The sequence below is a fragment of the Equus quagga genome, chromosome 4 (assembly GCF_021613505.1).
Source record: "Equus quagga isolate Etosha38 chromosome 4, UCLA_HA_Equagga_1.0, whole genome shotgun sequence".
NCBI classification, from domain to species: Eukaryota; Metazoa; Chordata; class Mammalia; order Perissodactyla; family Equidae; genus Equus; species Equus quagga.
Window position 1 is genome coordinate 111709374 of NC_060270.1, and position 950760 is coordinate 112660133.

The following is a 950760-nucleotide window of genomic DNA, read 5'->3' on the forward strand; positions in this document are numbered from 1 at the left end:
TTTTTTTTTTTTTTTTTTTTACCCCTTCTCTGATTTGGAGAGTCAGAAAAAAGAAGGAAATCTCTTATTCACACTGCCTGGATTAAACTGCATGTCTAGTTCTGTTCTACCTAGGTTTCAATTTTATACTTCAAATCATTTACACAGTCTTCTCCATTTAGGTATTCCAAATAATTAGGCGTTTCCAAAACGGAAAATAAAGCCCTTTACTGCATTTTAATATCCGACATCCATTTCCCCTTTAGTAGTGGTACTCTGATTTCCCGCAGAGGAGGCACCCTCTCCCTCACTCTGGGAAGACTTGACTGTTCTCCCAGTACCGAGGCAGAGAAATGCCTTTCTGCTCGAGACAACCAGGGCATCACATTCCCTGGCTTTCCTGATTGGCTCCCAGGTGGGGCACATGACCTAAGTTGAGCCAATCAGAGTGAAACTCGTAACTTTGTGGAAAAGGCTTCCTTCTAAGCCGTGCCTGAAGTCGGAAGTGTTGTCGACAACTCCTTTAAGTTAGTTTGGGTCAGATTTTATATTTCCTCAAAGCAACGTAACCCTAAATGAAACACAATTTATTATCTTCTCCTCTAAACTCCTCCCAACTTCTGTATTTGTTGTTAAAGTGGCATGACTATTGTCTCAGTCTCAGGATAAGTTAACTGCCAGAACAAATGACTCCAGAATGTCAGTCACTGCTGTGTGAAGCATAGGTGATGTTCCTGCTTGGCAGGCAGCCTTTCATGTAGTCATTCAGGGACCCCGGCGCCTTTAATCTTGTGGCTCTGACGGCCTCTTCAGCCTCAGAGCCCTCTTCATTCATCAGAAGGATGGGGAAGGAGAGTGGGGAAGAACACGTGGGAGGTTTTTATGGACCAGGCTTGGATGCGGAACACGTTACTTCTGTTCACAATCGTTGCTCAGAACCCGATTACGTAGTACACCCAACTGCACGGGAGGGTGGGAGAGGTGTTCTAGCTGTGGCCCCAAGAAGAAGAGAAAGCTACACTCAAGCTCCAGGATTAAAAAGTGTAGTCGTTTGTTATTTATTCCTTTCCTTGAGTTACTTTATTCAGGCAGCCACTAAGTCCTGCTAGTTTTTATTTTGCGGTGTTTCTCTCATCTGTCCCTTCTCCTCCCCTCCTCTCTGCCCCTTCCGTAATCTAGCCAACTCCGCTGTCCTCTGCTTCATCCCATTCTGCATTCTCCTTTGCCAGGCTCCTCAAGGGCAGCCTCTGCCTTTTCCAGCTTTGTATTCTCAGTGCCTGCAGGCACTTTGTAAGCATCAAGAAATGTTTGCTTTGTGAAAACCTGACACACTAATCTTCCTTATGCACCAATTTCACCATGTCATTCCCTTGCTCAGAAATCTTCAGGAGATCTTGTAGCTTACCCTGCCAATCTTGTATTAATCTGCTTGCCTTCAAGTACTCAGGCCCTCGTTTCTATCCTATTCTGCAACCTTCTCTGCTCCCCAGGCTCAGCTCCACCCCAAATGGGTCCTGTCTTCTGGGAGCCTGAACATGTCACCATGCCTTTCCTGAACTGTTCTCCTCTTTGCCCTTTTCCTCTGTCTTTCCAAATACTGTCATCCTTCAAGGTGCACCCAAGCCCTGCCTCTTCCGTGAAACTTCCGTTTTCTGCTCCTGCCCTCCCTGCCCTCCCCCTTCTCTGAACTCTGGCTGCCTGTCTTGTTGATAACCGGGGTGACCCTATGTCCTGGCTTCTCTGAGAAAGCCCTGAATACACAGGATTTGTCCTGTTGTCAGAGACATTGGACTCAGATGCTCGACGTGAAAAACAGACAAAGATGGAGCTGCTCTGATTGGAGGGAGGTGGGCAGAGGTCAGTCCTATAGCACCACACCTCCTGCCCCAGCATCTTCTTGCAGCCCTTTGAAGAAAAGAGTTTAAAACTTTGATCAAGTCCAATTGATCAAGTCCAATCCCTTCATTTTACACATGAGGAAACTGAGGCACTCAGAAGGCAGACTTGCCTAAGATCATAGCTGGTTAGTGACAGAGAAATAATCAGAACCTACAGCTCCTGACTCCTGGCGCTGGTGCTCTTTCCTAGCAGCTGCCTCCTCTGTATTCTGTCTTGCTTTGGTCTTTGGTATAACTGTGTAGGAGATAATGAACTACAGGGCAACATCTGCCTTGTAGCCCTCCCCCTGGCTGAGATTTAAATAATAGTAAATGCTCAATTCATACTTATTAACTTGAATAAAATTTCATATCAGAGGGTTTGAAATCTAAGGAAATTAGCCAGGATCTGTGACTAAAACTATGAACCCTTTATATATACATATGGACAAAGATTAGAAGGGAACACAGAAAAATGAAAGTAATTTAATTTGATGGCTGGCAGGACTATGGGTGAGTTTCTTTTATTTGTGCCAAATGTGAGGGTGACAATCTAATAAAATTAACTGGGGTCCGTATATCTTCAATGCTACTTTCAATGCAACTGAGAATAGCCTTTTTTTTTTTTTTCTAATTTCAGTGTTCTATTTTCTTTGAAGTTCCCTCTAATCTTCTCTTTTCCATTCAAAACCACCCCAGGCATTTGAGAGTCTAATTCACATCAGAAATTTATTATTAATAATATCAGTGAAATGAAACCTGCAATTATTTGCACCATAATTGTAAACGTGGTGGAGCATTTGCAGAAGCACGGACCTTGCCTGGAGGGTTATAATGTGCATACTCCACGTTGATATGCAGCATGAATAAATCCCTTTAGATAAGATGACTGTTGGATCTCAAAGATAGAGAATTCTTCAATTATATATTGAATATATAATATAAATCAATTTTTCAAAAAGAGACCATCCTCAAAGGACAGAGAACAAAGGCAAGAAGGAGACTGCTTTGAAGAAAGGCTTGAAAGAGACATGGAGTGGGTGTGGCATGTGGCTGGGAGCAGGCCAAGCTAAAGCCACGGGGTATGAAGACACTGGCATCAGAGAGGGAGGATTCAGTGGCCTTTCTCTACTAGAATCAGGAATGAGAACCAGGAGCTGCACGTGCGTGAGAGAGATTGGTCTGATGTTTTTATGTCTCAACTCTTAAGAACTGGGAGGCAGTTCTGAAGAACCATCATTAGCAAAACTTGCCAGATCTCAATCTAGTGCAAAGAGAGGAAATAAAATGTTGCTCTCTAAATTTTTAAATACAAGGAAATTGAAACGTCATCTACAAGTACTTCTTATGGGCCTTGTTTGGAATCTTGTTGTGTAGACCCTGTTGCAAGGGGGCCAGGGCTGCTCCCATAAGGTTGAGCAGTTTGTGCATTGCACAAAGGCCCAGGATGAGGTGGCAAATCAAGCTTGGCTCTACTTATTAGGCTCTGCACTGGGACAAGACTGCCTCAGCCCAAAGGAAGCACATTTATTTCTAAGTTATCCAAAGCTGGCTTGCCAAGCCAAGTGCCCAGAGGGTGTGCCCTTTCTAACTTGCACAAAGGCACTGAGTAGGCTCATAGTGGCCTGAAAAAGGGAGGAGGGGAGGCTGAAAAGAGAGGGATAACAACAGAGGAAGAAAATGACGTGGAGAATTTAATTGAGTTGGGAAGAGAAACATTCAGAAAATGTTGTAAGATACCGTATAATCCACTGTGGCATTACTGCCTGGATTCCATTCTCATATTTCTTCTACTTTGCTCCCCACCCTCCATCCTCAGCGACTTCCTTCAAGCCCACGGCTTTACCTCCACTTGGATACACAGGACTCCCAAATTTCTATCTCCAGCTCTGTCCTCTCTCAACTCCAGGACCATCTGTCCAAAATTTTACTTTGGAAACATCTACCTGGCTGGCCTAATACATCTTAAACTCAACACGTACCAAGCTATATTCATTATCTCCCCCACCCCAAACTTGTTCTACATTCTTGATTTTCCAACCCCACATTCTCCTCTTTATTTCCCCTGCCAATGCCTTGGTTCAAGTCTAATAACAGCGTAACGCATCTGCCTGCCTCTGATCTTTCCTCAATTTAATACTTCCTCTGCATTTCTGCCACAGCAATTTCCCCAAATGAAATCTTTTTATAGCTTTCTCCTCCCTAAAACTCTACCGGTTCCTTTCTGAGGTATAAGGTCGCTATGATCTGGTCCCTGTATACTTCTCTCCAGCCTCGATTCCTCTTTCTACCCCGCACATTTTTTTATAATGACTTTGACCTGGAGCATGCTACACTTCACTTCTTTCCACCTTTCTCCTTGTTGATCCCTCTGCCTGGGGTGTCTTGCTCTCCTTGTCTACCAGTTAAACTTATTGTTCACAGCTTTGCTTCCCTGAGGAAGCCTTCCCTTATAGCATTACTCACTCTTTCTTTGGTGCTCCCTCGATGCTTTGTACTGTTTTGGAACGTATTTCTTTGCATGTCAATCTTCCCTCCTAGATGGGGCTCTTTGATGATTCATTTTATGTGTCATCTTGACTGGGCTAAGGGATGCCCACATAGCTGGTAAACATTATTTTTGGTTGTGTCAGAAGAGGTTAGCATTAGCATTTGAATTGGTAAACTGAGTAAAGAAGATAGCCCTCAGCAGTGCCAGTGGGCCTATTGAGGGCCTGATAGGACAAAAAGGCAAAGGAAGGAGGAATTCACTTTTTGCTTGAGCTGGAACATTGGTCTTCTCCTGCCCTCGGACTCTGGTACTCCTGGTTCTTGGGCCTTCGGACTGGGACTGGGACTTATCTCATCGGCTCCCCCGGGTCTGACTTGGACTAGGAGTGAATTACACCAGAGGCTCTCCTGGCTTTCCAGCTGGCAGATGGCAGACTGTGGGGCTTCTTGGCCTCCATAACTGCATAAGCCAATTCCCGTAATAAAGCTCCTCTTATATCTATCTATCTATCCCATGGGTTCTATTTCCCTGGAGAACCCTGACTAATATAGGTTCTGTGACATCAAGGGTGAACTCTTGGTCATCTATATGTAACCCATGCCTGTAAGTTTCTGGCCTCATCAGCCTGTGTCTACTCCAAAAAGTCATCTGGTGTATGTCCTATTTTATACCCAAGTAGAAATGGCACAAGTACCCTCCAGCCCACTTGCCAGAGATGGGCTTTCTTTCAAATGGATGTTCAGCTGTTTTGAGGGGCTTCCAGGAGACTGCTCCACTCGTACCCTCACTCTGGTTTTGGAGTGAAGAAGACCCATGCAGACACTCGCAGTCTACAACTGCTAACAGAAATAACTATCCTTAGAACTTGCAGGTCAAACAATCTCAGAGCATGCATTAAATCTGTGCTGGGCTTCTACATGGAGAGTCTCTCAGCATCTTCGAGCTGGTGATGGGATATTTGACTTAAGCTCAACCAAACCATTGGTTGGCTATGACCTGTATGCTCTGACCAAAAAGTTTAACTGAGCAAATCTGGTGTCCTTAGCTGGGAATTTGAAATCCAAAACACTCAAACAAGTTGTCAGTAGCAAGAGAAAAACGTGAAAGAAGGCTAGATGGTCTTTCCAGGACCTTAGCCAGCCAAATGGTGGATAAATCGCTGAAGTTAGAAGCCAGCAAAACTATGAGTGAGCAGGAGAGGCCAGCTGGCAGAGATGGAGAAAGAAGCAGACGCACGGAGGGTCGCAGCTCTGTTAATGGTGGGGCACCAGCAGAGGAAAGCTTGAGATCTGCTGCTGCCAGTGTCTCTAAAGACACTTCAAATCCAAAACACTCTGAAGCTTTCGTCCCCTTGAGGACTGGCTGCACCATGGCTCAATAGCAGATCCCATGACATCCCTGTCCCCTTCCTTCCCTCTTATTTATTCCTAGAGTAACTCCTCCTTCTGTTCCCCATTGAACCAGCTTGAGCAGATCTCTATTCCTTCCACCCCAACAACATGGCCCACAGGAGGGGCCTGATTAACACTCGCGAGGACTTAATAGAGACAGAGCGGTGTAAATTGCCGTGGTCAAGGCTTCCTGGAAGAACTGGAACTTTAAGGGTGGGGAAAGGGTAGAGAGGGGAACATTCCAGGCCTGAGACAGAGCACAGGGAAATAAATCCTAGGTCATGCCAAGGAAAAGGCTGCTTAGAGAGCAGCCATTTGGGATTGTGTGGGAACGCTGAAGGCATAAGAGTCCTCCCGTGAGTTTTCGGGCTGTCAAAACCCCCCCTCCAATTTCCCCAAGTCATCATCTGGATTAGTATGACCCCAAAACTTGGGAAAGACAAAGGATGACTACTAAAGAAATCACACTATGCCAGGGAAGATGGAAAGGTAAAATTGTGCTCTAATAATCCTGCAGACAGAATAAATGTTGTAGTGGATTATTATGTTGTCTAAAAACAATCTTTGTGAATGGTGAATGACACGTGAAATTTTCAGCTATTTACTTTGCAGTGCTTCCATTTCCATTCTATTTGGAGTGATGGTTTCTCTTTTCCAACGCCTCCCCCTTTCCTTCATCTTGGCAGTGGGAAATAACCTGACAAGGTGCATTCAGGAACTCTCTGAAAGTATGGCCACTCAGAGTTCTCCAGAATTTAGAAAATGTGTGTGTGCGTGTGTATGTGAGAGAGAGAGACTGAATGAGAACTAGAACAGGCAGCACTGGCCAGCTGCCACGGAGACAGGCATCCATGAAGAGGCATTTGTGCAGAAAGAGCCCAAGCGTGGGGGGAAATAGCTGAGAATAAAGCAACCCTTTAACATACTTGAGCTTTGTAGAACAAACAATGTAGCTTATGCTCCCTTCTAAATCTAAATTTTGCCAGCATTTTAAATTGATTTTTAATATTTCATTTACTTTTAAAAACTAGATAATACATCCATGGCACAACATTTGATATTTATATGAGAATTTATAGTGAAAATCAAATCACTTCCTCACTCCTATGCCCCAGTTCATCAGGTTCTTTCTTGGGAGACAACATTTCTGTTTTTTTAGTTGACTTCCAAAGATGGTCCATGCATCAGCCAGTATACATTGTATATATCTTTTTTCTTCTCTTTTTAAATGCAAATGGTAGCATACTCTGCACACCATTCTATACTTCAGTTTTCCATTACTTGGTGTATATCTTGGAGTTAATTTCAGGACATATAATTTCAGGACTTAAATACTGCCTTATTTTTTAATGGCTACATGGTATTCTGTTGTATGAATATGCCATCTTTGTTTAATAAGTTTTCTATGGTGGTGGTATGGGCTGAATTCTGTATTCCTAAAATTCTTAGGTTGAAGTTCTAACTCCCGATACCTCAGAATGTGACTATATTTAGAAATGGGTTCTTTAAAGAGGTAATGTAGGTTAAATGAGGTTTTTGGGGTGGGCCCTAATCTAATATGACTGGTCTCCTCATAAGGAGAGGAGATGAAGACACGGACACACACAGAGGGAAGACCACGTGAAGGCACGGGGAGCAGACTACCACCACAAACCGAGGAGAGAGGCCTCAGAAGAAATCAAACCTGTCAACACCTTGATCTCAGACTTGTAGCCTCCAGAATTATAAGAAACAATGTATTTAATTTCTGTTGTTGAAGCCCTCCATCTGCGGTGCTTTGTCATGGCAGCCCTAACTAAGACAGGTGGGTAGCTGGGTCGCCAACAATCTTTTACTATCACAGACACACTTTAATAACTACCATTGTTTATATATCTGTAGGGTAAATTCCAGAAGCAGAACGGTCAGGTCAGAGGAAACCTGGACTAAAATAAAAACTGTCTTATTTTTAGAACTATGTGAAGAGAATTCAGAGGGTAGATCAACCAATTTTTTCTTATATATGTTGAAGCCCTATTTAGTTAAAAAACCGGGGGCACGGGAAAAAAGGGGTTATTACAGATCAGAGAATGTTAAAATGGAAAGACTCGTAGAGACCATCTGGTTTTAATCCCCTCTTAAATACATGAGGAAACTGAGACCTTGTTTCACACGATCTGCTCATCACGACGCGAGCAGAACTGAGGTGGACTACAACACACACAACACAACACAACACAACACAACACAACACACACAAGCCTCCTGATGTCCCATTGGCATGGTTTTTCATTGAAAGTTAATAAATAACCTGAAGTTTATTTGGAGAAAATAAGGGATGATTTTACTATGGGAAAGTGGTTAAGGTACTACTGTGGAAACATCCTAAAATTTAGTAATGAAACCTCTCCTCCAAGAGGATATTTATGGATCTGAATTTCAGGAATCAAAATTTAAAATATGCAATATTGCTCATCAAACTCAAAGGCCAAATTTCTGGGAGAAAGTATAACAGCTCATCACTTTGACAATAAATGTAATAGCTGCTATTTGTCAACCACCTGCTCTTTGTCAAACACCACCAGGTCCTTAAACACACTTTTTCTTGATCTAGTTACCACTTAAACTCTCATCTTTAGTTGCTTCATCTGTAAACAGGAGACAGAAGGAGCACCTACCTCATACATAAGGTTGTTGTTGGGATGACGTGAGGTAATCCATGTCCAGTACTTAGGGATGTACCTGGCAACACTTGGTGCTTTATCAGTGTGAGCTGTTATTATTAGCATCTCATTTATTTCTCAGAAGAATACAGTGAGGTAGGTAGTTTTGTCCTCATTATAGAGATAAATAAACTGAGTCTCAGAAATTTAAGTAAATTGCTGCTGAATTGTCTATAATTTATTTTTGTAACTTCGTTATAAACAGTGTGATGCTTTTGTGTATGTAGGATCAATTTAATCAACCCTTGGCTCCTTAGTTAACGTCTAACGCACCCCATCAGAACCCGCTCTCTAAAGGCGCCCATGGGCAAGGGCTTCAAACATCATTATCTGTATCCTCATCAGAGCTTCTGTTGATTAGTGTAGGAGATATTAGAAATGGGTTTTCATTGGTGAAATGAGTGGCATCAAGAAGTGTGTAGAATAGAAAAACTGCAGTCATTTCTACCTTTGTAGGAACAAGATACAAGAGCTGACTTGGCACACCCAGTGGCCTGACACTTACTTCTGGGACCCCTACATTAATGGAAGGCTCTGATCCTGACTTTAGAAGAATAGTTGAGTTTGCCTTGTGTGAACTGTCAATGCAAAAATCTTGTAGGTGCACCTGGGGACATTATCCACCTTTATAGCAGCAGGCTGTGGGACTTCTTCTGTCCAGTTTGCCAATGTGTGTCTATCTTGATTAAAACATAACACTGTGGAACAGGTTCTTGTGGGAGGAGACATAAAACTCCCACCTACCTCAAAAAATGGCAGGCCACTGATACCCAGAGCAATTGCTGAATGGCCAGAGTGCCTCCCATCATTTTGCATCACATGCCTGAAGTCGCACAGTATGTGGCAGAATCAGAATTTGAACCTCAGCCTGCTTGACTCCAAAGTGTGTGTTCTCAGCCACCTCATCTTATTACCTGATAATAGAAATGACCGAAGACTTACTCAGTTCAGGGTATTTCTATATAAAATGGCAAAAAGAAAAAGTATTGTGAAGGATAATTTCCGTAAGACTCTCTAACTGGGCATCATGGATCTTAAGGGTCCCATGACGAGCTTCAGGGTTCCAAGAATCCCTGAAAACTGTATGCAACATTTTTTGAGTTTTGTGAATATGTGGAGTTATTTTTTCGTGATCGGAGTCCAGCTTTTCCACTCAGAAGGGTCTGTCTATAACTTCACCCCTAGAAATGTTTAGTTCCGTTTTGGAAAACCAGCTATAAACCTTGCATCGGCCCTCTGAAGACATTTTTTGAGACATCAGCATGTGAATTTTCTCAAACAATTCACAGTTAGAGGTAAATGGAAAGGGTCATTGTCATTGTTTTGCTTAACAAGGAATTGAAGTGCTGAGAAGTTAAGATCACTCAGCAAGAGGAATCCCGGTGCATGCTCCACCTCGGAAGCTGCTCTGGAAGGAGCCCATTGCTCGGGGTCTGTTTCCTCAGACTTGTTGCTCCCTGGTTACATGACTGATTTGCCAGCCAGGCCTCTAACTCTTCCTAAAAGTGCCTCCCATGTTTCTCCTTAAGTACTTTCTGCTCATGCCATTTGCTTTGCCTGGAAACTTCAATTCTTAGTCTGTGAGGCCCAGCCAGACCTTACCTCCTCTGAGAGGTGAGAAGTTTATCTCTGGTAATTAGGGAAGCTACTCTAGTAGAAAATGCTCTTCTCTTTCTTTGCGCCAGGACAGTATAGTAGTTAAATCTATGTAAGTCGGCAAAGCGTTAACCTTGTACTACTGTGGCTGGTTTCTCTCTCATCTTAAACCGTGACCTGCATTTTGTGTTTGTTGCCTATGTTTGCCAGGCCACAACCATCTGGGGCTTTCATGGAAATGAACAATCAGTATTATATTTCTCAGGCTCTGTCCTCACCTGCTGAGACAGGTCCCTCTGCCTCTCTGAAGGTAACCTTGAGGGCTTCTGCTAAGCCCCCGATGCTGGTGGAGCTCGGGGAACTTCCTGCCAGTGGTACCTGCCAGAGCCGGTTGCACCAGGGCCACACTGAGCTGAGACTGTTCTGCCTCTTGTGCTCACACTGCGCCAGCCTCTCAACGGGCTCACTCGAACTGGCCTCTCAGCTGGCTTGGGGCAACTCCTGATCTTCACCTCTGCATTGTTCTTTGTTTCTTGGGTCCAGAACAGTGGAGCTTTGCTCTCGATGGCTTATGGATTTTTAACGCAATGGCTCTTCCCATTTTGTTTGCTGTCCCCTCCCCCTAGAACGCAGCTGGGAGTCCATGGGGACTATACCTCTGATTACAGGATACCTTCACTGGTCCACGTTATATTTGCTCAGCTCTCTTTCTCTTAGAATGTGTTATTTCTAGGAGACCTCTCAGCAATAATATCCCCAGGCAGGCACTAGCTACAGGCTTTTCCCATTCCCCCACAGAACTCTTGCAATAATCTTATGACATTGACACTTCTCCTGTGTCCAATGAGAAAGCTAAAGCCCAGAGGGGTGAAATAACTTGCTAAGGTTGCTCAGAAAATGAGTGGTGGAAACAGGCTTCCTGATTCCCAGCCTACTGCTTCTTCCTCAGACCAGTGGTTTTCCAGCTTTCTCCATTTTTCTTAAACCCAATATATCCCTTTCTTCAAAAGAAATCATTCAAGAAGGCCAACGTGTAAAACAAATATGGCTGAGCTGCTCTAGATGAAAACAGGATGGATTTGGGGATTCCTATTGCTCAGCCACTCCTTCCCCAAGGGCATCTGGGCCCTGAGCTATGTCTGAGGAGGGACTCCCAAAACACTGCTTCCAGAGCACCCAGTCTCACCCAGACCACAGACAAGCTCCCCATTCCATCAAAAAGGGACATTTCCCAAGCAGAAGGGACGCAAGTTCATTTGTACACAGGCCAGCAAGACATGCAGTTTCATCTGGTGGGGATTTGTTCTTTCCCTCTCTCCGCCTGCCTCTTCTCTTGAGTCACATCTCCAGCACTCTGGGTGTTTAATCTCTCACTCATCCCTCCCTCCCCTCTAGCTCCCCTAGCTGAGCCACTTTCATCCTGGCAGCTGATCGCCACAAGCCTTTAAGGAGTGGTAAAATAAGACAGAGAAATAATCCGAGGCCCCAAGGCTGCTTTAGGTGATGTTTGCTCGGTCTCACCCACTCTCCCACTGAGCCTCAGGATTTCCACTCCAGCTCATGAATGCCACACCCAAGGCATTCCAGCTGAGCTCTCTGTAGCTAAGCCAGAGTTTGTAGAAAGCTGGAGAAAAAATGTGCTGAAGAAGCAAGACCTCCATGCTGTCATCCTGTTGGGACTCACCCAGAAGCCTCAGCCAGGCCTAGGATGCCCAGGTGCTGAGATGGTCTGCCCTGTGTGGTGAAAAATGCGAGAGGAGTGAGCAGCACCCAAAGCCCATAGCCTCTCTCTCCCTCTCCCCTCCTCGAGCTGGGAATGACTGCAGAGTGAGCAAGCATCAAGGGTATGGGATAGACTTGCCAAAGTGAGAGAGGGATCCATGAGCCACTTAGAATGACTCATAAGATTTCCACCTGATAAAGGAATGTCAGCTCTTCCTGGATATGCTTTAGGAGATGCTCAACCCTAGAAAACCCTCCCCAAATGCCACACACTGCAAAATCCACACTGTCCCTGTTTTCCAGGTAGGGAAAAACAATACTATAGAAGGGAAGCTGGATTCCAAAACAACATTTAGAGACACCTCCATGTTTCCGGTGCAGATTTTGGTTTAAAATGGCTCTTGGCCCTGGGGAGACTGTTCCAAGAGTCTAGCTACTTATCTGCTCTTCCTGAAACTGCACATTCCATGGCTGATAGCTATTCCTGTGGCCCCTTTCCAGATGGCAGCTCTGGGGCCTAGATGAGTAACTATAACTCACATTTCCATAGAGGTTTATAATTCCAGAAACACTTTCCCATGTATATCAGACAGAGTTCAGTGCAGGTAACAGAAACCACTTTGGTAGCTTAAGCAGAAAGGGATTTGAGGTAGAGAATTAGGTGCTTATAAGGAGCAGGCTTCAGGCTGGGCCTCCAGGAATGACTTCCAAAGCTGTATACCAGAACTGGCCTGCTCAGAGAGCTTCTACTTTTGCTACAATCAGGAAGCCACTACCAGAAATGTTGGCTCCAAGAATATACCACCTTCATTGTAATTTTGGGATCAGAACTTGGTTCTAGTGCCATGTGACTCCAATTTTGATCTGTGCTAGCAGAATGCATACCTCATGTCCACTCCTCTCCCTTTTTAACTTTCTAAATTCAAGCCCTTTGCAAGCACATATGATTGGCAGAACTCAATTACATCTGGAGACATAGCTGCAAGGGAGTCTGGAAAATATGTTTTAGCTTTCCAGTCTCTGCAGTATAGATAGGCACACTAGGAAACTGGGATAGACATCCATTCTGTATCTGCCATCCCATACTACAATATTTTTAATATTAATAATAATATTAATGATAATAATAATAATCATTAATTAATAATATAATTTTTTATATATACTATAATATAATCAATAATAATTAATAATAATAATAACTTAATATTCACAGGAAACCTGAAAAGTGACATGAGTGGTAACCTCATTTAGCACGTGAGGAAAGGGAGCATGACAATGGACTAGAGGAATCACAGGGAGATAGGGAAGTCAGGGACTGCTTCCCTGAGTAAGTCAAGTTTGTGTGGAGGTCTAAACAATGCTAGGGGTTAAACTAGATGAAGGACTGAGCAGGAGTAGTATTCCAGGCAGAAGGAATAGCATGCATAAAGGTTCTGAGACTGGAGGGAGTGTGATACAACTGCACAACTGAAAGAAGCAGGGGTGTGCCTGTGGGGCAGGGAGAGAAGGATGTGAAGTGAGGCTGGAGAGGCACCAGGGACAGACAGGCAAGTCCTGTAGGCCCCGTCAAGAATTTGGCCATTGCCCTAAGAGCAATGGGAAGCCATTCAAGGGTTTTCCAGAGGAGGAGATTGGAGGAGGTGTGCGTGGGATATGACCATATTTAATTTTGAAAAGGTCACTGGCTGTAGTGCGCATCCTGACACCATCCCTGTGTTCACTTACCAGAGTCCACAATTTGCCACCAAACTTTCACTCTCCTGTGTTACTAAAGGGGTTTTATTTTTGCATCATTCCCATTCTTTCATTTCAAGCAACAGGAGAAAAAAAACAAGAGCAAGAGGAGGTCTACAAATCTGGGAAGGTATTTATAGGAGTTTTACATTTGTATAAATAACAGGCTCTGGGGGAAACCATTAATTTCCTTTGTAGCTGCTTTCGGATGTTAGGGGGGGCATTCAGTGTGAGCTGTTTGAAATGCTTCTGCATATTGTCTTGTGGGAGCTCAAAAAGGTGTGGAAGTGAGTCAGCCAGCAAGCCCTCTGATGGTGCCTCTGGTCCTCTAGAAATTGGCTGGTGCTGGGCTGGCGCGGCCCCCTGTCAGTGATAGCAGGGTAGAGCGAGGGTCTCTTCTCACTGATCAGCATCTCAGGGGCTTGGCAGCATGTGATCAAGGCCCATTTCAAAGAGATCAAAGATCAGAAATTTAAAAAACTGTCAGATGTGACAGTACTCCAAAAAGACCACAGATGTTAAAAGAAGTGGCCCCTGAGAGTCCCAGGACTCCACTTCCCCTGGAAACCTTTCTTCCTGGAAGAACCCAACTCTGCTGGCACCTTCCTCCAGCAAGTATGAGCACAGTGTCCAGCAGGCAGTCTCACCTCACTGGAGACCTGGGCTCTGAGTCCTAGCTTCCTCCCCCAGCTGTACTTCTTGAAGGAAGGGATCACCACAGCTTTTGTTTGTATCCCTCACAACACCCATATTGGTTGATTCATGATCTGGCTCAAAATATTCACTAATCTCGAGATTCTTGACTTTCTTGGGTCATGGTGGCCGTGGGGTGAGGTGTCCTTGGACCGCAGGTTAAGAGCCTTTGCTTAGACTAAACCCTCAACAGGGCTTCTCAACAGTGAACTTCTTTCTGATTCTCCCAAACCTATACACTAGTACACTAGAGAGCTGTCCACATTGGCCCTGAGATCAGTGGCTGGGCGCAAAAGTGTGCTGTATGACGTTACCCCTGGGACAGTGAGGGGAAGCAGCTGCAGGCCTTGTGGACACAGCCCCCTGCTTCCTGCAGAGGTGTGCAGAGTCAGAGCTGGTCTGCAGATGTGTTTCAAGGCATTCTATCAACAACCGTTTAAATGCATGGGCCAAAGACATTGATGCTCATTGCTTGCACTGATTTTCTTTCATTGGCTTCCCAGAAAAATTGCTAAGGTAGGGAGTCCTATAGACGTGCTTTGGCTCACGTGCTGCCAAAAGCCACTGTTACCCACCTGGGGAAAGCATTGGATTGTGGCAAACTGGTGTCTGTTTGTATGAGCAACCAGGGTGTATTGGGTTTGGTGCTCTGAACCTTACTTCTTTGCTCAAATGGAGCACCCCTGGTCAACTCTGCTTCTCCATCTCCAGCTACCCAGTGGGAATAGAAACTCCAGAGACTCATTTCTATTTATATTTAGGAGAGTTTGAAAGAAATAGACACCGAGAAACCAAAGCATTACAATTTTTTTTCCATTAAAAAAAAGATAACAATGAAGTGATAAATGATTAATGAAGTAAAACATTATGGACAGATAATGTTGTCAAATTCATAGAGATGGAAAGTAGAATGGTGGTTACCAGGGCTGGGGGGAGCGGAAAAGGAAGAATTATTGTTTAATGGGTATAGAGTTTCAGTTTTGGGAGATGAGAAAGTTCTGGAAATAGATGGTCACACACCAATGTGAATGTACTTAATGCCACTAAACTGTACACTTCAAAGAGCTAAAATGGTAAATTTTGTTATATATATTTTGCCACAGTAAAAAACCCTTACGAACAGAGCATTGTCGCAATGAGGAGACACTAAACTTGTTGACTTTTAGCTCAGGTGCTGTGTGTGTATGTGTATTTATACTAAAAGTAACCAGTTTCCTGAAAATACATAACCTACTCCCGGCCAAGAGGCTCTTTTCCTGTGTGGTCAGGAAGTAGGTGATTCATGGAGCCTTTATGACAGATCCCTGAGTCACACACACACACACACACACACACACACACACACACACACACACACAATGAGTCACCTCCTCCCCAGCCCCAGGCATCTAAGACAGGCAGTGATTTGGATGCCAGAGAAATGCGCCTGGGGCATGGCAGGAGGCAGCCTGGTGCCTGCCGCCAGCCATGTTCCTGAGCAGCCTCTCCCATGGTTTAGCAATCAGCTGAAGCTGTGGCGGCAGCTCCAACCCCAGGCCCAGCATTCCCTCTCTCTCTGTCTCTCTTTAAGGCCAGCTTGAATGGTTGTGCAGTGGAGAGCAGCTGGTACCGAAGTGCCCGGTGCCCACTTGGCCACTGTGGCCATGCCTGTTTCAGGGGCCTCTTCATACTCCAATGTGAGTGACGCTGGAGGTAGGCGTAGGAAATGGCTGGTGTGTGGCACAGTGAGATTAGTTCCAGCGCTGGTCTTACATCTTCCTGATGGTCGTGAATCGGTTTGGGAGCTACTCAGTTATATCAACAAATGAAGGACTGACGCAGACGTTAGGAGACCTGCGTTGGGACATAGCTCTGTCACTGGCTGGTTTTGTGACCATAGTAAATCACGGAAGCTCTCTGGCCTCAGTCTCCTCCTGGGTCAGGATTGGCTAGTGCACAGCTGGTGTGCTGCCCATCCCTTCTCTGCCCAGACCGGGTCCACAGCAGACCAGGCCCACCGCTCCCAGCACTCTCCTCCTGAGCCCAGAGGTGAACTCCTGGTCCTTCTCAGACAGCACTCTCCTACCACTTTCAATGAATTGGAGTTAGCACTTCAAAGGATAATTATCTGCCATCCTAAAGGCTAAATTGTTGGTTCTCAGTTCTGACTACACATTAGAATCACTGAAGAGCGTTTACAAAATACAGATGTCTGAACCCTACCCATACGGATTCTGATTTAATTGATCTGGGATGAGACCCAGGCATTGATATATTTTAAAAGCTTTCCAGGTGATTCTAATGCGTGGCCAAGATTGAAGGCCGCTGAGTTGGATGGTCACTAAGGCCCCTTCCAGAACTAACATCCTCTATGAACAAGTGTTGGCAGTAAGTTTACTCTATGAACAAGTAAGATGGCAAATGTGATTGGGCCAGTTGGGCCACGTGCTGGTGGCAAGAACATTAGGTTGAGAATCAGGAGACCTTGTTCTTATTTCTAATTTTCACTCCTAATTCACTTGTGATCTTAGGTGAGTTATTTATTCTTTTTGAGCTTTAGATTCCACATGTATAAACTAGGAATTCCAATTTCAATATATTTTAGGAGGTTGAAATGGTAAAAGACATATGAGGAAAGTGCTATATAAATTATTCCATTTTTATAAAGCAAGTGCCCCCAAATACTTTTTTAAAATTTTGAAATAAAAATTTGAATCCAGCCCTTATGGGATTTTGTGAGGCTCCAGCGAGATAGTAAACGTAACAGCACCCAGCGTGATGCCTGATAGGTGTGCAATAAGTGTTTGTTTGAAAATGTTGATGGAGATTACTGCAACAATAAATCACAAACGGAGTCTTATCTGCCTTCCAAAGAAGAATAAACTCATTTCTGTGTTTGCTTTGTTAGAACGGATCCTTTATTTGATTTTTCTAAGTAAAAAATTATGGATGTTAATGCCTGAAATATCCTGATTATAAAATATGCAAATAATAGAGAAGTAAAAAGGGCAAAATATGAAAGTCCTCCTTGTCTCCTGTGCCCCACCACTGCCCTCTCCAGAAGTAATCACCAACAGGGATCAGAGTGTGTCTGTCCAGGCCTCTTTCGAGGCATTTACATCGCACAGGCACACACACACACATTAAAAATTTTTTTTCCTAATGGAAATGGGATCTATATAGTATTCTGCAATTTTCCTAATAATGTGTTTTGGTGATCCTTCTATGACTTCTGGCAAGTTATTTAATCTCTTCATGCCTTAGTTTCCTCATCTGCAAAAGGGGATAATAAGGATTGAATTAGTTGATATTTGTAAAGTGCTGAAAACAGTGCCTAGCACTTTTCTATGGTTAAGCTTACTGTAAAATCTTATGGGAATATTTTTCACGAAATAAATGTTTATTAGATAACAGCTTACAAATAAAAAATTCTTTATCTTCATTTGTGCTGAACTTAGGGCTGATCGTAAAAAAATAAAAATCCTCCTCCCAAAGTTCAACTTGGGTTAAGAGGCTGTTTTGAAAGCATGCAGATCCTTTACCTTCATATTTCACACAATGAATGATGGGCACCTGGGCCCCAGCTTGCAGGCTTCAGTGATTTGATCTTAATGCTATCCTGATCTCAGCATTTTCATTCCACTTCTGGGCCTCAGTTTCTCTACTGGGAAGCTAGGTACAATATTATCCACCAGGCGAGAGGTGCCGAGGAGAAATGACTCGAGAGTGGTTATAGCTTGTGGGCGGGTAGTTTATGACATCCCAAAGTGTTTGCCTGCAAGGCTGAAGAGCGATAGGTCGTGACCTTGTTTCTAACTTCTCTTCAGGTTTTGTTAGGGAAGGTACAAGAGAGGGAAAGATGTTGGCATTTTGCCTCTAGGAAGAATTTTGATTAAGGATAAACATATTCCAAGATGCCGTGAAGTAGAAGTCACATGAATGCTAAGTGATTTCTTGGCTTCAAAAGTCAATCTCTTTCATGTCAGTCCTAAAAAAATAAACACTTTTACCTTCTTCGGTACGGGGAATAGCCAGGTTGGCTTCAGCTATTACAGCAAAAGCTTTTAAAATAATTACTTCTAGAATACGATAATATTAATGATTAGCTTTGTGTTAAAATTGAAGAGATAAGTAGTTAAATACGAGGAATAATAAACCTTGGAAGTGTCACTGTGAATAAGTTTGCCCTTTAAAAGTATCATTTTTCAATGATTTTGCTCATAGTGAATCGCTCAGGAAAAATTAAATCCCTCACTAAATAATCTTTTTTCAACGATTTAGGCGACTTCTTAAAATGATCTTTGATTTTCATACATTAGAGTCAGACCTGTCAAAACAATAGATTTTTTTTTTAAAAGATTTTATTTTTTCCTTTTTCCTCCCCAAAGCCCTCCAGGACATAGTTGTATATTCTTCCTTGTGGGTCCTTCTAGTTGTGGTATGTGGGACGCTGCCCCAGCATGGCCCGATGAGCAGTGCCATGTCCGCGCCCAGGACTCGAACCGACGAAGCACTGGGCCGCCTGCAGCGGAGCGCGCGAACTTAACCACTCGACCACGGGGCCAGCCCCAAAACAATAGATTTTTTAAAAAAGCAATTACACTTTCATTTATGGAGTACTTTCTATGTGCTGGGCCCTATGCATGCACAATCTTACTAACTCTGCAAACAGCCCTGTGGCGTGATCATGATTATTATCACCCCATTTTAGAGATGAAGAAACTGAGGCTTAGAGACGTTAAGTAATTGGTCAAATGAACACAACATGTAAATTGCAGATCTGAGATTCAAAACCAGCTCTGCCTATGTGGGAACCAAAGGATCTAACTGGTTGTTCCCTGAGCCAGAGATGTCTGTTATAAGGAGACATTACTGCACAGGTCTGAAATTACTACAGGTAAAATCAACCCTCTGAAAGATCCAAGGTATGTGTAGTAAAAAGCGCGTGTGTGTGTGTGTGTGAAAAAGTAAAGGATAACTGCAGCGGGAGGAATAGCAATCTGGTAGACATAAAATGTACCTCTTTTGGAAAAAGCCCTCTCACAGTGACTTGTTTCTGCCTGGGCACAGATGGATTTGCAGAGGGTGGAGGCAGCCAGCTGCTTCCCTCGGAAGACTGGCAAGGCTGGCCGCCACTGGGAGGCCCCCTGGAAAGAGCCAACCCCTGTCTGTTGGGAAGGTCAGTGTTGTAATTACGTTAAGGGTAAGGGAAGCTATACTGAAGACTCTGTTCAGTGGCTCAGAACTTAAACTTCATACCACTGTTGCTTGCTCTTTTGTTGTGGCTGCAACTTGTATAATAAAAATCAGAATTTCTATTTCTTTTTTCTTGTTAAAGACAGTTATTAGGTAAAAATTCAAAGAAGTCCACATTTGCTTTATCTGTCTTTCTCCAGACACACGTGCGCGCGCACACACACACACACACACACACACACGAGAGTTAGTTGTAGATAGGCCAAAACTTCACTCCTTCAGCACATTATGTCCGAAAAGCAAAGTCATTCTCCCAGCATCTCTTAACAACGATCCCATCCAGGGATTTTCATGTTGATCACTGACAGAGTACTATTATCCAATACACAGTCCAAATTGAAAGTTCCCAATTGTTCCAGTATTGTGCTTTACAGAATTTGTAAAAGAATTTCTGATCCAGGATCCGATCGAGACTCACACACTGTGTTTATCATAGGTCTCTTCAGCTTCCTTTAATCTGGAACACTTCCTTAGCATTCTTTTTCTCATTCGTTCTATCATTGACATTTTTGAAATCTCCAAGTGAGTTCTTGTGCAGAAATCTCTCAATTTGGATTCAAAAGACTTTCTTTTTCTCTTTTTTAAAGATTGGCACCTGAGCTAACATCTGTTGCCAATCTTCTTCTTCTTTTTTCCTTGTTCTTCTCCTCCCCAAATCCCCCCAGTACATAGTTGTATATTGTAACTGTGGGTCCTTCTTGTGCTATGTGGGACGCTGCCTCAACGTGGCTTGATGAGCGGTGCCATGTCTGTGCCCAGGATCCGAACTGGTGAAACCCTGGGCCAAAGAAGTGGAGCACACGAACTTAACCGCTTGGCCATGGGGCAGGCCCCGACTATTTTCTAATGATTAAATTCGTAAGCGTCAGTTGATAGAGTCAAGTGACCTAGCTGGTATTTTTAATATTATATTTATGTATTATATTTACATGCAAATATAAACATAGATATATATTATAAAAGCATATAATTACATGACTAGAAAATTTAAGTGGCTTTAAAAAATATAAAATAACAGAAGACATTCCCCTGTCCCAGTACCTTTTCCTAAGGTGACACTATTGAGAACTTTCTGTTTCTGTCCTGGAAAACGTCTGTGCAGACACTGGTACACCCATCTCCATGTTTGTACATGTTGTTTCATTACATGAAAGGTGTTGTGCAATCAGAGGCTCAGATGCTGGAACCACCTTCGTGTTTCAGTGAAGGAAAATTCCCAGGGTGAAGTGACTGTCACAGTGTTACCTGGTTTGGAGAAAATCTCTGTGCGACCGCTTTCCATTGCCTTTGTGAGAAGCCTTTGTGGGCTTGTGTTGAGACAGCAGCATTTTGAAGATTAATAGAGACCGAGGTCAGTGTACACAGTAGTTCTCTGGCATTGGCCCATCTAATCAAATAGTTCCCTTATGGGGTTGATTGGGAAAAATCTGTGGTTGGTTAACTCGGGGATGCTTTTAACAAGGCTGAACAGAGGAAAGAAGGGAAAGAAGCCCTCTGTGAAAGATGATGGTTAGCAAGGCTTTTTTTTTTTTTTTTTTTTTTAACTCATTAGGCTCTTTTTAAAAGCATGTGGTAAAATTCACATAACATAAATGATGCGGGGTCGGTGAGCCGAGCAGTCGAAAGAAAGATTTCTTGGACTCTCAAGATCTGGCAGTAGTGCTCTTTTTATTTAGAGAATAGTGTGGAATAGCATGGGGACAGGACCCATGGGCAGTCAGAGCTCCTGCTGCCGCCGCATGGGGACAGGACCCATGGGCAGTCAGAGCTCCTGCTGCCGCTGCAAGGGGACAGGACCCATGGGCAGTCAGAGCTTCTGCTGCCACTGCATGGGGACAGGACCCATGGGCAGTCAGAGCTCCTGCTGCTGCCCTGAGTTGAGGGTTAGGGCTAATTTTATAAGGCATGGGTACGTGACTTATTTTTACTGGAAAAGGAAAAGATGATGTAAAAAGTCATTAAATGATTTCAGTGCAGATGGGGTCTGGTTATTGTGCGATCATATAACTTTTAGATACGAATCTGGCCATATAGATCGGCATGTAGGTGAGGATGCCCTGGGCTTCTCTCCCTGGGGCAGCCCTAATTCATACCATAAAAAAAGTCCACTGGGTCATATAGTTTGGCATGTAGGCCAGGTCACCTTGGGCTTCTGTAGCTGGGGCAGCCTTAATCCACATCAATAAAGTTTACCGTTAGTGACATTTAGTACATTCACAATATGCTACAACCATCACTACTATCTAATGCCAAAATATTTTCATCACCCCAAAAGGAAACCCTGTAGTCATTAGCAGTCACTCCTTATTTCCCTCTCTCGTGAGTCCATGGTAACCACTAATCTGCTTTCTGTCCCTATGGATTTGCCTATTTTGGATATTTCATATAGAAGGAATCATACGACAGATGACCTTTTGTGGCTTCTTTCACATAGCAGGATGGTTTCAAGCTTCATCCATGTATCAGTAATTCATGCCTTTTTATGACTTAATGATATTCCTTGTATGGATAACTACATTTTAAAAAAAACATTCACCTGTTGATGGCTTATTTCTAAAAATGCCAAAAATCTTGAACTGAAGAGACCCTCCTGCGTGGGACTTTTTTAAATTGTAAAAATCATGAAATATGCCAATGAATTTCTTAGGTCAAGAGTTCAGTATGCCAAATAAGTTGCTTAAAATCATCAGGTCCCTGCCAACTAACAGCTGATAGTCTCTGAGAGGTAAAAAGTAGAACGACTTCTTGACCAGAAAATAGAGCCTCTAAGGTTTATGACAACAATTGCCTGCCTTCTTACTCCGCGGAACCTTCTATTGCAGGCCCTCCTGGGTGATAGGCCACAGACTTCCAAGCTATTCAAATAATCGCCTGAATCCTGAGTCAGCTGGAGCAGAACAGGCATTCCCCGCAGGGCAGCTGAGGGATGGGGCAGCCACAAGCACCAAGCTGATGCCAGCTCCCTGGTTACCACTGAGAACTGCTTCCTTTGCTTCTTGTCTGCTTATCACTTCAAAAACCCCAGGAAAAGTCCTCCTCTTTGAACAAAAGAGTTCAGAATTTCTGCTGTCAATAAAATACTGCCTTCTGCTTACTCTAACTTGAATCTATACTGTGGCTTTGCGTGTGTGTATGTGTGTGCGTGCGCGCACACATGCGTGTCTAGAATCATCTAGACAGGGATTAGCAAGAAACCCCTTAAGAATTCATTTGATGGCTAATGATGGAAAATCCCAGGATTTAAAAAGAGCAGAAAAAAAAAAAAAATGCCCGACTTGCTTTCCAGACAGATGCAATACCTTCACCTTCTCTGTAATTAAAGTCTTGAGCTCTACAGTGGGGTGGGGAGAGAAGGAAATACAGGTCCTGAGAGCAGGAAGATAACGTCAAATTGCTGATCCCTCAGTGGCACCGAGCATTGTTTAACAGATGAAATGTGATGAGGAATAACCAGTTTCCCCTCTCCTCCTCCCAGCTTCTCTCAGTCTTTTCCATACTTAGCATTTTAAAGACTTCAATAAGAAAGGGCATCCTGCAGGGAGCAAACCAGCATCCGGAAGGAATGCTCCCGAGGCCTGCCTTCCACGTTTTCTTGGTGTAAATCCTGCTGCTCCACAGAGATTGTTTCTCCTTCCCCAGCCAAATGAGTTCTCCTCGCCCACCCCCGTTTCTCTCTCTCTTCCTTTGTCCTCCCTTCTTTTCTTTTCAAGTCTCTCTCAGAATCCTGATAGTCACATCCTCCCGGGCTATGGCATTGCACCAGAAGATTGGGTTTTCATGGACCAAGACTTCCCATGACTGAAACATCAAGCCCCACATCAGTTGTCCTTCAAAGGCCTCTATGTCAAGGCCACCTAGTGCAGAAGGAGGTGAGTATTTTACTGATCACTTAGCTTCAGTTTTGAAGATTCTAATATGTTAAAAATAAATAGAACAGACTCTCCAGAGCATAGAACAGAACACAGAGCATGTCTTTGAGACCCACTTGGGAATCTGGGTGGGGTTGGAAGAAACCAAATGTCTGGCCAATCCCAGGGGATATTAGTCACCCAAATTATGTTTCAGGATTTTAAAAATATTAGACAAGTTCATACATGGTAGTGACTGTCAGACTGGCCACTCCTTGTTTAAGCTTGTGGTTTTGGAATTCTGATTTAACTTCTCAGAGAATTTGTTTTTCAAAAGTAAAAAGGCCAGCGGAGAAGGATCCTGGGTTCTTCTTGGAATGTAATTTCCTTACAGAGGTGCAATAGTAGTTTAAAAAAAGGAAAGAGGGGAGCATTGAAAAGGTAGGCATGATTGAAATAGGTATAAACCCCAAATGTAGTCTCTGCCCTAAATCGTGCACCATCCACAGTTGGACCCATGAGGGCTACCCAGGTCCTTGTACATCAGGAGAGGCTGACAGCAGTTGCAAAGAAAGGCAAATACTGTGATGGAAAGGGTTTCAGGATGTACAAAAGCAACTGTATTAGTACAATCTAGGGATCCTGAAAGGTAGGACCTCTTCATGCAACAGCTAGAAGACCTCATTAGAGGGCTGTGGAGCAAGTCAGAGATACCTCAAGGGTGCAGGAAGAGTTGCCAGGCTCTTATTCACCAAATTCCAGAAGACTCAGACAAGGAAGTCCTGATGGCACTAGGTTTAGTCAATTAAAAAAAGCCTTTCTGCATAAGAGACTACTAAAATGTAAAGGGATTATTCCAAACTGTGTGGGTTGAAAAAGAAGACATTCAAGCCATGGATGATCGATTCCCATCCTGTAAGGATGAGAATATTAGGAAAAGTGGCTCTTATTTTTAAAAAAAAAAAGCTTACATCCTTCAAATTTAGCACTAAGAGCTGATTTTGGGTATTGACCCCCACGCTGTAGATAACTGCCGCCTTTCTCTAGAGTTGTACTGTCCCATATGGAAGCCACTGGCCGCATGTGGCTATCGAGCCCTTAAAACGTAGCTAGTTGTACACTTTAAATATATATATTTATCAATTATCCCCAATTACTTCTCAATAAAGTTAGAAAAAAAAGGAAATGCAGCTAGTTCGAATTGAGATGAGCTATAAGTATAAAATATCCATTGGATTTCAAAGACTTAACATGAAACAAAGAATGTAAAATGTCTCATCAATAATTTTTTCATAGGGATTTGTTAAAGTGATAATATTTTAGATACATTGGGCTAAATAGAATATAATAAGATCAATTTCACCTTTTACTTATTTTAATATGACTGCTAGAAAATGTAAAAATTACGCATATGGCTTACATTTGTGGCTCACATTCTCTTTTTATTGGAGAGCGTTGCTTTAGAATCCTTTGCTAATAATCACAGCCATGATCATACTTAAGAAAGTTAATGTTAACATTGGCCTGAACATGTACAGTGTTGCTCTGTGGCATGGCTGGAATGTCCAAACGTCGATGTACTGAAGGTCAAGGGTACACCACCGGAACAGAAACACAGAGCATCACGTTGATGAAAACAAGACTTTGAGGGCGGCCCAGTGGCGCAGCGGTTAAGTTCCGGTGCTCTGCTTCTGCAGCCCAGGGTTTGCCGGTTCAGATCCTGGCTGTGGACCTGCACACCGCTTTTTAAGCCATGCTGTGGCAGGCATCTCACATATAAAGTAGAGGAAGATGGGCACGGATGTTAGCTCAGGACCACTCTTCCTGAAAAAAAAAAAGTATATACAAAAAAAACAAAACAAGATATTTTTAACCTGTCTTTCTGGAGCTTCTTTAATTGAGACCCAGCTCCTCAACCTGAGGGCTTTTAATAATAGTAGATATCTAACAGCAGTGTTGGGTTCATTAATTTAAGGCACTTAGAAAAGGGCCCACAGTAAATGCGTTATAAACATTTGCTACTGTTTACCCTTTTCTTGTGTGAAAATGAAACTTTTAAAATAAATGGATTTCTTTGACACTAATAATGTCCCTTTGTTTGTGCCCCAAGTTTTTAGTGTGGGGAGTGGTGGCCCGTGCTTTGCCTATCTATCAGCTTTTAGGGGCCGCCATTGATAGGGTCTGCCCCAACTGGTACTTGAACTAGCGGTGGAATGTAGACCCTCTGTCTAGTGAGTAAGGTTTGGACATGGTCTGCAGTTCCCGACGCCACTCTCTGGGGTCTGGGATGGATTTTATTTCTGGGGCATCTACTTAAACACTAGATGTAGTTTCCCTGCCTTCTTTCCCTCATGGCTGACCTGGGCTCCTTGTCCGTTTTTGCTCTGGACATCTTGGTCGTGGTGTCCATCAAGCTTTGGATCTGCCTTAGGTAAAAGTGCCCTGCCACCACAACACACAGCCCCTGCTTCTTAAATGTAGTTGTATTTAATGATGATTACTTAAAAACGATAAAGAAATTTGATTTTGAGCCGGCTACTAGTAACTAGGTAATGTGGCTCTCAGCTGTTCAGCTGCTGTTAAGATTATCTAAATCAGTGGCTCTGAACAAGGGGAACATTTCAAAATGACCTGGGAGCATTTTCAAAGGACACAGTCTTGGGGCACATTCTCAGAATTTCTGATTTAGTGGGTCTGAGGTGGGGCTTTGGCATTCGTACTTTTAAAAACTTCCCAAATGATTCAAGGGAATACACTTGATTGAGAGTCACTAGTTAGACAGTAATAGGAACAGATAATTTTTTCCTATCATTCTCAGTGTTAACCAATTAATTTATTCAATGTCAACATTAAATGGCTAATGTTTTGGTCCAAACTTCACAGGGTACCCATTTGTAGACGTATATATAAAATGTGTGCGTGCATGTGTGTGTGTGTGTGTGTGTGTGTATATATATATACTTTTTACCTTGTACATTCCCAGCAATTAGCACAATGCGTGGCACAAAGCAAGCTCTATTCAAATGATTGCTGAATTGATGACTATGCATATTGAATACATATTTGGGGAGAAATACCTGTAAAATGTATTTCATGAAATGTTTTTTCAGATGTCTTTAAAATATCTTTAAAAACATATTGAAGGTTTCCATCAAATTTCATGTGGTTTAAGTAAGTGAGAAATATGCTTCAAAAGAGTCTGGCAGGTGGCCTTGTGGAGGAGGCCGACTTCAGAGTTGTCTCTGCACAGAAGACTTGGAAGGGGTAGTTTGTTTCCAAACACACAGAAGAGGTGCAGCTGCAGGAGTAGCTTTGTCGACACCAGCTCCACTCTGTGGCAGTTAATTGCTGCTTCCTGTCTAAAGAAGGCAGCACCGTGGACGCAGACTGTCTGCTGTGTGCACCCACCTGGGCAGTGGAGAATGTGGTGGAGATCCAAGAAGCCAGGCTGATGCGAGTGCGCCAGCAGGAGCCTGGTCTGTGGGTTGCTGTTAGCTCCGGGAATGATTCCACAGGGCGGCTGACCCCTGAGGCCACCCTGTGGAGGGCCGCACCTGTGACCGCAAATACAGCCGTTGGTCTCCCCGTGAGGCTCACCTCCCCTGACCTGGAGACCTCCAACCCCGGATATTCCTCGGTGGTTAGGTCTGATGTTTCTGCAGGCCGCTCTGTGCTGCTCCTACACTCCACCCAACCTCCCCTTTCTTAGATTTTTAAAGAAGAAATGACCCACGAACCTATCTAAAAACGGTTCAACTGAAGTGGAATTCTAAAAATGACTGAAAAATAACCTTTGTGAGGTATGAGCCTGTGTCTGAAGCAGTGCTTTCAAGGGCTCTGTGGGAAATCCACACCCATGTGGTTGGCTAGTTGCATCTTTTCACCCACCTTAGAAGGTGATTTTAATGTGTTTAATTTAGGAAGAATTTGTTTGGTGACATTCCACTTTCACACCCCTTTGTCAGAGAAGGAAGAAGGACAACGGTCCCCTTCACTCTGATAGAAGTCCTGTTGTCCTGTCTTCCCTGCTCAGGGCAGCTCCCTCCCCCAATCCTCCAGGAGCCTTCGCAGCTGCAGCGAAAGGAGGAACTCAAGTTCGTTCAAGTGGGAGGTGAGCAGAGACAGAAAGAGAGAGGAACTGGGGGTGCAGACTTTCCACAAGTGACTTCATATGTCCCTGAGCATCACCTTGCACCACCAGTCCACTGTGGCAGGTCAGTGCAAACGAGTCTGAGAAACCACAGGCTGCTCCAGTGGCTGCCGCTGCCTCTTGCTCAATTGAAAATTACTCTCTGCTGGGAGTGGAGGACCTCTGAGCATTGATGAAAACAGCTGGTCTCAGATTCGGAGTTAGAGAAGATGTAAGCAAGGAAGTCTTCACAGATATGAAAATATTGGGAACCTGAACTTATATATGGGACGTTGGAGCTTTCTTTCTCTTGGTGCTGAGTGTTGTCACTGTAGGAGGGACACTCTTCAGTCAACATGTGTTCACTGGGAATCTGTTATGTGTCAGGCCCTGTGCTAGCTGCTGGGGGTGCACTGGTGAGTGACACCCACCTTCACAGAGCCCAGAGCAGTCATCTCCGAACTTTCGTCATTGCACATCCCTGTAGGAAAAAAGTGAGCCTCTTTATGATGTTTTTATTTATTTACAAATTATGCAATGTATTACTATATTATATATATCATATAAAACGTATCATATACATTGTAAAATGGACATACAAAATAAATTAATTAGGATGAGATAAATGTATACATATAAATATGCAGAGAGAGATAGATAAATTCTAATATTTTCTTCCAACCTTCTAAATGCTTATCTTGTACTATTTTGGGGGGAGGGGTCAGGAACCCGCTATGAAGACCACAGAGTGTGATCTAGAGTCAGATTCCCCGGCTCCAGCACATCCTTTTTGTGTGACCTAGAATTTGCTATTTAATTTCTCTAAGCCCCAGTTTTTCCATTTGTAAGCTGGGTTCTGTAACGATGCTTTCCCCAGAGTGGCAGTGAAGATTACATAAGATAATCTATATTAAGTGTTTAGAAAGCTTCCTAGTATTTGAAAAGAGTTCAATAAATGTTAGTTATTTTTATAATTATTACAGTCCCTTTGAGGAGAAAAACTTTAATTAACCAACTAAGTACTTAATTTTAATTGTAATAAGTACCATGAAGGGCAAGTATAGGACGCTAGGAGGGTATGTACAAGGGGAACTTAACCTGGTCACTTTTGAGCTGTGTTCTGAATTTAGGAGAGAGCCGGGGACAGAGCGTTTCCAGCTGAGGCAACAGCTCGGGTGAAGGCCTGAGGCAGGAAAGAACTAACTCACTGCAGGAGGGGGAGGAACGCCCTGTGAGAAGAGGAGGGGGCTGCAGATTTTGTGTCTCTCAAGGATCTTAGATACAAACAACAGAACTCACTCATGATAGTTTAAGCAGAAAAGGACTTTATTGACATTTTAAGATATTTAGACATTCTCAAAATCTCAAAATCAAGAGGGCCAAAGGGTCAGGCTTTGTGGTCAGGAAGATGGAAGAAGGCTCAGACCAATCCCAGCATGGGGGTGAATCAGCAAAGGGCTCCTGCTGCTGCCTCCAGGTCTAGACTCCACAGCTCAGCGCACACTGCTGTTGCCCCTGACAGCTGGACACCACCACTACCACCCTTTCTAGGAAACGGATTCTGCACAGTCGGCTTCCACGTGGGGCTCACTTGAAGCCTCGAGTAAGATCATCTGACTGGCAGAGCGTGGATCCCATGGGTGAGGTTTAGCTTCAAGGGAAGCAGGCAAAGTGAGTTCTTTGGCTTCTACTGTGGGGAAGTGAGTGCCTGTGAGATGGGAAATTCCCCAGATGGAGGAATGATCTCAAGGGTTTTGAACTAACCTGCTCTCACATTGCCAGGTGTCTGCTTTGCTGTGGTCAGTAGGGCTGGAGAGGGGCAGGGAGATTCAAGATTTTCTGTGCAGAAATAAGAGAGAAAAAACAAGCCCGAAAAACCAAACCCCAAAACCAACCATTTGTGCAATGAAAAAAAATGCTACCTCCTGAAAAGTTTGTCCCTTTATTTGCAATAAGTTTAACAAACTCTTTCCAAGGTGTGGTGTTGAAGGCAGTGAGTGCATGAGTTTGGATGTAGATGCAACCGACGCCCAAGAAACATTCCTATTTGAAGGTATTTCATTCCAGTTTACAGCTTCTCGCAAACCAGCTGGAGGTCTTTTCTCTCAAAGTTACGAACTGGTTACATCTGACTCAGATGTCAAGCAGTTTTTCTGTGGGGTGGTGGGTCAAGGACTGGAAGAAACAGAAATATGAGATGAAAGCATTTCGTATGTCAGAGGAAGATGGATCGAGGAAGTAAAATGAAGGTTGAAGGAGACAAGCTGCTTTCTTAAGAAACGCTGCTTTTTTTGTGTTGTTAAGTAAACCTTAATATCGTGATTTTTGTTGATTCAGGAAGCTAGTTGAGTTGGCAGAGTTTTTTTTATATCAACAGAAACAAATTATGCTTTAGTTCAAGTAATAAATAATGCATTTTAAAACAGAGCAAAATATGAAAAAAATTTGGCTGGGGCAAAGAAGGTCAAAATGAAACGGGGGTAGGACGGTTTCTACGCAGCTCAACATTTTCTGTTTAGTCGTCTGACTTAGGACCAAAATTAGGATCCTCACTCAATGATGTTATTCAAAATAAAGTGGTCCAGGACTTTCAAAATGGAAAGTTGATAAACACTCTAGTATCGTAATACAAGCCATTTTAAAGAAGTGAATCTTAAATCACTATTTTAATGATTTAATAATAGCAATTCTTAACTGATTGTTTAACAAGTTAGAAACATTACAAACCAGTTAAATGTAAGGAAACCTTTTTTTAATCACATACATACACACACATCTTCTTTAAAAAAAGAATGCTTTTGCGGTCAAAAAAAAGTTTGACTATGGTTTTGGTATCATCATTGTACTAACATTTGTTTCAATGCTTTTCTCCTAAAACAGTGGTTCGCAATCGTTTGGGGGGCTCATAGATCCCTTTGGTATCTGATGAAATTTATGGCTTCTCTCCCTAAAAAAACGCAGTCTCATCTTACTCCTGCAACAAGTTGGTGAGTAATTTTAAGGAAGTTCAAGGACTCCAGGTTAAACTCCTGCTTTAAACCCTGGCTTTCTTCCCATAAATCATGGGGAAGGGAGACCCGAAGCTCAGGCTGGTGGTCAGTGACGATGTCTTCCATGATGGACAGTCCCAAATGTGGCAATGGCCATAGGCCTTCTTATATATTGCCCTGAAATACTGAGTTGGTGATGCTGGATTAATGGGCAAGAAGAGTTTTGCATCAGGAACTCATCGGTTAGTTTTTGTTAACTGCAACGGGCTAGGTAGCCTGGGAGTGAAAGTGGCCACAGCACTGCTGCCCTCTGGCTATTCAGGACGCCCCTCCACAAACTACACTAACCCTGCCAGGGCCCACACTGCGCCTGCCTCCCCAAATCCTGTGCGTTTGTGCTTTTGAATAATAGGTTCTTGCTAACTTCCGAATGAGGAAGAACAGCTTTCTTATTGAGTTTCTGCTTCCAGGTAGACGTGTATTTTGAAAGGAAGGGGACTTTAATGTCTTAACCCAAAGGGGTGTCTTCTCTGACAGGCCTGGTTGTGGGGGTTGGGGCTGGGAGCAGAGTTTGGGGACAGGTCCTTTGTTGAATTCCTAAAACTCCTGAGTGGAAGACAAAGACTTTTAATTGCAAAATTACACAGAAGGGAGAAAATGAAATACCTTTTTGGACAGTTAACAGGAAATATAAATTTCTATAAGGAGGAAGTGGCTGACAGCAGTTTTGTTCTGAAGAGGCTGCAGCACAGTGTAGTAGCAAGACTTCAGGATTTAGAGGAAAAAATCTGGTTCTGCTCCTGCCTCTGCATCTTACTAACTCAGCGCTGGTAGGGGAGCTTCGAGGCTCCTCAAAAAGTGATTCCCCCCAGGGGCACACAGGCCTCATTTTGTGGCTTCGAGTTTTGAATGTTGCTGGTGAAACCATGACAACGTTATTAACACCCAAGGCTTAATTTTGGGCAAATTACTCAAATTCCTGAGTCTAGTTTCCTAATCTGTAAACTAAGTGTGATTACACCTACCTCACAGTGTGGTTCTGCGGAATTTAAATGAAATAGTACATACTATTATGTATTTCATCAATTCTAACGCACATATTCCTGCCTTCCCCCATATTAAAAAGTTCTCTGAAGTTGTGATGGCGTCCAGGAGTGGGTCCAGGTTTTATGGGGCCTGAATCTTATATTATTTGGGGACCTTTCTAAAAAAGAGAATTTAAAATGATGAATGCAATAGTAGATAAAAATGTGAATAATTGTTTAGGTGAGAAAAAAATAACAACAAATTATAAATTTAAAAAAACTGACATAAATCACAAACACCATAAAATCTACAAAGAACACCGTAATATTTATTAATTGACTTTCTGACACACTTCTGTAATACCTTTGTCCTACCTTTTTTTCCGGCTAACAGTGATTTTGCGTCGTTTTTCTATAGAGAGAATAGACAGCTCAGTCTTCCTTTTCTCTGACTGATGGAAGTTTATTTTTCACTCTAGATAATTTAGATAAGTGTTTTCCAGATTCACCACTTATTTTAGCTAATGTCAGGTAAATCTTTAGGACTATTGTCAAATTTGGGAAAACTTCTATGAAGTTTCTTTCATATGTGAGCTGTAAGATTTGAAAGAATTTTCCACGGACTAATTTTTGGCTTCGTACACTTCAAACCTTGATTCTTTGCCATTACCCATGCCATATACTTTTGATGAGCACAGCGGGACATGATTATATTGGATATAACCTTGAGCTCTGTACCTGAGGCTCTCACTGCCAGGAGAGCTGATGTTGTGGAGAGTAGAAATGGTGGAAGCCATTGCTAACCCAGGATGACTAGCAACAACTTAACTGCAACAACATATCCTGCCTAACCCAGGCTAAATGTATCCCCAACTCAACTTCCCCTTTACGAAGATCCCAAATTGCCTACGGCTACTCCAGTGCCACCCAACACAAGGGGAAGCGTGACAGAGGGGAAGTCAGAGTGGAAAGAGACAGTGGGCTGATGGCAGTTAAAATATCTTTGCAAATTTTACAAAAATATATGGTCATGTGAGCACATTGCTGGGGCCCCTTTGGAACCTTGGGAGGATCCATGCAAGTATGGGACCTTGAGGCTTCTTAAGCTTCTCTAACTTCACAGTAAACATACCCTGGATGGCATCCTTCAGTTAATTGGTAGTCTTTTTGCTTTGCTGTGGCACATAAAATAATGGGTGTGTTATAGTTGGTGGCAACTTAGATTCCATATAATACGTGTAAAGCATCCCACACAGTGCCTGGCACACACCAGGGACTCATAAGTGTTACTGCCTTCCTCTCCTTAGTGAAACACCAAAAACCAGAGCTCCATCAGCGGCAGGGGCTCTGCTCTTCAAGTGCATTATTGAAGAATCAGCTTTGTATGAGTTGATATGCCATTAGTTTGCCTATAAAATTTTAAATTGCAGTTTTTGAATTCGTGGATCTTAGTTCAAAGTCAATAGAAAGTGATTGATGAGTAACCAGCAAGTGCCCAGGGACAGAAGATGTGCTGTTGCTTTGTCAGTGGTCAATGATAATGTATTCACTTCCAGCCAATCACTAAGAAGGCAAGCCCATCACTGAGAAACAGGGAGAAAATGGACCACAGTGTATTGAAGACACCTGACTTCTGCAGAGCAAAGGAGAATTTTCCCCAGAATCAGCCCTGACGCTGCCCCTCCACATTTCTGAAGGGCGTGAGCAGGACACTCCGAGCTCAAGCTCAGAGTCAGGGCACAGTGAGAGCCATTGTGTTTTATTTTCCTTTCCACTTCCTTCTTCATCTTGTCTCTTGCTCTTTCTTTTCCTCCTTTTCCCCACATTTTCTAGATTGCTTACTTGCTGTCACTTCAGGCATAAGAAGAGAGATCCCACTTTCCCTTGTGTGTTAGTGCTCCTGAGCATGCTGACTATGCACCCCTCAAAGCTATTTCTATATAAAGGACTGGGGCATGGAGTGCTGAAATACTAGGGGTCTGGGAAGCCCGTTTCTGAGTCAGCTAAAAAGCATTTGTATTTTTGTCGTCTGGCACTAATTTAAATTTGCCCTAATTCTGAGGCCGCCCACACGTTTCATGTGACTGTACATTAATAGTACTCTTAAATACAGTAACCTCGTTGGTGCCACATCACGGGTCAAGCTCTATTTCGGAGTAGGTATAATTAGGATGGTGTTCTTTCATGAACAACTATAGGAATCGTGACTAGTTAAGGTTCATTCTAGAATGAGCAAGGAATTTACCGGAATAAAGAGACATAGTAAAAAAAGCAAGCTTCTTTCAATTTCTAACGAGAAGCTTGGTGTGTCTGTAATCTGATTTTGTAACAATTGTTTTCGTTAAAGTAATTTGGATGCTACATTAGTTCTAATTATTACGATTTCCTGTTTAGGATCCAGATACCTTCTTGATATGTCCCCAGTAGTGTATTTCTGGAAATGACTTCAACCAATTACATTAGCTCTTATTCCCTTGGTTTCAGTGTGGTTCACCAAACAGGAACCAGGCTGCCCGTGTGTGCAACCCAGATAGTGCGAAACAGTGGGTAGAAAGAGTTGAAAATTACCCTAAGGTGCTGTGTGGTCTGAACGCAGCTCTAAGTGAAGGCGTGTGATACAGCTGAGGGTTCTGATGGGGGGGGATGTTTTTGACGTCTGACATGTCTTGACCACTGACCTTTTAGGCATGATGTCGATGGCCGGATTTCATCTAGTGCCAGGTCTTCTTCTGGTGTTTGACTAGCGAAGGTGACAGTGATGACAACAACGGTGAAATTTATCTTCCAAAAATTTCCCCTTAAACGAAATAGATGTAGCAACACTAGGATAAATTTGAGAAGAGTCCTTACAGTTTCCTTCATGTTACTACTATTATGAATAATGCTCTATCATTTACAAAGCCCTTTCCGTATTGTGTGGCAGGTGTCATTATTCCCATTTTGCAGATGTTTAAACTGAGGCACAGAGAGGTTCAGGCATGTATTTAATGTTGCTTACAGAGTAAGCAGTGGAGGTGGGACTTGAACCCCAGTTCCCTGACTCCAAATCATCCTGTTCCTGCTATGTCTCCCAGTGATGTCATACCTCATGCAGCAGTGGTGGCAGGTGTTCAGGGGTCTTCAGCCCCCTCTGGGTACCCTCTGCACTCTGTGAATCTTCCAGGAGAAGAACACACTCCAAGACTGTCCCTCAGAGGCACACACACTCTGCCTGTCCACACACTGGCTGTCAGAGGACTAAGGAAATTCCCCAGGAGAGGGATTTTCGTAACATCTGCATTGACCCACTCAAAGATCCAGAAACATTGTCCAGCTACACAGGGTAAGCTGAGATTTAAGGCATTTAGCATGAAGAAAACACTTTCTTCTCCAGAGTGAATTTCAGCTATTAGCCATATGCCTAAGTTTAAAAAAGGAGAGGAAAAGGGGACAAACCTACCTTGGGCCAAATTAAGTTTTGTGTGTGTGTGTGTGTTTTCCCCATTCTCCTCCTGTGAAATCAAATTTAGTGGCATATTTGGCAGTTGACCCTTGGAAAGCTAATGGCAATGACAGACACTGAAGACAGGAGATGCTCTTCTATGGTGCTTGTCCTCTGGATCCAGGAAAGAAACACACAGAAGAAAAGCACTGCGGGCATCTCACAAAAAGATTCAGCCTCCGAGAGCACAAAGCGACAGGAACAAGACACTCAGAAAGCAGAGACATTTTAGACCTCATTTGGTAATGCCAAGGCTTCAGCTCCTCCCCCGCCCCACTCAGTAGAGGGACACAAGCTGGGAGCGATTTCCCTGAGCAAGGGGTGGTTGTTAATGGCACAGACAATAGGCGGGCAGGCTTAATTTCCCCTCAGTCCTATAAGGAGCCTGTAACTTGAAACCAGTTTAATGAAATAACTCTGGAGCTTCAATGGCTGCTGACTCTGGGCTAGAAAGCCTGGAACCACCCAGGTCACTAAGAATGTGGTGGACAGGGGGCTGGGACCCATGTGCTGCGGTAACCATGGGCCAAAGCAGGTCTTCTTGAATTATCCCTCCAATGTGCTCTTCCGGGCCTGGGCCCCTGGAGGCCTTTGCGAAGGCCAGCAAGGGCTGCCAGGAGTCACAGCCCCAATCTGTTGACTGTGTTCTGCTCTGGAATCCCGTCGACCCTTGCTGTGACTGCTTGCTTGAACTGTTTGGTGTGTCTGCCTGTGCCGGGGCTGCACGAGTCCTTTGGGATTTGAAGCCCAAAAGTTTTGGATGAGGCGAGGCTAAGAGGTCTCCGGAAATGGCCAAGTCCAAAGTGTTCACGTATGGGCAAGAAGTTCTCACCCTGAATGAACGGAACCCATGCTGTTCCTCTCTCCTGCTCTTCTAGGGGGACACGAAGGGTGGGTGACATAACACGCTGTTGGGGGTGGGTAAGGTCCAGGTGTTTGGAGTCAGATCAACCTTGTTTCAATTCCTGCTGTCCTTCCGCTTATTCTGTGACCTCAGCAAATTACTTAACTTTTCTTGAACTATCATTGCTCCAACTAGAAAATGGGGGTAATAATAATTGACTTTGCAGAATTGCTGGGGAGATTAAATGAAATAAAGCATGCCGTATGCACATCTCATACGCAGCCAGAAGTAGGCACTTGATCATTTTGTCCATGGGGAAGGATAACGTGGCTGAAGTTTGCCAGAAAATATGATGATACATTAATCTTTGTTAGAGGAAATTAGGGAGCAGAGCGTCAATCTCAAATTTTTCATCACTTCTGTTCATCTGACATATTTAAAGTGTCTCACATGCCAGGCACAGAGGACCCAGAAATGGACAAGGCAGAGCTCTGCTCTTAGTAAAAGCACCTTTTGGCACAGTGGGTTTTAAAGCCTTTTAACTATGACCCATGATAGGAAATAACACAATGCAATACACGCTCACACACACAGTATTTATATAAAAGCTGGAACAAAAAGTTCTGGAAACAATATTTGCCCTTGCATGCAAAGCACTCTGTTATTTTCTATGCAATTTTATTTCATTAAAAAAATGCTGATGGTGACTCACTAAATTGATTTTACACTTGCGATCCATAGATCACAAGCTTCGGTTTGAAAAATATTGACTCTGACCTTCCCTGTGACCAGGGCTGGCGTGAGCCCTTGTGAAAACTGCATGACAGTGTGGGGGAGTGACCACTCAAAGGGGGCAGGAGTGGGCCTGGATCTTGATTATTCTAAGCCAGTCGTGAATTCCTCCCCTTTACCTTTGATTATGGTTTAGGGATGGATGTGTGACACAATTCTAGCCAATGAGCCAAGAAGGGACATCTTCAGTGGGGCTCCTGGGAATGTTTTTCTCTGCTTTAAAAAAGGGAAATGAGGAAGAGGCATTCCCTTCTCTGACCCTGGACACTGTTGTCTACTTGTGCGCCCTGGACCTGGGGCGGGACCATAATTAAATGTAGTAACATAATAGGCAGGGCCCAAACCTGGCCATCACAGAGTGAGGTGGAAAGGAAGAGCCTGGGTTCCTGATAACTTTTCAGAGCCAGCTTTAAAATTGCTCTACTTCTGGGCTAGTTATAAGAGATAATACATTTTTTTCTGATCATTTAAGCTTCTTTTAGTTGGGGTCTCTGTTATTTACATCCCAAATGATAGACTGGTTTACCTGTCTCTTGCACCTGGAGCATGTGCTATGAATTTTTAATTTTTAGGAAGGGGGATGGGAATCTATATTTATAACATGAATAATGTTCAAGATGTTGCTGAGTGCAAAAAAGCACATGTATACATACCACATGTAGGATTATTTCATTTATGTAAAAAAATCTGTATACATAGCTACGCATATATATTTATAGCAACATGTTTGGAAGGCTCCTAAAGTTTAAAAAGAATATTTGTTTTTTTATGATAAATTTTTATTTTCTTCTTTTTTCCTTTTTTGGTGTATTTTTTATAAGAAGTGTGATAATCCCAACAACATATTTTAAAAATCATTTTAGTCTAGAAGCTTTCTCAGATTCTTTCTGATACCAAATACATTTTCCAACATCAGGTCTGCAATTCTCTGATACCAACTGCTGTCCAAGAATTTATTTCGGACACTAACTGCTCAGAGTTAGCGCAGACCCCACGAGTTAAGGGCTCCGTCCCACAAGACTGCCCCCACTTCAGATGCCAATTGCAGGTCCCAGGTCTCCTGTCCTTCTGACCAACCAGCTATAAATCAAGAGTTCTCACGACCCGTCCTCAGGTTTGACATTGGCAGGAAGGCCTCGCAGGACTCAGAAAAGTGCTTTGCGATGACCAGTTCCGCATAAAGGTTACAACTCAGGAGCAGGCAAATGGAAGAGATGCACAAGGCAGGGTATGGGGGAGGTTCCCGAGCTGCCCTGCCCTCTCGGGGTGCACCACCCTCCCAGCACCTCAATGTGCTCACCAACCTGGGAGCTCCTGAGTTCTTAACTTTGAATCACCTGGGAACCAGTAGCATCAAATTAAGGCCACTTAATTACCCCCGTAAACATGACGTTTAATCAGGTTCACCATCCTGTAAATAGCCACCTTCTAATTGTTTCTTGTAAACCGTGGAATGACCGGGTTGATCCCAAAATTTGAGTTGACCAATGCATCAGTTAATTCAGCTGTGTGATTTTGGGCAAGTTACTTAACCTCTCTGCGTCCCAGTTCTTTCATCTGTTTATAAAATGAATTCTTGACTAGAGGTGATTTTCAGATCTAAGATTTTGGGACGCTATAGAGTAGTGTCTGAGTGAAATTCCTCAGAGAAAGGAGTTTGCCTCTAAGTGGTTGTCGACTTATATATATTCGACCAGGAAGTTTGATGTTGGGCGTTGGGGAGTGGTGGCAGTCATGCCCTGAGATTTGATAGGACAGGGCTAGTAACAGAGGATCTAGGTTTTGGTCCTGGCTCTACTATTTGGTGGCCATAAAAACCATGTAGGGTACGTTATTGCTTGCGTATAAAGCTTCCTTGGACACCATATTCTTTATGAGCATCTGTTTGCCCTTCCATAAAATGGAGAAAATAGTACCTTATCTGTTGACTTTTCAAGGTGGAGTGAGAATCAAACGAGGGAATATAGATAAAGGCGCTTGCCCAGCCGTTAATGTGCTATGCCAAAGGTTTCGCTGTTTTGGTGATGTAAACCAGAAGAGTGCATTTAACTTATAAAATTCTGTGCTTCCTTTCTAATAAACTCTCAGAAACTATTGAGATCCCAATTTTGTGCTGAAGAAATAGCCATGCTCCTTGGCTGTGCCCTCTGGCACTTCCTTTCATCTGGACCCTCCTAGTTTCTAAAAAACTGTTTGTGGCTGAATAGCAGGCACAGTCCACTGATCTCATTCCGTGACTTTTCTCACTTGCTGATAAATAACTTCTCTTGTTTCTATAGCAAGGAAACTGAGCAAAGGACTTGAGGGGTGCAGAGGTGAGTTTTGGGTTGAGTATAGACCTATCTAGAGTTGACTTTCTCTTAGAAAAACCCAAATTTTCACTCAGATACAGTATTGGTTCGGAAATCAGAACACCGAGTGATCCTCAGTAGGTAAGTGAATGAATTAGGCATAAATAAACAAACACATTGATTTGCTGTCCCCTCACAATGTGGTCTGGTTTTAAGATAAAAGAGGAATAGTAAATACTCCAAACTAAATGTGTGGAGTCAGGCTCTTCCTGCTTTCCCCCCTGCCCAATATGAGATTCTACGGATCTTACTCATTCTTGTTGGTGATCTAATCTGAAGTACCAACAGATTAAATGATTTCCCTCACTGGTGAGTGTCTCTCACAAAACTCCTCTTTAGGCATGGGGCCCACTGCCTAGGCTCTGCTCCTAATGGTCATCCCATATGTCTTTATAAATAGACCATTATCGAATGGCTTTTATTGGGCTTGGATTGGACAACAACCATGACTCTCCACTTCCCTTCCTTCCCTCTCATCTGATTTTAAATTATCTCTGACAGTCAGGATGTGATAAGTCTACCGTGTTCAGAGTTCAGAGTTCTGAACACAATTTTCCAACATAAGGCAGGCTAGAAATACATATTTTAGACAAAACATGGAAATCCTACCAATTGGTGGTGAATTCCCTCTGAGTTTCTCTCTTCCCTTTCAGGAAACATGACTCGAGCCTCCTGTCCTTATTAACACCAGCTTCTCCGGTCTGGCTCTAAATCATCACCCTGGCAACGCCACTTCCCACGGTCCACAAAGCTTTGGACAACCAGTCTCTATTTTGCCGTTGTCTCCTATTCATTGGCCAATAGGGTACAGAAGCCTGTGACCCTGCTCTTCTCAGCTTTGTTTTGTCCAAACTCTTTTGTGTAAAGAGGAAAACCAGGATTTTGAAGCATGCTCTGGGCTGGGTTGGCAGAGTGCACTGCAAAATAAATCACAGCTCCTGGATTTTAGAGCAGCGGGACAGGAGCGCTTTTAATGGACAGGAAAGTCTGGCCAAAACAGGACTGGGATGGGACAAGGTCATCCTTTTAGAATACTGATTTTTCGGGGAGAACGCCTCTTCTCTGTTTTTAGATGTTATGAGTTCCCTTCCCTTCCAGGCAGCTGCTGAGATGAAGGTGTTCCTGCAGCAAACATCCTACTCACATCCACGTGCTGACTGCACAGATTGGGCAAAGCCTGTGTCTTTCCAGTCTGCTTGCACACAAGGCTGATTTGTCATTAACTCCGCAAAAGTCAGGAGAGGAGTTTTAATTTAAAAAAATGAATTAAAATGTAAACTCAATGCAAATTTATAAGGAACAGTTTCATCTGCATTGAACAAGATTTTGCCAACTGGTTGCAAGGGGAAAAGGGCTAACATTTACTGAGAGCCCACTATGTGCCAAGCTCATTAAATTCTCACAAAAATCCTATGATGCAGGTACTCTTCTTGCCTCACCCTCACCCTTTTTGGGAGTTGTACCAAGTGGTGGTGGTGGTGATGGGTGTTGATGCTGGCAAGCAGCAGGAAAGGGTTTCAACGGCAATGCCTGAGCTGCATGCCACTTAATTGTCCTGAGGCTCATTCCTGGATAAGCGGTAAAACCAACAGGAATTTGATGTCCAAGGGTACCAGAATAACTTTCCATAAGCACTTGGAAAAACACTGTATAACCCCATCAAATTATGTTGAACTAAATTGCACGCCTAGATTGCTGGATAAGGTTGGTTCAATCACTCATATCTTGCAATTACACTATGATTTTTTAAGACCTGTATCTTACGCAGTTTGGGCTGCTATGACAGAATACCATAGACTGGGGGACTTAAACAGCTCAGTTGTTTGTCACAGTTCTGGAGACTGGGGAGTCCAAGCGCAAGGTGCCGGCAGATCTAGTATCTGGAGAAGACACTTTTCTTGGTTTGTAGACAAGCTTTTTCTTCTTGTGTCCTCACTTGGCTGAGAGAAAAATCTTTTCTCTTGTGTTTCTTCTTATAATAGTATAAGCCCATTCATGAGGGCTCCATTCTTATTACCTAATTACCTGTCAAGGCCCCATCTCCCAATACCATTACATTGGGAGTTAGGATTTCAAAATGTAAATTTTGGGTGGACACAAACATTCAGTCCATGACAGTCTAGTTTCAATATCTCTAAGGATATCAGATTCATCAAAGGGGCTTGAGTACATGAATATGGATGCACCCGTGTGACCTGACTTTTCATTTTGTATAGCTGGTAACAGCTTAGGAGCTGGGGCAAGGGAAGGAATTTTCCTCTGTAGACAAGTTTTATACCCAAGAGGCAGTAGGGTATGGTAGTTATAAGTACAGATTTTGAGTCCAGATTTTGGATTCAGACTGGGGTTTATCGTCCAAATTATACTTCTTTTTTGTGTGATGTTAGGCATGTTACTTACTTTTGATGCCTCAGTTTCCTCATCTATGAAATGGGGATGATAAATATGGAGCTTACCTCCCATAAAACTTATGAAGATTAAATGAGTTTATATATATAAAGCGTTCAAAGCAGTGCCTGGCATTTAATAAACACTTTACAAGTATTTTACAAGTATGTTATTGTTGTTATGGCGCCTGTATTGGTTTGCTAGTGCCGTCATAAAGCAACACAGACCCGGTGGCTTAAACCATAGAAATCTATTTTCTCACAGTTCTGGAGGCTCAAAGTTCGAGATCAAGGTTGAGTTTCCTCTGTGGGCCATGAGGAAAGGATCTGTTCCAGGCCTCTCTCCTTGGTTTGTGGATGACTGTCTTCCTTCTGTGCATGTGTCTGTGTCCATATTTCCTCTTATAAGGATACTAGACATATTGGACTTGGGCCCACTCTAATGACCTTAATTTAACTTAATTACCTCTTTAAAGACCCTATCTCCAAATAAGGTCACATTCTGAGGTACTAGGGGTTCAGACTTCAACACATGAATATTTAAGGGAAATGCTTCAGCCCATAACAGTGTCTAAACAAGGTTCTCAGAGAAAGTCACTTTCAGGGTAAGTTTTATTCTTACGAAGTTCCCTGTGTTTTCCTTATTTTGAGTAATCAAATTTTCTGCCTTTCTCGTGTTACCCACTACTTACAGACTTTTTAAAAAGCCACATAAGTATCTTGGTCAAGGTTCTATGGCTGCTGCATAGGATAGATTCAATAGTATCTTCCCCCAAGGGAAAATCCAGGGAATTGTAGGTCAAACAGTAACTCAATACCTAAATTTAGGGCAGGCTCATTATAATACACTTAAGCTTTTCTTGGTGGATTCAACTTTATCATTTTATTGTGGACAACTAATCTTAAACAATCTCTCTTTCAATGGATTATCATTAGTTAGAAAACGCCATGTCAATCAAGTCTTGAAATACTGCTGGATGGTGTGAAGAGGTACCTGTCTGTGTGGGTTGGGACTGGCCGGGCATGCTGAGTGCTGGTGGAATTCACTTGGGGTTTGACTATCTACAAGTCAGTCACTCTCATGCAGGCTGAGGGTGTTAGGTAAGATTCTTTGGGTGGCAAATACCAGAAACCAATTCCAGCTAGCTTAAGCAGAAAAAGGACTATGCTGGGAGGATACTGGGAAAACCCACTGAGTCTCAGAATTCTCTGAATTCTCAGGTGTCAGGGAGGCTGGGGACCAGGGCAGGAATTCTAGGCCTGTGCTGGGTCTGTTCTGTTTGCCCCTCCAGTCCAATTTCTACCCTTCTCATCCTGCTTTGTACTTCTATGGACTATATCGATGGGCTCTATGGTCTATATTGATGGGTTCAATGGACTGGATCAGTGGGCTCTTGTTCCCTTGACTTCTGGTTGGATTTGGCCAATGGTGTATCTTGTCATGAGATCAGAGGAAGAAAGGAGAGGGAGGTCAGGGTATTTCTCTCTCTAGCTCCTACCATGGGGAATTCCTTGGGCCAGCCAAGTCCCTTGGCCAGTAGTCACAGATCATCTCAAGGTGGTGTTTTCGACATGACTTTCTCATTCCAAGTTCTAGTAACTGCTCCTGCCTGTCATCTCTTTGGCCTTAGATGTGGTAACAGCTCTGTTTTTACCACCTCCAGGGAATAGTACTACCCCTTGAGGTTTCTCTACACCTTGACTGCTGCTGTGCCGGGTCACATTGGAGCTTGAGGCAAAAGGAAATAATGGTAATACTGATGATGTCTTTATTTAAAATGTTGATATTTTGTTCATCATAGCTTTTTATTAATTTTTATTTTTTAAACTATTGCATTAAAATATTATTTATCTTGCTTACTAAGATTTTTGGGGCCCCCTTAAATTTTGCACCTGAGGTCAGTGCCTCACTCACTTTACTGTAGTCCCAACCCCGTATTAAATTGTCCCTTTATAAAATCTTCCACTCTGAGCAAGTGATTTGTGTCCTGACAGGACCCTGACTGATGTAGATACCTTCTTTCAGAAGCATAGGTTGTAACGATTTATGTGACAAGTACAGTTTTAAAATTTAGTTGAAAACTTAAAAAAATTGAAGGACCTTCACATAAAAATCCAGATTTCTGGTTTCTCTCTCAAAAAAAATCAAACAATGTGGCAACAATTGGCTGGAGCTGAGTAGCAGCTGCCCCTTTAGACTGGGCGTGTCTCTCCTGTTGGACATAGTCCCCACAGTCCCCACCACTCCCTATTTTACCCCCCAACACAGGCTTAGTGTTAGTTACCATTTATAATCACAGTAGCACTATTGTTTTTATTATACTTGGCCTGCTTGCCCAGCTGACCCTGTAGGGTACTGATTTGGAGATACTTGCTCTAGCTCTGTGCTATTATACAACTCTACTTCTAACTCCCAACCTTTGCAACTTCCAGGTCAAGTATGACATTCCCGGGAGAATGGATCAGATAAGCTCAACTTGAGGCCAGTAGCCATCTTGGTACCAAGCAACTATGACCAGAGGACAGGATCTTGCGGTTGAGCGCCTACTGGAAGCCCATCCCTGAAGATGGAAAATAGAGATTTCTAGAGAAGAGGAATTGCTTCCAGAGAAAGAGGGACCTGCTACATGGCAGTGCTGGCTGTTAAACCAAAGTAATATTGTCCATGTTTTATATTTTGCTTGATCTTCAATTGTCAAGAGTAAACACCCAACAATGTTCCACTCAGTGAATTCTGTAGATTAATGCCTCCAAGTGCAAAAGTGGTAAAAATGAATGCAATTTGAAATTTATTCTTTATGTAAGTAGTGTCTGTGAGAAGGGAGTGGGGATGTGTTCACGAGCCACAGGCTTGTGCTCCAAAATTCCACGTAAGATAGATCTGTTGTGGTCTAGTTTGAGGCTGATGGTCTAACACAGCTTTTGCGCATCTGAAATACCAGGCTAAGAATGGCAAACACGTGGACCCATTATTCTATCTGTCGCCTGGCCCATGGCAGACATCACTAGTAGGCTAACAAGCAGTAAGCAGAACTCATTACTGATAAGCTTCAGAATCCTTCTCAACACTGCTCTCCAAGAAGCCAGCATTAACTAAGCAGGTAGCACATGAAAAAAACCCACTTGCCACTGCTGCCCAAGAGGCACGCTGGGTGACTTATCACGGACCCACCATGAGCTACTGGAGCCAGCATTTTATTGTCGTGCGTGAAAGTTTGGATGGAGACTGCTGTTCTGAGCAGATTAGAGGCAGGATGCGCTCAAGTCATCAAGGTAACTTCGCCATCTGTGTTCTTGTTACAAATCCAAGGAGTCCAGCCCAAGCCCTCTCCCCTGAGAAGTCTGGAACAGACAAAGGCCTACTTGTTTAGTTGAAGGCAGGTGAGTGGTTCTGTTGGGTCACAGTTGAGAAGGTGGTTGAGTGAGCTGTCATAGGCCTCTGGAGTCAGGCCCTCACGGGACTCTTCAAAGGGCCCATTTCTTCCTGGGTCCCGGGCAGGGGCCAGCCAAGGAAGAGCCATCAGAGAAGCCTGACTCCTTTCCTCCCAGTGTCTCAGGCCTCCATCCGCAGCAGGGCAGGCTTGAGGGGCCTGGCAGGCTCCCAGGCACAAACACTGCACAGTTGGTTTTTTTGTTTTTCGTTTTTGAGGAAGATTAGCCCTGAGCTAACTACTGCCAATCCTCCCCTTTTTGCTGAGGAAGACTGGCCCTGAGCTAACATCCATGCCCATCCTCCTCTACTTTATATGTGGGATGCCTACCACAGCATGGCTTTTGCCAAGCGGTGCCATGTCTGCACCCAGGATCCAAACCGGCGAACCCCGGGCCACCAAGAAGCGGAATGTGCTCACTTAACCACTGCACCACCGGGCCAGCCCCTGCACGGTGGGTTATGAAGCCAAACCTGATGGCCTTGCTCATCCCCTCGTGCCTCCTCCCTGCTCCCTGACAGTTAAGTAAGTAATCAAATGTAGATTGATTTTGTCTGAACGAAAGCCTCGGGATTAAACGTTTGGTCCCCCTCAGGACGTTTGTGTGTTCTGCTGTTTAGTGGTCACCTCTTGACTTCATCGATCCTCTCTTGTGTCAGCCACTTTCCACTCCTCAGTTTTGAGAAGGGCTCTGGAAGACGTGGGCGTGAGGAGAGCCGTGCTGCCTCTTTCAGGCTGGGTGCCCTCCCTGTTCAAATGCCCTTGCCTCTCTGGGTCTCAGCCATCTCATCTTTAAAATGTGGGGCTGGGGATTGCTGACTAAAGTCTCTTTTAGCTCTCATGAGCATCCATCTAGCTCTGAGCTCTCATTCTAAGCTCTGACCCTCTCAATCACTTAATAATAATGAATCATTATCCAGGCTGACTGTGTGCTTGGAATGGTGCTAAGAGTTTTATTTCATTCTGACAGAAACAGGTTGAGGGAGTAATTAGTGTCATCCCATGTGTCAGTAAATATTCAGTTCAGCTGCTTATACAGAAAGGTCCTGAACAATAACGGCTTACGTAAGATAGAAGTTTATTTTTCTCCCAGGTAAAAAAACCAAAACATCTGGAAGTAGGCCAGGCCACTATTGACATGGTGGCTCAATGGCGTCATCAAGATGTCAATCTGCTCCACCTCCTCAGCACACGGGTTCAAGGTCACCTCCAAGTCTGAGATGCCTCTGATAGCTCCGATCATCGCGTCTCTGTCTCAGGCAGCAGGAAGCAGGAAGAGAGGGTGAAAGGACCACCTTTTTTTTGTTCCTAGAAATCCCAGCAACACTTCTGCTTACATTTCATTGTTCAGAACTTAGTTACATGTTTCTACCTAGCTGAAGGGCAGCTGGGAAATAGTCTCACCATTTCCCAATCAGCCATGTAAACACTTGAGTTCTGCTATAAGGAAGAAGATGAGAGTGGATATTGGAGTAAATTGTAAGTTTCTTCACATCATGTTTGACCAGCGAGGAAGCAGGGCACAGAGTGGTTCAAATACTAAGATACGTGGTTGGTGACTGAGGCAGGATTTGGAACCCCCATCTGTATCCAGAGCCTGTGCTCTAATGTGCTGTGCTATTAGCTTCTCCCTGGAGTTCCCTTGCTGTTTCTTTCTCCTTTTTTTTTTGGTGAGGCAGATTGGTCCTGAGCTAACATCTGTTGACAATCTTACTCTATTTTGTATGTGGGATGCCACCAAAACATGGCTTGATGAGCAGTGCATAGGTCTGCACCCAGGATCCAGGCACGTGAACCCAAGGCCACCAAAACAGAGGGCACGAAATTGACCACTACACTGTCAGGCTGGCCCCCTCTTTCTCCTTTTTTTTTTTTAAAGATTGGCCCTGAGCTGACATCTGTTGCCAATCTTTTTTTTTCCCTTCTTCTCCCAAAAGCCCCCCAGTACATAGTTGTATATTCTAGTTGTGGGTCCTCCTAGTTCTGCTATGTGGGACGCTGCCTCAGCATGGCCTGATGAGAGATGCTAGGTCCGCGCCCAGGATCCGAACCAGCAAAACCCTGTGCCCTGGAAGCAGAGCGTGTGAACTTAACCACTCGGCCATGGGGCCAGCCCCTTCTTTCTCCTTATCAGAAGCTTCATGCAGTCTCCAGCTCTAAGCTTTAGTTCTCTTTTGACATCAGGAAAGCCTCTGAGGCTTCCTGTTCAATCACCTCCAAAATGCAGGAAAGCTGGGCAGGGCTGTGAGCCCAAGGCCAGGCTGCCCTTCAGCAGGGGACCTCCCGTCTCCCGTGGGAGGCTCAGCACAGCTGTGAAGTCTCCTCTGCTCTCCAGGCCCAGCCCTCACTCCAGTCATCCTTGGTGCCTCCCCATTTCTGAATCCCTTAGCTCCCTCCGTGGTGTCCCAAATGCCCCATAGTGCCCTCAATTCCTGTCTTTGCCAAATCCTGGAATAAATTGGTATCATTCTTCTTGGAATGTCCATATTTAAGAAGATGAAGGAGTACTTTTCTTCCCATAAAATTTTAGGTGGCAGGTCTCTTTTTTTCCTTTTTGGAAGTGTGAGGTCCTTCCCAAGCAGACCTTTACAACCATGCTGCAAAGGCACCGCCTCTGTCCATTCCTCCAGCTTGGCTCGTCACCAAAGCCACTGTCGGGAGTTGCCGTCTCCTCCTCACCTCTTCTTGTGCATTCGGTGTGGTCTAAGAGCTAGACACACAAGGCGTGTTAGGGACCAGCAGCATCAGTATCACCCAGGAAATGTTAGAAATGCAAGACCTCCAGCCCTACCCAACCTACTGAATCAGAATCGGATTTAGCAAGGCCCAGGGGATTCTCATGCACATCACAGGCTGCCAAGGCACTGGCCTAGGAAAACTGACATGTAGAGTTTCGAATGAGTGATTATGAATTGAAGAAATTCACCTAAGTAAGAGTTTTCTTATTAAATGCATTCCTTGTACTAGGAGAAACGGGACTGAGAAAAAGAGAGCAAGTAAAAATCAGGTACTGACATAAATAATTGCCATTTTTGGCACAGCCACGGACCTCATATCTATCCAGTGCATCATGCAAATGTCAACAGTTCATTGACTGATTGATATATTAGAAGGGAGAACCAGACAAGAGTAGATAAAAATTCTCATGCTTAGATTTCTTCTTAAGATTCTCTTGAAAAATTACCCAAACCGGCGCACTTAAGCCTCCAAATGGCTTTTGCAAACCAGATAAGCTTGGTGTTTCAGGTTCGTATAATTGGCCAGTTTTGCTAAGAGGCTGCCAAAGGCACCATTGTCTACACAACTATTTTAGTTTAAGGATACAATCTAGGTTTAAAAGCCAACACGTGACCCCCTTTAAGACTGTCAAAAGCTCAGAGGAGAGAGCTGTTGTACTCTCCATCTCTTTATTTTTATAGCTTATAGTAGTTCAGACACCTGGAGGAATAACAGAGCTATTTATTTCTATGAGCCCAGGCTTAAATTGTGGAGAGCCTCAAAGAATTTCACATTTAGCACTTTTGAAATGCTCCCTGCTCCTCTACCCTCCCCGCCCCCGGGTTCTTCATGAACAGAAAGGTTCATTAAGAGATTTTTACTTAAGTAGGCAGCGTGATGTAGTGTGGGCTGTAGGACCTGACCACCTGGGTTCAAACCTAACCTTTACCAGCTCTGTAAGGGAGAGAAAATAACCTACTACCTTTGCAAGGCTGCCATGGTTACTGAGTCAGTACAAGTAAAAACTGGGAACAGTAGCTGACATGGAGTAAGTGCTATGTAATCATTTGTTGTTACTATATTTTCCCACAATACCTAAACATCTACAGTACCTAAACCCTTTTTATCTTACAAATGATGGCATGGAGACCTAGAGAGGTTCAGGGTTTGTCTGCTTCGTGGCCGGTCTGGGGAGCCTTCCTTGCTCTCCCTGCTCTCCCGGGGGCAGCTCTGCGCTGGGTCAGCACCCACCCAGCAGCTGTGTGGGAATTCTTTGCCTCCCACTCCATTTCCCACAAATGCCCTCGGGGACCCTGGTGAGGGTCAATGGCAAGAAGAGACTCCGAGATTGATTCAGATCCTGAGTTTTCTTTGTGCATTGATATTTCCCCTCACCCCTACTCAAAGTCATTTTCACCTTTTCACCCCTGGCTGGGCATGTATGGTCTAGGATGTTGCTGGAAACCAAGTGGGGCTGTGACATCTGGGAGACTAGAACTGCTGCCTCAGCTGCAATTAACAGCAGAACAGTTTTCAGTGACTAAAATCAAAGCTACTCCTTCCCTAGGGTTTTGATAATTCCTCCTGCCAATTATAGCACTTTGCTAAGATTAACTAATTAATCCTCACCATATACCCAAGAGATGAAATTAAAGATAATTCTTTCACATACGTAAAGCACCTTTTATCTAAAGATTACTAACATCGATGCATTTGTCTCCCATGACAACATTGCAAGTTTCAGAGATGACAAGGAAAATCATTACCATTTCAAGAACTGGGAACAAAGAGAACTCCCCCACCAGGACAGAGGAGGAGATGGGGGTCGCTGAACAGGTACATGTTGGCAAGAATAGCACTGGAGTGCACTTGTGTTCCTGGGGTCTGAATGGGAGCTTCCAGGTGGGACAGTGACCCCCATCTGGTCATTTTCCTCACGTTGTTCACAATTCCCCAGGGAACATGTCTGAGATAAGGAACTAGAGATAGTTCCTTCGGGGTATTCATGCCTATGTTTGGCTTCCTAAGGAAACTCCCATTTCTACTCTCTCACTTGTCTCCAGAACACTGGTTCCTTGTCACCTCTACTTGCCAAAGTTCTATTTGTGATTGAGATGAAATGGGACTAATGGCTAAATGCTATGGGGAGGAGAGAACCTGAAAAAGACATTACAAATTGAGGATCTCAAAGAGGAGAAGAGGAAAGTGGAGTAGGAGACAGAGAAGTCAGTCTGCTAAAGCTCTGGAAACAGCATTTGGAGTAAAAGAAGAGAAAAGCGCCATCTGTACTCTATCACCCAATGATAGGTTTGCTATGATTTCTTTGTAATTCCTTTGGGAGTGGATTAATTTTACTTTACTTGGCAGCACAGATGGATGCTACTGAACTGCAACCGAGGGTGGGAATGGTATCATCCTGTGTTATGTCACAGGTGCTGCATGACAATGAGGAAGACACAAGGGGTCACTTCAGAGACACTTCTTCCATAAAGGCCAAGCAGCTGTATTTCTTCTAACCCTCAGATTATTGGTGCAGACAATACTTCTGGAAACAATGTGCTGGTTCTTCTTCCTGATGACAACTGTGACTCGAGCTCAGAGCCCTGGGCCTGCAGGATCTAGCGCCCCTGAGGTTGCTGCAGCTCCCTCAGGCCTCTGAGGAGTAGGGGTGTCAGAAGGAAAGGCTCTTGCTTACCTCTAAATTAAGAAAGAGAAAGTGAATAAGAACTTTACATTTACAGGGATTTAAAAGAAACTCTCATAGGTACATGACCTTATTTAAGCCCTATGAGAAGCACATAAGGCCAGATTGTGAATGGGCACACCTCTTATTTTCCCAGTCTAGCATCCTTTTGGGAAACACCTTTCTCCAATCATTGCATTCTGGTGGGGCTGCCAGTCACAGAACTGTCCCACCTTTCCAATCCCTTCTGTCCCTTACCCTCATGGTTGGACATATGGCTCTAGCTAGGCCACTGGGCGTTTTATACCAGATTTGAATCTTGTGGGGAAATTCCCTGGGGGAGAAAGATGTTGGAGCTGTGTGAAGTGAATGGCTGTGGACTCTTGTTTCCAAGATCCCCAGGCTGGGCTAAAGCCTAACTGTTTAGCTCCTCCTTCCATCCTGTGAGTTATTTTAATTTCCTTCCAATAAAGCTATCTTGAGTTTATGTTAGCTAGATTCTACCAAACAAGCCCAAATTATAAACGCCCCCTATTTTCAAATGGCTAGGAGTCAAACCCAGGTCTTCTCATCTCAAATCATGATTTTTCATCACACCAAGTTAATTGCAAAGTTGCACAGCAACTTTAAGGAAGGAGGGAGAACTGAGAAGTGGGGCAATGCCAGCAATGAAGCTTTTTTTTAATAAACCCAAGAGGCTGTGCATCTTTCCCAATAGCATCACACGGGGATCCATCCTTGGGAATACACTTCAAGTTTAATTGCAGCTGTGTAGCTGGTACATACCCTCATTCACCCTTAAGTGACATGGTCAGGCAAAGGCTCTCTTAAATTGTGTTCTTGTTATACTTTCGTAGGATGTGCCTTTGCTGGTAGGCTGATTATTAAGTGTATTTGCCTATGGGTCTCTCTCTGCATTTTCTAGACACTATTGATTTGGCAAACAATCAGAAGTAGCTGGTATAGTTCAGATGGAAAGGGGGTGAGGTTGGTGGGTATGGTTAGTAAAAATTTAGTAGCTGGTAAAATTTTGGCAGGTAGGAGGAAACTTTGCAGGGTAGTATGTATGCTAAAACATATGATCCAGCTTTTTACTACTTCATGCCAAATTAAACTCCAGAATCTGCACTTAGGGAAACATATAATCCTACGTTAAAGCCCAAGGCCCTCTCTCTCCCTCTCAAGCCTATTCTTGTACTTTCTGCAATGGCATTAAATTAAAGATGGATGATCTCTTTTGTGAACTGCATCTCTTCTAGTAAACTAAGAAGTACCGAACTCCTGAATTATTAACCTATTTCGAGTATTTCTAGCTTAGCACTGGAATCAGAAGTGATCCTGGGACTTCTGAGGTTTCTTATACATAGTAGTTGAATGATTGAGTGAATGGGTGAATGGAGTCCAGAGTGGGAGCAATCCGAGAAGCCTAGAGCGCTAGGTCTGAAAGGGGACCTGGTGATCACTCAGTACAACCTTGCATCAGTTATCTGTGACTGCATAATAGATCACTCCAAATCCGAGTGGATTAAGAGAATCATTGGCTTTTTCAAAGGCTTTGTGGGTCAGGAGTTCAGAGCAACCTGGTTGGGTGCTCCTGGCTTTGGGTCTCTTGTATGGTTGCAGTCAGATGTCACCTGGGCTATAGTCATCTGGAGGCTCGCCTGAGGCTGGAAGATCTGATTCCCAGGTGGCTCACTCACCTGGGTGGCAAGTTGGTGGCTGGGACTAGGAAGGCTCAGTTTCTCTCCACGTGGGCCTCTGCACATTGCTGCTTGGGTGTCCTCCAGCATGGCAGATGGCTTCCCCTAGAGCAAGCGATGCAAGAGAACAAGGCAGAGGCCACAATGCCTTTTATGACCTAGCTTCAGAAGTCACACACCATAACTTAGGGGAAGGAACTACACAAAGTTGTGAATACAAGGAGGCCAGGATCATTGGGACAATCTTGGATCCTGACTAACACCAACCTCTTTGCTTAAAACACAATTTTAAAATTTATCATAAAATATTTTCAGACATATAAAAATGATTAAAAAAATAAAACGGATACTTATGTACCTACTACTCAGTTCAAGAAATAAAATATTATCAATTCAGTTGACATCCCCTGTGCACTCATCCTGACTATATCTCCCTCCTCCCCTGTCCCACAGCCCTTAGGAAACTAGAATTCTGAATTTTGCATTTATCCTCCCATGCATTCTCTTACATTTCCACCACGAATTTATATATCCCTAAACAATATGTAGAGTTGTGTGGCATATTTTCAAACTTTATGTATTGCATCATCCTGTATCATTCTTTTGCAACCTGCTCTTTCTATTCAAAGTCATACTTGTGAGATCCACCTGTACTAATCTGCATAGCTATAATTCATGTATTTTAGTGACTGGAGAGCATTCTGTTGTGTTAACACATCACAATTTGTTTATCCATTCTCCAGTTGATGAACATTCAAGTTGCCTATAGTTTTTAAATTTTTGCTATTGCACACAATGTTGTTGTGAATGTTCTTGCGTACTCTCCTTGTGCCCAGGTGCAAGAATTTTTCCAGGGTGTAAATCTACAGGTGGAATGGATAAGTCATATGATATGTGCATTTCAGATTTACTCAACGGTGTCAAATTCTCTAAAACAGTTGCGTTAATTTCTACTACTACCAGCAGGGACTGAGTTCCCCTGCTCTTTATTCTAGTATTGTCAAATTAAAAATCTCATGGAAAGCTGATGGATGTGAAACGGTATCTATTTGTGGTTTTATTTGCCTCTCCCTGACTACTCATGAGGCCGATTATATTTTCACATGCATGTCGGCCTTTTGAGTGTCTTCTTCTGAGCACTGTTTACATCTTTTGCCAATTTTTCTATTAAGTTATTTCTCTTTTTCCTGCTGATTTAAAAGAATTGTTTATAAATTCTGGATACTAATTTTTGTCAATTATATATGTTGCTAACATTTTTTTCCTGTCGAATGCTGGTCTGTTTTTAGTTTTTTGTTGTCTTTGTTGAGTAGAATTTTTAGGTTAACGTAATTACCTGTGTCAGTCTTCTCCTTTCTGGTTTGTTTCATACAGCGGGGACTGCTGGTTGTCCACTAACATCTGCATCTCCTTTCTTTTCTAGTAAAAGGGTTGTGGCTGGTTGCGCTGTGGAGGACGTCTAGAAGTGATATGTCTAACGCTTACCTCACTTGCTTCAGAGGAAGTCTTTGTTTCTCGATGTACACTCTTTCCCCCCGCAGCAGGCCAGGATGGCAAGAACCCGAGAAGCTGGGAAGTCCGTCACTGCAGTCGGCAGAGCTGCCGTCAGGCTGGGCTCTGCTGCCCTGTGACTCTTAATCATAGCAGCTTAGCCTACTGAGGTCATCAAGATATTTTCTAGGTTTTCTTCCAAAAGTTTTGAAATCCTCTTTTTCACAGTTAGATCTTTAATCTGCTTGGCACTAACTCTTATTATGGTCACAAATTGTATAATTTTTTTTCATATGGATAACCAACAGTTCCAATTGCCAACACTTTTCTTTTTTTTTATTCCCCAGGTGAATGAAGTCCAGAAAGGTTAAGAGATTCCATCAAGGTCATACAGGTAATCAGTGAGTTCCAGGTTGCGTGAAGAGCTAGTGTTCATGGTGTGCCTCTCTGAAGCCCTATGAAAGACCAAGTTTCGTTGTTATCCTGGTTTTACCTGTGAGAAAACCAATGCCACACTGCCCAGGTGAGCATGTCGTCTCCATGCCCCGGCTTCTCCCACTGTGCCCTTTCTCTCTGTTACCATGCCATTAGAGGGAAAATTCAGCCTAATCAGATCCAACAAGTATTTATTAAGCGCTTCTGATATGCTAAAGGCATGCCAAAATGAGGAAGACACAGTGACACAGCCTCTGGTCTGAGGAGCTTACCATCTGGAAGGCAGTCACCTAAGTGTCGGAGGATGTGTCTGTGTGAATGCGTCCCACTCGGGGTATCAGGAAAATCCTCATAATATCTGAGATTCCATCGGGCAGCCTGGAGGAAGGGCTTTCTGGGGGAAAAGAACAGTTTAAACAAAAGCACACAAGCTGGAAAGCACAGGTGGGTTTAGGACACAACTGGAAGCAGAGTTTGATTGGAGCAAGTTCGGATGAGAGGTTGTGGGAGATGGCACTAGACCGGTCCAGGCTGGATCCCCACCCAGCTGTTTCTGTGAAAGAGCAATAATGGTGACCAGAGGTGTGGGGCCTGCGGGTCACAGGGACTGCAAGAGGAAAGCTTGTGGGGGTCAGCTAAAATCATTCTTGCTTTAACTGCCTTTTAAAATGTTAGTGCAAAGTCTATATCACTGTATTCTGGCAGGGTTTCTGAACTTTGTAGAACCTCATATGAAAGGCAATTAATGAGGTTGCAAAAAAAATGTTGTTATCTTAGGATTTCCCTTCCAGAGCCTCCTTCCCCTCTTGTGGAGCTGGCCTAGTGTGTCCCTGTTTACAGCCCTGAGAGTCATGGCTCTGGGTCTCTAGTTTGATATCAATTACTTTCAGCAGGATTTATTAGCCTTCTCTGAATTTCTGCACCAACTCCTGCTTATACACTTCTTAACATGACCAGTCTTCTCCAAAAAAATTTCAAGGATGGAGACCCTGCCTTATTCATTTTTGAGTCCCTAAAGCATGGTCCCCTGTCTGGCAAAGGGCAGGTGTTGCAGACACATTTGGGGAGGAGTAAGTGGATGTTGGGAGGGAATGAATGGATGGATTCCGCAGAGCTACACAGTGGCTGTTGCCGCACAGCCGTGCACAGGACAGCCCACACAAGGGGCCCAGGTCGATGCCTGGTGCAGACTTGACGGGCGGCCAGGGAGAGTTCCTGCAACTCTGCACGAATTAGGATACAATCTCAGCTGCTGTCACAGAGACCCAGCTCACACAGAATAGAGGTTTATTACTCTTGCATGTAAGAGTCCAAGTCCATATGTGCTCAGTTCTACAGAGTTGTCAGTGACCCAGACTCAATCTATGTTGCTGCTGCCCGGAGTGCTGCCTTAACCACAGATCCCCCGTTACATCCACATACAGGCAGAAGGAAGAGGGGGAGGAGGAAGGGAAGAGCATGCTCCTTCTGTTTAAGGGCACAACTTGAAAGTTGCACATATTCTTTCTATTCACACTCCATTAGCTAGAGCCTAGTTGTGTGGCCACACCCAGCTGCAAAGGAAAATAGGAAATGTGGAGTCTATTCCAATGGCCAGTACCAAGTTAATTATCATCTTATTCTACAGAAAGGGAGACTGGAGATTGGTGAATAACTTGCCATTCCTGCCACAGGATGCTTTCACATACTGTAGCACAGAAGTGAGACACAATGGCAGACACACGAACCTGGTGATTCACAAATAGAAAGGATTTATTGTGGACAAATGTGTCAGTGTTGATGCTGAAAGCCACAGCTTGGAATTACATGTGCACAGCACCAAAAGTAGCATTGTCTTCAAATGCAAAGAACAGTGGCACGTTCTCATGGGTTTGGTTTGGTCATTATGAATCTTCTATCTACGTCTAAGAGGAGAGGAAGTGGTCAATCAAATATGCCGCTGCATCACAACGGTAAGAGCAGCAGCAATGTGAAGGCAAGAAGCAGTGCACCAGACTTGTGTAACCGTGTGGTGGACATATCCCTTTATAAGTGATCACCCTCTCTGATCACATTTTCTACTTGAGGGGCACATCATGACCTGTATTGGTAGACACCAAATCTGTCCTCTCCTTCCTCCTGACTGAATAACTAGACTGTATTTCCCCAGTCCCCTACATGGAGGTGTGGCAGTGCGATGAAGTTCTTTTCAATGGACTCTGAGCATTGTGCATCATTCCCAGGCTTAGATATGAAGACTGAGGCCCCCTCCAACACTCTCTTCTCCCTTTGTACCATTTGCAACACTGGCATAGAGGCCATCTAGCTTTGACCAAATAGACAACAACGATGCCCTAGGAGGTGGCAGAGCAATAACCTGGAAGGAACATGGGTCTGTGATTGACCTCCTAGACCAGAACTGCCCCCCAGGCTGGTATGCTCATCTCTGACTGCCCATGAGAGGGAAACAAACTTCTTTGTTCTCTGTTCCACAGTATGGTCTTTTGGTTATAGCAGCCTAGCCTTTTAGCTTAACTAATACACACTACACATAGGATCTTTTTTTTTCTTTTCCCCCAAGCGTGGGACCCTGGATAGAAAGCTGTCCCTCAGGGCGGCATGCTCTAATTCCGTTAGCACAGGCATGGGGTTGTTCTTCACGATGTGCATCACAGACTTATTTCTCCTTCTGCTCAGCTTTTTCAATTGCATTCTTAAAAAAAATTCACAAAAGCAATAAAAAGTAAAATGCCTTGGAATAGGCATCTTAAAAGAAATGCACAGAATCTGTATGAGGGAAATGGTAACATTTTTTGAGGTACATAAGAGAGCTGCCTAAAGTTAGAGGCATATCACATTACAAGATTCAATTGTGAAGATGTACATTCTCTGCAAATTAATTTGTAAGTGTTAAGTCACTCTAATAAAAGTCACCATGGGATTGTTTACAGATTGTGATAACAATGACTTAACGCTATGAGAAGAAAAAAATGGAAGACAATAACCAAGAAAATATAGAAAAATAAGAATTTGGGGGGAGGTTTTCCCTACCAAATAGTAAAACGCTACAATATACAAATCAATTTGACATTGTTTCAAGAACAGACTTACAAATTAATGGATATAAGATAGAAAATCTGATAACTGTGTACACATGCACACACATATATGTGAATTTTATACATTATAAATGTATGCTTTATATTAGTAGGAAAAGGTTGCATGGCTCAATTAATGATAATAGGATGCTAATTGGTTGGCTAAATAGAAAAAATAGTTTTATAGTTATCTCATAAACAATGACTGATTTTTTTAAGGAAACCATTTTTAAAATATAGAAAATATAGGTAAATATTTATCTGATCTTTCACTGAGAAAACAAAGGATGAAATCATTAAAAAAGTTTATAGATTTGACTACCTAAGAATTTAAAAATTTAAAAAGAACATGAATAAACTTAAAAGATAATTAACAACTGAGAACAAAATAACAACAAATAAGTAAAGAACCTTTATATATAAAGAGCTCTTCAAATCAATAAGAAAAAACTCCTCCAAAAAAATGAACAAAGGACATGACCAGACAATTTGCAGTAGCCAATAAACATTATGAAAAACTCCACCTTCAGTAGTGATCAAGTAAATGATAATTAGAATAACAATGTAGTACTGGTCTTCATTTATCAAGTTGCCAAAGATTTTTAAAAGTTGTCACATTTAGTGGTGAAATAGAAATTCTTTTTTTTTGGTGAGATGATTGGCCCTGAGCTAACATCTGTTACCAATCTTCCTCTTTTTGCTTGAGGAAGATTGTAGCTGAGCTAACATCTGTGGTGATCTTCCTCTATTCTGTATGTGGGATGCCACCACAGCATGGCTTGATAAGCAGTGCATAGGTCCCTGCCTAGAATCCAAACGCGTGAACACTGGGCCACTGAAGGGGAGCGCAGGAAGTCAACCACTATGCTACTGGGCTGGTCCCCTGAAATAGAAATTCTTACACATACAGAGTTGTAATTTATCAGATCCTTTCTGGGCAAATTTGGCAATGTGTATCAAAAACCTTATGCATGTTTATATTCTTTGACCAGACAATTACACTTTTAGCATTAATAGCATGCTATTAATAACAGAAAAATAATCAAAATAGCCACAAAAGACATTGTTTGAATACATTACATTTGCTCCATATGGTGGAATTTTATGCTGTCATTACAAAATTATGTTTTTGAAAAAAATGTAATGAAGTAAAGAAATGCTCACGATATACCCATAAATGAAACAAAACAGGATATACAGCGGCCTACAGGCCTTCCACACTTGGACTCTCTCCCACTCCACCCTTCACCCACTCCACTCCAGCTACCCTGGACTCCTGAATGGTCTTCCAACATGCCCAGTATTTGTGGCCTCAGGACTTTGCACATGCTCTTCCCTCTGCCCGAGACACTGCCCCAAGATAACTGCACAGCTGCTTCCCACTTTCTTCGGGGTCTGGTCGAATTTCACCGTCGCAGCCAGATCATCCCTGGCAGCTCTATAGAAAAGCAGTAACCGCTCCTCAGCCCACCCACTGCCACCCCACACTTCCTGTCCCCTCCCCTCCTTTATTGTTCTCTACAGCACTACGGCAGCCTGGCACAAGGCGTATTTCACGTTTATTTATTTATTGTCTGTTTCCAGACAATATGAGGAGTGCCAGCTCCAGGAGGACAGGGAACTTGTCTGTTTTGCTCATTGCTGCATTCCCAGCACACAGTAGGCCATCCAAAAATATTTGTGAAATGAATGAATGAAATATCTAATTATATCAACTGTGTTATATGACTTTTGTAAAAAACCCTAGGTGATAGGTAGATACAGTTTAAAAGGATGGGGAAGTGGGACACAAAGTATTAACTGTGGTTATTCTTGGGTGGCTGGCTTATTGGGAATTTTGACTATTTCTTTATATTTTTCTGTGTTTTTGCAACTTTTTGCCATAAACTTGTTATAATAAGAGAGAAACCAATGTGCTGTTATTATTTTAAAATTCCATAATTTGCAAAAATGACCCAATACCTGAGCTGGCCGAAGGTTCCAAAGTGTAGAACGATTCCGCTTTTTTACAAGTTTACACTTTTTCCATTTTACAAATCAGATGACTCTTGCACAGGCTGTGTTTGAAAAGCCACTGTCTCCTGGCATTGGCTTCCTTTGCCTTCCGCATTCCAACAAGCGCCTCCAGGGTGTGGAATTTCTTTGGTGGCACTTCTCAGTTTACGAAAGCAACATAGGACCCTCCAGAGCCAGTGTGCTTGGCCCAGTGCCAGCTGGGGAATTGCCAAGCCTTCCTCCTCCTCCCTCACCTCCTCCTCCTCCCAGCCCAGCCTCTTCCCTGAGTTCCTTCCTGGGACTTGCATTGCCAGGTGCCTGGAAGCCTGAAGGAGTAGCCTTTCACAGGCCCTCAGACCTCCAAGGGGAAGGGAAGGTTACTTGAGGGTAATTAGTTGAGAACTGAGGAGTTTTACTTGGGACGATTGGTTTGTTAATCCCCTTACTCTTAAATTAATCCCCTTACCTCATTGCAAGGCTCAGCTCCAGAGTCCCGCCTGCACAGGAATGGGCAGCCAGCCCTTTGAGGAAGCTGTGTCCCAGCAGCCATATTGACTGACAGGGGCCTGAGCTGTAAGATTCTTTCCTTAGAAGGAGGGTGAGCCCTGGTCCCAAGCCTTAGGGCTTCCTTTATTTGTACTCCCAGGTGTCTTTCTAGTCTGGAGTATCTCGCTGCGCAAGGTGATTGAAAGGTCACCACCCACCAGCAGGCACTACTGTGAGGCACTTCTCACAGCATTTCACTTATTTAAGAATAATTATCCAAACATAACGAGTAGCCATTCCTTGAGAACCAGAAGCACACCCACAATGACCAGTGGGTGCACAGGCCTGGGCTTGAAGGAAGGAAGTCATCACAACGTGACAGGATAATGCTCCTCCCCAGGGCACCGATTGTGGGGAGCATTTTCAAGATGAGGTGAAAGACGTTTCGTTATTACTCGTGGTGAGGAGGGCTTGTGGGCTGTGGCTGAGCCTGCAGCAGTCAGGGACAGCGCTGGCTTTGTTGGAGCAGAGATGACGATGCACTGGGTGGAGGGGGGGAGCGCCCTGTCCCAGGACTCCAGGCAGGCCTGCAGCTCCTGTGGCCTGCCCAGGGGGGCGGCTCTTCTTGCTGACCTCTTAAATATGGGTTACGAGGGTGGTAGTTGCATCTTCTTAGAATGTGCAGCAATGTGCTTGGCAGTCCTTGGTGTTTCTGAACCACAGCTGCCCTGGAAAGAACCTCAAAATGCATTCACTGTCCTAGGTCAAGCTCTATTGCTGTTTAGAAAACCTCAAACCCTCAGACTGGGCCTGTCCTCTGCACTTTCTGAACATGTTGGGCTTGCCTCTACATATCACTCACCATATCTGAATTATCTGTCCATGTGTCTGTTTCCCCTCCCAGATACCACGTCTTATTTCATATTTGTAGGTCCAGTGTCTGGCACACAGGAGGGGCTCGATCAGTATTTTATGAACCTATGTTTGGAGTCTGTCTTTGAAAGTTTATTTTAAAACATTCCAAGCAATGGTGATTTCTTGGAAAAATTTTCCTTCAGGGCAAAACTCATGGGGATGCTTCTTGGGACTGCCTATTTCTGAGTCTTCAAATGCTGAAGGGGGAGTGTCTCTAGAGCATGAGGGACACTCGTTGCTTCAGATGGGGCTCATTACAATTATTTGATACAATGATTGTCACAATGGAAATCTCTTACATGTGTCTACCATGTCACAATTTAAAGCCCTTTCAATTTTCTTATCTATTATTATGTTCTGATCTCTAAGGCATGATGAAGGGGAGGGGCATATTTTAAAAGCTTATGAAAATCGAATACCCTTTGTCATATCTGAAAGCCTTATTTTTAGAATTAAGCACCGTTTTTCATTTGTTCAACACACACTTATTGCATATCTATTATGTGCCAGGCACTGTGGGCACTGAAGATACAGAGATGAAGATTCATAATTCCTGCTCAGATTAGAAGCATTGATGCAAAGGGATAAGGACTATAATAAAGGTGCCATTAAAGGCTGTGGAAGAAATGGGCAGGAGTGCTTGATTCTGCCTGGGGAGAAGTAGGGGCGGTGTCAGACCAAGATGAGGATGATGATGATGATGATGATGGTATCATCAGCAATATATGGTACTTACCATGTGCCAGGCACTGTTCTGGGTGCTTGGCACATGTTAAGTAACTTAATTCTCAAAACCACCCTATGAGGTAGGGGCTCTTATTATTTCCATTTTACAGATGAGAAAATTGAGGCATGTGGAGATTAGGTAAATTGCTCAAGATTCTACCAGTAAATGGTGGAGATTATCTACTATTTCTTGGATTTCTGGATCAAAACCAGCAACAATAATACCAGCAAAGAACAGGGTCTTCTGCTACTGCCAAAACCCACTTTCCTTGGTCCCCCTCCTAAGGTGCAGCCCACTTATTTCTTGAGCCAGTCCTTGAGCTGGGCAGTACATTAAGGGCCTTCCTGTCAAGATGGTAAGGCTGGTTTGTGGCCCTGGCCCCATGTACCCAAACAACCCTCCACGGATAAAGCGTAATGGTTAAGATACAGGATTTCAAACCAGACAACCTTGGGTTAGCTTTCTGGTCCTGTCAATTCTTAGCTCTTGACCTCTGAGCCTTGGATTCCCCACGTGTAAAATGGGAATAATTGCCATATCTATGCCTCTTTGGCTTCACACATAAGCTACTTCTTGCTCACTCCACCCCTCACACAAGATGAGGGCCCTGAACCACACAGATGCTGAAAGCGAGCCAACCTGGAAGCCTGTGGAATTCCCCCGGCGTGATTGGAGCCATTGTTCTGCTGCCTGGCAGGGAGGGGCAGCGGGCTTCGGTGCCTTCGGTAGACATCTGCCTCCGAGGTTTCCTCTGCCTCGCTGTTTGGAGACACAAGCTTTTCCTTCAGAGTCTGAGGTGAATGTCGTTGAAAGAAACAACAGTTGTGACAGGCCGAAGGGCTGGCAAGAGGACTGGAAGTGGGCTTAGCCCGGGGTTGCGTCCCTGGGGTGCCCCTCGGGGGAACCTTGGGGCCAACAGCACGCTCTCTGTTTACTCAGGACTTTCCTCACCCACCCGCTGAGGAAACAGCTTTGCAAGGAAAGGGAAAACATATGGGTTAGGCTAGGTAGTCAGTGGGCCTGATGGGGACCGAGTGGCTGCCTACAAATTGCCTCCTACTTCAGCGCCGAGGGGAGCAGAGTCCAGCGTGGGCGGAGGGCCCACTGTAGGACTCCACACCCTTCAGAGGGGCCGGCCCTGTGGCCGCCACCTCCTGGGCGCACTTGGTACCTTTTAGGGATGGCCATGAAATCTTCTAAGCCTTCCAGGCCCCTTAAGAAATTTCTGAGAGGAAGAAATTTGCATGTTTGTGATGGAACTATCTGTATCTTCACTCACTTGATTCCACCTCATGCTTGGTGGGAGGAGTTTTTTGAAGCATAATAATACATCAAAGTTATGCTGTGAAAGGTTATATTAGCAAGAGAGAGGTCTGTCTGTCTAATGAGGGCTCCACTTGGAAAAGAAGAATTCAGGCGGCTCTTTCAGAATGAAAGGCCTGCTCCTGAGGCATTGTGGCTCTGAGGCTTTGGTGATGCTGGTGATGGGGTGCGTGGACGGGTACAAGGCAGAGGGTCAAAGTAAGGACAGAGGGAACTGAGGAAGCAGGAACTTAGTCATGTTCAGAGTTTGACCTTGTAGGGTCTGCAAGGTGACTGACTGGAAGTAAACAGATGACTATCATCTTCTGGACTCTCAGCTACCTGTGATCAGCTACAAGAAACATAGATTCTTTCTGGAATTGGACTGTGTTTCAGGGGAGGGTAAAACAGCATGGTCCACCTTAATTCAGTGGCCTGATTATCTCCTATGTGCTGGTGCCATGCTTCCCGCTGAGGAGAGACGGGAGGACCTGTGGGGGCTGCAGGATTGGTGCTCTTGCTGAGAAGACCACTCCTGGAATATCGATCACAGACAGCAGTGATGGAAGGACAAGCCAGAGCCTCTTGTGGGTGGTGGTCAAGGGAGGCATCCTGGAGGAGGCAGGTCTTCTCCAGACCTTGAGAGATAGCAGGACAGAAACAGGGAATGGGACTCATGGCTGAGCCAGGGAGAAGGAGCTCACCAGGGACATAGCATTCCAGAGCTGGCTTTTCAACCTGGCTAAGTAAGGTCTTTGAGGGAAAACTTGCCCCTGCCTTGAGATCCTCCTTATCACCAGGGATTACTGGCCCTTGATCAGTCAGTTGCAGGACTGGACTCAGGACTCTAGGCTACACTGAAGGGTCTGGCAAATCTGGGTTTGAGGATTCAAGGAATTCTTTGGATGCTGGGCTATTTGGCCTCCTGGCAAAGAAGTTCCAATGATGCATATATACTGGGAAATAAGGGAACTGAGGGAAACACTGACAGAAGCTCAGGAAGGTTTTGCTGACTGGAGAAATAAGCGTGGCACCCACAGTGAGTACAGAGCCTCTGCCCAGACCCTTCACTGGAGAAAGTTGTAGGTGGCTGCAGAGCAGGTGGGCTGCACTGGGCTGGGCTCAAACATGTGGCTGGGCTCCGAGAGGGTCTGCTGGTGCCCAGATGGCTTCAGAATGCCTGGTGAACCTCTCCAGCTCTGACGTTCAGGTCTGCAAAATTCCTGACCCATCCTCCAGGGACTTCCACCAGATATGGCATCAGATGACCTGGATTGTTCTGTCCAGGACCAACCCTCAACCCTACTGCACCTTGCTTATCTGATCCTCCTCCCCATGGGCACATTCAGCCTCTTAGAAATGTGTTTGCTCCCCTCCTCTTTGCAACTATTTAAAAAATGTTCTCCTTTTTGTTTTCTTCTTCAAGAATTTTATAGAAAAGAAAGATCGCAGAGTGTTTGGTGCAGATAATGAGAAAAGCAGGATCGGGTGGGTGGTTACAATGTCAGGGGATTTGGAAGAATTTCTTCTTTTCCCTCATCATTGCACCCAGTAGAGAAATAGTTTCAGCCATTCTAGGAAATGTGAGCAATGCAGGGGGTTTTCCGCGCCTCAGCAGCGAAGTGCATCATATACAGTACCTTACATTCACGGGAAGATTTTATACATAATCAAGAATGTCATTTAGAAACCAGGGAGAGATGTCACGGATTGATCTTAGACTGCTGCATAGCATTTGCTATGATGCCTACAGTGTAGGGGGCATCTTTTTTTTTTAAATTTTTTATTGAGTTAATGATAGGTTACAATCTTGTGAAATTTCAGTTGTACATTAATGTTTGTCATTCGTGTTGTAGGTGCACCACTTCACCCTTTGTGCCCACCCCCCACCCCACCTTTCCCCTGGTATCCACTAAACTGTTCTCTTAGTCCACATTTTTAAATTGTAGGGGGCATCTTGATGTCAGAGCTGAGAATTCTCTGGTCTGCAGCATCCAAGGAGAAGGATCCAGAGAGGAAAGATTTTTCACAAGTTGAACAGTGGTCTCAGGATTCAGTGCTTCCTTCTGCTTTAACAAGACCATTATTGTCATATTCTCTTACACTGTAGACTTTAGAATTTACAAAATGTGCTTTTAGAATGGCATTTGATGTGAGCTCTGATAACACGATATTGCATTTCTAGGTTGTTTGTTCTCGAGATCTGAGTGTGTTTAACTCAAATTCTCTGTTAGGATCTGGGTTAAGGTTTTTCATACCTAGCATGTTCATTTTTTATTTCCAATTGGAAAAGTCTTAATAACAGAATCTTTTTTTTTTTTTTTTTTTTGTCAAAACGAAGCCTTCTCAGTGCAAAAATTTCAGCAAAATAGCTACGTTTTCCATTGCTTCATTGTATTGAGAACAGGCGTGTCTTGATCCCACCTCTACTTTTCAAAGGTACGGCAGCTACAGTAGTTCAGGTCTTTATCATCTCTCCCTTTTACTATTTTAATTATATAACTGCTCCCCTAACCTCCATTCTTATTTTCCCTCCTATCCAACAATTGCATGATTGTCAAACTGAACATTGAAAGCTCAGGTCTAAGAAAATTGACAAAGACGGACAAAGATGTGTCTAAGTGAGCAATCTCAGAGATGCTGTGGTGTGAATGGTGCAGCCCCTTTGAAGGGCAACGTGGTCATATCTACCAGAGTTACAAGCACAGGCACGCTTTGACCCAAAATTCCACTTCCAGGAATTTATCCTATTGATATTCTTATACGTGCAAAGATGTATGTGTGAGGATGTCAATTATGGCATTGTTTATAATGACAAGATATTGGAAGCAAGCTATTGAAATGGTAGGAGCTACTGAAATGAATCATGGTAATTGCCTTTTATTTTTTAAGGAAGATTAGCTCTGAGCTAACATCTGCCACCAATCCTCCTCTTTTTTGCTAAGGAAGATTGGCTCTGAGCTAACTCCAGCGCCTGTCTTCCTCCACTTTGTATGCCGGATGCCTGCCAAATCATGGCTTGACAAGCAGTGTGTATGTCCACACCTGGGATCTGAACTGGCAAACCCCGGGCCGCCAAAGCAGAATGTGAGAACTTAACGGCTGTACCACCGGCTGGCCCCTGAATCATGGTAATTGGATGATGGAATTTGTAAGGGCCATTTGCCAGTTGCTCCCTAGAATCCACTCCCTTTTGTCCCCTCTTAATCGTTGGTTGGGGTTGGCCCCCACTCCTTACTGAGGGCAGCCAATCAGCCCATCATATTTCCCTGGCCTCAGAACTGTTTCATGTAAGAAAAAATCTTGTCCAATCAGAATGAATCAGAATGATTACGAGGCGTAGAATAGCTGCAGCCAGGAGGGGCAGCCTGGAGCCTCCAGGAGGCCTGAGATGGACCCTGAGAGAGGAACTAGTCCAACGACATGTGCTGGGGGATGGAGCCTACTGGGGTCAAGCTGGGTGACGTGCCGAAGTGGGGCGAATGCCCTTTTGGTTTTGGTTCTTGTTTAGCTGGTCTGAGGTGAGTCGCCTTTCACTTGCAGCCATAAGGATCCTAGGTGCTAAAGGATGCCCGGTAGCTGTGAAAGGAAGTGAGGTGCATCTACATTTGCCCATGTGGAATTCCTTGAGATACTTTGTGAAATGAAAGCGTTATACAACGAATATAGAATATACTCCCTTCTATATAAATGAAAAGCTGTGAGAATGAGTGAGTGCCTGTGCATGTGTGGATGTGTGTGATGTGTATAACAGTCTCAGCTAGTCCACGCAATGCTTTTGAACAAATTAGGAAAAGACGCTCCCTCTGGTATGTGCAGCCCCATGCCACGGAGCAGCTTGGCAAGCAAGTGTGCAATGGATTTTAACCCCTCCTTGTCTCTGTGGCTGGGGGGCTTCATGCTGTACACAATCTACACAATATGCCATGGTCCTTTGTCTATATACTTGTATATGATATTTCCGGTAGGATACATGCAAAACCAGAAAGACAGGTTGCTTCTAGGAAGGGAAGACTCGGAGTTTGGTGGTAGTAGGGTGAAAGGAGGCTTGTCCTCTGTGCTGCCCTGGGGGGGGTATTTGAATTTTACTACCATCTACACAAATTACTTTTCAAAACTAGTTCATTTGAATAAACAAGTAGGAAAGCAAACAAAAACACAGGTTTGATCTCAGTTACTCCCTTGTTTCAAAAAACTTTCAACAATCCTCATGAAGAAATTCCAGCTACTTTAGCACATCATACAAAGGTTGCAGCTGGCCCCAGCCTGCCATCCTAGCCTTACCTCGGGCAGCTCGCTTGGCCTCTCCGCCTTTGCAGCTGCTGTCCTCTCTGCTCTTCCCTGTGTCCCACCTGGGGGACTGCCGTCATCCTCTGGGGCCCTTGTTCCTGGGTGTGCCCACAGTCCTTGGTGCCTTTCCCTTTCTTGCTACCTACCACATTTTATTGCAATTGTTTGTTTATTCCTACGCCACCTGCTTTCTGTGAGTGAGCTCTTTGACGGACCTGTGTCCCTGGACTTAGGACAGTTGGTGCTTGTGACACGATGGGAAGAGGCATCTCATAGCTGTTCGCTGAACAAATGGAGGTAGGTTCAGATTCCAGCTGTCCTCTTACTAAATGGTTCAATCCCTTTCAGATTTCTTTTCTCTAGTGCCTACAAATTCTTATCTGCTCTTTGTGTCTCTGCCCGGTAGCAATTAGCCAGGTTGTAGCAGAGCTCGAGTTTCCAGCCCTCACCAGATTGCATTTCCTCACTCTCAGCAGCTCAGGGCAGTCCTCTTTCACATCACCAAGGACGGGTCTAGATTTACGGCAGGTCCAACGACCTGCTCTTTGTCTGCCCCGACACACACAGTCTGTCATGAAGTGTTCACCCAGTTTATAAAATTGGAAAAGCTGGGGAGAAGAGAAGAGAGAGAAGAGCATTTGTAAAAATACAGTCAGTCACTTGGGTGTCTGTCCCACCCAGCAGTCTGCCCCCTCAGTAAGCCCCTCAACCTGGAGACTTGTATAGGAGCTACACCCCTGGAGACATCATTCCTGTTAAGTAATCACCAAGCCCAGGACAAATCTGCCATCTGCACATAACATCAGCGAGGCAGAATCTTTCCAGGAGAGAGAGGCAATGGTGCACCCCTCATTCATACCGAGAAGCTGGCTGGGCTTGCTCAGGGAGGAACTGACCCATTGCCCGGCCTGCCGCTGCTGGGGCATCGTGGGTGCTCAGGAAAGACCTGGCTGGCTGTTGACTGGCTAATGATGCATAAGAAAAATGATGAGCCGTCAAACCCATTTCTGGTTTTCACCTTCAAGAGCAGCGATTGGTTGAGGGTGCTAGGTGTTGGTCTGGAGAAAACGCGGTGTCCAAGGTTCAGGGCTGTTGCTAGCCTATATAGTGCCTTTGTATGAATCAGAAAAAAATGTCCCCTCTGGGCTGACACAGCCTCACACTAGGGCACAAGGCTTGCAAGGCGGAGCTTCCTCTGCTCCAAGAGTGTTCAGTACTCCGGGTTGGCGTGGCCCCATGCCAGGCACCTAGATGTCAGCTCCCACTTGCCTTCCCAGCTGGGAGCCATTATGCAGCACTTGAATTGTACAACTGTACTCACGGCCCAGCAGATGTAGCTTTGGGGGCATTTAGAAAGGAGAGATGAGAGAAAACCAAATTGATAACTGATGGTTCTACCGTTATTTTGGGTTGTTTTTCTCAAAGTGTGGAACTCCCTTTCAGAATCACCTGAGATCCTTGACAAGAATGTGTATTCCTGGGACCCACCTCAGGACAACTGAATTAGACTCCCTGAAGGGTGGAGCCCAGCAATTCCGACTTTTAACCAGCCCCCTCGATGATTCTAATGCCCACTAAAGCCTACGAACTGCTGGTTCAGCAACTCTTCCTTCAGAAGCCCTTGGGATCTGCATATTTGGGAATCTGGAACTACCTGACGGGACAGAGCAAAAATAGACCAAGCGTTCTCTGAGCTCTGCCGCGTCACCTCCTCGTGCGTCCTTGAGGTGTTCCTGAAGGCTGCTTCTCTGGGGTTTGGGGCTGATGTCATTGTTTTTCCTGGCACCACTGCTTTGCTGGTTCTAAAAAGCACTTTTAAAAGTATCAGCTTTTAGGATAAAAACTCTAGGAATCTTGAAACAAAATGTGGGTACAACTCAGATTAACTCCACACTTGTCCTTCCCCAACAGCCTCAAGCCCCTTCCTGCCTGGTCCTGAGGTAGAGAATGTTTCCGGCTCATCCATTTCAAGGAAGTCTCCTGGAGATGCTGTGTTTCCATCTTACATGAAGGTTAATTACACTATGCTAAATTCCAAGGGGCTGATCAGTTTGCTTTGTGGAACTGATATTTCTGTCATTTTGAATAATTTTTGAAACGTGAATGTGATTGGCCTGTATTTGGCCGCCCTTTTTATTTAGAGAGTTTCCCTGGAATAGAAGTTTAGCTTCATCCACATGTGCTCATTTACACCATATATTACAGACATCCATTGCTCTGGGCCACAGGGCAGCGCTCACACCCTCTGCCTCCCTCCCTTGGGGGATGAAGTCACTCATAGACATGGTTCACTGCTATAGACGGAATGATTGTGTCCTCTCAAAATTCATATGTTAAATCCTGACCCCCAATGCGATGGTACTTGAAAGTGAGGTCTCTGGGAGGTGATTAGTTCATAAGGGCAAAGCCCTCAGGGAAGGGATTAGTGCCCTTGTAAAGGAGACCCCAGAGAGCTCCCTTGCCCCTTCTGCCATGTGAAGACAGAATGAGAAGATAGCTGTCTATGAACCAGGAAGTAAGCTGTCACCAAACCCCGAGTCTCCTGGCATCTTAATCTTGGACTTTCCAGCCTCAGGAACTGTGGGAAAGAAATGCTTGTGTAAGCCCCCCAGTGTATGGTAATTGTTATAGCCGCCCGAATGGACTAAGACATTCACATTGTTGCCCTTGTGCCAAGCAGAGTGCAGGATACATTAGTGCAAGAGGGTGAGCCTGTGCCCTGTGTCAAGGAGTTTAATCTAAACCCCCATTCTCCAATGCAGTCGCCCCCAGCCACATGTGACTATTGAACACTTGAAATGTCTAAATGGAGATGTGCTGTAAGTGTAAAATATATATCAGATTTCAAAGACTTTGTAGGAAGAAAAAGCGTGTAAAATATCTCATTAACAATTGTTTTATATTGACTACATGTTGAAATCAGAATGTTTTGGATATATTAGGTTAAATAAAATACACTATTAAAATTAATTTCACCCGTTTGCTTTTACTTTTTTTAATGAGGCTGCTCGAAAATTAAAAATTGCATATAAAGCTCGCCTGATGTTATTATTGAACAGCCCTGCTCTAGAGCATGAGAAAGACAAGTAATTGATGATCATTGGGCAATGCGATTACTGTTGGGACAGGGGAAGGAGAGGGCAGCAGGGAGCAGTTTGAAAGAGCCCTGGCTCAGCCTTGGGAGCTAGGGAAAGTCTTCCAGGAGGAGGTGGTATCTAATTGAGACCCAAAAGCCGAGTAGGAGTGAGGTGCGGAGTGAGGGTGAGGGGTGTTGGAGGGGATGAGGTTGAGGTACGCTTGGCGAGCTGTAAGCAGCTCAGTTTAGCGATAGTTGAGTGTAGGGGGAAGTGGGGAGAAGTAGGCTGGAGACGGAGGGAGGGGTTGGGATGCGGGACTCAGCTTCTTTCTGCAAGGGAGTGCTGTGACCTCTTTTTCCCGGAAATGGAGCTGGAGGTGTTCGAGGTGAAGGAGTATTTGGTTTCCTATCCACCTGGGGTGAGCAGTAGAGTGGGAAGGAGATGCTCAGCAGTATTGGGGGTAGGAGAAAAGTGTTTAAAGTTTTTCCCCTTTCGCTGAGTGTGGAACTAATGAGTTAGAGCAATTCTTACCAATGAGATTATTTATATGAAAGTGCTTTGTAAATGTAACACCCTTGTATAACTTTTAGCTTATTATGCTTAATTGAACTTTGATCTTACTATAAGAATATTGAAATTATAGGTGGGAGGAGGGCAAAATAGTTAAAGGGGCACATGTACAGTGAGGGGTAAAACTAGACTATTGGTGGTGAATGCAACACAATCTAGACAGAAACTGAAATATAATAATGTACACCTGAAATTTACACAGTTATAAACCAATATGACCTCAATAAAATAATTAAAAAGCAAAAAAAAAAAAAAGAATATTGAAAGTATAAATTCTATCTTTGGGAAAGTTGGAATGTTTGCTTCAGATTTTAGCCTATTTTATTTTTAGAGGAAGTGATTTTCAATAATAGCAATCTGAATAAGGAGAATTATAATAATAATCCTTTGCAAAGCAAAAGAATCCAGAGAGCGTAACAGTTCTGACACTGAAGGTTCAGAATTTTCTAGGAATGGTGCGGCCCAGGTCATAAACCAAGGATACGGCACCTTTTTACCTTCTTGCAGGGTACAATGCCTCCAGAAGTTAAAGGCCAAAGATTTATACATAAAAGAACGATCAGCATCGCTCTGTTCTTGCACAGGGCTTCTTTACTCAGACAGCTATTGTCATCAGAATTCCAAGAGAGCAGCAAACTAAACGCTTAGCGTGGGATGTTCAGGAAGTTTCACTTCTGTGGTTTGGCTTCGCTCTTCACACACAGTAAAATTGTTAGCATCTGAGAGTACACTTATCTGGAAGCGGTTAGTTTGCACATTGCTTTCTTTGCCTCGGGGTTTCTCTAGGGATGGGGAAAGGCAGAATTTATCCCGAGCAAACAATTTCCCACAGATAAATGTCCTTTGACTCTTGGAAGACTCAGAATTGGATTACTTCCTCCTAAGAAAAGAGATTCTCCAAGGAAAGGGGATGATTTTGGATTTGTTGCTTCATTCTTCTCATTTATCAAGCACCTACTATGTGCCAGGGACTTTCCTAGTCACTGAGAATAGAAGAATAAAAAAGAATCCCTTGGATTGAACTCACAATCAGGTCAGAGAGACAGACAGACAGTATAGTTAATAAGGCAGCTGCAATGTGGTTTAACGTTACAGTAAAGTAACATTACTTTACTATAGGTACACAAAGCTAGGAAGCCTCAAGGGAGGAAGGAGTTCAAGTTCTGTCTGGATGAGAGTAGAAGGGGCAGGATAGCCTTCACCTAGGAGGTGAGATTGGAGCTGAGCCTTGAAGCATGAGCAGGGGACAGCACAGCAGATAAGAAGCTCATTCTGGGTGGTATGAGAGCACTGGCTTGCTGGGGGGTTGTGGGCTGGTGAGTAAGATACAGGAAGGAGAAAGTATTGCCATAGGACAGGGAGGTACAGGAAGAACCTGGTATGGCACCCAGAGGGGTGTGGACTTCTTCCAGGAGAGTTTTCAGTTGGAGACTGATAGGATCTAGTCTGTTTTAGAAACAGCAGCAGTGGTGAAGCCTAGATTGGAGGAGGAAGGAGTGTTCACCAGCCTAGAGTCCGGTGAGTTGGAAAATTACCAGCGTCTGCAATTCCTTTTCTTCTCTCTGGAAAACGTCCAGCCAGCCCCTTGGACCACCAGGCAAAGGCAGCATTGTCTTAGAGCAGAAGAAGCCTCCGCTCCTTACTCAGGGAGCCCACCGGGCATCGGTCATGGGGATTCAGACAAATCACCACTTCCTGCTCATGATGGATTCCTCCCTTGGCCACCTTAGAAAGAGCCTGAGTCACCAAGTGGGGATGGCTCAGTGAGTCTCAGTGTCCAGCCTACTCTGGCAGGGATTGACTGGCGGGTGATTGGAGGGCCTGGCTTTTGTCTGGTGCCTGTGTTTCTAGGGCAGACTGGGAGGCTGGACTCTCTACTGTGTGATGCTGGGCCTGCAGGACCACTGCAGAGTGGCAGGAACCTTGGTGAAAATGTGAAATTTCCGTTGGCCGCCTGCCACTGTTCCCGCTGCACACTGACACTCCACCCTGAGGCAGGATGCCCTGCCCTGCGGAGCCTTTGGAAGTGATAAATACATTTGTTTTTGAATTAGAACCTTTCCTGGCACAGGGGGAAATGCATCTGTGGCCCGCCTGGCCTCTCTGCTCCCCATGCCTCTGCACAGCCTGCTTTCTGGCACAATCTGGAGCCAGTGGGTAATGATTATACTGGCTTGCAGGAGCCCAAGCCTCCAAGGACAGGGGTGCTGAGATGAAGGGCCCTCAGAGAGCTTATCAACATCAAAGGTACCCTAATCACGCCACTCCAGGTAATCAAAGCCCAGCCTGGCCCTGCCCCTCAGTTCCCTTATTATGGCAATTTGCTGTGCTTATCTCAACCCTGTGGGTGGCAGGAGGTCAGATCACCCCCGATGCACTCCAAGGATGGAGGCTGGCACTTACCCAGGTGGGGAAGCAGCATTTATTTCACTCTTTACCTGCTTGGCAGACTTGAGCAATTGGGTGCATTTTTTAAATGCTCCAGAAGCTTCCGTGAACTCCAAACCCGAAGTGCAGCCCTGATACGAGAACTGCCCTTGGCAGGAGCAAGCTGGCCAGGAAAGAAGGGCCGGGTGAAGTAGGGGCGGGGCATCTCGGGCTGCTCCGCAGGGCAGCTGGCCCGCGCATCGTGAACGTCCTCGTGCAACACATCGGTAGACAGATACCTGCTGGGCACCTATTTGTGCCAGGCGCTGTGCTTACTGTGTGAGCAAGAAACTGTCGTTTTCATTCAAGCTGCACTGTCTGGCAACAACCAGGAATTCCTTTGGATAGCCAGTTCTCTTTGGTTGATACGTTTTGGCTAATTTCTTAGGAGGGAGAAATTAAGGTATTGAAAATCATTTTGCTCTTCGTTGTTCCAGGCTGGTAAGATATGTTATCCTTGGATAAAAAACAAAACCCAAAAGTCTACCCTTAGTTTTCTAAGTCATGGTTGTTCTGTTTAAGCATTACTTAAAAAGGACCTGAGGACTACGGATTTGCTGACTCAACAAACAGTCTAACATTGCAGTTAAGAACATTCGGTCTGAAGACACACCCACTAGGTCAGACCCTCCCAAAGCTGTGTGACCCTGGGCAAGTTACTCATCTTCTTAAGCTCAGTTTCTTCACCTGTAAAGGGGAGACATGAGTATTATCTACCTCCTAAGGCCGTAGTGAGGATTAAAAGGAAACCCAGGTAAAGGTACTGAATAAATATTCAGTAATATTGTTAAATGCCTACGCTGTGGCAGGAGTAGATAGTGAAATATGGCCCATGTCTACAGGAGTTCCAAGGTAAATGGGCGAAGATACTGACACATGCTCTAAGTGTGGAAATACAGGCATGTATAAAGTGCTATTGAACTTGGGAGTATTCACTGGATAATTAGGGAAGACTTCATGGAAGAGGTAACCTTTAGCTAAGCATCGAAGGATGATTAGGAGTCCACCAGGTAGACAAAGATGGGGAAGAACATTCTGGAAAGTGCCATCAGCTTGTACAAAGAGGGGAGAAAGAGCATGGTCTGATCAGAGAACCATAGGAGTTATTAAAAGATAAAATTTTTAAAAGAAGAAAATCATGACTCACATAGAATTATAAACTGAGCATCTGTCAAAGATTTTATTTAACTCATTAATTAATTGGGAAATCAGTGAGTTACAAATGGTTCAAAGGAGAATTTAAAGAACATTCACAAGTAAGTGATCAGAAATGCTGAGAAGAATTTACAAATAGATGCAAAACTGGTCAGTATCCACAGGGAAATAATCTTCTGTATCTCCAGGGACACAATTTGCTCTTCTATCGTCAGGAGTCATTGCATCACTTTCACCAGTGTACAATTTGTAGAAATAAAATATAGAAGAGTTTACAACTTACAGAAATAAAAGAGCTCAAAACCAAGGAAAGATGAAGGGAACCCAAGAGGATAGCACACTCAGTAATCTTTTTCTGGCCCATTTCAAAAATTTTCACAATTTTTTCTGACAGAGTGGGTTAAGTTTTACTGGAGAACCAGAGGGGAGGTTGGGAAGTAGATGAGAGGGAGATGGGGCCTGAAGTGTAGGCATGGACCAAAACACAAAGAGCCTAGGCCATCATGCAGGGCAGTCTGAATTTTACTCTGCAGCCCACAGTGTGAAGGATGGATTGTGGTTGACTGAGGACCCCGGGGAGAGAAGTGAGGAGGTCCCGAACCACGGAGGCCAGAATGGAGATGGAAGCACGTGATTAAACTGGGGACGAAACGAAGGGACATCTGTGGGGACTCAGGTTTCAGGAGGTCAGAGGGATGTGATGAAGTAACCTGAAGGGGCTTTGAGGGCAGAGCTCCTCTGTATGTACACCCAAGGGTGATGTTTTCTCGGGAGGCCTTCATTGCATCAGTTGGAAATGTGGACGTTTGCCTCTGAACTGACTTCTCAGTTAAAGAGAAGAAGATTCCAAACAGCTTTCTTGGGGAAGAACGCACACCTTGAGTTTTCTCTTTGCATTTTCTAAATACTCTGATTCCCAAGATCTACTTAGGAAAAGACTTATAAATCAACTCCTCTCTCTAACCCATTTGGATCCCTTGATTCTGTCATGGAAGTGGATGTTCACTTTGCTGGTTTCTCTCTTCTACTTCCTACCTGCTCCTCTGGCCCTGCCCCCATCCATTCTCCATCCTTTTCTGCCCTGTCCCAGGGGAAGGTTGACTTCCCCGAACAGTATCACCTGGCTCTCTTGTCCTCTGCCTTCTGGTTGGGTTTGCTGCCTGGAGAGTGAGATGAGAGAGAAGTTGGAGTATTTATTTCTCTGTTTGCCTCTTGCTTTGGTGCACTTCTGGCACTGCTCTGTCCCTCCATGACAACAGCCATTCCTGGGCTTCACCTCTCAAACTGGCTCTCGGACACCTTCTCCTCCCTATGCCTCTCCAGGCCTAGGAGTGTGTTATGGGTTGAATTGTGCCCTTTCATCCAGTTCCTATGTTGAAATCCCAGTATCTCAGAGTAAACTTACTTGGAATAGGGTCGTTGCAGGTATAATTAGTTAAGTTGAGATGAGGTCATACTGGAGTAGGGCAGCCCCCAAATCCAATATGGTTGGCATCCTTATAAAAAGGGGAAATTTCCACACAGACGTGCACACAGGGAGAATGCCATGTGAAGATTGGAGTTATGCTGCCACAAGCCAAGGAACTACCAGAATCTAGGAGAGGGACCTGGAACAGATTCTTCCCTAGAACCTTCAAAGGGAGCATGGCCCTGCTGACACCTTGATTAAGTCTTCCGGACTCCGGAACCGTGAGCCAATAAATTGCTGTTGGTTAAGCCACCCAGTCTGAGGTAAGTTGTTATGGCAGCAAAGGAATACAGGGTAGTAGCAGCTTGGAAGTAATATTGTACACAGCTACTCCTGTAAACGGCATCGTGCCAGAGGAAAAGGAAACACACGCACAACTTCCTTGGTGTTTTACATGGCGCCCAAACTCTTGAATGTTAATGCCTACCATCTGGGTGACTTGCTTGGCATTCCTCATGCCTCCATCTCCATATTGGGATAACATCCATGTAGGGGTCTTCACCTCAAACTCCAGGAAAAGCAATATTAGACCTAAAAAGACACATTTGTTTGTGTCAAGCCTTAGTGGAGCAGAGGGCTTGTTGTGTGCTGTGGAGTGCTGCATCCCGTCTGCCACTACAAGTGGGAAACAAATATCTCTTTATCCCAGCAGCCCTTTCCTCTCTTCTTCATGCGAGTCTTGGAACAAAGCTTAGCCTGTATCCTTTGGCTGGGTTTCCAGATTTCTCCTCTTACCAGCACAATGAAAAGATCTCTTCTTAGCCCAGTAGTCTTATTTATTTTCTCCAGTCAAGACAAGACACATCACCAGTTATTATCAGGGGTGATAAAGTAACACTTAAGCAAGGTCATACGGATGGCAGATGTCCATACAGTTAATTTCCTCAGACTTGAATTACTAGCATCTCTTCCTTTAAATGTGAGAGGCACTCATGTATTTAAAAGCCTGTTTGATTTATCCCTTCTAGAACGTTCTCTTCACAGAATGTTGTGCCAAACAGGTGGATCTGTGGCGATTTGAGAATCCTCACAGCAATGCAATAATAAAGTTTGCAATAGTAAATTTCTTCCATATTGTTACTTAATCTTTTCCAGTAGTTTTCAAAGTAGTTCTAGCATAAAAACTCTCTGGCCTATCAGAGTAGTGTTGATCCTGCCCCAATTTACCAACTACCTTTTCCCTGGCCAGGCTTTCCATGATAGATAAATAGTAAACAATATATATTTTTTATTTTAATATTTTTACATTTTTTTCATGATTCTGTTTTGTGATTCTGTTTCTGTTTTGGGGAGTGTGATAAATCTGCTTTTAAAAAAGCACAGGTGATGTGTAGATTTGACAAACCTTTTTGAAGGTGGAATAATGAAAAAGGGTAGAAAAGTCTGGAGTTTGAAAATGCAAATGATTCTTTACTCAGCAAATAGATCCGGTCCTTCCCAAACAAAGATTTCAGTGCAATTCTAGTAAAAGTGGCATAGAAAGAGAAGTCAGAGCCTTCTTCCCCTTGTCCAGCCCTAATGGATCTTGTGGCCTGAACATGTGGGTCAGTTGTCATGGTTGTGGCTGAGCTGCTCTGGCTAAACCCAGCATCTCGCAGGTACGCTTACACCTCTGCCCACCCTCTGCTGGGTGCACCATCAGGGGTCCCTCCGCAGATCCAGGAGGGAGGGAGACTGGGAAAGGACTTCCTCTTCTGTGAAGACAGAGCCTTCTCGGGAAGCTGAGGCTGGTCTCCTGGTGACTCCTGAATTAACCGAGCCTGACCCCCTAGAGAGCAGTCGGCCACACCAGGCTCTTGTAGGACTGTCACATATTCACATGGTATATTGGTCCCTAAGGCCACTGTCACAAATTACCACAAACTTGACAACAGATATTTATTCTCTCACAGTTCTAGAGGCCAGAAGTCTGAAATCCAGGTGCTGTCAGGGTTGGTTCCTTCCGGAGCTCTAAGGTAGAAACCACCCCTTGCCTCTTTCATAACTTCTGGTGTTTACTGGTAAGCCTTGGTCTTCCTTGGCCTGTAGATGCATTCCGGTTCCAATCTCTGCCTTTGCCTTCTCATGGCCTTCTCTTTTGTATGTCTGTCCAAATTTCCCTCTTCTTATAATGACAACAGTCATTGGATTAGGACCCACCCTAATCCAGTGTGACCTCACTTTAGTTTGATTACATCTGCAAAGATCCTATTTCCAGATAAGGTCGTATTCATAGGTATCGGGGTTAGGATATCAACTTAACGTTTTTGGGGGACACAGTCCTACCCAGTATACACAGTAACTAGAAGCCACAGCATCTTAGAATTGAAGAATGATGCTCAGGCATTCCAGACCTGGCCAAGAGTCAAACCCTGGCTCTCCGCTTTCCCGTGTTAGGTGTTGATTGCACTCAGTCTCTGCTTCCTTATCAGCAGGCTGAGAGGATAATAGCAGTGCCCACCCTAGGCGTCTGTATGAGGATTAAGTGGGATAAGCCGTGTGAAACACAGTGCCTGGCACAGAGCAAGCCCCAATAAATGTTATGTAACCTTACATAGCCTCCATATATGTCCAGTCAGCCTCCCATAAACTAGTAAGTGCCACACAGGATGCTTGACAATAAAATATAACACCTTCATGCTGGTCTGGAAAACACAAGTAAGCTTTGGGGATCAAGAATATGTGCTTATGTATGGTTATATTTTGATTTGAAAGAATGACCTTTTTGATGGTTAAACACTGTGGTTTCTTATATAAGCTGTCAGAATAATATCCTCTGTTTGAACAAGGCCTCTCAGTTTTCCAAGTGTTTTCGTTTGATTCACCCACAAATCCTGAGACTGGCAGAGTAGGCATTGATAATCCTGTTTTATAGATAAGGAAACTGAGACAGGGTTAAGAGATTTGCTTTAGATGAGCCAGGGCAACAGAGATGGCTGGCTGCCCACCCAATTTGTACTCTCTCCTTTTCCTTGGTAACAAGACCCCTGTTTTGTTCAGATAGTGATATGGCCAGTTACAAAAGAACATTCCCAGACTTGTTTGCTAAGAGGGCTGACCAGTGACGTGTAAGCAGCAGTGGAGGGCGGGGCAGCTTCCACGACAACCCTTTAAAGGAGGCCAATGCATCTGGCAGGGGCCCTTTTGCAACCAGCCCACCACTGCCACCCAGGGAGTGTGTGTGTGTGTGTGTGTGTGTTCTTTTTCTTCTAAACCATTTGAAGTCCCTAATCAGGAATCCACATCCCAGGGCGTGGTAGGTACATTTGGAGGGTCCTGCTCAGGAGTCTCCTCTCCAAATGTGACAGAAGACCACCACCTGCATCTTGATTAGAGGATCTGTCAATTAGCACAAAGATTTTCATGGATGACATGTGCATTGGCTAGAAATACTGCAAAGGCACCTGTACCCTCACATTAACATGGTATGAGAGCGAGTCCTCCAGCTTACCGGCCCCTTGGAGAGGCGCTGGGATGGGGGCTTTCTTGAGTTTTGTGTGCTAAGGCCGACCGGAGGATTAACGCAACTGGAAGTTGAACTGATTGTGCTGTTGGAGTGCTGTCACGTCTACCTTCCTCGAGTGAACTTTCTATGCAAGATGTTGGCAGATGCTATTTCTCTGAGCATACATGAGTAGATGGTATGACATTTTTGTGCCTACTTGTTTGTGAATGTATGCATGGCAGAATTCTGAATGAGAACTGCCGTCATCTTCACACACCTCCTCAGAGGGATGTAGCTGGGGAGGGGAGCTATAGCTCTCACACACCTCTAATGGGTGGTGATTGCCATTATCCATCGAAAAAGACCCCAATGAATGTAAACGGCCAAATTGACTTAGGTCAGTTGTCAACACCTGGACAGTCAAGTTTGAACTAATGGCTGTCCCACTGGTTGTGGTTTCTTGGAGATGAGGGAGACATGGGCCCAAGCAGTGGCAGTCAGATCCTTTCTCTTGTGACTTTGGAATTAAGATGGAAAAACACTGGTCTCACAAGGAGAACTGATCAGTGGTTGCCAGGGGAAAGGAGGTGGGGGAGGGCACAAAGGGTGAAGTGGTGTACCCACAGCATGACTAAGAATAATGTACAACTGAAATTTCACAAGGTTGTAAACAATCATAATCTTAATAAAAAAGAATACTGGTCTCAGGCTCTACTTATTGCTAAAATTGAGGGAATACAAACTCAGGCATGGTGGGGTGGCTGTGAGGATGGACAGGGAAGAAAGGAGGTCTCCAAGAGAAAGGGAGGGACACACACATGCACAGAGGCAGGGATAAGGGACCACCTGGCCCCACAGAGTGAGGACAGGAGAGAGCAAGACAGCAGGAAGCTTCCTTAGTTCCCACTGGCTTGCTAGTTCTGAGTTTCAGTTCCTTGGGAATGTCTGACTGATCTTCCTGCCCAGAGGTTCCAGGATATGCCCCTGGATCCTTATAATAAATTACTCCTTACTATTGTTTACATGAGTGCTTTCTGTTACCTTAACCAAAAGAACCCTGATGCTGCAATGTACAGTGTATTAAAACCTCCTTAAAAGGTTTGCATATCTGTAGACTCTGTTAATATCCATTCCTCCCAACGCCATTAACATACAGTTTGATAAAACACACACACACACACACACACACACACACACACACTGCACTCATATGCTGTTTTACTACCAGATTGCAACTCCTCACGTATAAAGCAACTTGTTTATTTCACAGACTCCACAATACATTAGAGTAGGTTTTAAGCAGGCTGAATAAACCAATGAATAGAAAAAGCACAGCTGAACTTTTCTTTAAGGTGAGTCTGTCTTTTTTTTTTATTGAAGTATAGTTGACATACGATATTGTATTGGTTTTGAATCCCCCTTCTTATAACTAAATTAAGTTCAAGGACAAGCTTGCAACACACCTCATTGCACAGCTCTTGGGCTGATTCCAGTCCTTTACCACTTGAAGCACAAGAAAAAGAGTCATGTGTTAGGAACGATTCCATTCATTTAGTCAGCTCTTCACTCCGCAGGCATTTCTTAGCCTCTCATGTGCTCTGCTCTGCGCCAGATGCAGTGAATCCAAAGGTGAGTGAGATTCAGTCCCAGCGTTAACCACACCCGTGGCGATCGCTGGAATCTAAAGGGCTCCCTTCATCTCTCAATGAGATTTTCTGGTTTCCCAATTTTCCCATGCCACTCTCATTCCACTGCTACAGATTCTGTACCTCCAGTTTCTCTTTCTTTCTAGAAGTTTTATTTTATTTTTTTGGTCTGTCTGCAATCAGGGAATGATAACTCTCTCTTACTTAGGATTCTTTCCCCAAACATGTCACCCATCAGGAAGTGGTATAATCTCCAACAGACCAGACACACTCTCACCTTGGGACCCTCACCCCGGCTGTTCCCTCTGCTGGGAAAGCTCTTGCTTTGTTGTCTCCCTGGCTCGTTCCCTCACGCCCGTCAAGCCTTCAACGTTGTCCTCTCCTGACCACTCTGCTCAGCACTCCTGATTCCTTCACCCTGCACGTTTTCCCCTACAGCACTTATCCGCTTCCAACGTGCAGTATAATTTACTTATTTTTTTTAATGCTACTTGCTAGAATGTAAGCTCCCCATAGGCAGGGGCCTTTGTTTTGCTCACACTGTATCCCAAGGGCCTAGAATAGTGCCTGGCAGACAGCAGGCCCGCAATGAACATTTGAAGAGTGAATGGTGATGTGGGGCAAGCCCATCTGGGGGAGACACAAAGTCAAACAACTGGAATCTACTTGAAGCCTGGTGTACGGATCTGAACTCACTCAGGTGATGCTAATAAAGGTGGCACTAAGATTAGAGAGCACAGAGTTTAGTTGGAGCTAATTTTGTCACAGTAAAGACTCTCCAGGTACACAAAACAGTCAGCATCCATGGGCAGAAAGCATGCATACTGATGACATGCTTTATGAGAGAGTAAATTGAGGGAAATATTGATGGAGAGCGGTTTTGATTGTGTATTATATTAGGGTATGTACTTCATCATCTAATATTTAAGGGCCCAGCTTTCTTTCCTCTTGATGTAATTAGCTATTAGTGTTTCTGTTAAGCATTATTGCTGTTAAAAGAACAGCATTTAAAAAGAAAAGGGAAAGCTGGGCTACGATGGAGAGGACGTGGAAGATTCGGTTGTGATGAGGACATGAGATACTTACTGAACACCTGTTCTGGGCAATGTGGCAGAGTGGAGGGTGTTGACACTGAGTTGGGAGGTCCAGGTTAAGTTTTGGGCTCTTCCTTAGAGTTCTTGGGTAAGTGATTTCATCTTGTTTGGTCTTGCCGAAATCATCTGTAAAAGAGGGGGATTGGACCAGATAAATTAAGGTCTCTTGCAGCTCCTTGGGGCTGTGATGTGGGATGTGCTGGGCAGTGTGCTGTATTCTGTGGCTGACAGAAGAATGCAGTGAATCCCAAGTCCTCATGGGGGGCAATATTCAGCAGGTAAATATACATCAAATCTTACTTAGCTTACAAAGAGGCAAAATACTATAGGAAACCATTTCACGTTCTTGAAAGATTGTTGACTTACAATTTGTCAGGAAGTATCAGGCCAGTTTAAGTTGGACACTGGGAAGTTCAACTTAGTAAAGAAAGACCATTGAAAATACAGGTAAACTAAGGACACAAAGAGAGACAGAATATCCGCTCCTGCAATGGACTGAATGTTTGTGTCCTCCCCAAACTCATACATCGAAATCCTAACCCCCAGTGTGATGGTGTGTGAGTGGAGCCTTCGAGAGCTAACTGGGTCATGAGAGTGGAGCCCTCATAAATAGGATTAGTGCTTATAAAAGAGGCCCATGAAAGCCCGCCCTCCCTCTCCTTTCCTCCACGTCTTCCTCCAGGACACAACAAGAAGTCTGCAACCTGGAGAGAGTCCTCATCAGAACCAGACCATGCCGGCACCCTGATCTCACACCTCCAGCCTCAGAACTGTGAGAAAGAAACGTCTATTCTTTATGGGCCACCTTTATTACAGCAGCCCAAAGGGACCAAGACCCCTCCTCTCAGTTATGGACCTTGGTTTTCTTTACTTCTATATTCCTAAATACAACCAAGTAGAACTCCTTTTTTTTTCTGTTTGTTCCCCAAATCACCACATTTAACTTTTCAAACTAAAGAATCACCCATCTAATGAAAAATCTGGATTTCACATGGAAGGTGAAACATAATAAAGGAAGAATTAGGTCACAGGGCACCAGGCAAGTGCCCTGCCCCCCACCCAGAGGGTCAAGGAGACCTTTTTGTAGAACTTATCTGAAAAATGGGGGTGCTGTATGCCTACCCACTTGGTTATTATTATGAATATTATCTTTAACACAATAAGCAATTTAATTTAATTCTGTGTTAATGATAATTTAACAATTTACAAAAAAATTTTTAATACACAGAAGCCCTCCCCATCCTCAATTTTTACATGAGGAAATGAGGCCCAGGGAGGCGAATCAGTTAACCCAAGGTAACACATCCGGGACACGGCAGATCCAAGGTCAGAGTCTTTTCTACCTTAATAAGCCCAGGAACCCCCCGGGCCCTGTGGACTACAGGCAAGCAGAGCAAATGTGAAATCTAAATAGCAGGAAAGGGCTTTTGGTTAAACATGGCAGACTGAAGACTTTCTCCTCCCAAATGCCAACTAAAAATTCCAGTAAAGGAATAAAAAAATGTTATAAATGCCTAAAAACAGATGCCCTGGAAGGCACAGATTTTGAAATGACTTCAGTTCTGGCAGATGGAAAGCACGTGGAGAGGGTGACTGTCTTAGCCTGCAGGGGGGCATCCAACGAGGAGTGAGCTGCGCCCCCTGCACCCCCCACAGAACCCTGGAAAGGCTGAGGTTCTGTGGCGCCAGGTGTGCAGGAGGCAGGGAGGAGTTGAGAAACGGAATACAGGGGATCGTTCCGAAGTCTGGGTTTAGACTCCCTGCCCACGCAACCAGACAGCACGTCCCCTCCCCTTCCTCTGGCGCCTGCTCGCATAAGGCTGGAAGTTTTTCTCTAGAGGTGTCGAACCAAAAAGACTCTGAACATGGCCACAGTATGCAGCGGAGGGCAGGAGGGAGCTTGGGGCTGATACCAGGGGGAAAGCGAAAGTCGGCACTGATAATCACTGAATGGTGGCGATTCTGCACCCAGCCCCTGCCTCTGCTGGCAGCCAGGCATCATCCTCCACAGCTGGAGTGCAGGGGTTCTGCCTGGGGGAACTGAGTGGCTGCAGAGAACAGACCTGAGGAGAATGCCATTTGGGGTCCCACCCTGAAAAGCCTGGCTCACCACTCGGTCTCCATCAATGAAATTCACCAGCTGACAAGCCCTGACCACCCGCCTCAAAGCAAACCTGCAAATCAGATTTTTGGATCTTCAATATGAATGGACATCCGGGATCACCTGATTCTGGAGGAAAGCCTCTGAGATGAAAGAAACCAAAATCATTCAAGCATGGGAAAAGATTTAGGAGGAAACACAAACAAAGCAGGAGAACAGAATAAAGCTTCGCAAATGCACAAAAAACATAAATTTAATATTCTTAGGGAGATAAGAGGTAGGGCTGCACCCATTCATCAGAAGCAGGATGTTTTAATTCAGGAACGATCCAAGAACAAGAAAGAAGAGTTCTTAGAAATTAAAAATAGAAGACCTAAAAAAAGAAGATCTGGCAGATGAAGTGGGAAAATCTTCCAGAACGATGAACAAAAAGATAGAGATGGCCAATAGGAAAGAAACGATAAAAACATCAAAGGATTGGTCCAAGAGGGCCAACATTCACCTGATAGGAATTCCAGAAAGAGAGAATACGGAAAATGAAAGTGGAAGAATTGGCAAAGAAATGATACCAGAAAATTTCCCTGTGAATTTGAAAAGATCCACACCGGGTTACACCACTTTGAAATTTCAGAAATTGTGAATAAAGAGAAGACCCTAAACATTTCCCTAGAGGGACAGAACAGGTACTGTTCAAAGGAACAGCCGTTGGAATGGCACAGGACCTCCCAATAGCAACTCTGGATGCCAGAAGACAAAGGAAATCATATTATAGCTCACTTCTGTCCTCAGGGTAACAATATCTAATAAGTAAACACTGACTGTTGATTTAACCAAAAAATAATTTATCTGTATTGGGAAAAGAGTGAGAGGCAAACCAAGGAGGGGGATGTGAGAGTCTTATAACAGGAAGCCAAGAAATGATGTCCCAAGTGGATCCATCAATAGCTGTATAAGCTTATTATTTCGAAATCTGGAGGAAACATATAAGAAACAGCTAAGGGGGAAAGGTCAAGGGAGGAGAGCAGGAGACAGTCTTTTTCATTTATGAGACTTGAGTTTTTGGACTTTCTAATCTAACTGCATGCACTACATGATAAAATCCATGGGAGGACCTTGAAAAAGATTCTATTTTCTTTTTTCCATTCCCTGATCTGGTTGCTTAGTCTTCTTGGAGGAGGCAGCCTGACCCTGGCTATCTCGTAAACCCTTCAATGTTAGGGCGATCTGGGTTCCCCTTGCTTGAGCGTACAGGGGCTTGTCTTGGGGAACAGTGTCATTATATAATGTGGGAGAAAAAGAAGTGTGCACTATGGCTTTGTGCCTGAGCTCCAACGGGCAGATAAAACACACGGACATTGTTCTTTGTTTTCTTGGGGATATTTATGTGCAGTTCTTTTCCCGCTTGGTGTTTATCTTTTGGCTGGGGTTGTGAGGAGGGGAATGGACTCAGGTGGTGAGTAATGGCTGAGTCCCATTGTTCCTCCTGGTGACCCCACCCTGAGCCTGAAACCCAGCAACAACTCCATGAGCACATATAGTGCCCGATGGTGTAAAGCCAACCTTGCCTTGGAAGTCCTACAATTTGCAAGAATTTTCTGTCTTGGCATTAACATGAATTTGGGTTTGCAAAAATCAAGGCAGGACAATTATGTCATGAAGAACCCGGAGGTTAAATGCAGTGGAAATAAATCCTTGAAAAAGTTGGGGTGAGAGGAGGAAGCTAGATCAGGCAACAGACTATTATAGTTCTCTCCACCTTTTAAAAAATTCTAAGCTCTGAGAGTCCCCAGATTTAGATTTTAATAGACGCCTTAGAAGTGCTGTAGCTCAGGGAAAAGGAAGAATTAGAATACATGCTGTAGATCCTTATCTCTTTGGAGTTTGTGCTCTCACACCTAGGGCTGTCTCCCTCCTACAAATCACAAATTCCAGGAGTGCTTTACAAAAGCGGCCGCTTCCTTGGACCTTTTCTTTGGTGGGAATGGCTGTACGGGCAGCAGTGAGCGCCACTTGGGGGAGGAGAGGAGAACGCTGCCAGCAGTTGCTGCCAAAGATCAGTGACCCTTAGGAGTCAGCAGTGAGTCTGCAGACCTGTCGGCAGCGGGAGGGACGCTGGGCCAGGACGCAGTGCTTCCTTCCCCACGGGGCTTCTTGCTTCTCCCTTCAGGGCTTGAGGCCCATTTTCACCTCACCAGGCGAAGGAGCCCACACAAGTTAATGCCCCAGACTGCACCACCCAGAAATGGTCGGTCTCCACTCTACCAGCTCCCTTTTCCAGTCTCTCAATCTCTCTCTCTCTTTTCCCTCCTTTTCTTATAGGATTTGATAAATTTTTCAGCTAAGTGTTGAATCCTTTGGGCAAAATAGATGTGTGAGCTCCTATGGGTTTGTAGGGACTCGGGGAGAGGAGGAATTTATATTTCCTAAATTTGTCTTATTTACAATCCTCCTGGTGATTTAAAAGAGAAAAACAGCAGGGCTGCCCTTGGATAAGATCTTCGCTGAGTTTAATCAAGTGCATGGCCAGGCCAGTCTAGCTCAGTCTCAAACCAGGGGTGTGGGAGCAAAACTTGCAGTGAAAGCCACATTTATCTGATTAAGAACACTCATTAACATTTGAAAAGCAAATCCTGCGCCTCTGCTCTGCTTCTACTTGTCTGATTTCAAGAAGCTTGTCCAGGCCCCGATTTTCTCTTCCAGAAGATTCCTCTCATGGCTCTGTTTCTGCACCTGCCAATAAGATCAATCACTCTCATCTCTTGACAACCGACTGTCTAGAAGAGTCCAGAAGATGCTGGTGTTTTTGCAGTGTTTACCACAAACAGAAGGCCAATGCTTTCAGCAGCTGCCCAGCCAGGAGGGGGTTTTGGAGTAAGTTTCTACATCCACCCTGAATTGCCAACCACCTTCCCTCACTGGGGCTTTCCAGCCTTCTAGGTAGGAGCCTCAGCTTCTGCTGTCAGGGAGCCCACTTTACTGGCCTCTCTCACATAGTAAGTTTGCTTCCTTAAGGAAAAAGGGAAAGTGATGTACCACTTTCTTACCTGAGGGGAAAAGAAACATTCAGGTTGCAGTTTGGGTAAAATGGTTTGGTATTTAAAAGAAATCTTACACAGTTTGATGTTGCATTTCTACGGTATTGCCCACAGAATGGAAAAATTTCATTGTTCTCTACTTTGTGCAAAGAAACCAAGAACAAGGGAAATTCAATTCCATTTGGTTCATATGACAGTGTTTCTTAAACGTAATTGCCATCAGGATAACCCGAGGAACTGAAATGAGGTGGATTCCCAGGTGCCCAGGCATCCTGACTCAATGAGACCACATTTTGAGAAACCCTGACTCTTAGACTTGTGGCTTGAAGCATCACAAAATTGGACAGGGCCTTAAAGCTCCTATGTTCCAATCCCTCACTTGACAGAGGGAAGACTGACTGAGAGACTGAAGAGATCCTCCCAGGCTCCTACAACTCACATGGTTCATATGTCAGAGGCAAAATCAGGCCCAGATCTTGGTCCTGGGCTCTCTGAGGGCCCTGCCCTGCCCAGTAGCCCCAACTGTCCTGTGACCTCATTTCCTGCTCTCTCCCCCTCAGAGCCTCCCCAACTCCTGCTTTCTCCTTTGTCTCTTTTCTCACTCTAACCAGAATCCTTAACTTGGGTCCTTCCTTCTCTCTGATTTTATCCTGCTCTTGGCCCTGGCCTCCTCACCACCCTTCTTCACATTCTACCACAAAGTCAGAGGACACTGCAGTGATGGAAATGACCTCTCTCCTCTACCTGATGAACTCCTACTCATCCTTTAAGAACTAACTCAACTTTGTTTTCTTCAAACCCTTCTGCAGCTCCAGTAAATTTAGACAATTTCCCTCATCTCTTAAAATTTTATATAAGAGTGGTGTTTGCATAGAGAGCCCCATAACATTGTGTTTAATTAAGTTTTGTTGGCTTGCCTACTTCCTCCACTAGAGGATGAACTCTTTCAAGGCAGGCACCCCACCTGATAGATCTCTCTATCTTTGCATCCCCTCTGCCTGGTTATTCTGGTTAACTGTTGTCATCAAAAATATACCAAAACTTAATGGGTTAAAACAACAAAAATTATTTAATTTGCTCACGAAGCTATGACGTGGGCAGGGTTCAACAGGGACAGCTTGTCTCTGCTCCATGCAGTGTCAGCTGAGGTGGCTCCACTAGGGTTGGAGTATCTTCTTCCAATACAGACCACTCACATGGCTGGCAAGTTGGTGCAAACTGTCAGTTCCTCTCCATGTAGGCTTCTTCACTGGGCAGCTTGGGCTTCCTCACACAGTGGTGTCTGGATTCCAAAAACAAGCATCCCAAGAGAACCTGGTGGAAGAAGCCATATTGCCTTTTATGACCTGGCCTTGGAAGTCAACTAACGTCACTTCTGCTGTGGTCACTAGTTGGGGAGGGAACATAGACCCCCACCTTTTCAAGGGAGGAGTGTCAGAAACAAACTGTGAGGAGAGCATGTGGGGTGAGAAGTATTGGAAAATGCCATTTGTCACACTAGCACAGGGCCTAGGACTCAATAGAGGATTGGTAGAAAAATGAAGAAATGTATGAGCAAATAAATGGCTAAGTAAAGCCAAAAGTCTCAAACCTGTGCAGCACCAGAAAGAGCAGTGATTCCTGAGGGGTTCTAACAGGTATTAGGTCTCTTGGACACGCTCTTTTGAGTAAATAGAATTTTCTCAATTGTTTTGGATGTGTGGAAGTTTTCATATAATTGTGAAAGAAAATGGATGCAGAGAATCTCAAGATCCAATCCTTTTTGCATTTTAAACTCTCATGCAGAGACACAGGGTGTCTAGAGTATAGGACTGGGAGGAAGACTTTTGTAAACTCTATCCCCTTTGCACAAATCATATACAAGTATATATATGTATCTTTTAAGTGTTTAAATTCTAAAATTAAATTTAAAATTAAATTTATTGTAATGGGCATCATCACCAACTTACTCTCAAATGATTCAGAAAAATTTAGTATGCATATAGAGATGGAGAGAGACAGAGATGGAGAGAGAGAGAGAATGATAAAGCAAATGGGCAAAATGTTGACAATAGGTGAATCTGGGTGAAGGGTATACGCGTGTTCTTAGTATTATTATACTTAGTGCTTGCAACTTTTCTGTAAACTTGACATTTCCAAATATAAAGTTTTAAAAAAATCCCGGTGGAATGAACAAGGACCGAAGCTGCCAGGCTACCAGCATAATGGGTTATCTTTTAGGAGGAAGAGTCTTGTCAGCCGTTTTCTTTGTTGCTTGCCCGGTGAAAATTTAGCTTTTCATTCACAGACCTTCTTTTAATAGTTTTCTAGGATAAATCCTTTCGTGAGTTTAATAGTAACGAAAATTAGAGAGAAAATCATAATGTAATAAGCAATTCTCTCAAAATTGATGGCATCAAGTTTAGCACATTTAGACATAACAAAGGGAGAGTTCCATAAGCTGCGTGTGTGTTGAACATTGTCTCCCTAATATCTAAATTGAAAATTCCGTAAGAGATAAAGAGGAAAGAGAAGGGAAGGGAACTCACGTTTATTTACTTAGCACTTGGTGAGATAGACACTGTACAAGGAGTTCTAAACGCATTGTCTCGTTTACTGGCCTCGAAACCCTATCAGGCAGATTTTAGTCTCTCTCTCCTATGATTGAGGAAACTGGGACTCATGCAGTGGTGTGTCCCTTCTAATGCCCTTGGCTTCAAGTAAGAAAACTTCAACTTGACTGGCTCAAACAGCAAGGACATTTCTTATCTCACATGCTAAGAGGCTGGAAGCAAGAAGAGAGGCCTGCTTATATGCCAGGCATTCTGCTGGCCCTGACGATATGAATGAGAAAACCCAGCTCTCACTCATGGGGGAATGCACGGTACCAGTAACCCTGGAAAGGCAGAGCTACGGTCTCCCATCAGCGTGTATTCTGTCTTTATTTTAATCAGCACGTGTGATTATTATTAAGTGAACATATGGCTTACAGATAGCTATTAAATAAGTCATTGCTTTTTAGGAGAAATATTTGTGCCTCAAACTAATGATGCCTTTTCTCATCAAGATTAATGTTATTTCTATGTATCTACTTATGACTTTATTGACTTACATTTTGTGTAATCTTACATCATTTTGCTTCTTGGCTTTATTTGCAAATAGGGCAATTTTCCAGGCTTAAGGATCACTTTCATGTTAGGTCAAAAACAGTTTGAGTCATTTTAACATTTTCATTATTAAAACTATAAAAACTAAGAATTACATCAATTTTCTTGTGGATAATTCTTTCCTTTGCGTGAAAACTATTATGAGTCTTATGAAAAATACATTTAGAACCAGCACTACAACACTTCATTGACATTCTTCAAAAGTTCACATATGACACCCCATCCAAATCCTTGATTTTTTTCTCATGCTCTTCTGCAAGCTTCTCTTTATTAGACTGTGGCTTCAGTTTCTCCCTACTCCAGTTTGTGTTGTGGAAAGCAAGCTGGTCTAGTAACAAGGAGACCTCAAGACCAGTTTCAGGTTAGCTACTAATTGTTCTGCACTCAGGCCTTGGCTTTTTAAAGTGAAGTGTTTGACCTGGGTCAGAGATGCAAAGTAGGCTTTCTCTCAAGACCTGACTCTGATTGGTAATGGCTGCCCGGATCACTGTGTAATTGATTAGAAATGACTGTCGTGGGCTGGAAGAATGGTGGCACCCCCAACATGTCCTTTCTCAGGGTAGATAATATGTGTGTGTTTTATTTGTTCTCTTTTTAAAAAACAACTTTATTGAGGTATAATTGCCATACAATAAACTACACATATTTAAAGTATAATTTTATAAGTTTTAGCATAGGTGTTGTATTAGTCAGCATTTTCCAGAGAAACAGTATCAATAATATATATATATTTTTTTAGGAATTGGCTTTTGGAGGCTGAGAAGTCCCACCATCTGCCATCGGCAAGCTGGAGACCCAGGAAAGTCAGTGGTGTCATTCAGTCTGAAGACCTGAGAACAAAGGGAACCAAAGGTGTAAATCCCGTCGGAGGGCGGGAGAAGATGAGATGCTCCAGCTCAGCAGTGAGGCAGAAAAAAGGGGCAAATTCCTCCTTCCTCCACCTTTTGTTCTATCCAAGACCCCATCGGACTGGACGATACCTACCCACAGCGGGGAGGGCAATCTACTTTACTCAGTCCACCAATTCAAACACTAATCTCACCTGGAAACACCCTCACAGACACACCCAGAAATAATGTGTAATCTGGGCACCTTGTGGGCCAGTCAACTTGATACAGAAAATTAGCCATCACAAGTATATTCCTGTGAAATCATCACCGTGAACATATCCATTTCCCTCAAAAATCTCCTCATGCCCCTTTCCAATGGCTCCCTTCTGCCCATCCTTACCTCCTCTGCCCCCCAGACAACCACTGATCTACTTTTGGTCACTATAGTTAGCTTTTCCTAGAATTTTTTATAAATGGAACCATGCATTGAATCTTTTCTGTCTGGCTTCTTTCATTCAGCATAATTATTTTGAGATTCATCCATGCTGTTGCATGTATCAGTGGTTCATTCCTTTTTTATTACTGAGTAGTGTTCCATTGTATGGATATACCACAATTTGTTTATTCATTCCCATGTGGATGGACGTTTGGGGGTAATTACAAATAAAGCTGCTATGAACATTCGAGTACGTGTCTTTTTATAGACATGCACTTTCATTTCTCATGGGTAAATACCTATGAGTAGAATGGCTGGATCATAAGGTAGATGCATGATTAACTTAAAGAAACTGTCAACCTGTTTTCCAAAAGGATTGGGCCATTTTACATTTCCACCAGTGGACAGTGGTCCGGTACACAGGAGGTCCAGTTTCCCTACATCCTCACCAATAGTTGCCCAACAAGTGGTATGTTCAGTATTTTTTATTTTAGACACTCTAATAGGTATATAATGCTATCTCATTGAGATTTTAATTTGCATTTCCCTAATACCAATTATATTGAGCATCTTTTCATGTACATAAAAAAATCTTTTTTATTGTGGTAAAAAACATGAGATCTACCCTCTTAACAAATGTTTAACTGTATAGCACAGTATTTTAACTATATGCACATTTTTCTACAGTTTTCAGGTGGTTTTCTTTCCACCTTTTTTGGCGAAGTGTTTGTTCAAATCTCTTGACCATTTTTTTTTTAAAATATTTTATTTTTTTCCTTTTTCTCCCCAAAGCCCCCCGGTACATAGTTGTATATTCTTCGTTGTGGGTCCTTCTAGTTGTGGCATGTGGGACGCTGCCTCAGCGTGGTTTGATGAGCAGTGCCATGTCCACGCCCGGGATTCGAACCAACGAAACACTGGGCCGCCTGCAGCAGAATGCACGAACTTAACCACTTGGCCACGGGGCCAGCCCCGACCATTTTTAAATGGGGTTATTTTGCTGTCATTAAGTTAAGACAGTTTTTCATATATTCTAGACACAAGTCTGTTATCAGATATGTAATTTACAAATATATCCCCCTGGTCTTCAGCTTGTCTTTTCAACTTCTTGCTTGTGTCTTTTGAAGAGAAGATAGTCTTAGTTTTAATAAAGTCTAATTTATTAAATTTTTTTTAATTATGCTTTTGGTGTTCTGGCTGAAACATCTTTACCTAACACAAAGATTGTTTCCTATGTTTTCTTCAGAAAGTTTCACATTTAAGTTTATATCCATTTTCAGTTAAACTTTTTATGTGGTGCAAGATATGAATCAATGTTCAATTTTTTCCCCACATGGATTTCTAATTGTACCAGCACCACTTGTTGAAAAGAGTATCCTTTCTCCATAGAATTGCCTTTCCACCTCTAAAACTCAATTAACCTTATATGTTTGGGTTTACTTTTGGACTCTGTATTCTGTTCTATTAATTGATTTGACACTGTCCTGATTAGTGTAGGTTTATCATAAGTTTTGAAAAGTCAGGTAGTGTAAATCCTCCAAAGTTGTTCTTTTTCAAAGTTGTTTTGACTATTCTAGGCCTTTTGAGTTTCCATATGAATTTTAGAATCAGCTTGTAATTTTTTACCAAGAAAGAAAACAGAAAAGAACACTTTGCTGATGCCTGATTGGGATTGCAGCATTGAATCTATAGATCAATTTAGAGAAAACTGGCATTTTGTTGATAATTCTGAGACTTCCGATCCATGAACATGGTATCTCTCCATTTATTTAGGCCTTCTATAATTACTGTTAGCAATGTTTTGTATTTCTTAATGCGTAATTCTTGTATAAGTATTTATTTTTTAATGCTGTTATAAATGGCACTGCTTTTAAATTTCCAATTGTTTCTCACCAGCGTATGGAAGTACAATTGATTTTTGTATATTGATTTTGTATCCTACAGTCTTGCTAAACTCACTCTTTAGTTCTAATAGCTCTGTTGTAGATTCCATAGGATTTTCCACATAGATGACCATGTCATCTGGGAATAAAGAAAGTTGCGTTTCTTCTTTTCCAATATAAATGACTTTAAATTCTTTGTCTTGCTTTATTGCACTGGCTAGAACCTCCAGTACAATGTTAAATTGAAATGGTGAGAGAAGGCATCCTTGCCTTTTTCTTGATCTTAGGGGAAAAGCATTCGGTCTTTACTATTAAGTGTAATGTTCACTGTAGGTTTGTTTCTTTGTTTTATAGAGATGCCCTTTCACTTTACTTCCTGGTTTATGAGAATACGTATCAGGAACAGATGTTGGATTTTGTCCATGTTTTTCCTCCATCTTTTGAGATGATCACATGGTTTTCCTTTCTTAGTCTATTAGTATGGTGAATTACATTGACTGATTTTTTAATGCTGAACCAGGCTTGCATTCCTAGGATAAACCCTGTTTGGTCATAACATATTATCTTTCTTATGTATTGTTGGATTCAATTTGCTAAAATTTTGTTAAGAATTCTTGCCTCTCTGTATGAAGAATATAGATCTGTAGTTTTCATTTCTTGTCATATCTTTGTCTGGGTTTTTGTATCAGACTAATGCTGGCCTCATAGAATATTGGAAAGTATTTCCTCTTTAATTTTCTGGGAGAGTTTACGTAGAATTGATATTATTTCTTCTCTAAATGTTTGGTAAAATTCCCAAGTGAAGGCATTTGAGTCTGGAGTTGTCTTTGTGGGAAAGTTTTTAACTACAAATTCAATTTCTTTAATAAGCCTATTCGGGTTATCGGTCTCTTCTTGAGTAAGCTTTGTTAGGTGAGACTAAGGCAGCGTTTAGTCTAGGGTTAGTTTTCCCTACTACTGAGTTAAGACCCTTCTGAGTAGTCTACCCTATACCCTGTGAATTATAAGGCTTTCATTCTAGCTGTGGGAACAGGCATTATTCCCAGCCCTTCATGAGCTCCCTCTGCTCCTTATCCTCTCTAATCCTTTCAGGTGGTCCTTTCCATGGTCTCAGGCAGTTTCCTCTCATGCAGACACTGAGCAATACTCAACTGAATACTTAAGGGGGACCCTCTGCAGATCTCTGAAGTCCTCTCTCCATGCAGCTCTCTCCTCTTCGTCCTGTGGACTCTAGCCACCTTGGCCTCCCAAGTTTCCTCTACTCAGGGACACAGCCAGACTCCATATGCATTCCCCCTCCTTGCACTGTGGCCTGGATATTCTCACAATGCAATAAGCTGGAGCAATCTTAGGGCTTGCCTCATCTGTTTCCCATCTTTCAGGGATCACTGCACTTCATTGCCTGATGTCCAATGTGTTGAAAACTATTGTTTCATATATTTTGTCTGGCTTTTTAGTTGTTTCAAGTAAAAAGTTAAATCCAGTTTTTGTTCCCCCATCTTGATCCACAGTGGAAGTGTGCAAGCTAGATAATCTTTTACAGGTTTATTTAACATTGTGATTCCAAATTGCCAACATCACCTTCTTGAGACGTTTTGGAACAGAGTTTGGTTGCTTAAATTCATATTATGTTTGACAGTTTCTTCATTCTAATATACTCCTTTTTGGTGGTGGGCGTGGGGGGGGCCAGGAGGAAGATTCACCCTCAGCTAACATCTGTGCCAATCTTTTCTTCACTTTGTTTGTGGGATGCCTCCACAGCATGGCTGATGAGTGGAGTAGGTCTGAACCTGGGATCCAAACTCGTGAACACAGGCCACTGAAGCAGAGCACACGGAACTTTAACCACCAGGCCATGGGGCCAGCCCCTAATATACTCTGTGTTATAGACAGGTTTTGGCATTCTGCTTGGGCAGAATAAGTAGACCTTTAAAGGAATACCAGGAAGTTCCCTATCCTACTGATGCCTAAAATTTCACCATTAGCCAGCCATTTCCTTGGGTAAAACAATCCTCTTCTAAGCTTCTCTTCCATAATCCAGATACTTATGGGGAAGATAACATGTTAAGTCCTAACATCCTAATGTTAATTAATTCATTATTTTTTTTTTCTTATGAATAACAGAAACAGGAGAAATCCCTAATGTTGGAAAACAGGGTATAACAGATGGGGAAAAGGATACAGAAATGGAGTTACCTATGTGTCAGCTTTATTTGCACACTGAATGCTAAGAAGATTAGAATGTCTTGAATACCCAAAGGGTTGACTTCATTTGGAAAGAGGGTAAGATCAGTTCTCTGACCCAAGGATCAAGTCATCTTAATTAATTTCTAGAATTTTTCTGTTACTTAAGAGCTCTACCTTGGACGAATCAAGTACTCCTTTAGCCAAAGAAGGGTAATATATGATATAGACTGGATAATTGCCTTCCTCCATGACAGAGGACACACAGAGACAGGTGGAACTGCTTTGTATTCTTTAGAGGCAAGATGCAGACACAAAATATGTGTTAAGATGCATTGTCAGCTTTTGGCTCATGGTTAGAACAAGGATGAAGACCTAAAATCAGTTGTCACCCCTGTCAGTGGATGAAGAGTCATCTTGGGCACAAGAATAAGATCTCATTCAGTTATCTCGGAATTTGGGCCAACATTTGTTTTGTGAAGGGTGTGGTGCCTCCTGCATTCCTGTAGCCTTTTTTCTAAAAAATGAATTCTCAGAATCCTCATGTTATCTTCTTTTCTAAACAGGTAAAATGGAGGTCAAGGGCTCCAGAGACCTTTGCTATACTAAAAGAAACACTGTAGATTTGTGCCTCCAAAATGGTCACAAAACTTTGAAATGGATCTCACAGGATGATGGGGAGGACTGAAAATTCTACATGGAGTGAGGGATGGAAGGTGGTCCATGAGCCACCGGCTTTGGGTCTCCTCCGTGGGCAATTATCTTGTCTACCACCGGGATTTGATGAAGGGAAGTCAGGGAGAAAGAAACAGACTCCTGCCTCCAAGAAATAACAATTTTAGTCATTAAGTTGACATTTTCAAAGTGCTTTGTACTTCTTTTCACAGAAGTCTCAGAAGAAAAGACTTGGAGGACTTAAGGCACAAAACTACCCCATGCTGCAAGATGGAATTGAGTCAGATCCACACCTGGTCTTACAACTTCCGTGAGCATCACATTCACCTGGGGGCTTGTTCAATGATCAGAGTTCCGGTGCCTGCGCCAAGAGATTCTAAGTCAGAAAGCTTGGAAAGGAGCCTTCAGCCTTCATTTTTAACAAGAACCCAGTGTTTCTGATCCGGACCTCTCTTTTTGAAACATTGACCTAGATCTTTTAAGCTAGTCAGTGATTTTCCGGGATGGTTCAAGTGTTTCCCAGGAAGCAAGCTTTTCAGGACATAGGAGAACTGCAGTCATGGAGGCACAAAGGAATAATTACAAAGAGCCAACTGGCAGGGAAATGCGGGAGGGTGATTCTGGAAAGAGAAGCCTGGCACTGTGACTGCTGGAGATTGCAGCATCCTTTTCTCCCTTGTACCCAAGCCTCATGCCTGGTCACCCTAGGCCCTCAGTGATAAAGTGTCAAGGTAGTGCAGACTTTGCAGAGAATCAGGGCAGGAATGCCTGTGTCGTAGCAGTAGGATTTGGAACTTGACCGTGCTTATCAACCAAAGGCAGGACCTGTGACTGAACACACCAGCAGCCAAGCTGGTACAGCTGTCCCACAAAGAGAGCTGGCAGCAGGGCCAGCCAGAGAGTCATGGGAGAGCCCTGCCTGCAGATAACGAGCCAGGGTGGGGCCTGAACTTGGCCACCTCTCTGCTGGACATTTGGGAAGCCTGTTGGCAAAACCTTGCATGCTAGGGCTGGGAGCCAGGCCAGGTTGGCCTGTCCTATTAGATTGGGAGACAAAGAATAGTCTGGCCAAGGATATGAGGTCTTGGACTAAGACCATTTTTTGTAACCACACCAAGCCTTGGTTTCATCTGGAAATTGAGGGCATCGTATTGGAAGGGGGTTCCCTGAGGTTCCTCCAAGCCTCCTTGTTTTGTGGTTGAATAAAGTCATCCCCATGACAGAGTCCTTATAAACTGGAAGCTGTTCCCCATGGGCACATCTATGAGGTAGCAGACATGATCCTCGGTCACTGTAGTATTTAATAGGTCCATAAACTACCTAAGATGTAGGTGTCGGGCAGGGAAGAGGGGAACTCTGGGAACACGCAGTAGAATATGTGGTCCTGTGCACATACATGTGTGTCTGAGAGTGTGTGTGAGACCGAGTAAATGTATGTGTGTTTCTAACCTAATTTTACGCATGGGGGAGCTGCCAAGAGGAAGAGGAAAGGATTATTTTGCCATGAGGAAAGCTTGGGTTATACAAAGAAATTTCTTCTAATGTAATTGGTAGATTCTGTTTCCAGGAATATGGGGCCCTGCCCAGCCTTTGTAACTACTGCTCCAGTGTTCCTGCCACACCCACCCCACTTCCACCCCACACCCCTGCTCAGCACACCCTCCTCGCCCAGACAAACACTCCGACAGCTCTGAAATAGTCCTCTTCCCTCTTTTCCCCTCAACAGTGTTTATTCCTATGGATCCTCAGACAAGTTCCTTTCTGCACAGCTCTTCCATTAAAACTTCTGAACCACACTGGAAACCCTCATTGGCCAGGAAGCTGTCACTCAAATGCCTTCTCTCGCTTCTCTTTCAGCATTATTTGTTTTATAAACCATCTGAGGCGCAATGGTAAACTCTTTCTAAAAAGAATCCAGTGGTCTTCTTGCCTCCTCTATTGACTGTTTTCTCAGATTGCCGTCTCTTTCGCTTGTTGCTGTCGGGAGGGGCCTTTAAAAAAATTACCTCCCAAAAAAGATGTAGGCACTAAGCTGGACCTAGGAGGCGCTGTGGGAAAGTTGAGAACATGAGGTGGCAGGGAGGGGAAGAGGCGATGCTTACACATCCTATAAGGACTGGAGAACCGAACAGAGCAGAGCAGAGCCAACGGCAGGACAAGGGAAATGGACGTTTCTCGCTGGTGTCTGCCAATCAAGTTTACATTGTTGTGGGCTTGTAAGTTTCATTCAAGGTGTTATGAATTCCAGCAATTTAAACATATTCATTTCACAATGTCCTCCAGAGCCAAAAATAGCTTTTGGATTACTGGCTACTTTGGATTATCCACGTCTTTCTTATACGAGGAAGGGCATGTTAGTGCTCAAGTCCTCGTCAAGGCTGTTTTGAATGCAACAGCAAGTTGAGCCAGCTCAAGGAGGAAGGGGAAATTTCTCATAGGAAACAAGGATGCTACAGGAAGATAAGAATGTCACTGGGGCCCCATAGGGGCCTGAAATCAGAAAAGGCAAAGCTGTTAGTGATCACGGCAGCCATCTTCTCAGTCTCTGGGAGGAGAGGCACGCTGGGTCTGAGGACTGCTTCTGTCTGTTCTTTTGTGCTCCTTCTCCAGATGTACAGCCACCCTGAATTGTCTGAGTTTACAGGTATTCTGAATCACAATTCCAAATTCCCAGGAAAGAGAATTTGGCTTAGCTTGGTCAGGTGTCCGCTCCTGGTCCAATCAGCTGTGGCTGAGGTAGGGGGTGGGGATGGTTTGTGAACACGGCTGCGGGTGCAGTATCTGAGGGAGGAGGCAGTTCTCAGAGGAAGCAGGTCATTGTGGGCTGGAAAGATGTCCCACATGTGTCTGCTATAGCTGTTCATATTTTATGTGTAACCTATGCATCCTTTCTCCTTTCTCTCTTACTATCTATATGAATCATTTGTCCCTTCCCCTTCACGTTGAAAGTTCCTGGAGACCAGAGACATGGCCTACTGAGTTCTACAAACCAGCATGCCTCATACAATGTCCTGCGTCTCGTGAGGGTTGCAATAGAGAATACAAATGGGATATTTAAGATCTTCTCAAACTAGTGCTTCACCAAGGTCAGACACATTTTGTTCTGTTCTAAGACTTGGAATCAATAGAATTTTAAGGGACTTGTGATTAATAGAATGAGACTTGTCCCTAATCCAAAAGTAAAATAATATTAAGAGGGTTATTTTATTAATTTAATGAAATTAAAGAGGGTTTCTTTGATATTAACCTAGGGAAAAGGGGCAGCTATTCGTAGAAAGGACTTTTCAAGATTCCTTCTGGTGGCCAGATGCCTAGACCCCACACAAGAACTTACACATGGAGAAACTGAGAGCCATGCTTTAGGGGCAGCTGTCGGCAGAGCTGAGACACAAATGAGTTCCTCTGCTCAGCTCCGTGCTCCAGCCTTTGGTCTGCCCCCAGTGAGCTGGTGGTGCAGACATGATTGTGCTGTGTGGTGTTCCTGGTAGACACAAAGCCCTCATAGGCAAGAAAATGACCTTTGGGGCTGCTGACCCTTGCCCATTATGTGACCTTTCCATTTCCATACAACCAGCAAGCAACTGGGGCTCCATTTTTAGAAAAGAGAACAAATTATTGCAACTTTTCTTACTGGGTTGTTTTGTGCTTAGTGTTAGCAATATTATATCACAAAAATCTACCAAAATTATTTGAACTTTAAATATTTGTTCCCTAAAACCACTTAAAAGAGCAAGATACTGAAGGAATGAGCTAACCTCCACATATCTGAGAATAAACCAGCAAAGTTGCTAATGGCTATTTTTTTGGTCATTGAGTGGTCATCTTGCAAGTGGCCTGTGCCTTAAAAAACTTGGTCTTTCCTTCTAGTTTTTGAACTGTAAACTTGGCGTGTTGACCTTGTTGAAGAGAATGAATACATCTCAGTTCCGTGGAAGGCAAATTTAGATTCATTTAGACTTAGGTCAAATCACATCCCTTAAAACATAACTATATATAGCAAAGGCTGACATCAAGTCCTTCACTGATAAGGCAGGTGTCTGTCCTGTCCCCCAACACCACTCCGGTGTCTGTGACCCCCTAGCACACTAACCTTGGGAGATGACACTTCTCACTCCTTCCATTACCCAGCTCACCTACATGACCCTAGTGGTGTTTGCTGAGCAGTCAACGTGAAGATACCTGTCCCTGCTTGTCCCCGTGGCATGCCGGAAAGCCACAAATAGGATTCAAAGCAACAAGAGGCAGCAGAGGAGCATCACTGGAATGTTGTCATCAGCTCTTGGTGTCTTAGGTTCTCTCCATCCTTGGCCCCTCTCATTCGGGCTTGAGTCCTTCACACTGATTCTCATGTTTGGCCCCGTTGATAAGAGCCAGAGGTGTTGCTGTCTTCATGCAGGCAATTTTAAATCGTGTTAAGAGTGATTCAAGCTGTTCTCGTTGACAGGAGATAATGAGAGATATGGTGTGACAAGTGTGTGGGGTGCTGACCTTGGGGATATCCAGAGTAGGAATGTCACACAGCCAGTGGGCTCAGGCAGCAGAATGGGAAGATGAAATGGAGAGGGCACAGTGATCCTCCCTGACCACATCTCCCTCTCTTACACCCTATTATCAGCATCTTGAGGTGGTGGGGAAGGGCCTGAAATGTCACAGAGTTGAATGACCACCATCCCCCTACCCCCATGCTGTGTCTTATTTACTTTATTCCTGTGATGGAATACTTCTAAGGGTGGGCACCTCATTACCTTCCAAGGCACACCATTCTGTCTCTGGAGATAATGACTACAAGGTTTCATTAAACTGGAAATAACCTGCATGTCCAAGAGTAGGGGAATGGTTGAATGTGGAATAGCATGCAGGAAATTACACAGCTGCTGAAAATTATATTTGCAAGAAATTTCAAAATGTTATAGAAAGACACTCAAAATATTAATAAAAACAGGAAATAAAACTATTTACCATACACATACATAAAAACTTACATGTGAGCATATACATTTATATAAACACATGTATATTTGCATTAAAAAGACTAAGACAATCTATTGGTAGTTGATTTACAAGCAATTTTGTTGTGGCAGATACTATTGAGGACTAATAAAAAGCCATTCCCTTCTCGTTTGCCAGCCTCCCACTAAGTAGGCTGGAAAAGCTGGACATTCCTCTTCCAGCCTCTCTTGTGGGTAGAATTGCCCATGTAACCAAGAATGTCCAATGAGATATACAAGGACATCTGAGAAATTATTTCCTTTTCTGACAAGATGATAGCACCATTAAGGTAAAGGTCCTCTTTGCTACATTGCCTGCCCCCTTGCCATCACCCTCCTCCCTTTCTTTGAATGCTAATTTGTGTTGTTAGAGCTTCAGCAGCCATTTTATGACCATGAGGCAACAAATAGGAGGATAAAACCAATACTCTGAGGATGGTGGAGAAGAAGACTGGAAAAAGCCTGTGGCCTTAACCACAGGCTACTTCTAGCCTTTATTTTAAGTACTTGAAAATTTTTGTTTGTTTGTTTAAGCCATTATTTTATTTTGTGTGTGTGTGTGTGTGAGGAAGACTGGCCCTGGGCCAACATCTATTGCCAATCTTCCTCCTTTTCCTTGAGGAAGATTGTCCTTGAGCTAAGCTCTGTGCCAACCTTCCTCTATTTTATGTGGGATGCCACTGCAGCGCGGCTTGATGAGTGGTGCTAGATCCACGTCAGGATCCGAACCTGAGAACCCCGGGCGCCAAAGCAGAGCACGTGAACTTGACCACTACACCACCGGGCCAGCCTCTGTTTAAGGCATTATTTATCAGGTTTTTCTGTTACTTCCAGTTAAACAAATCCTAATAGATACATTTGTTTTCTTCATTTTACATTATTCCACTTTCTCCCTGAAGCAGCCACCCACTGTCCTGATTTCACTCCTCAGAACCATCCATTTCCGGCCCAATCCCTCTTTCAAGGGGCAGAATTTTAAATACTGTAGAGAATTCTCACTTCTCCCCCAAAGGTTCTCTTCTTCAGCTATGTTCCTGACTTATGTGGTCTGGGGTTCCCTGATCACACTAGTCGCTCATTCTCTGCTCACAGTCCGGTTTGCATCCTTCTGAATGTACGGTGGGCTGACCTGAAGGTGACTTTCCAGGGGTCTAACCAAAAAGAATGAACCCAGTTGCCTCCTCCCTCCTTTGCATCCCATTTTTCTGCTAGAACAGCTTCAGATCCCATCTGATTTGAGGGTGCTCTCATCTGAGTGAAACTCCTGACCCGTTTCCATGTGCTTCTTACAGATAGTTTGTTTTATTTATTTTTTTAATTTCAAGTGCAGGACATTCCCCTCATCCTTATTAAGTTTCCTCTTATTAAATTCAGGCTGGCATTCTAGCTTGTTGAGACTTTTGTGGATTCTAATTATGTATTTGCTGTTCCTTTCAGCTTCCTGTCCTCTACAAATTTGATAAGCATGCCTCCTGTGTCTTCATTTCAACTCCTTGATAACAAGTGTAACCCAGATGTCAGTTGACGTCACCCTGTCCTTTGAGATCTAAATAAAATTAGCTCAAGCCCCCTATCACACATCCTGTGGGAAGTCAGACGCCCTCCCAAAGATCTTTGCAAATTCCCAGGGTTTTTGTGGTCACCGTGGTTCCATATTCCTCCTCCTGCTGGCCTGGGTCTCCCTCACATTCCACTTCTGGGGCTGCTCTCTCCTCTCAGGTTCACGCCGGCCAGGTCCTTTCCCTAATTTCTTTAAAGAAACAAGACACTAAGGGGTGTGGCGGATTTGGCTCAGGACTTGCAGAGATGGTGTTTGTGTGTGTGTGTGTACATGCGGGTTGGGGGAGATGTCATGGTTGCAGAATAGGTACTCAAACACACTTAATAGGCCTCCTCGTTCTGCCCTTGAAAGTCCCTCAGTGACACCGCCACTAGGACTTCCGTCTTGGCTTCCTTTCCTCATGTGCTCCTCAAAACCACCCAGAGAACCAAGGTCCCAGGATTTCCCAGGAACAGCCCCTCTTGTGGCCAGGGTTGGTAGAGGACAGGGGGAGACTGAAGGGCAGAGCCTGGGCAAATTTGTGAGGAGTCAAAGTGCGCTTAAGATGTCCCCACCCTTCTTTTTTAATTCAAATGTTAATAATATATTTTATTTAACCCCAAATAACCAAAGTATTATTTCACCATGTATTATGTGCTGAATTGTGTTCCCCTAAAATTCATGTTGAAACCCTAATCCTGGTACCTCAGAATGTGGCTGTATCAGGGGATAGGGTCTTTAAAGAGGTGACATTATGTTAAAATGAGGCTGTCAGAATGGGCCCTAATCCAATCTGGCTGGTGTTCTTATAAGGAGAGGAAATTTGGACAATAAGGGAGACAGCAGGGATGTGTGTGCACAGAGAAAAGACCATGTAAAGGACAGCAAGAGGGTGGCCACCTGCCAGCCAAGCAGAGAGGCCTCAGAGGAAATAAACTCTGCTGGCACCTTGGTCTTGGACTTTCGGCCTCCAGAACTGTGAGAAAATCAATTTCTGTTGTTTAAGGCCCCCAGTCTGTGGTATTTTATTATGGCAGCCCCAGCAAACTAATATACCATGTTTTCAACATAAAAAAATTATTAAGGAGTATAGTGGGTTGAAAGGTGGTTCCCCAAAAGTTAGGTCCACATCTTAGCTCTGGACCCTGTGAAGGTGACCTTGTGTGGAAAAAGGGTCTTTGCAGATGTAATTAAGTTACCGATCTTGAGATGGAATCATTTCAGGTTATCTGGGTGGGCCCTAAATCCATTGACAAGTGTCCTTATAAGAGACAGAAGAGGAGAAGACACAGACACAGAGGAGAAGCCATGTGATGACAGAGGCAGAGACGGGAGGGACGCAGCCACAAGGAGGACCTCGAGCTTTCCAGGGAAGCGTGGCTCTGCTGACACCTTGATTTCGGACTTCTGGCCTCCAGAACTGCAGGAGAATAAATTCCTGTTGTTTTAAACTACCAAATTTGTGGTCATTTGTTACAGCAGTACTAGGTAACTAATAGAAGGAGGTGCTTTATGTTCTTTTTTCATACTTTGAAATGTAGTACATACGTTATATTTCCAACACAACTCAATTCAGAGTAGCCAAAGTTCATGCCAATTTATTTGGAAAGTGATCCTAGGTAGTCAGAGTGAGGGAAGAGAGAAAAACAGGGAAGGGGGCCAAGATGCATTCTCAAGCTGGCCACCACTATACCTGCCCTTCCTTTTACATCTCCTGTTTATATTCCTGTGCCCACATCGCTCGGCACCTTCCACGTACAGGCTGATTCCCAGGGCTCCCACTTACGCTGCAGTTCCCTTCCAAGACAGGGGCTCTTTCATCCACCAGGAACTCCAAACTTCCTGTGCAGTCCTTCTCGGGGTGCTGGTGCCCCAAGCTGAGCAGAATGACCAGTATACTGTGAAGTTTCTCTAGTGATGTTGCATGCTGCCCCTTCCCGTTAACGAGGAATCCATGTCTGCACTTCCCCATAATTCTTTCCCTCTTGTATTAGTTTGCTAGAGCTTCCATAACAAAGTACCCAAAACTGGGGGGCTTAAACAACAGAAATTTATTGTCTCACAGCTCTGGAGGCTAGAAGTCTAAAATCGAGGTGTCAGCAGGGTTGGTTCCTCCCAAGGGCTGTGAAGAAAGGATCTGTTCCAGGCTTCTCTCCTTGGCTTGTAGATGGTCATCTTCTCCTTATGTCTCCTCCCATTGTCTTCCTTCTAGGAGAATTTGTCTCTGTGTCCACATTTCTCCTTCTTATAAGGACATCAGTCATATTAGATTAGGATCCACCTTGATGACTTCCCTTAAACTTGATCACCTCTGTAAAAGTCTATCTCCAGGGGCTGGCCCTGTGGCCGAGTGGTTAAGTCTGTGCGCTCCGCTGCAGGCGGCCCAGTGTTTCGTTGGTTTGAATCCTGGGCACGGACATGGCACTGCTCATCAAACCACGCTGAGGCAGCATCCCACATGCTACAACTAGAAGGACCCACAACGAAGAATATACAACTATGTACTGGGGGGCTTTGGGGAGAAAAAGGAAAAAATAAAATCTTTAAAAAAAAAAAAAAAGTCTATCTCCAAATAAGGTCATATTCAGACATACTGGGAGTTAGGACTCCAACATGTTTTTTTCTCGGGGGACACAATTCAATCCATAGCACACTCTTTTGGGTTTCCCCTCATTATCAGACTCAGTGTCTCTTGGCTTTACCAGGCATCTATGGGTCACTTTATTTCTCTAAATTTAAGTTTAATTTCCTCATTTCTAAAATGGGAAACTATTCTGGATATTTCATATAAATGGAACCATACAATAGGTGACCTTTTGTGTCTGGTTTCTTTCACTTAGTATAAGGTTTTCAAGATTCATCTATCTTGTACTGTATATCAGTATTTCATTCTTTTTATGGCTGAGTAATAAACCACCATGATTTTATTTTGCTGAGTGAGATGTGCAAACTGAGCACCAGAATTGACTTGTGTTGGAGTTTTAGAAGCTGTGTGGAGAAAAAGAGAGAGAAGGGAAAGTGAAATGGTGACCCAGAGAGAAAACTTTGGGGAAAAATTATAGATGTTTTAAAAAGACTTTTATGAAGGCTTCAGGGTGGTGTAAGATGAAAATCTTTTTTGTCTTTCTGTGACATCTTCTTTGAAACTGACATCACTAATGTTTTGTGACCTTAGATCTATTATTTTTTCTGATATGACAAATTGCTAAGTGCAACTGGAAGGTATGATCAGGGCAAAAATTGAGGCTATGGATGCCAGTCCCAGGTCATCTGGTTACCTGGTTCAACAGCATTGGGTTAGAACTGACTTTCCTATGGAAGGTGACTAAAGGTTTAGCTTCTCAGCAGAGTACGTATAGATGGTTATTCTGCCACAGCCTGCATCTAGCCTGCTTGAGACCTAAGCTCAGTTTTGGCATATCAAGATATAATTTGGCTGCTAAAAAAATAATAATAATTGACCATGAAATGAGTCTAAATTGAATCTTCATTTTAATCCTGTGTAACTGGGCCCCTTCTCCACACCCCCAGCCCCAATATAAAAGCCCAGGGTGGTGGTAGGGGGACATCTGATAAGGCCTTGTATGAGGAAGGATCTTCTCTGAAAGCCTTGGGTTGCTTCACCTCCTTCCTTGAGATGCATTAGAGAAGAAAGAACTGACTTTCCTATTTAGATCAGATCATGCGGAAATTCACTGTAGTACAAATGCATAGACCTTTGGCCAACACGAAGGTTTTCTTAATCTGATTAGGTGCCTGGCATTCAGAGTCATTTAATGCCTATTGTACAAAATGAATAAAAATGTGCTGAACTTCAGCTGCTTAATAGAACAAATAAAATTATAATTTACTAGGCAAATACATCACAAGAAACAAGGCTATTTCCCTTTGAGGAAACTAGAGACCTGTGATTCTGAGTGCTGAGCCTAGAGACCCATTGAAATCTGAAGAACCCATAACAACAGATAACAAACAGGTCAGAATCCACAAACGGAGCACACCCTTTCCCAAATTCCTCCTCTGCCCCGATGTTTACCACATCTGGAACACACCAGTCCTGAGAATGTTTTTATAGGATTGGCTTGAAAGGCAATAAGCTTGCAGCATTTGACTTTTACTATCCAAACTATTCCATCTAGAATATATAAAAAGGCAGGGGAGGCTGCAGTCAACCCCACCTTCCCAACCCTAATTTTTAGGCAGTTAATAGATCCCCAGAGGTTGCCTTAAGACAGTATGTTCAGAATCTCTCAATTTTGTTCATTCTGTTTGAAACTTTTCCCCTCCTGATCCACAACATCACCTTTCCACCAAAAAAAGCAACAATTTTTTTTTTTTTTTTGAGGAAGGTTAGCCCTGAGCTAACATCTGCCACCAATCCTCCTCTTTTTGCTGGGGAAGATTGGCCCTGAGCTAACATCTGTGCTCATCTTCCTCTACCTTATATGTGGGACGCCTACCACAGCATGGCTTGTCAAGCGGTGTCACGTCCGCACCTGGGATCCGAACCAGCAAATGCCGGGCCACCGAAGTGGAATGTGCTAACTTAACCACTGTGCCACTGGGCCAGCTCAAAAGCTACAATCAAAATATGGCTATGGCTATTCTTTAAAAAGTAAGAGGAAAGAGGTGGGAGCAAGAGTGGGGCAGAGAGGGGCACATGGGCTTGGAACTTAAGTGAAGACAGGTGTGGCCAATATGGATTTACAGAGAGGCAGAGTGGGAGCTGCCCCACACAGTCCAGTCTCTCCCTTTCAGGGCCATCCACCTCTGAGCAATGGAGAGGAGATATGAACGCCTGCCATGAAGCTCCTGAGAAATGTACCCATAGGGCCATCTTGGACTTGATATTGATTGAGTATTGATGTTGACTTTCCAGACTCATTCTTTGAGAATGAGCATAGATGAATGAGCCCAAGCATATAAATGGGTTTGAGCTTTGAGTACCTGGCTGCTGAACACCACCCTCACCATTCACAAAGATACCTGGGCAAAGGCACCACATGCTGCTTCAACAGTATGGATTTCACAACTTTGGACAGCCACAGAAACCTGTTGTATGAACACTTATTGACTAAATAGGCTGTAACGACACCCAGATGGTTAAACCTATTTGGGCTTTTGCTCTTTCTTTGGTAAATCCACACCCAAGAACAGTTTCTACTACTCTCCCCCTTGCATGCTCTGCTACAGCCACACTGGCATCCTTGCTATTCCTTGAACATACCAGGAAGGAGCCCACCCCAGGGCCCTTATACTTGACCTCTCCTCTATCCGGAAGCTCTCTCCCAGATAGTTAAATATTTGCTCCATCACCTCCTCAGGTCTGTGCTCTAATGTCACTCTCACAGAGAGTTCCATCCCTCCCATATCCCAAGCACCCCTCCATTGGATCTGCTCTATCTTTTACTTATTTGCTTATTGTTTCTCTCTTTCTCCCATAGAATGCAAGCTCCCTGAGGGCAGGAAGTTTGTCTTTGTTTGTTCACTGCTGTAGCCTCATTAGCCAGCCGTGGTGGTCTAGTGGTTAAGATTTGGTGCTCCCACCACTGTGGCCTGGGCTCTGTGTCTCAGTCAGAGATCCACACCACCCAGCTATCGGTTGCCATACTGTGGCAGCTGCATGTTGCTGTGATGCTGAAAGTTATGTCACCAGTATTTCAAATACCAGCAGGGCCACGCATGGTGGACATGTTTCAGAGGAGCTTCCAGACTAAGACAGGCTAGGAAAAAGGACTTGACTACCCAATTCCCCAAAAATGGACATGAAAACTCTATGAATAGCAGTGGAGCATATGTCCAATATGGCACAATGGAGAGGATGGTGCAGAAGACTGGGCAGAGTTCTGCTGTGCTGTACACTCACTCTACGATAGATCTTGCACTAGGTGCTAGAGATTCAAAAGTTATTTAAGACATAATTATTGATTTCAAGAACCTTCTAATGGGGAAAGAAAAACAACAACAAAAAAGCAATTCCATCCTGGGACTTTATCCTCGCCTGCATGGTTGAGGTACATTAGATTATTACTCCCCCAACCTCTGTGGGAGGAGTATTCTGCTCCTCCACTTGAATTTGGACTCCATCATGTGACTTGCTTTGGCCAAGGTTAGAATGCTAGTAGGTGTGGCTCAAGCAGAAGCCTGAAACGTGCTTGCCTTGTTAGGCTTGCCCTCTTGCACCTGTGCCATGACACTTAAGAGTTTCCCCTAGGTAGCTGCTGCTTCTCCAGCCTGGGCCCCAGAATGAACACCATGGAGCAGATCAGAGCTCACCCTAGCAAGACCCACAGGTGGAAGCACAGCCACATAGCGAACCCTCTGAGAGATCAAATGATTGCTGTTTGAAGCCTGAGCTTTGGGCTGGTTTGTTACATAGAAAGAGCTCATTAATAAAACAGTCAAAGCTGGGTCATGGTGCATTCATGTTCCAGCTCCCGTGAAGGGGATAAGGCATAGAGGAACAATGCTTTAAGGCCTGGAAGTGGCACAAATCACATCAGCTCACATTCTCACATGGTGACACACAGCTGTAAGCTGCAGGGGAGCTGGGAAAGTTAGTCTCTGGCTGGGCAGCCATATATCTAGCTACCGCTCTATCTGTATTAAAGAAAAGGGAGAATGGATTTGGAGGGACAGCTAGCAATAGCCACTACCTGCAGACAATGAAAGAAATGCCTTACTCTGGAGAAGGGAAAGGACAGTCAGCAGAGAGTCCTCAGAAAAACAAAATAGTGAACTGAGGTTTAAGGGCATGAGTAGGAGTTTGCCAGATGGAAAAGTCAGGGAAAGGTATTCCAGGCAGAAGAAACAAGAGGGAAAGATGTATGGGAAACCTTGGCTTGATCATGGGGCGGCAAAGAGATTGGTGTGATTGGAATGTCCTAGATGCTGCTGGAAAGAGGGCAGATGTAAGCACAGACATGCATGACTAAGACATTTAGGTTCCGAGAGAACACACAGTTTGGTTGATTTTACTTTCTATCCTGATACATCTTTATGATTCTTACATTGTTACAGAAAAAATTAGAACTGAAGCATAAGTTCTACAGCTTACAAGAGCTAACTGTGTGCACTTTCTCCACACTGATTTTCCCCCTAGGAAACGGGGCGGTGGACATGAGCTCTCACATGGGCGCCCCCATGACTTTGACATGATCCTCACCCGCTCTGGCTTCAGGGAACCACAACGTACCTTTTCCAAACCTCTGCATTCCCAGTTCAAACTTCTGTCTCCCCTTCTCCAGATGCTATCTGGGAAGCACGTGGATTTTTCTCCTCACCTCCGTAGTTCCTGACTTCATGCAGAAAGTAAACGAACTTGAAAGACTATTCCTAAACCAAGAAATGGGGCTTGTAATTTTCAACACCTTAATTCTGGAGCAACAGAAACGTGTTATAATGCAGCCTGTTACATGGGATTTGTTGTATGGGAATCATGTCCCCAACAGCTGGATGGATTAACACTTTACTCCACTATCCAGCTATCGGTCCCATCTCCTGGTGAGTCCACTGTAATGGGCTTCCTCTATTTGGGATTCTGTTTCTGCTGGCACCCTCTCCCAGTCCTGGCTACCAGAAGCTGGAGCCCACATTTTATGTGGCTTCCTGATCTTTATGCCTTTTAAGTGCTCTCCAGGAGAGACAGCTTTATAGAGAGATGAAATTCATGTGATGTCAGCAGAATCCAGTCCCACCTGCCCCAATGCTGAAGAATTCTATTGGGCAGGTGCTGCCATGTATCTGCTTCACTTACGGTCTGATAACTCACAGATGTCTTAACATCTGCAACCATCAGAATAAAGTCCGGCTGCTAGAATCTTCACCCAGGATTCCTGAACTCATCTTCTCAGGAATCTTACAAAACTCCCAACCCTCAGTACACTAAGACAGCCAAATTAAGTAAACCGGAAAAATTAAACTCCTTATAAGCACATTATTTTCTACATGAAAGCTCATTCTCCATTTGAATTTTTTGATAAGTTCCCCCTTGACATAACATGCCTGCAGCTACTCCAGGAAGAGAAGGTAGAGAAACATCCCTGTTTTCCGTGCATTCTATAAATGTTTGAAAGAAACCATTGGAGGTCGGCTTTTAGACAACACTATGCGTTGGCTCCCTCTGACAATTCTGGGCAGCACCTGAGGAAACAGAACAAAGCCGGCAGGCTTCTTGGGGGCTAGTGCTGCTGCAAGGCGGATGCTAGACCTTCTACATCCTAGAAAGGTCCCAGTTGTCCGCCAGCCCCGCGGGGTGACAGAAGAGGCTGCCCAGGGCGGTTCCCTGCCCCTCGCTGATTGGCTCGGCAGTACGTGAGAGCTGATTGGACTAGGACAGGCCCCGCCCCAAGGGCTGCTAATCTATAGGCTGACCGGGCAACAGCGTTTAGCCAATAGGGACAATGATGGAGGTGAACTGGACCAATCAGAGCCTTTTCCTCTCAGGATTTGACTATAAAACATAGCCAAAGAGTAAGGATCAGGTACACAGAACAAATCTGAAGAGAAATAGACACGACGTGAGTGGGTGAATGTCGCAACTGCTGCTGTCCTGGAGTAGAAACCAACGAACTTCCAAGACTGAACGGACAAAGAAATAAACCAGTGTCCAGAGCTGCACTGTGTTTGGGTCCAGGGTTCTAGCCACAAAACAAGAACAGCAAATGCTCGCACAGCAACTCTGTGCCAGGCACTGTTCTGAGCACTTTGCGTATGTTACTTCATTTAATCCTCACAATAATCCTGAGGTAGGTGCTTTTATCATTCTCTGCTTACAAGGAGGAAACTGACACCCAGATTAGGATTAGAAATTTGCCGGAAACCACACAGTTGGTAGGTAGCTGGAGGAGGATTTGAGGCTTGCCTTCTGACTCTGGAACTCAAGCTTTTCACCATTCGGTAGTGCTCTCAGTCAATCACCGGAGGCTTTAGTTTCACGAACAATTTTTTTCTTATGGCAAAGGTAATACATACCTGTTTAACAAACAGCATTCTTTGATTGCAAGCAAAGAACTGATTCTACTAACTTGAACCAAAAGAAGTTTGTCTGAAGGGAATGAGGTAGCGCAGAGAAAGGAGGGAAACACTGAAGACTCAGGCTCGCACCACACAGAAGCCAGAGTAGCTCAGAGCTCTTGGTGTCAGGACAAATAGACACTGCCACCTGGGCTGAAGGAGCTCCACACTCTTATTTTCTTGCAAATCTCAGGGAGAGAGACCCACTGGTGTAGCTTGGGTCTCACACCCACTCTTTGACCCACTCTTTGACCATCCAGAGATAACTTCTATTGGTCCATATTTTTCCAGTCTCCTAACTCCCATGTGAAGTGGAGTTTTTTTGTCTGTTTTGTTTTGTTTTTTAGATTGGCACCTGAGCTAACAATTGTTGCCAATCTTCCTTTTTTTTTCTTTCTACTTTTTCTCCCAAAGCCCCCCCAGTACATAGTTGTGTATTTTTAGTTGTGGATCCTTCTAGCTGTGGCATGTGGGACGCCCCCTCAGCATGGCCTGATGAGTGGTGCCATGTCCATGCCCAAGATTCGAACCGGTGAAACCCTCGGCCACGGAAGCGGAGTGCACAAACTCAACTACTCAGCCATGGGGCCGGCCCCCCATGTCAAGTTTTATTAAAATGGTCATCATTTGTGCCCACCCGCATCTCTTCCTCTCTCTCTCAGATCCGGGACCGCACAAATGCCTCTGATCTCTGAAGTCTCTCCTCCTCTCTGCCTCTAGTTCAGTGTTTCTCCCAAGATCTCTGATGAAGAGCCCATTGGTTTTTTGCTTTGTTTTTTAAAACATTCCAATCTGTCTTGATTGGTATTTTTGTAAAGTACAATAAAATTAATTACCAGGGAAACTAAAATTTTAAAAATGGGCTCAGAAAGTACATTCCCTAATTTTTTTATTATTAGATTCAATAGATATAAAATTACCTTGTCCAACTGTTATAAAAGTTTCTAAATGCTTACTCTCAATTTCTGTACTCACCCAGGGAAGAATGCTAACAAATAGACTTAGTGGATACTTTGAGTAGCATTGTTCTAGATAACTCTGACCTTTTCTTTCAAGTCTCAGCTGAGACATCACTTCCTCCAGGACGTCTTCCTGACAACCCTCCTCCAACCCGCATCTGATTGGCTGGTCTCATAGAATGCTGTGTGTCCCCCTGTCAGAGCACTCACTAATCAAGCTGTGTTTCAAATGAATCTGTCCCGCTGGATCGGGGGTGCTGCTGCTTACCTCTGAATGTGTAACCCCTTGCAAAAGTTCAGGGCTCCAAAGGCAATAGGGCCACCACGATCCCTTCTGCAAGCCAATTGGTCAAAGGAGGTAAGTCTGTATTTGTATAAGTGAAAAAAAGAAATGCTGTTATGTCATTAAATTTAAGATGCTGTGAATTGTAAGATGTATCCCTAGGTCAGTGATGTGAAAATAAGAATTGTAAGATGCATCCAGATTTCAGAAATGCTAAAATGTGGGAATGGGTGTCTTTGAACTGATGAAATGTGATTGTTAAAATCTCAGTCGTCTGTCTTTGGAGTGGTGAAGGTCTCAGCTGTCTCTATGGAGGGAATAAAGAAAGAATACACACAAGGAAGCCTATTTACATTTCTGATTATGAACATTCCTGCCAGAAAGATGTTCTTTGTGGCTTCTTGTAATCCTTTGCAGATATTGTCACTAATCTCTCCTCCATTCCTCCCAATTATGTATGTACTTGGTATTCTTTTTTCCTCATTCTCATCCTGTCCCTCCAGTAAGTAAAGCCCTAGGTGGTGAGTAAGTTACCCAGTGTTGCAGTGAGTGACTCAATGGGGAATGACATTTCTGTTCTCCTCACCCCCAGGTAACATTGCCTAGAGCTATGCTGGGAAGATCACTCTGTAATACAATTCAGGAAATTTAATTAACTGGACAGGTCTGGTCCTGACTCCAATTTCTTTATCTTCTTATGGACGACTGGTGAGTAGGGGCTTTGACAGAGGAATCTGTATTGCCTGGTCTGGGAAACAATTCCTTTGAAAAGCTCATAAATTGACCTATGACTATTATCAATGCTCCAGGACTAAACAGAAGACACAGCTACAGACTCTAATGATATATAAACATAACTCTACGTTAATTTGAATGTAAAAGTGCCCAGAAATCTCTTTGGAGCCAAATTTTTATGTACTTTTTGCTCATCTGTGACAATTGATCTTATAGCTTCTATTCCGTAATGGGCATCATTCTGTAGTAATTACGGTGTATTTCTGCATATTAAAATTTCTTTTTTTTTAAAGATTGGCACCTGAACTAAGATATGTTTCCAGTCTTTTTTTCCTCCTCCTCCTCTTCTTCTTCTCCTCCCCAAAGCCCCCCAGTACATAGTTGTATGTTCTAGTTGTGGGTCCTTCTGGTTGTGCTGTGTGGGTCACCGCCTCAGTGTGGCCTGATGAGTGGTGCCATGTCTGTGTCCAGGATCCTAACTGGCGAAACCCTGGGCCACCGAAGTGGAGTGCATATAGTTAACCACTTGGCCACAGGGCCGGCCCCTGCATGTTAAAATTTCTGTTAACTAGAATGAGTTAGGATTTGCCTAACTTGATCCAAAGTCAAGTTTGGCCAGGGCATAAGTGATCCGTGCATACGAGGGATATCGATATGTAGATAGTTCATATTAACGTTTAAGAAGACCACAGATGGCAATAATGCCAAGCCTTCCAGGCATGCTAGTGATGCCAGAAGCAATGGAGGAGGTATAGGAGCATGGAACATTTAGAAAATGGTAGGTCCAGAAAATGCGTCAGTTCCTTGATACCTGAAAAATGTGTTGCCATAAAAACAACACTAAAGAGACCATAGAGTCCCAGGCCTTCCTGCAAACACCTTTGTAGCTGACAGTGAAGTCACTCTCTTATCTGATGGCACTAACCTGATATCCAGCAGCTGGGACGAGGGATCAAGAAGAGGACGAAGGAGAAAGGCGTTTGCTGCAGACCTTCCTTTATTTGCGTCTTTCACTTCCTGGAGGTCCCCTCCTAGGCAGCAGAGCTGTCAAGCTGCTTTATCAGATCTTCCCCCAGGCTTGCTCAATTTCCCCATCAGCCCCAAGCATCCCAACTACTTCCCTCTTTTTTGCCCAGACAAATCTCTCATTCCCTCTTGGTGGCTGGAAAACAGTCTGATTGAATTGATTGTCACCAGTTTGTGTTTGACTGATCACCCCTATAGTGGTTATTCTCCTTGTCTGCTTTTAAAAAAATCTCTAAACTATGTCCAGTGAGTGGACTTCAGGTACTGAAATAGAGAAAAGTGAAAAATATTCAGTGTGTGTAGGAAGATGATGTTTCAACACATATCCATAAACACAACATATAAATAAAGATAAGATAGATGGATTTGCATTATATATCAATTTTGATTCTTAGGTGTCAAGCATGAGAAACAAATTCTGACTAACAGAAAAGGCATTTACTTAACGGCTGTGGAGTAGCTCACAGAATCAAAAGGAAAGTGGAAGAAGTAGACAGGACAGGCAGGAATTAAGACGATTGAGCTGAAGTGGAAGATGTGTTCTAAGCAGGAGAATTGATGGATAGTATCTTACTAGGCGGAATCGACTCCAAAAGTCTTTTTGTCACTTTGTTCAAAATTCAGATGCCTGAGAGAAAGTATCTGAATAGTCTCGCTTGGGTCAGAGACCCTCTCCTTGGCTGAGAGTGGGCAGGGTGCCTTGACTGATGGTCCTAACCAAGGAGAGACGGTAGTTCACTAGGGTAAAATCAGGGTACTGCTTCCAGAAGAGTGGATAGACATTGGTTAGCAGGACCACTATCTGCTAAGTGTTGTAGGTGCTGACCTCCTTGATGCCTGGGAGTGTGTCCTTGTGTTCAGTTCCCTATCTCTACTTTTCACAGCTGTACCCTTTCTTATTTTAGGACCCATGGCTTCCTAAAAGATCCAAATCAGTTCACACAATAGGTCCCACGATAATAGCAGCTCTAATAGAGTGCCTGGTCAGCCTGTCCTACCCTCAGTCCCCAGTTCTTAGTATGTACAGGTCATTGGAAAGTCTGACATGTTCCCCTGAGCTCAGAGGGATGGGCTGGGTTGGTTTTCAGGTGTAGCACTCTTCTTTTTGGTCCTCTAGCCAGTGTTCCAGTTAAAATGAGAAAATTGAGATTAAGTCCAGGGATGTTCTCATTGCCCCATAAAACTACAGAGTCCTTCATTTGTGACTGACAAGTATCTGGCCTCTTAGAATGTGGAGAAACCCTTGCTTTGCTTAAGGTAGCGTTCCTGGCAGGTAACTCTCAGAACTGCTTATTTAAACAAAGTCTAATTAATGCCCAACGGCAGGAACAGTGCCACAGATTAACATTTAACCAGTTGGAAGGGGTAACTGAGTGTATGGGGTTTAATAACAGATCAGCAGTGCAGGTGGACTGAGTCTCTGCCTCATCAGCACGCCTGGGGTCTCCCTGCTCCCTAGGCTACATTCTCCCCTGGCCTTCCCACCTCCCTTCCCCCGTGAAGGACCTGGGAGGAACGTGGAAGGCGAAGCCTCAAGCTGTGACTTGCTAACTAAAGGCGTAGCTGAATTTGAGTTTAATATTTACTCAGCCAGGAAATGCTCTAATTAAGACTAGCTCTTTAAATCTTAAAGCCCCACCCTGGAAGGACAGTAAAGAGTTCTCCCAAAGGGCTCTGCTGTGGGGTGTGAGTAATCCTTTTCTGCCCTACACCCAGATGTCTCAGAGGTGAAGTAGGCAGACCTTCCTTCCAAGCTTGAGGAAGAGCGTACCTGGGATTGTGGATTGAATCTTCATGGGATGTCCAATGGCTTCCAGAATAAGAACTGGCTGTGTAGATCTCCAATCCTAGACAGCAAAAAAGAAATAGCCAAATATCTGGAGCAAAGGGAGATTTTTGATCTAGGGAGGAGTTTACTATAGGAGTGAGAGTAGGAGTCAGATGTCCTGGGTCAAATCTTGGCTCCACCACCGTTTTCTGTGGGACCTTTGGGTGACTCAACTCTTAGTTTCCTCCTGGGTAAATTGCAGTAATAGTAGCTACCTCATGGGGTTCTGGAATGAATTAAAATAATCCAGTAAAGTGCTTAGGACATAGTAAGTGCTTATAGAATATCTGCTACCATTAATTTGATCATTCATGCAATTATTCAATCAAATAATATGCCGAGTGTCCAAAATATACCAAATAACAGGCTGGGTAATGGTAATCCAGAAAACCGTCCCTCTCCTGAAGGAGAGTCACAGCTTAGTAAAAAAAATAAATGTATAAATTATTCTTCTATGTTGTAATAATTGCAATAATATTAATGTGCAGAAAAGGAGCTCTTTCCATGGAGAATTTCAGGAAGGCTTCATAGTGACATTTAACTGGGTATTTAAGGAAATCAAGGACTTTTTCAGGAAGAGAAAAGAGGAAAAGTTATCCCGGAAAGAAGGAGTATCATGAACAGGAGTACAACAATGAGGGAAAAGCCCCATGTGTTTGGGAAATAACAGAAAATTTGCCTGGAATGCCAGGGTGCAAGATGGGCATGGTGGCACTAAGGCTAGAGAGCCAGGGTCAAGGATGTCATGGGCCACATCAAAGCATTTAGACTCTATTTTGCATGATCAGATTTCCATTTAGGAAGATAATTTATACAGTAATATAAAAATTGAGTGAAGAAAAAAGAGATTAGAACCAAGAAGAACAGAGAGAAGAGTATGGCCACGGTCGAGGCAAGAGATACAGAGGGCCCAACTCAGGGCCACAGCAAATGACAGGAAAGGTGAGGAGGCCAGACTTAAGAGACGTTTAGGTGGAACACTCTTGTCCAGTCTTCTCATAGTAACACTAGGAGCAAATCACTTCTTCCACTGCTCCTGGTCCTTATATCCAAAACTTGTGTTGAGAAAGGATTTGTGAAAGCATATCTGGGAAGTGTTGAGTTTTTCAGAAGAATAATTGGGTAACGACTTTTTTGGTAATAATTCATAAATATTTACCCCCAAATAACCAAGAATCCATTAGGCACATCTCCCAACTACCTCCCACACATGAATTTATCACTTAAATTTGATCCTCCCTTGTTTATTCTTCTTCATCTTCCTTCTTCCCTTCCATCCTTCCTTCCTTCCCGGTGATTTTAAATAGAGCGGTTTTTTTTGCCTGTTCCAATCTCTTTATTAGTTACGTCTCTTGGTTGCAAGTGACAGAAACCAACTAGCATAATTAAGAAAGAGGTGGGGGCAGGGGGCGAGAAGAGAAGTTGATTAGCTGATGTAACTGGGAACTGAGAAGTCCAGGGGTTGATCTAGTTTCAGCTAGAGCCAGGGAGTCAAACACAGATGTTATGGGCTAGTTATTGTTTCCAGAGGGATAGAATACTCTAATTTGGCAGACCTGGGTCATAAACCCAATTCTCTGGTCAGGAGGATTGGATCAGTTACCAAAAGAAGGATGTACATGAAGTTTTAGACCGAAAGAAAAATATGTGACCACAGTCCACCACATGAAAGAATTGGTCAATAAGAATTTTAGCAGCGCTTTCTTTTATGCTCTTTGATCCACAATCAAGGATATTTTCAAGCTGCAGAAATATATCTTTTTCATTAAAAATTCAGATACTGTAAAGAAAAAACAGTGTTCTCTGGGTAGTTAGCTGAAAGGATGGTACTAAGATCCTGTGCTGTGGGGTGGGGTCAGCCAAGGTGGAAGCACCTTTTCAATTGCCGCCTGACAGTAATGTCACCCAAACTCTTGGGGAGTCTTGAATTTATACTCTGGCTTTTGGAGTCACTCCCGATTCCTGACCATGGCCAAATTCTATTCTATCTACTAGGCATTCTGCTTTACTCTGGAATTCTTTTCAGATTAAAGGGAAGGACTCTAGTACCAGCACACTCCTTGGGCCATAGATAGGTTTATACTTTCTCCAGACCTCAGTTACATTCATGTGCACATGTTTGCACGTGTACACAGACACACACATGCACACACACACACACACGTTGTTGTGCTGGAGCCAACTCCTTAGAGCCAATTGATAAATTTTCAGGAACTTTGCGAGCCAACAGCTAACTACAACCATTATTAAAATTTATATAAACTTAATAATTAAATAAATTATTTTAAAAGCAAAAATAATGAATACTCAAAATTCATCATTTCCTAATTATTTATGCGTACTATATCTGTATGCTGGGAATACTATATAACCACGTGCTACCATGCGTCTCTTCCCAACTGTGTTCCGGCAAGTCACATTGGTGGCTTGAAATCAGCCATGGTGGGAGTATTCACATCATGGACATTTGCAAATGCTACAAACTGGGGCTTTTTATTTCAGAGGGTTGGTTGTTTAAACATTTACCGGCATACCACTGCACAGTCACACACACCCTCCCTCAATGCGGACTTCTTCCATACTCTTTTTAACACAGGCATTACCACCTTTGCTATATGTGTCAGCACAACGTATCAAGGAAAACCTTGTCATGCATCAAAATATTGTGGTATATGCATCATTCATGATTAAGATTTCTTACCAAGATATTTATCTGCCTGCTTATTGGGGCAAGTAGGTAAACATTACTAGACATCACAGTGCTTACATTTCTCTCTGAGTTCCCTTTAAGGGGTCCCGTATCATGAGGGGCCTCACCCAAATAAGATATCTGCGTCTCCTTTCTTAGTTGTGGCATTTTCCCCCTATTATAAGACAACATTTGAGAACACTGCTGGTACAGAACCAGAAGTCTTGCTAATTTCCCAAGTCCTTGAAGGAGTAATCACTCAGTAGCCAAGGATAAATTTATATTGGATGACTCTTTTGGCCTTTCTCGTGAATAGAAACATATATATGAATTCAGTGGCTTCACTGTCATATTATTTTCTTGCTTTGTGCAATTATACCAAGTGTAAGCTCAAAATAGAACCAAATCCTGAATAAATACTGTTTTAAGTTTGATGTAATTTCTTGCTTTTTGCAAGCTGCAATTGAACCTACCCATCGAACAGACTAACCATACAGCAGCCCAGCCAATGCTTTAGACTTTTAATCTACTTAATGGGATAAAGGTCAGGCATAATTAAATATCTTTGAGCTTGAATTTCTCAGTGCAATAAGCAGATGACTTTGAATTAAATCCATCCAGGGGATAAAAAAAAAACATTCATCAAGGTAGCGATCTTGAAGGAATAACTCTCCTAGTTAAATTTAAAATGGCTTGGTGCTTTGGCCAAATGCCTGAAAAATGCATATCAACTTTAGCACATTCTTAGTAATGGCATCATAAAGAGAATGAATAGAAAGATGAATTCCCTCATCTCAGTCTTCCTAGAGCCCCAGGATTTTCCTTTTGTTTTTTTGTTTCCATATTGTTCTATGAACTTTCTGAAAGAATGTCGGGGGCCCTGATGCAGCAAATGTCTTGGAACAGCAAAGGTCAAACATTCTAACTCTGACACACTGGAGGTTTTCCTACATCTTATAGCGATAAGGCAGCATTGAGGACAGGCAAAGACTCTGCTTTGAGAAAGTTATCTGTTCCTAGAAGAAAGTGCTCAGCTCCTGAAATGATAAGGGATGCCCATGGCCAATCAAGCAGAATTCCTGTGAGGTGCTCCCAAGCTTGACATCTTGCTGTCGCAGATCCTATCTAGAACCACTGTTCCGAGGTCTTGGTTTCAGCTCAATGTGGAATTCTCAGGGCTGATGACAGCTGACATCAGTCATTCCTCTTTGCTACTTGGCCTGAGAAGACTGTGGTCAGCACAGTTGCCCGTGCAAATATAGCTTGGCATCAAGGCTCAGTGCTGTTCTCTCCCACCTGTTGACCAGAAAATAATTCATCTATCTGCTGTCCAACAAGAGAAACCAGGTAGACAGGATTCCTTGCAGGTAATTCCCTAAGAGAGTCCATACTACATCTGCAGAGAGATCTGTGCAGCTGTGGGCAGTGACATGAAGGCCAGGTGAGTGAAGGGATGGGAGAGGAAGGGGGCTGGGTAACCAGGGTCCTGTGTCAAGATAACCACATCGTGTCATGTGACAGTAAAAAGACTGCTGCTCTGATGCCCTTGTGTCTAATATCCGAGGGGGGTCCCCTAACCTAAAATTTTAATCTTGAGGGCTATTTCTTTGCTTCTTAGAATTAGCTAGTAGAAGAGAGAATGGGGGCCAGGAGATCTTCCCCAACTCCGCCCCTCTCTCTTTGTACATAATATATGCACGTGTGTATATACATACATGTATGCAAATGCACATGCACACACAAGTCTACACTTGTGTGTATGTATGTGTAAGCCCTGACATCAGAGCTTGTTTCTGACCATGTTTTGCATTTTAACAGATCTTTTTCTGCATCTCTATTTAGGAACACTGTATTATACTTTCGAGTTGTGACTGTGTTTTGCGATCTTTCACCTCCATGTTTATTTTGAGCCACTGATTCCTGGCACTAAGTTTTTAATATTCTACATTTTAAATTCTATCAGTGTGCTCCATATAACAAAACTTGTTTGGGCCCAATGCCCACAAAGAGACTGTTTGCTTAACAATAGAATAGGTTCTGTTTCCTTGTTGACTCACTTCAAGCCCTAGAGAGTGGAATGCTTTGCCCTCGCAAGCTGTCTGATAACCATCAGAGTCGCCCTATTTGACTAGGGGGATGGGGAGCACAAGAAGAACATGGTATTTAAGCTGTGATGACCAAGTCAAGTCCTTCCCTCAGCTGAAACTATCTGAGACAATTCTCCCCGAGGAAATGCAGGGATAGAAATTTTCCATGAGATCCAGAGGAAGAGGAGGCAAGTTCATGACTGACAAGTGCTGCAGTTTGAAGGACTTGGGGCCAAGACTAGGGATCCCTGGGTAGGAGCCAAAGGATGCAACTGTTCCTTTCACCAGCTGAGGAGCCTAATGGACACTACTTTCTGCCGACTCCTAGATCAAGTACTTCCTATGGCCAGCCCCCTGTGCTGGAACCTTCTCTGAATCCCTGGAAGTCCTACGTCTGGAATGTCTGCTCAGTTTCCTAGGGGCTTGAGCATTTCTTTATCTGTGTTGAAGAGGTAACCCAACCCAACCCAGACATCTTTCATACTTTTCAGCATTCTTTCTCAAGTAATGGAGATGAAACTAGAAGATGTGTGTGCCTGACGGTGCCAGAGGGACCCGATGGTTATGCATGCCTTCTTCAGACTAGTGGACACTGCTACCCCTCCCCTAGGCCTGAGATACACGTGAAGTCCTCACAGGTGTTACCCCTAAAAGACAGTCCCAAGGTCTGAGCTGCTTGGGTGAATTCAGGCACAGTGATGAGCTGAAAATCCTGAGTTTAAGAGCTTATGAGATAAAGGCTGTTCATTCCCAGCTGCAACTTTCACAAATTCAGTGGCTGTTAAAAAATAGCAGATGAGACTCAAACAGCTGGGTTCTTTCATGCCACGTTCCCCAAACTCGTGAAACCCTCCCATGCAGTTCTCTGCACTGGCAGGACTTTGTGCCTGGAGGTGATGCCCCTGAGCTTGCATCCTCTGTGATTTCTATTTAAAGGCAAATCCCAGACAGAGCAATATTTGTCGTAAATTATTACAGCAATGTGACACATGGCTTTTCTGCCACTAAGGTCACTCCACCATAGGCCTCTTGCTTCCTCCTCAATTGCTGTTCATTCCAGGAGGCTTCCTCAATTTCAGCAATTCTTGTGGTGCAGAACCACCCACCCAGCCGTTTATCGCTGGTAATAGCCAGGAGAGTTGCGATCTTTCGCATCTCCACACAATGATCTAAGTCTTGGAAGGCTTCCGAAACGCCCCGGCCCCCTCTCTCTGGCCAGGGCCTCTCTTCCTTTCTAAGTGCAACAGATCCAGAGTTCAGATGCAGGGCTCTCCCGCTGTGTAGGAGCTTGTAGGTCACAGCGACACCCAACAGATTCATTAACATAGCAATAATGGGAGAGAAAAGAAGGCTGGGCGTCCTGGTGAATGCTGAGCCTTGTTCTAAATCCTCATATAGAATCTTGATAGACCCGCGAGCTGGGATTTGAGGCAGTGTTTTGCAAAAGAATTTCAGGGAGCCAAAAGCATGGGAATGGAGCCATCAGGATAGAAGGCCATGCATTGCAAAGCCCTACTGCAAACAAGCTTGGCCCTGGGGAGAGGTCTTAACTGAAATAAAACCGCGCCTTGGTCACTCTAACTCTATTCCAACAGGGGAAAGCATTTTTAAATTTGGAATGAAGCATTTTAAAAGTTTGAATGAAGGGAAGAATTCCTTTTCTCTCCATCGATGGTTCCCGTTCCTTACTCTCTTAAAACACAAGGTCCTTTCTTCAGTCCTGTCTTTCAGAACCAGAGGACCTTCCTGCTACTTGCAGACATTTCCATAGTTTTTGATGGACCCATCCTGGCATTGAGGGTGGAAGCACCTTGTGTCAATTAAAATACCAACTGCCAGGGGAGGCATTTCTTGAAGAAGCAGGCCCGAGTGTGCCTACATCCTTCTTAGTTCTTTCTTTGGATGTGTCCTGCCTGTGAGTGACCTTCCAGATAGGCACCCGTAGCTGGCCTGCCAGGACCCAGGACTCAGGGGTAATCCACAGTCAAGAATGTGGGGTCTGAACAACAGGCCATCTTGAACTCATAACTATATTTTGGGAACAAAAACTGCGCATAGAGATTTAAGGAATTCAGCATTCAGATAAAAGAACACTAATACTATGGGGGAGGGGGCCGTTTTTTGTCCTACCTACTTTTTTTGGCCACAAATTCCAGAAAACTTCTGGAATTGCTTATTCTAAGTCTCCATTGGAAAAAAAGAGTCTGAAACACTTCCCCAGTAGTATGAACCTTTGCCAGCCACTTTCTCATGAAAGAGTTCACTTTACAAGTACTGGATTTGAAACTTTAAAAAAAACCAACAGACCAATCGCCTTTCCCTACTTGGTGACTACATGAAATCAGACACACAAATAAGTTGTATTTGTGCTTTTGAAATTACCCTATTTCTTTCTCTTTACAGTTTATTCGGCAGTGAATTGCTGTAAAGAAATGTAATGGTAGATGTGCTTGCTCTGTGCTGATCCTCCCTCCTTGGCACCCCTGCTTCTTTGGATCACCCCCAGAGGACAGAGCACCAGCATGGCTGCCCCTGGGCCCTCCCTAGGAGGTCCCACATCACATTCTCCTTAATTCAGAAGGAAGAGTTGCCGTTTGTTAGTGGCTAAAAGTCGTGGTCGGCTGATGCTATTGATCTGGGTACCTCTTGTGTCACAGCAAAAGGAGCTGTAGTGGGATTGGGGAGAAGGGGACTGAGTAGGAGGACTTGGGTGTTTGAAAAGTGATCAAGTTGGGGTTATCTCTTGGAAGCACAGTGAGATGGCACAGGTTAGAGGTGCAGGGGGTGGGGAGGGGGCAGGCTCAGGGTCTGCTGCTGCTGAGGGAACATGTTTTCCTGCCACTGGGCCTCCTAAAGGGCTACCAGGCAAGGCTGACTTGTATATCTCCAGGGCCCCCATTCACCCTGAAACTGTGTAATGCTGGCTTCCTAGGCTTGCTGCCTGAGGGGAAGAGGTGACAAGGACTGGGCAGACCTATGACTCTGCCTCTACTCCACCTGCGTGTCCCAGTGAGCTTCCATTCAGAGTCACGCGGCAGACTGTGTACCAGAGTCTATCTCTGAGGGACAAGATGTGCCCCACATGGAGAGAATCTCTTCCTGGTTTTGCCACACACTAAACATCTGGCAAATTATTCTATTCCACCAGTAGAGGCCAACGACCAAGAGAAGGCTCATGAATGAGTTTTTAGAACTTGGCCTTTAAATTGTACTTCACGTCCTCTAGATTTTCCACTAGAACTTCTTTTTCTACTCTTGTTCTTTCTCTATTTGGCCCAAGCCCATTCACGTGACGTCCAAGGTGTAGCTGGGGCTCTGGGGTAGGGTGGTTCATCAGGCTGCCTCAAGTAATGGGGGATGTTGTAAGGACAGACACAGCAGTGCAAGAGATGGGGATCCCACAAGAGCCCAGACTAGAAGGCAAAGGGTCCTAATGGAAGAGGGAATAGAGTTCAGGAATTGGAAAGATCTCAAATTTCTCTAGGGCCTATTTTGTCCTTCCGTCAGGGGGACATTTTGAATCTCCACCATGACAGTGGCAGAGCTCTTCTTGTCTTCCCTGGGATTTTCCCAACATCTACCTGCCACCTGCATCATGTTCTATCCTGTGTATCTTTTTCTAGGTCAGGGATTTCTACTAGCCCACAGCTCAGGAATACTTATGCCTTCTGTTTCCTCCTAACTTTGGTTCCCTTGTGGACTCTCACTGCTCACTGCCATTCAATGCACTTGTACCTTATATTTGAGATTCTACAAGAGACAGAATCTGACTGGCCTGGGGTTTGTCACCAACAATCTTCTGGCCAGAGGCTTTGTTGTCAAACCACCCACCGGTCTATGGGTTGCCTGCCAGTCGTGTCCCATAGCAGGGGGCCCTTGGGCTTTTCCCCAGCGGAAAACTGAGGGCTTGTAGCACTTGATGGTTCCCTCCAGAAGATAAGACAAAATGTGAAAATGAAGAAAATGAAATTTTCTACCATTCCACAACAAGCTGGATGCACCCCTGACATTGAGGCATTTCGGGAGCCTGCTCTTAGCAAGGGTCCTATTACATGTATGGCATTTCTATCAGTAGCAGAGCCTGCAGGTTGCTGGCCGGAAAGTGACAGCCAGCATTATCTGCCTGCCATTTTGTAAAAAACAGAAAAAAAACCCAAACCTTTGCTTAAGGCTGTGAATGCTAAAATTTACCAAAGGAAGTGGTGGGAGCTGCATTACTTAAATCCTTTCAAAATTGTCTGAATGAAGCACTTCACTCAGACGTAAGGAGAATAGACCGGCTCTGACCCTGCGGGGCATCCATAAGATGACCTCAGAGGGTTTTCCTGTGTCTGGTTTCTATGAAGGAGAAAGACTGGAGCTGAACCAATGAAACAAAGAAGTAAGTTCATACCCCTTCCACCCCAAAGCCCTTTCATCTTTAGTTGGGTTCTGATTCCAGATTGTCTCCACCAAAGAAGTTTTAAAAGCATTCATACATAATGCCATCCTAAAATATGGTAAGATCATCCTTTCCACTGTAAAGCGAGAAATCATTTCCAAAAGCCTTTCGTGTTTCCATTTCTTCTTCTATAATTACTGCAAATGTCATCATGAGTGGACTCTGAATAATTCTCCCAATTCCCTCTGGTGCCTCAAAATGCCCTCCACCTTACAGCAGTCAAAGAGTAGAAGGTTCCCTCGCACGGCTTTTCCACGTCTGTTATGAAGTAAGTGCTATTTGTTCTTTGAGATCCAAATAATCACAGGGCAGCTTCTCAGTCAACAGCGAGAATCCAGAAAAGTAAAAGCAGAAGGAAATGGGCATCTTTTGCAGGAGGTGTAGCTTGCTTTCTTTTCTTCTTTCATTCATTCTGTTTAGAAAGCAGATAAGGAGGTATTATTTATTGAGAAAGAAGTGTGTGCATTAGCTACCATGGTAACTTATTTTACTATTGGCGATGTCCAGGCCAATTAAGGCCCTTTCATAAAGCTCATTTTCTTTCTAGGGGCTGAGAAAGCCACTCAAGTCAGAGACAGATAAGTATCTTACAAGCCCTGAGCATCAGGCTTCGAATGTCCCTCTATTGACTTTCCTGGAAATCTTACTGTGCACAATGGAGTTGCATTTACTCCAAGCCTCTGGGAGGAGTCTGGGCCCTGGACTGTACCCAGCTCCAGCTCTGGGCAGGGAGATCTCCTTTAGCAGGGGTCAGTCTTGCCACCATACCCTTCTGCACCTGCTGTCCAGCCACTCTGCAGTTAGATTCTGAGCCTCACTTGTTCGGTTCTATGGAGATCTTTCTTCCCTGGGCTCTTTACCCAGGCCCTTGGTCCTTGTAGTCATACCTCTTTGATGCTAAAACTGCTTTTCCGCCGATCACTATGTATTTATCCATTTACCCATCTGCCCATCTATCCATTTATTGCCTTCCTACTACATGCCACATGCTGTATTTGGTGCAGGGGCTATTGAGATGCATAGGACTTGGTTTCTGCCCTCAAGGAGCTTGCAGTTTAATAGATGAGGCAGGCAAATAAAAAGGCTGGTGATTTTACATATGGGCATATAAAATTCACGTCAAATCAAAGATTTACAGTGAAATATTTCCTTCCCACTCCTGTTGTGCAGATCCCCAGCTCCCCTCCCCACTACCTTCAACCAATGATTTGCAACCCTTCCAGGGATACATGCACAAGCATACCCAGCTATCTGGATGCGGTGGGCATACAGTGGATGCCTTCTGGCCATAGGGACTCTGACGGAAGCGGTAAGCATACAGTCACTCTAGCAGGGTTCCTGTGGAGCTCTGTCCCAGTCCTGGTACACTGGCAAACACACTTGCATTCTTTTCAACTCTCGTTTGTACAACTGTAGGTTAATCTTCCCAGGCTACCATGATATCTGCGATGTGTGCCAATCCCTAACTGCCTGCTGATCTTGACACATAACTGTTTCCTCAGCCACTTCTTTAGAGGTGACGTGAGGCACCTAAAACTTGCATTCCAAATCCTACATGAGTCACTTCCATTGCTTCTTGAGAGGCTCAGCTCCATCATTTCACACTTTATTATCCACCAACATGGGTGTTCACCTTGATGTAAAATGATGGGCAGGAAGAAAGGCCACATCACGTTATAAATGTGGTTGTATAACTTAGGGGAGTATAGCTGAGTGCTAGTGGCTCATAGCGTGGAGAAAATATGCACTAATCGAGGATCTCTAGTGGATAAATTTTGTATATGTTCAGCACTTACATTCGTCTAGTATGCACTGGGACAGCTATACTGGTTGTTAATAGCTGGTGTATTTCTGATTAGTTGGTGTCATGCCATATAGATTGGAACTATTTCAGCTATTAACAGTGTTAATATAAATAAGGACCTCATGGGACAGTTTTAAATGAAGAATGCCTATACTTTATGTATAATCGATCATATATTATATGCTTGGGATTTTAAAAGCATTTTCTGAGACCTTTAACCTTTCCCTGGAAATTTCTCAGAGCAGACCTCTTGGGTGAGCAATGAGGCCAAGCAGGTAGGGCCTTGGGTCTCCTTCCTTTTCCTGCCTCCACTTCCTCAGAGCACCTGCTCTTTTGCGTTGGGTTCTGAGTAGGATTTCTTTTGAAGAAAGTACTTTGTTAATTAAAAATAAGGTTGAAACCCTATGAGATATATAATTCCAGTATTCTGGTGGTATTTCATTGGGGGCCATGGAGGTGCATGGGGAAGAATGCCTAATCCAGTCTTGGGTGTGAAGCATGGATCAGGGAAGGTTTTCCATAAAGAGTGATTCCTGAGTGCGTGGGAGCGGGGGTGGGGGGTAGCGCAATTGTGTACCTTCCAGGCTGAGGCAGCAGCTTGCAGAAAGTCCCAGAAGCAAGGCAAAGAAAGTTTAGCTTCTTCAGAAAAGTTCCAAAGGGTTCAATATGGCTAGTGTTTGGTTTAAGACCAGACTGAAGACAAGAGGGGAGGTCAAACCTATGTTCCTGCCTGTTTCACTTTGTCAGTTTCACATCCTTCAACCAGCGCTCTAGACCTGGGCAGTGCCACCCAAACTCTTGAACTTCAAACCTAGTCAAGATACCATCTGTTTCTCCCCATCCTTTCAGCTCTGCTGAACTCTGACCCAACCACATTATCAGAACATACTTCCCACGTGAACCCAGCCTGAAACCTGGACGTTGAATGCAGTCAGCTCTGTTAACATGTAGGTTCACTTTTTAGCCATCTGCGTAGACCCATCAACTTTCCAATGTCCTGAGCCCTATCGAGCCTGATGTTTGATTTGTCCAAACTAAGTGCTGACTGACCTTCTGCTGGCTATGGCCTAGCTTTCTGGTTCTCATTTGGTTTCTTAGTCAATTCTTTGGACAAGAATCTTGCAATGGAATGATCGAGTGACCTCGCCAATGCTCAACACCCTAGAGCACGCTGGCGCACCTTTAGGAAGCCAGCCTTCGGTTACCTATAGTTTCGGTTTGGCTCACCCTCAACAATTATTGCGATCTCCCTCCAGCTCACTAAGATATCTTTTATACCAAATTGTAGTCTGGGCTATGCCATTTTAGTTTAAAATAAAGTTTTTTATTTGTGGAAAATGTTCCATCCTCTTCTTCACATTGGACTTCTTTTAGTCAAAGGGGATCTCCAAGTTGTGAGAAACGAAAATGTCAGAAATTTTCTCCCCTGGGGCCCTGTTGAGCATCATGATGACTACCAGCAAGGGAACTTTGGGCTTGTCAAAATCAAAGAGCTCAGTTCAAAGTCTTTAAGGAGCTGTCTTTTCTGGTGGAGAAACCATCAAGTCTTATACTGCTTATTATGGTCTTCAAATTGTTGATTGTGACAAAGCAAGTTTTGTGTACAGGAAACAACCACTTCCCTTCTCCCTTTGGAGGACTTAAAAAAATTTGATCTTAGATAAGAAGCCATAAATAATTACGTAAACAATTACTCAGCCTTTGACTTTTTTCTTTTAATCCTGTAATGGTACTTTAGCAATAACATTAAACACTTCTATTTCTCTTCAATTTTCACAGTGAATAAAAATAGGAAGAAAATTTAAATATTATAAGTATTTGGTTTTTAAGACTTCCGTTAGCTCTGAGAAGACACTGTTATTGATGCATTGCTGGCTCCTAATTTGCTAACCATGCGTGACTATGCAACTGGATGCAAGTTTTTTATTTTCCCCAAGCAGAGAACAAGACCATTTTTACAATGTGTCATTGAGCACATAAATTTCCCAGCTATATGAAGTGCTTCTATTAAAACGATGCTTTTAGATGTGAACCATAGCTCCAATATTTAGTTTTAACTATCTAAACTTTAACTTCTCCCAAGCCATAAAGAAGTTAAAAGCCAGGTCACTATCTAAACAAAGGTTGGGCTTTCTAATATACTGTTATCTTTTATGAGACAACAAGTGATGGCAACGCTCCATAAACGTTAAGTTGGCTTATCCTATGCAGTTTTCTACGGGAAGTTAGGAATGAAAATGTGATCCATCAATGTAAGCAATAAATATTTGCCATGTACTTAGTGACAGATAAGACATTTACTGTTTGAAAATGTTCTAGAAAAAAAAAGGAGGAGCCATTTTACCGTGGAGAATATGACTGTCATTAACGTGAGAAAAGAATTTCCTGAATTGGAAGTGACTCGAAACAGTTGATTTGATGTTAGTAATATGTACATTTTTAATATTTTATAACCACAGCAATACCTGCTTATCATTTGAATGTTGTAATGCCGGATAATACCATGTGACCAGTAAAGGTTATTTCATGAAAATTATCAAGGTGGAAGCTTCATTTAATGCTCTAAAGTAGTTGTGTAATTGTACCTTTTATTTTATTAAGCCTATTTGCCTCATAGTAGTAGGATTGATTGCATAAACACCCTTCTCTATGCCTCCTTATGGTGCTTTTGTCATTCATTCATTCACTCTACTTAAATCATTCATTATTCCTTCATTCCACGTAACACCTGTTGAGCTCCTACAGGGGCCAAGCCACTGGGCAAAGGTGCTGAGGAGGAATTGAAGGTGAGTGAGACCTGGTCTTTGCCTTCCAGGAGTAAAAACCAAGTGGAATGGAGTGTTTACCATGCTCTGACACAAGTGGGCACGTAGGAACAATGGAGGGAGGGGCTGGGTCTAGATAGACAGGGGCTGGTCTCCACAGTCCTTCTACAGCGCAGAATTTACCCACGAAAGGTGAGAAGGTGTCATGAAAACAGCCCTGCGTTGGGAATTAGAAGGCTGGGTTTGGGTCCTTGTTCAGCTACTTACTACATTTGTGACTGTTGGCAACTCATTTCAACTCCTTGTGTTTTCTCATCTACAAAAGAGAAATAATAATAGCTGCACACTCATTTCACAGCATGGTGGTTTTTAAGGCTCAAATGAGCTAGTACATATGCCAATCTTTAAAAGATTATGCATATAACTTTTTAAAAGATTTTCTCTATATATCTCACATTATGGGCACCAGCGTCCAATTTTAAATATTATGACTACTTCTCAATTTCATAATGAGAAAGAGAGATGAAGAATTTGCAGAGGACTCAGAAGACATGGATAAGAAGGGGGAAAAAAAAGAATAAAATGGGAAACTTGAGGCAACATGTGCAATAAACACAGGAAGGGCTCCAGGTGTTTCCTATCTTTATCAAGAACGAAACAAGAAGAAATCGATTTAAATCGCAGCATGAGGGACTTAGTTAGGAAAAAAGGTGATTTTATTTTCTCTAAAGAGCTATTAAAACATTAAAATGGCCAGTAAAGGAGAGCTCTGGTTCTCCTCCTCTGAGAGTCTTTAAAGGTGGGAAGAACCAAGTCATCTCACAGTGGGTCACTGTTCAGTGCAGAGTATATAAACAGAGTTCAAGCACAAGAAGTGCCCAGATGATGCTTGGAACATGCACCACTTTAAACGATTCCTTTGGGGGAGAACCAGAATCTGGAGAATTTCATCAGGACCCCACTCACCTTCTGGAAGAAGTAGATGGAAAAGATATGCCTTCTCTTCTGCAGACCTCTGTTACTCTTTGTTCCTTATTTTGTGTAACTTTAGACATTTTATGGCGTATCTACATAGCCTGAAGGCCATGAAAATCATTTGCTTCAGGACCAACCAAACATACAATTGCTTTTTCTTGAGCATTTGGGTTGCTTGTCATTCTTGGTGGGGTTCTGAGATTTCATCCCAGTTCCGTGTAGGGTGCCATACAGGCCTAGTGGACACCGGACTAACCCAAGCCTCTGACGTACAGCTCTGACCTCAGCAGAGTGTATTTCAAGGATCCCTAGTATGTCGCTGGCTGGAAACCAGGTATATTGGGCCCTAAAGACCATACTTGGTTATCTTCCAGGCTCTATAAAGTCAATAAAGTGCAACAGAATCTTTAAAGCAGCCAGGTACAGTCCTAGTCTAGGCAGAAAGCAAGGGATAGTTTGTATAACCAGCCCAAAAAACATACTTCAAAGAAGCCATTTGCCCTGCTGGAGTTGTTCTGGAATGTTCTTGAACCTACACCATGATCAAACCTGGCTTCCATTTCTCAAGAGATGAGCGCCTGCAAAGGAGCAAAGGCCTACGGTGGGTTCGCAACTCCCGCTGTAGGTTAGTCCCACATTACTCCTGCCTCTGCCCTTCTTTGGCTGGGGGAAGAGGAGATCAGGGCCAGAGGATGCACCAGTGGGTCTCCTACTGTCTAGGTGTGATATTTGGGCCAGACCTGTTCCTAAAATGGCACTGTTCTTTCTTCAACTTGTTTCCCATCGGATTACACTGCAGCTTGGATCACGTACCGCTTTTCTCTCCCCTTCATGGTTGGAGTCTGCCTCTGTATTTGTGTAGCCAACAGGGATAATGGCAGAAACAGGAGGGAGTTTCTGTTGTAACCATCTATTTTTAGTGGCTCATAACCTTCCCAATATTCCTTTGGCGTGAAGCTACATTTGCTTGGTCTCAGCCCAAAGGGAAGTTATTTTGGAAAGTTTGAGCAAAATCCTCTCCATTGCCACTTGGGCTGGGTAAGGCAGACAGAAAAAATGGGATTCTGGAAAATCAGGTCAGTAACTTTGGGGCTGGTGTGGAACTGGACACTGGAATCCAATGTGGTCCATCCTCCCCCAGGCCCCCGTTAGAGGCAGGGCTGCCAGACTGAACTCTTAGGGGCCCTTCAGGCTGCTTCTAGTCACAGGAAAGTGGCTGCACCATTGCCTCGGAGTCGAGGGTGATGGCAAGTTGATCAATGGGCTACACCGTGGTATGAAAGGAGAAAGAACTGGATCCAAACTCAGGAAACTCAGAGTCGCCTCTCACTAGTTGTGTGGCTCTGGATGGATCTTGTCCCCTCCCTGGAGTTCAGTTGCCTCTTCTACAAAATAAAGTAGCTAAGCCAGCTCTCAGTTCTAATTCTGCTCTGGAATAAGGGGATAGAAATAGATCTCTTTTCAGGATGAAAGTACTAGGATAATTGGGAGGAAAGCTTCTTTATCCTTTAGGGGCACTGCTGGTAGGAAACCATTGAGAGCAAAGCCAGGCTTTTCCTGTAGCTCATATGAGGGAGAATAAAAAATTGAGTACAAATACATAGAGGATTCCTTGCTGGTGGAAGGTGGAGATGCAGGAGAGAAATAAACAAAAGTGAAGTGATGGTTTTTATATGGTCAGCCCCTGTAGTTTCCCAGAACTGAAGCTATTTATCCATCAAAGCAGATGAAAACCAAGCTCAATTTTTTTTTCAAAAAATGTGAAAAGTTCATTCGTCTGTTTATTCTTCTATTTATTTCTTCAACTAATATTTATTGAACGCCCACGAATTTTCACCCTTTCCTCTTGGAGTGGGAAAGGAAGTGGACAGGGGATGGAAAAGGTAAGAGAAAAAACTAGTTGACTATCCAAACATAAAAGGTGGGCTTGGGGTCTGGGTAGTACCCTGAACATGAAAATGGTGTCCTCCAGGGAGGACCTAGAGCATCCCTGAGCAAACGGTGGCCACTTACATTATGCATTTGTGCTGCCCACGTGATTCCAGGTTTCAAAGGCAAATCTCCCTTGCTGATTAGCAGAGGTGCTGGGGCTCTGTACTCAGGGACAGTTGGCAGGATGCCATCACACCTACATCAACCTTCTCGCTTCCTTGTTCTGTCATCCATTCCCATGGGAAGCTCTGAGTTCCCACACGTCCTCAGCCAGGAAGGTCAGTGTGGACACATCTGTGTGTATCACAGGGTGCAGCTGATAAGCACCAGCTGCTGGACCCTACTTGGCCCAGAGCACCACATCCTCTTCCATATCCACTACTGCAACAAAACCGCAGACCCCATCCCACAAGTCTGATCAGAGCCAGCTTTTAAGAAGGGGAGAAAGAAAGAGTGCAGGAAGCTTGATTGGGTTTCTTGCCGACCAGGCAGGACCTGGCGTTGGTACTGCTGCTATCAGAAGCAGCAGAGGGGGAGTGATGACATCCTTTTTCTGAGGGTTTGATGTGAAACCAAGAGAAAGGAATACCTACACTCTCGCCAACCTTAGAAAATGATCTCAGAGCATAGAGCAGTCCTTCTCAAGCTTTCATATGCATGCAAATCACCTGGGGATCCTGTTAATGCAGGCTCTGAAACAGCCGGTCTGAGACGGGGACTGAGAATTTCCATTTCAAGCTCCTAGGTGATGCCTACACTGCTGGTCCATGGATCATACTTTGAACAGCAAGACTTTATTTTATTATCCCTAGCACCCCTCCTCAGGGGTAGGAACATGAATACAAACCAAGCTGGACCAAAGCTATATCTCGACACAGGTCAAGGGGTGGCACATGACCCCTGTGCGGCCAATCAGAGTTTTTGTCCTTTTATAAATTGGGGTAAGGGGTCAAAATGGAACTAAGAGAAGGAAACCCCATCTTCTCTAGTTGCCAAAGTGTAAGCCAGAACTGCTCCTAGCAATGACACCCGTCTCATAGAGGAATTGGTCTGAGAAGATGCAGCAGATATATAGGAGAAGTGAGCAGGGCAACAGAGAGGATCTTGACAGTGTTCAGTGTCCTGGTTCTGGTTGTCCCTAAGGGCAGTTCCACCTGGCCCTTCCTGTGGTTTTCCTCAGTGACTCTGCAAATTACCCTCTATTGCTTAAACCAGTGTTTCTTAACCCGGCTGTGCATTAGAATCTGATCCTGGAGGCCCTCACATGGGGACTCTGATGCAATCGGTCTGGGATAGGACTTGGGTATGAGTAAATTTTAAAATACCCTAGTTGAGGAGTCGGCCCGGTGGCTCAGCGGTTAAGTTTGCATGTTCCACTTTGGCGGCCTAGAGTTCGCCGGTTCGGATCCCAGGTGCAGACATGGCACTGCTTGGCAAGCCATGCTGTGCTAGGCGTCCCACATATAAAGTAGAGGAAGATGGGTATGAATGTTAGCTCAGAGCCAGTCTTCCTCAGCAAAAAGAGGAAGATTGGTGGCACATGTTAGCTCAGGGCTAATCTTTCTCAAAAAAAAAAGAAAAAAAATGCCCCAGTAGATTCTAACATGCTCCATGATTGTGACCCACTGAGTTAGATTTGTTCAAGTTAGGTATGCAGCAGCAGCAACTGAGAAAGTCCTAAAATAGGTTCTTGGGAACCACTGAACTAGAAGAGTCAGACTGAGCAAGAAGGCCGGGACAGACTCCTGAGAGGACAACATCTCCAGAAGGCCTGAAGAAAGGGAGGCTGAGGAGCATACTCCAGCCTTCAGTGACCTCTTTGCTCCCTAAACACTGTGCGCCGCAAGATACCATCTCTGAATTACGTGTAGTGTTCAATCTTGTTTTGGTCTTTAGTTCTTTCCAAGGGGATTAGCTCTGGTTCCAGATCGTATGCTCCTTCAGGGCAGGGATGGTATCTGATCCCTATTTCATTTCTCCCAAAGCACCAGACACTGCACATGCACTTGAGGGCATTGCTAAATAGGAGGTGGTTCATGCATATCCCAGCACGTGCCCTAACTGGTCGGCCTCATCTTTCAAACCTAAGTCTTCCTAACTTCCTCCTCGATTGTGAAGAATTCCTAAGGCTGTTCACTTATTCTCAGCATGTGTTTTGGAGGAGGGGAAGTGGAGGATCATCAAGTGCTTATTTTATAGTCCAGACCCACATCTTTGCCCAGAGTGGATGGAACGTGCCAGAAGTTGGGGATCAAGGGGTTTGTGAACTCTCCTGCCACTTCAGGTTCAACAACTTGTTCTCTTGAAATAGAAATAGCTGCTAGTTCTATGGGGGTTTTTTCCCTCTTCAAGGTCAGACCCTTTTCTCAGAAATGCAGTTGCCTGTGGAAAACTGACACTCCCTAATGAGTCCTCAACAGCTGTCAGCCCCACTGCAACAGTAACTGTTCTGCAGGCTTCTTGCTAGATTCCAGTGATGGTCTCTGCCAGAGCCTGGGAACACATGCGCACTGGAGCGGCCAGAGCTCGCAGAGCTCTTTGGGTGGTATCCTCTCCCTTTCCCTCAGGAGGACTTGCCCTGGGAGGCTTCCAGGAGGTCCTTCCACAATGGATGTGAGGAGACCAGAAGTGCGTGGAGAGCTTTCAGGCTGAGCCTTAGGGCTGTTCCTGAATGGAAGAATTTGAAGCACAGGCAGAGACTGAGCTGATAGCTAGGAAGGGTCACCAGCCTTGCCAAGAAAAAAAACATACATGAAAGCTTGTTACTATGTAGAAAATCTTTCACAAATGTAAACACTGCCGTTCTTTCTTCTTCAGTATCCTTGTATGGATGAGAGCCACAGCAGATGACCAGAGGCCTGGGTGAGGAGTCCAGAGCCCGGCTGTGGTATTCTAGACTTATTCTACCGCTAACTTCCTGTGTGACAATTCGGTTAATTTGTCTGGGCCTCAGATTTGTCACAGCTGGGTATCTACCTCTTCTAGCAACAACATTTTTACAATTTGGCAAATTATTCATTAGATAAGGTGTCAACGGTCAATGGCCTTCAAATAATGTGTGGGAAACTAATTACAATTATTGGCAAGAATGCTAGGGGGCTAATCCACAGGGGGGTCAATTCTTTTATTTCCTGGAGACGTGGCCAAAATAAAAGGCTAATTGGGAAGAAATTGTATCCCCCTAGTTGTAGCCTTGGTTTGTTAAATGGATCCTCTTTGGCTTAGTGAGATAGAAAATTTATTTTCCAACTCAGTTGAGAATTTCTACTGTGCTCCGTTTCTCTCTCCCTTCTCCTGCCCCCAGGCTCAACAACTTCGGGGGGGGGGGGGGGGGGGTTTCCCGAACACCCGGGAAAGGCATGGGGGCGGGGGTGTCCTTGTCCAGTCAGCTGCTGCTTACAGCACATGCTAGAAGTGCTTCAAACAAATAGTGCGGGATGCCTGTCCAGAGAGCTGCCCCTCCCAGGCCATTCCGTAGAGGTGGAATCCGGCCAGTTCTCCCCAGCTGGCTCCGAAATCTGATGCCTCAATGATTGATTTCACCATCTGACTTGCACGCTGGGGTAAAGGGACATCTCTCAAGAGTGTGATAATCCACGCTTCCTGATAAGGTTTCCAAATGCCATGCTTGCCAGTTTTTTTCTCACATGGTGGCAGATCTTTCTCTTGAGTCTGAAAACAGCCCACAATATTATGATGAAGTGGGTTTTGTACTTTCTTGTTCCTAGAACGGGAAGGATCCAGAATCCGTGGTTTGTATCCTTCACATGCCGACAGCACTTTGCACGTTCCTGTCTGTTGCCACATATCATGAAGTATTGTAATTATTTGTATACTTCTCCTTCACTCAAGAATGACCTCCTCAAGGCTGAGAGCCATGCCTTATTTATTCCTGAAGATTCAGCAACTAACAGAACATAGTTCTTAGCACATTGTAGGTGTTAACTAAATGGTATTTGAATGACATCTATCTATGAACTACATCATGGCATTTTGGTGATTTTTCCAGGAAAAGTGAGACCACTAAGAGTCAAAATATAAAAAGCCACATGGTTTTAAGGTTTCAGTAGGGGGAATACATTTGACAGCAAGTTCAGAGCGTGAGTTAACTTTTGGTGTCTGTATAATCAAATTATTGGTTAAATTGGTTTTCTTTCTTATAAATAAGAACCCAAAGTCTCCTAAGATAACATAAAGGAGTCCTATGAGGCCTGAAACACGTCAAAGTGAAAAGCCTGTATGCTCATTTACCCATTCGTGAGTGTTTGGCAAATGAATAAGTGAACGAAAACACGAGTCCTTTAATAAACAGAAAATATATAAATTCCCTTTAATTTTCTTTGAACTCCATTATTTAAAAAAAAAAAATCACTTGGGCCACCTCATGGCATAATGATTGGGTTCGTGCACTCTGCTTTGAGGCCCAGAGTTTGCAGGTTCAGATCCTGGGTTTGGACCTACGCACTGCTTGTCAGGCAATGCTGGGGTGCTGTCCCAAGTACAAAATAGAGGAAGACCGGCACAGATGTTAGCTCAGTGACAATCTTCCTCAAGTAAAAAGAGGAAGACTGGCAACAGATGTCAGCTCAGGGCTAGTCTTACTCACCAAAAAAAACCAAAAAAAGATGTTTAAAGATGCTAATAAAGATCTGTAAATAAAATGGTGGGAATACCTTTAAAAAAACCCCCCAAAACAAAAACTGTACCTTTAAATGTATACATAAACCTAGCATGGTGTGTGGCACGTAAATGTCAGCTATTTTGATTACTTTAATGTAGGTAACAGAGTGGCATGCTTCCTCATTCAATATAAGTCACAGGTAATGCCAAGAACTCTCCCACCCTTTTGTTAAATTAAAAGCAAATAAAAAATAACTTTTGAAAACTTCTCTAGCTAAATATACAGAATAATTTCTCGGATCTGAAGCCTTTTTTGTTTTGTAGTCTTTAATCTTTAGGCACACTTTGATACAGCAAGGCAAGACATATTATCTTCAATTTATAAATGAAAAAATCGATGGTGTAGGAGCAGAATTTGGCTCCAGCTCAGGTCCCAGTCTCTCTTCGGTGACCTGACTCTCAGCTGGTAGCCCATTCGTTCTCCTTTTTACTTCTGCCTCATTCCCTTTGCTTTGCATGGAGCTTGATGAGGACAATTCTATAACTGGGATGTTAGGCCCCAAAGGCTTCTAGGAAATGGGGCTGGACTAGAGGATTGAGAAGGAGAAGAACAAGGGGAAACGGTGTGCAATTCATTACTCACTGGTGTCTTCGAAACTCCTGAGGGGATTTGACTCGTTCCCTTAGGGAACTAGCGAGGGTCATTACAGAGGATCTGATGTTGTTTTTAATAACCCAGGTGAGTGAGGCCTTTTTATAGGGCAGAGAGTCCACTCTCCCTCTACGCAACCCTCTGCTCACTCAGTGGTGAGGACAGGCTTCCATCATCCATGCTACCCCATTCCAAGCCTAAATTGGGTATAGGGTGCTTCTCCCCTCTTCCCTCCCTCTATAGGGAGGTGCAGATTTTAGGTACAATTTCTGGCTTCACATTATCCAGGTGTCCCCCAATATGGGCACACGAGCCATGCCCATTTTAAGGATTGTTTTGCTATTTAGGACAAGATGACAGACAGGAGATGACAAACCTTACAAGGTGCACAGAGCCACCATCTCCTGAACGGGGCTGGAATTAGAGTGAGGTGAGTGAGGATGAGTCACACGAGCTGAGGGTCTGATCCTGTCTTTATTTAAAATTTCGATATTTTTTTGCATTAAATATTAATTACCTTGATTACTGACTTCTTTGGCAATCCCTTAATTTTTTTTTTTTTTTGCAGGGAAAGATTTGCCCTGAGCTAAGATCTGTTGCCAATCTTTCTCACTCTTTTTTTTTTCCTCCCCAAAGCTCCGGTACATGTTGTAGATCCTAGTTGTAAGTCCTTCTAGTTCTTCTATGTGAGCCACCACCACAGCATGGCAATTGACAGACAGATGGTGTCATTCCATGACCAGGAAACTAAGCTGGGCTGCAAAAGTGGCGAGAGGGCTGAATTTTAACCACTAGGCCATCAGGGCTAGTTCATGACCATTTTCACTGAGTCAACAGTATTTTAATCACCAGAACTATCAGTCAGGTAGCAGTTGACTGGTCTCAGAACATTCCAAGGCCTGGGCACCTCCATAACGTCACAGTGCACCATCTCTTCCGAGTTAACATACAGTGACCGTGCCCGGCACAGGGTGGGAACTCAACAAGTATAGGTTCCCTTTCTTCCACTTGAGTGTGGAAATGTCTCAGAGCTTGAGGGAATCTTCCCTACCATAATTAACATGTTTACAGTGAATGTGGGAGGTGAGCATGTCTGCGATCTATTCTCCACTGAAATGTTAGGGTTGTTTTTCCTTCTGATGGAAGGAAGCTGTTTGCTTCCTCCTCGGGGCTCTCACAGCACTTTGCTTCTCCTGGATTATAGCTCTTCCTCTGCTCCTGTTCACATGTCCGTCTCCCCAGACTGTGAGTTTCTCTATGCCGGGGTGCTGTCTTACTGTTTCTCCCGAGCACCAAGCACAGTGCCTGGCTCTGGACCTGTCCAACAAATGTTTATGGAGTGAAGGAATAGATTATGCAGTGTTTCTGACTCATGCAAAATATTTTGGGGAGACACCCTATTGCAGTGCTTTTTGTTGGCATGAACTTTTTGTACCAAAAAGTCTTTTTTGTGTGTGTGTGAGGAAGATTTGCCCTGAGCTAACATCCATTGCCAATCCTCCTGTTTTTTTTTTTTTCTGGAGGAAGATGAGCCATGAGCTAACATCTGTGCCAGTCTTCTTCTCCTTTGTATGTGGGATCCCTCCACAGCATGGCTGATGAGTAGAGTAGGTCCACACCCAGGATCCAAACCAGTGAATCCTGGGCTGCTGAAGCGGAGTGCACAGAAGTTTAACCACTCAGCCATGGGGCGGCCCCCAAAAAATTTTTTAATAAATCAAAACCAAGTGATTTCTGTGAATGCTATCTAGTTCTTGCTTCCAATATTTCCATTTGTGAGAGCTCCATGTATGTAGGGTCTAGCCACTTAGAGAAGTCCTTAGTAACTGGACAGAATGACCGTCACTTGAAAACATTATTTGAGTGACTGAAAATTTTCTTGAATTAATCAGGACCTTTTGGGTTGCAAGCAACAGACTCCAACTCAAATTAGGTCAATCGGAAATGGGAATTGACTCAAATAACAGAGAAGCCCAAGGATGGCTGTCAGCTCCTGGGGCTGGAATGATGTAACTAAGACCCCCATCTCTCACCACTGGGGAAGATGGTTTCCAGCAACTCGAGGCTGCATGCAACCTGCTTCTAGCTCCCAATGAGAAAGAGCTCCTTCACTTGAACTCCACCAGGGAAGTCCTGGCAGAGACTGCTGGTCGAGCCCAGATCACATGCTCACCTGTGAACCCATCACTGAGGCCGGAGGGAACGGGCCACTTCAGACAGGCCTGGGTCAGATTCCCACACCTTCAGTGGAAGAGGGGCCAGGAGGGTCAGGTCCACCTGAGCTGCATGGCCTGGGGCCCTCAGAGGAAAGGGAGGCTCTGTCACAGAAGAATGGGGGTAGGTCTGGGCAGGCAGAAACAACAGAGGCCCACTATACTTGTTATATCAGACATACTCTTTTTCCATTTAATTTTCATTTTTTTTCCTTTTTCTGCTGAGGATCACTGGCCGTGAGCTAACATCCGTGCCCATCTTCCTCTACTTTATATGTGGGACGCCTACCACAGCATGGTTTTTGCCAAGCGGTGCCATGTCCTCACCCGGGATCCGAACCAGCGAACCCTGGGCCACCGAAGCGGAACATGAGCACTTAACCACTGTGCACCAGGCCGGCCCCTAATTTTCATTTTTGCATTCAATCTTATTAACTTATCTTCACTTAAGTCACAAGTTAGATTATTATAGGAGCAGTTGTATGGTTTGATCTTTACTTTTTTTCCTTTGGGAAATCTTTTCAGGCCTTTCCTGAGGTAGCCTGTTGTCTGGTTTCCAGCTCTCTATCCCTGGTCTGCTTTTCTTTATTTATCAGTCTCTCCCTCTTTGTCCTTGGCTCAGGGGTTGGTCTTCATCATCCAGGGTGTATCTTGGGCTTCTGGTTATTAACAGCAGAGTCGTGCATTTGTGTGTGTGTGTGTGTTGTTTCCAGTCCTGACTATCTTCAAATGTCACCTCTGATGGCTTCTAGATGGTTTCAACAAGCAAGCTGCCTCATTTCACAGGGCTTGCTCCTGATAAGCCCCACTGGGTGCACGTGGCCCGGGTGCTCAATGCGGGTGTTAGCTGAAGGCGCGCTGATCCTCCTGGATATGCACTGTGCTCTCACTCCACCAAGCATTTGCTTGTGCTGTTATCGCTGTCTGAAATGCCCTTGCTGGTCAATTTCTGTTTGTCCTTCAAGTGTCTAATCAGGCATCATTTCCTCCAGGAAGCTCTCTGGTCGTTCAGACCCGGCTAGGGACAGGGTTCTTTCATAATCAGCCGGTATAGCCATTTATGGTGCCAATTGTTTACGGCTGGAGTCAGTTCTGACCGGTCAGTTACTCGTCTTGAGTAGCTATGGTTAGGGCCCCTTCTGCGAGTCCCATTGCATCCCACATGTCGCATTGCATTGCATTGCTGCATATTCATCTGTTTATCTTGCTCTCCTAGAAGATGGTAAGCTCCTTGAAAACAGGCACTATCTTTTAACTCTATTCCTAGTGTCAGGGACCTGTTAGTAGGCTTCTGAAAAATGTGTGGAGAATGACCCATCCCCTGCACTCAGAGTCTCTTAAGCTCTGCTGCAGGTCCCTAGTTCTCACATCTATTACAGCACCTTGGCTATTTGTTACATGTCTCATTTCCCCTATTACATCGTAAAGTTCCTGTGGTAACCAACTATGTCTTTATTCATTTCTGTTATCTGGCACCCAGTCCACTTCCTGGCATATATAGTAGCATAGAAAACATATTTTAAACTTATATCTCTTTAATGAAAAAGTTTCCAGCCAGCCCTGATGGCCTAGCAGTTAGGGTTTGGTGTGCTCCACTTCGGTGGCCCAGGTTTGGTTCCTGGGCATGGAACCACACCACTCATCTGTCAGTAGCCATGCTGTGGCAGTGGCTCACATAGAAGAATTAGAAGGACTTGCAACTAAAAATACACCTCTAAGTACTGGGGCTTTGGGGAGAAAAAATAAAAAGAGGAAGATTGGCAATAGATGTTAGCTCAGAGTGAATCTTTCCCAGCAAAACAAAAAAAGTTTCAAAGTGGCAGATTATCATATACCCTTTTCTTGGTATCTTGCTGAAGTGCTTGGCTAGTTCAATATGAACCAAACCAAACCATGTGTTTTTTGTCAACACTTGGTTTGGATGTTCCTTAAATGTACTCAGGTGCCAGACTATTAAATAGCATGACCAGATGTCTGTTACTCTTGATACAAGGATGAGAACAAACTCTGAGAGACAATGAGCACAATCTGGGCATTCTGTGCATCCCACAGTCTTATTTATATCCTGGGTGCATCTTTATTAGGTACCTTGCAGAGGGGATCCAAGACTTTGACTGAGCTGAGATTTTAAGACCCCAGACTGTAATGGAGGTGAATGGGACTGGAGTTTGTGTCAAAAACGTGTAGGGGCAGGGCTGGCATCAAGTTCATACTGGTAGGTGCACAGCAAGAACTGGATTCCAAGTAGAGAATCCAACAGGGAGAAGAAGATAGAAAGACCCTGAAAGAAGGTACTGGAAAGACTTCCAGAGGCATGGGAGGCAGCAAGGACCTTGTCACCACAATCCTGCATTTGAGTCTGGGTGGAGAGGGATCATTTGGGGCAATGGGTGAGCTCTGAAAGAGACAGGAAGAAGCTGGCCTCTTGGTTATATGCAGAGGCAAGCTTGAGGGCCACCACAAACACACTATGTATGTCAGAGGACATGGTGTAGACAGACACCCTAGATAAGTGTACCCCAAACCCGTCTCCACCAGGCCGCCTTTGGGGCCCGAGGCAACGGAAGTCACATATGGAAAGACAGGCTGCGAGACGGGGTTGTTGCTCTTTTCTAACTGTGCTGAGCAGCCCAGATTCGAACAGCAAAAGCTTCTCCTCATCTCACGGTGAGGCAGAGTCAGCTAAATAAATACAATTAATAACATGTCAGAAGCAGTCCAGATAAAGGAGTTCAGACTCAGCCCAGGTTACCCAGCCAGTGATTTACATGAGCTGCGTGGCAGTGGGCTCGCCATCTATGCTGGATAAAGGAGGGAAGACTGGGACGACAGAGAAAACGGGAAAGCTCACTTCTAGTTTTTTATGATACCAATCGAGTTTAGCAGGATTAAGTGGGAACAGACTTGATCCCCTTTCCTCTCGGAAGGAGGCTCTTTCTTTCCTAGCCAGCTTACGTCAGAGTAGATGATGAGGATTTGATAAAACAATGTCTTTATTTCCTATGTATATTTCTTTGTTCCAAAAAGAGCACTAATGTGTTTTCATGTTGGGTTCAAAGAAGAGATTGTCCTGGACAATCACAGCTCCTCTGGAAGGGCAACCGGGACACGAAAACCTTTCTGCTAAACCTTCTCCCTGTTAAGCTGAGAACTGAATCTCCCTGGCCAGCGTGAGCTCACTGGCTCAGGTGGTTTTTAATTAAAGCAATTTATAGTCAAAGAATGTGCGCACATGCAGACTCACGCAAAATCAATGCGGTCAAGAGAGCAAACAGAGAAAAAACTAATGTAACCGAGAAGCACTTAGGGAAGGACAAAAAGAAATTTTTTGTGTCTAATTTCTGTTTAAAACATTTGTATACATAACCTCATTTCAGCCAAAATTCTAAATATGTTGCACGCTATTTACGATTCTGCCCCTTCCTGACATCCCCCTGCAAAATAATGCTGTTTCATCCTAGATCAGGCACTGTTCCTTTTTTTCTTACATTTAAACAAGTACAGTTTGAGTGCCTAGTAGAACATGTGGAATAATTTGCTGCCACTTTCCTTCAACCAACTCAATGGGAATGAGGTATTAATGAGAGTGTCCCCTTAAACAAGCGGCACGGTTTTGTCATTTGCGTGAAGCTGGCTGGCATATAAATATAACCCCACATTCTTTTATGAAATACATAAATGCAATAAAATAGTTGCTTTGGTTCTGTTCTGGAGGCAGAGGGAGAAAAATGTCAAACTCTCATTGTTCAGTGTTCCTAACAGACCCCTTTTGTCTGACCGCCATGACTTTCCAGCGTGGTTCCAAACTGCAGAGATTAGCTTAAAAGGCTATCTGAACCCATTCTGTTATGGAGATGAAAGGAAGTCTTTAAAATTAATCTATGGCATCTCTGAAGAAAAAAGAAGGGCACTCATCCAACTTATTTCCTTGGGCTAAAGCAGTGAGTAAGCAGAACAAAAATGCCAAAATTCTGCTGCTCAAAAACCAGAGTTTGATGTGGCACAGGCACAGCAGATCAGTCACCAGATTTTTGCTTCTGACCTGTCACTGTTTGGAAATACGAAACAGTGTGCTATTATTCAACGTTATCACCAAATTAGCAGTTAATGTAAGCATCTGACTAAATAAACTGTAGCACAGAGGCTAAGAACCTATAACGTGGCTGTTTCATAACAAACCATTTTACCAGAGATACGTATTAAAAAAGAAAGCAAATAACCTTTATTTAAAAATTAGAACACTGTCTAAACCAAGGGGAGCAACCGAAAAATTCACCATGTTCGTCAAATTGGAATGAACAGACTGGGAAATATGCATGATGCATCATTCTAGAGAATCAATTTTATTAATAAAATTGCGTCGCCAAATTTATTTATATTATAACAAATACCATATGAAGGAATCAAATGCCAACACCAGCAAAATAAGAGATTTAAAGAAATTCTGACTTAATAAGATCAGTTAAAATGGCATCTGCCATTTGGAGCACTCAGGTGAAAAGACTTGGAAGTCCTCAATTATCAGACCTAATAAGCATTAAAGGGGATCAGTTACAAAATAATTAAGCAGATCGATACTGTTCCTATATGCAAGTAATAAATGAGAAATATAATAAAAATATAGATCCCATTCACAAGACATAGACACACACAAAACATAAAATACATAGGAATAGAAATATGCTAGACCCATATGTAGGGAAAAACCAATTTCCTTATTGAGACATGTAAAATAGGGTTTCAATACATGGAGAAATACGTTTTATATTTCTACCAGTAAAGACAATGTTATTAATGAGTCAATCCCTTCAGATTAAGTTCTGATTTTTAACACATTCCTAATGCAAACGCCAATGGGATTTTAGGGAGAACTTGACAAAAATGTTCTAATGTTCATCTGGAAAAAAAAAAAAAAAACCCATGTAAGAATATCTAGGAAAATCCTGAAAAAGTCCAATAATGATGTAGGACTTGCCTTGGTTTAAAAATGTTTCATAAAGTTATTTTGATTAAAACAGTATGATACTATCACAGAAATAGAAAGATGAGACAGGAATAAATAAGATATTTGGTCGCTCCACCAACTGGGCAGACAAGGTCAGAAGTGAACATACATACCTGGAGTTTTACTCCCCAAAGAGGCTTCTCACCTCCCGGGAAACAGATTTCTACTGGGCATTTCTTCAGTTCATCAACTATGCTGTGAACCCTGAGGGTAAAAATACTATCATATTTCTCATTCTCATTCCTGCACAGTGCCAGGAAATAGTAGGTATTCAATGTTTGATGAATGAATAAGTGAATATATGAATAAATGTGCATTGAAAAAGAAAACTTTGAATAATATCAGGAAGATCTATCAGCTTTAAAGTCTCTGCTTAAAAGTTATTGCCAAATTCCTTCATAATAACTAACATTAGAACGAGATTCTCTATTTAATAAACCAAACACCAGCTAATGCCTTGGTTCAGCGTTTTTCAAATTAAATTAATTTATAGACCTCTTTTCCTGGAAAAAATTCTTATGAGCCCAAGTGTGACAAATTATTTGTTTAAGTAGAATTACTTAAATATAGACACACAAAACGAGGTATATACTTCTTAAGTTTATGACCCTTAAACAAGCATAATACCAAAATACACTTAGCAATTAAACATCTGTAATTATAAAATAAGTAAAATTCGAATGAGCAAGAGATGATATTTTATGGAAACTAAATTGCTGATGTTGGGCTTAATAATAGGAAGATGTGTTTAGTCGTTGTACATTTCACTAGTTGACTTGACTCTTTTGATCTTGAATGTGATGGACCATTATCTGAAGCTTCACTGTTGTCACTGCTGTAATTTTTAGTTTTTACAGTTGGGTTCATATCCATCAGTCCATTGTATCCATTGCGCAATCGATTTAGTACACTGCCTTGTGTACAACGTGTGTACAGTGTGTATACAACACTGAAGAGTTAGCACCAGGTCTCTTGGAAACACAGATGCTGAACTCAAGACAGCATTTGGTTACAAGTGGGCATCCCGATAGTCCAGAACATTCTTATATTGCTTTTCTTAGATCATAATCCAAAGGAAAGCCCCAAATTAAAAAATTCTTTCAGAACTTGCAAATTTCTACCCTCATTTATTTCAAGTAGTGCCTGATTTCTTTTTTTTTAATTCCAGGATAACAGAAGAAATTGGGCAATCTTCTGTGATTGTTGTAAACGAGACTTTGTGACCATTGCTGGATGTTTTCAGCACCCATCTCGAGCATGGACCAACTGATCCTCCTTTGGCAATCAGCACTGCGAACCCTATTATGCAGATGAAGAAACTGAGGCAACGAACAGCACTCCAGGGGCACAGAGAAAGTTGTGATGAAATTTAGGTTAGAGGTCAAAGTTGTGCCCCACTGAGGGCAAAAGTGAGGGGGTATCACAGAAATTCCTTAGCCTTGGGCTTGCTCTGACAATCCTTTAGGCTTCCGCTTCTTTCTTCTTCTGGCTGAAGAGGACTCTTTGGGATCTCAGAGCACAATGCACAGAGCCTCATCAAGCACTTGTGCTAAACACACACTCGCTGTTCCTCATCCCTATGTGTCCTATTCAGCTGCAGGGGACTAACCGGAAGCTAATAGCTTGTCTGAGACCATGAGAGCCAGAAGTCTGCTTGCAAGGTGTTATCCACTTGTAATTATAGACCCGCAAGGGGTGAATGCTTACCATGGGGAGTGACTCTTCTTTCCCAAGTACAGGTGTCCCTTCTTCTTGAGCCCCTGCCAGGTGCTCAGCAGCTTGGGATCCTGTCAGATAAATAGCAACTGAGGTTATGTTGCCTCAACTGTGGCATGTGCAGGCACGGCCCTCAGGTATTTGGGCCTGGACTTGCCTTAGTCACGGTGAGACTGGAAAGAACGTGCCTGCAAATCAGACCAAGTTATAACCACCTCTCCAAATATCAGAGGAACATCACCCTAACCATAGTGACTACTGTAACCGAAAGAAAGCACCAGAGAACACAGAACACCAGGGAGATTGTGCCAAGTAAAGTCCCAACTAGTGTTAAGTAAGATACTATTTAGTATCAAATAGAGATTTCCTATGCTTGAAGTCTTCTGCCACTCAGCAGAACAGCATTGGAAAATAATTTCAGTTCCATAGTTCTTATTATAAACTCTAGTAAGAGCTGGAGTCCTATTTTTAAATTACCAGATTTGACTTATTTGCATGTCTGGCATAACCTACCAAAACTAGTCCCTGCAGCCCGGTTGCCCTCTTCTGTGCTGATATTATTTCATTTGTTTGTATTTAGGATCCCCAAAGAAGGGCTTAATACATTATTAAGAGGGAGTTTGACCTATGATCTTTAATAAGGAGCTTCTTAGATTAGTCAAGATTTGAAAGCCAAATATTTATAAACATGTTCCTACATGTATAAAAGGGAGGATGTAAACCAAACTGTTAACAATGAGTATCTCGGGGGAGTGGTACTGGACAGGGTGGAAAATGTCACTTTCTGTTTTATACACTTCTATTGTCTAAGCTTTGTTGTTTAACAAGGAGCATGTGACTCATGTTTTAACTTTTTAAAAACATTGTGTTTATTTAGAATAATTTCATTCACTCATGGGAAATTAAACTGGATTCACACTCATGCCAAGAGCAAGTATGATTCAAGGCATATTAGAATCAGTTGATTGGAATTGATTGGCTTTAGGAGGAACTGGTGGAGACAGACTGACACAAGCTAGCGTAGAGCCTCTTCCACCAGCCGGAGGGATGCTCTCAGTCTCTTCTCATGCAAACCCCCGGATTAGGAGAGAATGAAACCAGGAAGATTGCAAGCCCTCGTGTGGAACCTAGGAGGCAGGGACTGGTGACCACTTAAAGCAGATTGGCTCCAGCCTCAGCAGAATGTGATGCCAGAACATAGGCATGGAATCGCCTCAGCTCTGCCAAGAGTTCGCTCTACAACTTTAGGATTTCTGGGCAAATATAACTTCCATGGTTGTGTTCTACTGCAGAGCCCTATGAATTCTAGTGTGTTGGGTTGTTGTTGAGAAAAAGAACATGGCACTTCTATGATGGTCTGGTCTGCTGGGGAATATACTAGGTGAGATTAGGAAGATCATGATCTGATCCTGATCCTGCCCCTAATCCTTTATAGGCCTCAGTTTCCTCAACTCTACACACATTGAGAAGACTGAATTTTACAGCATCCCTAAGGTCTCTCTTAGCACAAAACATTTATGATGTCTAAAGTGGTCCATAAGCCAAGAATTCTGAGTAGTGAGTACTACACAGTTCCTCTCTCAATCTTTTTTTTTTTTTTTTTTTTTTGAGGAAGATTAGCCCTGAGCTAACTGCTGCCAATCCTCCTCTTTTTGCTGAGGAAGCCTGGCCCTGAGCTAACATCTGTGTCCGTCTTCCTCTACTTTATATGTGGGATCCCTACCACAGCATGGCTTGCCAAGCAGTACCATGTCCACACCCGGGATCCAAACCGGAGAATCCTGGGCCGCCGAGAAGTGGAAGGTCCGCACTTAACAGCTGCGCCACCAGGCCGGCCCCTCTCAATCTCTTTTAAAAAGCCCAACTTTAATTAAACACAGCAACTCAGTCAGATATGTCTATGTTGTATGTCATGTGTGGTATGATGCATCAGTTGGAGAAAAGTCAGCCTAACCTGCTTTACAGGAATGGAAATAGGAGAACTGAGAGGAGTGGTATGCTCAAGCTTTCTCATGAAATAAGTATGGATTTGGGATTAGGATTTAGCCTTCCATGCTCCAACATGGAGATAGAGCTGCCTTAAGTCTCTCTTCATCAGCATAGTACCTTAGAAATAAGGACCATGTCACCCATTTTCCTTCAAATTACGTCTTCACCCAGGAGCAGAGCTGTGCACAGCACGGGCAGCTCAGGGTGGCACCATAACTGATATTCTTCCGACCAAGGCATTCCTGCCCTGATGGAGGCCACTCCCAGGTGGGTTCCTGAAGTGAGCTGATGAATCAGTCTTGGCCTGACTGCTGCCCCCAAGGAGGTCTGCGGAGAGTGGGGAAGGGAGACTGCGCACGAAGTGCCTAAACTCTTGGCCACTCTATTCGTCAAGCTCAGCTTGGGTCACTTCTAAACCAGGATGCGATTTGATGATGACCGTCCTGTTGCATACTATATTGTACAAAATAAGAGAGTTCAGAGTGACCTGTCATCTGAAAGGTAAATGCAACTTGACCACTTCCTCCGACACATGCCCCTATTTGCTTGTTTCTTCTTCTTCCTCTCTTTTTCTCCTATACTCTTACTATTTCCTCCTCCTCATCCGACTCTCGGCTCCCATGGCACTCATGGATGGACATTGTGTACTTCAGCTCCAAAGACTCTCCTGAGCTCTATTTCTCAACCATCCAAGACTTCCAGGTGTTTTCTAACTTTCTTCTCGCACATCTCCAGGGCTAGGCAGTCCTTGGCCTTCTTCTGTAGCCTGCCAACAGACTTTTCCTCAGGTTTGACAGAAAAGCTTTGACCAAAGCCCATTCCTACTTCTATGAATACAAGACATAATGGTGATTAAAAACCTTCCATATTCTTGAAGACAAAAAAAAAAAGTAATTTCTTAGCTTTCTTCTCTCTAGAACAATTAGCCCCAATTCCTTGTAGCTTCACTTGTAAGTCGTTCTTTAATAATTTTAATTATTCTTGGAACCCTTGACAGGAGCTCTATATCTCTGTTTTTTTTTTTTAAATGGTGGCTAAAATGACACTGTGTGCTAATTAAGATTTGATTAAAATAGACTTTTTTTTTTTTTAAATCCTAGCTCTTTAAAAATGACAATTTATATAATACATTGTTTCAAACAAGTTAATATTGTATTGGTTTTTTAAAAAATGGCTTCACAGAGGAACATAATTCTTAATTTTGGATCTTTGTTTTTTCTTTTTGTGCATCAATATTACCCTAACCTAGTTTGGAGTAGAGGGATTTTGTCCAAAACTGAACTGCTTTTTACTCATCTGATTTTTGGGCTGGGTATTTCTGTTTCCAAGGAACAAAGACCCTCTTGAGTTATCCAAGGCCATGAGGCTTGTAAGTGTCAGTGTGGACCACAATGGAACATGAGAGCCAGCAGAAACCGCAGCAGCTCAAAGCATAGCCATCTCTGATTTCTCAGGTTCATTCATATATATATATCCGCTCTCTCCCTTTCTCTTTCAGTCTGTACTTCTGCCTCAATTCTCCTCTCCAAACTGACCACCTTGCTCTGCTTACTCAAAGCTTCTGCTCCCTCACAGCTTTGGCTTGCACATGCCCATGGCCACAGTGGCCTCTCCTTTCGTTTCCCTACATCTTAAGTTTTCAACGTAAGTTACTGTTGCCAACTATGTCACTCTATTTTCCAAAGCCAGTTCCCAAGAGTGAGGGTCTGATAGGCCCAGCTCATCTTCTCACTCCAGCCTGCGGGCTGACTGTGACCGAAGGGTGACCCAATACCCATCCCTGGGTCAGGTGTTCACCCATATCCAATCATCTGTGCTGGGCATGTGAGGGCATCATTCAAAGGACATGCAGCAGGGAGTGGCTGATTCAGCACTGTGATTAATAAGCATCTCTGGCACATCAAATGTGAGTTGGATAATTTTTATAGAACTATTTTCCCCATATTCTGAGAGTTAGTTTGAATTTCCATTGTCTTCCAGGATATTAACAATTTCACTAAAGTCATTATCATATAAAAATTGAGGGCATCCATTCTAATTCTTTTTATCTATGTAATAAATACTGATATTGAATGAGATGGACTCTAAGAATGAACCCTGTAGGACTTTCTTCAGAACATCACAGGCGGACACTGTCCCAATGAACACCACAACCTTTTGAGTTCAAGCTGTAAACCGTGACTATAATTCGTACCAAAATAAAGCCAACAGATAATACTTTTTCTTAACTTAAAGAGTTATGTGTTCTGAGAATTAGCTGGGTGAGGGGGTCACACACGCAGGCTCTGGAGCCAGCCTGCCTGGTATCAAGGACACTTCTCATCTGTGTAACTTGGGGGACATATGTGACTCTGCTGCTCCTCACTTTCCTCATGTATAAAATGGGGCCACTGCGAATATTTATGATGCAGGTTATTGTGAAGATTAAATGAATGAATCAATGTAAAATGTTTGCTTCGAATAGCACATACTACAAGGTAGGAATATCCCATAAACGTTAGTTATTATTGTCATAATTAGTTCCATAACCTTTGGTGAATACAAATTGTATAGCTTAAGCTAGTTTTAGGTGGGATTCTGTGAATTTTACAACCACATTGGTCTTAATCAAGAAAATGCAGGTGGATTTCCCGTCACTTTATACCAGTCTATGTGGCCATAATTTTATTATAGAAAGAAATTAGACTGCTTTGTTATGCCAAGCTCTTTACAATTCACATTGATAATATTCTGCCATCTTTATATCTACATTATTTCATGAATTTCCTATTATGAATATTTTCAACTGCCTGGGATCAAATTGAGAGCAATTGCACAATTTTTGTCTTCCAGAATATTAGATATTTAATTTGATTTATTCCAATTGAAGTTTCCTTAATTTAATATGAAGTATTTTACAAAGCTAATACTTTGAATCTTGTAGTGACATGGTTGTTTGCATTTTTCCCCTGTATTACTTCTGAGTATGGTGACTTGAAGCTGTGAGTCTATTGGTGTGGGAGTCTATACTGAAATAGACATGAGAGGCACTCTTGAATCCGAGTTCATGAACTGTGAAAAGCTTAACAACAAAAGAAATGTGGTGTTGCTGGTGGTCATCTTGAACTAAAGTACAAGAGTCCTGATCCAAGATTCTGTCATATTCAATGCATTCGTCTTGCTAAGTATCTGCATCAGGTTCATCGCCTCTAAACAAGCAGCCTCTCCTAACCTAGCGGTAAACATTTTGATTAGTGAGAAGTGTTTTCACATCTGCTTGTTTCAAGCATAAGTGCTTTTCTCCCTCTCACAGCAAAATTGAGACAAGGCAAATATCATCATCCCCATTCATTTCCACTTGCCGTTCCAGCTAGTATGTAAATACAATGCTTGGAGGACTAAAAAATGTCTTAAATTTATACAGGATCCTAACTGCATTGCCCAGTGCTAGGGCGTGATGGGAAATTGGCATTCCTCATGGAGCTGTGGTGAATATTCATTTTTCCATCTGGAAACTAAGCATATGCAATTTAGGACATTGAAAACTGGTGCAACTTCAGCACTGTAACTACATCAAGTTTATAATCTTGAGAGTGTAATTCACATTAAAAAATGAATGTGTTGCCGTAAAAGTGTACAAATGAGAAATAGAACTGAATTAGTTGCCAAAATTAATTAAGTCCATTTTCAGAGGTAACCTGGGGAACAACCATGTTAAAAAAAAATTCAAGGGTGAGGAGTCAGGACTACACTTTGATCACTATTATAGGGGCCATAGGAACTTGGAGACATGCTCTGCTCATTTCTCCACAGGATTCCAATTTCAACAAGAATTGCCAGGATCGCCTTAGAAATACAGAATATTGAGGAAATGGAAAGAAACTGAGTAACTCAAAGACACACCTTATGCCATAAATAAAAATCCTGTAGTTAGGGCTTGGATTGAAAACCTCCTGGGGATCGACAGCCCGTTCCTCTGTTAGCACCACTCTCTGGAAATTAATGGGCTTGGCTTTGTACCTCCAACTGTTCTGCACAAATGAACCAAACTGGGAATCAGTTGGAGTCACTGAAGCTGAACACAACTCCAGCTATTGTTTACATGGCTCCCATGAAACCCCTGTGCCAAACTGATTAGATTTACAGTTCATTCGATAAGCTTGTCTGCTCATGGCACAGAAGGCAGGGAACCTTTCCACAAAATGAAACTAGAGCTGGAGAGCAAAAACAAAATGAAACAAAAACAAAGCCTTCAATGAAGAGGGGGGCTGAGAGACTTTGGGGAGGAGGGGGTCGTTTAAGTTTTTAGAAAGCCTCTCTTATGCTGAGATTCAGATGCTCTGTGTTGGAATGACGCTTTGGTATCTGCCCTCCTGCTTACCGGAAACTCTGCAGTGCCATTTTAAAATTCGTTGTGATGATGGATATGTGTGATGCTAATGGGATCTGGGTCTATTATAGACTCTTAAAGATGAAGTGGGTCAGGGAGCACCATGGGGATCAGTGGAAGCTATCACCAAACAGACAATGCCACACAGAGCTGCTTTTTGTTCTCCCCCTCCCCATGCTAGAGGCTGGGAGACACTGCATAAAGCCTACCCTATTTGCACATGCTTTGGACCTATTATTGAGTGATTGGGAATTAGTCATGGAGCCATGAAATCATCACCCCTAAAACTCTTTCTAGTCACCTTTAAGCAAGTATAACTGATCTCATTTCTCCAAGACCATGACTCAATAACTTTGCCAACCATGGCCGAGCACTGTGGACTTTCTCCCGTGGAGAAAGATGGCAGAGGAGGGGCCAGCTGAATAGAAGCTGATGACTCCTCCACCCTCAGAGGAGGAGTCTCAGAGGACTCCCACATGGGAAATTTATTCCACATCTGTTTTGATTATGTATTGCTTTATCACAAACTACCCTAAAACTTAGTGGCTCAAAACAACCACCACTTTACTATTTCTCACAATTCTGTGAGTCTGGAATTCTGGTGGCTGGGTCATTTGTAGGGTCCAAGATAGCTTCACTCCTATACCTGGCACTTTGGCATGGATGGCTGGGAGGCTGGGCTCAGCTGGACCTCTCCCTCTCTGTGTAGTCTCATGATTGCTCCACCGTGGAAGCTGGACTCCTTACATGGTGGCTCAGGGTCCAAGAATGAGTGTTCCAAGAATCCTGGGAATGAGCTCTAAGGCTCCTTATGCGTTAGCCTGGAAAGTCTCAGAATGTCACATCTGCTAATTTTTATTGGTCAAGAAAGTCACTAAGGCCAGTTCAGATTCAAGGGCAAATAGATAACACCTCTCAATGAGAGGAATATCAAAAATATGTGGCTATCTTGAGTCTGCCTCAAACACTTTCTTGTGATCTTAGAGAAAGAAGCCAGTATTATAAGTTGTCATTTTCAAATCCCTTACCCAATAATGGAAAAAAAATAGAAGAAGAAAACTCTCAATAAACCCATATGTATACAGTGAATATGCACTGAGTGATTAATAATATTTAGTAACAACTGAGAGATCGATTAAATGAAATACGTGAATGAATGTAATTGCCCAGGTTTAAAATAGATAACCCCTGGCTGACAATTTTACTATCAACCTTGAATAAATCACAGAGAAAACTGATGTTTATATAAAACAATATAGTATTAATATTAGTCTGTAAGTATCAAACTCTGAGACTCACACATTGGGTGCCTTTTCCCATTGTTTACCTCATGTTCTATTATCTTATTGTTATAACCATACTCCTTCACACACTGCCCATGTCTCCAGAATTCTATGAAAACTATCGTTGTGGCTTTGAACCACATCATATCATTCTTGCAGATGCAAACAGAAGCCTATTTCCTTTAGTCTTTTAATTTGCATTGCCATAAAAAGTCACACCTGTAGTCTTGCTTCAAGTTCATAAGCCTCAGCCATGTCTGCTATGATACTCATGCGTGCTTTCTCCCAGAAATCTTTTCCTGAGAAGGCGTAGCTGGCATTGAGCGTCCTCCCATGCAGACATGTGCAGCTGGAATGGAGAGAGGGCAGGGTGCAGAGATGGACCCAGTTATATACTGTTGGGTGGATTGGGCGTGAAGTGGGGGAGGTGAGGGAAATTTATCACCTGAACCATTTCTACTTCACGTCACCATGTCTTCTCTTTGTTTGGTGATTAAAGGATGAAATACACAGAAGGTGGTAGTATTGTGAGCACTTTGGGACTGTAGACCAATGAGTGACACAAGTATATTTTCCAATTTAGAGAAGCTTGCCCTCCAAGGACCATGCTGCTTTCTTTGTTCAAAGGAATTCTGATTTGCAGCCATCATGCCCCATCTCCAATCCACCCTCCTCCTCTCCACTATCCCTCCAACCTCCCCAAAATCCTTTCATAAGAATTTCCACTCCAGGGGGCTAGCCCCGTGGCTGAGTGGTTAAGTTCACGCACTCCGCTTGGGTGGCCCAGGGTTTCAGTGGTTCGAATCCTGGGCACGGACATGGCACCGCTCATCAAGCCATGCTGAGGCAGCATCCCAAATGCCACAACTGGAAGGACCCACAACTAAAAATATACAACTATGTACCAGGGGGCTTTGGGGAGGAAAAGGAAAAATAAAATCTTTAAAAAAAAAAAAAAAGAATTTCCACTCCAGATCATGCAGTCCACTTTCACTTTTTCCTCACTGTCTTTGCATTGTTGGCAGGATTATTGCACCAGAGACCCTGCATCCAAAATGGTCACTTGATAACTGGCTGACTTGATGCAGGGTTTTCCATTTCCATGAGAATTACTGGTCTTTAGAGGAATCTGGGTAGAGAGGATGTGCTCTTTGACTAAAGTGCACCGTTGGGTGTGCTCCGTTTTAAGCATGTAATACAAGGGTGACACATTTCCTAAAAAACCCTCCAAGTTCAAAGAAGTCTACTGGCATAAAAGTGATGATTAGCGAAAACCCTTAGGTACCACATTCAGTCATTTTTTAGTCGCTTCCACGTTCCAGGCCTAGTTATTGGTGCCGAGGATACGAAGACAAATAAAGCATGGCCTATATTTTGAAGGAACTAACAGTTTAGCAGCAGGCAGTTTTGTAGGCTGCTAAATCACAGAGTCACTCAATATGAAGTAGCAGAGAGGTGTATCCAGAGTGTTGACAGAGTCTGAGAAGGGAGTGCCTGGGCAGATGGATAGGGTGTCTACTTAATGCTACTGTCCTCTTTGAATATTTATTCTAAGTGGCTGATGGCTGGAATATATATATCCTTTTAATGAACATTTGAGAATGTTTCAACTTTGGAATATACTTTAAAAAGACACATAATATTCAAACTATTTTTCCTGCATTTGAATTATTTTAAAAATACAGATTGCAACTGTTTATAACCAGTAGAGACATTACTAGATGACCATAGTCAGCACATAAAGAAACTCTCAGAGAAATAGATGTATTTTGGTTATTTACAGAGTGTAAATTAGGAAATTCTACTAGCCCTTCAAAATCAAAGAGCTGACTGTCTCCCATACTCTCTTACCTCCTTTTCGACCAATGTGGCATTTACCCAACCGTTTCTGTAACCAACAGCAACCAGGGGTTGGGGGAAGTAAAATTCTTCCGGAGCAATAGGGTGGAGATTCTATTTCCTAGTAGGGTCCAAGGCGGAAAACACCCACCCTGGTTCACTGGACTAGGTAGGGCAGGAATCCCCCTGGTTAGCCTTTCTATGCTTTCCATCCTTCTGTAAACAGGAAGAACAAGCATTTGTATTTACGTATGAACACCCTGACCTAACTGATAAAATGTTACTGGTGGTTTTCTCCCGCCAGAGAACACCTTTGATCAAGATCACCCTTCACAAACTGCTACAATTCCTTGTTTGGGAGACAAAAATTTGTCTCAGTGGACTATTTGTCTGCCAAGACTGAAGAAGGGTATGAAGGTGTGGTCTCGGTTATGAAATCAGAAGTTGGGATACCCCAAGTCTTAATTTGGTCAGAGATCCTGACATTCTTATGAAAAGTCCCTTCTTCGACGTCTCCAGAAATAAAATTAGGACAATGGCTTTTGCCATTGTGGAGAGGCCCTGACTTTTTAAAGATTTTTAAAATGAAATGTGGGATGAGGATCAGTGAGCCCATTTTTCTCCTTTTCCACCAGGGAATGTCTGGAAATACGTTGTATAATGCAGAACTGTTTGGCTGCTCACTTTTGATCATGTGATCTGGGACAGCAAAGCCATTGTTACTGGAACATTCTCAGCTATTAGGTGGTCCAAATTTCCTTTTCTTCTTTCTTTGTTATTTGTTCTAGACAGTGGTTGGTTCACAGCACAGAATTTATTACATTGCCTTCAAATGTCTTGTCAATATGCCAGTAGAAGCAACTTGTTAAATATATTGAGTACTTAATTATTCATGTGCAAATAGCTTGCTTTCCAGATTCAAAGATTTTGAAGAAATTTTGAAGTTCAGGGTCTGATTTCCCTATCAAGTAGCTTGTTCTCTTAATTACCCAGCAGATTTATTTTAAGTAGTACGAGCTGCTTTAACATTAGCAGCAAGACGTATTCAATAAGATAAAACTTCAAACAAAATAACAGTGATTTTTAAGTTGGTCATGATTTTGGATAATCCTTAGCATTAACTCTCCCCCTGGCCGAACAGACTGAAAAGAGGAAGATAAGGACATTGGAACATTCAGCTTTCATCTCTTTCTCCCCCCAGGCCTGCTAGCTGGCTAGTCCTGTGAACTGTTTTTCTCCTCCAAACTTAAGATGCCGAGTTTAGGACCCATTGTTGCTTCTCCAAATGCTGGTAAGAGATGGAAGTGGTCCATAGCCAGTGGGAAGCACAAACTTGCTTCCAGCCAAACCTTAGGCACTGAGAAACTGTGATATGACAGGGATTATTTGCCAAGCTATAACGGGAAGGAATGGTTTATCCTGACCATTTACAGGAAGTGCATGTGGGGTGCAGGTGACCTTTTCTCACATTCTCTCTGCTCATGTTTAACGCCCATTATCTGAAGCCTTATCTTGTTTTATTTTCTAGTATATTTTCTTCTCCTTCATTTTCATAGCTACTATTTTATTCAGCACATATTTAACAGCAGACAGTGTGCTACATACCTCACATATATAATCTCATTTAATCCTTATAACAACCTGGTGAGGTAAGAATTCTGGCCGTTTTACAGACTAGAAAACTGAGTCCTGGAGAAGCAGAGGAACTTGCTCCAGGCCCTCAGCTGGGAAGTGGGTGAGGCTAAGCTGCTTTCCTTGGTTGTCTGCCTTGGCCCGAATCGACAAACCCCAGAGATCACTGGTTTAAGTCCTAGCTCACAATCAACTTGCCTTTTTATTTTTCATTGAAGATATTTTTATAGAAAGTAAGAAATTAATTTAAAAAATGTCTCCTCTAAGTTTAGCCTTTCAAGACTGCATTGTTTGTGGCATGAGACACACACAGCTACATGTTTATTTCTGATGATGGTGGTGATGGCAAAACAAATTTTCCAAGTGGGGTTTTCACCTCAGTCTTAGGAGCTCAGTTTTAAATTTAACCTGATTCATTTAAGGTTTGAGTTTATTTCTGGCTGGCTGGCAAAATGTGGCTTCCTGGCTTAGAAAAATTCTGTTAAAACAAACTTGAAATAAAGAATCCCACCTAAAATGGCAATGTGAGATATTCTACAACATTTTAATGAGCTCATTATAAGTGAATTAGAATCATTCAAATGAAATATACTTTAAAATAGATCTGAGTGAACAACCTAAGTGTGCCTTGACAGATGAGTAGATACACACACACACACATATACATACACGCATTACACACACACAGTGGAATATTATTCAGCCATAAAAAAGAAGGAAATCCTGTTGTTGGCAACAACGTAGATGAACCTTGAGGGCATTGTGCTCATAAGTGAAATAAGTTGGACAGCGAAAGAAAAATACTGTATGATCTCACTTATATATGAAATCTAAAAAAAAACCCAAACTCATAGAAACAGAGAACAGATTGGTGGTTATCAGGGTGGGGGCGGGGGTGGAAGGGGGGGAATGAGTGAAGATGGTCAAAAGGTAGAAACTTCCAGTTAATAAGATAAATAAGTTCTGGGGATTTAATGCACAGCATGGTGATTATAGTTAACAATACTGTATTGTATATTTGAAAGTTGCTAAGAGAGTAAATCTTAAAAGTTCTCATCATAAGAAAAAAAATTTGTAACTATATGAGGTGATGGATATTAACTAAACTTATCATGGTGATCACTTTGCAATATATACATATATCAAATCATTATATTGTATACCTTAAACTTATACAATGTTATATGTCAATTATATCTCAATAAAACTGGAAACATAAATAAAATAGATCTGGGTGTTAAAATAAGGTATAGCTGGCACTTTGGACTCTCCTGATCCCAACAAAGCAGGGTTTGCCCCTATAAAATGTGTTGTGACTTAGAGCAAATAAAATGTCAAAACAAAAAGCATTAAGGTTCTGTGTAGAAGGAAAATCCCTGGACATTTATAGAGAGACAAAAAAGCAATACAGGAAAACCCTATTTCTTTTTCTAAAACTAAAAAATCTGCTGCTGAATTGCAGAATCCCTATTTGAAACAGTTTACTATATACATCTAGCTCACAAAACCATAGGCATATCGTGGGTCAATGCATAGGGCGTAACAGGCAAATTTTGAAAGCCTGTACACGGAGGGAAATTCAGGTGTTAGCACATTCTGAGTGCTTCAGATCACACTGGCTTTATTAATCCTTAAGGCGAGGCAGCTTTGTGGGGGACATGCTATCACTACCCCCACTCCATAGCTGGGGAAACTGAGGTGTAGAGAGATTGAGTGACTTAAGGCCACCTGACCAGCGTGGAGCAGAGGCAGGATTTGAAGCAAGGGACTTCGGCTACCTTCTCTGATATGTGGCCTTTCATTTTAAAAGGCTCCCAGGAACACGTAAAACTGCGAGTATAATGCAAACACAGAACAATATAGAGATGTTTTCAATAGCTACTTTCTGTGTTGCTTTAAAGCAGCACATACGATATTCTCTGCTGCTGGTGATGATGAAGTCAATATAACACAGAACCTGACAGCAAAATGATTCAAGTAGGTCCCAGAAAGTGGAAAATATAGGTATCAGGCATGACATGAGTTCCTCAGACTTCTCCACAGGTGACCAATAGTTTAAAATTATTTGTTCTATACCCTACCTTTGGTCAAATAATTGCACAGAATTACTCTTGAAGCATGGGGTGATATTCAGTAGAGTTAACATCTGGTACGACATGGCCACACCCAACCAGAAGACACCCTTGCAGTGCCAGGGTTTAAGGGCTTAAACCTTTAGTTGCTGGACTGTGGGGAGGTTGGTGGGTCTTAGGAAAGTGGCCAGGGAGGGGCAGTTGAACTTGGGGAGCTTGGGGCAGTGCTTTTATCAACCAGTTCAGAAGTATTTCAGCAACAATTACAACCACATCAGTGGCTCCTGCTGAGGACCAGCCTGCAGTGAGGTTCCCTGTGCGCTAAATAAAATAGCTTGGACCTGTCACTCTGGAAGAGTATGTGTTTAACATGAAGAAGAAAGGCTAACTTGCACGAAAAATCATATTGCAGATGTTTCTTAGCTTAATATAGGCTCCAGCATTTTCTCAACCTTATCAAGTTTATCACACATTTGTTGAAACGGCGTGATTTCCAAGACTATAATGAATGAACCCACTGCATCCCACTTTTGACTGTATTTGACTGTAGTTACTGATTAGCAGAGAAGTGGGACATACCCCCACTATGCTGAGGGACTCACTCTGGCAAGCTGTTACCACCTCTGGACCCTTGATGATGTTCAGGCAGCTTTTCTGTGTGGCACCGACTGCTTCCTTGGTACAAATAACCCTTGAGGTGAAAGGGCACACTACCCCCACCGCTGTGTGCACACACACAGCTCCAGCTCTTTCCTGGGACTGCACTGTGCTTCTATTTTCAATGCAGGATGTCAGATTCCAAGGCAGGCTCCCCAAGGCATTCCAGGAGCTTTCAGGCCAGCACTTCTTAACCTTTTTTGTGCCATGGGGCTCCTTTGACAGGCTGCTGAAGACCACGGACCCCTTTTCAGAACCAGTTTTTAAATGCATAAAATAAAATATATGGGATTGCAAAAGAAACCAATTATAGTGAAATATGATTAGTACAATGTTAAAAAAAACTGTGCTACAGTAATATATTGACTTTTTAATTGCTATTACATAACAAGATCTAAGGGTCTATTGAATAACTACCATAATTTAAGATATTTTCAACAACTGCGACGTGATGTAAAAAACCTATGGGTTCTACTGGAGATGAAGTCATACGTATCCTACTGCCACAACAACTGTGGTGTGTTGCCTACATTCATAAGGGAAGGAAACGCTAAATGTGAGAGGTTAGTGAAAATACAAATTTTTTGTCATGCAAACTCACAGTAACCCCGAATTCTCTCTCCCATGCAGGTTAAGAATCCCTGCAGGATAAAGTTGCCCCAGGGGTCAACACCTCACTGGAAGGCCCACCCCATGTCCTGGAGGCAGCAGCCTTTCAGGCCACCCACGCTGCCTCTTGGCTGGAAGTTCTCCTTCTAACCACTCCTGGAAATTTGGGGACAGCAAAGAAGGGCTCCTGAGCCCATGGATGCCACTTTAAACAACCCATCCTTTACTGTTAAGGGGCTTCTTCTCAGCCTCAGAACAGCTGGAAACCAAGTTTTAATTGCTGACACCGGTGTGACTTCTCCCACAAGCTCTCCTGGTCAACTGGGCGCAGAGCCCTGGGAGCCCCGGGACAGGGCTGAGCTTCAGTTTTCTTTTCGGCAAAAAGGAGATACCCGCCTCATAGGATTGTTAGGAGGATTAAATGAGATAATAGCTGGAAGCTGTAAATTCTACAGCACTGTCAAAGTCTGTGCTATTATCACTTTTGACAGTTAGCTCTTTGAGGGCCGAGAACAATCTATGGAGCTCCATTCCTCAAATATTTGGCACGCGTTCGGCGCTCCGTAAACACTTGTGGAATGAATGAATGAAGGCTGCCTCCGCACGTGGGTCTGGGCGGCGAGAACGCGCGGCTCGGGGCGCTCAAGGCCGGCGCATCACCAGCACCTCTCTTTACTAACAGGTAGTAAACCCCTTTCTGGCTCTGCGCCGAATGGCAACCACAGTTCAAGCGCTTCTTTCCAGGGTGCCCCCGGGACGGGGCTGCTCGGCCCGGAGCGCGCTGCCCGCCCTTCCACGCCGCCGCTTCCGGGCCAGGTGAGGGCGGCGGGCCGGCCGGGGAGGGCAGCGCGGGCCGCCCCGCAGCCGGGCGGCCAGGAAGGTGCCGGCGGCGGGCGCGCGAGGAGGGGCCAGAGGGTGGGGAGGCGAGGGGCGGGGCCGGCGTCCTCGTCACTTGATAAAACGCCTGCGAGTCTCCAGAGAACAACGGGCTCATTCAGCGCTCGGGAGTTGCCCGCGAGGGGGAGCGGCCGGGCGCAGAGCGCTACTCGTCCCGGGGGTGGGGCCGGGCGCCGGGCGAGTGGAGACGAAGGTGGCCGCGGCGGCAGCAGCGCGGCAGCCTCCAGCCGGCCCGGAGCGCAGGGCGGCGGCGCAGCTCCGCTCCCCTCCCGGTGCGCCCGCCCATGGCGGCCGCGGGGCCCTTGTGGCTGCTCTACCTGTCGGCGGGGCTCCTGGCTCGGCCCGGCACCGCCTTCAACTTGGACACCCGCGAGGAGAATGTGATCCGGAAAGTGGGGGACCCCGGGAGCCTCTTCGGCTTCTCGTTGGCCATGCACTGGCAGCTGCAGCCCGAGGACAAGCGGCTGTGAGTTCCCCGACTCCCCACCCCCGACCCCGGGGCGCCGGCCCGCGCGAGAGCAGGGGCGAGGGCGCGCCGCGTTCCCGCCGGTCGGCCGGCCCCAGGGAGGAGCGGGGTCCCCGGCCCCGCCTGGCGCGGCGCCTCCCCCATGCGGCCCGGGAGGGAGGAGAGCCCGAGGGCCGACCCTGGGGCCCGCAGCGCCGTGCCAGGCGGGGCTGCCCTTGGGCCCGGGAGAGTTTACTTTTTTTTGAAACAAAGTGCTTTCCGGCGGTCCTTCCCTCCGGGCACGTTTGCTGCGAACCCGGCAGGTGGCACGCTTTGCTGAGCTTCGCTTGTGTGTTTGGGGCGGGGGCGACGTGGGGCGCAGGGTCGCGGGATCGCTGCGGTGGGCTTGCTGAGAGCGTTGTTCAGGAAAACCCGGCCTTTCGCAAACTCACGGAACACCCTGGCCCCCAGCAGACTCGCGCGCCCCGCGCACGTTGGAAAGCCACTTTTCCTCGTGTCCTGCGGGGCTTTTCCCGCACAGCGGGCGCTCCTGTAGGAGATACTTTTACACTCCCCCCTCCCCTTTTTTTTTAAAAGATGGAAGTGACCAAACACCTGTTCGCAGAACTAGATCAGCTGAGAAAACAAGACCCTCTGAGTAGTGTGCCCGGGCCCCAAAGTGCCCGGCGGCATCGGAGACCCTCTGGGCCCCTGCACTGGGCAGGCCCAGCCAAGGGAATAAAGTAAAATGTCCGATTTGGGCTGGGGCTTTGCAAACAAGGTTTGAAAGTGACAGCCAGCCCCCCACCATAGCATAGCGGGGCTCCTCCCAGGAGAAAGTGGAGACCGCCTCTTCTAGCCTGTCCTTTTCTTTCTTAGACAGTGTTTGGTTCCCACATGATCAAACTATTTAGGCTGGAGAGGGTATTTGGGAGCTTAGTCGCCTTAATCGCTGTGGGGCTGCATTCTTGATCTGTGCTACCGAAAAATAAACTCACAAAAGGTGCCCCCTCCTGCCGGCCTTTAGTTGAACCGGTGTCCTTCCAGGACCAGCAGACCGGAGAAAGCAAAGTGCGGCCACAGTAAGGAGAGGACTTTGTGTTTATGAGAGGTGAATGGGATTTTAGAGCTGGAGGAAGCCTCTTGATTTCAGCAATTAAGAACTTTGGAATTGGTGACTGTTGTGGGCCCCTGAATCTTAGAATCAGGTTTTTTTTTTTTTTTTTTTTTTTTTATTACACCTGCTAGTGAAGCAAAGAAATTAGTCCAGGGTAGGGAGACCATTGGCGGGTGGTCTGCAGGCCTGGCCAGCTGCTTAGATTGTACTCTGCTTTCTCTTAGTAGAAATAATTGTTAAGCCGTAAATCTGAAATGAAAGGTGGTTTCTGTTAACTCAGTTAATGGATGACATTTAGTGTCTCTGAATACTTGAGTCTGTAGATGTGCACCCATGCATATGGAGAATTTGAACTAGTTAGTGCAGAAATGACTGTGGGCCAGCAGAGGGAATACATTCTTCTTGGCATTCCCTCTCCTGCTCCAGACGCCTCCTGAAGCCGGTGGCTTCCTTGAAGTGCTTGTCAAGCAGACGTTGTGAAAGAGAAGTACTGGGGCAAGAAAATATCCTTGGGATGGTGATTTGCAAAATGTGAATTTCCCCAGGAATCTTGTTGAAAGTAAGCAGCGTGCTTGCTAAAACTTGTTACTGCTGGTGGGCTTCTCTGCTGTTAGAGCTGCTACAAGGCCCCTGAGGCTAGCGTAAGCCTGTGATTGGGGTCTGGTGCCTTCTAGAAATGCTCTTCTTGGGAGCTGACGGAGAAGAGTGGCTGATCAGATTCGTGGTTGGAGAGAGGCCCACCTTAAGGGGACTGTATCTTTCCCTTGAGCTAGCTCAGAGTGTGCCAGTAACTGCACTCTAGGGGGCTGTGGTTATGTAAAGTATTCCGGTTTCAGGAGCAGCGCTGGTCCTCCCAGGAGAACCAGCACACACATCAGTTGTCACCTTTGTCTGTAAAGGATGTGTGTATAAATAACAACCGGTGAGACTGAGACCCCACAACTTCTGGTCCAGCTTCCTAGACTCTGCCCTCTATGGACAAGCTCCGTGGGAGTGTTGTAGGAACGAATGAGAGACGTGAGCTCAGATTCCTTCTCAGCTATTTAGCAGCTGTTAATTTACTTTGAGCCTTAGTTTCTTTATCTGTAAAATGGAGATATGACTGCTGAATAGGGTTGTTGTGAGGAAAAAGAGATAACATGCAAAGTGCTTAATTTCTGCCTGACCTGGGTACTTGCTGACTAAATGGTAATGTCAATATTGGTAAATTTCGAAGCAGAAATCGAATTCCGGCTGTGGGCCAGCTCCCGAGTAGGTGTTAAATGTTCTGTGATTCTCACTGCCAAAGAGCAAACAGTAAAGACAAAGGTTATTGTAGTTTGGTAATTGATATTTTAAACTCTTAGTCACATTTATGAAACCCATGTTCAAAGCAATTTAACTTTAATCGTTCTTAATTAGACTTACAACAGAAGTAAATTTACTGAACAAGGGACCTTATTGAGGAAGGAGAAGTAAAACATCAAAGATGTATGGAAATACCAGATGAATGCACTATTATAGAAACCACCATAGATTTTTGTGGGTTAGTTTTTCTATAATGCTATTTAGATATTTAATAACATCTTAAACTCTAGTTAAGATTTTATAACAGAATAATGTATCTGAGAGCCTTAAAACATGTTGGGTGTTCTACTTGGGTGTAAAACTTGGGGACTATATAATTGAACCAGAGACTGTAAAACTTCACTCAGGTTTTTAGTCTGTATATTAAAGAAATTTCAGACTCCAAAAGATTATTAGATAGTTGGCTGAGTTACTGAGGTCAGAGTTCTTTGGGATCTTTCATTTCTCTTAGGTAGTTACGGTTGAGTCACTCCCCGCCTAGGTAGAAAGTATGGGATGACGTGTGGGTATGTCCATCCTCTGAATCATCACTCCTAGCTCCTCTGGGCAGACGTGGATCTATGTGTGACTGCAGGGCAGAACCTAGAAGGAAGAGATCTATAAGTGATACTCCCTTATAGAACTTTGGATTTCTGGAGCAATTCTGGATTTCTGTCGATCCCCATTATGTTCTTTTTGGGAAGCTTCTGATCACCACTATCATCCAAAGGCTCTCTGGGCCCACTGTCACTTCTGTTCTGACTCTATGATGTTTGTTCTTGATTTTTCTCAGACTTGTGATGCTCCCGCTTTTAAAATCATCTTTAGTGAACTAGAGATCATCTAATCTGACTGGTTCCTTTTATAGATGAAGAAATTGAACCTGAAAGTTAGGAAATGTCTAGTCTCACAACTGCTTAAGCAGAATCTTAACAGAATCTGGGTTTGAACTTGCTATTTCTGACTCGTGCTCGTGCCACCTCTAAAAGGAAAAGTCAGAAATGTCCTTCAGACCTCAAGAAGTTGGCCAGCATCTGCGTTTTGGAAATGTACTATGTTATGTTGATTTTTTAAACTGCTTCCCATATGGGTCAGGGCTATCTATATAAATATCTGTGCCTGGATTCTCTTCCTGTTGCCTCTTATTCCAGCTGGCCTTGGATCAGCTTCTAAGTCCTTCTTTCTTTGCCTGTCACTCCCTCCCCTTCTGAAGAAGCCCAATGAGGGGTGACTGGAGCCAGCCGGGGATCCGAGCTGTGTCCAGGATGTGTACCTAAGCACTTGCTTCCTTGCATTCATTCAGAGTGCCATGTGGCCCAGGGCCATCATCCAGGACTGTGCTCTGTCACCTTGAGTCCTGAGAGTAGAGAACGAGCCAAAATGGGCAGGGAGACTTAGAGGTGATCTTAGGACTCTGCAAGAAAGCAGAAATAGACAAGTTTAATTTTAACACAGGCTGCTGTGAGACCATCTAAGTAATGACTTAGGGTTGGAAAAAAAGGTCAGAGTACATGTTCACATAATATGAATAATTTGTCAGGAAAGTCAGGTTAAATGCTCATATAATAAGATTCTCCACTACTATAAAGAAGCAGTTACTCTCTGTTCTTAGTTGTATAATACTCTATTTTAGCATAACAATAATATTAAGGTTTAAGTTAAGCTTTAGTAATCAAATAGTACTGGAACTATGGCACTTGGTTCCCCTAGGACCTTGGCTCAATGTATCACAGTGGACAGAGTTGGCCAGTGAATTAATTGGCACTTTCAAGAGGGACACTGGAGACAGATTAGAAAATACTATCATATGCTTAGATGACAGGGTCAGTTTTACTTGGAACACTGATTGGTTCCGAGTCAGTCCATCTTAAGAAAGAACATCATATCTCAAGAACCAGTTTAAATTTCTCTGTGAAAGCCTTTTGAGCCCAACCTAAAGTACAGCAGTTTCTTCTTCCTTGGAATGTCTGTAGCACTTAGTATCATGTGTCTGACAATTCTGTTGGTTTTGTGTTTAACTGTTGTCTACCGTTTTCAGAGGATGATCCAATCTCTCCCAACTGGATTCTAGGTTATGTGAGGGCAGGGGTCTCTTGTTCATTTCTTTGTCTGATACCACCTACCGTATGCCTTGCAGATACAATGGAGTCACATCATACACTCCATTTAACTTGTAAAATCAACTCTTGCAGCTTGGGGTAGAGAGATGGAGAAATCCCTTTATTTAACCCTTTGCCCTTGCCTGCTTAAAGTAGCCCTTGGTCTCTGCTGCCCCCAGGGAAAGGAAACTGTAGCTGTAATGCAATGAGATACTCAAGACGTTAATTCTTGGTTTTTGCATTTTCAAGGGCTCAGGTCCCAGTTAAGGGATTTTCATGAATGATTTTTTTTTTTTAAAGATTTTATTTTTTCCTTTTTCTCCCCAAAGCACCCCGTACATAATTGTATATTCTTCGTTGTGGGTCCTTCTAGTTGTGGCATGTGGGACGCTGCCTCAGCGTGGTCTGATGAGCAGTGCCATGTCCGCGCCCAGGATTCGAACCAATGAAACACTGGGCCGCCTGCAGTGGAGCGCGCGAACTTAACCGCTCGGCCACGGGGCCAGCCCCTCATGAATGATTTTTAATTACGCTTGACTTTTGCCTTCAAGGCAGACTTTAGAACTTAACCCCAGATGTACAGGCTGACCTGCACTGCAGTGGGTACTCGAGATTTGTTGGTTGTTATAAGACTCGAAAGAGAAGGATGGCCGTAGAATAAGATCCAGAAAGCAACTTGATAAGGGTGTAAGTGTGAAATGGGAGTAACTGTGGGAGGGCACTTATGAATTGATGCCTTCAGCTTTAGATATTCAAGGATAGCAAGGAAATCTTGGGTGTATGTCACTTTGGTGGAACGGAATGGAAGCTGTAGAATGGCGATGTGGGTGGACTGCATGTCAGAACCAGAGTTCTGACGGCCTCTTGGGAGGGTGGGCAAGACTGAGCCCTGCGGTAATGGGCATCGGTGGCAGGGCCAGACCCCACTGCTTATTTTACCCTTCCGTGTTTGAGTGCAACTTTCGAATCAAATGACTTTATATCTGCAAAGAACCTTAGGGGGTTCTTAAACCCGGCTGGTCATCAGACTAACTTGGGGAATCTCCTTATAAAAAGTATAGTTTGAGGCCCAGCCCAGATCTATTGCATCAGTTTCCGTAGATGTGATCCAAGAATCTGTTCTTAAAGTTTTCTAGGTTTGAGCTAGACTAGCTTTTCTCTTTTACCCAGAAGCCAGGGTAATGCAGTGGATAAGAGCAGACTCTAGAGCTAGAGCCTAGATCCTAGCTTCCACCTACCTGGGATCAAATCCTGCTCTGCTATTTACTAGCTGTGGCATTGTGCAGGATACCTACAATTCTGCACCCAATTCCAACGTGTGTGGGGGTTTTCCCCACACATCACTAAGTAATTCTTGGACACCAGCTGGGTGGCCTACAATTTAACTCAATTCTGACACTATCAACCTGGAGATAGCATCAGATCCCAAAGTTTAAGGGCTCAGTCCTAGAAGATTGCCTCTCCCCCCACTTCAGATGCCAATTGGAAGTCCAGCTTGTTACTTGTGCTTCTGACGAACTGGCTATAGATTGGTGGTTCCCATGACCTCCTCCTTGCATTTGATTAATTTGCTAGAGTGGCTCACAGAACTCGGAGAAACATTTTACTTATTAGATTACCAGTTTATTGTAAAAAGATATAACTCAGGAGCAGCCAGATGGAAGAGATACATAGGGCAAGGTATGGGGAAAGGCTTCAGAACTTCCATGCCTTCTCTGAGCATGCCACTCTCCCCAAATCTCTACGTGGTCACCAACCCAGAAGTTCTTCAAACTCCATCCTTTTGGGTTTTTATGGAGGCTTCATTATATAGGCATGATTGATGAAATCCTTGGCCATTGGCAATTGAACTCAACCTCCAGCCCCTCTTGCTTCCCTGGAGGTCAGGAGGGTGTGAAAGTTCCAACCCTCTAATCAAGTGGTTGGTTCTCCTGGCAACCAGCCCCCATCCTTAGGTGAGGTCCAGAAGGCACCTCATTAACAAAAGAAACCTTTTGTAAATCACAGTAGCTAACCTCTCTAGACCTCTCTTTCCTCAACTGTAAAGTGAGGATGATTATACCTTAGATGAGTCCTGGCCCAATGTAGGCACTTTGTTTATTAAATAAATGTGGAAACCAAGACTGTCAGAGGTGAAGTGGCCATGGCATGTTGGGCAAGTTAGTTCTAAATCCCCGTCAGCCATGCTTACTGGCCTGTGCAGTGCGAGTGCTTTCTCTTCTTGGGTTTGATTTTGATAATGTTTAAGTGTACATCCTCTCTTTCTTCTATTCCATTCTATGGTTACCATGTTTGGAAAGTATATCTCAGAAGAACCATGCCTTGTAGCCTTTTGGTAGCTGCCAAGCAGTAGGTAAATATCAGCGGGGTTTCAATATGCAGAAGAAATGAATGGGCAGACCAGTGCCCGGGTCATAAGGTTCTGGACGGGCAGTGACTTGGTGCGTAGGACGCCCAGGGAGGGTGGATTGTGCAGTTACAGGTTGGAGTTATTTATAAGGAATACCAACTGCCTGATTTCCAGATCTTCTCAGACCTCTATGACTTTGTGTCCTCCACCTCTGTCCCTGGAGGCTGGGTAATTTGCACTTCACCCAGGGCAGGGGTGATGTGGATTTATTTTTCTTAGTCCTTTGTTTGGCGTTAATGTATGGTAGGAAGGAGCTTGGGCAAAGCTGGATCTGATTGGCGATGATGAAGCTGCCTGAAGTTGAAAGATGCATGGACGAAGTGTGGAAGTCATGTCTTAGCAGATTTTTGTTTGTTAAACTAGCATTTAGAATTGCAAACACTGATCTCTTGGAACCTAGTTGAGAGGCTAATTGTTAATTAGGCCTGAACTGGGAGAGGTAGATAGACTCTTCACCAGTGTCGTCCCTGTTAGCCTGATAACAGGGTAGAATGATCACCATCTAATCTGCTGCTGTCTGGTCTGTTGAGATAAACAAGGCAAGACAATTCCAGGTCAGTTTACCTATTTCACAGTTGGTGTGTTTGCAGAACGGACACCTTTCACAGGCCACGGTGTATCGGCAGACCTTCCTCATATCACACACACATATGTGCATGCACACACACATACGCACGTGCTGCATTCCAGTTTTGGATACTACTATCACTTCATCTAATCCCAAATTGGCAAAAAGATTCAGAAAATATTTAAGTCTCTAAAACCAATTAAGTGGTAAAGAAGGCTATTCTGAATTAGGGGGAATGGGAAAGTGCCACTAAAGCAAGTGCAGAAGGCAGAAACAAATGACAGAGACATCTGCTCGCATGTTTATTTGCCAACCAGCTAGATATATTTAGCATGCCGTTCAATCCAAAGGTCACTTTTTTGGAAAAGCCATTTCACATATAGTATAAAAAAAACCTTTTAGAGAAGTATGCTTTCTAAGCCTGGGAGTATAGAAAATAAAAATAAACTTCGGAATAATTTGGAAGGAGCACATTGGTTAGTGATATGAAGAATAAATGAAGCACAGGGTAATGCCTGTTTCCGCCAGGGCTGTGCTTGCTTTGCTGGGTGATATCAATGTCACTGCAGTTTCTTCATTTTGAAAAGGATGTTCACTTATACTGAGGTTATTTTAATTGTGTGTGTGTGTGTGTCACACAAATGATAGCAAACATTTCAGACCTAGATGGTAGGGTGTCACTGAACTGTAAGGCTCCTGGACCAAATAACCTCTTGTGTTTGTAGACTCAGAGTCCTTCTCTTCAGGATTTACTGCCATTGATCAAGTAGGTACAGTCTACTGTGGTCCTGATGTAAAGTTAACTAGGGGATCCTCATCAAAGTGGATCACAGCCAAAGGTGTGGAATGGTTGTTCCCTGGTATGGATGGCCCGTTTGGCAGCACTGGTGTTTGAAGCTCTATTCTGCTTGCTCCTCGCTGAGGAGGATAAGAAATCTTCCTGGGTTCCTTTCCCACCGATAGGTCTTGTCAGATGATGGCCTGACTCCCCTCCTACTGTCTGTGTAGTTCTGTCTGTCCCTTGAGAACAAAAGTATTTCAAAGTAATGAAATGGAGATGTTTAGAATTCTACAAGGCTCTGGGGAGATTGCAGATTGGTAGGAAAAGATGTTTAAAATACCGAGGGTAAAAAGTAAGGTGTTGAAAACCTATTGATTGGGCTTAAAGAATCCAGCTTTGCTGTGACACAAATAAACCTAAGAGTTTTCAAACAAGGAAGAGCTGAAAGAGGCTCAGCTGTGATCTGATGGCTCTGCAGAGACGTGATTATAGGAAAATGGCATTTGCCACTGAGGCCTCATGGCTGCCAGTGAGACTAGGCCCAGGCGTCAACTTTAGGACAATACTCAGAAAAAGTTGAGAGCTGGCTTTAAGATCTGGATGGTGAAGAGTTCTCACATAGACCTACAAGTGGGAAAAGAGATGGGTCTAGCCTCTGTTGGGCCTTCTAGAGGCTCAAGGATAGAGGACCTAGGGCAGACTGAAGGAGAGGCCTGCTGCAGTAGAGGGTCTGAAGCTCAAGCGAGGACTTTGGGAGCCAGCTGGAGAAGTGTTTTAGTGCCCAGAAAATGGTAAAGCCGTTTCAGGTACTATATCAGATCAGCCAGTTTAGAAAGAAAAGTACTTTCTCAGCCTCGTGTTACATTTAGAAAGAGCCCAAGGCTGCTACAGAGGTTGATTGAGAAAGGGTGTGGGTGTATGGAGAGAGGGGACCCTCACTCAGAGGCTGATCCCAGGAGCTAAGTGCTGAGAGACAGTGATCCCCCAGCTTAGCAACACCACCAGCCAGAAGCCATCTGGCAAGACTTTTCACTATCATAGGATAAGAAATTGGTCCTCTGTAAGCTCATTTGTTTCTATATGTGTGTATATATATATGAATATGTATTTTATATTTCAATCTAAAAGAAATAGGGATTTTTATCCTTACTTAAACTTGGAGGGGAATATGCTCTGGACCTGCTGGAGAAACCATAACCAGCTTTTTTTGGGTTTTCCTATGGAAGTTGTTAGTTCGACAGATATTCAGTGAGCATTTACTATGTATTAGGCGCTGTTCTAATGCTGGAGATCCAGCAGCAAACAAATAGATAAAATCCCTGCTTAGGTTCTGATGGGGAAGACAAAATAAATAGGGGTGTTATGTTAGATGGTAATAAGTGATACAGAGGGAAATAAAGTGGAGAAAGGGACCAGGGAATGGGAGTGGGTGGGGAATGGTGGGCAGTGGGTCAGCCAGGGAAGACTTTGCTGAGGAGAAGCTGCAAGCCATGTCAAGACTGGGGGGAAAGAGTATCTCTGGCAGTGGGAACAGCAAGCGCTGAAGGCCCTGAGGCAGAAGCATGCCTAGCATGTTCAGAAACAGCAAGGAAGCCTCTAGTCTCCTTGGAGGCAAATGGTGTGGAGCCTTATAGGTCATTGAAAGTCTTTGGATTTTACTCTTGAATGAGATGGGAAGCCATTGGAGGGTTCTGAGAAGAATATGACGTGTTCTGACTTAGATTTAAATAGATTTCTCTAGCTGCTAGATTGTTGAGAATAGACTGTATGAGGGCAAGGATAGATGAAGTGATGCTAATTAGGAGAATGCTGTAAGAATAGATAAGAGATGATGGTGGTTTAGACCAAGGGTGATAGCAGTGAAGATAGTGAGAAGCGGTTTGATTCTGGATATATTTTGAAAGTAAAGTCAACAGGATTTCCTATGGACTCGATATTAGGTGAGAGAGAAGAAAAGAATGTCTCTGAGGTTTTTGGCCTGAGCAGCTGGAAGTGTGAAGTTGTCATGTGATGGTTTAGGGAGGACTATAAGAGAAACAGATTTTGAGGGAAGAGCAACAGTTTGATTTTAGACATTTTGGGTTTGAGATCTCTAGACATCCAGTGGAATTGTAGTATGCAGTTGAATGCGAGTCTAAAGTTCAGGTAGAAAGGTTTGGATTGGAGATACAAAATGTGGAGTCCTGGGCTTCTAGATTGCATGAAGAGTGATAGACTGAATGATGAATGGGATGTCTGAGGGAGTGAGGACAGAGACCAAGGGCAGAGCTGTGGGGCACGCCCATATAGAGGTTAGGGAGGTGAGGGGGCCACTCGGGAGGCTGAGAGGAAGGGCTAATAAAGTAGGAAAACTAGGAGATGTGCTGTCATGGGGCCAGAGGATGAAGGAGTTTGGGAGAGGGAGTGGTCGATCAGTTGTGTCAAATGACACTGAGAATTGATCACTGGAATAGCTTTATAGAGGCCGTGGGTGACCTTGTCCGAGCACTATGGAGAAAGGGGTGGGAGCAATGCCTGCTTGGAGCAGGTTGGCAAGAGAGCAGAAGAGGGACTGGAGACAAAGAAGAGGAACTCTGAGTCGTGCTGAAGGAGGGGAGCGAGAGCTGGAGGGGAAAATGGAGCCAAGAGGGAATTTGATTTTTTTTTTTAAATGGGAGGAAATTATAGTGAGCTGGTTTGTTGATGAGGATGATTCAGTAGAAAAGAAAAAGTGAATGTAGGGGAGGGGAGAATTGCTGGTGTGATGTCTTGGGGTAGTTGAGAGGCATGTACCCGTGGAGGAGTTCGCCTAGTTATGGGAGCATCAGCCCACAGACTACAGGGGCACAGGTGCAGGTAGGGGGGGAGTTGTCCTGGTGGGAGACTGGGAGGTTTTTTCTGATTTCTTCTAATTTCTCAGTGATTAACAATAGATCGTTAGCCCTAAGTTACACAATGCCTGCATAGCAGTTTGCCTTGTAGGTGTAAGAACTCCATTCTAGAAGCAAAGGAATGTGAGGTTTGAATTCCAGCTTCTTCACATTCTTTTGATTTGACCCAGGACAAGTTCCTCGTCCTCATCAGTAAAATGCAGGCACTAACTGTACCTGCCCCTTAGGGGTGTGAAGGGGAAATGTGGTGAGTAAAAAGCCCCTAGCATGGTGTCTGGAACATCCAATAAGCATCAGCCTTTACTGTTGTAGGCACCCTAAAGTAAAAGATGAGTATAATTCCCTCACACAGGAGAGTTTTTGTAGCTGTCTTATCTTTACAGTCTGGCGGACAGCAGAGAGCCTTTGAGGGTCAGGCCAAAGGTGAAGTTGCCCCATGGGTGGGGCTACAGCCAGAGTTGGGGGCAGTTCACAGGCAGGTGGGAGCTATAATATTGCCTTGAAGAAGCAAAGAAGGGGAAATATGGGACTTAGAATGGCAACACGTCAAAAGTGTTTAACAATCTCTACTTCCTTACGCTATATTTGAGCTACAGAGAACCACAGCTTTTTATTAAATTCTTACAAGGCTCATTTTAGATGTTGAGTGAGTATTTCCCATGTGGGAATATCTGCAGCTCCAGAATCTGGTACTGTCTTGATGATGTAGTGTCCCTGTGTCCCCCAGGGTAGATACCAGGACATCGACAGGTGGACGTGTGCTGCGCACGGTGGAAGTGAGCCAGAGGGTGGGGGTGCCAAGGCCTTGCTTCCTGCTCCTGCTGGCCTGGTCGATAGTCTTTGTAATCCTGGTCAACATATCCAGCGTTTTACCGCATATATTGAATGAAAATGACACATGGCTTGTTGAATTGTCGGAAATGTGGAAAACGAGGCTCGATAGCACTTTGGGTTCTAAAATACTGTCAAGTTTCAATCTCTTCTTTCAAGATAAGTGGTATAGGCTAAAAGAGGTATCTTGAGGTAAATCTGAAACCAAAAGGAAACAGAATATCTCTGAAATTATGCAAAAGTATGAATCTTCAGGACCTTAGCACCCGTTGCCCTGGAATGTGCCACAAATTAATTACAGAATATCTTGCAGAGGTGGCATGGTGAGTTATTTATTTTTAAAGTTAACTCATTATAGTGCAGAATGAAATGCGTGTACATTTTTAATATAAAATATGAGGCTTTAAAGACATTTAAAGCTTTTGGTGCTCATTTTGGGCTCTGTCATTGAGTGCTTTTGTGAAAATGGTTGAGAAGCACTGAACAGCCCAGCTTTTCTCTGTGGAAGGATGACTGAAATGCACAAAAGTCAAGTGACAGCTAGGTAGTGGCAGTGTGGGCCCTGAAATACAGCCACCTGATGCCAAATCCGCCTAATACTGTGCCATACACGTCTACCTTTGGTGAAGTAGCTCATTCTTGGAATTAAACCTGTAGCACATAATCTTGCCCTTTATTAATGGCATCTTGGGTTTTTAAATGTCTTCCCACACAAAGGCCTGGCATAGTGAGAGCAAGTATATAGCCACTTTTTCCCTTTCCTCCCTCCTAATTGGGGGCACTCCAAATGATCATAGTACCTTTTTCACTGAGTCTCAGAATTCTTCAGGTCAGCATGAGTTAGCCTCTGCTGATGAATGGGCGTTTGCACATAAGATAACACCTGTTTGCCCTCTTGGCCTGGCCAAATCCTCTGCATCTGGAAGACACTCTACAAATGTTTGCCTGATGGAAATGATCCCTGCTGGTTTGTGAGCTTCTTAAGAGCAAGGCTGACGGCTTGTCCATTTTTGGTTAAAATCTAATAGACAGAAGTGGGTACCCAGTAGTTTTTTGTTGTATTCTTTGAGTTGATTTAATTTCTCAAATACCTTGAAGACTTCTAGAGAATAGGAAATAGGATGACCATTTCTTTAGAATGATCCTTTACACCCTGTACTATTACTTCTTTTTAAAAATTGTGGTAAGTTATACATAACATAAAATTTACCATTGTAACCGTTTTTTTTTTTTTTTAAGATTTTATTTTTCCTTTTTCTCCCCAAAGCCCTCCGGTACATAGTTGTATATTTTTAGTTGTGGGTCCTTCTAGTTGTGGCATGTAGGACACCACCTGAGCGTGGCCTGGTGAACGGTGCCATGTCCACGCCCAGGATGCAAACCGGCAAGACCCTGGGCTGCCGAAGTGGAGTGCAGACTCAACCACTTGGCCACAGGGCCGGCCCCTGTCTTAACCATTTTTACGTGTGCAGTTCTGTAGTGTTGAATATATTCACTTGGTTGAGAACACCCTGTTAGTTCTTAAACTTGTTCTGGAGCGCCCAGAAATCAGGATGCCCATGTCCTGAGGCCATAAAATATTGATAAACTAAACTCGAAAGAACTAAGTATGGAATTGTGCTAAATCATATCATCTGGTATGATATTCTAATGTAGATTAGTGGCAACAGAAGTAAAAGTTTAACAAATTTATGGTAGAAGTGAACGTTTCTGTCTCGTAGCTTAGTATGTGTTTTACAATTTCGTGAAGGACTGCTCTGGGTTGAATTCAGCAGCTGTGCACCTGGCTCCACCTGTGGAACTCCAGGGTTCCTCATGCACATCCTTTCAGAAGTAATTTGTCTTAAGTTTTTGACTGAATTAAAGAGAAAATTGCAACGGATAAAGAGCCTGACCATATTTGTCTCTTGCTTATGTCTTGCTGCTCTTCCTACCTAACTCTTAGTAGCTTTAAAATGAAACAGCGATTTCAGTGGCACACTAGAGTTCAGGTTGAAGCTGAGGTTTGATATGACGATGGCGCATTTGTGGGTCGAAGTTCAGAAGGAAGTGTGTGTGTGTTCAGGGAACGGCGGATTAGACTCGCAGCTGTCCCGGTTAGTAGGGCCACCTTTAGCTTGTCTAGCAAATACTTTCCTTGTTCATACCACCCTCCACTACCGCCCCCCAGCTTCCTTTAGCACCATGTTGATTTATTACCTGGGAGCAGCTTTCTTTTCTTCTTCTATTCCTCATCTCTTTGATTTTCTAATGACATATTTCTCTATTGCCCCGATCCTGGGGAGTTTAGTTTAAGAGGCTCTCTTTATTTTTACTGATGTTTTCATTATGAAATTTCTAATAAGCTATTTGGGAGCTACCAGAATAGAAGTTTACTGAGGCTTCTGAATTGTGGGCCCTCGAAAGGCTAGGGCTTGGGTCTCATTTATCTCTGTTTGCCCAGAGCTTTTAATGTGGAGCCTGACGTATGTCAATCCTCAAAAGTAAAACAAAAATGTGCTTTTAAAGAGATCTAAACCTTCTGCTCCCGCCATAGATATTTTCATCTGCACAAACCTGGTGCACATATTCTGATAATCTTCCCCAATAGCGCTTTTGTGAATTTCTTTACCATTGAAATGATTTACCACCTGCAGAAGTTAGGAAAGAACTCGGAAAATGATCTAGAAAGGTAGACCATCTCCCACATTTCATAAATCAAGAGAGAGAAGTCTGGGATTTATTGTAGGTCATGTAGCCAAGGACTGACGGCTGTGCCCACATGCCTCCTGCTCCTCATGCCCTCGGAGGTCTTTCTGCTTAGTCTTCCATTTGAACCCCTGTCCTCCAGTGCCCACTCCCAAACAGAGGTCTTTCTAGCCAATATGTCTGTTTTTATAGAATGTCACCAGAAGCTTAAAGCAGATCCATTCAAGTCCCACCAAACTTACCTAAAAGTCTTTTCTCCTCATAGAGAGTTGCCTTCCTGAGTTCCTGAGATACGCAGTTTTCGATGGAGAAGCAGCCTGGATTTGCCTTTGACCACAGATCCAGAAGCACTTGTGTGTTCCCCCAGTGGATCCCCACCCCCTCTGTTGTTTTTGAACAAGGAGTCCTGGTTCCCTCCACCCTCTCATTCATGCTTAGATTAGATGAAAGGTAAGGTGCCTGACTCAGGCCGTGACTCACTCAGCTCCACCCCGTAGCAAGTGGCTGCTGCAGGGCCAGTTGGGCAGTGTCCACAGCATCCAAGACTAAGGCGTCCGAACCCTGCAGCTGCTGTTTATAAATGGCACTTACTGTGCTTTAGCTCTGAATATCGGGATGCCCCTGAACTGAATGGACTTGTTCCCTTCTAAAGGAGGATGGGAGGGGTGAAGATTTTGTGTTGATGTTTTTCTATAGCTGAGATGTTCCCCTGAATGCTTTCGGTGCCATGAACTTTTACAGTGCGAGTGCGAGTTCCTCTCTCTGATGTCATCACGTTTATTCTCACCTCACTCGACTGTGCCTGCAGCTGCCTCCACAAAGGTAGCGTGTGTGAGCTTGTCTGACCCAATTATGAGGTTTGCTTTCTTCATGACTTCTGGGCACTGATTTTAAACTCTGCAACCATCTCTGTCATTTTCCCTGCAAGACTTCCAATGACCCAGTGTCCACTGACTGACATTTTAAAAATTACATTTTTAATATGTTTTTGAATAGATAATACAGTCACATGGTACAAACATAAAAACTGCAAAAAGATGTGGGTGAACACCCCTGGTCTCTGGTCACCCTCCTCTTCCTGGGGCAACCATTGTTTTACCCGTTTGTTGTAAATCCTTTCATAGGTCCTTATACATTTGTAAGCAAAATATTCATTTATATTTTTTACACATATGGTAGCATGCCATATGTATTCTGCACTTTGCCTTTTTTCTCTTGGCATGTTTTAGAGCTTACTGGATGTAAATAGTGTCCTTAGTATTTTCATTGTCTGTATAGTGTTCAGTTGTAAGGGTGAACCATGATTTATTTGGCCAGTCTGGATATTTGGGTAATTTCTAATCCTCTGGTGCTACAAGGAGTGCTGCAGTGAAGAACTTTATACCTCTCTTGTTTCACCTTAAGCAGAGGGTCAGTTCCTCATGCAGTGGCTTGCCTGGCATTGTTCTAATGATTATGGCTGATCCTGGACCAGTGGCTGGTTGCTCTTCGTGACTTTATCGCAAACTGTCCTACCATCTGATATTATCACAGGCGACTCTAGCAGTGGGCTCGCTGGAATTTTTTCAGCAACCAGAATTGACAGTCTTATGCCTAAGCTGCCAACAGCTGATAGCTTCAGCATTTGTGTCCCACCTGTACCTATACTTGCTAAAAAAGTACTTGCTAGAAGTTAGAATGGCTTGTTAGAATGTGTATTAACTGAATGCTGATAAGAACATGTGTAGGGCTTCATCACTGTGTTAGATTTTACAAGGGTGACATTATTTCATTTGATCCTTGCAACACCCTATGACACAATTTAGATAGAGCATTTCATGGATAACCCATACAGATGACACCCAGCTAACGGGACTTGAACCTACCAGGTCTGCTTGTAACTTCTTCAGTGTTTGATTATGGTTTTAGCTTGCCAGTCCGTTATGGGGCAAATAAAAAGGCGTGCGCTATCTGGAGGTAGTAGCTTCTGCAAGCACTTACGATATTATCTGGATAATGACAGGCCCAAGTAGGACTGATGTTCAGCCAGTATACACCAGTGGAGAATACTAGTTGTTAAACTATCGAAATACTTCTGGTTGGTAAATAGTTTTGCCCCCGTCCCACTGAGTGTCCCTCAACGCTGCCCCGACTGGCCATTCTTCCTGTAGCACCAACCCCCCAGTACCTTCCCCCCATAATCCAGCAACTAAAGGTGAAATGTCCTAATACAGCAGGGGCCTCTGGGACGTAGCTCCAGTGCTGTGTCACCATCTGTGTTGATTAATTGGTTCCCAAGCCATCCTAGTTGCTAAATATTTTTAAATATCATCTCTAAATGTAGGAGTAGAGTAGCAAACAATGTGTTTGGCAATATAATTTGTGTAAATATTTATATACATACACTTTTTTTTTTGAGGAAGATTAGCCCTGAGCTAACTACTGCCAATCTTCCTCTTTTTGCTGAGGAAGACTGGCCCTGAGCTAACATCTATGCCCATCTTCCTCTATTTTATATGTGGGCTGCCTACCACAGCATGGCTTGACAAGCGGTGCCATGTCCACACCCGGGATCCGAACCAGCAAACCCTGGGCCACTGAGAAGCAGAACGTGTAAACTTAACTGCTGCACCACTGGGCTGGCCCCTACGTACACTTTTTTTTTTTTTTTTTTGAGGACGATTAGCCCTGAGCTAACATCTACTGCCGATCGTCCTCTTTTTTGCTGAGGAAGACTGACCCTGAGCTAACATTCCTGCCCATCTTCCTCTGCCTAATATGTGGGACGCCTACTACAGCATGGCGTGCCAAACAGTGCCATGTCCACACCCAGGATCCTAACCGGCGAACCCTGGGCTGCCGAGAAGTGGAACGTGTGAACTTAACTGCTGTGCCACCGGGCCGGCTCCCGACATACACTTTTTAAATTGTATTTCTTTTTTTGTTCACGGTATCCTATTTCTAAATCTTTTTTCTTCTTTAACCTGAAAGACCTCTTTTGGTTTGCTTTTTGCATTGTTGTTTTTTGTTTTCCTGTTACAGAAAAGTCTGGGTAGGTGGTGTGAGGTGTCAGGGACCCAGAACTCATTCTCCTCTTAGCTTCACAATATGTAGCCTCAACCTCATGATCTAAGATGGCAGCATCTCCATTCTAGGCAGGATGAACAAAGGAACAAAGAAGAACAGAGCCAAAGTTACATGTGCACCATCTTTTAAAGAAGATTCCTGGAAGCAGCAATGTGATACTTTGTCATGAGTCTCGTTGGGCAGGACTGAGCTGTATGGCATGTCCAGCTGGACAGGAGGCTGGGATGGGCAGCCTTTATTCAGGGTGGCCTTATGCCCAGCTGAAAATTCTTTTACTATAGAAAAAGGGGAGAGTCGATACTGGGCAACAGCCAGCAGTCTCTGGCACAGCTACTAAGCCTGTATTTTCAGTTATCTCATTTAAAAAATAAACTATGTGGTCATATTAATTTCCTTTCCAAAACATCGAAAAATTTGGATTTCCTAAGCTGTTGGAAAAGTAAAATGGATATGGCGACCTACCAGGTGTGTGCTTTTTAAATACACCTTTTCTCTTCTTGATTTTTATTAAAAATATTTTCCTGAAAAATGATGGAAATTGAAGTCACTTTTTCCTTTACAAATGAGCTATTTGATAATAGCTTTTAAGAAATGTCTTTTTTTTTCATTTAGCACTGATAACATTGATGCTTGGTACACTTGGCATATAAAAACCTACTTGATAACAATTAAGTACTCAAATTTAAAATTATTGAATGTGACAGGGATGGCCCCATTGCACAGCAGTTAAGTTCTCCTGCTCCTCTTCAGCTGCCTTGGGGTCACCAGTTCAGATCCGGATGTGGACATGGCACCGCTTATCAAGCCATGTTGTGGCAGGTGTCCCACATATAAAGTAGAGGAAGATGGGCACGGATGTTAGCTCAGGGCCAGTCTTCCTCAGCAAAAAGAGGAGGATTGGCAGTGGATGTTAGCTCAAGGCTAATCTTCCTCAAAAAAAATCAGTAAAAAATAAACTAAATTATTGAATGTGATGATGAATTACTTATACAATAAACTTCATTCATTTAACAGAAATGTACTAAGCATCTACCATGTGCCAAGCACTGTGTGAAGGTCAGTGACGGGAAGGTGGGCTCACAGTCCAGTTCATACAGGTTCTTAGTCTTAAAGGACAATTCACTAGAAGGACAAACGTGACTTGGCAACTGGAAAGTCAGGTACCTAATAATTCAGAAGCACAGGAAGTGGTCACATGTCACATTTGACAAGGTCTGGCAGCTGCTTTGTAAAACTGAAAGAACAGTGTTGCTTGCAGACTTTCATTTTTCCTTTTCTTACTGCAATAGATAACCATTTTTATTATAACTCTGTGTGACTTCTTACTGGTATGAGTTGCTTGGTCAGCTGAAAAGCCCTTTTCAGCTAGTAATTTTATTTTCAAAATGAGCTGGTTATATATTTATACCTATAGTTTATAAATTTTTATTGAATTGAAGTGGGATTCTTGGCCATTTTAAATGTAGGCCGGCATCTGTGGTCATTTTACCTTATTGGGTGCTAGTGGTAATCTTTCCTTGAGATTATTTACATCCTTATTGTTGGGAGATTAGAAGCAAGTGTTGAGCCAAGGTCACCCCAAAAATTGATGCCAGGGATAGAACCAGAATTCCTTCCCCACCCCCTTCTCTATTTTGCTGATCTGACCACTCTGGTTGGCATTCCATTTAAATAGTTGAAATTGATGCCATGATTTCACATCTTTCTTTCTTCTCCCCTCATAGCTGGTAGAGATTTCTGAGCTGGAGGAGGAGTTGAATGTTGTAGATAATAAAACACATTCTGCCTTGGGTGTTCCTTTATTGCCTGAGCGCCCTTGTTCTTGGTCAGAGACACACCTGTAGTAAAAGGTACTGAGTCAGGTAAGAATTTGAACCCTCAGGCTCAGATGTCACAGGAGTTTCATAGTCACTGGAAACAGGATTTAGTTCCAGCATGTTTCTCAGAGGAGACAGGCAAAAAGTCTCTTGTGAAATTTGGGAAGGCCAGGACAAAATTACTGGTTTTGTGATGCAGATAAAGGCAACAGGTATTCTTGGGCCCCTGTAGCATGGATCTCAGAGCACTTTATGGACCTTAATTATAGCCAACCACACGCTTGTAAAATACTGTTTTTTAAAAAGGAGGGTAGATCGAAGTGCTTTAGTGACGTTTTCATCCAATCAAGCAAAAAGGAGATTGTGGGGTTGTGATTTAAAGCAACATCAGAGAGTGCTGGGCACAGCTCCTGTTTCATTGCTTACCGGCAGTGTGACCGTGGACAAGTTACTTGTCCTCTCTGAACCTGCATCCACATTTCTGAAATGGGTGGTGGTAACAGTGTCTACTTCTTAATGAACTTATAGCAGAGGGCCTAATATGTTATAAGAGCATGGGAGATGGTAACTGCCAGTGTGTTGCTAACAATAATAGCTTGTTTGCCTTAGTTTACGGGTAAGGTATTTCTTATTATGTGATTTCTTGGAAAGTTATTAGAAATCTAGTCTTTTGAAAGTGAGATTGTAGTTCATAGAGACAAGGGAGCCTCAGCCTTTTAATCACCTTTCTGTATAAACATGAAAACCTAGACTAGGAAGTGAACAGATTTGTTCCACTGTGAATATTAGCTCATTCTTGCCCAACCGGATCAGCCAGTTAGTATAATTAAATAGGGTTTTGGTTTTTCTTGGCCAAAACACCCTTGATGTTCCTAAAATATGGGACCAGATTCCTGGCTTCAAGGAGTTTACAACCTTATCAAGTGGAGTAATCTTCATACAGGGAAGTTTATTTTGGAGAAGGTGAAACTTGAGTGCAGGCTCTTGAAGGCAAATCCATGCGTAAAGCCTCGAGCTGGAGGTTGGAAGTTGTTGGTGAGGAGAGCTTTCGTGGGGTCGGGGCAGGATAGCAGGAGACACGTGATCAGAGACACCAAGGCCATTGTGTGCTGGGGAAGTGAGGGAGTTGGGGCAACTTGTGGTGGATGGCGGGGGATGGCTCCAAGTTGTAGCAGGAAGAGCATTGCACGTGGGAGGGACATTGGGCTTGAAGCCCTACCTGTGTCAGGTGACGCCTGAGCCTCGGTTTCTTCCTCTCTCAATTGCTGAGACGTATTTGAATAAAAGTGTATATGAAGGGCTTTGTAATTATTGAGTGCCCTACAGATGTGAGTCGTTTGCTTGCAAATCAGGTTTGCCTCTCTTTGAAGAAAAATATTGAGATACATGAGTCCTGTTTACCCAGGGTTACAGTCCGCCCATGTATTGAACACCAAGCCTAGGCCAGGTGCTGCTCTAGGTGTTGTATTCTGGGAGCAAGAGCAGAGCCCCTGCACCTGCGGAGCCAGGAGCGTTCTAGAGGAGGAAAGGTGAGCGGTTGGCGCAAACAACCGAATATCATAATTTCAGGTACTGATAAGGGCCATGAAGATTATTGAACAGGGTGAATGTAGGGAGTGACTTAGGGCGAGCTCTAGCTGGGAGGGTCAGGGAACGGCCTTTCTGAAGAGGGGGCGTTTGAGTTGAACCCTGAGGGATGTGAAGTCTGCAACCCACAAGTGTCTTCGGCAAGAGTCTTCTGAGCTGAAGAAAGTAACTGCACACCCTGAGATGGAAACCAGGTTGGTGTGTTCAAAAGACAGAAACTAGGCCAGTGTGGCGGGAGTGCACACCTGATGGGGAGGAGGCTGGAGCGGCAAATAAGAGGGCAGTTCACATGGGGCCTTGTAGAGCACGGTGGGAATTTGAGTTTCATTCTAGTGGCCATTGGAGTCCATTGGAGGGCTGTAAGCAGAGGAGTGGTGTGATGTGACTTACGATGTAGAAAGAACAGTAGTTGCTCTGTGGAGGATGGGCTGGGGTGGGACAACAGTGGAAGCCAATAGACCAGTTAGAATGCTACTATGGTTGTCCAGGTTTGACCTGATGGTGGCGCAGACCATCCTTACAGCAAGGGAGCCACTGAGAAGTGGTAAGATTCAGAGTAAATTGTGGAAGCAGAGCCAAGAGAATGTGCACTGGATGCGGAATCCAGGGTGACCCCTAGGTTTCTGGCCTGAGCACCTGGATAGATAGTACAATCGTCCTCCCTTATCCTCGGTTTCTCTTTCTGTAGTTTTAGTTACTATGGTCACCTGTGGGCTGAAAATATTAAATGGAAAAAGCTAGAAATAAACAATTCATAAGTTTTAAATTACATGCTGTTCTGAGTGGTGTGATGAAATCTCGAGTCATCCCGCTCTGTCCTGCCCAGGAAGTGAATCATCCTTTTGTCCAGCATATCCACGAGGTATACCCTACCTACCTATTAGTCACTTAGTAGCCATCTCAGTTATCAGATAGACTGTTGAAGTATCACAGTGCTTGTGTTCAGGTAACCCTTATTTTACTTAATAATGGCCCCAAAGCACAAGAGTAGTGATGCTGGCAATTCAGATAAGCCAAAGAGAAGCCGTAAAGTGCTTCCTTTAAGTGAAAGGGTAAAAGCTGTTGACTTGAAAGAAAAAAAATCATATGCTGAGGTTGTTAAGATCTACGGTAAGAATGAATCTTCTATCCATGGATTTGTGAAGAAGGAAAAAGAAATTCGTGCTAATTTTACTGTCACACCTCAAATATGTATGTATAAGAAAATAAACAGTACACCTGGGGTTCTGTACTATCCAAGGTTTCAGGCATCCACTGGGGGTCTTGGAATGTACCCCCTGAGGATAAGGGGGGACTACTGAATACATTTATTGAGATAGGGAAGACTTGTGGGGAGCATGGCTCAGGGAAAAGCTGAGTTCTGTTTTGAACACATTAAATGTGAGATGCTAAGGGAAGATGTCTAGTAGGCAATTGGGGATCTGGGTGTGGAGCTTGGGCAAGAGGTCTGGGCTGAAAAGAGATGTGTGGAGAGTCATCTGTAAATGGAAGGTGTTTCCAGCTTCAACGTGAGAGTATAGCTGGAGACTAGGAAAGAGTCTCAGATCTGATGGAAGAGGAGCAGCCAGCCAGCCGGAAGGATGAATCTGGCAAGTATTGACTGCTTGCACAGACCTTGCCGACCTTTCTCCAACTGCCTGGTCAGTTCCTAATTGTACAGGATTAGAGGGTCAGAATGGAACTAGACATGGGAAGTCACAGAGACTCTTTGGTCCCTCTCCTTCTAAATAAGGGAAGTGAGCCCACAGTTTAAAGCTGCTCTTGGGGTGGCAAGATAGGAATGATCATAGTGGACACAGTTCCTAAACTTGAAGAATATGCAGGTAACAGGACACTTTCAGTTAAATAGGAGGTGAAAAGCTTAGAAAGGGCTCTCTCTGCATGGTACCCTCCTAGAGTTATCTTTTAAAGTTCTAACAATGAAGAGGAGCCCCTGCTACTTAATCTCATGGCTAAGATTGTGGAGGAATTTGACATTCTGGGGATTCCTCTCAAAGGATGTAATGAAATGTCATTTTAGAACTTGATTCAGAAAGAGGTAGAATGTAGTCAGTTTTCTTGTCCAGCTTCAGTGGGCCTTCTAGTTCCTCTTTACAGGTGGTTAATTGTTTTGACTCTTAAGGTCGTAAATGCAGGCTGCGTAATTGACCATGGGACCTGGCCAGGTCTCCTCTGCACCTTAATCCTTGTTTCTGTAAAATTAGGGGCTCAAATGAGAGCAAGCTGAGCTCCTCTGGGAAACCAGGGCCTGGTGGGGGTCAGTGGGCAGCAGGTCAGCCCAAAGTGATACCAGAGCTTGGTTACAGTATGTGTGGTGACCAGCACCTGAGGAGGCAGAAAGGGCTGGGCTTCATGAGCAGAAATGTAGGGAGGAGCTGGGGACAGGGCAGATATTCTGGGAAATGGACAGCATTTGCAGAACATTTGCAAAGAATGGAAGTGAAGGGAGAGCCTGGTGGAAAGGATGCATTCGGATAGTTGGCCTGGTCTGGAGTCTAGGTGGGGCATGGAGTGGGGCAAGTGATGGTGGTCATGAGGTTGCAGTGTTACAGGATCAGCTCCAGGTGGTGACCCCATATATAGGAATAGGGTGATTCTGTATTTGCTCATCTGTAAGTAACCACGTGGAGAATCCAGAATGGGTCAAGTAAAGACATGCAAAAACATTAGGGCTACTAGTTCTGCGTGTATAAAACCAGAAACAAAGTTCAGTCTTCATTTGACAAGTCGAAGTTTCTAAAGCTCTCTCTCAAAACCCATTTAATGGGCTCATTTTGGAGTTTGTTGTTTTAGCTGATGAGTTACAGGTAAGGGCATTTGTGTTGTTTAATGCTACCTTTTGAAACCTCCCAGCTCCTCCTTTGGTGTGGGCATTTGAAGCAAACTGCTGTCTGTGGAAGATGTTGCTAAACATTCTGTTGGGAAAGACCAGTTTCCTTTGCATTAATCAGTGGGAATCCAGGAAGTTGGAACCACTCACTCCTCTAATAGGTCCAGTTGAGGTGAGGAGGTGGCCTGGTCACAGTGTAGGGCAGAGCACCCATTTAGTGAGGAGCTCAAGAAATATTTGCTGAAGGAATGAACGGATGATTGCAAGGCTGTGCTCTCAAACTGGCAGCCGGCATTTCAGCATCATTTTGCTCAAAGATTTGTTGGCAAAACTTCGTTTTTGTTTAAAACAATGTGACATTATTAATTATAATCTAACTTTGATATATTTTTAAAAATCACAGGACAAACAGAATGCAAACATTTTTTTCAAAAACAAACTAGAGCCCTCAGAGGAGGGTCAGAGTTGCTGGTATTAGGCTGAGGAATAAGGGGCGGGGCATCAGGAGGCAGGACTCATTTTCCTCTGCCTTTAGAAGGCTACTTGTAGAAACGGTTGAAGGTTTCTCAGAGTTGTCAGAATTATTAGAAGTGAACTCTGCCTTTTAACTGTGTAAATTACTATAATGAAGGTGGTCCGTTAAAAATACCTGTTGAGTATCCTGTAAGTGCTAAGTACTGAGCTGGACGCTAGGGAAGGCCACAGTGAACAGACAGATGTCCATCTCCCTCACTGAAGGTCAGCTCCGTGGGGACGATACACAAGTCATCTCACATAGTTGCAGATGGTTAAGGTTGCTGATCAGCTGACTTGAAGATTAGGGAGCGTATTCTGGAGTATCCAGTTGGGCCCATTGTAATCACGGGGATCCTTATAATGTGGAAGAGGGAGCCAAAAGAGATTCAAAGATGCTTCGCTGCTGGCCTTGCAGATGGAGGCAGGGGCTGTGTGTGAGTCAAGGAGCGCAGGCAGCTTTAGAAGCTGGCAAGGGCAAGGAGACAGATTCTCCCCAGAACTTTCAGAAAGGAGCTGCTGGCACCTTGGTTTTTAGCCCAGGGAGACTCATTTTGGACTTCTGAACTATGGAAGGGTAAGATAATTTGTGTTTTAAGCCGCTAAGTTTTGGTAACTTGTCACAGCAGCCACAGCAAACTAATATACCTGCCCAACTCCAGGTCTCATTGCATAGATGGCTGTTGCCACCTAGTCACTTGGTAGTAACGACCTCTGATACTTTCTTCTTCAGTGAATCTTACTGTGCACTGCCATGTGCCAGGCCAGCTCTAGGAGCTTGGGACAAGTCCGTGGGTTAAAAACAGCAAGATTCGTGTCCTCGTGGAGTTTCATTCTTGCTGCTTCACAGCCCTGACCTATGCGGAGGGCCGGTGAGGGCAGAGACTTGGTGTCCAGACATGCAACCAGACAGTTGGGCGCTTCTAGATGGTGGTGAATACCAGGGACTGGCCCTGAGAAAGAAGTCAGTGCCCTGTCTTAACTACTGGTAGGAAAATGAGAGTTTAATCCAACGTATTTATACTTAGTTTTCCTTTCAGGTTGTTTTGAGATGATTATTCAGGACTGATAAAACAGGACACATTAAATACAATAATATCTGCTAATGCACAGCTCACTACCGCTGGATATAAATTTTTGTGAGTGCAGAGTTCTCAGGTGTATTTTTCGATCTCCAAATAACCAGTCACCAAAATAAGGAAAATAGTTTTTAAAGTTTCATAACTTGAATTGTGTATATATATATATATATATATACATACATACTTTGGTGGGAAAGCCTAGCGTGGGGTGTTAGTCTGATGACTGACTGATTTTCTGGTTCCACAGGAGAGAGAAGCAGCCCCTTTCTCCTGTGAAGAAATGTGACTCAGAGGCAGAGGTGCCGGGTTTAGAGAAAAGCACAAGAAAGCTTTAATGCTGCCTCCACTTCTCTTTGCCAGATGGAGAAGGGAGGGGAGAAAGGACAAGAGTCCTCAGCAATCTGGGCAGGCTACCTGGTTCACTGATGGTGGCGGCGGGTGGTAAGGAGTGTGGACATTCTCTGTTGACCACTGGTCCTTGGAAAGCAGGTACTTCTTCCTCCAGCCAGAGGAGGGACAGTGCTGCTGTCAGTGGACATGTAGAGAGTCAACCTAGTGGGGGCAGTGGTTTCATAAGGGCAATGGAGCTTTGGCGACCAGGCCAGTTGTCGTCAGGTAGCCGGGTCATGTGGAGATTGACCGTAGGGCCTCCTGGGCCTGAGCAGCTCACCAGTGCCTGTGAAACCACAGCCAAATCCAACCACATAGTTGTAATTTCAAACCCAGCATTATTAAATTCAACCTGTTGCATCAGTGACATTCCATCGCTAGCTTTGTATTTGAGGCTGGGGTGACCATATAATTTGTTTACCAAACCGGGACATTTTTGAGAGTGAAAGGGGGCCCAGGGCAACAGGTATGAACAGGACTGCCCTGGGGAAACCTGGATCTAAGCTCAGCCTAGCTAAGGTTAAGTGGAAGCCTTAACCACTTTGTGGATTGTCTGTTGACCAAAAATGACTCAATACAACGTGGCCTTTGTGTGAAAGGGCCTAGACCTTCCAGAAGGAGAGAAGGAGAGTCCCAAGGGCCTCTCCTAAGATGCATGTCCATAGCCCAGAGGACTCTCTAACTTTGGGATCTTGAAGAGCTATTTTCAGTATGTTCCTAAATATAAGGCAAGATCTGTTTTTCACCCCCAAGTTATTCCACCTTATATTTGAGCCCTTATAAAATCATTCTCCACTGAGAGCTGCCCTCTTGATTACTTTATTTTGAACAAGAAAGTTCTGTTTGTTGTAAACACATTAGCCTAAAAGGACCCCAATCAGTTATAATTGTACATGCTGATCGAGGTTAAATTTGATTTTAAAATATTTTAAATAAAATAAATTGATTTAAAGAAGGAGGCAAAGAAATTTAGCTCATGTTTAGTAATAATTCCTCAGGATTTGACACCGTAATTGCCAGTCTTGGGTATTGTTATAAACTTTAAAATGTCCTGGAAATGCTCTGACAAACTAGGTTAGACATTGCTTTCAGAAAGTGATGTCAAAGAAGCATATGGAGTTTGAATAAAATTGCTTCATGAAATATGAATAAAACTACTTTTAAATGAATGTTTAATATGTTATTTAAAATGTTTGTATAAATGATCAAATATTGTCAATTGACCATTTCATCTACATTCAGAAAGCTTGAATATACAAATTGGCAAAAAACCCTTTTTTAGATTTTTCCCCCATGCAAGGAGTCTTATATGTAGGTATACATGGTATATGGGGGTGGTAGCAATGATAAAGAGATGTTGTGGTAACAATTGGGAGAAAGACAGGCACCTTCAAGCTGTGAGGAAACTAGGCTGGGATGAAGTCTGATTCCTTCTGGAAATGATTGGCTTTTGACTTCTAAGGTGTACAGATTTCCCTCCAGGCTCCTCAAAACTCTGTAAGGGCTGAGAGATTACTAAAAGGCAGAAAGCAGATAGGATCTCTGGCCGATGATCTTAAGAAGGGAAGGAGCCATGATCTGGAGCACATCATGCGGGGCTGAGGAAGGGAAGTGGTCTGCCCTCTGACCACCCTGGGAGTCATCAGATAAGGCAGGGACTGGAAATGAGGCTGGATCTGGAAGTGAAGGTCTGTAGGCAGGGCCACAGACCCCAGATGATAGCACCATCCCCATCTCTATAGAGTATAGGCTGGGGGCATTTGATACTCCTGCCAAAAGTGAAACAAAAACCTATAGCATTGTTTGGGGGAGAGGGAGATGGAAATGTTGCCAGGTGTGTGTTTTATAAAGCTTAATTCAATTACACCTCAATTAAAAATAAAGAATGGATTCTTGTAGAGGTAGACAAGGCAGTTACGGCATTTTACTTGAAAAAAAAAAACAAAAATGAAAGCCAGGGAGAGCTGGGGCTTCTAGGAGGATGTGGGCACCCCAAGAATGAAACCTCCCTTCTCCAGCATTTGAAGATCGGTTTGCAGTCTGACGACAGCTCCCTATCCACTCAGCCTAAAGTGATCCTGCCATCAGCAGGCTCCACCCAGGACTCACTTTCAAAATTCCTGCTCAGGGTGAGATCGAGCCAAAAATGGACCTTTTTAGATAACAGCGAAAGAAGAGAACCAAGGATTATCAGGCATTTGATGAGAGCAGCATAAAAGGGAATGGTTGAAGTAAACCCACAGAAAAACTGGAAGAAACATAATCCAGGAACAAAAAGAGAACCAAGGGAAAAAAAGCTTCTAGGTAAAATGCTCAGAATTTTGAGAACCTGTTAATACGCAAAATAAGAATAGAGTGCTTTGTTACGTAAAAGGCACAATCAGAGGAAAGCTTTTTTTGGAGATTACTCATATAACTGCTGAAATTTAAATTTTTCAATAGAAACACTAGAAAATTAAGTTGAAAAATCTCGGAACCACAGAGACGGAGGAAAAGGAGAGAAAAGGAAGATGAATCCAGGAGGTCCGACACCTGACTAGTTAACAGAGGCTCCAGAAAGAGAACAGAAGGTGGAGCAAGTGAAGTGATCAATGCACCATGAGTTTCCTGGAAACTAATGTTCTACGTCTATAGATTGAAAGAGGCCACGCGGTGCACCATTATGAATAAAGGCTCACACACAGATACACTCTCCTGCTGTTCAGAGCGCCTGGGGTAAAGTGGAGAGCCTGAAAGTCACCTTCAAAGAAATGAAAATTGGACTGACATCAGCATTTTCTTTGGCAGTGCTGCATGCTAGAATAAATTAGAGCAGTAACGTCAAAGTTCTGAAGAAAATGTTTTTCAACCTAGAGTCCTACACCAAACTATCAATAAAGGGTGAGAGCAGAATAATGACATCTTTGTATATGGAGGGACTGAGTTTACCTGTCATGTGTACTGTTCCTGAGGATGATATTTAAGAAAATAAATAAACGGAAAACATGGGATCCCAGGTCAGAGCAGACCAACCCAGGAGGAGAGTGAAGGGAAGTCCTGGATGACCCTGTACATGCAGCCGCCTAGGAGAAAAACCCGTCTGTGTAGGAGCAGGAGGCCAGAGGGCCCTGAGGGGGAAGCCTGAGCGAAGAAGAGATCCTGATTTAGTAAAAGGTACGATGGGGAGCTCAGGAGCTTAGAAATGGTTGAGGCTAGAATAAAAGCAAACAACATGAGACAAGAAAAGGCAGTGAGAAAAGCCAAGAAAAGCAGAAGACATGGTCCAAATGTAAAGGACACCAGCAATTGATGGAATGTAAGAAAGGTCGATTTGACCCTGATGCTAGGAACAGTTTCCTTTGAGGCCAAGAGCTTCTGGTACTGGTCTCAGATAGAAAGAGGATAATTTCAATGCCGTTTGGTTCAGCACTGAATAATATTTACCTGGTTATGTAAAAGAACAGATGACTGAATTGTGGTTACAAGACGAAGTGTCAGTGGTGATAGCTCTGATAATAGTATAAAAGTGTAGCTAATGCATGGCAGGACTTGGAGAAACCAAGAGGGAAGTTTGGGAGGAAGCGTCAGAGTGCCGATAGCTTGGTCTTACCAATGGGGAATGGAGACATTTTGTTGAAAGTTGACGAAGGGGAAATAGAGGTTTAAATATATTATTTAAAGCTTAAAGAGTGGCAAATAGATGTGAAGTAATATAATTATCAAACCTAGGAAGGAAAGTAGCAAGTAGTTTAAGTTCTCCCCCTTTCATGTTGTGTGGTCAACAGTTATTGGTTATTGCCTAAAATTGATAAATCAAGAAATAAGTGGAATATCTAGAGTCATAGAGAAGTAAATCCAGAATTTTTTAAAAAAGGTTTTGCTGGGGAGTGGCGCTTGGGATGAATTTGGACTCTGTTGCTTTGCACCGTTAAGTTCTTTCTTTCTTTTTGATTTCTTGTCATTTGTATTTATTACTTTAACAAAAATTAAAAATCGAGTTTGGAGGTGGGTTCAATGTAGAGGTGACACAATTACCATGGTAATGCCATCTTCTAGTTCTTTAAGGTTTAATTTGTACAAACTAAGAAGGCTGTGTTTTAAATTAAGCAGTAATAGTGTCTTTGTTCTAATGAAGCGATATTTCACGTTTCCTGGGACCAAGTTGCATAGCTAGAGGCAGAATCTTTAATCCTTGAAGAAATGAATTATTGCCAAAAACAATGAAATGAAGCTGCTATTGTCCGTAGAATTTTAAAAGTCCCCCAGTGTTTAGAACTTTTGATTGACGTAGTTATGCAAAAATATATCAGCTTTACTTGGAGAAGAACTTGAACATAGAAACAGGATTGTGGCTTGCTAGAAGTTTGAGATAACCTCGTGGTTAATAGCATAATAGTTGGTCCTGAATCTTTGTACCAAGAATTCTCATCTTAGACACCAAAGACCTGAATTTATGTCATATCCTCAGTCAGTGTCACACTCGTGTAGCCTTTTACGTTGTATTTTACTATTTCAAGTTTTATTTCTTATTTTTAAAGATGACATGGTTTTGCAAGTTTTGAGTTTTGTCTTTTATTTTAAATGTGGGTTTCCAATAGGTTGGAATCCCCAGGCGCTTTTTATGTCAGTATAGCATCAACACAGTGGAGCTGATTGTCCACTGGCCCTCTAGAAAGCAATTTGGGAAGTAATTGTTCTGCTCTTTTTGGTGTCTATAACAATCTTAGTTCAAACCTGGATTCTCACTCTTCCATGATACAGTTTTTCTTTTGACCTGGTATAGTAATCGACTTCTTAGACCCTGTTCTGTTAATTTCCACCACTTCCCTTTGAAGGCCGTAACGTACATCCCTTGGTCGCTGTCACTCTCGATGTGAGTTGTTACTGTAGTTCTGAATTCCTCCGTACATACCGGGCGGGTCAGTAATCAGAGCAGCTGCCACCACTGCTGCTTAAAAGAAAATGAACTGAACAGCAACAGCTGCTACCTGGGTCCTGGGAGTTCTGTGGGCATCCTGGCGGTGCCCAGAGAGTGCCTGCCGCTCACACTGAACCCAGCATCAAAGGGCGTTGGGGTGGGGGAGAAAACTTGGGTTTGAGCAGAAACTGTGGATTTCGATGTGGACTGAGGGTTCCCTAGATGCGGACTGTGCCTTCTGGAGCTGCAGCCACTCTGTTAGCTCAGGAGCCGCTGTGTTCTGAATGGTTTAGACCAGTGCCCAGGTCCTAAAGGACTCAGATTAGCAAGTGGATGGGTTGCACCGGCGATGGTGTCATTGACTGGTCGCAGCTCTATTTTCGATTATTTGTCCCTGCCAGACATAGCCTCAGCTAATGGGCTGTGACCTACTGTGATTCAGGCTGGTTCTAAGCAGAATTAAGAGTTTGCTTATTTCCTGAACCAGAGGGGACAGCTTTACCGTGAGGATTAAAGTAACTCAACACCTGCCAATTGTTGGGTTACCGTGTTCTCCCGTCAAGGTGCTTCCTTACCTGTTCTATGACTCTGACTTTATCCAACTGAATTCCACCTGCCCCTACTCATTGTTCTCCTGATTTTCCTGTAAGTGTGGTCCTGGGGAATGGGGTGCAGCCAGAGCAGGGGTGCACCCCCCCCAATCTATGTCTGCTTTTCCTCCTCTCGCTGACCGGGACCTGAGGCCACAGAGGGGATCTGCCAAGTGCTGCAGTGCACCCCTGCCTCCTTCCATCCCAGGTGGGACAGATTCCACAGTGGGCTCACTGTGCCAGCTGTCCAGGGACCTGGGAGGAAGGACAGTGCAGGCAGAGCCCCGGGGAGGCAATGTGACAGCTAACATTATTCTCCAGAGGCACACGTTTATTTTGTCAAGTTCTTTTCTTAGATGTTATCTCCTCCCACCCCTAAAACCTTCCTGCTGCTTCCATCCTTCTGTGTGGTCTGCTTTCATCTGCAGTAGCCACCACAGTAAAATGGGAGAACTTCTACAAGAGCTTGGCATTTTTAGCACCTGTGAGATTCTGTTGCCACAGCCCCTGTAATCACCAGCACACTGGAGTTAAATGCCTGTTCTTTGTCATGCACGTGTTAAAGGCCTGGCCTTTAAGGGTCAGGGGAACAAGTGGAAGATGGAGGTCCCTAGGAGGGAGAAACCCTGCTGCGCAGCCAGGAGGAAAGGGGCTGTAGTAAGTGGCTCCCTCTGAAGGACTGTCCGTGTAAATGGAACAATCTCTGCAGCTTTGTAAAGGACAGGAAACTCTGGAAGCACCTGTACCCTGCAGGCACAAGGGTCAGCAGAAGCCTGGGGCTCCGCCAGTGTGCATCTCTGACCCTTCCCCTGAACGTGGAGCTCCGTGGACCCGGCTGCCCATCCCCAACCCCGTCTTGTTGCGTCACTGGCTCTCACTCCTCCATTTCATCTACGTCTTTCTCTCTCAGCCCTTGCATGTGCCATGCCCCTCACCTGGCCACCTCCAGCTCCACTGTCATCTCTCGGTGACGCCCTTCCTCACTGGCAGGTTTTGGCGCCCTCCGCTGGACCCCGCACAGCACTCGGTCCCGCCCTTGCATTGCCTCTACCTGCCTGGGGTTTAAAGACCTGCTAATGGATCTGGTTCCCTCAGGGCCAGAGTTTGGCGAGGAGGAGGGCAATCCTTACTCATCCTTGGAGGTTCTTGATGTTTGTGGAATGAATAAGTGAATGAATGAGCGAGTGCAGTAAACAGGAGAGAACAAGCCCGGTACCGTCGTAGGTAGCTTGCCAGCTGCCCCTTGGGTGTGGATGCGGAGGAGAGGAAGTGGTCAGAAGAGACACACAGTAATAACCTTGGAACTCCTGGGCTGCTCTGTATAGCCATCTGGTATAAGGTGGTTACCTTTACAGGAAATCTCGTCCCCGACCTTCGCCCCACCCAAATGCAATAATGCCTTCCCACATCCCTTCTGAATTTAGTCTTAGGTCTGTCAGTAAACCGAGCAGTTCTTGTTTCAGTGTTTTGTTTGTCTAGGTTTTCCCTTTCAGCGGGGTTGTAAATGCCTTCAAGTCCTGGGTTGTATTTCTTAGGAAGCAATTTAAAGGAAGGGAGAAAACATTGCTCCGAAGTAATTTTGTCCTGGCTACCAACCAGCCGTGAGATCCGAGGGGCAGGCAGAGTAATCACCCTCCTTCCAAAGGCCTCTGTTTCCTCATCTGTGAAGTTAGAGGGCTGGACGTTCTCTCTGGTGCTTCCGATACTCAGATCTGTGATTCTGTGCTTCTGACCCCAGTACCTTGCTTCTCCCTCTCTGTACCTGGGACAGGGTTCCATTCCCGCATCTGCCGGGTAATTGAACTTGTTCACTAACTGTCTAGGCTAGTTCACCTCTGAGCCATTTGTCCGAGCTCCTGGGATGAGGGACATTAGTGGAATAGGCGTGGTGCAGCCCTTGGCCTTGCCTCTGTCCATTGCCGAGAACTTCCAGTCACTGAGGACCCCACCTCCATCCTGCTCAGCCTCCGCTCCATTCTATACCTTGCTGCATGCTGTTTCATCCCTTCAAGTATGGGACAGATTCCCAGCTGGAGGCTGACTATGCTGCCGTCCAGAGGTCTGCGAGGCAGGGTGGTACTAGGACGGACGTTGCCACACGAGCTATCCCCATTCTGTGGGACCTTCTTCACTGCTCTCCCTGGGCAGAGTCTGGCTCCCCTCTGTTTTCTGAGCACATTTTCCTCTTGTTGCACCTGCTGCATTGCATTGGTTTAAAAAAAATACATTAAATTCTTTGTTGGGATCCCAGCAAAGACAGAGGTGGTAGGAACTGTTTTGATTGGGGGGTGGTTTGTTTTTTTCCTGAGATTTGTGGGTTTCTTGAAGGCCAGGGGTGGCTTGCGTCCTGTTTTGGGAGTTTGTTGTCTGTTCACATTTGTGTTCCCAGCTCTTGACCCCAGCTCCAGCCTCCTTGCTCTTTCAGCTGTTTCTCTCTGTGCAGTCAGGTGCGTATTCTTTCCTTTTGTTTCTTTCCTGGTTGTTCCGTCAGTCAGCCAGACCCCAAAGATTGTAAGACTGGCGGTGAGTGAAGAGCATTCGCAAAAGGAGCCTCGTGGGAAGGCGGTGGGTCTCTAAAGCGGCCTCCTGGCTCTGAAACAGTGAGATTTTAAGGACTGTGGGTTTGGGTTAGAGGCTCCTCTTCTAGGAGATAACAAGAACACTGAGGTGGGAAGGAAGAAGGAATATTAGGATGCTTCGTTCGTAAGTGGCGCTACCCAGACGACCCTCCCTGAATCCTTCATGTGAGACCGATTGGATGACAGTGGAGGGGCTTGTCAGGGATGACGAGAATACTAAGAAGTAAGAATTGACTGTGAAAGAGGCCAAGGCTGCAAAAGACAGTAATTGAGTCGAGCTGTATCTTGGGCAAAGGTTAGGTTCTAAATCAGTATTGTTAAAAGATAAACTGAGGCTTATTAAAGTTTAATGAGTTTATTTGAGCAAAGATCGATTCGAATCTGGCAGTGCCAAACCGAAAGTGGTTAGGAGCCAGGAGAAAGACTTATAACGAGCAAGTAAGGAAGCAAAGAAAGGAAATTATTGATTGGCTCTAGCTCAAAGCCTGCTTGGCTGCCTGTGATTGGTTGTCCTAAGCGTTTGATATTGTGACCTTGAGGCTTTCACAGGCTTAGATGTCTTGCTTACGTAGGCCACCACGGCATAGAGCCACGTCAATCTAATGGCTTCCTAGATTGATTGATTTAACCGTGTATAAAGTGAAAATCTAGGTATAGTCAAAATTACCTTTGAAAAATACCTCAGGAAGGCGCGGTGTTAGAGATTGACATTTTGTTCCTTGTCAAGTTTAATGTGACCCTTTTTCTCCTCCAATGTGGATGTGTTTGTCCTGTCCTTGGCTTCAGTTTAGGGGTCGTGTTCTATGAAAAGCATGTCTTTTAAAACACCGCAGTCATACTCGGCAGAGAGCTGCTGAGAGGAGGAGAGTTGGGCACGTTTTTCCCTGAGTTTCAGCAGCCTCTCTTGTGCTTTGACTTGCGTGGTTGTGATTGTATTTGTGTGTGTTGCATGAGCCAGTCACAGGGTCACAGAACTCTGCCTTTGCCCTCCCCCACCGCCTAAGCTGGCAGGGGATTAGTGGGCTCCTTGACAAAGAATAATCCTGATATCTCTTGGTTCTGACTAATTGAAATGTTAAATGTGTATTGAACTCAAATGTCTGAATTCTGTTTCGTCAACAGGTTGCTGGTGGGGGCCCCACGGGCAGTGGCCCTTCCACTGCAGAGAGCCAACAGAACAGGAGGCTTGTACAGCTGTGACATCACTTCCCGAGGGCCTTGCACACGGATTGAATTTGATAATGATGGTATGTTCTTCTGCACTCAGTGTTCGCTACTACCAACTCCCCTATACCCCTCTTGCCCTTTTCACGAGGAAGGAAAGGGAGGGGGTACAGGCATTTATTCTTGGAGAGAGGGCCTCTTTTAATTGCATCAGCCTTAACTGTTTCTTGTTTGCCCTGAAAGTGTTTACTTTCTAAATCACGTCGGGATGCACTGTGTGGCTGCCTCTACGGCTGCCTCGCCTCACCCTGCTTTCTGAATTGATACAGTGTGTTGATGTTGCCACCTAGTGGTGTGCTGCGCTTCTACAGGAGGCTGTTGAAAAACTGAACTCAGAGCAGCGAAGAAAATTGAACGTGCATATCTTGTACTCAGCAGCCCAAAGTTCTCCCTTGCTGTTAAAATATTTGAGAGAAAGACTGTTTTACTTATCCGACCTCTTGGAAATGAGAGCTGGCCAACATGGATAAATTTTGTCCTGCTGTCTCAGATAGAGGCTTGTCTTGTGACGACTCTCACAAGAGTTGGGCAGAGCAATTAGCGTGCTGGGAAGCTCAATCCAAACCTAAGTTGACATACTTGGTCTGACATTTGCACATCCATATTTATGTTCTTCTCTTGCTTTTTCATCTTTTAGAAGTAACCTTTTTTTTTTTTTTTTACTGATTAGAAAATAATGCATGTTAATCGTGGGAAACTTGTAAACGACATCAACCTATAAAGAAAAAAACCCACTGGTAATCTAGGCATAATCACTCTTTAACATTTTGGCATTTTTTGTTCTGTCTGCTTAAAGTTGTTTAGTTTTCGTATTTTTGTAATGATTCAAGATCAGAAATCCTACCTGCCTTGCTTCTCATTGAGGAAGGCAAAAATTTGGGTATAGGGTCATAGAGTAGGTTCAAATTGATACTGAAATGAGCACATGATGGTATTTGGGGTTTCTCTGTCTTTTTGGGGAGGGAGAAAGAGGTGAGATAAATACATCACTTTCCTTTTTATCAGTGATAGAAAGATGTAAAGTGAATCTGAGGCCTTGTCTTCCCATCTGCAGTAAAGAAAAGAACAGTTTGTGCTGTTATGCAACAAATTTGGGAGCATGTAGAGAAGTGCCCACTTTCTGTTAGTTTGGATGGTAGTTGGAGTTTGGAAACTAGATTTTTACATTGTTGCTTTAAGGGTCACATGTTGGAAGGCAACTGCTTGGTCTTAGCATTTTCAGAGAGGGTGAAGGGCCACCAGGTAGAGCTATGTATTTTATATAAAGAATTTTATGAAAGTTTCTTACCAATAACCACTTACTATTTTCTTAAGATGAGAAATAATTTTTCTGGAGTGAGTAACTGAATTTGCTAAGTAGCTAGACTTGGAGTCAAGGCAATTTAGAAACTGTCTTTCGTATTTTTGCTCATCTGTTGGTTCATTGCCTGTTTCGGTCCCTTTGAAGTCCTAACTGTGTGTGTCACCTGTGCTGCTTTCCACAGCTGACCCTTCATCGGAAAGCAAGGAAGATCAGTGGATGGGGGTCACCGTCCAGAGCCAGGGTCCAGGGGGCAAAGTTGTGGTAAGTGTGGAGAAGCATGTTCATTCCACAGTGTCTGCGTGCCTGTGATGTGCCAGCACCGAGCGAACAGCGGTGAACAGAACAGGCAGAGCCCCTCCCCACATAGAGAATACATTCTAGAAAACTGACTGCTTTGAGGTAGGAATTGGTGTTAAGAAGAAATCAAAGCTGTGTTTTTCCTCTGATTCCTGACATACTTTGAAACAGCTAGACAGCCTGCTTTTCTTTATAACTTTCAGATTCAAAGAACTTACTCGAAAACCTTTTGAATATCCTGAGAACTCTAGATGGTCTTAAAATAAAAAAGCAAAACAAAATTAGACGTGGTTTCTGTCGCAGAAACTATGTAGCTTTTATAGATGAAGTGTAAAAAAATATGGGAATGGTCATAGGAAGTAAGATCAGATAATTTTAATCTGTCTTTTGTTATTTACTCTGAGCTTCTTCAGATAGAAGTGGTAGCGAAGAAAAGAGGGTTTGTTAGATGGATTATGGTCCTTGGCCTTGAAAGTACCCCCAGCCCGGCTGGATTATGATGATCTCTTTGTGTCTCTTTCAAAATCTAGTTGCTGTAACAAATTTATGTGGAATTTGAGAAAAATGAGAATTTTACTGAACATTGAATTTTTATATATAAGGGTTGCATTATGGGAAATTGACTTGTATATTGTCAAGTATTTTCAGCCCATGTTACATGGAGTGTAGCCACGAATACCCTGTAAAACTATAGAGATTATTTCATCTCTCCTGGAAGTGTAATTCTCTCTGCCCCACCCCCCTTTTTTACTTTTTTTTGTGAGGAAGTGTTTCCAATCTTCCTCTTTTTACTTGAGGAAGATTGTCACTGAGCTAACATCCGTGGCAAGCTTCCTCTATTTTATGTGGGATGCCCCACAGCATGGCTTGATGTGTGGTGCTAGGTCCACGCCCGGGATCTGAACCTACGAACCCAGGGCCACTGAAGCAGAGTGCATGAACTTAACCACTATACCACTGGGCCGGCCCCTCTCTGCCCCTTTTAAAATAAACTTTATCTCAGAGTTTGGAGTACAAGTTACGACAGATTATAAGGAAATAGTTTTGGTAAAAGGAAAACGTCTTTGTTTGAGCTGTGTTTGCCTGATCCCTATGAAAATATGTCTGTGATTTCTCTATCCTGGAACATAATTACTTATTTTCACAAACATACTGATGTGAAGGTTTATACAGCTACTAAATGCCAATTAAATTAAGAAAATGAAATAAAGTATTTCCCATTGTTTATGTGACAGGTAAATTTACAAATAAATTGCCTGTGGATTACAGATTGGCATTCAGTATTTGGACTGGAGCATTATTGTCTGGGTGGGAATAAGACAGAAGTCTTAGTTTCTGTATGCTAGATAATGCTCTCCTTAGTGCCACTTTGGGGAAGATTTGCTGGTTTTGGATTCAGTCCCAGGATGAGGATATGTTCAATTTATAATTAAAAAAAATAGGATTAAGGTTTGTAGACATGAACAGGCTACTTTATTCCATCTGTTTGCAGACATGTGCTCATCGATATGAAAAAAGGCAACATGTTAACACAAAGCAGGAATCCCGAGACATCTTTGGAAGGTGTTATGTCCTGAGTCAGAATCTCAGGATTGAAGATGATATGGATGGAGGAGACTGGAGTTTTTGTGACGGCCGATTGAGAGGCCATGAAAAATTTGGTTCTTGCCAGCAAGGTGTGGCAGCGACTTTTACTAAAGACTTTCATTACATTGTATTTGGAGCCCCGGGCACTTATAACTGGAAAGGTATGACGTGTGTATTTACAGAAATAGAGATTGGAATGACTATATGATTTCTGTTATATACTCTATGATTTAGTACATTTTAAATTAAAACAAAATGTGTTATAAAGCACTTGTATATTATACAAGTAGGGTAGGATATTAAAACCTCCAAATTATATGATTTTTAAAAATAATGATGGAAATGTACATTTTAAGAGATTTTTTCCCCTCTACCAACAATTTACATTAATGTAAGTAGTTAATTTTTTCCCAAGGGAATGTAATAATTAACATTAGTAGTTTTTGCAGTTTCTATTTGTCTATTCCATGAAGCTGAAAGTTTTAATTTTAAGATAGTGATCTGAAAACTGAGAAGAATTGCGTGGCATCATATACAAATAACAGTGTGTTAATGCAGACGTTTCTGTCATTATATTTTATCTTAAAAGGCTAATAAAGCAGTAAAGTTAGAAGTGTAGTGACAAATTAGGGAATTTTGAGATGATAATTTCAGATAACTTGTGGAAAAATTGTTTGATGGCATTGTTTAATTATTATTGTGATGTAGATAAAGGAGACATTGGGAGGGTGGGAGGAGAATGGGCCACAGTCTTTGCCTGGAGGAACCTAGTCAGCTCCTGTGATAAAAGTTTAACTTCTCAAGAATGCGAGCAGGTGTAGAAAACACTATGTTATAAACGACGATTAACCTAACTCTAATCCATAATGAAAAGAAATGCATCTGATTTGGTAATAAGACTCTTTTTTTTTGAGATATTTATTAAAATAAATCTTATGGGGGGCCGGCCCCGTGGCCGAGTGGCTAAGTTCGCGCGCTCCGCTGCAGGCGGCCCAGTGTTTCGTTGGTTCGAATCCTGGGCGCGGACATGGCACTGCTCATCAAACCACGCTGAGGCGGCATCCCACATGCCACAACTAGAAGGACCCACAACGAAGAATATACAACTATGTACTGGGGGGCTTTGGGCAGAAAAAGGAAAAAAAATAAAATCTTTAAAAATAAAAAAAATAAATCTTATGGTAGTCACTAGTCAGGAAAAACTTAGGAAAATTTCCCCTTTCCTATTCAAAAATTTCCAAGTTTTAATTCCTCTTAGAAATAATCCTGAGAACACCTACCTTCCTGTGTGTGTCATCCATCGTAACCTTTTGGAGTCATTTCCTTTGGCTTCCTCACCCCCAACCAAATCTTTCACATAACAGTATTTGTCAGGTTATTTTGACCTATTTGAAATAACACGTTGAATGTGGAAGTAGTTTTATTTTAGCAAGAATAGATGCTATATATAGTAAAATAAAACAACAAAAACACTCACCAATATGTCTGTTTTAATTTATGGGAAACGTGTCTTATCTGCCTTATAAACTCTCGATTAAAATATTACCATTTTTATAAAGTCATATTGTGGGCCTACTATATAGAATCTTTTTAATTATTAATTGTAGAAATTTTAAAAGGATGAAATCTTGGTTAACATGATTTGAAGAGAAGATCAAAATATTGGTTTTATTTTTACACTACAATAAAGAAGGTAAATTGATTTAGGATTACAGAAAATGTAAAATATCAGGTTCATATAATTAAAAAAAATTTCTGTAGGTTTAGTTAACTAAGTAAACATTCCATTTTCCGTTTAGTTTCATGGCATTATAAAGATAATTCATGAAAGTGCATGGGGCTTTTTTTTTTAATTACTAGAACGATTTCTTTGATGTAAAAATTTACATGAACATGATTTTTTAACTTTAGTAACCTCAAAAGTCATCTCTTTCCTCTGCCTTTTCTTCCTCCAAACTTTTCTTCCTGTATTTAATGATAACATGAAGAATGTTTATTAGGAATTCCCATCTACTTTATTTTGTTTCATCTTCATTTTTTTGTTTGTTTGTTTTTACCATTTCATTCCTTTAGGGATTGTTCGCGTAGAGCAAAAGAATAACACTTTTTTTGACATGAACATCTTTGAAGATGGGCCTTATGAAGTTGGTGGAGAGACTGACCATGATGAAAGTCTAGTTCCTGTTCCTGCTAACAGTTACTTAGGTAGGAATGAGAGTAGATGGCATGCCTACCGTTCAGATGCCTCTATGGGATGCTGCCCTCACCGGACCCTGAACTTCTAGGCTTGAGCATCGGCCAGGTGGAGCCTGGGACCTGGGGCTGCATTTCCTGAAATTTGGTTTAAACCTTGGTGATCCCATGGTAACCTGACTAATGCTTGGCATCCTTCCCTTCTGACCTGGGCCTCCTCCGTGGGGAGGAAACCTACTATCTTCTAAAATCGTTTGTCGTCCCGCATGGAAATCTGTCTCCTGAGCTGACGTCGGCCTCTGTAACCTGAAACGGGCTGTTCATTGGCCATGATAAAATGCATAGATGTTAGCAGTAAGCTGAGCTGCCTCCCCTCCCTTCAGTGCCTCTTTCTAGAGATACTCTTAAGAGCTACATTTATGAAGTTACTCTTAAGTGGCAGGTCAAGACCTCCAGGTCCTTCCTCTGTGATTGCCATTCTCCAAGGGTTGGCCCTGCTTCTGGATTGGGACCCCCATGTCACAGGGCCCTGGGGGGGTGGCGCGGGGGCTTTCCAGCTGAAGCTGAGCAGTACTGCTAAAGCAGCTTCGAGGACACCCGGATGGTGTCTAAGTGCCAATTCCTTAACTCCGAAGGCTTGTTTGCATTACTAATGGGTGTCCTAAATTATTCATGTGCATTATGGTAATTACACAAAGGCTTTTAACAGCTTTAATTCTTGGTATGAGTTGACATAAAGAATAATTACTGTGCATTTCTTGGAAAAAATGTAAAAAATCTCCTAAACCTAAATAGTAACCTATTTTTTTTTAAAAGAAAAGTACCCATATGCTAGAGATTTTACTGGAACAATGGAAGGTAAAAAAGGAAAAAATAGATATAGATATAAGAATAATTCTAAACAATCTGTTAGTAAACATTCTTAAAAAGTAGTTCTAATGTATAAATATGTACAAACAGTGCTGTTAATTAAAAAGAAACTTCAGACACCTCCCTCCCCCAAATTTGGTGCGAAGGCTTCGAAGGAAGAGGAGAGTTATACCTATCACTTGTTTAGCACCTGCCATGTGCTGTACGTCAAATCCTCTACATAGGCCTTATTTACTGCTTTACGGGTCTTATTTGATATTCCCAACAATATTAGAAAATAAGAATTATTGTCCCTCCATTGCTGATGAAAAATACTGTGACCTAGGGAGATTAATTTCCTAGTCCAAGGTCGCGGAATATAATCCCCTAGCCAAAGAAGGAAATTCTCGTGAAAATGACTGGGGCAGAGTGGGAAGCGGCTGGGTGTGTGAACACTGTATTAGTGGCTTTGCAGGACAGGAAGAGATCACATGGTAGAGCGGTTTGCAGTCTCAGTTGTTATATATGGTTTTTAAAGGTGAAATCCTTTTCAAGGTAAATTATCAAGAAACCAATATTTTATTTGAATATATTTTAACAGACAACCTTTCTTCAAATGTATTATTTGGGGATTAGTTTATGATGAGAAGTATCTGATTTTAATGGCTCTGGTCAAGAAACCAACACTTTGGTCTTTAAAATAGGTGCCTATGGATTTTATAACCTTAGTTGCTAATGGAACATTTGAAAATATGAAACTTTTTTTATTGAACACATTTGCCACTTTTAGAATGGATTTCTTCAAAGGTGGATGCCTGGGGGAAAAAAATCAAGTTTGTGCTGTTACATTTTGGTTGTCCATGCTGTCTGTGCATCTGTCATTTCAAAAAATCAGTGGGTTTCAGGAATAAAATGATCTGCTTAGAAGCTGGCAAGGAGGGCGGCTGGCGGGATACACTGGTGGCCTCATCATCCAGCAAGAACGGCAGTAGCTGTCATGTCTCTTACCTAGCATAATTGCTTTCTCTTCAATCTCTTCCGTCCCGTGCTTGTGTACAGGCCTGCTGTTTCTGACCAGCGTTTCCTATACAGATCCCGATCAGTTTGTTTATAAAACACAGCCTCCCAGGGAGCAGTCCGACACATCCCCTGATGTGATGATGAATAGCTACCTAGGTTTGTGACCTCTGAGATGACAAATAAATTGTCTTGGTCATGGTCATTTAAAAATTTTTTTGATTCATACAGAGCATAAATCTTTTTATTTTCTATTTCATTTCAAGTGAAGCACACATAAAAAGCACCGTTGAGGCTCTGCGGCCAGATGGTTTTCAGAGCTGGATTCGATTAGATCACCCTATTTTAAACTTGTAGCTCATCGTATTTTTCAACTCACTTCACAATTTGAGAACTGCAACAGTAGTGGTGTAGCTTTTCCTAAAGAGAACCCAATAAAAAGGGTGAGTGTATACTCCTCCACGTCTGCCTCGCCTTTCTGTGGAAAGATTTGCTGATTTTGAATGGTTTTGATATGGGCATTTATATTTGCTCACCACCAAATCTCAGTCTTTCTAATCTGACATCCTCCCTGATGCTTTATCAGTAGGTGTTCTAACGTCTTTCTGCCCTCTGAACAAGTACGTAATTGATAATAGAAGACAACTTGCTCACCTCTATTGTTTATACTAGGTTCTCAAATACTCTATTTCATCAGTCATCGTTTCGTTTGCATGTTTATGTCTGAGAACTCGGTTGGTCCAAAATAGTGAAATGCTGTCTGGGATATATTAATGATGTTAGCAGTTGTTCCTTCCCAGTTACCAAGGAGATTGACGAATATAGGAGTTACTAATCATTATAGCAGAACCCTATCACATGTACTCAATTATGCTACATCAGGTTGTCTCGCTCTATGTGATGTAACTTTCCCATGATAATTCAGTTTCTAGCTTCATCTCCTTTTACTGCAATTTCAGTATTAAAGTGGGGTTTGAACTGATTCTTAAGATGCATGAATGCTTCATGATTCAAGTTACACAAATGATAAATAGCATAGGTGCTTTTCTTTGCACATCTTGATGTATAGAAAGCATAGAAATAGAATAGAAACCATAGAAAGCAGGGAAATAACCTATTACTTTATACTTGTGTCAAACCTCTTAGCTCTGTAACTCTTTCCTATCATAAATCTGATAGCTAGTGGCCAGGGGCTGGTCAGGAGAAGGGTGGGAAGCAAAAGGAAAAGATAGTGATGGAGTTATCAGTGGTAGATACCTCCTGAAAAACAGAGTTGATATGAACTATATTTTGTTTTTCTAGGCTTTTCTTTGGACTCAGGGAAAGGTATTGTTTCTAAAGATGAGATCACTTTTGTATCTGGTGCTCCAAGAGCCAATCACAGTGGAGCTGTGGTTTTGCTAAAAAGGGACATGAAGTCTGCCCATCTTCTTCCTGAGCACATATTTGACGGGGAAGGTCTGGCTTCTTCCTTTGGCTATGACGTGGCAGTGGTGGACCTTAATAAAGATGGGTAAGAGCATCTTAGGTTGTTTTATATTTGCAAAGAAATCTTTTCTTCTTTGGCTTCTGTGGGTCTTGAAAAGAGCCATCCCTTCAGTTTAGTTGATTCAAAAGAATATTTTTGCTGCCAGATTTTTATCATCCCATCAGATCTTCATCACTTACATTTTGGCAGCAGACATTCATTACCCTCCCCGGGGTGTAGGATTACGTTTTCAGTTTTACTTGTGTCTTGGATCATGGGTCCATGAGAATTAAAATTTGGAAGAAAAAAGATTAACTCAAAAAATGATACCTGCATGGTTCTGTTCTGTGGTTTCTTAAGGGGCTGTCAGCATCCCGAAGTCCTGTTGAAAGCAGGGATTGGGAACTGATCAATACATAGGTCTATGGCTGGTGGTGCCAATTTGGGTCTAGGATGGAAGGTGGAGGGGAGTGGAGTCTTTCCTGGGAGTCTCTCTGCACTGTAGATCTAACCTGGGGAACTGGCTTCAAGTTCTTACTCTCTATATTTTTCTTTGGGTGTTTATTATAGGCTACCTTCATTTTTTTACAAATGTTTTAATTGATGAGATATAAATTCCAGATTTGTGGTCCTTTCTGTCATATCTCTTTGTGTCCTTCGTACCTGGGCTGGTGGCATTCTCCGTAAGCTTGCTGGTATTTTAGCTGGTGATCCACAGTTCTTCCCCTCGTATCTAGGTGGCAAGATATAGTGATTGGAGCCCCACAGTATTTTGATAGAGATGGAGAAGTTGGAGGGGCAGTGTATGTCTACATTAACCAGCAAGGCAGATGGAATAATGTCAAGCCAATTCGTCTTAATGGAACCAAAGATTCTATGTTTGGCATCGCAGTGAAAAATATTGGAGATATTAATCAAGACGGCTACCCAGGTAGAAAATAAATTGTGAAATGGTTATGATTTATAAATGGTTTTTTGATTGTCCAAAGTAATGAGTGCTTATGGCATCTTATTTTAAAATACTATATTGAAATGTTTTTAAAGTATAGTGTTTGTTGAAATGTGATGTTGTCAACAGATATCGCAGTTGGAGCTCCCTATGATGATATGGGAAAGGTTTTTATCTATCATGGAGCTGCGAATGGAATAAATACCAAACCAACACAGGTAACCAATAACCTGGATTTCCACCGTAGGGGGCTCAGCTTTTTGCTTTATAAGAGAATATTTAGGTTTAAGTGAATTTTCACGCTAATCGTGTTTTATTTACAAATCTACAATAGTATGAGTTTTATGTTTTAAAAAAATGTATTTTAGAAGATAGCTTGGAAATAGATATAAATACAATGACTTGCTTGTTTTAATTGTAAAATTTCTTTGATAAGTTAGGAATCAAAATAAGCCAAAGGAAAAGACTATTCTACTCTGACAGCATAAATAGATGGAAATGTGATAGATTTCCTTTAGTAGCGTACTATATAGAAATGGAACTGGGCAAACGAAAGAGATGATTATAATTGCATGGGGAATTCAGACACCAAAAATTTAAAATTGCTTGTGAGAAAAATAGGACATTTGGAGGGCAGGTAGAGAGGTTTGGTTTGAAATACCCTGATTGACTTACTATAGTACACAAGCTTATCAAAAATTGGCTCTTTTATCCTTTCAGATATGATACAAATCAGATGACTTTTATTAAATAAAATGTATGAAGTGTTAGATCCTATGTATACTTATTTATAATTTCTTTATAATTTAACTTATTTATAAGTAAACTCTTAAACTTCAATTCAAAGGAAATTTGTGTGTCTTTTTCAAAGCATATATAAGCTTGTTTGGGTGGCACAGTGTCTATTCTGATGTCCTGTTCATTTCAGATTCTTGAGGGTAAATCGCCTTATTTTGGATATTCAATTGCTGGAAATATGGACCTTGATAGAAATTCCTACCCTGATGTCGCTGTTGGTTCCCTCTCAGATTCAGTAACTATTTTCAGGTGTGTTATCTCTCACTTTAGTTAAGCATGTTCAGTAATAATCAGGTTACACTGAAATTTTGACCTTTTGAATTGAAATTTGTCATGCCTGTACTTCAAAGTGTATGAATTTTGAAGATTTTTCTTTTGAGAGTAGCGTAACAATGTAATAACCTATTTTGCTAATTCTGAACCAATTGAGAAAAAAGTCAGAATTAGTAAAAATTTTTACTTCTTAAGTATATTGTAAAAGCTTTTATTTGGATCAAAGCCAAAACATACAGAAAATTTGACAGTACAAAGAATATAAAGAAGGAAAGAAAAATCCCCTATATTTCACCATCCGTTATTAAACTCCAATATTTTGGTTTATGTCCTTCTAGTCTTTTATTTTCTGTGAATGTGCATGCATGTTTAACAAAATTGAGATCATAAGGTACATATTGTTTTGTAACCTGCCTTTGTCAGTTGATAATGCCTAGTGGACTTTTTCCAGGTAAATGAGTTTATAATGCATAGTAGGCTTTTTCCCTGTTGTTGAGTACTTTTCTGAAATGAAGTTAGTGGCTGTCTATGCAGCATCACATGGCTGGATCATTGTTTATTCACAAATGCCATAGTGTTATTGGACGTTTATGTTGCTTTCCAGGTTTGTTTTTTTTCCATGATACACAAAGCTGCGGTAAACATCCTTCCTTTGGTCATGTCCTGGATATTTCCTTGTGATAAACTCCTAAAAGTGAGTTGCTGAGTTGAAGGGCATATGTGTTTTAAGACATAAGGTTCACCAACATGGCCTCCAGGAAGGCCGCAGTGGTTTGCCCATGAGCTGTGGTTGAGTCGGACTTTCCCAGTGAGTTCGTCACCACTGGAAATCACCATTAAAAATTGGTTTTTTATTTTTATTTTACTTTAAAGTAGCACATTCTTGTATAAAAGTTAATACAGAATTACAGAAAGTACAAGTTCCCCAATACTCCTGTCTTGCACAGAACAACTTTTAATAGTTCTGATATCTCTCTCGTAGGGTTTCATCAAGAGGCCGTACGTAACTGCTGTTCTCTAATCTGATTTTTAAGTCTTATCTCTTTCAGTTCTCTCTCCTTGTCAGTGCAGATATTTCAATCTTATTCTTTTCAACAACTTGATATTATTCTATTATATGCATTTGACTAATCCTCAATTGATGGAATTTTTAGTCTCTTACCTTTAGCTGTTATAAACAGTGTGCTATAGAATATTGTATATATCTCTGTGTGATGGGCCTGTTTTCTCCTTAAGAAAAACTCCTAGAAATGGAATTCCTGGGATAAAAGTTAGCACAGTTTTGTGTTAATACATATACCCATAGAAAAGTAACAATTTATGCTCATGGCAACAACCTATGAGAGGGCTTATTTTCTCATACTCTTGCCAACATTGAACAGGATGAATCTCTTTCATTTTTGCCTGTGTGATATGTGATCTCATTTTTTTATTGAATTTGCATTTCTTTGATGCTAATGAGAATGAACCATTTGTTTTTTTCTTTATACTATTTGGCTTTATAATCATTTTTATCACAAAGAATATCTGTAAAGAAATGTGCAGTGAAACCCTAAATGAAAAAAAAAAAAACTGTGTGCCATGTGTACACTTGGTGCCATCATTGCCCTATAGACTTCCAGAAGGGTGCCAAGTGTAGCTATAGCCTCAGTTATCTGAAATATGATCCTAAGCAAAACTCCTGGGGGTAAGAAACCCAGGCCACAACACCACGACACTTCTAAAGAGAATGCTACAAAAAAGAGAATATAGTATATGTATACAGAGTGTAGTATAGAATACTATAGAAAAATAGTTTTCTGGTTAAATAGCAAGATCTATGAAAGCCATTTCATGTGAAGACTAAGAACCACAGGAGAAGTTATATGGCAAAAGTAGGAGACATGAAAATAAGTGGAGAAGAATGTATCTGAGATAGTAGTGAGGCCAAAGGAAGAAGTCAAAAAAAAATTCATTTAACTAAATGAGCACATATGTGTGATTGGGGAAGGAAAGGGCTCAGGAAGACACGGATGCATCAGTTGTGGTTTGTGTTTGTGGTGATAAATATCAGTCTCAGGAACCTCTTGACTTTCTGAGCTGTCACACTGGGGAGTGACATGGAACTGTGTGTCCTCCTAGGTCGAAGTATTCAGCCTTGTTCTGTCTATCAAACACTGCCTTCGTATGCCTGTTTCTCTCTGTTCATAAAGATATTATTAACTTTAAAATAGTCAACGTTTTTAAAAGGTAGAAAAGTATGTCACATTCAGCTATTTCAGCAGAGTTTCTATCAAAAAGCGATTGAACTTCTGGTTCTAGTTTGGGGTATAGCCCTCAGGTGTCAGAAGACTTGACTTCCTGTACCAAAATTTGGTTTCCAAGTCTTCCCCAGTACATGACCTCTCTTTAGTCAGGCGAATATTCGTCTCTGTGGGTAACTGATATTTTAATACCCTTACTTTCCTGTCCTCATAAGTAGGTTATAAACCCTGTAAACTTGTTCCTTCTTCCCTCGTAGATAGTATGAAAGTAAATTTCACAATCCTTCCATAACAAGAGGAGAACCAACTCCCTTATTTTATAAGTGAAGGAATGGAGGCCCAGTGCTTGCTTGAGCTTTTAAGGCTGGATCCTGCGAGAACAGGATCCCAACTTTGGTCCTGAGCATTTTTCCCATTAAATCATACTAGTACTTCAGAGTAATTAGTAAATAAATGCCGATTGCCCATGAGGAAGCTGAGCCAATAAGATTTGCTTTATGAGTTAAAAGACACATTTTTCGTGGTCCATATATCCTACGCACTTAAAATTGTGTGTATGTTGTGTGTTTAAAACACAGAAATAAAAATAGGGTTTGGGCAGAAGTGTGTGTTAAAATGTTTCCTTTAGAAATTTATGCCATGCTAAAGCCTTAATACCATATGTAAAACACATTAGCATGTGTTGCAACTGGTTTTGAAATATTTGTGAATTTTTGCCTTTTAAATATGCTTTCAAAACTTTAAGAATGTATCTAGTTAGTATCTTAGAAACTAACAGCTGTCCAAAATAACAATAGAAAGATAAACAATGGAGATAAAGGGAAATGAAGAAGGGAATGTGGGAGCATTTGCCTTTTATTGGCTTCCACCTTCCCCATAAATATGCCTGTGCCCTCTGTAGCCTGCTGGTAGATTGATTCCAGAAGTTTGAGCCAGCCATTTGGGATTTGGAGTGCATTTTCCTATGGAAACACTGTTCTCCGGGATGGCTTGGTTTACCACAAACCCACTAAAGTCAGCCTAACTGAATCCGTGTGGTAACGACACCATGGAACCCATTCTGAGTGCTGGCTGGGGAGCCACAAGAAGAGAGGTGCAGTATCTCCCCATCCCACTCGCACCCCAACCACCATAGACTTGTGTTGCTGGTGCCTGTGGCAGAGGTCAGGCCGTAGGCTGGTGGTGACCCCTTTGGCTGTGGGGGCTAGAGGAGACTATATAAGGGAGAAAAAAGATGTTTTTATATGGTGAGAAGGGATAAGGTGTGGATTCTGGCTTCTTGAGTATTTGGGAGGTTGGAGTTAGAGCAGAGATGGGAAAGGTTAAAGGATTCAAGTTTTTGCCTGCGGAGAGATTATGGGGTAGAAAAGTTGTAGTCAGTTCTGGCAGCAAAACGACAAAGACTTAAGGTTGGGGGTGGGAGATTCCGAGGAGGATAAGGAAGAGCACCTGTTTGTAGGGTGGAGACCTGTATTGTCTGTATTACTAAAATTCATGGGTATGTAGAAACCCTGATATGGTGTAACCTTTTTGGAGGGTATTTTGGCAAGATTGCTCATAATTAAAAATGTACGTATTCTTCCACTCAGAAATTCTGTTGCTAGGAGTTTGTCCTACAGATAGATTCAAATGTGTGCCTGGATGCATGTACAAGGATGTTTGTCAGAGTTGAACGCCTAAAACAACATAAATGTCCACAGTGGGACTGGTTAAAGAAATGAGCTTACGCTTGTGCACTGCACACCACCAGCTGTGAAAACCACCGAACTAGATTTATGTGTATGCTATGAGAAGACCTCTGAAATATTACTGAGTGAGAAAAAGCAACATGCAGAACAATAAGCGTGAAAAGCTCCCATTTAAGAAAATTATATGGATATTTCTATATTTAATTTTAGGTAATGTTTTTAATAGAAACAGACTATGATGTGCGTCTGGAAGGACATACAAGGGTACTTAGAGGTTTAAGTGGGGACAGAGACATAAAATTTGCCTGAAAACCCTGGAACTTTTATATATTGTATATATTACTCTTTCAGTTTAAAAACTCTAATATTAAATCTATAAAACATTTTATAATTTTAAATAAATATTTAAAAATTCTTTATAAATGTTGTATTACTAAGTTTTAAATTTTATCTGTTAATAGTTATTTTCTTTAGCAATGGGGGAAAATATCCCATGGGGGAACATTTTTTTCCCCTGTGGTTTTTGAGATGTAGTAGGCAGCGGGGGATGCCCTCTAGAATATGAATTCATCTTACATTCGGGGCAGCAGAAGGCTGAGCTTCTCTTCACTCCTTTGTCTTCAGATCCCGGCCTGTGATTAACATTCAGAAAACCGTCACAGTAACACCTAACAGAATTGATCTCCGCCAGAAAACAGCCTGCGGGGCGCCCAGCGGGATATGGTAAGAGTTTCCTGTGTCCGAGTAATCCCCCTCACTTTCACACCTCTGCTTTATGATGACCCTGTGCCCCAAGGAGCCACAGGGAAGACTGAAGGAGAAATGGGCAAAGGGACGAGGAATCTGTCGAGTGAATATGTAACATTCTACTCATCAGTGGGCAGTCAGGGATTTGAGAGCTGGGAATATGTTGGGGTTTTTCCTACTGCAATAACGCATCTTTTAAGAAATATGTGTTTGATTTTCTACAGCCTCAAGGTTAAGGCCTGTTATGAATATACTGCCAAACCCACTGGTTACAATCCTTCAATATGTAAGTACCTAGTACATCTAAAAATTGTGTATTTTCTGTCTGCCAGGTTGAAAGTTCTGCAGAAATAACAGAAAAATAAAACTGCAGTGGCCAAAATGGGTCCATAAATTCTTGTTTAAAGAATTAAATGTGTCTGTTGTCTTCTCTTTAATCAGGACGGTGAAGCCCATGAGGGAAAAACTCTCCATTTGGTCCCCATCTGAATTTTCCAGGGCAGCTGGTTTAGGACAGAATGCCTTGGAAAAGTACTCATTTGCTACCACAACCGTTTCCTCCGTTTCTGTCTTTGAAAGGCAGTGTGGAAAATTGGTTTTGTGGTTGTGAGGTGGTGGGGGGTGGTTGTAGGAGAGCGACTGCGGATCCGCAGTACCACACGGAGTAATTGCCAGTTTAGACCCCCTGTACTCCCCAGTCCCCTCCCAAAGAGGCCTCCGTGGCCTGGAACACCCAAGCTGTGTCCCCGAGTGCAGGCCTCTGGGGGATTTGAAGGCTGGTCTTGAGAATTCAGAGACTGGGGCTCTGCTCCTGGTTCCAGCTCTGATGGTGACTGACCCTACAACATAGAGCAAGTCCCTTAGCATTAGAGTTTTTATTTTCCCGTCAGTTAAAAAAATGCCTCTGATAAAAATTACCATATAGTATTGTGGTAGAGATCAAATGAGATAATGTGGTGAAAGCAGTTTGTCACTTATGAGGTATTATTCTGCTTCCTTTCTTGATAATCCGAACAGGATTTTTGCTACAAATTCTGACAGGGCTTAGGATTCTCTCACAATAGCAGTTATCACCAAGGCCTTCTCTGGCATGTTTTTGTAGCAGCCACACCTCTTCGGGTGTAACCACCTGCTCAGCTCCAGAGTGAAGATGGGGCTATGGAATTTAAAGAAAATCTTTTCCCCAAAGAGGAGGCACAAAGAGTGAGAGTGGTTTCCATTCTGGGTCAGGCCATGGTCCCAGCGACTTGGTGTTACCGTGTAGCATGCCACCAACGGACGCTTTCTGGAAGGGCAAGGTGCTTCTGTCCTTTTCATGTTTTTTTAATTTTATTCCACCTTGAGGTAATGAGTTCTCTTAAGGTTTCTCCATGTTATCTAAAGAATTACTCTGTTTTCTTTATTAACAAGATGTCCCTTTTAATGTCCCAGAATTTGGCAAATAAATCTGCCTTCACCCACTTCACGCTGTCGTAAGCCCACTTAGCTTTCATCTTTCCTGAGTTAAGCTTTCCTCAGGTGGTTTCTTCATCTCCCTGATCTTTTAGGCCCCTTCTACTAGGCGGTCTCCTGCTTTATCTTCTCTCCACGGGACCTGCAGACCTTGCCTGCAGCGTGCTTGGTGTTGGTGTATTATGACTTTATGCACAGGGGGAGCCGTGGCCTTTCACTTTGCTTTCTGATGTGGCTGGCATTTATTGAGTATAGAAAACAATTCTTTTGTGTGGCTTTTAATGACAAGAAAACAGCTTCCATGATTTCTCACCATCTGTCATCCTTTCCAGTATCTTTTGTGTTATTTTTACCCAAATACAATACCTTACCCTTACCTGCTTGGACAACAGACCTTTTACCATTGTGTTCGGAAGTGGACTAGAGAGACAAGGAAAAACAGTGATTCTTTGACTAGGCAACAAGAGGAAAAGGGGAAACGTTTTCATTCTGTTAGTCTGTCCTTTGCTCACACCTCTCTCAGTTGAATATAGATGTGAAGTCTCGCTAGAGTACTCCTTATCCCCCCAATCGATCATTTATATAAAATAAATTAAAACTTTCTTCTAGCTTTAATGCAACGTATGATGCCATATGGATTAATTTTATGTTATGTAACTACTCCCTTACCCAAGTGTTTATTCATGGCTGTGTGGATAGAACTTTTTTCTCAGAAGACATTTAGAGAAAATGTATTTTTGTTACCTGTATTTCCACAGTATTGGGAAATGTGAAATCAGATAAAACAGAACTTCCACAAAGCTGCCTAAGTTAATACGTCTAAAATCTGTTCCCAGTGTCTGAGAATGTGAGATTATTGTTTGAGCAGGCTGTTTTAACTCAGCAGTCCTCAGATGTGGTGTTCCATACATACACATATTTATAATTGAGCCTTAATGAGTATTCTACTTGGCTTGCCCCTCAAAAGGTCAGCAAAGGTGACCCACAAGGATTTTAAGATGATGTGAACTGTCTGGGGGGTTAGGGAAGGTTAGAGTGGGTTTGGTAGACAAACGGTTTTAATGTACCCACACCCTCCCCTACTTTTGCCGTGAGGGGCACTCAGCATGTGAGCCTTCGTCTGGTTCATTGTGAAGTTAGCAGGTCACCAATAAATGGATGATGTCAAGGCTACAGAGGGCCTAAAATGGAGGCACATTCCATTTGGCAGCTGTGACATTTAAGAATTCTTCAGATGGACTCAGAAATTACTATTGAAACTGTCAGTGTTTCTAAATTTTGGTTTCACACATCTGAAGAGCTATCGTCTCAGCGTAAGAGTAACATCACATCGTGTGTGTGTGTGTGCAGATGTGCATTGTGTGTATGGTGATGCCAGTCACTCCCACTTCTGTTCATCTTGTCTACAAATCGTATGTATATCAGGTGTTGTGCTTTTGCTGGGGAATGCAGTGATGAACAGACCGATGTGGTCCCTGTCCACGGCTTTGCCCAGGAGAGATGGTCAGGCAATTACAGTGTAGTGGGTTAAGTGGAGTGATTGGAGACATAGAGTACTGTCCGATCCCCTGGGGCGGGGGGGGGGGGGGGGGGGGCCAGGAAAAGCTCCCTGGAGAAAGTGATGTCCCTGCTGAGATATGAAGGAGTAAGGCTACCCAGGCAGTGGAGCAAGCTGGAAAAGGAGGGGGTCCGGCCTGGAGGAAGTGGGAACTGGACATATCAAGCAGTCATCTTTTGTGTTTGTGACAGAGACTTAGAAGCTGGCACTGACTTTGTCCCTCACTCTGTGTCCCTGGGCCAGTCACCCAGCTCTATGGGCCTCCATTTCCTCATCTGTAAGAAGAGTGTATTAAAATAAATGCTCTCAGAAGGTCTCTTCCCAACTCTAATGTGAATACTAGAACATGAGTTGTTGATAATTTTCTACGTTTTCTGGGGCAGATTTTTTGCCTTGAGGTTACCTTCTCTGGCCCTGTACACACTTTGGTTTGCTTCCCCTTCTGATGGTTAGTGAGTGATTATTGAGTGTAGGTTATTTAAATATTGGCCCATAAAGAAACATAGCAGCTACATCCAGCAAACTGGCAAAGAATGCGTTCTGAAGTCAAGAAATGAGATTTTGATCATCCAAATCCTGGCTCGCCTCCAGGCTCCGTTAGTATGGTAATCAAGGGTGGGATGTGCCTTCCCGAGCTTTGGCGGTTGGAAGCTTGTTGTGGGAGCTGTATTACGGGCCCTCCAGCCACTCAAAGGAATATGTTTTACCTTTTAATTTTTCTTTAAGTGAAAAGTCTCATCCTAGTGTCAAAAGACACTTCCTCCTCCTTTGGACAACTGCCCTTTATCAGTGCTTATTAAACTTTAATGTGTATAAGAACCACCTGGGGGGCTGGCCCCGTGGCCAAGTGGTTAAGTTCACATGCTCCGCTGCAGGCGGCCCAGTGTTTCGTTGGTTCGAATCCTGGGCACAGACATGGCACTGCTCATCAAACCACGCTGAGGCAGCGTCCCACATGCCACAACTAGAAGGACCCACAACGAAGAATATACAACTATGTACTGGAGGCCTTTGGGGAGAAAAAGGAGGGAAAAAAAAAAAAGAACCACTTGGGATCCCGTTAAAATGCAGATTCTGGTTCAGTAGATGTGGCGAGGGTTTCCTAGTGGCTTTAGGAGATGCTGCTGCTGCTGGTGGTCTGCAGGCCTTTTTTGACTATCAAGGTGCTAGGCCATTTGAGCGTAGGACTCTTGAAGGGGAAGTCAGTTTAGGCCCTTAGGGACTGTTGAGTCCCCTCCTGTTATTTTTAGTGCTCTGTGAGTTCTTGAAATTCAGCCAGAAACTGATTCTTAGATGCTGCTCAGAGGTTTTGACTTATTCTCGAGCTCCCCCAGGTGGCCCAGTGAAAGTTTCACTTTAAAACCTTTGTTAACAGCAATGGGCAGGGAAGGACAGCTCGACTGGAAACATCCTAAGTCAGTCAAAATGTGCATTAGCAGGGAATATGAAGAGAAACAGTGGCTGTGGGAACAAGTTCTTCTACAGGGAATTGAAATATTTTGAAAAGGAGCTCTGCATACTTATAGCTGAATTGTGCATGAATGCACTTTAAGTTCATAGGATTTTGTTCGTTTTATCTAGCTATTGTCGGCACGCTCGAGGCTGAAAAAGAGAGAAGAAAATCTGGGCTGTCCTCAAGAGTTCAGTTTCGAAACCAAGGTTCTGAGCCCAAGTATACTCAAGAACTCACGCTGAGCAGGCAGAAGCAGAAGATGTGCATGGAGGAAACCCTCTGGCTCCAGGTGAGGCCTGCAGACAGTCGCATCAGTGTTTTAAAGGGCACAGAAGTTGGGTTTTATGGTGGCATACGTGGATTTCTGAAATTTGTAATAGCAACACATTATTCAGTTATTCAATTCAATACAAAATAAGGCATTGTTTAGGAGTCCCCAGTAGCGTTCATATCGTGCTTAACCATCTCTCTGCATACTTTTCAGGAAAATATCAGAGATAAACTGCGGCCCATTCCCATAACTGCTTCCGTAGAGATTCAAGAGCCAAACACTCGGAGGCGAGTGAATTCAATTCCAGAAGTTCTTCCAATTCTGAATTCAAACGAACCCAAAACAGTACATACAGACGTAAGTCTTTCTGACTTTTGTTTTACCAAAGTTTTCTCATATTATTATGCTAAATCAAATGTCTTTGAAGGCAATAGAACCTAGTGATTTCCTTTAAAGGCCATTTCTTTGTATTAAATAAACTTTTTAATATATGCCAAGTTTGTTTGAGAAGATTTGTTCCCCAAATTAGCAGTGAATATAGAAACATACGGAATATAGTTTGGAGCCAGAGAGTGTTTTTCTTAATGATTTTTGGCCACTGCAACTTATTAAGACTATAATGGGCAGAACCTTGTTCTCACATCAAATTTCTCCTATAGCTGTATGTGGAAAGAAAAATACATTGTATTTTACCACTGAGAACATTAAAATGGAGAAAACTTTTGTCAGTCTGAACATTAAAATCAAGGAATATCAAAGTTCAGTAAGGCAAAAAAATATTAGCAATGAAATAGTCATTTAATGCCTAATGTAGCCCAGGTAATCTTAGGAAGAAAAATTTATATTAGAATATGGCTTGCTGTATACCTCATGTGAGGTGGGGTCTATTTGCTAGGGTTTAGGATGGTTGAGATGCAAGATTAAGCCAGGGAGCTGTGACATCTGGATTTGTCCTTATGTGCTTGCTGTCAAAATCCAGTTGGTACTGTGGGCCAGCCCGGTGGCATAGCGGTTAAGTTCACACTGTCTGCTTCGGCAGCCTGGGGTTCACCAGTTTGGATCCTGGGTACAGACCTATGTACCACTTATCAAGTCATGCTGTGGCAGGCGTCCCACATATAAAGTAGAGGAAGATAGACATGGATGTTGCTCAGGGCCAATCTTCCTCAGCAAAAAAAGAGGAGGATTGGCAGTGGGTGTTAGCTCAGGGCTAATCTTCCTTAAAAAATAAAAAAACTCCAGTTGGTGCTAGAGCCTCCTGGTTCCGGTGACCCACTGATGAAGCTTTCCAGGAGTACTCACTGCAGTAGGCTTAGGAGCTGATGCCTAAATCTACACATTGCCAGTCTTTATTGTCACCAAGTATAGCTCTTTATACTTTTGGATACTTTTTTTAAGATACTTTTGATGTCATTGATTATCACATTAATATTTCTTGTCTATATTCTCAGCTCTGTAGTCATGTTAAACATAACAAGCAAGGAGATAGTTTTCCTAATTATTTATCAGTGTGATTATCGAGCACCCATTAGTACTGTGCTAGACACTCTGTGCTATTTGCTTTCCTGACCTGAAACTCTGTTTCCTCGTCTGTACAATGGGGCTCCTAATAGAATCTTTCTAATGGGTCTGTTGTGAAGATTAAATGAGTTAAAATATGTAATCGTGTGTTGGGTGGCATCATCATTATTGTAATTCTTACGGTAGCCCTATAAAATAGGGTGGTGGTATCCCCATATTACCTATGACGAAACTTAGACTCTGAAAGGTTAAGTGACTTGCTCAAAGCCACATAGCTAAGTGAGTGGCAAGGCAGGCTGGAATGTAGACCTGAGGCTGCGGGGCTCACGCTCTTTCCTACCCCACACTACCTCAATGCCAGGGGCAAAGCGTTCTTAAAACACAGTTTTGTTAAAGGACAGAGTGGGCATTAGATGCATGGCAAAGTATGTTTGAAGCTTGAATTCTGCTATGGTAACTCTCACACAGGGAAATGAGCTGTATGGATACAGCCAGTCACCTACTCAGAGTCCTCAATGGCATAAACTACAATGGTTTTGTTTTCCTACAGGTGCACTTCTTAAAAGAGGGATGTGGAAACGACAATGTCTGTAACAGCAACCTTAAGCTAGAATACAAATTTTGTACCCGAGAAGGAAATCAAGACAAATTTTCTTATTTACCAATGTAAGAATCACTATCTAGTACTAGCAAAAATGACTCTGGCTTTGCTGTGGCTTTTTGTTAAGAAAAGGCTACTGAAAATGTATTGAGGACTTGTCATTTTCCTTGTGTTTTTTATAGTCAAAAAGGTGTACCGGAACTCGTTCTAAAAGATCAGAAGGACATTGCTCTAGAAATAACAGTGACAAACAGCCCTTCCAACCCAAGGAACCCCACAAAGGATGGTGATGACGCTCATGAAGCTAAACTCATCGCGACGTTTCCAGACACTTTGACTTACTCTGCATATAGAGAGCTGAGGGCTTTCCCTGTGAGTATTTTTAGAGACCAGCTGAGAGGGAAAAACCAACACTGTGTGCAGGTGACTGTGTTGTGATCTACTGTGTTTTCTGTTATAGGAGAAACAGCTGAGTTGTGTTGCCAATCAAAACGGCTCACAAGCAGACTGTGAACTTGGAAATCCTTTTAAAAGAAATTCCAGTGTAAGTGATGCCTTCACATATTGGATTTTACTATTTTGAATACCTTTACAGTGTCGATATGCTTGGCCTGTGTTGATGACTATTTCTGTTTTTTAGGTTACTTTTTATTTGATTTTAAGTACAACTGAGGTCACCTTTGACACCAGAGATCTGGATATTAATCTGAAGTTGGAAACGTAAGAGTTACTTCAACCTTTCCATTCAGAATTATTTCATGAAAACACAGCCAGTCAATGAATTGGCCCTGATCTAACTCATAAAAGAAGTGTAATTGTAATGAGAAAAATGACTGTTAAAATAAAACCCTATTGTTTCCTTTTCATTTTCAGAACAAGCAATCAAGATAATTTGGCTCCAATTACAGCTACAGCAAAAGTGGTTATTGAACTGCTTTTATCGGTCTCCGGGTAAGTGTTTGTGTTTAGCATAACAAATCAGTGTTTGAAAGAACCATTTACAGTCCTCACTAAAACTGGTGTTTTTTAATTTAACAGAGTTGCTAAACCTTCCCAGGTTTATTTTGGAGGTACAGTTCTTGGTGAGCAAGCTATGAAATCTGAGGATGAAGTGGGAAGTTTGATAGAGTATGAGTTCAGGGTAAGTAGTAGCAGTTGGTCCTTTTATTATACTTACCGGAAGCTGACATGTATGATATGTGGTCTTGAATATGTAATTTTCGTAATATTAATAAGAATGATAAATGCTCAGTTTAAAGTGAGTTTGCCAGTTTGTAAACAACATACTGGCTTGGGGAACGGCAACTGCCATTCAACCCAGGACTTTGTTCAGAATCCAGTTCAGTTTGGTCTTTTTCTTATTAGAGAGTTTTAAATGTATAGGTGGTGCAGAGACAAAGGAATAGTTGATTTTTCCCCCCAGAGTCTATCTATGAAACAAGGAAAAATCCCAAAGTAATTTATATTTGGCTTTAGAATGTGTTGTGATTTATTTCTTCCTCCAGTATAAGGTCACCTCTCTTATTGCTTGTGGTTAATGTTCACTTACCTTTCACAAGTGCAATTTTGTGATGGCAAATGTGGATTTGGCATATGCCAGTAAGGACGATTAATGATTGCTCTGAACCATTTCAAAGTAGGCCATCATAGTGCCTCTAAGTCCAGTTGAATGAACATACACACGTGGTACAGAGTTGGCTTGTAACTCATACATGGGTTTGGGTCTGCATGGCTCAAATCACTTCCCTGAAAGAGTAGTGACCATCGTCGAAGTGAAAATCTGAAATAGCAATAGTGGGCCCACCCCGACTCCAGCAGGATGAAGAGGCTGAATTCTCCTCTGTGCATCTCTTGGCATTATAAACACAGTTGTGACAGATAGTGGTGACACATGTGCACGTGTGACTGAAAAAGAAGTCTGTGGATTCCCAAGCAGTCCTCCACTCAGACAAGGGAGCCCTTACCTCTTTTAGCTCTTGCTACAGGATGTTGCTCCATCTCCAGCTTGGACTTGTAGGTTCATGGCTGCCATCATGGTTTTACTCAGAGTCTCTTAGTTGTTATCCCAAGCCTTCCCTGGGAGTAGAGGGCAGAGGCAGCTTCATTTTCAGGGAAGTTGGGGTTACCCAGAAGCAGGTGGTTGGTGCACTGCCACAGCACAGGCTTTCTCATCTGCCAGGCAGGGTGGTTACAAAGTGCTTCACCAGCACACGTGTGAGTTTTCCCTGGGCATGTTGAGAGCATTGGCTGATCTACACTGCAGATTCTGTTGCACACAGCAGGTATTCTTGGATTAAATGAGCAATCATTTCTCTTTGACCTTTTTTCCCTTTCTTTCTATTTTTATTGACAAAAATCTTTAAGCACAGATCTCTATTTTGAATACCCTAGCTATAGTCCATTTTTGGAGCCTGTGCTTTTCTTGTAGGATTATGCCAGATATTTTGGCTTTTTCTCTTGGCAATAGGAGCTGCTACTTAATTTTACTTTGAGAGAGTTACACTGAGATAATGCGTATTATGTTCTAACAGGTAATTAACTTGGGGAAACCTCTTAAAAACCTCGGCACGGCAACCTTGAACATCCAGTGGCCAAAAGAAATTAGCAATGGCAAATGGTTGCTTTATTTGGTGAAAGTAGAATCCAAAGGATTGGATAAGATAGCTTGTGAGCCACAAAATGAAATAAACCTCCTGAGACTAAAGGTATGTTGGTGGATTTGTCTCATGTCTCCATAGATGTAAATAAGAGAAACTAACTTTTGAGGGGAAAGTCATTACTTTGAGGAAACTGACACTCTGGCATGCTGGCTTTTTCTTTGGTGTCACAATTTCTCTTTTATAGTTGAGTAACCAAGTCAGGCTGAGAATTTCTGCTGGTTAGCAACCGTTATGGTACGTAAGTCAGGGTCATTCAGTGCTTGTTGAAGCAAATGACATTTTCTGAAATTTTGTGACCTAGTGTGACATATAAGGAGGACTGGGACATGCTCCCCGGGGGTGGGCCAGGCAATGTGAACTCCCAGTAGAACCAAATTCATTACAAAAGATTAGAACCTTAGCAAGTGACCTTGAAAGCTTTTCATTCTTATTTTTTGAAATAGTAAATATTTGTTGAGTACTCATTGTGTCTTAGGCGCTGTGCTGATAAGCATTTTCTCATTTCATTCTCTTGATAGTCCTGTGAGGTATTTTTCTTATCCTCACCATTTCATACATGAGGAAATTGAAATTCAGAGACATTAGTTTTCTCAGAGTCCCTCACCAGTTAAGAGGCAGATTCTGCATTCTGGCTCAGCTCTGCTTGCTTCCAAAGCCTGCACTCTTAACCCCTCTCTGCTGCTCCACACTTACGTAACCCCTTTATCGTTTACGCTGCAGTTTGATGGTTTGCTTTGTTATTGCACGTCTGTTTCTTTTAAGTTCTAAGATGACTGGGTGTGATCAGTGTTCATAGTTGGTAGCTTATAGAATGATTCTCTATTCATCAACTTTGAAAAACAAGATGATCCTATATTCCTAATCTTTTTTTTTAAAGATTGGCACCTGAGCTAACCTCTGCTGCCAACCTTCTTTTATTTTTCTTTTCTTCTTCTCCCCAAAGCCCCCCAGTACATAGTTGTATATTCTAGTTGTAGGTCCTTGTGATTGTGGCATGTAGGACACCGCCTCAGCATGGCCTGATGAGCAGTGCCATGTCTGCCCCCCAGGATCCGAACCGGTGAAACCCTGGACCGCCGAAGCGGAGGGCGTGAACTTAACCACTTGGCCACGGGGCCGGCCCCTGTTCCTAATCTTTATTTTAAGGAAAATGCAATTTTAAAACTTATTATGTGGCTTAACTTTCAGTACTCTACTCTGAATAAGTCATATGCTAGTTCTTTTTTCTTCTTTCCTCCTTTTCAGTGTCACTCATTCATTCAAGATGTGCTGACTTTTTACCGTGTGTTAGGTACTTAGCTGGGTGCTAGGGATGTAGGAATGAGATTTGATCCCTGGTCTCAGGATGCTCACAGTTTGGTGGGGAGACAGAAGAACAGTGAAGGCCTCTGTCTCTCGCTGAGTTTTAAGGTCAGAGTGGGAATAAATTACCTTAATAAACTTGAAATGAAATTGGTAATAACACTTGCGATTTTACGCTTAAATTATTTCTGTGCCTTTGGTGACGGGAGAAGGACAAGTATTAATTGTCGATTATGTGAATCCTGCATTGTCTGGGAGGGTGTGCTCAAGAGATTTGTACAGTAGTGACAGAAAATTAAAGGGGAACTATTTTGGATATCATTCTCTTTAGGAGTCTCACAACTCAAGAAAGAAACGGGAAATTGCTGAAAAACAGATAGATGATAACAGAAAATTTTCTTTATTTGCTGAAAGAAAATACCAGACTCTCGTAAGTATTTTTTAAGAGCCGTGACTGTTGGACAGAGGACAGGAGGAAGGTCTTCCCCAGACCACTGCATCGTAACTACTATTCTTCCTTTTCTCTCCAGAACTGCACTGTGAACGTGAACTGTGTGACCATCAAGTGTCCCCTGCGAGGGCTCGACAGCAAGGCCTCTGTTGTTTTGCGCTCAAGGTTATGGAATAGCACATTTCTAGAGGTGAGGCTGTCCCCTGGAAGTCATTCGCCACCTCCTAGGACATTTCTCACTTCCCTAATGCATTTTCTAACTTTGTCTCCAGGAATATTCCAAAATGAACTACTTGGACATTCTCGTGCGGGCTTCCATTGATGTAACTGCTGCCACCGAGAATATCAAGCTGCCAAACGCGGGCACTCAGGTGAGAAGTCCCCCGGCTTCGGTCAGTCCAGAGCAAATCACTCTTTCCTCTAGCCCAGGTCCCTCGCCTGGGGGCATGCTACTTTGGCGATCATTTCCCCGACAGCACCATTACCCCCATGAAGGAGAAATCAGAAAATGTCTTAAGGTGCTGCCACCCTAAGCTATATTTTAAGAGAATCATTGGAAAAAGGAGTAAATCTAGGGGTCATCTAGTTCTCAGTGCACAGGATGGCTTTGAGAGCTGTTGGCTCCACGGAAGAATGAGCGCACCTCCTAACTATAGAAACCCCACGTCTTATACTGTCACTGATGCTGCAGCCATGGTTGGAGTGCCCCCAGTGATGGCAACCTCACCACATTATGGGGTAGCTGGTGCCATGTGTGGCCAGCTGCAGTTATTAGAAAAGATCTCTTCCTATGTGAATCCAGAATTGAATCTTGTAGAATCAGCCCCTATTGATGCCCCTTAGAACAAGTACAAAATAAGTCCTATCTTTTGGCTATGTAGCAGCCTTTGAAATAATTGAAGGAAACTGTCACACCTCCTTGGACCTGTCTTTCCTATTCTCTCCAGAGCTAAGCATCCAGCTCTTTAGTAAATGGTCATACTGGGCACTGCTGGACTGGTTCCAGGCTGCTCTCCTGCCTGGGCTGGCCCTTGTCAGGCAGTATGACTTCCGCTGGGCAGAGAGCTGGTATGTGGTCTGCCTCATTCAGTTTGCCCTAGGGCCATTACCTTCCAGCATCTCAGCTCCACACTCTGTCACTCCAGTCTAAAATGTGGTTTTTAAATGTTTGCTGAGAATTGTGTTTGCGTTTCTAGCAGCTACCATTTTTGTGTTTGTGTTCTGTTAAAACTTCTAGGTGTTTTCATCAGAATTTGTTGTCACACTGTATTTCTCATATCCTGTCCTTGAGCAGTTTTTAAAAATCTAAATGCATGGGGACTGGCCTGCTGGCGCAGCAGTTAAGTGTGCACGTTCCACATCAGCGGCATCGGTTTGCCGGTTCAGATCCCGGGTGCAGACATGGCATCACTTGTCAAATCATGCTGTGGCAGGCATTCCACAAATAAAGTCAAGGAAGATGGGCACGGATGTTAGCTCAGGGCCCATCTTCCTCAGCAAAAAGAGGAGGATTGGCAGCAGATGTTAGCTCAGGGCTAATCTTCCTTAAAAAAAAAAAAAAACTCTAAATGTTTGGCTTTAAATGTATCCTCACATTTTATGTGCTTTGGTTTTGGTTCGTTGTTTCAGTTTACAAAGTAATTTTGAGCCTTAGTTATTTGCTGTCTTAACTTTCTATCCCTGCAAGCTTTATCTTTTGCAAAGCTCAGAAGCATGTCTTCTGTGTCTTCACCCAGGTACTTAGAAAAAATACAGAGCAGGACTAGGAGCAGAAGCTTGTGGTATACCGCTAGTGAGGGGCTCCTTGTGCAGGTCTGGAACCCACAGGGGCCTGTATCAGGGTCTCGAGGTAAAACGACTGCGTGTTATGGCTGGGAATGTTTTGCAAAAGACACTGGAGAAAGAAAGATTGTGAATTACTGTTCTTAAGTTGATCTACTCATCTAATTATGGAAATGTTCTGGTTTCAGTCCTTTAGCCAGCTGAAAATTCAGCGAGTTTCCGGGATGACTCTGGTTTCTGAAATAAGTGATCCTTAGCTGTAACAATGTATCATCCAAACCAGAATACATTTGTCTGGGGCAAATGCTAAGCCAGGCAGGATGCTGGACAAGTGGTGTAAGCTCAGACTGTCCCAGGGTCAGCAGGACATAGGGTCACCCTGGCCTTACATGACCTTGGCATGTTACTGCAGCCCACCTTTCTATATCATATCAATAGGGCATCATCAGGGGCTGTCAACTAAACCACACCTTCCCAGAGAATCCATTCTCTGTTCCTCTGACTGAAGGCAGCAGTTATAGCATCCTGTAACTTTAAATCAGCAACCCTGAGAATCCCTGAGTTTTTAGAGCCGAAAAGAGAATGAACACTTTAGAGGGAAGGGACTAACATTTTAATAAGATGTTAATAAAATGTCTACAATTTACTGGACATTTTACCTATATGCTATCATTTAAACCTCAGAAGAATACATTGTACCCATTTTACAAAAAAAGAAGCAGGCACAAGAAGGGGACATAATTTGAGGTCCTGGATTGAAACCTATAATTGTCTGACTTCAGGGCTCGTGTTCTCTGTCTCTGTGACACTTGCTCCACATTGAGTCCTCAAGTCTCAAATTTAGATGAGAAAACTAAGTCCAAGGAAATTTGTCTCTCTGTCAGGGTCACAGGACCAGCATGTGGAGGTGAAACCAGACCTCAGGCTTATGACTTCTCATCAGTTGCTTTTGTTTTCTGGAAGGTGATGGAACTAGAAGCCGTGGCATCCAGTCTAGTGGCTGGGTCACAAATGAAAATGAGGTTCTCTTGGGCATTTCATGTTCTTAGGGCTTGGGGAACCCATGCCTGCTGATGGGAATTGGAGTCATTGCTGTGTTCCTACTTTGTTTAATAATTGGTAGATTTGGGAATGGGTTACTGGTCTCTTATATCTAGAACCTATTTTTTTTGAAAACTGAGACATCTCCTGAGCTGTAGTCTTTTGATACCTCTTCTATTAACTGTAATTTCTGAGATACAAGAGCTCAGATATATCTACACACCTCTTCAGTGTTTTAGGTGCAGTTTTTCTGGACTTAAAGATTTGAGCTTAATTCAAGTGTCAGGATGCCTTCTTTTTTTATTCCCTCACTTATGATGAGTTTCAGTTTCATCTTTGTCTTGGTTCATCTGTTCTTTCCAGTCTGAAGATTATTTTTCTTTGGAGATAGAAGCAAAGGAGGTTGAGTAATCTGACTTGTCTGTTGGTCTTGATATTGAAACTTCTTCCCACTGCTTTTACTCTAATCCTGTTTTGTTTCATTTTGTTTTTAAAAAGAAGAGAAAAATCTTTGTGTTTCCTTACAACCCAAGCAATTTCAAGAGTTTTGTGTTCACTTCTCAATAAAATACTTTTAAGACATTGTTATAAAAAAGTCAGAGAGAGCTGGTCACCTAATAGAACTAGATAAGATGGTTAGATTCTATCGTCAATTAAATTAAATCCATCCATTTAACAAGCACTTATTAAGGGCACACTGTATGCCTTCCTGCACAAATGAATAATGTACAGTGTTGATTATTAAGAACGTCATCATCTAGGAGACAGTGAACCAGGAGAGAATTGTCGGATTAAGCCAGGGAAGGGGGGATTGTTGATTGGCTGTATTTACATACCCCTACTTCATTCCTAAGGGATTGAGAAGAGAGTATTTAAGCTTCCTGGCTGCCAAAGACTAAAGAAAATGTGATAGGTAAAAGTAGGTACATCATTCTTCAGGGGAATGAGATTTTCTTTTTTGACTCTAAATTCAGAGCAGAACTTAAGATACGGACCTTGTATAAGATGGATTTCTGATGTAAGGAACACTCACTAAGAGACTGATGTCTTGAATAAAGAGTTTGGTAAAAGATACGAAAATCCCTTCATTGGGTGGTTTTCTATACTGACGTTCCGTAAGAGCAGAGATTATTATATTACAGAGTGACTTAGGGAAACGATTTTGCCAGTGGGCAAGCTAATGTGGTCTAAGCACTGCTCTCTGGTGATAGAATTCAATGCATCAGCAGAGCTTAAGCCCTTTTTCCCCTTAGGGGCACATGATGGATGAGGTTCACATGCATAGGTCATCCCAATGGAAGTGCCTAGAGTTCAACGAAACCAAAAAAAATTTGTTTTTGGAGTTGGAGTAATTTCTAATCACCTTCACCTGTCATTGTCCATCAGTAAGATGAGACAAGGCTTCCCAGAGCTCTGGGACTCTTAGCCCACAGTTGGTCTCCCCTTACCCAGTGTTAAGGCCAACCCCCCCTGATTCCAAATCCCTGCTGGAGAATGACTGTCGTACGAGAAAAACAAACTTCAGTTGACAATTTAAGGACACAAACAATAAAATCTTGCTGACTGGCCTCTCTTGCCTTCCTGGACTGCAGTGTGGTCGTGCACACAGACTGGGTTTGCAGAGCACATGTGCCCTTCAAATGTGTGGCCCAACCCCTAGTTGCAGTCCTCAGTCTTTGACGCCCAGTGAGTTGTTTTGCAATTTGTAAAAGGCTCTAAGATTTGGTTTGAATGGTGGCCAGACCTGGGGCTTAGAGCTCTCAGCTGGATTCCTTCCCACAACCTCCCCACCCCTACAATCAAAAATTACCTTGTTCAGCCCTTATGCTATTGGATTGCAGCCATTTTGGGGAGTGATTCCCCACCCCTGACTCCCACTGATAGCAGTCATTTAAAAGGCTCTGGTACACAGCGTGATTGTAGTAAGGCTGGTTCCCCTTGCCATGGACCAGTCCCCACTCTCCACTTCCACGTGTCAGAACTTATTCTTAAAAATGAGGATGGCCCTTCCAAGTTGTCACCTTGTCCCCAAGGACACACTGTTGTGCCTTCTCTTTGCTAGATACTAGGAAAGCAAAGTTATACGAGCTACAGCATAAGTTATTGAAATAATCTTTTTGTTTTCTTTTACAGGAGTCAGGTCTACCAATCATGTCAACTATATTATTTCTTCACTGGTCTCTATTCTGTCTTCCCTATTTCATGGCTACCCCTGTGTTAGAACCAATAATCTCAAGAAAGAGTTGCTTTAGCTTAAAGCTGGGATACCTATGGGGGGAAGGGAGGCTGTGACACCCCCCGCCCCCCCCCCCCCGGGGGGGTGGGGAGCTTGGCAAATGTGAATCCTTTCCTATTAAATGTTTAAAGAACAGCAGTTCTCTTGCTTTTAAGTACATTCTATAAGTCAAATGAGGTTGAGAAGTTGTTTTCTAGTATAAGTAGAAAGTGAAGTGCTTTAATGAAGAGATTGGAAAAAAAAGAATTGTAGTATAGAAGTATTGATGCACAGTGTAGACACAGAAGCATGTTTAGGCGGCATCCAGAGTTCGGTGCTAATATGGAATACTTGACGAAAAACACTTCTCAGAAGTTAAATGCTCCCTCTAAGTTTTGTTTACCCTTCACTTTGCTTTCTCTTAATTCAGAAACATCAGAAACTTCAAACTGGTAGATCTCTAATCAGTGTAGTTTACAAAATCTTATTCATAGCAATCACCAGGTCTTTTACGTGCTTTGAAAAATAGTCTCCTGGCATCACAAAAATCCACTTGAATTCTAAACCTACATAACCAAGTTGTTGTGAATTGCCCTAAGCAACTTTTTAGGTTTATGAATAAACACCATTTCTGTTTAATTGGTATTTGCCAACTATCAAATGTTTAGAGCTTAAGCTTCTCATCAGCTGCTGCTTAAAGCTCCAAGCTGCCCCTCACTGAATCCAGAGTCTAGCTTGTCCATACACATTGTTGTGGAAGACAGCACCAAGCCATTTCAGGAAGTTTTATTGTTTATGAGGGTCCTTAGTTTGATATCCTAAGAGAAAGTTAAAATGGTATCAGTACTGCAGCTCCATTCTTATTTTTATATTTCACAACATCTTTAAAGTCTGAGCGAGGAATATAGGCTAATTATGCATAAACTAGCCCTTTTATTTCCATTGCTGAAAACTAACTAAAAGAGAGAGTGATCTTTCTCAAAAAGATACCAGATTATACAGCTGAAACAAGATTGGCTGTGTTGTGATAATTGTTGAGACTTGGTGATGAATAAATGATGGTTCATTGTACAATAGTCTCTACTTTTGTTGATTACAAAAATTTTAAAAAGATAAGTTAGCAAAGAAATAACCACTTTGTCAAAACACAGTCCAGCATTGTCCAGGTTCTGGGAAAAGAGCTCCAAGAAATGCCTTTCAAAGCAAGATTCCATTATTAAAGGAAAGGATCTCACATCAAAAAAGCATCTCGTCCCCCCATAGGCTGCATTGTCCAAAATGTGTCCAGAAGCAGAATTAGAACTATAAACTCACTCCAATTTATGATGATGTTGCTTTTTATGCCCCGTAGGTTCGTGTGACTGTGTTTCCTTCAAAGACTGTAGCTCACTATTCAGGAGTAGCTTGGTGGATCATCCTAGTGGCTATTCTTGCTGGGATTTTGATGCTTGCTCTCTTAGTGTATATACTCTGGAAGGTAAGTAATATCTAGCATTTGAGTTTCGTGATACAAACTTTATTTCATGTTTTTAAAAAGGTGAATTAACACTGATAGTATGGACATGTCTTTTTCTTCATTGCTTCGTTTTTCCCAACATTTTATTATGAAATTTTCCCAACATAACAGCAAACTTGAGAATTTTACAAGGACTCCCTGTATATCTACCTCGTACTGTGTATTTAAAGCTATATTGTACATAATAATGTTTCTTAAATGTATAAATTTTGGTGTTTTTCACATATAGTTTAGCGTGTTGGGCAAATAACAATTTTTTAAAGTTGTACTACTTTTAGTATTTTTTTCTTCTAAGATCAAATTCTGAATCTAAGCCAAATTGTTGTGTATCCCATTAATCTGAATCTGTAACCCTGTTAATTTCAACTTCTAGAAAGAAATGTTCATGGCAGCCATTGGGACTTGTTACAGCAGCACGTAGAGTAGGAATAGAAAAGCAAGAAATTAATGAATAACTCCATCTCAAGGGGTCATCATGGCCTATATCAAACATGAGGAAGATTTGGGTTCGATTTGATGTTCTTCATTAGAATTTGGTCCTGCAAATAAAATGTAGTATCTTCCTCCTGCTTCCTACCAGTAAATAGTCTACATTACAAAAAAGTGTGTATGAGATAGATACAAACTTTGTTGCCAAAGATTACAACCTATAGATTTTGGATTATTCTCAATGAGTAATGGAGGTCCACAGTCCCTATCAACAGTTACAAATTGCAAAAAACTCTGAAAACTGAAAGTTTTTAATGACTTATTTGGCAGCAAAACTTGACATGATGTAAAGAGAGGCTATTTATAGTCTTTATCTTTTATTCATTCGTTTCACTGCAGAAATATGAATGTTTTGATTACAGTGGCATCATGTATATAGCGTATTACTTTTCTAAAATGCCCCAAATTCTGCATTTCCAAGCATGTCTCGTACAGAGGACTTTGGATAAAGAATTATGAACCTCAACCAACAATCTCTAGGATCAAACCATCCTTATCCTTTCCTTAGATCCAAGAGTATAATAGACAAGGGTTCAGAATATTCTCACTTTCAAATATTGGGCATCTCTTTTTTACTTTATTTTTTCAAGTAACTTCCTCTTGCCAATCTGAGATAATTTTCTGATGTCCTCCAAATGTGTGATTGAAGGTTGGTATCTGCTCATACCAAGATTCCTCCTTGCATGAGATGTTAGCCTGTCCTCCTTCTGATATTTACTTAAGGCAAGAGGTTTGTCTGGTAAAGCACAGCCAGCCAATATAGGAGATGCTCTGAGAATTATTTTGATATCAAAGACTGAATTTGAGGATTGATATTTGAGGATGACCTTCTTGTGCTCTCTGGAAGAGGTCACAAGTTCAATCTTTTTCAGAGCAGGTCTTATTGGGAGTCTTTAATGAGGGTGAGACATAGCAATGGGTTCAGAGTTAAGAAACCCAAACTGTATATAATCTTGGGCAAATCGTTTCACCTCCCTGGTACACTGCTTTGCCTTAGCTGTTTAATAAGTCATTCAGACTAGATGATCTCATTGGGTTTTTTTGTTTGTTTTTGTTTTTGAAGTTCTAAAGTATCCAGACTCACAAGTAAACTCTAAAGTAGTCAGATAACTTCTAAAACCCCACATGAAAATAATTTTTATTAATTTATAGATGCTCTTCTTTATGAAATGGACGTATTTGTTTTTATGTGTTAAAAAATTGTAGAAATTGAGGTCCAGAAAGGACTCTATTCCATGGCCTTTAATTGGGTTTTGCATATCCACATAGGTGCTAAGACTAAGCTAGGCAAGTGGGCCTAGGGCCAACATCCCCACTTCAACAAGAACAGTTCTGATTTCATCTGCTTTAAATATCGGTACTCTGCATAAGGTTTTCTTTGGAGGTAAAAGAGGAAAGTCTTCCAGGCTGGTCCAGTCACCTTCATTTTGCAAACAAAGATGCTCATGCCCATGGATATTGGGAATGTTGCCAAGTTGGAGGCAGGACCAGGACTCTTGGTTCCTGGTTCATTCATTTTCCCATCCTATTTACCTATACATGTTATTGAAAGTTGACTGGGTGTGTTCACTGTGTATTAAATTGAGAGTCACAAATAAATATCAAGGTAAATAGTCTAGATCAATGCTCCTCAACCAAACTTTTTGTAATGGAAGCGTTCTGAAGCTCTACTATACAATATGGTAGTCACTAGTCACATGTGGCTATTGAGCACTTGGAATGGCTAGTGCAACTGACGTATTGACTTTTAAATTTAATTTAAATTTGAATAGTCACATGTAGTTAGTAGCTACTGTTGTACAAAACAGATCTAGGTTTTTACCTTAATGAGTTGCCAGACTAGGAAGCAGAATTTTCCAACAGGGCAGAGATTTATTCCACCGAGTTATATTTCAAAGGGCAGTTCCATGGCCTTATGAGCTAGATAAAAGTAAATAGAAAAGTTTCTCCATCGTTGAATGAAGGAAATTATAGTAGAAAATGGAATTATACTTTTATCCTCATTTTGAGTGACCTAACCTGAGGAGCATACGTTCCTATCACTTAAGCGTTACATGGTAGTTCAGAATTTGAGAAAATAACAGCAGTCATTCTTTCATAATGGTGTATTCGAATTTATATTGTGATTTACCGCACAAATCCAAAGGCCTCAAGTAAATGGCATTTGTTCCATAAAATTTCCTGTGAAAGGAAGAAAAATACTCACAGTAGCTATTTTATTTGGATTTGCACTAAATCTTACTTAGAGAATTGATTCTTTAACCTTTGTCTCAATAAACTATAGAAGTCAATCTTTTGCCTATTTTAGAGTCCATATTCTCCTGTAAGAAGAAACCACCCAAAACTATAATAAGATGTGTATGATTTTCCCTTTTAGGATGATTTTTGTCCTCGGGATTTCTGTTACAAATAGAAAAATCAATTAGCTGACTAATGTCATCCATATAAATATTTGACCAGAGACCCATGGTAATAGAGCTGGGTTGATTGCTGTCACTACGTAACATAGCGCAGTGGCTGTTTGCTTCTGGTTGATCCATAGTGGTCTCTTTGTAAACAAGCTAAAAGTAGAAAACAGGTTAAAATCTGAGATTTTCTTTTGTTTAGCTCTTGTACACAAAACTGTAAAACTGACTAAATACCTTGCTTCCTTGTAGTGTGGTTTCTTCAAGAGAAATAAGAAAGATCATTATGATGCCACATATCACAAGGCTGAGATCCATGCTCAGCCATCTGATAAAGAGAGGCTTACTTCTGATGCATAGTATTGATCTACTTCTGTAATTGGTAATTGATCAATGTTTTTTAATTGCTAGCTGTGGGACCTGCTATGGTTGTGGTGGCTAACTTTAAGAGCAACAGCTTGCTGTGTGTGTGTCCCATTAACAGATGTTTCCAAATGTCCACACTGGCTTGCCTTGCTTGGATTTATTTTATTTTATTTATGTCACTTGAAAGCTTACAGTTTTTTTAAAAACGCACAGAGAATCTTTGGTTGCAGGTGAGTTATTTTGTGTTGTTGTCGTTCAACATCACCTACAGCAATGAAGAAATCTAAAATCTATGTACATATAAAAGGAGGCTTTAGACCTCCACAGTAGCCCAGTCTGCCGTGAGTTGTTAATCTAGTATGTAGTGTCCCACTCGGAATTTCAAAGATGCATAAGAAATCATTCCAGATTTCTTGTCCATTTTGGAATTTTCCACAGATAGAAGCTTGTGTTGATTGCCTAATTAACCTGTTGCATGTTGGAAACATTGTGTTTCTCTTGATGAGAAGGCTCTCTCACTGTCATCTTTTTGATCTCCTTGCTTTAAAGTGATGGGGGAAGGCTTGGAATGCTTTTATTGCTGCTCAGAAATTGTTTTATGCTAGCTAAGCATGCAACTTCCTTTTCCTGCATATCTACTACAGGTCAAAGACCATTACAACAAACTATGACTATTGGCATGATGGACACTACAGCCAATTTCAGAAGATGGTTCTTTATCAAAGTGACCTTCGATATACAAAATTCTAGTGTAAAAATGCTCTGGATAGTTTTTATTTCAATATGTTGTGATGGAGTTTGACCTTGTTTCATGTTCCTAGAAATTTCATTCACATGTGGGTCTCAGTTGATTTTAAGTTCATGTTTTGCTTTTTCATATTTATAAATCCATGGAAACAGGAATTGGCAGTGATTCCTTTTTCCATTTCTGTGGGCATGAGGGGATAGAATTACTCCTAGAATCCCTTTCCGTGGCATCGTCACGATGAATCCCAACATTTCCATTCCAGTTTTACATATCACCCTTGATTTCCTTCTTTGATTACATGGGGCAGGAGCCACATTTTGTAATAGATAGGTATTGGCTTTTTTGCACAGAATGATAAAGGAGTCCATGTAGAAATGGCCTTTGAACAAAAATCTTCTTGGTCCATTTTTCCTATTGATTTAGTGATAACTGTGCACATAATTTTTAGAACATAACATCATCCAACTTAAATGTTCTGTTCCTGTTGATGTCACATAATAAACACATTAATCAACCATTCTAGTATCTTCCTCATCCTCCCATCTGCCTTTTTAAATGGAAAACACATCTTTTTTAAAAAAACATATATTTTATTCATTTAAAAAATTCAATCTGATTTTAAAATTTCCAGATATGTTCTCAGTAAAATCTCCTTTGGATCCGATTGAATGTTTTTTGAAAAATGAATAAAATATATATTCATTAATCATTTAAATGTAAATGTTGTCTTTTGCAAAAAAAAAATAAAGAGAAAAATTAGGGGGTGCTCGGAAATTCAATCTAGTGATGCTTTTCCTCAAGTTCTTTGAGGTACGTGATTGACTTTATTGCAGGACACAGTGACTACACGATTTATTAATGAAACAGCTTAATGTGGAAGCACAACAGCAAATCCAGGTAGTGTAAATTACCTCCTAGTTAATGAGAGATGTGTCCTGGACCCTCGGAGGAGAGAAGATTCTTAAAGTGAACCATTTCAACACTGGCATATTCAAATAGTAATTTGTGAAATATTTGTGACCCAATTTCCATTTTGTTAGTGGGAGAGGGGCATGAGATAAGCTTTGGTTTATCGCCTTTAAAAAAAATTGTTCTTTAAATTAAAATGATGTTCTAATAATCTGAAAATTAGATCTTTTACATATAGTATTGTGATTATAAAAAAATGGAAGCACTGTTTCATAAACCCTTAAATTGTTAGTAGAGGTAGCTTACATTTGTTATAAAATGTAAAGACAAGATGGAAAACCGGATGTTTCTTCCAGTTTTACAGCTGTTCTTCTCTTCCATTTATATCCACTGGCTGTTACATTCTTTTCTATCTGTTAGTTCCTTGTTAAAAGAAAACCATGCCTTTTTTCCTTCGTCCAAAGGTAGGCAGAGCTGAACAGAAAGCTTAGGCGTTCCCATTTAGTGCTCTTGCTTTTCTTGAGATAATTTAATTTGTTTCTTTTTCTCTTCCCCCTTCTCCAGTGTGGATTCTTTAAACGCTCTAGGTACGATGATAGCGTTCCCCGATACCATGCTGTAAGGATCCGGAAAGAAGAGCGAGAGATCAAAGATGAAAAATATAATGATAACTTTGAAAAAAAACAGTGGATCACAAGGTGGAATGAAAATGAAAGCTACTCCTAGGGGGGCCAAACAAGCTTCACTGTACCCAAACTGCTTTTTTTCCCAACTCAGAAAGTCAAATGGATTTAAAAGTCTGTTCAATACCTGCATATTGATTTCAGACAGACTACACACAGTACGAACCTACAGTTTTAACTGTGGACGTTGTTACGTACCTGAGGCTCCTGTTTTGCACAGCCAAATTTAAGACGGTTGGAATGGATTTTTCTTTAACTGCCTTAATTTAACTTTCTGGGTTGCCTTTGTTTTTGGTGTGGCTAACTTAAACATGTGCTGGGGACGGGCCTGCCCAGTTGTGCTTTTGCGACATCCTCCCGATAGTGTAGCTGGAAGAAGGCACCCACAGTGACCGCGCTAACAGAGTGACCGTCCTAACCTCAACGCTGCCCCTGCAAACGTTCTTCCTGTAGGACTGGAGGACCTGCAAGTCAACTGTCCCGCATCCCAAGACTCCACCATCGGGGTAGTTGTGTTTCAATTTTAAGTGCTATCTTAAATTAAATGTGCAATAGAAGGTGATGTTGCCATCCTACCATCTTTTTCCATTTCCTAGATGTGTGAACACTTGCTCACACCAAATATATACAGATCTCATTCTCCCTTTTCACTAAAACATCCAGGCGCAACAGACTTGAATGCTAGTTATACTTATTTGTATATGGTATTTATTTTTTCTTTTTTTACAAACCATTTTGTTATTGACTAACAGGCCAAAGATTCTCCAGTTTACCCTTCAGGTTGGATTAAACAATCAGAATTAGAACATGGGAGGTCATTAGTGTGACCTAAATTGTTTACTGCAAAAGGAAAATAATAATTCCTTATCAATTGCTAGAGAGTTCTTATAATTTACAGATAGGTTTAAGTTATTGAAACATCTCCCTTCATGACAGCCCTTACCCACTTCCTCCAAACCCAAAAGCTTGGCTTAAGAAATAGGATTTAACCATAAGATGTTTAATTCTTATCAGACATTGGATATTTTGGAGTTTAGAGCCCTGTGTGATATTTCTGAATTTCATGCTATAACTTTCAAGAATCCTTGGAAATTATGGGTTGGTTGGTTCGTTGAACTTTAGTGCAGTTTAGTCACTGCTGCAAATACTGTATATTCAGGACTTGAAAGAAATGGTGAGTGCCTATGGTGGATCCGGACTGATCCAGTCAGTGTAAGACTACTGAATATCTGACCCCAAGAGTCAGGGAGAACATCCTGGCCTTTAAGTTTTTAAATGTTATTGGAATCATTTAATCAGTGAGATGATCTATTTTTTGCTTTGTTTCCTCCTCTATCTATATTTCCAAAATTACTTTGGGAATGCTCTAACAAGAACCTTAAGTTGTTTTTTAATTTTAAAAATGAAGGTGGGAGAGGAAGATATTATTCTATACTTTCAGTAGAGACTGAATAGCTATGAAAGCTGAATTTTTTTCCTAATTACTGTACTTCCAAATGTTAAGTTATATGGGGAGCAAAAGTAACCCAGTGCTAATTTGTTGGGATATAGTGTAAGCAGTGTCTCGGTCTTTTAGAAGAACAAAATACAGCTACATGTGCCATTGTCGCTTTTAATTTTTTTGCTTTTCAGAAATCTTATGCCCTTAAGATACTAAGGACATTATTCTAGTTGTACTTTGGAATTTTCATTCACAAAAATAGTTTTACAATGATATTTTGTTTACAAAAATTTCTCTAAAACAGGTCATAACAGTGTTTAAAATCTCAGTTTCTTGCTTAGGTAACTTAGAACCGAACGCACTGGCTTCATAGGTTGCTAAGAAGCTGATATTTTGAAAGTGTTTCTAGACCTTTGTTATAAAAACAAATGCCCTGAAGGTGGGGAGGGAGGGGCGGGTGGTTCAACAAGAAAGAAACGGGAAGGTAGTGGTGTTTAAATTTATAGTTGTTAAAAATGTCATCTCAAGTCAAGTCACTGGTCTGTTTGCATTTGAGACATTTTTATACTAACTAGCATTGTAAAATTGTTTCATGATTAGAAAATACCTGTGGATATTTGTATAAAAGTGTGAAATAAATTTTTTTATGAAAGTGTTCCTTGCTTAGTAACACAGCATTGTATATGTGAAACAAACTCTAAAATTATAAGTGAGAACCTGAATTGCCTTTCTTTTTATTTCATCAAGCCAAACTAAAGTTTTTGATGTTTTTATTTATTCTTACTGCTCCATATAATCTCAGATCAGCCAAAGATACCAGTACCCAAGAAGATGCAATGTCAATGTGATTGAGGCTTTTTTTTTTTTTCCTCCTTTTGGCTCTACTGCTCAGTTGATACTCAAAAGAAAATGATCTTAAAGATGGTTTATTCAAGATACCTACAAATTGGGAGATATCTGTTTGCAATGATTCATCTGCTTCAAAGGATTATGCTTGTGAAGGGCAGGGTATTATTTAGCAATGATACCATAGCATGAAGAATAAAAGTCCTTATGGCTAAATTGCTTTCCTCTTAGAACACGTTTTGGTTGTGAGAGCAGTCCAGCTGTGACGTGTGTCATTATATTGATCACCAAGGACTGATTTGGCAGAACTGACTGGTCAGAAAAGACTTCCTGCACCAAAGGATTTCCTTTAGATTTAAGCAATTCTATGAAACTTCTCTAGCTGGATTATCACAATTTAATAAATAAAGATAAGGCATGTATATAGTACCCAGACAATATAGCATGCCCTGGCCTGAATAAATTTCCAGTCTAAAATGTGTTATCTGTCCAGTGTATTAGGTAATAGTTTTCCACTGTACTTGGTATATTGTCTTAGCCTTTTTAGTGCTTTGAAGATCAAACAGGTGTTACCACCCAAAGAAATGTGTGATTGGCACTTTAATGATGGGCCGGTAGCTGTGAACCCTTCTTAGCCACAGTCTCATGGATATACCCAGATTTAAAAGCTGCAATAATGTGTAATCACCAGAAGCATTAAGAATGTCAGTAGCTGTTCTTGGCTAGGGCTGTGGCATAATGACCTGGGGTGGAGGTGCTTTATATGATTCCTGCGATTCCACCCCTTTCTCTCCCTCTCAAAACAATCATACAGGAATGCCTAGGAATGACAGGCATTACTATACGGATATCCTTGGGCCCATTTGCAAACATTGACACTTTATTGTTGGTTGCAGAATACTTGCCACAGCCTCCCAATGGATTGTGCACAGTCAAGGCTTATGTCATGCCCTTCTGGTTGAGAATATTCTAGAATGTGAGGTAGATGTAGGTAGGAAATGCTTTAAATTGTCCAGATCAGGGAGGTAAGGTTCAGGCTGAGCCTTCTACCCTAAATGAAAACATCTTAATGAAAAACTGATCTCTAGTACACTAACCCATAAAAGGACAATGTGAGAAGACAGACTGGGATTGATAATTGTTTTGTTTTAAAGTTGAGAAAGAGGGAAATGTTGTAGTTGACTGGGTTCCACATAAGGCCATCCTCAGGGCTGAGAAAACAGGAATGTGGAAGAGTTGTTTGATCAGCTTGGGTAGCATAAAGTAAATGATTAAAAAGGCAGTTCCCTGGGACCAGAGGATAGGGTCCAACCACTATCACGGTCCAACCCCTTGCAGGAGGAGAGGGCAAGGTTCAAAGAGATGAAGAAAATGAACTTCAGAATGATTTCATGAGAGTGGCTAGCACAGAGAAGCTCGTAGGCCTCTGTTCTTCCAGTAGTTCCTGATTATGATCAAATGGCAAGTGTTTTTTTCTCTCTTGTACCTTGAAAACCAGGTTTTGACTGTGAAAGGCATCTGATCCAGCTGTTAGAATGTGGGAGTGCTGTGTCCTAGTGGCTGAGGCCATGGCTCCCACAGACCCGTGTAGGAGGAAAGTTATAAAGGGATTCAAGGTTAAGTCCTCTCACTAAGGGTAAGTGAGCTGTAAAATGCAAAGCAGAGTAAGAAAACTGGTCTAGCACAGTGCAAGGGTGGACCAGGCGCCACAAAGGGCAAAACTAACCAGGTAATGGTTGATGATTACACTGAAAGTGAAGGAATTGGGTGCAGTTTGTGCAGCAGTCAGCAAAGCTTAAGTGCCTCAATCTTCTCTTGGCCCTTACCACCCTAAGGCCATCTCTCAGTCAGGCTGCTGGTGCCAGTATCATGGAAATGGGCAGAGACAGACCCATATTAGCAAAGGTCAGATAAAATTTCTCACACACTGTTCATCCTTCTAGAACATCCACAAAGAAAACCTCAAGAAATGACAGGGAGAGAGTGTGCTGCTTTCCTTATCTCAAAGCCTGACAGGTAAGTATTCAGTTCACCAGTAACAAGCAGATAGGTTTAAGTGTGTTCTGTTAAGATCCTGTTGCGAAATGGAGACAGTTAGACATGGTTTACTCATTTTTTTTCCAATTGGAAGTAGAGTTTCTAGGGATGTTACTAGTCTCTGGGGATACATATACAAATAAGACACTGGCTCTGACCTTCTATAGGAAGCTTATCATTTAAAACAACTGATCATACTGACAAACATAGTATTTAAGTAGCAGAATTAAAAATCTTGCATGATCAATGGTTGACATATAAAGTCAGCACCTAATCCTATGTGGGTGGAACTTGCCTCCAGAACCAACCCCATTCTCAGAAAATTTGGAGTAGTCGTTCTCAACCTGGGCTGCACATTTGAACTCTTAAGGAACATTAAAAAAAAAAAAAAATCCCAATGCCCAAACTGCATGCCAGACTGCCTCTCAGAATCTATGAAGATGGGACCCAGGCATCAGTACTGTTTAAGGCTCCCCAGGTGACTCTTAAAGTGCAGCCAAGGTTGAGAACTGCTTTAGAGGTTATTGGATGACCTGAATATTTATGGAAAAAGCTCTGTCTTCTGTGTGGAAATGCCTCATTTCCGCTTGTGGTGCTTCCACTGCACCAGTAATAAGAGCTGAGAGGCTAGAGACATATTTGCCATAGAGCAAGGCAAGTGAGCAGGCTGTGTAAGAGCAAGGCTCGAGTCAGACTGCCAGGGTGTGCATTAGCTTCACCTCTTAGAATATAACCCTAGTGAGTGACTGACTTGTCTGTGCCCCAGTTTCTTCATCTGTAAAATAGGATTGATAATAGTACCCATCTCACAGGTTCTTGTAAGGAGTGAATGAGATGAGCTGGAAGTGCTCATTAAATGTGAGCTATTTTTATAAGTACACTTGTTTGTTATGTAGGATCAGAAAACGTTAAAATAGGAAGGAAGCATGGAAATCTAGTTCTACTTCCTCATTTCACAGATGGGGAAACAGTTTATTTTGATTGCCTCTGACCTTTTTTCTCCTCACTCTTCAATGTCTCATACCCCATGATTTACAGTGGGTTTTATAGCTACAATCTACAAGTCTGAGTACCCTTAACTAAAGATTCTGTGAACCTAACTCTTAAATTTAAACTGCTTAACAACATCGGTCATTTTGTACAAGAAGATTGGCCCTATTTCTGTCTTAAACTTTAAAACAATGGCCATAATGCAGGTTTGGGTTGGGGTTGGAGCGTGTGCACAAAGTCTGTGTAGGCATCTTGAAAATGCTGTGTACTGATTCTTCTTGATTTTTCCCCCCCACCCCGCCCCGAATTGGAAAAGTGTAAAAGAGCAGACTCTTTATGAATCCTTTCTCAGCTCTTTACACGCACTATCAGTTCTTTGGTTTCCTTTAGTGGGAAAGTCCAGTGCAGTTTTGTGGCTTATCCCCTTTACTGCTGTGCAGAGGGGGAAATGCTCACACAGCCCATCTCGTGCTTGAGTTACATCGTGCTTATTAGGCCAGAGTTTGTCTTTGGAAGAGCAGTTTGAAAACTCCCATTTCTCCCTGCCACTTGTCACAATACGTTGACTGAAAGACCTGTTAAAGGCCAAAAAAAAAAAAAGGGAGGGTATCTGTTTGATTCCAACGTGTCCTCAAATTGCTGATGGAACTGACGTTCTAGGGTGCTGACCTCCCTGAGATAGCCACCCCTGGTTAGGAAGTCCTAATCAACAAAGTGGGTCAGAGCGGTCCTCCTCACACTTTAACATGCCTAAGAATGACCTGGAAGCTTGTGAAGATGCAGGTTCTGATTCAGGCAGTCTGAGAAAGAGCCTGAGAGTCAACATTTCTAACATTTCTAGCAGCCATGCTGCTGGTTCATGGATTACACTTTGGGTAGCAAGGATCTTTGGCAGCAGTCTTCAAGTTGCTTCTCTGCCACTTCCAACCTGAGTGACCTTGGGCAAATTTACTAACCCTTAATGGCTTAACCTCATTTGTAAAAATGGTATATGGAATAGCCAGAATGATAATCTAGACCTCTAGGAAACAGACACCATCCTACTCACCTCTATACAACTTCCAACCTCCTAACATCCTCAAGTGTGTGGATAAAGAGCAATTGAGGCACATTTTAGTCTTAGTTATATCTGAGTATATAGCTTTCACTGTCTTGACAGGATAGATGACAATAGTCTTAGGGTTACTCTTGTGAGCCATGCCTTCAAGACACCTGCCCTGCTAGAAGCAAAATCCCATTACAGTGAATACTGTTACAGCTGAAAGGGGAACAGCATGCCAGCTCTAGTAGCTGACCCACAGAAGCAGTGATTTGTTGGTCTAGTTATAGTGACTTCTCTAAATCGGTCACAAAACAAAAAGATTGAAATAAGGTTCAGGGTGACTAAGAGTTAAGCTTTTGCAATTTGACATTTCCTTTCTCAAGCAGCAACTATTCTTCAGTTCTCCTTTGCCTGTTCCCAACTACTCCTGCCAGAAAACAAACAAAAACAAATGAATAAAATGTCTAAGCCATTGTGGTAGATAACTGGTTGGGCTTGCTCAACCTCTGTTCTCCCCTTCCTCTAGCTGGAAGGCTGGAAAGCTAACAATACTTTTCCAGACTCCCTTGCCGCTAGGGTTTTACACGTCAGTTAGATTCTATGAATTACATACCTTCATTTGAGATCTGAAAGGTGGACTCACAGTGGGTGTTTCTCCTAGCAACCAAGGTTGTGGAGACCTAAGCTTCAGTGTTGAGTGTCTTCTAGATTTCTGAGTATCAGAGAAGGTTAACTGGTGGTGGCCTCTTGATTCCTTTTCTTGACCTTGGATTGTAGCTAGAAGTATTTGTCTTCACCTCAATTTCCAGTGACTGGCCCAGAGCTCCTGGGCAGGTCATTATTCTAGAAATTATTCTCAGAGGCCCAACCTAGAGCCCACTTAGTCTATTTTGTGTTCTTGTAATCTGAATTAAATCCTTGCATGCCAATAATCTGGAGTGGTTTCTATTTTATGAACTGAATCCTGATTGACATGGCCACTCACCCACAGAAAATGCTAAAAGATCTAGGAAACTGAAAGGGAAAATAGGTAGAGAGGATGTAGCTGCCTTCTTCCAGCTAATGCTGAATTCAGAATACTTTTACTGCTGTTAAGTTCAACTTGATTCTTCAAGATATGTCCAATAAGGTGAATCTTGTTTCCTCTTTTTTCTAGATCTCCTCTAAGAGAGGATGGAAATGAGTATGTACATTACCTGACTTAAAAAAGAAATAATCAGGAAATGAAGGGAATAAAAACAGAAAAACAATGTTAAGAATAATTATTCTTCAAGTTTGAGAGAATGTCACATTTCATGGATTGAATGTGTTCATTAAATCTCAGTAATGAATTCTAGCAAAAATGAAAAACTCTTGAGTTAGAAATTTGTAAGTATAAATACAATATAAGAAAACATATTTCCAATCTGCAGAACATGGAAATAGATAAAGAATGCATATTGTTTTTACCCGCCCACCATCCCTTCTTGGGGTGAAAGGATCTGCTGTCCTTTGGGGATCCTTCCTTCTCCTAACTCAGTCCATGAAGGGGTGTGTGTGTGTGTGTGTGTGTGTGTGTGTGTGTGTGTGAACCACCTCTCCACACCTATTCCTGGTTTCCAGGAGTAGAAACATGATTGCAGCCTGGCCAATCAGAGTCAATCTTGGTGTTTTTCTAGAACAATTAAGGAGGGAGGTGCTCATTGCTGAGATTCTGCCCATCTAGGACTACTGAAGCTTGCTGCTACTCTGTCTATGCCTGAAATTACAAAGAAGAGAGTCAGCCCTGTGAAGCTTGTGAAGTCGACACCAAGGAAAGGGGAGCTGAAATATGGGGAGGAAGAAAGAGGAGGAGGAGAGCAGGGCACACTCTGATGCTTTGGATCCACTGTACCTGTAGAATCTTTGAATAACGTGAGACAAAATAGTCTATTCATTTAAAGAAGTTTGAACTGGGTTTTCTGGTGAGTCTGCAAGAGTCCTGCCTAATACAAAGTAAAATCCTTCAACCCCATTGCATCTCTGAAAGGATTATCAAAGGAAGAAAACTATTTGGTTATTCTGAATTTCCTTTCTTACATGGTTTACTCAACGGGTTTCTCCCACCTTTTCCCTTTGCTTCAGCCGTACTCTGCCTCCTGCTTCACAAAAAAATGTAAATTATCATATAAGGATTTTTCTCAATTTCCTGCCTAGATTTGGGCTCTAGTCTAATTTACTTTCACACACATGTTCTCTCCACTAGGCTAAACAACCTCAGCATTCTCCTTTGTAAAAATAACTATTTCATTGGTTATTACCTGTACTATAGAAGGTGTTCAATAAGAGAAATGGCCATAATAATTGGAGAGAGTGAGCAGCTTAGCCAAGGTTACACAGTTAGCAAGTGGCAGAGCCTTGCTTCCAGCCCAGGTCTACCCACATCAATTCCACACATTTCTTAAACACACTGATAATGCATCCCAATCAGAAACATGTCCCTTCTCTCATCTAAGACAACTCTTCCAGTCTTCCAGGACCTTATTCAGGCACTTAACCTCTCTCTCTTCTTTACACTCAGCTTGCCCCAGCGGTTAGACATACTCAAGACTTTCCCATTGAAAAAAATACATAAAGAAACCCATTCAACTCCATAGTCCTTCCCAATGTCTGTGTTTATTTATAGCTATTGTCTTTGCTTCCTCATCACTGTTCTCATGAAACCACTTATTCCAAAGCCACTGACAACCTTTGGTTATTAAGTCCAAAGCATACCTCTCAGTTCTCATCTTACTTGACTGCTGGAGAATATCTAACGGTATTGTACGCCCTCTCATTTTTGAGAGCACTCTTCCCTTGGCTTCTACTATTGGTCATCCCTTAAATATTGTTACCTTGGAGGATTGTCTCTGGCTTCCTACCTTCCCCAGGTGATCACAACAATCCAATTACCATTTGCCTTAGAGACAGTGAGTTGTCTCCCAATATCCATTCTCTCCATTTACCATAATAATACAGATGCTAGCTGGACAGATTTACTACTCAGAATAAAACCCCTCTTCCAGCTGTTGTTGCACTGTTGTTGCCCTGAGGCATGGCCATGTGGCATTAGCTCCATGGAAATGTCTGGATACAGGCAAAGAGAAGTCAGATGTTATGGGCTGGAATACTGTGTTCTTTGTTATGCTGCGCAAAACGTTTAATAACACCATCATCTGGGATAACTTGGAAGGCAGACTATATCCCAGCCAAGGAGAAACAGTAGAAAAGATTCAGTAATTGACATATGTTGGCTGCTTCCTGCTGCTTTTAGCACAGTCCTATGAAAGCAATGAGCTCAGGCAAGGGCTAGCCACTTTGAGGCAAAGATGGAAGGGAATACAACTCTGATAAGGGAGCTGTTTTCTGCTTGCTGCCTAAAATTTTTTGATCAACCTCATGTGGTCCTTACAGAATCAAAAAAAAAAAGCCACGGAGTTTCTTTACTCCAGACAGAAACAGTTAAACCAAATTTCATCATAACTGAGACACTATCAGTTGTAAGACGCACAAGAGGTAACATTAACATTTTTTTTCTCTTAAGGCCTGTCGACGCAAATAATCAATCTATAAAGCAAAATTGAGGTGAGTTTATTATATAAGCCAGTCTGAGGACCATATAGCCTGGGAGAGAACCGTCACCAAGGGAGGAAGCACTCTGAAGAAGTGAGGTGTACAGCATGGTTATATACAGTCTTGGAACAGGGAACATAGATCAAATATGACAGGAACATCCCTTTTTACTACAGTCACAAGATGTTTTGCTAGCACAGCAGGTCAGTGGTTCACAGTCACAAGATGAGTACAGCAAGCCAGGTTGACCCTTAGTTTCTGGAAAGAAATGCTTATCTTGAAAGAAATGCTGATATGGGGGAGGCATACATGCCTATCTTTAAAGGCACTATTCTTTGCTTTGTAAATGTTTCCAGCAGATGTATAATACATGATTGACAGGCCACGTCAGGCCTTTCTGGAAAAATAAGGTCAGGCCAAATTAGTTTCGAACAAAATGGCTTCCTCATATACCTCAAAATTTTAACTTTTCCTATTGCTTTTCATTTATTCATCAGGCCTCTTAAGGTCTTAACCTCTGGTGGCTTTTGCTGACCTCCCCTGTGAAGTAACCTCCATACAACACACACACACATATACACAATCTATAACAGTACTGTTTTTTTAATCTTTGCAGGCTTTAGCACTCTCTGGGATAATCTTATGCATTTATTTACCATCTGTCTCTTCCCCTTAGAAGTCCCATGAGAGCGAGGACCTGGACATCTTGTTCACTGCTGTATCCCCAGAACCTAAAATAGTGTTTGCCCAGCACATAGCATGTCTAAAGAAACATTTATTTATTGAATGAATGAACCCCAGAAGCAGACAGCTACGAACCTAAGAAGAAATGAAATGGAAGAAATAAAGGAAAATTGGTGGTGAAACTAGAAATTTGCATCTCCCCACCCCAACAAAATTTTAAAAAGAGAGCAACTTGAACTTTGCTGATGACATGTATAATTCAGACATCAGCAGGAGACTTCTCGCCCCTGAGAGACCTAGGCTCCAATTGCCAATTCCAGTTTGTCCGAGTCCAGAGTTCCCCCTGTCCATGTCTGTAAATTCTTAAGGGTTTGCAACCTCAGAGTCCCCCTCATCACCCCCTAGCTAACAATACTTAGGCTCCTTGTGTGCCAATACCGTTCCCATTGGCTCCAATTCTCATGCAAAATTCATCTTCTTCACCAAGTGGCACAAAGGCACAAAAGATTCAGTCTCAACAATCTTTTTCTTTTTCTTTTTTTAGTAAACTTCTCTGAGGGTTACAGGGAGTGCTCTCATTGTGAAACAGCCTTTGTAATCATCTGCCACCTCCCTTCCCCTCGGCTCCACACAGGGAATTCCTCTCCTGGCTTCCTGCAGAGTTGTTCTGTGAGCTTTCCCTGCGGATCTCTCAATTCCTGTAGCATATCAAAGTACCTACTCCAGATAAATACGGTGTTTTCCCTAAAACAAATCCTGCTGAATAGGATGGCCTCCACATCATTGCACAAGTAATGACTCAAGGACAGCACTCCTTAAAGAGAGAAGGCAAATGCATGTAAGGTAAAATTATTTCAGGGGAATACAATGCATCATCTTGAGCACAACCTTCTAGGGTGTCTGATACTGATTCACTGTCTTTGAACTATTTATAACTCTGTAAATTGTAGATAACTGATAATGCAAATAATTCCTTTTTTTTTTTTAATTTGGCCCCCGGGCTAACAACTGTTGCCAATCTTTTTTTTTTTCCTGTTTTTTCTTCCCAACCCCCCCCCCCCCACCCCCGTACATAGTTGTATATCTTAGTTGCAGGTCCTTCTAGTTGTGGGATGTGGGACGCCACCTCAACCTGGCCTGACCAGTGGTGCCATGTCCGTGCCCAGGATCCGAACCCCGGGCCGCTGCAGCGGAGCGCACGAACGTAACCACTCGGCCACGGAGCCAGCCCCAATAATGCAAATAATTCTTGCCTATATCCATGCAAATAAATTCTGTCAGGTGGAGGGTTCCCGATTCCTAAGGGAAAAAAGCCAGTTTTGCGGCCCTTTGCAAATTCATTTCCGTATTCCTGTTTTTCGAGTTCTCCTTTGAACTGGTTGTAACATCTTTTCTGATTCCCTCATTTAATCAACATGTTAATCTTTTGGCATGTTCATTTTATTTTATTTTTTTTCAGCTTTACTGAAGTATAACTGACAAAACTGTAAGCTATTTAAAGTATGCAACGTGATGTTGACATGTTCATTTTACAGCTGCATGGAGTCATGATTCTACCTTTTCTGAAAATTCCCTTTCCAATGTATTAGTCAGGGTTCTGCGGCAGGCAATGGCGGCACACTCAAAAGGGAAATTGAAGGGACTATTTACAGAGGTGTGGGCAGAGCTCAGCAGCTGGAGGGTGAAGCACCTCACTTAACAATGAGAAACTGGTACCATGTCTAGGACTCTAGGACTCGTTGGCCATGGGGAGGGAGCTGTGGGCAGACTTAAGAGGGACACAAAGCACTGCCTGGCAGGAAGGGGCAGGGGAACAAATATCATGACTTTTCTCTCCTCTTCTCCTCTGAGCCCCATGAAGTCAGATGGTAATACAGACAGCGTGATACGGCCTAGGGTGTTTTCCATTGCTGTTCCCACTGTTTTCAGTCAAATCAGCCCAACATGAATCATAAATTCTCAGTGAATTTACAGGATCTGGTGCAAGGATACTATATAGAAAGATTTTATAGAGCCTTAGAATATGATTATGTTTTCTATCTACATAGTTAAATACTATAGCCTGTCAGTAAAGTTCATATAAAAGAGACCACCCTTTGATCACTTTCTCCACATCTCATGGTCTTATGTTCATGCCACTTTCTGTAAGATTATTTTTACAACAGTATTTTTACAACAGTCTTGGCAACCATTATGTTAACAGATACCTGAAAAAAAATCTCATGTTCTTTCCAGCTTCTGGACCCTAAGCCTTAGGACCGAGAAGCAAAAAGTTGATGCCATTTTATACATGTTTTCATATACTCTTTGTCTGCATATTGGGTGGAAGCTTGGTGAATATACTTTGGAGAAAAGAAAAAACACCTTATAAAACAGTTGGATTGGTTTCTGGGAGAATGAACTTGCCAAATGAATCTCAAGCTTTCTGCTGGGCCTTGTGCTTCCACACAAGTTAATGTTTAGCTGAGCACCTTGACATGCTCAGGTGGAAAGCAGCAGAGTTGCAAAGAGAACTTGAGGGAGCTGAATACTACTGTGCATGATAGTTGAGAAGAATTTGGACCTCAGGTAGTGGTCTAGAAGGAAGGAGAGAGGAAAGGAGGAAGGCAACATGAAGGGAGGCTGGAGCAGAGTTGTGGAAAATGGTTGAGGAAATAATTTTAAGGAGGTCTAATTTTTAATTGTTTTCTCCAAAACCTTCAGTAAAACTGGCTTCAGGCAAAACATGTGTGAGTGGTTCTGATAGAATCCTAATAAGGAAATAATAAAATACAGCAATAATGATAAGAAATAGAGGCCATTCATTGAGTGTCTAGTATGTCCTGGGCATTGTGCTAACAAGATAGCTAGACTATGTCACAGTCACCCGGTAAGACAGTTATTATTTCCCCTTTTTAGGTAAGGAGGCTGAGGCTCAGAGAGGTTAAGTAACTCACTCAAGGCCACCTGGCCCCTACATGGCAGAGCCAGGATCTGAAACCAGAAGCCAGGCTCTTTTCATCACACCACACGGCTTCCCCCAAACCCTCCCCACAGTGCCCTTATAAAGCTGTCCTCTAGACTCTAACAGCCATTGACGAGAACTCCCTGTTCCTCTAAGGCTGCCCATTTCACAGTCAAACGGCTGTAACCATCCAAAATTTTCCATGTGTGAGTCAATCTGCCTCCCTACAGTTTCCACCCACAGGTCTTCCATCTGGTGTCTGGGCCATTCAGAACAAACCTAATCCTTTCAGAGAGCAGGCTCTCTAATATTTGAAGAGATGGTGTAAATTTTCTACCATGTTGGACCCTACAGCATATGCTTTGTAAGAGCAGGTGTATCTGAAAGGGATTTTATCTGAATTGCATGTGGTTTTATTCCCAGCCACCTAGAACATTACCTGGTACCTACTGTAGGCATTCACAAATATTTATAGAATGGATGAAGGCAGGCCAGATTTGGCAGTTACAGAGTATGGTTGATGGCGCAGCAAGCACATAAACAGATACCATCCTCTGATTACTTTCTCTGCATATGTTATAGTCTTATGTCACGCTGTTTCCTCTAACATGTTTTTACCAAAATCATAACCACGACGTTAGCAGATACCTATAAAAGTTGTTAGAGGCACCACCTTCAGAGAATGTGTCCAATTGCTGCTTCCACCCCATCCCCTCAACTACCTACACTCGTTTCCAGGTAGTCAATGTTCTCCTTCAGGCCAAACTCGTGGGACTAATACACCCTAAAAAGAGACTCATCTCATTCTTTATACATATCATATTTTTATAGAACCCAAGACTTGACCACCATGGAGAAATGAATTATTTTATACCAGTAACAGCTGAAGATAGACATATATATATTTTTTAATTGATAAACTACACACCTAAGGAAAAGTAATTTTGTTGCATCTGAGACATCACCTAAGCCAAAGCACTGGGGGTGAAGCAGTGGACGAGGGGCAGCAGTGATTTTCATTGTAGACTGCAGCCCTCACAGCTCTATGGGATTAAATCAACACTAGATATGACTAGATAGTCATATATGCACTATTTAGAAACCTGGAAAGGAAGGAGCAAACTGGGACGCTAAGAAGACAGAGAAGGGCGGGCAGTCAGAGTGGAAGGACCCTTTAAATACACTGTGACCATGCCGAGAATGCCTGGACATAACGCTTCCAGTTGGGCTGCCAATCATCTTCTCTGGGACAGCAGTCGCTGTGATCTTATTTAGGACCACACTCTCCACTGTTCACCATTCCTATTTATGTCCCACTGTTTGAGAAGGCTCGGCTCTGAAGCTCCAGGGGGTCTCAGTCTCTTCACCTTTAAAATATGGGCTTGCATCACAGAGGAGTTTCTGGAACACGCTCACGGCGGGAGACCGCAGTGTGTGGAAGCGGAGCGCGGCCCCGGACTTGAGCCTTTTGGCTGAGGCTGCGCGGGCAGAGGAAGAAGGAAGGTGCCTTTGTTCCAAAAGGGCGTGGGAAGGGGGCGCACCACATGGCTAGCGCGACTCCGCAGCCTGCGGTCGCGGCGGCCACCCGCAGGTGGTCCGGCGGGGCGGCGGGGCCAGCCTGGGACGGGGGAGGCGCCCCGGCAGCCCGGCCTCCTCCAGTACCCGCGGCTTACCGCCACCACACCTGCTCACGCCCTCCCGGCCCTCTCGCGGGCGGGGGCCGAGGCGCGGGGGCGGGATTTTGGCTCGGGGGCGGGCCCCGCGCTCTCTCCGCCCCCCTCGCGCCCGCCCTCGTCCCCGCCCCCTCCCGCCTCCCTGGATCGAGCCCAGCCGCGCTGGGGGCGGCGGCCGCGGCGGTGACAGCCGCTCCCCCCGGCGGCCCGCCACGTCCCTCACGTACTGCCCGGCCGCGGCGCCGAGCGGCGACCAGGCGCCGGGGGCGCGGGCTCCTCCGGCGGGCTCGGCATGAGGCTGGCGCGGCTGCTGCGCGGAGCCGCCTCGGCTGGCCCGGGCTCCGCGCTGCGCGCCGCCCGCCCCGGCGCCAGCCGCAGCCTCACCTCGGACTCGGGCTCGGGCCCGGCGCCCGAAGGTGGCATTCCGGGCCAAGTGGACTTCTACGCGCGCTTCTCGCCCTCCCCGCTCTCCATGAAGCAGTTCCTAGACTTCGGTGAGTGCACCCGGGCCTCGGGCCTTTGTGCGCGGCCCTGGCGGGGAGCGGCGGCCGGCCCGCGCTGGCCCCCTCCCCTCTCCGTGGCGCCCCTCCTCCTTAACGTCCACCCCGGCGCCTTAGGTGCTTCGTTCTTCCCGCGCGGACACATCCTTAAGCTCAGGTGCGGGCGCAGGCAGGCCGGGTAAGTAACCCGGGGCGTGTGCCTTTTTACCGTGTATTGTTGAAAAACAAACCGGGAGGGCCGCGGGTGGAGTGACCTCCCGCCTTTCGGCGCACGTGTGCGATCCGTGCTCGCTGCCAGGCCCCTTCCGAAGAGCTCCACCGAGAGGCAAGTGTGTGGACTCCGCCGGGAGTCGTGTTCGGATTCTGCAGAGTGATGAGAAATGCTCAGTTTTGTATATGATGATTGCTTACAACTGGCGTGATGATAGGAGAAGCAGGTTATAACTTGCCCAAATGTTCCAGAGAATGTTTTCCTTGCTACTTGCTTAAGAGTTTCCACCAACAGCACATTCCTTTCAGCAACAGCAAATAAGTCTTGAGCACGGGTAACGTGCAGAAGTGCAAGATGCTGTGGGGTTGACCGCATTTCACCCCTGTAGAAACGAGCATCCACTTTCTTCTTCCTCTTATGGGTGCTTCCTGGTTTTCTCTAGAAAGGATGCAACCGATGGCCAAGGAATTGCAAAGTTAGGTATTTAACTTTGACTTCTCATATGGGAGTGCCAAAGGGAAAAGGGAAAACTCTAATAAACTCATTAAATTTGAGTAGAAAAAGTTATCTTCTGCATTGTAAGTGCTGTTAGGTCACTAGCAGATCACTGGTGGGCTTAAAAGATACCAGCATGGCTGGCCGGTTTATCTTAAAATTGCGGCTTACAGTGGCAAATTTGTTTGACTCAAAGCCCTCGGTTTTTATTTTTACTTTAAAATGACTTTAGTGTGATTAAGGGGTGGATTGGGCCTTGTTCACAAGTAGGCCATTAAACTTTCACAAGAAAATATATTCCTTTAATGCTGTAATTCCTGCTGTTGATAATCTAGTTTTTGCTCAGATTGTCTCTTGCTAAAACAGCAAAATTAAATTAGTGAGTTTAAAATGCATTGCAGTTTAACTGCTTGCCAGAGGACATTTTACTACTGTTCTGCTTAGCATCCTGATGCAGGAGTGGAGGAAGTAGGAGTGGAGGAAGAGAAGGTTGCTTTCCAGGCATCCATAGAATAGGACCTGGGGGGGGAGAAGCTTGAAGATGGTTGCTGAACAGGCATTGGTGTTGTTTGCTTTCTGTGGCCTAGGAGCCCTTCTCTACATTTCCGAATCTTTACTTTTGGTAGTTAGTATGGTTCCTATGCACACATCAAAATTTCTCTGTGTCTTAGACAGGTATTCACTTCTCATAAACCTCGAGTTAGGAAACAGATTTTCTGAATGATGGCAGGTTAAATAGAATAGGCTTTTGCAGGTCCTACTGTTAATTAGACTCTGCCCCTTGCTCAGACTTGCTTGGGGTGCCTTTGTTCTAAGATGTGAGATCACAGTACGGTTACAAGTAATGGAGATGGGGAGAGTGCCTTCATTGCTCTGCAAGGTGGTTGGAACGTCAGGAATTGGAAGGTCATTCAGGATGCCTCACAACCCTGGCTACTGGTTATCCCGTCCCTTGCCTCCTCGTCCTGTCATTATGGTGGAACTGCCACCCTTGCCAGAGAACTCCCCCTGTGTTCTCCGTGCCTCTCGGCTTCTGCTGCCTCATGGCTTCTGCTTACTTCTGTTCCCACCATGTTTGGTTTCAGGATCTGTGAATGCTTGTGAGAAGACCTCATTTATGTTTCTGCGGCAAGAGTTACCTGTTAGATTGGCAAATATAATGAAAGAAATAAGTCTTCTTCCAGATAATCTTCTCAGGACTCCCTCGGTTCAACTGGTGCAAAGCTGGTAAGATTCCCATCTTGTGTTTGCAATTTCAGTGGAGTTGTGAACTTTACTCAAGGTTAGAGCAAATACTTTTTTTTAAATCTTCAGTGGAATCTTAAGGTAGTAGCAGCATTCCTCCTTTTTGGGCATGTGTCTGGGCTTGTCCCCTGAATCCTGGTTTCTTCCACTCCTCGGTTTTGAAAAAACCGATCAGAACGGCACAGAAATACAGTATATTTGAGAATTTTGTTATTAAATCTGCAGGAATGTTATGTTATAATATAATAAAAATATCTACCATTTGTTAATGGCTAGGGATTTATATGCGTTACCTTTAATCCCTTCAATAACCCTGCCTGGTAGGCATTATCTCTGTTTTACAGATGAGGAAACTGAGGCACCTACAGGCGAAGACCTTTGCTTAAGGCCGTACCACTCATAGTGGAGCCGGGAGTCAAACCCAGATTTGTTTGTTTCTACCATACTGTAGTCAGAATGATGAAATGTATTAAAGGGTGTAGTTTGTTCCATTGAAATATATCTTTATACATCACAAAAATTAAAATTTTTATTCTACCGTGTTTAAACAATTAGAAGTTATTGGAATTGTATAGAAACTATGATCTCTTTTCCAAAAAGTGGCAGTGGAGGTATTAAGGGTGTGGATGCATGTGGCCACCTATATACAACCTTTTTTGTTAATGTTTTTAATTTAAAAGTGTTATTCTCTTAAGCACTGTCCATTTCAAGCAAAATAGTTAGCTAGAGTTCAGTCTTAAATGAAAATAATTTAGCTGCAAGACATTTCACAATTATGGTTCATGGAGAGCCTAACTTTCCTTTTGTAGGCATTGTAGTTTGTGGGAGAAGCTGATCTAACATCAGTTTTTAAAAATAAGCAAAAACAGTATGACTGCAGCACATATGATAATCAGATGCTGTCTGTTCCACGTACGGAACAGTCATAAACGTGGTGTAACTACGCTGGAGGATAAAGGAGAACGCATAATTTTCTGTGGAGGCTTATTCCTGGTTTTTTAAATTCTTCTTTAAAAATAGAATATGCTGCATTTTCAAATCTGATCTGTGCCAACACGTTGTATGTACTCAGATATCTCTTGAATAAAGAGCCTAGTTTTTCTTGCCAATGAAGAGAAAAGTAAGGGTTAAAGAAAAACGGTAGACACCAGAATCACTTGACAGAGAGGCCCACTGCTTGCCAGGAACAGCTTTCCAAACCAACATAGGGATTTGCAGAATCTTAGCACGCTTGCACTGGCCCTGGGTGCCTACTGAGTTAGGGCAGTTGGCAGTAGGTAAAGCGCGAACAGACGAGCCAGGGCAGACCTTACACCCTTGATGGTCGTTGAATGGCAGGGTGGTGTTTTTAGCTCCGGCCCGCCCTGCCATTGTGCCTGGTGGCGTGGCCTTGGGAAAGGCATGCCCTTGAGAAAGTCATTTGGCTTTCCTCCTGCTCCTTCCTTAACAGGTGTTTTGCTACGTTGCATTGTAAGGTAAATTAAAAACCGACATTTTCATGACTTTTGTTTTTGTTCAGTTCTGTTTAAAAGAACTATGTGGTAAATTGTAGGCTTTCAACAAATATTTGTTGATTAGACGTAAACCTCTAAAATTAAGGTTTTAAAGTACAGATGTTTAAATTAGGCTGTTAGACAAAGGTAGACTGGCCTCCCCATTTTACTGAGACTAAGGCAAGTTAGGTCATTTTTCCCAGAGCACACAGTTATTGATGACAGACTCAGTTCTGATGACAGTCGGTATTTATACTGCAATGTACAGGGGTAAATTTAAGAAATTGGAAAACTATTTTAGAGTATAGAACTTAAAAAAAAAAGCAGTAGGAAATCTTAAAATTCTTAAATCAAATTAGCCTATGTTTTTAGAAGAAAACATGTATTTTCTACTACTTTGTGTTGGGCGCTTTGCTCAACTATGAATGGATGTAAAACTACTAAAATCATAATTTCTGGCACTATTCTAAATTAGAAATTAAGAAATATTAAAAATGCCTTTTGAGTATTCTTACAGTATTGAACTTTAAAAGTGTAAAAGAACCAATTCGCCCTGTTGATTTGCATTTTAGGTATATCCAGAGTCTTCAGGAGCTTCTTGATTTTAAGGACAAAAGTGCTGAAGATGCTAAAACTATTGATGAGTAAGTACGCTGTTTTGACCCTATTCTGAACACAATTTTTATACTCTTTAAACATCATATAAAAATGTAGATGTATTGAGCTTAAACTGCTGTTGGGTCACTTTGGGGAAACTGATGAACTTTTTGCTTCCCACTACTCTAGAACACATAGTAGTATATTTATCTATAACAGCCCATACAGGTGAGGCAGGTGACATGAATCAGTGAATTGGGCTGGGTGTACAAAATGCCTCATGTCCCTCATTGCCCTACCATAGGAAAAGACACCTTCAAGTGTGATGATCAGTGGAAATCCAGATGTGGCCTCAGTGCCACTTGGATGGTAGGGAACTGGTGAGGCCTTTTAACCTGGAGAGTGCGTGCTTCTAAAGGACAGCCACCTTCAGCTCAACCTGACTGTGGCCATGCAAGAATGCTGCCCAGATCATCCGATGTTTTTGTGTGGTTAAAGAAAAGCCACAAGTCTGGATTTTTAATGTAAAATCTCCCAATTTTGAAAGATCGGCATCTAATTAAAAGTTTTTAAAGACACTGGAGGCCTATAAAAACACGTCTGTGGGTTCCAGTTTGTGACCTGTGATCTCTAAGACCATCTAAGTAATGTGATCAGTTTGATAACCAGTAGTCCCCTCAGGAAGTTACCTGCTTATTCCGATGAATGTTGCTCAGAACTGAAAGACGACCTCTTTTGTTTTCCTCAGAGTCTATTCCACATTGTTTTGACTATCTTTAAAGATGATGGCAGCATTTCATTTTTTAACACGATTTTGATCTGAAAATAGCATTAGACTTTACTCTCTGCATAGGTATGGAGCACACTTTACACGAATGATGTCCTTTAATCTTTCAAACAACTCAGTTGAGGTAATGCTGTGTGTGCACAAAGAGGTTAAGTAACTTAAAGTAGCCTTAAGGTCACGTAGCCGGCAAATGGTGGGACCAGGATTTGGACCCAAGCAGTCTTGCTTAAAAGTAAACATTATGCTATAGAACCTTCTGAAAATGGTAAGTCATTCAGAGCTGAGTCTAGAATATAAGGTGAGCAGCCAATCAGAATAGTACTGGTTTTGGTTTTCAAAAGAGAGAGAGGTGAAATAAACAAATGAAGGGGTGCCCAGAAATGATGAGTTGTTTGTTGTTTTTGAGGAGTTTTCTTGTTTGTATTTTGGATTAACAGTTTGGTTTTGAAGCTGATTACAAACTAGGAATTCCAAAATTGTCTTGAGTAGTGAGAGCATCATCAGAATAAGTTAATAGTACTCAAGATGATGACTTTGAATGGGAAAGCACTCATTGGCAAGTGTAAATTCTGATTCGTATGTTACAAGATGGATTTTATTACTTCATAATTAAGACTTCTTTCCTCTTTTATTTAGTTCTTTAACCATGCAATAATGTCTTCTAAATGAGAGAAATGAAAAGCCAGGATAATTTGAAAATTTTTTCTTTTAACACAATGGTCTACTTTTCCTCTTGCATTTTTTGAACTCATAAGATGAATGAAATTAGAATTCTTTTCTACTTTTCTGTTCTAAGTGGTTCTTTCTCTCTTTGAACCCTAGGGAAATAGTTCCAAAACAGACAGGCTTTCTTGGCTCATTCATCTTCATTCCTTACAGAGCATGTGTTCCTAGAAGGAAGAGCTCTGTCTTATGCTGAATGTCCCTGGAATACCGTCCTCATAGTGAGTGCTCAGATGCTCTTAGTTGATAATGGTTAAGGAAAACCCTTAACATTTTTAGGATTGTGTTTCATGGCAGCTTTACTTTTAGAAGTTCCAAGAAAATAATTAAATTTCAAAAGTTTTGTTTTGGAAGTCCTTATACTTTCATAGCTTCCATGTATTTTATAGTCTGAGATATATTTTAAATAAGTGTAGGAAAACATGCACTGAAGCGCCTTTAACTGAATTGAGAATTTCTTGCCTAGTATAGTTGGTTGAACTTAGACTTTAGTATTAAATTCACTTGTCAAAATATTTGGCTGTTTTGACAGACAGCTTTGTTTAGCTTTACAGACGCTGTGATACGGATCAGGAACCGACACAATGATGTTATTCCCACGATGGCCCAGGGTGTGATTGAATACAAAGAGAGCTTCGGGGTGGATCCTGTCACCAGCCAGAATGTTCAGTACTTTTTGGATCGATTCTACATGAGTCGCATTTCAATTCGAATGTTACTCAATCAGCACTGTAAGTGTCTGGAAGTCAAGAGAAGAAGCTAAATAAAATGTGTTGGTATATTTTAAATTTATTTAGAAAGCCTCCCTTTAGTAAACATTTTATTTTACTTTTTTGCATATTAAGAAAATAAAATAGACTGCCATACAAAGGTGTTTTTATTGAATGTAAAATACTGTGTTTATGTTTAAGGAAAATATTTGTTCTACTGTTGGGTGCCATTTAGAGAAACTGTATTCATGTCTGGAAAAGGGCATTTGGTAGTTTAGCTTATTTTGTTTGGTTTTTATTTTTTATTCTTGATAGCTTTATTATTTGGTGGGAAAGGCAAAGGAAGCCCATCTCATCGAAAACACATTGGAAGCATAAATCCGAACTGCAATGTAGTTGAAGTTATTAAAGGTAAATACTTACATTCCTCCTTTTAGAAAGGATGCAAAAATTAAAATTGTTTAGTGTTATTTTTTGCTATTAAAACAACTATTTATATCATGAGATAAAATGTTAGGAGCAAATGCATGGATTTGAAAATAACTTCATAATGTTAATTGTGTATTACGTGTGGAATGAATATTTTGTTGGTACAATGCTTTGTTAAGCAAAATATGGTGATACTATGAGAGTATCTGTTTCACTTCAAAAAAAAATTCAGTTCCCCCCTCCCCACTTTCTAGTTCCCTACACTAGGAGGCATAATTCATAATAGTTTGGTTTGCTTCTTTCCATACTTTTTTCTGTTTATACTGCCTGTACTCGGACACATGCATAATTGTCGGTCTTACATTGTTGTTTTTGGAAAATGGGGTACTCTATGTATATTTTTCTACAAGTTTACAGGCATCTTACCATGTTTAGTACAGATGGATATACCCCAGGTTTTGAACGGCTGTATGGACATATCAGAATAATCAGAATTAATAATCAGAATAATTCAGAATTAATCAGAATTAATCCATCCTCCTATTCAGGCACATTTAGGTTATTTTTTTTTTCTGTTACCAACACTACTACAGTGAACATCCTTAGCTGTGTGCTGACTTTTGGTAGTGTTTTAGAGGGTAGACTCCTAGGATTGAAAACATTTAAAGTGCATATAAAATTTTGATACCTCCAGAAAGGTGTCACGCAATGAATGAGGGTATCTACTTCCTAAACCCTTACCAATTCTAAATTTTTGCTGTATCTACTGTAGATATTTTCTTCTGCCTGCTGTTTTTCTTTTTACTTTGTGGTACCTTTTTTCATACAGATGTTTTTATTCTGTTGTAATCACATCTGTCATTTTTCCTTTATGGCTGTTAGGCTTTGTCATGTCATACTTAAAGAGACCTTCCGCAAACTAGGATTATTAAAGTATATTTTCTTCTCTAGAAAGTTTTAAAATTTTATTTATCGGTACTATTGCCATCTTAATGCATGACCCAAAAGTAAATTTATTTAATGCTTTTTTTGTTTTGATTCACACTAGATGGCTATGAAAATGCTAGGCGTCTGTGTGATTTGTATTATATTAACTCTCCTGAACTAGAACTTGAAGAACTGAATGGTAAGCCTGATGTCTTTTCCTCAGTGATTCGTGTTATGATTACCTGAGAGGGAATAAGTAGAAGAATTTAGATTTGTTTTAATATAAAAGGACTTTTCATCAACTTCTTCATTGGATATGAAAGCTGAGGGAAAGCAATGATGTTAAAAAATATGTGTGTTATATATATTTAATTTAGTTGGATTCTTTCTGAAAGACATTGTGGCTTTTTCTTTCCCATTTTCCTTATTTTCAGTTGATAATATTGATTCGTTGCTTGTTTTTGATTTTCTGGTTAGTCATAGAAGAAAATTATGCCAAGAAAATTACATTTGACTTTTATCTGCTCTTCAATAATGTAAAGTTTTCCCTTTAAGATTTCTACTTCCTGAGTTGTAAATCACTTTTTGTTGTTGAGAAAGTAGAAAGACTGGAGGTGTAAAAGAAGGAAGAAAGATGCTCGTCTGTTTGAGAATCTGTTTATCTCTGACCATCTTCTTTTCACCCTGAGTAGTGCCTTTTGGACAAAAAAGGTTTTAATGCTTTGGAAGGAGACTGATGAATCTCACTGTTTTTCCTAAAGGTAGGGTAGGTTGGTAGAGGGAAAAACATTTCCTAAGTTAAGATGACGCTTTAAAAAGAATAAAATTAAATAGGCTTTTACTTAGCTGTATTCTGGAACTTATAGTAAGAGAGCAGTGGAAGAAGTTACCCAATTGAAAATACAATTGCTTGTTTTTTTTCTAGAGCCATATTAACTCTTTTGGTCCGTAATGGTACCATTCAGTAAATAAGAGTCACAATGCACAAGTGATAGTTTGGAAACCTGAACTGTAGGTTGTTTCTAGATGTCCCATCCATGTTTCCAAGGGGCAGTTTATTCAGAGGAGAGTCCAACTTACTGGTTTTATTAGAATTCTAATGGTGAGTCTTACTCCTTTGTTCTACTAAAGGTTCTGTTTTACATACTATCTGCCCTCCATCCACAACTGGCTCCTATTAAATGTTTGAATGTAGGATTAGTATCCTTGATAAATTGATGCTGGCTTAAATTTATTATTCAGATCTATAGCCATAGAAATGCCTGAAACAAAACAGAAACCATTTCACCTGGGTGAAACATTTAAAAAATAGCCTTTTAAAAAAAGAATGTATTTAGGTGAGTTGGACTATGGTGTCTATAGACTTTCATAGTTCTCTTTGGAAAGCAAAATTCTGACCTTAAGGTTGAATTTCCTTTAAAAAGACTCACATCATAGAGAAGAATGGAAGATGAGTTGGTTAGATTGTTATGCAGGATTGCAGGAGTGACTACAGGACTCGTGTTCTCCCTGTCAAAAATCTATGTGAACGGGGTTCAAACACTAGTACTGTGAAGAACTGGTGTGGCAGTTCTCTCCCAAATAATACTATCCTCCCTAGTAAATGTTTTCTTTTCATCACTACACAGTTTATTCTTAAAAATGCTTTAAGCACATCTCTCTGTACTTTTATATTTTTCTCTTCTGCTCTGTAGCAAAATCACCAGGACAACCAATACAAGTGGTTTATGTACCATCCCATCTCTATCACATGGTGTTTGAACTTTTCAAGGTTTGTAAAATAGTATTACATAACCTTTATCCATCCTTTCCTGAGGTTAGGAATCTCTGAAAGTTTCCTGCTGGGTTTTCCTCAGTTTCATTAAAAGATGTCATTTCATGTTCAGTGTCACATCACGTTCTGGAGATCAGCCTTTTGTCAACACTGATGGGCACCTCAGTGTGATGATAAAGCTCAGACTTTGGAGTCAGAGAGACCTGGCTTTGAATTCCAGTTCTGCTACTTTATGTGTGTGTGACCTTGGCCAAGTCACTCAACCCTTCTGAGCCTTAGTTTCCTCTTCTGTAAGATGAGGATAATACCTCCTAGGTTATTACGAAGACTGGGAATAACATGCTTACTGTCCAATACAGTGGCAGCAGATTATTGGTGCTCCATAAAGTGTTTGTATTTTTACAATACAAAATATTTAGAAGAGGGCTCCTCTACTTTCCACCTTTAAAGGCCCAGAGTCCCACTGTTATATGCTTTTCTTTTTGGAGAAAGTTACTTATATTGACTTCCAGGGCTTCTGCTATTATATTTGCTCTTCACAACAAATTTCGAAAACTGGGTAAAATTATGCTAGTGATGTTGAGTACTTTTTTATTCCCCCGATAGCACACCAGCAACCCTGACTGGTAGACAGGAAAGTGAGTGATGAGGGGTGGTAGGGGTCTCTGTGACTGAAAATGACTACCCTAAATCAAGCCTGTAGTCTCTCTTACTTTAGTTACCATATCTTTGGCCAGCAGCAAACTACAAGAGAGAAGAGGTGGCCTTCAGCCTGATCTTGAAAAAGAAAAATACACTGAAACAGAGAAACTGACCGACTGTTTTAGAACAGCAAAGGTTCAAGAATGCGTTTTTGCTCTAGGACCGCGAGAACTATCTAATACCTTACAAAAATCTTTCTGTCAAAGTGGTTAAATAAATGAACAATTGGCACCTAAAGGATTAAAACTGAATTTTTCCTTGAAATTTCAGTCACATAAAGGTCTTGTTTCCTATGATGCATAATAAAAGAAATATTACCATATATAGAAGAGGTTTTACATAATGTCAATAATAATGCTTCCATCTGGAACCCAATCTTAAATGGCCCTGGTAGAGGTGATAGGATCTCCTCCTCAGGGATCCTCAATCCTGATTGGTGTGCCAGGGCCACACGCTCTTAATTCCAAATTCAGCCCCGTCTTTTGCCTTTTTAACTGTATCTAGTCTTATCAATTTCTACTCCAATGCTACATGCCATGTTGTCTTTTAGTGCTTATGATATGTTGACATTGTGTACCCTGTATCCTTTAGAAATTGATCAAAACAGTTTTACAATGTAAATATCCTTAGTTTCAAACTAGTGGTAAATTGGGTTAGTTTCTACATCATAATAAGACCATTGCTGTTAGTTATATTGAAAAAAATGTTTTTTTAAAGCAACTTAAGACAATTAAAATGGGTCTTAAAAATAGAGATGAAACTGTTTTCAAAAATAAGATTTGCCTGTTATCTACTAAATTATCAAAGTATTTGAATAGAATTTTTGCTCTAATGTAAATAGTTAAAAGCGTTGAGATGTCTGGTTTTGGAAAATATGCAGAATTTAGTTGGAATCTTTAAATCAAAAATCTCAGGTCCTCCAAAACTGACTTAATAATGTCTTTTAAAAAGTAATTCTTTAAATCTGGTTATAAGGATTATGATTCTTTGACATTTTTCCATTGAATTAAAATTTTTAAAATTTCAAGTAGTGCATGTGTACTTGAAAATTACAGTTAGTTTTTCTCTTTCTTTAAAGCTGTATTTTTGATGTAAGGCTAATGTATTTCAGAACGCAATGAGAGCAACGATGGAACACTATGCTGACAAAGGTGTTTACCCACCTATTCAAGTCCATGTCACACTGGGTAAGGAGGATTTGACTGTGAAGGTAAGTGTTTTGTTTTTTTTAATTGATGTAAAGCATGAGCGTAATTTCCAGAAGGCATAATTTTCTTAGGAGAAGGAAATCATGTCCCTAATAGCTAATAAGCACGTTGCTTCATTTGTATCGCAGATTATGGAATTATCCCTTGAGTCCGTTTCTATTCCAGTCCCTAATCCAGATGATTTAAGTTAAAGTAAATCGTGGAGACAATTTAGCAGTAATCATGAGTATCCACTTTGATAAGTAAAATTTAAAATATTTGAGTACTGAGGCTGGCCGCGTGGCTGAGTGATTGAGTTCCTGTGCTCTGCTTTGGTGGCCTGGGGTTCGCCAGTTCAGTTCCTGGGCACGGACCTACGCACTGCTCATCAAGCCGTGCTGTGGCAGCATTCCACATAGAAGAACTAGAATGACCTACAACTACGATATACAACCAGGTACTGGGGCTTTGGGCAGGAAAAATAAATAAATAAAATAAAATATTTGAGTATTTTAGAGTTATCTAGATAGTGTTTAATTTTTCATTTTTACGCAGTGCTTTTCAATCTACTTTTATTTTGATTGTTTCACTTGATTCTCATAACAGCTTTTTAGTTAGGAGCACAGCTAATTTTATTCTTAATTTTACAGATGAGGAAACTAAGACACAATGCTTAGCTCATGATTACCTAGTGAATAAATGACATGGGACATGAAATCAGGTCCTCCGACTTGTTCCCCAGGCCTTTTCCACTACATTGTTCAGGTGGCCCAGTTTCTTAGAGTATGATGACATTTCTCTTTTTTAAATTATCATTTTAAATTTTGTTTTAAAGTAATAAATGCACAGAGGATAAAAATCAAATGTGTCAGTTCTTGGCCGTTTGGGAGGCAGTACCCAGAGAGAATCTTTTGGTTATTTCTTCTGGGATTTATTGCTATATTTTTAAGTAGTATTCTGATATTACGATTTCTAAAATGTTAAAGTTTTAAACAGCAAATACTAGCTCTCTGTTGTGGTAGCTAAAGAGTCAGCTCTCTTGGAGCCTCCCCACCTCTTCTCCCCGACCCAGCCTCAGTTGTCATTTTCCCAATATTTAAGTTCAGACATGGAATTCTAGATTGAAAATAATCCTCTTGTAGATTTTGAAGCCGTGTACTGTTCCTTTTTTTATAAGTGTGTAATTCAGTGGTTTTTAGTATATTCATAAGGTTGTGCAACCGTACCACTGTCTAATTTCAGAACATTTTCATTGCTCCCAAGAAAAACCCTAATACCCGTTAGTAGTCACTTCCCATTCCCCCCCCCCCCACCCTCCCAGTTCTTGGAAACTACTAATCTCAAAAAACCAACTTTTTGCTTTATTTTTCTTCATTGTTTTTTCTTTTCTTTATTTCATTAATTTTCACTCTAATCTTTATTATTTCCTTCCTTTTGCTTTCTCTAGAGTTAGTTTGCTCTTTTGTTAGTTTCTTAAGTGGAAGTTTAGGTTATTGATTTGAGACATTTTACAACTACAAATTTCCCTCTAAGTATTACTTTCTCTATATCCCATAAGTTTTATTTATATATATGTGTGTATATATATATATATATATATATTTTTTTTAAGATTGGCCTTCAGCTAACAACTGTTGCCAATCTTTTTGTTTCTTCTTCTCCCCAAAGCCCCCCAGTACATAGTTGTATATTCTAGTTGTAGGTCCCTCTGGCTGTGCTATGTGGGACGCCACCTCAGCATGGCTTGATGAGAGGTGCCATGTCTGTGCCCAGGATCCAAACTGGCAAAACCCTGGGCCGCTGAAGCGGAGTGTGTAAAACTTAACCACTCCACCATGGGGCCAGCCCCCCATAAGTTTTTTCTGTTGTATTTTCATTTGACTTAACATGTGCTTTATCCTGGCGAATGTTCCATGTGTACTTGAGAAAAATGTGTATTCTGCTATTGTTGGATGGAGTGTTCTATAAATACCTCTTAGGCCTAGTTGATTTATAGTGTGTTCACATCTTCTATTTCCTTGTTGGTCTTCTGTCTAGCTGTCATATCCATTATTCAAAGTGAGATACTGAAGTCTCTAACTATGATGTTTGAATTGTCTGTTTATCCCTTCAACGCTGTCGGTTTTTGCTTTTGTGTATTTTGGAGCTCTGTTGTTAAGTGTAGATATGTTTATAATTTTATATCTTCTTGATATACAGTCAAGCCCCACATAAGGATGTTTCAGTCAACAACGGACTGCATTTATGTTGGTTGTCCCATAAAATTAGTAGCATATAGCTAGGTGTGTAGTAGGCTGTACCACCTAGGTTCATGTCAATACACTCTATGATGTTCACACGATGACAATGCATTTCTCATAACTGTATTGGCCTTTTATCATTGTAAATGCTCTTTTTTGTCTCTAATGACAATTTTTGTCTTAAAGTATATTTTGTCTGATGTTAGGATAACCATCCCAGCTCTTTTGGTTTTTGTTTTTATGATGTGTCTTTTTCCAAGCTTTTACTTTCAACCTGTTTGTATCTTTAGTCTAAAGTGTGTCTCTTGTAGATAGCATGTAGTTAGGTCATGTTTTTTTAATCCATCCTGCTAATGTCCACTTTTAATTAGAGTGTTCAAGCTGGTTACATTTAGCATAATTACTGTTAATGTAGGATTTAAGTTTGCCATTTGTTTTCTATATGTCTTATGTCTCTTTTTGATTCTTTATTTCTCCATGACTAATGCCTTTTTCGTTAAAATGATATTTTCTGGTGTACCATTTTAATTTCCTTCTTGTTCCTCTTATTATATTTCTTTGAGTTATTCTCTTAGTGATTGCCCTAGGATTACAATTAACATCTTTATTTATAACAATCTAGTTCAGATTAATACCAACTTAATTTCAATGGTATATACAGACTTCATTCCTACATAGGTCCATTCCCTTCCCCTTCCCATCTTCTGTGCTGTTATTGTCATAAAACATACATCTTCATACATTGTATGCCCATCTACACAGATTTATAATTATTGCTTTGTGCACTTGTGTTTTAAGTTAAAAAAAAAGTTACAAACAAAAACACACTTATACTATTCTTTATATTTATCTATGTAGTTACTTTTCATGGTGCTCTTTATTTTTTCATTTGGATTTGATTTACTATCTAGTGTTCTTTCATTTCAGGCTGAAAGATTCCCTTTATTATTTCTTTCTTTTTCTTTTTTTTTTTTAAATTTTTTGGCAGGGGAAGATTCACCTTAAGCTAACATCTGTTGCTAATCTTCCTCCTTTTCTTTGCCTTTGTTTTTCCCCAACAAAGCCCCAGTACATAGTTGCATATAGTTGTAGGTTCCTCTGGTTCCACGTGAGCCTCCACCACACCATGGCTACTTACAGACGAGTAGTGTGGTTCTGTGCCCCGGCACTGAACCTAGGCCGCCAAAGTCGAGCGCGCCGAACTTTAACCACTAGGCCATCAGGCTGGCTCAAGATTCTCTTTATTATTTCTTGATGGGGCAGATCTACCAATGATGAACTCTCTCAGTTTTTGCTTATTTGAGACTGTCTTAATTTCTCCCTCATTTTTGAGGGGTAATTTTACTGGATGCTGAATTCTTGACTGATAGTCTTTCTTTCAGCACTTTGAATATGTTCATCCTACTGCCTTCTGGCCTCCATGGTTTCTGCTAAGAAATGCAGCTGTTAATCTTACTAGGATCCTCTATGTATGTAATGAGTCGCTTCTTTTGCTGCTTTCAAGATTGATTCTTCCTGGCTTTTGACAGTTTGATTATGATCTGTCCAGGCTGAATCTCTTTTGAGTTTATTATACTTGGAGTTTGATGAGCTTCATCTTTTTCATCAAAATTGGGAAGTTTTCAGCCATCATTTCTTCAAGTATTCTTTCTACCCTTTTCTCTCTCTCCTCTCCTTCTGGGATTCCCAATATGTGCATGTTGGTACACTTGATGAAATCCCACAGATCTCTGAAGCTCTATTCATTTTTCCTCATTCCTTTTTTTTTTTTTTTGAGGAAGATTAGCCCTGAGCTAACATCTGCTGCCAATCCTCCTCTTTTTGCTGAGAAAGACTGGCCCTGAGCTAACATCCATGCCCATCTTCCTCTACTTTATATGCAGGATGCCTGCCACACCATGGCTTGATAAGCAGTGCCTAGGTCTGCACTCAGGGTCCAAACTGGCGAACCCTGGGCTGCTAAAGCAGAACGTGTGAACTTAACCTCTGTGCCACCAGGCTGGCCCCTTCACTTCCTTTTGTCTTTATGTTTCTCACACTGGATAATTTCAATTGACTTGTTTTCACTGTGGCTGATTCTTTCTTCCACATGTTTAAATATGCTGTTGAGCTATTCCAGTGAACTTTTTATTTCAGTTATTATACTTCTCAACTCCAGAATTTCTATTTGGTTTTCTTATTTAATTTCTACCTTTTTTTAATTGCTGTTCTCTGTGTGGTGAGATATCATCCTCATATCTGCCTTTAGTTCTGTAGAAGTGATTTCCTTTAGTTCTTTGAACATATTTAAAATAATAAAGTCTTTGTTTAGTAAGTCAGAGTTTTCCCACGTATAGTTTCTGTTGATTCCTTTCTTCCCCTGTGTTTGGGCCATACTTTCATGTTTCTTTGCATGCCTTATAACTTTTGTTGAAAATTAGACATTTAAAATAATCTAATGTGACAACTCGGAAGATCAGATACTTTCCCCCTCTCCAAGGTTGGTGGTTATTGTTTGTTTGTTTAGAGACTTTTTAAAAACTAATTCTGTAAAGTCTATATTCTTTGTTGTGTGTGACCACTGAAGTGTCTGCCAGTTAGCTTAGTGGTGGTCAACTAATGATTGGGCTGAGATTTACTTAAATACCGTCTCCCTGTCTTTATCAAAGGACTCTGTGTGTGGGTTGGGGCACACCTTCAAGACTCAGCCAGGCAGTTGACAACTCTTAGTTAATGTTTAGGTCCTACTTGTACAGAGCCTGAAGGTCAGTCAGAGGTGAAAGCATAGGACCCTTTCAAGTCTTTCCTGAATTTGAGTGTAGCCCTAGGCATGAACATAACTTTTTGATTCCCAGGATATCCCTGATCTTTTCTAAGCCCCTATGGAAGTCTCATTTCCTAGCTTTTCCTATTAAGCTTTTGGTTAGCCTATTGTTTGCCTTAACTGTTGTGGACTGCCTCAGGCAACCCTCAAATTAATCAATTCCCTCTAATTGTTTTTGACAAATGTTTCTGAGAATGGGGAGTCAGTGTGTACAAGACTTTTTGCATTAGGGAGCTCAGAATCAGGTCAAAAACAGACAGCCTTTCCAGTGGCTGCCAGGCTGTTGGCTTTCAGCCTGACTGCATGTTACTGATAGGGTTGAGGATGGGGCAGGGAATAAGCCAAGTGAAAACACTGCAGAGCTCACTGTTGTTTTTCTTGACTAAATGCTCCCCAAACTGCTGCAAGCCTTTGGTTAATTTCCAGAGTGCTGAACAAAGCTGATTCTGACAGTTTGGCTTTTTTCTCAGTGCTTCGGTGGAGGAGAGACTTTGGAGCTCCTTTTCCCCTATTTTTGCTGAAGTCATTCCTGCTGTTCCTTTTGAGAAGACTTATGCTTATTCCAATTCCCATTCCTTTGTATGCAACCAGTTTTAGGTGTCAGATGTTGTTGTTTTGACTGAAGCTTTTAAGATCTTCTCTTCAGCTCTATTCTGAAATTTCATAGTGACGTGACTTGGTGGTGGGTCTCTTCTTACTCCTTGGGCTGGGCCCTTTCGAATGTAGACTTTCCACTGCTGCTTTGATACTTTCTTTCATGCTGTTTCTCTTTCTGAGGGTCGTATTTGAAGGATGCTGGGCATCATGAAATGATCCTCTGTTTTTTCTTATCTTTTTTTCCTCCTGTTTTTTGGTCTCTTTAACTTTTTATTCTACTCTGAGATTTCCTCAGCTTTAAATTCCCAGCCCTTCTATTGAATTTTTATTTCCATTGTCTTCTTATAGATTTCCAATGACTCCTATTTTTTATTATTCCTTTTTTATGGTATTCTGTTCTAGTTTTATCTTCTTTTATCACTCTGAGGATATTAATGATAGTTGTTTTTAAAAAAATTAATGTCTCTGCTCTCTGTACTGCCTGTTTCCCCTGAATTTCTTTTTGTGTTTCTCTCTTTTGGCTGTTCATTTAAAAGAGTGAGGCACTAATAAGTATATGGCAATACCATCTGTTTGCTGAAAAAGTAATGTGACGCTTACTTAATGTGATGTCACTGTTTTTTAGCCCAGATGCTAACATGTGTCTATTTTTTGGTTAGTTATGTGTCAGCTACTTGCCTATTAAGGTTTACTTCATCCAACCTAGGTCCTATCTGACTTCATTTGTGCTGCAGCATGGTCTTTCTTGTCCCTGTTTTTGCTTCTGTGTCATGTGCTTTAGCATGCTCATCTGCAGCTGCTTTCCATTACTTGTGTTCATCCATCACTGCATGGATCAAGGTCCGCTGAGCTCTTAGGCACTCAGCAGAGACTCATTCGGTGCTGATGGCCAAGCCTTGCTTAGGGAATCTGTCTATTTGGTGTAAAGAAAGGTTCATAATGACCCAGCAGTTCCACTCCTAGGTGTATGCCCTAAAGGATTGAAAACAGATATTCAAGCAAAAACTTAAACATGGATGTTCATAGCAGCATTATTCACAAGAGTCAAAAACTGGAAACAGCCCACACATTCATCAACGGGTGACTGGATCAACAAAATGTGATGTATCCATACAATGGACTGTTATTTCGCCATAAAAGAAAGGAAGTATTGTTATATGCTACAACATTGAAAACGTTATATAGGGACAAGACATACATTAGTGGTTGCTTAGGAGTGTAATCAGTAAAGAGGCCAAGATTTCTTTTTAAGGTAACAAAAATATTCCAAAATTGTCTGTGGAGATGGTTGCACATATCTGTGAGTACATTAAAAACCATTGAGTTGCACACTTTAAATTGGTGAATTGTATGGTATGTGAATTATATTTCAATAAAGCTGTTAAAACAAAAGAAAGAAAATCTCATTAGGGTCTTGAACAGACTGTTCTCGAAGCCCCTGTGAAAGCCCTACCTGTGTTGGGCTCTGCCTCCACCTGTTGCTCCTCCTCCTGACTTCCAAGGTCACGTGAGTGCGTGTACTCTTGTAATCTCTTTAGATGTTAAATGCTTGCTTTAATTTTCTTCAATAGAGCTTTCATCCTCCTGTCTTACCCTAGACTTTCAGGATCAAGGCCTGGGTTTTTTTCCCCCATTCTTTTAGTTCAGATTATTAACATTTTTCACCTTTTATCCCTCTGCTGAACATCACGTGAAAGAATTGATTTTTTCTGTCTTACAGCTCTAGCTGCTCTTTCAGATTTTGTTTGGTCTGTATTCAGTAAATAACCTAAGTGTTAGAGTCACGTGTCTTTTAAATTAAAATGTAAACGTCTTGGTTCCTTCGCTGTTGGTGATTTTATAAGCTTGACATGGAAAAAGCTGTTGAGTAAGGGACTTCAGGAACTCTGGGTGAGTCCAGGGTTAGTAAATCTCCTGCTTCAGAGCTGTCATCAAGTCAGTAGTGGTTCATTTCCCTTGGACCTGAAAGTCACATGAATTAGCCCAGGGAGCCCAGTGTTATGGGGAACAGGAAGTTAGGGATGGCAACTCTTGGTGAGATGACATTGAGAAGTGGTGATTTCATGCACTGAAGAGCAAACTTGAAAAATAATTGGCAGGCTTCCTTTCCTCAGCCTTCCTGTTGACATTACTCCCCACCGCCCATCTCTTTCATAATCTCTTTCCTTTTCCTTGGCATTGGTTTATGTTCCATGATTCTACATTTTTTTTCCCAAATTATTTTAATGAAAGACTTTTTGTTTAATTTTCACATTCTTTCTCAATGTATTTTTCATCAGAGTACATTATTCTTGTCTTAAATATATACAGACCAAACATCTGTCTCTCCCATTATTCCCACCTTCTCTTTTCCCAAAGAACTCAGATTCTCTGGTGTAACAGCATCTGTTACAACTCTCTTGGAAGCTCTTTTGACCACTTTAAAAACCTACTGGTTCTAGTTTATTGTGTTGTTGGCTGTAAAGCAATGGAATATAGTTCTTAACTATATTCCTGTCACCTCTGTCCTTTCTGCTCAGCTCTCTGCTTTTCTCAGACGAGCCTGAGGCTAGAAAGCACTTGCTGTTTCAGACCTTCTGGATTGCTATAGTCTTTCTGGCCAAAAAGTTAAGGAAAAAATCAGGAAATATTTATTGAAGTTCTGCCTTTTTATCTTAATATCTATTGTAATATGTTGTCTACTTACTTAATGTTTATAGAACAGCTACACTTCTTACTCACGTTACCAGCAAGTGTGCAGCAGAGCATTAAATTAAAGGATGAATAATTAACAAATTGATGGATCTGAGAAAATAGCCAGAGCTTTTTATTCATCTTACTAAAATAAATCTCTTCACAGGGCTTTGAATTCATAGCTGAGAACAGTTTCAAGCATACTGCTACATATAAGTTCTTACCAAAGTCCTTGAGTACTTTTATACTGCAATGATCTCATTGTAGATATGTCAGAGGCAAGTCTTCAAATGGTATTTCCCAGCAGATTTTTATTTAAAAAATTAAAATAGCTATGTAATTTCCATTATGAAAGTAACATATATCCATACTGTAAAGATTTTTTTTCTCCTCCTCCTTCTCCCCAAAGTCCCCCAGTACATAGCTGTATATTCTAGTTGTGAGTGCCTCTGGTTGTGCTGTGTGGGACACTGCCTCAGCATGGCCTGATGAGTGCCATGTCTGCGCCATGTCGGCGCCCAGGATCCGAATCAGCGAAACCCTGGGCCGCCCAAGCGGAGTGCGCCAACTTAACCACTTGGCCACGGGACCGGCCCCTTTAAAGATTTTTTAAAGACTACATAAAAACTCAACTATAAGCCATCCAGCCTATTGACTTTTTAATACATACCATTCAGTACTATTTTTATCTATCCATATATCTATATACATATGTTAAAAGCAGATTTTTTTGTATATGAGAAAACTATTTTAATGTTGTAGATAGAATCAGTTTAGATTTTGTAACAAAGGAAAATGGCTGTGGCAGATTAGAATATAAACTGTACAGTAACTAGGAAAATAAGTCCATATTAACTGTGAAGGAAAAAAAATGAAGATAATCTGTAAAGAAATGATTAAATTCAATCTGTGTAATGATTTGAGTCAGGAAAAAGAATAAGAACAATATAAAGACCTATTTTTTTTTTATAAACTCACCAGAAAATTATCTGGGAGGCTAAGCTGTGAAATTACTTGTAGATGAGACTCTGCAACACAGTGAAGTGGTTCTGTTTTTTTCCTCCCTGAACATGAAAATTATGCTGTTTTTTTCATAATAAAAGAAATTGTGAAAAAAAATTCAGAAAGTAGAAACTCAAAAGAAGAAAATCACTCATAATTCAATAGACAATAAAATTATATATCATTACAGACTTTTTATAATGTAATTTTCACAAAATTAGAATATTATGAATGCCTCTTTGTAACTTTTTGCTGTTGCACAATATTTTGTGAACATCTCTCATGCCGGTACATACAATTCTACATAATATTTAATGGCTCAATAGTATTCTGTTTTAGAATGTACGCTAGTTTACTTAAACAGTCCCCTGTTTAGGTTGTAATCCAGTTTTAGCTGTTCTTTGTAATACTATGATGGATATTCTCATAAATACCTTGCAAACGTTTCTGATTATTTTCTTAGGATAAACATGATTGGGTCAAAGAGTTCATGCATTTTTAATCTGTTTGCCAAACTGCTCACCAGAAAGGAATAACAAATTTCTTGTTGCATCCAAGATAGCTTAGGCCCCATTTCTGTGCTATATTGCGCTGTTAGTGTGACTTAAGTAAATACACAGGCCACAGCACTGAATTTGCATTATGAGTGAGTTTCTTATGTATTAGAGTTCTGTGTATTAGAGGAGTTGTGTTGAGTCTGCCAGTGGGCCAAAGTTTCCATTCCCAACTTGGATTGCGTAGTATTCATTTTGAAAAGCGGTACTCTCCAGCCAACAGTTAACTGTGACACTGTGGGTATGCATTGGTACTTTGCTATTTATGGGACTTGGTCATAGGGCGTGATCCTTTCTCATCTTAGATGAGTGACCGAGGAGGTGGTGTTCCTTTGAGGAAGATTGACAGACTCTTCAACTACATGTACTCAACCGCACCCCGGCCTCGTGTGGAGACATCCCGAGCAGTGCCCCTGGTATGTGATCAAGAGATAATGAAGTATGTTTTTGTGAACTGCCAAAAATATATCAGTTACCAAATAAATCAGTTAAACCCTTGTGTAGGGTACACCACAAGGAAGAAGGGAAACTATTAGAAAAAAACACTTTCCTCTTTTCTTTTGATTGAAAAGAACACAGGACAGAGAGTGTCGTTTTAGTGTCTCGTTGCCAAGCTTGATAGTGATATGCCAGAGGTTTTCACCTGGTAAACCACATCTGACACGCTGTTTCTAATGTGAAGGTTAAATTACCGGTTTTACTAGTATTTGGTCAACACTGATTTAATCTTTAGTTTTGATTTTTTTTTTTTTCCTCCGGTACTTGTAATTAGAAAGAGCTCATGTTCTAGACCCAGAAATAAGACCAGAATTCTGATCAGTTTAATCCCCAACCTGGAAATGGCTCAAATTATAATTGTTTTGATGTTAATTTTTATTCATCTTAGTCACCTATTTTCAAGTTTAATAAGGTTAGCTTTTGAATTGACTCTATCCTTGTCCAGCTCTCAGCAAAGCTCTTTGCCAAATCTCTGACCAGTAATTCTGGAAGAACTATTCTTCCAGGCTTTAAACTTCTCTGGCAGGTACATTGGAGTTATGCCATAACATGATGAGATACAATATAGGGTAAATCTATTTTAGACTCTGTCTGGGAAGTTACTGGAAGGACTTTATTCTAATAGTTTTATGTGTTAACACAGCACAAATTCTGTAGCTACACCTGTAATATAGTTCATGGCTTACAAACTTTTAAAATGATTGCTCCAGTGATGTGCTTCTCAAATGGAGCTTTGTGGCTCCCAGGGTAGGCGTCTGTGTGCCAAGAGACGTACAAGGCCCAATAATAAACATGAGCGTCTTCTCAGATTCTGATTTTACTCTGAGAAGTAAGGGGAGAGAAGGGATAAACCGCTTTTGTAGTAGACAAATACTGTGGCATTTTTGTGGAGAGTGGCATAGCGTCTTCGTCCAGGCTGGACCTCGGTCTCTCTGGTTCCATTCCTGACTCCACCACATCCTAGCTGTGTAGCTTTGGGAAAATTATTATTATTATTTTTCACTATTTTATTTTTCCTTTTTCTCCCCAAAGCGCTCCAGTATATAGTTGTGTATTTTTAGTTGTGGGTCCTTCTAGTTGTGGCATGTGAGATGCTGCCTCAGCATGGCTTGATGAGTGGTGTCGTGTCCGTGGATCCGAACCAGAGAAACCTTGGGCCACCAAAGTGGAGTGTGAGAACTTAACCACTCCACCTCGGGGCCAGCCCCTGGGAAAATTATTGACATTTTAATACCACAGTTTCCCCAACTTTAGAAATCAGGTTATTGTGATGATTAAATGTGTTGCTAAGGATGCAAATTTTATGTGAATTTTTAAGAAAACAGGAGGCTTGACATGGCACAGGCTCCCCTATATACCTACACAGGCTTGCCAAGGGTAAGACAGTTGTTCAGCCTGCACAGAACCCCTTTCCTAATGTCATGACCACTTTGTAAGTGGACCCAGTAAGCAGGCACTGGGACAGCTGGAGAAAGGCTGCTTGATATCCACAGGAGTGATCCCTTGTCTACCCAATTACTGAGAGCTTCTTCCACGTGGATGCCTTCTGGTGGGCATTTGCATGGACGGAATATCTTCACACTGTGAGCCCATGCAGAGAGGACCATCTGCATCCCTCTCTTCCAGAGCTCCCTCTCATCAGTTATCTGTTTTGTTCTTTGCAAGTCCCTGACTCCAAGCCAGCGTGTTTGCCCTGCCCTTGAGTCCCTGTAGGGTACCACCTCAAGTTCTGCCCACTGGTAGGAGTTTCCTTCACTCCTGTCTTTCAGGCCCACCCCTGAGAGAGGTTACAGTGAAAGGACATCCACTTTTAGCTGGTGCTGGTGCACTGTAGATCCATCAGTGGGCCAAGCCCATCCTGGTTTTATTCTCTTAAACTATCTATAGGGGATGTCCCATGAGTCCATAGGTGTGGTTAAGGGAGAAGCAGTATTAGAGCAGGTCAGGCACCGTGGGATCCCGCGCCACCTGCTTGTGCAGTTTTCTTGGGGCTATTTCTGGAACCAAATAATGTATCAGTCAGGGTCCCAAAAGCAAGGAGAGAGCTCACTCAAATTATGGTAATTGAAGGAAAGCTTATTTACAAAAATAGAAGTAGGGATAGTGCAGGAATCCAAGGCTAGCAGCAGTAGAGCTGTCCCTACCCTGAATCAAAGGGAAAAGGAGGAGAACTTAGCAGAACCCAGAAGAAGGGAAAATGGCGGAGCAGCTGCTTACTCTCAAGGGGCCCAGCCTGCCCAAGGGAAGGAAGAGGGGGAATGAATACCCTGATCTGACCCCCTCTGAACTCCTCCTGGATTCTCCATTGGCCGGACTCGCTGAGGCAGAGGGCATGGAACCCAGTGACGCCATCCTTTCAGGTCAGCCTCCCAGGGCAGGGAGAATTGTGGAGAATGGAGGGTTGATTAGGAGGGGCAAACAGAAACTCTGGTTAGAAAAGTCAAGTAATAAATGATGGAAGTGAGTAAAGCCAGAGCCTGGATTTGTTAATGGCACTCTGAATCCTGAAACCGTGTAAGCTCTTAACTAAAGCGTTATGTGGAATGTCATCGAACACCTGACTTGGTGATAAAAACTGTATGCTTATCCAAATGTTTTGCTTTGCGTTAAAAATTCTAGGATTTATCCAGGTAAGAAGGCCATTCTAGATACTAGGAACGGGATGAACAAAGACTCCCGAGTGAAAAATAACATGATATGTTTGAGGAACTTAAGAGCAGGAGATTTAGTTCAGCTGGACTGGGAAGTGGGAGGCAGAGACCTGATCTTATTGGGTCTTGAAAGCTCTTTTTAGAAGCTTGGATTTTTTATCTCAAGGCAACAAATGGGTTGGGGATGCTGCGGGGTGGGGTCGTGGTGATATGCTTTGAAGATTTTTAAGTAGGGAAGTGGCCTGTCAGAATTAAGAAAGTAGACCTATTATGGATCTCTCCAGGTTCAGAACACGGGCTAGAAATTCATGGTATGAAGTAATGAGATATATCTCTTAAGCTGCAACAAGGCGTTTTCTACTCTTGCTCTTAAAAGAGAGCACATATTTTTTTTTTTATTGAGTTATTGATAGGTTACAATCTTGTGAAATTTCAATTGTACATTAATGTTTGTCAGTCATGTTGTAGGTGCACCACTTCACCCTTTGTGCCCACCCCCCACCCCACCTTTCCCCTGGTATCCACTAAACTGTTCTTGGTCCATAGTTTTAAATTCCTCATATGAGTGGAGTCATACACAGATTATCTTTCTCTTGCTGGCTTATTTCACTTAACATAATTCTCTCAAGGTCCATCCATGTTATTGCAAATAGAATGATTTGTTCTGTTTTGCAGCTGAGTAGTATTCCATTGTATATATATACCACATCTTCTTTATCCATTCGTCTGTTGATGGGCACTTAGGTTGCTTCCACATCTTGGCTATTGTAAGCAGTGCTGCAATAAACATTGGGGTGCACAGGACTTTTGGGATTGCTGACTTCAGGCTCTTTGGATAAATACCCAGTAGTGGGATGGCTGGATCGTATGGTAGTTCTATTTTTAATTTTTTGAGGAATCTCCATACTGTTATCCATAGTGGCTGCACCAGTTTGCATTCCCACCAGCAGTGTATGAGGGTTCCTTTTTCTCCGCAACCTCTCCAACATTTGTTGCTATTAGTTTTAGATATTTTTGTCATTCTAACGGGTGTAAGGTGATATCTTAGTGTAGTTTTGATTTGCATTTCCCTGATGATCAGCGATGATGAGCATCTTTTCGTGTGCCTATTGGCCATCAGTATATCTTCTTTGGAGAAATGTCTGTTCATGTCTCCAGCCCATTTTTTGATTGGGTTGTTTGATGTTTTGTGATTGAGTTGCGAGAGTTCTTTATATGTTAAGGATATTAAGCCTTTGTCAGATATATGACTTGCAAATATTTTTTCCCAGTTAGTGGGTTGTTTTTTTGTTTCAATCCTGTTTTAATTTGCCTTGAAGAAGCTCTTTAATCTGATGAAGTCCCATTTGTTTATTCTTTCTATTGTTTCCCTTCTCTGAGAAGGCATGGTGTCCGAAAAGATCCTTTTAATACTGATGTCAAAGAGTGTACTGCCTACGTTTTCTTCCAGAAGCCTTATGGTTTCAGGTCTCACCTTTAGGTCTTTAATCCATTTTGAGTTTATTTTGGTGAATGGTGAAAAAGAATGGTCAATTTTCATTCTTTTACATGTGGCTTTCCAGTTTTCCCAGCACCATTTGTTGAAAAGACTTTCTTTTCTCCATTGTATGCCCTCAGCTCCTTTGTCAAAGATAAGCTGTCCATAGATGGAGAGCACATATTTTATATGATATTCCCAAAAGCAGTATTGGGTTACTCTAGGACAGTGAAGAACAGCAACATGTTTTTTCCAGAGCCCCACAAGTCACTTTATAGAAATAAGAAGAATGAGGAGTCTTAAATGACCCAAGGGGAGTCATCTAATGTATTACCCAACTAGGCTTCAGCTTGATCATTAGTGATACTTGGGTATTAATGGATCTCTTCGAGGCAGGCTCTGATAGCCCTGGGATACTCAGGAGCATTTATTTTAATTAGAAAAGTATGTCAGTGTCTGGCTTTCTGAATAGAATTTCATTTTTCTCATCAAACAGGCTGGTTTTGGTTATGGATTGCCCATATCACGACTTTATGCACAATACTTCCAAGGAGACCTCAAGCTGTATTCCCTAGAGGGTTATGGGACGGATGCAGTGATCTACATTAAGGTAATAACTCCAGTCTTCTTGATTTACTGACACCTCATTTATGATAAGAAAAGATGCCAATATTTAGCTGTAATGACATTTTCTCTACCTCATGCTATTAAAATATAAGAATAAGGTTTTTTATATAGGATCTCGATCTATTTTGCCAAATAATCTCCTTGACTATGGGAAAAGAAACACTCTTATCTGTAATGATCAGGACCATGATAGTTAATAGAAAAAAATCAGGTTGAAGTGGAGCATCATCCAAAGTTATATATTTTACAAATTTAATTTTAACATAAAACACGTGAATGGACATTGATCTACCAATCTTTTGATGTACTGCCAAGGCCCTTTCTTTGTATTTGGGTCTGCAGGTTGAAGGTTCAGTTGTCTTTCTTGGAAAAGCTGTACTTACAATGCATTGTTTTGGTTTCTTTAAACAACCAACCAACCAAGTGCGTAATCCTTTTTGATTTTTCTGCAGTCCTTTACAGATGTTTTCTGACTCTGATTTGACAGCAATTTTTATGTAACTTGCTTTCATGAGTCTTTCTAAAGCATTCATCTTCATTTTCAGAAAACCCCCCTTTTCTTGTGGAGCAATACATGATTTTGTAGTTAGAATTACAGTTGTAAGTGTATAGACAGATTTGGGAACAAGCGTAGGTGACTCTTGGTATGCATGTAGCTCACCTGGTGGGAGCAGAAGCACTGAGCTGCTGGTCTGGGACAGTCCACGTGTTTCTGCAGAGATCAGTATATTTTGCAGGGATGGAAAGCACTGGGCACCATAATCCACCAGGCAGAGGACTGGTAGCACCTATTTAGTGACTCTAGTTTCTTGTTCTGTCCACTAGATGGCACCTACTTTATAGGAAATGCTGAAGATTTTATATTGGAAAAATTTGTCTGAAAAGGTTAAATTCTTTCAAGATAATAGTTACTTTTCTTTTTTTAATCCATCTCAATTATGAGGAACTTAAAAAGGGCGACATGAAGGCAATATTTTTGTCACCAAATTTAACATTTTTGATCCACATAATTGACCAAGGGATTCTGGTAGTTCTGACATATTTAAAGAGAATATATAAGTGAAAGATTTTTAGTTCCATTTTGGAAAAAACAGAAGATAGGAAGTCTTAAAGAATCATTAAAATCATCAACATCAAAGATCTTCCTTATCATTATTGGAATGAAATTTCCAGTTCAATATTTTCTACATCTTGGGAAATACCTTTAGGTTGAAATCCTACTGAAATATCGTAACTGAAGAAGATAATGAGGAACATAGTTGCTGTCAGGTTCCAGTGCTTTTCAGGAAGCTGAAAGAGAACAGTGAATGAAAGGTAATGGAATTGGGAACCTGAAATGATGCATGATGCAGAGATGACATATGCTGTCACTGAAATTGGTGGCTCTAGTGGCAGAAGGAGAAGACACAGCTCAAACCCAGGGCCAAGAATTGTTCAAGCAAAAGTCAAGATGCCTTGGACATAGTTGTATATTTACTGATAATAATATTGTTATGATGACTTTTTTTTAAAGTACAATGACTATACTGAAAAAATAGCATTTCTTCTAATGAATAATTAAAATAGACTTCATTAAATGATTGTGCAATTACATCTATTAAGGTACATATATCAGTTCTTATGCTTTTATACTTAACTGGCTTTTTCAATTAATGAACTTGTGGCTTGTGCTTTGTAAGAGGTGTCTGTTAGACCTGTGTAATCTTGCAGTCCAGCAGCTGGCAGGCTGGCTGGAGAAGTACTGCAAGCTAGAAAGTCTTGCTTGCATGCCAGGCAAGCATGTCAACATGCACACCAAGCCGTGCTGTAGACTTAGTAAGTAAACTGTTTCAAATATGTGCACTATTTTAAATTGTAGGTAGATGGTGTTCTGATTAATAAAATACAAATCCAATAAAGTATTGTTTAATTTGTAGTAATCTTTTTGCCATTGTATATTTCCCCAGATAATGAAATGTAAAAACATGCCAGACTTGGGTCCTTCTTTCTCTTTCAGGCGCTGTCCACAGAATCAGTAGAAAGACTCCCTGTGTATAACAAAGCTGCCTGGAAGCATTACAACGCCAACCACGAGGCTGACGACTGGTGCGTCCCCAGCAGAGAACCGAAGGACATGACAACGTTCCGTAGCGCCTAGATAGACTTGGGACACCTGCAAAATCCAGATGCAGCTTTTGTATTAAATTTGGAAGAGATTTGGTGTTCAGAACTACCTTATACCAAATACTTCACCTGTTGTTTTCACAATTAACTTTTTGGGTAGAATAAATGGATAATGAATTCCGTTTATGCCTGTTAAACCTCCTAAGGGATGAAACTGTACCTATTTTACACTTATATTTTCACAGTTAATTGAAGATATTTTTAAACAACCATAGTTTTGGTCAACTTTCCTCTTTATGGTAGACTTCGGAAGCGTTGAAGTTTTTGGGTTTCTATGGGAAGCTGTGTGTTTTTAAAAAATACTTCACGTTTATGTCTGCTAGAACATTTTCTTAGTAATACTGATTAGCTATTTAGCCATCTTTCGTTTTTTTGGAGGAGTTCTGCCATCCTTTATTTGGTAATGATAACTAATAAGATGATCTTCATTACCAGCGACTAACTGCAAGTAAAGCAGAAGGCAGTTGTCCTGTAAGTGTGGAACCTTTCAGCATCTACATGCATTGTCTTCACTCGGAAGTTAGTTTATCATTTTTTAATATTATTGCAAAGAATTGTAATGACTGGTTCCCCATGGAGCTAAGCCAAGATCCTGCGCAATCTTCTTTGAATGTACTTGTGATTAATGCAAGGGGGAATTTTTATACTAAACCCAGCACTGCTACAGTCCTAGAAAGGGATTTGAGGGCAAAGCAGTGAGTCCGAAGACCTGAGCTATTGATTGTTAGGGTTACTTGGGGGAGATTTTGAGAAACAGAGTTTTTCTGGGTCCTACTCCAGACGTACAGAATCAGACTCTTTATGGCTGGAGCCCAGGAATCTCACTTTTTAAAACGCTTCCGTGGTGAACCTGATGCCTCGCCGATGGAGGAAACGAGTCTTGTAAAGGGCATAATGATACCACATTCACTGAAATAACAGAGAGGTCTTTAGGTTTTGGTTTTCACCTATTGAAAGGTCAGACTTCTAGACTCCAGGAGATACAAACTGAATCTCAGGCCTGGTGCAGTTAGAAGCAGGAGGCAAACTGACACAGGAGGATAGTCAGGCAACCAAAGGCTCAGAATCACAAATGTGCAAGTGTTGACAAAGAACTTATATTTTATAAAAAATACCTAGACTTTATTATCAGGAAAAAATCAACTTGGGTTTGTCACAACAATCCTTTACATTTGTATGGTAATTTGTAGTTTACCAGTACTTTGGTATATCATGATAACTCTGTTGGGCTTTAAAATAGAGAGATCTAGAGCAGGTGGTATCATCATCATTTTGAGATTCAGAACGTGGCCCAGAGTGGCACAGAATTGGAGTCAGGGCCCAAGCTGTGTCTGCCGATCCCTGCGTCAGCCGCCAGGACTGGGAGACCGTGAAGTGAGGCGACCATGTTGTTAGCCATACCTCCTCTTCTTTTTAGGCGACAGGGAAATACATTCAAAATAAATTTTAAAGTAAGATTTTAAATGTTTAAAGGACAGCTTTACTACTTAAATGGGGAATTTTATTTATCTGGAAAATACTTTGAGTTGAAACACCTCATTCTCAAAAGGATTACGTCAGCTTAACAATTCTACGTACATTTGTAAGTTGGAAGGGATGTCAAAGGGCAGTTAGTCCAGGCTCCTCACCTGAGAGATGACGATCCCGGAACTCCGAGTGTGTGGTTCGCCCAGGGGTTTAGCTGATTTGACCAAATGGTGGAAAAAGAAATCTTTCACCTAACCTGTTGTTCCTTAATATGGGTGTTGTGAAAAACAATAGGATATGCTAGTGGATGACTTCTATTAGTTTCCTACAATTTTGTTGGTTTAAAACTTTTCTTATAATGATGAAATATTTTAGAATCCTTTGAATCAAAGTATTGACTTTCTTTCCTAAATGAGACTTTTGTACGATTGACATAAACTTGATGTTTTTACTTTGAAACACTTCCCCCCAAAAATTAAAGTTTTTCCTTCTTTATTTAAGAGCTAAGAAATGGTATTTTCAAAGGAAAAGGACAATATTTTCCTTTAGCTTCTTTTTAAGGTATAACAGCCTTTTCACTTTGTTATTTTGATAATGGACAGAAAATTACGTACAAAAATATTTGGAGGGTAGCTGTTTCGTAGTTGGCTTTAAATCATTGTGCTACCTGAAAAGTTTTTAGATTCTTCAGCTGTTTTGTCCACCAGCATTTAATGTGATGCCATGTAGATAAAAATACATACTGAAGGATAAGAAGTGGATGCTAAGTGATCTTTATAAATTTTTATAAAATTTAATGAATGTGCTAACATTTTTTAGGAAGAATCACAAAAATATTCTACCCTATGCTTAAAATACTGGTTGGCTTTAGATGTCTTCGTACTCAGCAGCAATCACTTTCTTGCACTGTGAAGTTTTACATGAAGATGTTGAAGTGGAAGTCTACCATATTATTTTATAAAGTGTTTTGTGTAAGGCAATAAACTGAAAACATGGATCAACTCTTATTTTGAAAATGAATTGGGTCAATTTAGGTTTTTAAAAATATAATTATGTTTTTTAAATAAAAGTCTCTTCTCTCATCAAGGGTCAGCCTTTCGTAAACATTCAGAAAGTCGTGCCTGGGTGGCTCCTGGTAATTCTCACTGTCTTCAGTAGAGGAAACGGTTGGAACTTTCCAATGTGCATATTCTAGTAGAGAAAGCAAGAGGTAAAGTGTGTATGGTTTGGGTTATCCTAGAGTTTCTTATCTGAATATCCACAGATGACTGACTTATTGCGTCAATGAAGATCTTCTGTTGTGTGATTTTTGAAAGGTTATGTTAATGTACTCTTCAAATAACTTTTCACAGTATAAGTAATGGTAGGAAAGTTCTTAATTTAACCAGCATGACCCTCTGTTCGTACCAGTTGAAAGTCAGAACTAAACTCCTCTAGTCAAAGATAGATTCCTATCCTAGTCTTGGTTGATGGGATATGAGCATAATTTCCCTTCATTGTTAAAGCTGACAAGTTCCATAACAGAACTCCATAGGTAAAGAAGTGGGGAAACAAACACTAACATTATGGTCCCTTTGTGGCCGTGTGGGTGGCTAATCACAGAGGAAGCCAAAACAGTCAACCTGTTTCAGTTTATGTCTTCAATTTCTGTGACATAAATGTGACGTTTTAACAGATGGGTAATCAGGATTGAGTTAGCTGGTTTGCAAATGTGGCTTTTCCTGGAGGAACTTTTCATCGTATACGATTAACTTCTGGCCCCAATAATTTATTTTCTTACAGTCAAGCCCAATGCACTTGAAAGAATACTATAATTAATGCAGTATGAAGGATTTTATGTCTGTCAAAAAAGAACTGGTTTGCTTAGTTCTCGCATTCGTAAACTATTGTACCTTTTGTTCTGTTTACATGTTTGGAAAGAACTAGACAGTCTACTGCCCACTTTTTTGCTAGTCTTCACATTTCTTTAGCAATCGCTAACCATAGGCTTTTAACAGCAAAAGATAAGATTGCCAGGTTTTTTTTTAAATTTACAACATGAAATTTAATATGTGCTTAAACAGTGCTTGTCACATAGTAGACACAATATAGATGTATATTGTTATTATGACTATTATTAACACTTTCCTCACTGGATCAAAATTAGTAAATAGTCCTACTGTAGTAAAAAAAAAAAAAAAGAGTTCTTCAGAACTGAGGTGGTGTTTGAGTGGAGTTTGGAATGTGTTTCTAGGTCCCTTCGTTCTGGTGCAGGACTGCTAGTTTTTGCTGCAAAAGCTCTTATTTATGTTGGGTAATAGTGATAGCTATCTTTTACCTTGTTATGTTAGAGATTTTTGAGCAAAAATACACAATTTTCATTTCAGTAAGATAAACCAGAGAAACTTCCATTTGAGTGTTGTACTCATTCAGGAGTTATTTCCTGAAAGTCCAGGAGGGCACTTCATGCAGTTGTCACCTAGAATATTGTCAGAAATTTTGTGGTTTTGAATTGAAATGTTGACATCTGTTTATAATAAAAATTCCTTTAGGAAACAGTTTATAAGGCCAGCACATTTTAAAGTTTAACTTAAATATAAAAAGCCACAGTGATCTGACCATGGGTTTAGACTTAGATGTCTTCCATTATGGGATTCAAAATGTAACAGTTATACTGTTAGAGTACTGTATGAAAATATCTAATTATTTGTCCAAAACCTTCATTCAAAAATGGAGCCTGATTACACGATAAGTAGAATGGGAGAGAGAACCAATGTCATTTATTTCACTGTATTACAGTATAAAAACTCACCTGGTTAAACATGAACTATTTCTTTTCATTCTTTACTCTATTTCCCATAATGCCCAGCATATAGTAAGTACTTATAACAGTATGCTCAGGGTGTGAATAATGAATAATGAATTTAACAACGTTATGTACTTTCTCAAAATGATAGCTCACACAAAAATGAAACAATACAATAGAGAAAACTGTGGATAGTAAACAACACAGGAAACCTAGCAAAAGGATAAAATACAGAAAAAATGAGAAGTTAGAGGATTAGCAAAACAGCTGTACTAAAGCTACGTTTATTTTAAAGTGTATTGAAAGTGTAAAGTATAAAGTGTAAATAAGCAACACTATTAGTGTAGGTAAAGCCACAGCTGTAGCAGAAACCGCTGGTGGCCATCCCTCGAGGGAGACTAGGCTGCTTCAAAAGGATACTTTCAGAAAAACCTCTAGCAAGGACTATTCGGAAAAAAAAGCCCAAATGAATGGTATTTAGATAAAAACAAAAAGACGTAACTACAAATAGATTTCTAAAATAAACATACTATTTATGACAAAAATTTTGAAAGTGTAAAAGAAAGAAATGGATAAGCTTATAGGAAAACAAATATTACAGAGATTTTGACAATTTAAATCAACCAATAACCACTGAGGAAATGGAATTAGTATCACAACTGCACCTCACCAAAAGACAAGGTTTTAAAAGTGAGTTTGGGACAATTGGGAGGAGCCAGAGCAAAATGGCGGGGTGAGCTGAGCCGGGACTCTCTCCCCTCCAAAAAACAACCAAAGAAATGGAAAAACTGAATTTCAAATAATAACCCTAATGCTGAGACCGTCAGAGACCTACAGAGCAAGAAGGCAGAGGACGGAGAGGCTGCGGCCGGCCTCGGAGGAGCTGGAATGGGGTAAGAGAACTTTGCTCCCTCCCCTAAAGACTGGGATCGCTGCCACGGGTGAGGGAAGGAGCCGGAGAGGGGCTGCGCGACTGGGGGATCATCCAGGACTCCAGCTGCCAGTGCAGTGGAAACCCGCTGATGGGGGAAAGCTTCCGTGTGCGGGGACCCCATCAAGCCAGGCCCCCGGGAGACCAGAGAACAAGAGCTGATTGAAATCCAGATTGGCTTGCGAGAGAAAGAGCACCTGCTCTCCCAACCCGCACTGGGGGCCGCCATCTTAGCTGAAGGCAGAGGGCTCAGAACGCGTGGCTCTCAACCCCCATTTAGTGGCGACAGGCTGTAACTGCAACCGAATACCACCATCATGCGCAAAAACCGCTCCTCTACCATTCAGCAATTTGTAAAAGCTTCAGAACAGAAGGAAAACAATAAAAACACAGAATTAAGTCCTGAGGACTTGGAAATAGGTAAACTAAGTGAAATTGAGTTTAGAGTAACTATCATCAAAAAAATTCAATGAGGTAGAGGGAAAGATAGAGAAACAAGTCAACGAGTTCTGGAGTTACTTCACAAAAGAGATTGAAACTATAAAGAAGAATCAAACAGAAATACTAGAAATGAAAAATACAATGGACCAGATAAAACAGAATGCGGATTCCCTGAATGCCGTGTAGACACCATAGAAGAGCAAATTAGCATAATTGAAGACAGACAGGCTGAATGGCTCCAGACAGAGGAAGAAAGAGAACTAAGAACTAAAAAGAATGAGGAAAATATCAGAGAAATAGCAGATTCAATGAGGAGAACGAATTTAAGGATCATAGGAGTTCCTGAGAACGTGGAAAAGGAAAATGGAGCAGAAAGTGTGCTTAATGAAATTATAGAAGAGAACTTCCCAAATCTAGGGATTGAGGGAGAAATGTGTGTGGAGGAAGCTTTCAGATCTCCTAGATTTGTCAATGTAAAAAGGCATATAGTAGTAAAAATGGCAAAAATGACAGATACAGAAAGAATACTCAGGGCAGCAAGGCAGAAGGAAATAACCTAAAAAGGAACTCCTATCAGACTTTCAGCGTATTTCTCTACAGAAACCTTACAAGCTAGGAGAGAATGGAGTGACATATTCAAAACTTTAAAAGATAAAAATCTTCAGCCAAGAATACTCTATCCGGCAAAAATATCCTTCAGACATGAGGGAGAAATTAAATCTTTTCCAGACAAACAAAAGTTAAGGGAATTTGTAACCAAAAGTCCTCCACTACAAGAAATCCTCAAGAAGGTTCTGAAAAAAAGGAAAAAGAGGGAGAAAGGGATCACAAACCACAGAGTAGGGAGACAGATAGATAGAACCAGAATAGGATAGCAAATATTCAACTATAGCATTAGGATAAAGGTAAGAAAACCACCAAAGCAAAGACAATCTTGTCACTCTAACTACAAACTCATAACACGAGTTGGAATAAGAGATGAAAATAATAATTTAGGAGGGGAAGAGCAAAGGGACTAAATCAGTCTAGGCCAAGTAAGTAAGAGACCACCAGAGAATAGACTATATTATACACGAGATTCTAAATACAAACTTCTGGGTAGCCACTAAACTAAAAAACAGAACAGAGCCACAAAACATAAATAAAGAAAAATCTAAGAAACCCAGCATAAGAAATTGCAGAAGTCACTGGGTAGGCTAAAATACACAGGATGAGAAACAAAGGTAATGCAGGAAAACCAGATAACAAGCGACAGATTGACAGCCTTAAGCCCACATGCATCAATAATCACCCTCAATATAAACGGATTGAACTCTCCAATAAAAAGACACAGAGTAGCAAAGTGGATTAAAGAACAAGATCCAACAATTTGTTGCCTCCAGGAAACACACCTCAGCCCCAAGGACAAGCACAGGTTCAGAGTGAAGGGGTGGAAGACAATACTTCAAGCTAATAGCAAGCAAAAGAAAGCAGGTGTTGCAGTACTTATAGCAGACAAAACGGATTTCAAAATAAGGAAGGTAAAGAGAGACACAGAGGGACAATATATAATGATCAAAGGGACACTTCATCAAGAAGAAATAACGCTTATAAATGTCTATGCACCCAACACAGGAGCACCAAAGTTCATAAAGCAACTATTAACAGACCTAAAGGAAGACGTTACAAACAACAAAATAATAGTAGGGGATCTCAACACCCCACTCACAGCAATGGACAGATCATCCAGACAGAAAATCAACAAGGAAATAGTGGAGCTAAATGGAAAACTAAAACAATTGGACTTAATAGACATATATAGAACACTTCATCCAAAATCAGCAGAATACACATTCTTCTCAAGTGTGCATGGGACATTCTCAAGGATAGACCATATGTTGGGAAATAAGGCAAGCCTCTACAAATTAAAAAAAATTGAAATAATAACAAGCATCTTCTCCAATCATAATGCTATAAGGCTATAAATTAATCACAAGGAAAAAGCTGAGAAAGGCACAAAGGTGTGGAGACTAAACAATACACTACTGAACAAGCAATGGATCATTGAAGAAATTAAAGAAGAAATCAAAAAATACCTGGAGACAAATGAAAATGATAACATGCCATACCAACTCATATGGGATACAGCAAAAGCTGTGTTAAGAGGAAAATTCATTGCAATACAGACACACCTTAACAAACAAGAAAAATCCCAAATAAATCAATCTTAAACTACACCTAACCGAATTAGAGAAAGAAGAACAAACAAAGCCCAAAGTCAGCAGAAGGAGAGAAATAATAAAAATCAGAGCAGAAATAAATGCTATTGAAATGAAAAAGGTGGTAGAAAGGATCAATGAAACAAAGAGCTGGTTCTTTGAGAAGATAAATAAAAGTGACAAACCCCTAGCCAGACTTACAAAGAAAAAAAGGGAGAAAGCTCAAATAAACAAAATCAGAAATGAAAGAGGAGAAATAACAACAGACTCCACAGAAGTACAATGGATTATAAGAGAATACTATGAAAAATTATATGCCAACAAAATGGATAACCTAGAGGAAATGGACAAATTCTTGGACTCCTACAATCTCCCAAAGCTCACTCAAGAAGAAGCAGACAATGTGAACAGACCAATCACAATGAAAGAGATTGAAACAGCAATCAAAAACATCCCAAATAATAAAACCCCAGGACCAGATGGCTTTCCTGGGGAATTCTACCAAACTTTCAGAGAGGATTTAATACCTATCCTTTTCAAGCTATTGCAAAAGATTAGGGAGGATGGAACACTCCCTAACACATTTTACAAGGCCAACATCATGCTGACACCAAAGCCTGACAGGGACACCACGAAAAAAGAGAACTACAGGCCAATATCGCTGAATGAACATAGATGCAAAAATTCTTTTTTTTTTTTTTCCTGCTTTATTTCCCCAACCCCCCCCGATACATAGTTGTATATCTTAGTTACAGGTCCCTCTAGTTGTGGAATGTGGGACGCCGCCTCAACGTGGCCTGACGAGCGGTGCCATGTCCGCGCCCAGGATCTGAACCCTGGGCTGCCGCAGCGGAGTGTGCGAACTTAACCACTCGGCCACGGAGCCAGCCCCGATGCAAAAATCCTAAACAAAATTTTGGCAACCAGAATTCAGCAATTCATCAAAAGGATCATACATCATGATCAAGTGGGATTCATACCAGGGACACAGGGATGGTTCAACAACCACAAATCAATCAACGTGATACACCACATCAACAAACAGGAATAAAAACCACATGATCATCTCAATAGATGCAGAGAAAGCATCTGACAAGATCCAACAGCCATTTATGATAAAAACTCTGAACAAAACGGGGATAGAAGGGAACTACCTCAACATAATAAAGGCCATATATGACAAACCCACAGCCAACATCATACTCAATGGGCAAAAACTGAGTGCCATCCCCCTGAAAACAGGAACGAGACAAGGATGCCCTCTATCACCACTCTTATTTAACATAGTACTGGAGGTCCTGGCCAGAGCAATCAGGCAAGAAAAAGGAATAAAAGGAATCCAAATAAGGAAGGAAGAAGTGAAACTCTCGCTGTTTGCAGAGGACATGATCTTAATATATAGAAAACCCCAAAGAATCCATTGGAAAACTCTTAGAAGTAATCAACAACTACAGCAAAGTTGCAGGGTATAAAATCAATTTGCATAAATCAGTAGCATTTCTATATTCTAATAACAAGCTAACAGAAAAAGAACTCAAGAACACAATACCATTCACAATCGCTACAAAAAAAATAAAGTACCTTGGGGTGAATTTAACTAAGGAAGTGAAAGACCTATACAATGAAAATTACAAGGCCTTTCTGAGAGAATTGGATGACGACATAAGGAGATGGAAAGACATTCCATGTACATGGATTGGAAGAATAAACATAGTTAAAATGTCCGTTCTACCTAAAGCAATCTACAGATTCAATGCCATCCCAATCAGAATCCCAAAGACATTCTTTATAGAATTAGAACAAAGAATCCTAAAATTTATATGGGGCAACAAAAGACCCCGAATTGCTAAAGCAATCCTGAGAAAAAAGAACAAAACAGGAGGCATCACAATCCCTGACTTCAAAACTTACTACAAAGCTACAGTAATCAAAACAGCATGGCACTGGTACAAAAACAGGTGCACAGATCAATGGAACAGAATTGAAAGCCCTGAAATAAAACCACACATCTATGGACAGCTTATCTTCGACAAAGGAGCTGAGGGCATACAATGGAGAAAAGAAAGTCTTTTCAACAAATGGTGCTGGGAAAACTGGAAAGGCACATGTAAAAGAATGAAAATTGACCATTCTTTCTCACCATTCACCAAAATAAACTCAAAATGGATCAAAGACCTAAAGGTGAGACCTGAAACCATAAGTCTTCTAGAAGAAAACGTAGGCAGTACATTCTTTGACATCAGTATTAAAAGGATCTTTTCAGACACCATGCCTTCTCAGAGAAGGGAACAACAGAAAGAATAAACAAATGGGACTTCATCAGACTAAAGAGCTTCTTCAAGGCAAATGAAAACAGGATTGAAACAAAAAAAAATCCACTAACTGGGAAAAAATATTTGCAAGTCATATATCTGACAAAGGCTTAAAATCCATAATATATAAATAACTCACACAACTCAACAACGAAAAAATCAAACAACCCGATCAAAAAATGGGCTGGAGACATGAACAGACATTTCTCCAAAGAAGATATACGGATGGCCAATAGGCACATGAAAAGATGTTTTTCATCACTTATCATCAGGGAAATGCAAAACTACGCTAAGATATCACCTTACACCCATTAGAATGACAAAAATATCTAAAACTAATAGTAACAAATGTTGGAGAGGTTGTGGAGAAAAAGGAACCCTCATACACTGCTGGTGGGAATGCAAACTGGTGCAGCCACTATGGAAAACAGTATGGAGATTCCTCAAGAAATTAAAAATAGAACTACCATACGACCCAGCTATTCCACTACTGGGTATCTATCCAAAGAGCTTGAAGTCAGCAATTCCAAAAGTCCCATGCACCCCAATGTTTATTGCAGTATTATTTACAATAGCCAAGACATGGAAGCAACCTAAGTGCCCATCAACAGATGAATGGATAAAGAAGATGTGGTATATATATACAATGGAATACTACTCAGCTGCAAAACAGAATAAAATCATCCCTTTTGCAACAACATGAATGGACCTTGAGGGAATTATGTTAAGTGAAATAAGCCAGTTAGAGAAGGACAATCTCTGTATGACTCCACTCATATGAGGAATTTAAAAATGTAGACAAAGAGAACAGATTATTGGCTACCAGAGGAAATGTGGGGTGGGGGGTGGGAACAGAGGGTGAAGTGGTGCACCTGTAACACGAATGACAAACATTAATGTACAACTGAAATTTCACAAGATTGTAACGTATCATTAACTCAATAAAAAAAAGTGAGTTTGACCAAAATATCAAAAAACTAATAATTTTTATCTTATAAAAACTTACAGAGAATAGAAATGAGAGAAACCCACCCAATCCATTTCATAAAGTTGACGAAATCTCAGAGCTAAACCTGAACAAGGGCAGTATGAAAAATTTATAGACTAATTTCGCTTATGAACATAGGTGAAAAAATCACCAACAAAATATTGGGAAATTGATATAATAGTATATAAAAAAGAATACATCATGAACCAAGTAGGGGATTTCCCAGGAATCCAAGGATGTTTTAACATCTGAAAAGTCTGTGTAATTTATCATAAAGAATAAAAACCAGATGATTACCTCAACAGAGACAGAAAATTCAATATTTATTATTTTGAAATAGAGTTTAGTTGTAATTACAAGTGCTTAACTCAGTATACAGGTCATTGTTGAATGTTAAAATAACCATGGATAGGGCAGCCAGACATAAGACAGATATACAGAAATTATCTGTTGGGTTGGGTCCATGTTAGCGCTGTCATGGAGAATGTGATGAGTCCACTGTCCAGAGCTTCACTATTTGCCAGGTAAAAGTTACTGGCCTGGGGATTCCTCCTTCTAACTCTGCTCCAATACTTTGAAAAATGGAGGAAGGGAACATCCAATGTCTTTGTGGGGAAAATTTACATCTTAACAATGTTGAGCCTTTCAGTCTGTGAACATGGTATATATCTCAGTCTGTTTAGATCGTCTTTGATTCCTTCCATTGGTGTTTTGTAGCTTTCAGTGTACAGATCTTGCACATATTTTGTTAGATTTAAATCTAAGTATATTATTTACCAGAGTATTATAAATACCCTTTTAAAATCTTTTAAAAAATAGTTTTGCTTTCCAATTGTTCATTGTTAGTACATATCACCCTTCAAATCTCCAGTGCCACCCCTCAGAACAAATCACAGTTTCTGGAGTTTTACTGAGGACCAAAGATAACTGAATAAGATAGTTTCACCTGTATTCACTTGGTCCTTGACGTGGTCTTCATTATTGAGTAAATGGCAGCATGTCCAATCCAGTGCCATGCTGCCATGAATTTGACCATGCTCTCTTTTCTAGTCCCCTCCATCTAGACTACTAGTTGACTTCACTTGAGAGGGTCATCAGTATAATTTCACTGTCCCACCCTAGGGCTGTTTGAATTTTCGTCTTGTGCTGCAATATAGTATGGCCAGACCACTTCTCTGGTTCTGTCTTTAACTCAGATTATTCTGGAGCTTTATACTGATTATGTCCTTATCCAAGCATCATCAGGGGCATTGATCTCTGATGCCCTTCTGTCACATCTCCAAAATGACAGACAGGAAGTGGCTTATTAAGCAAGCATAAGGTTCAAGATCTCAGCCCCACAGTTATATTTGTGGATATCGTGCTTAATGTTCTTGAGGCTCTCAGGAAAAAGTTTTGCCTCTATAGACTCCCCTCCTTGAGAAGGAGACATGAGACTTGGTTGGCCCATTTAGTTACTGGCACATCTGTTTTACTCTCCTCAGCATCTTACTCCAGCCCATCCATTTGGTTCTGTGTCAGTCTTCTATCTATAAATGAGGGCCCAGTTGACAAGAAGCACAAGAAAGAATCAGAAACCACTATGCGTCCTTTCATTCTGCTCTGAACAGTCAAGACATGAAAGGCCTCTGGGTAGGATACACATGCCTTCAGGAGCCTCTAAACTTAAAGATATGCATATGGACTTAAATAGACTGCCGGTCAAGGAAGCATACCACCCGTCTGTTTGTTGTCATACTGAGACGGCTGCATGTTGCTGTGATGCAGAAAGCTGTGCCACCGGTATTTCACATACCAGCAGGGTCACCTGTGGTGGACAGGTTTCAGTGGAGCTTCCAGACAAAGACATACTAGGAAGAAGGACCTGGCCACCCGCTTCCAAAAGAATTGGCCGTGAAAACCCTATGAATAGCATAGCACTGGAGGGTTGAGAGGATGGCACAAAAAGATTGGGCAGGGTTCTGCCCTGCTGTACACAGGGTCTCTGGGAGTTGGGATTGACTCCAGGGCACTGACAACAACAAAGGCTGCCCACTGGTCCACCCCGTCTGTCTTGAGTCAGGGCACTGTGCTCATTAAATCTATACCTAACAGTTGTCTTTAGATTTTAATATTCGTCTTTGCTCCATTAATGCCAATACTAATTGTTAGAAAAGAAACTATCTACTTTGCTTCTCTCTGGCCAACACAGGGATAGGATCTGTAGAAAGATATTTGCCACCCGTTTGAAAAGGTTTAGGTGACTATCAGCATATTGATATTCACTAACTAGACCCACCCCCCTCAAGAATGTGGTAGATGCCATAACTTGTGTCTAGATCACCTTTCTCCCCAAATCCTAGGAGCCAGATTATATGTGTACTTTGTGTGACATAAAACTCTATACTATTATAGATATAAAACCATTTAATTGTGTGGATAATTCCAAGGGTGGCATCTCTGGTGCCCCCCCCTTGGATAGTGTAGTCCTATGTCTAAATAGGTCACTGGTTAATTATGCTTCATGGGAATGTGATGCCTGGGAGAAGAATGCAGGCTAATTAAACAACAAATGACAGATTTGAGTGTATACTCCAAATACTGATTGGAATATCATGACCCCAAGCAGAAACTGGGTGCTGTAGCAAAACCAAGCTTTGTCTGCATCATCTGGGAAGTAAAATGTGCAAGATCTCCTCTGTCTTAGAACTTAAAGTCTCAGTCTGTATTCACAGCATCCACATGGCAAGGAGGCAGTAACGAGTACTTACCATCTTTGTGGCAGTCCACTACCTTTTGAACGGCCTTTCTATTATGAGTTTTGCTTCCTGCAAGTCTCCTTTGCTGCTAGAATACAGACAGTAACTTGGGCGTTGCCAACAGAAACACCTGCACTAAGCCACATGCAGAGCAAGTTCTGTGAGTTTCCCCTGTGCTGGCTTGAGTGGTGGCAGATATACCTGGCTTTCAGAGGGCATCGTGGTTTCAAGGTCAAGTTCTTGAAATGTAAATGGCATCAGTGCCGGTGTTGGTAGATGCTGCAGCAAAGTCGAGTTCCTCCACTTCAGTGCTCAGTGGCGGCAGAAAGAATGGTGGTGATTTCTTTTTTCTCTCCTCCCTCCCCCTTTTTTCACTTTTTTTCTTGTTCAGGTAAAATTCACAGAACGTAAAACTACCATCGTAAAGTGTAATTCGTTGGCATTCAGCACATTCACAATGTTGCACAGCCACCGCCTCTATCTAGTTCCAAAACCTTTTCATCACCCCAAAGGAAACCCAAAGGAAACCCCGCGCCTACCGAGCAGTGGTACTTTCTGTGTCATGTCAGCTTTGTGGTGTGATTCAGGATATTATTCTTGAGAACTCATCCTGGAGTTCTTTTCTACAGTGGTATAATTATGTGAGAGTAAAAATATGCAAGGGAAGCCTACAGAAACAGTTTGCCCCTAAATTAGCTCCTGGACATATTGTCTTCAAAGGAATGTTTTAAACCAGCCAAAGAGTAACATCAACATGCTTACATTTTGAGTCCATTTTAAATTAAAAATCCAGAATAGTAAGTGCATTGGTTTTTTTATGAGTTTGGAAATAGTATCAAACAATTGCAAAAATATAATTGGGTAAGTTATAGGTGTAGTTCTTTCTAAAGCCTCTGCTGTTCACATTTTTCTCTGAGACGGAGTTTGAACCAGTCAAGGATTCTGGTTTCAACGTGCCTCCAATTGTCTTGCCTCTCCCGGGCCCGCCTTGAACCAAAATAAGATGTACCGTTACCCTGAGGCAAGCCAATTCTCATTGCATTGGCATTGCCATCCCACGGCCAAGCTCTGAACAGAGTTCTTTCTAACTACTGGAATGCAGTGATACGGGAAGGGCAATCACGTGATGGCAAACGCAAAACTATGGCACTAGGAATGAGGCTGGCCAGACCCCAAGTAGAGGCTGATCCTGTCTGGCTGTAGCAGGGCCAGCTCTCAGGGAGCAGATTCGGCAGCAGCCAACCTCAAGGACCCCACAGGCAGCAGGGGAAGGAGGAGAAGCAGCAGGTGAGGGAACTCCCAGGAGGAGAAGGATAATTGGCACCTCGCACTTGGAATCTGCAGCTTCTGCTTCCAGAGAGTCCACCATATCCAGCGTGTACTTAGTCTCCAACACGTTTCTTGGGCAATTATCTAGAAAAAACACTTTTCAAAGGAGCTATGTTCATTCCGTGTTAGATTATAGTTGTCTAAGCACTATCAGATGGTATGCAGTTTTTGTAGTATAAAGCAAAATCTGAATAATAAACTAAGGATTATTAATAGTAGCCTAGTCCATGCTAGACTCAACTGAGGGTGAGACACCTAATACAAAAAGGTAAATTTAAAAGTTTCATCCTGCTGAATTGTACAAGCGTTCAAGATTCACTGTGCTTGAAGTCCATCTATGTGAAACCAAATCCAGAGATTTCCCAATGGCCATTTTGCCAACTCCAAGATTATTTCGTACTTTTTAAAATTTTCTCTTTGCTTATTCCATTTTCTTCTGTTTGATTAAAATCTTTTATATTCTCCTGTATTATATGTCATTCATTTGTGTGTGCGGCACCTAGACCCTTTGAGAAAAAAAGAAAGGCAATTTAATTTATGACTGTCTATTTATTGAACATATATATATATATATATATATTTTTTTTTTTTTTGAGGAAGACTGGCCCTAAGCTAACATCTGTGCCCATCTTCCTCTCCTTTATATGTGGGACGCCTACCACAGCATGGCTTGCCAAACGGTGCGATGTCCGCACCCAGGATCCGAACCAGCGAATCCCGGGCCGCCGAAGCAGAACATGCGCATTTAAGACCCACTTGGTTGACTGGGTTCCATTTTTAGTTATAAAATTTGGAGATTCACAGATAATTGGATATTTTCACAAACCACTTTAAATGGTATAATTTTGAACTTCTACAATGAAAAAACATGTAAGTCCCAAATTGTGGAAGGTTATTGTGACTAAAAATGTTCTTGCCTCAGCCCTATGTCTTCTAAAGAGATAAAGCTAAGGATGGGTGTTTCTGAGCTAGCACATGAAATGCACTTTCCATTTCCAGTCAGCAGATAGCAGCACTTGATTTCAATTCAAAGAGGAAGTTACAACGGTTTCTGTGTAATGTTATGACAAGTACGCTCAGAGCTTCCAGAAAATGATTCTTAAGTGAAAACTGAACACATTCAAATGGAAGATTCCCTGCTTTGTCTTAGAAGGAGGAGCATTGTGGTACTTTGGTCAATTTCCCTTTGATTTAACGAGTTAAAGACAGCTTTTACACTCCTCAGTGTAAACAGCTGGGCTTTTTCCTGTTAAGTATCATAGTAAACACAGTCTGTAGTTTTATTTACTACAAAGGAAATACGATTTTACGTTTTTCTCTATTCTCAGGAGCATTATGGCTGTGGGCACTAAGCTATCCTCTGCACTCTGTAAAATAAAGACCACACAGAAGAAATCCCTCCAAACAAGCCAAAGAAGTAAAAGGAGACATTCCTGGATACTAGCTTTATAAAATGAGTATGTGCGTTTTCTTAAATGCTCATCATCATTGGCAGGCACGATTATCCTGATGCTTGTGTTTACAACATTGTCCCAAAAGTAAACTGAATTATCCATTCAATAAACATACCAGGCCCTGTGCTAAATCTGTAGTTTCCTGACGGTGAGTACAAGTCACCATAGGCGTTCCCTTTCAATTTGTAACTTTCCACCTGAATTATCTCTTGTCCGTCTATATCTTTGCTGTGAATTCTGTAATATATTATTTCAGGTAAATGTCTATTCAACAGTGGCTCTTCTTGATTTGTCTTCTCTGAAATGGGTTCCTATGTCGCTGATTAGCATAAAAATTGAATGATTTTCTTTCAATACTCTGAACACAGAATCAATAAACTGAGTGACTTAGGCTGGAAGAATGAAAACAAACCCCTCAACACAGCACCCAGCACTGGTTAGACTCATCATTAACAAGTGCATAGTTAAATCCTGAGTATAAAAATACTTCACACTCTATGAACTTCTCACATTACTAGTAAGACCTTTGTATTATACATGACCCTCTCATTGAATGTTTTCCTCCTTCTCTTCAAAACAGCTAGGAGGAAAACCACAAAATACCAAAACTCAACCAGGATGAACCAGATAATCTGCATAGTCCTTTAACTATTAGAGAAACTGAATCTGTAATTTAAAAGTCTCCAAAAAAGGATCTCCAGGCCCAGACGGTTTCACTGGAGAAGTCTACCAAACATTTAAAGAAATTAACATCAGTTTTACACAATCTCTTCCAGAAAATAGAAGAGCAGGGAACACTTCACAACTCATTTTTAAAGCCAGTATTACTCTGAGCCCAAAACCAGACAAAGAAGGTACACAAAAAGAAAACTGCACACCTATATCTCTCGTGAGCTTAGATCCAAAAATCTTCAACAAAATATTAACAAATCAAATCCAGCAATGTATAAAAAGAAGTCTATACCATGACCGAGTGGGATTTATTCCATATATGTAAGACTGGTTCAACATTAAAAAAAAATCAATCAATATAATCTGCCAAAAACAGGCTAAAGAAGAAAAATCATATGATGGTATCAGTTAACACAGAAACAATGTTTGACAAAATCCAACCCCATTCAAAACAGCCAGGAGACCCTGCTTTTGGATCTGATGGTGTTAACTCCACTCGCAAGCAACTTTGCCATCCTTGACACTCCCCTAGGCAAAAATAATACTTTTTGTATCTCATTTTGTGAAGTAACAGGTAAGAACTTAAAAGAAATACATGGAGAGAAATCGTATAAATCAAACACGGATTTACTGTATCATAATTTTCCACGCCACAATTTAAAAATATTTTTTCTCATAGAGATAATAGTACCTTTCTAAATAAACAATGTAATTGAAAAGTTCATAATTACTCCTATGCTATACACTTTACTAGACCAAGCCAATAAGCAGCATTACATTTCTGTTCCCAAGATCCACCATTATACATTTAACATTTGAAGGAATATATTCATTATATAGACAGAATAGCAATTTTCAGATCCAGTGCTAATGTACTTCCTGGCTAAAGCTGAAACCCTTAAGAACAATGAACTAATTCATGACTTAATATTGCTTAGGTGTCAGCCTCTGGAACTAAATGGGATAATACATGTAAAATGCTTAGCACATTTCCTGCCATATAGTACATACTCAATAAATGATAGCCATTTGTATCAGTATCATGAACTAATGATGTCATGAAGTTTTCTACATTGATTATGGCCACGGGTAAATTTTTTTTAATGTAAAGAATTTTCAAGCTATGAATAAATCTCTCAAATGCAACGTCCTATATGATGGGAACACTTTTACTCTCTCCTAAGTCCAATTACAACTCTATCAATCCGAAGTTCAATTAAAAAATTTACCAGTAGTTTTTCCCTGTAGTGGACTTCAGCCATACATGTGCTGTGTATGCATGTCACTGAAAACAAATACTGCCAGCCATTGTTTTAATTAAAGCCCCAGCTACAGAGAAGGTGTGTCAGTTGGGTACTCTGGGAAGGGCAAAAAAGTTTATTGAGGGGTAATTAGATCAAAATTTAGAGATGAATTGGGAGGAACCAGTATTGGGTAGAAAGAGCCTCAGATCATGATGCAGGTCTCACAGTCTTCGCTAAGATAATGAGGAGCCCTGGAGCAGATTGCCCATGAGGACCCCCACTCAGGGCAGAAATGCCCAGTACCCTCACCAGACTCAGTCACTGGCTGGGGGCTACCCTAGAAGAGTGGCCTTGGCTTGAAAGGTGAAGCAGGTCCTGAAGGTACTAACAAATGGAGGTAGTCAGCTAATTGCATTCTTTACAGCTAACCGGTAAGTTCTTTTTTGAAGGGAGATCTGAGCAGCACACCTCCGTGACTGCCTCAGAAGAAAGGCAGGAGAAGACATATAGAAGTGGAATTCCTATCTGACCTTTCTTGCTGCAAATGGCTTCTTACCTATGCGGACTCCTTTGAGAAAGGTGGTTTTAAAATCATGCTTCTGTGGAACACCTTTTAGCTAAAACTATGTAATAACAACCTATTTCTAATTTGGAAACATTTAGAAAAATTTAATGAAAATTAAGGTAATGGGTAGAATTTTCTATTGTTTTCTTCTATTAATTTTTCATAAATTTGGTGCCTCATATGACATATCTGTTTACAAGTATTAATACACAACAGCGATAGGAATAACAGCTTATCCTTCTCCTTGAACCTAGTTTCATAGATGTGATTTTATACTATTTGCTTATAGTAGTCACTTTCTGTTAGGAAAAAATACTGTTAATTTGTTGAAATTAGTTCCCATATTTCATGTTTTTCTGAAAATTCTTAATATTCTGAACACATCAGCACTGTTTGTATTGTTTGGCTACCCAAACAAAATTTAGAACTCCTCTACTGCCATTAAAACTAAATAATAGAGGGGCTGGCCTGGTGGCATAGTGGTTAAGTTTGTGTGCTATACTTTGGTGGCCAGGGGTTCGCAGGCCCGGATCCTGGGCACAGACCTACACCACTTATCAAGCTATGCTGTGGTGGCAACCCACATATAAAGTAGAGGAAGATGGGCACAGATGTTAGCTCAGGGCCAATCTTCCTCACAAGCAAAAAAACAAAAACAACAACTAAAGAATAGAAGCAGGGCACTGCTTCCGTAAAGGTAACTAATATCTTATGCAAAATCATCTTTAAGATAATTTAAGACTGTAATCATCTCTAGATGAACACTTTTTAAAAAAATGAATTATGCAAAAGAATCAGTTCAGGTATCAATCAGTTACAGTAAACTGGCTATAGAAAGAAAGGTGTTAAACTACAACGAAGGCAAATAGGACCTGTAATTAAACATCTTTCTTAAACTAAGTCCATCTCCTAAGTCTCATTTTGCTATGTGAGGATTCATTCATTTATTAACAAATGTTTATGGAGTGCCTAAAATGTCAGAGGCGCTGTGGGGACACAGTTAGGAAAAGGTGCTTTACAGAAGAAAAACACACATGGCCAAACTGCATAAAAATAAGTGCTCAACCTCCCTAGTAAACTGGAAACGCAAATTAAGACCACATTGAGATACTATTTTAAATCCCTTAGATTAAAAATCGAACAAAGGCAAGGGTGAGAATGTGGAGCCATGTGAGCCCTCAGTGTACATTATGATGTATGTGCAGACTTACAAATTACTTTCAAAACCAATTCGTCAGTTTCTTGTAAAGTCACACACTGACATATCTTAGGATCTAGACCTCCACTCCCAGATACTCACCCCAGAGAGACATGCACGTGTACTGGAATGCTTAGAGCAACATTTCTCCAACAACAGAAATAACTGGAAATATCCTCAAAATCCAACAACAGAAAATAAATACATTTTGATATATTCAATTTTTTGCATGAAATAACCGGGCAGTGAAAATCAACAAACGACACACATGGGTGAACCTTAACAACATAATTGTGAGTGAAAAGCAATTCCCAGAAAACTCATACTGTCTCTAAAAGCTCAAAAATCAACAAAATAATACATTGCTTAGACATATGTGAAAAACTACGTTTTTTAAAAAGTGAGAGAATGATAAATGCAAAACTCAGACCACTTGTTCCGTGGATGGGATAGGGAGGGGCACAGAGGTGAATGTGGGTTATTGTTAAAGTTGCAGGTTTTGGGCTGGGTGGCAGCTTCATGGAGATTCATTATATTATGCTACATGATTTACATACAAGATATGTCTGTTCTTTTGTAATTTAGAAATACTTTTTAATTATGTGGATAATTTTTAAAGCAATAAAATAATGCTTCCTCTTGGATAGCATATTCCTGCCTTTAAATTGGTTAATGGCGGAAGTGACAGTGAAGCCCATGTTTTCTGTCTCCCAGGCTAGTGGTCTTGGAAAGTCCACTTTAAATAAACGGAAAAATGGGACACAACAGCATATGCTATACTTTCCCACTAGAGTAGGTTTTTTCTTTCTTTTTAATTTATAAAATGATAATTGGTTATTATAAAAAATTCAAACAATACTTGAGTATTAAATAAAAAGAAATTCTTCTTCTCTGTACTTCTCAACTTCCACAATTCCACTCTCCAGATAAGATTACTGTTAACACACTTTTGCATTATTCCTGACATTTTCTATGCATATATGAATATATGTATGTTTATATATACACACCAAATATTCTTTTAAAGAGAAAAACACAAAAGCTGTTGGCTTATAAGTAGTTTTCAAAAACTTACTCTTATTTAGCAATAACATTTTCCATGTTGTGATTTTACCCATAAATCATCCTCAATCCTTTTAGGGGTTGTATGCGTTTCCATTGTGATGGCTATCTCGTGCTTGAATTTAAACACTCACTTGATGATAGGTATTGAGGTTATTGTCAGTATAAGAAGATGTTAAATGAGACTCTTTCTATGTTAATTTTAGCTGAGACTTCCAAGTCTGTAAATTAAACCAAAGGTGCCAACTACCCCTTCATTCTAAAATGAGATGCTAGACCTGTTAGACAGGACTTGCAAAGGGGTCTCTATAAACTAGCTTGGGACTCTGAAGTCACCATCCATCTTAAGATATAAAATTATCGAGGCTTATAAAACGGAAAAAGAAAAGCTAAAATCTTAGAATGAGATGAGATTTTGAAAAATGCTAAAGACAAAACAAGGAGTCCTTTTTAGTTTACTCAAAAGATAATGGCCAAAATGTATGAACTTCTAGCTATAAAATAAATGAGTCCTGGGGATGGAATGTGCAGCATGGTGACTATAGTGGATAATACTGTATTGCATATTTGAAAGTTGCTAAGAGAGTAGATCTTAAAAAAAAGAAAGAAGGCCAAGGAAACATTGAGCCAATGTTTGGACAATGATGGTAACAAGCAATACGGTCAAGGTTAAAACACTCCATTCCTACTTCGTTTCACGTTCATAATCATTATCGGATAGGAAAGGGTAGAGATAAAATTGGACTGAGAGCAGTGAAGGCCAAGATGGGTGAAGGAAAAAAAGTCTAATAGTGCACCAAGAACCTATAAAATAATTTCTCTCCAAACCTGGAAAAGTTATATTTGAAGCAGAATTATGAATTCTCAAGTTGCAAGCTCAGGTGTGCAGATGCTTTAGGTTGGATTCCCTGGAAACAGAATGAAGGGCAGAACTGAGTTAGAAAATGTACTGGGGAGAGTTCTTGGTAGATAGCCTGGAAGGACATGAGGGAGGCAGGGTTAGGCAGCGCAGGAAGCTTTCCTGCAATGTAGTTGCAACTGAGGTTTCAGCAGTCTTTCTGAGAGTTCTGGAACTAGGGTGGCTCTTCACAGTTGTCTCAAATTGAGGCGAGAGGACTGGGCCATTTTATTCTTGCATCAGTCAGTTTTTGGATGGAGGCCACCCTCTTGGCAGGGGCATAAGCTCGGGTGAAGCAGTTGTTGACGAAAATAATACATAACCAATCTATAAATGAAAATTTGGGTGAATTTATTCTGAGCTGAAATCTGAGGACCATGGCCCAGGGCCTTTCTTCCCAAGGGAAGAAAGGGCACCAAAGAAGTGGGGTGCACAGAGTGGTTATATACTCCCAAACAGGCTGTTTCACATATGATTGAAATGTCCCTTTTACAATATTCGCGAGACTGCTCTGTTGGCACAGCAATTGATGGAAATAGCAGGTAGGTCTTTCTGTCTCAGTGAACACAGCAGGGTGGCAGTCTGTTGTCTCCAGCTGAGTGGTCACAGGTGAGCACCGCAATCAGTTCCTAGCCTAAGGAAAGATGCTTCATCTTTAAGGAAATGCCAACGTTGGGAGGGGGAGGGAAGTTGCACCTTTATCTCAAGGGCCTTTGTTCTTGCCATAGGAAATGTATATACAATGCATGCTCAACGGCCACAGTCAGGCCCTTTTGGAAAAAACAAAGTCAGGCCGAATTAGATTTATACCAAACGGCTTCCTCGTATACTCCAATATATCCTATTGCTTGCCATTTTTATTTGTCACAGTTAAGATCTGCAGCTGAGATTCCCAGCAGCTGGGGGTTGGATGAATTGACGCTAAGGAGGGAATCTGGGTGAAGAAACTCACTATCCACTACAAGTAATGTAGGTTTTTTCCTTTCTAGTACTCATTCATTTCTGTCTTAAGCCTCCATTTTAGCATGACTTTCACCATTTCTGGGCTACCCTCAGGCTCATGGGAAATCATCTGCCATTCCCCAAGTTGCGCTGGGGAGAGTAGGGAGGTCTGAGGTTGTCTTGGGTGGCCTACATACATCATTTAGACACTTCCACTCATCCTGCTCCTCTGTGCATGAGAGACCTCTCACATCTTGCCCCTTTCCCAGGGATGCCACGTTCTCTGATGTTCTTGGATTTCCACTCGTATTGAGTGTTTCTCCTCACTCTTTCTCCAGTCTGAACAAATTTATGCATCTCAATAGACCACAGGCCGTGATGAAGGGAAGCAGTGGGTGGGACAGGATCAAGAAAAGCAGATGCTGACTATAGATAACACAATTTTCTTCCCCATCTAATTTTTATGACCTGAGTTCCCCCTGGGCCTAGGGTTTTTTATGTCCAAAAGCACAAACTTCAGGAATTTAAAAAGCCTTTTCTTTGCTTTTCTGCTGTAACAAACCTTTCCCTGAAGCAATGAACACATTGACAAAATGAATAAAGGGCAAAGAGTAAAAGAAATTCAGAAAAGAAAATCTTAGGTAACATCTCAAAATATTATCCTGCCACAATTACATCCGAAGATCCTAAGAGGAGCTGTGGATGAGATCAATGAAACTTTGTTATAGTCTTTGATGGTTTAGGGAGAAGGGAAAAGGATCAAACAATCAAAGTCAGGGGAAAAGTCTCCATTTTTTTTTTTAAGATAGAAGAAAGAGGATGTTGCAAACCACAGACTGGTAACCTTAATGTTCCACATAGAGAAAATTCCAGACAAAACTCAGCTCATTTCCCCCTTTTTTTTTTTTTGATAGTTTGGTCAGACAAAGGCCTTAAGATATTTGGACTCCAGCAAATAATTTGACAGTCTCCTGAGATATCACTATGAATAAAATGCAAAATGGAGACCAGAAAACAGAAGGGGTGGTAGATTGTAATATGATAAACAACTGTCCCCACTGAGAACTGGAACATGGCCAAAGCAGGTGGGCAAGATAGAGGTGGCTGTGTAAACCATGACACACAAGCAAGTTGGACAGAACTGAGGACCTGGAGCCTGAAGGAGAGATGCCCCAGGGAACCCACGGTAGTCTGAAAATGCGAAGTTTAGCACCTGTCATGTGTAGGCTAATTCTGGGGGACTCAAAGAAAAAAAAACTTGGGAAATTTTCTGATAATTAGAATTTGTCTCAAAAACAAACAAAAACAAACAGCAAAACCCCCCTGGGGTGTTGTGAGGTGATGAGTTCACCAGCAACATGACTTCATGGAGGAGATCATTCGTTCTAATAAATGTACCTTGTCTACACTCCACTCTTAGAGAACTAGAGAGTGAGACTAGGTGACTTGTAGGAGTTCCTACAGTTCTGAGCAGCTGTGATTCTGCTCTTAAAAAATGCAAGTGCTAGGGGCTGGCCCCGTGGCCGAGTGGTTAAGTTCGCGCGCTCCGCTGCAGGCGGCCCAGTGTTTCGTTAGTTCGAATCCTGGGCGCGGAGCTGGCACTGCTCATCAGACCACGCTGAGGCAGCGTCCCACATGCCACAGCTAGAAGAACCCACAACGAAGAATACACAACTATGTACGGGGGGGCTTTGGGGAGAAAAAGGAAAAAATAAAATCTTTAAAAAAAAAAAATGCAAGTGCTAAACCAAAACCAAGTGAATTGCCACTTTTCTACAAAAATGTTTTATATGATTTACAGAAAAACTAGTGATTCAGAAAGAGTTTTATAAAAGGCTGTGGATACACTCAGAGTCGATTTTATGGCTCATGACTGGCAATATTAATGGAAGCACTAATAAAAGTTATGATATGTAGTAAGAAAACCCCTAAGCATGGACTCATAAATCATATTACAGGAGGATAAGGAAGGTCATTTTTCCTTTGTGATTTAATACAGAGTAGATTTTACACCGAACTTAGCTTCCCACAGGAGACCTGTAAACCTCAGCATAGGCTAAAGTCTGAGGTTAAACTATACCGTTTCAAAGATAAAATAGCAATGAACATATCGATACGAAAAAAGTGTGACATTCTAGATTTATAAAGCGGAAATGGCTTAGTCACCCTGCTTGACAGCATAAGAGCACAGGAGGTTGCTCACTGAGTATCCTAGCTTGAGATTCAATAGGCTGATTTCCTCCCGTTCAGCTCTACCAAGATTCCAGACCAAAGTTTGACGAGGAATTAAAACTTATACTAGCTTTGGTCACAGCTGTTGCTTTTGCAGCTCAATGACTTAGCCCTGCCCTCAGGCATCAGAGGCGCTCTGTTCCACTCAGGAACTACTCCTTCAACACCTGATGAAGCTGCCAATCGTAAGACCTCACCTCGCCTGCCACTGGGGTGTGACTCAGGCTGGCCAAAGTTCCCCAACCTCCTTGAGATGGTTAATTTTGTGTGCCAAGCTGACGGAGGTGAGTGATGCCCAGATGGCTGGTAAATATTATTTCTGGGTGTGTCTGTGAGGGTGTCTCTGGAAGAGAATAGCATTTAAATAGAAAAACTGAGTAAACAAGATCGCCCTCACCAGTGCGGGTGGGGGTCATCCCATCCATTGAGTGCCCAAATAGATCAAAGAGGCAGAGGAAGGGCAAATTCTCTCTCTCTGCTTGAGCTGGGACATCCATCTTCTCCCGCCCATGGACGTTAGTGATCTTAGGCTTTTGGACTCAGACAAGAGATTACATCATCAGTCTCCCAATTCTCAGACCTCTGGACTCCGACTGAATTACACTATCAGCTTTCCTGGTTCTCCAGCTTGCAGACTGCAGAATGTGGGACTTCCTGTCTTCCATAACTGCAAGAGCCAATTCCTATAATAAATCTTTTCATTTATATATTCTATTGGTTCTGCTTCTCTGGAGAACCCTGATGAAACATACCAGGACAATGACTTGCCCAGTGAATCCCCCCATCTGACCCAAACAGGCTCAGAATCCTTTTTCAAGGATTATTAGGAATGCTAAGAGGAGGCTTAGCGGAAGTTTATCTCCTGAGATCACAAGCACCAGAGACCATTTGAGTCTGGAGATGCTGGGGACCCATTCTTATCACAGCAAAGAATGAGCCTCCCTGGGAGTAAACCAGTGCAGAGGAAAGACGAGTCAAGAAATGGGGAGAGACAGAAGCCCGACTACATCCTTTGAGTCTCTGAATCCAGCTACGATTGAATTCATGTGAAGCCCTGGACTTTTCGAATTCATGAGACAATGAATTCTCGTCTAAACTAGTTTGAGTTCAGTTCTGCCACTTGCAACCCAAAGAGTCCTAATTAATTAGCCATAGCGTGGTTTCTTTTATGTTACTGGTTTATCCCTAGTACTTTTTCTGACAATTATCTTCAAAGAGCTAGTAAGTGAGTAAGAGGAGATTTTTTGATCGACAACTTAGAGAAGACTGAAGCTTTAGTCCCTCATTTCATTTACTTGTTTTTGAAGAATGACCCCTTCAGGCACATTAGTTAAGAAGAAATAGTGTTGAGCACCAAAGCTGCCCTGGGATTTGAACTGCTTTTTCAAGTTAAAATGAGTTGGTCATTGAGATATATTGTATTTTCCAAACACGGCTGCACCAATATATTATCCCATCTCACATGCTCTTTGCGAGATGTGACTAATACCCCTCCAACGAGAGGTAAGATCTCTTTTCTTGAATCCTGATGGGGCTGCAACAGCCCTGATCAGTGGGGAATTACACGAGTGATGCTATGTGGCTTCTGAGGCTGGGCCATAAAAAGGATACAGCTTTTGCCTGGCTCTCTCAGGACATTTGCCCCTGGAAGTCAGCTTCTATGCTGTGTGGAAACTCAAACCAGCCCACATGGAGAGGCTCATGAAAGAGGAACTGAGGGCCAGCATCAACTTCAAGATATGTGAGTGAACAGGTCTTCAGATGAGTCCACTCCCAAGGCTTGGAGTCTTCCAGCTGAGGGCCCCAGACACAGCCACTGTGCTTCCCACTGTGCCCTGTCTGAATTCCTGATGCCCCAAACCATGAGTGATGCTAAAATATTGTTGTTATTTTAAGCCATTAAGTTTTGGAGCAATTTGTTAAATAGTAATAGATAACTAATATGGTCATCTTAGTTGAGATGATATATATTTTGCTGAGAGAGAAAACATGGAGGTGTATATGCATGGTTAAAAACCTATTTTCTCAGAAAATTTAAGTGGTGGCAGAATCACTTGGGAGGTTTAACACTGGTGATTGCATGGCCTTTATAGTGAGACTAGACCTTCTCAGATAGAAGTGAAAACACACAACTGTGAGAACACAGAATCTCCAAATGACTGTTCAACCTTTGGATGCTCTTCAACCTAGAAAAATGGGGAAAATAAATGCTTCAGTATTGGATTTGCATCTCCCAATTTGGAGCTCAGCTTCTGGAAATTGAGTCAGTTTGGGTTGGCAATTAAAGCAGAGATGATGCAATGTGTTCTGCAGGACATTTCATTTTATTTATGGGCACATAGCCCATCCTCATTTCCCAGCCTCCCCTGAAGTTAGATGGAGGAATTGAGTTCTGGCCAATGAACCATGAATGGAACTAAAGTGGTCTGTCTGGTCTGAGGCAGTCGAGGGCAAACATGCTTTCTCTACAATCTGAAACCCCTTGTCTGGACCCCGATGCAGACAGGAATTGAAGATAATGGAGCCTCTGTCAGCCTGGATCCCTGAATGACTGTGGGGAGCAGAACGTGCCTCCTCCCAACTCAGCTTTGAACCGTGAGTGAGAGAGAAATAAACATTTATTGTGGTAAGCCACTGAGATTTTGAGTTGTAACAGCAGCTAGCATCGATAAACGTGACTAATACGGTAGCCCACCACATAATTGCTCACCACTATGGCTAAAATTCAAGTCAGAGCTGGAATCAACTGTCCTCTCCAACCTCACCCCAACAGCTCATCAGCCGGCTATCTTGTGGATTGACTTTTTTCCATAAATCCTCTTTCTCTATCCTTACTGCTTTATCGTAGTTCAGCTTTTGTTTGGATTCCTGACAGAGTTCCTTGTTCTCCATGCTCACCCTGCAGGCAGAAAGATGTTTCTGAAATGTTCATCTAATCATATCATGCTTCTGTTTGTAACTTTCTCCCTCCAGCTTCATCTCCTGCTGGTCCCTGTGCCTGGAACACATTCCTCTTATGCTCTTGTTTCCATAGGACTGAGTCTGGCTTACCTTTCAGGGCTCTGCTTAAATTTCTCTTTGGTCAGCAAGCCTGACTTGAATCTCTAGTCTAGTCAAGTCAGATGCCTCTAGTACGAGCTCCCACAGTACTCTTTACCTACCTTAGAGGAGCACATATGACACCTCATTTAAACTGCTTAATTGTCTGCTTTCCCTGCCTGGATTATAAGTGCTGTAAAGGCTCATGGGTATTGCATTCCCAGGGCCTAGAACAATGCCTGGTGCATAATAGGAAATGTATATGTCTATGTCATACATATGTATATATAAATATGTCATGAACAAACCTTCAGATGACTTGGTCACTCATATATGTGTGTATATGACATATTTATAAATAAGCATATATACACATATATATAAATATGTCATATACACATATATATGAGAGATCAAGCCTTGGGAGTGGAGTCATCTGAAGGTTTGTTCATTCATATGTTAGGAAGTTGATCCTGGCTGTCAAGTGGGGCCCCTAGTTCCTCTTTACATCAGCCTCTCCACATGGGCTGGTTTGAGTGTCCACATAACAGAGAAGCTGGGTTCAAGGGCGTAAATATGTCATAGACACATATTTATGTGCTTAATGACATGAATGTATCAATGACAAATAAAACAAAACAAAGAAACGAAAAACAAGTATGAGGGGCCGGCCTGGTGGTGTAATGGTTAAGTTCACGCACTCCGCTTTGGTGGTCCAGGGTTCACGGGTTCAGATCCTGGGCATGGACCTAGCACCACTCATCAAGCCACGCTGTTGGAGTATCCCACATAAAATAGAGGAAGATTGGCACAGATGTTAGCTCAGCAACAATCTTCCTCAAGCAAAAAGAGGAAGATTGGCAATAGATGTTAGCTCAGGGCCAATCTTCCTCACACACACACACAAAAATACAAAACCCCCAAAGATCCTCTTCCCACGCAAGCTAAACTAAAGTTAGCAAAGCTGCAGCAGGTGAAAACATTTCCTAGAAACATTTCAAAGCTCAGTCATATACTGGATTCTCCCCAACATTTTTTCCATTTCCTTGGGAGATGTAAAACAATTTTGTCGGTTAAGCAACTAATTTATTTATTTGTTTGTTTGTTTTTTTGCTGAGGAAGATTTGTGCTGAGATAACATCCATGTCAATCTTTCTCTATTTTTTTTAGAATGTGGGCCACCAGCACAGCATGCCTATTAACAGAGCGGTGTAAGTTCACGCCTGGGAACCAAACCTGGGCCACCGAAATGGAGCACACTGAACTTAACCACTAAGCCACTGGGGCTGGCCCATGATTTGTTTTTTTAATTCTGAATTTGATTAGTTGCTGAGGCTTTATTCTCTGAAATGTAAGTACTTAAAAGTTTTCAATAGCCTAAGTCAGATATGTGCTAAATTTCAGTTTGGTTTTTTTTTTTTGGAGGTGGGGCGTTAATTGGTAATAATGAGAATCCATGAAAATAAATTTGCATGCCTAAAATTTCTGTGAGCATATCACTATTTCCAGCATTGCAGAGTTGTGCTTATTTTGCAGAAGAGAAAAGCTTTGTAAGGAATAAAAGAAGTAAGTGCTCTTCTGGCTGTAGTTTGGAAATCCATATAGACATGAATTCCATTAATTTAAAGATACACTTTTCAAATTGAAATGTCACATGTTACTTTCAGGGAGGTCATTCATTTATTTAAGAAATCCATTAAAAAAACAAGAAGGTAAAGTAATTTACAAAGAGATCGGGATAACGCCTTAGGGAAGGCGCAGTAAAATACAACAGTGTCCAGTCACTTTCTTTTGCAGCTCTGAATACTTTCCAGTTTATGAAAGATTGACAAGATCAGCTTCTATATAAAGAAAACCCCCCACAAATCCATTCCTGCAAAATTCTAAAAGAGAGAGGAAGAGAGACAAGAGAATCTGAGAAAGCTTCCGAGTTGCCATAGGAATCAAATCTCAGACCCAGCCATGTACTTATGCAAATCATTTCAGGTGCAGAGGATTACCTGATACACTGGGCTGAGAACCTTGTCTGAAAGAATAGTATCTCAGCCTGCACCCAGAGCAGCCACCGTGAACACCTGTGAATTGTCACCGGCTCTGTTCTTCTAGGCCCTTTTGCTCGTCAGTTCTTACAGTTTCCATGCAATATTCAAATATTTTTTGCAGTACAAGTTTCACAAAGCATTAGGTGCTTTAGGGAGAACCGGAGTGGAACATGGAATAGTCTGTTGTGCAAAAGCAATAGCAGCTGATGGAGTTCACAGAAGCCGGGAGAGCCCAATACAAAGAAGTATAATCATGCTTGTGTTTCAAGCAAGCAGTGACACAAAAGAGGCAACAGAACAGAAAATATGCTTCTGTTTAGCTCATAAAATATGCACAGTATCAATGAAACCATAGATAGTGATTAGACGATCCAGGAACTTCAGGTACCAGGCCATATTCTGCTCGCCTGCCTTTGCACATCAGGTGCAAAGGGTTAAGATAATCATACTCTTTCATTAATTATCATCACTCTTTTTCGCAGCAGCCCTCTTTCTTTTTCTCCCTTCATCCCTGCTCCCCGCTTCCCTTCCACCATCCTCACAGCGACCAGGAGTAAGCATCTTGGATATGTAAGCATCTTGAAAAGTGTAGTACTCTTTCTGTGTGAGTTGATGTTAAAAACGTACATTACTAGGATTATGCTACACATAGCAATCTGTTTCTCGCCTTTTTCAGCAAATATTAGGTTTTGTGGGGTTATTTTAATTGAGGTCAAAATAGTTGATAACATTGTGAAATTTCAGTACACACGTACACATGATTATTTGTCAGTCACCATATAAATGTACCCCTTTACCCCATATGCCCATCCCTCAAGCCCCTACCCTCTGGTAACCACTAAACTGTTCTCTTTGTCCATGTGTCAGTTTGTCTCCCACACATGAGTGAAATCACACCTTGTTTGTCTTTCTCTGTCTGGCTTATTTAGCTTAGCATAATACCCTCAAAGTCCATCCATGTTGTTGCGAGCGGAACAATTTTGTCTTTTTTATGGCTGAGTAGTATTCCATTATATATATAGATACACTACATCTTCTTTATCCGTTCATCAGTTGATGGGCACTTGGGTTGCTTCCACCTCTTGGCTATTGTGAATAATGCTGCAATGAACATAGGGGTGCATAAGTCTCTTTGAAATGTTGATTTCAAGTTCTTTGTATAAATACCCAGTAGTGGGATGGCTGGGTCATATAGTATTTCTATTTTTAATTTTCTGAGACATCTCCATACTGTTTTCCATAGTGGCTGCACCAGTTTTCATTCCCACCAACAGTGTATGAGGGTTCCCTTTTCTCCACAGCCTCTCCAACATTTGTTATTTTTTGTCTTAGTGATTATAGCCATTCTAACAGATGTAAGGTGATATCTTAGTGTAGTTTTGATTTGCATTTCCTTGATGACTACTGTTGCTGAACATATTTTCACGTGCCTGTTGGCCATCTGTATATCTTCTTTGGAAATATGTCTGTTCACATCCTCTGCCCATTTTTGTGATTGGGTTGTTTGTTGTTGAGTTGTGTTAGTTCTTCATATATTTTGGAGATTAACCCCTTGTCAGATATATGATTGCAAATATTTTCTCCCATTTGGTGGGTTGTCTTTTCATTTTGTTCCTGGTTTCCTTTGCCTTGCAGAAGCTCTTTAGCCTGGTGAAGTCCCACTTGTTTATTTTTTCTTTGTTTTCCCTTGTCCGAGAAGACAGGGTATTCAAAAAGATCCTTTTAAGACTGATGTCAAAGAGTGTACTACCTATATTTTCTTCTAGAGGTTTTATGGTTTCAGGTCTTACCTTCAAGTCTCTGATCCACTTTGAGTCTATTTTTGTGTATGACAAAAGATAATGGTCTACCTTCATTCTTTTGCATGTGGCTGTCCAGTTTTCCCAACACTATTTATGGAAGAGACTTTCCTTTCTCCATTGTATATTCTTAACACCTTTTTTGAAGATTAGCTGTCCATAGATGTGTGGTTTTATTTCTGGGCTTTCAATTCTGTTCCATTGGTTTGTGTGCCTGTTTTTGTACCAGTACCATGCTGTTTTGATTACCATAGGTTTGTAGTACATTTTGAAGTCAGGGATTGTGATGCCTCCAGCTTTGTTCTTCTTTCTCAGAATTGCTTTAGCTATTTGAGATCTTTTCTTGTCCCATAAGAATTTTAGGATCCTTTGTTCCATTTCCATGAAGAATGTCATTGGGATTCTGATTGGGATTGCATTGACTCTGTAGATGCTTTAGGTAGTATGGACATATTAACTGTGTTTATTCTGGGGCTGGCCCAGTGGTGCAGTGGTTAGGTTTGCACGTTCTGCTTTGGCGGCCTGGGGTTCGCTGGTTTGGATCTTGGGTGCGGACATGGCACCGTTTGGCAAGCCATGCTGTCGTAGGCATCCCACATATAAAGTAGAGGAGGATGGGCATGGATGTTAGCTCAGGGCCAGTCTTCCTCAAAAAGAAAAAAAGATAACTATGTTTATTCTTCCAATCCATGTGCATGAAATATCTTTCCATTTCTTTATGTCACCATCAATTTCTTTCAGTAATATCTTATAGTTTTCATTGTATAGATCTTTCACCTCCTTGGTTAAATTTATTCCTAGATATTTTATTCTTTTTGTTGCTATTATAAATGGGATTAAATTCGTGAGTTCTCTTTCTGTTAATTTGTTATTAGACTACAGAGATGCCACTGATTTTTGTAAGTTGATTTTGTACCCTGCAACTTTGCTGTAGTTGCTGATTATTTCTAATAGTTTTCCAGTGGATTCTTTAGGGTTTTCTATATATAAAATCATGTCGTCTGCAAACAGTGAGAGTTTCACTTCTTCATTACCTATTTGCATTCTTTTTATTTCTTTTTCTTGCCTAATTGCTGTGGCCAAAACCTCCAGTACTACGTTGAATAAGAGTGGGAGAGTGGGCATCCTAGTCTTCTTCCTGTTCTCAGAGGGATGGCTTTCAGTTTTTTCCCCATTGAGTATGATATTGGCTGTGGGTTTGTCATATATGGCCTTTATTATGTTGAGGTACTTTCCTTCTATCCCATTTTATTGAGAGTTTTTATCATAAATGGATGTTGGATCTTGTCAAATGTTTTTTATCTGCATCTATTGAGATGATTATGTGGTTTTTATTTCTCATTTTGTTACTGTGGTATATCACATTGATTGATTTGTGGATGTTGAACCATCCCTGCGTCCCTGGTATAAATCCTGCTTGATCATAGTATATGATCCTTTTAATGTATTGCTGTTTTCAGTTTGCCAATATTTTGTTGAGGATTTTTGCATCTACGTTCATCAGTGATGTTGGCCTGTAATTTTCCTTCTTTGTGTTGTCCTTGTCTGGCTTTGGGAACAGGGTAATAGCGGCCTCATAAAATGTGTTAGGAAGACCAAACACTAAGTTTTTAAGCTCTGACCATGTTGGTGTATGTAGTTCTGGTTCATTATTTCTTATTGTAGCAGAGTATTCCATAGTATGCCTCTACTGCATTTTAATTCTACATTTCCACCACGATGAATTTACATTGCCTCTAAATCTCTACCATCATAGACAATGTCATGATGGACATTTTTGAGCATGCACCTTCTTGAGGACCTGTGTGTGAATTGTTCTAGGAAAAGTGAGATGGATTGATTGGTTATTTGATATACATATCCTTAATTTCACCATATTGTTTTCCAAAATGTCTACCCCCCAACCTTCAGAAGTAAATGAGGGTTGCTTTACCTCACATCCTCACCAACACTTGTTATTCTAAGACTTTCTAACTTTTAGCAATACAAAGTTATGATTTTAATTTGGATTTTTATAATTACTTGTGATTTTGGATCTCTTTATATAAGTACTGGCTGTTCTATCAACTTATTACATTTTTCTACTGGACAGTCTTATATTTTTCTCATTGATTTGCTAGAATTCTTTGAATACTCTAGTTCTGTACTGCCCAATAAAGTAGCCACTTGTGATAAGAGGCTATTTGAATTTAAACTCATTCAAACTTAAAAATTAAAAACTCAATTCTCAGTTACTCTAGCCCCATTTCAAGTGTTCAATAGCCCATTGTGGGTAGTCGCTACCACATTGGAGAGCACAGGTACAGAACGTTTCCACCATCACAGAAAGTTCTATTGGACAGCACTGTTAAATGTTAATTCCTTGTCAATTTTTAACATGCATGTATCTTCTCCCAAATGGTCAACCAACTATAAATCTTATATATTGTGTCCTTCATTGAAAATCTTCAACATTCATGTAGTCTCATCTGTCTATTTTTTATACTCTCATGGGATCTTAAGAAGTCCTTCCCCACTCCTACATTTTCTGCCATTCACTTTACAGCTTTACCTTTCATATGTGGATCTTCTATCCATTTGGAAGTCATCTTATATGGGGTGACATAAAGTTCCAGATTAATTTTTCTCTGTACAATGGGCCAGTTTTTCAAATACCATCTATTGAACAATCCATCCTTTCCTGCTGACTTGTAGGGCCACCTCTACCAAATACAAGCTCCCATATATACATGGATCTGTTTTGAGCATTCTATTCTATTCTAGTCCATCTGATCACATCTCATACTATCCTATCTTATCCTGTTCTATCCCATGGTCAATTTGTTTGACTTGCACCCAAAGTACATCGACAGTTTGTTTGTTTGGTTGTGTATTACTAGAAGAATAAGTCTTCTCTTAAAGCAAATTCTCCTAATTACATATCCAATATACATTCTCCCTTTCTTTTTTACAAACACAATTCCAGTTTTGTTTGGGATAGAATATTCCTAGCTAAAAATATTTGTTTTCTCAGCCTTCCTTGCACCAAGAGTTGGTTATGTCATACAGCTATGAATAATGAGATGGAGGCAAAATTCCGAAAGGATAGTTTCTTTTCCCAAATAAAAAGGGTCACCATGATAAAGCCATTCATCTCTTCTCCCCTTTTTCTTGCTTAGAATGTATGTGTGTGGCCTGGAGTCACAATACTCTGAGATGACAAGCATGGGGACAAAGGTCTACATATTAAGAATGGCAGAACAGAAAAACTGAAAGAGCCTGGGTCGCTGATAGCATTGTTTGGCTACCAATATCAATCCTAGACTGCCTCTGGGCTTGACACCTGAGTCAAATCATCCTCTGTCTGTGAAAGCCTTTATAGTGGAGTTTTCTGATATTTGCATCTGAATATAGTTTTTACTGATACAGCCTTCCTTTCCCTTTCTTTTCCAAAATTGCCTTACTTAGACTTTCACTTTTTCACACAAACTTTAGAATAAGTTTTTCAACTTCCTTAAATCCTACTTATAGATTAATACAGAGAGAAGTGGAATCTTTGCAATACTGTCATCCCAATCACGAAAATGGCATCTCTCTCTATTTATTTAGGTCTTCTTTCATGAAAGAGTTTGCAAGTTTTTCTAGTAAAAGTCCTGTGCAGTCTTTGTTGGGTTAATTTGTGATGGAAGATCCAGAACACCAGCTTATTGCATTTTGCCCATTCTAAGACACACTTGGTTTCGTTTTGCTTTACATTTGAACGTCTTTGCAATCTGGATTCATCTGTAGATCGATGACATGTAACACCATAATTGACAATGTCCCCCTCCCCCTTGCTTCCCTATGGGTACAGAAAGTAATAATACATTGGACCATAGATGGTTTCTTGTTCATAGAAAAATACTACATATTTTTATTTAATATTTTTTGTTTTCTTGCCCTTTGGTTTCTTTTGTGCACTCTCTTGGAACTTCAAATTGATCAAAATCAAATGGCCACTGTTTAGAAATACTCATTAACTTACCAAATTATTACATGTACTACTTACTCTAATTATTAATTGATAATACTCAGGGCATTTCTACATTTTTCGTAGATAGAGTCAATCTATTTTTTTGTTTTGCTTGCAGTTTTTTTAATGAAAATGTTTTGAAAAGTGCAATAGATAATATAACAAACTCTCATAAGCTAGCTTCTCAAATGAATAAATGCTGACAGTTTACATTTCCTTCAATTCTATTTCTTTTCTTTTTAATAATAAAATTTCTATTTTATTTATTAATTTAACTTATTTCATTTATAACAAAATTATCATTATAGACAAAATTAAAATACCCTGGTTTTTCCTTTCCATGCTCTTTTCTCACATCCCCTGAAGCAACCACTCTCTTGAATTTGGAGTGTAGCCAATCCACATTTTGTCCACTTTTATTACATACAACCGATTCATAAGTAACATATGTTATTGTATTGTGGATTTTTAAATTTTACCTTTACGACATCCATGGTAAATGATATTTCTATAATTTGCATTCAACATTGTTTTTTAGTTCCTGTTGTATTAGTACATATGGATTTTATCTATTTATTTTAACTTCTGGATATAATTTCATTTTATACATTCCTTTATTGAGAGATATTTGGGTTGTTTTCATTAATTCATTATTACAATCAGTGCTGCAATGAGCTTTGAACGTATTTCCTTGCTCATGTTCAGGTATCAAATATTCCTTGACCACATCTATTTCGTCAATAAAGGCAATCTGTTCTTTAAAAGAAAAGAATAGATAAGTTCTCTTATTATTTTCAAAAAGAAAATATAATTAATAAAAGCTATAAGGATGTCTTTTCCTCTCTTGGTATGAAATAACTGTGACGTGTTAGCACATTATAACGAAAAGATGGTCACTGTAATTACATTCCATGAAAAGCTCTTATCAGAACATCAACTTTCTTTATTCCATTGGAAATTACTTTTTAGAAAACTTTCTATGTGCTTTTTTCCCCAAAAAAGCAAGCACCATCTAGTCGTTTCCCATATGCTTCCTTTGGCAAATATAGACCTGCATAACTCCTTCATCAGAAATACTGAAATTCTCATGACACGTGCTTAAGTCTGCAGTATCACTGCATTGTCCAATATGTAAGTCTAGTATGTATCTGAGCTTTTATACTACACCTGTTTCTATAGCAACTGGGTAGATTTATAAAACTGTGCATATGTTTCATAGTAATATTTAATTGTGCAAACAATTATTACATTTCTATCATCTATAGAATGTGTACCGCAGTGTCCCCCCCAAGCGTATTCTTCCTTTTTTTAATTTAAAAATAAAAAGGCAGGTAGGAAAAGAGTCAAACTGCGTTGGAAAGTAAACGGCGAAAAGTAAGTCTCCTTCCCGCACCAGACCTGGAGCTCCCCAGAATCTCTGGCTCTGTTTATAATATATAAGCTGTTTGTGTAACAGTCTATGATATTCAACAACGGGATTTAAACAATTGTTACGAGAAAGAATATTGTAGGACAGGTTGTTGAATCTGAAAAAAGATCTGACTCTAATGATTTCTATGCAAGGCAACCTTAGCAATAACTTTTAGAAAATCGTTAGTGTTCCCAAATATTTCTTGGCCAAACCTTTGACCAGTTCCGCAGTAGCTTCTTGTCATCAGCAGTTCAGCGCCTCCTGGGGAGAGTGCTATCTCACGAAGGATTCCTCACCACTGTGCTGGAACACACGGGGCTCTTGCCCTGAACCTCCACACAATCATTTATTCTGCCAGCTTCCCTTCACTGGAGGTTCTTTCAATGTCTACCAAACAGCCTCGGGCGACCCCACACTCCGTACACAGTAACCCCCTTAAAATGTATTCTTTTCTCAAAAATGAGTAAATGCTCGGAGTACTTGGTCTAGGGAATTCTTTGTTATTCTTAGGGAACTTTGAAATTGTATCAATCAATATTTTTTGGTTTTCCTTCATTTTAATCCACTTCTCTAACTTCACACATTTAAATTTAATTCATTTAATGTAATTTAATTGATTTTAGTGAAGTAAATACAAGTTGGTACTTTCCATTCTGATCTGCTCCCTTTTCTACTTCCATGTTAATGGTCTGCGTTTATTCTCTAAAAATAGGGTGGAGAGAAGGCTGATAAAAATCAACGTTAGGGTAAAGAAAAGAATTCCTTAGTATTTATTGATTTTCACAATTGTTAATTGGATAGAAACAGCCATGCAAGGAATTGGTGGTCAACCAACATTCCCAAGCATGGTACCAGGAAAAAAACCCCATGGATTTCTGCCATGGTCAGACGTGGCATTTTTATTAAAAAATCAATTTATGAAGAAAATGGCATTTCGTAACCATGCATGGATTGCCTTGGGGGATGCCACCCATTACTGCGAACCAAAAAATAAAAATAAACAAGTGGGGGCCGGCCGGTGGCTGAGTGGTTGAGTTTGTGCACTCCGTTTAGGCAGCCCAGGGTTTCCCCAGTTTGGATCCTGGTTGCGGACATGGCACCGCTCATCAGGCCATGCTTAGGTGGTACCCCACATTTCACAACTGGAAGGACCCACAACTAAGAATATGCAACTATGTACCGGGGGCCTTTGGGGAGAAAAAGAAAAAGAAAATCTTTAAAATAAATAAACAAATGAATAATAAAACAAATTAAAACCAAACTTTAATTGCCATTTTGTGTTTTTGCTCACATACATTTCTGAAGACAGAAAATCCTCCCTCCTATGAAGTCACTGGGAGGGAAAAAAACTCTTTTTGAAAATTATTAACTGGATCCAGCAGAAATGTTAACCTGCCAATAATATTATTTCTTTGGTAGAATTAATCATATAGGCTAAATCTGTATAATGATTTTTACCCACAAAAGAACTCATATTATAATATGTAGCATGAAACTAGAAAACATTCATGCTTAAATCTTATTAATAAAACTTTGAGTGACCATTTGATTTTTAGCCGTAACGTGTCTATAAAACCATATTTCTCTTTTCCGTTACCTATTGCCCACTTCAGTCATTCATTTGTAGATTGCAAAGTCATTATCTGCGGGCAGAAGAAATAATTTCAAGTTCCTGAATTCAATTCATGTGCCTTCATTTCTCTCTTCTTCCTCCCTCTGCCCTCTCCGCTCCATTCCAGGGATGGCCTGGCATGAAACCCAAAGAAGGACCATCTGAGTCTCTCTCAGTAATAGTGAGAAAGGATGGGTCATGTTGGCCCATGTTGGAAAGAATGGGTCAGTTGGCATCAGGAGAAGAAGTGAGAAGAAATATAGACAAGGGGTCATGAAAGGCCATGAATAAGTCGAAATTAGGTCTACGTGAAAAACATACAAATAGAGGACAAGGTAGTCGGTGGCAGGAGCAGGTGCCGTGCAAGCAGACACACGGGGGCCACATGGTAAAAGGAATCACAACTTCCGCTAGCGAGGGGGCCAGGGCCGCTTCATGGACATATGATCATGAATACTACCCAGTGCTTGATTAAATGCTCTGCTGCGGCTGTCTTGAAATTTCTGTTAATTTTGTCTTTGAGATAGCTGCAATATGAGCATCTGCCACTCCTTACAGCTCCATTTCTACGTAGTGTGACGATACCCCAGAAGCACAGAAGTCTGACGGTCCTCTGCTGCATGGGAGCGCAGAGAGACTGGAAGCGAGTTCCAGGTAAGGGTGTTACGTCTAACACTGAGTAAGCAGGGGACACGCAGCCTCAAGAGGCCACACTTGGCATCAGAACCAGAGCTTGTTTTGAAAGCACAAAGAATGCAGTGTTTTAAGAAACACAAATGACCAGGGAATCCTAGCATATCCCTTCTCGTTCATGTTACTTCCTGGGATTGGCCAACCACCTATAATGAAAACGATGACATTGCAAGACAGGCACAGCCCAGGCAACCCATAGTCCTTTCTCTTTCAGTGCGTCCTCACTCATCAGTAGGCTGAAGGTGGAGTGGGGTAGAACGGTAGAATGTGCACATATGAAGACGTGAGAGTCAGACGGTTGAGTTAGTTCTGTGCAGCACTTCCACTGCTCTGCTAAGAAGGGGCTGTATGAGCCTATGGGAAATACAAAACAGGAATTGTGTAGTTTTGATGATTCCACGTATGAGCTAAACGTTCTTATATATGCATTTAAAGCTGGCATCGTACCATATAAAGATTAACAGTGAAAATCATGCTGATAGTCTAAAATTTCAACTTTACTTAGAATGACATTAAATAGCAAATAAAAAATATCATGACGAGTTGAGAGAGAAAGACAGTGGAAGAAAGGAAAAAGCTTTATATTTTAGAACCTATAATGGAACATTTAAAAAAAATTTTTTTATTTTGCCTTTTCTTCCCAAATGCCCCCTGGACATAGTTGTATATCTTAGTCGCAGGTCCTTCTAGTTGTGCCATGTGGGACACCGCCTCAGCGTGGCCTGATGAGCGGTGCTATGTCTGAGCCCAGGATCCAAACTGGCGAAACCCTGGGCCACCGAAGCGGAGCGCGCGAACTTAACCACTCGGCCACAGGGCCAGCCCCAACGTAATGGAACTTCCATCTGCTTTTTGAGAAAAAGGCCCCACATTTTCAGTTTACACCAGATCCTGAAAATTATGTAGCCTGTTGTGGAGGGGGCTGTGCAGTTACTCGGATCCACCTGTAGCCTGAATCACCTGCATGTCACAAGGCCTGTTTGATATCCTGTTCTTCCTGTGAGGCTTGAGTACTTGATTTTTCTAGGTCCCCACGTGTCCTAGCTGTGTGTCAGATCCCTGTTTCCTTATCTGGGCAAGAAGATTTACAACAGACTTCCCCAGTCTGAGACAATCAGAATTCTCTATTGTTTGCAATTAAAAGCATCTAAGACAAAACCCACAAAATATGCTGTAATTTTTATTTAGTAAATCACACATAATCATTTTCATTCACAAAATAAATGACGCTAACTTAAACATGCTGTATTGGTAAAAAAATAGATTTTTATTTAAAATAAAAACGATTTAGCTTGAAAACTGTATGAAACACCATTGATAAATAAATGAAAAACAATAGAATATATTGGTGTATATGAGGAAGCCATTCGGTTTAAAACTAATTCAACCTGACCTTGTTTTTCTGGAAAGGGCTGATGTGGCCTGTTGAGCATGCATGGTACATCTGCTTGAAGCATTTACAATGTCCCAAAGACAAGAATGATGCCCTTAAAGATAGGGATGTAGCTTCCCCCACCATATCAGCATTTCCTTGAGGATAAGCATCTCTTCCTAGAAACTAAGGATTAGCTCACCTTGTGACCACTGACCTGCTGTGCTAGCAAAGTAATCTCATGACTGTTGGAAAAGGATAGTCCTTCATATGTGACAAATGCTCTTTGTTAAGACAGTATATAACCACCCTGTACACCCCAGTTCTTGGGTAAGCTGCCTTCCTGGGGAAGGAATCCCCCTGGGCTATAGTCCTCAGACCTGGCTCATAATAAACTCAACCCAAATTTTGATTTATAGATTGATTGTGGATTATTTGGGTTGACACTGTGCAAGTGAAGTATTTCTGGGTTGAAATTCTCTAAAAATCAGCAAAATGAATCAAGAATCTGGTCCTTTCATCAGACTTTTGCCCTGAAGGACTCCAACCCTTATGTGTGTTTTCAGGAAGACATGTCAGGTGTTACATGATCACTGTGGCTTTGGTTTACGTAGACAGGGCATGATCGTCAACGCAGGTGAGTCAGCAATGACCTTTGCCTCGGGGCAGATCATTGAGTAGAAGGAAAAACAAATGTGCTGGACATGATCCAGGAAGCTATAAGTGAATTGTGAAAGTCAGTGGGCAAACCAGAAATCTTGAGAAATATTGCAAATGTCCAATGTGAGAGATGGCATGAGATACTGCCAGAAAATTCGTTTTATCTTTAAAATTTATCCTTTAGGATTTTAATTTTTCCCTTGAAGAGCAGCATAAAGGTACTGGAGAATTTAAACATTTCAGTAAAGTTAAAGTTATGGGCTGTATCTAAGTAGTGCACAGTGTATAGAAATTGAGTAACTGGAAAGGATGTCTTAGATTTACTCATCAATGTATATTTAGGATCGATGTGAGTATAGACACTACGTCTCACTGTGAGCCTTGACTTCCTGTCCTGCAGAGATGGGCCAACCAAAACTGCCTGAGAAGCTCAGGCTGCCCATTGGTGGATGAGCAAAGAAGGCAAATGGCTACAAAAGAGCCACAAACATAGGCCAGGGGGAGAAAAAGAAAGAAAAAAAAAAAAATATATATATATATATATATATATGGCTTGATTGATAGATAGTATGGTTCCAGAGCTTAACACTCCTTCACTCCTTTAGAAACTTAACAGGTGGCAGCTCTCTGCTCCCCTTGGTTTGTTAGGTTTGTTTAGGCTTTTCCCCTGGGTCTGTGCTTGTAGCACGTGGCTTTCTGCGCACAGCTGGTCACACAGGTGCTAGCCTTTTACATGGAGGGGTAACCTGTCTTTGTTAGAGGTAATAGTGTGCTGAAAATAGAAACAGGAAGGGTTTAGATAGCATCACAAGTAACAAATCCAGAAGAAAGTTAGAGGTGTTGGATTATTTAGGCTAATTATGGAAGTCAGTATTTTTGGATATTACATTCCCATAAAATATCTCCCAGAGGCATTGTTGTCCGGGAAGAATACAGAGCTGAATGGAGTGTCCATGGTTTTGTTCATAGCAAAAAAGGATAAGAAGCAAGATGTTATTATCATTAAGATCTTTAGAATTTACCATTAGTTTGAAAAACAGCATGTGTTTGGTAATTTTTTCTTTTTTGCTATGTAAATTGCCTACATTGTTGATTTTAAGCTCCTGTATGGTTACTTGATGTGAAGATGAGCTATCAATTACGTAATTATGTAGGTGGGAGGGGGAGCGGTTATAGATGGAAGCCATGCTGTGGGTACATGAGTATCTGTGAAAACTCCAGAGCGCTGGCTCTCAGGGTGGGGTTCCCAGAGCAGCAGCAGCAGCACGCCCTTAGAAACTTGGTAGAAATGCAGACTCTCAGGCCCCACCCCAGACCTACTGATCAGAAACTCTCACGGTGGGGCCCAGCACTCCTCTGCAGTTTGACAAGCTCTCCAGGCGAGTATGATACACAAAAAAGTTTGAGAACTTCCATACCACAGAATGGCGTAAGCTGGGCCTGGTGTGCATCACTGAGCCTCCCGACCCAGTAGCCAGTCCCAGCCTTGGGTGCGTCCTGCTCGGGGCTCCCAGTCAATAATTTACATATTCAAGAGGGGAGCACTGGAAGGAGGCAGCACTAAGAGAGCATTGAGGAGCCTGCCGTTCATTGAAAATGAAATTCTTTTTTCGAATGTCATATGTTTATTACAAGCAATTAGCAAATTGGATTAAACTGCATTAACTTTCACCTTGATCTTGTGGACAGCAGGGGCTGAAAAGGTGACTTTTAGCCATTGCCATAAAGCTCATGATGATGGCAATTATGTAAATATTAGATTGCTACCTCACCTCGCTTCATCCCTTTATCAACTACTGGAGTCACTCAAAATTAATGCCCAAAGGGTCAAAGTTGTGTCCCGGAAGAGCATACTCAAGGGCTCCTACCACCAGTATCAACTCTTGATCTGTGCAAGAGAGGCCTTGACCATGAGCCCTGTGCTGTGGAGGGCTGTGCTCAGGTCCTCCTCCAGCCTCAGGTCCCCTCTTCTAGACCCTGGGCCCTGGAATTTCCTGCCCAAAGTCCTTCTCCTTTGTTCTGCCTTCCTGAGTGGGGGCCACAGCTCCAGTGTGTGTACCCCTAGAGCAAAGAGGTGGCTAAGGGGCACCGCTTTGCTGGGGTGGGGCATCTAGCTTGGATGTATGGACTGGGGTGTCCATAGTAATGTGTGCAAGGACAGAGGAGTGGGAAGAAAGTAGGCAGCCCCCGGGTTAGGGACCAGCTCTCCCTGCTCCACCACGAGAAACTCAGAGAGTTCAATAATTCTAAATTGAAACCCGACCTCCCAAGGCACTGTGAAGAACAGCATACACTTTGTTTAACAGTTTACTGGCTTGATTTGTAATTCTAAATATTTGGATAAGTGGTATGTGGGCCTCCAGTAGCATTCTTGCCCCAGGCGCCTCAAATGTCAGGGGTGGGCTAGCCGCCTACAGTAACTCTTGTCCCACCTCATTATATGAAACTTGAACCTTCAGTTCCATTATCAAATTCTATGAGTGCCATATTGAGTAGCATGGGCGGTTCATAGCCAGGTGAACTTGGAGAGCAGCCCTGTCGTAATGAGGAGGCAACCCAACTCCTCTGGCCACAGTGAACACCTGATTTGGGTAAGACAAAGGCAGCTAACCATGGATAGGCAGGAAGAGAGACTTTTAAAATGTACCAGAAAAGCACTTCAGGAAATGTAACATGGAGTCGGGTGGCTGGGGTATAAAATCAGCCTGCCCCTTGGCATGGAGCGTGTAGGGACTAAACAGAGTAACATAATGGTGAAGAGTTCAGGCTCAAAAAACACACCTGTGGCTTTAATCTTGGATCTGATAGTTGTTGGCTGTGTGATCTTGGGAAAAAAAATTTTTAACCTCCTCTGTGCCTGCCCATGTAAAATGGGAATAACCATAGTGCCCATCTTCAAGGGTGGCTGTGAGGATGAAATGAAATGAAATATATAGAAACTAGGGTGCCTGGAGTATTGTAAGCACTCAAAAAATGGTAGCTGCTCTCATTACGATTACTAGTTGTTAGGGAAATACTTGCCTATAGGGATAATAGGCAAAGTTTCAAGTGAAAAGCAAACTCTTAAGGGAATGGATCCAGCGCTGAGCCACAGATAACCTGAACCCAAGAAGGAAAAAGCTTTGGGTCTCACAGCTGAGGGAACAATGGCTTCGTGTTCTAAAGTGAAGGAATTCAAAACCTAGAATGCTTTTGGTTCATCAGGAAATATTCAAATGGGAATTTTCATACCTCTTCATCTCACTCCACATTTGTTAATGGAATAGAAGGTCAGTGAATTTAATCTAATACTAGTTTTAGTCTCACAGAGCCCTGGCTTTGCATCCTAGCTTTACCATTTACTGTCTGACCCTGAACAAGTTACTTAACTTCCTTATGCTCTTGGTTTTCTTATCTGCAAAATGGAGATAATAATACCATAGCAACAATTCTAACATCACGACATAGTCTTCCTGTGATGATTACACGCAGTGTTGTGTGGAGTCAGCTCATACCGTCTTGATGGAGATAACTGTGAAATTTTCAGGATTTTTACAAGCCAGTTGTTAAACCATCGGGTAGGTTGAAATTAGCCATGGTGGGAGTATTTCTGCCACGGAGATCAGCAAACACTACAAATCAGGCCTTTTCCCCTCTGGAGAGGCATTCAACAGCACAGCAATGATTATATGCAATAAACATTTAAAAGGCTTAGCACTGTACACAGTACAAAATAAGATCTAAAATTAAGTTAAATATTTTTAATCGTTTACTGAGTGCTTAATATGTCTCTACATCTATTTTAGGCACTGTATAAAGAACTGCTGGAAGAGGATAGGTTGGCACATATGCTAAAAGAGAGAACAATTTAGAATGTGATAGAGGAAACGGCAAGGAAAGCATTTGTCATTGCAGCCACGAAGGCTGGAGCAGCAGTTACTGTAGTTACTGTGAACTTCCTCTCCATCAGACTCTTTTATTCATCTTTATTTCCTCCAGATTTTGCACAATACCTGGCAGAATGGATGTTTACTGGCTAAGTGATTGAATAAATCAGTTTGATTATGCACTGATAAAATAATGTGTATGATTGTTTATATATCACATAAAAAGTGATTTTTAAAGGATTTAAATGACTGGTTGATTAAATCAGGCTATTCTGGGTAAACTTGGCCAAAATACCCATTATTATCCTTTCCTTTCTCTCTAAGCATGTACCTTTAATAACGAAGCAAGTAACACCTAATTTTAAAATACTAAATAAAATAGCATAGTTGCGCAGTGTGTACTGCCTTGGCTGGGATTATTATAATTTACTTTGGGGCTTGCCATGGATAGATAATAATGTACACAATTGATAAATAAAGACCCAACAGGAAAGAAGCCTTCTTATATAGGTCTGCCAGAGACTGATTCTCATTGTACAACAAGAGTTTAAATTAAATGACAACTTAATTCCCATATACATTACATTTTTGTTATTTTGGCATTGTTTCTTCTGTGAGAAGGACACTGGAAATCAAAAGAAAAAGGAAGTGATGCTCTGTGTTGGAACATCGATATCACTCTTTGCAAACAAGAACCCACTTTTTCCCCTCTAACTTGACAGCTTTATAGAGGCACTGAGTCGTATTTGGAACAATTTGGATGATACCCAAGAAAAAGACAGCTTTGGATTATGGGAATCTTTAGGTAAACACATTCCAGGGGAAAAGAATGAGTCAGCTTGGAGTAGTTGCTTCTAGTAGGGTTTAGACTGGAGCGTTGAATTGTGTTTGCCTGCCTGTGATTTTTACCAACTACAATACAAGGCAGAGCTCAGAGACATTGCGGATTGTGTTCCAGACCACCAAAAATAAAGTGAATCACATGAATTTTTTGGTTTACAAGTGCATATAAATTTATGTTCGCACTATATTATAGTCTATTAAGTGTGCAGTAGCATTATGTCTAAAAAAATCAATGTACATACCTTAATTAAAAAATACCTTATTGCTAAAAAATGCTATCCAGGGGCTGGCCCTGTGGTCGAGTGGTTAAGTTCGAGTGCTCTGCTGCAGGCGGCCCAGTGTTTCGTTGGTTCGAATCCTGGGCGCAGACATGGCACTGCTCATCAAACCACGCTGAGGCAGCGTCCCACATGCCACAACTAGAAGGACCCACAACGAAGAATATACAACTATGTACCGGAGGGCTTTCGGTAAAAAGGAAAAAAGGAAAAGGAAAAAAATAAAATCTTTAAAAAAAAGTGCTATCCACCATCTGAGCCTTCAGTGAGTCGTAATCTTCTCGCTGCTGGGAGGTCTTGCCTCAATGTGGATGGCTGCTGACTGATCAGGGTGGTGGTGGCTGAAGGTTGGAGTGGCTGTGGCAATTTCTTAAAATAAGACAACAATGAAATTTGCTGCATCGATTGACTCTTTCTTTCACTAATGATTTCCCTGTAGCATGTGTGTTGTTTGATGGCATTTTCCCCACAGTAGAACTTCTTTCAAAGTTGGAGCCAATCCTCTCAAACAGTGAGGCTGCTTTACCAACTAAGTTTATGAAATATTCTAAATTCTTTGTTGTCATTTCAACAATCTTCATAACATTTTCACCAGGAGTCAATTCTCTCTCAAGAAACCACTTTCTTTGCTCATCCGTAAGAAGCAACTCCTCATCCATTCAAGTTTTATCATGAGATGGCAGCAATCCAGTCACATCTTCAGGCTCCACTTCTGATTCTAGTTCTCCTGCTATTTCCACCACATCTGCAGTTACCTCCTCCACTGAAGTCTTGGACCCCTCAAGTCATCCATGAGGGTTGGAATCAACTTCTCCCAAATTCCTGTTAATACTGATATTTTGACCTCTTCCCATGAATCGCAGATGTTCTTAATGGCATCTAGAATGATGAATCTTTTCCAGAAGGTTTCCAATTTACTTTGGCCAGATCTATCAGAAGAATCGCTATCTATGGCAGCTATCACCTTATAAAATGTACTTCTTTCTTTTTTTTTTTTTTGAGATTGGCACCTGAGCTAACAACTGCTGCCAATCTTTTTTTTTTCCTTTCTTCTTCTCCCCAAAGCCCCCCGAGTACACAGTTGTGTATATTCTAGTTGTGAGTGCCTCTGGTTGTGCTATGTGGGACGCTGCCTGAGCATGGCCTGATGAGCAGTGCTAAGTCCGCACCCAGGATCCGAACTGGGGAAACCCTGGGCTGCCAAAGTGGAGCGCGAGAACTTAACCACTTGGCCACAGGGCCAGTGCCTGAAATGTATTTCTTAAATAATAAGACTTGAAAGTCAAAATGACTCCTTGATTCATGGGCTGCAGAATGAACGTTGTGTTAGCGGCATAAAAACAACATTAATCTTGGTGTACGTCTCCATCAGAGCTCTTGGGTGACCTGGTGCATTAATGAACAGTAATATTTGAAAGGAATTTTTATTTTCTGAGCAGTAGGTCTCAGCAATGGGCTTAAAATATTCAGTAAGCCATGTTTTAAAGAGATGTGCTGTCATCCAGGCTTTGTTGTTCCATTTATAGAGCAAAGGCAGAGTAGATTTAGCATAATTCCCAAGGACTCTAGGATTTTCGGAATGCTAAATGAGTACCAGTTCAACTTCACTTAAGTCTGAGAGGGGCCCCAAAACTTGCATTTCTAACACGTTCCCAGGTGATGCTGATGCTGCTGGTCTGCAGACCACACTTGGGGTAGCGCAGTTAGAGGCCAATAAGGAAGACACTCCCGTAATCTATGGAACAGAAAAGTGATTTCCAAACATAGTTAACTTTAGAATCATCATCTAATGAATTTTTTACAAAATCTAGGTAGATGTCAAACATCAGACCTGCTAAATCAGAATCTCAAGAGGTGGGCCCGGGGACTACGATGAATCTGGGAGACTAAGAAGTTGAGGGGCTCCCATCACTTATTCTTAGGAAGCCAGTTTTTTGGTCAGGACGGATGAAACTTAAAGGCTACCACATTCTGGAGCACATGCTGAAAAGCGATGAACCTTAAAATTCAAGCAAGAAACTGCTCAAAAAATAATAGAGGCATGTCAACAGGACACAGGAGCCAATCAATGGCCAAAGCAATTCTAACTTGAGAAATAAGATAAATGTGATAGTATTTCATTATAACCCTCAGAAAAACGTTAAATATCCATGAGCCCATATGGACATAAATAAATTATTGAATAAATAAATAAATAAATAGAAGGAAAAGACGACACTTCCTTAAAGAAGAACCCAATTAATAAATGTAAAAGGAATAAGAGAAATAGAAAATCATGTTTTCTATGTTGTAGTGTTAAGCAAACACTACAGTAACAATTGTTGCAGGCAAGATTCACTGATGGATGCTAAAATTGTGGGTGAAAATTTGATGAGAAACAAGATATTTGTATAGTCTCAAAGTATTTCTCCACAAGCTATTCATCAGTTTCTAAGAAAATACAGTAACGTTACAGTGGAGAAACCCAGCAGACGCCTCCCTAACCAAGTATTAAGGTGAACATCACCAGTAATAAGACATCATCATGTACCCCCTGATATGATGCACTGAGAAGGACACATCATTTCTGTAGTATTTATGCCCAAAATACTCTACTTTGATCTAATCATAAGAAAATATCAGGAAAACCCAAAATGAGATCAACTATATTATAACTGACCATAACCTTCAAAAGTGTCAAAGTCATGAAAGACAAAAAAGATTGAGAAACTATCACAGATTAGAGAAGACTAAGAAGAAATGAAAACCAGATGCAATGTAGGATGCTGGACTGGATCCTGGACCAGAAAAAGGACATTAGTGGAAACCTGGTAACATCTGAATAGGGTCTATATTTTAGTTAATAGTATTGTAACAGTGTGAATTTCCTGGTTTTGATGATTGTACTATGGTTATATAAGATGTTAACATTAGGGAAAAGTTGGTGAAAGGTATATATGGTAACTCTCTGTACTATTTTTGCAACTTTTCTTTCAGTGTAAAATTATATATTTTAAAATAAAACGTAAAATTTTCAATGGACTCTTCCTTGTGAAAACTCCAGTCGCCTAAGCAACTCTACCGGCTGCCTTACCAATCTGTGGATATGCTATAGGAACAGTTTCCCTTGGGGGGTTATCTAATAATGAGCAGAGAAGGCAATACAAACGTGAGTCCAGTGTCCTCCCAGGGACTGTGGTTTTGTCAGCTGTACTCAGTCAGCCCCTCCCCCCAAGTTGCTACCTCATGGATGGATTAAAACAATTGTGGGAGCCAACAAGGGCTCCTGTCAAAATTCCCTGAACTTTGGACCTCATGCTGAACTTCTGTAGCTCCTGACCCACTCTTTGGGGCACCCCTGCCACCCAGCCTGCAGCCCCATCTGCCATGGTAGCAGGAGCCAGCAGATTTCCATGGCCTGGGAAAATCCTTCTGGATACGGCCCATGGGGTCTCTGTTTAAGGCAATAATCTGTCCCCTATAGCATCTTTAATGTTCTGTTTCTTTAGAGGGTATTTTATCGAATGCAAAGCTCCTTAGGCAGCAGTGTTCACATTTTCCCGATGTTGATACTTTGTCACACATCCCATCATTAGAAGTCAAGCTGCTTCTCTTCCAGTGGTTGCCTTTGGGTTGCTGTTTGCTATTCCCACTTACAGGAAAAGCTCATTTCGCTCCTCTGTTATATGTCTCATTTGCACAGACAGACCTATATTTTGTTTTAGTTAACTTTCCCTTCACATAAAAAGGTGCTAAACTGTGTTTTCCAAACTATAGGATCATTTTCTGGTCATTCTGGGGAGTGCATGATGAGGGAATTAGTGGAGATAGATTAAATGGGGTTTGATTTCTGGCTCCAACATTTACTAATAGTCTGATCTTACACAAGGTTCTCCATTCTTCTGAGTCTGAATGTTCTCAACTCCAAAAACAGGCAAATAACACAAGCATCCTTTCTGAATTATTATGAGGATGACACGAAATAATGTGTAGAATTAGAAGTCTCTCATTTATTAGATACAATAAAAATTACCTAAGATTCTTTTTTGCCCAGACATAATGAAGAAGGAAACAGCTACGGAAAAGGAATCTTGCACAGGGTGGAAACTGTCTCTGGACCCACCTATACTTTATTTGTACAATGATCCACCCTCAGGGGCCTTACTTTGAGCCAAAAAGGAAACAAAATAAACCAAGAGCCGTGTTTCAATAAGACTAAATTTAATTATGCCTTGTATATCCCAACTGACAAACTTCCTCTTGTTAATTTGTCTTACTAAGACTGTCTTTAAATTTCTGTTGGAGAACCTTTAACCTGTAACTTGAGAGAATTACTGAAAGTCATTAAACGCATTTTTGGCAGGAAATAGTGGATCTCATGAGATTTATGTCTGATTCTTCCCTTAAGTTGTAAATTATATTACCAGTTTTTTTGGGGGGCGTGAGTTTTTTGTTTGTACAGTTTTGTTTGTTTGTTTGCACTTTTTATATATTGAAAAGCTATGAGTTTTAAAAAAAAAACACATTGAATCTGTTTTCCTTCCAGCATCTACTGGTTTTCAGAGTGCAGAAGTGACTCTGGCTTGTTTTTGACTTAAATCTAGTATGAAGTTGGTTTCTTTACGATTTACAAACACTTTAAACATAGTAGCTATGCAATAAATGAATAAACGTTAGTCGTCTTTCCCTGTACGTTTATAGTCTGTGCTTAAACATCACCTTATTTTTATCTGAAACTTTATTGTCAACATTAAATTCACTTAATATTTTTTCGATCCTTCTTTCTTTGAGGCTTGACATTGTGTTCAGGTACAATTAGACCACTTTATTTTAGGATAGAGGTTTTCAAAATTTCTAAGTATTTTTTAAACTAGAACAATTTATTAAACCTCCATATGATAGTGGTAGAATCACACATTAAGAAAATACCTAACGAGCCCTCCCCCTAGCTTTGCCCAGACTATCTAAATGCCTACATAATCCATCCTGTGGGAGCAAGTTATGAATCCCTTTTGTTAAGGAGGAACTCTTTTTCTGGGAAGGGAACATTTTCAGACCATAATCAATTATAAATACTTTAGCTAGAATTAGCCAGCTAGGTTATTGGTGAATTGACTAATCTAGGTTGCCATCTAGCAGGAATATGAGAGAATGAGATACAGGGATGACAACATTTTGATGCTTTCATGAAAGTTCTTGCTTATTGTGGAGTCTGGTAACCATCCTGGGCTAGTGGAGAAAATAGTGGAATCTGTGGGGCGAGGGCAGAGGTTCTGTGGGCTTGAGAGATGCCAGAATTGCTTAGTAGTGCTTTAATGGATTAATAAGAATGATGTGTGATTAGCATGTCAATGTACCAATCTAACTGAAATTGTTTTCTCTTATATTGCTTGACTGTAACCTCCTTAATGGCGTTGTTCTTTTAAGTAGGCAACACCTCCCTTGAAACCTTACTTACGCTATTCATCTGTGACTGCCCCAGGATGCCCCTGCTCTGTCTCCAGCAGACGCCCCTGCCTGGTGTGGCCAGCCCTGGTTGAAGCAGTCACTTAGTGGCAGATCCAAGGAGACCCTGGACTTTCTCTTGCTCCCTGCCCAGCCTTTCGTTGCCCAGGCACTCTCTTCAGTCCCGCTTTGTTGTACACCCTGCAAGTGCAGGGTCTCTGCCCTGCTGCCCTAAACAAGCCGAAGCCAGGGTTTCTGCCCCTCACTCACCTGCCTGGAATGGGAGACAGGACAGAAATAACTATTCTTTGTTTTCATGGGCTCTGGACAATAATGATGTAAATAGGCTTGTTATGGTATATAAAGACAAAAATGAGATTCAAACTCACCATGGGGAGAGAGTATGGAGATAATGACTCTGTGACCCTTCAAGATGAGGAAACTACAAGGTCAGGAACTGAGGTTGACATCTCATCACGATTGTTCCACCATTTTGATCAGCAGCTGGGGTTGGGCCCTATGATTTTCAGTTTGATGCAGCTACGCTGTTGTGGGCTCCATTCTCTTCCAATCGACCTCCAGGCAGTGTTGTGCTGGGGCTGCCCCGTCATTACACTTTCAGGAATTTTGCAATCTGGTTGTTAAACACAGCCATTATCACACTTAAATTATGTACAATTATTACATAAATTATATACAAATTATTGTAAACAAATTTTGTTGTAATATATGACATACAAATACATTAAATTATCTACAATTAAATAAATTATATTGAAAACAAAGGTAATAAATACTCAAAATTCATCACTTCCTAATTATCTTACTAAATTTTACTACTACTCTCGAGGTTATCAAGTACCTGAATGGAGGAAACATCACATAACGGTGTGGGCTGTGCTTCCCCGCCCAACTCCACGCTCAGTGACACCACATTTGCAGCCTGAAATGGCCATGGTAGGAGAATCTACACCATGGAAATCGGCAAATGTTACAGATCAGGGCTTGACTTATTTTTTTGATTGCCTAGACTTAAAAAAGTGTTGGAGAAAATGTTAATAAAGCAGATTCAACTTAAAAGCACATCCTGTCTATAGCCGTTACAATGTGAATAACACAAAAGAATCAAGGAAACATTCTTCCTGGTTTGAAAAATTCTTATTTGATTCAGCAGTCATTCACATCACTGAGGAATGAGTGAAGTTCCAACATATGTTTTCATTGTCTTTCTTTTGTCATATTAAAGTCAATGAAAACATCAACCAACGTTCATGGTGGAACTCCCCCGGGAGCTACAGCGTTAAACATTTGTGGCCGGGGGACGGCATTTCACTCTAAAGGCTCAATGCTGATTAGCCAATGCCGCCCTCCGTGGAGAGAAGGGGGCTTTTGCTCATTGTAGAAAGTCTTAAAAATGTTTAGATGAATAAAAATCCCCTGTAATTTCCACACGAAGAAATAACACTGACTCATATGTATACACATATTTTTTTTGCAAATATTGAGTGTAGTTATGAGTGAATACTATTTTGACAGTCTTTGTGTGTGTGTGTGTGAAAAATAGTATTTGGAGAGCATTGTGTCATATCGTTAAGTATTTTCTAAAATCTCAATTGTAATGAGTTCATAGAAAGCCATTGTGTGGATTATCACAGTTTATTTCACCAGTCTTCCATGGCGAAGCATTTGGTCTGTTCTCAATTTGCTGTGATGAAAAATACAGCCCTTAAAAAAACAAACAAACAAAGAAAACTAATAAAATAAATACACGGTACAAGGTACTTCTCTGTAGCTGAATGATGTGCCCTTTGTTTTTCATGGGAGAAATTTCTAGAAGAAAGGCATGCACACTAGTAAGCTTTTAAAACATCTCCCCTGGTAAAGTGGAAGCTCCATTGGGTAGGACTGTGTCTACGAGTTTATCCTTATAGCCTCAACCCTTGGCCCAGTGCCTGACATGGGTACACATTCAAGGCATATTTGCTGAATTTAAGAAGGAAAGAGGAGGAGGTGGTGTATTCATTTGCTAGGGCTGCCATAACCAAGTACCACAGACTGGGTGGCTTAAGCAACAGAAATGATTGTCTTACCACTCTGCAGGCTGGAAGTCTGAGATCAAAGCGTTGGCAGGGTTGGTTTCTTCTGGGGCCTCTCTCCCTGACTTGTAGATGGCCGTCTTCCTTCCGTACCTGTGTCCAACTTTCCTCCTCTTATAAGGACACCAGTCACATTGGGTTTGGGTTGACCCTAATGACTTCATTTCAGCTTAATTACCTCTTTAACGACCCTATCTCCAAATACAGTCATATTCTGAAGGACTGGGGGTTAGGACTTCAATACATGAAGTTTTGGGGGGTCACATTCAGCTCATAACAGTTGGGTAGATTCCCATGCAGGCTGGGGACAGCGAGCAAAGTCCTTTACATTCATGTAAGTTTTCCTCATTTGTAAAATAGAGATTATAATCCCTGCCCCGTTTCTCTCAAAGAGTTTCTGTAAATCACCGTGAAATAACTGATGTGAAAGTGCTTTATAAAATGCTATAAAGCTTCACAATTTTATACTTTGATAAATTCTGTTTATTCCTAACATGAGTCTTTTGTCTTTAACAGCAAAGGCAAAACAACACCCGTGTAGTATAGAATTTTTCCTGATAACAGAAAACTACTTACTACGGTTCTTAAAGAAAAGGACAGACTATATGCCATTAACACTCATTTTATGCATATTTTTGCTTGATTTAATATTTATTGAAGTAAATCTAATATCTTCAATCATGCTAGTTATACACACTTAAACGGTAACTGTAAGAGTGTTTTGCCATTTAAGTAACGGAGAAGAAGCTGTCTGTATTGAGATTATAAACCAAGAGTTCTGCTACTACCGAAGTAGTGATTTAAAATAAAATTTCTTCCTTCTGCTGGAAAGCCAAACGACGTTAGCCTGACTGATTGCCAATCAGTGAAACAATCTGCACGAAGGTTGGTTGACGTCTGGCTGCAGCCTGCAGAGCACCTACCCAGTGAGGCCAGATTTCCTGTGAGGTGAGAGGAAGATGAGAGACTAAAGTAATTATTAGAGCAACATTTTAGACACATTAATCCCCAAGTTTCTATCTGCAGCTCAGCAGCAAAGGTGGGCCAATTGAGCTCAAAATTAAATTGTGAAGGGTGTATTCAGTTTACTTAGTTGCAGAAAAATAATAATCACAGAACTGAATCATAAGGTTTATGACTCACAGATAATTACTGTTCTGTTGTTCTAGGAAGTAAAGATATAAGCGGCACATCTGGGAACGAATAAGGATATGACCTTGAAGATTTCTTTGGGTCTCTTAAACTTGATTTTATTGCCAAAAAGTGGAGAGATCATCAGGTCAGGGTGTTGGGATTTTCCTAATGGCTCTAGTAGCCGCTGGCTTGCAGGTATTATTGACGCCTAGGAGACTACAAATGTCTAGCTTTGTCAGGTTGCCATGATTCATCTTTGGGAAGGAGTTCAACAGGACACTGCAAGTCCAGAAAGCAGAAGAGGCGAAAACTCTTCCTGGAACATCCCTCAGACTCCCCAGAGTCAGTCCTTGTGAATAGGCTCCTGATTGCTGACCAGAAGTGAGATGATTTTTACCAAAAGTTTATTATTTACACCTTCTCAAGAGCAGTTGCATAGACTTTTGCTCTGGTCAAAGCAGGATCTTTTATTTTATTGGAAGTCTCTGTAGCATTCATTAAACCTGATTTATTGAGGGCTCACAAGGCAGAGAGCCCAATCCCAAAAGCTGTATTAGTATTTGATGGGATGTAGATTTTAGTATATGTATTTTGTAGAGAGCACAACAGAACATAGAATTCCCTTAGAAATTAGCTTATATCTACGAAGAATGGGAAACTGAGATAATTGCAATAATGTACATGATAACCATATTTTCTAGTCTCTGTATTTGAATCTTTGACATCTGGGGCCTCATTGACCCTGGAGGGACTGCCCCTCCCAGGGTTAGCTGACCCCTAGAGATACAAACAATTCACCCTTTATTTGCAAACCAATCAATCCAGAGGCCCCAGCCCCAGCCATTATCAGGCTCTGACGCTCCAGGTCACCACCTCCCTGCCCTAGCCGCTCTAGGGCCAGGTACCAGACCACTAGGGACAGCCCCTATGCTCCAGAGCCCACTGAAATTACTCAGACTAGCCAATCCTAGACCTGCTCACCCTGTCTCTCCCAGCTCTTCCCACAGAAGCCACAGTAAAGGCTCTTGTCCATGTTTTCCCCTCACTCCCTCTGCCCCCTACCAACCCTGATGCTTCCCCATGTGGCCCTGCATGGCATGCTGTGCCTCCTGTTTCTAGGGGTCTATGGGCATAAAAAACCTCATCCTTCCTGACAGTCATTTCTGCATCTATGTGTCTTACCATATCCTGGGCACCATTTTATAACAATGTATTACTCAAAAATGGAGAAATCAAACATAAAACATTTAGCTAGTTCAAGATCAGGTAGTCCACTTGAAAAATTATTACTCCCCACCTCAAAGTTTATTGAGTCAATCCTTCAATCAAAAATAATGTTTGAGCACTCCTTATGTATCAGGAATTCTACTAGGGAATATAAATCCACCTTGTGATAATAGAAACAAAACAGACAAAACATTCTATATCCCAAGCATCTTTCTATTTTATTTTCAATTTAGATTTGACATTTTTCCCTGAGTTTTCCTATTCGGTGCCCTCTCTATTTACCTACTGTCACCTTCTTTCTGCTCCTCTGCCTCCTGTCTTCTCAAATTAGCACTGCCCTGCTTCCCACCCCCCCTCCTCCAGCAGGTGTGCCTCACACCGTGGTGCACCTACTCCCAGACCTGGCATGCTCGGGCCACACTCACACCTCCCTCAATGGTAGCATCACATCTCACCTGATGCCCGGCTAAGCAAGCTTTGTAGTTCATGTTGTGAACTATGAATAAATAAGTGAATAAGAAACTTGGCTAGTGACTTGTTTTTTATGGACATTAAGCCTTGATTATTTATAGCTGATTGGTGGGTTATCATCAGTGGGAAGTACAGAATGAAGAAAAGTTCACAGACTACTGAAAAAGGTACCGATGGAATGTTTATCACCTTTTCTACACTCCTCCAATGATGTAAATCTTGAGTCTCTTAACATATAACTGTTAGACACACTAAGAATGGCGTGTGCAGCAGGTTACTGGGGCCCTAGAGGAGTTGACCTATGAAAATGATCATCTCTGCAATGCAAAGAAGGAAATGTCTCGATAAACCAAGGTATTGGTCAAGAGATATAACTGTGAACAGAGACTTGACAAATAGTGCCTTAATCAAGAAAGGAACTTGAATTTCCTACATAATCAGAAATCTGGGGATAGGCAATCCAGGGCTGACGCAGCTCCTCAAATACTCAGGCTGCTTCTATTTTTTCTGTCTCATTATCCTTAGCTTTTATCCTTATGGTCACGAGATAGCCGCTGCCTCTCCAGACATAATGTCTGAGGGTCAGGAAGAAAAAAGATGAAAGGGAAAAAGGCAGAAGGCGTTTCCAGCTGAGTCTGACCATTTTTACCGAGACTCAAACTTTCCTGCAAACCCCGCCCAGTAGATTTTCTGCTGACATCTCTTTGACTCAGCTGTTTCACTTGGCCACAGGAACCTGGAAACTGAAGAAGAAAACAACAGCAACAACAAAACTGTATTTACTTCCTCCACTGCAAATCGAGTTTTTGTTAGCAAGGAAGAATGACGGAAAGATGGAAACCTGCAGGCAATCTCAGTGTCTGCTAGACTTTTTAATAAAACTGAAGTTAATGGACCTCCTGGTAGGTGCAGACAATGGCAGCAGCTAAGCACCCTCCTCCTCACATATCCTCCCCAAATAACACAAACAGCAGAAGGAAAAAGTAAATTTGTACGCAGATCACATTTTCAGCACAACCTGAAAACAGAGAATGTCCAAACTTCAAAATAATTATGAATAAAAACAGAATAATCAAACGGCAGAACACAAATTCTCACACTCCCACCACAAGCTCGCCCTGCCACCCGGCTCTTGGGCAAACAAAAGTGGATCCAGAACCGCAGGGAAGGCAAAACAGGGGAGCTGGTGAAGGATCCTAAGTTTGAATTTCATCTCCCATGAGAAAGACTAAGCCCACCCTCATTCTGAAAATATTGAGAAAGCGTCCAGGCCTGAGCACGGACTTCAGGAAGGACCTTGAAGTCCAGTGACGTAAAGGGATGGGAGAGATATAAAGGGGCAATCTTTGAGACTCAGAGCTCCGGGGAAGAAAAAAATACCCTTGGGCAATTGGATGGGAAGAGGAAAAGAAGAAAAGGGGAGAAGAAGGAAAAAGGGAAATCTTAGGTTCCTGCAACATAAAGAAGAAATATAAAAGCTTACCTTCCCCATGAAAACACACCCCAGAAACCTGCCAAAGTACCTGGACTTCACTGTAGCTGTATGAGATGATGCCATTAAACCAAGAATTTTGAAAACGACCCTGATATCATAAAAATGAACACATGGAAAGTGAAGTCCATACACAGATATCATGAGAACAAGGAAATGGAATTTCAAGTGCATCAACTGAGGAAAATTCTCCTCTGATGAAACAACCACAAAGAAAAAGAAAACTGTAAAGAAAGAAACGGTATAGAAGAAAACTAAGTTCACAAATCAAGCAGAATTATTTTCATACAAGCATTTGAAGATGTGAAAAACTATCTTAAATCAGAAAGACAAAAACTAGGGGCTGGCCCCATGGCGGAGTGATTAAGTTCATGCACTCTGCTTTGGCAGCCTGGGGTTTCACCGGTTCGGATCCCGGGCACAGACACGGCACTGCTCATCAAGCCGTGCTGAGGCAGCATCCTACAGAGTAGAAACACAAGGACCTACAACTAGAAGATACAACTATGTACTGGGGGGTTTGGGGAGGAGAAGGAGGGAAAAAAAGTAAGATGGCAACAGATGTTAGCTCAGGTGCCAATTTAAAAAAAAGAAAAAGAAATACAAAAACTAAAAATAAAATGGACAAAACAGGAAGAAATGAAAAGGATTGATTATACCCAGGAAAGAAATAGAAGAAAAAGGGAAAATTATTTCAGAAATAAAGACTAAAGTTTCAAGTTGCCCAAAGGAGAATAGACTCAAACAAAAATTTAATAAGGGGCATTGAAGGAAGGTGGGAACATAATGGGGGGAACGAAAATGGTATAAATATAAGACCCAAAATCATAAAACTCCTAGAAGAAAACATAGGCAGTAAGCTCCTTGACATAGGTCTTGGGGGGGATTTTTGGTTTTGACACCAAAAGCAAAGCTGTCTTGGTGGTCTAGTGGTTAAGATTTAGGCTCTCACCACCATGGCCCGGATTCGTTTCCTGGTCAGGGAACCACACCACCCATCTGTTGGTTGTCATACTGTGGCGGCTGCGTGTTGCTGTGATGCTGAAAGCTATGCCACCAGTACTTTAAATACCAGCAGGTCACCCATGGTGGAGAGGTTTCAGTGGAGTTTACAGACTAGACAGACTATGAAGAAGGACCTGGCCACCCACTTCCAAAAAAATTTGCCATGTAAACTCTATGAATAGCAGTGGAGTATTGTCTGATGTGGTCCCGGAAGTGAGAAGATGGTGCAAAAAAACCAGGCAGGGTTCCGCTCTGCTGTACACAGAGTCACTGGCAGTCAGAATCAACTTGACAGCACTAGCAACAAAAACCAAAAGCAAAAGCAACAAAAGCAAAAATAAACAAGTCGGATTACATCAAACTAAAGTGCTTCTGCACAGCGAAGGGAACCATCAACATGACAAGGCAATCTACTGAATGGGAGAAAATATTTGCAAAAATCATAGATCTGATAGGAGGTTAATATCCAAAAAATACAAAGAACTCATACAAGTCAATAGCAAAAAACACACAATTTGATTAAAAAATGGGCAGAGGATCTGAATAGACATTTTTGTAAAGAAGCCATACAGATAGCCAACAGGTACATGAACAGATACTCAACATCACTAATTATCAGGGAAATGCAAATCAAAGCCACAATGAGATATCACCTCACACCTGTTAGAATGGCTATTATCAAAAAGACAAGAGGGGCTGGCCCGTGGCCAAGTGGTTAAATTCGTGCGTTCTGCTGCGGTGGCCCAGGGTTTCGTGGGTTTGGATCCTGGGTGTGGACATGGCACCGCTTGTCAGGCCACGTTGAGGCGGTGTGCCACATGCCACAACCAGAAGGACCTGCAACTAAGATATACAACTATGTGCCGGGGGGGATTTGGGGAGATAAAGCAGAAAAAGAAAAAAAAAAAAGATTGGCAACAGTTGTTAGCTCAGGTGCCAATCTTTAAAAAAAAAAAGACAAGATATAACAAGTGTTGGTGAGGATGTGGAGAAAAGGGAACCCTTGTGCACTGTTGGTGGGAATGTAAACTGGCGCAGCCACTATGGAAAACAGTATGGAGTGCCCTTAAAAAAATTAAAAATGGAATTACCGTATGATCCAGAAATTCCACTCCTGGGTATTTATCCAAAGAAAATGAAAATACTAACTCAAAAAGATATATGCACTCCCATGTTCATTGCAGCATTATTTACAATAGCCAAGATATGGAAATAACCTAAGTGTCCATTGATGGATGAATGGCTAAAAAAAATTGTGGTACGTATATACAAGGGAATATTATTCAACCATTGAAAGAATGAAATCTTGACATTTGCAACAACGTGGATGGAACTTGAGGGCATTATGCTAGGTGAAATAAGTCAGACAGAGAAAGATAAATACCGTATGATCTCGCTTATATGTGGAATCCAAGAAAAATAAATAAGTAAAACCAAAAACGAACTCTTAGATACAGAAAACAGATTGGTGGTTGCCAGAGGTGGGATGTGGGGGTGGGTGAAATGGGTGCAGGAAGTCAACAGGTATAGACTTCTAATGATAAGATAAATAAGTCATGGGGATGTAATGTACAGCATGGTGACTATAGTTAATACTATATTGTATATTTGAAAGTTGCTAAGAGAGTAGATCTTAAAAGTTCTCATCACAAGAAAAAATTCTGTAACTACATATGGTGACATGTGTTAACTAGACTTATGGTGATCATTTCACAGTATATACAAATATTGAATCATTATGTTGTACATCTGAAACTAATGTTTTATGTCAGTTATACCTCACTAAAAAAAAAGAAATAAAATGGCCTAAATCAAAAGGTAAAAAGGGCCAGAAGGAGAGTAGCAGACACGGAATCAATGCAAAAAGGGAATAATTTTCATGTTAACAGAGTCCATGAAGAAAAAAACAATGAAGCAGAGGTAATATTCAGAACTATAATCCAAGATAACTATATAGAGTGCAAAAAGATTTATGTCTACACATTCAGAGAGTTCACTGGGTACCAGGAAAAACCGATCCAGAATGGGTCCAACTCTAAGACATATTCTAGTCAAACTATTAGATTTCAAAGATAAATATAAACCCTCAAGGGCTTCAGACAAAATATCAAATAATTTACAGAGACAAAAGAATCAGACCGGGATCAGATATTTCAAAACCAACATGAAAAGCAAGGCAATGACGGAGCAACATTTGTAAACATTTAATGAAAGGAAATGTGAAGCAAATATTTAAATCCAGCCACTGTCCTTCAAATGTCAAGAACATAAAAAAAAAAAAATCAGTTTACAGAACTTAGGAATTATGTACCCATTAGCCCTTTTTTAAGGAACTTACTAGAAAATAAGTTTCATGAGGTTGAATGATGACTAGGAAAACTTCAGCAAAAGGACTGATGATGACTATTTTAAAATATATAAATGCGCATCTAAGCCTCAAAACTGGAGTGAGGATAGAGAAGAAATAGGCAAATGTTGTACGTTGTTATGAAAGAGAAAAATTGTTTCAAAATAAAACAGTTGTAAAATAAAATAAATGACTGCTTTAGAAACGTCACTAGTGAAACTGACATCTTTACGGAAGGCAGACAAGAGTGATATTTCAGAATTTAATGCTGTATGGCTCTGGAAATGAAAAACCAGAAAAGGAGAAGCATAAGCAATATGACCAGAAGAACCGTTCTAAAGATGAATCTAACACCAATGACACAGAGTGGAAGAGAGGCCATAGGATTGGCCCTGAATGCAAACTCCTAGTGACACTGGCCACCTGAGGAGTAAGTCAGGTTTATCTGCACATGTCAGTCACGGGGGCCTCATCAGAGCTGGCCCCGGGGCAATGCAGGCCGTCCTAGGCACCGTGTGGATCTCAGTTTCTCTACCACGTGTTCCAACCTGCCTACCTACTCATCCTCTCCCCTTGATACCATAAGATATTTTTCTAGGAGAATCCACCTTAAGATATAGATCAAGAACACAGCCTGAAGAAATAGCCAAAAACTAAAACGGCATTTGAGAGGTTGGGATGACATTTTTACTTTGTATTTATTTTCTAGGTATATATATGAACCCTAGGGTATGTGTGTAGTTTTTGTTTGTTTGTTTGTTTGTTTGTTCTAAGTGTGCCGAAGACCACTCACACTGGTCTCCTTTCCTGGGTGAGTCACAGATTGCAAGCAGCCACTGTAACTACTCCAACAAAGGTTTCCAGCACCATCAGCAAAGCTTGCAGGTTTTATTTTTAGAAAAAAAAAAATCCTTGTTCTTAAATATAGAGGGTGGCAATTTTGCAGTTTCACATTGATATGGACTATTTGCTAATATTTTGTACTGTGTTATCAGCCATTTATAACTTGTGGGCAACCTATCCTTTCTTTTTCTGTTTTTAGATGCAAATGCAATTCTTAAGTGTCCCTATGTTTTCTCCCTTGTTTATGTTCCAAAACTATTTGCACAAACTAAATTGTTCTAATTTTCATGATTTGAACTTACTGGGCAAAGATTCCTTTGGCTTCTAGTGTCACCAAAGTACAAAAAGCAAAAAGTATCCCTAAGGCAGCAGGATTCCTCACATTCACCTCCAGAAATCACCCATTTCTGCCCTTTGAGCTTTTCACTGTTGTTTTTCTAGATCAACTACTTTTTTTTCAATTATTATTTTTTTGGTGAGGAAGATTGGCCCTGAACTAACATCCGTTGCCAATCTTCTTCTTTTTGCTTGAGGAAGGTTGTTGGTGTGCTAACATCTGTACTAATCTTCTATTTTTTTTTGTATGAAGGATGCTGTCACAGCATGGTTTCATGAGTGGTATGTAGGACCACACCTGGGATCCAAACCAGTAAACCCCGGGCTGCTGAAGCAGAGCTCACAAACTTAACCACTCCATCACTGGGCTGGCCCTAGATCAACTACTTTAAAGCTTAAAGATAGACTTCGATTTTTAAAAATTGTTTAATTTGTAAATTTTACATAGATTTCAAATACAAATTGCAATGGCTTAAATTTTTCACATTGATAGGTAAAAACAGTAGTCAATAAAATAGAATGTAGGATTTCTAGTATTGCTCAAAGGGAATATTTCAAGAATATGGACCACCTGCAAAAATATTGGCAATTATGATTTAGAATTCCCAAACTCCCTCTCCCGGGTTCATTTTACTGGTTCAATGTGGATGGACGACCCTCCCGGTGACACTAATTTTCAGACGTTCTGTGTGATGTCTGCTCTCAGCAGTGACTGAAGGACCTTAAATTGTTCGGCTGGTAAGATGCTCATGGGACAGGCCGGCGTAGAAATCAGTTTTGGTTTTCTCTCACTTTGCATCACATCACATACATCACCCTTGACAAGTTCTTTAATGCCTGAAGGACTCCTGTGGGAGGAAAGGAATGCTCTCCATTTGTACTCTGTCTAAAGTCCAATTTATAAACCTTTAGACAATTAACATACCTCCAAATATTCACACATCATTTAAATAACTTACACATTCAAACTTCATAAACTTAACAAAGTAAATTTCTGGATGTAAATATTGATGCTAGACTGAACATTTTTTCCTTCTGGAAAGGAACTACAAGTCTAATATATGAGATTTTCTTAAATGTTTTAAACACATTAAAAAATAGAGAAATAGAAACGATATTACAATAACTACGATACTGACCAGTACACTTCTCTACAAAAGTATTTGTAGTGGATTTAGAGTTATTTCTTAATTGTCTTTATTTGTATTCTTATTCTTTCTGACGTTTACCCTCAAACCTTTTAAGGTTGTAGAAGGGCTTGATAGTCCCTGATTCAGGGCTTGAGATGAAAGACCTGAGTGTGTGTGGCAGGGTGACCTACCTTAGTCCATCCTCCAGCTGGATAAGCTTTTTAAATAGTTAACCTTTATCCATTGCCTCAGGAGCTACAAATTGCTGAAACTGTTGACTTTGATCCTTCATGTTTTAATTTTTGTGACCTAATCTTTCCCCCTTAATGACTTATCTTCATAGTACAGATAATAAAAATACTTTCCCACGGTGTTCCCACTGGGTGTCTTTTTTTTTTTAAGTACAGCTTAATATGTCTTCTTTGCAACTATTGTTCTGACTATCTCTTTATCACACAACGTGGGAGAAGTCCATTTTGCAACTACTCATTTTGAGTTATCCTGGTCTTCTTTAGTTTAATCTGAAGCCTTTGGACAACTTGTTTCTCACCAACCATTGAGACACTCAGGATTTTTTCATCTTTATACATCAATGTTACAAATGGTTATAATATACTTAATTGATATTTGATCATTGATATAAGTAAATAGTAGATAAACAATTGCAATGATCAAATTTCTGCTTTTTAGGAATTTTCAAGCTAAAATAGACTGGAATATTTCTGTAAGACAATGCCTTTATTTTTCTCAAGTTCAACATTTTTAGGCCCCAGTTGCTTCCTCAGAGGATAATACTTGTTCCACCTATTTTGGGGGCTTGTTATAAAAATAACTTGAATTAGGGGTCGGCCCCGTGGCTGAGTGATTAAGTTTGTGTGCTCTGCTTCAGTGGCCCAGGATTTCGTCGGTTCGAATCCTGGGCGCAGACATGACACCGCACTTCAGGCCATGCTGAGGCAGCATCGCACATGCCACAACTAGAAGGACCCACAACTAAAAATACACAACTATGTACCGGGGGGCTTTGGGAGAAAAAGGAAAAGTAAAATCTTAAAAAAAACAACAACAACAACTTGAATTAATGGTTGTGAAAGCCTTTCATAGACTACTGTCTACATTATTATATTTGATATAAAGGCTATTCTTGATATAGTGCATACTGATAATGTAATTAAACCAGTAATCTGGACACAAATGCTTGGTAAGGGGTAATTGTCTCTCTGTATCTGTGTGTCTATGGCAAAACATGATTACAGGAGAGAAAGAGAAGAGTCAATGTTTCCGTCTTAGAAGAAAACTCTATTGTCACCCTCAGGATGTCTGCAGAAAGTTACAAGGAAATTGAAGACAAGTAACACAGTAAAAACTTAAATACATTTAAGAGGAGGATAAAAAAGATAAATGTAAACTTGGAGAAAGATGCGTTCTCAATAAATGTTTGTTCCTTGAATGAACAAATTAATCGGATAGGGTAGCAAAAAGTCAGCAGCTTTTTTTCTTTTACTATTTCTATGGACAATCTTGGGAAGAAGATACCCATGATGAGTTGGTTGAGGTGGGGGTATTGATAAGGAGAGCTTACCTGACTCTGAAAGAGACAAAAATTATTCTTGGAATGCTAGCAGGTCTACAGAGAGGAAAACATATGTGGATCCTTCCCAGAATTATGGATTTTATATTTTTTATTTCTGAATCAGCTGAGACTTTCATTTCAAACATTCCCTGCCTTTTCAAGCTGCTTAAAGTTTAAAATTAACATTATTACATCAGAACAAAATCTCTTGCTAAGTCATAGCTCACCTTTATGTATTCAGTGATTGGTTTCTCATCCACAAATCATCGGATTGTTTCTCTAGATGACATACCTTCTTTCCTCCACTCCTTGCTAAGCAAAATTTCTTTTTGCTTTAAATGTTTGTTCTCTTTGCAGTTTTACACCATGACCCAAAACGGCTGCCTTGATCTCCCTATATTTCGCTTTTGTTCTGAAGCGATAAATTGTGTCACTTTTGGAAAGCACAGCAAGTAGCATATATACTTCCTCAGGTAGGAACAAAAAATTCACGGATTTTATTAGTTAGAGCGCAAATATGTCCTGCTTCTTTCCTCATATACTTCCTTTACTTGCTGAAGCATCCTTCAGTAGCTTTCTAGGGTATTTGCAAGCTGCATTTTTTGATTCCTTGAAAGTATTTATTCTACCTTTATACTTTGTTTTGCTGGGTTTTGAGTTCTAAGGAAAAAATGTTCTTTTAGAATCGAAGAGAGATCCCAGGACAAGAGCTGTGCAAGAGGTCCAGAGAGCAAACGGGTCTGGATTGGAGCAGAAAGACAGAGGGGTCCAGGAACAATGTTGCCAAAGGAAAAATTGCCTGAAGCATTTAAGCAGGTGGAAAAATTGTTGTTTATGCATTTCGCAGCTCTGTTAAATCACCTGGGGAAAAATAAAGGTGTACAAAAAATTAAATTTTAAAAAGAGGCAATTATTAACTCCAGAGAAAACAAAAACTTATACAAGAAAGAAAACAACATCACAATGAAGTACTTGGCTTAGCAGTGAATAATACTGGATAATCAAAATAGGATAAATATCGATTATGGATTTAACCCAAAATTACATGGCTAAATTGGGAGGATGAATTAAAGGGAAAGGGAGGGTGTAAGAGGGTTTAACTTCCATAATGGAAGTCTATAGATTTATTTAGGCAAGAAACCATGGTGATTCACTGTAAGTATGGCAGTCATGTAATTTATCACGCAGAGACACTTTGGGGAGTGAAGGAGACCATTGGGAATAACTATGCCAAGACGACATGCATAAACTGGAGCTGATGAGCAAACTGGGTGTGTGGCCACCGTAATCATAGACATATTCTTTTCAATGTGGAGCTAAATGCCAGATGAGACAACTAATCAAGTTGAAAGTGATTGTCTCTAGGGAGCGAGCTTGGTGGCAGAGAGTAGGACAGGAGACTGCCAACTTTTAATATAAGTCTTTTAGTACTATTTAATTTAAAACAATGATTATGCATTATAGGGATAAACATTAAATTTAGAGCAGATTAGATTAGTCTTGCCTAAGGCTTTCTGATATGAACCAAAATGTTCCTTGCTGTCAGCAAGAGGCCATATCTGAGTTCTCCTGTAATACTTCTCACCTACTATTCACTTGATGCCTTCCCCCTCTAAGAAAGGCGCGACTGGATGGTTAGTACTAGGTTCTGCCTGTCCCTGCAACAGGGCCTTGGCACAAAGTAGGTGCTTATTAAATATTTGTTAGTGAATAAAAGCAGGATTTAGTAATACTTTCAAAGGTAGAAGAACCTTCTAGAAACCAGTTTTATCAGATGATATTTCCAAGTTCTTCAGGTATAAGGGCTAGCCAGCCTCATCTTGAGTTCTGGGATTCAGCGGAAGGGGACCCTGCAGGCAACTTGGAGGAGAGACACTTGTTTACAAAATTTAGCTCTACAGCACAGAATGTAAACTTTCGATACTCTGGCCAAGATCCCTTTAAGACAATGGCACCTAAAATGATAATAATTAAACTTCTAGAAATCATAGCTTGTAATGTGTGCCTTGGTGGACAAAGGATTTTTTTTTTATCTGCAGAATTGGCACCCATTAATTTATAGCTTCCCCTAATTTTCATATCCAAAGAATCTTTTCTTTCCTGTCATTTGAGCAACAAGATGAAACCTGGAGACAGTAAGAACTGAAAGCCTTTTCATAGCCTTGTGTCTTCACTATGTCTACCAGGAGGGCTTGGATCGTGATGACCACCAGAGGGTGAACAGCCAGGTCACAGTATTTGCAGTACAAATAGGACCAATAGGTCATAAAATTCAGCTCATTGTTTCTCAACATATTTGTCCTCTAAATTGAAATTATTATGGAAAAAATGGGGAGGGAAAAAAATTGAGACTAGAGGCAAGACAGAAACCAGAAAAAAAAAAAAAAGAGGGCAGTAACTCAGGTGTATCTGTTGGAAACCAGGCTGAACTCAGCAGACTTAACCTGATGTGATTAATTTGTTTTAAAGGAGGATTCTCTGCCCCAAACAAACACAGCAAATACTAATATGCACTGTTTAATCTGAAACCATATTTTCTCAGGGCTCGAGAAAGCATTGACATCAGGTTCGTTCTTCTTAGTAGAGTTATTTGGAGAAGCTTTCCTTGAGTGTCAACCTCCACCCCTAACACACCACATTCCAGCCAGATGCTTCTCCCTTAGTCCCTCCGTCAGCGCCTTTATCATTCATATGTAATTGTCTCTTTACCTGTCAGTCTCTTTCGCTAAATTGCGCGTTCTGGGAAGAAGCCATTCTATTTTGCTCGTCAGTGAATGCCCCACACTCATGCTTGGCACAGAGTGGATGCTCAATCAATACTTGCTGAATAAATGAATTATGCTATTCTTTTTTACTTTATATCTACAGAAGCCACTGTCTCTAGAAACAGCGGGCTCACTGAAGATTTGACTCCGACAATAAATTAGTGAACTTGGCAGCCATCAAAGCTCTCCAGCCGGAGGAAATAGACAGTGGGGATTGTGACAGTTTGCAGGCATTTCTCCCAGCTTAGGAGAGTTCATGACAGGTCTCAGGAGCAACTACAGAGGGCACAGGGCCAGTTAGACAAAGGGAAAACCTAGGATTAACTTCAGGCATAGATACTTCTCTCTCCTTTCAGTGACTGTTAGCTCATTGCCTAAGCTGTGAAGCAATTCAGGGGAAACATAAAGCATGGCAAGAAACTGAACTATATCCTTTCCCTGGCAACAGGCTTAGCGTGTCTGGCTTATTTCTGAGCTGGTCTGTGCTGCCTGGATATTGTGATCTCTATTGTTTCAGACTGTAATAATTCTGAGAGTTTTTTATTCTCTTTGGTAAGAGTTTGGTAGCAATCATTTAGATGACCACCATATTTAATTTATTGGGGGAGGAGGTGGTGGCCACAGGGGAAAGGAGTCAAAGGAAGGTTAAGTGATGCTCAGAAGCGGGGACAATGTCCTTATTGATTCCTAATGCTGTCCTAATCCCAATGAAGATGACTCTTTGGTCACTACCAGATATGTGTGTTATGGGGTTTTATTATTTAATTTTGATTTATTGTTGTTGTAACGGGGATAGATTTCTATCGGTGTTCCCTTTCCTGATCCCCTTTGTGAGATTTGGCACACATCTGGGAGGTAGTAGTTCCTAGGCATGAGATGGCATTTGAGTTATCAGCCCCTGCAAGTACTGGGCCCCACTTTCAGCTTCTGTCATTCATTCAACAAACATTTATTGAGTGCCTATTATGGGGCCAGGCACTATTATTTTTTTTTTTGAAGAAGAAGATTAGCCCTGAGCTAACTACTGCCAGAAACAAGGGAAACAAAAGAAAAAATTATCTAGAGGGACTTCATCAGACTAAAGAGCTTCTGCAAGGCAAAGGAAACCAGGAACAAAACGAAAAGACAACCCACCAACTGAGAGAACACATTTGAAAATCATATCCGACAATGGGGTAATCTCCAAAATATCTAAAGAACTTACACAACTCAACAACAACAACAAAAAACAAACAACCTGATCAAAAAATGGGCAGAGGATATGAACAGACATTTTTCCAAAGAAGATATACACATGGAAAATAGGCACATAAAAAGATGTTCAGCATCATTAATCACCAGGGAAATGTAAATCAAAACTACAGTGAGATACTACCTTACACCCATTAGAATGGCTATAATCACCAAGACAAAAAATAGCAAATGTTGGAGAGGATGTGGAGAGAAGGGAACCCTCATACACTGCTGGTGGGAATGCAAACTGATGCAGCCACTATGGAAAACAATATGGAGATTTCTCAAAAAATTAAAAATAGAAATACCATACGATCCAGCCATTCCACTACTGGGTATTTACCCAAAGAACACGATAGCAACAATTCAAAGAGACTTATGCACCACTATGTTCATTGCAGCATTATTCACAATAGCCAAGAGGTGGAAGCAACCCAAGTGCCCATCAACAGATGAATGGATAAAGAAGATGTGGTGTATATATATACAATGGAATACTATTCAGGCATAAAAAAGCCAAAATCATCCCATTTGCAATAACATGGCTGTTACTCAAGGATATTATGTAATCGAGATAAGCCAGACAGAGAAAGACAAACATCATATGATTTCACTCATATGTGGAAGATAAACAAACACATGGACAAAGAGAACAGATTAGTGGTTAGCAGAGGAGGAGGAGGTTTGGGGGTGGGCAGGAGGGGTGAAGGGGCACATTTATATGGTGACTGACAAATAATCACATACAAGTGAAATTTCACAATGTTACAAACTATTATGACCTCAATATAAAACAAAACAACAACAAATAAGCGAAAGCCATTCTCCCCTCCTTGCTGTCACTTGCCATTCTCAGTCCTGCTTGGGAGTCTGCCCTGCTCTGCCCAGAAAGTCTCATCATGTGAGAAATAAACCTTTCATAACCTCTTGGTGCATGTGCAGCATCACCAGTCTGGATATCCCAACCAATTTTGAGTGGAGGTGGCAGGGGGGTGGGGTCCATCCTGCCTCTGCGGGTGACCACAGCAGAGAGATATGAGGCCAGGAGACAGCACATAGCAGAGGCATCTAACTAGCTGCTCTTTCTCTTTCCTTGACTCTCTTTACCCTCAATAATGGAAATGAATTCTCCAGTCTCCAGAGTAAAAACTGTTCCGGAGCCATAGCACTGAGTTAAGAAAATTATATTCTGCACTACCTTTAAGTAAGTATCCTTCACTAACCTAAAGCAATATTCCCAAAGTGGTAAGACCTGAAGAAACCCACTCCCCCAAGAATTTAGCATCCTGATTTTGTTTTTTGACAGAAGCCATTAGGATCCTGTTTGTTCAAGGAACTAAAAAAAGAATGGAAAGACAGGAAATGAAAGACAAACTCTATCACACTATGGGGGAAAGGAGGGAAGAGAGTGGGACAGAGGAGTTAACTGGTGTGTATTGAGGGCCTACTAGTTTCCAGGCCCTATGTTTGATTCATTTAAATTCATACAACAGCCCATGGGCTAGAAATTATAATTCCTGCTTCACAGATGGGGAAAATGAAATGCAGGCAGGTTAAATAAATTATCTGTGGTGGACAGACTCTAAAGTGCCCCCTGCCCCCTCTATCCTGCTTCCTGGTATTCATGCTTTTGTGTAATCTCCTCCCCTTGAGTGTGGACAGGATCTGGGACTTGCTTTTAACCAACAGAATACGGCAGAAGTGACAAATGCCACTCCTGTAATTATGTGATGCTATATAAGACTCCATCTTGATAGCTAACTTCATTTAGAGACTCTCCTTGCTGGCCGGCTGAAGTAAGCAGCCATTTGGGGAAAGCCAGGTGGCAAGGAACCGCAGGCAGTGTCCAGGAACTGCAGGTGGCTTGTAGGAACTCTGGGCAGCCTCTAGTTGCTGAGGACAGCCGACAGTCAGAAGGAAGCCAGGTCCCTTAGTCCTATAGCTGCAAGGACATGAATTCTGCCAATAACCTGAGTAAGCTTAGAAGAATGTTCCTCCCCAGTCGAGCCTCCAGATGAGAGCAAAGCTTGGCTGACGCCTTGACTGTATACTCATGAGACCCTCAGCAGAGGACTCAGCTAAGCTGTACTTGGACATGGACTCCTGACCCAAGAAACAACAAGATAAAAAATTGTACTGTTTTGGTTGCTAACTTTGTGGTAATCTGTTATGCATCATTAGATAATTAATACAATATTCAACTCCCAAATAGATTTTTAGCATCTTCTAATGTAAACTTTTAGTGATGTAGAATTCCACATAACAACCTACAAAGTGTTGATAAAAGGTGTTGCTATAGGGTATCTTTGTGGTCCATTTTGATTTAGTTGCTCTAACAATCTGCTTGAGGTTGATTGTTGAGGAAAGGACACAATGCTCATAATATGCTTTAGTATGATCAATAGGATCATTAACATATGAGGATTTAATAATATCCTCATTGACTTATTTTCTTCCCATTCATACACTCCATCTATCTGCAACATTTCTCCAATTTCCATGTAAAGAGTAAATTTAATTTTATTGTTTTATTTTTTTGTACTGCTAAAATTCTTCTGACCAGTATCTTTCAAAGGAATCCTATGCAGTTTCTCAATATCCTCCACAAGACCACTTATTCATGACATTTAAATATCCTTGTATGTATAAAATCATTCTAGAGTATCAGACACCTTCAAATATAAACAATGTATAAAGGAGAGGAACAGTGGTGACATTTGTACCAATCAACCAAAAATTCACAAGTTATATAATATATTCTAATTTATTCCTATACCTCTACTCCAATTAGTATTTTTTCTGTTTTACTAAAAGCATTTAGTTATTAATATAAATCCACTTATCCTATGCTCGTATAATTGGTAAATTTGTTATAGAAGATGTTTAAGAGCATATTTCTCAATTTATCCTGGTAATGACATTACCCTGAATAGAGAGGGCTTTGTGTTAATGCTACTCATTTCCTGCCTAAAGGAAATCTAGTTCTATTTGCCAACTCCAGCTGGGAAAACCCACTGGGCCAAAATCATTAAGCCAACAAATAAGTCTGTGACCAGTTCCCCAAGATCTGTGATTGGCCCTATCTGTATCATCCTAGAGAAACACCACAGGAAGAAGTAAGCATTAAATACTGCATTTAGTTTTAAATTTGCTGGCAAACCATCCAGGTAGATTCCTGCCGTTATTTTCTCCTGCAAATATCCAGCCTTAACAAGCCTCTGACATTTCAAAAAGAATATTTCTTCTGTGGATTTTGATTATACCAAGTACCGCACACATCATGTTAATCATGATAGATTGAGCAACAGCTCTCCTCATCTCTAGATGCTGAGCACTGATGTTCCAGCTTCCAAACTCAACTCCAAACGCCTCTGATAGTTAAAATAGAGTCTTCCAAGGTAGAGACGTTCATTAAGCCCAACAATTAAAGTAGATTCTCCCTAAGATTAGGGATCCACTTAAAAACAATTAGTATGACCTTAATCTTTCAATAAATATGTGTAACCCTTGTCTTGAGAACATATGATGGAAGAAACTTCCCCATTTCTAAGATACTGGCTCCACTCAATAGGAGTTGAACTGCCTGTATGTCATTCATATTGCTTGTTGCCATAATTATTATTTTAGCAAAAACTGCACTGTGGAAGCTCACCACGTGCTATGTGCTAATGAGAATTTACAGTACTGTCCAAAGGGACTTCCATGGCAATTATCAGAGCACCACATGGGAAAGTGGGAAGCCCTATAAAATGATCAGAATTCCAGCATTGGTCATTTGGACATACAGTCCAGGTTTGAGATGAATGACCGTCTCTTTGCCTCAGGGGACTCCCAGGCTACTGTGTAATGGTTATGGCAAGAAAAAAGTCATCAGAGTCTCCCTTAGAGTGATAGAAGATATGTTTCCTAAAACCAGCCAATTTAATTTTGTGTACTGCGTATGTGGATCTACATGCATGGATGTTCCCTCACTTTGTTCCACCAAACATTTAGAACTCCTAATTTTCACACTCACCAGACTTCAGATCATTTTCCTGCTCCTTCCTTTTCTCTCTCCCCAAAATCTCCCTCATCTCATACAAAAATATACAACACAGGTTTGGGCTCGTTTGCTAGTGTGACTCACTTCGCCAAGGAATGATGAATCCCTGGTGAACTTATTAAAGCAAGCGTCGTCATCAGCGAGGCCTGCTCTTGCACCCACACTACTATAGAGCTTCCTACACCCCGGGAAGAGAGGCTGGCTCTCTTCTCCCTCATTCCTTAACTCCATTCTCCTGACAATTGCTGTTTTTATATTCTTCTGATCTAATGGCTTGAACTTTAGCGTGGTGCATCAGAATCACCTGGAGGGCTTGTTAAACTACAGATTACTTATCTCCACCCCCAGAACTTTGGATTCATTGGGGTAGAGCGGACCTGAGGATTTGCGTTGGTAACAAGTTCCCGGGTGATGCTGATGCTGCCAGGCCAGGGACCACACTTAGAGAACCTCTGTTTTAGGTGATGGTCCTCGGCCCTGACTGCACATTAGAACCACCTGTTGACATATTGGACAACACACGTGACCAAGCTCCTTCCACGACCGAGTAAATTAGAATCCCACAGGCATGGGTCCCAGGTCCTGGGGTTTTCTTAGAACCTCCCAGGTGATTCTAATGTGTGACTCTAACGCCGCAATAAGAAGAGCTGGTGCTAAACAGAGATGCAAACTGGAGTGAGATTTGAAGAGAATGCCTTGGCTCAAAACATCCTCTAGAGATTGTCTTCTATGTGAGGAATGAACACTTTAATATTTTAGGAATATTTATAATATTTCAAAAGCCATTTCACATAAGTATGTCTCATGTCCCCAGAATTTGTTGGTATTCAAATATTAAAAAACTATAGTAGTCAGAACAACAGAAACCTTTCATTTCTGGTTGCTGCAGTTGGATGGCTAGTCATTTAATTGTGAATTTTTTTTTCGAGGAAGATTAGCCCTGAGCTAACATCTGCCGCCAATCCTCCTCTTTTTGCTGAGGAAGACCAGCCCTGAGCTAACATCGGTGCCCATCTTACTCTACTTTATATGTGGGACGCCTACCACAGCATGGCTTGCCAAGCGGTGCCATGTCCGCACCCAGGATGTGAACCAGTGAACCCCGGGCCACCAAAGCGGAATGTGCGAACTCAACCGCTGCGCCACCAGGCCGGCCCCTAATTGTGAAATTTTTTATGGCAAGATACATGTACCATTTTCTATGAGGGAATAAAACTTAGCAGGATATGAGCATAGCAAGAACTTAACAAACGCATGGAAAACGTACGCATACTCAAGAGAGTAATTATCAGGAGAATAAACTGAGTAAAACTAGAGCTTCTCGATGAATGTGAACTGTAAATAAATTTGGGCTTGGAAACACATGCTCAGGTCCTGCAAATAGCCAACTGAATTAGTCATGTTTTTTCTAAGACACTTGATTTTGAATACAGACCTTGCCTGAATTTTTTTTAACACTCTGATTGTAAAAGTTAAAAGTAGTGCGCTGGATTCTCAGTCTACGAGACCACTCAGATTCTGTGGGAAGGACTCGGGTGACTGTGACATGTTTGTGGGCAGGACTTCGTTCTTTTCAGGTTTGTTTTCTAGGGGCTGAGCACAGCACTTGGCACGTAAGATACGCTCCACAAATATTTACCAAATTTAACTGGAGATTGTCACCCTATTTCAGATGAAATAAATGCATTTTGCTTTTCCTTTTAAATTTAATTTTTATTTGTAACAAAGTAATAGATGCACATATTTTAAAAGTCATGGCTCAAAACAAACAAACAAAAAAAATAGTCACTTGTTCCATCCCCCTTCTCTCCCAATTTCTGCTCTCCAGACGCAAGCATTTTCTGCTTTGTCAGCTATTTCTTCCGATATTTCTATCCATATTTGTGGTGTCAAAGTTCCTACAAAAAACTATCTTGATAGAAAATTCAGAATCTATTTTGATTTTTTAAAATAGCTGAGTTTAACATAAACTTGTCAGACAGGTGGCAACCGTCCAAATGAATTCAATCAAATGAGTTCCCTGAGGGTGGAGTACTTAGGTTGTCTCAGGTTAGTGGTGGAGGAGTTAGCCATAGGGTGGTCTGGGCAGGGATTGGTGGAGATCGGTAAACCCACGAATATCGGGGTAATTGGTTTGGTATCTGAGGGAAGGCTAGTTGAAACAGTGGGTGGTATATCCTTCCAGAGCACATGAGTCCCAACAAGCTGCTGTTAAAAGAACTCTTGGAGATATTAACACAGAAAGTGCAAAGGATGACATATTGGAAGCTGATGCAAAATTTAGAAATTAACCAAGCCATAGAAAAGACGCTTGTTTCCTCTTGTAAATTCTACGAGAAGAAAGCAAGCACTATACTCTTGCTAAGTTTTGGTTTTTTACAAAGAAATAAAACACTTTAACTCTCAAACTTTCTAATGTTTTAAATTAAAATGTACTAAATAGATACTAATTTTACTATTATGTCATTTCCCCATACATTTATAACTGACAGAGAGTTTTGTTTTGACAAAAAATTTTAAAGGTCATGGAACAATCACAATTTTCCCATCAATTATTAAGATTGCTTTGCACAATTTCAGGTTGCATGGCCATTCTTATGGTCCCACACTACCGTGCAAAGCAAGGACTGCCTGTAAACAACAGTGAGAAATGCTCGTTTCCTTTTATTTCCCTATACCTGCCTGCCCTCTGCTGGAGGTGCCAAAGATTAGTGAAATTGTCCAAAGACTAGCTACACAAAGGCACTTTTCAACCTTTTATTCTGCCCTGCCCTTCACTGCCACCCTTCAGAGATGCAAATCATTCCCTTCAGAAGCAAGGATGCTCTAATTCTCAGTCGGATTAGTCATTATATCCACATTGTGGAGAAGACTCTGATGCCATTAAGTAATCACCATCACTTAACTAAATTCCCTTAATTTAATTCTGTGCTCAGAGTGTAACCTTCTGGTGCAAGCCTATTGTTGGTAGAGATATTGGAAGTTATTTAGTCCAACTGCTGGCTAATGCCAGCATAACTTAAATTTTTCCTTTTACTGCATAAATAAAATGTTTTCCTAGGCTGTCAATGTGAGTTCAGGCATCATCATCTTTAAGCCTAGACTGCATTTTTGACATGCCAAATTTCGCTTGACATTTTCTTCTCTTGTTCAGTTTCTGCAATTGTCCTTACTGCCTGGACAATTACTCTCAGAAATGTTTAGTGCTTAAAGACGTCCCTTGTGACTGACATAAAGAACTACATGTACAGTCTTTCAGTTTCTCTCCAGAACTTCCAGATCTGCTTCCAGACTATCTGAATTCCAACTGCCTTAATCTCTTCTTTTACCCCTAGTCCTACACCCCACCTTCACAGTTTACATTTCCACCTAAAGCAATACCGCTTCTATGCCCAGTGATTTTCGCCCAGGCTAAATCCACAAGAAATGCTGGATAAAATTTTTGTTAAATGTGTGAATAAGATAGTATATTTCATTTCTTTAATGAAGAAACCAAGGTTAGTATCACTCAGTAATGAGAACAGGAATTGAGGTGCAGGCAAATTGTGTATGTATGAACTTAGAAGACTGCTAGGAACTCTCTTGGTTCAAGAGGAGGAGCAGATTATAGGAAATTTAGGAACAGGTACTTTTAAAATTCTTTCATCTGCCTATCATATTTTCGTGGTTAAAAGAATATATAGATGCATTTATTTACTTAAAGTATAGTCATATTGAGACAGTAAAGGAAATAGGTTTAAAAGATAAAGTTAGAAGTTATTGTCTAAAAGTTCTGTGATTCTGAATTATCTTTTTTGTTAGAACTCTTGGACAGTGGCTGGTCATTTATTTTCAGATTCCTTTGTAATAACTTCCAACAAATATACAGAGAACAGGGTAAATGAATGTTTTTATTTCCAACCTGTCAGTAGTTCACTTGTAACTTAACAGACAACGTGGCTTACCATTACACAGGTTTTTTTTTCTTGCAAGACCACAGACATCTCTGACCACAAGGAAAGTTATTATCACGTTCATTTTATATTTGGAGAAATGAAGACAAATGGAAAAATGAAAGAAATGCTTAATTTTACAATAGATTTGGGGACAGAACACTGGGGCCATTGATTTATTTTACTTCATTAGAGTAGTGATTTTCTTTTTTCTTTTTCTGCTTGTATACTTTCTAAAATAGTTTTGAAAAACTATTGTGCCATCTCATACATTTTTATGTTAACATCTGAAATTTTTCCTCATAAATTTAAATAGTAGCAAAGAAAGCAATCATATTGTAAATATTGACACTTTTACCAAAAACTTATTACATCACTCTTTTTACTATATACGATATAGCCTAATTACCAGAGCAATTTTTTATGCACGTCTTTACTTTTAAAAACATATGAACATGCCATTTGCAACAACATGAATGGACTTTGAGGGCATTATGCTAAGTGAATAAGTCAGAGAAAGACACATACCGTATGATCTCACTTATACGTGGAATCTAAAAAAATCCCAACTCATAGATACAGAGAACAGATTAGTGGTTGCCAGAGGTGGGGGGTTGGGGGTGGGCCAAATTGGTGAAGGGTGTCAAAAGGTACAAACTTCCAGTTATAAAATAAGTAAGTCCTGGGGATGTAATGTACAGCATGGCGACAACAGTTAACAATACTGTAGTGTATATTTGACAGTTGTTAGGAGAGCAGATCTTAAAAGTTCTCATCACAAGAAAAAAGATTGTAACTATGTATAGTGGCAAATGTTAACTAGACTTATTGTGGTGATTGTTTTGCAATATATAGAAATAAATCATTATCTTGTACACCTGAAACTAACATAACATTATATGTCAAGTGTATCTCAATAAAAAATATGAACAGTATCTCTTTTTTTTTTCCTACTTCTGCCCAAAGCCCCCCAGTACATAGTTATATATTCTAGTTGTAGGTCCTTCTGGCTCTGCTATGTGGGATGCCACCTCACCTTGGCCTGATGAGTGGTGCCATGTCTGCACCATGATCTGAACTGGTGAAACCCTGGGCCCCAGAAGTGGAGCACGAATTTAACCACTTGGCCACGGGGCTGGCCCCCAACAGTCTCTTGTTTAACATTAGGAAAATTCACATTGTTTCTGTTTCCCCTTGAACTTGTATTCCTATTTTACTTTACCCACAGAATTTTGTTCTTTATATTCGAAAGTTAAAAAAAATTAATCATCGTATCCTTTTCTGCAACATAAAATATGTATATGTTGAAATTTAAACTATATGCTTCCTGTATCAATAAAACTGTTAAAATTTTCTTCTGGCTTAAGTTATCATCACTGTTATTAGTACACAATTGAAGACAACATAAATTCATTATTAAATTTTATATTTATTAAACATGATAAGTAAAATGTTGCTGGAACTCTCTCTCTTGAAACGGATGGAGCCTTTTTCCTTTTTTAATTAGTCCATATATCAACAGATATATACTACTTATTGCTAGAATGTAACTGGATTCTGTGGGAATTGACAGCAAAAACAAATTATTGGCTATTTTCACATGTAGGGCTTAGAAAAATTGTATTAACAGCTGTTTATAGTAGAAACCACAGTCGATTCTTGGTCAGCTAATACATCTCTAATAATTACATCACAGGATACAATAAACTGGTAGAAAGCGGTTGACCAATAAGAACAAGCACCCAAGGAAATGCAACCAAGTAAAAAATGACTACAGAATTTCTGTAACTAATTATCTTTATGAAATAGTTTATTATAGATTTTCTTTTATGAGTCTGAATGAATACACAAGAAAACATAAAATACTAACTCATTGCCTATATATGTTTTGGATACTTGAAAATGTAATGTTGATCAGTGAAAATAATTGTGGGAACTTTTCTCTCTTCTTCTTTGAAATCAAGCAGCTGAGACAGACCAGCGCTTTGATCAAGGCAGCTTCCCTGTAGGCATTTCCACCAGGGGCCAGTCCCACTGCAGAGTTCCAGACGAGTGAGAGGTTTGCCTTTACTGTATGAAGTAGGGTAAAAGTGACTGGGAATGAGGAGCTGAGAAAGAGACTGGGCACAATGCCTTGGTCAAGCACACGTTCTCAGACAGATCAGCTTCGAGCACGAGTAATAGGGAATTTGAGGACCTGGAAATTGATCCCCTTAAACCTATCTAACATATTCAACTCCGACAACTGTCACACTAACACCAGTTTGAAAACCATGATAGAGATCTCTGAAACCCATAATGTATTTTAAGTTTCAACATTTTATAAAGCCCAGGGACATGAAGCCTGGCTGGGAAGTTCACCAGACTGTTCTGTGAGAGAGATTCACAGGAGCTCGAGTCATGTGACAACTGCCTTCCTCACTAAACTGCCTCCTTGCTGACTGTGCACTGAACCAGCAGGGTAGGACAACACCAACGAAACATGATGGAGGACCACTCAGTGCTTCTAACACCTCTCCGCCTTTCATCACAAGTGAAAGTTTATTTCCATAAAGAAAAAAAAGAAAGTTGTTATAGGGGCTGGCCTGGTGGCGCAGCAGTTAAGTTCGCGCACTCCGCTCTGGCAACCTGGGGTTTGCCAGTTGGGATCCCGGGCGCAGACCTAGCATTGTTCATCAAGCCATGCTGTGGCAGGCATCCCATATAAAACAGAGCAAGATGGGCACGGATGTAAGCTCAGGGCTAATCTTCCTCAAAAAAAAAAAAGAAAGAAAGTTGTTATATATGAACTGGCTCCCTAACAAGTAGCATAATAAAAACCAGAATGTAATGGAAAAATTCAGACAAGGTCATAATCATTTAAAAAATATACGTATTTTAAGAACAATTGAAGAGCTGGAGTTCAATTGTTAAATGAGCATTCTTTTTAGCATTCTAGAGATGAAATAAATAAGACTATAATGCTATTCTTCTAAGGTATTTAATGTGTATATTACAATTTAAAAGTATCACAATTGTGATTAATAATTTTTAAGGCACTAGAGAGCATTTTATTGTGTTACAAAGATTTTTAGCCTCTCTTTTAAAATTGCCACACATTTATAAGGCATTTATAACATTTTTTGAAAAGATTCAATCCAGTGGCAAAATGACCAAAATTGACAGCCTGCTCTTGAGATTTAGGAAAATGCAGAAAGATGAATGTGTAGATGACACACTCATTAATAAGAAGGAGGAACTATGTTACAAATAGGGCTTTGATTCTTAAAAGTGTTTATGTGGCCTCTACATTCACCCTCATTTTTCTCAGTCTACACCATTTCTATGTGCTTGACTCCAATATACACTTATTACTAAAGTATCTGATTAGGTTGGCCTAATCTCATTTAATAAAAAATTTATTTTCTTATTGCTAGAATTAACCCATATGTATGTGTCGAAATGTTTTTAGATTTACTTATACCTGTGATAATGTTGAATGCGTCTTTATTCACATTCACATTGAATAAATCTAAAATCCAGAGGTAAAAATAGGCATTGGATAAACAGCGATACTGAGTCCAGATAACTAGAATGATATTTCCATGTTGCTAAGAAACAGTTTCTGTTTAGTTGGGACAAAACGTTATCAATGTTTTCTGTTCCTCTCAATTCTATGAAATAATCCTTTACAATTCAATAAAATTACAACCTGGATGTGGGTTGGAGTACTTGTTTTTATTGAGGAATGCAGAGATCCCTGCCTGTGGTAGCCAGCCTCCAAGATGGCATCCAATAAGCCCCACCTCCCAATATTCACAGCCTGTGGCGTTGCCTCCCATATTGTACCAGGGTTGGTCAATAGAATATGGCAGAAATGATAGGATTTCACTTGTGAGAATACAGTATGAAAGACATTGCGCGCTCTCTCTCTCTCTAGTCACTCACTCTAGGGGAAGCCCTGTTGTAAGAGGCCCAAGTATTGCTGAACTAAGCCTGTGCTCCTGGGGGTGACTTTGGAAGCAAATCCTCAAGTTCAAGTTGGGCCTTGAGACGACTGAAGCCTGACCTGACTACAACTTCATGGGCAACTCTGAGCCAGAAACACCCAGCTAAACAGCTCCCAGATTCCTGATCTGCAGAAACTAGGAGAGAATAAATGTATGTTGTTTTAAGCTGCTAAATTTTGGGGTAATTTGTTGTGCGGTAATAGATAACTAACTATTCATGCTACCTATTGAACTTAATTCTTTAGTCTACATCTACCATTTTCAACTAGAACAGTACTTTGCCATTGAAGAAATATGCCCTAAATTGGTACTTCTTGATGGGAGTGGTTCCACCCTCTTTTCACCCAGAGGGCAACCTAGAACTTTGTGAGAGAGATTTCTCGTTGTCACAATGATTAATGGCCTCTAGTGGGTGGGAGCTAAGGGTGTTAGACATCTGCAATGTGCAAGATACTTCATTTTAAGACAGCAAAGGAAATATTATAAAATATTTTTTATAAAAAGGGAGTATTGTTCTAATAGAGTTCAGAACTACTAGTTTAAAAAGAGGACTACTTGTCATAGGGAAGGGGAAATGAAATTTGCAGATCTTTTTTTGAAATGGTCCATAATGGAAAGCTAAAAGAAGTCAGGAATTTGTCACATGGTAAGTAATTTGCTCAAAATCTTGAATATAAGAATGTAAAATTTATAATCATAAAAATGACATTTGAAATGGTATGTATTTTTTAAGAGAAGGTAGTCTTTAGTTTTAGATAATAAGATAGTTTGTGACAGGTAGAATTACATACTAATGGAAGGAAATATGGGGCTAGTGAAATACGGAGATGTCAGTTATGGTCTTACTGCCAGTAGCATCCTAAACTGGGCAAATCCAAATTTGTGACAGGAGGGCAAGGCTAAAAATTACCATACCTTGATGAAACCTTATTTGGGTACAATTTTCATTTTCCTCGGGACATAAAAGAATCTATGTTATTGCATTGATCAAAGATTAATTTGATGTAGCTCACAAAATAATTGGAATCTATAAGATAGATTTTAGAAAATCTTAAGTCTTTATAGCATTCAGAATAATTTTTTCTTTGATGTTAAATATATTTTTAAATCAAATATGATGCAGTATATTTAGGCTGCGGAAATTAACAAACAGAAACCTCATTAAAATGGAGTCAGGAGGCCCAAACGGGAGCTCTCCTGCCCTACGTGGATAGCAGAGCACAACAGGAAAAAGAAAGACCCTCTTCTTGACCTGCAAGAAGCTCAGCCAATGAGAGGCTGTCACAACTCAGCCAATGAGAAGCCACTATACTTCAAACTCTCAGTCTCCTCCAATGGACTCTTTGTTTACAATAGCCCTTCCTACTTCCTCTTCCCCTCTGTAAAAGAGTTTCTCTGCCCTTTGCTGCTGGGCACTTCCACATAGCTTGCGGTGATTGCAGACTCTGAGTTGGAATCCTTTGCTGATCCTGAATAAACGCATCCTTTGCTGGAGGAATAACTGGCTGTTTATCTGTTTAGGTCAACAAGGCTTATAGGATTTTCAGCAAACTCTTAGAACATGTCATATGAATTAGTATTGTCGGGACTGATCGCACTTGGGTGGATAAGGCAAGTTTCCATAGGGAGGGGCCCTAGGGAAGGGCAAGGGATATTCTGGACCAAAATACAATTGACCATAAATACCATCTTTTTGTAAGGCAGTATACTAGAAGACTGAAAAAGTAAGGCAGAGTACCTGTCCTAATCTATTGTATCTTTATATGTAGTCATTTATTATTTTGTAAGTCAAGTATTTATATACAATAAAGATGACCTTTTTTTAGTGTACAGCTCCATAGATTTGGACAAAAGCATAAAGTTGTATGACTACCGCTATATTCGAGATATTGAACAAGTCCATCACCCCAAAAATTCCTTTTGTAGTTAAGACATTCATCTACCCCCAGCTCTTAGCAATCTCTGATCCGTTTTCTGTCTTTATAGTTTGGCCTTTTCCAGAATGTCCTATAAATGGAATCATACAGTATGTAGCTCTTCTAGCGTTTCTCCTTTTACTTAGCATAATGCATTTGAGAATAATCCAAGTTGCTGGATCTATCAGCAGTTTGTTCTTTTAATGCTGAGGAATATTCTATTGTATGGATATACCATACTTGGTTATCCGTTCACCAGTTGAAAGACAGTTGGGCTGTTTCCAGCTTTTGGTGATTATGAATAAAGTCACTATAATACTCACATACGGGTTTTTGAGTGAAATAAGTTTATATTTCTCTTGGGTAAACACTTAGGAGAGGATGGCAAGATCATATTGCAAGTGTATATTTAACTTTATCAAAAACTGCCAACTATACTATAAAGTGACTGTGTCATTTTGTATTCTCATCAGCAAGGTATAAGAGCTCCAGTTGCTCAAGATTCTGGTCAGTATGTGGAATAGTTAGTCTTTCTAAGTTTAGACATCCCGATAAGTGTGTAGTAGTATCTCAGTGGGTTTTAATTTGGTGTCATATGTAAGAAATCTTTGTTTATCTCTGTTGTCATCTTGCTTTATTTCCAGAATTTCCATTAGGTGTTTTCTTATAGTTTCCATCTCTCCTCTGAAATTCCATATCAGTTCATGCATATTGTCTACTTTTTCCACTAGAACCTTTTGCATATTAATAAAACATTTTAAGTTACCTGTCTGATAATTCCAGTGTCTGAGTCATCTCTTGGTCTGGTTCTGTTGATTGCTTTATGTCATGACAATGGGTTGCTTTTCCTTGTCTTCTTATTTGTCTCAGCATTTTTGATTGAACACCACACATTTTGTGTAGGACACTAGGGACTGAGATGTATGGCATTTATGCCTAGAAATGGGCATGGTTCTTTTTATGCTAGATTCTGTGTATGGAGTTGAGTTAATCTAGTTAGCAGGGGGGCTGGCTTTGTTTTTGCTGTGGTTTGTTTCAGTGGACCACTGGCTTCAAAGTCCTGCAGCAATAACTTGTACTTAGGTTGGGGGTGGGTACCAGGGTTTTTTTCTCAATCTTCCTGCTTTACCCTCAACTTTCAGCCTTCCCTGTATACTGTACCACAGAAGGGGCTCTCTCCAGACTCTTGCCCATCCTCAAGGAGTAGACTGCTATTGCTTGTTACTCAGTGTTACTGGATGTTATCATGTTCCATCCTTGGTCTTGTATTCCTGAGCTCAAGGGTGGGGTTCATAAGTGATCCTACGTCTCCTTCCCATGGCAGCCAAACTGTTGTGTATCTTTGATGAGTGTTGTATGGGACTTTCGTGCATCTGCCCAGTGATAGGAAACTTCTGATGATATTGGCATAGGATTCTGAGCCCAGGACGGTGCCCTGCCTCTCCAACAATGATAGGGGTTCTTTCCTCTCCCCTTTCCCCCACCTGCAGTGAGTCTTCGCCTTGCCCTGGGAGTGCAGAGTTTCTTCCCCTCCCCCAGTAGCTTGAGGCATTTATTCCCTAGGGAAGCATCTAATTGGGGTTTTGTGACTTTCCCACAGCAACTGTCCTGCCTTCCTTCAGGCCTGCACCTCTGAGGAAGACTCCTTCTGGTCCCTCACCCTGACCACAATCATTCTTATGAGCACCCAATGGAGGTCTGTGGAGAAAAGCTTGTGAGCCAAGTGTGAATTCCCTGTGTATCTGTGGCTCCCAGAGGTTCTATACTGTCACATTAGCTCAAAGTAAGACTTTTGAAATTTGTTAGAAGTTTTAGCTGAATTCTTCTTACTTATTCACATGGCAACTGGCGTCTCTTCTTCCTGTGCTCTGCTAAAGGTGAGCCAGAGCTCACGTTCTATGTTCTTAGAGAGGCCTTTGATTTCAGGCTACCAGTTGCCCTATGGCCTCAGCTATCTGATGGGTTCAAAAAAAATTATGATTTTGTATTTTATCTGTAGTTTTTCTTATTTCTAGGTTGGGAGTTATGTTCTTATCTGCTTTCCACACCCGAGGTAGAAATGGAACTCTTCCTGTATCTTTAAAGATATCCTAGAGACACTAAAATTCCACACATTTTTCAGTAATGCATTACACAGTTAATAATTTTTATTATCATCAATTTCACCTTTACATTTGACTGGGTCACAGACCAGCTGGGAATATGAAAAGGCTAAGACAAATATTACGCCTGGTATCCTGCTAGGTGCACTCTAGTGCTGTCATCATTCCTCTGTCCCACAAGAAGCCATGGAGTTTCAAGAAAAAGTCCCTCTTTCTGTACAGAGAGGGCTGGCTGACCACTAAACATTTATGGTGCCTTCTAGAGTGGAGTTTCACTGGAAGAGTTTGTGCTGCCATGACCTACACTTCCCAGCCCAACTTGTAGTTAGGTACAGCCGTGTAACTGTCTTCTAGCCGATAGAAAATGGCAGAATTGTTGTGAGCCACGTTTAGGCTTGACCCACACGGTGCTCCTCCATGCTCTTTTCCCTACACCAGCTGGATGCAAATGTCCACAGTGATCTGGGAAATCAAGTGTTTAAGATGGCAGAGCCTCCATCAGCCTGAATCCTTAATAGCTGCATGGAATGGAGCTCACCCATTCACATCCCGCCCCTCCGCCACCCCAATCCAAGTTGGCTTGTTTCATTTCATGAACCAACTTGGATCATTTCATGAACAAGAAATGAACTGCTATTGTGTTTGATCTATTATATAGACTGAGGTCAATTTGCGACAGCAAATAGCCAACCCTAACTAATACACTCTCCTTTCCTTCCCTTGACAAATCACCTGGTCAACATAACCTGATTATGAGATTTTTACCAAGTTTGTCAATTATCTGTAGGTCAATCATAAGAAAAGCTGTTCTAGACCCTTGCCATTCATGTGCAGGTGAACTTGAGAAGCTAAAAACGAGATGAGATTTGGAAAAATATTCTTTTTTCAACTAAGTGCTGTAAAAATTCCATCTGATGTATTAACTCTGAATTATTATTAGTGGCTGCCTGTAGTGCTGCGTTGGGAAACTTTCTGAGGCAGCATCGAGGTTAATAGAAATGAACACTGTGATTAATTAGCAATATCTGTAGTGGGCAAGTGAGCAAGAGTGATGGCATTGGTTCAAAAAACTTCGTTATCCCTGGGGTTAAGCCAGTGCCCTTGGATGCGTTCAGTAAGCCTTTGCTAGAAATACAACCCAGATCTGTAAGTCCAGTCAGAGGACTTACCATTAAGGCAACATCTTTGCCGTGGCTCTTATTTATATAAATTGGTATGATTTACTGGCAGCCATAACAGGCCAAGTTATAAATGAAACTTAGTCTTCCCTCTGCCTAGATTCCATTGCTTAGTTCAGAAATCAGGTATTTTTAGGACTCAAATGTTCTAGTAAAACAATCTGAAGGCACATATACTGCCCCCTGAGCAGTGGCTGAGCAGATGATTCTATCCTCCAAGATTGCAACCTGGTATCTTTAAATCTATGACCAACTGACTCCCTGTTTGGCTTACAGACCAGCTGGACAAACACAAGGAAACAGAATATGAAACATTCCTTTGATACAGACAAGCTGTATGTAGGTGGTTAAAAAGGAGACAGACCTCTCCTTTTGGCTGTGGGAATTAGTTTACTTAGATAATCAAGTGCTGCGCAACGATGTTTCAGTCAACAATAAACTGTATATATGGTGGTGGTCCATAAGATTAGTACCATATAGCCTAGGCGTGTAGTAGGCTATACCATCTAGGTTTGTGTAAGTACACTCTATGATGTTCGAACAATGACGAAATCGCCTGATGATGCATTTCTCAGAACGCATCTCTGTCGCTAAGCAACGAATTACTGTAGTGGCTCTCAAGTGCTTGGATTCCTTAAGCTACATGTTCTTAGTTACTATTCTCTAGATGAGAAAACGATGAAGTTCAGATACACATCCCTGATGCAGCTAATACTGCACCCGAACAAAATCTCAGCTTAATCTTTTCAACAAACACATTAAAGATTTTCTGTTTTCACAGGACGTGGGAAATAAGATCCACACAAAATAAGATCAATGAGTTAGCCAAGAAATTCAAGTCATTTCTAATCATGAGGAATAAGTCAGACACATCTAAATTGAAGGATATTCTGCAAAATAACTGGCTTACAGTCTTAAAAAAAGTCAGTGTCATGAAAGAATTTTTTAAAAAACCGAAACACTGTTGAGGAGTTATTTTAGTCCAAAAGAGACTAAAGAGGCATAAGAACTAAATGCGATGTGTGGTCTTCGATTGAATCTTCCATAAAACACAAGTAAACAAGCGAAACACAAAAACGATTTTTTGGTCTACTGGAGAAATTTGAATATAAGCTTTATATTAAATAATCATAGGATTATATCAATGTTAAATTTCTTGAGTGTGATAATTATAGAAGGTAGAAGAATGTCGTTGTTCTTAGAAGATATGTGCTACAGTGTTTAAGGCCATGGTGTCAAAATGTCTGCCACTTCTCTCAAAGGGTTCAGAAAAAAAATGTATGTGTGTCTTGTACATAGAGAAAACAAATGTGGCAACAGTCGGTGAATCCAGGGGGAGGACACACAGGCATTTGTTGTTCTTGTCTTACAAATTTTCTTTAGGTCTACAAATTTTCAAATTAAAAAGTTGAGGAAAATAAATGAATTGAGAAAAAATTAAGATAATCTATGTTTTATTTTTATTTTATCAAATTCAATGTCTAAGGTAGGGACGGCAATTGGTAATTTTAGATGTTTTAAATTGCAAAAATATACAGGAAATGTGGGAAGTGTGGGCGGGAATTACCCTATCATTTCTAACATAGATATTACACTTTTCCTTTCTAATCTTTTCCTATGTGCATACATAAATAACATTACATTGTAATAATTTTCATCTCATTTTCCACTTAATGTTATGCCCTTAGCATTTCCTATAATATTATATTTTAAGCTCTCATAATGACTACTTTTAATCATTTCTTGGTATTCTTTAGAGGTAGTGTGTATTTTCTTTAACAATTCCACAATTAAGATTTCTAATAAATAACATTTCAGTGAGCATCTTTGTCTGTAGCTTTTTCCATATTGTGGATTCTAATCTTGATATAGATTTCCACAGGTGAGGTTGCTGGATCAAATGACCATTTATGGAGAACCAGAAACACTCTGTCATGACTCTTTTAAACTGCTAGTGAGGTCGTCAGAGCTTAATAAAAGTGAGCCATTTCAAAGTTGAGCCTGAATATTTTTAGATTGCTAACACCCTTTCCTTGCCCCATCTCCCACAACTAATTGTGGGACCTTGGGTCTCTCTTTGCCACCATCTATTCCTTTAGAGGAGTTTTTTCAAACTAAGATCCTGGGCACCAAGAGGTCAGTGAGAGTGGTAGGGGGGTCTTCAAGTCTTTTATTATTTCACCAGCCCAACAAAAAATCATATATTTACTCACAATGAGGCTCAGATGAGTGAGCTCAGAAGTGCAGTCACTGGCCCCAATTGAGCCTTGCTATGACTACAACCCCAGCCAGCAACGCATCTGCAACCGGAGACCTTGAGCCAGAACCCAGCTAAGCTGCTCCCAGCTTTCTGCCCCTCAGAGACTGAGTGAGATAACAAATGTTTGCTGTTTCTAGCTGTCAAGTTTTACAGTAATTTGTTATGTAGAAATAGATACTAATACAGATTTTGGAAATGATATGTGGCTTTAACAAAAGCATGAAATGAGGATGAAAGACTTGAACAAGTATGTCATAAAAGAAGATATCTAAGTGATCAATGAGCATATGAAAAGGAGCTCATCATTAGTTGTTAGGAAAAAGCATATTAAAACCACAGTGAAATACGACCACACACATCAGAGAGGCTAAAATTAAAAAGGTTAATTCCAAGTGTTGACGAGGATGTGGAGTAGCAGACTCTCATGATTGCTGGTGGGAGTATAAAATGGTGCAACCAGGGGCCGGCCTGGTGGTGGAGCAGTTAAGTGCGCACGTTCCTCTTTGGCGGCCTGGGGTTCTCCAGTTCTGGGTGCGGACATGGCACCACTTGTCAAGCCATGCTGTGGCAGGCGTCCCATATATAAAGTAGAGGAAGATGGGCATGGATGTTAGCTCAGGGCCAGCCTTCCTCAGAAAAAAGAGGAGGATTGGCAGATGTTAGCTCAAGGCTAATCTTCCTCAGGAAAAAAAAAAAATGATGCAACCACTTTGTAAAACTAATAAAGTTAACATAATCCTACCCCTATTGACCCAGAAAATACACCCCTAGGTTTATACGAGGAGAAATAATTGCACATGTCCAAAATAGGAAGAGCACATAAATGTTCTCAGTAGCCTCATTTGTTACAGATCCAAACTGCAAATAACCCAAATATTTATCAGCAGGAGAATGAATAACAAATAGTGATATAGCCAGGCAATGGAATTCCACTTGGCAATAAAAATAGGTGAAGTATATATAGCAACTTGAATGAATCTCAAAAACATTATTCCAGGCAAAGGGTAGTATAATAGTATATGGTTCCAGTTATATGATATTCAAACGCAGGTAAAACAAGTCTATAGTGATAAAAGTGAGCGTAGTCGTTACCTCAGGGTGGGTAAGTTGTCTTGACTGGAAGGTAGGAGGTAAGTCTCTGAGATGAAAGAAATATCCCATATTTTGATCTGGATGGTGGTCACGTTAAGCTATACATGTGTTTCTGACTCCGTTCTGGAGGCTATAACAAAATACCAGAGAGTGGGTAGCTTATAGACAACAGCAATTTATTTCTCACAGATCTGGAGGCTGGAAGTCTGAGATCAGAGTGAGCATGGTGAGCACCCTCTTCCTGACAGCAAGCTTCTTGTCATATTCTCACTGGGCAGAAGTATGCAAGGGCGCTCTTTTGGACCTCTTTTATCAAGGCCTGAATCGTGAAAGATCTACCCTAGTGACCCAATCACCTCCTAATACCATCATCTTGGGGGGTAGCTTCTAACACATGAATTTTGGGAGACAGATTCAGACCATAGCAACATTTTTTAAAAAATTCACAAAACCATGGTTCATTTTACTGCTATATGTCAATTACATCTCAATAATGTATTGTTAAAAAAATCCCAAAGTCCTTTCTATGGCTGTAAGGCCCTAGGGATCGTGTCTTTGGCTCCTCTGGGACTTCACCTCTCAACACTCTTCCCCTCATTCACTCCTCAAAAACTCAGGCTTCTTTCCTATTTCTCTAACACATTAAACATGCTACCACCTCAGGGCCTTTGCATCGACTCCTGCCTCTGTCTGTAATCTCTGTCCTCAAATATCATCCTTCACTTTATTTGGGTCTCTGGTTGTCACAGTCACTGTTCTCTGGACAACAGGGCCTCAGGCAAGGACTGTTGGCGCTTTGTTTGGGAGACGATCCATCACAGCGGGTCATTCAGTGTGCTAGTTTCCTAGGGCTGCTGTAACAAGGTACCACACGCTGGGCCACTCAAAACAATAGAAACGTATTGTCTCACAGTTCCGGAGCCTAAAAGTCCAAAATCAAGGTGTTGGCAGTGCTGTGCTCCCTCTGAAGCCTGTAGGGGAGATCCTTCCTTGCCTCTTCGAGCTTCTGGGGTTTGCTGGCAATTTTTCATGTTCCTTGGTTTGTGGAGGCATCTCTCCAGTCTCTGCCTCTGTCGTCACATGGTCGTCTTCTCCTTGTGTCCTTTCTTCTTATAAAGACACTAGTTGTATCAGTTCAGCACCCACCCTATGACCTCGTCTTAACTTGATTACATCTGCAAAGCCCCTATTTCCAAATAAGGTCATATTCACAGGTACCAGGGTTAAGACTTCAACAAATCCTTTTGGGGAACACAATCCAACCCATAGCAGTAAGCACACAGGCTTGGTCACACAGGTTGAGTCCAGACGGGTGGTATGGAGAAACCATGCACCAGAACAGTCCATCAGAGGGAGAAAGGGGGAGGAAGTTTATTTGCCCAGGATCCTGTAATCTCTCGTCCCCCACTGGTCAATGTTCATTCGGGGGAATTATATCCTCTGCATTTCTGGATTGCATCCTTCTGCCCCACTGGCAGCTGCTCAGGAAACAAGGCCCTGCCGTTTGGCATTTCAGTGGAGTTTGGGGAGAGATGTGGGGAGAGGGGTCCCATATTCTGGACCTGTGGCTGATGAGCCTCAGGCAAGGAACCCTCAGGGGCCTGCATGGGGTCCGTTAGCTGCTGTGGCAGGCAAGGAGGAGCGAGTGGCGGAGGATGAGACAGGTGTGTAGAGGGGTCCCATGCTCTGTTCAAATGGTACCTTATCAGGGGGGCCTTCTTTGACTACTTTACATAAAACAGAATACCTCTCTCCCTCTCCGTAGTCCCTTATTCTGTTTACTTGTTCTCCATAGCATTTATCTCCCCCTGACATACGATGTATTTGCTCATCTCTCCTTTTACCCACTGCAACTACATTCCAAGCAAGTAGAAAATTTTCTGGTTTTTTTTTTTTTAAAGATTTTATTTTTTCCTTTTTTCTCTCCAAAGCCCCCCAGTACATAGCTGTATATTCTTAGTTGTGGGTCCTTCTAGTTGTGGCATGTGGGACGCTGCCTCAGCGTGGTTTGATGAGCAGTGCCATGTCCGCGCCCAGGATTCGAACCAACGAAACACTGGGACGCCTGCAGCGGAGCGTGCGAACTTAGCCACTTGGCCACGGGGCCAGCCCCAGAAAATTTTCTGTTTGTTCTCTGCTCCTTCCTCAGTGCCTAGCACAGTCCCCGGCACACTGTAGGAGCTCTATAAATATTTATTGAATTGAATGACTAGATGAATTAATAATGGGTGTAAAGAATGAAAAAGGCCTATCTCTACAGCCAGTGTGTGTGTGTGGGCGGTAGCTGAGTGGGTGGCAGTGGGGCTATCTCAGGCACACACAGGCCTGTCATAACCAGGTCAGGGCCTAGGCCCACCTGAAGGGAAGGCTCCACTTCCAGGGTTTAAATTGTGCAGCTCCCGGAGAAGGCGAGGAGCGGCCAGAATCAGGGTTGTGATGCCCTCTGGGTCATCAGGCAGAGGAGAGAGCTGACACAGCAGCGCTCTCCCTCACGTGAACTTAGAGGGCTGAGAGGTGTGGTCCTCTTTACCCGGCACAATCACAGCGGGTAGAGAATCCTGTTTTCGCTTCTTGACCTCTTTCTAAGCCTCCTCAGTTATTTTTTTGCCTCTGGAATGGAACTAGTGCTTCTAATCTAGAAACGCTAGTAAACGTATCTTCTTTAGCAGTGCGGCACTGCCACATTTTTTATGTGAAAATTGGTGCCACCTCATCAAAAGAGCTCAACTCCTTATTACTTTATTGCTCAATCGAGATTTTCTATCCGTCTCATTCGAAGCAACAATTGTCTGTTTTATTTCTTCCACGTTCTGCGTGATCTTGGTTTAATATAATCAATAAGATTTTTAGTCACATTCTCTCGGTTTCTGTTATTTTTTCTATGGAATCCACTATATAAAGTAATCTATTTTTGAAATATGTAGGAGCCCATATTGGATTACAGATGCAAAGGAAATTGTGAAAAATGCTAGATAACTGTAATTCACTCGAAATTGTTTTTATGGTAATTTTCTCTATTAATGGGGAAAATGTGAATAATAACACAGGTAGAGATTTTCTGAGTTGAGTGATATATTGTGCTTCTCTCACACAATATCAAAAAGCAATGGCAGCTTGTTATTTCACCAAAATAGATATACTCCACTAGAAAACAGGCCTAAGATTAATACGGTGACATGGCGCCATTTCCCCACACCCAATTATTTACCCGAGTTCAGTACTGCCCCTTTTCCAACTCAACTTGAAGAAGTGCCGTACAAGACACTTTCACACAGGGCAGCTTTCGTCTCAGTAACCTGGTTAATCCGCCTGCCTAGTTTGGATCAGAGTGATTTGCATATCAATGATTTTCACCATTCTTAGTTCTGAAGCCGGGTACCTGAGGGTTACTGCAGATAGTCAATAAGGACATGGTTGCCTTTTGACCTTGTTCCCAGCACAGACGTAGATGAGTCTTGTCAATTTGCTGTTTTCTTGTTTAGCTTGAGGGGTGACTCATGCGGAGGAACTGTGAGTTTGTTTTGCAGAAGACAGACAATGCCTTTGGGGAGCTTGCCCAGCCCCCAGCAGCCATCTGCAGATTGCCCAGGGGCTTATCAAGAGTGATCCTTTTGTTTCTCCAAAGCTCCTCCTGCCAAGCCCCTTAGCTCTATAAAATCCCCCTGCTTTTTGCTCTGTTTAAGGTGGATTTGAGAGAATCGATGCTCCCGCCTTCTTGTCTTGGCAACTTGAATGGGGCCTTTCTCCATCTCCAAGCACCGATGTCTCAGTGTTTGGCTTGTTGCGCATGGGGCACATGAACCTGAGATTAAGAGGTTCAGTATCAGTTCCAGAGGAATTGTCCCTTCTGGAAAGGTGGCCAGGTGGAGCATTTAAGCTCTTTCACAGCCAAAAATCCCGAGGGAGGGAGTTCATATGTTAATGAACTAATGCAAGTAACCACCAGCGTTCTTTATAGAGGTCAGTATGCTTCTCTAAAATACAATTTTACTTCTGGAGCAAAACATTTTTCTTTTCTTTTAGGATTTGCTTCCATAATGAAATCATAAATTTTAACTCTGAATAATTTTTGAGAGGTTCATTTTAGCTAAGCCTCTCGACTGTATACTGTAATGCACCTTTCTGTAAAACAAGGCACTGTAACTGTACATGGCCTCTTTACAGGGAGTGTAAAAACCGATGACAAACTTTTACACTAATTGTTTATGAATCTAGGACTTGGAAGGCAGTTACTAGATAATCCAAAAATCTGTTTTTTTCTTGCTTTCATGATATTTTGTTGTTCACTTTAATTTCAGTGCCCCAAAATTGGATTTATGTAAAGAGCAATTAAAACTACATAGCGAATTCCTCTGCAATTGGCTTTTACATGCTGAAATGATACAAATACCAAAAACAAACAAGTCTGCGTCTAAAACTCACAAAGAAATGTAATAATACCTAACTTAGGAATGTAAATATTGAGGTTCTAAATATGGGTCACTTGTGACTTTGCCTTATTGATAAAATTTTAAAAAAACAATATTTATGTTACTATAAACAAAATTTGAGCAACTCTCCTATTGATGCTTATAGTGGTTTTAAGATTTTAACCCAAACATACTCCCTCCAAATTGACAATCTTCAAAGTACTAAATCAAAACCGCAAAGTTTATTATAACCCACAAATTGGGGCTTTACTGATCAAATATTTTTAATTATGCATTTCTTCTTTAGAAAGCTCAAGGGACCACATGCGCTGTACTTTCCTAATGAGTGTAGGATTCCTTACAACTCCCAGGGGAATAGCCCTGCTTGGAGAAAAGGCAATTGTCTTGGTTGAGTAGGAATTAATGTCGAAGGTATGGAAAAGGAAGTTGACTTGATTCTGTTTTCACTAGCCTGTCACAGATGCTAAATTCAAGTTTCATCTGAGGCACCAAAATAGAATAGATCCGATTCCAAGAGAGGTGCCAAGATGCAGACTTTCAATCAAAATACCAAAGACCAGTTTCATGAGTATAAAACTCCTTACCCAAAGGAGGAAACACAAGTGTCTAAGAAGTGGGAACCAAGGTAAGATTTAGTGAGGAGCACTTTCTTGGGGAGAGCTGCACTGTGATTCTCCCTACCAAGGGCAGGGAGGGAGGGCTTCAATGGGCCACTCAGCCAACAGTCATCCATAGATGGGGCGCAGGGAACTGATGTCCAACTCCAGCCCTGGAATCTAAAGAACAGGTGAGAGGAACTGGAGAGCTCTGGCAGTGAGGAGAAGTGGTGTTGTTAGGACTGTTCTGCACTCTCAGTTTGTTGGAGCAAAGTAGGCTCAAGTGTTCCTATGGACCGGATGCGGGACACACAGGAGAGAACCATCTTTCAGTCCCTTTAAGTCTTGCTCAAGAAGACAGCTGGGGTGTGGGTGGAGGATAAACTGGGACTCCTAACAGAAGGAGGCAGTTTGGAGGGGCCCCACGAAAGCCAGGGCTGAATGGGGAGCAGGTAACCAAAAGCGTGGCACCTGCCCATGTTGAAGGGCCAGCAGGGAGGCTGCCCAAGAACACAGGAAAGAGCTGTCTCGACACCTTCGCCAGGCCTGGAAAGTGTGACACCATCTTACAACTGTCCCAGCCAAGTAATAACTTTCCTGCCCTCATTTTCTTTCCTCCTTTCTCACCTCCTCTGATCCTGGAAGGGTAAAAACCAGCAGGTATTAAGTAGGGGCAGAGATGAGCAAGGAAAAGAAAAGCTGACTGCATCCTCTTTCCTAAAGACTGGAGACCTGCCTGTGACCAGCTCTAGGTGGGGGAGGAGGAGAGAACACTTATCTTTGAATAAAGATTGAAGTACTTAGTAATATATTGGTTTGGACACTCTAATAGAAAGATGCTAGTGCTTTCTATTGCCTATAAGTGACCCCAAAAAAGCCATATCCAGTGGCAGGGGTAGAGTTACCCACACTGAGCAAGTTTAAAGAGACAGGGAGAGAAAATATTAAAATTGCTTTTATAACTTTACCCTGGAAGTATGCTTCCTCAATGAATTGGTCCTATCACAGCAGGAGTAGTAGATGTGTTTCTATAACCCATCTTCCATGAGGTACCTAAAACATGGTGAATCAGAATCTCCCCACACACGGATAGGAGTGAATGCCCAGTCTATGCTGGAATTCCCAGAGATGGGAAAAGAGCAGGGCCCTCTCCTACGTCTATCACCGTGCTGTTGATCTGCATATTGCAATAACTACCCAGTTCTCATATGAAGAATGACAGAGCTAGCCATAGAGTGAATGGAGAAAAGATTGTGAGAACAAGTCTAAAATAGCCCCTGGAAAGCTTTCATATTTCTCAGGCAGGCAGACTCATCCCTTGTATCCCACACAGTCGGAACTTGCCATTTACAGATGCTGATGCCCTTCAGTATAAAGTGATCTCAATTGACTGTCACCGGATCCCTGTGAAATGCAGAGGGCAGATACTATTTATCTGCCTCATACAGAGAATAGTAATAACAACAATAACAAGAGTTACAGAGCACACACTATGTGGCTGGCACTTAGGCTGAATGTCCTACAAGTATCGTATTCATATATAATGCCATGAATTTCTCCACTTTACAGATGATGAAACAGGGTCTTAGGCTAAGTAATTCATTTAAGGTCAAACAATAGAAGATGCAGCTGCAATGTGAACTCAGTTGTCTGTCTCCAAATTCCTAACTTCCAGGCTCTGCCCAGATGAACAAAGTAGAATTCAGACAGTAAGTAACTCACTCAGGGTTCTACAATTAGTAATAATTGACATAGACTGGGTCTTTGTAACTTCTTGTCCTCATCTCATGAGAGATCTTTAGTGGAAATCTTTCACTCTCTCACAGAGAGAGAATTCACTAAACTATAGGAAGAAGATTAAGTAGAAATATTTTTGCCAAGGAAAAAAATAGGCCTCCAAAGATAGTTTACTATAGTTAGTAACACTGTATTAAATATTCGAAAGTTACTAAGAGAGTAGATCTTAAAAGTTCTTATCACAAGAAAAGAATTTTGTAACTGTATGGTGATGAGTGTTAACTAGACTCATTGTGGTGATCATTTTGCAACAGTATATACAAATATCGTATGTTGTACATCTGAAACCAACATAATGTTATATATCAATTATATCTCAGTAAGAAAAAGACAGTTTAATTATATCCATACATTAGAATATTTTGTAGCTAGTAAGAATTTTTAATGAGGATTTTAAAAAACATGCAAAGCATTTTTCCATTGCAAGTAGAAAAAGTAGCTCACAAAATGTTGATGTTTTCAAGTCTGTATGCATATAAGTATCCATATACATATATATACAATTGAATGTAAGTAGCTAGTTATATGCATGTGCTTATGGGGGTATGTGTGATTGCATCTTTTTATTTATTTATTTATTTATTTTGTGAGGAAGATTGGCCCTGAGCTAACATCTGTTGCCAATCTTCCTCTTTTTGCTTGAGGAAGATTGTCGCTGAGCTAACATCTGTGCCAATCTTCCTCCATTTTATGTGGGATGCCACCACAGCATGGCTTGACAAGTGCTGCTAGGTCCACACCCAGGATCCAAACCTGTAAACCCTGGGCCACCAAAGCGGAGCACACGAACCTAAACACTATGCCACTGGGCTGGCCCCCTTGAGTGTATCTTTTTAAAATAGAAAAGTTCAGAATGAAATGCACTAAAGTATTAGCAATGTTATTGCTAGGTGGTGGAATTATGGGTAATTTAAATTTTTTTCCTATACTTATATTTCCCCCAAAAGATCAGCACATGTTCTTTTTGTTCCCTATCAAACAGATTTATTTATTTTTATTCTTTACTTTTCGAGAATTATGTAAATTTTGACAGAGATATAATTTGCAGACCACAAAATTCACTCGTTGTAAATATACCATTAGATGATTGTTATTCAATTTACAGAGTTGTGCTTCCATTATTACAATCCAATTTTGGAACATTTCCATCACTTGAAAAAGATTCCTTGAGCCCATTTCTAGTTGCTGTCCATTCCCACTCCCCAGATGTAGGCAATCCCTAATCTTTCTGTCTCTATAGATTTGCCTTTCCTGGACATTCATATAAAGGAAATCACCCAATATGTGGTCTTTTTTGGTCTGGCTTGATTTATGTTCTTTCAAAGAAAGAAAAAGAATAACTATTCATGATTCTTTGCCTTTCCCATCAAAACCAAACAAAATCCCTATTTTCTTCCTCTTCATAATAAAATTCCTCTCTTCTTCCTCTCCATATCAGGATAACCATCAACAGCTCCCCCTTTGCTTCTGTAGTTCTTGACCAACAACCAAATCCCTTTCAGACCACAGGAATAATTTGTAGAGTAGAAAGTTATTCCTGACATTTCAAGGATCTCTTCTATCCTTCCTCCTCACAAGTTTCCCTATTTTTACATAAAAAAACCAAATTTACAGCTGTTTTGTTCTTATCATTCGGGCTGCCATTTTTGACAAGCGTTCTCCTCTCCTTTTATTGACAACCAGTGACACCATCTCTGAGGTGCAAGAGCTTTGGAATCAGATAAACCTGAATCCGGTTCAGGGCCCCTGCCCCCCTCCAGTAGCTGTGCTCTCCTGAGCAAGGTGTCCACCCCTCCTGAGGCCCAGTGTCCTAGTGAGGATCTGGAGTTACTGGAACCTAACTTCAGGGCTGGATGAGGAATTGTGTGTGCTCTGGGTAAGCTAATGATTGTTGGCGTTCCTTCGAAAGGACATTCTTTAAAAAATTTTCAACTTCTATTTAGAGGAAAAGCAGAGCTCCACGTAGCAAAACAAAAGCCTTGCAGTCCGTTAAACAGACAGTCCTTCAAATGCACGTTAGACTCCTTGGGGTCTCACTCGCACCCCAAGCAGCTCATTCGCGTCTTCCTTCCAACCCAATCCACACTCTCCCTGAACGTACTGATAAATGTAATTTTCTCTATTTCATTACAGCTTCAAAGATATTTGTCCCTCCTTGTGGAGCAGTGCCCTGGACATGTGTCTTTCCGGCTCTGCTTCACAGAATGTTCTGAAGAGTAAATGAGATAACACATGTAGAGAACTCTGCACAATGTCTGACACTCAGGGGATGTTGAATAAATGGTGACTATTAATAGTATCACAGCCAAAAACTATGGCAACTCTGAGCCTCTGTGTAATGATAAGTCACGTGCAGTCCTTTTTTCTTCTAACTCCTTACTTGTAAGCATTCTCTGAGTAAAGGCATTTCGAGAAAGCATTTGGTGACCCCGAAACATTCTCAAGAGCTCTCTGATGCCTTTATAAATAAATCTTTTTTTTTCTTTTTCTTCTCCCCAAAGCCCACCAGTACATAGTTGTGTATTCTAGTTGTGAGTGCCTCTGGTTGTGCTATGTGGGACGCCGCCTCAGCATGGCCTGATGAGCGGTGCCGCATCTGCAGTCAGGACCGAACTGGTGAAACCCTGGGCTGCCCAAGCGGAGTGAGTGAACTTAACCAGTCGGCCACCGGGCCGCCCCAATAAATAAATCTTAATAAATATAGGAGATTCATTTCGCCCTCATACCTCTACCATAAAAAAATAACAACATAAACACCTTTGGTAATCTTTGTACAGTGTAACACTTTAAGTGTTATTTACCTGAAACATGACAGGAATTAACAGGATGGAGGTCAACTGGGGGACAAGTACTGAGTAGGGAGGTGTTGCTGAGGGAACGGTGGCAGGTCTGAAACCAGATCCTGGCATTTGAGCAGAGGGGACAAGGCAAGTTCTTTGGAGGACTTTTATTAGGATAAAAGCATGCCAGAGTGCACCTGCTGTTTCATTCTCTCCAGTCTCCTTGAACCTCCTCTGTGCAGGGGAGTGAGGGGAGGGCAGGAGAGAAAAAAAAGTAAGGAAAGCAATGTTGTGTTTCTTTCCCTATTGTCTACCCCTTAAATGCACACCATAAATATCAAAACAGTGCTTGGTAGTAGTCCAAAAGATTTAACTTGTCCTCAAATTCCTAAACAACCATCAGAGCATAATTTGATTTTCGGCAGTGTAACTGAACAACTTCTGGGCTTAACATTTATCGTGAACACTTAAAAGGGACAGGCCGTAGTGACAACCCATTCAAGACTCCAGCCGTGGAGAAAGTGGTGTGTGGGATCAACCAACCAAGTTAACCCAAGAGTCTTGGGATCTTGCCCAGCACTCCCCAAACCTTAGTTCTGTTTGTGGCCTCACTGCTTCCCCTTCTTAATTGTGTTTCTTTTCATCATGCAAATAATGGAAACCCAAGCAGGTCCAAGGTTCAAGGCCAGAGACTTCAGTTTGTCATTCCCTCAGTTACCTCTGGTCACCATTCTGGCCCACTGGCCTCCCCTCCCTGCCTTCAACCATGCCTGCACTACCTCTCCATTCCATCCGAGCCCTTTTCACCCTCCAGGAGAACTGTCCCCTGGATTCCACACCGAAAGACCACTGTGGGCCTTCCCAGCCCAAGCCATGACAGCCTCCTCTCCATCCCTTCGTAAAGGTAAACAGGAAAGGTGAGTAAGAAACTGCCAGCAAGTTTTGACAGCTGCTGAGGAAGACTAATGGGTTTCTAAGGAAACGGAGAGGCAGCAGCCATTTTAGTGGCATTTGCTGTATGAAAAATATGTAGACACTGACATCCCCCTACCCCCTACCCGTGCGCCTTCCCTCCCTCGACGCTCCAGAGGCCTCGAGGTGAGGGGTGGGGCCCAGGTCTCTCCGAGCCGCAGCAGCCACCTGTCGCAGGTGGCCGGCCACCTGGGGTCGCCACCTCGCCCCCTCCCCGCAGCGGGCGGGACGCGGGGCTCCCCACCCCCAGGCGCCGCAGTGCGGCGGCGGGCGGGCGGCTCCGGCCCTCCCGGTCCCCGCGTCCCGCCCCTCGGGTCCCCCCCTCGCCGGCCCCCCGCCCGGCAGGCCCGCTGGGAGGGCGGGCCCGTCGCAGGCGCGAGGCGGGCCCGGAGGAGCGGGTCGGGGCGGCCGGCGAGGCGGAGGCAGAGGCAGCGGCAGCGCGAGCGCGGGAGGTCGCCGCCGCCGGGGACACCGCGCGCCGCTGCCCAACATGGTCGCTGCGCACGCTGCCCATTCTTCCTCGTCGGCCGAGTGGATCGCCTGCCTGGATAAAAGGTAGCTCGGAAGGGCCCCCCGCCGGCCGGGCGCTGCGGCGCTGCCCCTGCCCCTGCCCCGAGACCGGCGCTGTGGGAGGACGGTCCCCGAGCGGGCGGGGGGCTGAGGGTCCTGGGCCGGGCTGCAGGGGGACACAGACCCCAGCCTCTCCCGGGGCGCCACCCGCACTAGATTTTTACACGTGGTGGAGAGATGCAGCGCAGTGGTGGTGGTGGGGTTGGGGGGGCACCAGCCTCTGCGATCCCCCGCCCCTCCTTCACATTTCTTGCTCCCCGCCCACCCGCGACTCCGGGCGCCGCTCTTGGGTGGGGGGTTATTTTCTCTTGACATCACGGGACAGAAGAATATATTCATACCTTCTTTCCGCTGTTCAGACCATTAGGGGTAAATGTGATTTAAGTTTTAAGGAAGGGTGGGGGCAAAGGCAGGTGCAGAGTAACATTCTTTTTTTTTTTGTTCCTGAAAGCAGAGTGTGAGGGACCCTAGTGGAGCTGTCAAGTGCCTTGCTGAAATTCTCAGCTTCTGCCCCCGCAGTCGCTTGCTCAAGGTCTGTGTTAGAAAGGTCACGCGGGAGACTGCTTTCGTCTTAATACTTGCTTCTCGGAAAAAGACCCTTACTCGAAAAACATTAGAACCGTAAAGCATTGTAACTCCCGAGGACAGCTCTGTATAAAGAGGGTGCTGCGTGGAACAGCGGACTGCAATTGTTTCCAGGCTCTGATAGCATTATTTTCTGTTTGTCCAGATTGTGGGTTTAGCAGCAAATATCACACAGTATATTAGCAATTATAGTTTATTACCTTGATTAAAAGATGATGCATCTGAACTTTTAAGAACTAAGACATTTTGCAGAGTGAACTGCCTGTGAATTTCTGAGTTTGATGCAGTAGGCAGTGATTCATGTCTTGCAGTGATCTGCGTGACATCTCTATTTGCATTTGTGCGAAATGTTTTGCGCTCTGCCATATTGAAATTTTTTACAATTAGCAGATTCATAACCAGATCAAACTTGAAAATCTTAAGTGTGACATATTCTGTATACTTTACTATTGTAGGCCTTTGTTGAAAGAAATTAAGTAGCAATTTGAGAAAAGCTAAATGTGGCTCATTTGAATAACTTAATATATCTGAGAAATAATCTTTACTTTCAGTTACCACGCAGTAGCAAGATTTTTTGGCAGGCAGTGCCCTATTTACGTCTGAAATGATGTGTACTAATATTAGAAGAGTTGCACACGATAAATAGTAAGAGGATTGAAGTGATGGTTAAATCATACAGAATTATGTAAAGGGACTAAGAACATGTTTAAGTGAAGAGCCTGCTAATGTGATAAGTAATCTAAATGTAATAGTTTAGGAAAGATGAATTATAAAAGAAGAGAAAATCAAGCTCTTGTACTTAACCATAAACACTAGTGCTTCCGCGTCAGTGAATTTTTTAGATAATAGATTACATATTTCTATTTGCAGAAATGCATGGTATGCCATTTTTTGTCATTTTTAGTCAGAAAACAGGGCAAAATCATAGAGCAATGCTAACACATGGGGTATGTTTGACTCTGTCTTTTCATAATGTGTATTTGCCCAAATGATTTTGTCCGGAATGGATTTTCTATTCATAATGGGGAAAAATCTACAAGGGGAAAGGAAACAACCCTCCACAAAAGCTCTAGCATTCAGGGAGTGCGGGAGAGTGGGCAGGTCAATAAGTTAGGGGTTTTAGGCCCAGAGCTATCACCAGCTCTGATCTTAGACATGTCACCTTTATTTCCTCGAGTTTCTGAAAAATGAGGATGGAATTGTCTGTCTTCCCAAGGATTAGTGGACCAAACAAGAAAAACATTGTGAAAGTTCTTTGAAAACTGTGAGGTGCCATGTAAATTTTTTACTTTATGATGTTGAGAACCTTGCATCTTCTGCTGGTATTCCTTTGAAGAAGAGTTGAGGAGTGGCAGTCTAATTGTAAGCGGGCCTTGGGGTACGTGTTGTGAAGTTGCATTTTTACTTAGATTGTCTGTTAGTTTTTTAGGGGAGGAGGAAGATGAAGGGTGCTGACGGAAGTTGGCTGGGGAAGCCCCCTCAAGTCACTCCTTAGTGGGACACTGCTCTCCATATTTCTGAGAAGGGCAATCTTGACACCCTCTTCCAGGCACTGTGTTGGTCATTGGGGATGCAAGAAAACACAAGATGAGAGCTGCTTATTGACTTGGGGGTGGGATCGTAGAACTACATAAACAACCACCCACAATGCAACGATAAGTGCTTTAATGGAGATGTAGGAAGTGCTGTGGGGATGCAGAGCAGAGAGTCATCTGCTCTGCCAGGGGTGCTTCCCACACGTTCCTGCCTGGGCCTTGGAAGTTGAGGGGGATTGTATCAAGTAGAGAATTTGGGGAGGGCATGCCAGGCAGAGGGAGCAATGTGAACAAAGACACACAGCTGAGGCATAAAAATATGCTAATTTCTTCCCAACCACAGATTTCTCTTATGATCACCTAGAGTATAGGAATGTATGTTCTATTTTTCTAAAACTTGTGATTATGGACATTTTCAAGCATACACATGCAAAAAAGAGGGAATAGTGCACTGAACCCCTGTGTACTATTCAGAAATCTGATGCTGGGACCTTTTCCACAGCTGGGAAATGTAGTTTAGGTATATGCATCATGCAAATGGCAGCTGTTGTGGATAGCTAGAGAAAGAGCAACTGAGGGGTCGGAAATAAAAAGGGGAGTTAAAGTAGAAAGTCTGCACCAGTAAAGAAATATGTAAACACGCAAAACAAAACAAGTATCATAAAGCCTTAGAAATGTTGTTAGGTCTGCCTAGAAGGTTGTCATAGACAAGCAATGCTGTATAAACTTGTGTGTGGGGAGGGGGTTGAAAAATATGTAGATATGTGGATTAGGTTAAAGAAAGAAAATCCAAAACTTTTTATGTTTCAGGAACCCAAGTTCTTGGGCTATGGTGGGACCAAGGAGATGAGAGTGTATGAATACTAATCTTAAAATCAGAATGACATTGAATATTTGTATGGATGAAAAGACACTGAAAGAAGTGTCAGTGGACATATTGTTAAACTAAAACAAATGTATCACTATCTCCTTGATCTTACAATTTTTTCTGAGCAGAGATGGTAACTAGAAACATATTATGTACATAGTACCCACTATTTGGGATTTGAGATATGTGAAATGTCTTTTTTTTTTTTTTATGTGCTGGCCACTGTTTAATTTTAGTGAAAATTTTTTTCCTGTAAGACTTTCAGTTTGCCACCTGTAAATTTAAGAACCATTTATAGGTCGTAATTCTCACGGTTGGTAAGGGAGTGTGATGAAGAGACTACACATCTGCACAAATGTAGAGTGAATCATTGCTGATATTTGTCACTGTGGAGCAGGAGTTGGCAAACTGTGGCCCGTGGGCCAGATCTGGCAGCTGCCTGTGTCTCTCCTGCGCTAAGAATGGTTTTTACATTTCTGAATGGTTGGAAATAAATCAAAAGAAGATTAATATTTCGTGACCCATGAAATTCAAATTTCAATGTCTGTAAGCAAAGCTTTGTTGGACCACAGCCACACGCATTTGGTTACATATTATCTAAGGCTGCTTTCATGCTACAGTGGCAGGGTTGAGTAGCTGCAACAGAGACTGTGTGGCCCACACAGTTTGAAGTATTTACTATGTGGATCTTTTTTTTTTTTTTTCTGGGGAACATTGGCCCTGAGCTAACATCTGTGCGAGTATTCCTCTACTTTATATGTGGGTTGCCGCCACAGCATGGCTGACGAGTGGTGTAGGTCTGCGCCTGGGATCCGAACCTGTGAACCTGAGCTGCCGAATTGAAGTGCGTGAACTTAACCACTACACCAGCAGGCCGGCCCCACTATGTGGATCTTTGAAGAAAAGTTTGCCATCCCCTATTAGAGATGAAAGAATCCAGCAAAGTCACTGACAGAGAAACCACTGGAGATGACAGAAATTGTCTTCGTCTGGGAAGGAGTTCACGATGTTTGGCTTCTTGTTCTTCAGTTAGTTAGTATAGCTTGGAGGGAGGTCCTCAGTTGATTGGCTTCTTTAAGGACCCCTGGTGATCATAGGCCAAAGCAGATAATGAAGGTAACATGGTTTGGATGTGTAAAAAAGGTTATCATCTTTCAAAACACCTGAAGAATTTTTTAAATTATTGTTTCATTTAAAAAATGCTTCTTACAGTGTCTTTGCATCTGACTGGATTCCCGTTTAATGAGAGTGAAAGAAATCAAGGAATAAATTTGTCGAAAACCAAAATGCTTTGTAGCAGACATGGTGAGAAAGGATGACTCAGATATCAAAGAAGCGTCAGACTCAGTACCACCCTTGAAGAATACAGAAGATCAAAGAAGCATGCAGAGCAGAAGGCTGTCACTGGAGAAGGCTGGTGTCTACCCAGGCAGGTCCCAAGGGATGGATGACATTACCCAGGGTTTGGGGCTGGTCTTGCAGTCTCGGAATCCTGATTTGTCAGTGCATCAAGAATTAATACATTTTTCAAGCACCAGATACATAGGCACCAAACTCTCAGAGACTGTAAAAACCAGAAAGTTCATAAAAATAGCATCAGAGAAGTGGACACTCACATCTTTTGGCTAATATATTCCTCCTCTAGGCAAGCAGTATGGGAAATGCAGTTGTTATCAGAAGCCCATGCTGAGCATTTGCTATGAGAAGCAAAGCTGCCTTGAGATCAGGGCAGTTACAACTTCTAGCCAGCTCATTCTCCTCCTAGAATAACAGAGCCCGGGCATTGAATTATAATCAGAAGATAGCTCTAGAAACCTTCAGGACAGCTTGGTTGTCACCTCTTCCAGTTACATGATCATTACATCCCATAGCACTGTTTGTCCAACGCTGTAACCACACAAGTCAGGCTCCATCACAATTGCCTGTCTACTTCTATTTTTGCATCATTTGATGTCAGCCCCTCTATTTTATTCATCATTTTATCTCCAGCCTCAGTGCAGCACCCCGACTGCAGAAGGTGCTTATGGGATCAGGGTGAGATGGCCAGATGCATCCTCCTCCTCTGGGATGGAGCGGCCTCTGCAGCCTTGCAGGGAGCTGCTTCCACTGGCCCCCCTTTCCTTGGAAAGGGCTTGGATGGGCACCATCAACATTTGTCTCTGCTGCTCCTTTTGTGTTTCTTTGGCTGATGTGAATGCTTTTTTTAAAAAATGACAGTACCTAGCTCTATTCTAATCTATTATCAAAAAACACGTTTGTTATGGAAAATTTTAAAATATGCAAAAAGAAGAGAGAACAGTATAATAATTCTCTTGCACACCCCCACCCCCAACAATCATCCACTCACAGCCAATCTTGATTTATTTATACCCCTTGTTATATTCATCCCCCGCTGCATCCAGGATTATTTTGATGCAAGTCCCAGATGTAGAATTATTTCATCTGTAATTATTTCAGTATATGTCTCTAAAAGGTAAGGACCCGGGCCGGCCTGGTGGCGCAGTGGTTAAGTTAGCATGTCCTGCTTCAGCAGCCTAGGGTTCGCTGGTTTGGATCCCGGGTGCAGACATAGCACTGCTTGGCAAACCATGCTGTGGCAGGCGTCCCACATATAAAATAGAGGAAGATGGGCATGGATGTTAGCTCAGGGCCAGTCTTCCTCAAAATAAAATTAAAAAAAACAACAACGAAAAAGAAAGGGCTCTTTATAAGGAAAACAGTACCATTCTCACACATTTAAAGTTTTTTTTTCTGTTTCTTTTTTTTAATTGAGGTGACTGGTTTATAACATTATATAAATTTCATGTGTACATCATCATATTTTGACGTCTGTATAGATTACATTGTGTTCACCACCAACACCTTTAAAAAATTGACATTAGTTTGCTAGTAGAACCAAATGTCCAGTGTTCAGATTTCCCCATTTATCTCATAACTTTTTTTTTTTCAGTTTGTATTAGGATGTAAATTAGTTGTATTTAGTTGATACATCTCTGAGTCTTTTTTAATCTCTGGGTTCTCCCTCTCTCTCTTTTTCTTCCTTGTAGTAAATTTGTTGAAGAAACAGGTGTTCTTTAACAGTCTGAATTTTAGTTATACCTCCATGGTGTCTTTTAATATGTCCCTTTGTCCCTTGTATTTCCTGTAAATTGGTGTTTGGATCTAGAGCTCAATTAGATTTAAATCAAAAAATGATTTTTTGGCAACAGTACTTCACAGAAGTGTTGTATACTTGCATCCTGAGGCACATAATGTCAAGTGATCCTCTTTTTGTGACATTAGTGTTATGTTGCTTTTAAAGTTTACTGCTTGGCAGTTATCTTATTTGCAACTTTTTGGGGGACATCTCATTGTAGCCCTCAATACTTGGGAACACATGACCTATATGTGTGGAGCAGTGAGAGGACAACACAACCTAATGTGTAATCAGGCTTAAATTTGGTGGTGCTGATTCTCCCTGCCCTAGGATTTTAGGAAAGGAAAGATTCAGCCAGAACTGGTCCCCTTAGACTGGAGGCATGTGGGGGATGGTGTGCCCACAGAGCAATGGGCCTGAGAGAAGGGTGCCTGGTCCCTCACACCCATGGCCTTGCAGCCTGGTCTCCTGCAAACAGCCTGAGAGCCCGAGTCTTCAGTGAAAGAGTGGTGCTCAGCAGAGCAAATGCTGCCTCCTTGTCTAGTTTGGATTCTCCCAAATGGATTTCTGGCTCCTCCAATGTGGGTGATACTGGCAGATCCCTTTTAGTTTGAATTTCCTATGAGTTTATAAGATTTCATAGCCCTTCCACAGTAGCTGCTTATCCTCCTGTTCCACCTCCCAATCCCAAAGCAGCTAGTTTTTCTTTACTAAGATTTAAACCCATCTGTATGCATCTTGAAGAGTGCCAGGGAAGAGTGAATCTTCCTCCAGTACTTTCAAATCACAGATGAGGGCAAGGGAGAGGAGAACCGACTTAGGAGTACTGAGAGGCTGAGGAAAGAGAAAGAAGATGGAAATAACTGGATGGGAAGGATGACAGAGAAAGACCTAGCCAAACAGATGAAAGCAAATGTCTGACTGGCTGGACTGGAGGCACCTGGCTACCGTGTTTACTCAGCTGCATCCGTGTGCATCCGCTTGCTTCCCCTGCATGAAAAGAAAAACAAAGTGCTGTTATGACCCTCTTTTCTCTTCATTCATGTTCTTTCTTGGAGCACCCATCCATTTCCTGTGTTTGCCTATACAAATTACTTAAATTCTCTATCCTTGGTCTATCTTCTAAAGCAGATGCATTTTTCTCTCTCCATTGGATATTCTCACATCAAATATTCCATTAATATTTTGGGCCAGGTATTGTTTTCCTTAACCTCCTCTGCTATAGAGGTTGGAAAAAAAAATGCTTATCTTCCCAGCCTCCCTAGAGGCTAGGTGTCCATGTGACACAGGTCTGTCCAATGAGACACAGCAGAAGTCTACTAGAGACTTCTGCGAAAGTTCTTGCTTTACTGATGAAAGACACAGATGTATTTGATACTACCCTCTTCTCTTCCTGGAATTATGACCTGAGGCCTGGGCCTATGGCAACCATATTATAATCCCAGAAGGAAAGGCCGGAAGAAACACACTCCAGGTCTGACTTTGTTCAGCTACTGAATTTAGATCAGTAGTTGCTCACCTTCAGATTTTTTGTTTTGTGAAGGAAAAAACCCACCCTATTTCTAGAAACCACTCTTTGTCAGGGTTTCTATCATTTACTGTCAAAATTATCCCTAAACTAATAAGTTGATACTCAACTTGTCTAAAGCTGACTTCATCCTTCTTAACTCTCCTCTCCATTAGTTTCTCCTCCTTACTTTCCTTTTTTATTAATGACAGTACTACTCTCATTCTCAAAACTTTAATGTTACCCACATCTTCCCTTTCCTATGTTCCTTTTTTACATTTAACCTGTGACCAGTTCTTCTCTTGACCTTCATATTCTACTGCTTTATTTCAGTGCCTTATCATCTGGATCTCAGTCATCTCATTGTTTTCTTCTTCCAATCTGGAAAGCATGATATATTCAAATCAGCTTTGTTTCAGGGTCAGCCAGACCTGGATTCAAGTTCTGTCATCTCCACCCCTTAGTCATGTGATCTTGGTGAAGTTATTAACCTATGGTAATGGCTGTATTGAGGTTTGTGGGCTAATACGAGTGTAGCTGCATGGTCTTCTCTAAGTAGAGAGCATGGTGTAGGGGTTAAGAGTTTGGGAGCTAAGCTGTATTGGTTAAAATTCAAGTTTTGATTTTATTAATGGTGTAGCTCTGGAAAGGTTATTCAGTTTAAGTAGTTGTTTTGTAGATCCTTGGAATTTTCTATGTAGACAGTCTTGTTTGTGAATTTTGGCAGTTTTACTTATTCTTTGTGATCTTTATGTCTTTTAATATTTGTTTTTCTTGTTTTATTGCATTGGCTAGGATTTCCAGGACAAAGTTGAACAGAAGGGGGTGAGAATGGACTTGCTTGAATCAAGAAACAATTCTTTTTTCTCTATTTTTTTCTTTTCTTTCTTTTTAAAAGAGCTTGTGTAATATTGATGTTATTTCTGTTTTAGATATCATCTGGCCAGGAGTTTTCTGTGTAGGAAGCTTTTTGATGACAAATTCAATCTCTTTAGTAGATAGAGGACTACTCGGGTTTTCTGTTTCTTCTTATGTCAGTTTTGATAAGTTGTTTCAAGGAATTTGTCCATTTCATCCAAGTTATCAAATTTATTGGCATAGAGTTGTTCATAGTATTCTCTTATTATTTTTTTAATGTCCTTAGGATATGCCGTGATCTTCCCTCCTTCACATACCTTAGAATTTTGTGTCTGCTCTCTTTTTTTCTTGGTTAGTCTTGCTAGGAGCTTCTCAACTTTGTCAATCTTTTAAAAGAACCAGATTTTAGTTGATTTTCTCTATTTGAGTAATTCACTGATTTCTGCTTTTTAAAATTTTCTTTATTCTACTTACCTTGGGTTTAACTTACTCTTCTTTTTCTGCTTCTTAATGTAGAAACTTAGATAGTTAATTTTAAACTTTCCTTCTTTTATAATAAAATTATGATTTCTCATGATCAACACAAAGAAGGAAGCACAAATATTTCATTATTCAGTGTTTACAAATGAAAACTATTTCTGCCAGAGAAGAACAATTAATCAAGCTGATACTGGGACCTGTTGACCTCTCAACCTCATGGAGAAGATACTGTGCAATGTGATGAACAATATCCTTCACAATATCTCAACAGTGAATTCAGCAATGGGTTTCATAGGGTTTTCAATATATCTTGATAGTGTAATGCCAAAGGAGAGTATTTCTCCTAGGTGGCCTACAAGTTTCTGATGGTCTAATTTAATCCCAGGATGGATTTTAGGATATTTTAGAAATGGATTTAGAAATTACTTCTCTTTCAGGAAATCCTTCATAAATACTGTTTTTCACATCAAGCTATTGATAATTATTAAAAGTGAGTAGCAGTGACTTTGAAGTAGTATTTCCCAATAGATACCTGGAGTGTTGCTATTCTGTGTTGTTGGTTAGATGAAGAGTAGTATGACTTTGGACTCAAACCAGACTCCTTCTTCTAGTTACTGATTGGCTACTTATTGAACATGTTACAGAAAACGTTGAATTCTTGAATCTTACACATTTTCTTTATCAACTCCTTAAACAAGCTTGAGATATAAGGAAGTTCTATCACCAATGTCCCTTGCTCTTCCTTTTGTCACACCTCTGCCTCTCTCTTTCTCCCTGCCTCATGGTCTTTTCCTCCTTCCATAACCCTAATGTGCTGTAGGAAAAGGATTTGATCTTAGTCATTGACTCTCCTACTGTTCATTCACGTGGAGATTTTACTCTGCTTTCCATGTATCTGATATTCTTGCTGGGGATAGCTTAGTGAGAAAAACTGACAAGGCCCCTGACCTCATGAATTTAAATACCAGTTGAGAAGACATTAATTAATTCAGTCAGTCATTCAAAAACTATTTATTGAGTACCTACTATATGGTGGATACTGTTGCACGTGGTGAGGAATACAGTGGTGAACAAAACAGGACAAGTTAGGTGGTAATAAATGCTATGAGTCCACAGGTAAGAGGAGATAGAGTGATGGAGTAAGGAGCAGACAAATCCTATACTACAATGTCAGATAGTGATAAGACCCACGAAGGAAGACAAAGCAGAGAAAGGGGAAGAAAGTGAGGGGTGCTGATATTTTAGAGAGGGTGGGCAGGTCTTTCTACAGAAGTAACATTTGATCAAAGACCGTGAATGAGCTGAGAGGCCACCTGGTATGAATTTAAATCAGTGTAATCCATGCTTTACTAAATAAGTAGATGAGGTATTTTAGAAAACATGGGTTGGGCAACACTACAGGAGATTCACAGGAGAGAAACACAGTAGGGAAGAATTGGGTTTTTCCCTACACAGAAGGAGGAAAACTGAGTTTTTCCTTTATAGTATCTATAGTATATTATTGATTTGGTTGATGTAATAGACAAAAGTAATTTCAGAAAATGTTGAAAGGGATAAATTTTGAAATTTTGGTTTATCCTTTAAATATTATTATTTAAAGATGTTTAAAATACTGTTCACTTTTGGGGCTGGCCCCATGGCTGAGTGGTTAAGTTTGCGCGCTCTGCTGCAGGCAGCCCAGTGTTTCGTTGGTTCGGATCCTGGGCGTGGACATGGCACTGCTCTTCAAGCGACGCTGGGGCAGCGTCCCACATTCCACATCTAGAAGGACCCACAACGAAGAATATACAACTATGTACTGGGGGGGCTTTGGGGAGAAAAAGGAAAAAAATAAAATCTTAAAATACTGTTCACTTTAGTTCTTCTTTATAATAATTTTTGAGGAAAAAGAAAGTTACCCCTAGAGAACTGATGAGTGTTATACAGATCAGGAAAAGTACTATCATTTAAATGAGGTTCTAAAGATACTGTGTGGATGCTGATGGCTGACTGGTAGTGGTATCAGCATCTCCATCCTACTGATGGACTTCGGGTTTCATGTATAGGCAGCTTACTTTTATCAGTGATGATTTGTCTCGTACCTCTGCAGGGTCAGAGGCCTAAGATAGACCTCTCAGGCAGCTGGACCAGAGCAAGAAAATGGTCCTGAATACCTAGAAACTCCAACAATTTCTCATTTTGAGGATTTGTTCACTACCTTAAACAACTTTTCTATCACTCTACCATTTGCCTTTTGGTAATGTTTTTGTATTGAATTCTTACCATATTTTTCTCATCAACTAATTAGATGATACAGCAATATGTATATAAATTTTTTCATGTCAAAAATTGCAGACAGCTGAGAACAGTTAAGTATCTGTGATGATATTAAAGTACCATGCGTGCAGCAGACTCCGTGTGGATATTCCCTGGTGGTATTTGAAGATCTGATTTGTAGAGTTAGAGCTATCTAGTCGGTAGCCAAGTTTTACATTTTATTTACTGAAAATAATGTAAATACTTAGACCAGGAGTTCCTGTTTCATTATCCAGATCATTGGAGCATAAATAGGGGAGCCCTCTACCAATAGAAAAAGGTGCGATTACAGAAGATGCAACAGGACCATATAATAAGGCACCTTCATCTGTAAGGCAGATCTCCAAAGCATGGCCAGACTTAGAATGGGAATAGAATACAGTTTTATTGTGCTCTTTCCTCTCCCGTGCCGTGCTGTAACTGTACCTTATCAGCTGGTGAGTGCGCCTTATCTTTTCCTCAATTGGATTTTACGTTATCTCTATTGCTTCGCTTCCTGCCTTTTTAGCACTTTATTGGGTATTTATCTTAACCACTTTAGAGGTTCGTTTTAGAATTCAGCATTCAACAGATTATGGCTATCAAAGTAAAGCTCATTTTTAAAAGACCCTTTGTGTTTATATGATTAATATTTTTTTGTCTCTATCATTAGAAGTCCTAACCGTAAATATCCACAGGAGAAATGAGCAATGACGCTCCTCCTCGGAGGAACTCACAGAAATCGGAAGTGGACATTACTTAAGCCTGTGTTGTTTTGGGTTACCTGAAAGAGAATCATAAAGTAGTTAAATTGTAAAATTGAAATGATTAAAACATTTGTATCTTTTGTTCATCACTTTTAGGGAATGAGTGTGGATATTAGGGAGAAGGGAGTGTGAACAGTAAGAAAACAACAGGATGGAGTGATTTTAAAGATCCTGGGAAATTATCTAAAAAGGAGCTTCTCTTTTTTCCATTTTAGTTGGGTTAACCTTGATTTTTAAAAATTTACTCACTAACTATTGATTTTCACCTGCTTTAAAGAATTTTGCAGTCTAATTCTGCCACATAGTCTTATGCCACTAGAATAGCATTTGAATTTGCCTTTTGAATTTATTCTTTTGAATTGGGAAGGAACAGAGATATAAAATTGATTTTATGTGTTGAATTCTGCTTATTTCTATAATTATATAGCAGAAACTTCATCGATGGGAGTTTTATCTTGTAGGATTTGTATTGAAGGAATTAAAAGAGATTTTAAAAAATGAAAAATGAGTAATGAAGGAAATTTTAGGAGAAAAGAAAACATTAAAAAAAAGAGCCCACTGATGTTTAGATGCTAAAACAGGTCTCTGAGACAGCAGCACGACTCCTTCGTGTGCCAGCTGACTCAGTTGCTACCACCACATGCCTTTCTCTCCCGTGGGTTTGTGAGAGCTGTTGCTGGCTTACAGCTCAGAGCGACAATATGCACATGCTCCCTGCTTCTTTCTGAGAGTGTTACATTGACAATTTCTGAGAGTATTGACGTGTCCTTCTCCTTCCCGGAAGGAAATGACAGAAGCTTATGAAAAGTAATGGACTATGATTTAAAGTACATTTTAATTGCACTTTAATCAAAGAATTTCTGGCTGAGGATTATTAATTTATTTCTGCATTTATGGTCGTAAAATGTTAGTGTGTTTTCCTATAGAATTTTTTGTATGCGTATTTTTTTAAGCTGTTTGAGCTCATACTCTAAGATTTTATACCTCTTGAAATTAATATTATAGGATCATGTTCTTGGGTTATTAAAAATTCTTTGTAAATATAATTTTTATTGGCTGAAATGATATGGCTTAAGTTTTCCCTTGTTGGACAATTAAGACATTTAAAAGCGATTGTTGCTGTTATATGTTATCATGCTATAACCTTTTATATTAAGTTTTTCCTGTGTTTTAGATTGCTTTCTTAGAGTAGAGATATCCATAGAACTAAAATTAGTTAATGTATGTGAAGAGATTTAAGATTTTGGATACATATCTTCAAATTCCTTTCCATAGAGACGGTAACATAGCTGCTATTATCTGTATTTTGCGAATAAGGAAACTGAGGTTTGGAAAAGTTAAATTACTTCCACAGGGTCATAGAGCTAGGAAGTGCCAGGGACCGACATAGGATGAAACCCCATTCCCTTTCCACTATAACAGTGCTTCAAATATGTTCCTTGCAACATTACTAGATAGTGCAAAGAAAAAAAAGGCTCATGATAAAAAATTTGGGAAACGTCAAGTTAAAATTAAATAAGATCTTTTCAAAAGTCCTCAGAGCCCTGGGCATCACCATAAAGATGATATGTGGCTATAGATGGAGAACTGTGTGCTCCGGTCCCCCTTCCTGCAGCCCTCCGCTCTCTCACCGCACTCGGCCTCTCCTCCCTGCACCCCCTGTGGATATCTCAGGTGCCCTGGGGTTGCCAGGATGGCAGTCCACTCTAAGTTTTACCCTTAACTCTGTCTTCCCACTCTGAGCAAGCTTCCAGGGGCTATGGAAGGAGTCATCGTCAACCCACTTGGTGGACCCAGGTGTCCCTAGTTGATTGTTTCTAGTCTCCTTCTCTGTCCAGTCTTTTTGGGTTGACAGTTCTCCCCTGAGCCCCAAGAGATCTGCCCTCCAAGAGGCCAGATCTCTTCAATGGAACCAGTAGGACAGACACCTTGGCCCACACCTGGAGGTGGACACACAATGGTAGGGCACTGCCCTGCATTTCTGTTTTCTATCTTGCATCTGTTTCTTTGGAACCTTCCCATCACAAACTTCCTAACCATTGATGAAGTAATTTGAGCTAATGTGTTCAAGAGTTTAATGTGCTATCCCTTGCAGAAATGTTTGTCTTTTAAGAAAAGATTCCTAGAGATGTCAGAGCTTTAACCGAAAGGAAATCAGGGTGAAACTCACTCAAGGATATCTGTCTGGTGGCTCTTTTGAGTCTCATCTTCCAGATGTGTGCCTTCTATCCAAGCCCTAACCCTGGCACACCTACCCAGGACATACCATTTCCCAACCATTTTGGCCATGTAAGGATTTTCTGTACATGTTTTCTAAATTACAATAACCTCAAATTACCCAGAGTTCTGAAAATCTGCTGAAATTGTAAAGTTGATCAGACTACTCTGTTTTAGAACACAAGATTAATTTCTGGATATACCACGATAAAAAAATGGCTGAAAGCCAAGCAGTCTAATTATTTACAGTTATCCAGCATCATAGAGAAATTTCATACACTTTATCCCAATTAATCCTCCAAACTTGATGTAATTTAATAATTCTGCTCGAAATGGTATTGAATGGTATTTGTGAGTGGTATTTAATGTGGCTGCTTTTCTAAAGCATACTGAATATCATTTTTCTTAGACTTGATGATTGAGGCTCAGTGTATTGAACATAAATTAGTATCCTGTGTTATAATATGGGGATTTTGAAGTATGTGGATTATCTGTTTCAACACGAAATGCCCCAGTGGTTTTTTTAGATTTTTTTATGTTCCGCCTGTTTTTGTTTTGTTTGCCTGACTCTTGCCTACTGCCCAGAAGCTGTCTCTCCTTGCTTGCTGCCCTCTGGGTGTCTGTCCTGTCTCCTTTCCCTGCACAAACATGATATCCTGCTTCTAATCCTTTGGCTTTAGAAGCCAGGTTGGCCGGGTGTATTGGAGCTGTATGTGTAATGCAAGTGCACACATTTTGCCCCTGAGGATTTTCTTCTGAGTAAAGAGTATGAATTTCAGAGTTTTCGTATTTTAAGGCCCAGATTTTGGTTATACAAATTCTTTTAAACTTACATGCTACGTGATCTCTCACTTCTATGATTTTTTCCTTAATAACTGAGGTTTCCGGATAAATATCTTCTGAATAGTTGAGGCATTACTGTAATAAGATTAATTCCTTTATTTAGCAAGTATTTACTGAATGCTTAGGAAACACCTTCTAGGTGCTTAGGATTCTTCAGTGAGCAAAACAGAAGATCTTCACTCTCAGAGAGCTCACATTCTAACAGAGGAAATAGATTTAAAAAACCCAAACAGTAAACATAATAAATAAGTTCCACGTTCTGTTTGAAGGTAATATGTTACAGAAAAAAGCTACAACAACAACAACAAACAAGCAGAGTCCCGTAAGACATCAGGGGTGCTAGTGAGGTCGGCGAAGATTGTGATCTTAAATAGGTCGGTCAGAATATGATTCATTGGAAAGGTATGATTTAAGCAAACAGGCAGGGGAGTTAGCCAAGCGTATGTTTAGGGTAAGAATATCCAGCAATGGGAACAGTCAGTGCAAAGGCCCTGGTGTTGGTGCATGTATGGATTGCTCAAAGAACAGTAAGGAGCCTATTGTGGCTAGAGTGAAGTGAGGAAGGGAAAGGGTAGGGAAGTCAGACAGAGAATAAGGGTAGATCATGTGGGGAACTGACATCTATTATAAAGGCCTTTACTCTGAGTGAAATAAGGAGCCACTGAAGGGTTTTGAGCAGAGGAATGACATAGTTTGACTTGCATTTTTACAAGATCACTATGATAGCAATGTTGAAAAGATGCTCTGGGGGAGAAGGCAATGGTGGAAGAAGGGAGACCTCTTAGGAATACTGCTTAGGAATTACTGCAATAGCAGTAATCCAGATGAAAGATGATGGTGGTTTGGTTAGAGCGACAGTAGTGGAGATGATGAGAAGAAGTAGGGTACATTTTGGAGGTAGAACCAATAAGACTTGCTTATGAATTGAATGTCAGGATGTTTAAGAAAGAAGACTCAGGGATAATTCTAAAGTTTTGGGCCTGGATAATTGGAAGGATCATGGGGTCATCTATTATGATGGGTAAGGCTATCGAATAGGGCAAGTTTGAAGGGAAAGAGGAGTTCAGTTTTGGACATGTTGAGTTTGAGATACCTATTAGATTGGAGATGTTCAGTAGGAAATTGGATATGTGACTCTCGAAGAGAGGTCTGAGCTGGAGATATAAATTTGGGAATCATTAATAAATAGATGATATTTAAAGCCAGGAGATTGGAGAACATCAAGGAAGTGAGTGTTGAAGAGAAGAGGGCCAAAGATTGAGCCCTGCCATTCTCCAGCAAGAGTTCAGGGGGAGAGGGAGTAACCAGCAAAAGAAGCTGTGTAGGAGTGGCCAGTGAGGTAGGAGGAAAACAAGGGAATGTGGAATGTATCTTGAAAGGCAAGTGAAGATGGTTCCAAATATTCAGATAGATCGTATCATGTTGACAAAACATTGAGGGGAAAAAAAAAGCCCACAATCTGGGTTTGATTTGAAGTTTTATATCTTACAGATGACGTGGCTAATAGGTCTACTTTTGCAGCCTGGTTAGCAGTTGGGTGGGTTGCAGACTCTATGCTAGTTCTTGGAATTTTGTTGTGAAGAAGACGACAGGACTGAAAACAAAAATAAAATGTCTCACACACGAGGTGCAGGCCAAATGCATAGCCTGTGGCTTAAACTAAAATACAATCATCCACCTAAAATATGGGTAAGTGGGAAAATCCAGCTAAGGAATGATGAAAAAGCAAGGTGTAGAGATGCAGAGGACAAGAGGTAGGATAACATGAATGCAATTATGAAAACATAGGGTGTTATTTCTCCGTAACAGATGGAGAAAAGAACAGGGAGTCAACATCACCATGATAAATACTGAACAGCAAGGAAGCAAACTATCACAGCTGAGGCATGCGGGCTGCTGTGAAACTCAGAAGTGATATTATCAATAAAGCCAGAGTTGGCAAGTGATTAACAAATAAACAACATATGGCTCATTGGTTGCCATGTCCCTGGAAACATCTCCTCTTGGGAGATAGTGTGCCTCTGTAAATGAGTTTCTGGTTGGTGCACAGTTGCTTTTGATGCATATGACAGTTGTGAAATTGTCACAATCCAGTTTCTCTATGCAGAAATGCTGCTAAAAAGACAGCTATAGAGTTCTGGTTCTGGACAAATGGACTCAATTCTCCCTATTTCTCCCATTAAGTACAACTATAAACCCTGGACATTATAAGTAAAACAAACAGAAAAAGACTCTGAAAGGTGGAGAGAAGATGGCAGACAGGCTTGGACCACTCCATCTGAAGAATGATATAGTGGTGAGTTCCTTTAGTTTTCTTTTTGCCTTATCTATCCCAGACTGGGTGCTGGAGTAGAAAGCAGCTTAGAAACAAAAAAAATACCTCAGGAAAAGCCTGCTGTCTCTAGGACAAGGAAAAAGGGGAAGCCTAACAAGATAGCAAACTTTTAGATAATAACTGCTTTACTTTTTTTTCTTTTTTGCTGAGGAAGATTTGCCCTGAGCTAACATCCATGACAGTCTTCCTCTATTTTGTATGTGGGTTGCTGCCACAGCATGGCCACTGACGAAGTCTAAGTCTGCGCCCGGGAACTGAACCCAGGCCACTGAAGCAGAGCATGCCAAACTTAACCACTAGGCCACAGGGCCGGCTCCATAACTCTTCTACTTTTAAGCACAGAATGGTAGGCTCACTCTGCTTGCCATCAGCAAAGATCAAGTGTGGAGCCAAAACTTTCACCCTCACCTGGCTATAATGAAGCAGCCCTTCCCACCTAGATTTTAAAGCAGTTATCATAAAAATGCTTCAGTGAGCAATTATGAACATAGTTGAAAAAACAGAATGTCTAAGCAAAGAAATCGAAAGCCTTAGCAAAGAATTATAGAAGAAACAAAGAGGAATCAAATACGAATTTTAGAACTGAAAAATACAACTGAAATTAAAAACTCAATGGCTGGCTCAACAACAGGGTGAATAAGAAGGAGAAAAGAATCAGTGAACTTGAAGAAAAAATAGAAATTACCCAGTTTGAACAACAGAGAGAAAATAGACTGAAAAAAGGAACAGAGGCTCGGGTCTGTGAGACTATAACAAAAGATCTAACATTCGTGTTCATTGGTGTCCTGGAAGGAGAGGAGAGATTGGTGCTGAAAAAGTACTAGGAGAAGTACTGGATGAAAATTTACCAGATTTGGCAACAGAAATAAACCTATAGATTCAAAAAGTTGATTGAACCCCAAACAGGATAAACCCAAAGAAATGCATGCCAAGGTAATCAAACTTCTGAAAGCTAAAGTCAAAGAAAAGAATACTTAAAAAGCTGCATGAGAGAAATGCTACCTTACCTATAGGGGGAAAAAATTAGAATGACAGTGGATTTCTCATCAGAAACCATGGAGCCAGAATGAAGTGGAACAACATTTTTCAAGTGCTGAAAGAAAAGAAGTATCAACCCAGAATTCTATACCCAATGCAAATAGCCTTCAAGAATGAAGAAGAAATCAAGATATTCTCAGAGGAAGGAAAACTAAGAGGATTTGTCACCAGCAGATATATTCTAACAGAATGGCTAAAGGAAGCTGAGAAAAGAAGAAATCTTGGAATATCAAAAAAGAAGAAGGAACAATGAACAAAGGAGATTGAATTAAATCTGCATAGCCTGTAATACGGAAATGCACAGGGAGATCACTAGATCCTAGGATAACTTTCAATGCAAGTGCCCTCCTGTTTCCACTTGTTTACAAAACACACTGCTTTCTCCTATGCACCAGAACCTCGTCTTTTAAAGAAGCCACCCAAAAATCCTCTTGCATCATCCACTTGGGGTCCAAGAATGATGTTAAATGATGAGTGTGTACAGTCTCTTCTGTTTCCTGTCTTATATCTAGCAATTGTCCCTCTTCAGCAATCCAGCCACTCCACACATAAGCTTAGCTAGTGAGGTGTAGACTGCCCTCACCTTGGCCCCCGCTGTTTATTCTGCCACACTGAGGGTCACACCTTCGTCACTGTGAACTATACTCTATATGGTGTCCCAAGAGTGGTTAAGAAAAAGTTCTTTGGTCAGGGGGTATCTTTTCCACTCAGCCCTCAACTCCCTCTGCCATTTCAGCTGATAATTATTAGTTATTATTAATTATCTGGGATTTTTGGAATCCCAGAGGCTGAATTTGTCTGCATAAATAGGCCTTCTGTCTCGGGCGGAGGCTCCACTTGTGCCCTATCAGAGATAGAGGACAGAAGAAGAGGAGACCAACAATGGACACTTGCAGCTGGTGAGCGGCAACTCCCTCTCCCCCTGGCTTCAGGCTTCCCATATCCCTACCTTGCATTTGGACTATATCACTGTCTAACACAAGGGCATAGATAGGAGTCCCATGATGTAAATTGGGGAGTGGATATCTTTGCATGCGCACAGACCCACTATCTTAGTTGATGTGCGATAGAGAAGGGGCTGGTGGACCAATGACAAAACATTGCCTCTGGACCTGGGAGGCCTCTGCTCTGAGTGACTGGATTACACAATGAACAGTGTGCCTGTGGAACCACAGAGGCCAGTGTGCTGTTGTCAGAGTTGAGTGGTGAAAATCAGCATTGCCTTCTAGTGTTAAAGAAGGAAAGGCTTTAACTTATTTTTTTGTTTTTTTTGTTTGTTTGTTTTTGAGGCCGATTAGCCCTGAGCTGACATTTGCTGCCAATCCTCCTCCTTTTGCTGAGGAAAACTGGCCCTGAGCTAACATCCTTGCCCATCTTCCTCTACTTTATATGTGGGATGCCTGCCACAGCATGGCTTGCCAAGCAGTGCCATGTCCTCACCCGGAATCCGAACTGGTGAACCCTGGGCTGCCGAAGCAGAATGTGCGAACTTAACCACTGCGCTGCCAGGCTGGCCCCTAACTTATATTTTTGAAACGAAGATCTCCCAAGGGAGAGTCTGGTATGATTGTACAGATGGCAAGGTAAGCCTTGTTCTGACTGGGTGAGCCAATCGGTTGAAGAGATCCTGGAAGAAGATGAAGTCTTCAAATCCAGAACCTCACTTCCCCCATGCCTTCCTCAATAAGTGTACGCCGCCTTGTACACCATTATTTCACCACATAAACCACTTTCCTTGTCTTGACTCACATGGAAACAAGGAAGTAATTTTTGAAGGGATCCTTTATAAAACTTTTGTGTAGTTCATATTAATCCATTAACCTTACATTGAGCAATGCACTGTGTGTGACTCTGCTGCGGGGGCTCGTTCCTGAGAAGGGAACAGAGAACATGCCATTATGCAAGTTAGCTGGAATACAGACACTGAACAAGTAGTCAGAGGAGTGTTTGATATATTTTCATACATGCTGTGAAGGACCAGGTTAGGAATGGGAACATACATAGGGGGGTCCTGAGTGGGGGATCAGATCCGATTTTCCCAGAGTGGGTGGCGTGAAAGTGGTAAACAGAAGCAGGAGTCGATGGGAGAACAGCAGAGGGTCATAGGTATTCAATACATTTGATTATCATCTCATTCAGATGATGAATTCCCTGCTCTTGAGAAGCTCCCATTTATCCAGAATACATAAATTGCAAACCGATTATTTTGACTTAGTGATATATGGATTAGGAAAAAGTGACCTGAAAATTTCTATGGCTAGATAATACAGGCAGACCTTTTGAAGGAATTTGTTATAAATAATTAATGTTGACTTTTCCACTTTTATGTAATGAAAATATTGTCTTGTTTGTCCCTTTTTAAAACCTTTGTATGTTAATATTATGTTACAATATTTTGAATATCTACATATTGATATTTCCTTTTATGTTATTTTTTGATTACACTAAGAAAGAAACTGTACACAAATTAATAGAAAAACTACTCAACTTGTAAAAGGTAATGCTAAATACCATTTCATGCTTTAAGTCTTTCTTGTTCACCATTAAACACACTTTATCCCCTTACACACTTCCTACACAAAGGAGATGCCAAGTAAAATTTTATTGATGGTTGAATAAACATAGAACCTGCAGAAGTACCACCCCAAAATCCTGCAATCCTGCAATCCTGCATAGGTCAGTGAATTCCCTGCCTTTATTGTGTTTGGCTTTTCAATGGAAATCCAGTCAAACGACAATGGGTGAGATGGGTGTGGCAGGGTGTAGGTGGAAGATATGGTCTCATCTGTCCAATCAAAGGGTAGCAGTGAGTCCACATCCTGTCAGATGCAGCTGGGAGTCTTTGGTTCCAATGCCTGAGGAAAGGCCCTGAATTTAAGAGCATCCGGGGCTGAACTCCAGAAAGCACTGACCTGCCCCTTTTGTGGAGAGTTCTTTGGGGAGCTGTACTCTGCGATGTATAGAAACAGCATCTGTCTAAGCTGGCTCTCTCCTTGCTGACGGAGACTGACCAAAGTCTTTTTTATCCAGAGGGCTTTCAGTTTTGTGGAAGAAGCAAATCTGTGGAAACCTGTTATTGGGCAGTTTGATTGGCTTCATCAAAGAGTTGGAGCCGGCGCTGAACATGGGGCTGTGAATTTGTCCTGGAGTGGTGAATTTCGGTGTGACTGTGCATTAGTTTCCTACAGCTGCCGTCACAAATTGCCACAAACTGGGTGGCTTGAAACAACGGAAGTTTATTGTGTCACAATTTTGAAGGTTAGTAGTCCAAAATCAAGGTGTTGGCAGGGCCCTGCTTCCTCTGAAGTCTCCAGGGGAAGATTGTTCCTTGCTTCTCTCTAGCTTCTGAGGGTGGCTGGCAATCCTTGGCATAGCTTGGCTTGCACTGCAGCACTCTAGTCTCTGCCTCGGTGGTGTCACGGTCTTCTTTCCTGTGTGTCTCTTTCTGTGTGTCCTTTCCTCTTCTTATAAGGACACCAATAATATTGGATTTAGAGCTCGCCCTAGTCCAGTGTTACTTCATCTTAACTAATTATGTCTGAAAAGACACTATTTCCAAATAAGGTTACAATTTGAGTTCCAGGTGGACGTGAATTTTTAAGAGATACTGTTCAACCCAGTGTAGACAGTGATAGAAAAACTCAGAAAAGAATTGAGCTGTTCCATTTCCCTGAACTGTTTTGAAGACCTATTTAGTATTCAGCAAACCCAACTTCTGCTTCATTTGTCTCAGGAGATAGAGACCCGGGATGGTCTTTTTGTCCCCAGTGACTGCCATCTCTCAGATACAGAGGACCCAGATCAACATGGCCCTGGGAAGCTGGTAGCTGAGGGAAATGGTTATGCTTGTGCTGAGTATGTAGTGTGGATGCTGGGGTTCTATGTGTATATGAGTCTGGGTCCAGCCACAGCCAATGACTTCCTGGTATTTTCTTTTTTTAAAAAAAATTAATTAATTTATTTGTTTATGGTCAGATGTACATCATAATATATTTCGAATTCTGTGTAGATTTCTAATCACCTGAGGAGTGTTAGATGTCGGTGTGTCCAGCAGAGTCGACCAGAGAGCCTAGAGACATTCAACTCTACTGTTTGTGTAGTGGGTTCCCTTCTCTTCCGTTCTGGCTGCCACTATTAGGAGGTAGAAGTGGGAGAGAGAGCTGCGTGGGCTGTGGGCGCTTGCAGGGAATCTGCATATTGTTAAGGAATTTCCCCCGTATCTTCAGACCTTGGATTGGGAGACTCACGGGAGGACCTGATGTGGCTGTCAGTTCTGAACCCTGGGTACAGCCAGGCTTGTAGACGGTGGGGATTTTCCTGGATTGTGATCTGAGAACCATTTTGTGTTTCAATGCCATATGTGCATTAGAGTTCTCCTCCCTTAGTAGTGGGCTTATCATTTCGAATTAAACAAGATATTTTGTGATTTGTTATACCCTATAATATTTTTCAGTTTAATTGAGGAACTGAATTCTCACTTTTATTTTATTTATGTACTTATCAAAAACAGCTTTATTGAGGTAGAAGGTCATACAGTAAAGTACACATATCTAAATTATGCAATTTGGTAAGTTTTGGCTTATGTGTTCGCTTGTGAAACCATCACTACAATCAAGAGAGCGACCATACCCATCACTCCTAAATTCTCTGGTGCCTTTTATATTCCCTGCCTTCAACCCCTCCCCACCCCCTCTCATCTCCAAGCAGCAACTGATCTCCTTGTATCACTACAGATTAATTTGCATTTTTAGAGTTTCGTATAAGTGGAATCATTCAATAGGTAGTTTTTGTGGATGACTCTTTTCACTCAACATAATTGTTTTGAGATTTATCAGTGTTGTGTATCTCCACAGCTCATATCTTTTCATTTCTGAGTTGTAGTCCATTGCGTGGATATACGGAATTGGTTTATCCAAACATCTGTTGATGGACATTTGGATTGTTTCCAGTTTTTGGCTGATACTGGAAATATGAAATTACTATGAACATTCATGTAAAAAATATAACAGGAGCCGGCCCCGTGGCCGACTGGTTAAGTTTGTGCACTCTGCTTCGGCAGCCCGGGGTTTCGCTGGTTCGGATCCTGGGCGTGGACGTGGCACCGATCGTAGGGCCATGCTGGGGTGGCATCCCACCTGCCACAACTAGAAGGACCCACAACTAAAAATACACAGCTATGTACTGGGGGGCTTTGGGAGAAAAAGGAAAAATAAAATCTTTAAAAAAAGTTAAAAAAATATAATAGACAACTATACCATAAAGAAGTGCAAAACTAAAGTATATACATCTAAGAACCCATTCTGTTCCCACTTTTCCAGAGAAACCGCTCTGGCAGAGGTTACCTGTGAGCTAGTTATTGCTAAATCCAGGTCACCTGTTTAGTCCTTATGTTACATTATCTCTGTAGCGTTCGACCTGTTGATCGTTCAGTCCTGCAGAACCCTCCGCCCTCAGCTTTCAGCACTTTGTGTCTTCGAACTCTTCTCTGGCCAGTACTGACTCATTCTCTGTCTTCATGCTAGTGCCTATATGTGTGTGTGCCTTGTCTTTTTTTAGTAATTTCTTTCTTTAGTGTTTCAAACTTCTTATCGCTGATTATTGCATTCTCTTTCTCCATTTTCCGCTTTGTGTTTGAAATTCATTGATAGCTGACTTTGAGATAAAATTTAAAAAATTCTTGCACCTTCCATGTATATGGACCCTTATTTCTAAAGTGCTGAAATTAAAAAAAGAAAGTTGAGGGGGCTGGCCTGGTGGTGTATTGGTTAAGTTCACACACTCTGCTTTAGCTGCCTGGGGTTCGCCAGTTTGGATCCTGGGCACAGACCTGTGCATCACTTATCAAGCCATGCTGTGGCAGGCATCCCACATATAAAATAGAGGAAGATGGGCATAAATGTTAGCTCAGGGCTAATCTTCCTCAGAAAAAAAAAGAAAGAAAGAAAGTTGGCAACAACAATTTGTTGTCTTTGTTTTCTGAGAAAGCAGAAAGGAAAAAGTATTACATAGGATTGCATTTTCTGCTTCTTTTTCTTATTAGGCAACTTTCTCTCCCTGCACAATCTCATCTTCCTCATGGGTTCCACTGACATGCGTCTGCCAATGATTCCCAAGTCTGACTCTCCAGCCCAGCCCTGCCGACCTTCAGGCTTCTTCACAGTTCTGTTCTTATTCTCTTGTTAAGATGTGTGCTGTTGAAAATTCATAACCAGATTTTGTTTGTTCTTGTGTTTGTTTTTAACCCTCAGTTACTGTCCGTGTGACTCTATGTTTATACCATTATACATATTTGGGGGAATCATTTATATTCCTGCTTTTATCCAACTGCTTGATAAAGAATCATGTTAACCTCTGTCTTTCAGCCAGTTCAGCCATGCCTTTCGAACACAGTACAATTTATTATTTGATGGAATTGTTTGATGGGAGTATCTTTTCAGCTCGTCTGCCCCTTTTTTGGCCAAAAAAAGATTTGGACATAGCTATTGAGCAGTGTTTTTACCACATTTTCTTCTATCCTATGAGTTTCACTTTCCAAGATAATTCTGAAACCATCCTCGAGGAAAGCTACCAGTAGTTTCCCCATTTTCTTGTTGGTTTTCTTTTTGATTGTCTTGCTTCTAGCCAAGTCTGATGTCCTTAGCTGCAAAAAATTCTGGCAACTTTCCTTCAAAATGTGCATAATTGGCTTTTGAATGTCGTAAAAGTCATAGTTTTGTACAGTTATAGCTCATCATTTTCCTACCCAAGATATAAAAAGATTTGGACTTATTTGTATCTCCACAAAGATAAAAACCTCTATCTGAAATAAACACAAACACATCCAGTCCTTTTTAGATCTATTTCTGTGTGTACCACACTGCCTGTGGTCTGGGTCTGCCAGCATCCTCCCTGTCGAGTTCATTGTGGAAAGCTTCAAAGGTGACACTAGGTGCCACGGTTTTCAGTGATTCCTGTTGTTTGGATGCCTGAGTTTATTGACAAAATGTATGCACTGTGTGTGCAGAGACAGGTCCAGATCTCTACCAGGTGAAATCTTGGGAGCTATCAAAGTCAGGGAGCTCAAGGTCATTGAAAGAACAAATGTGCCGACAGACAGTCATTCATACAAGAAATGCATTGCCATTGTAAAATGTAGTGGGGAAAAAATACATCTATCATTAAAAAGGCTCTTCATTTTGGTTGATGTTATGTTAGAGATACTCACTAAAACGGAAAATGGAACTATTTATAAAAAAACATTTTTTAGCAACTCCAATAGGAAGTGGCACTAGTTTGTGGGAGCCAGTATATTTTTTGCAGCCAAAAGGAAAAAAAAGAAAAGGTTCTATAGATTCATCCAGAATTCACACTTCCTGGCGTGAACACTCAGGCGGAAGAGTGCCAGCCGTGGGCGCTGGTGACGTTAGCCCTTCTCGCCAGAGACATTGCTTACTGTTTCTGCATGCAGGGCTGATTCTGGGGATCCCCGTGTAACGCCAAAGTACCAACGGGCAGTACTTTTACTGTGCATAAAAATATTTATGGCCTCCTGGTTTGCATGAAAAAACTTGTAGTGGGCCAAGATGGAAAACCAGAAATCTACTGCACATCCATATGATAAATTCTTTAAAAAATTAAACAATACAGAACTTTTCTTCTCAAAACTCTTCTGGTAAAACTGATTCCCTGAGTAGAAGCTTCCTGTTTATCCTGCAGCTCTCCTTGCATTTTCTCACAGCACTGAATACCATCGGGGTGATGAGCATGCGCCCTGAGCAGCATGAACAGAACAATGAGGTACACAGGCTCTGCATCACCGTTTCCATCTCCTACGTGGAAACGTAGAGCCGATTTTGTATGACGGAGCAGGCAGAACCGGAGCTGGGCTAAGCCGTGAGCCATCAAGGAGATGGCCTTGGGGCACCAATCTATAAGAGCTTCTAAAGCATCAACAGAAATAGACGGGGAAAATTGGCTTTACCTAGGTTTCCCAGATAAAATAGACTGAAAATTATTCAACATTTATCTGAAATTCAGATTTGAGTGGGTATCCTGTATTTGTATTCGCAAAATCTGGCAACTCTTGGCTTACCAGCTTGTTCACACAAAGAACACTTTTTAGGGATGGGAGATCCACTTTAATAAAGTGCTGAGAGAGTGGATTAATAAGGTGCTCATGACTCACCACCGCTGGTTTAACTTCCTTCTAAAGAGGGGGGCACTAATTAGAGGCAGGCTTAGTGTTTGTTGGTTTTGGTGGTGGTGTGTGTATGCACAGCCACTTTTGTTTGTTTGTTTGTTGAGCAAGATATGCAAATCTGGGCCGTGGCTGAGGGCTGCCCCTGCCTGGTCCTCCTCCTTTGTCTTCCCTACACTGTACTCAGCCTCTCTGCTAAGTACACTGCGAACCAATAGTCAGAGAATGTTTGCAGTGGCTCCCAGGGATCAGCCTGCCTGGGCAGTCACACATCTCTGGATGGCCCTGGGTAAAAGTATGGTGGCTAAGACTGCAGTCAGTGGGCCAGCTTCCAGCTCTGGGCTCCCCCACTGGCTGTGAGATTGAGGGAAAGTTGTTCAACATCTCCAAGCTCCATCTGCAGGGTAATAATACCTACCTTATAAGGGTATTGTGAGGATTAAATGAGTTAATATACATAAAGCAAGTACATTGATTGGCCGCTAATAAGAACAGAATAAATGCCAGCTGCTATTTTTACTGTAACTTCCCCAAACAGCGCTTATCAGGTTGTTATAGTTGTTTTCCTCAGGGTCTTTCTCATTTGAATGTACGCAGCTTGAGGAGAGGGAGTGCCTCCTGTTCACGTGTATCTATATAGCATATAACTTGGTGACATTCACTAGGCGCTATATTGGATGGATGTTAAGTTGAAGAATGTTGACATCTCTTGTTCTGTGGATTTAGGAAATAAACTTCCCTGGTTGGTTCCTGAGCAGTCACACTTACACAGCCGGTTCTCCAGGTCAGAACTTCCTAACTGAAGTGCACTGTTGTGAAGCTTGAGACACTGATTCCCTCAGCCTTCAGAGTGGCTTCAGCTTCAGCGGTGGCTTGGGGACATGCGTCAGTTTATCCCAGTAATTTTCTACGAATGCCAAGAATTTAAAAAAGGTTCGGAAGCACTGTTCTAGGCTGTAAAACGTTCATTTGTTACAAAATAACACATATTGTTAGGTACAGCTTTTGAAAAATAAAACACGTTTTAGATTTTAGCGAGCCAGCTTGCTAGATAAAGATTGGAAAGACGTAGAGTGAATCGAGGTTATTTGAGGAGGTTATAATTGTGGGTGATTTTTTCCCCTAATATTTTTCCCAAATGCATTTCTATAATTAAGGGAGGAAAAACTGTCCTAAGTGTTATTTTAAAGACATTTTAAGTGTTATTTTTAAACTGTTAATTTACATGCACCTACAAGTAAGTAAATTCCTAACAATATGGAGAGTGGATACAGTTGTTATATTGAGAACAATAGAGTAGACTTCAGTGGAGGTTAAATAAAAGTCCACATTTAATCTATGAAGAAAAATGTCTGTTTCTCAAGGAAAAATAAAAAGCTGTCCATCCAGTAGAAAGTAATAACTGTTGAAACTGGGCACTGATTCAAAGAGAATTTTCGAATTCAAAGAATAAAAATAAACATACTTAGAGTAAAAATGAATTATGAAATGAATTTAATGAATCAGTGATTTATTAAGTATATAGTATGTTTATTGAATGAATATGTGAATAACCAAGCACCTACTGTGTGCCAGACACTGTGGTAGGTAACCAAATTGTCAGATGTGTTCCCGGCACTAAAGTCGCCATAGTCTAGGGGAAGAGTCAAGTTTATTTTCTTATCAAACATTTTGTGTTCTTTATCTATTTGTACTAGTTTTGTTGTAAACCCAGGATTACTAATTATTTGTAAGCACCTGCTTTCTGAGTCTGCTCAGCACCCAGGTTTCCAGGAAATGTCAGTATCCACTCTTTGATCTCTTTCTTGGACTAAACTCGTTAGGTTGAATTCCATCTAAATGGCTGGATTGTTCTCCTCATTTAGTAATCTTGGCCCACCAAGCAATTTAGTGCCACTTTTTGCAAATTTACTTTGGTTTTAAAGATCATTCCTGTTGGCTTAGCATTTTCTTTCTCATAAGAGTTCACAGGTGCCTGAAAAATCCAGATCTTTTCCTGTATAAGATGATTTATTACTATTAGAAGAAATCAATAATGTAAACAAATGATCATGCCATGTGAGTAACCAACCATAATTATGAACGCGTATAGACAGTTTACTATTATAATCAAATAAAGGCACAAGAAAACTGATCAGGTACTTTCATGATTTACATATTTGTTCCTGGACAGCATTGTAATTAGGGAAAAATGGTTCCTTTGATGTTCAAATAAATGACTATAATTAAATGCAGTCAAGCTACATTTTTAGTTTCCTTCATTGCATGTACCCTTTCATCATCTTCACACACCCACTGACACTTGCAGATGAGAAGAGAGAAAGGTCGAGAATCTTACTCATCGAAAGCTGGAGGGCCCCTGTCCTTCGTCTCTCCTGCCCCAGCATTGAGAATCCTGTATCCTCTTCCTGCACCTCCCCTACTGTCCCAACCCCGACTCTCCAACACCAGCACCTTCTCCATCAGAGCTGCGTCTTGCTCTGCCCCGCTATCCTGGAGCTGGAGAACAAGAGAGCAGAAGCTCTAAAGCCAGAAGAATGGGGATTACCTGATGACGTGGAGAGAGAGACAAACTGGCTGCATGATCACCACACAGCGAGTGAGGGGAGCGGACTGTGAATTGTCCGCACTGATTCCGTATCCCTGATGTCCGGGAGAGCTCTCACAGAGACGTGGAAGGAGACAGCTTCAGCCTGGCACGTGGATAATTTATTGTCCAAACCAGGATACTTTTGTGAATGGTGGCACTATTAATAATTTCACTGGGACTGTAGGATAAGCCATGACTGTCCCAGGAAAAGCTGGGCTTAGTGTCACACTACTTCTAAGAGGGCACTGGAGAGAGAAGAAGAAAGTATGATTATTGCCACCCCTGAATGAGCATGTGGATACTTTTTTAAGTGTCATGGAAATGAAGGCTGCATGATATTTTGAAAGGTATGACATATGGAGCCCTAAAGCTCTGTCCTAATTAGTCTCTATACTTTTTGTCCCTTTCTCCTCTAATTCATTTCCTGCTAGAAGACTAATTTTCCAAAATGATGGCTCTGATTTTTTCAGTCCCCTTAAAATCTCTGCTGGCCCCCATGATTAGCGGAATAATGTCTGTTCTGTCACTGGCTGGCGTTCCAGCCCTGCCCTCATAGAATCCCAGTCTTATTTCTCAGTTTTCCTCTTTGAGTAACCCTTGGAACTACTGGCTACTCATGGCCTGTAGTTTCCTACCTCCCTGCCTTTGCTCATGCTTTACTGTCTTGTTGCCTGGAAACTTTCCCCTCTCTGTTTATGCTTATACAGTTTCTGCCCACTCTCCATGACCCAATTCAAATTTCATCTAAAATGCTGTGAAAAGCTGAGAATTGGAGGGAAAAAGTTCTCTGTGAAGCCTTCTTTACTCATTCTTACCTCATCCAGCTCTGACCCCCCCCCCCCCCCCCACCGGAGTTGTAATATGGACCTCTGTGTACCTTTATATGGACCCATATGACTGCTTCCATCCTTGTACTATTGTCATGTAGACAGAGATCTTAGATCCCCTTATAGATTGCAAGTTGTTTTAGGTCAGAATCAAAGTCTTATTCTTCCTGTAACTCAAAGAACTTTTCATTGTGCTTTGAACCTGGTAGACAGGTAACAGATTTGTTGAATGAGAGAAGTAGGAGACTGAAATTCCAAATTCTGATGCCCTTTATCTCTGGTGAAGAAAAGCTGTGGGATGAAGGTATTTCCTGTTTTGCTTGCTCAGAGCCTTGGGACTGCGATGGTGTGAGCATCTGATTCCTGCTGGCCCTGAGGAGTGGCTCCCTATTCCTCACAGCAGGACTAGAAGAGGTGGCCAGCTTCTAGCATTTAGGAAGTCTGTTATAATCTCTCAAACTGGAGCTGTGTCTTTGATGTGGATGCAGAGTCACAGTACCTATTTACTAAAGGGACCGTATATGACTGTACCAAGGTCCCTTTCTGATGTTGGCTTTGGCCAGCCACTGGCCCACTGGGGACTCTATCTCGAGGCATCGTATTGCCTGGGTAGTCATCATTGCTGGATGCAATGATTCAAACCTTGCCTGACACTATATGCAAGACCAGCTTTCTTTTTATTAAATCAGCTTTCTATACACCAGCCTACCTGGCTTGGACTATTGATTCTGATCACTTTGAAAACCAAAATGACTAACAGTAAGAAGGAGGGCTGTCAGATCGAATCTTCATCCCTGACTAGTCATAATCCCTGCCATATGTCCTTGGCACAGATCGTGTTGCCGCCCGGGGCATTTCATTCTCTGCAGTGAGGCGCGCTGGAAATTTGTGTCGGTGAGGACTGCTCTTGCCACGTTGCACTCTGAAGGGGTACCAGAAGCTGTTTCCAAAAAGAATGAAATTCAAGGCATCTGTTTTCTCTGGCATTTATAGTGTAGGAACATGGAAATGAGGTGTCTTAGTCTTGGTGGGTATGACAAAAGGTTTTAGCCAAACAAAATTTATCAAAAATCATATTCAATGTTTTCTGTACTAGCCAACTCTAGATTTATTTAATAGTCTACTCACTGTTGAAGGCTGGGCACTGTGACAGAGAAGAAAATGGGAGAATATCTGTAAGAAATGCATCCTACCATGCCCTGGGTGATCTTTAGTTTACCAGTCATCTTTAGCTGATAGGACCCTGTGCGATATAATCTTTTGTTTGTAGGCCATAGCCAGCTATACAGTACGGAGAACATCATTCCAACCAAGTTCCTGGGTGTGTTTTGACTTAGCAGTACATCTGGTCGACCTTGTCCCATTTTGGTTAAGATACTCAGATTCTGAACTGCCGAGTAATTATATGGTAACACTTTGACGTAGCATCTTGACTTATTTTTATTTATTATTTGTTTATTGGCTGAATATATAACTTCTCTTAGAACAGAAACTTTCCTAAAGATGGACAGACTCTCAGAGAGAATTTAGCCCCATGGCTCCCTTTTGGATAGGAGGAAGCCAAGGCCCAGGGGAGTTAAGCAACTTGCTCAAGGTAGTACAGCTTGTTAGTGGCAGTGCTGAACATAAGTCACATAGTGTCACTTCCACTACATTCTGTTGGTCACAGGGCCAGCCTAGATTCATGAGGAAGGGAAATAAGTCCCACTTCTTTTTTTTTTAATTTAATTATTTTATTGAGGTCGTATTGGTTCATAACATGGTGTAATTTCAAGGGTACATTATTATATAACAGTTTCTGTATAGACTGCATCCTGCTCACCCCCAATAGTCTAGTTTTTATGTCACCATATGTATGGGCCCCTTTACCCCTTTCACCCTCCCCCCCAACCCCCATCACCTCTGGTAACTACTAATCTGTTCTCCTTATCTGTGTATTTGTTTACCTTCCACATGTGAGAGAAATCATACAGTGTTTGTCTTTGTCTGGCTTATTTTGGTTAATATAATACCCTCAAGGTCCATCCATGTTGTAAGTGGGATGGTTTTGTCTTTTTTATGGCTGAGTAGTACTCCATTGTGTATATATACCACATTTTCTTTATACATTCATCAGTTAATGGGCACTTGGGTTGCTTCCACATCTTGGCTATTGTGAATAATGCTACAGTTAACATAGGGATGCATAAATCCCTTTGAATTGTTAATTTCTTGTGCTCTGGATAGATAACCAGTAGTAAGATAGCTGGATTGTACGTTTTTGGGTTTTTTTGGTGAGGAAAATTGGCCCTGAGCTAATATCTGTTGCCAATCTTCCTCTTTTTGCTTGAGGAAGATTGTTGCTGAGCTAACATCTGTGCCAATCTTCCTCTATTTTGTATGTGGGATGCCGCCGCAGCATGGCTTAACGAGTGGTGTGTAGGTCCATGCCCGGGATCTGAACCTGTGAACCCCAGGCCACCAAAGTGGAGCACATGAACTTAACCACTACACCACTGGACTGGCCACTGGTATTTCTATTTTTAATTTTTTGAGAAATCTCTGTACTGTTTTCCACAGTGGCTGCACCAGTTTTCATCCCCACCAGCAGTGTATGAGGGTTCCATTTTCTCTACATCCTCTCCAACATTTGTTATTTCTTGTCTTGCTAATTATAGCCATTCTGACCAGCATGAGGTGATACCTCATTGTAGTTTTGATTTGCATCTCCCTAATAATTAGTGATGTTGAACATCCTTTCATGTGCTTTTTGGCCATCTGTATATCTTCTTTGGAAAAATGTCTGTTCATATTGTCTGCCCATTTCTTGATCAGGTTGTTTGTTTTTCTGTTGAGTTGTATGAGTTCTTTATATATTTTGCACATTAATCCCTTGTTGGATATGTAATTTGCAAATATTTCCTCCCAGTTGGGGTTGTCTTTGCATTTTGTTCTTGGTTTCCTTTGCCTTGCAGAAGCTTTTTAGTCTGATGCAATCTCATTTGTTTATTTTTTCTTTTGTTTCCCTTGCCTGAGTAGACATGGTATTTGAAAAGATACTGCTTAGAGTTACTTTTTGTGTACAGTGTAAGATAATGGTGTACTTTCATTCTTTTGCATGTGGCTGTCCAGTTTTCCCAACACCATTTACTGAAGAGACTTTCCTTTCTCCGTTGTATGTTCTTTGCTCCTTTGTCAAAGATTAGCTGTCCATTGATGTGTAGTTTTATTTCTGGGCTTTTAGTTCTGTTCCATTGATCTGTGTGTCTGTTTTTGTACCAGTACCATGCTGTTTTGATTATTATAGCTTTGTAGTATATTTTGAAGTCAGGGATTGTGATGCCTCCAGCTTTGTTCTTTTTTCTCAGGATTGCTTTGGCTATTCAGGGTCTTTTGTTGTTCCATATAAATTTTAGGATTCTTTGTTCTATTTCTGTAAAGAGTGTCATTGGGATTCTGAATGGGATTGCATTGAATCTGTAGATTGCTTCAGGTAATATGGGCATCTTAACTATATTTATTCTTCCAATCCATGAGCATGGAATATCTTTCCATTTCTTTAAGTCATTTGCAATTTCTTTCAATAATATCTTATAGTTTTCAGTGTATAGATCCTTGGTTAAATTTATTCCTAGATATTTTATTCTTTTTGTTGTGATTGTAAATGGGATTGTATTCCTGATTCTCTTTCTGCTAGTTCGTTATTTGTGTATAGAGATGCAACTGATTTTTGTAAGTTGATTTTGTATCCTGCAACTTTGCTGTAGTTGTTGATTATTTCTAATAGTTTTCTGGTGGATTCTTTATTATTTTCTGTATGTAGAATCATGTCATCTGCAAACAGTAAAAGTCTTAAGAAGTCCCACTTCTTTTTTTATTTTTGAGGAAGGTTAGCCCTGAGCTAACATCTACTGCCAATCCTCCTCTTTTTACTGAGGAAGACTGGCCCTGAGCTAACATCTGTGCCCATCTTCCTCCACTTTATATGTGGGATGCCTACCACAGCATGACATGACAAGTGGTGCCATGTCCGCACCCGGGATCCGAACCAGCAAACCCTGGGCTGCCAAAGTGGAACGTGTGCACTTAACTGCTGTGTCACTGGGCAGGCCCCAAGAAGTCCCACTTCTTGATGGAGATAATGACAAAGCCTTTTTGACCATCTTTAATCCACCATACTCAAAGCAGAAATTTTGCTTTATAACATTTTAGATTCTTTGGAGTCTTTTACTGCCTTTTTAGTCAAAACATTTCAGCCATTATTTCTTAAAATATGTTTTCTTCTTCATTTTCTCTCTCTTCTCCTGAGACTTTAATTATATGTAGACTAAACTCTTTTGATATTGTCTCATAGGTCACTGAGCCTCTGTTCATTTTTTTTTTTTATCTTTTTTTCTCTCTGTGCTTTAGTTTGGATAATTTCAACTGCCTGCCTTAAGGTTCAGGGATCTTTTTTTCTGTAGTGCCCAATCTAGTCTTAAACGCATCCAGTGAATTTTTTTCTCTTCTTATTTTGTATTTTTCCGTTTTAGAATTTTCATTTACTTGTTTTTTTATGGTATCTATTTCTCTACTGATATTCTCCATCTTTTCACAAATTACGCTAATCTTTTCTTTTAAATCTTTAAACATATTTATAATAGCTGTTATAAAGTCCTTGTTTGGTATTTTCAACATCTGTTATCTTTGGGTCTGTTTCTATTTGCTTTTTTGGGGGGTTATGAGTTATATTTTACTGTGTTTTTCTGCATATGCAGTAATTTCTGGTTACGTGCTAGACATTGTAAAGCTATGATATTGAGAATCTTAATATTGTTTCTTTCTTTAAAGAATGTCAGCTTCTGTTTCATAGACAGTTAACTTACTGGCGAATCAGCCTGCTTCTATTGAGGCTTATTTTTAAGCCTTGTTAGGGTAGGTCTAGGTCTTAGGCTAGAGTGGTCATTTTGGAGTCTCAGTTAATGTCCAGGGTAATCAGTGAGCTCTGTCTGCTCTGGCTGTCAGAGCTGCTATATCTCTCAGCACTGTGCGACCTCTAGAATTTCCATTCAGTAACACCCCCCCAGGAACTGTTGTCTGCCAGCCCTCTTCATAAGTATTGGTCTGCACATTTGTAGCCAATGGCTCAAGAAGACCCCTGCCAAATTTTGGAGCTCTTTCTATGAACCGCTCCTTCTTTCTGGTTCACTTCACTGCAAATCACAGCAACCTTACCATCCCTGAATTTGAATCACTGTCACACCAGCCCATTGAGACTGCCATGCTTTGCTTGTGTTCTCCCTCCCTGCCTGTGTTCCACAAAATATCTCCAGGTAAAACATCGAAGGTATTGTGTGGATTACCTCTTGTGTTTCCCTTCTTTCTGGGGTCATAGTCCTGTGTTACCTGTTATCCAATGTCTGAAAGCAGTTGCTTCATGTATTTTGTTCAATTTTTAAATTGTTTACTGTTGGAGGGTTAATCTGGCACCAGTTATCCATCATAGCCAGAAGTGGAAGTTCTCCATCTTTTATATTGAAAGAATAGGTTTTTTTTAATTAATAGAAGATTCCTTTTATTTAAGAAAATATAAATTGCCATTCTGCATAATGCTTACGTGACCAACCTGGAGCATCAAACATAGAGATGATTTTGCTAGGGAACTAAAGATGCCTGTAGAGTTTCCACTGACACTTGGCTAATATGTGTGGTTCAATAACAGGTTGATGAGCTGGTGAGATAAATTCTAGTTGAAAACCTTTGGTTCTAGGTCAAAATGATGCCTACGTTGACATGCTAAATTCTTTGTCCTATCCTTGCTTGGATTCTTTGCTGGAAGCCCTGGAATTCTTCTGTGATTCAGTCCTCCTGCCTGAGTTCTGGTTCTTTATGAGGACTGAACACTCAGGCTTCCATAACCTCATCCCTAATCTAGAGACCTGTCTTGACCCAATGTGTCTACATACCAGTTTTTCTCTTCCTATCTGTTAATTACCAATTAAGATAAAATTCAGGCCCATCCCCCCATTTAAATATATTTATATCCATTACGAGTATTATGGAGCAGGAGAGATTAGTTACCATAGGAACAGTCTGAGTATCTCCACACAGGATTAATGAACCCTGTTGTGGTTGCTGGTGCTATATTATGTATTCTAGTTTAGAACCATTTTTAATTTGGGCCTAGTTGAATAGATTTCTTTGAGTGCATCACTTTAAAAAATGGTACCTGTTCCTCCTTGTTTCTACATATAGCTTTAGAACTGCATTGGTTCCATTTCTCATATGGTTTTTACTTTCAGAAAAGGCTTAATACATAAGTAGTTTAATGTCACATTTTTTAACATTTAGATTTACTAAATTAGTTATGAAAACTAGCATGGGCTAACAAGCTCTCTTGAAGGAAAATATAAATGGATCCTACAAGAAATCTTGGTGTCTAAATAAGCTGTTATTGAAAGACAAAGTGGTTTTTTTTTGTGTATTCTTTCACTGAGAACACTGGTAGTCTGAGGATTCATTATTACTCTGATTTTGTAAGACTGGTAGAAAACAGCAAAAATTTTGCTGTTTCTTAACCAAAAAGTAATGTTCGAATTTTCTTCGAAATGTTAGTAACTTTTAATGATAATACATTCATGTGTACAAATGCAAAAGGCGCAAAAGTATATTTATTCTTTCAACAACGTTCATTGGGCACCTACTCTATGCCAGACACTGTTCCAGGTAGCGGAGATGTAGCAGTAATCCAAACAGAAGAAATCCCTGCCTTTATGGAGCTTACATTCTACTGGAAGCCATCATCAAAATAAATAAGTCAATTATTTATGTTAGGAAGTGTTAAGTGCTGTGGAAAAAGAGGATGCTGGGTAAAGATGGGTTAGGTGCTGCTGAGAGGACTGTGGTTTTAAGTAGAAGAGTCTGGGTAGGCTTCCTTGAGAAGAGAGTTTGTGCTCAAACTTGCAGTAGGTGAGGGGTGAGTCTTGCAGATATCTGGGGAAAAAGCATCCCAGGCAGAAGGAATAGCTGTCATGTGGTCTCGGAGGTGGAGCAGAGGCCTTCAAGGTGCAGCAAAGACACTTGTGTGTCTAGAGAAGAGGGAGTAAGAGGAAAATAGTAGAAGATCAGGTTCCAAAGGAAATAGGTGACTGGAGAGGGGCGTGGGGGCCAGATTATGTGGGGACTTTGTTTTTTTTCTCTGAGAGCAACGGGGAGCCACTGGAGAGTTTAGAGCAGAGACACAACATAATCCAACTTAAATTTGAAAAGGATCGCTCTGGATCGTCTAGGAGAGGTGACTCTAAGAGGGCGAGGGTGGAAGCAGGTACTGCTGAGAGGAGACCAGTGCCATGGCCTGGGGAAGAAAGGATGGTGGCACAGATTCAGGGCAGAAAGAGTACAAAGGATGAGAAGCGTTTGGATTCTGGAAATATTTTTATATAATTTTTGTGTGTATATTCATTCTGGGTAAACAGCAAAAATTAAGTCTCTTTCCCTCTTTTGTACCTCAGTCACTTAGTTCATTCCCTGAAGGTCACCACTGACACTGGTTTCCAGTTTCTTGTCCAAACTTCCATGCATTTATAAAAATATATGTATATATTTCTTCTCTCTGCCACATGTCAGTGACAGCACATTATTCACTGTGTTTTAAGCCTTATTTTTTATTGAGTGATACCTTGGATTATTTCATATCCATAGAGCTTCCTCATTCTTTCTAATGTTTGCATACTATTCCATTGTGTAGATTTATCATTATTTATATTCATATTTAAATGTTTTATTTCATAACCTTGTACATACATAATTTTACATGTGTGCAAGAATATCTGCAGAAGTCTTGTAATTGGAATTATTGTATTAAAATATTCTAATTTTTGGTAGATAGTATCAAATTTCCCTCCATGGGTTTGTACTAATATTCACTCCTATTTACTATGTATTTCTACACTTTAAAAACATTTAACTAGGGGCCAGCCTGGTGACATAGTGGTTAAGTTTGCATGCTCTGCTTCGGTGGCCCGGGGTTCATGGGTTTGGATGCCTAGTGCAGACCTACACACTTCTTGTCAAGCCATGCTGTGGTGGCATCCCACATACAAAATAGAGGAAGATTGGCAGAGATGTTAGTTCAAGGACAACCTTCTTCACCCAAACAAACAAACAGACAAACAAATAAAAAATGTAACTACTTCAATATTCGTAGCATCTGTTGAAATTGACACTATTCATTTACAGGGTGAATTCTTCTAATGACCAAAGACTCTTAGGAAAGGAACGAGGAGACTCATCACCCAATTATGTTGGGTGTTGAAACCCGCCAATGTTTTAGTATATTTCAGTGTTGTTTATTGCAACATGTTTTCATAGTATTTTGCCATTTTTAGCTCTCTAAAAAATCCATCAAGCAGGTCAGCATTCTTACAATGATGTCATAGAATAGGGCCTGGCTCCTTGTAAGTGCCCAGTAAGTATTTGTTGAAGGAGTGAATGAATGAATGAAAATGCATACTTGATTCCTAAGGAGGCTTTTACTGGAGACACTTTCCAGATCACACAGTGACTTAATGTTAGTGACAGGAATAAGTGTCAATATTCTTGACTTCTGATAAATATTCCATTTTTAAAAATTGTGTTAAGAGCACTTAGAGATCTCCCTCAACACATTTTTGAGTGCACAATACAGTGTTATTAACTATAGGCACAATGTTGTACGGCGCATCTCTAGAACTTACTCATCTTATATATCTGAAACTTTATATCCCTTGCACAGAAATTCCCCATTTCCCACTCTCTCCAGCCCCTGGCAACCACTATTCTACTCTCTGTTTCTATGAGTTTGACTATTTTAAGATTTTTTTTATTTTTTTGTTTTTCTCCCCAAAGCCCCCCAGTACCTAGCTGTATATTCTTCGTTGTGGGTCCTTCTAGTTGTGGCATGTGGGACGCTGCCTCAGTGTGGTTTGATAAGCAGTGCCATGTCCCTGCCCAGGATTCGAACCAACGAAACACTGGGCCGCCTGCAGTGGAGCGCGCAAACTTAACCACTTGGCCACGGGGCCAGCCTCGAGTTTGACGTTTTTAGACGTCTTGTATGAGTAGAATCGTGCAGTATTCGTTCTTCAGTGACTGGTTTATTTCTCTTAGCATAATGTCCTCAAGGTTCATCCATGTTGTCACATATGGCAGGATTTCTTTATTTTTGAATAAGACTGAACAATATCCCACTGTATGTATATACCGCATTTTCTTTATCCATTCATCTGTTGATGGACATTTAGGTTGTTTCCATTTCTTGGCTGTTGTGAATAATCTGACAAGCACTCTTTACTTTGCAATGCTACACTTACATACTACTCTCAGTTCAAGTCTCTGACTGAGCGTCGTTACTCACTTTTCTGTGGTTTCTTTAAGTTGTAACCAGCTGGGGCACCAACAGCATGTGCTGAGGTAGAGGTAAGAGGGGGTGAGGAGAAAGGGACAGAAGGGTGCTTGGAAGAGACAGCAAGATGCAAGAGGTTTTCCATGAGTAGCTGGGTTTAAAATAAAATAAACAAATAAGTAAAAGGCCCCAAGCCTTATTCCACAAATAGACTATTTTTTTTAGAGCAGTTTTAGGTTCACAGCAAAGTTGAGTGGAAAGTACAGAGAGTTCCCATACACTCCTTGTCCCACGCATGCACAGCCTCCCCCACTGTCAACATCTCCCACCAGAGTGGTATATTTGTTACAACTGATGAACCTACTCTAACACATCATTATCCCCCCCAAGTACGTAGTTAACATTAGGGTTCACTCTTGGTGTTGTACATTCCATGGGTTTGGACAAAAACATAATTATGTGTATCTACCATTATAGTATCATACTCACTTTTCTTTTAAAGCCAGAAATTTTCAACCAGCTGATCCAAGGAGGGGAAGCATTTTCAAAATGCCCTGCTAAAAATGTGCTTCTCTCTGCTGATACTCGTGGGCGTGTATCCTGTGCCTCAGGTGGGTTGGCACGGATGAAAGATTGAGACTCACCGTTCTAGGTAAAGTAATATCCTCTCCTCCTCTTCCCCCATCCTCGGTACACTTCCTCTCTTTCGCTTCCTTCCTCCTTCAGGGGTCTCCTTCTTGTTATCCAGGAACAGAGAGGGCTAAGAAAGGAAGATTATCAGAGGATCTGACTCAAGAGATTCCCATTCTTTCATCCTCACAACCTCAGGCCCTTAGGGCTCTCCAAATATTTAGTTGTATAGCAGGGGCAATTTCTGAATGGTCATCTCAAATTTGAGTCTATCCCTAAGTACTATGGAATGATTTTTGAGAGCCGTTGCTTACTCTGGTGAATATTGTATAGAGGGGAAAAAAAGCCATCAGTTCAACCTTATCCGGAAGCATTTTAAAGAAACATCAGCTATCTGAGTCATTCCAGAAGCCATTCTAAAATTTTAAGGAACCAAAAGAAATTATTTTTAACTTAATGCTGGTAGAACAAGTGTATTACCTAGGGAAAGTTATGATAGAGTCCTATTTTATGTGCTTTTTGGGGTCCAGTGAGCATCCCAGATTGGCTGGGGTCAGGGGGAGAGTTGGGGAGAGACTTATGCCCAGCCTGATGATGCTGTGCTGGGTTTAGATGCTCATGGACAATCAGAGAAGATTTTTGGAAAGGGTCTGTTAAAATTGGGCAAGGCTGTACTTTGATTTTGTATTTTCATTTTAATTTTAATGAGACAAATTGTAACACACTGGGCCTAGTCAAAAAGGTTTTCTCTCTGTGTTCACTAACAAATGCAGAGTTATGAATTATTTAGATATTAGCAGGCTATTCCTGCCCTGCTTGAAGGTGGGCTTTTTCAACTCTCCCGATAGCCTGGGTCCCGGAGCTGACAGCTCTCTCACCATGGGACAGATGACGGAGTGGTTGTCTGCAAAAGAGAGGTGGTGTTCTTATCCCTCCTATTGCTCTGCTCAGCGAGAAAATGGTGGTCCACAGTGACCTCCAGTCATAGCTCTCTTCTCTCATTTGGGACCCTAACGGGCAGTTTTCTCTGCACTCTGTTATAGAGACATAAAAGCAGGCAGGCATGATTTCTAAACAGGGAGGCAGTCGGCCAGGAATTTGCAGACTGGCTGTATTCTGCTCCCTGATGGCAGATGTGCAGGCCATATTTTAGAAGGGTCACAGAGGTCTTGGTGTGCTTTGTTACAGTCAGACTCAGCTGTGAGGATAAGATGCTGCAGTTGCACCTGGGGTCTTAGGATCCATCAAGGACATTTTTCTGAGTCACCCTGAACACAAGCAGAATCAAGAGCCAAGAGAGAATTTTTGGCAATTGAATGAACTGAAGGATGTGTACGTATGTGTGTGTGTGTGTTCGCGCGCATGTGTTGTTAAAAAAAATTCAATGACCCTTGTTAAAGATGGTAGGGCAGATTTTGTTAAGGACCATTGATATAGATATAGGGACTACTGAAACAGGATTTTACAGTGGGGGAAAGATTGGGCTCAACTCCGAACACAGTATGGACAAGTGGAAATTTATAGCCAAGGAGCAGGAGGCTGGGGGGGCGGTCAGTGGATGGAAAATTACTAAGAAGAAATGTTACCACACAAAAATGGGGTTCCCCGAACCCCCCAAATCAGACTATCTGATGCGCATAAATGAGCCAATTAATTATGGCATCAGCTTTTGGGAGAGAAATCAGCTGTATTCTCTGAGATCAATCTGCAGGGAGATAGGGGGCGTGTGCCCTCAGATCTGTCTCCTCGATTCAGGATTTGGGGTGAAATGTAAGAGGTTAGGGAGAAGAGGCTGGCGTGCGGAAATGCTGGCTGGACAAGTTTTGATTGGTGGGCTTCAGGCATTTATGGTGAGGTTCTAAACGTGTGTGATGAGATTCTAAACCTTTATGATGAGATTCTAAACTTTCATGGTGAGGTGGGCAAGGAATTTTAACTCTGGATCTTCTGGAATGACGGACCCCTTGCTTCTGACGAGAGTCCAACTTTTTAAGTTCCAGTTGTGTCCCTGTCCCTTGGTTCTGTGTGGAGAAGAATCTTTGGCTCTGAGGTCCTTTCAGGTCCAGGTTTCTTCTTCTGTACGTGCTCTGGCTACGTGACTTTGCAAATTTTCTGAAAGACAATTCTTAATCCCTTTGTTGATAAGATGGGGTCAGTTGAACTGGTCCTGGAGGGCTTGTGGTTACAGAAACACAGGGCTAAGTGGGGTTCTGGCTAAACTGACCTAACGGGATTCTTGCTGAAGACAGGCGAGGGCGACCAGACATCACCTGAGGGATGGGGGAGGATGAGGAACCTGATCGGGAGGGTGGTTAGATTTCGAGGAAGGGGGCTTCTGGATAAACTGACTTAGCAGCGTTCTTGCTAAAACTTCATTTTACAAGAAAGTACCCAGATGGGCCTATGAGAAGGTTCAGGAACGTGACTAAAGTTTGATCAACAAAGAATCTTAGTGTGTGTGTATGTTTCTGTGTGTGTGTGTATGCATCTCTGTATATGTGTGTGTGTGTATGCATGTATGTGTACTTGTGTCTTTGTGCATATCTGTGTGCACACAGACAGGCGTGCACTTGTGTGTGTGTGTGTGGGGTGGGAAGTTGGTGGGTAGGAAGCTCGTAGGAGAGGAGTCAGCCGAGCAGGTCTCTAGGGAGAGGGCCGTAGTGATACATCACATTTTTAGGACTAAATGACCAAACGATGGTAGTACTGTAGTCATAAAAAGAGAAATGAGAAAGAACTGATTTAGGAAGAATTTGCAATAATGCCTTCTTGAAGTCTTTGTAGAACTTTCATCCGTAAGTGATGCTGTTCCTCTTCTGAACTCCTATTCCCTTCTTTCCTGCTTTTTTGGTGTCTGTGTGTATGAGGAAGATTGGCCCTGAGCTAACATCAGTTGCCAATCTTCCTCCTTTTGTTTGAGGAAGATTGTCGCTGAGTTAACATCTGCGCCAATCTTCCTCTATTTTGTATATGGGACGCCACCACAGTGTGGCTTGATGAGCCATGCTGGTCCACGCCTGGGATCCAAACCTGTGAACCCCAAGCTGCTGAAGCGAAGTACGTGAACCTAACCACCACACCACCGAGCTGGCCCCCCTTCCTTCCTGTTTTAATTGTGCTTCTCACCACATTTCACCTTGATATTTGCTGTATGTGTATGAATCTCCCTGACGCAATTTTACCAAAGAAGCCGTGTTCTTTGCATCACCAGGTGCTTTATTTTCCTCTCATGTAGATACTCAGTAAATATTTGCAGGTTAAATGAATATATTTTCAACACCTTTCTGAATTTTTTTGACATCGTCGGGAAAACTTGTAATTAATAAAGAGTAAACATTTCAGTATTCTAAGTGATTAATAATCTTATAATTAAAATGATGACGTGATAAGTGGTAAACATCTTGAGTTTCAAAGACTTTGGATAGATCCATGTCATCAGTGGCATTATAAATACACATGATTTTAGCATACTAATACTCACCTAACCTCTGTGTCGAATGTTTTGTCTTGTAAAATAGCGTTCATAATACCTGCCTCATCTAACAGGGCTGTGATGATCAAAATTTTCAAACCCCTTTGAAAAGTTAATAGTGTTACAAAAGGGTCGAGATTTGTCAAGTGTATAGTGTTTGAGATCTTAGTGTCGTTGTAATAGAGCGAGAAAAACATATATGCACATCTATCTGTAAAATCTTCCAAAGGCACACAAGAATTCTAGTGTATGTTTTTAAGCTCTTTATTCATTGTTTTCATTAGATACTTCTTTGAAAAGTTCTTTGTGGCTGATAATGATGATGATGGAGATGACGGTATCAGTAATAATAATGGCTTTTGTAGCCTTTTATAATTTATAGAGCTCACATGTATTATTATCTTGGATGTACCAGTTCATTTGGGGAGGGAACTAGCTCTTTATAACGCTGTTACTGTTAAAACAAACCGCAAAGTCATTTTAATGCAAATGTATTTCATTAACATTATACCCAATGTTCTGAAATACATTTACTGATCTTCAAAAGACATCTGGAAATTAAAAAAAAATACAGGTTGAATAGTTGAGGAAAGTAAGCATTACATACATTCCTGCAAGATGATAGTACTGGTCTAGTTGGTTATTGTTGTCCAGTTCCTGGCTGAGCCTCCTGTTTATGATTATGGGAAGGCAACTGGGCAGAAGGCAGTCCTGCCTCCCCCTCCGCCTTTCCCCTCCCTTCTTCACCTCCTTCCTGCACCTGCACAGGTCTCTCTGTTGGGTTTTGGAGTCCACTGCCTGGGGAGGTCCCCCGAGCTTCTGTAGGAGTTAGCACTGAGGGATTCGCTCAGCAGACACAGGAGGGGGTGGCCCTCCTCATGACAAAGGATTTTCAAATATTGGTTATCATAAAGTCAGACAACAGAAGTCATCTAAGGGGAGATGTTTTTGCTGATTTTATGATTATTGTACATTTTTTCCCACAAATGCTTATGTGTTATTCTTTTGTGTTCTAACTAACCCAGAAACTGGTTAATTAGTCCCTAGATAATCCCAAATTGACGAATGAAGATTTAAGAGCATATTAGATTTTTACATTTCATGATACACGTGGGCAGCACCCAGAATCCAGAGCCTTTGCTCTCCCTCATACACCTGATTTTGGTAGTTCACATGTTTTCATTCTTTGTGCAGTAACATGAGGTCCAGCCCAGAACACTGTGGGTCCCCACATTATAGTGCTTGCTATATAGTGTTCTAATCTTCGTGATGTGGCTCCCTTCCCCACTGGTTTGTGAGCTCCTTGGGGGTAGGGTCGGCGTCTTGCTCATCTTTGTTCTTTCAGGGGAAGGTATCGAATGTACAGTAGGAGAGCAATGTTACCGAATGGATAGGTAAAATGAATGTGCATTCGAGAGGATGTGTTTGGTGTAAAGTCATTTAACATTCCATAGATTTGGATAATTCATATTGCAAAGTTAAGTCTTGTTTATTCGAATGCCATTAATTTGAAAGGTACATATGATAAAAAGTTATGCGTTAAAACCACTGCTTTCAAGATTATAAACACATTCTAATAAAATGATCTTTTTTGATACTGCTGACAGGCATTATTTACCATTACAATTTATCTAGTACTTAAAAGAATTTTATTTTATCAGAAATATTTTTGGTTTGTGCCTTTTGCTAACTTAGATAGGTTAATCTCTGTCTCACCTTGCTGTCTGATTTAGAAAGTTTTCAATGATGGACTGTGAAATTCATCCTGGAAGAGCTGAAGAACCATGAGAAGAAGAAAAAACAAAGCAGGAACACAGTGAATCAGTGGTTTATAAAAAATAAGACCCAAATAGCATGTACCCAATGAATGGATAGATGAATGATGGTATCTCCAAAGAGACAAAACTTGCATGCATGAAATATGAAATAATGAAACAATGTGATAAGATGCCAAAAAGAAATGTCATCAATTGGATTTCAGAGAAGAGAGAGAACGTTGTAAGGAAAAGCTCCATGAAGGAAGTGAACCCTAAGCTGCTCATAAGGAAATGAGTCAGTGTGAGAAAATAACTTTGTGTCTGTATTAGTTTCCTATTGTTGTGTAACAAATTACGACAAACTTAGTGGCCCAGAACAGCGTACATTTATCATCTCACCATCTCCAAGGGGTGGGAGCCTCAGCATGTCTATCTGGATCCTCTACTCAGGGTCCTTTTTTTTTTTTTTTTAAATAATTTCTTTCTTTCTTTCTTTCTTTTTTTTTTGAGGAAGATTAGCCCTGAGCTAACTACTGCCAATCCTCCTCTTTTTGCTGAGGAAGACTGGCCCTGAGCTAACATTCATGCCCATCTTCCTCTGCTTTATATGTGGAATGCCTACCACAGCATGGCTTTTGCCAAGCAGTGCCATGTCCGCACCCGGGATCCAAACCAGCAAACCCTGGGCAGCCAAGAAGCAGAACGTGCGAACTTAATTGCTGTGCCACCAGGCCAGCCCCGTCTGCTCAGGGTCTTGAGGGCTGACTCGTCTGTGTTCCCTTCTGGAGCTGGGGGACTGCTTCTCAGCTCACATGGTTGCTGATACGATTCAGTTCCCCGCAGTTGTAGAACTGAGTTTCCTGTTTTCTTGCTGGTTACCAGCTAGGGGTCTCACATATTCCTTGCCACATTGGCCCTCTTGCAACATGGCTGCTTCCTTCTTCAAGGCCAGCAAAAGAATCTCCTACTTCCACTGTCCTTTAAAGGACTCATTTGATTAGGTCAGGCCCACTTGGGGAAAAAAATCTTACTTTTGATTAAGTTAAAGTCAGCTGATTAGGGACCTAAATTATATCTGCAAAATCTCTTTACTGTTGCCATATATCATAACATAATCATGGGAGTGATATCTCCACACTTTGCCATGTTCTATTGACTAAAAGCAAATTATAGCTGCTGCCCACACTCAAGGGGATTATACAAGTTGTGGATCATTGGGGGTCACCCTAGGATCCTGCCCACCACAGTGTCTTCTTTTGTAAATGGTTATTTCTGTTGTTATTTGAACATGTTTTAAAAGTGAAGTTTTTAAAAAAGTGATTTAAAAAATGGGTCCCGGTGTCAGATGTTATGCTAAGGAAAATACCTTCTCTGAACTTGGAGCTTTTACTTCCTTTTACTTAGGGGACCAGCTGTACGCAGTTATTAAGGGAGTGGAAAGGAGCTAGAGTGCGTTATAATTAGAGAAAGCTGCATCATCATTTTGAACTACTGCAAGAGGCTCCTAACTGTTCTCTTGGCTGCTGGTCTTTCCTCTCACATCTGCCTCTACTTTCAGTCAAGGTCATCTTTCCAAAATGCTCATCCAGTCATACCACTATCCTGCTTAAAATATGTCTGCCGACTGTTGGAACCCAAGCTCTCCAGCCTCGTAGGAAAGGACTGCTGTGCCGTTCAGCTACATGCTTCATGTGCCCTTCATTCACACTCCACTGAGGCAGCGGCGGTAGGGGTTAAGAGGAGGCGGTGGATTTGAGAGATGCTGAGTAGGTAGAATGACCCAGATGTGGTGAGGGAAGTGCAGGTGCAGGTGCTGGAGAGAAGCTGGGTTCAGTTTGAGGTCACCGTGAAACATCACGCCCAAGGACTTCTTGCATGTTTGGCCCTCCGCTGGGTACTGTGGGGTCTATAAAGGAAGTGCCAGGCACGACGTCTACCAGAGGCGAGGGTCTAGGTGGCATTAGGAAATTATGGATTCACAGGAGAAGAGGGGCAACAGAAGGATTGTCAGCGGTGGTAGATTTCCGAGATTGGATGGTAAAGATGTCGGTTAATCGCTGAATGGAATTTTCCTTACTCCACCAAGTACCCAATAAAAGCAGACAGGTAAAATATTACTTTCCCTTGTTTCTGTGGCTTAAATGCTTAAACAACGGGCGACATTAGTAGGACCTAATTTGGGGGTGCCCAAAGAAAACGTCAGGAAGAGAGGTTTCAAACTTGTCCTGGTTATCTCAAATTAACTTTGTCTTTCCGAGTATCTTTTGTCCCTTGAGCTCACACAGTCTGGTTACAAATCTTGAAGTTCTTTTCTGCCTGTTTTGGACCGTGTGGAAGTACATACAATGTTTAAGAAATGTGAGCAAACACATTTTTCTTCTGGAGTTTCTTCTGGGGAGTGTGGGCCAAAAATGTTTTTCAGCTGCCCTGGTCTGCCTTCCTAATATGGGATATGTTCTGGGGAGAATAAACAAAATGGGATGCTGCTTTCCTTCTTGAAGGAAGTTGGATTCTAATCTCCACTTATTTCTTTTCTGATATAAGTAGAATCCACCATAACAATCAATTTCCAGCTCATCTGGTCCTTGTGATTCCTCCCATCGTCTTTCAAATGCTGCCATTGCGTTGGGCCTGCAGGCTAGTGCTGATGCTGCTGTGGCCACCTGTGGGGTTCATGTGGCTGCTTGCTGTGGCTGGGTGTGACTCCCTGCTGGTGCCAACACTGCTTCCCATGAAGTGTGCCCCACTGGCTTGGCTCCTCACCGAGGGGCACCTCTGCCAGTTGCTGTCACCTCACTGCCTGTGAATTGCTTTCCCACTGGGCACAAAAAGACTCTTGTTGAAAGTTGTCTGTACCCCTTTATTAACTATTGGAGTTCTAGCCTTTGTTTCAAAGCCCCCTAACTTTGAGAACAACTCTGGCAGGGAGTTTTTAAAGCCTTTCCACAGGGCTGACAGGTAAAAGGATGCGCTGGTTCTGACGTGCTGCACCCTCCCTGGTACAGCCTGCGTACCTGTCAGCTCTTCCAGGCACTTGGTCATCTCAGAAAGTGGGCTAATGCCTAATGCCGCAGGAGATTCCTTCCTCCTCCCTGGGAAGCAGGATCTAAGCCCTTTAGCAGAGTTAGTCAGGAGGCTAGCTGAGGTTGTGGGCATATTTTTGACCCTGGTTTTCTTGGGCCTGAAAGTGTGATGGGAGCAGGTAAAGAGCCTCTCAACTCAGGAAAGCTGTGTCCCAGGTCTTTCTTTTAGTGATGGGTCATCTGCTCCTGTCTTCCAAAAATGTTCATCTCTGATGATGGGATCCGTCTTCCTCTGACAATGTCCCAAGTTCCTTGGGACTCTGGCACCTCTAGTCCTGACCTCTGTGTTGGTTAAGGTGATGCTGTGGTAACACCCCTCCCCCCAGGTCTCAGTAGCTTCACACAATGGAAGTTTATTTGTCACTTAGACAAAGTCTCCATCTTGTGGCTATAGCATCTGAAATACGTGCCTTCTGTGTTAGTTTCCTAGGGCTGCTGAAACAAGATACTGCAAACTAGTATAGTTTATACTGAACCTAGAAATTTATTCTTTCATAGTTCTGGAGGCTAAAAGTCCCAAATCAGGGTGTCAGCAGGGCCATGTTCTCCTGATGGCTCTAGGAGAGGCTCTCTCCCTGCCTGTTTCTAGCTTCTGCTGGTTGCGGGCACTCCTCGGCTTGTAGATGCATCACTTCGATCTCCGCATTCACCTTCACACGGCCATCATCCCTGTGTCTCTGTGTCCAAATTTCCTTCTTCTTGTAAGGACTCCAGTCCTTGGATTATGGCCCACTCATATTCAGTATGATGTCATCTTAACTTGATTATATCTGCAAAGACCCTATTTCCACATAAGGTCACACTCACAGGTACCTGGTGTTAGGACCTTGACGTATTTTTGGGGAGAGACACAGTTCAATCCATAACACACTGCAGAGTTGTGGCTGAGGAAGAGAGAGATGGAAGATACCCCTTGGATCTTAACAGTCATACCTCAGAAGTAGTACGTGCTAGTTTTGTCACAGTCTACTGGTCAGAACGTGACTAACATAACTGCAATGGAAACTAGTAAATTCAGGGAACAGATGGGTATTTGATGGGAATTATCTGTCTTGGTCACATCCTTGCCCTGTTCATTTCCTCCGATCCCAGAATGCTCCGGGCATACGCGAGGTTGGATAGCTTCTGTATAATGTGAAATATCTATCAAGGAATAGGATGTGATCTTGCAAAGCATATTGAAGGAACAGACTTGGAAAACTGCTCAAAGAAAAGAAAGAAAATAGTTTATATAATCTGTAAAAGTACCACATTTTGTTTGGTTCTTTGCTTCCTCTTAATCCAGAGAAGGCAAAATGGCGGGCAACAATTTGCATCTAGTCCATAGATGTTTTTGTGTGTGCCCTACACAATGTTTAAGAAATGTGAACAAACATCTAGATATCTTTCCTTGAACAACTGGAAGATGGCTGCCTATGTTTCCACAGAAAACCAGTAATGAGGAAAACAGCCAAGTAAGGCCTGCTTCTTCTAGATAGTCCCATCTCTGCAGTTTGCTCTGATCCCCACCATTCCTTATAGTACTGCCAACACTGAGGCTGAGTATCTGTTCTCGGTTGTCTTTGCACTTTCACCATTGTTTTCATACAGTAGAGATTTTTTCCATTATACTTGGCTCTTTTTACTCACTTATTTTCTGATTGTCATCTGCAGGCATTTGTGTTTGTGACCTCAATTTTAAGTAAAATCTGCATTTTCCTGTATCTTTTCATATCCTGGTGCTTCTAAGGGATTAAACACAACCCAAAAGGTCACCTTGAACTCATGACTTTGATGTTGATTCCTGCTGTAGCCATCTGTAAAGGAAAAACTCACTCCTCCTGTGTTTCCTTTACTCACACTACTACCACACTGTCAATACCTCTGACACCAGATGTGTGGGTTTTCCACACATTAAGCAATTCTCTGACACCAGCTGGGTGCTACAATTCAGCTGAATTCTGATACCATCTGTCTAGAGATGACATCATATCCCACAGGTTAGAGGATCAGTCCCAGAAACTGCCCTCTCCTCTTTAGATGCCAGTTGCAAGTCCAGGTTGTTATCATGCTTCTGACCAACCAGCTATAAATCGAAGGTTTCCACAAACCCCTCCTTGGGTTTGATGAATTTGCTAGAGCAGCTCATAGAACTCAGGAAAACATTTACTTACTAGATTACCAGTTTGTTATAAAAAGATATGGGAACAGCCAGATGGAAGAGATGCATAGGATAAGGTATGGAAAGAGGCGACGAGCTTCCATGCCTTCTCTGAGTGCAGCTCTCTGTGTGTTCACCAACTGGAAACTCTCCAAATGCTGGAATTGAGACATTTTCATGGAGGCTTCATTACTTAGGCCTGACTGATGAAATCATTGGCCATTGGTGATTGCACTCAATCTCTGGTCCCACTCTCCTCCCTGGAGGTCATGGGCTTGGGATGAAAGTTTCAACCCTCTAATCACATGGTTGGTCTTCCTGGCAACCAGCCCCCATCCTTAGGTTACCTAGGGGCTTTCCAAAAGTCGCCTCCTGAACGTAAACTCTGTTGTGGTTGAGAGGGGCTTGTTATGAATAACAAGACACCCATTTCACCTTTATGGCTCTGAAGCATTTTAGGAACTGAAGGCAAAAAACCAAATATTACAACAAAAAGATGCCCCCACGGCTCTCAGATAGGAAACTACAAGAGTTCTAGAAGAGAAGTGCCAGGGACAGTGGACAAAGGCCAAATATACATTTCTTGTTATAAATCACAATAACACCTCATCTGCAATACTCGTGATTTGAGGTAAATAGTTGACAAAGGCCTGAACATACTTATAATGGCGATAGGTGGATAAATATTTGCAGTGAAATACTTGCAATGGGTATAGTTGTATAAATTTGGGTATAATTAGAATAATGCATGTTGATTCAGGTTAATCCTTACTGATACAATTTTTTGTGCTTTTTATCCCCTTTATAGACCACTGGAACGATCCAGTGAAGATGTAGATATAATCTTCACACGGCTGAAAGAAGTTAAAGCTTTTGAGAAATTTCACCCAAATCTCCTTCATCAGATTTGTTTGTGTGGTTATTATGAGAATCTGGAAAAAGGAATAACATGTAAGAAATGCAACTCCGGTGGTATATTTTCGTGTATGGTCTGTGCTCATTTGTAGATATGGGGATAGATAACATATGGGGTATTTATGTGCCAAATATTTGAGCTTCAACCAAAGGTATTAGGTTGACATTTCCCTCTACTTTATTTAGTTCCATGTAGCATTACCTTAACTTTGTTCACAGCATTTAAATGGTTCTTCCAGGGCAGCCTACTTTCTAGATGGAGCTAGAAGGATGTACTGATTCATGTATTCAGCTATATCCTTAGAAATTCAAATAATTATTTTCTCTAACCCAAGAAATATATGAGCCAGTAGGATATTAAATAAAGATAAAAGGACTCTTGGGGGCCAGCCCTGTGGCTGAGTTCACGCGCTCTGCTTTGGCAGCCCAGGGTTTTGATGGTTTGGATCCTGGGCACGGGCTTAGCACTGCTCATCAAGCCATGCTGAGGTGGCATCCCACATGCCACAACTAGAAGTACCCACAACTAAAAATATACAACTATGTACCGGGGGGCTTTGGGGAAAATAAGGAAAAATAAAATTTAAAAAAGAAAAGGACTCTTACCTAATGCTAATAATAATGTTTTGAATTAACCTGAGTGATATCATCTATTCCAAGTATGAATAGAGGACAGGGAGAGTAAAACGATAGAGTGACAGCTGCATTGAAAAACAAGTATTTTTTCATTAAAAAATAGTGCTTTTCCATCTTTTGGGATGCTTTATGCTGCATTTAACAGAAAACTCTCATCCAACTGGCTTCAATAATCAATTACTCATACATGGAGGGAAAAATCAATTACTCATATGCAAGAAGTCCTGGGGTAGGATGGCTTTAGAGTTAGTTAATTAAGTGGCTCAATGACTTTATTAAGGTCACAGGTCCCTCCCATCTTGCTTTGTTTTTGTTTTGCTAGGCATCCGCAGGTGTTGGCTTACGTTCCCAGACTTGACCCAAAGGATTCTCAGATATCTACAGCAATTAGAGAAGCACGATTTCTTCTTATGTCTCCTTTCAGAAGTCTCTCAGGAGACTTCCTCTATTATTGCATTGGCCAGAATTGTATCATATGGCCACGTCCAGCCCAAACACTGGCAAAGATAATGTGATCACCACGATTGATTTAGACCAATCATGATTACTCCAGTGGAGCTGGGCAAGAAGTGCGTGTGCTCTGAGCACTTGGCCCGTTGGAGGAGGGTGGGGGACTTGTATAAAATCTGGGTTCACTTAGATAAGAGGAAGGGAGGGCATGATTCTGGGTGGGAAACCAACAGGGTCTGTCACAACATCATTGTAGAAAATTTAGAAGACAAATGAAATAAAAGTCACCTACAATCCCCAAACCCAAAGATTACTGTTAACACTTTGTGTATATCCTTCAAGATGTTTTCCCATGTCTGCACATGCAAATGTAGTCCCACTTCTCTTTAAAAAACAATCCATATGTATTGTTTCCAAACCAATATTTTTTTTCTTACTGATATTAGGGACTTTATTCATTTGGGAATGAGACTCTATTTTCTGTTTCTTAAAGCCATTTTCAAAATGAATCTTCCATGATATGTAATGTGAATTTGATTGGCAAATGATAACGTCTTTTGGAGCCAAAAAGTTCTCGAAAGGCGAAGCCTTAACTCTAAAATAAGTCACTTACAAAGGCTAGGAAGAGCAGAGCCACTGGAGAGGGCAGCTGTAAACTCATCAGTTCCTCGTCTCAAGCTTATCATTGCACTTGGTCGGATGCCGTTGTTGTGCTTCGCCTGTCCACAGCATGTCTTAGTCAGGGAGTTTAGAGCAGCTTGTCATCATTAATTACGGCTCCCAGAAGCACTAGCCTTGCCAGAACTCAAGTGTCCCACTGAGTTGTCATGTGATTTTTCATTGAGTCACTTGACCTCTGACTCTAACTGTGAAAAGAATTTTAAAATGTCAGATCATTCCATCTAGTTATTTAGCTAGGATATTTAAAAGGATAGTTGGGTTTCTGTGAGATTTTTGAACCAGTGTTTCAGAATGACTTTCCAAAGTACTAGTCTTAATATAATATGGGAACTAAGGTTCTATCTAAATATCTAAATATTTTCTCTCTGAGATTGCAAAAGTAAAGCAAAATCAGGTTTGGAAATTTCTGATGAGAGTCATTTCTAAAGAGTAGTTAATCCTAATGCCTAAAAGCAGTGAATTTATTAAAAAACAAGAAAATGGACAATGATAATACAGTAGTCAAAACTTTTAAAGTAGGTTTTATTTTTCTTAATCATTCATTGGTTAGCTTAAAAGGAGACATTCTATCCTAGAAAATACATTGCTTTTAATATAAATGCATTTAGGAAATTGGAGTGAAAGTCTGGTATTTTGTTGAGTCAAATAAGCTTGTTAATATGTACCCATCTAAAGTGATAATTTTCCAGGAATCATTATATAATGAAATGTATTTAAGATAAATTGCATGGAACATCAATCGATTCTTAAATTCAAAGGATCTTATAGCATTTAGGGTTATCATTCCTTATTACTGCTCTGTAAATATAAAAGAGTTCTGTTTAATAGAGTTCCACTTCATAGAGTGTTGGATAAATGGGATATAGCTTTGTTGATAGGTAAGGGAAAGAGAACTATGTCCTGTTCTTGTGGGAATAGATAGAGGACGGATGGTAAGCTCAGCCAGGTCTAGGTTATGCTTATAATAGCCAGTGAGAAACTATCAGGTCATACGATAAAACCAACCTATTTGGTTTTTAAATTTGGTATATTTACATTACTATTTCTTTTTCAGTATTTCGCCAGGGTGATATTGGAACAAACTGGTATGCTGTCCTGGCAGGGTCTTTGGATGTTAAAGTATCTGAAACCAGCAGTCACCAGGTAAGATAACTTATTTTTTTTTTTAAGTAGGACTTATTATTGTTATTTTTAAAGACACATTATGCCTATGTCTTTTATGCCATCGAAATTACATTTTCAAACCCATTTCCTCTTTCCCATAGCAAGGAGTTCACCAAGTGTTTGTTGAATCCCTTTACTAAGTTACTTAAGAAACATAGATATTGAGTGTCTTCCATGACTTGAGTATGGAGCCCGGTGTTGGAACACGAAGTGCAAGAAGACATTGCCTGCCTTCTAGGAGGTTGCCGTCTATTGGGAAATGCAAACAATTCAATTGCGTTGTGATAAATTGCTCTTGTGTAAGGTGAAATGTGAGCAGAGGATCAGGAGAAGCAAGTCTTCCTAGGTTTCTCCTCAGATCCTTCCTCCGTCTGGTGTCCTGACTTTTCTTCATCCTAGAAGTGCTCCCCTTGTCAGCCTTGTAGGAGCTCCAGTGATGCAGGGGAAATGTGGTTGATGCAGTCCCCCGGGAAGTCTCTCTCTATTTCTCTCCTCACCTTTTCAAATGTGGAAGGGCCAGTAGTGTATATTTCTTTCTAAAGTGCAACACTGGCTTCTTTTGTCTCCATTAGTCACCTCTGAGGAGCTTGGCATCCTAGCAGATAAAACTCATACTCTTTTTTCCCCCTCAATATTTGTGACTATTTAAAATTGGACCTAGAGCCTCCTTTCACATCTGCAGTGACCCTTGCTCCATCATTAGTCCATGTGGCCTAAATGTACAGAACCTTCCTATTTGGAGCGAAGAACCTCGAATCTCAAAAGGACAGCCCCCTAAAGGCCACCTCCAAGCCTCAGTATGAAGATGGCCCAGGTTTTCTATCCAAATATTCAGGATTCAGATAAAAATGGAAGGAAGGGAATTGGCTAATTGTAAAATGGGACAGAATTGTCAAGAAGAATCAAAGAATCAGTTAAAGGGATAAATAACCTACAGTCAAGTACTGTGTTTAATACCGTGCTTCTGAGCCTCTTTCATACATAGCACCCTTCAAATGTAGGAAACGCTTGTGACACACTGAAGTTGAGATTTAAATTTTGCAGGAGCTTTCGTGCATATTGGAGTTGTGGGCAGTCCCCATCTGAAAAAATGGAGAAGTTCCCCAAAAGATTGTTGCTAAGGTGGACAGTTGGAGTTGGAAATATAATTGCCTGTGTTGTACCCATTGTTATGGATGGTTAGAGTCTCAGGCCAGTGGCCAAGTTCTACGTAAGCTATAGGATGCTTTTTCTATGCATCAGTGCATCGAAAGTTCCATTTGAACCTGCCTGGAACCTGTGCCTCCCAACCTGGATGGGACTGTCTCTCTTCCCCTCTCTCACAGGGCCAGTTTTCTCTTGGATTTCAGAGAGGGCCAAGGTGAGAGGTGGGTTTTGAATCTTGTAAGCTGCCTCAGTTTCCCAGTGGGACTGAGAAGAGCTAGCATTTCTTGCATGTTTGCTGTGTGCTGGGCAATGTTCTAAGCACCCAAAAGGTATTAATTTACTCCTAGAATCCTCACGACAACCCTGGGGGTAGGTCATATTATTGTTCTCATTTTACAGATTAGGAAACTAATCCCCAAGTGGTTAAATAACTTGCCCCAAGTAACATATCTAGAAATTCAGGGAACCAAGATAAAACCCGAGCGGTCAAGCACCTGAACATATGCTCTTAGCCACTGCTCTGTGTTGTTGATTCCAAAGAAACATGATGCAGCCTGCAGCTTCCCCCTGTCTCGGCCATTTCTCATTCTTTCAGGTGACCCTGTGTCCCTTATCTCTGAACACCTTCCACCTGCAGGCTGCTGTCCTGGTGGGTACCTGCTGGGCCTCTCTGCTCAGAGCTGCTCTCGATGCTTACCTTGACCAGGTCTCACCTGCGTGGATTTGCGGAGGGGAAAGGACCTGGAAGAGAACGATTCTCTTTGCTCCTCTGAGTGGTCCTGAGTGAATAATGATCGAGAGAGGGGAGAAGTTGAAACGAGAAAGGTGAGGAAAGAGACGAAAGGCAAGGAAGATGAGAATTAAGGAGAAAGGTGAGAAGGAGAGGAAAACCCAGGGAGGAGTGGGGAAGAGATAAGAATGAAAAAGGCAGAGCAGCTGTACCTGTGGGATGATAAGTCACGTTAGCAGTGAGGTGCTGACACATCAGATGGTAAAAGCTGGCATGAGACTGGATGGTATTAAAATAGCCTTTGGCCGGAGGCTCCTGGAATATTGCCCTGGACCAATTACCCCTCCCCATGAGGTCCTAGCAAAGAATAGCTGATAAAACTTTGTTGTTAGCTGCAAGTTTTCCTTTTTTAATTTTAATAAACATTTAATTCTAGATGTTAGCTGTGGTTTTGACCTCAAACTCAATGCACAGCACTTTCCTTAACCTGAGCTTGGTCTTCTCTTAATTTCTTGGGAATTAGTAGCTTTACACCAAAGCTGGCTTACTGCCTCCTCTGAGTACTTTACGCTACAGTGTCCAAGCAGGGTTCTCTGGATTGATTTGTATGGTTGCTAAGATATAAGGAAGAGGAAGCGCATTGACCTCTACATCCTCCATCCCTCCAGAGAGTAACCTGAGATAGACAGAGGGCCAGCCTTCCAGGCAGCTCTGATAGACAGAACATGGTTCCAGCCACATGGGAGGAAGAAGCTAAGGAGAGTGAACAAGACGGCTTAACCTCATCCCATGGCAAGGTGCTTAAAAGGGAGAAACAAAAAAAGCTGTATTTACCTGCATTGGCCCTGTAATGGGCTCTGTGTCTCTGCTGGCTTGTGATGTGGCCAAATCAGGGTGATGAGTTTGCCAATCAGAGTAGCACCCTAGATAGGTCAGGGTTTTCCAGAGAAACAGAACCAATAGGCGAGAGGGCGAGAAAGTGAGAGCGAGAATGAGAGAGAGAAAGAGATAGATAGATAGTTTAAGGAACTGGCTTATGTGGTTGTGGGAAGGCTGGCAAGTTTGAAAGCTGCAGGGCAAACTTCCAGACTAGAGGTTCAGGTAAAACTTGATGCTGCAGTCTTGAGTCCAAAAGCTTGACACTCAGGCAGAATTTCTATGTTGCAGTCTAGAAGCAGAATTCCTTCTTTGGGAAACTTCAAGGAAAGCGTATTTGCTCGTAGGGTCTTCAACTGAGGCCCACTCACATTATGGAAGATAATCTGCTTTACTTAAAGTCTATTAATTCTAAATGTTAATCACAGGCTCACATGTGAGGTGATGGACTATTATTAGTTTTTGGGTGGTGAATATGATGTAATCTACACAGAATTCGAAATATATTACGATGTACATCTGAAAGCTATATAATGTTATAATCCACTGTTACTGCAATAAAATTAAAAAAAAGTTAATCATATCTAAAACATACTTTTACATCAAAATATAGACTAATGTTTGGCTAAACAACTGGTTATTATAGTCTAGCGAAGCTGACACATAAAATTAACCGTCATATACCCCAGTGGGGAGCAAAATGTGGTTCTGTAATGGGCTATGGGAGGAGAGGCTAGGAAAGACCCGGAATTCCTACTCCGAGAGACCAGCAGCAACATCACCAGCTGCCTTCATTGTGTCACACTGTGCTAGGGGTTCTGTGTACATTAACCGACTTCATCTTTAGGCATTCATGTCTTATTTTACAATTAGGCTTGAAAATAAGGCTCAGTGACATTAGGTATAACCTTCCAAGGGCCACACAAATGTACGTGGCCAAATTAAGATTTGAGTTCAGGTCTGACATACTCCAAATTTCATGTTCTTCCTGCTGCTCACACAGGAAAGAAAGTAGGCAGGGGGTAGTAAGAGAAAAAGAAGAAAAGTTAAAAGACACTAAGAGAGAATTAAAGAAAAAGAAAAGAGGTGACAGCACAGAGTCAAGTCTTTAAATGGGTGGGGCAGTTTCTTGCTAGCCTCTCCTTCATTTTCATTCTTCAAGTCTCTCCCTGCCCTGCATGCTTGCTTTCTCATCTGAGAGTCAGACATCAGAGGAGATGGTGGTCGTAAATTCTGAAACTTACCTCTGAGTTTCAGCCCCTCAGTCACTGTTAGCTGAGCCTGAATGGGGAGATGAGAGCAGGCATAGCTAATGGTCATGGAGCGCCCACTACAGGCAGCTATGTGCAAAGCATATTACAGGCATAATTTCACTACACTACCCTCCACCATTTAGTCCCATTAGCAGTCTCATTTTACAGGTGAGATGCTAAATAACTTGCCCAAGCTCACACAATGACTAAGTATCAGAGTTCTTTGTGATTCTAGGGCTCAAGTTCTTGACCACTGTGGTTGTACAGATGCTGTCCAGAGGCCGTGAGGGGGAAGGAATAGAGTGAGGGCTGAGTGGTTTAGGAATAATGAATGCAAGGAGAAGCAGCTTTTCCCTTGCAGCCCCATAACCACCCTCGTGCATTTCCGATGCCAGCTCAGAGCTCCACACCTCCTCACCTCCCTGCCCACCTTGCAGCACCTGAGGTGTGCTGTTGGGGAACAGCCCACTTCTCACACTCTGCTGGGCTGCCCCCGGGCTGCAGCGGGCCGTCCTTCCACCACCCTTTAGATCTGGAGATCCACAGTTAAATGAGTGTGGCCCATCCCTTCAAAGGGCTTCTGGGTTAGAGGGTGGGAGAGATAAGTAGGGGTGATAAGGAAGGGAAGCTGAGGTGCGGTATGTACAAAGTGGAGGTGAAATGGTTAGAACAGGGTTGATGGGATGTATGGAGGGTTGAGAGAGGGAGGAGTCTGGCTTGGATGAAGAGGTGGATGGTGATGCCACTCATTGAAATAAGGAACACAAGAAAGGAAATTCTTCACAGATTCTGGCATAGTATTTTTATACTATACTCTTACTATGTATTATTGATTTGATAGAATTTTTTTCTGAAAAAAATCAACCCTATTTTTTTTACTTGGTCATAAGGAAATATGACTATATATAACTGTCAAGAATCTATAGGGCATACATATTTTATTTTGCTCATAATTCATATTACCTTCCTGCCTGTTTCAGTGTAGTAGTACTTTTTCTCCCTTCTCATCATTCCCTTGTACTATTTTGCAGACCCAACTGTATTGTACCTACCCAAGTCACGGGTGAATGAGTGGTCTGCTCAGGATGACATAGTGGTGACTCATAGAGCTGGAAGTGACTGTGATTTTGTTACTCAATCCAGTGTTCTGCCCCCACATCCTTAGTGGTAGCCAGCATGCATGGCCGTTTATCTGGGGTGTCTGGGAGGTGTCTACGGTATAAGGGGCACTTGCTCCCAGGCACCTCCAGTATCCATGGGTGGTGCTGGCGGAGTGTGGATCCTTCTTTGTCCCCTTGAATCACTGTTGCCTGAGATTCTAACAAAAAAAGCCGTCAATTCCACATTTGGGAGAAATATTAAAATACAGATGCTACAGTCAGTGGCAATATAAACCTCAGGCCCTTTCCTGGGAGGGGTGAATGGAGGAAAAAAACCCATTGGGCTGCAGAGAGTGAGATGCCTTGCCTCCCCGTTTTGCTTGGGATCATCCCACCCGGTCAGTTTAGAAACGTGTCTGCTTGCTGGGGAGGCACAACCGTGCAGGCCGACTCTGCCTCACCCTGTGGGTCTGCTCCTGGCTCAGGACACATACAGTTGTACAGAATCCTGCTGAGCTTTGCTTGGACCCCGCTTCTCTCCCTTGCACACGGTTAGGCCCTTTCCAAGCAGAGCCCCAGAGCCAACACTCTCTTCTGCTTCCCCATCTTCCCTTCGGCTGAGTCCCCCCATCCAGGCTACAAGTGTGAAGGGAGAGGAGAGACAAAAGCCTCTGCTTGAGGAGAGGGATAATGGGTCCCACTCTTGGGGTGGTTTGTTAATTCATTAAAACTTCTACATCTCTATAAGAGATGCTATTTAAAGTGTTAGCGTTTACCTAATGAAGAGCACACTGGTTAAATATCAGACCTCTTTTGAAACCCTTTCTGCCACTTAATTGCCGTGTGACCTTAGGCAAGTTACATTTCCTGTAGGTTGAGGACACTAGTTGCTACCCTAACTACGTTAATGTATACAAAGCACTGAGTACAAAGCCTGGTGTAGGGCAGGGATTTGTGCTTTTTATTGCTATTTTCAGAAAGAAAAGTAGGTTGCCTAGAGTGGAATACTGTCGGTTGCAATGCCTGCAATGATGTCGTTTTATCGCAAGAGGGCAGTGCTAGAACAGAAAAAGGAAGAAAGGCACTTGGCATTGCAAATAGCAAGAAGTTTAACAATATCGTTCAGCCATTTCATGGGATAGGAGAGTCGGGCTGCACTTGACCTTAGTCGTCACTGTATCCATCCTCTTATCTGTCTCTGTGAAATTTTTTGGCCAGTTTTGGAAAATGAGCTTTTGCTAGCTTGTCCCCAAAAGTAAAATAATGTGCTTTTATTTACCCTCTTTGTCTCTCCCACAAAGATGTGTTTAAGTGTTGCATTTTTGTTTATAAAATGTGAAGTGCCGACGTGTTTCTCGGTAAGGTGGATCTCGCTCTCTTTCTTTTTCTGTCTTTGTCTGATTCTTCCACTTACTCTCATTTCATCCCATTATTTCCAGAAAACATCATTATGATCAGGAATCATTTTCTGAACACATTTATTGAGCCCATAAAACGTGAAAGGGGCCACGTCCACGGCAGTTGTTTGTAATCTCTCACTGCTTGTCTACGCTCGGGTCATGCTATTTGTTAGGAGCTGATCAGGAGTTTATTTAGCATCCTGCGTGATGCATCCACAGACTGTATTTAGTTTTGTTGCCATGTAATTCTTTGTTTGGGTGGATGCAAGACTGAGCCAGAGTGCAGGACAGACTGGCTCTCTGCTGTAATGGGGCTGGCCTTCCTGATTCAGTTATCAGAATGCTAATGCTTGTCCATTCTCATCGAAAATTCCAGCAGCCAGTTTGCCTGATCTTGTTAAGCCGTGTCTAACACTGATTCCAGAGAAGTGCTCTGAAAGTAACAGATCTGTCTTTGCTGTTTGTTAGAAAAAAACATATTCGGCTTAGAACATTTTTCCTTCCTGCTTGGCATAAATCCTTTTGACACTACATACAGTCTGATGTCTTGACAAATTCAGAGATGAAGTTCCATAAAATTTTTATTTTTTAAAAGGACTTGGAGCACTCAATAAATTCCAGGACTAAATTTAGCTTCATGAAACAAATGCAGCGCTGCCAAACTTAGTGACAGATATTGCCTATGAGCCTGAAATAAAAATGGTAAAGATATTTGCTTTGTAAGAATTTTTATTTCAGGGGCTACACACTTAAAGGACCAATTTGTTCCTTGAAGTTAACCCAACATGAATCCAAAACAATAATTATGCCATGAGACATTTAACTCTTCTTGAGCCATTAATATGGAAGCAAATTAAATATGTATAATAAAAAGATCTGATACCGCTTGAAGTTACTGGACAATTAAAAAAAATCTTCATATACTTAACAGAGAATTCTTATGTCTGTTTTATTGATTTTTAGTTAATTTCTATTTCATCAGAATGCCTGTAACTTGTGTAAGTTGGATTTCAGCAGATGCTTATAGACATTATTTGCAAGGCCCATGTTTATTAGCTTGGATATCAATGACATAACCATTGGCTTTCTTAACACCATTCCCATTTTCAGACCGTAGCAGTGTTTATGATGAAACAAACAAATAAAATGCCTCATACGAGAATGCCTGCTTTAAGAAAAGCCAGTATACCCTAATTCAGACATACAAAGCAGGTAAATTAAGGGGTGATTAGTTGCAGTAGAAAAGGATTCTTTGATTTACAGCAGGATTGTCAGAAGTGTCCCTTTGAATACAAGCTCCCCCAGAGAGCTGAAGTGTTTTGCAGATTATTCAAACCACTTGACATCCAGACTTGGGGACAGAGAAAAACTTGGAATTTAAGTGTTGAAAAGCCATTGTTAATTGAAGATTAACACAAGACCAATATAGAGATTATTATTTAAATAGTGGAAAATCATAATTTGCTTTTTAGAAATGTAGATAACCTATACATGTATGTAAATATGGCTGAGTCGGAAATAATCTTTTCCATTATTTATGGAGCGCCTACTATGTGCCAGGAACCATATAGGACTCTGTGTATATATTATTTTATTTGTATTGAATCCTGCTAATAATTTTATGAGGAAGATTGTGCCTCTTTCACAAATGAGGATTCTGAGACACCTGGGAGCATTCTACCCAAAGCCACAGGGCTGGTAATTGGCAGAGAAGAGTTTTGAATCTAGTCTACAAGGCCCATGCTTTTCTCACTAAGCAGCCTCTGGAGGATGTTCCCGCTAAGCATCGAGTGTGCTGACTCTGGGCACCTCTATGTGAGGGACCTTTTACTGATGCTCCCTGCTTCTACTGGGGTGCCGTTGTTGAAATCTTTGTTCACTTACCTAATACCAACTTTTAGGAATTGAGATAAGCAGACTCCACCTATCCCACTGAAACACATATTGTGCCAAAATATTGATCATGACTTCAGTTGATGCCTAGCTGGGCAGAGGAGGAGAACCTGGAAACTGGAGGCTGCCCAGGGTGGAGGTGGCAACCGTCTAGAGGGCATGTTCAGGCGGTGCTGGGCAGGACAGAGAGAGGAAGCTGAACATTGGAGCAACACAGCCCCTGGGTTAGTATGGTGAAGGACTGAGGTGGGTCTAACAAGTGATAACGTGAGGGGGCATGGCTTGGTGATGGGCAGAGTCAGGAAGCAGGCCAGTGATGGAGATAGGCAGCCAAGCAAGGTGACAAAGAAGGCAGACATCAGAAGGGAGCCAGAGAAGAATGGGGGCCCAGCAAGGGCTGTCAGAACAAGACAGTAGGCCATTTTGAGAAGAATTAGGGTACCAGGAAGGTTCTCAAGGCAGAGATGCAGAAAGACAGAAACTCATTTTCTCCAAGAAAGGTAGGTCTGATGCAAGGCATGAAGTGATAAGCTGCTCTCTGTCCCCATTACTGAAGTCCCTTTGGGAATGCTGGTTCAGCCCGGTACGTCCTCAGAGGTCTCACGGTAACTGATGACTCATAGCCGTGTTTGACTAACCCACTCTGTTGTTTTGGGTTTCCCCAGAAGCTGACTGAAGACAAAGATTTGGCTACAAGTGGTTCTTTTGGAGATGACCTTAGGAAGCATTGTAAGGGAGTGGGGAAGTGAGACCAGGAATGAAGGAAAGTCAATAAAAGTGTGTTGATAAGAGGATTTCCACCGTGGGCAACTGGGCTCCCTCCTTCAAGGGACCCTCTAGGAAACTGTGTAGGGTTAGGAGGCTGGGGTGTTGAACCTCCTACTCTCACGCCTCTCTGGTGGAGGTTGCATCTTACAGGCATTAACTGCCCAGTGCTCTGCCCTCAGGTGAAGCCATGCAGGTGCCTGTGCGCGGAAGCCATAGGTATGAATGGGAACTGTCCAGAAAGCTATAAATGACCTCAGGATGGGGATGGGGGAAATCTGGCAGGACTCCAGCAGCATCTGCATAAACCCACCTTCATATATTGAAGACATTCAAGTTTTTAAACCTTCATTTCATATTTGAAAGTCCTCAAGATAAATTGCCATCTTGTCGCAGAACAGGACATTCCTTCACTGTTGTTAATGTTTCCTATTTCTTGAGTAGGTCCTGATTGCTTTCTTCAGTCTCTATGTCCCTGTAAATATTTTCGTTCAGGTAGCCTTTCTGAACATTAAGCTACAAATGAGCAGAAAATAAAATAGTCTGAATAATCCCTATTAAATAAGTATTGAGACATGAGCAGATCTCTAGAGTATGTGTAAACCTAAAAGATAGAGTAATGTTACATTCAGAAACAGACACTTTTCAGCCACAGGCAAAGACATACACGAAGTACATCTACAGGTGTTCAGGCTTGGACTTCTGACCTGTAGGCATCTGGTTAGATGTTAGCGTGGACCAAAATAAGATGCTCCCACCACATTGACTCGCATTCATCCTGCTAATATTTATCCCGTCTTTCAACATACATACTGAGCAACATATACTAGTTCTGCTAAATGAAAGAACATTTGAATGTAAATTTCTTTATTTGATAATTATTTTATAAGCATATTGTAAGACCCTGCCTAGAATTCAAATAAGACCCAGCACCGATGGATGTAAAGACAGTGATTAGTGTTTAGATCTTCTTAGGACCTTCCATTTCCCTGTGCCCAGTTATCCCAGTGCCCAATCCGTACCTCCCACATCCAGTCAGATTTCTAAGTCAACTTGTCCTAAAAATACCCTGAGTCAGCCAAAAGTAAAGTTTGAACTTGCAAATAATACTCCTTTCAGGTGAGGTTTTATGGTCCTGATTTTAAGATCATATCTTGTATTTGTGACCCCATGCCCTTAAATTTGAATGCGTCAAGTGTGAAGGAGGAAATGTAGGTAGGGCTGATCCTACACTGGTTCTGGTAGGAGAGTGTGGGTTCCTGGAAATGAGCCTGGGTGCTGACCAGGTGACCGAAGCCAGATGCCTCTCCTTCCAGAGGTCCTGATACAGTGAGCTGCACTGACGAGTGCAGTTGGCAATACCAACGTGACTCACTTTTGTTCTATGAGATAATGCATGGGTAATGTTGAACTCTGCAGGGGCAATCCAAGAATCATTTCAATCTTTTCTCCTTATTAAAGAGCTGTTTACCAGCAAGGAGCTCATGTGCCTTTCACAGTCTGTGTCTTTCTTTGTATACCTATTTGTGACAAACTATATGGGATAGGAAGTGAGACAGGAGAAGACTATTTAATCCATAAAAATCTACAACTAGTTCATGAATAACAGATCTTTATAGTTCTGTTGCGTTATACGTTGCGGATAACCTTGCATATTTAAGCTACGTGGATAGTGGCAGAAGTAATATATGGCCCATCCGGTTCAAGTTTTAAAATAGAATTTTATACTGGAAAGTACAAGTTAGGTAAAAGAATCCTATCTTAAGAATTCAGATGGTAAAAAAAAAATAAAGTAGGCTAGTAGGATTCTCAAAGGAACCTGATATTCTAGAGAATTTGTGAAAGTTTGTGATTTATCGTAATCTGTCTTGTGTTTTTACTAGAATTTGAAAATTACTCAGATGTACTTAACTCACTGAGTATTGATGTTCCAGTTCTGGGGATATTTTTCTGACTGAATTTGTTTGCAACTGCCTTTCTGGAAAATTTATTAGCAGGCTGTTCTATCTCCCCCTGATCTTTCATTCTTTTTTGAGATATTATTGATTTTATTTTCCTGAACCTAATTTTATATGCATGCGGAAGCAATTTGCTTTGGTTCAAGAAACTGGTTTCTTATGGGCATTTGTCTTAGAAATGTGATTACAGAATCACTAACTTGATCTTAATAACATTTGTCGATTATCGTGTGTTACATGCGTGAAAGGAAAACTGTGCTAACTCGGAGCATTGCGCTTGTGCATCTCCCTTACTTGATAATGCCCTGAAATTAATGTCCAGGTGGTTTTGAGTGGCTATTTGCATTATCTGAAACTAGTTAGGATTAAATACAAATATTATCACCAATGTTGCATACAGAGAGGAAATTACTTATTTAGAACACCTTAAAAAAATTTTTAAATCGTTGATTCACATTTTATTAAACTAGCCACAATGCCCTTCATCTGAAGCTGTTTTTACTCTGTTGTGGCTGCAGGAGGCAGCATCATACAAAGAGCTTGGAATCTATAGTCAGACGGCCGTGGTTAGAATCTGACTGCATTACTTATTATCTGTGTGAACTAGAACCATGTGAATCAACCACTCTGACCCTCAGTTTCCTCATATCTTCAAGACAGACTTACACAACAGCATCTCTATTCCAGTTTCCTGTTTAAATATTGTAACTGTGTCCTCTTACTAGAAACACTCAGTTTGGGGCCAGCCCCGGTGGCCTAGTGGTTAAGTTTGGTGTGCTCCGCTTCAGTGGCCCGGGTTTGGTTCTCAGGTGTGGACCTACACTGCTCTGTTAATGGTCATGCTGTGCTGGTGGCCCGCATAATAAAAAATAGAGGAAGATTGGATGCTAGCTCAGGGTATATCTTCCTCAGGAAAAAAAAAATAGCCAACTCAGTTTGTTTTCAAATGATTTCCCCCCTTTTTTCCTAAAGCAGAGAGTAGTCGTATAAAAGATAACCCTGTCCACAAAAAGACTTGCACAAGATTATTGCTCACAGCTCTATTCATAATATCTCCAAACTAGAAACAACCCAAATGTCCACCAATTGGAGAATGGATAGCAAATTGTGGCATGCCGTGGAGAATTACTCATCAGTGAAAGGAGAAAACTACTGATCCTTGCAACAACACTGATGAATCTTACAGAGATTACATTGAGCAAAAGATGCCAGACACCAAAGAGGGTATATTGTCTGACTCCTTTCACATGAACTTCTAAAACGAGCAAAATTCCTTTATAGTGATAGAAATCACATCCATTACCTCTGAAAAGAGGGTTCGACTGAAAAGGAGCCTGAGGGAACTTTCGGGAGTGATAGAAATGCTCTGTCTTAATTTGGGTGGTGATTGCACAGTGTATATATTTGTCAAAATTTGTTGAACTGTGCAATTGAATTGAGTGTTCTATTGTGTACAGATTATACTTCGAGTCAAAGAAAAGACAACTCGCCTACAGGTTAAGTGTCTCATTTTCTAATGACCAGTTTGGGATTCTCAGGATGCAGTGACCATCTGTACTCTGGGAATTGGGACAGCCTTTGGAGAGTCCATTCTGGACAACACACCCCGCCATGCGACCATCGTTACCAGGGAGAGCAGCGAACTGCTCCGCATCGAGCAGAAGGACTTCAAGGCACTATGGGAGGTGAGCCCCAAGGCTTCTTTGTCAATTAATGTAGTTGCAGAAAAGAAAGGGAGCTGCCACATGGGTAATGGCATTACAGTCAAGCCTTAATGTGTTCTGTTCTGAGCCCGTGGATGGAATTTAATTTTCAAAACTTGTTTTTGAAATGAGTGACTGAAAAAGCCATTTTGACACAAGACATCCTTTTTTTTTTTTTAATTTAGTGCTTGCTCAATTTTCTGTAGTTTGACATACCTTATAATTATTTCTTGAATGACCATAGAGTGTTTTATGTATTTCCTCCCTCCTGTTCCACAGATGTATTCTTAACCAGGGAACAAAATACTTTGACATTTTCTTTTGCATTTTAAAAATCATCATTGACATGTTCCCTGGTAAAGTGGAATGAATGGGGTTAACATCTGCTTCATTTAAATGCTTTTAAAAATGATGTGCCCTATAATAAGGTAGGGGAAATGAGGGCCATAAAGATGTCTGGTGACTTGCCAGCTTCAGAAGGCATAGGTGGCACAGCAGTGGGTGCATGCAGCTGGCCCTGGGCGCTTGGGCACTGCTGCTGCTTACCAGTGCCCCTGGGGATATTGCACTCGTGCACAAGAAGTATGGGGCATAAATGAGCTTATATTGCAGTAATGGCCAATGGGGCACTTCGACAGCCCCAGCCAAGGCTTGCATCTTTTATGCTTATTCCTTTCTCTTCTTCAAGCTTCTGTTTTAACCTGTGGTTGTTCCTTATTTTTGTCCGTGGTCCAGCATGTCCAAGTGTTACCCCATCGAGCTGGCAGGCTTCGCCACTTGTCCCAGTGTGGCTAAGATTTTAAACTTGATCTGAAAAGAATTTTGTGTAATCAAATCGTTTCCCCCAGAGCCAAACAAATGACAGCTGCACGAAGGGAGCAAACCTGCGGGTGGATGAGTGGTGCTTTGCCTTAAAAGTCCCGCAAAGCTTTGGAAGGCCTTGGTGGTGAGACCTGTTACTTTTATTCCTGGCAGTAGTGAATGAATGGCGGGGCGACTTGTTTGAAATGCTCCTCTTAGAAAATGTTAAAGAGCTCCAACCGCTCTGTAAAGTTCAGAGACAAAAGCTAGTTTTAGGAAGGCAAAACTGAAGTAGGTTTGCATGAGGTGTGTGTGGAGAGTTTTTCTGTCAATTAAAAGGAACCAGGCTTGAGGCAAATAAGCCATTTGTTGGATCTTTTGTCTTAAAAGGTAAACTGAAAAGACTTTTCCAAAAAGAAAATTCGAGAAACTGGTTTAAGAACGAAAATGATTCCTACCTGGGATGTGTGTCATTATAACTGCGTTTGTCTGTGATGACTTATTCAAGTTGCTGATTGTGGATGGTTTGTGGAAATATTTAAAAATTTATTTTAATTAGGAGCCCTCAGGGCTGTGAAGGAAGTTCCTGAGAACTTGCTACCTGTGAACATTTTTAAAAAATTTATTAGTAAAAAAATGTTCAAACATGCAGAAAATCCAAAAGGATAAGACAGTGCACACCCAGACACCCCCCACTCTGTTCAGCGACTGTTAACATCTAGCCACATGGGCCTCATCTTTGTTTTTTGCTGAACCACTTTAGTGTAAATGACAGACATCATGATCTTTAATCTTAAATATTCAGCATATGTCTCCAGAAAATTAGAATATCTTGCCATATACTCATAATACCATTATTTCACCTGTAAAATGAAATATCCTAATATCTAATACCCTGTCCACAGTTCCAATTTCCCCACAGTTCAAATATCTATAAATAAATAAATATTTATTCCATAAATATCTTTTATATCTGTTTTGTTTCAAACCAGTCTCGAATAAAGAACCATGTGTCACATCTGATGGTTATATCTAAGTCAGTCTCCCCACCCCACCCCTCTCCATGGCGCTGACTTGTTAAAAAGGTCAGGTCAGTTTCTCCCAAATTCAAGGTTTGTCTGACTGTTTTCTCATAGTATCTTTTGTGCACTTCACCCCAGAGGTTCCTGTACATGGAAGTTAGAGCTAAAAGGTTGGTTAGATCAAGTCCAGCATTTTTGGTAAGAAAACATGAAAAGTGATACTACTGAGTGCATCTGGAGGCTCCTAACGTCTGGATGCCTCACTCTTAGCGATGTGTTAGTTTCATCACTTTGATCCCTTGGTTAGATTGTATTGGAATACATTTATGGCTGTTTTCCATAGATATTTCCCCTAGAGGAAAATTTTTAAATGGAGGTATTGATCTTGATTGAGCGTGGTCCTTGGTATCCCAAATCTTGCCACATAATTTTGCTGCTCAGCAGGTCCAACTGCTCGTCTGTAACCTCAGAGCATGATTTCTGACCTCCCTTGCCAGTGACATACATGAGCTGAGAAGGATGGATAGAGTTTTTAGTCTGAGCTCTTATTTTTACAGGTGGGGGACTGGACCCTCACAGGGAGTAAGAGGTTAGTCAGATACTTCATTTATTTGCCTGCTCAGGCAACTAACTACAGAGTGCAAATTAGCTGCTCAATCAATGTATTAACTGACTAAAAGGAAAATGCAAGAAATGCCGTCATCTAGCAATCTCTGTTAATCAGAAGTTTATTAATGGGCGCATTTGTACGTATACAGTACATGATCATCCTGAGAAATCGTAACATTCTAAATTACCTTCTGAATAAAAATGATTGACTTATGTTTACTCTGCTGTTCGTTTATTACCTCCCGCGTATCAGGTATGGTTATAGCAGTGAGCAAGACTGACAGAGCTCCTGCTCTCTGGGCCACGACTTCTGTTCTACTTGGAGGAGACAGAAAATAAACTAAGTCAATAATATTATTATTAATATTATTGTTATGTTATTTCGGAGTATAACATATCATTATCATCAAATAAATTTTATTTCTATTCTTCGAATATGGGTGATCATTGACGGCATATGTAGCACTAATGTGCTAGCAAAATATTTGATAACCAGGACACCTATTCCTTGATTATGTCAGATAATAGAGTTTATAATTCAGTCATTCATTACACTGGTAAATAAGATCCATTAGCAAGCTCTACTGTCAGCTGAAATCTAAGTTAGATCTGTCAGCCAAATATCAAAGGGGAAGGAATATGTACAGAAAGATTACATAGTTTCAGGATTCTAGTAAAAGCTTCGTTGAGATGGTAGAAAGAAGGCAGCAGAAAGGAAAGCTCAGTAATGCCTCTCCCGTCGGCATGGTAAGGAGCTCGGTGTTGGGCCATGGGTTCTGAATGGTAAAAATTAGATAACCTGAATCATGGGCCTAAATTTGCATGTTCATTTCATTTGACTACTTACTTTTGAGGCATGTCACAATGAGCCCATTGGGTGACAAGTACCCTCATATTTAGCTTTGTCTTGTTTAACGCCCTTGATGTCACTTAAAGGGGCTGAAAGATAAAAGCTGAGGAACAGGATTCTGAGTTACTTCTTCTAACTCTGAGAATTATGGTCTCTAATCATTAACAGGTAGCACAGTCTAAATGTAGCTCTTTGGGGCCAGCCTGGTGGTGCAGTAGTTAAGTTCTCACATTCTGGCAGCCCCGGGTTCACCAGTTTGGATCCTGGGTGTGGACATGGCACCGCTTGTCAAGCCATGCTGTGGCAGGCGTCCCATATATAAAGTAGAGGAAGATGGGCATGGATGTTAGCTCAGGGCCAGTCTTCCTCAGCAAAAAAGAGGAGGATTGGCAGCGGATGTTAGCTCATGGCTAGTCTTCCTCCAAAAAACAACAACAAAAAAATCAAAGTAGCTCTTTAATAGGCTGAGCTAATAGTTTATTTTAATCTTACACTTGGGACTTTAATGGCAACACAAAGCTAGAGAATTTTGCTTTCTTTCCTGACCAAAGGCAGGTTTCCTCGGCGCTCCACTTATACATGCTCAGAAAACTACGTGTGAGATTTTGAAGTCCTACTCAATTTCATCCCAAATACCTCTTGCTTTATGTTTTCTGTTATGTTGTAAGTCAAATTGGTGGCACCCAGAGTAGTTAAAAAAAATTATCGTCATAAATGTGACCAGAAGCATTATTCAATAGTCTCTAGAAATACATCAAATGAAATAAATATTCCCCAAGGTATATTCCTAGCAGCTTGGTGCTTCTCTTTGTACACTGTATCTTTCCTAACGATAACGACTTTCTTTCTTCCTCTCTTTGTATGTTTCAGTCGCCAATTTATGGCCAGATCGGAGGGCGCTGGGTTGCTCCATCTTAAAGTCAGGTCATATTTTCTTAGCTTAAGTGATTACAGTGAGATTATTTAGAATTGATCAATAATGGCTTCCCTCTTTTCACACCTCTTTGATATTAGAACTTAATAAAATATATTAACCAGGGTATAAAACATCTCATTTTTCAGTAGCATCTCAGGAGGGAGGGCGGGTGGAGAGAGAGAGAGAGAGAAAGGAGATTGTTATGTTTCTGAATTTCATTCAGAAGAAAATTGATTTAAAAGTCTTGGAATACCATTTTTAGTTCTTGAGACACTTGTAATTTAAACTCTTTGACACTAGTGGTGTTGTGTACTCTCAGTAAGGAAGTTAAATGGCAAAGTAGTTAAGTGTAAGCATGGGAATTTTAAGCCACTTATTGATAGTTGATCCAAGATTATGGGTATTTATGATTGCTGGTGGCTCTTGGAATGAAGAAAATACTGATTTACTGTCCAATTCCATGAATTTCTTCTCAGCACGTATAGTATAAGAAGGTTTCCAATAGTTAGAACAACAACCATGAGGGGTTTTTGGATTTTCTTCCTGACTTTCTGTCTAATGTGTGTCTGTATCAAGATGCTTTCGGCTTTGCAGCATTTTTTGACATCTTCCCATGGAATATTCCAAATACATGAAATTGAATGAGGAGATGGATCCAGTGTGTTCAGAGAAGCAGATTGGAGAGGCACTCTCGATCAAATTCGTAAAAGATGCTACTGAGAGGTCCTTGAATTAGTGGCCTACCACATGTTTACCTGTGTTTCAATTTTGGCCAAAAACTTTCCTTCATTGTGAGCCATGTTGGAGCACGTTCAAAATAATAAGACATATTTATGAATAAATTATTTGAAATTTAAGACAGCAGTAAAACTACAGAGTCTTTCAAAATAAAAGCAATATTTTAAATTTGTAGTCTGACCTGCACCACAATAAAAATGGTTTCTTAGCTGCAGTTGTTACCCGGAACTTCTTGGCACATACTGTGATTTTATTCTAATCGGGGCATACCACATCACAGAGAACCATTGCTCTGACAGAATGATTGATGCAGTAGAGTTTATCCCCAAATGTGTATGTGCCTCTGTAAATATTGTTAACTGGCTGAAAATCTACTTCTTGCTTTATAGGATATAAAACTGAATGGTAAAAATAAGTGCATGTTTCTGTCTTAGGAAAAGAATGCAATTTTTAAATAGGAATATTTCTAAGGGTGACGAATATTGTTGAAGAAATATTTTTAGAGCTATCTCTATTTCCTAATTTTTAGAGTGTTTTATTTCTCAGCTCTACCAGATATGTTGGCACTTGTGGGACTGAAAGCTTTTTGGTTATTTCTATTTACTGCTTCTTTTGGACTATGCAGAGGGAAAAGCTCTTTTCCATTAATAATCTTTCAAGCCGCTATAAGAATAGGAATTATTGAGATAATAGCAGCCTCGTCTTTACTGGTGCGCTTTACAAACCATATTAGACTAATATACCTCTTAGAGGCATCTGCTCCTGCTTGAATAGACTTGATGTTCCTATCTGTCTTATGCTGTCATAAAAATTAAAGCTGAATACTTAAAACATAATATCTCAGAACATAAAAATCTCGGAAGTCCCTTGGCAGGGTTTTATTACTTTATTTAGCATGCAAACAATGTCAGGTTGTTTCACTTTTGCGTTAATGGGAGGCTTTCCAGGCGGGCCGGTATTTCAGGTGAATGTTTAGTGGCCCTGGATATCGAGGTAAGACTGCATGACCCACCCTCAGACAGGCGGCCCCTTGCCTGCCTGCTATTGCCCCGTGACCTGCACCCTCCTCTGAGGGTTCACTGCAGCCTAAAAGCCCGGGGACCTGCTTTCTCCCAAGTCAGAAGCCTGTACTCACTTTTGGCAACTGTGGAGCTCGTACTGTAGGGTTACTTCCCAGGCCAGAAATTTGCATCAAAGGGCTAAGAAAAATACATCCAAAAATAAACATGAAAGCCAAGACTTCATGCCAGGAACTCCAGCCACACACATCCTGTTGGCTGGTTCTCGCGCCTCTCTCCTCACAGTTCTGATTCTTTTAAACCAAGCGGAAGCCTGCTCTGATGACTTGGACCTTATGTCTGTGCCAGAGTCTCACTCCTCTGTCCTCAAGCTTTTCCATGGAGTTGTGAAATGATTCAAATCCAGAAAGGAAGGGAGTGAAGTATGAGGACATAGCTAAAGTTAAAAGATAGATAGGAAGTCCTTTCCTATTGCCTTTGGCTGCCTGGGCTTTTCTGGAGAAACACCAGCACCCGTTTTCTCTCGATGGACTGAGATCTTCTTAAGTGGCAGATGCGGACTGGGAATTAACTGGCGATGAGGCTGCATTTTGCTGTCCACATAAAGGACAGATATTCATTGGATGTCTGAAAACTTTGAGAAAGAGAAAAACAAGGACGCATGCCCTACCAGGTCAGAACAGATCTTGTTTTATTCTTTTGTGCAGAAATATTACCTGTCATAGTTTTCATTTTGGTTTGAGGAATTATACTCTAAAACATCTCTGGCTTTGCTAATTATGTTCCACCAGACCTAAATATGTACCATGGCACTGTCGTAATTTGATTTCAGCTTTATTTGTGGTGTGTGTGTGTGTAGGGTAGGAGAGGTGGCTCATCTTTTTGTGATTGTGAAGGATATGTTTGTTTAGCCTGATGATCTTAAATATGTTTCTGGAAGATAAACAAAAATAGTTGTTCATAATGAGGCAGAGTTACATTTATCACATTAATATTAAATATATGTATTTGTCTGGTGATGTACTTGAATGGCATATCTTAAAAATGAAGCTTGGGCAAGGAAACAGGTTGAGAGTGATGGTATTTCACCAGCTGGACGCCCGGTGGCGTCCAGGCATGTCTTGCCTGCAGCTCTCAGACTATATGAAGTCCTTAGTGTTTATGGGAATTCTGTTCCATTATTGATGACTTGAAGTCTGACCAGCTCCTCCAGCTATGAGCTCACTATTTCTCAGAAGATGATCAGGGGGTCTGAACAGATCAAGGCTTGGCTCACAGTTGCCAGAAATGCCCAGATGCTGTGGAAAGGCCTGCTGGCAGGGTGCTGTAAGCCGTAGGCGTTCCTTCTTAGCTGGTGCTCCTTTGGGTGCTCATTCCAGGAGTGTGCAGTGGATGCTCTGGTGTTTTAGGAGTTGCTGTTAGCAGAGCTTTTGAAATTCCTGCCATGGCCGTGCATTTGCCAGCATGCCGTTGACACCTCTCCGCTTCCCTCCCCCCTGCACTTTTATCCTACGGTGGCCTCTTCACTGTGTGCCTGCTAAAGAGCTGCTCAATTTGCTGTTAATTGATGCTGCTTCGAAAATTTCATCTCTAAGAAGCTTCTGTCTTATTCAACAAACATGCTTGGTTCCCACCACGTGGAGGTGCAAAAGGCACCATGTCTGTCTTTCTGGTTTACAGTCTAGTGAAGACAGACAAGCATAAACACACATCACCCTGATCTAACACAACCTGAAAAGTGCTATGGGAAAGACACCGTGTGCTGAGGGATATATGGGGCAGGGCAGAGAGATTCACTTCCACCCAGGGTATCATTTCGTCCAAAGACAAAGAGGTCTGGTTCTGAATTTCTATGTGGGTAAGAAGGCTGTTTTTCAGTATCCCGAAAGAATTGGGGTCACTTAACCAAATTACAGTGTTTGAAGCAGCCTTGTCCCAAGGGACTGACCACACAGAAGAGGAAGAGCTTCTTCGTGCCTATTGCACTGCATTCTGCCTTCTCCCCCTGTACTGGGCCCTGGGGTGGGCTTGGTTAGGGGTCTGCCTGCCCTCTGAGGATGTCATGTGGTGTATTTCCCAATGCCTGGCTTTGTGTTTTGTTTGTTGGTCAGTCATCATCTGGAGAAATCCGCTCTGAGGTTTAATGGGTCCCCTGGGCAAAGGCAGTTCTGGTCGGGAAAACTTGAACAACTTGAGACTTTGAGAAGGAACTCGTGGTATGGATGGGGGATATTGTTAAGCTCTTTATGTGTAGGAAGCCCTGTGGTCATGAGACTTGCCTGTTCTTTTCGGGCCAAATCCTCTCCTGCGTAATCTCCAGGCTGCTGTGGAGTGGTTAGGGCACAGTCACTGGGCCAGGGTGTCTGACACCGAGGAAGGAGCAGCAGGAAATCCTGTCAACAGTCGGCCACACCAAATTCCGTAGTCTTGCCCATGATTGCTCTCACTGACCCCAGTGTTTTGAGCTGGCTGGCCCAGACCGATAAATGCAAGACAGACTTTCTAAAGGCTATTGATGTGGTCAAGTGGTCTGGCCTGAAATTCTGATCTATTCCTGGTTGAACCCAGCTTTGCTGGATGACTTTCTGGAAAGCTCTCTAGCTTCTTGGGCCACCTATTTGTAAAATAAAGATAGCTTTACTTAAATCATGCCTTGCTGACAGCAGTGGTCCAAGTTAATGTGGATCGATTACTTAGGTGCCTTATGAGTTGAAAAATTTAGTGCCCCTCCTTTGCTTTTGGTTTGCAAATTCAAGGAGGCAGAGCCACAAATTATGTGAATGGAAAAGATAAAGTATAGGCAACAGTTAATATTGTGTCAAAATGTATTATCAGAAAAGCAAGGAGAACTTCTTGGTTTCTTTATAGTTGTAGTTCTTAAAACTAGTTCCACATTAGAATTACCTGGGGAGCTATTTAAAAAATACTGTGTTGGCCCCGTCTAGACCAATGAACCCAGAATCTCTAGAAGATGGGGCCTAGGCATCAGTAGCTTCCTAAAGCTCCGCAGGTGGATCTACTGGGCAACCAGGGCTGAGAACTCCTGTCTTCCAGCGCTGGGCTTTGTGGTCCACTGTGCCCTTTTGTTCTTGATACTTTTGCATTTGTACCTGGCCAGCATCTTTGCCCCGTGCTAAGGCTCTATGGTTGAATAATATGTTTGTTCTTTACTAGTCTGTGTTAAATTTCCTAGTGTAATTATTCCTTCTCTCATATAGACATTCTACTTCCAAATTGAGGTTTCTGCCACATTTAAGTGATAATGGCAATCAGCACTTTAGAGATAGGGTGAGTGGGGTTTATCCAAGGCTTTATGATTAGAAGTTGCCTATGTAGTCTGGTTATTCAAAGTCTGAGAATAAGGTGCAAAATCACCCCCAAATTCCACCATCCTACAGGCAGTCATTCTCTTAGTTGTCAAAACAATGGTGTCATCACACATCATGTAGCTCCTGGAAAGTTCCACTGTACCTTTTTGAGAGAATGAGAGTGACAAAGGCAAATAATATCTTAGTATTATTATGAAAAGTGTTTTGAACTCATGGACCCCCGAGAATGTTGAGATCCCCCACCTGTCCCTGGACTATACTTTGAGAACAACTTCTATAAGATAAATCTCAGAAAAAGAAATACTAAATTGAAAGATATGAAAATTTTTATGGCTCAAGAAATATGATTGCTTTTGTTTTCAATAGCTTTTATTCTGCCACCAAGAGTATTTGAGCATGCCTGTCACATTCAGTCTTGGCCAGCATGACCATTATATATATTTTTTCCATTATATTAGGTGTTGTTATTGTCACTGTATTTCTTTGATTACTTCTGAAATGGTTGAGATTTTCTCATCTATTTCTTTACTGATTGTATTTTCTCTTTCGGGACATGTTACTTATACATACATTGGCATTTATTTATGAATTTATATGAATGCTTTATTTGATCAAGACATGGTAATTCCGGATGATTGTTATAATTCCTGCAAATATTTTATCTTGGTCTGTTTACTGTTCATTTTTCATAATATTGAATGTATGTAAATTCTAAATCCATTAAATCCACCATAAATCTGGCTATTTTGTGATTTAAAATTTTTTAAAGTTTGCTTTATAAAAATGTTATCTTTCTTTCATTTGCAACTTATTTGAAAAATAAGATGATATAATGTATTTTGGTCAATGGTGCTATCTGCATGAAATGAATGAGTCTTAATAACTCTTTTTATTGCTTCTTTTACTTCAGAAAATGTTTAAATGCTCTTATCAACTCATGTATTGCCTCCAATTGTTTCCTGTAGCTTCTATGTGGACCTTATTTTAGCATTTGTAGTAAAATTTTCTTAAGATTTCTTTTCTGTATATTTGTACCATGATCTAGGTCCCTTCTACTACTCTCCCTTCTTGAGTTTTGTCAAGATCCCAGTGATTTGATGGTGGGACCCTCTACTCTTTGTTCCCACTTGCCCCAGCACCCCAACATTGTTCTAAATGTTGAGTCTGAATGAAACATGAGCAGAATTGGGATATCTTCTGAAGTTAGTGAACTGAGTCCTCTTTTTTGTGCATCCATAACTGTTTTCTCTTTTTCATTGTACAAAATTGCATCTACCTTTTTAATAGCTCTGGGGAAAGCATAGAAGCTCTTAGCAATAAGTGTTAATGAAAACAGTTTTTCATGTTTAGGCCTTTGCTGTTTGTTGTGGGTTTTAGTTTGTTTGTTTGGAGGACATTTTTGCCCATGCTTCTCTTTGTTTAAAGTTCATTGAATTGTCTAGTACAAATATTCTGAAAAAGGAAAAAAAACTCTATAATAACTTTCATTATATATAATCCCTGTTAAAAGCATAACAGAACTTGAAAAAGGGAAAACGTAGTAAAATGATCAGATATTGCATTCAATAAGAGAGACACCTGCTCCGGAACATACACAGTTTTGTGAATGACACTGTAAAAAGTATTTGCTTATCAAAAAAGTTAGACAATTTTTAAAAAGCTTTAAAAATGGTAGTGTTCTAGTTCTCTGAAAACTGTACTGCTGATCACACTGCCTCCGTCGACATTTCTTTCCTTAATTACCAAAAGGTTTCGTCATGTATGGCAGATAGCGTATTTAACAAGGTAATAATTTAAGACAAGAAAATTAAGAAATTAAAATCCTTATGTGAATTCCTGATAGTAAAATTTGCAAACATGTGCATAATCTAAACAGCTGAGTCCTGGTGTTATTAATAAATTTTTAGAGAAGTTTTAGCACATTGGCAATTCATCTTCCTGAAATTCTTTCTTGCTTTTTGCTTGTTGCTTTATATTTTTTTCTTCCTCATCCTAGCCCCTTCTCCAGACTTTGCTTAGGTCTGAAATGTCAGACTAATCTTTTTTCCCTCCTAGCTTTTTATTCAAACTTTTAATCATTGAGAAAAATTGAAAAAAGATTTCTTTCTTTCTCTCTTTAATATATGTTTATTTTTAAATTTATATTTATGTGTGTGTATATATATATATTTATATATTTGTTTGTTTTACTGAACCATCTGAAAGCCTATTGTGGATATCACAACACTTTATCCTTCAATATTTCAGGTTAACTTTTCCCCCCTGCTCCTCCTTGTCCTAGCCAATCTCCCTTTATAAGCAATTGTATATTTATCTTTTCCTTTCCAATTCTGATCTGTCATCGCTGTTACCTCCCTTCTCTCTCCTCAAGTCTAGCCAGTGTAAGGGAGGCAGTATAGTGTTTAAAGACCATGGACTGGCATCAGCCAGATCACAATGACAGTCCTGGCCCTGCTTCTGACCAGCTCTCCATCCTCAGGCAAGTTACATCATGTCCCTAACCTCTTTCCTCATTTGTAAAATGGGGGTAACAATAATCCTATCACAAATGTCCAGGAGGAAGAATGATACAATGCAGTCAATCCGTCAGCCCTAAGGAAGCACCCAGTAAATGCTATGGGAGGTGGTGATGGATGGATACATGGATGGAGCAGGAGTTCAGACGCACACGCGCCTGCTCAGACACCTGGTGCTGCTCTCACTGTCCAGGGATAACGTGCAAACCATTACCTTGGCATTCGAAGTTTTCTAAATTTGGCCCTACGTCTTTTCCCAGTCATATTGCCTCTATTAATTTATACAAATATTTTTATCAGCCTAAATCATATCCGATGGCATGAGTTGAACATCCACTAATGCCAGGTGCTATCCTAGGCACTGGGGACACAGACATGACAGTGTGTGGCCCTCAAGGAACTCACAGTCTAATGAAGATAAATATATGAGAATAAATTTTAAAGTATGATACGAGCTACAGCAGAGGTGCACACAGGGGCTGGAAGTGGGAGAAGGAGAGAGCACCTGCCAGGGAGAGTCAAAACAGTTTCCAGAGAGGGTCCCTTTTCTGTGTATTGTCATCATTAGGCTGACAAGACTGTGACAGAAAGATGCCACCAGACACTGGCAAAGGATACAAGAGCTACTGATGGAACATATCTGTGTTCTGTTGGACGGAGGCGGGGGGCGGGGGGTTGGTCCTAGCAGCCTTCCTAGGGCAAGGGCAAGCGTCTCTCATCCTCAGGTTCTTCATGGAGAGAAGAGTTCATCAGAGTCTCTGGACTTTCTTGAGAACAGAACAGGGTTTTTATCTCCTTTTTTCCCCTCCCTGAAACCCTCACTCAGCTCTTCCAGAGACTAGCTTGGTGCTTGCGTGCTCCCTGGTCCAAAAACACCTAACAAGCCCAGAAGTGGTAATCGAGAGAACTGAAGGTCAAAACCCCAGTGAAACATCCCCTAGCAGACCCAAGCCTGGGGCTTGCTGACTACTGCTCCTGCCTGTGCCTTCCCGGTGTCTTTGCTGTATGATCCCTTTGCCTCCACTCCTCTCTTCTCTGCCTGTCCCAAGGTCCAGGCAAATGCTGTCTCCTCCAATGTCTCCCAGACTGTCTCCTCCAGATCAGGTAAATAATATCAGGAAGGGATGCTGATGGCCCGTTCACATCGATGCCACCTCTTGGCATTTTATTTTTTAAATCAGATTTGTCTGTGAATGAAAGGCTGAGTTTCCTCCTGAGGAGATAAGCATCCAGATGATTGAAAAGAAAATGACTTTAAGAAAGACAGGTTGAGGTCAGATCAGGGGATGGGGACCAGGAAGGCCGACATCTGGGATTGCTAAGATTCGGGATATGAAGGCCCAGAGCACTGCTGTTCCTCCAAACAGACCAAGAACCTGGAAGCTAAGAGGTTTTGGGGCTGAGGGAGCCTGGAACCAGAGGCCAAATGTTGCTTCAGAAATGACCCAGAGGGAACGAAGGATGTATAGACATGCTGGGGGCATCCGTTTGGTTTCTCCCAGATTTGGAGGCCTGCAGGTCTTTATCACGTGGGGCTTTCAGTGGGGGCTCTGCCGGTCCTGCTGCAGTAAGTGTTCCTAGTGGCCATCAGACCTGGGCCCTTGGGTCACTCTCATTCATCTCTGTGTTCCCCTAGGACTTGGGGGAGTCTCCTCCGATCTCCTGCAGAAGGAAGGTAAGCCCCTTGGAGCATCCCATATGAGGGATCTGTGGCATGATCTGTCTAAAGGCCAGACCTGATGAAAATCATCATGGTCATTTGGATTTTACGTTTACATGGTGGGTCTCTGTATGTGAATAATTACTAACGATAAAAGATGAGTTTTCTTGACCACCAACTGAGTGCCAGAAGTCATTCTCGTCTTTTTACATATACTATGAATTCTTTAGTAGTAAGTTATTACCAGCTTAGTCTCAAGAATATAGTTTAAGTAGCCAGAATTCAGTTATAGGAAATTCTGGAATAAAAAGAACTTTTTTTTGCTTAGGAAAAATTTAGGATTAGACCCAAATGTTAGCATTTTGCCCTGTAATAGTAGAATAGCTTATTTAGTCCATTGGCAGACAGCTCTGTGTGTAGAGTGTCAGAGAAGAAGAATGGTCCACAACGGGTGCTTCTAACCCAGGATTTGTGAGCCCTGGGGAGTTCATGGATCAGCTACTGACAAACCCAAAAACCTCCATTTTTTAAATATGTGTGTGCCTTTTTCTGAAAAGCGGGTCTGTAGCTTTCATCCTAATCTGAAAGAGGTCTGTTATCCCCTCAAAAGATTAAGGACCATTTTCCATAGAATCAAAAGCATACAAACCAGATTATACATTTCTCCCTCTATGAGGGAGAGCACTGAACATTTGCTCTCAATTTAACCTATCTTTACAGAAGTTATGATGGTGAGAATGGAGACAGAAAAATAATTTTCATCGTGGCTTTAAGGCTTTCATGGTGATATCCAGAAACTCTTTTTGTAGAGAAAAAGAAATCATTAGAAAAAATGCTAAGTTCTAGGCTCAAAACAGAAATGGTTTGCATTGAGATTCTACCAAAGCCTGTTTTAAAATAAGTATTTCTGAGGGCTGGCCCCGTGGGACATAGTGGTTAAGTTCACTTTGCTCTGCTTCAGGAGCTGGGTTTATGGGTTCGGATCTCGGGTGCAGACCGACACGACTTGTCAGCCATGCTGTGGCAGTGACCCACATAGAAAGTGGAGGAAATTGGCACAGATGTTAGTTCAGGGCTAATCTTCCTCAGAAAATAAATAAATTAATTAAGTATTTCTAATTTATGGGTGTATTGCCTCCCTAAATAGAGCACATTTGAGTATTTTGTATCTAGTTCCAAAATGATTGAACTTTAACAATAAGTTTTCGTGGAAGTGTGGTTTTGTTTTCCCAGCTCCATACCTCCCTGGAAAAAGCATCCACATTTAATAATGCCCATAAACTAACTAGACAACTTCAGATGATGGTACTTTTAAAAATTAGCTACAGGGGCCATCCCCGTGGCCGGGTGGTTAAGTTTGCATGCTATGCTTCAGTGGCCCAGGGTTTCGCCAGTTTGGATTCTGAATGCGGACATGGCACCACTCATCAGACCATGCTGAGGTGGCATCCCACACAGCACAACCAGAAGGACCACAACTACAATATACAACTATGTGCCAGGGGACTTTGTGGGGAAGAAGAAGGGGGAAAAAAAAGATTGGCAATAGATGTTGGCTCAGGTGCCGATCTTTAAAGAAAAAAAATTAGCTATTGCATGGCCTATCACGCAAAGCAAGAATTGTCTTTGTTTTTTTATTTTAAAGAAATTTAATTTATTGAGACTAAGTAATGCGTTCATTTGGTAAAAAATTTTAAAAGTACAACATGGTATGTATAATGAAAAGTATATTTTTCTCTCACTCTTGCCCCCAACCATCAGCCGCCTTCTCCAGAAGCAACTGCTGTTATTGGCTTCTTCTGTAGAATATTTTCTGCAGAATATTCTCTTTGATTGGTTATTGGGCAAGGCTTCCAAAGCTGATATTTGACTCCTCTTCTCAACCTCTTGAGAAAGAAAGAAAAAAAAAAGTTTAAAAATTTCTAAAAGTATCAAGACAGTTGGAATCACAATCTAAACACAAATTGACGCTAATACACCTACCAGGGTTTTCGTTTACTTTTCTCCTTTTGCTTTGCTGTCTCACTGAATTTCAGTAACTTGAATCTCCTGTCAGGATCATCTGATGTTTAAATTGTGGAACATTATTGCAAAATGTGCCTATGATTCAAATAGAAAATTCTAACCAGACATGTAGTAATCTGTGTAGTATAATTTTAATTTTTATTATTAAGAACTAATCAATTTGTTGAACATTCAAAGTAATATACATGGTTAGTAATATTAAAAGTATAAGAGGTAAATATAAAAATAACACCTCTTGCAATGTTAACAGAGATGTTTAGTCATTGCAGCTATGGAATACACGTTGATACCCTGCTAGTAAATAAAACATGGGAAAGTCTTTTGGCATTAATCTTCTAAGACATTATCCCTGTAAATAACCTCTACATAGCTTCTACGTTTCCTGAGTTGAGGTATATGTACCAGTTAAGGCGAGCAGCCCTTGTGGTGCAGATGACCTTGCATCCATGGCCCTGGAGAGAATAAATATTTATGTTGACAGTGCAGCTGTCATGAATTGAGTTCATAAAATTGGGTTTGGGTCTTTTAATCTGACATATTGTTCTTGCTTAATTTCATTGTGCTGACTATGGTTCCAGTGCTATAAATCAAGGAGAATGCTTGCCCACAGAAGAAAAAGAGAGCAGGAATAATAATGTGAAATGTTGCCTTTGTTTAGTTAAATTGTTTCTTCATTTGGGTACCTGTCTTCTTTCAGCTGCTAGTTCCCTGGATCTTATCATTATTATTTTTTTAACAGATCTGTGATGATTCGAGGGAAGGGGTAGCATAAAGTTCATAAAACAACTAAAAAAATGAGAGGGATGTGGTGAAGAAACCTAGTTTTTAAATATAGTAGAACGTACATATATGCAAATCCAAACAGGACAGACTAGGTTGACTACATAATTTGTGGGGCCCAGTGCAAAATAAAAATGTAAAGTCCCTTGTTTTCCCCAGGGAAAAGAATATCATTAACAGTACTAAAATATAAAGCTTTTTCCTTCTTTTGCCTTCTCTATCTCAACTCATGATATTTCTTATTTGCTGTTTATTGTTGTTCTAAGTAAAAAAAAAATTTTAATTATTAGCGTAAATTTACTATTTATTTTTCTATGGTGCAATGCCAGTTTTAAATGCAAAAAGAAGAACATTTAACTTGTATGTGGAATCACCAAAATTACATAATTCGTATTTCCGAGCTCATGCATTCGTATGTGTTTCATTCTTACCAGAACAGTAGAAACCATGCAGAAAACTAATTCCACTGTCTTCATTTCAGTTCTTAATGCACACACCTTTTACCCACACTCTGTATCTTCAGCTTACAGGTTAGTAAGGAAGGACAGTCTCTATCTTCAGCTTACAGATGAGTAAGGAGAGGAAAAGGATCATGGGTTGTCCTGGCTGTCCTTTCTCTTTATGTCATTATTTTCAGTGTGGGTGATTGGCTAATATAGGGAAGTAACATGGATAAGAAAGGATATGAACTCTAGCTCCTTTGTCAGTACCATTGCACTCTCCCTGTGTTCAGAGCAAGTTCTGGTTAGAACAGAAAATGGGGACCCTGAGGCTGTCAGCACCAGGATTTACTCATGGGAAGGTGTAACACGCTTACTTTGTACTTGCTTTGAGTCATGCTGAGCTCCCATGCACCCTGAGTCCTCCAGGATCCTGTCCTTTGGAAGTGTTGTGAATGCTCTGTGTGAATGGGTGTCAAGGAACAGTAAACGTGCATATTGCACTATCTCCTTTGCTCACATGCATGCTCCACTGTCCCATTGGGCTCCACTTACAAAACAAGAGTTAAAAGATAAAATTATTAAGAATTTCAGGATGGTGACAGAAAAGCATTAAACTGAGTACACGGGACCCTCCTGAGCGTGGGACCCTATGCAACTGCACAGGTCTCCTGCCCATGAAGCCAGTCTTGAAAATAGAAATGCATGAAATGAAAAGTAAGTTTCTTCCTTTTCCTTCCCCACTCACATTGCCAGCTCCTCTCCCCAAAGGGAATTATTATTATTATTATTTTTTAAAAGATTTTATTTTTTCCTTTTTCTCCCCAAAGCCCCCCGGTGCATAGTTGTATATTCTTCGTTGTGGGTCCTTCTAGTTGTGGCATGTGGGATGCTGCCTCAGCGTGGTTTGATGAGCAGTGCCATGTCCGCGCCCAGGATTCGAACCAACGAAACACTGGGCCGCCTGCAGCAGAGCGCGTGAACTTAACCACTCGGCCACGGGACCAGCCCCCCCCAAAGGGAATTATTTTAATAGTTTCTTCAATAAGGTTTCAGATACTTAAAGATGGATATAGCTATAACTGCTAGGTATGTACATATATAGAGTGGTAGGGTAAATATGACCACAGATTCTTTCCAGGTTTCCCAGTCAAGAGGTGGAATCTGCTTTCTTCTTCTTGAATCTATACTGGCCCTGAGACCAGCTTTGACCAATAGGATGCTATGGGAGTGACTTTGTTTGACTTTGAGCGTTGGCCTACAGAGGCCCTGCAGTTTCATTCTTGTGCTCTGAGAGTGCTTCCTCCATCATGTGAAGATGCCTGAGATGCAGAACCTTGAGGTCCATTCCAGTCATTTCAACTGTACCAGCTGAGGCCTCAGAGAGGTGAGTCCATCTAGTCTCAATCAACCCCCTAGTTGACTACAGCCACCTGAGTAAGCCCAGGTGATACCAACAGAAGAACTGCCCAGGAAGCCAACAGAATTGTGAGAAGTAATGAATAGTCATTGTTTTAAGCCACTGAGTTTTGGGCTGATTTGTAATGAGCAATACTATGTAATAGCATATATGTTAAAAACATTTGAACTTACATACTTCCGTAAATGGGATTGCATCATTCATATCGTCTGTATCTTGCTTTTTTCCATTTAGTGTATCTTCGAGAAGCTTCTGTCTCAGTCCATTCAGATTAACCACATTATGCTACAGTTTTCCATTGGCTGGATTACTGTAATTTAACCTATTACAATTATGTTGGTTTTTGTTCTTATAAGCAGTGCTGCAATGGACATTCTTGTACATATGTCTTGATTTACTTTTGTGGAGTAAGTTCTTGCCTATGGAATTATATGGACATTATGTGAGATTTCAAATTGGATGGATATTTTCTAATTACACTCCAGAATGTCAGTACCAGTTTATACTCCCCTCAACAGTGTGTGAGTGTATTTGTTTTATCACTTCTTCAACACTGGGTAATTTCAAACTTTGAAAAATTTGCCAAGAAAAAGAAAAGGGCATCTTATTATTATTTCCTTACTCAGGAATGAGATTAAGCATTTTTGAAAGTATTTTTTGTCTGTGAGTTGCTGGCTCATATCCTTTGTCTAGTAGTCTATTGGGTTGTAGCTACAGTTCATAAGATTATGAGAGCTCTTTGTAAATTAAAGAAGTGTCCCCTTTTGTGCCATATGTATTAAAATAGCTTTTCTAAGTTTTTGTTTGAGATACATTTTGTCCTGGAGAAACATTTCCTGGCTTGCTTTACGATTTTCTTCCTCAGGCCATTTCATTCATTAATTTTTTCCCTCTAATCTCTTTCCCTTGAACTATGCCCCAGTTACACATCCCTAAAGACATATTACTATAAAGCAAAAGTTTTTAAAAGGAATTTTTTTGTCTACCACTTCTGGAAATTATTTTAATTTATCCCTTTAATGTTGTTTTTCTCCTTTTGCTACTAGGCAGATGCTACTTCAAGAGGCTAATCCCAAATTAGTTGGTGGCTGGATCTGTTGGCTGCAAAATACAGTTCCCAGCAATAATTCATCCTTATCTATCTGGGGGGAAACTAAAGGGCAGAATGTGTCTTGAAATTATATCACATGCTGTTTTTCTTGGCCAGATCAATGGTTAGCCGTTCAGTACATGGTCCTTCATTCTCTTTACAGATGAGACACTGTTAGTGGGGCTATCTTGTAGGGTTGAAGCTGAAGAATCCTGGATAAAGAGATGAAGTCGTTCCACTTTTGTGCCTGGATCTGATCACTCCCAGGTGCTCAATGCATTGCCCTTCAATGGTTCTAGAAAAACACGATATAACCATGGGTAGAAAATAGCAGAGGCAACTTCAAAAACCTCAGGGGGAAGAAGATTGAAAGGAGTGTCTAAGACTGGCTGTATATTAGGAAGGTAGAGGAAGAGAACTACTCTTAATTAAAAACTGGATGTGGAGACTAATGCTAAAATAGTGGTGAAAGGTGAAAGGTGCTGGTAAATAGCAAAGCAGAGTTAGTGAGATCCTCTTCCGGAAAAGCTTGGAAACCTCTTTAAATTCACAACACTCCCCTTGTCAATAAATAAGATGTTTATTTGTAAAAACAAACAGCTTTTAACCTCCATGAGAAATGAAAAGCTCTTCAAAAGATTGGTTTTCAATAAAGGGAAATATTCTTCCTTTAAACATTAAAATTTTTTGGAAGAAGTTTTTATAAATTAGTGTGTTTCCCTTCTCCCATGTCTTCTTAGGTAGAATAGTAAATGTTGTTTTCCTCCAACATAATGACTGTGTCATCCTGTGAGTTGATGATTTTATTCTATGCTTCAGTGGCTGATGCCCTCAGAGGTTTCTGAGCTGTGTAGTTTTTGCCCCTACACAGAAGGGCACCAATGTGTTACAACATACTGTAGTTTTTCTCTTTTCCCCTTTGCTCCAAATTGCTAGCTTTGACTTTTCACTGAAGTCAAGATTTTTGTCTCTAGAAACCCTCCTTTTTTGCCTTCCCCTCATGCTTTTTCTCTGTTAAAGGTTAGGAAACCAGATCATCGCCCTTTTGAGCCTGGTGTCTAAAGCAAGGATAAATAGACCCTGAAGAAGTGAGTTGTGCACCCTCATAGAAGGTCATCTGCCAGCTGTGATGTGTGAAATAAGTGTCACATTCGTTTTGGTGGCTTAGATGACTTATTCGCAGCTCTAAATTGTCTTCAGATTGGGTAGGAGATCTGTACGAGAGATGTCTGCGTTAGTGATGTATTGCTGAAATGATTTAAATCTATATAAAATATAATTCTAAATTGTTTGTCAAGCTACAAACATATCCTGTAATATGCAAGTTCATTAATAAATAGAAGGACATTTTCTAGGGTGGAAACCACGTGGCTTGGGTGTCAGACACACTTGGGTCAGAATGAGATTTTACTGCTTCCTGGCTGTGTGATATTGGGCCAGAGGTTTGCAGCCTAGTTTTCTCACCTAGAAAATGAGATAAAACATAACTTGCATTGTTAAGAGTGTCTGAGTATTTAACACGTAGGTAAACATTGAGTGAAAGAATTTCATTAATTGATAACAGTTTTAAATGTATATATAACTTGACTGAGAATACATTCTCAATGTTTATGATAATTAATCCTTACCTTATTGGTACATAAATAAATATACAATTATGAATTGCTAAAAAAAAAAAAAAAACCCTCACAACCCTGTTACAATAAGATCTCTTGATTATTATGCATTTCCAATTCAGAAGTCAAATTCTCAGTAGCCGTGGAAGATTGGGGTCATGAAAGAGCTAAAGCTGCCAGTTTCTCAACCTTTTTAAGTTTCCATTTTCAGATTGGAATGTGGGTCTAGGACTGGAAAAAGGATGAGATGAACATCACTCTTCCAAACTCTGCCTGACCTTGAATGCAGGTGATATTTCTGGCCATTCCAGATCTTCTGAATAGAAGTGAGAGGTGGGGTAACCCCAACCCGTTGTAATGGAAATATACTCTCCATGCAATAAAAGATGTCACATCTTGGTGTAGACTTAGACTTATTTGAAAAATGCAAATTGGTAAATAGCAAACAATCTTGGCAACAAAATTTTTCACCATAGCTTCTTTGGGTTCCAAAGCCTTCTCATGTATGGACATGTATGCCTGCACAAATATGTGTAAAACACTCCCACTTCTGCTTACCTACATTTAGTTCTATGCCAACGACTGTCACTTCCAAGAGATGCCAGAATAAGCTGAAGGTGGCTTAGGTCCCTGTGCTTTGAGGTTAGATGTTTGGTGCTTTGAAACCACCAGAAGTCAACTAGGTATGAGGTCAGTGGAACAGGCTCTTGGTTGTAGCTCTTTGTTGCATGATGTCTCAGATGTGAGCCACTTGTGTAAACTCACAGCCCTGATCTTCCTTTCTGGTGGTGTGATTAAACATACTCTATTTGGGTGTTGCCTGGTAGAGGAGAATAATAACACTGCTTAGGTAAGAAGGGTATTGTCCTGAGGCGTGGCGTCCTTTTGACTTCCTCCCCCAAATGGAGCGCTTCCTGCTTTCCAGCTGAATGATGAGTCATGTGGAGAGACTTGAGGATGTGACACAGGAGATCAGTCAGGCTATAATTATTTGAATGGCATGGATGACAAATCTGCTTTTTGCACATATTCCATCCAGGTAAAGCCAGGAAATAGAAGAAGGGCTGGAAATAGCTCATGGCTACATGGGAGCATCTTTGATAGTAGTCATTTAGTGCTTTCAACATCCAAAAGTGTCACATCAAGGTAGTAATGCTTACCAGCATTCTCACTGCAAATATGAACATTCTGATGCTTATTTCTATTTCTTGTGATTTCTGGCAACTGAGAAGCATTTTTAGAGTTAATTCAGAGTGAGAGATTCATGAAGTGTTGGGTATATGCCTGAGATAGGCTTATGTATGTGCTCTAATGGCACAAAGAAATATGTGGCCAGGAGAACCATCATATGAAAAAACTCCCTGTGGTATGTAGTGAAGATGGCTCATATTGTGTATTAAATTGTGTTCTTCTAGAACTTGAGCATTAGCATTTATTATCTGTCAAGAACCATGTTAAGTACTTATATATATTTGTTTAATCCTAACTGTGGCTGTATGAGGTAATAATAATAAGCATAAAATTAGCTATATGCCTAATGCTTTCTGTGGGCTTGTTATTATGCTAAGTAGGCACCATATGTACGTTGTTTCATTTAATCCTACTAATAACCCTGCCCAGTAGGGATTATTATTTTATTTTATAAGTAAGAAAACTGAGACTTGGAGAGATTAAGGAACTTGCCCAAGGTTGGATGGCTAGCAAAGTGAAGGAGTTAGGAGTTAAACTAGTCTTGTCTGACTTCAAACCTCATAGTTTGTACCACCCTGTTTCTCTTTCTTCCTGTCCTATGATTAAGCAATATCAGCAACAAACTAGCCAGCCAACCAAAGAAACAGATAAAACCACCACCAACAAAAAAAACAGTTTCAACCTCCTTTAATGGACTATATGTGAGAAAAATACTTACATTTGCTCGGAGAGCCATAGTCTAAATATGGTGTAGTGTTCCATTCTCGCTTATGAAGAAACTGGAATCTATAACATTGAGTTAATTGAGGTGACTACTGTGTTGGTCATGCTTCTTATGAAACCCTGAGGTGAAAAATAAAGAGATAACTAAGAAAAGAACACCTCATCCACAAGAAGGTTACTGTTTTTATTTTAGCCTGCATGCTATTAAATACCATTTTCCTTTCATATACCATTACCATTTCATATACATATCTGATTTCCCAAGAGATGAGATGTGTTTTATTTCTCTGTATGATGTGAAAGAACATCCTCCTCGAAAATGTCTTCCTCATTTTAACCTCAGCACACTTCATAGGGAGATCAAAGTCACGATAATGGCCCATCATACCTAGACGATCAAATAGTCCAACCTCTAAATGCACTGGGAAATCAGGGGGAAAGATAAATCTACTGTGTCCCACCTCTGTTTGCCCTGCAATGTGTTTTCATTCTAGAGTGACTGACTTAGAGAAAATGAAGTAAGACAGTATTATATGAGTCAGCTCTTAGATATTTGATTTATGATTAAAAGGAAAGAATCTAGAGGCAGCTTTGTCTAAGGGAATCTCGTGTGTGGTATAAAGTGAATATCTTAAAGAAACTTAAGATCTTTCTAGCATGCTGGTGATGAGTTCCATGTTTAGCTCTTTTTCCTACATAGATGTGTTTTATTAAATGTAGGATGTCTCTTGGTCTGGAGGTGATTCCAGAAGACTTTGTATATACATTTTTGATACAATTTGAAGATATTGTGCATCCCAAACACTTTCTTTGTCCTAGGCATTTTGTTCACACTTGTGCAAATTTAGCTAAAGTCCAGAATGGTATGGCACATACACAATACACCAAACATACAGTCATGGGGGAGGTCAGGAGGAAGAACTGCATGAAATATGTATTGGAGAAAACCAAATCCCATTTACTTGTACCATAAATTGTTCTTTACTGTGCTTATTTTTTCTTAAGAAGAACAGATTAATTTAGCCACGATTTCCAATTAGGGACAATAAATAAGATTGCCTCCTAACCCTTCCCCTGACCCCCATACACCAAGCAGAGAACAGCCCGCTCCTTGTATAGGTCTCCATGACCCCGCCCCCCAAAATTATCAACAGCAAACTAAAGATCTCCATGTATACTTTTACTTTTAATGAAAGAAATATATTTTGGATATTAATTATGGTAAATTAGAAGAAATTATTCAACTGCCGTATAAAGCCAAGTCATTGATTTTACCACCATTTTAGGCTTTAGGGAGAAACTTTATTTATTCATTCATAGACTATTTATTGAATATTTAGTATGAGTACGTCATCCTTCAAATGACATCCAGAAAATATAACATGCGGGCGTTGGGCCCAAGAAGGTGACTGTCTAATTCAAGAAGTAGGTCATAAATATATGAAAGGTTAAGTATTAATGTAAAAGTTTTAAAATACTAACATTAAGGGGAAAATGAATGGGCCAAGGAATGATGAAATGATCAATGTGATATTTTCTGTTAAGTGATGAAAAGCTGTTTTCTTTTTAGTGCTTTGTCTTGTGTTTCATCTGTAATTCAAAGCTTTCATAAAATCTTACTTCCTCCCTGGAAACCTTTGAGCATGAGGAGAATTATGGTTAGATTATCCTGGGGTCTGAATTACTCATTATATGTCTTCCTTTCCCTTAAGCATCTGTGTTTGCTTGCTTTTTGTTTGTTTATGACTCTCTATTCCAAGCTGGTTCAGAGGTTCCAAGTAGGAGTGTGGCTACTTGCACATCTTTAAAGAAAGATTTTCCTCTGGGGAGGGAAGCTGTTCTCTTAACTGAGCGTGCAATTCTCAAGGTAAATGAGCAAGTGGACATCCACCTAATATGACAGATCAGCCAAATCAACCTGGTTTTCAATCAAGTATTATGTTTCTACTTGATCTCCTGCACAACCCACTTAGTGATGAATCAGCCACTTGTTCTTTGATCCTCTCTGCTATTCTCTTAGTTTTTGATGCTTTTAGTTTCTACTTTACCTCCTAGAATTATGTGCAGTGTTGAGGTGTACTACTCAGTAATGGCTAAGTCTTAAAAGACTAAGTGGAAAGTCCATAACCAGTGACTGTCACATTGTGGACGCTCAATAAATATTTATTAAAGAAATAATGATAAACACTTAGATATTGGTTTTAACCAAAATTAATATTATAATTATTTGATAGGAAAGAAAATCGAATGGAAAAATACTAAGTAACGTAGCCCTCTCCTTCCTCTTCAGGGCCTTTCTTAGGGAAACTGTCTCAAAATATCTTGGTAGCTCTTGTGCATCCCCTTGTTTTGACAGTTGAGAGGTCCAGAAGCAGATCCAGAGAGCTTATAAGGATTTTCCCAAGGCCCCATACTAGGCAATGGCAGAGCCAGACCAGCCTCAGTATTTCCCCATTGCTGTCCCAAGGCTGCCCTTTTAGCAGAATCTCTGAATGGGAGTTAAAAGCAAATGTAATAAGGTAAAACCCTGGATTAACCATGTTTCCAAAACTATTTTGAGAATCCAATGAAAGTTATTTCCTCTCCTCAGAAAAATGCTTCTATACACAAAGCTTTGTGTATAATTTTAGGTGTGACTTCATGAAGCTCATCCAATGGCAATCATCTAGGGTTCATGATCCCCATTTTAAGAAGTCTTGATACAGATGGTATTTGACAGGAAACATTCTGCCTATTTCTAAACCCTCCTGTATTCTAATTACACTTGAGTAATTATAAGACCATAGAATGTGGATAGTTACTGCCACTTCCCAAAGTGCCCATTTAGAATTTAATTATTAACAAGGGAGCAATTCCCAAAGCAGACATCCAAATCCACACGTTGGCTGAAAGCAGACACACACACAGACACACACACACACACACACGCTCCTGAACGTAAACTGTTAATTAAAAAAGCATCTACTTTACTCAATATAAAGGCAATTTAAAGACTTTAAAAGTTTGAATTTCCTTCAATTACCTAATTCTCCATTTAAAAATTATTTTTGTTGTTCCTCTTTTCCTATTATATATTTTTTTAATTCAACACCTGTCATAGTGTATATCATTTCTTAAGTACCTATTGTGTGCGTTTTACTCTGGAGTCTAGAAAATTAGTTATCCAGCAAGAATATATAGACCATCTATTATATGTAAGATATTCTGAGAGATGACAGGAGGGGATTCCCAAGAAAATATAGACGTGGTCCTCTCTTTCAAGGAGATTATGATCCTTTATTGTAGGTCTCCATTGAGTGCTATTCAAGCTTCAAGCAAGAGAAAGATGGGTGAGCTTATCATCATGAAGGAGGTGAGATCTGTCCTGGGCTTTTGAAAGGCAGGTAGAGTTTGAGAAGGCCAAGAAGAAGGGGAGGGTATTTTAGTCTGTTCCAGTTACCTGTTGCTACATAACAAACCATTCCAACATAGTCGTTTAAAACAACCACACTTTTATTTTGCTCATGAATCTGCAATTTAGATGAAGTATAGTGGGGGTGGGGGTGAGGAGGTGGGAGAGAACAGCTTGTCTCTGCTCCACATGGGGTCATTTGGGACAGCTCAGAGGAGAGCTAGGGGCTGGAATCAGCTGAAGCCTCACTACTAGCATGTCTGTCAGTTGATGCTGACTGTCAGCTGGGATGAGCTGGTGCTAGTGACCAGAACACCTATACATGACCTTTCCATGTGGCTGCTTGGTTTCTCCAGCATGGAGCCTGGGTGACAAAAGCTAGTGTTCCAAGAGATCCGGAGAAGTTCCTTCAATTTTATGACCTACCCTGCGAGTCCTCCATTACTGCTTTGATCACAATCACAAGTGCACCCACTCCAAGGTGGGGAGGAACATAGGCCCAACCTTTAACATTAGGCACATTGTAGGAAGAACATGTGGGATGGCAGATATTGTTGTGGCCATTTTGGAAAACACAGTTTTCCACCCAAGCCGTGGAATTATAGGAGCGAGGTGGCAGAGATGGTAAACGTAAAGGCATTTGGAGAGTCGGTTTGTGCGGAGCAGCGAATTTGTGGATAGGAGCCTGGGAAAATGGGTAGGACTCTAAGCCAAGGAATCTGGACTTGGTCCTGCTGACACTGGTGAATCTGTAGAGTTTTTGATGTGATCACGGTGATTATTAACGTGATGATCTGACTGTAGAGTGCAGGATGGTTTGAGGGAGGTTGGAGGTGGTACATTAACTGGGAATTTAGTACAATAGTTTAGATGTGCCATGATAAGTTCTTGCATAGGGTGAATATGAACTGGGAAAAGGTGACAGGTACAAGAAACATTGTCAAGGAATATAGGATATTGAAAATAATTGGATAAGAGGGGTAAGGGAAAAGAATAAGACAGAGATAATATCACTCTTTTGAGTTAACTAAAAATACTGACTCTGTTCTTAAGGACATGAGGCTATTTATATTCTGTATCCCACTTAGTGTGAATATTCATTATGTTTCATTGCAGACATTTTGTGTGTTTGACTTTGAGATTATGGACCTGAATCCCCATTTTATAGATGAGAATACCAATGCTCAGAAAATTAAGAAGTTTTCCGAAGTCTCCTACGCTAGGCTCTCTTATCTGTGAAGGCCTTCTCTGTGACCACCAACTCAATCTCAAAAGCTGTACGTGGGAGATGTTTGCAGAAGTAGATCTTGCTCTGACACCAAGTGGTTGGCCAGCTTATCTCTGACAGCTGCTAGTATTTTGGCCATTAAATTGTAAATCCTTTCAAGGCGTGGTCAGTGTAGTATTTGTGTTATTTGCTTTACATATAGAAGAAGCTTAATCTTTAAGGTTGCATACAGTTGAGATACATGTAAGGCAAAAACTCTTTCTTGCATATACTCCAAGTTAGGCTGTATTTTATGGTTGGTCAGTATGCACTGCCAGGAAAGTCTGTGAGCTCTGTTTGTGCCCAGTGCACTGGGAGACTCAGAGCAGACACAGTCTCCCAAGGGCAGAAAGGCTGTGGCCTCACCCTGTCCTCTCTTGGAAACCTCATCTCAATGTCCTAAGCCAGGCCTATGAGACGGCAGCCCAGGTTAGGTCTCTGATGCCTGTTGATGGTTTCAGGTGCCACATGGGAAAATGGGCCCTGGAGATCGAGGCACTCAGGAAATAAGGACACACCTCCATCTCAGGATTGTCTGCTGGGAAGGCAGGCAGGCTCTGCTTTTCATGGAAAGAGAATTAGTTCTGGACTTCTAACCTCCTCTCATTTGCCTCCTTCCTCTCCTACACCCCACGGTGAATCAGCTGTATGCTCTCGAGCATGAGATTCAATTACTTTTATTGTTAGGCTTGGCTGTGATTGTCTTTAATGGTCAGAAAATTATCCAGTGTCTAAAAAATACAATTAGAAAATTCAGCCACAGTGTGTCCCTGTGATTTTTGGCTGGCAGTAAAGAAGCATTTCCTCTGAGGAGTTCTTTTAGACGTTTGGCGTTTAGGACTTGCTCTCCAAATTTTATTTCACAAATGGAAAGCTGAAGAGTTTTTTTTCAGTCCATTCAATATCAGGCATATTTTAAGCAACCCCAAAATGAAAGTATCAGTTTAACGTGGTCTTTGAGGTAGAGAATATTTTATAGCTGATAATCTTTACTTTCTATGTACAACACCAATCAAATATATGAATACTAAGCATGTTCAGACCCTGGCTCTAGCTCTAAATCAATTGGCATCCTTGGGAAACTTACTAAATCCTTTAGCAACTTGTCTTCCTATTGGGAAAAAGGAAAGTTTTTTTTTTTTTTTTTTAGCATTTTCCACTGCATGTTTCTTTATACCAGACAAGAGAACAAGTCATGTACAGACTCTTGAACTACTTTTCTTCACAGTTTAGAGAAACAGTGGACATCTGAATTAACAAGAAAGGGGAAAACATGATAGCTAGCTTGCTGATAATGATGACATTTTACTCTGAAATTATGGATCAAAATTGTAATATATACTTCCCTATTGCACTTTAAAACAATGCTATGCTATTTTCCCTTGTGTCATCCCCTCAAGAAGCTTCTGTGTCATTGGAGAAATTAGACCAGTGTACATAGAAGGACCCCAGAATCCAGTTTAAGGCAGTATATGAGCAAGTACTATGTTTGAATGATTAGATATCACGGTTCACACAGTTCCACAATTGAATGCATCTCCAGTATACATATATATTAGTGTCCCTTCAGCTGAGGCCCTATGAAGACCATGAAAGGAAAGACTATTTTAACTAACCTTACGGATTGTCTGATAGGAATGCTGATGCAAATGATATTGGTGAAAAGAAGTAATCCAGGAATCCTCGTTGAGAGTAGCGACCTAGGGCATTTGCAGTAGGGGTCATGTGGAAGCGATTCCAGGCCAGCCTGGAGCTGCCTTGCATTTTCTGGAAATGGGGAGTCCTGGAGCTCTGTGGACCTGTGGTATTTCTGACTGAGCAGCTTGTGTTTCATAATACGCCCTGGCTAAATACGTGACAGGAGAAGTCATGGCCTCCTACACTTTCAGGGAGCCAGGAAGCTACAGTAACAACACTTAATGAGATGGCCTGACAGCTCAGGGATTGTCCCTGCACGTGTTGTTTTGAATGATGCCAGCCAGTTTCAAGTGGGCAGCATTAAAATACAAACCAAGCCCAGATTTTTTTTTTTTTAAATTAATGTCTGTTGTTTGCCAACCAGGGGGAAGGTGATAGAGTGCCACAAACAAATTGCTCAGAAGTATGTTGTCACCTAGACTAAGACATCCTAACATGAGATGACTGGGGACAGCAGCTGGCCCCTGTGACTACTAGTGAATGGATTTGGCAGATGAAAGGAAAAGGTGAAAATATTCCTCAAATGTGGCCTTTTTAAAAAAGTAGACAGAAAAAATTGTGGTAAAATACACATAACATGCAATTTACAATTTTAACCATTTTAAGTGTACAATTCAGTGGCATTAATTACATTCATAATGTTTTGCGACTGTTACCACTATCTAGTTCCAGAAACTTTTCATCATCCAATAAGGAAACCACATACCCATTAAGCAATCACTCCTGTTCCCCGCTCGCTCCAGCCCTGGCAGCCACTAATCTGCTTTCTGTCTACAAGCAGACTTTTACAAGGGGAACGGAAGGCACTGAACGTGGGAATTAGGAGATGGGGGGGTCTTTTCAAATATGGGCTCCTGTCTTTGTTTTTTTCAACAACATCGTAGCCCCCATCATAGCAGCATGAGGGCAAACCTATAACAAATGACACTCTTTGCAAAACTTTTAAACAACTTTATTGAGGTATATATTATATACCATAAAATTCACCCATTTCAAATACATAATTCAATGAATATCTTTACAAGGTGGTACAGCTATCACCATAGTCCAGTTTTAGAACAGTTTCATCCTCCCAAGAAGATCCTTCATGCCTGTTTACAGTTAATCCCGTTCCACCCCCAGCCTCGGGCAACCGCTGATCTTCTTTCTTTCTCTATAAAATTGCCTTTTCTGGATATTTCGTATCAATGGAATCATATGATATGTGGTCTCTGTGTCTAGCTCCTTTTGCTAAGCATGTTTGTGAAATTTATCCGTCGTCTACTATGTGTCAGTAGTTCTTTTTTTTCATTGCCGAGTTGTATTCCATTGACTGGATATACCACATTTTATCTATCCATTCACCTGCAAATATTTTATGGGCCCCACACACTTCCTTTGTGCAACTCTGCTACTCTGTGCAGACATTTAACAAGAAGTTTCTTGTCTGTAAATTCTAGAAGGTTGGATTGTTAGGTGACCTCTAAGATGCTCACTAGCCAAGATTCTGTCCAAAAAAAGTCCCAGGGGCAGATCTGAATTCTTAGATCATTCATGTATTCAGCGAATATTTGTTGTGCCCTCACGGCACACCAAGCTCTGTGCTAGACACAGGGGATGTGGTCCAGCACTCTTGGAATTTCTGCTCTAATGTGGGAGACAAAACTCAGCTCCCCTTCTGGTGGGTCAAAGGAGTAGATGCGTTCTAATGGGACTGATGTTTTGTCACAGGCAACTTTCTCTGTCCCCTCTCCTGACCTTCTCACTCCTCAGATGCTCTGTGCTCCCCCCAGGTGCTCCCATTCCATCCAAAGTTTCCAGCATATTTTTTGGTAATGACTCATTTGTTTGTCTCTTCGGTCTCTGGAATGTGAGCAACTCGTGGACAGAATGGTGTCTCTTTATATGCCCTGAGCATAGTACAGGGCCTGGCATGTTGAAAGTGCCCAATGGTTATTTCATGAGCAAATGAATCAGTCCCATTCTGGCAAGGGTCAGGAGCGAATAGAAGAATTAGGGACACACTGGCCTCTTCAGGTCTCTTGAGTTCTAGACATACTTGTTCTTCCCTCTCCAGTTACAAATCAGCAGGTGTGTGGTTGCCTCTCCAGGGTGAATGCACAAATACAAGAGAGAAAATACAGAAGTCTGAAGTTCTCTCTGCTCCTTGGAACACAGGCTTGACACAAACTTCTTAGCACTGTCATTAGTATTTTAATAGTATCCCTAGGGTCATTCTGAGGGCAAACCATTTAGGGAAACAATATGAAAATGGTCTTGCTTGGCAGGGTGATTGAGCCCAGAAGCCAGAGGGAGTGACTTAGAATGGCTTCTCCAGCCTGTCTCCAGGCTCCTCCTTGCTTGGGCCTGCCACCACCCGGCTCAAGCTTCCTCCTTGGCTGCTTCCAGGGGTCATCCTGCCTGACCAGAAACCAGGAGTGGACAGGACACATCGTGTGTATTCCTGTGGGACACTGGGCTGAAAGTGGAAGAAGGAAGACCCAGGAGGCTCAACCAGGAGAGGTGCTTCATGTGGAGAAGAAAAAAGGTGGTTCTGGGAGGGCTTTCCTGCTTGCCAGTGCTGGTGGCTGGGGTTTAATCAGAGTCCCATTAAAATTATTGGGAGGAAACATTGGAAAGGGAAAAGACATGGATATGTCTAGTCTCAGAGATTACTTGAAGCTTTCAGGATTGACTGTGATTATTTTTAAGATTGTGTTATTCTGTAGGACCAAATACATACGTGTGATCTACTTTAATAGACCATGTTTTAGTTTTGCCCATCTCGGGACAATTCTGGAGACTTTTCTCCCTCCACGGGCCCCTTTATTTCTGTGGTCATTGATTGGGGCCCATTGCTTTGGTGCATCATATACATTTAGTTCGTGGGTGGTGGCCATCATACTACTGTGGAAGGTCTCCTATGGGTCACCATGTCCCCTTCACTCCCTACAGAAGGACTCCTAATCCCTGGGCGGGCTACAGCCTACTGTGTTCCCTTTCTTAATGGTAGAGGAAGATTGATGCTAGTTGGAAAGAAATTACCTTGGGTTTGGGTTGATTCTGTTTTTGCTTGACATCTTTACCGTTTAAAATGTGCTCATGCTTGTGGCACCCCAAATGCATTCTGTCAATTCTAAATTCATACACGGAGGTACTTCTCTCTGAGCTACGTTCAGTGAAAATGCGTTGATACCTGGTCCTAATCTAGAGAATCAAAAGTCACAGTGTACATTCTTTTTTTCTTTCCTGACACTTTGCCTTTTAATTCACACTGGATCCTTTCTGTTGAGTTAGTAGTTTCATCTTTGGTATAGAAATCAATTTTAATTAAAGCGTACTTGCCATTTAAAGTAGTAGTTTGTTTGATTTAGCATTCTTAATTACCTTGAGTAAATTGCCTATAGGGACTCACCTAATTCATTTGTTTGTTCAAATTATTACTGTCATTTGCATATTTTGAACCACCCACTTTAATGAAACACTGGGGTGGAGTCAGGGCAGATGATACTTTCTGAGGCAAGTGCTAGGAGATGGTCTTTCCAGCCTGGGCTGTTTGTTCAGCTGGAAGGTTTTTATCATCCTACTGAGTTTTCACAAAGATCAAAGTTTTAAACAGCTTCAGTGTTGGAAAATCATTAGTAATGCAGTATCTGGGGGCAGGGGTGGCAATTTAATAAATGTGAGTAGCATTCATGTCCAGCCAGGGTCTGCCACTTATGCAGCCTGCTTTAGCTTCTTATAATGAATGCCTCTCCTTAACCCCAAAATACATTCCTGCAGACTTGAGGGTATTTGTAATGGGATCATATATCTAATACATTTAAGGATAATTTGTTGGAAGGCTTGTCTGTTATTAGTGGGAAAAGGTTCCATTTTTGTTGGTGGATAATGTTGAAGAAAAATCTTGAAGAAATGCAACAGTTTTATTATTCTGAGTGTATTATAACTACTAATCACTGTTAAGAAATAACCACCTATTAGAGAAGGTTTTAGAGAACTTATATTGGTAAGTAGGTGAGAATGACTTCTTATCTACATATCAATTATTTTAGGTTTTATCTGTGAGTTTTAGCTCATAATCTTTGGGAGTGCTATTTTGACCGTTCTTTGGGAACTTTTCTTTTTTTACCGGAGAGGAATGAGGAATGTCTTTATGGTTCTAGACATGTTCAACTTGATCGAGTCAGTCTCTGATTTATTGATTTTAAGTAATTCCAGAGCCTAATCATTGGCTTATCTCCTAAACTTTAGAAACTGATTTTATAGTTCCCATTATAAAAACAACAGCAGCAATATGATAATGCATAACAGAACACATTGCATTAATTTAAATATCTCCAGGTTTGCTATTGCCTTTAACCAAAATGTGGAAAATATTCTAGCAAGAGCCCTTCATTAGTGTTACTTATACTATCCTAAAAGCATCTCTGAATGATGTGGCTAGAAGGCATGTCTCAAACAGGAAACATTCTCTCTTTTATGCTAATGGATTATTTGTAGAGAACGTGTATATGCATCTTACGGAACACTAGTAATGAAAGTAAATGAACAACAGAGTCAATTTTTGATGTTTGCACTCCAATTTGGGGTCTGTGATAAAGGCAGGAAAATTGTTGCCTTCTGCAGCTGGTTGAGCCTGCATCCTAATTACCATCTTTGTTCATGAAGGCACTGCCCCTGGTCCAGCGTCAATAAGGCCTCTTTAGACCTTCTCTCTGTCGTGGTGGGAAGGACCCTCTCCTGCGCTCAAGAGATCTGCTGTGGTCACTTAGTAACTCTGTGACCTTGGGCAAGTGACTTCTCTGGACTTCATTTCCTTACTTGGTGTCTGTAGATTAATTAGACATTTTCTAAGGTCATTCTAATTAAAATTCTGTCCTTCCAGTGGTAATGGATTGTCTCTGATCCATATTCCTCTCCGTGATCTCCATGCATCCAAGAATGGGAGTTGGGAGAGCAATTCCCGGAGTCAAGGTGCAGTCAGAAGGCATGAATTAGAGCGAAGCAGATAGGCTCGTGCGGGCACCAAGCCCTCTGCCTTGTCGCTGCTCTAGGTTCTGATGAGCCTGTGAAGACAGACTGAACCTTTGGCCTGACCTGGGTTTTTAATTCTCCCCACTCCCCACCTGGAGGAGAGGGAGGTGGGGATGCTGGGAAGGATCTGAGAGGTAAAGACATCTGGAACATGCTCTTGATGTCTAAAATAAAACTCTACCTTTGTTTAAAGAACACAAAGGAAGAATTCTTTTGATCTTATTTAACTTAGAAAAGAAAAAGACTAAACATTGTGACTTTTATTTATTTATTTTTTAGGAAGATTGGCCCTGAGCTAACGTCCGTTGCCAATCTTCCTCTTTTTTTTTTCTCCCCAAGGCCCCAGAACATAGTTATATATTTTAGTTGCAAGTCATTCTAGTTCTTCTATGTGGGATGCCACCACAGCATGGCCTGATGAGCAGCGCTAGGTCCACACCCAGGATCTGAACTGGCAAACTCCAGGCCACTGAAGCAGAGCGCATGAACTCAGTCACCTGGCCATGGGGCTGGCCCCACATTGTAACTTTAAAATGTTGATATAAATTTTGCATTGGTAAGGGATCTTTTTCTTTTATTTTTTAAATTACAAAGTAAAAATGTTAGTAAATATTATTGAAAATTCAAACTATAAGCAAAAGATATTAAGTGAAAAAAATGAAAGTCCTCTCTACTCCCACTACCCGTGACTATCCACTATTAATACTTTGATTTGTATATTTACAGGCATTTTTCTATGCACATATCAATGCAATTATCATATATTCCTATCTTTTTTTGCCTTAAAAGTTGAATTATACTGTAAATACAGTTATGACAACTGCTATTTTTTTTTACTTAAATGTCTTTCATGAATATTCTGCTATGAGAGTACTTATAGATCTCAGCAAGGTATGCGTTCATTAAAAACAACTGGATTTGTTTGTGTAACTGTACAGATTGCCTGCAGACAAGTTTTTCACTGGACAGAAATGGCCGAGTGCTAGGTATCCCTGCCGTGTTCAGTCATTAGCTAACTGCACAGAGCATAGTTTTGACTCACTCACAGTGGATCCCAAAGGCACTGCTATTGGATGCTGTCAGCTAACTGAACTCCTCACAGATGATTGGCAAGTTTCTTCTAGAAGGGAGAGCCAAGTGAGGTACCTTCCTTGCTGCTACAAATTCCATTTTAATTTTTCTATTGGCTTTTTAATTGTATCTCTTTGCATTAATTTTTAGTGGTCACTCTCAGGATTACCATATATGTTTTTAACTTTTCACATTCTATCTAGAGTTAATATTGTACTGCTTCATGTCGAGCATTGGAACATTGCAACAGTGTAGATCCATTTACTCCTCCCCATCCTTTGCACTGTTGTTGTCATGTGTATTACATCCATTTATGTTATAAACCCCACAACACAGTGTTAGAATTTTTATTTAAATAATTGTGTGTCTTTTAAAGAATTTCAAATCGCTATGTGTCTGTATGTGTGTGTGTCTGTTTTTTGTGTTTACTCACGTTTGCCATTTTTAGTGATCTTCATTCCTTCCTGTAGATCCAAATAACCATCTACTGTCATTTACCTTTATCCTGGAGAACTTTCTTCAACATCTCAAGTAGTGCAGATCTGCTGGCAATTAAGTCTCTTAGGTTTTGTTTTTCTTAAAATATTTTCCTTTAGCCTTCATTGTCTAAGAATATTTTTGCTGGATATAGAATTCTAGTTTGACAGTTGTTGTTTTTCCTTTTGGCACTTTAAAGATGTCATTCTCTTATCTTCTAGCCTCCATTACTTTTGATGCAGAGTTAGTATAAGTATAGTTTTCTTCTGTAGGTAATATGCCATTTTTCCCTGGTTGTTCTTAAGGTTTTGTCTTTATCGTTGAATTTTAGTGGTTTGAATGTGAAGTGCCTTGGCATGGGTTTTTATTTTTTGTTTTTTTATTTATCCCATTTGGAGTTTGTGGTGATTTTTGAATTTGTGAATTTATGTCTTTTTTAAACAAATTTTAGAAATTATGAGTTAGTATTTCTTCGAATATTTTTTTCTGCCCATTCTCTCTCCTCCTAGCCTTCTCAGATTTCAGTTACACATATGTTAGACTTTATGCTGTTATATCCCACTGGACCCTGAGGCTCTATTCATTTTTAAAGTTTTTTCTCTCTTCTTCAGATTGGATAATTTATATTGTTCTATCTTCAAGTTCACTAACACTTTTCTATTATTTTTTTCCCCAATCGTTGTTAGGTCCATCCAGTGAACTTTTTTTTCAGATACTGTATTTTTTAGTTTTAGAATTTCCATTTGGTTCTTTTTTATAATTTCCCCTTCTCTGCTGAGATTTCTTTTATATCCTTTAGCAGAGTTGTAATAGTTGCTTTAAAATCCTTGTCTTTTAATTCCAGTACCTGCGTCGTCACAGAATTGGTCTCTAAGGCTTACCTTTTCTTTTGAGGATGGATTACGTTTTCCTATTTCTTTGCTTATCTAGCAATTTTGGAACGTACCTTAGACATTGTGAGCGATACGTTGTAGAGATTCTGCATTCTGTCCTGGACCTTTAAAGAGTATTGATTTTCTCTTTCAGCAGGCAGTTAACTCGGTGCAACTCAAATTCCAGTTTTGTCTTCCCTGTGATGGACAGCAGCAGGAAGCTGTTTGGTTCTTTTTACCTTAGCTGGGCTGCTCTGAGTCTACTTCACACATGTACAGTATCGGGATCAGCCAGAGATTTGCTCAGATTCTGTGGACTGAATTTGGGGCTTCCCCTTGGTGGCTATCTTCTCTCTGGGATTTCCTCCCTCATTTTCCAACTGCTGTCATCTCCCTGAACTCTGTCCTCTGATCTTCAACCAGTAATATGGTAGGTTTTTATCTGAGGTCAGGCCACCCTATGGAACTAACAGACTGAGCCTGTCCTTAGATGAAAAACTGTAAAATATGGGTAACTTATCCAGAGCCATTCTTCCAAGTGTCAATCCCCCTTTAGCTTCTGTCTGCTCTTGGTTACTCTCCAGTGCCTTCAGATAGTTGTTGTTGTTGTTTAATGGTTTATCCAGAGTTTATAATTGTTATCTATGAGAAGGTTGGTGTGATATGAGTTACTTTCATGACCAGAGGCAGAACTCTATTAGCTCACTTTACAGATGGATTTAAAATACACACACGTACTACAGAAGTTTGAATCCTTTACCCAAGGTCCTACAGCTGGTAAGTGGCAGGGCTGTGGTCTGAACACAGGCAAGTTGGTTCCAGAGTCTTAGAATTTCTTCCAAGGGGAGACTTTAATGGTGTGAATTTTCAGGACAATGACAGGAAGTATAGGAAATACTCTGGGACTTATGAGCCTTATGGTGGTAATTTATTATGCACTGGACCAGTCTCAAGATCTCATTACCTAGTGGATACTTCATATGTCTTTGGGAGTTTACGTTATTTTATGTACAAGTTGCATGAAAAGATCATGTTGGTCTTGGTTAACTGCAAAATAGATCTTTAGTTATGAAAAATCCCCTATTTTCAGGGTCCTGTGATCTTGGTCTCCTTGGGCCATCTTACTTAGTAACTGGTGAGGTTTATCATGTTGTTCTTTTAGTGATTAAAATAAAGAAAACTTTTGAAGGAAAGTAATATCAACAGTAATGTAAAGTATGTATCAGAAATATTTATTGAAGAAACTCACAATCGCAATTATGGGATAGTTGACTTTAAAAAATGTAAGTCTAAGATTAATTTCGCTGATGTAAACCTTAGCCCCTGGAAGCATAACAGTAGGGGCAAGCCTGAGCAATACTTGGGTAGAGTTTTTGCTCTTTCTTGATTGTTTTTCTTTTTCTTCTCTGGCCTTAGTCAGTTCCAATTAACATTTATCAAATGATTAATTTCATCTTATTCCTCTTACCCCTTGATTTTATCTTCACTTTAAATTTTTGTGTCTGGCTGGCTCATATTGGTTTTGTCACAGTTCATAAGCTGATTTGTAAAGTAATGAAGTCTCATTCATGTATGTTACTTTCAAACTACAGGAAAAGGCCTGTGTATTTGCTTTTGGAATTCTCTCAGCATCCTACACCAGTGCTCAGATGCCATACTTAAGCTGACTGGCCAGTAAAGAGCGAGGGTTCAATACTTGATTGATTGACGGTTGTGAATTCCAGCCAGTCAGTTCTGGGAAGGTGGGTTCATCTTCTGAGTGAAATAAAACTGAGTCCTTGAAGGCCACGATAAAGACTGTGGCTTTCGTCCTAAGAATAACGGGAAGCTATGCAGCGTTTTAAGCAGCTGAGTGGCAAGCCCAGATTTAAATTTTTAAAATAATTGGTCTGGATGTTTGTGGAGCAGTTCAGTATAACCATGTCCTAGAGTGTGGAAATTCATATAAATATTGACAGTTTAACTCAGGGCTGCGATCTAGAAGAACCGATAGCCTGAGTGGTCTTCAAGCAGCTCTCCTGAGTATCGTTTCTCCCAACTGCAGTATTGAAAAAAGTTGAGAAGCAGAAAGTTTGAGATTGATTTTTTTTTTTAAAGTTTTTTGGTCAAGGTCCTGGAATGTGAGTATTTTGCATTTCTGATAGGAGACATTTTATTTTTATAATGAAAAGTTGAGGCAATGAAAATATGAAGGAATGAGAGAATTGAATAGTATAAAGCTACTAAAAATGGCATCTATATTTTATGCCTATGTGGAAACGGGGATGTCATAATTTGTTAATTTTAAGAAACAAAAATGCAATATACATGTTTAAAATTATAAAAATAATCATGTTTTCTCTTAACAAAAATGGAGATGAAACTTGTTATACTTTATTATCCACCAAATTCTCATGCTTAACAGCTGTTAAAAAGTTTTGTTGCTTAAGGTGAGAAAACAAGCCTAATATTATTTCAGTAATTGATGGAAATCTGAGTGAAAAGCACTGAGATGCTGCGAAAATAGCAACATTTTCAAGAGACTAAAAACTTTCATAGGAAAATGTTCTGATATATTTCCTCTTCGTAAACATTTATGGAGATCGAGAAAATTTTTAATGTGTCTTAAAGGAATTGACAACTCATGAATTGAATACAGCCTTTCACTCTGGCTTCAGCCGCTGTTTGTTGATAGAAGTTTACAGCAAGGTTATTAATGACCTGTTTGATTGATTTCCCAAAATTTTTATAGGATTTTATGCTTCTTGTATGCAACTTGTTAAATCACAGCACTCATATTCTTCATTAAAATAAACATTTAAGCATGCGTATGTAAAACAAACATTGATGGAAAAGGGAGAGATTTCTCAGAAAAAAAAGAGTCGCTGAAAGGTGCATTGTGCCCTGGGCAGTAAGAGGAGTATCAAGTTACTCTGTTTTAGTAAATAGTGTCAATTCTGCATTCTGGGCTGAAAAACTGGCAAATGACAGCTCTCTCTAGGATTTCCTGAGGCCATCTGTACCATTTTAGAGAATAAATCATAAATAGACCTTTGAACTAAGACAGTCTCGCTGGACCTATCCTTTTGCAACTGACTTCCAGTCTCAATGGGATATTGAAGGGGAGGCTCGATAGAATAAACAGTGGAATCCTTGTCCGGGAATGACTGCCTGGCAATTGTTTCGTGGAAAACAGGGAGGGGTGGGGGACAACAACCCTGCTGTGTTCACTGGCTCTTTAATTTAGATTACCAATGATAAAGCCGGGGCTACGGCTAACGAAAGGTAGGATGCATACGCAGAAACATTAGTGCTAATATGCTGCAGAAAGACAAGATAAATCAGCCCAGCTCTCATACATCACTGAGGGAGAAGCTGATTGCAACTTGACCATGTGCCTGAGTAGTCCCATCAGTGAGAAGAGCAGAACATGGATTAAAAAAAACTAGAGTGTACCCTTAGGGCTACTGCCGTGCTGGACCTGGGAGAAGTGTCTGGTGTAAGTTTCAGCTTGTTTTCTCCACGTATTTACCAGTGTGTTCCCATGCAGGGAGCTTGTTTCTCTTTCTGTGTTTTCATGGAAGCCTCAAGCATGTTTATTTACAGCTGTAGACTTCATTTTGTGTAAATGTAATATCAACCTAATAAAGTTCTTAACAGAGAACAGTTTAGCCCAGTGTTTATCCGGGAGAGAAATGTGACAAAGTGATGGTTATCATTACTGTCTATAGGAAGGCTGTGGGTGAGTTTTGTCTTTTTGTTTCTTGTTTTGTGGGGAGGTGAGGGTTAGAGGGGTAGATTTCATACGAAAAACTCAGTTCTTTTGCCATTCATTTAAAAAAACGTATTGGTAACACAGCATTTTGCTCCTCCTGTGGTCTTTTGTTTTGAAAAATTGTGTTTGAATATGTGAGCCAGACTGCTCAAAATGCCTTATATCTTATAACTGGGATGTTTGTATTGTTTGATATCAGTTATTAGACAAAATAATCATAAAGGGTGTTTTCTATGGACCTTTTTATATTCCAAAATTAAGTACAGATGGTAATTTCCAGCAGTTTTAAAAATTTGTCAATTATTTAATTTAGCATCACTTAAGCATCTGCACAGGGAGAAAGCTGAGATGGTACAGAAACTGAATAAGCATTGATTGCTCGTCTGAATTGCATCTTTAAAGTTTTTGCCTCAAATCTCTGATTTCACAGTTTATTTTTACCAAATTAGATTATCATATTTCATTATCGAGACTGCGAATGGGTGGAGCTCTCTCGGATATTCTGCATTTCCCGTTAGAACAGTGCGTAAGGCGCCCGCTGATTGTTACTCTGAGGGAAATTCTCATGCCTGCTCACCGAGAAGACTGCTTAAATAATGCATGGGCCAGAGCGAGGCAAGATGGAATTTATGGCCCAGACGCTGAGTTCAGGCTTTGTTTAGAGGAGGGACTACATAAGTGTGAGCATGCAGCACCCTCCCAGGGGAAGGGCGTAACAGAATGAAATTAGTGACCACATGGTGCTGTCCACATGTTATTTCAAAACAAGCCTGAAAACAGTCCATGAGCCTATAGAGTGGTTTGAGGGAGGGAAGAAGGGGAAACTTGAAGAGTCAATTGCGAACAGAATCCCCTGACCGAAGATTCCATGGGACAGACACAGGAAGTGACTGTTATACAGGGAGCAGGGTGGCCCTAGAGAGAGTGGATGTTTGACAGATGAAAAGCACCCTGGGAGTCTTGTGAGGAAAGAAGAAACCTTGACCAAACTGCAGCATGCTGTGTACTATGTCTTCCATCTTGTCCTAATTAGAGGAATATGTCTGCTGAATCCTAATCTCTTTAATTGTTGATAGAGCAGGCATGTGATTTGCTATAAATACATATGAGCATTCATTTCTGAAATAATGGCTGTTGCCAAATATATTAGACCGATAGGAGTGCTGGACTAGGGAAGGCTGTGCTGAATAGTGGAGTTTGGGAGGTAATGGACCAGTGGAGAATCATTGCACAGCTGGCCCAGCAGCTGCACCCAGTGCTCCGTCAAGTTTGGCCTCTAATTTCCTTGAACTTGTCCTTGTTTGCCAAAATGATGAACATGCAAGAACTTGTTTCAAATGAGCCCACTGCAAGCGAAAAAGACCCTTTCCAAGGAGTCTTCGTCGAGGTGTGTAATCAACGGCAGCAGTGGCCAATTGAGGTATTGATTAAGCAGTGGGAAGTTTGAATAATCATATACATAAAAACCAAAGGCAAAGTTGTAGAATGAGGTAAGCTGGCAGAAGACCAGAGTATATTAAAAGGCTGTGTTGGGTCATCGCTGTCCTAAGTAAAGGATATATGGAAAAATCCCGTAATAATATCCAGCAACAGCTATCTTGTAGTTAGGAAAAAATAAATAGGACTGTGGGTTGGACGGCAGCCCAGTAATCTCAGTGTCTTTTTTTCCTAACAGTGTATTGTTCTGATATTCTTTGGGACTGGGTCAGGAGGAAGTGTCAGAGAGTGCATTTTATATTAAGAAGCATCCTATGACTAAACAATGCAATTTGTGGCAAGCCAAAATGAGAGGATAGCAAGGACTCTCCTTCCATTCCCTGGTCCTGGCTTGAGCAAGTATTTATTTAGCATGTGCTGTGTATCCAGCATGTTCTAGATACATACTCTAAACAACCAAATTATAAATTCTTTGAGAACAGATATTTGGATTCATACTTCTCTTGTATAAATCCCATGTCTTGAAAACCAGTGGCCTTGAAATGGTAATAATTGCAAGTCTGTCTAGTTCCTTGACTTTGAAGAGATTAAATATCAAACTTTTGTTTTGCAAATGCTTTATTTTCCTGTTACGACAGAGATGACGCTTCCCTTTTCAGATTTGAGGACTAGTGACTTGAACACTTACAAGTTAGATAATTTTGGACAAGATAACCTCTGGGAGAGTCAGTTTCCTCATTTGTGAAATGCAGAAAGTGACACTCATGCAGGATTGTGAGAATGAAGAGATGTGCCTACATGCATAGGAAGTGCTTTCCTGCCCTCACAGGATATAAGCAGGGTCATTTACCATAGGGATTGAGTGTGTGGTGGGGGTGGGAGTGGGGAGAGAATGAGCAGGGGTGGCAAGAAGGCTGGCTATGAGGGTGTAACAGAACCTTCGATGAGCATGTGACTGAGACAGGATGGTGCCAGTGGGAACACGGAGAAAAGGATGGATCTGTATATGTTTTAAAGGGAAAATTGACAGAATGTGGCAACTGATTATATTAAAGCAGGATGAAGAAGAAGACGGAAGTTGTAAGGAAGAAATAGTCATGGTGCTGAGGGAAGAGATTATGGGTTTGTGATAATGGCAAGATATGGTGTATGTGTGTGTAAGTGTGTGTGTTCTCCAAAGCCCCAAAAGCTAAAACAATACAGTCCTTCAGGGACTATATTAGAAACATAAGAAACTTGAGAAAGGAGGAAATTGGAGTGCCTAGTTAACTTACGTAACAGAAAAGGAAAAAAATCAATAATAAACCAATAATATAGGACTATTGCTGACAATAGAGTGAGAATTCAAAGAAATTGCTTAAAATGGCAAATCTATGTTTGGAGTTTTTCCCAGACAAGACCCACAATCATCAGATAATAAGGCTCTTCTGCAATCTTGGAACTTATTTAAGTTTTCCTGAGTTAAAAAAAAAATACCACCGAGAGGATACAAATAGCGTCAGGGTTGGGAAGAAAAAGAGCATGGGGAATGGAAATTCTCAAAATAGCTTGGTTTTAAAGAAGAGATGGGAGCCAAAAGATGGCTGGTTGACCTTTCAGAACGTAACCATTCATTATGACTTGTCAGAAAGTTTGGCAATTGTTATTCCTTAAATAACATATTGTGATTTTTCAGGAAATACAAGCAGGACTCAAAACTATGCCAAATCCCCAACTGGCAAATAGGTTGTGGTCCAAAAGCTCATTTGCAAATCCTTTATCAGAACAATGTTGCAAACATCTTTAGGCTACTTTTCAGAAGTCTGCCTGACTCATCCTATCATCCTATAGTAGAAATCATGTACATTTGCGATAAAAAATTAATATCAAAAAGCTTTTAGGTTAATAATTAAAACATAAGCAATACCATAAGAAAGGAAAATGTTTTGAATGCCAGTGCTTGGGGAAATACAGGTTAATTGCAAGATGGTATGGGCTGTGGCTATTTTAGAATTTGTATTCACTTTCACTGACTTTAAGAGACTTTGACTTCTTTAATTTTAAAATGTGAGGATTTCCTTGTCCTCATTTCAGGCGTATCATGAATTCTACCTTTAATAATATTTGCCATGACCAAGGATTGCTTTCACAAATTGGAAAAGTAAAGAGAATGAGGATGAAAGAAAAAAGGGGGTGAAAGAGATACCTGATGTAGCTGGGGCAAAAGGTAAAAGAGAGAAGAGAAAGAGCAGGTTTAAAAATGAGTGAGAAATTGCATGAGGGAAGTTAAGGGAGTTCTGAACATTGGAAAGAGGGATATATAAGAATGTGTATGTTTCTCTTGAAGAGTAAGAAATAAGGGAGAATTTTGGACTTAATAACTCCCTGGATCAACCTCTAGGGGGTGCTTAACACTCAGAGAAGCTGTTTCTTGAGTAGGTGATGCTGCTCATGTGACTGGCAGACCTGAGGAATCTCCAAGGAACCATTGATCCCCTTGAGTTTCCCCCTCTTAGCCCCCTCTTGCCTTCGCTTCTTTCCCAATTCAATGTGGATACCATGGCCTATCATTTCAACCACCTCTTACCAATATTTTCAGTCCTCCCATTCATCCACTCAGTAAAGATGTATTGAGTGATTCCTACTATTGAGTGATTCCTACTATTGTCAGGCATTGTAGTATTAGATACTTAGAAATGAACCTTCTAAGTACTGGATACTTAGAATGCCCTTGACACTTACCAGGCCAGCCAGTTGTGTACTTTCTCTTGCTTCCAACCATACTGCTGAGCACAGCTAGAGAAAATCAGACCACTGTCCAGGTTGATGCTGTGATAAATTTATGACCACCAGTCTCAGTTGGGCCTGTCAGTATATAAGTCAGCAATCCCTGTATGTTTCCTTAATACACTCCTGCCGTTCTCTCCAACACCTATTTGAAGACTTTTCTCCATTTGCAAATCTATTACCTGCATAACCTGAATAAAACCAATTACGTTGAGGACAGTTCAATATGGTGAAAGTCAAATCTGGCTCCAGAAAGCCTTGGAAGACAATGGAGGCCCTCACTGAAAATTTCTTGAGGAGTCAACCAAGACCAAGCGGGGAACTAATCTGAGAACACATAGCCAGATTTCCTAAAAATTGGTTTTACGTCTTTCTCCCCATAGTCCAGTTCTTCGTTGCAGCTAGCAATTTATTCTCTTCCTTCGTCCTCCTCCCCTGCCCCCACACTAATTCACTTCATCTTCTTACTCCTATCTTCTCTCATTCCTTCGCAGGTAGAGCAGACTAGTCTATCTTGGTGTCTGCCATTTTCCTCCCGCCTCTTACCTCAGTCAGCACAAGTCATAGATACTTCAGCAAACAAATTCTCCTTTTTCTGAGTGAGAGGAGGAAGGCATTGCAAATATTGGTGATTTAATATATATATATATATTTTTTTAATTGTCCATCTGTATTCACCCATTCTACCTTTCCTCAGGTTAAAATAGAAGAAGTTTTCCTCTTCTGATTCCTCCACTTGTATTCTGTACCTCATTCGCCACCATTTCCTTGGGATGCTTACTAGATGTACAATTTCCTCTATATCTTGTATTTTTCCCCTTTTCATCTCTAGCGGATCCTTCTCGTCAGAGTGTACGCTGGGCTCCAGCTACTCTGAACTTAAAAAAAATAAGACAAAACAAAACCTTCGTCTTCCCCACATACTCTTTTGTCTACTCTCCTAACTTTTCCTCCCCTTTTATAGCCAAACTTCTTAAAGAGATTGTTTGCATGTGTTGTGTCCATTTCCTCCCTTCCCAAAGCTCCTCAATCCACTATGACTTAAATTCCGTCCCAGCCACTTCGAGGAAACCCGTCTAGCGAAAGCCGTCCACGTCTTACTTGTTCTGAATGTGAAAGAGTCACAGTCCTCAGTCTCTCTGCAACACCTGACGTCGTAGATCACCCTCTCTTTGAAATATAGCTTTCCTCTAGCTTCTTTGTGCTCTTCTATTTCTTGGTCTCTGTGGGCTCATCTTTCTCTACATGCTATTAAAATGTAGGTGATATTCAGGGACACTGCTCTTTTTTGACTTTAGGAGGAATAGGGAGAGGGTCCCATCCGTGCCTGAGCCTTCCGTTAGTATTTACATGCTATTGACTTCCATTGTTAGGTCACCCCAGCCCTCACCTCAGGAGGCAAGACACAGATTTCTGCTTGGAGATCTCCTCCAAACTCAACTAGGATTTGACCTCAGAATGGGGCAGTCATGTGGGGGCCTCTTCTCTGATTCAGAAGAGCTGAATTGCTCTTCTCTCCCAAAACATCTCCCTTAAACACACCCACCACCACCAATTCTGTTGTATTGATCTCCTTTGGGGCTGAAACACTAACTCTAAAATCTTCTTATATTCTTTCCTACTCTCTTTATAGTATAAACTTCATGGAATTTATCCTTCTAATTAAACCAAAGCTTTGGAATTCAAAAGCCTTTTCTGTCCCCAAACTGGTTATTGAAATAAAAAGTGATTTGATTTTCTGTGCCTTAGATTAAAAAAAAAACTATTTAGATACTCAGTTGGCTTCTTAGTTTCCTTCAGGTTTTTTGTGTCCTTGGGGTAATTCAGTGATCCTGAGTCAATGCAGGGGGCAGAGGGGCAGAATGTCACAGGGGCAATGAGATACATACTGTTTAATGTTTTAACCTACACTGGAAAGTAAAATGTAAATGAGTTGGTTTTACTTGTGGTCCAAGGGATCATCCAAGAAAAAAGCCTCTTGAACCTAAACATGAAGGTCTAAGAAAATACCCCTTTGCTTATCTCAGCAGATTCCTCGTCATCTGAAATGTGCCAATATCATTTTTCAAATGGAAATGATTGGGAGATCCTAATTTTTCAGCACTTCATGAGTAAAATAGATTTATGACTGAGGATATGGCTATATATTAGGTCTTTATAATAAATTGTGGTGAAAGAGAAAACTAAATCTGTTGGCCTTGTCCAGTTTCATCCTGATGAAATAGACACAAATATTCCAGGTCAATCTATGAAGGTAAAGGGGGTAACATTTAAGAAATTGTTTTGAACCTCTGAACTTTTAACTACATTTTGGAAAGGTTTCATGTGACATGAAAGGAGTCTAGTGATTTGGGTCAGAAAAATAAATTTGTACATTGCTTATTTAACATCTTTAAAGCCGTTTTTGTTGAAGAATATAGGACATATTTGAACTTCCATGAGAAAAAGAAAATAGAATATGTTTCCTAAATTCAAATTGTATCATACCTAAGTTAATCCACATTTTAACTGTTCATCAATGACAGAGAAACTGGAGACGGTGTGACATGCTTCAGTTGTTGGGTTCTTAGCATTCAGGCAAGCAATTGCATTTTGAACAGATTGGAATCAAATGAACAGATTATTGGACCACCTAACAAAACAGGCATCCCAGTAATCAATCTCTGAAATAATAAAAGCATGAATTAAATGTTTTTTGATCAATATTATTCACACAACTCATATCCTTAATGATAATGCTTAACTGAAAGAAAGACCTTTCTTCAAGGTTCATTTGCAATCCACAGAAAACTCTAAATTTGTTTTGACATCCCAGTGCTTCTGGAAAATACGAATCCTGTATTTCATTTTGTGGAATTAGAGCAGACTGCATAATAACATGCTCTTACATAGCACAGGCCACCTCTGCCTTTTCATTCTAAGTTTTAATAGGAGAAGACGTAGTGGGACTGGCAGAGGGGAAGGAGCCTTTGGAGTGAGGGGAGAAGAGCTGTGTGTATAATTCTTTTCCATTAATTGTGCTTGAGCCTTTTTTAAAAGTGTGCCTCTTACACAGAGATTCAAACAATGTAGGCGACTATTTGTCTGAAGCTGATCCTCCCTATTAATTCAGAGAACAGAGTTATAGTTACAGCTTCATTAACTAAATGGGGTTCTAGAGTTTTTCCTCTTCTAAAAGGATAATGTAGGATGTGCTTTCAATGCTTAAAAAAAACAACTAAATTCTAAAATTCAGTGGTGGAACAAATAAAAATTTCTATTAAGTCACATTTGGAGCACTGCAGAAGGAAAGGTCTGTTGACATGGTCTTCCTGAAATAACTGGTGTCAAGGCAGATCCATCAGCAGCCTGAGCTATCTGTGCAGTGGAGTGGCATCTTGAACTACAAAGACAGACAACTCGTCTCCACCACGTATTGTTGCCAGCAAATTTAGCAAGCTTGCAAAATGAGTCCTGTGGTGTTCAGCTCATTCTAGGCCTCTGGTAAGGATGGCAGTTCTTCCAGAGACCTGAACAATGCCATAATCATTTACCTATGTTATTTTGCCTTTAGAACTGACTGATCCTCCACAGGGGTTTCTGATGGTTGTTCAGAAATTGGAGAGTAGATGGCTGGAGAACCATTTTGCCAGATCCATACAGCAGTCGAGAGTTGGTCCTAAGTTTGAATAAAACAGAGGCTACATTATCCTGCCCCTGATCAACCACAATTGATAGCATAAAACTAAGATCTTTCATTTTTTTGGTCATTTTTGAGGCATAACAAACACAGCATTCCCCAGCTAATAGTATTAGCCAACTAATTTCTTTCAAGTGTGAGAAGGGGTTATAGAATCTTTGTTCTTTGAGATGTTGCTCAGTTGGAGGGACTGGCTTTAGTTACCCTGTATCTCTTTAAGTTACTCATTTGCATGTTTCCATTCATTGATTGACTCCTACTGTGTGTCAAGCATTATTCTAGGCACAATCTTTAGAGCAGTGAGCAAGACATATGATGATGGTAAAGTTTAAACCCAAGAAAGCCTCTTCAAAGGCACTTTTTTGACCCAAGAGCTCAATATCATCACTTCATAATGTCCATTGCTTTTGTGGAAAAGGAAATTTTTCTTTGTCTCAGTCATGTACCGTAGAGGGAACAGGAGCTTTTGGGTCCTTTGTTTGTAAAATTTCCGAGATGCTTCTTCCACTGGAGGTTACACAAGGACATTTAGGACATGACACAAGCTAGGTTTCAACCTTGTCACTCATTCTTAAACATGAACAATACTTGAAAGAGTTGAAAGTAGGGTAGCCTCCTGAAGAGGAACAACTCTTCAGATAAGTTTTTCTAAATGCCGAGTTATCTACTTTTGGTCCAACTGAATCTTATGATTCCTGAGTTTTTGCATACTTTAGAAAGGCTTGATTTCCTGCTAAAGTGTTTGCCAAAAGATGAAAAGTCCCACAGGAAAAAACACCCAATCAAGGGCCTGGCATCTTGTAGGTGCTTAATAAGTATTTATAGTCCAGAATCGGAGGCCAACCAGAACCTTATCAGAAGCCAAAGGTTGAGTTAAAAACAAAACTGGCTTTCTTCCCCCTAAGTGAATCCCTAGAATGATTCATTTCCGTTTCTGTAAAGTATGAGTACTAATCCTTAATTCATGGGGCTTTAGGGGGTCTAAATAAGATAACACTGGACAGTTCTTCATAAACAGTTAAGTTCTGTTCAAATAGAAAATTTATTGTGGGAAAAAAAACCAAGCCTGAGACCTCGATAAATTCTTATGTGTTGTGATCTTGTTGAATGGCGGCGACTTTTTTTTTTTTTTAAATACGTACTGTTTTGAACCTCTCAAATGAAAATTTTGAAAATCTTTTTGTTAAAAGTTCTTTCCCTGTGGGTAATTTTATACCTGTAGAAAGCAAAGGAAGCCCTCATCTTGAATAAAGTTAGTGCTAGATTTTGTGTATTGAAAAATCACAGAAGATTGGTTTCTGATATTTAGATATCTTCACCCATGCTGCTGTTTGGAACATGGGGCCCAGGAGTGTATTCAAAACAACTTGACTCACTCATCAGGTTGTCAGCCCAGTCTCTAAGCCATTTGGCCCCTTACTGCATTTTGGTGATTTTTATTAAGTTGAACTATACAAATTTGCTGATATTCAACCACTTTTGACCTACAAAAATGGCAATTTCATATGTTCAATCTAATATAATTATATTTTTGTTATTGAATGAGCGTTCATTTATCTGCTCAGTCTGACATAGACATCTGGAGGGCCGGGATTGTGTCTGATGTGTAAATTGAAGCCCGGAAGTCAGAGCTCAGACATTATAAAATATGAAATGTACACGTAAAATGTCTGTTCATGTGAGCTGCAGACACTATTACTGACACCCTTCGTGGAGACAATGCAATGGAAGTCATAGGTGCTTAAGAGTTTGAGGACACCCTAAGGGTGTACTCCTCACTCCCAGGGAGTGTTCAGCTCAAACTAGGTGCAACCCCAGGAATTCTGGTACCCTGAGTGTGCTGCATCCCCCCCCAGTCCCCTCCTTACCCCTTAGTGGTGCTTCCTTCCCTCATTACCTCACTTCCCTCTGCTAATGTCACCATTGTGCATTTACTGCTGCTTTTGCTTGCAGCTTACCCAATTGGAAGGGTTTAGGATATCCTACTGCACTGCTTTTCAAGACTTTTTTTATTGTATCCCATAGTGAGGTAACCCATAGTAGGAATACATTTTACATCACGACCCTGTGTACTCTACTGTATTACATATATAGATATATCCGTATCTATATATTCTACTTACCTTGCCAGGCCACTTCCCACTTTTGAGAAGCTGTCCATCATGTCGTTTTTGAAATGAGGATCCAATTAAACTTGTGGAGACTTTCATGCTTCGTGGGAGAGGGAAGAAAAATGCCAGCTCAATCATTAAGCTTTTTATCCCTCTTAAGCAGCTGTTGTTTGTATCGGTTTATGTTAGGATTTGTTTTCCTATTCCTGTTTCTGAGAGGCCACAACCTTGCAGACCATCCCCAAGATGGGGCTATGGCTTCAGGAACAAAGTTCTGAAACCCATATAATTAATTCTAGGCTGTAATGGCTCATTTCAGTTGCCGTGGAATCGTTTAGAATGACCATGAATGTCACCAGCAATCTGCCACTTTACACATGGATGTAGCCGGGTGAGGTTATTTATCTTTATACCTCTTTCTTATCCTAAAATGACTGTATCATTTTATCCTATCTATAAATTGAGATTAAAGTTTATCAAAAATCCTATGTAAAGCCATCTAACTAAATGTGGACTAGAGATTATGCTAATAGAATCAGCAGTTTGGGAATATTTAGGTTTTGATCAAAACTTTTGAAATATTTTGACTTTAACTCAATTATAAAATTTGTTATAAAACTTGTATTTTATTTCTATTAGAATTAAGAAAAATAAACACCACTCGCCTGCTTTAAGATTCAGATAACCTACTTATATGTGGCTTTTCTAGTGGCCCGCTACTTTTAACTCACAGAGAGTCACATATATTTTCTAGGGGCAAAAAGAGACAGTTACTTCTCTCTGTAAGGCCCCATCATTATCAGACTAGACTCTCTCGGGGCTGACACCCTCCTAATCAGGCAGGAACGAGAGGCACGAATAAGACTTTCTCATTCGGGTGACTTCAGAATGGATTCAGAATGCTGCTCAAAAGGGAAACTTCTGAATTCCCTTGCCTTCCATTTTCCCTGATTTTTGAGGTGTAGAGGCTCTCGACAGAGTGTTTTGATGGGTACGGGTGTGCTGTCTGCTGGTGAGAGAGCTGAGTCAAGTGAAATGTGGCAATCATAGGAAATTTCTTTTCAAGAACTCAGAGAAATGCCTCCCAGAGTCCAGGGTTAGCTGGAGTGTAGCGGAGGGCAAGACACAGAATTGAGATGATTTACCTCAGCTTCTGACCCGTTTTATATCCTTGAGTAAATCACTTAACCCCTCTGTGCCTGGGCTTTCAAGTGTAAATGGAAATAAGGCCCCCATTTCATAGACTTCACTTAAAGGGAGAGGATCCATGTTGACAGAAAGAGGAGACTAATTGCTTTTGGCACTTGAGGCGGTTCTAAAGAGGAGTTGCAACAATATTTTGAGATGACAGCATTATCGAAATAAGCAAGTGCTCGTCCAAGGCAAATGTATTTTAAAGCTAGTGTAAGTCCTTTGGATCTACAAAACACTCATTCAAAACTTTCCGTTTTACTCTTATGTGGTTGTTTAATCCTCCCAATAGTGCTGGGTGACAGTTGGTTCTTGTCCTATTTACGATTTTATGAATAAAGAAACTGAGGCTTAGAGAAGTTGATCACCTTGTTTCGAGTCACACAGCAGGGAAGTAGCAGAGCCCAGGTTCAGGTCTTCTGATGCTGGGTCTACCATTCTTCTCCTGGCACATCGCCTGCCTTCCATGTGATAGTAAAAGATAATAGAGGGCCCGGCCCTGTGGCCTAGTGGTTAAGATCAGCGTGCTCTTCTTCAGTGTCCTGGGTTCTGTTCCTGGGTGCAAACCTACACCACTCATCAAGCCATGCTGTGGTGGCATCTCACATACAAAATAGAGGAAGACTGGCTAAGATGTTGGCTCAGGGCTAGTCTTCCTTAGCAAAAAAAACCCACAAAAAGATAATAGAACTTCTCTATATAAAATAAATCCAATTTCTGAGAAAACTGGATAATTGAAATACCTATATTTAGTTTCTAAATTGCATCTCAGTTTCTAAATTTTCTTTATTCTCTACTGGAGTCAACTATTTATCTTTAATGTGTAGATTTTCATCTTGCTTCAACCTTATTGTTGCTATCATATACATTTGTTAGTTGTTAATGGTTTCACTGATACTTTTAGCACCTGTTCACAAAACTTTGCAGTCTTCTCTGTGCAAAACTATTATTCTTTTTTTAAAATATATGACTGACTGACTTCTGCTGAGTGATCTTAGCAGCATTGTTATGCCTGTGTTTGTAATTTACAACTTTTAGGTTAAGGAATTTTTCAAGCCATCTGGATAGCCCGCTAGTTGCCAGGCCCCCGTTGTATATACTTATGTTGTGCTATTTAATCCTTCTGGGGGTTCTGTTGTGAGCATACTGTCCTGCACAAGCACATAAAAGCTGTTGTTTCAGCAAACATGTCCTCCCTTTGCCATGAGTTGAATGTTGTGTTTTTGAAATCTTGTCTGAGAGGATGAAAAGCTGAGCAAATACTGGCTTTTCCTTCCAGCTTCACAAGCAGCAGTGGGGTTGCAAACCCTGTCTCATTCAGGCTGTCTTTGTCTATAAACAGTTCAGACTGACTGGGACCCATTTATTGAATGCCCATTTCTTGGGTACATTAGTCAAATGCAATTGATTGTTATAATACACCATCAGCTCAGGCGAGGTAATCAGGCTCTTTAATTGAAGACGCTGCTTTAGAGGACAGAGTGTAAATCATTGAATACAAAGTCCAATAATTTTTTCACAGTGAATACAACGTGTCTATGATTGCATCCTCAATACAGCCAGACAAAGGGAAGATGGCTGGTACTTAAGACTTGGCATTGGCGGATTGCCAAGAACCCTTTCCAAGATTCATCCTGTTTTCATCTTGTCTTGAAATGTTCTCATGTTTTCTTCTGAAACTTTGGTTCAGAGGGATGCTACTATGTATGTGCATACAAGATTACAATTAAAATATAAGAGAATTTATTAGCGAATACTTTGGAAGCCAAGACATCTCAGCTGTCATCCATTCATTCCCACCTTGGCATAGTCTTGAGACTGTATTTTATAGCAACTATCAGGGCAGCTCCAAGTCTTTCCTCCTTGGCCCTTCAGCTGTTACCCTCTTGTTCCTAATCTAACAATAGCATGTAATCATTTAGCGTAAACTAAAGATATGTACAAATGCAATGATTTAGAGAAAGATTTCCTTGTTGTTGCCAGAGAATTTAAAGAAAAGAGTTTAAAGGCCAGTCCAAGACCTGGACGACAAGCTGCTCCCTGCTCCAGCCAAGCCTTGCTCTCCCAGGCTTCTGTTTTCCCCTTGGTGGGCTGTGGCATTAACCAGACCCATCCCATCACATACCCTGGCCTGGCCCCTCAGATGAAAGACCTTTCCTTTCTTCTGCACTTGCTGCCCGCACCCGGGGAAACACCCAGCCAGGTGCTTGTTTGAAGCCCTTTCTTCATTCCTGCTTTTAAGTCCCTGGAGAGCATTAGATAAGAGGGACCTTCCACCTTGGGAGAGTAGTGAATCTCCTAACTGTTGAAAAGGTGGTGCTGTATGATTCCAAACATAAAAATCTGCAATATGAATAGATCCTCATTAGTTTTTGTTCTCTTGCTCTAAGATGATTCCTAAGAATAGGGGCAAATAGACTCTATGAAACTTTGTCTGTGACCCCTCCATGACTCAACCAGCATCACTAATTTGCTGTGGGAGTCAGGCTTTCAATCTGTTAGAATAAATTATTGAAGTTGCTGCTCTTTGCATTAGAATCTGCACTTCCAGTGAATTAATTCTATACCCACCTTGTGTGAAAAACAAAGCCTGAGGTTAGAGAGGCAGTAACACAGAGCTAGAGATGGGGGAGTCATGCTGTGGCTGTTTTTCCTCCCTCATTTTTGTCTAGGTCCTTCTGGCCCAACCTCCTTGTCTATCTACAGGGTTTCCTCCCCCAATTTTCTCTTTGCCCCACTCACCCACAAAGTCATGATGAATGGTTGCTGATGGACCCATTCACATTCTCACCTTTTCCCTCACCTTAAGACATTCTGATGTCCATGTGAGGTTGTATCTGGAAGGATTCTGTGCTCGCCGACTGCTGGAGACTTATTTCTAGTCTGTTAATTTCCAGGAAGGGCTAAAACCACAGCTGGGGCACATGGTGACTTTCCAGATTGCAGTGTGATTATTCCTGTGGTTGACATCCAAGTCTGTAGCACCTGGATGAGAAGTTTTCCACATTACATCCCCCTCTCAAATAAAGAAATCTAGTATCTTGTCAGTCAACAAGGAAAGACCACTAGCTAGAAAAATGGGTAAATGAAACATATAGGCAACTCACATAAGACAAAATATAAATGGCGAGTAAATATGTAAATATCACTAGTAGTCATTAAAAAACAATTAGATAATGCTCTCTTCACTTGTCAGATTGGCAGAAATGGAAATAATTGATAAATATCCAGTGTTGAGGAGGCCGTGGCTCTGTTGGCTGGGGTACAAATATGAGTCACATTTTGCAGCTGAGTTAGCAGTATCTATACAAATTTAAAATGTATACACCGTTTGGGACAAACATTTCCAGGTCTGTATATTTATCCTCTGGAAATACTTGCATATGTTCACAAAGATATATGTATAAGAGTCTTCTTTTCATCATTGTTTGTAATAGCAGATCAAATCATTGGGAAAACCTTAAATATCTGTCAGTAGGGGACTGGTAGAATAAATTATAATTCATCCATAACTTGAAATACTACAGAGCTGTTTCAAAGCTAAGGGAGATCTGTATAGAGTGATACGGAAAGATCTCCAAGCTACATTGTTAATTCAGAAACAGGAAGCTGCAGGACAATGCATATTGATCTGATTCCATTTGTTTTTTAAAATGAACCTAAAGCCATAGATCTGTCTAGGTACTTAGATACATAAGTAAGTGCACAAAGTTCTGAATAACACATACCAAACTAATAACAGTGAAGAGGAGAGAGGAATTGGGGCGAGGATGTGAAGTAGGACTATTAACTTTTTGCTCTGGATACTGCTAATCATTTAACTTTTTTATCATGAGAATGTATTATTTGTGTAATTCATTAAACATATAAAAATAGGAAAATTGCAACGAAGTTTTCTGGGAAAAGCACATTGAATGGCTTCCCAAAGAGACTGTTCAGGAAACCAAAGGTGGGCGTAATGGAAGTTTTTCCTTTTTTATTTTGGTAGCGGTTGGTCTATTTATATAGCGAAGCAGAAGAGAGGTTTTTTTCCATATGCTTTTCGGGAAACATACCTGCATGGCCTGCAGATGAGGTGGGCATGGTACACAGCGAGTCAGGGCAGCCACGTACCGGCAGATTGAAGAGAGTGGGGAAATCTCATGCCCACCTGCTGGTTGGAACCAGAGATTCCATCATTAAAGTTGGGTAAACATAAAGTGTTACTCATGTCCTACTGTCCCTCCCTGCTGCCCCCACAGCTTGGGTGGACTTAGAGCTCAGGGAAGCTTAGGGAGGCTCAGGAGTCAGGGCTATTATTAGTTTCGCTAGAGCTTGAAGTCTATACAAAGCTCTTCTCTAGGCTGCTAAACACCAGACATAACATTACATCTTCCTTGACACCAGGTTACCTTCCATAAGTGCACCTTGTACAGCAATTAGTTGTGTGTATGTCAGCTTCCCCCTGGAGTTGTGTTTTCTTATCTCTGTGTCCCCAGCACCCAATACAGTGCCTGATACACTGTAGCTGCCCAGGAAATGACTGTTGAATGCATGACAAGAAGTCTGAATTCCAAATGACTGATTTATAAATGAACTTTTGAAAACTGGGGTTTGCCCGTGGTTGGATATGAGAGAAAGGCCCAGAAGCACAACAGTTAAAAACTGGTGCAGTGAAATCTTAGCCATATGGCCAACTGGTTCATTATCTTGGCTTTGGAGTAAATGGCCTATGTTCAAATCCTGGCACCTTCACTTACTAGCTAGTGACTTGGGCAAGTTTCTTAACCTCCCCAGGCTTCAGTTTCCTTGTCTGTAAAATTGAGATGCTGAAATTATCTACCTCGTGGGCTGGTGGTTAGGATCCAGTGAGATGATTAATGCAAAACTTTTAACAAAAAGGTCTGGCACACACACAAGTTCATTCATTGTTCATTCTTAGCCATTGTTATTATCCAGACCCTTCAAGATATAAGTCATTGTAGTTGGTCAAGTTTTCCGAATACTGCTGTAAACACCCAAGTGTGTCTTATTTAACTAATTTTGAAATAGAGGTTTTAAAAATGGATTCTCTTTCCTGAAACAATATGATGAGCATCATAATTTTAAACCCAGGAACGTTATCATAAGCAGTCATTATTGTCCTGTGCATAATACAGAGATGCTGCCCGAGCTCATAGAGGTGTGTGCAGTTGTCATGCTTTCCAGATGCTCCGCTTTTGGAGTTCTTCTGGCTGACCTTCCTACATGGTTAGCTGCCAATTCTTACTACTCTCAATGGCCTACTTTTAGTACCTTCTCTCACCTCTATAATTTTCTTTTCTAATATGCTGTGTTCATGGGAAGCAGACAACCAAGCATGTTTTAATTGTGTATAAATAAGAGTAGCTTGATGCAGCTCTTCATGAATAAAGTGAGTGATTTTTGCAGTTTCCATATTGGTTATCTGCTATTTGACATCAATAGTCCATATATTTCAGACAGATGAAGTCTTAGCATACACGAATATGTTTTATTGTATTTTCTATTCTACAGTTTTAACTGGAATTTAACATAATGCCCTTGAACTGGGCTAAAGCTTTTAGCATTTCCTCTAAACAGAAGGAAGTGATCTGTGCTACTGGGTTCAAGTCCAGGATCAGCAACTTAATTTCACATTTTCTAAGAGGGAATATAAGACTGGCTCTCAATTGTCAGTAGGGCTTAAATGAGATAGGCCTATGTTAGTCTAAGTGGAAGTGCTTTGTTGTTATAAAGTGCTGAAATTTTATTATTAGCATTAGTATTACTGCAACACATTTGCAGTTTTTTATTGTACCTCCGTGGATCCGGATTTTTGAGAGAGAATACTGTTTATGCCTTATCAGAGGAATTCATCGGTGGCCTTTAAATGAAGTACCTTAATTTAAACATTTTATAAGGCCATGTGAAGCTGCTGTCTGGTGGATGATGGAGGAAGGTGGGGGATGGGTAATGAAAAATGCCACCCTTTGGTCTTCAGTGAGCCGGGAAGAGGGGGGACATCCCTTTCCCGAGTAGATTTTGCCCATCAGCTCTTTTGTACATACAGATGGAAAGCGTTAAAATACATATGTGATGTGTTCATGGACTTTCACAGGGGGCTGTTGATAATTAAGTAGATGTAGTATTTTTCTTCTAAATTTATATTAAATTCCTCAAATTAAATTTATTAAATTTATTTCTCGACTAACTTTCTGCCCTGGGGTGCACAGTATGAAATGCTTAGAGATTATTTAGCTAATGTTCTTTTTCTCAATTTTGAATTTGTTCTAGCTGACACTTTTTCTCTCTCTCTCCTATTCATTTCCTAATCTCTTTAAACCTCCGCGGGTATCCACCTGAAATGAATTCCTCTTTGCAGTCCTGTGTCCTCTGGGGCTGGTTAACTCCATGGATGCCTTGACTATGGACCCAGTTTTGCTTTTATTGTACAGTTAATAGGCCCCACAAAAAGCCTGTTTAACTCTGCTGTTTAATGGAGTGCAGGAGCGTTAGGGAGATGTCTAGGACTAAAGTTTGTGTCTCTGAAAGACAGGGAAGCTTAATTTCAACCACAAAGAAGTTCAAAATGCACTATGAGAAGCCGCCAGAGGAGAAAGAAGGAGGGGGCCATGTGCTGTGAGGGAAGCATGTGGAATCTAGAATCTCAAGGTCTGTTTTTACATCTTGGTCCTGCGATTTATGACTGTGTGAGTCCCTTAGCGTTGTGCAAGTCACTTCATCTCCGAGACTCAGTTTCTTCCTTGGTGAAAGTAGGGATATCTGTATTGTAAGGGTGAGTAAAGTTGAAATGGGATAACACATGAAAGTGCTCTACAAATTGTAAGGTGCTAGCAAATGTTTGTGTTATCATCGTCATCATCGTAACTTGTTAAGAAGACATATGTGAGATGCGAGAATTCTGAAGTGCTGGCTATTTGGAGCATCACGCTGTTTTCCTGCTTTTAGTTGCTTCAAGTCAAATTGTTGCATCTACTCATGTTACATCATTAAATTTTAAACTTGTTAACTTCTGATCCTCCACTGATTTGGAAGGATGGAGTGGGGCACAGAAGCAATGACGAAGCATATGGTGAGATGACAGGATAGGCCAATTTTAAAGCAGTATGTTTAATATGTATAAAAAAGAAGCTAACTTGAGCCATCCCTGGTGGCCTAGTGGTTAAAGTTTGGTGCTTTCACGGCTTCAGCAGCCGGGGTTCAGTTCCCAGGGGTGGAACCACACCACCCATCTGTCAGTAGCCATGCTGTGGCCACAGCTCACGTAGGAGAACTAGAAGGACTTACAACTAGAATATAGAACTATGCACTGGGGCTTTGGGGGAAAAAAAAAAAGGAGGAAGATTGGCAACAGGTGTGGCTCAGGGCAAATCTTTCTCAGCAGAAAAAACAAAAAGGAAGCTAACCCAACCTTGAGGATACACCTTTTCTGCCAAGAGGCTAAAAACATTCATGTCAGAGATGGATGAAGACTCTTAAAGGAAAGACCAGCTCATTGGTCAAACATAAAATAGAAGGGAATTAGGGCCTGGCATTAGGAAGAAGTCATCTGGGTAAATATCTGGTGAAGTTTTTACCCAGAAGATGTTTCTGTTCTCTTAAAAGAGATTTTCAGAAAAGGTGGGTTTGGTTGGATGCCTACTCCAGTTAGCAGTGTCTGAGAGAGAACATAAGCTACAGAATCAACTCAAGCATGCTTTCTCAGGACTGCAGAAAACCCAACCCAAATCCAGCCTCAGACAGTGTGAAAATGAGATGCAAAATATGGTGTGGGAGAACGCAAGAGTATCAAGTCCTTCCTTAACTTGTATTTAGGTTAAGAAAAGAACAAACCGTGGATGAGAGTCATTTCTGAGTAGAGAAGGGCAATGATATATATAGTCAGTGAAATAATTGGACTCACGGAGTTGGGACAGCAGCTGTGGTACCAGACCAATTTTTGTCTTCATCGATTAGGCTTCTTCTCGTGACTTAACTGTCGCCACAGCAATTTTGCTACAACCGTGACCTGTGATCACAGTGTTTAAATTCTACTATACCCATGTAACTCCACCCCAGGACCAGGGAACCAGCAGTGAGCTGTTAAAATGTATGAAGCTGCTCCTTGCTGGGAGGCCACTCCGGCAGCAGCGTCTCCGAGTTGGAAGCCATGAAAATGGTTTGAAATATTTTACCTTCAGAAACAAGACCTTAATCTCATGTTGACCTTGGACTGTAATTTGGGTAACCAGCACTTTTCTTCCCCATTTGCAGCAGCGAGGTAGATTGGTTAGAAAACCTGTGTTTGCAGTCGTAGGTAGTGTTCGCGCGTTGCAATCTACTTGCCTGTCTTGGATTAACGTTTGCGATGTCAGTGCTGAGTCTGCCCAGAAGATACACTTTTTCTTGAAGGAACTCATCTGAGGTCGCCTCTGGCTTTCTCATGCCACTGTGTCAGGCAGCATTTTCTTATTCATGCTTTATCTAGCCACAGATCCAGAAACATTCCCCCTTAACATAGACATTCTCTGCTTGCATTTGAGCCATGCCTGCTCCATTCCTACCATACTCCAGAAGAGTTTTCAGAAAATAAGGTAGAGCTGGTGTGCAGCTGGTACACACCTGTAAGCCTTGAAAGAGTTTTTAAGGTCAAGGTCCATCCTGAATGATCAGTGCCTTTGCTGTTTTGGTTGTTAAATATTTTGAATGTGGCTCCTGCGACATGGCATTAATTTTGTCAGATAAAGTATATACGAAATATACTTCAGCTTGGCAAACTTCAGTCTTTGACAAAAAGAGAGAAATCTATTTAGGAGATTTTGACAGAATTTGAAAATAGTTTTGTATTTTTCTTGATTTATCTATGTTCTGCTGAAACCGAAAAGTCACTTTTAGCAAACACTGTCAACACCCAATTCCATATACCCTTGGCTCATTACTGAGTTCATCTGCAGCTACAGTGGCCTGTCCCCCTGCACCGGACATCTTCCCACCTCAAGCACCTGTGTCTCTCTACTTCTGTCTGAGGATTTCCTTCAGTGATGGGGGACCTTCACAGCCAAAGAGCCAGCTCAAAAGTGTCAGGGATTTGATCCTCCCAGGGGCAACATTCAACAGATGAGAAGGCGGGGGTTAGTGGACAAATACCCCAACTTCCTCATCCCTTCATGGGAGAGTGTTGAGGTGTGTTCGACTGACTTTCTCAATGGCTCCCCAGCAGGATGGAGTCTCAATTCCCCACAATGGTAATGCACTCATTAATATACCCATTATTGACTTTTCTCTCTTTCCTGCCTCACTTTGCCCACTCTCTTCCATGTGCTTCCTGACATTGCCTCCCACATACCCTGCCTGAAGCCAAGATGTTTCTCCAAGTCTGTTTTCAGTGGAAGCCTAACTAAGACAGAATTTTCCCCTGACCTACTGATTTAGGTTCCCAGCTTGTCTCTCTACATGGCTTCTTGCCACCAACACCTCTAGATCCGTTAGAAATGCAAATCAATCAGGTCCTACTCAAGCTGCAAACCTTTAATGGTTTCCTCTTGCCTTAGAATAGAATCCAAGATCCCTGACTCAGCCTAGCCCCCTTGAGTGGCCTGACTGCTTCTGTCCTTCAGCTGCATCTGAGTCCCACTCGGCGCTTCTCTCTGTTCCTCATCGCCCCTCACTTCTGCTTCCTGCACTGCCTTCTTGGATGTTGCTGGCATAGTCCAGTCCTTCTAACATTTGTTCTTAGAGAACCCTGTGCTTTTCCTTCATAGAGCTTTGCGTACTTGCAGTGATGTCACCTATTTTCAGTGATGTATTTAATGTCTCTCTTTCTCTAGATGAGGGATCTGCAAACCATTACAGTTTTATTGGAATACTGCCACACCCGTTTATTTACATATTATCTATATCTGCTTTTGTGCTACAACTATAGAGTTGAATATTTGCAACAGAAATCATAAAGCTTGCAAGGTCTAAAATATTTACTATCTAGACCTTTACAAGAAAGTTTGCTGACCCCTCCTCTAGACTATGAACTCTTTGAGAGCAGTCTCTCACTCGCTTTTGTGACCTGGCACCCAGCACAGTCCCTGCCAAAAAATAGCCGTAATATAAATATTTTTTTATTCTCTGACTTGAAACAAAGTTTTTGTGAATGTTGCCCTTCTTCCTTCCTTATTGTTTGCCCCTTGTCTTGTGAATTTTGTGTGTGTGTGTGTGGCAGTGCTGTACATAGCAAGTAAAATATTTCCAGACCTCTATGAGCACGTAGTGCCACCTTTTTATAGCTCTTTATCTGACAGAGTCAGATTCCTACCTCTGTTGTAGTGTTTACTAGTTTTATAGGCAATGCTTTTACTAAAGATTAAAGATTTTACTATTCTGTTTTTTTTTGACCAGGTATTTCAGACCAAGTGGGACATGATGTACTGTGTTAAGTGTATTCCAGATGCTTACTTGGTTGAAAAGAATCCAACTTCTGTATTTTCTTGGGAAGGCATGCCCTGGTAGATTTGATTTGAGGATATCAGAGTATAGTGAAGTAAAGAAAATTAATACCTTCTATTTTAATGATTCAGTGTGTGAAAATGTCCATACACCATCCTGCTGTTACCATTTTTAGCATGCAAATTTTATTATCTCACTCTTAGAAAGAAATTCATATTTCCCTAAGCATCTCTGTAATGCCCATAGGAAACTCTGCAATCTGGTTTCCAACTTGCCTTTATAATCTTATCTCCTGTTATGCTCTAGAATAGGAGTTGTAAAACTGTGGTCTGTGAGCCAAAGCCAGACTGCTGCCTGTTTTTGTAAATAAAGTTTTATTGAAACACAGCCACAATCATTTACTCACATATTGTTTATGGCAGCTTTTGTGTTTTAATGGCAGAGGTGAGTAATTGCATCTGAGACTTTATGGCCTGCAAGGCCTAAGATATTTACTCTCTGTCCCTTTATAGAAAAACATTTGCTGATCCCTGGTCTAGGAAACACCTTACATTAACCATGACCATCTGCTTTCACCGTTTCCTCTGCTTGCCAAACTTTTTCATGCCTCTGAGCCTTTGCACATACTGTCCCCTCTGCCTGGAAGACCATGCCCCCCTTTCCTGCTTAGAAAGCTCACACCAGCCATCAAGGCCCTGCTTGGTTTTCATCTCTTTTTTGCCTTTTCTGAGCTACCACAGCACATTCTCAAAATGTGTATTAAAGTCCTTATCATTGCTATTTGTATCATAATTCCTGGTTTTCTGTTTATCTCCTACCAGAGTATGAGCTGTAGAGGATAGAGTTCTATGTCTTTATTCAGTGCATCACCCAAGTGCCTGGCACCAAGTAGATGTTCAGGAAGTGACTGATTAATATCTGAGTGTTGCATGTTATTAACCCTTGCACAAGAAAGGTTAAGCAGACACATACTGGAGTTGGAGGAATTATAGAATTTTTAACTGTGAGGTGTTTAGGAATTAGTTTTGTCCTACTTTTTGCCCGTCCTGCCCATATAGATGAGAAAACAAGCTGAGGCTCAATGAGGGGACTTGCCCAAGCCGACTGAGCTCTCCTGAATCTCAATCCATTACCCCTTCAATTGTGCAGGACCACCTCACAGACACCCGTCAGTCGGGGCTCACTAGACACAGGTTATTAATTGGAGAGTGAACTGCTTAGTAAAGTTGTTAATACTTATTTCCATGATGAAGGAAGCCGGGTATTTACCGGTGGACTCACCTCTAGTAGTTGGAAGCAGGGTTGGAGAAGTTTGGTATTAGGTCTTTCTTTCATTTGCAGACAAATAAGTTGATTCTCAGTCTCCATCAATTTTTTTCCTTTGGAAAATGAAGATAATTCTCAGTCCCTGATGTCTCTACCTTATCTGTAAATTCTGAATGTTTTTAAAGCTACTTTGAATCTGTAATGGCCTTTGCAGTAGCAGCTTTATGACCTGGCTTGTTACAATCAACTTAATATTTTAACTTAATATTTCTCCTTTTCTGTGAAAGATCAAATTTGAAATGGAAAGCAGCATTCTTCAAGAGTTTCCCATATTTATCTGAGTGATGGTGATTTCATGTTGCTAGAGCCAGTTAACTGCTGGATGTTTCATATTCTCCAGCTGCCTAATGGGGAGAATTTGATCTGGCGAAGAGCCCAGTTGTCCATCTTCCTGGGGCTGGTAACTGCTTATGGGGTAATACGGATGAGCTTTAATCGACTTCCTAGACACCTCTTCTCTGAGGGGAAGAAGAGGAGAGGAGAGGAAAGAGCAAGTGCTGACGAGCAATTCCTGAAATTGATAGGTAGTTTGTACCTAATGTTAAATAACAGGAAAATCATGTTTATCATGTCAAAGATCTATCTGAATGAGAACTCACAAACTAGAACCTCTCTTTTAATATTTATAGAGTTTCATTTTAAGGGTTGTGGCACTCATATTTTTTTCCTTACTGTCTAACTGGCAGAGATCATATGACACTGGCCATTTTCAAGTTAATGGGCTTTTAACATCTTTCAGGCATGTTTTAAAATGAAAGAAATCCATTTTTGCTGGATTTCCATTGTTCAAGCTTTGGCAATAATGCTTACGTATGGTAATAATGTCAATAAAGAGGTCTTGTTTGCTTACAAACAGATTTCAATTGTTGAGAGACCAAATTATGTCCTGTTGCTAGAAACACGGGCAGTATTTGGTCTCTGTTCATCAAGCTACTTTGTAATTAGGATCGCATCCAAATAACAAGAGCCTCTTCTCCCATGGAGGTCATTTCAACTTGCAATTTCCACTGACAGAACAAGGTTTCACAAGAAGACATGTCTATACTCAAGGATGAGCTTTAATCCAATATATATGTATACAGATATGCATGCTAACCAGTACATCTCAGATTGTGTCTGGCTTGCTACTTTTTAAAGTCGGTCAGCAAGGAAAATTAAAAAAATATGGATAGGCATTTTGTAAGATTCAGATCAAAGCCAATATTTAAGCTTCTAGATAATAAGTGGCTTCTCTTAGCAGATTTTGAGAAGGAAAACATCCGACAGCATGCAAAACTCTTTACGTTTGGTCTGTACATCTGGGATTATATCCACCAGTTTGGGGGAAACACCTCATGGTGCCCTGGGTGTTTTTCTGTAGCCCTAGGAGAAAAAAGGATATATGCCTCACTATTTACAACTGTCAAGCTAAAAAGCCACTAGGGCCAACTCTTGCAGCACTGAAAGCAAGACTTCAACGAGTGTCATAATGATAAACAGTGAACAGAGAACGTGGAAGGAAGGCAGGTCCGACTTGAACCGAGAGTGATTTAGAGGGTTTTTATTTAGGCAGCTGAGGTTCTGACGCCAGATCCTTGACTTCGTCCGAGGACAGCTGATGGTGACTTTTGTAGTGGCTCTATTTAAGGGGAGGAAGTTTGATGACTGATAAGAGGCAAGGCACAGAGACAGGAATTGGATGACTGGCGAGAGCCATTTCCACGGCTGTCCTTGGGGACCACTGGGAGACATTTTGTTAACTCTTCTGCCCTTTTTTAGGAAAATAGATTTCGAATTAGGCAGTACTACAGGAGATGCTTAAAGCATTTTTTTCACTATAAAGTTAGAGTTTATCTAAGTGAATCTTATTTTGAAGAATGATGATTGGTTATTTTTTGAGGCATTATTTCCCTACTTCTGCAAGTAAGGAAGCCAGTGAAGGGGATTTAGGGTCTCATGCATTTAGAACTTCATCCATTAAGACTTTCTGCTCTCAGTGCTAATCAACCAGGGTACCGATTCCCTCTTCCGTCGTTCCTACCCCACGTGTCTGTTCACCGGACACATGTTACAAGGCATGTGGAAGTCTGAAATGCCTAGATCTTTAAACCAAGAGAGACAGCTTAACAAGAATCGGTGAGAAGCAGGGAGGGAGTGCTCTGAGAATAATCCTGCAAATAGTTCCTGCTGTGTCTTAGCCTGCAGAGGAGAGGGCAGGTCTCACCATCCCTGTTCTTTCACTCAAGACTGGGTGCATCATCTGCAGGCACCCAGCGCGAAATGGAAACTTGGGGACTTTTGTTTAAAAATCGTTAAGACTTTCAAGATGGCAACGGCAGAGCATTAAACCAAGTGCTGGGCCCTTGTGAACGTGAGTGCCTGTCTGCCTGCACAGGTCGTTCATCCATGAAGCCAGCCTTGATTTTATTTCCTTCCTTACCTAAGATCTTACCTGATCTTAATAAGTTTTGCCCTGTGACATCTGTCAGATAGTAAATTTTAGGTGGGTGTGCCTGGTGTTTTCTGATTTCTCTCAATATCTTGACATACATTTTGTCTCCTTTTCCTCGTATTCCTTCTCTTCCTCCTTTTTTTCTATTTATTTTTTAAAAAAATAGACTTTATCTTTTAGAGCAGTTCTGGCTTCACAGCAAAATTGAGCAGCAGGTACAGAGATTTCCCGCATCCCTCCTGCCCCCACACGTGCACAGCCTCCCCATTATCAACAGCCTCCACAGAGTGGGACCTTTGTCACAATTGATGAGCTTTCATCGACACATCATTATCACCCAGAGTCCAAAGTATACATCAGGCTTCACTCTTGGTGTTGTACTTTCCAGGAATTTGGACCAATGTATAATGGCATGTGTCCACCATTATGGTATCATACAGAGTACTTTCACTGCCCTGAATATCCTCTGTGCTGCTTTTCTCAAAAGATATTTAATTTAGAAGCCAGCTTTGATTTCTGCTTTTGTGTCCCTTTTCCTCATCTCACTGCCATGACATCTGTTTATCTCAAAATTCTGGACCAGTATTAAACTAAAAGGCTTATGTTGGAAAAGTGAGACTGATTTCAAGAAACAAAGGGCCAAATTCATTGACAGTTGTTCTGCGGGTGGGAGCAGAAGCAGATGGGATGCATCAAATGAGCGTGCACGTGCGTGGAGGAGGGATGGGGCACGCGCCTGACGTCATCCTTACCAAAGAAAGAGACAGCGTGGTACGGAGGTTCAGGTAAAAACTCACAAAGGCACTGCAGTTGGTCTGTCCTTTTTCCAGCTGGCATAGAAAATTCTAGCAACAATGAATGCAAGGAGCTTTATCAAATACACTTGGAGAAAGCTAAGTAGTAGAAGTTTGCTGTCATTTGCAGTGGGTTCCCCCAACATATAAAGTAGATGGGAATTCTTTCTAATCAGAGGCCAAGAGAGGGGAGAGGAAGCTGTTGTTAAACGATTGAACTAACTCAGGTCAGCAAGTCCCCCCTCCTTTCCTCTTTGCTGCTCCTTTCACTCATTTTTATAAAGTGAGCATCAAGACCAAGTTACGTGGTGAAAAGAAGTCACAGTGAGTGGGAGAGGATATATGGCCATTCTCAGCCCTCTTTTTGCCCTGTGAATGGCAGGGGATTAAGGAAAGGAAGAGGGTGGGAGTCACGGCTGGTTGAGGAGAGATGTATAAATCTTAAATATTACTGAGCTGGCAAAGTCCCCTGTTTTTCTGGGAACTCTATCCCCAAGGTCCACCCAGGACATCCTCATGGCCCCATTAAGCACTTTCTTTTCATCAATTAATGGATTGTATTTTGGAATAAGGTTTTTATTTAGCTGCATAATGCGGAAAAATATGATGAAAGACTATCTACCTTTGCTGCCCTTTCCTTAGCAATAGCTCAGTGCGTGCTGCGGCCCACCTTCCGCTTCAGCTGCAGCTGTGATGGACAATTCCTGTGCACTTCACCGCCCCACCTCAGCTCCTCCCAGACTCTCAGCTTTTCTGCCTCACGGCTTCTTCCTGAACCACAAGGGCTTGCACGACCTAAACTCAGGATAGTCGAGAAGTTTGGGAGGAGTTAGTGCCTCTGGAGGTGCCCCTCAAATAACAGGGTGTGGAATTCTGCAGATAAATGCTCCAGCCACCTGTGCTTTGGGGGCAGAATTCTGAGATGCATTCTACAAAGGTCCCCAGTGGGATAACTAGCTCAGTAACACAGCCTTTATTGTCTTTTCCTTCTTCCTTGTCTCAATTTTCCTTCTCTTCACTCCTGCTTCCCAGAATCACCTCCAAATGAGCTGCATTCAAGTCCTAGTTTCAAGCTCTGCTCTCAGAGGAATACAAATTAAGAGATGCCTATAAAATGAATAGGATGCAGTGTTGGCCAGGCTGGCATGCATATATGCCAGCCTTCCATATGGCTTGGTTCAGCTGTGGTATTCCTTGGGCTTTGAACTGATAGCTAAAAGAGAAAATTGGAAAATTAAAAATATTCTCATGTTGAAAATTTTCCCTTATATGGATGACATCTCATTATGTAATCATCTGTGCAGACAATGTTACTGAGGTCCTGCTCTCGTCAGGCACCATGCTGCAGTCTGATGCTAGAAAGAGAAATAAAGTTCCTGCCTAATGGGAGTGTAAGGTCTAGCAGAGAGAGACAGCGCTGGAAATTTGGGCAGAGTGTAATGAGGGCATAAGGGCAATGGTCCGTTGTACATCTGTGGTTAGGAGTTGTGAGGATAAGTGGATAAGAGCCAGCAAGGCAGACCCAGCAAGGACATGACAAGACAGGAGGAAGCCTGAGCGAGGGCACACTAGCAAGGGGACACCCACGAGCAGATGAGTCCTGGAGGAAAGCTGCAAGCAGTCGGGACACAGTTTGAGGTTCACTTAGTATCAAGAGATAAAGCCTCTTCCTGATGTCCCATGTAAAGACGACGGAAGTTGGTGAGGGACTCAGAAGCTTCCTGAAATGTCATAACACAATAGCAGCTGCACTCCTGTAGCAGCCTGCACTTTACAAAGCAGATCACAGATTGCTGCTCCGAACCACAGGAGCTCAGCACAGGGCTTTGACTCAGGATTCGAGGCTCGCTTTCTTTTTAATTTTATTTCTCATTTTTCTAATTGAGTTTCTTGATTTAGTTAGGGTCTTGGGGGCATAGGGTGTCAGCCAATGTCACAGTCAATGATACATTTGTTCGGGGCGAATCTTAGCTTTCTTTGTTTCCTTCGGAAGAAAGGGCTCTAGGAATGCCTTTGAAGAAATGTGAAGCTAAAGCATCTGTAGTGAAACTTGATTCCTTTCAGGCCTCATTGCCAGATTCCCTGTCACTACCAGCATGCTTTTCACTTCTACATCCACCTGCACTCTCGGCCCCGCTCGCTGGAATATTGATGTTTACAGTGCTGTGGTCTGATTCTCTAGTCCAAGCCAGCAGAAAATTCTGCCCACACCCTTCATAGGGATGCTGCGTGAAAGTCCCTGTTTTACTTTGTAATTCCATGCAAAGACTTCTTCTTTGTTCTTGAATTTAAAGATATCAAGAATTGGAGAAAATGTCTCTGTATGTCCAAAGGACACGTCGTGGGCAAGACCTGTCATAATTGTTAGTTCCACATACTTTCTGGAGTGATTCATAGCCTTGCCCCCATAAACCACTGTGCCACCTTCTTTCTTTGCTTCTTCCACTGTTGCAAGGAACATGCTCACTGCCTGGTTGGTGTGGAGTGGTCTGTAGAGAACATTAGAGTCTGATGAGCTCCCTGTACAGATCTGTGCATAGACCTTTTTAAGTTCATCCATAACTTCATCATGGATGCTTTCATGAAAAAATAGTTGCTTCACAATGTGCACCTCTGGCCAGAAAGTCTAGCGCTTTGTACTTTGCAATATTGTTTTCCTCTAATGCCTTCCACATTTTTTTTTAGATGTAATTGACATATAAAATTATATTGGTTTCAAGTATACAACATAATGATTTTTGATATATGTATATATTGCAAAATGATCACCACAGTTAACATCCATCACCACACATAATTAAAATATTTTTTCTTGTGATGAAAACTTTAAAGATCTACTGTCTTAGCAACTTTCAAATATACTATATTGTATTAATAACTATAGGGGCCAGCCCTGTGGCCGAGTGGTTAAGTTCGTGCACTCTGCTTTGGCGGCCCAGGGTTTCACCAGTTTAGATCCTGGGCGACATGGCACCGCTCATCAAGCCATGCTGAGGTGGCACCCCACATGCCACAACTAGAAGGACCCACAACTAAAAACATGGAACTGTACATATTTGTACATATGGGCTTTGGGGAGACAAAGGAAAAATAAAATCTTTTAAAAACCCCAAAAAACAGTATTAATAACTATAGTCATCATGCTCTACGTGACATCCCCATGACTTATTTATTTTATAACTAGAAGTTTTTACCTTTGACCCATCTTCACCCATTTCTCCCACCTCCCACCCGCTCACTTCTGGCAGCCACTAATCTTTTCGATATATCTGTGAGTCCAGTTATTTTTAGATTCCACATATAAGTGACATCACATCTGTTTGATTTATTTCATTTAGCATAATGCCTTCAAGGTCCATTCATGTTGTCACAGATGACAGGATTTCCTTCTTTTTTATGGCTGAATAATATTCCATTGATGGACATTTCTTTAACCATTTATCCACCCATGGACACTTACATTGTTCCTGTGTCTTGGCTCTTGTAAATAGTGCTACAATGAACGTGGGGTGCAGATATCTTTTTGAGTTAGTGTTTTCATTTCCTCCAGATAAATACCCAGAAGTGGAATTGCTAGATCATATGGTAGTTATATTTTTAATTTTTTGAGGAACCTCCATACCGTTTTCCATAATGGCTGCACCAATTTACATTCCCATCAACAGTGCGCAAGAATTCACTTTTCTCCACATCCTCACCAACACTTATTTCTTGTCTTTTTGATATTAATCATTTTAACAGGTGTGAGGTGATATCTCATTGTGGTTTTGATTTGCCTTTCCCTGATGATCAGTCATGTTGAGCACCTTTTCATGTACCTGTTGGCTGTCTGTATGTCTTTAGAAAAAATGTGTATTCACCTGCTCTGCTTATTTTTTATCATATTATTTGGGGTTTTTTACTATTGAGTTGTATGACTTCTTTATATATCTTGGATATTAACCTCTTATCAGATATATGATTTGCAACTATTTTCTCCCATTCGGTAGGTTGCCTTTTCATTTTGTTGCTGGTTTCCTTTGCTGGGCAGCCTTTCAGTGTGATGTAGTTCCACTTGTTGATTTTTGGTTTTGTTGCCTTTGCTTTTGGTGTCAAATCCAAAAAATCATTGCCAAGACCAATGTCAAGGAGCTTATCGCCTATGTTTTCTTCTAGGAGATTTATGGTTTCAGGTCTTACATTCAAATCTTTAATCTATTTTGAGTTAACTTTTGAGTATAGTTTAAGATAGTGGTCCAGTTTCATTCTTTTACAAGTGACTGTCCAGTTTTCCCAACACCATTTATTGAAAAGACTGTCCTTCGCCCATTGTGTGTTCTTGGCTCCTTTGTCATAAATTAATTGAATGTATATGCGTAAGTTTATTCCTGGGCTCTCCATTCTGTTCCATTTGTCTATGTATCTGATTTTATGCCAATACCATACTGTTTTGATTATGATAGCCTTGTAATACAGTTTGAAATCAGGAAGCATGATGCCTCCAGCTTTGTTATTTCTCAGGATTGCTTTGGCTATTACGGTCTTTTATGGTTCCATACAAATTTTAGGATTGTTTGTTCTATATCTATGAAAAATGGCATTGGAATTTTGATGGGATTGCCTTGAATCTGTAGATGTCTTTGGGTAGTATTTTAACGATATTAATTCTTCCAATTCAGGAGCATGGAATATCTTTCCATTTATTCATGTCTTCTTCAATTTCTTTCATCAACATCCTATAGTTTTCAGTGTACAGGTCTTTCACCTCTTTGATTAAATCTATTCCTAGGTATTTTATTCTTTTTGATGCAATTGTAAATGGGATCGTTTTCTTAATTTCTCTTTCTGATAGTTCCTTATTAGGGTGCAGAAACAACAGATTTCTGTATATTGATTTTGTATCGAGCAAATTTACTGAATTTGTTTATTAGTTCGCGTTGTTTTTTGGTGGAGTTTTTCGGGTTTTCTAGATATAATATCATGTCATCTGCAAATAGTTGACAGTTTTACTTCTTCCTTTCTGATTTAGCTGTCTTTTATTTCTTTTTCTTGGCTAATTGCTTCGGCTAGGACTTCCAGTGTTATGTTAAATAAAAGTAGTGAGAATGGGCACCCTTGTTATGTTCCTGATCTTCGAGGAAAAGCTTTCAGCTTTTCACATTGACTATGTTACCTGTGGACTTGTTATATATGGCCTTTATTAAGTTGAGGTACCTTCCCTATATACCACTTTGTTGAGAGTTTTTATCATAAATGATGTTGAATTTTGTCAAACGCCTTTTCTGCATCTATTGAGATGATCCTGATTTTTATCCTTCATTTCCTTAACGTGATGTGTCACATTGATTGATTTGCAGATGTTGAATCTAAATTTTAAACTCCTTTTTACTACAAGGCTTACAGTAGAAAAATCACTCTAAGCTTTATAAGAATTCTAATTCTAGTTCTTACACCTTTCTTTCTTCCTCTTTTTATTCTAGGGGAAAAGATTTAGTGGGAGAAAGTAGAAGAATTATTTTGTAAAAAATGATTTATTTTGGAAGTGTGCGTGAGTCTGTCCGAAGAAATAGGAAAAAAATGATACATTCAGTTCAATCTAAAAAGGAATTTAGTCTGCCATGAGTTTTTAGAATGACTACAAGAATGAGGACTTATGAAAGGAGAAAACTCGTCTGTGACTTTGTGAGAAGTGGTTGCTAAAATCTGTCTTTGCTCTGAGGGGGCATTTCAGAGAAGCCCAAAATAATGGTGTTGATGTCTTGCCACCTGTTTTTTCAGTTCAGTTTGTACCAACCTTTTAAAAAACACTCCTGCTTACACAGGCATCTGCTCACGCTATTTTGGCCTTTGAAGTGGGCAATAAACATTGCATAGTCATTATCGCAGGATTGGACTTGAACTGTCTTGAACTTCCTGCATATTCATTGGCTGCATGATGCTTTGTACATTGAGCATCTTCAAAGAACACCAAACAGAAGAACTGTTTTTTGAATGTTCTTTAGAGAGCAATTTGAGAGCAATTTGTTCTTTACTTTCTGGGTCTGTTTTACATGTTCAGTTGGCAGCATCCCTCCAACTGTGTCACTTTAATGTCTCCTGTTCCTCTTTGGGTTTTTTTGGTGTTTGGTGAAGAAAATTGTCCCTGAGCTAACATCGTTGCCAATCTTCCTCTTTTTGCTCAAGGAAGATTGTCCCTGAGCCAACATCTGTGCCAGTCTTCCTCTGTTTTGTATGTGGGATGCTGCCACAGCAGGGCTTGACGAGTGGTGTGGAGGTCCACGCCCGAAATCTGAACCCATGGACCTCGGGCCACCAAAGCAAAGTATATGAACTTAATCACTGCACCACTGGGCTGGCCCCTGTTCTTATTTGTTTTTGTTTTTTTTTTAAAGATTTTATTTTTCCTTTTTCTCCCCAAAGCCCCCTGGTACATAGTTGTATATTCTTCGTTGTGGGTCCTTCTAGTTGTGGTATGTGGGGCACTGCCTCAGCATGGTTTGATGAGCAGCACCATGTCCATGCCCAGGATTCGAACCAACGAAACACTGGGCCGCCTGCAGTGGAGCGCGTGAACTTAACCACTGGGCCACGGGGCCAGCCCCTGTTCTTCTTTGTTTTTAACCTTTTGAGACAACAGCTAGATTCTGCTTTTAGTACTCACTCTTGATTCCTGTGCTGTCATGAGCCATTCTGGTGTTTTTTTTTTAAAGGTGTGTCACATCCTACTTTTCCATAGTATTTAATTAAAAGTTTGGCTTTTTGGAACTTGTCATTGGCAATTGCTAGAAAATGGAGCCAGTGGATATTTCCAAGAAATTTGAGACCCTTCTTTACCCTTGCAGCCCTACCCATCCAAAAATCGAGTTTTTTGTACCAACTCTCTGCTTTAGTGAAAGTTCACAATGCACACTTTACCTGAGATAAACTGCATGTGTTGATGTTTAACTTACATGAACACGCCAAAAAAGTCACATTTCCTGAGTTATCGTTCATAATTTTCTGTCATTTTAGTTATTACTAAAATGGCTTAATTTTATATACAGAAAATCTATTTCTAACTTGGGTCTTTGAAACTGCCTATTCTGAATTTTATGCTGACATAACTTATGCCCAACATATATACGCTTGGGTCATCAAGGGCATTCAGAGATGAATATCTCATTTTTATATATGAGAAGAAGGGAGTTGGGGAGGGGTGGCATAAAAATAACATTTTCTCGAAAAAGAACAACCAATAAGAATTTGCCCCAAAGCCGTTCAGAATGATTGGCTTGTCCAGATTATGAATTTATAGGATGAGCTATATATTTATGACAATTTAAAAATCAATCCACTTTTGATCAGATTTCTCACACTCTCCATTGCCATGGTATTCTCTTCTATCACAGCTTTATTTAGGAAAATTATAATGAAAATAGAACCTTTTCTGGGAAATAACCCAGTAGTGAGAAAGAGACACCATTAAGACATTGAGAAATCAAAGTTTTAAACATTTTTTTAAAAATGCTCCATTTTTATGCCAGATTACATGAACTGCTGAACTGCACACAGAACTTCACATACAATAAGAAAACAGAACCTATTAAAACTCTCAAAATTTATTAAGCTTCTCTTTGAGGTCTTTGATTTGAAATGTCCTTATTGAGATAGGACAGAATGAAATTACTCCGTGAATGAAGCACTTTAGGATTTGTGAGAAAATTCATCTTAATCAGTTTTTAATCTTTTTTTTTTTGAGATAACATAATTTTCAGTATAAATCGTTATGGCACCCTGAATTATAATCTACAAATTAGAATATAATTGTGCAATTTGTGTTTAATTCTCTTGCTCACATTTTATATTAGGCTTATTTCTTTGCAGACTTACAGTATTGTGAGTTTTTCATAAACAGCTATTTAAAGCCATTCACATAATCAAAATAATGTTTATAGATATTCAGAAAATGATTAATCTTAGGATTGTGGCAAAGCAGAAAACCTTCCTGTGTGAGTTTGTCACCTCCCCCAACAAAAAAATTCAAGTTTTGGTTAAGTTCCCTGAATGCGTGTAGTGAAAATTAGTTTCTTTTGGAAAGATCATACAATTGAAGGACTAATTTAAATTAGGAGGGCACACTGGGCTTGGCAGAGGGCATTGTGAGAAAGCAAAGCATAATTTTCCTCCAAACAAAGGCAAGCTTGTTGGAGAGCATGCTTTATTGCCTGGAAATTCTATATATATGCAAAGTTGCTCATCAATTCACTGTTGGGTTTTATGTGCTTGGTTTCTCCTTTTGTTTGGAAAAATCAAATGCTGAAAAAAGTGGGCGTCGCTCTGCATGCTGTAGGCACAGAGGAACCTACACATGGCCGTTCTCTTGGTGTGCGGTGTTCCTGCGCGCGGAGCTGCCTGTGGGAGGGATAGTCAGACTTGGGCTTCATGCAGGTAAAATCAGGGGATACGCTTCAGCGGAGCCCACCCGGAATTCCCGGAAAGTGACTGTCCTGCATCTCTTTCCGATCCCTCCCTCTGACAGCCAGGTGGGTAGATTGGGTAAGTCAGGTTCACAACCTGAAGTCCATGCAGTATTTTCTCTTTTTCTAGACAGCTTTATTGAGACATAACTCACATATCCTACTATTTGCCCACTTAACGTGTACAATCCAATAGCCTTTAGTATGTTGTGCAACCATTGCCACAATCGATTTGAGAACATTTTTATCACCCCAAAAAGACAAACCATACCCTGACTACTGGTGTTCTTTTGAGACCCAGAATTAGATAAATTAATTCAATGAAACAAGGGTGAACATTCTCTAGGATGCTTTTAAATGGGAGTTCTCACCTTTGGAATTGTCTTCATTCCATGTCTTAGTTTCGTGGCATAGGAACTACCTTCAATACTCATAAAAAGCGTGTGTGCGGTACTTGACAGTGTGCAAAGCACTTTCTGGCAAACTGCAGCTGAGAGGCTCAACTGGCAGCGTGACAAGGTTGGGGTGAGGGTCTCAGGTGACAGGCCTGGAGGAGAGGGACTGTGCTATTTGGCAACATCCAGGGGGGGTTGCCCTGCAGGCTGGGACCTGGGCATTTGAGCAACCTGAGCACAACTGTGTAGGGTCTGGGCTGAGGACAGCGGGAAAGTCAGTGGCCAGATATGGATCCAAGCTGAGAAGAGGGATGTGGGTACCAGTTGGATTTCCATATATGAGGTGGCAGGTTTGGAAGTCAAACATCAAGATGGAAGATTCTCAGAGCAGGAGACAGAGATATGAAAGGGAGGTGGAGATTGTAGTATACATCCGGATGGAGATGAGGTCCATGCCTGAGGAAGGAGGAACTGGAGTGGGCATGGGAAATCCAGGAAGAAATCTAGCATGGCTGCTGAATCCTGCACTCTGGGCATGAATCCTGCCTGCACACACAGCATACACCTCACACTCTGCATTGCCCAGACCACCTCCTCTTTGCATTATCTGAGCAGCTCTGGTCTTTGGGTTTTTTCTCTCCAACCTCTTGCCCACTCCCATTCCTTTCCTCAGGCCCACTCACTCCGTGGACCCATTTGGAGGCTTCTGTGATCAACATTCTCTCTTAGACTCAAATCCTTCCCTTTGGCCAGCAACTTACACCCCTAGGTGAGATGAAGAGGCACTTGGACAGGCATCTCAGCTCCCTGGGAGGCAGACAGGCTGGACCAGCCCACTTCCACTTGGAGGAGAGAGCAGAGGATGAACCAGAATGTCATCATTAGCAGGGGTTGGAGTGGGTGGAGAAGGTTCAGACAAGATTCCCCTGGAGCTAGGTTCCAGATTCAGAGCCCTCACCTGGCTGCCCTCTTCCTGGGCTGTCACCATGTCTCTGTCCTTAAAGGTGTCATTTTCACCTTCTGACACTTTCACTGGAGGAAGAAAAATCCTTTTGTCCAGGTTAGCTGTGTACCATGTGGGAAAGTGGCTGGCAATATTTCCTCTCCCAGTGTGGCCTCTAAGGAATTTTTACTAAGACACTCCTCTATTCCCTAAAGTTTTCTCCTCTCCAGATTGTTGTAACTCTCTGATGCAACGTGCTATAATTTTCCTCCAAAATTTAAACATACATCACTGTATTGAATAGGTATTACTTAAAAGCTATGTATATATTTATTTGGGAAAAATGTCATATTATTTTGAAAACATCAGGAACTTTACTTAAACCTGCAATAAAATCAAGAGTACCTGTATATTACAAATATTAGAAAACACACATTCATGTTTTATATTGGGTTTTCATAAGCTTGGCACACCTGCACCATTTTGTGTAGATTTTTGTGTTGACTGGTAGAAAGGTTGCCCCTCTCCTTTTAGCCCTGTAGAGATAATTTGTAGGAAAGCCCGATGTAGCTATTTTCTAACTGGGGAATTGACATTTGAAGTTGAGTTTCTAGATTGCAGCAGAAATCTGTTTTTGTGTGTGGTCGAAGGTTAATCTGTGCAGGACAGTTAGTCTCTTCAGCTCTGTTAACATTGGAGTGGGGACATCTGGTATCCTTGGGCCACAGAGCAGCCTGGTATGGAGAATACAAGGAAGCCAAAATGCACTTCTCAGAAAACCTGGCCACAAAAGCTGTAAGGCTGACCCCTGAGTGGCCAGCACTCAAAATGACAGTGCTAAAAGAGCCTAGAAAATTCCGACTTGGTGCAGGATGGCATTGAGACCAAACGGATCCTCTGGTCTGGTGTGTGGGGGCTGCCAAAAAAGTTTGCCAGCAGGAAAGGAACCAAAAATTGGCCTAGGTGATTCCATCACGGTTTGGCGTCATCTGTAAAGAGTGGGCAGTATTTCAGACTAGAACTGGAGGGATAGGGGACAAGAAGTATCCTCTAGGGAAGAGGGGCAGACAAGGGCAAGGCAGGCTGTGGACTGCTTTGAAGGCCAGCAGGGGAATGGACACGCTCGTCAAGGAGTAAAGGCCAAAGCCCAGGTATGGGGGCCAAGCTCATGAGGTGGGATTAGGGGAAGGCTGTGGCTTTGTCACTCTGAGGTGCTGCCTTTCCACTTCCTGCACCCTTCCTCCCCACATGCCAAATACCTGGACACAACAGTGCCCAGGGCAGCCCTGGACCTTCCCTGCTGGTGGGGACAGAGCTCCCACTCCAATCTTTGTAAGTTGAGACACTGTACTGCTTTACCCCTAAATACTAAATATTTCAGGCATGTTTCCTTAGAACAAGGACGTTTTCTTATGTAACCACAACACGGTTATCAAAATCAGTAAATCTGGTTCCTTTTAACAATAATGATATTCGAACACCATCCATAATGTTTTATAATTTCTGTTCTATTATTTTTAAACTATCAGAGATTGAAACTTAATTAAAGGTCTTTTTTCTTCTGACAGCGTTGGGGGAGAGAGCACACACAATATTTTTTCTTCAAATACGTTACATGAGAAGCCTTTGCCAAGTTTACAAAAATACAGTTGGCAGTCAACGGAGTTACAACATAATGACACCAATTAGATAAAACCATTAGAGATCAAAGAGATTTTCTGAGTGATATTCTTGCATATTTGTTTGCCTTGGAATTAAATTTCTACAGTGCTATCTTGTTTTCGAGACTAAAACTGAAATCACTACTTGATAAGACCTGTGTATAGGATCTTTATCTTTTTGCCTTAAATTCAGGGAAGATATTTTAATGATGCAAACGCAATGTGTTTTCCATATTTCCCCCAACTGGGTTAATTGTGGATATAGCCAAAAAGTGAGGTGTCTAACAAGAAAGCAACAGTGAAATGTGTTCTGAGAGCAAAAGCTACCCAAGATATATTATTGGGGGGTGGGGAGGAAAGAAGGCTAAAACATCATGTAGCATATGATCCCATTTGTTTAATGCAAACTGAGATAAATATATTGGTGTGTGCATAGAACATTCTGGAAGTTATGGAAGAAATGAGTGTCAGCAGTTGTTCACTTGGCATTGGGGCTGGGTAGGTCAGGATGTAGAGGGGAGTGAGTGGAGAGAATTGTGTTTTTCATTTTATGCTCCTTGTAGTCTAAATTTTTTGTTGTGTGCTTTTATTTATTTTATAGAAATAAAAATGTTTATACTAGGGAGGGTGGGTGGGAGGGAAGGAGAGAGAGATAGAACAGCAGTTAGAAAAAAACCGAAAGGCAAACTTATTAAAAATGACGTGGCTTAGAAAGCAACAGCAATAGGTGAAACTGTGGGAAAAATAAGTTGGGTATGTAAAATGAATCATTTTCTACCTTCGGCTGTTTATATATGGCTGCTAGTTTTTTCAGCAAGATTCATACATGGGTCTCTTAAAACTGAATTTTCACTAATGAGGGTATTTTGGCACTAATTCTGGTAAAGCAGACTGGCTGCTCTATCCGTCTGTACTTCCTTTTAAATTACAAAATTGATTAGTATTCATAGATTCTGATGAGTTAAATTTAGGTTTTGTTTTCATCAGCATCAACTGATCTTCATGCTCCAACTGTCCCTTCTCTGAAAGCAAGAAGCTTATTCATAAAGAGCAAACAAACATCACGGCGATATTTGACCATGTGTATCATATGATTTCAAACGGCCTCTTTCATCCTGTCTCCAAATCATTAGATTTCTTTTTGTAGATCTTCATGTATTAGACTTCTTTCTTTTTCAAGCGTTAGTTTTTTAAATGGAAATGTTCCCCTGGGCAGAATCAGTGTGAAAAGAAATCATGATGTCGAGGGAAGGGAACTAATATTTATGGCGTGCCCGGGTTGTGAGGAGATTTTGCATGGGTATCTCATTCAGTCCTTCCATCAACCATGAGGGGCCCATGATTATATTTCTGGTTTTTTATTAAGGAACCTGATCCTCAGAGTGGTTAAGAAATTCTGTCAGTAATTAATTAATTCATTCATTCACTCAACACATATTCATTGAAAGTCAGCTATGTCCCAGGCACTGTGCTTGATGCTATGAATGCAGTGGGAGAATATAGACGTGGTCCCTACTCTCGATTAGCCTGTAGTGGAACAGAGGAGAAAGGCGTTGAACCAGCACACACTCACATACAGTACATAACTACACATTACCTGGGCACATTGATGGCAAAGGCATCATGCTGAGAGAGAGAATAACGAGACTCATGTAAACTGGTGCCTCAGGGCTCACGGAAGGCTACTCTGAGGAGGCCATGTGTAAGCACAGGTGAGTAGAAATTGGCAAGGCCAAGTGTTGGGAAGTGCCTTCCAGGCAGCAGGAAGCATGGAGGGGAAAGCTCAATGTGGTTGAAGATCTAAAAGGGGCCAGTGTGGTTGGAGACAAGTGACTAGAAGAGTATGGGAGCTGAGGCTGGAGGGGCAGGTGGGGGCCGGGTCATATCAAGGCTCACAAGTCTTGTTAGCACAGCGGAGGTTTGCAGAACTGGGATGGGAGCTCACATTTGCCTGAATCTTAAAGCTTGTATCCTCCCAACTCTTTCAGCCTTGCCCTCTCTCATGACCCACCCCCTCAGACACATGGCACTATGATTTTCTCTTCCATGCTATTTTCCAGAATGACTAAAGCACCACTTTCATTATTGACACTGCCTGGTGTTCATGCCGGGAGTAGTGAAGCCTAATCTGTTATTTGATGATATAGAGAAGAAACAGAAAGTATGGGGCCTGGGTGAGGCCCCTAAGAACACACTCTGCAGGGAAAATAGAGTTGAGATTGTCTAGAGTAGAGAGATGATAGAAACCAGGAGCCACTCAAAGGATTCAAGGGGTACCAGAATTCAAGGTACAGCATTCCACAGTAAACAGAAGCTTCCAAACCACAGAGAGCTGTATTCCTGTGATTCCCCAGATATGTGCAGTAGGTATACACTGGATTGGACTGAGAAGGATGTTTCAGGGTTGTTGATGGCAAGTTGAAGCAGAAATAATAGAAATGACGATAATGAAGGGAGATGAAGAAAGTAGACACAAACATCATGTGTGGGCAGAAAAGTGGCAGGAGTTTGAAATGAATTGAAGTATAAAATCTCTAAAAGTCAAGAATGGCTGAAGCCAAGAAGTAGCCTACTGCAGGCTGTTGAATTCCATTAATGTACAAAACAGATGAAAGTCACTGCCCTCGTGTAGTGTCCGTTCTAGTGACTGTTGTGTGTAAATATGGCAAAAGCCCACTGGGGGTTACAGGGTAGGACTGGAGTTAAGGAGATAGGACAGGTGAATTATGTATGGAAGATTCTGGAAAAACTTGGTCAGAAAATAACCAGAGAAATGTGTAGTACCAATGCCCCAGTGATTTTAGGTTTTGAGAGACAAAGCCAGAAACTAAAGAAATGTCTCTCAAGTGGGAAGTTCAGATATCTGTCTGGGCCAGGAAAGTCTTCCTACTTCTTTGTCTTGGTCATTTGAGCTGCTTTAACAATATACCACAGACTGGGTGGCTTATAAACAGCAAAAATTTATTTCTCACAGTTCTGGAGGCTGAAAGTCTGAGGTCAGGGTACCAGGACAGTTGGGTGAGGGCCCTCTTCTGTATCCTCACATGGAGGAAGGGGCCAGGGAGCTCTGTGGGGTCTCTTGCAAGAGCACTGACTCGTTCATGAGGGCTCCACTCTTGTGCTTAGGCACCTCCCAAAGGCCCCACCTCCTAATACCATCACCTTCGGTGTTAGGATTTCAGCATATGGATTTTGGGGGGCCACATCCAGACCATAGCATCCCCTGAATCACCATCCCCCTCCTGCTCGGCCTACGACCCTTTGTGCAGAACCTTGTGGAGCAAGAAAGCAAAAACAAAATATTGGTAGTTTGCTCTGATGAGGTGACATCCCGGGCTATTACTTTTTGTGAAATGATCCTTTATTTTAGGTTTTTAAATGATCAATGCGTCCTAATTCTGTACTATCGATATTCAAGCACTTTTTTGGAATTTGCCTGTTTCCATGATATGTGTTACTGATATTCCTGTTAGTTTTATAAGAGCTGGGCTTGATCGTTTTAATTCAGAATAACTATACTTAATATCCATCACCCTTTGAAGACTGTTAGGGTTAAATAAAATGTCAATCAACTGTTTTTACTATAAACAAGGAGGGAGCAGCTATCTTTTTCAACGTTCATAATAAAATTTATACGTTAGATGGGCTATAGTATGTTCAGACTTAGCAAAAAGAGAGGTATGAGGATTTACTATGCAATAACAGCTCCAGAGCAAATTATTTTATGACTTTCAATTAAGTAGCTTTGACCTACTCTGTGTGTGTGTCTTGCTCTCAATTTGAGTTTCCCTAAGATAAGCTCCTGGCTAATTTAATTACTCGAATATGCAGAGTGTGCACTAGCTTAAATTATAACCATTGCAGTGAGCGCCTAAAATCTCCAAACCCTTTAGTTGTGTTGAAAGTACAGATGTGTTGAGTGTGTTTCAATAAGAAATCTGAGGCTTTAGTGTCGTAACCGTATGTGGTTGGAGATGTTTCACCTCTAGGAATGAAGCGTGTTTCCCACCTCCTATTCCACGCCCCTCTCTCTTCCTATTCCCCCAAGTTTAGACTCTTACCAGGGGTCGCATCCAGGCCTGCCCTCCCCTTAAGGACCTAATGCCTTTCTTGTTTTCCCATCAGAACCATTCTCCAGGCAGCCGTCAGAACGGACTTTTAAAAACACCTATCTTTCTTTGTCTGACTTGTTTTGCTGAGTATAAAACCCTCAATGTCCATCCCTTTTGTCGTAAATGGCAAGATTCCATCTTTTTTATGTCTGAGTAAACAAACAAACAAACACACACATAGATACAGAGAACAGATTGATGGTTACCAGGGGGGTGGGGATGGGGGAGGACACGGGGGGGGCACAGGCGTACAGTGACCCATGGCAGATAGACTTTTGGTGCTGAACACGATGTAGTCAGGGCAGAAGGTGAAATATAATGATGTACACCTGAAATTTATACAATGTTATAAATCAGTGTTACTTCAGTTAAAAAAAAGCACTTATCTGTTCTTGTCACTTCTCCACTTAAACTGCTTCCCGTTACACTAGGTAAATGTTCAAAGTCCTTATTGTGACCTCCAAGGTCTTACCTGTGCCCCCTACACTTCTTGGACCTCTCTTCCCCTCTACCAACCCTCTTGTCCTGACTCTTCTGCTGGATTGGCCTTCTTTCTCTCTTTTTATTATTATTATTAATTTTATTTTTTTATTGCAGTAACATTGGTTTATAAAATTACATAAAGTTTGAGTGTACATCATTATATTTTGATTTCTGTAGAGATTACATCATGTTCACCCCCCAAGAACTAATTGCAATCCGTCACCACACACATGTGCCTAATCACCCCTTTCGCCTTTCTCCCTTCCCTCTTCCCCTCTGGTAACCACCATTCCAAACTCTGTCTCTGTGTGTTTGTTCGTTGTTGTTTTTATCTTCTATTTATGAGTGAGATCGTACAGTATTTGACTTTCTCCCTCTGACTTATTTCACTTAGCATAATACCCTCAAGGTCCATCCATGTTGTCACAAATGGCCAGATTTCATCGTTTTTTATGACTGAGTAGTATTCCATTGTGCATATATACCATACCTTCTTTATCCATTCGTCCCTTGATGGGCACCTAGATTACTTCTAAGTTTTGGCTGTTCTGAACAATGCTGCAATGACCATACAGGTGCTTATATCTTTACACATTCATGTTTTCTTGTTCTTTGGATAAATACCCAGCCATGGAACAGCTGGATTGTATGGTAGTTGTATTCTTAGTTTTTTGAGAATCTCCATACTGTTTTCAATAGTGGCTGCACCAGTTTGCATTCCCACCAACAGTGTATGAGTGTTCCCTTCTCTCCACATCCTCTCCAACACTTGTTTCCTGTCTTGTTAATTACAGCCATTCTGATTGGAGTGAGGTGATACCTCATTGTAGTTTTGGTTTGCATTTCTCTGATAGCTAATGATGCTGAACATCTTTTCATGTACCTGTTGGCCATCTGTATATCTTCTTTGGAGAAATGTCTGTTCAGATCTTTTGCCCACTTTTTAATGGCTTGTTAGTTTTTTTGTTGTTGAGATGTATGAGTTCTTTATATGTTTTGGATATTAACTCCTTATCAGATGTATGGTTTGTAAATACCCTTTCCCAATTGTTAGCTCGTCTCTTCATTTTGTTAATAGTTTCCTTTGCTGTACAGAAGCTTTTTAGTTTGATGTAGTCCCATTTGTTTATTTTTTCCATTGTTTCCCTTGCCAGTCAGACATGGTACTTGAAAATATGCTGGTTATACAGATGTCAGAGACCATACTGCCTGTATGTTCTTCTAGGCATTTCATGGTTTCAGGACTTACATGCAAGTCTTTAATCCATTTTGAGTTACTATTTGTGCATGGTGTAAGGTAATTGTCTACTTTCATTCTTTTGCACGTGACTGTCCAGTTTTCCCAACACCATTTATTGAAGAGACTCTCCTTTCCCCGTTGTATGTTCTTGGCTCTCTTGTCGAAAATTAGCTGTCCGTAGATGTGTGGGTTTATTTCTGGGCTCTCGATTCCGTTCTGTTGATCTGTGTGTCTGTTATTGTGCCAGTACCGTGCTATTTGATTACTATAGCTTTGTAGTATATTTTGAAATCAGGGAGTGTGATACCTCCAGCTTTGTTCTTTTTTCTCAGGATTGCTTTGGCTATTTGGGGTGTTTTGTGTTCCATATAAATTTTAGGATTCTTTGTTCTATTTCTGTGAAAAGAATCGTTGGAACTTTGATAGGGATTGCATTGAATCTATAGATTGCTTTATGAAGTATGGACATTTTAACTATGTTAATTCTTCCAACCAAAGAGCACAGAATATCTTTCCATTTCTTTGTGTCTTCTTTAATTTCTTTCAACAATGTTTCATAGTTTTCAGTGTACAGGTCTCTTTCCCCTCTTCGCTTAAGTTTATTCCTAGGCGTTTTATTTTTTTTGTTGGAATTGTGAATGGGATTGTATTCTTAATTTCTCTTTCTGCTACTTCATTGTTAGTGTATAGAAATGCAATGATTTTTGTATGTTGATTTTGTAACCTGAAACTATCTTTTTACTCTGTTGTTGTATTTGATTTGCTAGTATTTTGTTGAGAATTTTTGCATCAATATTCATCAGTGATATTGCCTTGTCATTTTCTTTTTTTGTATTGTCCTTGTCTGGTTTTGGCATCAGGGTAAGTTTGGCTTCATAGATTGAGGTAAGAAGCTTCCCCTCCTCTTCAATTTTTTGGAAGAGTTTGAGAAGGATTGGTGTTAAGTCTTCTTTAAATGTTTGGTAGAATTCACCAGAGAAGCCGTCTGGTCCTGGACTTTTATTTTTTGGGAGGTTTTTGATTACTGTTTTGATCTCCTCACTGGTGATTGGTCTATTCAAATTCTCTATTTCTTCTTGATTCAGTTTTGGAAGGTTGTATGATTCTAAGAATTTACTCATTTCTTCTAGATCATCCAATTTATTGGCATATAGCTTTTCATAGTATTCTCTTATAATCTTTTGTATTTCTGAGGTGTCCCTTGTAACTTCTCCTCATTTCATTTCTGATTGTATTTATTTGATCTTTCTCTCTTTTTTTCCTGGTGAGTCTTGCTGAAGGTTTGTCAATTTTGTTTATCTTTTCAAAAAACCAGCTCTTAGTTTTATTGATTTTTTCGTCTTTGTTTCATTTATTTCTGCTCTGATTTTTTATTATTTTCTTCCTTCTACTGATTTTGAGCTTTGCTTATTTTTCTTTTTCCAATTCCTTATGTCCACTGTTAGATTTTTTATTTTGGATTTTTCTTGTTTGTTGAGATAGGCCTGTATTGCTGCACATTTCCCTCTTAGAATTGCTTTTGCTGTATCCCATATATTTTGGCATGTTGTATTTTCATTTTCCTTTGTCTTCAGGTATTTTTTTATTTCTCCTTTGATTTCTTCATTGACCCAATCGTTGTTCAGTAGCATTTTGTTTAATCTCCACATCTTTGTGGTTTTTCCAATTTTCCTCCTGTAGTTGATTTCTAGTTTCATACAGTTGTGGTCAGAAAAGATGCTTGGAATTATTTCAATCTTCTTAAATTTATTGAGGCCTGATTTGTGGCCTAATATGTGATCTATCTTGGGGAATGTTCCGTGTGCATTTGAAAAGAATGTGTATTCTGCAGTTTTTGGATGGAATGTTCTGTATATATCTACTAAGTTCATCTGGTCTAATGTGTCATTTAAGGCCAATGTTATCTTATTGATCTTCTGTTTAGATGATGTATTCATTGGTGTAAGTGGAGTGTTAAAGTCCCCTAATATTGTTGTGTTATTGTTTATTTCTCCTTTTATGTCTTTTGATAATTGCTTTATATATTTAGGTGCTCCTATGTTGGGTGCATAGATATTTGCAAGCGTTATGGCCTCTTGTTGGATTGTTCCCTTTATCATTATGTAGTGCCCTTCTTTGTCTCTTGTTACAGTTTTTGTTGTAAAGTCTATTTTGTCTGGTAATTATTGCTACCCCAGCTTTCTTTTCATTGCCATTTGCATGGGTTATCTTTTTCCATCCCTTTACTTTCAGTTTCTGAGAGTCTTTAGGTCTGAAATGTCTCTCTTGTATGCAGCATACACATGGGTCTTGTTTTTTTATCCAATCAACCACCCTATGCCTTTTGATTGGAGCACTTAGTCCCTTGACATTTAAAGTAGCTATTGATAAGAATGTACTTACTAACATTTTGTTACTTTTTTTCTGGGTGTTTTAGTTATTCTTCTCTATTCCTTTCTCCTTCTCTTGCTCTCTTCCCTTATGGTTTGATGGTTTTCTTTAGTATTATGTTTGGGTTCCTGTCTCTTAATTTTTTATCTATTTATTATAGGTTTCTGGTTTGTGATTAGTGTGAGGTTCATATATAATAACCTACATGTATAGCAATCTATATTAAGTTGATGGTTTCTTTAGTTTGACCTCTTGCTAAAAGATCTACTCTTTTACTCCCCTCCTCCCACATTTTATGTTTTTGATATCATATCCAACCTCTTTTTCTGTGCATGTGTATCCATTACCCTCTTATCATGGAAATAGGTAATTTTAGTACTTTTGTCAGTAGACCTTCATATTAGCTTCATAGGTGATTGAATCTGCTACCTTTGCTGTATATTTGCCTTTACCAGTTATTTTACTGGTTTGGTTTATATATATATATATAATTTTCTTATTCCTATTTGTGGTCTTCTCTTTTTCACTTAGGTCCCTTTAGCATTTCTTGTAAGACTGGATTCTTGGTGATAAACTCCTTTAGTTTTTGCTTGTCTGGGAAACTCTTTATCTCTCCTTTCATTCTGAATGATAACCTTGCTTGGTAGAGTATTCTTGGCTGTAGGTTTTTTCCTTCCAGCACTTTATAATGTGCTACTCCCTTCCAGCTTGTAAGGTTTCTGCTGAGAAGTCAGTTGTTAGCCTTATGGGGTTTCCTTTATATGTAACTTGTTGCCTTTCTCTTGTAGCTTTTAGGATTCTTTCTTTATCTTTAATTCTTGACATTTTAATTATTATGTGTCTTGGTGTGGTTCTCTTTTGGTTTATCTTTTTTAGTGCTCTCTGTGCTTCCTGTACCTGGATGTCTGTTTCCTTCCTTAGGTTAGGAAAATTTTCAGCTATTATGCCTTCAAATAGATTCTCTGCCCCTTTGTCTCTCTCTTCTCCTTCTTGTACACCTATAATACGAATGTTAGTGTGCTTGATGTTGTCCCGGAGGTCCCTTAGACTGTTCTTGTTCTTTTTAATTCTTTTTTATCTGTTCAGCTTGGATGATTTCTTCTAGTCTTTCATCCAGCTTGCTGATCCATTCTTCTGTATCATCTGCTCTGCTATTGAGTCCCTCTAGTGAATTTTTCATTTCCTGTATTGTATTCTTTATTTGTGATTGGTTCTTTTTTATGTTTTCCAGTTCTTTGTTGAAGTTCTCACTGAGTTCATCCATTCCTCTCCCAAGATCAGTGAGCATACTTATGACTCTTAGTTTGTACTCTTTGTCAGGTAGGTTGTTTATCTCTGTTTCACTTAGTTCTTTTTCTGGGTTTTTGTCCTGTTCCCTTACTTGAAATGTATTCCTTTGCTTCCTCATTTTACCTCTTCCTCCATGCATATATTTATGTATTAGGTGGGTCACCTATGTCTCCTGATCTTCGAGAGGTGGCCTTATGTAAGAGATGGCTTATGAGGTCCAGCAGTGTGCCTCCCTCTCGTGATCAGTTCCAAATGTTCCAGGAATGTCCTCTGTGTGGGCTACATGTGTCCTTCTGTTGTGGCAGGATTGCTCTTGCTGCAGGTGCCCCGGGAGGCTATGCTCTCCCTCTGGCCAGCTGGTTGTAATGCTCAGCTGTGTGTGGCTGCTATGGACCCTTCAGTCACATTATTGGGTGTCGGGTGCCCCAACACAGTTGGCTACAAGGTCTAATAACACATTCCTATTGCAGTTTTTCTTTTAAGTGAGTAGGCTCCCATTGTGGCTGGTTATTAGTCTCAGGGGCCTATAATTCTGTAGGCCTCTGGCCTGCAAGCCTGTTGTCAGCTCTTTCAGGATTGCAGCTGAGTGGGGCCAGCCCCAGGCATGGGAGCACCAAATTGTTCCAGCCTTTGAAAAGTGGGGCTGATCCCCTATGTGGCTGTTTGAGAAGCACAAGTCTGCTGCAGCTAACAAGCCCTACTGCCCACAGGGCCACACACCCCATCAACACAGTCCTGCCTCTTATGTGTGCCCTGACCCACTGAAGTGTACCCAGTTGCCCCACTATAGAGGCCCCACATACTTCACCAATGCAGGCCCACTCCTCATACATGCCCTTCCCCACAGAGGTGGACCCACTCACCTGGCTGCAGAGTTTCCAGGCACCCTACCTGTGGAGGGCCACAAGTTGCCCAAGGGCTTGCTGTTGGTTAGGGCCAGTCCTTAAGGCAGGCTGCCAGCCCTGGTTGAGCTGCATGAAATCAGTGCTCTGGTGGGTGGACAGACCCCTTGGCTAACAGGCCAGAGGAAGAACTCCAATGGCATCGGCCAGCGTCTGTGTCAGCATACCTGTAGTAGGTCACAATAATGGCTGCCACCAATGTCTCAGTCCCTGGAGATGTCTTGCCTCTCACCGAGATGCGTACAGAGGCTATCAAGTGAGTCTCTTTTCACTAAAGGACTGTGCACCTTTCTTTCTGGTGATTTTAGATTGCTTCCCAAAACAGGTGAATTTTTGTGTGGGCCATTTAAGAGCAGGCTTTTTTTTCCCTTTATGTCTGATAGCTTTTCAGGGGGTGTTCCCTGTTGTAGTTAATAGCCAGCAAAGCCAGATATTGTGACCCTTGTTTCAGTTGTGTTGAATCCAGAGGCTGCTTGTTATGGTAAGAATAACTTGGCATAAGAGGTCAGCTCCGTCCTGCTGGTGAGGTGCTAGGGGAAAAGACAGACATATGGCAGTAAAAGGATAAACAGGAAAATTCTGCTTGAAGGTTTCCATTTATAACTGCTTTACTTTTCCCCTTCATTTCCACTCCTCACATGTTTAAGAATTCTCTAGCTCTCCGAGATTTTAGAGCAACATGTCATGTCCATTTTCACATCATATGTTACACATCATAAAGAAGTTATGAGAGAACTCTTGCCAGGAAGCAGAAGAAAGAGGCATACACATTGTCTCCCTATTCTAAGCTCTTCTACCATGTAATCAGGATGCTTTCAGAGAAAGTACACTTTATGAACTCAGCTTTAATAGTTTGGGAGAACCTAATAAAGTTGTAATGTAAAGATGTAAGACATACCACCACACCCCCAAAACAGTCCTTTTCGATTCTTCCCCAATCCTGGACGCTGCCCACCATGGGCTTTCATTGCATATCCCTGTTCTGAGCACACGCTGCCCCCCGCCCCAAAGTGTTTGCAGCAATGCCTGTCAGTCATCCTTGTGGCTTCCTGTTTTTATGCCTTCCCGGGGCTGATGTGCCAGCCTAAGGATACTGCTTATGTTTTCTCTGCAGCCTGATGATCTCCTAGGTGGAAGAGGGGCCCAGGGGACAGTTGCTGGGTAGGGGTGTGCCCAAAGCTCAGCACTCCACCTGGCTGCTTCCGGCTGGGCAGGAATGTGATGACAGTTGTGTGCTGCACTGGCCTCCCCGGGGGGGCTCCTGCTGGCAGCCTGGACAGGCCTTGGCAGCAGGCAGCAGCTTGGAGAACACTCAGAAAAGGCCTCGTTGTGTGTCAGGAAGACCTTGACCTCCAGGGTGGGGAGTACTGCCCTGCTGGGACCCCATTTCCTCTTGTCAGAGAGGGTCTATCTGGGGTTCAAGCTACCAGCCTGCCTTTATTCTCTGTGCATCCTGCTTTGCAACTGAGACTGACCTTTCAGAATGTGACATATCCCTATTATGCCTCCTCCCCCAGCATTCGCCATCCCACTTATGTATTGTGACTCCTGGGCTATAGCTGGGTCGTACGGAGCCTTTCTGCACTCTCCTTAGAGAGAGGTGCCCTGTGCTCTGGGCAGGAGCAGCCCCAACTAGGGGCTTAAAGCTGTGGAGCAGAGCTGGGCTTACCCTCACACCCCTCCACCTGGCGGTTGCTCTGCCAGCCTTCCAGCCAGCCTTCCTCAGTGGCCTTGGTGGGGGCAATGAATTGGCTGAGAGATGGACCAGGTTTAAGCTTTCTGAGACTGTCATCTTTTCTCTTCTTAGAAAACATTAGGATAGCCAGTAGCACACCTCCGTCTTGATTTAGGGATGGGTATCTTCCCTCCCTTCATACTCTGTTCCCTTCCCCCTCATACTGCCTTCCCTCTTCCGTCTATTCTGAGCCACAGGCACCGACTCTGCTTTACAAACTGGCCAGTTGTAATTGACAGATTAATGTTTTTAAAGATTCTGTTAATAAACAACAGTTCTGATGGCTGAAAGTCTTCACTTATTTTTGTTAAATTATCTCTGGGCTTACTCTCTTGTGCTCTTCCTTTTTCCATCACTTTCTCCTTGGACTATCTTATTAGGTGTATATAAAAATAAGCAGTATATTATAGAATTATTTAATATTATCTATTATTTAAATTCCTATTTTTCCCCAGCCCCCTTTAACAGACAGGTGAGCAGATGTATGGTGGGGTCTTTGTATTGTGTGAATATCAACAGCCTCAGTAATGAGAAGTGGTGATGTAGAGAATGTTCTTTCTTAAAACTGAAGACTTTCTGCTGGGGAAATATCATCAGATATACTGTGATTGTCTTGCTTATCCTTGGTTGGTTATTATTATTATTAATATTATTATCAGCAACCATTTACTAAGTGCCTAATATGTGCCGGGCACTTTTATAGATTTTATTTCTCATCCTCGCAATGGTCCTGAAAGATGGATGTTGTTATCCCAGGTTCCTTAACCAGGAAACTGTAAGTTACTCAAGCTCACACGAGTAGCTTGTGGCAGAATCAGAGTTAAGACCCCGTTCTGTTTGATTTCAATGTCTGCATACTTTCCATAACATCAGAGGTTCTTGGTTTTTTCCCACTGAAGTTCCCTGAATGCAGAGGAAATCAATACATAATGCCCGGGGTCTAGACCCTTTGTAGCTAGAAGTAGCCAGCAGCAAGCTCAAAATTTCTTTGAAGTCTCACGCTTTAATCTTTAAAATTTATGCAAATTTGGCTTTCTACTCCATAATATAAAAGTATAAAAATAATCCTTTAAACTGCATGACAGAGAAGAAAATTTAAGCTCCAGGAAGAGCTCCTGTTAACCCCTCTCACATCCCCTCCTGCCCTGCTGGATGCCACACTGGGGGTCTGCACGCGGGCGTCTCAATGTTGAGAAGGTCAGCATTGCACTGTGGTGCATCTCAGTTAAATTCTTAGTACCAGTTCTGTTGATACACCTTCCAGGTACAGAGTAACCTGTCTCTTGGCCAGTCCAGAATCATAGAAGTCTTCCTAGCAGAGAGGAGAATCCCTGATGCTTCCTAGACAAATCCCAAATTGGTCTCTGTTGCTTCTTCATGGGAATCTTTGAGTGGCATCTGTCTGGCTGGAAGTTTGGAGATTATTTAATCTTGTGGTTTGTAAACTTTTACTTTTTAGAAGCAAAAGTCATCTTTCAAATGAAATTGCTCTTGGAACCCTAGTTTATAAAACAGATAAAACTGAAGACACTACTTGCCTTAGGGGCTGAAGGCTCTGCTCGCATGATGCCCTTGCCTGAGGGTCCTCCAGGGCACCCAAGGTTCTGCAGAACGAGGTTTACGAACATTGGATTTAATTCAGAGCGCCCATTTGATGGACGTGGAGACTGAAGCCAGAGAGCTCGGAGGACTTGTATGAGGGGACCCAGCTGATTAGTGACAAAGCCAGGAGGGGATCCTAGGAACGAAGCCTGCCAAATTCTTCTAAGCCCCTTGGAGGCCCTGGTGGTTTTCTTATCCTATGAACAGCGGATTTCCTAAGTGCCCTCAGAGCCCCCGGAGGGCTAGGGAGCGGGGATGCTGAGGATCGCTCCAGCCAGGTCCTTCATGGTGTGGAGCAGTGTCTGCAGCAGTGACAGACCTGGCTGTTTCCCGACTGCCTGTGGAGATTTAAAAATGATTGAGTGAGGCCATTGAAGCTTTGGAGGTGTCAGAGTGTGTTGGGATCCAGGGAAAGGCTTTGCAGGGGGAGGTCAAGCAGGACCCCAAAGAGAACATCGTCAAGGGACTCAGCCAGGTCACTGTGCACCCCAGCCGCTGGGGTATGGGAGGTGTGTGGGGGTGACATGGAGGGACCACCATAAAATGTGCTGGGTCCCCTCTGAAAAACTGCCGACCTCGGGTTTAAGCTGGCCTTGTGCTGACTTTCACGCAGAGCCTTATGAAGCATGGCCTTCATTAGTTCCCTTTGGCTTTATTCTGTTTCTCAGAAAGCTTGAAGTGGCTTTTAAACTTCCATGAAGGTATGAGCTGCCCCACAATCTAGGTTTCCTTACAGTCACCTCTCGTTTTTCGGTTCATCACTTTAGTGCCGGTAAGCCCTATTGCAGGGAGCCTGGTGTCTAAACTCTCCGATTTCCCTCACCTCTGCAGGACTTTATAGTCAAAGGGAATCACTCCCACCTCCACATGGTAAACTAAGAGAGAAGGGTGTCTGCTCATTCCACTGCTGTCATTATCCCTTGCTGCCAGGCGCCACATACACCCTGATGATTGATACTGAAGGCCACTGCAGGCCATCCTTGCCAGTCCAGCCCCTGGGCAGACAGACACAGTGAGTGATCCCATGGGGCCTCAGTGTTGACTCACCCAAGGAAGAAGAGTGAAAACTAAGTCTCTCTCCCACTTAAGCCTCACAAGCCAGGTCTCTCTCCCAGAGGCAGTCTTTGTTCCTTGTGTATACGTCCAGAGATAGTCTGTACATTTACAAATCTTTTTGAACATTTGCATACACACGTTTGTTCTTTGATCCCCACCAAATGATGGCATACTCTACACACAGTGCTGTAGTTGGTTATTTAAAATTTAACAGTATATGTGGAGATCATTCCATACCGGCACACGTAGTGCTGCTTCTTTCTTTTTCATGGCTGTATAATATTCCAACATAACCTGTTTATCAGGAAAGCACTCATCTTCATCTGCTTATCTGAAAGTAACCCAAATGTCACCTACTTGTAGACATTTGGATTACTTGCTGTTTGTTATTATTGTTGTTTCGTTTGCTATTACAAACATATACACGTTTGCATATGTATTCAGGTAATTCAGGAGGCTCTACTTCTTCCCTGTAAGGGAGGTTCCTTGCTCAATTAAAGGAAATACACATTTTAAAATGTAATAGATACTTCCAAATTGCCTTCCACTGAGGTTGTATCGTTTTATACTTCCATAAACAGTGTATGAGAGAACCTGTTTTCCCCACTCTCACCAATAGTCTGTTAGCAGACTTTTTTGTGTGTGTGAGGAAGATTGGCCCTGAGCTAACATCTGTTGCCAATCTTCCTCTTTTTGCTTGAGGAAGATTGTTGCTAAGCTAACATCTGTGCCAATCTTCCTCTATTTTTTGTGGAATGTCACTACAGCATAGCTTGATGAGCAGTGCTAGGTCCATGCCCAGGATCCAAACCTGTGAACCTGAACCGTGGGCCGCCAAAGTGGAGCATGTGAACTTAACCACTATGCCACCGGGCCAGCCCCCAACAAACTTTTGAAACTTTGCCAAATCTGACAAGTGAAAAATGGTATTGCACTATAGTTTTAAGGTGCTTTTCTGTCATGAGTGAGGTCAGCATCTTTTCCTGTGATATATTCTTTTATAGACTGCTTTTTAACTGGTGCTTGGAAGACGAAATGCTGCCCAAAGATCAAGCAGTATGTAAATAATGTTGGAATCTCAATTTTCTGTTACAGGTTTTATTCCAGTTAGCTGTTTTTATCCTCATTAATATAGCGTGCTCTGCAGGGTGCTACATAAGAAATCAATTTTCCTGCTTTAGTGACTGTTTATTAAAAAATGTTTGAAAAGCTTGACTTTTTATTTATAGGTATAAATACTTGAACCATGTTTTTGTAGTCTCCGCTATAGCAAAAGTTGTTATACTCAAACCAATATTGTCTTATTAAATAAAGTACTTTTCAAATTCAATTCAGCAGGGACATTTGTGCAACAGAAATTTGAACGTCGACTGGATATTATGGAGATGTTGTTACATTTCTTAGTTGTGATGGTGGTAGAGTGGTTTTGTGTGAAAAAAAAAAAGAAAGAGTCCTTGCCTTTTAGAGATTCCTATCTAAGGTATACAGGTGACAGCATCTTATTGGCAGAAAGCAGCAATGACTGGAAACGACGTCTGACAGAAGGGAGAGAAGAAAGTGCCAAAGCGGGGCAGCATTTCAACATCAAGAAGACCAAAATCATGACTACGGAAGAACTCCACAACTTTGCCATAGACGGTGAAGACTCTGAAATTGCTAAAGGTTTACCTTGGTTCAGTCATCAATTTAAGTGGAGTCTTCAGTCAAGAAATCAAGAGAAGACTGAGACTGGGAACGGCAGCAATGGAAGTTTTAGGAAAGATCGTCAAGTATAAGGAAGCATCATGAGACACCAAGGCCAAGATTACCCACACTCTCGTATGCGCAATTACTATGAACGGGAACGAAAGCTGGAGAGTGAAGAAGGCTGACAGGAAAAAAGTTGATTCATTTGGAATATGGTACTGGAGGAAAGCTCTGCAGATACCCTGGCCTGCCAGAACGATGAACACGTGGGTCCTAGAGCAGATTAAACCTGAACTATCGCTGGAGCCAAAAATGATAAAACCAGGGCTCTCCTGCTTTGGGCACATCGTGAGAAGACAGGATTCTTTGGAAAAGACAATAACGCTGGGAAAAGTAGACAGCAACAGGAAAAGAGGAAGATGAAATGTGAGATGGATTGACTGCATAAAGGAAGCCATGGGCATGAGTCTACAGGAGCTGAGGAGGGCTGCTGAGGTCGGGGCATTGTGGCCGTCACTCATTCAGAGGGTCGCCAGGAGTCAGAGCTGACTTGATGGCACGTAACAGCAACAACTGAAATATTTATGGGTTAAATGATATGATATCTGGAATTTGCTTCAAAATAATTCTGGAAGGGGCAAGTGGATGGGAGTGTAGATGAAATAATGTTGGTCATGAGTTAATAATTATTGAGGCTGGACGTTAGGTATGTGGTATTCTATTTTTATATACGTTTGAAATTTTCCATAAACATTCTAAAATTCAACAGATGAGTAGTAAGTTTATACTGTGTGCAAGCCGTGGTGCCCTATGTTGCAGGAGATAGACACTTCACAAGTGCAAGAGGCCTTGTCTGCTTGTTCTCTGCAGTGAGCTCAGAGCCTAGGACATTGTCTGCACATAGTAGGTGTTCAGTCCATACCCATCCTGAAATCCAGCCCACGCTCTGCTCCCCAAAGGGCTGCTCTATTTTTTGTTCCCAAAAGCAGGGGCCCCGATGATGTGCTCCGTGAGTGAGCAACAGACCAAGTGCTGTGAAGTTAAGGAAGGCGAAGTCTCATTTATGTAGGGCTCAGGAAGGTGCTTCGAAGAGTCCATGGCCATTGACGTTGAGGTGCCTGAGACAAAGAACATCCGCTGTGTCCAAGCACCATTTCTAAGCAAAGCAAAATGGCTCCTTTTGTTTAACATGGATTGTTGCTTTTAGGAGCCCGGTAGGGAATTGCTAACAGGAAGAGGAATAACTCAGAAGGCTGTGGGGGTCACAAAACCTTTTTAGAACCTAACCCAGTCCCCGTCTGCTCTCTCTGAGCCTGCTTTGTTCAGAGTCCAGCATGATATGATGCCCAGAAATGTGCTTAATCCATGCTCTCTCGTGAGGAAGAGAGTAGATGGTGTCATTAGAAAGAAGAGAATCAGAATTGGGAAGTTGTCAAAGGAAATGTCAGGAATTCAGGGAGGAAGATGGGTCCCGTGGGTATGTGTGAGTGATTAGTTAACTCAGAGGCAGAGAAAATCATGATTTTTAATGTTTGCAGGCAGGTGTTAGTATAGATGCCTCAGACTGAGAAGAAAAAAGGATTTAAAAAAAAAAAAAAAGCTAGTCACATCTTGACTAAAAGAAGGCTCTTTGGAGAAATCGTTAATGTTGCATTACAAACACCATTCAGATCTACCAAATGGGCCAGATGGTTGCTCGAACACTGCGTGCTGCCAGCTGCCCATTGCTACAGATGAAGTCTTTCTGCTGACAGTTGTGTAACCCACAAGCACATTGTAGAGTGTTGATTCTTTTGATGCTGTTTAACATTTATGTGTCACCCTAATTATAAACCATAAATATACATGACATCAGGCAATAAATAAAATTGCCCAGCTTTCATTCTGGGAGTGGAGGAGGTTGTATTTAGCACCTGAGAAGAGAAGATGTCTAATATTCATTCCCATTCTTTGTAAATGTCACCCCTCTTGTTGGATCCTCCAGATTGCTGTATGCTCTCTAAGCCCTTATCCCATCCAAACAGCACAGACTATAGGGGCTAATGTACATCGCTGAGCCTCAGATCTTAAAGCATGCCTGGACCAAAAGTCAGGGGGATACAATTCAGGGGAATCCAAATAGTTCCGAATGAAGCCAAACTCTTTTACTTGACAACATATTAAAAGTTCTTTGCAGGTCACGGAATGGGCAGGTGTACAGTGTAAAAGGAAGTAGGTAAATGGAATCAGCTTCTTTCAAAACACATTTTTCTAGAGATGCATTTCTTTTTCCTCTGAAAGAAAGCTGATTCCGTGCCATTCACCTATTAAGAAGGCGGCACATTTACTTGTATCTGCATCTATGAAAACTGAGTCTTTTCCCTCTGTGAAAGCCTGAGCACGTGTCTGCGGGAGTGAGAAGTGGAGCAAGAAGGGGTGGGGGCGTAACAGCCCGTGCAATTTGGTTAATCAGTCACAAACGCATAAATGAACTGGCTGGGACAGAACCCCCCTCCCGGGGCAGGGGCACATTCAGTCTTACCCAGGAAGACCTATTTTGAACATAGCATCTTTATTTTAGACCACAGATCCCAGACAGCACGTTTCATGGCTCTATAAATACGAGACTCCAATGCTTCCTGACACCCAGTGTTTCTGCTTTTTAACGTGTAAATAAATGAATGCTCAAAGTGAGTAAATATCTGTGCACTGAGTTTACAATCTTGTCTTTCAGAAATATCGACAGTACATGGCAGGACTTCTGGCTCCTCCTTATGGTGTTATGGAAACGAGCTCTAACAATGACAGTAAGTGAAAAATGGGAACATTTTGTATCTAAAAATTTGTTGTGTGGTGTGCGTTTTCATGTGACAAAAAAATATGTCCTATGCCAGCTTGACAGCGTAAATCTCCAGGCTCTTTTGTGGTTAGACAGACTTGCCAGCCAACACTCGAGTTATTTAAAAATATGTATATATCAATACAGTCTTATTTTGTGGTCTTAGCTGATAGAGGGAGCTGTCCTCTGCTGCCACTTGAAACTTCAGCCTACTTGGAATACTTTCTTAAAATATCTTCATTTTATAGTGAAATCTTGTGTCGTTTCCTGTACTCTTTGAAAAATGGGGTTCGTGAACCATGTCTTGGTCACCTCTAGACACCTGAGGGCCCACTGCTTGCTTATTTTGGCGCTATTAGTCAAGGAGAGAAGCAGCGTGAGGCATTATTTCTTCTTTGTAAATCATGGCCCCTTCGAATTCCAGGCCTTTTATAAGAGACCAGTCTCTGGCTGTTCATAAAAGAAGGGAAGTTTTTGTCTGTGATTCTCTTTTCTAGTGGGTGGGTGCCTGCTAGACTCAAAGGAGTTCTGGGTCCTGAGTCTGCTTATCTGTCTGTGGGTGTCGGGAGCAGCTGTTTAGCCCTCACTATCGTCCCTAGGAGGCGCACCTTGTAGCTCTGAGTCCCGTTTTTGGCTCTTGTATGTGTATGTATGACAAGGTTCCAAGGACTGTGTTTTTGAAGCTGGAGCACTTCGACAACTAGACATAGTGATGGATCGAGCAGTACTTCCACTCCAGGCATCTGCAGTCAATGGGTCACCCTGCAAATCCTCTTCCTAGCTCCTTGAATTCCACTCTCCCAGATTTGTCACTCTCTACAGGTGACCCTCTGCCATGCTTGTCCAAGATCTTAGATCTTAGGTGAGCTTCCTCACCTTCCTTCCCTCCTGTTCACAATTTCTTTGCAGCCTCTGCTCACACTCTCTCTCTCTCTCTCTCTCTTTCTCTCTCCCTCCCTCCCTCTCCCTCTCTCTCTCTCTCTCTGTTTCTCTTCTGTCCTGGAGGGAGGGAAGGAAGGCAGGTCTTTCTTTCCTATCCTTTCCTTCCCTGTTCTTGATCTCTCTCCTCTGGCTGATCTGGGGATGACTGGCTCATGAAGAGTACCTGAGCTGAAATTCTAGCTGTGCTGACTCCTAGCTGTGACTTTGGCAAGGCACTTCGTCTCTCTGTGACTCGGTTTCCTCACAGGATTGTTGCGCTGCTTGAATGAAGCAAAACATGTCATGTGTTTAGAAGGGTGCCAGGCATATAATAAGCACTCAAATGATGTCAGCTATTATTTCCTCACCACCAGTCACCCTTTGACCCCTCAGCATCTGCTTCTGCCCCATACCTCTTGACTTAAAGCATCTATACTCTCCAGTGATCAACCAATAACCAGACTCAATCATTCCGCATTCTCTCTGACTTTGAATAAGACTGTCCATGTTCAGACTCCATTCTCCCTTGGTTCCTGGGCTCTGCTGCATTACCCTGGTTTTCTCCTATCTCTCTGGCCACTTGTGTTCTTGTCTCTTTCACAGGTACTTCTTCCTCTCACCCAAAAGTTCGGATATTACCCAAGAGTCCAGCCTTGGCTGTTTTCCTCTCTACTTTCCCCTCAACCATTTCATCCTTTCTTGCCGTTGATACACCTACTTTCTGAACCAATAGTTCTGTTTGATTCCTCCAAAGGGCAGCCTAGCTTTCCAAATGTCTGCTGGTTCTCTTTCCACCTGGATGTCCCGCTGGCGTCTGAAGTTCAAAATGTCAGTGACGGAACACATCCTGATTGTCCCCAAACCGGCCCCTCCTGCTGAAAGTGTCTTTCTGTTGATAACTCCACTGTTCTTCTCCCTACCGGGCCCTAAACCTCAACCATTTTGGAGTCCTCCTTTCTCTCACCTCCACCTGCCCAGGTGAATCACTTGTCCATCCCTTCCTCCTTCCTTCATGGTGTTCGTATTCTTTCCTGTCTGTTTCCTCTGCAGCCACCTGGCTGAGGGCCTCAACATTCTTGACCTGAGGGCAAAAATAGCTCAACTGGCTCTGAACCTTCAGTACCCCACCCTTGGTCTACCCTACACCTGACTTACACGGAACCTTTTTTAATCTACTTTTTACTTGTGAAAAATTTCAAACATACAGAATGATACGGTTAATACCCACTATTTTCATCACTTCAATTTAATTAATATTAAAATTTTACTACTTAAATGACTTTATTATTAATAACAATATGTATTTTAATATTAATATTTTGCCATATTTCCTCCTTCTAATCATGTATGCATATTTCACCCCAAATACTTAAGTAGATATTTTGAAAATACAGACTTTCCCATGCAAAACAACACCACCATTATCACACCTAATAACTGGTAGGATTTTCCTTAATAACATCCACTACTCAGTCCATATTCAGATTTCCCCAACTGAATGTCTTTGTAGCTGATTGCTTAAACTGAACTTCAATCAAGGACCATGCTGTTGCATCTGGTTTTTATGTCTTAAATGTTTTTTAATTTTGAACAGTACCTTCCCTCTTTTTTCCTGATCATATCACTCTGTTGCTCAAAACACTTTTTAATGATTGTCCATTGCCTGCCATGGAAGGTGAAATTCCAAGATTGCTAATGCCTTAACCCAACTTTCAAGTTCCTGGATGGCCCCAAATCACCTTTTCAGTATTATTTCTCTGCAGATACCCTAATTTCCAGCCATTTCGATATAGTGATTTGTGCAACTATGTATTTTTCTTATTAAACCTTCTAGAAAAGTAAGCTCCTGTTACATCTCTGTATCTCCTCATTTAATCAACTCCAGTCCATTCAAATGGTTGTTGAATAAATGGATGACTCGATGGATGAATAGATAGATGGATGGATGGACGGATAGATGGATGGATGGATGGATGGATGGATGGATGGATAGATAGATGGATGGATGAATGGATAGATAAATGGATGGATAGATGGGAGGATGGATGAATGGATGGATGGATAGATAAATGGATGGATAGATAAATGGATGAACGGATGGATTCAAGACGAGTTTCAGAGTGCTGACATTATCCACCCTTACTCTTTCTGACAGACCTGGGAAGTGATGGAAAACATGCCCATTAATACTCTCTGTTTGAGGTGACAACCCTCTCTATCCCCCTACTTCCTGCCGGAGCTTTCATATCCTGGTGCTTGCCATCCCAGTTTGGAGGTCGAAGTTTAATTAGGGAATGTTTCCAAATAGTCTCTTCCATTCTTACTCCTCCTGTGTACTATATTGCTGCCTATTAGGATGGGCACTCAGTGCTTTTAATGCCAATATTGTAAATCTGTGTAGCCCTCATTAAACACAGGATGTTCTGTTTATTCAGAATTTGGACGCATATATTTTTACATTGCAAACCACCTCACACTGCCCCAGTGATTCAAAGCTAGGTGCAAGCTACACGTAAAAACCACTTGTGCTTCTGTCTCCTCAATATAAGATCACTTGTGCCCCCTATACTGGGGGCGTTAAACTCTGCTGGGGCTGTGGACCTCCCAGTATGGCTTACCATGTCAGTCAGAGTAGCAGCCCCAAAGGAGATGCAAGGGACTGGGGCCTGCCTGTAGTAGATGCTCATGAAATGTTTGTAAATGAATGAACAAATGAGTGAATGGATGAATGAGTAACTTTTTCACTAAGAAAACGGGGATACCCCTGGAAATAGCCACTGCCACGCTCAGACCCGACTTGGAGGCAGCAGGAGTTTGCTTTGCCCCAAATGGAAGTTGTGTTCTGGTGGGTTTTCTGTACAACTTGCACGTGGAGAAGTGCAAGGTGATTTGAAAAGGTAAAAATACAGTATGTGCAACTTAAGAGTTGATGTGTGTGTCCAAATTCTGAGGGTTCTGGTCTCCAAGACAGAGGAGTTGTTTGCTCACGTGATGTAAATGAACTAGGGATGAATTTGTACCTCTGGGAAAGTAAAGAATATGGTAGAAAAGCAAAACAAGTGTGACATTTTGTTGCCTGGCACACAGCCCTGCTCCTGATTTGTTGCTTTATTTGGGTTACAGATTTTGATAGATGCTGCTATTTTTCTAAGTAGCATTATGTAAGTTTTCATGGGAACACAAATTGAAAACACCAAAATTTTACTTGGTTTGATTCAGCGAAGGATTTCAGTTCCATTTTGCAGGTTGATCTTACAATTCATGATCTCTCTCTCTTTTTCCTCTTCTAGGGATTCCTGACAAGGAGAATGTGAGTAGCTCCTCTTTCTGCCTCGCTCCTAAAAACTGTCATAAGGTAAAAAATAATCATGGTAACCTATCAGCAAAGAAATTTCTTTATCCACGTTCAGTAGAGCAATAAATATTTTTCTAATCTTATTCTGGCATCTTCGGTGAGTCACTTTGAAATATAAAGGGGAGAAGGTTGATTGCTGTGACATCGTTGTCACATGTCCTTGATATTAACTGGGCTGAAGAAAGATTATTCCAGGGGCAAACAGTACATTGCTAAGGTTTTCTTTTTCCCATGATGTATACATGGCAGTAGAATAAATCATTTGTTTAACAGCATATAGAAAATTAGTTGTTTTTCCTTAGTAGGAATACAAAATATGAAATTCAAGGTCAGTTGATGAATTTGCTGAATTGTATCCAAGTGCATTAAAGTCAATATTTCTCTTTGGAAGCCAAAAATAGTTAATTGACATGATTGTTTAGGGAAAACAGGTAAGGGAATAGAAGGTTTAGGACAAACCTTTCACTAAGAACCAGTGCCCAACGGCATTCTAAGGAGAGTACTGATGTAGTGGCATCATCTTTGCATGCAACTAATAATAGTGATATTAATTATATTAACTGGAATCCAAATTTAGACGTAACATGGAAGGGTTAATGGTGGAAGTATGTAGTGATTCATGTGAAGCGGTGCCTGGTGGCTCTCAGATGTATCACCCTGTCATTATGTTCCTTGATTGCTGTACCCAAGTGACAATGCCACAGAATTGTCACCCTCTCCTTTCCCTGCTTTTGGTCCTGTGTCTGTGGGCACAGGTATCATCTTAATTAAATTCAGATGACTTCTATATCCCTTCTCAGAGATCTGACTCTATCTTTCTTTAGATCTTCTTGTTTTTACAATGTTAGTTTTAAAAGGCTAGTTGGGAATTCTGGCCCACTGCCGTACTGCTGCAAATTTGGATCCAAGACCTAGCCATGTCACTTCAAATGTCACACCCACATTTTACTGGGCTTAGTTCAGCAAAGGATTTCAGTTCCTAGCTGTGGGGCCTCGCACAAGCTACCTGACTTCTCTAAACATCCTTGCCTCATCTTTAAAATGTGAATGTTACTTGTGACTACCTTAAAAGGCCATTGTGAATATTGAATGAGATAATCTAGGGAAAGTATAGTACAGTAGAGCTCAGTAAATGTTAGGACTATTATTCTAATTATTATTTTCTCAAGCCTTGTATCATTTTCTAGCTTTTTTTCTCCCTCTGAAAAATGTCCTACCCTTTATAAAGTAAGCGCCCTGTTGCCTTTTGTCACTCTCCTTAAAATACCTTTCCTCAATGAACCTTTTCATTGACCTTTTGCTATTAAAAAAAAATCTTTCTGTGTTAAGTAAAGCTGTAGATAATCAGGTTCATGGAGAGTCAAAAAAGTAACAGCTTTTAGTATCTAAAGTGACAAACTGATCTTGTCACCATTTTGGACACGGATGTCCCAAAGCACACTACAACAAATAGTACACAGATCATTAGCCAAACACAGATGATAAAAGGGCCTGATGCTTCCTCATCAAGGGACTGTGAGCGATGTGGAGAGCACACACAGAATGGCCAAGCCCTAGGAGGTCTAAAATATTCTAAGCTTCAAAGGAAGCTCTGTCTTTCTTAGGCCCCCAGTGACCTTTAGGTTGGACCTCCCTGCAGTGGGACGACAGACACAACGTTCTAAGCTGAGAGCCTACCAGCTGTCACCATGTGGCTCACTTCATGACAAAATAGCAATTTGAAGTTTGCAGAAAGTCAGCTACAGTGAGCTGTTATCAGCCTGTTGCAGTGAAAGATTTAGGGTGTTGGCCAGGCTGTCTCCCCAATATTAGTCATAGTGTATGCTTGTTTGTGTTTATTTGAGCCATTCTTTGTCAAATTCTCTAGCAAACAGAAAAGCACCCCTTTTCTCTCTCAGTAAATGGAGTGGATGTCATGTCACCACGTGCTGTTAGGAAAGCGCTCCCAGGCCATCAGTCAGAGTAAAGCAAATGAGATGAAAGACATTCATGAGTAGAGGTGAAGCTCTAGGAAGATAAAAAGAAGCCTAAGACCCTTAAAGTGGTGTTAATTGAAATTTTTCCTTTACAAGAGACAAGTTGTTTATGATGCTTTCCTTTGTCCTTTACCTTCTTTAACTACATACTGGGCAATATTACATTCCCTGTATGTTTTAAATGGCAATAGTATGCCTGTGGACTGAAACAAAAGCACTTCGACTATTGTTTCAGTGTCCAAACAGATTCTTGGTGGAAAGAATATTTTCTCTTTCCACTCCTACTCGTGATATTGGAATCGCCATGTTTAACTTTTAATCAAATATGCAGACGTCAGTAAGTGGTGTTTTTAGCTGCCTCACCACTTACATTTTATTTCCAGACCCAGCTTTACCTTTCCTTTCATAAATTGCACTTTCATAGAAACAAGTGGGCTGGCAGTTAACCTGCTGGATTATTTGTTCTACTACTAAGTGTAATTGATAGGGACATCCTTTAACTTTTGGTGACACAGGATACTGGAACCCATAAAATAATTGATTAAAATATTAGAAAAATGACATGGAGCCAATAAAGCAAGTCGACTGTTTTGGTAGGGTTGTGATTGTTGGGGGCTGTTGGTTTATAAAGAAATTCTTCTCTGATCTATTTAATTTGTATTTTTTCCATCTTCTGTATATGCCGTATCTGACTGACCATGTTTAACGCAGAAGCTAAAAAATCACATTTACAAGAAAGCTTTAGAGTTGAATCTTACAGTTACCCTTTGAAGAAATGAGATGGTCTATAATTTTTTGCTACTTATGTAGATTTTGTTACTTACTGTGCTCCATCCCTTTGAGAGGCAACTGCTATAGGGTTTTATAGTTTTAGAAGTTTCTACTTTTCTTCCTCAGTGTTAAAAGAGCCAGAAAATAGACTCAGGAAGATATTACAAAATAATCCCATTTTCTGATTTACAAACATATGTTTCTAAAAGGATCATTTGGGGTCCCCATTTTTTAGGCAGTTACAGTATTGAGAATATGTTATATTGATAGTGTGATTAGCATGCTTCTTGATGAATATGGAAGACTACTTTCCCATTATAAAATGCCATCAATTCAGAGCTCAAAGATTTCCCAAACACTAGAAGAACTGATCCTGGCGATTAATAACAAGCGAACTTGTGGGTCTTATAAAACTATTTGGTAGAGCTCATTTTAAGAAGATTACATAAAATAGGAGTTTCTCAAACTTTTAAAAATCATGAGTCGCTTATATAAAGAATAATCTTTAGAAATTATTATAAAGGCAAAAGGCTTGAAATGGCAAGTGGTGAAGAAATAATTTACACAGTTCATGAAATTCTCTTTAAGGAGAAGGCAACAGAATAATAGTAAGCAAGTAACTATTAGGATCAAAAGGTTAGGAATTTTAGGACGTTTTAGGGAATATAATAACTTATCTCTACTGTTGCTCTTTTTCAAAGTTAGAGAAAACAACTTAGAATATTTTCCACCAGTTAAATGATGACGTCTTATTTTACCGTTATGGATTGACTATGATTCTAGGTCAGAGGAAGAAAAAGGAAATTGTGTGTCCTGACACAAACTTAAAATGTAAGAAACTCAACCCCATGAAACCGTGTCAAACCTTTCAACTCTAGCTTTTAGAGCACCTACTGAATTCAAACCAGCAGTTTTCTGTGGCGCGGTTTTTAAAATCTTGCTTTAAAACATGACTGATATGCATCCAGAACTTATCAAGACATCTTGGCCAGAGTTCACAGGTTTCCGCGGCAGCCAGTTCCTCTGTTCTAGGGAGAGAAATGGTGTAACTAGCGCGGCCACCACTCTCAAACAACGTATGGAACTGGTGAGGGTGCCAAGCTCTGTGCAGGAGAGCAAACCAACAAAACGCTAAAGACAGAAAATCTGGGGCCTGCTCATTTTGATTTTGAAGGACAAATTGTTTATCGCCCAAGGGAAGATTAGATTTTGCAGTGTTGCTTGCCCCATCGGTGCACTGTGTGGTGTGTAAACACTCGTTTCTTTTGCTGGCCTATTAGAACGTGGAGCTCAGTGAGCCAAGGCTTACTCTGCCCCACCTCCTGGAAAACACCAGGAACTTTGTGTCGTAGCTGCCAAGGACGACTTCAGCTCTCAGGACTCTCAAGAAATGTTTGTTTTTGTGTTTGTGAGTTACGCATTTTATGGGGTCGAAGACCCTTGTTGAATTTCTTTCTGCTTTTTATTCCATCTGTTCCTCTACTCTGTTATAAAAGCTGACTGTGCCGTCTCTCTCTCTAACTTCTGCAGTGGTATATTGATTGAATTTTTAAGATGATGTGTAGTTGTCCTTCATCTAAACAGTAAATAATAAATGCAGGTAAGAGTCTAAAAAGTTGATCCATCTGTTGGCAATAAGGCCACGTGTTTGTTGCCTCTGAATGTTCTCAGCAGTGTTCACAGGACCTGCTTGCCATGAGTTTGCTTGGTGAAAGGGCACATATTGGGGTGTATTTGGGTGGCGGTTCATTAATATATGTTAGAATTATTTTTATAATAACTATGAATTACATTTGCTGATGGTTTCAGTGTTCTGATTTTGGTTTCTCTATATTTTAAAATTTTCTTTTACGGAGTTGAACTTTTTAATGTTGCTGCCATGCTGATGGTTTTCTAGGCTTGCCACTGAGTTGTACCATCTAACCCTGCTTTGAATTTGTTCTCTCAATCTCTCCTGTAATCAGAATTTGACTTGGGCAAGATATAACAGAGAACCTGGGTAGTGTTTAATGGCTAAAAATAATAATAATGAAAGAAACCAGATTCCACGATCTCTCCAGCCAACAGCTTCTCCTTGGTCTCACTTTAAAAAAATGGCACAGCCTTGAGGTGAGGGTGCTCCTTATCGGCTCTGCTGCTGAGAATTAGTTCCTCAATCAGCAGGGGCAAGGAACATAAAGTCATGTTGATAATAAGGTACCGTACTATACTCTACTGCTGGTTCCAAAGCTGTATTGCTGTCTTCAGAAATATTTTTTCCTCTGCTGCAGGCAGTTCTGTTCATCACCAGCAACTCTGGGCTGCTAGCACGTTATCTCAACTGACTATGAGGCTAAAATATACAGTGTCATCTATGGGTCATGTCCAGTCACGTGCCACATAATGACATTTCAGTCAAACACAGATTGCATAGATACTGGTGGAGCCATAGGATGAGTATCATATAGCCTGGGTGTGTAGGAGGCTGTACCATCTAGGTTTGTGTAAGTACACTCTATGATGTTCACACAACGATGGAATCGCCTAGCGACGTATTTTCTAGAATGTATCCCCGTTGTTAAGCAATGCATGACTGTATTGGAATTTTTATTGTTCTTGTTTTGAGAAATTGAAACCAAATTATTTGCAAAATATGTCTTATGTTTAGGAGAGAAAATTGTGGTGTTCTCAGTTTGGGTAAATTAATCTAGTGATTACATGTCATTTAGAATTTGGGTTCTTTTCTAATAAGAATTCTGTGTCAGACAGGCTTTCCTGAGTCCATAGGTAGTAAAACATTCTGTAGTCATTCTCTTTGTCTATAGGTACAATTACATTGACGATGGATAGGTAGATAGATGCCCATATACACACACATACACATACATACATATATAGAGACAAACATATGCCTGGATAGATAAATATATATTTAACTGTTTTCATTCTTTAAAATTTCCAGAAAAGGAAATTATAAAACCACCTTTAGTAATATGTGTTCAGAATTCTTATTGCCAGTTTTTATAAATGTTTAAATTCTCTTCACTCAACTTAGTTTTTTTTTTCTATTTTCCTTCAGTCAAAGAATGATTCAGAAATACCCATAGAGTATGCCATCTATTTGCTTGAACACCTTTAATTTAATGCATATGTATTGATTGATCTCAGGCCTCATGTGGGGCTACGAAAATAAAAAAAGCATGGTTGCTTCAGGGAGATGTGGTCCCAGGATGGAGGCAGACATGTGAACACGTATGTACCATGAAGTATCCTGGGCACAAGTGATCAGGAGAGCGTAGTGTGAGGACGTGGGCTTAGGAGCTCGTCAAACTTGAGTTAAGGGCCAGCTCTGCCACTTACTAACCATGTGAAGATGGACAGTTGGTTAGCCTGCTTAGTCCTCTGTTTCTTTATCTGCAGAGTGGGAATGATGGTCGTGTCTTACCCCAGGGGGCTTCCAGGAGGATTAATGAGATGGCGCCTGCCAGGTAGTTCCCCGTGCTGGCACCCAGTACGCACTGTCAGGAGACTGTGGGGGCACGGTGCAGTTCTCCTCGGGGAGAAGTGGGGTCTCAGAGCAGGCCTCAGAGGAGGAAGTGCCTGTGTGCACTCTTGATGGAAAGGACTGTCACCCAGGTGGAAGGGAGAGGATATTCCAGGCCGGGAGCACTGCATGAACCAAGCAACAGAGCACCAGAGCCTTCTCTTTTGAGGCTAATTTCACCAGATCTAAAATAAAAAACTTTTATTTTCAGCATTCCACTATCTGGGATTCCTTTCAGAGTTATCAAAATCTAGCTTCCAAGCTTCAGGCATTTCAGGGTCCCAACAAAACACCATTTTTTATTTTCCCTAAAGCCTGATCTATTTTGAATGTTGATGAGGAATTAGCTTGAGTTTCTCCCTATTTGTGCCTCCCAATATTGTGCTTTCTTTTTACAAATGACAGATCTAGATTGCTGACGCCTTTGAACCAATTGTTCTCTCTGATCTCCAGCTCCTTCTCTGCTGTCATTGCCCAGCCAGTGCTCCCTCATCTCTGTTCTTCTCCTTTGTTTTTTTTTCCCTCTTCTCTTAAATGAATCACTCTGCAAAACTTTCTATCGAATTTTGACCTTTTTCCTTTTCCGTTTGTCAAGGTCATTTTAAATTTTCTTCCAGTCCTGAGTGCCAGCCACCCTCACCCAATTAAGTTTCAGTGTCAAATTTAGTAGGAATGCTTTTGATTCCATATTCAAGATATTAATAAACATGTTAAATCTAGTAGCATTCAGCAGAGGCCCTAACCTTGTGGGATTTCATTTGTTTGTGCTAATATTTGCATATATGATAAATTGACGCCATCTGGACATGAAAAGGAAACTTAGGAAAACATACCATGAAAGTACTGGGTAAAACAGTGCTAAGTCATTAAATTCACTTCTGTCATGCTTCCACTTACTTGTAATTTGAAAGAAAAGGAAGACGATAGTTTTCTTTTCTTTCTCAGAAGACATTAGTATGACTGAATTCAATATTCATTCATTGTTATAGTCAATGTCCCCAGAAGTGCGTCAGTTTCTCCCTGACACTTAATAGCCAGTGACACTGAACAAGTCGCTTAGCTCCACAAGCTTCAGTTTCCTCCTCCATAAAATGGTGATCCCTGACCTACTACAACTAAAGGATTGTTGGGAGATCAAATAAGATAAAGCATGTGGAAAATTCCAAAACTTGATACTGCTTTCAAATTTAAATATTCTATTAAGCTTCCCTGGAGCTTAATTCTAAATAAGATCACACTCTTGTCTGTAGCCTCCTCAGCCCCAGGACATTTTTCTGGCCTAGGGGGATCCCTGGGGTTGGCCCCTGGGTTCTGGTTTCTGTGGAGATTGGGTCTGTGGGAAGCGTTATAGAGGTCCTCTTGCATCCTGTTAGGACTCAGTCCAGTTCTCAGTTCTGGGAAGACCTCAGGATGCCAAAAGGAAAGTCATTCATCTTCATGTCCATGTAATTTGGCTCAGCCAGGAGAATGAAAAATTCCCCAGTCACACCAAGTGCTCACTCGGTGCTGTAATTTGATAGCTTGATCCCAAACAAAGTGAGGAAACCACACCCAAAGTTAACTGCAAAGATGGACCAGGAAGTAAGAGTAGGACCATGAAGATAAGCTGGACAAGGCGCCTGGCTTGTTTGGGACCCAGAAGAGAATCATGGATGTTATCACAGCCGTCCACCCTGGATCTTCTACTTTTAGGGTATGTGAGATTTTTTAGCATTATGTTTACCCAATTCTCCTCTTAAAAGTGTCAAAGCATTGCAGTGTACAGCTGCCTAGTAAAGGAATTTGTAATATAAATGCAAAAATGGTTCTGTCATTCAACAAGATATACTTTTAAGTGACTGAAATAGATAATGATCTCTCCCGCCCTGTCCCCCACTTCTCCACATTTTTATTTTGTGTGTGTTTTCCTCTTTTTTCTCTTTGCTATCTGGTGCATTCAGAAAAACACTTGGGCTCCCTCTGGTGGCCATTCCGGTGTTTCTGCGTGTCTGATGTTAAAGCTGAAATTTTAGTTACATGGCACAAAACGTTTGGATGAAAGTGAAATATTAATAGTAAATGTTATTTTATTTGTAATATGCCTGTACTTGGGGACATCCAAATTAGCCAAACTAGCCAACTCATGCATTCACATGTCTTCCAATCTAATAATTCATTGATATTTGCCTTTCCTAAGTGACGGGGTATCTGATCTGCAAGTCCATAAAAAGATATTTAGTTCGAGTCCTCTAGGTCAAACAGACTTCCTCAGACGTGAGTCTATTAATTAGTAGGTTTTTATAGAATGCTTCCTGTGTATTAAACCAGAGGTAGGCATTGTGGGAACAATTTGTTACCATTTTAAAAATATCTGAACAAGCTTTTCTGTAACAGTTGCAATGTTATCTCTTTTTCTCCTTTAGATCATATTCCCATTCTATATCCTCCATTGAATTTTATCCTATCGTAGTGACTTTTTTTCCAGGCCTGATTACTTTTTAATTGTGTCAATGTATTAGTCAACATATAGATTCAGCTACAGTAACAAAGACCCAAATATAACAGTGTTTTCAAGAAAATAGGAGATGATTTTCCTTCATGTTAACTGTCCAAATGTGAGCTCTCGGGTTAATATGGAACTTCCATATTGTAATTTATTTTTATGATTGAAATTCTCTTATTAATCACTTTCTTGTATTTGCATATATCAAAAATAAGTATATAAATTTAAATTTTAGTGTTTAAAAATTTCTTGTGAGTATAAGTATCTATTAAAATTCTTCTTCTAGATTGAGTTATGACAGTGAGTTGTACAGTTGTCAAAACAAAAATAAATATAGATTTTCACAAATGATTATTAAATATTAAAGTAAATTTTTATTGGAAGTTCATCATTGAGTGAGTTCGGTGCTTTTTAAAAATGAGTTCGTTATCTAGATGCAACAAGAGTTTAAAATCAATTCTTTTCCTTTTTTTGGTTATGGTATATGTAAGTGCTGGGAAAGCTCATTCATATAGCTGAGCAGGTGGGAATGGAAATAATTTTAAATGGCAATGTCGCTAAATTCTTTGACTCCTATGCCGATAGGGTAGCATCTCACGGAGAGATACAGAAGACGGTATAGTTGCAGTCGAGGTGGTGGGAAGTGTTGCATTCTGGATGGATTTTGAACATAGAGGTCATAGGATTTCCTGTGGATAACTATAGGATGAGAAAGAGTCTTTAGGGTTTTTACCTGACCATGTGGAAGGACGCAGTTACCAACAAATAAGGACGGAAGGCTGAGGATAAAGTGAGTTTGGAGACCTAGTTTGAAGGTCACTGTGCTAGTGAGTATCCAGGAATGAAGTGTGATTGGATTTTTGTACCTCTCCAGTCCATTGTTAATGATAATAAACAGTAGAGAGTAGTAATAGATTGGATGTTGGGTATTTATACTGAGTAGTGTGCACCTGAGGCATGAATAAAATTAGAATGTGTCTGAAAGAAATAAAAATGAGACAAGAATTAGCAAGAGTTTGATTAGATTTGTCTTCCCTCCTCCGTTTATTTTGTAGATTTTAAGAGAATTTATGTTTGTGAGTAAACTCTGTATATAACTGCAAGTATCACCTTTTGAATTAATAAAAACTTGATTTATAGAATATTTCAAGCACAAATAGTAAATGAATCAAACTAACAAAGTGCTGCTTAATAGACATCCTCAGGGACCTAATTTAATGAATAGGTAGAGGCATATTATTTGTAACTTAGCCCACAAATTATTTTTGTATGAATCAGTGATTTTAAATGGCTATGGCCTGCATGAAACAATTTGTTTTCTTAATTAGTTTAATCATTCTCTTTATAGTTTCCTATACTACTAAATGGATTAACAAACCCCTTATTCTTAAATAAATTAATTTTCACATCCTAGCTACAAATTTCCAATTAATAAAGTTTGAAGAAGTAAAGGAAGAAAAATGATCATATTTTGTTTAATTCTTTTTAAATCAACTAACATTAAGTGCCTACTATGTGTCATGCAGGCAGTTGGCTCTGGAGATACAAAGTTCAATCAAACTAATTCTTGACTTCAAAGAGCAAACAGCCTAATAGCCTAAACAGCCTAGGAGAGAGCTGGGTAAACAGATAATTGTATCAGAGTGTGAAACTGAGAGAGAGAGGAGTTAAATGCCAAAATACCTCACACATTACAAGAGCAACGGCATTTGAACCCAAAGGATTTCTGAGAAAGGAATGTTTCATTATTCACACCCCCCTAAACATTCTCCCTCTTCACAAGAATGCAGGGTCACTAAGTTACTGTGTAACTCAGGACTATGTAAGTTACAGGCAGCAGAAACCCACATCAAACCACCATAGAAGAAAACAGGAGAGGAAGTTGAGAACTCACATCCCCAGTCCACAGGAAGAGCCAGTGTGGAGCTGGCCTTCAGCTAATAGAAGCCAAGGGCTCTACTTCTCCCCAAGCCTGGAAACATGGCCGCCAACAGTCCCTGGTTCTTCCCCAGCAGCTACAGCTAGAAAACCTGTGGGAAGGACACTGACTGATCTAGCGTGCGTCATGAGGCCCTTCCACCCCAACTCTGGCCAGTGTGGGAGATACCACTGTGGGCTCAGCTCTGAAGATGGGGAGAAAGTCTGTGCCCAGGAGAAGAGGGAACAGGAAATACCAGCTGTTTACAACTCCTCTGCCGTGAGGTGCTTTCAGCTGACTGCTAAAAAAATCAGTCCCTGTACTCTTGTGTACTCAGATAACATCATAACGCAATCAATACCTCATTTGGGGTTAGCCTTCATCCCTTGTTTATGAAGAAATAGGACAGAAGCACTTATGAGAATAATGTTGACATCACATTTTGCAATAGCTTTGATTGCTGTAAGCATTGTGCTTTAGAAATTCCATGCGTTCCATTCAGTCAGAATCATAATTTCTTTTTCACTGTCTTCTTAACATGTATGATGTGGAAATTAACAGGATTTTATCTTGTTAAGTCTTTTGAGCTACTTCGATGTGGGTTCTGAACCAGTAGATGACATAAACAATCCTATTTGTCCTAGAATATTACAGGAATTCTTTTTTAAAAGTCTATTTGATTCTAAGTCTTTAAACTCTATGAGCCAAATTTACATTCCGATGAGTCATTGAAGTTTATATTGTATGCCCAAAAGGAAATGTTTATGCCAAGAGTCTAAAACGAAGTCTAGCAAGACAGTGGATTTTTTAAATATTGGTTATCTTTTACTGATCATAAATGTAATGGTGCTTATGTTGAATATTTGGAAACATAAAAGTATTTTTAAAAATCTCCCATGAATGCCACCACCCAGGGCTCTATGTATTTCTATATTTAACATATAAAAACAAATATACATATAGAAACAAAATTTAGTTCACACTATATATATAGTTTCATAGCCTACTTTTTTCAGTTGTTTTTTTTAAAGGGCTTTTTAAAATTATTTAATGTTATCTCAACCATATTGGAGAATGAATTTCCTCTGCGATAATTCTTTTTCAAACAGCCGTCTCTATCTTGTCAGAGTTCGGTTGGCACCATCCCCTCCCCAGCTCTGTAATTATTTTTGGTTGCGTTGCTGTTCTTCCTTCATTTCTGATGTTCTGTTTCCTCCTGCTATCACTTCCCTCCTGTCTGAAGAACTTCCTTTAGATGTTCTTGTAGAACAGGACTCCTGGCTATAAATGCTCCTAAATTTTCCTTCGTCTGAGATGTCCTTATTTTACCTTCATTCCTAAAGGATGTTTTCACTGGATAGAGAATTACGGGTTGACAGTTTTTAGCTTTCAGCATTTTTTCATGGACCAATATTGATACTTCGTCATTGACTACAGTCCATTGTTTACCCAGATTTCCTTTGTGTTCATGCAGTCTCCTTTTCCTGTTCTGGGATCCTACCTGGCACACCGCTTTACATTTAGCCGGCATGTCTCCTTGGGCTCCTTTTGGCTGTTCTGGTTTCGCAGACTTTCCTTGTTGTTGATGACTTTGACAGATTTGAGGGATACTGGTCAGGTATTTTGGAGAATGTCCCTCAATTGGGATTTTTCTGATTTTTTTTCAAGGTTAGACTCTGATTATGGGTTTTTGGGGGAACGATCACAGAGGTAAAGTACCGTTTTCATCACCTCATGTTAAGAATACATACTATCAGTATGACTTATCCTTGTTGATGTTGACCCTCACTACCTGGTTAAGGTAGTACTGGCCAAGTTTCTCCGCTGTGAAGTCACTCTCCTGCATCCCCCTTTCCTTACTGGACTCTTTGGGAGGAAGTCACTACGCACTGCCCACGCTTCCGTAGGGAGTTATGCCCCACCTCTTGATAACAAACATCTATCTACAGAAATTATTTGGGATTCTTCTGCATGGGAGATTTGCCTCTTCTCCTACATTTGTTTATTTATTTATTCAGTCAATTCTTTTTATCAGTATGGACTCATGGGTATTCATTTTATACCTTGGGTTATAATCCAGTGCTACTGTATTTATTTTCTTGCTCAAATTCTTCCAGCTTTGGACATTCGGCGCTCTTTCAGTTGACACCTGTGTTTCTTTGACATACTCCCATCATTATATTTTGTTTTGTGTTTCTGGACACTTCCTTACTTTCTGACCCAACTAGATGCTTGTATATTCCCTGCCCCCGTCTTAGCAACCACCATTTTGCCAAGGATCCTTGGCTCCTTTTATTGAAGAATGATACTAGAAACCAAGATCTAGACGGTAGGTGTGTTTGTTGGTACTGGGACGTCATTGCTTCTAAGCCCTTTTAGCTGAGAGAGCAAGAAAATATATGTGGGTGTACTACTCCATGCATATATACATATCTATAAATATAGATACAGTATCTGTATCTATATTTAGCAAAGTCTGAGTTCATACTGATTTTTCTGACTTATCTATTACCACATGGATTGTTCTAGCTTTTTCTCCTTGCTTGTCTGTAACTTACCCCTCCAACAGTGAGAAATTTGACTCACACCATCTGCCATCTATTTATTTAAGTGTCTAATTCCAGTATATATGTATAGTGGTTTAAGACCGATTGCCTGTACCTCCATGTGAAACAAACTTTATCAGGATAACGTAGAATAGAGTGTTCTGTACAAGTGTTTTTGCCTTTGGTCTTACATACTCCACTCATTTCCAAAATCATTTGTCAGCATCTTCCCCACCTCCCTTGCCCCACTCCCTTCAGTGAGGTTATTTCATAAATTTGTATTATATCAAATTCTTTTGTCACAGTCTGCATTCCATCCTGAGATCTCTAACCTCCTGAATGATTTTTTTTAATCTGCATATTTTGTTTCACTCCTTGTGCTGTAAAGTGTCTATGGATTTTGACAGAGGCAGTGTCACATATCTGCCTTTGCAGTTTCACTGCCCTAAAAAATTTTCTGTGCTTCACCTGTCGATCCCTCCTCCATATCCAAAGCCTTGGCAACCACTAATTTGTTTATTCTCTCTATAAGTTCACCTTTTTCAGAATGTCATGTACATGGCATGATACAGTATGTAGCCTTTTCAGACTGGCCTCTTTCGCTTAGCAATATATGTTTAAGGTTCAGTGTTCTTGCATGGCTTGATAGTTTATTCCTTTTATCGCTGAATAATATTCCTTCGTATAGATGAACCCAGTTTGTTTATTCATTCTCCTATTGAAGGACATCTTGGTTGCTTACATTTCTTGGCAATTATAAATAAAACTGTTATAAACATTCATGGATAGATTTTCCTGTGGACATAAGTTTTCAAATCAGTGGGGCAAATACTTGGGAATACAGTTGCTGGATTGTATGGTAAGACTATGTTTAGCTTTGTAAGAAACTGCCAAGCTTTCCTCCAAAGTAGCCATACATGCATTTTGCATCCCTGCCTGCAAGGAATGTTACTTTGTTTTGCATCTTCACCAGCAGTTGGTATTGTCCGTTTTTTGGATTTTAGCTATTCTAATGTAGTGGTACCTCATTCTTGTTTTGATTTTCATTACCCAACTGACAAATGATGTTGAACATCTTTCCATATGCTATGTGCCATCTGTATATCTTCTTTGTGGAAGCATCTGTTAAGATCTTTTGCCCACTTTTTAATTGGGTTGTTTTCTTATTGTTTTAAGGCGTCTTTGTATATTTTGGATACAAATCCTTTATCAGATGTGTGTTTTGTAAATATTTTCTGCTGGTCTGTGGCTTGTATTTCATCTTCTTAACACTGTCCTTCCCAGAATAGAAGTTTTTAATTTCAGTGAAGATCAATATTAATCTTTTCTTTCATGGATCATGCTTTTTGTATTGTACCTAAGAACTCATCACCAAACTAAAGATCATTTAGATTTTCTCCTATGTTTTCTTCTAGAAGTTTTATAATTTTGCTTTTACATTTAGGTCTGTGATCCATTTTGAGGGGTTTTATTGTTGTTTCTGTGAGAGGTATATGATCTATGCTTAGGTTTGTTTTTAGCATATGAGCATCCAAGTTTTTGGCACGTGTGCATCTAAGTTTTCCAGCTCCATTTGTTGAAAAGACATTATATTTGTTCCATTGAATTGCCTTTGCTCCTTTGTAAAAGATCAGTTGACTGTATTTATATGGGTCTATTTCTGGGCTCCCTGTTCTGTTCCATTCATCCTTGTGTTTATTCTTTCACCGATAATCCACTGTCTTAATTACTATGGTTTCAAAGTAAGTCTTAAAATTGAGTAGTGTGTCTCCTCCAACTTTGTTCTTCTGTATTGTATTGACTATTCTAAGTCCCTCATCTGCCTCCTGGAAGGAGCCCCATTTGTGTAAAAAGAATGAAACTTTCAGTTCTCAAAAATTTTTTTAGGTTTGAGGGGTAGGACAGTAACATAGGAAGAGTTCAGTCTTTATTTGGAAAAGAGATTTACCTGAAAATACAGCCCACCATTTCTTTCATTTTCAGCTGCACAAAGCAGGGATGTGTGGCATTGCCAATGCCAGGGACGGGTAGAGACAAGCAAACAAGTAAGCAGTGAGTCCTCTCTTAATGTCGTGGGCGGGTGCCCAGAGCCGGCCTCCATCACCACCACATCAAGTCGTGACTACCTTCCCACACTTAGGCTGTTTCTGTTTCGTGGCTGTAAAACCCAACCCTTCCACAATCTGGAGCCTCCTGAAACGGAAGCAGATGGGAAGGAGATACTCGGTGATTTCTCTGAAAACAGCCTGTTAATCACCAAGTCTTGTGATTAACCCCAGTCTGCCTGAAACCTTAATCAAAGGACTGTGGTAGCTTAGTTATCTGCAGCCAAACATTTCTCCTTTCTCAAAGAGATGTGAAAAATCTGTCCTCAGGGTGAGCTATAATCCCCATCTTACTTCAAAAAATTTATGTCCACAGTTTAAGTTTCTAGTCAATAAAAGAGCACAATAACATTTGATTCCTTCTCATTGTACTTCCAGATGTTTCAGGTATCTCTAAAGCCTTTCAAATTACTTTGAATAAAAAAACTGCGACCCTGAGGCAGAAATGCCAAGTTTCTAAAGTATGCTTAAGCCTCCTTTGGCTTATTATTTCTCCGGTAATAGTAAGGCTTTAAAATATGGGTTTTTCTTCTTATGTACACTCAAGAAAATTAGAAAAATACAGAAAGGGGAAGGAAGAAAAATATGAGTGTAATCAAATTTTTAAAATTTTATATATCACACTACTTATTTCTTTGGCCCTTTTAGGTACACAGTTGGCATATCGAATTGAAACCATCATCTGCACTAGTGCAACTTGATGATTGAAAAAAAAAAAAGAAGACTGTATTTAGGGAACCTGGTTTATGAGCCAGATGTGAAATGAAGTTGGTGTCTTGATGTAGTATGCTACTTTTCTGCTTTGTGTTCCTATTTTATATAATATGCCTTTCAGGACTTTGATCACTTTTGCTTTGATGAGCTTTGTAAAGGCTCAAAAGGTTTCTTGAAAACATTGATAGGTTTTGCTATTCCAGGAATTTGCATAACATTGATCTAATATAGTGCTGCTCTTAGGTTCCTGAGTTCTTAAAGGTTAGCAAAATCGTTTCTATGTTCTTCTCCTGTATTGGTACTAAGATTGTGTTTATTATAGCTTTAGCCTACTGGATTGTTTGAGACAAAAAAAAAATCTTTTAAAATTTCCAGTCAATACAGACAAATACACCCACATGCAGAAGACAGTACAAAAATCAATTTGGTGCGTGATTTTCAATTCAAAGTGTAGGACAAAGCACTTTTTTTTCCCCGGTAATTATTTTACCTTTCCCAACTGGGAGTTACTATGCTATTAAATTAAGGGCCTAGGGCATTTTGCAAAGCATGCATTTAAAAGCTAGGATAATCTATTTGTATTTTCCTGTTGGAAATTTTTGTCTTAATTGATTAATTTGTTCCACGTTAATATTTATTAGTTGTAATGCAAAAGCCAATGGGTATATTCAAGAGGCCAAAGATAGATCATTTTTTTCTAAGAGTTTATCCAGAAAAAAATGTCCCGTCCAAAGTTGTCTTCAACGCAAGCCTCATAATTTGTCAGTATGTGTAGGAACCTGAGTCTGTGACCTGGATATTCTGCTTCTGGGAATAGACCCAGAGAAGATAACCCTAAATATGGACAGGTAAGGGGAATTTTTTTGCCTAAATTCAAAACATATTTATACTAGCAAATTATTAAAAGCAACTTAAAGGTGCAATGACAGGAGAACCATTACATTATGCTATATACAGTTAATGAAATTTTTACATGATCGTTATAAAGAATTCGTAGTAATATGTGAAATTGTTTATGATTTAGTGTTATGTAAAAAGAGGGGATACAAAGTTATCTAGAGTATAATCACACTTCAGGTAAAAATTAAAAGAAACCCACACTTAGACAAAAGGGATTAATATTAATATTCCAAAATACTAATCATAGCCATCTTTGAGTGGTGGTTTGTATGATTAAAAATTTTTATACTTTTCAGTAAGCATGCATTATTTTGTAATGAGAAAGGTAAAAACCAATAACTAAATATATGTCCTTACTACAACTAATAATCTGTCCTATGTCTTCCTGGTTTTGCTGAATCTGTGGTGTCTTCATATGTAGCATCTTCTAAGCCAGCCCTGGTGGTCTAGTGGTTAAGATTCAGCACTCTTACCTCTATGGCCCAGGTTGCTTTCCTGGTCAGGGAACCACACCACCCGTCTGTTGGATGTCACACTATGGTGGCTCTGTGTTGCTGTGATGCTGAAAGCTGTGCCGTTGGTATTTGAAATATCAGCGGGGTCACCCATGGTGGACAGGTTTCAGCAGAGCTTCCAGACTAAGACAGACTAGGAAGAAGCATGTGGCCACCCACTTCCAAAAAAAATTGGCCATGAAAACCACAGGAACAGCAGCAGAGCATTGTCAGATACAGCGCCAGAAGATGAGAGGATGGCCCAAAAGACCAGGCAGAGTTCAGTTCTGCTGTACACAGAGTTATTTGGAGTCAGAATTAGCTCGACAGCATTAACAACAACAAAGCACCTTCCTGTGCTTTCTCCCACCTTTTTCAACTCCAACTCTATGCCAACAGCCAGACTAAGGGACTCAGGATACTTTAAACTCCCTTCTGTGATTTTGGCTCCAGCCTACAATGCCGTTCTGCTTCCTCTCTACCCATTAAATCCTGTTCTTCCGAAAGACCTGGTTCAAATCCTACCTCCTCTGGGAAGGCTTCCTTGAGCCACCTTGGACAACTGTTGCCCTCCCCATCTTCTTCTGTCTCTAAAATACTTGTGGTCTGTATCCAGGGTTCGGCTGGATGTGATTTTCATCCGTTTGTGCCAGTCCACAACAGCACGGGCATCCCCTGACCCTATGAAGTCTACCTGCTCGTTCATCAGGGCTGACAGGGCAGGTGACGTGGGTAATGACTGCCTAGGAAGGTGGATGCATTTTCTGACTGTTCATTACCTTAACTTAAAAAATCAGTTGTATGTTTTTCACAACATGTAACATTAAACGTGTGTCACTTATTTTGAATTTAACACATGGCCTAAAATTACTGTGAGAATTTCTGAGACTTTTGATGGATTCAATTTAGACCTTCAGAAACCTATATTTGGCTATTGATAACCACTTGTCACTCTCTCAAGAGTCAAATCATTGGGCTGCTTAAGTGTTATAGCTGAGAAGAATGTGATCATATTGTATTTACAATGGAATATATGAATAAATAAAACATACTGATATTTTAGTAATACTTACTCTGATCTGTAGAAAAAGGTATGCTTTGCCAGGTATAGCTAGTGTTTAAGTCAAATAGCTGTAAAACATTTAATTATATTCTAACTTAAACACTCTTTTTGTTTTAATTTTTCATTTGTTTATATATCTTTGAGGGAGTTTTTGGTGATTTAAGCAGATACTTGATATTTGCAATCAATATTGTAAAGTTTTCCAGAATCACTAAATGAATGAATATGTCTAAAAATGCTAGGTAGTCAGTTAGGCTCACTCTCACCGTGTTCTGCTCCTGAAGGCCACCCTGTGGAGGTTGATGGTGGTGACATTTGTGCTGGGTGCTTTTCATGTATACACACATATGTGCAATCTCTTTTTTCATTTGAGTCACCTTCAAAGGAAAATTGAGGGTTACTAATTGCTGCCCATTGGGCTGTATGTCAGGATCACATATGACTTGGTGCAACTCAAATGTTAAGTTTCAAAATCTCAAGGTCTCCTTTACTTTTTTCTATGTGTAATGGAGGGTTAGTAAATATTTTCTTAATTTTTTTCTAAAACGTGAAGATTAAGTTAATTGCCTGTTCTAAAACAGGTTTTTTCTTTTAACTTTTTGTTGAAACTTAGCATCTACGTTTAAGAAAGTGCACAGGTCATTTAGGCCAGTACATTTTCGCAGACACACCTATGTAAACAGCACTCAAATCAAGAAATGGAATATGACCACCATCGCTTCTCGGCCTTTTGGCTAAGATCAAGTGCAGAACGTGACCACCACCCCAGAAGGAAACTCACGCTCTAGCCATCCTCCAACTAAGGGTATCTGTTTTTATACTTTAGATAGATGAAGTACCTGGTATATACCTTCTGTATCCAACTTCTCTCATTGAATACTATGTTTGTGAGATTTATCCACATCATTGTGTGCAGTTGTAAACTGTTTTTTCTCACTCTGTCATGGGAATATACCACATTCTATTGTCCATTCTGTTGTTGGTGGGCTATTGTGAGTAGCTATTGTCTGAACATTCTAGTATATGTCTTTTGGTGAATGTATGTACACATTTTATTGGGCTTCTACGTAGCAGTGGATTTCTGCAGTGTTAGGAATACATGTGTTTGTATTTGGGATCTGTGCATGGACTTCTGGAATTCTGTTAAGCCCTGAAATGATAAGCAGAATTTTGGGTGTATGAATATGCATCTTGGAGGTTCCGTCACTCATATGAATTTCTGAAAAGTGTCCAAAAAACACTCAGAAATACGTATCAAAACAAGGACAACTCAAAACTGATATGATAAACAAGGAAAAAAATAAGAGGAAGTCAAGACGATGGACGGGGTGGTTGCACATGACTAGGACAATTTGTTTCAAGAACTTCCTTGATCTAAAGGAAATACAAAGGCATCAACTTTAAATTAATGTTTCTCTCTTCCAATCTTAAAACACCTATTGCAGATCTGAGTGAATCTGGAGAGAAAAGTTATTCCGAGGAAGGAAGAAGCAACAGTAAAATAGTCTACAAATTATTTGCCGACATCCAATTAACTTAGCCTCCATATCTAACCATAAGAGCCAAACTGAAATTTCAGAAATGAAAAGTGGAACAGTTCTTTCCATTCTTTTTCTACTGCTGCCAGATAAAAGCTCCTCAAAGATTCCTGCACATATTAATCAAATAAATATTTCATGAATAATCTCTGTGAACGAAGCACCTACAGGGATTCCAAGATAACAAGAACACAATATTTGATTTTTCAGGAGCTCGTGTTGTACGTGGAGAAATAGATACGTAAGTAACTGTGGCATGAGCACTGAAATATTCGCTGTAATGGAGATTCAGGAAATGCAGAAGGGCCCAAAGGTCAACTCAAGACACAGTTGATGTCTGTGGGAAATGTATTTCATAGATTCCTTAAAATCAAAAAATTCAGGAATACCCTTATCTGATCACTAATCTCCCCAAATGATTCTTTAAATGGTTTCATCTGATTGAATCTTCAGAGCACCTAGGATGAGAAAAATCACATGTAGTGGGCTGATGTTGTTTTTAAAAAATAGTTTCTATAGCTTCTCAGATTGTATCAGAGGGTGTGTCTCTAATTGGGCCTGTCTCATTATAAAACATTTTGTAACCCAAACCTAGCATTGTAACCCAGGCTGAGCATCATTTGCCACAATAACCCCCTTTGAATTCTAATCAATCATTTTAGCACAGTTCAGAGGATATTCTCAAATATCCATGGAATAACTTGATATTTACATGTTTTTATTCCAACCACAATTACATAACAGGATAATATATTATATTATATGTTGTTATATATAGTATGTTATTATAAGTGTGTTGTTATGTTATATAATTTTAAGGGTTAGTCTATACCCAAATGGCTTTGTAAGAGTTATTATTTGAAAATACTTCCAAATTTTTAATAGATAAGAATGTTGCACGGCCGGCTCCATGGCCGAGTGGTTAAGTTCACATGCTCCGCTGTGGTGGCCCAGGGTTCGGATCCTGGGCGCGGACATGGCACTGCTCATCAGGCCACGTTGAGGTGGCGTCCCACATCCCACAACTGGATGGACCTGCAACTAAGATATACAACTATGTACGGGGGGCGGGGTGGGGGGGTGTTGGAGAGATAAAGCAGGAAAAAAAAAAAAGATTGGCAACAGTTGTTAGCTCAGTGCCAATCTTTAAAAAAAAAAACAAAGAATGTTGCTTGTCTTTCAGGATATGTAAGAGAGCTGTGATCTTGATTATATATTATGTAAATATGCATATTTATATTTATAAATCTGTTCTCTACACCTAGATTTTAACAACCCAGGTTAGTAGCCATTTCTTATGGTTTTGTTTTTTTTTTTTTTGATGGGGAGGGAATGATGCAAACTTCAGGGTTTTTCAAAGTCCAGTTTTTAGAAGTCCAGTCCCACAATTAAAGCTCAAGCATGACCCAAACTCTGCTAGTCTTTGCAGAATCCAATTTTTTTGGTGAGGGTAGCAGGGAAGAGGCTGGGTTTTGGAGTGAGCAGTGGCGGAGTTTCTGGGATGCATCCTGAGTCTCAGTGATGGCCCATGGCAGAGGCCACAAGGCTTGGCTAAGGGAACCTGCAATGTGGTTGGGGCCTTGTTCCGGACTGTGTCATCCCTCAGCCTGTCTCAGTGGCTCTTCCATATTGTCTGAGTTTTTTATTATCCATTAATAAATTCCTGTTCTTCCTCAACCAGCTAGAATAAGCATACAGACTGAGGTACGCAGCGAATTCTCAAAATACTTAAGCTATTGATATTTAGATTCACATTGTAAACACTCCTTCATTTTCAAATACTAATTTCATAAATATTGAATGTGATTATTTTTCACCTTATTCCCTGAGGAGGGTAATTTAAGGATTATATTGTGTTACACCTATGCTTAGGAACCTTATTAAATGTTTATATAATGAATTTGGTTGAGGTGAGTTATTTGTAATTTAGAAATTTTGAAGTATGTTATTGTGAATATTAAGTATATTATTCAAATACTTCTAGAGGCCAAATACATTTTCTTTAATAAATTCTAAGGATTTAATTTTCCTGTGAGGTACTTGAGTATTCACAAAAAATAAAAATAAAAGTGGTTTGGAAATGACTCCTTTAAAAACTAGAAAACATATTGGTTTATTTGGTTAATATAAATGTTGTTAAGGGATGACCTTATGATTGTATCAACTAGACCCAATCTTTAGGAAACACTTACATTTTAGTGAGGGATTATGAAGTTATGGATCCAAAGAGTGTTCCTGGTAGGCATCCAGTTCCTCGATGCTCAAAGTGTGGCTCACAGACCAGTGGCATCAACCTCAATTGTCAGAAATGGAGAATCTCAGGTCACACCCCAGACCAATGGAATCAAAATCTGTGTTTTAATGAGAACTCCATGTGATTCATACAGATATTAAAATTTGAAAACCACTCATTTCATCAAATACAAAACCCAGTCCATTAAAAAAAAAAGGCAGGGGAAGAGAGGCATTACTCGGTAGTCCTCTCTATCAAGAAGTTTCTACTCAATTGCAAGTCATTGAAGCCATTTTTCATGCCACAGTGGTAAAGGAAACAGCCAGTCCTTTTCTTCTCAACACTCCTTCATACACCTGAACACTTCAGTTACTAACTTGTCACAAACCCCTCTCTGAACACGTAAGTTAGCCCTCACCACCTCTCGGGGAGAGTTTTCTCTTCACTCACCCACAAATGAAGTCTGCTAGAACGAATGACTCAATGAAGAAATTCTGCTGTTCATTCAATAAATATTTGCTGAGTAGCTGCTGTGTGCCAAAAACTGAGGGATAAAACAGTGAGCGAAACTAGATCTTGCCTTCAGGGAGCTAACATTTCAGCGGAGAAGACAGAAAAGAAACAAATATATAAAATGTCAAGTGTGATAAATGCTATAGCAAAAGGGATAGAAAATGCCAGATTTGGGGCAGGGATACTGTATGCTATCGGATGGGCAGAGCAGGCCTCTCTGAGAAGGTGTATTTGAGCAGAGACCTGAAGGAGGTGAGGGTGTGAGCCATGGATACTGGGAAGGGTGGATCCAGACAGAAGGAAGACTGGGGAGTGGACTGAGCAGGGAGATGAAGAGTGGAGATGAGGTCAGAGAGGTGAGAGGAGCCAGATGGATAGACTGGACCTTGTCTAGAGTTTGATTTTGTGGGAGGAGAAGCCATTGGAGGTTTTTAGGCAGAGTAACATGATCTGACCTATGTTTTTATGAGATCATTCTGGCTCTGCGGTTGAGAATGGTGGGGATAGAAGCATGCAGACCTTCTAGGACACTATCACGATCCTAGACAAGATAAGATCATGGCTTGGACAAGGCTTGTGTGGCTGTTGAGTGCTTGAAATATAGCTAATGAGACTGAGGAACAGAATTTTTTTATTTTAATTAATTTAAATGTAAATGACTACATGGCTACTACATGACTACATAGCCAGTACGTGGCTAGTGGCTACCATATTGGACAGCACAGTTCTAGAAATCATAGATAATGTCATCATATCTTTTCTTTCCTCTGCAATATTAGTGCAGTGTTGGGCAGATAGACAGTGCTTAATAAGTAGATTAATGACAAGATTATTTCTCTGACCCCTTCTAGTCCTAAAATATCTATGATTCTATGCACCCAAGATTGTTCTGAGTCTTTTTTGACGTGACCCTTGTAGTTTCTGATAACTTCCTTGCTGTCTTGTATGTCGAGATATTCCAGGCTCATCTTATACATTTCTTGCATCTAGAATCAGCCATTTCTCCCAAGAAGACTTGACTTCAAAACTCAAGATGTTTATTCTTTGGTCATTGTTTTAAAGCCTTACAGAGATTTCTTTATAGTGAGAATCTTGAGTTTTCAAGGACACAGGGATGATAGAAGTAGAATATCCCATAATTTCTCATTTGCTTTATCCTTCTTTATGCATGTAGACTGAGGTTAACAATGCTAAATGTCTGTCAATAAATGATTATTTAATAAATTATGGCCTATCTCTGCAACGGCATACTGTGCAGCTACCCAAAAGTACATGTAGGGACAAAGAAAGGATGAGGTAGCTCTTTATGTTCTGATGTGAAAAGATCTCTAAGATATGTTAAGTGAAAGAAGTAAGATCAGACCAATATATATACCATTTGTGTGGGAGAGGAGTAGGGGACAGAGTATATATTTATGTTAGCCTGTATACGCCAATTAATTTAGCATCTTCAGCACAAGAGATTTTCTAAAATGTGTCATGTGAACGATTCTCTTGCCTTTGGATTGTACCCAGCAGGAACCCAACCCCCTGGCTTCAGGGAAAGTAGAGGTTCAACCATAGCGTTTCTATATTCTTTCTATTTTAAAGTATTAAATAAATGTTAACTTCCAGTATCCACCATGCCCAGATTTAAATTTGAGATTATAAAAGGAAATGGCAGGGTGTTCTAGATCTTAGATTAATAAACACCAATCCATAAAAGTTTTAATAATTGAACTATGTCTCTAAACCTTACACTCACTTTGTTTCCCAGAAGTGTGCAGCACTCTGTTCCCAAAATTGAAATAAGCAGATAGGCAGGGCTGAATTCTGACTTTGTTGACAAAATTTCTTGTAATGGAAAAGAGGGTGAATGATGAGGCCAAGCTTAGATTTGTAAAAAGAGGAGGGAAAGAGGGTTTAATAATTCATCACAGAGTTTGTATTTCCATGAAAATCACAGTTGTGAGGATAAACATGCCACGATGGACAGTGACCTCCATGGAATATTATGATTGATTATTTTGCATCTCTTAGCTCCTATTATTGAAATGAAAATTTAATATGTTGGTATTATCATTGTAAGAAAATCTGGGCCTGATCTGGCCAATTCATAAGGGAAAAAATGAACCACTTTGTGTAAGAACTCCAGGAGAACCATTTCAACTGTAAAAAATGGGTCCCTCTCCAAAAAATGAGCATTTCATTTGTTGCCTCCCAATATCTGGCTTGGGAATGTGCAGTAGATGTGTAGACACACTCCTAGAAAACAAACACTCCAAAGATCCAATATATTAAAAGAAAGATTAGTATGTAATTGAGGCTCTCTCCTGCTACTGGAAGAAATCAGAAACAATCTTTCTTGTAGATTAGGGATTGACAGAATCATTCTAAAAACATGCCATCCTGCAGCATTGCATTAAGACACGTGGCAGAGAAACCATCTGGTCGCTGGAGAGTAGCTCCCAGACCAGTCCAGAGAAGCATCAGGGCAGCCCTTTTCTGTAGGTACTTCTTTGTTCCAGTCTCATGGACTCACCAAGCAGCCTTCAGTACACTTCAGTCTCTTCTGAATTTATAAGTCTGATCAAATAGTCAGACTTCAGCCTGAGACTAAAGTACAGACTTCAGTTCCCACAATTTAAAAGCCACATTAAAAAAAATAGGAACATGTATTTATTTGGTTGGACTGAGTCGTCTCAGCTCAGTGAAATATACACATGAAATAATCCGTCTCACCAGTAACCACTCTTAACTGTGTTGAGTTGAATGCTTTCTTACCCACTGGTACTTAGCAACCATAAAAACACCTCAGTCTTAATCCATAAATTTTTTGTCACTTTGGGCCCTAAAAATATTATTTCAGTTATTAAGTATTAGTCACGTCCATTTTCTGATTAAGACTTTATGTTTTAGAGCAGTTTAAACTTCACAGCAAAATTGAGGGGAAAGCTCAGAGATTTCCTGTATGCCCCCTGCCCTCCACACGTGTGTATCCTCCCCTGTTATCAACATCCCTCACCAGAGTGGTACATTTGTTACAATGGATGAACCTACATTGACGCACCATCATCACCCAGAGTCCATAGCTTACATGATGGTTCATTCTTGGTGTTGTACATTCTATGAGTTTGGACAAATGTATAATACATGTATCCGTCATTATGGCATCATACAGAGTATTTTCACTGCCCTAAAAATCCTCTATGCTTGCCTGTTCATCCCTCCCCTACAACCCCTAACAATCACTGATCTTTTTACTGTCTCCATGGTTTTGCCTTTTCCAGAATGTCATATAGTTGGAATCATACAGAATATAGCCTTTTCGGATGGCTTCTTTCACTTCTATGCATTTAAGGTTTCTCCATGTCTTTTCATAGCTTGATATCTCATTTCCTTTTAGTGCCGAATAATATTCCTTTATCTGGATGTACCACAGTTTATTTATCCATTCATCTATTAAAGGACGTCTTGGTTGCTTCCAGTTTTGGCAATTATGAGTAAAGCTGCTATAAACATCCACGTGCAGGTTTTTGTGTGGACATAAGCTTTCAACTCTTTTGGGTAAATACCAAGGAGCACAATTACTAGAACATATGATAAGAGTATGTTTAGCTTTCTAAGAAACCACCAAACTGTCTTCCACAGTGGCTGCACCATTTTTCATTCCCATCAGCAATGAATGAGAATTCCTGTTGCTCCACATTCTCATCAACATTTGGTATTGTCACTGTTTTGGTTTTGGCCATGCTAATGGTGTGTAGTGGTATCTCGTTGTTTTAATTTGCATTTCCCTGATGATATATGATGTGGAGCATCTTTTCATGTGCTTATTTGCCATCTGTATATCTTCTTTGGTGAAGTGCCTGTTAAGGTCTTTGACCCATTTTTTAATCAGGTTGTTTCTTGTTGTTCAGTTTTAAAAATTCTTTGTATGTTTTGTATAACAGTCCTTTATTAGATATGTCTTTTGCAAATATTTTCTCCCAGTCTGTGCCTTGTTTTATCATTGTCTTGACATTGTCTTTCATAGAGCAGAAGTTTTTAATTTTAATGAAATCCAGCTTATCAATTATTTTCTTGGTTGATCTTGCCATTGGTGTTGTATCTAAGAAGTCATCAGCATACTCAAGGTCACCTAGGGTTTCTCCTATGTTATCTTCTAGGAAGTTTATAGTTTTGCATTCTACATTTAAGTCTGTGATCCATTTTGAGTTAATTTTTGTGAAGTGTAAGGTCTATGTCCAGATTCATGTTTTTGCACATGGATGTCCAGTTGTCCCAGCACCATTTGTTGAAGAAATTTTCTTTGCTCTCCATTGTATTGCCTTTACTCCTTTGTCAAAGATCGGTTGACTATATTTATATGGGTCTATTTCTGGGTTCTCTATTCTGTTCCATTGATCTATTTGTCTCTTCTTCTGCCAATACCACGCTGTCTTGATTACTGTAGCTTTATAGTAAGTCTGGAAGTGGAGTAACGTCAGTCCTCCAACTTTGTTCTTCTCTTTCAATGTTGTATTGGATATGCTGGGTCTTTTGCAGCATATCAGTTCATTAATATCTGCAAAATAACTTCCTGGATTCATTTTTTAAACTTTTAGCTTTTGTTGGAGTTGAATTTCTTAAGAGACTTGTCTGCTGGGTAGAGGTGAGTGGTCTGCCTTCTCCCACTCTCAGCCCCCTCTGCTCTTCCTTCTCTGTTGCTGGTCTATGGAGGAAGGGAAGGGAAGAAGGACATTTCTTTCTTATTGTCTATCTCTCTCCTTACATTACTTAATATATTCTTGCATTCTGTCTACTTTTTTGTTAGTATTATTAATGGAATACTATTCCATAGTTAACATATAAATCATAGTTCATTTAAATGTCCCATCTGACAATTCTAAAATCTGTGTCATATCTGTGTCTGGCTCTGATGCTTACTTTGTCTCTTCAGACTCTATTTTTCCTTGCCTTTAGCATGCCTTGTAATTTTTGGTTGAAAGCCAGACATGATATATTAGGAAATAGGAAATGAGACAAACAGGCCTTTAGTGTGAGGTTTTATGCTAATCTGGCCAGGAGTTGGGCAGTGTTTAATGTTTGTTGTAGCTATAGACGCCAGAGGCTTCAGATTCCTCTAGTGCCCTTGTTTTTACCCCCTCTGTTGTATTTGGGCTTCCCTAAAACGCCTCCTTAGATAGTCTCTGCATCTTGCAGCTCTTGCAGGTGTAAACCACTATTTTTATACTGGTATGGTGGGGAGCAGGTGGGGTAAGGGAAGTGTCCCATAATCTAATGATTAGATCTTAAGCATTAAGTGGGTCCATGGCCCTGCACTGTGACCTTCACAACTGCTTCTTAGCTTCTTTTTATTCCCTTAGTGACACAGGAACCCTAGAGGGGCTAGAGTTGGAGAAATGCCCTTCTCCCCAGTGGTGTAGACTCTAGCAAAGTCTTTCCTCTAGAGTAGGCCTTTGTTATGGAGAATGCTCTGGGTGTATTTCACAATGCTTTCTCTTCCCCTCCCCTTGCCAGAACCACAAGGAGATCTTTTTTGGCTCTTCACCAAGAGAACCTGATGAGGTTCCTGGAGGTAAAACCCACAAAAATGAGGGGGACCACCTAAGACTGCCCCCACCCAGGAGTTTCTCACTCCAAGCCACTCCACATCCAGCCTCCAGCAAGCCGTCAAAATACCATTGTTGAAAGTTAAACTGGGGCATAAACTGGGGCATATTACAAATTTTAAGAGTTTATTTGGGCAAAAATTTATTTGACTGTGGCAGCACCAAACTGGAACTGGTTAGGAGCGCTCCTCTGACAGGAGCTAAGGGAGATATTGCATAGAGCAGAAGTGGAAGCAACGTAAGGAAATAATTGGCTATAGCTTCAAGCCTAGTTGGCTGTTTGTGATTGGGTGTCCTTAGGTTTCAATTTCGTAACTTTGAGGCACTTGCAAGCTTAGATTTTGGTTTGCTTATGCAGGCCACCATGGCATTCGAGTCACCACAGTCTAATGTCTTCCTTGTTTAATTAATCTAACACCACTTACATGTTCCTACCAGTTTGTGGCTTCTCTTCCAGGTAGGCAAACGTCAGCTGTGACTTTCTGGATTCTCTTCTCTCTCTAGATTTCAGGTGACAGTTCCCTTTGCGACCTCAGTTCTCTGATGGGCCCAGGGAAAGTCATTGTTTTCACCTTGTTCAACTTTTTCTTGTTTTAAGGACGAGTGACGATGTTCAATTTCTTTACATGTGGCAGCTGAAACTGGAAATCTGTAGGCTAATTTCAAACCAGCAAAGACTTTAAAAATAAAAAAGCCTACAGATGGAAGCCAAAGTGGTCTATAGATGATTTTTCCATTATTTAGCAAATGGAAAAACTTACATAGTTTTTTCAGAGTGGTGAAATCTGTCTGTGAGTCTGACTTAGTCTTTAATTTCATCTGGTCAACCAAAGAGTGATGACGTTGACGATAATTATTACAAGAATGAGACATACATTTCTAAGACCTTAGTTTAGTTATTCCAAAATGGCAAAACAAGGGAATGTAACTCCTAAAAGTTTGTCATTTTCACTAAAAAATTGAATATTATTCTTCTTACTTCCTAGAGGTTTCCTCACCTGAAATGAGAAAGGGGGGATTTGAAAGCCAGAATGGGGGCCAGCCTGGTGGCACAGTGGTTAAGTTCGCACGTTCCGCTTCTCGGCGGCCCGGGGTCACCAGTTCGGATCCCGGCTGCACACATGGCACTGCTTGGCAAAAGCCATGCTGCGGTAGGCGTCCCACGTATAAAGTAGAAGAAGATGGGCCTGGATGTTAGCTCAGGGCCAGTCTTCCTCAGCAAAAAGAGGAGGATCGGCAGTAGTTAGCTCAGGGCTAATCTTCCTCCAAAAAAATAAATAAATAAAATAAGCCAGAATGTTGTTGCTTTTATTTGTTGACTTGCATTGTCTCACTAGTTATTTAACCCATAGAAATTTTGCTTTCCCAATGATCAAGAGCTTATTTAGGCCAGGTGCTTTATCAGAGTCTTCTCCTTCAGCCTAGCATGTTGCTCTGCAGACAGTACTCCTTCATTAAATACTTGAATTAAATTGGATGTGGACTTATATGACTCTTTATTGCACTGGGTTGCCAGAGTTCTGCCATGAGCTTTGTGTCCCAATCTAGCTTGTTATTCTTATCTCTTGGCTTAAAATGTTCCGCCTTGCCAAGGGCTTCTGTGAGCAAATACTTGAGTAAAAAGAATTACCCCATTTCAAAAGGGCCTGAATATGGTTTTTCACAAGGCCTATTACAGTGCCTTATACCTCATTATCATCTACTGGGGAGTCATTGTGCATCTTGTAATGGAGGCTAAATTCATATTTTTTATCACCTGATTAGTATTTCTGAATTGGCTCTGGTGCCAAAAGGAATATTTTCCCTTCCTGTTTCTCCTTTTCATTAGTAATATAAACATAATAAAAAGCAGTAGAATGCATCCCCTCTCCAGAAACAAACAAAAACCAATTACAGTCGATCCTGGGGGAAGTGTTCAGTGGAGAAAGCCAAGGAAAGCAGAGAGAATGCTGAATACTGCTGTTATCTGTTCTCTCTGCCTAGCTTTTTAGGATCATATTTTCACAGCCCAATTTGGATTCTTTCATGCCCAGGTGGGGAGGAAGAATTTTTGTCCTCAACACGTGATTGATGTGTTGAGATGCATGACGTTTAATCGGGGAGAGGGATCCGTTCCTTTTAGGGCTAATTTGTGCTATGTGTTTTCTGGCTATGGGTCAAAACATAGGGCAGCCCTAGGAAGCAAACTGAGGAAGCATTACTGAAGGTTTACTCCATGCTGGCCCGGCATCTGTCTGCCCTTCCCGTGGTCCAATGGGAAGAGAGCCTGGGAATAGCAGGAGAGTGAGAGGGCTGGGGAGGGACCAGGGGCAGCCCTGTCCCCACTCTGTGGCCACTGCGACCACCCTGCTGTGCTGGGCCTGGGCCTGTATGTCCTCAGAGCAGCTCTTTGCCCTTCCTGTGCTGTGCTGTGCATCACAGAGAGGCCGACCTCTGTGAGTGTGTTTCCCGGGCTTGTCTGGACTTGGTTTTGCCCTTAGGGCTGGTTTTCTTGCTTTGGTGATCTCACTAATATCACCATGCTGCTTGTTTCCTTCTTCTGTTTAACCTAATCATTTATAAAATGAAATTCTTTCCCTTATTTTTCTGGCTTCTGGCTGGAGAGAGATTAGACGTCGGAGGGTCTTGTCTCCTTCTTGGCAGCAGGAAGGCTCACAGCATCTCCAGCAGTGGCTGTATCTCCAGGACCTGGTGCCCCTCCAGGGTTCCAGCTTCCACCAGGACACCTGGCTCAGGCTCTGGCGATGCCTCCTTCTCCCTCCATCCCTCTACCAAGGGCTTCCTGCTTTGCTAACATCTGAGTTACCTCCCAATTGCTTGTTTGGCTTCTCAGTTTTTCCACCACCTGTACAGACAGTTCCCGACATTAAATCCCCTCTGTGGGAAGTACTCTGAATGGTTTCCATTTTCCTGCTCAGACTTTTGACTGCTCCCTATGTCTCTGGTATGTTTGTCTTAGCCCTAGTAGGGCAGTTCCTCAATGCAAAATCTTTTATTGTTGCAAACTTGCTTTTTAAAAAGTTAATTCAGAACAAGCATGATACATGGTGCTAATGTGCCATCTCAGTAGGTCATTGTGGACACTTATTGCTGGAAACTCATAAGACCAAGTCTGATACCTGATAACCTAGAAGGGCTTGGGTACACTTGTCTCAATGAACTTTAACATGACAGAACAAAAACTCTTCCAAAGGATGAGCAAAGATGTCTCTAGAAGAACAGAACAGGTGGGATGGGGTCATGGTACCTATTGTGTAAGCACTGGGTGAGATAGACCTGGATTCAGCTCCCAGCTCTTCAGCTTATTAGGTGTGTGAGCTCAGCCCCTATGTGTCTCTGGCCTTAGTTTTCTCAATAAAAATGAGAGTAATAATAAAATAAGGATGTAACACATGTAAAGATGCATGTGTGGACAACACATGTAAAAGGCCTGACACAGGAAATGCTTGGTCCTGCCTTCAGGGCTGCCTTTCTTGTTTCAATTCTCACTAATATCACCATCCTGCTTCTTTCCCTCTCCTGTTTAACCCAATCATTTGTAAAATGAAGTGCTTTTCCTCGTTTCCCTAAAGCACAGCTGAGGTGAGATTCTCAAAAGGAACTTTACTTGAAAGCCAAGAGAAACCAAAAGGAAATAAATAAGCAGATACAAAAGCAATAAAGTCATGCTCGTAATGGAGGGGTCCCTGGAGAGGCACTGGCCAGTGACTTTGTTTCCCAGGGACCTGGCCTACCTGTCACAAACACCCTCTGTCTCACCACATACGGCTGCTAGGCACCAGCATAGTTCTCAGAGCATAGGAGCTTGCCTAACCGAATGTAGTGTTCCTTTCAAAGACGAATTTCTCTTCCCCCAAAATGAAACTTTCCCTGCCTTCACCCTGGCTGTGTTCCTTGGAGGTTTGTTTCCATAAAGAGACTGTCCGCTTCTCAAAGCATCGTTCATTGTGTTGCTAAATCCTAAAGCTAAAATCTTTGAGCCAGGGAAGGTCATGAGAACGCTGCCTTCCAGCAAATTAAATAGTCTCTTGGTCCTGAAACTGGTACTAGGATTATCTAGCTAAAAGATGACCTTGTGTACATTTTACAAATCAAAGGAACAATTTTGGTTGAAGCCTGTTGCTTCCTAATACTTTCTTCTCAGGGTTCCAAGGAACCAAAAAAGGAGCTATCCAACCAAATTAACTAACCTAGGAACTACTTGTTAGCATTTTGTTAAAATATTCTGTAGAATATTCTACAGAAATGGCTATTTCTGTAGAAACAAAAGGATGCAATCTTCAAATGATGTTTCATTGCACCTATCAAAGAATAAATATTCATCGGTACTCCTCACGCATGGGCATCTTCTTGACCTCTAGCTCAGCCAGGCTCTCAATGACTATGGCAAAGGAAAGTAGATTTTTTCATAGGAAAGAAAAGGTTACCTCAGATGCTAACGCCACATCCATCTACTCTAGAACACATGTACCTGCACCTCTTTCTTCCAAGACAGGAAGAAGACATGAGTTTCTACTATTATTTTCAGCAATTCAGAGGCCTCTCCAATTTGCGTACATAACCAGGCGCAGTCCTAGACATATAAACCAACCTGTGTAATGGGAAGAGGCAGGATGCATGACTACTGGGAGCTTATGACTCGGAAATAATCAGCGTGTTTTAACTGCACACGTTTCCAGGGCCCTGGTGCATGCTGGTCTGGTGCTTTTGAACATTTTTCCGGATGACTTGGCATCACAGAATTTTCTCTGTCTTCTTTGAGGTGGTGGTACAAGCACAGGGGCTCCATGAGCTCATGGTCCCTCTCCCATCGGAAGGTCTGCCATAAGGGAGTGCGGGCTCTTTCAGGGCAAAGTCAGTCTCTCTTTAAAGCTACTGTTGAATTGGACCAGATTGGCATTTCTTGGTCTCTGCTGGCTGTAAAAAGTAGGCTGCTAAAATGCTATAATATTGCTGGACACCTGTGCACTAGTGATTCCAGGAGGAAAAAAGAACACGTGCTAGATACTAGCGAGGTGATGAAAATGGTTCGTGACTTCAGTGAGATTTCAGTCATTCTAAATAAATCTGTGTCTCGTCCATGCTTCTCTCAAAGTTTAGTATTCTTTTCTCTTTTCCCTTAATTCTATTATAATATTAAAAGCATCAACCCATCTGAAATTTATTGTTGATAAAAAGGAAGGTATATGTTTATACTTGTATATTTGTATTTAGGTACACAAAGTATTTTTAATTATATTGATGTTTATTTCCCCCATTGGTTATGTTTTTTAAAATTAGGACTAGAGAGAAAAGATATCAATTTTATTTTCAATGTAATAGTTTCTATTTGCAAAAATTAGGGGGTTTAGTATAAAGTACAATAATCTCTGTATTAGTTTTTTGTGACTGCTGTAATAAATTACCACAAGCTTATTGGCTTAAAACAGCACAAAGTAATAAGTTTACAGGGCTGTATTTTAGAAGTTTCACTGGGTGAAAACAAAGGTATTGGCAGCCAGTTCCTTCTGGAGGTTTTAGGGGAAAATCCATATATTGTGTTGCCTTTTCTATCTTTTAGAGGCTGCCCTCATTCCTTGGCTCTCGGCCTCCTCCATCCTCAGCAAAATCGGGCTGAGTCTTACTCACTGCTCTCTCTGTTTCCTCTCCTACTCCCTCTTCCATTTTTAAGGGCCCATATGATTATATTGGAGCTGCCTGCAAACACCAGAATCTCCCTGTTTTGATCCTTAACTTAATCACATCTACAGGGTTCTTTTTGCTGTGTCATCTAATATAGTCACAGGTTCTGGAGATAAGGACTTGGACCTCTCTGGGGTGGCCATTATTCTGCCTACTGCAAGCTCATAAGTGAACCTACCATCTTTTCTTACTTTCTGGAAGTGGCATGCACAGCATTGTATTGATGCTTCTACCACCACCTTTAATTGAATATAACTTTCTTCTCCATTCAGAGATGCCATTACCGGATATCACAGAGAAATAGAGGGAAGGGGTTTCAGCACGGCTGGGGGAGTTAACTGTGTAGCAAGTCCTTTCCCTGGGATTCCAGTTCAACACCTTCATCTGAATGTAGAATGTAGATAATGATAGGAGCTTCATCTAGATCCTAGAGTTGTTCTTACAGTCACAGAATCCCGAAAACTGTTCACCACTTTGCAAAAGGAAGAGATGGTACACTAGCTGCCCCAGTGCGTTCTAGGAACTTGAGTGCATAAACCACCAAGAAGCGCCATTTAAAAATTAAAACTTTCTTTCTAAAAATACACATCTCAGGGGCCAGCCTGGTGGTGCAGCAGTTAGGTTCACAAATTCCTCTTCAGTGGCCTGGGGTTTGCCGGTTTGGGTCCCGGATGTGGACCTACACACAGCTTGTCAAGCCATGCTGTGGCAGGCGTCCCACATATAAAATAGAGGAAGGTGGGCACGGATGTTAGGCCAGGGCAAATCTTCCTCAGCAAAAAAAGAGGAGGATTGGAGGCAGATGTTAGCTCAGGGCTAATCTTCCTCAAAAAAAAAAAAATACACAATTGCAGAAAAAGAATCTTAACTACATGAGACAGGTTGAAATTACTCATTTCCATTCTAAGTCAATGCTTTATCCCCATCCCCTGAGATGGGTCATTTTAATCTCTACTCATGTTTATCTTGTTTTGCTCGTTCCTCTGCACTGATGTTTGTTATGCTTTGAGTAGACATGGAGTCCCTTCTCATTAAGCCTACAAACATCCAATCATTCCTATCTGTTTGGTTTTTTTCATTTTTAACAATTTATTTAAATTTTGGCAAATTGAGCGGTCTAATTTTGCCCTTTGAATGCGTATGCATTCAAGTTCTTTAGGCAGATTTTATCTCTCATTTTTTAAATTCTATTTTGAGTTTTATAAAACTGGATGTTTCGTATTATCCCCCAACCCATAATTTTCTTTAGCAAACTTTTTGTTTAATTTTCCTTTGCTTTAACATTTTATTTTTCAGACACCTCTCATTGAACCTCACGTTCCTCTTCGTCCTGCTAACACCATTACCAAGGTAATGGGCTGTAGGTGGGTTGATGAGCCATCAGAGATAGCTTCTTAAGTAACCACTGGAGGTGGTCCATGTGTCAGAGCCGCACACCAGGAAACCTCGGGTACATTTTCTAGAGACACTAAATGTTCAGGGTGTCTCGGTTCTCAGCATAAAACAGTGACGTATCACACAAGTGAACAACGTACATGTATGAGTGAGTTGTATTTTTCAAGCCAGAGTCAAATTGGAAAGTGATTTAAAGATTCGTCTGGTTTGTTTTCCTTCTATAAACTCTCCTTCCTTCTCTTCCCCTCCTTCCACCTGATTAAAATGCAGGTCCCTTCAGAGAAGATCCTCAGGGCTGGAAAAATTTTACGAAACGCCATTCTCTCTCGAGCACCTCACATGATTAGAGATAGGAAATACCACCTAAAGACGTACAGGTATGTGCGATGATTCTAAAGGCTGCGGCCCCTCACATTCGCGTTTAGTGAAACTGGAACAAACTTGCCTTTCCCTGTTTTCCATCTTTGGGCAGCATGTTTTATAATCCTCCAGGTTCTGGAAGATCTAAGCTTGCCTTGGATCCCTGCTTAACTTCAATTATCCTTAATATTCGCAGAAGTTACTCCTAAACTAATTTGCTTGAACATGGTTTAATTGTGATGAACAAAGAGAAGAAAATTTTTATATTTCTATTTACTAGTGTTTTTTAGGAAAACTTCTGGATTTAATTGAGATTTACCTAACATTTACTGAGCATTTATTTATGCTTGAACACTTGTACCAGGCCACTTTCCATACATTATCTCATTTCATCCTTACCACAACCCGCAAGGTAGGTGAATGGCCATTTTTCAGATGATAAAACCAAGATTCAGGGGGATTAATAGTTTTCCTTCTCCAAGCCACATATCTACTGAGTGGCAGAGCCAGGATTCAAACCAAGGTTGGTTGACTCCCAAATTCAATGATCTTTTCATTCATTCTATCATTTATTCATTCCACAAATTTATTAAGCACCTACTGGCACCAGGCACTATTGTGTTGCAAGCCCTAAGCATACAGGAGTGAAAAAAAACATGCAATATCCTTTATGGAGTTTGCTTTCTAATGTAGGATTTCATTCTAGTATGCCTATAGTAACTCTGTCTTACATCCCTAATCATGTAGACTAAGGACTCATTATAGCTGTCACAGGGGTTAAAAAATTATAGACTGGGGCTACTGGTGATTTCGTTGAACCTTCTGTGATGACTGAACCATGGTGGGTCAACTACGGATTCATGTCTAATCTTTAACTTTTGATGTTATGAATTCAACAAGGGTTTAGGAACTAGAATGGCCTACATATGGATGGCACATAAGCCTTCCCTCTCTCCCCACACCCATGGTTCAGACTCACGGCCCTCTTTCAGCAATCAGTCAGGCTCTCTTTCCCATTTAGCCTAGACATGACCTCAGAACCCATCAGACTTGGCATGAGTCAAAACCCATTTGATTCACATGAACCAGATTCATAAGACACATTGAAAAGCTGGAATATGAATTTTAAAATTACCATGCAGGATCTATATCTTTATGTGACTATCAACTATGATAGAACCCATAAAATTATACCAAGTTCACCCTATAGCAAACCTTCAAGTGTGTCTGCTTCAAGATCCAGTCTCTTCCCCAAGGACAGAAATGGAAAGACATTGCAGTTCTTCCCCTTTGGATCACTTTTTCTGCATTCCACGCAAACTAACACTTTTGCTTGCATTTGTCGTGAATATGTTTACAAGACCAAAATCGACAGTTTATTTGTTGCATTTAGATTGGCCTCTTCTTGATAGAATTTTGGAAATGAGAGGGGCTTTGAGAAACACTTTGGTCTTATCAGTAGCACATTTCTCTTGAACACAGTCCATCTCGTAAGATTGTTCATCTAGCCCTTTGAATGTTGATATTTACTAACTACTATTTTGCGTGATTACATCTGGAAGTCTTCTTCAGCCCTGGAAGTTCATTCTTTCTAGAGTCTATGGTCCCTACACACTGCTATAATTTAAAGGGAAGTACAGATTTTTTTTCAAAATCATGTGTCATATGTTCCCAGAGAGAGTTCAATCTCTTTAGCTCATTAAGTGGCTCTTAAAATCTCATATGGCTAAAGGACCTTTTTTTTTAAAAAAAATTTTATTATTTTTTCCTCCATTTAAAATGTGATTATACTTTTTCAAGTGTTGACTTGCGTTAGGGAAATTCCATTAAAATATGTCATCTTTGGTGACAAATAATGGAAACTAAAAGTCAGCCACCATAATCTCTTTCTTGCTCCATAGTACTAAGATTTTAAACCCCTGAAATATAGGTGTTATGTCTATTCCACACCCTATGACACAAATTAACGATCTGTTGGTAATAACCTGTGGACTCAACTGGAAGCCAGAGGCATGATTTCTTTTTCCTACAGCACAGTTTGATTTCCTTGTCCCAGATCTTGTTCCCAGTTCCATCCTTTCCCTCCCTCCTACTCCTTACCCCATTATATCATTGCTGCAGCGTTTGGGTGTTAAAGTCTCCGTAGATGCGGTATCACCCCCAGAGATCGCTATCCCAGAGATCTGCTGTCAGTTCTAGAGTGGGTAGAGATCATTAAGGGAGAGGAAACCTGGTGATTCCATCAGGTACAAGGGGCACAGCCGTGTGTCTTTGCTCTGTATTCTGACTGCAGGACTCTCACACCCTGTATGAGGGCCCAGAAGCTCTGAGAGCATCTCAATTCCGTGTACTCTTTTCAGAAAAGGTAATCATTGAATTGAAGACCACATGAAATTGATTTTCTCTACTTTTACAAGACTTTTTCCATTAATAAGTTCACAAATTAGAAGAGGAATATTTTGAAAGGCCATATAGTTCTTTCAGAAAGAATGCTAACTAGGTGCCTCGCTGCCTATTGAAGCTCTAATGTGTGGATGTAGATTGTAATCAGAGCAGTGCTGGAAATCTAATGGCCTTCTCAGTACATCCTCCTCGTGAAATAGTCTAGGATCTGGCCCGAATCAAGGCATCACAGGAGCTCTGATAGATTTCAGAGTTCCTCGAATATTAGAACTGGAAATGGCCTTAGAGGCCATCTTTTCCTCCTCCTTTCTTTTACAGATGAGAAAACTGAGAACCAGAGAGTTAAACGATATAGCCAAACTAACATAGCTAATAAGTAGCAGAGCTGGTGCTATATCTCATCACTCCTCCCAGATTAAGCCTCTTCCTAAAGTGGTACAGCACCAGGACGCTCTTCCAGGTTAAACTAGAGAGGAGCTCCCCGGGTTTGACCTAGCCTCAGCCCATGCCCCAGAGATGGTGACATCCTTAGCATGGGAGAGGAGGCCACCAGTGACTCAGACCCAACTGCGATGACTCCCTGCCTTGTTCCATTGTCCCTTGCGATTCATCCCTCAGACTCAACATTCCATTTCCTCCCTCATGCCACCAACACCTGCATTTCTCTCTCACCCCACTGAAGATTGCAGTATTTCCTAATGTGTATGTCTATAATTACATGTTTCCTAACTAGTGCATGTAGTTTGCCCATCTTGACCAACTTACCACAGAGGGACATCTTAGGGATGAATGTGTGACACTACACAGAAAGCATTTGGAGCTCTTCAGATGACAGGCTCTGTAGAAGTGCTGATGCTCATTACACAGAACTTTTTTCAAAGAGATGTGCGTCGCTAATTGCTTGTTTCTCCCAACACCCCTCTGAGGAAGATCAGTAGTATTACTTGAAAATATAAAGTGCCATATAATTTTGCACTTACACAGCGCCTTACAGACACTAACTCACAAGGCTCAGGTGAAGGAAGTCAGAGTTTTGCTTAGCCTTTATTTTACACTGAGATTTTCTGGGACTGGCTCAAGATGAGAGAGTTTCTGGCCGTGGGATTAGCTTGCCAGGTAATGCTCCTGTCTAGCGGCCCTTCAGTCTCTACTGGTGCTGCAACTTGCAATGCTCTTTCATTTAGCAGGCTTGCTGAGAAGATTCTCTCATAAGCTGGGCGGTTTTATTGGTCTGGACAAGAGTTTGAGAACCTGAGGCCACACCGTGTGGTGTTTGTCTGCAGTAAGACCTCTTATGGTAGAAGAGCATTAAGCTCTCTGGGAGGGTCTCCTTTCCGAAGAGTCATCGTCATCTGCAAGGTGGTCATTTCCCATCCTTTCTGTCACACCACCCCTTAGACAATGCTGTGTGGGAACCGAGCTGGTGGACTGGATGCTGCAGCAGACTCCGTGTGCCCACTCCCGGACTCAAGCTGTTGGGATGTGGCAAGTGCTGGTGGAAGATGGTGTTCTCAACCATGGTAAGATGAGCCACAGTCCCTGGAAAACCCTCAAGAAATGCTAATTGTGTTTCCCTGGCTAAGTTATTGCTGAACTCCCAAATGGGCAAGAAAGAATTATGCTCCCTTTCAGGACCCGCTGAGTTAGCATCTTCATTTAGCAATACAAATGCAGTAAGTGGATGCTATTGATTGCTATGTTCCACCATTGTACCTTCCTAACTTGGGAGAATGTATGAAGGGAAAATGAAATTGCAGCCTGAGTGCATCAGTTCCAATTATGTTTATTAGTTTGCATTCACAGTTCATTGATAGTGTGATTATATTCTGAGCATTCCATAGTAGTCTTGATGCAGGGGCAGAATGAAGAACAATGAAATGTGTGGCTGGGCTGATGACATGAAAGAAAGTAATGAATTCAGAAGCTGCCTTTTAACTGTGGCATTATCTAGGAGAGCCAACATGTATACTCACAGGATGACCATATTTAAAATCAGGAATGTGCTCTGCCATGTGGCCCCTGGCTATCTGCAGGGGCTATAATTGAGCAAAGTACATATGCAGGTCTGGAGTGTGACTGTGGTTGAACTGCTCATGCCATTTGTTGGAAGACTACTTTTCCAAACTGATGAACTATGAAAATCACTCATTTAATTTACCAACACCTAGGAATCTAACGATGGTCTTGCCAGTGTTTCTCAGATGTTAAGGTGCATACAAATCACTTGGGACTCTTGTTAAAATTCAGATTCTGATTCAGCAGGTCTGGGATAGGTCCAGAGAGTGTGCATTTCCAACAAGCTCCCAGATGATGCTGATGCTGCTGTTCCGGGGATCACATTTTGAGCAGCAAGGGTCTACCACTTCTCTTTATCTTTTGACAGTATTGATGCTGCATCCTGAAAGGGGACTTCAAAGCTTTAGGACATAAAGATGAAGGATTCTGAGCCCAGTTCACTGACTTTGTCCTACCAGGATCTAAATCTTTTTGTTTAAAGGGAACAAGAGAAAAACCTTTTTAAAATCAGAGCTGGAAGGAAATTACCATAAGATCTTTCTAAGGGTATATGACCTAGAAGCTTGGTCTAGTCAGCTTTGTGCAAACAATTTTATTCTTTTTTTTTTTTAAAGTACAGACAGACATGTTTATAAACAGTCCATATAGAAAGAAAAACATGAATTTTGATCCTGAAAAAGTAGGTTTTTTTTTTTTTTTAAGTCTGTACTTTCAAAGACCTTTATAGAGCACGATCTGGCAGTTGGTTATTTTCCTGTTTGGGACATATGTCCTACATGCTAGAAAAGGTCACCAAGGCAATTTTTGCTGGTCAAAGTGCTCATCTCAGAAAAGTTGGCAGGTTCTCCTGAGAGAGTCCTAGGGCGGCCGACGCGCTGGGCGGGTCAGAGAGAGCTGTGAGGTGCTTGACTGTAGCCAAGAGGTCATGTCTTCCAGCTGCACAGCCCTGGGAGAGGCGGAGTGAGGAGGGTGAGGAGTATCACCACTTTGCTGCCACTTGGTTGTCTTGCCCGACACCATTCATTTGTTTCTGGTAAACAGGGCTGTGAGGCAGAAGTGCAACAGCTGACACTTGCCTCCATGTTTCCCGCAGTGGACCAGGAGCATCATTTCCAAGACAAATATTTATTTTATCGATTTCTGGATGACGAGCACGAGGATGCCCCTCTGCCTACTGAGGAGGAGAAGAAGGAGTGTGATGAGGAGCTCCAGGACACCATGCTGCTGCTGTCACAGATGGGCCCCGACGCCCACATGAGGATGATCCTCCGCAAACCGTGAGTAAGAGCACGTCACCCAGGCCACCGAGTGCTCAGGCATGCACGCCTGCGCAAGAGGGAAGCGAGGCTGATTTCAAAAGTCCTGGCCTCACTCGGGGTCAAAGGAGGGACTCTGAAGGGATGACACAGCAGGGTTTGTCCCTTTTCATTTTATTTTATTTTTGAGCCAGATAACTCCATTTCCCTTTTGCGTGAGTTGCAACTATAGAGATTTTTAGTGGTTAGCTCAGAATGCCAAAACCGAGTCCACATATGAACCAACCTTTGGTCAATGACAAACAGAAGCTGCTCTGTTTCTATGCCAGTCTGCAGCAACCCCTTTCTTCCTAGTGCAATAGCACAGAGGTCGTCAGCACCATAGACCTCATGCCCATGCTCGTATTCATTCATTCATTCATTCTTTCCTTCAGCATTTCCTCTCACCCCATTCTGAGGCTTCTGCTGTTTAGCTTAAAGGCACGTTCTTAAGGGGACCCCACTGCTCCATGAAAGCTTCAAGGCCTCCATTCCGCCGGTAAGGCCCTCTCTCCCTTCCCTCTCAGCTGACGCTTGCCCTCCCTTCCGTGGCAGCCATCAGCTGAAGTTGAGGGCTCTGAAGTGTTTAATCGGATCCATTCAGAGAGAATGCATTGAGCCCCTCTTCCCTTCGGGCGCACGACTCCTTGCCATGGCGCATGTGAAGAAGCCTACGCCACAGTCTCAATCTCAGGGAAACCTTTTCAATAGGGATGACTTGCTTCTGAAACCTCCTCACACAGGCTAATGTTTTTCTACTGAAAATGAAATCGCCCTCCACCCTGTAACCGATGCCAGCCAGCTGTGCATGTTGACTCTGAGTCACTGGGTTGGCCGACCTCCGTTTATTAGCAGGTCTCGATGAGGGTTAAATTTTACATGTCTTCTCTGTCCACTGGGCACTCTCCAAGAGTGAGATGTCCCTCTGGCCAGCTTCCCCAAGGTCTGCCCCTCAAACCAGATCACAGTAGCCTCTCTGAGTGCACTTTATTTTCGTTCCCCAGGATTCTTCCCCTTTCACTGCCCTTACTCAGTTCTACAAAAGGCTTTTCAACATATATCATTTTTTGTCACACCATGTCCCCTTTGTTAAAATTTTCTCTTGGGTCTAAATGATCCACACTGGTGTTTCAAAGGCCTTCCCTCATCCCAGTTGGCACCATCATCCTTAACTCTAGAACCATGGTTTTCAGCTCTTTTAGCTTCAAAACCCTTTCTTCAAACAAAAATTGTACTGGAAAATCCAAAATATCAAACAGAAAAGCCAGAGCTTCGCTGACCTAATCATGAGTAGGGTCCAAGAAAGCTGCCCAGCCAATTTATGCCCTGTCTGCCCTGAAGGATTGGAGGGGAGGGTGGCTGCGGGGACACGAGAGAATCCTCAGGGCTTCAGGAACTCAGATGAACACCACCATTCTAAACCATACTTTCTTTCCTGTTGACTGCTTCCCCTCCCTCTTCCCCACACCCTTTGTCCCATTGTCCATCATCATACTTCCTCGTCGTTTCCTGGATCCATCTCCTTCTTGTTCTTGCTGCCACATTCATTCGAGCTAATACCATGCAGTGGTTCTGAGTCAGGAGTGGAGCATTTGGAAGTATGTGAGGATGTTTGGGCTGTCACAAATGCATTAGGGGCCATACTGCCGGCATTCATTGGGCATTGGCTAGGACTAAAGGATGCTAAACACACCCCAATACCTAGAACCCTACAAAATAAGGAGCTGTCTTGAAAATAATGCCCCTGTTGAGACACATTGCTTTAGATATTGAGTTCTTTAAAGACAAACACATATCTCATTTTACTTCCTTCCTTCATTCATTTAACTAATATTTATTGAACACCTGTTTTGTTCTAGATACTTTGTTAGTTGCTAAAACTGCAGAATTAGACAAGAGGGTTGCACCTCCTTCCAGGAGCTTTCTGTCTAAGACAAGAGACAGACCTTAAACAACTAGTTATGCAAGCACTTGTTTAATAACAGATGCATTACATGCTATAAAGGAAAATGCAGTGTATGTTGATAGAATATAACATGGAGGGGGGATTTAACCTGGTGTGGAAGTTAGAAAAGGCCACATCCTTAGCTCTGTGCATTACACCAAATAGATCACCAATAAACCTTTGCTGAGTGAATGAATGAACAAATGAATTTATAGCCCTCAGCCCTTAGTTGCTTCAAGGGAGGCAGAAATGCCTTTTGATTCACAAATATTTGTGAGCATTTCCAAAGAGATTTTAAAAAAGGTAATAAAAGGGTTCCTACCTTTGAGGAGTGTATAATATAATAGGAGAGCTACTCCCAAATTAGATTCAGATGCAACAAACATTTATTGAGTGCCTGCTGTGTGCTAGGCACCATGCTAGGGGCATTCATACTTATTGTTTGATTCACCCTCACAAGAGTCTGAGAGCTGGTTTCATGAGTCACCCTTAGAAATGGGATGCTGTGTGTGTACGTCTTTTTTCTTCCATACGGCATTGAATTGCATGATCCTTGGTGGCCCAAAGATTTTTCAGAGAAAATTACATTCCAAAGACTGGACTTTTCTAGCCTATCACTGGCTGTTAAAGTACATGTTTCACCAGTATTCCAAGGCACATCATTTTGGGTGCCCTTGGGATTTTCCCATTTTCCCAGACTTTATGAAACTGCAAACTTTGGAATTGGACTGGCGGTTCATCTTTTGACTTAGTACTCTTAGATTTTCTTTCTGTTTGGAGTGCAGTCCCCAAGAGATGAGAAAGTGAAAAAATAAGGAATCTAATTTTATGAGACAGACTTCCAAACTCTACACACACACACCATTTTTTTTTTATATGATAGTAACCTTTGAAGCTTCTACTTTATTTTGTTTAAGTAGAAGGAAGATAAGCTTAGTTGATCAAGAATTGCCAGTATCACTGCTGTCCCTGAAGAGACCAGCTGAGCACTTTGCTGCTGGAAACCTGAGGGCATGTTCAAAGGTACTGGAACTGTTGACTTTTTACTGCCCAAACTGCCAAGTCATTAAGAAATGTGGAGCCATGAGATGCATTGGCTCCATATCGACCAGAGCAGGACCCCCCAATTTTTTCACTCAGCACAGCTGCATTTTATAGTAGTCACCACTGCCAGAGAGGTTGCAGAACTCCGATAATTACTGGGAAAGAAATAACACAATATTCTTTGATGAGAAGATTACTTTGAGAATTTGATTGTATAATGAAGATGTTGCTTTGAAAGGTACTTGCCATTGTTCTGAATCTGAGACTCGCTAGCAAAAAAAAAAAGTGTCACTTGTTTTGACAGGCTACTTAGAAAAATTCTCTGTTTATTACATTAACTGCGGCATTTCAACTGTCAAACTATGAAAGAATGTTCTGTAGTTTAAAAAACAGAATAGAGCTTCAGGGGAAATTTTTTGGCACACTCTTGTTGCTATTGGTGTTTTAAAAAAAACATACATTCTGAATTCGAAATTAGCTTTTTATGTGGTGGCAGGCAGAGTGACTCACAATGCCCATCCCGGTTTCGCAGGTGCAGACCTGGATGGCACTTGGGGGCAGGTGCTATAGAACAGTGACAGTTTGACGGCCCTGTTGTCGCTGCTCCCAGACAGGGCAATCAAACCTAAAATGAGCTCTCGGAGCTTATTGTTTTGATTTTGCTTTGTTTATAAGTCTAAAAACAAGAGGTTACTGTACAGAAAATAGATACAGTGGAGACCCTTACCAGCAGAAACATGCATTCTGGCTCCCTCTGAGCACGTCCTTTGGTTAGGGGCCATGGGCAAAGGGATGTGGAGTGACCAGGTAAGCAGAATGTTATAAACTTGAGGCCAGCTGGATAAAGAGAGGCTCCAGGGAGACAGCGAAGCCTCTTGCCATACAATCTTCCCAACCTCTTCTTCCAAGGAAAGCGAAACATAATGTTACACTGTTTAGACTGGTCTATCAGAGATCAGCTTCAAGGTGGGAGGGAAATGACCTAGATGCTGTTTCCCAAATCTAATTCTAGGTAGGTCTGCAATTCTCAAAGTCCCTAAAAGGCTAGAAGCTTAAGTAGTTGAGGAAAAGATAAAGTCAGTTGGGCCTAAGCAAAATCAAAAATAATATATATATATATATATATATATACATAAGAGAATTGTTGGCAGGTTCTGGAGTCTTCCAAATGAGTTGGAAACTCAGAAACTTGAGTTCATTTATTTCATGTCATAAATTAATATTTTCTAACATATGCTATGGGGCGTAAAGTCGAAAGGAAACGATTTAAGTTAATGAAGTGACAGGAGGAAATGCCCCAGGGCAGGGGTGGGGTTGTTGTTGACCAGTCCTGTAGGCTGCTTTGACAGCCCCCACCTGCTGTTCCACACAGTTCCTCTAGAGGGCGCTGGAGGGGCTGTGTTTTCTCTTAATTAGCAGAGCCTGTTTTAGTAGGGTCTTCTGTCCAAGTTGTTTTTGAGGCTGTGAAATTTGAAATCCTGATAGTTATAGGGAAATTTGCTTCCTCAAGGGGACCGAGTTAGCAATCCTGAAATCGGAGGTTCCCAGTGTTTTGATTTCTTTTGGGATATGTCAAGAGATGTTCAAAGTTAGGAAGTCTATCCTCTTAATGCAAATCAGATGAAAAGAGAAGCATAACTGAGAGAGCCTCATCTTTAGGAAATAAGAAATTCACTGTGAATCTTTCCTTTCACCATATGACAAACTTTGCCTTTGCTTTTTCCTGGAAAGATTGCTGGGCCCTAAATGAAAGTTTGTAGAATTTAGCAGAAGGAATAATTGCATTAAGTGGGCCATTTCTTGGGTTTGGATTTTTCTCTCCCCTGTAACAGCAGTTTACCACTTATCCCTTGTGTTTACATGCTCAAGAAACCAACCATTGGGTTGCTGCCGTTATGACTCAGATTCGGGAGAGGGGAAGATGGATGTAGCTGCCCATTTACAGCTTAGGGTTCATTATACCATTACCTCGAGATTTTAATGACTCTTTATTGTTAAAGTCAATCTGTTCATTGTAGAAAATTTGGAAACTACTGAAAAGAGTTAAAGAAGAATAAATAACACCTGCCATCACATCTTCCAGAGATCATTATTTCTAACATTTTGGTGCCTAGCCCTCTGGTTATTTTTCAATTCCTAACTTTTACACTTAAAAATATATCATGGCATTCTCCCTTAACCTTAAATATTCTTTAAGGACAGGAGTTTTAATAGGTGCATAGTAGTCTCTCCTCTAAATTTTCCTTAATACATTCAGTTTGTCGTTGATGGATGTTTAGGTTGATTCTCAAGCCCTTTCTTCTTAACAGCAGCTAAAAATAATATTGAGTGCTCTTTTTCCCAAATTGAAGATCTCCTAGCCTGGCAGGGGTGCAGGGGTGGAGGTAGGGCCAGAGAGATGTCAGGAAAGTTCCAGCAGGGAACTGTAAGCTGTTTGACACTGAAGGCATGCCCAGGGCAGGAGTGCTAGTAAATGTGGCTGGAGAGTTGGGCCCAAGTCAGGCTGAAGGGGCTCTGCTCTGCCCTCTAGGTACCTTGAATGTTATGTTATAGCCATTTGGGGCACCACTGAAGAGTTTTAAAGGGAGGCGTGGTATGATCAGCTTTGCAGTGGGTAGGTTTCTCTGCTATCTGTGGAGAATGGGTTGGAAGGGCCGAGACTAAAGACAGAACACCAGATATTGAGTTTTATGAGATTAATTATATCTTGAGAATTTAATGACAGCATTTCAGATTATATGCATTTGACCCAAGAGTCTGCTAAATAAAGTGAAAGTAATACTGAGCATGGGAGCCCTGGATTCTAGTCTTACCAGTTCACCCATAAGTCACCCAACATCTCCAGATTACAGATTCCTTACGCTATGAGTTTAATAGTACCTGCTTACCCTCCCCCGACTTCACGAAGGATTGTAAATGGAAAACAAGTGCAATTGTGTTTACTCACAACCAACATTTATTGAGCACACGTGTGCCAGGTGCTATGCTCAGCAGTTACCGAATTCAATTCTTTCGGCAGAACTATGAGGTAGTTATCAATATTATCCCCACTTTATGGATTAGGAAACAGCCTTAGGTTAAGTCACTTGCTTGTGTTTATCCTGAAAGTGAGGGACCCAGGATTTGGTCCAGGTCTGTGTGACTCTGGAGCCTCCATTCTCTACTGTGGTCTACCACCTTTCCCGGACTCAAGGGGACTCAACGTGGCCTCCTCAGCTTATTCTTTTTTTTTTTTTTTTAATTAAGATTATGATAGATTACAACCTTGTGAGATTTCAGTTGTACATTATTGTTAGTCATGTTGTGGGTACACCACTTCACCCTTTGTGCCCTCCCCCCACCCCCCCCTTTTCCCTGGTAACCACCGATCAGTTCTCCTTGTCTATATGTTAACTTCCACCTATGAGTGGAGTCATATAGAGTTCATCTTTCTCTGTCTGGCTTATTTCGTTTAACATAATACCCTCAAGGTCCATCCATGTTGATGCGAATGGAACAATTTTGTCCTTTTTTATGGCTTAATAGTGTTCCATTGTGTATATATACCATATCTTCTTTATCCAATCATTAGTTTCTGGGCATTTAGGTTGGTTCCACGTCTTGGCTATTGTAAATAATGCTGCGATGAACATAGGGGTGCATGGGACTCTTGGGATTGCTGATTTCAGGTTCTTAGGATAGATACCCAGTAGTGGGATGGCTGGGTCATAAGGTATTTCTATTTTTAACTTTTTGGGAAATCTCCATACTGTTTTCCATAGTGGCTGCACTAGCTTGCATTCCCACCAGCAGTGTATGAGGGTTCCTTTTTCTCCACAACCTCTCCAACATTTGTCACTCTTGGTTTTGGATATTTTTGCCAATCTAACGGGTGTAAGGTGATATCTTAGTGTAGTTTTGATTTGCATTTCCCTGATGATCAGTGATGATGAACATCTTTTCATGTGTCTATTGGCCGTACTTACATCTTCTTTGGAGAAATGTCTGTTCATGTCCTCTGCCCATTTTTTGATCAGGTTGTTTGTTTTTTTTGTTGTTAAGCTGTGTGAGTTCTTTGTATATTATGGAGATTAATCCTTTGTCGGATAAGTAGCTTGTAAATATTTTTTCCCAATTAGTGGGCTGTTTTTTTGTTTCAATCCTGTTTTCCCTTGGCTTGAAGAAACTCTTTAGTCTGATGAAGTCCCATTTGTTTATTCTTTCTATTGTTTCCCTCAGCTGAGGAGTTACATATCCAAAAAGATTCTTTTGAAACTGATGTCAAAGAGTGTACTGCCTATATTCTCTTCTAGAATACTTATTGTTTCAGGCCTAATCTTTAGGTCTTTGATCCATTTTGAATTTATTTTGGTGAGTGGTGAAAAAGAATGGTCAATTTTCAATCTTTTGCATGTGGCTGTCCAGTTTTCCCAGCACCATTTGTTAAAGAGACTTTCTTTTCTCAAGGTAGGCCCTCCGCTCCTTTGTCGAAGATTAGCTGTCCATAGATGTGTGGTTTTATCTCTGGGCTTTCAATTCTGTTCCATTGATCTGTGCACCTGTTTTTGTACCAGTACCATGCTGTTTTGATCACTGTAGCTTTGTAGTATGTTTTGAAATTGGAGATTGTGATGCCTCTGGCTTTGTTTTTCTTACTCAGGATTGCTTTAGCAATTCTGGGTCTTTTCTTGCCCCATATGAATTTTAGGATTCTTTGTTCAATTTCTGTAAAGAATGTCCTTGGGATTCTGATTGGGATAGCATTGAATCTGTAGATTGCTTTAGGTAGTATGGACATTTTAACTATGTTTATTCTTCCAATCCATGTGCATGGAATGTCTTTCCATCTCTTTATGTCGTCGTCAATTTCTTTCAAGAAAGTCTTGTAGTTTTCATTGTATAAATCTTTCACTTCCTTGGTTAAATTTATCCCAAGGTATTTTATTCTTTTTGTTGCAGTTGTGAATGGGATTGATTTCTTGAGTTCTTTTTCTGTTAGTTTATTGTTAGCATATAGAAATGCTACTGATTTATGTATGTTGATTTTATACCCTGCAACTTTGCTGTGGCTGTTGATTGTTTCTAATAGTTTTCCTAGGGATTCTTTGGGGTTTTCTCTGTATAAGATCATGTCGTCTGCAAACAGTGAGAGTTTTACTTCTTCATTGCCTATTTGGATTCCTTTTATTTCTTTTTCCTGCCGAATTGCTCTGGCCCGCACCTCCAGTACTATGTTGAATAGGAGTGGTGAAAGTGGGCACCCTTGTCTTGTTCCTGTCCTCAGAGCGATGGCTTTCAGTTTTTGTCCATTGAGTATGATGTTGGCTGTGGGTTTGTCATATACGGCCTTTATTATGTTGAGGTACTTTCCTTCTATACCCATTTTATTGAGGGTTTTTATCATAAATGGATGTTGGATCTTGTCGAATGCTTTCTCTGCATCTATTGGGATGATCACGTGGTTTTTGTTTCTCATTTTGTTAATGTAGTGTATCACGTTGATTGACTTGCGGATGCTGAACCATCCTTGTGTCCGTGGTATAAATCCCACTTGATCGTGGTGTATAATCTTTTTGATGTATTGCTGTATTCGGTTTGCCAGAATTTTGTTGAGGATTTTTGCATCTATGTTCATCAGTGATATCGGCCTGTAGTTCTCCTTCTTTGTGTTGTCCTTGTCAGGTTTGGGGATCAGAGTGATGTTGGCTTCATAGAATGTGGTAGGGAGTACTCCATCTTCCTCAATTTTCTGGAATAGTTTGAGAAGAATAGGTATTAAGTCTTCTTTGAATGTTTGGTGGAATTCTCCAGAGAAGCCGTCTGGTCCTGGACTCTTATTTTTGGGGAGGTTTTTGATTACCGTTTCTATTTCCTTACCTGTGATTGGCCTGTTCAGATTCTCCATTTCTTCCTGATTCAGTTTGGGGAGGTTGTAAGAGTCTAGGAATTTGTCCATTTCTTCTAGGTTGTTCAGTTTGTTGGCATATAGTTTTTCATAGTATTCTCTTATGATCTCTTGTATTTCTTTGGTATCTGTTGTGATTTCTCCTCTCTCATTCCTAATTTTGTTTATTTGCGATTTCTCTCTTCTTTTCTTGGTGAGTCTGGCTAAGGGTTTGTCGATTTTGTTAATTTTTTCGAAGAACCAACTCTTTGTTTCATTGGTCCTTTCTACTGTCTTTTTTGTTTCAATATCGTTTATTTCTGCTCTGATTTTTATTATTTCCCTCCTTCTACTGACTCTGGGCTTTGTTTGTTCTTCTTTTTCTAATTCTGTTAGGGGTCATTTGAGGTTGCTTACGTGAGCTTTTTCTTGTTTAGTGAGGTGAGCCTGTATTGCAATGAATTTCCCTCTTAGGACTGCGTTTGCTGCATCCCAAATGATTTGGTATGTCGTGTTCTCATTTTCATTTGTCTCCAGATAATATTTGATTTCTTCTTTAATTTCTTCAATAATCCATTGTTTGTTCAGTAGCATGTTGTTTAGTCTCCACATTTTTTCACCTTTCTCTGCTTTATTCTTGTAGTTGATTTCTAGTTTCATGGCATTATGATCAGAAAAGATGCTTGATATTATTTCAACTCTCTTGTATTTATTGATGTTTGCTTTGGTTCCCAAAATATGGTCAATCCTTGAGAATGTCCCATGTGCACTTGAGAAGAATGTGTAACCTGCTGTTTTTGGATGAAGTGTTCTATATATATCTATTAAGTCCATCTGTTCTAATTTTTCACTTAATTCTATAATTTCCTTGTTGATTTTCTGTCTGGATGTTCTATCCATTGGTGTTAATGGTGTGTTGAGGTCCCCTACTATTATTGTATTGTTGTTGATGCCTTCTTTTAGTTCTGTTAAGAGTTGCTTTACAAATTTTGGTGCTCCTGTGTTGGGTGTGTATATATTTACAAGTGTTGTGTCTTCTTGGCGGAGAGTCCCTTTTATCATTATATACTGTCCCTCTTTGTCTTCTTTATCTGTTTTGCTTTGAAGTCTGCTTTGTCTGATATTAGTATAGTGACACCTGCTTTCTTTTGTTCATTATTAGCTTGGAGTATTGTCTTCCATCCCTTCACTCTGAGTCTGTGTTTGTCTTTGGGGCTGAGGTGTGTTTCCTGGAGGCAGCATATTGTTGGGTCTTGTTCTTTGATCCATCCTGCCACTTTGTATCTTTTGATTGGAGAGTTCAATCCGTTTACATTTAGAGTGATTATTGAAATGTGGGGGCCTACCGCTGCCATTTTATGTCTTGTTTTCCAGTTCTCTTCAATATCCTTTGTTTCTCGTCCCATGGTTTAATCTGTTCTGATGGAAAGCTGCTACTCTCTGTTGTTGTCTTTCTACTTATCTCCTTTGCTCTTGGTTTTGTAGCCCCTTTCCTTTTTTTGATTTTTCAGGAATGAGGGTTTTCCTGAGCATTTCTTGAAGAGGAGGGTTTTTGGCAAGGAACTCCCTTAATTTTTGTTTATCTGGGAAAGTTTTTATTTCTCCATCGTATTTGAAGGATATTTTCACTGGGTAGAGAATTCTCGGCTGCAGGTTTTTGTCCTTCAGATTTTTGAATATATCATTCCACTCTCTTCTAGCCTGTAAAGTTTCTGCTGAGAAATCTGCTGATAGCCTAATAGGGGTTCCTTTGTAGGTTAATTTCTTCTGCCTGGCTGCCCTTAGTATTTTCTCCGTGTCGTTGACTTTTGCTAGCTTCACTACTATATGCCGTGGGGTTGGTCTTCTTGCATTGATAAAGTTTAGAGATCTATTGGCTTCTGTCACATGAAGTTCCATCTCTCTCACCAGGTTTGGGAAGTTCTCAGCCATTATTTCTTTGAATAGGCTTTCTGCCCCCTTCTCCCTCTCTTCTCCCTCTGGTATACTTATAATCCTTAGGTTGCAGCTCCTAATTGCGTCAGATAATTCTCGGAGAGTTTCTTCATTTCTTTTTAGTCTTAGCTCTCTCTCCTCCTCTGCCTGCAGCATTTCTATATTCCTATCTTCCAAATTGCTAATTCTTTCCTCCATATTATTGGCCCTACTGTTCAGTGCGTCTAGATTTTTCTTAATCTCCTCTATTGTGTTCTTCGTTTCCAGTATTTCTGTTTGGTTCTTCTTTATAGTATCAAACTCTTTTGTGACATAGCTCCTGAACTCGTTGAGTTGTCTATCTGAATTCTCTTTTAACTCATTGAGTTTTTTAATGATGGCTGTTTTGAAGTCATCATCATTCAGGTTATATATTTCATTGTCTTTGGGATTGTTTTCTGTGTATTTGTCATTTTTCTTCTGTTCTGGAGATTTCAAATATTTTTTCATATTGCTTGATGGTGTAGATTTGTGCCTCTGTGTAAAGATAGAGTTTAGTTACTGCTTCCACTTGTTTCTACTGGTGTGGTGGGGGAACAGCCGTTTATACTGCACCAACCAGGAACCCTATCACCTGTTACTAACTGGGCCTGGGCCCCCCCTCGTAGTCACAGTGGTCCTCTGGGTTCCCTCTTCAGCTGTGGGGGCCATCACAAGGGGGCTTCAGGCTGCTGGTGCCTACTGTTGCAGATCACCTAGACATGCTCCCTCCTTAGGGTCTGCAGCTGTGTTATGGGCTTTCCCAGCGGCCAGGGGCAGGATCACTTATATTTGCAGCTCTGTCACTGTCGGCACCCACAAAATCCCACTTGTCCACTATGGGTCACAGCAGAGCTATGGGCATCTTCTGCAGTCTGTGGTTAGCTCACCTAGTAGCTATGCTACTTTTGTCCCAGGGTCTTCCAGCCTTGTGGTTGCCGGGCGGGTGCTCTCTACTAGTGCTGTGCAGAGGCTTTCACTGAGGCTGCTGTGAGACTGTAGAGTTTCCCCCTGGGCCATGGAGCCAGGTTGCTGGAACTCCACCCAGCCCCAGTCCTCTCCCCCAGGATCTCAGGGAGCCCCTTGCCCTGTCTAGGGGATAGCCAGAGACCTTGAGTTCAGTGGCAGTTGGCCGGCTGCTGCCCTGCCTGGGATTCTCCTCTTCGGGACCCTCCCAGTGTTGTGGATGCTGGGTGGCGCCTCTCCACTAATGGCAGGTAGAGACTTTGCCTGCTGCCCGGACGGAACTCTGGAGTTTCCCCCCCGGGCCGTGGAGCCAGCCGCTGGAGCTCCACCCAGCCCTAGTCCTCTCCCAGGAGATCTCTGGCAGTCCCGAGCCCACCAGGCGACAGCCACAGTCTGTGAGACCGGTGGCAGCAGCTGGCGGGCTGCTGCCCTGTTGGGGATTCTCTCTGGGAGCCTCCCAGAGTTATGGATGCTAGGCGGGGCCTCTCCGCTAATGGTGGGTAGAGGTTTTCCCCGCCGCCTCCGGTGTGTAACTCTGGAGCTTCTCTCTGGGCTTAGGTGTAATTGCAGGGGGCTTAGGTAGGGCTCTGGTCACCTGTTTCCACCGTCGCTCCTCTAGTGTGCGATCCCTCCTGCCCTTGGTGTGTGGCGATGTTCTGGGGGCATCCGCTGGAAGAAAGCCGCTTGCAGGTACTAGGCTGTTCGCGGGTTGGGGTTGGAGAGTTTTCACCTATCTCCACCTCCTCCCAGAGGGAAGTCCGTCTGCCTTCTGATGTATAGCAGCGTGGGTCTCTCAGGCGTCCTGAGATGCTATATGGATATCCTTTGTTAAGTGATGAATGTCCAATTAGTTGTAGATTCGAAGGGGGAGAGACAAAGAAGACTACTCACGCCGCCATCTTGGATCCAACCCTCAGCTTATTCTTTGAGCATTCTTGAGGAAAGATATCATGGAAATCTGATTTTAAAGTACTTATTACAGACTAACCTCGTCTCATTCAATTATTACCATATAGACCTGAAAGGAGTACAAGTGTACATACTATCTACTGTAAACAAAAATTCTCGTCAACTCGTTAGCCGGAATTACAAACAAAACTTAGTAATTATATAATATATGACTCACGCTATATAGTTTGTATAGTGACCTCATATACCTCACCGATTTGAACCTCAGAATAACTCTGTGAACAGAGTAGGACTTATGTTATCATCCACAATATACAGATGAAGAAATTGAGCTGTGGAGATGTCGAATGCCTTCCTTAACATCGCAGAAGTTTATGTGGCTGAACTAGGAACTGCGCCCAAGTCTGCTCACTCTAAATCCAGTTTCATTTATTTTTTTTTTTTGTGGATAACATTCTTTCCTCTCTACTAGGCTGCCTCAACTTCATCCTCTCCAGTGGATTTACTGAATGAGCAGTGAAATCCAAAGAAATACGGATAAGCCATCAGTCCCTGATTAATTTAGAATTAATTTTTGCAGGGAAAAAGTAATGATGCATCCAGGTAGCACCTTTTCAAAAAATGTTTGCATTTTCTATCGGACATCTATGCCTCATATACTGTCTGATTCCATCCAAATTTGTTTTTCTCAACTTGCTGCTTAGGTGTTTTAAAGGAAAACATTCATAGTCGTACCTTTTAAAAAGTTTGATGTTAAATTTCTCGAGTGTCCTTGTAGTCAACACTTTTGCTAGAAGAATATCAGGCATATTCAGTTTCTAAATATGAAAAACCTCAAATCACATTGTCCGAAAAACACTAAGCTCTCAGAGATCCTGTATTATGGAATCCTTACCCCATGTCCTAAGGGGGATGACTTCATTTCTCACGTATATTCATAAAGCTTTGCCCTGTACTGCTGTTGTAGACTGTGTTCTCTTCTAACGTCACAAAGAAGGTTAGAATCCCCATGTACACAGGCTTTGCTATCACAACCAGAAAAATGCCTAATTGCATCTGTCAACTTAAAATGTCCTTTTCTGGGTCAAAGAGAAGGTGAAGGGGTGGTGGTGTGGCAGGGAGGTGAGCAGCCAGAGCTGGGCAGGACACTTTAAATGTCCAGTCACCAGGCTCCTGGAATGCCTCTAACACTTAAGATCTAACTCTTAAGAAGCAAGGGTCCTGGGAGTTGAAGAAAAGAAAGAAGCACGTTTTGCTGGTTTGTTAGACAAGCAGATGGGAAACCACCCCAAACTTTCCTTTCAGGGAAGTGGAAGAAGTGAGACTCAAGAAGGTCTTCAGCGTGTTGGCAAATGGTCCCAGTTTGAGAAGTGACTTGCAAGCAGGAGAGCCAGGTGGACTGTGATGGAGTGCTGCCACAAGACTAAAGCGTTCCCACCCCCCAGAAAAAAATAACAAAGCATTTCCTTTATTGTGAAGCTCGACCGTGGCTCACATAGATATTTATAGTGTTGACTTCTCTGAGTATTTTCCCCACACGCCAGGGAATAGGTCCATTAGGCAACAGGTCTAGAAGAATTGGGTTATTTGCTTTGTCACCTGAGTATTTTACCACTGGCCATGCCAATGTGCCACTTGGTACCTAGATGAATCCCTCATTTTATCCACGTTCCAATAACTGAGGAGCTCCGTCTCTGACCTTGATAAATTCCTTGATAAAACTGTATTTACCAGCAGCTTCCAATATCACCTGAGCCCTCCCATCCTTTAATGTATAAACTGCTTCTCCATCCATCCCCGTTTATTATCTTGTCTGTAACTAGACATTGCTTCCAGAATGCATCCCCTGCAGAAACTAGGCCTTTCCACAGCAGGATCCGACAAATCCGCATCAATGTGGCACCACGCAGATTTGTAAAGAAGCAGGGACGCCTAATATCTCTCCCTGTGACATCTGGAGAAGGACAAGTAAAGACCAGGTACATTCACCAGCTGCCGCTCAGAGCAGCCAGAGAGTCAATTCACTTCCCCAGCCTCGTGGGTTCCTCTGTGAAGATGCATGGGAGTTCCCTCCTCCTGCTCGGGCCTGTGTTTGTTCCCTCGACTCTTGAAAGCCAAATTGCCTTCAGTTCTTGGGACCCTTTCATTACTGTTTGAACAGGCTGGGGACTGATTGCAGGATCTCGTCTCCATTTTTACCTTGTCACCCCCGTAAAGACCAAAGCATGAAAGATGCTTAATGCCACTGTTTGCCGTGAGAAACCCACTTTTAAAATGCGACTTTGTTCAGTGATTGTGGTGGGGAAGGCTCAGTTTCAGATGCGGTCAGGTAGTCTTTGAGGAGGTGGGGTGGATCCAGAGGAGAACCTTTGTCTGATGCGAGAGGAGAGATGTGAGTCTCTTCGGAGACACTAGATGGCACAGCAGCTCTGAGCTGGCGGCCTCGGGAGAGGCTGGGCTGGTTCTGTCATTGCTGCCACCGGCGCGAAGATGCACCTGGGGTGGGAGAGGGGCTCACATTTTGATTCACTTCAGTGGGCACGGGTTGGCCTCACTGCCTTTTGCTCCCTCTGGCCTCCTCCCTGGCACCTCTCTCAACTTTCAATCCTAATGACATGTCGAGGCCCCAGGGGACAGTGAGTTTGCTCTCTGTGAACCTCTCATGAATGCTTTTGTTGCCCTGCTAACTGCGAATCTACTCATTTTTTAAAGTAAGTCTCTTCACTCTTTGCAGTCCTGACTTCTCTCACCTCGTTAAAACATTTGCTGTAAACAGGACCCAAAAGTTCCTTGCTGCCTGGGTGGGTTGCCAAATGACAGTGGCCTGCCCTGTGATTACACTGACCACTGTAAACCACGGGGTTGGGTTTTTTTTCTTTTTTTCCTTTCATTTTGAGCGTTATTTAGGACTCAGAGGCTGCACTGTTTCTCGGCTTTGTTCCATTCTGTTTCAAATGGCTGCCGTGGGTTTCTCCACGGCATCCAGCGAGCCCCGGTGGAAGTCTTTATTTCTCCATATTGGTTATTGATGAATGGAGGACCAAGGGGTAGAGTAAGCCTCTGTGTGGGTCTTTGTGCAGGTGTGGTGGTCCACACCCCAGACAGAGCTGCCCTTGAAGGCAGGGGGGCCGTGTTTCCTGGGAGGCTTTGCTTTATGAAAGGTACCCCACTTCCACCTGCTAGTCGTCCGACTAAGGAGGATTTCCCAGGAATGCAGCCCTCCCGAGTAGTTCCCTCCTGGGATTGCTGCCACTCCCTTTCCTCCTCCGTGTCTGCCAGGAGGGCCCAGGACCTTCACACACTTGGTTCTGCTTCCTTCCCAGCCTTTCCCTGGGCATTTGTCTTAAAGAGCAGATCTCAAGTTTTAGCCTGGCCGTAAACCCTGCCACTGCCGACTGCTCAGCGTGGGTCATGGGAGAGGGGCCCGCTACCTGAGTGGAACAGTCTTTTGATGAACCCCTCTGACCCTCTCCTGCCCTTGTCTTATCAACAATGCTATCTTCCTCCTGTGGTGGTTTTCTTCGGTGAGTGTGAAGCTGTGGCTGCTTCTAGTCGTTTCTCAAACATTCTCTTCCTATCTGCTCCCTATCATCCAAGAATTCCTAAAACTCTCTGGTCTGCTGAGAGTACTATTTGATGGTTTGTCATGGTGGTGCTGCTTGTTTTCAGTGCTGTTTTGGACTTTAAAGTATCTTTCCTATCAGACCTTTAGCATGATAGACAAAAATCTGGCCCAAAAAGGACCCAGCCCAATAGGTTTGGCTTGGTGTTTGATGGCTACCTCTGTCCAGGCCCCCCATTGATCTTGACTTAGTTAGAATGGGTAACTTGAGTGAGTCTAAGATGGTAATTTCTTAAAATGGATGAATAAGTCTACAACCCTACAGGAAGTATATCTTTTCTCTCATTTCATGGGATTTAGAGTAAGAGGTGAGGTCCCACATTTTCATCCCATCTCCTCCCTCCATTAGTAATGTGCCATAACACGAATGTGTGCTGTATCTGAAGTGAGTTGTGTCAGGGGCACCTTGTCTTACTTGATCTTCAGTGGGAAGGATGACAGGGCATAAGCGCTGTTTCCCTCAAGCCACAAAACGAAAACTGATCCATGAGACTGCTGCCATCTCCTTTGGGCAGACCCTGAATTCAGCGTGAACTGTGAGAACTCGTGCATTCGTTCATCCGATGAGCCGTCCTGGTAATAATGCTGTCCTGTATTTTGCCATATTTCTAATGTATCAGTGCTTCATGTGTATTAACTTGTTTGATCATTATAAAAATCCTATTTATTACTCCCATTTTTACAGATGTAGAAACAAGGCATTAGGCCAACTGAGCACCTAGGACGTTCCTGATTTAGATCTTAAATCCAGTTTCTGCTTCCGATCCAGTGCCCTTTGCACTACCAGATGCTGCTTCTCTTGAGAAGAGCACTCTAGAGTTATGGATATTTAAGCAAGTAACATTCTTGACAGTAGGTTGTCATCACCGCAGCAGTAGGACCACATGCCATGGAATAAAGGTTGGGGAACCGATTTTACCTAGGAGAGAAGACAGCTGAGCTGGGCTTGGGGCAGGGGAAAAAATCCCAGGCAAAGAGAGGAGCGTGTGAAAAGTCTTGGAGGCATAACAAAGCATAACGTGTCTGAGGGGTGGAGAGATGTCTGGTGGGGCTGGAGGAGGGAACAGAGCCATGAGCAAAGATGTGAAGAAAAGGGAGATAGACGAGTCTGGAAAGTCAAATGGAGATCTGCTTCAAAAGAGCCTTGTGTGATTTTGAGGGAGCACTTCTGGACAGAGTGAGCTTGTGGTGCTTGTGGGTTGTCGGGCAAGAGATGGCCAGGAAGCTCTTAATGCTCTGGAAAGAGGTCTGTTTGGAGATAAGGATTTAGGACTCAGCCTTCTGTAGATGAAAGTTGAGGATTTCCCCAGGGAGAGAAGGTGGAACAAAATGAGAACAGAGGTGAGGGCAGAGCCTTGGGGTACAGCACAATTCAAGAGATGAACAAAAGAACAACTGACCAGAAAAGACACTGAGAAGAGATGTTTAGGAGAGCAGGAGGAGAGCCTGGAGTGGGCAGCATGGGAGAAGGGAGCTTCAGGCAGTGCTCAATGGTGTGGGGCAGCGGGAAGTTGATTAGGTTTCAAGAATAGCTTGAATGCTGCCATCTTTACCTCTCTTCTCCCACACTGTGGTGCAGGTCCTAAGACGAACTGTCATGGCGCAAAGGGAAGCCTTGAACCACTAGGTCAAATTTTTAATATGCTGCATTGAGGATCTGACAGAGTTCTTCATTGTACGTTTTAACTCTTGGACGAAATATATTTATTTATTTATTTATTTTGCTGAGGAAGATTTGCCCTGAGTTAACATCTGTTGCCAATCTTCCTCCCTTTTTTGGCTTGAGGAACATTTGCCCTGAGTTAGCATATGTGCCAGTCTTCCTCTATTTTGTATGTGGGTCACCACCACAGCATGGTCGCTGATGAGTGGTGTAGGTCCACACCTGGGAACCAAACCCAGGCTACTCCAAACTTAACCACTGGGCCATGGGGCTGGCCACTATAATCGTTTTTAGTATAATAGGATTTGCAGATTCTAAACTCAATGCTTTTTTTTAATCTGTAAGAATTGATCAGTATGGATTTCACGTTGATGTTATGTAAACGCTCCTCCTAAACTCATGGAGATCTGCTCCCAAAATTCCAACTTTGAATCTGTCAAGATTTTAGAGCTAAATTCTAACCATTTCTTTTCCCAACTGAGTTTTTCTCCTTCCTCCATAACAGCCTACCCCACAAAGGTGAGCATGAGACTTGGAAACTGTTTTCTCTTTTAGCCAAGCTTCTAGGAGGGGCCATGCGATTTGCAGCTGATGTCAAGTAGCCAGAACAGCAGGGCTGCTCCTCGTGCTGGAGAGCCGTAATCCTATTACGCCTACCTTGAGACTTTCACATTAGCTGCCTCTATGGTTGTAGATGGACTGAGGTGACTCAATTGGCTTTTAAATCCGGAAGGGTCCTAGTTTCAAATTTCCCATGTCTAAGTCAAGTAGTAGATTAGGCCCCTTGCTAAGAGGGCCTGTCTCCTTCAGAGTCCCTGTGGCCATATCTCTTTCTTTGCTGTCTTTATGAGTCCCATACTTTCTAAGTTCCACCAGTAAGCACTAGATTGGAGCACAGTTGTGTCCTTCAGTGATGATCCTTGGCGGGAGGTGAACCTGGCTGGCATCGCCCTGGGTCATGGATTTAGTACCTGTCTTTGCACAGTCAGGATTAGGAAATACGTCCTCCGTTGATCCTGTAAGAGAAGGATGTCATATTCTTTTGTTCGTGTTAAAGCTGTCCTTGAGAAGGTAATGTGCAAGGTATGCAAAGAGTTTTCTTCCTCTCATTAGCCCCCAGTTGATCTGTCATCTTCCTCGTATTGTAATATGGATACAAAAATTGTTTAATCCAATTAACTATTTACAATATTTACAATTCAGTTTGATGGCTAAAAGTACTTATCTAATAATTGACTAAGTTTCAGAGGTAATTTGCTGGATCAAATGTCATACTTTATTTGTAAGTTTGCGTTTCTTTCTTTCTTTTTTTTTTTTTGAGGAAGATTAGCCCTAAGCTAACATCTGCCGCCAGTCCTCCTCTTTTTTTCTGAAGACGACTGGCCCTGAGCTAACATCCATGCCCATCTTCCTCTACTTTATATGTGGGACGCCTGCCACAGCATGACTTGACAAGCAGTGCATAGGTCCACACCCGGGATCCGAACTGGCGAACCCCTGGCTGCCAAAGCAGAACATGTGAACTTAACCCCTGCACCACTGGGCCAGGCCCTAAGTTTGCATTTCTTATGCAAGAGTTTGAGTTCTGAATATCACTTTACTGGATTTTTTTTTCACTTAAATAAATATGCAAATATCTTCACGTTCGCTGCTTCCTTTAGCTCTCACATCTCTTTCAGGAAGGTATCGTACCCAGTTTACAGATGAGACTGGGGCTCTGATGTCACATAGCTAGTGAATGCTTACGCTGAAGTTAAACTTAATTTTCAGACTCTAAACCACCACTCCCCGAATTATTTGACCAAGACACACTTTTTAGAATGGAATGTAATTCAGAATGGAATACCATCAGAGCTCATTAAGGTTTAAATGTTTAATATACGGTAACATTGAATAATAATGTAAATTGTTGAAATTTTAGGATAAAATGCATAAAATAGACTGACGGGTTATTTAAGGTAATGATCATGACTGCAGCCATTGGCTGGGGGTGTATGCTTCCTATTTGTCAGTGAGGAGATTGACTTCCTAGTGCTCTTAGAATTAATGACCCATTTGTTTGTTTTTAAGTTTCAAAAACATAGTCGGGATCTTTATATTGCAGAGAGCAATAGGAAGTCCAAATTCCTGACCAGTCATATCTATTATCATTGACATATGGGTACACACTGTTAGTGATTCCAGAAAAATTATCGACATGAAAGGTGATGAGGAATCCATCCAGTCTTCCCATGCCAAAATGCCCATAACACCCCCATACCCCATCCTGAAAGGCAGATTACTGGATCCTAGTTTTATGATAAATTATAGGAAAAAACTTTACACTGATTAACATTGCATGGAACAGGGTCGTTCATGGAACAAAATTTGGGAAATGTGAATGTATACCTCCCTACTTTCTCTCTCTTACTAATCCCAGGCACTTACTTGCCTTTGGCTCATCTCATGCCCTCACCTCCTCTTGGGTGGGTAGGAAATGTTGAGTCTGTCTACATCCATTATTTGAATTCTCTGGTAGAAGGATATTACATGACCTGAAACACTAGTGAGAGCAGCACTATTGTTCTGTTAAGCTAAGATATCACACAGGATCGCAAGGAATTTGGATCAATCATGCAATTGATGAAACCAATTGTTCCGAGTGGTGTTAGAAGACAAGTTTTGTCATTATTGATTAAGGTGGTAATGAAAAGCAATTTTTTTAGAGTAACCATCCACAGAGTGAGGGATAAGTTAGGCAGCTACAGTGTAAGCAGAGAGTTCTTCCCTCAGATTGGAACGGAGCGGGGCTGTATGCACATCTGATTTCTTCCATGTCCTTCTATCAAGGAGTACATTTATGTCAAAAACCCCTTTAGCGATTATAATGGCGTAATCTTTCCCTCTGCCAGTATCTTTTTATAAAGATTTCTCCTAAGAAATCCCTGAACTAACTTACCCCTGAACCCATTTCTATTTTCAAGCCGTAGTGATGACGTTTTTCTCATTATTTCCTTGTTACTTTTCTCTTTATAGACCTGGCCAGAGGACTGTGGATGACCTAGAAATTATCTACGAAGAGCTCCTTCACATTAAAGCCTTATCCCACCTTTCCACCACTGTAAGTTGTCTCTGATGAGCATGCTCAGGGGGACTGTGAGTTAAATGCACTGGTGGGACTGGAAGAGAGTATTATGGTATGTTGCGTGGAGCAGGAGCTCCTGAATTCTACCTCTTAAGTCTCCCCACTCTTTCTCATGAGATGCTAAGGAAGTTACACCCAAGAACGATCACCGAGAGCTGATTATTAGTCGCTGCCCATGTGCCCTAAACTCCAAAGCAGTGTGATGTGAGTAGGATTGGAACATGGGCTTCATCCTTCCAAATCCGAGCCTTGGAACCTGCACACAGAGACAGGAGAGTCAGGCCTTTAAGAGGGACTTGAGACCGTTCCGTGAAATATAGAGCCGGAGGGAGGAAGGAGAGAAATCAAGATGACCTCTCCTGGCCCGAGGGGCTGGCTCTGCCCAGGTTTGCTGCCCTCTTCAGAAAGGAAGCAGGAGGTTCAAGAGAGCGTTAGTTCAGATATGTTAGGGCAGAAAAGCAGTACCTGCCAGTGCAAAATAGCCCAATGGCCCCATCTGACTCTGAACTTATACCTGATGAGGGTGTTTAGGGAAGCAGTGGACGGAGATTTGGCCTCTGAATAGGGGCAGATACGCCTCCTAACGTAGGAGGTTCTCTATGGAGAACATGATTTCTAGGCAACACGAGTCTCCTGGATGCTAACAATTCAATAAGGAAAATAAGAAGAAAAAGAAGAAGTTTTAACATTCATGGATTATATCCAGTAGCCCCCCCTTATCTGCAGGGGGTACGTTCCAAGAGCCCAGTGGAGGCCTGAAACGACAGATAGTACTGAACCCTATATATGCTATGTTTTTCCTACACAGACATACCTATGATAAAGCTTAATTTATGAATTAGGCACAGTAAGAGATTAACAACCATAGCTCCTAATAATAAAATAGGACAATTATAACAATATACTGTAATAAAAGTTACCGTAGATCTTAGCAACCTCAGCATTTGATTTTTTTTTTTTTCATTATTAAGTCAAGAACTTTCAGCTTTTCACTTAAAGGAAGCACTTTACAGCTCCTCTTGGCCATATCTGAATTGCCAGCATCACTACTCTTGCACTTTGGGGCCATTGTTAAGTCAAATAAGGGTTACTTGAACACAAGCACTGCAATACCCTGACAGTGGATCTGATAACCGAGATGGCCGCTAAGTCCGTAATGGGCGGGTAGCGTATACAGTGAGGATACACTGGACAAAGGGATGATTCACATCCCAGACCAGACAGAGCGGGACAGCACGAGATTTCATTATGCCACTCAGAATGGCATGCAATTTAAAATGTTTGAATTGTTTATTTCTGGAATTTTCCATTTGATATTTTTAATAGTCAACCATGGTTGACTGCAGATAACTAAAACCACAGATAAGGGGGGACTACTGTACTGAATTCCCTCAGCATTATCTACATGCCTAATTTGTCTTTCATTCCCAGCTCACTTGGTGATGTTATGCTGTCATGTAGTGGCAGTGCCGATGGTCCCTGCCCTGGGGATTCAGGTCTCTGCCGAGAGCAGTGAGGCATTCACCACAACCCTGAGCAGAAGATCCCCAAACCTTTTGCCCTTCGACCCAGACAGAATTGTCTTCACATTCCTCCCCCCGTACTACTTGGGGTCTGGAAGCTGCCTCACCTACATGGAGTATGCAGGAGTCTGGTCCAGCCCAGCCTCCCCTCCTGCCTACTACTGCCCGTGTCATCCTCACTCTCTCCGTGGTGGGACAGCTCTAGTCCCTTGGACCCTCACCAGGGGAGCTCCTGCATATGTAGGGGCAAGCAGCTGAGGCTCCATGAGCTGATGCTGTAGAGGGAAGTGAAGGAGGACCCCTTTTCCCACCCGTGCTCCTAGTCCTCGGCATGCACGTGTTCTGATTTTCTCAATCTTGGTGGGATTGGGAGGATGGTGGGCAGTCTCCACTTCTACCTCCAACCCCAGGGACCCAGGCACTGAGGAAATTCTCAGGTTACTTGATTCTTAGGGACGTGGAGCCATAATTTGGAACCATAATTTGGAATTTAAAAACAAATTAGCTATCTAGGAATATAAATCTGCTCACATGTTTAAGCTTAATTATTCAGCTTCAAGACATTGGATTTTCCAACATCTGCAATGATGCATTATGTGTGATGCAAGGAAGAGCCTCTAATAGTAACAGCATCATATGATGTTATAGATGCTCTCACCTTCTCGCCCAAGATAAAAGGCAGAGAAATTGCTGGATCATACGTGTGAAGCCATGTTTTAGACGGTATGTAGGGAGATTGTCTTGTATGAGTTAGCTTATGAAATAGATTTTGTAAGAGCTTTAAGAATCTAGGGGCAGATTTCTGGAAAGTGGTTCTGGATGAGAGTAGCAGCGAGCGAGGTGGGAGATGGCTGTGTGGGAAGAGGGTGCAGTTCGCACTGTCTGGAAAGGGAACGAGCCCCTTCCCCCGTCAAGTCCGGCCTTTCATGTTCTTTCTCTTTTTCTTCTAGGTGAAACGGGAGTTGGCAGGTGTTCTCATTTTTGAGTCGCACGCCAAAGGAGGAACTGTGTGTAAGTGACAGCTGTCGTGGAACACGGCACCTGGCCAGCCCCCTCGCGAGCATGTGCCGCGGGAACCTGACTGCAAACGCTCCCCTTTCTTGGGCCTGGGTCTGACCGGGCAGGCTGTCCTCTGGCACTTTTGTGGTTCTCGGCTGTGATTATTCCCTGCGCGTGTCTGCTATTGCGCAGCACGGTGGTTTTCTGGTCCCAGCCTGGGAGCGGTTGCCAGCCCGAGTTGCCACTTGCCCCCGACCCTACTGGCTCCAGGCAGTCTGTAAAGAGGGTGGGATGAAGTCTCTGCTCTTCAGGCAGGACCCTAGGCAAGACCTTTCACGGTGACCTCACTTCCATTTGTGGCTTTAGAGGAACTAATCTATCTCGAGCTTGCTAGTTAAAATGTTAAACTCTCCTGCTTTCTTTTCCTTCTGTCTATCCGCTATCAGCTCCAAGCCTGAGAGAATTTCTTTGCCCCAAATACTTATGCAGTGTTAATATATAGTATCTCTCCAGAATCCAGGTTGTAGTTTAATTCTGTGATCATATTTGGAAGCGAGAAATTAAAATTTGATATTAATAAGCATGAACAAAATTATTTAGGCTGGCATTTCCCACATGTCCTACAAAATTTTTTTTGAAAAACGTTGTTAGTGGTCTACTCCGGTTAGGAAATGCCACCTTCCCTAATCTCTCTTGAAGAATCATAAGATGCATCAGCACGCTAAGGTCCTCAGAAGTTCTGCAAGAAAGAAAAATGTTCATGTCATTTAAACTGACGCTGCCTAGACCTAGGGAGACATGGAACGCTTTTTTAATGGACACCTGTTAAGTTTTCCAGAAACAATCTCTGGAAAATCTCACTCTTTGTGTTAGTCAAATAAGCAGAGAACATGAATTGTAAAAGCAAAAAGAATTAAAAATTATATTTCAAAATGTTTTACTTTCAGTCCTCGAGTGTTTCCAACACTGACATGTGTCTTAGTAACAATGTCCTTTCTTTAAATTTTAAAGGTTTACTTTAATTCTTTTATTTTTACAATCACTGATGACTTACAACTTCTCTTTCATTCTTTTCACTCAAACTTACTGATTGTTTTTATTTTATTATGAAATATTTAAATATTTCAAACAAAAAATAGAGATTATTACTAACAGCTTTTTAATCTTTATCAAACCCTGACATTATGCCAGATTTTTTTCATATTTTCTAAAGAATGAAATTATACACATACAGTTGAAGGCCCCTTATTTCCTCCTTTATCTCATTCTTCTCCCTCCCTCCCCAAGGTAACTCCTACCCTACAGGACATAGTTATCATTCCAACCCATTTTTTAAAACATATGTGGATATGTATTCATAAACAATATGTAGGGCTGATTTGCATGTTTTCAAACTTCACATTACTGGTCAGATTACTTTTAAAAACTATTTTCTGTAGCATAATAAGCTTTGATGAATTGTGAGGGAAAGTGTATTTATTGCTTTAAGAAATGGATTGCTGGTGAATTGATCTCTAGTAAATACCTATCTTAGGGCATAGCAAGTAGTGCAGTATTTCTGTTCCTTTCATGTTCTATAGAAAAGGAAATCATATTCCATCTGAATAAGTTAGTATTTGCCAGTAATGTTTTTTCCCTTCTGGAATAAATGTGTAATTCTGGGGACTTACAAATGATGGTTTGATGAGCTGTAATTTATATTGATGTGCTTCCATTCTTGTCATAAGGCTTTTCATCTTTTTGTATCTAGTGTTCAACCAGGGGGAAGAAGGTACCTCCTGGTACATTATTCTAAAAGGATCGGTGAATGTAGTCATTTATGGCAAGGTATATATATGTATATATCTTTTTCTTTTTGAAGCTTTATTGTGCTCCATTTACTAGCATCACTTTAAGTATTAACAATGTAGTGCTACGATTAAACTGCAACAACGTTGTTACTCGATGTAGGAAAGACATTATAGCATCTCTAATCATAAGCCATCCTACTCAGAGTTGTATTGAACTTTCTGGGGCTCATCCCCTTATAGATATAATGTATACATTTAAGTTAGGCCCTAGCCCATATTGCTCAATGAAAGAAAAATGAAACATTATAATTGAATTATGTGACCCTCCTTTGGTACCCCTGCGTGCAGCTCATTTATATATGCAGTGTTTTAGGGGAAAGGGTCTGTGGTGTGAGGCGGAGGGGTGTTTGCCCCGTTTCAGGGATCATCTTCTGAATGTTCTGCTCTCTCCAGGGTGTGGTCTGCACCCTGCATGAGGGAGATGACTTTGGCAAGCTAGCACTAGTGAACGACGCCCCGAGAGCTGCTTCCATCGTCTTGCGAGAAGATAATTGCCATTTCTTAAGAGTGGACAAGGAGGATTTCAACCGAATCCTGAGGGTGAGTCTAAGGCAAAGTGTGGCTGAGGGACATCCCGTTTATCCTTTTGTCAGATAAGTGAAGACTTGATCGTAGTGTTAATTGAGCAATACTGTGATTAATGAATGCTCAAGGAACAAAAAGCCTGGGTTACAAACCTGGGACATTCAATGTGCTGGTGTGCGTTCTGGGGTCCAAAGGTGACAGTTCAGTAAAGCTGCACAGGTGGCACGCTGTGCTGGACCAGATAACTCTACACACATCTGAACCGGTCCATGAGAACTGAAGAAAAATAGGGATTGCCTTGGCAAAGTGTCAAAGTCTGAGACGTTTCTCTTTGGCAATCCTGTCTTCCCTTTTTGTGTCCTTCCTCCCCTCACCCTCCATGTCTTTCTCCATCCTAGACCTCCTTTCCTAGCCTCTACCTCCTGTCTCTTCTGGACCTTTCTCAAAGATCCGAATCTCAAATCTGAGCCTTTCTCATATCACCACACACTCTCTTGATTTATTGAGTAATTATGTTTTAGTGCGAAATAACATCAATCATGGGTTACTCCAACCAAACATTTTCATTGCAAGTGCTTAATGTCAAGTCGATTCACGCTAAAAGAATTTCAGATATCGGCAAGTAGGTGAAGAATAATGGAGGTGGTAGAAGGAGCCATGAAATTGCACTTAAAGTTGGCTCTGCAGATGGGCCTAAGGTAAACTTGTTAAGGTTTGTGAGAGTGGATGATGTTTAGAAGAGATGGTCCCTGGTCTTTTGCCACCAAGCAGGTCCTGGTTCTTTGGGAGCAACAACCCAGCTCTGGCTGGTAGAAGCCTAATTGTGGACTGCTGGGGATAATGACAGTGTCCCATCGCCCCAGTCCTCTCAGGTGGCCTGCAGTCCATCTCACCCCAGCTTGAGATCACTCATTGAGACTGTTCCCTCTAGGATCACTTTGTTCCTTTCCCTTGCCTCCTGGCTCACAGAGCAGACTCCCTTCTCGGCCTCTCCCAGCCTTAGCATCTTTCTCTGTCCTACCCTAGAGTCCTAAATGCAGCTTCTGTGCTTTCTGCTACGTTTGACATTATTCAACGATGATTTACAGTGTCATTCTCCATTCCTTATGCGTGGACACCTATCCCTACACAGCCACATTTGCTTTTGGTGGCAAAATTTCTGACAGCAAAATTTCCCTTAGGAATGTATTCTCTTACTGCAGAGAAAGTTAAATTAAAAATTATACCACTGACTAAAACAGAAAAAATACCACGTGGAATTTGACTTGATTCTTATCTAATCTCTCTTAAAATGAGAACCAAATGATGAGAAAAAGCACATTAAATTTTTTAAATTAATTGTTAAAATGACATTGAAATTTAGAGGTAAACTACTAACTCTTTGAAGTTTACGCACATGGAGTTTACACTCAGCCAAAAGATTCTTTGAAAGAATAGATTAAGTAAGACCACTATCACTGATGTAACTTATAAAATTATTCAAAATCACCAAATAATGTTTTTAACACATTTCAAACTGATTTTTTAAAAAATAACAGTGTCTTTTGATTAGAGAGAAAAGGTGCTACTCCTGTGAAAACTAAACACCCTCAGAAGAAAATCAGAATGAAATAACTTTGCCACAGCTGAGTGCTGTTTGCCACATCTTTTGATAAGAATCGGTGCATTTGCTCTGCCATCTTCCTGCTCTACCACCCTCTCTGAAAGGTTTCTCAGAGCACAGCCACATCCTCTCTACTTTGCTGTTTTCCTGAATCCAGGCGGGGTGGGGGTGGGGGAAGCAAAGTTTTAAAATCACATGCCTCAAACCTCATCTGGTCCTCTCTGTGACCGTTGGAGCCCTTGACTTTGAAAATGACTTAATTTGTAGACGCAACAATTAGCATCACAAGCACCAAATGAGTTTCTGAAGCATTTGAAATTTTTTTCATTGTCTGAGAAAACAGCAGCATCTGTATGTGGTGTAATTTGTATTTGCAGGACGTTGAGGCGAATACAGTCAGACTTAAAGAACATGACCAAGATGTCTTGGTGCTGGAGAAGGTCCCAGCAGGGAACAGGGCTTCTAATCAAGGAAACTCACAGCCTCAGCAAAAGTAGGTTTGCGTCCAACACTGCGATTGCCAGACTATGATTAACCTTTTCACATGGTATCATCATTTCTACAATAGCATGGTCTCATTTTTTGTGGAAGATGGCAATGCGTGTAGCTTTTTTTCTCTCTATTGACTAATCACACATCTTGTGGAGTATAATGTATCCATTTCTGGCACTGCATTGAGCTTGGTGCTGCCTAGAGTAATTCAAGGGAGAATATTCCTCTACTCTAAAAACGCTCTTGGTATACAGTGTCCAACTGTAATAGCTTTGGAAGAGAAAGAACAATGGAAATGGGAATGCTGGGCAGCTCACAGGATACTTAGGCCCCTAGGTGATGAGAACCTTTGGTATTTGAATTTCATATGGAGGATTTCTCAAGAAGTGTTTTCATCTTGTTATCAGAGTGAGCATCTTTAAGGGAGACCCAGACTTCCAATATAAGAGAGTCTGTTGATTGCAGGCCAGAAGCATCCACTTGGCCTCATCCATACTTATTCCTGCTAATGTCAAAAGGGCATTTGGTTCACGTTTCTCAGGTCCCCTGTTTAACTTGAGTCTTTTTCAGTATTTCTGTGTTCAGTTCCATCTTTTGCTGCAACTTTCTGCATGAGAATTTTTCATCAAATATACCAAGATTTGAATGATAGGAGAATTAGGAAACGTAGCTCTAAGAAATTGTAGAAAATTACAGAATCTAGTTTTTAAAATAAAGATTAATTTACAATCTTGGAATAATAAAAACAGCAATTCTGTAGCTAAAGACACGTTACTGAATAATATGTTGAAAAAGAATGCACCCCGAGTAATTTTCCTTTGTTTGACACATAAATGGGGTGTTTCCTTTAATCAGGACACTCACCATAATGGATGCATTTTTATTGTTTAGACTAAAAGCCTCAGACGTTTTCATCTGGATAAATCAACATATTTTCAAAGAAGGCAGGAAGAAATATAATATTGTTGAATAGTCATAGGATATTTTATCTAATCTTTATCACAACCCCTTTTAACAGATGGAGAAATACAGGCTCAGAGAAGCAAGTTGCTTGTCCAAGATGATAAAGCTTATAATGGTAGAGCTGGGACTCAGGTCTGGCTTGACCAACTTCAATGCTTTTGCTCCTTCAGCCTTGCAAGTTATTATAGCAAAATACGATATCCTCAACACTATCTCGTCAACATTGTAAACCAGTATATTTCAAAAGGGCTGAAATAAAATAGACTATGTAAAAAACTATCCTTTGACTTACAAATGTATAAAATTACCATCCAGAATCCTTTATTATTTATTTTTCACTACCATTCATTCTTGAAAATGTTCTTGCTCAAGTGTTTTCAACAGTTGTCCCTTCAGCCCACAGAGGAAGATGAGAATGAAAACATTTTTTATGGAATGTTGGGACTACCCCCAAAGATTTTCTTTAGTGCTCTTAAATATAACTAGACCATTTTACAGGGGTAATCTGCATTCTTTAAAAATGGCTCGGATGGCTCAGGACAATTTTGCTACCTGGAAAAGTAAGCCTTGAAAACTCTCCTTAACCTTGAAACATTTCACCAAAAGGTCGCTGGAGGTCCCTTTCCTTCGCATCTTTATATCGTGGGGAAGTGATCAAAAGTGTTTGCTTGTTACAACATCTTGCATTCAGAGTGCCCTCCAAATATTGATTGTTTTAATGAAATCAAACTAAAGGGAACAGGAAAGGGGAGGCCATGTGCATTAAATTTGTTTTAGACTTGGATCTGATTTCCCTTGTATTTCCTTATTCGTGTCCTGTACACCGATCCAAATTTCATCTATAATTCAAAACCTTGTGTGTGTTCACACCACACCATTTAAGACATATCAATGAGTACAAAATAATGCACCCACAAAATCAGTTCCTTGAAGAGTAAAAAGCCACTCTCTCAAGGGGTCATTGTCCACGTTGAGCTTTTCCATACCAGACCAGAGTTGGAAAGGGGGGCTGGGTAAGTGAATTTGGGCCTGATCTTCTGGAAAACTTCAATAACATGACAACAACCATGTCTATGGACGGACTTAAAATTTAGGAACCATTAGGGCCTCTGTCTCCTCAGAAATTGTGCTTTTTGAGCTTTTCAAAGAGGGTCACCATGTTGGTGCTAATAATATTATTGTTTGGATTCATTTTTCTCCTGAGAAATCCAGAATAGTTTATGTATACATTTTAAACTTTCGAAACTGCCTGACTCTCCCCAAGCCACTCAACTCTGAATGTGATAGTAAAATGTCAATAACAAGACAGTATTTCTCATGATGGATACACTAGATGGAGCCCTCATACATTTACCATTGTGGATATCTTCTGCTCTGTGCTTAGGTGGTTTTCTTAAGAGAGAATTTGAAAGCTCTCCCTATTTTAGTTACTGAGTTGCTTTTTCCTTAGACTAACAACCACCCAGTTGCTGAGCTCCATCTTGTTTGCAGAAAAGGTCTCTTTCAGGTCCCCCTCCCCCACCTCTCTTTTGGTTCTAGGCGCAGATAGAAGTGTCCTCATTGCCACACTTGGGGGGAGGAAAAGATCTTCTGGCACAGTCTTAAAACCTCACAGCTTGGATAGTGTAACCAATTGGGGCTCTCTTGAACTTCAACTAGAGTAGCTCCTTGGTGCAGTAAACTGAAAAGAGCCACCCTGTCTGGTCTTCAAGTCCCTCAGTTAAACAGGGGTCAAGAAGTAGGCTCCGGGCACTGGGCAGCCTGAAACAAAGCAATGAAGTGATGTTTCCGCCAAACCCATAGCTGCCAGATCCCAGCCGGCTATGTCTGGCCAGAGGCTCCCTGGCCCTCCCTCTCCAGAGATCCCTGCCCTAAGAGAATGTCACCACCTGAACAGCCATCTGTGGAGCTGAGAAGAGGGAGAGGATGAGGTGAGGCTGCCATGGCAGCTGTACCACTAGAGGGAGCCTTTGACAGCAAAAGAAAGATGCCCTGGCGTCCGAGACTGACCAGGTGGGCAGAGCTTAGAGAGGCCACTTTTCTCTAGTGACATGATAGGATATCTGGCTTGCCACTCAGGTCTTTATTCTTTTTGACCAGACGTAATACCCTAGCTAAGAGATATCCAAACAAAGAACACCGGAATGTGAAGCCAATCTTTTATCAGAGTTAAGCTTTTGACAAAGTAACAAATTTCAGACTGATGTACCAGTCACATACCCAGCTGTGGAGCTTGCCCCTTATTAGCAACATGTCCAATGCCATGTGAAATAACGAGTAACTGGTTTTCTATGTTACGTATTTACACTCTTATTTAAATAAAACTTGTTTTCAGAAACAAGCAAGCCCTTTTCAGAGGGGATATTAAATTGCACAGCTGACTTCCTGTTTGTAAGGAGCTCCAGGGACCTGGACAGAGCCTCTGCCCCGAGCATCTTGCTGCACAGGCAGAGCAGCCCTATGAGACACACACTTGTGCTCTGAAGCCAGACCTGGCTCACAGCAGAGATCTCACATTTACTAACTCTGGGACCACAGGCCTAACGCCTCCCCTCGCTGCCCGGTTTCTCCATCTGCAGAATGAAGATAATATTTGACTAGCAGGAGTAAAGATGACGATGTCATTCAATGCCCACCTGGTTGTCTGGGGCCTCGTAAGCATTTGACAGATGTTGAATGCCCCCTCCAACTGCAGTTCCTTGTTAGTGTGGCCAGATGCTGCTCCTTTTCCAGCTCATCTGGTGAACGCTGTCCAAAAATCCTGTATTTCAGGAATTATTGAATGAACCCAGCAATTTTCTCCATTTTAGTGTTGAATGTCATTTATAGATATGCCCTCTCCTTTCCTCAAATAGTCATTGCCTATTAGAGGAAAAACCCTTGTTTTCTACCTTATTTACTTTGAGAAAGAGGTCATACTTTTGAGATTAAAGTAGATAATTTTTTTCTAATTCCCCTGCTCCTCCTCTAGGCTCCAAAGACAGGTTTCCTCAAAGATTTAAACTCTTCAGCTTCCTTTTGGCCCTGAGTGCACACACACACGCACACACAAATGCACACACAGAAAAGCTTCAGCTGCCGGTTACCTTCCAGGTAGACTGCGTGTGCTGCTTCATTCAGTACCAGGGCTGATCGACTCGCTCTCCGTTTTTCACGTCGCAGGGTCATGTGTTGAGTGGGCTCCTCTTCACTCCCTTGGACAGGAGGTGAAGACTATGAGACTAAATATGTTAGAGACATTCTCGGGATCTCAGCACACTTCCTGCGAGGTCTCAAACAGGCAGGGAGAGGGTGTCGGTGAGGAGGCGAAGAAATGTGGGTTCTCCGGGAGCTGAATTCTACTGCTGCTTTCTGAATAGAAGAGGATTTTATTTCCATTGTTTCTTCCCTGTCATTTTGCTTCAAGTGAAATGCCAAGCGGAAAAGCAAAGTCTGAGTTTTGGGGTAGGAACACCAGATCATCTTAATGTCTTCTATACAATGTGTGTATGGTGTTCATTCCATTTTGTTACCATAGTGAATATGACTTTGAAATAACCCACGTTCAATTTAAAGAATAAATCCTCTCCTGTTGATTGAAGAGCCCCATGGATGGATCTTCTTAAATAATGGCTAACACACCCCCCGCAAAATAATTTATATTGGACATTGAAATAAATTACATGGATTTTCTACTGATGTTTTATTTCCTATTCAGATGCTACTGGGGTTTGTTTGTTTGTTCATTGGTATTTTGGGTTTTGTTTTCTTTTCTCTTGTTTTATTCTCAGCTGCCTTTCCAAAGCACATACCAGCGTACAGTTGGGAAAGACAGCACTCCAGAAATAGGCAGGGGAATCCAGTGTGGGAGTGAAATTTTGCTACAAGTGACCCATATATGGATAACCTGGTTTACTGTCGCTTCCCCTCGCCAGCTCCCCCTGCCTGTCCTGAACTGCCCTGAGATACATGTTCCTTTCATTCCCCTTGGAACAAATTTCTCAGTTCCCAGCCTGCGAGCCACTCTAAGAAGTTCACTTTAGTTCCGCGTAGGGAAAAAAGAATTAACGTTTTAATAACCACTTCACTTTGTGGCTTTTCCGTTGTCTTCCTGTGTGACCTCGGCAAGGTACGTGGTCTCTCTCACCTTAAGGTGCATATGGGCCAGAAGTTGTCAGCATGGTTCCCTGGGATCTCAAAAATAAACAATGTAGGTATGTGAAAAGTTATTTATTAATGATTTGCCCACTTTTAAAACCTAATGATGTTTTTATTTCTTATCCAGGTATACTGTGATGTCAGGAACACCTGAAAAAATTTTAGAGCATTTTCTAGAAACAATGCGCCTTGAGCCAGCTTTAAATGAAGCAACAGGTAAACACTTAGAACAGTTTCATGTATCCATTAAATACATGCAAAGCATTATAAAAAAAGAAAAAAATCCTGGGGCCAGCCCGGTGACGCAGCAGTTAAGTGTGTGTGTTCCACCTTGGTGACCCGGGGTTCACCAGTCTGGATCCCAGGTGCAGACATGGCACCACTTGGCAAGCCATGCTGTGGCAGGTGTCCTACATATAAAGTAGAGGAAGATGGGCATGGATGTTAGCTAAGGGCCAGTCTTCCTCAGCAAAAAGAGGAGGATTGACAGCCGATGTTAGCTCAGGGCTAATCTTCCTCAAAAAGAAAAAAATATATCCTGAGTTCATTCTCAGTGTGTCTAGCCAAAGCAGTTGTAGAAGGGGATTATATGCATTAACATTAGAGGAGCATCCTTGTGTGGCCCAGTCAGGGAGTAATCCTTCTGACCGTCCTCTGCCCACTCTAGCCCTGGCTGACCTTTATAGATGGCTTAGTCTCATTCACACGTATTAGGAGTAGCCTTCCATAGGCCTCTGTTAGGTTGCAATTTAAATCCTGCCTATTCCCATAAAGGATTTGAAGCTGCCTACATGAAAAGCCCGACCTTGCTCCAACTGGGAGTAAAATGGTTCTCTTTGTGGCTGTACCTTCTCGGGCTGCCCCAGAGTATAACTAAACACCACTGTGCAGCTTCCTAGGGCTGCCGTAACATAGTACCACAACAGAATTTATTGTCTCACGGCTCTAGAGACTGGAAGTCCAAGATCAAGGTGTTGGCAAGGTCGGTTCCTTCTGAGGGATATGAGGGAGAGTATGTTCCATGCTTTTCATCCAGCTTCTGGTTTGCTGGCAGGCTTTGGCGTTCCTTAGCTTGTAGGCGCATCATCCAGATCTCTGCCTTCTCATTCACATGGCGTTTTCCCTGTGCCTCCTTCACAAAGTCTTCCCTCTGTGCCTCTGTCTCTGTGTCCAAAGTTCCCTTTTTTATAAGGAAACACTAATGACGTCATCTTAACACCTGCAAAGGCCCTATTTCCAAATAAGGTCACATTCTCAGGTCCCGGGCGTTTAGGACTTCAACAGACCTTTTTTGGAGGACAAAACTCAACCCATCACGCCACCTCACAGTAAGCCAGTCTTGTTAACTAAGACCCAGAGATTTGAGGGTGCGTGAGATGAATCTCACCAGTGAGCTAAGTGTTCTGAGTTTTTATATCATTCTCCACCTTGGTTACCATCTTGTACGTGACTTTGGAATGGTCCACATTCAACTATTTTTTCAAATCCTATGCTACTGGCCTGTCTCTCAGACTAATGGGTTAATATTTCAAGCACACTGAGCTCATAGAAGAGCATTTCTCACTGAAAGAAGTTCAAAGATTTATCTCAAGAACTGAGTGGTAGTTCAGAGTCCATTTCCATCCTCTTTGCAAAGTTATCGTTATTATTATATATCTCCTATAAGTATTTTACCACTGATTTACTTCCTATTTTATCTCCCCATTCCAGTTTCTCATTCTTTAAATAGATTATCTGAGGGGTTTTTTTATGTAGTGAATTAACTGGGGAGCAGTAGATATAAATGGTAGGATCTCTGGCTCCAGGGCAGTTAGCTTCACTTCAATATTTGTTGAGTCTCTTGTTGGGCAGCCACTAAGCTGGATGCTCTGGACCACGCAATGTGAACAAGAAATCAGCCTCCCGCCCTCAGGAAGTTTGTAACCTACTAGAGGACAGAAAGGAATGTGCAAATAGCTTGAACATCAGGCAGAATGTGGTCCGTGCTTCAGCAGCACTGACTGGCTGAGGGGACCAGGCAAAATGTCATGGAGAATATAGCCTTTAAAGTGGCCCTGAAGGAAGGCTGGTGACTAGTAACTGGAGATGGGGACAAAGCCTTCCACACTGAGGGACAGCATTAGTTCTGACCTAGAAGTGGACAAGGGAGAACAAGTGTTTTGCTTTTCTAGACTATCAGATACATAAGTGGGAGAAGGAAGGTAAGGTCTGAGAATTTGGGTACAGATCCTGGATGGTCTTAAATGCAAAACCAAGCTTTGGGGAATAGTTGAAGATGTCCAAGCAAGGAGAGTGTGGTAAGTTTTTCTTGAGAAAGGAAACCCTTGAGGGACCAGTTAGCATCTTGCTTGCTTCCAGGAGGCATACATAACCTCAAATAAACCAAATTTCCAGGACCCAAGGTCAGAAAAAATATATCAGATTTTTCCCATCTGATTAACTGTTTGCCCAGAATGTGTGATTGTGTAATGCGAGAAACAGCATCTTCCTTAAGGTGAATATTGACTCAAAAGGGAGATTCTGGTACATTAGAGACTATGGCATCTAAGGAAAGATCTGTAAGATTTGATGAAGAACAAATGTATCTTTCTTTTAAAGTCACCTCTAAGAGAAGTAGGGACTAGATTGTTGCTTCTTAAAAAATTAAAGCCTAGAAATCAGTGTGTTCTGTGGCTGGCACGTGGGATGTGGTTCCTGACCCTTCCATGTTTGATGTTTGAAGTAGCTTAATATCATAACTTAATATCAAACTTCATTCCCAACAGTTTTTCTGATTTTATTTTCTCACAAATAGTGTTCATGACTTGGAGATAGAGAATAAGTCAGTATCCTGCTCATAATAAAAAATAAGAACGTGCCACACAGTCATTCTGTTTACTAAAAGTAATCCTGGTTCAGGCCCATGAAACTCATGGATGCAGTGGGCTGGGGGACCCTTGGCATGTGTGTTTTACAATACAGTGAGAAATGTCAGAGTTGACAGTGAAACTGGTTTACATCATAGAAATGAACACCCCAGGGTTTGCCAGTACCTTCTCTTAATTTACCAAAACATCTCTTTTCTGCCTAAGAACTATTAGTTTCCTAGATTTTTTACTTCTATGACCAGCATTTGTCATCGAGTGACTTGAGAAATCATTTTCTAGTTGGAAATGATTTTTTAAAGTCTGTTCTCAAGGGTTACTGCATATGCATAGAGAACAAGAAAGCCACTTTGAAATTTGGGTGCTGGGTGGTTACCATGCTGAGTGACCAGCTCCCCAGCCTTGGAGTCCCCTACTCAGATCTCCACCTTAGCAACATTTAAACTACTCCTTAGCACAGGCTTTATCAGCAAGTGTTACCTCCCCTATCCTCAGAGAATGTATAAAACATATAAAGGTGACTCTAGATGTTAAATTCAGACAAGCCAAAATCCTTTTGTACTTAACAAAAAAAGTTGCATGCAGCTTCTGTATGGCACCTTCTCTGGCTCAGTATAATGGGCCTGAAATGACTGCTGACACTGAGTGACAACTGAATGACAGCTTGGGCTCACACTCACCACTTAGGTTTACATGAGTATAAGTATAATGGTAGTATCTGACATGGTAGAGGTCTTAGCTAACGCCACAGTGGTAATCATATTGCAATATATAAGTGTATCAAATCAGCACATTGTACACCTTAACCTTATACAATGTTATATGACAATTATATCTCAATTTTTTAAAAAATGAGTATAATGGTTAAACCTTTTGTCCCTGATTCCAACTTTGCCAAGATAAGTTATTTAAAACATAGACATTGGAAATCTAATTTACATAGTTAAAATTTTCCTATTTCTTAGCATTTCCCATTTGAAAAGTTAGATGTTTCTCAGATCTCAGCCAGTGTAGTTCATTTTTCAGTTGAAAATCCCCGTAGCATCTTGGATTGCAAGTGTCAGTGGGCGTACTCCCAGGGCTTTTAGATCTGTCTTCACGTGCTTTCCCAGCAAGGCTGCCTGGACAGTGCTGTCTTTGCGTTGAAGAACCAGCGTGAATTCAGAATGAAGCAAATGCAGCTTGTCTTGGGACTTGCCTTATTTCTCTTGCCATCTCCTTGCTTACCTGCTTGAAAAATAGCTTCAAATATAGGACATTCGCCATTGAATCTGCTGTAGAGCTTTCGTTTTGCTTCAGTTGCTGCTCACAGACTTTATCTTGTCATTTTCTCCTGCTTTTGTCTCCCTCATTCTCTGCACTTACCACCTCCACTTCCTATAATTCTGTCGCCTTCTCATCCTTCATTGCTCCCTCTTGAAATAGCAGGTGAAAAAGAGATATCGACAAAAGACATGGTGTAAGATAGACAAACAAATGACCATGTCTTAACTCTGCATGCATGATACTGCCCATGGTGGTTCTTTAATTATATGGGGCTTTTAAAAATATTTATTTATTTATTTTGAGGAAGATTAGCCCTGAGCTAACTTCTGCCACCAATCCTCCTCTTTTTGCTGAGGAAAACTGGCCCTGAGCTAACATCTATGCCCATCTTCCTCTACTTTATATGTGGTACACCTGCCACAGACAGCATGGCTTGCCAAGCAGTGTGTAGGTCTGCACCTGGGATCCAAACCAGTGAACCCCGGGCTGCTGAAGCGGAATGTGCGAACTTAACCTCTGTGCCGCCGGGCCAGCCCTAATTATATGTATTTTTTAAAAATTCATTGTGGCTAAGGTGACCAGTGCCATTTGTACAGGCTGTCTCTTTTTAAAATATTATACTTTTTGTCCACTGTCCTAAGAAACTGAATTTTGATCTCAGGCTCTGTCAACATTATTATTTTTATATGCAGTGCTTCTTTGTACAGCAAAACCCCAAGCCAACGTCTCAGAACCATTGACCAAGAGCCAATGAACAGATATTCTTCCTTTCCTAAAGATTTCTACAAGAACCTAATTTCCTTTTCTGCTTTGCGTTTTTTTCTTCCTGCAGATTCTGTTTTAAACGACTTTGTTATGATGCACTGTGTTTTTATGCCAAATATCCAGCTTTGTCCAGCCCTGGTGGCCCAATATCCTTTTGTTGTGAAAAGTCTCTGTTCACTTGAAGACACTCCTTAGGCATATGGCCATTATCGCATCTCATTCTCCGAAGGTAAGTCATGGCCCAGGCAGAGTTGAGCTTTCCACCCCTGTCAAATTCTGAAACATGAGCGGTTTTCCCCAGCATACACTCTCCAGCTCTCTCCAGCATGGTTTTTCCATGCCATGTTTAAGGATTTCTTCCTCGTTACCTCTGTAGAGAAATGGGAGCCAAGTTACCTCTGGAAGGTGATGCTGGTGACAAGTATACATAGCTGGGAGGTAGGCTAGAGAAGGTTATGGGGAAGAGTATTATGAGGGAGTATTATTAGGGAGAGTTCCCTAACTTTGGAGACAGCCTCGGTACCTCTGTCAGGATAGCTGGCAGAACGGACTGTGCTCTGCTTGTGTTCTTCCTCTAAGCTATGGTATTAATCAGATCACTAACCTGTGAGACAGATACAAGTTATCATTGTGGGGTAGCTTTTCTTTCACATTTGTCCTAGTCCGTCCTTTCCTCTAGATACTGAAATTAATGGCTTTGTTGCTGTTTTTATTATTATCCCATTGACTTAAATCAAAGATACAAAACCTGAAATTCTATTGCTACTTCCTCTAGACAGCTTGAAAACTGACTTTGTTTTGGGCAGCTTTTCAAGAGTCTGTTGAATTGACCAATTGGTGTGCAGTGTCTGGCACAGAGGGAACATTCGGAAAATGTGTATTGAATAAAAGAAGTGAATATTATTGATAAGTTACACCCCCAACTTTGGGGGGCATGTGAAAGTATCTTTTCCAGTTCTGCTTTATTTTTAAAGAAGCAAAAATTTAGACCCCAAAACATTTTGGCCTTTTTGAGCAGTTAAATGTGTTGAAGGAGAATGGCTTTCTTCTGAGCAGTCCAGTCAATGATGGCATGTTTTTCTTTTTCGGAATTATAATTTCCCTACCTGATTCTCATTTTCTTGTTCACCTATAATTCTCTTTGAAGTCAGCAGAATGTGTGAGGATAGATTTGGGTTGAATATGTTGTTCAGAGGGAGCTGCAAGAACAAGATTTGGGTATTTATTTGCCTGGAAACTATCTTTCCAAGTAATGACAGCTTAATGAGACTTACATATATTATATATTCTTTCTGGCTCATATTCAATTTTTCTCAAGTAAAATTAACACATTCAGGATCTCTGTGCTCTTTTAGCTTCATACATGGTAATCATTATTAGACCTTTGAGATTTGTTGGAAGGAAAAATAAAAACCACCATTGAGTTTAGACTTTTTTTTTCCAGCAGTTAGCATGTGGATAAGCCTAAGGCGAACAAAACTAAACAAAGAGTGAGAGTATAGTCCAAGTCATATCATCTTTACAACTCAAAGCCCCAAACGCTAAGCTTATTTTTTTTTTCACAAATTCTGATTTCGTCATTTGTTCGCTTGTTCTCCTACAGAATTAGTTGGAATCATTATATCTGTCTTTTAAAATAGAAGTTTCTAGAGGGAAGTCCATGCCATGCCCAGCTGGGGAGATGTGGGGGTAATGATATTGAGAGGAGGAGAAGACAGGAAAGTGAACAATGGAATCAAGGGAGGCCTGTGATGTGCAATCCTAATTCTTTTCTCAGTAGATGGAGGGAATCCAGATGGCTGGGTGTCGTCTACACCACCTAGTGCCCTCAGACGCTGCCTTCATACCTGGCCCTATGAGCGCTTAGATTCTCTTCATTGTTCTATTTTGAATCAACCCTCTATGTGTCAGGGACCATGCTAAGAACATTGACCCGGGTTATACCACTTTATTCTTACCGGAGTCCATTGGGTTAGTTTTAGCTTTTCTTTACAAATGAGAATTCTGAGGCTCAAAAACAATGGAGTGACATGCCCAAGGCAAGTGGCAGGGCCAGGATTCCTCCAGGTCTTAGGATTCCAAGCCTGGGCTGTGTCACTTTTTTCTTCACAACTTATGTCTTTAAAAGCTTATCCTTTAATTAGAGTTTAAGAACATTTCCTGACAATGTATTACATGAAGCATGTTTATCTGTGCTTCAGTTAGCTAAAACCAAAGTAAGCCCATTTTGTTGAAACCAAATAAATAAAGTGTCCGACAGAACTTTTCGCAATGATGGAAATGTTCTATCTCTGTGCTAGCCCAGTAGCCACTAGCCTTGAATTTGGCTACTGTGACTGAGGAACTGAACTTTTAATTTTATTTAGTTTTCATTCATTTAAATTTAAATTGCCACATGTGGCTAATGGCTACCATATTGGATAGCATAAGTCTAGTCCTTACATTCTGGGAATAAGAGCCTCATATAAGAATTGCTGTTCTGTAACGCTTAGAGAAAGCACCCCAGGGAGGCTGGGAGCTCATCCTGGTGCAGGCAAGAAACCAGAAAGGGCTCTGCCACTGAAGGTCATCTATGTGCAGATGCTTCTATGTAGTGCTGAGGACTCAATTTTTAGTCCCGTTCCCTTCAGGGACATGTTATATAGGCTCCTTATCTAAGCTACATTTTTTTGGTCATAAGTAACAGAAACCAACTGTGACTGACTTAAGGAATAAAGGAATTTATCAGAAGAGTATGATGAATTTAGAGAACTGAAGGAATTCTGAAAGAACCCAGGCCTTGGAAAGGGACCTCAGGGCAGCAACTAAAGACCCTGCTGTCAGGGTAAATCTACTCCAGGCGTCCTGGCCCTCCCCTCATTCCCACATCCCTGGGAAAGAGGGTCTAGTTGGCCTAGCTTGGGTCACTGCTGACATCTTGGTTGAAGGCACAGCACTTTTTTGAGCAGTTTCACAGAGATTGCCTGTAAAGAAAAACAGAGAAAGTGGAGAAATAGATGATGAGCAGGCAAAAACAAAAAATACGTATAAACTGCCTAACATCACATCCACAAGCGACAGGGAGACAGAATGTAAAATGGAACCGGGCGGTGGCGGGGGGGATCCATTTAACCCACATGTCGTTAACATGGGATGTGGGGATGGTAAAATACTGCCATTCCACTGAAGCGTTCACATTAAGTGAGATACTTTGGCTGAGTGTTTTCAAAGTACTTAATTTCTGTGACTTTTCATAGCAGCTCTGTGAAGAAGTCACTATTTTCACTGCTCTTTTTCCAAATCAATAAACTAGGATAATGAAAAATTATGATTTGCTCAGAGAAAGGCAATTACAAGTACAGAAAAGAAATGAGCCCTGAGTCACCGACACCTATTTCTGTCCTTAATCCACGTTGTATGTCTCCTCCAGTTTTGCTCTTAGCACAGAGGAAGATGGTAGAACTCTGTTTTACATTAATATTTTAAGCCTTTTATGTGCAAATGAGAGAGACTATCTATTCATTAGATATGCTTGGGACATGATGTGACCTGATGAATACAAGTGCTTTATAATGAGTTTTTAGAATATATTTGTTCAATTTCTGTACTTTTCATCTCCAGTTCTTTAATTTTTTTTTTTAAATCTGCACTTAAAATTCAGTTCCATTTTCCATTAATCTTTAAAAAGAAAATAAAAACCACCTATAACCCTACCAGGTATTACTATAGCTAACATTTTGGTGTGTATCCTTCCAGTCTTTCTTCAATACATATAGATATATACTTTTAAGGATAAGAATGGGATCATACAATAAATAATTTTGTATGCTTTGTCACTAAACAATATTTTGTGAATCTCTTACTCTGTCATTAAATACTTGTCCACACCACTTTTCTAAATATAGATAGCTTCGTCTTTTTTTTTAAAGATTTTATTTTTCCTTTTTCTCCCCAAAGCCCCCCAGTACATAGTTGTGTATTTTTAGTTGAGGGTCCTTCCAGTTGTGGCATGTGGGACACCGCCTCAACATGGCCTGATGAGCGGTGCCATGTCTGCGCCCAGGATTTGTACTGTCGAAACCCTGGTCTGATGAAGCGGAGCGCAGGAACTTAACCACTTGGCCACGGGGTTGGCCCCAGCTTTGTCATCTTTAAAAATAAAACCTTCTCCTTATAAAAAACTTCAGTTCACAGAAAAAGAGAAGAGAGCAAAATTCACCTGGTAGCTCATCGATGTTTTATTAAAAACCTTCTAGAAATTTTATAAATGAGATCATGTTATATGTGTTTTTTGGTAATATATTCTTTTTCTTTTAATAGAATGTTGTGGATATCTTTTCAAACCCAATATGTATAAATAAAACTACGTCATTATTTTTTTCAGATAATCCCACAAATATTTATTGAACACTTACAATGTGTCATCCGGTGCTGGGCAACAAGGTGACAAAGATGCGTGAGAAAAACACATTATCATTTTTAATGACTGAGAATATTATATGGTAGATATGTCATAATTTATTCTCTTAGCCTCTTCCTGTTGGATATTTAGATTATTTCCACATTTTTCCCTATAACAAATACAATGCAATAAATCGACATCCTCCCAACTAAATCTGTGCCCACATAGAGGATAATTTCCTTACTTTAAATTCTGAAAGTAGGCAAAAAATATGTAATATTTTAATGCTTTGATGTTTATTACCAAATTGCTCTCCTATTGTCTTAACTTTGTTTCTTATGATTAAACTCTGCTGTATTTTTGTTTGTACAAATAAGGCAGGCCTTCAATTCAGTAAGTAATCACAACTAAGTTAGTGTTATTCTGAATTTTAATAACTGTATCCTTGATTCAGAGCATTTCCATATCATTTACTTTATCTTCCCAACACCCAGCCCCCACAACGCCAAAAAAGGACTGGTATGATATTTATTTCATTTTCTCTGTGGGAGAAATCAAGGCACGCGGAAGCCATGTAACTACCTAAGTTTCCGCATATACTGGCACTTGTTCGGAGGAACTCCATGTAACACTACTGTAATTCTAGTTGCAGTGGACGTCGTAGTTGACTCAGTTGGTCAGTCTAGCTATTCATAGTAATTGGCTGCCCTTGACCATGATTGGTTCTCAAATTGCTGGCCCACGGTGGACTGGGCCAGTGAGATTCAAAGAGAAGTTTCCTGGGGCTTCTGGGTAAAAAGCTTTCTCAAAATTTAAGAGCGAGACCAGGAAGCCTGTAGCCTCAATTGCCAGTGACAACTATCCTACAGTTGTGAGGAGAATGAGCCCTATGACAAAGCTGAGTGGAGAGTCAGAGAAAAATGGAGTCTATGGTGACATCATTAGCACTTGGGCCAATCCTGAAGCCTGCCTTGCTAACAGATTCTCTGTTATATCAACAAATCCAGGTCTGTGTTCTTTAGGATAGATTGTTTCTGCAGCTGAAAGAATCTTAAGTGATAAATTGCTTACATTTAAATTCATAAACATTTAAATACAGCGATAATTTTGGTCAAATATTTTCTCTTAGTATCCTAATTTCTTTTGGCTTAATATTCAATACAAATTCTACGCTTTTAGCATGGAAATAATTTATGTAGTTTCTTGAATTAATGCAGAATTGCCGCTAAGTTTTAGCTAAAACTGCCTTTATGTGTATTATGTCCCTTACAGAAACAAAGTAAATGCAAGAGTTTCCCTTATGAAATGGCAGGGTCTCTATCACTTACTCTGTGAAGTTGACCTGGGGATGTTCTCTTCATAAGTTGACTTAGGTTCTCTAAGAATAACATTTATCAAAATTTGCTTTTCTTCTTGGTGAAAGATTTATAAAAGACCATCAGCCTCTTCTCTAGAGAAGCCAAGTTTTTAGCAACATGCTTTAGATTTCTAAGGAAAATTGTCAGCTTAAATTTTGTTGAAGCCAAATTTTATCATTGTAGTCCCCCATTTGGTTATGAAAAGTATTTGATCCATGTGTCACTATGAGAGCAATTTACTCCTGCAGATATGCAATTTGAGAGTTTATTTCCAATAAGGAAGACTTGGTTTGATAATGATAGGAACGTGATGTTCTCTTTGGAAGGAAATGCCGATATTATCAGATATTCCTCAAAGTATTTTATGTACATTTTCTCAGCCTCATAGCAACACTATGAGATGTGTACTCTTTTTACAATAAGGAAATGAGACTGAGCAGCTAAGTAATTTGCCCCAGGTGACATAGCTAGTAAGTGTTTGAACAAGATTTAAACCCAGGCAGTGTCTTGCATTAGGCCATGTCCTTACTGCTCTGCCACGAGGACAAGCCCCTGGCTTGAGACTGAAAAGAATACCCAGGAACTATAGGCTTCTAAAAATGCACAGAATTCTGAAAATCAGTGAGGAAAAAAGTATTCTGAGTAAGAAAATGGGAGGCATCTAAAGAAAATAACAGCACAGCAAGCACTCCTGTGAGCTCAGAGTTAACAAGTGCACACAAACACAGCAAGAGCTGCCCTGGTGGGAATAGCCTCACAGAGTTAAACCCAGAAATGCCAAGTCTTATGAAAAATTCCAAAATCAACCATTTAAAAGATTTTAAATGATTTCCAGAGGTGGAGCCATAATAATGATGATAGCTAACTTTTACTGAGCACTTTATATGACTCAGAGACTTTTCTACATGGTTTCCCAACATTGTTTTATCTCATCCTTAACAGCAATCCTGTGAAGTTGACTGATGAAGAAACTGAGGTTCTAAATGGTCAACTAACTGACCAAGGGTCTCACAGTTTATAAATGGGGAAGCCAGCATATGAACCCAGGTGGTCCAACTTCAGAACCTGCATTCCTAAGGATGTGCTGCATCGAGGAAGGAATAAGCCCAGTGCTCAGGATGTTGGGATGCTCCACAAAGGCAAGCAGAGTAGTAAAGAGGCCCCATAATATAGTGGGAAAAACAGGAGCTCTGAAGTCAGAAGACCTGTGTTTAAGACCTGCGTCTTACAAGCTATATTAGTTGGCAGTTGTCCTTAACCTGTCTGAACCCTGTCTGTATAATGGGGTAATTATACCTGCCCTACCCACCTCGCCAGGTTGTTGTGAAGATCAAATGGGGCTGTGTGTGTGAAAGTACATTATAAACCTTAAAGCCCCTTATAAATATTGCCCCATATAAATACGTTATTGTACCATCATGAGAGGAATATGGCATAATATAAAGAGCGTACAGAAGCTTTGTCTAGTCCGTGGGCAGATGACCCCCAAAGTTTGTTTTCAGCTGCAAGCAGAGATCTTGTATGCAAAGCAGGGTTTTGAAAAACAACAACATTGAAGAGTATCAGTTTGAATGTTGATAAGTGTTTTATAAATAGCTGCATAATTAGCATGTACTTACTGCAAAAAGTATACATAATATTTTATTCCCTGTTGTAGGCTGTAATGAAGCTGCTGCCTCTACATCCTAGGAGGTTTTCACTTACTTTCCCCGTGATAATTTTAATACGTGGAACCATTATTAGCTGAATTAAGAATAAGTAAATGAGCAGTAAAAAAAATACAGAAAAATTACAGGTGCCTGTGGTGAGTAAGATAATAACTAGGTAAAAATATATGAAATAATTACAGTGTTTGAACGGCAGAGCCGGCGTGAGGAAAATGACTCAATGGAATATGAAGCCTGCTGTTGGCAGGGTAGGAATAACTGTAGCCTGCACTGTGGCCGTCACCTCTTTGGAGTCTCAGCCCTAATAGCTCACTGAGTACAGATCCAGTCTGTCCTCAGCTGCATCTATATGATGCCAAAGGAGCTGATGCAATTCAATGGAGATTAGTCACTCTGAGAGTCTGTGGTCCTAAAGATTAAATACCCAATAACTGAAAGATTCTATTTGAAAGATGTCCCAGATGTTTTGGTATTTGTGTAGACTTAGTCACGCTGATAACATTGAATATGAACTTATTTAGAATGTATCTATGATCTGTATTTGACATCCCGACAAAATGGAATTTTCGGTAATTTAGATAAAGGGTTTTAAAAAGCTGTGATATTTTTTATTTTATTTTATTTTTTTTAGAAAATTTTATTATATATAGCACTCCAAACAGTGTGGTCAGCAAATATTTGAGGCTTTTTCTGTTTCCATGTCCTTGAACAGAAAATGTGGAGATCCACAATGAGTTTAAGACATGGTTCCTGCTGTTCAGGATTCTAATTTAATGCTCCTGGATAGTGCAATAAGAGAAATTTTATTACCATAACAAGAGAAACTTCCAGTTAGGATTTGAACAGTCAGTAGATTTAAGAATGTTTGGTTAGTAATGGTGAGCCACTGCTTTCTAAATTGACAGGTGTTGGAAAGAGAACTGGTTGAAACTATAACAGAGAGGATCTAATTCAGACGTTAGAAATTCTATGCCTTCCTGACTATCAGATTGTCAAGGCTGCAACAGTTAACTCTTGATTTTCTGTATGTGCTTTGTCTTTGAGAATTTAGGGGGATCAATTTCTAAATCTCAGATGGATTTTTCTGTTATCCAACCTAACTCTGCTATGCAATATATGTTAGCATAAAGGAATATTAGTGTCAGATAAAACACAGCAGCATACAGGTAAACAGAGTATTGGGGGAAATGAGAACTGAGTTCTAGTTTCAAGAATTCCATTGATAAATTTGGAAACATCATTTATCTCATTCTACCTCAGTTTCCTTACCTCTAAAATGGTGGAGTTGAGATACAATCAAAGGACTTCTGCAATTCACAGATTCTATGATTCTGTGAGTCATCTGAAATCAACTCAATGTGTCAGTGATGAGTTTGGCCACTTCGACTATGATGGCCTTCTTACGTGTGTTTAAAGTAACAACTCAGTGAATAACTCTCAATTCTCTTACAGACTTTTAACTAGCACTTTATGAAATACCAGAACCATGTTATCTTTCTGTGTCTCTTTTCCCCGTGAATTCAAACAGCCATATTGCTTCTTACCTGAACCCAACAGTCCTGATGTCAGGAGTTGTGGCCTTATTCAATACAAGTATTTCCTGATCATTTGACAAAATTATTGAATTACTATATGTTTGATGTCCTCTACTGATGTACTGTTAACATAGACATTGGCCAAGTATATACCTCAGAGAGTGTTCTTCAGATGTTAAAAGTATCTGATGTGTGTGGTACGCATTGATAATCCTTTCCAAATTGTTATTCGTCCTGGAGAAGAGTTACATTTTTATTCCACATAGGAATTTCACCATCAAATGGTTAATACATTATTTCCGTTTTAACCAGAGAAGGTAATGGTTTCTGCAACCTTCCTAAGGTGTTTGAATTTATGAACATACCATAATTGAAATGCTGGTTTTCGTAGGTTGCATTTTTGACATCCTATTGAGACAAGGAACACAGTGGGATGCTCTTTATTCTTTGGCTACTGTCTGAAGGGAGTATAGTTTTTCCCTCTCCGTAACTTTTTTGTAGGAGTTAAATAAAATCCAAAAAAATCACATGAGTCTTCTAAAACCCTGGGGAGGTTGTTAGGGCAATAAGTTGAAGCCCTGGCACCTCACCTGTAACCATTTCAGGTACAATCAATTACATATAACATTCTTCTCTGTGTCCCTTAAGAATCTGATTCAACACACTGGTCAGGAACGCAAAAGCAAACAAACCTTCAAGGGGAAAGGCAAGACTTTGTAAAACAAATCTGTGCTTCCTTTTGTTTTTCCAGAGGCAAAAATACTTCACTTTCGTGAGAACAGGGAGAAAGCTTCTTCCTAGTCCCTCTGGATTCCATCAGTGCTAGCTCCCAGGAAGCTGTGGAGTTACTCTTGTAGAGCTGAGGGTGCTCAGCCCTCGTTTAGGTATTCAACACACTGAGTCAGCTCTAGGAAACTTGGAACTTTAGCCAAAAAAAAAAAAAAAGAAAAAGAAAAAACCAGGACTCTGTTTCTCATTAGGATTTTCCTTTCCAGATGCAATTATTCTTAATAATTTCATGAACTCAAGCACTAATATCCAGTCACTATAGCCACAGTTTGAGAGTGTGGGGGTGGCAAGAATCCCTGTTTGGATTTGTAAGCCCCGCCATTTACTCACTGTACAACTTTGGGCAGATCGCTTCTCTCTGACCCTCAGTTTCCTCATCTGTAAATATTTCCTTTCCAGGTTTGTGGAGTATTACGTGATCATGTGAGGACATTAAGCATATTTATCAATGGTAAAACTCTCCACACATTTGAAGTGTCATCATGTTAAGCCTTCCAATCGTGTGTTCTATCTTTTATTGTACACAAAACACAGATTTCCCCAGCAGGAAAGAGAACAGGAAAAATCTTTGTCTTAACCCACAGAGATAATGTCGATTGAGTTATCCTATCCTGGGGCTTCATAGATTAGCCACAGGTGTGCTGCTGATGTCGCTGTACCCAACACACAAGCATTTGCATTGCTTCCTTGAGTCCAAGTCAAAATAATCTGGAAAGTTAGAATTATATCCATTTGATATCATCTTGATAATTCAAGCCATTTCAGCCTCATACCAGTGGGAAAGAATCTCTCCCTCCCTCCCTCTCTCTGTCTCTCTTTCTCTCTCTGTCTCTCTCCCCCTCCCTTGGGTGAACCAGTACAAATTTTTCAATTGGTCAAGAATTACTCTTTTGGTACCCACCATGTGCCTGACTGTGCTGCTAGGTACCATAAAAAGTAGTGATAAAATGTAGAGAGCCCAGCCATGCAATTCTTTGGAAGGAAAACCTGAGTTATACATACATACAAGCAAGAGACCAAAGGGTTAATCAAAAAAAGAAATAATTTTCACATAAAGTGATCTTTCTTCCCTTTTTTTATTGTAAGCTCAGAGAGAATTGTAGCAATACAGGTTGAGCAATTTTCCTTTTTATGAATCCCGTGCTCAATTTATGAAAGCCGTTTTGCAACCCATTTACATGCAGTAAACCTTTGCTTTAAGGTTCTGTCATTTACCTTGATCATGATTATTTATAGTCCCTTTAGAAAAGGCCCTTTACTGGTTTAGCTCTCAAACACAGCACTGCCACCAGGCAGTTTTCTACAGTGCTTTTAAGTCATGGTCGTAAGATAAGGCGCAGCCGGTCTTGTAGCCATCTATAAGAAGCAAACCTGTTGAAATTAGGAGTCTTGGATTCCAAAAACCAACTCTACACTCTCACTGTGTAATCCTGGCCCTTTGTGCTCCTTTACTGTCAGTTTAGCCAGCCCTGGGGATCTAGTGGTTAAGATCCGGCGCTCTCACTGCTGCAGCCTGGTTTCATTTCCCCACCGGGGAACCGCACCACCCCTCTGTTGGTTGTCATCCTGTGGTGGCTGCATGTTGCTGTGGTGCTGAAAGCTATGCCATGGGTGTTTCAAATGCCAGCAGGGTCACCCATGGTGGACAGGTTTCAATGGACCTTCCAGACTAAGACAGACTAGGAAGGAGGACCTGGGTACCCACTTCTGAAGAAACTGGCCATGAAAGCTCTGTGAAGAGCAGCGGAGCATTGTCTGATACAACACCAGAAGGCGAGAGGATGGCACAAAATGACCAGGCAGGGTTCCGCCCTGCTGTGCACAGGGTCGCTAGGAGTCAGAAGCAACTGGACGGCACTAAGAACAACAAACTATCAACTTGCTCTCTTGTAGAAAGGGAATGATCTTTTCATCATGAGACTATAAAGGACAGCTTAACTGAAGTACTCTATGTGCAAGTTACAGTGTAGGTTATACAGAGGAAATTATTCCATGAACTAATTGACTATCATATGAACTCTTATAAACCACTGACAAAGGACTGGTATGTCTAATCTACAGTCTTTCCTGATCCCATACTGTATTCTCCCTACTGTAATCCACAAGACAATGTAAACAGAGAGCAGAGACCTTTACCTGACACATGTAGTAGGCACTCAATTAAGTATTTGTGGTATTAATGGATAAATAAAATTTCTAGATGAAAGCCACTGTGCTAGGCATGGTACTGAATAGAAGACAAATAATACATCATCCCAAGCCTCAAGGAGCTTATAGTTTAGTTAAGATGGCTAGCCGTAAATAAACAAAAAGCCAATGAATTAAGTTGTGGTTTTAGACAAGAGAAGAAGGAATGATAGAAAAAGTGTGTTTGAGTCCCTCACCAGAAGATCGATACAGCAGGAACCTTTCCTCATCCTAACTCTGGGTGAGCTTATCTTCTTCTGTGCCCCCATTCCCTCCCATACGCTCTTTGTATCAGTCAGTTACACAGGACTAGATGCCCACTCAGAAGGGTTTACCTGAAATGTATATAATAAAGGGGACTGTAGAGATGTGTGCAGAATTATGGGACCCAAAAAGAGGTGGCAAGGTACGCAGAGGCAAGCAACAGCAAGAAGCATTACCACCTCTAGAGGTGGAGGGTATGCAGGGAATGTAATCAGAGAGAGAACTTAATCAGGCAGAGTCTGATGAGAGCTGGAGCTGGGCACAAGAATCCTGGTGAACACACAAGTCCAAGTGGAGCCTGCAAGTCTAACTCCTTAGGCAACTCCCAGGTCAAACACAGCAGGTGTTCACAAGGGTTTGTATGCATTTGGTCCAGAACCTTTGTGGGTGGGGCTTTTCTTGAGGGCTAAGGGAAATTCTATCAGTCCGAAGGCTAGCTTTCTAAAGCTGAGATCCATCATTCTCTGCCTTGCAACTAACACAGTGAAATGAGTGTGAAATGGCTAAATGTCTTCCTTGACTCCTTGGCACTTACCATGCACAGCCCTCACAAGGTACAGAACAGGAGAAAATGGATTATGCCCTCAACAATAAGAGACGAGTCATCCGGCTGGTTTTACAGTGGGCCGCCATGTATGGAGACGTCCTACAAGAGGATGACGTAGCTATGGCTTTCCTGGAGGTAAGCAGGAGTCATCCCATCCAAGAATAAATACATCTTTGTTCCACAATACAGGGACTGCCCAGGCAGCTTCCCTGGAGAGACTGTAATTGCAAATTCTAGACTTCGTTAACATATCCATTCATCAAGAAAGTACTTTAAGAAAAGTGAAGAAGTAAAAACATCATCCATTACCCTGCCACTTGAATTCAATAACTGCTAGCATTTTAATGTATTTTCATTTGATCTCTTTGTCCTTGTCTGGTTTCTGTAGTTGTAATCACAGAGTACTCATCACTGTGGAGGCTGCTTTTCCACTTAACTTTATATGAGGATTTTTCTGTGTCATTACAGTCTTTCTAATAAAAATTTCTAATGACCTTTGAGTAGCTATGCCTCAGATATGTTTATTTTTTCCTACATTGTTGAATATTTACACCATTACCACTTTCACCTTCTCAGAATAATATCGTAGTACGTATTTTTGTGCAAGTAGGACTGTCCTTGGTTACATTCCTGCAAGTGGGATTGCTAAATCAAATCGTAGATTTTGAGCAAAGTGAAGCAGATAATTTTATTGAAGAATTATACTAGGACATTGAGGTAGTTCTGAAGAGAAGTAATTTATTTCATCAACACTACTTTAAGCTGAGCTTTCCTGTTCCTTCCCCTGGCTCCAGCCCCACATTGCAGCCTTGACCCTGGCATTTAATCCTTGATGACTCAGTCCAGCCTCCAAAACTTACATGAGGACCTTGCTTCTGTGCAGGCAAAAGGCAATGTGGCTTCTATTTCAAACTTTATCAGTCTGTCTGTTCAAGAATGAATTATCCAAAAGAAACATACCCTCTCTCTTCTTTTGAACGTGTCATTTGGCAGGCAGAGAGAGGTGAGGCAGGGAGAAAGGACGGACTGTGAGAGTCCATCAAGGCTGTGGAATGAAGTATTTGGAAAATATAAAGGCATAATAGTAGCTTGGGGCCATACATTGACTCATGGCCTCTACCCATTGAGTAAAGAACCATTTTGCAGATGAACCAAAGTGGCAATTCAGCTGGCACTGCCACAGCTCTCATGTTCTTCTGTGGAGGCCACTGCTCCTGAACAGAGCAGGGCACAGCTGCTGCTGCTCTGTGGTCAGGACAGTTCCCAGGACGTCAGTAAAGAGACCTGAGCTGGTGGCACAAACTCCGCTCAGCATAAATTCAGTACAGTGCTGAAGACCATGGCTGCATTTTTACCACCACCAAGTAACCACAACTAATAGTAAATATTAAATAACAAATACTAAAATAATATTCAAAATAAATACTAGAGTTTTCCTGAAAAAATTTTGAAGTGGAAAAGTGCTCTTAGGGTAAACTATAAAATGACCCATTCCAAAACATTGCATTACATTGCCTTTCATATAAATATCATATACACAATTCATTTGCAATTTTTTTAATTTAAAATTTTTTTATTGTGGTAAAAGATATTAAACATGAAATTTGCCATTCTAACCAGTCTAACTTTACAATTCAGTGGCATTAATTACATTCACAATATTTTGCAACTGTCACCACTATCTATTTCCAAAACTTTGTCTCACTTGCAATTTTGAATTTAGACAAATTGTAACATTTTCTTCTTCTTTTTTATCTCCAGTCCATGAAACCATGATCTGGAGACACTAATGGAGCAGATGACACAGGGGTGTGTCTTTATTGCTCTTTACAGAATTATGTACCTTTTGCGGTTCTTGTTAAAAGCCTGTGACCTTTGCCAATTACAGGAGTTTTATGTGTCTGTGTCAGATGATGCCCGGATGATTGCTGCCCTCAAGGAGCAACTGCCCGAGCTGGAGAAGATCGTCAAGCAAATGTAAGGAGGGGCTTGGCTCTGGGGTGTGCTTTCATCAAGTGAGCGCTTGCCTCTCAATCACAACATCTTCCGAAAAGTCCTTCCCCCAAAACGGTGAAAGCCACACAGTGTTCTGATTTGGGCGGGGTGGGCCTCGGGGGTAGATGGTGCAGTAAGGCCAGATGAACAAAAGGACTGAGATTCTGCTCAGCTGCCTTCTGTGCTGGGCTGCCGAGAGAAAGCCTGGAAAGGCAAAGATCCTCCTCTGGGGCATCTAACTCAAGAAACTTGGGTCCCTTTGGTTCCGAGGAGTGAATCCAGTAATAAAATGGTCAGTGGCATTTAAAGACAGCTTGAGGGGAATTACTTAGATGGAAAATTCGCTTTCTGCTGCCATAGCTGTTGATAGTGAATATTTGCGTCCTCTCAGTAAAAATGTAGATTTTCGCATGCTGTTCCTTGAGCCATAGATTAACTACTAGAGAGAGTGTGCGCTACGAGATACTTTGAAAACGGGAAACCCTGGCTTTTAACATCGTTCTGCAAGAAATCAGCCTGTGACAAGAGCTGATCTCTTTGCTCTCTCCTCTGTGCTTTGGTCTTTTAGTATTGACATAAGGAGGCTCATGTTCCCTCCTGAAGGGCTGCTGTGATTTCATTTTCTAACATAAGATTAAAGTTATATACAAATGAAGCAATTTAAAATAGTAGTACCAATGGTATTAAATAATGTGCTTTCTCTATTTCTCGTAGTTCAGAAGATGCAAAAGCTCCACAAAAGAAGGTAAGTGGCCACCGATTCGGATTGTCTAGTTGTGCCCTGTAGAATGTCAGTTCTCCAGAAATATGGTGTTGCACTATATGAAAGTGGTGTTTTTATAAATACAAAATATGTTATCTTCATTTCTTGACTCTGGCTGCTTCTCAGATCTGTTTCCTCTGAGTTGCAAATGTGCTTCAGTCGTTCTCCTCATATGGCATTTGCTGTCGTATTATTTTTACAGCACAAAGTTCTTTTGCAACAGTTCAACACAGGCGATGAGAGAGCCCAGAAGCGCCAGCCTATCCGTGGCTCTGATGAAGGTGAGAATTCTCTTGCAGCTCACGGCTGTGTAGGTTATGTAAAGTCAGAATGAAATATCCCCTCTGGGAATCATCACCTTGGACCCACAGAATAGCTTTTCCTGGGGTGCCCCCTTTGCCCTCCAAATGGTTTGCTTAGAAGTGCCCTTTTGTGTTCCAGTTATTTATGTTCTTGAACTCCATGCCTGGAGCTGAGGTGCTTGTCCACACTTCCCTGATTCTGCCTCTCCCTCACTACCACCTTTCCTTGGAGGAAAGAAAGATGACCTCAGGGACCAGTTGTTAAGGTTGCCCACCTCTTGGAAGAGCTGGCGGAAGGTGGCTGGCACTTTGCAGATACCTGGCAGAGGTGGGGTGCCAGGGTCATCTGCAGAGCAGGCTCCTGCCCAGGGAGAGTGCTCTGGCCCTGAGCACAGCCCCGTTAGCAGCCATCAGGGAGGTGCAGATGCAGCCTATTCTTGTTTGGTTGGATAAATTTCTCCAAAAAACCAAAGTAAAATTAATAACAATGACAAAATTTTCATTTTAAGCCACAAGTGAATCTTGCAATTTAGGAATGCCTCTAAACCCAAGAATTACAGTAGCTGGAATTGCTTCCAGGATTTGTGTGTTCAGAGGTCAGCCTGTGGGTGCCATATATGGATGTGCTGGGCTAAATACAACCCAAGCCATGTGGCCCAGCCCCAAAGTCTACAAACCAGTGAACAAGTGAGCAGGAATGTCAGCATATGTTCTCGGCCCCAGACAGAAGCTCCCCTGTTTGCAGAGGTGTTAATGTTGGCTCCCCCCACCACACTGGGCACCAGCAATCTAGTTATCAGCCTACAGCACAGCACTTCCTGTATTGTGAAAAAGAAAAGCTCACAGACCAGGGCTGACACAGAAAATTGGCCTAAACATATTTCTCATTTTTCCCATCTTTGTTGGGTTTTTGCAAATATCTGTTGTTGTTTTTAATTGGGGATGGCAGCCTTATCTTAGACCAATGCTAAGGTGAGGAGTTTGGGGAGGGGGCAGGCATAAGCATAAACACTTGCGTACAAATAAATACAATACTAAGAATGGCAAGATGATGCAAGTATTGAAGGATGTCTAAACATTTTGCATAGCTTATGGTTTTCTTAAGAATTCCAGGGACCAATTTACCACATTGTTACTGCCTTCCCAATAGTTCTGTTTAAGGTCTATTGCATGGACCACACCTACACAACCATTCGGGTGCCGGTAGCCGCCTCAGTGAAGGAAGTCATCAGCGCAGTTGCCGACAAACTGGGCTCCGGAGAAGGCCTGATCATAGTCAAGATGAGTTCCGGAGGAGGTAACAGCCCATCCAATAGAATATCCCATCCAAACAGAAACCCCGCCAGGGGGTAGCATGGCCCTTCCAAGCTGATACAAGGGGACAAATCGGTGCTGTGGGTGCTCCCACAGATAACAGAAATAATGCGGTTAGAGGTGGGCTGGATAAGTATCTAACACCCCCTATCTCGTAGGTACCCACTCTAAAGCAGGGAGAGGTGAAGAGATCTATCTGAGCCAGCTGGACTGAGGACTCTGGTGTGGATGTCAGCCTGGAGTTCTTTCCATATAAACTCTAAACAAAAAAGGTTAAAGCCATGGAGCTCTGAGAAATGTAGACCCTAAGAGGGCATCTAGGTTAACAAGCTAAAGTCTGAAGTTGCAGGCAGTCAGAGGCTACTTCTTTTTAGATGGTGATGGTTTCCCTCCTTACCCAGTAGAGAGGGCAGAACCCAGCTCACTGAACGAAAGGAGGAGTATTTTCCCCAATGGGATTGCCTGATTACTCTGTGCTTTCCTGAAATGTCGTTTATTCACATTTACTGGCCACTTAGTGTGGCCATGACAGGAAAGGATGAGTTAGACACAGCCCCCACGTTTGCCGGTGAGAAGGTAGACAGTAAATAAACAGCTACAGTCCGTGCTGGCAAGAGTCCAGAAATGGTCAGCAAGTGTTGCTGTGAGAGCCTGGAGAAAGGAGCAGTAAGGTTCATTTATCCAGTAATGGTTTGATAGCCATTGGGGGATCCTACAGGATCAGGTGAGCCATTTCTGCCATGTTTAAAGGCAAATGATTCCACCGATGTAGGATTTTAAAGTGCATCTTGGATTCCAGAGATCCCCCCTTCCATTTCTGTGCCAGCTGCACAAGACCCACGATGTCTGCCCTCACGGACCCTTCTGACACAGTCTTCCCCTCACTCTCCCGGGTCCCTCCCTCACTTCCTTCAGGTCTTCACTCAAATGTCAGTGTCTCACCGAGGGCCCCCGTCCTTTCCTTGATTCCCTTTCTAAAATCACAGCCTCTCCCCTTTACACATACTTCCTGGCCTGCTTCCCCGCTCGATTTTCTTCTCCTCATCACTGCTCACTCTCTAATATATTTATCTTGTTCACTGTCTGCATCCCTCACTATGATGTAAGCTCTTTTTGGACCGGAATTTTTTTCTGTATTGTTCCCTTCTGTATTCTCAATGCCTAGCTAGAGCAGCGTCCAGCATGTAGTAAATGCTAAGTAAATATTTATTGAATGAATTCAGTTTGGAATAAAGAGGCTTAATCTGGGTAATGCGGTTGTCCTCTGAATTAGGGAATATGTGAAAAAATGATAATAAATTTGCATCTAAATGCATGTGGGATCTCAGAAGCTAAGTTTTCTAAAAGTGGTCTTTCCATCTCCAAAGTGCTGGGCATTATTACCATCTGGAAACATAACTTGTTACATAAATAGCAAGTGTGGTTTTTGTATATCATTACGGTTGGAGCACAGTACTGGGTGAATTGACTCTCCGGTATTTCCATTCCTGTTTATGGTCATTTCTGATGGCATCCTGAGTGTCGTGTGCTACGTGAATGCTGCGTCCTTTTTATCCAGCGGGTCCCTTCAGTACTGTATTTTATGCAGTCGCTCTGCATGTTCCGGTAATTCACTGAGCTGGCAATTTGTTGGTGTGATTAGAGCAGTGCTGCAAATCTCAGATGCATTTAATAGGCAATCTCATGCTTTTTATGTTCACAGAAAAGGTGGTGCTCAAACCTAATGATGTTTCAGTATTTACGACGCTCACCATTAATGGACGCCTGTTTGCTTGCCCGCGAGAGCAATTCGACTCACTGGTAGGTGTGGATGGCCTCCTTGGCGCAGCGTCTGCAATCAGAAAAACTTGTCTGCAGCTTAATTTTGCAGTCACGTTGGACCTAGTTGCTAAAAAATCTTGAATGCTACGTGGCTTTTTCTTTTTCTGCGGTCTATTAGGTAAGCCTCGGGTGTTCATTTGAGATGCTCTGATCTTTAGATTTCCTTTGGTGGAAATTAGCCAAGGAGCACCACTATTGGGACATCATTCAGCTTTCAGAACTCTTTGTAGTCATTCCTCTCCTTGAAATGTCTCCAGTTTAAATATTAATATTAAAAATCTGAATACTTAGGCCAGGATGGAAATAATTTTTTTAAGACAAGATATGATTTATCATACTCCGGGGATGTAGATATGCATTATGGCAAAGCTACTCTCTGGTCTAAGAAAAGTGCTCTTCCCAGAAAGTTCTCTCTGTCTTATGTAGGAAACACCAGAGGCCAGCAGTCCTCCCTAAGTCTCTGAAACACTTGTTCCCAGCCACACAGAGCTCTCTGTGGATAAAGAATTAATTGGCTCGTGCTAGTAATTGAATCGCCTACTCTCTTTTATGCAAGTGGTAGGGTTCACTTCTATTTATCCTATAAAAATTAGGCATACATTCACAACAACATGGATGGACTTTGAGGGAATTATGTTAAGCGAAATAAGCCAGATAGAGAAAGACAATCTCTGTATGACTCCACTCATATGAGGAATTTAAACATGTGGACAAGGAGAACAGATTAGTGGCTACCAGGGGAAAGGGGGGGTGGGGGTAGGCACAAAGTGAAGGGGTGCACCTACAACACGACTGACAAACAATAATGTACAAATGAAATTTCACAGGATTGTAAACTATCATAAACTCAATAAAAATTAACTTAAAAAAAAAAAGGCAGCTCCTCCCACCTGTACCTACTGGGCTTCCTATTCCACTTGCCAGAGCCCTGACCCGGTTCAGGCCCTCAACTCACCACTGTCCTCAGGATACTGGGCTAAGGGCTTGAGCAAGACAGAGCTGTGGAGGCAGGAAGGGGGCACTGTGGGCTCGGCCCTGTGGTTCCAAGGTGTAAAGAGGGCATTGCAACTTCGCACCAGCTCAGCCCACCTGCATACAGAGCCCATCAGGTCCAGGCCATGGGGGAACCCATGCCAGGTGAAATGTCTGCCTTGGGGCTCAGTGGGCTGACCATTCTGCCTGAACCATTCACTGGCTCCACCCATAATCTCCTGGAGCAGAGAGTAGGGCTGCTGCCTTGCCAAAAAAAAAAAAAAAATTAGGCAGAGAGGTGAGTAGCTATTAAAGAATCTTTAAAAGCCTGTTGGGCCAGCTCAGAGGATAAAGAACTAGTTTTTTCCATCTTTGGACACACAGGGCTTCTTTATTAAGAAACATGCAGGGGCCCGCCCGGTGACCAAGTGGTTAAGTTTGCGCGCTCCGCTTTGGCGGCCCAGGGTTTCGCTGGTTCGGATCCTGGGCGTGGACATGGCACCGCTCGTCAGGCCTCGTTGAGGCGGTGTCCCACATGCCACAACTAGAAGGACCCACAACTAAAATATAAAACTATGTACCAGGGGCTTTAGGGAGAAAAAGAAAAAATAAAATCTTTAAAAAAGGGAGAGAGAGATGCAACACAGGAGCTAGAGGTAAGGTATATCGTGGGAGAGAGTTTACCTGCATGGCTAATGCGTGAATATGTTCACCTTTAGTGAAATCAGAGTCTATAGATAAACCAAGATTCCCCTCCTTGGACTTTTTAGAGCTCGTTTTAGCCTCATGGTAATTCTGATTTTCTGATTTGAGGAGAACCCTCTTTTTGCATTTTTGTGCACTCTAGCACAGTTAAGTGGATTTTTGCAATATCTTGAATTTACCTGGAGAAGAACTTGGCAAATGTGGCATTTGTTCTCTTACCAATGCCTCCTCCCTCGTGGCCATGAGCACCCTGGCCTTGCCTCACCCACTGGTGCTATAAGATCTGAGTCTACTCATAGTCCTTTTCATATATTTTTTTAGTCAACTACATTCATTGCTTTTTAAAAAATATTTCTCAAGATTGAAGGATTGGAGGGAAAATGTCGTAAATGAGTTCTGCTGCCCTCTCCTGGAAATGAGAGCCATCAAAAGCTGGTTTAGCCATAGCCCCGTTGAAGGTGCTACGTGATGTTTCTGCCAGGCGGTGCTCACGCCTCTCTTGCCAGCTAGTTCTTGGCCCCAGTGTGCAACACCGTGGTGCATGGATGGAAAGTGTGGACCGACTCCAGCTCCCTGGGGGGCAGATACTAACTTTGTCAGCCTCTGTTTATGTGCACATCATCCTGCAGCCTGCAAGTTCTTGGTCCTGGCTAGGCTTCCATTTTAAGGCCTGAGTGATTGAAAGGAATTCACTTTGCAGCCAGTACCTGGACTTGAACTTGTTTAACTTCTTCCCTGTGGGTGCTCTGCTGTTCAGTAGGCTGCGAATTATGTCATCATCCTAAGGAGCGGTCAAACCTTACCTGTGTCACAAAACGGTGGACACAGAGCTCCTTTCCTATCTCTCTCAAGATTTCTCTGAGGGCAGTCCTTCTAGGAAAAATCACGCACAGGATGACTGCAGTACAAAATGTTGGCCAAACCCTTTATTCATCAACACATACTTCTGAAGCATCTGCTTTATGCTGTGTGCTGTGCTAGCTTCTGTGTGACACTAGACCAATGTCCTGGAGCCTCTGTCCTTACCACAGTCATGGTCAAGATAGGGAGATGAGATGAACGCAACCAGCCTGGAACAGAACAAATTGTGGTGCTAAGTTGTGTTGTCTAGAGTTAGTAGAGTGCAGTGATGTATTCCAGTTGCTTGAGGGTTTGGATTCTGAAGCTTTACTCTCCAGACATTTTGTTGAAGCATAAATATTAGTACAGAGCCAATTACAATAAAATCTCATTGTACTGCAATTTGGTTCTACTTTTATCCAGTCACGGATTCCTTAGACTTTTATTTAGTGCCTACTCCATCATTCCAGGCATTGTGGATGGTTCTGGCTCTGGGTTGGGCTTGAAGATGAATCCATCATGGTGCCTCAAGGAGCTCACAGTGTATTGAGGGACACAGAGTGTAACAAGAATCTAATATGACAAGTGCCATTGTGGAGCCAGACACAGAGGGAGTGCAAGCATGAGCTAGGGTGGCAGCTCACTTTAGCCATCTCTTTGTCACTGATAATCAGCACATCCTTTCTTATGGCTCAGCTTCCTCATCTGGAAAATGGGAAGGTAACAACACTATTCTCCCAGTCACCGCCATCCAGCCTCAACAAAGAAATTAGTTCTCAACAAGAGCAGAGAAGGAGAGTCTGTGGGAGTTCTGTGCCTCCATGTAGGCAGTTTTCAGATGTCTGTTTAAGGCAGACCCTACATAAGCTCTGTGGCGCCTCACCTGCAGGAAATTCCACAGGGATTTCTATGAGAAAATGGCCCAAGGAGATGTTTCCTAGGGGCCCAGGATCAGCATGTAAATTCCCCACGTGAGATACAGGGACACTCTTTGCTGCTCAGATGCCTCTTCAGTGTGGTTCATGGAGGGAAAGGGTCAGCCTGCCCTTTGCCAAGGAGGGAGGAGGCTTGGTGAGCCCCCCCACCTCGAATAAAACAGGACTTTCTGTTATTCTCTCAAAAGGGATGCAGGAATGATAGACCAGCATCCACAACTGAAAGAATTTTATGTATTTCTTGATATTGGCATCTTCCCTGTGGTAGTTGGGTAAATTTATCCCCTGTATGAAAAGCCATTAAGGCTTCAAGGAAAACAGGTAGGGAGCTAGGTTGACTGGGGAGAGAGCCAACCTAATGAACAGAGTCGGAGAGGCAGTTCCACAGAGGAGCAGAGGGGCTGTGTTCACAGTAGCAGTTGCAAGAGGGAAGGGAGAATGTGGAGAGCCAGTCACAGCCTGAGAGGGCATCCTCAGACCTCGCATTTAAAAGCTTCCCCCAATTTTCTACCTAAGACCTACCCTGCTTGAGACCATTCTCCTTATTTGCTTCCATTAGCTACTTTGCCCATCAGCTTCAGGTCTGTTCCCTAAGTTTCAAAACTTTGGAGCAATTGTTTTCCCTCCTTGCTCTCTGTCCCCTGCAGGGAGTGAATCAGGAACAACAGTCTTTAGCTCTTACATCCAGGTGTTGTGCTGATCACACGTTCCTATGCCTTTGCATTGCTGGAGCGCATCTAGGAAGGAACTAATTTGAGGGGGAGGGAAGGATAGGGACCCTCTCTGTGCCAGGCACTGTGCTTACCTGCTGCACTTAAATTATTTCCATCTAGTCCTCTTAACAAGCCTCGTTACTAGGTACTGTGACCCCAACTTCCCAGAGCTAGAAACATTCGAGCCATTAGGGAATCAGTCCTGTGTAGTTAGAGTGAGGTTTACATTTAGAGTCTGTTGCTCCCTAAAGCTGGCACTAACCTGGTCTATTGCAAAACCCAATCTCCTCATCTGGTACTCAAAGGTTTTCTAAAAGCTGTTCGAGCAGTCCGTCTGGTCCCTGAGCTCTCTGTTCCTGCCAAACGAGTCTCATGACAGCTTCCCCACCGTCAACGCCTCCCTTGCCATCCTCCAACCTGCAACAGACCATCCTGGAAACTCAGGGAACACCTCGCTGTTCTAACTCACCTGAGTTCGTCTGCTTCTCTTTCAAAGTCCAGCTTCTTTCTCCGAGAACCTCTTCAGGCCACACATTCATTCCAAATGCCCACTAACTCTCAGAAAGCCCGTTCATCTTCCCTCACCTGTTTATCTGTGTATCTGGGAGCCAGGTGTGTGTTGGTCTGTCCCTTTACACGTGCAAATGAATGCTAGCAGCTGACTGTTTATTGATATGCAGTGCGGTACTTACTGGTCAGGGGAGACTCCTCTCTTAGTCTGCATGCTTTTAAACGCAGGAACCACCCACATGCTGAGTGTGTAATTTCTTTAGTGTCCAGAGTGCAGTGGCCATTTGTAGAATGTAATGGTTATGGGCAATGATGATAATAATGATGATGATGGAATTTGCACATTATTACTACCTCCAGCCTAAATATTGAATATCCAGATATGGTTAGCATGATATTAGGGAGATTCTCTTTCAATTCATGTGACTTCTGTAACTTTGCACTTATATTTTAGATCAGTAGGTATTAATATATATAAGTTTCCAATGTACGCAAATCATTCATCTCACTAAGGAAAAGCGCTGTAAATCATTTCTCAAAATAAAAATGCGACTAGTAAGGTGGATGGAATGTTTTGACCCGGGGTCTTCTGGAGAGTAGCAGAGTTTGGTTTTCTGATACCTGGCCCCAGACACCATAAGCATGTGAATATCATGCCTAATCCAGCTTCTCCCAGTGGGTGGAGGAATCTCAGTACACAGAGCTCACTGTCACCTGGTAACCCCTGGCAGTGTGGGATAAGAGATGGCGATGCAGCAACCTTCCACAGTCACCAGCCCCTGCAATAGGTAGCAGCGCTGGGGCTGAGTGTCCAAAACCGCCATGCCAGTACCTGCTTTGGGACAGCTTCACTGGGAAATAGGAGGGAAAAATCTCTAAGAACTTCTGACATCTTTACCAGGGAAAAGGAATCATTTCCAGGGAACTCTCAGCTCCAGCCGAAGAAAATCTGCACAGATCACTCCTCCCTGAATCTTCTTTGCCAGGGTCCACGTTTCTCAGTGAGTGGAATTGATTCTAGGGACGATGATGACTATAAAAATGGCATGGAAGCAAGTGAGCATTAAGAGCAAAGGCATTTTTATCCTCTGGGCAAAATCAAAGTTTTGAGATCTTCCTGAAAGCGTTTCCAGAATCCTTTCCCCTCTGAAACTCCTTAAGGCATTCAGCACTAAGTCCTTGACTATTTTGAGGTTTTGATATATTTTTGCATTATTATTCATAGACTCCCCTGCCAGAACAGGAAGGCCCAACTGTTGGAACAGTGGGAACTTTTGAACTGATGAGCTCCAAAGATTTAGCATACCAGATGACAATTTATGATTGGGAACTCTTCAACTGTGTGCATGAGGTAAGGCGCTCGATTGGGAGCGTTAGTAGGTACCAGAGCAATTCGAGATGAAGTCTGCTGGCATTGCTTAACTGCAAATGTTTATACGCACTGCCGTATGGAAACCACATGACGATTTTTAAAATATTTTTATTAATAAAGCCTGCTATAAAGCCTTTGAGTGTGAAAGAAAAATTTTTATGATTTACAGTAAGCTCTGTCTTCCTGAGTCTGTTAAGCCAATAGCACCGGGGTTTATATGTTTAACAAGCCTCATTGAAGCCTTTCAGATCTCAAGTACAAGTTCTATTCCAGTCAGAGATCGTAGTCACATTTGCTGACCAATGTCAATTTGTCTTGACGAATAGAGAAGCCCCACTGATGTTTTGATTTAAAAACAAAGGAGAGGGGCCAGCCTGGTGGCGCAGCAGTTAAGTGTGCACATTCCACTTCTTGGCGGCCCGGGCTTCACCAGTTCGGATCCCGGGTGCGGACATGGCACCACTTGGCACACCATGCTGTGGTGGGTGTCCCACAGGTCGGGTGGAGGAGGATGGGCACAGATGTTGGCTCAGGGCCGATCTTCCTCAGCAAAGAGAGGAGGACTGGCAGCAGTCAGCTCAGGGCTAATCTTCCTCAAAAAAAAAAAAAAAAAACAAAGGAGTGACATCATTTTCCTTTTTTTCCCTAGCTGGAGCTAATCTATCACACATTTGGAAGGCATAATTTTAAAAAGACCACAGCAAACTTGGATTTGTTCCTGAGAAGATTTAATGAAATTCAGTTTTGGGTTGTCACCGAGATTTGCCTTTGTCCCCAGCCCAGCAAGCGTGTTCAGCTCTTAAAAAAATTTATTAAGATCGCAGCCCAGTAAGTATCGTTAGCTTGGAAAGAGAAAAATGTTTGAGGTGCGTTTTTGTTTTGTTCTCTTAGACTGCACCTTAAAAAGAAAAGCAAGATATAAGATCCCTTTATGCACAAGGACCAACCACAGGGGCTTGAGAAGAAGTGAATTCTTGTAAAAGACGAATTTCTCTGGCTTTTGTAATATTTGACATCAATATATAAATTAACATCTTACGGCACTGATGCTGGAGTCAAAGTCGTGGCCTCTTTTTGCTCTGAACTGTTCAGACTTTGTGCCTCCCTCAGTTTAGAGTCCTTCAGCAAACAAAGTTCTGTTGTAGAAAGTTTTGTTTAAAAGGCTCAAATTGATACACAACATGACACGTTCTTGCCAGTAGAGGGCAGTGGGAACATGCATGTGCAGCCGCGCTTCGAACTCAGCCAGAATAAAATCGGTGAAATGCATAAAGGCGAGCGAACCTGCTACATGAAAATCATCTCCATAAACATCAGAAGAAGCAAGCGTCTTATAAATATTCTATTGAACAGTACTTCATGGGAAACAATTTATTTGCTGCAGGGGCCACTTAGATTTCTCCCTGACATGAATTTAATCTTCTCCTGCTATTTAGATATGCCTGACAACCTCCTGTTTACTTCCATGTTTTTGGTATCACCACAATGCTAAAAATAAAATGCTAAATGTAGCTTGTGGCTGGGAGATTTCTTTCCTTTGTAAATGCAGGGAGCTTCAGCCCCGGAACGTGGTGGACACAAGTGACCCCAGCTAGGCAATTTTCTTGAACCAAATAGTTTAGGTCCCATGCAGAGTCTGATTTCCAGAGCTAAACAAAGAAGTAAATGCTTCTGGACATTTCATACACATCAGCTTGCCAAATGCCTCGAATTATTTTGCCAAAAGTTTGAGAGTTCAACAGGGTATCCCAACCCCTTGGATTCAAATGCTGGTATCTCTCAATTGGAGAAAGCTGCCTTTTTGAAGAAAGATTTGGTAAAAAGTTGCTATGAATTTCTCAATCAGCATAGAGCCCTAGCAGCCTGGAGAGCCTGGTTGCAAGGGACTGATGCCTTCACATATCTGAAAGGGGGTGATTACGGAAACTGCGACAATATGTGCTTTACCGCTATAAGGAGCAGCTTCTCTCTTCACATTAGTCTGGCCATGCTAAGTGCAGCCAAGAGAAGAGAAAGGGGATCTGCACACAGATGTGGAGATGAGGAAGCCTTTTGGGGCCTAATCCTGTTATTTTACAGAGAGAAGATAGAGAGTGTTTCAAAACCTCAGGAACTTTTTTAAATGTTTTTGCCTTTCTTGTCTCTCTTCTTTCTGATTATGGGAATGAGTAGGTGGATTTGGCCTTCGGTATAAATTGGTTTGTATTATTCGACCATTATTAAGCTGTGCCATCCTGGAGTGGAGCTCTTTACAGATCCCAGCTGGAGGAGACGGTAGACTTTCATAAACCAAGATCGACCAGAATGAGACCTAAAGCTCGTGGCAGGAGCATGTTTTGTGGGATATTTTTAGAGAACTTCAACATATTCTGTTTAAGGTCTTTGATCTGCCCAGAGCTTTGTGGAGTTGGGGGTCCATGTGTTATCCTCCCCTTTTACAGATGCGGAGACTGAGGCACAGAGAAATTTCATGACTTACCTAGGGTGATAAAGTTAGTTGTCAGCAGTGACCAGAAAGGCAGGTCTGCAGTCCTGCATGTCCTTTCAAGATCACGTAGATGGGACAAAGGTGCACATGTGTCCATAGTTAGACTCTCGGCCTTCAGCCCCCGGGGTCTCTGAAGTGGCTTTCAGCCCCTGACCTGAGAGCCGCTGCCCCAGCACAGCAAAGGACTTGCTTTCTCTCCAGTGGGATGAGACATGCTGCAGCTTCTCTGAAATCTCTTTTCCCATTTCCATACAGACGATTGAAGAATCACTCAATGCTGCCTCTGCTAGGAGAATATGGGCAGGAAATGCCACAATTTAACTAGCCTTTTACAAAAATATTAATCCAAACAGGATTTAATTATGATGTCGTCAACTTAGATGACCATATTGATTTGGGGTGAAGGATTTGCATTTATTACAACATGAATTCTTCTTTCCCTTTTCAAGGAGCTGGTATGAAGAAGTTGGGGATTCCTTTCTGCTCTCTCTTTGTTTAAATTAAACCAAGTACCTGGGCTAAATAGTGCCATTCTAATAAGAATCTTTGGTTCTATTCCTAAATGTATATTCGTAAAAGCTAATAGTGACATAAGTACAGATTCAAAATGATCAGCTTCACCAACACCAGTAAAACAGAGAAAATAAGGGTTTTTTTTAGTTAGTTGTTCGTCTTTTCTCAGTTTGAAAACTCTGAGCGCACAGGGATCGTGACTTGTAAATTGATAATATTTCAACAAATTAGAAGCCATGGTGGCTGCAGCAGTATGATTTCTTCAGTTTCCTCTCAAGCTGCCCGAGGAGGGGTCCGGTTCCAGCCAAAAGTCTGGAAGTCTTCAAGGACGTTTTGCTTTTTCTCTTCCTCTCCCATGAGATGTCTCCCTCCAGGTTCGACAAGGCTTTTAGCAAGCTTTGGGATGATAATAGCAATCCCTAGGGTAGGTGTCTTTAAATTCCTTCTCAAAACCTGAACTTAGATGGCCAAAACCATCACCTGTCTGAAATTACAGTGAGAAATCAAACAGCAGAACGTGGTCACCCAAGTGGAACTTACACAGTGCATTAAATCTATGCTTGCCTGTTCTCGTAAAGGAGACCTGACGAATATTAACGACTATCAGAAAATAGAACTCTAATTTTTTTATCTCACTCAAAAGTGGTATTTTACCCACACATGTGCCTCTTGTGTTTCAGCTGTAAGGAGTACAAAAATCTGAATTCCTTTTTTGCCATCGTCATGGGACTAAGTAATGTTGCCGTGAGCCGTTTGGCACTAACGTGGGAGGTAAGCTTCAGCTGAGATCCAGCTGTGACTTTTGCCTTAAGAATAAAAACACAGGCTCACCAGTGAGCTTTTTGTACAGAAATATCACTCACGCTCGTATAATAATAGAAAAGGTGGGACACTTTGAGGAAAGTGACCTGTCTCCTTTTTCTAGTTGCCTTAGAGGGTGATTTTAGAAAGGTGTTGTTCTTTTGTGTATGGGGGAATGAGGAACTCTCAGCTTCTTGGTCTATACAATGTAAATACTAATAAGTTTAGTTCCTATGTATAACATGAATCAACAACATTGTTTGGGTGACTTCAAAGGTTTTGCTCATAGATTCTATTGTTCTCTGGAATGTCTGCGTACTACTTTTGCAATGAGCCTTATTTATAATTAAGAAAGGACAGAGGATCCATTTTTATCTAAGTAGTCATTTTGCTCCTGGGAGAATTAGCCAGAAGGCCAACTGTTTGGCCCAGCTGAGTACTAAGTATCTCTTAACTGCCTGGCAGTCCTCTCTGTGTATGGAGGAACGACAGTTGGCTAATAGTCAGTTTGGGGCAAAATTTATGCAGGTGTGTTGTGAATTTCTAGAGCAAATATGATTCCTGTTTGGTTGATGGTTGGTTATCCGTGCTAGAGAACATCTTCCTTGTTCATTAGCTAAGTACTCAAAATGTGCCTGATCCTTACATGTGGTATATAGTCAAAGAAATACTAAACTCTGATAGAACATACACACAAAAATAGACTCTTACTAAAAATAAAAAGTATGTGTAAGTGGAACAAAAAGAGGGCAAGGAGTAGATAACAGAGATTTAATTTGCACTGGTGCTGAAAGGCAGCTGTTTGCATCTCTGAATGTTCTCCTTGAAACATTTCCTTCTCCACCCCTCTGCTGAAACCGTTTCCTTTCTCTGTCCCTCCTAAATGTTTCCATTGTTTATGGGGCAGGTCCTCACAAGTCCTTCAGTCTTGGATTTCTCTTAAAATTCCAGGCACATGGAGCACACAGCAGCTCATCCTCTGAATATAGGAATGAGGGAATTGGTGAGGCTTGCGTGCGAGGCAGCTGTATCATCTTCCAGCTAGTAAAAGGACGGAGTTAGTGCTGCCAATGAATCTAAGCAGTGAAACCATAGTGCAGGCCCCCCTGTCTTGTAGCCTAAGGCTCTTGGAATCTCTGGAGACCTAGGGTTTCCTCTCAGGTAGTCTGCTTTCTCAGCCTGCTTCCCACTTCTGATCCCCTCGTGGAGTCCAAATGAGTTGGTTGGGGAAATCAAAGTAAAGCTTCACAGGGGTCCAGGAAGGCCAGGAGTGGGTACCGCATAACAGCAGGCAGATATTAAGGCCATAGCATGTGGGAAACACTATCAGAGTCCCCTTTCCTGGTCTAAAGAGAAAAACAGGAGGCTGCTTGGGAAGGGGGGGAGGGTACAGTTAGCAAAGGGAGAGAGCTAATTGACCAGTCCTTCAGTTTCACAGGGAATAGGAAGGAGTACCCCAGTGTGTGAGCTTCTGTTTTCATCCTTGCATGTTGCTGAAAAGAGAAAATTAACCTTTCATCATTTGCCAGCCTTTATTTTTTAAGATGAAATGTAATTATATCATTCTGTAGGAAGAGCTTTTATTCATAAGCATCTTTGATTTTGGTTTATCTACCTGTACTTGCCAAGAACCTCCCAAGGGCTTCTCATACAACTCCAGTGAGTACCATGATGGCGGCATGAGCAGCGTGAGAAACAGTGCCTGACCTCCCAGAGCTATGGAACACATGTGAAACTGCCCATGATCAAAGCAGAAAGTAGTTAAGCCACATGGCAAAGGGAATAATTCAAAATAGAGGGGAAAGGCCAGTCTGAGATAAAGCAAATGGGAGGAATAACCTAGAGTGGAGTTTCTTGGCCTTGGCAGTATTGACATTTTGGGCAGGATAATTCTTTGTTGTGGAGGGCTGTCCCCCGTGATGTAGGATACTTAGCAGCATCCCTGTCCTCTACCTACTATATGCCAGTAGCACCTGTCACCTCACCCCACCCCAGCTGTGAGGACAGCAGATGCCTACAGACATTATCAAATGTCCCCTGGGAGGGCAGTGCAAAATTGTCGCTAGTTGAGAACCACTGCTCTGGAAGCACAGGGTACGGATGGAGGATAGTATTAAGGCCAACAAAAGTTTTTATTACCATTTGATCTCCTGCGTTTGCCAAAAGCTAGCTAAGTAAAGAGAACTAGAGTGACAGAGATCTAACCAAAAATGTAATTCAGTCCTAATTTTAAAGGCAGTCTGTGTTCATGGGAAGTTATCGCCTGACATGGTGGTTTGGATCCTCGTGTGGGGTGAGAGCTTTGCATCCCTTGATGCCCATCCCAGCTTTCATCCCTTTGGACGTTCCCTCTGAGCAAGGATATCAGGTTGCCCTGAAACCTGACTTGAAGAGAGGTGCTAGGAAAATGAGCCTGGAGGATACGGAGGAGACTAGTTCCTAGAAACAAAATAAGATTTTTACAATGTTTAAATGGGAATATGACAAACTGATTCGGATATGAGAGACAAGGAGGAGAGAGGACCTTTTCAGCCATTGCAGAGGCCTGACCGGTGAAGTGGTTGCTGACAGTAGACTTCACTGTGCGAAGCAGAGCTGAGCTGGGGATCTCCGAGGCCCGGGACTTGGTCACCACTTCCACAGTCTCAGGATGAGAAGCACATCATGCTGCTCCATCTTGGTGTGGCCCTGTCAGAAGAGAAATGTTGAGCTTTACTAAAAGCTCAGGATCTGAGCAAAGTGAGAACCAACAGATTGAAAGATGATTCAGTGTTAACCTACTGGTGTGGATATATAGGAATAGTCAATGGTGTTGAAGCGTGTGCCAAAATATAAACGTGAGAAGTTACTAAATTGATAGAACTATCAATTTTTGTATTATAGCAGGGCAGGGAAATCATGAGGGAGAAATGTTTATGTAGAAAAGTGTGGAGCATATAAGAGGCAGGTGATGTGAATTACAGAGGCCCTGACCATCATCAGCTGTGTGACTTTGGGCATGTCAATTTAAACTGTGAGGCTTAATTTCTTCCATCTATAAAACCTAGGTTTAATCTATTCAAATAAACATTCACTGAGCACTTACTATGTACCTGACACTCTTTTAGGCACTGAGGATATAGCAATAAACAAAACTGATAAAAATCCCTGTGCTCATATAGCTTACATTGTAAGGGAGAAGGAGGTCGAAATAGATAGTTTCCAAAACTTGTGATCCTAACATCCTCTGGTCTAAATTCCTAATTCTGAAAATCAGAGAGTTTAAAAAGGGGGTTGGGGGGGTGGCGTATTTCCAAACCACTTGTCATCTGTGAATGCAATCTTCTTTATGAATAATCCATTTCAGAGAACAGTATAAAAGCAGTAAGACCAAAGCATCCATAGTTACTTTTGGTTCAACTAGGTTCTGCCTCTTAAAAGGCAAGTTCTCTATATTCCAGAAGATTATCCTCAAATGACAAGATGGATTACAGTCTGGCCTGTCTTAGAGATGTTTGATTAAGAGCCAAAAGCAATACATTTCCCCTAGAAATGGTCACACATGATACAAATCCAGATATTGACTCTGACATATGAGGGTGGCATTTTCATTTCATTAACAGAAACTGCCAAGCAAGTTCAAGAAGTTCTATGCGGAGTTTGAAAGCTTAATGGTAAGTGACAGTGGCTCCTTTATTCTGTTCACTGTCTGCATTAATCCAATTTCTGATTAGCTGAATTGAAGTTCTCATTTCAGAAATTTTATCTGTCCTTGTATGACTTTAAGAAGTTTATGATCCCGTTTTAGTGCTGCTAAAACAAGCATGTCTGCCTAATGAATGGCACCCTCAGGAACTAACTTAAAGAGGACTTATGTCCCACATAAGGTCAATTTGTGTAACTAAGAAAAGCAATATAATAGGATCCTTTCTGTCTAGCACAGGTTGGCTATGGGTTAGAAGCTGCATTTTCCTTGGCTTGCCAAAATTATTTTTCCCCATTGGCTGGGAGGTGTTAACAGACAGAAAAGGGGTGAGTGGAACTTGGCAGGAGGGATGGGATGGGTTCAGAGAGGGCAAGTCGGGTCTGGCTGTGCAAGGCAGAGAGGAGGGTGATCTGAGCTCCCAGGAAGGAAACTGAGCTTCGGGAGAAGGGGAATCTTGTGGTTGGAGTTTGCTTTACCCATCTCCTACGTGCTCCCACAGGAAATCTCTACCCTTGATCCCTGTAGGCAGATATCCCTTTCAAACGAGAAAGCAAACAAAAGCAAATTATTTTCATGTCATACGGGAGGTTGTTTTGAAACAAAAATCTATTTGTTTAATCGCGTCTACCTTTCTTTTGTGGCTACACTTGATTCAAAACTGCCTGATTGTGGCATGCCCAGGCTGGGTGCGTTGGGAGGTAGAGGGGGTGGAGTATGTGTCACTAGTCGTTAACCAGCATCTCTCTGTTTCTCTAAAGGATCCTTCGAGAAACCACAGGGCCTACCGGCTGACCATAGCTAAGCTGGACCCCCCTCTCATCCCCTTCATGCCTTTGCTCATTAAAGGTAATTCTAGGGAGATGCACAGGCCAGGTGTGTGGGGAAGAAAATGAACAAGAGCCTCATCAGGTTGAGCTCTCTGGGAAGAATGAGCTCACCCTTCCACCTTCTTCATCTCCTCTCAGCCCCGGCTTTTCTGAAAGGGGTGGGGAGGGTATTGGAGGAGCAGGGATTCAGGATTTGGAAGACTTGATGGTGAAACAGACAGTTAGTTGGGAAATTTTACTAATCTCAGGTAAAGTGCTTTAGAAAGTTAAACACCTAACATAAAAGGAACTATTATCAGCTTTTTTCAACTGCAGTGTTATGCAAATCCTCCAGCATAATCTGATGGTGCTATTGTGGTTTCTTAGTATGACATATTTCTGTTAGTGATTGGAATGTGACTTTTATTTCTTTGCAGATATGACATTTACTCATGAGGGGAACAAGACGTTCATTGACAATCTAGTAAACTTTGAAAAAATGGTACGTACGGTGTTATAACCTTAACCACAATGTTTTTTTTTAAATGAAATTTGCATTTGTACTAATAAAGGAAATAATTTCCATATATGCTGCCATGCTAAAAAGGTAGTTACGCATAAAGGAGTTTTGAAATATTCGGTTCAAATTGGCTACCTATTTTAGTCTGTCAGTTCTCTTTTGTGAAATCGAATAGTATTTGTGCTGCGGCTCACAGCAGCAGCTAGCTTTTATGCTGTGTGGTTCGTCCTTGGCTGCCTGTTGCTAAAATGCACGAATGTTCCAGAGTGACTTCCATGTTGTTGTTTTGTTGTAAGGTTTATGGAGCTAGACTGCCCCGGGATGCCTTTGAAATGTTTATCTGCTGAGCCTGACTTTAGTGCATGTACGTAAAAGGTAGCTCTATAGCAGATTTCTGTTATGTAGTATTAATGGAAAGATGTGTTACTTATCCCAATAAAGTTCACCCAAGTTCAGAGAGGGAACTTGGAAATCTTCATAACCAAAAACTAAATTTTTTTAAATAACAGATGCAGAACTGGTACATATTCAGTATTTTCCAGCCACCCACCTCCCCAAAAAAAGCTGTGTTATCTGGCATTAGGTACTTTGCAGTTTATTTTCTTATGTTCTGTGAAGCAATAAGGCAGGTCTTGCCAAAACCTTTCTTTAGCTACATAGTTCATGTTAATGGAATGCTCCATTGTCTTCTAAATCCTCTGGCTGCATCCTGGATGGATGTCACAGTGTTATCTCTGTGTGGGTGAGCATCTGCCCTGGGTAGTGGTTTGCAGGGGTGAATGGGAGGCTGCAGGAAAAGCTCAGGAGACATCAGGTTCCATTCTCAGCTTCATCACTTTGTAGCTGTCCCTTAACTTCTCTGTGGGTCAGTGTCCCCAACAGAAAATTGGCATCACACCTGCTCCATCCATCTCTGGAGTTTGTTGGAGGGTCCAGAGTATATAAGTATTCCTGTAAGCCATAGAGTGCTATACAATTCTTATCAGAAAACTGTTCTTCTAATTGCTTCTTGAAATCCAGCTAGTAGGTATGAGTCCAGGAGAATGTCAGACATCCTGCAGTAATCTTAGAAGGATCACACCATTCGGCTTTGGGAATGAGCTTATTGCAGAGCCCAGCCTGGTAAAGAAGTGCAGCAGTTGCTGGGCACTCGGTTCCTGTGTCTTAAGCTTCTTAGGAAAAGCCCATGAGTCCTCACTCTTCAAAGACACTCTATACAAGAGGGCAAATATTTTCTCAGCAGTCTTCCTCTCCACCCCCTGCCTACACCAAGGGCAGGTTTGAACATCTCTATTACTGTGTCATTTTAATAATTCTTTGATCAAAGTGAAAAGCATTCTTTGCTCACTTATTAGTCTGGAGAATTAAACATATTTCCCTGATTTCTCAAAAGAAAGGCTTGTTTTCCAGAAAGGAAAGATTTAGCAAGTAGGTAAAGAACCTTCCGGATCACTTATGCAGAAATGCAGAGAGGTGGCAAAGCCAACCATCTGACTGTAAAATATATGTGCACAGAGGCATAGAAGTCAGAGTTTCCTGAAGAGTTGAAAGAGCTTAAAAACTTTTGATCTTTAAAGTTAGCTAAACAGAACGAACAAGAACAGCAGAAATATCTGTCGAGGAGGGCCAAAGTTGTCTCATCTGGGCCTTTAGATCTTGGTGTCACATCCGTAACCTACAAAGGAAAAGTCAAGATCATATTCGGCGGGTGTTAAGAGAGCTCCCCTTCCCCTTTTTGCACTGCATGCCCATAGCAGTGGATTCTCATCTGCCCAGCAGTGAGGAGAGAGGTCCTTCACACCCTACTCTCAGAAAAAGTCCACTTTTCTTAAAAACAACTGAACAGCTAAGTTGGCAATTCAGCTGCAATGACGGACACCTAAATTACTGATGGCTTAAGCAAGATAAGTTTCTTTCTTTCTAACTTAAAGGTCCAAGCATGTCTGGTAGTTTTGCTTCAGGAAGGGATCAAGGTTTTAGGCTTCTTCTCTCTTGCGATTTCACCGTCTGTATGGTCCAAGATGGCAGACCACCATGACCTCATTCCAGCTAGACCTAAAGGGAAAAGGTGAAGACGTGCTTCTTTCCTGCAAGGATACGACCTGGAGTTACTCTCACCACTTGGCACACATTTTATTAGCCAGAAACTTAGTCACATGAAAGGACAGTTAGAATATGTAGCCCTCATTTTGAGCATCTACGTGCCTCACTATAAATTAGGGGGTTCTATTACTATGAAAGAGGAGAGAAAGGATAGTGAAAGAGTGCTGTTAGTTCTTTGCTCTGGCAACTATAAATTTTCTTTAATTTGATAAATCACACCATGGGAAAGTTTAATTTTACAGTTGCCCTTCCATGAGTTAGATGTTCCTGGAAGATGAAATGGAATTTCAAAAAGATTTGATTATGTTTTTTTAAACCTGACTTTGACTAACCCAGCACTGGTTGCCAACTTTCCAACCTTTTCTCTTCATAAACTAGCTCCCCTCTGCCCCCACACCACCACCCCACTAGTGGCTGCCGTCTGTCCCATGTGTCGTGGGGACGGATGCGTCTCCCTTTCCAGGTTGAAGTCCATGCCGCTTTTGAGTCATTCATCAGCAAGGCCAAGGTGCTGAGCAGAGCTGGCAGCCTTTGTGGGGCTGGTAAGCTGTATCCCGAAAGGGAGCCCCTGCCAGGGGCAGAAGTCACTAGGGTAGCCAGGAACACAGAAGCCTTTTCTTGGTGGCAGCACATTGCACAGTCACAGCAAACTACCATGCCAACCCGAAGTGTTTTTATTTTGAACCTTGAGGTACGAAATGAGGATTAGAGAATTTGTTGCATATTGGTTTTCAGGATTTGTGAGTATGAACAAAAGAGAATTCACACTCTGATCCATATGCAAAAAAAAGAAAAGCAGACATTCTTTCATTTGGGGGAAACATAAAGGAGTATTCAAAAAAATGTTTGAATAAAGCCCTTTGTAGCTTTCTATGGCATACATGAATATTTATAACATTTAGGAGGTAGACTAGCAATGGATTAGAGGATAATATGCTGGCCGGCTGCCACTATCCCAGGCTGCATAAAGCATGCTGATAGCCATGGTTGCTACTGTATTAGGAGGTTGGTTCTATTTCACACGTACCCATATTTAGGTGTATTTATTTATGAATATTATTTTAAGATAGTCGTTTTATTTGTAATGAGAAGTATAGGGCAAACTTCTATGCTTCTAGAAACATTAACAGAAACTAATTCATTAAGGAAATGTTTTGAATTCTTTTATTTTTGTATCACTAATCATGCTATTTCATAATTATCAACAATATGTTTTCTATCACCAATAATATCATTATAAGATTCATAGAGAGAGCACTGGACCTTTATCAGGCTATGGAAAAAAGAATCTCCAAGTAAAAATCTAAATGTTCGAATCCACCCAATTCCCAGACCCTTCCAATACAACAGAAATGTACAAGAGGACTTGGAAAGTTTACTTCTTTATATAGAATTCACAAACCAGTCTAAATGCAGATCTTCCAAAGGTTATGGTTCAAAGCCAGACAATATGTTTAGAGTGTCCAGGCAAAGAATTTTACTAGGAAATAGAAAGAAACCCAAAAAGTAGTTCTTAGCCTTTAGGAGATTATATGCAGTTGAGAGGATAAAACATAAACACATGAAATATTAAAAAGCAACAAAAGATATAAAAACTAGTTCACAATAGTAATAAAAGAGATGTCAAGAAAAATGCAAAGAGAGGTAACTTCATGCAGCTGTATCAGAGGAAAGTAAAACCTATTAAATACAATGACATAATATAATCAAATCCAGACTTGTTACCCTGAGCACCCGTCCGGCCTCATCTCACGCTTCATCTTCTCTGTACTCAGTCCAAGTTGGTGTGAACAACCTTCTTTCTTTTCCTTCCTTCCTCAGGGTTTTGCACTAGCTGTTACCTTTGCCTGAAATTTTCCCCCGGTCTTCACCTGTCTGGCTCCTTCTCATTATTCGGGTCTCAGTTTGTGTGTCCCCTCCTCTGAGCGGTCTTCCCCGACCGCCCTTCAAACACTCCTCTCCCCTCCCCACCCAGCCCTCTCACACAGAGAACCTTGCCTTGACAGCTCGGTCCACGATCTGAGGTGATCTTCTTTACCTGCCCCTTCATGGTCTGTCTTCCTCACTAGAGTGGACGTGTCCTACACCAGGTTTCCTATCTGCTCTGTTCACTGATGTTTCTCCAGCACCCAAAAATGTGTCTGGCACATTATCAACATGCAAGATATATTTGTTATAAGTTCACACGCTCTGCTTCAGCGGCCCAGGGTTCACAGGTTTAGATCCCCGATGTGGACCTAGCGCCACTCAGCAAGCCATGCTGTGGCAGCATCCCACATGAAATAGAGGAAGATTGGCGCAGATGTTAGCTCAGAGCCAGTCTTCCTCACACACACAAAAAAGAATAGCCCAATCATATTCTAGTTTTGGACTCAGTGAGATTAGACAATGCATAAAGCATTTTTAAAGGATTTTATGTAACAAAGATTTAATCCAGGAGTATTTTCTATTTCATTAGAAAATTTGATTAAGCAGAATGTCCCAAGCATTTTGCGTTACTGATACTTTAGGCAAGATGACTCCCTTAGCCTTCTCTTCCTAATTGGACATTATTCTATGCCCCTGTTCACTGTGGTGCTGCCTCTGTCCTTCAGTGTCCTTCCCTGAGGGCAGAGATGCACAGCACTCTGCATGTGTCTGGACAGGCACCTGAACTGCCATGTCCCATGGCTACCATATGTACAATATACCATGAGCATCGTATGTGTTACCTGCGTGTATCTGTGTGTCACACACCTTTTAGGTATTAAAACTCCATAGCTAGGGAACAGGGCTCAGGGTTCTTCATCAATGATGCATGTGGTGAAGGCTGGCTCAGCAACTGGGCCTTTTTATCTCTTATCTCTGGTCCTTACTGTGCACTTAACTCCACTTGGTTCCTATCACAGGCACAAACTTTATAGGTGAGAGACTGTGTATTTTTGTGGGGAAAAAAACTTTTATCTTAAATATGTGAGCGTCTGAGTGAAATAATCAGATAGTGTAAATGTGGTTTTACACATGCTAGGCAAGGAATAATTGACCAAGATCCCATATTTGATAGACATACAGACAAGGGCAGAACCAAATCAGTAGGAGCAGAAATAAGAAAAGAAGAAGAAATCTGGCAAGTATTAAGAACAAGAATGGCAAAGATCGCAAGGCGCAAGAGAAGGAAAGACAAAAACTGTTCAGAGCAGGCATTCAGCAGAGGTCTGAGGTCTGGGAGCAGCTCCTCAAGGGGCTCGGAGCAGAGAGGCAGCCAAGCCTGAGAAGAGGGAGGCTCTGCAAGTGTGTGATTGCGAGAGTGTTGACAGTGCACCGTGGCATTGCCTCGAGGGCCTGCCGGTCTGAACTTGAAACACAGGCGTAAGCGTCGGCTCCTCTTCAGCATCATTGGGAGAGCTAAGGGAGAGCCAGGACCCAGCGAACAAGAGCCAGTAGAGAGCTGGCCAGAAAAGCTGGAGACGGCTGTAAAGGCCTCGTGGGTTATCCACAGTCTGAATAGGAGAGAAGGTGGCACTTGGCCAGCCCACTCCTGAGGGGAGGGCGCTACAGAAAGCTAAACGGGGAGGCCAAGGCCCCAAGGGCCCAGTCTGAGAAGAGGCCCCTCTGACACGTCATTGGATTCAAGGGAATTACTTGCATCAGAGCTTGGGACTGTAGCCTCACGACCTCTTGCCTGTGCCAGGCTGGGTGTGGACAGCTGTTGCCCCTTCCTCTGGACGGCAGCTTTGTACGGGTCACTCTGCAACTCAGGCCCTAGGAAGGACACCTACTCTGAGTCACTCTGTTTTCAGCTAAAGAAAGAAATAACTACATGAGGATAGTTACAGAGTCCTTCACGTGCATTTCACCTCATTTTTCCTTTCTAAGCCTCCCTCCGTGACTTCAAGTCCTGAGGGAAATTCTTCAGCTTTCAGTTGGGTCCATCGCTCAGCCCCATAGGTGAGGAACTGAATGAATATATTTATTTTTGCAAATAAGCTCTGAAGACTTATAGAATTTGTAAATTACTAACTTCTAAATTAGTAATTTAGAATTCGTCCCAAGAAAAATGGCGGCTGTGTGAAATTTAAAATGTGGAATCCCAAGGGGAAGCCTGGCCTTCTCCCTGTGGACTGTTTTCTTGGCTGGAGTCCTTGAGGGCCGTCTGATGAGCGGACTCCAAGGTGGAGAGTCTGAGCAGGGGGTGGGGTGGATCAGAATCAGGTCAGGTATGGAAAGGGGGTCCACGCTGTCCACCTACACTGACTCAGGGTGCCTTCCAAGGGAGGCTGTTCTCCTCGCTTTGCCCCTGGATTACAAATCGCTGCTTTAATAAGCCAGTTGCTCATGGAATGTGTCATAAACCTCAGATTTGCTGGGATGGAAAAAAAGACGAGAAGCTCTCCCTTGGAGTAATCAGGTATTTTCCCACTGACCTGGCGTTATAGGAAAGTTACCTGGCCTGCTCCAGGCAGGCCAATCTGCTCCGGCAGGACCGCGGAGCCTAGGGTGTAATTTTTGGCTTGATCCCTGTGGTGGCAGTTGGATAATAAAGGCTGTGTGTCTTTCACCTTAGTTTCTGGCAGCCTTAACTGAGAGCACCAACAAATAAGCAGCCGTCTGCTATGACATATAACACACGAGGTTTCAGTCTGCAGAAGGCTAGGAAGACTCTCACTAGATGGGTTTTAGTGGATATAAATGCAAAATCCTCCACTTTGGTCCAAGAAATCAGCTGCATATCTACAGAGAAAGACCTGCATCCAAAGGGCAGCTCAGTGAAATAGGCTGAGAGGCTTCATTCACTATTAGTTCAACAGATGTCAGCAAAGTGACTTTTTTAAAAATGTGACTTACACATGTATCATCATCTAGATCAAGGAAGGAAAGTGATAATTCTTCTGCACTCTGTGATTGGCCTCATCTAGGGCACCACACGCGAGGCTGTTCAGAAGAGACTCAAAACCATCTTATGAAAAATTGTTGAAGAAAATGGGAATATTTAGGCTGAACCAGAAAAGACTTGGGATTGGGAAAATATCTCTGGTAGTCTTCTTCAAGTATTTGAAGGATCGTCCTGTTAAAAAGAAACTAAACATGTTTTTGTGGCTCCAGAGCTCAGAAGGAGGATCACTGGGTGACAAGCAGAGGGAAAAAGACTTTGACCCAAAATGATCAAAAAATTTCTAATAGTCAGAAATGTCTAAAAATGAAAGGGGCTGTCCTTGGAGTTAATGAGGTCCTTGTGGCTGGATGCATCCAAACAGTGGGAAGCCACTGTTTATAAGCAGGTTATCAAAGGGGTCAGGCACCCGGGAGACCGCTGAAGAGGGGACTTCTGAAGTCTCTTTCAGTGGCTCAGGAAAGTGCCTTGTGGTTGGGGGTTGTTGTCAGTAGCATATTAAATATTGCGTATGTCACTGAGTCCAAAAGAGGGTGGAGTTAAAATATCAAGTTAACCCTTCTTTGACCTTGTGCACGCATTCTGTAACTATGCATTGACCAGCAATCCTAGTGGGTTTCGCACACTGTTACTGAGGGTTCACATATTACAGCATTATTGTGCAGACCTCACAAAGGAAGAGAAGGGACCTCGTTGCAAAGCCAGATTTGGATTTCAAAGTTAAACTGAAGTTATCTTCAAGGACAATTAAAAAGGATATGTCAAAATTAAAACCATTGTTAAAATTAATCAAAGACGTAGAAAGGTAGATTGAACCCCAGAGCTGGAAATTACTGATTTAAACAATTGTTCTCACATTTTAAACTACATAATGAGCTAAAAATTATGAAGCCTCGGAGTATAGCTGTAAAGAGTAGTCTGAAACCAAAGTCAGAATGAAATGTTTTAGCTTTCAAAACTAAAAAGCAGAACAATTACTCCCGACAAAATGGTATAGGAAGAGGTTTCTGACCCCTGCTAATTGTTTTATTATTCTTCAGAGGGGCATACTGGCAGCATTTCCCAGGGTTGTCAGTAATTACACGCCATTCAATATCTGAAGAATTACAATAATTCTGCATGGAATATACTAGTGCCCTTCGGATGCAACGCCTTTAGAGATGTGAAAAAACAACTTAAAGTAAATTAGCGGGAAAATTACCATAGTGACTGTTTATTTCAGGGCTCCGTATATCAGAGGCTAATTATACATTGTATGTTACATTTTCTTGGAGGTATTTGTAATATATTTCTCATGCTGATCAACAGACGTGCTGGTTTTTAGGATCCTTTATGAAAGTCAAGTTCGAACTTTTCCGATTGCCTCTTTGTGTATGAGAAATTACCCAGTACAGACACATGTCTCTTAATGCTTGCCAGTGTCCTCGAAGCAGTAGTATTCAGCGAGGTGTTATGAATGTTCACGTGGATATATTTGTGAAGCTTTGACTATTCTATAAATTCTTTTCCTGCCAAATAAGTTGATTTTTTTTTTAACACTATATAAGCTTTCTCAAAGTCATTTGCTATACTTTGGCAGGCCAAGGGTCCATGAGAGAAGAAAGCAAGGACTGGAATTACATAGCCCTCAAAGATTAAAAAATCTCTTTTCCCAGCTGGAGCCTTATCAGTTTTCTGCCAGTGTTAGAATTAATCCACCATCTCTGCAGGACCCCCTTTAAAGTCTGAACAGCAAAGGTGTCCTGACTCAGTACACAGAGACTGGGGTTCCAGCTACTGCTAACATAACATGAGCAAGAAATGCACACCCTGGCTAAGAAATGGTACTTGGGTCTCACTGATGTTTTTCCTTGTATTTCTGTCCTTCATTTTCGTTCTCCTTTCTTCTTTTGTTTTTAACTGAGTTGAGTGCAGTTATAAAAGATTCCCTTATATGTCTTTATGGCAACCAAACATTTTACAAAGAAATTAAGAAGATCACTTAACGACAAAATTAACGAAGGTTAAATAAAGTGTGATCTATCCATGGGATTGAATGCCTACTCATTTGAAAAATATTTTAAATGCAAACAGCATGGAAAATAGTCACAATGCCCTGTGAAAAAATTCAAAACAAAAATCTGTAAAGTATGACTTCAGTTTTTTGAAAAATAGGCCTTTATATATTTATTTTAAGGTGTTAGAAGAAAATATACCAAAATATTAATGAAGTTACTCTGTGAAGTGATATTCTAAGTGGTTTTTACTTTGCTCTTAACATTTTCTGAATTTCCTGATTCTCTCCCCTGTGCATGTGGTAGTGTTAGAAAGGAAGAAAAAGGAAGGAAGGAGGGAGGGGGAAGGAAATCAAATCATTAAGATTAACATTAAAGCACACACTTTTGCTAGAAGATTAGAAATCTCAGTAATGCATAGTGTCTAGCAAAATGCGCAGGTAGAACATTTTGACTATGACTGCTGAGTACAATCTAATACCTCATTATGGAGTCCTGTTCACTGTGAGGAACTTGACAAGCTAACCCTTCTCCAAGCCCAGGATAATTACAAATTCTCTTATAAATTTTGCAGCGACCTCAAGGAGGGCTGGTGAAAACTAGTCCTGAGGAATAAAAAGCAGTCAGGAATGACACGCTGCTTTTTATGTCCAGGGGAGCAAGCAAACAACCAGACTAGAGTTATGCCGTTAGTATTCCTCGCCTGGAGAATGCCTTGTATGTGCGAGTGTGGGTGCCTCTTTCAAGTAGTTAAACCAGTTATACATCAACCAGTTGCCTCCAGATAGTCAGCATCGCAGAACAGGCTGTTTTTCGTGGTCCCAGGTATTGCTGAAATAAATAATGGTTTGTTTTCCTTTTGGATTATACACTACGCTTACTTGCATTTCTGTCTTTCTTTTTTCTTTATTCTTTTTAGCGCATGATTGCAAATACTGCCAGAACAGTGAGATACTGCAGGAGCCAACCCTTCAGTAAGTTCAAAGCTGCTGCCTGCTGCAATATGGATCTTGGTGATTAAGTCCTTCTTAATGAGGCTACTGAGACATTCTAGAAGTCTGGACAGTATCTGATTGTGTCAGAGACACTTTGGACCACGAATTCCATGTGATAGGGGCCTTGAGTTTAAGGAAACTAGAAAATAACCATAAAAATAATATTTTATGAATGAACTTACAGAGGATTCATTTGCTCTTTCCAGTGTGGCTAGAGACAAACAAGGTGTGATTGCCAACAAGTCCTGCCTCAGACCAACTCTCTTTATGACTCACTGCTTGATGTTGAGAAACTCACATCAACTCTTGATGACTCAATCCTGTCGTTTATAAACTGGGGAAGATAATATTTATTGTCTCTTGGGGTGTTGCAAGGAGGCATTAATGTGTATAGCACATTTGTGAAAGGTCCCATAGCAGGAATTCATATTCTTTTTTAGTATTCCCAGGTGAATTTAAGGTGCTCTTCTTAAATCTGAACATATAGCACAATAACTGGCATAATAGAATGCTTTAATATAAAACTGTCACTAATAATAAATAACAGTTTTAAACTGTTGGGAGTTAAGTTGCATCACAGCACCAGATCATCGTGCCGGACCAGTGCTACTGTGTCCTCTGGGCTGGGGCTTTGGTGAGGGTGGAGTTTTGGCTCCCTCAAGCTGGGCTGGGAGTAAGAAGGTGGCCCCTGTAAATTTTCTTGCCAACTTCATTGTATGAGTCACTTGAAGTCATTTGGCTCAGTAAGTCAACATGATAATTTGACATGGCCATGCCCGTGAAGCCAGCAGTGCCATCCCTTCCAATAAACGTAGTGCTAAGAGACTAAAAGTTTCTCGTTTGATTAATCAGAGCTATTTTTACTCTTCCTAGCACAGGACTGGCCCAAAGCGAGGGTTTGCTAACAAGGGATGCCAGAACTGCTAAATGTTCATTCTTTAATGTATAAGGGGAAAAAATCTAGGAAAAATAATCTTGACTTGGGGAGCAAGTAGACCTTTAAAAAACTGATTCAAATGATTGTGCCTCCACTTCTTCCAAAATGAGAATAGTCTTGCACATCATCAACCATTCCTATGTGGATTCTGCCAGGATGACAGTGTCTCATATCGCTTCATCTAGTAATTTTAATTTACTATACGTATAAAGACATGGTCATAAAGCAGTTATACAAGTGAATATGAGAATATATAAGTGATGCCAGTCTGCAACAGGGGTTTTTAATCTAGAATCCATGGCCCTTCAGGGGAATCCAGGAAATTCCTGAAATTAAACACAAAATTTTGTGTGCCTGAGAGGATTCATAGCCTTGAGAAGGTTCTCAGTGAGGTCCAAGTACCACAGAAGAACCGTAATAGAGTATGTTTTGTTCCATAAGCCCCTTTGGAAGTAAAGTGTATAGTCTTCTCCATCTTCTCCTAGAGAAGTGGGGGGAGAAATTATATGTACATATAAAAGTCTCCACTGCATTTGTTGACGTTATCAGTAACTGCTGGTAAACAACAGCTGCTCAGCTCTGAAGTCAACAATCTATAGATAAAGCTATAGGAATAGATTCATAAACATTGTGGGAATATGTACAATGTAATTACAGTATATTGTACATGTAGAGTACACTGCCAGTGAGAAGCGAGGAAATTAAACACTGTGGTATTATTTATATGTGATAATTATACTGATGAGTTTCTTCTTAGAGCGAGAAGGGGCCTTTGTATCTTCTCTCTGCTTTTCTGTGTTCAGACCTGCAGCACTCCCCTTCGCCCGCTAAGCAGATGGCATTCTGATTGTCTTTGGGAGTGGTGTGTGGATCAAAGAAGAGCAAATGGACTGCAGAAGGCAGTGCACTATGGCCGAGAGAACACTGGTCCAGAGTCCAGTCTCGGGCTCAGCCACTCCCAGATCCCACTGGACGAGAGCCCCACACCCATGATCCACAGGGCAGAGGCAGCCCACACACCATGGCAGAGGTGTTGGGTCTAAACAGAGCATTTTTTTTTCCCTTTTATTTTGAAATAATGTCACCATTAAAAAATTGGGAGACTTCTGGGGAAGAAATTCAGATTTCTCATTTCTCTGGAAAAACAAAATCTGGCTTCTCAGGGTGGAGATTCCCACGTGGCAGCAGCATGTAGGAGATAGTCACTTCTAAAGGGACCTGTGTTTCCAGTTCACCACTGTCAAATTTGGCCTTTCTTAGTCATGTATATTCCCTGCATAGGGCTCTGGGCATTTGATTCTTCTTTCAGCCTGTTTTTAGGGAAATCGGTTAACTTCAGATAGCTCCGTGGCTCATATATTTGGGGGAGTGGATGAGAATAGTGGTAACTGAGATTTCAGAACAAGCAGCATCAGAGAATCGAAGGTCTAGCAGAAGTCATGACTTCAGTCCATAAGTTGGTTTTTTCCTAAGACCACAAGACCTGTGCAGTAATGCTGCAAGTAACAAGCGGAGTCGGACTTCACGGGTCTCACTGACTTGCTTCAGTTCAGCCCAGGTAGTAAGTGCTTTTGTTAGGAGCTAATGAAAACTATGTCTTTTGCCATTAGTCCTCATCTGGATCAAAGGGGACAGAGATCAGGGTGTGAGACACAGGTAGGATGATAAGGGAAAACAATTTTAGTGTATAACCGGGGGCGATAATCAGGCAATCCTTTCACTTTTATTGGGCGCCATTTTTCTTACAACATGCCATACAAAGGAAAATGATCAAAATAGGTGATTCCAGGGAAGAAAAGGTAGGAGGGAGGAGACGAAACATCCAAGTGGAAACATTTCAATGAATATAGTGTGTTGAAAGGTCTTGATGGAACCCAGGAATCCATGATAAATGTAATAAGTAGTTGGAGAAAATAAAACTGTATCTTATATGTGTGTATTATGCAATGCCAATTCTACTCTTTTCTCTTTCAACAGATCCTGATGCAGCTCAAGCTAATAAGAACCATCAGGATGTCCGGAGTTATGTACGGCAATTAAATGTGATTGACAACCAGAGAACTTTATCACAGATGTCACACAGATTAGAGCCTCGTCGACCATAGACATTTAAAGTGCCCAGAACAATGGTTTGCCTCCAGTCCACAATCTTTCAAAATGCCATTTATGCTACAACTGACTGTATTGTCACTAGAGAATTCTACAAAACAAGCAAAAACACATCCTGAGACATCTTGGAGCTACATTCAGCTTACCAGCGTCATGACAAGAGAAGAAATTATTTGACTTGCATAAAGCTTGCACACTCTAGCTTAGGAATCCCCAGTTTGTAGTCACCCTGTTTTATTTCCAATTGTGCCATCTTCTTTGCTGAAACATGAAATAAGACCCACATGAAGAGTTTGGTAGAAACATTGTCAAGAGAAATATTAAGCCCCTGTCATTGTTTCTAAGAATGTTTACAGGGTGAGATGTGCTACAAATGGGATTTATTTGCATACATCAGTGGTGGTATAGTTTCATCATTTTTAACTCAGCATCTTGATTTGGAGCATGGGGTTTTGGGAAGGTGTTGAGGAATCCATGTAAATCCAAATTATAGGCTGTGTTCTTCCATCTTCATAGTCTTAACGTGGGGAGGTTGAATCTGACCACATTACTATAAAACGTTATGGCTATTTATGTAATTTAGAGAGGACTGGTCTGTAATTTCTGAATGATATATAGAATAATATTTATGTTTACAACGTAACTTTTTTAAACTTACAAATCAGGATTACATACATAAGAATTCCACTAAGAAACTCCAAGGTTCTTAAAATTGCCAGCGTTAAGATAAAAAACTAACATTTCAAAAGAGCACAATATGCACAAAACATTTTTCAAAATTAAAATATTTTCCTGGGCATTAAAGACCTTTACTATTGGCCAATTATTGTTACTGATTTAAAAAACACACACACACACATTTTTTCTGGACTTAAATGTTACTACAAATATCTTAATTTTCAGCAATTGTTTTGCACTTTCAAAAAGATTGTAAATAGTTCATTCAATCAATGGTATAGAGTTATTTATTTGCTACATAATACATATTGTGCCAAATACTTTTTATTTATTTTATTTAGTATGTAATTTTGGAGTACATTTTTTTCCTGTTTTCACAGTTAGGCTACATTTAATGTGTAGGAATTGTATGTATGTATATCTTCTGTAAATAATAGCTAGTATCTTCATTAAATATAATTGTTCACAAGAAAAGGTTGTGTTCTCAATTCCTATAATATGGGAGGGCTAACCACTTGGTATGGTGGGGTCCTCCATTTTTTTAATTGAAAAAAATTCACATACTATAAAAGCCACCCTTTTAAAGTGTGCAACTCAGTGCTTTTTAGTATATTCACAAGGTTGTACAATCATCATCACTATCTAATCCCAGAACATTCTCTTTATCCCTAAAAGAAACCCCATACCTGTTAGCAGGCACTTCTCATTCTCCTCTCCACCTCGTCCCTGGAAACCACTAATCTGCTTTCTATCTCTGCAGATTTAGCTATTCTGGATATTTCGGATAAATGGAACCATGTAATATGTGGCCTTTTGTGTCTGGTTTCTTTCACTTCCCATAATGTTTTCAAGGTTCATTCATGTTATAGCGTGTATCAGTAGTTCATTCCTTTTTATGGTTGACTAATATTCCATTATATGGATATACCACATGTTGTTTGTCCGTTCCTCAGTTGATGGACATTTGGGTTGTCTCCACTTTTTGGCTGTTAGGAATATTGCTGCCATGACAGGGCACTGGATTTTAGAGCTGCCTGGTATGGGGCCTCATACCATTTCTCAGTGATTTAAGCACTTAGTAAATATTTGATAAAGAGATTTCCAAAATTCTTTAAATTCCAGACATGTCTCTCTTCTTTAATGTCAGCCTTTTCCAGAGTGTGTTCTAGGCTATACTAGACTCCAAGTTTACAAGCTGTTCCTCCAAAAACAGGTACACAACTGCAAAGCAAAAGACAAACCCAAGATGGTATCTTCAAAATAAATTTGGGAACCACTGTATAATACACCCCGTTCTTAGAAATGATTCTCAGTATTCATTAACATTAAAGGCTCTGACAAGGCCTGCTGTAATCCCTTTTAACATCCCACAGTCAAAGCCCACTTTGAGAAACACTAAAGCAGGGACAGGCCTTTCTATGTTCATTTACGTAGTAGTTCCAGGTTCTCAGGAGCAGGGGTGTTGTTTCATGCAGCATTATCTCTCCTCCACAGAGTAGAGCATAATGCCTGGAATGTACTAGAGAATTGTTTTTTAATCACTGAGTAAATTTTCTTGAAGTCATTATTGTTCAGCATTTCCCTATCTCATAGACCTCAATATCAGCTGCAAAGTTTCCACCATTATATAGGTTTCCTTTTGTAGGTAACTGTAAAAGCTGACAAATGAAGCTGATAGCCCATCCCTCGAGCATCCTCGCTCGTTTACTCTTCTTTACTCCGACCTTACTTCCAAGCTGGTATCCTGTGTCTTCCAGCTCTTTTCCCCCAGTTCCATGGTGATTAACACCTGATGACCTTATTTTAATTTAGTTTCAACATTATTCAAAATTAATACATATTCTCCCATATATATTCCCCTTGGTCTTCCGAATGAAAATCACAATTGCTCTACTTAATAAAGATAAGAGATTTTTAATTATGCCTCGCTTCTTCAAAAATACGTTAAACTCCATTATTCAAGGTAGTGATGGCAAAATAAAAGAATTTACACTCTAGAAAGGGAGGGTAGTAGCCAAGCAACCCTTCCTGAAGTGGGAGATGCAGTTAATATTTTAAAACTTGCAAACAAGCCAAAAGAAAATGAGATGCCTACGGGGTCACAAGAAGGATAATGAGGTTTGCTTGGAAGACGTGAAAAAGAAGAAAGAATGTTTTTACTGAAAGCGCCTGTAGAAAATTATACATTTAAGTATTTAACATACCTGCTTAGCAAGGTCACTGGCACGGTGTACAGGAGCTGCGCTTTTCCAGCAATTTTTGAATAGCATGCAGGTTAAATAGATTTCTCCTGAATTCAATAGCATTTCCTCTTAAATACGAATGCAGATCAATGGCTACCAGTGTGAGAAAATTAAAAGACATGTCATTTTGGTTTCAAATTGTGCTTATAATTTTTAAAAAATCAGCATAGAATATGCAGTGTGGTAAAAATGAACCCCTACCTTGAATAGCTTTCCTTTTCTTGTCAATGGAAAATGTATTACATTTCTTGCTTCGGAATAATCTTAATTTCTCTATTTGTCCTACATGAAGAAGAGTGTGGTGTTAGATGGGCAGGTCACAGCATCCCTGACTTACAGACTGGAAAAGGACCTTTAACTTAATTAGATAGCGTTCATTGTCTTTCTATTCATTCATTCATCAGCAAATAATGGTTGAGGGGCTTACTGAGTGCCAGGGCCTCTGTGAGCTCAGGAGTCAATGATGAGAAAAATGGAGGGTCCCTGTGCTCCTGGAGCTTATCACCTAGTGGCAGACGCAGAAGATTAATCAAATAATCAAACAAATAAATATAAAAACACTTCCAAGGAAGAATATAGTGTTGCAAGAACATGTAATAGGGGGATTTAACCTGATCTGAGGTGGGGAAATGTTTCCTGTGGAAGTGATGGTTGACCTGAACTGTGAAGGATGAAGATGCTAACTAAGCAGAGAAAGGAGAGGAATATGTTCTAAGCAGGAAACAACCTCAGCAGCATGACAGACCGAAAGCTCACTGTGGCAGAGCCGAGAGAGCGCCGGTGAGCATGCTCCAAGATGTCGGAGAGTGCTGAGATGCCAGTGAGCATGCTCCAAGATGTGGAGCCTTAGGACACCTCTGAGCAGGCTCCAAGATGTGCTGGAACCCTAAGAGGGGCTCAGGGCATTCAAGACCTCGCAGGCCTTATCAAGGAGCATCGTCTTTTTTGGCCAGAGCAATTAGCAAGAAAAAGAAATAAAAGGAATCCAAAGAGGAAAGGAAGAAGTGAAACTCTCACTGTTTGCAGATGACATGATCTTATATATAGACAACCCCAAAGAATCCATTGGAAAACTTTTAGAAATAATCAACAGCTACAGCAAAGTTGCATTGTATAGGATCAATTTACATAAATAAGTAGCATTTCTATACTCTAATAATGAAGTAACAGAAAAAGAACTCAAGAACAAAATACCATTCACAATTGCAACAAAAAGAATAAAATACCTCGGGGGGGGGGGGTGAATTTAACTAAGGAAGTGAAAGACCTATACGATGAAAACAACAAGGCTTTTCTGAAAGAAATGGATGATGGCATAAAGAGATGGAAAGACATTCCGTGTACATGGATTGGAAGAATAAACATAGTTAAAATGTCCATTCTACCTAAAGCAATCTACAGAGTCAACACAATCCCAATCAGAATCCCAATGACGTTCTTTACAGAAATAGAACAAAGAATCCTAAAATTCATATTGGGAAACAAAAGACCCCGAATTGCTGAAGCAATCCTGAGAAAAAGCAACAAAGCTGGAGGCATCACAATCCCTGACTTCAAAACATACTACAAAGCTACAGTAATCAAAACAGCATGGTACTGGTACAAAAACAGGTACATAGATCAATGGAACAGAACTGAAAGCCCAGAAATAAAACCACACATCTATGGACAGCTTATCTTTGACAAAGGAGCTGAGGGCATACAACGGAGAAAAGAAAGTCTTTTCAACAAATGGTGCTGGGAAAACTGGAAAGCCACATGTAAAAGAATGAAAATTGACCATTCTTTTTCGCCATTCACCAAAATAAACTCAAAATGGATCAAAGACCTAAAGGTGAGACCTGAAACTGTAAGTTTCTAGACGAAAATGTAGGCAGTACACTCTTTGACGTCAGTATTAAAAGGATCTTTTTGGACACCATGTCTTCTCAGACCAGGGAAACAATAGAATGAAATAACAAATGGGATTTCATCAGACTAAAGAGCTCTTCAAGGCAAAGGAAAGCAGGATTGAAACAAAAAACAACCCACTAACTGGGAAAAAATATTTGCAAGTCATACATCTGACAAAGGCTTAATACCCATAATATATAAAGAACTCACACAACTCAACAACAAAAAAATCGAACAACCCGATCAAAAAATGGGCAGGAGACATGAACAGACATTTCTCCAAAGAGACAAATGGATGGCCAATAGGCACATGAAAAGATGTTCATCATCACTGATCATCAGGGAAATGCAAATCAAAACCACACTAAGATATCACCTTACACCCATTAGAATGGCAAAAATAATCAAAACAAAAAAGTAACAAATGTTGGAGAGGTTTTTCCTTTATGGAGAAAAAGGAACCCTCATACACTGTTGGTGGGAATGCAAACTGGTGCAGCCACTATGGAAAACAGTATGGAGATTCCTCAAAAAATTAAAAATAGAACTACTATATGATCCATCTATCCCACTACTGGGTATCTATCCAAAGAACTTGAAATCAGCAATTCCAAAAGTCCATGCACCCCAAAGTTCATTGCAGCATTATTTACAATAGCCAAGATGTGGAAGCAACCTAAGTGCCCATCAACTGATGATTGGATAAAGAAGCTGTGGTATATATACACAATGGAATACTACTCAGCTGTAAAAAAGAACAAAATTGTCCCATTTGCAACAACATAGATGGACCTTGAGGGAATTATGTTAAGTGAAATAAGCCAGATAGAGAAGGACAATATCTGTATGACTCCACTCATATGAGGAATTTAAAAATGCAGATAAAGAGAACAGATTAGTGGCTACCGGGGTAAAGGTGGGGTGGGGGGTGGGCACAAAGGATGAAGGGGTGCACCTACAACACGACTGACAAACAATAACGTACAACTGAAATTTCACAAGATTGTAACCTATCATTAACTCAATAAAAATTAAATAAATAAAATCTTTAAAAATGCAGGGGAAAAAAAAAAAAGGAGCATCGTCTTTTACCCAAGAGCAGTGGGAAGCCACTGAAGCACTTGAAGCAGAGGATTGCATTTCTAATGGTAGCATCCCTACCATAATGGTGTCATCTCTAATTTTTTAATTACTTTATTGTGCAGGCTTAAAGGTAGTGCAGAAGGAATTGTGGATAATGGCAAGTATTAAAAAGCACTGTGTATCCAGATACCCATACTGATTCAAACACCATTCCTCCTCCTGACTTAGTCCACATTGGGCCACTTTTTAATTTTTTGTTGTAGTAAAAAATACATAGCGCAAAATTTACCATTTTTACCCTGAGTGTACAATTCAGTAGCATGCAGAACATTTACACTGTTGTGCAATCACCACCACTATCCATCTCCAAATTTTCTCATCAACGCAAACTGAAACTACCCATTACACAATAACTCCCCACTTCCCCCTGCTGAGAGCCCCTGGTAACCACAATTGCACTTTCTGTCTCGAGTTTAGAGGTTATCGCATATAAGTGGAATCATATAATATTTGTACTTTTGTGTATGGCTTGTTTCATTTAGCATAATGTTTTCAAGGTTTATCCATGTTGTAGCATGTATCAGAATTTCTTTTTAAGGCTGAAAAATATTGCATTTCATATATATATACCAGATTTTATTTATCCATTCATCCACCAAAAGACATCTGGTTGTTTCCACCTTTTGGCGTTGTGAATGATGCTGCTATGAAGATGGGTGTACAAATATCTGTCCTGATCCCAACTTTCAATTCTTTGGATATGTATCTAGAAGTGGAATTGCTGAATTGTTTGGTAATTCTATATTTAATTTTTTGAGGAACTGCCAAACTGTCTTCCACAGTCGCTGTACCATTTTACAGGCTACATTTGAAACAGCCCATGCCTACCCATGTCAGCTCCCTGGAGACTGAGGCCGCCAGTGTATGGCTTCTGGGAAAAGCAGTGGCTAGGGGACCCAGGGCTCAGTATGTGAGTGTCCAAGTATGGAGCAGGAAGCTGCCAATAAAGCCATGACAGCCTACAAGGCAGTCACAGCCCCAGAGCCTTAGTCTGTCCCCGGGCTCCGTTGGTTAATGTAGCAGACTACCGTTGCCTGTTGCCTGACACTAAAGGATGAGAAGACTGGAGGAAATCCTACTAAACCCAAGAGAATAAGGGCGTGGGAAAGGGGAAAATTGTCTGCCTTGCTTGGACTCCTTTGCATATGCTTGTCCTGCAGCTAGAGAAGGTCAAGGATGAGGCTACAGGAAACCAGGGTCTTTGTTCCTGGGGCAATTCAAATTCGGAAAGATTGGAGCCAAAGCTCTACCATAAAGGGAAGTGAGCACAAAGCACTGTGAGCTCATGGGCGCTGGCATAGGAGTAATTCCAGACTCGGGGAAGAGAGAGGGGCTGGGGCCAGGGCGTGTGAGAGCTAGCCGATTCTGCAACAGCCTCCTCACCTCAGCACACATCCTAGGAGGGTAGTTGAGAACAGTGGAATTCTACAATAGGAAGACCAACGTGAAAGAATAATTGGAGCAAAATTTGGCACAAAATTCTTCAGGACAGGTTTTTGCAGCACCTGAGGGTAGGACTGGAAGAGCTTCATGAAGTCTCCAACCACTTAGCCAGAGGCAGGTGGCAAGAGTCTCTAGCTTGATAACAGAGACCTGGCAGGAACAGAGGAGAATTTATGGCTGCAGGCGGGAGTCCTGACATTTTAGGGCAGAGCGACAAGACTGTAGTGGTTCCGTCTCCACAGCAGGAAGAAGGGCTCAAGGTGAAGAGACACAGCAGGTCTGGGAGGAGGCAGGTTCTGCACCAGCCAAGACGTGCAGCTTTAGAAGGATGAAGAAAGAGGGGGTTCAGTGGGAAGACAAACCATGTCAGCAAGTGCATTAGTTGTTGTGTGCGTTAGACAAGATTATCCAGGGAAACAGCCCCACTGGAATGTGCATAAATATTGAAGGAGATTTCTTATGAGGAACTGGCTCACACAATTAAGAAGGCTAGAGTCCAAAATCCGCGGTGAGGGCCAGCAGGTTGGAGTCACAGGAGAGCTGATGGTGCAGGTAAAGTCCAGATCAGTCTGCTGAGGAATTCCCTCCTGTTTGAGGAGGCCAGTCTTTTCGTTCCATTCAGGTCTTCAATCGATTGGATGAGGCCCACCCAGTTATGGAGGGCAATCTGCTTACTCAAAGTTCACTAATTTAGATGTTAATCTTGCCCAAGAACACCCTCTAAATAACACAGAAAATTAACCATCGTGCTATATAAAAAACCACCCCAAAATCAGTGCCTTCAAAAACAACAGTGACTCTCTGGGTCAACTGGGCAGTTCTGCCAATGTAGACCAGGCTTGGTGGATCAGGGCTGGGCTCAGTCATGCATTTGCAGTCAGTTGGTATTGGATGGCCTCAGATAGAGTGGTTCCTCTCTCCTCCACCTAATCTCTCATCCTCCAGCAATCTAGCCTGTGCTTATTCACTTGTTGGCTGGGCAGGGTTCCCAAGGAGCAAGCAGATAAGCAAGAGCTCTTGAGGCCCAGGCTCAGAACAGGCGCACCATCACTTCTTTGGCACAGATGTTGGCTCAGTGACAATCTTCCTCAAGCAAAAAGAGGAAGATTGGCAACAGATGTTAGCTCAGGGCCAATCTTCCTCACTACGCCCCACTCCAAGCCTCCCCCTAAAAGTTATTTGCAGTGGAATAGAAAACATTTCTGATTACTGAATGAAAGAGAGGAGAGGAGAAGAGAAAATAAGAATAGAAGACTCGTGCTTCTTACCAACAGACAAAATGTTCATATATGAAAGATTAGGTTAGAAACTGAATCAAAGTGTCACCCAAGTACACAGATCACACTAGAAGTTAGATTTAACCTAACCTGGTTGCTCATTCACATGTTCAGTCCACACAGCCTAGAAACAATTGTGTGCTGTTATGAATTTCTCCTAAGAAAGTAGTTCTTCATTGATAGTTCTTATCTTCGCTCACCTGATACTCACAGGCCATTATAAAATCCGTTTATATTTCTAGTTTCAGAATCTAAATAGAAGGTATGAGCCAATGTATACATTAAATTAGGGATTATTGCTTGTGGCCCTCCATGAGAGCCAGGTGATGCTGGGCCATTTTAATTAAGAATTTGTTTTCAATAACAACACAAGCAAATGAGTAACATTAAGTCAACATTGAAACAGTTGCAGGTGGGAGGGGTTCTGGGAATGACTGAGATATGCAGTTGTATTATAGTATTGAATGTGCAGAGTTCGCTTGTGCATTAGAAAATAAACATCTTTGGAGCCACTGAATAAAGTCTATAACTTTATAGGGCATGGAAATCTTTTGAGCACCAAGTGAAGATGACTGCTAGAGGGAAAAAAAGAGGAAATTCTGTGCTTCTATTTAAAATCCAAAGAAACGCAAGGTCACTAGGAATACAGAGTTTTAAACACAAAGTTTTCTGAATGTTGACTTGGAAGAGAATTTTCTGGGCTATATTGATTCAATAACCAATGCTTTTTGTCTGTCAGTTCACCTGCCATTTATTGAACACCTACAATGTATCAGATACGTACACGCAGTATTTTATTCTAAATACCTAAGAGATGAATGGTCTAGCTATTTACTGTTGAGGAAACACCGAGAGAAATTAAATGTCTTGCCCAAGGTCACGTGCTTAGATTATGGCAGAGGAGGGGATTCAAACCAAGTATATTTGTTTCCAAAGCATACGTTGCTAGCTATGAAGCTATACTGTCTGCCTCTTTTTTTGTCCCCAGGAAGAAAAAAATTAAAAATAACAGAAAAGAGTTCAGGAACCAAAGATGAGATTAATTTTGCCAAAACATTGTAAGTGAGGTTTAGGCAAGAGATTTGCGGGTCTTTTTCTCTAAAGTTTTATCTTTAGAATTGAAGTGAGTGTGTGAGTACGTCCTTTCATGAATATCCCATATATCAAATATATGCTACAGGAAGCCTTTCTGCATTCACCGTGAAGAGTCCTCTCATATTCAGGAAGGGGCTTCTGTTGTGTTTGAAATGCTTTCTCTCTTAGACTGAGTCATCGGTTAGTCCCTACATGTTTTCAAATTGTTCTCTATGCCTTATTTCATTAAAAATTGACTCCATTGAAATCAAAGCATTATTGAACTTGTAGATTTACTGAACATTTTGTAGAAAAGATGGAGAAGGGGGTTTCATCACAGAACCCCACGGTATTTCATTTTTAAAAATTTTCATTGGACCCATCTTGTCTTCCACATCTTTCTTCTTTGCTGCCAGTCAGATGCTCTCCTCTTTCTTCTCTCATTTCTCCCCACTCCCTCTAGTTTGCAGATCAACCCTGGGGATTCTAAGTCATGTTTTCTTTTTTATGCAGATCAACTTAATTTTCTCATAGCTTCTAGATCCAAAGTTGAAAATCTCCGCTCTGATTGAGAATGAAGATACGGTTTGAACTGAGCCAGGTAACCTCCTCTTACCAGGGTCATTCTCTTTTAAGTGACAAAAAAATAACAAAAATCATGAGAGAAAACAGGGGAAATAGTCTTATTTAAAACCAAACTGGCTACAGCTCCTTCTGCCTCCTAAGGATGTGTGTCATAATTCATATTGAAGAGAGTAAATCTCTCTCCTCTTACTTTTCATTTCAGAGACTAGCAGGGAAAGAAAGAAGGAAAAATGGAAACTTGAAATTCCGCTGTGCCTAACCACACTTTCAGCATGGGGATGCCTTACTAGAAATAGGAGCCTACGCAAGTCGTTACCTTTCCACGTGGAGCTAAATTCCCAGAATACACATTGACGTCACTCTTTCTTTCTCTTAAGATCTCCTAAGTCACAACAAGCTTAGCAGGTAGTCTTTTCTGTGCTATTTTTGACACATCCTCAGAGGCTGCAGTGATGTTGTTGATGCCCTTCTCAATATCAGAGAACTTCTACCAATTCCTAATTCTTCCTGATCTTTACCTTCTTGATAACTGGCCTCTCAAGCTGTAGCAAAACTTTCATTTAAATATCTAGTGGGCTACCCTTCTGGGTACTTTTTTTGTCACCTCCAGCACTATCTCTCACATTTTTTTCATTAGTCATCATGGGTTATAATTTCACAAAATTATTTTAAAAAAACTCTAAGGCATGTAGCACTAATTCTACTGTATTGGTTGAGTCAGCCTTGAAAACATGTATATAAGCTGACCACATCTTAAAGCAAGGCTGCCAGTCAACTTGTCCCTCCGCGTACTCATGGTTCCCATTGAGTCCTCCTATTTAGGGAAGTGTCCTAGAGGAGAAAAATCTACTTTACAACAGCAGAGAAAAACCCATGCCAGCTACCTAAAATAGTCAACATATTCTTTATTCTTAAATATAAACAATAACTAATGATCACCAGAGATGGCTGAGAAAACTACTACCATACAAGAGAAAGATAGAAATAAAGAGAAAAACTGACTCCAGATGAAACAGAAGTAATTCAGGTAACTGAATAATAATAATCACAACAGTAATAATAATAAGAAATATTTAGCATGTGAAACATGACCAAAAATAACAATAATAGTAGGTAGTATTAGTGAACACTAACTCTGTGCCAGGTCCTATTTTGAATACTACACATAATTGACTTCTTTAATCCAAACAAAAATTCTATTTTTACAAATGATGAAACTGAGGCTCAGAGAGCCTGAGTAAAATACCAAGGTCACACAGTTCATAAGCATCAGACGTCAGTCAGGTCTATCTAACTCCAAAGCCCATGTTCTTAGTCGCTATGCTATATTGCATCGAGATCATTAATCCTTGAGTTTTAGACACTTCAAACTCCTCACTAACATTCCAAGGGATCCATCAAGTTATCAAGTTCTCATGTAATAAGATGACTTGAGGTCCATGCTGACTTGCTTAAGAGTCTGGGAAAAGGTGAGAGCTTGAATTTGGTTCCCATCTACATACACATTGGGAAATAAAAGTACTAAAGTCAGGCCTGGAACTTCAAGAATACCTACAAACTTCATTCCACAACAGGATGTCAACACTAAAACATGTAGCATCCAGATCCTTCAGGACCAGAAATAATCTGAATCATCTAGAGATATGTCTAAGAGATATGTCTGATGCAACTTCCTCCAGAGGCTGGGATGTTGGTCATAGTTATCAAATTGTGTAATCTGAAACTTCCTAGAGAGATTTATGTGATTAATTTGCATGGCAAAAGATAAACTGGTTGTCTAGGCAGGGCAAGGGTGCTAAGCGAGGTTGAATTTTGATTACTCAACTGAAATAATTCAGTAGGATTTTACAAATCTGATTTACAGTTATTTTGAAATATCTACCACAAAAATTTGGTAAGGTATGCTTTACATTAATGAAGCAAAAAGCTAAGACAGTTATTCAATTATTTCAACTTTTAAGTTTTTTCCTGGTATCCAGTGGTAAGAAGAATTTTGATGAAGATGTTAAATAATTGAGCAAAAATGTGTTTGTATGCATATGCCTGTTGGGAGAGGGGTTTACAGCTCCAGGAACAGATTAGATAACTATTTCTGCTCTCCGCTTCATTCTGATAAACATTTCTTCCATTGAGATACTTCTGTATTAGGCACCTTGGGCTGCCGTAACAAAATACCGTAGACTGAGTGGTTTACACAACAGAAATGTATTTCCTCACAGTTCGAGAGGTTGGAAGTCTGAGGTGAGGGTGCCAGTGTGATCAGGTTGTGATGAAGGCCCTCCTCCTGACTTGCAGACTGCCACCTTCTTGCTGTTTCCTCACATGGCCTTTCCTATGTATGCGTGACTGGAGAGAGAGACAGAGAGAGAGAGAGCTCACCCTCTTCCTATAAGGCCACCAATACTCTAGGAGTAGGACCCCACCCTTATGACTGCCTTTAATTTTAATTATCTCTTAAAGGTCATTTCTCCAAATATAGTTACATTGGGGGTTATGGCTTCAGTGAATTTTAGGGGAGACACAATTCAGTCCACAGCAGATTCCTACCACATACTTACATGTACATCACTCTGATAGTACATTCCCTCCATTGAAATACTTCCTATCGTGTACCTATGAGTGTTTGATTTTTTCACTTCCCATCAGGGGAAAAGAAGTCCAACTATATTATTATTGAATATTAAGACTGTTTCTAAAGAAAAAGTTGACAGTGAGAAACATATGGAAATTTATCACTAAACGTGATTGGTAATGAGAAGAATGGAATGTGTCAGGACCACCAACTAGCAAGAGGAGGGATGGTAAAGTGTCTTTCTCAACAATCAACTCGTATAGAATCTCTAAACATTTACATAAGACTAATTGCCCTGGATGGAAAATTAAACTAATAAATAACCCAGTTAATGTTTTCAGCCAAAGTTCAACTCTCTATGACTTCAAAAAGTAAGAAAAAAGACTAAAAAAGACTTTCCTATAGGAAAACAAATTTTACCTCAGTATTTCATGTCTTGTTCTTTTTAACTCATAGATCTATTGTGGAATTATTTATGAACCTAGAATACAAAATTGTATGTTATTTAGCTAGGAAAATTCTGAAATGCAGATATTTTTCTTTTCAAATCTTAGATTAAATACTCAATTGCACTGAAAGCCAATTATGAAAGGATAGCATATCTTTTGCCATAAAAATGGACATGTACTGGGGGCCGGCCCTATGGCCGAGTGGTTAAGTTCGCGTGCTCCGCTGTAGGAGGCCCAGTGTTTCGTCGGTTCAAATCCTGGGCGCGGATATGGCACCATTCATCGAGCCACGCTGAGGCAGCGTCCCACATGCCACAACTAGAAGGACCCACAACGAAGAATATACAACTATGTACCGGGGGGCTTTGGGGAGAAAAAAGGAAAAAAATAAAACCTTTTAAAAAAAATGGACATTTACTGAAAATTCAACATGGAAAATATTCTGGAAATACAGTTATATTCTTCAATGAAAACAATATCTTGATGTGTCTTGACTGTGTTTCAATAAAAACATTACCTTTTATTTGCTTTTATACCACTTATAGAACACTTTCACAATAAATTATCTCATTTGGACTAGACACGATGCTCTGAGATAGATAGGCAAGTTATGAGAGGATGACACAGTTGGGGGAACTGAGATTTGGAGGCTAAATAAATTTCTCAATGTAGAAAAGAAAAGATTACCATGGAATTATACTCAGTTAACACTATAGGGAAAAAAGAGAGAGAGAGAGAGAGATTGAGAGTAAGGAGAAAGAAAATATTTTCTGGAAGTATTATGTGGAAACGTCAAGACTAACCTCATGCATAATGATTTAAAATTGCAATATGTGAACATAAGTACTGAAATAAGTGGCATGTAGGAAGGTTTATCTCATTGAAAATGAAAACTGGCACTATAGAAGGTCTAATAAATAGGACGACGTGTGACATACAGTGAAGCAAAGGACTAATGAATGTCATTCTCTGATTTGAAGGTGGCGTGTCTAAGACTATTATAAAAAACAAAGTCATCCCGGATTCTCTAGGAGTCAGGGGGTCAGGGAGCAGATTGACTAGAAAAGAAAACACACACACACACACACACACACACATAGTCCTAATATATATGATATATATATTTATAATATATATATTTAATGTATATAAATGTAAAATACATATTACATTTACTTGTTTAAGAAAATATCTAGAACCTGTTTCTTTTTAGAACATTGATACCATGCATAGGAAAATCAAATATTATGATTATAAAAGAATTTTTTAATGTAGAATATTTCTTATGTCAGTGGAAGAATATCCACTGAAAAAGACTTAATTTTCTTTCATAAATAGCTATGGGTTAGAGTACAACAGTAGTTCTAACTCTGCTTTTGCTGTGCATTGAAAGCCAAGATGATGACTGTATTGAAAAAGAGGGAAGAGGAAATCAATAGATTATTGCTTCAATGGAGCTCACAACAGTGCTGATTAGAGAACACAAATGGATTGCATAATTGTAAAATAACTATAAACTGGGTATGGATTTAAGCCTATGTTAAGACCATTCTTAACTGCATTGTATCTTTAGAAAACATGCATTGAAATTACAGTAGCAAATTAAATCTATTCGACTGCAAAATTTAATACATAAGAAATAGCATTTATTAATGATATGGAAGAGGGAGTAAATAGCACGTTAGTGAAATTTGGGAATGATACTAAATTGGAAGGTGTTACAGACAACAATGAGGACAGGGGTTTAATACAAATGGCCCTTAAAAATTTGAGGAAAAGCCAAGGGTGGGGGGAAAAAACCCAAGTAGAACTGATAAAAATATCCATTGGAAAAATTTCAACTTGAGAAAGAGTAATACAAAAGAAGTGTGGATGGAAAAGTGGCTTTGAAATTTGATCAGGATTTTCTGATTATAATAAATTGGTTAATCCACTCTTGAGAGGTCCTGGGCTGTGGCTTGGAAGTAGTCATTTCTTTACAATTCTGTCTCCTCTCTAGGCAGACCAGAAGAACTATAACACTTAGTTAGACTTTTTGGAGGCGTGTCAAATGAAGAAAAGAGAGGCCAGGCATATGAGTTCAAAACAAAAACACAAATGCATATTGAAGACGAGGGAATGACTAGAGAAGATACGTGATTATGTATTGGTATCATCTAATGGTGTTTACAACGAAGAGGAGCCATGAAAAATCTATAGATATGTGAAAATTTTACTTAAAAGATGGCTGATGTCACTTGATTGTTTACAAGCAATTATTAAATGGAACTAATAGTTACCTTATGAAATATAATTCTTGCTTTTCCAGATAACAACAAATAGAAGAGTTCTCCTTCCTAAGTGCATATGCCTGAATCTAAGAAATTGGTAGTAATCTGAATGTCATATAGGATGGTATCATTGGCCTGCTTAGAATATCTGGAAGGTTGGGTCTGAGAATTTGGCTTATCCAGAAAAACAGCAAGATCTGTCTCCTGGAAGCTCTGGAGACTCTAAGAGGCTAAGTAATGTATCTATAATGTTTTACCAGTTCACCTGAGTCTAAGACAGAGTTGTCTGGGAATGAAAGCTCATCTCTATTTATTGGATCTGTTGAAGCAGAAACCTCAATTTCAGAAACTTGGCTCTTTTCGTAACGTTTTATGTTTCCCTTAGATTTCAGTAATGTTCTCTTTGAACAGAATCTGCCACTGCCACACCTGCAATGGAGGAAGAGTATTCTTGGTGGCCAGGTGTAATCAATGAAATCAAACTGCTGTAGGAAAATTGCAAGGAGGAGTAGGAGGTGCTGGGATGGGGGCAGCATGAGGTCCATGCAGATGGGAGGTAGTATTGGGAAGGAAAATTTGGGTTAGATAATGGAGGGTTTTGAATGTGCCCTAAGGATCTTGGACTTTATGTAGTAGGCAGTGAGGAGTCAATAAAGGTTTTTGAGTTTTGATATGACTCTTTCAGATGTAACATGTTAGATATTCCTTCCAAATACGCCTCACTCCCTAATAAGATAGGCATGCCACCTACACCTTCATTTCAGTGGTAGAAATGTTGAACAGGGCAGGTTAGAGGGGAAAGCCCAGCAACGTACCATTAGAACTCCTTCTCTAAGGGAACCTGCACCCAAAGTGCACATTAGCATTTTTGGGGCATACCTTCTAAGCTGTTTTCAATCTAAACAGCAATTTTACTGTACTGTATTGTCATCACTTAAAATCTCTTTCTGATTTATAAAGTCATCATGAGAAACTTTGTCATGTTTCACCAGCAAAAGTCCTCACTGTCCTCCCCGATCCAAGTAGAGAAAACTAGGTTTGTCTGGTAGGTCTTCATTTCAATGAATCCATCCTAGCTCCTAGTGTTCACATTCAAAGCAATTACCAGCTCTTCATTTAATAACGTCATTTAGTAATAACTCTAAGATCTTGCCAGAAAATCGTATCAACTTTATCACATCTTTTGGAAAGGAACATATGAGTTTCTTGCAGTGAAGCAGGGCCAAGGGCAAACAGGAGCGATGGGAAGGCCCAAGTCTGAAAAGATATGACAAAGTCAGTTATGATTCAGTCAGATTTTAGATCTAGGATTTTAAAGAAAAATAGCATGGCAAACAATAGCAAAGAGTGAGGAGTGCACAGGACTCAAGACTCAGGTAAGTAGGCCGTTGTCACCCACATGGCCATCAGGCAGTATGGTCCCAACTAAGTGACAGCTGCTTAGGGATAGGGCTGGCACCACATCCCAGATTTTCTGATGTCTGGCAAAGCGCTCTTGTTCCTGCTTGATGCAGCTGCCCTGTGACCCTGCATCTTGAGGCAGAAGAGCATAAGGCAACTGACTCCCTCCAGCTTAAAGAGCACCTCAGACGCTCTAAGACAGCAGTTCTTAAATGCAGTCTGGGAACCCTTTCAGGGGGTCTGCAAGGTCAGAACTCTCATAAAAATACTAAGATGTTATTTTCACTGTACTTTCTTATGAGGGTACAGTGGAATCTCCCAAAGGGTATGTATAGTGTGACATTGGAATAGATAAAATGCAGAAGCAGATATGAGAATCCAGCTATCTTCTGTTAGGCCAGACATTAAGGAGATTTGCAAAAATATAAAAAATGACATTCTTCGCACTAATTATTTTTATTTTTTTTTATTTATTTATTTTTTTTTTAAAGATTTTATTTTTTCCTTTTTCTCCCCAAAGCCCCCAGGTACATAGTTGTATATTCTTCGTTGTGGGCTCTTCTAGTTGTGGCATGTGGGACGCTGCCTCAGCGTGGTTTGATGAGCAGCGCCATGTCCGCGCCCAGGATTCGAACCAACGAAACACTGGGCCGCCTGCAGCGGAGCGCGCGAACTTAACCACTCGGCCATGGGGCCAGCCCCTAATTATTTTTATTTTTGACAATAGTTTTTTATTTTTTTTTTTTTTTAAAGATTTGATTATTTTTTCCTTTTTCTCCCCAAAGCCCCCCGGTACATAGTTGTGTATTCTTCGTTGTGGGTTCTTCTAGTTGTGGCATGTGGGACGCTACCTCAGCGTGGTCCGATGAGTAGTGCCATGTCCGCGCCCAGGATTCGAACTAAGGAAACACTGGGCCACCTGCAGCGGAGCGCGCGAACTTAACCACTCGGCCACGGGGCCAGCCCCGACAATAGTTTTTTTTTGTTAAGATACTTATGCTAACACAAGTGTTTATTATTTTTAAATGAAATACAAGATTGCAGTTTTAATTTCTAATATGATAAATACTGGTAGATAGAACTCACGTAAACGAAAGCTATTTGGTGTCCTCAAAGGCTTTTTCAGAGCGTAAAGGAGTCCTGAGACCAAAATGTTGGATAACTGGTTAATCTAAAAAAACAAGCCCTAAACTCTACCTCTTACTCCCTGAGGGCAGACAAGTGGCCTAAGCTTTCCAAGACTTTTTCCTGTCCTACAGCAGAGGATGACGACTACCTGGTCAGAGTGACTGTGATGACTGGGTGGAGTCCGCCTAGAACTCAGCTCAGTGCATGGCAAACGTGTATTCAGTAAATATTAGCCGTCGCTATTATTATGATTATCATCATCATCATTATCATGATTATTGCCATTGCTACTACCATTACTACCACCACGAGGACTATTACTCCCTCCTGGCGCTGTCTTTACTCAGATAGCTAAGGAATTTATTCCTTGAACCTGGTGAATGCTCTTGGGCCTTTCTACTTGCTGTTCCCTTTGCCTGGAATATCTTTCCGACCTTTTTGTCCACCAAATTCTCTTCATTCTTCTCTGTGGACTTAGATGTTCTTCTTCTTGGAAGCCTGCATTGGTCTCCCAAAGCTGTGTGAGGTGCCCTGCTATAAGTATCCATTTTTGCCCCCTCAGCACCCTGTGGTATAATTGCTTGCGTCGTTATTGGCTCTTCCATTGCACTCTGAACACTCTGTAAAAGTAGGGACCATGTCTTGGTCTCTGTTATAATCACAAAGCTCAGCATAGTGCCTGCCGTTCAGTAAATGCTTGTTGAATAAATTTGGCAAAAGTCCCCAGTTTCTCTTTTTGCCCTACTGCTCCTTTCACGCCCTGAAATACTCTCATGAGTTCCTCAGTTCTCAAGTTAGATGTGAAAACTAAGCTCAAACAATGACCTGGGCTTCATATGTGATTTTCAGGTAATGGCTACTTATCTTAAAAGATGTTTGATTGCGTGCCTTAATTTCCCAGGGATGCAGACTTGTGCAGGAGGCAAAACACAAACCTTTGTGTAAAGCTGGTCATTCTTAGGTATGATCCAGACACAGACTACCCACGATCTTAGATGGAGAACTGAGATGGCTAGAGAAAATGCTCCTGGGTACCAGCTTGCATCATAGCTCTTATCACCATATGGGAAGGGAAGGATACTCAGAATGCTTTCTTCCTTTTAAGTTGCCTTTCCTTCTGTCCTTAATAGAGTTTATGGCTGCATTTCTCTGATCCACTGAAGCTAGTGGTACTTCTAGAATTTCAATATAAGAGGAGCTTAGGGACAACAATCCTAAGTGGGGGCTAGGAGACTTTTTTTTTAAGCTATATTTGCATAACAAATACTCTTTTAACTTACATTGCTTGTTTATTTTGGAGGGTGTTCTTGGATCTAAGAGGGTGCTAAGGACTCCAAAGCCACCCCACTGCTAAGAGTACATCTATTTTTAGTATGGAGACATTTGAAGTAAAGGAATAGGAAAGCTTGATAAGAGAGGTTTGCCTAGGTCTCTTCTGCTATTGCTATTTATATTTGTAAACCTATACTCTGACTGGTGAGAATTACCAATGTCTTCAAAAAGATTCGAAAGTTTGAAAAAGCAGTCAGCCGTGGAAATAAGCACTGGAGTATATTTATTAGGTCTGGGGCCTAAAGAGGTCAGTACAGTCAGAAGGAAACAGGCAGCTTGACCAAGGAAAAATCAGACATGAAGCAGTTTATCACACAATTATTATGCATTTATTTCAGCTATCGACAGATACAGTAGAATATAAGATACGACCTCAAGGAGCACGCAACCTAATTGGGAAGACAAGAGAATGCCTGCCAGGTTATCACTGAAGTGTATTTGTGAGACAACTCTTTAGTATTCACTGTTCCTGCTGGCTATTCTCTTACCTAATTATGTGGGGAAAACAGAATGAAGGAAAAATGGATGGAAAGGAAGGTGAATGTAGCTAAAAAATATTAAGGCTCTTAGGCACGTGCTTTGAATTTAAAGCATTCATAGTGTTAAAGCTGGAACTTGTAGCTAAATATCTAATTGGGCCCTCTTATTTTGCAGAGGAGGAAACTGAGGCCTTTCTAGCAAAGTACCCCAGCTGATAAGAGGCAGGACTAAGACTAGAAGCCAGGCGCTCTGACTTCCTGTCCAGTGTCCTTTCCATCACAATCTAGTGCCTTTGAAGGTGAGGTGAAATGACTGGAGTTGCCTTACGCCTGGGTCTATATGCTAAAGTGCCTTAGCTATCCCTTTAATGGTTAGATGGTTTTTAGATTATTTGATTACCTCTACGAGGAATTTCTTTTTAGCATGACAGTTTTCATCAATCCGAATTTCTCAGTTCCCAGACTAGAAAGCTGTTTTTTTTTTAAACCTATCTTCATCCATCCCTCCACTTTCATCTCTTTATATGAATGATTTATGGATTTTATATTTCCCTCCTGACCTCTTTTCTGAATCTCTGTTTCCTATTTCAACGGCTGCATCTCTACCTGTTTTACCTCCCATGACCTCAAACTCAACAGGAAGCCAGCTTCTTCTCAACATATCCTATTTCTGTCAATGACACCATCGTTCTTTCAGTCACCCAGATCTGAAATCTTGGCATCATCTCTGACTCTTCCTCTTCCACGTGTAGCGGGTCATCAGTTTCTGTGGCCTCTTCCTGAACATGTCTTTGAATTCCATTTCTTCTTTTTTAATTCCATTTTGTACTCTCTAACTCAAGTCGTCACAATCCCATAACCAGGTAGTGAACAATATCTACCACTCATACTGCTTCCCAGTTTTCCCCTAGCAACTCATCCTGCTACCGCTGTGGACTGCTCTCTCCAAATCACCATGAAAACAAAACCACAAACACCTATTTTAGCCCCTTGATTCTAACTTTCCACAGCTCCCCAGTGTCCCTAGATGATGAAATTCAATCTCAAAGCCCTGGACAATGCTGCCCATCCCTTTGTAACCCCGTCTAGCTTTCCCTCCACAGAACCATCCTCCCCAGTCAATTACCTTTCTTCCCAGTGCCTAGTCCCACCTTTGGTCCCACCTAGAATGGATTCTAGTCTCCTCATCTGAATTCGGCTTTGTTAATGTCACCAACCAGGGCAGCAGACCACGACGCCTCCTCAAAATTCCGGAGGGATCTACTGATGGTTCCACTGAGGTAGCCTTCAGCCCTATCTCCGCAGAAATATCTTTACACTCCGTCCCCTTCCCAACTAGATAATTCACTCCCATAGGGCTCGAAGCAGCCTCCCATCATTTTGTACCCACAGCGCCTAATTCAGAGTGTTTGTTGATAAGGATGAGTTGATGCAATAGGTGGTGGTAACCTGTTAAGAAGCTGTGAAGGTACAAAGGCGCAGAGCCGTACCGCCCTCTCCCCTGCCCCCGCGAGAGGGCAGGTGCCGTTTGAGGACAGGCGCGCCCCGCACAGCGCCCCCGGGCGGCGGCCTGGGTGGGTTCCGGGGCGCGGGGGCGCACGGGGCCCCTCGGCGGCGCCGGCCCTCTGGCCGGCTCGTGTGCGCCGCGGCGGGGCCGGCGGGCGTGCGGGCGCGGGCAGGCAGGCCCCGCCGTTCCGCGCTCGGAGGTAGGTGGTGCTGTTGCCGCGACTGTCTTCCTCATTGGCGCGGGGCGCAGAGGCGGAATGTTCAACTCCTGACTCGGCGGAAGCGTGGGAGCGCGCGGGCCGCCGTCCTCCTGACCCCCGCTCGCCGTCCCTGCCCTCGCCGCGCGCGGGGCCCCGGCGCCCCCGGCTGCTGCTCGCGCCCGGCCCGGAGCCAGGTAAGGGGCCAGGCCCAACGCCGCGGGGGGACGGGGGGACGGAGGGCCACGCGCTCGCGAGGCGCCCGGCGTCTCGGGACCGAGGCCCCGCGGGGGCCGGAGCCCGGGAGCCCCGCCGGCCTGCGGAGGGGGCCCCGCTGGGCGCCCTCCCCGACCCGGGCCCTCCGAGCGGCGGAGGCCGGAGCGAGCGTCCGGGCTCCCGCGGAGCTCCGCGCCGGCCCTTGGCCGCGGCCCGGCCCGGCCCGGCCCGGCGCGGCTCAGCTTTTTGGGGCCGGTCCCGCGCAGCAGTTGGCGCCCGGAAGAGCGGGGCGCAGCCCGGACCGGCTCCGGCTTTCTGGGCCCCGGGCGGGCGGCGCGGGTGTGAGCGCCTCCCGGGCTGGGCCGCGCCGCTTCCCCTCCCCGGACGTGGGGCCCCCGCCGGCCGAGCCCGCGGCCCCGAGCACCGCTGGGGAGGCGAGCGCGAGTCTTCCAAATCAGGGCAGGGTGCCGGGCGCTTCCCAGCAGCGGGCTGCGCGTGCGAGTGGAAACCACGAACTTCTGCTTTCTGCCGCCCCGCGGCCGCGCCCTGCCTGGCTGGGGCGAGCGTCCCCCTGCTCCTTCCCCGGGAGCCTAGGGGTCCCCTTGGCCCTCCGGGTGGCGCTGCCCGGTGCGTGGGCTCTGAGCCCTGGGCCAGGCCCCGAGGTGAGCGCTGGGGCCGCCGGCGCGCCTCGCTTTGCTCCTGACAGCTTGCGGAAAAACTTCGGTACAGAACTGGCGAGACGATATGGAATTGGCAAAAAAAAAAAAAAAAAAAAAAGGGGAGGGGGCAGTCATTGTCAGATTGTTGAAAATGCCTGTTTCTGATGCGCCTCGAGATCTTTCATAAGCACCGTTGATGGGGGAACTTAATTACTACTTTTGTTAGTTTCTTTGATAGTGAAAGCAGTACGGTGTAGTGCTCTTTCCACTGATATTACAATAAGCGGTTCTCTCCTTCGTAATGGTGCGTTCGAATCGGCTTGCAGAATTATTTCGAGGATATTTGAGCCAAGATAGTTGTTAAAGGATAGTCTAAAGCCGTTTTAGGAGACGCTTCTTGCTTTCCTGACCTCAGTGGAAGTGAACAGCCAGGATCCAGTGGATCCAAACCTACAAACACGTAGAAAGACAAAAAGAGTTGATGTCTTCTTGGTAGGAGGCCCATCTCCACAGCGAAATTTCTTGTCGGTTTTTGATTTTCAAAGCAGTATGTGATGGCTGCATTTTAATTATGCTTTTGGTCATTTGAAGAGCCTTTGTTTTAAATTCCTGCTACAATAGTGAGAGATTTGAGAGATTGTAGATGAGTATGGATTTAGTTTGTTTGCAAAGAGAGAATTAAGAAAGAGAAAAATGGTCTTTTAGAGCAATGTGTACTGTTTATTTTAATCTTTCACAGCTTAATTCCTACTATAACTTTTTTGAGATTATTTTTGGAAGTTTTTTTTTTAAGTGGAAAATTTTATTGTTTAAATAAAAAATTCAGTGGTAATAATTCCAGAGTAAATGACCAAAATGCAATGGCAAGGACATTTTTTCTTGTCTAGGAAAGCAAGTAGATGATTGATGGCTTTTTCTTATTCTTTTAGGGAACACATAAGGACACATTAAAAAGAGAGAGAGAGAAATATCCAAATATTAAGCACAAGGACTTGGATCTAAAAATGGATGGTCAAAGATCTTGGGAACTAAGGGACCTTCTTGCCAAATAAGGAAACTTGGCAAGTTGCACTGTGTATTTTAAGCTAGCACAAGAGTGAGTGTTATTGGCAATATATTGGCTGAGAGCCTATCTGGAACGAGCAGCAAAACTGACTTTGACAGGGGTGCAAAATTATAAACAGGAGTTATGAGGGGCGTGGAGTGAATAATCTAGTCATCAAAGAAAACGTGGAGAAATTACAGTGATGTTTTGTGAGAGGAGATCAACATAGAGTGAAGCTGATGGTGTGGAGTGAAAGAGAAAAATAGACAGTTGATTTAGAAATTGATAGATTCAGAGAAAAGAGAGGAGAGAATCAATGATCTTTTTTTTAAAACCAGAAAAAGAGGTGTTTGTGGTGAAATAGTGCTTCTTGGAATAACATAGCCTTATATTTGTATCCAGAGATGTTGGAACTAAAAATCCATTTGGATCATTTGTTTTCCATTTTATTCTACCCAGGACGGATTGACAAGGGGGGGTGTCTCGTCTGTCTAAATGTAATGGGAACAGCTAAGGCACCGTTTGGTCTTACTGCCAGAAGGATTTAGGTTGCTTCTTTTGTGGCTATTAACCTTGCCCCACTACGCACAAATAAGCAGAGTTCCAGCTGTGACCAGAAAACTGTACCTGTTAAGGAAAGAGAGCTCTAAATGCTAGAGCTTAGATTGGCTTCCCTGATACATGGGTGCTTTTGTGTCAGACGCTCCTGCGGACAGCTGAAGCATCGATTATGCCCTAAGAACAGTTAAATAATCCCAACAGAGAAGAGGATTCTGTGGGAACAAAGCAGCCATACATTTGACACAATAACCCCTGTGTCACAACTGAGGAAATTAAAGCCTCCAATGGAACTGTAGGTGGATGGTAAGCCATCTAGTAATTACTATAATAAGAAAAGAATCTGTTTAAAGGAAAAAAAGGCAAATTAGAAGAAGGAGGCAGGATGATATAGTGGGAAAAAGACATACGATGTGGTGGAAAAAATGATATGACTGTGAGGTCAGACCTGGGGTTGAATCCCAGTTGTGTCACTTGTAAGTTAGGTAGTTGCCTTGGGCAACGTTCACACCTTTGATCCTGTTTCCTCACATGTAAATTGGGGACAGTAATACCTGCTTCATGAGCATATGAGACAGCACTTGGAAGTGCGGGAACCAGTGCCTGAAACTTTGGCCATCGCAACTGAATGATAGAGAAGGGCGTTTTTTTCATATTCTCATGTTAGACTCGGGGAAAGCTACTTGTCTCACCGGTACGTGGCCAGTGCTTGCCCTGGTCCTCTGCCCTGTTCCCAAGTCATCCTTAGGGGAGAATCTGAAGAGGAATGCATTTAAATATCTATATGAGGAACGTGAAGAATTTGGAAGTTGTGTGATAGGGGAAGGTTGTGACCCAGAAGACCAAAACTGAAATTACTGGGAACCATTCTTACCCCTGATTTTGAGCCCAGGTTATCTTCAGGGACCAAGATCCTTCTTTCTGGAGTCGTCTCTGGACTTCTTTATAGGAAAACTAAAAAGTGAAGACAAGAATCTCCGTCTGAAGGTCCTGGAGTGAATCTTCGCTTATTAAACTTTTCTACCAAAGTACCCCGTTGTGGGGAAGAGTGTATTCCTTCAGGGATCTGTACACATAGCCATAAATATCCCCAATGCGAGCACTTTCTGTAAAATCCTGTATTTTTTTTTTTTTTGAAGATTGGCACCTGGGCTCACAACTGTTGCCAATCTTTTTTTTTTTTTCCTTCTTCTCCCCAAAGCCCCCCAGCACATAGCTATATATTCTAGTTGTGAGTGCCTCCGGTTCTGCTATGTGGGATGCCGCCTCAGCGTGGCTTGATGAGTGGTGCCGTGTGCACAGCCAGGATCCGAACTGGCGAAACCGTGGGCCGCCCAGAGCGGAGCATGGGAACTTAACCACTCGGTCATGGGGCCAGCCCCCTAAAACCTTATTTTTAATCTTAAAAATTCATGTGAATGTTGCACTCTTCTCTGTTTGACTTTATTGAGCAAATCAATACAAACACACAGTAACAATGTTTATTCCCCCGAATCTTCAAGTCAAGTCGATGCTGTAGGAAGTGTGTTTATTCACACACCTTCTGCATAGTGCGGGGTACTCTGTCTACGGGAGTACCCACGTTTGTGGAGCACGGCCCTGGTTCTGATAGATGGTGTTTGCACCATTCAGCTTCGCAGCCCAGCCCACTGTATGGGGTACTGCGATTCCATTTTGCTGAGAAAAGGGTAGGGGTAGATAATCTTCCAAAGAGTTTTCATTTTCTGGAGTTATACTGTGGCTTTCAGGGTGAGCAGAGCTCTTTGCTTTGGAAGTAGAAGAGCAGGGAGGGGGGAGAGGATAGTTGTAGGATAGAAATCTGGAATATGACTCTCACCTTCCCAGCCAGTTTAGGGGGAGAAATTTAGGAGGGTGGCCCAGTCATCTCCGTTATTCCTATCACTGACATTGATCACTGTGCTCCTCCGTAATGTCAGGAGCTCTTAGTGTCAGGTTCAAGACTGGATCCTCAAGAAGAGAAGAGAGACCATCCATTCTTTATAGTGGATTATTTAGTCATGCAGTACTCATAGCGTTAGAGGTGCTCTTCAAAAGCATTCATTCTGCTCTCCCAGCTATTGCGGGAGCCTCCTACTCCACGTGTCCGCCTCCCATTGAACACTCTTGGTGATGGGGAACTCACTGCTAAATAGGGTGGCGTAATAAGCAGGAATTCTTTCTGTGACTTTTGTCTGCAGATGGCTTTGCCTCTGGACCAGTGATGCGTAATAGAGGGTCTTCCTTTGGTCTTCTCTAGTTTGAACATCTCCCTTTCCTTTCATCTTACATTGAGGTGACCAGGTTTTAACCCTCTTATTTCCCCTTCTCAGGAACATTCATTCTGAGTAATTAGTCCAAAAGTGTAGCTGTTTCTTAGCAGCCAGGATGATCAGATACTTTCTGTTTGACAGCAGTTCAAGGGTGGAAACAAGAGCTGAGAGCGGCAGGATCTAGGGCTGGGTGGGCCTGCTGCTTTCTCCCCAACCCGCACCCTCGCCCCACCCCCACACACCTGTGAATCCCTCTTCTGGCCAACCCATAGAAGTGTGCCCTCTCAGTGCTCCTTTATTCAAATTCTGGCCCGCTTGCTGTCCTCCTGCCTCCAGTCGTGCAACACAGAAAGCCCCTGCAGTGACCCCTGTCGTGGATTGTACCTACTTCTCTTTTCCTACTTTCAGCAGAGACACATTTCCACACAGCAGTTCTGCAGCATAAGTGCCTGTCTCCCCCCGATGTTCCTGTTCCTCCTGTGTTTTAGCCTCTGGTAACATTTCTGGCAAGGAAGTTTGTTGTGGAATTCTATTTTCATTAATAGAAATATTAAAGTGCAAAGAAGAATGTTTCATTTAACTAGCTCGTTTTTATTTTAACCTTTGCTTTGACTAGAGAGTTATGTTACTTACATGGTAAAGCATAGAGAAAAAAGAAAAAGGAAACAATAGCTGTTCTATTTTTTAGAATCTTATTCCTGGCTTCTCTCAGCTATCCATGACTGAAGATCTTGTTCACTGAGCCCAACCTGTCCTATACAAGCTATGCTGCGTGCTAGGGGCAGCCTTGGAGGAAGGAAAGAATATCTATGGTAGACACAGGACTAGTTAGTTCTATTTGCCTACCTACTCTACTCTAGCTAGTCTTACAGATCTTATCTTTTTTGAGTGATTTAAAAACAAAAACATAGTAGAACAGCAGTGCTGTTCAGGAATAGAATCTTTGACCTTGGTGTGGGAACAAATACACCCAACCAGAGCTTTCCCCATTTTGTGAAGATAAGACTCATAGGAAAAAAAATAATTGCAGACCCATAATCTAAGTGGTATTGTTTTAATACACATGATGATAAGGCACATTTTTGTTAGTTTATTCACTGATCTATGCTAAGGAGGCTGAAATGATACTAGCGTAAATACATATTAGGGCAGCAGGGTTGGCAAAAGAATTTTTGAGGGCTGTTTTCTAAAAGTTGTTTTTTGTCATATTCAGGTCATGATAAACAAATTAGTTTTTCTTCCCATATTGCATCAAAAATAAACTTGTAACTCTTGTGAAGAAGAGAAAAAGGAAAGTGTAAATCAAGGATAGACAAAAAGGGAAGATCTGAATTCAGAAATTATAGGCCCATGTAAACCTAAAAGATAGAAAAATCAGAAAAAGTCCAAAGACCTGTTTCTAGTAAAGTTAATTCTTGTATAAAAAATTATGATTTGCAGTTATTTAATGAAGCTGGTTGCAGTATTTCCTGAGGCCGTTTGATATGTAGTAGATATAATCTAGAAGAAGACAGTGGCTGCCATGGAGAGTAGGTACACTCCAGGACCCTACCAAAGGGAGGACCATAATTGGATAAATAGGTCCCAGAAACTCTAGTATCTAAAACGTGAAGGCAAAAAAAGTATTTTAATAACTTAAATATTCTCCTTATGAAAAAACATGTTTACAAGGAAATGATAATTATTACCAATAGGATAGATCTTTCAAAAATGGCCAAAACCAAAATCAGCAGAGTGAGAAAAAATTAAAACATATGCAAAGAAACACAGATAAAAAGGATTTAGAGGTCAGTAGTACATTTATCTATTAATAATTGCTCTGCAAAACTAATGAAGATGTAAAACAATTCTGAAAACGAGGAGAGGAAAGCTATCGAGGAAAGCATACCCAACCCTGAAGGCTGAGGAAGTAGATGGCTAAATGTAATACCAAGATTGTTAAATAATTAGACAACCATCATTTCCATTCATTGAGTTTTGGATACTAGGCACTGGGCACTGTGCAGGGGACGTTCACAGCATCTCCCACTTCCCAACAACTACGCAGAATGGGTGCTATTGCCAGTGAGAAAACAGATCAGAGGCACGGTGCCTTGGCCAAGGTCTAACAGCTAGTAAGTTAGATGCGCTACTGCCTCTGTAACTGGAGTCCTTCCTCTGGCCCATGCTGCTGCTGAGTTGAAGTATCTGTTATTTGGAAGTAAAGACTTGTCAAAGAAGCTAAACTATACTGTGCAAACTTGATAGCTTTTGGGCTGTCAACTTGTAGACTTTTGGTAACAGAATGGAAGAGATTTTAAATTTTTTATTTATTGGGTCTGGAAATGGCATAGTCTGAGAAAATGTGTTTGGTTCAAGGTTACCGAGCAGTAGAGGCAGAGTTCAAACTTCTATCCATCTAATTCTAAACTTTTTTTTTATGTTAGAACGTTAACAGGGTCTTTTTTGTTTTGTTGTTGTTTTTAATTCAGGACAAAAGTCCATTTTTTTGGACTAGAAGGCTGAAAACTTTAAGAAGTAAAGTAATACTCCCTTTATAGTTTTCTACCTCCATATGGTTTCATTTTTGATAATTAGCTGATGGTGCTAAATATATATATTTAAGGAAATTAAACTTTAAAAGGAATTGTTAACTATTAACTAAATTAAAAAAAATTAGCTTACTACTCAAGTACTCAAATGATTGGATTCAACCACCAACTTAGTGATTTTCAACATTTTCAGAGTTGTGGCTCCTTGTTCTGCTTTGATTTTTGTGATAGCACTGCTCTAGCCTGCCCTTCAGTGCTGTGTGGCAGATAGTTACCATTAATATTTAAGACAGCTTTGAAGAGTTTATGAAACAAAAGTTAGAATGTTACAAAATTAAGACTGGGAATTGTTGCATGGAGAAAAATTGCCTTTCTTGTGTAAAAGTAATTATTTTAACATGGTGGGATGAAAACATCGTTTGATTGGGTTTGCTATGTAAATATATTTATATAGAGGACTCATGTTAAGTTCTGGTGTATTCACTGGAGAACACATCTGAAAAATTAGAACATAATTTGATCAGGTACCAGTCTCCTCCGGAATGCTCTAGTATGATTAATCAGCAACTGATATTTTCCATTCTTCTGATCGTAAGTTGATCCTCTTAGAATAATGAATTTTAAATTAAAGGAGAGAAAGCTGAAGGAGAAAAGGAAATCTGTGTGGTCTGACACTCGTGTAGATGGCAGGGGGAATCTCAATCTGGTTTGTCAGCTAAGTCCATGATGCTTTGCCAAGCTTGCTGGAGTTAGAACCTGTACTTGTACACCCTAGAATTGTTAGTCTGTGTGGTAATCAGACGGGACTTAATTTTTTATGGTCTCAATAAAACATTCAAGTAATTACATAGTTCCATTCATACATAGCCAGTTTCCAAATGGCAGGATGTATCACAAAGTGAGTAACAGTGATTCTGGGAAGAATGTGACTAGTTGCCTCATCTCAAGGGACGAAGATCCTGGAGAACTCTGCTTCTCAGAGGTCAGCCTTCCTCTGGCGCCCTTAGGGCAGTTTCAGATGGGACTGATCTTGCCTCAGTTCTCCGTATTCCCTGGACTTGCTCTGCGTCGGAGGGTTTAGATTTATTCATATATATATATATGTGTGTGTGTGTATATATATATATATATACATATTTTTTTTCCTTTTCCCCAAAGCGCCAGTACATAGTTGTATATCCTGGTTGTAAGTCATTCTAGTTCTTCTATGTGGGAAGCCACCACAGCATGGCTTGATGAGCAGTGTGTGGGTCCACACCCAGGATCCGAACTGGTGAACCCTGAGCCAATGAAGTGGAGTGCACAAACTCAACCACTCGGCCCTGAGGCCAGCCCCCAGATTTATTCATACTATCTCATCCTGGTTCCCATTTCTACGTTTTTTTGGGAAAAGATTTCCCTCCTTTTCCTCCTATTCCTCTTTCTCTTCTTCTTCCTTTTCCTCCCCTTCCTTGTCTTCTTTTTCCTCTTCCTTTGGACTCAGAGACGCCCACTCCTGGAAGTCCCAGACTTGCTCTCCTCAGTCTCCGAAGAAGCCTAGGCAACAGTTTCCAAATCAGGATTTGCTTCAGAATCCTCTGGGGGCACTTGTAAAAACTACAAGTCTCGGATTTTACTTAATCTGCTTGGACTCTTTCCGCTGCAAAATGTATAATGGAAGAATAGCCAGATACTATTTATTCATTTATTTCTTCATTTATCCAACAAATATTTTTGAATGGAAAAGGTGCAATGTGCCTGGCTATGTACTAGGTGCTGAAGATCCGGATGTAAATAGAAATGAGTTTTGCCTTTTTGGAGTTTATAGTCTGATAGGAAGTAAGTGGGAAAGATGAGTGGGTAAAGAAAGGTGTTGTGGCACAGAAGAAAGAGAATTTAACTCTGCTCTTGAGGCTCAAAGGAGGTGGTCGGGGACAGGAGTGTGCTGAGCAGAGAGAGGCATTTGAAGCAGAGACAGTACCCCGTGCAAAGGTATGGAGATGTGAGAGAGGTCAGCAGGTACTGGGAGCTGTGAGTAGTTCCTTGCCTATGTGGGGGAGTCAGAAGACGAGAAGCTGTAAGTGGTAAAGGAATTTCCCAGAATTAAAGGAAATGAGTTATGACTGAGAGAGTTCACTGAGTGTCCTAGCAATGAATGAAAAAGACCCATCCCTAAGCATAGTCTATTAATTTCAGGATTCCAGAGATGAATACAGGATCCTAAAAGCTTTCAGAGAGGAAAAAATAATGTGAAAAGGATTAGTAACCAGAGTAGCATCAGACTGCTTTACAGCCACATTAGAAACTAGGAGACTATTGGAGTAATTGTTTTGAAATTGTAAGGAAAGTTATTTCCTACCTAGAATTGCATAGCCAGGCAGGCTACCAATCAAGACATTTTAAGACACACAGATTTTCAGAAGAATTACATTCTAGGCACTCTGTTGAGGTGGCTAATGGGAGATGTGCACTGTCAGAACAAGGGAATGAATCAAGAAGGAGAGCCAGGAGATCCAAGGACAGGGGTTCCCTCAGAGCAAAAGGTGAAGGAGAGTCTTAGGATGATGGTGAAGGGAAGTCCCAGTCCGAGTCAGGCCTGGAGGGCAGCCGCTGCAGCTGCACTGAGTCAGATGAAGGGGCAGGAGGAGTGTCTCCAAGGAAAAAAAATAGACACCCCCCCCCCATTATCTGATGTTTTTTACTTTGTTGAGAAGAGTTTTGCAGTTCTTGGAAGAGTTTGATGAGGTGAATAAGTGTTAGGTGTATAAAAAGCTAAGCAAACAAGAAAACAACAGCAGAGCAACTACTAACTGTAGGAGAAACAAAAAGTTATCCAAGAAAGGAAAAAGCCATTGAACATAGCACCCCTGGGAATAAAATTTACTTTGTCAGACTACTGTAAGCCCTGAATATTGACTTAACCAAATGGTACGATATAGTTGGAAGTTGGGAGGATTGAGCAAGTGTGACATGTTTGTGGGCAAGGAGGTAAAGGGTGGTATATGAGAATTAAATCTTTATCTTCCACAGGGAGAAGTTAACAGATAATATCTAAAATGGAGCAATCAAGAAATAGCAATATAAACACATTTTTTAGAAATATGGAAATAAATACCGGAAGAAATGCTAGAGGAGTTGAAATTAGTTCCCTCTGGAAAGAGAATTGGGTGTGAGGAGGGGGGTGGGGGCAGGGAAGTTCTATCTTTTATTATAAGCTTTCTAGTCCTATTTTATTTTTTGTGCCTTGATAAAAATAAAAAGGATTAATAAAAATATAGACCTAGCACCTGTATCCCTGAGGGAATCTTGCAAGTGGTGTTTTGCATTTTGTTGAGCAAACTTTTTAGCTTGCATATTCTATGTACCAACCTTTGGCACTTTTGTAAGTTTTAGCCAACCTGTCTTCTTTTCCATGATTAACTGAATATAAATTGAAGCAAAAGTTAGTAAGGTAGATTGTGTGTAGCCTGTGCCTGGATACTAGAGTTTCCCCCCTGTATTTTTATGTAGACTCTAAACTTTAGAGGATAAACAAACAATCGTCTCTCTTGCCTTCTCCCCAAGTAGAGCAGAGTTTGACTTCGCGTAAGAAATCAGCATTCTTCAGTGACCTCCTGTTCCTGAAATGGGATTCCTTGTAGCTGCACATTAAGATCTCTGAGCTGACTGTGTACGTCACTCAGCAAAGCTTCAAGTTGTTGATGAGGAAATTTTGTCAATTTAGATAGATACAAACTGCTCCTCCACCTTTTTATTTTGAAAATAATCCAGCCCCACAGAAAAATGGAAAGAGTAGTGAAACACCCATGTAACTTTCACCTACATTGGCCAGTTCCTAACATTTTGCCACATTTGCTTCCTCTCTCTCTATACCTACTCCTGTTTTTGGGAGGGGGGTGGGGAATTGAACCATTTTAAATTAAGTTGTGGATAATCATACCTTAATACATCTCCCAATATATCTCCCAAGAACAAGGACATCCTCCTACAAAACCAAAATACCATTATTTGCCATGGATAAAATAATATTATCTAATATATAGTTAATATTCAGATTTCCCTGAAATCCCAGCAATACCTTCTATAGATTTGTTTTTGATCCAGAATCCAGTCAATGATCGTGCATTACATTTAGTCATCCTATTTCTTTAAAGCCTCCTTATGCTAGAATTTTCCCTGGTTTTTTTTTTTTTTTCAGTTTTTTGTGACATTGACAATTATGAGGAGCCTGGGCCAGTTGTTTTGTAGAATGTCCTATGCATATGGATTTGCCTTTTTGTTCCCTCCTTATAAGAGTCTGGCTTACAATTTTGGCAAGAAAACGTATACAAACCTTTTTATCCACCTGCTTTTTATGCAGGTTCAAAATTTTAGTCCTTTGTCTTCTTGTTTGTTTTTGTTTTGTTTTTCCTGCTATTCCATGGTTTGCCATGGGGTTTGAAGAATGACCACTTACCTGGAGAATATTAAAACTCCTTAGACTGCAAAAAATATCACTATAATAATCTCTGGGAGGGGTAATCTGTTCCTCTGGAAACAAGCATAATATTTTTTCTAACATTCTTGGCAGAGTTCTTTGGATGACTTAATATATTGTAATCAAGGGCAAATTTTCTACTCTTTAATTAAGTTCTGCCACAGTATGCAGTCCAGGGAGCCACTTCTGGAAAACGGTCGGCCTGTTTCTATCATCCTCGGGCTGAACGTTTGCTTTTGGAATCTAAACACTGAACGCGTGTTCAGTTTGCAGCATTTTGGCTCTCCTCGTGCCAGGATGCTCAGTTGCTTAGGTTATGTATATTTTGTGTGAAGTGAGCACAACATGGAGAGATGGCGTGCCTCAGATGCCAGAAGAGCTATGCAAGCTTGCTGTTGAAAGCACGCTTCCCGTTTGTCAGGGCTTTGTGATGGCAGACCTGGTGACACAGTAGCCTTTAGGCAGAGCTCCGCTGGATGTGCAGGAAGTGCTGCTACAGGTTTGTCCGGGGGGAAACACAAGCCATTTCTCTGTGGACAGCTGCCTTTCAAAGTCTGGACAAGTTGCTGCTCAATTTTGCACGGGCTGCCAGAGTAAGTGTTTTCATTTTGATTTGTTTATAGTCCTGCTTTTCTTGCTCCTAAGTCATCAAGGTTCTTTCTGGAAGTTTCACAGGACTTGTTACACATTCTCTAAAGTCAGATTCAGAGGATTCATTCTAATATGTTTATAATCAAACTTTCCTTTTTCTTTCTCTCTGCAGATTTTGTGGGAGTATAATACTTTGTCATTATGAGATGTCGTCTCTCGGTACCTCCTTTGTGCAAATTAAATTTGATGACTTGCAGTTTTTTGAAAACTGCGGTGGAGGAAGTTTTGGGAGTGTGTATCGAGCCAAATGGATATCACAGGACAAGGAGGTGGCTGTAAAGAAGCTACTCAAAATAGAGAAAGAGGTAAGGTCTTTTCCTGCTGTAAGAAATCACGATAGCACTTCTGTGAGCTTTTCAACCTAGAGTCGGAGGTCACGGGCTGCCAGAAACCTAGCAAGGCCTCTGGGGCCGTTTCCCAATTTCCATTCTGGGAACCCCATAAATAGAAATCATTGTCACGTGTGGTTTAGGGTTGAGTTTTACTAGGGGTCATCTGAACTGAGAGGATTTCTTTCCATGGTGTGAACGACCTAATGTTCTCTGAGCTCTCCTGGAAGGGAGGTGAGCTTTCAGACCTTCGCAGGCTCCAGACTTTTCTCTCCCCCAGGTCAGCCAAGAGGGGTCAGTAAAGAGTAAAGTGTGACATTTTCACCCCCTTTGCATTTTCTGCCTGTGAATTTGTGGTCATCAAGAGTTGTCTTGTAAAAAATAGAAAAACATTACTTTTCTACCAAAATATAAGCAATACCACCTTCTTGGATTTCACCTCTACTTGAAGCCAGAAGTGCAGGACTTTGTTGAATGAAGGATTCATAGACGCTGGACAGAGAGCTGCCCTGCTTGGTTTTCAGAGTCTGGGATTGGTGCTGGTCCTTGCTGAGCTCAAAACGCACACACTGGCCCTTCATCTCCCTTAGGAATGTGACACAGCGTGTCCCCACATTCACTTTGGCCCCTGGAGAGTGAAGCTGATTGTGGGGCTGATCTGCAGGGCTCAGTGGCGTTGGCCACTTTTAATAGCTGCCCGCTGGAGCTTGTTTTGGTCATTTGTATTTATGGCCTGTTTTGCCTAATTACTGTTCTTTTCAATATGTCTTTAAAGTGAACTTTTCCATAAATATCTTTTAATCTCCCTGAATGATTTGATTTTTTTCATTAACTGCTGCCAGTGAACCGTAGCAATTGGTTGGAGAAGGAAACCCGAGTGGCAGCACGTTGTGGCGTTGCCTCCCAGCAGTGCTTGTGATTGTGTGATCACCAGCTGTGTTTGCAGTTGTTGAAGCCAGGTTGAAGGACTAAGATAGCTCTGCCGAGCCGGCCCAGTGGTTAAGTTCCCACACTCCACTTCAGCAGCCCAGGGTTCATGGGTTCAGATCCCGGGTGCAGACTCACGTACCACTTGTCAAGCCATGCTGTGGCAGGCATCCCACATATAAAGTAGAGGAAGATGGGCACGGATGTTAGCTCAGGGCTAATCTTCCTTGGAACGGAAAAAACAAGATAGCTTTTTTTTTACTGCCTTGGGGTATCTGTAACTTGTGGAAAGCATTAAGAAGTGATAACTTTTAAAGCCAATTGTGTGCAAAACAGAAGGTACTATGTAGAGAAAGTTTCCTCCTCCTCATTTCTTTGTCAACAAAATTTTTAATAGTAGCCAAATAATAAAACCATTTCTTACTCTGGACTGAACCCAGCTCCTTTCATGTAGCGAACTCCTAAGTCCTTTATAGGCAAGAATTATTGGACCCATTTTATAGATTGGGAAATAGAGCTTTGAGAAATGTATTAAGCTACCCGAGAGGGGCAAGTGAAATCCACATCAGACCCTCTGTTCTTTAGTTTTTAACTCTGAAACTTCTAATTGACCAGGTAAGAATAGGAAATAAACCAGTTCCATCAAATTTATATTCAAAATATGCTAATATTTCTGAGCTAAATTAGGTCATGCAACTTCAGTACAACCAATATATTCTTATATTATTGTTGGATGTAAGACTTTATGAGACATAAAACAGATTTTGATAGGAAAACAATAATTGCAACCCATTCACCCCACCCCCCACCCATACATAATGCATCTTTTACTGTCTAAGAGAGCAGGAAAGTGACACAGGACAGCGCAGGAGTGAAAGCAGGAATTGGAAACTGCCAAGTCCTCCTCTTGTAGATGTGTACCTGAGGGGTTATCATTCAGAAATTAAGTTGATTACAGTAAAATGCAGGAGCATAACTCATACACATGTAAGTCGGAAAAACAGAAGCTCAGTTTCTGCTTTGGGGCTTGATTTAGTCCGTGATTGTCAGTGATAAAGAGACGTGGTAAATTACTGCGAAGCAGCCCCGTACTTACTGAATCAACAGGAGTTTAAGATGTAAATAATTTTGGCTAGGAGTTGGCAGTTGTTCGAAAGGAAATCTGTGTTTCTTCTGTACGTTTTTGTTAGACTTTATGAACTACGTATTGGCTTGCTGGCTAGGTGTTTTCTAAGTGATAAGATAAAGGTAATAAGCTCTGGATTTTTTCCACTTTATAGATTCAGTCCTATGTCACTTGGTCATTTTTGTCAATGAGTGTTAGAAGCAATGGAACATTTAATAATATGTTTGTAGCTCACTCATGTAGCTCTTTAAGAATGACCTGATATCTGATTAAATATGTGCTTTTTGAACTTGGTGAAAGGTGGAGAAAATATACACCAAACTCTTTAACTTTGCTTATGTGAGAAGATAGAGGAAGCCTTTATTTTCACTTTATTTGTAGACCTCTAGCTTAGTGAGTATGTATTACTTTCCTCTGCTTTCGTGAGTATGTATTACTTTTTTGATTTAGGAAAATAGAAAAATGGCATTTAAAATCTCATTAGTTCTTTAAAACTTTATATTTTAAAAACTTCCACGGCTAGGGAAAATCTATAAGCATAATACCATGGCCTCTAGCATATCCTTCCACTAGAATCACCACTTATTAACATTTTGCAAGTTTGCTTTCTCTATTTATATTATTGATTTATATGTGTTCACACATATTGTATTATTTTTTGCCAGCCATGAAAGTAAATTACTGATGCTGTGTACTTTATCCGTAAATACTTTAGCATCTTCCAAGAGTGCAACCGTAATGCAGCTATCAAATTCAGAAAATTTATCGTTGATACAATACTATTACCTGTTATACAGTCTATATTTGAATTTTGCCAGTTGTCTCAGTGATGGCTTTTTATGGCAATTTTTTCCTAGCCCAGGATCCAGTCGAGAATGACATATTGCATTTAGTTGATATATCTGTTTAGTTTGCTTTAATCTGTAATAGTTTCTCTGCCTTTGTCTTTTTTTTTTAATGAGTTCAATTTCTTTTTAGATTCTAGTGTGCCTTTGTCTTTTAAATTTTGACGTGAGTGCAGGACAGTTTTGTAGAATGTCACTCATTTTGGGTTATCTGATTTTCCCTCCCTCTTGCCTTGTTTGAAGTTCTGTAGTTTGGCGGGAATGCTGCATAGGCCATGTGTTCTTGGCGTATCTTAATGGGAGACCTATGATGCCAGTTTGTCCCATTATTGGTGATACTAATTTTGAACCCTTGATTAAGAGGGGCTCACCCAGTTTCTCCTCAGTAAAAACACCTATTTTCACTTTGTAATTAATAATTAAGTTCTGGGTAGATACTTGGAGGCGATGTAAGTATCTTCCCTCAACAAACATTGCCCAATGTTTTTAGCATCAATTGATGATTCTTGTTTGAATCAAACATCATTATGACAGTTACTGTATATGAAGCAAAAAGTTCTAGTATAAGTGAGAGTTTTTCTTCCTCCACTTATTTATTCATCCATTCATTTATTCATAAATTATTTAATTATATCTAATATACAATATATTCATAGTATGAATTTATACCAATGAACACTTAGACCACTAATTTGACATACGATTAAAACTGCCTTGTGACTCCAGTAATACTGTAAGCTGTTGCCGCTTCACTTTTCCTGTGCATATGCCATGCCTTCTCCTCTGGAAAGCGGGGCTAATCATAGTGCCTGCGTCACAGGGTTGTTGTGAGAGGACTCGATGAGATAATGCGTGTAAAATATCTGGAAGGGTGCTTGACACATAGGGGGTCTTGGAGAACTGGAACTCTCAGTTGTATCTTCACAACCGTAGTCCAAACTCAGGATAGCAGATAGGTGTCATCTTTTGTGAAAATTTTACTTTGTTGGTTCCTGGAAGCTTTGCTGAGAAGGGCTCAGAGGCCACGTTTACAGGCTGCAGGAAAGAGCCCTGGCAAGCTCAGCGTGACTGTGGAATGGCAAACACATATGCGGTCTATTTGACATCCCTGTTGTCAGCTCTCTGAGGGCAGAGACTTCCATTGCCTTTGTCGCTGATGCTGCCACCATCCTTGTCATCATCACTGTACCAAGTACAGCTTCTACTGTGAGCTGATCACTTGTTTAAGAGCTTTACATGATTGCCCTCTTCTTCACAGTCGCTTTACAAGATTATAATCTTTTTTTGACAGATCAGAAATTAAGGCTCAGAGAGGTTAAGCAACCTGGTTAGTATAAACAGCACCATTCATGTGGATCTTCCTTGCCTGCCTCACAGCACCCAGCACTGGGCCTGGCTCACAGTAGGCATTAAAGTAGTTCTTCCTTCTTACTTGGTATCGTGTCACAATAGACTTCCCTCTCATTCACATCCAGGAAACACAACCCGTCTTGACGTACCTACATTTTCTTCATTTACGTTCTCTGAGCTGTGACAAGGAGAGAACACATCTGTCTTTCCTGTGTGGCTAGTTGTGACTCACATCCAGCTACATAGGAATGGAACCTTTAGTTGTTACCTTTGCTTTAAGGTGCCTGTGTTTGATTTTTGTAAATGCCCTTGCTTTTGTACCTTTTGGACTGGCATGCCATTTTTACTTGCATGTGGAGGTTATTTTTGATTTGCCATGTGAGAAACATTATGGCAACTGTTCTTTCAGTTTTTCATTAAGTATTATTGATCTTGGTGATATTAAGCAATAAACATTTCAGTTAGTTAATATTTGTTTTCCAGCCATGCTCTAAATATTGTGCTGAAATCAAACCAGTGAATGTATTCCAATAAAAATGTTATATCCTGATTAACTGGTGTTATACAAAGCTAGGCTCTTGCTACCAGAAGAAAATTAGTAAAAAGCATGAACTGAATTTCTGAGAAGCGCAAAGCCTAATAGAGAAGAACTGAAAAACTGGAGGAGAGGAAGAGCCATCCATGAGTATTTCAGATAGTTTCAAAATACATATGATAGGCTCTCAGTCTTCAGAATGGAATTATCTCATTTGGTATTAAAAAGAGGCCTAGAATTTTCTTCTCAGCTTTCTAGTGAAGACAGGAAGTCACTGACATGAAATTACCCGAGATAGAGACCTTCTTATCAGTTTTTTTTCCCCATACTGCCATTGATAGCATGTGAGATGCAAGTTGTTCAGTTTTGGAGGAGTTTGATTCTTAGAAAGGTCTTTAAAATGTAACTTCCAGCCATTGATTCTTAGTCTCTGTCTCTGGGGCCACACAGAACGAATCTTAACTTCTTCCATATGTCAGCTTCTTGGGCACAGGTCTGTATCTTACTGATCTTTGTGTTTTCTGAGCTCTGCTTAGTACCTGTCCCACTATAGGCAATCAGTAAATGCATAGGGCGTAAATCAACAAAATACTAGACATAGTGATCACATCTCAGGTTTCTCTTCTTTTGTAAGATTTATAGAAAGGTTTTGCTATTCCTGAATCTACACAAAATAACGCAACTTGCCATTCGTAGTCTACTTCTTAGCCTTTTCTTCTCCGTGTTTGGCTGATTTTTTGAGTTCTTAATAAATTAGTTTGTCTTTGAATGGAAGGTTCTGTTCTATAGCAGCTAGAAAGGATTTTACTGGTGATGGTTCTTATCTGTTTGTTTTTTTAACGTTTTCAAAGAGGAATCCAAGATGCTTTTTCTTGGCTCTGTTCATATCAGATGTTCACTGATTCATGACCTGAGAAAAATGAAGGTGTCCTAAATGAAATGAGACTGCTGGAATCTTAGTGACTTGAAGCTATGATTCCTGTCCCTGATACTGTTCTTCAGGAAAATAGTGTGCAGTAGAATTAGCGACAGGAGAGCAGCCACACTGCTAAGGATGAAAATGGTAAGTGTTGGTGCAGGCTCTGTCACCGGAGGGGATTATATGGCTGCTCTGCTTTTGAAGAGAGATATTAAGCAGTTAATGAACAAAATCAGTTTAACTCACTAAATTTTAAAAACATGCCAGACAGTGCTTCCTTTAGTGGGAAAATGAATTGCTTCTGTTATCGGAACTACAGTCATAGAGTCTACCTTAAGAAATATGTATTCAGGGGCTGGCCCCGTGACCAAGTGGTTAAGTTGGCGCACTCCACTTGGGCAGCCCAAGGTTTTGCCGGTTCGGGTCCTGGGTGCGGACGTGGCACCGCTCATCAGGCCATGCTGAGGCGGCGTCCCACATGGCACAGCCAGAGGGACCTACAACTAGAATATATAACTATGTACTGGGGGGCTTTGGGGAGAAGGTAAAAAAAAAGATTAGCAATAAATGTTAGCTTAGGGCCAATCCTTAAAAAAACAAAAAAGAAATATGTCTTCATTTTTATTTAATCATTGGATGGGTATTTTAAAATATAATACATAGTTTAGTTAGCATCTAAACTAACTTCCCTTAAACCAATTAGCTGCTGACCAAATCTTTAAAGTTGTGAGGGAGAACGTTTTCCTTTAGAATCTCAGGATAGTTTGTTAACCACAAAATAAGGCCCATAAGTGTAACCTACATTATTCTCTGGGAAAAACTTTATACTCAAAGAACCTGGGAAGTTGTGGCTAAGGCCAGGGTACCTCTCAGAACAGTGGGGATATGTGGAGAATTGTGATTCTGGATAGATTACTTCAAGAGCTGATCACACCAAGAACAGATTTTAGTAAGAGATCAAGAAATTAATGTTAACTGGATTTGGGGGTGTGGAGTGTTAAAAATTTATACTCTGCCTTATTTTGAAAATGATTTAAGGTTGTTAGCAGGTGAATAAGTATATTTTTGAGGTTCCAGGGAAGGCCCTTTGTACCCCAGAATCTCTCTCATCTGAATGTAGGGTAAAGAAATAAAAGGAAATTAACATTTCTTGAGTTCCTGTTATTTGCAGCCACTGTTCTAAGCAGTTTACAGATATTCTCTATTTAATCCTCTTGCTAATGTCTCAAATTTTAGCATTGTAATTTCATTCTTTAGGATAGTTTCTCCTGATAAAACTGCAAATACCACTGAGAAAGGTAACTGCACATGTGAGTAACACCTCAGAGAGAAGGACAGATGTGATTTTTTTTCCTACACACACATTTCTAGGTGGAGAGATGGGTAATTGATGCGGTAGGAGACTATGACCTGGACAGATTACTCAGAATCCTCCTCCTCTGTGTTCTCTCATCTAACAAATATTGAGTACTTGAGTACTTATTACATGCTGGCACTATTCTCGATACAGGAGCCAATCGGTAAATAAAACAGGCAAAAACTCATGTCTTTTCAGAGCTCACTTTCAAATGTGGGAAATAAAAAAAATTAATTAAATAATACATTAAAACCTCGTAAAGACTCTTACCCCTCTTAAATTTGGGCTGAACTTAGTGACTCACTTCTAAAGATTATAGAAAAGGAAAAATCAGTAACTTTCCAGTAGATGAACCTGGCAGTCGCTGCCTTAACCAGGTGATCAGGGCTAACATCACGAGTGATGTCATGTTGATAGCCTGTATCTCCAATATGAGGTGCTGAGAAACGCGCTTCGTCTCTGTGGTCCTCTTCCCCAAAACCCATAACCCCAGTCTAGTCATGAGGAAAACATCGGATAAACCCAAATTGTTGGACATTCTACAAAACCCCTGGCTAGCACTCCTCAAGGCTATTAAGGTCTTGAGAAACAAAAAAGGACTGAGCACTGTCACAGTCCAGAGGACACTGAGGAGGCATGCTGACCAAACACAGTGTGGTATACTCAGTCGAATTTCAGAACAGAAAACAGGGACATTGGTGGAAAAAATGTGAAATCCAGATAGAGTCTGGAGTTTAGTTACTAGTAATGTACCAATGATGCTTTCTTAATTTTGACAAATTTACCTTGGTGATGCAACATATTGAAATTAGGGAAAACAGGGTGAGAGGAACTGTCTGTGTTATCTTTTCAACTTTTCTGTAAATCAAAAATTATTCCAAAATAAAAATGTTATATAAAAAACATAAGGAAAAACATAGAGCAGAGTAAGGGAGATCAGGAGCGCCAGCGTGGGGCTCGAGTTGCAAATTTAAATGGGTTGGTCAGGGTGGGCCTCACTGAGAAGGTGACATTTGGGTAAAAACTTGAAGGCAGTAAGAGAGGGAGCCATGTGTTTATCTGAGGGTAAAACATTCCAGGCAGAGGGGACCGGCAGCTGCCAGGCGGGAGCGTGCCTGGTGTGCTGGAGGAATAGCAGGGAGGCCATTGTGGTGGGAAGGGGAGTAGTGAGAGGAGGAGAAATGGGAAATGGAGCCAGAGAGGTACCAGGGCCAAGTGGTACAGGGCTGTAGACAATTGTAAGACCTTCTGATTTAAATTGAGAGGAAATGGTGAACAACTGAATGCTTTGGAGTAGAGAAGTGAAATTATTTGACTTAGGTTTTAATATGACTGCTCTGGATCCTCTGTTGAGAAAAGACTCTTTTCTGCAGGGGCAGAAAGACCAGTTAGGACTGTAATCCTGGTGAGCAGTGTTTGTAGCCAGGGCTGGGAAGGTTGCAATGGAGGTAGTGAGAAGTGGTTGAATTCGGGGTGTACTTTAAAGGGATATCTAACCAGATTTGCTCCCTCATTGGACTTGCTGTGCTCAAAGCTTTTGCACCGAGGAGATGGAAAGATGTATTTGCCATCATGTGAGATGGGGAATATCATGGGTGGAGCAGGTTTGTGAGAGCAGATCAAGAGTTTATTTTTGGTACGAGCAATTAACAGTTGGAATTAGCCATCTAAGAAAATATTATGTGCAGTGCAACAAAAATATAAGATAGTTAGAAACAACCCAAATGTCCGTTAAAAGATGAATGGATAGTGGCCAGCACGGTGGCGTAGTGGTTAAGTTCATGTGCTCTGCTTTGGCGGCCCAGAGTTTGTGGATTTGGATCCTAGGCGTGGACCTACACACTGCTCATCAAGCCATGCTGACAAGGCATCCCACATATAAAATAGAGGAAGATGGGCACAGACATTAGCTCAGTGACAGTCTTCCTCAAGCAAAAAAAGGAAGATTGGTGACAGATATTAGCTCAGGGCCAATCTTCCTCACTAAAAAAAAAAAAAAAGATGATTGGATAAAATATCATATACACATACAGTGGAATAGTATTCATTCTTTAAAAAGGAATGAAATTCTGATACACGTCCCAACATGGATCAGTCTTGAAAACAGTATGCTAAGTGAAAGAAACCAAACACAAGAGGACAAATATTGTATGATTTTACTTATATGAGGTACATAGAATAGGCAAATTCAGATACAGAAGTCAGAATAGTGGTTCCTAGGGGTTGAGGGGAAGGGGAGTTATTGTTCAGTTGGTGCAGAGTTTCTCTTTGGGATGGTGAACAAATTGTGAAAATGGATAGTGGAGATGGTTGCACAACAATGTGAATGTACTTAATGCTTTGTGCACTTAAAATGGTTAAAAGGGTAAGTTTTTTATTACGTACCACGACTAAAATAGAAAGTTCTATTTCTTAAAAAATATGAAATACTAAGGGATAAATTTAACAAAAGAACTGTGAGATCTTTACACTGAAAACTGTAACACGTTCCTGAGAGAAACGAAAAAAGCCATTAATAAATGGAGCGATATACTATGCTCCTAGGTCAGAATATATGCTATTAAGATGTCAGTTCTGAAATTGATTTGTAGATTCAATACAGCCTCAATGATAACACCAGCCAATTTTTGGTAGAAATTGTTAAGCAGATTGTAAAACATATATGGAAATGCAAAGGACCTGGGATAGCCAAAACAATTTTGAAAAAGAACAACGTTAGAGGACTTATTACTACCTTATTCATTACTTACTATAAAGCTACAGTTGTCAAGATTGTGTGGTCTTCATGTCCAGATAGACCAGTGGAACAGAGCAGAGTCGAGAAATAGACCCACATGTATTTGGTTCATAGATTTTTGACAGAGGTACCCAGGCAGTTCAGTGAGGAAAGGATAATCTTTTCAACAAATGGTGCTGGAACAATTAGTGTCTACGTGCAAAAAACTGAGGACCCCTGCACTAGGGGAATGTGGTATGGCTGCTGAGCAGCGATCGTGGTGTGCGTTTTCTCCAGCCACACTCGGTTCAACACACGCTAGAGCAGACAGACAGATGGATTTATCCCGAGTCGTGGTTTTCCTGCGTGCAGTGAAGTAAAAGCAGAACAAAGGAGTTAAGGTGGGATGCAAGGGGAGGATTCTGTGATGTGCCGTGGAACGTGAGCCAGGTGAGGAGGGAAGGGAAGACCTCAGGGAAGGGAGTGGCACTAAAAAAGCATAGGGACTGGTGGTTGTGGGTCAAGGCCTTGTTGGAGTTCAGGTACTGGTAGGAGGGAGCTGGAAATATGGGAAGTGGTGGGGGATGGATGGGGTTTAGGATTATGGAGGGGCACAGGGTCTGGCGTGTGACCAAAGGAATGCACAACTGAGGTGTGGGGAAGGATTAAATTGTTGCAGGGGAGTTCAGGGACTCGAGAGGTCGAGTGTCAGAGGCTCATTTATGTGCATGTAAACACTCCCGCACTATGAGACAGGAATAGTATTTGCAGAAAATGACAGTGAGCTAGGAGCTAAAATCATCAAGAAATAAAGGGGAGCTATCTGGAATTGGTGTCTATTGGTAACTATGAAGGATAATGGGGGATGCAATCTAATGACATAGGATTTCGCTTTTAGGGAGGCGGGAGGGACAGCTGTCTGGAAATGGCACTGAGGAGCAAGGAGGACACCTTACTCACCTCCAGGCCCAGTGGAGCAAGTGCTGAGACAGAGTAGCTGCCAGGGAGAGGCCTGCGTCTGTCATAGAAGAGGAGGGAAAGTTTAGGGGAGTTTAGACTTGCAGTGGAAGGGCAGTTTAGGAGGCTGAGAAAAAGCTTAAAAGGAAATGCCATTTGACCCATCACCCTCACTTTTAAGAATTTGTTCTAAGGAAATAATTGGAAAAGTTCTCATGCATATGCATTAAGAGTTGTGTATGGCCGTGAAAAATTGGAAACAGTGAGCATATGGTACTTTTATAGTCAGAAAAAAACAACAAAGCTAACCAAATGCATGGAATCTTACTTAGAGGATGGAGACGGAAAAACATCTTTATAATGTGTTTGTTTTGTACACATTGGCAATTCACCCCCATGTAGTTTTGGATCATGCAAAGTACCTTGGAAGTATACTCATGCGCTTTTGATATTTTCTGCTTCAACTCTCCTAGAATATTGTTGATGGCCCAGAATTTTAATCTCCTTATTTATCTTATTCTTTTCCTCAATTTCTTTGCTGTCACGAAGCTCTACATACATGTGGTATAAAGAAAACATGAATTCTCCTTAAGAGTGTCTCCAAGTCTTAGTTGAAAGCTGAAGAAACACTGCAGACATTTTCAGTTAAATGTAATTTGTGTTTATCTGGGCACTAGGCACCTTCTTGTAGTGTTCTTTAGGAATACAGATAGAATATTTGGTTAGTAACCAATAAGGCTTTAGAATTTTGCCTTTATTTCTAGCTTGCTGCAGAACTGGTAATTGTAAGGCGAGAAATCTGTATTTGCTCTGTAGGTGAAAACAGATCAAGCACACATAACCCAGTACTTGGGTGGTATTTGAAATACGTCTTTTCCTTTACTATGGTGAATTTTTTTTTCTTTTTGTTTCAGCGAACACATAAAGGTTCTGGAATGTTTACCCACAGCCATTTGTCAGGATGAGTTAGGAAGAAAATTTCCTTTTTAAGAACTGTATATAAACAGAGAAAAACACTTCACACCTGTTTATCTTAGTAGGGCCCACTGTGGGAGAGGGAGTAGGTTTTCCATTAACTCTTCCATTCGGAGAGGAGTTTAGAAAAGACACAGGGTATCCCGTGGTCTTGTCATCTTTGGATAAGAAGACTGAGAGCCAGATGGAGGGGCCCACCATTTGTGTCTACAAACAAAGACCTTTCCTGAATTTGTCATTTCTTTCTTTGAGCCCATCTGTACAGTTCTTTTAGTTCACCTTGCTGAATTGTCTATGTTCATAAGATAGTTGTTCAATATATTTTCAAAAACACACTTTAGGGTTTAGAATTTTTTTTCTTAATGAAAACTACCTTTCAGTTTTGATCCCCATTTGAGTCAATAAAAGTCTCTCGTCCTAGTATATCAGGAAATCTAGTTGAGGGGTGGGGAGTGACATATTTGTCTCCCTCAAAGGAATGTTCGATGATCCTCTTCCTTTGAAAATATTATTAATTCAATTCAGTAATAAGGAAGACATAAAATTAATATCTTTTTAACTTTAAAAAGAAACAAAGTCCTTTTTTGTATAACTTCTAAATCAAAACGAGTAGTGTCCTCTTTGACTGAATCAGTTCATAAGCCACATAAGAAAAGTAGACTTCTTTCATTTGCTCCCGCTCCTCATCACTGACTTCCTTTCCACTCAACTCCTTAAACCACTTTGGCTGCAGCCTCATTTCTTCATCTTACAAACACTCCCACATTCCCTGATTTCAGTAGCCGCCTCAGTCAGCGTCTCCATCCTGTCTTTGGCCATCATCCTGAGTGAATTTGCTATCCACTTTAAGGCCCTCTGAGCTGACTGCAGACTTCGATTACTGCGACTTCTATGACTTTCATCTCCACTTCCTTTCACTCACTTACAGGTAAAACCTTCAACATCTCATAGCTTAGAACTGCTCTACCTTCAAAATAGCCAGCCTGAGCGTCCCTTCTCTGCCCATAATTTATCCTACCCACTCTTCCAACAGCTCTGCTTTTCTTCACCCTTATCGTGGCATCTAGCTTTTGTTCTCCAAACTCAGCTCTCCCTTTGGATTCACTTGCCTCCAAGCCTGCAGATTTCCCGCCATGCACTTATTTCAGTGCTCATCTCTTAACCCTGTTAAATCCCTTTCTGTCTCCTTGAGCTTCTACTCCTTGAAGACAAAGACAGTGGCTTCGTGTGTCTGTGCACCACCTCACTCAGTGTTCCTTGTTTCCTTAATGGGCAAATGGATGTTAACATATCTATTCGCAGGTTTAGTTTTAGTAACTTTTGGCTGTCTCAAAAATTAAACCTACCGTCAAAGGACAAATGTTTGTAACACTGAGGAACCCAACTAATGGAATTGCAGGGTCTGTAGTTTTAAATCAGAGCTGCAGTCTTCCAGTGTCTACATACTATAATCGAAAGGAGTAAAGTCTGCCAGCCTCGCCCAATGGGAAGAGGCGAGCGCTGCGGGGAAGTGGAGAGGGCAGCCTCCGCTGTGTGTAGCTGTGTGCTGGTCCGCTAGGATTGTCATTGTTTAAAACATGATGCAGACTGGTGGCTCATGGGTGTATCTGTCCTGCAGATACGTTTTGTTTGCTCCACACAGTATTTTAATAAAAAAAAATTGTTGTCAACATTTAAAACCTAGATGGTTTTACATAAAAGTCCAGATTTCTAGCTAGCTTGAAAAAGAAGCAAACTGAATCCTTGTGGTTGAGTGATGACACTGGTGACTTCAGTGATGAAGGCGAGGCTTATTTGGAAGTAGCAGTTCTAAAAGATTTAGTAAAGATCAGTACTATAATTTTATAATTGTCTCATATAACGATGCAGTTTTTCTTAGTATTTAACAATGCAGTCAATAAAATAAATAAAAGAATTTATCTTTAAAAAAACTTTATCTGTTAAGTATATCTGAAAGACTAAGGAATGTCAAGCTGAAACTCTTAAGATGCCAAAGGTGTTCCTTTTATAAAGTAGGGATATGTTCTTGTAAACTTCTTCCTTAATTTTTTCCCTAATAAAACATGCTGAAATGTATTCTTGGAATGGGCTTTTAGCATAAAAATTTGAAGAACTAATACAAAAACACAAAACGTATAAAACATGAGCTGAAATGTATGTTTAAGCAAGAAGCAGCTTTCTAAGCTACAAATATCATGTCCATATTTCCTGCATTATTTCTGATTCTATAGCAGTACATTCCTCACCTCCATTCATTTTCCCAAACTATAGACACAGATGATTATTTTTATGTGGCAAAGTGTTAATGCAATGATTCTTTTGTTCCAGTCCTACAGTGGCAAAAAAGGAATGAGACAAAACCCAAGAACAGTGATAATGAAAAGATCACTGTCTCTTTCCCACATTAAGCTCTTTTCTTCTGTCCTCACTTTTCTCTGTGAGGAAGGCTACTCTAAAAAGAAAATCTTCCTTTGAATATTCTGGAATGATCAGACTGTGCATATTCCTCTTGTTTTTACTTCTTTTGCTTCTATAATAACGAAAGAAAGAAGACACATAACATTTTATACATAGTAGAATATTATATCAGCAGACATTTCCATTCCATTTAAAGGCTTCTCCCATCCCCATCTCTTTTGGAGGTTTTTCCAAAAATATAAGGAGTGTTAAGTGCATTGGTATATTTAATTTTTGTTTTATTGAAGAGAGAGTTTTTGAAAAATGATGATGATTGTAACAAAAACCAGAATTTTACGTGAATTGGCTCTTTGATGATTTACCCATAAATGAAAATAGTACCAAGTGTCTTAGACACCTCATCATTTTGCTATTTATTTTCTTAATAAAATTTCACTTTTCAGGTTGTAACCTAAATATCCTTAATTGCACAAGAAGAATTGGCTAATAATACCCAAGGTTACGCAATACTTAGTAGAACAGATATTAGGATAGTCTAGAGGAGTGTTCACCTAGAAAATGCATCTGAGTGAGGCAAACTGACATAAACCATTTTATTACAGAAACTTTTGTTACTCTCTTCTGGCACCTGACACCAGAAACACTGTCCTCTTTCCCCCTGAGGTATATTAGAAAAATACCTAAGTTACATAAAGGCCTTCTCTGTTCAGTTAGAGTGATATACCTGCTGTTTGTCAAGGGTAAGGAGGGTGTGAAGGGGGTAGCGGATGCTTGGGAGTGTGGTAAATGGAGAGATATGACAAGAACACAGTATCTAAATCTCTGGTCTGGCAGGAGACTTGCCCCAAGGGAGTTTCTGTTCTTCATACACTTATGGTAAGAAAACTGGACCTGAAAGCATATTATGTGAAGCCAGCTATTTTTGCTTCCATTGTTTTACAAATGGAGAAATCTAGCCATTTAGTAGACCTTAAGATTAATTATGTTTCATCTCTTTTCTCTTTATAATTCCATTTTCCTCCAATAAAGTCAGATTATTTCTTAGTTTATTGTATTGTTTACATTTAAGGAGATAAGAATCTTTCTTTAAATAAATGTGCCCAAAAGTTAGTCAGTCACGTTAACGAGTCTAGTTTGGGGAGTAAGAACTAACCACAGAGTTTTATGGACCCATTAATTTTTTGAAATTATTTCTGGATTCTTGTCTCTGTGTTATAGGTTTGTGGTGGGGAAGAAATTTGGAAAAGCAGCAGGTAAAAAATGTAACATATAAATATTTCATGTACTGGTTTCTTGGATTGATTGTCTAATTTTGATCTCTGTGGACGTGAACACTCAGAAGCCACAAGCGTATGCATATACATACAAACACACCCACACATTTTCCCCCTTAGGTTTTCACGAGACTCTGTTGTGGATAAAGTGATTTTACACTGTACAGCATGGAATGGAGAGTGTATTTGACAAAGAACCTGACTGGACTCCTTGAAGGTGAGAGAGTCCTTAATGGCAAGGCTTGACTCAGGAGTTGGTAGTAATTCTATCAGTTCACCATCATTTTTTGCATCTATAGCATCATGGTATATTGGACTTGATTTCAAACTATCTTCTTTCATTCAAGAAATTACACCTTTTCCCTGTTATTTACTTAAAATATTATCAAAATAATGGTTCTAGAAGTAGCCGTAATTAAGCTTTGAAAGTGTACAGTTTGTACAGTTAGTGTATCCCATCCATGGGTAATACCACGCTATGGGAGAGGCTTCATTGTGAAACAGTGGGTTATATCAGTCAGGGTCCAATCAGGGGACAGAAACCACATCAATAATGTGAACAGTGAAGCCTCAAGATTACCAACTAGCAAAAGGTCAGCTATTATTAACTAGTAAAAGCCTCCCAAGAATATAGGAACAACAAATGTAGGGGCAGCTACCACTCTAGAGCTTAGGGAGAACACCAAAGGAAGGAACAGACTTGGAAGAGGGCCCCCGCTGGCTGAAATTTAGACCCCCATTGGGGAGCGTGTGGCTGCAGCCTACTGGATGGTGAGGGGTTTGCTGTGGTGTCACAGACTGGAACAGGTTCCCAAGAAGCTGTCTGCTGGGTTTCCTGAGAAGTTCCTGTGGGTGCCATGGGCTGGTGCTGCCCTACAGGGAGCCACCTTCTGGGATGCTGGCAGGCTGAAGCTGGTCCACAAGAATCTTCCCACTGAGGTGCCAATAAAACGCTTGAGGGTGAGTAACATCGGGTCTCATACGTGCTTCTGGCAACCACAGATTCTGGAAGAAAAATCACCAAGGCAACAGGAAGAGAAGTCTCCTCCTCTGCTATGCTTTTTTATTTATTTATTTATTTATTTTATATATATATTTTTTTAAAGATTTTATTTTTTTCCTTTTTCTCCCCAAAGCCCCCCGGTACATAGTTGTATATTCTTAGTTGTGGGTCCTGCTAGTTGTGGCATGTGGGACGCTGCCTCAGCGTGGTTTGATGAGCTGTGCCATGTCTGCGCCCAGGATTTGAACTAATGAGACACTGGGCTGCCTGCAGCGGAGCGCAGGAACTTAACCACTCAGCCACGGGGCCAGCCCCTCCTCTGCTGTGCTTTGAATGTCCCTCCAGTGTCCTTTGTTGACTTAGCCTGACATTGTGCCAGCTGGCAAAGGAAGGTGTTTATAGAGTCTAGCTCCAGTATCACAGGCAGGGCAAAAAACAGTAGACACGGTGCTGAGAGGCAATAAAATTGTTAACTAGTACAGTTCACCCCTTTGGCTACTCAGCTTCTATATACACCCTCTAAACACTTTGAACTTCCATATAATAAAGAAACAACTCTATATTTTTACTAATCAAGATCAGCTGTCCTTCGTATAAGTGAAGAAGTTTTCATCTTTTCCCCAAAATAGAGAGACACACAGTCCCAACAGTCATTGGATCCATTGCTGGCTTTCTTAATTTCTCCTCAAATTCCGTCCTAGTCCCACTGAATATTCTGTTACCTGAAGACTAAATCATAAAGTTAACCTCAACTTGTGTATAAGATATGGGGAAATAGACATCTTTCCAAAGAAGACATACAAATAGCCAACAGGTGTATGAAAAGATGCTCAACATCACTAATCGTCAGGGAAATGCAAATCACAACCACAATGAGATATCATCTCATACCTGTTAGGATGGCTGTTATCATAAAGACTGGTTAACAAGTCTTGGCAAAGTTGTGGAGAAAAGGGAACTCTTATACACTATTGTTGGAGATGTAGATTGGTGTGGCCACTATGCAAAACAGTATGGGGGCCCCTCAAAAAATTAAAAATAGAATTACTATATGACCCAGCAATCCCACCTCTGGGAGTATATCCAAAGGAAATAAAATCACTATCTCAAAGAGATATCTGCACTCCCATGCTCATTGCAGCATTATTCACAGTAGCTAAGGAAACAACCTGGGTGTCGATTGGCAGATGAATGGGTAAAGAAAATGTGATGTGTAAGGTACAAACTTTTGGTTATCAGATGAATAAGTCCTGGAGACCTAATGTACAGCATGGTGACCATAGTTGATGATAATGTGAAATTTGGCTGAGAGAGTAGGTCTCGAGTGTGCTCATCACACACACAAAAGGGTAAGTAACTATGTGAGGTGATGTGATAAATGTTAATTAGCATGATTTTGGTAATCATTTCACAATATGTACGTATATCAAAACATGTTGTGTACCTTAAATATATACAATTCTGATTTGTCAATCATACCTAAATAAAGCTAGGAAAAAAATAAGAGGAGAGATACGAAATAAATAGTTGATGTACACAAATGAGTGTATATATATTATATAGATATAAATATATAGATATCAAGCAAAGGGAAAAATGCACAAAGCTACTACAGTTCTCATTTACAGTCCTCATTTCTATAATTAGTCATGACTTCTGGCTTCCTTCTTCCACTAATTATTCCATATTTCCTTTTTCCCTCAGCCAAAACCTCAGCTGGTCCGCACTCTTTACCTGGTAGGGTGACCTGAACTTTCATTCCTGAGGGTCTGAGTCCTCAGTAGTCTTCCTGTGATTAGTTGTCGTAGTGTTTCATTAACGTTTATTACTGGGCATGGAACTACTAGGAGTCGTCCCACAGAATCCCCTGGGTTTCACACAGACTTCCTCGCCGTCCTATTCTGCAACAACCCAGTTTTCCTTCGGTAATTGGGATCAACTGCTCCAGTCAGTAGAGGAACCTTTTTTTCTGCTTGTTGGTTCAGTAGCATAAAAAAACTAAAATAGCCAAGCGGCAGTCTCATATTCCAATTCAATTGAATCATTATTGTCTCCTCTGGTGGAAAAATTTCATCCTTGAGGACTAAGACCTCTAAACCAGCAGAGCTCAAACTTGCTGGGATGGGGAACCATAATTCTATGAGTAGATTATTAGATGTAATAGTGATGGGAGCCACTCCCACGTCTGTCTTTTGATTCCCAGACCTGTGTATTCTGTTATAGGGGAGACAGTGGTCTCTGATTCAAAGCATATACTTCATCCTCTAAGTCAGAAATGCTTTTAGGATGTTGTCTCTCAACTGATGACATACTAAGACTTCTGTAAGCCATTCTACGTATCCATTAGGGTAGCTGCTTCTGAGTGAAGGGATATGTGGTGAGACCAGTTAATTCCATGGGGCTGAGCCTGTTGTGTACTTCCTTTGCTGTGAAATCTTCCTTCATCAGAAGCAATGCAGTATGGAATACTATAATGGTGAATAAAGCATGCCATAAGACAACTGATGAAGATGCTGTCAGAAACATTACAGGCATTACTGCTACTCAGCGGGAGCAGCAGACAGTTCAGCCGTGATAAGGGGAAGTCCATATTGCCAAGCTCACATAGTTTCTGTCTCTGCCACCATAGCCACTTTGTTTGTGGCTCATTGAGCTAGCATTGAGGTGGCTGGGAAAGAGGCTGAATGACATCTACAGCACATATAATTTTGTTCATCTGATTATTGAGCACCTCCTCTGCAGCGGATGCCCTTTGGTGAACATTAACCTGGGACACAATCTGTGTCCTCTCTGAGAGGTCCGTATACATACCTCTTTCCCCAAATTCTTTGTCGTCAGTCTTCTAATCCTGTTCCTTTCAAGTCCATGAGCATCAGACAAACTGAAAGCAATTACCCATGAATTCGTGTAAATTCATACTTCTGGCCATCTCTCATTCCAGACAACGTCGATTACTAAATGTACTTACTGCCCAAGTCCTGCCCACTGGGAGGATTTTCCTTAAAAGTTGTTCTTTGGGGATCACCTCCGACTGGAACGGCAGGCATCTGCTTTTAGTTGGTACCAACGTATCACACAGAACCGTTTATGAATTGAGCTCATGTTTTTTCTCTCTCAGTCGTCTTGTTGTAGGGAACTTAGCATCGATTCAGAGCTGGTGTCTAGTAATCCCTGAAACTACTGGGACTGTGTCCTTTTCCCCAGTGCACTGTCTGTTTAGTAAGTGGCAGCAGGTCCCTTTGGTGAATGCTTGGAGGAGGATTTTCTATCCCTGTGGCAGTACTGCAGTTTTCCTCGAGGAAACGTGGCCTGCCGTTCAATCTGAGGATTCTGGGTCTGTAAACTGGCGTAGGCCTAGAAACTGGGTGTGATGCTGGGACTCTCCCTGGTGGTGACTTAATGGCCACCAGACCTAGAATTTTTTCTGTTTTGTAGATTGTGTAATATTCTAGTGGGCTACTTGCTGATTTCATTCCTAGGGACACCAAGATAAATTACCTACCACCAGAGATTCCTGTGGGCCAAAGCACTGCCTTTTATGGTAAATGCGCCAATCTCATCTTTGGCATTAGGTGCTGCTATTCGGCCTCTGTTGCTCTTGTATCCCTTCATCCTCAAGGATATCAGAAAGCCTGTCTCACTGGTGGCATCTCCTGTGGTCAAACCCGGTCTGCAAATGAGAATAACCACAGTTTTTCAGAGATGCAGTGTTCCGCTCACGAGTGTATTTTTCAATGTCCTAGTGAAGCGAGTGTCTCTGGTCCTTCTCAGGAGATGTAGTTGGGGTGGGTGGGTATGCAGTTTGCACTTGATAAATTCACTCCAACATTCCTTTCTCTATAAGCCTTTGGATTCCTTGCTCCATGTCATGCCAGGGAAGTTCTGGCGTCTCACCCTCATTAGATGTAGGCTACCTTTGGGTTCAAGTTTCAGTCAACCAACAAGTAAGCTATTAGAGATACTTCCGGCTTCATGGACTAACACATTAAATCTGGAATCTCTAGTAAATGCACCCATACCTGTGAAATCAGCCTGATCTGTATATTCCCACCCTCCTCTATCTAACACCTTTGATATCCACACCCACGCACGTTCTCTGGGTTTTTCCAATACAAACAAAAATTTTGCAGTTTTTTGGCCTATAAGCTGTTTCTTTCTGGGTGATACTGTGCACCCGACCCCCTGGAGCATGTTGAAATTTGGGGACAGTGCGTGCTTATGGTAGACCTTGAGGAGGATGAGCATCCCCTTGCAAGGTATCTACTCCGGGTGAGGCTGTCCAGCAAGTTTTCCAGCAAAAGAAGACGTCTCCTGAGATGCAGGAGGGCAGGCTACTTCCACAGACAAGGGAGCCTCAGAGTGACTTTGAGGTTTGAAATCGTCAGTTTCATCTTGAATCCAACCAGATGTACCCCTTTCCAGGCTTCAGGTCCCATTCTTTCCTAATCAGTACCCTAACTTTCACAGGAGGAACTTTGCAAAAGTTGTGAATTCAACTGATGATGTAATTCAGCAACACACACAATAAATTTGGTTTTTGATTTTGGAAATATTAGCCCTGTGGCTACAGGAAATAAAAGGTCCTTTTAGAGCTGCTATGAAAGCTCTCTAGTTCTTAGATTGTGACTTGGGCTAGGGGTTAAAGGACTTGAACTTGTCGTTTTCTTTCTGTAAGCACCTCATGGCACTCATAAGAATCCGGCCAACCCCTTATATTCATCATTACTGCCAGAATGGTCAAGGACAGCGGCCACGTTGACTTCCAGGCCTTATTTCAGATGTCACGTCACCACAATTAATCACAGATGATAACGTGATTAATTTTGATGCCACTTAATCACTTAATGCCGTGGATCACTAACATCCCATTTCCCATTAAAGGGAACTTAGCACTGCACCCAGCCCAAGCTCATGACCAAACTAGCGCTAAAATCCTATTTTTGAGGGTCTGTAACCTGGGACCACACCTGGTACTAATTCTGTATCAGTCAGGAAAATTAATGTAGAGACTTATGAGCTAATAAAAGGTGGTTAACTACTAAATGGGATAAAAGAGACTTAGGAGTTCAGGAATAACAAATACAGAGAGCAGCTACCAACCCTGGAGCTGAGGGGAGAGTATTCAGGGAAGGAACAGTCTTGGAAGAGGGTCTGTCCCCCAGGCTAAGACTCAGACCCACTGGAGAGGCTGTAGCTGTGAACAGTGATAGACGAGTATTGCGGTTCCAGGGGCTGGAGCTGGTTCACGAGAAGCTCCCTGCTGGGGTGCTGGTAAAGTTCTAGCGCCGTAGGTTGGAGTTCTTCCATAGGCAGCCACTCTCTGGGTTACCTGTGGGCCGGAGCTGGTGGACATAAAGCCACCTACTTGGGTGCCAGTGGGCCAGAGCTGGCAGGCAGGAAGCTGCCCATGATGGTGTGGCAAGCCAGAGCTGGTTCACAAGAATCCAGCTGCTGGGGCACCAGAGACACTTGCTGCCGGATGAGCACGCCTGGATCTCCTCCTGCACACAGCTAGCAGCCGTGTTGTAAGAGGAAGAAAAAGCACCAAGGAGCAAGAAAGAGAAGCCCCTTCCTCTGCTGTGCTTGGCAGTGACCCCCCAGTGCCTCTGTTAACAAAGCCTAAAATTCACCCACTGACTAAGGAGAAACGTTCACAGGGTCCAGCTTAAGTATTACAAAGGAGGAAACAGTGTGGGTTGGGAACCGAGAGGCAATTCATTCATAACTGGCACATATTTATAAAGTATTAGGTCATTCTGAGAAGAAACGGATAGACCATTTTTCCTTCCTCCGTTGAAAATCAACTCCTTAGTCATTAGTTTATATATTTTGTGGAAGATGTGTATGGTTAATTTGCCTTTAAATATATCCTTTGTAGAATCTCACGTATATTACCTCCTAAGAGAAAGCACTTTCTCAGTGCAATAAATTCTTGCTAATGTATTTCATTCTTAAGATCACTAATATTTCCATGAGTCCTGGAACTACAACTAAAACTGTGTATTGTTTTATGGCTTTTTAGCTTGGTGAGAGCTCTCCTCCCAGCAAAACAAGGACCGTCGATTACCTTTATAGCAACCTCACTTACATATGTTTTTCTGCTTAGAAGCCTCTACCTCATAGTTTGAAAATCGAAAATGAAGTTAAATTTCAGATATGTTCTTTGAAAATAGAACCTTACATTGTTGAATATACTGGGTGTTTTGTCTAACACTAAAAATGTCAGTACCCTGGGAAACGGGAGAGAAGATGCATTTCATTCCTGGAGAAGTTTTCTCAGAAGGCTTTCTTTTCTTTATTTCCTTTTAATTTTCTAAATTGAGGGATGTATACTTTCCAATTCTGTTTTGCAGTAATCTGTACATTATAAATGAGCAGAAGATTATACCACTAGAATGATTAAAAACAAATGCTTTGAAGCAATGTAATTAAATTTCTTTATGGAACTTTAATATGTTTAATCCAAAGAATGAGACATTGTCTCTCTGTCTATATATATTAAAAGCACTTTGTGTGATGTTCTTGCCTGTGGCACTTTCATAGGATTTATATAAATTAGACGGGGTATAGAATTTGGGCTTTCACACTATATAGTTGGGCAGGGAAAAGAATGACTGGCATAGAGCAAGAGGGAGATAATGCTCTGGTATTCCAGTGAGGGGATGGAGAGGAGGGTGGTGTCCAAAGTAACAAAACATGCTTCTTTACAGAAAGACCATTCATTTCCTATTTTTATTGTCAGTCCAGAAGGAAGGAGAGTGAGAACTGCCCGAATTACAGAAGCTCTCAGACATTCTGGCAGTAAGGTTTGCTTAGAAAGCAGGATAAATGTTCACATAGGCAGCATCCACACGTTTAACTCTGATGTTGGCCACTGCAACAAGTAGGAGGTTTCAGTTTTCTGGATTTTAGAAAATGAAATGGAGCCTGCAAGTATTGTTCACTTATGTGACAGCCGTGTGGTTTTGAAATGGTCATTTTATTTTCTCGCCAAACCACAATCCTGTCTGGGTTGGTTTTGTGGTTTTCTTCAAACATACAACAGGAAGTAGGGACTAGCATTATGACCACTCAGTAAACATCAGGATTTTGATCACAAAATGAATAAAACAAGGAGTGAGAAAGCAAACTTCCATCGGAGAGGACCACCCAGTGGTCATTTCTTTCCAATTACCTCAGTGAGTTTAAGAAAGAATGAAAAGATGGATGGATGGACATACACTAAGTATAAAATCTCCTGAGCTTAGGCTCCCATTCCCCCATTCCATGTCCTTCCTCAATGAAACGTTCTATTAATATTTGATTTAAATAACTATTTACTGCTCTTTCACCCCTTCTCTTAAGACTTGCTCTGCTATTCATAATGGAGGGAAGAGAAGAAAAATACTTCTATAAATAATTTGTTTAGAAACATAAATTTTTCTTTTCTGAGGATTCTGTTAAAAAGGTGATTTTTAGAATCAGCAGCATCTTTCAAATTTAGGATCCCAGCTCAAAACAAGAATGTTTACATTTTGAAGAGTTGTTGATGGAGAAGAAAGATGAGGGGAACGGTATAAGATATGAGAAAAAGTTAAAATATACTACATTTTCAGTAAACAAACCAGACTTTCTTTCTTGGGGAAGCTTCTAAAACAATTGCCTGATTCCTAAATGAGATGAACATGGGGATGGGGAGGAAGCTGCTAACCTCAGAAATGTGTGTGTTGGTTTGGAATATAATATTAGTAAAATTTATCCTAAATTAGGGCAAAAGGAGTAAGAGACATATCAACTAATAATTATCCCTGCAATCCTTTATTGCAGTCTTCTGGCATGCCAGTGCTCTGGGTGCATAAGTAGCACCCCAGGGAGTTAGGTATTAGCACCAATACACAGGTGAGAAACGGAGACGCGTGAACTTACATGCTCAGAGACACATAGTTAGTAAGTGCTGTATCTAAAATTTGAATCCACACCTTCCTGGCTCCCATCTACACATTCTTTCACCTGTTCCTCTGTTAACTGAAGCTTACCTAGTTGAAGACTTCCCACACTTACAGATTTCTTTTTAACTCTGACAAGATAAATATAGTGAATTAATTTTGAGGCAAAACATTTATGAAACTTATTGAAATAACGAGAAAGAAAGGTAGTTTTTCTCCAATCCTAGGTTTGTCTCACACTCCTCCTTGATGCCTTCTCCAGCATTTCTCTTGGTGGTTTTCTAGTTGCAACTCCCAAGAAGCAGCATTGGTTTGGGTTTATGCATCTGCGACAGATCCTGTGATGGATCGGCAGATGGAAAACATTATGGTTGGGTTGACTTTAATGAAAAGTTTCCATTCTGTTCTTTGCATTATTTCTCTGTAGCTATTTGGAGACTTTGCTTAAGATCATGATTTTCGGATGTTATTGACCTGATTCTCTCCTGAAAGTGCAAAATAAGAGATCCCTTCCTGCTCGAATAGAACTTCATTGAAATTCCATTAAATGAGAACCTATTTTATCTGTGATAATTTTCAAAAGAAAAAATTTCAACTGTTAATAATAAAATATGCTTCAAGGAACTAAAACATTCTTCGGCTCCATTTTAGAAATCTTAAATGTTGAAAGCAAAATCACGTGTAACAGTCTATCAATAGTGAGTGCCATTCCTGGAGTGTGTACTGTGGTAAGCTCAAATGTGCGTGATTTCATTTCCTTCTCACCACAGCTGTGGTTTAAATGAGCCATTATTGTATGCATCACTAAGAAAGAAAAAATCCTGCCAGTGAAAATTATAAGATGCCACCAGTTGTAGTACAGCCCCAAATTCAGTCATACCTGATGAAATGTGCACCTTAGAATCCATGAAAAACACCACCATTATCAGTTTTACATGTGAGAAAACTGAGACAAAAAATTAAACAACTTGCGTAGGATCATCTAGCTTTTAGGTAGCAGAGCTGGGATGAGAGCCCGCGTCTCTGACCATGGGTTTTATGTTCCTAACTATTATGTTTGTGCTTCCACAGACGCTTTCATTAAGGGATTTGGCAGTGTTTAGAAGTGAGACTTCACTGGATCATCTGTCTATATTTGAACTATTAAAACTAAGTTGAAATTACCTTTTCAAAATTTACGCATAATCAGAAATCATAATTGAAACCCATTCAACTAAAGCAGAGTCAAGAACTTAGAGCCAAACACTAGTAGAAAAAGGACACGAAGAGACATTTCACAAAAAAATAGACCATTTACTGTTGATAAAGATAAAAATTAATGCAAATATTCACTCTTGGTGAGGGCTGGGGGAATGGATATTCTTTTAAATTGTTGATAGTAAGTTGAACTACTTCTAACGTGCATCTTTGAATTGTGTATCAAAATGTGCATACTTTTTGAGCCAAGCATTTCACAATGAAGAATATATCCTAAGGTTATGGGCAAATAAGTGCATCTGATAAATGTAAAGAGATGTTTTTATAGTCACGAATATTTAGAAACAACCTAAATGTTTAACAATAGAGGACTGGGTAAATAAATTCTGGTATCCCATTCAATGAAAATTAAGCTGTTATGGAAAACCATGATCTAAATCTATATTTATTGATGAGGAAAAATGTTCATAATGTGTCATTTTTAAAAAAAATAAAGCAGCTTATAGACAATATATACTTACTGAAGAACTGTTTTGAGATGATAGCCACTTAATGTCTGTCACTATCAGAAACAAAAAGGGCTATGAGACTACCTCAGTATTTTTATGCTGTCAAGGAGAAAGTGGCATTCACATTTTTACTCTGGAATGAGGCCCTTCACCTCTCTGGTTCCCTCCTCTGTACAATGAGAAGATTAAAAATAGAATGATTAGAATCTTTCCAGTTCTAAAATTTAAATGCAAGTTCACTAAAGAGCAGAATTAAATATGACACGAGAATGTGTTGGATCCCATCCAAAGCATGCTAGCCAACTGAGGCGCCAACTCAGGGCGCAACGGGGCTGGGGCATGGCTGACGCCTTGCTAGGAAGGTGCTCCCGTGCGACGTGCGATGGGCTTTGCGTTTCTGTTCCCGGGGAAGGACAGATCGTCTGTAGATAAAATGAGATCAGCAGTGAGAGAGAGGGAAAGGCTGGCTGATGCTTGATATTGCTACGGGAGTATCATCACGTCAGTGTAAAACACAAACTTCAACTGCACCAGGGTTCAGAGTTTGACGAGATTTTAGAACCCACCAAAATTCTGCTGAAACATGTGGCAATGACTAAAACAAGTAAAGTGCTTTCTAAAACAGATCTTGACTTGTCTATCAGCACCTTTGAAAACAATGTGCACGCAGTTTCTCAGGGATTATAATTACTTCACATAGTAACGGCGTTTGTGCGGAGTTTTGTCTGCGTGGATAAAACCCTTAGCTATGTCTTCTACTTGGTGAAAATAGCAGTACCAGCGGCAGCCCAAAGATCTTAATCATCCTTGTGCATACACTCATTTTGTTTTTCTGCTCTGGCTTTTACCCACTAGAGGGGATAATGCATTGTCTCCAGGGAATTCAGAGACGATCCTGTGTGCCTTATAGAATATAAAGGAGATTAAGTAATACGCACACATATAAAGTTACATGTATAGTACTTGACATTAGGTGCTCCATTAAACAATGAAATGCTACAGTGTACCAGTTCTTCAGGACATGTTGCCATGGATACCCAGTGTGATGGAGATGCGGAAAGAGTTGCTTAGGAATTCGACGATTTCATGTTGAGGTGGAGTGGAAAATAAACTGTCCAGAGATAGGATCCATTAAACCAGTTGTATATACAAATAGTTGTTTTCAAAATTGTCAATTAAAAGGAAAACATTTCAAAGTGAATGTCAATTAATGACAGTTATTTTATATTGTTTGTTGTTTTGTAGGTCGAAAGACTGAGCAGAATTCTTCATTTCAGCTAGGAAATTATGTGGCATATAGGTATTCTTAAGAGAAAATATTTTAATCAGAGATTAATAAAATTCAAAAACTCAAGTGTAGACATACAGAAAGATGGCAGTAGGATAGCAGGAGGCAAGTTCTCCGGGGCTCTGCTCAGATGCGCTCAGTATTGTGAGCCCTCAGGCAGCCTTTGGATTGATTACAAAACAAAGATTTGGGAAAGGAGCAAGTTTTAAGAACTGATAAGATGCAGTAGAAGTAGTAGTAAGGATGGCAGCTAATTAGTCTGGTGTGATTTCATGTCCTCCCCTGTGTCTAAGAGTAGTTTGCAACCAGGACTAACTCTGAGTCTTTGATTTCCTGAAGACATTCCTGATCTCACCCCCAACGCTTTCCAGTGGAATTCTTATGTCTAATCGAATGGATTCCAAAACAAGGTCTCTGGAATGAAGGGACAGGGCTCCTAAGGAAATAGGTCTTCATCTCGCTGTATTCTCAATCGTATAAATGTTGTTGAAAATAGAGAAATGTTTTGGAATTGGTGCTCCCTTATCTCCAGCTCTGCTTCCCTTGATTCAAGTCATTATTATCTCTCTTTCCAGCGTCTGGCTATTTTCCCTTTCTGATCCATCTGCCATATGGACACCAAATTAAACAAACGAACAAACAAAAGGAACAGATCAGATCATGTCATTTCTGCACCAGAAACTTTTGATGGTTCTCCATTACCAGTAGAGTAAATTCTAACTCCTTGATATGACATTAGGCCCTTTAAAGAAATTCACCCCCAACAAAGGCTTTCAGTCTCTTCTGCTACCTTTCCCTCGTGTGCAGGCTGTATATCAGCTTCCTGAGAGGACTGAACGCTCTCCAAATGGGCAGTGCCGCCATCCTGCCTGCAGCTGAAATGCATTTCTAGAGGCTCCCAGCCTGTCAGAAGCCTGTTGTCCTTAAAATACCCCTCCTTAAAAGCTCTCCCGCCCTCCTCTGCTCCCCGAGGTGGAGTTAAGTTTTCCCTGCGGGTTTGCCTAGAACTCTGTGCAGCTCTTGAGTTAGATTGCTTTTGTAGGACTTTCCCTGCCCTCGGCAGGATGTGTAATGTGGTTAGAAGTACAGGCCCGGAAGTGGTCGTCCTGAGTTTGATTCTAACTCAGCTGTTCCACTTATTAGCTTTGTGACCCAGGGCAAGTTACTTAACCACCGGGTCTCACTTTCTTCGTTTGCAAGCTGGAGCTGACATTGGTAGCTCTCTCATAGGTTTCTTAAAGGAATTAAAAGAGTTAACGTGCAAGAAGCATTTAGCGCAGTGCTTAGCACATAGTAAGCATTAAACAAATGTTAGAAATGTACACTGTATGTATCTTTCTCTCTCTCCCACTTCCCGGCTCCCAGTGGTACTTTATGTATAGTAAGTATTCAAAAATATTTATTAATTACAAACTGGCTTATTTTTATGTAGTCCTTAAGTGTTTCTCTACTAAGCAGATGATGGAGACATAAAATTTAGGTATCAGTATTTTTAAATGCTTTACCTAAATATTTGTGTATTGAGGAGCGGCGGTATGGTGAAGAATACATGTTTCACCTGTAACTCCTAAATTTTAGAAGCCAGTGTAGTAGCAAAGCAGTATAAACTTTTCAGAGTGCTTTACTCATAGAGCTGATGTCATTGTTTTTATCCAGGGTAATAAAAGCGGACGTGATCTGAAAACAGATTGGGTAACACGTAAGAGATGACGCACAGTTTGGAAACTCCAAATTGCCATTACCTTCCTGGAAGAAGCTCTCTCACGATAACTGAGAGAGAGGGCATAGTGAAGGGGGTAGGGGGGTGCCAGGGTTGGATGCAGAGAGTGGGCGTCGTTCAGGGACGACAGCATCCATAGTACTTTAGAATTTTAAATACGCTCATAATATGAGGAGACAGTTGAGAGCATACCTTCGTAAAACTGTAGAAACTTAAAGTTGAAAAACACCCCACAAGTCCAGTTTTTCTAGTTTTGGCTGCATGTCAGAATGACCTGGTGGGCTTGTTAAAATATGCATAGTTTGGCCCTACTCCAAGGATTCTGAGTCAGTAGTTCCAGAATAGAGCCTAGGCACCTGTGTACGTGTGTATTTTTTTTTAAGCTTTTATCCCTGATGTAGCAGGTCAATGGACTGGCATTTAGGAACCACTGATCTACCACAAACAGGCATTCTCAATGTGGGATTATTTCCTACATCATCTAGTTATCTGGACACTTTAAATAGCTCTGGTAATAGGAACCTTATATTAAGACACCCTTTCATCTTTTGCATTGCTCTCTTTTAAAGGCCTCAGTTGGTTTTAGTTGGAATTTGCTACCCTTTAACTCTGCCCGTTGGTTCTAGGGCTGTCTGCTGGAGCCGTGTAAACTGGGTCTGACGTCTCCTCCATCTGGCAGCCGGCAGATATTTGGAGGCACCTATGATGCCCTTTTTACACTTTCTTTTTTTTTTTTTTTTTTTAAAGATTTTATTTTTTCCTTTTTCTCCCCAAAGCCCCCCGGTACATAGTTGTGTATTCTTCGTTGTGGGTTCCTCTAGTTGTGGCGTGTGGGACACTGCCTCAGCGTGGTCTGACGAGCAGTGCCATGTCTGCGCCCAGGATTCGAACCGACGAAACACTGGGCCGCCTGCAGCGGAGCGCCCGAACTTAACCACTCGGCCACGGGGCCAGCCCCATACACTTTCTTTTATTTAGGCTGTAGAGCCTTCTCCATCCTTATCATGCTGTGGTTTCAACTTAATTCAAAAGCCATTTATTAGGTACCTGCTATATGCTAGAACTGTGCTGGAAGTTGGAAGACCCATAGGGATCTTACAGTTGAACTGAGAGAGAGAAACTTGTAAATAAATATCTCCGATGCAGAGGCAGTGGTGTGAGGCATGGGTTCTGGGTCAGGCCTGTGTTGGACTCCCCAGCTCAGCCACCTGGTTAGCTTAGCCTTTAGGCAAGCTCTTTATGCCCCGGTTTCCTCATTTCTAAAGTGAGGACACGAATAGGACCTGCCTCAGAGTACCTTTGAGGGAATTAAATGTTTTTAGTACAATGCTTGGCATATAGGAAGTGCTCAATACATTTTGGTTGAATAATATGCTAAAGGTTATAATAGTGATTGGAGCAAAGAGGGGGGATTACTATTTGGAAAGCAAAGTTTGTATGACACTGAAATTAAAATATTAAAATAAAGTTTCCATGTACAAATTAGAAGACTTTGCACACACTTTTACAAGTACATAAAGAGCACTTAATCCTTGTGGAATTAAATGATTTTACTCAGATCTGTTCAACACTTACACTAATAATTTAGGTAGCATCTTACTCAGTTAATAAGATAGTAAGAAAAGTAGTTGACATGTTAAAAGGCACAACAGGAACCAGAACCTGAAAATATTTCAACAGATTTAGAGCAATGAGCTAACAGATGGAAATGAAAAATCTTATACATAGATTCTGGAAAGCTAAGTCCAGGTAGAAGATCAGGAAGACATGGCTTAACAAGGACATTTGGCTTATTATGAGTTAAAATGTGATACTTTTGCCAGAAAAGCTAATGTGATTTTCAAACTGTGATAAGAGAAAGTTAGGATCCTGAATGATGGCAACCCTGCCCTGTTCTTTGTTTAAGGTTCTAGATCTGCTCCTGCTTTGCTCTTATTAACAGGGATGTTGGGCAAGTCAGCTAACCTCCCTGGAACTTAGCTTCTTCACCTATAAAATGGGGATAATTCCTGCCTAGTTATATTTCTGTTCAATTGTAAAGATCACCTATAATCAATACAAGTGGTGTTATTGTCACTTTAGAGAATTTTGTCACATTTTTATTCATATGCTTCATAACCCTTTTTCCCTGATGTGACTGACAACATCACTAGTTTTTATTACCCATCCAGAATTTTAACTGAAATTTAAACTAACTAAAATCTTAGCGATTGTAGCATATATACATTATTGTTTGTCTTGCTTTACATTCAGTAGGAATATGGGCATCAAAGTAGTTGGGAAATGGCAAATTATTTTTTACCTCTTTTAGTTTGTGTATTCACTGGCAAACCCGTGTGCTAAACTGACCAAAGTATTTTAGAATAAGTAGTGCTGAACACCTTAACAGCATCAGTGCTAAGATCAGCTGTGGCAGATGCGGCATGCACCACCTCATTAAATAAGCCTGTGTTCCACTCTTAGGGGAAAAGGATACTCAGGAATATAGCAAAAGAGTGGAGCGGTCGTTTCTTTTACACTATTTGCTGCTGGTGGCTTGCGCTCTTTTGGGAGGGAGGAAGAAGGCTCCCTTTTCCAATTCTCTCTGTCTGTCTCTCCTTCTCTTATTCACCTGTTATAACAACAAAAATGCATGGTATGGAGATCAAGATCCTGCAGATTACAGTTCTTTCTAATCGTGTTTTAAACCCAAACATGAAAATTAGAATCCTTTTACACACAATGTGACAGTTTTCCGTTAGCCTTAAATTGGCATTTTGGATTGTGTTCTCCATAGCTGCTGAAGAGCCCTGGTGGAGAAGGAAAGAGACAGAGGGTGAGAAAGAAAGGAAGATTCTAAATGACAGTCTTTTGAATAGCGTAAGTTCAATCCCTAAAACAAAAAGCAAGATCTTTTTTTCCCCTAAATAATGTGCTCGCCAGCTTCACCTCTCATTCTGAGACACATGAAAGAGAAAGTAAAAGAGGTGACCCAAATCACAGAGTGCCTTTGATAGGAGAAATTCAGCTGTTTTGAACACTTACAATCAAAGGAAGTGGTTTCCCTAATTACATGAACTATGTGAAATCTCTCAGAATAGCTCTTCCACCCCAGGATTCCTTGCACTTTAGAAGTTTGCATAAAAGCTCACATGGAGAATCAGATGCAAAGTGTTTGATTCAGATTTTATTAGGCAGAAGAGGGCCACATCCATCCTGCAGTTTGCCAGCTGCCTGGGTTAGGACCACTCTACCTGGTTTTGATGTGGATTATCTTTCAGACCTGCCACTTTAAGATCTTTGTTCTATCCTTTTCTTGCAAGAGGCACCACTTTTCAGGAGCAGTAGCTATGAAAATATTCAGAAGACTGATGTTCCAAATTTCTCTCTCACCCTACAAAGGATCCATGTGTGTGTGTAAACTTTGCATAGGAAAACATATTTCCTATGTTTGTTGCTGGGGAGCGTTAAAAGTGTTAGATTTTATTAAGCTCTTCATTATATTTTTTATATTTTAAATGTAATAATGATTTACCATAAAATTTGTATTTAAAATTCCCCATTTACTATCAGAATCTAGACTAGGAATCTGCCAAAACACTTGGCCTAAAGAATAATAGTGATTATGTCTTTATTAAATCTTTTGTATTTTGATAGTCATCTTGTTATTGAGGCTTGCAGTGTGGATTGTGCAGGTGTGTAAGGAAGAGAATTATAAATATCCTCAGTTCTCTGTTTGGGGAGGCAGGCATCAGTACGAAGGCACAAGGCAGACGCATCCATTTTAATTAAAATGTCAGCTCGAGAAGATTTTTTTTCTGAACAAGTAATTTTATGTGTAAGGGAGATTATCTAGTAATCATATATAACAGTAAAAAAGAAGTCTGTATGGTTTTCTTTTGTCTCTTTCTTTCATTTCTTTCAGTGAATAAGTATGTTGCTATTACCTTATTTTATAGTCTGTTGAAAATTTGTGGGTCCTAAGGAAGAAATAGGAGTCCATGAACAGAAATAGAAGAAATTTTATTTTGTCCAGTGTTTAACGTATAGGCTTTAATTGTAAGCCACATGAAATTTCCTAATGCTAGGACTGTTGGCTCTTGGGCAGCAAGATTTTAGTAAAAGAAAATAAAAATGTTCTTCAACCAGCCAACCCACAAAATTTAAACAATTGCCTAGCAGTTTCTCTCTGCTTCAACAATCCTTATTTATTCCAGATAAATACCTTATTTGAAAAGATAGCTAGCTGAATAAATATTTGTAATTTTAGAGAGAATATTTAAAATGTGGAAGTATTCATGGCCATGAACTGTGAGACTTCTTTTGTGTGTTGTGAACTCCTAATTATGTGTGGGTCAGGACTGGGCTATTTTGTGCATAGTCACATCAATATAAGAAGAGAAAGGAGATTTGAAATATGATGAAAGATTGATACTGTGGTAGGTGTTTTGCTTAATGGGTAGGTTTGCACATAATTGTGAAAAGGTCTATTATCTTAGAAATCTAATACAATGCTCCAACTGAAATATTAATAGCTATTTTAGTCCGACAATCCCAAACCCTCATTTTAAAAATCAGCGATTTGAAGTTGAGAACGGTTACGCTGGGTGGCTGTGATTTCAGTTGTAGGACCCAGGTCTTTGGTCTGCCAGTTCGGAGCTCTTGTCGGGAGCACACTATCAAGTTCCTACTGCGTCTGTTATTTTTAAAATGACATTCAGCTGCCTACCTTATGCTTTTACAAGAGAGAAGGTTGCATATGCTTGAATGATAGGCATTTGATAACACTCTAACATTAGCAGGAAAAGGTCCTGGTTTTCTTCTTCATAGTATTTCTAGCAGCTAGGGAAAGAGTGCCACATAAATTACAATTCAGCTTCTTGTTCTGGATCAAGATTATATCTAAATCATCCCAGATGCTGAGAAATATATATCTTTTCTTAAAATTCTACATCCTTTCTGGAAAAACGGGTTCTATAATCCTTACCATTCAGAAGTCTGCTTAATGACTGGTTTAAATAACTTCTCTTAAAGTTTTAACCCAGTATCCCTTGCATTATCCTCAACTGATAATAAATAATACTGTTCAGCTAGTGCTTTTACCATTGACAAAACACTGTTACTTATGCTGTTTCCTTTACAAATGATGAAACAGGTTCAGTATGATTCCCAAAATTATACTAGAGAAACCAGAGCTTAATCTTAGGTTTTCTGGCTCTGGATCCAGTGCTCTTTACCCTTGACAGAATCTCAGCTTTGGAAAAGACCTTAATTGACCATATTTCTGATGCCTGAATCTCCTCTGCAGCATTCCTGCCAAAAATGGGCATTTAGCTTCTGTTTGAATTCTGATTACTAATGATGGAGAACTCACTAACCTCCTGGGACAAATATGTTTCACCTCTGGAAAACTATGACTATCAGAAAATTCTTCTCTGAGTTATTCTGAGTCTATACCACATGCTAACACTACATCTTTGGCCAAGCATAAAAGGAATAATGTAATACTGTAATGTGATTTTAAAAAACAACATTAAAATTATACTCCTCAGGAAACTCTTACCAAATGACATTTATTAAGTGCCTAATTGTCCCCTACTCTTATTTATAAGTAATGTAACTCCATTTATAGTAGCTTTTTAGTTTTCTGTGAACTTTTAAAAAGTTTTTTCTTGCTTTTTGGAATCTTTTCCTAGTATAAAAAGTGACCAGTTCTTACTTAAGTAAAGAAACCCAATTTGGATATATATACTAATAAAAGAAAAGTAGATTCCTAAATATTATACTTTGTACACTTCTTTTTTAAGTTTCTGCTTTTGTCTGCTTGTTCACTGTGACCCTGCAATGCTTACAACCAGATATTTTCATGTTGTATTTATTTTCCAGATTTTGTTTTTTATATTAAAAAGAGATATATGTTCATTGTAAAAAAAATCAAAAATTACAGCAGTGTGTAAATTAAAAAAGCAAAAATTTTCTCCTCCCTGCAATCCTATACTCTAAAACTTGCCAGTTTGTGAATAACTTTCCAGATTGATTTTTTCTCTGCATTTATATCTATACTAATACTTTTTCCCCTGTGAAAAATGGATCATATGAAAATGGGTAAGCTCAGGGAAATTTGTGGTGGAAGTATCTGTATCTTGCCCGTGGTGATTATCACTTGAATACACATATGATAAAACTGTGTAGAACTAGGCACACACAACGGCATGTAAAGCTGGTGAAATCTAAATAAAGTCTGTGGGTTATATCAATGTCAATTTCCTGGTTATGATATTGTATTATAGTTATTAAGATGTTACCATTAGGGTGAACTGGCTGAAGAATATATGGGATCTGTCTGTATTATTTCTTTTTTTTTTTGAGGACCATTATCCCTGAGCTAACATCTGCCGCCAATCTTCCTCTTTTTGCTGAGGGAGACTAGCCCTGAGCTAACATCCATGCCCATCTTCCTCTACTTTATATGGGGGACACCTGCCACAGCATAATTTGACAAGCAGTGCCATGTCCACACCCAGGAACCGAACCAGCAAACCCGGGGCTGCTTCAGCCCAGAGTTGCAGGCTGAAGAACATGCAAGCTTAACTGCTGCAACACTGGGCCAGCCCCTGTATTATTTCTTATAGTTGCATGTAAATCTATAATTATCTCAAAATAAGTTAAAAAATTGGATCCTGCTGTTTTTTATATATATACTGTCTTGTGACTTGAGTTTTTAGCTTAGTATATTAAAGTACCATGTGATTACAGGTAGAACTACCTCATTCCTTTTAATACTTTTATATTTTGTGTTTAAGTAGTATTTATTTGTTCACTTTACTCTTACTTTATTATACTAAATTATATTCTTGGCCAGGTACAATAAAAAAATTCCTGGACAAGTGAAAAACATGAAAATAAATAACTCTGAGATGACCCAGAAATAAACTCTGAGATGACCCAGATATTGTAATTAGCAGGCAAAGACTTTAAAGCAACTTTTATAAACATGTTCAAGAACTTAAAGGAAAACATGGCCATAATGAGAGAACAGAATGGGAAATTCAGCAGAGAGGTGGAAACTAAAAATTCTAGACCTGTGAAAGTGCCATCTCTGAAATGTGAACTTTGCTAGATGGGGCTGAACAGCAGATTGGGGAAGGCAAAAGGAAGAGTCAGTATATGTGAAGACAGACTAATAGAATTTATCAAATCTGAGGAACACAAGGAAAAAAGGCTGTAAAAAATTGAACACTTAGTAATATGAGACAATATCAATCTGTCTAATACATATAATGGGAGTTTCACAAGGAAAGGAAAGGATAGAGAGAAAAAAATGTGAAGAAATGTTGATTTAAAATTCCCCAACTTTGGTGAAAAGTGTATAATTATAGCTCCCCAAAGCTCAGCAAACCCCAAGCAGAGTAAATTGAGCAAAAATCAAAAACAAAAACACTGCCCCCAGTCACATCATAGCTAAACTGATGAACATCAAAGGTGAAGAGAAAAATATCAAGGACAGCCATAGAAAAATGATGCCTTCCATAAAGGGGAACAGCAGTAAAAATTTCTGATAACTTTTCATCAGAAACAATGGAGGCCAAAGGCATCTTTAAAGTGCTAAAGGGACAAAAAAGAACTGTGAACTTAGAATGCTGTATCCAGTTAAAATATTCTTTAAAAGTGAACGTGAAATAGAGACATTCTTAGATAAACAAAAATTGAGACAAGTAATTGCCAGCAGATCTATACTACAAGAAGTGATAAAATAATGGTTAACATGATGGTAAATATAAAAGTCCATCGTTTTATTCTGTTACTTTATTCAAAAGACAGGTGTTTAAAGTAGAAGTTGTATTGTTATATTATGGATTTTATAATGTATGTACATTAAAATAGATAACACAGTGGCACACAGGACGGTGACATGAGCATACTTCTTAGATTTTATGTGTAGCACAAAATTAAATCTAAGTAGACTGTGATAAAGGTACATATTGGAGTCCTAGAGCAACACTTAAAAAAAAAACGGTATAGCTAAAAAGCCAATGGAGAAATGAAAATGAAATACTGAAAAAACAGAAAATAAAAAACATTAATCAAAATAAAGACAAGGAAGGAGAAAAAGAGGACCAAAAAAACAAATGGAACAAATGTAAAAAAATAACAAGATAGTAAACTTAAACCGAACAACATGCATAATAATATTAAGCAGAAAAGAATTAAGCACCCCAATTAAATGACAGAGATTGTCACACTGGACAAAAAAAAAGACCCAACTATATGCTGTCTACTAGAGATGTATTTTAAATATAAGACACAGATCTATTGAAAGTAAAAAGATGAAAAAAGATATTTTATGCAACTGGAAAGCTTAATAAGGGTGATGTCGTTATATTAATATCAGATGAAGTATAGACTTCAGGAACAAAGAGTATTATCAGAGAAGAAGATATTGATTTAATAAGGATTAAAAGGTCGATTTCTTAAAAGAGATAACAATCATAAATGAGTATATAACTAATACTCGAGCTTCAAAATACATGAAACAAAACTAACAGAAGTAAAGACAGAAGTAGACAAATCCATCATTATATTTGTAAATTTTAAACATCCCCCTCTGAGTAACTGAGAACACTATACTTAACTATAAAATATATATTCTCTTCAGGAGCAAATGGAACATTTTCCAAGATAAACCATATGCTTGACCATAACATAAGTTTCAGTAGTTTTCAGTCCTATAAAGGACTTCTACCAAAAACCCAGAGCTAACATCATAACTCAACAGTGAATAGTAAATGTTTTTCTCTCCAAGATCAGGAATAAGGCAAGCATGTCTGCTTTTACCATTTCTGTTCAGTGTCGTACTGGAGGTCCTAGTCAGAGCAGTAGGACAAGAAAAAGAAACAAGAGGCATTAAGATTGGAAAGGAAGAAGTAAAACTGCTTTTATTTGCAGATGAAATGATTATTTACATAGAAAATCTTAAGAAAGCTTCAAAACAATTAGTAGAATTGATTAATTTAGCCATGTTTGAGGAAACAAGTTGATTATATTTCTATATACTAGCAGCAAACAATTCAAACAAAATTTAGAAAACAATTTTATTTACAAAGCATGAAACACAAAAATACTAAAATAAATTTAACAAAAGCTATGAAAAAACCTCTATGCTGAAAGCTACAAAACATTGCTGAGAAAAATTAAAGAAGATCTAAATAACGGAGAGATCTGTCATGTCCGTAGATTATAAGACACTGTAAGATGTCACTTTCCCCTAGAAATTGATTTGTGGAAGAATATAGTTGGAGGATTCACACTGCTTGATTTCAAAACTTATTACAAAGGGGCTGCAATTGAGACAGTATGGTATCGGCATCAACACAGAAATATAGATTCATGCAACAGCATTTCAGATGTAGACCACACATATTACAATCAATTGAATTTTAACAAACGTGCTCATGGAATTAAGTGCAGAAAGGAAAATATTTTTAATAAATAGTTCTGGAACAGTAGAATATACATATAAAACAATTAAGCTTGAATCCTACTTTACACCATGCACAAAGATTACTTCAAGATCAATTATAAACCTAAATGTAAAAGTTAGAACTATAAAGCTTCTATAAAAAAATGAAATATTTTACAACCTTATGGTAGCCAGATATTTCCTAGACAGACCACAAAAAGTGCTAATAATTAAAGTAAAAATTGATAACTAAAGCTTCATCAAATTTAAAATTTCTGCTTGTAAAAGGAAATAATTTAAAAAATAAAGACCCAGGCCACAGACTGGGAAAAACTGTTTATAATAAATACATCTGTTGAAGAACTTGTATCCAGAATATTTAAAGAACTCCTACAAATCAATATTAGAAAGATAAATAACAAAATTTAAAAATAGAAGATTTGAACAGTCATCTCACAAAAGAATATATATATGGATAATCAGTAAGTATGTGTGAAGGGCTCAACAGCATTAGTTGTTAGGGAAATGCAAATTAAAACCACAGAGAGATCCATTTCACACCCACTAGAATGGCTAAAATTTTAAAAACCAGCACCACCAATTGTTGGTGAGAGTGTGAATCAGCAATTCTCGTACATGGTTTAGGGGAGTGGAAATGGTATGAACCACTTTGGGATGTTTTTTGGCTCTTTCTTCAAAAACTAAACACCTACCCTGGGATCTAGCAATTCAACATATAAGTATTTACCCAAATGGAATAAAAACGTATGTTCAAAAAGACTAGTATAAGAATATTTATAGCAGCTTTATCCATAATAGCCAAAAATTGAGAACAACCTAAATGTTCATTAACAGGGAAGTGGACAAACGAACAACATTATATTGATAAAATTCAATTCTGATTAGCAATAAAAAGAATGAACTACTTATCAATGCAACAACATAGATGAATCTCAAGAACTCAATGTTGAGTAAAAAATCATACATACAGAATGATTCCATTTGTGTGAAGTTCAAGAAAAGGCAAAACTAATCTATGCTGATAGAAAAAGAGCAGGGCCTCTGAAGGGTGGTAATGACAAGAAAGGCACATGGATGGAAATACTCTGTGTCTTGATTGGGATGATACACAAGTGTGCACATTTATCAAAACTCTTTACATTATTCACTTGAGATCTGTTTATTTTATGACGTATAAATTTTACCTCAGTTAAAAAACAAAGTTCAGTTTTTTAAAAAAGGCAGAGGAACAAACCAGCCAAATCTATTGCCTTTTAAAGAGCTTCTCCCAAAGCACCAATCAGTAATTTCATATATATATATATATGAATATATACGTATATATTCATGTATGTAAAATTGAATGTGGGGGCCAGCCCCGTGGCTGAGTGGTTAAGTTCACACGCTCTGCTTCGGCAGCCCAGGGTTTTGCCGGTTTGGATCCTGGGCACAGACTTAGCACCGCTCATCAGGCCGTGTTGAGGTGGCATCCCACATGTCACAACTAGAAGGACCCACAGCTAAAATATACAACTATATACTGGGGGGCTTTGGGGAGAAGAAGGAAAAGTAAAAAATAAAAACAATTAAAAATAAAATAAAATAAAATTGAATGTGAAATCAAATATAATTTTCATACATATAATTTGTCCATTTAAAGTGTACAATTAAATGGTTTTTAGTACATTCACAGTTGTGCAACTATCACCACAATCACTTTTAGAATATTTTCATTACCTCAAAAAGAAATCAGTACCCATTTGCAATCATTTTCCATTTTCCCTCAACTCCTGCTCACTCCAGCCCTAAACAACCACTAATTTACTGTCTTTCTCTACAGATTTTGCCTTTTCATATAAATAGAATCATACAATATGATGTTTTGTGACTGGCTTCTTTCATTTAGCATGTTTTCAAAGTTCATCCATGTTATAGCGTGTATATGCTTGAATGGGTTCCTGGACCCGGTTGCAGTGTGGGGAGTGGGTTCCCTACACATACAACAAGCAATTCTTGGACACCAGCAGGGTATCCTACTATGCAACTCACTTCAACTCAATTCTAACAGTATCCACCTGGAGATAGCATCAGATTCCACAGGTTAAGAGTTCAGTCTACAAGACTGTCCCTCATCCCCCAGATGCCAGTTGCAAGCCAAAGCTGTTACCTGTGCTGCTGATCCACCAGCTACACACTGGAGATTCCAACGACCTCCTCCAACTCAGAATGCCAATTGCAAGTCCAGACTAACTGTATTTCTGATGGACTGGCTATAAATCAGAGGTTCCCATGACCCTCTCTTTGGGTTCAGTTAATTTGCTAGAGCAGCTCACAGAACTTAGAGAAATACTTTTCCTTACTAGATCACTGGTTTATTATAAAAGGGTATAACTAGGAACAGCCAGATTAGAAGCGATGCATAGGGCAAGGGATGTGAGAAGGGACGTGCAGCTTCCATGCCCTTTCTTGGTACACCATTCTAGTACTCCGTGTGTTCACCAACCCAGAAGCTCTCTGAACCCTATCCTTTTGGGTTTTTATGAAGGCTTCATTACATAGACATGACATTAAATCATTGGCCTTTGGCAGTTGATTCAACCTCCAGTCCCCTCTCCCTTCCCAGCAGGTCAGGGGGTGGGGACAGAAAGTTCTAGCCTTCCAATCACATGGTTGGTTCTCCTGGCAACCAGCCCCCATCCTTAGATGCTTTTCTTTTCTTTTTGAGGAAGATTAGCCCTGAGCTAACATCTGCCACCAATCCTCCTATTTTTGCTGAGGAAGACTGGCCCTGAGCTAACATCCATGCCCATCTTCCTCTACTTTATGTGTGGTATGCCTACCACAGCATGGCTTGACAAGCGGTGCCATGTTTGCACCCAGGATCTGAACTGGCAAACCACAGGCCATTGAAGTGGAATGTGCAAACTTAACTGCTGCACCATCAGGGTGGCCCGCCTTAGATGCTTTTCAAAAGTTACCTCATTAACATAGGAAAATACACCTTTATCCCTCTATCACTTAGGAAATTCCAAGGATTTTAGGAGCTTTGTGCTAGCAATAGGACAAAGACCAAATATATATTTCTTATTATAAATCACAATTTCACACACTTTATTCCTTTTTGTTGCCAAATAATATTCCATTATATGGATATACCGCATTTTATTTACCCATTCATCAGTTGATAGATATTTGGATTGTTTCTACTTTTTGGCTATTATAAATAATGCTGTTATGAACATTTATGTACAGACATACAGGGTATATACCTAAGAGTAGAATTGCTGAGTCACATTATTGTTTGAGTAACTATCAGATTATTTTCCAAAGTGGCTGTACCACTTAACATTCCCACCAGAAGCATTCTCATTTCTCCACATCCTCACCAATACTTGTTATTCTCTGTTTGTTTATCCTGGTGGGTGTGAAATGGCATCTCATTGTGCTTTTGACTTGCATTTTCCTAATGATTGATGATGTTGAGCCTTTTTTCATGTGCTTATTGGCTGTTTATATATCTTCTTTGTGGAACTGTTATTCAGATTCTTTGCCTATTTTTAACTGAGTTAGTCTTTTTATTATTGAGTTATAAGAGTTTTTATATATTCTAGATACAATACCTTTATCAGATATATGATTTACAAGTATGTTCTCCCGTTCTGTTAGTTGTCTTTTCTGTTTTCTTTATGGTGTTTCTTGAAGCACAAATGTTTTTAATTTTGAAAAGGTCTAATTTACCTATTTTTTCTTTTTTTGCTTGTACTTTTGGTGTCATATCTAAGGAGGCTTTGCTTAACCCAACGTCCTGAAGATTTGTTCCTCTCTTTTCTTCTAACAGTTTTATAATTTGTTTGTCTATGATTACTTATATCTGTGATCCATTTTGAGTTAGTTTTTGTGTATGGTATGAGGAAGGGGTCCAACTTCCCCTTTTTTTTAATGTGAATAATAACTTCTTATACTTACTAGGCAGAGTTGTGTCATGTGGCCACATTTAGCTACAACAAAATATAATGCAACCAGCAGCAACTGCCACAGCATACACTGTTTTCACTTTTGACTCAAAATAGTATACCACTAAACTTCATGAAGAATTAGCCTAACATCTCTGAAATATGAATTTGATCAAGAAGCATTCTATAACTGGCTTCAAAAAGAGTAAAAAAAAAAAAGTTTTTTGTATTTTATTTGTTAATACGGTTTTCCTGAAAATAATGCTGAAAGCTGACAAGGATTGCTACTTATTACAATTAAAGAATTTATTTCACTCTTTCTTATGCCTCCACTCAGCTGTTTGCCCACTATCACACATACACATACATGTTGCAGTTCTTGTCTGCTAAGATTACATTATATTTAATGGATTTGTCCCTTAAGTGCATGTGTTGTGGACCTCTCTACTAAAAAACAACTCTCGGTATTCTCCCTGGCGCTCAGGTCATGAAAACTTCTGAACACTTCTTAGTAAATTGTTATGTGTGAGAGGCAGGATGTTTAGTGGCTTTTAATACAGGTTCAGCTCCAGAACGTTTCCTTCATTTTGTTCTTCTAAAGCAACTTGGAATTTATTCATTGTTTCCTGATATTGTTCAGATGAGTTGCATGAGTAACGTGGATCCTGGTTGAGCTTTCTCTCAGGCTGGTCAGCAAGCTCAGTGCACTGAGGGATGAAGAAGAGCATCACTTCCCTGCCCCCCCCCCCCCCCCCAAAGGTCATCTTTTCTAACCTCCTAAGGTGTTGGAAGCTGTGTGCAGATGGTTTAACAGGAAATCTGTAGGTATTGGTTACTTTGCAGATTTCTATGCAATGTTCCCTCTTGAATTCCATGGCTTCTTTGGCTTTGTAGCTCTGGGACACAAGATTGATATTTGATGATGAAGTGAAACCTCAGTGGCTTCTGAGGTTCCATTAATGCCTCTGCATCCACTGTGTCTCTTCTTATCTTTCCTGCTCTCCTAGATTGGGCTGCTTTTGCTAACTCAGTTGGTTAGAGCAAGGTATTTTTGAAGACTTGGTCAAGGGCTAACTACGTAAAGCTGACTTCTTGTAGAGAAAATAAAAGCTGTGGTCCTAGAGGAATTCTGAATCCCAAGTAATTGTTGAAGATGTGGAATTGATCACAATGTAGGGTAGGTATAAATACTTATAATAATAATGCTAATATGCAATATTTGGAGCTTAATACGTTCCAGGCAGTTTTCTTGGTGCTTTATGTGCATGAACTCATTTAATGCATAACAATAGTAAGTTGTATTCTAATGCTCATTTTCATTTTACGAAGTGTTTTCACATTTACTTGATCGTTAAAGAAACCCTGTGTGTGAGGCCAGAGGAGACTAGGGAGCCATCACAACTAAATGTCATGTGACCCTGGAGGTGATCCTAGAACACAAAGAGGACGTTAATGGAGAAACAGGTGAAATCCAAACAGTCTGGAGCTTAGTTAATAGTACTGTACGATGGTAACACAAGATGGTACCTGGGCCACAGCTATACAGGGACTCTACTGTCGTTTTCTCTAAATCTAAACGTATAAAACACAGCTTTGCTCTGAATCTAAAAATTATTCCAAAATAAAGAGGTTATTTTGAAAAAGTTTATTTAAAAATTTTTTTTATCCCCCATTGCACAGATTTCTACTATTTGAAAGGCTAACTCGCTGTATAGCATACAGGGAAGTTGGTGAAAAACCAGGACCTGAACCACTAGTCCTTGTGCTCCCGGTTCAGTGTCTGTATTCAGCACCGCCTCAGAAAGAATGCCGTGTCCTCCGTGTCATCCTCCCAGCGGCCTTTGCAGAGCTGGAAGACAATATCCTCATTTTACAGATAATGGATCCTTGTGACCCATGTTCACTACTGGAAAAATAACTCAGAAATAGTTTTCCCATTGACTTCAAGTTAGTAGTCCTTCCATATGTGAATGGAGAACACAGTACATATTTTTGGGCTCATTTGATTACACCAATACAACAGAAACCTCATTATGATGAATGATAGCCAGAGCCAAAGACAGTTGCATTGAAAAAGAATGATGGTATAAGGTGGTCTTCCTTGACCTCTGACACAGAAATCTGAGAAGGGGCAGAAAATGGAAACATAAGAATTGCCCCCGTCAAATTCAGATTCATTCTGCAAATACAGTAATTGTGAAGCTAATGATGGTAAGCCAGATTCCTTACCCTGTAAGTGAAAAAGAGAAGTAACGTTCAGTTTCTTTCAGCTTGGCACTTTATTTTAAAAATAGTAGGGGACTTCAAGAGATTTATTTAGAAGTCTGAAGAACCAGGCTTAACAGCTTGCGGTCATTTTGGTATATTTTGTTTTTTGAATTTAGACATCTTCCGCCAGATGTGGAATTACCTGAGCATGCAGGGTGACATATGCCTTCACTCTTTTCTGATGCTGTATTCACTAGACATTCTCTAGTCTGTGGTCAGTGTCCTGCTCAGACCCCTGTTTTGACTTCTCTCCTTTATGAGTTTCATTGTGTTGTTGCTGTCAGTCTTTGGGTCTGTTTTTCCAGCAATTCATATTTCTAGCTGATGTTCTGTATATCTGAGTTCAGTTCTGTAGATCTTTTTCAAAAATTTTTCTTTGCTCACTCTAGGTACAATTTCTGGCAGCTAACCTTTTGTGAGGAAAACCATGTGCCTAGCATGTACTTTCCATGTGAATTTGGTCCTCACAGCTGTTTTAAATAGATACTGGTTTTCTTATTTTACAAATGAAGAGCCAGCTCAGTGACATTAAGACACTTGCAGGGCCACACAGCTCATAGATGCTAGAGCTGAAATTCAGCCCCAGGGTTTTCTGACTCTAAAGCAGCTAGGCTGTGGTTGAGCTTGCGACAGAACCACTAGTGTAGGCCAGTGGGTCTAAATCCTGGCTGCACATTAGACTCACTTGGGGAGCTTTGAAGAAACACCCATGCCTGGGCTCCACCCCATACCAGTTAAATCAGATTTAAGTCAGAATGTTAGAGTTGAAGAGACTTAGATCATTCATTGTGTCCTTTTTACCTCCACATTTTAATTTTATTAGTAGGTAAGCTGAGGCCCTAAATCACACAGCCATGAAGTGTCAAAACCAAGACTAGAACATAGGTCTCTCGATACTAATTCTAGAGTTCTTTCCATACTGAGATCAAATAAATATGTTAGAGTATGTACGAAGTCCTAAGCATATGTCTAGTCACAGGTGAGTTGGTTTATCCATATGTCATATATAGAAATGTGTATGCGTGTCAAAATCTGTGTGATTTTGAAAAGTGATATTCATTTGTGAGAGAGGCAGTATTCTGTCAAGGTCAAAATCATAGGCTTTACAGCCTCACTGCCTGGTTTGAATCTTGGCTTCACTGCTGCTTAGCTAGCTAACCATGGGCAAGTTACTTAACCTCTCTGTTCTTTAGTTTCTTAGAGATAAACCGGGGATAACAGTAATACTTACTTCATGGATTAAATGAGCTAATGTGTGTAAAGTGAGGAGACAGTGGTGATACATAGGAAGCACCCCCTAAGTATTAGCTGTAGGAATGTGTGAGTGAGGTGTAATTGGCTTACAACTTCTGAAACTCAAGTTATTGCATTCATTGATTGCAAAAGAATTATAATAATGATACTGTTTATGTGATCTGGTTCATCTGTATCAAATCCCTTTCTCCCAGACTTAAAGAAATTTGTACGCCTTTCTGTAGGCCCTTGACAAGGTCTATACTTTCATGCTTCATAGCCCTCACACGGTCTTCTGTCCATCTCTTGGAAAACATACTGATGTTCTCGTTTATTTTGTTCTTTATTTCTGGGCTCACTCTTGGACCTCACTGTTTAGTGAGACCCTTTATCTCTGGGCTCACTATTACATCTCAGCTGTATTCAGCAATGACTTTCTGTGTGTTTTGTTAATAAATGTCTTGGGCTGCCAGAAGTGTTGCTGTGATGCAGGTTGGTATATGATGTTGGTCAGGTTTGTATTTGTTTATGTTCAGAATGGTTCTTATCTCTTGAGAGTCATATGCAGTTGATAAGCAGTATTACACAAAAAAACTTGAGTTATTTTCTCTGGAATTTTTAGCGATGGTAATAGTCTGTTGCATGGGAAGAGTTCCACCTAGAGAACTCAAAATGTAAACTGAGGCCTGTGTCTGATCTCTTCAGGGTTCTAAGCATTATTGCATGAAATGAAAGGAATCTGTTACACAAAAAGGACTTCAATCAACAGGCATGGAAGAATGGATCCAGTTACAGTTAACTACCATTTATCAAATGCCTTTAAAGGAGCTCTTTTTCTTTCTTTCTGCTTAGAGATAGTAAGGTGTTAAATAGAGTCACAATCAGATTAAGGATACCAGTTGACTCTTTAAGCAAAGACAAAAATCAGAATTTGGGGTGAGGTGGTGTTTGGAAATGAGATAAAAATCTGGGCTGAAATGGATATAGCATAGCAAGCAAGATCAATTCAGGAACACAGCAGGTTACATAGGTCAACTCTAGTCATCTGAGTCTTGAAAAGTAGTTTCCTACTGTGGGAGATCTGAGGCTCCCAAGGATATCGTGAAGCCACCTCCTAGGGAAAGCTGGCAGTCACCCAACAGTCCCTGGTGGGGTAGCTTCTGCTTTATGTGTTCAGAAATTTAATCTCGAGTGCAGAGTTGAGTTGACTCAGGATGCTGTCGCGCTAACATATTTGACTGAGACTGAAGAATAAAATCAACTTGCTAATTTTTAAGTTTTCTATTTGCAGGTGAGTTATATGGGAAACAAACTTACAAAGTTATATGACTGTGGATTCAGAATAAAAGGAGTTAGTAATGAGATCTGAATATATGCTGATCCTACATTCTGCTGATAATCCAATTTATCCACCCTTCAACAGGAGGACCTACCTCACTGGGGAAGTTATACCACAACCTCCTCCTCCAATCTCTTCCTCCTGCCAGTGCTTATTATCTCTTTAACTTTTTCCTAGGCCATTATGGCTGACCATGTCTAACTACCATTAAATACACACATATGCATGCACTTGCACACACACACAAATTTATTAAATACGTTAATATTTGCAATCAAGTTATCTCCCCTCATCCTGGCCTGGAAAGAGCTTTCACTTTAGGGTGACTTGACCTATCTCTGCTCTCATCTATTTAGGTCAGTCATTTCCAAATTCCCAGCAGTGCAGCACTGTTTCCCTGGTGTTAACCTGTCATTGGGAGTGTTCAACCAGAAGAGGGATAACTATTCCTTAGAATATTACTAATGAGATTACTGCATTAGGAGGACAACTGGAGCAGATGACCCTAAAGTTCCAACTGGTGGTAAAATAATAATGCTTCTACCTCTGTAGGCCTTGTTGATCCTGGAAGTTCTCTTTGAAACCTAATGTTTTCTCACTTTTTAGGAGTCTCTGCTACTGAAATTCAATATGAAAATCAGCTTGGCATATGTTGTCAGTTGCTGTGTGTTAGCAGTTCCATTGCCTACCTCTGTTTCCTTGTGTATATTCCACATTCCAACCAAACAAAAGTGCTACTGTTTCTCAGATATGCCGCCCCATGCTGCCTCTCCACGAAAGCTCTCCCGGCTAATAATCAAAATCTAATCCATTCTTCATTGGCCAGTTGAAGCTTTCCGTTATCCTCCAACTTCACCTAATCTCCACAGCACTTTGGATCCTCCACAGCACTTTGCACTTCTGATGGCCGTTGTGTTGCATCTTGTTATTATGCACTTTTATTTTCCTGCTGACATTGTATAAGTCCTTGATGGTAAGGGTTTATTTATTTTTATATGGCTTACAATGCCTGTCTCATCCTTGTTTTCATTCATATCAGGATATAGCACAAGTATAGGTGCTAAGGACAGTATCAGAATGTTAAGGGGAGGCATGGTTATATTTAATGTAAAAACTCAGAACCTATATAGGATATTAAAGGAAAGATGAGAATTTGGAGTTAGGGAAACTTTAACAGTAGAATAAAAATCCGGCCAAATATGATGGGATTAAGGACTAAATAGAAAGCAAGGAAATAGAATTCAGTGTAAAGTAGCATTTCATGTTTTGAGGTTTTGATGTTCATGAAAGTAGTTTGAGAAGGAAATGAGGGTCAAGAAAAGTTGTTTGTTTCTTGGAGAGGTGAAACTCACGCATTTTTCAGGCCTAGAGGATAGAACTGGAAAGAGATTAAAGATTCCAGAAAGGATATAATTGATGGAGCATAATATCCTGAGGAAAGAAGGGGAAGTAAGAAGAGCACAGGCGTCAGGGTGAGGTCTGGGGGAAGGAAGAGTACCGTTTCCTCTGAGACAGAGAGAAAGGCAGTCAGTGTCAGGTAGGAATGCCGAGGGCGGGCATGCCTGTTTCTCCAACATGAGAGGGCTCATCATCTGAGAACAAAAAAGGCACCAGTAGCTAAAGGGCGTGAGAAGAGTTGAGGTTTATTGCAGCTGACTCATGAGAATTGTTTATTTCTTGATGTCATCATTGTCTGTCCTCCCCCACCAGATTGTAAACTGCATGAAGGCAAAGATTTTGCTCTCTTGTTCATCACTATCCTCAGCACCAAAAAATAGTGCCTGGCACATTGTTAGACACTCAGTAAATATTTATTGGGTGAATGGAGAGTGGAAAGGGGAGCTAATTGCAGATACTTAAAATAATTGCTACTGTCTTTTAGCTTTTAATAAATTTACAGACCGTATATAGACTATGTTAATTGTCTCAGGACAGCTGTGTCATAAAAACTTGTGTAGAGGTGGTGACAAGCATAGAACGGTAATTATTGGATTTTTCCATACTTAGCAGTTGGTAGAATGGGGACTAGGGCTTTAGAGTTTTGGCAATATTTGACCAAGGAGTGTAAAGTGGTATGTAGTACCCTAAAGATCCTTTCATTAAATGGAATCTTGATCACGGATAGCTTGGTAGATATGGCATTAAGTATTAGTTGCCTACCCTATATATATTCTCCTTGTCTTCCTTAGGATTTATGTATTGTTAGATGTGCCACTGTAACCAGCTTAAAAATACATTGCCCAGCCCTCCCTGAAAATAGGACTCACTAGTGAAATATAACCAGAACCCATTGGATGAGATTGCTGAGAAAGCTTTAAAGGAGGCTGACCTAAGAGAACAGGCACCCTTATGCATTTTCCTCCTTCCTGCTCCCTGGGATGTGAATATAATGGCTTGGAAACTCAGGGGTTATATGTGACCATCAGGTAACCATCAGGATGCAAGCCAGTGCTAAGGATGCTGGTACAGAATATAATTGTGGAGCTGCCATATTAGGCTTCCTGCAGCCTTCATATTTTGAGACAATATAAACTATTTTGTTTAAACTACTGTTATTTGGGGTCTCTGTTTCTTTCAGTAAAACCCGGTTGATTAGAAAGGAAAAGCTGGAAGGAGTTAAGAGACTAGAGACCTCAATGTGGTCAACTGAAGAGTAGGTTCATTGGGAATAAGGATAAGAGGTTGAGGTCAGAGAGGGGTTCCTAAGTTTGAGATGGGTGAGTAATGAAAGAGTCTAAGGGATGGTCATAGGTTGCTAAAGTAGAATGCTGGTGACACTCCCGGAGGAGAGAAAGTTGAGGAAATTGTGTACCCAGATAGGTGAGCAAGAGGTAACCCTTCAGTTAGACCATTGTTTGAGTTTTGACTTCATGGGCCACCAAGGATCTATCTATGGATCTATCTTAAGGACTCCAATTTGAGATACACTAGTACATTTTAACGTATGGCCTTGTTATCAAAATGATTTAAGGCAGCTAATAAAGATACAAACAAATTGTGAGATTAAAAAAATTAAAAATAGGAAAATAGGGCAAAGGGAAAATTTGGTAGAAAAACAAAATGAAAGCAAGAATGAAGTTAGTATGATAAAAACACACCCAGGAGATTCTCTATACTTTCCAGACATAGGCAACAAATTTGGGTCAAAGCTTGCTAGCAATCAGCTTGAAAAATGTGACATGATAGGTTGTTACCATAATCAGGAGCAACGGGATAAAAACAAACCAGTTGTTCAGGAAAATCACAAATAGTCCTTTTACTAAGACTATTTTACTTAAATTATAACTTTATATGACTGAATTAAAGAACATACGAAATCTTTCGTATGAGAGGAGTATAAAGACAATTCTGAGGAAAACCACAATGACCAAGTTTACATCTTACCCCAGTATCGGGGTGAAAGATGGATATGTCAGTCAGGTAGCTCTACCTAATCCCAGTTATTTGAATATGTTTTCAGAATGACTGATGTCTTTGCATAGACGTAGGTAAAATAACCAAAAGACTGAAAAGTAAGATGTGAAAAAAATTGATAAGAATTAGAATTTTTAGGCTTAGGAAAAACTATAATGTAATGTAAAAATTAGCCTTTAGATATTATCTTCCAGTATCTCCACCAAACACAAATAAAGACTTAGATCTCAGCATGAAGGCTAGTGAAAAGAAAGATTATCATGGTTGGTGGTGATGGTTGTAGGTATTGGAGGGTTCGTGTAAGTGGAGGCTGTGTTTTCATCAAAACTTTAGGGAAGAACTGTCTTTGTCTTTAAGAGTGGAATTGCTTTAAGGTGGAGCTGTAGATGGGGGCTAGGAAGGAAAAGATTGGAAGACTTCAGATCCCTTCCATTCTTACGACAGTCATTCCGGATTATTTTTACTGTATATTTGTGAGGGTTTGGTACTTTTTCTAATCAGTAGTCTGGCAGATGTCACACACTTGCCTTTGCCGTTAGTTATTGTTTGTATATGCTGACAGAACCCAGAAATAGTAAAATCGTTAATTTAGCTGAAGAATCCAGGTATTCAAGATACTGTCTAATTGGAGTCTACAGGACTCCAGACTTTTCTGACTATTTTAAAATTAAATTTGCCTGAATTCTTCTAAATGATTTTGCAGATTTCCATAATAAATGTGGCAAACATTTCTCTTATGGGATGTAAATAATCAAACTCTGTTGCACTGTAGAGTAATATTATAAAGCACTTAGCTAATCAGATTGTGAGAGTCGCTCAAAATTCCTAACCATGTAATTTTTGCATAGAGAGAGGGTGCTTCATGCTGTGCAATTAACTGGTTTTATTAGCCATAAATTTGGTTGTTGCTAGCTAGCCTGATGGCCTAGTGCCTGTGGGGAATTAGATCTTGGTTCTTGACGTGATCCCGCACAATGGAGTGTCGGGAAGGCCTGGAGATCTGAAAGTGGGGGCAGCAGCTGAGGCCCTGCCTGAGGGAGGGAACTGAGGAGGAATTGTTTCTCACTGTTTTGTAACCAACTGCAGAGAGCTTTTGAATTTTCTAGGCCTTTGTAATTTTTGGAGGTTCTGTAAACTAATGTTCTATTCTGTATTCAAATTAGGTTTGTAAAGTAAAGTGGGATGGTCAGTGATTAGAAGCAGGGCTTTGACATCAGACTACCTGTGTTAACAACCTGGCTGTGCTGTTTTCGGATCTCTCGGTGCCCAGGTTTCTTCCCCTGTGACAGGGCGGTAATAGGAGGCCCTCATCTCCTGTGTGCTGTGAGGCTGTAAAGTTCAGTCTGCAGCAACTGCTTGGCTGAGCTCACAGCAGGCACTCAATAAGTTAGCTGTTATTATAGAGGAGTCTGCAAATTGGAATCTCTTTGAGCAAGGGCAGCTTTTAATAAAAAAATGTGTAGATGAAAGGACTGATATTTTTATTGGACTTTTTTTTTTAAAGGGGGGGAATATATAAAAAAGGCAGATGGAGGAGGCCTAGATTCAGATTGTATTACTGACGTTTACTAGGCTCCTGGAGAGGGAGCGTGGACAAATCGTATCCAAGACCCAGTTCTCTTAACTCTTAAATACGGGAAAATAGCTAACTTATTTGTGAGGGTCACATAGGCTAAGTGCTTTGGAAATGTGAAAATGCTATATCTAGGTAAAAATGTGGATAAATATGGAAAGTCGAATATGGTAAATGTATGAAGCTAATTAAAACAAGCAAAATATAAAAGTAGAATGCACTGCTGGAAGAGATCTGAATTTGCCCATAAGCTTGACTTGGCTGGATGATGAATTGATTATAAAGGAAGGGAAAAGTTGTCAGAGGAAGGAACTAGCGTTGGTTGAGCACCAGGCCTTTGCTGGGCTCTGGGGTCGGATCACTGTCCCCGTTTTACAGATGAGGAGACTGTGGCCCAGAGAGGTTAAATAACTTCCTCAAAGTCACCGAGCTTGTGAGTAACAGAGCAAGATTCATGCTCAATCCTGTTTGACTCCAGAGGATGTCCTAGAACACCTTGGTTAATTACCTCAGGTCAAATACAGAAATAGATAGAAGTTTAAAGCATGAAGGAATCTGGAAGATAATCTTGTCCAGCCATGTCATTTTCTAGGAAGAAAACAAGGTCCAGAGTGACCAGGTGGCTTTAGGGCCATCCATTTTGGAACTAGAATTTAAATTCCCACTCACCTAGTCCAGTGTTTGATTAAATTATATTGCTTTTCAGTTTTTAGGAAGCCTAATCCTTCATTAGTTCATATTTCAAGGCCTATTCAAGGGCTTTCTTTGGGGAGGTTTCTGTATAATTTTAGCACCAAATGATCTCTTTGACCAAGTTACATGCATCGTTTGCTGGAAAGCTGGGTGCTTGTGCTTGCTTTTGTCACCCAGACTGAATACAGGTTGTTTACAACATGATTTGACTTTTTCATGTCATCCAGTGACATTCTGTTGTGAGCACGAAGAATGTAAAATCTCTTAGTTTTTAAAGAGGTATCTCTTAAATCCCTGTTCTTAAAGCTTCACTATTTGCTGCATTCAGTTTCAGCCACCCTGCCCTCCTGCCGGGTTAGTCTGCCCTCACTTGGGTGTGTGCTTAACAGGGAGCAGCCTGATCCTTGGAGGGGAGCTCAGCCTGCTGTCCAAGTGGCTGCATGTGGTGAGTCTGCTGCAGCCCACCAGGAAAACCATTGAGCAACAGAGATTTCCCGGCACTCACATGTTTGTAATAAACACCACCGCTCTCCATCTTGGTTGTTCATGAACAGTGAGCAGAATGGTGGTTTATTTTTCATTCTTAGTATTTCTAGCTTTTTTCCTTCCAAAGAAAATTCTTCATGACTTCAAATATCATTAGGAATATAGGCTATATTCTATTATGGAAGCTGAATTCAGTTCACTTATCTTTCTTTGGTTCCCTGAATTCCTAAAGGGCAGCATTTGAAAGAGAACCTACAGAACTGTGAGGTTTGCTGCTTGCCATGTGACTTTGTTATTGACTGGGCCTCATTAAGCCTAAAGTGGCTCAAAGAGTGTGACCTGTGTATAGCACTCCAGCAATGAAATACCGGATTGAAAATCATCCAAGCCTACTTTTTAAGTTGTTCTTGTAGTGCTGCAATTTTAGGAGGAATGGGGCTGGTTTTCCATCTTGCCACACATGTAAGAATCGAGTCTTTATTTTAGGAAAATGCCCCTAGCCATGATACTCTTGGGGTAAAAATGCAGTGAATTAAACGGGATTTTCTTGGTTTTGACCCCAGTTTTTGTGATCTGATGCATATAAATCTTTTGATTACTGAGATTGAGCGTTCTGCCTCAGTTATCTTTATAATCAGAGCCTGAAACAGAAGGAAAGGGAAGTTCTACCTGTGTCTTGCCTGAAAGAGCTAGATGATTTGACCTTACAGTTTTGTAAATACTGTTTTGGGAGTCTTTAAATCAAGAATTTCCCCTTGTCTCTTACCTGTCTGCTGCTAAGTACAATAGTTCTGGGCTCTGTGTGATAAAGATAAGAGGCCTGCTGTACTGAGAGACCAGTGGCTGTGTGTTTTTTAACCCATCCTGTTCATTAGAGACCTGGTTCAATTGCTGTGGACTTTTATGACGCGGCCCAAGCCTAAGAAGAGGAGTGTTGTGGTCCTTTCAGGCTGCTGAAACAGGATACCAAAGATGGGGTAGGGTATAAACAACGAACATTGGTTTCTCACAGGTCTGGAGGCTGGGAAGTCTGAGAGGTCAGGGCATTAGCAGATTCAGTTTCTGCTGAGAACCTGCTTCCTGGTTCATAGATGGCCATCTTCTGGCTGTATCCTCAGAGAAAGGGGCAAGAGAGGTCTCTGGGGTCTCTTCTGTAAGGGCACGAATCCCATTCATGAGGGCTCCACCCTTTTAACTTAGTCATCTCCCGAAGGCCTCACCTCCAAATACTGTCACACTGGGGATTAGATTTCAACTTGGGGGGATTTGGGGAGATTTTGGGGAATACAAACATTCAGTCTACAGCAGGGAGCCTGCTTAAAGGAAAACCTCATCCTGAGAATCAGGACCCATCTGTCACCGCACAATAGAGAAGCGTCTGCCGCAGCATTCCGGTAGAACAGTGGGTGTGGAAGGTGCTGCCTTGACAAAAGGCTGGCTTACCTGCAGAGGTGATTTTGGAAATATATGGTAAATGTATTGGGTAGAAAATTGGAAATGGAAGGTTTAAGACTAAGCAAGCCTCTGCATTCTGAATCTGAAGAAGTACAATGCCACGGCAAGGGCATGCTTGGAGAACAGCCAAGCAGGAAAGGGCTCTCAAGACATTGCTCATTTGACTGCCTTGGATTGCAGAGCCTGTGGGAGGCAAAGTGTAGTCATCCAAGGCTTCACTCTGCAGTTTAAATCAACAACGAGCTGCTGAACATAAATTTCAGATGTGGCTTCTACTGTGGTTATATAATTGATTGACTGTCATTCTTAGGAAATAATCTCCTTAGTAACCCTTACGCTTGTGAAAGAACAGAGTGAATACTGAAGCAAGTCCACACCCTCTGGCCATTTTTCTCTTCTCACTGTGCTATTCAGCGTAAACATTTACTAATGTGGACTCTGTATAGCAGTTAAACACACTGGCTATCACTATCATCAAGTACTGTTTGTTGGCTCATCCCTCAAGTATTATAGAGCGTTTCCTGTATGTAAAGTGTCTGACCTCTGTCCTCGTGTGGTGTTCTACTGGATGGTTTACAAGATGAGCACAGTCGGGAAGGCTTCCCTGAAGGGCAGCAGGCCACAGGCGCGCACCTAGGAGAGGAGGATCGTCTCCTAAAATGCTGAGCCAGATCCTGGTAGGCTGCGATCGCTCTAGAGTGCGCTCAGTGTCCAGTCCCCACGTGTTTGGTCTCAGGGCCTCTCAGAACCTACGACCTTCTTCAGGAGTGACCCTGGTGAACGCTAGTTAGTTCCGGAGCCATGTCAGGAGAAACAGCTCAGAGGTTAACTAAACTAGTTTTTATGTGCCTAGGGTAATCGTGGGAAGGTGAAGAAAGTTTTACTTCTTCCTGATGCAATCCTAGGGAAAATCAGAATTTCTCTGCAAATAAATATTTTTTATTTTATATGTTCTATATATTACATGCATGTATTGCTTTTTCTGATTAAAAATATATAGGCATGCACAACCAGAAGGGCCTACAAGTAGGATATACAACTGTTTATTAGGGGGCTTTGGGGAGAAGAAGAAGAAGAGAAAAAAGAAAAAAAGAAAAAAGAAGAAGATTGGCAACAGAAGATTGGCTCAGGTGCCAATCTTTTAAAAAAAGAAGACACCAGAGTAACTGACATTTGCTTTTAAAATATATATATATATATAGCTGATGGTAAGGAATTTGGCAAATAGGTAAAAACTTAAAATTATTTATGATTCTTTCTACTATCTAGAGATAATCATAATTAATATTTTGGTTTATTTCTTCTCAGTCTCTCTTCTATATATATAATTTTTATTTTTTTAAAATGTGGGATCGTACATCTTCTTGAACTTCGGGGGAATATCCTAACCCTGGATCATATTGGAACCTGGAGACAGAGCTGTCTTTGGATAAAGCCTTTGACCTTGAATGCTCAGTGTAGTAAGGAGACTGCTTCCTCTGAATGATTGAATGAGCCGTTTTTCTTTCTTTTACCACATGTACCAGAGGGAAAGGATGAGCAGTTGACGCTCTGGACAGTAGGAGTGTACCATAGATTTTTTAATACCTACTGTCCTTGTTGTCAGTACCACATCACAGGTGGAAGGATGGACCCTGTGCATAATCCTGCTGCTATGTGGAGGGAATAGCTGTTGACAACCAGGGAGGAAGACCTGTTCCTAATGTAAAGTGTAAATAGGGCCTGCCAGCCTAATGATGTGGGTCTTCATAACTATTGCTTTCATTAGAATGCTGTCTGTAGACCATAGACAATAGATTAATAGAATGCTGTCAGTATCTTTACTTTCACAAAAGGAAGTGAACTAATTTTTATTTATAATTTATTTATTACATAAATACATATAGGCTACATCAATGGAATGTAAAATAAGCTTTAAAAACACAGAATCCTTAAGGGTTCTATGGCAGCACTCCAAAAATAAAGAAACAAATTTAAATTTGGGATTGGCTTGAAAAAACTGCCAGTTATAAAATAAATAAGTCATGGGGATATAATGTGCAGCATAGTGATTACAGTTAATAATACTGTAGTGTATAGTTGAAAGTTGCTAAGAGAGTAGATCTTAAAAGTTCTCATCACAAGAAAAGACAGTTTGTAACTATGTAGGTGACAGATGTTAACTAGGCTTATTGTGGTGATCATTTTGCAATATATACAAATATTGAATCATTATGTCATACACCTGAAACTAATATAATATGTCAGTTATATCTCAATTTCTGTCAAAACAGAAAAAAAAGTTTTGAATTGCAGGAAAGGGATTGCTCTGAAATGAAGATATAAATTATTTTAAAATGTTATTTTAAAGCTGTTGAAAGTACTTTAAAAGAAGGAGATTAAAACTTAAGTTCCCTTAACTTAAATTTAGTTAAATTATGACATTTAACTTCTTCTCCCTGATTGAATCAGCTCTTTGGAACCTGTGTGGTGGTCGACTTCTGGAAACATGGCAAACTGAGCTAATGGCTCATCTCCTCATACAAATGCATAGAAATGCCAGACAAAATAAAACTAACAAAATACCCACCTCCTCCCCAGCCCTATTAACAAACTAAAACCTCTGTCATTTTTCCTATAAAGAAAGAAGAAAAGAAATGGGAAGGGAGGAAAAGAGAGAGGGAGGGAGGAAGGAACCGGTCCCCGCTAGAAGCAGTAGGAGCTGTCACGTATCTTACTGCAAACTCTGATAAGGACGTGACTGTTAGACGTTTTTATGGACAGACCTGTGTTTACTCCACTTCTCACATTGGGACTCCTTGTTTTATGGAGAGTCTCCGAGCCTGAGGTGAAACTGCTGTAGTCTGTCAGTCTTTCCCTAGATCCTCTAGTCCTAATCTGGAAAACTACTTATTTATCCCAAGGATATTTAGACCTTGGGTTGTGTAACTTGGGGATGATTATTGTATATGTGTGTATGTGTGTGTATATATATATGTCATCATTCATTTCTGCCAAAGTCTAGAAGAGCATTTAAAGAATTTTTTTCATTGTGGTTAAATAAAACGTAAAATCAATATGACTGAAGTGATCAATTTTCATCAAATTTTGTTGAAAATAAATGACTTTTTTTGTTTTCAATAGTGTTAAAAGATATATTTACTTTTTTTTTTTTTGCGCAGTGGACCATTATTTTAGCCTTCCTCATTATTATGTTTCCTTTCTTAACAGGCAGGACTTTTTTAAACCACTAATCCATTATTTGAATGGGCAGTCTATGTGCTAGAGTATCCCAGAGTTTAAATCAGGACAACAACAATTTAAGGAAAAGTTATTTACTGCATGTTTATTACAACCGTTTCATTCATGAACTGTTGGCAAGCAGGTGCCGATAAAGGCAAATCTACAGAATACATCTGCTTGCCATCAGATGCTGACTGCTCAGCTCAGGTTTTAGTAACGTGACTAATCCCACAGTTATTTCTATTGGAGCTTGTTTGAATTGCTAACATCGTGATATCACTTGGCCTTCATTTATTGCAAATACCACTTATTTATTTAGTCTGTTTCTGTTTATTATTAGCCCATTTCCACAAAACTAGAACAGCACCCTAAAATAGTATGTTGTTTTCATGATGTTAAATCAAATTCTTAGTTTATTAAATTAGAACCTAAAGTCTAATTCCATAGAAATGTCTTTCACTTGCAAATTATACTGCAAGAGTATAGTTTCCGTAACCGTAAAAAATTTTAAAAATGAGCACAACAATAAGACACAAAGATAATGGTTGTTATTTTGATATTAGTATATGCCTACCCATGAGCTGTTAGACATGCTTACCAACGCTTGGAAAGATAAATCGTCTCTCCAAGGTACCACTTGATAGTATCTTAAAGGTAAATATGAAAATTAGCTGGAACACTGAAAATCCATGTCATGCTGAATTATAAAATGGTCATCCAGGATTCAGAATGTTCTTGTATTTCTTCTTTATTAATACAAACTTTCTTTTTGGTGAGGAAGGTTCTCTCTGTGCTAACATCTGATGCCAGTCTTCCTCTAATTTGTATGTGGGTCGCCACCACAGCCTGGCCACCGATGAGTGGTGTAGGTCTGCACCCAGAAACCGAACCTGGACTGCCAAAGCGGAGCACACTGGACTTAACCATTAGGCCACGGGGCTGGCCCCCAGTACAAACATTTTAATGGTCACAGAATTTAGATACCCCAAGGAATATACGAAAACGTACCAAAGAATAAAAAATAACACTCCTTTCTTTTGCAAATACTGGTCCAAACATTAATGCTCTAATCACATTGAACTCCATGCTTTGCTCACAAAGGGTTCATCTGCCACTTAAAAATAGGGGAGGCGTATGCTTTCCAAACTTCACATGAATTCTGTTTTTACAACAAAGTTCATTTATTTCTCAATGAGTAGAATTGCCATATGGTTGAATAATTGTATCACCCAATTAGTGCATTTTCTTCCTACTTGGAAATCTATGCTATTAGAAGAAGGTTGCTTGATGAACACAGAACTCCTGCATGCAGTAGGCACTCAGTGAATGTGAGGGAGTTGTTCTAATAGCCCCTTCAATACCTATATTACCAAAAGAAAAACATTGTCAAAGCAATCTTGATAAATGCCGCATCCCATCAATGATAATTTTATTTTTCAAACCGTAGATTGTTTCTTTTTTTTAAGATTGGCCCTTAGGTAACATCTGTTGCCAATCTTTTTTCTTCTTCTTCTCCCCAAAGCCCCCCAGCACATAGTTGTATATTCTAATTGTAGGTCTTTCTAGTTGTGCTATGTGGGATGCCACCTCAGCATGGCCTGATGAGTGGTGCCATGTCCATGCCCAGGATCCAAACCAGCGAAACCCTGGGCTGCCAAAGCGGAGAGCACGAACTTAACCACTTGGCCACTGGGCTGGCTCCCATCAATGATAATTTTCCTTTCTCTTGGTTCCGTATTGACCCAATGCGAACCCTCAAAATTCTGTTTTCTACCTAGCTAGTTATTTGAACTTCAAAGCAAATTTCACAGTGTTTTTAATGAAATCTCAAATCTTTCTGTGAAAAAAGTTATAACAACACATTCATAGTGTGCAGATTCCCAAAGGGGAGTCCCCTTTCTGACCAAGGCATCTCCATTTATCCTCAATTGCTGACATTCTTCTTCATGATCCCCTTTCTAGGATGAGGACTTATAAATCTTTATTTACTTACTGCCAATAACATGCCTTTCATTTAAAAATATTAAACATTTTTTGTATTTAACTTACACGATTGTGTACCTAATTGTATTTATAATTCTTGGTTAGCTGTATTTTATCTCCACAAAAGTAATAAAATTTTAGTGACTACATGTGATTTAGTTAATCTAGAGAACATCCTTCTATAGACATTAGCAGAGATACTCTGTAGTATCTCTGTTTTTTCACTTTAAAAATTGTCTAGTAAATATAATCTATTTTTTACCACTTGACTCTGTAGTGCAGTTTTCTAGTATTTAATACATTTCAAAGCGTAAAGTATGGTTTCCCTATGAAATCACCACTGGAGGTCAAGAATCCACCTTTATATCCTTTCCAGTACCTTGCATACAATATGAGAGCAGTAATATATTTTGAATGAATGATTGGATAGATAATATAAATGGGTATCACCTGAATCTATTCAAGTACTAGTTAAGAAACCCCAGCTTAATTTTGTCATGACTGTTCACCCAACTGATAGGAGTTCAGTCTGGCTGCAGTCTCCTAGAAGAGACATTGTGCAGAAAAGGTCTGTGTGACTATTAGGAAGAGGGCTTCGAGAGTAAATAAATATGTCGTCTCCCCTATTGCGTCATCTTCCTTCGTTGTCTCATGCTGGCTCACCAGTAAGCACCTCTTGTGGCCGCTTCAACCCCATTTCCTTTTTAAATTTTCAGCAAGCTTCAGTAGAAATTCTTTAACTTTCAAGAATGCTGCCAAAGGCAGTTTTCTCAGCATCACCTACTTGTTGAGCACATATATATCTTTGTAAATGTATGCAAAAGAAAATTGAATGGAAATCTATTTGTAAAACTTTTATAAATGTGAACTTTTATGCAGTTTTGTATTTGATTTTTGTACAGGCAGAAATACTCAGTGTCCTCAGTCACAGAAACATCATCCAGTTTTATGGAGTAATTCTTGAACCTCCCAACTATGGTATCGTCACAGGTAGGAACTCATTATTTGACTTCTTTCTTTCCCCAATTACCTGGCTTTAGAGTCCTTAATATGCTAAAATGCTTAATATTAGGTTCAGTCATGAATTGTGTGCTACTGTCAGATGTCACTTTTGTTGCTATAAAGCATTAATAAAACTGATTATATCAATATAATTAAGAATAGTGTTTCTACTTCTACCCATGTTTAATTGTGCTAATTATATCTGCATAAATGCTATTTAAATGCACTTGCAGCTGCAATACCAATATTTAAGGTGCCATTTAACTAAAATTTCATTTAATTAGTTGAAATGAGCGATGTTTTTTGTAACTCTGTGACCTTTCACAAATTAAGATTTCTTGAGCTATTCGTGTTGTAATTCTTTGCCAGCCATCTTAATCCCATTAGAGCGTTCTTTCTTCAAGGTCTCTGACATGAGAACAGTATTTTTCAGGTTGGTCATCTGGGTTGGTAATGACCTTGATCTAAATTATCACGTAATTTGGAGCAGCAGTTTATAACCCTTTTGGAAAGGAGCACACAGAAAATTTTGCCATATAAAAAGAGAAAGACATATTTTTAATACTTTATACTCATATTTCTATAATCCAGTGAGTAGCATTGGGTCTATAAGTATAATGTTCAATTTTACAATAAATAACTTTGATCAGTTCTTTATCATGGTAGTTCTTTGATTAAAACAAGACAAACAAGAAAACCTGAAAAGATTAGTCCTGTGTTCTTCTACTGTAGTGCTAAGAACCTGGATTGTCTTTGTAGAAAATAACAACAAAACACCCTCAATAAAAAGGATTGGATTGGATTCTTGCTAATAAATTATCTCATGTAATACTTACAATAACCCTGTGAGATAGGTAAAATAATTTCTATTTTACAAATAAGAAACTAAAACTCTACCTTAAGTAACTTTCCCAAGGTCACCCAGCTGGTGCTAGAGCCAAGAGTGGTATAAATTCCTCAGATTGATTGTATACAGAAACTCCTCTGGTATGCAAGCCAGGTTCTGCAAGCTGTGCGCACACTGCTTCTTAAGCTCAGAAGGACATGGTTGCTGTTATTTATATCTTCCAGTGCAGGCAGTTTAAAGTGCTTTTATTCTGATAGATAGCATTTTTACCTAAGTTCTTAAGTGGAGGGAGTTTTATTCCCAATTAGCTGTCTTTAGATCTATGCTTAAAATAAGGTTTGTGGCAGTTTTTATCTTGAGCTTATACATTTCCTATTAACTTAAATACCCAAGAATGGGTTATATTGTTAGGGTGTAAACCATGCTTAACGTTTTAAATCATATTTCTGGTTAAAGTTAAACTCTGCCTCTGACCCAGTTACTAGATTGCTCCTCCTTTCCTAGTCCATTGTATTTACTTTTTACTAGTTATGTTTATCTTATAAATCTGAATCCAGTTTTCTGATCCTTGTTTGTGACTTGTTATTTTTATCAAGCAGATGAAAGTGTGATGCTCCAAAGAGATTGGAAACTCTGCTTCTTGTCTTGTACCCTTGATGTTTAATGCTTTTGCAGGGAAGATTTTAGGTTTAACTAACTCAGTGGTGAGGTGAGGATGAGGAGTAGAAAAAGGGACTTGAGTCATGGTGTGAATCCCTCTTTCCAAGAGTTTACTCTCAGTCCCATGGAGGATGTGAAACCCATTCATTCTTAGCCAGCATATTCAACCCGGTCTTCTCACCCGAAAGAGGGAAAAAGAATCCAAGTAGCTGGATGAGTAAGTTTGATTTTATTTAGTTTTTTTATAGGCTAGGCAGTTTTTTATGTCATGCCACCCCTCTAGCATTCCCTGCTCATACCTATACCTACCCAAAATCTTTGGTTGTAATTGATTGGTTCTTGTTAGATCTATATCTACTAAGTAAGCAACTGTTAACATTAAACATTTCTTTAAAACTTCACAAGTTTCAGAATTGTGAGGTAGCAGTAACTTGTGTATTTATAGCTCTTTTATTGACCTATGAGATTGATTATTAAAAACACCTCTTAGCCAAGTTTTGGTGTTTTAAGATGTATTAATTTGATAAGATTCTCTTTGTTCCTAGAGATACTAGTTTTAATTAAGTGTGTGTTTATAGGTATCTACCAAAGAAATATGTGAACTTTTCAGACAGCCTTCTGCAGCATTGGGATCAAGGCACGCTCTGTGCAGGGGTGGCAGTACATATGCCAACTCAGCCAAGTGTGGGAGATCACATGGGTGGGGAATGAGAGCACTCACCCTGCCTCTTGAAATGAACACAAATAAGTCTTAGTATGGGGAGGTTAACAGAGCAAGAGAGCCAGGCAGGCACACTGACCTTGATCACCCAGCCTAGCTAGCCCCCCCTCTTTAGCACCCTGTCATCTTTCTCGGATGTTGGGGTTTTTGGGGGGGGGGAGACTTGAGTGACTTGAAGCCATTCCAAGTTGAGTTTCTTTGTTATAGAAAAGGTTATTGCAGCAGGCAGCTGTTGTCACTCATAGTGAGGACTTGAAAGAATGATTTATCAGAGTGATGAAATGGAATGAACACCGGAATGGGAATTGGAAGATGTGAGATCATGTCTGGATTCTACCAAAGCTGCATAGATGGGTCCCTGATTATCCATGTCTTAGTTTTCTTATATGTGAACGAAAGGACTAGAAATAGATGATTTCTGGGTGAGAGTGTGTATGAGTATGTGTGCACTTGTGCATGTGTGTTTGCTGAAACTTTTCATCAGACTTATAAAACCTGCTTATAAGGGGACCTGGGGTAGAGGCCAAGAGGCAGCTGCCACTTTATTTCTCTTGGAAGGGAAGTGAACATCTTTCTCACAGATCCACAAGGAAATGGAGTGACTAGAACCTCAGACTCCAAAGTCAAAAGAAAAGATACAAGAATGGATCATATTTTCTTTGATCTTTGAAAACTTCCTACTTCTGTACTGCTCCCATTCTTCCCTGGGAGAAGGAAGGGGTCGTTAGACACTAAATCATGTAGCTCCCTTGTAACAAGCCAGATTGGAGAGGAAGCCTGCATCTGTTCCTGGGGCACACTGGGTCCCAGGCTTCCAGAGAAGGTGGTGTAGGAGCTCCGAGGCCTGGACATCACATCTTTGTGCCCTGGGGCTGCTATCACTTCAAGTTTATAACCCATTCTACATTACTTCTTATCATAGTCTAAGAGAAAATACTAGTTCTTCACGATTCTTTAAAGGCCCGAATTCTCATTAAAGTTCAACCTTGGAAGACATATTTATGTTTAAGTGCCCAATCTCATTTCCTTTAACTTGATCGTGATGTATTTTAAGCACAGATACATCTAGTTTGCATGCTTTGATATTGTGTTGGTCTTTTCTTATTAGTCAATTAGAAACAAGTGTCTTGTTGTAACAAATTCCAGACATTTGCCCAAATTCATTTGTCGTCTTAGTTATAATCCAAACTAAGCTTGGCCTTGGTGATATTTTATTACAAACAGATTTCATGGGCGGCTAGCCCTGTGGCATAGTGATTAAGTTTGGCATGTTCTGCTTTGGTGGCCTGGGTTCACAGGTTCGGATCCCAGGCTGGACCTGCACCACTCATCAGCCACACTGTAGCAGCAACCCACAAATAAAAAGTAGAGGAAGATTGGCACCGATGTCAGCTCAGGGCTAATCTTCCTCAGCAAAAAAAAAAGAGAGAGAGAGATGTTTCATGGTAATGGTGTTTGTTTCAACAATACTGACTATATGTTTATGTTTTTCAAAGCCAGTTATTGTTGCTGTAAGACTCAAAGGGAAAAATTGTCTTAGAAATCAAAAGGGAATGTTTAATTAATGTGGTTCTTTTTTTTTTTTAAGATTTTATTTTTCCTTTTTTCTCCCCAAAGCCCCCCAGTACATACTTGTGCATTTTTAGTTGTGGGTCCTTCTAGTTGTGGCATGTGGGACGCCACCTCAGCATGGCTTGATGAACAGTGCCATGTCCGTGCCCAGGATCTGAACTGGTGAAACCCTGGGCCGCCAAAGTGGAGCTCGCGAACTCAACCACTCAGCCATGGGGCCGGCCCCCTAATGTGGTTCTCAATGGCTCTTTTTTTTAAAGAATTAAAACAAATACTTTATACTGAAGTCCAATAAACTACTTTCTAGGGACAAATTAAGTGATTCGAAAAGTATAGCCATGTGTGTATATGGTGAGTCCTTAATTTCTAATGAGAAGACCAAAAGGATGAAAGAATTAAATGCCTTTTTAAAATAGTTTATCTACCCACATATTTAAAGATCACATTTTATATGAAATAATGTAATAATATTGTCTTTCTTGCACCCTCACATTCATGAAACAATTTCATTTAATAATGTGTCTTCTACATCCATGTTTTTTTCATCATCAGAATCAGTTTCTAAGTTATCTTAACATGGTTTTCAGAGTACATCTCTTACGGAAAAACATAATGCTGTGTGTCTCCTCTACTCTCAACCCTCTGCTTCACTTCAGGCCCTTGAGATCACCAAGCATGTGGTACTTTTTCCCACATTGATTCGGCAACACCAGCCCGGTGTCCTACAGTTTAACGCATTTCTAACATGATCTGCCTGGAGATGGCATCACATGCCACAGGTGAAGGTTCAGTCCCACAAGACTGCCCTCTCCCTGAGGACAGATGCCAATCACACGTCCATGTGGTCCCCTGTGCTTTTGAGCCACTGGCTAAAAATGGGAGGTCCCAGGATGCCCTCTTTGGATTTGATTAATTGTTGGAGCAGCTCACAGAACCCAGGAAAACAGTTTACTTACTAGATTGCTGGTTTTATTACAAAGGATATTAAAGGATAAAACTGAACAGCCAGATGAAGAGATACACAGGGGGAGTCCAGAAGGGTTCGGAGCACAGGAGCTTCTGTCCCCTTGGAGTTTGGGGTGAGCCATCCCCCCAGCATATGGATGCATTCTTGTCCACCAACCTGGAAGCTCTCTGAACCCCACCCTTTTTGGATTTTTATAGAGGCTTCATTATGTAGGCATGACTGATTAAATCTTTGGCCATTGGTGATTTTTAACCTCCATCCCTCTTTCTTCCCCAAAGGGTGGGGAAGGGGGGTGCTGAAAGTTCCAACCCTCTAATCAAGTGTGGGTTCCCCTGGCAACCAGCTACATCGTTAGGGGCTTTCCAAAAGTCACTTTATTAACATAAACTCAGATGTGGTTGAAAGGGGTTTGTTATGAATAACGAGACACTCCTTTCACCTTTATGGCTCTGGAGCTATTTCAGGAAGTGAGGACAAAGAACAAATATTCTAACAAAGATGCTCCCGTCACTCTTATTGCTTAGGAAATTCCAGGGATATTAGGAGCTCTGTACCAGAAACAAGATGAAGACAAATATATATTTCTTAATATAAATCACAATGTTACAAATCATCTTCACTGTAGTCTAAGATGTTCAAGATATAATAGTTTTTGGATCTCTGTATGATGCTGTCTCTGGATATTTATCCCAGGCTACAAGTACTCAATGGCATAATGTTAGGATTTTTGGATATTTGAGTCCCGTAAGGTATAATTGTAACCATAGCCATATTTCTTTTTAAAGTGATCTTTAGAAGATTTGTTTTCAATGACATCCCGCTCTTGCAATTGAGAGCTTATAGGTCCAGAAATACTTACTCTATGTGTGTTAAATTTAGTTGCCTCTTTTTTTTGTTTGTTTCTTATTCATACAGGTGACCTCTGTTAGCCTTTAAAAACTAGCTTTGATTAATGTAATCTCAGGCTCATGTATTTCTCTCCAAATATGTTTTGTTGTTTAAAATAAAGTAGTTGAGACAGCATCCTATAATAGGAGAGATTTTAGAAGTATCTCAATATAAAGTGACTCACTCTCTTCTGAGGGATAATTTTTTTGGTGATAGAGGTAAACTTTACTTCATGTTGGGCATCTGCACTAACTCTTAAAGGTCATGAGACAGTCTTCTACCAAGTTCTGTTTTAGTAACCAAAAGCTATTCCAAATGGTATATCACCAGAGATGCTTTTATTTATAGAAGGCAGCTTAATTGTCTGGAGTATATGATAGTACAGGCCACTAATGCCTTTTTTCTTACATTGGACCAACGATTTCATAGTAAAACTTAAAGTTCTTCTCTTCTTTGCCATTTCTTTATTCATCTAAGGTTATCATTGCAATTTTATGCTATTTGACTGATAGCTATTGTATAACTTTGATGTCAAAATAAAAGTTACACAAAAAACAAAAAATATGAGTCTTATCCACTGAGATAATTAATGTTTTACTAGGAATATTAGTATTCCCAAGGAATAATTTCTCATGATAACATACATTTAATTGCATGAATCGAATTTGCTTTCAGAATATTGTTCCTACTTTATGTCTTTACAGAGAGAAGAAATTTTAAAAAGCTACTTTTTGAAATTATTAGACGTTGTCATTACAATGTTGATAATTATTATAAATCATTGAAGTTGGAATGGAGTAATTATCAGCCTCCCAAAATGAGGATCAGCCTTTCTCCAAATTGAAGTTTAATATAAAAAGTAATTTTCTAGGAAGGATTTCCAGCTATGGATGAATTAGGAGATCGGCAAATGCTGTCCCCCAAAGCATCTATAAATCTGGACAGAACTTTTGGCACTCTGGAAATTGACCAGACACATACACAATCTGAGAAGATTTTGTGCTTGAAAAACTGCTGAATTTGGATTCACTTGCCTGATGCACATAAACAGCCAGTTAATTACAGCATCAGCCTTTGGGAAAAGAGATCAGCTTTATTCTGTGAGGTCTGCAGGGAGACAGGAGTGCGCCCTCAGATCTTTCTCCCCGATGCAGGATTTGGGATGAAACTTAAGAGGTTAGGGAGAACAGCCTGGCCCAGGGACAGGTTTTGATGGGTAGACTTCAAGCATTTATGGTTTTAAACATTTATGACATGGTTCTAAACATTTATGATGAGATTCTAAACTTTTATGATAGAGTTCTAAACATTTTTGATGAGGTGGGGAAGGAATTTTAACACTGGATCTTCCTGGATGAGAGACCCCCTTGCTTCTGATAAGAGTCCGACTTCCAAGTTCTGGCCCTGCCCCCCATTCTTGGGTTCCGTGGGAAGAAGGATCTTTGGTTCCACAGTCATTTCAGGTCAAGATTTCTTCTTTTGTGCATGCTCTGGCTACGTGGCTTTGCAGATTTTCTGAAAGGCACTTCTTAGTCACTCTGTTGATAAGAGGTGGGGTCAGTTGAACTGGTCCTGGAGGGCCCGCGGTTACAGTAATAGTGGGACTGAGCAGTGCTTTTGCCTGGGGTTGTTCTCATTCTTCTTACCCCACCCCTGCCCCAGCTCAATCAGCACAAAGGGCAGGCCCCGAGGATTGGCAGCTTTGTTGCCATAGCCAAAGTGTGACCTGAACAAAGCATTGTGATTGGGGCAAAGGTATTCCTGGCTGAGGCCATACATGTGCAGAAAAGAATGGACAGGGCTCAAGCTATCCACATACCCCTGTCAGTCTTGAGGCTACATGAATATGAAAAGGAGACTAAAAAGGCCTGGTGGAAAGTAAAAGCTAGGGTGAATTTTGAATGTGCTCCCACTACTTATACACAGATCCATCAGCCCAGGGTTTTTAAGCACAACTTCTGTCTAATCATTGACTGATCATTAACCTCTGCAGATATAGGACAGCTCCTATAAAAGAACAGGCTTAGAAATAAAAGAAAGATTTAAAAAACCCAGAAAACTGAGCACAGACATCACTGGGGGGCACACTGTAAATTTCATCAATTTAGCCCAAGCAAGTTAGTAAAGAAGCAAACAAAAACCATCAAGAACAACTTTCAGGGCTGGCCCAGTGGTGCAGCGGTTAAGTTCGCACCTTCTGCTTCGGCAGCTCAGGGTTTGCTGGTTTGGATCCCAGGTGTGGACATGGCACCACTTGGCAAGGCATCCTTGGCAGGCATCCCACATATAAGGTAGAGAAAGATGGGCACAGATGTTAGCTCAGGGCCAGTCTTTCTCAGCACAAAAGAGGAGGATTGGCAGCAGATGTTAGTTCAGGGCTAATCTTCCCTTGAAAAAAGAAAAAGAAAAAAATGGCAACTTTCAAGGAGAAAGTCAGAATTCAGACTTGCTACAGTACATTATCTAAACTGTCCAAATTTTTTTTAAAAATTACAAGAAATGTAAAGAAACAGAGATGTTTGACCTATATTCAGGAAGAAAAACCATCAATGGAAGTAGTTTCTAAGTGTCCCTACATATCAGATTTAACATAGAAAGATTTCAAAGCATCAGTATGTTCAGAGACCTCAAGGAAACTGTGTTTAAAGAATTAAAGGAAAGTATGAAAACAATGAATCAAACGATACAGAATCTCATCAAGTAAATAGAAATATGTGTATTTTTTTTTTTTTTTTTGAGGAAGATTAGCCCTGAGCTAACATCCATGCCCATCTTCCTCTATTTTATATGTGGGACTCCTGCCACAGCATGGCTTTATAAGCACTGTGTAGGTCCATGCCTGGGATCCGAACCAGCAAACCCTGGGCCACTGAAGCAGACCATGCAAACTTAACCACTATGCCACTGGGCCAACCCCCATATATATATATTTTTTTTTAAAAGAACACCATAGAAATTCTGAAGCTGAAAAGACAATAATTCAAATGAAAGATTTTCTAGAGTGACTTAACAGAGATTTTGAGATAGCAGAAGAAAAGAATCAGTGAACTTAAAACAGGATCAACAGAAATTATCCAGTCTGAAAAAGAGAAAAAATTTGAAAAAAAGATGAAAAGAACCTCAGAGACATATGGGACAACACCAAGTATACCAATTAATGTATGATAGCAAGAAGAGGAGAAAAGAGGTGTAGAAACATATAAAAATAGAGAATAGAAACATATTTGAAGAAATAATGGCCAAGGAAAACTTCCTGAATTTGATAAAATACATTAATCTATGTACTTGAGAACTCAGCGAACTCCAAGTAGGATAAATGCAAAAGAAACCCACACCTAGGGGCCAGCCCGGTGGCATAATGGTTAAGTTCATGTGCTCTGCTTTGGCGGCCTGGGGTTCACGGGTCTCGATCCTGGGCGCAGACCTAAACACCACACATCAAGCCATGCTGTGGCGGTGTCCCACATACAAAATGGAGGAAGATTCGCACAGATGTTAGCTCAGGGCCAATCTTCCTCACACACACACACACACACACACACACACACACACAAAAGATGCACACCTAGATAGATCATGGTCAAACTGTTGATCAAGACAAAATGAAAATCTTGAAAGCAGTAAGAGAAAGATAACTTCTCATGTACAAGAGAACAGCAATATGATTAATGGCTAATTTCAACAATGACCAACTAACAACAGTAGAGGCCAAAAGGCAGTAGATAATTAAAGTGCTGAAGGAAAAAACTGTATTCAGCAAAATTATCTTTTAGAAATGAAAGCAAATTAAAGATGTTCTTGGATAAAGGATGAGAGCATCTGTTGCTAGCAGTCCTGCTTCCAAGAAATACTAAAGGAAGTCCTTCAGGCTGAAACAAAATGACAACAGATAGTAATTCAAATCCATGGGAAGAAATAAAGGATACTGGAAATGATAAATATATGAGTGAAAAAAAGATTTCATAAATGTACTTCTCATTTCTTCTCTTAACATCTTTAAAAATGTAAGATTGTATAAAGCAATAATTATAGCACTGTTTTGCTGACTTAAAACATATGTCACATATAGATTACAGTAATAGCATAAAGGATGAGGGAAGGAATGGAGCTATGTCGGAGAAAAGTTTCTGTGTTTTACTATAAATTAATCTGAAGTAGATTGTGTAAAAAGATGCATTTTATAATCCCTTGAGCCACTACTAAGAAAGTCCACTCAAGAAATGTAGAAAGAAATCAACAGAAGAATTAAAATGATAATAAAGTCATTAACACAGAAGAGGGCAGCATAGGAGAAACAGAGGACTGAGAAGGACAGGAGACATGTAGAAAACAAGATGCCGAAAATAACTCTAACCACATCAATAATTAAATTAAGTGTCAGTGGTCCAGGGGACCAGCCCGTGCATAGCAGTTAAGTTTGTGCACTCTGCTTCAGCGGCCCAGGGTTTGCCGGTTCGGATCCCAGGTGCGCACCAGACACCACTGATCAAGCCATGCTGTGGCAGGCATCCCACGTATAAAGTGGAGGAAGATGGGCACGGATGTTAGCTCAGGGCCAGGCTTACACACACACACACACACACACACACACACACAAAGAAAGTGTCAATGATTTAAACACCCCAGTCAAAAGACAGAAATTGTCAGACTGGATAAAAAAAGCAAGATCCAACTGTATACTGTGTACAAGAGACACATCTTAGATTCAAAGACACAAATAGATTGAAAGTAAAAGGATGGAGAAAGACATACCATGCAAACAAACCATGAGAGAACTGAAGTAACTATGTTAATTTTAGACAAAATAGACAAGAATATTACTAGAGATAAATAGAGTCATTTCATAATTATAAAAGGATCGATACATCAGAAAGATCTAGCAATTGTAAATGTATACACACCTAACAACAGGTCCTCACAGTACGTGAAGCAAAGACTGACAGAATTTAAAGGAGAACTAGGTAATTCAACAACAACCGATTTAGTATCTCACTCCCGATAATTGATAGAACAGCTAGACGGAAAATCAGCAAGGATATAGAAACTTGATAAACACTCTCAACCAACTCTACCTAACTCACATCTGTAGAACACTCCACCTAGCAAAGAATACATACTCAAGTGCACATGGAACATTCTCCAGAATACATGAATTAGGTCACAAAAAGCATCAGTATGTCTAAAAGAATTGAAATAATGCAATGTATGTTCTCCAGCTACAGTAGAATTAAGTTAGAAATCAATGCCAGAAATAAATCTTGGAAACCCCCAAATATTTGGAAATTAAACAGCACGCATTTAAATACCCAGTGAACCACAGAGGAAATCACAGTGGATTTTAAAGTATTTTTAGACAGAGAGAAAATTAAAATGCAACATATCAAAATTATAGAAGACAGATAAAGTAATACTTAGAAGGAAATTTATGATTTTAAACATCCATAGCCAAAAAAAAAAAGGTCTGAAATTGGTAATCTAAGCTTCAACCTTAATACTCTACAACAAGAACAAAATAAACCCAAAGCAATCCAATGAAAGGTAATAATAAAGATTAGAACAGAATGCAGTAAAATAGAAAACAGAAAAATAATTGAGAAAATCAATGAAACTAAAAATTTGATCTTTGAAAAGATCCATAAAACGGATAAACCTTTAGGTAGATTGACCAAGAAAAAAGAGAGAAGATACAAATTAGCAAACTGAGGGATGAAGGAGAAGACAGCACTAACGGCCCCTACAGAAGTTTAGAAGAATTGAAGGGAATGTTGTGACTAACTTTATGCCAACAAATCAGACAACTTAGATGCAATGAGCAAATTCCTAAAAAGATACAAGTGATCCAAACTGACTTAAGAAACAGAAATTCTGAACAGCCCTATAACAAGTAAGAAATTTGAGTTAGCAATTTAAAATATTTCCATAATGAGAAGCCCAGACCTAGATGATGATGGTGAATTCTATCAAATGTTTGTAGAAAAATAGCACCAATCTTTCCTATACTCTTTCAAAAAATATAGGAGCGGGGCTGACCCCATGGCTGAGTGGTTAGGTTCATGCGCTCTGCTTCAGTGGCCTGGGGTTTCGCAGGTTCGAATCCTGAGCGCGGACATGGCACCACTCATCAAGCCACGCTGAGGTGGCATGCCACATGCTGCAACTAGAAGGACCCACAACTGAAAATGTATACAACTATGTACTGGGGGGCTTTGGGGAGAAAAAGGAAAAATAAAATCTTTAAAAAAAAAAAAAGAAAGAAAATATAGGAGGAAGGAACACTTATCAACTTACTCCATAAGGCTAGTATTATCCTAATACCAAAGCCAAACAAAAATATAATAAGAAAACTATAGACCAATATCCCTCGTGAGCATGGATGCAAAAATCCTTAATTGCATATTGGTAGACTAAATTCAGCCACCCCTAGAAAGGATAATATGCTTTGACCAAATGGAATTTATCCCAGAATTGCAAGGTTGGTTTAACATCTGGAATCAATTAACGTAAAATACCATAATAGATAATTGGATAAAAGACAAAAACTTTTGGACATACTACAGCACTCATTTATAATGATAATTCTCAACAGACTGGAATAGAAGGGAATTTTCTCAACTTGATAAATAGCATCTCCAAAAATCCACAGCTATTATCATACTTAGTGATGAAAAATGGAATGTTTTTCCCTTAAGATTGGGAATAAGGCAATGAGGTTCGCTCTTGCCAAATCTATTCAACATTGTACTGGAGGTTCTAGCCAGTGCAATACAAGAAAAAGAAAATAGGGGCCGGCTCCATGGCCAAGTGGTTAAGTTCACGTGCTCCGCTGCGGCGGCTCAGGGTTCGGATCCTGGGTGCAGACATGGCACCGCTCATCAGGCCACGTTGAGGCGGCGTCCCACATCCCACAACTAGAAGGACGTGCAATTAAGATATACAACTGTGTACGGGGTTGGGGGGGGGTGGTTTGGGAAGATAAAGCAGAAGAAAAAAAAAAAGATTGGCAACAGTTGTTAGCCCAGCTGCCAATCTTTAAGAAAAAAAAAAAGAAAAAGAAAATAAAAGGCATCCAGATTGAAAAGGTAGAAGTAAAACTGTCTTATATAACATAATCCTGTATGTAGAAAATCCCAAGAAATCCACAAAAAACTGCTAAAACTAATAAACACGTTTAGCAAGGTCACAAGGATCCAAGATCAATATACAGAAATCAACTGTATTTCTATATACTGGGCATGAAAAATCTAAAAATGAAATTAAGAAACAATTCTATTCACAGTAGTTATAAAAAAGAAAATGGGAATAAATTTAACAAAAGAAGTGTAATACTTTTTACAATGAAAAGTACAACATTTTGCTGAGAGAAAATAAAAATGTAGATAAATGCAGAGACATTATGTGTTTGTAAGACTCAGTATTGTCAAGATAGACAGTTTGACTAAGAATAGATACAAGGAACTAATAGGCATGTGAAAAGATGCCCAACTTCATTAGTCCCTAGGAAAATGCAAATTAAAAATACGAGATACCACTAGAATTATACCCACTACAACGGCTGTAATCAAAAACACAGACAATGCCAAGTGTTGGTGAGGATGTGGAGAAACTGAAACCCTCCCAGCCTGCTGGTGGGAACATAAAACGGTACAGCCTCTTTGGAAAGCAGTTTAACAGTTTTTTAAAAAGTTAAATGTAAACTTACCATATGACCCAGCAGTTCCACGCCTAGAAACCTACCCAAGAGAAATGAAGACATATTTCCACACAAAGACAGGTCCACAGATGTTTATAAGAGCATTATCGTAGTAGCCAAAAACTGGGAACAAACCAAATGTCTATCAACTGATAAATGAGTAACCAAATGTGGCAAATCCATCCAATGGAATATTATCTGCAATGAAAAGGAATGAAGTACCTATACGTGCTACAGCATGAAAGAGCCTGGGAAACATTATGCAAAGAGAAAGAAGTCAGACACTCAGGCCTCATGTTGTGTGATTCTATTTATGTGCAATATCCAGAAAAGGCACAATTGTAGATTGAGAAAGCTGGGTTAAGAGGGGTGATTAACTGTAAATAGGCACAAGGGAACTGTTTGGGATGATGGAAAGCTTCTGAAATTGGATTGCGGTGGTGGTTGCCCAACTCTATAAACTTACTAAAAATCATCAAATATAGCCACTTATAGTGGCTAACTTTTATGGTACTTATTATCTCAAAGTCATTTTTATTTTCTCATTTAATCTTTATCTGTCCATCTACTTATCTATTTATGTTTTGGTGAGGAAGATTGGCCCTGAGCTAACATCTGTTGCCAATCTTCCCCTTTTTTACTTGAGGAAGAGTGGCCCTGAGCTAACATCTGTGCAAATCTTCCTCCATTTTGTATGTGGGAGGCTGCCACAGCGTGGCTTGATGAGTGGTGTGTAAGTCCACACCTGGGATCTGAACCTGCGAACCCTGGGCTGCCAAAGCAGAGGGTGCAGACTGAACTGCTACGCCACCAGCTGGCCCCTCAAAGTCATTTTTAAAGGCATTTTCTCATTTCTTGGCCTTTTGTGCTTGAATTTTGAGGGCTTTTCAAAATCTTGATGCAACAAGGATTGATTTGTTTACATTGTCACATAAACCTTCTGACTTGTGTGTTTAATCTTAGCTATTTACATGCCTGCCTCTGTTTCAAATACCTTCTTCCACCACCTCCTTGTGTTTTGCAGTTCCATCTGAATGGCTTTTGATTTCATCCTCAGCTAAAGTTCTACTCTTCATTCTGTTAGCAGTCTTGTCTTGGACAGATTTCTTTCCAAGATCATGTTAACTTTTAGAAACCACAGTATGGAACAAATTTTATATGCTTTTAATATCTTTTGTTAAATTCTTTAACACATTTTCCAATGAAAATATAAAGTCTTATTTCCGAAATGCACCTTGGTTTTAATTATATGCTTATCTTTCCTTTAAAAATAGAATATGCTTCTCTGGGATCACTCTATGATTACATTAACAGTAATAGAAGTGAAGAGATGGACATGGATCACATTATGACCTGGGCCACTGATGTAGCCAAAGGTAACAAAGCTTCGTGTATTCTTAGAGAATTGGTGGGAAGCACGTTCCTGTCCTGACATGGTGACTTAAATCGGATTTGTTGTTCTGTGTCTTTAGATGGTCTTCTTTTTTCAGACCAAAAGTAGCAAGAATTCTGCAACTTATTGTACAGATAATATTTTAGGTCATTGCCTTTCCACTCCTGCTTGCCTTTTCTCTCTTTCTTTTCTTTCTTTCCATAAAACCAGGTCCCAAGAAAATCAATGGCTCCATTTTTGCCACATTTTGTGACATTGTAATTGACCAACTTGCTTGATGTATTAAATGGAAACGTCGTAATTCTGTTCTTGTTCTGCAAGTCTCTCCTGAGACTCAGCATTCAGAAAATGTGATTTATTGCAGGATTAGTTCTACTCATTTTGTATACGTAATAATATACTAAAAATAGTAACCACTTGTTAAAAAAAAATATTTTATTTGTTTTTCCATGTAAAAGCAATTCGGATTTTATTTTATATTTAATGTAAACTTGGAAATAACCCTTGGAAATAAAATATTTTTAATACACAAAATCCCTAAACAAAGTGCCCAGTTCTTTTTCTCTCATAAATTCCTGCATAGCCTAATGCTTTCTAAAGCAATTTAAATTCCATTTATTTTTATCTTTTTTTTCCATTTTCCTAACTGAATGTTTCTGTTTTATTTATAACTGTCAAAGTTGCTTTGGAAACAACTTAATCTAAATAATGAACACTGATAGTTACATTTGTATTCTAGCAACCCCTAGAAAGCAAGTGCGTCCACATTTTACTGGGGTAATTAACTCCTTTACATTTTGCTGCTCCAGTCTCTAGAGCATCTCTTTACAAAGCAAATAAGAGGATATTTAGCACTCAATAAGGAGAGCAAGTCACACTTTGCTTTCACTGGGAAGTCACACAATGACTTCCAAAAGTAATGGTCTTTCCTTTGCAGAATTATCTTTTCTGTTTTAAATTTCGTCAACACCTGCCAAATTCCTCAAGTAGGGAAAATGAAAATTAAAAAAAAAGTTTGATGCTAAATGATACTGCTGAATGATATTTCATTACCTTATAAGAATAATAAGCTCTGTGTTTAGGATGGTGTACTTAAGGCTTTGGCTATGTTAATTAACTTAATTGTGTATTCATGCGTCAGGCGCTTCAAATCAGCCTTAAAAGTTCACATTCTTCAAGACATTTTCATTTAATATCATAGTCACTTCTCTGCCTGTCAGTAGTACACAGGGACCACCTGTTTGTAGCAGGGTGATATGCTATTATCGGGAGCTGCCTGAAGCATTGTGGAAATACACTTACATTAATGTAAATACTTTTACAAGCAGTCTTTGACTTAAAGCACTTCGCCTTACAGACATTTGCATTTGAGGTGCTCAGCCAATTACACCCATGTTATTACTTAATGGCACTTAGGATGGATAGACAGCAAACAAATCAACTGACATCAGTCACTGTGCTTCCTGCTGTGCACACTCCACTTAAGCTTCCCTGGCCCCCAGCCTGTAAAGCTCGGCCCTCCCTGCCTCTTCCCCTGCATAGTCCCTGTCTGAGGGGCGGGTCCCTTGGCTCCCCCGGGGTTTCTCAAGGCTGCTGGCACTCTGTATTAGAAGGACAAAGAAGAGAAGGAACAGAACTAAGTAGCAAACTGGAACCAGAGGTAAAGGATAGGGATGGAGAGAATGGGAGTGGACCACGCGACACTGTCCAAAACTGCAAAGTGCTAAAATAACTTTTTTGTGGCTGGTGAATTGATCTGAAAGGCAAGTTCTAGTGTGTTTGGCCTCAGGTGAGAAGAGTGAGGCAGAGAAGAGACTTGTTTCTTTAAAGTATCAAGAAATACTTAATATTTAAAATGGCCTATAACAGGAAGAAGAAATCAACGCTTTTGGAATAACTTCAACCTCTCTGGTAAAGCTATGTGGAGAACTTGGAGATTATATAGGAAGGCTTGATTTTGTTGATTTCGCTTCAGATTCAGCTATGTACCTTTCAGTTTGACCATGATTGAAGCCACTGAAGCAACAAGATGTTGAGAAATTATAGCATGAATAATTCATTTCAAGTAAGAGTTGATTCATGCATTTTGAAATAGGCATTGCTTAACATCACTGCTGAGAGAATATCTCCACAAAGCCAAAAAAAGATTCTCTTCTTTTTGGGTGGAAAGAGGAGTGGAGGGCAGACCAGCAAGTATATCTGAAACTGCGGCAAGTCAGTCAACAGTGCGTAAAAGGAACAATTAAAGCAGATAAACCTTGATCCAGTCTCAAAACCATCATCATTGATTCCAAATCTCCTCCCAAATGACACCTGTCAGATCTTTTTTAGGAAATCTGGAGTCTTAACTGATGAAGGTATTTTTCAGCCTTCTTAATTGTTTACATGAAAATAAGACAGAATTATAAATGGCTCTATAAAAACAAATTAAATAGAATTTTATGATTGTGATTATTACTGTGTTTATGTACACTAAATGTTCTATAAATGTATACTACACATTAAACACAAGTAATTTACGGTACTTTTTCTCATAATATCCGCCATGAGGAAGAAAAGTGCCTATTTTAAAGCTTTTGTACGTGAGTGTTGTTTTTGGAGATCCCTACATGTCAGCAAGTGTGTAAACTATCTGGTTCCACCTCTAATAGTAATTAAACAGATTCTACCTAAAAATTATTCAGGAACTTGATAATTAAAACAAGAGAGACGTAACTATGAAATTCAATTATAAAAATTATTAAAAGTGACCCAAGTTGTAGCTATTGAATTTTCACAGTTTGTAGTATATAGAACTTAATATTGGAAGAAAGATTTCCTTTATTCCAATTACATCTTGTTTAAAATCATTTTAATTACTAATACTTTTATTAACCTGATTCTTTTTAGTAATATTTTTATATACAGGAGTTTAAATTTTTTTATTCTTTGTTCTTTCATGATTCTTCAATATATATTAATCAAAATAGAAGAAAAGTAATAGTTTATTTTAAAAATTAAACTTTATCAAATCAAAATTTTCTGAAAGTTTAAAAAAAAAGAACCAAAGCTTAATTATTAAATTATGTTTAATGGATAGTTAATTAACAAAAGGACCCTGTTTGATTTGGGGGGCCTATTTCTTCCATTATTTAGAAAAGACAACTTGAGAAATACAGGGAGAGGAAATATGTCAGTAGGAAATGTCCTTCTTTATTCTAAGGGGGTAGACAATACATAAATACAGAAAAAGAGTCAAACACTACTAAGAGGGTGATTGTGAAATGTGTCCTTTAAAGTATCATTTTTAGTTCAAAATAATAAAACTCTACTTAGTTTATAGACACCCAATTTACTGAAGTAACTTGATTTACATTCTAAATGTGTTGGAGAGAATTTTGGCGTGCATTTAAATGTACATATCTCAAAGATTTGTCCGTGTAAAAAACAATAAAATATTTTGTAACTACTATATATTTTTCTATCTGAGGAGCCTAAAATCCTTTACCAACTATGACTAATGCATCCAACCAGTGCTCCCCTCCCTACCCCACCTCCACTCCCAGGTCTTACTGGAAGGAGTACTGAGGAAACAGACCGAGCTGCGATTGGGCAACTGCAGACATCCAAATGAAAACTGAAGTTTTCTTGGTCAGAACTTTGGCTGGTTTAGAAGGCAGTTGGTAGTGGAATACCTTAGTCATTGGAGCACTTCTTCCAGTTGTAACTGTGCTATTTTTGTGCAGACTCCAGAAAATTAAGGTGTCCTTATTAGGTATTGTAAGAAGCTAGCTTTACCCACAATCAAATTCCAACTTCTAAGAGATTAAAGCACATAAATTTCCCTTAGCATATAAATTTTCCTAATGTAGACATAGCCTGTCTCTATTTGATCAATCATGTAAGAACAGAACACACGACTTTACTTTCTTCTATTGAATCTTTTGCAAAAATATGAAAGGTAATACTGATGTTTGAAATAGAAAGGTAATACTGAGACATTGTTGAAAAATGATATTAATAGTCCTTTCTTCTCGTATGAAAAGGAATGCACTATTTACATATGGAGGCTCCTGTCAAGGTGATTCACAGAGATCTCAAGTCAAGAAATGGTAATGTAGTCATATGTTTTTATTTTACCTATTTTATTATAAAATAAATGCACCTGTGTCTAGAAATAAGCATCATGCTTTCCATGTCTTTTGTAACTTGCTGTTTTGACCCATTGCTGATAACCATGAAAATCTTTCCATTGTCAATAAATGTTAGAATTCTCCATATGATTTCAAGAGGCTGCACAGTATTCCACTGTGTGAATAGCACAGAATGTGGACATTTGAGTTGTTTACATTTTTTTCTATGGTAAGAAATGATGACCTTAATACTTTTCAGCACAGTTTTTCAACACATCCTTAATTATTTCTCTAGAATCATATTCTAAAAGAAGTGTTGTTGGATCAAAGCGTGTGGTCGTGTAATTCTAGTCTCCTATTTTTGGATGTTTCTCTGGACCAGCAGTTTTGAGTTTTGTTCTTGTTACTTCTGAATTGTATGGTGTAAATTTTTTATATCAGTCCTATTACCTGGAATAGTACCCAAAAATGATTAGCACGTTTAGGAGTTTGGACAGTAAAGGCTTTGTTTTTCTTCTTTCACTTCTTCTGTTCTTTGTAAAGTTTATTTATGATCCTGTATTTTACCATTTGGAGAGTGAGCATTTTAAAATGACTTGCAGGATTAGATGTTACCTTCAAGTAGGAGTGGCAGCAGAATGCTTCTTCCATTATGTCACTTGAAAGTTAACAAGAAAGACAGTGGGACTATTTAGCTAGCCAGCACTAGCTAAAGTAAACATCGGAGTTTCCTATTTTTAAAAAAATCTTACTATCAATTCATTTTCATGCTTTAACTTAATTATTTACATGCTGTCTAAGTGATTCTTCTGAGTAAAGGAGGAGGACTATTTATTTCTAGAAAATCTTTAAATCACTGCAGTTAAAACGAGTATATACTAATAGTGCGATCCTTAGAATGAGTAGTCCCGGTAGGTGGAGTAGGAGGAGTAGGGAATAGGCCAGCTGCCCCTCGTCGTGCTCCAGGACTGTGAGGTTTGTGGACCTGGAGAGAGGGAAGTTGTTGATAGCTGCCACTCATCAGTAGTCCAGGGTGGACCACCAGCTTGGCCCTGCCAGTCAACTCTGGCTGATTGTTCTTTCCTTTTCTAGGTCATCACTTTTCCTTTGGCTCTTCCTAGGCATAAGCTTCCTGAGCTAAACACTACTGATATATAGTTGGCTAACAGGAAGTCGCTAGGAAATAATCTAGAATCTAATAAGAAGTAACAGAGTTTTATAACTTTGTAAACTTTCAGTTCTTGCTCATAATTTCAGTCTAAACAAGTTATTCGACTTCTCTCCTTTTAATCTACTTTGTCAGTATATTCCTATATCTCATGAGAGAAGAATGATTAAATTATGGGTATATTCTTGCTGTCATTATGAAAACTAAATAACAGTGGAGACTGCCCCCATTTTTCAAAATTACAAATTGTGTAGTTACTTGATGGGAAAACACATACATCCGTGAAACAATATAAACATAACTTTTAGCAGTTTTTCTTCTGGGAGAGGGAATGACAAGAATCTTTTATTTTCTATATTATATATTTTTATAATGTTAGATCTTTTTAACAAGCATTTGTTAATCTTATGAGAAAAAAGTAGTAGAGGTATTTTTTAAATAACTGAATATAGTATTAACAACATTTTTATTTGAAAATTTATAGCATATTATATACAGAATCACATTTACCCTTAGGCTATTTCATGCAAAGATTATTCTTCCCACTTATCAAGGTCATTAATAACAGCTAATAAATATTGATCATCTGCCATGTTCAAGGCACTGTATGGCTTTCCAAAGAAATGCCAGAAACAGTCCTTCAGGATTCTGTCCTTGGCCTCCTCTCCCCTTATGCTCGTACTCACCCACTCCCATGAAAGCCCCGTCTTCAAACGCTTTCCAACAGATCTCAACTTTAAAACTGTATCTGTCCGCTTGTTGGACATGGCCAGATAGGTATTTTGTATGACCCTAAAATGTATTGTGTCCACCTCGATCTTTCATCTTCTCTCCACCTCCTAAAAAGTTACTCCGGCATTCACTTTCTCAGTGAGTGGCAATACCAGAACTCCTGTTCTAACCATTACGTTATTGCCTCTGTATTTGACGTGTCCTTGAGTCCTCCTCCTTCTCACCCTCCATATCCAATTATTCAAGCCCAGTTGATTCTGCCTCCTAAATACCTCTTTCTTGGTCCACTCCTCTCCTGTCCTTTGCCGCAGCCTCAGTATAGGCATCCTCATCTCTCTCTCGGACTGTGGCTTGTGTGCACAGTGATCTCCTTGCCTCCAGTTCTGTTCTTCTCTGATATCCTCTCCCCTCTGCACATTTGACCATTTCATTCCTCCACTTAAAATTGTTCATTGGCTTTCTGTTTCTCACAAAGGCTCCTCTGGACCTGGCCCCTGCCTTCCAAAATCACATGCCTTTTCCTCTGCTCCTTTGCAAGGCTCACCTCTGCCTAGAAAACTGCTTTCCTCCCCCACCTCTCTTCTTTCTGGTTAATCCCAATTTGTCCTTCAGGGCTTAGCATTAGCACCGTTTCCTCCAGGAAACTTCCTCTGACCTCCTTAGACTTAGATATCCCTGCTCTTTGGTTCTGTGGCAATCTCTGTGTCTCTCATCGTGGAATTTATTTCACTTTACTACAGATGTTTGTCCATTGTCTCTCCCATGAGGCTGTAAGCTCCATGAGAGTCGAAACAGTGCCAGTCTTGCTCACCTTCCTCTTCCAGAGCATAGTACATGGCCTTGCACATAGTAGGTGCTCAGCAAATATTTAAGTAAGTGAATGGATGAATATTGTCCCTGCCTTCAAAAAAATTACTCTTCAATTGGGAAGAAAAACCATATATACCATGAAGTACTAATGCTAATGACTTCCTGTATATCATGTTGGCAGTCTAGTGGCAGAACCCAAGTAAAAATTTGGTTCTCTTGACTATGCTAATCTATGCCTTTCTTATTGGACAGTAGTACTACGTTTGATTTAAACAAATGTCTTGAAAGCCTTTTTAATCAACATCTCATGGAATTAGTTTTTTGTTTTAATGTTAGCTCGTTTTTGCAAAATCTTCAATGCAGTAAATACTTTGATTTTACCTTTCGTAATTCCATATGGAAGATTGAAATAGAAGTTTATGATTTTTTTCACTATAACTCGGACAAACTAGATAATTGTCATAATTTATCTTTTTTTCTTTTTAGTTGTTATAGCTGCTGATGGGGTATTGAAGGTAGGACTATTTTTAAAATTTTTTAAAAAAATATTTGTTAATTTCAGATGTAGGTTTTTATGACTGATAATTCTTTTATTCGTCAATTAGTAGAAAGTTGGTAACTGGTCCTCTTTTCTCAGATCTGTGATTTTGGCGCCTCTCGGTTCCATAACCATACAACGCACATGTCCTTGGTTGGAACTTTCCCTTGGATGGCTCCAGAAGTTATCCAGAGTCTCCCTGTGTCTGAAACTTGTGACACATATTCCTATGGTGTGGTGAGTTCATTTCTCACTTTTTGTTGCTAAAGGAAATACACAAAGCAAGCAACTTACAGAATCGGGATACAACAATATAAGTTTTAAGACAGTGATGCTGTTTTTGGTGGAATGCCCAGAGCAGTGGCAAGAGAGACAACTCTTTCTACTTGCTAGAATGTTTACTTTAATCACTTTTGCACACCTGAGTTACTTTCTCCTGTGTTGAGAAGAAACCAATGCCACTTCCAAGAAGCAAATTAGATGGAACCTAAAATACTGTTGGGCCTGATGCAGTCCTGTGCAGAGTGCTTGCCTTGGTGGGCCTGTGACTGCAGAATATCTCTGCAAGTCAGTGGAAACGTGAAGCATCTGGAACAGGACTTCATGGTAATGAGTTGTTCAAAAGCCGCCAATAAATCTGCCACGTGAGTTAATTAACCTCAAATTTTTTTTTTTTATTGAGTTATTGATAGGTTACAATCTTGTGAAATTTCAGTTGTACATTAATGTTTGTCAGTCATGTTGTAGGTGCACCACTTCACCCTTTGTGCCCACCCCCCACCCCACCTTTCCCCTGGTATCCACTAAACTGTTCTTGGTCCATAGTTTTAAATTCCTCATATGAGTGGAGTCATACACAGATTATCTTTCTCTTGCTGGCTTATTTCACTTAACATAATTCTCTCAAGGTCCATCCATGTTATTGCAAATGGAATGATTTTGTTCTGTTTTGCAGCTGAGTAGTATTCCATTGTATATATGTACCACGTCTTCTTTATCCATTCGTCTCTTGATGGGCACTTAGGTTGCTTCCATGTCTTGGCTATTGTAAACAGTGCTGCAATAAACATTGGGGTGCACAGGACTTTTGGGATTGCTGACTTCAAGCCCAGTAGTGGGATGGCTGGATCGTATGGTAGTTCTATTTTTAGTTTTTTGAGGAATCTCCATACTGTTTTCCATAGTGGCTGCACCAGTTTGCATTCCCACCAGCAGTGTATGAGGGTTCCTTTTTCTCCGCAACCTCTCCAACATTTGTTGCTATTAGTTTTAGATATTTTTGTCATTCTAACGGGTGTAAGGTGATATCTTAGTGTAGTTTTGATTTGCATTTCCCTGATGATCAGCGATGATGAGCATCTTTTCATGTGCCTATTTAACCTCAAATTTTTGAGTGTCAACTATTAAATTGATTAGTGAGTTTCTGGAGAGTACAGAAGAAAATGTACTTAGCCTTTAGCACATGGCCTTGCCCATGTCTCCTGCCAGTCTTATAAAGTAGTAGTGGCGCTCTGGAACGTGAATCTAAAGTACCATATAGGAATAACAACAGAACAACATAGCTACGAGACTAGGATAATGTGGGGGGAGGGGATACTCAAGGAATAGAGACCTCGGGGATGAATCAGGTAAGGAGCAGAAGCTTCTGCAGCAGTTGTTTTGCGACGGATCGTTCCTGAGGAATAAGTTCTATCTGAATTAGGAGAGAGAAAGGAGTGGGGGGAGTGGGAGGAGGAGTGGGGTGGGAGGGAAAGATGGGCAGGGCAGTTCTTCAATGGTGGAAGGAATTCATTTGTTGCTCTTTCTTTTTTAAGATTTTATTTTTCCTTTTTCTCCCCAAAGCCCCCGGTACATAGTTGTATATTTTTAGTTGTGGGTCCCTCTAGTTGTGGCATGTGGGATGCCGCCTCAGCATGGCTTGATGAGCAGTGCCATGTCCGCGTTCAGGATTCGAACCAAGGAACCCTGGGCCGCCAAAGCAGAGCGCATGAACTTAACTGCTCAGCCACGGGGCCAGCTCCTGTTGCTCTTTTTTGAGGATAAGTTTTTTTATCCCTAAAAATGCTGTATATCCTTTAAAAGTCCAAAATAGTATTTGGAACTCGCTGTCTTCATGTCTTATCTCCCAATCATACTGCCTCTCTATTTATATTATTACTCCTTAAAAGGACATTTTCATAATAATGGGAAAAGAAGCAGACTAATTTGGATCCAAATCAACATGCCTCTTCTTCCTAAACTTCTCATGTTTTCAACTGAAGGTGATAGCTGCTGGCACAAGAGGACACCAATGTTGTAAACCCATTCCTTTTTCTTTAGAGTTCATCAGTCTCTAGGTATTTACTGCTGGCTTCATTATTTAAGTTTTGGTCTTGTTTCAATTGGCTAGCTTTTTCTGAATCATAACACATCTTATGTCTACCAAATCAATTTAATATAATAGCGATGAATTTTGTTGACTATTGAAAAAAATCATTTTAAGAATGAAATATACACTTTTGGTGAGAGGCTCGAATTTTAAAGGTTGGAAGACAACCGTAGCATAAGGCTAAATATCTAATCTCCCTTAATTCTGTGTGTTTCTAAGAGTAAAGGTTATAAACTGTTATAGACAGTGATCAAATAATTCTCATTGAAAAAAGGGAAAAAAATCCGTAAGTTCCTGAAGGACTAGATTCTAAAGTTGGTCCTGTCTGTCAAAAGTTACTACATTCTAACCATCCCACAAATCATCTGCTGGGGATCCTGAAAATGGGGGGATTTGTTGTAATTTCAGACGTTTTGTGAGATTATTTTCTCTTATAAAGTTATGTTCCTTCATTTTTAAGCAAAAATCTATTTATTGTGTCAGGCACTGTTCTGGACACCAAGTTAGGGTAGTTTAAATTTTACTTTGCCTGCTTGTTGGGACCAGGGTCTCTTTTTATCCTGTGGGACAGGAGCCAGCAAACTTTTTCTGTAAAGGACCAGATGGTAAATATTTTAGACTTTGAGGGCCACTTATAGTCTCTATTGCATGTTCTTTTTACAACCCTTTAAAAACGTTGAAACCACTCTGCATTCTGCATTCATTCAGCCGTAGTCTGCAGACCCCTCTGTGGACAAGAGAGATGAGAAGACGAGCACATGGAGAACAGCTCACAGCGATCCGGCAAGGGACCACGGTTCCTGCTCCTTTTGCTTGCATGTGTGCATAAATATATAAACATACTTGGATGGTTATAGTTTATAAATTATTTTGGCCATTTATGTGAATTAGAAGACTTTTGAGGCTCATTTTAGCACTCTACCAGTTCTCATACAGCGCTTTTACTTTTTTTTTTTAAAGATTTTATTTTTTCCTTTTTCTCCCCAAACCCCCCCCCCCCCCCCCGGTATATAGTTGTATATTCTTCGTTGTGGGTCTGCGCCCAGGATTCGAACCAACGAAACACTGGGCCTCCTGCAGCGGAGCGCACAAACTTAACCACTTGGCCTTGGGGCCAGCCCCAGCACTTTTACTTTAAAATTTCTCCCTGTCTTGGAATTTCCCTATCTCAGAAATCTTTGACCTGGAAGATACAATTATGAGTTATATGTGGAGTGAACTTTTGGTTTCAATATTATCATTTATGAAAACAAACTTCGCACTGCCTTCTTCCAAAACCTTACAGTGACCAGGGACTTTTGAGCGACATGCACCCATCTGTGTTTCTGTAGCTGAAGTAGAATCTGCGTTCTAGTAACCAAGAACGAATCCTTTCCCACCTGTAGACTACAAAAGATGTTAGGAGGTGACCTCTGCTTGTGGAGCTGAGGACTTTTTCTGTATCTTTTTAAAATCCCTTTTACTCATTCCACATCGACCCCTCATGTTAAACAGTTTCCATCAACCTTTCTGAAGCTGCAGATGTTCGGTTTATTTTATTGAAAAGCTTTTCCTTCCAGTGACCATGTGCTACTTTTCAGTAGATGGGCCCGAACATTTCTTTTTGCGCATTAGGTGTTCTCTCTGCTTGTTTACTGGCCCTACCTTTGTTTTGCTTTGAGGGATTTAACAAACGCTTAACAAATCATCCCATCAAGTAATTTCACTGACTGCAGCAAACTTCACAGCCAGTCGCTGAACGTTTCCAGTGCCGCTCTATATTTATGCACCAGATGTTGCTCTTCAGAACCTGTTTGCCCCTGTCACACGCTTTTGAATATCAACTCTACATTGGTGTTAGAGGCTTTTTTTACCTGGTGAGAACAAAAATGACTTTTCAGTGAGTCTGTTTAGTTTAAAATAAGAGTTTATTTTAAAATCGAGTCTGCTATTGTATTATCTTAAAGAGAAAGGTTGACTCGGATGCTGGTTCTCCTAACCCCATGGCTGTTTCAGCAGAATTCCATGCAGAAAAGTGCCCATATGCTAATTTAGTTATAAGTGAGAATTCAGGATTTTATTTAATTCTGACCCCTTCCTTTCTGTTTTAGAAAATCACCATTAGTGAAAGAAAAAGTACCAGACATGCTTTCCAGAGCCTTTTTGTTTAAACAATCATAAATTTTTAAAAATTAAGAAAGCATTACATGTTCAAAGTAGGAGCAGGGGGAGACAGTTGTTAAGGTAGGGCCATGTTAGTTTTAGGAGTTTGTAGTCCATACTTTAAAAATGACACCTATCTGGGAAAGCAAGGTGGTTATGTAGACTTTCTGATGTCCTTTCAAAAACAGGTGAATAGGCAGGACTTTTTTGTCAGTAGGAGCATCTCTTTGCGTAACACATCTCACAGTTCGGGGCCAGGCCAGTGGCAGAGCAGTTGGGTTCATGCACTCTGCTTCAGCAGCCTGGGGTTTGCCGGTTCGGATCCTGGGTGTGGACCTATGCACTGCTTGTCAAGCCATGCTGTGGCAGGTGTCCCACATATAGAGTAGAGGAAGATGGGCATAGGTGTTAGCTCAGGGCCAATCTTCTTCAGCGAAAAGAGGAGGATTGGCAGATGTTAGCTCACGGCTAATCTTCCTCAAGAAAAAGGATCCCCTAGTTCACTAAAAGTCTATTCTGTTAATTGAGCCCCCACACATAGCAGTCACATACAAATGAATAAGACCATGAAAAAGAGTTACTCTTTTTTAAACCCACCCCCTCAAAAAGAACCAGTTTATTTTTTCCTTTTATTTTTCTGTTTTTTTCAGACTTGCTCTGAGAATTTAGCCCCTAATATTATCAAAGTCCCTAGCCCTCCCCAGCTTGATAAACCTGTGTTGCTTCTTAACACATGGCAAGACTAACCAGCCTTATAAAACCTTAAAATAAATGTGCTGCAAATGCCAGAAGTGGATCTTGTGATCCTTGCTTCTAAGCTGGTAAACTTTGCTAGGCAGACAACTGTTTCTCTCTCCATTTTATAAGAAAGGAGATTTTTCTACCCTCTTATGATAACTTCTCTTGAAGGGCCAAACCAGAGGAGTGATTAGTATGTTATCCACAAAAAAAAAAAACACTTAGGGAAAGCAAAAAGCATTGCAAGAATAAGCCTTCTGAGAACACAAGGCCTAGCCACTCTTTAAAAACAAAGCTATCCTAATGACAATGCAGAAAGGGTTACCTTCTTAGAAGCTCCTCAGCCAGAACCAGCTTTGGAAATAGAGTGGCTTAAGAGAGCGCATCACTGCCTCATGTGTCTGCGAGCCCCGTTCCAGAACGAGCCTGGCTCAGGTACTGGCTTTCCATTGTTTGTAAAAGAAAAGGCAGGAGAAGTACACAGGCTTGTCCAAGTTTCTCTTCTGTAAACTGAAAATAGAAATTTTCCTTGTGAGCACAGTTTAAATGTGAGGACATCTCAATATAAAATGAGTTGGAAAGTACTTTTAAGGTGAGAGATCACAATAATGTTTGGCCTGCATCCCCACAACGGATATTTTCAGGCATAGTTTAATATATTTTTAGACCTCCAAATGACTTCCTCAACGAAGTTATTTTTTTGTGCCAAATGTCATTGTGTTTAGTGTAGAAAAAGCTGTTGTCCAATCTCATACCACCTACTTTTTGATACATTCCTGAATCTGGCAAATTAATAATAGGAAATCATGAGATGTGCTGATGCTGGAATTAAACTGAAGACCTCATTTGGGCCTCGGAGCCCAGCGTTGATGACGCCATCCCAGACAGTTTTACAGCCATCAGACAGCTCGGGGCCCTCGGCTCTAGCAGCTCTTCAGAGACACAGAGAGGGAGCAAAATGAAACTGTCTCATTTCTCCAGGGTTGGAACTCTTAGAGAAATAAAGCTCGGGTCTTATTAGATTTGGGACATTTTCCAACGGAATATTTTGGAGTAAAGAATGACATAAATCTTTTTCTGGTGTTATTCCCCAAGCTCTTGGTTTTACATTTCACCTCACAAAACCCAGTCAGTCTTCGTGTGCACGTGTGTGCACTGTATTGTGCCTGCAGGCCAAACCCTGAAAGGAAGGGGCGCGAGGCTGCTGTCTGAACGGTCTGAGGGCTGGAGCACCTGATTTGTTTGAGGCTGAGTCACTGTGCCCATGCTCCTTAGGAACGCTGGATCATTCATCTGCTTGCTCTTCGTTTCCCAGCCCCTCCCCGGCCCCAACACCAGAGGAGTGGTCACTGCAGCAAATAGAGGGGCTTCATTCCGTGCCCAGCCCGCACGCCGCCCCTCCCCTTCCCTGGGCTGCGGAGTCGGGTGATCACATACCTGTTCTGGGGCCCACCCACCCTTTACGTGCGGTGTTCACTAGAGTCGGCCCCTTCTGGAGGCCCCTTCCCTCCCTAATCACTTCTGTGACTCCAACAGAATTATTCAGTAGCTCTTCTAAAGAAGTACCTTACACACTTGATTAAAAGCCCAAAGAGGCTTCAGTGAATTTTTTTGCTCCTGCTTGAGCAGCATCTGCCAATTTCCCTGATTTTCCTGCTAATTATCTTTGTATTCGCCAGAATTCATTTAACGTGTTATGGCTCGAATAAAACTGAGCACTGGCTGAGGAAATAGTGGCTACAGAATTAAAGGTTTATAGGATCTGCCTGAAGAGTATATGTCCTCAATCTACATTCTTATTTAGAAATTGTTTGTGTTTTTGTTTTTAGAGCAAGAGAAATCTAAATCTGAGTTTAGATTGCCAAGTTTGCTTCTCACTTCTGCCATGGCTCCATACCCAAAATATGCCATGTCGCATTCTCTTTCTACTGCCCTCGTCCTTCTCTAGAGTTACATGGGGTTAAGAGCTTGACCTTCAGGGTGAGACAGCAAGTTCGTCTTCTGGCTCTGCCGCTCGATAACTGAGTATCCTTGGGCAAGTTTATTAATTATCTTAAGTCTTAGTTTCCTCATCTATAAAATGAGGATACTCTTTATCTGATGGGATTGATATTAATCATGATAGCATGCGTAAAGAGTGTAACACAGTACCTGAAACATAATAAGCACTCAATAAATGACAGTGGTTGTTATGATTATTATTGATGATATTAGAATTGGTTTTGCACTTCACAAAGTATGGGTAGACTCAAATTTTTGATGCCATTTGTATAAATAAAGTAACTGGGTGCACAAATCTTCATTACTAAGTATTTAAAGAAAAAACAAAATCATTGACTGTTTTCAGCATTCCCAGCATCACTTTGCTTTCTTTGGGCATTCGGTGCAGATTTATTAATCATGCTGACCTCAGGGTTTGCAGAGAGGTGAACACACACATATCCTCACATACACACCTTCAGCCCATATGTACATAAAGTGTTTACTACATTTTAGAATATAGTATAATAAATGATGCTATAGGTGGATGAAAATGAATCCTGTAGACTGACTCATTTTGAGACAGATTTCTCCAAAACACAAACACTAAATGTTACAGTTTGGCAAGGACCTACCATTTTGGTGTAAGTGGTTTGGATTTGGGGCTCAATTTTTTTTTTTTGATGAGACTATTATTAAACCTTTAAAAATATTGTTGAATTCCCTGTTACTATCTTGCAGAGAAATTTATCAGAGATCGAATGTGGAAAGAGTTTGACTAACAAAATATAAAATTGAATTTATGGGAATATGTGAGAATTTTAATAGCTTATGAGCTAAAGTTAAATCATTTAGGCCCTTTTGGTTTCATAAAATGTGAAGTCTGGCTCTGGATGTTCTAATTTCTAAACCAGGTTTTTTCTTTATTAAAAAAAAACAAAAAGTGTATATGATATATGGGAGAAGTCCTGCTCATGAATATATATGTTTTGCCCATGTTTCTACAGATGGAGTTGGTTGTGTCTGATAATTGGATACAGTTAAATATTAGGTAAAGTTTCAGTAATATACCAAAAAAATAAAGTACAAGAATAAAAATTCCATTTTCTTTTTGTTCCAGGTTCTCTGGGAGATGCTAACAAGGGAGGTCCCCTTTAAAGGTTTGGAAGGATTACAAGTAGCTTGGCTTGTAGTGGAAAAAAACGAGGTAAGACTACGATTCTCCATTCAGGTACATAGATCAGAAAACAGTATTGGGGTTTTGCAAAAGACTTTTTCATCTTCTTCAAATTGAAAGTAAGTTCACGCTTATGGAAAGATTAGCAGTAGGAGCTAACACAAAGGGTCAAAGTGATGTTATTCCTCATGAATGGACCCTTTACATCTAATTGTTGCAGCTTCACGTCGTGATGCTGTAGATCAAAAATTGTACAAGTACTGTACTAGTTTCTCAGTCTCAATTGTAAAACCTAGGGGTTTGTTCTTAGTGATGAAAGAAGCCATTGCGTCCAAGGTAGGGGAACAGTTGAACTCCATCTCCTGCGTTTAGGACATCTTTTTTACTGGCCGGGAGTTGATATATCTGTAAGAGACCTTCAGCTACTTCAACTTACCTCTCCCAGCAGGAGTCACTATAGTACAAGAAACTGTCGCTTAGATGAGAATTTCAAAAATAAAAGAAGAAAAAATAGTTTCAAAAAAGGGAAAAATTACAGTTTTGCCACCTACGTTGAACACTACATTGAAGATGAGCTCCTCACTGGAATTGGCGAGGCAGTGGCATAACTGTTCGCTTCTTCATGCAGAGCCTTTCCATTTCAAAAGAACTTCAGTGGCGTAAACACCGTTTGTGCTGTGTCCCCAGCCTCGCTTTTCTTCTTCCCACAAATTGAGGCTTTCAGTTAGTTGGACCTATGAGCCTACATCAGAGAACATGGTCCATTCATATCAAAGAGAGCAACTACATTTTGAAAGGTTTAAAATTGTGACTGAAACGCACAGCCATGGAAATTCTCAGCATAAGGATGAAGCATCCAATATCAAGGTATTATGAGAACTTAGATCAAGTAATGGAAGCACGCAGTTGTCTTTGCAATGCAAAACAACTTTATTTCACAAAACTTCTTCATTTCCAAATCTTATCTGTGCCCTCCACAAAAGGTAAGAGTGCAACCTGAGGATAAATAATTTGTAAAAAAGGGGAATATATAGAGATATTCCCTTTTTAATGCTTTAAAAGAATTACATTGATCTGCTCCCCATGTGAGTGCAAGAACAAACTAGATTAATCAAAAAGCTGCTATTGACTAAGGGAAACCAAGTCTCCATATTTTAGATCATATAATCCAGAGTTACCTTATTAATATTTCCTCCTGAGCCACTGAGAATAGATGAAATGTTCATGATAGCTGAACTTGATGGGAGAGAGCTGGCAATTTAAGAAAAATGAAAAGGAGTTACATTCAAGAATGTGTCTTACTCATTGTTTCACAGGAGCTGTTCTGTTTTAATTAAATGTGATAGTTATTCCTGGTGTGCTATTAAATCAGACCTCACACACAGGATAACTGATATTTTCGTGCTATGAGAACCCACTTGTTTCTGTTCTGTTTCTTTTGCCAGTGAGATGATTAGATGTTTGGTTCTGAGTTTACAAATGAGAGTGGAGAAAATTATTGACCTTCTGTTGACTTTGGAGCAGAGCACTCAATGTAATTTTTTCCCTCCACCTCTCTTCAAGATGAACTAGAAGAAAGTTTTTTTAAAAGCTAACTGAACCCTCCCAATATGTATAAGAGAGTAATTAATGATTTAAAATAATATTTCATCTAAACGATGGAAGAATAGGTGTGAATCTAAAGCACTTTCAGAACATTGGCATATCCATCAAGGATTTTTAAAGCAGAAGAGAAAAATGAATTTAGAAACTGCCTTTGGATAGTTGACTTGAGGTTTGGGGATCCCCCATAAATAACCTTCAGAACCTCCTCAACATATATGTGAGTAGGCTATCTCCCCATTTCTCCCCAGGGATCCCCTAAAGTGCACTGTTTTATCCATGGTGTGATCTGATGATCAGCTAATAACTCATAGAGACTACTCAAATGCCTCCCATACTGTATCTGTTAAATATAATAGTAATTTGAAAGAAACCCATATGGTAAAATAAATTTTCTCAACTTTTTAATGAATTTAAGGAAAATTGGATATTACAAGGATATTTGTGTATTCTCATTCTTCACAATATTTATCTGTCAATAATATGGAAATTAGGTTTAAACGTATTGTCCATTGTCATCATTCAAGAAGGTGTCATTTCACCTCATAAATGGAGGTACTTATTACCAAAACAAATTCTTTTGACCAAACATTAAAATAAATTCCCAAGGATTTATTTCATTTCATAATAAAATTGATACTTTGACTTAAATATAGTTACAAGATCCCTTCAATTTCTAATTATTTTATGTTATTTATTTTTACTTTGAAATACTTGGGTTATTGAGTTGAAAGAGAAAGCTGTATTTTTTTTTAATAGGCTTCATTTAAATAAAGAATGATGTGTTTAAACTTTCAGGGAGACCTTTTAAATGTGAGCTTGTCACCCTAGAATGTACCTATATCCAAATATTAGGCTTACCTTTTCTCTTTAACATTTTATTCTGAAATAATTGTAGACTCACAGGAAGTTGCAAAAATTACAAAGAATTCTGTGCGCCCTTCACCCAGCTTCCCCCACTGGTGAGATACGGGTATAGTGTAATAACAGAAAGTTGACATTGACACATTACTCTTAACTAGACTCTAGACCTTGTTCAGTTTCACCATTTAGGATTGCTTTTTGCATCTATAGGAAGATCAATACTTTAAAAAAATTAAATCTGAGGGTCTTTGCTTCTAAAGCTATAATAATGAAATAAGACCTTCAAAGAATGCTTTTCCTAATATTAAATCCTATTAAAACTAGATCCATAAAGCCTTGTTAAACTTGACAAAGGAAACAATGAACCGTATAGAAGTCGTGAAACTAAGAGGGTATTACTAATAAATTTTTAAAATCTTACAGATAAGTATATCTGCCTTTGGAATTTCCTCAGAACTCAATTAGTGGTCTTTCAGACCATTCTGGCTGCATAATTTCTATCTTTATAAATACTTAGATTCTCATATAAAATGTGTTTTGTTCTAAGTAGCAAAACTACTATTCTTGATTAACATAGAAATCCTCAAAAAACTTAATCCATTTTTCTTGATGATGATTTAGAAAAAGATAATAAACTTGACTTAAAAATAATTTTTGCATCTTATGTAGAAAATGATGCAAAAAAGAATATGGTCTTTAAAAAATGTCATCACTAATTCAGTGGTTGTGAAATATTTTAATTTTAAATTTGAAACTGTTTTATTTTAAAATATTTAAGTTTTAAGTAGTGTTGCAAACATGATGCTAACATCTGTTATTTCAGAATGTTTTAATGCATTAGGAATGCCCATAGTTGTGTAATCGGGACTTAAATATTTTGGATTCTCTTTTAAAGTACTTTTTAATGCACCAAAATAATCCCTTACAAAAAGTGTCTGAGTCTGGATTTAACTGATATATGACCATGTCAGATAATTTAAAATAATTATGCCTCCTTTTATAATGTCTCAGACGTGATATCTAAAAAAAATCAACATCCATATTCATCTAGTTCACATGTTAGTTCTTGGAAAAATGTTGAGACAAAGTTATATTGAAAATGTTACCCTTTATGAAAAATTATTTTTCATTACGCATGGAGTACATTCAGTTGCATAATTGCAATTATTTTCTGTTTTTATTAGTTGCCACCCCCAACGATCTTATATTTTTTTTAGAAAGTAAACACCTAATTTTCCTTTTGATCATGAAAAGGTTTCCAGCTTACATTACAGGAAAATAATGGTACGGTTTACTACATCTTGTTCTGTTGTATGAAATCACGAGACTAGAAGTTAAAAAATGCTTAGCATAGCTTCCAACTTGGAGAGGGTTGTTTTGTTTTGTTTGTGTACTTTGTTTTAAGGTTTTATTTATTTTGGTTTGCTTTGATTTTAAAGTTATTTGTAATTCCAAGTATAGATTGTCTGTTTTCTTGCCAAGGAGACTATTTTTCTGGTTTTACACGTAGCCTCCCCCACAGTCCAACTAAGTTCAGCTTTAAGTTTTTTATTTGAAAAATTTCTTTGGCAAACAATACTGTAGAAGAAATCTCCCTCGTCCTTCTGAGTGTGGTGGTTGTCAGCTCTGTCTCACCCAGCGCTCTTTTCATAACAGCTGTGTTGACGCTCTCTCTTCCTCCCTGAAGTGAAATTTAGAGGGAGGACAACCTACCTACACACATTGTGTTTTAAGTCAACATAATGCTCCGACTGTAATAGAAAGAAGAAATAAATGAAATATGTATCGCAAGGTATAAACGCTCAGCATGACCACAGAGGAGATAACGGGACAGTTTTAGATGGATAAAAGGAAGTCACCAGCTACACATGCAGAGTAGAATGGGGTTGTAATAATGATTCCAGTACCATAGGCAACACTGTTGTAGGTGACATTTTCCAAAAATCTTGGTAAGGTTATGAATAATGTAAAAACCAATCTGCCCTTGATTTATTTTATTTGGTAGTTGCATTCTTAGAAAGTTCAGTGCATTTTAAAACTGTTCAAAAAATACTTTGTGTTTATTTATAAACCAGAGTTAAGTTCTAGGCTCAGAATATTATAAGCCTCATTGTTCCCTTGTTTTACTTACATGAATGCACATGGAGCATTTGAAGTTTGGTGGAATGCAAGAGAGTTCTTAATCAGGGCTTTCTGATACACTGAAGGATGTCTCACATTCTTGACCTGCTCCAGGTGCAACCCTCCAGTCTTTGAAACAAACACAAATGCCTCCGTAGATTTCTAAGCAGCCTCGAGGGGTACTGCGTGGTCTGCGAGAAACACTACTGTAGAGTGTTAGAACAGGACTGAGCCTCACGTTATAGTCTTTGTTGTACCAAGTCCTTACAGTTTATGAGTTTGACCAAAACTAAGCCATAGTGAGTCATACATTCAGAATGTCTTACTTGCCGATGAGAAAATGCACAGTTCTTTGAAATTATCTTTCTGATCGCCTGTACTGAAGATGTTCTCAGACTTGTACACCTACTGCCAACGCTGAACTCCTTTCCTAGTTGCCAGGCCTGTTTGTATATTTCAGAGTTGCCTATAAAAGCACAGTGGTAGATTTGTGGTTTTAGATTTAGTATTTAAGTTCCAACTTGCCCCTTTCCTACTGTAGTTTCTTTTAGAATTGCTTCTAGATTTTGTTCCATTTGCTGTGCTGAACCTGATTTCTCCACCACGGTGATTCCTCTTGGGAGGAAAAGTATATGTGTCTTTAGAGATCAGATATTACGAATCTAAGCAAAATTCTCACCTGTCATGTATTAATCAATGGAAGCTTTAAATTTAATGTCTCGTTTGTGCTCTTAAGTTAACTCTTTTATGACTTTTCAATTCGTATTTACTTACGGTCATGAGTAAATCCTTGTTTTATTTCGTTTTGGTGTGTCTTCTTTCTCTATTGTAGAGATTAACCATTCCAAGCAGTTGCCCGAGAAGCTTTGCTGAACTGTTGCGCCAGTGTTGGGAAGCTGATGCCAAGGTTTGTGCACATATGTTCTTCTTGTTGTTAGAATTCTTAATTTCACTTGTTTGTTTGGCTTTGAGTTTTTAAAATTTGGGGTAATAAAATTCATCCCAAAGCAAAGCCAGCCTGCTCCTCCCGTGAGCCCCAGACTGGCTGTTGAGGCTTTCTCTTGACATCTGCTTATCTTGATCCCGAGAAACTCACCATGGGCTTTTGTACAGCACTCTGGCGTTCTTGATTCAATAAAAAGAATTCTGTTCCTTGTTTTTAATCTTTAATAATAACTGTTGCACTTTCATGTTATAAAAATGGCTAGCACACAGTGCTTATATGCCAGGCACTGCTCCAAGCACTTTATGTACATTACCTCATTTATTCCTCAGACTTGAAATAGGTCTCTATATTCCTCTCTGTGAAATAGGTACTGGTATTATCCTCATTTTACAGATGAAGAACCAGGCACACGGAGGTTAAATAATGAGCTCAAGGCCACACAGCTAGTAAGTGGTGGGGCTGGAGAATGAACCCAAGCAGTGTGATATGTGTCCCTGCTGCTAACCACTACACTATATTGCCTTTCTGACCAAAGGTCAGGCAAAAGCGGCACTTCTGGAGAATCTTGCTATGTTCTCCCTGTCCACTTTCAGTGACGTTTTTTAAACTATGACAATAGAGTTGGAGAAATTCCAAAATTTAGGCTTTCATGTGGTTATCACATTCGAGCATGAATGGCCCATTTCCTTTCCCTGCAAAGATCATTTTAAAAGATCCTCACGTACATACAGAAATATTTATAGATAAAATGATAGGCGAGTCTTGGATTTGCTTTAAAATAAAGTGAAAGGAAACAGATGATAGTATAAACAAGATTGGCCATGACAGTTTTTGAAGCTGAGTGGTATTAGTATGTGGAGGTTCATTGTATTGTTCTCTCTACTTCTGTGAATCTTTGGAAATTTCCAAAATAAAAAGGTAAAAGATAAAGACGATCCTCAGATTCAGCATTAGAATAAGAGAGAGACACTCAAGAAAGGAACTAAAATTTTACACTTAGATTTGTCCAGCTTTTCGTGGAAATTGAGGGATTACAAACTGACCTTTTAAATAGAGATCTGAAAAGAAAGACTTAAGAATGGAATTTCATCCTTAATTTAAGCCCAGCTCCAACCTGACCCCCAAGAAGAAGGAATGATGATAACATATAGTCTGTTCTTCTACACGTTTCTCTAGTGGGAATAACTCAAAAACAATTGGTGAGTATGGGAATTGTGTTAATATAATACCGAATTCACACTGAACGATGCAGAATGTTTCCCAGCACGTCCTTCCGCACCACTAAGTGAGGGCAGCTGTGCACCCAGGACAGTAGTGTGCCCAGGAGTGCAGCAGGAGACCCCTCCATCCGCGGGCTCCCTGTCGGCCCCGCTGACCCGTGCTTTGTCTCGGAAGAGTTTATTCTTGCTTCTCCACAGCCTTGTGCGGTTCACCTTTGCCCTGATAACCAGCAGCCTCAATCTTTGCTTTCACTCCTGTTCATCTAACTACCTTCACCCTTTTTTAGAGAGTCCTATATTTACTTAGTATTGGTTTTTTATTAAAGAATTTTATATTGTTTTAAACTGCGTTAGTATTTTTATTTAGGTTTATTATTGTTTTTATTAGTATTCTATAACAGAGTTGCATAGGTTTTGAATGTTCTGCCCTGTCCCTGTTTATGCCCTATTATTTTAGTGTGTGATTTTGCAGAATATGGAGATTTTTAAGCATTAAGAGAAAAGCCTGCACTTTGTGACTAATCCAGTAGAAACTATAAGTGGCTATTTGTAAGCTTGCTCTAGAACATTTACTTTATACTGTTAAAATGATATCAGACTACCCTTTCCATACTCCTACCAGTTATATGTCCATTTGGCATATATAGTAATTTGGCAATGTTTTTCCCCTCTGATACTTAAATAGAAATTTCACCTGAAATTATTTGCATTGAATTAGATTAATGCAACTAGATCTCTCTAATTGTAATTATATTTTAGTATGTAAAGCAGGTTTTGAATTTCTTAATTGGAAACTGTACATTAATTAAAATTCTAAGAATATATATTTATGGTGCATTAAGTAAATGATAGTGTAAACACCTAACACAACATTAGGCCCAGCCGTGAAGGCGGTGTGTCTGTAACATGTAGTAAGGGGACCCTTCTTTAGGACCATAGGAAACTTGGGTTCTAGCCTGGTGAAGAATAAGAAAGTGTGATTTTTATTTCCTAGATTCATGGCATTTTATTCTGATACAAGTAACACATGCCCCTGTGTTTGATTTGACTATCCACCCAGCCACAGCCCCCATTCCAGCTCTCACGGTTGATCTCTAGACACACCTTACACACCTTCGTTCCCGGAATGCGCTCTCTTCCTGCTTTCCTCTCTCCCTGCATTACTTCGTCATCAAGCCTCTGCTGGTTATTCTGTTTATCCCAGCCCACACTTGGTACTCCTTTCCCTAAACTACAATCCGGGCTACTTCCTTACCTCGTACTGTTGTATTTTTTTAAATTATCTTTTCTTCATAGATGGGTTGCAGGCTTTCTGAGGGAAGAGAGCTAGTTTTTATATGTTTCTCTAGAGCACCCTACATAAATTTACTAAGTAGATGCCCAATTCGCTGTTGACTCAAGTAGCCAGTCCTGTGCACATATATAGAGCAACAGGTGGTGAAAACATTATATTTCTTTTTTTTTAGCCCTTAGACTTTAGAGTATTAACACATAGATTAAAATATTCAGCTCACCTGTAGAAATATGTTCTTTTGCAAGGAGGAGGGGAAATGTATACAAGAGAAAGCTGACATTAAGTAAATGTCAGGTCATTCCACTGGCACCCCCAGGTGCTCAAAATATTTTATTAAAGAAAAGGAAGTACAGATGGATATTGTTTCAAGTTCTAAAGTGACATTTTTAAATAAGGAAAAAAATAATAGTTAAAACCCTGAGTTTGATCAGAAGTAATATCTTACCCTCACGTGATAAAATATTTTGAAGGATTTAAGAACGTGGTCCCTGGTTCTGTGACTTGTTTCCTGTGTGATACTGGGCAATTTATACTTTTCTGAGACTGATTTTCCTTATCCATAAAATGAAGATAAGAAATAAAGAAATACTCTATGTAGAGGCTTAATAAATGGTCCTAGTTGTGACTTTTTACATAAGCGAAGCCTACATAACACCAAAGGGAGCCTAAGTCCCTCAGAGGAACTTACAGAAGATCCTAGACTAAATGTTGTATCCTGTGACCATAATACTCATAAAATATTATTACCACAAAACTCTGCCTTGTCATTGCTTTTTAATGTCCACTTTGATAATTTCCATCTGAGAGCATATTCTAACTATAAAATTAAGACTTTTCTAGGGATACTTGTCATCCAGTTGCAAAAGAATTTCATCTGTATTTCAAGAATGATTAAATGTTGGGAAAAAATGATTCTTTAAAAATTAATTAGCTCCTCCTGCTGCTTTTCCATGCAAAATGAAAATCCTATATTTGTTACATAATTAGTCCCTGTGAAAACAATTACATTTTTCCTTTTGCAGCCTGACAAATGGTGGGACAAATTAAAATGTGAACAAAGTCAAAAGAAGACAGCATCTTTTTCAAATATCCTACTTAAGGCATTTTCTTTGCTGATCAGAAGGCTTACTGTACGTCAGTGACATTCAGCTACTCGTGCGCTCTTCTTAAAACACACACACATGGGCACACACACTCCCATGTCCTTAAAATAGCACGGTAATGACAGAACTCAGAATTAATATCCCAGTTTTATATTCCTGAGAAATGAAAAATTTGCCCTTCTTAATGTAGGAAACACTCAAGTCCAGAGAGCAAACTACCTCGACATTCTTCCTTCTTGGTTTTCTTGCTCCTAAATTAAAATGCATGTTTTAATAGCTGCAACTGTAATTTATTCAGGAATGGTATAATTATGAGGCGTGTGAGGAGAGCCTGTGCATCATCCTTTTGTTATCTTTCTCCATTTTTAACCTTTTGTCTCGGCCTTGGCTAGAGCCTAAAGAGACAGACGAGTGTAGTTACTGCTAGCTAAAGAAATACACCTTAACCACTGCCTTGTCCATTTCTAGTAAACAGAACCTTAGGCTTTCCCAGCAACACAGCTAGTTATGACGTGGAATAAACATTGAGAACATGAGGTTATGATAGCTTTGTAATTGGGAATTTGTCTCTGAGCAACTGGTTCAGGAAATGGTATTAGTTCTGATAGATTGATAAGTAGATTTTCCCCCAACATTTTGTTGTAAAAATTTTCAAACATACAGAAGAGTTGACAGAATTTTACGGTGAAAACTGGCATACCTACCACCCAGCTCTACCAATAACTTTCACTAGACTTGTTTTATCACACAGATTTTTAAAGGACTTCACTTTTGCCTTTTAGGAGTTCTTAATCATACCCAAAAGAGAATTAGTACTTCCCTTACCTAGAGAAAAACTAATTATTCCAACCTTAGGCCACACGATAGAAAAATGACATCTGAGTCTATTCTTATGAATAGCTGGTTGAAAATACAGAATACAGTTCCCCAAACCTGAGCGGTCTGCCCATTGTAAAATAACTAAATCAGGACGTTGCATCATATTGTATTTTGTTATGGTGAGTTGAACTTATTACTATGTGGATTTTCTCTTAAAGTTCTACTTTCTTAAGTCCTAACAAGTGATTATTTATTTTCTCTTCTTCAGAAACGGCCATCTTTCAAGCAGATCATTTCGATTCTGGAGTCTATGTCAAATGACACTAAGCTTTCTGACCAGTGTAACTCCTTCTTGCACAACAAGGCAGAGTGGAGGTAGGTAGGCCTCGTCCCTGTGTCACATCCCCTGGCTTTTAAGGACCGTGACTGGCTTCAGCAAAGAGGAGAAGCAGAGAACCTGACGGCAGTCCTGATTCACAGCTTAGAAATTGGGGCTTTTGTTTTTGTTTTTGTGTGTGAAAAATTTCTGGAGATCTAATAAGTACCTCCATTTCATATGCGAGAAAAAAGAGTGTTCCTTTAAGCTTGTTGTTTTATCATATGTCCAAGTATTTGGAAAGAATATTGAAATCCTATCTTCTGAGACAAAAGACAGTTACCAGACGTTTCTCTGCGTGCACTCTGTGTTAGGAAGCTTTGGCCTCTGTCCAGTGAGAAATAAAGATACTGTTTGCCTAGAAATTTGCAGAGCACTGTATCTGTTGATGGAGGTGGTAGGGAGACTAAAAACACTTTTTAAAGAAAACTTTTGATGTTATAAAGCTTATTAAATTTTGTCAAGTGTAAAGCAAATTTAGTAATGAGAAAATTGCATTGTGTGAGTGGAAGAAGTAAGCCGGGGTGAGACATTTCAGCCAGGTCACATGATGCACGAATATAAATAGCATGTTTGGGAGCTCACATTATTCCTCCCTGACTCAGCAGAGAGCTAAGTAACTTCATCTCTCCTCCTGATAGCCAGGGCCGTTACGTGACGCCTTACGCCACCTGCTGATGCCGGAGGAACACTGCATGCACTCTGAAAATGACGGAGTTGTTTACGCCTATAGACATTTCTTTGGGCTTTCTGGTTGACTGGTGTTTTACCATAACCTTATTTATTTTTATTCTTTTGAAATCTCTATCTAGGGCCAGAGAGTTAAGTGAATTTTTATTTAGGGATACAAAAGTAATACTGTCTGCTCAGGTCTAGGTGTGAGGGACTTTGTTCTGGGCTGAAATGATAGAAAACCAAACATGTAAGTGATATTTGTTTCCTACAGTAAGAGATCAGCACCAATCTAATCAGATCACTCCCCTTTAAAATCCATTTAAGGGGTTCTTATTACTCAAAGACAAAGACCCATGAGACCCTCTGGACATCTTAAGATGCACCCTTTACATCTTAAGAGCATCACTCTGCCCCATAATTTCTGGCTCTCAGTCCCTCAACAAATGCTTATTTCCTCCTCATTCAGAGTCCTTGCAAATGTAGTTTCTTCTGTTTAAATCTCATCCCATTTCAGCAGTGTACCACCCCTGACACCCACACCCGGCTACTGGTTATTCAGCTAGCAGCTGAAGCATGTCTCCAAGTGTTTCCTGGCCCCAGTCTAGGTGCGGTCCCATTTTATGTGCTTGGAGAGCTTCTCTCTCGTAGCCGGTACTGCTATTGGAATTAATAAGTAATTCTGCAGTTTGTTTACTGTGTGTCTCACTGGCTAAAATGTAAGAGGGTCAGATAATCTCTTTTTTTCATCACTGTACCTATGGCATCTAGAATGTGCCTTGACCACAGCAATTGCTCAATAAATATTTGGGGAAGGAAATACCATGGGGGTGATACTGTAAAAAGACAATATGATATTATACAAGAGAATATAAATATGTAAGTTAATTTGTTTGCATGACAAGTGTCCTTCTTACATTCATTCACTCAGATATTCATTGAACCTCTGCCCGGGCGAGGTGCCCTTCTAGGCATTGGGGTGTGGTGATGAGCAGAGCAGTCCCGCTTCACAAGGATTGTCCGGTATTAAACTACTAAATATAAACATGCAAATAACTATTTCATTACTATTTTGATAAGTATTATGACAGAGAAGTACTGGACATCTGAGAGTATGTAACCATGAAATCTAATCTTGTCTGAGGATATAATAAAAGGATTCCCTGAGGAAATGCTGTTTGATCTGTTATCTGAAGGATTAGTAGGATTTTAACACTCCTAATAATACCCTCGAGATAGGGAGTCCTTAAAAGTATGTCAGCAAAATCAGGAAACGGGGAAAGTTGATAAATTTTCTATATACAAATGTAAAACCTCCATATGGCCAAAAGCAATACCTATCATAAATAAATTTCCAAAACAAATGCCATACCGCTAGAACTTTTTCTTTTCCCTGTATGACAGATCAGCAGTTTGAAAAGTTTTTGCTCTCAGGACTCCATTACACTCTGAAAATTATTGAGGACTCCAAAGAGCTTCTGTTTAATGAGTTATATCTGTCAATATTTGTCACATTCAAAATTAGAACTGAGAAAAAATTTAAATATGTATTTATTGTTGATTTAAAAATAATAAATCCTGCTTCTGCATTCAGCCTATGGCACTATCACGTGTCATGAAGCCTCTAGAAAAGTCTGTACACTTGTGAGAGAATGAGAGAAGAGAAGGCAAATCATGTCTTAATGTTATTCTGAAAACCAGCTTAACCTCCTCAGTCGTTTGAAAGCTCTCGTGGGTCCCCAGACCACACTTTGAAAACCGTCATGGTAGACAGAGTTACTGTCTTTAAAATATCATTTTAATTAAAATATCATACTAAAGGACATGAAAAGGCATTTCACAAAAGGAGAAATAAAATGGCCAGTAAACATATGAAACATACTCAGCCTCACTTAGCAATCAAATAAATATAAGGGAACATAATTCTTTTATCAGATTGGCAAAAATTTGTATTATGAAAATATCCAGTGTTATAAACTTCCTCCCATGTTGCTAGTGGGAAAATACTAGCTTTCCAGAGGACAGTTTGGCAATAAACATCAGACACCTCTACCACGACCACCTCATTCCTAAGAAAATAAATGAGAAGGTTGTGCAAGAATGTGTGGACACGTGTTTATCACAGCAGTGTTTAGAATTTTAAAGCTGGAAATGGCATAAAGTGTAATAAAAGATTTATTTTTGTTTTTGTTTTTATGGTTTTAAAAAATTATATCTTCATTTACAGAATGATATAGAGCCATTCAGGATAATGCAGATCTGATGAATGATTTAAAAAGAGGCTACAGTCCAGTATGTTTAGAATGATTGCATTTTTTGTAAAATAAACATTTATTTGTGTGTACATCTATGTGTACATAGAGAAAAGTATCAAAAGGTCACTGTTATCATTGGGTAATGAAATTACGGGAGAGTGCTTTATATTTGTATATCTTTATTTTCTACAATAAACCTGGATTGGTTGAATAATTAATTTATTAAATGCTTCAAGATGAAAAGATATGGGGAATAAAATTGGTACTACATTAATGTATTTTAGTAAAAGGCGCACGGTTGCCCTGGGGGCTCCCTCATTGTCTCTCTTTCAGGAACTAATGAATCCTGAGGGCTGGAGAGAGAATATAGATCTTTGCCTGAACCACTAAACCACAGTTGGAGAAGCCTCAGAACTGTTTTAACTGAACTTGGCAATTGGTTAAAAACATGGAGAATAATATTAATTAGAATAACAATAATACACAGCTGTCATGTATTACATTCTTACCAAATGCTTGTGCTTTATTTGGATTGTCTTTTTTAATCCACATAGCAACCCTAATTTATATCACAGATGAAAAAACCGAGGCCTGGACAGGTTGGGGAACCTGCCCAAGATGATACTGTGCGAGACAGAGCCAGCAGTGGAACCCAGGTGGTCCGATCCCACAGGCCTGCTGTGACACGCATGCTGTGCCGTGCTGTTCCTGGACTTGTGGCCAGTGTCACAATGTCATGCCTTCCACTCGTTAGCATCCCGTGCTCACTTGACTAGATTTCTTTTTAGCAAAGAGAAGTATTACGGGGCATCATCATTTTAGGTTATGATTAAGGCAAAACAACTGTCTCACTCCATATACCAAGTGCCAAAAAGAATTAAATGTTCTGTCAGATCACCTGAGTATGTCAAACGACAACACATTGAGACCACCCTTCCCTTCCCCCAACTTCTGTCTGGGGCCTGAGACCATGTGACTAGAGTCCAAAGCGCGTGTAGTAAATTCGAGTCACAGTGAAGTCTGATTCCAGTCCTACTCTGGTGTTTCTGGCAAATGCCTGTTTTCTGGTAGAACTCCCTCTACACAGAGAGCGGATGGAACTCTAGTTTCAGAATATTAAGTGATTATTCTGAAAATTCTTTTTAAAACTAGGTTAATAAAAACCACATAAAGTATCTTCTTTCCTTTGACCTAATAAGAAAGAAATCTAGTGTCAGACGTTGCCTCTTCATCACATCTTCAGCTTGTTTCTCCTCCCATTGACTTATTAGCAATAATGGCAGTGAGCCTTAAGAACAGAAAATGTGGCATCCAGTTGGTCATGTTTTCAGCTTTCCTTACCCCATAGGAGTGTCCACAGACCCATGGGAACCTGCACTGAGCAAACTTTGTGGTGCTGTGATGGAGCATTCGGATCTGTGTCTCTTGGCAAAACCCTTAGGCGGTTGTCTTCTTCCTTGATGATCAGAATACTCTCACTGTGGCACACTGTCTTAAAAAGAAAAGACAGAGAGCAAAAAAATTTAATCTTTGCCATTTGGATATTAGCACAAATCATTTAACACATAACACTAAATTTAATATACATCTTGTATATTTATCATGTAATAAATATAATACTGCTGTTTTGACAAATTGACCTTTTATTTCAAAATAAGTTTCTGTCTAATAAAAGAAGTTGATTACAGTTCACTGCCTGTTTTTGGCATATGGAGAATTGATACTAGCTGAAGTCAACCTTAGTTGGATTTGGTTTAGGAGAAAAACCATAATTTTCATCAACTGAAACACTTAAACTATATTTTTAGAACAGGAAGGTTACATAAGGGCATCAGCAGATGCATTTAGCACAAAACAACGCAGCAGCAAAAACAAAGCGGACAGCCAGGGCAGCAGCTGTTTTTACGCAGCCCTCTGGGTTTGGGGACTCTCATGGCATAACCTCCACCACTGCTGTCAGATCCCTGGGTCTGGGGGAGCAGCGCTGGGAAGCCGGGCCTGAAGAGAGAGACTGAGCAAGCCTATTTACCCCGGCAGTGTTTGTTTTCCTGTGTCGGCCTTCAGCTTACTTAGCTGTTGACCTGTTGTCCAGAAGGGCTCAGACTCACAGTGGGCTTCCAGAACTGGAACTTGAGATGAATCGTTGGCCTAAATTACAAGTGCTATTGAACGTGTTGGCCGTTTACCCTGATCAGAAAGAACATCGGTGAGATTGGCCTCCCTGGCAGGAGAGCTGGGACTGGCTTGGCAGAAGCACTGCAGAGACAACAGCCCAGGCCTCTGCCATCTGGCCACTGAGCGTGCCCAGCCCTGCTGCCTCCTTGTCACCCTCTGACTCTCTCATTTACTGAAGAAGGCTCAGTCTTTCTTTTTTGTTATAAAAGTTTAACCTGAGGTTTTTCCATATTAATTTTTTTCTTCATCCTCCATTTGAAAAATAAACTTATTTACAAATGGGCATAATATTTTTGCCAGAAATAGCAGGAATAAAATTTGGATTTTATGATACAGTCATAATTCTGAAAGATTGCTGATTTGGTGCCTTTCTTTAGGGACTTTAGAGTGATTTTGTTTATATTGTTTTATAATTTTCAAATGGTACCAGTGAAAGGGACAGTTGACAGCAGATGCTTTTCCATTTGATTGCTCCCCTCCTTGCTCTGAGGTACTTTTCAGATAACCAGAAAAGGAAAGTGTTGGGCCCAAATCCAGACCCACCTCAGTGGCTGTTCCCTGGGCTGGGTTTTGCCAATTAATCCCCAGAACCTTTTTGTTTCCCTTCACTTAGTTCTCATCTAAAAGGACCTTAGAATAAGCTGTCCGCTTAACTGATTTTCCCTGGAAATAAAAAAGACAGATTTTGGTTGCATATATTCACTCACTGAGATCTGGGGGCTCCTACCTTCCATGGTCAAGGTCTCAACCAGGATTACAGTCTGTAATACAGGTTTGTCCCGGTGGCATCTGGAAGCAGCTGTTGGCAGCACTCAACAGCGAATTGACAGTAGTCACCGATTTCCAGTCTCTTCCTTCTGCATCCTCCGCTCTGTGTACCTTTTCCAGCCCTTCCTTCACTTGCGCTCTCCTTCCCTCCCTCCTTCTTTCTCGCATTACTGTTGCTTTGCTCACAGGCTCTTTCGAAACTCAAGGGAAAGAGCTTCCAGCTCTCAGAGCGTAAATGTGGACTTGAACATTCTGATAGCCCTGAAGGAGAAAACAGTTTGCACTGAGCCATCTTCCCAGTCTCGGTTTCTGTAAAGGACAGGTTTCTGTAACTGGACATATTGTTCCAAGTGGTGGGGTTGGTCAGCCGTTAGAGCCTAAGGAGGGAACTTTCTTTTAAAATTATAAAGATTAAAAAGAACCTCAGAGTTCATCTGGTCCAGGATTTCCCATACTTGCCTGATTGTAAAAATTACCTGGCTTTTTTATTAAATAATGGAAATTCCTAGGCCCCACCAAGCCCTATTAAATCATGAGCTCTTAAGGAATCTGTGTTTTGTTGTTTTTTTTTTTTTAACAAGCTGCCCAGGTAAATTATTAGGATGAGGCAAGTTGGGAAGCCTTGATGTAATATAACCACCACCACTCACAACAGGGAAACTGAGTCAGGTGAATCAGTCGATTGTTCGAGTTCCTCAGCCCAGTGAATAGGCTAACCTGAGTATCATTTTCCCATCTCTCTATGAGATTAGTACCTGTTTCTTGGAGCTGTTATGAGAATAAGATGAAATAATATATAACAGTGCTTTGTAAAGAGCTAGATGAACATAAGCATTTATTAAATGGCTAAACCAGGACACCAGTTCCATAGCTTGGTCCTGGTCCCAGTGGTTCTTCAATGCTTTGTTGAAGTATTTTGAGCTTATTGTTCCAAACTAGAAACTACCTGTTGATTTTGAAAGATATGAAAGATTTCTTATTCTCTAATAGTTTACTGTTTGGTTCAAAAGCACAAGTTTTACCAAACTTACAGAAAAATGGATCAGATCTGTGGTTACTGAAGACAGGGATTGGGGAGGGGTGGGATAGGAGAAAGGTGGTTAAAAGGTACAAACTTCCAGTTAAAAAAGTACTAAAGATGTAATGTATAGCATGATGACGATAGTTAACACTGCTGTATGGTACATAAGAAAATTGTTGAGAGTAAATCCTAAGAGTTTTCATCTCAAGGAAAAAAACTTTTTCCTTTTCTTTCTTTGCTTTCTCTTCTTATTGTAACTATTTGAGATGATGGATGATAACTAAACCTAATGTGGGTATCATTTCACAATATATATGTCAAACCATCATCCTGTACACCATAAACTTATATAGTGATGTATATCAATTATATCTCAATAAAACTGGAGCATAAATAAGCACAAGTTTTAGCCTTTTACTTTGATGAGCATTCTGATGGGCCCACTAAGCATTTAATACCTTTGGGCAAAGTTGAGACTTGAACCAGTTCTCCCTGTGCAGGTGCGAAATTGAAGCAACTCTTGAGAGGCTGAAGAAACTAGAGCGGGATCTCAGCTTTAAAGAGCAGGAGCTCAAAGAGCGAGAGAGACGCCTGAAGATGTGGGAGCAAAAGCTGACGGAGCAGTCCAACACCCCGGTGAGTGTTCCCCGCAGGGCCAGCGATCCCCCCACGGAGAAGGCTGGGCTGAGCATGGCAGCATGGCGACTCTCCTCCCCCCTCGCTCCTCCCTCCCTGCCTGCCTTGCGCCTGGATGTTAAAGGACCCGCATGTGCGCCAAGTAGTGCTCAGATCTCATTTCAATTAACAAAACACCAGACATTTAGAAGAAAAGCTTGTTCCATTTCTGGTTCTTTCCCTAAGAACTGTTATCCTGTCAGTGTGTTTGTATATAAGAATTACAAAAGTAAAATCCATTATATTTTCACATCATCTGTTAGAACCCCAGAACATGAGCCTAAATGCTGATTAACTCTTTAGAGTCCAGCAGTAATTAATAAATGTAACCCCAGGGCAGCTAGCTGTCTAAGAAAGGCTTTGATGTCTCAGAACTTAACTGAGTTTTCCTTCTAAAAGAGAGCTAACTTAATGACATACAAGTAACAAGCCCCTTACTCAATTCAGTATTATGAAAGGACGTCTCCCAGGACAAGCTTCCAATATTTACTGCCCCTAGGAAATATCTTGGGTTTTTTCCCCAAGTCTTATATTTAAAGTAAGATAAAAATTATTCTTAAGGGTTTCGCTATTTATACACTTACCTTGAGCTTATGCTGATATGATATATTGAGATCTAATTAAATTTCAGCATTCTTCCCTATTTTGAATGATTTATCATTCGGGAATTAAGTATAAATTTATCATTGCTTTTTCCAGGGTTTTTAACGGGTAATATTTGTCCACTTTAAAATCACAGGTAATAATAAGATTAAAAGTAAACTTGTAATATATTTTAAATTCATTTTTGACAGTTGCTACGGCAATTCTATAAAAAAGAAAATACTTAAATGCCCTTCACTTTGTCTTCAAAAAGCTTTCCAACTTTTAAAAGTCTTCATCTCCCCTGAGCAACCAATGCCCAATTGCAAAGTATTTTCCAGTATCTGAAGAATAAATTACTTTGCCTCTTTTCCAGTTTATGTGGAGAAGCAACCTGATATCCAAAAAAAGGGAAATATAGTGAAGTTAGATATTTATGATCGGATTTACCTTTTCCAAAAGTGACTTAGGTCATCCAGGGATCTCAAAGAAGAACTGAATTGCTATATGTAAGGCTATCATGGGACATTAAAAAGGTACCACATTTTCTAAGTTCAGTGAATTTAGCTTGACTCTCCAGAAAGACGTTGATGGGAAGTTTCCTGTTCTGATTCCAACAGGCAGACTCAGAATGCATTACCTTACGGGTCTGCAAGGGAACACTGATTCTCCCAGAGCTGATGAGAGGCAAAAATATAACCAGCTTCTGAAGTCAGAGAGTTTTTTGTTTTTTTTTTTTAAGCACACTGAAATCTTAAGCTCTAAAGCACTGCATGACTTGACTCTTTGTAAATGTAGCATTGTAGGAAAAACTTTAAACGACCTAGTGGAGTATGTATGCTTTAGAACCTTTCTTTGGTTTAGTGGCATTAGTTTTGCTACAAAATTATGGGCTGCCTTGCACACATTATTGCTGTTAGTAACACAGTTGTGTAATAAATAATGAAACCCTCTGAGTGCTCAGTAGGTTGTATGCTTGCGTTTTAACTCCAGAAAACTTTCTGTAAAGGAACTGCTCTGAGGGCTCCCATCTAACAATGGACAGCATGAAGCATGATCTCAATGAGATTTTCTTGCTTTTTCTGCTTATGAGGCCTAAGTTTTCTTTCTTTACAGTACTAGCTTTTCATGTCTCCTCTGCTTAGAGCTCGTTTTTCTGAAGGAAAGAAAGTTTGTGCTCAGGTATTTTCTAAGTCGGTGTTTGCTTTTATCCTCACATCAGTTTCTAGTTGACTTTAAATGAGTTTTCTGAGAGAAAGATAAAATAAACCTTTTTAAAAGGAAGTGGCTGAAGGTTTAGGTTTTCTGTATGTAGCCTCATCTTAATTATAAAAGTCTAACATTTATGTAACTTCATAGAAAATGGTATTATTGGATTTGTTTCAAGGAAGGACACTATTTTCTTTCCTGAAATTAAAACGTTAGTTAAAGATATTTGGCAAGATGAATTCTCCGTACATGTAAATGGACAGTGTTTATTTTTTAATTAATGTTGTAGCTTCATGTAAAATTGTATTTCTTTTAAAAATAAAAGCTTATTTGAGAGACATTTGTTGAGATCTGAACATAATGTGAGGAAGGACCCATGACATAATAAAATCAATAAGCAGCAGAGTTCCCCCACAGTACCTACCAACTGAAAACAAATTTGAGAAGCTGGGAAATTTGACTGCAAGGAAAATGATACCTGTTTCCAGTGGTAAAGGATCTAAAGTAATTTTTTTCTTCCATATGACTGGTACTTTTTAGCTGAATTATGTGAAGTTCTTACTGAACTAACAACTCCAGAAGTCTTTTACTAATAGATTAAAACTACGTAATTTTTTAAACTTGGCTCCAGTTTCAATTTAAAAATTAGGAAATTGGCCCTAAAAGGTACCTTTACACCCAGATTGTAAAGGTCATCCCAGTTATATTATTTGTACATCGTTCATCATAAATTTACTCATATTTAAACAACACCAAAAATATAAGCCTTAATTTGCTTATTTCTCAAAAGAAGAGCCACAAACACTTTGCAGATCCTAATGGTTTTACCCCTGAAACGAATATGACCAACATTTATGGGACTAGGTTGGCTGTTCAAAATAATTACATAAGGCAGAAAATAAATGTCTGTATCCACTGTGAGAAGAATTTGTAGGAAAAAATTCTGCTAAAAGACGGAAAGTTTTATCATAGAGAATAGAGAAAGGTAACGATCTAAATTAATAATTTTCCTTCCTCAATTTTCATATTTCACAATTTCATATGTCCTTGTTTATAACTTAAATGATGGAATCTAGAATTTGTTGACAAGTGAATTACTTCATAAATTGAATAACTAGTATTATATCTGGCTGTAATAAATCATAAATGGAAACAAGTGAATTCTAGACTCAGTTTATAGTCAGATACTAACCTAGCTAGAAAGGTAGTTAATGACCCCAGTTTCTCCAGAGCTATACTGACTGCTGAACTGTTTTTGCTCTTCCTCTAAGCTTTTCTTCTTTTGTACAAGCTTTCTTGATTTTTACTTGAGATTTAATCTCTACTTAATTTCTTTTTAAATATAATAGTTAACTAAATGTTTCTATGTGAAAGTGAAATTGGGAAAAATTAAGAGAAATCCTAAAAATATTTTGTTTTAAGCAAAATGAGGGCTTAAAACTTGTGACTTCCCTCCCATTTGAAATTTGGCTTGCTCTGGTGCTTTGCAAATTTTGGTTGTGATTTACTCTGTTATTTATCAATTATGGCATATATGCTGGAGCTATAACAACCATTAAGTAAATTCTCACATAATGCCCTGCCTTCATTTATTTCACTAATCATTTACCTTCTGTGCAGCACCCACTAATTTTGTGGTATCTGTTTCCTTTATTTAAATTGGTCCTAATTTCTCTTTTTACTTCTGTCCTCTCTTCCCTTGTGATAGCTTCTCTTGCCTCTTGCTGCAAGAATGTCTGAGGAGTCTTACTTTGAATCTAAGACAGAGGAGTCAAAAAGTGCAGAGATGTCATGTCAGATCACAGCAGCAAGTAACGGGGAGGGCCATGGCATGAACCAGAGTCTGCGGGCCATGATGCTGATGGGCTTTGGGGATATCTTCTCAATGAACAAAGCAGGAGCTGTGCTGCATTCGGGGATGCAGATAAGCATGCAAGCCAAGCAGAATTCTTCCAAAACCACATCTAAGAGAAAGGGGAAGAGGGTCAACATGGCCTTGGGGTTCAGTGATTTGTCAGAAGGTGACGATGATGATGATGATGACGGTGATGAGGAGGAAAATGACATGGATAATAATAGTGAATGAAAGCAGAAAGCAAAGTAATAAAATTGAAAATGTTTGGAAAAACAAACTTGTTATCTCAGTCTGTACGAAAACCAGTAAGGAAGTAGGAAACCAAGCACTGCATTTTTAGGCCGATCACATTTGTATGGCAGTCATTTCTTGATCGATTTTACTTTTGATTTGTTTTTGCTTACAGAAAAATGGGGGGAAAATTAAGCCAGAAAGGTATATTTAATGAACCAGCAAATATGGTGCCTGATTATAGAAATTTGTGATTCTCTATACAATGTGGTATTTTTTAACCAATGACATTCTGGCTTTTTTTTAAGTGAATACTTTATATTTGATTTGATTTCGTTTATTCAATTTCTTAAGAAAACTTACATTTTGAACAAGCACTCTTAACTCCTAAATCTCTAACACTTGATTTTCTCGTAACATACTACATTTTTTTTTCTTATGGCAATACACTGTACTGTCAGAAATAATTGATAGTGACTACAAAATCCAACAGTAAAAAAACTGAGATGACAGAAGGTTATAACAAATACTTCTTCAGAAATACCTAAATGCCAAGAATTGTCAATACTTAAATAGCACAACTACTCAAAATAAAGCCTGAGAGAGGTTGTCAGTGGTGCGTTTGAAGGAGAAAGACTCTAATTTGAAACCAAAAGCAGACGTGGCGGGCTTTCCGACCAGTGCTAGCCGTGGAAGTTTCTCAACAACACACTGTCATCCAAGGCTCAGCTTACACTTCATACAAAGAGAAAGAGATGGTCTTCAAGGGACCCTTCCAGGCAGTGGGAGTGGAACCCGGGCCTGCTTCCACTGAGAGGGTACGCGTATTCGTTTGTTTTCTAGAGGGGCGTGATAATCCTGGGTTCCAAACATATGTACAGAGATTTTAAAGAGAGAACTAAATATTATAAAAGGAATAGCAAAGATAAGTTATCTTTATTTAAGCAGAAGTGCAGGATGAAGGGTCCTTTTTGTATCAAATCTGGCCTTCCAGAGCTGTCCTTTTTCTAACCCTGACTCAGCCACGTTGGTGTTAAAGAAGAAGTAAATGTAGGTGCTGCTGGGGAAACCTACTAGCCAGAGAGAGATTCCCAGAATGTTACCACATATTTGTCAAAACTTGTTTAAACATAGAACACTGTTAAAAAAAAAAAAACTGCAGAACACTTGTTACATACATACAGAAAGGCAAAAGAATAAAGACTCTTTTTCAGCCTAAATTAGAAAGCAGGACCGTTCATTTGACTATTAAACGAAAGTACTTTTGGTGGTGGTTTTTATGGAGGATTAAGAAAGGATGTCATCATAGATATTATCCAATACTACTTCCAAGTATATTTAACATGGGAATGAGAATGGCACCTCCTTCACAGGACTGTCGTGAGGATTAAAGGAAACAGTACGTGTAAAGGACTTGGCTCAGCACCAGGCGGGCCAGTGAACGTTAACTCTAGTCATTATGCCCTTGAAAAGACACTGAAAAAGAAGTGCTTCCAGTAACCTTCTGGAAGACTAAATTATCAGTTTCAAATGATATCTGTTGAGTAGTATGAGATGAAAGTTAAAGTGAATAGCCTTCAGGAACGCTAAAGAGAACATTCTTAGAGTGTAAGCTCTTCAGACATTTAATCTGTTGCTCTTTGAAGCCTGCACAGGGGCTGGGTTTGCCTGGTCTGAGGTGTTTGCAGGCCCTGCTACCACCCACAGACTCAGTAAACACAGAAAGAACAGGTAAACCATTCACCAAGAGGACAAGTTCCCCACCCATCCACTCTGATGCACTTTCTAGTTCTGTGCAAACACGGATACAGATAGATACACGCCCACCATCACAGAGTGCTGGTGACAGACGGGCACAAATAGCGGCACATCCTGTCTGCGCCCAGACACACAGAAGTGCTCCTTGAGCCCAGCCTCTCAAGCACAAACAAGATCTTGCCCTGGGGCACAAGGGACGGTTTTCAACTCTGGGCTTCCCAGCACGCCCTGGGGCCCCGCGGCCTATGCGCCTGAAGGAGAGAGCCCGAGAGGGCAGTAGAAAAGCCTCTTGCCATCTTCCCAGGCAAAGGTCAGGTCATCCATCCCACAGCTGTTCACTGAGCCCCTCCTCTGTGCCAGGGTGTGTTCTAGGGAACAGCTAGACAAAAAGCCCTTGCGCTCGCGGGGCTTACGTGCCAGCAGTGGAGATGGACAGGGAACACACACCCATCCCTGGTATGTAAGCGTTTGGTGAGAATGAAGCTGGGGAGGGATAAGGCACGTGGGAGCGCTGCGATTTTTAACGTGTCCTCAGGAAAGGCCTCCCTGATACAGGATTTCTGTGGGCTAATTTTGGGATCTGTGCGGTTTATGTAAGAATAGAAACCTTGCCTCTCATTGAAGAATAATCAACAATACATTTAGAACATATGAACTGAATGAAACTGATATTTTTTTCTAAATTTACATATCAGTCTGTTAGGATTATACATAAAGTTTTGGCGCATTAATAAACGCAGCTAAATAGGGTCCAAAGAGAAAGGTAATCAGACTGTATACCCAGACGTAGGATTGTTATTAATTAGGTAATATTGCTCTCACTCTCAACTGCTGCCTTTCCTTCCCTGTTTCCAGAGCTGGTCATAGCTCACAGTGCTTGATCATTAAACAACTGCAGAGATTCAGGACACAGCAGAATTGATGAGCTCAGGGATAACTTGATGTTGTTCTCCACCTAGAATTGGACTGCGGATAATTATCATATGGCATCGGCTGTTGTACTTTCTGTTCCAAATCAGTGTCTTTCTGGGGTTTTGAACATCCCTGAAATCTGAATCATATAAACAAAATTTTAAAATGGTCTCCCTCTATCTGTGAAGATTATTTAGAAGACTTTAGATTCTATTCGTTTTATTAATTTTAAAAAGAAACATTTATTAGCTATATGCAGAATTCCTAACGATGATGTTAATTGTGCAGTTTCTAATTCACTTTTCAGATCAGTTTTTGAAAAGGCCAGTTATTGGTGTTGGGTTGGTTTCCACTTCCTTGACTTACAAAAAACTTCGTTATAAAGAGTTAAAGAAACACTGAGAAATTTAAAGATTCAGAATGAGAATTGAAAGTGAATTGTGGTAATAATTCTCACAGCTATACAACTGAAAATATAACTCCTCTTTCATCCTTTTTCCTTTGTTCATGAAGTTGATCATGTGGAATTTGATGGCAGCCTACTAGTGGTTCTCAACTGAGTAGTGCTGTCACCCAATGGTGTCTCAGAGTGCTGGGCATATTTTTGGTTGTCATGGTGACTGGGGATGTATTTAGTGGCCGGTGCCAAAAATGGTACATCCCATATGTCAGGGACAGTCCCACCTGATAAAGAATCCCACCCAAAGTACCCACAGCATTGTCTCTTCCCTCCTTGAGAAACTTGCTAAACCTGGCAGTTTTAGAGTTCTAATGTTTTTTCCCTAAACAAAATCACATAAGTCAAAAGATGTATTTTCAGAATTATAACTACTACACAATCTGAATTTTGTAGGTCTGTGACATTTATCTCAAATCCCCAGTTGTGGAAATGGTTTCTTTCTCACTCAAGAATGCTGATAGAAACTTCATGAAACAGCTAAATTTACCCAGGGGGTAGCTCTCCTATTACACTGATTCCACAATAGATATAAAAGAAAAACTTCATTGAGGCAGCTGCAATTCTGCAAAGTGGCCAGGTTAATTTAAAAGGACTCTTTTCCTAACAGTCTTTTTTTTTTTGCAAAACCACATTTTAATCATTTACGTAAATAGCCAATGGGAAGAGGTTGAAGGCACATAGCATGCTTCTTTTGGATGCTCTGGAAATGTTGAGGGTCAGGTGTTTTCACATGCAGTAGATTTGTTACTTTAACACCAGCGGATGTATTCAAACTTGATCTCCATTAAAACCAAGGAATTAGGGGTGGGGGAAGATTCGAGAGAGATCCAGAATGACTTCTGTGAGCACTATGATGCAAATAACTTTATTTTTGGGGGTTTTCATAGGAGTGATAAGAATTTCATGAAAGATAATTTTAAAACTTATTCTGAGTTAAATATTGATACTTTTTAAAAATTTTTGATACACTAGACTTGCAGCCTTTTGAAACTAGCAGAGTCCCACCATACCATATATATAATGGAGCATAATTTTTCTATAATCAGGCACCTTTCGCTGCTTTTGAGTAAGACTGTTTTCCTGTTGCGATTTTAAGTGTTGCCAGGGAGAAGAACCTGTTCTCTTCTTTTGGTTGTAGCACAGCCTGATAGCTCTAGATGTAGCATTTCTGTGATGAAATGAGTGTCTACAGGAAATCTGGAGGACTAGCCATGATTCCTCAGATCCCAACTTAGTTCTCACTCTATTGCCTGTGACAAGCTTTCTGGCATGTGGTTAGTTACTTCAAAACTAGAGTTTCAAGCACCTACATTAATAATTTTATATCGTGTGCAGAACAGCATATCTTTTAATGTCAGATACATACACTGCACAAATTGCTTCTGCACTTTTAAAAAATTTTTGTACTAAATAATAGAAAATATTTATATTCTTTGAGTGTGAGCTTTGAATAGATGGCATTATCACTTTGTTTTTTTTTTAACAAAAACTTTTTCTCAACTATTCTATTGCAATGTTATTCTGAGCAAGTCCTATGCCAAATATCTTGTATAATGTTTGTATGGAAGATTAAATTTTACTCTTGTGTGGTAAGACTACTAGTTATTGACTTCATCGTTGGAATTTGATATTCCAGCACAAAGTGCACAATGTATTCAGAAATCCAAGTTGGTGTCATACATTTCATTTTGATGTGAACTTTTCTTTGCTTTCCTTTGTTCTAAGACTCCATTTTGCAATAAACGTTTTGACAGTAAATCCCTTTGTTATGTGTTGCTGTGTATATCAGATCCTTGTTAGATTGGATTCCCACCATCCTTTGAAGGAATCATTGTCACACGCATGCACATGAGTGTGAGCTTTTCTCTCCTGAAGTCAGTTGGAGTGTAAATAATGAATTTCTGAAGTGATGGGGCAGCCACAAGGTAGATTTTTTTTTTTAATCCCCAAAGACAGAAAGACTTAGAACTTACCCTACAGCAGATACACTGATATGTTAACAAGGGACAGAAAACATAAGGAAGTGGTAAGCTGCTCTGTGGCTGGAGATCATTAACTCTTATCCCCTGTCTTGCCAAATTCAAACCGTCTCGAAGCAGTGCCTGGCTCCAGCCTTCCTCTCACTGATCTTTGCAAGCATCCTGCAAGAATCCTGCGCGAACGGCTATCAAACTGAGTCCAGTGCTTCCCTTGGCGTCATCTTGATGAGCCATCCTCAGAGCATGAGAGAACTCTTCTCTCCTTTTGACATTAAAACCAAAGATGCTGGTTTTGATTAGTTGTTTCACTTACGACCTTTATTCTATGCAAGAATTACTTATTTATCAATTTTGGTAGGCACAACATTTTGGAAGTGTCTAAAAATCAAAACGCTATGCATCCCCCTACTCGCCATAAAAACCAGCCTTGATGCAGGGAGATATTTCTGTAGCTCAGTCTATTATTTCTTGAACTAGTCAAAAAAGTTCCCTATTTCACATTTGTTTTTGTGATGGGAAAAGGGAATGACATGTTTCTGCAGCTGTAGCCAGCTGTCCTGTGAAGAAATAAAGCTTGTCATGTATTTTCTCTGATCAAGTTCAGTTTTAGATTCTATTCCTCAAGTCATTCTCCTCTCTGCATTATTAAAGCAGGTGAGTGCATGTGACGATTCCTACATACCTCAGGCATTTCACAGGAGGGAAGGGACAATCCTCAGGGACTGGAGCACATGGGGTAGCAGAGTTTATGTAGAATAGTGGTGATTTATGCCCTTGCAACTTATCTATAATACTCAAACACAATCAAATTTATTGTAACAATGCGTTTTTAAAAAATTCTGCTTGGCCCCCTAGAGTAGGCCTCATTTCCCTTTATCCATGGACATGCACACGCTGCATATAGTACTCCAGTTAGGCCACCGTGCCATGCCCATCCCTCTGTCGTCTCCCCGCCCCTGCCCAATGCCGGTGTTTTGCCTTGTTGCTTCTCCTCACCCAGAATCACTTCTCTTCTCCTTGCCCTGCAGTACCCAGCTCTTCCCCCATCTTAATCTTTCATAGACTAAGAAGAGTTTCATAGAAACCCTTCCTTCTCCCTGGTATACCCATAGACATTGAACTCTACCAGAGAATTTAGCATTTTAGTAAATGTACCCTTCAATTGTATTCATTCAATAAATTGTTGAACAAAAATTTATTGCAAGGTGTTGTGTACCAGGACTCTGCTGGTCACTGAGTAAACCAAGATAAAGATGGCCTCAAACTCCTCCATTTATAATCCATATCTGTTTCACCCCCAATTAAATTAAAAGCTCCTTCAAGTCAGGGGCGTGCCTTTCCTAGCAGGGTTTTGAGCATGTGAGTTCAAAATACCCGCAGATTGGAAGGATTAATTCACCCACCCTCTGATTTTACACTCAACAGAAAAAGCAACCAAATTCAGCTTCAGTTTTTCAACTCATACACGAAAAAATATTGTTTGTAACAGAGGTTGAATGACATTTTGCCACGTTACCTCATGAGCAATCTAACCATTTTGTCAAGTTAAGTTATTTAAAGCTAACGGATTTAACCAACCAATGGCTTTGGTATAAGGGTTATACCAAATTCCGATTCAACTCACAGGACACACAGATTTTTTCCAAGTACGTAGGCATTTGTCATTTGGTCTGTGGCTGTGGGGCATATTCTGAAGTGAGGAGTCCTTTGGCTGTGACAGTGCTGCAGGCTGAAGTCCTCTTGCAAAGTCGTCTTTCATGCCATGTACCTGACAGGGAGGGAGCTTAGTTTAGTTTAGTTTTAGTTAGAGCAACTCAGCAACCTGGACAGTTCCTTAGGACAGTTCCCATTTCCCTTGTCCTGCATCCATGGGTCCTAATATTTGGTTTTAAAAACATAATGCAAGTGAGTCATTTAGTTAAACACTTAGACATACTCCTGTAAGAATAAGCATGTAAGTCATCCGGTTACCGAGTGGTTGCTGTGGAATTTTCATTAATAACCAAAGGATCCTCATGTTGACTGAGAATTCTGAGGAAGGTTCCGGGATCTGACAAATGTCAGAAATTCCTTGACCGCCAAGCCCTGTTGTGGAATGGAAAACTACTCTTGGTGCCAAAGACCAAGAGAAGACAATCCCAAGATGTGCAGAGTCCCGCTCACAAAGAGCAGTGAATGGTTACTGAGAGGCTGATGCATGTCACTGGCTTCTGGGGGCCGAATCCTTGGAACACTGAGAAATTCCTCTTAAGGTCAGGAGAATTGTTTTCCATTCAACCTAACCTGCAGGGGGAACCAAGCCAGAGCAGCAGCCAAGAGCTAAAATGGTGAGACAAGGGGATAAACCAAAAAGACAATGATAATATTCCTTTTTTTTTTTTTCATTTTATTCATATTTCCCATGCAGCTGCTGCCTTCTTTTGAGATTGGCTCATGGACTGAAGATGACGTGGTAAGCTGCTTCTGTTAATGCCTGATTTGACCTGGGCAGGTATTTCCTAAATTTGTTTACAAGTTAAAAATGATGCTAGAGGGGTTTGGGCCTTAGGAAAGTCTAACTAGGAGAAGTTGACAAATTCCATGTTTTTCTATTTTTAATGCAGTAATGATTTAAAATAAGGCCTCAAGAACAAAGCAAGTATCTCTTCAAATCTTAGAATAGGATTCCACCCCCTCTTTGCTCTGAAAGGTATTCTAGAATACAATAATGAATACCAGTGAGAAAATTAAAGAGGTGATCCAGGGTACAAAATGAATACACTTCAAAAAAAAAATGATCTTAAGTTCTCCTTAAATACCAGAGATGGACTTGAACCACAGTAGAGAAAGATCTGGTACAGGCAGTGCTAGGCTGGGACTCCGCTAAACTGGGCTCCCTTCCCACCTTAGGCCTGTTCAAAAGTGACAGTGCATATTTGCCATCTCTACTCTGGCCTCCCAAGGAGGAATGGATATGAGCTCCCAGACGGTCTCTGCCGCTGGAGCCTGAGAAGCCCCAGGTTTTTAAGAGGATGGAGACAGACTTTAAGTCCTACACCCTTCTCTCTGGGTAGAGACCCTGCGGAACAATCCTGCTCAGGCTGTTGCATCTCTCTATCTGTTTCCTTAGTGAGAAGCAGGTCTGAGAATTCTTGATTAGAGACCTGTCCAGGTCCATTTGATAAGCTCAAATATCATTTAAATGAAAAAGAATAAAAAGCTGTAATGCCAGCCTTAGCAGGTCCCCACCCCAGGGAACAGACCAGGTGCCACAAGGTCCAAACTCAGTACTAGAAACTCTTGGGAAGGTCTGTTTACCTACCTCACCCTGGTTTCTGGGCCAGGGCATCTCCGTCCCTGCTCTTTGTATTCTGGTGAAGTCAAACCGCCTGCAACATTAGCTGACCTCTTCGGCTTCTCCAGGGTAAGGAAACTTGGCACCGGTTGCCTCTGCTGCTTCTCATTCACTGAGCCCCGGTGATTCTAAATTTCCTGCCAGCCCTGCTTAACAGGGAAAAAGGACTTAGGATCTCCTTTATTCACAGGCCTGGATATAAATCCTTTTATCCCTGGCTCCAAAGTTGGCTCATCTCATTGAAGAAGAAATTTTTTAAAAGACACTCAGCTCTAACAGCTATTTTTAGTCTTTCCTCAGAGATTGAGTGGTTTTCAAGCTATTTAAATAAAATTCCAGGGTCAAGGGCTCCCCAGAGAATTGGTGGGACTGGATCTGGCCTCCCTTCCCCCGGGGAATGTGAGAGGCTAGCAGTAAACATGGGCCAAGGGAAATTCAAGGACTGAGAGTCACTGGGTGCGACCTCATGCTATAGAGGAGGCTCCATGCTGTAACTTATCTTTGGCCACATAGCTACTTCACAACCAAGCCTAGAACAGAGGATGCGGTGCACCCATTTCTCCGTCCACCACTGTGTGCTCCCTGTTCCTCATACAGCTCCTGGGTAAGCCAGTGGCCCTCAAGAACCCAGGGGACCACCGGCTCATAACTGGAAAAATCATTATAAGAAACTTCTTGAAAGGATTTTTAAGTATCTCCCAAATAAGGAGGAAAACCGATGGTTCCTCAAGTGTCCCAGACCCCCAAAGGGAGGGATAGCTCCAATTTGAAAGCTTGAAGTTTTAAAACTATAAAGAGGAAATCTTCCACTTGTGGTTGAGCCAAGAATTAAAGATATTTTAATCTATTAAAATGTTTATTGTTAAGTCTGGCCACTGACCATGTATGAATCTTCAAAACCATATATGTCCTCTCTTTCACAGTATTTTTGGGTTCAGCAGCTCGTCAGAAAAGGCAAGTGGAATAACTTAGCTTCTTAATTCATGGAGTTAACTTTGCTTTGGATATGATTTAGCCTAATTTTATTCTGCCTTCTAATCCCTTCCTTCAGGTGACTCTTCAGCAGAGATGAGCGTATATGCAAGCTTGTTTAAGGAAAACAACATTACAGGAAAGCGACTGCTTCTTCTGGAGGAAGAAGACTTGAAAGACATGGGCATTGTCTCCAAGGGGCACATCATTCATTTAAAGGTACCTCCGAAAGGGAGAACATTCAGTCAACAAATCTGTATTGAGCACTTACTATGTAGCAGATATCACTGCTGTATCTGCTGCCCCCATGGGCACACCCCCTACTCCCTCCTCATAACCCAACATCCAAAGTGTTAATACCTGGCACAGCAGGTGGCACCTGGATACACCTGAGAATCACCCCCATGCCCTCAGGAAGTCTCTTGTCTAGTGGAGAAGACAGATATTAATCAGACCATAATGGTAAAATGACAGTTGTAAGAAACGCCACAAAGGAGAGGTGAGGTTGGGGTGAGAAAAGGCTTCTGTGAAGAAGTTATGAAGGAACTGGGAGCTGAAGGACAAGTAGGTGTTGACCAGGTGAAGGGTCGGGGGATGAGGTATTCCAAGGGGGGACTGCCCCTGGAAAGGCCTTGGGGTGGGACAAAGCTTAGTTTGCCAGAGACCTAGATATAAGGCCGTGCGTGTGGCACCTGGAGAACTGCCATCCAAGCCAGGAATAGCAGGAGGGGACCGGAGAGGCTAGATGTTCGTTAGGAATCTCGAAGGATGTCAGAACTGGTCCATGGCTTGAGTGCACCCTGAGCCCCTGCAGTCCCACAATCGTGGGAATGTGTTGAATTTGGAGTCTTCGTAATTGTGACCTGGGACAGACACCACCATGTGTGTATTCTAATCCCCCATATTCTCAGGAAATCCTAACATTTCCCCCAAAATTTCAGTCTTGAACAGCTTCAAAGCTAAACCTCTGTTTTTGTTGTTGTCGTTTTTTCTGCATTTTAGCAACCAGATCGGTTTTTTGTTTGTTTGTTTAAAGATTAAAGATTTTAAAGATTGGCTCCTGAGCTAACAACTGTTGCCAATCTTTTTTTTTTTTCTGCTTTTTCTCCCCAAATCCCCCCAGTATATAGTTGTATATTTTAGTTGTGGGTCCTTCTAGTTGTGGCATATAGGACACCACTTCAGCATGGCTTGATGAGCAGTGCCATGTCCGCGCCCAGGATCCGAACCGGCGAAACCCTGGGCTGCCAAGCAGAGCGCGTGAACTTAACCACTCAGCCACTGGGCCGGCCCCCGTTTTGTTTTTTAGTTACTCAAACTAAGTAAGAATTGCTGGCATCTGTGTGAACATTGTTATTAATCAGAGGTCCGTTTCAAGAGAGATCTTAGGATAAAATCAAGTTTGCTCCCCAAACCTCCTCAACCCCAGTCTGGGTGGATGGAGGAGTGGGCACAGATTAGAAAGAAGAGAAACAGAATAATGAAGGAAATGTAGGAAAGGCAGCTTCCTATCAAAATCCACAGCTTCACAAAGACTCTGCCAGTATGCCAGCTGCTTTTCCCTTCATTTCAGTTAGAGCCACTGGCACTTGCCTTTCTAGGGAAATTCCCCGAGATCCAGAGAACCAGTCCACTTCTGTGGGCCCTGGATCCATGTAAGGAGCATCCTTACAGCCCCTCAGCACTCCTTGGATGATGACTTAGCCTTAACCCACTAGACACCATCTCCAAGACAGACATTATCTTTGCCTCACCATCTTTTCCCTCTCAAAAGATGGATAGGAAACCTCATGCATAAACATTCATCTCAAAGGCAGACAAAGAATTTAATCTTGACCTCTGGGTGTGGGCAAGTCCATGAGAAGCTATGCTGCTTTAGATGGGCAACAGTAGGAAACATTATTTTCTCTAGTATAGAGAAATTTCAGAGTCCCAAGAGAGAAATTTGCTAAATCTTGTCCTATTTGGCAGATGCCAAATAAGATACTCCCACCTCCCCTTCCTCTGCTGTCTTTGATAAAGGACCCACATTCCTTACAGAGCAGTCGAGAAAAGGGTGATCCCTCCCCAAAAGCCATAGCGACTTAAATATTCCCAGACTTTGGCTGGGACAAGGTGCCCCCTGTATGCTGGCTGGTATCAGTAAGGCAAGAGCGTTCAAATTGGTTGATCATTGTCCAGCAAATTCAGTGAATGCGTACAAATTGCAAGACTGGGCCTGTGACAATACCAAAAAGAATCCTGCCCTTAAGGAATTTATGTCCCAGAGAAGACAGAAAACATGCACATACAACTTCACATAATAGAGAGTCTTGGCAGTTCAGAGGAAAGGAGCTATTCATCACCTCTGCTTGAGGGGGTGGAGGAGGAGACTGGGAGGGAACCCTTCATGGAGCGGGTGGCTCTTGAGCTAGATATTGGAGGAAGCACAGAATTTGGAATGTAGCCAGGAGCTGGAAAGGAAAGAACATTAATCTAGACAGAGAATAAGGAGTTAAGAGAGAAAGAGAAGAGAATGTAAAGGAACAGAAAAAAATGGTCCTGATACAAGGAACAGTAAGTAGCTCCGTATGATGGGAACACAGGCGGGAGCGGACTTCGTGATGCACAAAGCAGAAGGGAGGTGGGGCCAGATCCTGATGGCTTACACCTTCCCGTGAACCGACAGCTGGAACCTGACCAGCTGTAGGGAGTTCTGGAAGTTCTGAGAATTAACATGTTTAAAACTTTGCTGCTGGAAGTTCTCAAGTAGATTAGAAAGGAGAGGCTGGATTTTGAAAGAACAGTTCAGAGGTTATAATAAGGGAGTAATAAGGCCGAGCTGGTGTGAAATGTGAACGGAGAGAAGGGGAGGGTACCACGGGTGAGAGAGCTGTCTGCAGGTTCAAGAAGGAAAGCACAGTGAAGACACGCTACAACACAGACGAACCTTGAGAACATCCTGCTAAGTGAAAGAAACCAGACACGAAAGGTCACAGATCATATGATTCTATTTATATGAAATGTCCAGAATCGGTAAATCTAGAGAGACAGAAAACAGATTAGCGGTTGCCAGGAGCTGAGGGAGGAGGGAATGGGGAGTTACCATGAATTCACAGGGTCCCCTCTGAGGGTGATGAAAATATTTTGGAAGTAGATAGAGGCAGCGATTGCACGACACTGTGAGGGTGCTAAATGCCCCTGAATTGCATGCTTTAAAATGGTTAATTTTATGGGATGTGAATTTCGTCTCAATAAATAAATAAAAAGAAAGAAAGCACAGCTACGTGCACGTGCCTGACCACGAGCAGTCTTCTTCCAGCTGGGAAGCTTTCTCTCTTTGATGGATGAGGTGCCTTCAGAAAAGATGCATGAGGCCAGGAGAGGTCAGAGAGCCCGGGCAGGAGACAGAGGAGGAAGAGAGGAGTGCCCACCCAGGAAGGAGGAAAAGGGGGAGAGAATGGTCTCACAGAAGCCAGAGGTTGAAAAAGCTGTATAAAAACTGGGTCTAATGCTGCAGAGAAGCCAAGAAACACATGCACCAAGAAAAAGCCTTTGCTGGAAGTAGCCAGTTGGGAGCGGCCAGTGCAGTGTCCTCTGCTCCTGATGCAGAGCATCTGCCCTGAGCTCCAAAAGAGGCTAGTAGCCAGGGTCTGGTGGGGCGGGGGGCGATGGGGGGTACCCAAGACTTCCCTGACACTCCTGGATGAGTCTGCGTGTGCTCACAAAGACGGTTCCCAGAGGGGCAAGTCTCAAAAGTCAGGGCTGTGGACCCTCCACCTGACTGTCAGAGCCAGGGCTGAATCAGTGACACCTGGGGGGTTCGGCCGGCAGGTGACACTCTCTTAAACTCAACTGGGTCATGGGTATTTCTAACAAATAAGCTAATGTGAGAGGGAAAGATGAAGGGGAAAGGGTCATGGAAACTGGCTCTGGGAGGGTCCTGCATGCACTCTTGGGGCAGTGAGGATAAATAATGCTTCAAGCTGGGCGTTTCAGGGCGGAACCTCCAGACCAGAGGAGCCCTCCTGGAACTTGTCAGAAGTGTTTCACTCACACACACACACATCCTGATGGTGAGAATGTGCCCTCCATTCTCTGCTCTTCGCTGAGGAAGGCACCATCATTGTTGTATACCTTCTCAAAGAGTCTCTCAGCCCTTAAATGATAGGTCATAAATCTGGAAACTGGAGCCGTCTTTCCAGCTACCCTTTTGCTCCTCAGTTGTCCCTTTAAGCCTGTCTTGGTTCCTTTTCCTGCGTGCCTGGAAGCCCTCATGTGGAGGGGCCGTGTAGAAGGAATAGGGCCAAACATCCATAAGTGTTCATTATATTGTCAAGTGTCAGCAGCTTTTATTTCACTTTAAAAAAATGCATCTAATTTTTCTCGCATTGGCACTTTTTTACTCTCTACGTGATACGTTCAGTTCACAGAAAAGCTGGATTATACCTGATGAGTATTAAAAAAATCATAATTTAAATTGTCCTCCTTTCCTTTCAGCGTTTCTTTGTGCTTCCTTGGGGGGGAGTGTTGGACACATACCCACAGAAAAGCCGTTACAATGCAATAAACCCTTTAGTGAGATTTCAGCCTTAATGAAAGTCTCTGGTGATATATTCATGTTCTTTGATGTTTTTCCCACGGTTACTCAGGGTGACAACTGCATTCTGTACACTAGAACATTAACTTGTCACTACTCTGCTCTACCGGTGTTTGAAAAATGGTTTTATTTATTGTTTGCTCTGAGATTTAATGTCTTTAAAATATCTTCCTGTTCCATTAAATAATTAAAAACTACCTATAATACTTTGAACAATAGAGTTTATTCTCAATAGATGTTGGATGTTAACATCCCCAAGATATTTTATGAACTCACTAAAGAATGCCTTGATATGTGCACAATAATTTTAATCCTCTCTTGGCATTATGGGATCATTAATAAAGTCATGTGATTTTTTTTTTACAGTTAGCCATTGAGAAATTAACCTATGATTACCTAAACCTGTTTCACTTCCCACCACTAATTAAGGTAAGTAAGCGTTTTTCTTACTGAGAATACACTACTTTTATTGACGTATGCACCTGCCACATCCACACCTAAATTTGCCCATGTCGGGAACTGCTGTTTGAAGTAAAGAATAACCATATCTGTTCAACAAAAGGCTCTTTGAGTGAAGCTTAGGATGTGCATAAATTGAACACCCTTGTTCCCTGCAAGTTGAAATATTAACAATATATTCATGATAAGAACACATGTCACTGTGGTCGCTAGGGGATGTAAGTGCTAACATTGCAGGTGAGGGCCTCTGGCCTCCACCTGGCCCTGGAGACCTTTGTCCGACACATAAGCCACTGAAGGAATTCACACACAAGAGCTCTGGATTAGCCCCTGCATTGGGGGATGGGAGATCAACTGTTTGATTAATATATTAGTATATTTAACATGTTATTTTGAAAATAGTCTAACGGTATATGGCATACTTTGTTATAAAATTAGTAGATGCTTGCAGTTAATACACAGGACTCTTATTCACTAACAACCGTGGTTTTCCATCTTTAAGCCCTTGAAGGTTCGTTTTGTTTCTCTGCTTGGTCCTCCTTCCACATCCACTCTAGGAACTGCATAATTCCTCTTTGGGAACAGCTTGTAAATATCTTGAGTGCTGTGAAATTCTCAAGGGGAAGTCTCACAGTGCATCTCCGGGGCTCAGTGCATTTCTGGGGTAAAACGGCACAATGCAGGATGCATTGTGAAAAATGTGAGACCGTGAGATTTAATTTGTGGTGCATAAGATGAACCATTGGGAAAAGTTCTGAAAGGCTTAAGATGTCATTTCTCTTGCTTTAAATAATTGCAATTTGTAGTTTAATCCAAAATAACCAGAAGTTAAACAATAGATTAGAATAGAAAAACTAGTGCTGAGAAATCATCTCCCCTAGATGAGAAGTAAGAGTACAAACTCTATCTAGAATAAATGGCGTTTGGTTTTCTGTTTTAGGACTCAGGAGGTGAACCTGAAGAAAATGAGGAAAAAATAGTGAACCTTGAACTCGTTTTTGGTTTTCACTTGAAACCAGGAACTGGCCCACAGGTAAATCACATTTTAAAGTCTTTGGAGAAATTTCAATCTAATTTGCTCTTTTTCTCTCCTGGAACTCCATGGTTTTATACACCCCCCTACCAGCTGGTAACTCGATTCTGAGTAAATTTATAGACTTTATAAAATAGAATTTAGTTGAAAGGCTGCCAGCTGCCTCCATAATCCAATCTAGGAATCTTACTCTTGAAGAGTCCTGGGCGAGGCCACCCAAACGCTCAAGGAAGCTCACCGTAAACCACGGACAGGGTTGGGGGTGGCAGGCGCTGGATACCCAAGTGATCGTTCGTGCTGCTGGCGTCACAGCTTCCTGGTTCCTGTTTCTTGAGGGGGATCAGGGTTATAATACGGGGTGTAAAACAGCACCGAGAATGGAACTGCAGGCAACGTGGAAACCCAAATTAACAGCTCTGAACAGGACGGCAGGGCATTGACCAGCACTCCTTCCATCAGGCTTTCACTTTATGTTATTTTTAGAGGACGGAGAAGTGATTTGACCTAGGTGGCATATGAATTGGAATCCTAATAAGTTGTGTTACTTTGGATTACTGTAAATAGCTAGTGATAATGATAACTTCTATTAATTGCCCACTTATTGTGTTCCAGGCGTACAGGATTGAGGTGTAGATGCTATTTTCCCCCATTTTACAAGTGAGGAAGCTGAGGCTCGGAAAGGTTAAGTAACTTGCCCAAGGGTTACATGGCTGGCAGGTAGCAGAGTAAGGATTTGAGCGCAGGCCTCTCTGACCCCAGAACCAAGCTCCTAACTGCTGCACTATTTGGACCTTTCCTTTCAGGCAGCCAGGAGACCTGGTAAACACAGCTCCTCACAACCTGCAGCCAGTAGCTCTGAAGGGCTGGTGTAGACTCAGCTGGCCCACCGGCCCTTCACTAATTAAACCCTGCTTACCCCAGGGTGTTCCTGGAACCAGAGCTTTGGAATGACTAGAAATTGTTGCAAGGGGTTGAGTTTCACCTGGGGCTAGAAAGATGCTCTTTCTAGGCACCGGACAGAGGGTCCCGCCTGTGCCGCTGCAGGAATGTCGGTTCTTTTGCTGAAAGGAAATCTTTACCTCCCTTGTTTTGGCTGCATAACTTGGTTGAGTGAAAGCTGTTCTGACTCGAGGTTTCTAGTGTATGCATACTCTTCTTTTCCCTCTGCAAATGGTCACAGTCTATTCGTTCCTGTTGTTAGAAGCAGCTACAGAAAGGGAGCGAGAGTATAAGTTCCTCTCTCTCCAACAACAACCAAGGGCCCTTCTAACCCTGAGATTCTGCGGCTGTGGGCACCCCCAAGTCCATCTGATGGTAAACAAATTGAATATTTTCACTTGCCTTGTTTAGTATCCTGGACTCTATGACACTTAATTTATGAGTACCCTGTGTTTAAACTTTTTCATGGCTTGTGGGTGGTAAAAGAGGGAAGAATTTCCTGGAAAGAGTAGTTTCCACCAAGAAAATAATTTTCAGTTAAAAAATACATGATTTAATGTGGAAAACTGAAAAATATATTTTTTAATAAAAATCAGAAACTATAAATGATATTTGATAACAAATACTGGTCGTTTTTCTTTTTACTATAATTGTGTAGACTTCTTGAATCATTGGCTATCCGCAAGGCCTAAAGTCATCATTTTTGATATTCTGCTCATCCTTAGTCACCCATGCAAAGTAATAATTTCATCCATTCATTCAGCAAACATTTACGAAGGACCTACTGTGTGCCCAGCTCTATGCCAGATACTCAGAATACAGAGTCAAAAAGCAGTCCCTGCTTGCAAGGGACCCATAGCTTATCAGGAGAAATAGATAAGATCAGTGAACAGTTATAATACGGAATGATGCATTTTTACAGCATCATGCACATCGTTCACTGGAAGCATACTGGATGAGCATTGCAAGCAGATGCAGAAAGGGGTCAGAGGAGGATCTTGAAGTGTTCTTGGTAGAAGTGATACTTGAACTAAAATTTGAAAACCTTTAGCAATTATTAGGTAGGGAGAGGACATTGAAGGCAACAGGAACAGCATGTGCAAAAGCTCAGAAGCATGAAGCCAGGAAAACACAGGGAGCTCCTCCTTGGGCATGTTTCTATGAGACCTCACAACTCAACTCAAGCATTACTCTCTGTGGGATGACTTAGCATGGAGCAGGTGGAACAGTGTCATGAGACTTAAGGCCAGGGAGGTGACTGGCGACCAGAAAAAGAACTGTCTTATGTGCTAAGCTAAGGAGTTTGAAGAGTTTTAAGGAGGGAGTGGATAGGACCCGATTTATGTTTTTCAAAGATCTTTCAAAGCACAGAGGAGGATGAATTAGAAAGGGGCTGAGCTAGAGTAAGAAAGACCTGTGAGCAGGTAGTACAGACAACCAGGTGAAAAGGGACTCGGAGCTGAGGCTGTGGCAGTGCCATGAGAGTGCCAGTAGGTCCAAAGACACTCTGAGATGGAACTGATCACCTGTGTCACAAGCTGGAGATGGGGTGAGTGAGAGGGAGGAGCCAGGATGGTGCTGAGTCTCTAGTGTAGGCAGTTGGATAGACGATGTTATAATGTAATAGATCAAGAGTGAAACATGCAATGGGGATGTAAGGCCAAGGAGCTAAAAGTATAAAGAAGTGACTGGAATGGGTGAAGTTAATCAGAAAAAGCTTTTTTAGAAGGAATGAGTTTTGAAATGGGGCTTGAAGAGGTTCGTGGTCATTTGCAAATAATTTTCCAAATGTAAAATTTAAAGCTTATGCTTAGAGGGTACTTCTTTCTAAAGAGCTCAAGTTATTTCATAAATGTCATCTGATTTATCTCCTTGGCATTTCTGGGAGATGCATGAGGCACAGTATTATCATCCCTGATTAGGAAACAGATAGCAAGAGAAAGTGTGTCATCAGTCTAGGGTGAGGCGAGGACAGAACTGAGACCAGAAATTACATCTTTATTATTGCCTTTGTATTAACATGTGCCAGCGCGCATACCTGACCCAAGATTTTTGAGCCATCTGTAAACGTTCATAAAATAATCCTAGAATAAATTACTATCCAGTTCTAAAGAAGTTATGCCAGCCTATACACCTTTGCCTTATGAAATGTTTTCTCACAAATGTCCTTCAAATTGCTGTTCCAGTTCCCCTCATGAACACCTTGTTACCTTGACCCTTAAAGGTACAACCCAAGAGAAAAAGACTTCCTCAAAATTCCAATGAACTGAGTTCTCATAAACCCATCTTCACGGAAAAGGTGACGCCTTTACCCCGTCTCCATGACCAGAATGACTTACGAAAACATGCTGGAGCTTTGGAAGTTGCCTCCAGACCTGAGTTTGCATGGCGGGGAGATTTGCCTGACCACTTCACCTTTTCCATAACAAATAAAATGAAGGATGTGTTCTAATGGTAGCCATTGAGAATAATGTGTGACAGTGACTTTATGATGAAAATAGTAGCTACATTTTCCCATTGCTACTGAGAAGGACCACCAGCTCACTGCCACTTACGATTGGTATGCCATTTCACTCACTGGCCTACTAAGAGGAAACAATGAAATTATGACCTTATATACAAATATATGTGGAGGAAAAAGCCTCTCATCACAAGACCTGTCAACCTTTTGGGCTTAAGAACTCAGATTAAATTCTTTTTTTTTAGCCTCATTTACAGCCAGATGGATTATGGCACAAAAGTGAGGTTGATTCACCCGAGTGAGGAAAGCCATTCACGTTTGAGAGCCAGTGCCTGCTACCGTGGTCAAGAGCCGTTGCCTGACGCCTTGCCCGGGAACTTAGTCTTACCGCCACACGCCTCTGGATAACCAGGCCCCACCAGGCTCTAGTATGACATACACTTTGAGAATTCTTCCACTAATGAAGTGTCCTTTTTCCTTCCCTTTTTTGAGACACACTGGCAGGGAAAATGATTGGACCAAAGGCTTCACTGACATTTCAATTAATAATAAGTGAGAATGGGTTTTACCTGTTTATTTGACCTAGTTCTAAAGAGTAAAATTAATTATTAATTTAAATAACGTATGTTGAGGCAGCTTTGAAATTATGACACTGGAATTGCAGAAATTGGGTCTTTCTCAGCTCAAAATTTTCCCATGCTGGGGCTTGAAATGATTATGATAATTATTATTATTTCATACCTCTGCCAGACACTGTAGTAAGTACGTTGCAAGCATTTTTCTTATGTTATTCTTAGAATCCACCATCGTAGGGGGCATTCTCCCTGTGTCATCAACAAGAAGAAAGGGGGGAGGGGAGAGGTATAGTTCTGTACCCCGACTCCCCACCTAGTAAGGCACAGATCCGGTCCAAGGCCCCAGTGATGGTGTCACACTGCCTCTTTTTGAAAGTATCATCATCCCCCAAGATAGGTATATTGGTAATAAAAAAGGCAAATTTTTTTGGTCAGTTAGTACTAAATTACCACTATTTTTGTTTTGTGTAGAAAGTGCCTAGTGTTTTGTAATCTAAGGCCTTTGACTTGGCACAAAAGAAAGGGGCTTCCAGCATCTCAGGCAGCTTCATGCACTCCCCAGGGTGGCAACCACCCTTTTTAATTGAAATATTCAGTCACATAGGGTTTATTATTATATCTCTTATAAACTCACCAGTTAGGAATATTGATTCTCAAATTGCCAAGGAATAAACTATCAAATCACCCAGCAGTTTTCTCATAAAAACCTTTGAGACTTTGTGACCTAAAAATTCAAAAGCAGAGTGATGAAGGAACTATTTGGGAGGCCATCCTTTCCTCGTGAGTGCTGGACAGCCACATACTTTGTCCCTCGCGTCCTTATTCCTGCCTCTCCCCAATGAGGCAAGGAACCCTGATTGCAGCTGGGCTCCTGTGGGACTAAGTTGATTTCCTGTGGTCAAGAAGAGACTGGGGTTAGAGAGAAGCCTCGGAAACTGCTCCCTGGCTCCCCCAGCGCCCTGGCTACAGTGGACCCTTAATAGAGACTGGCTTCTGGACTCTAGTACCTCCCTCCAGATCACCATCACTTCCGATTGCCTTTTGAGAGGGATTTTGAAGGGGCAAGCGAACCAGGAAGAGAAAATAAGAGGAATGTTTTGAAGAGGTGGGAGCAGAACTAACTGCTCCCATCAGAGCGGAAAGCTTTTCCTGTCCACCTTCTCTCTCCTCCTTCCACCCGTCATTGTTGGCACCTGGCCCCCTTCTGCCACTCCCCACCGCAAGAAATTCAGTCAAGAGGTCTGCTTCTCCAGTTGTTTCATCTATAGGTTAAAAACGCTGCTTTTTACAATTACTTCCCACTTATTATTGTGCTTTTAGGCCTTTATTAGACTGCTTATAAAATGTTGCATTTAATAAATTTAATTGAATCTCCAGGCCCTTTCTCAGAGCACTATAAATATCAAAAACTGTCAAATAGGGCTTTTTTTCCTTTTGTGTAATTTTATGAATGGATAGATAAACATGAATAAAATAACAGGGCACAAAGAAAGGGATTTTGTAAGGAAGTAAAAAGCCAATACCTTTTGTAAATTTCAGAACAGCTAAAAGCAGCACTTTTCTTTACTTTGATAAAGTGTCTTTATGTCTTGTGTTTATTAAAAACAGTGTAGGGAAGTTTATTTCCCATGATCAACTATTTTTCGGGGGAACAATCCATGTACATACACATGTGTTTTTGTGTGCCTAAGTATATGAGCTTGCAGGGATAGTGTTCTATAAGAAATACAAGTTTTAGCTGACAGCAAAGGAGCAGATGCAGTGCAGAGTTTGACTTCAAGACTTGCCGCTCATTTCTAATTGGAAGGTGACAATGGACTTTGCCTAGCAGGTTGGGCAACCTCCTATAGAATGAGAGCAAAACTGGGAGAGGTGTTCAGTACGTACTTGCTGATGGATTGATAGTCATGTGTAGAAATGGCTTGCTAGAAAATGGCTAACAACTGCTGAAAACCCCCCTAACTTGCCGTGTTTGCAGATTTCCATGGTATAAATACTCCCACCATGGCTGGTTTCAAGTTACCCATTGACATCACTGAACTTAAAGTTGGAAAGAGATGCGAGCAATCACCCCATGGGAGCTGGTTCCAGCACACTATTGGGTCACTCTTAATCTCCTTAATCAAGATTATGAATTCCTTTTAAAACAATGGAGAGTGACGAAGTATACATGATAAAACATAGGTTTGAATAAGTTCTAAACACATTACTGCTAGTTTCCAGCTATTATGATACGTGTAGTCAGCTCAAAGAGAGCTCCAGTCTCCCAATGCATCCATTGTTGGCTTAGATCTCCTTGGGTCACCACTGGCTCGTATAGACACACTGACCATATCGTATGAATCAAAAATTAGGATTTGAGTTTATAAAAAGTAAGAATATACTTATGAAATAGAGAAACAAAATTTAAATTTGTGACTGTCTTTTAAAAATGTTGGAACAGTCATAGTTGTTGACTCCATGATGACAGGCACAGTTGTTGATAATAATAGAAAAGATGGTTGCTTTTAGAAACAGATTTTTGCAAGCCTCTGGGGATCACTGTGAGTTTTGCAGAGAGAAGACCTTGATAACCCACAGTGACTTGTGTTTTCTGAACCAAAAATTAGGTCTTGAGAATAATTAATTATAAAAGGGACAGATTATTTGAAATGAAATTAAAATCACTATGTTAGAAAAGCAATGTTTGATGCCATATCAATCCTGGACATTAGGATTTGGACTGAAACAGCTTACCTGGTAAACAGTGCCTACTAACTAGGCAGTCTTTTTTCAAAAATCATATTTCTTGGAGACATGGGAGGTGGGAGGAGAACTTAGTAGGTACAAGAGCTGTTTTCATATTTTGAGGGTCCTGGGTAAAAGTTTATTTGCAGCCCATTTCTCAGTATTAGAAAAATTGTAAGCAGTAATTCGGCAAGCCAAACCACCTTCCCTATTGGTTAAGAAGCCCAGTCTGTGATAGAATAGGTTCGTGGTTATTTGGAAATCAATAGCAAGACTTACTATTCTTTTTTACCAGGATGAATACCTAGTACCTTCCAATTTCAAATGCAGTTTTAAAGAAATGAAGAAGCACTTTCCAGACATGTCAGCTAACACCTGAACCATCTCAGGTAGTCAAGGGTGTAACGCATCACACGAAAGTGTGTCTCACTTGATTTGTTGCACTTTATTTTAACATCATCCCTAAAGTCCCTTTTTCATACATAACTCAAATAACAACCCCAAAAAAGGCAACATAACAACCTTATCTCCACTGGTGTCTCGTTGGCACCAATCTGCCCTGACCTTAGACACAAGCCATTGTTAAGGGTATAACGCATTTACATATTTTGCAATAAAACATCAGTTATTTGCATTACTGTGTCAAGTTTTATTTGATTCTTTCACCTAAAAATGACTCATTTTCCTTTCTTGTATTTTAAAAACCAACTACTCTAAGCTTGTTTGAGAATAATCAAAAATTGCCCATTTAGCTAGAAGTCATTTTCTTTTCAAAAGGCAAATGTTATTTAATCTTTCAGCTGTTCATTGTGCCATCATAAATACTTTCTTTTCAGCACAGTTGTGGGGACTGAAATGAGCCCACTAATTGCCTCCCATTTCGACTGACATGTGGTGGTTTAGTGGAAAGAGAACACAGCAGGAGAAGGAAATAGGAGGCTGAGAAAATGAGAGCTAATTATTTTCACTGCCTCATGTCAGGCTCTGTGTCAGCCTTGTTTTTACAAACTGGAAGGTTTAGCACTAAATAAAACAAACTGGCGTCATGTTTTTATATACTGGCAGTGTCACGGAAGCAGCTGCACATCTCAAAGACAATATAATGCCTGCGTTCGCATGGACACCATCTGACAGACACTGTGAGCCACGGCTAATGAGGACATCACAGTGGTGCCAAGTGAAAGGTGCTGAATTATGTATGATTCTTCATCAGTACAGCAATAGTCCTGTACATCATTATGAGACATTGTTTTGCTGAAGAGATTAAAACATTCTTAGTTCCAGACCCTGCAACCTATATGCGCTGAAAGAGGTTATTAATGGAATTTTTAGGGAGAGTTTCTTGTGGATTTCTTTTTGGTTGAAAAACAAATCTCACGGGACAAAGCCGCGATGGGTCACGACACTGTGTAGATAAAGAAGAGAAGCAAATTAACCATACTTGCATTATCTTCCTTTTAAAGGCAGCATAATAAAATAGAGTGTAGCGGGGTTAGACATAATGATAAATAACCCAGGTGCTGTCACGGGATGTTCCACTCTCCTGCCTTTAAAACAGCAGGTTCCAGCAGCTTGAGCTAGATAATAGCAACGCACGCAAAGGAGCCTTCGGAGGCCTAAATCAACATCTTACTAGTTTGAATACCAGCATGACCAGCGTTTCTATCGTACTTTTATTTCATCTCGCGTTACTTCTTACATTTCACAACAGTCGCCTGGTATGAGACTGTGTCCCTCTTTTCCCCCTCTTCAATCTTAAAAAGTTTATTCCGACCTCTATTTCGTATTTTAAAATGTTTCCTCAGTACAGGCCATTTTGAGGTGGAGGGGCCTCTATGCTAGAATCCTGAGGTTCTCTGGTGATTTTCCCTTTTCTCTATTCATGGGGTAGGGTGGTGCTGGGCATTTTGAAAACTAGTGTCTCTCTCAGTAGACTGGGCACGCCCAGGGTTTAAATTCCAGTCCCAGCGCAGCTAAGTGAACTGGCTGCAAATCTCAACATTTGCCGAGCCTCAGTCTGCTCATCTGTAAGATGGGGCCAGTGCTATCCATAACAGGGTAAGGCTGTGAGCATTAAGTAATGTGGATTAATCTCAAAAACATTATGCTGAGTGAAAGGAGCTGAACATACACAAACACCTGCTGTAAAATTCCAATTCTGTGAAGTTCTAGAGCAGGCAAAATTAATCTATGGTCATGGACATTGGAACCGTGGGTGCCTCTGGTTGTGCAGGGAGATCAACTGGGAAAGAGGAGGAAGGAACTTTCTAAAGTAGTGGAAATATCTTGCTTGTTTGGGTGGTTACGCTGGTATATACATTTGTCAAAATTCACTGAACTGTGCGCTTAAAAATCTGTGCATTTTATTATATCCAAATTATACCTCAAAAAAAGTTTTGTCTGCAGCCTTCAGGTAAAGGTGTTGTGTAGGAGCTTGAAAGCCTAATCTGGGGGTTTTTCCCTCTGAAATGTCCTGAATAAGCTTAGCCCTAGATTTTTAAAGATTTATCTGTAGTGTTCATATTTGCAATGAACTTTGGTAGGAAAAAAAGTAGACAGGCAGAGATTGTTGTCTCTGAATTGCCCAGAACTTAAAATGATATTTAAAGTTTAATTTCTGTGCTACCTTCAATCTGTTTTTCTATTTGGAAAATTTACCTCTGTCTTGATTATTTCTTTTTATTCCCTCTCTCTCTCCTTCCCTTCCTTCCCTCTTTCCTCTCTTCCATCCTTTTTGCAGAAGGGAGACAGGATATCTATGTTTGGTGTCACTTGTATCAGCTCAGAACTCCAAAGAATTTTAAACAGCTTGCAAAGAATGTAATAGTGATTTCTCACAAAGAGATACTTAATTTAGCATTAACTGAGTGTTGTTTAGGATTTTATCTTCACAGTGTTAACAGTTTCTGTTTTAGTTGGCTGGTAATCTTAATTCAGAAAATTTTTTCACATAATTGGCGATGCTGGAGCAGATCACAGGAATGCCTTCTCACCCTCCATTAACCACACACTTGCTCCTAAAATTATCCAGGTATTTCTGTGGCTGCCCAGATAGAAAGTACATATCCTGGGCACCCAACAGAATTGTTGTTTTCCTCACTTTCAAATGCAAAAATTCCCCTCTCCCCAGTACAATTCCATCCATTTCTTTTTTTTTTTTTTTTTTTTGAGGAAGATTAGCCCTGAGCTAACTGCTGCCAATCCTCCTCTTTTTGCTGAGGAAGACTGGCCCTGAGCTAACATCCATGCCCATCTTCCTCTACTTTATAAGTGGAATGCATACCACAGCATGGCTTCTGCCAATCGGTGCCATGTCCACACCTGGGATCCGAACCGGTGAACCCCGGGCCACCGAAGTGGAATGTGCTCACTTAACTACTGTGCCACCGGGCCGGCCCCTCCATCCGTTTCTTATAGATTTGCACTGAGAGGCAGAATTGCTAGTAGTAAGGTTTGGATAACTGTTTTTTGCTTTTCAAAGCTCTAACAAAGAACTTTCCAGTGACCCGCTCTGCTCCTGTGTCAGTGGCTTTTGCTTATTGATTAGTAATTGCACACCCTAGAAATGTGCCTCAAGATACAAATTTGAACAGTGGGAATGTCCTCCTGGGTGAGAATCTAGTTATGAAATAAAAACCCGTGGTAGTCAGGACCTGTCCTATGATTTGCTTGCACAACTAGGTGGGAGCGGGCTGTTTCTCGTTTGGAAAGTGGAAGTTGTGCCTAGCCACAAAGCCTAAGCCAGGGCCAGAGGAAAGTGTTTGTGATTCCAGATCCTGGCCAGATCAGTCAAGAAAAGGAGCATACAGAAAGTGTGAGCCATATGATTTAACAATGATCTTTTTCAACAAAGGAGGGAAAGATTGGCTATGTTGGACTTGTTAGAGACTCAGTATTTCAATCTCTGCCATGGAGACATATAAAGGAATTCACCAAGATAATTTGGACCATTTGCTGACTTTGGAAGATGGGACTTCTCTGTAGTGTAATTCTTTTGTTAACCCATAACAAGGAACAGTTCAGGATTCAGAAAAGACTGTGGGGACCCTGCTCTTCATAGCACGAATGGACCACCTTGATTCAGTTCTGAACTCCACCACATGCTGTGTGATCTTGATCAAATTACCTCATCTCTCTATGCTTCAGTTTCCTCATCCAAGACAAGGCTTTCTGGCTGTCAGTCACATTTCATAGCCATTGTATCTCCAGACTTCTGATGGTTCCTATTGGTAGGGCCGCATCAGGATCTGTGGAAGCAGGAAAGGGCAGAATTGGTGTTAGGTAATCCATCTATGTAAGAAGATACAAGTTTATTCCTTCTATTTATTTCATAAAACCAGTTGTTGTTATGTTGCCACTTGGCTGCACCTTCTTTTTATCAACCCTGGTCATTCCCTGGCACCAGAGTTATTCAGTGCCCTCTGGATCCCCAAACTCCTGCCACGTGAGATGCTCTGACGCAGACTGCCTGCTCTGGCCAGATCCTACTCTAGATACTCTTTGTACCTTCCTGCCTGTCAGAGCTCCCTCACCTTCTGACCCATTCCTTGGATCGCTGCTAGATGATGGGCCCTTAGTCTAATGGGAGCTGTGTTGGTGACCAGTATTGGTAACAATAATAATTTCTCCTTTTTGAGCTCCTAATTTGACTCTGGCACAGAGCTGGGTACTTTATTTACGTTATCTCATTTAATCCTCACACAACACAACAACCCATTCGTGAAGAAGGAACAATGAGGTTCAGGCAGGTTACATAACTTGGCTGAGGTTGAGGGGAAAGAGAAAACTGAGATTCAAGCTCGGGCAGTTGGACCTTAAACTTGTGATCTTTCCCTCGCCCCCTGCTGCTCCCCCAGTAATGGCTTAATGTGTGCTCCTTGTCTATATTGTTTTCATTTTACAGGACTCATCAGTGCCTTAAGCCAAATGAGGGAATGACAGGGCCCTTTCAGACTGCCAGGGGTGAAGCGGTTTTGGAAAAAGAATCCTTTGAGGCCGCCATGAACTCTCAGAATACAGAGTTGTCTGCTTTTGAATTCTGCCCATCAGGATTGAGAATTGGTCACAGACATCCAAAGTGACTCTTGAATGTTTCCGATTCAAAAATCAATACCCACATTTCTGTCACTCATATCAAGCCAAGATCAATAGTTCACCCTGGGAAAAGTAAATGGTTTTTAAATCAGAGCCCACATTCCCACTACCTGGTCCTCATCCTACCAAGAAACTGAAAAGGTACAATTGTGGATGTAAAATTTTATGTGAGGCTCATAAACATGTGCAGTTGTTACTTTTAGTGATATTATTGATGATTTAATTCAACTTCTTTGTTATGAAAATCTTTCCAATGATCAGTTGGTTAGGAACTCGTTACCCATCTGCAGTTGGGTCCTGAGGATTTCAATAACTTGTTTAAATCCTGGTAGTTGTGAACGATGCCCACTGACAACTTATGACTCCTTGTGTAGCAAAAACGCCAGGGTGTCACCTCAGGGTAATTTGAAGTTGAGCAGAATTTAAAGAATTCCATGACTTTATTTGTGGATTACTTTTGTTAACTAGGCAACAATGAAATCATAGATGCCCTGAAAATTCCTAGGAGGTATGTCAGGGCATTGACAGATTAAGTTAACAATTTAGGTGAACGCTGCATATTCTCTTTCTCACTCAGCTTTGTAACAACCAGTACCTACGTTTTAATGAATGGATAATGCCCCCTTTGTCTTATAACTTCTTTGATTATGGTTTTATTGCTTCTATAGCTATCTTCTTTTATGGTTCAGGTAAAAGGATTTCTTTCAGATAAGAGAAAAAGAGAATTTAAAAAGTAAAAGGTCTGGGGGCCAGCCCAGTGGCACAGCAATTAAGTTCACACGTTCTGCTTTGGTGACCCAGGGTTCACCCGTTTGGATCCCAGGTGTGGACCTACGCACCGCTTGGCAAGCCATGCTGTGGCAGGCATCCCACATATAAGGCAGAGGAATATGGCCACGGATGTTAGCTCAGGGCCAGTCTTCCTCAGCAAAAAGAGGAGGATTGGTGGCAGATGTTAGCTCAGGGCTAATCTTCCTCAAAAAAAAAAAAAAAAAAGTAAAAGGTCTGTAACCCTATCATGTATATACTTGTTTCTCCAAGTTGAACTTTGGGGAACAAAGAAGCAGTTGCTGCAGGAGACGACCTTTGGCCACTTGATTTTTGGTTATAGGAGCAAAATCTTCTCTGGCCCTTCTCCCTCCTGCCTGTTGTCAATAGCTGGTCCCATTATGGAGCTCTAAAAACCATCCAGTGAGTCCATCCTGCCACCCCTCCCAATCTCCCTTCCTGATTGGTATCTCCTCCAACTTTGGAGCCAGGCAGCCTTCTGCTGTACAATCCCACCTCCACCACTTATTGGCCAGAAACCCTAGGAAAATTCCTTAATCCATCTGAGCTTCATTTTTCTCACTCTCCTAATGAGAAAAATAAACATAACTTGCAAGTTTATTATGAATATCAAATAAAATAGCATAGTGGAAGTACCCAGCAACATGCCCAGAGCCCAGTAAGCACTCCACAGGCGTGAATTCTCTCCTGCAGCAGCCCCTTCTCAACATAGAGCTCCTCTGAGCATGCGCAGCGTAGCTGCTCCGAGCACGTGCACCAGATCGCATCTGAGCATGCGCATAGGAGGGTCTGCTTCCAGGACGTGAGGTCATGGAGGAGAGCTCAGCGTTGTGAGATGGGAGAGCAAAGCAGAGGGAATCAGGCATATGCCCAATGCTCAAGGTCTTTTAACTGTTCTTTTGACTAACTTAATTCTAAAACTTGACAGGCCAAAGAAACAGAACTAAGTAAACTCGTGTTTTCTAAGGTTTTTTATTCCAGCCGCTGCCTTGAGGAGGCTCTTGCAGTTTCGGAGAAGAGCAATCGTGACTCCAAACGGTCGTTATCCTGCCCAGTTATCTCAGGCCCATGTTGCCAGGGTAGCAGTGGCTGCCAAACAAAGAAATACTGAGAGATTTGTCAGTTCTGAGCCACTAATTTGACTTCCGTTAGCCAAGAGCTAGGTTTTCACCTTATTGAATAGACCTTTTCCTCACTAATTGGCTCTCTGTCTTGGGAATGTGGCTGGGCGAAGAGGGTCAGTCCCCTCAGGCATGGGCCCTGCCTGGTTCTACAGTTCGTCATGACGCCCTCCTAAGACATCAGGCTCCCCCAGCTTCCTGTTGCAGCCAACAGGTTTTCAACAGCCTCTTTGTTAGTGCTCTTCCATAATAATTTTGTCTGAGCTTGCTCAGGAAGCGTTCCAGGTCCCCTCCTATGACAGCATTTTCTAGTTTCTGCATGTAGGTGCTCAGTACATTATTTAATCTCTCAACATCCTTCATTCTTCAAATAACGTAAGAGAGAAGGTGAATTTATGGTCCAAGGGTCAAATTTGGTACAAAGACCTGCCTTTCTTTTTCCTTTTAATTGTAAACACAGTGTTTATCCCTCAACATTTTTATTATTAAATTTTTCATACAGCAAAGTTAAAAAATTTTAGAGTGAACCCTCGTATACTCACCTCCTGGGTTTGACCATTAATATTTGCTCTACTTGCCTTATCACATATCTGTCCATCTATGTAGCCCATTAGCCATCTATCAATCCCTGTTTTTTTATGCATTTCAAAGTCATTTGCAGACATCAGTACACTTCCTCCTGAATACTTCAGTGTGTTAGAGTTCAGTAAGAAATGCACACATCTCAGCATACATTCGCTGAGTCTTGACAAATGCATACACCTGTGTAACCCAAACCCCTACCTACCAATAGAGGATTAGCACTCCCAGAAAGTCCCCTCACGCCCCTTCCCAGTCAATCCCCATCGGCAGAAGCAACCACTCTTCTGAATTTTTTCCACCATCGATTAGTTTTGTCTGTTCTAGAATATCATATAAATGGAATCCTTAGATTGTTCTTTTTTGTGAGTTTATCCATGTTGCTGCATGCATCACTAATTTTTTCCTTTTTATTGCTGACTGACATTCCATTCTATGAATACACCACAGTTCTTCCATTCTGTTGATGAACTCTTGGCCTGTTTCCAGTTTTTTGGCTAATATGATAAATCTGCTACAAACATTTCTGTATAAGTCTTTTTTTCATTTCTCTTGGGTAAATACCTAGGAATAGGTGTATGTTTAGTTTTATAATCAATTGTCAAAAGTTTTCCCAAAGCGATTGTACTATTTACACTCCCACCAACAATCCAGTGGCTCCAAATCCTGGCCAACATTTGATGTTATCAGCCTTAGCCATCTGATGGGCATAGAGTGGTATCTCATTTTGGTTTTAATTGACATCCCCCTGATGACTAATGGTGTAGAGCACTTTTTTATTACATGGTGGTTTCACTGAAAATTTAATTAGCGTGCCATTGTTTAAAAAATCAAAAAGTTTCACATAAGAATCCAGATATCCAGCTTTTCATGAAACATTAAAGGACCTAGCAAGACTGGGCTCATATTCCCACATGGGTACAATCAACAGAAGCTGAATGGTGGCTGTCCCTTTAGGTCCGTTACCCTTTAGATCTCCAGAGTCCCCAGTACTCTCCCCATAACTCCCCAGTACTTAAGCCAATTATCAATTGCCATACATTCACATTTGCAGTGTCGTTTTCCTTCCTGTTAAGAGGAAAGTGAGCTATTTCTTGAACCCATGTCATTATCAATACTGGAAAAGTGAAAGGTAGGTCAAGAGGGCCTTATATTTCAAAAAAAGTGAGAAGACCGTATTTCTTTGTGTCATTGAAAAAATCTTTCTACAATGTTTAATGTGTAAATTAAGCATGTCTATTTTGAAAGATTACAATTTACGGCTCTGTAATGAAACTGCCTGGCTTTTCTCCTTTTTAGTATCTGCCTGGCCCCTTTCGGAGTTTGAGTTTGCAAGGCCTATAATAGAACACTTAAACTGATCACTTATGTCTGAAGACTGCGCTAACTGGGAGTTATTTAGATACATAAAGAGATCTAATTTTGTGTCCTTTTATTGAAAAAAGGAAAAAAAAAAACCCACTGCAATAATACTTCATTTAGAATACTTCATGTGTTATAAAACATTGAGACTAAAAAAATTTGTTTCGCTGTCTCAAATTCTACAATTTTGCTTTTAATTCCAGGATTGTAAGTGGAAAATGTATATGGAGATGGATGGGGATGAAGTTGCAATAACCTACATCAAAGATGTGACATTCAACACTAACCTACCTGATGTGGAGATGTTAAAGATGACAAAGGTAGGGTTCTATTTATGGCTTAAAAGCTTTTTTGAATTCACGGATATCAAACAAAGACATTAAAATACCCCAGCAGTGTGCTTTTGTGCTTGTCGGTGTTCACATCAGCTCAGCCTCAAACTGGCTGTTGGAAGGCACATTTTATTTAGCAGATTGAGATCATAATAGTTTTTTGTTAAAATTCCTCTCATGTTGTGTGAACTAAAAAGTACTACAGAAAAAGTGTCGTTTAATTTTTTTTATTTTCTTCCATATTTCTTTTATGCTTAGTCTGTCATTTATTAAAGGAAAGAAAATGCTAAGGATGAGAATATTTACCTCGAATTTTGGGTCATTTTAAACTTTGAAAAATTTGTAAGGAGGAAGGCTTCGTTGGTTGTGTTCAATTTCTTGAAGGACTGAGATAAGGTTATCCATGAGGCACATGTTGAAGTCTTGATGGCTTCCTTGAGGTCACGCCTCTGAATTCCTGGAGTGGCCAGAGGACATGTTGCTACTTTCAGGTCAATGGTAGAAGCATGTCCATTAAAACACTGAAGAAAGAGTTAGAGAAATGCTTAGCTTCTCCTCAAAATGGAAAAAAAGTCAATTCTGTTCCAATCATACTGAAAAAATACATATGAGACTTCAGTTGTGGAAGGTCAACAACTCAAGTAAATAACCACGATGTCAATAGGACAGTCACCCTAAACTTCACATAAGCCATTAACTCTAGTACACTATTAATGGTGTATTTGGTTTCATTGAAGAAGATGGGGCTGGTAGCAAAGAAGAAGCAGGGGACATTCACAAGTGGGGAAGTAAAGAGTCTTCAAAGCCACAGTATTAGAGTTGCAAATATGTTCCCTTCCCAGGCATAACATTGCTCAGCACCCAAGTCCTTTTCATTTACAAGTATATTCATCAGGTAGATAGAGTTGATATTCATTGTTGGAGTCCCCTGAGTAACTGGGAGTTATTTCAGTGGGGTTACTTATCTGTAAAGGTTATGATCTAGTTTCAACTTTCCTTTATTTTGTGGGGACATACTATGTTTTGATGTCTTGAAGACTGGACAGATACTTTGTCTTTCCTCCATACCTGTGCTGTCATGGGTTGCAGGTGTTCATTGCTTCAGTGTCATTTAGAAGCAAGATCCAAGTCATTGCTTGCTGACAGAAGGAAGTTCCTCACAGCACAAATAACAGGGTGGAGTTGTAAAACCGAATACAGGTGTTTCTGCTATGATGCCGTATACGCATTCCTGAGGAACTGCATCTTCTGCAAAATCATGCAGCTCCATTAACGGGGCCTTTAGGAAAGCTGGATTGGGGCAGACCACTCAAAATCTGCAGAACTTTATAGCACCAACAGAAACAATAACAGTCCTAATTAAAAAAAAAAAAGCCCAGTTAAATCTCTACTGCATTTGCTTTGTACCCATCTCACGGTCAGTCAGTCGTTTGCAGCCTTAAACCTGGAAGGAAGGGTGAGGGGTGGGAAGAGAGTGGAGAATCACTTCTAATAAACACCATTTTCATCCGAGTTAAAGTAGGATCCAAGGCATAGTCTTTTTAATTCATCCTTTGTTTTAATATAGTGGGGAAATGTCACCACAGTTTCATTTGCACGCACAGCTTTGCTGATAGCCCTTCGTAGTGGAAAGCAAAATGGTGTTGAAGCCACTAAACCAACCACTGCTTGCACTCAAGGAAGGCACTTCTGGGTCTTCTTATATTGTTAAAACTTCCTCTTAATTATGAGAAAGCTTTCTGCTGATACTTAAAAATATTAGCATGAATTAATGACTTGATAGGATTGAGTGATATATGAGAAAAGAGAAGATTGTGGGAGAGCGGGGCTAGCTGTTTACAAATATATGAAAGGATGTATTATGAAAACGAAAACCCCAAACATTAGCATGTTGTGAGTCGTCACATGTGAACCAACATGCCTTTCACGATAATCTGACATCGTGTCCTGTTTGCCAATTGTGTATGGGGCACTGGCCTCCAAGAATCATGCGGTGTAGCAGGTCAGGCTGTGTAATGGCTCTCCGCCATCCTGACTTTTGTTTTTCAGCCCCCATTTGTAATGGAGAGGTGGATTGTAGGAATAATGGAAGATCAGACTGTAGAATGCACTGTCACATACGAGGTAAGCTGGGACAGGGGCTGGTGGTGGCTTCACCATCAGTTACTCAGTAGTGATTTATTTGTTTAAAAATTGTTGGAAGAGAAACTATTTAACCAACATGAATATGGGAAGATCAATAATAATAATTGTTCTAACAAAGTGTTGGGAAGGAAAGAGACTAGGATACACTTACCTGGATAAAGATTGAGGTAGTGATTCATTCATTCATCAGTTAATGGTTGAGCACTTTCTGCATGCCACGTACGTAATGTGTTCGGTACTGGGGATACCAAACAGTGATGAAAGCAGAGCTTTCCTTCTTGGTGCTAAGGGTTTAGGGGTAAAGGTACATCAGTGATTCTCCACCAGGACAGAGCGCACCTTCTATTACGTGGCGGGGGGGGGGGGGGGGGGGGGGGGGGGGTGCTTTCTATCATCAAAAACATATTCCATGTATTTTATATATGGAAAAATAGAAAAACTTACACTTTAAAAAATATGCTATTCAAATTCATTCATTTAGCAAATACCTATTGACAGGTACTGTGCTGTGATTGGGATAGACTAAATCTGTGCTCTCTTGAGGCTGATATCCTAATGGGGGGGAGATAGATAACTAATAGGTGACAAATAAGTAATGTCAGAGAATGAGAAGTGGTAACTAGAAAATAGTGCTACTGGGATGTTAGATTGGGTGGTCAGCCAAGGCCTGTCTCTGGGGAGGAGGCAGCAAGAAATGGCAGAGGAAAGTCAGATGCTAGTTCCTGAGGCACAGAGAACAATGACAAGCCTAGGGAGGTGGGCGGGGCCAGATCAGAGAGCCTCATGGCCACCGTGAGGAGTTTGGATTTACGGTAAGCACAATGGGAAGGAAGCCAATGGGGTGTTTCACACAGTCTTGTAAAAAGCGCTCTTTTTAGTAACTGGACAGTTGGAACAGCCAGTTTTCATCTCTGCCCGCCTTAGTTCTGGACACACACCACCCCAAATTCTTTTCTTCTTCTCCTTCTCTTTCCCCTTCCTCTTCCTCCATTTCCTGCCCCTCCTTCTCCTTGGACTCCATGATGATATGCTACTTGTGTCTGTAATGGTCACTTCAGGGTTTTTAAAACATATTTTCATAACCTTATTGAATCCTGAAAGGCTCTTTAATCTGATTTGTGACACCTGGTGATGAAGGGGTTTCGGGACAAGAAGGTGGGGTGTCTCAATCTGGTGCCTTCTCCTCTCTCTAATCCTTATTCTTAACTCTCTAGCCCATCTCGCTGTGGCATCTGTGCCCCTGCACCCTCCGTGGGGTAATTAGTCCCACCAAGCTACGCACACTCACCCTGATGGGCAGAGGTAGTCCTGAGCGGAACAGCGGTCAGATTTTTATTTATTCACCAAAGTATCTGTTTTCAAGTACTATAAACAGAAGAAATTGGTTTTCATTTCTTATTAAACAAAGAGTTAAGCTGATATTTGCCAAGTATAATAACTGCTGAGAGAAGACAACCACATTTTTTACTACTATAATTCACTAAGGAATAAAGTGATTAAAATTTTCCTTTTAGTCAAATTACCATATTTAAATCTCTACTGCAAACTGTACACATATTTCACCTAATGCGCATGATAGTGTTCTAAGGAGTCAAATTGAAGTGACATGAGAACCTGGTTTTCTTTCCTTCCTATTTTATAAACGTGTATGTTTGGTCCTGGGTTTGTCTTTTTTCTTTTTTTACAGAGTGATGTTAGAGCTCCAAAAAGCACTAAACATGTCCATTCAATTCAGTGGAGTAGAACGAAACCTCAGGATGAAGTGAAAGCCGTCCAACTTGCCATTCAGACGTTGTTCCTCAACTCAGAGGGCAACCCTCGGAGCAGGTCTGACTCAAGTAAGTGAGATGTGTGCAGACTAGGTTCCAAGAATTCTCATACCAGGGGTGTGTGCCAGTCTGGGAATAGACGTGGATTTCTAGTAGAATGCGTCCTTCTATTTTTAGAATATTGGTTTTATAAACAGATTATATGGAGAGGAGTATTTATGGATTTATAAATATGAGCATATTATAATAAATTTCAATATTTGGAAAACTGATTAAAGATGAAAATTAATAATTATGTTATATTGGTAAATAAAAATATATATGTATATTTATACACATATATATTTAATTTCAAAAATTGTAGATTAAGATATGAGTCTTCTTCTGTGTCCAGCAAACATTCCTGTGAAGCCACTGCTACACTGGGGCAACTTCTTGGGTCCTGAACACCACGGATACATCAGAGCATAGGAGTGATAGGGGAGGGGAGAGGGAAGGAGAGGGGAAAGAAAGAGAAAATGTGAAATACATATGATGGCTGGCGGTGATAGTGATTACAGATGACATACAGAAACAACTTAGAAGTAACACAGAGGAAGGCCAGCTGACTGACTGTTAAATCGCCATTATGTAGAAGCTTCAGGGAAGAGGTTCTGACATTCACCTTCGCAGATCCGCTCTAACAGCACCCACAGTTGGACTCTGCGGGACTGCGACAAGCTGGGAAACACATGGTTGATGGATGCGTAAATCCCCATGCAACTCACTTTTTACCATGAGAAATATACCTGCCAAATAAACCAAAACGCGTGTTTTCTGATCAGTGCATTTTCTTTCTCAATAAAAAAATACACCTGAGAAGCCACATCAGGAGGTTCTTTGGTGGCATGGAAACAAAGTACCCTGATGGCTAGTGTCACGGAGTTATGAGAGGCTAGCTTAGATGTCCTCCATTGTGAGGACTGGCTTGCCAAGCAGACCAGATGTTTTTAAATGTCCACCACCCCAGGGGCCCAGAATCCTGAGTGGTACTGAAAGCCCACCAGCAAATTCTTTGACAGCATGCTGGACCTGCCTTCCTGTGTCAACACAGTTGATTTGGTTATTTTCTTTCACAGTCATGAGAAGACATTCTGACCATCAAGATTGGGCTTGAGTTTTTACCATGTCTTCTCAGCCACAAACACATTTTCAAACATCTCTTAGAACGTGCTGTTTCTGCACAGGGCTAACCGTATAATAGATGTTGATTCTCACTAGCTTCCCTCTCAGAAGGCACTCTCTTCAGTTCTTTTATTTGCTAATTCAACAGTCTTGTCTTGCGTGCATACTGGCATGCCTTTAAGAACTTCCTACTATAGTAATTTTTGCCCTCCTAAATAATTAATGTTTATAGGGCACATTTTACTTCTGTAGGGCTTTCGTAGCCATGATCCCATTTGATCCCTGTAACACCCTCGTGATATCTGTGGGAGTCTTCTCTTTCCACTTCTGCTGTATTTTTCTCTTTTACTAAAAATTAGTTTTCTTTCTTTTTTTTCTGCTTTTGTTAATTCTATTTTATTTTGGTTTTTATTGAGGTAACGTTGATTTATAACATCGTATACATTTCAGTTGTACATCATTATATTTCAACTTGTGTATAGATTACATCGTGTTCACCACTGAAAGTCTAGTTGCCATCTGTCACCATATACATGTGCCCGTTTGCCCCTTTTGCCTTCCTCGACCCCTTTCCCCTCTGGTAACCACCAATCTGTTCTCTGTATCTATGTGTTTGTTTGTTGTTGTTATTTTATCTTCCACGTATGAGTGAAATCATACAGTATTTGGCTTTTCCCCTCTTACTTATTTCACTTAGCATAATACCCTCAAGGTCCATCTGTGTTGTCACAAAAAAGTTTGTTTTCTGTTTCCCAACCCATATGACATAAAACAGCTGCCACCCACTTCCAAGTTTTATATAGTTCAAATTCCAGCACTTTGAGAATCATCAAATACATAGGCACATTATCAGTCCTAATTCCGGATTCCCTGGGGTAAGACTTTTCGGTGCTATTTTTTTCAAGTGTTCTCCTCTAGACCAGTTAACTGTATCAAGAGGGGGAGGTGGTGGTGGGTGGCAGTGCCCATGAGGTGAGGTTGGTGGTGAGGACATACTGTGTGGCATACTGTAACCACACGTGTGGAGACAGGCTAAAGACGTCCCCAAAAGAGGGCAACAGGCAGACATCTAATAGTTGTCCTCTGCTTCTCTTAAATCTAAATATTTGGGGAGAAAACAAATTATTTTCTCTTTCTCTAAGAGTGTACGCAGGTATAGTCAGCACCCTTCGATCTCCCACTTGAATGGCTCTGGATAAACCTTTCCTTCTGGAAGGTTGACTTTAACTGGAGAGGTTGCAGGCTAGGAGGAATTGACCTCCCTTTGGCTTACTCCAGTTTTAGCTACTTTGCCTCCATTCTTTCCTCCTTGTCTTTCTCTTTCCCTTTCCACGTGAAAGCTCAGAGGATACCGCCTGAATCAGGATATATTTTTCTGATGCAAGTAACAGCAAATCCAACTTCAGCTGGCTTCCTCCCAATGGACCAAAGTGTGGTCTCAGGACCAGCAGCCTCAGGACCACCTGGCAACCTGATAGAAATGCAAATTCAGTCCTGCTGAATCAGAAACTGGCAGTGGGAACCAGCAGTCTGCATTTTAATAAGCACTCCAGGTGATTCAGAGGCATTCTAAAGTTCTCAAACCATGGGTTTTAACTATAATAAAATTTATTATCTTCCAAAATGAGCAGTCCAGAGGCAGGCCAGGCTCCAGGTGCAGTAAGATGAGCCAGCTCAACCACTCTAAAGACAGGGAATGAAGGTTTCCTTCTCTCCTTTGCCCCCACTGTGTTTCCATCATCACATAAAGACCAGGCAATGTGCAGGGGAAACGGGAGGTCAATCTCCTCCCTGTTCTCATGCTTAGGAGTGACAAAGACCTGCCCAGAAACCCCCAGCAGACTAACCCTCAGGTTTCTTTGGCCAGACCTTAGCAACTTGCCCATTTCTAAACCTGCCATCCCTCCGTCTGGCTTGGACTAATGAAAGTCTGTCCCTGGTGCCAGAATGTGGTCATCTTCCCCCGACGCACATGGCTCCACGGAGGGGGTTGGACACCAAACAAAATCAGGGCTCTGTTGAAAGCTAAAATTTCAGAGAAGTCAGGGTGAAGGAAAGGTGGCATTGTGGTTGAATGAAGCCTGTGAGGAGTGTCTGGATGCAAGAGGTCACCTGTACCATGAAGAGTCACTCGCCTCAGAGGTGTGGCTCACCTGTGCAGAGCAGTGATGAGGGCTGCTCGCTGGCAGAGAGAAGGGAGCACGCTCTGTCCCTCTCCAGAAGTGCCGTCTGACAAGCAGGGCCGGATAGCTCAGAGAGGACCACCAGGGAACCGGACTGTGGGCAACATGGGTCAGGCCTGGGGGAAGACAGGAAAGTTCCAAGGCCTGGGGAACTGCTTAGTCACCGAATTATAGTTTACTAAATGGTTCTTGTTGTTGTTTACTTTTACCTTAACTTCTTCCTGTTTGACATGAAGCTTCATTTTTCATGCAGAAAATGCTTCTTATTCCTGAACCTCAGGAATCTCTCCTCTGGAAATATGAACTGTCTTTCTTCCAAACAGTCTCGGGCTGTCCCAGCCATTGGAAGCCGATTTCTTTTATCTGCATTTAGGGATCTTGAGGATTTAAAAGTGCTGGTTGACAGAAAGACTTTTGTTTACTAAACATGCCCCTGCCATCCAAACACACCTAAACAGCAATTTCTAGAAGTAACAACACCGCTAAGTGGGAAGAAGATGGGATTTAGGTGCAGAGGGACCTGGGATTATTAGCTGAGTAACCTAGGCAAGTTACTTGACCTCCCAAGCTGCAGCCTCCTCATTTATAGAGTCAGGTTATTAGTATGTACCTGAGAGGGTTATTGGGAGGATTAAATGAGATGATGTAAGTAAACCCTATGGAACAATGCCAAGCACAGGGCATGTACTCAGTAAGTGCAAATGCCCTTATTTTTTTTAAAAAAAGTGTTTATAATAATAAAGGAAATGTCCTTATACCTAGACTAGAATTTCTATGAATGGGAAAGCTTACAGCATCCCAAACAGGCTTGAATTATCTGGGGATAGGCTTATTAATTAGGCATGCAGCTTTGCTGTGGCTTAAAAGATGCTCACTTCCATTTCTTCTGCAGGTGCTGATTGCCAGTGGTTGGATACTCTCAGGATGCGACAGATTGCATCCAACACCTCTTTACAGCGCTCCCAGAGCAATCCTATCCTGGGGTCGCAATTCTTCCCATACTTCAACGACCAGGATTCCTACGCTGCTGCTGTGAGGCGGACCCCGGTGCCCATTAAGTATCAACAGATTACACCTATAAACCAATCCAGAAGCTCCTCTCCTACTCAGTACGGACTGACCAAAAACTTCTCTTCCCTACATCTCAACTCCAGGGACAGTGGCTTTTCCAGTCTCACTACTGACAACTCTTCAGAGAGGGGTCGATACTCAGGTCGAAACAGGGACAAATACGGTCGTGGTAGTGTCTCACTCAATTCTTCTCCTAGAGGAAGATACTGTGGAAAAAGTCAGCATTCCACTCCTTCAAGAGAAAGATATTCTGGAAAATTCTACAGGGTTTCTCAGTCAGCACTCAATAGTTACCAGTCACCTGACTTCAAGAGAAGCCCGAATGACCGCCATCAACCCAGGACCATACCAGGAATGCCTTTGCACACTGACACTAACTCAAGAGCCAGTGAAGAGGAGAGCAAAGGCAGCGAAGGAGGATGGACCAAAGTGGAATACCGTAAGAAGCCCCACAGGCCCTCTCCTGCCAAGACCAACCGAGAAAGAGCCAGAGGGAACTACCGTGGAAGGAGGACCGTTTGAGAAATTGAACTAGATGACTTTTTCTAAGCAGGCTTTTGTGTTTTTTTTAATGCAGTGAATTTTGACAGTATGATGCCTTCAGAAAGAATTAACAGGACAACTTTTCTATTTTTGGATTTTGGGAATACCTTTTAATTGAGACTTCAGCCAAACCAGGGCCAAAATTATGGATGTTGGTTGCCCAATGATGGTAACTGGACTTCAACATAAGTATCCATATTTCCCCCCCTGAATTAACGTTTTTAGAGGAGGGGATATGCCATCTTTTTACCCTAACCGCTGACGTTCTGGTTAGCAGGGCCTGGACGAGGGTGAGGTGATGTGGAGCATGTGTTTTGGGTACAAAATGTAAGGGGGCACCAAAACCCTCAGTAATCAAGGTAAATAATATTCTAATGCAATATTTAAATAAATGAAAATTAATGCAAAAGATTTTGTGATAAACAAAAAATCAAAATTCTCGATAAAGACAGGATCAATGTTACTGATTTTTCTTTTTGCCTAAAGCTTCACTATGGCTTGGCAAGGCACTGTTACTGATCCTGTCTTTATTTAAAATTTTAATATTTTGTTCGTCATAAATTTTTGCATTGATTTTCTCTTTTAAAATATTGCATTAAGGGGCTGGCCTCATAGCTGAGTGGTTAAAGTTCTGCACGCCCCACTTCGGCGGCCCAGGTTCGCGGGTTTAGATCCTGGCGCAGACCTACTCCACTCATGCTGAGGAGGCATCCCACATACAAAAGCTGGAGGAGGATTGGCACAGATGTTAGTTCAGGGCCGATCCTCCTCAAGCAAAAAATGAGGAGGATTGGCAACAGGTGTTAGTTCAGGGAAAATCTTTCTCAAAAAAAATTGCATTAAAATATCATTTATCTTGATTAACTGCGGTGGTGTTTTTGTTTGTTTGTTTGTTTTTTGATGCTTCCTTAAATTGTGTGCTCATGGCCAGTGCCTCACCTGCCTTTTTCTAGTCTCAACGCTGCTGGTTAGTATTTATCTTAGTAAGATATTTGGGTTTTTATCATAGTCCAAGCTGAACTGATTTGACTTGTCGTTTTTAGGCAATAAAAAAGATTATTGAACTTAATGTGGATTATGATGCATATCTCATTTATTAACACTCATCAGAAACCAAAGATCTAAATTGCCTAGGAGATTTGTGGTTATTTCTTTCCCAAAGCTCCCAGGGACTGCCTTTGAATATTATTTTCCACATTTTACCAAAGGAGGAGCAAAGAGGGGAAATCAACAGTGCATAAGGACTTCCTGGGATGGCAGAAATCTAAAATCTAAAAGAAAACAGACACAGAGCAGAATATAAACATCACAAGCTAAAAGCCAGAGAAGCTTAAAATTACCAACATCCTTGTTAGAGCCAGACAGTAAATACCATCTTTGCAGCAAGAAAGCTCTAAGCAGCTGGGGTAAAGAGGTAAATGGTGCGGGTGGGAGGACAGGCGTTGTGGGATCCAGCTTGTGAAATCCTTCCTATTTTACAAATCAAAAAGTCTATGTCCAATAAACAAATGTTGCTTTCAATAGAGTCTGAGATTCTGTTCAAGTTTCACTGACCCTGAATGTCCTGTGTCCTTTGCCCTGCATAGGATTCTCAGGGTTCTGGGGAAACCCAAGTGGCACCTGAATTCTGTGAGGTTGAGTTGTCTTTTAATAGAAACCGGTCATCGAGTACATGTGTGTGTCCCCAGAGTAGCTGCCCTGCTGTCATCAAGCACTCGGGATCTGTTGGGGAAAACTGCATTTGGGGAGCATTAAAGTCAAGTTTATAGGGAATAACCTTCTTATATGAGAGAAGACGTAACCTAACATCGTGGATTCAACGAGCCTTATTGTCTGCCATCTGCATTTACAAGCAAAAGCAATGGGAAATGGTGAAATCAGGGCGGGAGGGGGAATCTTTTCCATCACAGATAACTGACTCCTCTAAGGTGTTAAGCCCCACTGTGACCCTTTTCCACGAAGCTCATCATTCACAGTCTGTTTTCAAGTGCTTTTTCCCCCTGTCCTTTGTTCATGTTTAATTTGAGAGAAAAGTGGACTATTACAGTCTGCTGTCTTGATACCATGCTGCTTGCAAATGAGCATTGACGTATTCTCTTTGGTTAGAATTTTTGGACAAGTAGCTGAACAGGGAGTCTTAACTGAGTCACTCTGAAGGGAACACTAAGGATGGCTTTAATTATTAAAAAAAAAGTGTACATTCTGGGGAATTATTTAAGACACTCGTTTAAAAAGTGTTTTGCAAATGATTGTTCATTTCATGCTATCTTCCCCTTCTGGTTTTCTTGGGCCGTGGGTTAGAGAATCCAAGCTGGTAGTAAATTAACTTAATGACTTCAGCCCTATTTAGTAGAGTAGCTGATCACAAAGAGGTTATTCCAACAGTCCACAAAACTGACCACTTGGTAATATCTCATGGGAAAATACTTGTCAGCATCAATGCTACCAGTCAAAACCAAAATGAGAACATCTGGAGTCTGCTTCTTGGTTGTAAAGAAATAGTAAGAGTTGGATGTTCTTTTTTTTTTTTCCCCTAATTATGCTTATTCACCAAAAGTTGGTTGCCAGATTGAAAGATGAATGTAAGTCAAGAACAGAGCAAGGATTAACAGGATGGTTTTTTCCATCAAGCTAAATCAGTTGCCAACAAGAGGAACTATTTAACCTGGAGGAGACTGGGGTTAATACCAAAAAAAAAAAAAAGGATATTTTAGGAGAAAAAAATTATGCAGTCATGCATCACTTAGCAGGGATACATTCTGAGAAATGCATTGTTAGGCGATTTTGTCATTGTGCAAACATCATAAAGCATACCAAAGGGGAACAAAATTTGACACCCCAAAATGTGTCTCTTTAACATGAGAATTACTTTAGCATGATTATTTTTAAAAAACAACAGACTCAAAAAGTTTTTCTGGTTACCTCTCTCGTAACTGCCTGAAAGAATTCAAATAAAAAAAAAACTGTCTCAGGAAGCAAGCTATCACCTTAGCATGACATGAACTAGGTACTGGGGGGCGGGGGGGGGGGGGGGGTGCCTAGAAAAGCCTGTTTGTTGGGCTCCCTTCTGTGTTCTTCTGTTTCTTTTTTTTAAGATTGGCACCTGGCCTAATATCTATTGACAATCTTTTTTTTCCCTTTCTCCCCAAAGCCCCCCAGTACATAGTTGTATATTCTAGTTGTGAGTGCCTCTGGTTGTGCTATGTGGGACGCTGCCTCAGCGTGGCCTGACGAGCAGTGCCATCTCTGGGCCCAGGATCCGAACTGGCAAAACCCCGGGCCACCAAAGCAGAGCGTGCAAACTTAACCACTCGGCCACAGGGCTAGCCCCCTGTTCTTCTGTTTCTGTGTGGCCAAACACTTGTTTTCCAAACATGTGCTCCTTTTCACCTACCTGTGAGAACTGCCTTCCCCTTCCCTCTGAGGTCCCTGACTATCCCTACCCCCCACATCTTCTTCTGTCTTTAGCTGAGGATGGCATTTAAGGTGAGGGCTTTGGCCGTTTTGGCAAATTACTCAGTTTTCCTAGGTCTCTCCCAGGTATGCATATTATTAAACTTGTGTTTGTTTTTCTCTTGTTAATCTGTCTCATGTCAATTTAATTCTTAGACCAGCCAGAAGAACCTAGAAGGGTAGAGGAAAATTTCTTCCTCCCCTACAATACTTACACAAACCCAGATGGTATAGCCTGCTACACACCTAGGCATGTGGTACTGATCTTATGGGACCACCATCACATATGTGGTCCATTGTTGACCGAAACATCATTATGCAGTGCATGACTGTAGTAGGAACAAATTAAGAAAGAATACCTTGGGTTGGGCCCCTCCAAATGTGGGGATTTGGTGGACCCTAAGTAGGCTTCTGATCCAGTCTGGAACTGCTAAATCTACATAGGATGCTACCATGGAGGCAGTCATTATTCCAGGCATAGCCCAGACAAAGCAAGATGTTCTGCTCCTTGCACGAAGTCCCTGGATTAGCAATTCTATAGAACTAACCTGAATAATCTAATAACCCCAAATATGTAAAGGAGAACTGAAGATAATTTATCAAGGACTACTTTAGAAATAAATATAAACTGCCAATTGTTTTCAACCAATTTATGAACATAGTTCATAAAAATAATAAAAATTAAACTGTAATGTTTAAAACTACTTAAAGTAGGGGGCTGGCCCCGTGGCTAAGTGGTTAGGTTTGTGCGCTCCACTTCAGCAGCCCAGGGTTTTGCTGGTTTGAATCCTGGGCGTGGACATGGCACCACTCATCAAGCCATGCTGAGGTGGTGTCCCACATGCCCCAAATGGAAGGACCCACAACTAAAGATACACAACTATGTACTGGGGGGGCTTTGGGGAGAAAAAGGAAAAAATAAAATCTTTAAAAAAAAAATCTATTTGTAGTAAAATTTGAACTGGGAAAATTAAGAAACAATGGCCACAAAAGAAAATTCGAAGTGGCGAAAGCAATGATTGGTAAAATTTGATATGAACAAAACAAAAAATTGATATATAAAATCTTCAGTGTAAAATTTAGATTGAAAAGAACTCATCCTATGGAAAGAAAATCAGTACAATAAATTTAATACAAAAATGGGAAACAATTTTATGATGTTGGATTTTTGATTAGGAAATTAAATCGACATAATGACGTTCACTCTGTAAATTCTCTCTTGACAAAAACACTTCTCAATAGTTATATGGTTCTGACCAAAATATTTTATCCATAAATATAGAGTCAAAATGTTTTAGGGTCTGGGGCCGGCCTGGTGGTGTGGTGGTTGGGTTCGTGTGCTCCACTTCGGCAGCCTGGGGTCCGTGGGTTTGGATCTTAGGTGTGGACCTATATACCGCTCATCAAGCCATGCTGCAGTGGCATCCCACATACAAAATAGAGGAAGATTGGCACAGATGTTAGCTCAGGGCCAATCTTCCTCACCAAAAAAAAAAAAAAGTTTTAGGGTCAAAGCAGCAAGATCAGAATGTCTCGTAGTTCAAAATAGCAGGGTCAAAACATTCTGGATGCAGCTCAGAGCGTTCTGACTTGACTGCAGTTCAGAAGTACCTAATATTTTATAAACCTTGTAAGTACCTTCTCTGTGATTTATCATCTCCCCTCGACAAGTCGGTACAGATATGGCATGCTCCTAAAACTGGCTTTCAGAAGCTGCTCAGTTACAAGATGCCATGATTTGGTTGTGCCAAACTGTTTAGGGTGCAGCATCATTGAAATTTTAAATTATGGACAGTGTATTTAGGAGGCTTATAAAATCTCTTGTCATCACTGGATGTAAGAAGCTCCTGTTAAGCCAGGATGCCCTGCAGAAGTCAGAGCTTAAGACTTGGGCCCAGCTCTGTCTGTTTGCTATTACTGGAACTGGTTTAGGAGACTCTCCAAGGTGGAGAAAGTGCCAGATCCACGGTTGAAATGGTCCAGGCTTTAGTGTGGCAGGCACCAGTGACTTCTTCCTCAACTGCCCTTTCCTTTTGACTAGCCAGCTGGCCAAATAATGCATGAGCAAATCAAGAAAGCCAAAAAGTGAAGATGACTTGTGACTCATAGTTCATTCAAAACTGAAATCAAGATTTACTCTCCATAACCATGTTCCATTTACTCTGCTCTCCCACAGAAATTCCTTGCCTAGACCTGGAGAAAACTCAGCCCTCAGGTCCTGCTTCCCCAAGGCCTCCCTGCACAGTTCCTTCCACTTTCCCATTCTGTGCTCCCCTTGGGGGCCTTTCCTCACACCCTCCCTTGCACCACATGCAGCGCGCACGCAGTGCTGCTCCCCTGAAGGTGCTCTGGGAGGACGGCACAGCGCTATCCCAGGACTTGACGATGGGGACATGAGACTGACCTGGGAGAATTAATCCCTGGGATGGCCACAAATGTAACACCTCCCAGGCCTGGAAAATGTGTTCCTAAACCAGATGGCGGCATGAAGAATCCAAAGACAGCGTGAGTCTTTCAGAGGCGGTGGGAGGGTTAGGAGGCGGGTGTGGGGACAGCCAGAGGCGGTCAGCCTTGGGAACACGGAACAAGGTGATCCACAAAGGGAAAGCTGAGCTGTGCTGTCCACGCCAGGCCTTCGTGCGGGGCACAGCCGGCCCGGTCACTCGTGCAGGCCCATGAGAAGGGCAGTATTGTCCAGCGGAGTCCCTCCCAAACTGACTTGTGGAGATGGTCATTCAGTTAGGCTCCTGCCGACCTTTTCTGCATCACCATTTGCCTCTCCACACAGCAATCAAATACCACACTACTGCTACACTGAATTGCCGCCATGCTCTCTCTTGTCTTCAAAACTTGTCCTGCCTCCGTCCAGCCTCCCCTGCACTGTCCAGCTGAATCCTTCAGCTCTCTGCTGATACATCACCACCTCCAGGAAGCCCTCCCTGGTGCCCAGGTCTGGGTCGGGCCCTTCCTTATGTGTTCACAAAGGACCATTTGGGTATTCAGTCATTTTTATCCCCCTTTGTTATAATTGCCCCCAAATTTGCTTGTCTGTCTTCCTCACTAGACTATCTGCTCTTTGAAGGCAGGGCTGTGCCTGTCTTGATCACCGGTGTATCTCTAACACATAGTTGGTACTCAACCTATTTGCTGAATGAATGCATTGATTGATTAATTTATTAATCAGGCTAAGAAACCATCAAATCATCTAAATTCTTGTTCTGATCTCATGCTCATTAAGTGACCTTAACAGAAGTCTCCAATCCACTTTACTGTTTTATTTCTACTGTCAGAATAATTGTCGTTCTGATTTTATACAAGTCTCTTGTGAGCTTTGCCACTGTGAATTGGCCCCCGAGCACAACTCTGAGACACAGATTAAGTTTTTGGTCTTATCACTGACAGCAGATTCTGGGTGTGCCAAGGCCCCTCAAGGGAAAGGCCAGTCTGTTTTTCCCAAGAAGCAACCCGTTGCATCACAGTGAACTGTGTTCATTTTCCGTTTTGAGTTTCTACACCTAGTATGGCACTGCAAATGGAGGCTCTCAATAAACACTTGTGACAGGAATAAAAAAGAATAGAAATACTATGTATATTCAAGAAATTCACACAGAGACGTTGTCCTTTCAGATGTTTATAGAATCTCACTATATGGCTTTCCTTTCCAGAGGCCCAAAGTACTGTGTTTTTTATGAATATGTGGGAGGAGGAAAAATAATTTTCCCTCTACCCATCTAGGTTCTTGGCTGAACCCTGGCTGTAAGAAAGGACAGAGTAACAGGAAAAAAACAGAAGTTTAATAACATGCATACCTCCTGTATACAGGGGATTTACCCAGGAAAACTGAGTAACTCCTGAAATGGCCTAAGCCATCACCTTAAATACTATCTCCTGCTAAAGACAGAAGAAGATGTTGGGGGTGAGGAGAGTCAGTTATGGGAGGTTTATCAGGAAAAGCACAGTGAACAAGGGTAAGGTTGTTATATGGATTTTAGTCGGTGTCCTCTCCATTGACAAGAGTTTGTAGAGATTTGGTCATCCTCCTCTTCCTGGCACAGAGAAGGAGACACTCTCACAAATGGAGAGTTCACTTATAAATGTAAATATCTCTTACAAAAGGGTAGCTTTTACTCATTTTCAGAGCTTAACCTGTATCTGAAGTTTCTTAAAAATAATCAGCCTACAAAAACATAATCCACCAATTGGGAAAAAATATTTACAAATCATATATCTGACAAAGGCTTAATCTCCATCATATATAAAGAACTCACACAATTCAACAACAAAAAATCAAACAACCCAATCAAAAAAATGGGCAGGGGATATGAACAGACATTTCTCCAAAGAAGATATACAGATGGCCAACAGTCACATGAAAAGATGCTCATCATCACTGATCACCAGGGAAATGCAAACCAAAACTACACTAAGATATCACCTTATACCCATTAGAATATCTAAAATAACCAAAACAAAAAATAACAAATATTGGAGAGGTTGTGGAGAAAAGGGAACCCTCATACACTGCTAGTAGGAATGCAAACTGGTGCAGCCACTATGGAAAACAGTACGGAGATTTCTGAAAAAATTAAAAATAGAGATACCATATGACCCAGCCATCCCACTACTGGGTATTTATCCAAAGAACTTGAAATCAACAATGTGAAGTGCCTTATGCACCCCAATGTTCATTGCAGCATTATTTACAATAGCCAAGACATGGAAGCAACCCAAGTGCCCATCAACTGATGATTAGATAAAGAAGATATGGTGTATATACACAATGGAATACTACTCAGCCATAAAAAAGGATAAAATCATCCCATTCACAACAACATGGACGGTTCTTGAGGGTATTATGTTAAGCGAAATAAGCCAGATAGAGAAAGACAAACTCTGTATGACTCCACTCATAGGTGGAAGATAAACAAACACTTGGACAAAGAGAACAGATTAGTGGTTACCAGGGGAAAGGGGGGTGGGAGGTGGGCACAAAGGGTGAAGTGGTGCACCTACAATATGACTGACAAATAATGATGTACAACTGAAATTTCACAAGGTTGTAAACTATCATAACCTCAATAAAAAAAAAATAATCAGCCTAAAATAATCCTTATGCCAAAGGTTCATATTTCGGGGTGACGAATTTTCCCCTTTGAGTATCAACTGTTCCCAATCCTTGGCCTCTGCAGTCCTGCTGTGACTGCTCCACGAGCGCACAGAGCTTTACTGGAAGCCTGACCTGGTAGTCTTCCTTCCTAGTGCCCAAGGCACCAGGCATGCTCCCAATGCCAGATGATGCCATGCTGGCTGAGACTGGGGGAGGCTCAGTGTTGGCGCAGGGACAATTCAAGATTTGTCAGCTGGTTCTGGCTGATTATCAAGATGTCCAAACTGACTCCTCTGCTATGTGTAAGCAATTTAATTTTGTGCCTAATTTTAATCTGCAGTGTACTGTATGTCTGCATCTGCTGTGTTAAAGCATTCATTAGCATTTAAAGGGGGAGCTGATGGTATTGATCAGTCTTATAAAACCAAAAACAATCATGCAGCAGTAACTGATGAGCATTCTCTTCCACTGCTGAAGTCACAGCCAAAGTTTACATACTCAAAACACTGGCAGAAAAGAAAATGCGATATTAAAGCAGGGATATCAAATTGGCATCTGTTCTAAGCATTTACCCACGCTGCCCCCAGCTTCCCAGACTATGAGCTTCTTGAAGATATGAACTTTATGTTCTTCCTGAATTTCTACCACCTGGCACATGTTTAGCACAGAATAGGTGTTCTCAAAACACTTTCTGATGAGTCACTAAATTAAGAAATGAAGGTGAAACAACCAGTGCATAGGTTATACAAACACTCTACAAGAATTATATTTTTCTTATAGACATTGTAACAGCTACGTATTGCCATGTAACAAATCACCCAAAACTTACTGGCTTAAAATAAGAATAAATATTTGTTACCTCACACAGTTTCTGTGGTTCAGGAAGACGGGAATGGCTTCGCAGGCCGGCTCTGGCTTGGGTTTCTGATGACGTGTCAGTCAAGGTGTTCACTGGAGCTGTATTCATCTGAAGGCTTGACTGGTGCCGGAGGGTCTGCTCCCCAGACAGTTCTTTCACATGGTGCTGGTTGTTGGCAGGAGGCCTCAGTTCCTCCTCATATGGATCTTTCCACATGCTTAAGTATCCTCACGACATGGGGGCTGGATTCCCCCAGAGAGAGTGATCCAAGAAGATAAGGTGAAAGCCACAATGTCTTTTATGATCTAGCCTCAGAAGTCACTCACAATCACTTCTATATTATCCTATAGTCTACACAGTCAGCCCTATTCGGAACGGGAGGGGATTACCCAAGGGGGTGAATACCAGGGGGTGAGAATTACTGGGGGGTCATCTTGTAGGCTGGTTACCACAGACACCATTAAAATCTCTGTACCCCTGAATTGTCATTTGGAGTCTTCTATCCTGAGCTTTGCATTTTCCGCTTGTTTGACATTTTCCCACAATCTGGATTTTGAACCTGAGTGTACTTCAGTTGAGTGTTAGAGCCAGAAGCGATCTTGAAGACCATGTCCAGAAGTTCATTGTCCTCATTTTACAGATGAAGAAGCCAAAGCCTGTGTGGGTGCAGTACCTGCCCAGTCACTCAGCCAGCTACCAGCAAAGGCGGAGCTGAAGGCCACCCAGCCCAGTCTCTTCCCTACGCCGTTCTCACGGAGCCCGCGCTTTGTGAAATGTTCAATCACATGTGAAATTGGTGTTCATGAGGTCCAGCAGCTCTAAATTAACGCTTATTTTATTTTGGTACAGTTGAGCCTTCTTGGGTCTCCATAGAGATTGGGAGAGTCTTTGTGGCTTAGTGGGTGTGACTAAATGCTTCTAAAAAGAAAACATTAAGGCAATTACATTTCCTCTTTCTTTCATCAGGCCTGTGTTGGTTTCCTCTGGATTTTGTGGTGCTTTAGAGAGAACATTTGTTTTACTGGAATAAGTACTTCTAATAAAGTTGCCTGTAAAGTACATTTTAATGCTCAATGCAGTCAAGCAAACATTTGCTGAGCTCCTACCATGTGCGAGGCACTGGCCCTGTGTTCTCTCTGATTTCCATTGTTCATTCAGAAACAAGTCTCAGAGGCAGAGGGTACAATTTCCCTAGAGACTAAATTAGAATCTTGGAAAGAAAGAGATTGAAACATAAAATGGAAAAAGAAAATTCATTCATTTTGTGGGACAGGAATGATTCTTCCTCCACTCATTTGCCAGTTCTTTGGTTCTTTCTGTGTACTCCCCCTGCCCCCCCCCACACACACACACACTGCTCCCCTTCCTCTGACTGTATGCATTTCATCCTTGCCTGGGGGACCCGTGGCTCTGAACCTGAAGTTCTCAGAACTTAGTTTACCCAATTATTCTTTGTCTTTGTCTAAAAGATGTCTAAAAATCACTAGTTCCTGCATTTAATGTAATACATTCAATAATGACCTTTCTTTAAATTTGAACCATTATAACAAATCACTGTCTTATTTCATCAAAGAGTCAAAATGAGTTTATTGAAAATGAGGAATCCAATGCTACGATGGAAAATTTTCACAAATTCTTACCAACACAGATGACATTCTAAGGAGACAAGAGGAAAGCTACAACCCCTGCTTGTTCCACTGAGGCTCTGCTACAAGAAACAAGATTCCCTTTCTAGCTAGATCAAACACAATTACATTTATTGTAATGTCATATAAAATATGTCATGGGAGAAATCACGATGATTGGAGTTAACATTTATTGAGTGATCGCTATATGCCAAGCCTGGTTCTAAGCCCTTCCCTGTTTAACCTTCACAACCAGCACAATGAGGCAGATTCTACTATTATATCCATTTTACAGTTGAGAAAACTGAGGCATAGAGTTAGCTTTTTGACCAAGGTAATTTAAGAAGCGGCACTGTAACGGAGTAGGACCCCACAATGACTGGTGTTGGAGGGCTGCTCAGAATTCAAGGTGGCTCCAAGGGCCTTGGTGGGGTTGCTGGATCCTTGCCCCCATGCTCCACCACTAATGGGACAGCTACCCCCAGGTGCTTTCCATGCTACCGGCATCTGATTTGCTGCTCTCCCATATTTCAGCACCAACAGGCTCCCATCCCTGATGCTCCCTCATGAACTTTCAGCTGCAGCTCCCACCTTTAGCTGGTAGATTCCTTCTGTAGCCCTTGTTTCAAAGTCCCAAAAGAGAGAGAATTGACTTGGCCCAGCTCACACTTGGAGACAGACCAGCGAAGACTCAGACCCTGGGTTGGGTAGGTGTCTTCTCTGGCCCTGTGGCCTGTGAAGAGAAGAGTGTGAGGGTGGCATATGACAGGAAGCATGGCCATCCAGGCTGCAAGAGCTTGCAGCTGCAATAATTTTTCTTAGAACAGGGTATAGGAAAATCTTTCCAGCACGTGGTTATTCTCTAATGTCTAATCTACACTGTTTGCTAGAAGTGCATATTCAAACAAATTTGGTGACTTTATATGTATTTTTATGTGACATTTATAAGAACTGTACCAAGAAAATTATGCAGATCAAAATTTCCGTTTTTAAAAATGATTGGCTTGTGAGTAGAACCCTACACTACTCCTGTGTTTCCCTGTACTCTCACGTTACTATCACACTCCTAACACTTCTACTAGCACACTCATAACACTTCTGCTATCACACTTACAACATGCTGACACCAGATGTGTGGGGGTTTTTCCCCACACTGAGCGATTTGGTGACATCAGCTGGTAGTCTTATAATTTAGCTCAATTCTGACACTATCTACCTTGAGTAGTGTCAGATCCCACGGGTTAATGGCTCAGTCCCACCCCCTACACTTCAGATGCCAATTGCAAGTCCAGGTTGTCACCTGTGCTTCTGATCAATTGACTATAAATCAGAGGTTCCCGTGACTCCCTCCTTGGGTTCGACTAATTTGCTAGAGCGGCTCTCAGAACTCAGGAAAGAGTTTAGCTATTGTTTACCGGTTTATTACAAAAGAATATGATAAAGGGTACAGATGAACATCCCGGTGGAAGAGATGCATAAGGCAAGGTATGTGGGAAGGGGCGTGGAGCTTCCATGCCCTCTCTGGGCTCACCATTCTCCCAGCACCTCCATGTGTTCACCAACCTGGAAGTTCTCCAAACCCCATACAATTGGGATTTTTATCAAAGCTTCATCACATAGGCATGATCAGTCATTAACTCTATTTCCAGCCCCTTTCCCCTCTTGGAGAATCTGGGTGAGGCTGAAATTTCCAAGCTTCTAATCACAGCTTGGTCTTTCTTGTAACTGGCCCTCACGGAGGAGCCCACCAAGAGTCTCCTGGTTAGAACAAAAGACATTCCCATCACCTAGGAAATTCCAAGGGATTTAGGATCTTGGTGTCAGGAACCAAAGTCAAAGATCAATATTAGAACAAAAGATGCTCCCAGTGCTCTTATCACTTAGGAAAATACAAGAGTTTTAGGAGCTCTGTGCCAGGAACTGGGGCAGAGGCCAATATATATATATATATTTTTTTTTTTTTTCTATTATTTCACAGACTGGATAATGTTATATACCAAAGTGTAATCAACTTACACTAATATTTAAGAGAGCACCTACTCTGAGTAACACCAAGAACAAACTTCATAAGAGTAGGAATGTAACCATGGGCCCTCTGAGACCGGTTCAGCTGACCCCATCTTATCAAGAGAGTCACAAAGAGTGGCTTTTCTGGAACTGAGAAATGACCCCTTGTCCAGTTCAGGCTGGTTGAGACCACCAACCCATACTGGTCCTGCGCAAATGCCTGACAAGTGACCCTTTTGACATCAAGGGACTGAAAATTCCACTCTCAGATCATAGTACTACCACCATTTTTGAACTTGCGTTCTGTGAAGAGCCAGGAAACTCGACTACACTTGCGAAGATCATTGATTACCTCACCTCCAATCATCTATCTCTACACTTCAGACCACCCTGCCCTTCATCCCACTATTTTACTCTCTGTTTCTACGAGTTTGGCCTTTTTAGATTCTACAGATAAGTGATATCATACAGCGTTTGTGCCCCAAGCCCTGGAGTGGGGAGACAGATTTGAGAGCATTGCCTCCTGTCTCCTTGCAGACCAATCTTGCAATAAAGCTTATTTCTTTTCTCAAAAGCTGATGCCATAATAATTGGCTCTTCATGCACATCTGGCAGGAGAACCCCAATTTTGTGCACTAACAGGATCAGAGTTTGTAGAATCTGAGAACTAGGAAAGACTTAAGGATCACTTAGTCTTCCTCAAACTGGAGTCAGATGTACTCTAGAGGTCACGCATTCTTTAAGAAATTTTTTTAAGTTTTGTGTTTGTATTCCTATAATAATCTAAAAAAAATATAGGACTGTATTTTGGATCATCCGTATGGCCACCTCAAACACATGTACCGCCATGTTATTTCAGTGTTTGAGCGTGTGTTTTTGTCGATGATAAATAGCATCAGCGTTAATTTTGGTTGGCTACTGATAAAAGAGGAAAACTTAGTAATACACATGAAGTGCATTTGTAACAAAACTCATTACATGCTGTGGTTTGGTTTCCCAGTAGTTTGAACAGAGAAGACGGTAACAGAATTGGGTAGGCAAAGACGCTATATTCATGATGGGAACAGCAACCTTACTTTAAAAAACATCATTCTTCATATCTGATTAGTGTTCTCAAGTTCGATTTTGTTTGTATTTAGTTTGTAACTTTGTTTGGGTTGTAAAGTAGAGTGATACCTATAGGGTAAGGAGTTTATGCTTCTTTGGAGGGTAGTGTTTATTTTTCAGGTCGCATTATAACCAAAATAATTTAGTAATACTGGCAGAATTTAATAATTCCTTTCCTTTAAAAGGATGCCATACATCACTCAAGTTTGAGGGACACTGATTTAGGTCAACCCGACTAAATTTCAGATGGTAGGCACAAGGCCCTGAAATACAAAAAAACCTGTGAGCTGCTTAAAACAGGATCTGTGACTTACCATCCTGAGTGCCCCAAACTCAGGTCCTCAGTTAACTGTTAGGAATTCAAGTGCCCAAGACCGCAGCAAGATGGTGACAGAGCCAGAACTAGCTTATACCTGTCTTCTTTCCTAGACCCCATCTTTGGAGTTTGTCAGTCCTGGCTCACCTAGATCACCTTACTGTGCCTTTCCAACCCCTTTTTTTTACTTGAAATATATTTGACATATAACACTGTAAATTTAAAGTGTATGACATGTTGATTTGATACATTTATATATTAAAATATGATTGTCATTGTAATGATAATTAGCACCGTTGTCATATCACATAATTATCATTTCTTTTTAGTGGTTGGAGTAATTAAGATCTAGTCTCTTAGCAAATTTGGGGATTATAACACAATATTGTTGTCTATATTCACTATACTGCGAGTTAGATCTGTAGGACTTATTTTCTGCTTGTTGCAAGTCTGTACCCCTAGACAACGTCTCTCCTACGCAGCCCCCTCCCCCCTCTGCCAGCCCCTGGTAACCACTGTTTTACTCTGTTTTTATGAGTTTGTTTTTTTAGATTTTACATATAAGTGAGATCATACAGTGTTTGTCTTTCTCTGTCTGACTTATTTCACTTAGCATTACGTCCTCAAGGTCCGTCCATGTTGTTGCAAATGGCAGGATTTCCTTCTTTCTGATAGCTGAATAACATCCCTCTGTATATATCTATACACCACATTTTTATCCATTTATCAGTTGGTAGGCACTTAGGCTGTTTCCATATCTTGGCCGTTGTGAATAACGTTGCAATAAACATGGAAGTGCCTACATCTCTCGATATCCTGTTTTCATTTCCTTTGGGTGTATACCCAGAAGTGGAATTGCTGGATCATATGGTAGTTCTATTTTTAACTTTTTGAGGAACCTCATATTGTTTTCCAACTTCTTTTTCCTGCCTTTTTTCTCTCTCCCATTCTCAGTAGTAGCAGTAATTACAACTACAATTTAACTACGGTTTACCACGTGCCCAGTGCTTTATAAACATTACCTTGTTTAATGTTTGACTCCTCAAATCTTGAATTGTCTTCAGCTTTGTTTTGTTTGCCATTTTGTTTTCCCCATGTCTTTCGTCTTGTGGAAGAAGTTTCTCGGTGGCAAGGCAGCTTTTCGAGAAGAATGGCTGCTGAGTGTTCCTGACGGGTGGCACTTGCAACCTGAACCAGGCTATTGTGTCTATTACTGGAATCGTGAATTAATGAGACTTGTCCAGTCATTATCTTGAGAGCTTTTTGTTGTCCTTAAAGAGAGACAGTTCATTTTGCTTGAGATATGACTGTGGTGATTTGGTTCTCAATAAAAGAGTTTCCACGCGAGCGGAAACCTTTGTATTGTAGAGTGTTCGGCTGTGAGCTGCTTTCCTAAGCCAGCTTCTCTGAAAGAAAACACCCGCCCTCTTTTCCTGTCAATCCATCAGTTTTACGTGGACAGGTTTCTCAAACACACACAGGAAAAGTATCAAACGTAACAATGCTCTTCCTCTATGCAGCGCTTACAGCCAAACCACATGCGCTGAGTCTCATGGCCGGCAACACCACAGCGTCGAACACCCTCATCTCTGCTCTATAGAGGGGAAAAGATATTCCTAGTGGTGTCAAAAAAATCGAGACTGCTGTCCAAATTTGAATGCAGAAGAACTTAAGTTTAGTCTTTAATTCAGACCGCTGTAGTCCCGTTCACAACACTGTCATCGCAAGACTGATTCCAATCACAGCTACAGGAAAAAAGACCAGACATTGCAGGGCAGGAAAAAGCTTCCTCGACACTCTTAGGGTCCCTGGTTGGGTCTGAAAATTAAACTGGCAAAGACAGATTAACAGGAGAAAAGCAAACACTTTATAATAACAGAAAAATGTCCCTCTTTAATTTTATGGGTATCTTAAAAGAGGATTTCTCAGAAGCTAGCTAGTCCCCACCCCCACGGCCAATCGCTCTGTTATATGGGATGAGTAGCTCAAATTTTGTTAACAAGTTATTTTACTAAACAGGTGTCTAGGCATATCTAAAAGATATATTTGTTCTGCAGCTCCCTAGCATTGATGTTATATCAAGATTGAAAAGAGTGACTTAATATTGATTCTAGCTTAAAAACAAATGATTAAGAACACAAAAACATACAAAATAAAGCACTGGTTATCAGCACACACACTCTGTCTTTTTCAAATCATTGTTCCTGTGTTTGCTGATTGCAGCATTTGAAAACCAACAGATTACATTAAGAGGAAAGGGAAGGGAAATAAACCCCACCTCTTTCTGCCCTGCCTGGGTTTGACCTGTAACATTGGGCAAATTTGTGCATTTGCCAAAGTCCAGCTGGCTTGAGGGTCAGGAGAAACCCACCTTGGCTCGGCTAGTTGTTGGACCCACCACAGAAAGTCCTGGCTCATTTACCAAAGTAAATGAACTGAAAAGACTAAAACCAAACAAAATAAAGATCTCCGACATTTTAAGGTCATTCTGGGGATATTTTTTCTTCTCTTTACTGACAGGTAGCCGAATGTGCCACGCCTCTTTGCAATAAGGATTATTTTGAGCTGATTATTTTTAAGTAACTGCAGATGCAGGAGAAGCTCTGAAAACAGAGAAGTTACCCTTTGGTAAGGGAAATCTATGTCTATACAGGAAATTTATGTAGAAAGGAGGCCTGTACCAGGAAGAGAGAACTTTTCACCTGAGGGACCTACCTTGTGGAGGGGTAACCTCTGTTCACCAAACGTTCCTCTTCTCACCTTTGCCCTGAACTGCATCCCCCTTTGAAGACCACGCCCCTGTCCCTGTCTTAGCTCAGGATGGTATTTAAGTCTCAATCATCTGGCTGCCTTTTGAGTCTCATATCTTTGTGACGCTCCGGTAGGAATGTCCATAATTAAAATTGTTTTATTTTTCTCCTGTTAGCTCTGTCTTTTGTTACAGGGTGGGGGTGGGGAGGGTGTATTAAGCCAAGAACTCAGAAGGACAGAGGGAAGATTGCGCTGCCTCCCCTCTGTCACCTTGGAAAGCAGAGTGCTTCTGTTACCAGACCAAAGTGGGTTTGCTTCTTGGCGAGTTGCAATCGGTCTCCACCAGAAGTAGTCATCATACAAAGTATAGTTTATTTGCAGCAAATAAAGGAGACCACCGGGAATCACTTCCAAAGCCGTGGCTCCCTGAGCAAGGGAAAACAGATGCCTTCTATTTCAGATGGGGAATGAATATTCAAAAGGGAAGTTTCATCATCACACGTAGAGGTGGGTACTTGCTTGTGCAGGTGCAGTTTGAAAACATGCTTCCACATACATTGCATATTATGGTAATAAGGCCTAACCTCCTCCTGGGGTGGAACAAAGGTAACTTTTGGACAAATCTTGGCCCATCTGCATAGGTGTCACTCTTGCAAGGGGGTTTGGACCAGTTCAGGGCAGTTGGTGATTGCACCTCTTAACACAACTGAAAAAACAACTTTGAGAAACAGCTAAGTACCATCAAAACCTCCTTTGAGTTACTCGGGGTAGTTAGTCGGTAACACTTAGCCCTGATTTCACTATGGTAACTCCAAAACAGAGTGAAGTAAGCATCTTTAAAAGATAAATGGATATATATGTAAAGCAATCAGAGCACACCTGGCTCCTGCTTGATAAATTATAGCTATTCTCATTGCTGTTAGTAGTATTTTACTATATCTTAAAACTCAAATTAAAATGGCCAGGCCTGAGCTGGAAACAGCAAAGCTCTACCCAGCTATCACCCAGGTAAGCACTTATGTACCTGTTTTAGTCTTTTTGTTAATCTTCTCTGTTTAAACCATTCACCCCAGCCCTTTTCTTCATTTTTATATTGCTTTAAGGACACTGTGTTAGTACGGGATCAATTTTTCAATTGCTTAAAATTTTATAACCTAATCCATTCCACCCCCATTGCCACCATCCCTTGGCTATTTTAAAGGATTGTATGGGGCCGGCCCTAGGGCTGAGTGGTTAAGTTCACACGCTCTGCTTCTGCGGCCCAGGGTTTTGCCGGTTCGGATCCTGGGTGTGGACATGGCACTGCTCATCAGGCCATGCTGAGGCGACATCCCATGTACCACAACTAGAAGGACCCACAACTAAAATAGACAACTATATACTGGGGGGCTTTGTGGAGAAAAAGCAGAATAAATAAATAAATACAGGACTGTAGGTCAGTGGCTTGGTTGTACAAATTTGCATGTTCCTAAACACTAAATCCTATAGTGGCTTGGCAAATTGAATAAAACTCTGTAAATTCTTAATAGATCCCCAAGATTCCAATCTGATATTATTACATGAAAAAATCAAGGTTAAAAAATAAACCCACTTTTGTGTGTGTGCCTATAAAAGCAAAGTCTAAAAAGATATACAATAAAACATTACCTTATCTCTGTGTGGTGGGATAGCAGGTGGTTTGTATTTTCTCCTTGTTTTACTTATTTGTTTAATACCTCAAAAACGAGGGTAAGTTACTTGTATCATTTTTTAGTAAAAATGTACTTATATAAATATTATAATCTAATATCTTTAGATAAACCTTATGAGAGAGCTTTCTATCTCCTCGGCCCAGTGGGTTCTTTTTGCACCTCACTAGGCTCTGAAGGAATCTCACCAGTAATCCATGATGTGCATGCTTAATTCCAGCCGGGCATTGTCAAGGGGTAACCAACAAACTTTAGCGCAAATCGATACCACTGCTCCCGGAAAAGATCCGTGAGTTCTTGTTCCATCAGATGTGAGCTGACAATTTCATCTTTGGGATTGAGACAGCCCTAAATTTTAATCCATCCCTTAGGAGCTGTATCATGTTGGACACATGTTCCCAATCTATAAAATGGGTACAAGGATTCTGACTTCACAGGAGAGCTGTGAGTGATAGGGATGAGTGTACAACTCCGAACGAAATGCCTGGCAAGAGCCAGCATTCAACACAGGTAGCCATTCTCATCATTCTTCTGGTAGGTTTCTACTACCTCCCAAGCGTGGATATCCCCAAAAGTCAGCCCCTCTACAAAACCTTGCTAGTGAAAGGGAACCAGCCTGTGCTCCTTTGGGGTTGAAATGATGAACATGCATGTATCTCTTGAGACAATACTATTTCACATATCTATGTATCCACATATCTGTATCTATATAGATATCTATATATCTACATAGATATCTAAAATCTGTATTTAGTTAAGCTGTGTACAGTGATTTAGCAGCTAATTAAATGACTACCAAATCATAAATGTTAAGGCTAATCCCTGAAGGATATAGCTTTTGTTCTGCCCACCCTTCTAATTTATTAACCACCTGGATTCTTTTTTTAATAGTTTTAAAGATTGGCACCTGAGCTAACAACTGTTGCTAATCTTTTTTTTTTTTTCTGCTTTTTCTCCCCAAATCTCCCCAGTACATAGTTGTATATTTTAGTTGTGTGTCCTTCTAGTTGTGGCATGTGGGATGCCACTTCAGCATGGCCTGACCAGCGGTGCCATGTCCTCTCCCAGGATTTGAACCAGTGAAACCCTGGACTGGCAAAGCAGAGCGCGCAAACTTAACCACTCAGCCACAGGGCCGGCTCCCCACCTGGATTCTTAAAGAGCTTCTCCCTCTCTAAATAACTAAGTTGATAAAATGCTTCTTGGGCAGCATTCATTTTCAGATTCCTTAAGATCTCCGAATCTTCCCCCTCCCCCCCCCCCACAGTTATCGTCTAAGTCTGTATCTCTAAAACTCTCAAGACTAAAACCAGAGGTCTCTCAAATCAGACTGCCTCAGCTCAGATTCCACGTTACCATTTTCAAACTGTGTAACAAGCTACTTAACCCCACTGTGTTTCAGTTTCCTCAACAGTGTGATAAGATAATAATAGCACTATCCTATCTCATAAGGCAAAGTGCTTAGAATGGTGAGAGCCCAGCATATAGTGAGTAGCTATTGCTATATGTGATCAACAGTATACAAATGAAATATATTCCACCACCATTTGAACTCCATCAGTCCATCAGAAGGGCAAGCTGCCTGGATGCGTGATTCTGTCTCAAATGACAACCGTTGTCACAAAATCATTAAATGTGCATACAATTGTCATAGCGAAGAGAACAGGACATACACAGTCACTAAATAATTTCTGCATGACTGATGTTACTGGAAGTTGAGTGGCAGAACATTATTCTCTCTCATGGAGAAACTTCGTTTGGAGATTTCCAATACACTACAGTAATAACTAGTTGGCTTTGCCTCCAGTCAAGTTCCTTCATCTCAGATGTGTTTGGATGCCGAGTCCCTTATTACTTGCTTAATCCCCTGTTTCCTCTCCTTTATCCCCGTTTCCCTAGGTAGATGTCTCTGTTAGTGCCACCTAAATAGCTAAGATAAATACAGCCAGTGGTCAACATAGGTTAGCCTAAGGGAAGCCATCTTAGGGAGGGGAACCATGTTAGGACTAGAAATGACCCCGATCCACGAAACACTCCCTTTTCCTTGTCAGCAATGCTTTAACTTGCACGTAGCTTAGGTAAGTACACACGTGCTTGTGAGAAATATGCATACTCTCTATTTTCGTAGCCTTGGCTTATACATAGCCCTCCCTATTCCAATAAGGCAATAACTTTGTTCTCTAAGTTTTTCCAGGGATGTAACGAACTTTGGGGAAAAAAAGCCCTCTGCTGTTATCTGTCACTGGCAACGAGAGAAATGGAGTCTCAAGGACTACAACACCAGATGGTTAACATTCTAAGACTGCCCCCACCCTTCAGCCCATTTGCCCTGTATACCTGCTTCAAAATTTTGTAGTTTTAAGATGGTTCTTCAGGACACTAGTCCGCCATCTTCCCCCTTGCTGGCAAGCTGTAATAAAAAGACCCTTTCTCTCCTCCCACCTTGCCTCTTGACTGTTGGCTTGTCTTGCAGTGAGTAGAAGACTCCCTTTCGTGGTTACATCTCCACACACGTCGAAGTACTTGAAGAAGACCAGCAGAAGCACACCCCACAAGGGGACATGTCCAAACTATTCCCTGACCATTATCAAGAAGCTTGCTGAGCTCACTGAGGGGCACAAAGTTTCTCAGACATTCTTTGTTTCTCCCTCCTGGGCGGAGTCACTCAAAACAAGGGTCTCTGTGTGAGCCAGCACCCACGTGACTCTGTTACCAGGTTTAAGTGTTAGTGTTGAGGATCAAACCTTTGTCTTTTGAGCCTATGTTTTCCACAAATCTGACTCTCCAGGATACCGAGGATGGGCTTCAAAGATGCTCATTTGAATTTTTACTTCCATAACGAAATGCCCTCTGACATAATTACCATTATTACTCTGAGCCAGAAAAGACAAGTGGGTTTATTTGGTAACTGAGAGGGAAAAACCTGAGCCAGAAAGACCTCTTGACATTTCATATAATTGCAAGAAAAAAAACAAACTCCCCTGAAGAAGATGGAGATCAACAGAAATACTTTGTGAGGGGCTGTGTGCACTGTGGAAGCACTCTTGTCTAATTGTTTATCCTAATAAACTTCCAGAGCTCGAGAATCCCATCGTTGGTTGTGACAGCTTCGAGATTATGTAGGAGCTTCACGTGTCTAAAGTTAATAACAGTCCATGAAGACGATATTTACCCATGTATAAACATTTGGTGTGGAAAACAGAAAGGACCCAATGTTAGACCCAGCTGGGAAGTACAAGAACGGTTAAGCTAAAGACAGCAGGGGCAGCCCAATGTCCGTCTGCCCCTTCTGTGGTGGATTACCAGGGTAGGTGAGATCTCCACGTGACGTTCTGGCCTTCCCTGAGGATCCAGGCTAACAGAGTTTGATTTTCCTGTCTCAAAATTCTAATACTACTTATAGTCTGACATTTACATTCTATCACTTGATTTTAACACAGAATATGTAATAAAAGGTTAAAATGGTCTAATGGTTTCTGTAGACTGCTCTTTTCTCACACACAGTAACTCTCTCTTCATCAGGGTCATTGATAATATCCTTTGAATATCCAATAACTCCACAAAAATAATAGGTACAGAGCAGCTGACACTATCAACTTGACTGAAGTGATGATGATTCGAGATAAAAATATCAGAGTTCAAATGTCACACCAGCTCAACCTACCACAAGTCAAAACGCAAACACAACATGTGCTTCATAACACAAAGTACATTTAAGTATTTATTGCATTATTCTGGCATAGTAGAAAGATTTATTAGCCAGGTGACCTGGTTTACAAAACTGGCTTTGCAAAAAATCTGTGTGACCTTGGGCGAATCACTTAACTTCTCTATGTTACAGTCATGAGTTCAGTGAGTCAGACATTTAACAAGTCTTTCATTATCATTTGATTTGTGCAGAACATGGTGTTAGAAAAAGGCACAAAGGTGAATCAGGTTTCCTCAAATCTATCTTCCAACACTTATATTGTTTTCATTTCTGCAATTTTTTTTTATTTTGAAAAGCTTTCCTTTTGTTGTTCTCTGAATATTCCCTCTTTATAGCACTCTGTTCTTGTTTAATATCTTCTCATGTCTCTGAGGATATGTAGTTTTTTTGCATTTGTGTGAGGAAGATTGGCCTTGAGCTAACATCTGTGCCAGTCTTCCTCTATTTTGTATGTGGGACACCACCGCAGCATGGCTCCATGAGCAGTATGTAGGTCCGTGCCTGGGTTCCGAACCTGCAAACCCTGGGCTGCTGAAGTAGAGAGCACAAGCTTAACCACTATGTTACTGGGCTGGCCCCTAGTCTTTTATTTTTTGATGTCTGTTTTTCCCTGCAGAGTCTCTGCTTTCTCCAGGCTGCTTTTTCTCTACTTTTTGTTGTTTGTTTCCTGTCTCTCTCTCTCTCATATTGCATGCTCTTCTCCGATGTCATCTTCAAGAGTCGGGAAGAAAAGCTGGTAGGAAGCTCTCAACACTCGAGTGTAGCTTGTCAACTGATGCCATCATGGAACAGGGGCTTTCAAAATATTTTGATCAAGTAAACAGTAAGAAATGCATTTTACGTAATAACCTTGTGTATGTCTTAAATAAAAGTTTCACAATACTTCAGCAACACTTTCCTTTGTTGTGTGAAACATTTTCATATTTTCTTCTCTATTTTACGGACACAACCTACTAAATCTATTTCATGACACTGTAATATGTTGTCACCATAAATTGAAAAGCACTGGTAGAGGTGATCTGGCTGGCTGTTTCCTTGGGGAATCCCAGTCAGATCTTCTCTCCTGGACTTGTCAGACAAGACCCAGAAGGTACTTTTCCATCTTCCTACATGGAGAGTTCAGGCCTCGTGGCCAGAGGTCTGGGAGCCAAATAGGGGTAGAAGCTGGGGGCCTTGATCTTCGACATGTGAACTGTCATTAATCACCTGCTCTCAGGTGTGGAGTCCCTCACTGCAGAGGCCCTTTATGTCGCCCTCTGCAGATGCTAAACCTCCAGTCTCAGGGGAGGGGCAGCCACTTAACACTCCAGTGGGGGAGGGGCCTGGGGCTCTAACAGTTCCCTACACTGGAATTTCAACCATCCCTCCCGTTTGCAGCTCACCTGTACCTCTGTTCACAAGGGTATGCAATGTTGCCAGTTCCTGAGTCTTTGGGGAATTCTGCCCTGTGAAATGGGTTTGTTTCTTGGCATTCCTCGCTGCTGGCTAGGGAATTCATTTCCTAAATTGGTTACCGTTCCACTCTCTCTTTTCCAGCTTCCAAAATGTTATTGCTTTTGTTTACTCTCCGAAGCTTTTTAATCTTGTGGTTTTCTGTTTTAAAAACAAACAAACAACACAGGAGACCCCTGTTACTGTGGGTTTAGTGGGGCTTGGGAAGGGAGCATAGCTAATTGCTGGTATTAAAACCAACATTTTAAACTAGACTTTATATACAATTTCGTATTTCCTTTAAAATTTTTAAAATTTGATAATATGACATAATAATTTCCCTGTGATTAAAAACTGAATAAATGTCACTTTAATTCCTGCTTATATGCCACTGTCTTTTCTTAACAATTTCTCCCATCATGGGCATTGGGCTTGTTTCTAATTTGTCCCAATTATAAATAATACTGCAAGAACCATGTCTTCATTTTAGATTATTTCCTTAGAATAAATTCCCAGAAGGGGAAATATTACGTGAAAAAAGAGAGAACGCAGGTGGATGAAGGAACAAGCAAATCCTCAGGAAAGAGGTCTAAACCAGCGATTCCCAAATTTGATTCCCAAATTTTCGTTGCCTCGGAATAGCCTGGAGGGCTTGTGGAAACAGCCTGCTGACCCATCCCCGGGAGTGAATGATTCAGCAGGTCTGGGGTGGGGCCAGTGATAATTTGCATTTTTAACGAGTTTCAAGGCCTTTGCTAAAGCTACCGTCGTCTGTTGGTGGGGAACCACACTTGGAGAACGCTGATCTAAGCCATAGACAGCGGAAAACCAGTCTCGAACAGAAGATAAAGAAGGGAGTTAAAACTAGATGAAATTGCAGAGGCACTCGTTCGGTGAAACCTAGGTGAGAAACTACATCTTTATTTCTGACTGAAGGAGGAGGGGGAGTCTTCAGCCAGGAGTGAAGGTAAGAGTCACGTGAGTGGTGTGGTGAAAGGAGTCAAAGGTTTGGGTGAGCCTTGGTGAGGTCTCACGAAGGAGCTGACCTGGGACCCTAGAAACCATTGACTAGCAGAATTGAGAGTCCAGCTTAAATTAGACATCATAAATTTAGAATGATTCTAGTTTTCATTGTTATATGATCTTTCCCCACAGTGCTCAGCTGCCGGAGAAGCCCTAAAGGGTGGGTAGGGCAGCTGCCCAAGGGGACGAAGGAGCTGAGGGGCCAGTGGTGAGAGAGAGATTGAAGCAATGGACCCCGGGGTCTAGGCTAGAGATAAAGCTGTAAGCATGCTGACTGAGCTGCCACAGGGCAAGAAAAGACACGGCAGGTTTTGATAAAATACAAAGCAGGCCTGTGGAAGTAAGCAAGTAAGACAGCTGGAGACGGGCTAGAGTATTCTTGAGCCGGGCTGTTAGAGCTGACCATTCTGCAAACAGAGCTGTCCTGAGGCGTGAGAAGAATTTGGAGGCCCTTAGAATCAGACTGAGGGAGTCTGAAGGTAAGCCGTTAGGTGGGTCATTTGCAGGGACGCTAAAATTCCTGTGGACAATGACAAGTCCAGGGTCACCTGGAGGTTGGTAAATGAGAGCAGCTCAAGGGGATCCTTGAATTGAAGGCAGAGGTGGTGGGAACGTCAAAAGGTTTTCCATCAAATTTGGTGACGAATGAACTGCAATGAGCCACGGAGAGCTGGGAGAATCCATGCTCTGTCTTCTCGTTGGTGGGAGGTGCGGTGTGGGACGCTGATGGGTATGTCTCAAGACTCTGGACTTGGCCAGGTGGTTGTAATGAGGGACCGGGCCTGACAGGATTTACAGGTGCTAAAAGCTGCGCTAAGAGTCATTCCCTAGGGCCTGGAGGGTACCAAGAGTTCCCGCAGAAAAGTCTGAGGTCTACGGGGTTATTTTGGTACACAGGACACTCAGACGTGTCTCAGCCAGGATGAAGGCTCGCAAGGAGAATGCTGATGCACTATTGTGACCATTCATTCGTTCGTTCTTATCAAGCTAGAGGAGGGTGCTGCTGCCCTCGATGCCCCAGGACCACAATCGCTGTCAGTGCTCCAGGCAACTACCACCAACGGGTCAGAGTTTGTACTCAGAAATGAAACTCCCTTGCCATTCTTATGCCAGGCTTCGGGAACACTAAGTCCCCACTCTCAAGGCTCTTAATGACGGGGGTGAGGACAGTCTAAGAGACAAGACACTCTTGATGGGGGCTCACAGAGGGACCATCTAAGTCTGGAAAGTTTGATAGAAAATGCCCTGTCAAAAGACATTTCCTTTGTGAGGCAAAAGCTCTTTGAGGCAGGTATTTCCTAGGAAGGAAGTCCTCAAAAATGCAGATAAACCACTTAAGACAAAGAGTACCCATTGTTTCTCACTGGCTGCCGTTTCTGGCCCACTTTCTGAGAAGAGGAGTTAGCTTGGCCTTGTGAAAGGAGTAGTGGGGCAGAGGGAGACATTGTCGCTGGGCTCTAATTTATGGGCCTCACCACAAAGATGGGAGCAAATTCTAGGGCGCCCCAGCTTGTAGAGAGAGAGGGTATAAACAAATCTGCTCCTCTTGGGTATCATTTACCCTCACTCTGCCTTTGGAATTATCAGCCTTTCTTTTAAAGAGAAAGACACACCCTAAACTCTAAAGACTTGGCCCAAAGAAGGGGTAAGGGAGGTACAGGAAAGGAGAGAAAGCAGGCGGGAATGTTGGATGTGGCCACCCAGTGTGCAGCTACAGGAGAGCGCCTAGAACAAAATCCCCAAGAACATCCACATCTTAGGGTGGGCAGAAGAAGTGAAACGTGCAGAGGAAACTGAAAGGTTTGCCTGTAAAGGTGGGCCTATGTGGGTTCCTGGGGAAATAGGACCCATTCCATAGCCAGTCTAGGGAAAGGAAAAAAGGACAAGTGATACAGTGGACAGTGGATGGTGGTGTTTTAAGAAGAAATAAAAACCAGGCTGAGTCATTGGAGAGGACAAAGAAATAAAGACCCATAAGTAACCGGGCTGGGCTGAAATTCTTGAATTTTTATGCAGTAGCAGATGGAAAGCCACTGAGGAATTTGCAAATAGGGAAATTCTAGAGGGGTGTGTGTTTAAAACGCTTGCTGGCTGGGAAGAAACTGGGAGAGTGGGTTGGTGGTGGTGAGACCAGAGGCAGGGAGATGATTCCGCCTCTCTGCACCGCGCCTTCAGTCTTTGTCCACCATTTTCTCTCTTCCTCTCCCTATCCATAGGGGCCTAGGAAGGCCGAGCCCAGAGACATTTTCCCTCCCAGGCTCTGTGGGTCGATTCTTCCTTTTTATGGATGTCAGAAATGAAAGTGATAAGCCTAGCCTCTTTCTCACTCAAAGAAAAGAATACTGTTAGAACAAGAATGTTTTAAGTACTGTAACCAAGAAATTCTGGCTGTCCTGGCGTCCCCAGGAATTCTTCATCTTAATTCATTCAACGTTTACTATATGTCAGTGTGGGGGAGGAAAAACAATTTCCCCCCTCCTCTTCTAGGTTCTTGGTTGAGTGCCGCCTGCTCGCCTCCCCCCATAATAAAAAGACAGATTAACAGGATGAAAACAAATTCAACATACATATATTCCTACACACGGGAGTCCCACAAACATGGCACTGAAAGAAGTGACCAGAGCAGGAAACTTTTACAGCTTTTAGACAAAGAAACAAGAAATTTGTGAAGAATTGACAAGACAAAGGGGTTTGGGCTTGGGGTAGTAAAATGCTAAAGTAACAAGGTTTGTTTATACAGCATTCTTGGCCCTAAATTCCTGTCTCTAGTGATAAGGATGCCTTCTAACCTCTTGGTCCAGGGAGGGTACCTCTCACAGCGGAGATTTATCTCCTGCTTTCAGGGGGACAAAGGAGGGTCAGAGGGTACTTCTTGCACTGAATGTTTCTCAAGTATCTTTAGTTCAAAATAATTAATATGCTGAAGTGGCATATTTTGGGGTGACATTCTGAACCCCTACACCAGCCACAGTACTAAGATGAGAACCCTGAACAAGACAGGCCAGGTCTTTGCTCTCCTAGAGTTTACATTCTAGGTAGGGTGCGTGTGCATTGGGAGTAGTGGGTGAGACACATTGTAAACAAATAACATGAAATTTTAGATGAAATTTTCATGGAAAATTCCATGAATTTCAGATTCTGAGAAGAGCTGTGAAGAAAACAAATAGGCTCCTGAGACAGAACGTCATACTGTTTAGGAGAGGCTTCTCTGAAAGTAACATAGGGCCTAGGGGAGGTGACGTTTAAATTCAGAGAGATTTGAAGGCTGAGAAGGAACCAGAGTACAAAGATCTCTTCACACAGACAGAATAGCACAGGCAACAGCCTCGAGGTGGTTACGAGTCTGAGGTTCCTGTGGCGAGATCACATTGAGCCAGGGCGCCTTTGGTGCAGGATGAGATGGAGGAGGTAGGCAGGGGCTGGAGCATGCAGGACCTGGAGCAGTGGAAAGCTAATGAAGGACTTTTTAAAGAGGAGAATAATCCAAGTTACTTTTTCAAAAAACTGCTCTGGCTCCTATGTAGACATAATTTAGGAAGTCACTGGATCACCCAGAGAGCTGATGGTAATTTAGATAGAATGATGCGGTGGAGATGGAGAGAAGTGGATGGGTTGGTGATACACTTGTGGAAGCAGAGTCAACAGTATTTGGTGTGAGAAATAAGGGACAGAGGAATCAAGAATAACACTTGGGTTTTGGGCTTGGGTAGATGATGATGCCGTTTACTGAGGTGGGAAGATTTGGAGATGAATGGATTTTGAGGAGAGAATCAGGAGATCCATTACTGATATATTATATTAAAAATAACATCAAGTAGCTGGTTTAATACATGAGTTTGGAGTTCAGAGGAAAAGTCTTGGCTGGAGATATGATATTGGGAGTTAAAGGATACAACGGCACCACTGCCCATGGGTTCAGATTATCCGTTTCTCAAAAACAGTCTGATAAAGTCACACCTTTGCTAATTTCAGAACATGTCATCCCTCGTGCCATCTTTCAGTTAATCCGCACATTCCACAGACAATCGCTGTTTTGATTTCTATTGCCATAGTTTCGTTTCGCCTGTTCTAATATTGTACTTTCATTGTCATCCAATTCAAAATATTTTTTTCCCTTGTGATTTCTTCTTCGACTCATGGATTATTTAGACGTGTGCTGTTTAATTTCCAAATATTTGAGGCTTTTCTAGATGTCCTAATGTTGATTTCTAATTTAATTTTCTTGTGGTCAGGGAACATGCTATGTACAATTGCAATCTTTTTTGAAATTTATTGTGACTATTTCATGACCTACAATAAAGTGTATCTTGATGAATGTTCCATTTGTACTTCAAAAGAATGCGTATTTTGTCACTCTACAGTTGCTGGATGAAATGTTTTATAAATATCAGTCAAATAACTGGGTAAACTTGCTTAATGATGTTTTTCAAGGTTTTCATATCCTGGTTTTTCTTTTGTCTTTTTTTTTTTGGTCTAATTCTATCAATTTTTGAGATGGGGTGTTAAAATCTCCAACTATCATTGTGAATTTCTCTATCTCTCCCTTTAGGTTTGTCAGATTTTTCTGAATGTTTTTTGACGTTCTGCTATTAGGTTCATATATATTTAGAATTGCTATGTCTTCCTGGTGAAATAATCCCTTTATTATTATAGAGTATTCCTCTTTATCTCTGATAATACATTCTGTTTTGAAGTCTAATTTGTTTCATATTAAAATAGCCACTCCTAAAGTGGGTCTCTTGTAGACAGCACATAGTTAGGTCTTCGTTTTTTTGATTCTGTCTGACACTCCCAGCCTTTTAATTGGTGTGTTAGGTTTATTTACATTTGATGTAATTATTGGTATGTTGAATTCAATTCTACTATTTTGCTGTTTGTTTTCTATCTGTTTCAACTATTTCTTGTTCTTCTGTTTCTCCTTTCCATCCTACTTCTTCAATTAAATATTTTTAGTATTCAATCTTAGTGCCTCTGTTAGCTTTTTAGCTCTGACACCTCAAGCCAATAAGACTGCAGATTTCTGCTTGAGCTCTAGCTGCCCCGTGCTGTGTGGGCATACGAACATCTGTGTAAACATGGATCTCATCCAGTGAGTGTAGCTCCCTTCTTTCAAGGCTTAAAGTCTCCTCCAGTTTCTGCCTGCTTTTGGCCTCTTTCCTGTGTCTTCAAATGCTTACTCGTCACATTTTGTCCAGAGTTTATAATTATCTATGGGAGAATTATTCTAGTACTGGCTACTCTGCCATTATCAAGAATTATCAATAGTTCTCTTTTAATTCTTTAAAAATCTTTCTTCTTATATCAAGGAGAGACCTTGATATGAAAATGTTAAATAACATTAACGTCAGACACTTTTTGTTTTATCCAAGAGGGAACAGGTCTCAGACTTTGGAAGACAACATCATGTAAATAGAATTTAATAATCATGTTTTATATTTTATCCATCATCTATCATTTTATTGATGGTTAATTATATTGCTTTTCCAATGGTAGCTATGATTTCAAGTTTTATACACGTAAAAAATGTGAGTAAATGTAAAGAAAACGAATAAGAACTAAAGTACAAGGGTTATACAGTTATGGTAAAACCTGAGACAACAGGGCTGGGATGACTGAAGTTAGGAAAATACTGTTCAGTTACATACTTGCTCTGGCCAGGAGACAGTGGTGAATGACTGTCTAGAGACAGGAAGAGAAGTCAGGACCGGAAACAGAGATTAGAGAATTCAAAGGCTTGAGACCTTCAGTCCAGTGCCATTGTTAGACTCAGGTGTTATAACTTTAATGTAAAAGCTTGTTGAGAATACAGCCATTCTAAGAGGTTCTATCTTTGGTTCCCTGAGATGTTTTTATCCTTACAGGTTGTTAAATTTTGTGAGAATCAGTTCAATTCCACTTCTGATTTATGTTTTTTATTTGATTTTTGCTTTCTACTTCCAACCATTGTGAAAGTAGCTTTAAAATACCTCTGTAAGTTCATTTGTTTGAATGTCTGTGATGAAACTTCAATTTCAGAAATATCCGTTGTTACCTTTCTCTTTTTCTACATTGATCTTGATCCTGAGGAGAGGTGTAAAATTTTCTTTTAAGTCATCTGACTCTAGTCCTGGATCAGGTCAATATCACCTGAAAAGTAACACTTCTGTCATCCAAAGAATATAAAGAAAATAAACCCCCAGGGAGACAGTATTGGCTAGAGATTAGAAGAAGGGGCTGTCAGGATGATAATCCAGTTTAATCAGCTATCCTTTTTCTGAACTCTCTGCTACCAGTCCTTTCTACCCTGGCTTTTTAAGGGTTGGTATGACAACTTCGTGCTAATATTTATTTATATAATGAAGGCACAATTTTATTTTCTTAAGTAACTAGGTTTTAGTCAGTCAACTGTGGAGTAACTGGTTCTTTGATCTATTTTGAAGGATAGGACTGAAGAAAAAATTCCCAATAATTCTGTTAAGGGCCTGGTATCATGGTCATGTGTCCTACTTTCTTTTCTGGCTGGTAGTATGCTAAAATTGAATTATACTAAAATGTAGACTTTAGAATCCTTAAATAACAAATACTTTTGATGAGAAGTAAGTGGTCATTTGTATTGTATTCTCTTATATGTAATGTATTATTTTTTTAATTGCTTTTAAGATTTTTCTCTTCATCTTTGGTTTTCAGAAACCTTACTAAGGATATCACAGATGTGGTTTTCTTTGTATTTATCCTACTTGGGATTTGCTGAGCTTCTTGAATCTATAAATTCAGGAAATTTTAACCTGTTCGTTCAAATATTTTTTCTGCTCCATTCTCTTTCTGCTTTCCTTCTAGGACTCCAATTACTTGCACTAGAATTTTTTATATTTTCCCATAGGTCACTAAGTCCCTACTCTATTCGTTTCCTTTTTTCTCCTCAGACTAGTTTCCTTTGTTCTTCAGATTGGATAATTTCTAATCACCTATCTTCATGTTTGCTTATTCTTTTATATCATCTCCAATCTTCTGTTAAGCCCATCCATTAGATGTTTCATTTAGGTTATTTCATTTTTCAGCTCTGGAATTTCCATTTGGTTCTTTTTTTATACTTTTGATTTTTCTGCTGGTGTCTCTTGTTTTTTAATTACAACGCATTTTCCCTTATGTCCTCGAGCATCATTCTAATAGCTGTTTTACAATCTTTGTTTGCTAACTTCAACATCTGGGGAATCTTGAGGTCAGTCTGCATTGGTTGCCTATGAGTCATGTTTTCTTTTTTTCCCCCTATGTCTAATGATTTTGGATTTTATTCAAGACATTATAATCATTTTAGAGACTCTGGATTCTGTTTTATTTCTTCCAAAAGGTCTTGATTGTTTGTTTTAGTAAGAAGTTAACTAGGCCTGCTTCAAACTCCAAACTCATACTCCGCTGCAGTTGGCAGCAGCTGAAATCTCTGTTTAGTACTTTTAGCCACGGATGAACTTCTTGGACCTGTCCCTCCACGTATGTAGCTTAGGAATCAGGCAAAGATTTTGGGCAGAACTTATGTGCAGAATTTGAGGCTGCCCCTCTACGACTCTCTTCTTTCTGAGATTTCCCCTTGGTTTCCAGTTCCTGTGGCTACTTCCAACTCTGTTCTTCAAGGCAGTACAACTGTAGGTTTCTATTGGAGTTTTAGCCAACTTGTGTGGTGCCAACTAAGGACTGCTCTGAGGTGAAAAGTCAGAAAAATAGGAAACTCACACAGAGCTATTCCCTTCTCCCAACTCTGCAGTTCCTCCTTGCTTTTGGCCACTCTCTAGTGTCTTCAGGCAACCAATTTTTATATTTTGTCCAAGAGTGTTGGTCCTATAGGACCTTCTACACCATTATTGGAGCAGAACCTCACAATCGCTTCTCTTTCTTATGATATTTGATTTAATTTGTCTTTATGTCTTTGCAAAAAAAAAATTAATTGGCTTGCTTTAGGAACAATATCTTTAGACCTTTACTTTATAGATAACTGTTCAATATTATTTATGCTTAACACAGCTTTACTTTTTTAGTTAAACTTTTGATTTTTGAGATAATTGTAGATTCACATGCAGTTATAAAAAATAATGGAGACCCCATGTACCCTTTACCCAATTTCCCCCAATGGTAACTTTTTGCAAAATTATAGTACAATATGACAACCAGGATACAGTGATACAGTCAAGATACAGAACATTTCCGTCTTCACGAGGATTCCTCATGTTGCCTTTTTATAGCCACACCAACTTCCCTTCTACCCTCATCTCCTCTTAACCCCGGCATCCACTAATCTGTTCTCCATTCCTATAATTTTGTCATTTCAAGAATGTTATATCAATGGAATCACACAGCATGTAACCTTTGGGGACTGGCTTTTTTCACACAGCATAATTCTCATAATTTATCCAGGTTGTTGCGTGTATCAGTAGTTTGTTCCTTTTCATTGCTGAGTAGTATTCCAAAGTACAGATATACCATAATTTGTTTAACCATTCAGCCATTGAAGGACATCTGGATTTTTTCCAGTTTTTCACTATTATGAATAAAGTTCCTATGAAAATTCATGTACAGGTTTTTGTATGAACCTAAGTCTTCAGTTCTCTAGAATAAATGCCCAGGAGTGCTAGTGCTGGGCCATATGATATTTGCACGTTTTGTTTCTTAAGAAACTGTCAAATTGTTTCCCAGAGTGGCTGTGTCATTTTATATTCCCACTAGCAATATATGAGTGATCCAGTTTCTTTCCATCCTCACCATCATTTAATTGTATTATTATTTTTATTTTAACCACTCTGATAGATGTAGAGGAATAATGTCATTGTGGTTTTGATTGGCATTTCCCTAATAGCTAAGGATATCAAACACCTTTTCATGTGCTTATTTACTATCTGTATGAATGTGCATATATATGTGTGTATATATATCTGTGAAATGTCTGCATTGTTTACTTTTTTACTGTTTTGAAAGTTCTTTATATATTTTAGACACTAGTCCTTTCTCAGATATGTGGTTTGCAAATATTTTCTCCCAAACTGTCTTAATTAAACTTAATGAATTAAGCTTGTCTTAATTCTTTAAATGTTTCCTGGAATCTCCAGTGAAACCACATGGGCTTGGATATGTCTTTTGTGGGGAGTTTAAAATTCCACATTCAATTTCATTAATAGTTACAGGGCAATTCAAATGATCTATCTCATATTGAGTGAGTTGTAGTAGTTTATTCAGTGTTAAAAGGAATGAAATTCTGGTTCATGCTACAACATGGATGAACCTTGAAAGCATTATGTTAAGTTAAATAAGCCAGACAGAAAAGGACAAATATTGTATGATTCTACTTATGTGAAGTACCTAGAAAAGGCAAATTCACACGGACAAAAAACAGAATAGAAGTTACCAGGGCCTGTGTAAGAGATGGGAGTGGGGAATTATTTTTAATGGGTACAGAGTTTCTGTTGGGATGATGAAAAAGTTCTGGAAATGGACAGTGGTCATAGTTGAACAACACTGTGAATGTAGTTAATGCCACTGAATTGTACTCTTAAAAATTGTTAAAATGATACTGTTCATGTATATTTTAACACAATAAAACAACCACCACACACACACAAACCTAGCCCACCAGAAATCTTTATTCCATGAGGACTCATGAGGTGAGGTTAAAGGTGGTGGGAGTAAGGGGGGGAACCCGTTCCCACCCCATCCTCTCCCAGATTTCCAGAGAGGAGAAGAAATTACTGTTAGAAACGTGATTGAATTATTAATAGCCCATAAAATCATCATAATTCACAGCTCCTCTTTGCTATCACAGTGTTTAAAGATTGCAATTTTAAAAAATCAAAAATTTAAAAAATAATTTTCACTATGATGGCACATAATCTCTATACCCACAAACATGTACCCACTTCATGGGCCATTAGGTAGAAATGGAAGAAAAAGTCCAGAATTGTCACTCTGGCCCAGGTGTACAGAGATCCAGCCTAGGAAGAACTGGCATCTCTGTCCCTTCGTGAGTGTCACCCAGTGTGAAAGGAAATGACTCTACTAGGATACTCAGGCTAAGTTAGGTATCTCCTGGAACACTTACAGATGTTTGGCCCAAAGAGATGTTTTAGAGTGGGATGATTCCACTCAAATGGTCACCAAGCAGGCCTGGTGAAACTTGTCTCTCCTGGGTTGTAACTCAGAAAGGGGTACTCTCATTCAGATTTAATGAAAGAATTGTAAAAATGGGGGGAAGACTTTTCGTGTCTCAACAAGACCAGCATCTGCAACTACCAGTGTCACCAAGCCTCCACATTAGTGACTGAGATGACGATGAGGTGGCGTGAGTAATAGCAGGTGCTTTGCTGAACAGGACCACCAGGCAGTGTGGCAGAAAAGAGGTACTGAGAGGTGCTACAGGGACGATTTCATGGCCACCTGGAGACCACAGGAGCGTCTCGGGCTAGAATTGGACAGGCCTACTGAGTTTGGGTTGTATCCTGAAGGCAATAGGGTTTTGAGCAAAGGATTGATATAATAAAATTTGCATTTTAGAAAAATCACTCTGGCAGCAGGATGAAGTGTGTACAGGAATGGGGCAAGGAAGCTGGATGCTGGGGAAACAGGAAGCTGTTCCATCTATCTGGAATAAAATGATGAGGGCCTAAATTACTATTGCTCGGGTGGGATTAGAGGGAGGGGTGAGCATAAAACTGGATAGAAGAGAGATTTAGGAGGTCAGAGAGAGCAAGAACACAACCAGTGGGAGAGGAGTATAAAATGGCAGGATTAAGAAAGAGATTTAGAGTGCTTCGGTTAAAAGAAAGAAAATCTCATTGGTGTCCTCAAAAACAAGCCAATGAACTACATTCATAATGCTACATAAATTTGGAGATACATTTTGAAAACTGAAAAACTAAAACTAAAACCCATGACTCCAATAATCAAATAGAAGTTAGAATTAAAAGTACAACATTGGTCTCCAGTTGGAATTATATAATTACTAGGGTGCTAACAATAAGAGAGACCTCACATTAGTGTACTTGCTCTGTCTGTGGATATCCACCATGTGCCCAGTGCCACACTAACATATAGTAACTTAAGGCCAGAAAACAGGGGATCTGGTTTTCTTGGGGGGCAAGGCTCATAGCAAGCTGAGCTCATCCCCACAATTACTTCAATTCTTAGAAATTTTGTTTGTTAAATTTCTTCGCTTATTTAGTAGGTATTTATATAGTAATATACTTAAATAGTTTAATTAAAAAATTTTTTTAATTCTCTCATTTATTTCATAGATACTTACACACAATAATATCCTTAAATACTTTCATATACTTTAATATGTATGTAAATATTATAGTCAATATTTGAATGCTGTATCAACAATGTTGATGGTGGTTAAAGGTACCATTTATTCCATAGGTTGTAAAAAGGCGAGGAGGAATTGTAGCAGAACTGGAGATGGGATGGCTATTGCCAGGAGGTTGTGAACTCTAAGGCTGAGAAGCACCTTTAATATTGCCTCATGATAGCATCTCTAGGTACAGTAACTGGATATGGTTTTAAGAGCCTTTTTTTTCTTTCAGGAACAGGAATATGAGTTTACACTTAGAAAAGTTGTATTTGAATCAGGTTAGCTTAGGGCATCTTTGGAACTGTAGAATAGGAAAAGTTCTGTGCTTATTAAGCTCAATAATAATAGCTTGAACTTGTGAAATGAAAACACCAGTAGATTGTGATTTAAGTTAAGTATGGTAATGTGATACCTAAAGCAAACACTAGTAAAGATGGACAAAGAAGGGGCCAGCCCCGTGGTGTAGTAGCTAAGTTCAGCATGCTCCACTTTGATGGTCCGGGTTCACAGGTTCAGATCCCAGGTGTGGACCTACACCACTCGTCAACTGTGCTGCGGTGCCGAGCCACATATAAAGTGGAGGAAGATTAGCACAGATGTAAGCTCAGGGCTAATCTTCCTCACGCCAAAAAAAAAAAAAAAAAGATACACAAAGAGATACACTCAAAAATATTATAAATAAATCAAAATGGAATCAAAAAAATGTTCAATTAACCCACAGGAAGGCAGAAAAAATAAAAGACAAATAAAAAGCCAAGAGAAAAAATAAAACAAAAAATTAAATGGCAGATTAAGCCCTAATCAATAATAGTGGAAATGTATTGAGCACTTGCCGTATGCCAGACATGTACTCATTGAACCCTCACGCCAACCCTACGAGGCAGGCTTGGATTTTTATCTCCATTTTATAGATAAGATAATAAAACTGAGCAAAGAGAGATTAATTTGCCCAAGGTCATAAAACATGTGGTGGGTGTGGCAGAGGTACTATGTGAACTCAGGCAGAGCCCACTCTCTGCCATTAGACTGTCCTGACAGCATCTGAATACCCAACCCCAGCTGCTTAAGCAGCAGGTTTGATACCAGGTGAAAAGGCTTCTCTGCTCCCAGCCACCGCAGAGTGGACGCTTGACATGGGGGCCGCCTGACATGGAGGCCACTGATCCATAATATCTTAGAGGCCCTGTATACACATACGTACGATGAACTTAAGCCAATCACTTTCTTTCTCTTGGTTTAGTTACTCTCTCATTAGTACCAAGAGATAATGCTGGTCAAGGATAAGATTGAAGGCAAAACGACGGTCTGAGTCCACAGCAGACCAAAGCTTGCTGTGAGCCAATGTTATGAGAAAGCAGAAGAGACCAAATGGGAGTAAGAAAGTTGAGTGGCTTAGGAAAGTATTAAGAATTATCCAAAACTTGGAAAAATTAGAAACTGTAAAAACTGGCCATTTAGGCTACTATTACAATATACCATAGACTGAGTGGCTTAAACAACAAACATTTATTTCACACAGTTGTGGAGGTTGCGAAGTCCATGACGAAGGTGCCAGCAGATCTGGTATCTGGTGAGGGTCTGCTTCCTGGTTCGCAGGTGCCTGTCTTTACCTTGTACCCTCACATAACGGAGAGCAGAGAGGAAGCAAGCCTCTTCTTATAAGGCTCCACCCTCATGACCTAATTACCTGCAAAAGCCCCACCTCCAGATACCATCACATTGGGGATTAGACATCAACGTATGAATCCGGGGGGGACACAGACATCCAGCCCATAGCACTGGCTCCGTAAGACACGAATGCCAGCCGGAAATTGATACAGTCTAGCTATTCTAGTTACTGTCTTTCGTGGTAAGAGTCTGAAAGATCTAGTCTAGCTTCTCACCAGAGTTTGATGGCAATCCCATCTCTAGGATGGTCCAGCTGCTTCTGTTTGGACTCCTTTTTCAGATTAGAGACTGGAAGCCAACGGTGTTGCATTATTTTTCTGTGGCTGCCATAAAAAATCGCCACAAACTTGGTGGCATTTCTACTATGAAATTCATTCTCTCGCATTCCTGGAGATCAGAAGTCTGAAATCAAGGTATCAGCAGGACTGTGCTCCTTCCAGAAGCTCAAGGAGACATTCTCTTCCTTGCTTCTTCCAGCCTTTCTGATAGCTGTCTTCATTCCTTGGCTTGTGGCTGCTCACTCCAATCTCTGCCTCCATCTTCACATGACCTTTTCCTCCGTGTCTGACTTCTCCTCCTGTGTGTCTTATAAGGACGCTTATCATTGGGTTTAGGGCCTGCTTGGGTAATCCAGGATGGTCTCATCTCAAGATCCTTAACTTAATTAAATCTGCAAAGACCTTTCTTCCAAATAAGGTAAATTTACAGAGTTTGGGTATTAGGACAAGGACATGTATTTTGATGGGGCCACCAGTCAACCCACTGCAGGTGTCCTTGGTGTGGTACCAAGTGCTTTTCTGAAAGCCTAAGGAAAGGGAAAGTAGAGGAATAAGCTTTCTTCTGGTTTCTGTCAGTGCTCCTTTTGTTTAATGAATTCTGCGGGTTAGGATACAGGAAATTCCAAAGTGACTGGTAGAGAAACTATCAGCCCACAGCCGTCTCTATGCTTTATATTTGAAGACTGGAGAAAGTTGCTTTTAAAAATAATTAGATTAGGATGAGCCATTAGTATTCACAGGCTTACTTTTGGGGACTCCCAGAAAGACAAGACAAAGAGAAAAAGCTGAAATTCTGCCATTTGAGCAATGGAATTGATGGATTCTATGGTAATTCTGTGTGTACTTTTTTTCTTTTGAGGAAGATTAGCCCTGAGCTAACATCTACCACTAATCCTCCTCTTTTTGCTGAGGAAGACTGGCCCTGAGCTAACATCCGTGCCCATCTTCCTCTACTTTGTATGTGGGATGCCTGCCACAGCATGGCTTGACAAGTGATGCTAGGTCTGCACCCAGGATCTGAACTGGCAAACCCTGGGCCACCAAAGTGGAGAGTGTGAACTTAATCGCTGCACCACGGAGCTGGCCCCTATGTGTGACTTTTTGAGGACCGCTGGTGGGCTGGTTCTCAATTCTATCAGTCAGTGTGCAGAGCTGACTCTTCCCTGGAGCCCCCACCAACATCTTGAATTTTGTCTGCTCGAGAAATTAACCAATCTACAGACAATCTCTAAGTTTCCTTCTCGCTAACAGGGAAACTTTCTGTCTCCGCAACAATTCTCTTTCCAAAGAGCTGCTTAAAGGGACAGATCTAAAGAAGAAATGAGTGACCTGGAAAATTCACAACTAGGACAGTTCAGAATAACTTGCCTATGCAATGAACAGAGATTTTTCATACCTCTTCTGGTACACCCTAGTTGTTTCTAGAAGGGAAGATGATCAAACTAAAGACAAACAAAAAGCTCTCGAGTGAAAACAAACAAAAATCTTGCCAGATGCCTTTGAGCCAGACGCTGCTCAGCAAGACTTCTCTGCTGCCTGCCTGAGAGCATTGGAGCATTGGAGCATCGGAGCATTGGAGCATCAGAGCATCCACGCATCGGAGCATCAGAGCATCTGGGAGAGCTGCTGCTCAGGTGAGCCCCCAGGATGACTGGGAAGCACTTCAGAGCTGGCTGCCCCCAACAACAGGCCTCGCTTCCCTTGACCCCTCTTTCCCCTTTGCACCCTCACCCGCTGCTCTCCCACCCACTGCTCCCCCTACTCTCTCTTCCTCTCCAAGTCACCCTAACTGCTCAGCCTCTCTTCCTTTGCGTTGTTTTTGTTATTTCAAGGACAGGAAGCCACTCTTGAATTTTCTTCCTGTGATTCTCAAAATCATTTGTGCTCATTCTAGATAATTTGGAAAGAACAGAAAAGTGAAAAGAAACAAAAAGAAAAGTCACCCATAGCTCCCCCATCCCAGAAGAAATCTTTCTAACATTTTGCCATATATCTTTCTAGTCATTTTTCCTCCTTTCATTGTGTTTTTTAAAGTTATGATGACATGGCTGTCATCAAAAAGACAAGAGATGAGCCAACCTTGCAGGCCTAGTGGTTAAAGTTTGGTGCGCTCCACTTCGGCAGCCTGGGTTTGGTTCCTCAGCCTGGAACCACACCACTTGCCTGTCAGTAGCCATGCTGTGGCAGCGGCTCACATAGAAGAACCAGATGGACTTACAACGAGAAAATACAACTATGTGCTGGGTCTTTGGGAAGGAAAGAAAAAAAAGAGGAAGACTAGCAACAGATGTTAGTGTAGGGCAAATCTTTCCCAGCAAAAAAAAAAAAAAAAAAGACAAGTGATAACAAGTGTTGGTGAGGATGTGGAGAAAAGGGAACCCTTGTGCACTGTTGGTGGGAATATAAATTGGTGCACCAGTTATGGAAAACAGTATGAAGCTTCCTTAAAAAAATTGAAAATAGAATTACCATATGATCCAGCAATCCCACTTCTGGGTATATATCCAAAGGAAACAAAATCACTATCTCGAAGAGATATCTGCATCCTCATACAAAAAATTTTGCCAGGTGCAAATTAAAAAAAAAGTTATGGAAGGGAGAACAGGTTAGAGGGGAGATGTGGATGGTAAAATGTAGGCAGAGTTAGGTTATAGTTATAATTCAGTTTCCATAATGTTCAGTAATTAAAACTTGACTTTATCTCATCCTGTGTTTAATAATGCTTCAACACTAGAGGTTAAATATTTCACAATGAACAAAGCTTAGCCAGGAAAAAACATATATTTCCTCTCTCTAAAAATGGCCACGTTTGCATTCATGTTTCCATATTCCTTTCTCTAACCAGGTATCAGATGTCAGCAAACTGACCTACTTAAAACAGTGTGGACATAGGATCAAAAGCAAACATACCAGTACAGTCTGGAGCGGTAGGATTTGTGGACTAAACTAAACCACAGTGGGAATGGGCTGGGCCGTCCCACGGAGTGGCTTCTGGCAATGGAAGGGTAACTTTAGGCCTTTTAGGTTTCTTGCCTTTGTGCATCCTGAAAGCAGGCACTGGGGAGGTAAATCTATAATTAGGGGGTGACTGAAAATAGATATTTGTGACCTGACAGACTGCACCTGTCTGTATCCACAAACACTGAAAACTCTTTCCAGTGCTTTGTCTCGGGCTGTGGATGGTGTATCGAAGGTCTCGACTCCGCAGAGCCGCTGCGGTTCAGGTTCCGCGGCCAGAGAGGAGGAAAGGTGTGTGGCACTCAGAGCAGCACCTCCCTTGGGACATTAGCTTTATTTTGAAATTGCATCTAAAAATGATACATCTTAATAGCTGTAGCCTTCTTTGTCCTAAAAGCAATCATCTTGGATTCAATTTGACTTCGGCTCACCTTCTTACACAAGTGCTGAGTGTTCAGAACCTCAGGGTCAAGTTTCCAACTTAACAATAGGAAGTGGAATTCTTTGTGCAAAGTGAATAAAAGCTACAGGACAACACTCAACAGTCCTTAAAGTTCATAATAGCCCAGAAAAGTCAAAGCTCTTTAACAGGAGACCGGTATTTGGGAGTGTGTTACAGATTTAAAATTCCATCTACTGGGGCCGGCCCCGTGGCTAAATGGTTAAGTTCGCGCACTCTGCATCAGAGGTCCAGGGTTTCGCCAGTTCGGATCCTGGGTGTGGACATGGCTCAGCTCATCAGGCCATGCTGAGGTGGCATCCCACATAACACAACCAGAGGCACTCACAACTCGAATATACAACTATGTGCTGGGGGGCTTTGGTGAGAAGAAGAAAAAATAAAATAAAATTCCACCTACAGTCATTCTAGGTGGTAGTCAGTATTGACTGTATTTACAGCCCTCACAGCAGACAGTGTCTGCAAATGTCAGGTGTGTGCTTAGGAAATGTCATTCTCTTACCTGCTGCTGTGGGCTGGGCCCTCATCATGCTCTGCACACCCAATTTCCACTCTTAGTCATTTTGAGTCTTTCATTCAAAATGAACATAGGTACCAGTATATAACTAACTTAGTGACTTAAAACCTTTACGAGGCACCTAAAATTGCAAGAGGAACCTGCATTCCCATTTATGGGACCCTGAAAAGGGACTGCATATTTAACACTACAAATATATCTCTTGATTGACAGGATAAATGTTTCAAAATTAAATTTTTTTTATTATAAAATGTTTCAGATACCAAAAAAAGCCCCCCCAGAAAGTAAAAGTATAAAAGACACTCATGTACTCACCCCTCACATTTAACACACTGAACACTTTGCCATAGTGTTTGCTGCATACCATTTCTTTTTAAAGAAAGCATTCATGATAGAGTCGAAGGCTTCACTCTCCTCTTTCCTCCTCCTTTCCTTCCTCAGAGTGTTACTCTATCCCATTATGCTCGTCCATTATATTTTCACAACTTAGGTATGTTTTGTTTTTAAAATGTGCATAAAGGATATACCTTACGGAACATTTGCAGTTAGCTTTTTCATTCAACATTAAGATTTCTCTACATCAACAAATGCCGTTCATTTGTTCCACTGTATGAATATACCACTGTTCATGTACCCATTTCCCTTCGGAGGGGCATTTAGGTTGTTTGCAATACTTTACTGTGATACACAATGCTAATAGGAATGAACCATCCATCCCTCAGGTCTGATAGCGCTTCCTTCAAAATCATATATCTTAAATCTGACCGCTTCTCCTCATCTCACGACTACCCCCGTCCAAGCCATCATTTTCTCCTCCAGAGGCTCCCAAGTGTCTCCACCTTCCACCTTGCTCCCCTTCACTTTACAGTTCACACAGCCCATGGGGTCACATTGGGTCTTTCCTTCATCAAATTCCTTCCCATCATACCTGGGATAAAATCTAAAGCTCTTCCCGTGGCCAGGAAGGTCCCACGTGATCTGGCCCATCTCCCTCTCTTTCCCTAGCTCTCCACAGTCCAGCGGATTGGGCTGCTTCTGCTCTCTGCCTCAGAGCCTCTGAACCAGCTGTTCGTTCTGTCTTGCAGCCAGCACTCTCTTCATCTTCCTTTGGCTTCCTCCCTTACTTTATTCAGGTTCCTGACCAGATGACACCTCCTGGGAGAAGCCTTTCCTGTTTCTCTTATCTAAATTAGTCCCTCATTCATTTCCTATCCTTTTATCTTCCTTTTATTTTTCTTCTCAGAAGTTATCACACCTGAAATGATCTTATTTGTTTACTTCTGTTCCTCCACTAGAATGTAAACTCCCTGGGCTTTGTGTCTCCAGTACTCAGGATAGTGCCTGATGTAATAGGCATTGGCAATCCTTCACTGAACGAATAAATGAGAGCGCATCAGTACAAGATTCATCACGCACATTCTCCAGGACAGGATCTTGAAAACTTTGTTGATGGTGAAGCACAATATGAAATACACATTTTATACAGCACACGTGAAAGTGACACAAAAGTTTCAGGAAACAATACTCACACTTACTACACTTATTTTTTAAATTCTGTTCCAAAAAGAAAGATAGAAGAAAAAAATATGCTAGTTGCAACCACTAAATTGATTTCACAATTCACCAATGGGTTCTAACCTGCAGTGTGAAAAACTTTGTTTTAGAGTATATATCTGGAAGTGGTTTTGCTGGGTTTTACTAAATATTCTTGAATTGCCCTCTGGAGTAAAAATTTACACTACTGACGTCACTGCAGGGATTTCCTCATATCCTTACCAGCACCTGATATTATCACGCTTTTTAATTTTTGCCAGTCTAAGTGAAACTGTACTCTTTGTTTTAATTTGCATTTTCCTGATGATTAAAAAGACTGACAGACCAGAGATCTTAACCTTAAAAAATATGTAAACTAAATTATTTTCTAATGCCCCAGGAGAACTAAGAATTTTCCTAACAGAAGCTCTCATAAACAAAGTGACTTAATCTTCTCCTACTTTATGTTTCACAATTCCAAATTGTCATATATTTAATTTTAGTGGCACAAGATTGTATTCCCCAGGACACAGCACTAAGGACAATTTCAGTTCATTCACCATTCATATCGTTGTTTATTTACTCAACAAATATTTATGGAGGGTCCCCGCTCCTGCCAGGAATTTCGCCAGACAGACCAACAGGCTCTTCTCCCGGCGCCTACCTTCCAGACCGTGAGTTCTTTGTCCCTTGCACTATGGCAGTGACCGTGGGCAGGCGTGTTTTAGAAAGGCTCAAAGGCTCAGACCAAGCCCCTTCCAATTCCTGCAATCCATTGTTCTCGTGCATCATTACTTGCTCACAAGTTTTCGTATTCAGCACGTCTGAAGAGGAACGCAGTGTGTCCACGCATGCTCTCTTACTGCTAAGGAATCATTCCGGAGAGAAAAGTTTTGAAGGAGGAAAATTCGAATGTTGTCGTTTCAAGCGCTTGTCTTAAATGTAAGATTATAATTAAGGTCTTTTAAAACAACGCCGTTTATTTGACTTTTTCTTCTAAAAGCAACTTTCCCCCCTGCTCTTCATAAGAAATAAAAAAGCCTCACTTTATTTCGTCGTAATGTCAGGTTTGATTAAGAGGGCGACGAAAAATATCTCACGTTCGTTGTGGTTTAGGTAATTATAAATTCCGACGGGAGAAAGGATCGCCAAAACGTTTTAACACAGATAATCTCTAAAGACTTCATTATCCCATAGATAAGTCTTAACCAAGCAGTGCCGTTTTCTCTAATTTAAAAACCACAAGTCTTATGTAAAATAACAGCTCAGCTTCATGAGCTTTCTGGAAAGAAAGATCAGGATTTAACTCACGTTATTGCTTCAGATAATGGTCTGGTTACCAGATAAGAGGTGCTACACCCAGGGACAGTGACAGGGCTAATCAAGGGGAGAGTTCGTGCTCGATTCTTTGATTTTTAAATTGACTTTTAATACTGTAAACCGCACGCCGCAGTGAGAGTGCTGGGTGCCAAGCCGGGCGGGACTCGCGCCGCTCTCCATCCCCCATCTCCACTTTTCCTCTCCCAGCCCCGGAATTCATGCAAATCAGCCTGCTAACCCCGGAGCAATACGAACCACTTTCGCGCCATTCGCTCAGGACCGTGCAGCCACGTAAAGAGAGGGGCTCTGGAGCCCTAAAACCGCCAGTCTTGCAAGGCGGATTTTAGGAGACTCCAGGGCGATCGCTCTGTTCAGAATATCTGGGGGGCCGGTTTCTGCCCCGGGGCCACGCGAGGCTCGCGCCCGGGCGGGCTGTTAGCACAGCTTGCAGGACCTGCGCCCCGACGCGGGAAAGCCGGCCGGGCCCCGCCCCTCGGGCCCGGGTCTGCGCGCCCCGCCCGCCGGCCGCGCGGCGCCGGCTCCTCCTGCTCGGTGGGACGCGGCGCGCGCGGCTGCTCCGCTCTCCGCGCTTCGAGCGCCGACCTGGGCGCTCGCCGCCAGCATGGACGCTCGCCGCCGGCCGGTGAGGGCTGGGCGGCCGAACCCGAGGGGCGGGCGCGGGGGTGCCGGGCGCGGGCCGACTCCCTGCAGCTCCGCCGGCGGAGTGCTGCTTATCAACTGGTGGCCGTCCTGGGCGGCGCCCGTTTAGGCGAGCCCCAGATTTTGTGCACTTGGTGTAATGCGGAGCCGGGGGCCGTGCCCGCTAGGCGTGCGCACCCGGCGCGCGGGCGGTTCGGAGATTTGAGCCGTTTGCAGGATGGCTGGCAGCGCAGGGGAGCTCGAGGCCACGTGTGCCCGAGGGGCACGTGCGCCGGGGCCGGACAGCGGCGAGGGCTGGCCGGTCCCCCATTGTGTCCACTGGCCCGAGCCCGGCGGGTGGGGCGCGGAGGGGAGCATCGCCCTCCCTGCTCTTTGGAGTTTGTTCTGCAGCCGCCCAGCCCTTTCCTGCGCGCAGCTCCGGGCGGATGGGTGGCTCGCCGCGGCTCCTCCCGCGCGCTCTGGGGGGCCCTTGGGTGCGCTCCCCACCCGCTTTGGCCCCAACCACGCCGGCCGCCGCTTCTAACCGCTGAGGGTCGGTGGGTTTGAAGTTTAAAGATCTCGCAAACCAGTCTCTTTAGAACTTGGGTTGTGCACATCGCGGGAGGCGTCTTTAGTCCCAGTTGGTGATTAAGCGCCACTGAAGGACCTGGGGGTCCAAAATGTTCGCCGACAATTTGCTCCTTTGCCACTCCCTGCCCCACCCCCAGCCTTACTCTCAGCTGCAGGACGTTGCCCTGAAGGGAACGTTACTTTTTGCTTTAACGGAAACCGGAACGTAGAGTCTGCCCCAGGAGAGGTTAGAAGGTGGGGGCTGGGTGAAAAGGAAGAAAGTGACACGCTTAAAACAAACATCAGGGGTAAGGGACACACGTGGGGAGGCTGGGGTTCTGGGGTGCGGGAGGGCGTGGTTTCAGAGACACATCTCGTCCCGGGTGGAACTGGGCGTTGGCCTTCAGGATGAGGAAAGCCGTGTGTGGCTGTGCTTGAAATCTGCCTTGGCTGGGTTCAAAGTTGGGCCATCGTGTGACTTGAGTAATGCATTTCACGTCTCTGAGCCTCAGTTTCCCCATTTGTTAAGTGGGAATAGTTATAGCACCTTTGTGGCGAGGAATTAAACATGGTAATGTGAAAGCACAGCTAGCGCCTGGCACAAAAAAACACACCTACTAAATGACGGAATTAGTTATTACCTGCCTTCCAGAAAAGTTCGTCTCAACCGTGACCGTTTTCCTTGCTTCTTTCTATGTATCCGGCAGGCATAGGTTTGCCCGGTGACTAACTCTTGGCATGTGCTGACTTGTATTTCTCTGACAGCTTCCAGGAGAATGCCTGGCTTGAGGCTATCTTGGGTCCCTGCTTGGAGGTAGATTCGTGAGTAGATGGCAATAATTCCTGCAGTAATGCAAGGCAGTGCTGTTTTAGGAGATTGCAGTCTTGGGTTCTCCTTCTGGCCCTGGGATCTTATGCAGTCTGTTTCACCTTCCTGGGTCCTTGAATTTATCTGAAAAAATGGAGAGTTTCTGAGATCGCTTTTAGTAGATAGTATCTCCACCTATTGTATCACACTTTCCTGCCTTTCTAAAAGGAGAAAAGACAAAGATGATTGAATGGAGTCTACTTAGGAGCATAGGATGGTTGGGTACCATCATCCTGAAAATAATTTTATTTGCAAGAGACGAAAGTGCATAATGTTAGGTGTAGAAAGAAGGTCAAGAGTGTTCTGTTCACCTGGCACCTCACATCTGGGAATTATTTTGTGGGACTCAAAGCAGAGCTTGCCCTTTCAAAGTTTTCAGTGTAAGGAGCCGCTTCTGCTATTCCATGGCCATATTTAAGGAGGTAAAAATACGGGAACTAATGCAACATTTAAGAAACTTCATTAAATATTAAGAAATGGCAGAAACTGCTGTCTTTTTTACGTGAGGTAGATGCCAATTGCGTTTTCTGATGAGCAGTGCCAGGTTGTTCAGTGTTGATGAATGAAGAAACCATTTTCATATTTACAAGTAATTTGTGCCTTATGAAAGGACTTCTAAAAACTGAAGACTTGTCCAGCGAAGGGGCCTGCAGAGAGAGCTGAATGTCAGGCCAGGCTGAGAGCACAGAGGGAGAATCGGGCATTCTCCCTGGCTTTGGAGTGCTGTTTGACCTTTAACTTGGCTCCTTGTACAAAATTTGTTCACTGGGTTGATATATTCGATTTGTAAGGACTTGTGCCGAAATCACTGGACCCCTCCTGCTTGGAAAGCCTGCCATCTTGAAGTGGCAGTGCTGCCTGGTTTTTGTAGTTTGGGGCAATTAGCATCACAGTACAGAGCCCAAAAGCTTACATAAAAAGACCTCATTAGCTTGATTTTGGCTGAGGGAGGGAAATCACTCTACCATTTTGTACTTTTGAAATGTCCTTTTATAAGTACAGTCTAATTTTTTTTAAAAGGGGCAGATTTTAGGAGCTTAGCATTAAACTCCTTGGGAGCTCAGTATCATGCATGCTAAGAGCTTGGGAGCTCTTAAAGTGGGTAGACGGGTAGCTCTACAGATGTTTGAATAAATGGATAAATACCATTACAGTTTTCCTTCAGAAGGATCCCTTTTTAGGATTTTACCTAGTTTTGAAAAAATAATTTGTAACAATTACAAATCCTGCTTTTTTTACATAGGGTACAAGAAATGGACATATCTACTCTGTGCTGTTTGAACCTACTAAACTCAGAAATGATGTCTTTAGTTGGATACTGGAGTAAGCAGCCCACTTAACAGTGTTGCCATTTCCATTTGCAGCAAAAGGATCGCAGAGCAAAGAAGAACTTCAAGAAATTCAGATATGTGAAGTTGATTTCCATGGAAACCTCGTCATCCTCTGATGACAGTTGTGACAGTTTTGCTTCTGATAATTTTGCAAACACGGTAAGTGCTGCCTGAGAATAAACAGAATTGAGTCTGCAGTGCTCAAAATGCCCCAAATGCTTTGTGCGTGATTAAAACTGCTTGCTTTTTGCCTACATTTCTATACAGCCGTTATGAAAATAACAGTATGCACTGTAATTTCATTTCACTTTTTGCTGTGGTTCTAGGTAGTAATTGTTGGAGGTAGATTAGCTACTTATTCTATCCTTTTGAAATGTCGCCTAACCTAACATGCTTGATGATTTGCCATAACAACTCAGAAATCATTTGTAAACCTCTGAACCATTTTTCTTTGTAACAAAAGCTTTTCACTTGTAGTGCACTTGTAAATGTGATTTGCTCTCTGCACGGTTTATGGAAAATTGGTTCTTGAAAAAGGAAAAAAAAATGCACAACCACATTTATTTATTTATTTTACAGAAACCTAAATTCAGGTCAGATATCAGTGAAGAACTGGCAAATGTTTTTTATGAGGACTCTGATAATGAATCTTTCTGCGGCTTTTCAGAAAGTGAGGTGCAAGATGTGTTAGACCATTGTGGATTTTTACAGAAACCAAGGCCAGATGTCACTAACGAGCTGGCCAGTATTTTTCATGCCGACTCTGACGATGAATCATTTTGCGGTTTCTCAGAGAGTGAGATACAAGATGGAATGGTGAGTTTGCGAATTTCACCAATATCAAGAGTAAGGTACATTTAGAGGCATGACACACTTGCTTTAAAAAAATTTTTTTCTTGTAATTTTTGTTTTAGTCGTGCCAGAAGATTTTGTTGATCTTTTTAACATTCTAAGAGTATTTCCTTCATGTTTCAAAGCAGTTTTTGCTAATGTAGTCCTACTTGTAAAGCCCGAACATTTTGTAGGCTCTGAAAATCTTGGAAACTGGTGAGATGAAATTGGCCAACCTCCAGATTTCCCTTGCCACAGAAATCCCGCCTAATCAAAGGAAGCACGTGTGGCCTTAGGATGAGCTGCATCTGGATTTAAGTCAAAGTACGCAGCCTGGTGCCTGGCATAGAGCAGGCCTTTGGTAAATGTTGGTTCCCATGGTGGATCCATGCCCGCATCTGGAAAACTTGTGAGAACTCAGGTATAGCAGCTTGAGTGTGAATAATAACAATCAGGGCCCTTCCTGCTTCCACCTTTGCTCCTCGGTCGGCTTTTCTTGTGCATGCTGGCTTACCTTAAACCTCTGTCGTCCTGCACAGGCTGCTGCTGCTGCTGCTGCTGCACCTTGGTCCCACCTTCCCTGAGCATACTGTTTAGTTCTGCAGCTATTTTCTTGTTAGCAAGCCTTTCTCATTAAAGGAAGCAGTGTGTTGCTTTACAGTGAGGGGCATGCTCCTCAGCTCACTGTGGTCTGACACTGGTCCACTGCCTGGGACCACACTTGAGTGACACAGACATAAGTGAGAGCGCCTGACCAAGGAGTGTTTTGTCACTCTCTTACTTCATGATAGTGTAGTGTTTCCTCTAATAACTGATGTTGGTCTAAAGCAGTGTGTGTTGGAGTTATGGCGGGCTCGTGTGCAAATCTGGATGGGACCCCAACATTGAATAGAGAAGGTTGAATCATTTCTGGGCAGTGTTTCAGTTCTTTGTAGATGCTATTTGTTGCCATTAATAACATTAAAAGTCATAAGAATTCATAAAAGTTTTTGTCCCTTTACATTCTCTCAATTCGTGCGCACTGAAAGTACATGGAAAGTACTAAAAGCTGTGGGGATTTAAGAAAGTTTTGAATGTTAAAAAACGAGTCTTCCATTTCTGGGACTTTATGAGTAATATGTTTTCTTCTCTCTCTCGTTTTTTGTGTGTTTGTTTTTCCCCAACCATTACCACAGTCAATTTTAGAATATTTTCATTACCCCACCAAGAAACCCTGCACCCATTAATGGTCACTTTGCATTCCTTTCCCAACACCCTCAGTCCCTGACGACCACCAGTCTATTTTCTATCATTGTAGTTTTGCCTATTCTGGACATTTTGTATAAATGGCACCATATAATGTGTGGTCTTCTGTGACTGGCTTCTTTAGCTTAGCTTACTGTTTTTAAGGTTCTTCCATGTTGTGGTGGGAGCCAGTACTCCGTCCCTTTTTATTGCTGCATAGTATTCCATCGAGATGGATAGTGGTGATTGTTGACAACAGTGTGACTATGTTTAATGCCACTGAACTGTCCACTTAAAAATAGTTAAAATGGTACATTTTATGTTACGTATATTTTACCACAGTGTTTTTTAAAAAGTAGATTAGGGCATTGACATCTTTAGTAAAGTTTAATATTGCCATAAGCATCAAAACCATGTTTATGGGAGAACACATATTTGTACGTATAGGAATTCTTTTAAAATGCATAAAGATAGAAAGATCTACTGTTAAAGAAATTAAAAAGGGAGCTGGATTTTCTGCATTTAAAAAGTTAGCTCCGAACCACTGGGCTAGGGGCTGTGAAGATAACTGTGTGTCCCAGATGGGCTACGTTAGTTCGGCTGCACTCAGATTGTTGTATTTGTAATTCCTGATTTTGTTACCCAGAGCTGTCAATTAAAATTGACAAAGAAAGTGTTCAATTAAAATTTATTTGCTGGAAGTGTCTTTTGTCCAGAAGGGATTTTGTAGTCGTGCGGGGGTAGCCTGTCCAACCATCAACAAGTCATTAATGACTCGATTGTTCTGATTGACTAGAGACTGCAGGCGGTGCAGTCAGACCGTGCGGGCTGCAGGACCCGCAGCCAGTGTAGACGGGCCGGGCCTCTCCGGGTGGCGATGAAATTTCCAACGCGAAACACCAGGGGGGCAGCCAACAAAAGAGCAGCACCCCCCGAACCCTCGGAGAATTCTGTGACCGATTCCAGTTCGGATTCAGAAGATGAAAATGGCATGAATTTTTTGGAGAAAAGGGCTTTAAATATAAAGCAAAACAAAGCCATGGTAGGTATCTGACTTTGAGTGTGTTAGAACTAACTCTTCCCGGCTCTTCTCTAAGCCACTTGTTGCTTGTATCTGTGTCCTAAGAATTATTTTCACCGTAGCTGTGAAGTCTTCATAACATGTGCTTTAAAATGGATTTCTTTCCCTAAACTAACTTGTCTCTTTTTTAATCTGTTAAAGTCTTGGTAAGTGTATAGGGGAAATGAGAAACTCTTTGAGATGTGCTACTGTCATTTCCAGAGGTGGTTCATTTTCAGCAGCGGTTCTGTACCCATCATTTCTGTATTCCCTTTTCAGCTTGCAAAACTGATGTCAGAATTAGACAGCTTCCCCGGCGCGCTCCCCGGACGGCGTTCCCTCCCGGGCCCCCGTGCAGTAAGTGTAAGTGCTTGTTCGTGTGGTAGGATTTTGGGCGGGTCTAAGGTAGATTTGTTAGGATATTTTAGAATCCAGTTTCCTTATTTTGTGTGGTCTTATAGACGGACTAAGAGGAAATAGAGGACACCTCTGACAGATCTCTGGGAGTTCTTCCTTGCCTCCTGGGGCAGGTGTGGCCTCGTGTGAACTCCTGTAGTACTCAAACCCGTTTTGATTGGTTATTTTTCTCCTTCCCAAGTAGACTAAGCCTCTCAAGGGCAGGGAGTCAAGATTGTAAAGAAATTTTTTCTGTATTCCCAGCATTAGCACATTCCTCCCACATGGTAGATGGATGCCATGGAATCGATGTTTTTAAAATCTGAGAATGAGAAAAAAGAAGGAAAAAACAATTTTCTTAACCAAGTCATGGCCTAATATATGTGATTATGTTCTGAGGAACTAAGCTGGTGCCACTCAGGGGAATGTGGTGTGTCTGCTGTGGTACAAAAGATAAGACTTCCTTTCCCCACCTCTCCCTGAGGAGAAAGGGAAGAAGCACACAAGGAATGGAAGAAGGAAAACCATACATACATTTCTCTCTTGTGCAATATAGAAACAGTGAGTATGTTTCAGGGCCCAAGAGATGTCGTGGAAAAGCTTTCTTTGGAAAACGAGATCCGTTCTTGCGCTTTTATTGAGTAGAAAAGCGAGTAGATCATCTCTCATTTGAGAGAAACCAGGCTAGATGTTACAAAAGCAGAATTACAATGGCTGTATTGTTTTTGGGCTCATTTTTGATGCATTATAGAAAGGACAAAGAAAATGAGAAAATGGAGCTGTCCTTTTACTTAAATGAAAACATACTTAAGGAGGAGGTGCCGCTTCTCTTTGTTCTGGAATAAATGAGTTCCGTCCTGTGTGTTTTGTTTAGCAATCAAAGACACCCCGAAGGCGTACGTTCCCAGGTGTTGCTTGCAGAAGAAACCCTGAGCGGAGAGCGCGTCCTCTTACCAGGTCGAGGTCCCGGATCCTTGGGTCCCTTAGTGCTCTACCCACAGAGGAGGAGGAGGAGGAGGAGGAGGAGGAGGAGGATAAGTACATGCTGGTGAGGAAGAGGAAGGCCGTGGATGGCTACATGAACGTGAGTGCTCCGCATTTGTGCCTGCTCTTCTGTCTTTCCTCTTCTGTAGGCCCAGCATCATGTACACAGCACAGGTACACACATAGCCTCCACACCAGATGATCCGTATTAAATGGTGTTGTCAAACCATTCAGAATGTGAATGTCACATAAACTTATTTGATGATTTTTTTGGAGTAGGTGAGAGAGTGTTTTCTTCAGCTTTTATTAACTGTAGGAATCATCTCCATAATGTCATCCTATTGTCCTTAGTAGACTTATGACTTGCCCCCTCTCCATAAGCTCTAAGAAGGGTTTCCAGGTCGAATTCTCTGTGCAGGAATTACAATCAACTATCTGAGATTCAGAGCTGGGGAGAGCCAGTAAGGACACTGTTGCATGCTTCTTCTTGTGCAGGGAGATGACGTGCCCCGAGGTCGCCGCCCGGGGTCCATGACCCTCCCACACGTAATTCGACCCGTGGAGGAAATCACAGAGGAAGACTTGGAGAACATCTGCAACAACTCTCGAGAGAAGATATACAACCGTTCATTGGTAAGAGCCTCTGAATTATGTCTAAAAATGTAAACATCCGTGAGAGAGGAAGGATAGCTTCCGTTCGAATTTTGCTGATGTTCTAAAGATCCTAACGTGTGGGATGTGTGCCTGTGTGTTTTGTTCATATAAGAGAAGAGTCTTGAAGCGTCCTTGGATTTAGCCCTCTTGGTAAATCTTCAGTAGCGTTAAATCTTTTCTCTTAATGTAGAAATTGATTCATTCAACCTGTGTTTACTATGTATCGATTACGTGTGTCTACATAGATAGGTGCTAGCGATATGGTGGTGTGCTCAAGCCAAAAAAGGATGTGGGCAGGGGTTTTTTTGCATGATGAGTTCTTGTCTTAAAGAAAAGTAGTTTTCATAATGCAGTCATCTCTTGGTACTCGGTATGCATGGTGCATTGGCGCTAGGACGCTCCCCCCGTACCAAAATCCACGGATGCTCAAGTCCCATATATAAAATGGCATAGTGTTTGCATATAACCTGCGAACATCTTCCCATACACTTTAAGTCATCTCTAGGTTATTTATAATACCTAATACAATGTAAGTGCTCTGTAAATAGTTGTGATACTGTGTTGTTTAGGGAATAATGACAAGAAAAAGAAGTCTGTACATATTCAGTTACAGACACATTGTAAGCCTTTCGATCCTCGTTTCGTTGAACCTGTGGATGGAGAAGCTACAGATATGAGGGCTGACTGCATTAATATTTGAATGAAACCGCCATCCTTGTAGATACTTTGCATGCCCTGGCAAATACTTGTGTATGTAGATGTGAAATAGGATTCAGAGACAAAATGTCAGACCTTCCACACAAAGAAGGACATTCTTTACACCATTTTTCTCTACAAAAAGCGGTGATTTTTTTTCTTCTTATTTGCCTGTTATTCGTAGGGATCTACTTGTCATCAGTGCCGCCAGAAAACTATTGATACCAAAACAAACTGCAGAAACCCAGAGTGCTGGGGCGTTCGAGGTCAATTCTGCGGTCCCTGCCTTCGAAACCGTTATGGTGAAGAGGTCAAGGATGCTCTGCTGGATCCAGTAGGTGCCTTAAGGGATGGTCCTATGGGCTTGAAGGTCAGCTGCAAGCTAATAGGGCCAGAAAGAAGGCATCAGTGAAAGGATTGAGCCCTCAGTGTTGTGGGGGCATTCCTTTCAGGGGACGCAGGTGAATTCGTTGTGTTGGTGCTGGGAGGTTGTGAGCCACTTCCAGAGGGCTTGGGACCGGCCGTTCAGGGGAAGCTGATTCTCCATTTACCCCTGGTAGTTGCTGTGTAACTCCTGCTGGATTTCCTAGGGAACATTTGGCATGACTAATGGATATTAACCATGTTAAGGTTTTTTTTTTTAATCCATGAAAAGATAAAGAGTTAAATGCAATTGATAATACCCACTTTAGAGGTTAAATAGGAGTAGATAAGTAAGGGAGGAAAGTAAGATTTGATTTAATCGTACCTTTTCACAATTCTCCTTCAGAACTGGCATTGCCCACCTTGTCGTGGAATCTGCAACTGCAGTTTCTGTCGGCAGCGAGACGGGCGGTGTGCAACCGGGGTCCTTGTGTATTTAGCCAAATACCATGGCTTTGGGAATGTGCATGCTTACTTGAAAAGGTAATGGCTGGTTTATTTTCTCTTTTTCACACCCAAATCTTACATTCATTTATGTGTCTTAATAAAAAGATGATGTGTGGTCTTTATCTTGGGGCTGGGGTGCAGGTATTGACTGGAAAGGGGCACATTGGGAGTCTTTTGGAGTGTTGGAAACATTTTATATCTTTATCTGGATGGCAGTGACCTGAGTGCATGTGTGTGGATAAAAGTTCAAGTTTTACACTTTGAAATGTGTGCACTCGACCATACGTATAACTCAATAATAACATTCTTCTTGGGTTGAAAACTATATCGTGACGTGTTTCCTTGTCTTTTTCAGTCTGAAACAGGAGTTTGAAATGCAAGCATGATATCTGGAAGATCCACTACCTGCCTTCCACTGCGCATATCTTCCTTGTTAAAGTTTTCAATTTTGTCATGCGATTGAAACCCAAGTTAACAATTTTGATGATCAGTCTTTTTTATAGGAAACTCAAATCAAGTTAATCTCACTAGATGTCCTAGTGTTTCTGAGCATCACAGAGGTATATTGCTAGCTCTACTTTGCCCTCTTGCAATTTCTCCTTTGCTTTCCCCCACCCCTCACCCCATACCACCCGCCTCTCTCTATTTCCAGTGGTCTCTCCCACCATTTAGTTTCTGGATTCTTCTTACATGACAATTTTATGAACACATGTTTGATTTAATTGGTGTTGAAATAGCCCCGGAATCCACCCATAAAACCAAGCACTTAGGTAGAAACACAGTTATTGGTGTTAACTAACTACATCTATTGAATTCCAGACAACAGCCCTAACTAGTTTACACAAAAACGAGTATGGTTTAATGTTCATACTAGTTGACATTTTTTTTTTTAACAGAATCAAGGCACAAAAGTCTTAAAACCATGTGGAAAAATTAGGTAACTGTTGGAAAGTGGAGTCTCTTACTTTAGATGCCTCTCCTGAGAATATTCCATGTTTTATGCTTATAATATTTGTCACAGTTGAGACTTAGGTGCTGCTATTTACTTCCACCACGAGGTTACGCATGGCATGTGGCACACACAGTCAGGACCACGAGGGTTGTGGGCAGTGCTGGACTTGAAATCATTGTATAGAAAAGACATCTTGGGGAATTAGGATGATGAGGCTTCACCATCCTAGGGGAAGAGAAGAGGCTGATTTGAATTCATGGTGTAAGACCTCAGTATCATGGTAGTTTGCCAAGTTTATTTCAGTTGACCATGTAAAATTTTTCAAATTCTTGATCATTTTGCATGGAAAATTGATAGTAATTCCAGCCTACAATTTGCAGTGTTTGCTTTCTTGAAGAAATTAGAAGCTAGGCGCAGGGTTCGTGTTCAGGTTTTAAGCACTTTTAGAACAATGAGAAGTGCCTTTTTGGAGATGGGTGACCTTTGGCAGTTTGTTAACTTGATGTCTCTGCCAGCTGAGTTTCTGGGCAGATTTCCTGTGTTGTCTCCCCTCCTCTCTTTTTTGCATTAATCAATCGTGTGGTAGAGGTGGACTCTGAGTGTCTGTGTGTCTCTTTTGCTTTGCATGTGCACCCTGTTGGCTGTGCCTGTTCTGGGTTTGATGCATAATTGGACCTTGAATCAATAAATGTAAATAGAGCTTTTGATCTGTAATGCTTTTATACAAAGTTTTTTATTTTAATAATAAAACGTTTCTTCTAGCTTGTGTGCCTTTTTTTTTTTGTCTTTACTACTCAATCTTACTGCCCTGAATCCTAATTTTTTTTCTCATATTTAAACAGAAGACCATTTCTCCCTTTTCTGGAGTCTCCGTTTTGGCTCAAGTTTCTGGAGGTCAAGGGTGAGCTCTTGTGAACAAGGCCTGGCTTGGTGATAGGACTAATAGCTGTGGTCAGAAAATCAGCTAAGGGGCCGGCCCCGGGGCCAAGTGGTTAAGTTTGCATGCTCCGATTCGGGGGCCCAGGGTTTTGCTGCTTTGGATCCTGGGCGCAGACATGGCACCGCTCATCAAGCGATGCTGAGGCGGCGTCCCACATGCCACAACTAGAAGGACCCACAACTAAAACAAATACACATCTATACACTGGGGGGATTTGCGGAGAAAAAGCAGAAAAAAAAAAAAGATTGGCAACACTCGTTAGCTCAGGTGCCAATCTTTAAAAAAAAAAGAAAATCAGCTAAGATGGCTCCATCGCCAGACAGACAGTGATATGGGCCCAGGAACTTTTACAGTGTTGTTTTCTTCTCCTTTAACATTTGCCAACCCAAGAAATAACAGCAATTTCACAATACCTGGCTTGCTTTTATCAGCCGTTCGAATACTTATTAAAGGCACAATGTGCCTTGAGGCCTGTTCTGGGATTTGAGAGAATCAAAATACAAAAAGGGCAAAGTTTAAAAGCTCTCAACCCAATTCTTTAGACCAAAGTCGGCAAACTACAGCCTGTGGGTCAGATCCTACTACGGCCTATATTCATATGGCACGTGAACTAAGTATATTTTTTTACATTTTTACAGGGTTGTAAAAAAACGCATGTGACAGTATGGCCCACAAAGCCTAAAATGTCTACAATCTGGCACTTCACAGAAAGTTTTTTTGCTCTAGACTTATATGAGAAACTACGTTTAGCCCATACAAATTCATGTGGGGAGAAAATGAAGCTAAATGAAGTCGTACAACTAGTATTCTATATAGATCTGAAAGAAACAGGTATTTCTTTCATAAACTCTTAGAATCTTAAGAACCCAAATGTCATTCAACCCTTTTAGGTGTGTAATTGGGAAGCTTAAGCTTTTAGAGTTAATCAAAATTGGTGGTTTGGAACATTTCTGGTGTTACCATGTTTTAATATTATGAAGTGGAACTAACGTGGTTTTCATTAAAAACATTGACCAGTAACAGTTGATTCTGAGGTCTTACCCTTAAAGGATTTACAATCTAGTGGAGGAACTGAGACAAAAACCTAGAAATAATGTCCTGAGTAGGAATGAAGAGAGGACAAGTAGCTGGCACTTCTCGTTCCTGGACATTTTCTGGCATTGATGGGCCCGTGAATGTTGTATGGCTCCCAACTTTTGAGAAGGAAACATCAGTTGCTAAGCCTCAGCCTTCACTTTGTGGGAGCCCTGTCCTTTCTCCCACACACCCCACTGCCAAGTCCACACACCATCCTTAACGTTGAGAGAACTTGGGTTTTGACGATTAGACGTGAAAAGTATCGTGACAGTCATGGTACAGGAATTATTTTTGTCTCTCCAGCCTGGGTTCCTTGAGGTGGAGATGGTATCCACCTTTAACTCCACCTACTAAGGGGCTGATAAATGAAATAGAAACTAGACTTGGCTTCAGTAGTTTCATAATGAGGAGAGGCAAAGGCACTCGTTAGAGAGTGCTGCAGGAGGGGTCTACTTGTGTTTTATTTTGCTTTCAGAAGAAAAAGTGAGAGGGAGATCCTGATAGCTCAAGGTCAGGTAGAAAATTGAGTTATTTGCATACCAGGGGGATGGAGTATGAGATCGGTGCTTTGGAGCCAGCCGGAGAGTATTAGATTCTGAGAAGAAGGTGATAGCAAGTCCTGAGGGGAATGAAAGATGAGCAAATGTTATTTTATGTTAATGCTAACCATACATTTGTGGGGTAGTATCTCTAGGATGAGGAAGTAAATCCAGCCAAGTTGAGAAAAATGCCCAATGACACATAGCTAAGGGGGCAGAGCTAGACTGGAATATTCTAGGGAGAACCCTTTTTTTTTTTAAACTAAAGCTGAGCTTGCCTGTCTTAGGACTCAGAAAGGTACAAGAGGGAGCTGTTAATCAGGTCCTGTCAGTGAGAACAAGGGCATCTTGCGTGTGGGACAAGTCTGGTTGACATGGTTTATATGGAAACCCTGTTGAGTAGGGAGACAGGCGGGGCTGGGAGGGGTGAGGGCTTGTGTGGTCAGGAGAGATGGAGGGTAGTAGGAAGCCCAGTGGGAAGCCCGGGTTTGGGGCCATTCAGCACAGATGCTGGAAACCCTGAGGCTTTTAGCTTCAAGGCATTGACGTCCTGTGGGTCCTGTGGGTAGGAGAAGACTCTCCAACTACAAGATTGGGGAAGGAGCTGAGGAGGAGGGCAAGAACTTCAGAGGAGGTGTCGCTGTGAGACAATGGAGGATGGACTAAAGCTTGGAGCCGCGGTAGGGAGCTGGGGATCTTTGCTTGGGAATGTGTAAGGAATTGGTCTTGTGGTTGGAGAGAAATTGGCATGGCATTTATGTTATAATACCCAGGTGATGAAAGACTTGCTGGAGGAAAAGAGCGAGGAGCAAAGAAAACACCACTCAAGGCTAAAAGTCACTAACATTTTGGTTTTTTCAATCTCCCTTGCATTTTGTTTGATATGGTAGCATTTATCCCTGAAATACAACTTCTTTAGCATTAAGAATGTCAAAATATCTTAAATGGCTTTACAGTATTTGTTTATATGGATGGCCCTTACTTAAACAATTTCCAGTCTTGGGGTACCTGGATTGTTAACAACCTTTTGCTATTATGAGCAATGCTATAATTAGATTGTTATGCCTAAGTCTTGGGTTAAAATAGATTTCTAGAAACTGCAGTAATTCTTAATTACAGGCATGGAGGAAGGTAGAAGATTGGGAATTTTGGAGAGCGTGGGGCTGCTCTGTAGACCTAAGCTGCCCAGAGTTCTGGTGAACTTAGGTGCAGCCCAACAATGGGGGAGAGGAGGTGAGCTGCTTGACTAAACACCAAAATGAGAGGCATGGCTCACTACAGGTGAACTCAGCCTGTAGGATTGCAAATGTGCATAGCTGATCATTAAGTTAAAAATACATTGTTTTATGTAATCCTGTGCCTTGGATTTAAGGAATTTTGTTGGAAGTGTTGTCAGATGAAAGTACCCGCTGATAATGCATGATTGCAACAACCCAACATTAAAAATATTTGCCAAAAGTGGGAAACTAGAGTTAGTAAGCACCTCCTAGGTGCCAGGCACAGTGCTCAGTGCAGTATGTATCTTGGCTATTCATAGCAGGTATTTTAGAATTTAACAGATTCAACGAGGTTAAGTAACTTATGAAGATGCAAGAGCCATGCATGCTTTCCTGGCCTGGGAAGAGATGTTTGAACCAGTCTTCCTGGCTACATACCCCAATCATAATACATAATACCTCCACCCATAGGTATATGTTTTAGTTTTTCCCCTCATAAGACCATGAAGTCCTTCAGAGCAAAATCATTTCTGATCCAAATACCCTTATCATGTAGTAGGTACTCAACAAATATTTATTAAATATTTATCAAAGGATGAGTGTCACAGGCAGGAAAGTCCCTGAGATTTGGGTAGAAAGAACTAAAATTATGGTAGAGAAGAAATATTGGGTAGAAAGCATGAAATTCTGTGAGGTTTAACGTTCCTTTGTGATATAATGCTTAGCCTGCTATGAAGTTGCCATGGTCAATTCATTAAAAGTTATGTATTTCTAATGATGTATTTTTCTACAGAAAAATACAATTTACTTCTTCATACTAACTTTAAAGGAATACCTCTATCCTATTGAGTAAAGACGTATTGTTGAGCTACAAATGAGCTACAAGTTTAGGTACCAAAGGATAATTTTAGATATGGTAGCTGTAAGTGTTATCCATTTGTCGGGGGGAAACATTTGGTGGCAAAAATTGAGTGTATAGAAGAACTTTTTTTTTTTAAGAGAGAAGAGACCCCCCCCCATCGTATGCCCATCACTAACTTCAGCAATGATCAACTCATGGTCCATCCTGTTAAATCCATACTCCTTTACTGCCCCCCCCCAACCTACTGAATTATCTTGAAGCAAATCCCAGAGATTATATGACATTCATACACACTTCAGTATTTCTAAAAGATAATGACTCTTTAAAACCATAACCAAACTATAATTATTACACCTACATAAAATTAACGAGTTCTTAATATCAAATACCCAGTCAGTAATTCAAATTTTCACTATTCCGCCCACACCCCCTGTTTATACGGTTGGTCTATTTGAATTTAGGAGTCTTAACTTATTTATGTATGTATGTATGTATGTAAGCATGTGTGTCCCTTTTAATTAATGTTTCCCCTCCCTTTTTTCCCCTTGCAGTTTATTTGTTGAGAAAAACATTTTTTCCCATAGAGTTTCCCACGTTTTACTAATTGCAATCCCATGATTCATTTAACGTCTTCGTCTGTCTTCTCTATCAGATCTAGAAGCTTGATCTGATTCAGAGGCAGGTACAGCACCTTATAGACAGTGTTGTGGACGGACATCAGAAGACTCACCATCCCGTTGTCTCCCTTTTTTATTGTTAGTGGCCATGATGAACATTCCTGTAAATTCTCTTTGTCTTTCTTCATTAATCAATGGGAAACTTCCCCTCATCAACTATTTAATTATCCTAGGTAGAGTTGGTACAGAAAAGCCTATTAAGGACTTTTTTTTTTTTTAACCAGTTTCATAGTCTAAAATTAGTTCTCTAGTATCCTCCAGTGCTGCCTACCAAGAATTTTTTTTAAATGTCATACGAACTCTTGGATTTTTCAAATATTTGATGTGTTTCAGTCCACTGAAGTTATTATTCTTATTGATGCCCAATTTTGGCCCAATGGGAACCTCTTCATGTAGGCTCCTGCATCCTTCTGATATGGCCCCAGTGGTCTTTGATAGTTTCCTTTGTATTCTGGTAAGGAAACGTGCCAGGCTCACCTTATGCATTTTCTGCCCTAAGCCTAGAATCAACTATTTCTCCAAAATGTTTTGTTTTCAAAATACATTTCTTTCATATCTATTATCTATCTGTATATTATATGTATACATATATATAAAACTTATATTAATATGCTTATATATAAGCAATTATATGTTAGTATTTACATATAAATATATTGGTAATATCATCATATATATATATACATACATGGTTTCAGAATATTATTGCTAAAATATTAATGTTACTGAAAACAGTTTAAGATTTTTTTGTTTTAGTTTTTAGTGTAAGTCCTTTGGTACAAATTACTGTTTTTAAAATCATTTCAAACTCTTCCTCTTTTTTGGTTAAGCCACCAACTTGATACATTATTAGATTCATTTGTTTTATTTTGCTTTTGATTTTAAGGACTGCTTTTTTAAAAATTAGGATTTAAAATTTTGTTTTATAATGATGTAAAACAGTTACATATTTCCAAATTCAAGCTTACAAAATAAGACATTTTCAGAGAAGTCTAGATTATTTCCCTGTGCTTCCACCCTGATCCTTCTTTCCCTCAATTGGTAAACATTTAAAAAAAATTTATGTCTTATGCTTTGATTTTCAAAGATAAAAGCAAATAGGTATATATATTTGTACCCTCCTCTTGCCTTCTCATATAAATGGCAGCATACTAGTCACTACATTTCTCTAGCTTGCCTTTTTTACTTTATATATGGGAGAGAGAAACAATTAATTTTATCATATAAAAAGTATTATCTGAAGAATTCTGAAATATACTCACATATATAAACCTGAAGTTTTAAAGTTTCAGAGAAAAACATAGAGAGTGCTTTTTTCTCCTACCCAAGTACCCAAGGACAGACTGTTCTGTGAGCTTATGCTACGGATGTCAAATTCTCTTTTCTCACATGCTTAGCAGGCAAGCTGTATCGGCAGGAACCAGTGTTTCAGTTTTCTCTTATTTTTATTTGATTTCGCGTTCTTCAATAGACTGATCCTCAAGCTTGTCTTCTAAATTGAATAGCCGTAAATGTTTCACATTTCTTAAAGACCGTCCAGTATGGCTTTTAAAAAAGTAATGATCCCCACTGGAGCTTGCCTGAATTTCCAAGACATGACCATTTTGAGTATCCTAGTGCTTAAGGAGGAAAAATATGTAAATAAAATTCCTTTATGCAAATGCTTCCTGCAAGTCTCATTGCCAGCCAAGTTCTTGTAAATCATGATAAACAGATGCTACTGAACTAAATGACTAAGTAAAATTATGGAGATAGATTCTATTTATCTTATTTTTCAGTGTTGGGGAGGGAGAGAAAGTTATTAACTAGATTTTGTCTGTCTGCATGATTAGGGCAGACACCAAGAACTCTATTAATTGATTTCGGTGAGGCAAGAATCGGGCCGCTTAAGAACTGGAGAGCTGCCCCTGGTAAGGGAGAGGTCCTATTGCAACTTACTTGGCTTCACCCCAAGAACTGGGTTTTGGAAACAATCCCATATCGAGCCTGCTGGGGTTTTGCCTACTGTTCAGCTTTTTTCACTTTTTCTCTTAACTTAAAAAAAAAATGAAGTAAAATTCACATAACATAAAATTTGCCATTTTAACTATTTTAAAACATACAATTTGGTGGCTTCCACTACATTCACAATGTTGTGTGGCCACTATGTAACTCCAGAACATTTTCATCGCCCTCAACAGAAACTAGGTGCTCATTAAGCAGTCACTTCTCTTTTTCTCTCTCCTTCACAGCCCACGGCAACCCATCTGCTTTCTGTCTCTATGGATCTGCTTGTCCTGGACATTTGGCAACATACAATTTGTGGCTTTTCGTGTCTGGCTTCTTTGACTTAGCATAGTGTTTTCAAGGTTTATCCTTGTAGTGGGTATCAGCACTTCATTCCTTTTTATGACCAAATAACATTCCATTGTGTGGATATACCACAATTTATCCATTCGTCAGTTGATAGATATTTTGGTTGTTTTCACTTTGGGCTATTGTAAATAGCCCTGCTATGAACATTCATTTATAAGTTTTTGTTGGAACACCTGATTTCAGTTCTTTTGGGTATATACCTAGGAGTGGAATTGCTTGGTTATATAGCAACTACTTTTAATTGTTTGGGTAACTACCAGGCTGTCTTTTCACTTGCTCGATTGTGTTCTTTGATGCACAAAAGTTTTCATTTCAATAGATTATCTACTTTTTCTTTTGTTGCTTGTGTGTTTGGTGTTATAGCTATAATCAAAATCTAACGTCATGAAGATTTCTGCCTATGTTTTTCTTCTAAGAGTTTTATAGTTTTAACTTTTACATTTAGGTCTGTGATCCATTTTGAGTCAATTTTTTGCACATGGTGTGAGGTAAGGGCTCAACTTCACTCTTTTGCATATGGATCCAATTATCCCACCAGCATTTATTGAAAAGACTCTTTTTTCCCACTGAATGATCTTGGCATCCGTGTTAAAAATCAGTTAACCATAGGTGTATGGGTTTACTTCTGGACTCTCAATTCTATTCCATTGATCTTTGTGTCTTATGCCATAAAGTCTTATGCCTTATGCCAGTACCACACTGTTTTGATTACTGCAATTTTGTAGTAAGTTGTGAAATTGGGAAGTGTAGTCCTTCCAACTTTATTCTTTTACAAGTTTGTTTGTTTGCTTTTTTTTTTTAAAATATTTTAGTTTTTATTTTTCTCCCCGAAGCCCCCTGGTACATAGTTGTATATTTTTAGTTTTTCAGCTCTGGGTCCTTCTAGTTGTGGCGTGTGGGATGCTGCCTTAGCATGGCCTGATGAGCAGTGCCATGTCCGTGCCCAGGATCCAAACTGGTGAAACCCTGGGCTGCCAAAGCAGAGCATGCAAACTTAACCACTCAGCCATGGGGCCGGCCCCTGAAATTATTTTCTTAATTTTACTTTCAGATTGTTTATTGCCATTATATAGAGGTACAACTCATTTTTGTACATTGAGTTACCATTATTTTTAAGGGAACTGTTTTCCTACCAGTGCATTCTTGAGAACTTTTGCTAATTCTTTGGGTTTAATAGTCACCCTCTGACCTTCAGTCTTTCTAAATGCTGGAGGATATTAACACCCTCTTTAGTTTTACCCACCTTGATATGAGCATTTCAGCACTGCCTTATTAACAACAAGTTCCAGCTCTTAAGTTAATCACAGATAATATTTCATTTGAAAATGCTGACTAAGGGCCAGCCTGGTGGTGTAATGGTTAAGTTCACGTACTCCAGTTCGGTGTCCCGGGGTTTGCCAGCTTGGATCCTGGGTATGGACCTACACATCACTCACCAAGCCATGCTGTTGTGGCATCCCACATACAAAATAGAGGACAATTGGCACAGATGTTAGCTCAGGGCCAATCTTCTTCACCAAAAAAAGGAAAGAGAATGCTGAGTGAAATGTTGGGGAGGAAAAAAGAGATATGGGAAATAAACATATTCATTATATTTTTAATTTTATTCTTACTTATTTTGCTTTTTGTTCAATATGTTTTGATGGTTATAAAAATATCTTTTGATTACTTAGTATAAAAAATTGGAATTTCATCATTAAAATTACCCATAATCTTGCCACTCATACGTAACTGCAGTTAAGAATTGGGTTATGTTAGGGCTGGCCCCGTGGCCGAGTGGTTGGGTTTGCTGGGTTCTCGAGCTCCGCTTTGGTGGCCCAGGGTTTTGCCAGTTCGAATCCTGGGCATGGACATGGCACCGCTCATCAGGTCATGCTGAGGCAGCGTCCCACGTGCCACAACTAGAAGGACCCACAACTAAGTCCTGGGGGGCTTTGGGGAGAAAAAGAAAAAACAAAATCTTTAAAAAAAAAATTCAGTTATGCATAAGTGCTGACCATGAGTATTGTTAACATTACTAAGAGCATATTCTCCATATAATTTTTATTCTTCCATTTTTTTACATCTAAATTATGTAATAATGACTCACACTTAGGAAATATCAACTTAAATACAGCTTAAAAATAAGAAGTAATAGTAATTTCTTTACATTTATTTGGAACAGCCACTTTTGGCTTGTCTTTTTCATGGGTCATTCTTTTTCTTTTCTTTTCTTTTTTCTTAAAGATTGGCACCTAAGCTAACAATTGTTGCCAGTCTTTTTTTTTTTTTTTCTGCTTTATCTCCCCAAATCCCCCCTGGTATGTAGTTGTATATCTTAGTTACAGGTCTTTCTAGTTGTGGCATGTGGGATGCCGCCTCAATGTGGCCTGACGAGTGGTGCCATGTCTGTGCCCAGGATCTGAACAAGCGAAACCCTGGGCAGTGGAGCATGCAAACTTAACCACTCGGCCATGGGGCTGGCCCCTCTTTTTTAAAATTAAAATAACACATGCATTTGGCATTAAAACAATCAAATAGTTCTGAAAGATTCATCATGAAAAGCAACAATGCCTTTCCCCACTTCTCCACAACCCTGGTCCTACTCTCCAGGAGGCAAACACCTTTACTCCAGGGGGCAAAGTTGTAACTTTGGAGGGATAACCTCTGTATTGGGAATAATATTTCTTTGTTTTTTTTTAACATTGGCACCTGAGCTAACATCTGTTGCCAATCTTCTTTTTGTTGTTGTTGTTGTTTTCTTCTTCTCCCCAAAGCCCCCCAGTCCATAGTTGTATATTCTAGTTGTGGGTCCTGGCTCTGCTATGTGGGATGCTGCCTCAGCATGGCTTGATGAGCAGTGCTAGGTCTGCGCCCAGGATCTGAACCAGCGAAACCCTGGGCCGCTGAAGCAGAGCGTGCAAACTTAACCAGTCGGCCACGAGGCTGGTCCCCCTGATATTTCTTGATTTATCAATGTTAGACACTATCCACTGACCTCCTGACTCTTTTTCCCCACTTCCTCATCCTTCCTTAAGTCCTGACCAAGATAAGTACATTGGTCCCAGATATTAAGAGCAACTAGAACTTCCTAAGCACTTAGCTCTGTGCCAGGCACTCTGCTTTAAAGCTGCCATTCTAATCCTTACAACAACCAAATGAGTCAGTTTACATTATGCTAATTTAAGGATGAGGAAACAGGAGTTGAAAGAGGTGAAGAAACTTGTCCAAGTGTGGCAGATTGCATTTTCTAAAAAAGTGGCCACAACAATATTTCTGGTCCCACCTGCTTTTCCAGAACACTGCCACTTCCCCTTGTCTTGGAGTCTGTTTCCTCTCTCCTTGAACCTGGGCAAGCCTTTGTGACTGCCTTGATGAACAGAGTGCTGTGGAAATATCACTGCTCCCTGACTTACAAGGCTGGGTTTAAAAAGGTAGAACAGCTTCTCACTCTCTCTCGCTGTGGATTCTCACCCTCGGAAACCACCACCGTGTTGTGAGGAAGCCCAGGTTCCATGATGAAGTCACATGTAGGTTTTCTGGCTAATAGTGCCAACTTAGGTCTCAGGAAACTGCTGGCATCAATCACCAGACATGTGAGAAAACACGCCTTCAGATGATTCTAGACTCCAGCTGTTGAGTCGTTGTCATCCTTCTAGTTAGTCTTTAGTTGAGGCCCCAGAACATTGTAGAATGGAGGCAAATTGCTCCCACTATGCCCTGTCCAAATTCTTGACCCACAGAATCCATGAGTGTGAGAGAGAGTGGTTTTATGACACTAAGTTTTTAGATAATTTGATATACAGCCATAGACACATCAAGGCACATCCATCTGGTAAATGATAGACCTTGGGTTTGAACCTAGCTCCGTCCACCTCCAGAATCTCTGCTCTTAGCCGCTAGTCTCCACAATCTGTGAAGACTACTCTATTAGTTTGCTAGGGCTGCCATAACAAAGTATTACAGACTGGGTGTTTAAACAACAGAAATGTATTTTCTCGCAATTCTGGAGGCTGGAAGTCCGAGATCAAGGTGCCAGCAGGGTTGGTTTCTCCTGAAGCCTCTCTCCTTGGCTTGCAGATGGCCATCTTCTCACTCTATCTTCACAGGGTCTTCCCTCTCTGAGTATCTGTGTCCTAAACCCTTCTTAAAAGGACCCCAGTCATATTGGAGTAGAGCCCACACATATGACCTCATTATACCTTAATTACCTCTTGAAAGGCCCTATCTCCGAAGACACTCATATTCTGAGGTACTGGGGTTATGACTTCGACATAACATATGAATTTTGGGAGGGCACAATTCAGCCCAGAACAACTACCCACAGGGCATTCTGAGCATCTCTGGGGCTGGAGCTCTGGCTCCCATTTCACACTTAGCTACCTCCTGCCATCATCTACCTACCTCCCAGGGCAGTGGTTTTAGATCCTGGCCGCACATCAGAATCGTGAGCTCAAAGAAGAAAAGTGATCTCCGGCCCCTACCCCAGACCAGTTAAATCAGAACCTGTGGGGCAGAGCCTGGGCATCAGAGTCTTTTAAAATTTCCTCTGTGATTCTAACGTGCAGCCAGGGTTGAGGGTGACTGCTCTGGGGTGGAAGGGAAGTCTGGTGAGAGCAATGAGCCAGGAGAAACGAGGGTCACCTGGGGCAGCAAATTGTTGCTTTCGTTAGAGGAAGAGAAATAAAAATCACAGAGAATCCCGACACATTTCACAGTAGCTTCGATATGAAGAGGATGGGGTATTAAGCGGAATAAAAAACAGAAGACGTAGGGAAATATCCATCCCACTAGTTAAGTGTGAAATTCCATTACATAACATTAGAAACCAGAAAAGGAAAAGCAGGAAAGCACAAGGTATGTAGTGGAAGTGAAGAGACACGAATGAATAACTAGGGTCTGGTGTGGGTCTCCTCTCTCATAGCCTGGTTTTCACGTTTTACTTTGGCAATTTGTAACTGAGCAGAATTTATTGGCTCTATTTTATAGAATGCAAAAGTCAACTGCCAGCATTATTGTTCAGCCAGGGAGCTCTGCCACCCACATGTCAGAAATCACAAGTTTGATCTTCACTCCCAATCGGAAGTCAGAGCAGCCCCGGCGCGTCCCTCCCTAACCTTGTCTTGGCCGCAAACACTCTGCAGACCTGAATTCTGGACAGAATTGTTTTTCCTTCTGACTCCCAGCCTTCCCCTTTGGCTGTTTCTAGGGCTGTCCGTTGCTTGCAAACTGACACGGGAGATGTTGCTTATTCCTGCAGTCATTTATATTGGTATTACTACAGTAAATTCTTTATGAAATAAAAATCAATAGTCACCGACATCCTGAGTAGTGAGGAAAATAATTGTTTATGGCACTCAGCTTAAGCTGTTCTGGTAATCACGTTGAAAAATACAATATTTATTCATTAGATCAAATTTAATGAGGCCTCCTGGCAGTAATTATAAAAATTACTGTAGCAGTAAATTACTAATGAGTTGTGATGTGCTTCCTACCTGTGAAGAAGGACTGGGGGTTGAAAAGCCTGCTACCCAGATGAGGATGCGAGGGAGGGAGCCTCCCGCCCGGCGCTGCTCTCTCGCCCAGGCAGGGAAGGAGCAGTGTACCCAGACCACAAAAGCAAACAAGAAAAAAAGACCAAGGACATGCAACCGGGGGGGATTCTTGCAGCCGTTGGAACAGGATCAAGATTAGAACATTCTTTTCCCCAAAGGTGAGCGTCATCTCAGAGACTTCGAGTTGCCGGCGTGCTGGGGTCACAGAGGAGCACTAATCTGATGCCTGGGAAGGACAGAGCTTCTTATTAAGGCCGGGAAATGATTCCAGACACGCCACCCTTCAAGTGTGGGGCCTCGACTCTGACCGCTGAGGTGCAGGTTCAGCTAGGCGCTTTCAAAACCAGATGCTGAGCTTGGCGCCTGCTCTAATGCAGGAGCGTTGATGGTTTTTACAAGCTCCTGGGGGTTTCTTCCTCCTCTAAAGGCTCCAAACTAGCTAGAATTTTTGCTCTTCTATTTATAGCATGGAGCTAAGTTGTTTTTTGTTTTGTTTTTTTAAAGGATGCAAGTAATTAATTTTGATTGAGAGCCTATCTGTAAAAAAACCAGACAATATATTGATTGGAGGGCAGGCACAGTTTAAAAAAAATACACCAGCAGAGTTAAATGGGAACACGAAATCGTGACAAGGTATGGTCTGACACAGCTTTGTGCTGCCATTTTCTGGATTAATATGGATGGTGGATACTAGCCTTACCCCAGAACACTGCTACTCTGTCAGTTCTCAAAGGTAGCCTTTGTTCCCTAGACACACAGCCACGGCCTGCCGATGAGGGACCAGCCACGCCAGGTGAGGGCCCCCTACCCACAAGCAGCTGGAATCTGTAACCAGCAGAAACGCCCCTGAAACCTCAGCATAGCGTCCCCCTCAAAAGCACGGTGTCTGAATAGCAGGCAGGCTGTCGTCTGGAGTGACAGCTATCTATTCAGGTAGTGGCTGCTATTGTCTTCTCACTTGTAACACCAAGAGGATTTTTGTTTAACTTTAAGAATTCTGACAGCATCTCAGAATGTCGTACTCCCAGTGGGTTCAGCCCCTCCTCTCGTGGGGAGGGAGCAGTGACATGAGAGTGTACGTTTTTTTCTTTAAATTGCAGATGCCTTAAAATGAGATTGTCAGGTTTGTTGGCTTGTCAGACTAAAGTATCAAGATTGTCACAGTGTATTATATCACTATAATATGATCATTGTACACGAAACTAATGAGTAATATTGTACTTAGTGGTGGGACTGAGTCACATTAACATTAAAAACGGTGAGCAGCCTTGCGTTTTACCAGAGAATCTAGGAAAGATGGCTACCCCATGGGATTCGAGGCTGGAATTTCCTCATCCAGGGAAGGTCAGGGAGCCCTCTTTGAAAAGGGAGGTGTAGCAGAGGCCAGCCCAGGGCTTTGCTGGGGAGACCAGAGCAGAAGGGAGCCACGGGCTCCTCAGGGAGGCTGACGGAAGCTCCCGGCAGGTACTCAGAAAATGGTTTTTGAAGGAAGGAGTCAATGTCAGTTGTGAGTTTTCTTCCCAGTTAGAATCACATGCAGCTAAACTAGAAGCAATTTGAAGAGGAGTATTGTTTCAGTGTCTGCCTTGCTTACATCCTCCTTGGCCATTCATTCATTCATCAGATGTTAATAAGCCCTACTCCATGCCAGGCATGAGGCCCTCCATGGCATGGATAACAGGCACAGGCCTGCCTTTCACAGAACAGGTACAAGGACAAACTAACACCCGGTATCCGTGGGGGTCCGTGCTGGGGAGGCCTAACTTATTTTGAGGAAGTGATATTGAAGCTGAGAACTCAAAGGATGAGGAAGAGTGAGGATGGAAAAGGTGTTGGGGGATCATTGTCCAGAAAACAACATTCCTGGGAGGGAGAGTGCTGGGAGCCTGTAGGAACTGACGGAAGGTCAGAGGGACTGGAGAGAAGCCGTGGCCCCAGGGTCACGGTATGAAGAATGTAGGGTCAGACCTGAGTTTGAATTTGGGCCTTGACCTCTCTGAGTTGTGAGAGACCAAATAACATTATTTGTGAAGCCCTCAGCACAGGCCCTGGCATTGAGTAGAAATTCAGTGCACGGAAACAATCAGTATCATTTCTGAGGGGCAGGCTGTGAGCTTATTGTATGTGGCAGTGTGAAGACACTCAGCTACTCATTCCGTGGGACGGGGACTTTGGGGGAGGTTGGGTAGACAAAGGTGATGGCACGTGAAAGCGAGGACTGCCATTATACTTGAGTTAGGAGGCAGAAGAGAACTGAAGAGCAAGTGCTTATACTGATTCAGGATAACAATATATCCCAAAGTAAACATTCATCACTGTCGTTGTTAAGCAACACCTCCACAGAAGGTATATTAGCTTGCACATCATAGTTTTTTTGAGTGGTGCCCACTGGATTTGTTCAATAGACAAACTGCACAACCATACCCAGAAGCCCCGAATCCAATACATCGTTCTTTGAGTGCCTACAAAGTGGTAAATTTGAAGTCTGGATTTTTTCCAAGGCAGAAGGCTCTTGTGCCTACTATTACAGAAAGTCTGTTTCCTAAAACTGATAGGATTTACAGGGTTTATCTTCTCCAAAAGATACAGGTACATTCCTCTCCCTGTTATTGCAAACAGCATTCACATTTGAAGAAGGAACTTTTCCCACAAGAACTGCAACAGAGGTTAAAAATTTGTACCCAGAGCCCTCCCGGAAGTGAAAGACGTCAATGTTTAGAGTATACAGAGCTGGCTCTTCGACACCCCTGAACCCCACTTCTCCAAACTCAGGAGCAGCGTGGTGCGATGAAGTGTGCGTGAGCTCCCTCACCGTTCCTACCCCAGCAGCACATCACGGGCTGGGCGAGATTCACTCCGCATGGGTGAGTTGTGTACATATTTATAAAGGAGTAACCTGGGCTTAGTATTCCAGGAAAGCGATTTGGTTAAACACGTATTTTATTCCATTTGTCGTCTTCATCGATAACTTCCCCTAGTTATTTTTGATATTAGTCATTGTCGTTGAGGGTATCATGTACATCATTAGTATTCCTGCTGGGTAAGACATAGCTTGTTCCAACCTGTACTTCCAGAAGATTATAAAGCTCTTGTTTTCTGAGAATTTTTGTCTAGAGGAAAAGCATTCACCGATGGGTTGACGGAGCTTTGTAACCAAAATCGCTGAACAGATGAGATGTGGGAATTCTAAACTGGCTTATCGCTTCAAAATGCATAAAGCTGGGAGTTCTGGGGAGGGGAGAATGGGGAAGAAGCGGGAGGAGAGCAGAAACAGGCTGGAGACTCACCAGTCCTGCCAGGTGCAGCTTTGTTTGGCCCGGACTGTCTCTGGTATGCGAGGGCACACGCACATTCTCACGCAGCTCCACTCTCCCTTGCCTGCAAGCCTGCTGCCCCTGAACTCTTTTCAGAGTGCCAGGTCTGAGTGTGGCTTAAAGAGCATCTGCACAGCCTGCCACATGCACATGGTCAGCTCTTTGTGGAAGCTGCTTATTGGGGTTACCTTAGAACTCAGCCTCTTTGTCCCACAAACAGCATACTTCTGTTGGTTTTTTCCCCCTAAATTGAACCACTCCTGTCCCTAATTGTGTCACTCCTGCTGTCACCTCCTAGCCATCAGAGCCTGTGGCATGGTTCTGATTGTGTTGCAATGTGTCCTTGAAGCATTCTTTTTGTTGTGTTCAATGGCTCTCCTTCAGCTCACAACACAGTGGTTGCAATGATTTCCTAGGGTCACCCATTCTCCACTGAGGACCAGCCCAGAAAAGCTCAGTCGTAATGAACGGGGCTTCAGACGGACAGACACACACACACGGGCTTGAGAGCCCTCCTGGCTTCGGCCACTCTAACAAGATTTTGTGATTTGTGGCTTTTGCACATTGGAAAAACTTTCATCTCTGAGTTTCTATGGGCTATAAATACTTGGTAGGTTAAAAAGGAATCATTCAGAACATGAAATAAACATAACCTGGCACGTACACAGCAACACACCTCAACGGAGCCCTTCAACTTGTAGGCTAGAGCTGCGGGAATCTGAGACAGGGTTTCCTTCATCTCTTCTCTCATTCACTTCCCTCCCGGGCTGGACACTGCTCTGGTTTATGACCTCTTTTGGTTGGATATTTTCCTAATGAGGCAGGAGGATTAGGTCTCCATGTTACTCACACCTTTTAACCACGAAGTGAAAACTGTTGATTTAGTTGGGATTGGGGAAAATTTTTACAAAGTATGGAAAATGCGAGTTGGATAACATATTTCTACCACAAATTGACAAAGGAGTCTGGCAGAAGGATACTGTATCTTGATTCTGAAAAATCACTACGATCCTGGTTTTTATGGCTTTATTCATTTCCTAAGTAACCACTTTATTATTTTTTTTCAGATTATAAAAGAAGTAAGGGATTGTTGTAAAAAATGTAATAATAGAGAAAGATAGACTAAGAGAAATTAAAAAGTCAACCATATTTTCCAAAGACATTATCATTAATATCTTGGTCCTATGCTTTTCCTTTTTTTTTTTTAAATTGAGGTATAAAATACACACAGAAAAGTGCAAAAATCATAAGTACACATCTCAACATTTAAAAAAAACTTTAACAATAGTGTACATCCACATTCCTACCACCTTGACCAAAATATTTCTTGTTCCATGGCAAACTCTGTCGTGTCCCCTCCTAGCCACTGTCCTCCCAGAGGTCTCTCCCCCAGCATATATAAGATACGTATCGCATCTTTATACTTTGTTCTCTCTATATTATACCTTTTGCACTTTGTTTTATGTATATCAAACATTTTATAAAAAATGGATTGAACTCTTCATAAAATATTGCAAACTGATGGCACTTTAAGAAAAATGTAAATTTTTATCTGACATTTACATGACAAAATATTTGTATATCACTTTATATAATATCAATAAAATCTCATTTTTATTATGTACAAATACATAATTTATATAATTATCACTTTATATAGTATCTTTCTATGTCAATAAATATAAAAGTAAGCCATCATTAGTAATGGTTACATCCCATTATTAGATGTACCATCATTTGTAAATTACTTTCCTACAGAAGGACATTTAGCATTGTTCCCTTGTGATTATTTAAAAATTACCATTAGGGCAACATCCATAAGCAAACTTATACTAAAGTCTTTGTAATCATAATTTACTGTCATTAAGTATGAGTATTCTTAAATGCTTCTACATTTTTATATTCTCCATCTCTTTTGTTCCGCAGTTGTTCTTTCTGTAGCCTGTAGTCATCTTTTAGCACGTTGCTGAAGGACAGTGTGTGCGCGTGTGTGTGCGTGTGTGTTCTGTTACTGTAACTCAGTCATCCCATTCCAGCCCAGTCTTGGAGCCGGAGATAGAAGTTATGTTTCGGTCTACGCCTCATGTCATGAGTGTTTTCTTCCCCCTTATGTTTTTATTGAGGTGAAATTCACGTAACATAAAATTAGCCTATTTAAAATGTACAATTCAGTGGCATTTAGTTTGTCATTTACCAGGTTTTGTAACCACCAGCTCTATCTAGTTCCAGAACATTTCTATCACCCCAAAAGGAAACCCATACCCATTGGCAGTCACTCCCCATTCCCTCTCTCCCAACCAGGTCATGAGATTTTAGAAGTCACTTAAAAATTCTCATCAGATTTCATTTCATTTCTTCACAGATCATTCTAGTCTTTCAATTCACAGGGGCAAAAAAATAAACGTAAGTGCTCCCATGCCATCAGTTGTTGTAAACCCAGCCCTTCCCCTGCCTGGAAAGCAGCTCCACGAACACACACGGTGGGTGCCTTTCTTTCTGCTCTAATCCGTGAGTCTCATTGCCCTTGTTTCTCTGCCCCAACCCCTGGCTTTTGGTTAACACTCCATTGTTTTTATTAGGAGTCAGATTCCCTCACACAAAACTCCAGTGCTGTGGGTTGGCATGTTTGCTGAACTTGCAAATCAGGGGTTCGTTTCCCTGGTCAGTTATTTAATTTATTTTTTAAAGACATCTTTTATTTTCAGTCAAAAAGACAAGTAAAAATCATTCTCAGAATGATGTGTTTAAAGTAAAAAGGTTTTTTATTAGGATGTTTGTTTACATCGACTCTACAGAATTCTTTTTAGTCGAGAAGCCACAGGAATTGTTATTTCTTTGTCACGGAATCCCTAGATCTTTGTGGGAGGCCTGGAAGAACCAGTTTCTCTTCCATTTAAACAAATTCAACTCAATTCGCTTGCATTGGCAGAGCAATCCAAAAGTCTTAATTTTCTCAGCTAAGGAGAGCAAAATCTGCCTGGGAGTTCTTAAAATACGGATATTTTTTATCCTTTTTTTTTTTTTTTTTAAAGATTGGCACCTGAGCTAACAACTATTGCCAATCTTTTTTTTTTCTGCTTTTCCTCCCCAAATCCCCCCAGTATATAGTTCTATATTTTTTTAGTTGTGGGTCCTTCTAGTTGTGGCATATGGGATGCCACCTCAACATGGCCTGATGAGCAGTGCCATGTCCACGCCCAGGATCCAAACTGGTGAAACCCTGGGCTGCCAGAGCAGAGTGCACGAACGTAACCACTCGGTCACAGGGCCGGCCCCCTTATATATTTTTTTTTGTCCAGAAAAAAATATATATACCCTCTCCTCCAAAGCAATGAAGGCACATGAAGCTTCTCTCCTAAAATCTAAAACAGGAAATTATCTGTAAATTTTTTTTTATTGACGTGAAAGAAATAGCCAAGCAAATAAATACTTGTTTTAAAAAATTCAAACCAACATCTGAAAAGTAAAAAATAAATTTTGGTCTCTCGTGGTCCCATTACCTCAGGGTTAATCGTTGTTAATAGTTGGCATTTGTATCACACTTCAGAAATAAAATAAAATAGAGATTGCACTATTCATATCATAACACAAAACACTGTTTTCACTCCACGCTATATTGGACACTGCTCTGTGGCAGAACGCAAAGATCTCCCTCATTCTTGAAGGGCAGCAGAAGATTCCATAGTATGAATCTCTGTAATTTTTTTAACCCATTTTCTATCAATGGATATCTAAGTTTCCTACAGATTTTTCTATTTAAAATCCTATATATTGAATCTAAATGTCTCACATGTCCAGTTATAATTCTAGCCACAGATCTTGGCAAGCCTCGGGGACACTCACAATTGGTGGTTGGTGGTTGTTTTTATCCATTTATATTCCCAGAAAAGAAGGAATGGGGCAATCCACAGCCAGTGATTAGCCTGCCTATCTGGTGCACAAATGTAAATAATAAACTTCTTCTTCCCTTTTTCCATCCCAGCCTCCAGAAGCTCCTTCCTCCCGCATGCCTTCAGATGAGGCAAGAAAAAACGGTTCCAAGAGAAAGTTTTGGGCTTGAACTACCCTGATGTATACAAACTCATTTGGAGAAATGAAAGCATTATATTGTTCTGGCTCCATATTCCTAGGTTTCTCCTACAAGTTCTCTGGATTGTTCTGAATTTGGGAAATGATGAGTGTTGTCTATGAGAGGATGTCCAGCAGCTGGAGGTTTATAGTTGATGATGAAGGGGGACAAAATTTGCCACCCCAAAATGTTTCTCTTTAACATGAAGATTATTTTAAGCTGATTATTTTTAAGAAACAAAAGACTTGGAAAATTTTTCTTGTTACCTCCCTCTTAACTGCTTAAAAGGATTTAGATAAATGGCCTGTATCTAGAGCTGTCACTAGAGATGTCTACAAAGAACACGGGCTAAGTGTGGTGGAGGAGACTACATCAGAGTCTCTCCATTTCCCATCATCTCTGTGTGGCCTGGCAAACATTTGTTTACCCAACATCTGCTTTTCCATCTCCATATGAATTACCTTCCTTCCCTTTGGAGTTCCAAACCGTTACTCTGGACATCCTCTTTTGTCTTTAGCTGAAGATGGTATTTAAGGTGGTGGCTTTGGCCATTTTGGCAAGTTACTCAGTTTTCCTGGGTCTCTCCCATACATACATGTTATTAAGCTTTGTTTGATTTTCTCCTGTTTATCGGTCTCATGTCAATTTAATTCTTAGACCAGTCAGAAGGACCTAGAAGGTAGAGGAAAATTTCTTACTCTCCTACAATGATGCAATTTAGCAGCAATTTCACACCAAACCCAGCATTTCTAATTCTAACAAGATGCTCTTGAGCCAAACCTTTAGCATTTTGACTCTTCGTGTTTGTGCTCCCCATCCTTCGTCATCAAAAATAACAGGGGACATCAATAAGCTGAAAACTGCACAAAGAACACAGCTTTCAGACTTGCATGTTAAAAGGGCAGAGTTCTGTGTGTTGTGTTTCTACTGTCAGCCAACGAAAAACAGACAAGATTTAGGAAAAAAGGAAGGCTATTTACTAGAACAAAATACATGATAGTTCACATTACATATTTTCTTGATGGACACAAAGTGACATCTATACTGATTGACTGTCGGCATGTGCCTCTCCACTGAGCCAGGCTCTCTGTGATGGATCAGCCGGGCTCAGGCAAGTGTCAGGAAGATTATCAAAAGAAAGAGCTGTCTGTACTTGTTCCTTTCCTGGAGAGATTGACAACTCACCCTAACAAAAGGAAACATTAGTGTGCTATTTGCGTCTCTGAACAAGACTGTGATAAGATGACGTGATAAATGGTGGGGTGGGGTGGGAGGGAGGTTGCCATAAAAACACATAAGGTAGCTACATCGTGAAGGGCAAAGAAAACCTGAGCTCCCAGAATTGATGAGGCTTCTTTATTTTAGGAAGGCGAGCTGATCTGAACCACAAAGGTGCCTGCAGATATCTTAGATGACAGCACAAGTTCTCTAACCAGCGTTGTCAACAGCTTCGAGAGAAATCGCAGATATCACATGCCTTCCCTCGCTTTTGTGTTTTTTCCCTAGTTGCTTGGCTATGACCACTGATGGCTTATACAAGAAGATACAGTGTACCATGGAGCAAATAGGAATCAGGCAAAATCTACCCCCTCCACAACATCCATGGGGTCTGGGTCTGGCAGAGCCCCAGGAACAGGGGTTTGTAGATTGGATTCACAGAGGGCATTTATTATGATTCTGAAACAAACCAGATGAACTTGAGTGTATCCAAAAGGGAAATTGTCCCCGAGAGAGGCTTTACTCACAACTGTAGCCATTGTTACCCCTCATTAATTGTGAGGATGGCACCATTTTCAAGCGTTTTCAGATCATCTTGGCAGGCTTGCATCTGGATAGGTCTGGGGAATTTATGCTCAACGAACAGGTTGCATTTGGAGATGAAAATACTTTGACAGACGGCTCAAGTCCACACAGCACCTGCAGGAAGCAGCTATTTTTCTCCTTGCTGACCCTGTGTTCTCACAGCATTCCTAGGCACGCCAAGTGCTCCTGGAGGTCTCCTGTCCATGGCCAACAGGACCACATATGCAGGTAGGAGGGCTCCTCTGGCCTGGGCACAGGGGGTTCTGGATCTCAAGGGCTTGCTGCAGGAGCTCAGCCTTGGGTCAGGCTGTCTCCTCTGGGTGTCGTCAACAGTGCTTGCTGCACTTGGCTGATCTAGAGGAGCTGAGGGCTCCGGAGAGTTTGGTTTAGCACGGATCTTGAGAACAAGGTCCTGACTGAGCCTGGGTCTCTGCTCTGTATGCCCCAGTCAAGCCCAAGGATCGCTGCCACCACTTCCCACTTGCACAAGCTAACTCTGGCTTTTGGAGCTCATGATGGATGCTACCCAGAGAATCAAGACAGGTTCTTATATGTGCAGCTGAAAGGCCGGATACTGGCAGAGGTGGAGAAGAAAGTCTTCTGAGCTCTGTGCACTGTCAGCTATGTAAGCACCGACTAGGTGGGAAATAACATTCTGTTCACAATCTGGTGTTGGTAGGAAACATGGTCAGTATCAAATACCGGTAATGACAATGGGGGAGAAGGGTTTCTGATTTCTTACACAGTGTTTCCTTCTGCTCTGTGGGTGCTGGTCTCTACTAGTACATCCTATTTTATGACCTACTTCACTATGTTTTTTAAATGCCATACTTTCTCCCGACACTTAAAGCAGTTTGAGTCTTGGTGTGATTAACATTTAATCCTGGTGTGGTTGACAGTTCATTCAAAGCCGTTCTATTAAAAATGACTGGATGGGAGGCTGTGATGACCCTTCCACTCATGGTGATGGGAAGGCTACCATGAACAACAAGGCAAGCTCCTTCAGTGTGTCTTTGCTGGTCAATGGGGATGATGTGATCAGGTTAGGCCAGCCACTAATTTGGGGCCTTCAAAGACCTTGAGAAGCCCTGAGCCTGCCCACAGAGGAGGCCAAATACAGGTCTGGGTCTTTCTACATTTTGGTGACCTCTGGGAGGGAAACTGCCTCCTTCTCCCTGGAGCCAATCTTTATCTTCTGAAGGCTTCTTGGACTTATTTGAGCCCCCAGAGAACCCACATCACAATTATATCTTTTTGTCTTCTCTTGATCTTCTTCCTCTTTGTGACCATGAACAACCATTCTTTTTTTGTGTGTGTAAGGAAGCTTGGCCCTGACCTAACATCTGTTGCCAATCATCCTCTTTTTGCTTGAGGAAGATTGTCCTTGAGCTACATCTGTACCAATATTCCTCTATTTTGTATGTGGGACGCCGCCACAGCATGGCTTGATGAGCAGTGTGTAGGTCCACGCCTGGGATCTGAAACCCATGAACCCTGGCTGCCAAAGTGGAGAGTGTGAACTTAACTGCTACACCACTGGGCTGGCCCCACAACCACATTCTTTAAACAAAATCCAACTCTACCTTTTCTACCCTAGGCAGCCTTTGATTCCATTACAGGTTATGGGTCCCTCTAACCCCTGGGAGTGTTGAAGCAAACCAGGAAATGCTCAGGAGGGCCTAGATTGAAAGTGATTTAGAAACAAGTAGTTAAGGGAAATGGTGAATAAGCAAAAAGTCCAAGAAGGAAGCTCCTATAAGGATGGGGAGAAGAAGGGAAGCAAGCAAGCAGGTTAGAAAGAGGAATCAGGGATATCGGTAGGAAGAGAGAGAGATTGTACGTGTGTTAGAGACACAGAGAGAGAGAGAGAGCAATCAGAAGGCCAAGGAAAGAAATCAAATTAGTTGAGCGAAAAACAATAAAAAAAAGGCAACAACTAAAACCAAACAACAACATCAAAACTCAGAGAAGAGCATCCTGCCCCAAATTCTCTAAGGTCAGCAGCACCCACCAGGTGATCTGACAGTGACACCACGTGGTTGAGGAGACCACACAGAGGAGTTAGCTCAAATTATTTTCCCCTAAAAAGCCAAGCTTTGCTTTATAAAACAACCCTTAAATGGAAACAGAATTGTAAAACAGCTAGAGATCATGTAATCCAATGTCTTCATTTTATAACTGAGGACACTGGGTCCTCAAATGATCAAAACCAACCCACCAAACAAACAAAAAATACAATCCAGGAGTGCGGACACAGCATCTCATTTCAGCCAACTCCATGACTTGAGCTTTTGTGGTTACTAATCTTTAAAAAGTAAAATGTATCTTCTGGTCAATAATGAGCAGCTAATATAAAAAAAAATTGCAATGATCTGGGCATTATATTTAATCAATTCAGATGTACATGAGAGATTACTGTAGAACGTTAATTATGAGGAAAATCATCACAAACACGTGCACAGTACTTTTTGACTTAAAACAGATATTATTGAAGAGAAAGTATAATTTGACGAGTATTGTCTTATTTTTCTGGAAAGTTACAGAGAGCCATCTGCTATTGTAGCAGTGATATCAGATATAGACATGTGATTTTGGCAGTTTTTAAAGAATATTATGCAATAGAATCATCAAGTGTAAGAGAAAACAGAAGAATTCTAGATATTTTTGGTGTTTTATGCAGTAAATTACAGTGCAGGAGTCTATTTGCCCTAGTTGTCTCTGAATATAGTTTCATCTAAATTATACACCAAATGAAGCGTTTGGATTAAAAAAAAGCCATGTTCAATATTAGAATGTAAATCAGCAAATATTGGGCATGTTGAATATTACCCTGGACCTTTATAAAGCAATTTGACTCTTGGAAAGAAACAAAAAATATTCATACGGGGAGGAAAATGAAGAAATGAAAATATTTGGGGGTAATTACAACTGATATGGTATATTGAGAACTGGTTCTCTATCTTAAACAAAATTTCTTACATGGGTAAGTCTTATAAATTATTGAAAATACAGGAAAAATCTTTATGATTTCAAAGAGTGGTTTATGTAGTTTGATTTGTTTTATTGGCTATTTTTTTTTTAAGCTGTAGAGCCATTTCCTGCTTTGCTTTGGTCAAATTAAAGGGAAAAGAAAAATCAAACAAGAAAATAGCTATGCTAAGTGAAATCGATGACCATACTGAAGAACACACACGCTTTGCCACTTTTGTGAACAATTTTCCATCTCTGCGTTTCTACAGACCTTTCTCTCTGAGCATCTCTGTATCTACTAACTGCCGGAGATGTCCCCTCATCAACGATGGGCACCCAGGCTGCAGAACAGGCTGCCCAATCTCACATCAGGAAGTCACTCTCTCCCTGAGGGTACAAGGCCCACAGGGTCAGGCCCTCTGGAGGTGGTCTTTCTTCCCTGCATCTAGGTCAGCCCCAGGAATCCCTGAGAGAAGCCACCACAAATCAGGGTGGGGAGGGCAAGAACACATTGCGTGACTGGCTTGCCTAGCAAAAGCCCAGTTCTTTTCATCACTGCTTGCAGTGGGTGCCCTTATCGGATGCGCAAGCCAATGATTCTGTTGTAGCAGTCACGTTGATAATGACCCAACACTTCTAATGCGTCCTTGCATGCCTAAATGAATCCATATCTTTAAAACAACATGCACAGAACACAGTTACGGATTCTTCATTGACAAACGTTCTGGGCTGCTGCTGGTTCTCTGAACCATCTTTTAGCTGAATTGTTATTAAATATAAGCACTGCCTTTTTTTTTTTTTAAAGGGAGGCACATGTTCCCTCTCTAATTTTTGAAGCACTGTCTCATGGCAAAACATTATTATTCCATTTGTCCCAAATTAAACAATTTAATATTTTAGAAAAATACTTTCCCTTATTTAAATGAAAACAAGTAATGTAGTTTGCAAAGTAAAAGGCAGGGTTTCATCTTTTAGACAAAAAAAAAATTAAAAGACAGAGCAAGAAAGACATGTATTGTCTATTTAACAATCAAAACACTCCAATAAAATAAAATAAAATCGTGGTATCATAATAATGAGTTCTCTTTCAAATGGTTTGCTCTGAACTAAATTGTGTTCTTTATGTAATAGAATGACAAATGGTTTAATTCAGTAGCAAATATTCATGAGCTGTAAATGTGCTGCATCACCAGAACGGGTGCAAAATCATCAGCAAATACTGTGGCATGGATGGAAGCTGACGGAAGTGGACGTCTGCACTGGTTTTCAATGTTATTGTGGCTTTGAGTCTATGAGAGAGAGAGAGCGAGAGAAAGAGAGAGAGAGAACACTCCTGTTCCTAACCAAACTGAAGTGCTGCTGTGGTGAGAATAACAGGGTGAGAAAGGAAGCTGGATACAGATTCTTAGAGCTCTTTCTTGGATCAGAGTGCTAAAAGCCGATCAGGGAGGAGAACACAATGTGACAGACATTCCTAGACATTTCAGGATAGAGCCGGTGTTTGTTTATTAGAAAAGACTGTATGTGAATTGAGTCTTTTTTCCTTTAAGGTTAGAATGGCTAATTATCCTGAATCTAAATTTAAAGATGAAGTGGATTCTGACCACTCAGGGAGCTGAATGAGAGATCATCCTCCACATCTAGCTGGCCACACCATTTGCCCTTTACATGGCAGGACTTCGTGGGAAGACAGGCTTGTGAAAATGATGGAAATTGCAAGTAGAAACTCCAGCTCTATTCTGCAGGCTCTGAGACCTCCCTGGAACAAATTGATTAATTTAGAATAACAGATTTCTTCTTTTAGCCCTCAGTCAAATGCTCTCAATGCCACACAGATTTCTCTCTCTCTCTCTCTCTCTTTCTCTCTTTCTCCTGACAGTGTTTTGCCTCACAGCAATGGAGGGACAACAGAAGGAGAGGGGAGTATGTCAGTGGTCAAGGACAATTGCAGATTCCCTCTGCCTCCAAGAGGGCCAAACCCCATTTCCCAGCTGCCATGTTCAGACTTTTCTAGAACTCACGAGTTCAGAAAAGGTTGAACATCACCCAGTGTGTGAGGCAGTCCAGTAGAGGAATTCTATTCCCATTCCTGTAAGCAGTCTTTTGGAGTTGCCTAAGGAATCTCTAAGAACTCCACAAAATTGAAATCAACTCTCCCAAGTGGCATCAAGAGTTTTTGGTTATTAACTCTACCATCTCCTGTTAGCTAAGCTCATTTGTTTTCCCTCCTGAGAGAAGAGCTCTTGCGTCTAATCATATCTAATCTTTCTGCAAAGATGTTTTCCTAAAAAACTGTGTAAATCAAGGTTTTGTAAATCTAATCATATGTTTTATGCATCAGGAGAACTTGGAATGTAAAGGAATCCCATGGTGCATCCTTCTGTAAAATGAAGATTTGCTCCCTTATTATTCATTTTTGTAAATCTGAATAATTATGCATTGGGTTGAAGGAGGTATGCCTTTTTTTAGGTTTTTGCATTTGGTGTCTTTCCACTTCTTATTTTCAATGAGCCCCAAAATGAGCACACGTTTCACCTGTAGAGGAAGGAAACACAGCAAACACACTCTCTGATTCTAAGGTCATAAAGAGCCTCCAAATTGTGTGCCAATGAATTGTAAAGAGTCATCATCTGATTGAAAAAACCAGCAGAAAACGTTGCCCCTATCCTGCACCGTAAAGCCAGACATCCATTTCAGGCTGTCTCAGTTCTATCCCTTCCTTCTTTCCCTTCGGCTACCCCTTTGGAAAGTAAAAAGGTGTACAGAGTTCTCAATTTTAAATAGGATGGTGTCTATCAAAGCTTTATCTAGCAGGAATTCCCCAAATTGAGGGACATGAAATTACTTAGCCGCTAAGCATCCAGGAGAGTCCGGTCTCTGAACATGAAGCTGGAAGCGAGGGAAGCTTTACTCTTCATTCTTCTACTCGGCAGAAACCACAGGGACCTACAGCAAGGAAAGGCGCAGCAATCAGAGTAGAGCGAAACCGGCTTCCCAGCGCCTGTGTGTAGACCTCACCCCAAAGGAGAACTCTCTTGAGGTGTTTTCCACCCTCCATCCCCTGGATCCCAATTCAGGGAGCAGTTTCTTTCTTTCTCTCTCTCTTTCCTTTCTTTCTTTCTTCCTTCCTTCCTTTCTCTCTCTCTCTTTCTTTCTTTCTCTTTCTTTCTTTCTTTCTTTCTTTCTTTCTTTCTTTCTTTCTTTCT

At 41.1% G+C, this 950760-nt stretch overlaps 5 protein-coding genes and 1 long non-coding RNA gene across 18 annotated transcripts; 5 read left to right on the top strand and 1 right to left on the bottom strand.

Annotated features, from left to right (window-relative positions):
- Window positions 1-162316: 162316 nt before the first annotated feature.
- On the top strand, window positions 162317-238999 carry ITGA6 (integrin subunit alpha 6). Of its 2 annotated transcripts, XM_046657905.1 has the most exons (26): window positions 162319-162757; window positions 197900-198024; window positions 199486-199565; window positions 201094-201349; window positions 203262-203393; window positions 206550-206760; window positions 207453-207646; window positions 207794-207882; window positions 208593-208711; window positions 213291-213389; window positions 213638-213699; window positions 218005-218165; window positions 218361-218504; window positions 220219-220334; window positions 220452-220641; window positions 220730-220813; window positions 220910-220989; window positions 221143-221220; window positions 221308-221410; window positions 222801-222974; window positions 224563-224661; window positions 224762-224872; window positions 224955-225053; window positions 231072-231197; window positions 234383-234512; window positions 236718-236855. In XM_046657905.1, exons 1-25 carry the CDS (start codon window positions 162576-162578, stop codon window positions 234488-234490), a joined length of 3222 nt encoding a protein of 1073 aa, XP_046513861.1. In that variant the 5' UTR covers window positions 162319-162575; the 3' UTR covers window positions 234491-234512; window positions 236718-236855. The 2 variants fall into 2 exon arrangements, with proteins under 2 accessions (XP_046513860.1, XP_046513861.1); XM_046657904.1 differs by lacking the exon at window positions 234383-234512 and having other exon boundaries at window positions 162317-162757; window positions 236718-238999.
- On the bottom strand, window positions 174499-177898 carry LOC124237862 (uncharacterized). The gene is made up of 2 exons (XR_006888163.1): window positions 177669-177898; window positions 174499-174936 (listed from the first exon to the last, which is right to left on the bottom strand). It is a non-coding gene; the product is annotated as an uncharacterized LOC124237862 (long non-coding RNA).
- Window positions 239000-252199: 13200 nt separating the features above from the next.
- Window positions 252200-283602, top strand: PDK1 (pyruvate dehydrogenase kinase 1). The gene is made up of 11 exons (XM_046658561.1): window positions 252200-252557; window positions 254355-254496; window positions 256580-256651; window positions 258661-258845; window positions 259140-259235; window positions 260302-260379; window positions 261875-261951; window positions 263768-263866; window positions 274018-274128; window positions 278835-278948; window positions 280962-283602. The coding sequence occupies exons 1-11, from the start codon at window positions 252356-252358 to the stop codon at window positions 281100-281102; spliced, it is 1317 nt and encodes a 438-aa protein (XP_046514517.1). The 5' UTR covers window positions 252200-252355; the 3' UTR covers window positions 281103-283602.
- Window positions 283603-382751: 99149 nt separating this feature from the next.
- Window positions 382752-678994, top strand: RAPGEF4 (Rap guanine nucleotide exchange factor 4). 10 transcript variants are annotated; one of them, XM_046658760.1, is made up of 31 exons: window positions 382752-382907; window positions 434189-434331; window positions 437117-437205; window positions 449886-450032; window positions 547116-547188; window positions 551432-551451; window positions 586845-586898; window positions 587214-587320; window positions 591105-591226; window positions 592816-592999; window positions 613998-614082; window positions 616580-616640; window positions 618379-618455; window positions 618872-619018; window positions 620984-621099; window positions 626326-626414; window positions 631161-631239; window positions 643806-643956; window positions 645710-645798; window positions 646531-646561; window positions 646782-646860; window positions 648032-648178; window positions 649898-649995; window positions 655917-656042; window positions 656713-656891; window positions 659745-659835; window positions 663468-663518; window positions 664309-664396; window positions 664794-664858; window positions 674763-674856; window positions 677753-678994. In XM_046658760.1, the coding sequence occupies exons 1-31, from the start codon at window positions 382843-382845 to the stop codon at window positions 677878-677880; spliced, it is 3075 nt and encodes a 1024-aa protein (XP_046514716.1). In that variant the 5' UTR covers window positions 382752-382842; the 3' UTR covers window positions 677881-678994. The 10 variants fall into 10 exon arrangements, with proteins under 10 accessions (XP_046514716.1, XP_046514717.1, XP_046514718.1 ...); XM_046658761.1 differs by having other exon boundaries at window positions 674763-674817; XM_046658762.1 differs by lacking the exon at window positions 449886-450032.
- Window positions 678995-699510: 20516 nt separating this feature from the next.
- Window positions 699511-866605, top strand: MAP3K20 (mitogen-activated protein kinase kinase kinase 20). 2 transcript variants are annotated; one of them, XM_046659428.1, is made up of 20 exons: window positions 699511-699751; window positions 712053-712245; window positions 773271-773358; window positions 787990-788091; window positions 792134-792199; window positions 795417-795445; window positions 795568-795705; window positions 803817-803903; window positions 809293-809367; window positions 814111-814217; window positions 821610-821745; window positions 833178-833222; window positions 835028-835058; window positions 835156-835295; window positions 840022-840084; window positions 841055-841147; window positions 856998-857114; window positions 859176-859250; window positions 860959-861109; window positions 865280-866605. In XM_046659428.1, the coding sequence occupies exons 2-20, from the start codon at window positions 712087-712089 to the stop codon at window positions 865978-865980; spliced, it is 2403 nt and encodes an 800-aa protein (XP_046515384.1). In that variant the 5' UTR covers window positions 699511-699751; window positions 712053-712086; the 3' UTR covers window positions 865981-866605. The 2 variants fall into 2 exon arrangements, with proteins under 2 accessions (XP_046515384.1, XP_046515385.1); XM_046659429.1 differs by lacking the exon at window positions 699511-699751 and adding an exon at window positions 711492-711882.
- Window positions 866606-911661: 45056 nt separating this feature from the next.
- Window positions 911662-922958, top strand: CDCA7 (cell division cycle associated 7). 2 transcript variants are annotated; one of them, XM_046659810.1, is made up of 10 exons: window positions 911662-911765; window positions 914564-914689; window positions 915110-915346; window positions 917382-917627; window positions 917925-918008; window positions 918916-919125; window positions 919521-919658; window positions 920560-920709; window positions 921145-921281; window positions 921601-922958. In XM_046659810.1, exons 1-10 carry the CDS (start codon window positions 911745-911747, stop codon window positions 921629-921631), a joined length of 1380 nt encoding a protein of 459 aa, XP_046515766.1. In that variant the 5' UTR covers window positions 911662-911744; the 3' UTR covers window positions 921632-922958. The 2 variants fall into 2 exon arrangements, with proteins under 2 accessions (XP_046515766.1, XP_046515767.1); XM_046659811.1 differs by lacking the exon at window positions 915110-915346.
- The last annotated feature ends 27802 nt before the right edge of the window (window positions 922959-950760 follow it).

Excerpts from the sequence above, each read along its gene's own strand:
- ITGA6 (XM_046657904.1), top strand. The coding sequence starts at position 162,576 with ATGGCGGCCGCGGGGCCCTTGTGGCTGCTCTACCTGTCGGCGGGGCTC. Across the intron at positions 203,394-206,549 it reads TCCTGCTAACAGTTACTTAG|GCTTTTCTTTGGACTCAGGG; the intron begins GTAGGAATGAGA and ends TTGTTTTTCTAG. Across the intron at positions 208,712-213,290 it reads GATTCAGTAACTATTTTCAG|ATCCCGGCCTGTGATTAACA; the intron begins GTGTGTTATCTC and ends CTTTGTCTTCAG.
- PDK1 (XM_046658561.1), top strand. The coding sequence starts at position 252,356 with ATGAGGCTGGCGCGGCTGCTGCGCGGAGCCGCCTCGGCTGGCCCGGGC. Across the intron at positions 258,846-259,139 it reads AATGTTACTCAATCAGCACT|CTTTATTATTTGGTGGGAAA; the intron begins GTAAGTGTCTGG and ends TATTCTTGATAG. Across the intron at positions 278,949-280,961 it reads ATGCAGTGATCTACATTAAG|GCGCTGTCCACAGAATCAGT; the intron begins GTAATAACTCCA and ends TTTCTCTTTCAG.
- RAPGEF4 (XM_046658760.1), top strand. The coding sequence starts at position 382,843 with ATGGTCGCTGCGCACGCTGCCCATTCTTCCTCGTCGGCCGAGTGGATC. Across the intron at positions 450,033-547,115 it reads ACTTCAAGGCACTATGGGAG|AAATATCGACAGTACATGGC; the intron begins GTGAGCCCCAAG and ends CTTGTCTTTCAG. Across the intron at positions 645,799-646,530 it reads GAGAAGATCGTCAAGCAAAT|TTCAGAAGATGCAAAAGCTC; the intron begins GTAAGGAGGGGC and ends TATTTCTCGTAG.
- MAP3K20 (XM_046659428.1), top strand. The coding sequence starts at position 712,087 with ATGTCGTCTCTCGGTACCTCCTTTGTGCAAATTAAATTTGATGACTTG. Across the intron at positions 795,706-803,816 it reads ACACATATTCCTATGGTGTG|GTTCTCTGGGAGATGCTAAC; the intron begins GTGAGTTCATTT and ends TTTTTGTTCCAG. Across the intron at positions 803,904-809,292 it reads TTGTAGTGGAAAAAAACGAG|AGATTAACCATTCCAAGCAG; the intron begins GTAAGACTACGA and ends TCTCTATTGTAG.
- CDCA7 (XM_046659810.1), top strand. The coding sequence starts at position 911,745 with ATGGACGCTCGCCGCCGGCCG. Across the intron at positions 911,766-914,563 it reads TGGACGCTCGCCGCCGGCCG|CAAAAGGATCGCAGAGCAAA; the intron begins GTGAGGGCTGGG and ends TTCCATTTGCAG. Across the intron at positions 915,347-917,381 it reads GTGAGATACAAGATGGAATG|AGACTGCAGGCGGTGCAGTC; the intron begins GTGAGTTTGCGA and ends CTGATTGACTAG.